Source organism: Malaclemys terrapin, chromosome 10 (assembly GCF_027887155.1).
Source record: "Malaclemys terrapin pileata isolate rMalTer1 chromosome 10, rMalTer1.hap1, whole genome shotgun sequence".
NCBI classification, from domain to species: Eukaryota; Metazoa; Chordata; order Testudines; family Emydidae; genus Malaclemys; species Malaclemys terrapin.
Genome location: NC_071514.1, coordinates 31,871,043 through 33,016,371, shown reverse-complemented (window position 1 = coordinate 33,016,371; position 1,145,329 = coordinate 31,871,043). Strand labels below are relative to the sequence as shown.

Genomic DNA, 1,145,329 nt, shown 5'->3' with positions numbered 1-1,145,329 from the left:
TTGATTGAGGGGAGTAGTGGGTATTAAAACTGATCCCAAATTTTTGCTCCCAGTTTTCTGCCATCTTGACTCATGTGATTCTCTTCACAGTTGCTATTATATCTGTAATAGTAGTTTAGTCTTGTCTGCAAATGTTGTAGATAATACTTAATCATTTAAATAAACACGATGAAATAGTTTTATATACAGATTAAATACAGATGGAAAAATGAAAAAAAAGTGATTATTTTATACTAACATTTTTACAACTTGGGTCATTTAGCAAGGGCTTTGGACCTTTAGATTCACATTGCAGATCTCCACTACTTGAGCCAACCCAGTAACTGGTGGTAGTGTCAGGCTGTTACCAACTATGTGGGCCAGCCACTAGAGGGGATCCTAGATGTACTCTCCCCCAGTGGGTATCACAGCTGTTTGCTAACAGAAGAGGAACATGCTCCATGCTCTTGGTTCAATTCCAGATTATGTATGGGAATGTGGTCCACTAGGTAAACCCTTCTGCCCTGCCTCTTTTCATCTATCTTCCCTACCCTAGCTCCTGCCTCTGTTCTACACTCCTCTTATCTAATCCCTACACCCTGGCTCCTGTCCCTTTCTTCTTCACCTGTATATGCCCCAACTCCCTCTGCTGCTGTCCACCCCCACTCTCTTCTACATCCTCCTCCCTCTGACTCCTGCAAACCCCATCTGTTCCCCTCCCTTTCTTACTCCTCTCCAAACACCATTCTATTTTGTCTTACGCAGTGCTTTTCAAACTAAAGCTATCATGGCAGGAGTATGAATGTTTTCAATGGATTCTTCAGCTAATGGCTTGTAGTATTCAAAAAACTTAAACTTATCTGAGAAAATATAATTATTGAATTAATATAACAAGATGTATATCTTCAATTGGCTGCAAAGAACTTCTCCCCCAGGACATCTCAAGTCATGAAAAAACATAAAATACAAAAGAGCACAAAAAAGTTTAATTTAAAATGTGAAAAAATTAACTTGTAAACCTTTTGGTAATAGCTGGTATAAATTTAATACAGTCTGAATCAGTTATGCCAAAAGTTTACAAATATGTATCACCACGTATCAAAGCGTGAATATGAACAATGGCTATTTCTCAAAGTGGATGCCAGTGGACTACCAACTTCAAGGGGAGTAACAGTAAGACTGTAAGAAGAAAGCACCTTTCTAAGAAGAAAACTTGCACATCAGACAAATGGCTATCTTAAAAAACAGATTAGGGTTTATTTATTATACCTTCCACGGATGACATCAGTACACTATTATATATATCACCATATGAAGGATAAAATCAAAGTTAAAGCGTTTTTGTGATGCATCTAATATAAAATATATATTCTTAGTCAAAGTGCAGGAATTGTGTACAGTTATGAATGCTTATGTCCTTCCAGTTGTGCAGTTCCCTTCCTTAAACTGTGGATATTTTATTTATATAATCACTGTATTGTTATGTCTCAGTAACAATGCTGTGAATATGCAAATCTTCCAACTCTGGCTACTATAATCTCTCCGCTCTGATTTGCTCCTACTTGTGGAGTTTTCAAGCTATTTGTCAGCAACTAAGATGGTAGTTCCATCTATTCACTTGATCTAGCTGAAGCAGAAAAGCTGTGAAATGTATGTGAAAGGGGAAAATATACCAAAAGGAAATTGACCTGTCAGAACGAACTTATGAAGTGAAAACTTTGGATTCATTTCCTTCCATTCTCTCCTTTCCTTCTTTCTACAGTTCAGCAGAGATTTTTATTCCAGAAAAACTATTGTCTATTTGTGCTTAAATGACATATAGCAAGAGAGTCCAACACCCCCTTCCGAAGCCTCCAAACAATAGATGGGTTTCAGTGTGGGGAAAAAAGGCCTTGATGTGTTCAGTGGGTTGAGGAGGAAGAGGATATGAGGAAGGGAGGAAGGAGAAGGCGGGATGATGGGTGTAGAGGAGCAAAGGACAGCTCAAAAAGGTAGAACTTTTTTATATTTAAAAAGTTCATACAAACAAATATGGTCTAAAGTTTTGCATACATCAATTTCTATTACATCAGCAAACTGAAAATACCTCCTCCAGCTATGGAGCCTGGCTACACAACAGAAGGAGAGTAAGCCCAAGAATTGTTAACGTGGGGGTGGGGATGGGGGAGGGTCGAGGGGAAGAGCCATGTAAAATGTTGCCACTGTCAGAAATTTGCTCTTTTTCTTGCTTTCATTTCTGCAAAAACCCCATGCCATATGATGAGTTTGATCTCTTAGTGTGGAGTGGGTAAGTCAGTGAAAGGAGTACAAGTCTGGGAAAGAGGGAGGGATTGGTTACCAGCTTGGCTGCAGGTGTGCTTGAGGAAGAAAGCTATTGGGGTGGAGGAAGGTTAAGATTGCTCTCTGGGCTGATGTATGGGGTTAGGTTATGTACACAGGAGTTCTTTATGTTCCCTGAATCTACAGTCTTGGAGTGATGGTGTGGGACAGAAGGTGCAGCAGTCTGCACCAAGCGGGGACCAAGGAGAGGGTTTGGAAGGAGCCTACTAGGGTGTATTCATTATTCCCTTGAGAATGTTGAATTCCAATCTCGCTTCGCTGTTCAGCTGGTTCATATTTTATCAGGTCTAGGTGGTAAAGTTTTCTTGGAGAGTTGCAACTGAATCTCAAATGCACCTATGGCCACCCATTATTTCTGCCTCTGCAGTGATAAATTTCCTAAAGAGTGTTTCCATATTTTCAGTCCCATTCTCCTACACTTGAGTGTGCTGGCAAGCTCAAACTTCATGATCTCCTGTAGGCGGGGAGGCATTACCTCTTTCAACTGCATCATCTGAGAAGAGCACAATCGGAGATTGGGGCAAACACAAGGCCATATGGGTGCCCATGTATGGAGTGTTCACAGACAAGCAAGTCTGCATGGAGAGCTGCATGCTGTTGGGAGGGCTCTGGCAGAAGGATGGGCTCCAGGAGGAGCATGGAAGTGTGGAGTGACACTCTGAGGTAGTTCCCTGCAATAAGGCAGATTGTTGGACATCCATCTCCATTGCTTTAAAGTTGCTCTTAGGTATTCATCATCAGCTGAGACTTTCGGTTATTTTAAGGCTTTTCCTCTTACCTGCATTGTGCCCCTGTACTGGTGGCAGCTCTGTCCCCGGGTCAAAGCTCCTAGCAGCATCAGGAGTTGGATGCCATCCTGCCTTGGCATGACAGTAAGCAGATGTGTGAACCTCTGTGTTGATGACAGGGTGGAAGGAGACGAGTATGTACCAGATTTGTTGCCTCTGCATCATAAGTCTATATGAGGCCAAATAGTTTGACATTGTCAATTTTCCTTTTTTCTTAACCAGGTGTCAAACTGCCTCTTAGTATAATCCATCAATCACTATAAGAGTATTACTCCTTCCTCTCTTATCCTAAGTAGAAATAAACCAAATTTCTTTTGGAGGAATCGTAGCTCAATCTTTGCACTCTAGGAGAATCCTGGATTGTATTATAGTGTGATTACTGTTTATTGGTCTCAGTCTCTTAGCCACGTAGTGACATCTATTATAATATTTTTCTGATTTTGCTGTAATGTCTCTCCTACATCGTCTGTTTTTATTTATCAAACTTCTTTACTAAGTTAATTTTTGTTTGTTTGTTTTTTAATTTCAAGTTAGTTACCCAAAGAGGGCATGACAAATATGAAATCCCCGCTCTCTACAGATTGTCAGGTTGTGGAATTTGACAATGGTAATGCCTTACCTTGGTTGGTATCAGACTCTCACTGTGGTTGAGAAGGTAGCTTTCACTTAGTTGTTTGCCTGATGTTTAACATTAGGAAGGGACTGGGTACTTTGGTTACATTTTCATCTTTCATGTTTGGAGTTTGTATATCATAATGAGCAGTTTTCACTCTTATAGTATGTGCCACTGTAAGAGTCCCCAAGGTACTGATGGACAACAGCTTCCAATATGTAAATCACTCCCACCTATATTGTGTGAGTGCTATAACCAGCCACTCACGAATTACACTAGAACATGTGGCGAGAGAGATGTTAACAAGCTAAGTGAAGTCAAAGTGAAGTTAGGTGTTAATTTGCATTTTACCTTTTATTTCTTTGTAACCAATTTTTATGCCTCACTACTTGTAATCACTTAAAATCTATCTTTCCATAGCTTATAAACTTGTTTTATTGTCTTATCTTAAACCAGTGTGTGCTTGGATTGAAATGTTTGGGAAACTCCTTTTAAAATAACAAGGGTTTCTATAAATGAAATGATGGACTTTATATGCGCTTGTATTGTCCAGGAGGATCCTGGGCAATATAAGACACATTTCTGGGGGAAAGTCTGGGGCTAGGAGTCTTCTGGCAATATAATTCATGAATGTCTGGCTATAGCACTCATACAGTATAGCTGGGAGTGATCTGGAGGCTGTGAGAGAGCAGACCAGGAGTGGTTGCGCTCTCAGTGAATCAGTGTAAGAGGCATCCCAGGTTGGTGAATTGAGGAGCATAGCTGTCCATCAGTCCAGATTGTACACCAGCAGATGCCACAGCCACTTACTTGGGTCACCACTTTATTCAGATGTCCCCGGGGAGCCAAATTAGCCTAATGAATGTCAATGTCAACTTATTCAGGACAGCATTAGTAAAAATTCCACTCTTACTAGACCTCCCTCTGAACCACTGGCTGTGGACAGAGACTGTGAAAGGAGTGGTAGGGTAATAAGCCCACCTCTTGAGTTCCAATATGTCTATGGTTTTAAGTTTCCCCATATGTTCATATCTCAGTTCTCCTGGCACTGCTGCCTCTGTGCCCAGTGGAGATGAGGCAGCATTGCCAGAGGGAGCCTTTCAAGCTCTGATACCCAGATTAAGTATTATCTTTAAAGAGCAATGAGTCTGGGCTAAATGTACCTATGAGAACTTTTGATATATGTGCCCACTCTGGCTTGTCCCACTGACTCATTACCAATAGAATTATTGCATGCTAATACGCTATAAAGGACAGGTGGGCAGTTATCTGTTGTCAATGACTCCACACTTAAGTTACCTGAGCTGTTGCAACTTTCTTATAGCTTATAATCAGAAAACAATCAGATACAATGATTAATACCTTCGTTTAATTACAATCTAATGTGAGTGTTGTGCGATTTTTGTGCAAGACCATTTTTCCGTTGTAAATTGGAATGATACATCAATGTGATGATTGTTTGAGGAGTGGTTCATTATCCTTTTTTATACATAAGATTCTTCTAGAATGGGCCACAAAGTGTCTAACTTTTCCTTAATGGTAGCTTGTGCCAGTATTATGAAACCATCTTGATGTAACCCATTAAAAAGAAAGCTTAAGAAACAGGCTGCTGCTAGCAATAAATGTCAAGAGAATCAGTATCTCCTCCTCCTTTCTTGCCACTTTCCTATTCGGGGTCAGCGACTTTTAAAGCCTTCCTTTAAAACTTACGATCATATGCCAGACTGTCGGAGATTGGATCTCTCTGAGTTTCACTGATATTTGGTCCATGTACCAAGTCTTCAGTCTCCTACTTGGTCGTCTTCCATCCAAAATCATTGCAATCGTCCTGCCAATGTAACTCTCCAGTCTCTGCTGCATATGCCCACATTGTAGCTTAGCTTCCCTCAACTTGTCTTCAATTGGAGCAACCAGGATTAGGCCCCTTACAATCTCATTTCATTTTCTATCATGGAGTGCCCAACCATTCAACCATCTTGAACATCTTCATTTCCATGGAGAGCATACTGATTTCTCTTTTAATGACTGGCCAGGTATCTGGTCTGTACATTAAGATGGGTCAAAGTACATTCTGTCTTTTAACTTCAAAGAGAACTGGAGTCACTCCCACCATTTCCATCAAACAGCTTCAGTACGCTGCCAGGCATCACTCAGGAGGGCACTGTCATTGGTATTGAAATTCTTTCACTCTTCTAAGCTCTCTGCACGTGGTATCCTTTACTGTGCATAAAACAGATACATCCTTAATTTGACAGATCTTTGCAAAAAATAGAAAATACTACATTAATTTTCTCATTTCACTGCTAGGATTTTTAAAGTTCAATGCTTAACGTTCACTATAACATATGAAGTTTGCTAAATAAACCAAGATGCCTCCGTTGGTTATTGTATCAATATGTATCATTGTATTATACTATAATGTGAAATGATGCTGTAAATTGTTGTTTCAGTTGTTGCCCACAAGATGGAGGAATGACTTAACATTTATATTTTGCTGCTGTCCTTTTAACATTTTTTCCACGTACCGACATTGGTGAAAGGAATTAAAATCTTTAATGCAGGACATAAGATGTATATCAGAGGATGTTATAAGGTTTGCCAGCTGTGGACAAAAACCAATGATTTATGGAGGACTACTAAAAAATACAGCATAAAGGACACTCTTGCAATAATTCTTGCTGTGGCCACTGTGAAATATGAATTGCTGCCCAATTTGCAAATGCACAACATACCTGAAGGGATATTAGTTTTGAGGTTTAAGTAAAACCTTTGTATATAATTCACTCAACATACTCACCTCTCTGCTGTATTGGAATGCAGAAGTTTGTGTATAGATCTTTGTATAAGACAGAGTATTGTATCAAGTCTGTACTATTTTTTGCTTGTATAGAATAACAGGCACAGAGGGATCTGAGAATATTTGAGATCCTTCCCAGGTCCTTTTCCGTTTAGGCCTTCCCAAAACTCTTCATGGGATTATTCTTTCTGTTTCCTCACACTATTCAGCTGAAATTATCATTTTTATTTTTTGGGAGAATAGAAGGAATGGTCTAAGCATTGTGTAACACAAGGAAATGTCTGACACATGAGACCATTGGGGGAAATGCTTTAGAAAGATCCACGAGTTCAAAATTTTTGAACTGTTGTTGTTCTGGGTTAGCTCTTGTTGGATAATTTCTATATTTTATAGTTATAAAAACTATATGAGATTTGCTGATTTAAAAAAAAAAAAACAACAACAAAAGCTCTAACAGAGGTTCAGAACATGGGTCGTGGCTGCTACTTTCTCTCTGTCAGGACACTGAGGAAAACATACTTTAAAAAAAGGAATCCTTCATTATGAACTCACCATCATCCTCTTCATACCGGTGAGCTTGAGGAACCTTCTAGGAAAAGGTGTTTTAACTGCACATGCGCTCCCTCATGGCACTGAACTTGGAGTCTTGCTTATGTATAAAAACACCAGTCACTTCAGGGGTTTTATGGTGACCTAGATGTGGGAAGGTGTGTGTGTGTGTGTAACTACATAGAAACAATAGGTGCACACACATACATGCAGTTGTGTATTATTCAATAAAACATCTTAGAAGCAATGTGATTTTTTTTTTTAAATTAACGTACTGGGTGAAGGTCTGTACTGCACTGCTCAGGGACACAGCACTGATGTTGCAATCTGGGGTAGCATGAGGTTTAATGGTGCTCAGGGCCGGCTCTAGGCACCAGCCGACCAAGCACGTGCTTGGGGCGGCACCTCAGAAGGGGCAGCCAATGTTGGGGTGGCGGAGGGGCGCTCGAGGGTTTTTTTTGTTTGTTTCGGCTAGGCAGCCAAGGGGGTGTTTTGGCGGCGCAGCGCTGGGGGGGGTAGGGGCTTCGGCGCTAGGGGGGGCAGTGTGGCAAGGTGCTGGGGGGGACAGGGGTTTGGCTGGCACGGCGCGGCGCTCCGGGGGTTTGGCCGGCGAGGCGCTCGGGGGGGTTTAGGCGGCCCGGCATGGCGCGGTGCTCGGGGGCGGGAGGGGCAGGGATTTGGCCAGCCCGGCACTCGGAGGGGGGGCGGGGATTTGGCCAGCCCGACAAAGCGCTCTGGGGGTTTGGGCGGCCCAATGAGCCGCTTGGGGTGGGGGGTGTTGGGCGGGGGTTTGAGCGGCCCGGTGCTCTGGGGATTTGGGCGGCCTGGCCTGGCGCTGGGGGTGGGGAGGGGTTTGGCCGGCCAGGCGCGGCACTGTGGGGAGGTTCGGCGGCACGGCGCTGGGGGAGGGGGGTGTTACGGCGGGGCAGCACTCTTTTTTTTTTGCCTGGGGTGGTAAAAAAGTTAGACCCGTCCCTGATGGTGCTAAGGGTTTTTTTTAAGACATCCTTACATCCTTGTGACTCTGCCAGGTCTGGCTCCAGCATTTCTGCCGCCCCAAGCAACCAAAAAAAAAAAAAAAAGCGATTGCGATTGGCGGTGGCAATTGGAGGAAAAAAAAAAAAGCTGTGGTCGGCGGCGGCAGTTCAACGGCAGGCCCTTCACTTCTCAAGGGAGTGAGGGACCTGCCGCCCCCGAATTGCTGCAGGTGCCGCCCCTCTCCCTTGGCCGCCCCAAGCACCTGCTTGTTAAGCTGGTGCCTGGAGCCGGCCCTGTACTCTGCACTATTGTTAACACTGGAGTGGCCCCTGGCCTAATTTATGCAGACATGAGGCGCTGTCTGAGTTACAACAGCCTGTGCCCTGCTGCTTCTGGGTGACTGGGCTGCCCAGAATCTCTAAAGTGCTGTTATCCAATCTCACTTTTGGCACAGCCTTCCCATCCTTAACCTCACCTCTACTATGCACCCTATCCCAGAGCTTGTGACAGGGTCCTCTAAGGACAGCTAGTTGCTGTCTTCCTCAGTTCTTACACTAGGAGAATTCTGTACTGGCTGGATCCAGAGCTTAAGACTCCTTTTATGCCAATCCAGCCCTTTTACCCAACATAATGGGGTCAGAAGGGAGGTGAGAATCTCACCCAATATGTATTAGAACAAACCATAAAACGCAAAAAAAAAATTACAACAAAAATTTAAATTTCCAAGCTATGTTTTTGCAGAGTTCAAAATGGGACCATTTTTAAAAAATCATTTTTGCATTTTGGGGTTTTTCCCCTTTCTCTCTTTCTGTTTTTTCCCTTTTTGCTGCATAGTGAAATAATATGAATATCCAGACTATTTTTTCAGATTTTCATTTTCTTCTCTAACTCTTAAAAATGTCTCCACCTTCATAATAGTTAGAAGGTAGGCAAGAGGGGGGAGAAAGGAAAAAATGAGGGTGAAAAACCTCACAACAAAATTGATTTACATTCACTGGCAAAAAAGGAAAGGAAAATACTTTCCCTCTTTTTTCCCCACATGGGAAAAGTGAACTTGGTTGGTTGTAATGGAATCATGAAATAAGTAACCATTTCTCTTTTGAAATAACAAAAATGACGCACAGTAATCACAGTTTTAGGAGGAGGGGGGAATTAAAATAAAGGGTTTTTTATTCCCTTCCACATACATTTTCTCTCAATTATCTCCAAGAGAGAGAGAAGGGAATTTTACAATTGTGAAATGAGAATTCTTTTGGGGGAAAGACTTTTTTCATTGAAAATGCATTTTTCCCCACACAAAAATGTGTTTGATTAAACTGTTGGTTTTTTTTTTACAAACTTCTCATAAAAAAAATTCCAACCATCTCTTTCATCTGTCCTTTTTCCTTCCACTCAGACAGGCAGGGGAACGATGTGGGGAGATGGAGACAACTTTTATGGGGAGAAGTTAAAGGTAAGGGGAACAGCCTAAGGGGGAGTGTGGTTGCTGGGCAACAGGTAGCCTGGAGATCACTGGAATAAACCTGGAAGAAGAGTTGCTATAGGGTTATATTAACTTCTGCTTCTTTTCCCATTAGTTTCTGACTCTCAGGACAGTTCTGCCCTGGCTTTTCCCATCCCTGGCCTTCTGCTCCCTCTAAGGGCCCACAGGAACTTCTCCACTTACATGCATGAACTCCTTCCTTCCCATGCCAGTGGGGCAATGAGGCTGCTGCCTCTGAGCCACTCTAGAGGTCTGGGAAGTGTCATGGGAAGCAGAGGATGCTTGCTCAACACTAATGCTTTGCAACAAGGTTGCTCTCCTATCCCTTTCAAAATATAATCCCGTCCCGGCTTCGTGCAGCCAGCCCAAATGAGAAGAGAGGGTTAAAACAATTGACCACTCATGCCTTCCATACAGCTTGTCTGGGGAGTCAGAAGATAAGATCTGCATTTCTTCCTCAGAGTCTACCAACTAGTTCTTCTCTGCAGGAAGCCCCTAGACCCTGTACCTTTTATCTCCCTTCATAGCTGCTTTCCTCTGGAAACCTTGGCTTTAAAGGCTTCCCTGTTCATGAGGTGTTGCCCTCAGCTGCCTCTGGCAGCAATAACAATGGATAAGAACAGTGTCATGGTAGGCCTGTATCGGGAACTTCTCCCCTTTCCTTCTGGTCAACTCTGTGGCACCTTCCAGACTTGCTTGAAGGAGGATTATGTAGAATGGATGAGGAAAGGGGAACATTAAATGGTATGGAGAAAAAAGGAAACGCAACTCCACCCCTAATTCCAAGAAAAGGGGATGGTTCGTGTGACACTGTATTCTCTCTGCATTACGTGTTTCTTAGCCATGCTTTTAAAATTCTACTAGAACCAATTCATCATTAATGCTAACACTTGTAGCCTAAGAATTACTTAAAGAAACTCTCTTGGGTTAATGAAACCAGTCTAGTTTCTGTAATGGAAATCAATGCATTCAGGAATTCTTAAAAAAAAAAAAAAAAAAAAGGTGGAAATTAGTTTGTGTGTGCAAATTGTGTGTCTGTGTGCGTTCCATGCTTAATGCGGTGATTTCAGGATTAAATACAGTAATAATAGAAATGAACTAGCTTATTCTTTTCATAACAGGGCAGAAATACCAACTCTTTACTTCACATTTTATTGGAAAACTATTGAATATAAAAATAAACTCTGTGGAATAGTGCATTGGGGGATGCTCACACTGCAGCTATGAATATTGTGCCTATGCTGTGGAGAAACATAGGATTGTCAGCTTTGGAGATGAAGTTCTATCATCTTCCAAGAGTCCTACATTCGTTAACATGCTTTACTGCCGATGTCTACAGCGTACATTTGATGAATAAGTGGACAGCAACTTCTACTTTTGCCATTCTTCAGGTTTTGTTAGCTCTATTTTTACAGTTTAAATACAAACTGGCCATACATCCAAAATGAGTGGCATTACTTTTTAATTTTGGGAGGAACTAGCATGTCACTGATTATCTTAATAACTTTTGGTACAAAACTCATGAAATATAAGATGGGAAATAAACATCATTTTTCAACATTTTTATCATCCTCATAATCAAGTGCTACGATACAAACATGGAAACATAATCTACTAAATTACCCATGATGGCTTATCCTGTGTTAATGCAGTATTTCAAAATTGCAGCAGTCTGAGAGAGAAATCAATTACCCTAATTCATATTTAAACTTCACTACAAAAGTACATCTCTCTTCAGATAAAAACAGTTTTCTCCAAGCTTGTCAATTTTTTCTATTTGATGACCACATGTAAGTCTATAGAGACGCAGAGTGAAATGAGGAGAGTTCATTTCACTGTGGGGAGCTCAATGGGTGTTTTCTGTAAGGTCATCAGACATCCTTGAAAGATTTTTGGAGGGAAAATGACATGAGGCGAACCATGGGAAGCATGAAAGAAGAATTAATATAATAACACAATGGTTCTTTGCTAGCATACTTGTCCTCCCACTGACTAGCGGTTCAAATCCCACAGCATGGTTTGGGCTTGTAACCAGTGTTGTCTAGGTCTGGTTGAAAATTTTCCGTCAAATCTGTTTACTAAAAGAGAAATTGGGGGATTTATTTATATATTTTGCTAAACTAGTCTTTCACAGAGAGTGTCTGCTTTGCATGGATTTCCTCCCCCCCCCCAACAATATTGGGAACCAAAAAATTATAGGTTGTCAGCTGAATGCCAAAACCTTTCAATTCAGTTCTGAAATGTCACTGCATGGGAGTTGTAGTTTGCATTGCCTCATGCTCCCAATCTTCTTTAAGGGCCAGGCTTTCCAGCCAGTCTTCACCTTCCATGGTGTACCTCCTACCCTCACCAACAAGGAGACACGATGGTACATCATGTAGTCCACCGAGGGAGTCTGTAATTGTTACTCCTGGATACCTTTGGCATAATAGTACTGTACCATATGCAACTAAATAGTATTTTATGTTTTATAGAATAGACAGAGTTCAGACAGCTAATAGGGCCCTTCAGCTGGGAAACCTTAAAATGCAAATTGTTAAAATCCTTAGCCCTGAAGCAAAGAGAGAGAGACTCAGTGTCTGTAGGGGAGCACACTGGATTTCATTCCCAGATGCTATTGGGGTACTTGGGTTAAGTTTAAGTCTGCCTAAGACTTGAGGAAAATAAGACTAAGCTTTAGGTAAGAAAATATGCATATAGGCTTCCTGCTGTTTAACCCTTTTATTTCCGATTTCTATAGGTCAGGGGTGGCTGAACTTACTGACCCGCCGAGACCATCTTCAGACGTTCCAGAGATGGGGCGCACCTGCCGGGACTGGGGCTCCAACCATGCAAAATGCACCTGCTGGGGCTTCACCCCAGCTCTGGCTGAAGCCCTGAGCCCTAGCAGACGTGCCCTGAGACAGACACACACACCCTGTGGGGCAGAAGTCCTCTAAACTCCCCCCAGTCTGGTAGGTGGAGAATGGGAGGAATGTGGGGGGGGCCTGCAAGCTGCACTTTAATTGTAAAAGAGCCGCATGTGGCTTGCGGTCTGTGATTTGGTCACCCTTGTTGTATGCCTATGGATAAATAAATAATAGTTTGCTTTGAAGAAGCTGTTCTGAGTCACAGCATTTTCCTAATTGCCACAGCTCCTGAAGGCACCCAACCCAGCTGGGGCTGCTGAGGAAACATACCCAGTAACCTGGGGTGCTGTAGCCTTGAGACTTAGTCGAAAAGTAGAAAGAATCATGGGAGTCCTCTCTGAGAGAAGTGCAGGTACTGGGCCTATTGTTTGGAAAAGGTGGCCATGGGAAGACAGAGAGGACAAAAGTGTGGATAACCCAGAACCATAACACTAGATATACACCAGATTTGGCAAAAATTCCTTGGTATTTGGAAGGTGTTTAAAATAACGGATGATGATAGTGATTTGGATAATTGAGGTTTTATTGATTGAAACTTTAAAACTGAAGATGAGAGGAAACACTCAATTTTATAATAGATCCTAAACTATGAAGTAGAAAGGTGTGTGATGCATATATCCTTTGGAGAGGGAAGGAATATGGGGAACAGGAATGGTAGAGCTAAATTTTCACAAGAAAACTTGAGGACTAGAGCAAGTGATGTGTGTCTGTATAATAGTCTTAGCTTAAGGAAGGGCAAGTTCATCTTCAGGCGCACTTGTGCAGACTATAGGGTTGTCATGCCAGTACCCTTGCAGACCCTGGGGCAGATGTGCAGTCCAATAAAGCACTCCCAACCGCAAGATGAAAGGAGTGGAGCACACGGAGTGTACAATTTTAGTAGAGAGGCTGTTGGCAGGCATGCAGGCAATCCATCAATCCACCACCAGATAAGCGAGTGTGTGACTTTTTTACAAAGGCTTAGGGCAGGTGAGTAAGGCAGGCAACAAGTTGGCAGCTAAGCCTATCGCTCTATGTTGAAAAAAAAATTCCTCCAGCACCACTAAGATGTACTTTGTTTTAGTTCACTGTGATGAGGTGCGCTTTCTACACTGGCCCTGAAAGAGCCAAATTAGGACAGGTGGGCCCAATCAGCTGCAAATGGGGGAGCTTAAGGCTGGAGGCAGCTAATAAGAGAGAAGCTCACCTGTGAGGGACAGGTGGGGGTTCTACAAAAGACAAGAAATTGGAAGCTTCCAGGGGGGCTCCAGGGAAGGAAGCTGTAGTCATTCCAGGGGGATTGTAGAGATGAGTTGCTTGAAGTTACTCCCTGGGAGGAGGGAGTGAAGGGACTGGCAAACCCAGAGGAGTGGGGCAGGTCAGAAGATATTGAAGTGCCTCAGAGAAAGGCAGCAAGGGGCAGGGAATGGGCCTTGGCTGCTGTGTATGGCAGTGTTTTTCAAACAGTGGGTCGTGACCCCCTACTGGGTCGCAGCATGTAAGGAGCTGGGTCGCCTTGCTCCGGTCAGCACTGCTGACTGGGATGTTTAAAGCTCCGGTGGCGGAGCTGCCCAGCTAAGGCAGGCTAGTGCCTTCCTTTTCCGACACCACGCTGTGCCCCGGAAGTGGCTAGCAGTGGGTCCGGCTTGTAGGCAGGGGGGGCCATGGGGCTCCGCGCACTGCTCCTGCCCCGAGCACCAGCTCCACACTCCCATTGGCCGGTTGCCGGGCAATGGGAACTGGGCAGCAGCGCCTGCTGGCGAGAGTTACGCAGAACCACTTGCATGCCTCCGCCTAGGAGCCAGACCTGCTGCTGTCTGTGTCTGCTCCTGGGACACAGCATGGTCTGCAGTGCACCCGGGCTACACCGCTGACTGGGAGCCGCTGGCGGTAAATCTGTGCCCCAATCCCCTGCACCAGCCCTGAGACCCCCCAAACCCAGATCCCCTCCTGCACCCCAGATCCCCCACCCCAACCCCCTGCCCCAGCCCTGAGCCCCCCCAAACCCAGAACCTCTCCTGCACCCCAAACCCCTCATTCCCAGCCCAGAGCCCTGACCCCCTCTCGTACCTCTGCCCCAACCCAGAGCCCCCTCCCACACCCTGAACCCCCTCATTCCTGGCCCCACCCCGTAGTCCTCACCCCCAACCCTGAGCCCCTACCACACCCCAAAACCCTCATCCCCAACTCTGTTGTATCACAGGCATCAACAATTTTCTTCAACTGGGTCCCTAGGAATAAAGTTTGAATATCACTGGTGTAGGGGGTCCCAAAGTAGAACCCAGAGTAGAGGGTGAGCCTGGGTGCCCCTGCCAGTCACAGTGGGAGTGGCACCATGAGGCAGTGAAGCAGAAGACTGCTTGAGACACTCTCCCACTCCCCAATAGTGACCTGGCCATAGGGCTGAGTCAGGAAGAGGATGCTGCGGTTACTGGAATGAGAGAAGCGCTGCAGAGGAGAAACTGATGGGGTGGAATGGCTGGAAGCGGTGTCTGCCTGATGGAGCTAATCCACTGAACTGCTAGGAGGCTGTGCCATCCAGCGGGGAGTAGGGCAACCCCGTCACATCCACTTACCTGCCAGTGTGTGACAAACTAAACATGATTCAAGACCCAAATATAGTGACAGCTGACAAAAACAACAGGAAGTAAAAGATTGAAGGGTGAATTCTGACAATATCACAAGCACATCTAGATGTTAGGAATGACAGCTGTTACCTAATCACTGAGAGTTAACAATGCTTTCCAAGGAACTTTTTGTATGAAGACCTCTTAACATTTTAAATTATAAATATGCAGGAAAGATGGTGTGAGACCACAGCCTGTCTCTGAACTGAGGCCAGTCGAATTCCTAGTACTCCAGTCAGGAGACATTCCTTGCATTTTCAGCAGAACCTGAAATAGATTTCAGTTAATATGAAATGCAAAGCAATACAGAGTAGAATGATTGCACTGGTCTGTAATGCAGTTAAGTGTTTCCAATACCCATTTTTCTTATTAAAAAGAGCCTTTTCTAAGCACCCAGGTGGAGATCACAGGATAAGTAGATGCATAATGTATTACACACACTATTCCACTAGGCATATTCTATTACAGGTGAGAGGAACTTGGAAATGGAGTCTTCCAGGTCAATGCATTTTCATTTGAGAGAAACTGTTTTATAATTAAGATTGTATCAGCATTTCCATTACAAACCTCTGTTTTAAAACTCACTCTAGAACTAAACTTGGCTTAATAACTCTCCGTCTAGAAGCAACCTGTTCTTTCAGATTTAAAAAGAAAACTCCAGTGTAGGCATTCTGAAGTTAGACCAGAGTAATGCCAAATTAGACGTTCGTGGTAAGGCTGAATCATGAACATTTACGCATAAGCAGTAACTTTTTGAGAAGGTTGATCAGGTACATGAGGGATGAAGATGCTAAATGTCTGCTACTGTGTACCTGCTACACAGGTAGGGGCCTCAGTAGAGACAGATGCATCCTGGAGGTGAATGCCTGGGTGCGAGGATGGTGTCGCCAGGAGGGCTCCGGCTTCCTTGACATAGGATGCTGTTCCAGGAAGAAGGACTACTAAGCAGAGATGGGGTCCACCTATAGAGGAAGGGGAAGAGCATATTTGGCTACAGGCTGGCTAATCTAGTGAGGAGGGCTTTAAACTAGGTTCAACGGGGGCAGGTGACCAAAGCCCACAGGTAAGTCAAAAACCTAGAGATCTGGGAGAAGGGTTGGAATCTGGGGGGAGCATGGGCTGTTGTAGCAGAAATAAGGGAGGGACAAGACAGAACTGTGGGGGTGGGGGTCAAATCAGTATTTTAGATGTCTGTATACTAATGTGAGTAGTGTAGGGAATAAGCAGGAAGAACTTGAAATGCTTGTAAATAAACACAACTATGAGATAGTTGGCATCACAGAGACCTGGAGGGATAATACGCATGACTGGAATATTGGTACAGAAGGGTACAGCTTTCTCAGGAAGAATGGGCAGGGAAAAAAGGGAGGAGGTGTTGCCTTATATATTAAAAATATATACATTTGGACTGAGGTTGAGATAGAAATACGAGGCAGACTTGTTGAAGGTCTCTGGGTAAGGATAAGAGGGGTAAAAAACAAGGGTGGTGTCATGGTAGGGGTCTACTACAGACCACCAAACCAGGAAGAAGAGGTGGATGAGGCTTTTTTTTTAAAAAACAACTAACAAAATCATCCAAAGCACAGGACTTGGTGGTAATGGGGGACTTTAATTACCCAGACATCTGTTGGGAAAATAACACAGCAGGGCACAGATTATCAAACAAGTTCTTGGAATGTATTGGAGACAATTTTTTTTTTTTAGAAGGTGGAGAAAGATAGTAGGGGGAGGCTGTTCTAGATTTGATTTTGACAAATAGGGAAGAACTGGTTGAGAATTTGAAAGTGGAAGGCAACTTGGGTGAAAGGGATCATGAAATGGTAGAGTTCATGATTCTAAGGACTGGTAGGAGGGAGAACAGCACAGTAAAGACAATGGATTTCAAGAAGGCAGACTTTAGCAAACTCAGGGAGTTGGTAGGTAAAATCCCATTGGAAGAAAGTCTACGGGGAAAAACAATTGAAGACAGCTGGCAGTTTTTCAGACATTATTAAGGGCACAAGAGCAAACTATCCCACTGCATAGGAAAGATAGGAAGAATGGCAAGAGATTACCCTGGCTTAACCAGGAGATCTTCAACGATCTAAAACTCAAAAACGAGTCCTACAAAAAGTGGAAAATTGGTCAAATTACAAAGGATGAATATAAACAAATACTACAAGTATGTAGGGACAAAATTAGAAAGGCCAAGGCACAAAACGAGATCAAACTAGCTAGGGACATAAAGGGTAACAAGAAAACATTCTACTAATACATTAGAAGCAAGAGGAAGACCAAGGACAGAGTAGGCCCATTACTCAATGGGGCGGGGGTGGGGGGGGGGTGAGACAATAACAGAAAGTGTGGTGCTTAATGACTTTTGTTTCAGTTTTCACCGAGAAGGTTTGAGGCAATTGGACGTCTAACATAGTGAATGTCAGTGAAAATGAGGTAGGATCAGAGTCTAAAATAGGAAAACAACAAGTCAAAAATTACACAAGTTAGATGTCTTCAAATCACTGGGGCCTGATGAAATCCATCCTAGAATACTCAAGGAGCTGACTGAGGAGATATCTGAGCCATTAGCAATTATCTTTGAAAAGTCATGAAAGATTGGTCATTCCAGAAGACTGGAAAGGGGGAAATATAGTGCCCATCTGTGACGGTACCTCCCATAAGGCTTTATGGAAATATGCTTAGAATATGTTTTATGCTACATATGCCATGTAACATATCTCAAAAGTTATGATCTACTGAATCTATTAATCCTATTTGTATGCATGTATCATTTTTGTATTCAAAGTTATGAACATTGGCTTGATTTCTAAATAACCTTAGTAGAGCATTTGGTCAGTTCCTGGAGAAAGGAATGTTGAAGTTAAGTACCTAATCAAGAGACACTTAAAGGACAATGAATCTTGGAATGCTCCAATCCACATAAGAAGTCTACTTGAGGACGTTCAAGGTAGCATGTGACCCATGGCTGCTACCTGGTAAGAAACTGTGAGTCATGCATGGACATGTGTCTTGCCCAGGTGACTCCATCTTGGAGCTGAACTTTGCATAGGAGTGAGGAAGGGGTCTTTTGGTTTAAGTTGGACATTAGGAAAAACTTTCTATCTGTCCAAGTGGTTAAGCACTGGATTAAATTGCCTAGGGAGGTTGTGGAATCTCCATTATTGGGGATTTTTAAGAGCAGGTTGGACAAACACCTGTCAGGGATGGTCTAGATAATACTTAGTCCTACCTTGAGTGCAGGGGACTGGACTAGATGACCTCTCAAGGTCCCTTCCAGTTCTGTGATTCTATGATTCTACTATGTTGGCACTGCTAGAAAATTCAAAAGACAGGTGAGAAGCAGTGATGAGAGAGAAACCTCAAAACTTAAATATTTTCATGCCTTTTGTGTTCCCGCCAACTCAGCAGCATAGGGCTGAGTCAGTATTCATGCATAAAGCCTCCATGAAACAGCCAAGATGCTGCAGGTGTCAGTATTGTAAATTCATAGATAATACTTGTAATTTAAAGTAAGTACTCCCCCAAAATGGTGAAAGAGGGCAGTAGGCTTCTATGGGAGATGAAAATTTGATTGTCTGGCTATTATTGTCATTTAAAAATCTCTTAGCGCTTTTTGAACAGTAACTATACTGGAAAAATGGTATAACTTAATAGTAATAATAATTACCATCTTGTCCTGACCAAATATTAATGTGGGTAACTGTATCCTTAAATTCACTCTGCTGTTTTAGTTGGGTTAAGCTTTTCACTTGCTATCCAAAAGACTGAAGTTTTTCTCTGCATTGTCGCAGTTGCTACATTTCACTTTGGAGGCATTTGCAACTCATTGAAAGTAAGGATGGCCTCGTGGTCAGAACATCAACCTAGTTCAATTTCCTACTCTGCCAGACTTCGTGTGACCCTGGGCTAGGTGCTTTTGAAAATTTCACATTAGTCTCTCTGTGCCTCAGCTCTCCATCTGTAAAATGTGGATGATAGCACTTACCTAACTAACTCTTATGTTGAGGATAAATACATTAAAATTGTGACATTCTCACATAATAGGCTAATGAGAGGGTCCCATTATCAGTACTTAAGATAAGTAAAAAGAAGAACAGGAGTACTTGTGGCACCTTAGAGACTAACAAATTTATTAGAGCATAAGCTTTCGTGGACTACAGCCCACTTCTTCGGGCTGTAGTCCACGAAAGCTTATGCTCTAATAAATTTGTTAGTCTCTAAGGTGCCACAAGTACTCCTGTTCTTCTTTTTGCGGATACAGACTAACATGGCTGCTACTCTGAAACCTGTTAAGATAAGTAGATAGTCTCAGTTTGTGATTTCTTGTATATAGTTATACAAGTGTGTGACACATTTGGTGGTCCTTTGAGATGAAAGGAGCTATACAAGTTTAAAAATTGTATTAAAGTTAATGTTTAAAATTAAATATACACAAGTTAAGAGGGAAGGTACTGTACATCAAGGTCTGGCTTGAGTTATGAGGGATTACAGGTATCGGTTATAAGGATGAAGAGATACATACATATCACATAACCAGCATAGACCCAGATTGGGGTGCGGGAGTTTTTAGAGCGTCAGTGGATAAGTGGGCTCAGGTACGCCACCCATGGAATGTATTAAGAGTCCAAGTCAGTATCGGTGTAGTGTATGGGTGGGGTGAGTCTCTTGGTTCGTCAGGGAAGGAAGTGGGTTATTTCCCTGGTCGGCGGTCTCAATTACTCAATGTGGTATTGATGGTGTCCTGTGATATGTTCCGTATAAATGTCTCTGGACCACTACTATACTCAGCCCTTAACATATATGTCCATTTTGGCTGATGTCTCTATATTATATACATACTCAATCAACCTTGTCCACCACTCCATGCACCTTGACTTTCAATTCTTTATTAATTGTGAGCGAGATGCTTAGGAAATCTTTGAGGAAACATTGTTGTTCTTGGAGGGTTGAATTGTTTGAATTAAATTCCACCAGAAACCTGCCTTGTTTCTTGTTAGTTCACCTAGGTTCCCTAAGTTGCCTGAATGCCCATCTGGCAGGTTGTCACCATTGTGGGCAGCTTGGGAAGCCTCGGAAATGTTCCGATGAAAATTTTGGCTTTCTTCCCACATTAGAATGAAACCAAATTTTGAAATCTTGAAATCCTCCATGAAATTGAATTACCGTGATCTACCTAGCTCTAATTCTTTGTGTTTTCTCCAAGAAGTTAAACTAAGTTTTTGCATAATAAATAATCCAATGTCCTTTGGTGTTGAAACCAAGTGGAAGTTCAGATTCAGAATTGTCTTATAATTAATGATGCCATCAACACCTTCCCTTGATTGGGTCCCAGCTTTACACCAGAGACCCAATCTCCATGTTTAATCTAAAAGTTAACAGTTTGCATAGGATGCCTTTTTCTAATTTGTAAAGCAGGCAGAGATTCAACCTTTACATAAAAGGTACTGAATAAATCCATCTGGCTGTTAATGGCATTATAGTATGGGGAACACTAGATAATACTGACAATTGTCCTCAGTATTCCAGAAATGTTGAGGTTATGCTCTGTGTCAAGTGAGTGTCAATGCATTTTGAGTTGGAAATCTGTAGGGACCGTAAAATATGTGAACTTTTTCTTCTTTAGGAAATATTTCTGTAACTGTTGAGGAATTAAACCGGAGGTCTAATCTATAAAGTCAATTCAAATGGCTAGTCACTCTGAACTGCTTATCTTAGAAATTTGCTTAAGAACTTTAAAAGGATTGTAAATATAATCATTGAATATTTTGAGATGTTGAGCATTTGCTAAGTTCAAAAGGCATAATTTATTTATTTTGAATGTGTGTTCTGAAAGCCTGTGTGGGGTGAGCCAGAAAGGCCAGATCTAAGCGGGAAGTAAATTCCATAAAAAGTTGAAAAATTGCTTTAAACATTAAAAAGCAGAAATGTACTGATCAGTACTTGTGCTTAGAAATACTATCCACTGTAACTACTGTCATAGTAATGCACCAACATGAGTGTTGCCTGCCAGCAGACCGCATCGGAGATCCAACATATTGCTTAAAGCCATAGTAGATCTGAGTCTGATCCCAAAAGTTTTCAAATTTGAGTGTGGTCCTAGGCAATTATCTCATGTACGCTATCAAAGGAGTGGCTAATGCTCTGATTATCCACAGAACCCACAAAGCTATCACTTGTAGCTAGGAAATAAGTCCTAGCATTTGTCTGATGAAAGGGAATGTACAAGCGCTGAAGCATGTGAGTGCTAAGTCATCAAGGTGGCTGAAAGCTCAATAGTTCGAACAGCCACTTAAAATTTTTGAACTTAATGAAAGATCCTCAATTATAAAGCTCTCTGCCTTTGACACTTCAGTATCCATCTCCATTTTCTCTTTCTTTACAGAGAGACAGTGATTAAAGATTCATTCTAAACATAAAACAAGTGATCAATGGCAGCTGGCAGTTACCATTGTTCCTTTCTCTGAAAGCTTTACAGTGCATGTGAGGAGCAGCAAAGCTTGAACAATGAATGGCTGGGTTAGGTTCTGCTTTTGCTTTTGCTTATACTGTACACAGTGTCTATTTTTATTTTTCATTTTTATCTCACAGAGATGAGACTTTGGAGTTTGAGAGTTTGGCATTGACAGTTCCAGAAAAGATGTGATGCAAGAGTGAAACCAAACTTTTAATTCAGTGAATTTGTTTAAAACAGAACAAACTGGCTGTGTTTTTAATCAAATTTGTCATTAGCAGTCTTGCCAACCCAAGCATTCAGAAACCATGAGTCAGACCCCCCAAAATAATTGAGACTGGCTTAAAAGTAATTAGAACAAAATAATAGTATTTTGGCAGTTCTATTTGCCTTCTGGTCTTTTGAGCCTTTTGGTTTTGCTTTTCCAAGCTTTTCTCTGTAACCATGAAGACTGGAGGCTTACTTTGTTCTTTAACCGAAAGCTGAGATTCTCACATAATGACTCCAAGAACTGGGACCTGATGAAAAAAACAAAGTTGTAATGAAAAAGGTGCCGGGGCTCAAGCTAGGCAGCCAGAGAGTGGCGGCTCCTGGCCAGGCATCCAGCTCTGAAGGCAGCACAGTCACCATCAGCAGCAGTGCAGAAGTAAGGGTGGCATAATATGGTGTCTTGCTGTCCTTATTTCTGTGCTGCTGGTGGTGGCAGCACTGCCTTCAGAGCGGGGCAACCGGAGAGGGGTGGCTGCAGGCCAGGACCCCAGAAGTGCTGGGGCTAGGAACTGCCAAGCCTAGAGGTGCCAGGGCTCAGCCCCAGCACAAATTAAGTACTGATTTTCATGTATTGGTGTTAAATATGAGTGTTCCTATAAATTCACACTAGTATTCTGTTCTAGTTCTTGAACAAGTAAATCTGCTCTTGGCAACACAGGTAGTTGGTTTTATGTTTCAGTTCTCTATCCTCTTAACCAAACCCTAAGCAGAGGGCACAAGATCTTCTTCCCTTTTGCACTACCCCATTTAAAGCTTCAGTGCCTTAGAGGAGCTGGTTAGTAGTTGTGGTAAAGTAGTGGTCCGCAGTAATGGTGCCAGTCAAGAATATAAGCTCTTCAGGGCATGGAAAAGTTGTAAATTACTGTGTAAAGCATGATGGAAAATTGATATAAAGATTTTTCATCACTTTTAGTCCAGATTTTTTTTTTGGGGGGGACCCACAAATAGGCATCCAGATAAGTAGCCTGAATTTCAAAAGTTCGGAGAGCCCAGAAGCTTCCATTGTCCATTCCAGCCAGAGACTGGCTGCTTGGCCTTTAAGAAAATTAGCATCTATGGGTTTAGGAACATAAACGAAGGCTTGTATTTGTGAAAATCTTGGCCTTGGAGAATGTCACTTGAATTTCTCCCTATGTAAAGAATCTATTGTTTCCTTTTGTCTCATAATAGTCTGATTGTGGTCATGTCTGCCAACGCTTTATGTTGCATGTATACTGCTATCACTTGTTAGTGTCCAAAGCACAAGATGGTTAAAAAACACCTTTCCCATTTTATCCCATGGAACTGACTGCTACCTTCCAGATGTACATGTACAATTCTCTTAAGGTTTTAAGAGAAGGTATTTCTTTTGCTCATACTAAAAGTCCAAAGTAGGTGATAAGCAAAGTTCCATCCAACTATAAAAGTAAGAGTTCTGTTATTACTGTATTAAAATGTGCTGCCTATGCAACTCCCAAGGAAGGTAAAACTGAAGCAAGTTATTGTTTAAAAATATTTAAAAGGATTCACACTTGTGATAGGGTTTATAGGCCTCACACAGATGAGGAAGGGGCCAGAGAGGGCCTGGCAGCACGGCTAACCCCATTCCTCTGGCGCTGTCAATCAATCAGCAGCATGGGGGAGCAGGATTGCTCTAAGCAGCAGACCGCAAGAGTGACTTACTCCTGAAGCTGTGGAGGGAACTCCTAGTAAGAAGCCTTCACCCTGATGCTGAGGAGCGTGCAGTGGCAAGGCACTCCCAGGGTAAGGCAGACAGGCTGATCCTGTCCCAGCCAGAGTGATTTCCCCAAATCCATTGTGCTGGGGCTGCATTGTTGCCAACACATTCGCTGCTCCCGCCCTCCACCCCACTTTCTGGGACTTCAGGGAGAGTGTGTCCCTGGAGGTGAGGAGGCTTGTGACTTTCATTTTGATCCCCCAGCCAGAGAGACTTAAGGAGGCTCACAAAGGACAAATAGTGGGGAAGTGGGACCGGGTTGTGACCACCTAGTGTAGCTAAGTGGTCAGGTTCCCCCTGCTTCCCTTGAGGAAGGAACCACCAGGGACTCCGTTACAGCACCAGATAACCTCATTGAGTTAAAGCCATGTTACTTTAGTATTCATGAGCACAGCATTGCAGAATACCGTTTCCTAAACTAGTTTTAGGATCTTAAAACATTGGAGATATTTGAGTGTAGGTCAATGAGGATCAAATAACATCCTATCAATCCTTACGACATATAAGCTGAGAGAGAATTCGCTGTGTGCTTGCTCACACAAATTGGGCACGTAGCATACGCTGACTTGTACAGCAAAAGCTAGAGTGCGCTACACAAGTATCACTGAGAAACGCAGTTCTCAATTTTTAATTCTCAGAAATGCAGGGATGCAGCTGAGGGCATAATGTTAAGCAGCTTAAGGTAAATGAGAAGGCTAAAGGAGACCAAAAAAAGATGACATCCATGCCAGGAACTCTCTTTTAACTGCATTTTTGCATTATGTTCACACCAAACTCGCCTGCAGCACTGTTTTGCATCAGAAAGTAGTCTCATAGAAGAAGCCCTTGTAGTCCTACGAAGATGACCTATCATAAAGTTGGAGGGGAATGTATTCTAGATGTCAAAGCATAACTGTGTGTGTCACTATTGCCTTCCATCACTTTACAGTACCTGCCTACCCAGAGAAGATAGGGGCATGGAAGAGTTTTGTATTTAGATAGCATTCTGTCTTTTGGAAACACAACACTTGTAAAGTGTTTTGGTAAGATGTGTCAGTTCTTTAACACCAGTTGCAATGGCCCCATTTTAGATTCTTACTTTTTATTTCAGCTAATCTCCTATATTTGCTGCTACTAGATGCACATTTTGTCTGCTTCCAGCCCTTCTGGTAAAGGAAGAAATAGGAATTCCTGCTATACATGAGCTATGTAAAGGCTAAATGTTGTTGTAATATGTGTGTATCTGCTTGGCTTTGATTGAAATCCTGTGCTGTTTCTACAACCCTTCATCCTCTGCAGGATTCTCCATCCTCCCAACTAAAATATAAGGATTTCCATAAATTCTTTCATCAAAGAGTTTCAGTATGTAGAAACAACAAAGGAGGAAGTGAACATGAAGAAGTTGGCTGGATAGTTACCATCTTGGTAGCTTGCTGAGTGCTAGTCAAACGATTACTATGCAAGCTAAAGTTCCTCCTTTCCCCCAAATAGATGACATCAGTGCTGTCAGTTGTTTTAACATGGTATGCAGTCATAGGTAGTTAAAGCTGGTGGTAATGCATACTAACACGTTTCATACTTTCTTACTACTCACAAGAATGAAGCATCCATTAAAGGGTGAATAGATGTTGTGATATGCATTTGCAATCCACAATAATACTGTATCCAAAGCTAGGTAGACCAACCTCAACATGCCTATTTTAAGGATACCATACTAGTAGTAGTATGCGTAAGTTTGTGATTGTGTGAAATCTCCAGCATTGACACTCGCACGCTTCCCATTCAATAAATGGGAAAATCTATGTCTGGGAAAATCCCCATCAAGAGTTGTGATAGGTATGGTATGTCTCAAGGTAAAGTAGATGAGCATTCTGTGAGGTATTAAAATAATTCTGGATCTTTGTTTGAAGACAGGAAGGTAATGTGCAAACAGAATAAAGTCCAGTTCAGTTATATACTAGGTGCTTTACAGGAATCATTTTCACAAAGCTGCAAACAGCTATGAGCAATTTTAGCTGGAAGAATTTAATCAGAAAAATGAATGGTAATTGGGTATTATTTAAGAACACTTTACTAGCTGACCAAAAAAAACACAATTGAAGAAGGCCATATTGATTTAAAAACTGGCCTGGTTTAGAGGGGAAGTCAAGGCAGCTATAAAATAATGTAACCTGGGTACAAGCAGACAATGTGTTTTAGTATGGCTAATTGTAAATATCTAGTAACAAAGAAGGTAAGCTATACTAATGGATGGAGACTCGAGTCTGGGAAGCAGTGACAGATGGGAGTTGTGCTGGATAATCAGCTGAACCTGAGCTCCCTCTGATGCTGTAGCCCAAAGGCCTAATGCATGAACAAGGGAATCTTGAGTAGGAGTAGAGAGATTCTTTTGCCTTTGTATCTGGCAATGGTGCGACTGCTACTGGAATACTGTGTCTGGTTCTGGTGTCCATAGTTGAAGAAGGATGCCAATAAATTGGAGAGGGTTCAGAGAAGAGCCACGAGAATGATTGAAGGATTAGAAAACGTGCCTTATAGGGATAGACTGAAAGAGCTCAATCTGCTTAACGTAACAAAGAGAGGGTTAAGGGTGACTTTATCACAGTTTATTAAGTACCTACCTGGGAAACAAATGTTTGACAAAGGGCTCTTCAATCTAGCTGATATCTAGATGGTATAACACAGTCCAGTGGCTCAGAGGCAAACCCCATATTTCTGCCAGTGCTGAACTGCACTTGCCCTGCTCAGTCTGCTGGTGGGGAAGGAGGACTCTGTGTCTCCCCCTGGCTCACTCGGCCCCTCCTCCCGGCAGCCAAGCCTGGGCAGGGAGCGGAGGGGGCGCTATGGAGCAGCTTCTCGTGCCGGCTGACTCGGCTCAGGGTCCCTGCCTCTGTGCAGCGTGGCAGCTGCCTGCAAGAGTGCCCAGCTGGGGAGGCAGCAGCAGCCCACACCCTTCACTCCCCACCCAGCACAGCTGTCGGCAGGGGCGGCACTGGGGCGGCACCAGCGCACCAAGCGCGTGCCTGGGGCGGTAAGCCGCAGGGAGCGGCGTGCCGGTCGCCATGAGGGCGGCAGTCAGGCTGCCTTCAGCGGCATGCCTGCGGGAGGTCCGCCAGTCCCGCGGCTTCGGTGGCAATTTGGCGGCGGGTATGCTGAAGGTGCGGGACTGGCAGACCTCCCACAGGTATGCCGCTGAAAGCCGCCTGATTGCCGTGCTTGGGCAAAATACATAGAGCCGCCCCTGGCTGCCTGGGACAGGGTCTGAGCAAGCCAGAAATGTGCCAGAGGGAGGAGCAGCGGGAGGACAGAGACCCCCCTGCAGGCAACTCTGTTGGGGAACAGTGCCACGGCCCCACGCTGGACACAGGATGGGGGGTTGCTGGGGAAAGTGTCAGGAGCAGGGTCCCTCTGTTCAGCCAGAGGTAGGGGCATTGCCTGTGCCCCTCCCCCAGCTGAGGTGTCCGCAAGGGCATGGGAGCTCCAGGGAGACGCTGGTGCTGAGAGTTGCTTCAGACTGGACCAGAGGCACGTTCTCCCTGCTCTTGTGGTCCCAGGAGCCAGCGGGATTGGCTGCCCTGGCCCAGGGAGATGGAAGCTTCCTCCCAGAGCTGGCACAGCCCCTCCCGCCCCTTTACATTGTACCTCCCCACTACCAGCAGGTATGAGTCATCTCTGCCGTGGCTGGAAGTTGAAGCTAGACAAATTCAAATGGGAAATAAGGGGTAATTTTTCTAACAGTGAGGGTAATTAACCACTGGAACAACTTAACAAGGGCCATGGTGAATTCTCCATCACTGAGCATTTTAAAATCCAGATTGGATGTTTTTCTAAAAGATCTGCTTTCGGAATTATTTTGGGGAAGTTCTCCGGCCTGTGTGATATGCGAGTTCAGATTAGCTGATGGCAATGGTCCCTTCTGGCCTTGGAATCTATGAATCATAACACACACGTCCCTATTGAAATAAAAGAGATCCCTTCTTTCTATAACGATCTGGAGATGAAGAATTCAGGTGAAGGACATTTAGGTAAGTTACGAAGCTTATTGCCATGTCCCCCACCATCCTCTGGCAGGTGAATAACTTTGTGTTGAGACATGTCTTTGATGCTTCGTTGCTATCACTCTTTTCAAAATTTCTTTCCAGTAGTGACTTGTCTGTAGCCCTTCTTGGAAAAGAGACATACTAAACATTTTCATCGTAACCCCAGGGTACCAGTTTCTTGAAACAGCTTAGCATTATTGTATTTGTATAGTATTCAATTTGCTTTCAGGTGCCGAGCCTGCTTTTTACTTCTTTGCAAACAGAAAAATAGAACACATTTAAATGTCACTCTTCACTTGACTTTTTGAGACCCATTTTGTTGCTCTTAACTGGCACAGTAAATAATCTCTGCAGTTTGATGTCCTGTATTACTGTCAGGGAGAGGGATGCCCAGTGTAAGCTTTCAATTTGAGGAACACAACTAAGCTCCTTACAGAAAAGGCTGCTTTTTATGTATTTATTTTTAAATTTGCCATTAGTGAATTTATTCCTTGAGAAATATGATGGCTTGGCAGTTCTAGAGCTGCCAGTCCTGTTGATCCAGAGAGGATAGCTTAACAGACACAGCCTCCCGTCTGAAACACCTACTCCCTTGAATCCACAGTTCAAACCCTAGCATGGGCAATTGAGCCTTTCATCCTACCAAGGCAGAAAAATTAAATTTCATGCTATTCACTTGGTGAGGGTCTTCAGATGTTATCTGCTTTTTGGTAGTTTGTATTGCAGGAGTTTGCCATGGTGCCCTTGTCCAACATTTTCCTTTCCCTTTTATATTGTGTTGTGGGCAATTCACCCGTTGGTTACTACCTTGACTGTGTTTGAATGAAGCAATGTGCAAGAAGTTTGAAAACTTCTTGATGAAAGCTGCTGTACAAATGCAACATATACGGTAACTATCCACCGGATACGGACATTAGGGATAGTAACAGCACAAGCTGCCCTTTGCAGGCACTGTGATTAGCTCTGCCATGGAGGGATCTATTTATAGGAAGTAACTTCCATGCCTGTTCCCTCTTAGGCCTTTCTACTGCGGCCATCAGCAAATGTGCTAGTGTGGTGATGGTTTTGTATTGTGAATGCATGTTCATTTCATATAGGCCAATTGATATTCATTAGGGACTTGAACCTGCTCTCAATGAAGTCAATAGCTAATTTTGCATTGAGTTCAGTGAAAGCAGGATCAGGGAAAGATGGAAGCAACTTTTCATAGACAACTGACCTCAGCTGGGCATGAATTTGTGGTGACCTGGCAGTGAAAATGAGTGAACCACTGAGTTATTCTTGGTCCTGGTGTGGATAGAGGGTAAGAAAGTAGTAGGGCTGGTGGACTCAGGATATAGGTACTAATATAGGGGCAGAGTCAAGTGGCTCATCAAAGTCTTAACTGAAGTACATTTCCCTAGGGGGCTGATGGTCTTTTGTTGCCGTTTTGAGAGAGAAATAGCTGTGTGCTTTTTGAGGACTTCATTCAAAAAATAAGCAAGCAAATATAAAACTAAACAGGCATGTCACACTAAATTACTGTAACTTCACTACATTTATTAAAATAAAATACAATAATCTAATCAAGGTGACAACTGGAATTAAGTCAACAAGTTCACAATGGCATTGAGTGGGATCACCACCAATTGATCAAGTCATCAAATGAATGCAGGAGATAATCAGACCATGAGGTAAATGCAATATGTGGTCAATCTATGCATATACTAACCCTGGAAGCTTAAGGAGACATGGTTTCTTTCTCAGCTCTTGAAGTATTACCCAGACCCCTTTTAAAGTACCACTCGGTGATGTACTTGGCTGTCTTCCCTCACAGTGAATTCCTCTGCTTTTAATACAGGAGTGATCACAGCTCATGATTCCCTTTACAAGCAGAGTGGTTTGATGGTGATACTTTTAATAACCCAGAGGTATGCAGTGTGGTCTCAGGTACAACCTGCTTAGAATTTCGTTACTAAATAATTAATGGTGTTTTCCTAATACCAGTTTTTATGCACATACAGTTAGTTAAACAGACATACACATTCACACCTTAAAAAGTGTTAGAAAAATCAATAATAATAGTTGTGAGCATCCCCAAGACTATATCAACGTAAGGAAACACAAGAAAAGGAATCTCCTCTCCTGCTCACTGCATCTATGGAACATCAGAGACAGGATATGCAGTTCAGGGGATCTTGATGTGAAAAGTCAAGGTGAATGTGGAAGATGTCATCTTCCCCTTTGGACACCAGAAGACTGAAAACAGATTGATTGCCCCTACTTTCCCTGGGCTAGTTCTAAACAAAGAGGAGATTAAGATGACCACAGAACATGTCAGCCTGTCCAGCTAGTTGCTCTGAGGAAGCTGGTTGGCCAGTGTGAGGTGTTGTCTCTGACAGGAACTGTGGTCATTTTGGTCTCCTCTTTACTTAGGACTACCCTGGGAAAGTAGGGACATGAGCCTTTTTTTGTCTTCTGGGGGCCAGAGGGGAAGATGACATTTTCTGCGTTTACCTTGATTTTTAAGGTTGCAATTCTAGCTGGTTACACCCAATGGCACCTTCCCAGAGGTTCTCTATGCAATTCAAGGCATTAAAAGTCTTGCACACCAACAGCGTGGTCTAATCCTGAGCAGGAGTGAGCTGGCTTGACAACCGACCTTTGTTTAATTTGGAAAGCTCCCTTTTTCAACTGGCAGTTTTTACAATACCTATCTTAGACCTCAAGCGTGTGATTACTCCAAAAATACAAAAACCCTGGGATCAATAGGAGAGAATTCCGGAGAAACCACTTCAACCTTCTCCTTTGGAGTTAAGAGTTAATGGATGCAGCTGGCTCCAAGTCTACAGAGGCCTTGCCACCTTCGTGGACATGACTTAAGGGCCAAAAAACTGTCATCGGTTCTCATCCACTTACACATCTCACCCTCTCAGCATGTCTCTGAGGGCTTCCTAGCCACAGTAAGGAATTAGGGAACTGACAGTTTGTGGCTTAGCGTGGGTGAAAGGTTGCCTTGCGTTGACAGTGTCTAAAGGCATGGCTGCTTTTAAGATTCTGTTAATATAAATCTCTTTGAAGCTAAAGCAAATTAAAGTTTATACATGCTGTGCCATGCTCATCCCTCACCATGTCCTGATCCTGTACAGTGGAATGCAGATTTCAATAATTAAATACAAGTGAGTTCAGTGACTTCTCCATATAATTTCTAGCCCTCTATAACTGCTCTGTTTCTGACTGCCAGTATACCATTGTACCATTAGAAGATTGACTAGAACAAATGAGACATACTGTTGGGGATGGAGGAGGAATTATCTGTGTTTTCACTAAATGTTCCAATCCTTAGAGGGCTGCAATACAGAAGCAATAGCCAAAATATATTAATATACATTCATCACTGTCTCATACTACAAGTGGAATTAAAATCATGGATGAGCTGTTGAACTAAATCTGAAAACAAACATGGTACTTGCCTACACAAGTGCCTTTAATCAGATTTTTAAGCAGTAATTTCCCCTCTGTTGATATTCACCCCTTCTTGTCAACTGCTGAGAATAGGCCACTTCCACCTTGATTGAATTGGCCTCGTTAGCACTGACCCCCGATTCGGTAAGGCAGCTCCCATCTTTTCATGTGCTGTAATATATATACTGCTTCCTGTATTTTTCACTCCACGCATCTGATGAAGTGGGTTTTAGCCCACAAAAGCTTATGCCCAAATACATTTGTTAGTCTCTAAGGTGCCACAAGGACTCCTCGTTGTTTTTGCTGATACAGACTAATATGGCTACCACTCTGAACCTTTAATCAGATTGTTAGCTGATGCTTAAAACTGTTCACACGATGAAAAGTTTGTGATTTTTCTTTAAGAATTTTTCTCCCTGTAACTTATTAAATTTCACTGAGTGCCTCTGAACTGCTGGTACTGGGGACAAAAGAAGGGGTGGCTACCAATAACTGAGACACGGGACCAGTGCACTAACTATTCACCTCTTGACTCCTGAAATGAAATCCTGGTCTTGGACTCAAGTGAAAATGAGTGCTGTAGTGTTAGCTTAGTTTCCCATATGTCCACATCATTAACTCATCCCTTGCCGTCGGGGTATAATGGACAATCTTGTGCAGATTGGCTCCAGCTTTTTTGCTGCCCCAAGTGGTGAAGAGAAAACAAAAAGGCACGTTGGTGGCACTTTGGCGGCTGCTCTACCGCGCCACTTCATCCTTCGGTGGCAATTCAGCGGCCGGTCCTTCCCTCCGAGAGGGACTGAGGGACCTGCCGCCAAATTGTCGCCAAAGACCCAGATGTGCCGCCCCCTTCCATGGGCTGCCCCAAGCACCAACTTGCTGCACTGGTGCCTGGGGCGGCCCTGATCTTGTGAACACGGGATCTATAACTGAACCAATTTACCAGCATTCCAATAGTTGCGCGTCACCTCTGTGTATGCTGAAGCCCAGCCAGAGGTGTTCAAGCAGCAGCCGGCGAGCTCCCTTCACTGCCATGTGCTCTCCAGAATGAAATTGGTCTACACTTTAATCCCCAGAAGTGACCCACGCAGGGGCAGGTGGCAAGAGATCATAAGGAAACTTGTGTTGCCTTTGCCTTCATCATCGATAAACTAAGACCTTTTATAAGCATTAACATTTGCTAGGGAGAAAAAGAACAGCTGGGGAAAATACAGCTGAGCTCTTCCATAAGCATGTTGTTTGGGGGATTGGGTATAACCTCACTGAAGATAGTAAGTGTAACAGCTGTCCTTCATTCAAGATAAATGTAATAAGCAATAAAGTTCCTTTATTGAATAGATAGCTGAAACAATAGGTGTCACCACTAGAAACACAGGCCACAGCAAGGCTAGTGAGGAAATTGAGCTAGATGGGCAGGTTTGACTAGGGACCGAATGCGAAGGCAGGGCACTGGGTATTGCTGTAGGAGGCTGTGTGAGAGAGAAGCAGCAGCAAACACCACAGAAGCATACAAAGAAGGCAGTAAGGAAGCCCCAGAGACACCAGAGAAGCTCTTGTAGCATGACCCTGAGAAAAAGCTGAGAGCATGCTTAGCGCACTGGCTATAAAAGGGCTTGGAACTAGGAGAAAAGATTTCTACATGTTCAGCAAAAGAGGACTTTATGTACGTTCTTAATAAACAAACAGGATTGTATCAAAAATGCCTGATTGCATCATTTTCTTCTCCTAATGGAAGTGACTTGCAAGATTCTGAATACTGTCTAACAGCTTGGGTCAAAAGGAGTAATTATCAGAAAGATACAGGGATTCAGGCTGTCCAAGGAGGACTGCATTCCTTTTAGAAGAGAAGGTTGAGGGGAACTCCCCCTAAGGCCCCAAAAATGGAGGTCATAGGCACAATAAGGTTGTTGAACCAATGTCAAAATGTAGGAAGCCAGTCATCTAAGGGAGGAAACCGTGGCTTTGGCTTGAAGTGTGCGGCGACAGTTCTGTTCCTAGCTCTGCCATTGACTTGCTGTGTGAATATAGGCAGGTCACTTATTGTTTCTGTGCCTCAGTTTATATGAGTAAAAAATTAACATACTGAAATAGGCATGTAGTATTTGCTATTTCACTGGGGTATTGAAGCATAATTCATATGTATAAAGTACTTTGAGATCCTCAAGATGGAAGGTTCTTAATAAATGTAAAGTATAATAACAAGTGAATGAGTTAAATGCTGAAGGAATCTACGTGGAAGATTTCTCCATAGTTGATCTATGGATAGAGTGACCAGATGTCTCGTTTTTAAAGGGAGAGTCCCGTTTTTGGGGACTTTTTCTTATATTGGCACCTATTACCCGCCACCCCCATCCCGTTTTTTCACAGTTGCTATCTGGTTACCCTATCTATGGAACAACCAAGCAAATGCAATGACACAAGTTTGAAAGTGTTCAATTTTCTAGACAAGTATTTGGAAAGACAAGTGAGCTCCAACAACTAAAGACAGACATATTGGGGGATAGACGTAACTGGATTGCATAACCCTTTTCTGTCTTAAGTCATCTCTATGTCTGTTTCTAAGCATTTTAGCAAAAATGTGAACACTAGACCATCCAAACCACATTCTGTGCACATTTTACAACATGACTGACTGCACCGCACCTTTAAGTGGGGGAAAGAGGGTGGAAGGGGTGTTGTCGAGCTTGCCGGGGGAGAGGGAATAGGGCTTTATGGGCAGTGTGGGGGGGGTGGTGGTTATGAGGCTCAGAAGCTTCTGCAAAAAGGGGATTGGGTCAGTGTGGTGACGCTGACTTATCCCTAGGGACCAGAAGGATTGGGGAGTTCACAAAATGCAAGCCCTGAGGGAGAAGCCCCTTTTTCCTAGACCTAAGGTGACCAGATGTCCCGTTTTTAAAGGGACAGTCCCGTTTTTTTGGGACTTTTTCTTATATAGGCACCTATTCTCCCCCCACCCCGTCCCGTTTTTTTCACAGTTGCTATCTGGTCACCCTACCCAGACCAGGTGGAGCAGCACCTGCCCTCCCTCCCCTTGAGGTGGCAAAAATACCAGGTTTGGTCCGGACCTGCGTGGACATTGCGCTAGCTGCTCCTTTTTAGGGGAGCTGGGAAGATTGGCCTTGGTGGGTTGGAGTTTTTTTTCGCCTTCCCTACAGTGGGTTCAGGGAGGGCTTTGTTATGGTGAGTAGGGAAGGGCATTAGACTATGATGTCACAGCTCATTATGCAAGTGTGGGGCAGATGTCCAGTGCAGGTACATACACCGTGAAGCTATACAGTGACTGGATAAATGGTTTGCTAAAGGACTTAAAAAACGAAGTGTTGGTTAAAGGTGCAGAACTGGGGAGGGTTCAGGGCTCCTATGACTGGTATGGCAGGGAGCCAACCCCCTTTCTTATAGCAATGGGTTGGCTGAGGGACCTAAATGAAAAAAGGGGGGGCTGGTGGAAGCCCCCCAGGTAGTTATTGAATGAACAAGGAGTTACCTGCCCTGTACACTTTTATCTGCTGGGTAGACCCAGATATCTAATAATAAAGTTGCAGCCTGATTAAAACCATATCAAATGTCACTTGTCCTCCTTTCAGGATAGCTGGCCCATGTTTGCAAGAAATTTCCAGTCCCATCACCTTACTACTTACTTTGATAGTATGAAGAATAGCTTTGCCTGTTAGCTGAACAGCCCTAAAGGCCATCCAGACTCTGTTCTTGTACAAGAGACCTCAAATGGCAAATTTTCAATTTGAATAGGCCACTAAATCAACAACAGGAAGTGTAAAATCGATCCACTCTCATATAAGACAATGGAGAAGATCTGAGCAAAAAAGCGGTTCAATCTAAATAAGAGTATGACATGAAGAATTTTTCACGAGCAATGCAGATTGTAGGATTTTTAGGTAAGTGGGTAAAAGCACCTTTTTAATATCCAATAGTAATGGCAATGTATGTTAAGGTCTCTGCTACTGGGTTTAAAGAAGGAAAATACCTGAGTAAACTAAGGTAGAATTAATTCCTAAGTAACAGAACAGTGTGCATCAAGGCTTACTTGTTGAATGCACAAAGTGACATGTGACTTGACAATTCAAATGTTCAAGTGATAGTTAATTCAGAACCAAGGGGTAATGACTTCGATCCTGATACATGAAAATTCAGTTTGGGTATCAATTATTGTGTTAGCCAGAGACCGGGAGCCAATACTTCAAAAGGCTCAACAGCAGTAGTTGCTGTTTAGTAGAGACTAAACCTGTCTGTGCGCAGGAGTGGCGCCAGGGTTTTTGGCGCCCTAGGCGGGGATCCTTCCTTGCTCCCGGTCGTCGTTGGCAATTCTGCGGTGGGGGAGGGGTCCTTCCGCGCTCCTGGTCTTCGGGGCACTTCGGCGGCGGGTCTCGGAGCGAGTGAAGCACCCGCTGCAGAATTGCCACCGAAGACCCAGAGCGCGGAAGGACCCCCCACCGCCGAATTGCCGCCGATGGCGGCAAAATGCCGCCCCCCCCAAATCCTGGTGCCCTAGACGACCACCTAGGTCACCTAAATGGAAGCGCCGGCCCTGTCTGTGCAGTTCCTTCTTTGTTCTGAGATTAAATAATACACAGATTTAATATAGCATTAAGCAAAGCTCAAGTTTTGAGGAGTGGAGCCATTTTCAATTACTGAAGTCACTTTGGTTGACATTTGAATAATTATCTACAAAATTTCTAAGAAAAGTGCGATTTCTATCTTTGGGTCAGTCTTGACATCTAAGCAATAGCCAGGCCTCTTGCAAAAGGAGCTTGAATTTGCTTGGTTCAGAAATTCTGCAGTATACCCTAGAAGATTCCTGTATCTATATCCCACATTCTTTAATGTGTAGCTAGTCATTGTCATTGATGGACAATTTCCATGTCTCATACAGGCTTCCCAACAAGAATAATTTGGATCAAAAGTACCACTCTTACAAGTCTTCAAGCTAGAGGTAATGAACAAGGCTGGTGTTGGTCCTATTGGCCACTTTTAACAAGCAGATTGACTTTTTTGTCTGAAACGCATTATTAATTACTGTTTGTATTATGGTAGTTAGCTCCTAGAGGTCCCAGTCAGGGATTAGGGCCCCATTGTAGTAGTCACTGTGCACATACATTAAAAGAAGGCTCTGCCCCAAGGAACTTAAAATCCATGTGTAAAATGAGAGACAAAAGGTGGATACAAGAAACAGATGGAGGAATACACAGTAACAATTGGATGATTGTAAGTGTAATATACAATGGTCACAGCATACTAAAAGCCTTGCCATCATCCAGTGTTTTGTAGGAATCGTGGCAGAAATGACTTTTAAGGAGAGATTTGAAGATCAGTATAGTATACATTAAACTACAGACACCTGTGACAGCTGGGAACTGACAGGAGACAACTCGTACATCAAATCCACAAGACAAAAACGATTTTAAATGAATTGCTGTGCTATCAATTTAGTGAGGTGAGATGGAAGCTGGAAACTGGCTGGATTTACCCTCTGCCCTATGTTTTATTTGTGTAAACAATATACAAAATGTTTTAGCAAATGTGGATATCTGTTTCAGCTCCAGAGATGATGGCCCCATTTTCAGTGGGTTTCACATTTGTCCAAGCTGAGCCTGGTACCTGCACACACACACGTCAATTTGTTTATGGTGAAGCAGAATGGTGTGTGTGTGCAAAATGGATTTCTTAATAGAAAATGTATGTTTAATAATGGGCTCAAATTCTGCAGGCTTGCAGCTACTTAACACCCCCACACCCTATAACTATGTCACAATTTTGGTTTGGATATCTGGCTCAAAGAAAGATTAAGAGAACATCTGTGCGTAACTTAATTATGAGTGACTTATCAAATTTGCATCCAAAATACAAAATCGATTGCTTGGACGTCTCCTCCTATAGGATTTCACCTCCTTGCACCCAGCTCCCAGAACAGCATATTTATATTTAACAAAATTCTAAATGTGTCTTTATAGAATTCATAAGTTTTGATGTTGGGGGAAAAAAAGATCAGATCTTCCCAGGCCCAAGTGCTGTTTACAAATAACAGCCAACGGTGAACCTTCAGGCTATGCCCACAGACATTTAAAGTAGGGCTGTCAATTAATTTGCAGTTAACTCATGTGATTAACTCAAAAAAATTAATCATGATTAATCACAGTTTTAATTGTTAAACAATAGAAAACCAACTGAAATTTAGTAAATATTTTTGGATGTTTTTCTACATTTTCAAATATATTGATTTAAATTACAACACAGAATACAAAGTGTACAGTGCTCACTTTATAGTATTATTTTTATTACAAATATTTGCATTGTAAAAATGATAAAGGTGAATTGAAAAATACAATTTCTTCATACAAGTACCATAATGCAATCTCTTTATCGTGAAAGTGCAACTTACAAATGTAGATTTTTTTTTGTTATATAACTGTACTCAAAACCAAAACAATGTAAAACTTTAGAGCCTACAAGTCCACTCAGTCTTCCTTCTTATTCAGCCAGTCACACAGACAAACAAGTTTGTTTATATTTACGGGAGATAATACTGCCAGCTTCTTATTTACAATGTCACCTGAAAGTGAGAACAGGCATTCGCATGGCACTGTTGTAGCCGGCATTGCAAGGTATTTATGTGCCAGATATGCTAAACATTCGTGTGTCCCTTCATGCTTTGGCCACCATTCCAGAGGACATGCTTCCATGCTAATGACGCTTGTTAAAAAATTACATTTTGACTGAAATCCTTGGGGGAGAATATTATGTCTCTTGCTCTGTTTTACCCATATTCTGCCATGTATTTCATATTATAGCAGTCTTGGATGATGACCCAGCACATGTTATTCTTTTTAAGAACACTTTCATTGCAGATCTGACAAAATGCAAAGAAGGTACCAATGTGATATTTCTAAAGATAGCTACAGCACTCGACCGAAGGTTTAAGAATCTGATGCGCCTTCCAAAATCTGAGAGGGATGAGGTGTGGAGCATGCTTTCAGAAGTCTTAAAAGAGCAACACTCTGATGCGGAAACTACAGAACCCAAACCACCAAAAAAGAAAATCAACCTTCTACTGGTGGCATCTGACTCAGATGATGAAAGTGAACATGCGTCAGTCTGCACAGCTTTGGATCTTTATTGAGCAGAACCCATCATCAGCATGGACTCGTGTCCTCTGGAATGGTGGTTGAAGATGAAGGGACATATGAATCTTTAGCACATCTGGCACATAATTATCTCGCAACGCTGGCTATGATAGTGCCATGTGAACGCCTGTTCTCACTTTCAAGTGACGTAAACAAAAAGCGGACAGCATTATCTTCTGCAAATGTAAATTAAACTTGTTTGTCTGAGTGACTGGCTGAACAAGAAGTAGGACTGAGTGGACTTGTAGGCTCTAAAGTTCTACATCGTTTTATTTATGAATGCAATTATTTTTTGCACATAATTCTATATTTGTAACTTCAACTTTCATGATAAAGAGATTGCATTGCAGTACCTGTATGAGGTGAATTGAAAAACACTATTTCTTTTGTTTTTTTACAGCACAATTACTTGTAATAAAAATAAATATAAAGTGAGCACTGTACACTTTGTATTTTGTGTTGTGATTGAAATCAATATATTTGAAAATGTAGAAAAATCCAAAAATATTTAAATAAATTGTATTCTATTATTGTTTCAGTGCGATTAATCACGATTAATTTTTTTAATAGCTTGACAGCCCTAATTTAAAGTGATTTGAGTTATTTCATGGCCAATAGCCCATAAATTATAGGGTGAAACTGATGAGTTTGTGCAAGATTCCTTGAAGAAGATAGGAGAATAACCTTATAATAAAGGAGAACGTAAAAAGATGGGAGAGGAAATATATTACTGTGACGCAGAACAGGACAATAATTTATGATTCTTCTGTAAATAAATAATTACATCTTATTTATCAGCCAAGCAACCACCAAATTTACATTTTAAATGGGCGAAAATTGATTTAGTCTTTCTGGGTGCATGCATGTTGTTCTCCATTAATGTTAATAGAAGTTTTGTGCACTCATCAAGAAGAAATGTAAACCCACAATTGCGGTGGCCAGATGTTTTAGACATTATCCACAGGACAACCTTTTAAACTAGACTTGAAACTTTGTTTTGGTTTAAATTTCCATGAGTGTGTATGTGAAAGTAGTAGATTTTGGTTACAAGAAGGAGTCCAGTCTTAAGATATCAGGGTTGGAAGGGACCTCAGGAGGTCATCTAGTCTAACTCCCTGCTCAGAGGGGGACCAATCCGCAGACAGATTTTTACCCCGGATCCCTAAATAGACCCCTCAAGGATTGAACTCACAACCCTGGGTTTAGCAGGCCAATAATCAAACCACTGAGCTATCCCACCCAATCTCTTACTGTATAAAGGTCAATTAGAAGGACTGTGTCAGTATTTCATGCAGTTGTACAAAATGTTTGTTTCTTCTGCAAAGTGAGTGTCAACACATGATGTGAGGAAATCCTCTTTTTATGTGGACCTCAGGTGTGCCTGGCTTTTCCTTGTCTTCTCTACAACTGGCTGTAAAAGATGCATAAAAGCTCATCTGTGTGAAAGAGAAATTATTTTTCTTTTGTTTCATTGAGAGAGAGAGAGAGAGAGAGAGAGAGAGAGAGAACTGCTAATCTCTCTGCTACCTCCCCAATAATGAATCAGGAAGTTTGTACAACCCAATTCTACAATATTAATCTCCAGCGAACACAGCACTTTGGTCACTTGCATCTTTTTATATTCATCAGTTGTCATGCTTGCATCCACTTTAAGTTGTTTTTAAAAATACCCCTCCCCCCAAAAACACAAAAAAAACCCCAAAACCCTCCATTTGGCCAAAGTCTTGTATGCTATCTGTACATGCTGGACTGCAAGGTGATTCACGAGCACGATCAAGCATTTAGTTCAAGCTGTACAATTAGCAAGTTGTAAAAACACGTTGATATTTAATAAATTTAAAATGAAGCGTAAGCCATTATCTCAAGGCGTTGGTGTCCGTATGTTCTATGAAGGAGAAAGTTATCAGGAAAAGTGGTTGCCAAGATTTTTTCTCTGGAAGTGAGAAATACTCTGTACAGATTTATGTGCAGTCCAGTTCTACAGGTACGCAGCAGCCCACCCAGCTGCTTAATTCTCCTGCACCCTATCCTTGTGCATCACGATTCCGTTCCAGAACTGCCCATTTTAGCTCTGGGAGATGACAATTGTAACTTAGATTTTCAAATTTAAGCACTTTCAAGTGTCTTTACACACAGATACTAATTTTAATAGATAAGAACGATAGTGCCTCTTTCTCAAAATGTCCTATCCCCATTAAGTGACTGTGTGCAACTGGCTAACATTTGAAGCCAATATTTGTATCATACTCTGAATCAAAAAGGAGATATTTGTTTGTGACTATTAACACACTCACTTTGGGAGAACTGCCCTGGTAGGAGGGATCTTGCATTTTATTATTGCATAACAATGGGAAAGAGAGACAGTTCCTGAAAATAAATGAGTGAAGAGAGAGCTATATCCCTATAGTCCACATTTTCTCAAGGCTGTGATGATCTAAAGGCAAGTGATAACCTTGAGCTACTGCACAGGCTAGATAAGAATTTCGGAGATAAAGTAACTATTTCTGCCTTGACAAATGGAGCTGTCCCCGCAGTCCCAGGTAAAATCACAGAGTTAGAAGGGACCGCAAGAGTCATTTAGTCTAACCTCATGCCAAGATGCAGCATTTGTTGTGTCTAAACCATCCAAGACAGATGGCTATCCAGCCTCCTCTTTGAAAATCTCCAGTGTAGGAGCTTCCACAACCTCCCTAGGCAAACTGTTCCATTGTCCTCCTGTTCTTACAGTTAGCAAGATTTTCCTGAGATTTAATCTGAATCTGTCATGCTGTAGTTTGAGCCCATTGCCTCTTGTCCTGCTCTCTGTGGCAAGAGAACAACTTTCCTCCATCTTTTTTATGGCAGCCTTTCAAGTATTTGGAGACTGCTATCATGTCTTCCTTTAATCTCCTATTTTCCAAACTAAAAATACCCAGTTCCTTCAGCCTTTGCTCATATGGCTTGCATTCCATCCCTTTGATCATCTTTGTTGCTCACCTCTGAATCCTTAGATTTCACACATGTATGTATTTGTAATATAATAAAAAAAAAAATGCAAAACCAAAAAGAGGTTAGCTGGTTGCTTTTTCCTAACATAATGGTATTAACCTATGCTTGGTAATTGAATGCCAGGAATAAAAGGTACTCAACCTTTGCCATTGAGACCCCAAGGGTTTGTTTTATCCATTACTAATCCTTATATTAAAAAAATTGCTGTAAGTTGCTCATTACTATTTCCAGTGATGCTTCCTCAATCTCGGAACAACACTACATGGACTTGCAGAAGAGCTAACTCCTCCTACAAGAGCTAACATCCCTCCAGGACCTTGTAGTTACAAGCAAGGCATACACAGTCCATTCTCTATATCTGCATATCAATAAAAGGGCCGCACATTTAGAGTGAGGAATAGCAGTGATGTAAAGCTGAAATGGTTAAAATTCAAATACTTTTTCAAAATGTATCATGGGTTTTTGGTGTTTTACCTGATCTTTATTGTTATTACATATATTAGTGATCACATTTTCCCCATTGTTTCTATTTTTCTCCTAAGTGGTTATGGTGGGGAGGAGGAGGGAAGCCATGGTGTTGGAGGCTTACATGTTCTCTTATAGCTACCAGAGTATGTGTCTTAAAGAAGAAATGGCTTGAATGATGCCAGCATTTGGTCTAGCAGTGAAGGAATGTGCTTGACACACTAAAAACGGTTAATAGACTTTTGGCTTGGTGGAGGAGAGAAGGAAGAGTTGGGGAAGTTTAACATGTCACCTGTTCCCAGGAACTGAGGCATCACAGATTGGTTTGAATGTTTGTGTCTATGGTGGTGAAGAGGAATTGGGAAGAAAAAGATCAGAGTTGCGGGATTTCAGAGGATGGGTAAAGATGGTGTTTGTGGAATTTAGAAGTATTTGATTGAGTTTAGAGCAGAGGTCCCTAAACTGTGGGCCGCGTCCCCCTACAGGGAACAGAGGAACTTTTGGGGGAGGGGCACAGCGGAGTCCGGGATAAACACCATGGGGTTAGGGGAAGGAAGCACCACCCAGCTCAGCTCCACCCACAGCCCCGTTCCTGGCTCCCAGCTCCAGCCGCAGACCCAGTCCCAGCTTCACCTGTGGTCCTAGCCTCTGCCCCCTTACACCCGTATGGGTCCCCCAACCCTGGAGCCGCAGCCCTGGGTGCAATTGGGTAATGGGGGACAGAATACTGAAAAGTTTGGGGACCACTGGTTTAGAGAATCATAGAATCATAGAATATCAGGGTTGGAAGGGACCTCAGGAGGTCATCTAGTCCAACCCCCTGCTCAAAGCAGGATCAATTCCCAACTAAATCATCCCAGCCAGGGCTTTGTCAAGCTGGGCCTTAAAAACCTCCAAGGAAGGAGATTCCACCACCTCCCTAGGTAACACATTCCAGTGCTACACCACCCTCCTAATGAAATAGTGTTTCCTAATATCCAACCTAAACCTCCCGCACTGCAACTTGAGACCATTGCTCCTTGTTCTGTCATCTGCCACCACTGAGAACAGCCAAGCTCCATCCTCTTTGGAACCCCCCTTCAGGTAGTTGAAAGCAGCTATCAAATCCCCCCTCATTTTTCTCTTCTGGAGACTAAACAATCCCAGTTCCCTCAGCCTCTCCTCATAAGTCATGTGCTCCAGACCCCTAATCATTTTTGTTGCCCTCCGCTGGACTCTTTCCAATTTTTCCACATCCTTCTTGTAGTGTGGGGCCCAAAACTGGACACAGTACTCCAGATGAGGCCTCATCAATGTTGAATAAAGGGGAACGATCACGTTCCTCGATCTGCTGGCAATGCCCCTACTTATACAGCCCAAAATGCCGTTAGCCTTCTTGGCAACAAGAGCACACTGTTGACTCATATCCAGCTTCTTGTCCACTGTGACCCCTAGGTCCTTTTCTGCAGAACTGCTACCTAGCCATTCGGTTCCTAGTCTGTAGCAGTGCATGGGATTCTTCCGTCCTAAGTGCAGGACTCTGCACTTGTCCTTGTTGAACCTCATCAGGTTTTTTCTGGCCCAATCCTCTAATTTGTCTAGGTCCCTCTGTATCCGATCCCTACCCTCTAGTGCATCTACCACGCCTCCCAGTTTAGTGTCATCTGCAAACTTGCTGAGTGTGAAGTTCAGACCATCCTCCAGATCATTAATAATGACATCAGGACCGACCCTTGGGGCACTCCGCTTGAAACCGGCTGCCAGCTAGACATGGAGCCATTGATCACTACCTGTTGAGCCCGACGATCTAGCCAGCTTTCTATCCACCTTACAGTCCATTCATCCAGCCCATACTTCTTCAACTTGGCAGCAAGAATACTGTGGGAGACCGTATCAAAAGCTTTGCTAATGTCAAGGAATAACACATCCACTGCTTTCCCCTCATCCACAGAGCCAGTTTTATCATCACAGAAGGCAATTAGGTTAGTCAGGCACGACTTCCCCTTGGTGAATCCATGCTGACTGTTCCTGATCACTTTCCTCTCCTCTAAGTGTTTCATAATTGATTCCTTGAGGACCTGCTCCATGATTTTTCCAGGGACTGAGGTGAGGCTGACTGGCCTGTAGTTCCCCGGATCTTCCTCCTTCCCTTTTTTAAAGATGGGTACTACATTAGCCTTTTTCCAGTCATCTGGGACCTCCCCCGATCGCCATGAGTTTTCAAAAATAATGGCCAATGGCTCTGCAATCTCATCCGCCAACTCCTTTAGCACCCCCGGATGCAGCGCATCCAGCCCCATGGACTTGTGCACGTCCATTTTTTTCTAAAAAGTCCCGAACCACTTCTTTCTCCACAGAGGGCTGGTCACCTTCTCCCCATACTGAGAGAGTAGGGACAGAGTGAAAATGGAGGAAAAAAGCTTAGTGTTTTGTAATCATACACAAGTTTCAGCGCTTGAGTTCAGATACTGTAACTTGTAAATTTGTCTCTGCTCCCAAGTGGAGAAACATTCAAGTTATGACCTCATCAAAAGAAAAAATGCTAATATAGCTGCTGGCAAGGTAGTTAGGACCTCTTGTGTGGAGTACATGAAAAAAATACCTGGTATCTGATCTCATAACTAAGACTGATCATCATGGATGAGTGAGGAGATTAATGTCAGAAGACATGAACCACCATTGTGTATTTGTACTGTTTGTGCATGGGCTCAGAGTATGTATTTTGATTTTTCTCTGACTCTTCTGCAGCACTGAATCTGTTCTGAATGAGAACGCTGGAGAATTAAGTGATTGGATTGTGTCCAAATATGAGGTTATGAATACTGTTAGCTCATGTGTTGTTAGTGTAAAACTTGATCATTGCTGTAATAGTAATACATGTGGAGAAGTATTAGCCTAGAAATAATTACAGAAAGGTCCTGAAAACTCTCAAATTCACATAGGAAAGGGAAGATGTCTGTTGAATAGGAACTTGATATCATCTGCAATGCACAACAAGTGGAATTTATTCGTCAAGACTGTTTATTATATTTGAAATATTGGCATGGGATGACTCCAATTTTTTAAAGTTAATCATCTGTTTAATTCTATTATCCTATCTCCTTGGGTTTTATTTTTATAAAGGTATTTTGGGACTGACCCTGGGACTCCTTTCACAGGCAAAATTCTCATTAAAACTAATGGGAGTTTTGCTTGTGACAGGACTGCTGGATTTAGCTTAAGATTTAACCTCCTGGTACATTAAAACTGTTATCATTAAGCAGTATGTCATCTGGGTTCTAAGGATTTATATTTCATTAAATCAACCACTGTATACCACAAGCAATTAGGTTTTTTTTTTAAGTAAATGAGACTAGGATAAGACAAAAACTATCTTTATAATGGACCCAGAAGAGACGCTACAGTCCAAACACCCCTGAACTTTGGCTTGGATTTCAATTTTATTCCAGATCTGAGTTTTGTGGCTCAGGCCCATCTTTAATAATAATGGAAAGGACCTATCATGTTTTGAGCCAGCAGAGAAAGTAGAAACCCTAATACAATAGAGACGCTGACACTAGCAGTGCGGATACATAAGAAATATTGATCAAGAATATCATGCTAGTTTGTGTTCTCCTAAGCAAGAAAAACATTCTTTTTTTCCAGATGGGAAAGGACAAAAATTGGTAGAGGGGAGAAACTATATTTCCAGGTTTCTAGAGCTAGTTGGACTTTTCCAATGAACATTTTAGTTGGAAAATGCAAAACCTAAACTGTTGGCAGGAAAGAATCAGTTTTGATGAATCTCCTGATACAAAAAAGTTTGAGATTTTAGAAATGGGATTTTTTAAACCAAGTTCTTTGTTTTTCAATATGAGGCAACTTGTTTTGAAATGATAAGTAATTAATCAAAAAGTTTTATTTTGATCTTAAGCTGATCCAAAATTATTTTCAGATTCGTTCTTAAAAGTTTTGGAAATTTCAATTTTGTCCCAATTTGGTATGGGGAAAATATTTAAAAAATCTCAAACTCTTGTGGAGCTGAAAAACTATAAAAACTATTTTCCATCCAGCTTCTAGAAGCAGATTACTAACAATGGGGTGAGCAATACACACAGATGGTTGGGAGAAGTCCATGAGTCCTTTTTGAAACAATAAATAAAGATGAAGTAACCTGGAAATGTCTTGTTTTTATGCAAATACTCACTAAGGTACCGATCACGGAGGTGTTTCTATTCGGTGTATGTTTCTCAACATAAGCAGTGCGATGCTAGGTAATAGTGAAATACAAAATTAGGTAAGTACTGCATTTAACAGTAGGGAAATGGGAAGATGCAAATAGGAGGCATTTCTTATTACTGTCCCTAAAATAGTTGAGTCTATTCTGAGGTACCATTGCTCCCATAGAGATCTATCTGTATAGCTGTTGCAGGTCTGGCACTTAAGCCATAACACACTGATTTTGTTATTCTAGCTCTTTCCCTTACCAGTAACGGTTTTCTCTTATGCTTTTCTAAAGTATGGGGGGAAAGCGTACAGCAATAAAGTCTGAATTATGGACAATAATAAATAGCAAAGTAGCTACTTGGGAGTAAAATCTGATCTAATTAAGCTAGACTGCATCTGGTTTTCAGTTTCACCTCTGGTGACACCATACTCCTCTGAGCAAGAAGTTCTGGTTGGCTTATCCTCTGAAAAGGTTTTTTAACAAATGCAATATTATGCATGTAAGAGGCACTTTAAAACATGTAATTTTACTCAATATATGATCTTACCAGTTATGGTTTTATGCAGAATATCCAGGAGCCTTTCCAGTCTGGTGTGACTGTATGGTAAAGTAACTTGGAACAGGAGGCAATAGATTTACCCATAGCTATATATTTCCTAATTAAAAATCTGAGGTCAAAATACTTTGGTGACTTTCAAATCATTATTTTGTAATCATTGTTCCTCAATTTTGGGGTTAACATAGGCATTACTATATTCTGAATTTTCAAATGCAATAAATTAAACAGCCACTGCACGGTTTAAAAAAAAATCGGATAAGGTGCAAACTTCCATTAAATAATGCCCACAGCAGATTTAACTGCCTTTGGCTTTGCCTCCAGCTTTGAGACTGTCTAACTGTTGATACCCAATGAGTGCACATTTCCACGGTTTTTAGAACATTAATACGCCAAAATGCATATACAACCAATTTGAGTATATTGGATAAAATAAGTTACCTAACTTTCTTATGAGAAACCCAAACTGTGAATTTACCTAATTATACTGAAATGGAATCTCCAACCAATCAGAGTGAGCAGTTGCTGTCGAGTTACTGATAGAGAGCTGTACAGTTTTTTCTGTTTGCCAATTCCATACAGTCTGATTGATTGGTGTGTTTCAGTTGCATAATTGTTATATGGTTATTTCTGAATTAATATGTAGTATGTGAATCGGTGTAATTTAGCAGGCATGAATGCTAATCTGAATGCAGAGGGATGATTTTCATTGCTGTACTGTCACTTCTGAATAACCATAACTTGGGAATCTACAGATCTTTTGATTCTGGCTAGTGTAATCTTTCTGCTGCGATTGAGCCTGTACTCAGATTTTTAGAGCCTAAACACTACATCATCTTAGAGAGAAGGGAGGGCGGATGGGACCCAAAAAGCAAAGAAAATGGCCTCTAACCACAGGTTAAAAAAACCACCCCAAACAAACTTTGCTTTTTCTTCCCATTCCTCTCTCTCCATCCCAGCTTCCCCCATATCCACATTCCCCACATCTCTAGAACAACTGTCACTTATTAGTATTTTCAAATCCTGTTGTAAAACATGCACATATCAGTTCTGGGGACAAGAACCTTGGTTACCTGTAAAGAGGGAAAGGGTCAGACAGTAGAGAAGGAGGAATGGAGTGTGTGGTCTAATTGTTTATTTCCCTCCTCTCTTTGGCTTACGACTTTCTAAGATACCTGTGAGAAATGTTATATATCAAGTATTCACGACTTAGAAAGATGAAATAAAAGATGAAAAAGGCATTGAAACCCCCAAATGTCCTAACCTGGGCTTCTGTGCTGGATTACACTCTGCCATGCTGAGTTACAGCACACTTCTGACATGCTTCTGTTAATCATAATAACTGAGGAGTTCTTTGCTTGAACTCCTTGTTTCAGACCCTGGTGCATCAGCAGTTGCTAAGTGAGCTTCCGAAGTGACATTTTGTCTTAACTTTTGTATTTTATGATTACATCGTAAATCTCTCCCCAAACCCCAACCTCCTTTATTCTTTGTGTAAAATTTGGCTCATTTTTACAAGTGGCCATAATGAAACTCATTAGTATTGGTAAGACTTAGCTGCTGCAGGCTTCCTTAGAGCAAAGCCATACTAATGCTGGCTACTGTTCCAGTGGCGTGTGCTCTTCATTAATGCAAGGTCATTTCCACTTCCTTCTCTCATTTCTCCCTATGGCAATGCTTCCCCCAGTAGGTCATCTGGGGGGGGGGGGGGGGAAGTTCTCCCCCTTTTTCTTGATGTGCTGTGGTGTTATAAAATTAAAGAATCCTGTCTCCTAAGTAATAGCTACCAGCACACCCCTAGTCCCAATCTAGTGTCGTTTCTGTTTAAACAGGAGCCTATCTACTTAAGACATACGAGCCAAAGCATAACATCTCGCCTTTCCCAGTAAAGCCCTAGGAAATGAATGGGCTTTGCAGAGTGGCCTGAAGGCTATCAAAGTTGTGTTCCATTGGACCCAGGTAAGGAAACTGAGTGCCAAATTAAAAAGTCTCCTGGCTGAAAATGCCATGCCACCAGCCAACCCTCACTTCCAAGACAGGGCTTGTAGCTCAAGCACATCCTCTGCACCCAGCTCTGGCAGTGTCACATAGGCACAGCGGCAGTCACTGGGACAGCTCCGACCCAGGTCATTCAGGTCTTCTTAGGTTTAACGGGACGTAAGCTAATAAGTAAGCCGTGTAGAGGCAGACCTTGAACCACAGGTGTGACGTGCTCTGCGTCAAGCTCCACTGAGAGAGCAAACTGCTGCATTGTACATTAGTTCAATTTTCCAAATGGTCTTGAGGTGTAACACATGGAAGCAGAGTAATCTCAGTGTGACTGCAGTGAGGTCTGCATCTGAAAGGAAAGTCTGCACCCTTCTCAATAAGCAGAGGTCAATAAGCTGGCCTCCAGTAGCAGCTGAGGCATTTAACATTATTTCACCTTTGTGATCAATGGTGGGGTGCATTTCCCTAATCAAAGGGACTGATATCACCACCACAGGTTGCTTTCTCCATCCTACAAGCTTTACCTCACTCTGACCAGGGGAAAGCCTCAGCCAGTTGGCTTTTTCAGTTGTCCATTTCAGACAGATATTGAGTCAGACCCTCAACTATTCCAGTTTGGCCAGGTGAGATGCAGGCAGAGCTGAGTGCCACCAACATTAGAGCTCACAATTTGTTACCCTCCTGACTTCCTTGTATGTGCGTGCAACAGAAGAGGGGACCACAACACACTCCTGCAATACCCCTCTGGAGAGAGCCACTAGGGCAGAAGAGCAATTTCCAACACACATCCCCTCTGGCACATCTCCGAAAGAAGGGATTGGATCCGCTTGTGCAACTCCGTTTCCCCTGCAATGGATTATAGGCTTGCCACCAATGTGGACATGATCAGTGGTATTAAAAGCAGCTGACACACCTAGAAGAATCTGCATGAACATGTGAGGTGAAAACCTGGCCCCCACTAAATTCAATGGCAAAACTTTTCATTTGAATGGAGCCAGGATGTCACCCATGTTCTTCATCTGCATGAGGACATCATTGATCATTCCAACGAGCACAGCTTCAGGCACACGCAAGCCTGAAATCAAACTGACTGAGGTCAAAGAGACGATACTTGGATTGAGGACTCCAGATATTGCCATAGATGCTTTGCCTCAATCTTTACAAAAAGCTTTGGCCAAAAATGCGTGTTTTTCCATAGTTTGAGATCATCCATTTCAAAAGATGACAAAGCAGCTGGCTGCTTATCTTCGCAGAATAGATGTGTAAAGCAAAGGTTGGAAATGGTGGTGAAATGGTGAACTGTTTGCACCATCTTTGCATTTGTGAGTGCCCTGGTTGGACTGGACAGAATAAATACAAGGGGATTGGTTTCACTTGAGTTAATATTTTGAATTCAACTAGTGAAGCAACTTTTGCATGGAACTTTAATGCCTTGTTCAGGCATTGTTTACTTGACAGGCTAAAAACCGCTCCACAGCTTGAGCTCCTAGAGGACAAAATTTGTTTCATACCTTGAGGGTATACAATCCCAGGTCAGCAGATGGCCCTATGATTATTATTTCCAACCTGTCTTACCTGACCATTCCTTCCCTGTATGAACAGCTGTTTCATTCACTTCAGTGCAACCCATCCGGATGGGCTATTTTTCTTCTGCCCTTTTCTTTGCACATTACATAAATCTTTTTTTTTCTTTTTGACCTGGCCTGCAGTTCCATCCACCTGTGCATGCCTTGAGCAATATATAACTTTTGCCAGCTTTGCTTGCCTTTACAAGCTACAGCTTTTTAAACCACACTTTTTTTCAATACTGCTGAATTGGCACATTAATTGTGTCCAGTTTATGGTTTTCAATTTTAATAGTTTCACCATTTCAGATCCTTAGTTGTTCTCAACTGACTAGAATGGAGCTGCACTCAAGATAGGAAATGCCAGGATTAAGGTTGCTCGTGCATAATTAAATTGGTCCCTGGTGTGTTAGTATTATACATATAATTACATGATTGCATACCATTTTTTCACAGGGCCCCTGCCTCATTCAGTGTGCAGGATGGATAGTGCTCACTGAATAAGCAGCATGGGCCACACCTTATTTACTGCACACTAGCCAAACCCTGCTCTGAATACAGACTTATTTCCTTATGGGCTTTTTTATGGTGCCTATCAATTGTAGCATCAGCATCCTTCACAGATATTAATCTATCTTCATAACACTTGTGTGAGAGAAGGTGGTGGTATTATTCATGTTTTGCAGATGAGAAACTGAGACACAGACCCTAATATCAAAAGCATACATTAATCTTGGGCGCCCAATTTGAGACACTTAGGAGCTAATTTTCCAAAATATTTAACATTATATAGTGTTTTATAATGTTCAAAGCACAGCACCTGATGCAGCTGCAAGTGCTCAGCACGTCTGCAAATCAGATCCTAGGTGTCAAGTCAGGCACCCATAAAATGAGGAACACAATTAGTGATCACCGGTGGAAATTTCAAGTGACTTGCCCAGCATCACATAGGGACTTAGTAGCAGAGATAAGGCTAGAATCCAATTCTCCAGGGACACATTCAAATGCTTCAACTGTGAGGCCCTCATTTCTCTTCCTGCAATCCCCTGCTTCATTCACTACACACAATCAAATTTCTGCAACAAATAAGGCAAGGATCCTACAGGCAACAGCCTCCTTCACTATACAACCCTAATTGATTCCCTGGGCACTGCCCATTCTCTATACATGATCACGTAATTAAAGGCTGTCTTAGAAAGCATATTCACAGTGGGGCTGAATTAAGGATCCATGGACATTTCCTAATTTTTGAGTGTTCGACTTGGCATCCTTAATGTTTCTTTAATGTAGTTTTTAATATGTAATTATCTGTTTTTATAAATACAAATTTAAAAAATAAAATTTCGATCATGTCGAGCCTGCTGATTCACCTATGATTCATCAGGGATATAAACTTTAGGTCTTGAGCTAACTGATAGCAGTAGTAGGTTGTCATCTATGTGGGCCAGCCAGTAAAGGGAGATGAGGCATGCATTTTGACAGTGGCTTTCGCTGTTGTTCGCTGCCAGAAGAGGATGCTGAGACTCAGAAGTCTTGGATTCTATTCCTGATTCTGAGAGGTGTACTCTAATGCTTCCAGAGCCGCCTTCTAGTGCCTCTAGCTTAGCTTGACCGCTTCTGCCCCGGTGCCTCCAGCCTGTCCTTCGCCCAATCTCAGCCTTACCTTGGCCCAGCACCAGTCTCTCTTCCCCCTACCATTCCTTGTCTCAGGATCCCCCCTTCGAGGAACTGCTCTTCGCCCACCTACTGCCAATCAGCCTACTTCTGCTTCTCTTCCTCCTCGCTGTGTGGGCACCAACAGGGGGAGAACTGAGAATGCAGGAGAGACTTTCCTGCTCTTTTCCTGTGCCTGGCACCACAGCAGCACTTGACAAGGAAAGTCCGGTTTGGCCCCTGCAGCCTTGGCTGAAGCATGTTCAGTCTCTCTGTGGGATGACGCATGCGCAGCTTGGTTGCCATGCAGGAGTTGGCTGGGAATGAAGAATGCTCAGTGCAGATGGAATCTTGGGAGAATTTAGCTGCTACACACTCTACTGAGCTTGTGCAGACTGTTTTTGATTGGAGGCTTATAACGTGACAAATGTGTGTGAATTTTCACAAGGACAGAAGGAGAGATATCCCTGACATCAAGGCAAACTCCTTGCCAAATTCCAAGTCCCTGCTCCAGAGCATGGAATCACTAAAGCTTGTCAACAAAACAGTTGTATGAAATTTAATATGCACAAAACATATTTTTTTCCATTACCATGTTCTCTGCTTAGCTGTTTTTGCTGAAGTTTATAATAAAATTCAGCCGGAGGATAACAACCAGCATGGGACATTTCAACCTGCATGGTTTGTCTAGCAAAAGGTAGAAACAACTGAAAACACTGTCTTCTAATGGAAGTGTTTGGCAACCTTAACTAAAGGCAATATTACCTGAGCAGCCTATAATAATGCCTATTTCATTAACTTCTTACTGTCACTTTCTTGAGACTTTGCAGAATCCCTCTGACATCCTCATGTACATGTTGAATAGAACAGGTGACCAAGACACAAACTCTGACATACTCCACCTGGGAGAGCCCTTAGGACAGAAGAGCAATTACCCAATAGTACCAGGCCATTATTCAGTGATCTCAATTGATCCCCAGATACTCATGTTGTGATATAATTGCTATCCAACATTACATTGATCTTCAGGGTTATTTTTTGTTGTGAACTTTTACTATCTGTGTGGGTTTTTCGGGGGGGAAGAGGGATCCACATTAAATGCTTTGCTGTAGAACCTTTATCCACTTTATCCATTGTCAGCAATTGCTTTTATGTAACTTGAACTGCAAATAAGGATATATTTGATACAAACTAATCCTAAAAAAGGGCCTGATGAAGTGTTATAATCTTATTTCTTCTGAGAGTTTAGCGGAGTCCCACATTAAATATCAGGCTGTACTGCCCCACTTGTGCTACATAAATAATAAGGAAAAATAATTAGCAACCATGCTAATAAAAACCCGAAAAAGACCAGCTTCTGATTTTGATCCCGGTCTTGTCTCAGCATCTACGGTGACTTGGATAGCACCAGACGTATGCTACTTTACTGACCCTAATTTTGTACCTCGGGTAAAAGTATGTGTGCACATAAAACCCATGAAATTCAAAATAACTGACAAGTTTGAGACTTAAAAGACAGTATGGGAAACAAGGGATAGAAAGCTTTCCAGAAAGGTCTCGGAGGAGCAGTCAGCATAATCTAATATATATAATGTTTGTGTGTGGGGGAGGCTACATATATTAAAAATTCTATCCACATCTCTGCTTCTCTTACATTTAGAGACATGAGTATGAAATAGGGAGGTAGCCCTGACTGTGAAACGTTATGTTTGAAATATAATGTAGTGGAGAGAAACACACAAGTTTTTATAGATGATTTAACCAGGGGACTTAAAAGTGTTACTGAATATTTTTATAGTAAATTGAGAGGTAAAAAAATATAAATTTGTGTCTCAGGCACCAATGGACAAACTCAGCAGTGTATAACTCTTTTTGAAAGACAGACTGGTAAAGATAGAAAATTAATTATACATAATATGAACAAGAAATTTGAAAGAAACAAGTTTATCTATGTTGATTAATAAGTTGAATTTTGGAGAGGTGTGGACATACATCATGAAAATGAAATCTGTTTGCAGAACAGAGTCAGTAACCCTGCACAGTCCCCACAGATGAAGCATCCAGCATGTGTTGAGGTTTTTAAGTGTAATGTTAGCTGGTCAGGTAGCGCAGTCTCGTCTCTCTGAAGCCACATGAATAGAAAGAAAATGATTTCCAGTATTCTTCGAGGAATGACCTGGATTTAAATTTCTGTGACTGATGGAATATACAAGCCCACACTGAGCAATACAGGGCTAATGAGCTATTGTGGGCCCACTACACCTGTGAGAGATGTCAGACTTGGAGGGAGTTTAAAAAGGGGAAGCACTGCACAGTGGTGGCAGACCAGAGAGAAGTGTAGGCCTCCAGTCCTCAACTCCTGGAGCCAGGACTGGCTGAAGGTAAGAGCTCCTTAAACTACTGCTGCCTGATGAATCTACACGGAAGGGAGGGAGGGCCTAATGTTGATCTACTTTTGATGGGACTCTTCTTCCATATTAGCCTGTGAGCCTAGTTGGGGCTACAGCTTCACAGAAGCCCTCTGAAGAAAGAGACCCTTCCCATACATTCCCATTGGCATTCATCCAAGAGTTCTGAAAGAACTCAAATGTGAAGTTGCGGAACTATTAACTAAGGTTTGTAACCTGTCCTTTAAATCAGCTTCTATACCCAATGACTGGAAGTTAGCTAATGTAATGCCAATATTTAAAAAGGGCTCTAGAGGTGATCCTGGCAATTACAGACTGGTAAGTCTAACGTCAGTACCAGGCAAATTAGTCGAAACAATAGTTAAGAATAAAATTGTCAGACACGTAGAAAAACATAAACTGTTGAGCAATAGTCAACATGGTTTCTGTAAAGGGAAATCGTGTCTTACTAATCTATTAGTTCTTTGAAGGGGTCAACAAACATGTGGACAAGATCCACTGGACATAGTGTACTTAGATTTCCAGAAAGTCTTTGACAAGATCCCTCACCAAAGGCTCTTCCGTAAATTAAGCTGTCCTGGGATAAAAGGGAAGGTCCTTTCATGGATTGAGAACTGGTTAAAAGACAGGGAACAAATGGTAGGAATTAATGGTAAATTTTCAGAATGGAGAAGGGTAACTAGTGGTGTTCCCCAAGGGTTGGTCCTCGGACCAATCCTATTCAACTTATTCATAAATGATCTGGAGAAAGGGGTAAACAGTGAGGTGACAAAGTTTGCAGATGATACTAAACTGCTCAAGATAGTTAAGACCAAAGCAGACTGTGACGAACTTCAAAAAGATCTCTCAAAACTAAGTGATTGGGCAACAAAATGGCAAATGAAATTTAATGTGGATAAATGTAAAGTAATGCACATTGGAAAAAATAACCCCAACTATACATACAATATGATGGGGGGCTAATTTAGCTACAATGAGTCAGGAAAAAGATATTGGAGTCATCGTGGATAGTTCTCTGAAGACGTCCACGCAGTGTGCAGAGGCGGTCAAAAAAAGCAAACAGGATGTTAGGAATCATTAAAAAGGGGACAGAGAATAAGACTGAGAATATATTATTGCCCTTATATAAATCAATGGTACGCCCACATCTCGAATACTGCGTACAGATGTGGTCTCCTCATTTCAAATAAGATATACTGGCACTAGAAAAGGTTCAGAAAAGGGCAATTAAAATGATTAGGGGTTTGGAACGGGTCCCATATGAGGAGAGATTAAAGAGGCTAGAACTCTTCAGCTTGGAAAAGAGGAGACTAAGGGCGGATATGATAGAGGTATATAAAATCATGAGTGAAGTGGATAAGGAAAAGTTATTTACTTATTCCCATAATACAAGAACTAGGGGTCACCAAATGAAATTAGTAGGCAGCAGATTTAAAACAAACAAAAGGAAGTTCTTCTTCACACAGCGCACAGTCAACTTGTGGAACTCCTTACCTGAGGAGGTTGTGAAGGCTAGGACTATAACAGCGTTTAAAAGAGAACTGGATAAATTCATGGTGGTTAAGTCCATTAATGGCTATTAGCCAGGATGGGTAAGGAATGGTGTCCCTAGCCTCTGTTTGTCAGAGGATGGAGGTGGATGTCAGGAGAGAGATCACTTGATCATTGCCTGTTAGGTTCACTCCCTCTGGGGCACCTGGTATTGGCCACTGTCGGTAGACAGGATACTGGGCTAGATGGACCTTTGGTCTGACCCGGTACGGCCGTTCTTATGTTCTTATACCCTTGGGACAATTCGTGTGCATTGATTTCTTTTTGTGTTAGTTGACAACCCTGAAAGGGGTGGACTGTTCAGGGTTGAGCAGGAAGACTGAGATTCTTAGAACTGGAATGGTGTGGTGGAACACCCAAATATCACAGAATAGAGGTTGGGTGAATAACAATATAGGCATGTCCTGTATACCCTACATATACAAATCTCCCATTAACCTGTAGAGAAGATGTATATGCTGAAGGCAAGCATGATTTAGACCTGTGGAAATAACTTAAGTTTATTTCTTTTGGTCTTTGTACATTTTTTTCCCTGTGCTATCTTGTTAAAGGGCAAACTCCACTGTCTTCTGTGACTCTAATAGTGTAAGAAGGCCATAAACAATGCCCAAGCATGCTTTAAATTGGCAGATCCTGAAAGTCTGAACTGTGCCTATCATTATAAGGGAAAGGTGAAATAACTCAAAATATTCCCACTGCAGTTCTAAAGCCTATTGTCCAGGCTGAGAATCTGAAATGCAGCCTCCCACCCTGAACAATAACTTCTGGGTGACTCACAGGAGATTGAGATTTTACTAGACTTATACAAAAATTTCACAAATTGCTTTCAATTGTCCAAGAGAGAACTCAGAATGAGAAACAAATGGTTTTCTAAAACAGATTAGATAGAGAGTTGGCTGGCTAGGGGTCATATCCTGCAGATCCAAGACTGGGAGTCCAGAGAGAAGGGTTTCATTATAAGCTCTGCTGCTGACTTGCTGTATGATCTTGGGCAAGTCAGTTTCTTTGTTGGAAAGTGAATAGTTTCCTGGTCTTCAGTTTCTCTTCCTATTAGATTTTCCTGCATTAGATGGCTGTATGTAAGGATTCCCTTAGAGTGCTGCTACTGGGTTGTCAAATTTCAGGCTTGGTTGTAAGACACATGATGGGATGTAGACCCCTCACAAGGCCTGAGGGGGTTAAGATGGCTAGCTGGGCCAATTAACTGTTTAGGCTGCACCTGGAGGAGGGGCCAGGGAACAATGAGGGCTAATTAAAGAGGAAGCTCAGCTGGACAAGAACAGGATTGCTTGTTATGGCATCCCTTGGCTGGAACCCACTGTAGAGGGCAGGCCTGGGTTCCCCTATCAGCCACTGAGGAAGTGGCACCGTTAAAGGGCAGTGAAAGAGAAGCTGCCAGGGACAGTGAGTCCTGAGAAAATTTGATGTATGCAATTTCTCTGGAAGGGGAAAAAACACAGTGACCTGGCTGGATCCAAGCCATGACGGTGGGTCAGTCAAGTCTACAGAGCACAAGACTTGGAGAGTGATACAGAGCAACCATAGGAAGGGTCATTGGCCCAGCAGAGTTAATGCCCAGACACAGCCCAAAGGAGGCGCTCCAGCTGTGAGTAGAGCGCCCCATGACATCATGGAACTGAGAACACAAAAGTGACTGGAATTGGTGACCTGTTATGTAACCTCTATGCCAGGGTGGGCAAACTACGGCCCGCGGGCTGGATCCAGCCCCTCAGGGCTTTGGATCCAGCCCATGGGATTGTCATCCCAGTCCGGGAAGCAGCCGATACCACGTCCCTGCACCCCTAGGGGAGGGGAGGCAGAGGGCTCCGTGCGCTGCTCTTGCCTGTGGGTATCTCCCCTGAAGCTCCCATTGGCCGGGAACAGGGAACTGCGGCCAATGGGAGCTTCGGGGGAGGTACCCAGCATGCAGAGCCCTCTGTCCCCCTCCCCCAGGTGCGGCAGGGACGTGGTGCCGGCCGCTTCCTGGAGCAGTGCAGGGCTGGGCCAGGGCAGGGAACCTTGCCCTGGCCCGCTGCACGCCATTGCCACCCCAGCCACTCCAGGCAAGCAGCACTGTGCCAGAGTCTGCACCCCAATCCCCTGCCCTGAGACCCTGATGCACCCCTCCTGCACCCCAACCCCCTCCCACACCCTCCTGCACCCCAGCCCTGAGCCCCGGCTGCAACTTGCACCCCTCCTGCACTACTGCCCTGAGCCCCCCCACACTGTGCATCCCCTCCTGCACCCCAACCCCATTCCCTGAGCACCCTTGTGCACCCTGCACCCCTCCTCTGCTCCAACCCCTTGCCCTGGGCCCCTTCCTGCACACTGCACCCTCTCCCACACGCCGCATCCCCTCCCGCACCCTAACACCCTGCCCCAGCCCTACATTCATGGCCCTACATGCTATTTCCCCACCCAGATGTGGTCCTCGGGCCAAAAAGTTTGCCCACCCCTGCTCTATGCTCACCGTACCTTTTGTCATAGCTATTAACTTTTCTGACAAAATCATATTTCTCCTTCTGATAGCCCTGTAGAGCAAATACAGCTAGGACAGTACCTAGGTTCCAGTTTCACAATTCTGCTGATGATGCATGAGGCAGCTGTGTTCCAACTGCGGAATTTTTTTGCCAGTGATAACACAGGAGGCAGAGAAAGCAGCCTGATTTTGAGCATCCATGCTGAGTTTGCTGTTCTGACAATTTGGGCATGGAGGGGGAATCTATTTGGACTTTAAAACTGAGTTAAGTCGATATAGAAATCATTGAAAGAGGGGAGTGGGGAAGTATGAAAGCTCATTACTGAAGGTTGATTTCAGTCACTTTTCTTACTAGCATTGTATTTCAAACTTGCATCAGCTGGGAGAAGGGGAAAAAAACACACACTAAACTAGATATACCTCATGCCTTGGTTTTGGTTTTAAAGCCACAAATCAAAACTTATCTTCAGTGCATGCTACTCAAAAAATTCCATCTGGAAGCTGAAATATTATGACAATGTATAGGGCATGTTGTCCCTTCATATATGATGATCTAGAATAGTACCAATTTTCTTGCTATTGGGTTTGGTATATTGTAAGGCACTGCACTTGGCTTCGTACTCTGCTCAGCCCCGTGAAGCGCCCTCATTTTTAGTGAGAATACTGATTTTAAAGAAGCTGACTCTGAGGGTTTCCTGACATTTACAATTTCAGGAGCTGATCTAGTTAGTTCTGTTTTATTTAGTAAACTAATCACAATGTATCCTAGGCATTTCTAATGGGTCCTGTGATATCTAGTGTTTTTCAAGTGAAAGATGTGGAAAAGATGCATGTATGTATGTGGGCGCCCTTTGGGGGGCACTTAAATTTTCAAATATTCACCACCATTCTCTTCACTCTTGATTACAAGTACTAGAGCTTTGTGAGACAAGTTCTCCTCTCCCTAGAGAGTATCGTTTGTGTCACAGCCATTCCTGTTTTGTGGTATGACGAGCTATCCTGGCACGAGGGAAAAATATTCTTCAGAGCAAACACTCATCAGTGGTCTCTGCCAAAAGAGTTGCAAAAACAGATAGAGAAATTCTTCTCAGAGGCAGTCTAACGTGTTCATGGCAATTTGGAATTGTGAGAGGGAGATACGATACTGTTTGCCTTTTATGCATTTCACTTAGGGGGAAAAAAACACAGAAAATAGCTCTGCAGCTATTGGATTTTCTGAACATCTTCCATCCAATTATCCTTCAGTGTTAGGACTTTACAGAGCTTATTGGAATGTCCACTGCAGGAAACAAAGCAGACAATGTGTTTTCTTTGTTTGGTACACACTGAGGTGCTCAGATAAGACACAGTTCAGTGAAATACAAAGTAGATGAAGTCAGAAAGCAGACCGGAGATCTATTTACTTATTCACGAACTGAAAGTGTTCGGGCATGTAGCAATCCTTTTGTAGAGTTGGCATGTGTCTGAGACACCTGGGTTATAAGAGGTGATTTTTAGTTATGCCCTCAATGCCTAATTTAAAAACACAAGACTCCATTGCATCTGCTTTTCAAGTATACGGATTGTTAAAATCCTTGTGATTTTGTCATTAACTGAAATTCTCTTTTTTTTTTTCTTTTTCCTGGCACTGTCAGAGGTTTAACTCAAAACATGTGGACATTGTGTCAGCTTGGAGCTTCCCCTTTTCTCTTCCAGAGCAAGGGGAGTGGTGGTGGATAGTGATAGGAGTCACACTATGTCCAGGTTCTGTTCTTCCTCCTCCCACCCCCTCCATTTTACTTGCTGTGGCTGGTGAGCGGTTGTGGTGGAAGTCTCCTTATTTTCTCTCTGTTCTGTCTGACTGACCAGCTGTGATTTCTTTGTTCTGTTCTTTTTTGTAAGGAGCCTAATTGGAAGGTTTCACAGCCCTAGTTATGCTCCGTCTGCTTGGATACTCAGACTGCAGTGTTTGGATCCCAGCACTGGACTCAGGTGCTTTTAAGCTTCCCTTGGTCAGAGTAATCTCCAGCACTGTATCTTTCTATGGTCTACTTCCTAAGCATAGCCATACTATCTGTTACCTCTTCTGGAAGTGGGACCTGTTCAGCTGTCCTAGTTCTCCAGGATCAGTGCCGAACTCCCCCAAGACACCCCAGTAGCTTAAGCACACTCTTTCCTAGGTTCCCAGCCTTGCAGGCACTCTGGTTTAGAGCTTACACCTTTGGGGACATGTGATAGACATAGATTTACAGAAGGATTGCTTAAAACAATCACTCTTTTTACTTTAAACAGCACAAGACCTGAAGAAGAACTCTGTATAAGCTCGAAAGCTTGTCTCTCTCACAAACCAAAGTTGGTCCAATAAAAGATATTACCTCAACCATCTTGTCTTTGATAGCCTGGGATCAACATGGCTACAACAACACTACGTAGCACAAGAGATACACAGATCCAGGCAAACCAACAAACACCTGTACACTATTATCTGCCTCAGTTTCCTCACCACTTTTGAGCATTCTTGAGGACCTGGTCAGCATCTTCTAAGGAGTTGAGTATCTTTCCTCTCCTCTTTTCCACTTGCACATGTCTTCTCTTCCAGAATATGGAGTCTTTCTTCTTGGCTTATGCAGTCGATGTTCTCCAACTCCTTTGACAGTCAAATAGGTTCCCCCTCATTCCAGGTACCTGCCCCTTTGTTCCTCCAAGTCCCGTTCACAACTTTTCAGTCTTTTGGTTTGTAAAGGATGTCAACGCCTCAGTCTTTGTTCCCCTTCTTTTGAAATTCCAGGCCTTCTCCTTTAGCGATCAGGTTTCCCTGGGCTTCAGACATCTATTGTTCTATTCATGCACAGCCTATTAACCTGTTGATGATAGCCCTTAATGAGAATCAAATTCAGAGAAAGACATTCAGGCACCACTTCCCTCCCCTAAGCACCAGGAGTATAAGGTAAGAATATAGTACAAATAACTGGGCTTCACTGCCCTGCCCACTTTGACCCCAAAACCCTCTGTCCCAGTTGAAGTGAACACCACCTGTATTGACGGCTGCTCAAAAGTAAGTAAGTGTGTGTGTGTGTGTGAGTGTGTGTGAGAGAGAGAGAGAGAGAAAGCAGTTTGCCCTTCGGCCCCCATTTGAGAAGACCCTCAAACCAAGTGATGTTGTGACTCCATAGATGGAGAGGCAGATGGGCCAAACCTGAGTAGTTCTGGATCTCACTTGAGCCACTTGAAATGTCGGGAGTAGGAAATTAATTTTAAGGGCTTAAACACACAGTTGATAATATCAAACAGTAGAGATAAGAGTGAGTGTTAAATCCTGGAAGGAGATGTTGAATAGAGCCAAATGCAAACAGATCCCTGCAGGATCCCACTCTATAAGCCCTTCCAGCCTGACTATGAACCATTGATAACTGCTCTGAGTATGGTTTTCCAACCAGTTGTACACCCACCTTCTGGTATGTTCGTCAAGGCAATATTTCCTTAGTTTTTGCTTATGAAAAGGCCATGTGAGTCAGTATCAAAAGCCTTACTAAAGTCAAGATATATCACATCTATTGCTTCCTCACTCTCCACAAGGATTGTTATCCTGTCAGTGAATGAGGAGAGGATGATTAGACATGATTTCTTCTTGACAAATCCATGCTGATTGTTAATTATCACCATATTATTTCTAGGTGCTTACAAATTGATTGTTTGCTCCATTATCTTTCTGGATGCTGAAGTTAAGCTGGTCGATCATACTCTCATGCTCTCTCTCTCTCATGTTAATAAATGGCTATTTTTATATGCAGCTTTCTGGCCTTGAATTTATCCATCCTTCTGAATCCAGTGGGGGTAGTGGGTTCTTGGTATAGGTCTAAGAATGCTATTGATTTTTACTTGTATCCTCTTTATTGTTCTGATATTCTTTTATAGAAATACTATAACACATAGTCTTATTTTTAATATCTATTTAACCCCTTGGATTCTGCAGGATGGCCAACACCTCTTTACAATGAGACATAACACTGGGAAATCTCATCACAAACATTACTAAGGAAGATAAATGTACACATCTTGGGAAGCACACGTTATGGGCCCCTTGCACTTTGTTATGCCTTCATGTGGCATAAGATACATGAGACCTTGTAAGAGCAAGAAAAGGGAGAACTAGCTTGAAACTCATCCCTGTTCTTAACCAGTGTCATCTCAGTAATATTCACCCTCTCTAGAAGATCTGTTCTACATACACAATTACCAAGGACATTGGAATTTAATATAAATTCAATATACATAACTTTTTCTTCATCCATTGATCTGGATTGCTTATCAAATAATTATACCTCCAGTAAAAGTACCTGCTAATGATGCTTATCTTTGTTACAAAAAGCTTTATCAGCCATCTTTTATAAACACAGCAGTGGCAGCCTAAACCAAGATTCACATTATATAACTTCACTTATATAGTAAAATGAAAAATTCAGATTAGAGATTGACATTGCACTAGAGAAAAACATACGGAAGTCTCTTTTGAAATGCCTTTCTCGTGGCAGCTAGGACTGTTGAAATTAAAACGGCAACCGCCCTGACTTTCATAGAGTTGTCTATTATCCCACAAACCTATTATTGGACACTAGCAGCATCCCAAAGTAGCTAAAGGTCAACATGCAATCACAACATGAAGTTATGTGGCTATGCAGTGACAAACTTCATGATTTTATTGTAGAAGTCACAGTGGAAAAACCAGCAAACAAAGCAAGGATGGAGGGAAAGGTTAAAAACAGAATGTCAGCATGACATTTCAATAGAAATTGATTGCTTTTAGTGGCTTGCTTTAGTAGTTTAAGTTATTTTAAACTATTTTTCTTGTCGCTATATAATACAAAAACACAAATATGAAACCATGCAATAAAAACTAATAATGAAAACATTAATACAGGAGGTGAATAAGAAAATCTTAAACTAAGTATTTTGTGGAAGTTTCAGATACTTTGAACTACTTTTAATGAATATTAATGAGAATGGGACATAGGGTTATAAAACCAGGAAACCAAACTTTAGAAAGATAAGAATTTAACACAAAATCTTAGTTATTAAAAATAATTGATGCTAATGTAATAATGCATTTCCAAGTCTTTAAGAGAGAAAAAATTCTCTTTGAATTTAAGGTCAGGATAGTTACCCTCTTAAATGCCAGCTCAGCCACTGTTGTACCATTTCTAGCTCCCATTAAGCATTGAAAATGTATCTTAGGAAGCTTTCCATTTCCTTAATTTAGTTCTGTTAATAGGGAGCAAAAGTCAAAAGGGGCATGTACTAGCTGAACTGCTATTTGAACTCAGTGATGGTAACCTGAACAACATGGAACAAGCAAGCTACTAGGAATAGTGTATTACCCCATGTATATGTAATGTCATTAAACTGGAATAGAAATTTTTAGACAAAGACTAGAAATAAAATGCAACATCTGTCTAAGCTCGGTTACCTTAATAACCACCAATATAACAGAAGCCCTTTTACTTGGCTTTGCACAAAGGATTAGAATTTTAACTAGATAGAGTTCTTACTCCCAGTATCTACATGTGTCTATGGCCAACCCCCCTCTGCCCTGTTAGACTTAGGAATGAGATGAAGGATCTATGGTTTAACGGAGGAGCAGCACAGTGGCCTTGGGGATGACCATCTCTCTGAAGCTACAGCAGGAATCACGAAGCAGCCAGTTCCCCTGGCATTCCATATCCAAACAGAAGAGAATTCCTTCCCTTCTGCACATTGTCCTCAAGTGGATGTTACTAGGTCCAATGCCAGCCATTCAGACTGTGTTCTGAGGCCAAGTTTTGGAAACAGCTAATAGAAGGTTTTATGCTTTAAATATTGCCTACCTGCCCAGAGACTGGATATGCTTGTACCTATAAATCATGACCAATATTTTTGAGCTTTAGTCCTGAAATCCTTTGGCAGAATATTTGTGACAAAAATACCCTGTTTAGAGGATACTTTCCAAGAGTCCTCAAGTGGAACTCATTACCTGGAAACTTAGTTCCTTCACAGGTTTAGGGTTACCCTGATTGCATCAACTGTTGCATGGTTATGAGCTATAAATAAGTTTGCAGCTTCCATTTTGGGGGATCTTCTTTCTTGTTTTCCTGCTAGAACCCTCAAAGTAAAGTATAACAGACTAACAAATATACCAAGAACAACAATACAAGCACTTGCTCAAATAACATCAGCTTTGATTGATTAATTCCCAGCATTTTCATGCTTTACCGGGGCGTTTCTGAGGGCCCTTATTCTTTACAGCAATTTTACACTGACTGATTTCATTGTAGTTGTTCCAGAGTTACACCATGGAGAGATCAGAACCAAACACCCCATAGGGTTAGGCCTCATCTAAATTAGTTGCTGATGTGAAACTAATTAGGGATTAATTGGCTAATATCTAAAAATTATGGATTAGTGTTTATATAGTTCAGTGCTTTGAAAATGTAAATTGCTGTATAAGTGTGATTATTTGTCAACTAATAGTGTTTCTATTGCTCTTAATTACAGACTGCATACTGTAGTCTCTGCCACCTACATGCTTCTTCATGGTCCCTTCTGTCTGTATAGTCACTGATTACGGATCAGATCATCCCATCTCATAGAAGAGTTCAGAGAGGAAAAGGGAAGCATTTATGGGGAAGTATCTGCATCTCACAACTAGAGCTGTAAGGGAGAATCCCCCCCACCCCCCCAGCCCAGAATGGATGACTGTCCTGCAGAGGTACATCTGTGAAATCACAAGATGCAAAGATTTCACTCACTCCCTAACCATATAGGGAACAGGGCCCTCTCCAATATTCTGACACTTCCCTTCTTCATTGGCTCTTTCCTCCCAAACCCTCACCCCTTCAAAGATGGATAGATAGCACAGAAAGGGAGTTTAGGGTGTTTGGCACATTAACTCTTGTGCAGATGAGAGATGTGTATGTTCTGCCTACCTAAAATTCTCACCCTAGTTCTACAGGGATAAGGTATTCACTTCTTGCACTAAACTGTTAAGCAGTGTTAATTTGCACGCTCAAAGAGCTGGCTGTGTTTCAATGGCTTTCATTAATTAAGTCATTCCTATGATGAGTTTTCAACCTAAATGTGTGCCCTCATCTATGGTGCTAAACTTTTAAGCAGTATGATTATTAGTTAATAAAGGTCAGAAAATGAAAGCATTGGGCCAGACCTGGAGGTGGTGAGATTCTCTCTCTTCTTTCCATAATTAAGGAAGAGTTTTAAATTACAATTTAAAACTTGTGTAAGAGTGCATAGGCTTTTTTTTTTTTTTTAAAGTCATGATAGGTGTGATTTAACAACATGGACTAGGTACATACAACTAGTGAAAACCCAAGATCAATTAATACAAAATAAATCAGATTTAGAACAACTTTTCAAGCTTTATAGACTACCCTGCACCAGTCCAAAGTCTTAAAGCAGTAGACCATAGCAATATTACATAGTGATATTGCTGAGCGCACTTAAGACATGCCAACACTGCAGAAATGTTTATTAAAGGTAGCCCTTTACCCCAAATTCCCTTCTCTAAAATCTTTTAGTTTGTTGAAAACTCTGACAAATGAGCAAAAGAAAATCTTGTAGTAAATAAATTTTATAGGAAGAAAATGCTGGTATCTAAAGCTTTTTTTTTTTCTTTAACCAAAAAATACCTTTTTCCAGTATTGGCAAACTCAAGATTCCAAAAACAATCAAATCTTTAGCAAGGAAAAATGTTAAGGACAGTTACATGCTAGAACAGACCATACCCAAGAAAACTTCCATAAACGGAGAATTCTACAGAACAACAGCTAAAGCAGACTCATGCCAAGTCCCCTATTGTTTCCAAGTTACACAAATAAACTAGCAACCCAGTAATGAAAGTATCTCAGATAATTTACATACAATGAGCTCCTGAGTCACATTCTGAGTCTTCCTCTTGCCACAACAGTGAGCTCTTAACTAGCCCACAGCATACTGCTTGTAAGCACTCTGATTAATTCAATCAAACTATTTCAGATGGCTGCAGTTTCAACAACAGATTTGTTCCCTTGACAATAAACTGACATGATATAGACCCCCAGACAAGACCATTTCAAGGCACCCTTGTAGAAAACAACAGTTTGATACAATATTCCTCCTCAACCTTATAGTGAGCAATGCAACTAACAACTGTGCAGACCTACAAATGATCAGGTGATGTGTGTGTTAAATGAGGATAGTGTTAACAACATATGCAAAATGTTCATTTTGTCTGTGCTACTTTGTACTTTTATGGCAGAGCTCTTGCTTATATTGCCATATCAGTGGGGACCAACAGGTACCAGAGCTCAGAATCCGCAATGGAAAGCTGCACAAAAAGGACTGATCCTGACAGAAAAATTTACATTAACGACAATCTTCATCTAAGACGATATAAATAGCTAATTTGCCAAACTCTCCTTTCATAAGCTATCAAAACTGTGTGTGCCAGGGTATTTGTTCCCCACTCCGGGAAGCCCTACTGTCTTGGTGCACCTCTCCCGAAGAATGTGTCCTGGCCTGGGGAGGGGAGTTTACACCTGCAAGAGCTGCCTATGCAGGCCACCCAGGATCATCAGTAGGCAAAACCAGTGAGAAGTGGGCCTCCCTCCACTAGAAGGGCTTGGAGCAGACAGAAGGCAATCAGGGCCCAACATATGCAATACAAAGGGCTGCCTGCTTCTGCAAAGGGTCAGTTCTTGGTTGGGATGGGGAGGGCTTTCCCAGCCATGGGCCTAAGTTTGACTGCACCTTTTTGACTGAGTTAACAGAAGGCAGTTTTGTTTACACCTTGTGGAATTGAAAGCCCAAGTCACCACATTGAGTCTGGACCTCAGTTTAAGTGCTGTAAAAATTAAAGGGAGCTTGCTTCAGGAGGTGTTCTGTTGGTTCAGCTGAACCCATGACGCTTACCATTAAGGAGGTGGTGAAAGGCTAGAAATACTGTTTAAGCTTTTAGGGTCTGAATGCAAAGGCTAAACAATTCATATCCCATTTAAATTATACTTCCAGTGGAAGAAGCAACCTAACTACATAAATGTAGCAAAAGGATCTCATTTAAGAACAGACAGCAGGATATTTAAATTTGTGGCCCCGTGCCTCCATTGTCTCTTGTTGATTTTTGTGATCTACCATTCCGTTTACTTAAATGTATTCATCTCTAACAAAACTAGCATCATTAATGACAGGTTTCAGAGTAGCAGCCGTGTTAGTCTATATCCGCAAAAAGAAGAACAGGAGTACTTGTGGCACCTTAGAGACTAACAAATTTATTAGAGCATAAGCTTTCGTGGACTACAGCCCACTTCTTCGGATGCATATAGTATCATTAAATAACTGAGCTCTGAAATGCTTAGTCATGAAACTGATGTTGTGGAAAACTCGATACATGTTAGGAGTTGAATCCCCAACACCATTTGAAGCTTTTTGCAAGATACCCTATGTTGTCTCTACTGCAGGGTTTTAATCACACATTTTAAAAGGCAGTGGCACATGTTTGAGTGCTCCAGTATCTGTTAACCATCTACTAAGCATCCAAGTGTATTGCTATTAGTCATCCGCAGGCCTTTTTCTCAGAAGCTCTTGTCTTTATGGCTGTCTCTACACTATGCTAATTATGCCTTACTGACAAAGCCACACTAGTATTGAACATGGTTAGCTGTAAAAGTAGGCAAGGATGAGATCTATTCAGCTAGCACTGTTTCAGTAACCACTGTTAATGACTAAGACTTATCAGCAATGGGTGTTTGTCCAGTACAGACAGAGACTCAGGTTTTGTCTATGTACCCTGCTTGGGAGTGCCGCTATTATGCCTGCTTAGATCAAATTTATGGAAGCCGATTTTAAAGAATTCGGTTTTATACAGTCGATTGTGTGTGTCCCCACATAAAATGCTCTAAGTGCATTAAGTCGGCGGACCGCGTCCACAGTACCGAGGCTAGCATCTATTTCCAGAGCGTTGCACTATGGGTAGCTATCCCACAGTTCCCGCAGTCTCCGCCGCCTATTGGAATTCTGGGTTGAGATCCCAATGCCTGATGATGCAAAAACAGTGTCGCGGGGGGTTCTGGATACATGTCGTCAGGCCCCTCCCCCTTCGTCAGAGCAATGGCAGACAATCGATTCACGCCTTTTTACCTGGGTTACCTGTGCAGACAACATACCACGGCAACCATGGAGCCCGCTCAGGTCAGCTCACCATCACCATATGTCATCTGGGTGCCGGCAGATGTGGTACTGCATTGCTACACAGCAGCAGCTAATTGCCTTTTGGCAGTAGACGGTGCAATATGACTCGTAGCCTTCATCGGCGATCTGCGTGCTGGCAGACGTGGGGCTGCACTGCTATACAGCAGCAGCCCCTTGCCTTTTGGCAGTGGATGGTGTATTACGACTTGTATCCATCGTCATCGTATTCCTCAGTGAGTTCAATCAGAGGCACCTGGGCAGACGTTTTGTCTCCTGGAGACTCAGTCCTGCCTGCAGTCCTATTGGACTGTCTTGACAATGATGGCTAGCAGTTGTAGTACAGCATCTTCTGCCAAGCACCCAGAAGATGCCGATGGCTAGGAGTCATGCTGCACCGTCTGCTGCCAGCTTAAGATATAAAAAACAGATGGACCAGATTTGTTCTGTATTCATTTGCTTCCCCCTCCCTCCGTGAAATCAACGGCCTGCTAAACCCAGGGTTTTGAGTTCAATCTTTGGGGGGGGGGGGCATTCTGTGTGACAGTTGTTTGTGTTTCTCCCTGATGCACAGCCACCTTTGTTGATTTTAATTCCCTGTACCTGTAAGCCATGTCGCCCCTCCCTTCCTCCCTCAGACAATAGTTTCGCGCCTTTTTTCAGCCCAGACGCCATAGCACTGGGATCATGGAGCCCGCTCAGATCACCGCGGCAATTATGAGCACTGTGAACACCACGCGCATTGTCCTGGAGTATATGCAGAGTCAGAACATGCCAAAACAAAACCAGGCGAGGAGGCGATTGCAGCGCGGCGACGAGAGAGATGAGGAAATTGACATGGACATAGACCTCTCACAAAGTACAGGCCCCAGCAATGTGCAAATCATGGTGTTACTGGGGCAGGTTCATGCCGTGGAACGCCGATTCTGGGTCCCGGGAAACAAGCATAGACTGGTGGGACCGCATCGTGTTGTAGGTGTGGGACGATTCCCAGTGGCTGCAAAACTTTCGCATGCGTAAGGGCACTTTCATGGAACTTTGTGACTTGCTTTCCCCTGCCCTGAAGCGCCAGAATACCAGGATGAGAGCAGCCCTCACAGTTGAGAAGCGAGTGGCGATAGCCCTGTGGAAACTTGTAACGCCAGACAGCTACCGGTCAGTCAGGAATCAATTTGGAGTGGGCAAATCTACTGTGGGGGCTGCTGTGATCCAAGTAGCCAACGCAATCAAAGACCTGCTGATATCAAGGGTAGTGACTCTGGGAAATGTGCAGGCCATAGTAGATGGCTTTGCTGCAATGGGATTCCCAAACTGTGGTGGGGCGATAGACGGAACCCATATCCCTATCTTGTCACCGGAGCACCAAGCCACCGAGTACATAAACCGCAAGAGGTACTTTTCAGTGCTGCTGCAAGCCCTGGTGGATCACAAGGGACGTTTCACTAACATCAACGTGGGATAGCCGGGAAAGGTACATGATGCTCGCGTCTTCAGGAACTCTGGTCTGTTTTGAAAGCTGGAGGAAGGGACTTTCTTCCCGGACCAGAAAATAACCGTTGGGGATGTTGAAATGCCTATCGTTATCCTTGGGGACCCAGCCTACCCCTTAATGCCATGGCTCATGAAGCCGTACACAGGCAGCCTGGACAGTAGTCAGGACCTGTTCAACTATAGGCTGAGCAAGTGCCGAATGGTGGTGGAATGTGCATTTGGACATTTAAAAGTCGCTGGCGCAGTTTACTGACTCGGATAGACCTCAGCAAAGCCAATATTCCAATTGTTATTGCTGCTTGCTGTGCGCTCCACAATATCTGTGAGAGTAAGGGGGAGATATTTATGGTGGGATGGGAGGTTGAGGCAAATCGCCTGGCCGCTGATTACACGCAGCCAGACACCAGGGTGGTTAGAAGAGTACAGCAGGGTGCGGTGCGCATCAGAGAAGCTTTGAAAACCAGTTTTGTGACTGGCCAGGCTACGGTGTGAAACTTCTGTTTGTTTCTCCTTGATGAACCCTCCACCCCACCCCCGGTTCACTCTACTTCCCTGTAAGATAACCACCCCACCCTCTCCTCCCCCCTTCGAGCACCGCTTGCAGAGGCAATAAAGTCATTGTTACTTCACATTCATGCATTCTTTATTAATTCATCATACAACTAGGGGGATAACTGCCAAGATAGCCCGGGAGGGGTGGGGAAGGAGGGAAGGAAAAGGACACACTGCAGTTTAAAACTTTAAAACTTTAACACTTATTGAAGGCCAGCCTTCTGATGCTTGGGTAATCATGTGGGGGGGGGGAGTGACTGGGTGGCCGGAGGCCACCATCTTTCTGGAGATGTCCCTGGAGGATTTCCGCTCCATTCCCATACACGTTAACATACTTTTCCAGTAGCTGTACTGGCCAAGATTGCCAGGGCAAATTAATCATTAATCATTAAACACGCTTGCTTTTAAACCATGTGTAATTATTTACAAAGGTACACTCACCAGAGGTCCTTTGTGCGCCCTCATGGTCTGGGAGCACGCCTTGGGTGAGTTCGGGGGTTATTGGTTCCAGGTCCAGGGTAATAAACATAAAAAAAGGGCTTCGTCGTGTGGATGTGCCCAGGCTTAATTCGATTTAACGCTGCTAAATTCGACCTAATCTCATAGTGTAGACCAGGCCTTACAGGCAAAAGTGGTCCCCTTAAGGCAGAAAAAAAAATTGTTAGAAGTAACAAAATATGGAGTGCCTGGGCTGTGAGATTTTACTAGTGTGCCAAGGGAAGCAAAAGTATTATGGAATATCTCCAGATCAGCTATTGGGTGCAGCAGTTTTCAGATAAAACTGCAAGTCCCCCTCATCCCCCCCCCCCCCAAATGGATAAATACCACAAAATTTCTGTTCAATTTCCAATCTAAGCCACTTAGGTTTGGGGGATTTGTTTTTTTTAAACTTTGTTTCCCTAATTACACCCACTTAGATGGTCTCTTCCCACACAAAGCCAGAGTGTGAATCTGTTTTCTCATGGGAGCAAGCTTGGCAGCTAGGACACTAGATCCTCCTTCCCTGGCAAGGGCTACCTTTGTCTGTTGCCTGTGCAATACTGTTACCTTGGCACTATTGGCACTTGGAAGATTGTGTTACTGGATCCTTCCCATTTGACTCATAGATAGAGGGTTAGTCATAATACTTAAAGACTTTTTCACATCTGGGCTCACCCACTGTTTTCTAGAACACTGGTGGATGGTTTCACTTCCCCTGCATGACTGCAGCCATCATAACACACACACACACACTCTTTTCATTGCAAAGCACACAACACCTTTAATCTATATATGTTCATTCCCCATAGAATGTAAGATGCAATAGGAATTGTGTAATGAGAATGCAGAAGGTGTGAAAACTCATGTGTGTTGCTCATTAATTAGTCAAGTCCCCAGCTGTCTTCCTCATCCAAGGCTGCTAGCTGGCTCTTTTAGGATTTTTTTGCAAAGGAAAACTTGCACCATGCACCGAGCTTGCGTTAAAAAGGATTTTGTCTCTGCAGTATTTTACTTGTACCTCTCAGTATTCAATGCCTCTGATCAATGTCTCCTGTGCTAAAGGTGCTCCATGGAAAGCTTTGGAGAACTTCCTGGTCACATGGTGCTGAAGGCTCCTTTGTTTCTGCTCAAAACTGCACTAAGGTATAGATGAAAAGATAAATGATATTAGGGAATTCATGTATCTGCACAAGAAACTGCTGTTTCCATAGGGATGTTATGAGTATGAGAAGGAAGAAGGATGGCTCGTATACATATGAATATCAAAGGAAATGGTCCATGAGACGGTTGTTATACAACAATATGGTTGACCCTTTTTAAAAAGCAAAAAAACCTCTATTGATTTGTATTACAATCATGCTTGCAGACCCCAATTGTCATCAGTCCAGTTGTGCAGGCACTACACAAACAGATAGTAAGAGACAGTCCATGCCCCGAAGAGCTCACGGTCATCATCATCCCAGCTCATCAGTAAATCTCAGAGCACTTTACAAAGGAGGTCAGTCTCATTGACTGGCAAAGAGTCAGAGTAAGGCAGCATTATTCCCATTTAATAGATGGAAAAATAAGGCAGAGGTGGGAAGTGATTTGCCCTAAAGTTGCACAGCAGAGACAAAAAGTTAATCCAGATCTCAGAGATCCAGTCCAGTGCCTTAACCAAGAGACTACTGTTCCTCTTTGGCCTCAACAATTTCATTGTTAACTATAATTACTGATTTATACACAATTGTTAAAATTCCTTAAAACAGTATACAAAGTGGCATTGATAGTAGGCTGGTTCCTTTATCGTGTGTGTGTATACGCACGCACACACACACACACACACACACACACACACACTCAATGGGATTATATACACAACACCTGCACCCATTATAGTTTTCATGGTAAAGGCTTTTTCCTGATCCAAATAAATACTCAGCTTTCTTTAATGGTAATTGGAAAAGTCACCATTGACATTCACAGACTTCTCACGAACCTTTTATTTTTAATCAAAACCACACACGCAGTAGAAATTAATCCAAAATTAAGCAGGGCACTTTGCTGAGACATGTCTTTCTGCAAAGTAAATGAAGCTTAATTGCTCTCTTTTTAAGCCTACCATTGATAAAGCCCTACCCAACCTGTAAGGGTACCATTCAGAAATGCTTTTCAATTGTTTAGGTCTTCTTCTTTTACCAGATTTATATGAAGGACAATCTTGAGCCATCTGGTGCCTATTTAATTTTTAACCACCTCTCACTTGGAATATTTATTTCTTTATACTTATTTTGTCTTAACAAATTGGCCATAAGCGAAACCGCACCATCTGTGACTTCCAGTAAATACAACTGTTACTAATGAAATTACCCAGCTTCATCATTTTGATTTAAATGCTTTGCCTGCTTTTTCTATGACCTTTCATTGCTTGCCATCAAATAACAGCTTTCACACATTTAGATACATGTTCATGTAGGTCAGGCTGCAGGAATAAATCTTATCTGTGAATCTGAAGAAGCTTGGCCAAGCTTGCTCAGCAGGTTGGCATAAGAGACCACAGCCGGGGCCATGCTAAGAAATCATTATGGCATTTGTGCCCATCCAGCTAGGGGCTCGAACACTGTGTGCGTATCATGCTCCAGGGCAGATCCCCTGCCATGTGACCAATTGGTCACTGTTCCTTGTTTCCTTGCCTCCCATTTGTCAGACTGACCGTATTAATGATTCTAGAAGCTGAAGGCCATTCTTTTGGCTCCTCATTCTCACTTTCAATAAAAGGACTCGTTTGACCAGATTGAGCAACAGTAAAGTCACAACAAAGATTTGGCATCTGACATTAGGAAAAGTACACCATGAATATGGGACATCCATAAAGGGAAGAGATGTTTAATGACAGTTAAATATGAGTTTTTGCAAACATTTATATTGTATTTCTTAAATAGTTTCCTGTGTGATTAATATGTACATACAGGAATCAATTCATCCTCCCCCTGAATCACCCGCTCCAATCCCTTCAGCACGCTGGTGTTTCCTTGTAGGTCTCTCATCCATGCACTAAGTATGTTACCATAGACAGTGATCATCTTGTGACATCTAATGATATTGCCGCCTGAGCTGCCATTGCTACACACAGAGATTTGATCCAATCGTCACCTCTGTGGATGCACATTCACTCAAAAAAATCAGCCACTGAAAATTGTTGTGTGGCTGATGTGACAAAGAGTGGCTAGCACAACACAAACTTTTACAAAAACACACATGATCCAGGTTCAGCTACTATAGAAATTGTCCATGCTATACACAGAAAGAACACTCGTATATAGTTTCCTGCTTGGATACCATGGAGCTAACAGAACAAAGTCTCAGCTAGTGTAAATCTGGTGAAGCCAGTGGAACTACTCAAATTTACATTAGATGAGGATCTGGTCTCAATAATATCAAACGTGAGAATGCAGTAAAGTTCTGCAATGGAGTTCACTCACCACTCAAGGGCCTCCTTGTGGTTGCAGCTGGGAATTAGCTCTTTTCAGGTCAGATGCCCCTGGTTGCTTACACCAGCACACCCCTCTCCAAGACACGGTGCTCCCTCTTTGGGAGGGAGCCCTCCTGTCAGATCGCTGGATAGTCCTCCCCTTCTAGGTTATCCAAGTCCCACTGGATCCACTGTCCACATGCCTTTTCAGACAGTCTGCTGATCAAAGGCCAGGTCCTGTGCCATTTTCCCAGCATCTGGTAGGGGAACCAGGCACACCCCCTACTCCAGATTCCAGTCCAGTGACCCTATGTCCATCAACAAGAGTCTGCTCATGCCCAGAACCTGTCGCTACTCCCATGGACTTCTTCCTAACGTATAGGCCCCCACCTCTGGGTTTACCGGTCCAAACACCCTTCTTCCAGAGACTAATTGTAGACTCCTCCTTCTCTCTTTCCAGACATCATACCCTCAAAGAAACCTCCCAGGGAGTGACTGCAAACTACTGCCCCTGCAGTCTCCTTCTGGTCTCCACTTCATCCTGTCATAGAGGCCCAACCTGCCCCTTCTCAGATTAACTTCATCTTCCATTAGGCTTTACTGAGCCATGGCAGTCCAGGTGCAGTATATAAGGTCAATTGATCTAATTTAACCTACTCTGCGTTATGTGGGGTAGACACCCCATCACGAGCTCATGAAACCAGATGCATGTGGAATAGGAAAATAAACTGAAGATTTCATTCTGATTGCTCTTTCAGTTACCCCAAATCAAGGTGTAGAACTATGAAGCACAGGTAAATCACTGCGTATTTTAAATCAAGGCATAGGAGTTTGAACAGACCAGCATGGTAAATAAGCTCCTCTTCAACAGTGACAACAAAAGCCTTTAGAAACTTGCAAACCTCAGAAGAGCTTAAATAAAATGAATTGTGGGTTTGAAATTTGACAACTTCTCCTCTGAAGCTGTGTCAGAGTGGACCTAGAGATATTATATTGTAAAATGAAAGGTCTTAAAATTGCCTTTTCTGTGTTCCTCTACTCTCATTAGCAGGTGTCAATTCTGATCACCACAGTGAGCCGAAATTTGAGCCAATGCTTCAGTTTTGTACATATAAAATGGCATACACAAATGGGCCATGTCTATTTAACTATAAATCTCCCTTATATTCAGCCTGCTCCTCTTCTCATTGGATTCATTTAGGGATGTTGTAATCTACTGTTTACATCACTGCTGTTCAGGCTGAGATAAAGGGTTATGATATCACAAAAATGTAACTCTTGGTAATTTTACTAAATGAACCAGGCTAGAGGGCTCATCAGCAATTAGGCGGGTTATATTTTTACAGGGATACCGTGGTAGTCAGATGGAAAAAGGACAAACACCTATGGGAAGATGGCAGTTACAATGGAGTTTTGGATAAAATATAAAGGTTTGTCAGACTGAGGCAGGGCTTGTGTAAAGAATATGTCTGGGGAAGGTGAATCACCTCTGTAACATTGCACTTGTCTCACTTAGATTTCCAAGAAGGCTGTGGATGCCAGCTAGACTTCATTCATGACAGCACCATGCTCCCTTGCCAGTTTTCAGCAAAATATATGTTGTTAAACATGCTGTTCACCAAACTGCAGTCCACGGGAGCTGCAGGTGCTCTTAGAATTTGGCCTATACGTACTGTATTCATTTTCACTGGCACAGCCAAAGTTCAATGCTTAATAAGCACAATATTTACAATAATCAATAATTAATTACACTGAATCCAACAAGTGTTTTTCTTTTCAGCGTTAGATTCCACAGCAATGAGGAGTTGAACCCAATTCTGAATTTTATGAAAAATAGCAGAAAGCAAGGATAATTTTTCTGCAAGTGCACTGTAAAGAAGATATCTTGCTGGAATATGACTTCTGGCAGCAGAACATGCTCCGTGATATCTGAAGACATGAATGTTTTAGTATCAGAGGGGTAGCCGTGTTAATCTGTATCCACAAAGACAATGAGGAGTCCGGTGGCACCTTAAAGACTAACAGATTTATTTGGGCATACATCTGAAGAAGTGGGTTTTTTACCCACGAAAAAATAAATAACCCAAATAAATCTGTTAGCCTTTAAGTTACCACCAGACTCCTCATTGTTTTTATTAATATTTTAAAGTTTCAAATCTATTTACAGAGACAAAACTGCAAGGGCAACATTATGGACAGCATTGTTCATCTGGAGAGACTTCTGAGAGTCAGCAGTAAGTTTAGTATTCAGCCTGTGGGAACAGTTAAGGCTGGTCAGAATGAAGGGTGATATATTGCTGCTAGTGGATCGACTTGCTGTGTGTATATTTACAGCACACAAATCCTGTGATCTAGAAAATGAAAAATTCCAGCAAAAAGGACCCCCGATACCTATTAAATATGCTTGAAAGTATTTTAGATATGTAATATACAGTATCCAAAGCCCGAATATTTAGGCTGCAGATGTCTTGTAGATTTTGAATTAGTTTCCTATTATACATATATACATACTTGCAATTGGATGATCACAAAAATTCATGACTTTCCTTCTACAGCACCATTTTGTATTTGAGTTGAATATTCAAGAGAAAATTGTACTTGCACAGCTATTCATGAAAAGTAAATTTTAAGATTACAGACTAAAGCACTGTAATTGATAACATTATATTTTACATGGGATGGAATGCAACAAGAGGAAAAGGGCTCCCAAATCAACTTGCAAGGCTCAAGCACAAAGACAATTAGACCCTTCACAGCTAAGATTATTCATGTTCGTTCCATAACTGTGTGTCAACAATTGTTTTTATAACAGAAAATTGCAATGCAATTTGGTATATTTTATTACATGGAACTCTGCTTACCCTAAAAAGATAAGGTTCCCTAACCCCCCTGTTAGAGCCAGACACACATGCAGTTAAACATGCCTGAATGATTACCATGCGGTCAAATTTTTACATCATAACAGCATACTACATTCAATATGAGATTTCAGATGTAAACTCATTCAGCTCAGAGATCTGACAACTGCATGTATTGTCTAGGTGTGAAGAGAACATTATATAGGGTATATTAGAAATCGTTAATCTATTTTATCAGATATACCTCCAAGAGTCTCAGTGTTGCACTGTTCTCTTCACTGTCTCCTGATGTCTGACAGCTATATGTATCCAATCAGTGAACAAATACCCTGGCACCAATCACAACTAACAAATATATTTTGAAATTTGTTTATCAAATGTATACAGACAATTGTTTATAATGAACCCACAGAAAAAAAGCTTCACAAAAAGGTGTTACATAACTTTGAATGATTTAGAGGAAATCAGATTCAAATATTTCATAAGCAGTAGAAAGGGGCTAAGTTTGTTGAGAAAATTATTTCATAATCTTTATTATACAACAACTGTTGTCATTCCATGGTCTGTCGAATACTAGTGGTCTGTGGTGCCCTTCTTGGGGTTTCACATGATGAAACAGTGGAGAGTTGGACTGATGGGAGGGAAAGCGGGTCTAGTGAGGTGACTTCTGTTATGAAACATTCTGTTATGAAACCCGTTCTACAAGGCACACAGTGTTCTATCATCAACGAAACCACAACACACACCCCTTCTAATTAAGTTAACATTACACGATGCCCAGCCAGAATTGTTTTACACAGAAACCATTAAAGTAGAGAGGTTTATACAGGCATCGAGAGGTTTTGAGGTGGAACAAAAAAAGGGCGCAAAGACTTGTTTATTTATATGTGCATGTAACAGGATGACTGGGTTCCTCCATTGACCCACCCTAGGTTGGAACCCTGCAGAGAAATGCTAGTTGATTCTACTGATCCATTGCAACAGGCGCTGCATTTTAACTCCACCCCACCTATGAGAGGGTAGGGGTGTGTGAAGCCCTTTGAGGTCCCCCGCTGGAGGCCTCATGGTCCTACCACACCCCACCCCAGGAGAGGAGCAGTGAAGGTGGGTCCTCCAGGCCTGCGTAGAAAGGGTATAGGGAAGCAGCCAATCAGAGCACAGCAGGCTCCGACAAAAGGAACTACAGGGCTTGAGCAGGTCAGTTCCTGACTGGGACGGGTGTGGTAAGGAAGGGTGCTCTGCCCTGGTCACAGGAGCTTGAGAGATAAGCAAAAGTTGAGTTCTGACTGCATTTTGCTCTTTGCAAGGAGAGAGCAGACTTGAGAACTATAATCATAAAGTAATAACTGAGACATGAGAGAAGAAGCCCAAGGAAAACAATAGCAGCTAATTGAAGGAATTGAAGGGAGCAGTATGTGACAGCTGTTCAGAGGATCTCTGGGTTCGGACCTGGGATAGTGGGCAGTCCTGGGTTCCCCCCACCGGCCAGTGAAAACCCTGGTGAGGGCTGACCAGGCCCAGAGATGGGGTTGAAGATCCTGGTGATGACTAACCATTTGTTGAACTTTGTTACCCCAGAAGGGGTTCATCGATTACTGACTGTGTGACTTGGCCAAAGGGTTGAGCCATGGAAGACCCGCCCATCAAGGGAAACAACCTACAGGGGGTGCCAGAACCAAAAAAAAGGTTACAGCATCAAACCCAGCCCACAAGAGGCACTGACGAGAGGTGAGCATGCCCCGTCACAGGCTGTTTCAATGAGTGGAAGGTACTGAGTCCAAGACAGAGGTTTCTGCAGAGAAACTCTAAGAACAGCTAAGATTATAGAGGAAATTAAGGCTAAGGATGAAAGATTTTTGTTATTTGAGGTAGCAGTAAAGAAAATCCAGGGTAAGTTTGGACTAAATACATAGTGGGGACTCTGCTGTTATGGTTAGCTGTTGGAGCATGAGACAGTTTTGAGGCACCGGGGAGCTGAAGTATAACCAAGCATTATAGTGAAACACACAGCAAACTAGTTCAAATATCTAGTGATAATTCACAATAACATTTTTTTCCAGATTGTTCTTTCTTAATGTTCCATTTAAAATCCCAGTCTAAGCAGAATTTTAATAATTATCAAAACTGCCATACAATTTTATTTGCAATCCCATTAAGGGAGAGATATATGTTAATTGTTGCAAAGTTATAAAGGCCCTTAAATTACAGTTACTTAACTAGTTGAAGCAGCTGGGCTTGCTAAAACAGGAAGTAATCTGTTAAATGCTGACCGTGGTCGTGAAACTGATATTTTATTTAGATGTCCTTGCAGCATAGAGAGAAAGATCTGAAATCAAGTTTATAGTCTGCATGCAATAGAAATATAAGCAATGGTGTATATTTTGGCAGGTAGTGTTGAGATTTAGTTATAGTAATTCAGAGTGTTGCTTCAGGGCCTCTATGTTGCTTTGGGCATAAAGCTGTATTATAAATTATAGCACACAAAGCTGAATCTGACCTACCAGTTGGTGCATAATAAACTGACTTAATTCTGAATATTAACTACATATTGTGGCCTTAAGGTTTTCTGCTCTCTAATTGTAGCACTGAATTATACAAGAATCCTTCTCTTGGGTGAAACCTATATATATATATCTATATAAATTTCTCAGTCATAATACTATACAGAAAGGAACAGTTGCAATAGATAACACTGGGAGAATATATTAATCTTAAATATTTGTTATTGTATACAGATTAAGATAAGTTTTGAATATTGCTAAGTAAGTGAGGCAATTTTTGAAACTTGGTGATTGTATTTTTGTCTTGTTGAAGTGTCAGGACCCGAATAAATCATTTGAATACCCGGAGAACATTAGCAGTGATGATTATGAACAGAGAAAATGTCCTGATTATAATTGTACAGTATTTCAGGTTGTGTCAGAACCTGTTTTATGAATTAGTATTTTAATAGATTCTAACTTGGCTTTAAAACTTTGCCCTAAGCTGAACTATACCATAAACTATTTCAGCCCTGGTGAAAATATTTTTTTGCTGATTTTCTTTAAAATAGTTTAACTAGATTTTTTTTTTAAATTTCATTTCAAGTGAAGAGCTTTTTGCTATGGACCAATAGTACATATTAGCATACCTGGTAACATATTCTTCCACTAGTAAAGCTAGAGGAATAGATAGTTTCCATGTGATGCTGAAGACAGAGAATGTTTTTTCAAGTGATGACTCCTATGTTTCACTGTGGGTACACAGCCGCTCCATGCATTTGAGACCCAAAGATTCTTGCTAGCAATGTCCTTTGGTCCGTGCCTGCACCCCTCTCCTCCTCGTACTTTGAACCAAGATCATAAGTAGTGGTGCGGACCAATCACCTCTCCAGTTCCTTTCTGCTGCCCATGGTCTGAGATTGAAGCTTTTCACTGTCTGCAGCATTAGCTAGCTTCTTCAGTCTAACTGTTATCTGTATATAGTTTTTAGATCATAGTTTTAGATAAGTATAGTTTTTAGTGGTCAGAGTTTCGGGGCTCCACTTACCTGAACACCTTCCCCTGTATGGGATGACTAATATGCCCCAAATCCCATGATTCAACAACTGTGTATCCTGCCCTTGGGGCTTCCTGGTCAAAAATGACCACCTCAAGAACCTCTTATTGACTCGGGGAAGCTCACATCTCCACAAAGTGCAGCATTTGCCAACACGTTCCTTGCCAAACTCATCAAGCCCATGAATATAGGCTGTGAAGATTCCTAATGGATTGTGCTATGAGGCCCCAGTCAGGCCCTGGCCCATCAGCTCCTTCCTCCTCCATACATCGGGCAGAGGCACTGAGAAGGGCTCCAAGGCTGATAGGATTAGATCAAAGGACACCTTCAAACAGGAGTGTGAGGAGGTAGGAAACACTCACAAAAATGAGAGAGATCTTCCTCCACATCCTCAGTCAAGAACAGGACATCTTCTCCGACACCCTCCAAGCTGGGTGAGATGCTGTGCCCTGGTATAGGAGAGTCAGGAGCTCACAAGGACCACAATACTGTTCTTCTAGCTCCAAAGGACAAAAGTGCCCTGAAATGGATGCTATCTACAGGCGTGGGACTGTCCCAGGTACCAGGGAGGGAAAAACAGTGGAAACCTCCTACCCTGAGGGCACTGATCCACTATGTAAAGGAGTTGCCTGTGTCGAAGACCAGGACAAAATCGACACTGCCAGTGCCACCAAAAGAAAGGAGTCTATCCTGCTCCTTTGTGTCATGGGATAGATACACCGCCCCTGAGGACATTGCCTTCTGTGTTGCTGGAATCCCTGTAGTGGAACAAGCAGCTGACGACGGAGCAAGTGGCTGACAGAGCAGCTGGCAGAGTGAGTGGGCAGCAGAGCGCCCAATAGCGGAGCAAGCAACCAACAGCAGTGTGAGCAGCCAACTTGCTCTGCCAGCTGCTCCACAAACAAAACCTGGACAAACTAGTCTCTGTCTCCCACAGGTATGGGCTTCTCTCTCCTGGTGGGATTACAAAGATGTAGTATGGGTGAGTGGCGGGGTATCTCTTTCATGTCTCTCCCTCCCACAAAAAAAATGATCACTGAGAACTCCTTACTAGAGTGGGGAGTCTACCTGGACAAAGAGGTAATGCAAAGTACATGGACCCTCCAAGGATACCCGTTACACATAACCCCACTGGAGCGTTGGGCAGTATGAGACCTGCAAACTATTCATACAGTTTGTTCAGACCTTGCATGTCCAATTCATGTCACACAACATGACAGCTGTGTCTTACATCAGCACTCAAGGAAGAGTAAGATCCACCCCTCTTTGATATCCCTCTTCTGGAAATCTGCAGAGTGGCAATGTATGGCTCTGTTCATACCTTTATGAAACATTATGACTTGGTGCAGACTTCTTCAGCTGATAGAGGACTATTCTGCTGAAGGATGCGATCAGTGGTACAGCAGGGGTCCTCGCACTCTCCCCTCCAATGAACACTGTTTGTGAGTCACCCACATAGTAGAGTGCACATAGGGACCATCGCTCTTAGAAGAAAAAAACGTTTCTTACCTTGTGCAGTTACTGAAATTCTTTTGAGATGTGTGGTCCCTGTCTGTATTCCATTATCCACCCTCCTTCCCCTCTGCTGTGAAGCCTTATCCTAGGACATTCATGGTGGAAAGGTAACTAGAGAAGTGGTTGGTCCTCACTGCCCCTTTATACCCTCAATTTGGAGCACAAGGAGGAGAGGGACCTGGGCACAGACCAATGGACACTGCTAGCAAGAATCTTCTAGTCTTAGGTGCATAGATGTATGCTAGTGCACAGTGGAATACAGATAGGGACTACACATTTTTAAGAACTCCAATTACTGTATGAAAGAAAAATATTACTGCAAGAAGCTTAAAAAAACTGTAAAGAAGTTAGGTACTTATTAAAGTGACAGAGAAACTGGGTAAGAGTGTTGGTGCCAATTAAGATTTGTTAAAATATATACTAGAAATAAAGCTAATAAACTAATAGCAGCGTTCTGTTAGAGCCTTGGGGATCATCTTTATTTGTCATTCCCATAACTTAGTATCTAACTCTTCAGGTCTTCTGAAATAGAGGACAGCAGTGAAAATGGGAACCCAACACGCGCACTTTCTATCGTAGTATGGATTGGTTCTGATGCTATGATTAGATAACTGTTGAAATATTTGTGATTCAAAACCTTTCTTCTTAAAGAAGATTATTATTATTTGCCTTGTGGTAGCACCTAGGAGCCTTAGTTATGGACCAGGACCCCATTGTGCTATGTGCTGTACAAACACAGGACAAAACCACGGTCCCTGCCCTAACGGGTTTACAATCTAATCGGCCGTTTATTACCAAAGGTGGCCAAAACACACACTAAGAGTATTATTTGTAAGAAATTAATTTCCCTTAGTAAATGATTCACCAACCAATCCTGATTTTTAGGATGAAGACATGGGAACCGACATGTATGCTGAGGTATGATTAAATACAAAGATGCTCAGGCCTGCCCGGGTATCCTGGTTGCTGAAAGCCAAAATACCCTTTCCCCCTCCTGCATGCAGGGAGGTAGGAGAGATGAGATATGGGGAATCCCAGGCTGTTTGTGGTATGCAAGCCTATCCCCTTGCTGTGCAATGTCATGCTCTGGGCCCAGGCCCAAATAGCCCACTGGGTTTCAGGGATCTCACATCAGGTCCTTTTTTAATCCCCCAGCTGCACTGGAATCCAGAGCCGTAACTAAGCATTTTAGTGCCCAGGGCAAGCAAGCATACTGGCACCCCCTACTGTTTTATTCATCACTTTTTCCACCAAGAGGTGACGCATGGGGGGGGGGTGCATGTGCGTCATGTGCCCCCCCAGATTTTTTGGCTGTGACCCTCCTGTCCAGACAGGCTGGGGGGCCTGCTGAGGTGAGTTGGGGTGGAGGTGATGCTCCCTCCCTGAGCTCTGCCACATGGGGCTTTATGTATCTCCTCTGTTTCTGCCCATTTTTTCACACCAGCAGCTTGGCGCCATGGGCTGCTGTCTCACTCACACCACCCCGGTTATGGCCCTCCTGGAATCTGCCAAACTTGTGAGAGTGCAATTTAAACTCTCAGAACCAAGTGTCTGAGATGCTGGATAGAATGTGAAAACACCGACACAGCAATTTACCTATTTTGCCAAATGGGAGAAATCCCCTCCAGTCTCCAAACACTTGACAACCAGACTGACCCCTGACATCATAAGAGGAGGCCCATCTCACTAGAAAGGGATGGGGCTGGAACAGAACCCAAAATGGCTACTCCCCAGCAGCAAGAGCAGAGTCCAAAATGGCTACTCACAAACAGAAGCTAGTACTTCTATTCCAGCAGGAGAGAGCCGTTCAGGGGCAGCAGGAGTGGGCATGATAGGCTTTTTTACCTGTAACCAGTGGGATAGCCACTGCACTGGGAGTAAGGGGAAGAGCGAACAAGAAAGAAGCAGCATCCTCCCTCCTTCCACATTATGCTCATGCTGCAGGGAGGGATGTACATGTCTCTGTTTCCATGTCTGCATGCTTTTAGCCCCATCCATTCCTGTTCTCCAGGATTTTCTCATCCACCTCTCCACTACCCAGAGGATGTGAGAAGTGGGATGTCCCCATTGCTTCTGGACCCATCAAAGACACATCCTGGCTAGCGAGGTGAGGATTGTTTCTAAGCATCTGCTAAGCAGTTTGAATAACAATAGGTAGGCTTGGAAAGATCAGATTTTTTTCTGGTCAATGTTGGTAAACATTAATTTCATCACTAATAAATTTGTTAGTCTCTAAGGTGCCACAAGTACTCCTGTTCTTCTTTTTGCGGATACAGACTAACACGGCTGTTACTCTGAAACCTGTCATTAATTTCATCATACACACCCCCAACGAAAAAATCCTTCAATCAATACTCTCAATTTACAGATGGGGGAAGTAAGAAAAGTGCTGCTTGAAAACTTGTTAGAATTTGATTTAAGGATAATTACTTTCTATATTTTTGACTTGTGATGTTGACAACTTGTTTTAGTGGGTATAAAGCTTTAACTTTTTGAATCTCAGTGTCTACTGTCATTAAAAGCAGCAAAGAGTCCTGTGGCACCTTATAGACTAACAGACATGGTCAGAATACTTGTGAATACTTATAGACTAACCGAGTGGTCAGAATACTTGTGAATAACTGATATGCCCTTGTGAGTCATAGCAAACTAAACTTTAGTTTGTAGAAAACATTGTTGAATCAGCTTTTAACTATTTGTGAAAAAGAGACCCAGTATATGTCTGTTAGTCTATAAGGTACCACAGGACTCTTTGCTGCTTATACAGATCCAGACTAACACGGCTACCCCTTTGATACTGTCATTAAAAAAATTGTCTGATTGCACCCCATAATCTCCTTCAAGTGTGGAAATTTAAATTGATCATCTAAAAAACAATTAAAAATAAATACTGCCATTATCTGTCAAAATGTTTAAAAAAGGATTGAATTCTGCCAAGCCTACCTATGGGCAATCTCAAACAATTCACTTGCAACTATTTGAAATTCATTTTTGCATATAGTGTAACTGCCCACCAAAGTGATCAGGAGAATAACAAATTGTGAATTTCCAGTCCAATTTTCTGAGGAACACTAAAGTTAATTGAAATTTCAGATATGAGAACATTTTCATGAATACCCAGCAGTGGTCAGAATACTTGTGAATAACCGATATGCCCTTGTGAATCATAGCAAACTAAACTTTAGTTTGTAGAAAACATTGTTGAATCAGCTTTTAACTATTTGTGAAAAAGAGACCCAGACAGTACTTTTTCCTTTTCTTAACTTCTTACAATATTTTTGCCAGGAAAAATAACCTGTTGCGATATTATGGTCTTGTTTTGAGTAGTGCCTTGGTGAGAAGCATATGACAAGCAGCAATGTACCCCGTCATTTTGAGGCACATCATCCATCATAAATATTTAAAACAATTTAAATCAAAATAGCTGTATACATGCTTCAGGTGATCAGCAACCAAAGCCTTAAGAACTCTGATTTTTAAATTGGCTTTTGTAGTCTTTTTCCCCGTCCCTTCTTGCAGATGGGATAATCACAGGCTACCGGCTATGATCTAAGATTCCTTCTATCAGCAGCCAAGTTGTCATCTTGAAATTTCAAACTTCTTAAGGAGTTGCACTTATTTGTAGGCCTCATGGATGTTGAAATTTTTCGAGAAGATGCTTGGCTCTGAGAATTAGCGTTATGAACTATGGTCTTGAGGCTCTGTGTGAGGATCCATGAGTCTCGAACCCAGATCCACTGGTCTGGAATCTGGGTCCACAGGTTCTCAGACAATCATTGCATCCCACCTGCCATCTGGTAACTTGCTAGTAATTAGAAGGCTGAGTAGCTAATGGAAAACTGGCCCCACCAGGGGCACCACTCACCGGTTTCATGATTGGAGGAGTGCCAGGCCCCACTGATGGTCCAGCGGCACAGTTTAAACCAGAAGGAGACACAGGAAGTCTGGACAACAGGGTCAATTCCTTGCTGTCTGCTACATGGAAACCTGCCTTTTTGTCTTGTTCCTGCCTTGTTCCTGATCTAGGAGGGGTCTCCAACTCGAGCTTTGACTCTAGGCTCAACTCTCTCTTGCTCGCCTCCCGACTCTGGCTCTGATCCTTGGCTCAGCTCCTGACTCTGGCCACTAGGGCTGACCACCCTAGCCTCAGTCGCAACACCTTGAGAATTCTTTGTACGTAGAGGGGAATAGAAAAAGACGCATGAAGAATAAACTTATTCTTACTTGATTCTCAACAGAAACTTGAACATGTTGTTATTTAAAACCAAAATATTTTGGGTGGGTATTAATGCAGAGTCCAGTTGTCCATTCACTGAATTTTAAAATCTCATCTGAAACACCCCCACACAGTAAATTCTGTAACTTGTCTCTACCTTGAGAAAATGAAAAGCACTCAGTTCTGCTTGGAATATCAGTTTGCAGTTCCAGATATTTCAAACCTGAAGCTTCGACCTGTACTAAACTTCAGGTGAAGTTCTGCAATGGGAACAACATAAAGCGGGTAGTGATTTCTCATCTTGACTACTTCCTGTCAGGCAGGTTTGTTGGTTGGCTTGTTCTTTTATTATGTGCTGACAATTGCATGGTGTAAGAAAATAACAAGTGATATCTATAGATCTACGTAAACATAACTTGTGGTCCAGGCTTCATGCGCTCTTATGTATATCTTAAAATATAATTGTAAAGTTTCTAATAGTGGGGCTGTTTACCACATGTTTGCATTGGACTAGGTTTTGAGTAAGGTAATATCCTGAGTGAAAGAGGGAGGCTATCCCACTGTTGCATAGTATGTTGTGTAATGTGTTGCTCAGAATATGTCATTGCTAGCCAGTGATTTAGGTGCTGAAGTACCTGTATCCTTGAAAAGCCCCAATGAGCTGCTGTGGAAGCTGGGTACTGTATTTATTAAAAAGTTTAGGTACAGGTTTTATCGCAGTTGTGGGAGTTTATTATTGAAACGATCTCCCAGGCAGGGACACAAATTTGCAATTTTGATCTGTAAGAGGGACATGAAAAGAAGCATTGTTGAGGTCAGTTGTAGGAAGCCAGCCACCTGGCTGTATAAATATGTTAGTTTAGACCAGTGGTTATCAACCAAGGGTTCATGTACTGCTGGGAGTATGCAAAGGTCTTCCAGGGGGTACATCATCTCATCTAGATATTTGCTTAGTTTTACAACAGGCTACTGAAAAAGCACTAGCAAAGTCAGTACAAACTAAAATTTCATACAGATTATGACTTATTTACACTGCTCTATATACTGAAATGAATGTACAATATTTATATTCCAATTTATTTAATAATTATGGTAATGAGAATGAGAATGTAAGCAATTTTTCAGTAATAGTGTGCTGGGACACTTTTGTATGTTGTAAGTAAGGGTACGTCTACACTACCCGCCAGATTGGCAGGTAGCGATCGATCTATCGGGGATCGATTTATCGCGTGTAGTGTAGACATACCCTTAGTGAGGTGAAATTTGGCATACGCAAAACAAATCAGCCTTCTGAAAGTGGTACAGTAGTCTGGAAAGGCTGAGAACTACTCATCTAGATCAGTGGTTCTCAAAGCCAGTCCGCCGCTTGTTCAGGGAAAGCCTCTAGCGGTCCGGGCCAGTTTGTTTATCTGCTGCGTCTGAAAGTTTGGCCAATCGCGGCTCCCATTGGCCGCGGTTTGCCGCTCCAAGCCAAAGGGGGTTGTGGGAAGCGGCACAGGCCGAGGGTTGTGCTGGCTGCCCTTCCTGCAGTCCCCATTGGCTTGGAGCGGCGAACTGTGGCCAGTGGGAGCTGTTATCAGCCGAACCTGCGGACGTGGCCGGTAAACAAATCGGCGCAGCCTGGCAGGGGCTTTCCCTGAACAAGCGGCGGACCGGCTTTGAGAACCACTGATCTAGATCACTTGTGAACACACTGAATAAAGTGTTTGTTTTGGAATGGAATGGAATTTTTGTGTGTGTGACTCAAATACACCCTGAAAATAGGTCCCAGCCTACAGAAAGGGAGAAAAAATGAAATGTGAATGAAGTTAAAAGTAAAAAAGCAAGAAACACATTCACAAGCGAGAACAATAGAGGGACACTGGGGCTGTGGTTAACAATTTGCACAGCCTTCCAAACCCATCTGAATTTGAGTTCCTAAGCCTTCTTTAAAATGCAACCAAGTTAACAAACTTTTAACCCATATGGGCTAAAGATCTAGTTTGTAAAGCCATAAGATCCAACCTTGCAAGGTCAATGGGTATGAGGGTTCTCAGCCCTGCAGATAATTAGGCTTATAATTCCGTGTTTTAAGGAGCCTTCCAAGTTCCCTAGCAACCTCTCCTGAAGGAAGATAGACCTCTACCAAAGGCCGTGGCTTAACTTATTCAGAAACCCAGGTATCTCTGCTAAATATTCTTACTGGACATGTGCGCCAAATTAGGCCTGATCACTCACTCCTATCTGTAATCATGACTTGGTTCTGTATTTTGAAGTAGGAAAACTGTTCACCGTTGTGCATCTCCTGATGGAAGTTTTGCCAAACAGCAAAACATCCTCAGACCACTGATGAAATTGTGACACCTTTGTGATGATGGGAGTTCTTGAAGTTAACTTTTTGAAGAATCCAAATATAAAAACCCACTAGAACTAAGTAAGCCTGGGCAAATAAAATTAACTGTAAATTTCTAGACCAGGGGTTGGCAACCTATGGCACGCGTGCCGATTTTGAGTGGCACACTGCCTGCCCAGTGAGAGGAGGAGGAGGGCCGGATGGGCCGGAAAGCGCCACACTGTGGGAAGAAGCGGGGGAGGAGGGAAGCTTGGCTGCCACAGGACCAAGCTCCTGCCTCCTGCCCCGGCAGAGGAGAGCGGTGGGGGGGTGTCTGCCCCCCCACCCCACTCATCCTCCCGCCCACCGATTTCCCCTGCGGGGGCAGGAGGCAGAAGCTTGTTCCTGCGGCGGCCAAGCTTCCCCCCTCCCCCGCTTCTTCCCACAGTGTGGTGCGTTCCAGCCCCTCCCCATCCCCCTCCCTCTCCCTCTCCCTGTTGGCAATGGCCCTTGCGAGGGGGAGGGGGAGCAGAGCAGAGCAGAGCCAAGCAGCAGCGTGCTCGCTGCTCTGTAGAGCAGGCAGAGAGGTAGGGACGTGCCTTGTGGAAGGCGGTGGAACAGGGCATATCCCTCCCAGCCCCCTGCCATGAGCTGCTCAGGGCAGGGGGCTGGGAGCACCCCCACGAGCCAAGCACCCCAGCCTTCTGCCCTGCACCCCCCACACACACCCCAGCCCTCTGCCCTGACCTCCCTCCAACATCCAGCCTTCTGCCCTGCACCTCCACACACACCCCGCCCTCTGCCCTGAACCCCCCCACACCCAGCCTTCTGCCCTGCACCCCCACACCCCCCCAGCCCTCTGCCCTGACCTCCCCCCAGCACCTAGCCTTCTGCCCTGCACCTCCACACACCCCCCACCCCTCTGCCCTGACCTCCTCCAACACCCAGCCTTCTGCCCTGCACCTCCACACACACCCCAGCCCTCTGCCCTGAACCCCCCCCACCTCCAGCCCTCTGCCCTGACCCCCCCACACCCAGCCTTCTGCCCTGCACCCCCCCACACCTCCCAGCCCTCTGCCCTGAACCCCCCCACACCCAGCCTTCTGCCCTGCACCCCCCACATCCCCCCCAGCCCTCTGCCCTGACCTCCTCCAACACCCAGCCTTCTGCCCTGCACCTCCACACACACCCCAGCCCTCTGCCCTGAACCCCCCCCACCTCCAGCCCTCTGCCCTGCACCCCCCACACGCCCCCCAGCCCTCTGCCCTGATCCTCCCCACACACACCCAGCCTTCTGCCCTGCACCTCCACACACACCCCAGCCCTCTGCCCTGACCTCCCCCCAACACCCAGCCTTCTGCCCTGCACCTCCACACACACCCCCAGCCCTCTGCCCTGACCTCCCCCCAACACCCAGCCTTCTGCCCTGCACCTCCACACACACCCCAGCCCTCTGCCCTGAACCTCCACACACACCCCAGCCCTCTGCCCTGCACCCCCACACCCCCCCAGCCTTCTGCCCTGACCTCCCCCCAGCACCTAGCCTTCTGCCCTGCACCTCCACACACACCCCAGCCCTCTGCCCTGACCTCCCCCCAACACCCAGCCTTCTGCCCTGCACCTCCACACACACCCCAGCCCTCTGCCCTGAACCCCCCCCCACCTCCAGCCCTCTGCCCTGACCCCCCCACACCCAGCCTTCTGCCCTGCACCCCCCCACACCTCCCAGCCCTCTGCCCTGAACCCCCCCACACCCAGCCTTCTGCCCTGCACCCCCCACACCCCCCCCAGCCCTCTGCCCTGATCCTCCCCACACACACACAGCCTTCTGCCCTGCACCTCCACACACACCCCAGCCCTCTGCCCTGACCTCCCCCCAACACCCAGCCTTCTGCCCTGCACCTCCACACACACCCCCAGCCCTCTGCCCTGACCTCCCCCCAACACCCAGCCTTCTGCCCTGCACCTCCACACACACCCCAGCCCTCTGCCCTGAACCTCCACACACACCCCAGCCCTCTGCCCTGCACCCCCACACCCCCCCAGCCCTCTGCCCTGACCTCCCCCCAGCACCTAGCCTTCTGCCCTGCACCTCCACACACACCCAGCCCTCTGCCCTGACCTCCCCCCAACACCCAGCCTTCTGCCCTGCACCTCCACACACACCCCAGCCCTCTGCCCTGAACCCCCCCACCTCCAGCCCTCTGCCCTGACCCCCCCACACCCAGCCTTCTGCCCTGCACCCCCCCACACCTCCCAGCCCTCTGCCCTGAACCCCCCCACACCCAGCCTTCTGCCCTGCACCCCCCACACCCCCCCAGCCCTCTGCCCTGAACCCCCCCCACACCCAGCCTTCTGCCCTGCACCTCCCACACGCCCCCCAGCCCTCTGCCCTGACCTGCCCCCAGCATCCAGCCTTCTGCCCTGCACCTCCACACAGCCCCAGCCCTCTGCCCTGACCTCCTCCAACACCCAGCCTTCTGCCCTGCACCTCCACACACACCCCGCCCTCTGCCCTGAACCTCCCCACACACCCAGCCTTCTGCCCTGCACCCCCACACCCGCCAGCCTTCTGCCCTGACCCCTGAATCTCCTCACTCCCCCGGCCTTCTGCCCTGAACCCCCCACATCGCCACTGCCCTCTGCCCTGACCTCTGAACCCCCCCCCCACACCCAGTCTTCTGCCCTGCACCCTCTGCCCTGACCCCTGAACCCCTCCCCCACAGGTCTGGGGTCCCGGCTGCCGGCCCCTTGCCAGCCGGCGTCCCGGCCACAGGCCCTGCTCAGCCCGCCGCAGACCTAGGTGAACAGAACCCCAGGCTGGAAGCGGGCTGAGCAGGCTGGCGGCGTAAGATCAGCATTTTAATTTAATTTTAAGTGAAGCTTTTTAAACATTTTGAAAACCTTGTTTACTTTACATACAACAATAGTTTAGTTATATAATATAGACTTAGAGAGAGACACCTTCTAAAAAACATTAACATGTATTACCGGCACGCAAAACCTTAAATTAGAGTGAATAAATGAAGACTCGGCACACCACTTCTGAAAGGTTGCCTACCCCTGTTCTAGACCAAGAGGCTTTGGAGACAAGTTTTTGCAGAGGTTAAATTTCACCCATTTTAAAATCTCGTAACCTTGACCAATTAGCCTGAAATGTGTAATTGCCCTGGGTCCCATCCTCAAATCCTCCTGTGAATGGAGAACTCACAGGGGCATTTGAGCCAAAGGGAATTCTTAAGGGGTGATAAAAATAATTAAAATAGAAAGCTTCACACAGTGGCAACTACAGAGAAACTGTTTTCTCTTCTCATTTAAAAGCAGCAGGCTTTTAAAATTTCAGTTAAAACAACTGGGAGAAATTTAAGTGAGGATATTGATTAATGATCTGTTCAATTATGGAACCAAGTTACTTAGGGATAGCTTAAGTTTCAAGATATTACACAAACATATATGTATGCATATGTATATAAAATGTAAGTTGTTTAGAGGATGGTGTAGCAATTTGATACTCTGAGCCCAGATGGAGCTGCAAAGATAAGGAAGTGTCAGACAGATCATCTGTATTTGTAAATTGTCCATCTGCAGAGAGGAAGTACTTGAACCTACTTTTCTCTTTAGACATGAGATTGTGCCATTTCATGTTTCCTAGCTGTGTCTACTGCTTTATTTAAATCACGCTCGGGAGCGATTAAAGAAATGCTTTTTCTTTTAAACATATGTAAAATGAATGCCATATCTACTTCTCCAAGTGATATTAAATCTACTCTGGACAAATCTAAGATTTTTAACATGCCAGCTATTCACTTGGCCCCAATCCTGCCACATGCTGAGTATCTTGTGAGAGGTGCTGATCTGCCTGAGCGCTCTCTGAAGCTGACATGTCCTGAGGATGCGCAGCAATTTACAGGACTGGCCACTTAAAGGGAAGAATATTCCAGTCATGTATAATATGATCTCTGCTTTCAAAAAGTAAGAATGGCACTTACTCATTCCAAACTGCATTTTATGCCTGCCTTTTTTTGCAACCTTTGGTGATGTGCCAATACACAGAATGGCAACTGGAAATATTTCTTTTTCATGGATTTGCTATAATGCTTCATGAAATCCTGCAATAAATATAGACCATGCAATTTTGTTTGGTGCTTTTGTGTATGCTTTTCTGTAGGGCAGCCCCTAGACATTTTTGAGGCATATTTAAAATGGTTAGTAATTGCCATTTGGGAGTGATAAAATGAGAGTAGGTGGTACTCTTTAAAAACATTGACTGGGCATGTGGTATTCAAACAGTTAACCTTAAAGCCAGTATGATTGTATAGTACCCCTCACAATGGGGCACGATCACAATTCTGGCCTTTGAGTACTACCACCATACAAATAACACTAATGGTAGTTCATTTTTTAACTTAGGAAGGCTGCTGGCATTGGCTTTATATAGCATGTTTAAATCAACCAGATATGAACCCTTAGTCAGAACTGCTCATGGAGTGAAGGGCTAATCAGCATAAACCAGAATAACAAAAATCAGACCCTGTATTTATTTATATACAAAAATAATGAAGCATTAAGGAAGGACACTTGGAATATTTTTTCTTTCAGTAAAGTGCACTTACTCAACTTTTCTTAAACAAAAACAGTTATGCACAAATGCAAGGTAACCTTAAAGACAGTATGATTCAAAACTATACATAGTAGCATAAAATATAGGAACCAAAAAAGTAATCAAATAATGACATGCAAATGCTTTGCAAAAACCAAGTCATGGACACCACCTCATTCTTCCGCCTCCCAGTACCTCCTTAGCAGTCTTGTGTATCTCTCATTTTGTAAAATTGTGTTCCTCCAGATAAGACATGCATTTATTTCCATATTATCTTTCTTTATTATTTGTATCCAATAGTACCCAAAGATTGCACTAGGTGCTGCACTAACCCATAGGAAGAGACAGTCCTTGCCCCCAAAGAGCTAGCAGGCTAAATAGTCAAGATAAGTTAAAAAGGAAATAGAGGAGAAGGGATGTGACCAGAGTGCCACAGCATATCAGTGGGATTGCTGGGAATAGAATCCAGGTCTTCTAAATCCAATCCCATCAATAGACAACACAGCCTCAATTTTATGAATAAGATATTCATAAGAAGCAACATACTATTCTTTTTTTTAAAAAAGGAATATAAGAGATTTTCTGTCTTCTAAGGAACCATCCCTTTGCATAACAAAGGGCAATTTCACTTCCTTTAAAAATACTTTGTAGCCTTATGAGTTGAAGAACAATCCTGCAGCAAATATTCTGAGTTGATTGCTAATTTATGAGGCCATGCTATTTCTCATGTATAACATGTGAACAAAAATTTGTTGTAGTAGGACATGACAATTAGTGTGTGAAAATTTATATTGCTGTTTCCCAAATGGCGCCCTCATATCATTGTCTGCAGTGTTGTTGTAGCTGTGTCAGTCCCAGGGTATTAGAGACACAAGGTGGGTGAGGTAATAACTTGTATTGGACCAACTTCTGTTGGTGAGAGACAGACAAGCTTTCCAGCTTACACAGAGCTATCTCATCAACAGAAGCGCAAAGCTGCGGAAAAGCCTATGGTTCTTAGCCGTAATGGATGGAACCGTTTGGAAGGTGGCTTGGCTTTTTATTGTATGGTAGGATCCGGACTATGATTGTGGACAATTGTTCGTATATCTCAAGCTTTCTCTTCTGTGAGACACCATAGGGCGATATCCTAGGCACACCCTGCTTTTGTACATTGTCCCAAGAACTTCTGTTTGGCACACCTTGAGCGTACCTTTTTTCATATCATTCTGTTTGGATGTTTGTCACTATACAAGGTTTGTTCAATATGTAGTGCTGTATTAAGTAGAATTTGTGTTTTGTTCACCAGGGACAAGCAGTTCAGTGAATAAGTGTTCACTGTGATGAACAATGTTTGGAGTGAACAGAGAAGCTGAGTAGAGTGTAGACGTTATCAAAGCTGTTTCTTCAGAGCAAATGTTAATGACAGTGCCCAGGAGTGCATGATAAACTCATTAGAACAATAAGTTGCAAAAAAAAAAAAAAAAAAAAAAAAAGTCCACTCTGAAAAGTGCTCATATGCTGAGTCAGAAGCTGTCAATTACACTGCTCTACAGCCAAAATGCTTCTGAAATAAATGTAGTTAAACTTTACTAATTCTGGGTCACTGAGTACGAAAATGATGCTTAAAATTGTTGATTGGCTCTAGTTTTCAAGATATGCTATTGGGTCAGTATATACGACCCTTGACTTGGGAATGGCAGAGGATAAGTGAGTTATAAAGCGAAGAGATCTCAATTTAAACCAGAAATGACTAAAATACATCTTTGACTGGATCGATGAATAAATCTATGACTGGGTTTGGACAGTACTTGCTTTTTAGGCAAAACAATGAATGATGCAATCTGAAGCTGGTATTGCGTCATACATGATCTGAATTGCATCATGTTATTCCTAGAAGTCATGGATGATGCAATCATAACAAAGCTTACATCACTCTGCTGAACAAATTGCCCTATATCAGCTCTAGAAATCATACAGTGTCGTGCTCTCTTATTTGTCAGTTTGATTTTGCAAAGGGACACATTTCTGTTTAGCCAAAGTGAGCAGAGATGCCTCGTACTTGTGTGAACAGTGCAGATAACTTCTGCTATGTTTGTGGTGAAGTGACTTTTGCATCACCAAAGCGCAGTATAACCACTCTGGTTAAGAAAGCCTATCACCTTTATTTTGGCTGCAAAATTGGAGCTCAGGACAAGAGGTGGGCCCCACACATATGCTGCAACACTTGTGCAACAAATCTTCGCCAGTGGTTGAACAGGAAAAGGAAATCTATGCCTTTTGCAGTGCCAATGATTTGGAGAGAGCCAACAGATCATACCAGCAATTGTTACTTCTGCATGGTGCCTCCAGTTGGGAAAGGTGTGTCAAAGAAGAAAAAGTGGATTGTGCATTATCCAAACATTCCATCAGCTATATGCCCAGTACCCCACAGAGAAGGACTGCCGGTTCCTGATGCACCAGAATCATTCTCACTTGAGTCAGACGAGGAAGAGGAAGAGGATGAAACTTCTGGTCCTGAACCATCAATGTCACAGGACCCACATTTTCTCCCATCGTCCTCCTCTGAACCACACCTCATAACACAAGGTGAACTGAATGACCTTGTCAGGGATTTGGAACTACCCAAGAGTAAGGCAGAGCTGTTGGGCTCCAGACGACAGCAGTGGAATCTCCTGGCAGGTGATGTTAGGGTTTCCATGTTCCGTGACCGTCAAAAGGATCTTGTCCCATTCTTCTTCATGGAAGGTGATCTTGTAGCCTGCAATAACATCGATGGTGTGATGGCAGCCCTCAACATTGTTCACGATCCAGATGAGTGGAGACTGTTCATTGATTCATCGAAGACGAGTCTTAAAGCTGTTTTACTGCTTAATGGCAATGTTTTGCCATCAATTCCAGTTGGTCATGCAGTCCATATGAAGGAAACCTATGATAACATGAAACAACTTTTGAGGTGACCAACATCAGTGGCAGCTTTGTGGTGATTTGAAGGTTGTTGCTCTCTTGCTTGGTCTGCAGACTGGATACACAAAGTACTGCTGTTTTCTCTGTGACTGGGATAGTCGGGCAAGAGATTCCCACTACATCAAGAAAGATTGGCCACTCCGACAGTCATTGGAGCCTGGGAGGAAAAGTGTTCAGCATTCACCACTTGTTGAATCAAGGAAGATTTTGTTACCACCCTTACACATCAAGCTGGGTCTGATGAAGAACTTTGTCAAGGCCATTGACAAAATACAAGCAGCTTTCAAGTACCTCCGTGGAAAATTTCCAAGGTTGAGTGAAGCTAAGATAAAGGAAGGTGTCTTTGTTGGTCCTCAGATTCGTGAACTTCTTCGAGATGATGCATTTGACCATGCACTGCGTAGCAAGGAAAAGACGGCATGGAAAGCCTCCCAGTTAGTGGCAATAAATTTTCTCGGAAACAACAAGGCAGACAACTACAGGTTGTTGGTGGAAAACCTCCTCAAGGCATACCAAAGCCTTGGTTGCAACATGTCACTAAAGAGACATTTTTTGCACTCTCATCTAGATTTTTTTCCACCGAACTGTGGAGCAGTGGGCAACGAGCACGGCGAGCGATTTCACTGGGACATTGCACCAATGGAGAAACGCTATCAGGGCAAATGGAACCCATCAATGCTTGCAGACTATTGCTGGACAGTGACAAGAGATGCTCCATTTAATGAATACAAGAGACAAGCCAAGCAGCACCGAGTAGACACTGAATAGGACTAAACTATGTACATAATAGTTTTTTGCCTTTTGTTTCATAATAAATTTTATTTCTATAACCCTTTTGCTGATTTTTAAAGTGTTACATAAACAGGACAGGTGAAATATTATCTTGTAAAGCAACCATAAACACATGAAAAGACCTAGGTTTACAATTTATGATTAAAACTCTACTATCTACACAATATACATAGACATAAAATGTAAAAACTTAAATATCTTAGAAACAGTAGCCAATCAGTTGTTTTGTCATATTTGAATTCAGCACATGAAAATACATAATAAATAGCACATTTTATCTTTGAAGCAGACAACGTCTCAAAAATTGTAGACCAGTGTTATTTTTAAAATTTACTTTTCTCATTTGCATGACTATTTTGCAACCATAAAGGGTCACCACAATATGGTCATTTTATTAATTATAAACATTTCCATATGAAATGTTACTAGAATTTCTTTTAAATGTTATTAGAATTGCTTCCCATTTCACAGACCTTCACAAACAAACATGTTTTTATGAGGAAAAGTAATTTCTTGTGAATAATCCACCCTAGCTGCATTAATGATTAAAATGATAAAACATGTACCTCTAATCTCAGCAAAGAGTAAAAATTTAAATAAGGAATTCTAGGCTACTCAGGATATTAGATACATTACATATATTATTAAAAAATAATAGGGACAAATTCATAAGTGAGAACAGAATCATAACAATTGGGCATTCGTTGTAGGAGGGAAAGAAATTACCTTTTCCTTTTAGATACACAGCGTGATTTCAGATCTGTAAGCCAGGTTGCTGAAATACAAATTTAGATGCATGGAACTTGACAGAGATGACAGATTTTCACATCTGGAAAACCGGATAATAACAACAATTCAGTTCATGTAGAAGGAATGAAAATTATGTTTTCAATTTTGATGCATGGCAGGAGCTCTAGATGAGCAGATACAAACTTCAGTTTGTATGAGTTGACTATTTTTAAAAAAAAGTGACAGGAAAGAAATAATAGTTGGGGGAAACTGCCTTTTGGTGACTTCAGAAAGAAATCTTATGACTTTTTTCCCCCTTTGCTGCTAGCAATGTAGATCATATGTAGTATGGTAAGTGATTAGTTCCCTCCAGTCACTTGATAAACTGCAAGGTGACTGAAATACTAACATATCTAAGCCTATCAAGCAGCAAATTAACCAATTTGTTGTATACACTGCACATGTGCACCTGCTAATTCAAAATGCTGATGCATCAAAGAGAATCTAGGCTGCCCAAAGAAGTAAGCTCTGGCCCATTTCTTTGATACGTGACTTGTTCTAACTTTGATGTTACTAAATAATTTTTTTCTATTCACTTTTAATTTGAACAATAATGGTTTATGACTTGAGTGCTACCTGTGATTTCCATTGTGCTGAGAATCATTGCAACACATATGCCCCAAATATAGGGAAAATATAGACATCAAAGGAAAACCACAGGAGGATGTGAGCAGCATTTTAGAAAAAACAAAGTGTTAGAACAAAAAAAAACTGTAGGTAAGTATAAGCTCACTTAAAATGTCATAGACTGTGTATATTTAATACAGTAAAAGTGACATTTTTTTCAGCTCAAAACATGTTAATAGGAAAAATTGCAGCCATAATAAATATTGTATGAAAAGCTGTCAAATAACATTAAAGCCTTGACAAACCCAGGAAAACAGGGAACTTCAGTTGATGCTGCCACTGTATTTTTTTACAGTCTTCTACCCTTGTTCTATATGCAGAACTCACCAACTTCAATAGGAGTTTAGCATACAGGGTGGATGAATTTAGATGCCACAGTGATGCATGTGTGAATAGACTAGCCCATGGCCCAGATGCATCATTATGGATACATGGTATTACAACACACCTGCTCTGTAATTCCAGGGCATGACATGATGGCAAGCTGAGACTGGAGAATTAAAAAAAGAAGCCAAACTACTAACAATTATTTCAAAAGTAGTTATGTGCCTAACAATTTGTCACAAACGTGGTTATAGATATAAAATCAGTGCTATGGTGGGGGCAGTAGAAGAGGTGAGACTTGCAGAAGGGCTAAATAAAACAGCCATTGCAGGAGATGACCCCAGCGTGAGCTGGACTTAATGACACTGTAAATCACACTATCAATGCTTCAGACTAGGGCTGTCATGTGATTAAACAAATTAATTGTGATTAAACAATAATACAATATCAATTAAAATTAAATATTTTTGCATGTTTTTCTATATTTTCAAATATATCGATTTCAACCCAACACAAAATTTCAGAGGGGTAGCCGTGTTAGTCTGTATCGGTAAAAACAACGAGGAGTCCTTGTGGCACCTTAGAGACTAACACATTTAGTTGGACATAACCTTTCATGGGCTATCCACTTCATCAGATGCATGGAGTGGAAAATACAGTAAGCAGGTATAAATATACAGCACATTAAAAGATGGGAGTTGCCTTACCAAGTAGGGGTCAGTGCTAACGAGGCCAATTCAATTAGGGTGGATGAGGCCCATTCCCAACAGTTGACAAGATGGGGTGAATATCAACAGAGGGAAAATTACTTTTTGTAGTACTAACGAGGCCAATTCAATCATGGTGGATGTGGCCCATTCCCAACAGTTGACAAGAAAGTGTGAGTATCAACAGAGAGGAAATTATTTTTTGTAGTGACCCAGCCACTCCCAGTCTTTATTCAGGCCTAATTTGATGGTGTCAAGTTTGCAAATTAATTCCAGTTCTGCAGTATCTCATTGAAGTCTGTTTTAGGATCTCTTGTGTGGACTGGTCCTGGCTAAGGTTGATGGTGAGGTGGAAATTGTTGAAATCCTGGTGGAATTCCTCAAGGGCCTTCTTCCCATGGATCCAGATGATGAAGAGGTCATCAATGTAGTGCAAGGAGGGTAGGGGCACTAGGGGACGAGAGCTGAGGAAGCGCTATTCTAAGTCAGACATAAAAATGTTGGCATTCTGTGGGGCCATGTGGGTACCCATAGCAGTGCCGCTGACTTGAAGGTATAAATCGTCCCCAAATCTGAGATGGTTGTGGGTGAGGACAAAGTCACAAAGCTCAGCCACTAGGTTTGCCATGACATTAATCAGGGATACTGTTCCTGACGGCTTGTAGTCCATCGAGTGGAGTTCCGCAGGGGTCTGTTTTGGGACTGGCTCTGTTCAATATCTTCATCAACGACTTAGATATTGGCATAGAAAGTACGTTTATTAAGTTTGCGGATGATACCAAACTGGGAGGGATTGCAACTGCTTTGGAGGACAGGGTCATAATTCAAAATGATCTGGACAAATTGGAGAAATGGTCTGAGTTAAACAGGATGAAGTTTAACAAAGACAAATGCAAAGTGCTCCACTTAGGAAGAAAAAATCAGTTTCACACATACAGAATGGGAAGAGACTGTCTAGGAAGGAGTACGGCAGAAAGGGATCTAGGGGTTATAGTGGACCACAAGCTAAATATGAGTCAACAGTGTCATGCTGTTGCAAAAAAAGCAAACATGATTCTGGGATGTATTAACAGGTGTGTTGTGAGCAAGACACGAGAAGTCATTCTTCCGCTCTACTCTGCTCTGGTTAGGCCTCAGCTGGAGTATTGTGTCCAGTTCTGGGCACCGCATTTTAAAAAAGATGTGGAGAAATTGGAAAGGGTCCAGAGAAGAGCAACAAGAATGATTAAAGGTCTTGAGAACATGACCTATGAAGGAAGGCTGAAAGAATTGGGTTTGTTTAGTTTGGAAAAGAGAAGACTGAGAGGGGACATGATAGCAGTTTTCAGGTATTTAAAAGGGTGTCATAAGGAGGAGGGAGAAAACTTGTTCACCTTAGCCTCTAAGGATAGAACAAGAAGCAATGGGTTTAAACTGCAGCAAGGAAGATCTAGGTTGGACATTAGGAAAAAGTTCCTAACTGTCAGGGTGGTTAAACACTGGAATAAATTGCCTAGGGAGGTTGTGGAAGCTCCATCTCTGGAGATATTTAAGAGTAGGTTAGATAAATGTCTATCAGGGATGGTCTAGACAGTATTTGGTCCTGCCATGCGGGCAGGGGACTGGAGTCGATGACCTCTCGAGGTCCCTTCCAGTCCTAGAATCTATGAATCTATGAATCTTCGTGTGGAATGTTGGTGTAGAGGGATTCTACATCCATGGTGGCTAGGATGGTGTTTTCTGGAAGATTGCCAATGGATTGTAGTTTCCTCAGGAAGTCAGTAGTGTCTTGAAGATAGCTGGGAGTGCTGGTAGTGTAGGGCTTGAGGAGAGAGTCCATATAGTCAGACAATCCTGCTGTTAGGGTGCCAATGCCTGAGGTGATGGGGCATCCAGGATTCCCAGGTTTATGGATCTTGGGAGCAGCTAGAATACCCCTGGTCAGAGCTTTCGGGGTGTGTCTGTGTAGATTTGTTCCTGTGCTTCTTTAGGGAGTTTCTTGAGCAGATGGTGCAGTTTCTTTTGGTAACCCTCAGTGGGGTCAGAGGGTAATGGCCTGTAGAATGTAGTGTCAGAGAGTTGCCTAGCAGCCTCTCGTTCATACTCTGACCTATTCATGATGTCACAGCACTTCCTTTGTCAACCTTTTTGATTATAATGTCAGAGTTGTTTCTGAGGCTGTGGATGGCGTTGTGTTCTTCACGGCTGAGGTAATGGGGCAAGTGATGCTGCTTTTCCATAATTTCAGCTCATGCACATCGGCAGAAGCACTCTATGTAGAAGTCCAGTCTGTTGTTTCGACCGTCAGGAGTCCATGCAGAATCCTTCTTGTAGCATTGGTAGGAAGGTTTCTGTGGGTTAGTGTGCTGTTCACTGGTGTGGTGGAAATATTCCTTGAGTTGGAGATAATGAAAGTAGGATTCCAGGTCACCGCAGAACTGTATCATGTTTGTGGGGATGGTGGGGCAGAAGGAGAGGCCCCGAGATAGGACAGACTCTTCTGCTGCACCAAGAGTATAGTTGGCTAGATTAACAATAGTGTTGGGTGAGTTAAGGGTACCACTGTTGTGGCCCCTTGTGGCATGCAGGAGTTTAGATAGTTTAGTGTCCTTTTTCCTCTGTAGAGAAGCAAAGTGTGTGTTGTAAATGACTTGTCTAGTTTTTGTAAAGTCCAGCCATGAGGAAGTTTGTGTGGAAGGTTGGTTTTCTATGAGAATCTCCAGTTTTGAGAGCTCATTCTTGATCTTCTCCTGTTTGCTGTATAGATTGTTGATTAGGTGGTTCCGCAGTTTCTTTGGGAATGTGTGGCATAATTTCTCTTCTTTCCTGCTCCAGCCTCTATCCTGCTCAAGCCTCTGGACTATAAACTTATACTAATAGGAGGATTCTAACCAACGGATTGAGGACCTTCCATTGATTTGGAAGCAACCAGAGACTTATCAAGCCAGCAGTTTATTCCATCACTGCTACAAGCGTGAACCAAAAACTCTGCAGTTACTGAAGTCTCTCTTTATCTCTGTTAACCTTGACAAGAATGGAAATGTGAAATCAACCAGTAATAAATGTGAATAAAGAGGCAGACAGCAATGTGATATATACCATCATGTCCCAGCAATGTCCCTCTGCCATGTATATTGGCCAAACCGGACAGTCTCTATGCAAAAGAATAAATGGACACAAATCAGACATCAATAATTGTGACATTCAAAAACCAGTAGGAGAGCACTTCAATCTCCCTGGGCACTCAGTAACAGATTTAAAAGTGGCCATTCTTCAACAAAAAAAACTTCAATTGGTATTCTATTGTTTAACAGTGCGATTAATCATGATAATTTTTTTAAATCGTGATAAAATTTTTTGAGTTAATCATGTGAGTTAACGGCGATTAATTGACAGCCCTACTTTAGACACTTAAATCATGAACATGGATTAGATAATGATCGCCTATGGGCTCTAAAGCAGATGTTACTTTCAAATATAATACTGTAGTTTTATAATAAGCTCCCTTTTAGTTAAACTAGAGAAGCCCCATGTGGGTTGGTACGCGACTGGGAGGCTGTGTGGAATGATTGTGTGTCAGCCCAAGCACATATGCTTGCAGAGAAATTTTTATGGTATTTTATACTTTCAAAATTGCACATTAGTTTGGGACAGTCTTTGGAAAGCAGTCTGGTTGAAGGTTTGAACATAACTTCCAGAACTCCAACAGAGTAGTTAATACCATATTCTCAGTGCCAATGGTCATGTTATCCATCTTAGCTGATTACACTGAAATGAACGAAGTGCTTATATTATAAATAAAAAGAAATTAAGAATGTCTTTGATCTTTCTTTTCACTTCTTCCCAAACAAAGAATTAAACCTTTCCAGAAGTCTAAGACCAGCTTGGCATTCTTTATACTTAACATAATAGCAAACATATTACACCATTTTTGATTTCCATTCTAATTATATTTATGGACGTTAAAATCCTTTTTCTTTCAAAGGACTCCATGCATATGCATCTTGGAAAACTTTGACTTTTGTTTTTGCTCCCTTTTCCCTTTCTTACTCTTCAGCAATTAGCCTTTTGCTTTTTCCCCTGTACCTATTAATAGCCTTTGTATTCTATCATTTTAACCTTAAAAAGCTAATTAAAAATAGAAAGCATGCCTTCAAAGCATTGAATTACAAAGTGCAATGGTTCACTGTTTAGATAGATTATGATAAAAATGAGACACAACATCAATTTTAAGGCAGCAAGGAGAAAGTAAATAAAATAATTGACATGTATTTTTAGTGTCCTTGTTCTTTAAAAAAACACCACACTGTTCTTCATGGTTTCAACAGTGATACTGAAGATATTTACTCTACTATATAGTCTTGTTTTAATGTAAGGATGGATAGGGTAGTGAAGGCAGAAAGCAGATGGGAGAGAGGCTTTTTCTTTTGCTCTCATACACCTCTAGAATTCACTCCAAAGTCAATGAGTTGTGTACACATATCTGATGGTAGGGCTGTGTCCTGTATTTTTCAGTAAAAAATCTGACTATTGTCCTAAAGCCTGTTTAACGATTAAGGACTAGGTTTTTAAAGCTGTTTAAAATTTCTAAAGCTGCTGCATTCACTGTTGCAACACCTAACTGATTTAGGAGTCTAAATGTCATTTTCAAATGGATTCAGGCAATTACGAGCCTAAATCCCACTGACTGGACTTTACACTCAAGTGCCTAAATCCTGTTTGAAAATGAGATTTAGGCTCCTAAATCAGTTACGCGTTGAGAAGCTGAGTGCAGCAATGCCTAAATATCTTTAAAAATCTGGGGCTAATAATCATACATTCTCGGGCTGTTTTAATCCATTTATTTTCCAAAATAGTGAATGTTTAAGGACCAATTGCTTTTCTGAATTAAGCCGATTAATATTCTATTCAGTGAAATATGAAACTGCCGTGATACAGTTAAGCCCAAGCACTCAGATTCTCCCTTGAATTGCTGACTGAGCAATTGTCACTTCACTACTCTGCATAGGTATTTAGTTAAGTTCCTCCGGTGTTACCCACTGTGAGGGAAAGAACTTAGCATTGCTGTGTGCCACCTCATCAGACAGAGCAATGTACTGCTTTACATTCTTGCCACCCCCAGTCTTACTTGGCACATAAAGTTGTTGAAATTTCCTGTCTGTGCTGTCATAAAACCCAGTGCAGCTACCAGGGCTGGGTTTCAAAGTCTCACTCTCTAGGTAGAGCCAGTTTGACAAAGCTGACTGCCGAATTCTTCACTTTATATATCGTGGATCACTGTGTTGTAATTCAATCTGAATATTTTCCTGCCATTAAGAATACAGTCTATCCATAGACCAGATTTCAACAGAAGCTGTGTGTGGTAGTGTGTTCGGTCACAGAACCATACATTTGTTCTTTCTGTTGGTATACTGTGTTAAAAGTAAAGTGCATGTTATAAAGGAGATTATAAAAGACCAGAAATGAGTTGGAAGCTGAAATATAAATAATTTCCTTTACTACCAAATCTGTATCCCAAAGGGCCTATCACAATCTGTCTCCACAAATGCTTTAGAGAGTTAAGTAATACAGTTACAAAGTTCAAATGAAAGTGGAGGGAGAGAAATTGCATATAAGTAAGGGAGAAAAGCCTTTTGATGCTGGATTTTTCAGACTCAAAACTTAGATGAATGAGGACTGAGCTTCCTTAGACTGCTTTGGAAAACAGTACATGAACTCTATCGGAAAGTATAAGGACATATTCAATGTAACCTTCACATCTGCAGTTTTTGAGTAAGCTGCTTGCTAATAATGTGGAAAACTTCAAACTGTCTCCAAGTATTAAAGCATCAAGCCAAATGGAAACGGAATGACTTATTAAGATGTTAGCACTATGTAAGTGACCTCCTTGATGTGACATTTGTTTGGCAGAAGAAGCACGTCCAGCAGATGTTTAGTATTAAAATCTGTTTGAGAGGCAGCCTTTCTGTAGGAGACAACTGCAGGAAAACTTCTATACAACAGGCTCCCTGCCCCCAACAAATACTAATAAACCAATATATAGCGGCAGATGATGGTTGGGTCCCTTTGATTGAAGTGTGGAATTGAGAGCTTGGATTTTGGGTTTCTGCTCCTGGTTCCATCACAATGTGACCTTGTGGGGGAAGTCACATAACCTTGGGGAAGTCACATAACCTCTTTGAGCCTCAGTTTCCATACCTGTAAAATGGGATTTTGTTTTACCTTACTGGGGTATTAAAACTTAATTAATAATTTTTATAAAGTGATTTGGCATCCTCTGATGAGAAGTAATAGTGTTTGTGAATCATTACATAGATATGTCTTTGCTTGAAGGGCATTCTTGTGACAGCAATAATATTTCCTGTCCTGTGGCGAAAGGCAGACAATGCATAGCCTTTGTCTCTCCAAACAGTCTCTTACTAAGTAGAATAGATGACCAGAGCACAATGTAACTTTTGCATCCCTAAAACATAAATAAATAAAAGTTGAAACTGTTTAGTTTTCTCTCTTGATTAGGAAATGACTCTATTGAACAGGTCATTCCACTCTCATTTCATTGGTTCTGTATATTCCCGTGGGGCTATAGTTGCCTGACATATTTGCATATGAAAGAGTTTAAGTATGTTAGTAACAATGTTTTTTTCCCCATCTTTGGAGTGTTCTCCACATGTGCAGACTGCAAGCTGCAAAAACCCGCGTAAAGTAGCTATGATATTACTTTGGATGGAGCTTCATATCCAATGACAATATTAACAGGTTGAGTCTTGATGTCTTCTTATTACTCTTTAAATGTGGCTCAATACTTTCCAGTGCTATGACTTTACTACTCTGAGTGCACACATAGGGAGAATCTACTTTGACAATTAAAAGATCAAGCTTGCCTGATTATCCCACAATTAGTTTTTGGGCTGTGGATATTAAGTAATTAAAAATAAAAGCTTCTTTCTGGATTAGAGTGTAGATATTAAGTGACTATAATAGAGACTAGGGAAAGTCTTTTGTTGTACCTGGGCAAATGAGTTAGCATAAAAACACAAAACAAATTTTGCCTGTGTTTCAATATGAAATATTCCTGCTTCATAGGTATTTCATGCACATTTAACTTTAGGGCTGTGAAACAGCCCACAAGGGAAGGATAAACATTTTCATGTGAAAACATTTTATTTTTCACACAGCTCAGCTAAGAATGACATCAAGGAAACATGATGGCTCCCAAAGAAGTAGATTGGACACCAATGACTGTAGTTTAATCACCTCCAGAGAGAGAGACAGCTTGACAATGCCATTGATAATCAGCCTCATGCTAGAGATGGTGACAGTGGGAATTCTTTGTGGGTATTTCCCCGCTGTATGATTTTGACGCATGTGGGCAGATTATTTCTGAAGGTATTGAGTATTCTTTCCAAAAAATCTAGCAATTGTGAAAGTTCCACTACATTCCTAAAATATAATTTAGTGAAGTTTGTTATCAAAGTATCTGCATCTTGGTTGGCTGCCTTCAAGTGGATGAATTGAGGAGTGTGAGAATCAGAAATGGTCATGAAGTCGCTCTTAAGGGTCTTATTAAATGCACTATATTTCTGCGTAATCTCGTATGCAAATGTAAATTCATCTACTATCTCTATTTTGACAACTGACAAATCTACCTCTCTACTCCTATGTTGTCTTCTTCTGTCCAAAATAAATTTTCAGCCTGTATCTTTGACATCTCTTTTGTGGATGCCTGTGAGAGCAAGCTCAACATGGCTAACTCAGAGTTCTTAATCTCCTCTCCTCATCTCTTTTTTTCCTCAGGCCTGTAACCTGGGTGTCATCTTCAAGTTGGACCTCCATCTTGATTCTCACATTCAGGCTATGCCTAAATCTTGCAGATTTTCTTGGCATAACATATCTAAGATGCATCCTTTCCTATTCATCCATGTAGCTAAAATGCTCATCCAGGCTCTAGTGGTCTCATATCTCGATTACTGCAACATCGTTTTGTCAGGCCTTGACAAATGTTATCTTTCCCAGCCTATAACCAGAATGTTGTCACAAAGGTTGTTGTCCTAACCTGTTCCTTTGACCAGGTTAACCCTGTCCCGGCTATCACTCCTCTTTAGCATCAAACATAAAGTACACCTTTTCACTATCAAGGTTCTTCACAACCTATCCCTGTCCTATTCATTCACTATCAAAAATGCCAACTCTTGCCCTCAATCCATCCATGATGCCAGCCTCCACTGCCCATTTGTTCAACTTTCAAACATGCTCCTTTGTGCTTTCTCCCTTGCTTCCCCTCATGCTAGAGAGGAGCACCTGTAAACCTCTGCAAAGTGACTTCATTATTCTCTAACAATTCCTGCCTTAAACTCTCATTTTCTGATGTCTACAAAAAACTTGACAACTGTTAGGTCACTGGTGTGCTGACACGCTGGCCAATATTGTCTTGGTTCCTTGTATTCCTGCATCTGTCTGTCTGTCTCCATCTGTTGTCTCTTGTCTGTTCTTTGTCAGGGACTGTATTTATGCGTTTCTGTAAAGTGCCTCGTGCAATGGGGTCCTGGTCCATGATGAGGGCTTCTAGGTGACACTGCAGTGCTGATAATAGTAATAATTGCCCTGTCTTAGTTTATTTCACCCGAGAGTTTAAGTAGGTACAAGATAATTGTGTATTAATAAATCCAGTTAGTGAAACCATCACTGAATATAATGTTGCATTCCCTGATTGGAATGTAAAATTCCAAATGTAAATATACTAGGAAAAAATACATTCAAAAATGTGGGTCTGGTTCAGTATGGCTTCTCTACACTAGACCATTAAGGGATGTGCATACCACCACTTTTATCTGGCTCCAGGGAGATGGCCCCACTAAACTGAGATGTTCTACTGGTATAGAGCCAACATAAAGTCTTCTCCACACCCTATTTCCCTGTTTCCAGCCTTTGCTGCATAGACCTCTTATACTGACACCTGACAGTGTAAGTTAAAGCAGCCTTCGGACTGTGATTTGCCCTGCCCACAGTGGTTTCAGAATGCAACCGTTTCATGCAACATTCATGCACAAACCTGTCTAGGTTTGTGTGACATGCTCCTTGCTTGTAACTGGGCAGTTGGTTCATGGTATCACATTTGAAAAGACACTACAATTTTAAGTTCAAATATTACCTGTCTCAAAATTACTGGGTCAGGACAACCATCTGGAATGTAAAAATACTCACTCAAAACTGAGAAATTAGTGATTTAGTTTTAAGTCTTGTTTTGTGCTCCCTCTGCTGGTACCACAGCTAAATGGGAAATGATTCCAAGAGCCAACCTTTTCATCAATCAATGATGCTCTTGTACAAAGATACTTTGGCATAACAGGTGATCCGTATTCTGGAGCCTGAAGCTGAGATTGTAGTTAAAATGAAGTTACGTGAATTGAAGTTCCTTTTAAAAAAAACTTATGTGAGGGGGATGAGAGGTTGGAAATTGGAGTAGCCAAATGGAAAAGGACCAAATTAGTACAAGAAAAATGTTTGTAAAATTATTACAAGTGATAGGTTAAGTGGGGATTGCAAATTATTTTAAAATTACTTGGTAGAATCACTTTCTGTTTCACTGTACTGTTGGAATGTAACTATAGTACTTCAACTTAATCTTCAGCTGCTGGATAATTAATCATTGGCATTAGAGAGATGTTGACCTTAGAGTGACATACTCTGCACTTGATCCACATGCAGAGATATTTTTGAATGTTTGGCTCGAGGACAGCCTACGGGGGAGAGAATTAAATCTAAAGCAGAGCTCAGTCTCCATGTAGAACACCATTGCATGTCTGTGGACAGTTATTAGGTCTAGTCCTGGTTCCTTAATGTTCCTCTTGTTCTGCAGGGGATTTATTGCAGGGGAAAAAATCTCATTGAATAGCATCGAGACTCTTCCTAAATAAATAACCCCCCTTCAGCATGGCAAGTGCACCATTTAAGGCTACAGGACTGTAGACACTTTCATGCCACACTGGTACTTCTTGCTGTCCAGACACGTTGCCCTTACCTGCCCTAAGTACCTGTAACTGCCTACATGGTGCTCCCGATCTTTTGTACTTTATTTATAAACTTCTCTGTGGTACTATGCTGATGTGCATCTTGCAAACATGGCTGAAATAATTATTAGTACATCCCTGTGAGGTAGAGACATACTATTACTATCCTTATTTTACAGGTAGGAAAACTGCAGGCTCAAAGAGAATCAAGTAATAGAGGAAATTTCTGCCAGAGCCAGAAATAAAACTCCTATCACTCAGAGTTTGTCACTTTTTGGATCAGACCAATATCTTGTCTCTCACAATGGCCCAGGTGCTTCAGAGAATGGTGCAAGAAATTGTTCTGACAGTTATGAATACCTTGCTCATCAGAAAAGTTACTTCCTAGCCCCATTAGCCAGCAATTACAGACCGGTAAGTCTAACGTCAGTACCGGGCAAATTAGTTGAAACAATTGTAAAGAATAAAATCGTCAGACACATAGAAGAACATAACTTGTTGGGCAAAAGTCAACATGGTTTCTGTAAAGGGAAATCATGTCTTACTAATCTATTAGAGTTCTTTGAAGGGGTCAACAAACGTGGACAAGGGGGATCCAGTAGACATAGTATACTTAGATTTCCAGAAAGCCTTTGACAACGTCCCTCACCAAAGGCTCTTACGTAAATTAAGTTGTCATGGATTGAGAACTGGATTGTTCCCTTAAAAGACAGGGAACAAAGAGTAGGAATAAATGGTAAATTTTCAGAATGGAGAAGGGTAACTAGTGGTGTTCCCCAAGGGTCAGTCCTAAGACCCATCCTATTCAACTTATTCATAAATGATCTGGAGAAAGGGGTAAACAGTGAGGTAACAAAGTTTGCAGATGATACTAAACTGCTCAAGACAGTTAAGACCAAAGCAGAATGTGAAGAACTTCAAAAAGATCTCACAAAACTAAGTGATTGGGCAACAAAATGGCAAATGAAATTTAATGTGGATAAATGTAAAGTAATGCACATTGGAAAAAATAACCCCAACTATACATACAATATGATGGGGGCTAATTTAGCTACCACTAATCAGGAAAGAGATCTTGGAGTCATCGTAGTTAGTTCTCTGAAGACGTTCACACAATGTGCAGCGGCAGTCAAAAAAGCAAACAGGATGTTAGGAATCATTAAAAAAGGGATAGAGAATAAGACAGAGAATATCTTATTGCCCTTATATAAATCCATAGTATGCCCACATCTTGAAAACTGCATACAGATGTGGTCTCCTCATCTCAAAAAACATATACTAGCATTAGAAAAAGTTCAGAAAAGGACAACTAAAATGATTAGGGGCTTGGAACAAATCCCATATGAGAAGAGACTAAAGAGGCTAGGACTTTTCAACTTGGAAAAGAGGAGACTAAGGGGGGATATGATAGAGGTATATATAATCATGAGTGCTGTGGAGAAAGTGAATAAGGAAAAGTTATTTACTTGTTCTCATAATATAAGAACTAGGGGCCACCAAATGAAATTAATGGGCAGCAGATTTAAAACAAATAAAAGGAAGTTCTTCTTCACACAGTGCACAGTCAACCTATGGAACTCCTTGCCTGAGAAGGTTGTGAAGGCTAGGACAATAACAGCATTTAAAGAGAACTAGATAAATTCATGGAGGTTAAGTCCATTAATGACTATTAGCCAGGATGTGTAAGGAATGTCACTCCCTCTGGGGCACCTGGCATTGGCCACTGTCGGTAGACAGGATACTGGGCTGGATGGACCTTTGGTCTGACCCAGGATGGCCGTTCTTATGTTGGTGTATGCCTTGAAGCATGAGGGTTTATGTCAGAGACAAAAGTCTTGATGATTTTCAATATGGATATTCTTTATAGCCTTTCTTGAATTTTGCTAAACTCAGCCTGTCTTTGTAGCAGTAAGTTCCATAGGCTAATTGTGAGTCATATAGGAAAGTATTTTCTTTTATGTTTAGAGTTTGTCAGCATTCATTTTCATTGAATATTTCCTCATTCTTCTATTCAGTCTCATATAATAAAAGTTCCTGACCTGTTTTCTCTATGCTGTTCATTATTTTGTATACTTTTATTACATCCCCTCACATCATCTCTTTCCAATCAATTTTTATTTTAAGTTTTATAATCTTTGTGACAAGTATCAGGGGGTAGCCGTGTTAGTCTGTAGCCACAAAAACAACAAGGAGTCTGGTGGCACCTTAAAGACTAACTGATTTATTTGGGAATAAGCTTTCATGGGTAAAACTCACTTCTTCAGATGCATGGAGTGAAAATTACAGACCTTTGTGAATCTTTGTGATCATTCTCACTGTTAGCTGAAATAGAGGAGATACAAGTAGGTAAACCCTTGAGAACTGAACACAATATTCCAGGTGAGGGCATCCCCTTGATTTATATGATGGAATTAGAATATTTTCCAAGATATTTCTGTTACCTTCCTTATGTATATTAACTTTGTTTACCTTTTTGACCACGGCTGCAAGCTTGGCAGAGGTCTTCACTGAGTTGTCCATAGTTATGCCCAGGTCTTTTCCTGAGGTGCTACAGTTAATTTAGAGCCCAGTAAGGTGCCTGGGTAATTCAAATTACTCCCTGTAATATGCATTATTATGCATTTGCCAACACTGAATTTTATTTGCCAACATGTTGACCATTCACCTAGCTTGGACAGGTCTCTCTAAAGTTCATCACACTTTTCTCCAGTCTTAACTAACCTAAATAATTTGTCATCTGCATATTTCCCATTTCACTGCTTATTCCATTTTCCAGAACACAGATGGGTAGACTGGGCAGAGTGAGAATATCTGAGCAGATAGGAACCCAGGTTGGGGAATAGTTATCAGGCTGATGTTGGCTCAGGTTTGGGAGCTTGTAGTGATATCTGTATGGCTAAGAAGTGGGTAGGGGAGCATATCCTCAGTTCCCCTCCCCGTCCATTTTGACCACTGTGTAGAAGAAGGGTCCCTATGACCATTCGGTACTATAGCTGCTTTGTTTCAATTCCCTTTTCTCAGGTTTAGCATATAGCCCTTCTACCACTAGACGAGGAGCTTCATTGACACCAATGTTGTCCGAATGGCTTTTCTCCTATTTTCTAACTAATGGAGTTGAGAGCCCTGAGACAGCTTGTCGTTGTGTTCTTCAGCCATAAATATAAATATGCCACACTCACCTTGATTTCATGGAGGACAACTGCACAAAAGCAATTCAATGAATCAAGACTCTATCAAAGCAATTCTCTGAGTTATGCTAGGATTTACTGTTGTGCTTATCAGGACATTATAATTCAGTTTTCATTATTTTTTGTTTATAAACAATGATTTATGACACTACAGCACTTGTTCTATTGATACTGCATTGTTACTTTTGAGAACATTTCTTCAAGCTTGTAGACCTCCCAGCAGTGCAATAAAGATTGTATAGATAATGGAACTGGAATTGATAGAGACCTTTGAACTTACTAGCTACTATCACTACAAAGTTTGGTATGACAAATGGTTACGGTCGGCAGCGTAAAACCAGGAATGATGAATAATTAAAGCTAATAAAAGACTTGACCTGACTCCCAATGAAGGCATTGGCAGTGTTTCTATCCATTTCAATGAGAGTTGGAGAGGCTGTAAAGGTATTGACTGAAGATCAATACTTCTTTGTAAGCTAAATGAAGAATCCAGTTAAAATAATATGCCAGCAATACCTTGATTCTAAATCTATTCACAATTGATTTAAAAGTATTACTTTTTTGTTTGAGTAACAATTTCATGGCACAAGTTTCAGTTTTTCTCCTCTCTTGTATTCACTCATGACCATTAGTACAGGAAGCATCCTGAATTATGCCTACCGATGATGATCTTATACAGTTGGATCCCTTAAATGTACTTAAAGCAACAGGCACTGGTTTATTTTAATCCAGCTGCTTCTAGAGATTGTAAGGAGAATCCTTTTGCTGACAGGTAGCAGAAGAAAAAATCACAACTATGCTCAGGTTTTATTAAAAGTGCTTTATAGGTGTAACTACCCTACATTGATCGCACAGTAAATCTGCGTATTAGACCTACAAGAGTCTGTTAATTATTAAAATATTGCATTATAATATTAAAAAGTAGTATGAGGAAAGTCTGTTAAAGTAACTCACAAAAAATGACCCTGTTAGGTTGTTCAGCAGTTCAAGTTTAATTACAACTAGAGGAAGGATCATAAACCATCAAAATGGACACCTGACATCCTTAGAAGTCAGCTTACTAAATATAAACATATTCCCAGACAAAAACCTTTCAGTTTGTTAAAAGAAAGGAAAACTTAAGTTGCAGTCAAAAAATTTTTTAAGTGTTTCAGTGCACACTGATATCCACTAAACAACCCTTCTCGTGTGCCACTTGCAGAGCAACTAGAAACTGAGTAACACTTATGCATAATTCAGACTACATTTAGATCAGTTTCTGTCTCCACTACTTTCTCCTCAAAAGAGTCTTACTCTTCACTGTACAGTGGTTGCAAATACTCCAGTTGTCTTGATGTAGATATATTTTGCCATGTAATGAGTTGAAATCCAGAATAAATTCCTGGTCACAAAGGGTGAATATGTTGCCAATCATAAAAAGGCAAGTAGATGGAAAGCAAGTACCTCTATATATCTAAACCGCCCTCCTAAATTATCTTAAGATGGTTACATAGGTTATACTCAATATGTACACACATTACAGAATTTTACGGCTTGCTAAGCAGGGGTTACCCCATGGAGATATGTCAAACATCACATAGTTCTGGAATGTTTATCATTTATTACTTCAAATTTTAAAATTACACCTATATGTGGTACTCAGTGGGAATTTTGCCTATATAGTACAGAATCAGACCCTACGGTAAAAATGTTTAGAATTAAATACATAAAGAGTGATCTAAAATTGATGGCCATAGTACAACACACAACAGGCCTATCACCTTGTACTGCACAATGTTTACAGTAAATACTGGAGTATATAAAGTCTATCAAGGAGCTAATACTCATGGGATGAAAGGGTCGGTTTCAAATGAAACTGCTGATGGAACCTAAGTATTAACATGGATTACCAACATGGATCACCTTGGGGTGACATGATGTGATATTTTCACTAGTTAATTATAATTAAAAAATTACTGTGGGACAGAGTGTGATACCTCTGCACACACTGAATTTATTCTATGAGTTGTCCCATTAAAGTCAATAGACTATATATGGAGTAAACTACCCCTTCATATCCATAAGAATATCAAAATTTGGCTCTATCTACTTAAACAGCTAGAGTCTAGATTTCTTTGTTTGTAGTTTGTTGCCAAATAGGATTTTTAGTGTTGTGGGAAATACTAGGACTTTAGTTATTGAGAAACTTCTGACAGCTGCTTGTTCAGTGACAGGTATTTATTTCCCATCAATATTGTAGAGTGCCCCCATTTGCACAAGTAAACATTAACAGTATAAGGTTAGAATGGTGTTTAATCACTGGATTTGCAGTCATTCGTTATGAGAAGGCCTTACGGGTGCTCTGTAGTAAAAATTTCATTAAGCAAGTCACTCTGAGACTTGACTTAGCTTCCCAGAAGTTATTTAGAAGGGGGAGTGTCGAGGAGATGCATACGGTGGTGCCACTGGAGCCATGGAAATGCCATCCTTTTATTATTGCTTCTTCCTATTTATTAAGAAAAACTTAGCTTCTGTTAATGTCTTGAATCTCATACAATCCCTTAATATGTGTGAGTGGGAGAGAGAGAAGAGAGAGTGCCTAATTTTCAGTCTTTGATATAACAAATTCTGGTATCAGCCATTTAGTCCTTGGCAAATTTAGGTTAGGAGATTGTGCCAAGCTCTCCCTTTCTCTTAAATATTTTCCATTGATTTGCTGGGGTTTTTTTTACCGTCAGAGGTGACAGCACATTCTTCTTAGTTGTTTGTAGCTTACTTTGAAACAAATACCTGAGAGTTTGGGCTTGACACCATTGCTGCTAGACAGTTCACTTTGGGATTTTTTTTTTTTTTTTTTTTTTGATGAGTGCTCTTGAAGGGGGGGACAAGACTTCTCCAAAAATCATCAGTGGCATGATCATTCCCCACATAGGTGGAGAGGCGTTGCATGTACCCACTGCCTTGATGGACCCTGGCCTGAGAGTAGGATTTGGTGATGGTGAAACTATCTGTTCCACCTTGTATTTAGCTGTGACACGCTGAGTATCTTTCCCAGACCTGAAGAAGAGCTCAGCATAGCTTGCAAGTTTGTCTCTTTCACCAACAGAAGTTGGTCCAATAAAAAAATTACCTCCCCCATCTTATGTCTCTAGCTGCTACAGGGTCATTTCTGAAGAGGTAGGAACTCTCTTGGGATAGATGGTGCACTCAACCTACGCAGAGCATTGCTGGTGCACTCAAATCTAATCTGAACATTTCAGTGCCAGCCCATTGCTTGCTACTTAAGATTTTGGTCTTAAAAATCTTTCTAATAGGCATTAACCAGATGTTTCATCTACAGCTACACAGATGTGTATGATTACAGAGTACACTTTCTCTTCTTTTCCCTCTTCTCCCCCCCCCCAAAAAGAAGTTTTCTTGGCAGAGAAGACGTATGTTGTAAAAAGCTTGAGTGAGTTGTGAAAAGCTTTATATTACTTACTCGGAGAAGCTTGTCTCTGCAGCACTTGTATGCTCCTTTGGTTATTTTTACTCGCAAAGAGCTTTTTCCCCCCATTCTTCAGCTGCTGGACAAGATGGTGTTCATTTGGCTTCAGTTCTGACACAAGATAAATGAGCTTTGGGCCCTCAGTGATTCACTCTGGCTGCCAGAGGGTTCCAAAATAGCAAACTATTTTTCATAACCGCAACGTGATATGAAGTGAGTTGCAGCAGGTGCGCTAACATACACCACAGCCGTCTGTGGAGTGGGGAATTCATTAAGTTTCCTTGTTTGTCCAAAAAAAGTCACCTTTCTCAGTGACTAGTGTTTTGTCTTTGGTGGGTTAAGAGTCTCTCCTGACACTGGGTAGAGCATTCATTTGGGTTAGGTAATGATGTGATTGCTGCTACACCAAGTGCGTATTTTAAATGATGATGTGTATTTAATTTGTCCAATTTGTGAAGAAATGTTCTTATTCAGCAGCATGAACTTTTTACTTTCCTCTTCAATGGTCTTCTGCCTTTTTTCCCAAAAGATGGAATAAAATGGACTTATGAGTTAGGTGTATATCTCAGGGATCATTTATATATTTGCTGCAAATATAACTTTCTGTGATGCTTTAGAAAAACCTACAGACAAAATTTGAAATAATTGACAAAATGCTCTTGATATTTAGGAATCTTCTTACTTCAGTCCTCCTCCTTTAAATGGAAATCGGGATGTTCAATGCCCTATCAATTCCATGACGTTAAATATGTTTTAGATATTTCTTTGAAGATGAAGTGTTGAACCAAAAGGTACTCTGTAGTTCACCTTGTAAGTAGATACAGCTAGGTATTGAAGCACCCTAGAGGAATCCGCTCACAGCTGGGAAACAGGAATACTTCAATTCTAATCCAGGTTTTGTCACTAACTTCTTGTCACAAGTCACACATAGACTTTCTGCCTCAGTTTCCCCATTCATAACATGGGGATGATAATGCTTATCCACTTATCAGGGATGTGAAGAACAAGCACTGATCTCTGTGCAGGCAGATGCCTGAGGCTGGCTGGAGCCTCACGGAATTCAGTGGGGTTCCACAGAAACATGGGTCTTGCAGGATTGGGGCTTGAATACAGAATGTTTGTACACTTGTGCAAAGGTGCAACGCGCTATATAAATACTACAGTGTGGTGATTATTATTTTATTCAAGGTCTTTTCCAGGTGAGAGTTTGTTTAGAAGAAATCTGTAGATAGATGTAAAACATATATATGTTTAAATCTATGAAATATAAATGGGAGGGGAGAGATAAATACAACCAAATAGTCCATACGCATCTATGCATGTTGTGTAATGGTTATGTGGTAGTATTTGGTAACTGAAGGTACAAGACCCAGCCTCCTGCCTTAAAATACATCTTAATCTAGAAACAGCTTTGTTCCCTGCAGAGCCTGAAGTACGTGGTGCGTGAACAAATTAATGCCACTGTTTATTTTGGAGGCCCCAGTCATAAAATACAATTACATATGTTGCAAATTCTCATATGCTACTTCTAGTTTTCAGTTTGTTTTTTACTGCATTGCAGGGGAGAAACGAGGCTAATGAATTGCTAGAATTTAGCTAACAGAACCTTAACCAAAACAAGTCCCTGTGGTATAAAAACAAGGTTTGCTTTTTGACTATCCAGTGGAGCATGAATATATTTTGCATGTATTCAGGTGTAGCTTTGGTCTTTTGCATAGTGAAGCAGTTGATAAGTGCAACATTACACAGGAAACTCAGGCTAATAGAACTGGTCTTATTGGCAAGTTTTGTTTTGCGATTTCTTAAAAATTCAGAGGAGAATAAAGTTGTAATAGAAAATCATATGCAATAAATCTATTTAACTCTTGGAGTAGCTATGAGAGGGCCTGAAATTCAGTGACTAGCTTCCCAAATAAAGAGTCTTTCCCAGATTTGAAAGACCAGCTATAGTTCAAAGCCAATGGTGCCTTAAATTTTGAGATTAGGATTTGCACATGTTCAGTTAGTTTAGTTGAGTGTGGTTTCACAAACAGCATGGTCTAGTCATCAGAACCCAGATTGCCTCACTGTCAGTCCTATGATTTCTTAGCATTGACACTGACCAAGAACTTGGATAATATGGCAATGGGCATGTGTATAAAAACCTATATACACAGATTTCCCATGTGACCGTGGACAAGTAACGTAACCTTTTCTGGGCTGCAGTTGCCTTACTGGTGAGTTGAGGATACTGCTTCCTTACACTGAGAAGGGGCTCAGGTTACTCAATAGGAAAAGTTGGGCTTGTCCCATTTTTGCTACTTTCTGATGCATGAAAAAGGCTTGAAAGGTTTTCACTTCCCCCTGCCCCCCATTTTATTAGAAATTCAGATCCCAATATTTCTGTGGTGACTAGTTAGCATAACAGCAATATAAGAGAGAAGAGACTTGAAAACTAGCCAACCGAGGAGAAGCAGATTTTTATTTACCGGTAATTTATTTAATTAAGTTATTCATTAGAATGTTATAAACAGTTTCATGTCAGTGTTAGACATTTGTGAGTAGGGGGTTGGAAGACATCTTTGGTACAGATACATCACCCTGTTCTTTCAGTTAACGTATGAGAGATCACGGTAAACATTATGTTGTTACTTTAACCAGCATAGTGTTAAACTATCCTATGGCAAAGTCTTGTAAAAGCCTGGCTTGCCTTCCATATTCTGTTTGGTAGTTCTTGATCCAGGAAACTGTCACTTGAGATGAGGCTGTCCAGGGATGTAAAGTGGCTGACATTCTGTAGTTTTCTACCACTGACAGTAATTTTTGGCTAAGTGCTAATGGGGCTGGTTGGAAGAGGTCTTAAGTTTTTTCTAGGCTGATGGTGAGTCTGAACTATTCAGCTGCTTCTGACTGCCTCCTGCCAGGCACTCCGGCCAATCTCCAGAAGAAGACTGGATTTTTTCTGGCCAGGGCTGCAATGGGTCTCTACGGGAAAGGATGGCAGACAGGGCCTGCTCTGCCTCTGCAGTCAGGTCCAAGTCTTCTGCCTCCAAGCACTGCAGAGACTCCTTCATGGAGCAGGTAGTCCGGCGAGGAGCGCGTTGGTGCATGCCTTCTTCCACTACCTCCGAGGGTTCCAATACGACCGGCAGCTCTTCTGTCTCCACCTAAGGGGTCACCCGTGAGACCTTTCCAAGCTGCCAATCTTTTACCCAGACCTCCTCAGGACTTGGAAGCTAATCTGAGTGACCTAGTCAGTGGCAGTCACCGAAGGCGAGGACCTCCTCACAGAGCTCCTGCTACACAGCCCTCAGCTCAGTGTGCAGATGGTGGAGTTTCCCTTGGTATGCCAGAGACTGGTCCTGGCTGGCACCACCAGGATCAGAGACATCCTGGACTATGACCAGAGGGACTGGGTGGACCCTGTGGTGCTTGTTTGGCACATAGGGCTCTCCACCCCTCATGTGCTCTGTTATGTACTCCAGGAGGTGAGGGCAGCCTTATTGCATGCCTCTCGCATTTTCCTTGAGTGGGTCCTGCAGAAGGGTTCTCTCTGCCCTCTCCTCACCCTGGCCCTACAGAAAGTACCATCAGGCCTCTCCCCACAAGCTTCCCCAGCCACCCCCATCCATCATCTAAGCTATGAGACATGCAGCCAGTCCATCTGCAAGCCACGCCAAGAAACAACTGTCCTTGTTCATGCTCCGCACCTTTCACTTCCTCACCCTTGTATCGCACTCTGACACCAATTGGCAGGACCTCTGATCACACAAGGAGGACGAGTAACCCCGGTGAGCTAATCCATATTTCATTCTGATCCCATGGCCCGCCAGGGATATTAGTTGGTGGTCCTTCATGGAGCCATGAGCATGGGTGTGTACCTGGCCTGGTTCATTACCTCCCCCAACTCCTGCTCCTTCTGAGGTGAGAGGGAGACCCTAGCACACACTTATATCAAATGCACCAGGTTGCAGCCCCTTTTCCGACTCCTCCAGAACTTCATCCTCTGGTTCTGGCTGCACTTCTCCCCACATCTCCTGCTTTGCTTGCACCTCACCCGTGGCCCCACAAAGTCGCAAGACCTCCTCATCAACTTCCTCCTGGCACTGGCCATCCACCATACCAGGAGGAGGCAGCTGGACCAGGGGTGCTCTGAGACAGTGGGGTATACATCCAATCCTCCCTCAAATCACATCTCCGAGCAGAGTTCCTCTGGGCTGTGTCCCCTGGCTCCCTGGATGCCCTTGAGGAGTAATGGATGCTATCCAGGGTTCTCTGCTCGGGGTCCCCCTCTGGCTCCCTGATTTTATACTTGTGACCCTCCCTTACGTCCCTGTTTTTCATTTGCTGTTCCTCAATCATTTGATGCCTGGGTCCTGTGGCTTCTCCCATTATGCAGGGGGAGGGGCCTCTAAATGTGTGTGGGTGGAAGCCCACCCATCCCCAGTGCTTCAATAAGTGCCTCTGAGAACCTGTCAAGGATAAGCTATAGGTCACTTTCATTATGACTAAAGCACAATCATTTGCAAAAAGGGCTTTGCATGGGAGTTCCTCAAGGACTTTTGTCTTTGTAGTAATCTTTTGGAGACTGAAGAGTTTCCCATCAGTTCTGTACCTTATGTAGATGCCCTTTTAAAGGTTTTTTAGTTGCGTAATTCACAATGGCTGCTTAGCCCTGGTCTACACTGGAGGGGGGGTCGACCTAAGATATGCCGACTTCAGCTACGCGAATAGCATAGCTGAAGTCGGCGTATCTTAGGCAGACTTACCTGGCCATGAGGACGGCGGTGAGTCAACCACTGCCGCTCCCCCAGTCAGGGATCGATTTATCCGCATCTAGACAAGACGCATTAAATCGATCCCCGATAGATCGATCACTACCCGCCGATCTGGCGTGTAATGAAGACCTGCCCTAAGAAGAGACCAAAGAGGACTGGTCAGGGCCGGTGCAAGGATGTTTCCCGCCCTAGGCGAAACTTCCACCTTGCGCACTCCCCCCTCTCCGAGCCCTGTGGCAACTCCCCACCCCTACTCCACCCTGAGGCACCCCCCCCGCAGTAGCTCCCCACCCCGCCCTCCGCCCTGAGGCGCCCTTCCCCCTGTGGCAGCTCCCCACCCCCCCTCTGCCCAGTGGTGCCCCCCCCACGGCAGCTCCCAACCCCCCTGCCCTAAGGCCCCCCTGTGTGGCAGCTTCCCACCCCCCCCTTCCACCATGAGGTGCCTCCCCCAGGGCAGCTCCCCCCCCGGCCCAGGGAGCCATGTGGCAGCTCCCCACCCCAGCTCACCTTTGCTCTGCCCCCTCCCCAAGCCCTGCAGCTGCTCCCAACCCCCCCCGCCCTGAGGCGCCCCTCCTCCGGCAGCTCCCCACCCCCCCGCCCTATGGTGTCCCCCCCGTGGCAGCTCCCCACACCCCCCTCCACCCTGAGGTGCCCCCCCCGGGGCCGCTCCCCCCCGGCCCGGGGAGCCGTGCGGCAGCTCCCCATCCCAGCTCACCTCTGCTCCGCCTCCTCCCCAAGCATGCTGTTGCTGCTCCACTTCTCCTGCCTCCCAGGCTTGCGGCGCCAATCAGCTGTTTGGCGCCGCAAGCCTGGGAGGGAGAGAAGCAGAGCGGGGCGGCGTGCTCAGGGGAGGAGGCGGAGCAGAGGTGAGCTGGGGCGGGGAGTGGGTTCCCCTGTGTGCCGCGCCCCCCTTACTTGCTGCAGGCGGCCCTCCCTATGCCACCCTGCCCCAGCTCACCTCCACTCCACCGCCGCTCTGGAGCGCGTTTTTGTCCGCCCCCGACCACTTGGTGCCCTAGGCAGCTGCCTAGTTTGCCTAGTGGTTGCACTGGCCCTGAGAGTGGTGCAAGCACACAGCCTTGTTTCACCCCACTGGAAATAGGGAATGGTTAAGAGAGGTCACCATCTGAGAACAGCTGGCCAGTCATGTCTTTGTGAAAATGACATGATGTTCAAGAATTTGGTGGGGCACCCAAACTTTTTTAGGATTTTCCAGAGGCCTTTTCTGCTCATAGTGTCAAATGGTCTTTTTAGATCACTGAAGACAGCATGCAGTTCCATACTTTCTTCAGTTCATTTTTCTTGAAGCTGTCTCAAAAAGAAAATTTCAACTGTGGTGCTCCAACCTGATCTAAATCCACCCTGAGTCTTTGGTAGAAGCCTCTCTGGTACTCTTTTGACAAGCCAATTGAGTAAAATAAGAGTGCAGTTTTTATTACCTGCAGTGAGCAGAGAGGTACGTCGGTAGCTGCCACTGTCAGATTTGTTGCTTTTATTTTTGTATAGTGTAACTATGATTGCATCTTTGAAATCGTGGGAAATGTGCTCAGATTCCCAGATATCCTTAATAATGTCATATAGATAGTTGACAGTTTGGGGGCCTTCAAGATTAAAGATTTCAGCTGGTATGCTATCTTTGCCTGGTGATTTACCTGACTTCATTTGTTTGAGAGCTTTTTGCACTTCCTCAATAGTAGATACTTTTATCATGTATGGGGTGCAGGGTTAGTTCCTTGAGCCACCTGGGAGTTGACAGTAAAGTGCTCCACCCATATTTCGGAGATGCCTCTCTTGATCTTGATTAAGGTGGATCCATCTGAACTCTTTTGTGGAGCTGGTCCCATAAATGGCCTTTAGGGAGTCATAAAACAACTTTGTGTGACAAAGTTCCTCCTCTACCTTGGTGGGTCCTGCACTTATTGGCGGATTTGCTCGCTTTACAGATTCACCCTGTGGGTCGGAAACAGTCCAGAGACCTTCCCCTCCGGCAGAAGCTATAGTCCAGGTCAATTCCTCCTGTGTTTGATCAGGAGTTGAGAGGAGTTGAGAGGTATGGGGGGAACCAGGGCCCGCCCTCTACTCCGGGTTCCAGCCCAGGGTCCTGTGGACTGCAGCCTCCTGGTACAGTTGCACGACACCTACAACTCCCTGGGCTACTTCCCCATGGCCTCCCAACACCTTCTTTGTCCTCACCACCGGACCTTCCTCCTGATGTGTGATAACGCTTGTACTTCTCAGTCCTCCAGCAGTACACCTACTCACTCTCAGCTTCTTGCACACCTCTTGCTCCCAGTTCCACGCACACACACGCTTCCTCTCCTCTAGCTCCCCCTGGCTTGACTGGAGTGAGCCCTTTTATAGCATCAGAGGGGCCTTAATTAGAGTCAGGGGCTTAACTGCCTCACCTGACTCTTAGCAGGTTAATTGGAGTCAGGTGGTCTATTAGCCTGGAGCAGTCCCTGCTCTGGTCACTCAGGGAACAGAAAACTACTTATCCAGTGGCCAGTATATCTCCCTTCTGCTACTCTGCTGTTCCCAACTGGTCTGGGTCTATCACATTTGTTATTACATTGTTGTAATACACATATGGGGCATAGGGCTGTGTGCCCTGTGAATGAGGATTGCCTCCTATTTTTTATTTTATTTAATCTTTTAGTAATAAATTCCCAGATTTGACAATACTGCTTTTTATTAATTGGGGATCCCAGGCATGTCACTTGTGCATACCCAGGTAGGTTCCAAACAGGCTACTGTTACCATACAACAAAGCCTGAGTGGAAAGCTTAGATCCTTTCATGTTGATATCTATTCTGCTTATGCTACTGTGTATTTACAAACAATCAAAACAAAAATCTCTCCTTGTTTCCTTTAAACAGAGAAATATAATTGCAAACATAAATAGTTTGTCCCTCTTCTGTTCATTGATCTAGCACTTTCCATCCAAGGATCTCATAGCCCTTTCTCTACTCCCTGTGTGTGTTTCTCCTTTTGCAATCATTGTCGTCTGTGGGTCCATCCGCCTCTTGCCCATGGAGAAAGGGAACAGGAATTACAGGAAGCATCTTTCTCCTTTTTCCAGGCAACAGCAGGTGCTTGGAGGGGAAGCAAGCATATGTATTCTCATGCATCACCGGGGGACAGGTTTCTCTCTCTCTGAGCAAAATCCTTGGACTTCAACATTTTCTACTATGCAGACATGGTAGCCAGTTTCCAGTTGTCTACAGTATTCTAATATTCAACCAATTTTTTGACCAAACCTGGCCTACTTAGTGAAGATCTGCATATACGAATGTAAAAGCTATTTAGTCGACATCTCTCTCTGCTTGAGACCTCTTCATCATGACATACAATAATCTCATTTGGTGTATGCTATGGAGAGATTGCAATGCAGATCTCATTTAATGTTATACGTTTTGTCTAAAAGCGGCAACATTTGAAATCCTGCATGGTTCTATTATGAAGTCAATCTCCCTCCACTCCATCTTCATCATAATGCAGCCTCTGCTCCCCACCTCATCCTTTGTTCATAACCGTACAGGGCAAGATACATCATTGTAGCATTTACTATTTGGAAGGCAGAGCACACACCATTTTCTGCGCCCAGTTGTGCTCTTAGATTGGAAACAATGCCACCTGCAGCTCTAAATACCCTGCACTCTCATTATAACACTATCCTTTAAACCCAATCATTTTAGGAGTTATCAAAAGGTGTTATTACAGAAGTACCTACTGTAGTTAATGTTGTGTCAGCACTTTCATTTTGAAGCAGTATTTATTGGGGTTACGGCGAGACCATCAAAATTATTCTGGGAAGGCATTTTGATGTAGAAGATTGCTCAATGTGTGAGGGGAATTTGATTTTAAAAGGGCTCTATCAAATGGTATTAAACTTAATATGAACAGCAATATTTTTATTAATTGTTTTAAATTTAAATGAGCACAGAGATTTGGGGGATTTAAGCAGCTAAGCAGTCCCCTTCAGGGTAGGAAATCTAAACAGACCAGAATTGTTCATCAGAAGGAAAGAGCACCCTCTTTCCTCCCAACAAAGACAGGATGAAGCACTAGAGAACGTGAACTTAATGGAGCAATCTCAAATCACCGGAAGGGATAAAGTAGATCTTAGAGATCTTGTCTAATTTCTGTGATCCGCAAAGTGAAAAAGGACATACACCAAAGTTAAAATGAGCAGTCTAAGTCCATTGAGTATAGTCAAATGCAAGCAGTGTAGAAATAGAAGTAATGGTGGCATTTAAATCAGTAAGGAAGATGTTCAATAAGAAAACAGAGAGGTTATTTTCAAGAAATTGATTATGCTATTGACACTGATGATTTAACTACTTTCCAGAAACTTATGAACCAACTGGCCTTGTGCTCATGGCAATGAGATCAAAACCAATGTTTTTCAAGTGTGTCTTTGCACAGTGTATGTGGACATACACGTTAAGCATAGGCATTCATGATGCTCATACAAGCTTGGGGCAGAGTTCTGAGTGCTCAAGACTATTTGGGCACTCTTAACCCCAACTTGAGTTGGGAAATTTTTGTGCCTTAATCTTGCTCACATAAAATTGCACATGCATGTAGACACACATGCTTTTGAAAATTTGGCTCAGATATCCCTGTTGATAATATTGGATCTAATATCAATCTTTGGCACCGTTGATTATAAGGTGCTGCTCATTCACCTACATTAACAAGTAATCTTCAGTGGAGTCATTTTTAGAAGGCTTAATTCATTGCTCTGAGAGATTCCATGAAATGTGTGTAATTAATTACTCCCCTTGCTCAACGTCTCTGAGGCCCTGGGATGGGAAAGGGGGTGGAAATGTCAGACATTAAGAGCTGAGATGTCCTTGGTATGCTCATGGAATCCAGGGCTATGTCTCTTTTTTAACAAGCTTGGATGGGGAAAGTGTTCTTGCTTTCTCACTGTCTGGCTGTGGCAGGGACTTGATGATGATAACTTGCTGGTTAAGACTCAAGCCAGGTAGATGGAGATGATGCTCATTTAACAAAAGCCATTTCTATCTGTAAATACTTGGGAGATACTCAGAGGTCATGATGAGGTGAGCCACATGAGTACCTGGATGGATATGAAAGCACCTAAAAGGCTGCTGGCATGTTGAAAATAAATAATAGCAATAGTAATAACAATAACGGGCAGGTGTTTTGAGGAGCTGATGGACAGGGACCCCAAACTTTGTTAAAAGTTTATCCACCAAGTAGCATACAACTTTGGGGTCCTACGAGACCCCTTTCTACTCATTATATCCCTAATAGCTGTGACTGGAAATTATTTTTTTCATATTTGCCAAGCCAGGAAAATGTATTTTCCTCCAGAATCCATCCCTAGCTATGGTCATCCATGTCTGTCACCTCCAGAATAGACTACTGCAATACATTCTTTTTGGCCTTCCCCTGAGGGACATCCAGAAGCTATATATAGAATGTTGTGGACCAATAACAGCAGATTACACTAGTATTCTGCACCTTTCCTCCACTGCCAATCTAGTACCAGTAGTAGTAGATTCTCTTGGGTATCTGGTATAACTATTATGAGTTGAAGTTATTTTGGATTATGGACATCAAGGCTGAATTGGTAGGGGCAAGGGGCTAGGCATTCTCTAAGAGTGTCCTCCACCATGGAATGTATTCTGGATGAACATCCATTGTAGCCAAGTCTCAGCAGTTTCTGTTTGGGATTGCATCTCTGTACAGTCTTTCTTTCCTGACTCTTATGTCCTGGCTGGCCACCTGGCACAATCAGGGTTCGGTTTCCTTATTTTAAGTTGTTTCAGAAAAAGTGAAGAGGAGGGTATTGTTCCAGATTTTGAGAGACGTTTATCAATTGTAATATGTAAAGAATACCTACATATTGCAGTGATGGGTTTGTTAAAAATATACATAATACAGTTATAAATTACACCCTCAGAACCACGAGTATCCAATCCCTCCCACTGAGGTCAATGCAAGTTGCATGCATGTATCGGAGAGCACAACTTGGCCCTTGGTTTCCTAATCTGCAAGTGATCTGAGTGCTGAAAAAAATTAATGGGAATTGAGCCTTCTTGTGATCATAATGCAAATATGGCTTGAATATAAATAAAAAAACTCTGGGCCTATTGTTTCTTAGGAATAAATTCCATGGCAAAGTTAGTGCCAAAGTTAGTGTTTATGCATTAAATTTGTTTGAGTAATATGAGCACATCCTAGATTTTTAATCTTCACTCTGAATTTCCTTTCCTTGTAAATTTTAATAGGAAACAAAACAGATGAGCCGCAGACTAAAATAATGTAATTCTTCTGTCCTTAACTCTTCCAGTTGTACTTAAACCTCAAAACATATTAAGGAGCATGGTGAATTAGAGAGCACTGAGAAATAACTATAAAATCATGACAATTCTCTTCAGTCTCAACAAATGACATTTCAAAAGTGATACTGAAAGACTATTGCAGAGTGGTTTTCCCATCCTGAACTCTCTCTTCCAGGCTCTTTACAGAGTTGTTCCTTTAAACAGGTTTCAGGTACATTTTCTCCTTACCTCGCAATAATGCGGAGATTCAGGAAGTGTGGTACGTGGTCTATAGTGTTTTACTGAGAGCTGGGCTGGTCGGATGCTGCTGCCTGTCATTTGTTTTTTGTTTGGCTGAGGGAAAGGCAGATGGAAGGGGGAACAAGAATAGGGCAATGGGCTGGGAGGCAGGAGAGCAGGTTCCATTCCCAGATCTGCCACTGCTGTGTGACTTTGAGCAATCACTGCACCCCTTTCGGCCTCTGTTTACCATCCCATTCTGTCTTCTCTAAACACTTTGGGGGCAGACACTAATTCTGTGTGTCTGGCCATCACCCTAAGCAAAGCCAACCTCCTTTCTGAGGCTGTTGCACTACAGGAGAAAAGCCCTATGCCCATTTTTTTGGTACAAAGAGGACATGTGAAAGTACAAGAGGAGACGGGGTGCCACTAATTCCACTAATGGGAATGGACTGGAACGGGCGGCATAACATGCCTTTGTGCTCTCAGTGATACCAACTGACTCCACAACAAAACCAGCTTATTAAAGGAAGGACAGAGTTTCTCCCTGCTCCCTCCTGTGTGAAACTCTCATCAACAACCCCCACCATCACCCACCAACTGATCCTTTTAAAATGTTGCAACCTGAGTCCCACATGGGCGCTGCCAACCTTTTTATTTGTATTAGTATTATTATAACGGTGAGCAGCTGTAATTGAAGTTATCAAACTAGGTGAACAAGTTAGCAAAACAACCCCTCCTCAGCAATTCCCATTATACCTCCCATTGCCTAAGGGCGGACCACACACTGGGGTGATGGATGTGTGGCCGATCGGCTATTCTTTCTCACCTTGCCTCCTCAGTCTTTTTCATTGTTGTTGTTTTTAACCCACCATGTGTTGTTGATGTGCCTGAAATGATCACAAAGGGGTCGGAGACAGACATATTATCCTTAGCATCATTGCTAAAAAAAGGTGCGTTTTTTACCTGTGGGTAACCAGCGTAGCATGAGTTATCCCTAGATTAAAAAACAGTAAAGAAGACAAGGTGTTTTACCTTGAACTGGTGGTAAAATGAGACAAGGTCGGCATGATATCTCCCCATCTGTGGTGACCTCATCTAGTGCCTTGTCTTCACTGTGTTTTTCACCTGGGGATAGCTCACACATGGCAGTTACATGGAGGTAAAAAATGCACCTTTTTTTTAGCAGTGAAATGAGGCATAACAATTCTGCAGCAGTAACTATCTGCATGGTATATAATATAATCTCTAAACGAGCGGGGCTCCCTTGCTCAAGAGCAGCATATAGCTCTTGCCGGGTGTGTAACTTTTTGGTGTTCCACTTGCTGTATCAGGGAGTAGGGGGCAAACTAATCAAATGGGAGTGGTGGAATTTCCTTCTACCCTATAGGGGATGATAGAAAGGAATTGCTGGGGTCTTTCTATAGCTAAGAGTGCAGTGCCTCTCCTATCTGATAACAAATCGGATGAGAGGAGGAGCAGGAAAGATTCCTTTGTCGCTATCCTTCTCTCTCAGCCAGGAGGCTAAAGGAAAGAGGGTAAAGTCTCCTCTTTCCCATCAACAAAGGATCACAGGCACTGGAGATGGCAGAGACCATTTAGACCATCCAGTCCAGGTCCTTGTAGATGTAGAGTTCTTCCCTACAATAGTTTTTCCATAGTCTCATAAGAGCTTGAGATGGAAAAAGGCCTATTGGAGATAAAAATGAGAAAGGAGGGAGAACTCCTCTCTCCATGCATCCAGGACTATTTGAGGAGAGAGAATCCCAGCTGTCAAGTGATACTGCATGATTGTATTTGTGCAACTTTGTGTTAACACTTAAATCATGATGCAAGGTTAGGAGGGATTATGATGTGTCATTCCAGCTGTTAAACGTTGAGTACCACTGATCTAAACAATAGCACAATTGTCTGTAATGTTAGACAGTATTGGCTGCCCAAAAATGTAGTTAAGTTTGACTGGCGGTGACTCTTCCAGAATAGCAAATGTGTGTGTGTATATATACGTAAACCTCAGAAAACAGTGTTCAGGTACTCGCGAGCCCTACCAGTAGTAACATTATAATATCAAGTTGTTTGTAAGACTGGTCACCAAACACATTCTTTCCATGCTGGTTCTACTAGCAGAGTTTTGTCTAATGCTCTTTACAACTATGATAAAAAGAAACTACATGGACGCAGTTAGGCCCCAAATAACTGTTCGCTAACTATACTCAAATACACAAGGCCTAGCAGCATACATACTATTGCTCTGACTGGTTTACGGCAGCTTCTAAAACCTAGAACACAGCAAGGCCCACTAGAAAGCTCACAAACTCTTTAAATAAAGGTATCCTGCCCTATTCCTAGATCCTAAGAGTAAAAAGGAAATGGTAGAGGAAGTTCAGAAGCCAACTAGATCTATTCCTAATGTAAAATGTTGTCCTGTATTTAGTTACTAAAGTTATGTCTACACTAGAAACGTACGTCGACCTATATTGGTGCAGTGGTGCATGTCTACAGTACCCTCCTTGGGTTGGTGGTGAGCGTCCTCACCTGGAGCTCTTCCACTGACCTAAGAGGGATAGTGTGGGGAGCGGAGAGCCTGGTCTCTCAGCCTCGCTGGCAGCATCCTGCTGACAGCCCAGCTGCCCCACAGGCTCCTGGGCTCCGGGAGGGCTTCCCGAGAGGGGTCTCTCTCCCCTCCCTGCCCCTCTCCTGCCTTGAACTTGACAAGACAGCCAAGAGCTTATGTAAGGGACACAGTGTCTACGGAGACACTGAGTCACCCTAACTACAGTGACATAAGCCTTATGCGTCTTGTGGAGGTGGAGTTATGCCTGTGTAGTAGGGCACTTAGGGCTGGTCTACACTAATGCTGTAAGTCAACCTAAGTTACGCTAGTTCAATTATGTGACTTGCGTAACTGAAGTCGACATAACTTAGGTCAACTTACAGCGGTGTCTACACTGCACTTTGTTGATGGGAAATCCTCTCCCGTCAACATAGTTTCCACCTCTCGGGGAGGTGGAGTACTGATGTAGATGGGAGAGTGCTCTCCCATTGACTTAGTGTGTCTTCACCAGACCCGCTAAATCGACCCCTCTGCAGCGATCTCAGCGGTGCTGATTTAGCCAGTAGCGTAGACATGGCCTTAAATCAGCGGGAGGAAGGCTGTAGTGTAGACACTTATATAATTAGGTCGACATAAGCTGCCTTATGTAGACCTAACTGTAGTGTAGACCAGCCTGAAGTCCTACTTATGCACCTATAAAAAGGAATAAGAGCACTTTTGTCCCCCAGAAGCTCCCATAGTTCTGTGAGACAGTATTTCAGAGTCTACCCTATTAATAAAAACCCACATGAGGCAATTCTGTCTTTGAAATGTCAAAATATATAGATCATTTGGCTTTGCTTTTTGTATGTTTTATTTTCTAATACCCTCCTCTGTGATGCTCTGGGTTTTTGAATGTGAAAAATAGATTTTACCTACCAACAAAGCTATAAAACACACAAAGAAATGTTTTGCCTGATAAATGCATGTGAAAATGATTAATTATACTTAGCAGAAAATCTGTTAGAGAATTCAGACCACAGGTGCATGTGCATTTTCTCTTCCTACTTTCAGACATGCTCTCACATTCCCTGATGTTCTTGTCTCTCTAATTCCTCCTCCACTCAGTGAGTGTTACTGTACGTGAGCAGTGAAGGATTTCTTGGGGCAAAATTGTCCTGTAGTACAGATTTCTCTCTCTCTCCCTCTTCCCATCTCTCCCTGGTTGTGGTCTCAGAGTAATGTGCAGCAACAGCTGAGCTGTTTTTCTGAACTTCCTATATTGTTTAGTCATTTTCTCAATTTTGTTTTTTCACAAAGTTGTTGCATTTCCAGACATGGATTCAGCTCCTGAGCTTGTGTAATTAACTACAAAAACCTGTTCTAATTTGACACACGCTCTCACCATCTGTCTACATTGCAGTTGAAGCCCAGGGTTTGAATTCTGGCTCAAGCCAAACCCCGCTTTCATTTACATACAAATTGCAATAACCCAGTGCTTGGACCCAGGGTCTCAGGACCCCATGGGGATGAAGGTCAAGTCTGAGTCAAGCTGGGACCCAGGTTTAAGCCCTATTGTTTTGCAGTGTGAATGCAGCCCACTGGACTCTGGGAGTCTGCCAAAAGTATCCCATAGGCCAACTTTCTTTGTGCTCAGTTTTCCCACATTGCACCACAAAAAGCAAGAGCAACCACATTTTGGAGGGTGGTAGGAAGTCTGGGATATGGACGGCTGGACTCGGGCCCACATAATGCAGTGTAGACACTAGAGCCCTAGGTTGGGACCCACAGTTCAACAATTCCTAATCAAGGGTTACAAATGAGTGTGGATGCTCAAACCCTTGGTAAACAAACCCAGGGTCTGCTAACTTGAGTTCTACTAAACCAGAGTTTACATTGCAGTGTAGACAGACCATCAGTCTCTTCTCTTCTTGAGTTAAAACATCCTGCCCCTCTGCCCTCAGAATTATGGGCAAAAATCTACTCACAACTCACCCATATTGCAGCCAACAAATTTATAGATTTGCAATTCAACAGCAAATGTATTGTGAGGGGCAGGATAATATACTTGTCAGAGTGTGTGTTGCTGTTATGGATTTAGATGTTCCCACTTTCTCATGCTGAATGTTGTTTGCTCTTTCTCTGTTTCCAGCGAGGTCAGTTATCCACTGCTAGCAGTACCCTATAGGCCCTAAAATATAAAGCTATTGTGGCAAAAAAAAAAAAAAAAAAAAAAAAATTAAATCAGTGCTTAAAGTTAAATTCCTAAATCTACATTTATGCTCTTTAATAAATGGCCTGATGTTCCAGTCTGAACTTGGGACGCAACGAAAATCAATGGGAACTGCTTGGAATGCTCAGCAGTTTGGTAAATGAGGCCACTTATTTAAGAGTCTCTAAATAAATAGTTATGAAAATTTTGGTGTAAGAAGGAGGAAATGAAGTCCTGACATTAAGAGGCACAAAAATGGAGACAGATTTTCTAAATTAACTCTTTTTAGGCATTTTTAAATTACTGTAGTTTCCTGGCAAGAAAGGAATAAGATCTCCTCTCCATAGGAAATACATTCAAACATTGGAGTGGTTGTATCACTTCAAATATTTGCTATTTAACTAGTATCTGGTTCCAGGCAGTTGGGAAATTAGTTAGTTTCTCTCTTTGTGAGGAGAAAAGGTTCAGAGTAATGACTCAGTAAATGAATATGTTAATTCTCACTTCATTGTGAACTTGAATGTGACATGAAAGCAAAGAGTAACAAGTATCTGAGACATTGCGTCATGGTCCAGTGATTGGGGCATGGAAAATTTGAGGATGTTAGACCTGGGGTCTCTTTCTTGCTCAACTACTGACTTGCTTTGTGGCTAAGAGCAAGTCACTTAACCTGTCTGCCTCAGTTTCCTCATGTCATAATGATACTCGCCATCTCCTTTGAAGTTCTTTGCAATCTCTTGATGAAAAGTGCTAAATATCATCATATGCTGCCCAAGCATGGAAAAGACTGGAAATAGTATTTGAAACCAGTGGCAACGTCCTCATGTTGAGTTGCACATGAGGCCCCCATTCAGCAAAATACTTATGCACATTCTTAACTTTAATGCAACATCTGTGGTACATGAGTAATCTCATCTCTGTTAACATAAGTTACTTATGCTTAGCTCAAGCCACATGCTTAAGTTCTTTGCTAAACTGGGCCCATTACCTACTGAGCTAAGTGGGCTTCTGAGGAGTTAAATGATTATTTTTATAGATCCATGTGAAAGCACCTTCTAAACTGTCAATACATATTTTAAGTACTTTAAAAACTGAAGAATAAGAGGAATGTTGTCTATTCATTTCGTGATGAAAGGGAAATAAATAGTTCGGGATCAATAAAGCCTAAATTCTCCCCCGCACCTTATTTAAGATACAACAAAGCCAACAGCCATGGTATCTCTTCAGTCACTGTCAATGAGCAAAGAACAGGAGATGTGTCCCAGCATCCGTTGCCTCCTGGTGCCCGCCTCGCCCCACGTGGAGACCTTGGCCAGGGTGGTTGGCCAGGGTGGTGCCAAAATGTATGGCAAGGTTGTCTTCTTCCTTGCCTCAGAGGCCGCCGCCCAGGAAGCAACGGAGGCCGTGCTTCCTGGTCAAGGTGGGGAAAGGGCCCCGGCTGCTATAGATGGAAGCAGAGGCGGTGGATGGACGAGATGACGTATCGTCAGGCGGTGGGGCTGCCACCACCTGGGCATACACGCTGGGGGCCGGGGGAGGGGCACCCGCAGAGCTGGTGGAGGGAGCAGCGGGAAGAGACGCTGCAGCCAGTGGCGGGGCTGCGGCAGTGGGGGCAGCCCCTGCCATGGAGGGCCCAGTCTTCTTAGCGGGGCTCTTTCCTTTCTTTTTGCCCTGGCCTTTCCTGCCGGCTGGGGCGGCTCCCCCAGAATCGGAGGGGGCAAGGGACGTGGCAGCAGCGGAGGTCACCCCATCGCCCGCTGCTGCCGCAGCGGGGGCAGTGGCAGGTGGTTTGGCAGCGGCGGTTGAGGAAGAGGCTAAGGGGGCAGGCGGGGGAGGGGCGGCGGAATCTACTTGGTGGTTCTTGCCTGCCATGTTTCCCTCCATAATGAGCAGGGAGGGAGGGGAAAACGCACCGGAGAAAAAGGGGTGGGGGGAGGGGAAGCAGGTCAACCACTCCTCCCGCTAGGCTACAGGCAGGGGAGGAGGGCGCCAAAACGGCAAGGGGGGGGACAGTCACCGATACTGGCTCCTCTAGCTGCACTAGGGGAGGGAAGGTCACAAGAACATCAGGGGGTGCAGTGATTAACCAAAACGGGGTGGGGGGCACAAGCGCAGGGGGGGCATGGGCACACGAGGGGAGGGGTCAATCAGGGCAAGGGGGGCTCAAAGGGAGGGGGAGCAACCAGGCTGGGAATGGGGCAGAGGAACCAAGGGGCTAAATGTAGGGCTGGGACGGGACAAACGAACCAAACTGCAGAGGGAAAAGGGCGGAGTAGGCAAACAAACTGAAGCTGGGGAGGGGCAAAAGGCAAATGGGGTAGGCAGCAAGAGGCAAAGCTGGGGGGCCTGGTGCAAAGGGGAAGGGGTCAGTCCAGGGTGGGGGGGTAGGTGCGTCCACGAGCGCTTGCACCAAAAGGCAAAGTGCGAGCTGCCTGCTGCTGCAGGCCCAAACAATGGCAACAGGGCGTGGCAGGCCAGGAGAGCAGCAGAGTCCCAGAGGCAGGAGCGGAGGCAGATGGTAAATGGCCTGTGGGGGTGGTGGAGGGGGCAACTGTGGTGGTGGGGACTTAAGGGGGGACACAGATGGACCGGAGGCAGGCTCCATACCACACCCCCTGCGTCCCCACAAACACAGTCTAAACCCCCACCACTAGAGCACAGTCCGAAAATTACTCAGTCCTGAATGGCCGCCTCCACAGTGGTCTCCAGAGTCCTGTGCGCTCCCCCAGCAGCCGATGGTCTACTTAGTCCTCTTCCTTCTCCAGGCTCCAGCAGCTCCCCAGGAAAAACGCAGCAGCGGCAGCAGCAGCAGCTCCAGCAACCGTAGCAGCCAGGCAGGAAGGACCCCGCACAGGGGGTAGCAAAGGTGGTGAAGGTCGGGTCCTGGCTCCTCCCTCCAGAGGTGGTGGGGAGGGGGGGCTGGCCAGCAAGGCCCCCCCACCCCTCGCTCAGTAGCAGTGGTAGCAGCAGCAGTCCAGAGAAAGAGCACTCCAGCCAGCAGCAGCAATCCAGGAAAGGAAGGGAGATGGAGCTCCAGCCAGCAGGGCAGCTAAAGAGGAGGAGGAGGGAGAGCTCCAGCCAGCAGGGCAGCCAGAGGACACTGAGCACGCTCTGTACATATTGGGGTCCAGGAAGTGGGCGGGCATAAGCCCGCCCACTGCTAAAGGGTCCCCCCCCCAGCCTAAGGGGAGGACCCATAGGGCCTGAAACCCAAAAGATTACGGGGCACAACTAAAGTAATAACAGGGACAGGAGTGCGGTCAAAGGGTCAAAAGAAGGGAACCTGACTGGGACACCGAGCAGAGAACCCCAGACAGCGCCCACTGCTCCTCAAAGGTGTCAAGGGAGCTAGTGGATGCCGCCCAGAGGAACTCTGCCCGGATACGTGAACGGACAGAGGATCGGAAACGGGCCCACAGTCACAGGAACCTCCATCGGCCAACCTCCTCTCCCTGGTTTTATAGATGGCCAGTTTAGCCAGGGCCAAGAGGAAGTTGACCAGGAGGTCCCGCGACTTTGTGGGGCCACGGATAGGGAGTGCGTATATAAGAAGGTGAGGAGAAAAGTGCAACCAAAAATGAAACATAATATTGGTGAGGAGCTGGTGTAGGGGCTGCAACCTGGCGCACTCCAAGTAAACGTGAGGCTGGGTCTCCCTCACGCCGCAGAAAGAACAGGTGTCTGGGACAGGGGTAAACCGCGCCAAGTACACGCCCGTGCTCACGGCCCCATGAAGGAGCCGCCAGCTGATATCCCTGGCGGGCCTCGGGACCAGGGTGGAATACAGGCTGGCCCACCGGGGCTTCTCACCCTCAACAGGTGGTAAGAGGTCCCGCCCCTTTGTATTGGGGCGGGACACGAGGGTGAGGAAGTGAAGAGTGTGGAGCACGAGAGTGTATAGATGTTTATTTGGCGCAGTCAGGAAATGAACCGGCTGCAAGTCGTGCAGCCGGCTCATGGAGAAGGGGCGGGGGGCAGGGGGTCCACGGGGCAGGGGCCCAATGAAAAGGTCTGGAGGGCCAGGAGTGGAGGGTGGGCAGGGCGTGCCCTCGTGCAGGACCCGGTCGAGGTAGACCTGAGCAGCAGGCAGCAAAGCGGCCCTCACCTCCTGAAGTACGCGCCGGGGAGTACAAGGCCTGGAGAGCCCCATGCGCCGAGCGAGCGTCAGGGGATCCAGCCAGACTCCCCGGTCATAGTCCAAGAGGTCTCCGACTCTAGTGACTTCTGCCAGGACCAACCTCTGGCGCACCGCGGGGGACTCCGCCACCTGCACACGGAGCTGGGGATTGCGTAGCAGGGGCACCGTGAGGAGATCTGCCTCTCCGGTGGCCGCCATGGACCTGGTCACTGAGAACAGTTTCCAGGTCCGGAGGAGGTCCTGGTAGAAGACCAGCAGCCCGGAGAGGTCTCACAGAAGACCTCTCGGATCGAGATAAAAGAGCTGCCGGTCGTATCGGAGCCCTCGGAAGCGGCACAGGAAGGCGTGCGCCAGTACTCTCCATGCTGGACTACCTGCACCATAAAGGAGCCTCTGCAGGGTCTGGAGGCGGAAGACATGGACCTGAGTGCGGAGGCACTTCAAGCCCTGCCCTCCCTCCTCCAAGGGCAGGTAGAGGATCCCTGCAGAGACCCAGTACAGTCCTGGCCAAAAGAACTCCAGAATTGCCCTCTGGAGGTCGGCCAGGAAGCCCGGGGCCGGGACCAGGGTGTTGAGACGGTACCAGAGCATGGACAGGACTAGTTGATTGAGTACCAGTGCCCTCCCTCAAAGGGAGAGGCACCGGAGTAGTCCTGTCCATTTCCAGAGCCGCTCCGTCACCCTGCCCTGTAAACCGTGCCAGTTCTCCGGCGGAGACGGATGCGTGGCAGAAAAATACCTAGATAGAGCAGTGGACCTGCGCTCCACCGGATGGCGCTGAAGCGCGGGTGGGAGGGAGCTCACCTGCCACCCGTCTCCTACCACCAGGCCAGAGCTCTTGACCCAGTTGATCCGGGCGGAGGAGGCCGCCGAGTACACGGTCTGGCAAGCCTCCACCCGCACCAAGTTGCCCGGGTCCTGGACCACGAGGAGCACATCGTCGGCGTACGCCGACAGGACCAGCCGCAGCTCCGGCTCCCAAAGCACCAACTCCATCAACCTCCTGCGGAGGAGACAGAGGAAGGGCTCGATCGCCAGAGCGTACAGCTGGCCCGAGAGGGGGCACCCCTGCTGCACTGATACTGCAGTCTGCCCCAGGCGTGGGGCTAGATGATGACTGGCAGTAGCCTTACACTGAGGTGAGGTGGAATTAGTGGGTGGAGGTACCCCTGGGTGGGGAGACCCAGAGAGAAATTGGGGTACTGCCATGGGGGCAGCACCCAAGTCAAGAGCACTGGGGTCTGGGAGGGCCAGGTGGGACACCTGGCCTGCAGAGGGCGCTCCGGATAGTGGTGAGCTAATTCCTGAGATGACCAGCAGGCGGCGCCGCAGGGGTGAGTCTGACCCCTTACAGGCCTCAACTTTTTACTCTCTTTTAAAATACAGACATGATCTAAACCCCTTAGACAAGACAGAATACCTTCTCAACTGTACTAGATGTGATGGTGCAAAATGAAATATTGTGGGTTTCCTGGCTGAAAATATAGTAGCCAACACTACAGAGCAGCTGCTAGAAAACTGAGTGGGAAAGTGGTAAAATGTATTCTGAGTTAGCTATAGTGTAGCATCTAAATTGACTTTAAAAAGGGAGTAAGGATTGAAGAACTTTCCCAGAGTGAATGATTTTGTAGATTATTGATTTGGGCAGCAGTTTATTTAAACATTAAAACTCTGAATGAAGCAAGTTACCCCGGAGAAAAATGTCAGGTATAGAACTTGTTCCAGCTAACTGTTCAGCCTCTGAGGACTTTGTAAACTGTCCAGATATATTTATTAAAGACAATACTTTCTTGAGGAAAAAATAGATTTCCCCCCCTCCAGAGTACACCAGAGTATTTTCTGAAGTGAATGTTTGAAGTTAGTGGTTTGTTGCCATCACAGTTATTGTAACTCTGTATTGTGGTTGCTTCAACATACAAAAAAACCTTTGTTTTCAAGTCAATGGCATTAGAGGGAAAAAAGGAAAACTTAAACTTGTATCAATAAATAGCAACAGTTGTACTGTGGGCACTGAAAGGAATTACTAGGACTGTGCACCAGGATGCTGTGATATGTGGATACTATACTCATCGTATGTATATCGGGCATATCATCCAAAGATGTAGCATTGGTGGCTAAGCAGCATCATTAGTTTTATGGACTGGTTGAAAATGAAGGCACTGGAATCTTGAACTCTTATTCAGAGTTAGGTTGAAGAAATAAAATCAAGGCAATTTAGTATTGGAAGGGATTTGGGGACAGCCAGGTTAATATCTGTTCTTTATTCCACTGAGGATCAAATGTTGGTCCCTGACCACAGCTGGGCAAAGGGGAACTGGAACCTCAACTTGGAGCTAGCGAATGGAGGAGTACTCATGTAGGCTTTCTGCGGTTGCTGCTGCATTATACCAGTTCATAAGCCCCCACATCCAATATTCAGTCTTTAGACACTGATTTTGGCTATTGAGCACTATTCATGCTATGTGTCTGCTCTGACACAAATTGACCAGCTGTGGGCCTGCTGCTAAGACCACTGTCAAGCTATAAAATCAATGGAACTTCTGCCTCAGTGAGGGCTGAAAGATTAGTTCCTATGGCTCAATTCCTCAAATATATTTAGGCACCTAAATTTCATCAATTTCAATAGGAGTTAGTGCCTAAACACATTTGAAGGTCTGGGCCTATGTGGGTTTTTTAATGTGACAGCCATGTACTTCATCTGCACTTTAGAATATCAAAATCGAACCTCCAAACTTTCAAGTATTTGCATTGCTGGATTAGCCACACACTTCCCATGAAAGCCGAGAGGAGTCTGAATCACATTTCTTTGAAAACATAGGGGCTTAATGTTCAAAGATTCTGAAGGGACCCATCATAGTCACAGGGTGGGGTGCGGAAGACTTGAGTGAACTCACTGTATCTCTTCACAGTGCGATTATAAGAGCTGTTTTTTTTTTCCAGTGCTGTATGTTCCTAACTGCTGCAACTCTTAATTGTGTAATAGTTGTAAAGTAATTTGCAATAATCTGATAAAAGGTGCTACATGCTATTTTAATGTGCAAATTATTATTATTAATAGAAGCCTTGGGTCTTCAGGACTATGAGTCTGGCACTCTTCATACACAATACATTTACTTAACAGTTGCAAGATCCAGTCATTTTTAAAAATTGCCTATGTGAGTACTTACACAATTGTGATATGAGCCACTAAGATATGATGTCACCATTGGTACTTCTCTACTTTTTTTTTTTTCTTTGTATCTTTTCTTTAGGGTTCAAAAAAGAACTAGATGAATTCCTGGAGGATAGGTCCATCAATGGCTATTAGCTAGGATGAGCAGGGATGGCAGGATGGCATCCCTAGCCTCTGTTGCCAGAAGCTGGGAATGAGCGAAAGGGAATGGATCACTTGATGATTACCTGTTTTTTCTGTCTGGGGCACCTGGCATTGGCCACTGTAAGAAGACAGAATATTGGCCTAGATGGACCTTTGGTCTGACCCAGTGTGATGTTCCCCTGGTGTTATCTGGACTGGTGATCTGCTACGTCACTCCAATCCTTGACTCTGGGAGCCAGCCTTACCCTGCTCTGCTGTGAGAACCCCCACTCCTGGGCTGATGATGGCTAAATATAGCGGCATTCTCTAGCTGCCTTAAGCTTCTCTGGAGCAGTGCTGAGCAGCCAGAGTATAGTGGCAAATTAAGGTGGGTTTACAGTTGCTTTGTTTCACCAAATAGCAGTGAAAAGCAGATAGTCCATACACCTTGATTTCTCTCTCCCTCCCTCCCGCACTCCACATTGCCCTAGGCTGGCCGCACACACATTTACACAACATAGGTTATCTCTCCCTCCTGGCCGCTGATAGATTTGGTGCCACAGATAGCTTTTGAAAAGAAGTATTTAGGATTAATGGTAATCTCCCCCCCTCCCCCCGCCATAGCTAAAAGTTTGTTAGCAGAGGCTAGTGCATAAAATCTTCCCCAGCAGAGAAAATCAAAGAATTGTCCCCCTTAAATATGGCCACAATCTCCCATTGGTCCCAGAGACAGTGAAACCAGCAAAGATGGTGGGTACCTATTGTGTTAGGACACTCAATCCCATTGAGAACAAGATGTCTTTCTCAAAAGCCCACCTGAGAGCAGTCTGAAAACCACAGCTGTCATTTTGAAAGAGGGTGGTTCTTGTGGAATTCTCTGTAGAAGACCATTACTCTTCAGCCTCTGCTGAAGAAGAAACTTTCACTTTTGAAGAATAATGGGGAAAATTTCCATTAATCCTAAAACAAACAAACAAAATGTAGCTCACGCGTAAGATTTCAGTGAGCTGAATCTATTTGGTAAGTTTGAAGAACCTACCTCCTGTTGTTAAAATCATTTTGGGGGGGTGTCTGACATGGGATGCTAAATTTTTTTCAACGACCTATTTTTAATTGAACTCCAAACTAATTAAGAGATTTATTTGGAAACTCAGTGCTGAAAGATTAAGTACTGTAATTTAGGAGTAGATGCACTGTGGCATTCTTACATAAAGAGGTTGAATCCCTGCTTTCAGTGCTAAACCCAACTTATCCTTAATTATGGATCATCACTTGATTCCTCCATAATTATTAATGTTACAGTAGAGTCTAAAGGCACCAAGAGATAAGAGGCCCCAGTGTGCTAAGAGCTGGACAAACATATAAGACAGTCCTGCTCCAAAAAGCATAGGAAGAGAGGTGGAATGACTTGGCCAATGACACACAGCAGCTCAGTGGCTGAGCCAGGATTAGAACACAAGCTTTCATGGCACCAATGCATTCTAGTGCCCCTGTCTTGTGGACTACATGGGTGCCCCTTAATGCATTCAGACGGCACTTACATTTCTTTCCAGGATATAGTATAACAAGAAGGTTTTTCTTTTGGTTTGATTCTCCCTTCCCAACCTGTCTTACTCTGTGGTTGTTTTTTTTTTCCTCAGTGAAGTTGCTCATTTATACAGATATGATAGCAAAATCAGGCCCATTATTTTAAATGGGCCTCCAAGAAGGTGAAGAAATGCCAAAAAATTACATTCCCCCCATCTTTCTCTATGCAGGAAGCAGGATGTAGACTTATTAAAATCCCACAACTGAATTCACTTAAAATATCCTAGCAAGGGGGAGTTTGTCTGACAGGCCAATTCTAGAAAGTCTATTGTCTAACTCATTAAGACACATTTTTGACAGGCTGGATCTTATTTAAGCTCAGTGTCTTATACACAAGCTAATAATTTAATTTTCTTCCAGTGAAATGAAATATGCTGAGGGGCGGGGGAACATCACTGGAAAACATGAACAAAAAAAAGCTAGCAGTTCAGTGTTAAGTTGAAACAAGTTTGAGACAGCAGTCATTTTGTCTGGGGGAAAAATATGTTCCAGGCTAAATAGATATACAGGGCTTCAGCCCAGGAGCACATACTTTGTTTGTGTTTTACAGATTGTAAAAATCATGAGTGCTGCCGTTTCTGTATAAAACAGAACATAGAACCACTTTCCTCCTTTTAACTAAAACAAAAATAAACACCTTTTTATTTTCAATAAAAGTAGTTAGAGGAAAACAACAAACGATACAGCAGTGTAAGATGACAAAACTCACCATCCAGTTAGAGGTTAGATTCTGGCACCCTTTTCACATTTGAAACAAATGGTTTAGAAATCTAAATTCTCAATAGTCTCCAAGATAGTGAGGTTTTAGTAGGAATTGCTGTGTACATGCAGTAAGTAGATGGAGATGTAATACGTAGCCCATAGTAAAGATAAAATCCTGGCTCTCTTACATGCCCTGGACATATTGGGGTGGGGAAGGGTAAGACTTCAGAGAGCCTTTTCATTCCCGACACGTATTAATGCAGGGGCCTGGTTATGAGATACCTAGCAAGTGTCATGCATCTAGGCAGCCCCATCACAATCCTGCAGCCCAGACTGAGTGTCACACATTCCGCTGGGCTACAGGACTGGCCTGCAATTGCTGCTGAGCAGGTATCCAAACTGCCCCTGCTGGAGGCAGGGAGTTGCTGAGAGGAGGAGACAAATAGAGACAGCAGGGATAGGTTGGGGGGACTGAGTACATGTCTCAGGCTTTCCTAACCAGAAACCAATAAGTTCCCCATCTGGACACTCCCAGCCCCCTCAACTATCTGTCCCCCTCTCTCCTCAGCCACCAGCTCCAGCTACCAAACAGCCCCTTCCCAACTGTCCTCCTGAACACACCAACAAACCTACTTTTTCCCAAGAACACCCACTCAGCTGCTCCCTTTATTCAACTTCTATCCTTAGCTACCTCCAGAAACCCTGCTTCCGTTAGCTGCCACCTCTTTCCCCCACAACCCACTCGCTCCCCCAGTGCTCCCACCTTCCAACCAGACACCCTGGCAAATCAATCTGCCCTGACTTTCTCCCCACAACAGTCCTATACCTGTCAGCTTCCACACAACTGCCATATTCTGGGCAGCTCCATAACCGACCCCCACCATTGCTTGAGGCAGAGTGTATTGTCCTTAGGCTGGAGTTTTATAGTCTGTTTATATTTGCCTGTTGGAAAAATTATAATGAGTCTGCATATTAACAAATATTTTGCATAAAACACAAAACTTGGCAGCTGTGAATGAAGAGCATGAGATATGGTGCCCTAGATATCTCCCTTCCTTTGAACCATCTTCACTTCCCTGCACCTGCTCTTCACCTCCACTCCCACAGCATGCATCATATTAGAATATCCAGAATTTGGTCCTGAATTTATTATGCAGATATAGTGGTGTTATATATGTGCACTGCATACTGTGTGAATGCATAACCCTATATGGTTTAGGTCCTGGTTATCCCAGAAACAGCATCTCTCCTCATGCTCCATTCCAACAAATGAAATCTGCTACGGTGCTAGATTTATCCCATGTTAAAAAACCAAAACACATACAAGCATGCCTTAGTTCTTAAGGTCACGTACGTTAATTTCCTTCCCATGCAATCACTAAAAATCCAGGACCATTATCCTGACCAGCCTCAACTCTTATTACTGCCACCCCACCTCAAAACACTTCAGCTCCATAGGAAACTCCCAATCCCTGTCACCATAGATCCACCGTAGTGCTCATATCCAACTGATCAAAATAGCATTTAAATACATAAACTCAACTCCAGCCTCAGCAAAATTGTAATCTTACAGACACTTTTACTCTAGAAGTGTATCTATAATGTGTTATTACTACCGAAGAAAAGTCTTGGATTTGTAATGATGATAACTAATATATTCTGAAGTGGGATCACTTCACACCGCACCACTAGAATGGAATCCTCTCTGGGGTAGAATGCAGTGTCTATCTGAGAGTGCACAGCAAGACTACATAAGTTTAGCACATGAAATAGAGATACTGTATCTCTCAAACTTGATTTCAAAGTGGGCTAGGAAATGGGGGTTACCATCTCTGTTTGTAGAAAAATAAAATTACCATTGGTACTTTAATGACCTCATGTGAATGGCATTTAAGTTGCAGTTGATCCAAAAGGTAGTGGACACTGGATTTGCTATTCTGCTGGGATGCTGATTCAGTAATGACTCAACATGAAGGTTGCAATCTACCTCCCCAATGCTTCCTACAGCATCTTGTGTTTTCTGTGAGGTCTTGGGTTCAAATACTGTCCCACCCCAGCCCCGCCTCTCTTGTGAGAGAGTCTGTTTACTAGTTAGTCTTATGAAAAAGGAGGAACATGAGTAGAGTGCCTAAAATCAGGGGCAGCTCTAACTCCATAAATATTATAGCCTGCAGATAAGCTGCCAAAAGATGTTTTACACTTCTGAAGTAGTTTTTAAAATTGCAACTCCTACTATTCTGTTTCCAAGTTTTAAAAAAATGGATTTGTTCAATTACAACATTTTTCTGGGGAAAATAATGGCAAATCAAGTTATGTAATGTAATGTATCTCATCATAAATTTAAAAAATTATACTGTTTCAATCACATTCCTGCTATAAATTTTAAGAATAATTATTCTTCTCTTGTGCTGAGAAAGAGGAGAAGGTCTGACTGTCCTTGGGAAGAATCAACAAACCCCACTGTGTTTTCCAAGAGACTCTGTTCTAACTCTTCATGAACTTGGGCCATGATGATGAGAACCTTAATATGGGTGTGTTTGTAATCAGGGTTCTGGGTTAGGCCCATCACATAGGCAGTCCTAACCACAGCATTTAAATCTGAAACTGCATTTGAAGATTTGCAAAGATCAGTGGTTATGTCTGATTCAAATTCATGTCAATTTATAACTAATATCAGGTTGTCTGATGCAATTGGGTTTGTAGTCTATTTTTCCTATATGCCCTCAGTGAAACCAAGAAGGTTTCTTCCCATATTCCCATCTTTTAACCCTCCCACACCAAAAAAAGGGATCAGATTGTAGTCTGCATCTCCCAAAGGCAGAAAGGACTGGAATCTGACAGTTCATGGGGACTCCCTCTCCTCAGGGACTCGCGCAGCCTAGAAGGTGGGAAAGCAAAGTTCAGGCCTGAACCAGAATCTCCCAATAGACAGTTCAGAGTCCTAGAAACCTGAGTCAGCCTCAGACTTGAGATTTCAGTGGAGACCTCTGCTTTATACTGATTTTAACATGCTTGTTGAGTTTTAAGTGGCACAATCAGTATTGTCAATATTCACTGGTAAGTACTAGGCACAGTAAAAACCCAACTTCTAGTTAAATAGAAAGGTGTTTGCCTACATGAAATGGAGACAGTTTCAATTTTTATGGATAAAAAGAAAATAAATGCTATTATGTACTACCCATTTGTCACATTTAAATATGATTTATTAGGACCATGGCCCTTTGTATAGCAAGTATGCAGCTGTGCAAATAGCCACATTATTTGCCCTTGTCAGGTTTCATCAGTCAAAACAAAAATGTGGCCTTCTACTCCTGAGTTGCTCTGCACGCTGTTGTGCCTTCTGATTCCCTTGTTTGTTCCCATGCTGTTGGCCATAAAAGGATAGAGTGGGAGCCAGTCAGAGGAAACTTTATCCAGACTGAGGACAGCAGCAAGGGCAAGAATCAATAGCCAACTTTTCCCGACCTTTACTGTGTGGTTACAATGCTGTTTCCACTGACCTGGACTCGCTGGGTTACTATTAGGAGCAGCATGCCATTGATAAACTGCTTCCCTCCTATGGGCCTTGAGAGCTCCGTCAGAGAGGGGACAGTAGATAGCACAGCAAGAGCCATGATGCTTGCAGTGAGGGGAGGCTGGAAGATGGCTGCTACTGTGCAGCTGCAGGGGTCTCCACCAATTTTCCGCACAATAGCTTCTCAAGCAGCAGGGGAAAGGGTTCATGGCAGATCCACAGGTGTGATAGGTTGTGCCCCTTCCTCACTCAACAACCTGAAACTCTCCCACTTCCTGGACAATTGTCAGGACACTCTGACGCCGGCCAGCAGTTTCCTGGCTTCTCTGCTGAAATGGTCTCCTGAATCAGGGCCATAAGAACTGCAGCGGGTTTCTACATGGAAGGGATGATCCACAGGGCCGGTGCAAGGAAGTTTCGCGCCCTAGGCGAAACTTCCATCTTGTGCCCCCCCCAGCCCTGCGGCAGCTCCCTGCCCCCCCCCCCGCCCTGAGGCGTGCCCCCCCCCCCGTGGCAGCTCCACCCTGCCCTGAGGCGCCCCCCCAAATTTGGGTCTGGACAAGAGACAAAGGCAGCAGAGTCCCTGCCTCAAGAAGTTTACAACACATGAAGGTTTATTGATGATGATCTATTTTTGCTCCCATATTTACCCTGGTTGAACTCCCAGCCCTAAGTCTAGGACCACACCCTGCTCCTACACTGGAGCAAACGCTGCTCCGGATTTACTCCAGTGTCCTGAGCTCCCCCACCCATTGCCTGGCCCCGGTGGAGTGGGTGAGTGGCTGCTGTCTCTGGGAAGGGTCTTTGGCAGGTGGCAGCCGGGGGCAGAGGACAGGAGCCGGAGCAGGGCAGTGCCATGTGAACGTGCTGCCTTCGGAGTAAGGGGTGGGTGCAAGATGCTCTCACCTGTCTCTGGGAGGTTGCTCAGCACAAACTCTTTGGCCGTGGCCACGTCCCGCTCCCGGGTGACATCCAGTGGCAGCACCCGCAGGCGGCCACTGCGCCCCTTCCCTGCCCGGGCAAAGGCAGCCAGTGAAGACGGTGAAGCCTAGGCGGTGCAGGCGCAGCGCCCGCAGGTGCCCGAAGCTGCTGTCGCAGCCGGTGATGAGCACCGCCCAGCCGGCGGGCTGCAGCGCTGCCTGCTGCAGGAGCCTGGCCAGCAGCGCCAGGGGCAGCAGCAGAGCGGTCGCTTCCCACATGGTGGCTGCGCAGGAGCGGTGCCAGGGTTTTTGTGGCCCCCTAGGTGGGGGGGTCCTCCCACGCTCCCGGTCTTCAGGGCACTTCAGCGGCGGGTCCCGGAGCAAGTGAAGGACCCGCCGCAGAATTGCCGCTGAAGACCCGGAGCGCAGAAGGACCCCCTGCCGCAGAATTGATGCCGAGGGCGGCAAAATGGCACCCCCCAAATCCTGGTGCCCTAGGCAACCGCCTAGGTCACCTAAATGGAAGCACCGGCCCTGATCATCCAGCTTCAAGCCCCCATTTCAGCAAAGGGACTGAAACACGTGCTTAACTTGAAAGATGTACTGGAGTCCATTGACTTCAGAACTTAAAGCGTGTTTTAGAAGTGCTTTTCCGAACAGGGACGCTTTCCTGAATTGCGGCCAGAATGAATAGATCTCAGAGTTAAATAAGTTCTAGTAGAATGGCTACCCATCTTCCACCTAAATATAGCTTTGAACTAAAAGCAGAGAAGTTAAGCTATCATGAAAGCTAGGCTGTTCTTACTGTTTGGGAAGCTGGGGATTAAGAAAGTAAAAATGTGCAAGTTTAACCAAAAAAAGCATACGGCATCCTTATGTCACATCTAACCATTTTAGTTTAATGTAGGGAATAAAAAATTGCTTAGGTTAGTCACTCATGTCTACAAACTTACAAGTGAATTTTGAGTTATCCAGCCAAAACCAAACAGAATTAAAAACCCAGTATAAAAATCACAAATTGAATTGGTTGGCTACATTTCTCCTTCAGTATCTCGGACATCAGTGATGATTAGGGGCTAATAAATCCTTCAATATTATCCCACATGTATTCTAGTGTGGAAATATTACTTTACAAGTTAAATGACCTCAAATGAGCCATTATATACAGGCATAGTGGCAAGAAGGTTTCATTTCACTTTGCGTTCTCAGCCCCTCGGTTACTGTTGCTTGGAATGTAAAAATATCTGGAATTCCATGAGTTTTCCAGTAAAGTTTGTACACTTTCTTTGCTCTACAACTGTATAGGCCAGTTTTGTGCAGTTTGGTCCATTTTCATTTTTATTTGCTGGATATTTGTTTTGCTCCTCATGTCTACTTCCAGAACAGATTTTTGAACGATAGCATAATGTGAACTGTGGGTCATCTGTCACTGGATTAAGGTGCTTTCTGTAGTTAATATGGAAATCACATGTAGCATAATTTAGTCATGGTTTCTGTTTGCTGTAGGCAAGTTGCAGGGGATATAGCCATAACTGCATATTTCAGGGTTCATCACATGGTCTTGAGAGATGTGGGGGAAGCTTGGTAAACTCAGGACCAATCGGGCCGGCTTCTGCAGTCCACCCCTGCCCAAATTCTGCCCATTCCCCTTGCACAGTGGAAGCATAGCAGAGCATTCTAGACTGCCTTGTAGTGAGGGGGAGGAGTTGAGATGCTGAATACCCTTCACTGGTATTAATTTCAGTGGGAGTTGGTTTCTCTCAGCCTTTTCCTGGATTGGTCCTCACGCAGTAGTCAAACCAAATCCAGATGTTTGGTACAGCTCTTCCCAATTACACTGTAAATATTTCAACATATTGCCACCACTAGTTTTATAAAACTAATGCTATCATGCCAGTTTCACTGGCTTGGGGATCCTCTATCATAGATTTCAGATAAGCACTGAACAGCAATATGGATGACCATTTGTTTGGTATTATCTCTTGAGGTCCCTTCCAACTCTACATTTCTATGATTGTGTCTCCAGTTGTACGTCTATATAAACTGTAAGCAAAATGCAAGAATAATCCACCCATAATAAACTCCAAACACAATGGCTGGGTCTACCCTAGCGTACTTGTGCTAATATATCCAAGCAAGGCTACCAGTCTTTCAACTCCTCTGGTAAAATTGGGAATGCTAGAGTAGACTGGGTTCTAGGCAATCACAGCACTGTGTTGTCTAACCCACATCACAGCAAGTTTACTCAGTATGGTGATTAAAATTCTAGCAGCTGTTTGGAGCCCTGTCTATGCTGGCGCTACTACTACCAGTGATAAGTGAAATGGTGGCTAGCAAGAGGGGGAAATTTTATACCACAGGCAAGACTACATTGTTGCATTCTGACCTCCCTTAAACTAGTTTTAGACCATTGTAGCTCCATGGACTGTGAATTACTTCTGACGTATGCCAGTGTAAATAATTGGAACAAAGCGGTTGGATTTATTATACCATCCCAAATGGTAGGTGATTACCAGAGCTGAGCAAATAATTTATTTTTCAAATGAAAACTGAATGTTTAAGTTTACAAAACAAAAAATTGGGAAGAAAAAAAAAAGCTTGTTTGAGTCAAACAAAACATTTTGAATGTCAGTTTGAATTGACATTTTCTATATGGACTGGTTTGACATTTTCTAAAATTGTTTTCAGGAGTGTTTTGGGTGGGGGATTTTTTTTGTGTGTTTTCGTTGGTTTGTTTGTTTTCTTGAGCAAAATTATTTACCAGATTTGACCCAAATTCTCAAATAGTTCTGGTGCCCCAAAAATGCATATTTTGGTGAATTTACTGTTGGCCAAAATAATTTTACCCAGCTGTACTAATAATCACAAAAAAATTAACAGCAGACATTTCCGATTACCTCAGACCAGTTACACTGGATTGACATTGCTGTATCTGAGAGCACAATCAGACTTGGAGTATGTGTAGAATTTTTCAATGTTTCTTGACATTTATTATTGTTGTTGTTGTTGTTTTGCTTAATTTGTTACTCTAAATGTTTCTCAATTAAACAAAATAACCCCAAATTACTGATTTATTTGCTAGCATTATTTTTCCTTACCTTTCTTCAGTCTGTTTAATCTTTGCATAGACTGATTTATCTTCCCCACTTCCATTTTAATTCCTGTATCTCACGGTTGGCTACCTAAGTAAAACATTTCCCCCTTTGGGATTTCATTGCCGCTTGATTCAGAATTTCACTTTTATGAAAAACCTTTAAAACATCATGGATAATCAAATGAAATGATGAAATAGTCCCCTAAGGAAAAACATACTTCAATTTGTAAAATATTCCCTCCAGATGTCTTAGAAAATGTTCCCTCTCCTCATGCAATTCCCACTAGCAGTACAACATGCTTTGCATTTGTAGATCATTTTACTAAGTGATAGGCATTAGAACTCTTTAAAAACTCCATAATCTTTCATTTGCACTCTGTTTCACCTAAGGGATTTCTTTTGGGGACAGTTACCCTCAGAGATGGGAGTGGATACAAATCTGTTTTTTACGCTAGACTAAATGCTGCTACATAGAGCCATATTTTCAAAGGGCTGCCTTAGATATGCAAATCAGGTAATTTTACATGCAAATAAGTAGACCAGTACTCACTTTATTTGTGAATATTAATATGAGGGGTTGTTCTTGCATATGTTGCCAGTGCAGTTAAGGGGGTTCTTTTGAAAACCTGGCCCATACACCTTAGCTGCATGGTTGGATGTATGAATGCAAGTTTCAGAGTAGCAGCCATGTTAGTCTGTATCCTCAAAAAGAAGAACAGGAGTACTTGTGGCACCTTAGAGACTAATAAATTTGTTAGTCTCTAAGGTGCCACAAGTACTCCTGTTCTTCTTTTTATGAATGCAAGTGTTTCAGATCTGATGCATGTCTTAGAATATGAATAGTTTAAGTAAAGCAGCACAGTGTAGAGTGAGACCAAATTAAAACACTAGAAACAAATGCTAAATCCTTTTTTTTTTTTTTAATCTCAGACCTGTAAATCAGGCAGAACACTGGCTCTAGACACTCCAGAATTTGGCAATTTAAATTCTAGATGTCAAACTAACCTTTGCAAATATTGTGGAGTATTCAAAGTCAGTGACCAAGTCTGGCCCTTTATGGACTATCCCTGATTTTCAGTAAATTCAGACCCAAAACTCAGACTTGTTCCAATCTGGAGTTTTGGGTTCAGGCCCATCCTTGTCATGTAATAAGCCTGTTCATAATCTAGGAAGTTGGAAACTACCAAATTAAAGCTCTCATTGTCTCGATAGCTGCATACCCTGCAGATGCTCTGGGAGCTGCAATGTGGCTCTGTAATTCTGATTTTGGTCCTACACAGATTCCAAGACCCGTCTGCTGGACGGGGGCTCCACCATCTCATATCTGGCAGATAACAATGTGCTGAGGATTCAGGCCCATTATGGATGGATAAAGTTTAAGCCTTACTTGGACATTTGCATACTTAGTTATTTTAATGTAAAAAGTGAAATTTTGCAAGCTAGCAATACAACAACTTACCTATCTGTGTAAAAATCTGACATCATGCTTTACAAATCAGTGACACATATGGCCTGGTCCCGAGAGGTCCTGAATTTCCTTATTTCCCATTGACTTTGGATCAAAGCAAGTAACAGACAGCAGAAAGAAAAGATCCTATTCAATATCAACCTCCTTGGCTAGCTCCATAAAAGAAAAACAACCCCACCGAAATACATTTGCTGTGTCTGAGTGTATATGTTAACCTGTGTACTACAAAGTTGTAATAGATCTAATTGGGCAGGCATTAGCAGTAGTAGCTGAATGTAGGATTTTTGTCTAGTGGGAAAGTACAACAGGGGAATTGAAACTGTATTGGTCACATCCCTTGTAGTGAAATGATGCAGTTCTGTAGTGGTTCAGCGGCAGGGTTCCTCCCACTCCGGGTCCATGGGAAGCCAGTTGGCCTCACTACGTTGCTGGACGTTGCCTATCGTGGGGAATTAGCAGCGCGGCAAGAGTCTCTAACTCGGGCCTGTAGTCAGGGGCTGAGCAACAAACAATTAGCCCAAGCCCTCATGCTGGGTGAGGCAATGAGTCTATAGCTCAGGCCTGCTTCAGGGCTGAGCAGCAAGCACAGTTAGGGCCACAAAGGTCTAGGGTTCGGGCCTGTGGTCAGGGCTGAGCAGCAAGCGGTTTGGGCATCCTAGCTCCGGCGGATGGCTGACAAACACTGGCTCCTTGGCCTAGAGAGGGAGAGACTGGTACCCCAGGATTGGGGTGGCGGCGGGGGCGCAGGCCCACACACTCCACTGCACCTCGGCCCAGGGCCCTAACAGTGGCAGCGGGATTTGCCACTGGGTCAACGGGGATCCTGACTGCAACACACTGACCTATGCTCAGGCGGTGCTGCAGCCAGACAAGGGTGAGCTGTCCCATGGCCACTTCCTAACTCCCCCTCGGGTTGTACCTGTGTCTGTAAAGGGTTGTCCAGATCATCCGGGTAGAAGGCCCGTGGTAGTGCTGGCAGCTCCTTTGTGATTGGGTCAGCATACGGCTCTGGCCAGTCCTCAGGTCCCCAGGGGCCAGCAGCAGTCTCCCAACTTGGGAGCAAGCAGGAGGTGTCTGGCTCTTCCAGCAGCTGCAGCCCAACTGAGCTTTCAGACCCATCTTTTATTCTTCTTGTCCTGCCCACTGACTTCCAGCGGGAGGGGTGAGCATGGCCTGGCTCTGCCCAGCAGGCTCAGTGAGGGGTTCCCCCCCCTCCAGGTCCATGGGAGGCCACTCTGCCTCACTACAATTTCCTATGCTCTTGTGTTTCTGAGTATATATCAAGGGTGCCCAGAGTGCTCCCTTTGGTTGTGGAGTTCATATAAAACCAAATTGTAAATAAATAATACTATTAGTTACACAAACACATCATAACGTAGGGATGCATATGTGTATGTGCACGTGCCCACATACTCTCACATGTTTCCCTCACTGTTCTACTTTGGCTAGATTACCACCTTTCAAGAGTTGACTTATTTCGGGTAGTGTCCCCTAGCTGTGAATTTGACGCACACCCTCTCTTCCTAAGCAGAACATGTTTAATGACAAGTGTGTTATGGGAGAATTGTGGCCTCCAGATCTGGGCATGGAGGGAGCTCTCTGTACACAGATTTACCCCTCTTCCATTAAGAAAGGGGTGAATAGGGCAGCTAAGACAAGGGAAACAGAGGCACCTGTCAGGGACTCAGGCCCAAGCCTCTAGGGTCGCTGTACTGGGTAGCCTGAGAGAAGCACAACACCCCTGGTATTTCTGAGTGAAGGTGCATATATAATTCTAGATCAGCCCTACACACAAGATACCAGTTCCTATCAGACATGCCAAACCCGTGGAAAAAATGCAGAAATTGGGCTTGTTTTTGGCTTAATTGGCTTTTGAGTTGCTTGTTGGCTAGTTTTTGGTTTGTACCTTGTTGCTTGTTGTAGCTTGTTGCTTCTTTTTTTTGATCAGCTCTCGATAAGCAGGGGCAAGCAGGGGCGAGAGTCGGGGTGCACAGTGGGCCCTCCACTGTCCCAGACTGCATGCCGAGGGGATCTAGTCACATAGAGTGTTGGGGTTCTTAGAGATTTACTTGTTTTGGCCTTGTTTTCAAATGGGATTAGCTTGATTTTTGGCTTATTGTGAAAGTCGGGGTGCTTATTTACCATGTGAAAGTTGGCAACTGTGGTTTCTATATATGGACTTTGGATGCAGTACATTCATCTCTACAGAGCTCTCTGAAATCTTTGTCACACTGACACCTGCCAACAAACATACTTGCTTGACCGTATACTTTTTGTATAGACTTCCCTATAGTTAATGGAAACTGTCAGTTAGTTTTGACTCAAAGTGAGAAGACTGAACTCTGGTCAGTTACCTAGGTGTAAGTTTGGGAGAGCAAAATGTACCCAGGTCTTGTATTGAAAGAGTTTGCCATAATTGCAAAAAAAATGTTGAAGTAATATTTGTTGGCATTTAAACTTTTCCCTGCATGCCAACCAGCGTGGTGCACAAGATCCAAACTCACTCACCTATTTTAGTGTTTGAAGCAGAATGAAATGTAAATAACAAACAATCAGCATGAAGCATGACAAGGGACTTTTAATAATTTATTATAGTACAACTTCCTCTAATAAACAAATGCTTTATTAAGATAGGGTTTTTTAAAATCCACAAATGAGTGGGGGGTAGATTTTCCAAGGTCAAAGTCTAATTGTGTGTTTCTCATAAGGCTATAAAAGGTGCTCTCAACCCCTATTGATCCATAAGAAGGAAAGGCTAAGGATGAGATGCAATAGGTATTTCCTGCAGGCTGGGATTATTGTGTCTTCACTATTGCTGAACTAGTCTCTTTGCTGTCTTTCTTCGGAACCTGGTGATTTGTGCAGTTGATGGGATGGGAGAGGACTGCTCTCCCACTAGGAAATGTTCCAGATAGATGAGCCAAAGGTCAGGTCTACACTACAAATTTATATCAGTATAAGCCACACCCATGTGCAATGTAGTTATACCAACCTAACCCTCCATGTAGACAGCACTGTATCGACTACCATCTCTCACTCAGGGTATGTCTACACTACGGGATTAATCCGAATTTATATAATTCGGATTTGAAAAACAGGTTGTATAAAGTCGAAATGTATGCGGCCACACTAAGCACATTAATTCGGTGGTGTGCGTCCAAGTACCGGGGCTAGCGTCGATTTCTGCACCGTTGCACTGTGGGTAGCTATCCCATAGCTATCCCATAGTTCCCGCAGTCTCCTGCGCCCATTGGGATTGTGGGTTAAGATCCCAGTGCCTGATGGGACAAAGAACATCGTCGCAGGTGGTTCTGGGTACAGCCTCACCTCCTCCCACCCTCCGCCCTCCCTGCATGAAAGCAACGGACGGCAGACAACCATTTTCGCGCCTTTTTTCCTGGGTGGGTGAACACTGCAGACTCCATACCATGGCAAGCATGGAGCCCGCTGAGCTCAAGACAGCAGTCATGAACATTGTAAACACCTCGCGCGTTCTCGTGGAGTTTATGCTCAGCCAGGACCAGAAAAACGAGGTGAGGAGGCAGCGGCGGCGGCAGCACAGCGACAAGCATGATGAGGACATTGACATGGACATGGACACAGACACGGATACAGAATTCTGTGAAACCACGGGCCCCAGTGCTTTGGAGATCATGTTGTTAATGGGGCAGATTCTATCCATGGAACGCCGATTCTGGGCAAGGGAAACAAGCACAGACTGGTGGGACCGCATAGTGTTGCAGGTGTGGGACGATTCCCAGTGGCTGCGGAACTTTCGCATGCGTAAGGGCACTTTCATGGAACTTTGTGACTTGCTGTCCCCTGCCCTGAAACGCCAGAATATCAAGATGAGAGCAGCCCTCACAGTTGAGAAGCGCGTGGTGATAGCCCTGTGGAAGCTTGCAACGCCAGACAGCTACCGGTCAGTCGGGAATCAATTTGGAGTGGGCAAATCTACTGTGGGGGCTGCTGTGATGCAAGTAGCCAAAGCAATCACTCAGGTGCTGCTACGAAAGTTAGTGACTCTGGGAAATGTGCAGGCTATAGTGGATGGTTTTGCTGCAATGGGATTCCCTAACTGTGGTGGGGCGATAGACGGAACCCATATCCCTATCTTGGCACCGGAGCACCAAGCCACCGAGTACATAAACCGCAAGGGGTACTTTTCAATGGTGCTGCAAGCACTTGTGGATCACAAGGGACGTTTCACCAACATCAACGCGGGCTGGGCGGGAAGGGTTCATGACGCTCGCGTCTTCAGGAACACTACTCTGTTTAAAGGGCTGCAGCAAGGGACTTACTTTCCGGACCAGAAAATAACCGTTGGGGATGTTGAAATGCCAATAGTTATTCTTGGGGACCCAGCCTACCCCTTAATGCCATGGCTCATGAAGCCGTACACAGGCAGCCTGGACAGGAGTCAGGAGCTGTTTAACTACAGGCTAAGCAAGTGCAGAATGGTGGTAGAATGTCCATTTGGCCGTTTAAAAGGTCGCTGGCGATCATTATTGACTCGCTCTGACCTCAGCCAAAGAAATCTCCCCATTGTTATTTCTGCTTGCTGTGTGCTCCACAATCTCTGTGAAAGTAAGGGGGAGACCTTTATGGCGGGGTGGGAGGCTGCGGCAAATCGCCTGGCTGCTGATTACGCGCAGCCAGACACCAGGGCGATTAGAAGAGCACACCAGGAAGCGCTGTGCATCAGAGAAGCTTTAAAAACCAGTTTCATGACTGGCCAGGCTACAGTGTGAAATATCTGTTTGTTTCTCCTTCATGAAAACCCGCCCCCTTTATTGACTGATTTTCTGTAAGGAACCCACCCTCCCCCTTCCCCCAGCTTTCTTTCAAACCAAATAAAGTCACTATCATTTAAAAATCATTTATTCTTTATTAATAGATTAGAAAAAGAGGGAGGGAACCCGGGTGGTATTTGGGAGGAGGATTGCTGGGAAGGAAAAAGCCACAAAGAAAAGGTTAAAAAAATGACAGCCTTTTGCTTGGGCTGTCTACTGGGGTGGAATGGGAAGGTGTACGGAGCCTCCCCCCCGCGTTCTTACACGTCTGGGTGAGGAGGATACGGAACATGGGGAGGGTGGAACAGGGGCTGAAGCGGCAGTCTGTTTTCCAGCAGCCGTTCCTGAAGCTCCACCAGACGCCAGGGCATGTCTGTTTGCTCACGCAGCAGCCCCAGCGTTGCATCCTGCCTCCTCTGGTCTTCCTGCCGCCACCTCTCATCTCGAGCGTCTCTCCTCTCCTCACATTGGTCCCTCCTCTCCTCACGTTGGTCCCTCCTGTCCTCATGTTCACTGGCTTCTTTCCTATACTTTGAAACTGTTTCCTTCCACTCATTCAGATGAGCTCTGTCACTGCGGCTGGATTCCATAATTTCAGAAAACATCTCGTCTCGCGTTCTCTTCTTACGACGCCTTATCTGTGATAACCTTCGGGATGGAGGAGGGAGGCTTGAGGAATTTGCAGCTGCAGTAGGGAGGGGAAAAAAGAGAGAATTGTTTAAAAAGCTACATTTTGCAGAACAATGCTTATACTCTTTCACGGTGACCAACACTATTCACATTACATAGCACATGTGATTTCTGTGCAAGGTCGCATTTTGCCTCTTAATGCTGAGTGCCTGTGGCTTTGCTGCTAGAGATCACAGGTCTGGGCAACAGAATTCGGCTTGCATGCGGCCATGGTAAGCCATTGTCTTACAGCTTCTGCGCCCTCCTTTCCCACATACCAAGCATAGCCTGTAGAGTGCTGCGGTTTTTCTGTTAACATTCAGCAGCAGCAGAAAACAAACTAACCACCCCCCCCCCTCGCCATGAATTCTCTGGGATGATCGCTGTACCCCTCCCCCCCACCGCGTGGCTGGTATCAGGGAAGATCCCTGCAGGCACCAAACTAAACACCCCCCCCGCCGCCGCCCCCCTCCCGCCATGAATTCTCTGGGATGATCACGGTACCCCTCCCCCCACCGCGTGGCTGGTAACAGGAAAGATCCCTGCTAGCCAAACGCGAAAAACTCAGGGCCAATTTCCCATCTGCGCTTGGCTAACTGCAGGGAAGGATTTATTTTCCGCCACAGGCAAACAGCCCAGTAGGAACGGCCACCTCTGTCCCCTTAATTAAGTTCCCGTATTTCAACCAGGTTACCAGGAGTGATATCACTCTCCTGAGGATTACACAACAAGATAAAGAACGGATGTTGCTTGAATGCCAGCAAGCACCGGGACCATACGCTGCCTGGCTTTGTCAGGCAATGATACCAGATTACTTGCTGCAAGCATGGCGTGGTCAAGTGTCCTACCATGGAGGAGGGAATAAGGATGCACTGCCCAGAAACCTTGTGGCAAGGCTTTTGGAGTACCTCCAGGAGAGCTTCATGGAGATGTCCCTGGAGGATTTCCGCTCCATCCCCAGACACGTTAACAGACTTTTCCAGTAGCTGAACTGACCGCGAATGCATCCCAAGTCCTCAGGGCAAAGTAATCATTAAAAACCGTTTGCTTTTAAAACAAGTTTTATATTTTAAAAGGTAAACTCACCTGAGGTCCCTTCCATGGGGTCAGAGTCTTGGGTACTGGCTTGGGAGGCTTGGGAGGGTACCTCAGTCAGGGTGAGAAAAAGATCCTGGCTGTTGGGGAGAACGGAGTGCTGTGTGCTCTCTGCAAGCTCATCCTCATCCTCCTCCTCCTCCTCTCCCCCATCGGCAGAATCCTCAGGCGTCGCTGATGAGACTATCCCCGACCCAGAATCCACGATCACAGGTGGGGTAGTGGTGGCAGCCCCCCCTAGAATTGCATGCAGCTCGGCGTAGAAGCGGCATGTCCGCGGCTCTGACCCGGAGCGACCGTTTGCCTCCTTTGTTTTTTGATAGGCTTGTCTGAGCTCCTTGACTTTCACGCGGCACTGCTCAGAGTCCCTATTGTGGCCTCTCTCCATCATGCCCTTGGAGATTTTTTCAAAAGTTTTTGCATTTCGTCTTTTAGAACGAAGTTCTGCAAGCACTGAATCCTCTCCCCATACAGCGATCAGATCCAGTACCTCCCTCACGGTCCATGCTGGTGCTCTTTTTCGATTATCAGCCTGCATGGTTACCTGTGCTGATGAGCTATCTGTGGTCACCTGTGCTCTCCACGCTGGGCAAACAGGAAATGAAATTCAAATGTTCGCGGGGCTTTTCCTGTCTACCTGGCCAGTGCATCCGAGTTTAGATTGCTGTCCAGAGCGGTCACAATGATGCACTGTGGGATAGCTCCCGGAGGCCAATACCATCGAATTGTGGCCACACTATCCCTAATTCGAAATGTTAAAATCGATTTTGGCGCTACTCCGCTCGTCGGGGTGGAGTACAGAAATCGATTTAAAGGGCCCTTTACATCGAAATAAATAGCGTCGTTGTGTGGACGGTTGCAGGGTAAATTCGAATTAAAGCTGATAAATCCAAATTAAAGTCGTAGTGTAGACCAGGCCATAGGCAGATTAACTACATCATTGGGAGAGCTCTGTCCCATTGGCATAGGAGTGTCTTCACTTAAGCACTACAGCAGCGCTGATGCAGCATTTAAAGTGTAGATGTGCCCTAAGTCTAACAGTGCCCTTGTGTTACTAAGAGGAGAGAAAACAAAGTTTGTCACATTTAGACTCCTTTTCCTACTGTGACTAGGGCTTAAGGAAGGTCTTTAGCCATCTCTGCTGTACCCTTAATCACACTGTCAAATGCCATAGAGGTTGCAATATGATTTGGAGACATTTCCTGTGTCTACATCTCATCATTCATGGAAGCTAGAGGGATCTCTGTTCCCACTCTGCGGTATATATAGCAGATTGATCACTCTAGCATCTGAGCACAAACTGAGATGCAGCCAATCCACTGAAGTATCTTACAGATACCATTAGATGTGATTATTGCCCGAAGATAAAATAGGAAGGGACCTAGGTTCTCAAAGTGCATCCACCACCCTCCCTCAGGGCAGCAGGCCTCCAAGGGAATAGCTAGCCTGTTGTATGGAATAGAGACAGCATGGGCACCCTCCCATCCTCACCATGTTCTCTTTGGATGTTTAAGGTCTCAATATTACAGTGCATGATGGTGTGGGAGACTTTCATGGGATCCAGGAAGGAAAGGCTAAGTCATGGAGTCACTGCTCCCTGCATTCTCTGCCACCCTTTCACTATATCCACATGTTCTCCCTTGTGAAGGCTGAACTGGCAGGAAGCAGTGGGGCTTTAAGTTAGTAATATGTAGTACCTTTAAAACAGAGCAGAAAAGACTGAGGTGAATGAAGCTGCATTTACAGCCCCACCTTGTATTCTCCTTCCCTTGTTTATATAGCTATTTGTTCCCTTCCTAGAGTTGTTGGGTTCATGCTTTCTAAAATGACAGGCTAGCAGCTGAAATCAAAATCACTGTCTTGACTTCTCACCATAAAAGTTGTTCAGTCTCAATATGGCTGTTTGAATTCCATCGGTCACACAACCGGACACACTTCCCAAAATAAGTCAGCTGGCCAATCCTCCAAGGTGACGTCCACCCTCTTCTTCTCTGAAGACCAATAGCAATAGCCCAGCATCTTGCAGGAAGGACCCAGAGTAAGGGCCTCATCCTCCTGAAAGTGGACGTGATCACTTGTCTTCTCTGGCTATAAGAGAAACCACTGGTTATTGTCCCTAGTGTTGTGCCCGTGTGTCAGGGGTTTCACTATTATTTATATTGCAGTAGCACCTAAGAAATCCAGGTCTCCATTGTGCTAGGAGCTGTACAAATACAGCACAAAAAGAGGGTCCCTGCCCCAAAAAGCTTACAAGGTAAGCATAAGACAACAGGTGGGCACAGACCTAAAGGATCACAAGATAACAGCTAAGGCTTAATTTAACCATTAATTGAAGGTTTTTCTGTTTCCTGGGCTAGTATCTTTGAAATTACTGAGTTCCTACCCCAATTCTGAACTACCCACTCGCCAAACCAAAGAAAGTCATGCTTTCTGGGTTTTGGTTATTAATAAAAAATATTAATCCCAAAATACTACCGGAAGCTCTAGGCTAAGCTTTCCCTTCAGGTTTTGCAGCTCCTAGGGTTTGTTCCCCCAAGGTCTGCTTGTCCTAACCCCTAGTTTCCTTCATCTCTATGAAGGATGCGCCCACCTCATTTATAGCCACGTGTGATAGCACACCAGCTATGCTAGTGTGTCAGCAGAACCTACTTAACACTTTCCCTGCAGGATCAACAACAACTAACAGGCGCAGGTATTTCAAGCAAACACTGCCAGCCTGTTACACGCTTATATTTATCTACAATAGTTCCTCCCGGCAGAGTCATTAGGGAGGTTGATCATACGTGATGCCCAAGATTTGTGATCTCAGAGGCCTTGGATAATCTCTGACTTGAACCTTCACTTCATATCAGCAGAGTAATTAAAGAAGTGAATGCAGATAATGATGTACATGTAAATATAGTGTCTAAACACTTATCTTGGATTTTGTCACAGCTTGAAATATATAACTAGCCTGCTGCTTCCAGTTCTCAGCTGCACTATCATTTTATTTAGCTGTTTGTTAGTCTCCTATGCTATTTACAGACACTTGGATACTACAGCTCAGCTTCCAGTGTGGTTCTGCTCGTTGTCATTTTCATCATGAGGACATGAAAATGTCAGTTTATAGTAAAGCAGGACAGTCACTAACTGATTTCTTATATCACAACTCCAGTAAAGCTGTGCACGTCTAAGGCTATTACTGTAATAATCAAAGATCAACATTTTCAGCGATGGATTCTTGAAGTCAGACACACATCCGTACTTAGACACCTAAATATGGGGCCTGGTTTCCACTGGAACTGAGCACCTGCAACTTCCTCTTAAAATTAGAGTGAGTTGTCGGTGCTTAGCAACTTTTGTTAATTAGGTACTATACTTTAGGAACTTCAGTTTGAAAATTGCAACTCAGCATGTTTTAAAATAAGAGGCTGACAGTGAAAAGCAATTTGAAAATAAGGGGTCAGAGCTGTGATCGGCACATGAGAAACAAACATGAGCCCTGAACAAAAATTCATTATGTTCTAAATTAAGAGAAAATGAGCCTGGAAGTTATGCAATAAAAGTTGAGCACTCTAGATTAATAGAGGGTTTTTTTTAATAGTCTTTCCCATGTAACTCTCCTGTTAAGTGAACATTCATAATGGAAACAGTCTAGAGTATCCTATTGTTTCTGGTCATGCCACACCATCTCTTTACATTGGTCTCTATTTGCAGATTTACCCAGCTGAGTGATTAACAAAAACAATAGGTAAAATATATTGTGTACAGCAGAACCAATGTATATGTGTTGGCAAACAACTACTATGAGCTTAGCTTGACTTCTTAAGTAAAACTATTAATTACATGTTATTGTGCTGCACATTGATGAATTTCTTTGTGGTAGAAGAATTGTGCACATTTCGCTTGATATTAAAGCCTTTTCTCTTTGATGGTGGTAGTTAAAAAACAAAGACAAAATATGACTGTCAGAACTGAGGTTTGTTTTTTTTTCCTGAGAAGACATAATTTATAAATTAGAAGCAGTATGTCTAAGCTAAGAATAAGCTGGCAGGTGGTCTTCTGAACTATGGTATGAATTTTGTCAAATACGATATGAAAAACATCATTTTTTCCCAGCAGAATGTGTGTTTTTTTCTAGTTTCTTCACATCACTCAGAGCCTGAGCCTGCAATCTTTATTCACTCATGAGTAATCCTTACTCACTGGAGTCAATAGGACTGCTCCTGTGAATAAAGATTTCGGAGACTATGCCTCTGGTTCACATTTAAGACTAAACCTAAGCCCATTTTGGCTTCAGCAGTTAGCCAGAATTCAGGTCCTGGAAGGGATATTTCCATTAGGATGAGAAATCAATTATGTGGGCCAGGCCTATTCTAGGTATAATCTTGGTTATTTACAAAAAATGTACATAAAGTCCTGTTTGCCTGAACACAGTGGAAACAAACAGAAGCAGGCAATGTCCTTGCTCAGAAATCCCCACGTCTGCCCCTCCAATGAGCTCTGTACTACAGAAGTTTTGTGTCTCTGCTCCCCCTCAGGGTCACTACCCATCCTGGCTGTCTGCCTCTGATACACTCAGGCTACATCTACATGTTTCTGAGTGTATAGGATTGTATGTGTACTTTTCTGCCATTACCCTCCTATTGTCCACATCTGTAGCCCTGAAGGACAATATTTTGTGGGCAAACTAGCATGCATGAGGGGTGTGAGTATGTACATGACCCTGTACCTATTTCATAGTGCAGCATGGACAGGAACAAGAGGTGTGTATTGAGTTACATGTATCAATAGTCCTCCAGTGCCATCCCCATAATGCATTGAACCCTTTGCTGCCTGACCCTTACCCAAAGTTATAAAGGTTCCCCCCTCACTCACACACACACACCATTGCCAGTGGCAGTAGAGACCTGAACTGAGCATTGAAGATCAGTTCTTCCTTGAACTGTACTGATGAGCACTAGCAATCACGGATCATGTTCCAAGAGCTGCCTCCTCGTCTGTGGAGCATACCTGGATGCTGATCAGTATGTGGCCGAGTGCACTGTCCTCCATGACTTCGCCCATATCAGCAGGAACATACCGCTGTACCAGGAGATTGCATGGAAGGTGAAGGAGGCAAGCACTCACCAGACTCCATCCCACCTCAGGATGCTGTGCTGAAGGGTGAACAACTCTACCAATCACTCCAGCAGGAGATCTAGTTGGACTGAGTGCTCTCACGGGCTGAGAGTACTGAGTCTGAAATGACTCATGACCTCCCCCTCAAACCTGCTGTCCTCCTCATATGGTGGGACACCAATGAGGGGCAGGGTGAGGAGGCAGCCCGCATCTTGGAGGAAGTCCCGGAGGAAGCCCTGGGAGACCCGGAAGAAGAGGAGTACATTATTCTGTACTTCTACCTGGTGGGCGTGGTTGAAGACAGCCCCCTAAGGAGCCTGAAGATGACACTGAGCCACGGCAGGAAACAGATTCCAAAGCCATTAAGTTACAATAGTCCCACACACTCCCTGGAAATATCCCCTCTTGTTCCAATAATATATGCCTCAAGCTGGCTCCCCACCACACCACATGGTCCCCGAGCAAGACAAGGCTGTAAAGCAGTTATTTAATTGAAGTCCCATGAACCACTGTGTCTGTGCATTTCTTGGCCAGCACTCTGAACAAGGCTAGGCCCTGGGACCTGTGGACCAGTGGGGAGGAATGGCTGAAGGAAGGGAGGGGCAGGTTCTGAAAGGGTTAACCTATGGAGCCTATGCCAGCATAGCCCCCTAGTGTAGACACAGCGATAGAAGATGTTTCTGTGCAGTGTAGGAACACTACCTCCCTGAATGACATTAACTATGCTGACAAAAGCACTCTTCTGTCAGAGCAGCTGCATCTACACTAGGGGTTTTGTTGGCATATGTCAATCAGTGGTGTGTTTTTCACACCCTTGACCAACATAGCAAAGCACTAAGTGTTAAGTGTAGATCTAGCCACAGTCTGCAACTGATATTTTAGTCCCTGAATTTCAACAAGGGAAACCCCTGTTAATATTTCTAGGTTTTGCTCTAGTTTGCTATTATCTTGGTCAGTCACCATCTTTATTTGCAGCTACATACAGTTTTTACTATAGAGCGAGCCTTGAAAGCCTCCAAGAATGCTCGTCCCACCCATTGGTTTTAACAAGGTCAGTGTCCTCCAGGTGGCAGCCCATAAAGTGCTATTCATTCTATGAAGTCTGGTTGGGTTTAGGTGTATGACATAATAATGATCCAATAGGGCAATGATAATCTAATACCTCAGTTGAGCTCGCCAAAAAAGAGTGTATAATATTTATATAAAGGCCTAATCCAATTATTTAAAGATTTCCATTGATTAGGGTTGTGCCCTGAATTCAGAAAAGTGAGCATGTAGTAGTTTAAACTTACTGCGTTGTTTGGCATTTCCCATTCTAAAGTACTGGAGAAACATTCTCTGAGCAGGTATTACTTTTTTTTTTTGAATATGCATCGTTTACCCAGATATACCACTATACTATGCTTAAAAGAAGTGTCAGTTTTATAATATATAATATAACATATTATATGCCATTATATTTTATATTAGTGTTAAGATCCAGGAATAAGAACAGAAGAATCCATTTAATGTCAAGCAGGAATGCACATGGATATTGATGAATACTGCTTTACCACCCAGTCAGCCAATCCTGGTGCTGTTGCAAGATTAAGATTAAGATGTTACTGTCTTTGAGCAACAGTGCCATTGATTAAAAGCCAAAGGGTATGACCTGCTTTCCATGCCCTACTCCACAATCCTATGTTCTAGGAAGACAAGTAAAATGGTTGTTGGTGGTTTTCAGACAACCACTATAAACTAGGCAACATTTAAAACATACCACAGCACCAAAAATCACCCTGGCCTGGTATTAATCCCAATTTAAGGTATGGAAACAGCTTCCCTTAAAGCAAATACAACCCTATCTAACACATCCCAATGCTGTAAATCCTAAAAAGTCCTGAGACCCAAATTTAAAAAATAAAACAAACCAACGTGCTTTTTTCCATGATTGCAGGTGATACGGAGAGTCCAGAGGATGTCTTTCTCAAATGTGTAGTTAAAACATCTTCCATCCATGAATTGGATCAAGTTTGACACTTTCTGGTTGTTAGCATTGCTCTTGTAGCCATGTTGGTCCTAAGATATGTGAGAAAAAAGGTGAGTGAGGTAGTATCTTTTATTGGATCACCTTCTGTTGGTGAAAAACTCAGAGAAAAGCTTTTGAGCTCCACAGAGCTCTTCTTTGGGTTTGGGAAAGGTACTCAGAGCATCACAGCTAAATACAAGGTGGACCAGATCCTTGTGTTTTACAGTCTGGTCAAATAAAAGATATTATTTCACCCACCTTGTCTCTCTTTCCTGATTGTCAGGCTGAATATCCAAACTTTAAGAGTTTGAATGTACCTCTGTAGAAGTCGTCCCCTCGTTTTCTCTTCCCCCTCGCCCCCCGCCATCCGAAGCAGTAAAATATTTGATTGGTGGATTTTTTAATCTTTGTTAATTTGAAGGTTTGCTTCTCGTTACCTTGCACTTTACTGCTGTTTCCTCTAAAACCCAATTTTAGCCTGGCTAACTTCAGTGTCTGAATCACAGTCTGAAGCTTTGCGGTTTGTTCCCAATTCCTGCAGCAGAAGATTGCACTTTAAATAGCTTTGTTGTTCTTCTATTTCATCAAGGAGCTGAGTTAGGTTTCCTGATCTGTTGTTGGGTGCTTGTTCCTTGTGGTTGTACACGATGACGTTTCATGGTACAAAGTTCTTTTTGCTGCTTGTATTCTGTCTTGGTACTGATAAATTCAGGACTTAAAACAGAATAATATATCAGATCAGTGGCTTTACAATCTTTTATCTAAAAGTTTATTAAAATTACAGGTGGCTGTAATTTTTCATCCCCAGGTGTTTTGATGAAAAATTGCTTATCCCCTCACCCCCATATATGAATTTTAAATGAACATTTCAATTTCTTTCAAAAATTTCTATTTTGGAATGAAAAAGTTGAGGATTTTTTTAAAGGGATCTCCCCCCTTTCTTTCAATGCCCACCCAACCCCCCTGCACCAACACATATACAAACACACACACACTCCTTTTCTAGTGGCAAAACAGAACACCAAAAAAAGGTGTGGAGCAGGGGTAGGCAACCTACGGCACGCGTGCCGAAGGCGGCATGCAAGCTGATTTTCAGTGGCACTCTGCCCGGCTCCTGGCCACCAGTCCGGGGGACTCTGCATTTTAATTTAATTTTAAATGAAGCTTCTTAAACATTTTAAAAACCTTATTTACTTTACATACAACAACAGTTTAGTTATATATTATAGACTTAGAGAAAGAGACCTTCTAAAAACGTTAACATGTATTACTGGCACACGAAACCTTAAATTAGAGTGAATAAATGAAGACTCGGCACACCACTTCTGAAAGGTGTGGAGAATGAAGAGGAGAAGGAGGGAAATCACCCAAACCAGAAAATATGAATGGAAAACTTGGGGAGGGAAAGCATTACCACAAAATATATTTAATGTGTTTCAATGAACTCTTGTTAAAATTAGCTGAAAGTATAATATTGTGGCATCAGTATCTCTGAGCTTTGTGTGGCACCTCTGCCTTCCTCTTGATATTTTTAGCACTACTTCTCCTTTTATGTCTTTCTGTTCTTCCCAGGTGAGGTTGCATTATAGGACAAAGTACCTTTCCCTGTGACTCTCCTGTTTTCCACTGCCCTTTAGTGGCTCTTGGCACTTTTCCTTGAAGTACTAAAATGAGTTTTACCGATATCCAAGCTGCAGGCACCATACTGCCAGAAGTCTCTTATGACACTGGGGATCACAGGAGCTACAAAGAACTCTGAGTTCTTTTGAGAGGCATGATTATGCAGTGGTTGTCATGCTTTGTGTCTTTACGCTGTGTGTTTTCGTGCTACTAAGGGAGAGGTGAATGGGGAAAGAGTTAATGTCAGCTCCAGGGCCATGAGAACAGACAGAGTCATAGCAGCATACATTGCCTGGGGCCAGGCTCCCACTTGGCATCTCTGGTGTTGCCTCTGCTAATCCCTTTTGGGTTGGCTGCATGTGGCCCCAGTGTAGAGTAAAAGAGTGGAGTGACCTTCCACCTCTGTTAGAGGTTGTTAGTTAAAGACAGTTAAAATGGCAGTACTGTTAATATTGCAATCATCCTGATCAAGGGATTGGAGGTCATACCTGAGACACTTGAGCTAATTGGGTGCCGTGGAATTCACAAAGGAGAGACAGATTAAAACCAGAATCACATGAACCCTCATTTAGATACCACTGCAGAATAGGCAGAGTGTTCTCTATTTATCTTTTGCTCAGAAAATGTTATTGAATTTTAAGAACAGCTATCAAACATGCATAGACAATATTGAAAAATTCAGTCACCGAATAATACATCTTCAAAAAGAAAAATGTGACCAGGATTATGTCCTGTTATAAGATATTTTCCATCACCAAATATGAAGAGCTCTTGCATTTTATAGTCTAAAGTCTTATGGTCATTCCAATGTTATCTTGTATTGTCCCAATCCACTAACAGTAAAAGCTGTTTTTTTCTTGTTTTGCCAATTAGTGCATATTTGATAGGGAAGCTGGCTGTTGGTTAAAGCATGTTTCTGGGTTGTTTATCCTAAGATAATAGCCCAGGCTAACAAGATGCTGGGTTATCACATATGGAAAAATAATTCATAGTGAATTAAATATGAAAGAATGGAGTAAATCTTCTGACTCTCTCTCTCAAATATTTAGAGTTAGTTTTGTCTTATTTAAAGCCAGTTGGGTCAACAAAATTGCATAAAGATGGTTTGATATAACAGGTATATGGTTTTTTTAATCCTCCTCATGATGAAAATTATATGTTTGAACCTTATAGATATCGTGAAAAGATAATTTCTATATTAGAAAATACTGTTAGTTGATTACTGTTAACGTTGAGCTTTGACGACCAAAGTTATCCCTAGAGTAACTCCCCTGACTTCAGTGAATTTACATCAGGTATGAATTTGGTCCAGTGACTTTATGTGAGAAATCTAACTGTATGGCTCTTAAACCTGCTATGAATTCCACATGGAGCTGCACATTCTGTTCATAGCAGGACCAGGACCTAAAATTGTTGCTAAATTCATTGATAGGTGTCTCTTCAACCGGTCTTTCTGTACTGGTAAGAGGATTCAGAAATATATTTGAACCATATTTGAGTATTCTCTACATCGAATATGTACAAATTTGCAAAAAAAAACCATATCAATCTTACTGCTCTTTGGGGTTCTGATAGTGGTCATTCCACATTACAGTTATCTTCTGGATGACATAAATTCACCACTCCTTGTGAAGAATATTGAAGAAAAAAACTTTCTCTTACTGTAAGTGTATTATTTGGGGTTTATATATATTTAAATTTTGTCTGTTGCAAGTGCAATAACATGTCTGAAATAGAGAAAGTGATATTGTTATAAGAACATCTAGCAACCATTCAATATGCTAACTGGATTAGTCAGGTAAAGTTAATGGCTTGAAAATTCAATTTTCAATGGTACTTCATTTTTTCTTTTTTAAAGAAATTTCTTTTTGCAAGTACTTAAAGATGAACTTACTTTTAAATAATGGGACTAAATCTACCAGCGAGAGTACTATAAAGCCAACACGCTTGTGGGTATTAAATCATCTTTATGCAGTTTTTATGGTGTCCATTTGATGCAATGCAATGCAAAAAAACAAACAAACCCCAAACAAAACAAAATTGAGATCTGGAGACTTGAGACTAAGCCAGAAGATTTAAACATCCACTTTCCTATTTTATTTCATTTTTCCATGCTTTACTCCCATTGTAAATCATCTTTTCATAGGAAACATCAGATGACTCACATTTATTACTAATATTGAGGTGGCTCCTTTTTTTTAAAGACTGTCTGGGAGGATTTCAATAAGGAAACAGTTAAGGACTCAGCTGCATTCTCATATTTTAAAGGGCATGCAGTAAATTGAGAAGGAGAAAACGACAGCATGTTAATGGCATGTATTTATAGTATGGAGATTCTGCCTTACAGTATTTTCACTGTATTTCTGAGAATCTCTTCTATCAGTTGTTGTATCTACAGAGTGAACATTTTTCTGTCAATTTTTTTTAGTGAAATGGCATTTTATTTTTAGATGAGACCCACTGAGCCCCATCTGCCAGAGTGGTGAAACCCAGCGGAACAGCAACAGCACATCAGAATAGGTAACACTGTTTGCCTACAATTCAGCAAACTATTTCTCACAGCCAACCCATGACTTTGTGAATGGGGCAGCAGACAAGGGGTTATATGAACTCACGTATGTTGGAGCACAAACATGTCACAGCTGATTTTAATCCTTAAGCCACTTTTTGTTTTGAAGGTTCTTGTTTGATGCAGGTACCTAAATTTAGCCATATTTTTGTCAGCTAGAAACTATGTTACAGAAAAGAAGGCTAGCAAATCTCAGCAATGTCACACTTTATTAGTCATGCAAGCACTTAAAAGCAGGGTTAGACACAAAATTCCAGAGATTTGTGGTGGCAGTTCTTTAAAAATGCCACATTGAGCCTTTTAGGATTTGCCTCCTGAAACTGGACAAGTTATAGCATTAAATTTTATGAACAATGCAGCTTTTTTATGTTTGGAAAAAAGAATATTTAAATCCCAAAGAAAAGCTCAGCTGGTGATGCGTGCTCCCTTTTGCTGCGACATTGAGTCTATCACATTTTCTATCAAGTTCAAAGGAAGAAAAATTTTATTTTCTGATACTTTGCTATCTTACTTGGGTAACTTATATAGACTGTCAATGCAGGTTGAGTTACACAAATAAGCTAAACTGAACCCTGGCATCAAGTTTTAAACATTCTCCCTCTATATTTTTTTAGTCTGGCTATCTGTCATTGTTGCATTGTTCTATTCATAATGTTAGAGGCCAGAAGACATGCTATGCTGTTAGACAGCAGTTTCAGATACTGCAGCTCTAAAAAGGAGCTTAAAAGCACAAAGCAGTTCTGTTGCTTCTATGTCAAGTAAGGATGTATTAAAATAAATAAATAAATAAAATAATAGCACCATGTCTATCATTTTGAGTTCCCCACCATGATGAGTGCAAAGGAGAATAGCTAATCAGATGTTTTTATTTATCCTGTCCTGTCTTTTTAAGTTCTCTTAAAGTTACACAGAATTGATATTAGAGATTTAAAATCACAGGCTCACCAAATATCTCCAGCCCCAATGTCCTTGAGCCTATTATTTCTTTCCATTACATAATGTGCTGCTATTTAACCAAAGAGAGCTAGTGAGCATTCTAACAAACAGCAATATAACAAATAAAATAAAAAGGGGGGAGAGATAGCAATTGATATCAATTTTCTGCACTTCATAACTTCCAATTTATAAGGGAAGTTAAGGACATCAGGGAAAAATCTCTGGCTGGCAGGGCAAAGGACAATAGGGAGTTTTTAAACGATATTAGGAACAAAAGAAATCCTAGCAATGGTATAGACCCATGATTAGATGGAGATGATAAAACTGTTGTTAATGATGTAGAAAAGGCAGCAGTGTTCCATCAATATTTTTGTTCAGTATTTGGAAGGAAACAGGATGATGTACTGGCAGGGCCGGCTCCAGGGTTTTGGCCACCCCAAGCAGCCAAAAAAAAAAAAAAAAAAGCCGCGATCGCGATCTGCGGCGGCAATTTGGCGGGAGGTCCTTCGCTCCAAGCGGGAGTGAGGGACCGTCCGCCGAATTACCGCCGAATAGCTGGACGTGCCGCCCCTCTCCGGAGTGGCCACCCCATGCACCAGCTTGACAAGCTGGTGCCTGGAGCCAGCCCTGTGTACTGGAATTATATGAGGATGATGAAGTACTTTGCAGCCCATTAGTAACTGAAAAGGATGTTAGACCACATATACTAGGGCTAACATTTTAAAATCAGCAGGCCCAGAAAGCTTGCACCAAAGAGTTCTCTCAGAAGATCTCGGGCCTGCTGATGTTAATTTGTAATCGACTTGGAATATCTGGGAAATTCCAGAAGACTAAAAGAGTGCTAATGTTGTGCCAGTATTCTGAAAGGACAAGCATGATGACCTGGGTAATTATCCACTGGTTAACCTGACATCAGTCCTGGGCAAAATAATGGAAAAAAAACCATACAGGATTCAACTGATGCCAGTCAACACGGTTTTATGGAAAATAGATCTTGTCAAACCTGATTTCATTCTTTGATGAGATTGGTTGATAAAGGTAATTGTGTAGATGTAATATACATAGTTTTTTGTAAGGTGTTTGACTTAATACTGCCCGACATTCTGATTAAAAAATTAGCACTATAGAATATTAATAGAGAACACATTAAATGGATTAAGTACTGGACTGATAAATCTTTAAAGGTAGTTGTCAATGGGGAATCATCACTGAATCGGGATGTTTCTAGTGGGATTCTGCAGGGATCAGTAAGAGCCCTGATGCTATTGAGCATTTTTATCAATGATCTGGAAGTAAGTATAAAATCACTGCTGATAAGACGTGCAGATGACACACAGATTGATTGAATGGTTAATAATAAAGAGTACAGAGGATGATCTGTCCCTCTCAGTAAATTGGGCCTATTTACATTTGATTGTATTAAAACACATTTGGTTTGATGTTTAAACATCTAGGAACAAGGAATACAGGCCAAACCTATAGAAAGGGGGACTGTATCCTGGATAGCTGCAGCTCTGAAAAGGCTTTAGGGGTTATATTGGACAAACAACTGAATGTGAGCTCCAGTGTGATGCTGTGGCAAAAAGAACTAATGCAATTATTGGATGTATAAACAGGGAAGTAGAGAGGTGATTTTTACTTCTGTATACAACATTAGTGAGACAATATTAGAATACTGCATCCAGTACTGGCGACCGCACTTTTAAAAAATATTGAAAAATTGGAGCAGGTGCAAAGAAGAGGCACAAAAACTGTGCGTCTGGAGAAAACAACTTACAACGAGAGACTTAGGGCTTGTCTACACAGCAAGTTAGTGCATGGCAAGCCAGGGTATGACTCTACAGTGCACTAGCTTGCTGTACCCTCATGGGACATGTGGAACCTGTAATAGCACACTGAAAGTTCCTATAGAAGTACATCAAACCACACAGCTGAACTTGTTGTGTGCTGAAGCAGGGTCCACAAGGCCATTTTCACTATATTGGAACAATAGTTGGGATGACAAGGAGAGCCACAAAATGTAAAGCCATGCACATGGAGGCCAAAATGAACAATATAAAAGCTATAAATACAGATCAGGACATGGGAATAAAGGACTTGTCAACGGTAACTAAATTATGATGACACTGGGCCAAATTCATGAATATCGAACAATGAAATTCAATTTTTTTACCCCTTCCCCAGTGATAGGACTAAGGCTTCCGCTTTCACATAGTATTCTGTTCCAAAAACTGCAACTATGAAACATCAGCATCAGAGAATTGCACTTAACGTGGTTCCCAGTAACAGATTTACAAAGGCAGCACAATGTGAAGTTGTAGGGAATTGAAGCCTTGAGGCTGTTATCAGCATCCCTTGATCCCTACCTGGTTACAGAACCTCATCTTTCTGTGCCAAATCCCATTAGGATACCCCAAAATGACAGATGGCTGTGCCTAGCTGCCATTCGGCACAGATGTGATCCCAGTTTTTGGATAAACAATAGAGCTTGTATGTAGAAACCTAAATTTTCCTGGCATAAATGTAGTGAATGCCATGATACAAGTAATGCAGGTGGTTAGTTGTCTGTTTCGGGGGCTTTTTTATCTTGTGAATCAGGGCTTTTGTACATGAGAAAGTTATCTCATTATAAGGTAATGTGTGAATTTTAAACCCCCCATAGTTAAAGCAGTTTAACCCCCCGTGTAGATACTCTTACTCTGGCATGAGTGACTTTTCTTTTTTCCAATTTAGCTTATGTCACTTTTGGAAGCAATTTAAACTAAGCTGCCAAAAGCCATTCATATTCTAGAATAAGAATGTCCACACAGGTACTCTTACCAGTATTATTATAACTGGTGAAACTTTTCCATGTAGACAAGCCCTCAATTTAAAAAAAAAAAAATATTCAACTAATTGTTAGTAAATGTTTCATCATGTTGTAAATATAGGATTCTTAAAAATATGGCAAACTGGCCCAGCTAGTGTGTAATAATCTAGTCTTCTCCATCATAGAGTTGATAAATAGTGGATGTTAATACAAAATAATCATTGACTACACCATGGTCAAAGTGCCCTTGTTGTTATAGGATCGTATTGTGACTCTTAACCATGGATCTGGCTGGGGACCAGGGTGGACCTGTGTGATGTCAGCAAGAGCACTACAGAGGGATTGTGCCTTCTTCATTCCTCACTTTCTTGGAGTCTTTTACCCCAGGACATTAGCAATGGATGGTTCCTATGATTGGAAGGGTGCAAGGTCTGTGATTTATGGCTGGAGGACACTTCATGCTTTCTCTGCTTACCTTTTACATTCACCCAGCTGCCAACCACAATCTGGCTACTGTGTGGTATTTGCCCACTTTCTAATGGCAAGTGCTTGTAATAGAGCTTATTCTGTAAGGGGACAAATACACACTTAAGAGCACATGGCCCAGACTCTCAAAGTGACTAGTGATTTTGGGTGTTCAAGCTGAAACACCTTTAAAGGGACTTCCTTTTCCAAAAATGCTGAACCACTTGACCTCTGAAAATCAGACCTCTTTAAGGTGTCTCAGCTTGTACACACAAAATCACTAGTCACTTTGAAAATGTAGGCCAAATGTGAATGTTCATCAAAACACAAAATATTGTGCATGTGTTATACGTGTATCTTACTTTTGCATTTGATGTTCAAATGGAACTCACCTGTTTCTAGTATCTAGTTGTGAATCCTGTTTAACTGCAGAAGTAAAGCTCTTCATTTTACTCTCAAAAAGATAATGCACAGCTTACACAGATAGCATACAAACTCAGAATGCATGCAACAAATAAATGAGAAGAGTTGTTTTCAGAAATACAGTTTGCTACAGAATTAAGATGGAAAAGTTGTGCTTTCTGGGAAAGATGAGAAATATTATTTCTTAAGGGAACTGACAAAGGAGCCCTGCTGTTATTGAAGTTGATGGAAATTTTCAGTCAATTCAGTGGGGAAGAATTAGGTCCTAAATAAGATACTGAAAACAGTACTCAATGAATCCCAGTAGTGGCTGACTGTGCTAGGGGACCAAACTTTAATATTTCCCCACCAGTACAATATGGGGAAATGATAATTTCTTAGCTCAGCACAGAAATACTTACCAATTGATTTCTGCAGCTCTGTTGTGAACAGTTGGACATACTTGTTAGCTTTCAAATAAGTCAAATAAACCTCCCATTTACCAAAGCAACCATTTCTGGACTTCACTCCTTTTGAAATGGAAGAATGTAGAACCATGCTACCAGCCAATGTACATGGCCAAAATTGTAGTTGTGGGCTCTGCTGATGAAGTATTTGGGTCCAATCCCGCTCCAATATGAAATAATACAGGAAAACTTGAAGGACTGTGCATTATAATATACTTAAAAAAACAAAATAGAACAAACTTTTAGTTCTGCGTTGAGTCATTGTCCCTATATGTAGTGCACTTCAGGCTGTGCATGTGTTCCATGCATCAAGGCCAGAGATTTTTCCCTTGAGGTGTCTGTCTGGTCTGCACATGCACACCTGCTTGCCTCATGTTTTGCACTGAGGGAATAAAGGGGGCAGCCGGACCACTACCAGCTTAGTTCTTTCTTACTGCTTGTAGTCTAGGATGGAGTGTTGATTTCTTCCTCCTTTCTCTGTAAATAATTTTTAAAAGTCTTTTTTAAAGTTCATAGTAAGCTATTTTTTTGGTAGAGTGAGTTAGGAGATAGTTTTAGGGATTCGATTCCCTACTTTTGGAAACCCTCTCGCCAGGCCAGGGAGTTGTTGCTGTTAACTCCCTTCCCCAACCTTCCTATGATTGCAGGAGAGCATATCACGGATCTTCAACTTCAAAAATTGCATGAAGTAACCCAAACCTTTCACGATCATGGACTTCCATGAAACCTGCTTGTCTTGCCTGGGGAAAACTCACATCCCTTCTAGGTTCAGTATCTGCAGGTTTTTCCTGAGTAGGACTAAGCAGTCCAGGGAGTTTGGGCTCTAAAATTTCTTCATGGAGAAAGACATGAAGGCAAGAACAACCTCTGACTGGGGAGACACCCTGTATGTTGGCCTGAAGGAAGTAAGAGTGGCCCTTTTTTGGTCCTGGATAGCTCAGTTCCTACACTCCCACCACTGGCTCTGAGAGACTCAGGAGAACAGAGACAGAGCAAATATACTATTCCCATAAGGACAAGAGGGAAGGCTCCCCATCCAAGCCCTCTAAAAGGAACAGAAATACCTATCTCCTACAAAGTCATGCTCCAAGGTGGGACCATCTGGTACTAGGAAGAGCCGGAGTGGGACTTCTTTGAAGGGCAAAACCACCCTCCAGTACCATGGACTGTTTCTGCAGAACCAAAACCTTCACTGGTACCACCGGATCCAGCGCTCTCTACAAGCTATGGAAATGACTCAACATTGGCTTGCTTCCTGGCTCCAGAACACTTTCTATTACTCCTGGAACCAGAGTCACCTTTCCTTTCAAGACTTCAGTGTCTGGTCCCAGGACTTCAGCCAGTACCGGTATCACTACAGTACTCCACTCTGTTCCTGTCTACAAGTAAGGGTCAAGCCAGACTGTCACTGGTACTGTCAATGAGTAGAGACAAGTCTTCACCACCTCCTCGGATACCAGTGGCTTCTCCACTAGATCTGGTCTCTGAATAGTCAAAGTCGGAGCAGGTCTGTAACAGACACCCACTCCCAAACTATCCCCCAGGGAGCACCGGGAGGGGATTGAGCCCAGACGGGACATCAGGAGTCTCCAGGGTATCTCACTACTCTCATTCAAGAGAATATCCCCCTCTACAGCCAGTAGTACCCATCACCCTGGGGCCCTGCAGTGAGGGGAATATGAGATTTCACAGTGGCAGTACTGGGCCTTGAAGATCCTCAAGACTACTGCCCAATATGGCCACCTTGTAACACAAGGAACTCAAGCAGATCTAGGGCTCCAAGAGTAGAGGAGGGACGTCTTCAGCCTCCTAAAGAGGCCCAACTTCAGCAGCATTAGCAGACAAGCAACAGGAACAAGAGGAATCTATGCTTGTGACCTCTTCTCTTTTTCCCTTGATGAGGTTGAGGTTCCAGCTTCTCCACCATGCCTTGGTAATCCTAAAGCCTTCAGAGTCACTTCAGATCCCCATGGAAGAAGTTCAGGAGGCACCATGCAAACTGCTGGATATCTTGCATAGCTTGGCTCTGAGTATAGTGGCACTTCCTAGTAATGTGGCTATCCTCAAACCTGCCAGGGCCCGCTGGCAGACACCTGCCATGATCCCACCAGTATCTATGTGGGCTGAAAAGACACATCTTGTACCAGCAAAAAGGTTGGAGTACTATTCGCTCACCCACCTCCCAAAGCATTGGTAGTGTCAGCGGCCACCGAGCATAGCAGATGGAGACAACTCAAGGCCATGTCACATAAGAAAGATGCTCGACCTCTTTGGGAGAAAGGCATTTTTCTCAGCCTCCCTGCAGTTTCAAGTCTCAACTGCTAAGCTCTGATGGCCAAGTATGATTTTATCATCTGACAGATTGGCTGGCTTTGCCAATCAGGTGCCCCAGTATGATAGAGACTAGTTCCAGGCCCTGACTGATGAAAGAAATCTGGCGATTAAGTCAACACTTCATACTGGCTTGGACATAGCAGACATGGTGGCAAGGTCTGTGCTGACTGCTGGTGTGATGAGACTTTCATTGTGACACTCCTTTTTGGGAATCTCTAAGGAGGTTCAAGCTGGCAGAAGACCTTCCATTTGAGTGTGATGCTCTGTTCACTGCAAAGATGGATGAGTGTCTCCACTCATAAAAAGACTTCCAAGCCACATTGCAGTCGCTGGGTATTTAAACACCCCACCCTCCTACAAGGTCTTGCTTTCTCCAGCATATTGTTCTACTTTGTTAAAAACCTCCAGTTTACTTTTTGGGAACGAAGTATCCAAACACTTCTAGCAAATGTTACAGTTTTGATTAGCCTCAAACGCCACCAAATTTGGATCCAGACTCAGATTCTGAAAATCTCAAATTGTGAAGCTCTTCAGAGCTGGAGTTGTGAATGGGCCAATCTAAACTATTTTTTTCTTAAATGTTAATGCAAATGAATTGAATACTCAGTCCTGTACTCCCTTTTGGTGAGCATACATACACACTCCTACTACATGGTTATCACAAACTAAGAAGAGCAATTTTTGTGAGCGCCTGTTTACAAGATAATATTGCATGTCACAGCATCATAGTTATCAGCTACACAGCTCATTTCAGCTATACTTGACTCGTCACCATGGTATCCAAAAGCTTCTGAACTGACATGGCTTTTTTGTAGGAGGCCTTTTACAAGTATAAAGCAATTCAGAAATATTTTTAATTCTGTCATTTGAACCAAACTGAAGTACTTAAAAAATGTTGAACCCTGTCTATGGATGATTTTTACCCGGCTACAAAGTATTTCATGCTTAGAGCATGCATCATACTGAAACTTTTAGGTTAATATACTTGTAATGTATTTTCAATACATGTGTGCAGTACAAGCATTCTGAGCTGCCAACAGATGGTGCTGGTGTGACTTACACTTATCTTGCCCAATATGCAAATCTAGCTTCAGGCAAAGGGTTTTAGGGCTTACCTCTGTGCACATAGTTATGAAGCATCATGAATTGATAGCAGGAGATTGTTAGTAGGATTCTGTCAGGTTTTTAAGGGATTTCAGATAGCTGTGTTGTGCCCAGAGAAAAGTGCTAGAAAGCAGGTAGGGTTAGTATTGGCAATGGCCTTAGGGGGTTTTGATCCTAGGAGAAGCATAAGCACAAATATGTAGAAACCCAGTATGTGCTCTCGCTGAATATCACTAGTTTTCCTCTATCTCTACACACCCTTAATTTCCTCTAGCCTTCTCTTCCCTACCTACGACCACCCTAATGCACCAGGGGAATTTGCCACAGCGTACCTATCTGTGTGGCTTTTGAGTCTTTGGTGATTCCTCTGTATGAATGTGGAAGCCAGGGGATGGAGTTTTCAAAAGCTAAAGTGGAGGTTTTGGGAGTAGATGGCACCCTGCAGAGACAGGTGTGTTAGAGTGTGGGGCCTATATAGCTGCACTGGTCTAAGAGTGCCACAGGTAAACGTAGACTTTGTGTTTGGAGCTACAGGGAGAAGGATTGGGTGGGACAAAGGGGAGAAGACTGTGACACCCATGTCACTCAGTGGAATCTTAGGCTGGGTCTACACTACCCGCCTGAATCGGCGGGTAGAAATCGACCTCTCGGGGATTGATTTATCGTGTCCCGTCGAGACGCGACAATCAATCCCCGAATCGACGCTCTTACTCCACCAGCGGAGGTGGGAGTAAGCGCCGTCGACGGGAAGCCGCAGAGGTCGATTTTGCCACCGTCCCTACAGCGGGGTAAAATGAGAAAGTAAGCAATTTTTCAGTACTAGTGTGCTGGGACACTTGTATTTTTATGTCTGGTTTTATTAGCAATTAGTTTTTAGGTGAGATGAAACTTGGGGGGAAGGAGAGTACAGAAGACAAATCAAACTCCTGAAAGGAGTATGGTAGTCTGGAAAGGTTGAGAGCCACTGCCCTAGACAAGCAGATTAGATTGATGATGGTGGCTAGCTGTGAAGCAGTTAACAATTTTGGCCTTGAAGTGGTTTATATATAGGCTTCAAAGCTGACATGCTAAAGCAAAGAATGGGAGGCCAAGGCACTTCTCTATGTAATACTGTTTTAAAGTCTGTTCTGTTGCAGATGCAAAAAGAAATGTTTGCCATCTTCTCAACGAGAACGGCTATAACTTGTTCTGTCTTGCTCTGGAGGGGGGTCTTCAGGAAAACCTTTAGTTCATAGATTATATGGGTTTTCTGAATGCACAGGGTTTTACTTTCCTAGGCTTCAGTTCATCATGGCCAAAAGAAACTGCAGGCTGACAGTTGTCTGTTTCTTGTGCTGTGTTACTCTGACATTCAAGCTGTCTGTTTTCCATTCAGTTGCACTGTGAGTCTGACATGAGCGCTTGGTAAAGAAAATAGGAACTGTTAAGAACCTGATGCTCATAACATCCATCCAGTGGAGGGTTGCTCCTGGCATCAGGTGGTCAGGTTCAAAAGGTCAGCCTCTTATAACAGTGCTATGCCATTTTTAGCCTCTGATGCATAGTAATAGGTTGGCAACTGACCGTGATAGGATTATAGGACTTCTGGGTGAATGGTACAGTGTGTTCCTTTACTGTGCACTATATTACACTATAATATTCAATAAATATACTATTGAAAAGCTGAACGTTCTTTTCCACTTGATATTAACAAAAAGACAGCTTACCATACATTAAAGGACAGATCACATCATTATGTGATCAGTAGTTGTCTACAGACTTTGGTACAACATTGAAAGAACAGGGTATATAGGCTCAGTACTTCTTGTGCCATGCTTTTGAAATAACTGATGGCTATTAGGTGCTTGATTACTTTCTTTTTAATGAATGCCATCATGTTCGGAAATAAAGTATTAAATGAAGAATGTAAAGCTTCTTTGCCTTTGCTGTTTAATTGTAAAGAAATGAAATTGCCTGTCCGTCCCCCCTTTTTTTGTGGGGGGGATGCAGGGGGTAAGTGTTCCGCAACCTGAATGCTACAAAAAGTATTGTCAATGTATGCATATAATGTGATATTCTAATATTACTTGAAATGCGAGGGCAAAATTAATACTGCTGGTACCGTGGTTAAGGTGCGTGATGAATTATATCTCAAGCATTTGAAGCATTTTTTATACACCAGTTCTGAGCACTTTTACGCTTCACACCGGCCGGTATTTAAAAATGATTGATTAAACTGACATTATCTGAGAAGACTGCCACTGTGCTATTCTGCCATGTTACAGGAACAATATCTCAATTTAATAGAATAGATGGCAAGTTACAAAACTACCAGGTTTATATCCTTCTGAATTAAGTTGGAAAAACATACACAAGCTTCCAGCAAGTAATTGTGTAGGGGTTAGGAGGGGGAAGTCTCAAAGAGGAGAAGAGAGGGGAGGGATTGAAGGATGAATATGGTACAACAGGAATTCAAACAGATGTGGCAATTTGTTTTATAACATAGTCAGAAAATGCTACTTAAAATATCTCATTTGTATTCTGTGTCAATGTAACAGATGTAAATCTTTCAGTGAGTTATTAAATACAGTATACATTTGTGTTGGCAAGTACAAAAAGCACATGATCCATGAAAAGGTCACAGTGATTTTTTAGGGGTGAATGATGGGATTTTCTGGACTTGTTCAGGGTAGTTAATTTGTTCTCTGCCTTTCCCTTTGACATTTTATTGCTTCATAGGTGGGTTTTTTGTCTTGTTTTGGTTTAGGTTTTTGGTTGGTTGGTTGGCTGGTTTTTAGTTCTCATCATACACATCATGGTAACTGGTCAGTGAAATATCTGCTATTGAAACTTGCTTGCTGAATAAAATAGTGATAGGTCACAAATAGGGCAATTGTAAAATCCCCAAAGTCTTCTAGTGAATTTCCTGAGAAATAGCAGGTAATAGAGGACCTAAGGCCTGATTAGAGAGTTGGTGAGTACTTGCAGCTCTGACTGAGGAATGAGAATTATAGGATCAGGTCTTTATTACATCAAGAGAACAGTTGACTTCAATGGGACTACATGGGCATAGGCAGAGTTTGGCCAATCTTTATAAAGAACGGGAAGAACATATTTTCAAATTATTCTGGAAAAGGTGTAAAATTGGTCATCCGATAACAGTTTTAAATTATCTAATTATTTAAATTATTATTATTTTAAATTTAAATTTTACGTTCCATAAATATGATGACTGCTACAGACAAGAGTAACTACTAATAAAAAGAACAGGAGTATTTTGCGGATACAGACTAACACGGCTGCTACTCTGAAACCTACTAATAAAAAGAATTAAGGGAAGCACATATTTTAATGTCTGTATGCCTTACATGAAGAGTTCTATAGATAACATGGGGAACAAATTTCTTTTGTCTGCTAGTAGGTATTGACTTCTGTTCTGCAGAAAGTCTGGTTATGTGGACCAATGCTTGACTCAGAATTCAGTTCCTGTTTCTTTCACACGTTTGTCTGCTGACTTCTGAGCTGAAGCATTCTACATCACCTATTTTTCTAGAATGTGGTGCCTCTAGGAATGATTTTATGTCATGGAGAAGATAATAGCATTCAGCTGTGGTGAAATATAGGCACAGATCCTGCCTGTATAGGTTCTTATATGGCCTCTATCACTGTAGTATTTAGTAAAATACTGGCATCACCCAGAAATGAGTGTGTATTTCCATATTAGGACATAACTCTCACTTCATCATTCAAACCTGTAACAATTTGATTTTGCTGAAAAGTCTTTGGAACAGCTTTTATTTTTAATAGCAAAAATATGTCCTCTTAAAGTATTCTGCCTAATAATGAGGTTATAGATCAGTTAATCTGCAATCTATACTGTGATTTATTTCAGTATCTGCACATTTGTTAATATCTGTAGCTGTCCTATTCTATCTTACTTATTTGATTCACTGCATCCATTATCATTTGAAATCTCACTTAAAAGGATTAATACTCTGAACTCTAATTTGTGATATAGTCCGAGAAGTTCATCTCCAGACTTCAGAACCCTTGAGGAACGAATCAAAACAATCACACAAAGCTCTTTGACAGACCCAATGTTTGAATTTTCTGGGAGCTGCTGCCTTTTGCTCTCTTTCTCAAGTGAGTTGGCTGACATGCAGGAAGTTATGACACCTTTAAGATCACACAGCAAGATAGAAATCAGATGCAGTTAAAATCCCAAACTGGCTTTGTTTCCAGTCCTTTGCTCTAACCATTGGACAGTGCAGACTCGCTTGTGGGTATCATATCTTGCTTGGTAGCTACTATGTGAATTTTATGCTGCAAGTTATATCTTTTTCTTTTAACTTTACTAAATGTTGAAAGTATGCACACATAATTGTCCACGTCTCTCTCTGCCTTACTTGCTGGTTCATAATACTGTATTCCCGAAGTCCCAAAATCCATCTCCCTTGAGCTTGAGAAGCTGAAGACTTCAGAAGTGATTCTTTATCCTGCATGAGTAATAATGTGTCTATATATGCATAGCTGTGTGTTTGTGTCTCTGTGTGTATACGCATTACTGTGTTCTACAATAGTTGTCTAAAAGAGCATAATTTACAGTAATACTGCATCATATGGGGCTATTTATATTTAATGGTGTAGCCTGACCTATAGATTATGTATTGATTATATTGATTACTTAAGAATTCCCAGTTATCACTTTGAGGGTTGATAGGTTCTTGTCCCAAGATCAGGTCCAATATTATGAAAATTACTATATAGTTGGGAACCCCGAGGTGCATGGTTGCAAAACTCATACTACAGGAACTCTTCTATATTTACAATAATGTATTAATATATGTAGCAAAGTCACAAACACTCCAGCTCAATAAGGTAAATAGAAATAATACAGAATGTACATCTAAACATCCATACTTTCCATATTCCTTGCAGAACAACCTGAAATGTTAGCCATTATCTTCCTCTTCACCATCACCTTCCTCATCTTCATTTGAAGCCATCATTCTGGCACCTCCCAAGGGCTACATTTCTCTCTTCTACTGCCCACAGGCTTGGGTGCAACTTTATAATATTTTACGCTGACACCACTACGGCTAATGCATATTCAGTAAGGGTTTCTCCCCTCTTCCTTATTTGTATTTCCTCATCCTATAATGTTGAGGTTTCGTCCTTCTATAGGTTAATATATTAACATATTATCATATACATCAATTAGTTGCCATGACACTCTTGCAGTTGGATGTTCTTTCCAAAAGTTTCCAAAAGCTGGTGTAAGCTTGTGTTTCTATGGTTGGCTGATATCATTATGGACCACATAAGATATAGGCTCGTAAGTTCCTTGCATCGCTGCTGTATATAATAAAGGCAGAATAACAACTTAAGGCAAGGCAGTGAATATAATAAAGGCAAGCTAGTCCTATGGGCTACAATGGTTATACAATAGAACTCAGGACTAACAGCTAATGTTTACCCTAGCTGTCAGTCCCTGACTTAGAAAGATCTGGGAATTGAGTGGATATGGTCCAGATAACTCATGAGCCCTGTTTGTTCTCCATGTAACATCCTAGTCTCATAATTATCTTATTTCACCATTCTCTATGCATTCCTTCTATCTGTTCTCTGACTAAACCAATGAACTCTCTTTCACCTCTTCAGTTCTCCTTCTTTTTCTTTTTCATTTTATTTTAGAAGCTAATATTCTCTTTTCTTTCCTCCTTTGTTGGACTTAGGTTGTGATTGGTGCAAGAACTTTCCATTGTGAACTCCCGCATTAGCTTGTTTTTTTCTGAGATTTTGATTCGACTCTGCTGGAGTCCCTTCACAGTCATGTTTTACAATATGAGTGTCCCACCTGGCCCAGCTAATATTTCAACTTAATCGGTCTGCTGAGCATGGTGGCAGCAGCAAAGGGTATTACAAAGGCTGGAAAACTGAAGTACAGTTATCCTCTGAAAAGTTACTTAAAATAAAGTATCGTGGGGTTCCACACTTATTTTCTCTTAATGACTTTGTCAGTTCTGTTCACTTTACAAATCACATAATGACTTTTTTCCCCCTACTGGCTGACTCCAGTGACTGAATAGTTTAGTGCTACTGTATCTCATAGATAAAGGAGTTAAATAACTCACATATTAGAAGCCTATATTCTTGCTGCTGACGTTCCTGGGTTTGATCTCCAGGCTACCTATGTGTGTGTGTGTGTGTCCATGGCATGTGACAAAATTAGCTGTGTGGACTTGGGAAGCTCTTTGTTTCTCTTACTAATTTCAAATGTAATTCAGCAATCACTTGCTAGATACCTTGGCTAAGATTCTTACCCTGATACAGGCCCCATTCACCTGGAGCTGTAGAAAAGCCAGGTTTATATCTTTAATGAGAAAGGGGAAGAGAGAAAATGATCGGAAGCATAGTCTTGTGGTTATGGCACTGCACTTAGAGTCGGGAGATTTGAGTGCAGCTCCTCACTCGACACAGTCTCCTTGTGTAACCTTGGGCAAGTCACTTAATCTCCTAGTGTAAGTCTTAGCTGTTTAGATTCTAAACTCTTTGGCACAGGAACAGTTTCTTACTATGTATGTACAGCATTTAGCACAATCTGACCTGCCTGGGCCCTATGTGCTACTGTAATACAGAAAATAATATCAACAGAACTAGAATTTAAACATTTAAATCTGAGTTAAGGGTGTCTGTGCAAACAATGGGGGGGCTCACAAATAAGCTCAGCAAACTGGACCAAGGACTGACCATCAATCCATGCCTTTTCTGCCTCACAATGTTCTCCCTAGTATCACTGGTCTTTCCTTCAGAATTCAGTGGACAGTTAGGTTACTGATGTGCGTTTCCCAATAAAATCCGGCAGGCTCTTATCAAGCTGACTTGGCTCTGCAATAATAATGATGAACCTCTTTTATAGCTGTTTTCATCAGTACATGTCACAATGCTTTGCAAAGGTGGTAAGTGTCATTTATAATACAAGAAACTATTGACTCAGTAACGTCAACAGATAGGGTGTGTGAGATGGTGTCAGTTTTACATAGCTACCTTTTTGGCCATCACTACCATTAGCTGAATGGGAAGGAAATAATGTATTGTGCACACTTTAGCAGGAATAGAATCCAGGGCCTTTTAAGGTGTTGGACTTTTTCACTGAGAATAAATGAGTAACTCCAGTAGCTGTTAGCAGTAGTGGGCCTTCATGCTCTATGTGGACTGGCCATTAGAACGCAACTCGTTGCACAGTTACCCCAAGGATATAATCCAGATGGTGTTTACACCAATATTAAAATGCTAATCCCTACCCGCCCTATATTATGTAAGACCCCAGCATACAAGAAAGATAAAGCAAGCTGCAGGGAATAGGCTAAATATTACCATTTTTTAAACTATGTAAATGATTGGGAAAGATAAACACCAGCAATGTACTCCTTTTCTGTATACCTTTCAAAGCAGAGAATTAGCCCAAAGTAAATTTAGCAGATAAAACAAGTATTAGTATTTTTGTACATTTCCTGCTGCTGCAATAAGATATTTTTAAGTCCCTAAAATGTGTAGCATTGGCCCTAATGAATATTCTTATGGAAGCTCAAAAATATTTAATAGAATACTATGGTATGTAGTTCTGCATACAGATGTATTATCATAACATTAACAATTATTCTCATTCCAATTCAAGTGACATTTAAACATGCTTAATCCTGAATCTTTATGCATTATTTTACAGATCACTAAAACAGATGCAAGCAAATGTACTGTAAATTGCAGATTTTATGTCTTCAACTTTGGGGCTATGTCGTAATTTGCTTTGTTTTCACCAGCAGCTTCATTCACTGCTTTAGTTTATATCACTGTTTCACTAGCTGTTTGTCATATATTTTTAATTTCCAACTGCACTTACTATAAAGCAATAATGATCATGAGGAGGAGGAGTAAATATGTTTCTTGGTCTTTCTGAAGCTCAGGATCATTTTCTCTTTCGTTATATAGTTCCAGTCTTCAAGAAACATATCCTTAATCTTAAAGAAATGTTCAGTATTGGCTGTACACAAACAGCAAATCTTTCGTCTCATTTCCTACTCAAAGATAATAAGCTGATTCACACTGCTTGAAGCAGCAAAGTATGAAACTGGACTAGGTTGCATTTTACAGCTTAATCTATTATATATTTTGTTCTCCTTTTAAAAAAGATTCATGGCCACTTAAATGTACGTGTGTACACAGAGTAAGTATTTTATGTAGTTATATTTCTTTTACTGATTAGAGGTCTTGTTTTTCTGAATCTGAAACCAAAAATAAGGCTTTTTAAAAAAAAATTAGAAACAGCATACTAAATGGGGAGAGACTGTATCAAAATGAAGCAAACTGTCAGGAATCTATTCATATAAGTAGTTTTTAGCAAAAACATGATATCAAGGAATACTGTCAACTATATTTGGCATTTCTGGAGCAGGAAAAATGTGGGTGCTTCATTAAAGACCAGCATAGTGAAAAGGGAAAAAGAATGTTGAGCCTCTATCAGGAATGTCCTTGAAATGAATATAGGTGATCTGAAAGGTATGTTCATATCATTGTGGTATTGTGTAATATCTTCAACAACAACAACAACAACAACATTATTTCTTTGTTTAAAGAGCAGTAAGCTGTAAATAATCTATGGGAATGTTGAAATGCCACACACAAAATTATTTTTGATCAAAGGGAAGACCATAAAATATTAATATTTTTAATACACATGAAATTAAACATAATGAAAACCATATTTTGATCCTTTTGTGTCCCCTCACTACATAATAATGATTTAAAAAATATATCCTGGCCAGAGTTCTAAAGATGATTTTAGATTATCAGATATAAAATGGCCAATTTTAAAATTGTACTTAATCAAATAATTTATGCAACAAAGCATACCTGTGTATCTTCCTTCCCCAACTATACACAATAAAACCATAAACACTAATCTTTATGAAGAAACAGTAATATTTAGTAAATATTCTGTAACAAGAGCCCACTACTGCATGCTCAGTCTTCCATTTTTCTTGCTTTCCCAAAACTTCTATGAAAGCTAATGAACATGGAATTGCAGGGTCAGCGTCCAAAATGACACTCAATAGAAAATGTTCCACCAATGCAGTGTGGTGGCATTGTAAATTTAAAATATAAATGTCTAACAGATGTATTTGGTATTTAAGCAAAGGCTTTTTAAGCCTAGTGAACCTATCTCTTAAAGACTAATTTCCTTTTTGAAGGCGAGGGGGAAAGAATGTTCTGCCTGCAGAGAAGGTGTGTTGCAGTAGCTGTTCTCTAGGTTGCCATGTGGCCAGGAGTGACCATAACACACTCATCCTTGTAGTGGATACTAGGTGTATGGTAAAGATAACCCCTCCTGGCATATAGCATGCTGTTGGTTCTGCTTTTCTTTTGATCCTTTGAGAAGGACTGAGTTTGTGAAATAATGGGGGGTGTTCCATCCTCCTGATTGCAGATGTTGTAAGGTACATTGATGTTGGCCAAATTGTGGGTGTCAGGGGGGTAAAAAAGGCTGAGAAGGCAGCCAAGAATGAAGGCTTGGCTAAAGCCCATAAATGAATGCTTAAAAGTCCCTCTCTCCAGCTCTGCTGTGGGGTGGGGGGAAAGAAGAACATTACTTTTTTTATTGTGTTCCTTGTCTGGTGCTGCTTTTCTCTTTCTCCTTTTCTGTGCCATGCCACACAGAACCCTTTGAGCATGTTAAAGAAGCCAAAATTGAAACTATAATGGGGGAGAAATAGTGTGTCCAGTCCCCATGGTGTGGTGAATTGGCCCAAAAGCTAATACCACCCATATGCAGAATGAGGCGCTTGCTGCTGCAAGCCTTTGTTTCGTTGCCAGTGTTATATTCAGTCCTACAGATACCATTCCTGAAAACATCTCCCAAACACCAGCTGTAAATGCAGTTACTAAATGCCCACAACATAAAAGCACTTCTAAATGCAAATGGCCCAGTTTTCTTTTGTATATAAAACCATGGGGTGCGGAGTGTGTATAAATCATTTTCAGTTTGGTTATGATTGATGGACTGTCCTCCGTACCAGAGGGGAAATAGAAAAGAAGGAAGTCAAAGCCTCTGATTTCTGTTTCAGTGACAGCCAGGCACATACATCTGTGCACAGAATTTGGCACTCTGTAAGGCTGAATTTGCCAAACCAACCCAAGCAATTGGTGTAACAGGGCTCTCCTGAAATGCATGGAAAAAAGACAGTAAAGCTCTGTTGATCTGAACAGAACGAGATGTAAGGAACTTATTTAGATAACAACCAGGATTATCTTGAAGGTTAATGTAGGTTATCCAAGTAAGTTATCCATCAGGGTTAAATTGGTGTCTTTGCAATGCAAATGATGCTTGTAAGGGAGACTTGACTGATGATGTTATTTATTTGGATTTTGTTAATGGCCAAAGGCCCCATTGTGCTAACACATAGGAAGACATGGATTCCCAACTTCAGAATCCTTACAATATAATTCCAGACATTGCTCAGTTCACTCAAGTGCTAACAATAAGGAAGCTAAGAGAGGCAGAAGAATGGTTACTGGCATAATAATGTAAAAAGATATGACTGTAATATTAGTTATTGTCAGCATCATACTGTGTGGTTTGGGCACAGAGGAAAGTACTTAACACACACACATCTGGGAAACATATTGACTGGTGGTGGTTATGGGAAGGGGAGAAAAGAGCTACTGTCTTGGTTTTGTAATGACCTTTTGTTTGGTGTTGTATTAACAACAATACGGGTACTTAGAGCCCTGGCTAATCACTGTCAATACTGACAATCCAGAGTGTTTCAATATCATGAGTCAGGCCCCAAAAATCATGACATTGGTTTTAAAATCTTGAAATGTAAAAAAAAAAAAATACATTTTTGATTTCCTTTACTTTCTGGTATTTGTTGTGCATTGGGATGGCATTTTCAAGCTTTTCTCCACAATAATAATGGCTAGAAATTTGAGCACTTTTTAAAATGAAAGTTGAAATCCGAGCATTTTCACATCATTCCAGGAGCACAAATATTGCAAGGCTTACAATAAAATCATGAGAGTTGGCACCATTGCATTAGTGTTGCATTTAAATAGACCACTGCAAGGTTCAGGGATTGCTGATGAGAGTTCCATGCTGCCATCGGGGAGGGGCAGTCTTGCCAACTCCCTCTCCCCACACACACATCTTTTTTAACATGCAGTGTTTGGAAAGATGGGGAGAAAGTATATAGCGGAGAGAAATAAAAAAAATCAAATAATGTTAGCGCAATCTCTAAATGTTTTGTATAGATGATTGTTAGAACTGGATGGTAAATTATTTTTTTCTGCTGAAAATGTTGACAAAAATAAAAAAAAAAGTCTTATTCAAAATTTTCTATGAAAAATGTGACTTCTTGACAAAAAAATAAAAAACTGACAAATGAAAACAAGCACAACGTTGGGTTTTTTTGGAAATGTTGTGGTGCCTCATTGTAGTTTGGGGTCTGATTCCCCATTTTCCTCTATGGGCTGAGCTTCCATGGTGCGCTGTTATCTCCCCTCTTGCTGAGGTGCTATGGTGTGTCAAGTTCAGAGTTGTAGTTCGGCTAGGAAGCCCACTCATGGAGGAGAACAGGGGCATGTATTGCCCAAACTTCAACTCCCAAGAGGCACCACAGTGACGCTTCAAGAAAATTCTATTTAGGCATTTTTGCCAATGCCAGGGACATTTCTGAAGCAGGGGCAGCTCTAGCTTTTTTGCCGCCCCAAGCACGGCAGGCAGCCTGCCTTCGGCGGCGCGCCTGCGGGAGGTCCACCGGTCCCGCAGATTCGGGGCCATGCCTACAGGAGGTCCGCCGGTCCTGCGCGGCTTCAGCGTACCCGCCGCCGAATTGCCGCCGAAGCTGCGGGACCGGCGGACCTCCCGCAGGCATGCCGCCAAAGGCTGCTTGACTGCCACCCTCGCAGGGACTGGCAAGGCGCCCCCCACAGCTTGCCACCCCAGGCACGCGCTTGGAGTGCTGGTGCCTGGAGCTGCTGCTGTTCTGAAGAGAAATTTTTGGTTTGGAGCCAAAGGTTACTGCATTTCAGATGAAAAACAAACACTTTTCAGTTTGGGAGAGGGGTGTTAGCTTTTTGATGAAAAATTCATTTTCTGCAGTAAGGGGATTTTTTTGTGAAATGTGTTGTTTAATCCAAAAAAATCTGATGGAAAATTTAGTGTTCATACCTGAATAGTTCTTCAAAAACAAATACACACTGTCTTCACCTATTCTACCTCACTGCCCTAACCCCCACCACTACCTCCCTGTGCACTGATCAGATTATGAACCATCACCTATTTCTAAAACCAAACTTCAGTCAACTGTTTAAAAAGTTTAGATAAGTTTGGAGGGAATATTTTTTTTGCTTCCAGTTTCTGTCTGTAAAGAAGGAGCCTGCTCTCCTAAGATTTACAGCCCAATTTCTTAATCTCAAAAGCTTGTATAGTTGGAGTAAGCATCTGACCTGTTGGATGCTTATCTAAACTGAACCAGATCATTTCAAGCTTTACCTGTTGGTGATCGGGTATATATCTCTGAATGTCACACCTACACTTTAACACTTCTGCAGATGCCTGTTTTGAAGGGCAAAGAAAATAGATACCTTAACTCTTTTATAAAGTAACAAAATCCAAAACAAAGTTAAAGCATGAGCCTTAGCTTTAAGGGGAAGGGAGTTCAAAAGGAAATACTTGAAATAGCCTCTTTGACTTTAATGAGCTAGGAAAGTCAGCATTAGAAGACGCAGGGTTCACTTTACTCACTTTACCCGAAAGCTCATGCTCCTATATGTCTGTTAGTCTATAAGCACTTTGCTGCTTTTACAGATCCAGACTAACACGGCTACCCCTTTGATACTTTACTCATATTGAAGCCAGCGGGGAGCTTTGCCTTCTTGTGAGCATTTTCTTGTGGATAGGTTGCTGGATCAGAAGTCAGAAGTCCTAGGTTCTGTCACTGGCTCTGCCACTGATCTGTTGTATGATCTTGGACAAGTCACTTTCGTCAACAATTTCTCTCCCTCTTTGGTGTTGACAAATAATTATTGCCTCTTTTGTTATTGTCTTGATTTAATTGTCAAGTAGCCCCAGGTTCTGTGTCCGCATCAAGGCACCCTAGTAATTAGTAATGTGCACCATGGCTATCTAAACTTACCTCCAAGGTCATAGTACCTAGAACTGGTCAGGACATCTTCATTGGAATGGTTTTTCTGATAGAAAATGCCCTTTTTGCAAAATCTGAATTTTCCATATCAAAATATTTCAGTTTTCAGGAAAATCAAAATGATGGGTTCCTCAGCTGCCCACACGGAGAAAGGTCTTGTCATCTTCACTTCCTGCTCACAGTCAGAAAGTGAGATGGACAGAAGTCTTCAGGAGGGCTGCCAAGACTTAGTCCCCTGACTCTTTGCCTCTCTGTTCTCGGGCTAGAGAGAGAGAGAGATGGGGTGCTCCTCCTCCCTCTTTTCCTGTCTCCAGCTCTGGGGTGGAAGAGGCTGAGCACCCCAGCTCTCTGCTTCTCCAGCAGCCAAAGTGAAATTGACAGGAGTCGACCAGGCGGGTACCTGGGAAACCAAAGAAATCCATTTTTGGGACTCCCAAGATGGACCCTTTTCTTGAAATCCCTTCCTGTGAAACATTTTGCGGTTTTGACTTTTTTTAGCCTGGTTTGGGACAACTTTTTTTTTTTCAAAAATGTGAGATTTTTCATGGCAAGGGATTTCCATTTTCTGGCCTGTTCTCATAGTGACCCAGTGATAGAACATGGCATTGCTTTGTCCTTTAAAGGACTGCTATAGTTCCATTTGCAGCAGCTGTCTCCCCTGTACTATTCACTTTCAGATCCAAAAACAGAAAAACCTATTGCAGATTTTCATTTTGTGTTTGTACAAATAAATTTTACAGCTGTTTTTTTTCATAAAACTCCGTTTTTTAAATAATACCCATTTTTCTTTTCACATCACAGCCAGACAGTGACAAAGGAATTGCACAGGTGTCTCTCACTGAGACAATGTAATTGTTAAGTTTGCTGGCATCCTGCTTGCTTAGTCTCTGTCAAGACAGACAGCAGTATGAAGTGTTACTTGAGCGAGAGTTTTTCACACCCAGCAAATGGCTAAGAGTGTCTGTAGCTGGGACGCTAGCAGCTGTCACTGCAGAATTTGAGATCTGGTGAACTGAGATCTTTGCTATCCCCTGGGCTGTTTGTCTTTGGCCTTCTGTAACTTTCCTCATCTGATTTATAATGGTTTGTGAGATAGATGCTACTTGAGCAAATCTTTTCTTGTTTGTACACAAGCTGGCTGTGTAACTAGCCAAGACTGTAGCAGCCTCATCAACCTCTGCCTGTGGCCCAACACCACTAGAGTGAGACAGAGCACCACACTGAGTGGGTGTGGGTTACCCCTGCTACATACTTGACGGACCAGTTGGTAAACTGCGCTGCCTGACAGAGTGCAAGTACATGTATTGGGATTCGCTACTCAGTGACTTGTCCCTGTACTATAGCACGAGGGGAAGAGAAGGCACAAGGATCTTTTCCCCACCTCGTATCTTGTACTGCACAATCACAACCCTTGTGTTTCCTGAGTGCAAGAGCTGGTTCTGGTAGCTCCCAATACACCCAAAGGAGGTACAGTGAGGATGCAGTCAGAGCCCAGCTCTTCCTCCTCCCCTGTCCTTGACCATGAGAACTGAACTCATAGTAGGAGAGAGCACGTTTTCATGTGGTGGCAAAATTAAAAGTTGAGTGCTTCCTCAGAGCCTCAAAAGGGATTCCGGCTGACTTATTTGGACACTGGGAAAAAGCTGGTCATGAAGTTTCTAGAGGGACTTTGCTGCTTCTCACCAGCTGAAGCACACTCTCAAGCTTAAATAGCATGTGCACATAATAATGTGATGTCCTGGTCCGCAGCAATTACATTTTCAGCTTTTGCAACAGCAAGCAAACAGAAGAACCCAATAAGTTTTTTAACTGAATGATTCTCAGTAATGTAGGATACACTGAGACCCAGTGTGTATTTAGCTGCTTTGTTTTGATCACGCTAACAATCAGTAATGGTCGATATTTTCCCTCACAAATAACTGCTGCATTTTCTGTAAGGGTTTTAGTGGTAAGGTCCCATTGGGAGTGGTGCATCACAGTGATTTCAAAAAGGCTCAACTTGACCAGTCAGATTGTAGTTTTGGAGAGGTGATGGCCCAGCCCTGCTAGTACATGAGAAGTCCCAAACCTGCTCTCTTTCATCCTGTAATCTTATTCTTAGCCCATAACCTGAAACTTCATTGAGGCCTTTTGTCATCTTCTGCTCATTTTTTAAATCTGGCTCAAATTTGTTGACAAGTTCTATTAGACCGGGGAAAATTACCATCAATATTATGAAATCACCTGAAGACAGGGTATCCTGCTGAGCACTGCATAATAGCAAATAGCTGCTTCACCATGCTTTCCTGGTACTGTTTTCCCATTTTAGTAACCTTTGATTGTGGCTGTCGCTTTTGCAAAGCTTATAAAGGCTGATTTCTAGCTCCAACTACGTGTGCATATCTCCCGATGTTGTCTGTATGCTTAGGCAATCACTCATGTTGACATAAAATTTCCCTTGTTCTTCCAGGTGAGAGACCCTCTAGTCATTACATTAATTTGAACAGTTTAAGAATGATCAACAGCAAAAGCAGAAAACATCATTTCTTACTTTAAATGAACAATTCATCTTCTTACAATGGCTACCCCCACCACTTGAGTTTCTTACATATTACACCATAAATTTATGCTTTCAATAAACTATAACCTCGTGGATATTTCATAATTCTTTGGATTGCATCTTTGGCAACAATTCTGATTTCCAGCTTGGCATTAATTATGCTGTCCAAGTAGCTGTGATCAGATGGATGGGGTTGTGATCAGATGTAGGTAACATAGTTTGAACATCACTATTATGGGAGATATCTTTCAGTAAATCAGTAGAAAAAAATCTTCCTCTCTCCATGTTGGATTGCTCTTTTGTTCCTTAACAATATGGATGTTGTTAGATTTCAGCAAAGCACATTTTTTATCAGCAGCAAATGGGAGAAAGGAATCAGAAATCATAGGGGATGCTAAACTTCCTTCATATGATTTCAGTGCTTCCTCTGTCCTATTCTTCTCCCAGTAGTTTATTCTTACTGCAAAGATCCTTTTTTGATGTTTTAGAAATGAGTTTCATTCAGCCTTAATCATCTGAAAGTATTTTTTAAATGATTTTTTTCCATCTCTGATTTTAGGATTATTTTCTCATGTAACTAACATTGTCCAAAGAAGCCAGTCTATTCGATCTCTCTAAGAATGGGTGGAGCCCCATGTCTCAACAAAACAAAACAAAAATGCAGGTCTACAAAAGAACAAGATCAAATAATTACAGGGGGAGAGAGAATTCACAAACAGGGATTGAAATACAGGTCATAAATTCAAAATCAGGGGACACGAAGGGGATACGAAGCAGAGAAGCTCAGACCACACCCACTGCTCTGAGAGATAATCTAGGGAATTGGTGGATGCCACCCGAAGGAACTCTGCCCAATATGAGACTGAAGGAATGATAGGAAATAGGCCTGGCAGTTTTTCCTCATACTGTGTATATCATGAGTAAACACAGTGCAAGCTGACATTGCCCTGACAATGAGCTCTCCCCTTCCTTGGAGAAAGGACCTTCACAAACGAGAGGGTAATTAACGCCTTCATAGCCAAGGCTGAAAGTCCCAGAAACATGTGCAGGTTCATCTCCTCTGATCTACTAAAGAGGCACACTGAATTGTTTTAATAGTTTTGTACACAAGTCTTGGCTCCAATCATTGATTTAAACATACAATGTCTTTCCAACAATATTCAGAGAGATATCGGGAGGCGGGAGGGAGTTCTTATGAATAAGATACAACCCCTTTCAAATAAATTCAATAGTAATGGCTTATCTCCTACCACCAATTACTTAAAAGCAACAGGATGTTTTGAGACAAGTATTGAATTATCATCAAAATGTCTCAGTCTCTCAACTCAGACTTTGACACATTCTATAGGGAATTTATTTCTTTAGCCAGAGGTATGGAATTGAGGATTCCACTCAGTAACTTCCCACTCAAGTTATAGATTTTCTGTTGGAGAAAATAAAATCTACTCATATACAGCTATAATTAAAATGTGTGGCTGTGTTTTGACATCTGTTCTTTCTTTTGATTAAAGATTTCAAATAAATAATAATAAGGGCAGTGTTATGACTACAGCTAGTTTTGGGTAATGATTTACAGTTTGGGAGGCTGGTATTACTATATTCCTTTAAAATCTATAAGAATAGTTCTTTACTAAATGGTTCACAAAACATAACTATTTTGTGGGATCTGGCCTGGGTTTCTGAATCTAAACGTACAGTAACTCTTCACTTAAAGTCGACCCGGTTAACGTTCTTTCGTTGTTACATTGCTGATCAATTAGGGAACATGGTTGTTTAAAGTTGTGCAATGCTCCCTTCTAATGCCATTTGGCAGCCGCCTGCTTTGTCCACTGCTTGCAGGAAGAGCAGCCCGTTGGAGCTAGCTGGTGGGGGCTTGGAACCAGGGTGGACCGGCAGCCCCCCATCAGCTCCCCCTATCAGCTCCCCACTCCCCTAAGTTCCCTGTGCAGCAGCTGCCCAGCAGGCTATCAATTGCCGGCAGTTCAGCTGTCCCTCCCCCCACTGCCATGTGCTTCTCCTGCCCTCTGCCTTGGAGCTGCTCCCCGAGACTCCTGCTTGCTGTGGGGGGGAGGGGAGGAAGAGGGGGTGCTAATGTCAGGGTGTCCCCCTCTCCCCGCTCCTGCACCCCACTTACCCCATCTTCCATGGAGCAGGGGGGACAGACGACAGGGCTCAGAATGGAGGGAGCTTGCTGGCAGCAGCTGTGGTCGCAGCAAACTGATATAATTAACAAGGCAGTGTACTTAACAGTAGGGTCAGTGTACTTAAAGGGGAAATGTGCATCTCTCTCATACACACACACACGGTGTGTGTTTCTGTCTCTGCCTGCGATGCTGTCTCCCCTCCTTTCATTCCTGCTGCCTTGTAGAGTTTGAGAGTTAACCCTTGAGGGCTCAGCCAATTGCTAGTTCATCATTTAGCAGCAAGGCATTCCCTGGGAAATATCCCATCCTCTGACTCCTCCACCTCAGCCAAGCTTCACAATTATCATCACTGTGTACCAGTATTAAATTGTATGTTTAAAACTTATACTGTGTGTGTGTGTGTGTGTATATATATATAATATAGTCATTCCTTGGAACCTAACCCCCTCATTTACATTAATTCTTATGGGGAAATTGGATTCGCTTAACATCGTTTCGCTTAAAGTCGCATTTTTCAGGAACATAACTACAAAGTTAAGTGAGGAGTTACTATATTAAATCAGACTAATTATGACTAATTCCTAAAAGGTATCAAATGTTGACACAAATTCAGCATTATTAAGGTGGAAATTTTCAAAGGCACAGTTAGGTACTTAACTTAACCCATTGTGCCTTTGAAAAATGCCCTCTAAATTCTGAATCAGTATTGTCTTATTGGAGCATGGTTTTTCACTACCTATTTAGACAAAACTAAGATCTCAGAAACAATGATAAAATATTCCTTATAACTTTTACAGCCGGGCAAGTAATGGGCAAAATCTTTATTGAATATTTTGAAATTGATTCACTTTGGAGTTGGTACCTTTTTAGTGTCATTTTCCTCCAACATTTGAGTTATCAGTTTGAAGGTCACAAATTGTAGTGGCACTGTTAGCACACACATTTTAAAGCTTTCTATTGTATTTGAAAGTGCATTGCATGCTCACCTGATCAAACAGTAAATACCATTTGACATATCTGACAAATCACAGCTAAGTAACACAGCTTAGAGTTTGATTATTCAGGATCCACAGAAATATGTGATAAGATATTCATCACATTCGAATAAACACTATATATGAGGAAATAATGATCTTTTCATTGGTAGTCTATGAAGTGGAAGAGGCTGAATTCAATGAATAAGTTACTTGCTGTGAATTACTTGCTTAGCTCAGAAAACAATGTTGAATCTTTTAAAAGCAGCACTAAATTCTTGGGTGAATGGAATTTTAAAAGCATCTGGTTTGGATGTATCTGTATTAAGTTCTTTGACCAAATGTGAATGTTTCTTCCACTAATGCACTAATGAAAAGAAAAAAACTTAAATCTCTAAGGGCAAATCCTGATCCCATTGAAATCAATGGGAGTTTTGCCATTGACTTAAATAGGAACAAATTTCTGCTGTAATTGCATTACAGCAGCTGGATGGTGTGGGTAGCAAATTTTCCAACTGTTTTACTGGGAGCCAAGAAGGCAGATTCTTTCAAATAAGCTCCTCATACATCTAGGTTCTATGTGGTACCACTAACTGCATGCTATAAGTCAGAAACTAACTGCCAGAAAGATTGACATTACATAGGGTATGTCTTCACTACCCGCCGGATCGGCGGGTAGTAATCGATCTATCGGGGATCGATTTATCGCGTCTCATCTAGACGCGATAAATCGATCCCCGAACGCGCTCCCTGTCAACTTCGGAACTCCACCAGAGCGAGAGGCGGTAGCGGAGTCGACGGGGGAGCTGCGGCCATCGGTCCCGCGCCGTGAGGACCCAAGGTAAATCGATCTAAGATACGTCAACTTCAGCTATGCTATTCATGTAGCTGAAGTTGCGTATCTTAGATCGATCCCCGCACCCCAGTGTAGACCAGCCCATAGTGCCTAAATTCCTTTTAGTTACTGTAGTGAATTTACATTTCCAGAATGTTTCCAGTTGCAGAATTCACAGATGCAGGAGCCTAGTGATAGGAATGTTTTATTGCTATGCAAGCTAAGACTATGAAGAAGGTAGTATATTAAGAGCTCTTGCTGCAGGGCATCAGATGATGACTTTCATAGTTTATGTAAGAACCCCGCTCCTTCTGTAGAGTGCTGCATAACTGGCTGGGGTGATTGTAGAGGAGTTTGCCCTAGTCAGTGGCCACTGTCAAAACAGGATACTAGAGCAGATGGACCAGTACTCTGATCCAGAAACATAATTTCAGCCTTAACTATCCATCCCTTCACTCCCACATGCTGTGCATACTGTATCTGTGTACTTTTTTGTTGTTAAAGACATAATACCCAGCTCTTGTATAGCATTTTTCATGAGCAGATCTCAAAGTGCTTCTACAGATATGGAAACTGAGGCACAGAATAGGGAAATTACTTGCCCAAGGTCACCTAGCCAGCCAGAGGTGGAGTCAGGAATAAAACCCATGTTTCCCCAGTCCCAAGCCAGTACTCTATCTGTTAGGCCACATTCCTCTGTGTTCTAGACATGTGGATATTGGGGTAGAGAAGTCTATGATCTGGAGTCATTATTTTACTCAAATTTTCATGTCACTTCTTTAATGTTCTGTTTTTTTCTTTTAAATCCAGTTAGATATTACTTCAGTTGTTTGTTATAGCTGTTTTCAAGCAAGGTTGATGCTAAATGACAATATTTAAATATAGATCTAAACTCCATGTCTGAAAAGAAGGAATTTTTTTTTTAACAACACAGTTTTGGCCCTCAGGTTCTTAAATCAGTTTTGTCTGGTTATAGCTTTTAATTTATATGTACTGAGTGTTCCAACCTCACGTATTTTGAGCATAAGATATAGAATGAGCGTTCAGTCTAAAAATGTAGATTCATTGCTATGACTCAGAGAAACTGAATTACCATATCATAAAGTCCTGGTAATCTGTCTTTCCTAGGGCACCTACAGTTTTCACCATCTGCTCATATCGATTTTTTCCCTTTGCCAACTATAGTAGTCAGCTCTTTGAGACAGTGGTTTTTTTTTTATTGTTTTACAGATCTGGGATCATATGATGGGCATAGAAACAGGCAGAAGATGCACCAGAAGTCTTTCCAACATCAACTACTGTATCCTCATATTTAAGAGAACATTATGCTCTGTGTGTTGCTCATCCAAAGCTTCCTACATTGTGGTTTGTAGATGAGCTAGCTTCATGTGGCTTCTCTGATTGTTCGTCTCTGGGAGCCATCTTGTTTTAGAATACACAATTCCTGAATGCTCAAGATGCCACTTTGTGCCCTTTCTATGTGCTCTTGTGGGGCTGGAGAATATCGTACAGCATGTGGACTTCATCATATTCCAATGTCCTGTGCTAGATCGGACTGGGAATACCTTTACGGTTTCCACCTTTTGGGAAATGCCACTGCAGCACTTTCAAAACTTAAAAAAAAAAAATTTAGCTGCCTTATTATGGAAGTAATTTGACAAATCTTCCTTAAAATATTGTCTCTTAGTGTATCAGTGCTGTAGCACCTTTAAAGTGAGGTGCCTCTACCAATGGTCAGAGGGGAGAAGTCATCACCTCAGTAGGTGGAAACTGTACCCTTCTGTGCAAAGCTGCCACTGAACCAAAGCACCTCTGCTGATGTCCTATTGGTATCTGGAGGCCAATGGGGTTTGGTTGGGTTTCAGATGCCTCTAAGAAATGAAGCCATTATGCCCTTGGATCACTCTAATTGTAGCCAATTTGGACATGAGCTTTTTTTGCCCAAGTCACCCTTCATCTTCTTTGTAGCTATCCAGTCAGAAATTGAGATGAATTCACCAATACTTCTACATTCCTTATGTTCACCACCCTACTTGAAGGATGGTTTTTATTGGGGAGAATTTTAACTTCATGTTGACAAGTATATTACATCCACATGTGTAAGAGTTTGCACCAGAAGTGCTTACACACTCATTGAATCAGGTCGCAAAGCAAAATCCTGGGACTTGACTGCTGAATAGCAACTAATCAACACAGTTTGATTAGTGAACATGTAACACTAACGCTTGAATAATCCAGATTTGGGAAAAATAGTCTACAAATAATTGAATCATTTTCAATAATGAAAAAGATCAAGGAAATTGTGGTCTGCTTGTGGTTATTTTTGCAAAGAGAGGCCACATTTATTCTATTATTCCCTCAGTCCTAGTTACTTTTATTATACAGCTATTATGTGAAAGTTTGTGCCATGTAAACTAGAAGACATTTCAAGAAAGGAATAGTTAAATAAATACAGTGAAATGGGTGCAATTTGCTTTTTTGTCATTTTCCTTTCCAAGCAGAAGAATTCACCTATCACTTGGGTCAACTTTGCCTCAGGCAAATACTTTCATTGTTGATGGTGGTGGTGGTGGTGATATATATATATATATTTTTAACTTTCATAGCAGAAAGTGCATCAGTGATAGAGGTGCAGGTTAAAGATGGAATTCAATTTGCTATGCAGTGACGGTTACCAGAGCTCAGTGTCACAGCCAGGGAAATGTGGCAGGCAAGGTCATGTAGGCCTTGAAAGAAAAATCAAAAGAAAATACTAAATAGAATTCACTAAACAGAGTTGTTTTTAAAAATATTTGGCAGGAGACATTCATGGAGTCGTTAAGGTTAACTCTCCATTCTAAATCCAATTATTACCAGCTTAGATGATGATGTATCCTCATCTTACTTTAGTTCTCTTTTACTCTAAAGTTTGACTTTTTGAGCTTTGTTTGTACTTCATGGATTTTGGAAACTCTCTGTTTTGCTGGCCCATATTTCTTTTGTGCAAAACTTCTGTGACATCTATGCAAAATTGTCTTGGAAAATGTACCAGCCCAGACACACAATATTCTGTCCTACCTCTTGATGATGGTTGATAAAATGAATATCTCGATCACCTAATAAATGTTTGTTACTAGTACTTTTGCAAGGCTGGAGTACAGTACATAGACAATACAATACATAGACGCCAATCTCCTGAGTTGCAGGCTTTAATAGCATGTTAAAATTCTAAAACTTCTAAATTCCAACACAAAAATGCTGCTCTGTAAGTACATACTGAACCCTGAAAATTGTACTGAGCAACAAATACCAAATGACATGGGACAAAGGAAACCAATGAGACAGATTCTCCAGCTATGATTATAAGGGTATGTCTACACTACGAAATTAGGTCAATTTTATAGAAGTTGATTTTTAGAAATCGATTTTATACAGTCGATTGTGTATATCCCCACTAAGCGCATTAAGTTGACAGAGTGCGTCCTCACTACCGTGGCTAACATCGACTCACGGTTCCAGCCGAATGGCTAGTCTACACTACCCACCCGGAACGGCGGGTAGAAATAGATCTCTCGGGGATCGATTTATTGCGTCTCATTTAGACGGATAAATCGATCCCCGAATCGACGATTTGCCACCGTCCTCACAGCGGGGTAAGTTGAATAGGATACGCCGAATTCAGCTATGCTATTCGTGTAGCTGAATTTGCATATCTTAAATCGACCCCCCCCACTTAGTGTAGACCTAGCCTAAGTCTGAATGTCTACACCACAATTAAACAGCCTGTTAGCACAAGCCCCTCAAGCCTGAGTCAGCTGGTACAGGCCAGCAGCAGGTTTTGAATTGCCGTGTAGATGTACTCTTAGAGCACCGATGCTCTGTGGAGCCATGCATAATGGTCCACATAATGATACATTTGGTGAACCAACCTGACAGTGGCTGACTGGTGTCCTCAGAGGAGAGATGGGTCTCACAAGAGAATCTCTGTGTTGCTAAGAGGCTCTTGGGGGGTGGGGTAGAGTTCCTGCATTAAGCAGTTAGACAAGGATTCTCAGGTTTGCCTTAACAATTGTCTCCTTTAGGATTTATGATAAAAAAAATTAAAAACCCAAAACCTATGGGACGTACTGCAGGAAAACTTTTCTGTGTATATATTTTAAAAGAAGAGCATAAGAACCTTTCTAGTGCTCTTTGGGGAAAAAAAACTTCATATGGCCAAAAATAAAATATCTTAAAAAATAAATGCCAAAAAGAGAGTATGAAAATATCACTACCATTCACACCTAGTATTAATGATTTAAAACAAGCAGGGAAAGGAAAGTATTAATTATCTATGGAATTACTTATTATCCAGGGACTCTAAACTAGCTCATGGAAAGTATCTCATGTATCACTCCTAACTTCTATATAACACTTTTCATCAGTAGGTGTCAAAGCACATTGCAAAGGAGGTCAGTATCTTTACCCCTATTTTGCAGATGGAGAAACTGAGGTACAGAGAACAAAGTGACTTGCCCAAGGTCACTCAGTAGGCCAGTAGCGGAGATAGGAATAGACTCGAGGCCTCCTAAGTCCCAAGTCATTGCTCTAGCTAATAGGCAGCATTTCCTCCATTTTAATATAAAAAATATTTAGCATGGAAGCCTCTTCTTATGAAATCAATTCCCCCTCCCCATACACAGGTGAGAACTGTAACTGTCAGTTGGAGCTATGCTAACTAGAACTGTGATTTGTTCATTGCAGTGCATGTGTATAATTGGAGATTTTCATGCCTTTTCAGCATCTGAGCTTCATTATCTGAGTTGACTGTGGATCAAGTGCCCGAGGCACTTCCTGCAGCAGGGCCAAAAGCAACGTAAGGGCTGTAGTTCTGATCCATAGAAAAATAAGAGTGACAAACTCTGCACAGGAGGATTCCATGTTTCTATGAAAGCTGCCCAAACTTTTGCTGTTCAACATGTTTGGTGAGGGTGGTGATTATAAACTTGTTGAACAGTGAGTCTCAACTCTATTCCTCCGTATGCTTGGTAGTGATTGTATGCAAACCAGCTGTACTGGAGATCTGGCTACTCAGTGAGCGTGAGGTTTCTGTTTGTTCTCTGTGTTGTGAATGAAGTTTTTGTTCATACCACTCAACTTACATCGTTCTCCCAGGCAATTCTCTTTGTGGGTTTTGCTGTTGCTGTACCTAGATTCTTGTCTGCCCTACATCTGAGAGAGGGAGAAAAACAAGAGGTCTCTACAGAAAAAAATAGAGCAGCATTTCAAACAAAGGGACATAAAGCTTACCAGAATCACATGCTGATACTTCCCAAGAAAAAACATGGGGAAACAATTAAAACATGAACCATTTCACAGTTGGGGGAGGGGGAGGAACTTGCACCAATGTTTTTTAAAGAAGCAAATAAATTCTGGGAAATATGTGCCTAGCACATTTAAGTGCCATAAAGACTAATGTAAAGATCCAGTGATACCAATCCATCTGCATTTTATTTAAAAATAAAGTGAGGAGGACAACCCTTGGGATAAGCATGTTCTGCGGAACATTCTGGAAGAGCTGCATTGATACTGGAGGCACTGGTTCAAGTAGCTCTGCCGGAGCTCCTACTGCTGTAGGGGTGAGAAATAGGATGCCAAAGTATGGGGAGGGTCAGACACACCTGGGATGTGGATGTCTCGATGTGGTGAGGGTACACAGTGGGGCTGCCAGAGATTGGACTGTAATGGGGAGGGCATAAGTAAAAGGTATTAACATTAGAGATATTTTTCTGCAATATGAAATCTCTGCCCTTTGCCCTTTCAAGACAAATGTATTGAATCCCAGGGATTTTGTCATATGGGTGGGAAGTCTTACAGTTGAGAGTTTAAATCATGAGACTCTGTCTGCTCTGCATGGACATGGGAGATTTCCATAGCTCTTTTAATATGCATCTAGATTTGTCTACTTTTCATTCGACAGAATTTCACTTCAGTCCATTTGGGTTGAATTCCAACCCAGAGATGGCTCTATACCAGTACTTCTGTATTGATAGAGACAGTACTTTCTCTAGTGCTTTGTGTTCATTCAAAATGAAAGGCAATATATTAAGATAAAATAGCATTTATTTTCATTGATTCTGACTCTAAAGAGATTAGAATTCCACCAAGTGAAGGTTTGTCAGATATATGGGTAACTTTACAAGAAGTACAATTTGTAATACTGCAATAGAAAACTTTCCATTTTTTTAATTTTATTTTGTTTGTCAATACGTAGACTGTATTGAAATCACCTCATTTATGATTATATGGAATAGTCAATTATTCTAATAGTGTTGTCATTTCTTGTTGGAGAACAATTGAAAGTTCATAGTCCATAGACACAAATCTATTCTTCCTAGGAATGACTGGAAAAAGGGAGAGACTATCAGTATTCAGTGCCTTCCATTCTTGTTGGCTTAGTAATATTTGTCTGAATCTGTAACTCTGGGGGTTGGTGTATGTGAGGGGGGCAGGAGTATTGAGAGAGATCTGGAAATGCAAAAGCTTAGGCAAGCATGGCATTAAGAGCAGACAAAACTATAGGTCAGTGGCTGGCAGATGGTATTGTGAGCTGAGGAGGCTGAAGGCAGATGGCACTGACAGCGTGGACAAGGCTGAAATTTTGGCTACAGAAAGGGAGCTTTGGAAAGATATTAGATGTCTGTCTATCCTAATGATTTCACTGTTGAACTTGGACATACTACATGTTTTTGACCAGACATATTCAAGAGATAGAGAAGGGGACAAGCTTCACTGGTATAGAAAGGGAAAGGGGCATAAAATAGGGAAAGGAGGGCTTTGTAGTTTGGCTAGTGCCTTACCAAAGGCTGACCATTCATTGGCTGTAAGTAACAAGAAAGACACTGTAACTGACATGTAACTTTATGATTACCAGTGAAGATCCTTCTGTCTCCTTCCCTGTTACTGAACTAATTACACTTTCCTTATGCAACATTAGCAAATGAAATCATTCCAATTATTCACATTTCTTTCTTTTTATTTATCTGTGTTTCCTTTTGTGCCATGCAATCTTTCTCCTCATCCCTTGTGATGGTGTCTGTCACACTTTCATTTGCAACACAATTTCCTCTTTGGCAGCTTGTTCTTCTGCTTAGCTTAGAGCCTACAACAAAATTCTGACTAAGGTACTGGATATGATCAGTGTGAATGTGTACATAACTCCGAATGTGTGTGTGTATAATAGTCTACTTGGATTTCCATGGTGACAGGTGACCTAAGAACCTAGATAGATGACAAGTATGTGAACACAGATATTTCAAAAGCCAAATGCTTTTAAATATGAATTAGGAATAAGGGAAACAGTTCATATAAAATAAGAACCCTCCTGAAATGTCATCCAGATGCAAACCATAGTTTTTAAGGTTCAAAATTGTTTGTTCTGTTGATTTTGTTTTTTTGTGCACCTCGAAATGTTAAAATATCAAGAAAGCAGGTATTAGGAAAGGTACAAAGAATTTCATTCGGGAATGTTGGTTGGTTTGTTTGTTTCCCCCCCACCCCCTCCAATTAGACTTTGAGGTCAAAGAGTCAGGGGTTTCAGAAAAGCAGCTAGATTATTGGCTGGGTGCTGATCATGTTGCATGTTGGTATTCTCGGTGGCTTTAGGGGGAGGGGAGGGGGAAAGTGCTGCCTGGAGAAAAAAAATTAGGCCGCTCACCCAAAAATGCTGAGGTCAACTCAGGAAACTGTCCCGAAACAGAGGAATTTGGATCCAAATCTCAATTTATACGAAGTTCAGTGGAGTTGTAAATTGTCATTCTTGTTAGGATTTCCCTCGCAGAGATGGGCCTGAGCCAAAATGTTTGAATTCAGACCCGAGCTTCCTTAGATCTTAAGGACCTGCACCTGAACTGGAAAACCAGATCCATCTCTACTTTTGAGGTTCACCTATCACTACTATGAACTTGCTCTCCTGCTCCTACAGCTGCAATTGTTTGTTGCTTTACAAATTACAAATATACTGTAAGCATTAAAGTTCTGTGGGACTCAGACAGCACCAGCTATTTACAATATTCTCCTTCTGAAATACAGTTTGAATTTAATGTTGGTACAATCCCTTTGTTATTATCTTCCCAAGCTTTTCCTGACTCTCTCTAAGTTGGCAATATGGCTTTAATTGAAACTTATTGACTACAGTGATAATTGCAGTACCTGAGAAGTGTAGTTCACACTAAGAATATCTTGTTAAGTTGGCTGGCTTCCTCATGACAAGTATGGAACTTCAAAACTTTACTTTGCAAAAGAAAAGTACTAAATAGCAGTAGAAGCATTGTAAGAATAGTATTAATAATTGTGTGAATGTTGCATAAACAGGAATATATACTGCAGTGGTAAACATAAAAAAGTCAACCTTTGCTGGCCATTATATGTCAATAGTATGTCTGATATTACGGAATGTCTCAATATTAATAATAGGAAATACTTTAGTATTTAGTGGGTAACCACTGGTTAATGCTGACTTATTGTGGGGACCAATGTAGTGTAGAATTATGAAGTCAATGGATAGATTTTCAAAGGAGCTGAGCTCCCTCTTAAGCAACTAAAGGCGCTCATTTAAGCAATTAAATCAAGTGGCCAGATTTACAGGCATGCTCAGCAGCTCATACTGGGAACAACAGAAGCTGTTGGGTCCTGAGATCTTCTGAAAATCTAGCCTTCTCTTCCTCCATCTAAAACCCTTTCACCTTACCACTTTTTATTTCAAAGAGCGGACTGAAAGTTTGGAAATGCCGATGCGAAAGTTGTAGTATCATCTATTCCATTTACAATCTCTGCTGGTGATGCTCAGAGTTGATAAATACCTCAAGCAAAGTAAATGTTTATGCAATACATCATCTTGAGAACTATTTACAACAACAAGAGTCTGGAGAACCATGCATGTGTTAAATTCTGCAGAGTTTAGGTACCAGGCAGTCATCAAGTCACCATTCCCTGTTGTCCATTCTCAGCTTTGGCAATCAGAGGCTAGGGACACCCAGACCATAGGGATGCATGCCTGACCATCTGGGCTAACAGCCATTGATGGACCTATCCTTCATGAATTTATCTAATCCCTTTTTTGAATCCCATAATAGTTTTGGCCTTCACAACATCCCCTGGTAATGAGTTCCAGAGGTTGACTGTGTGTTGTGTGAATTACTTTCTTTTTTTTTAAACCTGCTGTGTATTAAATTAATTGGTTGACCCTTGGTTCTAGTGTTATATTTACTTTCTCCACATCACTCATGATTTTATAGACCTCTATCATATCCCTTCTTAGTCTTCTCTCTTCCAAGCTGGAAAGACCCAGTCTTTTTAATCTCGCCTCATACAGAAGCTGTACATTATCCTTAATCATTTTTGTTGCCCTTCTCTGTACCTATTCCATTTCTAATGTATCTTTTTTGAGATGGGGTGAACAAATCTGCATGCCGCATTCAAGGTGTAGGCATACCATGGATTTATATAGTGACATTATGATCATTTCTTATTATCTATCCCTTTCCTAATGGTTCCTAACATTGTTAGCTTTTTTGACTGCTGCTGCACATTGAGTGGATATTTTCAGAGAATTATCCACAGTGACTCCAAGATCTCTTTCTTGAGTGGTAACTGTTAAGTTAGACCCTATCATTTTGTATGTATAGTTGAGATTGTTTTCCAATGTTGCATCTATCAACACTGAATTTCATCTGCCATTTTGTTGCCCAGTAACTCACTTTTGTGAGATCCCTTTTTAACTCCTTGCAGTCTGCTTTGGATTTAACTATCTTGAGTAATTTCGTATCTTGTATTGTCTCTGAAGCCTTTTTAAAAACAATTGGCATCACATTAGCTATCCTCCAGTCATCTGGTACAGAAGCTGATTTAAATGATAGGTTATATACCATAGTTAGTAGTTCTGTAATTTCATATTTCAGTTCATTCAGAACTCTTGAGTGAATACCATCAGGTCCTGGTGATTTATTACTGTTTAATTTATCAATTTGTTCCAAAATCTCCTCTACTGACGCCTCAATCTGGGACAGTTCCTCAGATTTGTCACCTAAAAAGAATGGCTCATGTATGGGAATCTCCCTCACATCCTCTGCAGTGAAGACTGATGCAAATCATTCATTTAGCATCTCCACGATGGCCTTATCTTCCTTGAGTGCTCCTTTAGCACCTTGATCATCCAATGGCCCCTCTGGTTGTTTGTCAGTCTTCCTGCTTCTGATATATTTAACAAAAAATTTGCTGTTAGTTTTTGAAACTTTGGTTAGCTACTCTTCAAATTCTTTTTTGGCCTGCCTAATTATACTTTTACATGTGACTTGCCAGAGTTTATTCTCCTTTTAATTTTCCTCAGTAGGATTTCATTTCCAATTTTTAAAGGATGCCTTTTTTTTTTTTTTTTTTTTTTGCCTCTAACCATTTCTTTTACTTGTATTTAGCCATGGTGGCACTTTTGGTCCTCTTACTATGTGAAGTCTTTCTCACGCTTGTACTGACAGAACTCTGAAGTGCAGAAACAAGTAAAAAAACTGCAAAAAATAAATGTATCACCTTTTAAAAGGCTCAGTTTAGATACTGGGAGAAAGTGTGCGGTTCTTTATATGAATTGTGTAGCCCAGCCCTACATGGAATAATATGAGTTTTACTTTCCATGGCTTCACACACAATGTATTTGCAAGTGTTAATTCACTGTGAAAATTCTGCTTACATAATGCCACTTAAAAATTTGGCAGGTGGCCCTGAAGCCCAGCTGTGGTTCTGAACCCAGACTTCAGTGATAATGCTTTAGCCTGTGATTGGCTGACATTTTAAATTTGGAGTAGAACAGGAAGGTGCTCACAAGCTGGCAGGGTGAAATCTGTGTGTTTTGCTTTATTAATGAAAACTATGCATGAACTAGAAAAATTCCTGATATTTCACCAAATCAAAATCTGAAATGAAATTTCACCCTACAACAAAGACAGGGAAGAGAATGAGCCATAGAAACAAATTTAGCTTGAAACTCTTTCCAAGATTTTGCTGATCACTAGAGAGGGGGAACTTCCAAAGGTTGGGAGATAGATTTGGTTTGAGCATTCATAGGGTTCGATACAATATCTAATTAAAGTATTCAACACATTTAAGCCTGTAAAACTGGGGTATAAAACTGGCTTTCTGAGTTATTTTCAGTGCTTCCTGTCCTTCTTAGAAAAACCTTTTTCTCCTAGTATTTTGGCATTTTCTCATTCCAATCCTGGCTGCAAACAAAAAGTATATCACACAAGCAGAACTTGTCCTTTGACATTTAGCTCCCATCCTCACAGCATTAAGCAACTGTGCGTGCTGCTTTAAGGCTGAAAAACTCAGCCAGGTTTTTGCCTTTTTGTGAAACTTAGCTCTTCATTTTCACTTTCCATCGGTACTTTACCCAACTGTATTTCAGCTGATCTTTGAAAACCACCGCCCTCCTCTTTTTTTACCTTCTGGTGTCAATCTTGATTTTTTGTTGTTGACTTGTACATAACAAGAATATTTAGCTTTCACTTAGAAATAAGTTCCAGTTGATTTTTATTTCATTTTAAATGTTGACTTTTAAAAGATGGAGGGACTTTTCTTACCATTAAAATGTAATGAAAGTCCATATTTGGAATTACAAATATAAAATCAATGCAATATCATTAATAAGCTAACCTTTAGGAAAAACACCATAATATTTCTGGTTTATGTTTAGTATGATTGAGAGTATAATAAAAGGAATTAAAGAAATGTCAGTCTAATAGCAAGTTCAGAGGAATGGTGTGAATTATTCATAACAAAATGCTACTCAGAATTCAAAGGTTTTTCATGTTAATTCACAAATGATTCAATTGGGAAAATTTTGCAGTAGTGCTGATGTGCAAATTCTCAAAAAAATGTAACTAACTAATATTTAGTGGCTTGGCCAACTCTGGAAGTAAAAATGGACCCATTTTTTCAAGAATAAATGTCTTTTGCACCAAATATATATATGACAATAAACCCACATGTCTGAATACTTGAAATGCAAAAATACATTATGAACTATCCATTTTGTAGTAATGGGAAATAAAGCATAATTTCGGTAAAGTGAAAGCATGTGACATAAATTGGTGGGTATTGCAGCTCATCTCTGAAAAAAAATTGTGAATGTTGCAGAGCTTTAATTATTAGCTAACTAGATTCAAGATGGATCAGTATGTAAGCAAAACAATAGACAAAAAGAGTATTATGCAGAGCACAGCATGCCTCTAGCCACTGTTTGTTCCATTTCATTTGCAGCTACTTATAACAAGATGCTAGTTTAGCTTGGCATATATATACATCATTATTTTATAATTCAAGTAATGATTCTAGATTTTGCGATACAAAATTCTGCTATAGGTCAGGAATATATACAATATTCAATATACATGATATATATTGTATATATTGTATATACTGTATAAAATAATTCTTCTGAGTAAAGGTTAGAATCTGGTGACTGCCAATTTCTCTCTAATAAATTATTTCTGGTTTATATTTCATTGCAATAGATTAGATTTTTAAACTGAAATCACTTTTGTAGCTGAAATTCCTGAGCGAAGAGAACTTTGTGATTTGTTTATAAAAGGCTGATAATATACACATACTTAATTCATTCAACTTTCTTCATAAAGATTCAAATAACACTTGAAATCGCTGGGATTCATAATATTTAGGATTACTAAATTCCATGCTATTATCTAAACTATTATTTAAACTCTGCAAGATGTATCTGTAGAATCTTTGAGTCCAGAACCTTGTCTTCAAGGTTCAGTCATCAAAGTGCTAGTAAAGCAATATGTATTGTGAACATGGATATTTTGTGCATGGTGATGGAATAGAATTTTTCTCTAAGATATTGCATTGGTGAAGTTCATGGACCTCATCCTGCAGCTCTTATGTAACTTGGCTGATCACATATGACAAACTAGGGGAGGAGGAGGTTCTCTTAATCTGTTTCCACCTCATTTCCTGCATTTTTGTGTGTGTCCATTTCAATTGTAAACTCTTTAGGACAGAGACCCTGAGCAGGCATTTTTGTTTCTAAAGCACCTACTACACTGTAAACACTTCACAAATATAGCTAACATCTTTCTACTGATAAGTACAACTTAATTCCACCCTGAAATCTTGGTGATATATATTATTTTTAAATTAAATAACTTTAGAAATGTATGCATTGTTTTTTTCATCCCCGTGTAAGCAATTTTGTAGACGTCGTGGCACATATGAAAGAACCCTATTGCTTTGTGCAACTACTGAGGGTGTTTATTTGTAGAACAAATGGCATGTATAGCTCAACAAACATACATTTGTAATCACACTTGAAATTCAGTAGCATATTCCTGCTGCATGTCAGCACTCAGAAATATAAATTGACTTCTCTGGAATGGCTCACATAAATTCTTAAGAAAACCACCAGAGAAAAAGGATGTCGTTTTCAACCAAGATGCACCTATCAGAGAAGAAACTTTGCTGCAGCAGAAACAGTCACAAAACCTCACTGATGTGCTGGAGAGGTGGATTTTCTTCTCCTTCCCCCCTTAAAATCAGTTATATGGAGATGGGGGCCATATGGATGATCTCATACAAAAAATGAAGACGTGGCAGACCATAACCATAAAACCCAGACAGAGAAACTAAGAGGCTAATGAGGAATGGGAGGAAGAGTTGTGTCACAAGGTATAGCCTGTGTATTGAGAGGAAAGGACCTCATGAGGACAAGGGTCATACCATGGCACTGAAGTGCTAAGCTCTCATTGCTGCATAGTGAGTGTATATCAGGATATTGGTGTAATAGAAAATAAATCCAGCGATGACTGGAAGTCTGGTAATGGCCCTAGCTCCTAGATATTTGAGCTCTTTTTCTCACTCTGCTCCCCCAATTTCTGTATTGTTTCCCAACTGTTCTCTATTTTACCATGTTCATGGTTAGCAGAGGCAATATGGAAGTAATTCACTGTACTTATTATCTCTGGGGTTTCTGTGGTGGCAGTTTGGAAAGCAAGCTGTTGGTTACTTGTTACTTTTCTGCTGCTAGGTGAACAGCATGGCAGGGAAACCATAGAGTGAGCATCGGGCCAACACGTCTCCCAACTTTTATGACATGGTCCTTCTTTTCCCCAGCCCCAGGGGCCTCAGGGCTGGCTCCTCAGAGCAGTCTTTCAAAGTCAGAAACCCAGAAGCAAGAATGGTGGAGGCTTATGTGAAGGGTTGCCCCCAGGGTGCCACCTGGAATTGGGGTATCACTGAGCCCTCTGACCCACCAGCCTGGGCTCCCTCCCTCTCACACTGTGCTGCTTTGACAAGCTGCAAAGCCCTCCAAGCTTGCATTTTCACCACCATTCACACAGGTAGGGCACACCCAGCTGGTTACATGCAGGCACTGTAACCATCAGCATCCCAGGCTAGGACCCCAGAGCAATACCATCCTGCCCTGGTCAAATCTGGCCAGTATATGGTTTAATACCTGGTCCGCCTCTCCCTCAGTGTGAAGAGGACCGTGGACACTTGTGGTAACCAAGCTGAGATTTTCCCCAGACTTAGTCAAACACACTCTGGTTTGGACTAAAACATAAAATAAGTTTATTAACTACAAAAGATAGATTTTAAGTGATTATAGGTGATAGCAAACAGATCAAAGCAGATTACCTAGTAAATAAACAAAAACGCAAACTGATCTGAACATACTAGCTGAATTAGCAAATTCTCACTCTGAGTGATAAACAGGCTGGCAGATTCTTAAGGCCCTGGGCGGTGGGTGAAATTTTCCTGGGGAACATAGCCTAATTATATGACAGTGTTGAATAAGGGGTGCCAGGGCATCACAGCTTAAACTCCAAACTACTCAAGAAGGGGTAATGAGGTAAAGAATACACTTTTGAAAGTAGAATGAAAAGAAATAGTCTGTATGACTGCAAGAAAGTCATCTGTCATAACTTGAAATTTTTGCTATCCCCAATGAAATCAGGATGGCCTGCGCTTGTGAAAAGGGTATTAAATTGTGATGGTATTTTAGATTCACTGTAAATGTAGGTGAAAGGTGAAATGTATTCATGTCTGTTTTAAATGGTACTATTCTGGAATATTAAGCAATATTCAGCTCCTATGAGCTAAGCACTGTACGTATACATACTGAATTCTGTAATTAAAAACAATTGCCAGTATAAATAGAGCAATACTACATTTTATGCATCTACATTAAAATAGTGAGCTGTGACAAACTTGGAAAATAAGCCACAAATATCCCAAACACCCACTGACAACACAACTGCCTTATTATTTGGTTAGCCACATAAGTGCACATGATGCTTTATAAACAAGTACGAAGATCGGATCCCTGCTCTGAGGGACTAGCTTTTTCCTGTTAGACTGAAGCACAATAAAAGAGCAACAGACTATAGTGAGCAAGTGGGACTTGTCTGGAATGCACGTCACACTGAGTTACGCATCTTTCCCAAATATCTGCCTTGCCAGTCATTACCTATATCTTTTGGAGGCCTAGTTCCAGTTTCTAGTGTTCGCAGAGTAAGACTACCACAATTACACAATGGAAGACTAGATGTCAGTGTTATCTTAAGTCCTGACTGAGATTTATAAACACAGATGGGGAAGGGACATGATCAATTTCACTCTCATAACTTTCTGGCAAAGAGTCATGAAAAAATCTGACACTTTCTCCTTTCTTTATTGCCTGGCAAATGCTGTCAAGGGAAGGTCATCTGACTCCTACCCATCAGTACAGGAAGGTGATAAATGTGTCACATCAGATTTTGTGCTATCTTCCCCCTTGTAAACACTTTCTTTTGCTGTTCGTTGAGTTGTTTGTTTTGTTTTGTTTCGTTTCATTTTCATATTTTTTCTCTATACCAGGAAAGTGGTTGAAACGTGAGAATTCCCCCCCACACACCCCATTAAGCATTTTGATTTATGTTGAAACTTGCATGTACTGTCTTTGTTTATTTTTTGCATAGGCTGACATAGTGGATGCACAACCCAGAGTTGGAGTGTGAGCTCTATCAATGGAGGGAAGTTGCAGGAGGGAATGTTTTTTCCAGTGCAGTTTTCCTCCTTAGACTCAAAGTCACATTGGCAGGCTTAGAAGGGGCGCAGCATCTATTTGTGCATGTTCAATAGATGAATTGTGGTCATTTTGGGGTGAGAGGGTGTTTCAGGGGAACAGTGGTGTTTTGTTTTGGAGAAATTAAAATACTGAGTCAGGAAGTATTGAGACAAGTTATCTCCTGTGCTAAGGCACTGCTTGGGGTATCAGGAATCCACTCCCAGCTTCCTGATTCTCAGGTTCGGCCCCAACACCACCTGGAGTACTACCGGGCAGTTTCTAATTCTCTGATTGGCTCCAGGAACTGTAATTTACCCCATGATAGTGCAGGATTTGCTTAGTGCAAAGGGAGATTCTCCCTGCCCTGCTATATCCTCAGCACACTTCCTATGCCAGAAAGCAGGAGAGTTGCAGACTCCAGCTGCAGTATGTATTTCTGCTGGCCATTTTGAGATGCCATATGCATAGTCCAAAGGGTCCATGTCAAGCCTTGAGAATCTGGCCTTAAGAATCTGGGCAAGAATTAAAGGAATACCTGTCCTAGAAGCTTCTGGAAAAGTTGCCTTAAAATTAACCCATTCATGGCCACTTTACAATGTTTGGTGGAAAAAGAGCAGATGCTTTGTCACTTGAAGGCAGCAAGACCTACAATAAGGTGTAAATAGATCAGCGTAACAGGTACATTAGCATGTTTGTTTGTGCTTTGAGGGTCTTGTTTTAAAAGGTACAGTGGAAAAAAACAATTGAAGAATATGGAAAGCTTTCCGTTGTCTTTGGAACAGGCTGCAAATGATTAAATGTGTTGGGATAAAAGAGAATAAATATTTAAATCTGCATTGCAAAATTTTAATCAATCATTCACCTGGGTGAGTATTTTTTTGATGAGCAAGTAAAATACCATTAAATGTTTTTATCATCAACATGGCAAAAGGAGTCTGAATAAAGTGTCTTAGATGTTGAATTCTCATGACAACTTTACAAGGTTGATTTAAAGCCGCTGTGTGCTTTAGCCAATCAAAAGTTGAAAAATTTCAAACTTTCTCGCTTTTTTATTCTATTAGAAAGTTCATATGTTTATAATAGATTTCAAGCTGGGGAGGAAGTGTGCATCTATGGATAAGGGCTTGGGACAGCAGGCTTCTATCCTTGCCTCTGTGTGCCTCTGGTTCCCCTCCTGCCATTTCTCTAGTTAAGACTCTAAACTTTTCAAAGTAGCGACTATCTCTTACAGTGCACAATGGGGCCTAGCACAATGGGGCCTCCTATGGTTACCATAATACAAACCAGTGTACCTTCTTTTGTACTTGATTCCACAACAAACAAAAGAGAAAAGTTGGAGAAGCTGTCTGAGGGGGTCCCTTGAAATAACAACAAAATCTCTCTAAAATAACAGCATTAATCATCACATTTGGGGACTGATAAATCTAATAACCAGGCAAAGAAGTCTGAAAATGTTGTGGTTCAAGCATGCTAAGAAATTTTAACTGCTTTACTTAATTAATTAATTACGTTTATTTTGAATGCTCTGCCACGTGCCTGGCTGTCTCTTTTCTTCTCCATTTTTTTCACTTTCTCACATTTCGAAGGCTACTGGGTTGTTGTTGGAGGATGGGGGGGCAGTTTATTTTTTGGTTTTGGCATTATAGAAAACACTAGAACTCATTCTTAGAAAAAAATGAAAGTTTTTCCCTTATGAAGGGTAATCTCCTATTATCCTGACCTTCCTGATTATGCCCTTGGAGAAAGTATTGAGGGCTACTTGAACTGTAACATCTCCAATGGAGACCAATTTTTCAGGCTCATCGTTGTAGTCATTCATCAGCTTCAATGAGGGAATCCTGACTTCTGGTGCCTTAGAGGTAATATGTCATTGGAGTGAAAGTGCTATTAAAGGGCTTTGCGGCAAATCTGCTATAGGAGTTTTCATGTATTAAACAGCTGTTTTAAAATTTATTTCAAATTTTCATAAGGATCCTCTCAGGTCACGGTTGTACGTTATTTTATGGTGGAAATAAAACTGTCTAGTCAGTGTGAGTCTAAAGGAACATGTTTCATTTTGTCCTGTGCTCTCAAGAAGCACATTAGAATCAAGAGGATTTCAAAGGTCTGTATTAGTGCATAGTGAAACTATTATTAATGGTGAGTTAGTTAATACTGGAAAAAGCATTCATGACCATTTGTTCAAATAAATTGTGCATTTTCTTTGATGGTATTCACAGCATCTTCTATTCACTTCACACAAACAATTATATGAGTGAGTTTTTGTTTGCAATAATACTTCTGGAAAGAGAATTTTGAAATTACTTAGTCATGTAAATATTTGGGGCAAAGTTTGTGTCGGCCATCTTGAATGTAATAATCTGAATAATCATGAAATCAAGGCCCAAGTTTGAACTACAAACTTTGGCTGACACAAGGGACATCAGCATAAAGCTGCTGCTGCAGTTAGTACATTGCTTGTGTGCCTGCATACTTGGCTCCTTGCTTCAGTGCTGCACATACTTACCAGGAGTGCTTGTATTAATGCACAGCATAGTGCAACATGGGTAGTACCCCAGTCTGAAGCCCACCATCATCCAGCGCACTGTTTTGGCAATGCTTGGTGAGGCAGAAATGAGTTGCACAAGGGTGACTAGTAGCAAGGGCTCAGCTTGCCAGAGTGCAACTGTCTCCATCCTATGTCATCTAGATCCCATAACTTTTGTGCCTCTTTAAAAAATCCCATGAATCCACACAGACCTCCTTGCTGTCCAACCTACTCCCCTCCCATGAAGTTATACACCAGCCACCTTGACAGCACCAAGGAAAGATTCAACTACAAACATTCAGCAGGTGCAGAATGACAGCTGAATGAGCTTCTGGTAGATTGAAGGGACACCTGCACTGTTTACTCACAAGATTGGATCTCAGTGGGGGGTGGGGGGGGGACATCCCAATTATTGTAGCTGCCTGCTGCATCCTGCACAATATTCATGAAGCACAGAGGGAAAAGTTGCTGATAGGTAGAGGGCAGAGGTGGAGCGGCTGTCTGCCGAGTTTGAACAATGGTTTGAACAATGGGCCATTATCAGAGCTCGATACAGACCAATACAGCTCTGGGATACTTTGAAAGAGCACTTTAACAGTGAGCCACAGTAATGCATTGTGGAGTACTTTGCTCTGCCTGGCCCTGCTGTTTCGGGCTCTGTTAGGAATCGTGTGGTACTTGGTGCACATCTATGAATTTAACACTGTCGATGCTCCGATTAATGTTGCAGTGCTTGCTGTACATTCATTATTATTACACTGTTTGTCACTGATCCTATGAGTTGAGTCACACTGTAAAGTAACATGTAAGTGGGTGCTTTGAGAACTGCTAGGCACTATACAGCATGTGTTGGGAATTATAAAGATGAAATATTTTCCAAATAGAATTTTATTCAGTAACAAAACCAGTTCAAAAATCTGTTCAATTTAAAAGCAAGTACATTACAACTTTATATATTAATGGAACAGAATTTAAGAAAGGGAAAGAAAATTCATGTCCATTTTAGCTACACAGACAGCAACCGTGGGTCCGTGTAAGCGAAGCTGTGGTTGCCCTTACCATTCCCTAGTGTGGAGTGGGTGGGAAAGGAATGTGGCTCCTGATGCCACATGGAATGTTGAGAGGGTGGGGCTGAAGGGAGGTGCTGTAATGGAGTTGTCCCTGGACTGCAAAGGGAGGTGAGTCTGTGGTTGTTGAACCTGTAGGACCAGACGAGTCTGCAGCATCTGTGTTTGCTGCTGGATAAGCCCCATTATGTCCTGGTGCATCTCTCTCTTCTTTTCCTGCTGGGACCCTGGGACTTTCTCCTGCCTGCTCTTTCTTTCTCCACATGGACTGCAATGTTTACCTTCTAGGCCCTTTGATCACGGTGTCATACAGCACTGGCTTGCAGGATCATATTGAATATCATCCCAAGTCCTCTGTTTTCTCCTCCTCATCTGGTTCAGGCGTTCCAAGGATGTGGAGGGGGTGCTCCTGAAGACTGCAATGGCAACAGCTACAGATAAAACTCACAGAGGTAACATTGTCAGTGTTGTTGCATTGGGAAACAAAAGTTAAGGTTCAGAATGCCCGTCCCTTGCTCCCCTAAAGTTTTATACAAGACATAATTATTGACACTTCTACTTTGGAAGTAGATTTTTCTGTTGGTAAGAAAGACAAGCTTTCAAGCTTATACAACTTGAACTCTCTGTAAGCTCAAAAACTTGTCTTTCTCACTAACAGAAGTTGGTCCAATAAAAGATATTCTCTCTCCCACCTTGTCTCTCTAATCTCTGCTGAAGTCAATGTTTGTGCACATACTGATATCAGCATGTAGAACAGTGTTTCCCAAACTGGGGCCGCCACTTATGTAGGGAAAGCCCTTGGCGGGCCGGGCTGGTTTGTTTACCTGCCCCATCTGCAGGTCCGGCCGATTGCGGCTCCCACTGACCGCAGTTCGCTGCTCCAGGCCAATGGGGGCTGCGAGAAGCAGCAACCAGTACGTCCCTCGGCCTGCGCCGCTTCCAGCAGCCCCCATTGGCCTGGAGCAGTGAACTGCGGCCAGTGGGAGCCGCGATCAGATGGACCTGCAGACGGGGCAGATAAACAAACCGGCCCAGCCCGCCAGGGGCTTTCCCTACACAAGCAGCAGCCCCAGTTCTCTTCTCCCTTTTAATCCTATCCATTAAAACAGTCTGTCTACTGCTGCTTTGTATACCCAACCCCGCTTGTACTCATGGTGGATTTTGAACCTGAGACCCATAGTGCTAAAGGCATATGTTTCTACCCCTTGAGCCATAGCAGTCCATTAGTGGACTAGCCATTTGTAGGATCAAAGATGCACACTCTCATAGTATGGGTTGTGAATACGAGTGTGTTCACAAAACATTCTTGCAAACAGTATTTGTCAAAGTCTACTTATTATATCTAAGCAGCTAATATAATTTTAATGTCATAAGTCAGCATTTCTGTCAAGGCTTTAACAGGTTATTTGGTTCTTCACACAAATTATTAGTAACATTCTGCTATATGTTTAAAAGCATCAGCCTTAGAAAATTATGGCTAGGCATCAGGGGTAGGGTCTGCACTTGGATGCATGGTTGCTGGTACATAAAATTTACTTGGCGAGATATACCCTGTAAGGTTATCAGTGGGTAAAATATATAGTACTTGGGAACCTCCCAGTGCTTACAGAAGATTATGATTACAATATGAAAGTTTGGAAGAAAACCTTGAACATTACAGCATAACAAAGCATATTGGACAAAAATCCACATAATTAATTAATTAATTTTAGAGTGTGACACGCAAGAAAAAATATATGGCAATTCAATTCATAAGTCAAGAACTCATCAGAAAGGGAGGAATAGAGCCAACCAGAGCTGGATGATGGAAGAGCAGTAGCACTGAATAATTTATGAAACAACACAGCAGAGTACATGTACTGGTCGGAAGCCTCTTTAAAGCCTTATTAATAGATGACAAAGTTCAATCAATTCAGCTATTAATGAGTCTTTAGAAAGAAGGATGTTGGAGAATGTGTTTGTGATGCAGAATAAAGAATTAATATGAGTTAAAAGGTCAAGTATCCCTCACATCAAATATGAATGATCAGGACCAAAAAAAAAAAAATGCAGGACAAGTATATGGTTGATAAAACATAAGGTAGCAAAGGCAAATGTGACCTTTATTATAGCTTTGATTGTTTAAGGTGTTTATAAGCTCTGCTAAACCCTGTCCAACAAGTTCTCAACCCAAAGGAATACAAAACAAAGTGTAACATGTAGAATAAATGTGGGTACAGTACTCATAGGTGAAATCGACATACAGGAACTTTACATACAAGTTTTCTGAGGGATAGAAATCCAGATTGTTACAAATGCGTGTCCCTCAAAATCTGAGACAAGCCAATAGAAAATGGTATCCAGGAAAAGCCCAGAGAGCCCAGCAGCAAAATAGCCATGTGACAGATCCACAGGTAAGTCCAAAGCCACTTGAGGAGTCTACCACGAAAGAAGATGTTGCTGCTAAAATGTCTTCTGCAGCATGGCATTCAAAGCCTCTGAGTGCTGTCCAGAGACAGTGGGGAGAAACTACATACCCTGAGGAGGTGAACAGCAGTTAATCAGAAGATTTATTTGTAAACTAAAATCCAAATTATTGAAAACAATTGAGCAGAGGATTTTGATTAGGAATTCAAGATTTTTTTGCTTATGATGAAATGATACTTTGAAATAAATTTACAAATCTGTGTACACCTGCCATAGGCATGCAAATATCTATGGTTTCTGCAAACCCAATATTGTATCCACACCCATATACAGATGCATGAGGAATGAAATTAAAAACACACATTGGCCTAAATCAAGCATGAACTCATGTAGTTGTGTGCTTATGATTTTGAAAATATGGCCCATTATTATCAGTCTGAAATTGGACTCTGATTTAACTATATGCTGACCTCAGTGTCTGTGAGAATGGGTTTTGTACTTGATTCAGGAAAATGGAACCTGTGGAGTCTTCAAAGTTTTTGCTAACCAGAACAATGTTTGTGACAGTAGCGGAGCTAGGAGTGGAAATTTGGGTGGGCCCTGACTTTCGAGTGGGCGGGCAATGTCAGGCTTTGTCTATCACCCAAATCTCCACTCCTAGCTATGCCACTGGCCTGCAGGCAGGGGGCTGGCGGCCAGAGAAAGGGAAGGGAGCCAGGCAGAGGAGAGCATGGAAGCGTGGAGGAGGACAGGTAGGAGTAGGCCATGCACATGTGCGTCCAAGGCCACTGTATGGGGGGGGGGCAGGGCAGATTAACCCACCACCACCCAAAACAAAAACCAGCCACTTTTTATTGATATTTTGCAGACTTTGGGAACCTAAAAGGAGAAATCTATTATGTTTCAGCATTGACCGTTTTGCAGGGTGAGAGTGGATAGTATCAACCTTTTGGTGCCACTTATGTACGGAGATATACCTATCTCGTAGAACTGGAAGAGACCCCAAAAAGGTCATTGAGTCCAGCCTTGCCTTCACTAGCAGGACCAACTACTGATTTTGCCCCAGATCCCTAAGTGGCCCCCTCAAGGTTTGAGCTCACATCCCTGGGTTTAGAAGGCCAATGCTCAAACCACTGAGCTATCCCTTGGTGGCATCTGCCATAGTGAGGGTGGGGATGTTGTTGACACAGTTACTGCAGTCCTGGGGAGAGCTATAGAGTAGCCCAGGCAGGTGGAGTGTGTGTCTGGCAAGAGGGAGAGAGGGGGTGCGGGAGAGAGAGGGAGTGATGGCCGTGGTTTCCTCCAGCCTGGGAGCTCAGCTCCTCCCATTGTCCTGTGCCGCTGCCTGCCAAGAGGGCTCCGTGCTGCTCCTGTCCGACCCGCCTGCAGGTGAATTGAAAGTCATTGGCGAGGAGGGAAGGACGCAGACTGCTGGGTGTCCCCTGCTCAAATTTGGGTAGGCCGGGATGCTAAGTGGGTGGGCCGCAGCCCACCCAGGCCCACCTGTAGCTATGCCCCTGGTTTGTGATCTGGAGTGCAACAGGAGGTCAGACTGTCACCGGATGAATTCTATATGATGTGAGGTTTCAGAGTAACAGCCGTGTTAGTCTGTATCCGCAAAAAGAAGAACAGGAGTACTTGTGGCACCTTAGAGACTAACAAATTTATTAGAGCATAAGCTTTCGTGGACTACAGCCCACTTCTTCGGATGCATCCGAAGAAGTGGGCTGTAGTCCACGAAAGCTTATGCTCTAATAAATTTGTTAGTCTCTAAGGTGCCACAAGTACTCCTGTTCTTCTTTTTTATATGATGTGAGGCAATGTCATGGGCTGAATCAATATCCACTCACATAGCAGTGCTTACACTCCCAACAAGGGGAACTTTGAGAGGGGGAGTGTGTGAGGTTGGACAAAAATGGAGAAATGTGTTGATGGAACTGGATTTCAATACCGATTTACCTGGCAAATGCTTTGGGACCAAATGTGCCTTTAGACATGCATTGGTTTATTCCTGAGAGGGAATTAAAGTGAAGTTTTGATGTGAGTCCAAAACATTTAATTTAGGGGGACCAAATCCTTTTGGCCTTACTCAAATGAACAATCTCATTGGTTTCAAGTCTGGCCTGCTGGAGTTGACCATGTATCTGAAAGATTCTGCAAGCCTCCCAAACCTCTCTGAATTCCTGTATGAGTGTCTTGTGTAATTCAGAGGCTGGAATTACAAAAGGGAGAATGGTGTAGATAGAGACTCCTAACTAACCGTTGCAAAAGTCAGGTTTACAATTACCACTCTAAATAAATGGGAGGTTGAACATGACCTCCCCTTCCAATAGTCAGAGTCCTTGCTGGACATTATGGTTTATTTAAAATCAATCAGTGCTTTACAGACCAGTAAAGTTTGGTCTGCCTGAGAGCCTGCAATCTGATTTTAGTTTTGAACATGACACGGGAGTGGGACAAGACAAAAAGCAGGTTAAATGGTGGGAAAGGAAAAGCAAGTAAACTGAATAGGGGAGTGAGCCTTTCTGTGAGCGGTTGAAATGGGAATCGTGGGGGCTGTATGTTGGTTGGCACTGAGCTGGAGCACAAAGGCCTTTGTAACCCACTTACCAGACCACAATTTCTCTCTAAAATGGGGTGAGTGAGTGGAGTTGCTGTGGCAGCATTTGGAGAGCACTGAGGATCAGCCAAATCTGGCTCCATCAGCGCAGTGCAGGAAGAAAGTTCATTCAAATATGACAATGGTGAGTTGATAGTGACACAGCCCAAAACCACGAGGCCCTTTACAGATGAATATTAACTGTACCTGAAAGCAAATAGGAAATTAGTACAATCTATGGCACACAGGTACAATGTTCTCCCTTTGGCCATCCACTTGAGTTTGTAGCAAATTTGAAATTCTTGTGGTGAATTTTTAGTAGATTTGAAATTTTTCAGCAACTTCCTTTAAATTAAACAAAGGGAGGGTTTTTTTAAATAATGTATGCAAATGAACAGCCAATTAGAGCAGTAGCCCCGTGTCTGTTATTTGGATAGTACTTGAAGTTTATTTTACACGGTCCTTTTGTTCTCAGTTTTTGATATGACACAGATTGACATCCACAATGGACAGATCACTGCAATGTAGAAATTACCATGGAGAAACACGAAGTTCGGGCAGCTGAGCAGAGAGTATTTGGGGACTTACCAGCACTTGTTGTGGTGTAGGGAGTAATTTGGGATTCTGGAGTAAGCGCATTAGCTGGATGTTTCCACTATAAACACTGAAATAGTTAACAATGTAAGTTTCAGGCTTAACACCCCACTGAAATATATGGATAGTTCATATTGATCTGTGCTATTGTTTCAGGCAGTCTACAGACTTGGAAGAGAACATAGCATGGGTTTCCACTTAGTTAATGTTTTCAAGGTTATCTTTGCAATCAGGAAAAACTAGGCCAGGTGCACACAACAAATTTTTGCCAGTATGCCTATGTCTATCAGGGTTGTTGATGAGGGATTATTTCTGATTGACATAATTATGCTAGTGAAAGCCCCTAGTGCAGACATAGTTATCCCAGAAAAACTGTGCATTTGCAGGTAGATCTTATTTCACCTGGGTGGGGCGGGGGTACACCTTCCTTGGCTGACAGTCGTTAAAAGTCCGTGTCCATTGTTTCTTAAGGGTGCCACATTCATATGAGTTGATTCCATTCAGTTCTTGATGGTCCATTTTAATCCCACCCATGCACACCTTTGCCTATGTGATTCAAAAAAACGTCTCTTATTCCCTGTGTCTCAGAGGAGAAATTAACCCCTTCACACTCGGTGGCAATACAGACTGAGTGGGTAAACTTAGTCACCCGGCTTGTTCATAAAATATTACAAGCATTTCAACATTCTCCACATCAGCGAAGTGCTCCTACTATAGACCTAGTTTTGTGTGTGTGCGTGCGCACATTCGTGTGCTCACATTCTGGTGCAGTCTGTGGCAAAGGGTGGATTTCTTTCATTACAAAATACACAAGGTCCTGCCTGCGGCCCACTCCATTAAGAAGGTGGGCATTCTGCACCAGCTGAAGTTTCAAGGTTTTATGGGATAGTGGATGTAGAGCATAGTGAAGCAATCCTGTAAGTGGGGAGGGAGGGTGCACGGAAGGAAGAAGCAAGAATGCATAGGTAATTGTGGCCAGGTGGACATTGGAGAGATGTTTGCAGAGTAGATGGGAAAAGTCACTTAGCTGAAGAAAACCTCTTCCTGTAACTGAAGTCTGTTTCAGGAGCATACAGTAATCCTGGCTTTAGGTGGAGTAATACTTTGGAGCAGCTGTGGATGAGTAACCAACAGGAGCTGGCTGCCAAGATGTGTCTTTAACACATATATATGCTAATGTAAAAGACCTAATGCATTTCTAAGCACTCAAAAACATTATGTGGATTTGGGAAAACCCCTGAAATTTTAATTCCATAAGCAAAATATTATTTTGGCAGTGGATGACAGAAATAATCCCGCTCCCCTATGTTTCATACTTTTGAAATTGAAATTAGTGTACAGTCATTTTCCAGCCAGAACTGAAATTTCACAAGAGAACCATTTGAGTATGTGTCAACTGAAGTATACAGGGCAGCAAAGAATTTTGCATGAACTTGGAAATTGCAGTTTTCTGGGAAATGTGAATTAGAATGAAGTTGACTTTTGACCTGTTTTTGGAGCATCTCACTTGAAAAAAGAGAACAGAGTGGAAATAGTGAAAAGGGGGAAAAACTGAAAAGGGGGGGGTGACAACATTTTGTGGCTTGTTCCAATCAAGTCACAGTTATGTTACATGCCTAAATTTTGGGGCTGTGGCCTGCCAGGAGGCTGTGTCATGTCACAGTTAGTTTATAGGTCCTCTCTGAGGGTTTAGAGTTTGGCTTTTGAGCAGTCAGCATGTAGTGCATCTGCTACAAGAAGAAAATAAAAGTGTATATATATAAAGCTCTGTGACTGTATTTGGGTATAGCCCTAGTATGTTACCAACTCAAATTCAGGGATACTAGTCCCTACAAGAAATCTGAACCTAACTGAAGATCATAGGGATGGGATTATGAATTGTTACAACAGATGGATATTATCAGGGATGCTGGTTTGGTTGATAAACTATGGGGAATCCTCAAATAGGGAAACATTGTTTTTGCTGCTCTTTTTTTGTCAGAGTAATGTGTGTCATAAGTAACTAATATTTCATTTTTGAATATGTATTTGTTTAAATAACTGGAACATGACCCTGTTTACTTAGGATTTGAATACAGTGAGAATAGTGCAACATCGTTTAGAAATCTTAAGGGCTTTAGGCATTAATAACATAATGCTGTACCTGTAGCAGAAGCATGAGGCATAACGGGCCACAAGAATTAGTTCAGGGGTCTGACTTAGGATCCAGGGAGGACTAGCCCTTCCCTGTGCTGCATAGCTGTGGCTCCTGAAGCTTTTATGCCATGGAGATATGCCAACAACATCTAAGTAGATTCATCGATTCCAAGGCCTGGATGGACCGTTGTGATCACCAATACATTAATGAAGTTTCTGCAAACTTATCCCAAAAGTTTAGACCAGATTTCAAATACATCCTCAGGGATATCTTGACATATTTATAATATCTGAAGGGCTTGTTTTTAGGGGAAGCACAGCTTGAGGAATGGTACTTTTTCACACTAAAAAACTATTATATACTAATGAGACCTATATTAAATATCTGAATATCAACTCTTTTTTATAAATGACTGAAGAGATGGTTTGTAGACACGTAATTGGAAGGAAAAGAAGAATATTGGAAAATTATTGAATCAGATACAAAAGGATTGCTTAGGTACCTGAGTGGCAAATAGAAGGCAGCTATATTAATGCAGATCTTCTAGCAGAATGAGCTACAATGTGAGGAATAAAAGGAGAAACATGATTATTTCTGATTCTCAGTCTTTGTCCTTGGTTTTGTGTAGCACAATGGTCAAAAAAAGTGAGAGAGCGAAATGTCTGAGTTGTTGCAGAAAAAAAGCCAATGCTTAACTGGAATTTACATTAAAGAAGGCAAGAAAGAAGCTATGGGTAGTGAATGCTTCTGCTTGTAGAGTAGAGTGAAATATTTGCAACAAAACTGAACACACGTTAAATATTCCTCTCTTTCCAAACTCTCCAAAATCCCACCCTGTATTTTCACAGGCACCCAACTCCCACTGACTTCCACTGGCAATTGGGCAACTCCCTATCTCCTTGGAAATCCTAACCACAGTGATTAAAAAGTATTTTCTCTATTATTTGTTCACCCACTTATAGTAAAGGGTGTTAACCGGGATGACTGAGCTATTCTGCCTGTACTACTCACATAGGCTTTGGGGCCAGATTTGCCCACCAGATCACTGCAAATCCAGATGCTGGGCTACCAAAGTAGGATATCCTCCCGGAGGAGACTATTTCAGTACAAAATTGCAGCAATTTCTTTTCTGGCAAGTGACATAGCCAGGGGAGCAATGTGCTGACTGACTGAGTCTCCTTAGAGAGACGCAGTGGGTGAAGTAATATCTTCTATTAGATCAACTTCTATTGGTGAGAGAGACAAGCTTTCAAGCTACACAGAGCTCTTCTTCAGGTCTGGGAAAGGTAATAAGAGTATCACAGCTAAATACAAGATCAAACGGATAGTTTAGCATAAGTAGTTTACACACATTCTATAGGACCATTCAAGGTGTGGTCCATTAACACTAATGCAGCCATAGGACAAAAATGGGGGTTAGTGGGTTACAGATTGTTGTAATAAGCCATAAATCCAGTGTCTTTATTAAGACCATTATTTTTAGCATCTAGCAAAGTTATGAATTTAAACTCCCAGGCTTGTCTTTTGAAAGCATTGTACAGGTTTCCTTTGAGGATGATAGGTCAGAAACAGAGTGATCACTTTTTATGAAATGTCTTCACCCACGGGTGAGAGGGTGTTTTTGTCTTTTTTCATTTTCCTGTGTGAATTCATTTAAGAGTGTAGTTATTGTCTGGTTTCACCCAGATAGTTGTTATTGGGGCATTTAGTGCACTGGATAAGGTACACCACATGTTGTGATAGGTGTGTGCAGGATCCATGGATCTTGAAAGGTGTATCATGGAAGGGAGTTCATCATTGTGGCAGTGGAGATATGTCTGCAGGTTTTCCATCTGTTGTTCTGAGATGGTCTGGTGCTGCTTTGAGTTGGTGTGTCCTGGTCTGTAGGAAGCTTACTTCTGATGACGAGCTTGGACAGGTTGGGGGGGGGGGAGTTGTTCGAAGGCCAGAAGAGAGGGTTCAAGAACGGTGAGGCTCTTACTGACCTGTAGCACAAACCCTGAAGAACTGAATCCCTCATTCAGTGTGTAGGCCCTTTTTGGTTCAAAACTTCGATTGGCACCTATGCCAAGCAGAGTGAATCTGGTCCTTGTGTCTGTAACAGTACATAATTGAGGCCTGACTGACCACAATCTTGCATAATTCCCCCTTGAGTTGAGGGAACTAATTGAATGAAATTTATTGCCTTGATTTAATCCCCTTGATTTTCAGACAGGGAACTGATTGTGGCTTCCTCTACTTATTGAGTTTCCTTTTTAGTATTAAATTCTAAAACTAAATGTGCTGCTGCTTATTACCACAAAGGCATTTGAACCCAGCCCCCTGAGAAATACCAGAGTTCTCTTCTCTTAAACTGAGGCAGGAGGGAGACTCCTCACAAGATGAAGAGGGTGAATAGCACAGAAATAGCTTTATAGTCTCACACTTTGTCTTGCACAACTCTTTTCTCCCCAAGAGTTACCATTATCAAGGTATCACATCATGCTGTCCACTTCCCAAGCACACAGTTCTGTTTGCAGGTCTCAAAGAGGTGCCACTCAAGAATCCAAAACTAATTGACCGTAGTTAACCAGGATGATTAGTCAGTCAGCAAATTTACTTGCCTGAACAAGAGACTGTGATACAAGTTGTTGCCGGGATTATGAGGTGGCTGCTGTTGCCACTATGTCTGGAAATCCTGTTACATAAATACACTGTTACAGAGCAGTTAGCAATGGCAAGAAGGAGCAGTAGAGTTGGCTGATTTTCAAAAGTTATTCAACCAAAAAAGAACAGTATTTTTGGAAAACTTTGGAAAACTTCTGGTAGTTTTCACTGTGGGGAATGTTATATCTCTCTTGATGATCACAACAGGCAGGTGGACACATTTGTTGAATTATTGTCTCTATACGCGTGAGCACCCAGTGGGTTATCTTTGAAGGAGGAAACTCTGAGAGAGAAGAGGAGGAGGGTTAGTACTCCAGGGCAGGATGCCGGGCTGTGCATATGCAACTTCAGGATGCCACATACTATGTGACAATCTTTTGCACAGTCTGAGGCAGTCTGAGTGGGTGCCCAGTTCTCCTCCCTGAGAGGCCACAGACACTGGGCTGGGTACGGTGCATGACAGTGGGTAGCCTGCTTTGTGCCAGGCCAGCCAAATATAATTGTGTATATAATGATTCCTGTCTTTCAAAGTTAGAGAATGCACAGCTGCTACAATATCTATGAGCATATTTCAAGGAAAAACTGTCTCCTTTTTCTTTGCAAGTGAGAGAGACAGAGATCGAGCCTCTGTCTGAAACTTCACGACAAAGTTCCATTTTGGGAGCGTGAAACCATCCTAAGTGAAACAGGAAAAAATGTTTACCAGGGAGCCATGCTAATTAGCTTGTAAGGCATGTCGGAAACCTAAGGTGCTATAGAATGCTAAGAATCAAATGGCTTTTCATATTACTCCATGTGGCTCTTCACTGGCATTTCAAGAAGACTCTGTTCAACTTGATGACAGTTGTCCCAGGAAGTGGCAAATTCAAATGAGGACAAATGGAGAGATGCACACACAAGTGTTAGAGACACTGACTGTCACCTGGCTTGTCAAAATCAGTGACAGACGTTGAATAGCTCATCTTGGGTTGAGTTCTAAGCAATGCAACTTTTGTAAAGCTATTTGGATTAATAGTAACTATTTACTTACAGCAAACTTGTTTGTCGTCCCTCACCCCTCCCCCTGGCTAAATCCCACCCATGGTGAATGATGCATTCTCTTCTACAGGAATCCTGGTAAAAGCAGGAATCCTCACAGTGAACCAGTGTGTGATGCTTTGTGATGCATGGTTTGCTTGTCCTCTAAGTAGGAGCAAAGTTCCCGCAGGCAGCCAGGTGGTGGTGTTTTGCCCAAGGATCTCACAGGCTACATAGGCAGGACATAAGAAAGCAAAGCAGGGCAAGCAATCTGTGGAGTATGGAAACAATGAGGGTTACATCATATAGAACTATTTAATGTATACATCTTATGAGTTTTCTTATGAGCTGGATATATGGTTCTAGGTATTGTAGATGATGGAAATAATCCCATAAAATATCATGTGTTAGTCCTGTAGTTTGATGGAACAAAGTTTGGCAAGTGGACAGGCGTATACATCCTTCCTCTAATGTACACCTCTACCCCGATATAACGCTGTCCTCGGGAGCCAAAAAATCTTACCGTGTTATAGGTGAAACCGCGTTATATCGAACTTGCTTTGATCCGCCGGAGTGCACAGCCCTGCCCCACCAGAGCACTGCTTTACCACATTATATCCGAATTCGTGTTATATCGGGTCGCGTTATATCAGGGTAGAGGTGTATGACTTTTCCTTTGGGGTTGTAGTTCCTTGGTGAATTAGCCAAGTGTGATTCCCAGTGCACAAAGGTGTGTGTTACCATAGAGGAATTCTACCTAACTCGCTCAGGGGCAGAGGTGGGGAAACAACTCCTTTACCCCTTGCACATCAGTGTAGCAGAGAACAGGTATCAGCCCTAAACGTGTGTTATTGTTTTGTGAAACTTGATGTACAGGTTATGCTACAGCTTTATTGCATTCGTACAGTACTGTATAAAGAGGTAATGGAAAGCTCTGATCATGTGCCCCAGCTTGAGCTCTGCTTATCATATTTAAAAACAAACATTTCCCTAAGGTATCAGACAACAGAAATAATACTGTATTTTATAGAGTGAGAAAATGAAGTTTCCAGTGAGAATGCTTAAAAAGCTCCAGAGATATTACTGAATTTACTGGTATTCCCCTTTATAAGTATAAAGAATCCTCTGAAACCTCATGACCTCTCCAACCCAGAATGAATTTTTTATGTGCGTATACTGTAGGCTGCTTGAAAACAGCATTCTCCCTCTTAGCAACCTCTTTGCCAATTAAAAGTTGAAGTAATAGAAATAATGATGAAGTTGGATTGATTTACTTCTTTCTTGTAAAGTTATGATATTTGCAAATAACAAAATCAGAATTGGAAAGAGAAATATAGGAGCCTGAACTTACCATAAATGTGATTGAATAGTTACTACCAAGAGGCATTGATGTAATGAATTTGAATATACTCCAAACAGTTCCAACATTCTTATGAAAAATTTAAGGAAATACCATGTTGAGCACTTTCAAATGTATTATAAAAAACCTCCAATAAAATCAGAGGGAAGCTAACTGAAAAATCTCTTACAATATAACAATAACAGTCCTTTCTACATGCCTATAGTACTATGCAGTTGGTTGGCAGTTTTTTAGGGAAGAAGGTGGAAAATACTAGCTTTCTAATTATGAACATTAAATTAGAAACCCGTTTTTCAGTGGTTGCTACTTACTTGACATCCTGACAGCCCCCTTTTTCATGCTGCACTATTAAATAAAATAAAACAAAGAGAAGGAAACATTATTTTTGTTCATCTCTCTACATGATCCCAAGGTGCTCAGTAAGTGCCTCCCTTTGGTACTTTTAAGTTAACATGCTAAAACTATAAATAATGCTTTTACTGTTCAGTTGAGCCCCTCTTTAATTATGGAGAGACACTAGTTTCTCCATAGTTAAAATGGGAAGCTAGCTTGATTTTTTTGACCTGTAACAATGCTTTGCACTTCTGTAGCATTCTCCATAAGAGCACCTCCACAAGCTTGACAATCATTAACAAATTTAGCCTGCCAGCTCTCCTGTGAGGTAGATAAGTACTGCATTAGCATTGTTAGTTTACAAATGGGGAAACTGAGAGGTCTGATTATTGCTGCTATACAGTATGGAAAGGCACTTCCCAAAACATACCCAAGACATGCTTGCCCTGAAGAGATTATAACTTAAATAAATACATTACAAAAGAAATGGATGCAAGAGAACAAAGGGGATGGGTTGAGTGAAAGGAGCACATGGTTACAACATCACTTGGTTGCTTTGAGAGTGGGGTACACATGTCAGTACTCAAGTTCTGAATTTTGTTTGGTGAGAGAGTGGTTTTTAGCTGCTGTGGTCTTTGCAAAATTAAAAAAAGAGAATTAGAAGATGGGTGAGAAACAGAAGAGAACAGGATGTAGTGAGGTTGGGCAGCTGAGGAGCCACAGTGATAGAAAAGTTGTAGGATGAAGGAAGATCATCCATCAATGGCAGTAGAGCAAATGAGAAAAAAAGTCCAGAGTCCTAGGTTTAATGTTAGGTGAATATGATATCTGGAGGTTCTGAAAGTCACTCTGAGTCTGGGTAGAGCTGGAATTCCCTGATTTATCCCATGTAATTTTGTAGCTAGTACTGGCTGCTTTAGTGAAAGAGCTCTGAGGATGCGTGGCTTCCCCAAAGTTCACCCCCACATGCTGACCTTGGCAGGAGCTGCTGCCCATTGAATGGGGAAGGAGAGGCTGCTAAGTGGAATCTTGTCCTTGGCTCCCCTCTAGTTCAGACCTACCCTTGGTATCCTCAGATTTCTTGAGCCTTGGAGTTGGAAAATTACCCTTTAAATGATGTTCCTTTTCCAGATTACTCTGAGATATCTAGCATTGAAGAAATAAATTGGCTTGTGATGAGATCAGTTATACGGCCTGTGGAAGCATCCGTAATCCCTCTTCTGCAGGCAGAATCCTTTTGCAATGTTTCCAGCTCTGTGATTTTATCATGACCCTTATGATATTTGGTGTATTCCTTAAGTTTTTAAGGAGTCGTGTGATTAGGTGACAGTCTGTTTGCATTTTTTTAAAATAAATTTTAGCCTTCAAGGTTCCAGAGAAAAGCTAAGAGAATCTGACCCAAGGGTATCACAAAGATTCACAAAACAGAAGGTAAATAAAAAGAATCTAAAATATATACATATTTTTTTTAATCTCATGATTTTTTAATGCTTGGGGCTGGCAATACTCCTTTTGGATTGTTGCTGGATTGTCACATACAGGGGCACCCATTTGGATTGGATGAAAATGGTCACACATGTTTGCTTTGCTGCTTGCATTTTTGCAGTATGTTGTACCTTTGGCACCAACTGATGTTTCAGGTGCTTTTTGATATCAATACAGCTTCATTCTGTACTGAAGAGTGCTCACTGAGTTCCCTGGGTTATAGAATCAGTCCCTTACCACCATGGTTTGATTCTATGCTAGGTTAAATACAGAGCTGCCTTTAAAGGCTCTGTAAACTACTTAAGCCTTCAGTACCATTATCAGTATGTGCTGATAAATTTTTCTAGGAGCTTGAGTGCTACATTTTAGTTTTCTACTGTAACATGCTACTGGATTTTAAAGTACTCAGAGGGTTGATCTTTCTCTCAAAGTGAAGGTCTTGCAACAGAACTTAAATTATTATGTAGTATTGCATGTGTATATGAAGGAGAGAACAGACCCTTATCTAATTTGTCCAAAAAACAAGTGACTATTCTGCAACTAAGAAGTCTGGTCACTAGCACCACTTAATGTCAAATGCTTCTCCATCATATGATTTAAAGGACTATAGTGCACTCGATAATTGTATTGGCAGGAAGCATTTGTATTTCTATGAAGCATGTGCGTTTTGCATTCAGGAGTATCCCTTAACATGGCTCTTAGAAGGATTGTCATTTTTAAAATATGTTTTGTCCTGCTTTTGAAAGACATTTAATCTTTTCCCCATTAATCTGCTTTCCCTAAACCTTTCCCTAATTCTTCTTTGAGGATTCCCCACCTGCTGTGCAAGCTACACAACATAGTGAATCTAATCATGTCTGGAATTATTTTATCATTTTAATCCATATTTTTGTGTTATTTGCTTTCCAAAATCTTAGATATAAATTGTACTGTGCTAAGCAATGGTGGGAGTTAGTCTCTTTCTGAAAAGGCTATGATTATGTAGATAAGATAATAAATTGATTATGTTCTGGAATATAGTGTTAGCCTTCTATGTAAGCTAAGCTTGATTCTTAGATTTGTTGAATTTATTTTAGACTTCAAATTGTACTTCCATTGAGCAACAACCCCCTCCCCCGTGCATTTAATTGTTAATATGAAGAAGGTTTGCTTTAATATTTAAAACATTTTCTGTCATAGACTCCACGCTATTGTCACTTTGAATTTGTTCATGCTGTGTTCATATACATTTTTTTCATATGTTTTTTTCTGGGAAGCTTTATAAAATAATTAAAATGAAGACAACGACATTGCCTATTTTCTCAAAAATTATTAATAGCACTAATTTAACTTAGGTACAAATCATACTATCTTGGCTTCAAATAACACAGGAAACCAGTCTTAATTCAAATTAAGGGCTATATACTGGGCCAGACTTGGAGTTTTGATGGGAATACTCTGGATTTTTGATGGTGTAACAGAGATTAGAGTTTGGTCGAATGTCCCCAATTCTTCTGCATGGAACTCCCGTTATATATGCTGAACAAGCACATTATTCAGTTTACATTTTTGCATGCTAGGAAGGGCAGATTCCTTGTGGCTTTGACTTACAACATATAACAACGAGGCTGTTGCTCCTGTATTATTTTGATATGTGATGTTTTCCTTATGGGCACCAGGTAATATGAAACACCTAAAATAAAATTATATATGGATACCTAAGTTTTTGCTATTAACAGCAGTTCTGGTGCAGGTGTCATAAAGAAATAGCCCCGGAGGCTCCGTACTGTTTCCTTCAATAGATTTCACTGTGGTTCCAGGGTAATTTACTCATTCAAGGTTGTCTTTTTTTCCCTCTACTTTTTATATCAGCTGACGGAATGCTCAGCAACTTTAGCTATTGATCATCCATGTAAGTATAAAGGTCTAGTACTGCTCCTTCTGATGTGTTTTATAAAATATAACTTAGCAAAATCCTCCCGTAAACTCATCACTAACACACTGTAAACCGTTTGTAAAGGCCTATGATTTCTGCTATTTTCATTCTGAGTGGGACATTAGGGGTCCAGCCACATTTCATTATCCATCTGAATAAGTTTTTCAATTTAGAGCTCTCTGCCTAACCATGAGCACTAAATTATGACTAGATTCTTTCCCTGCCTAGTGGGAACACTAAATAGATAAATAAAAATCTTTGCAGAATAATTGTAGGTGCTGTGGGCTCAATGCCAAACCAGGCCATTTCAGCCTTTGAGCCTTGTCTGTCTGTTTTTTTTCCCCATCGTAATAGGGTATTCAATTATAATCTTTTCTGTGCATGCACAGTGGAGGTTTGCATACAATGGCCTAGGGGCATTATTAATCTCAATGCATTTGGAGAGTGAATGAAAAGACTAAAGGGTTAGGGGGCAAATCTCTTTCCCTTAAAGCTGTGTTCATCACTTAGGGTCTTTTTCAAATTGTACTCTTCCCCCCCACCACCCTTCCTTGGAGCGTAAGCTGGAAATGACTCCAGAAGTTACAGGACAATGAAAGCATTAGCACAGGGATTATGGATCTTCATGTTTACGGTGGGGGAGGGGGCCTGCTCCTGGCAGCAGGGTATGGAGGTTTAAATGCACCACTGAACTAGTGCTTGCTACTGGATAATGAGTCAACAACAGTATAATTCAGTGACAGAGCTTTCTGTGGTAATAAGGGGGTGCACTAGGTAGTTTCTAGAGTGGGGCAAATAATAGATCGTAGCATAAATGCCTAGATAGAATTCATAGCAAATAACATATTCCACTAATTTTGCTTATTATAGTTCAAAAACTGCCTTCCAGCAGCTTATGATTTTCTTGAATTTATTAATTACTCAAAACTATCTGAATACTTTCTGTGCATAATTCTTAGATTGCATATGGCTTGTGAGCACTTCATTGTAAGAGTCCAAAGTTAGCACCATAGCAATTGGAAGCAGAAGATCCCATTGAAAGTCATTGCCACCCCTGAAACTATATGGGCTGGTTTTGACTGGACATGTATGTCACATCGTATGTGCTTTCTTTGCCTGTCTAAAAGAAAACAAATTAGAATCTGGTTTCACAACTAATCATAGAATCATACAACTGGAAGGGGCCTCGAGAGATCATCTAGTCCAGTCCCCTGCACTCATGGCAGGACTAAGTATTATCTAGACCATTTCTGACAGGTGTTTGTCTACCTTACTCTTAAAAATCTCCAATGATGGAGATTCCACAACCTCCCTGGGCAATTTATTCCAGTGCTTTTCCTAATGTCCAACCCATTGCTTCTTGTCCTATCCTCAGAGGTTAAGAAAAACAATTTGTTTTCCTCCTCCTTGTAACAACCTTTTACATACTTGAAAACTGTTATGTCCCCTCTCAGTATTCTCTTTTCCAGACTAAACAAACCCAACTTTTTCAATCTTCCCTCATAGGTCATGTTTTCTAGACCTTTAATAATTTTTGTCACTCTTCTCTGGACTCTCTCCAATTTGTCCACATCCTTCCAGAAATGTAGCACCCAGAACTGGACACAGTACTCCAGCTGAGGCCTAATCGGAGCGGAGTAGAGCAGAAGAATTACTTCTTGTGTCTTGCTTACAACACTCCTGCTAATACATCCCAGAATGATGTTCGCTTTTTTTGCAACAGTTGTTACACTGTTGACTTATATTTAGTTTGTGGTCCACTATGACCCCCAAATCCCTTTCCACGGTACTCTCTCCTAGGCAGTCATTTCCCCATTTTGTATGTGTGCAGCTGATTGTTCCTTCCTAAATGGAGTACTTTGCATTAGTCCTTATTGAATTTCATCCTGTTTACTTCAGACCATTTCTCCAGTTTGTCCAGGTCATTTTGAATTTTAATCCTATCCGCCAAAGCACTTGCAAACCCTCCCAGCTTTGTATCATCTGCAAACTTTATAAGTGTACTCTGTATGCCATTATCTAAATCATTGATGAAGATATTAAACAGAACCAGATCCAGAACTGATCCCTGAGGGACCCCACTCGTTATGCCCTTCCAGCATGACTGTGAAACACTGATAACTATTCTCTGGGAATGGTTTTCCAACCAGTTTTGCACACATCTTATAATAGCTCCATCTAGGTTGCATTCCCCTAGTTTGTTTATGAGAAGGTCATGCAAGACAGTATCAAAAACTTTACTAAAGTCAAGATATACCACGTCTACCGCTCCCTCGCTTCCCCCATCCACAAGGCTTGTTACCCTGTCAAAGAAAGCTATCAAGTTGGTTTGACATGATTTGTTTTTTGACAAATCCATGCTGACTGTTACTTATCACCTTATTATCTTCTAGATGTTTGCACATTGATTGCTTAATTATTTGCTCCATTATCTTTCTGGGTACAGAAGTTAAGCTGACTGGTCTGTAATTCCCTGGGTTGTCCTTATTTCCCTTTTTATAGATTGGCACTATATTTACCCTTTTCCACACTTCTGGAATCTCTCCCGTCTTCCATGACTTTTCAAAGATAATCGCTAATGGCTCAGATATCTCCTCTGTCAGCTCCTTGAGTATTGTAGGATGCATTTCATCAGGCCCTGGTGACTGGAATACATCTAATTTGTCCAAGTAGTTTTTAACTTGTTCTTTCCCTATGTTATCTCTTTTGATCCTACCTCATTTTCATTGGCATTCACTATGTTACACATCCAATCACCACCAACCTTCTTGGGGAAAACTGAAAAAAAGAGGTCATTAAGTACCTCTGCCATTTTCACATTTTCTGTTATTTTTCCCCCCTCATTGAGTAACGGGCCTACCCTGCCCTTAGTCTTTCTCTTGCTTCTAATGTATTTGTAGAAAGTATTCTTGTTACCCTTTATGTCTCTAGCTAGTTTGATCTCGTTTTGTGCCTTGACCTTTCTAATTTTGTCCCTACATACTTGTGTTACTTGTTTATATTCATCCTTTGTAATTTGATCTAGTTTCACTTTTTGTAAGATTATTTTTGATTCTAAGATCATTGAAGATCTCCTGGTTAAGCCAGGGTGGTCTCTTGCCATACTTCCTATCTTTCCTGTGCAGTGGGATAGTTTGCTCTTGTGTCCTTAATAATGTCTCTTTGAAAAACTGCCAACTGTCTTCTATTGTTTTTCAAATTCTCAACCAGTTTCTCCCTATTTGTCAAAATCAAATCTACAACAGCCTCTCCCCTAGTAGATTTCTCCACCTTCTGAAATAAAAAATTGTCTCCAATACATTCCAAGAACTTATTGGATAATCTGTGCCCTGCTGTTATTTTTCCAACAGGTGCTTGGGTAGTTGAAGTCCCCCATCACCTCCAAGTCCTGTGCTTTGGATGATTTTGTTAGTTGTTTAAAAAAAGCCTCATCCACCTCTTCTTCCTGGTTAGGTGGTCTGTAGTAGACCCCTACCATGACATCATCCTTGTTTTTTACCCCTTTTATCCTTACCCAGACACTTTCAACAAGTCTATCTTCTATTTCCATTTCAACCTCAGTCTGAGTGTATGCATTTTTAATATATAAGGCAACACCTCCTCCCATTTTAGCCTGCCTGTCCTTCCTGAGCAAGTTGTACCCTTCTGTACCAATATTCCAGTCATGCATATTATCCCCCCATGTCTCTGTGATGCCAACTGTTTCATAGTTGTTTATTTATGAGCATTTTGAGTTCTTCCTGTTTGTTCCCCATATTTCTTACCTTAGTATACAGACATCTAAGATACTGATTTGATTTCCCCCTCCAGTTCTGTCTTGTCTCTCCATTATTCCTTCTATAACAGCCCTTGCTCCCCCCAAATTCCAAACCTACTCCTGGGTCTCCATGTTCTTGACTTACCTGTGGGCTTTGGTCACCTGTCCCCTTCTAAGCTAATTTAAAGCCCTCCTCACTAAGTTAGCCAGTCTGTATTCAAATATGCTCTTCCCCTTCCTCAATAGTGGACCCCATCTCTGCTTAGCAGTCCTTCTTGGAACAACATCCCATGGTCAAGGAAGCCGAAGCCCTCCTGATGACACCATCTTCACAGTCAGGCATTCACCTCCAGGATGCATCTGTCTCTGCCTGAGCCCCTACCCTTGACCGGAAGTATCGAAGAGAACACCACCTGCACTCCAAACTCCTTCGCCCGTACTCCCAGAGCCCTGTAGTCACTTCTGATCTACTGAGGGTCATATCTTGCAGTATCATTAGTGCCCACATGTATGAGTAGCATGTGGTAGTAGTCAAAGGGCCAGATGATCCTCAATAATCCCTCCATAACATCTCGGATACGGGCCCCTGGCAGGTAGCAATGCCTCCCAGGATGCCATGTCAGGGCAACAGATGGGTGCTTCCATCCCCCTCAGAAGAGAGTCACCAACCACCACTACCCTACGTTTCCTCCTCGGAGTGGTGGCTGCAATCCTCCCAGCCTTGAAGGTACGTGGCTTCTCCTCCTCCTTTGGGGGTGATTCCTCATCGCTCGTTGCCAAGGCAGCATATCAGTTTTCCATCACCATGGTGGGTGGGTTGCGAGTAGTGGTAGAGCACTGCGTGCTGCCAGAAGTAACCGGCTGCCAGTGCCCTCCCTGTGACAGAGCCTTATCCTCCTCCCCCGCTGGTGTGACAGCAGTCCTCGCTAGCTGGATAGCATCCTCAGCCTTGGATGTCTCCATGTGAATACTCTTGAGGAATTCCTTGTGGGCACGGGTGCTCCTCAGCCTAGCCACCTCCCCCTGTAGCTCTCCCACCTGCTTCCTGAGAGATTCCACCAGCAGGCACCTTTTGCACTGGATGGTCCCCCCAGCCGGCTTTCTGAGAGTGGGGAATGCAGGCCACAGTCTCTGCAAATCCACACCAGGATCTGGGTAGAGGCATCCATGATTAGATTGTCTGTCTGGATACAGGTGCAGGTGGAGAAGACAGGAGCAGCGTTGGCACTTGCAATGCAGCCCTTCCTAATCATAGCGACTATATTACAACTCCCTCCTTCAAACTCCCCTGTTTGCAGTCCTCTGTTTGCTAGCTCCCCTTGGTCACTGAGCCTCTGGCTTTTAGGGCCTTCTCTACGAGGTCAGCCCTACCCCCTTATTAATCACAGAGGGGGAGGGCAATCACAAGGCTGATTGAGGCTGATCAAAGATGATCAATGATGATCCAGGGAACAAAGGCTCCAACAGTCCCCAGACACACAATCTCAACTGATCCAGTAACTGAAATAACTGAAATAACCTGAAAGAGAAAGAAACACACAAAGCCAAACAAACTCACTCATCCCAAAGTTAGTACTCTCACCTTGTTCATTCAGCAGGAGAATCTCCTTCTTCCCCTCTCAAATTCCCCTGTTTGCGGTGAACTCAAGTTCATGAATTCAAAGATGACTCTGAATTTTCTATAACAATGGCTTAGGGGGTTGGATAAATCATTTGGGGGAACGGGCTGTTTCTACAGAGTTCAGGGGTGTTTGGATACAGGATTTGGGCCAATTTCTAACAAACTTGGTAGGGATGTAAGTAAAGAAAACTGATGAGAGGTGAACGAATAATAAATGTAGAGTTGTTAGTAGTTTGGGATTTTTATTACTTAATTTCCACATTACATTTTTTCTTACCAAAGAAATGATTCTTCACCATGCATTAGCTGAAAACACAATGCAGTTTGTACAGGCGACCATCATTATTAGAGACCTTCCCAAAACACTGAGTAAAATTTTTCTCCTTCCTTATTAAGCTACTGATTATTGTTATCAGGCCTGAGAGCGCTTTAAATAAATCTTAGCGTTGCTTAAAGGAGGTTTCAACATATGGGAACAGTAAAGATAAGGGAATAATGATTTCTCTACCTCTTTGTTTTACTTTGAATATTTTTCTGACTATCAAGGCCTGGACTTTTTGTTAAACAATTTTGACTGAAGGCTTGTGACTGAAATTGATCTAGTTCAGTGCGTTGAAGAGGTGGGGAAGGATTCTGGATACTTCTGAACATAAGTCTTTCCACATACACGTCGTGACCCCAACTGGTGTGCCCTCCTGCTGCAGGTCGTATCATGACAGGCATGCCTGCCTCAGTTTCCCCTTTGAGGGATTTCCCCTTGTAAATCTACTTCAGGGTCTCTTGCTTAAATAATGTCCCTCTCTGAGGCTGGATTATTACCAAACAGTTCATTGAATTATCAACAAAATACACAGACATAGTCTATTTCCCACACACAGTGGAGACAGTCCTCAAAACCCCATTCTTCCCAGTGGGCATCCCAACCAGACCCTCCATTGGGAATCCTTCCATACCACAGTCCAGTGTCTTCTGCCATACCTTGGTTCTTTGTTGGTCCTCTTCTCTCCTTCTGCCACGACAACCGCCCCGGTTCCCCCTTTTCTCTGCAGGAACCTTCACAGCCTTTCTGCTGGGAGCTCATCCTTGGAACATCCCTCACTGTTCCCCTGGGTCCTTCTCTCTGGCACAGAAAAGTCAGTGGATAACCCTCTCCACTGCTCCCCTGCCTTCAGACCTCTGCGGCCCTCAGCTTCAGCTCCCTGGCTTAGAACTGGTAGGTAGGCATTTCCCTCGGCTGCTGCCCCTGCCTCCAGCCCTGGGTCTCTGCCTTGGGAATGTCAGCCAGCAAACCCCTCTTCCTGCTCTCCTTGCCTTCAGCATTCCACCCAGTAAACACCTTCCAGCTCCAGCAGCCAGTGCCAGGTTTACAGTGGCGCTAGTGACGCCATGGAGCTGGGCCCATGCTCAGAAGGGGCCCCAGCCTGCTCTGCTTCCACTGTGCCCTGAGATCCCACCAGCCCTCTGGCTCCTCCCCCCCCAACCCTGCCCACCACTTGCTCCTTTCAGCCTGCCCTCCAGCCGGCCAAGGGCTCCTCTTCACTCCCTGGCCCCATCCGCCGGCTTCTCTCTGCCCCCTGGCCAGACCCCAGTGCATCTCCAGCTTCGGGTAGTCTCTGCTTCCCACCACCTGTCTCCCCCAAGCTGAGCCGCCTGGGACTGGTGGAGAAGCCTGGCCAGTCTCTGCCAGTTATGGGTGGGGGGGACAGTGTGGGGGGCTTGACTGGGCCCCTCTAGGCGAGTGGGTCCTGAGGGAGCCCAGCCGGGGCAGGCCCTGGCCTGGCTGATTGCACCACTCCCGAGGGGCCAGAGTGATTCCCCGCCCTGGGAACAGCCCTGGCTGCACTGGCAGCTTAGCTTGGCAGACAGTTGCCTCCCAGCAGGGCCAGTGAGAGCGGCCAGGAGGCAGGGCAGGGGGGAGTGGGTGTCTGCAGGGCCTTCGGGGGTGGGGGTCCTGGGCTGTAAGGGGGTGGGGAAAACCTGTGTGTGCTGGGGCACTAGAGAGTGGGGGGTTTGTGTGGGATGCTGGGCAGTTTTGGTGGGGCTGGTGACAGGGGGGCGCTGGGCAGGGGTGGTGTTGTGCAGGGTGCTGTGCATTTGTGGCAGGGTCTGGGGGGGCGCTGGATATAGTGGGTCCAGGAGGGCTCTGGCCATAGGAAATCGGGGGGATGTTCCAGTATTGGTAGGGTTACCATACGTCTGGATTTTCCAGGACATGTCCAGCTTTTTGGGCTCCAAATCCCCGTCCGGGGGGAAATCCCCAAAAGCCAGACATGTCCGGGAAAATCGGGACATGCGGGGCCGGAGGTGCGGGTGCTCGGGGGCCGGGCTGGCAGTGCGGTGCCGGGCCGGGGGTTCAGGGGTCGGGCCGGCGGAGCGGTGCCGGGCCGGGGGCTCGGGGGCCGGGCAGGCGGAGCGGTGCCGGGCCGGGGGCTCAGGGGCCGGGCCGGTGGAGCGGTGCCGGGCCGGGTCGGGGGCCGGGACGGGGGCTCGGGGGCCGGGACGGGCCGGTGGAGCGGTGCCGGGCCGGGCCGGGGGTTCCGGGGCCGGGCCGGCGGTGCGGTGCCGGGACGGGGGCTCGGGGGCTCCGGGGCCAGGCCGGCGGTGCGGTGCCGGGTCGGGGGCTCGGGGGACGGGATGGGCCGGCGGAGCGGTGCCGGGCCGGGCCGGGGGCTCCGGGGCCGGCCCGGGGGCTCCGGGGCCAGGCCGGCGGTGCGGTGCCGGGCCGGGGGCTCGGGGGCTCCGGGGCCGGGCCGGCGGTGCGGTGCCGGGCCGGGGGCTCGGGGGACGGGACAGCGGTGCTGGGATGGGACGGGGGCTCGGGGGACGGGACGGCGGTGCGGTGCCGAGCCGGCGGGGTGGTGCCTGGGGCTGGGCCGGGGACCGGCGGTGCGGTGCCGGGGGCCGGGGACCGGCGGTGCGGTGCCGGGGGTGCTCGGCCGGGTGTCCGGGGGCCGGGGACCGGCAGTGCTGGGTTGGCCGGGGGTGCTCGGCCGGGGGCCCAGGGGCCGGGGACCGGCAGTGCTGGGTGGGCCGGGGGTGCTCGGCCGGGGGCCATGCCGGGGACCGGCGGTGTGCTGGGCGGGCCGGGGGTGCTCGGCCGGGCCCGGGGCCGGCACCCCAGGGCCCGAGCCGACCCAGGCTGGAGACGCCGGGGGGGCCAGACTGGGCCGCGCCTCCTCCCCCCACACCTCCCTTACCTGCTTCAGGCTTCCCGCGAATCAAATCTTCGTGGGAAGCAGGGGAGGGGGCGGAGACTTCGGGGAAGGGGCGGAGTTGGGCGGAGGGTTGGGGGGGGGCTGGGGCCCTGTGGAGTGTCCTCCTTTTGGAGGCACAAAATATGGTAACCCTAAGTATTGGGCAGGGGGGCTGTGTGGCATGGCATGGGCCCACCCTGAGGGGAAGGGGCATGCTGGCTGCACAGGGCTGGGCAGGCCACTGTGCGTCTGGCAACTGCCAGATTGTAAATAGTGCCCTCACACTGGGCTGGGCGGAGCAGGGCCGCCCCTGCCATGCCATGCCATGCCCCTGGCCAGCCCCTCACTTAGAGACTGACCCCCATGCACCATGCTCCATTGCCCCAATGGGGGCCCACAAATATGTTGCGTGCCAGGCCCACAAAAGGTTAATCCGGCTCTGCCAGCAGCTCTCCTCTGCCCTTCCTGATTCTCACTCAGGCAGCTCTGATCATTTGCTGTGCTCAGAGCTTGCCACCCCCCACTTCTCTGATTCTCCCATATCATTTTATAGCCCCAGGTGCTGCTCTGCCCTCTTAACTGGCCAAGTGGGAGCACCTGTTCTGGCACAGGGGCACTGGACCTACTTCATTTATAGGGGCCAGCCACCTTGTGATGCATACACTACTAGTTCTCTGTTGTTGAACTGTACGGTGCAGCTCTCTAAGTATTCACAGTTGTGATCTCTTGCGTGACTTTGTGTGGCTTCACAGGATAGCCACTAACCAGGGTTATTAGACAAGAATGGATGTTAATAAGCCTTGACCCCACTGAATCTTTGGTGTGCAAAATTCATGGGCACGTTCCTCATTGAAAGCACACAATTTAATTTCAGAGGCTAAGATTTTCAAGGAGCCTAGGAGTTCAATGGGATATGGATGCCTACCTCCCTAAGGCTCTGTCAAGGCTGCTTCCCCACTCTGAACTTTAGGGTACAAATGTGGGGGCCTGCATGAAACTTCTAAGCTTAACTACCAGCTTAGATCTGGTCTGCTGCCACCACTCCCAAAGTCCTAATTCCCTTCCCTGGGTAGCCTTGAGAGACTCTTCACCAATTCCCTGGTGAATACAGATCCAAACCACTTGGATCTTAAAACAAGGAGAAATGAACCATCCCCCCTCCTTTCTCCCACCAACTCCTGGTGGATCAAGATCCAACCCCCTTGGATCTAAAAACAAGGAAAAATCAATCAGGTTCTTAAAAAGAAGGCTTTTAATTAAAGAAAAAGGTAAAAACCATCTCTGTAACATCAGGATGGGAAATAACTTTACAGGATAATCAAACTTAAAGAGCCCAGAGGACCCCCCTCTAGCCTGAGGTTCAAAGTTACAGCAAACAGAGATAACCACTCTAGCAAAAAGGTATATTTACACGTTGAGAAAACAAAGATAACTAACATGCCTTGCCTGGCTGTTTACTTACAAGTTTGAAATATGAGAGACTTGTTCAGAAAGATTTGGAGAGCTTGGATTGATGTCTGGTCCCTCTTAGTCCCAAGAGCGAAATCCCCCAAACAAAGAGCACAAACAAAAGCCTTCCCCCCACCAAGATTTGAAAGTATCATATCCCCTTATTGGTCCTTTGGGTCAGGTGTCAGCCAGGTTACCTGAGCTTCTTAACCCTTTACAAGTAAAAGGATTTTTGGAGTCTCTGGCCAGGAGGGATTTTATAGTATTGTACACAGGAGGACTGTTACCCTTCCCTTTATAGTTATGACAGGCTCCTTGGAAAATCCCAGCTTCACAGTTTAGCTCCCTATCCTGTCTATACATGGTGCTACAGTAGAAAAACAGTAGAAGCTGTTTTAGTTGATATTTTATTACACACATGCAGTAGGTCCTGGGCTCCACAGAAAAAGTTGTTGCTCAGTATTTTGAAGGGTCTTTCCTTTTCAAACACCATACATAGACTAGGTCATTGCCTCCTCCCATGTACCTCTTCAGTGCTTCCCCCAGTGATGCAACCCAGATGAATTCTGCCTGGATACATGAGCCAAGGGAGGAGTGAAAATAGGCCGTACAGTCACAGAGAATCTCCTTGTCCAGCATCCTCCTACTGCAGTGTTTCCCAAACTTGGGACACCGTTTGTGTAGGGAAAGCCCCTGGCAGGCAGGGCCAGTTTGTTTACTTGCTGCGTCCGCAGGTCCGGCTGATCGCAGCTCCCGCTGACCACGGTTCACTGCTCCAGGCCAATGGGAGCTGCAGGAAGTGGCGGCCAGTACGTCCCTCGGCCCGCACCACTTCCAGCAGCTCCCATTGGCCTGGAGCAGCGAACCGTGGCCAGCGGAAGCTGTGATCAGCCAGACCTGCGGACGCGGCAGGTAAACAAACCCGCCAGGCCGGCCAGGGGCTTTCCCTACACAAGCGCCGTCCCAAATTTGGGAAACACTGTCCTACTGGTAGGATGGATGGCCACCTTGCCAGAACCAGGAGGAGGTTGACGAGAAGATTCTCGCAACTTCATAGGGTCATGGATGGGATTTGCGTAAATCCGAAGATGCGGGGAAAAGTGCACCCAGAACCTAAGGAGGAGGTTCTGGAGGAGCCAGAAAAGGGGTTGTAACCTGGCACACTCAAGGTAGATGTGTGCCAGGGTCTCCCTTGCGCCTCAGAAGGGGCAGGCATCAAGGAGGGGGGTAAACAGCACCAGGTACATGTCTGTGCTCACAGCTCCATGAAGGAACCATCAACTAATATCCCCAGCTGGCCATGGGAGCAGGGTGGAATACAGACTGGTCTGCCAGGGTTACTTACCTTCCACAGGTGATAGGAGGTCCTGCCACTTGGAATCAGAAAGCAGGAGCCTGATGACAAGGTCCAGAGGGCCCAGGTAAGAGACGGGCAGGGAGAACCCTCCTGTAGGACCCGTTCAAGGAAGATGCGAGAGGCAGGTGGTAAGGCTGCCCTCACCTCCTGGAGTATGTGCCAGGTCCCGTACCATGAGGAGCATGTCATTGGCATACGCTGACAGGAACACCCATGTCTGTGGCTCATGGAGCACCAACCCCATCATCTTCCAGTGGAGAAGACACAGGAAGAGCTCAATAGCCAAAATGTACAGTTGGCCTGACAGCAGACAGCCTTGATGTACCCCTTGCCTGAAGCTGACAGGTTCAGTCAAGGTACAGTTGAGCTTGCCCAGACACTCCGTGGAAGTGTTCAGCACCTAAAGAAAGCCCACAAACCAGAGCCTAAAGCTGAATGCCCGCAGAGTGCCCAGGAGATACGATGGTCCACCCTGTCCAATGCCTTCTCCTGGTCCAGGGACAGGAGGGTGAACAACAGACCATCCCTATACCTGAGTATAGGAGATCCCTGACTCAATAAAGATTATCAAAGATGGTACAGCCTCAGACAGTGTAGGTCTGGTTGGGATGAACCACATTTGCCAGCACGGACCCCAGCTGCAGCAAGATGACCTTCGCTACAATCTTGTTGTCTGTGCGGAGGAGCAAGATAGGACATCAATTCCAAAGGTCACAGAGGTCCCCCATCTTGGGCAGCAGATCAAGCACGGCTCACCTGCATGACAGGAGGAGCACCCCACTCTCCAAAGACTCAATCTAGACAATGGTGAGGTCCCAGCCAAGGATGTCCAAGAATGCGTGGTAGATCTCCACAGTCAGTCCGTCGATGCCTGGGGATTTATTGGTGGGCATCAGACAGCGGGCTTCTGAGAACTCAGCCAGAGTGAGAGGCAGCTCCAGCAAGTACCGGTTGCATGCGCTGACTGTTGGGAATCTGTCCCAGAGCACCCGCAGGCATCGGCATTGGTCAGAGCCAGGGAGAAGAGGCTGGCTTAGAATGCCCTGGCCCTGCCCTGCATCTCCACAGGATCTGTGAGGGGGTCTTGTCCCCTGCCAGGAGGCAGGTGAGGTGCTTCTTGGCCCCCCTCCTTTTCTCTAGGACATAGAAGAAGCTGGAGCCACAATCCATCTCCCTGTCTTTGCATTCTCTTAACCTTCCTTTCAGTGGCTTTCCCTTCACCCAAAGGTGTTAAGGCCATCTGCTCTATTAATCTCTTTCACCACACCTTCCACCTACCCCTCTAGAATGGGTAGCTCATTCCTCTGTTCTTTCTACCTCCAATTATGTAAGGGAAGGAAAGGAATGGTATTGCATTCTCCTGACCAGCCACTCCCACCCCACTCAGAGGTGATTAATGTTGGAAGTGACCCCTTTTTCTTTCACTATCCCCGATCCACTACAGAGAGAAGGGGTCCATCTATTGAAATGTTAATACAGTAGATATTTTGGCAGAGTTCAGACCATATTTATGGACCCTTTGCCTGATCTTAATTTATAGTTTCAATGGCAGACCCCAAGAGGGCTTGGATCTAGGAATCCATGGTCAATATATCTATGGTTGTGGAGTATGAACTGAATGACCTCGCTCACCACCATGACAGTGTGACGTGATACTTGCATCTCCTCTGGCAAGTAGGGCAAATGTAAAAAAAATCAGGGATCCCAGACGGAGTTAGCTGCTATGCTGAAACCGGTCTCCTAATGGAACAACATGAAGATTGTGTGTGTTGAATATTGCATTCAGTTTTTTTACATAACTAATTAAAATCCAAATCTTCTCTTTGTCCCTGGAAAATTACTGAAAAATTCAAGAAGAAAAATCAACAAGTTTTCCTATAACAAATTAAATTTCTCTGTAGCCCCAGAACATTTTACAGTGAGTACTGCCCCCTGAGAAATCATCCTTCTGAAATATTGATGACATGAAGAATGCTAATGTTGTAGAAAATATTAACTAATTATTGCAGACTACAAACAAATTAGATATATAATTTAGGTCATAAGCCAGAATATGGTCTTCTAATATCTATTGCATGTTTTTCAATCATGAACTGCTTTTATATTACTTATATTCTGTTTTGATTTTAGAGAAAATATTTTAAAAAGTATACAGTTTCACAAAAATTATACAATGTTACCAAATCTACAGACCTCTGAATGTTGTTGTCTAAAGTGTAGATGCTGTGATATTGTGCCAAACACTTCTATATGTAATTTTAGCTGTCAGCATGCTAGAAGCATCGTCAGCTGGAGAAGGATTATGACCTTTTCTTATTCTGTTCAATGAATTTGGTTCTAAGCCTCACTCTTAGCATTACAGAACTACTTGTTCGCCTTCTCCCAATCTTCCCATGCAAGTCCAGTGCTCGCTTTGAGAAGATGGCCATCTATACCACCTCCTCAAAACACAAGGTAGTATTTACCCATGACTTGCAGTGAACTCAGTCCTTTCCACCTGTCTTATACTCTGGAAATCTTAAAATGATTATTCACATTTCAAGACTATCTTCTCAATAAAATCTCTCGAAACTGTAAAGCTCACTTGGCATATCCAAGTGGTAACCTTGAGGGAATTCCCGTTCTTATGTTGCCTCACTAGTTTTTTTTTTTTTTTTTTTTTTAGGGAGGTTTATCCATGAAATATTTCTATGTGAGTGATATAGGATGGTTCTAACTCAACTACAAGAATAGAAATTATATTTTAAATGAGTAAACCATCCTCAGTCATGTTACTTAACCTCCATGTGGGAAGATATGGGTGTAGCTTTGTTAGCATGGCTGCATCTACTAACAAAGAATGACTTTTTTTAAACTTATGTGTGGTTCCATACTCAATCACAGTGACTATAAAGCTTGCAGACTTCCTCACTGAAAGTCTTCATGCCTGACTACTAGTAAACCAGGATTATACAGTATCTGATTTAACCTGGATAATACTTTAACAGTGTCTTCTGCATAAAAGCTTTAACATTTCACATCAAGACTTTGATTTACTTACCATCTGCTCAGAGGTCTGTCATCAACAGAAATGATTTCTGATTCCCTTCAGAAGACTGGAATTTGGCAGGGTTCTGGTAAACAGTCTATAACCTTGAAGATGAGGAGCATACAGTAACTCACACATATCAATTAACCTTTTAAAGTGGCTTAATTGACTCTCTCTAAATGAAGTCTGCAAGTCTGCCAGGTTTTTCATGACTTTCCACACGAGTCAGAGAGAAAACATTCAGTGAGACCTAGAGGGCAATGAGAAAATTTCATCACTGTTTTGTCTTCACTGTCTTCTGGTCCTTCCCCAAAAATCATCCTTAAGGTACTTGCTTTCCCTTATATCTGTCTTCCTCAAGATTGCTGCAGTGGACAAAGTTTATGGTGAGTCCTTTTGGAAATTTTGTCCTGGGAATACAAATGTTTGGCAGAAAGTCATAAGCAACTTCACTGGCTATTTTCTGGAACCAAATTGGTCCAATAAAGTAGGAAGAATAATTTGGGGTCAGTTTCTGACTGTGGCTTTGGACAAACCACTTGACCTTGCTCCTCAATCTACCAAACTTTAATAATAAGTCTGATGTTTCAAGAGATATAATAATTTAATACTATATATTTCCCAGGGTGTCAAGCTAATGACTGAAAGCAGAAAGGAAAATGAATGTCTCCTGCTTAGGTTTTAAGAACAGAGGAACCGCAGAAAGATTTCTGTGCAAGGAACTGCAAAAAGATTATGCTAAATGGTGGCCCAAGACTTATGTTTAGATACTCGTCAGACAAACAAGCCAATATTAGATGGCCTCATTTAAGGCATAAGAGCAGAAGGAGTGGCCAGAAAATAAGAGACAGTAGCTTAGACCAAAATTACAAATGTAAGGCAAGAAAAGCTCCATCAATCTGACTGGCATCCAGTAGTTCATCAAGGTAGAACTGTAGTTAGACTTCTTTGGTGCCAGTCAAAATTGGAGCTGTATTTAGTACTAGATGTACTTGATTAAATAATAAAAGGGTGTACAGAAGAGTGGCCAACTACCCCATAGCAGCACATTCACTTAGATACTATGCTGGACTACTTATGGGGCAAATGTTTTTGATTTCAGTAGATGCCCATTCTAAATGACCTGAGGTATCTTTTATCAATTCAACTAGTTAAGTGCAGTGTAAGTGCAGTATAAAGACTCCCATTTTCAAGGACACGGGTTCCTGAACAGATTGTAAATGACAGTTGAACTCAATGGATATGCTTAATCCTGAGTACAGTTTTCCTGAAAAGCTAAATTAGAAAAACTAAAGCCCTTTTAACTTCTCCACAGATTGAATTCTGTCTACATTTCACCGTCTCTGCTCAGGGAACAGAATGGGAGACCTTAGCCAAACATCCATTGAGGAAGAAGCTGCAGAATAGGGAATAGCACTGCTACTACAAATTGCCAATCTTCAGTGATCCTTAATCTCAATCATTTTAAGTGCTATTTTACCTGAAAATGAATGTATTTATTCCTTCAGATATGTTTTTTTCACTTTATGGTCATATAAAAAAGACAAGGCATTCAGAATCTAGCAGCCAGCACTCCACACCTATCAGGAGGTGATTTCTCTGTGATTTCACTGGGATTTTAACCTAGAGTCTCTTGCATCTGAAGTGAGGCTCAGACCCCAGGGCAGCAGGCCAGCTATACACAGGCACACTAGAATGATTTTAGCTTTGATAATATTCAAGTAGCAGAAAAGAGGCTTTCTGATAAAAATCTGAACTTCTCCACTAAGTCTCAAGTTTTATATTACATGCTTTCCCTAAACAATAACAACAACAATCCTCCAACTGTCTTATTTTATTATTTACCACAGTCAGATTTGGGACAATCCAAAATATGACTAACATTACCATGAGAAGAATCTGAAGATGGAAAATACGATGCATCCTTGTTAAATCTCACAGTACCGGTCCAATGTAAAATACAAAAATACAAACTGGCTCATCTTTTTGCTAAGTGACATGAAAGTAGCACCAGTATGTGCAAGCCCACTAAGCCATGTTCAATACCTTTTGGATTGCACAGGTATAAATTGAGGGCACTGCTTTTATGTCAGAGGGGTTTCATGAACGTTGCTGTTGTTGTTTATGCTATTTTTATTACTGTAGTGTCTAGAAGTGCTAATCAAGGATTTGGAGCCACAGTGTGCTGAGCACTGGACAGATGTGCAGTTAAGACAGTCCTTACTCCAGTCTTGGCCAAACACAAGATATAACTGTAATATGAGGATAATAGTAAAAATACCTTGTTTTGCATAGACAGGCCATGTACTCCCTTCATTTGGCCAGCTGCTTTGCCATTATCAGCTAGCAGTGTAACTGAGCTGAGTTTGGTCCACTGTGGTTAAGGTTCTCTGAGAGTATGTCTACACTGCAGTCGCAGGATGTGGTTGCATCTCATGTAGACCTATTCATTCTTGCTTTAATCGAGCTAGCTTGGGTATTGGTAACAATGAACCCACAGACTTCAGCATGGGCTAGCCATCTGAGTAATTACCCAGGGTTCCAGGTAGGCTTGTACAGCCCATGCTGGTGTGACTTCACTGCTGCCAGTACTCAAACCTGTTAAATTAAAGCTACCTCAGGGATGCTGACATGAGCTGCAATCATAACCTGAGGTTGCAGTATAGACATACCTTGCCTATTTTTTACTCTGTGTATTGCTCATTGTGGGGCAAAGGAGCTCACCAGTGTGGTGTGGTTTGCATTTCTCTAGTTCCGTTTCCTACTTTTATATTTGTAGTTTTAGAATACAATCTATGGCTTAAGAATCAGCTGACAAAAGATGGAATACATGTGATGCTTCATGGAGCAGAATACATGTGATGCTTCAATAAGAAGCCAGTAAAACTAGATGGTATAGAGTTAAGGTCTGTGCCACAGTTTAAATACCTCAGTTCAGCATTGAGCCATGATGGGAATGGGGATATGGAGTTTAGGAGCCAAATGAAGAGTGCTTGATGAAAATGGAAGGAGTTGACTGGAATTCTCTGTGATAAGAATATGCCGACTAAACTAAAGATCGAAGTGTATAAGATCATGATTACACTAGCCATGATGTATGGGTCAGAATGCTGGCCAGTGAGGAAGAGGGAAAAACAACTACTTCATACTGTCAAAATGAGAATCTCAGGTGAATGCTGAGTAAGGCGAGGCTACACAGTGAAATGGTATGAGCCATGATGCAGGTAGCCCTTATCATGGAAAAGTTGAAGGAGTATTGGTAACTGAGAAGGCTGGGCCATATGAGATGATGAGATTGGGATATGTTGGCCAGAAAGTATAAGACCTAATAGTCACAGGACAAATACAACAAGGAAGACCTAGAAAAAGGTGGTTTGAAACCCTGAAGGAGAATATGAAGAAGATTGATGTTAGCTTGGAAGACACACTTGACAAGAATGCTTGGATGTGAAGGGCAAGATCACCAACCCCAATTGACTGGACAAGCCAAAAGTGGTGAAGAAGAACACAATCCATTGTAATAATCCACTACAGGGGCATGTACTTCAGTTTATACTCAGTACAATAACAGGAAGTGACTAAGCAAAACCAGGAAGGATTTTTTACTAGGCACAAAGGTAAACATTCTAACCTTCTAGCTTGGTTAACCTACCACAGAAAATTCAATCAGCCCCTTGCAAGAGGTGTAGTGAAGATCTGACGGCTGTTGAGTTAACTTCTCCCTATTACATCACGTGTCTTTTGCCTTGTGGGTTCTTACTTGTTGGTAAAGTATCAGAGGGGTAGCCGTGTTAGTCTGAATCTGTAAAAAGCAACAGAGGGTCCTGTGGCACCTTTGAGACTAACAGTCTGTTAGTCTCAAAGGTGCCACAGGACCCTCTGTTGCTTTTTACTTGTTGGTAAGTACCTCTAGTACCTGCTAGAGGTACCTTACAGTGCAGTGTGCTTGTTAAGCTCCAAACTACATACTAGGAGGATTTCCAGGCATGCTGCATGTTCTGGGTCATGTCACAGAGCTACCAAATTCAAAATAGCCAACAACAGTAGACTCAGCACTGTCTCTGATGACAGAATGGAAGAGAGAACAGAGTCAACCTCAGACTCTTGCTGAAAGGATTGCAGAGAGATAGTCTAACCAACCCAAATAGCCAAAACTCATGATAAAAGACTTTCATAGTGGGTGGAGGACATAGAACCTACCTTTAAAGCCTTAAGCAAATGGCAATGCCTAGCCTCTCATCTCCATGTTGTTACTCCCTGGGGTGACATAGAGGAAGACTCCACTACTGCAAAGTGTGTGTGTGTGCACACACGCGTGCAGAAAGAAGGGCTCAGGAAGAAGGCCTTCTCAAATATTCAAAGACTTGTTAAGATGGCTGGGTGCTTATTCACAGTGCATACTCCATCATTAGGAAATGATTACTTTTAGACTTAGTCTTTTAGACTAAGTAGGAGTTCTAATTAAAGCACTTTATTATTATTTTATTACAGTATAATCTAGAGATTGGAGGCCCCAGTGTGTGAGGCAATGTACAAACACATGGCAAGAGACAGGGCTTAAAGTCTAAATAAACAAGACTGACAAAGGGTAGGAGAAAGGTTATCTCTATTTTCTCAGATGGCAAACGGAGGCACACAAGAGCTCGGTGTCAGAACTGAGAACTGGACCTAGATTTTCAGTGCCAGCCCAGTAACTTAGCCACAGGACTATCCTTTCTCTCTACTTGTATGCAGCTAGAATCACTGAATGCAAGAGAAGATGCCTTTCTAAATGCTTAATACTCCAAAACATTCTGCAATAATCTCTGGGGTGGAGTTATCAAGATTAGAGTTTGGACGTCAATGTTTAATGACATTCTGCACAATATACAGTAATTGAATTCTATATTAAAAATTTAAACTGAATTACATAACTTTAAATGGAATCCAGGTGCAGTAACAACTTTTTGCATTGTTTATATGAATTCCAGACTATGTATCAGCACTGCAATTAATCCATAATGAGGACTGGCATAAAACACCATAATGACTCTAAAGAAGTCATAAAGTATTGTGGTATTCATTAGCTTTTTCTGTAGTGCTCGTGATTGACATAGTGAATTTCTTTTTACTGCAAACTGATTTGAGGTATCCATTAATGAATGTCACCTTCTTTTAAACACTGATTGGTGTTTAAAAGAAGCCACTCTGAAGATATATTATGCTTGAAACCCTTAAAGGAACGTGTCTATTACTGCACAAATAGAGTTTGCAAGTATCTGTTTGTATTCTGAACCACTTAGACTGTGAATGTGACTCTTTGTTTATGGACACTTGTGAGAACAGGTTTGTGTTTATCTGACTATGTGGGAAATGATGGTACTTTGTATGAATGGCTGTATGTGTACATAAACAATGCTGTGCATGAGAGAGAGAAAGAGAGAGAGAGAGAGAGTGTTTTTGCTGTTTATTGTTCATCATTTCTTATTCTTGTATTTAAATAGTTTCAGTGATCCAGTCAGAGAGGAGAAACAATGCTTTGTGACCCAGCTGTCAAACATGTGCAGCACAAACAGTCTCTGTGAATGCTCCAAGAATAACCTGTAAAGCTGTAAAATGTTCAAAATCTTTGGTAAATAGTTAGGAATAACTAACATATTTTGAGGTAAGCAGTATCAGTCTGGGAACAGAAAAAAAGTTAAATTCATAAGAAATTTATTGGAAACCAGTAATTCAACAAGCTGTTGTCTGAATAGAGCACCTTAACTCATATTGATCTTGAATTGTACTTGGGTGCCTAATTCCCTTAGGCTCATTTGAAAATCTTAGTCCTAATCTTGACTAGGTACTTCTAGTTCAGCATGTGACACAAGTGCTTGATGATGCTGTAGAAGTACAATAAAAATAGATGGATATGGAGAATCCTAGAAAGAAAACAGAACATACGTCATAAATCCGGCCTCTCTTTGTGAGAAAGGAGAATCAGATTAGGGGAACAGTTTTTCTTTAAATGAAAGTTTAGAACAAACAATACCTTAAATTACCTTGCTCCCACCTATATCTCTGTCCTTGTTTTTCTAGGTGCTCAATCTCTAGGTTCTTCACAAGTCTTTCTTCACCTCAGTCTCCCACCCTTGTCTTTATGTTTCCTACCATGCTGCCCACCATGCATCGAACCCACTATCCTCTCAGTCTTCAGGTGGCCTCCTCTCTCTTCCTTAGAACCTCTGCAAATAATCCCTTCTCCCTTCTGATCACTAACAGTCCTCATGCCACGCCTCCTCCAAGCTGTTCTCCTGTCTTACCTTTTCTTTAGATTGTAAATTCTTCAGGGCAGAGATCATGCCACACTTAAGTTTGTAAAGTGTACATAAATACAGTGCTATATAAATGTTTTGTAATAATAATAGAAAATCATCCGGGTAGGATAATATGAAATCTCAGGTTTAGGGGGTAAATCTACACAGTGGGTCAGATCCTCTATCACAATCTGGTACTTCGAGCTGCCTGAGTGGTGCTAAGGAGCAGGCCCGCTGACAGCAATTCCGGGCCCCAAAGGCAGAACAGTCAATGGGCCCCCTGGAAAGGGATGGCCTGGCGTGGCATCGCCATATGGGTGTGGAGCTGGACCACGTGTGGCAGCTCGTGCACGCACACATAAGCTGTGCCTGCATGGACGCGGTCGACCTGACATTTGGGCTGTGCTGCATCTGTGCTGGCTAGTGCCCAGCAAGCTGCCGGCTGCACTAATGGGCGCGCTCTTCCAGCCAGGGCCGGATTAACCTTTTGTGGACTAGCGCCAAACATATTTGTGGGCCCCCATGGGGGCAATGGAGCATGGCGCAGGGAGGTCAGTACCTGGAGCGAGGGGCCGGCCAGGGGCAATGGGACGACATGGCATGGTGAGGCCAGCCCCACTCCACCCAGCCCAGTGCGAGGGCACTGTTTACAAATCAACAGCTGCCAGATGCACACTGGCCTACCTGGCCCAGTGTGCTTTCAGTATGCCCCTTCCCTCAGGGGCTGTGCCACACAGCCCCCCCACCCAAAAGCGCCCGACTATCTATGCCCAGCATCCCCACGCTCTGAGACCTCCCCACAGAACCCACCACCACAAATGCACAGAACCCTATCATAGAAGATTAGGGTTGGAAGAGACCTCAGGAGGTCATCTAGTCCAACCCCCTGCTCAAAGCAGGCCCAACACCAACTAAATCATCCCAGCCAGGGCTTTCTCAAGCCGGGCCTTAGAGACCTCCAAGGATGGAGATTCCACCACCTCACTAGGTAACCCTTTCCAGTGCTTCACCACCCTCCTAGTGAAATAGTTTTGCCTAATATCCAACCTAGACCTCCCCCACTGCAACTTGAGACCATCGTTCCTTGTTCTGTCATTTGCCACCACTGAGAACAGCCTAGCTCTATTCTCTTTGGAACGCCCCTTCAGGTAGTTGAAGGCTGCTATTAAATTCCCCCTCACTCTTCTCTTCTCCAGACTAAATAACCCCAGTTCCCTCAGCCTCTCCTCCATAAGTCATGTGCCCCAGCCCCTTAACCATTTTCATTGCCCTCTGCTGGACTTTCTCCAATTTGTCCACATCCTTTCTGTAGTGGGGGTCCCAAAACTGGACACAGTACTCCAGATGTGGCCTCACCAATGCCGAATAGAGGGGAATAATCACTTCCCTCAATCTGCGAGCAATGCTCCTACTAATGCAGCCCAATATGCCGTTAGCCTTCTTGGCAACAAGGGCACACTGCTGACTCATATCCAGCTTCTCGTCCACTGTAATCCCCAGGTCCTTTTCTGCAGAACTCCCTTTTCTGCACCCCGCACACCACCACCCCTGCCCAGACTCCACCACGCCCGCCCACAGCCCCACCATAACTGCCTAGCACCCCACACAGAACCCCCACTCCCTAGCACCCCAACACACAGAGATCTGGGCCATAGCAAGAGATGCCATAGAGCCCAGGCTGCTGTGGGGACTCCTGGACCCTCCACCATGAGGGTCACCAGCAGAGAGAGGTAATGCAAGGAGAAGGCTGCGGGAGACAGGAGCTCCTGGGAGGAGGTGGGTTTATAGGCCCATGGGCCTGGGGGACTAGGCGTTTTGGAAGGGTGGGAAGCTTCAGTTTCAGATTTTGCTCCAGGCCCACCCCACCCCCACTCCCAATCTCTGTGCTTAACACCACAAGGAACACTAAAACTGACCAGCTACATGGGGCACCAAGATGGAAACACAACTCAGCACAGCATAGAGATGTGAGTCTCTGTGTCAGCAACCACACACACACAGAATTGCTTCTTCCTGTTCACTTGAACTTTAAACAACTGCTTCCCATTAGGTCCTTGCACTATTTATATTTTCCAGAGGAAAAGCTGCAGGTCCTGGTTTCATACACTTGCACCTCAGTGACATTAATAATGTCACTTAGTTAATAACACCACCTTACAAGCCCCCCTGAGTGAGAGACAGCACATAGTTGTGCTTCCTCGTGTTCATATCAGGTACTGAATTGTGACTCAATCATTATTTCGTCTTCCTCCCCTCCCTCTTGCTGCGCTCGGGGAAATAAGTGACACCAGCCCTTTTTCTGGCACAACTTACTTCCCCCAAACATGCTGTATGCCCTGCACTCCCCTTCCTCTCTCTCCATGTGCAGAATTGTAAAGTGATGCCTTTCTGATCTCTTACTTCTCACTGTGGGCACAATGTAGGCAGCCCACATCTTGGAAAAGGGCTGCCCACATAAAGAAGTGGAATTTCTACACTCATCATGTATCCTTTGGTGAATTCAGGTTCAGCCTTGGAGCCAATTATATTAACATTTATTCTTATTAGTACAATTGCTAGAAAGCAGAAACAGCAGCGGACTGACAAATGCCATCTCTTCCTCATCACCTTTCTTCTAGTTTCATATTTACACCTTCCTCCCCCACCCAAAGAAAAAGTAGCGAGGCTAGAACTAACCTGTTTCCCTCATGTCTGTATACTTTACTCAGGGCCAAATCTCCTTTGAAATCAATGGGAGTTGTTTGTCCTGGAACCTGTTTCCCGCTGCCCACACCGCAGCTTTTGCCGGGGCTCCGGGGCTTCCCCAACTGGCACGGCATCTTCTGGGGTCAGGAATCTCTCCACCCCGCCCTGTGGTGTCTGCCTGGGATGGGGCTTTCCCCAGCCCGCCTACACACCTGCCCGGTGCAGCTTCTGCCGGGGCACCCAGGCAAGCTTGGGGCTTCTTCCGCCCCGTGGCTTTGGCTGTCTGTCTGCTGGGGTGCCCATTTTTTCAGGGCCCCCAAATTGGCCGGGGGCAGCCTGGGCATGGGGCCCATTGGCCTGTGCATTAATCTTCATGGCTCCCAGTCCCTCACAGCACCCACTGCCCCATGCCAGTTCCTACCTTGTTGATCTCCCAGGGGCTGGAGAGAAGCCCTCCCGCCCCTCAGCCAGCCAGCGGGCAGGCCAAGAGGAGCAAGCGGTGGGGGGGGGGAGGGCACAGGCAGGTGGGGCTTCTTCTGCTCCCCTCTCTTTTTTTTTTAAAGTCCCGTCTGTGCTGCAGCGGTGGCAGATGGGGGCCCCTAGGCCCTTTTAAATCACACAGGCCCCTGGGCAATTACCCCTTTTGCCCCCACACCCATCAGCGGACCTGCAAATGAGCTAAGCATTGCTTCAACATAAACACAGCTAAGTATTGCCTCAGCATAGAGGGTTAGTCAGGGGAAGGAGGAGTGGAGGGAGCTCAGGTCCACTTTACTGATCCTCAACTGATATATAGTTCTTTTGGGATCTTACGCTGATAGCTTAAATTAGAGCAGCCATAAGGCTGCTCTAACTCCATGTTGGGCCAATGCAGACAAGTTTCAAACACAGGGAGATGTAACCAGCTATTGGATGCCCCGTCCTTCTCCTATTTGCCTGCACATTGAGTGGAGTTCTGATGCAGGAAAGAATCTGCACCACCATCTCTTTTAATATTCTAATAGCCTTCTTGGGTCTTAGAGATACAACAGGGTAATTATTTCCTAAGCACCTTGTGACATTGCACTCCATATGATTTTATGAAAATATGCTAATAAGTGTGGATATAATGTAACTGGAATATTCTTCATGCAAAAGGTCTCTTGTAAGGTGTCATTACAAAGCTTATAATCTACTGAATGTGTTCATCCTATTTGTATGACTGTATCATTCTTGAAACTAGGAATATAAAATATAACTCTGAGGTCCTATTGTAGTTATACAAAGTGTGGGCCATTAATGGTGGTTTAGACTCTTGATGGCGCCCATCAACTAGGACAATTGACTGTAGATGGTTCTGTTTACATGCAAGCCATCCTGTGAGTCAGGCTGGGAGGAATGAAGGCTTGGGGTCTCCCAGGACATGTGACCATGTCATCTGGTACTGGAATCCATCTTAAACCTGGTGTTTTTCCAGTTAGAAGGAGGTGTGGGGACCTAGAGAGACAAAAGATTTCCACCTTGTGCCAAAGGTATATAAGGGGGTGGAACAGAACAAAGGAGGCTGCAGTCATGAGAAATCCCCTAGCTACCACCTGAGCTGGAACAAGGTCTGTATCAGGGGAAAGGATTGGGCCCAAACTAGAAAGAAGTCTAGTCTGTGAAAGAAGCTCATTGGAACATCTCTGAGGGTGAGGTTTCATCTGTAATAGGTTTCTTACTGTATTGGGCTTAGACTTGGATGTTTTTGTTTTATTTTGCTTGGTAATTTACTTTGTTCTGTCTGTTATTACTTGAAACCACTTAAATCCTACTTTTTATATTTAATAAAATCACTTTTGCTTATAAATTAACCCAGAGTAAGTAATTAATTCCTGGAGGAGCAAACAACTGTGCATATCTCTCGATCAGTGTTATAGAGGGTGGATAATTTATGAGTTTACCCTGTATAAGCTTTATACAGAATAAAACAAATTTATTCGGGGTTTGGATCCCATTGGGAACTGGGTTTCTGGGTGCTAGAGACAGGAGCACTTCGTAAGCTGTTTTCAGTTAAGTCTGCAGCTTTTGGGGGATGTGGTTCAGACCAGGGTCTGTGTTTGCAGCAGGCTAGTGTATCTGGCTCAACAAGACAGGGTACTGAAGTCCCAAGCTGGCAGGGAAAACGGGCTCAGAGGTAGTCTCAGCACATCAGGTGGCAGTCCCAAGGAGGTCTCTGTGACCCAACCCGTCACACACCTAACATTCTTTAAATACATTTTTTCTATTTAATTTTCTAAATAGCTAATAATATTTATGAAATGTCCTAAGTAGGTTTCCCCAATTTACTTTTTCATTTGAAAGACTCTTGCAATCTCCAGAGCTCCAGTAGTATTAGCTGATTTTGTTGAACATTTGGACACCAACCCAGTTTCTACTTCACCTTCAAATGAGGTGATCTTCTGTTTAAAGTCCTCCATTGATCTTCTCTCTTTTTAAAATTTCTCCAAAATGCATGAGAACAGCCTGAAAATATATAAATTAGGCTTGTAGAAAATTCCCCTTTCTCTGCCAAAAAGGGATATCCAGAAGGTAATGCAATCCAGTCATGAAGCTTGGGGTAAGTACTTGCTATCTTACCTATTATTAACATTTCTGCTACTTTTTTGTGATCTAAATACTAATCTCTGAATCTTGTGTTGCACTTCACAAAGTGATTTCTGTCCAGTGGGTGACTTTTAAACCCAAGTACAGGATTAGAATAATAGAAATTTTGAAATTTTGGTTTGGTAGGGTTTTTTTGCAGTATTCAATGCTTTCTTTTCATTTAACTCTTGCAACTCTAACTTCTGCTTTATTTGCAATTTTGAGATGTTACTTGCACATCAAAACCATGAACAAATTTCATGCAAGTTATGCGAAAAACCATCTTCATTCAGAAAATGGGTCTGTTAAATATAATTTCTGCAGAAGTGAGTCAAATTTTGCATAAGGAAAAAATCTTCCATTCTGGCTAGTTTCACATTTTTTTCCTCATTAATTTTCTGCACACTTCCAGCATAATCAAAATCTATCATGGGCAGTGAGTAACATTCTGTCTACAGAAAAATTCCTTTTTAAATTTTGTTGGGAGAATGTATTCTTCACTTGCCTCATTGTGTGAAGCTGCTGATACAGAATCAAAATGGTATTCACCGCCTCTTTAGAGGTAGAGAGTAAGAGCATCTTTCTAATCTCCTTGGTATTCTTCTGGTTTAAGGATCTATAAACGTAATGATGCTGTTACTGTATAGTATGGATTTTGGTATGCTTCATGAAAAGGACAGGAAGAGGTTGTCAAATATAGTGTTGCTCCTCAGTCATATTTGGTTTCAAGGAAGACTTCTGAAACAAAGTATAATAATATCACTGTATTTCAAAGGAGAATTAACAAAAGGTACCATTAACAAAGCATTAATAAAAGGTACCACAAAAAAGGCAGCAAAAAGCAAGTAGGGACAGGAATGCAAAAATAAAAAATTGGGGAGAAAAAACACCAAGTAGATATTAACGTCTGGGTTCATTTCAGATGAAGAAGCTCAAACTATCTTGGAATGTGTTCTAAAGAAAGTTTTCAGTTCTCTCTAATATATGCTGTTTTATTACAATCCAAAACTCTAGATGTGGCTGGGAACAAATATGATTGTACTAACAAGGCAGCTCCAACGAGGTAATCTGGGACTAATCAACTCAATAGGCGTTAAAGTAACACAACTATGGTTCTCAGGGTATAGGGCCAGTGAAAGTAAATGACACTGAGACTATTACATTGTAGAGAAGTCCCACTATAAACATCTCAAGAAACAATTCAAAGTGCAATTATGTTTCTCCATTGCTATGGATGCTTGTGTCTTCACTTATATCATTAAGACAAGGACCCTACTTAAAATCTTAATGAGACAAAAAAACAGACTGAGGGGTGAGGGAAGGCATGTTTCAGGTATGTGACATGCCTGGATTATGTTTGTCATGTGTTGTACCTCCAGTGTATCTTTAATAATATTTTATCATTCATATTTATAACTGGTATTGAAGGCAAGAGAGTAGGAGAAGACTGTTAGTGCCAGAGAGGAAAAAAAGCCAAAATAAATTATTCTAGGTGCAACTTAAGGAGGCCACTAAGCAGCCTGGCGCACAGAAGAGGGAAAGGAAGCTATTGCAAGAATAGGGACCAGTGCTGGATAAAGGGGTAGTAACTTCCAGTGAAGAGCCTAGTCAGAGAATCTGACGACCGAGCACATGGCTAAGACTGGGTTTAAGAGAATGGGCTTGATTCTCTTCTGTTAGTCCAATACTAGTATAAACCTGTAAATCATTGATGTTATTCCATCCTTAAACTCATGTGGGTCCAGTAGATGTAGCTTTTCATTAGTCACATATAATCCTGGAGAGCCTCATTACACTTAACAAAATAAACAATAATAAAGATCACTCAGTTTGATAACCAGAAGATTTAAAACATCTGTTTGCGGGCAGTAATGTTGGCCTGCAGCAATTTAAGATTAGGTAGGTGAGCAAATTGCTCTACACCATAAATTGAGCTAACTTAGTTCAGTGCCTCATAGCAGTAAATGAAGCATTAGAGGGATTGCTAAAGTATGTAAGGCCCAAGAGGTGATAGTTCAAATTTACAAGAGGCTGGATGAAGAAGCCTGTATGTTAAAAGCAATTGACTATTTTATCCTTGTTAACAATAGAAAGAACAGTAAATAACTGAAGTCTGGTGGGCTAAAACTAATAAAGCAAGCTATCAAAAATACAGCTAATTAAACAAGATAGAAAAATCGGCACTGAAGTAAAGTAACCTATGATAAAATCAATTTTAGCAACATGAGTTGCCAAGAAGAGAGAGATTTCAACCTTAATTTTAAAAAGATGCAGTTTAAGTAGCACATGGTGCCTTGGTGATGGAGGCGTTTAACACTTAAAATATGGCAGCTAGAGATTTTTGCTTCATGCATCTTTCAGGCAATCTCTGGGACAGGGAGAAGATGTAATCCTACATAGTATAGAATACAACCAGGGACAGGAATACTTAAAATATTGGTAAAATGTGCCAGACCATGACACTGTATCCCTGATTTGTGCTACAAGTAAACAAAGCAATTTTTTAATCTATTCATTGACTTTGTTGCAACTGATGGAAAGACTTTGCAATCAGCGAAATATGTTCCAATCATTACTTTCTCAACAGAAATGGAGCAGCAGCCTGTACCAGCTGGAGACTTTGCAGAGCCCTGTTGTGCAAACCAGCCAATAAAGAATTACAGTAATCTAATCCTGAAGGAGAGACGAAAGTGTAAATTGCCTTTTCAAAGTTTCCTGAGATGGAAATGACAACCGCTTGGCAATGGCCTTTTCAAATGGTAGCAAGATGATCTCGCTGTGGAGATGAAATACTTCTCAAAGGTCTAACATGAATCTCAAACATTTCTGACGACTGAGAAAATAACTTGATTGCAAACTGAAGAATCGTTGGGTGAAGAAAAAAGCTTCTATGAACTTCACAGCTGAGAAGCAGCATATCTGTCTTGTCCAGATGGACTGGACATCCACTGAGAATGATGCTAGCACTCCTGTTACATGGCACGTATGTCTATGAGAATTATACACGAGTATTAGAGATAGGCAAACTCTGTGCACTGCCTGCTTAGTGACTCACCCACTTCCCTGCTGGAATCTAACATGGATTTCCTCTCTCTCTAGTGTAAAGCGTTCATCACTGAACAACTTCTTTGGGCTGAGAAAGGAAGTTCCTCTCAGGATTCACTTGGATATCAGCAACTACAGAGCAAGAAAAAAATATCAGGTCTCGTGGCCTCCATTCTGTGCAGACTTTTGGGCTGAGCATTTGGGCAATTTGTTATCCTTGTTATCTGGATGACACAGATAAAAACCCCGTCTTGAAAATTTTTCTTTTAATATTTTGTTGTTTGTAATGTGATTTTTCACCCTCGTTCAGAGTGTTTTTAAGAGTGGACGTTCCGTCTAATGCAATGATCAGGCCCCTCTGGCCACTGTTTGGAGATTTATTATTAGAATTTTACACGTGTTTGGTCTGAGGGTGTGAGGAATAGGCAGCAACACTAAATAATTATTTCGTATAACCAACAAGGCAAACATCCAGAAGTCACTAAAAAACCTCACTGAAGATTAACTACTTTCTGAGACATCTCTCTAATGATGTGGATATTACTCAATAAAATTTGTAGTAACTGATGTATAATGTAGAAACTATTGCAAGAAAATCAATCTGGAATTGGCAAGGGAGTTGTTCTATGCTGAATAAGGGGCAAACTGATCCTAGTATACTCCACTGAAGTTATTCACTCCAAGTAATTAATTGTCTGAAAATGATGAATAAACATTTTCTGAGGACTAGCCTTGACTCAAACAACTGCTTTGTGTTTCTATGTAACTTTAAGGGTATTTGTGTAGATGTAGATTCTTTTCCACTTAAAAAGAAAAGTCAGCTTGTAAATCAAATTTCCACTGGAACCATTTTGTAACTGCAATTGTTACATGCAGCTCCTAAGATTATGACTCTTTCACTGGCTTGTCAATTTGCATCATTCTCATGCACTACTTTGGGGGGAGCTTCCCTGCTTCTACTCTGCTCTGGTTAGGCCTCAGCTGGAGTATTGTGTCCAGTTCTGGGCACCGCATTTTAAAAAAGATGTGGAGAAATTGGAAAGGATCCAGAGAAGAGCAACAAGAATGATTAAAGGTCTTGAGAACATGACCTATGAAGGAAGGCTGAAAGAATTGGGTTTGTTTAGTTTGGAAAAGAGAAGACTGAGAGGGGACATGATAGCAGTTTTCAGGTATTTAAAAGGGTGTCATAAGGAGGAGGGAGAAAGCTTGTTCACCTTAGCCTCTAAGGATAGAACCAGAAGCAATGGGTTTAAACTGCAGCAAGGGAGGTCTAGGTTGGACATTAGGAAAAAGTTCCTAACTGTCAGAGTGGTTAAGCACTGGAATAAATTGCCTAGGGAGGTTGTGGAATCTCCATCTCTGGAGATATTTAAGAGTAGGTTAGATAAATGTCTATCAGGGATGGTCTAGACGGTATTTGGTCCTGCCATGCGGGCAGGGGACTGGACTCGATGACCTCTCGAGGTCCCTTCCAGTCCTAGAATCTATGAGTCTATGAATCTATGTTTTTTCCTCAGGCTTAGGAAAAGAGGGTGTTCCAAGTAACATTCAGCAAAGCTGAAACTTTGAAGACAGGTGTGTTCGCAGAGAGAGAGGGGGGAAGGAGAACTGGGCCTAAGCATGTCTGATGATCGTATGCTCAGGTTTGCCCAGGTGTTGCATCCAAAAATTTATTTAAAAAAAATTGTAGTATTCAAGTGAATTGATCCTGTGAGATCTTGAAGAGCCAAGGATGGGTCAGTATCTGAAATAATGCATAATAACTTGGGAAGTTAATAACTATGGAGGATGGATGTTAGAACAGCAACTACATACCAATAAGTCAAGGAGTCCATTTTACATAATACGTAAATACACTTCAATTCTGCTTGCTTTTTAATTTTACCATGCATTCCAACATTCTGGAAGTAAGAAGGCATGTGATGGGGTGTACTCCCCACACTGGTCCTGAGAAAATTAATTAAGCCCAATTAACCTATTGATGCCACATGGAGGAGGAGTCAGGGAACAGGGCTTGATTAATCAGACGTGAGGCTCAGCTAGACAGGAACAGGAGGGGCCTGTATAAAGCCAAGTAGCTGGCAACTGAAGGGGATGAAGGAAGGTGTGTTGGGACTATAGAAGGCAGTCCACAGTTACTCCCGGTGAGGAGGGAGTTGGGAGGCTGGCAAACCCAAAGATGGGGGAAGCCAAGAAGGTAGGAGAAGGCTCACAGGAAAAGCAGCAAGGAAAAGGAGTGCAGACGTTGGCTGCTGATTAGAGGACCCCTGAACTGGAACCCAGAGTAGAGGGTGAGCCTGGGTTCCCCGACCAGCCACTGGAGATGTGACACAGACCAGGCAGAGGACAGTGGACTGCCTGGGATGATTTGTTCTGGAAAGACTTTGTTAACCTTCTCCTAGCCCCCCGGAGGAGGAACTATGTAGAGACCCAGCCAGAGGGCTGAGTCACGAAGGGGAGGCTGCAGTTCCTGGGTCCAGAGGGGTCTAGAGGGTGAGAGGACAATGGGAGAGTCGCTGCCAGAGGAGGAACCAGCACCTGGCCGGAGCTAATCCCCAAAGCGACCAGGATGAGGTGCCATCATCAGTGAGTGGACCCCATGACAAGGCATTATTTCAGCCTGAAGTTAAAATTTAAATCTGTATTTCCAATGCTATCTTTCATGGGCCAGCATAAAATCCTGGCAGCATGTCTTCCTTTGAGAGCTTCTCCTACCAACATAGCTACCGCCTCTCATGGAGGTAGATTTATTATGCCAACAGGAGAGTTCTCTCCCATTGGCATAGGGTGCAGCTGCACCAATGTAGCACATATTGTGTAGACTAACCCTTAGTCTGTAGGAAATAAAAGGCACAGAAAGATGAAAGATCTATCAAGATACAGAAGAAATGAGGATGAGAAGAGAGAAAAGAATGACAGCTGAGAAAAAAACTTTCATCTTAACTGTGAGATGTTATCTTATAGAAAACCTGTTTTTGAATCCATGAATAAATGCTAATTTTGCTGAACCTGACCTCACCTGCTGCCTGCCCCAGATACAACCTGTTTGGTTGCTTATGTATATCCTCTGTGTGTGTTTATAGACAGAGCTGGCAGTAATGCTCAAGTTAAGATTGACTAACACTTTCTATTATTCACCAAACATTAACTATTAAGGTTGAAATTTTCCATGCTCATCTCTGACTCAGATTCTTTTTGGCAAACTTTCAGCAAAATGATTGTCGTTTCTAAGAATGATATAGGGGACAAATATATTTATTTGCTCAGGTGTATTCTTACGGTTTTGCTCAGAATTTTTATCACTCCATGCTTAGGAGCAGGAACTTCAAACTTGGCCATCCTGGGGTCAGAGGTCATTTGTTGTTCCCATAAAAATCCACTCAAATCTGGCCATATTACAAGTCTTAGAAAATTGCTATTTGCACGTGTTTGGTAGGGGCTTGTTAGAGTTGGTCAGCAAAATTCCCCCTAAGATTCTTTCTGTGTTGAGTGTGCTCCAGTCTCTGAGAACTCAGTGAATATGCTGCAAGGAGCAGGACTTTCCCTGCAGTTGATTCTCCTAGATGCCAGGTGCTCCTGGACACAGGAATTGAGAGCAAAGATGCTGCCTCTGCTGTGTTCTTAATGATCCCCCAGCTGATGAGCAGGTAGCATAAAGAAGAAAGGACAACCGCATTGGAAAGCGGAGAGGTGAGGAACAGAGAGAGGGAGACTAGGCGGTGGATGAGAGAGAGAGAAGAGGAATATGTTGGAAGAGATGGGGCAGAAGGATCTGAAACCACTAGAGCAAACTCTCCTCCAGAGCCTGGAAATGAATCCAGGATTCCTGAGTCTCAAATTCCTCTGCAGTCTGCAAGTATCTTTGAAACCAACTGGCAAAATGTCTTATTCCCCCTTTAGTGGGTGGTCCAAATAGAGAGAAACTTGCTACTGCTGCTAATTACTCCATTAACTCAAGAAGACAAGAGGTCTACGCTGTGGATCTAAAGGCTGCAACCCTGCTTATGACCCATGCTGAGGGGCAATATGATTCCCCATGATAGAATTTTGTGAGGAGTGGGATTCAGTTTATAAAAAATTCAGAAATCACATACAAACATCTGTTAAAAGAACATAAGGTTACCCATATGATCTTTATTCATTCTTCCCCCCCTTGTGCAAGTGCATTATGAGACAGTCTTTAATTCCATGATCACAAGACCCCTGCCTCATACTATGCCTGCACGCTATAGACTTGCTCTGGGTTATGTAGTGAAGGAGCCTGTTGTCTGTAAGACCCCTGCCTTGTTTGTTCCAGAAGTTGGAAGGTGTGTAGTGAATAAGGTAGAGGACTGGAGGAAGAGAAAGTACGGTCTCATGGTTAAGACAATTGAATGCTGCCCTGGGAAATTGGATTCTATCCTTGCCCATGCTACAGAACTCCTGTGTGATGCTAGACAAGTCACTTAAACCAAACTCATCACAGGTGGTCACTTGTTGCATGTTCCTCATGTTCTAGGTGCCCAACTTTTTGAGACACCTCACCCTTGCAGTGCTAAACACTAAAAACTGCAATTGAAATCAAAGGGAACTGCACTTTGAATGTAAAATGTGCTGAGTACTCTGAAAAATCACATTGTAGGTATCTCAAAATGGGAACCCAAAGTAAACTAACATTTGACAATTTTGTCATTAATCTCCTTCTGCCTCAGGTCCCATCTGTAAAATGGGGTAATAATACCATATTCCTTTCCAGGGGTGCTGTGAAGATAAATTCATTAATGAGCACCAGACAAAAATCCATAAGGAAATTAATAATTCTGCATTCAGTGCAGGGTTTAAATGGCATACAGCAAATAAGGTCTGATGGCACACATTGAATAATAAGGATAAAAAGAAATATTAAATGACTCAGAGGTCCAGTGGAAAGAAGACGTGTAGCTAAAGTCACACAAACAAGGGGGGCTGAATTAAGTGGCATTTCCCTACTTTTGAGTGCTTGACTTTGCAACCTTATACTCTTCAAACTGTTTCAGTTTGGGTTTGGGTGGTAGGTTGTTTAATATCACCTTAATTTTGGACTAAAAATCTGAACAGTAGCAAAAAGGTGGTACTGTAGAGGAACACTGTGTAAATTAAAATTTGGCCCCAAATTATGGTTTTTGCTAAAACAAGCTTTTATAAAACCTAAAATGCATGATTCCTTTCAAAATTCCTATTGAAAGACTGGTTTTGAAAGTTTTCTACAGTGTTTGCAACCCAGACATGACAGTATTAAGAACTTTGAAAATGAACAATAACCATACTTGAAACTTTGACTAAGGGCCTATCTAAACACAAAAGTTCTAATACTTTAACTGTACTTGTCTGGTAAAGAGGTACAGACCCCTTAGAGTGGATGCAATTATAGTGGTATGTGTAGCTTTTTACAGTATGGCAAAAAAAAATTACACCCCTACCTGACATGATAGTGAACTGTGTAGCCCAGGCCTAAATGTCCAAGATGAATAAATAGTGAAAAGTAAAGTAGATTTTTAAAAATTCTTCCATGCTTGGTGGAGCAGGTGCTAAGGTCCATCCAGTGCAGGATTAGAGCCCTTAATTTACATTAGGTGGGGCCGATCCTGTAAACCCTCATTCATGTGAGTAGTTCTTATCAGGTCTACCTCCTCTGAGCAAGGATTTATGCCACTGGTTTTTATATTGAGTATTTGAATGCATTACAACTAACAAAACAAAGTGCCGTGGAACTGCTGGTACTTCTTGCTTTTGGTTGGGTTAATAATACAGAGAAAAGAACCTTTCTTACAGTAATTCAGTGCTTCTGGATGGAACTCAGAAGTGTAGGTATGTGGTTAAAAATAACTTAATTAATATTCAGTGTTTTTAATGCCTTTAAAAAGTTTCAGTTCCTGTCTGATTTCAGAAGATCTATTACCATCCTTCCTCTTGCAAGATCCTTGTCCATTTCTGAACATGTTCATGAGGTTTAAAGCCTCAGTGTATTCAAACTTTTATTAAATATGGTAGATCAAGAAGCTTTCTTCAGAAATATTATCTGGTAGAGACAGTGCAAGACAACTAACCACCAGAATTAATGTTACTCTATGAGTTACATTAGCGGACTGAGTGCTTCAGCTTGAGATGTAAGTGAGCGTTTACTTTTGATATTTCTATTTGTCTGAAAACAAAAGCACCTTGTAGTATACTTCATAAAGTTCTTCCTGGTTTGTTATCCATGTAAAGGACGGCAAATGTCACAGCAGCAACTTGCTTTTGTAACACGAAATGGGGTGACGTGGCTGTGCTGAGAACGTTATGCATTATAGAACATCCCAGCCACCAGAATGTGCATGAGATGCTCTAAAACAGAAATGTGCAAAGTAGTGCTTGGCCTACCAAATCAAAGTTCTATGGAAAGGATAATACATTTTACCGTTCTTGGGAATACAAAGTTGACTAATAACCTACGCAAGGAAAAAGAAACAAAACCACAACACCCTGAGAGATGAATGCAAGGAGTGCTGTTTTTTCTACAAAAAAAAGAACAGGAGTACTTGTGGCACCTTAGAGACTAAAGGTGCCACAAGTACTCCTGTTCTTCTTTTTGCGGATACAGACTAACACGGCTGTTACTCTGAAACCTGTTTTTTCTACAGTTCTTTGAAGAGTATTTTAGACAAGATTTTACAGTGTTCATAATCTTGGACTTTTTAAAAGGAATGGGAAATGGATTGATTGGCATGGTGTGTTTGTTTTAAGTAGGTAGACTTGAATCAGAAAGTTAGGGAAAATTCAGATCCAAAAAGTTTGGGGGTGGGAGTGTTCAAAGGTTTTGCTTCATCCCATTAGGGATAGGAATAAACTATCTGAACTAGTCTGGGTATTTGTTATCTTAAGTTTGGAAAGAACAAGGAATTTAACTTGGATTATGTTGAAGTATGGGTTGGGACTGGACAGTTTAGTTTGTTTTGTATTATGTATTGTATGTTGTGCTGTTTTTTGATGCTTCATGGGTTTGAGATTTGTGCTATTAAAAAAAAGTGGTGTCCAATTTTGTGAGGTTCTGAGCCCTCAACTCCCATTAATTCAGTAGGAGCTGAAGGTGTTCAGCTGCAGGATTGACCCCAATCTCTATTTCTAAGATTGGATTGAATGTCAATGAGGTAACTTAAGCCATGTACAGTGATGTAGGATATATTTGAGCAATTCCTTATCCGTTTGCACTTTGACTGTGACTCCTTGAAAAAATGTTGCATATTAATGCATTAAGCACTCCCAGAAGTAGTTCTCTCCAAGGAAACTGTATCAAGCAGGAATGAATTAAGAAAAAATACAGCAGGCAGCGTCAGCATCAGGAAGAAAAGCAGCAAGGTCAAGACCAATTGCAGGAGACAAAGTTGAGTTTCTCATGAAATGTTTCCATTGTAAAGTGTTAGGATATTGCAGAACATTAACTATATATGTAATATGTATGTTGTATTCTTTGTAGTTTCCAACTGGAAACATTTTAGGGTCATTCCTCCCTAAATAAGAATTCTTTATCATATAGGGCTAGTAGCAAATGGGTAAGATACCAGAAGGAAAATGCATTTACTTAATTAATTTTTGGGTCTAGTTGTATTTCCATTAAAGTTAATTGCAGAGCTCCTATTGATTTCAGAGAAACCTAGATCAGGCCCACAAAAGATGCTTCCTAAGACGGAGAAACCAGTTTTATAAGCAATATACAAAAACTGAGCATATTAATTTTAACAACAAATTAAATTAAAAACCTTTAAAATGTATTAGCAAAATCTAATGTTAAACATGGCTGAATTCTGTGCAAAATAAAGAATCTAAAACTGTTTACATTTTTAAATTTCATATTGTTAGTTTTATACATTTTTCTATGGATGATTTTTCTGGCAGAAATATACACAAAAATACATGAATACTGGAGACGATTTGTGAAAACCAATCTCTAAATGCATAAACATGAGATTTTGTATCAGAAAACTTCTACAGCCAACACAGCTCAGATATCAAATAGTCTCTTATGCATAAACAATTCACTTAGACCAATAATTATTTTTTCGAATTGTAGAGTGAATATTTTAGAATAATAAATTCATTTGAGGAAATTGAAATCTGCTCATGGACAACTTGAAAAAAAAAAGAATTATTTGACTGCCCTAACACTCCCATATATATAACTAGAGCTATATGATCCTTTGGCAGTGATACCCAAAAACCACCTGAAAATCAGCTAGCTTTGGGTTCATAGGTGGGGGTGGGAGGAATCCAAGTGGGCCTTATAAATGTTTGGCACAACCTAAAGCCATACATGTCTATCTGCTAAGACCCAAATGTGAGATGCAGACCCAAAGTGCAAGAAGCAAAATAAAAAAAAAAATAGTCATACAGAAAATGTAAAATGTCATGATTCCTTCCCTTAGTGTAAATAACCTCATATAATGTCAGTTTTATTATTATTTTACAGATATAATTTTCAACAGTGGGGGAATGACACATTTTGGTGGTACATGGGTAACTTGGAGAATAAAATGAATGACACAGAATATCAGGGTTGGATGGGACCTTGGGAGGTCATCTAGTCCAAGCCCCTGCTCAAAGCAGGCCCAATCCCCAGACAGATTTTTGCCCTGGAGCCCTAAGTGGCCTTCTCAAGGATTGAACGCACAACAGTGGGTTTAGCAGGCCAATGCTCAAATCACTGAGCTATCCCTCCCCTTAGGTCCAGACTGTGGGGGGGCACTACTAGGACCCAGAGTGTAGAAAATTGTGTCTGCTCCTGGTGCATATGTATTCTCTCTGCTCTAGATGCACAGAGATGGAGGAGTGCTGTGCTGGAGGAAGGAGGGCACAAGAGACATAACGGGCAGGCAGGAGAAAAGGTGAGAGGGAATAACAGAAAGCAGCAGGAACTGCAGGGAGAGAGAGGAGGATGAACCTCTTATGTACCTCTCTAGCACCCCCAGGAGCCTGGACTGATTAACACAAGCTTCTCAGGGAGCTTCCTGCTGCTTCCCTGAACCCACTTGAGGAGAACAGGCAGTCAACTGAAGTAGTAGGAGCCAGTTAGGCCCTTAAGACACTGATATCTTCCCTCACTCAGGCCCTGCTACCAGCCGGCTTATTTGTCCCCTTCAACTGAGTGTTGAGAGCCACTATAGCTGGCACAGAACAGCAGTCATGAGTGAAAGAAGAAAACACCCCTCTGGGGCAGCATTCAGAGAAAGAAAGAAAGCAAAGGAAGCTTTTCTATCTAAGCAGGAAGGAGCTCTCCTGAGATACATAGACTGGACTGCACACCTGACATCAGCCATACAGAACAAATGTCCTTGCAATGGTGACTGTCAGAGAGCATTTTCTAGAATTTATTGACATTGATGATACTACAAGAGCTGGTATGACAAATGTGCTTCTTAAAAAGCTGGAAGATACAGGAATTACGATAGCTGACATGAGAGGTCAGGACTACGATAATGGTGCCAACATGAGAGGAAGAACAGTGGAGTTAAAGAGTTAAACCCTTGAGTTTTTTTTGTCCCATGCAGTTCTCATTCATTGAACTTGGTGGTCAGTGATGCAGCATCAGCTTCTAGTGAGGCTGATGGATTTTTTAATGTAATTCAGAGCATCTATGTATTTTTCTCTGCATCAACTCATCGATGGCAAATTTTGAAGCAACATCTGGGAACATCCTCTTTGACACTGAAACCACTGAGTGCCACACGATGAAAAAGTCGAGTGGAGGCGATAAAGCCTATCAAACACCAAATTGGGAAAATAGATGATGCCATAGTTGCCATGATGGAGGATAATGCTATGACAGGAACTGTTCGTGGGAGAATAGTGGCAGAGGGAAATGGAATCACCAGAAAGATACATAACTTCAAATTTCTGTGTGGCTTAGTGTTGTGACATGACCTACTATTGTAAGCAAGAGACTCCAAGGTGCTGACCTTGATATATCTGGAGCAATGGAACAACTGGACAAAGCAAAGCCATATCTACAGTCTTACTGGTCAGATGAGGGATTTCAAAACGTTCTGAAGAGTGCACAGAAGTTGGCAGAGGAACTTCACGCTGAAGCTATTTTCCCACCCATTCAAGAATACAAGAGTCACCGAAGAAGAAGACATTTTGATTACGAGGCACGGGATAATCCCATAAGAGACCCCAAACAACAATTCAAAGTTGAATTCTTTAACAAAGTGCTAGATTGTGCAACACAGTCAGTTGAAGAACATTTCATGCAGCTCAAGGAACACAGCAGTATATTTGGGATGTTGTATGATATTCCAAAACTCCTCACTATACCTGAAGAAGACCTACACCACCAATGCGGGACACTAGAGACAGTGTTGACACACGATGACATGCGCGATATTGATGCAAGTGATTTAGGTGATGAACTGAAAGCCCTTTCAAGATACATTTCAGAAGGATCAACTCCAAAGGCTGTTCTGAAATATATGTGCACAAATAAGGTGACCACCCTCTTTCCAAATGCTTTTGTTGCTCTGCGCATACTTCTAACACTTCTTGTAACAGTTGCCAGTGGACAATGCAGCTTCTCCAAGCTGAAGTTAATAAAAACACATCTGGGCTCCACAATGACACAGGAGAGGCTGATCAGCCTTGCAATCATCGCAACAGAGCATGAGCTGGCCCGGACTGTGGACCGTCAGGAGGAAGCAGTTCAAATCTTTGCAACCACTTTAATTATTCAAACAGATAAAAATGCCAGTGTTTACTATGCAGATAAGAAAAGTTACATTTGCTGTTCAGGTGTTTGAAAGTTAAGTGTTACTTAAAATTTTTGAACCAGGCATTTTAAGTTGTTAGTTCTCCTTTATTGGGGTAGGTAGCAGAGCGGTACCATGAGAGGAGTAGAACAGGAAGAAGGCAGAATTGAGACCTTTCAAAGTTTTGGCCCAAGTGAGGGGCCATGGGGACGACATTTGAGCTCCCCGCCTCAGATGCCAAAATGTTGTGGGCCAGCCCTGTGAGGGGGAACTGAGTGCTCAGGACCTCAGAAATTAAGCCCTTTGAGTCTGGACAAGTTGTAGTTCACAATGAGGAAGAAGAACAAACCAAAGGGCAAACATGTAGAATCTCTCTCTTTAGCACCTCCCCCTTTCATCGGCTGCTTAGCTGACAGGCCTGCAGACTTCCTATATTTAAAGGTACAGTGCTATCCAATTTGTTGTATGGGTATGAGATCTAGACTTGGCACAGGCATCACATCAAGCTTCTAGATAAGGTTCATTTATGAAACCTGCATGCCTCAAATAGCAGCATAAAATTACCAATAATGAGAGCATGGAAAACAGTCACTCCAAGGGATTGAAGACATGCTCATTGCATCACAGCTACACTGGGCTGGTCATGGGTTGAGGATGGATGACACCAGAATGCCAAAGCAGTTGCTGTATGGCAAACTGAAAGTTGGTACCCACACATGAGGCAGCCAGAAGAAATGCTTCAAGGACACATTGAAGCATAATGTGAACCAGTGCAACATTGACATCAACAGCTGGAAGTTGTCAGCAAAAGATAGATCAGGCTGGCGAGGAACAGTCAACAATGGAGTTATTCAGTTTGAGATTAATCACTGGATGGCTCTTGGGGCACAGAGGCTGAGTCATAAACAACGGCAGATTCAGTGGGCACAGTCAGTTATCCCTTCCTCAACACTGAGCTACATATGCGCTCAATCCAGAAAGGACTACCACTCCCGCATCAGCTTTTTTAGGCACAATAGTACTCACCATCATCTGCAACATCTTCAGTGATGAAGGGCAACAATAGTCAATAATAGAACATACACTATGGTGCTTCCTTCTGGTTTTGATATGCAACTTACACCCTGCTTTATTTATAAGGTGAATTGAAAGAAACTGCATTATTAATTTTTCTCTTCTACTCTCTGAATAGGTTTGTCATTGTTACTTTCTCTACTATACATAGCCTCTCAGCCTCAAAGCAGTTTTAAGCAGCAGAAGCGCATAAATTATTTCTTGTGTATATATGTAAAAATTGAGGTGTGAAAAATCCCGTGAATGCCAGTCAAATTAACTGGATAACTTAAAGCAAGTATGTACTTGCATAACCTATTTTATATTATTAAAAATAGTGGAGCTAGCCTTGACTTCTTAAAAATGTTAATAAAATTGCTAACTTTATACTTTGCAGCTTGTTATAAATGACAAACATTGAGATTTTTTTTAATTAAGCACTTAACACTTTTTACACATTCTCAACAAGATTATTATAGGGAGAAACATTTATTAGTTAGTACAAAAAAATAAGGATAGGGTGTAATGTAAACCAGAAACAAGCAAGGGCATTCTAAGATGAGACTGCCCCATAACTCTATGCCTAAACTCTGCAGGATCCATTATCATTACAGTTAGGATTGCTGGACCATATTATATATGCTCAGCGGTTTAGCTGTAACTAATACAATAGTTAGTAACCATTTAGTAGCTGTGGAGTAAATGGAGAGCTGTCAACTGGTGGAAAGACTCAACAATGACCCAACCCAACTGCAATGAGTAAGACTCTTTTAAAAATTATTTTGGGTAGGGATTGTATCTCGGTTGCATGTGTATATAGTGGCTAGCACAATACAGCCTTATGGGCTACTGCAACATGAATAATAAAAGTTTATATGTACTAATAATGAAGGAAATTAAAACAATTTATTTAGCGTGTGCATAGTCGTCTAGCCAAGCAATGGCCTCTTCAGTGGCATCATGCAGGTCTCCTAGGCCACCGCTGACCCTAGTCAGCAGGCATCCATCGACAATGTGCGTCATCGTCTGTATTGCACTGCAGCTGCGCAAAGAGGTGTCACAAAAGCCCCAGCGATACTGGTTGGCTGCATAGAGACCTTGCCTGGTCTTGAACCTGTTCAACGGGGACCACTGATGACAGGGCAGGTCAAAACCAGGTGGGCAGATTGTGGGGTCGGCAACGAGGGACTGGTTGGGGATTATAACAGATATCCATTCCTCTCGCCAGAGTGTTTCCACCTACCATCCTGGCATGGCGGATGAGACCATAATGGGCAACGTGATGGCAAACGTGCAGCTGGTGGTTTAAAAAGGTCATTGTGCAGAGGCAGGCTTGGGTTGGCGCATATTTTCTCCAGTAATTTGCCAGTGGCAACTTCTCGTCTGATATGAGAAGGAGCAATATTGCTCAGAGCTGGAAGCCATGGGAGTGGAGTTGGATGCAGGGTGGCGGCATGTAACTGCGTATCCATCAATTTGGTGTGTAACGATCGACTCCAAACTGGTGCACAGTACTCCCCCACCGAATACGAGGTGGCAAGAGCTGACGGCAGAGTTGGAGCACTGGCACCCCATGACGAACCTGCCAGTTTACTAAGAAGATTGTTACACGTCTTAACTTTAGCTGCTGTCTTCTTCAGGTGGGCATGGTAACTCAGTGTGCGGTCTAAGGTCACACCTAGACAGACCGGTTCTACTTCATGCTTCACCCTCTGACCATTCAGATAAACATTCAGTTCTCAGGTTGCGCTGGTGTGATGAAGATGGAACAAACTGGAGACTGTTTTTATGAAGCTTGGCTGGAGGCACCAAGTCTTACAGAAGTCAGCTAACTTTACCATGTCCCAGTTTAAGGTGGCATCAAGCTCATGAAACGTCCAGGCCGGGGTATCGCAACAGATGTCGTCTGCGTAAATGAACTTTTGTGACTCCGTTGTTGGCAGGTCATTCATGTAAAGGTTGAACAGGGCTGGAGAAAGCACAGAGCCCTGGGGTAACCCATTGCTCTGTCGTTTCCAAGCACTTGTCTTCTCCCCCATATGAACTCTGAACTGTCTGTCGCGGAGGAACAGTTCAATGATGCCTGTGACCCAAGGTAGCAGGACCCGTGATACCTTCACAAGCAGGCCAGTGTGCCATACCGTAACATACGCTGCTGTTAGATCGATGAAAACAGCACCTAATTTCAAGTTTCTCTGGAAGCCATTTTCAACAAATGTGGTCAGCGCGAGACATTGGTAAAACAATGAAAAAGTGAACAGAAAACTGTAGAATAGGGTGACCAGATGTCCCGATTTTATAGGGACAGTCCCAATTTTTGGGTCTTTTTCTTATATAGGCTTCTATTATCCCCTACCCCCGTCCCAATTTTTCAAATTTGCTGTCTGGTCACCCTGTTGTAGAAGGTGGAGTGGTGAACTCAGTCCATTGGTTTCTAGATTGGAGATTTACCCTTGAATATTCTCGCCACTCTGTTTTTTTGTTTTTTGTTTGTTTGTTTGTTTGTTTTTTGGAGGGTATATGTGAGGGGAGTACTGAGCTGGAGTTAGTCTCTTCTTATCCAGGACCAAGCCATGCTTCTGCAGCTAAATAATTTATTTAGCTTATTTTGGGAAAAATTGTTCTTTTCCAAGTATTATTATGGCTTACCATTAATGTCATTATCAGCCAGTAATTTTAAATTATACAGCAGCTTTCACATGAGAGTCCAAAGCACCCATACAACTACAGAAACTGATTACAAATGATATAGAGCAGTGGTTCTCAACCAGGAGTATGCGTAGCATACTGGGTACAGTAGATGTTTTCCAGGGGGGTACATCAACTCATCTAGATATTTGCCTAGTTTTACAACAGGCCACATAAAAAGCACTGGCAAAGTCAGTACAGACTAAAATTTCATACAAACAATGACTTGTTTATTCTGCTCTATATACGATACACTAAAATTTATATTTATATTCCAATTGATTTCTTTTATGATTATATGGAAAAAATGAAAAAGTAAGCAATTTTTCAGTAATAGTCTGCTGTGATACTTTTTTTTATTTTTATGTCTGATTTTGTAAACAAATAGTTTTTAAGTGAGGTGAAGCATGGGGGTATGCAAGACAAATCTGACTCCTGAAAAGGGTTCAGTAGTCTGGAAAGGTTGAGAGCCACTGATATAGAGCAGTTACTTCACCCATCACTGAAATGCAGCAGCCCCAGGGATGGAAGTTGGCAGTACTCTTTGATCAGTGTACACCAATAATATATAATTCTTCTGGACACAGAACAATGCTTTCCCCTGAAGGAGAATATTGGGTAAGTGAATCATTTACCTAATCAGAGTTTAGTTAGGACGTTGAAACTCAAATGCTTAAGTAGACATGTTTGGATTCCACAAGGAGTGCAGTATAAATGTCCTTAATGCCTAGACACTTCCCCCTCTGTGCTTGTGAAAAGGCCCTGGAGAATGTTGATGACCACAGACAATGAGAACTTTAACTTTCATCTCATGTTGATATGGGGGAGTGGCCAGAGAATAGCTCCAAGAATGATTAAAGGATTGGAACACATGCCCATGATAGACTCAAGGAGCTCAAGCTTAAGAAAGTGAAGATTAAGGGGTGACTTGATCACCATCTATAAGTACGTACATGGGGAACAAAAACGTTATCATGGGCTCTTCAAGCTAGCAGAAAAAGGTTTAACAAAAACAAATGGCTGGAAGTTGAAGCTAGACAAATTCAAACTGGAAATAAGGTGCTTAACCCTGAGGGTTATTAAACACTAGAACAATTTACTGAGGGGTGTGGTCGATTCTCCATCACTGGCCATATTTAAATTAAGATTGGAGGTTTTTCTAAAATATCTGTGCTAGTTCAAACAAATTACCTTGTGGGAGCTCTAGGACTTGTGTTATGGTGGAGGCCAGACTAGATGATCAAAATGGGCTCTTCGGGCTTTAGAATTTATAAGTCTTATCATCAGTTACGGCCATCAGAGCCTAGAAACCAAAAACAGTGGCTCATCTTTCGAACTGTTTGTTATGGGAACTGTAGTGAGGCACACGCTGGACCCCTCTGGTTTCGGCCCCTGTTGCCCTCTCCAATCAGTCAGGAATGCCTCAGCTTGATGCAAAACCAATGTTCTTTATTTACAGTTGTTTTCCCACCACCCCTTTCCACCTATGTACAGGTTTCGCAGCCAACTTTGCCAAGTGCAGCCCTTGCCAGCAACAGACCAGAAGGCTCCCGGTTCCCAGCTCCCTCCATGCCTGGCCTTTCTCTTCCCTCTTTCCTCCATTCCTTCTGACTTCCTCCCAGCCTTTATAGCCCTGGCTAATGAGGCTGGCAGGTGCTGCCCGTTACCATAGACACAGTGCTATCCAACCAGCCCCAATAAAGGGATTGGGGCTGGAGTGACAGGCTGATTAAGTGCTTCTCACTCAGCCAGGGCTGGCTCCAGCATTTCTGCCGCCCCAAGCAGATCGGCGGCGGCAATTGGAAAAAAAAAAAAAGCCGTGATCAGCGGTGGCAGTTCAGCGGTAGGTCCTTCGCTCCTAGAGGGAGTGAGGGACCTGCCGCCCCCGAATTGCCGCAGGTGCCGCCCCTCTCCCTTGGCCGCCCCAAGCACCTGCTTGTTAAGCTGGTGCCTGGAGCTGGCCCTGCACTCAGCACCCTGTCACAGGAATGTTAGGGGCCAAATTTTGCCTGGTTTGCATGTATGGAGCCCCAGTAAAGTCAATATGGTCACATGAGCGAAAATAAGAGCAGAATTTATGTTTATAACTTGAAGGCTCCACTCTACTCTGTAGAACTTGATATCGTAGTGACTGACTGCTATAAAGAACTCCATACACAGAGTGGCAATCACCCCGTCACCTCTATCTTTCTAAGCACAATCCAGGCAAGAGTTTTTGTGTCAATTTTTTTTGCTTTGTGAGCTACTGTTTTATTAAATATAGCTTTTCCCACAGTATTTTGCAGTAGCTGCAATTTCCTAGTGTTTTTAAGATGTAGCCCCATGTACATGACACTGCAGTAATCCAGTCTTCCAAGTGACAAAGATATTGAATAATTGTGTCAAGGTCCACATCCAAAAGATAAGGTTGCAACCTTGTTGCAAATCACCAGTGATTAAAAATATTCTTTGCAGCTGTTGCTATTTGGACATCCAGAGCTTCTAGAATCCAAAAAGATCCCCTAGTTGTGAAGCCACGTAAGCAGCAGTACCCTGCTCATCTCAGTTGTAGGTGCTGACATCTCTGCTGTTTCTTCTAGTTTCTTTCCCCAAATCCCACATTTCCTTGCCCAAAGCTGCCCTGTATTAGACGTTCCATAAATTTACCAGCTGCTGTGTCCGGTATCTTCTCTCAAGGGTGCAGAATGTTATCTGATCATGACCCTGCATTGCAATTCATGCTGTTTAAGCAAGGTCAGTGCCTAATGAAGTCTATATTATTGATTGATTTTTATTATGGAGAAGCTCTCTCTGATTTTGCATGTGTAGCTAAGACCTGGTCTCTACTGATAGATTATTAGCCTGTATGACTGTGGATGGTACTCTGTTCAATCTGAATTGAGAGAGGATCATGGATGGTTTGCTTGTACCTGGCCTTAATTGGAGAAGGTCTACGGTACCTCCAGAAACGCAACATGACTCTTCCTCTTTCCTTTTCAGCATACTGTGACTGGCTCTCCTTCCTTTGCTCTGCAACAATATTTTAAAGCACATAGCCTCTTCCTCAACCAGTATATTTAATAAAAATATTACACACACAATAAAAATGAACACATATAAAGTTATTTGCACCAAAGCAAATTAGAAATGAATAGAACTGAAAGAATTACTAAATAAAACTTCTATTAAATTAATAGAAAACAAAATTCGAATAAGTGAAAAAGTGAAGCTATTTCACATACAGTCTTCTACCATAACAGTTTAACTCATAGATGGAGTCTAACTGACTTAGGTGCTTTTGAAAATTTTATTCTGTATTTAATTGTGTCTCTCAGTCCCATTTTCAAAAGCAACTTCGAAGCCTTTTTTGAAATGGGACTTGGACACTTCTGGAAATGTTACTCCATGGTTTGCAAACAACCAGAATCACCATCACCACCCAAAAATGAATTTATAGTTTTCATTCCTAACAAGAGTGATACAAATAATATACCTTTATATGAATTACATGAACATTCTTTATCCTGATCTTCTAGTGCCAGAGATTGTCCCAATGCAGTCTAGAATTATCAAGATGGGAGAAAAAAGAAACCTCTTCTGAGTTAAAAAGTCAAAATTTGGTAGGAAATAAAATATTAGTATCAATCCCCAAAGAAATGAGAATTTTTGAGCAACTTTTTCTTTGGGCTTAGGTAGCTTGAGTAATATCTAGGAAAATAAGTATTTTCTCCTCTTGATTCAAACTATTTCCCTGATACATCCAAACTTTACTCATAATGTGATCTACATTCTGACCAGAATAAACAGCAATATATGACAAGTTTCAGAGTAACAGCCGTGTTAGTCTGTATCCGCAAAAAGAAGAACAGGAGTACTTGTGGCACCTTAGAGACTAACAAATTTATTAGAGCATAAGCTTTCGTGGACTACAGCCCACTTCTTCGGATGCATATAGAATGGAACATATAATGAGGAGATATATATACACACATACAGAGAGCATAAACAGGTGGGAGTTGTCTTACCAACTCTGAGAGGCCAATTAATTAAGAGAAAAAAAAACTTTTGAAGTGATAATCAAGCTAGCCGAGTACAGACAGTGTGATAAGAAGTGTGAGAGTACTTACAAGGGGAGATAGAGTCAACGTTTGTAATGGCTCAGCCATTCCCAGTCCTTATTCAAACCGGAGTTGATTGTGTCTAGTTTGCATATCAATTCTAGCTCTGCAGTCTCTCTTTGGAGTCTGTTTTTGAAGTTTTTCTGTTGTAATATAGCCACCCGCAGGTCTGTCACTGAATGACCAGACAGGTTAAAGTGTTCTCCCACTGGTTTTTGAGTATTTTGATTCCTGATGTCAGATTTGTGTCCGTTAATTCTTTTGCGTAGAGACTGTCCGGTTTGGCCAATGTACATGGCAGAGGGGCATTGCTGGCACATGATGGCATATATCACATTGGTAGATGTGCAGGTGAACGAGCCCCTGATGGTATGGCTGATGTGATTAGGTCCTATGATGATGTCACTTGAATAGATATGTGGACAGAGTTGGCATCGGGGTTTGTTACAAGGATAGGTTCCTGGGTTAGTGGTTTTGTTCAGTGATGTGTGGTTGCTGGTGAGTATTTGCTTTAGGTTGGGGGGTTGTCTGTAAGCGAGGACAGGTCTGTCTCCCAAGATCTGTGAAAGTAAAGGATCATCTTTCAGGATAGGTTGTAGATCTCTGATGATGCGCTGGAGAGGTTTTAGTTGGGGGCTGAAGGTGACAGCTAGTGGTGTTCTGTTATTTTCTTTGTTGGGCCTGTCTTGTAGGAGGTGACTTCTGGGTACTCGTCTGGCTCTGTCAATCTGTTTTTTCACTTCAGCAGGTGGGTATTGTAGTTTTAAGAATGCTTGATAGAGATCTTGTAGGTGCTTGTCTCTATCCGAGGGATTGGAGCAAATGCGGTTATATCTTAGAGCTTGGCTGTAGACAATGGATCGTGTGGTGTGTCCTGGATGGAAGCTGGAGGCATGTAGGTAAGTGTAGCGGTCAGTAGGTTTCCGGTATAGGGTGGTATTGATGTGACCATCGCTTATTAGCACAGTAGTGTCCAGGAAATGGACCGCTTGTGTGGATTGATCTAGGCTGAGGTTGATGGTGGGATGGAAATTATTGAAATCATGGTGAAATTCCTCAAGGGCTTCTTTTCCATGGGTCCAGATGATGAAGATGTCATCAATGTAGCGCAAGTAGAGTAGGGGCGTTAGGGGACGAGAGCTAAGGAAGCGTTGTTCTAAGTCAGCCATAAAAATGTTGGCATATTGTGGGGCCATGCGGGTACCCATAGCAGTGCCGCTGACTTGAAGGTATATATTGTCCCCAAATGTGAAATAGTTGTGGGTGAGGACAAAATCACAAAGTTCAGCCACCAGGTTAGCTGTGACATTATCAGGGATACTGTTCCTGATAGCTTGTAGTCCATCTTATATGCAATATATGAGTTAGTTCACACACTGTGCCTTACCCAATTGTCATTTACACCAAACTGGCATAAGTCCATTGATTTGACTGTATTTATTCCTGATTTACACAAGTGGAACTGAGAACAAAATTACTGTCAAGTTACTGCATGGTTCTGTTGAGAAAGATGCAGAATTAAAAGGAAGCATAAATATATTTGATATCTGCAAAGACAGATAATACTTCCTCCAGAAAGGAGACTGTAGCAAAAGAGTGAAGGTTTTTCAGAGAACATCTCCATTACTCCTCCTAGGGATACATAATGCTTGATGATCTCCCCAAACTATTTTCCATTTTCTCTGTTTTGATTATAACAGCTTTTCCTTTGTGAGCACCAAAATCCACCATTTTCCCTCCAAGTTTTTAAGATCCCTCGTCAGCTTGCAATCCCACCTGCCGCTTCCAGGGACCTAAATGGTGCATAGAATTTGTGTGGGCCTTCTGAGCAGATTTTGCCTCCTGTGAATATTCAACAGATGAAAAATTCTCCATTACTTCAGCTTTTTTATTTTTAGGGCATCGTTTTAGAGACATCTTAACAAAAAGTAGCGGAAAGCATCCAAAACACCCACTCTAATTAAAGTATGGAAAAAGAGCTACCTTTGAGCTCATGAAGTGTAATTAAATTCAGTGCTTCTTAAAAGCGTATATGTAGAGTAAAATAAAATAGAAAGCAATATGCTAATCACTAAAGCATCCATCAGCCCATATCCCTATAGCCCTGTACTTTCTTAGAATTTCTTAAAGACCACGAGTGATTCAAAATTACCCTTGAAAGTCCTCAGCTGGAGTATCCTTCTAAGCAGAAACATAAAAGGGGGTTGCAGCAGATCAATTGGGTAACACCCCAGCTCAGCAGTTCCACTTCACCCCTCTGAGCGCTTCAGTAGCAGAAAACTTGTCAAACAGCAACTCAAACACAGCCCATCTCATTAGCACAAGTCCCCAATGAAACATCAATTGGGCAGGCAGCAGATTCACCAGTTCTTGCTCCTCAGCATCTTCAGCTTGATAAATCAATATGTAGCTTAAAAGTTATCCTGGCTGGACAATACCAAAAATAAGACATCACCTCCTTAATTCAATGCTTAGGCCACTGTAATATTAGGCTGACCATAGTTACTGTACATATTTTTTTCTAACATTAGTGTGACAATCAGGGTCCAGACACACCCAGGGGAGAACAGGGGCTGAACACCAAAGAGTAAGCAATGGAATCAACTGGTTGCATTCATTGATATTGTGTATAAAAATATGTTGTCGGGTCTTTTATGAAAGCGTGTAATGTTCTGTACTTGGTCATTATGAGATAGACGTACGACTGTCCTTCTGACTGTATGTATTTGTGCATGTTTAGAGCTGTGCTGCAACATTCAGCTCCACCTCACAGAAGGGTGATGAAGCAGTCAGGCAATGAAAACAGATCAAAGGGGGAGGTGCAAAGCATGCTAGACTGTTAAACCTTTTGTTTATTTTTTCCCCAAGCTGGTCACAAACTGCGTGGAGTGCCGCTGCCCAAGGGAACTGATAACCATGGGCTGTTTTCACATCTCTGGGGGTAACAAACCATAGAGGGGAAGTGTAGTAAAGTACTTGGGGTAGACGGACTTTGGGGACACATGGGACTGGAAAGGTTTTTGGGGTCCCCCTGTAAGGAGTAACTGGACTGGTGAGAGCCAGGGTCGGACCTGATGCTTGTGGACTGGCTAATGGTGTCAGGGCTATGAGCCATAGCAGCATAGCATTAAGGCACCCAAATTACATGGCAAGTGGTGACACAGCTCCTTAGTGGTCTGGGTCATGCCCAAAATGCCACAAATAGAAACCTAGATGGTGCATGGCTTAGGCCCTACTAACCTGAGATTTCTTTCTCTCACTGTGTCATTCTGCCACATTCAGCATCACTCTATGCGCGAGCTGAAGCCCTACTGGATATGGGAGAAGGGCTACTCTCTGTGCATTCTCTGGGAGGACATTCCAGACCTTGGTTTGTAATATTCCCAAACTGGGGTCTTTCAGGGTGTGCTGCAAAACTCCTTCCCCCTGCCAGCCTCCCCACCCCCAGGTATTTGAGAACAGTCTCTGGATTGCAAGGGTGGGGAATTGCTGAAATGGGAGGGAGCAATGGAAGCTGTGAAATTGCCTGGTTTGCTAGTTATAGGTTATATTGCATTTTGCTGCTGTACTTCTTGAGTCTCAGGTTTCTTTGTGTTATTAAGTAATGTTGCAGATAGGTGACCTCTTTAGCATTTTCTGTGAATCTAAGGAAATAACAACATTCTTCTGGTGCATGCAGCTTCCCACAGTCTGTCTAAGGTCACTGGTGGAGACTGGCAGAGGGAGCAGCAGCTGCCTTGTTAAGGCGCTTCTATGCGCGTACACACATTCTAAAATTGCGGTTTCTGGGGTAGAGCAGGAAGGGGCCAGTGAAAAGTTTGCATGTCTAACTGCAATTTTTCTCTCGATCTTTTCTAACAGAACAGAAGCTTGGCATTACGACAAATGCCACGGTAAACTGAACTACTGTATATGCACAGCTCTGAATGATTTCGCCTGTACTTTGCAAACAGCTAGTAATTTGCATGACTACTTGGGTCATTGCAGAATTTTGTTCACTAGCTTCATCTCTTCAGTGCTTTTTATGTGTCTTAATATTTGTGTAGGTTTCTTCTAACTACAATATGGACTTACCTTTTTGTAGCCCCAGCTACTCTGAGCTCTAGAATGCTTTTCCTTCCGTGATTAGATATTTGAATTTTTACCACCTTTGTCAACTGGTGCTAGTGAGGTTATACACATAATAGTATGGACTTACAAATGCTTGATGCTCATGCCTTATGGAAACAGGTACACCACCTTGTGAGCTATCTGTGTTAAGATCGTTCTAAAACATGGTTGTGATTTCTGACAAGCAAAGAACCAGCTGCAGTAGTGACACAGTCAGTGACCAAACAATGTAAAATTTCACAGTTTCTCCATAATGAGTGTAGCTAAAATAGAAATGTTAAATATGGTACTTTAAGTTCAGAAATATTGACACAATAGTCAACCCCACCTCTTTGAATAATGGGCTCTGACATCACTGTTCCAGTTGAGATTGGAAGTAAAATAAAGAAGAAAATAAAAGAACAAAGAAAAAGAAATCCTCTGCAACCACAAAGCATCCCTGGCACTGATGAGTCAGGATTAATGTCCTGAAATGGTAAGGAGAGAGGTTCCAACTGGAGCCCCACCGCTTTTTGTATCTCCATTCAGGGTCCATATGGAACTGACTTAGTAATTAGTCAGGCAGCCAAGTTTCTGCTGAACAAGTCAAAAAGGCCTATTCCACATCCTGAAGGCCTGCATACTATTTAGGCATCTTTAGTTTCAAAGGGTCAACACTGGCATGCTACAAAAGACATCTTTAAGGGAAGTTTGTCTAGAATTTTGACAGATGTTGTTATGTAGCTTAATTCCTATTTAGATTGTAAACTCATTTTGTAAATTTCCTTACAGTTAAAGCACATTATTCTGTCAGATACAATTTCAGTCTCTTCCAGTGAGAGAGGAAACCTTGGGTCAGATTCATCAAAAAGGGATAACAGATCATTTTAAGGTGTTGCATTCTAATGAATAACTGGCTCTTATTCATTATTTATCTACTTCAGAAGTTTAATGAATAGCTTGAAAGCTAATTACTGAATTTCTCTATTTGTGGAGAAAGTGCTTTAAGAAAGTAGAACCAGGTGAATACCCTCCCCAATACTAAAGTATGGCTGAATCTTAACATTAAGAACAGAGTAAAACATAAGAGGCTAGGTCTACACTACCCGCCTGAATCGGCGGGTAGAAATCGACCTCTCGGGGATCGATTTATCGCATCCCGTTGGGACGCGACAATCGATCCCCGAATCGACGCTCTTACTCCACCAGCGGAGGTGGGAGTAAGCGCTGTCGACAGGAAGCCACAGAAGTCGATTTTGCCGCCGTCCTCACAGCGGGGTAAGTCGGCTGCGATACGTCGAATTCAGCTACGCTATTCACGTAGCTGAATTTGCGTATCTTAAATCAACTCCCCCCTGTAGTGTAGATGTACCCAGAGAAACAATAGCTTACCACCCCTCAGGAAAGTTAGGAAGACTTAACTTCTTCAGAACCCCAGGTGGGTATGTCTGTCTATCTGTTTGTCTGTCAGTCAATCTGTTCCCCATAGACAGCTCTCTGAAGTCTGGCCAGAGAGAGACTTTTTTAATTCAGAGGTTCTCAACTGGGGAAGTGCATCAAACTTTCTAGGGTGGTGTGGCAAGCTGGGTCAAATTGCCTGCTGGCTTGAGGATGGAGGACAGGCTGCAGTTTGTGCTCTGAATGAATCCCAGGGCTGTTTCACAGAACCCCACCCTCACAGGAAAGCCACGATTAGCCTGTGGTTTTGTCAATCACCATAGCTCTGGGACAGAGGGAGCTCCCCATGAGCCGGTGACAGGGAGTTCTGACCCAGGTGAGTGGGGAAAGGGACTTCTGGACTAGGGGGCAGGTGGTAGAACAGGAAACCTCACCCCTCCCAGGAGAATTTGCTCCATGTGGCCTCCCCTTCCTCATCCTCTCTCTGACTGTTCCATTGTCCCTAGAGGCAGGGGCCATGGACAGATGATGGAGGGTAAAGGGAGCTACCTGATTGGAGCACAGCCAGGACATTTGCAGTTGGGGCACTGCCAGGTGGGGTTGGGGCAGTATGGAGATGGAGTCAAGTGCTGCCAGCTGATCTGGGGGGGTTAGGAAGTGGGGGCACTGCTGGGTGTGAGGGCACTGTCAGGTGAATTGGAGTGGGGAGCATAGGGAATGGGGGGCAGTGCTGGATGGTGTAGGATATAACAACAACACATGCTCCTAAAATAGATGGATTTTTAAGGTTAAAATGTAAATATCAAAGAGCTGCCAGGGGCCAAGTGGCCCCTGGACGCCTGCTGAAAGTTGCCCTCCCCCCAGTGAAATCTGAAATGGCAGCCTTGCCCTCTGTCATGACTTGGGGAGGAAGAGGGATGCTCCAATTAATTTTAATAAAATGCTAAGCTGGGGCATGATTCAAAAGAGATCGAGAAAAACTGTTTTAAGTGTTTGTGGTCCTTTTGATCTGTTTGCTCCCAGCATTGACCAACCGAGTCTTGTAACATGGCTGGCGCATGGAAATAGTTCCTTCACAGCTGATAGCTCAGGCATTGTCCTTTATTGACCCTACAGGTCTTTACCAGGAGGTTGCTTATGTAGGTTACCTTCCTGCTTGTTTTCCTAATAGCACTGCTATTAAACTAAACCAAATATGCATCCAGTAAGCATAATACATGTTTAGAACCTTGCTAAATAAGGACTTAAATATTTTCTATGATTTTCTACTTCAGTCATCAACAGAAGGACGCAAGTACATTGCTATAGCATTGTAAAATGATTGGTAAAATGTTCCATTACATTCCATTGTGTTGTATAAAGACTGAATCTTCTCAAGATTGGTCAAAATGCTTCCCTAAAATTAAACTCTTAAGCCAAACTGTGCCCAGAATTTCACTCCTTATTTAGACAAAATTCTTTTTCCCCCCAATCAATGGAGAGTCTTGCCTAAGTAAGGAGGGCAAGATTGAACCCCTTTAAAGTACAAACCAATGCAAATCTTTTGGATAAGTTGCTTAGCAGGCTCTCAATGCGTGCATTCAACATGACCAGGGCTGGCTCCAGGCACCGGCAAACCAAGCAGGTGTTGGGGCGGCACATTTTCAGGGGCGGCATTCCAGCCAGCCTTTTTTTTTTTTTTTTTTTTTTTGCGCTTGTGGTGGCAAAAGCCTAGAGCCGGCCCTGGCAGCAGCAGCGCGTCCTGCACAGGGGGCACCCTGTGGCCGCTGCGATTTGCGTTAGGGAGCAGCGCCCACACCTTATGGCCGGGCGGGCTCCGAGGGCGGGACACTCGGGCTGGGGGCCGCCCTGCGGGGCACATGGAGCCGCCTGCAGGTAACACAGGGTGGCCGCACCCCAGCGCCGCAGCCGGGGCTGGGTGAAGCGGCCCGAGCCACCCAGGGACTGCGGCAGGGCGGCCAGGAACAGCAGCAGCAGCAGGGCTATAGTGGGAACCGGTGCCTGGGGCGCTGTCGTGCAGGGCACACATCCCGCTCTCCGGGGCTCTGCTCCCTCTGGGGCTGCCCTGCCCCAGCTCCTCAGCCCTCTGCTGTCCCGGGTCCCGCTGGTCCTGGAGGCAGGAGCCCCGGCTGGAGGGACCCTGGGCTGAGGCGCGGCCCGGGAGCCCCGCTGCTTACCCCGAGCCTGCCAGCACCGGACCGGCTGGAGGCAAGGGGGGAAGTGGGCGGAGTCAGCACTGGTGGGGAGGAGAGCCCAGAGTTTGGGCGGCAGGGAGTGGGGGGGAGAACCCAGCTCTGGGGCGGCAGGGGGTGCGGATGGCGGGGGGAGAGCCTAGGGCTGGGGCAGCAGGGAGGTGTGGGGGGAGCCCAGGACTGGGGTAGGGGGCAGCCAAAAATTTTTTTGCTTGGGGTGGCAAAAAACCTAGAGCCAGCCCTGAACATGACACGCCGAAGTCTTATTCCTCCGCTGCTGTAAATCATCATAACTCCATTAACCTCAAATGTTTGGGTACCTACATTATTTGCATGCCCCCCACATCAGATGTGTGTGCACACAAATATTGATTGTTTATGGCCAAATGGGGCGCACAGATATCTGTTTGCCTGATTTGGGAGAGGAAATACCTTTTTATGAACAAATCCAAGTTTCTGGGTATGCAAAACCTAGGGCACTTAGTTTTGGGCTTGGCAATGTAGAGCCCAGATTGAGAGAGAAGGACATTCATTTGAAAACATAATGTGAAGTATGAGGAAATGTTAAGAGAGCACGTATATTAAAAATGCCCAGTTTTCAACCATTCTTTAAAAAATTAAGGATTCTTCACTAATCATTCTGTATGTACTTTCCAAAAGTAGATTTTTCCTAAAGATTTCATGACCAATTTAGGACCCATTCCAATATATCTTTCCTCGTGGGAATAAGGTTTTGTGGAATTGGGGTCTTAAAAAAGATATTCTCATCCAAATTCCATAGTTCTGTGGAAGAACCTACTACGGTAATCAACAGATTCATCTGGGTCAAAAACAGAGCTGAGCTATTTATTTATCTTTAATTATAAGTGGTTAAACAAGAAGAACAGACTTGCAGTTCTTACTGAACTTTAAAAAGATGTGGTTTGTGTAAGCTGAAAATTAATAAGGGATTTTTAATTCCAACATCCCAGGCCAAGTCTATTTATTCCCCAAGGAAAGGGGAGGGGTATGAGATCAGATCAGAAGGAATATAAACTTTGTATTACACAAAGCTGACACTTTGAGCACCAGTGCATAGCAAGAGTCCATTTTGTGTGTATTTATTTATTTATTTATTTATTTTGTGGTAGAGCCCAATTTTTATTTATGTTGTGGTAGAGCCCAAAAGCCACATTCAGGATTGGGAGGCTCCATTGTGTCACATAGAGGAAGACAAGGTTCCTGAATATCACTAGAACACTTTCAAGTAGAAAAATATTAACAGTAATTTGGTGGCAGGCACAAAATGACTCCCCTTTGCCGTGTTTATTTAGTTGGAATGATTTATTAGCTAATACTATTAATTTCAGGAGAACATCATACTTTTTACCCCTCCCTCTTCTCCATCTTTATTAGAGGGACAAAAAAAATTCACAACAAAAGGCATATTATTTATTCTGAGTGTTTTGGCATATTGAAAATGGGATTATTTTGCCAAAGCTTCACTACATTTTGTCTTATTTTGGAGGTGGGGGATTGAAAATGGAAATCTTTTAAAACTGACAGACTAAATGGACACATTTCATAAGGCAAGATTTTGAAGCTATTTTTCCTGTTGGAAATGTAAAGTTTCACATATTCTCAAAATGAAAATATCTGATTCCAAAGAAACACAATTGTTGAGGGTCGCAAAATCACTGACGGCAACTTTTGCTGTATCATATATTCACATATCACAGTTTCAAACACTTCCATTTATGAAGAGCTTCACCACTACCTCTGGGAAATGAATAAAAGAACTTAAAACATATTTGTGATTTAGCTTAATCTTCTAACATGCACCTATTGAAAACCTCTTAGTAGATCTGTGTTTTCCATTGTTGTTGCAAGTATATATTGATTATTCCTCAATTTAATTGAAAGCAACAAAGCTTTGCATGGAATTAGTCCTTAAGTGAGCGAACATTTTTTTCCCTTTGAAAATTATCCAGTGAGCACATGCAAAATGCATCTTCATACGGTTTTGTGACAATGCTATAATTCATCCTTCACTTGAATATTTAATATCAACATGAAGGTCTCATGAAGCTATAAATCAGGGCTCAGGAAAGGCTGAACAGAAGCCCCAATGGTGTAAGTACTGGGAAAATGTCAATGCAAGTCTACAGATGATATACAGTATGAGGCAAGGCAAAATGATGTCAGTGTAAAGTGAATAGCAACAACTGTTGAACTTTCTTAACTATTTGTTTAGAGTATTGGATATCTGAAGGTGAGGGCAAATACTGGAATCCATGCTAAGGTAAGAACAATAGTATAATGTTGTCAATTAAAGTTTGTCTTCTCTGAGTGAGTAATGGGAAGTCCGTATTGATGAATTTATGTGAGCAGTGGCAAAAAAATGTTGGGGGGAAAAGTCTATGGCTGTTTTATTATGAATGTAACCATGGGCAAACTTATTCTTATTATGGCTATAGCTTTATAATGCCAGGCAAAAATTAGAGTCTATCTTTAGATAGGTAATGAGTTGACTTTAATTCACCCATTGAGTTGTCACCTTAGTAGAATTTTCTGCATTTTTATCTTTAAGGGTTTTCCCTGAGCTGCTGCTTTGCAGTACCTTTGATTGATAGCTACATTTCTACAATATAAATAAATAGAATATGGGAAACTTCTTCATTGCAGAAGCAATGTAAGCATAGAAGTCCCACTCAGACTCTCATGCAGTACGGAAGATAGGATAGCAAAAGCATAGCACATAATCTGCTACAAGTGAAGAGCTCAAATGGAAAAGTATCTTGAGGTTCTTTCTTTTCCTTTATAAGTTCAGTTCAACTGTATGGGTAATCCTAAAATGTCTCTATCACAGTATTCAAACATAAGCTAAAACAAACTTGTGTAGGGAAAGGTTTTTTTATTCTGCATATAAAAGCTGAAAGCCAACTATTTTTTTAAATGAGAATGTCTGAGCCATGTTAATGGGAGTTTTCTGCATAGTTTGTTTTTACTTTTAAGTAATGACTTTAGCTGTAAGAAAAATGATGATTCCCTCTAGAGGGAAAAAAAAAGAAGAATCCTAACTTTCCTATTTAACTGCATTGACATTGTGTTCTTGGAAAGGTTTTTCTACTGCATATAACTGGGTTCTCTTTAGTGGAGGGTGGTAAACCCACACTGACAATTTTGAAGAGAACTCTGTCTGTGTTCTTTGAATCAGAGTAATGAAGACTTAAAGAAGCAGTGAGTTATTTTTACATTTAATTTGCATAATTCAGGATTTAACAAGAATCCCGTCAGATGAGTAGTTCAAGATAGTTATTTTGTTACCAGTCTTTTCCAGCTTCTTGAGATTAAAGTTGATATACGATTACCCCCAAAAAACAAAACAAAAAAACCCCTAGAAAATATTTAAAACTAAACCTGAGGCCTTTGTTAGAGTTTCTCCTTCGACTGCTATGTGGGGGAGAAGGGACCGGATATGCTGCCATCTGGTTTCTGTCTTTGAGTTCGATTTCTATGGTTTATTGTCATTTAGATAACACTGGTCTACAATTTTTGAGACGTCGTCTGCTTCAGAGATAAAATGTGCTATTCATTATGTATTTTGATGTGCTAAATTCAAATATGACAATTAAAACAACTGATTGTATTTCTAAGATATTTAAGTTTTTACATTTTATGTCTATGTATATTGTGTAGATAGTAGAGTTTTAATCATAAATTGTAAACCTAGGTCTTTTCATGTGTTTATGGTTGCTTTACATGATAATATTTCACCTGTCCTGTTTATGTAACACTTTAAAAATCAGCAAAAGGGTTATATAAATAAAATTTATTATGAAACAAAAGGCAAAAAACTATTATGTACATAGTTTAGTCCTATTCAGTGTCTACTCGGCGCTTCTTGGCTTGTCTCTTGTATTCATTAAATGGAGCATCTCTTGTCACTGTCCAGCAATAGTCTGCAAGCATTGATGGGCTCCATTTGCCCTGATAGCGTTTCTCCATTGTTGCAATGTCCTGGTGAAATCGCTCGCCGTGCTCGTTGCTCACTGCTCCACAGTTTGGTGGAAAAAAATCTAGATGAGAGTGCAAAAAATGTCTCTTTGTGTATCCAGTCTGCAGACCAAGCAAGAGAGCAACAACCTTCAGATCGCCACAAAGCTGCCACTGATGTTGGTCATAGTTTATGCACCTCAAAAGTTGTTTCATGTTGTCATAGGTTTCCTTCATATGGACTGCATGACCAACTGGAATTGATGGCAGAACATTGCCATTATGCAGTAAAACAGCTTTAAGACTCGTCTTCGATGAATCAGTGAACAGTCTCCACTCATCTGGCTCGTGAACAATGTTGAGAGCTGCCATCACATCATCGATGTTGTTGCAGGCTACAAGATCCCCTTCCATGAAGAAGAATGGGACAAGATCCTTTTGACGGTCACGGAGCATGGAAACCCTAACATCACCTGCCAGGAGATTCCACTGCTGTAGTCTGGAGCCCAACAGCTCTGCCTTACTCTTGGGTAGTTCCAAATCCCTGACAAGGTCATTCAGTTCACCTTGTGTTATGAGGTGTGGTTCAGAGGAGGAGGATGGGAGAAAATGTGGGTCCTGTGACATTGATGGTTCAGGACCAGAAGTTTCATCCTCTTCCTCTTCCTCGTCTGACTCAAGTGAGAATGATTCTGGTGCATCAGGAACTGGCAGTCCTTCTCTGTGGGGTACTGGCCGTATAGCTGATGGAATGTTTGGATAATGCACAGTCCACTTTTTCTTCTTTGACACACCTTTCCCAACTGGAGGCACCATGCAGAAGTAACAATTGCTGGTATGATCTGTTGGCTCTCTCCAAATCATTGGCACTGCAAAAGGCATAGATTTCCTTTTCCTGTTCAACCACTGGTGAAGATTTGTTGCACAAGTGTTGCAGCATATGTGTGGGGCCCACCTCTTGTCCAGATCTCCAGTTTTGCAGCCAAAATAAAGGTGATAGGCTTTCTTAACCAGAGTGGTTATACTGCGCTTTTGTGATGCAAAAGTCACTTCACCACAAACATAGCAGAAGTTATCTGCACTGTTCACACAAGTACGAGGCATCTCTGCTCACTTTGGCTAAACAGAAATGTGTCCCTTTGCAAAATCAAACACTGACAAATAAGAGAGCATGACATTGTATGATTTCTAGAGCTGATATAGGGCAATTTGTTCAGCAGAGTGATGTAAGCTTCGTTATGATTGCATCATCCATGACTTCTAGGAATAACATGATGCAATTCATATCATGTATGACGCAATACCAGCTTCAGACTGCATCATTCATTGTTTTGCCTAAAAAGCAAGTACTGTCCAAACCCAGTCATAGATTGATTCATAGATCCAGTCAAAGATGTATTTTAATCATTTCTGGTTTAAATTGAGATCCCTTCCCTTTATAATTCACTTATCCTCCGCCATTCCCAAGTCAAGGGTCGTATATACTGACCCAATAGCATATCTTGAAAACTAGAGTCAATCAACAATTTTTAAGCATCATTTTTGTTCTCAGTGACCCAGAATTAGTAAAGTTTGACTACATTTATTTCAGAAGCATTTTGGCTGTAGAGCAGTGTAATTATTCCAAAATAGATTCTTTATTTGGTTATTTATTCATTTGTTGTGATAGGTGTTGGCTTCATGGCCCTAGACATACAAGTTGGTCATTTATTCAACGGTATGGTTAGGTCCTTCACCCCACTCTATCCCTAAAGCTGGCTCAGCTGGCCCAGTAGATGATTCCTCCTGCCTAAGGGTGTCCTTGGACAGCCCCGGTACAGGAGATGCATTCGGTCAAGAGGATATGTGACCAGAACTTTTCTATGTTCCACGGATGCTTGGCCCTGGAATTTCCTCTTGGGAATTCCTAATTTACAGCAGAGTCCTGGGCCAATCCAGATTTGTTCTGGGCCCACAAACGTGCCTTAAAGCTACTTTTACACAACTTGGCCAGACTGGAGGATCTGGCCCAAAGATGTGACACCTCCTAAGGACCAAAATCATCATCTGAACCATAACTGTAAAGCATCACTCTGGCCTACTGTTTCTGGCCCATCAATTTGCAGAGCACATATTCTGAATTTGAAGGTTTTGAAGGACCAACTCCAGGGATGAGAGAGTAGTTGCATCCTGATTTCTAAGGAAGACTTGGAGCCTATGCTGAGAATATTAATAAGAGGTCTGGTTTTCATGATGTGGACATATGACTACTGGGAATTGGACCGAAGTCACCGACTCTTTGTATGTAGGCTATCAAGCAGCCACTAGATACTTCATTACACACTAGGCATATAGAAAACATCATGGTGAAAACAAATCACAGGAATCCTGCCTGTTTTCTTACTATTATAACTGTCGTTATGTATGGTCAGTAGCTACTTTCTTCTCTTCTCACTCATCTCTATACATGGGAGAAAATAACCTTCTTTTCCTGCCTTGTAAACCTTCGACACACTGGAATTATTATATCTATTATGAGTGAGTCTTCCTCCTTGCAAGCACAGATTTGTGGGTGTGAGTGTGCGCATGCGGGCACTGCCTGATGCTTCAGACTCCGAACATGCATGCAATGTATTTATCATCTACAAGTAACAAACACAAGGAACCCTGACATTAATAGTATCTTATATGGTAATGCACTGCCTGCAGATCCTTTAGGTTGTCAGTACATGAAGAACTCCCTGTTCAGATCCTCCTCCCCACCCCCACCCCCACAAAAGTTTTCTAACTACCTGAAAGCCTGGTAACAAGACCTGATTGCATACTGTAGCTCATGTCAGCTGTGTGAAACTAGAGCGAAAATAATCAGATGATCACTCAAATAACGAAGCCCAGTTGCTTGACTTTGGCATCTCACTATGTAAGAATATATATGTTTATTTCCAGTGCAAATGTAATGACTGAGTGGATTTTCCATTTTACGTTTCAGATGCAGTCTTCCTATGTGCTGTTTCCCTGGCTCTAACCTGGTGAGGTTAAGTTCTCTAAAAGTTACATAGAATGGAGGACATATATTTTCAACAACTTTTGCCCTGCTAGATGACCTTTGCACACGGTGGATAGCTTCCTTCTTTTATTTTTAAAAAATATATATTTTACTAGCTACCATGTTCAATAAATTAAATTAAGCCCAATATTATGTAAAAGCTGAATAATTAATTAAAATTAAAATTGCAGTTTTCAACTCTGTCTTTGTGACATAATTCAATTTTAATGCTAATCTAAACCCCAACATCTCAGTTTTGTGCTTGTGCTGAAGAGACTGATGGGGAGTGTAATTTTTTGGTTCAGACATTGGGGTGCAATTTCTAAAGTTTTAGGCTAGCTGAAACACAAAATACTGTTAATGAAGAGGACTCAGTCGGGGGCGGGGGGCAGGGGAGGTCAGGCTTGCCTCCTCAACATCATCCCCATTCCCAATAGGAACTCATAAAAGCCCCTCTGCCAGAGCTCTACAGGTTTGTGACTTCAGGTAGGTTGAAAAGTGCAGTTGTTTCTTTTTAATAGTCTTTCTTTTCATATGCCTCGGAAATTCCAGGTACATTCTGTGGAGAATATTAAGGTTGTGCAGTTAAGCACCAGATTCAGAAAATACCAAAACTACCACTAAGCATTTAGTCTTCACTCTGCCTCCTTGGGTGGCTGCATTACAACATGGCCTATGAAATTATTGCCTTGATTACATATGTATATGCTGTTTTTAAAGCAATACAATGTAAAGTACCATTTTTACAGCCTTGCATTATATGCAGGACTAGGAATACTGATGAAAATATACACTAATCGTTCTGCTTTTACATACTGTTGGTTTATCAGTGTAAAGTTTTTCTTATTTTTAATATAACTGAACTTTCCAAGTGAGTTTGAACTATTTGAGTTTTTAAGATCTCCCCTGTAACAGTGCGGACTCACCCCGCAAAGAAAAAGTAACTTGGAACACATTGACTCTCTGATAAGATATTTAGGAGGAGTATCACTGGCAAAGCTCAATGGGAGCATGATAGGCACTCAGTACAATTTGAGAAATATATGCATAGGTAATGCTAAGAATTCTTTTATGACAATGCAGCTACTTTTCCTATATCCCAGCTTTAAATCGCCTCAAAAGTTTGCTAGCTCAACTATATTTTGCAAAAACCTTTGTACAAAAGGTGCTAATTATCATTCAAACTTAATAGGTAGGCCAACTATTTGAATTACATAACAACACTGCATTTGGGGAAATGGCTAGTCAACGGAAACTGTGTTAAAATTACGATATATGAAAGGGATTTAATTAAAAACAAACAATAACAATTAAAACTTAAATAGAGTTTGAGCTCTGAAATCTTTTAGAAATGGCCTCTCTTTTTCTGGTCTTCATTAAAATACCTAATTTTCCCCTCTTCTAAGGAGAAAAAAATTCATACTTTAAGATTTTCTTATCCATGCCTCACTTGGTTCACCAGATAGTTTGGGTTTGACAAAAGCTGTATTGCTCTTCACAATTCAATTAGCTCAACTTTATGGGAGGAAGAGTCATAGAGTCATAGACTTTAAGGTCAGAAGGGACCATTATGATCGTCTAGTCCAGGGGTCGGCAACCTTTCAGAAGTGGTGTGCCGAGTCTTCATGTATTCACTCTAATTTAAGGTTTTGCGTGCCAGTAATACATTTGAACATTTTTAGAAGGTCTCTTTCTATAAGTCTATAATATATAACTAAACTGTTTTTGTATGTAAAGTAAATAAGATTTTTAAAATGTTTAAGAAGCTTCATTTAAAATTAAGTTAAAATGCAGAGCTCCCCGGACCGGTGGCCAGGACCTGGGCAGAATGAGTGCCACTGAAAATCAGCTTGAGTGCCACCTTCAGCATGTGTGCCATAGGTTGCCTACCCTGGTCTAGTCTGACCTCCTGCACAACGCAGGCCACAGAATCTCACCCACCCATTCCTGTAATAAACCCCTAACCTAGGTCTGAGCTGTTGAAGTCCTCAAATCATGGTTTAAAGACTTCAAGGTGCAGAGAAACTTCCAGCAAGTGACCCTTGCACCATGCTGCAGAGGAAGGCGAAAAACCCCCAGGGCCTCTGCCAATCTGCCCTGGAGGAAAATTCCTTCCTGACCCCAAATATGGCAATCAGCTAAACCCTCAGCATGTGGGCAAGACTCACCAGCCAAACACCCAGGAAATAATTTTCTGTAGTAACTCAGATCCCACCCCATCTAACAGTCCATCACAGGCCATTGGGCATATTTACCGCTCAGAGTCAAAGATCAATTAATTGCCAAAATTAGGCTATCCCATCAGACCATCCCCTCCATAAACTTATCAAGCTTAGTCTTGAAGCCAGATATGTCTCTTGCCCCCACTGCTCCCCTTGGAAGGCTGTTCCAGAACTTCACTCCTCTGATGGTTAGAAACCTTCATCTAATTTCATGTCTAAACTTCCTGATGGCCAGTTTATACCCATTTGTTCTTGTGTCCACATTGGTACCGAGCTTAAATAATTCCTCTCCCTCCCTGGTATTTATCTCTCTGATATATTTGTAGAGAGCAATCATATCTCCCCTCAGCCTTCTTTTGGTTAGGCTAAACAAGCCAAGCTCTTTGAGTCTCCTTTCATAAGACAGGTTTTCCATTCCTCGGATCATCCTAGTAGCCCTTCTCTGTACCTGTTGCAGTTTGAATTCATCCTTCTTAAACATGGGAGACCAGAACTGCACACAGTATTCCAGATGAGGTCTCACCAGTGCCTTGTATAATGGTACTAACATCTTATCTCTACTGGAAATACCTCGCCTGATGCATCCCAAGACTGCATTAGCTTTTTTCACTGCCATATCACATTGGCGGCTCATAGTCATGCTGTGATCAATCAATACTCCGAGGTCCTTCTCCTCCTCTTACTTCCAACTGATGCATCCCCAGTTTATAACAAAAATTCTTGTTATTAATTCCTAAATGCGTGACCTTGAACTTTTCACTATTAAATTTCACCCTATTACTTACTATTACTCCAGTTTACAAGGTCATCCAGATCTTCCTGTATGATATCCCGGTCCTTCTCTGTATTGGCAATACCTCCCAGCTTTGTGTCATCCGCAAACTTTATTAGCACACTCCCACTTTTTGTGCCAAGAGGCTTGTCTCCAATTGTATGGAACCTCTTAAAGCTGCTCAGTTTCCTACAGGATGATATTCAGTAATTGATGACCAAATTGCAGGAAAACAGCAGTGAAAGAAAAGGTATTGAGAAAGCCAACTGTGGGAGACAGAGATGACTGTGCCATTTCCCTTACTTCAGTGAGAAAGGCTATTGGTCTGTTAGAAATACGTTGGTGCTGTTACTGTTCACCCTTTACATCAGGAGATATTGAATGTGAATATGGTCACTAGTATATTGATGCGTGCTAAAGAACGAATTTGGTTTACATATTCTCTGTTTCAGCCATTTTCAGAAATAAATGAGGAATCCAGTAAGGATCCAAATCCAAACTGCAGGAGCGGGAAGTGAAAGTACTGGCTTATCAAGCAGTGAGCTTGTTGAAGGAAGACTAGTGGGTTATATTGTGAGTTTGCAGGGCACAGAGGAGACTACTGCAAAAAAGAATCTAACCAGTGACTTCTGCTGAGCTGTATCTGAGGCCAGCAGCCCACACTTCTGCTTCATTTAGGGGCTGAGGAAAGAGCACCCATCATTATATAAATGATATTTAGTTACATTTGTAGGTGTTCGTGTATAGTTACAAATACGAATGAAGAGGCTTTAATAATTTAGTCACAATGCTTCTCCCTACCCCTTCACATTGCTCTCCTTTTATTTTCCAATTTTTTCTCCTTTATCCTAGAGCAGATGTTTAAAATTCTGCTAAAGTAATGTCTTATTTAATTACTGGCAAATGTTTGAGTTCCAGACATGTAACCAGCATTTTTTTGCTAGAGATTAGTGGGTTGGGTAAGTTACAGAAAGTTGTTTTCAGGTACAGACAGGTAGCAGATATTTCATGTGGAAGCCATGCCTGCTATTGTAATTGCAGTGCCAACTTTAACCAGCAAAACAATTTCAATTAAGTTATATAAATCATTAAAATACACACCTGAGGATATGGCAGCAAAGAATGGCTGCACACAATGCAAGTGCTTATTTTAAGAGGGAATTATGTAAAGGTGAGTATATCCTTAGTATTGCCAAGATAAATTCATACAGTCGTCTCCATATGAACTGACGCATTTGAAGACCCATCACAGGTCCCTCTCCATCAATGACTGAAATTAGCTTCTCCTAACTATCTACTACTCTCCCCCACCATCTCCAACATCTAACTCCTTTCCTGCAATCCTTGTCATCTCTCCTGTCCATCTGTTTGGCTTTGCAACCTGTAGAAACCCACCTCCTGATACGCACAGGGAAGCTAATAGGATGCAGCCAATGAGCAGTTCCCTAAGCAGGAAAGGATAAGGCTGGCTAGAGCCCATCCTGTGCTGTGGCCTGATCTCATTGGAGTCCAGTGGGAACACAGAAGGAGGTTGTAGGACAGTGCAGTAGCTGCTGTGTGGGTATACAATAGTGTGGCATTCCTTAAAGTTAAAGCATCTAAATGGCTGCATTAGTCATGTAGCGTTATGTGGCTCAAATTCAGAATGTGTGTTCTGCGAATTGATGGGCCATAAACAGTAGGCCAGAGTGATGCTGTCTAGTTATTGTTCAAATGATGATTTTAGTCCTTAGGAGGTGTCTGGTTGCCCTATAGCTGCTGCTGATACATGCTGCCTGTTGTGTTTGATGGCTACATGCATTATTCCTTCTCTGTCAGTTATGCTACTATGTCGCCACCTTGACAGTGTACCTACATTATTTCACACTGTGGATGTGCATTGCTCCAACACCTATGGGTTCATTTCTGTGTTCTGCAGACATTGTTCCAATAATTAATATATGCAGTGATACTTGGATTACACAATTTCTTCCCAAAATGAATGATAGTTTATGCAAAAGTCCCAACTTCTCTGACATAGCATCTACAAAATCAGCAGCAAAATGCATGCAATTTTATTTTTTATATATCTTGCTATGAGAAATATGCCATTACAGAAAGTTGTCAGGGATGGTCCTGGGTTTAGTGGGGCCACAAGGAAATAACATCTGCAGGAACTTATGTAGCACCTTCTCCAACCAAACATTTCTCCCCACCTTTCTCTGCATACCTATCTGTGCCAGCGACACCATCTCACCTGTTTAAAGAAGTTCCCTGGACCATAGAGAAGGATCCTGGCTTCTTACATGCTCCTGACAACCACAAATGGAAGAGGAATTTAACGTTCAGTACAAAGCATGAGACAGGTCATTCAGGGAACTGATTTTTCTGCCATGGCTCATTTCCACAAGTATCTGAAAGGCCTACAGATAGAGAACTGGGGATGGCTTGGGGCTTAGCGCATGGTGTGTTTTGTGGTGAGGAAGACTACTCGGGGCTCTATAAATAGTGTGACCATATTTAACAAAGTAAAATTGGGACACCTCTCAGGGCTGGCCTGAGCTGTTTTGGCATCACCGCTCGCCTGAGCCCCCCCTCCTATCCTACTCAGGGCTATCCTGAGCCACCTGGTGTTGCTGCTTGCCCAAGCTCCATGCCACCCGGGACTGGGGCTGATTGCCTGAGCCTCGCACTGCCCTGGGCTGACTGCCCGAGCCTCGCCGCCCAGTGTCTCTTCGCCACTGGCCTCCCTAAATGTTCCTCCATGCCCCCCTAAAGGGGAACAGCCCACTTTTTGGGCAAAAGTGGGCATTTGTTCCATTTGCTCTTGTCAACTGATCAGAGCAACTTGCAACTGGTGAGACCAAATGGGACAAATGCCCATGTTTGCCAAAAAAGTCAGGACACGGTTTTAAAAAGGGACTGTCCTGCCCAAAACTGTATGTATGGTCACTTTATCTATAAGTCACATAGGTCTAAGGCTGGCTGTGGGCCTGGTGATACTTGATGTACCTAGAGCTGGCTGAAACAGGAATTTTGGTTCATAAAAAATGTTGGTATTTTGCAATTTGCTTTTGTTCTGAATCGGGACAAAAGCCAATTGACTTGAAATTTCTTGTGAACTGAAGACCCTTGAAAATTTTGTTTTGGAAACAGTGAAACATGGTGTTCCCAAAAGGAAATCTTCGGGGACAGCCGGGAATCCGGGACTGGCAATGGAAATTTGCTTATGTTTTTACTAAAGTTTCATCAAATTTGTAATAGATTTGGCCAACAGTTTGTTTCAGCAAATCAGCACTTTTGGAAAAAAACATTGTTTTCTTGGGAAATTTCTGACCAACTTAATTATATCACTATCTATAAATCCGGCTGGCCACTTGACCTTAGGGATTGACAGTGTAGGGGAATGTTTATTAGAATAATGTACCTCTGCTCTTCTCCCTCTTCAAATCCATTTCTTTTCTTTCCCCATTGCCACCTTTGCTTCTTTCCTAATACTCCTTTCCTTTCAGTCACTGAAATCCAGTGCTGCTGGCATTATTGGTAGAGGGACTTATGTGGGATCCAAAAATAGGCTTTTTTATTGTTCCTAATTATTTTCACTAATCTTGAGAAAATAAAACTGGTCCTGCCAGTGCAATATCAGCTCAAAATGTAGCCCTCCTTCCTTCAGGTCTTTGCTTTGTTTAAGGATATTTGGCTAGAGTTTAAGCCTTCCCTAGAGAATGATGAAGTTGCAGGCAGCCAACTTCACTTGGGTAGTCACAAAATCAGTCAGAGAAGCATGGAAATGGTGTCTAAGGGTTCCTGGGGAAGAAGAGAGGTGTATGTGTCTGTGGCCTCCCACTGACCTTGTGTATGCGGTAGTGAAGTGGGCTCAGCTGCTCGCTTGTTTGTTCCATGCTTGAGCTTGCAAGACCGACAAGGGCTGCTTGATAGCAGCCTAGTTAGGGAGCTAATTTGAGCAATAATCTGTTTCAGTGCCCCCGACATAATGCCCCATAGTCTGACTGCAGTAATGGTTGTTTCACCCCAATTATATAAAATGTGAGGAAGCTCCTGCTGCTATTGTTTCTCTGACACTGAAATTAGGTTCTCCCGAGGCTTTGATTTCTGTTTTTACTGAGCAACAGGGCTGCTTTTTCCATTTCTTGTGTGGATGTTACTGAAACACTCCAGTAAAGAGATATTGCCTTTTGAGCTGTTACTTTAGGCTCTAGCCCTGCCTCAGGTGATTCTTGCTCCTAGTGAGTTATAGAGGAGAGGTGGTGTTGAGAGAGAATCTCTCTTGTGCATTAATTCAAATCCCTGTTACAAACACTAGCATTTTCTCCTCTGGTCTGTTTTCCCTTATTTTTAGTTTTTGAAGAAACCTCATTTTCCAACAACCAAACCCTACTGTACATTGTCCTACCACAGCCTTCAATGCCACACTCTCTTCTTTTTTCTCCCTTAAAAGTAACACAATAACTTTTTGATTTGTTTAGTTTTGCAAGCAGAAAAAATGAACGCTACATGAAAAATATTTATCCATAAATAGGATGAGCGTATTCAATCTCGGTTTGCGTGTGTGTGTGTGTGTATATATAATCAACAAAGATCCCTGGTTATTGAAAGTACACCTCTACCCCGATATAACGCTGTCCTCGGGAGCCAAAAATCTTACTGCGTTATAGGTGAAACCGCGTTATATCAAACTTGCTTTGATCCGCCGGAGCGCACAGTCCCGCCCACCCGGAGCACTGCTTTACCGTGTTATATCTGAATTCATGTTATATCAGGTTGCGATATATCGGGGTAGAGGTGTATATGGTATTCTAAAAGCATCGTGTCCTGCAAACACTCAGGTGGGTAATCCTTACCCTCAGATGTAGTCCCATTGTATCCAGTGCTGGTGAAAGGCATTGGTTTGATAGTCTTAAGGACTGAAGTCCTCTTTTTCTGAACAAGGCAAGCTTCCCAACATACATTGCCTTGTCAGCAGGCCTCAACCTGGATCTGGGAGGTGGGAGAAACTTTTGTTAGGGATAACAGGTGGTTCAGTTTCTGTGGCGTATGCAATTCTTGGTTTCTCTTCTGAGTCTGCCAGTTAGTAAAAAGAGAGTCATGATGTAGGAAGTTGAAACTCAAACCCACTAAACTCACACCATAGAGGGGCCACCAAACATCCATTAGATGGGAACAACTTCTGATCCCTACTAAGCTGAGCTGGTCTCAGAATGGTGATGCAAGTGAAAAAGCTTTGTAGCCTTTGGGGACAATGAATGGTGAGGTTATTAAATAAAGTTCTGACCTTCTGGAGTTTATGCATTCTCTGGGGACAAAGGCAAAATCGTTCTTATGCTGCTCTCCGTCTCCTCCTAACATACACTACCATCTCAGTTCAGCCCCATTGTATGTTTGCATTGGGATATGGTTTTTCCCCCCTGCATAGGTGGTCAGCGGGTTTAAACCCAGGACCGTCAGATCCACAGCCAAGATATTTTACAAGTGAGCTAAAAGAACAACTGGCAGTAGAGTAGGATGTTGTCCAATTTCTGAACAGGGCCCTAGAACTGTACATGTCAAACAGCATGTCATACAATATGAGAGACAGTTGTGAATGTTGGCTGTTGGGATTCATTGGTTCTTTTCCAGGCTCTGATACAGGGCATGGTGTAGTGGTTGGACTAATGCTTACAAACAGTATACCCAAGCACATAGACTTGTCACTTTGAGCCTGAAAGGCAGTTTGTCTGAGATTTGCCTGTCATAGTCGAGGTGTGTTTTGTTCCCAATTTTGGCTACTGTGGTTGTGTAAAACTCATGTTATGTTGTAAAAGAGGGTGATTGATAGTTGTCTGCTTTCTGGGATGGGGAATACAGGGGACTCGCATCTTACGTGGGGGTTAGGTTCTAAAGTAAGCGCGTAAGGCGAAAATCGTGTATAGTCAAAATTACCCTTGAAAAATCCTGTAAATCGCCCATAAAGTACAGTATACTGTACATGGTTTTGTGTATACAACCCTGTACAGTAATACTGTATGTATAAATGTATAATGTATACAGTAATGTACAGTATATAATAAAGGGTACATATGCAAAATATAATTTTACAGTATTTTAATTACATAAAAGAGAGAGAGATGGAAGAATGAAAGAATAAAAAAGGAAAACAGTAAATCTAACCACTCCATTCATCCTGGAGATTCTTGCTAGTCTACGACGACGATGATAATGGTGATACGATGACTATGACAATGGTGATGTGATGACGATGATTAGTACAGCACCCGTATGTTGAACGATAAGACGATGAAGATGGGTGCTGTACACACTCCGATGATTAGTCTTCCTCTTCCCCTGATAACACTATTAGAGGAGTCATCAGGGCTTTATGTCGAGCCAGGAGATGGAGGTGATGGAGAGCGAGTCGTAGATGAAGTGGTTGGCTCTGGTTCAGCTCGAGAAATTGATTGCGTAGGCTCATCTGCAACTGATCAGCAACTGTTGCTGTTGTCTCTTGTGCTGCTCAAACATTTATTGATATGGTCTCAAATCGTCTGTAATACTACATGTGATTTTGAGGCTTTGTCCATAGAGGGATCGTATCCAGAAATTAAATCATTCAAGTGTTTTCCTGCTTGGAACACTTCAGCAAATTTACCTTTTAGGGCACGGGGATTTGCAGCCCTGTAGCGCAAGCCCGGCTTTATTAAATGCCCAGCCACATTGCCACAAAACAACACAGTCACACGATCTTTAGCTGCTTTGAAGCTTGTCTTTCTGATTTCGAAGTGTAAGTGCAGTTGGGCATTTTTTTTCCAGAAGAGCCCAGTCTCAACAGCATTAAAAACTTGTTCCGGAATATAGCCCTTTTCTTCTATGATTTTCTTTAATTGTTCGGGGTAGGCTTTTGCTGCCTCTTCATTGGCAGATGCAGCTTCACCAGTAGTCTGCACGTTTTTGAAGTTGAAGCAGTTCCTAAAATTGTTAAGCCAACCTTGCCTGGCTTTGAATTCCTTCTCATCAGAAGGCTGTCCCTCTTCGGGGGGAGGTTTGAACAGCACGTAGAGGAGAAGAGCCTTTTCTCACAACGTGTTGCCATCAATAGGCACACGTTTACGGTTCATGTCTTCCAGCTCTAAGTTTAATGCCTTTTCAGTCTTCACTAAAGTCTTATCACGCACCTGGCTCGTCACCTTAGCAGTTATTGGAGCACTTGATGCCATGGTTTGATGAATTTCTCTCTCTTGAATCTTGATGGCACGGATGCTAGATTCGTTGCGGCCATATTTATGCGCCATGTTGGACACTGACATATCGTCTCTCAATAAGTCCAATACAGCCAGTTTTTCCTCCAGTGTTGGAACAGATCACTGTTTCTTCGGTTGAGCACCAGATGAAGTAGTTGGCTTGCGTTTAGGGATCATGTTGTACGAAAAATACGTATCTTTAAACACTAGAATCACACTCAGTGCGGTGAGATGCTCACACTATGAGAGGGAACTGAGACTGACTGAGCGAACAGCAGATTCACGTCTCTCATCTCACGCTCACTCCGGGACATACGCTCATTGAGTGGAATGGTGGGCAGAATCGCCCGCACTACTGTATTTAAATTATTTTTCTATTTTTTTTTGCTACGCACGTATAGTTGAATTCACGTAAGTTAAATGAGCGTATGATGCGACTCCACTGTATGAGGCCTTGGTCAGTAATAAAGGTTGTGACGAGCAGCAGAAATGTATTTTAGAAGACATGAGACTGCAACTCATGGTCTTCTAGCTCCCAACCGTAGCACCTTCCCCTAGGCTATTTCACTGGAAAATGTCTTAATTTGGTGTATGTGAGAGAAGGGGATGGGGACTGTGTGAGATTTTGCCTGTTGTGCAGACATGTGCCAGAGCTGCTAAATGGGTGAGTCTCACATGAGTTGTGCAACACCTGCCCCACCTGGCATGCCCTGCTGCTGCTTCAGCACCTACCCCGACAAGGAAGTCTCTGTTGTGGTGGCTTTTCCTCTTCCAAGAGCCCTAGCTGGAAAGGGGGAGGGCACAGCAGAGTGGGTGACCGTGTCCAGGAGCCCTGGAAGGTATGGGGGGGGGGGGGAAGAGGATCTGGTACAGGGGGAGGTCATGATGGGACTTCATTCCCCCCACCACACACACACTGGTAGCTGCTGCAGCAGCCTCAGCCTCATGCCCTGCTGGCAGGGAGCTGGGGCCCTAAATCTCAGGGGAGGCTATTCCTGCTCAGGCCCTGGGGAGGGAAGCTGCCAAGGGGGTGGCAGGGGCACTCTGCCCAGTGCTGGGTTTCCCCTCCCCTGTCCCACTTCACCCCGCTACTGCCTCAGCCCTGGGCCCTGTCCCGGGAGGAGGGAATTGCCCGAACCCCTGGGGAGAGGGGGGGCTTTGCTGAGGGCCATTCCTGGCCGAGCCCGTGGGGGCGGGACACGCGTGGTACCCAGGGCCGGCTTGAGGCACCAGCCCACCAAGCATGTGCTTGGGGTGGCGCCTGGAGGGGGGCGGTGCGGCGGGGCGCTCTGGCCCGAGAGCGGGGCCACGACAGGGCTGGCTGCCCTCCCCGCAGCGCTCCAGCCACCAGGGAGAGCGGAGCCGCAGCGGGCTCCCTGCCTTCCCCCCCGGCACTCCGTCCGGTCGGGGAGAGCGGGGCCCCGGCCGGGCTCGCTGCCCTCCCCCAAGCGCTCCGGCCGGTCGGGGAGAGCAGAGAGCTGCGGCGGGCTCGCTGCCCTCCCCCCAGTGCTCTGCCCGCTGGGGGCTCGTCGCCCTCCCCCTGGCACTCTGGCCGCCGGGGAGAGCGGAGAGCCCCAGCCGGGCTCTCCGCCCTGCTCCCGGCGCTCTGGCCGCCGGGGGCTCTCCGCCCTGCTCCCAGCACTCTGGTCTCCGGGGGCTCTCCGCCCTCCCCCCCAGCGCTCTGGCCGCTGGGGAGAGTGGAGAGCCCCGGCTGGGCTCTCTGTCCTCCTTCTGGTGCTCTGGCCGCCGGGGGCTCTCCGCCCTGCTCCCGGTGCTCTGGCCGCCGGGGGCTCTCCGCCCTCCTCCCGGTGCTCCGGCTGCCGGGGAGAGTGGAGAGCCTCGGCCGGGCTCTCTGTCCTCCTCCCGGTGCTCTGGCCGCCGGGGGCTCTCCACCCTGCTCCCGGCGCTCCGGCCGCCGGGGAGAGCGGAGAGCCTCGGCCGGGCTCTCTGTCCTCTCCCGGCGCTCTGGCCGCCAGGGGCTCTCCGCCGTCCCCCGGCGCTCTGGCCACCGGGGAGAGCGGAGAGCCTCGGCCGGGCTCTCTGTCCTCCTCCCGGCGCTCCGGCCGGTCGGGGATTGCGGGCCCACGGCCGGGCTCGGTGCCCTCCCCTGCCGTGCTGGGGGGCAGCAGGTGGCGTTTTTGCCTAGGGCCGCAAAAAAGCCAGAGCCGGCCCTGGTGGTACCAAGGGGAGCAGCCAGCTCTCTGACCCACAAGCCGGGTGCCTTGGCCTGGGCGTGTCTCCGCCGGCGGTGCAGCGAGAGCCCCCCGCCCCCGTGTCGGGGCTGGGCAGCCCGCGCCGCGCGTGGCGGCGAAGGCGGGGGGATGCGGGGCTCTCGCTAGCGCTGCCTGTGGTCACAGCCCGGCGCGCTCGCCTCCCATCCGGCTCCGACTCGCGCTCTCCCCGCTGCAGCCGCCGCCGCCGACCATAGAGTCGCGCTGCAAACAGAAGATAGAGGGAGTGCAGGAGCTCGCCATCTCCAAGCCATCTACAGCGGGAAAAACATGGAGTCCGCTCCGGCAGCCCCCGATCCAGCCGCCACCGAGCCGGGCAGCAGCGTCACCGAGCCGGCTGCCGGCGCCAGGGACACCCCGGTCAACCTGGAGCCTGCCCGGAAAAGCGAAGCGCCGGCTCCAGTCCGCAGGCAGAGCTACTCCAGCGGCAGCGGCAGCAGAGGTAGGGAGACTTGGGGAAGGGGGAGCGCTGGGATAGGGAGGGTGGGAATAGAGAGAGGGGGGTAGGAGAGAAGGGCGAAATGCAGCAATTAAACCACCGGGCATAAACCAGGGGATTTATTGGGAGCTGGGCACAAAAAGGCAACTCCCCACTCCATGCAATCTGGCAAACTTTTACAGCTCCTTTTAATTGCTGAGGGAGGAGGGACAGACCGGAGGGAAAATATTGAGAGAGGGAGAGGGGGCTGCTCGGTGCTTTCCCGTTTCCCCGTTTATCGCCTGCAAAACTCAGATGGGAACTATGCCCCTGAAATTACATAATTAAAACACAAAACAACCTCCCAGCAGGATCATTAGAATTCAAGAAAACAAACTTTTAAAGCTGCAGTGTCCTTCTCCCCCACCCTTTCCTTTTCTCCCTGCTTTTGACAGTTTCGTCTCTGATGTGCTGAGGTTTGTTGTTGGAATGGGGGAGTTTTATGTGATCTCGCTGATTAACTAGGAGGTTGCCGATCTGCGATTTACTGCTCCACTCTTTCGCATGCTGTATTTTTTTAATTTGTTTCTTCGGTGTGTTAAAAAAAAAAATCCCTCCCAAAAGTTGATGCTCTCCTGGCGTTTCTTGAAGGTGCACAACTTTGCAGAGAAGGCTCTTCCTGATCTCATGGATTTTCCTCCCCTCCACCCCCAGTCACAAGATATTGCAAACAAATTTTAAAAAGCCTTTAATTGCTGGTTTGATGATGACCTAAGCATTCTCATGATACACACCGCATGTTTAATAGTACGGGCAGCGAGAAACGTGTGCTGGCCAGTTTAAGTTCGGCATTGTTTATAGCATTACCTGTCCACTTTTACTGAAAGTAACTGTCTTTCGACAGCATTGTGTGCTAACTGTTCGCTACTGTACAGGGAGGGAGAGACCCGCTGCCCCCCTTTCTCCATTGCACAGGAGCGGTTAAAGTCGATGGGTTTTAAATATATTTAGGGTTGGGGGGGGGAAGTGAGAGGGACAAAAATGCCGCTTTAATTCCCGCTGTCAATAATTTATAAATCGCTGCTATCATCCAGGGGGAACTGACTCGGTAGGATCGTTGAGTGATCGGTGGAAACTAAATAAAAATACATATACTGATCTGTTAAAGAAATGACAGCCAGGCTGGCGCACACAGTCCTCGCATGGCTCCGGGGTCCTGTGCCAGCTGCCGGCTGATCGCAGGGAGTCGGGGAACGTTTTCAGGTGGTGCGGGGAAAAACCCGATTCCTCCCGGAGTGTGTGATTTTTGTTGTTGTTGTTTGGAATATGGCTGATCATGTGTTGGCTTGTGTTTTACAGTATTTTTCCCATTTTGGCCACGCCCCCCTTTCCAGGCAGCTTCTCACTCAGGGAATCCGAGTACAGTAAAAGCCAGCAAGATGACACACGCCGAAACATTTAATTAGAGGCAATTTCCGAATAATGACCGCGCAGTTATGCAAATGCACGGGGGTGGGGGGTGGCGAGGAAGAGCTGGCTCTGGAGAAGACGGGAAGATGGGGAAGGTTTTTGTGTGCAGAAAGCATTTGGCTGCAAAGAATATATTTAGAGCTTGAGACAGTGGATTTGGAATGCAAGCCGGTTATGTAACAAGGTTAATCAGAACCACTAGAGAAAATTTCCTTAATAATGTTAAGGAGTTTTCTGAATGTTTTCAAAGCGGCCGTAGTTTGTGGTTGTTACACAACCTCCCCCTCCTCAGTTGCTTCAATCTGCTTTAATTGTCATTGCTGGCATATGATGACTTTTAGGGGTGGGAGGGGTGGGGAGAGAGGGATGGCAACCTTCACATTAGTCTTGCGATGTTGTAACTTTTAGACCTTAAATTATGTAATGGACTACTAGTAAGGTATGTATGTATCCAAAGGGGAGACGGCAATATTTCTGATGATGAGGGTGATCCGCTTGTGATTCTGAATCGTTTAGGCTTTGCTACCGCTAACCTGCTGACCCATATGTCCCTCCTCCCCCTTGTGTAGCATTAAATAAGGGGGGGGGGGTTAAACACACACACACACTGCACGCAAGCACTAGGTTATGTAACAATCTGAATGAAAAAAACGAAGGTCAGTGATGGAGTCATCCATGCAGCAATGCAATACCAAAAGCCCCTGGAAATTGTCTTCAGAATCTTTAATATCTAAGAGAATGTATGCTTTTTAGGGACAATAATTGTTTGTGCCTTGGAGGGGGTGTGGGTATGGATAGGAATGATTTAAAGAAGGAAACTGTTTTGGGTTTAGGGATGATGTAATGGAGTTGGTAGGAAATACAAATCTGCTCCTAGATTGCAAACAGTAAGAAAATTGGAGCTTGCATTCAGGATTAATGTTGCATAAATTACAGTATTGAAAATAATTTGACCTATACACTAGGTGATTATGCCTTTCTAATATTTAAAAGGTGAAGGTCTGTAACTTTGCAAGAAAATACCAGAGAATTGTAATTAACATTTTTAGCCTGTTTGAAAGCAGGATGCAGATGGAGACATTGGGTGAAATTGAGGCACCCGACTTGTGATTTATTTATTTATTTATTTATTTAAAGATTCCTGAGGCTGGTTTAATGCTTATTTCATATAAAGGGAAAATATATTATATGGAAATCTTCTTGACATTGGGATGACCTCGCAATGCATGAATAGCACATGTATGCGTATAGGTAAAAAGAATAGCCCTGTAACACAGGTAAATTCCAAATCATGTGTTCGTGTACATGTTCAGCACATCAACTAATCTCTTAGGTTGTTATCCTGCAATGTGCTCCATGCAGGCAGATTCAGACACACATGCAGGTCAGTTTGCAGAATTGGTACCCAGAAAAGCATTCCTTGATTTTTAAATCAATAAAGTTAAGACACTGGAAATATTTCTTCTGTATCATCTGTTTTAGAAGCTGCTACTGTTGTAAACCTGTACTCAGGGCTGTGCAGCTAAACTAGCTGTTCTTAACAGGGAATTTGAGAAAATAAAGAATTGAAGAAAAGGGTAGTCGATGAGACTCAGGGGAAAAAAAGATGGTGAGAGGTTAGATTCTTAACTGCAGCTTTAATTACTGTAACATTTGAAATACTGTATCTCTTGATACCACTTATATATCTGGTGTGTCAGATCCCTAAATAGCTTTATTTTATTTTTACTTTTGCTAATGGGTGGGTATTTTTACTTTTGTTCTAACGGGTTGGTGTTTATTATAACAATTAATTCTTGTGCTTTTAGATATCAAAAGCATTTGCAAAGCAAGTAGTCTTATAAAAGTGTGCGTGTGTGACTGAGAGAGAGATCACCTGTGGACTGATGGTATTGAGTAATGTTATTGAGTAGTGTGGAAGAATAATGACACAGTAGGTTGAAAAAAGTGACAAACAGTCAGATTAAAAGCCTGATATTTCCAAGTAAAGATGTTGTTGTCACCTCCTCTAGTTGTTTATTTTAACCTAAGGGCAGTAGATTTCCAGTTTTTCATTAAGTTAAACCCTAATCCATACGTGTTTGTACAGATGTTCTCACATGTCTTCATAGCATGCACTGACTTCATTGACTACTTTGCACACCCTAGTCACATAGGAGAGTATATATATATATATAAATTATTGAGCATCTGGAAACAAAGAGAAGCCAGAATCATGTGACCAGCCAGCTGTTTGTGGATCATCAGGAAGTGCTCCACACACCACAGTCTAAGATTCTCAGTGTTATTACCTCCTTCTAAAAATGAACGTATTTGAAAAAATAATAACAAATGTTGGACTGGGCTCTCTGTTATCCCATCAAAGCTTAAATGTTGCGTTTTCATTTTTTAAATCTGAAATATCAGTTGTCCTAATTTCAGGAGCCAAGTTCTTGTTCTCTAGGCTTTTTTCTCAACTTTTGTCATCTATAATATGTCAATCAACTGCAGTAGTTTTCCAAGGGCTGCCGAGGGGCTTGTGTTATACTGTCCTGAAGTTTCTCCCCTGTCTGTCAATCAGACCTAGGACTAGAAAGCAAAATATTATTTTTTCTTTTCTGGGCTGTTACTCTGTTTTTTTTTTTGCAGTGTCAGTAAGTGGAGGGTGGGAGGGAAAGAAGTTTCCCCACTGTTGAGAGAAGAGACAGAAATTGTTTAGTAAAATTTCCTATTCATGTCCCCCAATGCATTTTTCAGGTATCTTGTTAGGAAAGTTGAACATTTTAAAGGCAGTATTCATGTTGTTGGAGGACATTGTATTAAATGTTTTGTGGTGGTGATTGCCGTACTTCTCTGAACAGAAAGCTATATGCACATAGGAGGCAGTTTCCTGAACCCTTACTGATGAATATTGAGTGTCTGCTTGCATTTCCCAATCCCTTGTTGGGACTTGGGTTTTTGTTATCACCACTTGAGACTAATGATATCCTGATTTTTACTGTATTTAATTTTTTGCACTGTGCTGTGCATAATTTGATTATAACATCAATGAACAGTGGCATCAGCCCTTTATTTCACAGCTCCATCTGCAGTTGCACACTTAGCAAATATTTCAGATGTTCTAAACAGAATATTTGTGATGTAACAAAATTTGTCAGTTTAGTGCGTGATCTTTGCATTTTCAAGTTTTGAGTATTCTCTTTAAATTTTCAGAACACTTTTCTCACACCGAGTGCTGTTCTGGAAGCACTGCTTCTGATTTAGGACTATAGATTTGCCTGTTGAGTAAATGAGATGTACTATGAAGCATCTGAAAGAAAACCCCAATCATTTAGTTTTAAACCTTTGTAGCATAAGAGCAATAATACCACTTTTGCATTATTTTCTCAGGAACAGTCCTGTTCCCTTGTTGCAATAAAACCATAACTTAGTCTTTTATTTTATTGACTTGAAAAGTATCTCAGTGGCTCGTAAACCAGTAAAGAACACATTTGGTAATGGAGATTAATTGGCAATATGACTATTATAGCTCAGGTTATAGAACTATATTTGAGTGGTAGGACAGTTTTGTCTGTTGAAAGTTGTCTGATGTTTTTTCTACTGTTTGTTTCCAACTGTAAGGAAATTTGGCCTTGGGAAAATATGGAGTAACTCCATTGAGGTTAATGGAGTTAGTCCAGATTTACCCAACTGCAAAGAAGAGAAGAATCTAGCCCTAAGGTTTTATAATGTCTAAAATTAACCTTAAAATGATTTCATTATCAATACTTCAGATTGAGTATTTTGAGTTATTTAAGGTTGTAAGATAACGGGTCCAAAAAACTGGGAAGTGAAAGTACTCTGGGGAAAAAATATTAAAATTCATTAAAATATGTTGATAAATGATAGATTTAATATGTTTGAGAAAGAGAGACTGGTACCACCAACTTCAGCACGCATAATTAATTTAAAAGTTTCAGTTAGCTTTAATATTGTTTGTTAATTTTGACGGTTATCAACAAATTTGGGTAACTGCCTTAAGTGTAACCTATATAATAGAATAAATGTCTTTCAGTTTAAAATAATTATGAAATAATTGTTCTAAAGTACTTCTTTTTTTTTTTTTTTTTTTAAATACATTTTTCTTTTCGTTAGGCTTGGTGCTGACTGTATTAAGGACTGGGTTTAAAAACCATAGGTATACTGCATTTTGAACATAATTGAAATGGAAAAAAGGAAGGGAAATGCACTTTCTTTTTTAAACAAAATTCCTAAAATCACTTTATATTTTTTAAGTTCATTAGGTATATTTTAAGTGATTATTTTGACAAGTTCAAACACAGTTAATATATATTTCACCAAAAAAGGGGGTATATTAGATAATGCAAAATATTTCTTAGTTAGAAAACATTGTGTGTAATTTTTGCTACCTGTTTGGGGTGTGAACTTTCTGCTGCTGCTTCAGTTTTTTTGAGTAGCATAGAATGAAATTGAGTAAATTTCGCATGTGTTGAAAATACTTTAATATGGTACATTTCTGTTGTTCGCTGTGGTGCACTCGTGTTTTAGAGGTTGAATTTCAAATTTCTCAAATGATGGGGCTTTCACCATTTACCTTGGGAAACTCTTCAACACTGTGTCATGTTTTCCTGATACTCTGTTTAACATATCTTTCATCCCATTTGTCCTCATCTTTTTTATTTGAACCTCAATTTTTCTCACTGCATGCTATTCCATTCCTCCTCCTTAGTCATCGTTTATGTCTTTTAAAAATATTTACTCAGGCATCAGTCCATCTAACTCTAACTCTCTCCCCCCCCACTCCTTTTAATTGGACAATAAATAAGAGAGATTTCCTTTTATCACCTACAAGAAATTCAAACTCAGCAGAGAAACCACACCTGTCCACCTGATAGCTGCCAAGTTGTGTGCAGCTCCATTTGTGACATTTCTCATGAATGACAGAAGTCACTGATTGGGGCAGGGTGCGTGGGATGGGGGGAAGTAGTCGCATTAGCGCATGGACATGGCAATGGGGGTGTGTGATAGGTGGGGGGCTAGGGATGCTGGGGTGCTTGAAAGGTGGTAAAGTTGCTGATGTGTCTGGGATGGGCGGGTGCAGGTGACAGCTTCGGACCCAGTGTCCCGCACCCACAAGCGATGTGGGTAGTTGCAGGTGTCTATCTGAAGAGGGTATCTGGGTGGAAGAATCTTGGGCCAGTATTCTGTCCTTCCTTTGCCTTCTGTCCTTGCCAGCTGCTGCCATTGCCACCTTTTGCTGCTGTCTCCTCCTATTCCTCTATTCGGATCTAGGGGAACTGCTGCTGCTGGCTGTGAGGAGCAATTGCAGGCCATCCCTTCAGTCCAGTGGATATATGAGGATCCAGCTGGGTTGCGAGGATGCATGACAGGACTGCCAGATATGGCTGAATTCTGTTCTAGAAACCTAGCTTGCAGTGACGCAGGTGTCTCTACTCATGATGGTGTTGTATTGCAATATCTGATGCAGTGTCATGGTAGAATTACTTGATCCATGGACAAGAAAAAAAGTCATTAGAAGAGGGATTTGTAAATTATGTCGGAATGTAACAGTCTCCCTAAAGTTTCCTCTGTGAAACCTTCATTTCCTCAAAAACTACATAAATTCAAAGCTTAGCCCTACGTTTTCAGAAAGTTAATGAATTTTTCAAGTTAGCATGGGACCAATTTTGAGTGAAAATCGGCCAGTGGAAAATTCTGTTTCACAAAGTTCTGATGGGTGAAATGGGTGAAACTTGCAAATTCTGACCAAATTTCACATTTTTATTTTTTGGGTTTGTTTTAATACTGGTTGTCCATTCTCCCTAACTGAAAGTGAAGAGGAGGTTGGCATGAACTTTTGTGAGATCTGAACTTCCACACTGAGCACTGCTCTCTCTGTCTACAAACTTCAGTTGAACACTTCAGCATACCTGTTATTGGTCTGTGCTGATAAACGCATAACAGTAGGTAGTGGTGCCTGTCAATAGGAGTTACATATGTAAATTACGGCTTCTTTATGAAGTTGCTATTTGTGTGTGCTTGTGTTATAACACTTTAAATCTCTAGTTATTCCTGCCCTAATAGCATCTTTCCTTTGGAAGGCTCCTCAGGTACTTTAAATACTGTACTGCTATCAGGAACAACTTCAATTGTTGTTGAAATCCAGTCACTTCTTGTGTGGAATTTGACAGCTATATAATAGCACAGATAGGACAGGAAGTGAAGAATACCATCCCTGGCTGGAACACCAAAGGAGTTTAGATAGCTAGAATGTAGTTACCCAGTCAAGACACTGGGATAAACAGCTGTATTCCTGTAGAAGAAGTCTTAACAATCTTCCATGACTGTGTATGTTATTACATCTCACCAGAAAGACAGAACTTCCAGCAGCACAGTACACTCTAACATCAGTAATCAGTGCTGTCTCAGATGGAAGAGTGCTGTCTACTAAATCATGACTACTAGTTCTGTAAGCTTCTTTGGATATGTCTGCATTCATTCACTGAGCAACTCCAAGCCTGACTGGGTTTTGAGACCTGACAACACTGAAGCTGGAAGTGGTATGTCTGCAGGTCCTGCTTTCATTGACTTTATTAAACAGATTTCTATACAAAGTTCCTTTCTTTAATAACGTGTTACAACGCATGGTACCAAATGCCCTGATATTACCAGAGGCTTTAAGAAGCTTGTCGTGAAGCATGTGTTGATGTTAAAGCAGTGTGATTTGTTTTCTTTTTGGGGTATGGGGAAAGTCTGTGGCTGTTACCCAACCTACTTAATTTCTTCTTCTCGCATAAATCCTCTTACCCCCAACCCCCCAAATAATCACACAAACAGAAGCTTCTGCAGTTAAGGGACAACCGTTAAAATTCACGCTCAACCAAATGTACATAAATGATCCAGTACTGGTGTCCCACTGCGGAGTCTTTCATTTGTAATTTAATCTAACAATTTCCATACACTTCTAAAGCAGCACACTATGAAACTGGCAACTTCTGAGAAATTGCTGTGCTGTTACAAACAGTGTTTGAGCTGGTATTATAGCAGCATGAATAGATGATGCGATGGAGAACAAAGTTAGTGGCTGAACCGGGGCTGAGAGAAATTGCTAGCAGAAGGTGAGAAAGCAGAGTTGGATTATGATAACCTCCCTTGTAGAATCAAATTAAATCTTGTTAAAGGTTTTATTGATCTTAGTTTGTAGTGGTACCATGCATTTACCGCACATAGGTACATGAGATTAATGAGGCAGATGTTCTGATCCAGGAGTAAAAAACTACAGTGTTGCTGTTTTTAAAATGTTTTATTTTGTACCTGTTGTAGGATAGTTTAATAAAGTGTATGTTTATGCACTTTAATTCCATGCCCACTCAAATATGTTGGAGGCATCTAATGTGTAGCAATAATGGAAATACAGTTAAAATGTAAGAACATAATATTATACTCAAATGTGTTTGAGCAGTAAGCACCCATTTTCTCTAATTTGTATTTCCCAAAGAGTCAGAATCTGTAGTATACAGCAGTATTGTCATAGGAAGAGAGTGTCTGTGTAAAGAATAATGTATGTATATCTGATCATGTGGAGCTTTTGAAGGTAGTACATGCACACTGTCTGATCTGTTGCCCCTAGCTCCATAGCTTCCCAGAGTAGACATCATTGCACACAGTGGGAATCACTAGTAGATGCATGCTTTTAGATATTTTTAGATCTCACTATGCATTAAATGCTTAATGAAATACCTTACAACTTACTAGTTGCCATAAAAAAAATTGGCCTGGAAAAAAAAAAAGTGTGTGTGTTTGAAACCAATGGAAAAAAAGTAAACCTTGATATGTAGTGGGGTATATGGGATATGCTTGAGTACAACTTTTGGTATCTGAGCCATCACCTACCTATCCAATGGAAATTAAGATTTGGTAGCATTTAGAGGGCAGTTTGTCTGTGTACATGTGCAGTAAGGTATAAACAGGCTGCTGAAACACACATTCAGTTGTGGACATGGTGGGGAAAATGAAATTATGTATTAATAGAGTTTTACTTGACTTGCTTTGACACTGGTACAAGGTCTGTGATATACAGTCAAGAATAAAATCAAGGCCAAGGCTTGTGAAACACAGGTTGTAGGATTTCCCTCCTCCCCCCGTCATATGAGTGTGAGAGTATTTTAAACTGAGATTTTTCCTTTTTGATCACCTGTGAATGGAAAAGAGTGGCTATTCGTATGGAACTTACAAACTGATAGACAGACTTTGCTTGGCAAAATAATGTCAGTTGTGCACCAGTGATTGCCAAGTACTACTGTAGGTAAGGACAGAGAGAATTGGTTTTAACTGTGCTTTTGAAAGAAGACTCGGAATTTGCTAAGACAAGCTAATATACAACTTTTGTTAATACTTTTCTTGAAGTCATAAATCTGTCAGCATAAAACATACTCTAAAACCTGTGTACATTAAAAAATAAAATGAAACAAATCCCAAAGAAAATGGGGTGTACCAGAAAGTCTTCTCTCCACGCATAATGTTTTATGTGCATAATTTTAGATAAGAGTTTTGTTAGTCATTTGCAGTGTGGAAGTTGCAGATAGTTGGCCTTGAAAGTAATATAGGACCAAAAAGTGATCTTTTAAAAATTTCTAATCGGGTAATGAATGTACTCTAGATTTTTAACCTCTGATGTTGAACCACAGTGTGCTGAGACAATAAATATAATTTATGTTGGATCTAGCTAAAAGCAGATGTAGCAACTATTTCCAGGGCTGTTCCCTGGTGCTGATACACAGAAAAATTGTAAATGAAAAAAACACACAGTAATTTCAAACTGTTAAACACACTCTCTTTCCAAGTAATTGGCTGACCATTAGGAAAGTACAAAACAAACAGCAAAAGAGATGTTATTTTAATACTTCTAAGAGCCTGTTTATAAGCAACAGATAACTTTAAAAAATATTTGAAAATGTCTTATTAAACATCCTCTTGATTTTTATTACTGTGTCTGTGGTGACATTTTATTTCATATTGAAATCGCAGTATACTTCCTTAACCGTATTAACCATAATTCTATGGAAAATCAGTATGCAGGAGATCCGACTTCTGGTTAGTAGTTGGTCATGCAGTACCAACGTGAAAACAAATCTTGGCTTCTAGATTGGGAGTGTTTTACATTCCTAACTAGGGCTCCCATCCTGCAAACGCTTAAGCACATGCTTAACTTCATGGACGGTGAGCTGCCCCACTGAAGTCAGTGGCACCACTCACAATGTGTAAAGTTAAGCATGTCCATTGATGTTTGCAGGATAGAGGCTGAGGTCTGCTACTAGTTAAGAATCACACTTTAAAGTAATTTTGGGAAAATAACAAGCTTCTTAGTAACATGAACAAGTGTTTGGAAAACAGGTGAATTGTATTTTATTTCATGGGTTTGTAACTACTTTGCAGGACCTACTGTTATCATGCCATAATAATGCCTCCCTGATAATACTGGCACCAGAGGCACAGTACTGTTATACAATAAGGAAGGATTGTGTTATGGTATAGGATGTAGAACTTGAATTGTGCTTGTGTAACACTATTTATGGTATTTGACTATTGGCCAGTTCTTTGTTTCAGGGAAGTCCTGTCCCCTTTGCTCCAAGAAGGCAGAAGAAAGGCTGTTTCTGTTTTCTGACTGGAGAGACAAGCTGCAGAGAGCCCAGAGGGATTCTGCATCCACTCAGACCCTGTGGCTGTGGAGCAGAGTAACCTAATGGTGCTGTGAGCTCAAACGCACAAGGAGAGTTTGCAGGCAGGTTGGGGGCATGGCCAGTGAATCTGTCCATTGTATGGCTCCATTGGCTTGAAACGCTGTGTAGGAGGCAGTGAAGGGAAGCAGGCTCCATACAAAATTGCCCCAGGAATGACTTGGCTGCTGAGGCAACCCAATCAGTTGGGTTCTGTTCCTCCAGAACTTCCCTCATGGAGCAAAGCTTGCTTGTGCAGTGTTTGCTCCATACAACAGGTTTTGGCCTGGAGGGCTTAATTCTGCCCTGGCACGTGCATCCACAGTTCTGGGGATAGAACCTGACAAAACACTTCTGCTTTATCTCTTTCCTTTTTTCAGGTGGGTGGGTTATTTCTAAAGACCTATTTTTCCAAACTCATCGGTACGATTACATACTTTGCATCTTTTTAAAAAATGTTTGGCTCTGGTTTTTGAGCTATTTGCAGTTGTTCATGCTTTTGACCATATAACTTCTCACTAAAAGGACCATGTCCCACTGAGCAGTGTCTCAAGGATATCCTAGCTATGGTGAATATCAGTATTTTAACAAGCCCTTACACAGCAAAGTCTGCCTCCATTGGATCAGTGCGGCGATAGGCTACTCCACTCCCGAAAGAACATTTGGTTTCTTTCTCAAACCACATTTGCCTGCATCCCAGCTAGTTGGGGAGGGGAAGCTCGTTGCAATAATGTGAACGAGACATAAAGATACCGGGCAGACCCAGACTGAACAGCTCAGCATGTGGGCTGTCAGAATTTGCTTACTTTAATTGGAACTGGTGCATTTTGCCCCTCTGACCGGCTTCTCTGTCTTTGCCTACGTCTACACTAGAAGCACTACAGGGACACAGCAGCAGCGCTGCGGTTACACTGCTTTGTGCTGACACTTACTACAGCTGTGGAAGGGTTTTTTTCCATTGCTATAGTAAATCCACCCCTTCAAGAGGCAGTATCTAGGTTGGAGGAAGAAGTCTACTTCTATCAGGGATATATGGGTGTCTGTACTGGGGCTTAGGTTGGCTTAATTGCATCTCTCAGCTGTAGCCTTAGGCGTGTCAGAGGCAGGCAGGCTGGCTTACATCTCTCAACCCACCTCTTATCCTTCTCTGCCAAGCTTGAAACTGCAAGAGTGGTTTGCCTGGGATCTTTCGGTTGCTGCCTCTCCTCTGCACTCCCCCTGCCTATCCTGCCGCCTCCTCTTTTTCTCAGCAGAGGCTGCAGAACTAGGATGTTTTCAGGGACTTAAATAAAGGGTGGTCAGTTGTTGGGTAGGGGCATGTGCAAGCCTTCCTGGTACCTCTGAAAGATGCTCAGAAAATATTTGCTGAGCTGCTTGTCTTCACCTGTGGCAGTCCTGGCAGAGCTTTGAGACAGTGCACACTGGAGGCGTTTGACAGGATGAGAGAGAATTAGAACAGCCAGCAGTAGGAAAACTTGGGTTACGGGCAAGGGAACCATGAGAGAGCAACAGCGTGATTGTGGGAAACCGTGGGATGGTATTGGAGAAGCCAGGACACCCAAGAGAGGGTATTGAAAAGGCCCAAAGGAAGCTAAGAGTATAGAACAGTGTGTGACGGATTGTCACCCCTGGAGTGCAGTCGGGGAGCTGTGGGGACCACTGCGCCCCCCCCCAAGACACACAAGTGGGTTTGGGGACACAGCCAGCCTCACCCAGGCCTTGTTATCACCCAGCACTACAGCAGGTGCTGCCACTCACCCAAAATGGGCTACCTGAGTGCAACCAGCAGACAGCAGCCAATTTCCCAGCTCCATAGGCATGCGCCCCCCTCCTGTGGAGTAGAAACCCAAAATTGTACCGTCTTGCACTGCACAGAGATTGGTACAATGTAAGCTCGTAGAGTTTGCCCCTCCCTTAATGTGGAGAGGAAATGCAACAGCCCCAGCCCCTGCTCCTTGAGCTAAGATTCCCAAGCACTTCACTCCAAACTTACTGGTTCAGATAATGCATAAAACACGTTTATGAACTACAAAAGATTTTAAGTGATAGCAAACAGATCAAAACAGATTACCTAGTAAATAAACAAAAATGCAAAGTAAACTTAACATCTTAGAAGGATAGGATTTGAATTAACAATCTCTCACCCTGACCGATGATTAGGGCTGTCAAACGATTAAAAAAATTAATCGTGATTAATTGTGTGATTAATCGCACTGTTAATAATAGAATACCATTTAAATATTTTTGGATGTTTTCTACCTTTTAAAATATATTGATTTCAATTACAACACATAATACAATGTGTGCAGGGCTCACTTTATATTTATTTTGATTACAAGTATTTGCACTATTAAAAAAAACAAAAATAGTATTTTTTCAATTCACCTAATACAAGTACTGTAGTGCAATCTGTTTATCATGAAAGTTCAACTTACAATTATAGAATTATGTATAATTATGTAAAATAACAACAACCCTGCATTCAAAAACAAAACAATACAAAACTTTAGAGCCTGTAAGTCCACTCAGTCCTACTTCTTGTTCAGCTAGTCGCTCAGACAAACAAGTTTGTTTACATTTGCAGGAGATAATGCTGCCCACTTCTTATTTACAATATCACCTGAAAGTGAGAACAGGTGTTCTCATGGCACTGTTGTAGCTGGCGTCGCAAAATATTTACATGTCAGATGCACTAAAGATTCATATGTCCCTTCATACTTCAACCACCATTCCAGGGGGCATGCGTCCATGCTGATGACTGGTTCTGCTCAATAACAATCCAAAGCAGTGTGGACCAACGCATGTTCGTTTTCATTATCTGAGTCAGATGCCACCAGCAGAAGGTTGATTTTCTTTTTTGGTCGTTCAGGTTCTGTAGTTTCCACATAGGAGTGTTGCTCTTTTAAGACTTCTGAAAGCATGCTCCACACCTCCTCCCTCTCGGATTTTGGACGGTACTTCAGACTCTTAAACCTTGGGTCAAGTGCTGCAGTTATCATTAGTAATCTCACATTGGTACCTTCTTTGTGTTTTGTCAAATCTGAAGTGAAAGTGTTCTTAAAAGGAACAACATGTGGTGGGTCATCATCCAGGACTGCTATAACATGAAATATATGGCAGACTGTGGGTAAAATAGAACCGGAGAGATACAATTCTGCCCCAAGGAGTTCAGTCACAAATTTAATTAACGCATTATTTTTTTTAACGAGTGTCATCAGCATGGAAGCATGTCTTCTGGACTGTTGGCCGAAGCATGAAGGGGCATACGAATGTTTAGCATATCTGGCATGTAAATACCTTGCAATCCCGACTACAAAAGTCCCATGAGAACGCCTATTTTCACTTTCTGCTGACGTAAATAAGAAGTGGGCAGCATTATCTCCCATAAATGTAAACAAACTTGTCTTAGCGATTGGCTGAACAAGAAGTAGGATTGAGTGGACTTGTAGGCTCTAAAGTTTTGCATTGTTTTGTTGTTGAGTGCAGTATGTAACAAAAAAAATCTACATTTGTAAGTTGCACTTTCACGATAAAGAGATTGCACTACAGTACTTGTATGAGGTGAATTGAAAAATACTATTTCTTTTGTTTATCATTTTTACAGTGTAAATATTTGTAATAAAAAATTATACATTTTGATTTCCGTTACAACACAAAATACAATATATATGAAAATGTAGAAAAACATCCAAACAACTTAATAAATTTCAATTGGTATTCTGTTGTTTAACAGTGTGGTTAATCGCAATTAACTCAAAAAAATTAATTGCTGTTAAAAAAATGAATGTGAGTTAACTGCGATTAATGGACAGCCCGACTCATGATACAGGCAGGCTTGCAGATTATCAAGGTACAAGATGCACTTGCTTTGCAGTATCCCCACCCCTGTTCCAAGTCCTTTTCTTTTGGAGCTTCTCCTAGGTGCTCAGTTGTGGGGGAGTGAAGAACAATCTGTGATGTCACTCTCTGCCTAATATAGCATTAGCACATGGTGGGAACCCTTTGTTCCAAACTTAGTTTCCGGACCAGCTTGTGGAAGAACACACCCCCTCAAAATGGAGTCCAGAGTCATGTGGGCTGGTCATGTGCCCTTGGAGAGTCATAGCAGCCTTTGTTTACAAGCTGGACAAACTGTCCACAGGAAGGCTTACCAAGAGGGGGAAAGCTTTTCCTAAGACCTATTGTTTTCCGTAATGGCCCATTACCCTATTGGGCCCTTCACAGCCAACTATTTAGACTGGAAAAACAACAAGGAGTCCGGTGGCCCCTTAAAGACTAATAGATTTATTTGGGCATAAGCTTTCGTAGGTAAAAAACTCACTTCTTCAGATGCATAGAGTGAAAATTACAGATGCAGGCAGTATACTGACACATGAAGAGAAGGGTGGAGTGCAAGTGGAGAACCAGTGTTGACAGGGCCAATTCAATCAGGGTGGATGTGGTCCATTCCCAATAATTGATGAGGAGATGTCAATACCAAAAGAGGGGAAATTGCTTCTGTAGTGAGCCACTCCCAGTCCCTATTCAAGCCCAGATTAATGGTGTTAAATTTGCAAATGAATTGTAGCTCTGCAGTTTCTCTCTAAAGTCTGTTTTTGAAGGTTTTTTTTGTTGAAGTAAGGCTACTTTTAAATCTGTTACAGAATGTCCACGGAGATTGAAGTGTTCTCCTATGGCTTTTGTATGTTACCATTCCTGATGTCTGAGGCAGGCCAGTGCTCGCTTATAGACAGCCCCCTCAACCTGAAGCAAATACTCACCAGCAGCTACACGTCCACACCACAGAAACACTGACCAGGAACCAATCTCTGTAACTAACCCCGTTGCCTATTCTGTCCCCATGTCTACTCTAGCAATACCATCAGAGGACCCATTCACCTGCACATCTACTAATGTGATATATTCCATCATGTGCCGGCAATGCCCCTCTGCCATGTACATTGGCCAAACCAGACAGTCTCTACGTAAAAGAATAAATGGACACAAATCAGACATTGTGGGACTGCGGCCCAGGGCCCCGAGCCCCACTACCTGAGGCTGAAGCCAAAGCCTGAGCAAGTTAGCTTCACGGTGCCCCCTATGCGGTGTGGGGCCCTGTGCAATTGCCCTTCTTACCCACCCACTAACACTGGCCCTGGCTTTTATATGCAGAAAAAACAGTTGTTGTGGCACAGCTGGGCCATGGAGTTTTTATAGCAAGGCGGGGGCGGGGCTCAGAAAGAAAAAGGTTGAGAACCCCTGGCATAGAGAACTGGGGAATGGAGATGGCACTGGATTGACTGGGGAAGCAGAGGGAATTGGAGAAGCTGAGGCATCTATTAAAAAAAAAAATTCAATTGATCCATTGCCTCTGCACAGCTCTCATTTTGTAAATGATGACCTTGTCTTTACTCTGAAGTGCAACAGAATGTGCTTTAATGCATGATGAGGTCTCAAATACTTGCTTCTTACAACTTTGCTCCAGCACCCCATTGTTTCCAATGAGCTCTGACTAAATGCTTTCACTGTAGATATTGTGCTAATGTGTTATATGAATTATTTGTCTTATCACAGTGCTGGGAAATTAGAGGCCCTTTCCCACAGAGTGTTAAGCAGATTAAAATGAAAGGCTGTTTTTATGGTCCAGAAGCAATGCAAATATTAGGAAAATATTTTGTTGTGATCTAACAGTAGGGTGCTGTAAGGCGGCTTTATGAGCAAATGCATTTTGTAACCTAAAAGCTGAGATCAGCCCGCAAGGTTCCTTCAAAGAGGTTTTTATTTTATTATCTGGTGCTTCTTAAAGCAAAGGGAAAGGTTTAGGATTGGGTGATACTTGTTGGATGACTTTTTTGTTGTCTTTTCAGATTTTGCTTTTTTTGGCAGCAGTTCAGGTAGTTCTTCAGAACCTTCTCAGTAAGTTAAGGCCAGATCCATCCTCTTCCATTAGGCCATGCTCATTTCCCCCTCCCCCCGGAAAGTATAGTGGAGCCTAGTACTGGCTATGTTTTATTGTTGTTTTTAAGAGAGCTCTGAACAGAAACCATTTAAAAACCTAGTGAAGAGATGGTTCTGCTAAACTATAGACTAAATCCAATATTTTTGTTACTCCAGCTACTCTATTACTTGAATTGATCTGTCCCATGTGCTACCCCTTTGCTTATTGGTGTGGGTAGAATATAATCTTACTTTCAGTGATATTTTATATTCATCTACTTAGTCTAATCTTATTGTTAGTGTCTCAAAGGATCTTTAGTGTCTTAGACATTTATATTTTAGCTACTCCTCTCTGTGCAGTATTTGGTACAAAAATGGTCTAAAGCTATAATGAAATTTCTGCAGGTAGTGGGAGGGAGGGCAGGAAATGAAGTCACTATGCAGATATTTAAGATACAATGAATTTTGTATTGCCTTAGAGCAATAGTTTTAATTATAAGACCAATACTATTGTATTACGCACAGTAGGGGACAGAGTAATGTTAGCATGTTAGAGTTAAGGTTGCACATTTCCTAACCTCAATTCTTAACTAGGGGATAACTTTGTTTTCCCTCCTCTTCTTCTACTCTCTCCCCTTCCCTCCTCCCCCGGGTGTGGGAAATAAAAACAATATATATTTTTGTGTGTATGTATTGTATGTGTGTTTGTAAGATCACCATGTGGGGTCTTCTGAGTAGTTTTCCAACTTTTCTTGGCCTTAGAAAAGCCAGAACTTGTCTCTTAAAGTGTTTGTTTTTTATTACAAGGCTTTCATTTTTCAATATTTTGTTTTAAGCATGAATATCTCTTCTCACAATAGTTATTTCATAAAAACACTGTGGAATACGCACTGTATTTAAGGTACTGCCTTAACAAATGGCATCTTAGTGTTTTATCTACGTAAAGAAAACGTAATCACACAGAGGAATAAAGAGAGCCCTTAGAAGGATATAGACATGATCATAAATTCAGATTATGCATCGTTAGTGGACCTGGTTCATGAATATTCCAAATGACAAAGTGCATGTTCCTTAGAATTTGTTTAACACTTCACATGGTGAAGAAACTGTGAATATAGGTACTGTAGAGAATGCAGGGCACTTCCTGGAACAACATATTCAATCCTCTGGATAATGGGCTTCCACAGAATTAATGTATACAAAGGGGCAGTGGAAGCATTTCGAAAAATTCATAGCAGCACTATTGAGGTGGTTCAACAGCAATGAATTAAATTGCTAATGGCAGGTCGTGGGATTGAGCCTACTCACTTACAGCATTTGATTTGTCTGTAGGTACATTTCTTGTAGGAAGCTGCAGGTGCCACGGCCCTACTTTATATGAACCCTCATTTGCAGGGTTAGTCCCCACTTGGTAGACTCAGACAGTCTGATCAAACTGCTGCCGCTTCAAAAGAATGCTAGGGACACTGAGCCCCACCAATGGTAGAGTTATGTTCATTGCTCTTCTTACAGTGTGCTGTGCTATGCAGTGTGTGTGGCTTCATGACTACTGGGAGCTCTGTTCAATGCAAACACACTGTTGAATCAGGATGTCTGCTACTTTTTCAAGGCCCTGGTTCGGGCATGTCACAAATTTCCCTCCTGAAAACTCCTCCACTCTTCCCAAAGCATCCCCCTCCCCCTCCAAACTACAAACATATTGCCTATAGTGTTTTCTTCAACCCATTGTCAGATTGAGCCTCTCATGGCATAAGAGCTTGGAGCAGGTGATGAATCTTTGGACCCCAATGAATGGGTTGGTTTTCTGGGGACGTTGGGGTAGGTGGGTCAGATTTGCTTGAATCGGCTCTTCCAAGTCGACTTTCTGCCACTAAGATTCATAGCCTAGGTTCTGCTGATGGAACCCAGGCAGTGAATCATGCTTGTGAATAGATGAGTCTGGGAATGGGGACAATAGAATTCTACATTCACTCTTCTTCCTACCCTGCTTCTGAGCTTAATTTATTATTAATAAATTATGGCTGAGATCACATATCTGTATGATATTTGGAAGGACAGGGGTTTGTTTGCATTGAGGAAGTGGGAGAAGTAGGAACTTCATCTTGTACCTAAGTATTTTAAAGCTAAACCAGGACATTAATATGATCAAATGTGAGCATCTGTATTTTACCCAGTGATTATTCCATCATGCCCAACAACATAAGTTTGAATAAATCCTTTCTTGCAGAAAGACATTCAATCTTAATTTAAAGACTCCAAGTGATGGAGAATTGACTACATGCCTGGGTAATCTGGTCCAATGATTAATACCTCACTATTAAAATGTGCATTTTATTTCCAGTTTGAATTTTGTTGATGTGCACTTCCAGCCAATGGATTTGGCTGGTAGATTAAAGAGTCCTCAAAAGTCTCAGGAGAACCAACGTATATCCTTTTGACTGTATATTTTCTCCAGCTTCTCTCTCATTCTGACCACTTTCTGAATTAATATTCCCTTCTTTTGGAAAAGAAATGTTTTCTGAAACTAGTTTTTTCACTTTTACAATACACACAAACACCTTGTCCTTTTGAACTAGAGTCAAAAGGACATGCATTGCTTCTCAAAAGACTTAAAATGCTTCTGCTGCTTTTCTGTCTGGGTCTTGCTAATGCAAACTATTGTCAGATAGTATGTGTTAAATCTGCAGTGAAACCATTGATTTCTCTTTTTCTTTTTTGGAAAGACGAGAGTGGGATAAAGGGGAGGAGATCAGAATCTTAACCCTTATCCATCCTAAAATAATAGTAAATAAGCATTCAGAAAGGGTATGAAATCATTTTCTTAACCTCTAAATAAAAGATATATAAAATATTTTGTTGCAAACTAGTAACAGAACATCCTCAGCTAGATTTTTCCAAAGAGCTCAGCAGTTCCCATTGTTTTCAAAGTGAAGTTTTAAGTGAAATATTTCTATTCCTGCAAGAGGGGGCAAGGAAGTATTAGGAAAGTAAAGATCTACTTGATTGGTATGTACACTGGTACTATCGTTGTTCTCAATGAGTGCTGCTAGATGCTGAGGACTCTTGAAAATCTGTACCCAATTTTATTTTCAAAATGTAAGAGCTGGGTTTTGGAAAGGAAGATAGAGGTAGCAAATTATAGAACTATGCTCTATTTATTAGCCAATAAAAAGCCCACGTATCAAGATTCCATTCAAATACAGGACTCTGGCATATAACAAGAGTCTTTTTATTAAATCATTTAATAACAGTAAAAAAAGCTTTAGAAAAATAACAAATGCAAGGGATGTGGTATCCTATTAGCAAAGATCATCTCCCAGGCTGTTTTTTTTTTAATTGACAAAATTATAACAAATGATGGACCATTGGGTTCAACATGTTGTAATGACCAATTAATGGAAACAGGTTTTACTTCAGAAAATTGATGTGGCAAACAACTAGAGCAGATGCAAGTACATTGACAAATTGCTAAATTGATGTACTGTAGTGCTGCTTCTGAAAGACAAACAGCTGCGCAGGTTTTTTGGTAAGTGGGTTGTTTTTTTTTTTTTTTTGCACTAGCAGGATAAGTGCTGGTGATGCCACTAAGCCAAATATTAGTCTAGTAGATCTTTATTTTACTAATTTGTTGCATGTTCTGTTAATGCATTTGGAAGTGTAATAGACGAAGCATTTCCTTTCACTGTGCACTAACAAAGACTATGGGGTTCATCTGCGTCTTGTGTTGGAGTAGTGTTTCTTTTCCCTGTTTTGTCTCTTCCTAGCTGTTCATATTTCAATTCTCTCACCCTCAGGTGCTTCTTATTTATTTATTCTTAAACATCTTGTTCCCCAGTTTACAGGGAAGGATGTTTTTCAGCACGAGTAAACTTCTTGATAGTATAACAAAATTTAGCTTTGCTCCCTGCTGTCCTAACTAGCTTCCTTCTGGGTAGACAAAATTAGGCTCCAACCGTGTGCTTCTTGCACACGGATTTGACAAGTAACTTTGGCTGATTGTTAAAAGCAAGCTATGATTATGAAATGGCAGTATGCACTACCAATTCTGAATAGTAAAGAGGTATTATCTGCTGTTCCTTGGAAAAACAACCCCAGCTCCAATCAATACTTGAATAACAGGAGTTATTAGTGGAATTATTCTTGAAGATGCGTTGGCCATACAATTAGGGTTTTTTGCTAGGGATCTGACCTATTGGCTTTTTTTCTATTTTCCAGACTCACAATATGGGGGGAGAGGGGGCTGTTTTTCTGTAGTAGAATCCCTTAGATTATATTTTACACCCCATAAAAGTAAGTACTGGATGCAGAATAATTCTAAAAGGCAATTTTGGATTAAATTCTATGGCCCAATGGAATTTAATAGGTGAAACGGAGAGTGGAATTTAGCTCAGTGCATATGAAGTCTGGCTTAAACATCCTATACTTGGGAGTCATGATAATGAACACGACAATGAGTCTGAGGAGCTCCATGAATATTTCATGATTTTTCGCTTGTTTGTCATTTTATTTTGACAACTGTAAAAAGTAAAAGTGGTACCAGATCCTTTTTTTAAATGTTGGCTCTGGGTATACAAAATGTATTACACTATAAAATAGACATGAAATACAAATAATAGAATGCCACACAGACCTCTTGATTCCTATAGTGCAAAATCAACAATTGCTTTCAAATGAGCTCCTTAATAGCAAAAGCTGTGCTTCTCTACGATCCTTGGCACATTACAGGATCATAAATCATGACCCTGTAATGTACTGCCAGGTTACTTTAAAGAAATCTTATTTCTAGCACACTTGCTGTGCATGTTGTATCTGACTCTGTTCTGGTTTTAGATGTCAGAATATTTGTTATTAAAGTAAAAAAAGTCCCTGAATATGGACTTTCTTCTTAGCATCTTAGTTATCAGGGCTGAATTAAAGAGCACTCATCACTGTTAGACAGGGAATGTTAATAACCAAAGTTAGTTGCTGAAGATGTAATCTGATATGGGACATACAAGTCCTTCAGAACTCAATATGGAAACCATCCTGGGGCAGAAAATTTTGCTTTTTACACCAGATAATTGCCCTATCATCCTTGTAAATTATATTGAGAGGTATAAAGCCTATGAAGCCAAATACTACAGGCAGGAAAGTAGAAAGAGTCTTTCTGAATCTTAGGTAGATGAAGCAGAAATCCTGTAGAGTCAGTAAGTGTTCCCCTCTAGTCTGAGGGGTGGCAGTCTGAGAGCAGTGTTTGTGTGACAGCTAATTAATGAGCTAATTAAAGGGACTCAAAAATGGGTTGGGAAAGAGACAGAGATGGGAGGACCTGTCCTGGGAGACTTCTGATGCATGGAAATCAGATGAGTGAGTTTTATGTACTCTATAGGTTTTGCGATTGCTCAAGTGTTTAATTTTGACTGTAGATACTATAAGCCATATGTCCATGACTCTGGACTGTAATATTTCATTGAGAGTCACAAGCACGATAAAATAAATCCAGCCTCCTTGAAGATGGTTTATTCAGTTATCTAATCTGCTCAGAAAGTCTGGGTTTACAGTAGCACTGATCCCCATCTCTTCCATAGCAGTCATGAAGTCCTAATCATTTACCTGTTGGCTTGTAAGGAAACTATTACTGTATTATTCACTTTCAACAGAATCCTCTTTCTAAGGGTATCCATAGGAAAGAGTACTAGAAGCTAATAAACTATGCCCTGTAGTGTTTCACTTTCCACAGTATAACTTTCATAGGGTGCTGTAATGAGACTATTTTTCAGACATGCATGCTTGATACTCTCCCATCCAGATTATAGAATGCAATTTAGATCACCTAACAGTGATGTCAATTCATAGTTGAACGTTCAGAATGGGTGAACTAATCTGGGGGGCTCCTTTCCCCAACTCACAAACCTTCACTGTAAAGTTAAATTGAAACCAAATCAAACTTGTACTGAGATTTAAAATAAAGTTTATTTTTTCATTATTTTCTCACATCTTTTGCATTTTTTGGGTTCAGGACTGAAAGTGTAAGTGCCAAATATCAAGAATGAGTTGTCAAGTTAATTCCAGCGCAAGTTTTGCAGATATAAGGTGTTTGGATAATTCAGATAAATTTTGTGTATGTACTGGTATTTGCCAATGCTTATGCAAACTGAACCTGCACTCTCTCTGAACACTGTATCTTGAAACTGATCCATCTTTTGTGTTAATGATGATACTAATAATAGTAAAGAAATTGTGTTGTGTTACTTTACTATTCCTTTCATATGTTGTCTCGTTCTTTAGTTTTTGTCTTGAGTTGTAAACTCTTCTGAGCAGGGAATCTGTCTTTGTTTTGCATAGCGCCATCTGTGTATACCTGTGTTGCTATAAAAATTAGCAAAGTAAGGTAGGCTCCCCGGTCCTTGTATATGTCCCCAAATAAATGGCAGAGTTTCCAAAAGTGCTAGGCATTGTCAACACTCCAGTTAAGGTAGGTGCTCCTGATTTGCTCTTAGTGACCAAGACCAAGACAAGACCAAGTTCTTGGTAATGCAGACAGAGTCCTTCCTTTCTCATAAATGGCAGATATTCCTTACAGGTTTGCTACAGTACTCGCAGTCACATCATTCTCATAATTATCCACTATTAAATTATGGCATCAGAGTCTGGGGGGTGCACTGGGCACACCTTTCTTAGGAGACCTTGGTTAAAAACTGGTTTAGGTCATTAAAGAAATTACTGATATAAACTGAGATACCAGCCCCCTTCCCCTGCCACAATTCATTCAAAGAATGTCTCTATATTGGGAAATATTTTGGATTAAACAAAATGGAAGGATGTTTCCAGTTGCGTGTGTGAGAGAGAGAAAACTTAAATTCCTAATGGTGGTTTTCAGGACCCATAATTAAGGTACACTTGTACAGCTGCCATTGGAGTCGATGCATGCACATCTAAGGACAAAATCTGGCCCTTTATTCCCATATGTTGTGTCACAGATGCTAGTGAGCACCCCTTCCTGTCACCCACCAGGGCTGCTGCTTGGGGAATCCAAGCCCTGTGTTTTGGATCCCTTGAGGTGTGTTAAATTCCTGGAGCCTGAACAGAGTCCAGCTACTGCCCCAATCTTGGAGTACCTAGGCATACTCTCAGGGTGCAGACCCTCTGTGTGTGTGAACCTGGTGTCCCACCACTTAGCCCCCCTGGAGAGCAGCATTGACCCTTTAGACTCCCCAGTACTTAAACACACCCCTCTTCCAGAACGCCAACAAAGAGGTGTGAAGCTTCTGGTTTACAGTTTAACATTTCAGGGGCACGCAGCAATTGTGAAGGAGTTAACGCACACATATTTGGTACAGTGTAACAACTTTATGCTCTTTTATTCTTATTCATATAATACACAGGAGAGTATAGATGAGAGAAAACAGCAAAACATTCTAACCACAGCATCCCTCATTAGTTCACCCCTCCCTTGGCAGTCCTTGGGGGATCATCTGTGTTCTGTCAGGCCTGCAGGGTCCTCTGCCCCCTTGCCTACCCTGCCCCTTCAGTAGCTTCCCTCATCCTAATCTGGTGCAAAACAGCTCTCTCCTCCAGTTCTTTCCTTTATAGACTCCTGCTGGGGTTATCTGCTTCTTTTGTTCTCCGAACTAGAGCAAAGTCACTGACCAAGGTATTTTACTTTGAATAGAGGATTGCTGTGAGTTGATTGCTCGCTATTGGCTCTGGCCTGGCAGACATGACACAATCCTGCTAATTGAGGGTGGGTCCATGTACATGTCGTCTTCCCATGACACACTAATTTAATGGTACAATTTCATGCAATCTTCCACAATTCAGAAGTGGTTCCGAGGACCCCCAAATCATCATAATGTAGAAACAAATCACGGGGCTTAATATTTATATTTACTATATTTTAACAGTTTGCGGTTTCTATGTAAGTAGAATAATTATTCTATTTGAAATTTCCATTTTTTCCTTTAAAGCACCAAAACCTCTCCACTTTTGTCTCTCCCTATTTCTGTTCCTCCTAAGAATGAATAGTTTTGCACTGTAAACACTCATGGGTTGATCGACTTTAAAGATTGGTAGATCATGACCAGGTGCCCCGGCAAGTTGTAAAGCGGAGACTGCTAAATTTACTTGGTACCTTTGTTTTGAAAGAAGGAAAAAGTAGCTTTGAAAGAGAGACTGCTTTATGTGGGTTAGTTCCATGTGTATTTCAAGGGCTTGAGAACATATTGAAGAAACTACAATTGTGGAATTAATTTTCAATGATTTACGACTTGAGCTAGCTGCCAAAGAGTTTACTTAGGTATGTATGGATGCTAAGGATAAAGGGGAAAGGGAACGAAAAGATGGAGAAGAGAGCCCTATACTTTGTTACAAGTTTATTTCCCTTGCCTTCCACCTCCTTCTGCAAATGCAGACTCTTAAGCAACCTCCTTGTCTGTTTGTTTTTCAACTACCTTTTCCTAACCTGAATTTCAGCTTTTGTTTTCCATGTAACCATGTAATTCTTGTAACCTGGATTAAAGATGAAAAGAGCTAATTTGTCTGTCTTGCTGGGCTAAATTAATCTTTAATTTGCCTTTGCTTAGTTGCAGCCCCATAAATGGTCTCACCCGACTTCTAGAGAAGTTTAAAGATAACTAGATACATGTAACTTCATGGTACATTTAAGAAAACTGCAAAGTCTTGAGTTGTTTCACCTGCCTTTGATTTAAGATGATGAGGTTGAAACAGTTGATGGGTTGTAATGTGGATACAAAATTCATTCTGACCTGGTTGCATATTCTCGTTAATATGGAAATCTTAAGGATTTTTCTCTCCCCCACCTTTGGATCCAAGGATTATTTATATTTCCCCGCCCCATTTCATAGCACCAATGATGACAGTCATTGCTGAGTATGATGCTACATCTGTAACTGAGGGGTTGGCTACAGAGTTACATGTATATCCATCCACCAGTTTAGTTCTGCAAAGTAGCTTTAATTCTTTCATTTTCACCACTACAGATAGAACGCAAGTCTGTGAATTTTCCAGCAATCACATGGCATCCTAACCTCCACTCTAATTGGTAAATTACCTGACTAGATCTGCTGAGAACTGAAACTAAAGCTTCACCCAGGGCAGCATTATCTGCTTTCTCCTGTTTGCACTGCATTCTTCTGTTATGCCACAATATAACGCTCACAATGAAAAACTGTATCTAAAGCAGAAGAATCACTTCAAAATTTATTCTAGTTTTGAGGCTTGCAGTATGGATTTAATTTACCATGAAAATGTTTTTCTTTTTATTTCATTGCTATCAAAGTGAGAAATGTATCTGTCTCTCCCCGCCTCCCCATATTCAGAGGAATGGGATTGTGCTGTGTAGTTTCAATGTATGTGTTGAATTTTAGGGCCATTGAAGATTTAATTCAGGAATGATTTAATTAGGGATCCAGAGAACTGGATTCAACTTATCCTTAAGTGTTGACTGTCCTGGGAGATGCTCTGGCAGATGGTTCGTTCAAAGTGAGTTTACCTTGGGCTCAGTTGCTTTAGACTGACAGCTTTTTTTACTCAATTAAATGAGACAACTGTCAAAAGAACAGACTCTGAGTTGATGCAAATAACTATGCAGCACTGATAAAGCTTAAATGTGTTCCTTGAGTCAGCTGAAACTGTCAGGTGCTTTCAGTAACTAGTTCAGCCAGCCAAAAAGGCACACTGGTATGCAAAAAGAAAATGTTAGGAGGCACCTAAAAATAAAACAAGCCTGGGTTTGTGTTACCTTTCTTTCTTGGTTTCATTTGTTACATACTAGTATGGAATGTTGGGGTTCTGTTGTATTTTTTTGCACTTGCTTTTGAGCCTTTTTACGAAAGTTACATCAGGATTCATTTAATTACCTTGTGGAGTTTATTTTTTGTTAGGGTGCACAAATGCCTTGGGGTGCAAGTGCATAAAGATGAGCTATTAATAATAACAATAATAATAATATCCTTTTTATTGCTGTTATGTCGCAGTCCTTAACCTAAGTCCCTTGTCTGTGAATTTTCAGTTGATTCCAAATGAATTAATTTTATTCCCCAGCAATTATAGCCAAAAACTATGATGTATGCAGTTAAAATCCAGGCCTTCCCTGACCCTTAGAAATGAACTAATTTTTTTTTCCAGGTGCTGATTCTTAACAGTAAGTCAGCCCCCAGGGTTTGTGGTTTCTACTGTCCAGTCCCTACATCCTCCCTCTCAGATCAGATCAGCCTTACTGCTGGGATCTGCTTCTGTTCATGTCTTGAGTTCTCTGCACCAGATTTTGCTCAAGGAGGAATAACAGTGGAAACTTAGCAGATAAAGTGAAAGGCCAAGTACTGCTGTTGAGCAAGGGGGAAGCCAGCTGTTTGGCTTTGAACTGAAGATGACCTGCTGTCCTCTGAAGATCCTGTTGTCTCCAGGTTGTCATAGGAAAGGCCGAGGTCATCTTGCTGAGTGGGAAATTAGGGGAAGTGAGAGAACCAAGGGCTGCAGGAGAGAAGTCTCAAAATGGGGTGAGGGGGTCTTGGCTTGTGTGTGGAATCCACTGTCACTGGATGTTGAAGTGGGGTGTGGCTGAAATTACTCTTATAAGGTTGAATAAGCGTTTATACTAGTGAATGCTTATCCAAACCCATAGTTTCCCCATTAGTGTTGTACACTGACTGAGCATGGACAGCAGTTGAGTTAGTGTAATAAAAAAGCAAGCTCTTGCTCCCACAACTCTGCCTGGAAATTTCAGTTGAGAAAAGGCAAAAGCCATTTTATTTTTTAAAGGCTATATCATTTCTTCAAGGGAAAAGGGGATGGGTTCATGCTGCTGATATCAGATGGGGAAGATCCTCTAGTTCACATTTTGTATGCCCTCGGAATGCTGCTCATGCCACATTTATGACTATTAACTCTCCATAGGCTGTAGCGATGACATAGAATGGTGGCTAATAAACAGATTTGCTTGCAGGGCTGCATATTTTTATAAATGGAGAAGTTTGGCTGGCAGGTATAGGATTTGACTGAGAGAATCCAGTGTAGCTGTGCAAGTCAGAGGATCCTTTAATACATGTTTATATAAATGTACCAGGAAATTTTTTTTATAAATGCAGTAACATTCTTCAATAAAATACCTGCCCAACATGGGAGGTCGGAGCACTTGTTTCCAGCTCATGCCTCACAATGTATCACAGGCATGCAGCTCTCCAGTATATAACTATACAGCTTATGTGTTATTACTTATGTATGAACCAGGGAATGAGACCTTGAATGTTCCTCTTTGGATACATCCTACTTGTCAGCCTGATGCCAACTTCCTGATTTACTGTGTAACAGCTTTGAGAATTCTTGTCTCACGGAATTACATTTTCCTGTTTCTCTCATGCTCTACAGTAAACCCGTGTTAGAACCATGTGCTAGAAAAAATAGAATTGTACAATATATACAGTAGATTTTATAAAGGAAAATTAATCTCTCTAATAGTTAGGAGGAATATATTTAAAACTTCAATCTCCCTGGCTAAGATAGACTCCAAGACCAGTGAATGCCAAGTGACTTGCAGGACTCATCCTGAGGGGTGGAGAGTGGTCTCAGATCAGGGTTCAGGGGAAAAAAAGACTCCTCCCAGAATAAAGCCCAGTCCGTGAGTTCTGTAAGTTTTTTACAGGTTTTGAACTTCAGTAGATAAATTTTATATGAACATAATTTTTATATTAGAGCCATTAAGATTTATTATCAGTCAGTGAATGAAAATGTTAACTACTCTGACAGGTAAAGAAGAAGTGATGAGAACATCAGAGAAGCTGAGAGGGAAAGGGGAGAATGTGAAATCCTGGGTAACTGGGGTGAGGGGTGTAGCTTCTGGATCATCAGTATACGAATGTCTGATTCAATATGCCTGAAATTGAAAGAGGTGGTAGGAATGGAGCGATAAAATGGAGGAAAAGGTAATGCTACTAGTTAAAATGTAAGAACTGACATGAGTTAAGTGGTAAGGATTTGTGGTCATTTTAAAAATAAAAAGCAGAAAATCATTTGAGCCCAGCACAGGCTGAAGAAGTTGAAATGTGCCTGATTGAACATAATCCTGAGTTCCTTTCTTTTTTTTCTAGCATTTTCATTAGAGGTCCATATTTCTTTCCCAAATTTTCCAAAGGAGACTGAATCACAGTTCATTGTAGTAAAATGTTAGAAATGAAAACAAGGAAGAAATGACTTTAATAATTTTGTCAAATTTTAGAAAACCTGCATTATTGTCCAGCTAGCTCTCCACGAAACAAACATGTTTTTAACACATTTGGATTTGTTTGACTGAAACTTCATAATAGGTTAATTGCTGAAAAGAGCATCTAGGCCTACTGCTCATGTCTCTGCCTTTAGATCCTAGTACACTCTAATAAATCTATCTAATTATTAGTTTCAGGACTTGATTATTGTCTACTTATGTTTTATTTATGGAATTGCAGGTTATTTATTTTGGGCAATATATATACCTGTTTGAGTAATAAATATATTTGCATCACATAGCATGTGTTTTCCATTTCATTTGGTAAAACTTTGGATTTTTTCCATTTTATTTTCTGGAAGAAAAATAGTGAGATTTCTTTTGGGTTGGGTAAAATCACGATGCCAGTGGCAACTCCCAGAAAAGCTGTCATACCTGCCTCAAGAGTGCAACATCATTCTGATAGGCAAAGGGACATCCACAGATGGCTGTCTTTAAAATATACTAAATCATATGTAGATGGATCCTTGGTACATCCTTTCATAATGCCTTGATCAGGAGGTTTTAGCTTGTGATTTTTTATTTTTTTTAAGCAGTTACTTTGAATACTTTTCCTTTGGAACAGATTAATGTAAAGATACCATGGCATTTTCTATTCTAAACTGCACATATGAGAACATTGTATTAATGACAAGACTCATTACTGCTCTTGAAAAAAGGAATGCATGTGTTAGTGGAACATTGCAGTGTTTCATAGACTGAAGAGTCCAAGGGACCCTGGTGATCTGGAATACTGGATAAAAGATAAGGATGGAAAAGTGCCCTCAGGTATGTCTGTGGGACACCTTAGCTGGTCATCTAAGGTAGAATTGTAATCACATGTGTTCCTGCACTTACACTAAGTCCCTATTACCCTGCTAGAGCAGCGTAAAAAGGCCTTAAAATGATGTGAGAATCAGGTGCATGTATGTTTAAGACTATTTCAACTGTGGGTTTTTGTATACAGTCTGAACTTCCTTTCCTTTAATGTTCATCTCCATACTTATACATTTTTGACTCTTTTTTTACCTTAATGTTATTGTTTGGGCTACATGTGTGCATTTGAGTGCTGACTAGTCAACTTCAGTTAAAGGTAACCCAGTGTTTTGTCTGGTAATAAATAAAATAAAGAAAACAGACTCACAGAGATTAGCCATAACTCTCAGTCATTGGGATGTGCTAGTTGTAAATGCTAAAGCAGTTTCATAACAATGCTAATAATATACTCTGTTCTCATTATAAAGCTCCCTGTTATGACACATTCTCTATACAAGTGCTTACACTTTGGCTCATAACTGTATTAAACCCCATAAGTATCTATATTGCCAACGCCTGCTGTTTGAATGCAGGTGGAGGGAAATGTGGCCAGCTTCGTAAATGAACAACCGTGCTCTTGTCAGGTTTCATTGTTCTCAAACTTGCTATTAAAATGGCTAATGCGACCGTGTTTCTGTGACAAGCAGAATGTTGCCTTACAAAACGCGATGTCTGAGTGACCTATCTGATTCTTTCCGTGGAACCTCTGCCCTCCCCCAGCACAAAAATGAACAGGGTGATATGTCTTTAAATTTCTATTATTTCACGTGGCCTTCTCTAGCAACAGATCTCTGTCCTAAACCTGCAAAGTTAAATTTACCCAGAATGACAACTGTATACTCAGGGTTTAGTTACATAACAGCAGTTGCTGCGTTTCACGTTGCACTAATCCAAATACACTGATAAAACGGCCCATGAAAAAGCTGTCTGTTTTCAAGATATTTACATAGGTGATAGGATAATGTGCCTTTTAATTTTCCTTTTACATTGTCAAAATTATGCCCATTATCTTGCATTTTGCGCTATCCGGTGACTTATTTAAGATTTTAATTGTTAAATTAGCAGATGAGTGATACATAATTTTGTTAATTTATTCTGTCAGGTGAAAAAATGTATAATATCCCTTCCCCCATACACCCTTAATACCATTACCTGATCCTTTATGGTGCTGCAAGAGGAAAAAAATGCACTTCAGCTTTTGTATACTGTTGTGGGACTACTCTTAACACTGTTCATATGGAGAAGTTTCAAAACAGCACTGGGAAGAGCACCCCTGGACTACACTTTCAAGAAGTTACATCTGGGTGCTCAGAAGTCATGGTGGTCATATAATCTATTGAGTATCCTATTATTTATAGGTTATGGTTCAAAATTTTGAACCCTACTGAGATTGTGCGCCAGTCAGTTCTGTTTGTGAGCGCACAGCTTCCAATTCCATGTGGGAATGTTTGCTCCAAATTTTCATTTGTTTAATCAAATGACAAGCCCTCCCTTGCACTCCTGATGTCGATGAAATGTTCTAGGGGTGTACAGAGTTGGGGTCTGGATTCATGCAGCTTGAGGTTGGTTTGTCTTCTCTTCCCTAAGGCTTCCCCTTCTCCATTCCTGCATCCTTGCTGAATCTATAGTTGCCTTTCTCACCCCAGTGATGCCTTGAACTCCTCTTTGGTGGTGGTGGTTTTATCTGTTTTGTCCTAACATTGTGCTTGGCACTTGTACAAGAAACAAAAATGAAGACTGTCCATGCTATTAAGAGCTTGCAGGCTGAAGGACTGTACCTTAGATGATCCCATGTGAACGATGTCTCTAGTCTCTGGCAATGTGCCCATGGTCTGCAGTGGGGCCTGACAGTGCTCCATTAGAATCTCTCATGCTCTAGTGCACAGTGTACTGTTAGGCTAACTTCGTAAGGAAAGCCACAGAGTGTGAGAGAGAGCTGAGCACAACTGTGTCAGGGGCCCAGTGTAAAATTGCAGGCACACTGTCTTAGGCAAGACCTCCCATGCTATGATCACTAGGGGATAGGTCTTGGATGTCATGAAGGGAAGTCTCAGGAGGATGAGGAGGGGGAACTTAAAGCCAAGTTGTGGGGCTATTGGAGTTTTCCATAAGCCTGACAGCATAACACAGACGTGGAAGTGGATAGGAGCGTGCTAATATTTAGGAAACCGTCATTGGCTACTCAGATTTATGCATGTCTTTGAATACAAAAGCAATGTTGGGTGCTATGAATGAGAGCACTTCAGGCAAATGGACACCTCAGAAAAACTTCAATGAAATGTCCAGAACTTTATCTCACTGTTTGTTTAAATACAATTTACCTGTGTTGATAAGCATAAATAACAGGAATTAATGACTGAAAGTCAAATGTTCAGGCATTATTAACATTGATTTGGTAACAAATCATGTGCACAGGCCCTACAAAGTAATGTTGAGTTAAATAGACATGCATTGGTTTTGGATAGCATACATTAACATAATTATCCTGAACATGTTTCATGCTGACCTATGAGCTAATAGCCATTATACACCTCTTCTTTACATATAGGCTTTTTATTTAGGGATCAGTGAATGTTTTTATTTGCAAACTAAAATTTCGTATGGTTACGTTGGCATTGATAGTATCATCCCTGGAAAAGAACACATGGTTCACAGCCCTTGTACTTACCTGTGGACATCACCTTGGCTGGAAGGATAGGTGAACTCAGGTCCCTCGTGGCTGATCCATCATTAGCAATATTCCCATAAAAAACGAAGTCTCGCCATGTCTACACCCAAAACTCACTCCTAAACTAGTTTCAGATTTTCATATAAAACTGTCAATTCACTTACCTAGATTTCTTCTGAAGCCTCATGTCTCTTGTGAGCTGAGGAGACTTCATTCCCTCGACATGCAGTGAACATTGGCATTTTACTTGCAAAGAACTAAACTAATTAGAAAATCATGTAGACTGTTCGTTACTATAGCAGAACGAGTCCAAGGTCAAGTTATTTCATCTGAGTATCTCTAAGTGGACTTCTGACAGTATCCTCGTCGATCCATTGGCACAGCTTCCTCCCCCACACTAGGAGAGGACTGCCTTTACAAGGGCACGGGGGTTCTTTCAAGAGGTATTCCTGCTTGATGTTTGCAGGGTATCTACTTGGAGTTCCATCCTCACATTCTTGAGACATTAGGTCTTCGTCCCGGACTCCTCCACTAACCCATCAATTGGGACAGCAGTTTTACAAATAGCTATACCTCCTGTATCCTTACACCTTCCTCCGTTCTGAGTACTGCTAGTCAGTCACCCACCATGGGAATACACTTAGGGACCAGCACTCAAAGACGAAAGGGAAGTTACTTACCTTATTGCAATTGGAGTTCTTTGAGATGTGTGGGCCGTCTCTGTTCTGCTAGCTGCCCTCGTTCCCCTCTGCTTGGATTATGACTCAATTCACAGTAGAGAAAGAACTGAAGAGGAGGTTGGTACACTCCGCCCCTCATATCCTCAAGGCAGAGCATGAGGAGAGGAGGGTCACAGGCATGGACCAACAGACGCTGCTTGCAAGAATCCTCCAGTCCCAAGGGCCTGGGGTGCATGTGTACCCACAGTGGAATACATCTAGGGACTGCACATCTCCAAGAACTCTACTTAGAATAAATAAGCTTCCCTTTTATTGTCTGTTCTCAGTGAGCACACGTTTACCCTCCCATTCATATTAATAGACATTGCACACATGCAGCAATTAAGGTATCAACAGACTCTTTAGCTTCTGTCTTTGATTTTTTTTATTTTACTGAGATTTCCAGTGCTTCATACCATTACTTGTGCTCCAGCATGAAATTCTATGTAAGCAGTCCTTTTAGTGACATTTCATTATTATTAGTTCCAGTCATAGCGAGAACTTGGACTCAGGAGAATGTAGGGGAAAAGAAAAATGTAATCCAAACGATATGAATCTAATAAAAAGTTTTGTTTAACTTTGGAGTGAGGTTTTTGTTCATTCATGTCTGTCCAAACTCATTCAACTCTACCTAATAAATTTACAGATCCAGTGCTGCAGGAGCAAATTTATAATGAGCAATTTGGACTTTAAAATGAAACATCCCAAATAGTAGAACAATATAGATTCAAGTCCAAAATGCATCAAGAGCAGAATCAATTGATTACACGATTTTGCTCCCAAAAGAGGGCAGGAAAACAAAAGGGGGAAATAAGTCATGGGCTTGCTCCCTCTTTGAGGGTATGAGAGGGATGTGATTCTCAAAGATAACACCACTTTTGGCTCTTCCAGGGAGTCTTGTATGTGTTGGGGTTTAGATTATAAACTTCCCAAGACCATGATTCTCTTTGTGTTCCGTGTAACACTGAGTGCCGTGGAGGCACTTAAGGGAGATTTTCTAAGGCACAAAAAGACACACAACTTCCATTAACAACAAACTTTTATTTATGCCTGTGAAACCACTTCCTCCTAAATAAATGCATTTATTATTTGTTATTGAGAATGGAATTGTGTGTAGCCTAATGTTCGAGTTCTAAAATGTGGCGCCGGGGGTTGGTGCAGTTTTTCTTCACTGTTTTGTAGCTGAGCAAGTAGAGCTAGCATTGGGAGGGTTGTTTTGGTTTTTTTTCGACAAGCTAACCGTCCTTATGTTATCCTTATGAGATATCAGAATGTGAAGTTACCCGTATAACTCTCACTTTGTTATAGCTGAAATAATAGTATAGGCTCTTTGACTTTGTGTATTGAAGTTTCCCTGAATTTTGTGGATATCTGAAAACCAATATAGTCCTTTCTCTTTCTCACTTCCCCCATTTTAAGGTTAGTTTTCTTTAGGGTATCTCCTCATGCCTGCCGATCTGATAAAGCTGACTTAATTAAAAATATTACCATTGGATCATACAGTTCTTTCTGAGTTAGATCCGTAGGGGTCCTTCTCTACTGGGAAATTATTTACTTCAGAACTTGAGAGGATAGCCTTGGCTGTCTTTTGTTTAACATTGCTGCTTTAAAGCTTTCTACCAGATGAATATTTTTCCAGGTCCTTTATTGCAAGTGCACTGTTACTCTGAGATAACCATGTGATAGCTGAGTTGTACAGGATGGACTGTAGAATGTTGTTCTGACTGGACAGTTGTATTGCAAAGGAGACATAACTATGTATTTTAGGAGTTGAGGTATGGACCCAGTCTCTGTAGATCTCTCTCATTCTCCTTTTAACAATTCCGCAATGGCTTGATTGTAGGAACCATGCAAGATCTTTGTATACTGACATAATTTTTCCCCCCTTTTCGAGGGGGGAAAAATAAAGCAGTTATCCTCTTCCATCTTATCTGCCAGTTTCATATAAGGGCATTGATCCTGATCTGCTTGAGATGTAGCATGCAATATTTTTTGCATCCTAGTGAAATAGGCTATTGTGTTTCGGGTTGGGGGAGGCAGGGCAGAATGCTGTAATGGAGTCCTAGAACTTTGTGGTATTCTAGTCTGGGAGAGGATGCAGTGTGGCCTAGTGAGTAGGACACGAGACTTGCAGTCAGGAGATCTGAATTCTGTTCCTAGCTCTGCCACTAAACTATCATGTCACTTTGGGTGAGTCACTTCACCTCCATGCCCTGGTTTCCCTTCTTATCCTTTGTCTATCTTCTTTTGTTTAGCCTGTATGCTCTTTGGGACAAGGACTGTCACTTACTATGGCTAGCGCAATCCATGGATGTGGTTGGGACCTCTCTGCACTACTTGGACGCAAATAATAAATAATTATGATAATAGTATTGGCATATCTTCTGATTATACTGATACATTACTTCAGCAGGAATTAATTCTTTCAGCATGTGTATGTACATTACTCTTTGATCTTAGTGTGCCTAAACAAAGACAAAAGGGGGTTTATTAAACATGTTAGCTAACATATTTTAACTGAATCATTAGTAAACCTTCTTGTAGACAGAGCAAGTTGTATTCTACCATATTTTAGCCGGTTGAAGTGAACCCTTCAACTATCTAATGTGTTAAAATACAACTTGCCCCATCTGTGCTGGGGTTATAAAATGTGGTCATTTTTATCCTATTTAAGACATACCATAGGAAATGGGACATTCCATGCATACCTTGAATAATGGGCACAACTCACCTTTATTCTCTCTCTCCTTCCTTTTAAAAGCTGTAATTCAGAGGATAATAGGATTTGCTGGCAATAGACACTGAACAAGACTGTATTTGGGAATAACGGTAATGATAACTTCTGTTTCCTGAAGCATGCAATTTAATTCCCTTGCTTCCACCTATATTATTGTGCACAAAAATAAATACGGTTCTTTCTCAGAACATTATTTTAAGGTGGTCACTTGATGCTGATTCCAGCTTTGAGGCCAAATCCTGCTCACTTCACTCATGCAAGCAACCCCATTAAAGTGAGAAATGGGAACAGGCTTTGTCCCCCAATCTTGTCTATTTTTGTTCTCATGGGACATGACTGCTGTAGCTCAGACTACGTTAAATGCTAGCATGTAGGGAGCATTATTTTTCATGATGCTCCCGCCCTCATAATTAAAATTCATGAGCAGTTCCCCAGAGAGCCACCTGAGGTAACTTAGTCTTTTCAGCATGCCATTAATATACAGGAACACTGTAGACAGACATTTGGCTGTGTTCACTTTTCCTCACTCTTCCCTGGCTGGCCGCCTGTACGTGTTATGAAACAGAACAACCGAAATCTGGACAATTTATATTTTGGTATTGACAGGATAGTCTCTCTTCCCCTGTCACTTCACATTAAGGACCTGTCACTAATAAAACTAATTAATAACTGTTGGCTCTGCACAGAATAGTTGGACTCCCTAAAGCTGGCACTGTGCCATTACAGCTTTTGAAAGAAGTGTTTCATCTTAGTCAGGGACAGGATGAATATTTCTCCACACTTCTAATTGGACAAAGTGCCTTTCAAATTCCCTGCCATTTCGAAGGTAGCAGATAAGTAGACTATAGGCACACCAGATAGGATCACCTCTCCATAGCCCTGAGATAGGAAATGTGTGTGAGGTGGGAGGAACTATGGTTTCTTTTCTCGTTTCCCCACCATAATAGCATCAGGATGGGACAAAAGCTGAATATGACTCACAGTACGTACCCGTTTATCCTAACCATGCTTTTCATCTTCAAATCCCTCTTCTCTGCTGTCCTTCTGCTCGTGGCAGAAAGGCAGACCATAATGGCATTGGCAATCTGGGATGTCATTGCAGATATGTTTGTATCCAAGCTGATCTCTTTTAAAAACGTGAATGTGGTACTGGCTGACAGCTCTGAAGGCTCAAGTCCTCTATCAGGTCCAGCATGGGCAGCTGTGATGCTTTCCTGACATTGCTCCCACCAGTGTGCTTAATCCTGAAGGACCAGTGCTAGAGGGAATACAGTTTTAAATGGAGCTGGCCAGAGAATTTCTGTCAAAGAAATTTTGCTGAAAAACATAGCGGTGTGTGTGTGTGTGTGTGTGTGTGCGCAAAACAACCACTTTGAATTTTCTGAGCTATTCTAGCCCTGAAGCTTCTATGTCTATGCAAGCCTCAAGCTTCCTAGTCTGTTCAGTCCTTGGTCTTTCTGCTGAATCTACCAATTGCGGTGGGTGATGATTTTTAAAATGAATTTATTTTTGAGGGGAAGGTTACAGAGGGGAAAGGTTACAGGCATGTTGGAAGAACTGAAGAGAATCCATAGTAGGGGTAATACTGTACTGATGTTAATATCCCGTCACGTACAGAATACGTGAGCTCCTTGCTTTTCTTTCCCACCAGTTTACTGTCAACATAAGAGACTTCTCATTTATCATAGAATCAAAGAATCATAGGGCTAGAAGGAACTGCAAGGGTCATCGAGTCTAACCACCTGCCAAGATGCAGGATTTGTTGTGTCTAAACCTTCCAAGATAGATGGCTACCCAGCCTCCTTTTGAAAACCTCCAGTGAAGGAGCTTCCACGGCCTCCCTAGGCAGTCTGTTCCATTGTCCTACTGTTCTTACGGTTAGGAAGTTTTTCCTGAGATTTAATCTAAATCTGCTGTGCTGTTGTTTGAACCCGTTGCCTCTTGATTTGCCCTCTGTGGCAAGAGAACAACTTTCCTCCATCTTTTTTATGGCAGCCTTTCAAGTATTTGAAGACCGCTATCATGTCCCTCTTAATCTCCTCTTTTCCAAACTAAACATACCCAGTTCCTTCAGCCTTTGCTCATATGGCTTGCATTCCATTCCTTTGATCATCTTTGTCACTCACCTCTGAATCCTTTCCAGTTTTTCTACATCCTTCTATACACTGGTGACCAAAACTGCAGAGTACTCCAGCTGAAGCCTAGCCAGCGGTACTGTCATGTCCCATGATTTGCATGCTATGCCTCTGTTAACGCAACCTAAAATTGCATTTGCTTTTTTTTTTTTTTTTTTTTGCAACAGCATCACACTGTTGACTCATTTTGATGTTGTGATCCACGGCAACTCCCAGATGCTTCTCAGCAGTGCTGCTGCCAAGCCACTTATCCCCTATTCTGTATTGGTGCATTTGGTTTTTCTTCCCTAAGAGTAGCACTTTACATTTGTCTTTGTTGAATTTCATTATTAATAATGTGACATAAATGTGCATGGCGCTTCACCAACAAAGATGGATTCTCTATCAGCAGGAACTTTCTGTGTAAGTTAAGCAAAGAAAACTGGAGGAGGTGACAAACACTGAGATGGGGGGTGGAAAAGGATGACAACAGTAAGAACATCCGATAGCTTAAGTGGGTAATATGCACATGTGAAGTTTTGGTAAATTTTGGGGGGCCTACTATTAATACACAGGAATACATTATCTAGGCTGTGTTCACTTTGCCTCACACCTCTCATCATTCCCAATGGTACAGCTCCAGAGGGTGTAACTAACATGGTTCAGGTTCTAGAACATAAAGGCAAGGAGAGCTTTAGTCTAACAATAATGGCTCTGTCATCAGGAGGGAAAACCATTGGCAAATAGATGGAAAAAAGCAATCATTCTATAAAGCTCTCTCTGTCCTTATTATCATTGACATGCTAGCAGATGTGAGGCAGTTACAATCAAATTCTAATCTTTTATACCGATACAAATCTGGAGTAATTACATTGATTCTAGTAAAGTTATTTTGGATTTTTACCGGTGTAACTGAGCAAAATTGGCCTCCTGGTTTTGTTGCCTAATAAACTTGTAAGGCTCAAATACTAAATGAATGAAAGGACAGCAGCAATCCACACAGACATTCTAATGGTCCTGGAAAAGTAACTGCTGTGTTAAGTTCTATATCATGCTGTCAAAAGAAAATATGAGTCCCTAAATCCCAGCTATATTTCTTCCCTAGTCTCACTCCTCCAGTACTCCTCCTTGACTTTATGCCTTAATCTTTTTCAGCGGAGCAGCCAGTTGGCAGCCTCATGGTCCCAGAAAATATAGCTTTTCCCAGCATAAATAAGAGAGTGGCTGGAATAATAACGGATACTTCTTACTCAAAAAGCTTTCATGTATTGCCATCTCCTTCAATTTAGTCAGGAATAAGGACATGGAAGAGGAAAAGTTTCCTTCTCTCTAACAGGGTAACGTATCTTGCATTGAGCGAACTGCTCCCAGCATTCTATCCTGGTCTCTGAAGTGAGAGAGAATGCACAAGTGGGATGCTTTGGGCATTACCCGGACCACTAAGGGGTTCTGTCACTGCCTGCCTTGTAACCTGGGGAAGCCTTATGCTGTGCTACTATGGCTCAGATGCCTGACACTAGTAGCCTGCCAACAAGCACAGAGTCTCACCCTGGCTTCCACCAGTCTAGTTACTCCTTTCAGGGTGACACCAATAGCCCTTGCAAGTTCCAAGTCTCCACAAATCTGTCCTTCCTAAGTTCTTAAGTACTGTTCCTCTCTGGTCCGTCAGCCCTGGAGGCGTGAAGCTAGCCCCCCAGTTATCAGTTCACTGTAGCATGTATGCTCCCCACATAGTTTGCACAGTAGAGGCCAGCTTGAGGTAAAAATAAACAGTTTATTTAATAGAAAACTCACAGATGAAATAGTAAGGGAGAGCAAACATACAAGCTATGCAGTAAATAAATATAAAGGTTCAACCTCAGGCTTTACACTGCTATATTAGATAAAATCCATTTTCTAAAACAAGTTACTTATTACTTTTGAACATTTTTGCAGAGTACCCCCTAGCTAAAGGGGGATCCACTGTTTCATGGACAGCTTCCCTCCTAGAGACTGTCCCTCAGTTTCAGACTGCCTTTGACTTCAAACACTTCCCATTTTAAAAGGGTTTGCTGGGTTTTTTCCTTCAGTCACTATTGATATTCAAAGTGGGGAAATCCCCAGTTGTTTCAATGTCTTTCCATTAATTTTTTTGGTCCATCATTGCCTTTTCCTGGGTTGTACAACTGATCATTACTTGAGTCTGGCTTTTCTGTAAAGACCTATCTTGGGAGCTGCATTATCGTGTCTGATCACTCCCTGTCCTGCTGTGAAGTAGAGCTGATGTGTGTACATGTGTACATACACACACACCCAGAGCCTCTATACATATCTCATAATGATTTTGAAAGCCTGTAATGTTCTCGGTTTAATAAAAGACCTTACTTGACATATTTCTTTGCACAATAACATTATATACAAATGCTTATTCTTTGGAATGCAAGCTCCCTGTTTTCCCCTTGTAGCATGTGGACCCTAATTGTCACGAGTGTAGGGAAAGCAGGATTTGACCCTATATTTTCAGTGTGTGTGATCAATATTTTGCTTCAGATTTATTCTTCTGTTTTCTGTTTTTCCTCTTGGGGATTCCAGTTCTACACAAAGACCTTTTTTTTTCATTTCTAAATTAAACAAGTAGTAATTTTTTTCATTGCAATAATTAAACTGGGCTGCCTTTTCCACCAGGGAGCCTTTATGATCTGGGCTGGTTCACGTTTTTCCAGGTAGTGATCAAACAGTTCATTAGTTAAAAAAATACTTTAAAGGCATTATAACCAATAGCAATATAGTGTGTAAATAAATGAAAGACAGCTGTGTGGTCGGTGAATTACCACTAGTGTCACAAGTCATCCAGCAAACAAATGGAGAAACTGGTTGTCTGAGATCAGTTCTGGAAAGATTGATAACAGGAAATTAATTGTGCTGGAGGGGCTGGAAGGACAGCCGTGAAGGAACTGCAGGTGGCAAAGTGAACCAGGCATTTAAGGAACATCCAGGGAAATTCAGTAGGCTGGATTACAGGAACCAGGAACTGGACTCATGAAGCCAGAGGAGCTGTGGGAACCAGAGCATCAGTTGGACTTGGGGCTTTTGCAGCGAGGCTTGATTTTGCCCATATTGAAATTGGATTCATTTGATAATGTATTGGATTATCTGTCTCTCTCTCTTTCTGTCAAAGTGCTTAATTCCAAAATTACAAATGTATTTAAAAAAATGTATCAGGACAATGCCAGCCAGATTAAAGACCCTATTTCAAAAAGAGTTGGAGGTTAACATTTATGTGTGTGTGAGAGAGAAATATTTATAGGAAATGCACATTACCCCTCTCTGTGCAAAATCATCAGCATACAGATGAATTACTCAGTATAATTACAATATTGACATCACTAGCTTCACTTTGGGCTTCTCTTTAGAGGATTGGTAATAACTTCGACTAAAATCCTCAGCTAGATCAAGCTGACAAAGCAAATGCTTTAATTCTGTATTACATTGTACTGTGTTGCAGTAGAACTTAAGGGCTTGTCTACATGGCACTGCAGTCCAGACTGTGGGGGTGTGAATTGTAGAGTGGCTTTGAAGTGTTACCCAATAATTACCCTGTATAGGCCCAGCTGATGTGAACTAAAGCATACCTAGTTTGTGGTAATGTAGTCCTGTTTGGAATGGGAGTATGTTAGTGCAAACTAGACACCTCTTAGTTCGCACCAGCTGGGTCTGCACAGGGTATTTTAAAGTGCAACACTTCAGAGCGCTCTACAATTCCCCCCCCCACCCAGAGTCCGGACTGCGGCGCCGTATAGACAAGCCCTAGGTCTTAAGTACAGTGGCTCTTAATATTTAAACAATAGTTTCAATCTTTAACATATGATATCAAATAATGCAGATCACTTTTTCTGTGGTGTTTCTAGTACATGGTGAGCAGGACTAGCGTACCCAGTCAGTGGAGGAAAGTGACTTTGGGTGGTTTGTGATGGAAGAGTGAGAGCACAGCAGCGTAGGGGATGATAGCCTCAAGAGTGGTGAGGAGGAGGAACTGCTAATATTAATTAATACTCATTTAAACCTAAATGAGTACACTCATCACAATTATGGGAGTATTATATTTTCAAAGGTATAACTACTAAGATGCTCTCTCTTAATTTACTGAATTTGAATGGCCCTGGTCTGTTTTTATGGTTCTAAAAGTGTTCTTTGGGCTTGGCACTTAATGACCTACTTAATCCGCTTCCCTGCCAGCATTTATCCTTAACATACAAATTCTTCCTCTGCTTAGCTAATGAAAATGCGTTGTTTATCAGCAATGAACATGTCATTTAAAACTAGGTGACAAAGTCTGATTGGCTATGGGGCACATTTGCAGAACTCTTAGACTTGGCAATGATTTCTCAGACCTATCTAATTCCTTTCTTCATTGCCTTTCTAACTTGCATCCTCACACTGCTCAACAGCTGGTTTTGGACATTATTTGTCACTGCTTCTGATTCTTGACTACTTGGCCCTTTTCCCTGGTTCCATGCTGAGTTCAGGATGCTTTGTTCACCTTAGTAGTAGAGCTGGGCACACTGGATCCAAACCTTTGGTAGTTAATATTTGGGTCTGAATGTCATGGCTTTGGCCAGTCTCTGCTTGCTATACAGTATGTTTAATGACATTGTTTCATAAATTGCTCTGAAAAGATACAAATCTGAATGTACTGGGCAGAGTGTGTGGGTTTTCATTTATTTTTAAATCAAATTTTCAAAGCCATTATAAGCCTCCTGTATTATATCAGAATCAGCAAGGTGGAGTATTTTCTGGTTTGGGAGTTTGTTCTTTTCCTAACCATTTAACCTGGTGAATATGGAATGGCACCTTTGTAGTAAAACTGTCCTAGATGCATCTTGACATACAGGGTGTGCACTCCTTTTAGTGTATATCTCATAAAGTAGAAAAGCCTGAGTTTAACAGTGCAGCTGAATGACAATGTCCTTGTGGGCATAGCACTCCAATGCCATGTCTTATTAGGATCCCAGGAGACAGATATCATACATGTCTCTAACCAGAATTTTGAGTGGGAACTTTGATACAGTTAAATTCTTAAAATCTTGTTACTTGAGAATGGTGGTGTAAAGCATATAAACTTGTACATGATTAGTAGTTAAAAATGATAGTGTTTTATGGTGCAGTCCTAACAAGCCTGTCAAAAGGTATAGAATTTGGAAAAATTATTTTTTTGTGCACCAGAGGAAAAATTATAGGGCCAGATCCTGCTTGCTTTATTCCTAATAGTCCCACTGGGGCTACTCAGGGGAAAAAGACAGACAAAAATTGTTTTGTCTACAGTAGTGCAGTGAATCCTTTCATATTTGTTTCCTTATCAGGTACTCATTTTAAAGACAGCTGTTCCACTGAGCCAAAAGGTGAAGTAGAATAGAAAATTAAATTGAAACACTAGTCTGTGTGTCCAGCATGTCACGCGTTCTGTACACGTAACTGGAGTATAGTTCAAAAACATCATGTCAATTTAATTTTTATTGTAATTTTAATTTGAAATTAAAAGAAAATAAGTAATTAAAATAGAGCTTTCTTATTAAGATATGCCTGTGAAAGTTTGATACTTCTTGTTGAAACAGTATCAATTCTTGAAGATTTTCAGTGACTTTCTTTTCGCCTTTTTTGAGGCTTAAAAGTATTATTCAATATTGAGACTCATTTGCAATTTAAACTTGCATAGAATTATAGCATTGAGAGAGAGAAAATCAAAATCTGACTCATTTTTTTGCAGTTCACTCACTGGTTGATGAAGGAGCAATGTGGACTTCAATTTCTACACGTACATTTTATCTGTAAGAATCCCTTTCTGCCTACGGTGCGTTGTAGGGTTCATTCATCAAAGATAAAACACTTTTTGCTCCTGTTACATTAGATGACGATTAAAATATACAGTGCATCCATATTGTCTAAATAAGTTGTGCAAGAAGAAACGTTGAGTAACAGGATTATAAATCAAGTAGGTACATTTCTACAGACTCAATAGCAAATAAAAACTCCACAGGATCATATCTTTAGCTTTGGTTTTGTCCCAAAATAAATCATTTGAAAGGTAAATGTAGACTATAAAAAATATCATATAAATTGCTAATTCTGAATGTTTCAGTATTCTGTATTACTAGAAGTTGAAAGTCATGGCATATGCCGCTGGAAATGTAATTTTTCTGAAGTTTGCAATAAGGTCATAGATCTTACATGGACCTAGGGGTTGTGAGAATTTGGGCTTTCTTTTTATATTTGTCAAATAATTACTATATTTCCTTTGGTATTTGCTAATTTTTCCTGTTGAAAACAGCTAGAATTGAAAATTTCTCGTTCCTTTTTTTTAAAGTCATACAGTGTGACTGTTTCTGCGTATTTATGGCCCTGTTACAGTCTGGAATAGTACATATAGAAATGAAAAGGGTTCATTTGAAACTCAGTCATCTTAGTAGTTGCAGTATTGCTGTATGGTTGGATTTGTTGGTCTTGAAATTGCTTAAGTAGAACCAAATGGTTCTAAACAGTTCTTATGGGCCAGCTCGTTTGTGCTACCCTTACACAAATTTAATTGAATCAAGATTTGTGTGTGTGTGTGTGTGTGAGACAGAGAGAGAGACAGAGAGAGAGAGATAAGGCTGCCCTATCTGGGGTGCTCCCCTGCAGTAGGTCTCAGCTTTACAAGGACGCCTGCTGAGTTTTCCTTCCTCTAGAGTCCCCAGAAATAGTTCCCGGACTGGCTATATGGCTTGGGGATGCCAGCCAGCAAACCCCTCTTGCTGCTGTCCTGCCTTCAGCCTTCCCCCAGGAACCGCCATCTGCTTCTTTCCAGGACCACCTCTAGGCCTCTGGTTTCTGGCAGCTCTTGTCTGCTCTGACTCATTGGGACTCCTCCTGGCTTCCTTCAGGGACATTAACCCACTGGATCTCTGAAACTTTACAGACCCCAGCAGCTACCTTTCCTAAATTGGCCCAAAATGGGAGCACCTGCGCTGGCCCAGGGGAGCTGGACTTGCCTCATTTATAGGGGCCAATCATCCTAGGACAGAGTGATATTTATGTTATTCCCAGAAGTGCATCATATAAATGTAGTATGGACTAATCTGCACACAGGATATGTGGCTGCTGACACATGCAGTATATTTCTGTAAATATCAGAGCAAGACACAGCAAGTCTGTGAATCGATTGTGATAGACGAGGTATGGACCAGGACACTGGGGGTATATATCTGAGCTTGAGGACACTGGATTATACTTCCTTTTAATAGTAAGAAAAAGGATCTTTAACAATCAGATTGGAAACATAAGGCTGGGACCTTTTTTGTTTTACACTTCATCTGATGGCCTTTATCCCATTAGCACACGGTTTGCATGCAATACCTCTAGTTCTTTAGCATTTGGCTCTAGCGGTATATTGGATATAATGCAATTGTCCTCTAGACTAGGGTTCAAAATGTATACCTTACTGATCCACAGCAATGTCCCCAGTGGAATTATTCCAGGACATTAGTGTAACTCTGGATTTTATTAGGTTAAAATAATTTTCAAGACCTTTCGTGATCAGTGTTTCTGAACTGTTTTTCTTTGTTTTGCGTTAGCTTTGTTTATCTAAGGACCCCGTTTCCTGTTGTTAACTTTAAGCATGTGTGTACATAACTGCAGGATCGTGGCCTTAGGTTGCAAACCCTGAACAGTAAGGAATGTACTATACTCTGTTATCTAGTGGTGTGTTATTTTGAAGTGCTGTTTGAGATCCACAGAGCAGGTCTGAGGATAAAAAACTATTAAAATAGAGTGTTTAGATAGTCAAACCAACAAAAACCCTCAAGCCCTTCAATTTATCCATTTAGCTAACGAAAGGGCTGGGAACATAAAAACAGGATCCCACTGAATGAAGGCATCTTATCAAAGACCAGCACAGGTGGAAATAGTCTGGCGAGCCAGTTAGTATAGAATAGGCTGAGTTCAATTTAATAATAGTGCTAAATAAGAAGATTGGACGTTATGGCAGAATTTTTGTAAGACACATTGATCACTTTGATCTATTAGATGATGGGAATGGTTTCAGAGCCAACTAATTCGAATTCTTGTTTCAAACAGAAATAGAAACTGCAATTTTACTTATTCCTTCCTCAATTTGAGTTCAAGTGTGTTTGCGAGGAATATTTAGATACGTGCAGCCATGTTAAGCGGTCATTCCTGAATATAGGACTTTCCATGGTCCTGCATGGAAGTGAAACACCTGAGCTTCTGGATGGTCACTTAAATGACTTTACAGACTCTGTCCAATAGATAAAATATAAAGATCCCTATCACTGTGCTAGACAAAACCTCAGGCAGGAATAAACAGAGGATAGTGAATTCCAGTTGAAAAATATAAACAATCTCATTGGGTGAAATGTTGAACCTACTAAAGTCAGCGGGAGTTTTGCCTCTGACTTCAGTAGAGTCAGGACTTCACCCACTGAGGCCTGGTCTACACTACAAACATATGTCGGTATGAATACATTCCTCAGGGGTGTGAAAAATGCATACCCCTGAGTGAAGCTGTTATGTCGACCTAACCCCGGTGTAGACAGTGCTGTGTCAATGGGACGGCTTCTCCCATCAACATAATAGCAGCGTTTTAAGTGTAGACCTGCCCTGAGTTAGTGTTCATTCGCATCAGAGTGAATTTGAGACACACGTTCTCAACGAGGGTGGAACATTGAACTAACAAGTGACAATAAAATGTATTTATATACTGACAAATTGCCTTGCATGTTTACATTTTTTCCCACTGCAATATGTTGAGGCAGAGATTAAGTTTAAAAATAGCAGGTGTGAGCAGATTGGACCTTGTGAGGATGCATCAGGGTCATTTTGAAGTAATGGTTTATATACTCTAAGCAATAGGCCTTACCCACTCTCAGAAAAGTCAGTGACAACATATGTTGACTTAATTTAATGTAGTGTCCTTTTAACTAGATTGTAAAGCCTCATTTAGAGCCTTTATGAATGACACTTTTCTGTGTGCAGTTTCAGTTAAGTTTGCACAAAAGTGCAAAAATGGTCTCTTAAGATTCCAGGAAGCGAGTTGGTTTCATAAAGCCACTTACTTTAAATGCAGTTTTTATAATTGGTAATTTGTTTTCCTGATACTTCCGGTAACAGCTGATCCTTACACTCCTGCAACAAGGGGGTAATAGAATATGTAGATATTGTTTTTGTTACCTTGTATATGGTATAGTATTGTACAGAATATGCAGAGTATAAAAATAATGTATTTTTTTTTAAGATAAGCCCCAGACGCTGAATATTCAGTTTCCTTGTCAGAAATTTGGACTAAGTTACTGTGGTTCCTGTCACATCTTTTCATTTCAATCCTTCATCCTTTAGTCTGCATTGTTCTCATAAGATGCTACACACTGTAAATAGTCCCCTGTGCAAAGCTTAAAATCCTCATCTGCAGCCAACCGAGATATGCTAATATGTTCATGTTTCAGTCAGGCAGGGTTATATCTAAATACCCCCACTGCAATGGTGTAGTCATGTTGATGTGATCCAGAGTGGTGTTCTAGGAACAGTTTTACAGTTGGTTGAAGGCAGCTGCCATGTCTGAATGGAAAGGTGTATGTTGGCGTTCCTTGAATGCATTCCTTTCCTCTCCCCAGAGGAGGTACTGTAGGGTTATTTAAGTGTTACCAGGGAGAGATTTTTGATGCAGTAAAAGTTTTAGAGAGATAGTGATGATTTGATAAAAATGCCATATGCTCATAACTGTTCTTGTTCTTATTTTGTCATGTCAAGGGTTGACTATTTAACTCTGAGTATGAGTTCCCTAAGGGCACGTCTTCACTAGCAATGTTAAAGCGTGGCATAACGCTGGGAGAGAGCTCTCCCAGTGCTATAAAAAACCCACCTCCACAAGGGGACTAGCTACCAGTGCTGGGGTGTGTTTTTTCACACCCCTGAGCAAGAAAGTTGCAGCGCTGTAAAGTGCCAGTGTAGACAAGCCCTTGTGCTATCATTTAAGGGGAAGCTAGAATTTGATCTCAGCACTCCAGATCTGAAACTTTCTCTGTTGAAGTCACATATTGATTATAAAGTAATTTTCTTAGCTTACTGATTCAATATGAAGCCAATGTATCTTTCCGACTTCCTATTTTAGAATGTTTGTCTGTGTCTGTCCGGTCTTTTTGAGGGCTGTGATTATTGGCTTACTGATTTGTTTTATTTTTAACCAGGAATTACGTGGGTAAGGACTTTTATGTGCTTTTTATGAGCAATCCACTTAAACGTAACACTTGCGGAGGGGGGAAACAATTTTTTAAGTTCAACACTTGATGTTGGTGTGTGATAAAACTTTGAACCTTGATCTGCTGCTAGATCTTTAGGTAAAGATCATGTCCATATGTGTCCCCTACAATATAGTTTATCCATGTAAGTGGCATTAAGATTCTGCCTTGAACCCAGGTATAAAAGCAAACAAATTTGTAATACTGAAACATCTTCCATAATACCCCATCCCTCTTTACTCCTTGTTTGCTGAGCTCTTAACTTGTGTATAAAGGGACTGAAAATGTTCTAAGGAGCTGCCTATGCAGTAACTTTGTGCATGTGTTTCACACCCATTTGCACACTGGCGGTCCTCAGAATTGTAACTCTTGCAACCACTAAGAGTGTACAAATCCCACTGTCCTTTGTCGAACACTGGGGATATTTGGACATCACACTTTCTCCTTCCATTAGGACACATTGTGGCAACTTTTTCCTTTGCTGCCTTCTTTTGCTAAACTCTCTCTCTCAGTTTCTCATTGGGGACGAAATGAAAGAAGTAATTCTAATTGTGTCTAGGGTGCTTTTACCACTGCATCATTACTGAAATAGTATTTTGCAGCTCAAAACCTGAGTCCCATAATTGAGAAGAGGAAGATGATGAGAAAGAGAGAGACTTCAGTGCTCATCTCCCAGGCTGCTGTTCTGTTCCGGGAAAAGTTATTCAGCTACATCCCCATCTGTAAATTGAGTAATACCACTGCCCTCCCTCCCCGGGGTATTGTAAGGATAAACACGTTGAAGATTCTCAGGTGCTTGCATACTATGGCAATAGCAAGCATAGAACTATGTAAGATACATAGATGCTCCTCTTGCTGAAGCATCAGAAGAGGCAAAAAATAGGAACAGTTTTATTGCCTTAGAATAGTGGGCTGTAAATGCTGAGAGTCGCACCATTACCGCAGTACTTGTGTCTGCTTGGCAAGAGATGGGTTGTGTCTCACTGGGTAGAGGCAGACTTTAGTTCAGTTGAAATTCGAACTTCAGCTTCCTGGAACGTGTTCACCTGGAATGTTTACATGAGCAATATTTCCCAGCTGGAGCAGAGCTTGTATCCACTTTCCCCACCTGCTCATTCTGCTGCTGTAGTTTTAGTCACTTATTAATCCCAATAATTTGGTCTGTCTTTTATATTGCTCCTTCTGTGGCATCTGCCACTGTCTCCACACCATGGTCTTCGAGCCCAGTGAGCCACTTCTCTTCTTTAAACATCAGGATAAAATAGCATCCTTTGCTCTTTAGTCTACAGTGGGACTCTTTGTGTGCATGTAACGAACACAGGTGGGGGAAATAAAGTGCATTGCATAGCATTCTTCCTGGGACTTCTGTGCTGCATATTACTCTTTCTGTAGTTGATGTTGGAGGGACCACTCCCAATACCAAGGGGAAGAGATGGGAGGATTCCCACTCCTGCACTCAGAACTTTGAGGGTGAAGTCCATGCATGCACTGTGGATTCTGTGCTTTTCTCAGATTACACAATGCAATGTGGATAGGTTGCACTGAACCAGAGTCGGTTTGGCTCTTATGCCAGTGTGCAATGTGGCCAGGAAGAGCTCGGGGAACTTCCCTTTTACCTTGTGCATGTTAGCCCTTGTAAGAGCCAAGCAGAAATGCAGTCCCTGTGCTTAGGGGAAATCAGGGACTGTTCAGTTCCTACTCCCCTGGTACCAGCTTGCATATGGGAGCAGACTGTACCCCATGAAGGTATGTAGTAGAATTCATACTCCCCTTGTGTGCTGGGAAGTTCAAGGAGGTGCTCTACAGACTGACTCTCCATGCTTCCTCTGGGATGCTGCAGCCTCGTGTTGCGCTCTCTCTCAGGGCTCTGCACACCTGACGTGATCTATCCCTTTAGGAACAGTTCCCCCTTTTTTAAAAAAAGACATAAGGAAGAGCAATTCAAATGAGCACAGGTTAAGCCAGTGGATAATACAGACCCCCCCCGCCCCCGGGTTACGCAAACCCAACTTACACAAATCCGCACTTAGGGAAAAAGTTCTGTAAGCTAGAAATAGTTGTTTTTTTGTTTTGTTTGTTTTTTTGCATAATAGTTGGGTATACGTTTCCGACTTACGTAAAATTCGAGTTACACAAGGCGTTCCAGAACAGAAAGCTTGAGTAAGTTGGGGAGCATCTGTAGTTACCATGCAACACCTTCCAAAGCGCATTATTTGATATGAGCTTTGGTTTAACTAGTAATATAATGTTCAATATAATATGGTGCAGAGAGGACTTGCTGTTTCAAGGAGACATATTTCTGGGCATACCAAACAACTCTTTCATAGGTTCAGTGGTTTTAAAATATTAGCTTTTTAAATGTGTCCCATGTTAAATATCTGGCCTGGTGCCTGGAAAGTGTTCTTGCACCATGGAAGCATGAATCCCTGGGTTAGGTAAAGATTTAAGCACTTATAGGCTCCTACTTGTTAAGTATCTTTCATACATATTAAATGCATACATTCAAAAAAACCCTGATCTTTTAATGCTGTTTAAAAACACATCTGCTTTTTGCCTATATTCTAGGCAATACAGTAGATATGTAACTTTTAAAATGGTGCATTTGACACAATTGAATAAATTCCATGGTTGTGCAATAAACTCGAGATGCTTTGTATTTAATACATCCAAGTGTAACTGCATTTTTTTTTATTGGGTGGTGTGGGGCAAAGCAAGCAAAAATTCGCTAAGCTAAGGCTTATCATTTATTTAACTGAGGGAATGCATGCACAATGCCGCTATCTGTCAAATGGACACTCTTTGCAGTTCTAGAGACCTTCCCTTTCAATGCATATAACTTAAGCAACAACGATAAGAGCATTGAACAAGGAGCTCTTTCATTATTACAGTGTCTCATCCAAAAAAAAAAAAAAAAGAATCAAACTTAGCTATGGCAGCTCCATGTTAGTTTTCTTTTAAAATATTAATATAATATAAAGAAGGATAAACTTCATATAGATGTGTGAAAATGTACATGGTCGATGCTATATAGGTGTAATATATATGATCTGAGAATGTCTATCTTCTGCTTTTCCCATAGCCAGTATAGAGAGAAGAGATTTAATTAATGTGATCATTATTCCCTTCCAAAAAAAAAAAGTGTGATATTATCTCGTGTTACTGAACACCACATTAGGGTTTCAGACTGTAGAGCAGGGGTAGGCAACCTATGGCACGCGTGCTGAAGGCAAGCTGATTTTCAGTGGCACTCACAGTGCCACAGATCCTGGCCACCGGTCCGCTCTGCATTTTAATTTAATTTTAAATGAAGCTTCTTAAACATTTAAAAAACCTTATTTACTCTACATACAACAATAGTTTAGTTATATATTATAGACTTATAGAAAGAGACCTTCTAAAACGTTAAAATGTATTACTGGCACGCGAAACCTTAAATTAGAGTGAATAAATGAAGACTCGGCACACCACTTCTGAAAGGTTGCCGACCCCTGCTGTAGAGGTTCTTGAGTTGAAGTTACCCTCTGAGACAAGCTTTTATATGCATATTAAGAAAGACCAGCTTCTCACAGGTCACCTAATTTGCTAATTACTCAGCATTCAGATCAGGTATTTGCAGTGAAATTAGCATGCGACAAAGAGCATTTTTGAAAGGGTTTTCTGATGGGAAAACCGGTCAGAGTTTAAAGTAACATTTAAAAACATGAAAGCAGTTTTCTGGGGTTTAGATTTTCAGTTCCATTGTATGTGGTTGCTACAAGGAGGAGGGAAAAATCAAACTTTGGGAAAAGGGCAAGAGAGGATTCAGAATAGTGAGAAGAATGATTTGCTTTGAGGCTATGGCATGAAAATAATGGTACCTTCCTAGAGATTATAAAACTACTCTTAGCCCTTCTGTCCATATCCCTAACCCTTGTGCAGGGGTAAGAGGAGATGGAGAAGCAGACTCCACCTCCCTAGCTGGAAGGAACAGAAAAGGTCAGTGCCCTGGGATGTCCAACCCCCAGGTAGGTGGAAATGGAGATCATCAATAGCTGGGAGAAGGAAGAATCCTTGGAGAAGGGGAGAGAAGAGGACACCCAGCTTGATCAGGTTACTATGGGACTGTTCTCCGGAGGACTTACCCCATCAAGTTAAGCGCATGGGAATGGGATGGGGGAGCTACTGTCCATGGTGTAAATCTGTCTTCTGGATGAGGACTCTTGCCATCTCTTGTGGTTCTAGCATCTTTGTTTGGAGCCCTGACTTGGTTTCAAAACACATCCTCAGCTGTTACGGTATTATTGCTAATTCCTGATCATTATTGTTGTTGAAGAAAAGATTCTGAATTTTGTTTCTTTCCAGCTGAAGAAGCAACCCAGACGTTGTTAGCTAACAATGCAGACAGCACCATCATCCTGCTATCCCAGTGCCGGGGTGAGATTAACCCCTGGATGGAAAATCTAATCCTAGCAAGACAGAGTTCATGTTGGTGGGACAGGAGAAGCCACTTTGAAGAACTACCCAAAGCTATAACCCCTCTCTCCCTGGAAGATGTCTCCTTTCTCATGGCCTGGATGGTGGTATGCAGCCTGAGTTTTACAGGATCACACTCTGCTCCTGCCTACCTCTATAGTGACGGTGCCTTTTCAGCCTCTTCAGCTGTCCAGGAAGCAGTGCCTGTACCTTTCAGCTGTGAACGTGGCCATGTTGATCCATCTGTTCATCATAACCAGGCTCAGCTGCTTCTCTGAACTTCATCTAGGGATGGAAAGGGAGGTGATGAGAAAGTTCCAGGTGGTTCACCCTTTAGCAGCCCAGTGGCTACGTTACCCAGGGTGACAAAAACACATCAATGAATGGTTATTTGTGTGACATTGGCCACCCTTTTGGATACCAGATTGTAATCAAGATCCTGATAATTATACTCCATGTGCTGGGCCGCATTTAATTCAGTGATTCTTTCTGCAGAACCTACCATAACCGCTGTGCTTTATTAGGGTCCTGGAGCTGTTGGTGCCCAGGATGAGGCTCATAGGGGCAAAGGAAGAGGGCTTTCTCAGCTGCTGAGGCTCAACTATGAAATTGTCTTCCACCACACAGGTCAACATAACATCTTGCCACCTTCTGAATTTAATGTGAGACCTGCCTCTTTGCAAACACCTTCCTACCATAGCAACTGTAAGGAGTGGTCTGAAGATGAGTTAATGAAACCTTCTTTGAAACTCAAACAAACTATGCAACTTTAATGCTGTATAAGGAGTTGGGAAAGAAGGAAAACAAAGCCCTTTGAGACTGTTTGTTGCTTTAGATTCTGAGCACCAACAAAATTACATCAACTGATAGTTACATTAGAGCTACTTAAATAAAATCAAAGATGAATGTATTTACATTTTATCTAAATTTCAGACCTTTTGGATCTTTTTTTTCAGCTGGCCTAAAACAAGCCCCTAATTTTGCATCCACAGCATTGCATGCATGTGCAATGGTGTCTTCCAATCATGTGATTGGATGCTAGCTTTCCAATATGTGTATGCAAATATCCATTTGCATTTACAAAACTGACATGCATACAAACACTTCCACACACATTTATGTGCCACAACTGAAAATTTAGGGAAATTACATAAAACCAAGCCTACAGAAAATGATTCAGTGCCCATCTTATGGCCACAGTTCACACCCAAGCATACGTGCACACATATGGTAAGCTGTATTTATAGCTAATACAGTTTTTAGGGCTTTTCAACATATGGGCACTAGATGAGTGTTCTCTTGAGATGTGATTCTTTTTCAGTACAATACATCAGGTACAGATCAGAAAAAAAATAATGATTTGCTTCCAAACCTCAGTGGAAAAACTGCCAGACACTATTGTCAGTTGTATCTCTTCGATCTGTTGTTTCTTCTGGCACCCTGCTTTGGATCACCACTGCACCCACAAAAAATCCAAGAAAGCTGATGGCTCTTCAACAGGAAGGGGAAAAAAGTGGGCAGTTAAATTGTTCATCACTATAGTACTTGCTAATGATTTCTGTATAGTAACCGTAATGAGTAGCTGAGAGTAATACTATGTGTACCCACAATAAATTGCTTCCAGATCTGGTAATTACCACATTTTTGGCATTCCGCCAACTTGGTAATGAATTATTATGCTGTGTCTTCATGTTATACCTTTCCCATATGGAAGATTTCCTTCCCATCTTGGGTGACAGTGACATAGAGTGGATAAATGATGCCTGGATACATAAGCTAATATTAGGAGCAGTAGCTGTGATAGGTTGCAGTGAGTTAGACATCCTTTGCAACACTCTTCATCTATCCTGTCTAACTCTTTTTTTCTTCTTCTTTTTTTCCCCCCTTGGTATCTTCCGACATGGTGTTACCCTGACTTTGGCACATTTGTTTTGTTGTGTCAAAAATAGTACAGTAACTCCTCGCTTAACGTTGTAGTTATGTTCCTGAAAAATGCGACTTTAAGCGAAACGATGTTAAGCTAATCCAATTTCCCCATAAGAATTAATGTAAATGGGGGGGTTAGGTCCAGGGAATTTTTTTTTACCAGACAAAAAAACTACATATTATATAGATATACACACAGTATACGTTTTAAACAAACAATTTAATACTGTCCACAGCTATTGATGATTGTGAAACTTGGTTGAGGTAGTGAAGTTAGAGGGTGGAAGAAGAAGGGATATTTCCCAGGGAATGCCTTGCTTCTAAAGGTTGAACTAGCACTCGGCTGAGCCTTCAAGGGTTAACACATTATTATTAATGTAGCCTCTCATCAAGGCAGCACGAACAGGAGGGAGGGGAGACAGCAAGCAGACAGAGACAGACACCACCTTGTGTGTGGGAGAGAGAAAGAGATACACACTGCCCCTTTAAGTAAGCTGACCCACTCTTAAGTGCATTGTCTTTTTAAGTGGATCAGGAAGTTGAGAGACCCAAGCTCTCTCTGGGTTCATCTACACTACAGGGGGGAGTCGATTTAAGATATGCAAATTCAGCTACGTGAATAGCGTAGCTGAATTCGACGTATCGCAGCCGACTTACCCCGCTGTGAGGACGGCGGCAAAATCGACTTCTGCGGCTTCCTGTCGACGGCGCTTACTCCCACCTCCGCTGGTGGAGTAAGAGTGCCGATTTGGGGATCGATTGTCGCGTCCCGATGGGACGCGATAAATCGATCCCCGAGAGGTCGATTTCTACCCGCCGATTCAGGCGGGTAGTGTAGACCTAGCCTCAGTCTTTCTCTGTCCATGTCCCCTCCCTGCTCTATATGGAGAAGAGGTAAGCGGGGTGCAGGAGCCGGGAGGAGGGGGGACACCCTGACATTAGCCCCTGCCTTCCCCCCCTGCACAACAAGCAGGAGTCTCTAGGAGCAGCTCCAAGGCAGAGGGCAGGAGCAGCACATGGCAGTGGGGGGGGGAAGGACAGCTGAACGGCTGCAGCACTGGGAACTTAGGGGAGCGGGGAGCTGATAAGGGGAGCTGAAAGGGGGGCTGCCGGTCCACCCTGGTTCCAAGCCCCCACCAGCTAGCTTCAACGGGCTGCTTTTCCTGCAAGCAGTGGACAAAAGACGTTAGAAGGGAGCATTGCACAACTTTAACAGAGCATGTTCCCTAATTGATCAGCAACGTAACAATGTTTAAGTGAGGAGTTACTGTACTACAAGATAAACACCCACTGTATTGATCCTCTGAAGAAAGGAAAACAGCAGCGTCCTGTCAGCCTCAGAAGTGATGCTTGAGTCTTTGGAATATGTGGGAGAAAGTACTCTTCACGTTTGTTGGAGATGACCTTACTGGTGAAGGGATGGATGCCAGAAAATTCAGAGTTCACCGTCAGTTCAGATAGGCCCAGAAGAATTAAGCATTTGTTGGAGCCCCAAGAGCAGAACTTAACCCAGTGTTTACCTTTAACATTCCTTCCATTCTGCTGACTGCAAGTGGTGGCTTTTCTTTTAGGCAAGAGAAAAGTGGAAAGACCTGAAGAGGCTTTACCTCACTTACGTGAGCTGTTCCTACATGTATAATTTAACACCAGGCTCTATGTATAATTTAACATGTGGAATAAGCCTAACATTTGAATTGCACAAGTGGAACACTTCAGCTTACAAAGGCAGATTACTTTCTGCAGCAGAAGTTCAGTTTCTTAAATAAAATAAATCTCTTCCAGGCACTCGCAAATGCTACTGAAACCCAAAGGCAATGGTTGCCTGACCTACATGTCACTCCAATAGTGGTTGACAGGACCAATGTGCCTTGTGAACTGATACCTGCATCACAACTGAGCCCTCACTTTTGTCCTGCAAACTGAGCCAATTATTAATAGCTCTTTTAATAGTGTCCTAGGTGTATAGTGATGCTTTTCGAACCCACCAGAATTCAGACTCCTGCTTCAAAGAGCTTATAGTATAAATGAAATAGATAACCAGGAAGACAGCTCAAAGGGAACAGTTGGAAAAGATACAAGGGTGGGAGGAGGAGGATACAATGCAGCTCTCATGAGAGCAGATCCAATGTTCATTTTTTTGTTTTGAATTTTTGTTTTTAGCAAGGTCACTATTTTTACTCTTAGGAGTAGATAGGCCCAGAGCAGAGATCAGTGAGCTGATTGACAGGAGTGGGGAGATATTTTTACTGTACCTGGGGAAGGAAAGCTGTTCTAGGCACTATGAGTGGCATAGAAATAATGCTTGTGAGGAGACTTTGGATCAGATGATCAGCTGGTGTAATTAAGTTTAGCTCTGTTGACTTTGATAGAGCTATGCCACTTTATTCCAGCTGAGGTTTTGGCCCAAAGGGGGCAGTAAGGAGCAAGAAGGAGTGGCCTCTGAGGGTGTGAGGAGAGAGGAACACATCTTATAAACTTAAGCCCTTTGCTTAACATTGACCTTTCAGTCTTCATGCACATTGCTCCTCTTATTCTAATATACTGACAGATCCTGTACCTTAGTAAAAACGAGGAGTCCTTGTGGCACCTTAGAGACTAACAAATTTATTGGGCATAAGCTTTTGTGGGCTAGAACCCACTTCATCAGATGCACGGAGTGGAAAATACAGGCGCAGGTATAAACATATGAAAAGATGTGAGTTGCCTTACCAAGTGTGAGGTCAGTCTAATCAGACAATTCAATTGATAGCAGAATACCAAGGGAGGAAAATAACTTTTGAAGTGGTAATGAGAGTGGCCCATTTCAGACAGTTAGAATCATAGACTTTTTAAGGTCAGAAGGAACCATTATGATCGTCTAGTCTGACCTGCACAACACAGGCCACAGAATCTCACCCACCCACTCCTGTAACAAACCCCTAACCTATGTCTGAGCTATTGATGTCCTCAAATCGTGGTTTAAAGACTTCAAGGTGCAGAGAATCCTCCAGCAAGTGACCCTCGCCCCACGCTGCAGAGGAAGGCGAAAAACCCCCAGGGCCTCTGCCAATCTGCCCTGGAGGAAAATTCCTTCCCAACCCCAAATATGGCAGTCAGCTAAACTCTCAGCATGTGGGCAAGACTCATCAGCCAGACACCCAGGAAAGAATTCTCTGTAGTAACTCAGATCCCATCCCATCTAACATCCCATCACAGGCCCTGGGGCATATTTACCGCTCAGAGTCAAAGATCAATTAATTGCCAAAATTAGGCTATCCCATCATACCATCCCCTCCATAAACTTATCAAGCTTAGTCTTGAAGCCAGATATGTCTCTTGCCCCCACTGCTCCCCTTGGAAGGCTGTTCCAGAACTTCACTCCTCTGATGGTTAGAAACCTTCGTCTAATTTCAAGTCTAAACTTCCTGATGGCCAGTTTATATCCATTTGTTCTTATGTCCACATTGGTACTGAGCTTAAATAATTCCTCTCCCTCACTACAAATATATCAGAGGGATAAATACTAGAGAGCAATCATATCTCCCCTCAGCTTTCTTTTGGTTAGGCTAAACAAACCAAGCTCTTTGAGTCTCCTTTCATAAGAGAGGTTTTCCATTTCTTGGATCATCCTAGTAGCCCTTCTCTGTACCTGTTCCAGTTTGAATTTATCCTTAAACATGGGAGACCAGAACTGCACACAGTATTCCAGATGAGGTCTCACCAGTGCCTTGTATAACGGTACTAACACCTCCTTATCTCTACTGGAAATACCTCGCCTGATGCATCCCAAGACCGCATTAGCTTTTTTCACGGCCATATCCCATCGGCGGCTCATAGTCATGCTGTGATCAACCAATACTCCGAGGTCTTTCTCCTCCTCTGTTATTTCCAACTGATGCGTCCCCAGCTTATAACAAAAATTTTTGTTATTAATCCCTAAATGCATGACCTTGCACTTTTCACTATTAAATTTCATCCTATTACTATTACTCCAGTTTACAAGGTCATCCAGATCCTCCTGTATGATATCCTGGTCCTTCTCTGTATTGGCAATACCTCCCAGCTTTATGTCATCCGCAAACTTTATTAGCACATTCCCACTTTTTGCCAAGGTCAGTAATAAAAAAAGATTAAATAAGATTGGTCCCAAAACTGATCCTTGAGGAACTCCACTAGTAACCTCCCTCCAGCCTGACAGTTCACCTTTCAGTATGACCCGTTGTAGTCTCCCCTTTAACCAGTTCCTTATCCATCTTTCAGTTTTTATATTGAGCCACATCTTTTCCAATTTAACTAGTAATTCCCCATGTGGAACTGTATCAAATGCCTTACTGAAATCGAGGTAAATTAGATCCACTGCGTTTCCTTTGTCTAAAAGATCTGTTACCTTCTGAAAGAAGGAGATCAGGTTCATTTGGCACAATCTACCTTTTGTAAAACCATGTTGTATTTTGTCCCAATTACCGTGACCTCAATGTCCTTAACTGCTTTCTCCTTCAAATTTTTTTCCAAGACCTTGCATACTACAGATATCAAACTAACAGGCCTGTCATTACCTGGATCACTTTTTTCCCCCCTTTCTTAAAAATAGGAACTATGTTAGCAGTTCTCCAGTCATACGGTACAACCCCTGAGTTTACAGATTCATTAAAAAATCTTGCTACCGGGCTTGCAATTTCATGTGCCAGTTCCTTTAATATGCTTGGATGAAGATTATCTGTGACCCCCGATTTAGTCCCATTAAGCTGTTCGAGTTTGGCTTCTACCTCGGATGTGGTTTCTCAAACTTTTGTACTGCTGACCCCTTTTACATAGCAAGCCTCTGAATGCACCCCTCACCCCCTTATCAATTAAAAACACTTTTTAATGTATTTAACACCATTATAAATGCTGGAGGCAAAGTGGGGTTTGGGGTGGAGGCTGACAGCTCGTGACCCCCCATGTAATAGCCTCGCGACCCCCTGACAGGTCCTGACCCCCAGTTTGAGAACCCCTGATCTATCTCCATATCCACATTCCCATTTGTCATCCTACCATTATCCCTAAGCTCCTCATTAGCCTCATTAAAGACTGAGGCAAAGTATTTGGTTAAATATTGGGCATGCCTAGTTTATCCTTAACTCCATCCTCAGTGTTTAGTGGTCCCACTTCCTCTTTCTTTGTTTTCTTCTTATTTATATGGCTATAGAACCTTTTACTATTGGTTTTAATTCCCTTTGCAAGGTCCAACTCTACATGGCTTTTGGCCTTTCTCACTTTATCCCTACATGTTCTGACCTCAATAAGGTAGCTTTCCTAGCTGATCCCTCCCATCTTCCACTCCTTGTAAGCTTTCTGCTTTTTCTTAATCATGTCTCTGAGATGCTTGCTCATCCAGCTTGGTCTACAACTCCTGCCTATGAATTTTTCCCCCTTTCTTGGGATGCAGGCTTCTGATAGTTTCTGCAACTTTGACTTGAAGTAATTCCAGGCCTCCTCCACTTTTAGATCCACAAGTGCTTTAGTCCAATCCACTTCCCTAACTAACTTCCTTAATTTTTTAAAGTTAGCCCTTTTGAAATCCAAAACCCTAGTCACAGATCTATTTTTGTTTATCCTTCCATTTAGTTTGAACTGAATTAATTCATGATCGCCCGAACCAAGGTTGTCCCCTACAACCATTTCTTCTATGAGGTCCTCACTACTCACCAAAACCAAATCTAAAATGGCATCCGCTTTTGTTGGTTCAGCAACTACTTGGTGAAGGAATCCATCAGCTATTGCATGAAGGAAAATCTGAGCCCTATTATTGTTCCATCCTTCCCTCTCCACTCCTTTCTGACATAAGGGTGTCTGCAACAGAACTGCTAGAGACACAGACAATGCAAAAATAGATGCAAACCTTTATTTAAGACTCCCTTGTAAAAGAAAACAGAGCCTGGAACAACATGAAGGGATAATTCATGGTGATTGCTGTTGTTCAGAGCCACAGTCTGTCTTGCCGTTCTGCAAAAGTTTGCTTCCTACCTGTTTGCTGGTCTCCAGTGCTTTTTTTTTTTTTTTTTTTTTAATAGAAAAAAATCATTAGATCATTTTGTGTTATTCTGTGGTTTGGCTGAAACACTTGTTCGTTGCAATTTGGAACTATACATGTGCTGTCTGTCAGTGGTCCTTGCTTTGACTTTTTGGTTTAGCTATTGCTTCTAAGACCTGAGTCCTGGTTTCAGTATTTCCCTGTAATGGCTGATGCCATCACTTCCATTGGCTATAGTCCTTACTCTGCTTTAGATAACAGTGATATCACCAATGGAGGAAGAAACACAGAAGAAAATTGAACTTGGGTCATGTCAGCTTACTGAAGGAGGAACTCCTCTTTAAAACAACTTTTTTTTTTTTTAAATTGAAGTTGTGGAGAATTCACAAGGTCCATGGCAGCAGGAGGCGTGTAAAATAACTAAGTACCAAAGGAATTTCATGTACCTGTGTAGGCCAAGTACTGTGCACTCTGATCACACTAAATTCCCATCGAAGTCAACAGAAGTTCTGCATGAGGAAGCTGAACGGAATTAGGCCATATATGAAGTATAAAGCTGGCAGTAATTGCAATGTTCAGGTTTGGAGTTTGGTGTGTGTTTTTCTCTTTTCGTTGTGTGCAGGGAAGAGAGGGCTAAAGAAAACTTTCAATGAGGTACATTTTTTAAATAGATTACAAAATGAAGGCGCTATTTGGCATCCTTTGTATACCCAGAATTCCCAGTGAACCACTTAGGAACCTGGGCCTGCAAGTCCTTATTAATATGAGTATTCAATGGATTTCTCACATAAACTTAGGACTTCATAGACTGTGAAGGGGGAGATATAAGACTTGACATCTGTGGGCCTAGAATATGAGTGAAAGTTTGCAGTAACAGGCTCTTGTCTTTTAAAACTAAACCTATTTTTTCCCAATTTGGGATTTTAAACAGGTTTTAGTATTTTATTTATTTTGGAGTATTTTAGTTATTGTTTCCAGGGACAGGCTATTGAACGGAAAGCCATATGTTAGATTCCACATAAAGAAAACTGAATAGCAACATTATATGTGAAGTGGTTTCAACATTACATGAATTCAGTATCAGGTGAGTAAATTTCAGGTATGAGTTCATTGTCCCCATTACAGTTGATAGGATCCTGAAATCTTGCATCACAGGATACTAAGAAGAAAATAGTAACCAATATCTTTGAAGGACGTCTAAGTGGTATGAGTTGCCCAGTGGTCTCTTGCAGAAGATTGCTTTGGTTGCTGAATGATAGGTACAACAGAAGTGCACTCAGTGGGCTTGTGGGTGATCTGTAGTAAAAAGAAATGAGACTTTTTTAATCTGACATCTTCACAGATTACTCTTCTTTTCAAAAAAATGTATACATGAATTGGTAGGGGAGAAAGTTTTGTGCATTTGGAGAAAATCCCAGATCATATGTCTTGGATTTGGCCAATCATATGCCAAAGCTTGTGATCCAGTTACACTTTGCTTTTAGATTAACAAAATTTTGGAGTCGATTTACAAACAGATCTTAGTGTGAAGTGTTCATTATTCACTGCTGTTCTGGCCTGAATTAATTATCTTAATTATGGCTTTTCTCCCTCTGTTATTTTTCAGGTATCCTACAGAGTGCAAATTTATAGCCTGATCGAAACATTTCATTTGTATTTCAGCCCATGTCTATATGTATCTTTCTTAGACTGAGGTGAGCTACAGAGATGTGGTTGGGAATTGCAATCAAAGCAATTAGAATGAATGTTCTTAATAGCTAATGATAGGCAGTTGACTGGGGGAGGAATGCTGCTTTTCGGAGGAGGGGGAGAGTGAAGAAATGACCTTGAACCTTTAATGTGCACTGTTGCTGCATGTAGTAAGTGTGAGAATAAAGGCTATAAACAGCAATACTGTCAATTACTAAATAATTTGGAAATAGAATGCAAATGAAAATCCAGAAGTATAGAATTTGTTTAAATTGAAGATCTTTTTAGTTTAACAGAACACCTTTAAAACATGCTAATGTTATGAACGTTATACCAGCCTCACAAAATAAGACACTGATATTTTGCTTGCCCAACCAGATTCCATCCATACTGGTTGCACAGTGTTTCCACCAATTTGAAAGATTTTACCAGTTTGAAAGAGATTTCCTATATGTCAAATGCCAAATCCCACCAGGACTGGTCACAATCCTAAAACTAGTAGAAACTTCTAAGTGTGTGTGTGTGTGTGTGTGTGTGTGTGTGTGTGTGTGTGTGTGTGTAACCCAGAACTCATCTGTCAAAAATTACTCTTCAGGAGTTTGTAGAATTTTCCACTGCTGACACATCAGCCATACAACACAATGTATGTCTGGGTCAGTACTGCAAAACTCTACTTGCCTGTTTGCCCAGAGCAAGGAATTTAGGCAGAGAAATAAAATATTGGAGTTTTCATGATCAGTTGTCATGATGAAGGATGGATGAACATATTTTTTGTTTGGCTAGTAAACTCTGACAACTTGGTAAGGTTGGTATAATGTCCATGATATTATAATGTTTTATAGTATAGAGATAATATAATATATTATACACGTACATATGCATTATAGATCTACACATAGGACAATGTTTACAATTATGGCTTTTGTCTGATTAATTTTGCTATGATATTCCCTGTTCTTGATATAGATTGCATAGGGAATACCTTGGTGATGCTGATGACTTGCAAACTACAGCTGTAAAGTTTTTATAATGGCAAAATGAAACCAATCCATTTCTCACAGACGTTTTACATTCTCTTCATAATGTGCTGTTTCTAGTTTAGTGCACAGTAATGTGTATATTCTAGTTCTTTACTTAGAGTCAGTGAAACATCTTGCTGACGCTCTTCCATTAACCTTGCCTGGCTGGAGCTAATGGTGGCATCATATAATATTTTGCTATTGATTCCCTCCTTCCTCCCCCCAAATTGCCACATCAACACACAGGGTGAATAGCTATTTTAAAATACCTGTTAGGATTAAAAACTATAGATAAAGGGTGCTGACAATTTCCCCTTTATTTTCCCCTTTTGGATGTAAGCTATTTCTGCAGCTTCTCCTGCAGGGAAGGGTGGCAAGTAGCAACCTTTTGGGTCTCTTTTCAGTATAGAAAGTGCAGTCAAGCCAACAGGCCAGCTTCATTGATGTTCTTATGCAGCACATCGTGTTAACCAGTTTTCCAAAATCTAATTGACGTTTGCTGTATGACACAGTTTAGCCAAGTAGCAGATCAAACCCACAGCCTCTTTTGCTGAAATTTACTCTAAGCGCAGTATATTAGATTTGATGTTGTAATTGTGGTACCAGCTATTGAACTAGTTGGTGGTTTCTCTCCCCAGGGCCAGCCCACAACATTTTGGCACCTGAGGCAGGAAGCTCAAATAAGGCCCCCCTGCCCCCTCACTTGGGCCAGAACTTTGAAAGGTCTCAATTTTGCCTTCTTCCTGTTCTACTCCTCTCATGCCACTTCTCTGCTACCTGCCTCAATAAAGGAGAACTAACAACTTAAAATGCCTTGTTCAAAACACTTACATTTGCTGTTCAGGCGTTTGAAAGTTAACTTTTCTTGTCTGCATAGTAAACACTGGCGTATTTATGTGTTTGAATAATCAAAGTGGTGCTTGCCGTGCCTCCTTGGTTGCAAAGATTTGAACTACTTCCTGAAGGTCCACAGTCTGGGCCAGCTCATGCTCTACTGAGATGGTTGCAAGGCCGACCAGCCTCTCCTGTGTCATTGTGGAGCGTAGATGTGTTTTTATTAACTTCAGATTAGAGAAGCTGCGTTCTCCACTGCAACTGTTACAGGAAGTGTTAGAAGTATGCGCAGAACAACAAAAGCATTTGGAAAGAGGGTGGTCATCTTATTTGTGCACATATATTCCAGAATAGCCTTTGGAGTTAATCCTGCTGAAATGTATCTTGAAAGGGCTTTCAATTCATCACCTAAATCACTCGCATCAATATCATGCATATCAACACTGTCTCTAGTGTCCCGCATTGCTTGTGTAGGTCTTCTTCAGGTATAGTGAGGAGTTTTGGAATATCATACAACATCCCAAATATACTGCTGTGTTCCTTGAGCTGTATGAAACGTTCTTCAATTGACTGTATTGCACAATCTAGCATCTGGTTAAATAATTCAACTTTGAATTGTTGTTCGGGGTCTCTTATGGGATTATCCCGTGCCTCGTAATCAAAATGTCTTCTTCTTCGGTGACTCTTGTATTCTTGAATGGATGGGAAAATAGCTTCAGTGTGAAGTTGCTCTGCCAACTTCTGTGCACTCTTCAGAACGTTTTGAAATCCGTCATCTGACCGGTAAAACTGTAGATATGGCTTTGCTTTGTCCCGTTGTTCCATTGCTCCAGATATATCAAGGTCAACACCTTGGAGTCTCTTGCTTACAATAGTAGGTCATGTCACAACACTAAGCCACACAGAAATTTGAAGTTAGGTATCTTTCTGGTGATTCCATTTCCCTCTGTCACTGTTCTCCCACGAACAGTTCCTGTCATAGCATTATCCTCCATAATGGGAACTATGGCATCATCTATCTTCCCAATTTGGTGTTTGATAGGCTTTATCGCCTCCACTTGACTTTCCCATTGTGTGGCACTCAGTGATTTCAGTGTCAGAGAGGATGTTCCCAGATGTTGCTTCAAAATCTGTCATCATGAGTTGATGCAGAGAAAAATACATAGATACTCTGAATTACATTAAAAAATCCAGAAGCCTCACTAGAAGCTGATGCTGCATCACTGACCACCAAGTTCAATGAATGAGAACTGCATGGGACAAAAGAAGCTCGAGGGTTTAACTCTCGGATCCATGTCTGCACTCCTCTGTTCTTTCCTCTCATGTTGGCACCATTATCGTAATCCTAACCTCTCATGTCAGCTATCGCAATTCCTGTATCTTCCAGCTTTTTAAGAAGCACATTTGTCATACCAGCTCCTGTAGTATCATCAATGTCAATAAATTCTAGAAAATGCTCTCTGACAGTCACCATTGCAGGAACATTTTCGCTAGGTTCTGTTGTTGTTGTTACAAAACGCACCATTAAAGTAATTTGTTCTGTAAGGCTGATGTCAGGTGTGCAGTCCAGAATAACAGAGTAATATCTTGCTGACTTCAGATATGTCACAATCTTCTGTTTGACTTTTGTTGCCAGTAACTGTATGATCTCATTTTGAATTGTTTTTCCAAGGTAGTGGTGTGTGTACATTTCTTGGGTGGTGACTCTTCTTAGATGCTCCTGGAGTACAGCATCAAATTCAGCCATCAGCTCCACAATTTTAAGGAAGTTTCCATTGTTTGGCACATACAGCTGATCTGAAGTGCCACACAGTGTTAAGTTTTGGGTAGCAAGTATTCTCACAATGGCAATGAGCCTTTTCAGAACATTTTGCCAGTAAAGAGACTCTGATGCAATCTTCTCTTGATGCTGATCATCTATGGTGGCTTTTAACTTTAGTCTCATCTCAAGCTCTTTCCAACTATGGAATTCTCTCTGATGATTTGCTACCTTCTCATGGCATGCCAGATTTCTAGCCAGATTTTTCCAGTCCTTTGGTCCTGTAGAACCCCATGTGGCTGGAAGATTAGACTGGAAGAGTTTGCAACAAAAACAGTATGCAGCGTTCTGGGTTTTTGAGTACATAAGCCATGGCCTCTCTACTTTGTCACCATTGGTGATTTCATGCCAGTAATGTGTTGGATGGAAACTTCTATTTTCATTGTCTTTGGGGAGCATGAAGTTTTTCACTTGCTGTGGCCCATGCAGTACAAGGAAGTCCCTCAGGCTTCTGCTCAAGTGGGTCCACAGTCCTGGATCATCTAGACTTAAGGAACTAAACTCAGCAGCAGCTGTTTCTTGCGCCTCCACCACACTCTTCTCTGATCTACACTTTTCTTCAGGAATGTGCATGGTTACATCCATTTGAGATGGAGATATGGATGCTGCAGTAGCTGCCAGGTCACCTGCACTCTGACTAACTGGAAGATCAGGCATCTCCTCATCACTTACATCTTCACTGGGGCCAGAAGGCTCACTGTGAACATTTTGTGTCTATGTATCTCAGGAGAGATCCTTCCTGCTTAGATAGAAAAAGCTTTCTTTCTTTTTCTGAATGCTGTCCCAGAGGGCCGTTTTCTTCTTTCACTCATGACTGCTGTTCTGTGCCAGCTATAGTGGCTCTCAACACTCAATTGAAGGGGACAAATAAGCAGGCTGGTAGCAGGGCCTGAGTGAGGGAAAATATCATGTCTTAAGGGCCTAGCTGGCTCCTGCTACTTCAGTTGACTTCCTGTTCTCCTCCAGTGGGTTCAGGGAAGCAGCAGGAAACAGGAAGCTCCCAGAGAAGCTGGTTAGGGTTACCATATTTAGTGCCTCCGAAAGGAGGACACTTTAAAGGGGCCCCAACCCCGCCCCCAGCCCCGCCCCCGCTCCCGCCCCAACCCCGCCCCCTCCCCAAAGTCTCCGCCCCCTCCCCTGCTTCCCGCGAACATTTAAGTCGCGGGAAGCCTGAAGCAGGTAAGGGGTGTGGGGGGGGGGGCGGGGAGGAGGCGCGGCCCACCCCCGGCACCGCAGGTCCCCAGCCCGTCCCCCGAGCCCCCGGCCTGGCACCACCGGCCGAGTCCCCGACCCGGCACCCGAGTCCCCGGCCCGGCACCCGGCCCCCCCGAGCACCGCCGGCACCCGGCCCGGCACCCGAGCCGCCGGCCGAGCCCCCCGGCCCGGCCTGGCCTGGCACCAGGCCCCCCCGAGCACCGCCGGCCAAGCGCCCGGCCTGGCACCCGAGCCCCCGGCCCGGCACCCGGCCCCCCCGAGCACCGCCGGCCGAGCCCCCGGCCCAGCACCCGGCACCCGAGCCGCCGGCTGAGCCCCCCGGCCCGGCCCCGGGCCCCCCCGAGCACCGCCGGCCGAGCCCCCGGCACCGCCGGCCAGGCCCCCCGAGCCCCCGGCCCGGCACCGGGCCCCCCCGAGCACCGCCGGCGGAGCCCCCGAGCCCCCGGCCCGGCACCCGAGCCGACCGCATGTCCGATTTTCCCGGACATGTCCGGCTTTTTGGGATTTCCCCCCGGACGGGGATTTGGAGCCCAAAAAGCCGGACATGTCCGGGAAAATCCGGACGTATGGTAACCCTAAAGCTGGTGTTAATCAGTCCAGGCTCCTGGGGGTGCTAGAGAGGTACATAAGAGGCTCCTCCTCCTCTCTCTCCCTGCAGCTCCTGCTGCTTTCTGTTATTCCTTCTCACCTTTTCTCCTGCCTGCCTGTTATGTCTCTTGTGCCCTCCTTCCTCCAGCACAGCACTCCACCATCTCTGTGCATCTAGAGCAGAGAGAATACATATGCACCAGCAGCAGACACAATTTTCTACACTCTGGGTCCTAGTGGCGCCCCCCCCCCCCGGTCTGGCACCTGAGGCAGCTGCCTCAGTTCGCCTCATGGTAAGGCCAGACCTGTCTCTCCCCCATGCTTCTTCTAGTCATCCTAGACTGCTTCCAAACGGATCTTTATAGATACTCACTGTGACTTGTAATGGAAGGGTAGGAAAGAAGAGCACTTAGCCTGGGTGACTGAAAATGCCTTCCCTTTGGTGTTTGCTCTGTGCAGGTGCAACACCCAGATCCCTTCCATCCCTCCTGGTGACAACTCGCAATTCACCATGGCTGAAATCCCCTGGACGTTTGGAATGTGTGACTGTGAATCCCAGCCCTGTGATCAGAAGGCTCTCTATAGCTTTCAAAACAAACAAAAGAGTGGCTGAAATGTGTGCTGGTGTATCAGATTCAAAGTGATATGTTTGTCTACTGGGTCTTCTCCAAGCTGTGGAGGAAAAAATAGAACAAGATTGGTTTTTCCATATTTTTTCCCTATAGCCCCCAAAAGACTTCATGACAGAGATGTCTTCTCTAATCTTTTCTATCTAGTCTGTGTTCTCTGCTTCCCCTCCTCCTTTCCTTCTGTTTCACAGCCGCTCTCCTTTGGCAGAACACTAGTTTTATTCTCTAGCTCCCTGTTTAGCCCACATGGGTGTCTAGCCAGTGCCCCAGCCCCAGCTAATACATTAGAGTTTGAAGAAATGTATAACAGCAGGTAGCAAGTGACTGGTGACAATGTGACATATTGACTTAATATCTTGTGTAATGTGATATGAAGGATGTGCCTTTTGGTGTGTATTTTCATTTTAATTATTTTTGTTGTGTGCCTTAGACAGACACTTGTAGGCAGTTCTGAGTAATTGTCTGAAATCATTAACATGTTTATAAAATAAGGAAGCAGAGTGCATTATCTGATGAATCAATTATGTAAATGCACAAAAAGCATAAGAGATGAATCTTTAACTGTTGCTGAACTGCATCCATTTTCCTAAATTATAGATGAAAGTGTTTTCTGCCTGTGTGTGCGCCTTTGTGGTGATAATCTCCATGTTACTCCCTTAGAGCTTAGAGTAATAGCAATTAATTGGTGATATTGTGCAGGAAGAGGGCATTTCTGTTGTACAGTAACGAACATCAGTGTGCATACATCCTTTCTATAGAGGGCTAACAGATGGTCTGGAGTGAAGAACAAAAATAATCTCATCAGAAGGGTCTAGATGACGTGATAAACTGACAGTGAAACTCCAGCAATTTATTCTCTCATCTGAACGCTGGGAAAATCTATGACTCTAGCCTTGTTAGCAGTATGTTCTCTTTTGGGTCACTTACGATAAAAAATGCCCCCTGGAAATCCACCTGTCCTCAGATCAAAATCAAAAGGTTTCTTGATCACTGTGCACCCAGAAAATTCACCTCCTTCATTTAAAGCCCAAATAAATGGCAGGTGGGTAAGGGACTGTGTGGAGTTGGAAAAGTACAACTATCTTACTCCCACCCATATCCACTCCATCTCTACTCCAGAGATGAGAGGATGGCCTTTTTGACTACGAGGCTGGTCTTTTTGGGACTCCAACGATTGGAGTCTTCTTGCTTTTCTGCAGGTTGCCTGTGTGAACTGGGGCAAATCACTTAACTTCACTTAATGGGAAGAATTGCACATCCTTACTGCAAAGGTGTGTATGTGGAGATAGGTAACTTCATGTTTGTGAGGCACTCAGAGGCTACAGCGATGGGGGCATAGCAAAAGCTTAAAAGGCAGACAGGTTCATGGCAGTTCTTCCACAACTGTCCCTGGGTTGGAGTAGAGGCTGTTGCTCCCATACATTCTCAGAGGTCACCATTGGTGGGAGGTGACGGAGACCTGCCTCCTCCTGGCAACCTAGCATTTTGCTGATATCCTTCTGGTACTCCCTACAACTGTGCCTATTGAGTTTTGCCTCTATGGCTGTATGCAGAGGGTTGTGGAATCTGGATCTGTGTAATCCTGGATGTAGTAGCAGTATTAACCCCACCCCCAAAGTACCCCTGAATGGAGGCCGACAGAGAGCTGATGCAGTATACTCATCTGCCCTCATCTATAGGAGTTGCAGAGTCCACTTGCAGTGCCCATTTTGCAGCCCCCTGTTCACGCCCAATCCCCATAAAGGAGAGCTGCCTCGGGGACTTTCTGCAGTCCCTACTCCCTAGATGAATTTTATCCTTGGAGCAAGTTAACTCAGTTTATTCGCATTGGCTTTACTCCTTACCCAGTACTGAATGCAGATGTCTATTCAGTTTGTGTAAGAATTTTAAGTGGGTATTTCTGTTGGTAGTTGTGGCTGATGTAGCCACATACAATCCTTACACAAACTGAATGAAATGGTTTTGCACATCAGATCCGGTTACTAACTCAAGGTTGTTTCCAGCTCTTGAAGGCCAGCAATTTCTCTTTGTCTCCCAATCCTGACAGCTAGCATGAGGGGGAGGAGCCTTGTATCCATGGCTGTCTTGAAGGACTGTGCCCTACAATGGCAATGGCATTAGGCTATGCATTGCCAAAGTTCACTTGGCATAAAATCAACAGCCATGTTCCGTAGCTTAAACTAAAGAACTCCAATGCTGTGTTGCCATGTTACTCTGCTTTCAAATCAGGATTGTGTATTGTAATGTAGGGTAGTGCATTTAAGTAGGTCTAAAATGGTTACTGTCTGTTGGAAGAATTTATGGGGTGCCATCCCTGTGGTGCCAGGGAATCTTACTGGCTTAGCTGGAGTGAGTAAAGATCTTAATGTGGCTGAATGTAAGATCCTTTGGCTTCTGCTGAAATTTTACTTAAGAAATCTCATTTAAAAACAGTCCCTTTCCTGGAATTCCCAGTGCTTAAGTAACAGAACATTAAGTGTGTCATGTTTATTAATTGTCAAGATTTAATCAATCATAACAGAACTAACAGACGTGTCTGGTTGAGTTGAAAGATGAAGATGGAAGAGCTAACAGATATCACTCAGGAGCGAAGAGATGCCAGAAGAGATGACAAATGTGGCTGGACGTGTGCAGGGAAAGATTGCGGGGGGGAGGGGGTCTGGAAAACACAGCCCCAGATGCTCAGTGGTGGCCTCAGGGAAGCAATATTAAGCCTTATACATATTTAGAAAGATGAAAGAATATGTAAAATGAACAGGCTGAAGATTGTCGTATAACAGTGGAGGAATCTATTTTGTACTTGGGGAAAAGGCCAACTTGCAAACGAGAAGTAAATGAGATGACACAGTAAGGATTGTAGTAGCGGGGGGAGTGCTATTCACAGTCAGGGCTATGTTTTTGTTCATGTTTTGTTTTAAAATCGACAGACGCAATACAACTGAAAATAGTGAATTTGTGTATGTCTCTAATTGTGATCTTACTTCTGGTCGTGTTTCACCATTTACAGAATGGTGAAGGTCCTGGCTAAGGTGCTGATCCTACAGGCAGCGGCTTGTGAGCAGACTTCTATATCCATGCAGAGGTTTGAGACGAGTGAGGCTCCAGTGTTAAGGCACTAGCCTAGGACCTGGGAGACTTTTTTGTTTTCAGTTTCCCGCTCCACTCAAGACTTTGGGCAAGTCACTTAGCCTCTCCATGCCCTAGTTCCCCATTTGCAAAATGGGCTGATATCATGTCCCTATCGTACGGGGTGTTCTGAGCACAAATACATTAAAGACTGTGAAGCGCTCAGATACTATGCTAATGCTGGCCATATGAGTACCTTGGGTAGATGCAAAACTCATTGCAGGATTAAAGCCTAATTTATTGACAACTTAAAATAATCATATTAAAATATCCCTTTCAATGTGTTTTAAATTATTATACTGGCATACTTTAAAACGCCTTATTTAATGTTTTCCACGTAGGGATGCCTGGGAAGTTAAAGTAGATGGGTTCATTTCATTTCTGTTTGTAAATGGTGGTTTCTATGCACTAGCACAATACCATTGAGTTTGCATTTCCAGTACCTAAAATAGTTTTTCATTCAGTTGTTAAAAATAATAATGAAAATATTTATACTCTTAGTGAGTATGATAAAACAGCTCCCCACCCCCACACAATAGTTTCCTTACCAAAACCTGAAATTTGAGCCCAGACTATTAAAAGGCCCTTTTCAAAATAATCAAAGATTTTAACCTAATCATGCAAATGTATATACTTCAGATGGTGGTACTTTAGATATGGTGTTTTTGTAAATGTTGGTTCAGAAAGTCTGCAGTACTCCCCCTCCTTTATGCTATAAATACATCTTTGTGAGGAAGCTGAAAATGTGGCTATAATATTTTGAAACTGGTTATAACTTTTTGATACATCTCTTGGCTTTCAAGATGAAAGGATTTACTCATAGAATTTACACTTCTCTGATGTGATTAAAAACAGATAGGTGTACCGTAAATAGAATATGCTGTGTATGAAGGTAGGTAGAGTTTGGTGTTCTGAGCAGAAGGTTTCTCTCTGTGAAAAACAGCTTTTATTGACAAGCAGGTTGTCACAATTTTCAGTAGTGCCTCCTTTCATTTATTATTCATTATGGGAGATTAAATAGTGTAATTCAGGCATAAATTGGCAGCAGATGCTAATAAGCCATAACCCCTGAGAAAATAAGAAACCAGCGAAAATACTGAGGGCGTGATGGGAAATGCTGGAAATATATTCTTTAGAAAATATCAAAATTATCTCTGTTTTATTCCTTCTTTGTTTGCCTGCCTGTTATATTTACCCCTGTAGTTGGATCAGACATATGTGAGGGACAGTGTGTGTGTGTGTGTGTGTGTGTGTGTGCAGTGTACTGCCTAATGTATTTTGTACCACTGTCCTCTGGAGATATAGGGTTGCCAACCCTCCTGGATTGGCCTGCAGTCTCCTGGAATCAGCCTCAATCTCCTGGAGGCTACTGCAACCAATCTGGGAGATTTTAATAGCCTGCTAAAAGTCTGGTGGCGCAGCGGGGCTAAGGCAAACTCCCTATCTGCCCTGGCTTCGCGCAGCTTTGGGAAGCGACTGGCACATCCCTCTGGCTCCTAGGCGCAGGGGCAGCCAGCGGGTCTCTGCGCACTGCCCCCCGTCCCGAGCGCTGACTCCACAGCTCCCATTGGCTGGGAACCATGGCCAATGGGAGCTATGAGGGCAGTCCCTGCAGGCAGGGGCAGTGTGCAGAGCCGCCTGGCCGCTCCTGAGCGTCAGAGTCAGACATGCCGGTTACTTCTGGGAGCCGCCTCAGGTAAGTGCCGCCTGGCTGAAGCGCACACCTCTCAGCCCCCTACCACACCCAACCCCCCTGCCCCAGCCCATAGCCCCTACCCAGCCCGGTGAAAGGGAGTGAGGGTGGGGGAGAGCGAGCGATGGAGGGAGGGGGGATGGAGGGAGCGGGGATGGGATCTCGGAGGAGGGGCGAGGCAGGGGAGTGGCCTCGGGGAAGGGGGCATGGCAAGGGTGTTTAGGTTTGTGAGATTATGCAGTTGGAATCCCTACATGGAAAATAGAATGTCAGACTTGCCCTAGTGCCTTTAACCATATTGTCTAATAATGTCTGGCCCATATAATAATACCTCGTGTAACTGCATCTAACATTCTCCATTAGTTCATTTGAGTGGGCCTATGTTTTTTGGAGAGGACGGTATAGAGTTTTTCCCTGTTGTTGATTGTAAGGGTCTATAGGCCATGGTATTTGGTATAAATAATGACTGTGAAGTCCTGTGCGGCCATAGATTTGTTGCAGTCTCTGTGTGCATGTAGATAGATATATTTATAGAAGAATCACTATAATGTGAGAAATAAGCCTTTGAAGTGTCAAGCCAAATATTCTGGGGGGAATAAAAGATTTCTTGTCTACATCAGAAGCTTGCATTTCATGTAGAGCTATCTCATTTTGCCCAAAACATTTCCCCATGGGTTAGGAGAGCTGAAAATAATAATAACGGGGAAAAGCAGCAAACATCTTCCCTGAAATGTTTTTGTGTTGTTTTATCTTTACAGTTTCTTTGTTTCCACCAGTCCTTTCCCTCATTTATTTCCCATCCTGCCCTACAAAAGAATTCAGTAATCAGGAAAGCGGAGCTGTGTTGCTGCCCTCCCTGAGCCAATACCCCTGCAGGTCCTTGGCTGGTAAGAAATGGGTGACGAGGAAGGGTGAGGCTCTTGGCTTTTTCTGATGGGTGAACATATCAGATCCTCAATGTGCTTGGGGTTCAAGTACTGGGTCGTTGTGAGATGATGTCCAGGATGGTTACATGTTTCCCAGTAAGTTGTCAGCACAGCTGCTGCTGCTGCTGCCGCCATGAAACCAGCCGAGCCCTAGCTTAGTTTTATTGGTTTCCCATTAGAAAAGAAAAGGGAAAGGACATGTAGGAACTTGGGGGGGGGGGGGGGAAGTGTGGAGTGATCTTTTTAGACTGCCTCTATTAAGGCAGCCTGAATGATTTTTGGGTTATCACAGATATAAACCAAGATACAGTGGTGGCAGTGATTTGCAGTCAGAGCAAAATGTAATAGATTAAGATGGCTCCTGAAATTAACTCTTTAGTTCATTGTAATGCTTTTATAGACTGTAGCAATACATGAAGGTCATTCTCACCAAGAATTGTTTCAGAACATCTCTTTCAGGAAGGAGTCCCTCTTTGCAGGTTTTGCTAAAGGTGCTTTTAAAAAATCTCTAGTAAATGTTATAAAGGAAGACCAATGCTTTGTGTATACAGGTGTGCGAAATGTAACTCTACTTTCTCTAGCAATACAAATTAATAGTAGTAATGCCCTGGATCTGCAGAGTACACCACCACAACAAAGACCTTAAAAACAGAAATTTGCAAATAGTTTGTGGTGATGTTATGAAGCTCTCTTTGTTTTTTTGGCCATAGACAATTTGCCATTTATTAGGCAACCTATATCAGTCCTCTGATTCTTCCATCCCCTTTTGTGATTAATGAAGAGTGCATCATGAACCTAGATGACTTTTTAAAATGAAATAAAAACCACAAGTTATTCCATATAAAAACTTAATTTATATACTTCTGTGTCGCTGATTTCATAGGAATGTTGCCTTCTGAGGCTTTTGCATGCTGAAATGATGCAAGGTTACGTGGTAAGATGTATGATCCATTGAAAGAGCATTTGTGACCTGAGGTATTTAGAATCGCTTAATATAAACAAAATATGTGAAATTTAGCCAGGCTAAGAATTCACCAGTTTATTGTGAAATGTATTCAGAATCCATTATTTCATATCAACTGATGTCCATTAAGTGTGTGATCGTTTTTATCCTGTTTTTAGATGGTATTGGCACAATAACTGCAGTTATTAAGTTTCTTGTTTACTGTTCAGAGGATTTAATGATCTTACATTTACATTAGAAGTCATGTATCACTACCTATTGCTTAATCGTCATCAATACACATCATGGATACTTTTATATAAAACTATTGCTATGCTGACTTAATAGAATGTAAATTGTTTGTGTGAGCAAGAGTATGGATTTAAGAAAATGTTTAAATGCTCAAATGGAGTTTCATTTTGCCTTAAGGCTCAATGAGAATAAGTGTTTAATCTCTTCATATAACTTGCATGTTTGGAATGGGCTTGCACTTTGGCATTTGAATAGACGTGCACTGCTGTAGGTAAATGTTAGCATGCAGCAGGCACTGCAGGCAGAGAGACTGGCTGCCAAAAACAGGCATTTTTCAAATGTATTGCTATAGTTTTGAATAGGAACTGAGACGATCTTTAACAATCTTAAAGAAGCGAGTAGCAATAGATGAAAGAGTGCCTATTGGTTAACAGCATTTGGCCAAATATCAAGACCAAATTGGGAAGTAGAACTTATAATTTAAATTACAGCCTATTTTATATTGAAATATGTGTTAAGAATTCTTTTTAATTACAGGATGTTAAAGCTTCAAAAATTAATATTCTTCAAAGTAAGTCAGAGTAAAATAACTGCAGACTTAGCTGAGCCTCAGCGTCATTAAAACTGCTCAAACGGCTGATGGAGCCCTAATAAATTTAGTTCAAAGATAGAGATCTTTGAAAATTCTCTGCAAATCTAACTATTAGCTTTGATACTCCCTAATTGGATGTTGCTATCTCTGCTCATGTTGACCAGCGAATTTAATCCATAATAGGAGGTTGCAAATGTATAGCCTGATCCCATTGTCCTGAAATTAGCAAAATCCCAAGGATTTAAAGGTCCATTTTGAAAGCTCTTTGAAGCAATATCTTATAGGAGAAAAGCGCAAACAAGTATTTTGTCTAATATGGGCAAGTGTATGAAATCTATTTTGGGGGTTAAACTGGAATCACAGATGTTCTAACAGAATCAGATCATCAGTGAGGGCAAAGATACCTAAATTATTGACAGTAAATTCTATGTGCTCATTGGGTAAGAATCGTTAGCATTAAATGCAACTTGTAAATCACAGATCATTTTTTTTTTAATTTTTTTTCTCTTCTCTTTTTTTGTGATATAATTTACTGATGCTGTTTTTTTCTCAAAAGGTGAGAGGATTTTTTCCTACAAAGTAAAATCAATAACCAATTTTAAATACAGAGTATCACCATCTTGAGAGCTATCAATAGCGCATACACCATGGAGAAGCATGGACAGTTAGTATTTATTTTAATAAACTGCAGTGTATAGGGCAGAGCCATGATAGGGGTTGCATTATGTCATCCACTGGAGGAAAAATCAGGTCAATTATTCCTTTCTTGAAGATTGTCTAGTCAGGCTCCATCATTTGCAGTACAAGAGCATTTTGCAATATTTTCAAGGTCTATCCTTTGATTTTGGGAGCTGTTACTTTCAGGACCTACATCTGCCCATTATCCTTTTGATGACCATGAGCCAGCATAGACAGCAGATACAAGGGCAGTGTATTGCTTTGTCTCCCAAGTGACTTGAAGGCTTTTGAAAATTTTGCCCTAAAATCCATGTGTATGTGCCTACCTAACTTTCAGAAGTGCTCAGAACAGATCCCAGTAGGCTGGTGTAGCGAAGTTTTCCCCTCCACCTCATATGTGTGCGCATGTTATAAACCAGGTGTACTTACAATGCCAGAAAGGGTCCTGCAACCCTGATCGCTTCATCTGAGCTATCCCGTGCAGTTGTGGACCTAGCTTAGATCCAAAAATGGAATGGGTCTTTTTGGTTTGGAAGAAGTCAGAATCCTTTGAGAACTTTTCCTCCATGACTTAAGATCAAGATGGTGGAAATATTGTAAAAACAATGGATTTTTTTCATTTGGGTCTGAAATTTTGCAATAACAGTATATAGATCTTAATCACTGTTGAACTCTATTTCTGACTTTGCACTCCATCAACCCCCAAGCCCTGTGCTTAATCAGAATTTGGATATGACCATCATCTCCTTGGCATTCCTTCAGTTACTAGTGATACTTACTCTTTCAATAGTGGATATGTTCAGTCTCTGTTCTTAAATGACATTACACAACATTTTCTCATGTCTGATGTCCCACCCAGTCTTTAACTGGCCAATTTATTCTATATACCCCAGAATAAATACTCAGAATTATGTGAAATAATTTTAGGATTTTTTTTTTTTACAATGTCATGAGAGAGGATAAATGTCATGCAATCACTGAAAAATAACAGGCAAAGATGTGCAGAATTTCACCATCATTTGAATGAGAAGCTACACTTGGGACTTTGCTTGTATCTGAGCTCCTTAGCGCTATCATTAGTATTGTTTGACCTTAGGCACTTTGATGTTGAGAGAGGTTGTTTAATACAAAACATTAACAGCTAACCCCTGTGATTTGTAGGTGTAAATACAAAATACTATAATATTTTGTGTTGAAATTCATTCCTGCATCCAGCACAGAAGTTTTATGTAAGGCCTTCCTTGTCAATTCAGTCTTTAACATGGGGACTGAGGCCCTTGTACAGTTCTTCTGTACTGGAATGAATTTTATCCTTGGAGAAATTATCTGGAGTGAAAATGGATGTATGTTCAGAGAACTATTGTTTTCATTTGGAAATATGGATTTTATAGGGTCAGACACCTTGCATAGAATCAATAGAATAAAAATGGGTGTAGAAATACTTAGCTCCCTAATGGAAATTTTAGGAGTAATTAATATTTGTTCAGTGCTTTGTAGGTTCTTTGTTGTTGTTGTTTTTTGTTTTTATTTTCAAATTAGCTACTCCCATGAAAAAGAGTTTTGTTCATTTTAACATGTTTCTTATGAGTTGTTCTTTTATCCCTTTCTCTCCCATTTCTTCCCCAAGGAGATAAATTGTCACTTCATCCTTCTGAAGGAATTTCTTCACGTTTAAGGTGGGGGGATTGTCTGAGAGCCGGAGGAAAAAATAGACTTGCATTATTTCCATGAAGATTTGTAAAAGTGCCAAATGTATGTTCTGATTTTATGCCCAGCTGGAAAGCCATTTAGTTTTAGAGACATATGAATTCTCAGATTATTCATTGTATCATTTTAACCCATTTTAATTCATAATGCTAAGTGATTTAAAAAAAAAACGTGAATGTGAATTCTGCCTGATATCCTCGTTGGCTTTTCTCCCCCATTCGTTAGCATCACAAATGAGTTGCTCTGTGCTCCAAATATTCTTCATGCTTCTATCCTTTACTGTCTATTGGTTTATGTACTAATCATGAAGACAAAACTAGTTTTAAAGCTACTTGCCTTATGGCAAGGTGCTCTGAAGGTCAGTGCATTTCTTGTAGCATCATCACTTGAATTTTCCCCGTTGTTGTTGATCATTTAATCAACACCCTGGTTTTGTAGGAATGATTCTTTCTTTGGAGAGTGGGATGGTATCTTATGCTTGAATGTTTAAAAATCAAATTAGGATTCAATAAATGGATCTGTGAAGATTTTCCCAATTTCAAAAAATAATTAAAAAAAACCCCTTATGTCTAGGTAGATCTTGGGGATTGGACCTGGCAACCTAATTACATTGATACACAAGAGGAAGCAAGGAGTTTATGGTTAATGTATAGGTGTGAGAGGTAGGAAATTAGGGTTCTGTACCCACCTCAGTCACAGATGTACTGTGTTTCCATGGACAAGTCACTTAATCCCTCTATCCCTGTTATGTCAGTTAATTAATGTTTGTAAAGTGCTTTGAGATCCTATGATAGAAAGTACTATGTAAGCACAAAGTGGCGGTAGTCGTATTAAAGAAGACAATAGGGCTTAATGAACAAATAATGAAATAATTTGTAAAATGTCAAAGGCCTGCAATGTTAAATCAGATTAAAATAAAATAAAATTTACTGTTCCTATTGATTATTTCCAGAAACTTAATCAAAGGGGAAAATAGGTATAGCTATATAAGATTTGACATATTTCACATGTGTTTTCTCATATATACTTGTTTTTCTCCTAACTTCTGTAAAGATTTTTGAATTATTAAAATGAAGCTGGTTGTTTGAATTTGGAAGATTTTGTATACAGTACTGTCCTGATAATCCCCTTAGCAGTTATCACTCCAGAACATACTGTCTTGTATAATGTGCAACATGGAGTGTCTCTTTTCATTTATAGAGATATTCTTCACATCAGACAAAACCCTATGCCTGTAATCCTTAGTAGATCCCTGTTTCATCAGTGACACACTCAGCGTTTCATTTGTTTAATCATTTGAATGACGAAGATTTAATATTCTTCACTTGTCATTTTCTGAAGTAAAATTGGCTGGTAATAGCCATATTAAATCTCCTTAGTCATGAGAACCAGATCTGGTACCTGGAGCCACACTGGGAGGCCTTGTTGAGTGCAGATTTGAGGTTGGAGGGCACAGTCAGGATACCTGTGAAACCAGGTCTGAGACTCTGATTTTATTGCTGTGTGGAGAATGCCCCTGCCATACTTTTCCTGGGTAGGTGTCTAAAGCTGTAATATTTTTATAATTGGATTTTAATGGTCATCTGATTTTTTTTTTTAATTTGCTAGTGCCAAAGGGGCAGTGATGTAAATGAAATTCTGCATCTTGCTGGGTAATTTATACAGAACAAAGGAAAGTACACTGAGACAGTGAACCAAGGGATACAACCTGTCTCTGCTTGTGCAGGGGCCCTCTTGCAGTGGAACTGATGTATCCTGCTGCATGATGCACTGTGCACTCTCTCTGCTCCCCCCACCCAATGGATTCTAACCCTGCGGGGGTCCCCGTGTGTCAGTATGCCGTTGGGGTTTGAGGTTGAGCTACGGTGGGATGAAGAGGGACCAGAGGATCCATGATGCTGGGACTCCTCCATTCTCTCTTTGCCCTTTATGGAGGCAGCTCCTGCCATTAAGCTGGATGGAGTTACTTGCTGCAGAGCATGCCTTGGTGAGGAGAGAACTTTTCCCCTGCTTCCCTCATGAGGAGTTTCCCAGCATCCAGCTGGGTTACCTTGGCTGGATGCGGGATTTTGGTCTGTTGTGTGTTAATATATTGCTTTATCCAAAACTCTGTAGTCTGGTTAATTAATTTATTGTTTTCATTTAGATCCTTCTGAATAAACCTATCAGACTTATTGAAAGTTTTCCCCATCATTGTTAAGGATCAAAACTCTGGATCCACACACCCCAAATTTGGGTAGAGTTCAGGTATGGATCTAAATTTAGGTCCTTTGGCCCATCTCTAATTAATACTCTTCTTTATTAAACACTCTGGGTGCTCATCACTTATGAAAATCAGGCCACACATTCTGGAGCCTAAATATGGATTAGGAGCCTAACATTAGGCACCAGTTTTTGAAAACCGTCACTCTTATGGCTAATCCAGCTTCAACAGAGCAAGAGAAGCATTTTGCTTCTGTCAGAAGTGAGGCTTGCATGCTCTTTGGTAACTGAGACTGGGGAACTTGGTGAACACTCAAGAGGGAAAAGGTAGTCAGTCTCCCCCATCACCCTCTCCTGAGATACTCAGCCCCCACTGTCATGATAAAAGCATTGTTCATGCTAGGGTTGAAACAGTGCTAGCAGTAACTGTGTTTAAACATGCCTCAGGTGCCAATGATGGATAGCACTGCAGGAAAAGTGTAACTTTCGCAGTGGTCTCAAACTGTCCCTTGTTTAACCAAGCTGGGAGAAGAAGTATTGAAGAAATTGTTAAAGAATTGGACTGGGCTAGATGTTAAGTAAGGGATGTAGGTTAAGGTGCAAATTAGGGGGGAGAGGGGATTTTTTTTTTAAATATAAGAGTGGTGAAGGGAATAGCAAAAAAAAGAAGGCAGGATGAAATGAAAAAGTAGGAAGAGAGAAAGCAAGGCAAGGTGAGAAAAATGTGAAATGGAACCAAAATAGACTCTGGTTTTCAGAGTTAAAGATGACAGAAATTAAAGTAGCTATTCATCTCTTCAGCTTGGCTGAATACAGAGGAGTGGAAAAGCTAAGGTCACTTTAAAGGGTAGGTCAGCAGTGTGACTTCATTGTTCTGTGCTCTTGCTGCAATGTAAGAGCCTGGAAAAAAAGAGCAAGATGAATTGAAGATATACTGGAATATATAGAACCTTTAAAAGAACAAAAAGATTCTGCTGATTCAGCATGAAACATGAGCAGAGATGCCTTAAAATGAATCAGTTTTATTCATACTTTTGTAATGCTCACCATGCAAGGGATGGATACCCCTTCAACTATATTATCATGAACTGCCCGATAGGAACATGGGAATTACAATATTGGAGCAGACCAGTGGTCCATTCAGTCCCATTTTTATCCTGACCATGACCAGTAGCAGCTTTTTCAAAAGGAAGTGCAAGAAAACCCAACATGGGTCAGTAATGGAATAGCTTGCCCACAGGTGAAATTTTTTCCCATCACTTAAAGGTTGGCTTATGCCCTGAAGCATGAGGTTTTATCTGTCTTCCATATTTGCATAATCTTGTGTAATAGAACTGCGAAAGTCTAATCCTTTTTGAATTTTGCTGCGCAATGGCCTCACTGGTGTGTGTGTGTTATCGCTTTCCCACGCCCTGTGGCTGTCTTCTCTGTTTAGATAGTGAGTTCTTTGGGGCAGGGACTGTTTGCTACCCTGTGTTTTGTACATTCCTCAGACAACATTAAATCACATTTCTTTTTCTTACATATGTGTGTATAGATGGACAATCTGATATTTGGAAACAAATACAGTAGTTCGTTTTAGGGCATGACCATTTTCCCATTTGAAGTTACTGGGGAAATGATTGGGCCCTTCATGTAATTCCTCAATATATGTCACTGTAGATCTCAGGTTTTTCAACCCAAGAAAGTTCATAGTAAAAATTAGACAACTTGGTATTTCACGAAAGGATTTGATTCTGGGTAGGGGTGTTCCATACACTTGTAGCTACATTGAGTTCTGGTTTCCAAAATATCTTGAAGTCTACACAGGAGCCCCTGGCTTTATGTGACATACACGTGTCTTCTGTATTTCCAGCCCAACTGGGGAATTGAGGGCTTAAAAATAAACATCTTGGAATTTGGCTATGAAAAGCAAATAATGATGAATCAAGGTAGATATTAGCCAGTGCTCACACTTCCAATAATGTTGAGACTGTTATCCAGGGAAGTGCGAAATGAAACACTTTAGTTCTTGTGGGCAGTTTCTGTTGTACAAGTGTTTTAAAAGTAGATTTGATTGAATCGTGCTGTTTGAAAATGTTGCCTTAATCTTTTGTCAAGGACTTTTTAAACATTAAAAATGTTACTTCGGCATTACTTTGATGTTTCATCATGTGTATATTGTGACGTTGTGCAGTCTATATGGTTTTATAAAAATATAAGTGAATATAATGTAACTGGGATATGCTTCATGCAAAAGGTCTCTTGTGAGGTATCATTACAAAGCTTATAATCTACTGAGAGTGATCATACTATTTGTATAAATGTACCACTCTTGTATCTAAAACTAGAAATACAAAATATAATTCTGAGGGCCTATTGTAATTATGCAAAGTGTGGGCTATTAATGGTGGTTTTGGAATCTTGATGACTCCCATTAACCAGGACCATTGTCTGCAGATGGCTGTGTTTTACCTGTGAGTCTTCCTGTATACGTATGTGCTGGCAAGTGAGTAATGAAGTCTTGCAGTGACATAAAATTGATACACTTTTGGCCACTTACTGAAGGGGGCAGTCTCCCATTGGGCATTGACATTCCATGGTAGTTAGAGGATTTGCATAATGCTGTCCTCAAATGCACACATTGTGACTTTTTTTTTTTAAATTGAGTTCATATTTCTCCCAACCCTGAAGGTTTCAATACCTGCATATTAAAATGAAAAGGTTAAATAAAGGAAAATGCCAAACCTCCTCAGAGGTTGTAACCATGTAACTTTCATACATTTTCTTTGGAGCCTTGGCTTCAGGACTTATTACTTACTATGGCAGGGCACATCAGAATGAACATCTGAAGGTCTAAGTTACAGGAGTAGTAGATGCCCCACTCTGAGGCATGGTCTTTCTGCTCACCCTTCACAGTATATTGATGCACATTATTTGTCAGACACTGTCTGACCAGCTAAAAGTGGTAACTCTGTCCTCTGGTTTTCTCCCAAATAAGCAAAGTCAAGTAAAATTGCTTTTAAAAATTTGAAAGTTGCAAAGCCAGATCTATTTTTTTCTATTAATTGGTAACTCTGGAGAACATACAGTTCTGTATACAGTATGTTAATGATCTGCATTTATCTGTGTCAGGTATTTTAATATTCATCTTGTTTGAACTCTCTTGCTTTTGTTAGTCTGCACTGTTTTCCTTACTTTCCCCGCTCATGTTAAAGGCTATATAGAAGCATCCAAATTGTCATTTTTGGGTTTTACAGCGTGTAGAGAATTTTGAGCACTTAGGTCTATCTGATGCCTTGTTTTTTTTATGATTTTTTTTTAAATAGATAAAAACATAATTAAAAAAACGTAATAAGACAAACAAAAAAATGTGGAATATAAAAAAAGCTGCATCAAAGCTTGTTGAGGAAATCCTGAATATGAGTAGTTTCTGGGAGTGTAAATAGAATTCACTGTGATTAAACTATCACTATATGGTAAGCCTAGGAAAAAGTAAATGCTTACAGCAATGGAGGAACATCATGTTAGCCTAAAAAGCCAATGAAAACACCATTGAAAGCTGGCTAGCAGTTGCTACTATTTTTTGTAATAATATACTTTCTTCAGTAAGAAGAGTTCTATATTTCTCACACAGTGTGAATAACATCCTGTACATTCTGTTTTCTGTCTCTCTTGCAATGACCACAAACTTTAATTCAAACCTTCCTCATCCATTGGCTACTAACTTTTTTTCAATATCTGATTTCAGTGATACTATATTTCAAAAGAAAATGTGTGTGTGTGTGTGGGGGGGGGGGAATGTTGGTGAGAGTGGTTTTCTGGCTTTCATCTCTCCTTTTTCCAAGCAGTGTTGGACTCCTATGAAGTGACAAACGAAAAGGAAACAGATCAGTTAAGCTTTCATCAGTTGTCAGATTTCCTGGATGAAATGAAACTGGTGAAGTACAGAGTGACTGGCCAGACTTGTGAAACCCTCAGCATTCTTCAGGAGTCAACAAGCCAATGGTCAGGGGAAATGGAGGCCAAGGCCCTGGTGAAAATCATAAACTGGAACTGAAATAGAAGGGTTGTAGACAGTTGTTTCATGAATAGTAGATTACCAAAGAGGAAGAAGCTGAACAAGTGGTGGTTAGTAAGGATGGGTGTCCCAAATCAAATGCACTCTTTCCCTGCCTTTTCTTGGCACCAGATGTTCTTGCAACCCTCCTGGTTTTAACTTGAAAGAGAACTTTGAGGAAAAGGGAAGAGATATTTCACAATGTGTCCTGTCTGCAGAAGAAACCACAGGAATTGATCCCGTCAAAAGTTGATATCAGTAAAATGAGAGAAACTTACTCTTTGGTTGGTTATAGTTCAGGTGGATGTGGTCTGTTCAACATATGGACTGGGTGGTAGTGTCTATGTAGCATGGTTTGCAATGTCTATTCGAACTTCAGTAGGAGAAAACAAAATATAGGCATCCCTTTTTGGGTTTGCAAAATGGTATAATCCCTCTGCTGAGATGTTAAATATATTGAAGGACCCTCTCCTGGATTGTAGTGAGAGACAGTCAAAAGTACAGACACAGTTGACTAATCATAGAGATTTCAGAAATAGATGTTGGGTCATGACCATCCTGACCTTTCCATGTTCCTGAATAGGAGGGAAGTCACAGCTAAATGGGATGGGGGTTCTGGGATAAAATAAAGGATAGTGTTATGAAAAAGGCTGAAAACCCCTGGTTTAGATACTCCAACATTGGACAAGAAACATGGCAATTTCTCATTTCAATGTAGGCAATCTCTGGTCAGAAAGGAATTGACTATAAAGAGGGAATGTGAAAGGAGCAGAAAATAATGGACACAGGTTTTTTTCCCCCCTTCTCGTATCCTTTCCTCTCACTACTACTGGGCAACTTGGAACTAGAAGAGAACTGTGTGTCTGTTAAATGCTGTTCTATTTCATAAGAGGCAAGAATTCCAGTTCTTGGGTCATGCAGTACTCTGTTAGCTAGCTAGTGTAAGGGCCTTAGTGTTCCAACTCACCGGTACTGAAGGAGTATTTGCACAGGGTTGAGATGTCTCAGACTCCAAGTAAAATATTATTTATGCAGGTAGATGCATAGTATATAATTGGATGAGGTTAAGGAGAGAGAAGATCTCTTGAAATGCTTGGTGCTTATGACCACATCATCAATACTGCAGTCTATTAAAATGAGAATCTGTTTCATAAGAGTGACATTCATCACTTTCCTTGTTCATGCAAACAAGAAAAAGCCCAACCAGACTTGACATACAGGAAATTAAGAGACCATGAAGGTGTGTCTGAGGAAGGCCTAGACGCTCCCAACTCCAGTAATACTATTTAGTTGATTTAAAGGTATATTTCTCCCCCAGCACCACCTTAATGTATGTCCTTTTGGGCCCCAGTCAGCGTAGTATCATCAGGACAGAACATGACACCAGCACAGATAAAATTCCATTTCTTAAACTCTGCATTCCTTATTCAAGCAACATCCTCATTAACGTATCCCATCGGCCAATTCCTACAGTACTTGGACCTTGGTCAGTCAAATCTCCCCGCAGCTTCAATGAGGATTGCATTAGCAGGAGTGTTGTAAGCAAGACACGAGAAGTAATTTTTCCTCTCTACTCTGTGCTGATTAGGTCTCAACTGGAGTACTGTGTCCAGTTCTGGGCGCCACATTTCAGGAAAAGTGTGGAAAAATTGGAGAAAGGCCAGAAAAAAGCAACATAAATGTTTAAAGGTCTAGAAAACATGAGCTATAAGGGAAGATTGAAAAAATTGGGTTTGTTTAGTTTGGAAAAGAGAAACTGAGAGGGGACATAACAGTTTTCAAGTACATAAAAGGTTGTTACAAGGACGAGAGAGAAGAATTGTTCTTCTTAACCTCTGAGGATAGGACAAGAAGCAATGGGCTTAAATTGCAGCAAGGGAGGTTTAGGTTGGACGTTAGGAAAAACTTCCTAACTGTCAGGGTAGCTAAGCACTGGAATAAATTGCTTAGGGAGGTTGTGGAATCTCCATCATTGGAGATTTTTATGAGCAGGTTGGACAAACACCTGTCAGGAATGGTCTAAATAATATTTAGTGCTGCCATGAGTGCAGGGGACTGGACTAGATGATCTCTTGACGTCCCTTCCAGTCCTATGATTCTATGATTTTACCCTAAATTTGTACTGTAGCATGAGGTTTCTGTCCTGAAGCTTGGCTGCTTTTCTGAAAATTATTCCTGCTGTACTAGAATGCTGTGTCCATAACGTTTCATTGTGAGATACAGAGTACCCGCTATTTTAACACATTTTACAGTACAATGTCTTTCTTCAAATGGGAGTCCAAGGAATGTTTTAGTCTTTGAAGCTGAAATATTTTGGCATTGCACTGGGAGACGAATTACTGTGATTTCCAAGGGTAATGTTACTGCTTGGGAAAAATCATGCCCTTAAAATGAAGAGTTAGGTGATTAATCAATGGGCATTCCAACCACTCCATACTATGTGTCTCATTATCTTGTGGGTCAGAATTCAGTAACCACTTCCTTCCCAATAGTGCTTCCATCAAAGGGCAGAAAAAAATCAGAGGGGAAAATATGCAAACTATTATTCATTTAATATGCAATTAATTTCAATTGAGCAGCACTTTATACACAAGAAGTCTGAGACACCTAAAAGTGCATAGCTGCTTTCATTTAAAAGAGACACTTGCTATGTTGACGTGGTGGGCAGACATTTTGAGGCTAGCACTGCTCAGGGAAAACTGGACCATGTTTGGAAATTCCAGAGTTTCAGAGAAGGAAAGTAACCATCACCAAGTTTTGATGCTCAGAATACTTGACTTCTGTCAGAGAAAACAAATGATTTTCTTGAAGTATTCCCACTTCAGAAAGACTTTTTGCACACCAATACTCAAAATGATGTCTTGGCCAAATCAGCATTTTGTGGGTTGCGTGGTTATTTGGGTGAAATCCCCTATGTGCTTTAGGCTGACAGGGTCTTCAGTGTAATATTGGTGGCCCACTGTTGCACCTGCTTTAGGGCTATTCCTTGTAAGCCTTTTCTCATTAGTTGATAATTTGTCTGTTTTCTGGTTTGTTTGTAAATGATTACTGTTACTTGTTGATTTTGTTGTGGCTGCCTTTGTAATCATTGCTCAGCGCTTGGCTATTAAGTGCCACACACAAATGAGTAAAATGTAGTGTAAGATTTAGTTCACATAGAATATGAAAGAAAAAAGATTATCTTCTGATTACATATTCATAGAGGAATAATACCTGTTACAGGGCGAGCTAAACTTTAGACCCCATTTATAGTCCTCTTTGAGTGCACCCAGGTTTTGCTACCTTCTCCTCTGTCTGGGTGGAACCACATGGTCCTACTGCTGAATCTCTGGGTTGCAGCAGCAGCCCCTTCTCCTCCTGTTTCCCACTGGTGTTAACATGTTAGCAGGCCCATGTGGTTTTTGGCATCTGTTTCTGTGATTATGAACCAAATATATTGCTGCTTAGTAGAAGCCCTTCCTTTCTTTGGTGTAAAATACAGTGGTCAAATTTTTTTTTCCCAGCTGTTGCCAAACCCTGGTATGTGAGATCAAAGATTTTCCCTAGTATACGAAATAGTTATTAACCCTGGTATCTCTTGACAAATCTGACTTTTCATTATGACCGCTGTAGTAATAATGAGAGAGCCTGTGTATAGCCCTCCAGGGCTCTGTGACAGCATGCTGGGCTGTAGGCATACCTTACTAGGACCTCATATGCTGTCTAAGAATGCATGTCAGCAGAAAAATAGCTACTGAGACACTAATGCAAATAACTTGTTTCTAGCAACTCACTGAGGTCAATGTTGATTCTTATTTTTTTTAATCTCAAAGCAATAAATACTCTACTAATTGTAAATATAGCATGCACCCACAATTTGCATGACACCAAATATTGATTGCTGTGCAGTTTTCTGTTAAATGCCATATTAATTCAATACTTTTTCAGTAATGGAAACAACGCTAATGTGAAAATCTAGCCTTTTTTCCCTACTGAATTGTCAGTTACCATCTGCCTTTTTTTCTGCCTTTGTTAAAGGGGGGAGTTTAAATTTGTAACTGAAATGTAATTAATATGTAATTGGGTTAGGGTTGTCATTTAAAATCTTTGCCATTATTTTTCACCTGTAAATTGTGTGTGAGGGTGGGGCAAGGGAAAGGTAGTGTCACAAAGTGAGAGAAGATACAGAATGGGAAAGGCAATGAAATCTCTTCCCCCATCTTGTTCTAATGATCAGAACTCCCCTGACAATGAACCAACCATATTTGATATTGTTGGGGTTAAACCTATTGCTTTTAGAGGTAAAAATGTGCATTCCTGCGAATGACAAGGTGGGCATGGTAATATTTTTTATTGGACCAACTTCTGTTGATGAGAAAGCTGTGTATAAGCTCAAAAGCTTATCTCTCTCACCATCAGAAGTTGGTCCAATAAAAGATATTTCCTCAGCCACTTCTCTAATATTACCTCTCTAATGCCCTGGGACCAACGCAGCTACAACACTGCATATGTTCCTGGGAGTGGCATTTAATGTATGTATTTATAGAAAATATACCATAGCTGCACTGACGGTAATGAAATGGATCTCCCTGAAACAGGGATGATGTCCTCACACGTAACGAATGCCACGGTGGAAGGTAATGAACAAATCCTATTCCCCATGGACATGCTACAGTGTCCTTTCTGGTTCTAACATACAGTATCTATGACTCTGGCATTGTTTAAACTGTCCCTAGATTTTGGCCAAGGCTGCCATTATATTCATAACTTGCATTTATAATTGTGCCTTTGATCCCCAGCATCCCAGAGTTCTTTAACAGATATAGGAATGGGCTCCAATCCTCCAAACAGCTACAAGTGGGCACAGAGGTTCTCCTGTCTGATGCATTTATCCACACTGGGGCCATGGTTTGTAGTCACTACCAATGCACAGTAAGCAGAATTTGCCCAATAGAGGTGGACGTTCTTGATAGTGCATGGAAGCAGAAAGGAGAAGAGATAAAGAAAAGGGAAGAGCATGGTAATATTTTTATAGAGATGCTTGAAGGGATCCCATCTTGACTGGGTGTGTCCAATTCCCCTCCATCCCCCGCCTGCCCCTTTAATGTTTTTTAGATTAACTGGTAACATTTATTTACCTTTTCAGAGTAAGATATCTGTAAAATTAGTGAGCGACTGCTAGACCCTTGATAAGTTTGCTGATGAACTATATAGAATTAAGTTGAGCAGTTTCCAAGTTCAATGTTTTCATCAAGGAACTCAACATATTCTGGACAAAACTTTTAGGGGGAAAATAACATGAGGGTGACAGAAGAATTCCAAAGCTCTTTGAAGTTCTTTATCAACTAGTACCAACTAAGAACAGCTATATGTACACTGTTTTTTTTTCTATCCATTTATCATCTACCTAACAAGCTTGTGGCATATATGCATATTTGTCTAGGAATCAGAGACAAATGTTTAGAAAGTCTATCGGGAATCCAATTAATCAATCTGATTCATTACATTACTTAATAGTAGTGATGGCTGAGCCTCAAAAGGTTTGCCATTTTCTCTGCCTGAAGTTCAGTGGATTCCAAGCCATAACACTGAGATTAATATCTTAACTTTTCTTTTCCCAAAGAAATTGTCAAATGTCTCTAAAGATTGCAGCTGGACTGAGAACAGCTTTTTTTTTCTTTTCTGTGTGTTATCGATTCTGCCTGAAGCTGAAACAGAAAGAGGATAGAAACACAAAAATAAAGGTGAGGGCGGATTTTAGTAAAGGTTTGTGTCCTTTTCAAATTTTATGAGGCCATTTACATAGTCTTTTATTTTGTCTCTTCACCCACCCCTACTTAACTGCTCGTAGAGATCTTTGAAATTCTATTACTTTATTCATTAGAGATTTGCCTGCTATTTTCCTCTCTCTCTCTTTGTCTCTTTGGGATTCTGTGAACTTTTTTCCTGTACGCTGTGCCAATAGCAGATTTTGTCTGAGTGTTCTTTTCCTAATTAACATGAATCGAAGTGAGACGTCAGAAACCCCGGGACCATTTGCAATGACAGGACACTGCCAATGCTTTTTTCTTTTATAGCCCATAGGAATAAAACTATGCAAAGCATCATTTCATTATTCACATTATGATAACCTGCATAAGTTACGGATCATAAGCTAGGGAAGTCATTTTCATGCTGTCCATTGTCAAATACCCAAAGTTAAAATTTTGAGAGGAAAAACAAAAAAGAAAAAACTCTAATGATACCACTATTAGTTTTTTGGCATGTCAGTTTCTCTCCAATAAGTTTGTCAATTTAACATGTTAGTGTGCATAGATGAGCGGAGATAAGCGATGTGTCTTTTTAAATTTTTGCATATATTGAAATTGGTACCAGTATGTTTTCTGATGAGATGTTCTGGGACTAGATCCAATGCCCATTGAAGCTAATGGATGCCCTATATTGACTTCATTTGGCATTGGATTAGGCCCTAATGACCTGATTCAGCAAAGCACTTTAAGCATGTACATATGTCCCACTGACTTGAGAAAATGCTTAGTCAAACGTTCACTTAAGTGCTCTGCTGAATTGGGACCCTAGTACACAAGATGAAATAAATATTCATTTTAGTAAATTAATCAAGTATTCACTTGCAAAACGAATTAAAAAAATAATTATTTGTTGATAAATATTTTAACAACCTTGCTGTGCAGTAGCTTTAAAAGGTCACTGTCTGATTGGTTTGTGTGTTTGTTTTATTAAAAAAAATATATATTTTCAGTTGGGGCCTTCCTACTCACTGTGCTTAAAGGCTGTGCCTTTATAGTATCTCCCTGGGAGAGTTTACACAGTCCTGAGTGAGTCTCTAGCCTTGGGTAAGGCCGTGTCTAAACTACAAACTGTGGCCAAAGCAAGTTATGTAGGCATAAAGCCACCACAATTAGTATATTGCTCTTGTACATGCATACTTGGCTCCTTGCGTTGGTGCTGCATGTGCTCACCTGGAGTGCTTGTGTTGGTGCACCATGGGTAAGTATCCCAGTGTGCAACTCACCACCGTCCAGCACACTGTCTTTTGGGAAGTTTTGGCAATGCATTGTGGGGGCAGAAACAAGTCATGCAATGGGGACTGGGAACAGAGGGTCAAGTTCACATCATGCAACTTTCTCCATCCCATAATGTTATCTATGTCCCATAATTCTCATGCCTTTTTAAAAAAAAACCCACTCTCATGGCCCTCCTCGCTGGCTGTCATCTCTGGCAGAAGCATGGAACCTTGCACAATTCTGCACTATTGTCATGAGCGTTGCAAGCACAGGATGCATGATCCCATGGTATTTGCAGAGCCGCAAAGAAAAGTGAATCAGTGGGGAATATGATGATTTCTTGGAAGCCAGATTTCTGTGGGAAATAGTGAAAACCAGTTCAAAGTTGTTGTTGGCATTCACAGAGTGCTTCTTCTGGGCCTTAGAAATGAGTACCGACTGGTGGGATCGCATCATAACTCAGGTTTGTGATGACAAGCAGTGTCTGTAGAACTTACAGCTATGCAAGCCACATTCCTGGATCTGTGCACTGAGCTTGCCCCATCCCTCCAATGCAGGGACACCAGAATGAGATCAGCGCTGTCAGTGGAGAAGCTAGTGGTAATCATACTGTCTAAACTTGCAATGCTGGATTGCTGTTGGTCAGTGGTCAATCATTTTAGGGTTGGACAATGTGCTGTGGGAGTCGTTGTCATGCAAGTGCTCAGGACCATTAATTATCTCCTGGTACGCAGTACTGTGACTCTCAATCATATGTAGGACATAGTGGATGGATTTGCAGCAAAGGGGTTCCTGAATTGTGTGGGATCAATAGATGGTGCACACATCCCTATTTTGGCACCAGTCCACCTTGATCCAGAGTATGCCAATGGAAAGGGCTACTTTTCAATGGTTATGCAAGTGTGGTGGATCACCAGAGGTGCTTCACAGACATCAACGTTGGATGGTGAGAGAAGGTGCATGATGCTCATATCTTTAAGAAAACAGGACTGTTCAGAAAGGTGAAAGCAGAGACTTTCTTTCTCGACCGGTGACTTAACACTGATGAGGTTGAAATGCCAATAGTGATCCTGGGGGACCCACCTACCCCTTGCTCCTTTGTCTGTGAAGCTGAACACCAGCCACCTCGACAGCACCCAGGAAATTTCAATTACTGGCTCAGCAGGTGCAGAGTGACAGCTGAATGCGCATTTGGTAGGTTGAAGGGACACTGGCAAGGGTTTACTCACAAGATTGGATCTCAGTGAAAAAAATCCCAGTGGTTATAGTTATTGCTTTGTCCTGCAAAGCAATAACTATATATCTGTGAAGCAAAGGGGGAAGAGTCACAGGTTGGAGGAGGAGCAGCTGCCTGCAGAGTTTGAGTGAACAGCCAGAAACAATGGCTATTCAAGCTCAACACAGAGTTTTGAGGCTGAAGGAGGCCTTGAAAGAGCATTTTAACTATGATTCACGATAATGTGTTGTGGGTGGACTGTACTCTGCCTTGCCCTAGAATTTGGGAGCCTGTTAGGAACTATGTGTTGGATGTTGTATATTTATGACAGTTACACTGTGTGACTGTGTGTGTGAGTTCTGTCACATGGTATAATAAGTAAGTAGGTGCTTCCAATAATGCTAGTCATTCTGCAGCATATGTTCTGAACTAATAAAGATGAATTATTTCCCAAAAAATACAATTTTATTGAGTAACACAACCAGTGCAAAACAAATCTGTGCAATTTTAAAAGCAGATACATTTAAAAACTTAATAAATTAATAGAACAGAGCTTAACAAGGGGAGTGAACGTTCATGTCCATTTTGGTTATGCATACAGCAACCGTGGCTCTCCCAGATGAGTGTATGTGAAGCTGTGGTTGTCCTTACTGTCCTCCATTGTAGAGTGGTAGGTGTAGGGATCCGGCCCCTAATGTCACATGGCATGTTGAAGGGAGGTGCAGGGAAGTGCTGAAATGGAGTTCTCCATAGGCTGCAAAGGGATGTGAGCCTGGGTGTGGCATTACACCCCATATTCTTCATAGTAATATTATGATATACATATGGCATAATTATGATGTATTTTGTGCAAGATAAGGCATGTGAGATATCATTGAAAAGGTTATGATTCACTGAATATGATTATCGTATTTGTATGTATGTATCATTTTTGTATCTGAAGTTAGGAATATTGTCTGTGCACCTATTACAAAGGTTTTACACCAGGGGAACACACACTAGACAGAATGCAATCAGTCTAGATTGCTGGCTGGAAAGGGCCAGTAGGAAGAACAATAGGTCTTAGAAGATGCTAATCTTTTACTGGGAAGGCCTTCCTAGGCAAGCCTTCTTGGGGATGCTGCAAACAGACTTTGCATTATGGTTGCATGGTCATGTGATTAAGTCACCTGGTACTGGACTCCGTGATAATATTAGTACTTTTCCACTGACTGGGGGTGAGAATCATACTGGAAGACAAAAGTTTCCTGCCATATATAGAACCTATTTAAGGCAGGGGAGTGACATAATCAGGGTTGGTTCTTCACTGAATCCCTGCCCAAGATGACTGCTGTAAACATCTAAGAAAAAGACTGAAGGAGTGGAAAAGGACTGAGCCCAGACTGGAAGGTTTCTAGCCTGTGAATGAAATATCTGAAGTTTTAAGCTGCAGCCAAGTGCAGCCGGCCTTCAAGAATCTCTGCAATCTGCCTAAAACAACATTTAGGGTGAGATATTACTACTTGTAACCTGTTTCTTTAGTATCTTAAAGCTTAGATTGCTTCTTTGTTTTATTTGCTGGGTAATCTGCTTTGATCTGTTTGCTGTCCCTTATAATCACTTAAAATCTATCTTTGTAGTTAATAAACTTATTTTGTTTTGTCTAAAACCAGTGTGTGTGGAAATTATAACTTTGGGGCAGAAAGCTGTGCATATCCCTCTCCACATTGAGGGAGGGGTGAATTTAATGAGCTAACCCTGTATAGTTCTCTGTGCAGTGCAAGACGCAACAATTTTGGATTTACCCTTTAGAGGGGTGTGCACTTGAGTACTGGGCAATTCCTAAGTCCTCCCATCCAGAGCTGATCTCAGCATCTGCGTGTATAGTTGCAGCTGGGTGTGTCTCTACCTGTGTGTATGCTGGTGAAAAAGCAAGCCTGGAGAGCTTGGCAACTTGTCACAGCAGCACAGTGTAAAGGGGAATCCAGGCTGGTGGGTCAGGTGGGCTCAATGGTACCCCAGTTCCAAGTGGCACTCCGGCAGGGAACCCGTCACACTGGGATTGTTGAACCTAGGTGCACAGGAGTCTGCAGCATCTGTTTTTGCTGCTGTAGAAGCCCCATTATGTCCTGGTGCATTTTCCTGTCCTTTTTCTGCTTCTTTCTCCTCTCCACTCTTTCCTTCTCAAGGCTGTCTGCAATGTTCACCCTCTGGGCCCATTGCTTATGGTCTGATGCAGCACTGGCTTGCCTGACTGGCACCATTTTCCACAGGCGGTGGTGATTTTAACTGATATCTTGTTCCTGAAGGTAGCAAAGGCACAGAGAGCACAGCTGCTGCTGGTGTCCTGAAGCTGCCCGGGCCTGTATGCCACTAGTCTGTGTACTGCAATGATGTTGCTAAAGTTCTCGCAGACTGGCATGGGAAAATGTCCTCACATGGAGGAAGAAATAGGGCTGCCAAAGCTAGAAATGTTTAGGAGAGGATTGCAGAGTACCTCCATGAAAGTTTCATTGAGGTCTCTCAGGTGTATTCAAGGAACATCCTTGTGTACGTAAACAAACTGCTCCCCAACCTATAGGGAAATGAAAAGCAGATAACAACTCCACCTCTCTTTGTACCGCTACCTCTTCTAATACAAGTAAATGAAAAGTTAATAGTGCTGTCCTGCAAAAGTGGAGATGCCATCATTGTAATGGGAAATACATTGACACATTTACCTGAGGTTCCTTCGCCTGCATTGGGCTTGGCAGTACTTGACTGCTGGGACTGTCTGGTCTGCGATGGAGTCTCAAACAGGTCCTAGCTGGCGGCATAGTTGGACCTGCCAGTCACGTGCTTCTCATTCTTGTCCTCGCTGTATCCACAGTGGGCCACCAAGTATGGCATGAATCTCTTTATAAATGCAGCAGGTCTGTGGCTCAGCACTGGATTGAATGTTGGTCACCTTGGCCTTCGAGTATGCCTGCCGCAGTTCCTTCACTTTCACACAGCCCTGCTGCTGATCCCTGTCGTACCCCATCTCCTATATTCCCCAAGCAATCGGCTCATAGGTGTGCACATTTCTATGGCTGGTGCATAGCTGTGCCTGCATTGCCTCTTATCAACAGGCCCAGGAGATATCTCCTGTCTACTCCAGGCCAGAGTGCATCTGAAGCACGGAGCTGGCATGGTAGGCTGAGCAGTTGCACACGACAGTGGAGAGCTGCTAAGTGCTTGCCAAGCTGGATTATCAGAGAAAACATTTGAAATATGTGTGGGGTTTTAAAGTGTGTATGGGGGGGGGCATATTTTTTGGGTCTCTGTCCCCTGGGCAGTGGTATTTGTGACTGTGTACCCCATAAGGCTTTATGAGGGGTGTGTGTGTACTCATAAATGTATGTATGATATAACTGGAATATGCCATGTAAAGGTTATGATCTACTGGTTATGTTCATCCTAGTTGTATGCAGGCACCATTTGTGTGTTCAAAGTTATGAACATTGGCTGTATAATTGCTTGATTTCTGAGTAGCCTTAGTTAGAACATTTGGTCACTTCTTGAGAAAGGAACGTGCAAATTAAGTGCTCAATCAGGAAGCACTTAGCAGACAAAAGAGCTTGGAAGACTCCAATCCACATAAGAAGTCTACCTGAGGATGTTCAAGGTAGCATGTGGGTAATGGCTGCTACCTGCAAGTCCTGAGTCATGCATGGGCATGTGACTTGCCCATGTGATTCCGAATCTCCATTTTGTGACTGAATTCTACACAGGGTGAGCATTGGGTCTCCACCCACAAGAGAAAGTCTATTTAAACCCCTGGGAGACCCCTCCATTTTGTCTTCAGCTGGCTAAAGAAGGAGCCTCTCCACCCCTCCAGGATACTTGAAGGAAACTGGAACAAAGGACAGTAACTACAGTGGGTGTGAGTGATTGCTGGACCCAGGCTAGAATGCTCCTGTAAAGGGGAGCATTCTGGAACTGGTGAGGATCTTATTTGTATTTAGTTTGATTAGACATAGATTTGTACATTTTATTTTATTTTGCTTTGTGATTTACTTTGTTCTGTCTGTTACTACTTGGAACCACTTAAATCCTACATTCTGTATTTAATAAAATCTCTTTTTACTTATTAATTAACTCAGAGTATGTATTAATACCTGGGGGAGCAAACAACTGTGCATATCTCTTTCAGTGTTATAGAGGGCGAACAATTTATGAGTTTACCCTGCATAAGCTTTATACAGGGTAAAACGGACTTATTTGGGTTTAGACCCCATTGGGAGTTGGGCATCTGAGTGCTAAAGACAAGCACACTTCTGTGAGCTGTTTTCTGATAAACCTGCAGCTTTGGGGCAAGTAATTCAGACCCTGGGTCTGTGTTGGAGCAGACGGGAGTGTCTGGCTCAGCAAGACAGGGTGCTGGAGTCCTGAGCTGGCAGGGAAAATAGGAACAGGGGTGTGGCACAGCAGTTGGCACATCAGGTGGCAGCTCCCATGGGGGGTTTCTGTGATCCAACCCGTCACAATATTCACAATTTTGACCAGAGCGGTCATTGTGGGATGGCTGCTGGAGGACTGTGAGGGTCGATATAAATAATGCAGCCTCTACATTTGCACTGCGTCGACTGCAGCACATTGACCATGGCTCAGTGCCATTTGGGAACTTGGTGTTACTGTGTAACTGTAACAGGGCACTTACATCGGTGGGGGGGAGAAATTATGTAGAAGCATGTGTAACTAGGTCGACACAGGGCACTTTCATTGATCTAACTTGGTAGTGTAGATCAGGCCTCTGGGAATGCCACTGGTGAAACTAGAAAGAAGTTTGAAGGGTCATGGCTTGGTAGGGTTGCCAACTGTCTAATTGCACAGACCCAAACACCGTTGTCCTGCCCCTTCTCTGAGGCCCTGCCCCAACTCACTCCATCCCTCCTCCCTCTGTCTCTTGCTCTCCCCCACCCTCACTCACTTTCACCAGGCTGGGGCAGAGGGTTGGAGTGCAGGGCAGGGGGCAGGGTCTGGGAGGGAGTTTGGGTGCAGGAGGGGGTGAGGGTTGTGTGCTTTGGGAGGGAGTTTGGGTGTGGGGTGAGGGTTCTAGGCTGGGGCAGGGCATTGGGGTGTGGGAGGGTTGAGGGACGTGGTCTCCAGCTGGGTGGCGCTTACCTCGGGTGGCTCCCAAAAGCAACTTTGGCAGCAGCTCCTTGGTGGGGGTGGGTGGGCAGGGGGTCTCCGTGCCCTGCCTTTGGGCACAGCTCCAATGGAAGCTGTGGAGTCGGCACTCGGGGCGGGGGCAGTGCGCAGAGACCCCCTGCCCATCCCCACCCCTCCCCCGGGGATGCAGAGACGTGCTGGCCACTTCCGGGATTGGCGCGGAGCCAGGGCAGGCAGGGAGCTTGCCTTAGCCCCGTTGCGCCGCTGGACTTTTAGCGCCAATAATCTCCCAGTTTGGCTTCAGTGGCCTCCAGGAGATAGAGCCTGATTCCGGGAGACTCCCGGCAAAACTGGGAAGGTTGGTAACCCTATGGCTTGGTGGTAATGAGTCTATTGCCAGTAAACATGGTTTCCTGAATATACTAAGTTTCAACATTAGTTCAGACTAACTTTCGCTTACAGCAAACCACATGGTTTGACATGCAAAATTAGGGCAAATTAGGGTGTGAATTTAAAGGGCAATAGCTGTTCTGAAATAACTCTTCTGTGGACACTCATTCCAGAATAGGTATTCCAGTCAGTTTCCAAGTGTAGACAAGCCCTTACGGAGCCTTATTATATTAAATGTATGTTTTAAGTAGTCTATTTACATAAGAAAGGAGGCATGGGATGATCACATATCTTGGCATTTCCAGCGACTGACCTACATTGATAATGAAGGCAGGCAAAGCACAAACCAGATGCCAGGTGATGCACACAAACCTCTAACCATTGTTTAAAATTCGATGGAGTTTCATGAAGTGTTTTGAATCATTTTATGATTGCCCACAGTCTTAGAACAACCCAGAAATGTGTCCATGTATGATGGATGTAGATTAGCCTGGTCATAAGATACTCTATTACCTTGTTTTAAAGTGCCATTTTTTCTCTGCAATGGAAAGCTTTAACAGGTGAGGATAAACTTTCCTTGAATGCCCTCAAGGCCTTGTTAGATCCCTCAGTATGTAAACATATATTGCATTTTTCTTTTGGGAAAACAGGCTAGACTCTTTGCAAACACCTTGAAACCTAAGTGAAATCTTGAAACTTTAAAATAGAATGCATCCACTTGCTAGGAATCTTTTGACTGATGCCAGATCCATAGCATCAGTCATGTGTCTTCCATTAAAGATGGCTGTGTGGTGGTGTGCTGCATTGGGTGGAAGTTCTCATAAAGGTTTCATGCATTTATTATTATATTGATAGAGTCAGAGCTTTTCTTAGTTAAAGCCCAATTTTTATGTTACATCAAAAGTGCTCAAACTTATAAATAGAAGCCGTAGTCAAAGTGAGCAAGGAGAGAACAGAAATTCTGGATTTCAAAGGTGCTGTGCACTCTCAGCTCCCACTGACTTCTACTAGAGCTGCAGATGCTCAGCCCATCTTAGGTTTTTGCTCTTTGAGCTTGATCACCAAAAATAACTGGAAAAAAACAGGTGCGAAGGTTTTCAAGTGAAGTATCTCTTCCCTCCTCCTATAATTTTGGCATTTCCTAACATCTGAATCCTTGATTTTGAACCTTAACATTGTTTCAATGCGTTTTGATTTGTTTGTGTGTATAATAGTAAATAAAACGAAGCGGTTATTAGACAGATACTTTGTCTTTTTCGGGACTAAGACAGGATGAAGGAGAAGTAGTTTAATCTGAATTTCATAATTACATTCTGGAAGCATGTCTGTGAGTCAGCACACCTCGGTTCTATTCCTGGGTTCTGCTGGTGACCTGCTGTATGAGCTTAGGCCAGTCACTTCACCTCTCTGTCCCTTTGTTTCCCTTCCCACCTTTTGCATTGTCTGTTTAGAGCAGTGTTTCCCACGCCGCTTGTGTAGGGAAAGCCCCTGGTGGGCCAGGCCAGTTTGTTTACCTGCCGCGTCCGCAGGTTCGGCCGAGGTACGTACTGGCCGCCTCTTCCAGCAGCTCCCATTGGCCTGGAGCAGCGAACTGCGGCCAGTGGGAGCCGCAATCGTCCGAACCTGTGGACGTGGCAAATAAACAAACCAGCCCCGCCTGTCAGGGGCTTTCCCTACATAAACGGCGTCCCAAGTTTGGGAAACACTGGTTGAGATTATAAACTTGTCAGGGCAGGGACTGCTTCTCACTAGTGTTTGTATAGAAGCTAGCACAATGGGAGCCTGATTTCAGATGGGGACTCTAGTTCCATTCTATGCATCCGAAGAAGTGGGCTGTAGCCCACGAAAGCTTATGCTCTAATAAATTTGTTAGTCTCTAAGGTGCCACAAGTACTCCTGTTCTTTTTGCGGATACAGACTAACACGGCTGCTACTCCGAAACCTGTAATATAAATGAAGGCTTCGTTTTCACAAAAAACCTGGGGTAGAAATCTTGGCCCATTTGGTCTTGACGTCACTAGGAAAAAAGGCCTGTTCTTACCTTACATTAGCTAACGTGGTAGACAAGGCAGTTGGTAGCTTTCACGCATATTAGCAGGTCAGCCTAATAATGGGTGAAAGTTATGAACTGCCTTCATTAGAAATTTATCAGGTGTTAGTTACCTCGGGGTAAGAACACACCTTTTTTCCCTATTTAAGGCACCCCATTGAAGTTGATGGTGGAACTCCCATTGATTTCAGTAGGGCCAGGATTCCACCTCAGGTTTGGCTGTCATGTTGGGTTTGTCTTGCCAGAAGTAATGGGTTATAAATATGGGATATTTCCATTTAATCTGACCTTGCATCAAGAGAAGTACTGGAATTCTTCCTTGGACCTGGCCATGGTTTAATAACAGGCTGGCTAGACCTAGCTGCATAGAAAATAGACTTTGAGTCAATGGGAGCCTTGCTCCTTTTTGAGAGTCAGAGCAAGAAACAACCTTTTCTTTAAATAAATAAAAATAAATGAAGAATAAAAGAAAGATCATTCTGTCTCTAGCTAATCCTGCAGATCAATTGTTACCCCTTCACCTCACAACTGCAGGTAGACTGTTTTGGCTTAGGCAAAACTATTTTTGCTCATTATAAGGGTAATTTAAGTAAATTGGAGATGTTAGAAGTTTTCTCTATGCTTGTCAGAGTTTATATTGGATGCAAACTGACGGTGCCTACAGGCTGTGGGGCTAATCATAGAAGAAATCACCTAAGTGGGTTTGTTAATTTTCTTGGTTCCCTTGGTGATCTGTCTGCATAGCATGAAGTTCTTCAATCTGACTTAGGGAACAGAAGGATATTTTTTGCATTGCTGACCGTGACAAGGGAGTGCAGGTTTTGAAATTAGGAGGCATAGAAAGTTGACAGGTAAACAGAAAAGAAGGTAGAATGTCTGAGATTCATTGCCTGCTGCTAAATCTTCAAAGCAGTGATTTGAAATGTACATATTTCTTTGTTACTCCTAGGCAGAAATAAGCTTTTTAAAAAAATGGAGAGCATGGTTGAATATAATTGTGCTTAGTTTAAAAAAGAAATTGAAATGAATTAGCATAGTGTTCAATAGAAAAAACAGAGAAAAAAAATCACCTTTTCCATCAAATTTGTTAAGATCTAAGAGAGTTTGATGTCCCTTTTTTAGATTCATAAAACACACTGTACTTGCAAAGTGTTATTTCAGGGAGGTTGCAAGGCAAATTCAGCAAGTTTAAATGAAAGGAATTTAATCTCCTCTTGCATGCAAATGATTTGGAGTTGCAATGTTCGCAGAGTCCTTTGTTTGTGTCCCAGTGATTTCTGGGCACAGGTTTTTGAGGTGTCTGGAGAACTAGTATTTTATAAATGTGAAGGGAATTGAAATATGCTATATGATGCCCTGCACCTAGTATTGTACTTCTAGAGAGTCATTCAGGATAGTTTTCAGCAAACACATGCAGAATGTTTAAAGTGTCAACAAGTCTCTAAATTGGAGGAAATTAGTGTATTTAGCAGTCTCCTCACATAGTTCTTCCTAGATGGAAGTATTGTTCAATATTAAAGATTAAAACTAAAACAAAACATAACCAAGAGCTCTGTTACTATAACTCTAAATGTCATGTACCCCATACATAAAGTATTTCTCAGCTTAATTATGGAACTTCTGGATTTCAAGAAATCCATTATAGATGCAGGAGGGGTGGCCCTCCAGGGATAGATGTAAAGGTGTTTCATGCCAACAACAAGGAATTGTTGGGGATACTAATTGCTATGAAGGATTTAAAAATAAAATAAAATAAAGAAAGGACAGGGAAAAAGTCAGCAAGATGTAAGGAAAGAAAACAAAAGATGATTTGAGTGCTGCCAAGAAAATTTGTAGTGGAGTGGGATCATTTTGTGTGTGTGTGTATACATATGCATACACACACACAAAATGATCCCACTCAACTATGAGTGGGATCATTCATATATATATATATATATATGTATATATATAGACAGACCCAGACCCATGGGGTACAAGAGTCTGGTAGAGGGCAAATATACTGGTCACTGGATGAGTAGTTTTCTGTTCCCTGATTGACCAGAGCAGGAGTTGCACTAGAGTAATCAGGAACCTGCTAGAACCAGTTAAGGCAGGCAGGCTAATTAGGACACCTGGCGCCAATTAAGAAGAAGCTTCTAGAATCAATTAAGGCAGGTTAATCAGGGCACCTGGGTTTTAAAAGGAGCTCACGTCAGTTTGTGGTGTGAGTGTGAGGAGCTGGGAGTAAGAGGCGCAAGGAGCTGAGAGTGAGAGGGTGTGCTGCTGGAGGACTGAGGCGCACAAGCGTTATCAGACACCAGGAGGAAGGTCGTGTGATGAGAATAAGGAAGGTGTTTGGAGGAGGCCATGGGGAAGTAGCCCAGGGAGTTGTAGCTGTCATGCAGCTGTTACAGGAGGCACTATAGACAGCTGCAGTCCACAGGGCCCTGGGCTGGAACCCGGAGTAGTGGTTCCCCCCAAACCTCCCAATTGACCTGGACTGTGGGTTCTTCCAGAGGGGAAGGTCCCTGGGCTGTTCCCCAACCCACACTGTGAATCTCTGAGGCAAGAAAATCCGCCAATAAGCGCAGGACCCACCAAGATAGAGGAGGAACTTTGTCACTATATATATATATATATATATATATATATATATATATATGATGGTGGGGTTTAACGGTTTTATCTGTACTCGTTTGCCAGACTCTAACAAACCTCCATTCCACATGTATGAACTGCAGTTTTTGTTTCTGAAACAGCAGAATCATTTTAGCTGAAACTCTTCCCCTCTCGCTTCTCTGCACCCCCCTCAAAAAAAAAATTCTAACCTAATCAAAACAAAAATCAGCCTGAGGCAGACACCCAGTATGGAAAATTTCAGTCTGAATGGTTAATGTTTGACAAAGTTTTAAGATCTCTTTTCTTTTGCTTTTAGGGAGCTTTAACTATAGATGATGTCCGCATCACCTATAATTCCTACACTAATCTACCACTGCTTCTCTTGGCAGTTCTCCTACCATCTACTGTTCTCAATCTTTGTATCAAACCAACCTTTTTCTGGGTGCTAAGAGCACAGGAGAGACCGGCCGCTCTTTTTATCTTTCACACTAGTCTCCACAACAATCCCGTGTGTGTGTGTATTGCCACACAGCGACATGGAATCCACGTGATACACTGAAAATCCCTGTAATAAGAAAGAAACTAATGAAACACAATGATTTTTGGCATATACTGAAGCTACCATGCAGGGAAGGTAGCCTTGAAGTTAAAGAGTAAATGGCATTAAGGGAGATAGGCTGAGTAAGGCGCTGAAAGCAAGTGAGCCAGGTTCCCCTGTAATGGTCCCGATGTTACTGAACAGCAGATGATGCAGTGCACGGCTTGAGGTAGGACTTTGATTTTTTTTTTTTTTTTTTGAGGAGAATAGTTACATGCTCAGTGGGGAGAGGAATGAAAGATCACATCTCACCGTTTTTGTGCCATTTGGAAGGATTTACATTGGCTAGCTCCAGCATTACTGTTTGCCAGGGTTCATCTTGTCGAGTTGTCCCAGGAGGAAAGAGTGTTGGGGCCCATTTACCAAGGGCCTCCTTTTTTACCTGTGGGAAAGAAACTTCACTGTAAAGCCCACTCCTATGTCTTACCCAGCAACTCCCTGGCAAAAAACTAGTTAAAACTTACTTTGCCAGGTTTCAGGCATGGCTGGATTTTTACAGAGATGGGCACAAATTTTAGATTCACATCTCAACTTCCCTCAAGTTCAGGGTGATGTTATGGATCCAGAGTTTTTGTTCAGCCCACTATAAATATTTTATTTATTTATATTACCGTAGTACCCTAGGAGCTTGGATACAAAGATCCCCAGTTGGAGTCTATTTGGAACTGGGCCTTTTAATTTAAGCCAATCTTTATTTATTTTTTTTCATTTTGCAAACTAAATGTAATTCCTGGGTGGTGTGTGAGAAAAGGTATAAGCATAATGTCCAGAGAGCTGTTTGGAACTGAAAGATCAGTTTGCAGCTCCCACAACTGATAAATATATCAGTCAGCTTCATCAAAGAGTTTGTAGACAGGTAGCCTTGACTTGCAATCTCTGTGTCCTGTGGGAAGACCCTACTTTATTCCAGACTGAACTGAAGTAAGAATACATGCTTCTCTTCCCTAGACACCTTCTATTGTTTGGGGTATTTGACAAAAAATAACAGTGAAAAACAATGTTTGAATATTGTAATCCGTGCACCTTTAGCAAGTACTCTGTGAGGTAAAAATCCAAAGATGGGAATAGTATTAGGGGATTAAATGAACCACTACTGAGGATTTGGCTAAACCCCAAAGGTTTAAATTGCTCACCCGAACAAGGAAGGTGAAGGGGAGATTATTCCGCTCCGTCACTGCCCCAACACATTCACACAGAGACAGCACTGCACTTGGCAAAGCGGATCATGGAGTGTAGGTGATTTTCCTCTGACTCAGGCATGGTACACTGCTGAAGGCAGAATACAGAGTTTATGGATCAATGGTCTGATACAGACTAGTGAATTCTAGGTTCCTACACTCCACTCCAATTGGCTGCACATTTGTCAGGATATAATCCTAACTATTCCACAACAGGATATGTTATGCCACAGAAGGCAGAGAGAAACAAAATAAGATATTTTGAACTTCTTTTTAAGCTTGAAAAACACGCTGGTTCGGAGTCATAGTCCAATGTCTTCATCTGCATTTTGACCATAGTTTTGGGTCACAGTTCAGGTAGGACAATTCCAAAAATCTTGCAGCTCCCAAATCAGAACTAGCTTCTGCCAGATCAAGGGGTTGAAGGCCCTTCTGTACCCTTCCTTCCCACCTATTTGTGGTCAAATGTCTAGATATTGCTTTTGGAGCTGATTAAAAACACCGAAACCACAGTGTAAGGTTTTAAGAGTGTAGCTGGGGTGGAGCAAAGCCCCTATACTCCTCTCTGCTGCCATTGTCAGAAGAAATGAGCTGTGAGCAGATGCCGTCAGACTATGTCCCCTAAAAAAGCCTAAATGACATTTTCTTCTTTTCCAGAGGAAGAACTTTCTCTTTGTACAGTGTGTCAAGTTCCAAAGCCTCAAGCTTCAGCTGAGCCTAATGCCAGTGTCATTAAATGAATCTGTTTTCAGTTACTTATCTATTTCTGCTTGAATGTGGGGATCGTTCTCCTCATGTCTGTTCATTATCCTCTGCGTGTCTGCTCCCATCTGCTGATTTTCCCAAATTAGTTGTGGCTTGTTCCTAGAGATGGGGATTTGTTAGGGTGAGCTTTATAAAAATGCCTTTGGTGTTCTTCTAACGGGGGGAAAAGAATAAGAAAAGAAGAAATCCCAAAGGCAGCCAGAGATAAAGATCACCCAGTGAAAGGATAAAAATGAACAATGCCTCCTTCAGTGAGCCTAAAAATACAGTACTTCCCTCTCACATGTGCTTTAGTTATTGAAATAACAACTTGATTGTACAATGCCAGAATTATTATGGCCTCAAGAAAATACAAAGTCTAGGAACTTTATACAAGATGCCAGGTCAGAGGAAACATAACTTCAAGTTTAAATTAGATCCAATATTCTCAGTAAAGAAATGTGTGTGTGTGTGTGTGTATATATATATATATATATATATATATATATAAAAACATAGAAGGAAGGATGGTCTGGTGGTTAAAGCATTGGGCTGGGACTCAGAAGGTCATAGCTCTGCAACAGACTTCTGTTGTGACCTTGGGCAAGTTGCTTAATCTGTCTGTCTCAGTTCCCTGGCATTTTTTTAAAGTAACATGAGAATGAAAATCCTTTGTTAACTCATGGGCAAGTGGTGAAGATAAATTGATTGGTCTTGAGTTGCTCATGTAAATGAGATATTGGATGTATTGCTGACAGTAGCCATGATTTACATGGAAAGAGATAGAGGAAAGGATGTGGAACTGAAGGAGATGGGGGCGGGGGGGGGGGGAGTGGAGAGGGAAGGAACAAAGAGTTTGAATTTTCTTCCAATGAGATATTGAAGGAGCAAATCCGGTTTGCTCCCTTCATTACAGATCCTATGGAACTCTTCGACACCCCATTTAGCAAGCTGCTTATGCACATGCCCCACTGCAGCCATGTGAATAGTTTCATTGGTTGCAAAAGGATCTTTACTCACAAAGAGTTGGGCATGTGTTTAAGTAGTTGCTGAGTTGGAGTGCCAAAGAGCAGGAGTTGACCCACATGTCCTTGGTCCACATTTCCCATTCCCACTGCTTTGTGACAAGTTATATCCAGTAGTACCCTGTGTCCTGCACTTTCAGGTGAAGTCGGGTGATATAAGGCACTGTGGCTAGCTCCTCAGCTAGAATAAATCAGCCTAGCTCCACAGAACTTAATGGAATGACACTGATTTACATCAGCTGGGGCTCTGGCCCTATATAAATAGAAACTAACTGCTCATTGGTTAAAGAACAAATTGCCCCCCAATCATATTTGCTTGTGATTTTTTTTTCTTGACTGTGTTGTACGTCTTGCACTGTGCTAGTGGTGGTGATTTTATCAAGTTCTCTCAAAAGATCATCCTGCTCAGCTAGAAGGGGAGATCGGAGGAGCAGGTGTGCAAGAAGCTTTGGTGTGTGTTTTTGGGGAGGAGAGGCCTGTTTTACACTTTAATGCCAGTATGTCCTAACTGATTTCAGGATGGGGAGTGGCGTTCTCTGAGGCAATGCCTTTGTTAGTTCACTGACACAATAGTTTCAGAGTAACAGCCGTGTTAGTCTGTATCCGCAAAAAGAAGAACAGGAGTACTTGTGGCACCTTAGAGACTAACAAATTAATTTGTTAGTCTCTAAGGTGCCACAAGTACTCCTGTTCTTCTTTTGACACAATAGTGTACGTATTGTACTAACTTATTTAGCAAAGGACTGGAGGGGGAACCTTGGAGTGGTTTCTTTTTAGAAGGTCAATTATGTCAATTTCTAGATTTTTATTTTTTTAAATCACTATATCCAAGTAGATAATGTTTAGGCATAGCCAGTCCACGTTTCTCAATCCAGGCTGAGGGCAGGTCTACACTAGAAGCACCGATGCAGCTGTGTTGATATAGCGCGTCTGGTGAAGATGCTCTATGCCAATGGGAGAGCGCTCTCCCAACAGCATAATTCCTCCACCTCCGCGAGAGGCGGAAACAGTCTATCACCCACGTAATCTCCAGCTGACATAGTGCCAGTGTGGATAGCACTGAGGTCACTGTAACTTGCGTCACTCGGGGGGCGGGGGGAGAGTGTCTTTTTCACACCTCTGAGTGACATAAGTTAGATCGACTTAAGTGGTAACGAAGACCTGCCCTGAGATCATAAAGCAACATATCCAGCCGAAAAAACAGGCTTTCCTAATGGCAGACACTGCAACTAATTGTTCATCCTAGGTAAGGATAAGCCCCTTTTTACTGTTTCTCTGATGATGGCTTTTTGTTTCCTGCTACAAGCAAATCTAATTTGCAAGTGAAAAATTTCATTATAACTGAAGTTGCCTGCAAGGGAATTAAAGCCCAGCACATTCAGAAGAGTTCAGCAGAACATACAATTGCCTTTTAAACAAAAGATTTACGATCCCAATTCGCAATTAAAATAACAATTGCTCTTAAGTGGTGCTTATTATTTTTAAAAGGGTAGACGTTCCAACAATAGCATTCAAAGGGAATAAGTCAGCTTGTGAGCAAAACATACGGTAAGTAATTGGCAAAGCTCACTTAATATTTCTTGTTTGCTATCCAAGAGCTATTCACAATGCCACTGTAGCAGTATGTTGTTGGTACAACAATGCTGACAGTTTTCTGAGATGAAAAGGAAGAGAATGGAATAAATCACACACATTTCACCACACTGTCTAATAACACTGCAAGACTGAGCGCTGCTAGTACCTGTGTTACTTCAAATTGCTCTGTTATATTAATTAATCCTTTCTCTGCTGACCTCTGCTGCAGTTTCTGTACAATAGCAGGATGTGGCTTGTTGCCTTTTGAAAAGATGAGGCTACGGTAGGTGATATCTCTGGTGTATGTGGCAGCATAGGAGGTGCACTGTATCCAGTACACGATGTAAATTAAGCAACATAAAATTGGTTAATCTATTCTGTGGGGGCTGGCACTCCTTGTGGTAGGAGTACAGACTGATGGATGGAAATATCTGAAAGGCGTACTGTGACTGAGAGGACAGTCACAGTACGCCAGGGGAATGTCATAAATACACCTTTCCAGTTTTGTTTTTTATATATTTTTCTAAATGAAGGTTGTTGAAGAAGGGTATTGGTTTTTGTTTTTATTTTTCGCCAATATAACATTACTGGTGGGTTAGGAAGACATTTCACCAGGAAGAAACTACTCACCCGAGTTAGGATTTCTTACTTATGAGCTATCATGTGAGATTTGAATGCTTCCTGGTTGGGGAGGACATAGTAATTTCACATGGTATAGGGCCCTGTCTTGCACATGGTGTGGGATTCCCTTCCAAACACACACGCTTCAAAATTTAAAAAATCCTTTTAATTTACTCTGTCTTGTAATAAACCATGCAGTCGGCAAGTCAAGGTTATGACTATGTAGCTGCCCTTTGAGTTGTAATGTTCTGCATCTGTGCAACACAACACAGTGGAGAACATACAAAAGGGTCATGGGAATCTGGGTGTAGATTGGTGAAGAAAGGGACTAGGAATAATAGGAAAGTGTAACTGCTTCCTGAAGATACAGTACTCCATATCAGAGCCACTTTATTGGCCAGGAAATGCTCCTGTACCTAACCAAAAAAAAAAAAAAGGCCACATTGAAGAATATAATCTGTTCCAGAGACTGTTAAGATTTGGATATATCTAGTTTGAGATATATAGAACTATAATTTAAAACATTTATTGTATGTTACTTTAAAGACCTTGGAAAGACTCTTGTTCAGGAATACAGAAAAATTCACCTCAGAATATAATCCATTAACTCTGTTACTTTTAGTGGCTTCTGTTTCTTTTTGCCATTATCTAGAAAGCTCCAGTGACTAACATACATGAGTCCTGCTTTCCTGAACAATCTCTACTCTAGAGACACACTCGGTTAAATTTTCAGTTGGTTTTAACCCAGCAGTTCAGTGTGCTTATTTTGTGTGCATACCTATTTGCTTTGCAGAGAGTTAGGAATCTACTTTTAGAAGGCCATGTTTTGCAACATTTCACTCATTGGCAAAGAGAAGTCTTAACATTTTATTTTATTCTTTATTCAAGAGGCTCTTTTTTGACCTGTAAATTTAGGGTTTTGCTGAGAAACTGACTCTAAAGGAAAACAATGTGTGCACAGGAAGGAGATCTAAATGGCTTTTGGTATGTTGGTTTCTATAGAGAGAAAGAAAAGGGCTCATGAAGTGATAGCATTACAAGGTTTCAAAGGCAACTGTCCTGACTCTAACCTTTTTGCATATTTAATATTATGCGGTGGACTGCTTTGTGTAGACAAGACAAAATATTGGTCTTGCTTTTGTCCTCAAAGGATCACTTTGATTCCTTACACCGTATTTCCAGTGAGGTTGCAAATTGCTTCCACTGTGATGCAACCTTAGTGTGACGGCACTTTGGATGTCTGCCCTAAACCTATTATGAATTTATATTTCCATCTGGAGCTCAGACTTGCAATGTTAGTCTGCCAAAGCTGTATTCAGTGTCGGTTCCATCAAGCATCAACAGTCCTTTAGTTATCTGATCAAATAAATTGATGGACCACTGAATCATAAGACTTACCTGATGCTGTTTAATGTCCACCTGTCCCCAGCAAGTAATTGTTCAAAGCTTTAAATGTTTACTGTTGAGCTTTGAACTCTGGTGCATACCTCAGGCATATGAATTATATGCCATAAAGGAGGGAAACCAGAGTTGAATGAAAATCTAACATTTTGTTTAGTCTCTGATTACCTTGTGCACGTTCCTGATCTTTGAGGTTCACACCCAAATCTCCTCTAACTGCACAATTGCCATCTGGCTTCCTCCTGTGGTTTTACCACTCAAGCAGGAGGAAATCCTGTTAGGAAACGCAGTCCAGTTTCTGACCAATGGGAGCTTGAGGCATAGATGCTGGAACTAGAGATGCTGCCGCATCCCCTGGCTTGAAGTGGTTTCCAGCATCTCCAGGATTTACAGTTTGGTTCAATGGCTCTCAGCACCCCCACTGTACAAATTGTTCCACCCTATGGCTTGAACCTTTTACCTGTGGCTTTGTGAAATGCCATATTTCATTCCTCTCCCTCTGTTCTTACTCTGTATCCGGGATTGCTCTCTTCTGACAGAGGGCAGCTCTAGCTGTACAGAGAGGAAAAGTTCATGGGATGTCACAATCTGGTTGACAGCAGGAATTAGGCTTTCTCTAGAATTCTGCATCCTGTCACTTCGGTGAGACGGGGGGATTGGCACAGTAGCAATGGGAAACGACCTGCTAGAGTTGCCGTCTCCACGGAGGCGCCTGCCAAGGTATGGGTGCTGTTTATAAACTTCAGGTAAATGACCCTTCCAACATGAGTGGGAAACATTGTTCAGTATTGTAAGACGGGCTCCCCACATGCCAGTGTGTCTTAATACCACTGAACCACCTGTCTACCAATGCTTTCCCTGTACACTTAAAAGTTAATTTGTGTAGGCCTCTATTAAAGTCATCCCAATTGCTTTTACGAGCCAGTAATATTACTGTGGGTTGCAGGGCCGGCTCTAGGATTTTTGCCACTCCAAGCAGAAACAATTTTGGCTCTCAAACCTGGGAGGGAGGGTGAGCAGCGGTGTGCGAATCAGCTGTTTCGCACGCCGCGGCCGCTCGGGATCTCCCCCTCCCTCCCAGGTTTGAGAGCCTGGGAGGGAGGGCGAGCAGCGGAGGTGAGCTAGGGCGGCCAGGGCACATTTTTAGGGGTGGCATTCTGGTGCCGGCCATGCCGCCCCTAAAAATGTGCCGCCCCAAGCACCAGCTTGTTTTGCTGGTGCCTAGAGCCGGCCCTGGTGGGTTGGTCCAGAATAGCATGGTAATGCTGTCCATGTGCAAAGACAAAACTGAAGATTTTAGTGGCAACCCCTTTTGTAAGCAGTAAGAACAAAATACTGCGGGCCTATCATCTACTGCTGAAAACTCTTCATATTTCCTGAACTCTAAGTGCATTACTACATATTTCATCTAAGAGCTACAAAGGAAAAAATGTGTTAAGACCAATTTTATATCTTATTGTTTTAATATAAATTTACAGCATATAGAGTAGCAGACCCTCGAGGGACTACAGTAAAGACCAAAAGGGCTAACTGAATTGTATGCATCATGCTTAATGCTCATTTTGGAGCTGTTGCACTGCATTCTGAGAACTCTTTTAACAAAAAACATGTACAGTATGTTTTCATATTATGATCCACAGGGATTTTACTTTACCTTTGGAATTATGGTTTCATAATCAGTGTATGCAAATCAGTCACCCATCTGGGATGGTTTTGACTAGGCATTTAAAAATACTGAAAGCAAGTATTTCCATTATGGGCTAGTTACCTGCAAATTTTCATTTTAAAAAGATAAGTGGTAGGGGAACTGAATGGTTCAGATGCTTGGTAGTGTGATACATTGTGTGGTCTCTCTAAGGTGCAATATTGAATCTTTCCCCATTAGGTTATGCTTGAAAATTCATAGTTAATGAATAGCTGTTCAGACCCTGTGTGAAATGAGCTCCTTATCTTTTGTCCAGTTCTTAGTGGACAGGTGTTGGCATTACAAGCGCCATAACTGGGTAATAGTCAGAACCCTAGTTGGCTGTCCCAGCAGAAGATCCAAAGGTATGTAGAATGGACTGCCCCTTCCATTCCTAATTGTGGTTCCTCTAAATCAGAGTTGAAGCATGTTATTGGGAAGATAAAAGGGAATCTTGCACTGCCATTACTCATGCTATATGTCCTGGGTGAACAAGAAGTGGGCTTCACTGTCTAGCATTCTCATTGTGGCACCTTTCCTGAGCACTCTGCGTTTTTAAAAATGAAATAGGAAATCAAAATAGAAAATATTTAGAAATAATTGTGCATAATATTCCATTGTGTGGGTATTTGGCAAATGCAGAAATATCATTGATCATGATTGATTAAAAATTTTCTTTGGAAGAACTAGCCCATTTAGAAATGTTATCCCACTAGGAAATCAGACAGGTTTAAGGTACCTAGCATCATGCCTGGGAAAAGCCATACTTTTCCCACTGCTTGTATAAGTGACAGGTATCATTTTGGAGATGGAACAATTAACATTTCTAATCACTGTCTGGAAAACACGATTCATTTTCAGAATATTGAAATCTCCCTTCAGCTTCGCTGCTCTTCCCCTTCACTGGAAAGCCAATGTCCTTTCCTATTCTCCTGGCATTTCAGCTGTTCATCTCTAGTAAGTAACTGCAGCTTGTGCTGCTGTCAGTTTTGTTTATCTCTTGACTGTCTATTTACACATCTGTCTTATTATGGCACTTGAAGTATGACTAGGCAATTTCTTTCTTTGTGAAAAGTGGAAATGCTTTGTTTTTGTTTTATAAACACTGATTGTGTTCTTTACCATTGGGGATTGCCATCAACTCTACGCTCTCAAACTCCTCTTGGGACTAGAGAGTTTTTAAAGCTAATACATTCTTCTCTTTTGTAGTGCCCTCAGCCTTAGGAGCTCAAATCTCCCCCCACGCACTAAGGAATTATTTTTTCTGATGCGCAAGGGAGGCGTTCTTCCCATTTTGCAGGTGGGGAAACTGAGATACAACAGTATTAAGCAACTTGCTCAAGGAAGATTGTGGGAGATCTACTAAACCAGTTGGATAATGGAACCAAGCACCATCCTTTCTTTGCTTCATATTCTCTCTCTTCTCTGACTTAAAAAGAAATCTATATCAATACATGTAGTTATATCTTTGTAGTGTATGTGTATGCATATTTACCTATAGCTATAATAATTTACTATATGGCATTGCAGGTGGGATTGGAATCTTCACTTGACCACTATCCAGTTTACACTTTTATAAAGCAAGCACAGGTCTCTGGCTGTTTGCTTTAAAGAGGTGTCTGAAGCAGAAAGCAAATTCTGCAAAAAGCACACAGAGTGGATGGCGTATAGCTGACTTGCATGAAGAAAATGTTCCTTCACCTCAAATAGCCCTGCAGGTTCAGAGTCTGATTACGATGAGCTGCACACTCTGTCCTAACACTTGGGTAGAGCTGTTAGCCCTCACGTTAAATAGGAATTTCAAGTTTGGTTTAATAGTGTTGAGAGTCAGCATTATCCTAGTCCTGCAGGAATGGATGTATGGAGTTAAACAATATAGGTGACTATACATTTACCATTGCCATGGCAACTTCAGATGATGATTTATTAAGCTGCATTTTTTTCAAATCCAGACAATGCATTTCTGTTGGTCTGAGTTCTCCAGAGAATTTATTTCTTTCAGCTCCCCAGAGAATATTTTTTTAAAAAGTATAGAACAATGGGGACACATTTATAGCTACCTTTTGACAGGAAGGGGGAGTCATTAGTTGTTGCTGTTATTAGGTCATTAATAAATAAACTTGTAGCAGTCAGTTGGTTATCACTTACAACTGCAACACAAATCCAGTGACTCTAACATAGCAATTAGGAATAAAGGACCAAAGGAAGAGAAACAGTGTCAAAGAGATAGTATTAATAGAACATAAGACACTTCAGGAACAGAGAGAGACCTTTTGGCCCAGCTCGGCTGTTTCATTTTATTGATCTCCAGCCCTCTGTCCTGCTTTCTTTCCTATGTAGCTATGTCTTCCAGCTTAAAGCTTGCGCTATCTGTTTCCATAGCCACCACTCGGCTACTAATGCCATATAATTATTACTACAATAGTGTCATGGCCGTTTGCCAGCCTGCATGGGAATAGCTCCATTGAGCTCAATGGAACTTCTTGCATGCGTAATGTTACTCGTGTGCACAGGGCTGGAGTCTTGGTGTTCACAATGACCATAGTGGTCCTTGCAAGCCCTCCTGTAGCAGTGTTTGGGGAAGAAGGCAGCAGCCTTCTTCTTGTCTGTGCCGTAGTATGCACTCCATTCACTGCCTTCCTTTAGAGGCAAGGCTCTACTTTGCTCACTCTGGAGTGCCAGCCAGCTACAGCCCCAAATAAGGCTCCAAACACAAATGCATTTGTCTGAGACAAAATGATATTTTATATTCAGTTGTACAGACACAGAGAGAAACTCCCTGAAGAATAAAGGATGGTGGCTACACGACCCAGAGAAATTACATGAGCTTACCTTCATATGGTTAGAGCAATATACAGTTGCCTTATGTGTGAGGGTCTTCCTTGACTTCAGAGAGAGCGTGGGCTCTTACCTGGGTATTCCTTCTAACCCCTCTCCTGTCCACACACACAAACATCCTACCTGAAATGGGTGGTGCTTTCAACCCAGGCTACCTAGGGTTTTGGGTTAGAGCCCCAGTTCTGCTTTCATTTAGGATGGTGACCCTCCCTCTTTCCAGTGAAAATGCAGGCTAAATCGCTCGAGTGCTGATAGTCCTCCAATGCCCTCCCACAATTCCCGCAGTAAAAAAATTCTCCCACAATTCACTTGGAAAGAATTCATAATGTTGCAACTTGTGACAGCACAAAGAATCATGGGATAAGCCCTTTGAAGTCCTAGTGACACACACAGAGAAGTGCAGTACCAATGAGAACACACTAACTTGACTATGGCTTTGCAGTGTGATTGCTCACATCTAAGCTAGGCTGGTGCTCAGAGCTAGGCCGGTGCTGATTACCCACGCTAATTCTGCAGTAAATAAGATTCAGGCCCCTAGTTTTCAAGCAGGCAGCTGATTTATAAACCAGATTACTCCTGGGGGAATTGTGCATCACTCTGCATGTGCAGAATTCATGTCCCCTTCAGATTTCTTTGCTTCCCTGCAGATAAATGACTTTTGATGGGGAAGCAAAGGGAAGCCACAAAAGCAGTCATGCGCTCCTCCCCAGCAGCTCAGGCAGATCAGTTCAGGTGCTTGCAGCAGCCAGTAGAGACATAAATCACCTCAGGGAGGGGCTGGGCGTGTGTGTGTGTGTGTGTGTGTGTGTGTGTGTGTGTGTGTGAGAGAGAGAGAGAGAGAGAGATACTCTGTCCCTCTTGCTTGCTATTATGGCACATTTGGCGTGGAGGGGCAGGGCTTTGGGGTGTTTCTGAGGCGGTAGGTTTGGGGCAGGCTCTGTCTCCTCAAGCAGATCAGAAAGTAGCAGCCTGCCTGCTTAGTAAATTGTTCCCATTGTCTTTCTGACTTCCCCCAGGAGTATAAAACAGCTGTAAATAGGCTCCTTTTCATGGCCAGAGTGGTGTAAAGGACAGTATGGCCTTATAAATACTTATGGTGCTTTAGTGATTAAAACTGGTCTAAATTTTTGGACTGAAAAAAATTTCTATCAAAATGTGCTCCATGAACTGTTTGTTACCTTTCTGGAGATGGCCAGTAGCCAAAATAAATTGTGAATTTGATTCCCCAGCCTTCACTTGCTCTTCGGTTGCCTATGATGTAACACTGAGCATATGGCTGCATATATTTGTTGAATAATAATTAGAAATAAAGGGTCAAACCTAGCTACATTACTATCAGACAAATGGGGTTTGGGGATTTCCTCCAATGCTCCCCACTCCCATTCTCCATCCATTGTATTGTAGTTTAAATAAATTACCAAAATAACTGAAACCAGTGTAATTATATTGCTTTATTTTGACAAATAAAATATGCAGAATTTTTAAATATTGTGCACGGACTTTTTAATTTTTTGGTGCAGAATTTTTAATACTTTGGTGCAGAATTCCCCCAGGAGTAAAACCTGGTGAACAAGCTCTTTTGTCTATGTTGAATAATGTTTTGCTCCTCTATTATATGTTGTATTTAGGAGTGATCACAAAGTGAATGGTTTGAACTGTTGTATTATAGTAACACCAGCCTACTGTTGCTGTTAGTTTTGTTCCTGGTTAAAAAGTTTATGTGAATTTGGACATTTTATAGGATGGAAAAAAATGTTCTGATGTTTCTGGTTGGCTGGTTTTTGTTTTTGTTTTTGGATTTCTTCAGTGACAAAAAATGACTTCACTTTTTCAGACTTGAATACGGGGATATGACTGAACAGTGATATAAATAAGTTAATTCTCAGCTATTGGCAAGGGCTCTGCAACCCCATTCACACTGAATCTGAAAAATACATTCAATAAATTAGTTAGCTACGGTATGTAACATCTCTTTGTGACATATATGCTCTTCTATTTGTTAATGTCACAAAATTCAGGATTTTTTCCTATATTTTGCTAGACTCTCAGTTAAAACCCCCACTTATTTACAAGTAGCATTTTCAAAGATAATGATGTTGGGAACTCAAGTCCCATTGAACGTCAGTGAGATTTGTGATTGTGAATCATTTAGCCACCTTTGAAAAATTTCACCCTGCATCATCGAAGTAGGTATAACATTACTATCAGAACTGGGCTTAGTTTTTACAATTTGGATAACTTTTTCTGAATATATTTACATTTTAAATTTTGTTTACCAACTCTATAAAGGGATTGCAAAACAGCAGACATATTTCATGAAAAAAGCACATGAAAAATTTTAGACTTTTTTCAACTGTTCCATGAAGGGGTGCAGGAAATATTTTTTTGTATTTCAATTAAGATTAGTACTGATGTATCAATCCTTTCTGCAATATTCATATGCTGCAATATTTGCTTCCCTTTTACATTATGTGGACCTGAATTACCTTAAGAACTTTGCCATCTGCGGAATGATTGCTGCCAAAAGAAGGGATCTCTTGTGCATCTCTAAACAGTTGCTTATTTGTTGATTTATATCATTTGGCTTTTCACAGCTATGTCAAGTTTGTATGCAAGTATCTTGACTAGATGTCCCAGTTTATCTATGTATGTCCCGTGTAGAAGAGTTGAGAATCAAGGTCGTAGATTAAAAATAATAAGGTAATATTCTTTAATTTTAAAAAAAGGAATTCTAGCATAATGTATTACAATGAAAAAGTGACTCTAAAAGTTACTTTGCCTGTCCCAGTCAATGCTGTACTGGCACTTCCCAGAACCAGTACCTGTTGAGGAATGAACAAGAAATTCTTGCTTCTGGCACTGATTGTTCAGTGATGTGATTCGTGGCATCAGTGCACAGGGCTGCTGAAACAAATTTCTATTAAGTATGTGGGATACAGGGCTTAATTTGTGCCAAAGCTTGCCAGGGCTTAGCCCTGGCATCTCTAGGCTTGGCAGTTCATAGCCCTGGCACCTCTGGGCTTGCTGCATCCATTATGAATGTAAAACAATTGCATGAGCTCCAGCACCTAATTTCTTGAGCCCCAGCACCTCTTTCATTACAAATTAAGCGCTGGTAGGATGGCAGAGCAGAATGGGAGAAAGGAACAGTTTGCCTACTACCTCTGTCTTTTAAAATCCTTCTTTGCCTGCTGTAAAATCCGACTGGCCTCCCCGTGTAGCGGAATGGCTTCAATAATAAATAAATAAATACATTTTTTAAAAGGTAGTGCCCCAGAGGATCTCTGTCTGAATTTAGCAGCTGGGGAGCCGCCGTTCCACCATTATCATTATGTCAGTGCAATCACTGGGAATTGCTGCTGAGGATTTAGAGAGGCTTGGGGATAATTCAGCCAGCCAGGAAGAAGAAAAAATCCCATAAACAGATTGTTAAAACTACTGGCAGAAGACAAACAATGCAAAAAAGGAACGTTGTCTGTGGAAGAGAAAGTGCTTTAATCTCTGAATAGATTAATATATTTTAGGTTTTAAGGCCAGAAGGGAACATTATGATTATCTAGTCTGACTTCATGCATAACGCCAGCCATAAAATTTCACTCCGTAATTCCTGCATCAACCCTGTAGATTTTTATTTCCACCTGGAGGGCTTCCCTGGAATTTGAACCCAGAATTTGTACTTACCAGCACAAGCAAGAACCACACCCCAAGGCTGCCAGCAGCTGAATAGGTAGTGTACGTTTCAGAAAGGTCAGTTGCTAAAATATATTTCACGAAGTTGTAAACTCATTGAAATATAACTGTTGTGCTACGGACATCTGACCCCGAGAGCAGTCCACACTTGTTCCATTGCTCACACTTGTGAACAAAATGTTTACAGCAGGTAATATATACAGTCAACCTCCTGCCATACCTCTATCATTCCTTTAGTTGTATGATAAGTTGGCAGTATAATGCTATCCATTTAAGCAAGAATGAAAAGCATAGTTCAGATTTGCTCTGCCTTGGTGACATAATGTGGGATTAGTGAACAAATATTGGCGAATGTCTCAATCTCTTTCCCCAGAAAGGCATACAGTATACATTGCTTTTTTTGTACAATGACTCATCACTCTTATCAAACCATTCCATGCAATAACATGCTTGGAAACAGTCAGTTATAGTGGTGTAGTGGGAGAGATTTGTGCTCTGAAACAGCTGGCAGTGGCTGCATAGCAAGGTGTGGTGTTATAGTGCAAAATCTGGTGGTGGCATGGTCTGTTATAGTGTATGGGTATATATATGGCATAAGAATATATCAATAATGTGCAAGTTGTACAATGATCTCATGTGTCTACCCCAGGGACAGAGTAAGGCACAAAGTTGATTTCTTTGTTAGATATCAAGAATGAAATTCTGGCGCAATTGAAGTCAATGGGAGCTGTAGCCTTGACATGGATGGAGCCAGGATTTCACTTCAAATATGTATATCGGGGTCGGCAACGTTCGGCACGCGGCTTGCCAGGGTAAACACCCTGGCGGGCCTGGCCAGTTTTATTTACCTGCTGACGCGGCAGGTTCGGCCGATCGCAGCCCCCACTGGCCGCGGTTCGCTGTCCCGGGGCAATGGGGGCGGCGAGAAGCCGCAGCCAGCACATCGCTCGCCCGCGCCGCTTCTCGCCGCCCCTATTGGCCCGGAACGGCGAACCGCGGCCAATGGGGGCTGCGATCGGCCGAACCTGCCTTGTCAGCAGGTAAATAAAACTGGCCCGGCCCGCCAGGGTGCTTACCCTGGCGAGCCGCGTGCCGAACGTTGCCGACTCCTGATGTATATTATATAACTGAAACTTGGTTTAAAAAAAAAAAGACCCATATCAGTCAGATGAGAATGAGAGAGATTCATGAAAGATGTGAAAGGATGAGCATAAAAAAAAAAAGAAAAATAGTAAGAGAAGAATATTTTACAGCAGGGTGATAGTGGGTGCAAAGTGAATTCTGCTGTTTTGAAGGCATTTCACATGGGCATGTAGACAATAATAGATTCCTTCCTCTTCCAGGACTTACTCAAGAGTTTATTAGATTAAAATAAAAGGTCTGTATACTGTGGGCAGTATCTTTGTATTACAAGTGTAGTGGTTAGAAGTGTTGGTAGAAGTACATTTTTTCCATCAGTGCTGAAAATAACAGCATTTATCTGTTGACTTTATAGCAAACAATATGGCTAGTTTTTTTTTTTTTAACCTTCAGAGCTTTTAGAAACTTCTTCAAGGATCATTTTTTTCTCATTTCCCTGAAAATTTCCCCCCTTGAAAGCAGCTTGGCATAAGGGGCAAAAATTGTAGTTAAATGTGACTGTATATTTCAGTCTTACACGAGTCCAAATGAGCCCTTAAGTTTGGCATTTCTCTGTGTTAAGTATGTTTGGAAATGAACTTTTGACATTGAGAAATCCCAAGTCCTGGTACTAATGGGTTAACAAATGACAGCTATCTGTATGAGCCCAAGGTGAAGAGAAATTGGGTGGGTGAATGGCATTGCTGTTTTCTGGTGCTGTTAAATCTAAAATGAGATGAACAGATTTTTCCAACCATTGCAAAAGCTGGAGTCCTCATGAGTTCTGTGTTTAATAACACTTGCTCTAGAAAACCTATATATGTACCAAAGCTGGCTTGTATTGAAATGTAAACTAGGAAGCCAGCCTGGTTTGAAAGCTCAACAAACAAATAGATCCTGCTCTACTTAGGAGTGTGGTTTCATGTTGGCACTTCGGGGTTGCTTGAGGATTCCTGCAGTTCCTTACTTCTTCATGTGAAATGGCTTGTTCTATCCAGCTAAGACCAAGAGAGAGGCCAGAATGGCGAAATATATGCATAGTATAGCTTGGTGCTGAATGAATAAAGGAATTGCATGAAATAGCTTATGTCTTTTACTATCTTCCTTGGTGCCTGTCTCCCAGAGTTCTGGGAAGTGTTCAGATTATTTTCTTTCATATTGACAAAAAGATTCTGCAGAAAATTTTACTGATTACACAGGATGCCAGAGCTCTGGGGCTAATGATGATGTGTAGCCTCCAGTGTAGCAAAGCTTACGAATTCCAGAACCCCTAGAGTGTATATCTATCACGGTTTTAGTTTGAATTCTGCACACACAGTGATCAATCTGTTTCCCCCCTTTGCTCCTCCATCCACAACATTTCATCAATCAATCAGTATGATCTTTCACACACTCGGTAAATAAAAAGCTGTGATAGAAGCACATAAACCGTGGTAAAGGACATTCAGTAGCAGAAAGGCTGCAAGGCAATGGTTGCAGTGGTCGAAGGTGGCTGCAATATCCCATTTAAAAATGGGTCAGCAGTGCCTAAAAAGTTTCCAGCACTGGTCCTTGGAAGAAATGTGACATGGACATGTGCAATTTGCATCACAGTGCATGTTGGATCTGAGAGTTCTTTCCCCAAAGCTCCAACTCCAAATCAGTCATATGGTTACTGAGCCTTGCACAGAAGTGTGTGTGTCATTGATTTCAATGGATGTTGCAAGGCTAAATTCACAGGCACTGCTCTGAAAGGGTGACTGTAGAACTTGTATATGCTGAGGCTGGAGATAGCACATTCCCTGCGTCAGTACGGAGGAAGCTTTGCTGTAAAAAAAAAAAAAAAAAAAATTTCACATCAGCAAAATTTTCACTCTGCTAAATCCTTGATGAGTAATTTCTGCATCTGAGTCCTTGCAGTAAGGCATGGAATTATTCCTAAACAGCAAATAGAATAAAAAACAAATTGATGGTGTTAATGCCTCCTTCTCAGCTTCACCTCTGATCATTGCCAGCCTGTTAATTTTTTACTGTCTAAAAAACATTGGTCTAGTCTGTGTGCTTGCTGTGAGCCATTTCAAATTTTGTTAGGCAACTCTAGTGCCAATTTTGGTACCAGTTAAAATGGATTTGGGGAATGGGGCAGAAGCTTGGCCAACAGTTGCTTCCTGCATTCAAACTTACTCCTTCTCTGTTGCTCTGTAGGGGAAGGGGAGGGCATAAAATAAAATAAATGCAATTACTTGATGAGGCCTGTTTGAAGCTGGCTGTTCCTTTGCAATTTGGCGTGTATGAAAATTCCTGGAGCTTGATGAAAGCTAGTGGCTGAAGTGTGGTAGAAGGGGACAGACGTCAGCGGTCTAGAGACAACTGGATCGAATTACTCATGTCGTTTCCCTGCTGTAAGGCTTGTGAAAGTTGCTTCTTGCTGCCTTTGTTTTGTCTTCAACGGATGATTTAGAATAAAAGATCTATATGCCATGGCTACTTGTAATGTAATGAGAAGAGTAATACTTGTACAGCTCTGCATGTAATAAAAAGAAATCAAGAGAGATTTTCTATATTGAAAAAGATAAGCCCTATAAACTGGGTGACTTGGGGTGTTTCAGTATATGCTGCTGTTGGATGTTTGGCTGCATGTATGTGTTCTTTCAGCATGCTGTCCCAGCTCTGCGCAGACAGCTGGTATGGCAGACCTTGAGCGAACTGCCCAATGACCACAAGATCTGTTAAGGTACGAAGGCGCCTGGCCAGGTTTATTGTCGACAAGGCACGGTCCTATTATCCCGCAGACTCTAAAGGACCACTAATACATGTATGTCCGTTACAATGGACCAGCACAGTCAATGGTGGGACTGTCCGTTCCCCCCACCTCCAAGGCCAGACAAAGACACTCCTTCTGGGATGCCTCTTTATACACCAATACAAACAAGTTATGTACTGCCCCTCTGACGTAGTTAGGTGCCACCCCCTGATGTGGTTAGTTACTGCCCCTTCAGACATAGTTAACCACCACCCATTACCTTATACCTGTTGGTTCAATTAAAACATCTCTATCCATCAGTGTGTTCCTGTTATCTTTTGGAGAATGTGCTGTTATCAAGGTGTTCTGGTACCATCCTTCTGGAATATATACACCTCTACCCCGATATAACGCAACCCGATATAACAAGAATTCGGATATAACGTGGTAAAGCAGTGCGCTGGGGAAGCGGGGCTGCGCACTCTGGCAGATCAAAGCAAGTTCGATATAACGCGGTTTCACCAGTAAGATTTTTTGGCTCCCGAGGACAGCATTATATCAGGGTAGAGGTGTATGCATGCATGGCCTGTGCCTAGCACTTCTTAGGAATGTGTGTTTCTGCAATATCAGACCTATTCTTGCCAGGTTCTGTGAGCAGGCCCTGCCTAGCTCACAGCCTGACTTTGCTTTATGTTAGCAAACCTTTGACCACTACTTGAGCCCAGGCCTTTAATACAAGGGCTTATGTTTCAGGCCCTCTTCCTACTCCATATGCCACAGTCTTTCATTGTACCCAAACATGTTTTCCCCTTTCTATAATGGATCTAAGCATTTTTTTTTCTGAATAAAATCACCCTTATCCAACAGTTCATTGTCACTGAGGCCATCTACAGAACTGTTGCTTCATACAGTAGCTTTGGTTTTCCATATTATTGTGGCTGTCAGCCATGTAGCTATAATGCAGATGCCTGTCAGTGCATTAGTGATTGATAGTGCCTAGAGTCATGTTTTCAAAGGCAGGAAAAGTGTACATATAGGCAACCACCCATATTTGTTGTACCTAAATACATACATGTGCAAACTGGGTAACTGCACCCAAATATCTGCTAGCAGATGCATGAGATTGCCCTCAGCTGAGAAGCATGACATTTCCTCTGGATGGATACGTGTGACAATAGGAGTATAGGTTGTTTAAACATTTAACTGGAGATAACATGACAGTGATATAGATAACCATATAATTACCACGGTTTCTCATGGTTGCCATGCAGTTTATGTAAAATATCATGCAGCATTTTTCAGTAAATACGGGATGTAGCTAATTTATTGAATTTTCACATCTCAGTCACTTCAGGGACAAATCAGGTGGTGTTGCAATAGTAGTTCAAATAAATAACTGCTGGGATTGGTACAGCACCAAGTCTTTTTGTGAGAAATATTTTCTGATGACAGAGTTGATGAAAGTGCTACAGCCATCAAACACTTACCAGCTATGAAAAGTATACTATATATGGTTATTGCTGTATATAGGGAACATTTCTATCCCTTCTGTTAGTCTTCATTGCTTATTTTTGTCCCCCATTTCATACCTCCTCTTTAGCACTTAAACCTTAAAGTTCAATCTGTTGTGCTGTTACATGTTTTTCAAAGGTGTTGGCACAAAAAAAACAAAAAACAAAAAAACCCTGATACTGACGCACGGCAGTAGGAATTGCTATAAGAACAGCCATAAGGGGACAGAGCAATGGTACATCTAGCTCAGTATCCTGTCTTCCAACCGAAGCATCTGGCACTGGCCATTGTTGGATGACAGGATACTGGGCTAGATTGACCATTGGTCTGACTCAGTATGGCCGTTCTTATGGATTCCTGGATCCTCTTAACAATTACTTCTATATCAGTGGCTTTCAACCTGTGGTTGATGAAGGTAACTGATACTTAGACTTTTGTAAGGTGTTTGACTTGTACCCCGTGACATTCTGGTTAAAAATCAGATTAAATCTGATTTAAAATCAGATTATATAATATCAGTACACTTTAAATGGATTAAGAACTAGCTAACTGATAGATCTCAAAAAATAGTTAATAGGGAATCATCATGAAATGGGGATATTTCTAGTGGGGTTCCACAGGGATCAGTACTAGACCTTGACGGTATTCAACATCTTGAGCAACGATCTGGAAGTAAACAGAAAACCATTGCTGATAATGAGACAACGTTTGGGAGAGAGGTAATGGTGGGGACAAGTCACTGATATAGAACAATTTGGACCATTTGGTAATCTGGGTCCATTCAAACAAAATACATTGACACAAATGCGAAGTTACATCTAGGACTAGAGAATGCAGGCCACACCTACAGAATGGGAGACTGTACCTGGACAGCTGCAACTCTGAAAAGGATCTAGGGGTCATAGAAGACAAGCAGCTCAACACGAGCTCCCAATGCGATGCTGTGGTAAAAAGGGCAAATGTGATTTTTGGATATATAAACGGGAGCAGTGATGAGTAGGGAGGTGATTTTATTTCTGCATACAGCCTGGGTGAGACTGATGATGGATACTATTTACTGTTCTAGAGTCCACATTTTAAAAGGAATGTTGAAAAATTGGAGAGGGTGAAGAAAAGAGCTACCAAAATTATTAGAGGGCTGGAGAATATGCCTTACGATGAGAGACTTAAAGAGCTTAAACTGTTCATAATCTTGCCTTAGACTTTAGTTCCTCCTGTGCCGCGGACACATCAGGGAGTCTGGTCCCGCCACTGACTATGATCATTTTTGAGTTGTGGTAATTCTTCCCAGGTGATGCCAGTGCATTCAGCATCCTCTGTCACTGTCTTCTGCCAGTTCTTCCTTATCCTTTCTTGCGTTCTCTTTCTTCCCTTGGGTGCCACTTAACAAAATGAGGATTGAGAGGTGACTTGATTTGTGTGTAAATACCTTCAGGGGAAGAAAATGCTGGATATTAAAGAGCTTTTTAATTTATCAGAAAAAGGCAAAACACGAACCAATGGCTGAAGCCAGACAAATTCGAATTCGGAGGTCACGGTGTCTGCAAATGGGTCAGAACTGAAAGTGTCAATCTCAGGTCAGGCTCTCAGAAAACAGGGCAGACACTCCAAACTGGTGGTATACTCTAGAATTAGATTTAACCAAACTAGCAACAAATGTGTGCACCTGGATCAATATACTAACCATGGAGTCACAGCCAGGACCCATAGACACTCCCGCCTATATTACCACCCAGACAAACTGGACTTAATGATGAACAGTTATTAAAACCAAAAATCATCACACTGGTTACTCCCAGCCCCAAAGGGCCACTCACTTACCCCAGGTCAAGGTATACTTCAGATCTTACCAAAGACAACGCTGAAGCCAATTTCTTTAGTAAATTAAACTAAAGATTTATTAGCTAAGAAAGTTATTGAGTTATTGAGAGGTTAAAGCAGGTAAATACTGGTGAATTAAAGTTTGTATGTCCGATATGATAGCAGAGGTGTACTAATTTGCTGGTTTCCAATAGTTTCTCAGGGTTACCTAGAATGGCTCTAGGGATCTCGGGATGCTCAGAACTCCAGCCTGTCAGAAGTCATCAGTCCAGAGATGAAAGATATTCATAAGAACATAAGAATGGCCATACTGGGTCAGACCAAAGGTCCATCAAGGCCAGTATCCTGTCCTCTGACAGTGGCCAATGGCAGGTGCCCCAAAGGGAACGAACAGACAGGTTATCATCAAGTGAGCCGTGCCCTGTCACCCAATCCCAGCTTCTGGCAAACAGAGGCTAGTGACACATTCCTTCCCATCCTATCTAATAGTCATTGATGGACCTTGAATCTATCTAGCTTCCTTTTGAACCCTGTTATAATATTGGCCTTCACAACACCTTCTGGCAAGAAGTTCCAGAGGTTGACAGTGCATTGCGTGAAAAAATACTTTGTGTTTGTTTTAAACCTGCTACCTATTAATTTCATTTGGTGGCCCCTTGTTCTTGTATTATGAGAAGGAGTAAATAATACTTCCTGATTTACTTTTTCCACACCAGTCATGATTTTATAGACCTCTATCATATCCCCCCTTAGTCATCTCTTTTCCAAGCTGAAAAGTCCCAGTCTTCTTATTAATGAGGAGAGTCTTATTAAGCTCTCTTCATACGGAAACCGTTCTATACCCCCAATCATTTTTGTTGCCCTTGTGGGTTTTGATGAGTAGCAGCTGTCGATTGGGCTGTGAATGTCTATTTTTGAACACGAAAGGACCCTTGCTTCAAAGTTAACATTCTACTTCCTGTGCATACACAAGTAATCCAGTTACAGTGATATAAAAAATGGAATTGCCAGCCATTCATTACAATAGGAATAGGTAACTGAAAAAACGACAGATAACATTCATTAGTTTTCAGGAAGTCTACACATCAAGGAAATTCTCATAGTAATGCTAACAGAAATCTCGGATGTAGGGTTATTTAAGCAAAGAGTATACATATATAATGCAAATTAACAGGTTACAGGTATGTGAAGACAGTAGCACTAACATTTCTTTGTACTATTCTAACAGACAAGTGAATTGGCTTCATCCCATTAGAGTGTCTCTTGGCATTCTTTTGTTCCTATCAGCACAAGTGAATGGGCCTATGTCTACTAGCCCACTTAACATCTCTTTGATATCCACACACAAGTGAATTGGTATGCTTAACACTTCTTTGAGGTTTTGACCTGAGCTAGCTAGTTGTCAGTGCCACATAGGAATTGGGTACAATTTTTTAATTAACCACTGGAACAAACTACGAAGGAAAGAGGTTAATTCTTCATCTCTGGATGTTTTCAAATTGTGATTGGATGGCTTTTTGAAAGATATGCTTAGCCAAATATAAGCTACTGGGCTCCGTACAGGAGGTAATTGGGTGAAAGTTAGTGAACTGTGTTACATAGGATGTCAGACAACATGATCTACTCTCTTCTGGCCTTAAAGTCAGAATCATAGAATAGAATCATCAGGGCTGGAAGGGACCTCAGGAGGTCATCTAGTCAAACCCCCTGCTCAAAGCATAGTCAAGTCTATGACTTGATGAATGCGTAACAGTGGTAAATGCTATACAACTGTGTTTGCAGTCTTTGCATTTTTGGAATGATGGTGTGTTTAAGATTACATATGCTGTGCTCTCAGTTTTAGGCACTATTAAGCACTTAACAGGATGAAGGGCTGCATTCATGTAAGATGTATGGGGAAATGACTTCAAATTCTGTGGCTGGATTTTAATAAGAGCTGAATATTTTTGACTTTTACTTTGATATGCATAAAAGCAGATGTTAACAATAGCCTTGTGTGAGGGCATTATAAAAATTAGATCATAGCTGCTGAGGTCAGAAAGGAAGTTTCAATGCCACCATGTTCAACATTTCACAATAACTCATGTGCATTATGCCTTTTCATCCACTTTTCTGTGAAGGTACTGGCCACTCCCACAAGCAGAACATTTTGCTTGACGGACCATTGATCTGATCCAGTACAACAATTCCTAGGTTGTTATGATTTTTGAGTTGTATTCAATGGCTTTCTTGATTTTTATTTTCTTTCCCGAATATTAATTATTTGGGCCAGTGGCAATTTTTCATTTCTGACATTTATAAGAAACTAGAACACCATGTAAATATCACAAAATTCTTATGTATGAAGTACTTTTGTGTGAACGTGCGGGGGGGGAGGGGGAGGAGTGTAGCGGGGCAGTCACCCCACTCCGGCTCAGAAAGGGTTAAAAGCCGGTCCTTGGAGAGGGCTGGGGCTGGGGCTGAAAGCAGCCGAGGGAGGCTGATTGGGTAGGCAGCTGCAGGTGTGGCCACACCCAATTAGGGTCCAGCTGGCCCTGATAAAAGGGTTGGGAGCTAGGCAGGCGGAGATTCACTCCACTGGTGGAGCTGGAAGGACTTGGCTGCAGGCTAGAGAGGTGTATCCCAAACAGAGCAGTGCTGGGGAAGGACAGGCAGAGCTGGGGAACTCTGAGAAAAGGGGTTAGATGAAGATTGGTAGTCGGTCATTGAGGCAAGGTGGGCTTCGGGAAATTGGGGTTCCCTGGGGAGGGGAGGTTCCCTGAGTGTGGGGTACTGCCAGGGGGCAGTCCCCGAGAGAAGGGGCACCACGGGCTGGGAGGGACGTGAGACCTGAACTAAAGGGTGGTACTAGAAAAGGGAGAAGCAGGCAGCAACAAGGGAGACACTAGCCAGCAGGAGGTGCTCCAAAGCTGGAAGAGCTAATTCCCAGACCAACCAGCAGGAGGCGCCCCGGCGATGAGTGCGCGCCATGCTACAGGGAGATAAATGCACTGGAAACCTTATTACTGGCATTCATGGATGTCCAAAGTTAATACTAAGCACACTTGCAAGGGCTATTTAATATTGTAGCCTTGGACAATATTTGATTGTCGTGATTTATTCTTGGTAGTCTGCATTTATCAAGCAAAATAGGGAGCCTGATATTCAGATTTTAATTAGTATTTGTACAGCCCCTAGCACAGTGGGGTGCTGAACCTGGTACCTGTCTCTGGGGTCTACTTCAATACAAATAATAAATGTTGGTGTTGTTCTTGACGTATCCAATTTCTATAATGCAGGAATTATTGTTGCAATATTTTGTGAAGAGACCAAAGGAAATACTGATTGCCACCCAGTTAAATTGGAAGCGTGCATTTGTCCCTTCCCTTTGGAAAACGAGTTCAGTCTGGTGACTGTATAATGTGGTGGTTTAGTGCTTCTGATTTATTTTAGGAGAGTGGGATAAATCGTTAGTTGACTACAGTTGTGTCTGAGTGTTGAATTGATGTTGTTGATCAGATGCATCATGTTCTTCTTTGAGAGATGTCCCTGTGGGTGCTCCACTCCAGGTGTTGGTGCGTCCCTGCGCCTTCACTCGGAGATTTTTACAGCAGTACTCGTACCAGTCGCGTACACACAGAGTCTGCCCCCCCCCCCGCGCTCTGAGTGTACCTTAATATACTCCTCAGTTCCTTCTCTACTGTCCCCAGCCTGAGATGGAGCTCAGAAGACTCATTAGAGAATTTCTTCTCTCCCTTGTTCAACTTTTTCCCCTCTTAGTTTAGCTTACCAATATTAGTTAGGTACCTTTTCCCTTCCCTTCCCTTCCCTTCTGTTGTAAAAACAAAACAAAACAAAAAAAAAACCCTTTTTGTTCCTGTCACCACAGCCGCTTCCGACATGCCTGGCTCTCCAGGTTTTAAGCGCTGCTCTAACTGTAATGCTGCCATCCCTCTTTCAGATGGCCACTCTAAATGTATTAAATGTTTGGGGGAGTCCCACATCCCCCCCAAATGTGCCCACTGCAGCAAGTTGAAATCCAGGGCATGCAAAGACAGGGAGCTGTGGTTAAAACTACTCCTGCTGCAAAAATCTCTCGGACCAGGCTCAGACCCGGACTCTGACTCTGCTGTAAACCGCAGCCCCCTTGCTTCAAAGAGACAAAAGAAAACTTCAAAAAAAATCAGTCTCTCTCACCCGCAAAGGGTATTCTCAGGGACATGCCTTCTCCAGGTACTGCTTCCCTCCCCACGCTCCCCCGGCTGAGTACCTTTGATGCGCTGGGCTCCTCCAGCACTGCGCGAAACCTGCCTGTGGCTGCGGCGGTCACAGTCGCACTAACCTCCAGTGGCAAGGCTTCAGGTTTTCAGTTGCCTGCTTCTCACACGGCACGGTTCAGCACCACAATGGAAGCGGTGCTGATGCATACTAGCTGCCTGACCGCCCGCAGGCTTCTCTCTCTCTCCCGGTACCGTCAGCCTTTGAGCTAGCCAGCAGTGACAGAACGCTCAGGACATGGGTGCAGAGGAATCCCTCCTCATAACAAATTCCTCTTGCGCAGCCCTCCCCTCACAGAGGCACTGTGGCATCGCAAATCACACACTCAAGGGACTCCTGGTGTCACCTATCTTGTAGTCATCCCTACTTAACACCTACTTCTCTCCGGACACTCAGGCAAGGTCCGCATAGCTTTCCTCCAGTGATGAGGAATCTGGGCTGCAGGGAGAATTTTCACCTTATCAGATCTCCCGTCCACAGACCCCAATCAAGAGAGGTCATAGAAAAGCTGCCTCGTCCTACTCCGAGGGTCCTGCCTCATAGTGCGTGAACCCCTGGATGGCATCACCCATGTCCTTCCCACCGCTGTGGCAATATTGGGCTCCATGGGCTCCTTATATTCGGGACCACACTCATTATACCACTGCAGCTAGGTGTGAGACTGGCTCGGTACCATCAGCTGACAACCCTACCACTGACTCCAGACGCCAGGCAGCCCTGTCACGACCGCAAGAGCAAGCACGGCCTGCCTCTAACCTGGTAAAACCAGTTGTTCCGCCTGATGAAGCATTGCTTCCTCCTCCCCAGACTTTTTCGGATAACTTCTCAAAATGTCAAGACCTGTTTAAAAGAGTTGCCAATGAACTACAAATTAACCTGGAGGAAGTCCCTGAACAGCAGCATGAGCTAACCGGCATCCTGCAGCCCTCTTCTTCTTCTAGAAGTGCATTACCCCCAATGCAGCCCTTTTAGAACCTGCCAAGGCCATTTGGCAAACCCTGGCTGCAAGCCTGCCTACCTGTAAGAGAGCGGACCGAAAGTACTTTATTCCTTCCAAGGGCTCGGAATTCCTGTTTACTCACCCAGCGCCAAACTCACAGTTAACCAAAAAAACAAACACCAGTTTCCCCACTCCACCCCTTCCAACAAGGACAGTAAGCGATTAGATCTGCTTGGACGTAAGGTATACGCTTCTTCCACGTTGCAGTTTCGCATTGGTAATTATACAGCTATTCTAGCAAAGAACGACCACAAAAATTACAATAAATTCATGGACTTTCTTTTCTTCTGGAATGTTATCAATAAACAACAATTTACAGCCATAGTTTCTGATGGACAAATCATCTCCCGCGCTGCTCTTCAAGCTGCCCTTGATGTGGCCAATACTGCAGCACAGTCCACTGCCACAGCAGTCGTGATGCATCGAGGGTCATGGCTCTTGTCCTCTTCCTTTCCCCAGGAGGTCCAGAGTACCATTGAGGATCTCCCCTTCGACGGTAACAAACGGTTTGCCTCCACCACAAATGACGTACTCCATTCCATGAAGAACTCCAGGGCAACTCTCCTGTCTCTAGGAATTCAAACCCATATAACCAGAAGGCGACAATATAGATATCAGCCTTACCAGCGACCACGCTACCCCACATACACCCAGCAATTCCATAAATCTCACAAGCAATAGCAACAACAGCAACGCCAGAGACCCAGATACCAATGCTGGCATCCTAACTCCTCGGCAGCGTCTCAACCCCCTCCGACCAATACGCAAATTTGAAGCCTTGATCGAGGATATAGAAAACAATATTCCCACTTCAGCGCTTACACTGCCTGCCCCTATTTTTGGTCACCGCCTATGCCCATTCTCCCATCAATGGTGAAATATTACCACCGACAAGTGGGCTTTAGAGGTTGCCACAGTTGGCTATTCCATCCCTTTCCTCTCCCCACCTCCCACCCACCCTCCCCATCCCGCTCTGGTTCTCCACAGAGTTCTGACAAAGATATGAACAGATCGTGCCACGGTAATTCTGATTGCCCTGTCGTGGCCTAGACAACCATGGTTTTCGTTCCTCACCAGAATGTGAATTTGCCCGCCGATTTCATTGCCCCTCACTCTGAACCTCCTATCGCAGCAACACGGACGATTTCTTCACCCCAACCTGTCCATGCTTCACCTCAAAGCATGGTTCCTACATGGTTCTCCCAAAACAAACTAGCATGCTCTTAACAGGATCAAAGAGTGCTCCTACATAGCAGAACACAATCTACTCACACCACATATCTCCAAAAGTGGAAGCGATTCACACAATGGTGTTCAACTAAACAACTTCCTCCTACTTCTGCACCTCTTCCACCCATACTTGACTATTTATTAGATCTTAAGCAATCTGGCCTTTCTTTCAGCTCCATCAAAGTCCACTTAGCTGCTATTACAACTTTTTATGACAAGATCGACGATACCTCTGTTTTTGCTCCAATCACCAAATGTTTTCTCAAAGGGCTCCAATCCCTATACCCAGACATTAAACCTCCTACCCCTCCATGGGACCTTCATGTAGTATTATCCTGCTTAACTCAACAACCATTTGAGCCCCTAGCCACTTGCTCCCTCTTACACTTCTTTATGAAAACAGCTTTTTTAGTGGCAATCACCTCCGCCAGATGTGCAAGAGAAATAGCAGCTCTCATGGCAGACCCACCTTATACACTATTTTTAAAGGACAAGGTTACCCTCTGACTACACCCCAAATTTCTTCCAAAAGTGCATTCGTCATTCCACATTAATGAGCCGATACACCTACCAACCTTCTTTCCTAAACCATATACAAACACTTTTGAATCCACATATGTTAGATGTACGCAGGGCTTTGTCCTTCTATTTGGATAGAACCAAGCCCTTTAGGAACTCTTCTAGACTATTTGTCTCCATTGCGGAACGCTCCAAAGGGACACCTATTTCTACCCGGAGACTTTCAAACTGGATTTCTGAGTGTATCCGACTGTGCTATCAGATAAAGAAAGTTACGCCTAGATCTGTGGCTACCTCCGTGGCTTTTCTACGCAAAGTTCCTCTGGCTGACATCTGTAAAGCGGCCACTTGGACTTCTGAACTCACGTTTGTTAAGCATTATGCCCTGACTCAAGGCCCTCTCTCTGATACAGGATTAGGCAGAGCTTCTCGGCTCTCTGTGAGCTGAGGGGTGAAAACATTATCTACTGCATTCCTACTAAATCTGAAGTCCCTACCTCCTTGAGATACACTGCTTTTCAGTCACCTAGAGTGGAGCACCCACAGGAACATCTCTCTCTCTCTCGAAGAGGAAGTTACTCACCTGTGCAGTAACTGACGTTCTTCGAGATGAGTGTCCCTGTGGGTGCTCCACTACCCACCCTCCTCCCTTCTACTTTAGAGTTGGGGCGGCCTCCGTTGTAGAGAAGGAACTGAGGAGACCGGTCGCACACGCGTACTATTAAGGCACACTCAGAGCGGGGAGGCAGGCTCTGCGCATGGGCGAATGATACGAGTACTGCTGTAAAAATCTCTGAGCGAAGGTGCAGGTACGCACCAACACCTGGAGTGGAGCACCCACAAGGACATCTGGAGTGGAGCACCCACAGGGACACTCATCTCGAAGAACGTCAGTTACTGCACAGAGTGAGTAACCTCCTCTTTTGCGGGGAGGGATTTTTTGGTCTATTTGTGAAAATTCAATAAAATATTAATGTTCAAAATGGGCAGGGGAGCCAATGTTTAAAATAATAAATTATGATAATTAACTTCTCCAGTAGCAAAAAGGAAAGAAACGGGGAGTGAGGGAGGGGACCAAATGAAAAGTTAAATAGATTTTAATTCTGGTATGTTTGATTTCCACCCCTCAGACCTTTTCACATTCTATAGGTAACTGTCTCTTTATGGTAAGGAATCTGATAAGGATATGTTGAGTATATTCCTTTAAGTTCCAGTAGAGAGCTGTGAGGCAAAGCAAAGATCTTCTTGTGCATCTCTAGTTAAATCTATGACCTGTCTTGTTGTACAAAAGATGCCTAGTAAGTGAGTTACATAAATACAAGACGTTTCATTGGGAATAGGGAATTGTCACTTCAACAGTATCTTGGAACAGTACAGAGTATGGCAATGTGATTGAACTATGTTGCTCGTGTTGACTTATGTTCTGATGCTCATATGTCACCCTTACTATTTCTAGTTCCAAAATTTAGTAACAAAAATAAATGCATGGCACAAAATTTCTCCTAGTGTTACATACTGACAGCAATTTCTGCTGATGGAACTGCAGGAGGACTATTGCAGCTGAAGTCCAAGGTCTCTGAGAGTAGCTCAGGGATCGGCAACTTTTGGCCCGCAACCCGCTAGGGTAAGCACCCCAGCTGGCCAGGCCGGTTTGTTTACCTGCCGCGTCCTCGGCCCGCGCCGCTTCCCACAGCCCCCATTAGCCTGGGGCGGCGAACCACGGCAGGTGGGAGCCGCGATCGGCTGAACCTGCGGACGCAGCAGGTAAACAAACTGGCCTGGCCCGCCGGGGTGCTTACCCTGGCAGGCCGTGGGACAAAAGTTGCCAATCCCTGGAGTAGCTGAAAGAGCCTTCATATTCATTAAAACTATTTTAGAACAGATTTTATTTGTGAGTGAACAATAGAATATTTCTCCACATAAAAATTAAATTATAATTTGTGCTTTGATTAATATAGTAATGAAATAAATTTTCCTTTTTCTTTACCTGTCTTGTACTTTGCAGAGTTATAAAAGACAAAACAATTGTCCCTCCCGCTTTCTCGTTGGTTATCCTCACCTTAATTACACCCAGGCACCACATTGCATTCCTGTTTGTTCTAGTTCGTTTCTGTAGTCCAGAAAGATTTAATCAGAATGTGCCCATTTTGATCTCTCTCTCTCTCTCAAAATATAAAGTGCAAATTCTTATGCTGCATTTGGGGCTTAGGAGGCCCCTAAGCAGCAGAGGTGGTGTGCTTCTGCTATACAAGGGGACAAGGAGGCTTTCGTTGGATGTTCTGCAAAGTGCTTTGGGAATGGTGCAGAGCTCAGCATTCAAGGTGTGGAGGTGAGGGTGATGGTTCTGCTGATATGTGCCTCATCCCATCTTGTCCCCCACACAAAAGGTGGCACCCTGGACATTTGAGGACCCTTATAGTGATAGCAGAGAAATGGCTTTTAATCTACTTTTAGAGGTCAGCAATATTTGCCCCATGTCTACAGAGATTGGAGGTCAGCATCATGACTCAGGCTGTTAAGACAGTCAACCTGATAGCCTACAGTGAAAAACAAACAATTCACTATCTGGCTCAGTTATTTGAGACTGGAGTTTATCTTATTGTACAAAACATAGTGTCTTCTGAAGATAAATTAATTTGTTAGACTGCTAATGTGTTTGTTTCCTAAAGAACAGACATTGCCTCAATGTTAATTCACCTAATTCAAAGTCAAGGAGAACCACCAAAAATGCACAAAAAGAATTTAGGTTTAGTAGTGGGCTGACCCGACACTTTGCTTATAAATGAATAGGTTTCTACAATTAGGTAAATTATTTTGCCTTGCAAGAACAATTGATCATTTCTGAATAACATCTCTGATGTGCCTGAAGGGGGTATTCAGTGCACCTGAAATGGGGACAAAAAGTTTCTTTTCTTCACAAACTAAATTGCAGTCCCTAGGGGAATGAAGGTAATCTTTAAGGTATTATTGATTCTGAAGCAGGTGTTCAGTCCTTGGGGATATGTGTTATCCTGGGTCTAATGTTGAACAGATTTTTCCTACCAATGGAGTTTTTGTTGTTGGGTTTTTTTTAACACTTAAGAAGGTCGTCTTCTGTAAATTACAAAAATTGGTATAAAAGTTGCTTTTTAAGTCAAATGCGGTTTCTGAGCTCCAAGGGCTGACAGCTGTTCTAGTTTTGCTTGGGGACATTTTCACAATGTGGATTAATCAATGTTATGAACTTGGTCCATGGGGTTTTGGGAATGTAATTGGTTTCAGATGACACTTTGCTAGTCAATCTGTGAAACAGCCGAATGTTGACACAGCTGAACAATTCCAGCTGTTTCCACTCGCCCCTTCTTCCCTCCCTGGACGCTACATCCTTTTTCCTCTCTCTCATCTCCCCTTTCTCATTGTGACTTTGCTAAACAAATTTATCTTCTTTTCTGTCATTTTTTTCTGCTTTGGTTTCCCTTCTCTTCCCAGCATGCCTTCAAAAATATATGATTCTGGGAATGTTTTCTGACATCCACCTTTATCATTTTAATCTTTGTTTTGTTTTACAGCAATTGACTGGTTGCTTTGTTGGAAGGAATACAGTTAGATCTCTGAGTGTTTGGAGGCAGGTATATTTGTACTTCAAAAGTGGCTGAATAACCTTTTTCTAGTTTTTTTTTAAATTGAAGGTGGATGATGAAAGAAATGGAAGGAAATGTACTGTACAGGGTATTTTATTGCTTCATTCAAGGCTTTGCTGTTACCTCTTTACCAACCAGTCTAATGCAGCAACAGACATGATTCTGTCAGGTGTCAGTCTTGTTGCTTGAGAGTTGTGTGACTAGTAGAAAGAACAGACCATGTGTCCTGGGGTATTAGGGGTTGATACACTTTTGAGAGTGAGAGTCTTAAATCACTTTAGTGGTTTTTATTTTTAACCCCACTTTCTTGCTCCACGCCACACACAGGTGATATTAACCCCAGATATGCAATCCCACCCCTTCTTCCAGTCCTGGGTTTTCCAAGGGAGAAAGCCAGTCTTTAGTTAAGATGTGAAGTGAGTTAGAGAGTTGATGAAGCAGAGCAGTAAATGAAAGCTATGTCATATTGCAAGAACTGCAGGGGTGAAGGCACTTGCACCAACAGAGGCCATATCATGTGTGGGGCCAGAAAGCTGTGTGAGAAAGTAGAGGGGAGGAAATCGAGGGGAGCAAGGTGTGTGAGGTAGGTTAGTACAAGCCTCTAGAAATTTTTAAAACAAGGAATTCCAGCAGTTTAACTAGTTCCTGAAATGAATGGGGATTTAGTGGTCTTTGAGGATGGGTAGATATGGCTTTGCAGCTTCGTATATACAATAAGGCTGGCAGCAGCTTTCTTTGTATGCTGGAGTCTGGAGAACTGAGATTTGGGTGGCAGGGTGAGGCGGGAGCTATGACTATTCTAATATGCTCATGGTCTCATTAATGGCTGCAGTGATGGTGATTTCTTTCGTTATTTCACCGAGGCAAAGTCAGAAACCTCTCGAGAGAGGACATGTGATCTCTCTATGTGTTTATATTCCGCCTCCAATAGCAGATTGTTCTAATATAAAACTTAAATTAAAAATTTCCAAAATCTATTTTCTTCTGACAGGATTTAGCTCAGCTACATTATTAAAGTAGCAAAGAGCACCTCCATATATAATACTGAAACTTGGTAAGCTGAGTATAGTACAGCATTTCTCAGTAAATAATGTAACAACTGATAAATTAGCATCCCTACGTGGATTCCGCACCATTATTCCAACCTTATGAAACTCTATCTGAGAATAGGATCCTGTAGCCAGCTACTAAGAACAGCCTTCTGTGGAAAATGAACAATATTTAAAACTTATAATAGGAAAACTGAGTTTGTATAAATGTCTTTGTGTGCGTATATGTGTATAAATATTAATTTATGGGAACATACAATCTATTGTGCACCCCAGGAGGAAAACTTAAGTACCATTGGTCTACATAAATGGTATTTTTAGGGACTCAGAATGATGTGTGTGATAAGAATAATACTACATTAGTATTTTTTTACAGTGTATACAGAAATATACAGATCTGTGGACCACAGACCAAGAAATGTACATAATTGTACATTGACTTATGCCATTTTCATCTGCATTCTTTAAGAGCATTCTGTAAGAATGTCTCTCTATACAAAACACCAGTGCTGAGGAGGAAGGACGGTCTTTGGATTAGACACTGGGACTCAGGAGGTTTGGGTTCAATTCCTGGTCCAGCCATGGGCTTCTTGGGTGATTTTGAGCAAGTCACTTTGCCTCTTTGTGCCTCAGTTCCCCATCTGTGAAATGGGATGATAATGCCTTCCTTCTGCTTCCTTCTCCTCCTCTTTTGTCTGCCTGGACTGTATCAATAGTTCCTGCCCCAAGGATCTGTCTCTTACTAACAGTTTTTAAAAGTCTTCACTGACTAAGCAGGAAGTGAAATGACTATTAATATTGTAGTATATTGAAAATGCATGACAGGGTGGTTTGATAACATCACAATCAAACATCTGCAACAAGCTACAGTGAAAGTCCTGTAAATTTATCCTTTTTTTTTTTTTTTTTTAATATTTAGAATGAGTTTTTTCATACCTAGGTATAGACAACTGTTGAAGACATAAATGCACGTCAGGTATTTGTGCATGTAACTTAATGCATAACTATACTAGCAACTTAGCCTGTGGACTTAATTATAGATTTTACGCAAACTGTATTCCAAAATATTTTGACAAATCCTGTACATACACTTTCTCTTCCTACACCTCAGCCATACCAGGATTCAATTCAGTATCATCATTGTGCTTCCCCAAAAGCAGAAAGTTGGGAGGGAAGACGAGTTGAAGATTAATCCTATGCTAAACCGGAAGGAAAGTTGGTAGCGCTTCTTATGATTAAACAAAAGTAAATGTAACAAGAACATACATCATGCTCTTCACTCTATATACTTTTTTCATCCTCATTTAGATGATCCATAAATGGTTCCTGTAGTTTCTTAACATATCCCCCTTCTGTTCTGCCTTATGTATACCGCTCTTTCATACCAAGTCATCCATAGAACTGGAGTTCTGGAGATGCATAAATAGAATGCAGGCAAACATTAAGTGGCAGGAGGTTCCATTCTACTCTATTATGTGGCCAAATGAGTATCTTCTCACTTTGCTAAGTGGTTTATAATCTTTGTTTATAGTATTTTAACAAATGTCCTACTGTTTTTCTTTCGTAGCGCAATGAATTTCATTACTAGCTATTTTCGTGGTTAACTACACACACACACACACACACACACACAAGCGGGAACAGAAAAGCAGAATCTTAGAGTGATGTATAGTACAATGTTGTCAAATGTCTAGCTTGACCATATTGATGTCACTAGTTAAATACAGCTGAAAGCAAAGTTTATCATACACTTGGTCTCATATTGCATTCTCTGGCATGCTGAGTGAAAACTAATCTAAGCAAAAGTACCTGCTGAAAGTACTCAGTCCTTTGAATAGATGAAGAAATATATGCTCTCATTCTCTTCACACAGCAGATCCTTGTTTTTTCTCAGTGAATCAGAGGCATAGAGTTTAAGGCGGGAAGGGACCACCAGATGGTCTAGGCTGACCTCCTGCATATCACAGGCCACCAACACCACCAAGACCCACACACTAATGCTAACAACTGAAATTACACCAAAATATTACAGCACAAAGGAGTCTAGACTATGTCTGTGTGCCATGGCCAGAAAATCAGAGGGACCCAGGTGCACCAGAATGGCAGAGATATATAATTGGTTGAAATATACCCCAATAATCCTGTCAAGCAATCTGTACCCACATGCTGCAGGGGAAGCTGAAAACCCCAAAGGTCACTGCCAGTCTGTCCTGGCGGAAAATTCCTTCCTGATCCCACATATAGCCATCAGTTACACCTGGAGCATGTGACCCATTGTGAATTACTATTACTTGGCAAATTAGGAATTAAGTCAATGAACAATCATTCAAAGGCAGGGAAAATGCATCACCACATACTTGGGTTAATTTATTTTAACATATGTAGTTTAAATTATTTATAATAATACACAGCATTCTGTAGTATTTTCTGCAAATAATCTTAGGCATCTCCACAACTCTCTGCCGTTGAAACTTTGAAAACTCTGATACATCAAACAAACAAATACAACCAAAACCAGCTCTCGACATTTGCCAACCACAAATGTGTTGCCTTTGTTTGTATGTTGTATTCCTGACCTCTTGGTCAGTCTTCCCTGTTTAGACACCAGTCTCAAAATCAGATCTGTGGGGTAGGAGAGGACCCTCATGCTCTGATGGAGCCTCATAAGAGTGAATGGGGCTCCTTGCAGGCGCAGTAGGCCAAATTTTCAATAGAGGCTAATGATTTGGGTTGTCCAACATGACGCATCCTCAAAGGGATTTGATTTTCAGAGGGTAGGTCCTCAGAGCTTTCTGACAATTAGGCTCCGTTCAAAGTGTCTCAGGTTTGACAGTCAAAAGTGTAGAAACCAAAATCATTAAAGAAAATGAAAGCCAGAGATCTTTCCATTCACATCACCTGCCGGACCAGGACCTTGCAGTGTATACTCTTTGGGACTGCAACTGCATCTCGGCCTTTTGGCTAAGATCAAGTGTTGTATTTTTATATCATCTAATATGATGGCACCTTGATTCTGAGTAAGGGCCTTTGGGCACTGTCACAGTGCTAATAATAATAGGAGGAGATGGGCAGAGACAGAGTGGAGTTATTTAAATCCAAGCAATTTAAATCATTGGTTTTAATCATGATTTAAATCAGCAAGAAGGAAAGCTTGATTTCAACCAAGAATTTAAATTGTGTTTTGCATTTGTGCTTTGGTTACGTTCCTAAAGAAAGGTTGATTTTCGTTGATTGGTAACCATTAAAACATGTTGATTTGCAGGTTACATTTTTATTACGTTTGAAAATGGTGCATGGTGCATTTCTCGTTTTACTAGTTAAATGTTAATTAGTTAATTTTTTACTTGTGATTTGTGTCAGGCTCTATTAGGATGAAAATTCAATTAAAGTGTACAAACCTGCATTTTAATTTTGTTTATTAAATAAAACTAACTTAAATGTTCTGGATACAAAAGAAAAAAAAATTATCAAAACATGTTTTGCATTTAAAACTAACTGATTTAGTAAACAAAGGACATACTATCTGTAGTTAGTGAATTGCTTTGTTTCTGATTTGTTTCTGGTCATGAAGCTTTTAGAACCAGTAGATCTTAACTTCACACATCTAGTTTTTATTCATAGATTGGAAGAGTAGAACAATCTTTCCTGCTTTTTCACCTGCTTTTTCCTGCTTGGTTTCTTAACTTTGAATGAGCTAGTCATTTAACTGAACTATTTGGATGAACTGAAATGATGAAAATAGTCTCTTTGCACCTTGAGAAGAGGCTGCTGCCGTGAAGAGCTAGTTTAGCACTTTGACAACTCTAGTTCCATATGCTTTAATCAGTGACTTCCACCAGTTCAGTGGTTTGACTATATTTAGAACTTGGCAGCAAACATGTACTGCTTAATATTTTTTTTAATCAAATTTAAATTATTTTGATAGATTATAGTAATTTTAGGCCATAACCTAGGTTGCCAGTTTCAAATTTAATTTTAAATTTAATTTTAAATAGGTTTATTTCTTAAAAAACTGTATTTAGTTTAAATAGAATAAAATTGATCTTTTACTTTAAATCGATTTTTATCCATTATAGGCTGAGAACAGCTATAATGGCTGTATACAGATTAGTGAAAATTCTTGGTATTTTAAACATAAGAGTGTATGGAGGCATCTGGAATGATGTTTGGAGATAGTAAATTGTCTGTCTAATCACATATTTGCACATCATTTACCCATGTTCATAAGATGTTACTCTTACCTTCTGTCTCTCCATGAGTTTTGCCTGAGTGAAGACTGTTGGACTGTCATACTTTTATGGGAAATCTACATTATAGATTTACTTTTATTTATTTATTTTGGAGGCATTTTTAATCACAATATATTAGCATTTCAAAATAATCCAGATGGAACCTTTTGCATATTAAGAAAGATGTTTTGTGCTGTCATGTACCTCACTTCAATCATTTATATCACTTCTTGTAAAGCAGTATGTCCCTATAGTTTACAATGAGCTGTTACAGCTAACATATACTACCTGTATCTTTGTAGATGACATGGATTTGCATAAGATTTGCATGTAGATACATAAATTCACGTACAATTTTTGCATCACATCTGCATCTGTTTAGTCGTGAGGGAGAATGTTCCTGTACTGACTTGTGTGTTATCAGTAACCAGGCTCATGATTATTGAGGTTGTGTTACCACACCACCCTATACAAATATCATACATGTGCATTTTAAGAACTCTTGCATTTGAAAATGGTAGAGGTATAATTTCAATGATTAGAAGGTGATGAAATAACAATCTGTTAACTGCAAAGAAAATTATACCAAGTTATGTGTTCAAGCATCTTACCCATTGCATAAATAAAGAGGTTTAGCCATCTCGGGTTACCTAATACAACTTAGCCTGGGGCTGTACGGTTTGTAAAGCGATCTAAAACCAGTAATGGTAAAAAAAAAAAAAGAGAGAGCATTAGAAGGAAGCAATCCTAATTCTTCTGTGCAGAGGCATTTCATTATTCACCCCACATATTAAAGAACTTAGTGAATGCAGTAGCTTGATATTAGTTGACCTTTTTCAAAATTAGTGCATTTTTTAAAGTGGATTTAAATGTATTGTGTGAAAGAGTTGTAAGTATCTGTTCATTTACAATGTTTAGACTAAATATTGTGGCACCTTTTAATATGCAAGGAAAGACTTTTTCATGTCTTCCCCTCCACCCCCCGCATCAGTGTTTAAAAAAAAAAACAAACAGAAAAAAATACCAGAAACCGTTATTAGGAATCTCAGGAATTTTTGATCCATAATATCAGAAAAGTCATTAGCTCCCCTTGTGTGCATGATGAATTATTAGAGAAACAAGGCGGGTGAGGTAATATCTTTTATTGGACCAACTTAAAAGATATTACCTCACCCACCTTGTCTCTCTAGTATTGGGGACCAACACAGGTACAACTAAACTGCACACCATGAAATATTGGTGTTTTAGAGAGGAAAGGGTTCCTAATTATGCTGTTACTGTTTATTCAGCTCACACTACATTTATTTTGAGGCTGTTATTCTGTGAGTTGGTAGTGCTCTCACTACCAGGCCACAAGGTCCTCTGCTCCCATTTCCCAGCATTACTTGGGCTCTGTGCTGATCTGGTGCCATGCTGTGCTATCGGGCTCTGCCTTGTTAGTGCAGCTTTTAGGTGAGACATGGAACTGAATTCCCCTAGTGTTCTAGCTCAGTGTTTGCCAAAGGAAGGCAGCAGGTGTTGGAGCTTCCGTATGAGTGGGAGCAAGTGGGGACCCAAATCAGCAGTCTCACATCACTTTGGTGTTGATCTTGCTCAACTTGGTCAGCGCTGGAGGGTCATGAATGGGACACTGAACAGCTAGTTGCTCTGGCTACTTTACAGGAGGCATGGGCAGCCATGTGTTTTGAGGCAGATGTTTCCCACAGGTGATGCAGGTGCCCATGGGAGCAGAGACTGACAACACAGTCAGTTCCTCTACTGCATCCTCAGTAGTGGACTCCTTCTTTGGCTTTACAAGATTTTCTACTGCTGCAAGCCCCTCTTTCCCTATAGTCCAAGGGGATGTGGCATGCTCACCTAAGTGAAGCCAGGCAAGGGTGAAGTGACTTGAAATCAAAACCAGCAATAAGAACTCGCAAGCCTTAAAACAGTCAGATGAAGAGCCTAATCTTGCAGAGTTCCAAATACCCTCAGCAACATTGGAAGTGGGGTTGCCAGGCATTTGGTTTTCAATCAGAACGCCCAGTCGAAAGGGATCCTCGCAGCTCTGGTCAGCACTGCTGACCGGACTGCTAAAAGTTTGATTGGCGGCGCAGCAGGACTAAGGCAGGGACTCCCTGTCACTGTGCGGCTCCTGGAAGCGCCCGGCATGTCCGGCTCTATGTCGCAGCCAGTGGGAGCTGCGAAGGTGGCACCTACAGGCATGGGCAGCACACACAGCCGCCTGGCCCCTCCACTTAAGAGCCGGACATGCCTGCCGCTTCCGGAAGCCACCTGAGGTAAGCACCGCCTGGCCAGAACCCGCACCCCAACCCCCTCCCACATCCTAACTCCTTCCCAGAGCCTGCACCCTCACCCTCTCCTGCATCCCAACCCCCCGCCCCAGCCCTGAGACACCTCTTGCACCCCAAACCCCTCATCCCCAGCCCCACCCCAGAGCCCACAGCCCGAGCCAGAGCCCTCCCCCCTCCGGCACCCCAACCCAGAGCCCAGTGAAAGTGAGTGAGGGTGGGGGGAGAGTGAGCGACGGACAGGGCCGGCTTTAGCAAGTGCGGGCCCCAATTTGTGGGACTTGTACTCACCAGGCGGCACTCTGAGTCTTCAGCGGCACTTTGGATTGCCGCGCTCTGGCCAGGATTGCGGGGCCACGGGGTTGCTGGGCTCCAGCTGGTGCTCCGACCGGGGAGCAGGGCCGCCGGACTTGCAGGGCTCAGGCCAGCGCTCCGACCAGGGGAGCAGGGCCGCAAGGCTTGCAGGGCTCGGGCCAGCGCTCTGGCCGGGGAAGCGGGGCTGCGGGGCTCCCGCCGGGGGAGCAGGGTCGCGGAGCTTGCCACGCTCTGGCCAGGGAAGCGGGGCCCTCTTAGGTGCGGGGCCTGATTCCGGGGAATTGGCGGAATCGGCCTAAAGCCGGCCCTGGCGACGGAGGGAGGGAGGATGGAGTGAGCAGGGGTGGCTGTTACCTTTGCTGAGCAATAGCAGAATGCAGGGCCTTGCCTGTCAGTATCCAATTTCGAACAGAAACTGGAGATGTCTCATGGTTTTTTTTAAGTGTAGTTTTTTTATTTACAAAATGTACACAAGACTTGTTTCCTTGAACCAGGGTGGTAATAAATTGTACATGATTTAAAGGGTCAGGCACCACTGCTCTGTCTCCAGAAGCAGCTGTCTTGTTCCCCCCTTCTTTCCCCCCCCCCCCCCCCCCCCGGGCTTCACATAAATCTGACTGCTTAACGAACTCTGTGACATTTTTCTCCCTCAGCCCTTTCACATTTCACCTGGAAAACGCCTAGTCCAAGGTTGCTCATAGAGGCCACATGCCCTGGAAGGGTGACCCTACCCTCCCTTTGTGCAGCTGCTTTTCCATGCAAAGGAAGTTCAGCAAGGACTACTGGCAAAGACCCTAAGCCACCACACAACACCCCTTAATGACTCTGTGTATGGTTACTGCATGGCATATTTAGCTCTTTCTGTTGAGAATTTGAGTTTCACCCTCAGTGCTTATACATCAATGGCCTGTAATGTGCAAGCCATTAGCACTTGCTTTTTTCCAGAAGGGGATGGTTCTCCTGCTGATGTGGAAACTAAGGGCTTGTCTACACTACTGAGTTAGATACAGACTTACTACATTGCTCAGGGCTGTAACAAGTACGGACAGTGCTGGAAGAATGCTTTCTGTTGCTGTAGTAAGTGTCTATACTACAGGACTACAGTGCACAGCTGCAGTGCCACAGATCTGCCACTGTAGCGTTTCTAGTGTAGACATACCCAATGGCTTGATTTACACTTAAAAGTTAGGTCGACACATCTGTGTTGGTCAGGGATGTGAAAAATCCACACCCCTGACCAACACAGCTATGCTGAGCCAATCCCCAGTGTAGAACATAACTGTATTGAAGGAAGAACGCTTTGGTCAATGTAGCTAGTGTCATTTTGTTGGTATAGGCGGCATGTGCATTATGGGGTTATGCTGGCATAGCTACAGAGACAAGTTATGCTGGTATAGTCTCCATAGTGTAGACATGACAAGATGGAGAATATTTATCTTTTTTTGTGTCTGCGTTTTAACGATCTCACCATCAAGTTTAACATTTTCCTTCCTCCTCTTGTCTTATAACTCTGAAAAACAAAAAATGGGAGGAGATGTTCTGTTTGATGCAGAGGTTTTTAATGTACAAGCAACCATGTTCTTCCTATGCAGAGTGGTTTAAATCTTTTCTTTTGGTTGATGAAACCACACCCCATAACTACTCTGCTGACACAAACCCTGAGATAGCTATGGCTCAGTAGATCTTTCTTGTTCCATTGAAGTTGGTGCTTTTTGATCCAGATAAATGAAGCTCAAGGTAGGGGAATCACTATTGGTGGGAGGAAGTGGGGTAAGAATTAGCTACCTCCTCTAAGCACTTGAATCTCTAGCTAGCTTCTGAGCCCCCCTCTTGCTTCCTCTGTGTCTATTGTTAGTGGCTGCAAAAGAAATTTGAGAAATATATAATTTTTCCCCGTAATGTGAGATCTTATGGCTCTTTTTTGAAGCCAAGTTCAGATAGATTTAAGCGGATTCAGAAAAGAGACCAGTTAAATTTTTTTTCGTTTTTCAAGAGATTCACTTAATTTCTCATGCTCTGGATTTGAGATGAGAAGTTGCCCCCTGTGGAGATTCCTGGCAGGCTATTTAAGATTTTATTTCATGAAGGAAGTTCAGATGTGGTGGAACCTGGATTATTCTGTGTGAAGGAAGCTATGTATAACTTGAAGGTAGCAGCAAATGTAACGTGTTCCCTCCCCTAGCATGTTTTTTCCCCCCATGTATTTAGTAGCAGATCGTAAATATTACTAGTCTGTATATGTTACAAACACCAGTGTCTCTTGAGGAAAGCTAGATTGGTATATTTGGCCAGGGAAAACAAAGCAGTAGTAAAACCTGAGTGTCACAGCTGGGCCCCGTTCCCCTCTGGAAGGACACCAGTCTGTTGTGGGCAGATCAAACCACTGATCCCACCTGCTCCTAAGCCAACCGGGTCTGGGCAGAACCAGGTGACAGTTCTTAACAATCTGGGTCTCAAAGGCATGCACCCTGATCCTGACCCCATGTCTGCCCCTCTTCCTGGGAATGTGGGGCTCTGCAGTCTGGCCACTGGAAAACCCAGAACACATGCCTCAGACCTCCTGAGTCCTCAGTTGCTTACATACATTCACTAAGAGTCCCACATTTCTGTGGGCACACAGAGCTTCTCAATTCACCCCTTCAGGGACAATGTGGCAGGCTGGCAAGCAAAGAATTAGAGGCTTAGCAAAGGAATTTCTTACCCACAGACATTTTACTTTTAAACAGCTATGGAGTGTTTGGAAAACAACGAACAGTCCTGAATGCACCCTTGTGAGTCTAATCTCACCGCACCTGTGAGTCCTGGGTTTGATCAGTGTCCATAGGTAGTCCTTCATTCCCTTCCTCTGTGGGGGCCTAGTCTTCTGGCATGATGGTGGTAGTTTGTCCCCTTTCCACAGAGAACCCCCTTCCTTCATGGGTGGCGGGTATCATAGGCTGGGGGAGGCTATGCCTCCCCAAACAGCCAGGCATAGCCCTGCGCACGCTCCACCCCAGCCCCACCCCGCTTTCTGCTTGGCGTGGCTCCACTAGTCTCCATGGCCCCAGCTCGGGCCACGCCTGCGCCACCCACCCTCCTGATGGGGCTGGGGCAGTGCCACCTGCCCTCCTGATGCTCTGGGGCTGAGCGGGGAGGGCTGGGGCCAGTAGCCTGGGGCCCTCTGGGCTCCCATGGGGGGCACAGAAGGGACAGGGCTTGAGAGGAAGGGGTGGGGCTAGGGGCTAGCCTCCCACAGGTGGTGGTTCACGTGCTGTCCCTGCCTTCCTTATTTATTGTCTCTTACCACTTTGGTCAGGTAACCGGCAGGAAAAATTGCAGATCTCCAGCCATGTGCTCTAGCTGGGGAATTCCAGTTCCTGTGCAGAGAATTCATTGCTCTGGTGGGGGGTTGTTACTTGATTGTTGAGAGACAATCAGAGTTGATGACCCTAGACTGATCTCTCATATTTTCTCAGAAATAGTTATTATACTAAGTTTCAAGCTGCTACTGCAAACTAGGTTTACTAACTTTCAGTGGAGATTTCAGTACAGCAAGAGGGTAGTAATTATTTCAGAAGATGACATTGAGAGTATTGAAGGGAAGGGAATATTGATATATTTATAGTGATCCCTATAATTAAACCTGTCTGAACCATTTTGCTTGACCTTCTGCAGTGATCTTGTGCACGTGTAGTTGAAGTAGGTTTGTTAGTCTTTTTGTTTTTTCTTGTGTTTGGCCAGTTTCTGTTGTGTGTTGCATGGCAGTGTTTTGTCACAGTAATATTTAATGGCAACACTGTCCTTGTGAAATTACCAAGTGTGATAACATTAAATCATCACATATGAAAAACATAGCTTTTTAAATGCCTTTATGAAATTGCATGCAGACAGTCTCCAGTTTGATTTGATGTTTCTGATTTGGTAAAAGTCAGAATTGGTTAGCTTGAAAACTCTGTCTGGAAATCTGTCTAAGGTCCATTCTGGTCCTACAACGCAGGGCATCCTTTGAAAAAGGTCAGATAATTAAAAAAATAAAAATCAGAAAGGTAGACTTAATAACAGGAAAGCAAAGGGACAGTGGGGGAAAAAAGGAACAGAAAACTAACATCTATTCTAGACTGGATTTTACATCTCTTTGCCATTAAATGTGGTATCTACGGGAAAATATTAATTAGTAATTGACAATCCAGTGCAAGAAAGAGACCACTGACTTACAAAAATTATACATAGATGAAAATTATCTAACTGTGTTTGGAAATTTTTACTACAAGTGAGATAGTAATGTCCTGTGTCTGATTTGCATGGTGCAGCATCATAACTGCAACTATGCAAAATGTTTGCAACCAAAGTAGAGATGAACCTAAATCAGAACATCAGAATGGATTTGTCCTGAACTTTGTGGAAGCTGGATTTGTATCCAGACTCATATCTTTATTTAAAGCTTTCTTGCATTAATGCACCTTCCATTTTAGCAAGTGACAGTTAAGGAAACAAAATAAAGGTGCAGAAATGGTCAGTGTCTGAGAATGGATTGAGAATATTCCAAATTGTTAGGCTACCAGGGAGAGACTTTTGAATCACATTATTGCCCTGCAGACTCCTCCTCTTCAGAGGAGGGTATCTTTATTTTTTACTTTTATTTTTTTGTTTATTGCATAACTCTAACTAAAGGTACTTCTGAGGCATTGAAGCTGAAGAGAGAGACTAAATGGTACCAGTTAAATTTTAATGTATTATGGCCTGACAGTGAGAAATAATATTCTTTGCCTTTTATCCTGAATTTCCCTTTCGACTTGTGTATTAACCCTCCCCCGATCCCCAGCAGTAACGAAGTGTAAAAGATTGAATTAAATCCTAGTTAGAATGACTTTGCTTTAAATAGTGGAATATCTCAGCTCTCATTCTTTTTCTTTTCTCTCTCTCTCTCTCTCTGTCTAGTCTACAGAGACTTGGCAGTTTCAGGTACCCTTGGGTGTTCAAAGGTAGATCAGACTGTGTCAAGGCTGCCTTTGATGGTTTTACCTCCAAAAATGTCATATAACAACCTGCTCTGTTATTTCACATTAAATGTGAAAGATTCACTAAAAGGTTAATTTCAACTCCTGTTGAGTTTTGTTCCATTAAAGTCAATGCCTTTTCAAGGATGCACCCAGAAAATTATTGGAAGAAAGAGAGGAGGGGTTAGTTGTAAGTTTCCACTGCGTATACACAGACACACACGACAGTCCCCAGGCATGCACACAATACTCTCAAAAGCCCAGGTCACCAACATGTGCATATACTGTCCTACCCAATAGAGGCACTCACAAACACCACCCCACTCACCCCCACCAATATGGCCAGCATGCATGACTGACCAACGGCGCATGCTACCCTAATGCCCCACACTCCCCATCAACACATGAACACTCACGACCACTGCCATTACCTCATGAACATGCTGATAGCCCTATGCTACCCCCACCAGTGCCACCGCCCCAGGAATGCACATAGCGACATCACAGCTCCCACAGCCGAACTCAGGAGCACGCCACCCACCATCACACACTCGCTTGTCACTGCTGCACACCTGCATTCTAAGTGCATGGAACCGCGTACCCTTGTCACCACAGCCTCATGCCATCCCTCCCCCCGCCCCCATATCTTGTATTCTATACTGAAGGGAGGCTTAGAGGGCATTTGCAGGAACACTCATTTGTGAGGCTGAACAGAAATTTGTTACAATAGGACTGAAACAATCACTTACAGTAACCTGTCCTGGTACATCTTTTGCGTCTTCAGCTTGGTCTCTTCTTTTGCTACAGAGTTTGGCTTGGCCTCAATTTGCCCACAACCCCCCTTTACATTTCACTCACTGACTGAATATGATATCTGGATTACAAATAAACTTATAAAAATACCTACTGCACTGTTCATCACTTAGTTTGTTTTCTTTTTTAACCATTATATAGGACCAAGACAAAAAATATTTTGTTTTCTGCTGTGAAAGCCAGCAGATATTGCACAAATTAACACCACACTTTTTTTTTATGGTTTATGGACCATTAATGGCTCTTCATGAAGCATTTTGAGAACCAGCCAGGTTATGAGGGAGTAGGAGAAAAGCTTTCTCCATTAGATGATTATTTTTAAAAGGAGTGACCTTTGGAATGATTAGGTTGGAGAATTGCTGTACTAAGAAACCCATAATGAAGATGCTGGTGCACAGATAAAGCCATGTTAAGTTCCATAGTGGTCATCAGAAAAAAAAAAAAAAAAAAAACCCAACAAACTCACCAGTGTTAAAGAAAGCAGGATAGATGTAATAGGAGAGGAGAATGTGGGCTAAATCTTTAAAAAGACAGGGACAGTTTTAAAGATCTATCCTGCTTTTAAGTGTTGACTTGTACAAAGTTATTACAAATACGGGGAATAATGTGAACATTTCTGCTATTCCAGTTTCATTCCCATTAAACTGAATCTGAGTAGACTTGTTGTGAAGAAATACTACATCTTCATACACAAACCACACTATAGTTTTCATGGGCAAGTGGAATACAATAGATTATGCTAAGGAACAATGCCTTTTAAAAAAATATATGTACTGGGAATGCAAAACATAAATTACAAAAGCAAATTTAATTTTAAAGCACTTTTTGTTGCAAAAATACATTTTCTGTCAATCAGTATAATAATATACTTAAAGGAGCGCTCTGAATGAATGTTTAAAGCATAATGTGCATATCCCATGCAAGATGCAGGTAATGCTTTGAAGTTGCATCATGTTTTATTTTAACTCTTTCTAAAAGAATAAATGTATTTATATATTTTCCTATATTAAAATAAAAAGTGCAGTTTAAGGCACTTACAAATGGACAGGGTCCTTCCTGCCCCCCTCCTCCCCAAAAAGAAAAAAACCCACATCTGGGTATATACTTTGTGAACTTGCTCTCTTGTTCTCTTGCTCCTTTCTGTACAAAACCATTCTCTAATAGAGCAGCAAAGAATCAAGTGACTCCGATGAGTGCCATCACATTTATATCACATCAGGGGCAAGGGTTATCTGATTCATCAAGCTGTGTTTTTATGAATCCACCATATTTCCTTTAGCTTTAATATATTGAGTGTCTCAATCACCAGGCTGTTGTGTTTTCCCATGTGAACCCTAATCATTGAAAACAGAAGGTACATAGTTGAGACAACTTGTAATTTAATTGGGGTATGAAGCTGGAGGACAGAATGAACAATTGGGTGGTTTTGGTCAGCTTGAAATCAGGCTGCATTTCAGGCAGAACAAGAGAAAAAAAATCAGATTTTTACTGGGATGAATTAGAAAAGCTTTGTGCCAAAATTCCCAGACATATAAGTGATTTAGTAGCATAAGTCCCATTTTCAAAAGCAACCTAAGAGCCTAATTCTCATTGCAAGTCATTTGGATTTAGGCTTCAAAGGGTATGTCTATACCACAATGTAAATGTCGGGTTAGTGGAACTCGAGTCAGAGGACCTGGGTTAGAGAACCCAGGGCTTGAGTGTCTGCATTGATTGTCAACCCTAGGTTAAGAATTTTCTAACCTGGTCTCAAACCCAGTGCTCCAAAATCCACAGTCCAGTACACAGACCCAAATCTAACCAACCACATTCCAGACTTCTTAGCACGCTCCCGAAATGTGGCCGCTTTGGTCCTTTATTCATTGTTCACTGTGTGAAAACTTGACTGTCCAGAGGACAAAGAAAGTCGGTCTGTAGGATTATGAAATATTTTTGGCAGATTCCAGAGCACAAATCCAGCAATAGGGCTTGAACTCTGGATCCCAGCTTGACTCAGGCTCGGTCTCTTCACTCTCATGGGGTCCTGAGATCCTGGGTCTGAGCCCTGGGTTAGTGCAACTTGTGTGTAAATGGAATGAGGGTTAGGCTTGAGCCTGAGTTCCAACCCTGGGTTTACACTACAGTATAGACATACGCTAAATGCCTAAGTCACACAACTTTTTGAAAATTTGGCTCCTGGGTTTTCCTGTGGCTTAATCCGGTACACTGTATGATCTCCTCCACTATTGGTCACCTACATTATCAACTTAGCCTACTACATTCCACTGAAATCAGTTGAAGAAAGGGGTCTATTCTGTTTGGTCCATTCAGCTGTCTAAATGGGGTGTTTTGCCTAGATGTATCTGGAAAATGTAATGGCATCCCAGGAGGCAGGTGTACTGTGAATTCTCTCTAATGCTATTTTAAAATAACCAGTCTAATAAAGGATTTGAAATAAATCAGCAAAAGAGCATATTTTATTGTGCAAAAGAGCAAATTTTATTGTTCAAAATGATAGCAGTTGTCATGCACAATAGATGATGAAACTCATCAATTTAAAAATCATTTTTACCACTTCTATCTAATAAAACCTATGTAGGTTTTGTAGGAAGATATAAAAATATGTACAGTAGCATATCTTTGCTATTTTACTCTTCGTCTGACAGTTAATAAAATACCTGCAAGTTCTAATTCTGAAAATTAATGGTCCAATCTGTCACATTTATTATGACATATGTAGTAATGGCTGATCTTTTCAGTCTCATAGTACGAACAGTGTTAATTACACTGATATAAACTTCATTGATAGCGGTGCAAACAGTAATATTATTGCATGTACGCTTCTATAATTTAGGACTGACAACATCATGCCTAACTAGCCATCTTGCTTTTGAATTATTTGCAGATTGCTCAGTGAAGCTGTTGGCAGAGCAATAGCCTAATGCTATTGTAGTTTCTGCTGAGGAGAAAATTAAGTCCTATTGGTCCTGTGCCCATCCTGCAAGAGGCTCACTGAGTGTTTAGAGAGTGAGTAGGAGAGATTCTGAGCGTTTGGAAAAGCAACAAACCTTCTATTTAGACCACCCATGAAAAGGTTCTGTACTGCCAACTTTTATTTTTGCCTTTTTCTTGCCATCATACCACCATTTATATTGAGCTCTCATCAGATGGGTCAGTATTTGGATGCAGGACCTCCAGGGAATACTAAGTTGCTGCAGGAAGTGTAATGCTAATGAATCAACAAGTGGCGTTCTCTTCTTGTGAATTAGTGATGAATGCTCCAATATGTTGTTTGGAGGCACAGTAGTGCTGGATGGGTTTCTTTTAAATGATTAAAAACAAAGTCCTAACCAGTTCTGGCTACTAACCCTCACCTCCTCTCACTCACCCTTCCTCCCTCCTCCCCCCCCCCCCAAAAAAAAAAAACAAAAAAACACTATGGCACTTCTCACAAGTGTTTGGATTGTTGATCCTGGTATTCTAACTTGTGTAGTGTCCTTCTGCTTGCCTGAAAACCTTCCATTAAGGTTCAAGTGTGGGAAAAGTCATTCTTCCCTTCCTGTCTTCACACTGTCATGTCATGCCTCTGTGCACTGTTAAACAGCTACTGTGTTCCATCCCAGTGCCATTTGAAGTAATTCCTGTTCAGAAATAATTTAGACATGTGCCTCAGTTACAAAGTTAAAATCCAGATTTTGTATAGTTCAGGGTATTTATATGTGGGATTTTGGTTTAATTGGTTACTTAGAGCCCAGCACTGAAAATTCAGACCCATATCTAAAGTCAGGGTGTTTTTAGATCTTGCATATTTATTTTGGATACATCTCTAATATAGTTTTTACTCTGTATCTCCTTGTAAAGCTAATTAGGATCCTTTGTGATGGGGCTATTTTTGATATGCACGGAGAAGAAAATGACTACCTATTGTGTGCGAGAGAGAATCTCTGCAGGGTATAAAGAGAATAAACCAAAGTCATAAATAGGTGACTTACTTATGGGGAAACATCCCCCTTTGTGAAGTAAGCAGAGCAACGGCCCTAGTGGTGTTAGCTTGATCCTGCCTTCTTGTTTGTTTGTTTGTGTGAGTGTGATTTGCCCTTCGTATCTGCCTTAGTTCTGCCTTTGATTTATTTGAAGCTCAAAGGCTATTCCTACTGATGTGAAGATTCCCCCGTGTTGGGGAGCTGTAGCAGATTCTTGGTGCTGTTTGTTTAGTAGATTATGCATGTGACTGTACAATATGTAAAGAAAATCTTTTGAGAATTGTCTTTTGCTGACACCTTTCTTGAGCTTCGATCTTTCTTTTTTCCAGAGGCTTATTTCCCAGTGTCTCCTAAAAACTTCTTTCTTCCATAAGATAATTTCCCCATAGGATAAGCCTGGATGATTCCTGCTGTTAATAGTAAAACGCTGCCACTGCTCAAGGGCTGAGAACTTCTAAATTCTAAATGTTTGTCAGGTATGCTAATCATAAGGTACAGCACTGCAGTCTTATGAGTTCTCATTTTGGGATGAGAACAGTACATAACAAATATCACTAGGTGGCATAACTACCCTGGTGTACCACCCGTGTTAAACCGCACTTGTAACAATTGTTTGTGTCTTTGGTTGTAGTCTGAAATAATTTCTGTTCAAAAGATAATATATTCTGGTCCTTTATAAAACTCTCTTAACAGAGAATCACTGGACTGACTCTACAATGGAAAAAAGCAACTAGGCTAGTGTATGCAGTCATATGAAAGTTCTAGCTTTTTGAGCTCAACGTATTTCTGTTAATATATCACAAGCTAATGCAGAGAAAGTGCTGAGAAATAAATATTTTTCTTTCCTTTTCTTGCATGCTTGAAAAAGCATTCTCCAACGATTTCTTGAAAAGGTCTTTCTACCAAAAGTTAGGTTTATTCTTTCTTTAAAATTATTAGGGAAAGTCTTGTATATTTCAACCTGGCTATGACAGACAAGTTCACTAGAGTGAATCAGCACATAAACTCATAGAGCAAAGCACTTAAAAGTTTTAAGCACATGCGTAAGTGCTTTGAGCACCAAAAAGATGCTTAAGTTCATCCCTCAAGTTAAAGCATTTTCTTAGATCGGGACCTTAGTGAAAATGTATTTATAATGAAAATAGTATTGAAAAATTTCTTCATGGGAAGTGGTTTCTTTATTGATTGTGGCAGGAAATCCACCTTTCTGAAACCTGGAGAGAGGTAAAAATAAAGTATATAATGTATGGTATATGAAATGTGTATGGATCTAAATTACATTTACTTGATTTTTATTTAAATGTAATTTTTTAATTCTAAAATAGTACTTTATTTAGAAATATAGACTTGAATAAAATGAGGTATTTCTACTGTTTAAAATATTTTCTCTGAAACGTGATCCATATTGCAAGTATTTTTGCACCATAGCAAGAAGTTAGTTGTCTGAAAGAGTGCAACCAAGTTCACTTTTCAGATATGTGCACTCATCTCCCATATTCGTGAAGAAGAACACAGTTTTGGCTTTGAGTTTATGATAAAGATTTTGCAGTATTTGTTCACAAGTGAGTGACAAACTTTCAAGTGAGTGGTGACAAAAATGGAATCTTGTGCAAGTCATGCATCTAACACATCTGTTTGATAAGGGTGCACATTAAAGATAAAACTGAAATATTTGAAACTAATCAACCTTTCAATATCTGATATTATGAAAACTGAAAGAATTTTAAAAGCTTACTTTTCACCTTTTGAAGTTGACTTTTTTTCACCTGGAGAGCAACAATAGGGTGGATCAGCTTCATTTCAATCATTTCACATTTTGGTTCTGTGCTCCTTACAATGCTTGTGAGTTTGGGTTGCAAAACTAGAAAATGTTTGTATCCGTTTCTTTGAAACTATAACAAACAAACTTGCAACTCTTTTGTTGATATTAAAAAAAAAAAAAAAACTAAGCTAAGGACCTACATCCAATTGAAAGTATCCCTTTGAGCTGATGAACTGGTGCTGTGTGCACAGTGCCTTCCATCAAGGGAAATACTTAATTTAAAAAAAAAAACAAGAACAAAAATGATCCTGGAGATGCAAGACAACCATGTAGTTCCAGCAAATACAGTTGTTGTTTTCATTAATTCAGTTTCAGTCATTCTCAATGTATGTTATCATGTGACATGAAAAGTTTTACCATCCTGATGCTATCAACTGAATAAAGCTATTCCCAGAATCTGATTGGCTAATTATGAGGAAGTGGTGGAGTCTGTATTGTTGGAGGTGAAGGGATGAGATTGCAAGCTCAGTTCAGCCGTGTGTGTGAAGGTACATGATGGAGAGAGAATAACCTCTTCTTCATATTTAAGGTTGCAGCCACAGTCCCATTATAAGGCTGAACTGATTCCCCCTTGTAACTCTGAAAAGAGGGGAAAGAAATCCTTATACTTTCAAATATACCTCTACCTCGATATATCGCTGTTCTTGGGAGCCAAAAAAATCTTACCACATTATTGGTGAAACCACGTTATATCGAACTTGCTTTGATCCACTGGAGTGTGCAGCCCCGCCTCCTTGGAGCGCTGCTTTACCGCGTTATATCTGAATTCGTGTTATATCGGGTCGCGTTATATAGGGGTAGAGGTGTATGTAGTGTTCAAGGCTCACTGACAACTGGAACATTTTCTGAAGGTCTTCATTGAATTTGAGGAAATGCTTCTTGATCTCCTTTTTGAAATATTTGCAGTGTCTGACGTTTCTTTGTATTCCTCAATCAGCCAAACAAAATCAATTCACACGAGGAAATAGAACTTCAGTCACATACTTAAATTTAAGCACGTGCGTAAGTGCTTTGCTGGACTGGGTTGAATCCATGGGTAGCTTTCAACACTGGATGATGCAAGAGGCAGTTTTCGAGGGTTGTGATAGTAAGATATTTAAGAGATTGCCATTATTTGAAAACTAGACATGATTCTCAGTCAACTGTAATAACAAAGGGGGAAAAACTGATGCGGGAGAATATTTTCATCATGGAATTCAGAGCCCATCTCAAGCTACCTTTCAAAAGTGAAAGAAAATTTCAAGATCAGATAAAATGACTCTTCCTTTCAGCATGCTTCATCAAAGTGCTCTTTTGGCTTGGCATTCTCTAGATGGGTAACAGAAGAACAGAGCTGAAAACTTGCCAGAGGTTACATAGGAATCATCTGACAGCTGGACACACAGTCCTGCTATACAATGTAGTAGATACATAGCTTATCCAATGAGCACGTGAAAGTTGGTTCAAATCGCAATTGTAATATCCTAATTCTCACTGTTCTTTGTTTAGTGCTTTCAGATCTACAGATGAGAAAGCAGTAGATATGTGCAAGTCATTATTAGTAGTCTTTTTTTTTTTTTTCTTCCGAGAGATGTAACCAACACTCAGGGAAGTTCAGGGACTTAGTGAGGACGCATTGCACGCTAATGAGCTAGGCATGGGCTATGGAATTAAGAACTGTGCAAGAACAACTAGTCTTGTGCTGAGACTTAGGCCCTGATCATAGAAATATTTGTTTGTACTTATCTTTATGCAAGTTAATGGGATTACTAGTGTGTGTAAAGTTAAACGTATGTGTGTTTTCACAATTGGGGCATTAATTTGCTGAGACTTTTTACCAGTCTTTGGAAAGAAGATAGCCTGCACTTTTCATGTGTATTCACAGTGTAGCTGTCTTGGCAAGTGCACTCTGCTCTGGGAGCCATCATCAATTTGGCACCAGTCACTGCTTTATTTTTTTTTTTTAATAATCCACTGGCACATTCTGTCCAAAGATTGGGGCACAATGCGGCCCCGATCTTGGTCAAACCCTATGCACTATTGTAATAGTTACGATTAATAACAATAATTAAGAAGGGTGATTGAACCTACGATTGGTGATGGCAGCCTCATGCTGATAAGGAAAATGAATGTTACAACAAACTTTTTGAAATAAAAGCCAGTGAAGTTAATCAATTAACTAATGAAGTTAGTTAACTTCATTGGCTTTTATTACCTAATTCTTCTTCAGAACTGGGTGCTAAGCATCCAACAAAGGTGGGAGGTTCTTTGCCTGTCATTGGGAATGAAGAAATATACCTTAAGATTTTGTCAAAATATAGAGCATATGAGAGGTTTTCTGGATGGTTTTGGTTTCTTTAATCCAGATATCTGCTTTTAAAATAGTTTCAAAGTTCTTATATTAAAGAGACATAAAAGCAGACGGATGGGAATAACATTGTCAGTAGCGAGAACATTTGTAATGAGATGCTGGACATCAGAATGTGTACTTTTGATGTCAGAATAGATTAGGGATCTGAATACATTAATGTTCTTAGAACTTATTACTAATCAACTTGGAGGTCAGGCCGAGACATTTAAGATGATCTGAGACCCATATTTGAGCTTACAATTAATATTTCTGTGTTATATTGTGTACAATATTTGTTTCTATTTCTTTGTGAGATTTACCTCCATAGGAATACAGTTTTATACTGCCACATTGGCACAAAAGTATATTTTATGTAGATTTTGTAAATCACTTAAGAAATTAATGGAAATGTGTGAATCTAGTGACCATGAAAGGTCTCATACTGATGGCTTAGACACTGGAGATCTTTCTGTCCACAACTAGTAAAGGCCTGGAAGTTTAATTCATGTAACTGCACACTTTCTACACATACATTTATTACTTATGAATTCTATAAAATAGTTAAAATAGCATTAATTATGTTTGGGGCAGTGGCATTCAGTGCTGTCTATAACAAACTTTCAGGCCATCTGGTCGTCCTAGCTAATCATTAATGTTCTGTGTCTAGAGAGCTGTTTCTTAACTAAACTAAGCAACAGAGGGTCCTGTGGCACCTTTGAGACTAACAGAAGTACTGGGAGCATAAGCTTTCGTGGGTCAGAACCTCACTTCTTCAGATGCAAGAAGTGAGGTTCTGACCCACGAAAGCTTATGCTCCCAGTACTTCTGTTAGTCTCAAAGGTGCCACAGGACCCTCTGTTGCTTTTTACAGATTCAGACTAACACAGCTACCCCTCTGATACTTAACTAAACTAGAGACTGTCCAAGTGGAAACCCCAAATCTGAGCACTTCTGAATTCAGTGAGCATTGGCTCCGAATCAGATTGTGAGGTTCTGACCCATCTCTAACTAAGTCATGAATATGAAGACCAGATCCCATCCTAATCGTAGGTTCTAGGGCTCCTGTGGGCTTCCCATATAGAAAAGGTTTAGTTGTTGAAGGGGATTTTTATGGCTCACGCTGGGACTGACATCACAGCTTCCCATAGTACAGAACTGATGAAATGCTGAGCACTGCACATGCCAGCAGTTCCCTCCTGTCAGTCACTCTCATTAGAAGCAGGTTGGGTTCCTTGGCTGTGATGCACAGGAGGTTTGTGCAGGCAGAGGTTTGCTGAAATCAATGTGTGAAAATAAAGACATCCGTAGGGAAAATGATCTTCAGACCAGCTCTTCCCCATGCAGTTTGGAGAACCCCTTACTTTGTTGGGTGTCTTCCTGCTCTCTCTGTAGTTGAATATGTCACAATAATAGATTTTTTTGTGTTAGTGCTTCCACTGGTGGTATATTGACCACCTAGTGGTCCTTTTTGCTATCTCATGTATGTCCCTTTTTAACGTCTTGAAAGTTGCCTCTATCTCACCAGTGTTCTGTTCAGTTTTCCCTATCTGATCATGCAAAGTAGCTTGCCAAGGCCATGTACCAAGTCAGTGGGAGCTCAAAAATATAGACCAGGACTTCTGATTCCAGTCTCCAGTACTAACCGCAGGTCTTGTCATCGTCTCTAAGGAGGTGCAATTCTGGCAGCATGATTCCCACATTGAAGCTTAGTACCTTCCACAATCAGAATGAAAAATTACAGTGGCCTGAGGTTTTGGCTCAAAAGGTTGTCTCTCTCACCAACAGAAGTTGGTCCAATAAAAGACATCACCTGACCCACCTTGTCTTTCCCTCTTTCATGGAAAATTTAGAAACAGACAGAGGAATTCATTTTGCAGTGCTCACCAAACAATCCAAGTGTTAAACACTCTTTAAAAATGATCCTGCTGGACAAGAGAGGCACTTGGATTGTCAGTTCAGTCTTGCCAGAGTGCAGTTGGAAAAAGAAAGACAACTCCAAGTGCAACTAATCATCCCCTGTGTTTTGTTACAGCATCCCTGAGTGGGTTAGGGAAAAAGGGAGGTTATTCCAGATGAAGCAGCCTTTCTTCTTTCCTCTCTACCCTGAAATGGTCAGGTTTAGGTGAGTCATCTGCTTCCACTTCTTACATTAAAAATTAGTGGGCCGTGCCATGTAGCACATTGCAAAACCCAGCTGGAGGAATCCTTGGAGTGAAAATATACAAAAGCAGTTGTGTTCCCCATGATGATTCTCATTTGAGAGGCAGAATTACACACAAGCAAGTACAAAAATTCAGCATTAGCACATGTCCTGAGCCCAGTTGTTTTTGCTTTGACTTATCATGAACCTGGGAGGTTTGCTAAAGTTCAGCTAAATGTGACTCAGAGGAAAGGGTGCCAACTAGCTGTCCACAACCACCATCTCTTCATACATCCATTCACATTCTGTCATTCACCAAAGTTTTCTTTGTTAACCCTGCAAGTTACTCCTAGATGTCAAGCAACTTAGAGCTGTATGGGAAGACAAGACTTTTTTATTTTTGTAGTTTTTCTCATGCCACAATCCCCACCTATGAGGCATGAGACACCTGCGTTAAGACACCGATCTCCGTACTCACGGTACCGTTGGGCCTCCCTGCAGACATTGCCACAATGCAGGTCACCTTCGCGTAGGCAGTCTCCCTGGCATTGATCCACTCGGTTGCAGGATCGTTCCTGGTCACGGCACTGGTCTCCAACTCCCCGGTACTGCTGTTCAGGCAGGCACCGATCCTTGTCCTTTCCTTACTGGTCAGATTCAGCACTGTGTCAGTCGGCAGACTCAGGCCTCTACAGCTCTGCCCTGGTCGCCGGAAGGGCCATGGTCTGAGTCAGAGGGGGAGTTCAGCCCCTCACCAAGGAAAAGTGTGGCTTCTGCGGTGGCGGCATGGCAGCAGAGACAGTTGCCTGCTTAGTGTCAGTACTGGAACCAGTGGGGTGTATCTGTTATGCCGGTCTCGTATTCCCACCATTCCTCCCTGGCCGCATCAGACGAACCACTGCCGGCATTGGAATTGGAGCACAGTGCTGAATCCGACACCGGGGCAACACAGCAGGCTCCAACACCCAAGGAGCCATCCCCAGACAAGGAGGGGAAGCTGCCCCTCCCCCTGTGGTGCTGTCATCATTGTCATTTCTGGACGAAGTGGTGGCGTGTCAATCCCAAATGAGCAACCCCCCAAACGACTTCAAGGAGCACCAGGCCCTTCTCAAAAGGGTAGCTGCCAATCTGAAGTTGGAGGTCAAGGAGCTAGCAAGGGAGTCTGATGACCTTTTTAACGTTATATCCACCACCATCCCGGCCCAGGTTGTGCTGCCCTTCCACCTAGGGGTTCGTAAAATTGCTAAATCAGTATGTCAGACCCCCTCTTCCATTCTGCCTAGCTCCAAGAAGGAGGAAAAGAAGTACTATGTCCCTGCAAAGGGATTTGAATACCTACATACTCACCCTCCAGCAGGGTCCTTGGTCATATCTTCTGTCAGTGAGAGGGGCAGGCAAGGCAAGCCAAGTGGCACACCAAAAAATAAAGATGCCAAGAGGCTGGATTTGTTTGGCATGAAAAAAATTTCGACAGCCAGCCTGCAATTTCGGGTGTCTAGGCAGATACATCTTCAACCTGTGGGACGCCATCAGCAAGTTAAAGGAGGCCCTTCCACAGGACCATGTTGGTGGAGGAAGGCAGAGCAGTAGTGAGAGGCGCCCTCTAGATGGCCTGGAAAGGGATTAACTTGTTGGTCCTCGGATAAAGGTATTCGGCCCAAGCGGGCCTTGTTGCAGTTGATCCTGGACTACCTTCTGCATCTCAAGCTCCAAGGCCTGTCTCTTTCATCTATTAAAGTCCATTTAGCTGCTATTTTGGTCTTCCATCTGCTGCCTGAGGGCAGGTCGGTTTTCGCCCAAGACGTGACGGCCAGGTTCATCAAGGGCCTCGAGCGCCTCTACCCGCACGTCACGGACCCTGTCCCTCCGTGGGACCTGAATCTTGTGTTGTCCCGACTCACAGGACACCCCCACCTCCACCCAGCCTTCGAGCCTCTGGCTTCCTGCTCTCTCCTCCTCCTTTCCTGGAAGGTTGCATTTTTGGTCTCAATAATTTCAGCTCATAGGGTCTCTGAGATTAGGGCACTTACCTTGGAACAGTCTTTTACAAGGACACGGCCCAGCTGTGGCCACACCCGGCCTTCCTGCCCAAGGTGGTCTCACAGTTTCATACAGGCCAAGACATTTATTTACCTATCTTTTTTCCAAAGCTGCATAAGTCGGAGGAGGCGCGTCGGCTGCATTCCGTAGATGTCAGAAGGGCACTAGCCTTCAGCATTGAAAGGACCAAGCCATTCCGCAAATCGACGCAATTGTTCATCGCAGTGGCTGACAGGATGAAAGGTCGTCCAGTGTCCGCTCAAATAATTTCTTCTTGAATCACTGCCTGCATTCTCTGGTATGGTCAGGTAAAGGTGCCACCCTGGGCGATTGTAACCGCCCATTCAACCAGGGCTCAAGCCTCTTCGGTAGCTTTCCTAACTCAAGTGCTGATCCAGGACATCTGTAGGGCAACCAGCTGGTCATCTGTCCACACATTCACGTCCCATTATGTGCTTTTCCAACAGGCCCGGGACGATGCTGGCTTCAGTAGAGCAGTGTTACAAGCTGCAAGACGGTGAACTCCAAGCCCACCTCCGAGGATACTGCTTGCTAGTCACCTAGAATGGAATCAACATGAGCAAGCGCTTGAAGAAGAAAAAATGGTGACCTACCTTTTTCGTAACTGTTGTTTTTCGAGGTGTGTTGCTCATGTTCATTCCATTACTCGCTCTCCTGCCCCTCTGTCAGAGTTGCCGGCAAGAGGGAGCTGAGAGGGCATAGAGTCGGTGGCACCTGATATACTGGGGGCGCCATTGTCGACCCTATGGATACCGCTAAGGCAAAAAGCTCCAACAACTGTGCACCTGGGCACGCAAAAATCTGGAATGGAATGGACATGAGTACCACATCTAAAAGAACAACAGTTATGAAAAAAGTAGGTCACCATTTTTTCTCTTCTAGCTCACGATTGTTGCCTATCACTTTGGTGTGTGAGCTCTGAGAGGCACCTAGAAGGTTTACTCTGTACTAGTGAGCTCACTTTATTTCCCTCATAGTTTAACCAGAATTATAAAAAAATGTCTTCTAGCCATCAAACCTTCAGAATGTGCAACTAAAAACCAAATCATATTTTGAGCATATGTGATCTTCACTAAGTGAAATCTTTCTGTGGGCTATCTTTGAAACCCTTCATTCAGAATCCCTTTTAAAATCTATCAAGGCGGTGGGGGGGGGGGGAGAGAAAATATTTAACAACTAATTCAATAAACAGGTCATAAAAAGGTTATGTGAGACAGGAGAACAGAAGGGAGGAAAAACAGTAATGGCTCTGTTATATGCCTCCGTCCCCAATTACTGAGCTATCACCATCTCTTCCCAGACAGTGAGAGAGAGAGAAATTAATTTCCTGTGGCTGACCAATTACACACATACTTTTGTACAAAACAAGTTTTGAGAAATAAATTATTTAAGATTGCTAGCAGCACTTCCTTTCCCCTCTCTCGCTGCAGCAAAGCTTGCTAGCTATTGGCATCTATATCTCTGTTGATTTGATCAGAACCCATCTGAAAATGACCAGCCTTACCCCGAAGCCTAAAAATAAAGAACCTCTCAACAACATCTTTAAAATTTTCAGTTGAAACACAGATTGTCTGGCTTCGATATTGGAAAACAATGGTAGGGATGCTCTTATATTGGCATTTCTGTCTCAACCTAAAGGGTCCTCAGCCTGGCTTCTAAAATTGTGTCCATCATATTTCATAATTCTGGATTTGTGTTTGCAAAACACCTCTGTGTATGCAGATTGGGAGATTTGGGGTCTAGATACCTACATAGTGCATTGAACAAAGACAGGACTGCAAGTCCATAGACTGAGTTTGGTTTCCAGCTCAACCACTAGCTTTGTGTGTCCCTGAATAAGTCCTTTAACTTCTTTGTGCTTCAGCTACCTTGTTTATAACATGAGGATAATAATGCTTTACCCAGCCTTGTAATGCGCTTTGAGACTTGCGTAGTTTGGGGTTGGCACTTAAAGCTGCAAGTCTACTGCTAACATTCACATCTTACATATTTGAAAACGCACATTCTAACACTAACAAACTTCTTCAGTCATTCTGTTGATGGCTAAATCTCTGCTCGCACTAATCAGTGCATTTGGATAGACAGCGTTCAAGTTTGTGCTTTTAGGTAGCTTTCTTGCAAGCACTGGGAGTGAAACAGAGCCAGAAAAAATCATTGTAAAAAGTAAGTAACTCAACATACTTTATAAACCTCTGTCAGCTCATCAGCATTGTTGTTTAGAGATGAGCCCATGCTGCAGAATTTGGACCCAGATCTAAACATTCCCAATGTTTGGGGCCATTTGAATCTGGGTTCCTGGTTTGAACTCAGAAAGAATGTATTAATATAGAATTAAGATAATTTAGGTTAAAATAAGGGTATCATGCCAAGTGAGGAAGAATAAGAAGGTATTTAAGGATAACGCCTGCCTAGAAAATACAATTTGAGGTTATGTACTTTAAACTTCCGATATTGAGTCCAGAGAGGCTGAGCAGTCTAGATGGATAGGAAAGACCATATCTTAAGAAAAGATATGCAGAAAAAATCTGCAAGATTTAAACATAGGGTAGATGTGAGGACCTGGAGGGAGGTCTGAGTTGAAGATGACACCCAGGTTACAGGTCTCAGTGGCAAGCAGGGATGGTAGTGGTGGTCAGAGTGGTCAAGAAAGAAGGTAACTGACAGGGACTAAGATGAAAAACCATGTTGAGCTGGAACTGGCAGCTAGACATCCACTGGGAGATGTCAGAGACAGAAGCTGGAATTTTACCTTAATCAGAAGGAGACAGTTTGGAGTACACAGGTAGATATGTGAGTCATCAGCATAGAGATGGTAGTTGCACTTGTGTTTGTGGATGAGGCATGGAAGCCAGAGGAAGACAAAATGTCAAGTGGAGGAACATGGTCGACGGAGTCGTAGGCAACTGACTGGTCAAGGGGGATGAGGATGGACTACTGGTTCTGAGCTTTTGGCCAGGAAGAGGTTATTAGAGATGTTGGTGAAAGTGGTTTCAGTGGTGTGCAAGGGGTGGACGGGATCTAGGAGGAAATTGGAAGAGAGGAACTCCAGAGTATGAGTTTAAACAGTGTTGAATGACCATAGAAATGACAGGGAGAAGAGAAAGGGGGTGGTAGTTGGAGAGGCAGCAGTGGTTTTTTAAAATGTGAAGGACTAAAGCATGCTTGTATAGTGAGGTGAAAGAGCTGAGAAGAGAGAATGGAATGGTAAGGAGAAAAGTAAGGGAAAGATTCGGCACAAAGGGGATGGGATGGAGTCACTGGGGCAAACTAAGAGGTTAGAAGAACAGAGAATAAATGGCTGTAATCTGTGATGGGGGAGAAGAGGAGGTGAGGCAAGGGGAAGGTCATGTCATATTTTGTCAGTTTTCTCTTGGAAGAAATGAACACATTTCTGTCCAGAGAAAGAAGTGGAGGCAGGAGGAGGGGAGGGTTTGAGTAAATCAAGGGTGGCAAAAAGGTGGAGGGATTATGGGCACAGGATTCAGTTAAATTAGAGAAGTAGAGTTCTCTAGCTAGGAAGATGGCAGACCTGAAAGAAGAGAACACGGATTTATAGTGGAGGAAGTCAGCCTGGTCATGGAATTTCTGCTGAAGATGTTCCACAGTGGGAGAGCATGAGTGGAGGAAACAGATTTCGGGGTTTAGCCAGGGCAGAGGGTTGGCAGGTGGACCTTGTGATGGGAGCGAGGGCAAAAGAGTCAGACATGGAGGAGATTGGCAACAACCATATTGGTGGAAGAAAGTAGGAAGGAACAGGGATGAGAAGGCTGAGTGCAGACAAGAAGTCATATGTGCTGCCACAGTCAATTCACCTGTCCCTTTTATAATGGGGATGGGGAGGAAAGAAAACCCAAAGATTCTTTGCTCACTGGCCAAAAATGACTCTCCCTAAGAGTGGGCTAGTGGAATTTTGCAAGGTTTCCCGAACCTTAAAAGCTATGATATTATTTGTTATATTTCTGCATGTGCATAGTTTCTAAAGTCTTTAGATTGTAATAAGTTCCAGTGTCAGGAAGTATGAGTGCTATTCATTCTTAGGTATTAGTAACTGGTGGTGTGGCTCCTCACTCCAGATTCTTTATATTCACTCTTTTACACTGCCGACAATGTGAATGCTGCACCTTTAAATCTTAGACCTGCAAGAGAAGTCGAGTAGGTCTTGTTTCTAGATGTCAAAATGTTCTCTTCTGACCTGACCATTCCAGGAAGAAGTTTGTAGAAAGTGTGACTGACTGACATAATGACTGATTGGCTGATAACAGCTGCTGACAGTGATTGATTGAGTGCAAAATTATCTGTTCTCGTTACTCTTGAAATTGAATTCAGATTGGTTCTATCATAGCGTTACCATGGAGATGGCAACCTGCTGTAGCAGGTGACTGTAGCTGTATTGTGCACTGTGATCGATACCTACTTCTTGTGCAGGTCTGGAGATGTTATTAAAAATTGGTTAGGTGAGAAAAAAGATGCTTATTATTTTTAAGTTCATTCTGCTTTTTTCTTTAGTGCCAAACATTTAAAATGTAGAGTTTCACAAAGTTTGATTCGTGACTAAAAAGTTGAGTAGAATTTAATAGTGTTGAAATGAAGAGGGCATATGGAAATTTAATAGGCTAACTTAATATTTAGTCAAAAAGTCAATAGGGTTTAATACAAAGGATGTCATCTTCTATATGTTTTTAATCTTCTATGGTTCTGTCATATGTTAAATTCAATAGGATGTTTAAAACAATATAGGTTATCATTTTTAATCAATTCTCTTGGACTTTTCCATGAGTGTAAGTGACCTGCTAGAAGTCAATGTGTCTAATTTGTAGTTAAGGGATATTTGTATGTCAATAATATAAAATGATCAAGTTACAGTAATATATTTGAACTTTTATCTATTTAACTTTCTACCAAGGATTTCAAAGTGCTTGACAATTATTAGTTGATTATTCCTCATAACAGTTCCTGTAAGGTGCAGAAGATTATTATACCCATCTCACAGAAGAGTAAAATGAGGCTCAAAGTTCTTGAGTGCGTTTTTTTAAGGAGACTCCCACTCTGCAAATGCAGTATTCTAATATCTAGGCCATCTTCCCTTCGATTAATAACTGCCATTTTCCCCTTAAAAAGGAATAAAACAGTAAGTGAATTTACAAGCCAGTAGAGATTTTGATATATAATTTCAATACAGTAAAGATCTTTGAGTGCCTGTTCCCCACAAGTTAACTCTGCTCACTTAAAATAAAAAGGGATGAGCATGTTTCCTCTGAGCAGCTGTCATCTGAATAAAAAAAAATAGCTTTTTATTAAATCTCCAGTACCTCATCCATGGTCCCCGCAGACTTAGTGTTATATCAATAAATTCAGACTCAGAGACCAAGGAATTAAAATCCATTCCTGAAGCTGATCATCTTTTTGACAGAATACATCACATTATCTCAGTGTTTTGTCTTTAAAAAGTTAGTCTTTCTGTAAAGGCATCTGGCTTGCTCAAAGCTTGCAGCCATATAACTGATAGTGTGTTAACATATTTCTTTCCTTTAAGTAGGCATTTCTGTACCCTATGACAGTTGTAAAAGAGGTTGTGGGAGTACAAGTTGCAAAACGATCTGTACGTTGATGACAGATAGACAAATAGTCTATATAAAGAAAGATCTGACCCGGATCTTTGTCCAGAATGTGATCCAAGCTATATTTGAGTATCAAAATGCAAGGTTAACTTTTCTGTTTAAAAACCTGTGTGCTTTCCTGCTTTGTAGGAGATCAGAAGGGAAAATACTTAAATATAATGCTAAATGCTTTTAATTGCAAGGAATTTATTGCAGCAAGTACTGATAATTATCGCTATCTTCCATATATATAAGCTCTCTATGGATGGCCATGGCATTGTGTAAAGGTGCAAAAACGTAGCCTCTGCCTTAGAAGCATACAGTCTAAAGGTGTGAGTAGGTGCTCTACAGAACAAAGAAATAGAGAACAGTGTGTGCAAAGTAGGCTCTTGCAGCTGGAATGCTACAGGTGTGACTTCAGGAGTGTTTTCAAAGAGGAGTTAGGATACATTTATTGGAAGGTTAGTCCCTAGTGCAAGGGATATACACAGGAAGCTATGAAGTTTTGAATTGGTGAAGGAGCAACAGAGCAGTTGAAACAGAGCGCGTGAGCCATGAAAACTTGCCCAGTCATCAAGTTCTTCTAACATTTTTGGCCATAATTTCTCTCACAGAAGGCCACATAAATTTCAGTTGATCATTCACATTTCTGTCACTAAAAGATAAAATAAGATGTTGAGTCAGAGAGTCCAGAAACTTCCTTTCCCAACTAAATTAGTGCTCTTGGCTTTTTGTATTTACTTTCTGGAGTCTAGATCCTTATGTGGTGGAAGTCAGTGTAGCCCAGGTGGTGTCAGTGGTGCTGCACACATTTACTGGAGCTGAAGACTTGTTTTGGAGGTTGTTTAGTTCTACTTCTAAAGAGATGGTCCCAATCCAAAACAGTGGGGTTGAATGCTTGGAAATTTGGAGTTATAGCTGGGGTTTAGAATCTTAACCCAGATTCAGATTTTATAGGAGTTCCTTGTCTTTCTGGGCCAAACTAAAATCCCAGCTCCAAACACCACAAGTTGTTAGAGGTTTTAACTGCAAAATTAATTTTGTTGCTTGGGTCTAGCTAATTTTTTTTTTTAATTTACCAGCCCATCTCACCATTTTGCTTGTAGCACTCTGCTCCTTGGATATAGCAATATCTCTGTCTAAAAACAGCTTCTATTTGATATGCATGTTGTTTTCTTTATAATGTCTGTAAGTACCTGTGATGACAATGGATAAACAGCTAGCAAGCTATTTGAAACGTGCTATATTTTGCCAGGAAAATTACATTCAATCTGCCATTTGGTTCTTTGTAGCATTTTAATTAAGAACTCCAGTGAAGTTATTTGAAAAGTGAAAATCCTTTTTATTCTTTCTCTCTCTCAAAAAAATGAGACATACGACATTGTCAAAATATTTGCCTACAGATTTGGAAGCTTGTAGCTACTCTGACAGACCAGAACAATGGTCATTAAATGAGAAATAAATGCAATAAAGTATGCATGCACATTCTCTGACAGACGGAAGTGAGGAAAAATTAGCTGTTGTGAAAACAGTATTTTCAACTGTCCCAAGCTGACTTCAGATCTGGATATAACTTTCTGGGCTTATTTTTTATACTTTGCCTGGAAGTGAAATCTCCAGAAACAAATAAGCGTTGGCTTAACTACTTTATTTTTTCCTGACTAACTTGTTGTTCAGCACCATTATTTACAGAGCACTCTGCCATCTGAAGTTCTTATCAACAGTTGACTTCATTACAGAATATTTGCAAATCCATGTGATTAAAAAAACAGAGATGGACCCAAACCAAACCCTAGATCTGAGCACTCTTGGGGGTTAGGGAATTTTGCATTTAGATCTGAACTATGTTTCTTTGGCACATCTTTAGTAACCACTCGATATTCTGATTACAGGGTGGATATGCAGACTTCTTTATACATGGGGCTAAATTCTGCCCTAAATTACATTGCAGTAATCTGAAGTTGGAATTTGAGCTATTCCACTTTGCTGATGTTCCGGTTACTCAGCCAAGGCATGAGAAATTTAAAAAATCTGTTTTACTAAGAAAAATGGAATTTATTCAATATTTCCTTCGCTGTGGGATATGTGTATGTGCATGTGTATAAATACAAACTCATGCTACACATACGATCTCTATCCTATCTATCTATAGTATGTACATTTAAGTAGATCACAGGTATTGACTGAAGTGTGATAGCTGTTGCCCCTCTGATTTAAAAAGTGACCATTAACAATATTACTTATTAGAGTGCACATTTCACACCTCTCCCTTGTATTGTTGTCCACTAAAAGCCAGGAAGACAATGAATATATATTCCGTTAAATCTTTTTGACGAAAAGTATAAGCTGTTAATGCTGGTTTTGCTGATGAAACGCTACATAGTGTTTAAAACTATGAGCCCATGCATGATCCCATAAAAAGTCAAAGCAATGTATTTAAAGGGGAAATGAAATATATAGCACTTCGTGTGTGCTAAATGTACAGCAGTGCAATATATTGTACACCTCTACCTCGATATAACGCTGTCCTCGGAAGCCAAAAAATCTTACCGTGTTATAGGTGAAACCGCGTTATATCGAACTGGCTTTGATCCGCCAGAGTGCACAGCCCCGGCCCCCCCCGGAGCACTGCTTTACCACGTTATATCCGAAGTCGTGTTATATCAGGTCGCGTTATATCGGGTTAGAGGTGTATTATAGAAGGTTTTCCTATAGAAAAGACACAATATGATCTGTACTAAACAATCCAGATTAAAACTGGTTTAAAAATCAGTTAACAATTATTTCTGGCTCTGTACTAGTGTGGGCAGCTCCACGCATCTTCTGCAGTGTATCAGTCAATCAGTTTGCTGTACGTGTGACTAGCTATTTAAAGGCCCAGTTCTGCAAAATACTGAGTGTCTCCAGATAGGGACCTTAATGGGAATTGGAGGAGTTCACTGCCTTGTATTTCAGGGTTTAAGTAAGGTCGGGTCTCAGTGGCTTTACTGCAAGGATTGGTTAATGTGCTGAAGTCTTCATGAATACTGTACTTGGATATTTGTTTGAGTAATGAATTTTTATGGGGTAATAGGCAATGTGTTCTAGTGGATAGCCCCAGGGAATGGGGTTCAGGAGAGCTTTTATTCTGCCACCCTGCTGGGCAAGTCATTTTGCCTCTCTGTGCCTCAGTTTCCCCAATTATAAAATGGAGATGATTCGCTTACCTCCTCTGTGAAGCACTTTGAGATCTGCTAATGAAAAGAGTTAGATAAGAGCTAGGTATTATTCTTAGATTATTTATTTGTTTACTGCAAGACTCAAGGAGACTCCTACCACTGTTTTCTTTCATTAAAACCGATCTCCAAATCCTGGTGTCAAGGAAATGGGAAGACTATTTATATAGTAATCACCCAAATGCAGCTGTATGTAGAACAGGATTTAATATGTTAGGCAACAGCTGTAATAGAGGTTTATGTTCCTTTAGTTTGTAAAGGAGGGCATGGCTGAGTGCCTGTTGTAGACAATGCCATACTAGGTAGTGATTTTATAAATGGTGTATGGTCGTGACTTCAGGGGCATGGGGTCCTTTGGGGCATGCAATATTTATTGTTGTTCCAAGGTTTGCAAGATGCAAAGCATATTAAATGCTCTTATTAGCCTGTTCTGCACAGTCAGAATTGCCGAGCTAGAAGCTTCCCTCTGTGTATTTGGAGCTTTGGGTGTTGCATCTGATGCCACAGTCTTTGCTTTAGATTATTTATGGCATTTTTGGTTAGTTTGTTTAATTATCTGTAAAGGGTTGGCACAATTGGTTATAGGTGATGTGCGAGGCACTGTATGGATTCTCTTCTGAATTTTGTACCGTTACAAATGTATGTTTTGTTAACCTCTCCATTAACTAAACTGTTCTTTCTGGATATGGAGTATGCTAAGCCTGACAGCATGAATCCTACCTGAAGTGGTGTCCTTCTCCCAGGGCACAAAAAGGACATTGCTTAAGGTAAAGGCTTTCCATGTGATCAGCTAGAAAATCACTTTCCTTCTGCAACTCTCTACTTGTGGAGAAATGCTTCTTTCTACAACAGCTAAATCAGATCTGATACCAAAGTTAAAAACATCTGGAAAGAATATTTATAGTGCTTGGGAGAAATTCAAAAATGTTGGTCATTAATTGAAATTAGAGACTTTTGTCACACATGAAAAATTATAGTGGGCATAGACTACACAGCATTTAGCATAAATTGTAGTATTTCTTTTAACTGTCTTAATGTGTTCTTGATTATGGGGTAAATCCCCATGGATTCATTTGGGTAAAAAAAAAAAAAAGGTACTTTCATAAGTTCTTCATAATGCCCTCGTCTTTCCTTTGAGCTTTTGATCCTCAGTGAACTAATTAATAATGTTGAAATGTAGAATGGCACTCATGCTCCTAATGTCAGAAATGGGATGAGAGTCTGAGCTTGATGCTGCATGGATTGAAGTCATTGACAAAACTCTTGTTAATTTCATTTTGAGCAAGATTGGGCCCAATTACACCAACTTCAGCCTTGATAGAACATCATTTTAGCTGAGTTTCCGATAGAGTAAGCATGATCTGTTATGAGGACTCTGTTTGTTTGAAGCACCAGCTCTTGAGATTGATAATCTTGGCCTTTCTCACTCTGTTTCTAACCTTCCTTTTTAATGAAAAATGTTGATCTTGAATTTGGTTTGGACACAGCCTTCCAAACCTTGATGATTGTCCGGAACACTTTGGTCTGCAAAATGGTAGCTAAATCTGATTTGAACAGGCTTTCTCACAGTATTTTGTAACATTATTTATAATCTCACTTTAGTATATGACGGTTTCATATACATGAATCGAATATTCTTAACATGCCTGTAAAGTGGGAAAGTATAATTTGTTCCCATTCTTGTAGTTGGAAACTAAACAGGAGACTGAGAATATATTCTCAAATTTAGGTGCTACGTTAGGTGGCTTGATTTTCAGTGGTGCTGGGCACCCATAGCTCATGATGACTTCACTGTGTGTGCACATATATTGTGCATGCTCAACCCCTCTGAAAATCAAACCATTTATTTAGGTGCCTAACTTAGAATCATAGAATATCAGGGTTGGAAGGGACCTCAGGAGGTCATCTAGTCCAACCCCCTGCTCAAAGCAGGACCAATCCCCAACTAAATCATCCCAGCCAAGGCTTTGTCAAGCCTGACCTTAAAAACCTCTAAGGAAGGAGATTCCACCACCTCCCTAGGTAACCCATTCCAGTACTTCACCACCCTCCTAGTGAAAACGTTTTTCCTACTATCCAACCTAGACCGCCCCCACTGCAACTTGAGACCATTACTTCTTGTTCTGTCACTTAAAACTTACTTTAAAACACTTTAAACACCCAAATAAAAAAAAAATGTTGGTATAAGTGACTTGCCCTAATTCAAAGAGGAATCTGTAGCGGAGCAGGGAACAGAATTCCTCTCTCCTTGAGTCCAGTATGTATACCACAAGATCATCCCAAATTCCACCTCCTTTCCAGGCCCAAGCCTAGAAGTTCAGTCATAAGCTAAAATAATAAATAAGGGTGTGTGTGGCGGGGGGGAATGGCCCTTTCTAAACTTTACAGTTCATTTGGTTCAGATCGTAGTTTCTCTCCACCAGTTCAGCTAGCTTGTAGGAATGGAACGGTAGCAAAGCAAAATGACTTCTATTAATTTTTTTTAATCAGTAAAATTAAGCTGAGGGCCAACTGAAAGGCTGTGGTTTTACTGAAATAACATTTCTAATTAGCTTAGGGCTAAATAGCTAATGCCAGTCAAGGATTTTGAATTTATGATTGGGCTTAATGTACAAAGCACTTAAATATTCTGTCATAGTTAGCTATTTGAAGTTTAGGGACCTTATACGACTGTATCTAAAAGGCAACCCTCCCCCAAATTAATACTTGAGATTTTACATTAATATTCCTAAATATTAGAACTTATGGTAGAGTTACTGCAGTTTTCTGAGTCATTCCTGAATAATACCATATTATTTTTTGTGTAAGGATAGGAAGATTGAATATTTTGGGATGGTTAATTTCTTCATTCTTCAGATCCTCACATATAAGCATTCAGTATTGACATCAATTAAATCTGACATAAAGTCTAAAAAAATACAGTATATAATATCATTGAAATTCTAATTATTGCAGTTTTCTGGTAGGATACAGCAAACGTAGAAGGCTGCATATATTTGGAGACTTAAAACCTTTTGAACTCTAGCTGTTGGATTTGTAATCAATGTAGCTTGTTCCTTAAACTTTATAAAATCTGGAGCCTCATGATTCAGGAGGGAGAAGCAAAAGTGGACAATTTTAACAATGATGGATGTGTTGCTAGGGAATAAAATTAAATGGCTGATAATAATTGTGGTAGCTTACAAAGAATGATGTTATTTACTAAAGCTCCATTTTACATGTAATCAGATGTCTATTCCCATGAGTTCTGTCATAATTCATATTCCACTTTAATGTGTCTGGAAAATTTGATTCTTTCTGTACATGTATTATTTTTAGGATGTTATGTTTCCTTGGTGCATACACAATGAGCCCAAAATCCTGTAGGAATGTGTTTAATTTGAAAGTTTTATCCTCTGGGCCTGGTTAATTCAAATACAAGGCTATGAACATTGCTTTGGTGCTTTAAAGAATGCAGGAATGGCAAATTACGTGCACAAAGGCAACTGAGAACCAGTATTTCGTTGATGTGTTTAGTGAAAGGTGCTGGTTTTCTGAATATCTCTTTTCTGCCTCTACTGTACTCACTTATTTCCTATATTAATTCTCCAGCCTAATAAACTGAAGTTATCAGTGCTTTATAATCTCATCTCTAGTGGTCCCTTGGCATTATAGTGGTCCACTTCACAGGCATTCTTTTGTCCAGAGCAGTGGTACACTTGATGGATGAATGTGCCTCCTTTGACCTGATAGCTAGTGAAACACATTGTCCATGATATATTTCTAAGGTTTTTAAAGATAAAAGAAGCATCTGAAATTTGGCCAATAATTTTTTTTCATGCACACTGTTTTTGAAAGATGGATATTCACACATGCTGAGCGAGTCTGCTCTTCCACCATTTCTTGGAGATGTAAACTCTGTGTTTGCCTCTGTGGAGCTGCTAGCCAGGCAGAGAAATGAAAGGCTTTTTTTTTTTTTTTTTTTTTTAATATCCTGCGCAGCGTATGCAGGATGTTAGGTCTGGCTTGGACTGGGCTTATATGGTGACTCCATTTTTTTCCTCATAGTAGTAGCAAAATAGATATATGGGAACTATAGGCTAAGATGGAGAGGGAACAAGAAATTTAAAATATTTTTTAAGTTGTACAGTATAGAATTCATAAGCTTTTGGTCAGAGAAATTGGGCAGTCACCAGAGACAATAGGAACTGAGTGTTAACTTTCTAAAGAGCACAAATACCAGTTGAATACCCAGATTATCCCAGATGTGTGCCATAATGTAGGAAAGGTGGTATTTGAAGTCAGCTGCTGGTCAGGAAAGGGAAAGGCCTCCAGGCCAGCCCATCTAGAAGACAGCTTCAGATAAGTGTGTGGGGAAGGGGAATGGGGAGGAGCTTTTAGCTAGAGATGCCCGAGGCTCAGCATCATTCAGGCATCACTGGGATGGCAAACACCAGGGAGGAAAGGGATGATATCACTCCAAAGAGCGCAAGCAACAATTCCTTGAGCTCCATCTCCCTTTCCTCCAAAGATGTGGTGCAGATGGGATGGATTCATACCCCTTCCCTGAGCATAACTGGTGGGGCCTTCATTTTTACTCCTGCAGGCTCTAAAGCACTGGGGACTGGGAGCTTCAGTCCTCTTTCCTCCAGAGAAGAGGGAGTGAGTGGATGTTTCTCTTCGCCCCACTTTGATATTTGCATAATCTTTGGCTCACCAATTACCATGAATATTAAGGTTTCAAGCAAATGAATTGTGAACCCCCTGAATAAAAGAGAAGGAAGGAGAACAAGATCTGTGGATATGATCAGGGATGTAAACACATATACTAATACTACTAATGTGTAAACAGCCCCTATCTGATTATAACTACCTGGGCCAAATCCTGCTGTTAGTATTCAGCGTGGATTCTGGTAAAGCTCCCACTGAAGTATACTTAGCACTTATAAAGAACCCAGCTGTGATAAGTGCTTAGTCCCCATCTCGTCTCCCACCCCCCGCAAACTGCTGAGCATCCTTACTTCTCATTGAGATTAGTGGGAATTGAAGGAGGTGCTTAGCACCTCACAAGTGAAGATCCCCATCTCTTTTACAATCCAGCCCTGCTTTGTGAACTCAGTGGCCAAACTCGCAGTGACCTCACCAGGCCCTTATTGAGAAAGGCCAAGCCTTATATTTCTTGTTCTACTTTCCCCCCCAGTCCAAACTTCACCTGGTCCAGCACATTTCAATGAAGTGAAATGATCTGTCCCTATTTCTAGCTTTCAGATATTGCCACATATTATGATGTGGCAATCTCTCATCATTTAAAACCTAAAGGGACTGAAGAGAATAAAACAGCTTTGCAGTTATTCATATTCTGGTCTTAATATAAAGGAAGGTACTATGTTTTGCAGGAAAAATAATTAAATAAGATATTCATTTTTGGTACTATGCATTCCTAAGCTTGGCAGAAATCAGAGGGGAAAGAATTAGATTTTTTTTCTTCTTAAAAATGTATACTGGGATTTCTAGCTTAAATTTGTTTTGCTGAGACTTTGGAGTCAAGTTTTATATATAGTTTTTGATGTAGGACCTAATTAGGCCCTCTACATCTTAATACTTTCTGCTACATCTGCATTAAAGATAGCATTGCATACATTTGCATGCAATTTACATTAAAAAGTTAGCCATGCTGTATGCAATAATCATTTTAACTGAGTACCATTGACAGCCAATATTGTGAATAAGCATAGAAAATATGTGTCACTCACAATGCATGTGGTGTTCTGTCTTCAGAAATGTGGAGGGTTTTAGTGCTGTAAATTCATTAGGATATTTCAGGACAACCATTGTTGTTAATCTAACAAAGCAGTAAGAACAGCCTAAAGGCTTATACTTCCACACCAAACTGAGTGGAGATGGGCACAAGCCAAAAAGTTTGGAGCCAGATCAAAACTTTCCCCAAATTTGAAGGTGTTCATTCTACTCCAGGTATCGGTGTCAGTCACGAAATTCCATCTGGATTTAAACTCCAAAGGAATTCTTTATTGGGGCTTTGGTTCAGCATTTTGGTTTGGTTGTAAGATGTAAACTTCTATAAGAAACAAGCCTGTGTGAGGGTTTTGCGTGGTGTTTGCTCTTTGTTTGTGTGATTTTGTTTGGGTTTTTTCTATGTACAAAAGATGTAGTTTTATTACAGTACTTTTTTCCAGAATATGGAGCTGCTAATTGACAGAAATGGGAAAATTTAAGTTCAGAATATTTCTTTGGTTGTACTTTATTTTATCTACCTCAAATCAAGAGAAAATTGTACAAATATCAAGAAGTCAGAGAAAGAAACCGAACAAATTACTTAACAGGACAAATAATCAATGTATTTCTGGGTTTATGCAAAGCCATGCAATCCAAGAGATGCAGGTTTACATCTTGAATAGTCTATTTAAAGAGCACTGGGGCAGAAGTGCCAGTATTTTACCCAGCAAAACCATGTCTGCTTTTTTGCTTAAGGGATCAACATTTTTTATTTTATGATTAGGATGATGTCAACTTTCTCAGACTTTCATAAAAAAGGCATGAAAACAGCTTCAACTCAGCTAGTGATTAGGCTAGTAAAGATCACACAGAGGCAGATTCTTTTTAGACAGACTTCAGATCTGATTCTATCACTGACTGGAACTAGAAAGAGACTTTCATACTCCAGATGAGTTACATAAATTAATATTTCACTCTATTGGTCTATGTCTCTGCTGTTAAGTAATAGGAAAAATTAAGACTAATGAACAAAACTTCTACAATTTCCCTCTGATCTGCTGATGGATAATAGAGCCTTTCTCCATTTACTTGCTTTGATATTTCCTTTTTTCTGTATATTTGTTCCATATACAGCTGTCACAAACAGACAGGGTCTGAGGTTTACTTGGAGGTCTGCAGTGTGATGAGTATGGACTTCATCCTGCGCCATTAAAGTTAATCGAACTTCCATTCACTTAAATGGGAGCAGGTTCAAGTCGTATAAGGCCGGGTGCTCTTGAAGATGCATCTTCAAGATGGTAACAGATAATCCCACCATGTCCCAGCTGGGTGACAAGGTAGCCTGAAATGCCTAATAATTTAAGGCCTTTGCCATGACATCATTAAGACTGCTCATATATTTAAAGTTAGGCACATGTTAAAGTGCCTTGTTGAACTGAAGCCTAAAGCGGCCATCTGCTCTTGATCCATTAGTGGGAGACAATTTCAACGAGGGCACAGTTCCAGTAGTGGGAGAAGATACGTGCCAAATGTAGTTCCATTAGCACATTTAGGCTGGTCTATACTTGAAAGTGATGCGGGTAAAACTGTGAGTTGGAGGTTGTGATTTTTTTTTTTTTTTTTTTTTTGCTGGTATAGTTATACTGACATAAGCCTTAATGTGGATGTAGTTACACTGCTATAAAGGTACCTTATACCAGTATCGTGTATTACATGTCCTGAACTGGAATACACTACACTGTTATAAGCATTTTTATAACTGTGATCACCTAGTAGAGGGTGGGGTTTGCCTCTCTGTAGTGAAAGTGGCAAAACTTTCTAGTGCAGACAAGACTTTGGCTGATTTATATGCACAGAATGGTGTGACTTTACTAATAATAATTAATAATAACCTTTGTATTTTCAAAATACTTTGGATTGTCAGTGTTATTGAAATACTAATGTTAAATGTCCTATGAAAAATATGAAGGTAAATAAAGATTATCCCCACTTTACAGATGGAGAAGAGATACAGAGACCTAGAGAGTTGCTCAGGGCAAGTCAATGGTAGGGGAAGGATTAGAACGCAGGACTTTGACTCCTACTCAAATGCTCTTTCCTCTAGACCATTCTACCTCTCTGAAGACCATAGAACAATTACATGAACTCTACAACTGACATTTTAGCCTGTGAAGGCTAAACTAGTACACAGCCGTGCAGCTGAACTCAGGTTCTGAGTTTGTTTCCATACAGAATATTTCCTTTGTGCCAGGGGATCAGTTTGATTGAAAAGAGCTCTGATTTTGCTGTTGTAAAAATCACTTCATTGTGGGTAAGCAGTTGGCTTCCTGGTTCATAATAGTAAACATATTTTTATATAGCCACTTTTTATCCAAGAATATCAAGGCGCGTTTTCCAAAACATAATTTTTTCAAAGATCCCTCTGTGGTAGGTGACTATTGCTATTATATGGATTGTGCAGTTACATAAACTGAGTAACACAGCGGTTAAGTTACTGTTCTCAGGAGTGCACATGTCCAGGTAGTATGCAGTGGAGGTTGACATTGAACCCAGGAGTCTTTTGCTAGACAGAAGTGATTTTATACCATAACAACTTTTCCATTGAAGAGAAGCAAGGTGGGTGGGGTGATATATTTTATTGGACCAACTTCTGTTGGTGAGAAAGACATGCTTTCAAGGTAACATATTACTTCACCCGCTTTGTCTTTCTGTTCAAGTGCATTTTTAAGTTGAGTGAATTGTTTAAAAATAATGTCTGAAATGAGTTGTATATTTCTGTACTTGCTGAAGTATAAGCTCAGTTTTAAAATTCATGAACTCTTAAGTGCCCTCAATTTGGAGAGTTCTTTGATCAGGTAAAATTTCTGCTTTAATATTTACCGATAGATGTACTAGTTCTCTTGATGATGGTAATTAATGTGCTGCTTTATATCCTATTATGTGGGGTTTAACAAGCTGGATGGTAGTTTATGGATCCTGCACTTGTCTTGAATACCAAGAAACTAAAGCATGAGAATAATGCAGAAAATGGAGCATAACAAATTAATGTTTTACAAATGAGAATCTTTCAGATTAATAAAACCTTATAATAAACAGATGTTATTGGAAAACATCTCCCATTTAGGCACCTAAATATGTGGTTAGACTTGCAGAAGAACTCAACTTGCTAAGTGATGGGCTCTTTAGAAAATCTGGTCTTAGTTTTTTAAATGGGAGCTATGGTTTTTTGAATATCTGGCTCCCCCACCTTTACTCCCTTCACAGCCCTGAGCTTTTGAAAATCCGGTTGACAGTATATTCACAAATACTTAGCACACAGTCTGTCACATAGACTGATGTATGCTTGGCCTCAGCAGAAGGATTCCATGCACAGATTGCAATACATACGACATGTAGAACTCCATTGAATTCACTGAGAATTATGTACTTGGAGGGGACTGCTGGATTGGGTCTGCAGAGCCATAGTCTAAGAAAGTGCATACAATACAGCTGTAATGGAAAGTCAGAGAATGCTTGAAAGTGCTTTGCTGTTAAATTCATGCTCTGACGCGATAAAAGCAGCTTAAGCGTGGAGTGGTGTAAAATACTTTCCAGCCTGTACATTGTAAGTTAAGCAATGTATTTTATAAGACAATTAAATGTGTTTTACTGAGTTTTTTTTAGCCACTTAGTGCTCTGAATTGTGATATCCTTAGGGTTTTTTTTTTAATTAAATTTGAAAAGTGAATTGTTCTAAAATTTAACAGCAAGAGGAAATGACTTCTAAAGCTGAATTTAGGAAATGAGATAGATCTGTAGTTTATTACATTTATTGATCTTTGAGGAAGAGTCTCAAAATACCTTGCATTTTGCTGTACACTTTAGTTACTTACAATTGAGATAACAGTTAAATTTCATTTGGAGATGAATTAGCAGTTTCCTGCAGTGAATCAGTTTGTTAATCTGCATGGCTTTATTTTTGTTACTTTCTCCGGGGGATGCAAAGTATCTACTAGGAACCGTGGACTCTTTGTCACAGCCTGATGTAGCCTTTGCTGTCCAGGTTTTTCAGCATGTGTAGCCAAGCTAACCTGAAACCCAAACTGGCAACAGGGTTATTGGCTGTCTTTTGATAGTCTGCCTGAAAACCATGGGGGAAAGGACATGGCTATAAAGGAATTTTGGTTTTCTTGATTATTAACAGGGAAACAGTGCAAAACGACTCTCTTCAATGGGATTTCTTCTACGTAATGAGGATGGTTAGGGGCCAAATTTGGCTCTGGTAAAAGGCCAGTGAAATCAGTGCAGCTAAGGCAGAGGTGTGTAGAGAGGACAGAGTTCTTTTAAATATCTACTTTCTGCTCATGAGTTTTGCATTCTGTTAGTCTTGCTGACATTAGGTAAAGACCTCGACCTCACTTAACCATCAGAGCCACTATCCTGGGTCTAATCTACTTTTTCTCATTTTCTAGAAGGTGAGGGATTTTTGTGTGATGTTGTCCAAGCTCAGTGGCACAAAGTTTATGGCAAAACAGCTAATTTACTTTGTTTTTGCAAGGGCTTTGGGGGCATCAGGATTGTTAAACAATAGCTGATAGAAGAGCATACTTGGGAGTTGGCTTTAAAGGTCTCTGGTGAATCCTTGCACCTTTCACTACCCTTTGGGAGCTATTTGAGAAAATTTCCATGTCTAGCTGTCATGGTCATTGACACATTTGTTGGGACCCCAGACCTGGTTGAAGCATAAATGCCCTTGAGGAGGAGAAAGGTCACAGACTTACTCTAAAAAATGTCCTTGAGGAGGAGAAAAGGTCACAGACTTACTCTAAAAACAAAATAAAAAAAATCATCATGCATGCCCCAAAAGAGTGGAAATTCTTCTTGATACATTATTTCTCATTGTTAGTGGGTGTTTTTATGTCTTCCATATTTTAAAGGTAAATTAATCTTTCCCCTGTCAAGAAGCACTGTCAATAAGAGAGCAGGAACATAACAAGTAATTTAAATCATGGAAGAAAATGTCAAAAATAGAAAAAATGGAATTCTTCTGTGCTTCAAAGTGCCTGGCTGAGAAGGTTTTTAAAGTAGAAAACTCTCTTCCGCCATGCCTTGTGATACCTGTGAGCAGAGGTCCTGCAAGATAAGGATTTTACTGGAGTTCTGTAACATAGGAAGATATGATATCTCATATCTTGTATCTTATATCTTTTAGGTTCTTTTAGAAAGGACTTCCTACTAACCTTTAAGCAAAGGAGTGCAGCTCAAATAAATAAGGGCAAGCGTATCTGGTGAAAATATTGGGTGGGAGTAGAAATTGCAGAAACATAAACATCCAGATGGGCACAGTAACCTCATTCTTGTCAAAAGCAGGAAAATGCATCTATTTTTCTCGTTAACCAACCATTGCGCCCTTCTTTATATTATTGGAACATAGAAATTACCACACCAAAAGGGGCCAGTAGTCCATCTAGTCCAGTGATCAGTCTCTGATGCAGCCACTAGCAGATGCTTTAGAGAAAGATGCAAACAAAACAAAACAAAACCCCAAACCCTGTAGTTGATAATAATGGAATAAGTGACCGTCGGAAGTTACTTGCCAAACTCTGGCATTTAGTGACTGGTTTATGCCCTTAAGCATGAGGGGTTATACATGCCCCTTATCCATTTTATCCTGTCTCAAGTAAGAGAGGATGTTCTTATTATCCATGTCAATATCTCCTATTTTTGAGTCCTCTTAATGCTCTAGCCCTCGATACCTTGTGGCAATGAGTTCCACATGTTAATTATGTGTTATATAAAAATATATTTCCTTCCGCCAGTTTTAAATCTGTTCTCTTTCTGTTCCATTGAATATTCCTTTTTCTTTCCCTTTGTGAGAGAAGAAAACAGGACCTCATGATTTACCATTCATTGTTTCATATACCTCTGTTTTGTACCCTCTTGTTCATCTCCTCTATAAACAAAAGAATCCGAGTCTTTGAAATCATATGGAATGATTCCCATGTTAGTTACCTGCCGAGAATCTGTTTTCTTTCTACTGTATTTTTAGGCCTGGACTGAATATACTGTTCAAGGTGAGGGAATACCATTAATTTACAGAGACATAATATTTCTCATGTTCTATTTTTATCACTATTAAAAAATGTGCAAAAACACATCAATGTTTACTCCTTGTTGTTTCCCCCTCATCCCAGCCCCATCTTATTTATCTTCTCCATGTGCTACCTTGTTTCTTCATATGAACTTCCTTTGGTCTCTAAACACCCTTGTCACCTCCTCCTTTATGGTTTTTATGTTTGCTTATTCCTTCTTTCTTACCCTTTTCCCCCTTTCTCTCCCCCTTCTGAATCCACCCTTCTATATAGCAAAGGGGCTTGTAGGACTCCCCTCACTATAATATCGGAGTGCCTCAGTCTTTCATGTAGCTATCATCACAACACCACTGTGAGATAGGGAAGAGCTACTATCCCATTTTACAGATGGGGAACTAAGGCACAGAGAAGCAAAGTGATTTGCCCAGGGTCACACTGGAAGTCTATGGTGCAGCAGGGAATTGAAGTCAGTTCTCTCAAGTCCTAGGCTAGTGCCCTAACCATTGGATCATCTTGTCTGTCCATTCCTCCTCTCTCCGCAGCACTCACCCCTACCTGTCTGCTCTCACTTCTCACCTGAATGCTCCATGCCACCCTTATGCACACATGCACTCACCCTACCTCATGTACACACACTGAGGGCTTGTCTACATTACCCTCAGGATCGATGCGCAGCGATCGATCCAACGGGGGTCGATTTATCACATCTAGTGAAGATGCAATAAATTGACTGCTGAACGTTCTCCCGTCGACTCTGGTACTCCACCAGAGTGAGAGGCGCAGGTGGAGTCAGCGGGGGAGCGTCAGCAGTCGACTCACCGCAGTGAAGACACTGTGGTGAATAGATCTAAGTACGTCGACTTCAGCTATGTTATTTATGTAGCTGAAGTTGCATAACTTAGATCGATCCCCCCCAGCGTAGATCAGACCTAATTAGCAACACCACTTCACTCTAATCACTTCTCCCAAGGTGGAGACTGGGGCCCAGGCCTAAGGAGCAGCCTGCAGAAACTATGGAGGCTAGCGTTTGAGGAGCAACCTTCATTGATCAGGAAGAGACAGCACCACTACTGGCCATAAAGGAGAGACCTCTGACTGGCTGCAGGACGCCATTCTGTGCTGCTGCAATTTTCAGTCAACCCTTGGGAGCTAGGGCCAGGTTCTTCAAAAGAGTGGTTGATTTTTTTCCTGGCTCTCATGGCATAAGCCCAGCAATGGGAGCACTTCTTGTACAGCCAGTCTGAGGGAATGACTCCATACATCAGCTGCCTGTGAAGATGAGGGCTGTCTTCTTAATATTGAGAAATATCCTTCTGTACTATTGCCTTGGAGGCATTTATTTAAGAAATGTCTTTTCCAGCAAATAGAAAAAGGCAAGATAAGCATTGTTTGCTGCCAAGGGAGTGTTAGAGTCAGGATTCCTGTTTTTTAACAACAGCTCTGTCACAGGTTTGCTGTGTGACCATGAGAAAGTCCTGAACCTCTCTCTGCATTTGATACCTTGCAGTTTCTGCATTTGTAAAAATGTGAGAGTAATACCTCCCTCTCCCTGTGCTAGTGTTGAAGCTTAATTAGTTGATGTTTGCAAGGCCTTTAAGATCAACAGAATAAAGGTTGCTATGTAAGTTCATCATTTTATATTGTTTGAAGTTAATTGGAACGATTATGCACAGTGATGCACAGAAGGAAACTAATCCCTTCTGAGAATGGTCAGTATTTGCTTTTGCTGACCTTCTTTCCCAACCCCACAGGCCTGTGGAGAAGCACAGCCTACTGGTGTAGGATGAACATGTACAGCTATTCATACAAACGTCTAGTGTAATTATGACGCTGATAAAAAGATTAATGGTAAACTCAGATGCAACAATTAGAGCACTTTGTGTTTCTTCCCTTTGCTAATGCCTGTTACCACAGCTAACTTGAATTTTCTCCTCTGTTAAACAATTGAGACCATTCACAAAGCTACAACTTAGAGTGGATCAGTGTACTGATGTCGACTGTTGTTTGATTTTTTGAAATCTGGCACTTTTAGTGCAGTCAACTGACTTGTGTTAATTCTCATTTTGAGAGACAGACCATTTTGTTGCAGACATGCCAGTTATCAGAGTTTCTCCCAGGCACTCCAGATTTAATGCAGTTTCTGGAGTTGAAAAGCAACTTCATGGTCTTGCTTTGTGGATCTATGTTATCTTTGTCCAGCTGTTTTTTTCAATTATTATTAGAATGATAAATAAAATTCCTATAAATAGCAAATGTCCAGATCTCTAATGTTGGGAACATTTTTCTCTTATGCACTTTGATTTTTCTGTGCTCTTATGCAAAATATAGCTAGAGTATGAGCATTAGAAAGCAAAACAAAGTTCATTTATCAAATTTGTTACCTAAGTGGAACATAAACATCTGATATTTGAATGCTCAAACTAGCACTAAAGTATACAATGTTCTCTGTGGTGGTTTGACCATCCACATTCAAAATTTTTGCCTGTGTTGAAGATGTCTGTATTCAACAACAGCCTATTATGCTCTTCCAGTCTGAAAGTTAGGGAAGTCACTGGTGCTGGCATATCTACCGGACTTACTGGTACCATATCAGCTTCCTGGGTTGAAGTCAAAAGACTTTGTCATTAATAAAAACATCTACCACCTAGTAAGGACTATATAGGGCTCACCATTGGACAGTCAGCATTTATGAGCCCTTATTAAACTATACAATGATAAAGGCCACCGAGAGTGGGTTCGGGCCCCAGTGAAAAAAAATTTCGGGCCCCCCAGCAAGGGCGGACCGGCTAAACAGGGCCGACGAGAGTGGGGGGAAGCTGGGCCCAGAATTTTTTCGGGCCCCCCAGCAAGGGTGGACCGGCTAAATAGGGCCGACGAGAAGGGGGGGTAGCCGGGCCCCGGGCCCCCTTCCGGACCACTGCGCTCCGCTAATTTGTACCCCCTTTCGTCGGCCATGACAATGATATGTAAGACTGCAGTTACTTCCTACCCTTAGAACAGGAGAAACCATGGTGTTAGAGATACTTATACGTGATAAGTGTTTTCAAATGTTGACTTTCTAATGGCAACTTCTGTATAGGACTTACCCATACTTCACATAAGCAGCAGGCTTACCAATTGTTAATTCAGGGTAAGCATTATATAGAAATGGAAACTTTCCTCCCCCTTATGATACCAACCCTCTAATTCCTCCTGTATTTCATTGTTTTCACACATTCAGAGACCCCTACAATGCTCAAGAGTAAATTAGCCGGATTCCCCCTGCTGTTTCTATTGAATTGAATTAATAATATAATGAGTTGATTGTTGAATTAAACAAAATAAAGCTTGCCATGTGGCTGCAATACCACTGAGATTGCATTATTTCCCCCTATAACTTGTCTCCTAACTGTTGGTTTGTGGCTTTAATGGTTCAGACTATGCGTCTGTCTAACATGTGTAACTTGCTTCATAGTATTTTCATTTGGAGACAGAAATGGTTATAAAGTGAGGTGGCTGTGACTCAAAAGCCAACAGTTTTATCAGTAAGAAATTACTTCCCATATGGATTTCTTGCTTTGCGCGTGTGCGCACAGGCAAATCCTCAAGGCATTCAGTAGCTTGCGTAATGTGTGTTAATTTCTCTCTTGCTGCTTTGCAAAGAGTGTGGTGACTAAGTGGTTGTGGCTCAGGTCATCTGCGTATTGAACTCATTTGCCATTTGTTCATGTTAACACACAACTGCTTTGGGAAGGGATTAGGCTATGTGCCGTATTTAGCAATGTCAAAATGTTCGTGGAAACACAGTAATATTTTGGGACAGGATTAGGCCATGGCCCTATCTAGCAATATCCACACCTGTAAACTCCCCCGGCCTCTTTGCCAGTGCCCTTCATACCCCCAAAAATTCTTGTCTAACTTTTTTTTTAAATGTTCTTCTAGTTGCACCTTGTGTTACTTCTATGACTCCTTAACACCCATTTATTATCCATAACCTCCCTTACTCCCAGATAAGACAATGGGCTAGTTTGTATGATCATGTCTCCTTTAAGTGGCTAACCCCAAAGATTACCTAGAAAGGAACTTGCTACTTTCTCACATTAAAGGAATTTTCCTTGAGTTAAAATGATAGAGCCCTGAGGTTTTGGTGTTGATCATCGTAGGATCAATCTCTATTGATGACCATGTTGTTTGCATCAGATGTATGTCGCTACAGATGTATTATGCTGGATTCTTTCTTGGCTTCAGTTCATGCCCTCTTGTGTTTTAGTAGGGTTACCATATTCAAACATTTAAAAAAGAGGACACTCCATGGGGCCCCGGTCCCGCCCCTGGCCCTGCCCCAACTCCGTCCCCTTCCCCGCCCCAACCCCACCCCTTCTCCGCCCCCATTCCAACCCCTTCCCCAAAGTCCCTGCCCCAACTCTGCCCCCTCCTCTGAGCACCCCGCATTCCCCCTCCTCCCTCCCGCTCTGATCTTGGTTGGGGGTTGCTAAGTGCTTCCCTGCTCCCTGCAGCCTCTATGCCCTTGCCTGTCCTGCTCCTCCTCACCCTGCAGCCTCTACACCCCCCCCACCCCTGCAGCCTCTGTGCCCCCTGCTCCCCACTCGCCCTGCAGCCTCTGCACCCCCCCGCCCCTGCAGCCTCTGTGCCCCCTGCCCCCCACTCGCCCTGCAGCCTCTGCGCCCCCTGCCTGCCCTGCTCCTCCTCGCCCTGAAGCCTCTGCACTCCCTGCCTGCCCTGCCCCTGCAGCCTCTGCACCCCCCGCCCCTGCAGCCTCTGTGCCCCTGCTCCCCACTCGCCCTGCAGCCTCTGCACCCCCCGCCCCTGCAGTCTCTGTGCCCCCTGTTCCCCACTCGCCCTGCAGCCTCTGCGTGCCCTGCCTCTGCACCCCCCACCCCTGCAGCCTCTGTGCCCCCTCTCCCCACTCGCCCTGCAGCCTCTGTGCCCCCTGCCCCTGCAGCCTCTACACACACACACACACACACACACACACACACACACACACACGCCGCCTGCCCTGCTCCCCCCACTCACCCGGCAGAGGGAGAGCTGCAAGCTCCACGTGGAATCAAACACTGTGCCGGGTTGCTCTGTGGGGGAGGAGGAAGTAGGGGAGGGGGAGGGACTCTGGCTGCTAGAGGCCCTAGTGGCTGCGAGCGGCTTTCAATCAGGCCAGGCGTCCAATCAGCCGCGCCGCACTCCGCCGGAGGGGAAGGGGGAAATCCCGGACATTTCTGCTTGATTAGAAATCTCCCCCCGTACGGCCATTTAACGCTGAAAAAGCCAGACATGTCCGGGGAAACCCAGACGGATGGTAACCCTAGTTTTAGCCCGTTATGTTCTGGAGTATTTTCATGGGTGACATACCAGGGTACAGTCCAGACCAATGAGTAGCTGTGTCACCCATACAGGATGCCCTTTATCATGCCTTGCTGCTGTAGTTTCTAACCTGGACTGCTCACAAACAGCCACCAGTCACTTCCAACTTTGTCTGTGTGTGCACTGCAGCCAGCCAGCCGCACCTTGGCTCTTACCAGCCTTTAAGACTACCACAGGGTGACCCCAACATCCTTCCAGTCCCATTTTCCCCTCCACCCCACAAACATATATTCTGTTACAAGAAAAATAAAGATAAAATACTTCCTAGGGCCTAACTTAAACTATGTTAGATTCAAAGCTAAGTGTTCTCACCACATGCTTTCAGCAGTCTTACTAACCAAACTCCTTAGGTCTGGACCCCTCCCAAAGAGTCCAATGGCTGCTTCCTTTGTCTCTTCAGCTGCAGTGAATGTGATGGGCAGCAGGATGAGAGGGGGGTGCTTTGGGGTGTTTATCCCTCCTTTTTATAGTTTCAGTCCCCCTCTTGAAAAACATTTCCAGCTGAGATCCAGGAGACAGAGTCTGTGTGGAAGGATATTCCCTGCTGGGTTTTTCCACCTGTTTGAACTTCCTTTGTTTTCCCTCCCTGCTTGATGACTCTGTTTACTGCTTAAATGCAAATTAATGCAAGCACACATTCCTTCCTTTGTTTGGGACACACCTGACTTTGTCTGGACAGTTGCTGTGGGGTTTGGAACATGTGTTAATAACATCATACAGGGGAATCTTATAATTTCACATACTATGTTGCCACACATATTTTATACTCCTGAGGGAATTCTGCACCAAAAATTAAAAGTTCTGCATGCAATATTTTAAAATTCTGCAAGTTTTATTTGTCAATAAATAAATGTGGAGGCTTCAGCATGGCAGTGGGGAGTACAGGCCACTGGCTGCACAGAGGTGGGAGGCTGCAGGGGCAGCACTTGCGGACAGAGCAGTGCGCAGAGCTGCTTGACCATGCCTCTGCATGGGAGCTGGAGAGGGGACATGCCGCTTCTTCCGGGAGCTTCCCCAAGCCCCTCATCCCCAGCCCAACCCCAGAGTCTGAACCCCCAGCTGGAGCCCTCTGAACCCCAACCCCCTGTCCCATCCTGGAGCCCCCTCCTGTACCCCAAATCCCTCATCCCCAGAGCCCTCACTCCCTCTCACACCTCAACCCCCTGCCCCAGCTTGGAGCCCCTTCCCGCACTCCGAACCCCTCAGCCCCAGTCCAGAACCCTCACCCGCAGCCTGAACTCCTAATTTCTGGTCCCACCCTGGAACCCGCATCCCCTGCCCAGAGCATGTACCCCCACCCACACTCCAAACCCCTGCCTCAGCCCGGAACCCCAACCTATACTCCAAACCCTTCAGCTCCACCCTACCGCCCGGAGCACCCTCCTGCACCCCAAACCCCTCATTCCTGGCCCCACCCCAGAGCCCACACCCCCAGTTGGAGCCCTCACCTCCTCCCGCATCCCAACCCAGCCTCAGCCCGGAGCCCCCTCCCACACCCCGCACTTCTCATTTCTGGCCTGACCCCATAGGCTGCACCTCCAGCCGGAGCCCTCACCCTCTCCCGCACCCCAATCCCCTGCTCCAGCTCAGTGAAAATGAGTGAGTGAGTGAGGGTGGGGAGAGTGAGTGATAGAAGGAGGGGGATGGAGTGAGCGGAGGACAGGGCCTCGGAGGAGGGGCGGGGCAAGGGTGTTCGGTTTTGTGCGAGTAGAAAGCTGGCAACCCAACCCCGAAACACCCTGGGGCTCTGCCCCTCCACTCCAGACGTGCCAGGTGTGAGGCAGGCAGGCTCAACCAGGCAGGATCCAAGTGTGGAGGGGCTCAATGTGGGGGGATCCAGGTGTGGGGTTGAGAGGGTTCTGTGTGGGGCAATCTGGGTGTGGGTGGGTTAGTGCAGGGTCCAGGTGTGGGGGGGGGAGCTGGATGCACAGAGGCTCATTGGGGAGGGTGTTCCAGGTGCAGGGGCAATGGGACTCTGCAGGGGGTTCCTGGTGAAGGTGATTGGGGCTCAGCAGAGGGGTCATGGTGTGGGGAGCTCCACAAGGAGGTCTGGGTGCTGAGGGAGTACGGCTTGGTGGGCTGGGGGTAGGTGGCTCATTGGGGTGGTCCAGGTGCAACGGGGTGGGGCTCGTTGAAGTGGGGGTTCGAGTGCAGGGGACTCAGTGGGGAGTGGTCTGGGTGCAGAAGTGGGTCTGGAGGCAGGGGGGCTGGGTGCAGGGCGGCTTCAGATACAGGGGTTGAGGTTCAGTTGGGTGGAGTTTATGTATGGAGGGCTGGTGGGGTTCTAGATGTACGGGGTGAGGCTTGATGGGGGGTTCTGGGTACGGGGGGTCCGCATGCACGGGGGTTGGGCAGATGAGGGAGCAGCTTTCTGTACAGTGGAGGAGCAATAGGGGCAGGAAGCAGGGGAGGATGCTGAGCTTTCTGAAGACAGGGGAGGATTTTGGGGGTGGGTCTGACCCAGCCCCATTTGCTCCTTGCAGGGGAAGAGGAAGTCCCATTCTCCCGCACCTCTAGCCCAGCTGGGACTAGCAGCTGATCCCAATGCAGGGTAGTAACCACTGGCTGGGGTGTCCCCAGTCCCATGGTGATTTAACTCTCTGCTGGCTGCTCCAGGTGCCTGAAATTATGTACTTGCACTACTAGGAAGTGTTGTGTGACTGCTCTTGTAGCTTCCCTTTACTTCCCTGTCAGAAAGTCATTTTTCTATGGGGAAGCAAAGAAAACTTCAGGAGACATGAATTCTGCACATGCGCAGTGGCGCAGAATTCCCCCAGGAGTAATTTTATCAGGACAATACTGACCAGCAAATGATGAATTTTCATATGATACCTTACAAGGCATATTTTGTAGAAAGATAATTATAATAGTGCTTAGGGTGTGAATACCGAGGTGTGTTCCATCACATGATGGCATTCATATTTATGTCTTTCAGAGATTCTTAGCCTTTAGTCTTGTGCAGGACTGGGGAATGTATGGCTTTGCGTTCTAATTGAAACTCACTCTCTTTTGCATTTTGTTGTGAATTCAAAATGATAGAGGCCATCTGTGGACGTAGATTTCCCTGAAGTTTGTGAGTATTTAGCTCTGGGGCTTTGATTCTGTCTCACCACCAACTAATTCATTAAATTTCTCGCTTTGACCGGTTGAAAACTCTTGTGGTTTAATCTACAATTAACTTTGAGATGTGGGCTTGACAAAGGGAAACTTGCAGGGCATGTCCCCATGTGGATCAAAACCAAAGATGCTGGCACAACCCCCTGTGAAATGAAACTGCTCAGTGACTAACTTCTAATATTCCCCTTAGTCTGTTAGATGAGAATTTATTTAACATTAGCTACACATTAGTTTCATAATATCAATACCATTCTTTCAGGTCTTATTAAAAAAAAAAAATCTTCCTTCCACCTCTGAACGGTTCCAGATGACTAATGTATTTTATAAGTTATTTTTCTACCCAATGAAGAACTTCAACATGTTAAATATATTCTGTAATTTTCCATCTGTTGAGTGGCTCAAACTGTTAATCGTTAACACCAGAAAGGTTGCTATTCCAGCTGGTAAACTGCTCGAAACATTAAACATTTTACAGGAAGTTGCTTTTCCAGCATCTAAGTGGTTCTAAATGTTAGGATTTTTTTTTAATTTCTTACAAAAAAGAAAACAGTCCATCTGCACTCAGCTGCTCCAAACTTTCTTAGCATTCTAGACCTGTTTAGATTTTGCTCATGAAGCCAAGTGTGAAATCCATGGCCACAAACCAAATCCTGCCCCAGAAGCAGGAGATTTGCAGAAGTCATCTTGGAAGCTACCAGCAAATGGAAAAGCAGCAACTGTATATTTAGAAAAGAAAAACCTCTTCAGAAATCTCATTTTAAACTGGGGGTATTTTCAGGCCTTTGGCTGTCTCTAGATAGCTGAAGCCTGTAGTGGCTTGTACTTAGTTAATATTGATTGCACTTGCATTAATAAATTCACAAGCTAAACCAATATAACCAGTTTTAAACTGATATAAGAGCTGTCCACCCAGGTGTTTGCACTGGTTCAACTAAGTCAGTTTTTAAAACAATTTCAGTTGAACTGGGTCAAGTTTTTGGGTAGACAAGGTCTTAGATTATAAACCCTTCAGGCAGGACTCTCTCTTACTATATGTTCATCTAGATAGAGCCCAGCACAGGTGGGGCCTTAACATCAGTGAAACTGTTTTCTTAGGACAGTTCTCTTAATAAGCAACTGGTATGGGAACCACTTACAGGCTATATATATATATGTATAGGCTGGTGAATTTTAAGTTATCCTTTATATAAATATCTTAATTATGGACTCAAAATTAATGTGGTTTTCAAGCTGCCTTGAAAGTTCTACTTTTTCACTAGCCTCAAACCAGCAAAATAACCCCACCAAATCCTCCATTCTTGCCATATAAAGCATACTGTGATGTTGCATCGAAATGTGATATTTATTACAATAATGAGACATTATTAAAGTCCTCTATATAAAGCCACAGGAGAACCTTTAAATGTTTGGTGGTGGGGAGCAGTTTCAAGAAGGATCTTAAAGCACGGATGCTTACTGATATGTGGAGACCACCTGTCAGCCGCCGTGACCCTCCCACATACTTCCATCTGGTATGACAGAAGTCACTGGCAAACCCACATCCCCCTCCTGTATCTTTTAGAGAGGCAGTGGCAGGTCTGCATGTTTCCTATAGCCTTTGTGGGTCATACCATCTTTTCTCTTCTTTGACCCATCTGTTTCCTAAGCTTTCCACTTTTATTCCCCTCTGAACCTAGGACCCCTTTTCCCTTTGCCTTATGGGGTCTCCCTCTATCCTTGAATAGGGTCACCCCATTCTCCTCCTCTCCTGCTTTACCCATGAGAGCCTCAAGAAGCTGTTTATGGCTAGTGAGTAAGGTTTCTGATGGTTGCCACTTCCTGTCTCCAGATACCTCTTTCTGTCACAGATGGGGAAACAACATAAGGAATGGAGCAACCTCAGCAGCAGGTGGAGCATTAAAAATGCATCTGGGTAGGAGAGTGGCCATGAAAATGCTGCTCAGTCTCCTCTTCCCATGGCAAAGAGGCAGCAGCTGAGGACAGGCCAGTAGATGGAGATCCTGCAAGGTTTCTGATGGTTGCCACTTCCTGTCTCCAGATACCTCTTTCTGTCACAGATGGGGAAACAACATAAGGAATGGAGCAACCTCAGCAGCAGGTGGAGCATTAAAAATGCATCTGGGTAGGAGAGTGGCCATGAAAATGCTGCTCAGTCTCCTCTTCCCATGGCAAAGAGGCAGCAGCTGAGGACAGGCCAGTAGATGGAGATCCTGCAAACCAAAGTGGGACTCTTGGCAAGAGTACATAGCAGCATCAACATACTGCTCAGAGGTATAGATAGGCTCACATAGTTAAACAGGTGACATACCACGCAGATCAGCTTGAGCAATGTGCTGAAAGGAATATCTGATTGTTACTAGAAAACGTGTAGCTATCAGGTAGGGGAAAGGATGGAATAAGAGGAAGAGGGGAGGCGCTTAGGAAGAAGAGCCTCTTTCAAGGTCACCTTTTCCCAAAATTGGGGATGGGAGATCGAAGAGAGCTCTCATACTGCTTTTGATGGCTGAGGGTTGCTGCAGTGCTGGCAACTCTCTCAGGAATGGTTCGGGAAGATCTGCTGCCATACCTGAGGCAGACACTCATTTATCTGAGACACTGTGCTCTGACTGCTAACAACCAGCTCAAATTGGCTTATTTTTTCACATTTGTCAAGGAGCCAGCTGCATTGGCTCAGCTGTGGCTCTACAAAGAGGGAAGTACAGAACCAGAAGAAGTTTTACAAGTCGTTATTCTTATTCATTTCTCCTCTCTGCACCCGTCTCCTCTTGATTTTTTTTTTAAACTCAGTTTATATCAAGTCGTCCTTTGTTATTTGGAACTCTGGGAATATTTTTAGTATATTTCCTTGCAGACAGATACTCCAACCTGATTGTATGTCTCTTACTGTAGCCCTTGATGAAGATAAGCCATTGTCCCTTTGCTCTCAGATAACACAACCTGGATAACATAATGCCTTTACAACACTGAAAAGGCTTCACTCCCCCTAAGGTGGTTGTCATAGGGTTTACTACTCATCAACCTGTGGCCACGTCGCGGGATTAGTTCTCGACCACCCCTACTTCGGTCAGTTACCTGTGGTCTTGCTCCTTCTCTGTGGAATCAGGTTACTCCCTCAGCATAACTCAGGGCGTTCCCTCTTAGTGGCTTGGCCTTTGGCCAGGTCACTATAGTTTTCCCCTTCTAGGGTATAAATATCTCTTTGGACTCACTTTCTCAGGCAGTCTTCTGATCTACTGCCCAGACTGTGCCACTTCCTCAGTGACTGGTAGGGGAACCTGGGCCCAGCCATTACTCCGGGTTCCATCCACCCCAGGGACCTTATATCTAGCAACAGCGGGCTACGCAATCCCAGACGCCGTTGCTGTTTCCCTGGCCTGCTTCTCATATCCCTTCCCTATCTCTGGCCCCCCTCTGCGTTACAACTGCAGCGTCCTCTGCTTCCTGTGGGTATTTGACCCTTCTCGGGCTCTTGCCAGAGTCTGTAGCCCAAGGCAGGATTCCAAGGTTTACTCTCTCCCTTGACAACCTCCTTCTGTCTTGCAAACTATTCTCTTCTTTAGGGGGTGATTGCCCAGTTCCTTCCTGAGGTCCACTTCCTGGTTGTATGTCACTTGAGTCTGCCCCTGCCCCGCTGGGCTTCATCATCAATCAGCTTTTCAGCTCTGACTCTCTTCCAGGTGCAACCTGTCACAGCATTGATTATCTCTTTTTACACACTCAGGCCTTTTGTGGGATAAACACTCAGCACAATGGTGTTATAAGGTACTGCATGATTTCAATACCATACCCATATATATGGCAGAAAAGACCCCAAGGTAGCTGGTGCATTGCTCCCTGTTGGGAACTTTTGATGTCTGTATTACCTAAAGTTTTCTGGAGTGCCATTCTTCCCCCTTCTCCCGAAATCATTCCGTAAAGGCAACTACCAGAAGAAGTTGTTCCAGGAATAACAATATTGCAGCAACAGAAAAGCTGAGAAGCAAGTGCTGGGATCACCTGGAACTACAGCCAGGTGGGAATGAGATAATTTGTGGTGAGTCAAAGAATACTGAAGCTGCGCCAGCTGCTAGTTGCGGTGTGTTTTTATCTATACGTTGCTAGTAGTTGGGAGGTGTAGTTGACTTACGCATGAGCTTTAGTGCGAGTGCATGGCGATGCTCTTGAGTGGTTGACATTCTTTCTTGGAAAATTGTTTGGAGCAATAATAATAATTAATAAAATATCTAGCTATGACTTTTCATCAGTATATCTCAAATCATTTGACAAAGGAGGCCAGCATTACTGTCCTCCATTTTAGAGATGGGAAAACATAGAGGGGAAGTGAGTTGCCTGGGTTACTCAGCAGGCCCGTGGCAGTGCTGGGAATAGATTTCAGGTCTCCTAAGTCCCAGTCCAGTGCTCTATCTACTAGGCCACTCGGCCTCTGCTTGTCCTTGAGTGGTGTGTTGTACCACACAACTCTGTCTCATTTTCCCTCCTGTCCAATGTAAATGTGGGCTGTTGGGATTACTAGTGATGAGACATCACAGGTCACAATGCTTTCAGTACATTGATAACACCCAGCTGTATATCTCTCTCTCTCTCATCCAACCCATCTACTGCTGCTTAGTGCCTTTTCTAGTGTCTGGTTCAGGTTGGGGCACAAATGAGAGCTATTGGTTAGATGGCAGAAGAAACCTGTGGCTAAAATGCGGATTATGCTGATACACTGAGGGAAGCAATGAGAAGATATGGTGAGAATTTTATCTACCTCTTTGAAAGGTATGTGCCTGCAAATTCAGAGTTGGCATGCTCAGGTAGTTTTGGTTCTCCAGCTGGTGTTAACAGCAGCAGTAACCAGGAAGAGTTATTTTCATCTACAGCTGGCCAGAGGAGTGCAACGATTTTTCTGGTTAATGTAAGGATTAATTAGTTTGTTTGCATTATACAGTGATTTGAAGATGTAAAGTGTTATACTCTTGCTACAATTAGGAGAGGAATTATTCTTAATTGCTTATTTATCTAATATAATGACCTAACCCACCTCTGCTTGGATTGTTGAACGCTTTCACCCATGGATACAAGGTCAAATCTCAGATGGTGTTGAAATATCCATTGATGTTTTAAGTTGGTTTCATTGATGCTGTTTTGGATATTTTAAGCATGGGAGCAGATTTTTTTCTTCTTCAGCACACAAATTCTGAAGCAGGTAGTGCAGATCATCAAAATAAAATCTGCCTTCTTGAGTATTTGTAGTCTCAATAAATGTATCTCACAAAACCTTTGTATATATACCAGCTGTACCACCTTGTTCTGCTATCAAAGAATGAGAAGGTTTGGCTGGGTCTCTGCTTGGATGGAAGTCTTACATCACCTGGAAGAAGCAAGTAGTGGTGCTGCTTATTATAGTAGATTGCATTCTTTCCTCTGAATCACTAATGAGTCAATATCCCAGCAAGGAGTTAAGGACCCATGTGCTACTAGCGATGTTCTTGTTGGATGAAAGTGATACCAATTTTTAAAAAGGGCTCCAGAGGTGATCCCAGCAATTACAGGTGGGTAAGCCTCACTTCAGTATTGGGCAAACTTGTTGAAACTATAGTAAAGAACAAAATTGTCAGACACGTAGATGAACATTATTTTTTGGGGAAAAGTCAACATGGTATTTGTAAAGGGAAATTATGCCTCACCAATCTGCTAAAATTCTTTGAGAGTGTCAAAAAGCCTGTGGACAAAGGGGATCCAGTGGATATAGTGTACTTAGATTTTCAGAAAGCCTTTGACAAGGTCCCTCATCAAAGGCTCTTAAGCAAAGTAAGCTGTCATGAGATAAGAGGGAAGGTCCTCTCATGGATTGGTAACTCGTTAAAAGATAGGAAACAAAGGATAGGAATAAATGGTCAGTTTTCAGAATGGAGCGAGGTAAATAGTGGTGTCCCCCAGGGGTCTGTACTGGGACCAGTCCTATTTAACATATTAATAAATGACCTGGAAAAAGGGGTAAACAGTGAGGTGTCAAAATTTGCAGATAATACAAAACTACTGAAGATAGTTAAGTCCCAGGCAGACTGTGAAGAGCTACAAAAGGATCTCTCAAAACTGGGTGACTGGACAACAAAATGGCAGATGAAGTTCAATGTTGATAAATGCAAAGTAATGCACATTGGAAAACATAATCCCAACTATACAAATAAAATGATGGGGTCTAAATTAGCTATTACCACTCAAGAAAGAGATCTTGGTATCATTGTGGATAGTTCTCTAAAAACATCCACTCAATGTGCAGCCGCAGTCAAAAAAAGTGAATGGGGGGAGGGATAGCTCAGTGGTTTGAGCATTGGCCTGCTAAACCCAGGGTTGTGAGTTCAATCCTTGAGGGGGCCACTTAAGGGTCTGGGGCGAAAATCAGCATTTGATCCTGCTAGTGAAGGCAGGAGGCTGGACTCAATGACCTTTCAAGGTCCCTTCTAGTTCTAGGAGATAGGATATCTCTATTAATTTAAAATTTAATTTAATGTTGGGAACCATTAAGAAAGGGATAGATAATATCATATTGCCTCTATATAAATCCATGGCACACCCACATCTTGAATACTGCATGCAGATGTGGTCGCCCCATCTCAAAAAAAGATATATTGGAATTGGAAGAGGTTCAGAAAAGGGCAACAAAAATTATTAGGGGTATGGAACTTTCCGTATGAGGAGAGATTAATAAGACTGGGACTTTGCAGCTTGGAAAAGAGATGACTAAGGGGGGATATGATAGAGGTCTATAAAATCATGACTGCTGTGTAGAAAGTAAACAAGGAAGTGTTATTTACTCCTTCTAGAACTAGGAGTCACCAAATGAAATTAATAGGCAGCAGGTTTAAAACAAATAAAAGGAAGTATTTCTTCTTCTTCGAGAGATGTCCCTGTGGGTGCTCCACTGTAGGTGCTGGTGCGTCCCTGCGCCTTCGCCCGGAGATTTTTACAGCAGTACTCATAGCGGCCACACATGCTCAGAAGCTGCCCCCCGCTGTGACTCTAGGTTAATAGTACGCATGCGTGGCCGGTCTCCTCAGTTCCTTCTCAACCGTCCCCGGCCTGAGACGGAGCTCAGCAGACTCATTAGCAAATCCTTCACTCTTACCTTTTAGTAACCAGTTCTTGTCAGTTTTTTTTTTCTGTTAGTATAGTTACTTACCCAGTTCATCTGTTTAAAAAAAAAAAAAAAAAAAAAAAAATTTTCTCTGTCAGCCGCGGCTATGCCGGGCTCCACAGGTTTCAAACGCTGCGCTACCTGCAAGGAAGCTATCCCGTTGTCGGACGGACACTCAAAGTGCATAAAATGTTTGGGGGAAGCTCACATTCCCCAAAAATGTGCCCACTGCTGTAAACTCAGCTCCAGGGCACGGAAAGACAGGGAGCTTAAATTCAAACTGCTCCTGCTTCAAAAATCTATCGGGTCAGTTTCAGACCCAGGCATTGAAGCCGGCTCCGCTACCCGACACAGCCCCCCCCCCCCCCTCAAAGAAGCTCAAGAAGTCTACGAAAAAGGGGCACTTTTCCTCACCGAACAAGACTATGAGGCATAAAGTTTCTCCAGGCAGATCAACGATCTCTCTGCCTGTGATCCCTCGCCTCAGCAATTTCCATGAGCCAGGCTCCTCCGGAACAGCGCAAAAGCCGCCTGAGGCTTCAGCGCCGCCGAGAAGCTCCGGTGCCGAGGCATCAGGCTTCCAGTTGCCTGCCTCAGTTACGGCACCGTTCGGCACCGCGAATGAGACGGTGCCGACATTCCACAGCACGCCTCACCCGAGGCAGCCTGACATTTCTCGCCCGGCACCGACCGCGGCACCGACGCCTGCGGGGCATTCTGACACACAGATCACAGCCAGAAGCCCCGATCGCGGGAATGCTCTTGTGCGGCAGCCTCTATCGGCTCAGCTTTCATCTCCCGCAGGAGCTTCATTCACTTTTTTTACCCAGACAGCTGATCTTCTAGTATCACCTACCTTGCAGTCTCCGCTCATGAATGCATACTCTTTTTCAATGCCTGAGTCAGAATCTGAGCAGTTTTCCTCCAGTGAGGAGGAAGCAGATCCACAGGGAGTTTTTTCTCCATATCATGACTCCCAGCCCCGGACCCAGAGCAATAAGGGTTATGGAAATACTACCTCATCCCACTCTCAGGACCCTGCCCCTTGGGGGATGAACCCCTGGATGGCACCACCTATGCCCTACCCGCCACCATGGCAATACTGGACACCATGGACATCATACCCTCGGGAACACATGCCCCGTGGCCACTCGACCAGGCGCAACACTGATCCAGCGCCGTCTCCTAATGCATATGCCAGTGACACGAGACGCCTGGCAACACAGCCACGCTCCCAGGATAAACCTAGCCCTTCTCCTGGTCCAACAGACCCGGAGTTAGCACCTGAGGAAGCATTACTTCCCCTTCCTCCCACTCCCTCTGATGAATATACAAAATTCCAGGACCTCTTTAAGAGAGTTGCTAGTGACCTGAACATTAACCTGGACGTGGTTCCCGAACAACAGCATGAGCTAACGAACATCCTACAGCCCCCTTCTTCCTCCAGAGTGGCACTCCCAATTAACGCAGCCCTTTTAGAACCTGCTAAGTCCATCTGGCAGACTCCAGCGACAAGCCTACCTACCTGCAAGCAAGCGGACAAGAAGTATTTTATTTCTCCAAAGGACTCTGAATTCCTTTTTACCCACCCAGCACCAAACTCATTGGTAGTAGACGCTGCGAACCAGAGGGCTAGACAACAGTATTCTCGTTCTGCCCCACCTAACAAGGATAGCAAACGACTGGACCTGTTTGGTCGCAAGGTCTATGCATCCTCCACCCTCCAATTTCGTATAGCTAATTATACTGCAGTCCTGGCAAAATACGACCATAAAAACTATAATAAGTTAATGGACTTTATTGATGACATTCCAGAACAAAGAAAACAACAGTTCAGAGCTATGGTTTCTGAGGGCCAAGCCATCTCACGCACCGCTCTCCAAGCAGCCCTCGATGTAGCCAACACAGCGGCAAGATCTACCGCTACAGCGATAGTCATGCGACGGGGCTCATGGCTCTCCTCTTCCTTTTTTCCTCGCGAAGTTCAGAACACAATTGAAGATCTTCCCTTTGACGGTGACAAACTCTTTGCTTCTAACACGAATGAAGTGCTTCATTCAATGAAAGACTCCAGAACAACCCTCCGGTCTCTAGGTCTCCAGGCACCTACGGCAAGAAGACGACAATATCGATACCAACCATACCACCGGCCACGTTATCCCACATTTACACAACCTTCCCATAGACCGCAGGAACAGCAACAGCCGCAACGTTCACGACCAAGATTCCAGCGACGTCGCCCAAACTCTGCAGGGGCGCCTCAACCCCCACCAGCTAATAGGCAGATTTGAAGACTTGGTCGAGGGTTTAGAAAGCAACGCCCTCACTTCAGCCGGCACACCAATCTTTGGACACCGCCTACGACCTTTTTTCCAACAATGGAGGAAGATTACCTCCGACAAGTGGGTCTTAGAGGTAGTTACAATTGGATACGTCATCCCCTTCCTCTCCTTACCTCCCACCCACCCACCCTCCCCGTCCCTCTTCAGGGACCCTTCTCACGAGCAGCTACTTCTCCAAGAAGTGCAACATCTCCTTCATCTGGGAGCAGTAGAAATCGTGCCAGAGCGACACAGAGGGAAGGGTTTTTACTCCCATTATTTCTTAACGGAGAAGAAAAATGGGGGATGGCGACCAATCCTCGATCTCAGGCGGCTCAACAGATTCATCAAAAAGCAAACGTTCAAGATGGTGACCCTCACTACCATAATCCCAGCGCTGGAGCAGGGCGACTGGTTTTCTGCCCTCGACCTACAAGATGCCTATTTCCATGTCACTATACATCCGGCCCACAGACGTTTCCTCCGATTTACCCTTGGTTCCACACATTTCCAATACAGGGTACTCCCCTTCAGACTATCTACAGCCCCCCGTGCTTTTTCCAAACTTCTAGCTGTAGTCACTGCTCACCTCAGGAGACAAGGGGTAGTAATATTCCCTTACCTCGACGATTGCCTCCTCAAAGCTTCTACATTCGACGAGGCGCTCCGGTTCACACGGCTCACAGTCGAGTGCTTTCTTTCTCTCAGCCTACAAATAAACAGAGACAAATCCACATTACGCCCCACCCAGCACCTGCAGTTCATAGGCGCAGACCTCGACTCTCGGACGGGGCTGGCATCGCTCCCACCCGATCGCTTCAGTTCCATACACCAACTGGCCACAATTCTTCGCAACAGCCCTCAGGTAACTGCCCGGGACTGCCTGCAACTACTAGGTCACATGGCCTCGTGCACTTTTGTTGTCCGGAATGCACGCCTACACATGAGGTGCTTCCAAGCGTGGCTGGCAACAGTTTACAAACCGAATATGCATTCTTTAAACAAGACTCTCTCCCTGCCTACTCCAGTCAAAGATTCGCTACATTGGTGGACCGTCCACTCCAACCTCTGTTCTGGAGTCCCGTTTCTTCAACAGGCTCCATCACGCATTCTGACCACCGATGCATCTATGACAGGGTGGGGTGCACATATGTCTCATCACACAGTACAGGGACTATGGTCACCAACCGAGACCTCCCTGCACATAAATGTTCTAGAACTTCGAGCCATTCGCAACGCGTGCCGTCACTTCCTGCCACTAATCAAACATCATCACGTACGCATAATGACGGACAACATTGCATGCATGTTTTACGTAAACAGGCAGGGCGGAGCTCGTTCCCATTCGCTGTGCACAGAGGCTATGAAGCTCTGGAATTGGTGTATTGCGAACAACATCCGGGTATCAGCAGCCTATCTTCCCGGAATCATGAACACCACAGCGGACGAACTGAGCAGACACTTCCCATGGGACCACGAGTGGGAGATAGACGAGAAAACCATTCACGATGTATTCAGCACCTGGGGTTACCCAACCATAGACTTGTTTGCAACTGCAAAAAACAAGAAATGTCTCAATTTCTGCTCCAGAGCAGGACTGGGCAAACATTCCCTGGGGGACGCATTCATGATCTCATGGCACCAAAACCTATTTTATGCGTTTCCCCCGATACCAGTTCTCAACAGGGTCCTGATAAAAATACGAACGGATCGAGCCAAGGTGATCCTCATTGCCCCATCGTGGCCCAGACAACCATGGTTTCCCTTCCTCACCAGAATGTCAATCCAACCACCAATCTCCCTGCCGCTTATTCCGAACCTTCTATCTCAACTGCACGGCCGTTTTCTCCACCCCAACCTGCCCATGCTTCACCTCAAGGCCTGGTTCCTACGTGGTTCTCCCAACGCGAATTAGATTGCTCCAAACAAGTTCAGGAGGTACTCCTACATAGCAGAACGCTATCTACTCACAAGACCTATCTTCAAAAGTGGAAACGGTTCACACATTGGTGTTCTGTTCAACATCTTTGTCCTACCTCGGTACCTCTTTCATTTATATTGGACTATCTCTTGGGCCTTAAGCAATCTGGCCTTTCCTTCAGCTCCATCAGGGTCCATTTAGCTGCTATTACGACTTTCTACGACAGAATTGATGATACGTCTGTCTTTGCTCACGCTACTACGAAGCGTTTCCTCAAGGGTCTACAAACCTTATATCCAGACATTAAACCACCGACCACCCCGTGGGACCTTCATCTGGTACTATCTGCCCTAACTCAACAACCTTTTGAACCCCTAGCCACGTGCTCCCTCTTACACCTCTCGATGAAAACAGCGTTTCTCGTGGCAATTACTTCTGCCAGACGGGCAGGAGAAATAGCAGCTCTCATGGCACACCCACCATATACGATATTTTTTAAAGACAAGGTTACCCTCAGATTACATCCCAAATTTCTTCCGAAGGTCCACTCGTCATTCCATATTAATGAACCCATACACCTGCTGACTTTTTTTCCGAAACCACATGCGAACTCCTTCGAAACCTCAATGCATACACTAGATGTACGCAGAGCCTTGTCATTCTATTTGGATAGAACCAAACCTTTTAGAGCTTCCTCCAGACTTTTTGTCTCTATCGCCGACCGCTCTAAAGGCACGCCTATTTCCACCCAGAGACTCTCGAACTGGATCTCCCAGTGTATCCGACTGTGCTATCACTTGAAGGAGGTTACACCTCCAGACGGCATTAGAACACACTCCACTAGATCTCTGGCTGCCTCAGTCGCGTTCTTACGCAAAGTTCCCTTGGCTGACATTTGTAAAGCAGCCACCTGGTCCTCGGACCACACTTTTGTTAAACATTATGCCCTTACTCAAGGCCCTCTCTCTGACATACGCTTGGGCAGAGCGGTACTTTCAACGGCGTTCCTGCCAGATCCGAAGTCCCTACCTCCTTAAGATACACAGCTTTTAAGTCACCTACAGTGGAGCACCCACAAGGACATCTCTCGAAGAAGAAGAGGAGGTTACTCACCCTGTGCAGTAACTGACGTTCTTCGAGATGAGTGTCCCTGTGGGTGCTCCACTACCCACCCTCCTCCCCTCTACTTCGGAGTTGGGGGCCTCCGTGGTAGAGAAGGAACTGAGGAGACCGGCCACGCATGCGTACTATTAACCTAGAGTCACAGCGGGGGGCAGCTTCTGAGCATGCGTGGCCGCTATGAGTACTGCTGTAAAAATCTCCGGGCGAAGGCGCAGGGACGCACCAGCACCTACAGTGGAGCACCCACAGGGACACTCATCTCGAAGAACGTCAGTTACTGCACAGGGTGAGTAACCTCCTCTTCACACAATGCACAGTCAACCTGTGGAACTCTTTACCAGAGGATGTTGTGAAGGCCAAGACTATAACAGGGCTCAAAAAAGAACTAGATTAATTCATGGAGGATAGGTCCCCCAATGGCTTTTAGACAGGATGGGCAGGGAAGGTGTCCCTAGCCTCTGTTTGCCAGAAGGTGGGAATGAGCGACAGGGAATGGATCACTTGATGACTGCCTGTTCCGTTCATTCCCTCTGGGGCACCCGGCATTGGCCACTGTCGGAAGACAGGATACTGGGCTAGATGGACCTTTGGTCTGATCCAGTATGGCCATTCTTATGAAAAGACAGGGGAAAGTTAATGGACGTTGCAAGGAACAAATTCAGTGACTCAAATATTTTTATCCAGGGAAGAAAATTCCAAACCCACGCAGGTTCTGTTCAAATTCTGATCATAAGAAGCTATTAAAGTTTTCCCAAACTTGTATCAATCACTCCAGAAAGGAGAAGTACCCCTTTTGGCTTAGAGGGTAAAGGAGAGGGCTCTGTAGGATCCCACCTACTTTCTAAACATGTTCTCAGATTAATGTGGTAATCTTTTGAAAAGAAACTCTTTTCTTTAAAGCACTGAAATCCCTGACCCACTATTAACTAGTTAGCTAGTGGTACAACAGACAAAATGGTAGTGCCGACCATGTTTGTCTAGATAAACAACTCTTCAGTTGCAAAAATTGCTAGGACATCTAATCATTTGTAGAAGAAAGGTAGTTCATAGACCTGTAATTGTTTGCAAAGCAAGATTTATCATGCACATATTATTTGTTGCTGGTAATATAGCTCACATGTCACTCTCATCTACAATCAAGCCCTCATTTTAACATCACACTGAATGATCTTTAGAAAATAGTGTTACAATGAGAAGGGTTGATAATAAGAGTTCCTTCCCGTGGAAAGCACTGTAAATATTGGTACCAACAACTTGGAGATTTATTGGTAATGTAAGGGAATCAAGCTATAAACAAGAGCAATTGTAGAGAGTTCTGTTGTTTTGGGTTGTTTTTTTTTTTATTCTCTCCATCACCGCAATTCATTTCTTAGCTATTTCTGCATGAGCAGGATAGGGTATGGTGCAAATGTAAGGTTCATGACCTAAAAAGCCCCCAAGCACCTTTCCTTTAGGCTCCTAATGGCTATTTTATTTAGTTAGTCACAGCAATTGCATCTGCAAATAGAGCTTTCTCTGGATATTTTACCAATAAGCAATAGACACATGATACAGATTTCTTTTACGAAGCACAAATAAAACATGTGCCATCAATGTTAATAGTTATGAAAAACATTAAAAAATATCTTGTGCCAGTAGATTACTGAGGAATCACAATTCACATAATATTTTCTTTAACAGTTATTTTAACATAATATTTAACCTCTTTTTTTTTTTTGAGGGACTTACAGATATAAAATTGTTAGTGGAGAGGGAAAAAAAAGAATGCTGGGAAAATAATGTCTCAGCCCAAGAGAATTATGAGCTGTGAAGTACAGCTTGGAAGCATTGGTGGCTAGTCAACAATTTTCCATTAAGTTTTGCTATTGAGTAATGGGAAATTTTTTATGATTTTGGTTTCAAGTGGTTAAGCAGTTAATGAGGTGTTCCTGCTGCATTTTTTTTTTTTAACCTAAAATTTGGACTGACTGCAAACATACAGGAGATCAGTGATGAAAACACAAAAGTTTTAAAAAATATTCAGACCTCTTGCACTGAAGCAGTAAATTTCTTTGGAAAATAATATTTGTAAATAAGCCATTTTTCTGGTTAATAACCAAGGTGTAACTGAACACCGTTAGTTTTCTAAATCACCATTTGTTACCCAGTAGTGATCTAGTTTTGAAGAAATGATTCTAGCTCCTAAAAACATATTTGACAGTCTAGTTTATGTTGTATTTTCAGTTTTGTTTTCCTAACTTGTTGCTAGCACACTGCAGGAGTGGAAAATTGCTCATTTATTGGCTATTAAAGATTGACTTACTAGCCAGTCATAACACAGGATGAACGCTGTATGGTTTTAAAGCAACTGCTCAATGAAAATATAGGGACTTCTATACTACCAAGGAAGCTGCTGTATAATATAGACAATGGGAAACGTAAAGTTTACCTCATAGAATGAATAAATGGTTGAATGTATAAGAACCCCTTACTTACCTCAGATGGTGTTTGTTAGGATTTATTTATATTTGCAGAGCCATTGAAGATGTCAAGTCCTATAAATACTACAATTTATTAATAGTATTGTTATTATAGTATCTTTATTAAATAGTATTAATAGTGTGTGTTTATGAGCTAATATTATTGAATAAAAGTATAAATACATAAAACAGTATGAAACCATGTGCCAGGAAATGTAACATTAGAAGGGTGACCTTGAAGTCTCTTTGAGGCTGTCACATTTATCAGGTAACTTTCTTTCTTTCAGCTGACTTTGAAAATGGATAGTGTAGTTCAGTGGTTCAAGTCAACATTCTAGCTCATGGATTGTCTTCCCGAAATATGTGGGAAATAAACATTTCTGATATTGGGTGAGAGTAGTGAATATTTCTGTCTTTCCAGCACTTCCAGAAATAGGTGCTGCCAAATAATATGCAACGACAGACTATATAATCCCGTCTTTCTGTGGTCAGAATCTCAATTGGAATAATAGCTGAGAAGGAACTTTTAATGGCTTAGCTGCGCTTGCCAGAAAGTCTTTTTGAAAAAGTGTTTGAATTTTCCCTGCTCTGCTCTCCACATAGAATTCTGTGACTGATTTACCAATCGTTTATTTTAACCCTAGGAAGCAGTAAAGGGTTATTGGGCATTTTCAAACCAAAAACATCTTTTGAAATGTTCGGATATGTAGCTGACAACCTTTCAGGTTTAAAGAGGTGGATTTTACTTCCAAAAATAGAAGCAGACAGAAGACAGAGAAATATTTTATAATACAGTAAGTGACACACTTTCATAAAAATAATAACTTCTTGGAAGCAATATATCTGAAATTTCCAACCAAAAAAGACTAGCCTTAACTCTAATTTACGCATTTAGACAGATAAATAAAAAGGATTTAACCTCTTTGGTGAACTGAGGCATCATGCACTAAAAATGTTTAAAACTTCAAACAAAGAAAAACTTTCCATTTCTATCATCACTATTCATTCTAAAAACCCCAGAGGCGCAATTCATTGGAAATTAAGAGGTTTGAAATCTGGATCCAAAGTTTGCAAGTTGGGCTCATCTGTATTTCTTAAGAACAAAACAAATCTCACTTAACCTACCACTTTCACTGTGGCAGAATACATCTGGGTAGAATATGGCAGTTGTACAACTGACAGCAACAATGGTTTAGGATTTCTTGGGAATTTAGAAAAATACTAAGTTAATAAACTTAGTGCAGCCAGTGTTATTTTTCCAAAACCTAAGCAAGCAGTCATCGAGAGGTAAAACTTCCTGCTGCTAATATTCTAGGACTCTCTTTTTTTTTCTATAATGTGTACATATGTGCACAGTATGTTTATATATACTTATATAAATGTTAACTCTGTAATGTCTAATTAGTGTATAAAAGTCCTTTGCTAGTAACTGTAATGATATTCATCATGGTGAACTCATGTGTTTTCAAGGTGAATATGATATGTGGCCATAGAAATTGCATTGTAATTAATCTATCTTTATATGTTGGTCTAAGAGTATCTTTTATTTAAAAGAAAAATAATAGAGTATCAGTTTTGGAAATTCTGGTTTAGCATATTCCATATTTAGAAAGTTTTGCAAAATACGTAAAATCTCAAATGTTTTCAATATTGACATTTCTGGTCTCTCATCTAGCTAGGTTTTTGTAATGCTTAATAAGGCTATTTACCAAATATATTTCATAAGTTACAGTCTCATACCAGAAACTGGCACCTTTTTGCTTTATGAACATAGGAAATATTTTATAGTTTCTCCTTTTGGTATGACCCATGCTGACCTTAAAAATGCCAAGTACTGGAGTTTGTCTCTCAAAAGCCTCTCAAAAATCATAGTTGAAAGATATGACATCCTCATGAGAGATTATAACTGAGCTTCAACAGGACTCGGCTATAGTACAGCCTTCAACCTTCACAGCTCACTGAATCTAGTTATGCTTCACAGTCCACCTAAGTCAGATGGGGCATGTCCAAATGACCAAAATCAGAGGTGTAACAAAAACAAGGTAGAAGTCTCTGTATGCTGATTGACTAATCCCTTTAAGAACAGTATGTCTCAGCCATGTTGCTTTTATGATTCAGCAGTCAAGATGCTAACTGAATAAATGCCAGCACCAAAAGGTTTTTGTGGGACTTCTGAATACAAAATTTGGGATTTTTTTTAATCTCTCATTATTGCCTGGAAAATTTTTGACACATGATGTAATTTGGAGTTCTCTATAAGGTGCTTGGAGAAGAACATATATCCAACAGGACCTCCTAAAATTGACATAGATGTTATCACCGTGTGGATTAATATCTCTCATCTAATGGTAAATGCTCTGTAAGTTTTCAAACCTGAATGTAACTGGAGTAGATTTGTTGAGCAGTTTGCTTCCTTGAATCTACTACTGGATTTTTGAAGTTAGGGGTTAGAAAAATGGACATCGGAAGCTAAACAATTATAACAAAAATGATCCAGTGACTCTGCTGTGAAACACATAGAAACGTTTATTTTAGAGTTAGCAGTTCTGGGAGAGATTGTTGGCATATGTAATTTGGTCATTGAAGAGTTAATTTGCCATAGCTGAATCCCAATTGCTAAAATTAGTGGATATTGTCTATGTAGAATGTGTAGAAATCCAAAGAATCCCAACAAATACAGCTGAGCTTGCAGTTTATATCAGAATCCAAACTATTAAGGATACCTTCCTTCTGTTAATGTAGAGAAATTCCATTTCATATACATACTCCCTCCTTAATCTGGCTTCAGGGATCACAGGAAGAGCTTCGATTGTAAGTAGAACAATGTTAAAGTGAGGCCATGCCTCCCAGTCTGTTAGAGTTCATTCTTTATTTTTTAAACAAGTCTTTAAGTGAAAATTTTTAGCAGAAGGTGAGAGATGAGTATCAGTGGAGCCTAATCCTCAAGGCTGAAGGCTGAGAGATTCAGCACCTTTTCAAAGAGAATTGTGGAAGCTATATAGATAATTCCTGCTATTTGTTAAAGGGATCTTTGCACACCTCCCCAAGCACTGCTTTGAAACTTTCCCTGTCAGTGTTATTACTCATGAGGAAATTCTGCGCCAAAAAATTTAAAATTCTGCACCAAAATATTAAAAATTCTGCACACGATATTTTAAAATTCTGCATATTTCATTTGTCAGAATAACACAACATAATCACACCATTTTCAATTATTTGCTGACAAGTATTTTGAAATAAATTACCAAAGTAATTGAAAATGGTATGATTATGTTGTTATTGTGTTTCTGTGTTGTTTTGACAAAATATGAAGAATTTTGCAGAATTTTAAATTTTTTGGTGCAAAATTCCCTCAAGAATACCAGGGTTCTGTGTGGTGCAATCTGGGTGTGGGCAACTCCGTGGGGGATCTGGGTGTGAGGATGCACAGGGGCTCTGTGCAGGGTTCTGGATGCAGGGGGAATGGGACTCTGCAGGAGAGTCCAGGTGAAGGTGATTAGGGCTCCATGGGGGAGTGGGGCTTGGTGGGGTGGGGTTTCAGGGTGCCGCTGGTTGAAGCTCAGTGGGATGGCAGTCTGGGTATGGGGGGCTCTCACTACAGGGGTGAAGCTCAGCAGGGTGTGGATTTGGGAGGCTTGGGGGTGGGGCTCCTGATGCAGGGGGCGAGGCTTGGGGGTGGGGGGGGATGCAGGGCGGCTCAGTGGAGTTTTCTGGGTGTGGTGGAGCTCCTGATGCAGCGGGTGAGGCTTGGCGGTATGAAGGTTCGGGGAGCTCGGGGGATTCTTGGTGCGGGAGATTCCTGATGCGAGGGAGGCTTGGTAGGTGGCAGTGCCGGGTGCACAGGTGGGGGGAGGGGTCACTGTACAGGCAGTTGCTCCCCCTGTCTGCCCAATCCCCATGCATCCAGAACCCCCAGAACCCCCCGCCCCGCCAAGTCTCTCCCCCCATCGTGTAGAGCTTCCTGCAGTCAAGGCAAGTTTCTGAGGGTTGATCTGACCCAGCTCTGGCTTCTCTGTGTAGGGGAGGGGAAGGGGGAACTCCGTCTCCATTCTCCTCCTCCTCGCACTGTCCCTGGGTGGCCGGGGTACCCCCAGACTCCCCTCCCCCCAGTGATTTACCTCTTCCGGGATGCCCAAACAGATGTGTCTAGCTCAGGGGTGGCCAAGCTGTGGCTCTGGAGCCACATGCAGCTCTTCAGAGGTTAATATGCGGCTCCTTGTATAGGCGCCAACTTTCCAATGTGCTACAGGGTGCTCAGTGCTCAACTCCTTGCGCTGCCTCAGGCCCTGGCCCCACTCCCACTCCACTCCTTCCCCCAAGGCCCCCACCCCTTCTCCTGAGTCTGCTGCGCCCTTGCCGCCCCCCCCCCCCGCCTCCTCACACCACAAAACAGCTGATCACGGTGGGCGGGTGGCGCAGGGATGGAGGGTTAGGTACTGATCGGCGATGCTGCTAGTGGGTGGGAGACACTGGGGGCGGTGGGAAGCTGACAGGGGGCTGCTGATGTGTTACTGTGGTTCTTTGGCAGTGCACATTGGTAAATTCTGACTCCTTCTCAGGCGCAGGTTGACCACCCTGGTCTAGCTGCTGGGGAGGGGTGAGTGACCACTGGTGCAACTTCACTTTGCTTCCCCACAGAAACCATTTTCTGCAAGAAAGCCTGCGGGGAGGTGGAGGGGAGGCATTTTTCTGCTGTGCCACAATGGTGTAGAATTTCCCCAGGAATAGTGTTATTCATAGCGGTTGGTATGTGGATCTTCTCTATAGTTTGGAGTGATGGTGAACTTCAGCCTGGACCTGTCAGTACAGATAATATTATACAGTAACGGATGAATCTCCTAACATTCTGTAGCTTGAGGGTGATTTTTGAGGTGTCTGTTGACCACAGTTTCCTGCTGAATTGAGAACCTCAAGTTCATTTCAGTTTAATATTATTTCAGATTGCTGCCCAGAATGACTTCACTGATGCAGCTTTGTCCTGTGACTAGAAAGGGCAAGGGAACCTGAACAAGTTTTGGTTCTTGTTCTATGTGTAAAAGCCATACAGTTTAACAAAACTAAACCTGACTCATGTCATGACATGACGCTAGGGGAGGAGACAGATGTCAGAAAAAGCCAGTGGTTTAACTAGCTCTGCTGCCAATACAAGAAAGTCATGAGATTCTACAGGTTATTTTGTTATCATATTAAGGGCCTAATTCTGCAGTGTGCTGAATGCCTCCAAAGGGGTGTTAAACGCCTCTATTCAGTTCAGACAAAGGGCTGGTCTACACTGGGGGGGGATCGATCCAAGATACGCAACTTCAGCTACGCGAATAGCATAGCCGAAGTCGAAGTATCTTGGATCGAATTACCTGGGGTCCGGGATCGATGGCCGCAACTCCCCCATCAACTGTGCTACCGCCGCTCGCTCAGGTGGAGTTCCGGCTTTGACGGTGAGCGCGTTCGGGGATCGATATATCGCATCTTAACGAGACACGATATATCGATCCCGAATAAATCGATTGCTACCCACCGATACGGCGGGTAGTGAAGATGTACCCAAAGAGTCCAGCACAATGTCACGTTGGTGGGCATGTTGGAATATTAGAAATAAAATGACATGATTATGAATGGGAAAGCTATTTTAGATCAGAGTTAGAGGTTTCTACAATGGGTTTGTTACGATTTCGCTCTCCCTCTCATTCTACTTTGTAATCAGTTAGACTCATGGGAATTAAGGAAGTCTTGGCTTTCCACGTGGAGGGATATGAAACATGGCACATATAAAACTTATTAAAAAAATTAGGAAAACATTTCTTAATCTAAATGGCTATTTTTCAAAGGAAGTCTCCTTAAAGTGGAAATAGCTTGGATACAGCTTGGCATGCTTGACTGATCAGCTGCTAAAGTCTCTAATGATTGGTGCTCTATGTATACCTGGCTAGCTATTTTTATTTTTCCTGCAGGAAACAAGCAGGGTGATTTTATGGCATTTAACTCAGATACATCCAGTTCTTAAGATGCATGTTCTTCTCTGTTTATTATATTATATAATGATACATAATCGCTTATGGCTGAGCCCTCTTGTAATTTGAATATTTATTAGAAAAGCGAACACATTGACAAGCAGTTTGCAATAGAGTCTTCTCTGAAGTCAACCCTGTGAGGCTCAATGTGATGTTTGCATGAGCTCCCATTTCATATTTATTTGCTCTTGTTCTGTTTTGCAGTAATGGAAGAAGTGCTGGGCTAAATTCTGCTCTGCACAGGACCTGCACAACTTGCAGTTAGCCGTGTTAAATAGGCTTTTACCCATGTAAGTGCTAATTTGAGTGCCTAAATATAGGACTTGTGTGTAATGTTTAATAATAATTTTCATTAGCAGATCTCAAAGTGCTTTGCAAAGGAGGTCAGTATTGTTATCCCTATTTTCCAAATGGAAAAGCTGAGGCACAGAGAGGTGATGCAGCCACCCTGCAATCTAGTGGCAGAGCTAGGAATAGAATTCAGATCTCCTGAATCCCAGTCCAGTGCTCTAGCCATTAGGCCACACTGCCTTGCTCAGTTTAGGCACCCACATCCAAAACTGGGACTGTATGTACTAAATTCAGGGCTGGTATATATGAAGTCCTGTTTAACTTCAGAGAGTTTCATTTGTGCAGAATTGGGCTTGAAAGGGCCTGATTCACTATGGAATTACTCCAGTTCTATATTGGCATAACTCTCTGGAGTTACATAGGCATGAAACTGGAGTAACAAAATAGTGAATCAGATTCTAAAGGTGGCCTTAAAGAGATGGCTAACTCTGGTTTTTATTTTGTCTCCTCTCTGTTTCCCATCCACTATTGTTCCACTCTTACAGATACAACAAGGAGTCTGGTGGCACCTTAAAGACTAACAGATTTATTTGGGCATAAGCTTTCGTGAGTAAAAACCTCACTTCTTCGGATGCATAGAGTGAAAGTTACAGATGCAGGCATTATATACTGACACATGGAGAGCAGGGAGTTACTTCACAAGGCATAGTGACATCTGCTGATAGAGCTAAGAGGACAAACTGATACCTGGCTTCCCTGCTGCTAGTGTCACCCACTCCCGACCATTAATCCAGCTGTGTGCCTGAGTGCTCAGCAAGGCGGATTACTTTGTCTGCATATTTTTGGCTTTCCTCAGTCTGGGTCAATTTACTTGCTAGGTGCGATGAGCCAGAAACCGATTGGTGTAGTGTGCTGCAGCAGAAGCCAGCTGAACTTTAATACAAGGCAAAGCATCAATTTGAGAGGTTACTGTGTTTACAGTTCCTCATGCTGGATAAATCATAAGGAACCTAGGCCAAAATAAGCAGCCAGAGGTGTTTTCTTCCCCTCCCTTTGTGGCAAGGTGATTATATTTAAGAGAAGTGCAGGAATTTCCATCTTTCCAGTGAAACCATATGAGAACCTGCTTAGTGCTCCGAAGTGACAGCAAATGCTGAAGTGGAAGAATATTTTCATTCATCTGCACTAATCTTCTTTTACTCCAAGATTTAGCGGGGGGGAAATGAGCGGGTGGAATCAGAAAAATCTTAAAAGGTTAGCTTAAGCTTTAGCTTTGCCAGCTCTTTCTCCAGCCAATGAAGGAAGTGCCAGACTTTTGCGTTTGTGGTGGGTGTACTGGGATTTTAATCACTTGAACAGTGACACTTGCAGATTTTATTACAAAATAAATAAATATAAAAAACCTGTAAGTAACAGCCTTCAAGCACAGTTGTGGTAAAAACAGCAGCAACTTATATCTGAACATAATTGATTGTCTTTATAAACAGACCTATAGGTACGTGTATGAATGGAAAAACCATCAATTAATGATTTTATGTTCAGGATAAAAAGCATAAAAGGTGTCTTGAGTTTTCCTGCTGTTTATGTAATTTATATTTTGTTATGCCATCAAATTAGTGAACGCTTACATTAGCGTGAGCTGCACAGCTCTCCTTGCCACGTAGACAGAGTATACTGAAGGATTAAAATATTTGAGTTATACTTTTTCTTTCCACTTTCCTTCAGCCTATGCAGATGTCACATTTTCAAGGACATTTCCCACTAGTAAAATATATAATTTCTCACCATTCCAGTCCTGCACTGAATCAGACCTTAAATAACATACTGTCTACTTCATTAATATTCTCTTTCCTATTTGTGGTGCTATTCTTGCTGATATAGCCAGTGCTTCATTTATAAAGGGGGTTTATAACTGGCTCATGAACATTTTGTTTCAGGCCTGAAACTTTCCATTTAGAAACTTTTTTTAAACAACAGTGTTTAGAAAGTAACCGTTTATAAATGTACTGAAAGCAAAAGAGAGATTTTGCTGGCTGCATATAACAACTAGGGAAGAAAAAAATTGAGAATGGGCAAACTTTGTGGAGTTGCCTTCCCTCTCCTTTACCCAAGGACAGTTCAATTAAAAACATTATCACACTTTTCTACTTGAAGGGAAGCTTGTGCTAGGGAAGCTTGTGCTCGCAATTGATGAACAAGGACACGCACACATTCTCTTCCCGTTCCCCCCCAAAAATGGTTGGCACAATTCAATAGCTCCTACATAGTATGTATTTTGCATTTTATTTGTGTTAGAATGTTTTCTCTCTCTCCAGCTTATCTTCTTTTATTCATTCTTTCTTCTCTGCTTCTTCTACATTCCATTTCTCATCTTATGTGTCCCAATGTATTTTTCTTTCCTCCTCCTACTTTCTCCAAAGTACAATGCAAACAGTACTCTTGGAGTGGGGGTTTTAAGGCCCCCTCGGGTATTTGATTTTAATATTGGACAAAATGATGTCCCCCATCCCTAATAATTCTAAAATGAATAATCCCTGGAGTTTAATGCAACAGAATAGTCAGTGCGGTGATATGTTAATTTGGTTGTGTGTTCATACTGAGTTAGTAAAGCAGTAAATCATCAGCATAAGGATAAGCCATAATATAGGTGTGTAATAAATGTGATACTATAGTATGCCATTTGCACTGACATTTTTATTTTGCAATTGGCTTTCACTCAAGATGATAGGCAGATGGCCAGATTTGCCCTTTCATTTTTTCCTATTTCAATAAGTCGCCTAACTTACTAGCGGAAAATGACATAAAGGTGAGCTTTGGCTTCTACAGCTATTCCAAATTGTAAGTGTAGATCTCAAGCACATGGCCTGCAGGGTCTGCTGCGATACATGATAGAGTCATAGATTCCAAGGCCAGAAGGGACCATTATGGTCATCTATTCTGAGACCTGCTGTATAACATAGAGCTTCCCCATAAAAATTCTTAGATAATGATGATAATTCATGATAATTCATTCATTTCTGTGTTTTTAAAAAACACGATCATCTCAGAAAACAAAACAAGCCCCCAAACCTAAAGGTTAGACTGTATTATGTGCTTCAGTGGGTAACTCCTTGGGAAGGGGAGGCAAACTCAATGAGAATCCCCTCTCAGATCTGTTCCCTGTCAATCTGATAAGGAGGTGGGGTTTGGCTCTGAGAGTTGTTATGGAGAGCCCTACTCCAGACCCTACAGATGGACTATGTTCCCCTAGTGGCCAGAGCCCTCTGCACACAGGCCCTGTACCTTCATGCTGGCTCTGGCCCTGGTGGTTCTTCACCTTCCTGACAGCGCAGCCCCAAACAAAGCCTCACTAGCAGGATCCCGTTGGCCAACAATTGCCGTCACCGAGGGGGCTCTCAGGAAAAGATAATGCCACCCTGTATTATCTTACCAGGGAGTTTCCACAGCACGCGAGGAGGGACATAGTGTGCATCCAGTCACTTGCTGTGGGGACAGTTTCCCCCCACAGCCCATTCAGCCCATGCCACCCTCCCTTCCTTTATCTGCCAGCCCCACAGAGAGCCCTATGGAACTCTTAGCACGGGGGAGATATTGCTATGAAGATGGCTGAAACCCTCCCTTCTGCATGTGGATCTCTGGGCCACAGTTTGTCACAGCAATAGTAGGAATAATTACATTTGGGAATGTTTTAATTCTGGAAATAAACAGCGAGTGAAATGGGCAAAAAAATAAATCTTGCTTCTAAATTGTCGTGCAGTGCCAGTAATTACCATGTTCTTGTTGATTAAATCTCCGTTTTCAATATTCAGTTGCTTTCCTTAAAAGCTTTGTCAACCTTTGTTCTGATTTCTTTCTGTTTTAATCTGAATCTTTGTACATTTGGGACAGAATGTCTGAAAGCTTATGTTTTTGCTGGAATAAATAAAAAGAACTAGACCAAGCTGAAGAATCCTGGGGATCTAACAGCAACTTAATAGTTTCACCCAGATCTCTTTTTCCACCTGTTGTAGTCAATGCTTTTTTTAGTGCAATCATGTTGATTCATTTTTAAAATCATAATAAATTAAAACCTGTGTATTGTTATAATGATAATTTATTCAAGATGGCAGCATCCTCCTCCCAACTTTTGTTTAAGTTCACTTTGTGTAGATATGCCCTCAGTTTCACTGCTTTTCACTGGGACTTAGGATATGTCTACACTACAGTGGGTACAGCGGCACAGCTGAGGCATTGCTGTTGATTTAGATAATCCATTTCTCTGAGAGGCGGTAGGTAGGCTGACAGCATTCTTCTGTCTACCTAGTTTTAGCTACATTGGGGATTAGGTCAGCATAACTAAATTGCACAGGGCACAACATTTTTCACAGTCCTAAGCAATGTAGCTAGGTTGACCTATGTTTAGGTGTAGACCAGGCCTTAGGCTCCTGAGCAATTTAGGAGCTTAAATGGGATAAACGTTTGAAAATGTTACCTGCTATTGTACTTTCCATCTGTAAAGCACCTCACAAGCACCATACTTAGGCTGTGTCTACACTACAGCTGGGATCGACACTCTGAGATCGATCCACCAGCCGTCAATTTAGCGGGTCTAGTGAAGACCCACCAAATCGACTGCAGATTGCTCTCCAGTCGACCCCTGTACTCTACCCCAGACGAGAAGAGTAAGGTAAGTCGATGGGAGAAACTCTCCTGTCGACCTCCCGCAGTGTAGACCCTGCAGTAACTCAACCTAAGGTACGTTAACTCCAGCTACATTATTCATGTAGCTGGAGTTGCGTAGCGTAGGTTGACTTACCGTGGTAGTGTAGACATAGCCTTAGTCTTTGCAACACCCTTGTGAAGTAGGGAAACGTTGTAACAAATCCACCGCTAATTTACAATCTTTTTCTGTGTCATTGAGGCATGTGATGGTCACTTAAAACGTCATGAAGCCAAAGGGCACCAAACTCAGAGCCCCCTCATAATCATAGTATATTCTATTCTTTATATATATATATATATAAATGAATTTGGTGGAGGGAGGAGATAATAAAAGCAGTGCTCAGTATTGCATTTCCGCTCTCCATGCTTTTAAGAATTAGCTGAATTCTGGTTTATTTTTACAATAGATGGAGCGGAATAGAATTCTGCGTATAAACAACAATCATTGCAGGCTACTTTATAGTCATGAAATCCTGGGATGCTTTCTCGCGGCGGTTCTCAACATGTAGCACATCAGCTTTCTGAGAGCTTTGTGACATCGGCAAAGTAGTGTGCTGCATTCAGCTATTTAATAGAGCTGACCTCAAACTGAAGCAGTAAAAATACATTTCCTACCCCACCCCCACTTGCCCATGATCATAACAGAATAAATGATGAGCTGGAGTATGGGCTATGGAATTTATCTTGCTTGAGAGAAGTCAATTGTCTGACTCACTTCTGGTGTTAACGCTTCTCAGCTGAAAAATAAATTTCATATCTCCTAGAGAGATGTCCTGTCTGCTGTATATTTACATGGTTTGTAGAAGTATGGAAATTTCTTTTTCGCTATTGTTACTTTTAACATTTATTTTAGTGGGAAGCTAGTCTTCGAGGTGAGATCCACTGGAGTTGAAATTTGCAGAGCTACCAACACTGCAAGATAGAGAAAGGAAGAAGCAGCTAACGAATAAGCATGATAGCAGATGAAGCTTGAGATATTTCCTATAATAAGATGAGAAAATATAGTTAGCTAACAATTGGCCTTGAATATGGTTGGAAGACCATAATGTTAATTACTAATTTGTTTCCAAAATACAGCAGCAGATCTCTTTGTTTTAGTTTGGATTGTCTTGGTTGACGGGTTTGTTTGTTTTGATCCCAGAAATAGTTACCAAGCCTGTTTCTTTCCTACTAAGTATTGCCTCTGGCTGCAGTGACTTAGAGGGAGGGAAACCAGCCTGTTCCTAATGTCTTCTGTGGCAACCACAATACATTGTTTACTTTAATGTGAGGTACTGTAAGGTGAGTGAGTGTTTCTTGAGCCAAAGCCAATAGAAAACCACCACCGCATATGATGCCAACATCTTTCTCCTTTCTTGGAGACACCTTGTCCTTACCATCCATGCGGACTTTACTAGCTAGGAACTATAGCCCTGATTCTGCAGGTGTCTCTGTGCTTAGCTTCACATGTATGAGTAGTCCCCCTGGAGACTATTCCAACATGTAAAGTTAAGCACCTGTGAAAGTATTTGCAGGATTGGCTTGTAACTCATGTACGTTTCCTCTTATATAAGGGATTATACCTCTTTCAGAACTCAAGTGCCATCAGATAGTGAATGCCATCTGGGTCCTGGTGACATATTACTGTTAATTCCAAAATCACCTCTGTTGACACCTCAATCTGGGACAATTCCTCCGATTTATCACCTGAAAAGAATGGCTTGGGTCTGGGGAACTTCCCTGTATTCTTTGCCGTGAAAACCAATGCAAAGAATTCACTTAGCTTTTCCACATTGATCTTGTCTTCCTTGAATGCTCCTTTAGCACCTCTATCATCCAGTGCCACCACTGACTTCTTTGGCAGGTTTCCTGCTTCTGATGTACTTGAAAAAAATTGCTGTTAGTTTTTGTGTCCTTAGTTAGTTGCTCTTCAAATTCTTTCTTGGCCTGCCTTATTATACTTTACGTGTGACTGGCCAGAGTTTATGCTCTTCTCTATTTCCTCACTAGTATTTCACTTCCAATTTTATAAAGGATGCCTTTTTGCCTCTCACAGCCTGCTTTACTCTGCTCTTTAGTCATAGTGACATTTTTGGTCCTCTTATTGTCGTTGTTTTTTTAATTGAAATATGGGGGCATTGGGGTAAAGAGGTTTGATTGCTTTGGACTAAAGTAACTTATGTACTCAGACTTCTGATCTGAAAAGCAGTAACTTTTAAAGAATTTCAATCATATATTTCTAAAGGTGTGTCTCCACTATAGTAATCAAAATTGTGCTGAAACAGTATATGGTTCTTAAAGGGACACTGTTGAATTCAGTCTAATCCATTTCAAAAGTGTGTGGGTGAGATAGCAGGGTATAATTTGCTTACTAGACAGGGCTTTTAAGGAAACCAGTTTAAATGTTAAAATCAGTTTCAAAGAGTGAAATCTTTATTAATTTATTTTGAAATGCAGTGAAAGATGGGGTAATGGTGAGAATTGGCTATAAATTGCTCCAACTATTCTTTGTTCGATATCACCATTTTAGTACTTTGTCAGAGCTCTGTGAGAGCCTTCAGAACAATCATCACTTTGTTTTTATAGGGCCTGCTTGTCATTGCTTTCTAGGTATCTTAGGGCTTGTCTACACTGGCAAGTTTCTGCGCAATAAAGCAGCTTTTTTTGCTCGAACTGGAGACGTATGCCAAGCCACATCGTGCACAGAAACTCCTCAGTTGCAGCACTGCAAAAAAACCACCTCGATGAGAGTCATAAGGCTATTTGCACAGAGGCTCCAGCGCGCTCTTGCTTTCTGCGCTGTAATTGGCCTCCGGAGCGGTCCCATAATGCCTCACAGGGCCGTCCGGGGAGTGGGGGGGGGGGCAAGTGGGGCAATTTGCCCCAGGCCACCCAGGGGCCCCCACGAGAGTTTTTTGGGGCCCCTGGAGTGGGGTCCTTCACTCGCTCCGGGGCCCCCGGAAAACTCTCGTGGCGCCCGGGCCCCTGGAGCTTCTTCCGCTCTGGGTCTTCGGCGGCAATTCGGTGGCGGGGGGTCCTTCCGCCCCAGGACCTGCCGCCAAAGCGCCGAGTCTTCGGTGGCAATTCGGCGGTGATGGTCCCCTGTCGCCAAAGACCCCAGGCCCCCTGAATCCTCTGAGCAGCCCTGATGCCTCAAGTGGCCGCACTTCTCATTGTTTTGAACTCAGCTGCCCAGGAGACATGCGCCCCTCCCCTTTCAAAGCAGTTTCTGACAGCCCTTGCGTGCTGTGCTGATCTGCTCTGGGACACAAAGCAAACCATTAATGTGGAATGCTCGTGCTGTTGAACATAGAAGAGTGAGTGAGTGTGTGTGTGTGTGTGAGAGAGAGAGAAAGAGAGAGAGAGAGAGCGCGCCCAGGGAGGGAGGCCGGGGCTGATGTCGGGGTTTTCCCCTGCCTCAGGACTGGTTGCTTCCTGCTGCTGTCTGAACTTACAAGACAGCGTGCTGACACACTCTCTGTCCCCCAAAACAAACTGTCTCTCTCCCCCACTACTTCCCCCCCGCCCCAGACTTCAGTTGAAAAGCAGCTGGCGATGTAGTTGGATGCCCGTGGAGCAATGGGATTGGGAAACCTGCATCGTGATGCTGTGCCTGCCCCATGAGGCATTGCAAACCCTCCCCAAAGCACTCTGCGGCCAGTTGCACAGTGGAATAGCTACCACAATGCACTGCTGTTTTTGCCATTGCAAGAGCTGCTAATGTGGATGCACTCCAGCATTACAAGGAGTACTGTGTGGATACACAACATCGGTTTGTCCAGCATTTTAATAAACGTGGTATAACTTGTGGCACAGAAACTTGCCAGTGTAGACATACCCTTAGTTACATCAACTTTGTTTAAGCTCCAGCTGTCCTGATGTTTTCTGGATCTTGGTTTTCATGGAGGAACAGTGTTTGTGTTGCAGGGAGCAACAGCTCTGTCCACGTATATAGCTATAATTTATAATAGGTAGGAACTAGAAGACTGCATTCATTTCCATGCTTAATTCTCTAGCAAGGGTTGTCAGGAGACATAGAACAAACCATTGTTTCCTGCCTGCTTTGTCCATGTATTTATTCAGCGTTCCCTGTTGCCAGATATTGATAGGGTTATTGTTACAGTGAAAAGTGAACATGACTATAAGAACGTGTAGCACAGTCTAATATTGTAATTCTATTGGTAACCAAAGGGAGATGAAGTTGTTATATTATTTATTATAAATATGTATAAATAATATCTGGTGCTGCTGTCAGCATAGTGCACAGGAAACTGGGCTCACAAAAGCTGTAAAGAAGAATGTGAGTTTGCTGAAAATACTTCATCCCACAGTGTCAATTTAGTGACTTCCAGAATGACCCCTATTCTCAGTGCAACTAGAATACACAAGTACAAATTGCTTTCACAAAGCTAATATGCAGGCCCACTCAGTGTACTATAATACCATCTATTATTCTCTAGAGGCCTTTGTGGACATGATGACTGGGCTATACACAATGCAGGCACTAATGTTTATTTTAAACAGAGCTGAGTAGGTTTCCTTCCTGCTCAGACAAAAGTGTGCACTAAGTTGTATTGGGACTGGAAGTACAGGAGGTGAAATACATGGGGCAATCTCTGGGTTTAACAGAAACAGCTGACTTGGAGCAACATGGAGTGTGTTAACTCTTAGAGCTAAAGGATGCTCACTGGAAAAATCTTCCATCCCACTGTTATAATTCACCTTAATGAGCAGCGAACAAAAGGTTGTAAAGGACGTTTGTGACTGATTGCTGACAAAGTCACGGTGTACTGCAGCTGGCTAGGCTCCTGCTGGCAAAAGACATAATATATTATTGCTACAGGTCACCTAATGGTAAATGAACACTTACTGCCTCTGCGGCAACTGGATTGATTGTTGTATCCACCTCCGAATAGGCCCTGCTTTGTTTTACAAGTAAATGCATTTGTCCCTGCTGTGTTAGTGTCAGCAGAACAGTTCAAATGCAGTGAGTTCAAAATGAAGATGATGGTGATGTGTGTAAGAGGTAGTCTTAGCCTTTGCACAATTAGCTATATATACACACACACACATTTTCTTCCAAATGTGATTGCTTGTTCCAAACTCTTGCTAACAGAAATTCTCTTATCCAAGGCAAACGTTTACAAAACTGATCCAAATCTGCTTATGCTAACCAAATTTGTTTTGAAGTTCCTTTCAGAAACTTAAAGCGTATGTTCGTCTGTGACAGCAAGTGCCTAGGATATCTTTCCTGCATTTAAAGTCATTCTAGGTTAATAGATTTTGTCAAGCAAATGTGTTCTAAGAGACCGCTTGTGGTCTGACAAAAAGGCAGTCGATAGAAAATACTATTTAGCCTTTCTAATACAGATAGACAATGTACAGATGTTAGAGGAGTCCACTAAGAATCAGATTCTGAATTTGTGGAGCCTGAGGGACAGATTCTTGGCCCAGCAAAGGTACCTTTGTACCACCTGAAATGGGAATGCAGAAGTTCTCTGCTGGCATAAAACTGACTTAGCTAGCTCTACACCAGCATCCTACATGTACAGGAGTCATGGCAGGTTGGGGTGGGGGCAACCTAATTGCCTTCTTTGACAGGGTTGTGATATTGCTGGTCGCCTCGATTTTGAGGACAACTTTGACAATCATAGTTTGTACAAGTGGGACATTGTGTGACTCCATTGACCAAGATGCTGCTGGACTACAGTGCACCCCAGGTCAATGCAGAGCAACCAAAATCTTGACCTGCCAGTGTGCAGGTTCACAACTGAGACTTCCAGCAAAGTCCATCGCCCGTCACTTTTGCTGTCCCCCCATCACTGCAGGACTTGTTAGAATGTTGAAGGCTGTGCGAGAATTTTGTTTAAAGTGGATGAGCAGTTATGCATCAGCTCACACGTTCTCTTGGCCAACAAGACCATTTCCAGTGGCAAAGTGAATCGAGACAACTGAAGGACTTGCTGGCAGCTGATTTATTTTCAGAGTATTCATCTTTTAGACCAGTTGCCCAATTACCCAGGCTAACAAGCCTGATGTGCACAGTCAGAGCCTCATTAGCCAGAGTGTTTTGGATTGAATCCCTCTAGGCCTTCATGGCTACCGTACGAGCCTGGAGAGCAAAGCTTGCCACCATACTTCACCCTCTACATAGCAATCCCCTACTTGACCCATTTCCACCATTCCATCATGTAAAGGAGGGTTGGACTTATGGGAGGCAGGGTTTGGGAGTGTTACTGGTTTAGTGGATAGAGGGGAGGTAGTAATGTGATATAGCTTGATATTAGTACGCTATTGACACAGTCCTATGTGATATTCTCAGAAGCAAACTTGGGATATGTGGTCTAGATGAAATTATTATACAGGGGTTGCATAACTGGTTGAAAGACCATATGCAAAGAGCAATTATCAATGGTTCAAACTGGAAGGACATATCTAGTGGGAACCCCTTGGCGTCTGTTTTGAGTCCAGTGCTATTCAACATAATCATTAATGACTTGGACAATGGAGTGGAAATTTGCAGGTGACACTGAAGGGTATGCTTGTGTTCATTTTGGATAAATGTGGTTTGCAGGGTGCTTATGCATAGGGAAGCATACTGTGGCTCACCACCCTAGGACCATTCTAGAGAAGGCCAAGGGGAGGGGGATGAGCTCAACATGTGGAGTGAAGTATAAGCATGTGATGAACAAATCCATATATGGAACGGTTAAATTTGATTGGTTAAAGGTTTGTGTTATGTAACTTGTTATGGAACGTGTTATGTAAGTGCCATGTTCTATAAAACAACAATGGGAGGGGCTCCTTGCTGGAGAGACTCTGCCTGATTTTGTATCAGGGGCTCTTCCTTTGTGCACATTGAATAAAGCCTTGTTGAATTGAATTGAATCAAATCGCACTGCATCGAATCGAAGTCCCTTGATTCTGCTCCAGCATCTGACTCATTGGGAACCACAAAATCCCAACAACACCAAACTGCCAGGGATCACAAGTGCTTTGGAGGACAGCATTAAAATTCAAAATGACCTTGACAAATTGCAGAATTGGTCTGAAATCAACAAGATGAAATTCAATAAAGACAACTACAAAGTACCACACTTAGGAAGAAAAACTCAAATGCATAACTATGAAACTGGGAATAACTGGCTAGGTTAACTGCAGAAAAGGATCTTGGGCTATAGTGGATCACAAATCGAATATGAGCCAACAATGTTATGCAGTAGTCAAAAAGACTAATTAGAATTCTGGAGTGTATTAACAGGAATGTGGTATGTAAAACACAGAAGGTAAATGTTCTGCTCTACTTGGGCACTGGTGAGGCCTCAGCTGGAGTATTGTGTCTAGTTCTGGGCACCACACTTAAGGAAAGATGTGGAAAAGTTGGAGAGAATCCAGAAGAGAGCAACAGAAATGATAAAAGGTTTAGAAAACCTGACCTTTGAGGAAAGGTTACAGAAACTGGGTATGTTTAGTTTAGGGTTACCATTCGTCCGGATTCCCCCGGACATGTCCGGCTTTTTCGGGTTAAAAATAGCGTCCGGGGGGAATTTGTCAATGTCCGGACTTCCCCTCCTCCCCCCTCCCATGCAGAGCGTGCGCGCGCTTACAAAGCAGCCGGTGCTCCAAAAGCCAGAGCCAGAGCCCTGCTTGCACTTCCCCCTCCTCCCTCCTGAAACTTGACACCACTCCCCTCCTCTCCCTCCCTCCCGCCCTGCATTCACAGATCGCCGGCTGTTCGTCTGGAGCTCCGAGCCTGCTCCCCTCCCACGCTGTCGAGCGCGCTGCTCTGCAGCACAGTAAGGGGGCCGGGGGCCAGAGAAGCAGCAGGGAGGTTCGGGGGGGGGTAGTCAAGAGACAGGGAGCAGGGGGGAGGGTTGAATGGGTCAGGGAGTTCTGGGGGGGGGGGGGGCTGTCTGGGGGTTGGGGGTGTAAGGTTTCGGGCAGTCAGGGTACAGGTGGGGGAGTCTCAGGAGGGGGCAGTTAGGGGACAAGGAGCGGGGGGGTGTTTGGGAGTTCTGGGGGGGGGGCTGTCTGGGGGTTGGGGGTGTAAGGTTTTGGGCAGTCAGGGTACAGGTGGGGGGGGTCTCAGGAGGGGGCAGTTAGGGGACAAGGAGCAGGGAGGCTTAGGTAGGGGGTGGGGTTCTGGAGGGCAGTTAGGAGCAGGGGTCCCAGGAGGGGGCAGTCAGGGGACAAGGAGCGGGGGGGGGTGGGGAGTTCGGGGCGGACTTTCTGCGGGAGGGTGGATAAGGTTTTGGGCAGTCAGGGTACAGGTAGGGGGTAGGGTCCTGGGGGGCAGTTAGGGAGAGGGGTCTTAGGAAGGGGCAGTTAGGGGATAAGGAACAGGGAGGCTTAGGTAGGGGGTGGGGTTCTGGAGGGCAGTTAGGAGCAGGGGTCCCAGGAGGGGGCAGTCAGGGGAGAGGGAGCAGAGGGGTTTAGATGGGTCAGGAGTTCTGGGGGGGGCTGTCAGGGGGTGGGGGTGTGGATAAGGGTTGGGGCAGTCAGGGGACAGGTAGGGGGGTAGGGTCCTAGGGGGCCAGTTAGGATGTGGGGAAGGTCTCAGGAGGAGGCAGTCAGGGGACAAGAGGCAGGGAGGCTTAGGGAGGGGGTGGAGTCCTGGGGGGCAGTCAGGGGACAAGGAGTGGGGGGGAGGGTTGGGGGTTCTGAGGGGGCAGGAAGTGGGAGGGAGTGGAAGGGGCAGGGGCGGGGCTAGGACAGGACGGGGGCGGGGCTAGGACAGGACGGGGGCGGGGCTAGGGCGGGGCTCCTCCTGTCCTCTTTTTTGATTGTTGAAATATGGTAACCCTAGTTTAGTTTGGAGGAAAAAGAAGACTGCAGGCGGAACTCAATAAGTCTTAAAATATGTTAAGGGCTGTTATAAAGAGGACAATAATCAATTGTACTCCATGTCCACTGAAATAAGAACAAGAAGTAATCCGCTTAGTCTGCAGTAACAGATTTAGATTAGACTGGGGGGAGGGTGGTGGTGGTGAAATCCCCATCAGTGGAGGTTTTTAAGAACAGATTAGACAGACACCTGTCAGGGATGATCTAGGTTTGCTTGCTCCTGTCTCAGGTTTGGGGAGATGGAGTAGATGACCTCTTGAGGCCCCTTCCAGCCCTGCCTTTCTATGATTCTGGGAGTCGAGGATAGGGAGTGCACTGTACTTCAGCAGTCCTCCATGGAGACTTATGTTAGAGCAGTCCTTTGGCGGCTCTGACTTCTATCCAGGGTTAATTTGGTCTCCAGCCAGATCCAAGAACAGGAGAGGTAGAAGAAGTGTTTTAGAACTACTTTTACCTCCCAATTCCACAGCTGGGCAAAGCACTTTGATAACTGAGCCCTGGGTCTGTTAAGCATGCACTCCCATTAACTCTCCTTGAGACGAGAGATACCATGTTTTGAGGGAAAAGGTCCTAGCTGTAAAAGATTTTACCCCTTAAAACACTGATGAAATATGAAGTGTATGCACTGTATACGTGTGATGCTATAAATACATGAATATGGGTGGAGAGGGTGTATGTGTAGAGAAAGAGACAGATCCCCTGTTGAGTGATAGCCCGTTTGTGCTGCTCATGTGGAGCAAACAAAGGTGCTGTAGCTCCTTTATTGGAGTGGAACTCTCTGCTCCAGTAACTGTCATTGCCAAGCCCTGTGCCATCTGCCCTATATCTTCCACAGCATGGAACTAACTATAAGTATTGCCAGGGCGAGGCTCAACCCAGAGTCAGGTGGATGGAACCAGCTCTCTGATGTACACTACTCCATGCCAACCAGAGCTCTGGCACAAAAGAGTCTGACTCATAATATTTAATGTGTGCAGAAGATTAGCCCCCCGGACCTGTACCTCATCATGGTGGAGGGGTGTAACATCTGAAGTAGGGGATTGCTTATTGGAGCTATGCCATGAGCATGAAGGCTGGTCCGAAATATCAGCTTGGGCATTATGTGAGGTGGACAGGTCCAAAGAGAACTCTGTAAATGATGGCCAACACAGGCAGCAAAGATGCAGGGCAGCAGCTGCACCTAGCTACCTGAAGTGAAGGAAGTAGCTGAGAAAGACCCAATGGGGCGGGCCAGTACTGGTAGACCAGGAAAAGGTTTGTGTTACTGCGCCTCCATCTCATCCCAGTGGGAGGAGCTATTCTTGGGACAATCGTTCGCTCTTGCTTTTGATCAACATGAATAACTTAGCTCTCAGCACCAAGATTAAATTCCCTGCTCTACTCTTAGCTGTAGATGCCCTGCCATTGCTGTCTTCCCTTGGCACAAATGTGATAGGCTTGTGCAAAAGCCCCCCAGGGGCCATGTGTCCTCTGATGTCGGCAGGCATGTCTTCAGTAAACCGTGACAGTGTATGCAGTCGTAGCTGGGATCTCTGCCAATCCATCAAAATTGCAACTTGGAATGTTGCAACTCTTCACAGGTATGGTCATCAGTTGCTGTCTCATGCGAAATGGACTATCTTGGCATATCAATCACAAGACTGATGCCATGAGGTGGAAGATTCATTATTTCTGTATTCCGGCGGCCCAAACCACTGACACAGGGTAGTGTTATTACTGTGAGGCGAGGCCAAGTCCTCCTTGACAACCTGGATGCCTATGTTTTCTTGATTACTTATTGCACTTCTTAAACATCGGCATGGTCACCTCACTGTCACAGTAGTCTGTGTGCCAACAGAGGAATCTGTTGATTCAGTCAAAGATCATTTCTACGATCAATTGGAATCTCTACTAAGCATCGCCCCTCCACATGATAATCTCGTGCTCCTGGGTGACCTAAATGCAGTTACTGGCTCCTGTGAATTGGGCTTGAACAGCTTATTGACCATTACATTCAGGTATATCCAACTAAAATTCTTGCCAGTTGCTCACATTCTGCCCCTCTCAGAATCTTTCCATTCTAAGGTCATGGTTCAAGCGGTGTAACATACACCGGATGTCATGGATCTCTCATGACAGTGTCACTCCAAAGGAGTTGGACCATATCATCACATGTGATAGGTGTTTCTTCATCTCCTATAAACTATGGTGCACAATGTGCCACAAACAGAGATCACCACCTAGTGGTGGCGTTGACACTCTGACAAATAAGTAAGCCCTCTGCGATGATGAAGTTTGACATTGATGCACTTCTCTGTGTGCCGGGTTTAGCCTGCAGGTTTTATATCGACGTCAGCAATAGATTGTTGGCTCTAACTGACCTGCCAGATGATGTTGAGGTTGCCTAGTCTCTCTTCACCTCCATCCTCCACCAATTTGCCGAGCAGATGATCGGCTATAGGCACACAGCACGCCAACCATGGCTATCAGAGGAGGCATTCCAGACCATTAAATTTAAGGCCACAGCCTGCCAGCAAGGTGATAAGTGCTCTCATAATCAGCTGAAGCAAAAGTTCAACACCCTGGCACTCCGCAATCCTGAGGCATATTATAACCAAGTGGTGGATGATGTTGAATTTGGCTTAGCTGGGGAGACTTAAAACCAGCATTCCGCGTGATCTACAACTTCAGGAGTCAAGAGATAGTCGCTCTTGTCCATGTAAATTGAATGACAACATTCTCTCACTTTGGGTAGAACCGCCCTTCAGCTGCTCCTTCTTCAGAGCTAGATGATTTGGCAGCCACTGTGGTTTCAAACCCATTGTACTGATGCACCAATGTTGGATGAAATGCAAACTGAAAAATGGATGCACAGTCAGCACTGATAGCATCCCCCCAGAGCTGCTAAAATGTGCCATTGACCCTGTAGTGGAATCACTTCTGGCCATCTTTTGTCTGGTATTGAGAACTGGAACCTTGCCAGTTGCCTCGGAGGACGGTATTATGATCTCACTTTATAAGGGACCATACAGTGAATGTAAGAGCTTGTTGTCCATGCCAGGGAAAGTGTTTGTGCATGTTCTGTGTCTAGCACATTTGGAGCCCCTTTTACGTTAGAAATGTTGCCCCCAACAGTCAGGCTTTACAGGTCCACATTAGACGCCATTTTGGCCCTCCACTTGTTGTCGAGATGCCCCTGCACGTGGTGTATGTCGATCTTAAGGCTGCATTTGATTCAGTTGTTTGAGTTGTGCTATGGAACTTAAAGGGCATAGGTTTTCCAACCACTCAGGTGGACTTGATTAGCGAGCTGCATAATGGAACCACATGTACATCTGGGGACTTGTATGTTGGCACCTTTAAAATCTGTATTTAGTGTCAGACCAGGGCTGTGTCTTGGCCCCTGCACTCTTTTGTCAGGCAATGGATTTCATAATGCAGCATTCTGTCAGGACCATTGGCATTAAGATCAGTTATCTCTCACTCTCAGACCTTGATTATGCTGATGACGTTGGTCTTCTAGTATAGAACCCCAACAAGTTTCATGAGGCACTCCAGCAAATGGAGGAGAAGTCGGCTAAGGTTGGCCTCCATGTTTCGTGGTCGAAGACAAAGCTGCAAAACCTAGTACCAAGTCCACCTGTGACTCCAATCTCTTTGAATAATAAAACTGTCAAAGCAGTTTCCAGCTTTTGCTATTTGGGTTCTATACTCACCAGTTTCTCCAGCTCTCACACGGAGGGTCTCCATCAGATTGATATCGCAGCATCTGCCATGAGTTGTTTAAAGCGAATAGGGAATTAACATAACCTCAGCATGATAACCAATTTTAGGATCTATTCGAGCTGTATCCTCTCCATACTGTTGTACAGTTGTGAAACGTGGACATTATGTCGCTCAGACTGGGCAAAGCTGGAGGCTTTCCAAACAAAATGCCAGCATCGTATAGTGGGCATAAAGTGGAATGACTTAATTGTAATCCAGATATTTACGGTCGCTCCTGTCTACAGACTACTGGGGCTGTTGTCTGCAGATGGCGTCATGCTTTTCAGACATGTCGTGAGAATGCCACAAGGCATTCCAGTGAACATTGTTCACCGGGTAGCTTGTAACATCTGGGATAAAATTCCACCAACCGAGAGGTGGAGGTGACCCAGAGGCAGACCCCCTATTACATGGGTTCATCAAGTCTGTTCCGATGTTGGGCCATTAAGCCATTGCAGCCGCACAGGAATGGACCAAATGGTGAATGATCGCTATGGCTGACTGTTCGGCTAAGTGTTGAAGAAGAAGCAGTTTAGCCAGAATTTCACATGCAATGGAAGGGACTGAGCATGGTATATTTAGAAACTATATGAACAATAATATGAAACCATCAAATAAATACTGCAACTAAAGTTATATTAAAATATAGTGAGTATGTTGACTTTATCATTAACATTATTACTAGATGGACACAACAGTGTTATTAGCTATGGTAAATACCACTCTTGTACTATATAGATCTTACACAATTCCTTTAACATGAACTACATATGTTCAATAAGATTTATTCTTATGTTAATGATATAAATGAATCCTTATGATTAATTGCTTCTATTGTAGTGGATCAGGTTGCTGTAGTGGAATATTTGTGAAAAATGAAATTCTTGTGGGGTTATTCACTGGGGTTATTTACTCCTCTTTGTTGTGGCAGGGTGTGTATGTGTATGTAGTTGCCATTAGTATTAATGGGATTTCTGTACATCCAGGGAATGATCTGCTTACCTTTCTCACTTGCTGTACTACCATATAGAAATAAAATTATTTTTTTCTGTATCATTCAAGATACCAGTATTCCTCATTCAGTTATAACAAACTGCTGCTAACTACATAGGTTCTCTATGTCCACTCACTTTCCCCCTCTCACTGAGTTCTTTTCCTTCACCGAACCCCTGGAAGAGGGCAAGCTCTTGGCTATGTAACAGCAGATCAATCTCTCTCTAGAAACTTTCTCCACTAGCTGATCCTTAAATGGCACCATTATGTAAGTTTCACAGGCTGCATCCAAACATTGTAGACGTCTGTTAGGAAAGGTATTTTCAGCATGGAGCAGCTTTTGCAGTAGCTGCCTGTAGGATGCAAGTTAACAAGCGGAGACTTGTTATAACAGATCAATGCAGCCTTTTAGAACAAAGCAAAACAAAAATCTTTGATTGGATCTGTGCCAACGAGAGGCCATTATGACCTACAGCAGTTAATTTGTTTAGTGTGTTGCTGATGTTATGCTAATTAGGTATTTCTTTAGCAGGGAGGCTGTCAGTTGCAAGTTTCAAATGTGCCTTCCTTAACTTCAGAAGAAAAGTGACATGAACATTGCCTGAAAGTGTAAAACCATAAGCTGTCTGTGACTTTCTTTGTGTACGTGTTTTTATAGTCTGCACAAAGCACGCAGAGCGTGCTTGTTCTTACTTTATCTGAAAACCATTGCACTGGCATCAGCTCAGCTGTAAATGACCTGAAAGACACAAGTCCTTATTCAGACCGTATTAAATATTAGGACTGTGGTGCCTAGGGCAAAGCAACAATTTTGATGAGGAGAGGTTCTTTGTGTGTGTTTTTGTAAACTAGAAAAATAAATAAAGAGGAAAATAAAGAATTATGAGGCGTAGAGGGTGCAAGAGCTCATTTTAGAGCCTGTCGTTACGACTGGGTTGATCTAGTCCTAGTACTAACCTTATATCTTATAGGGACATTTTCAAGGTTGATAGATCTGCTGACTTTGATTTGGTGTGTAAGGAGAGGTGTGCATCTGATGTCCCTGTATTCCAGGGATGGATGGGTTCTTAGATATGCAGCATATGGATATTTTTGAGAGCTAAGCCTTAGAACTCATTGTCTTATATATGCCCAGAGCCGCTCTTCCTCTCTGCATGGTATTGGATAAGTAGTCATTGCTTTTCTTAGCAGAGCACCATTCATATAGTTGTAAACTGGGTTTTAAAAAAATGTATACCAAAGAAATACATGGCTATAAAGGGATACTAGCTAACCACTCACAAAAGTAGACTGTCTTTCTAAAGATTAGACTGCAAATACTATTTCTGCCCAGTAACAGTTCTAACTTTTGCATCCTCTGTTTCGGTGTTTCTCAATGAGTGGGTTGCAGCCCTCACAGGGGTCATAACAGGCAAATCAGGGATTTGTGAGGCTTTGAAACTGTTACAATCCAAAGCAAAGAAAATCTCACTTGCCCACTCACCACACACCTTTTCCATTCATTCCATTCCATTCTGTCAACTTCTTGAAACACATGCAAATGAATTTCATATCCTTCTTATGGTTATCTTCGATACATCTCAATTTTTAAGTCTTTTTGTAGCAAATGTAAGGGGTCTTGAAAATTTTTGACTTCAAAGAAGAGGTCACCAATCGGAAAACCTTGAGAAATACTGCTCAACATCATCTATTTCTGTTTCTGCCAACTCGTGGAGCATTTAGTCACCATGCACGCTGGAGACTGGAGCGAGAGTTCCCCCCTATGCAAAGGCAGTTGCTATACCAGGAGAATCAAAACAGCTTACTTCTGTCCACGTTAGTAGGTGCTGTGCTGATCTTGTCAGAGCATTCTTATGTCTTACTGCTCTAAGACAATCCTAGCAGAATAATCACCCAGTTCACCAGCTCAAAATAGATCTTTGAAGCAATGAATAGGTAGAAAAATCTTTGTCCTTTTCTACCATATGATTCTTTCATGTCAGAGTCAAGTCCTTTGCTGTAATGTTCTAGGAATCAGAGTTTTGCTTTGATTTTTGTGTCATACACATGAAACTATCAGTGCATTTCAGCTGAACTTGAGCGGCCCATTTGCTAGAAATTGGTCTCTGACTTATTTTAAAACCAGCAGAGTTGTGCCAGTACCTATATGGATAGAACTTGGCCCAAGCCTTAAAATTTGGATCCAGATCTGAATTTCAAACCTCATAATGTTTGGAAGTATTGAATCTTCGCTATTGGTTCAGTCCTTTATAGCCAGAAGACCCAGTCGCAAAATTCAAATCCAAGTCAAGGGTGGGCTTGCCCTCCCTTTTACCGGCATCCGTGCCACAAAGATCTGCAAGTGTTTGGATGTGTGGTTTTGGTTCAGGCCTTTCTCTAAAATACTGTTATAACTTTCCTATTATTTGGGGAAATATGAATTGATAACGGACCATGGTTTAATCTCAACTGCACTGGTGAAATTCTGGAGTCATTCTACTGTTGGCAATGGAATCATTTCACATTTTTACACCAGTGTAACTAAAAGCAGAATTTGACCCACTAGCTGGGTTTTGTGGTGTGCATGTTTTAGCTTATGAAAACTAACTTTTATTCAATTCATTGTTTAATGGTGTTACCTTAAGAGTCCAAAGATAATTGCAGTGGCCTAATATGAATTAGTCTTGGAAGAGTTTGAGTTTGGATGGGGGAAGCAATGGAAGTCTCCCAAGCCCTGGCCATTTGAGACACCAATCACAGAAGACTGTGCAGATCATTGTGATATCAATCTCCATCCTTGTGTGCTTTGATCTGTAGAGAAAAAGATTGTATTTACACTTTGTCTGCTCTCCATTAAGATGACTGGTGCTATTGTTTAAGGCTCTTTGCAGACTCAGACTGACATTATCGCGTTAACTTTCAAAATGTATACTCAGTGAAAACTATTTCGGCAGCCATAAAGGCTAGAGACTATTATTAAAATAAGAGTGCTTAGATTCTAGAACACAGGATATCAGCCACAGTGACAAAGTTCCAACTTGCTGAATGGCTGTGAACCCCGAGTTTTTCTTTGAAGCCAATTTCTGGCAATCTGTGGGATGAAGATGGTATTCTTTTGTCGTCTTCTGTGTTGCTCTTCCAATTTAAAGGCTATTGTGATATCAACAGTAACAATATGACTAGGGTTTTTGTGACACCAACATTTAGAATCTTTTATCATGACACTTGTCTCGTGCAAATGTGAATCATTTGCAAAGCGGTGACACAAATGACAGTCTCTCAGCCCACAACTTGAGCTACTTCAGACAGAACAGAGGGAGACAAGCTCTCGTCATGAAAAACTAAGATTTTGTTTGTTCTGTAAAGCAGCTGGAATTTAATTTATATTAAGAGATTTGTCTAAGAGAAGAATCCCTCTTATAAAAGACAGTAGTAGCCTTCATTTGGCCCCACCCTTTGGATGCAACTGTGAGAATAGGTGCATAAAATGGGGGCTAAGTAAGAGTGTATCAGTAATAATTACCTAGATGGTTGTTTAACCATGCAGTAAGTAATGAAGTCAGGGACTGTAATGTCACATCAACTGCATTACCTCATTTTCTCCTCTTGCAGACACAGGGAGGTTAAAAATAATGAGCCTGTCTGCCTTTCCCTATACCCCTGAGCACACTGAATCACAAGTACCTTCTTTCTAAAACAAATTTATTTCTTGCTGCCTCCTTCCCAACAAAGACCTGCTTGTGATGAATACCAGACTTCGCAGCATATTTGTCAAAGCAGCACACCTGTGAGGGTTCCAGCACAAGATAAATTTTGGCGAGCAGGGGGGAGAGAGGCGGTACCAAGAAGGAATAAATCTTAACATGTTCCACCAGGCTGTGAATGAGCATTCTCCTCACAAGAATCACCCCTCTGACAAGTAATGATAAATTACACTCTTTGTTGACACCTTCATCGGGTTATTTATGGCTCATTAATTGAACCGAAAAGGAGACTTGTAGGCGCAGCAGGGGCACCGTACAATGCTTTTTCCAGTGGGTTGGTGCTCAAAGCAAAGAACAAAAAAGGGGGAGGGAGGGAAGGAGAAGGAAAATGCGTGTTTGTGTCATCTTTGGAAACTGTTAGAGAGAGAAATGAAAGGGGTGAGATAGCAGCAAGAGTCCAGAGCTGGGGCAAGCAAGTCCAGGGTTCCCAGGGGTTCTCCTGTGTACTTCTGAAGTGTTCCAGGAGTGTGTATGTTTCTCACCTCTCCCACTTTAGCTCCTCATGTCCCTATGAATTGCCCTGTGTGTTACTGAGCAGTGAAATTGGCATGTCAATAAAGGTGTGGCCTGTCTCCTAGATGGATATAGTGCTCATCTTTCCTCTTTCTCCTTTGCTCTTTCTGCTGCTCCAGCAACACCCTTGTTGCCAGGTGATGGGATTTTGACAGCAGAATGGGTGGAGAGTTATAATTGTGATATCAGAGCAAAAGAAATTGGACATTTCCTCACAGACAGACAAGGCTATTCGCTCACTGGATTTAGATACATAATTCAGAGATGCTGAGTGTAAGAGTGTGTCCCAGAGCCCCATTCAGAGTTCTGTGGCCAGCTGGGTCTGGTGATCAAGAATCATGTGTCAGCAAGGCAGAGGTGGCACTTCTTCTAAGAAGGAGCCAGTCTAAACCAAGAAGAGAGTCCCAAGATACGGGAAGAATCTGGTTGAGTTTATCTCTGCACCAGCCATGCAGAAGGTACCTGCAGGAAGCAGGAATAGAAACCATAGCAGGGGAGAGGCTTTAGGAAAGGTCAGGCAGCAGGTCCTGGCTCTGGGAAGGAATTATAGAGTCCATTACAGATTTGGTGCTGAGCTGATGTTGAACAGTGATGTTATAACAAAGCATACGCCAAGAAAGGATGTTAGTTGACTCACAGGATTCTGTGCAATTATGGGGGATCCAAGAATGACATACTGAGGTAGCAGTCATCTGACTGGGGGGATGTAAGTTCTTCACAGGATGCTGTGATCGCCATTTGTGTCAGTCTGTTAATGGGATGGTATCCGAGATTCTCTGGATGAGAATTTCTCACACTATATTCTCATAGCCCCGCGCCTGCAGTACTCTTCACAAACACGCTGTCTGGGTTTCTTTTCACTTACTGCAGTTGTGGATTTAGTAGTTTCTTAAATCACATTCAGAATGTGCCCATTCTGGAGCTGTTCCAGTCCTACGGCTGCAATAGCAGATGCAGGATGTGCACATCCCCAGTGGAGGAGCCCACAGTTCACATCCTTGTTATACACCCCGCTCACCTCTGTGCCAGCCTATGTAAGACTTGGTGTTTAGTTTCACTCCAAGTAGTGGGTGTGCAGTCTCGCGGATGCCATTGCATTGGATGGGGGTTTTCATGACCCTATACTATGATCAGCAAATGTTACCATTTCTTTTTTACTAGTCTTGTTAAGGGATGCTATTTGGGGAGCTGTGAATATTGTACAATTACCGCTGTTGCTTGGAACAATTGACTGTAATCTTTAGGTGCCATAAAATCACACAGGGTATAGAGCCATGATTGAACCTTGGCGTGATGTGACTATGGACTCAAGCACACCTGAATCTTTATAGATTCACTCAGAGGTGAAAGGGTTTGTATTCCATTATCGGTGCCCTGCATCATCTTGTCCCCAGTTACAATTAGACTTTGTACTCACTGTGGAGTGTATACTTCTCTCAGAGGATTTTTGTAACTCCTGGTAACATGAATGAGAGAGACAGACATATCAGAAGGAGAATAAGACACCTTTCTGATTTTTCTCTCTCATTTATTTTCTATGAACTGATAATAAAAGAGTTAATAGAGGGTAGAACTCTCAGCTTGGAGACTGTGGAAATATTCTGGCTTTATGGTGTTGCTCTCAGTAATCTTCTAGCAAAATTTGCTCTGTATAAAGTAAAAGTAATCACTTCTAACCCAAAGCCTATTGCAAATACGTTTAGACCTTATTGTTCTTTATTCTACTTCCCAGAGTATCTAAATTTTTATTGGGAAAATGTGGTAGTTCATTTAAATAGTTATTTTTAAACCTTTCTAAAGATATTTTTTATTCCTAATAGAAATATCAATTGACTTCAGTATTGTAAACTCTCTACATTTCTGCTCTAGCTCCTGCTGTTCTCTGGTTTTCTGAATAAGCAATAAATAAAATAAAAACAAATGAAGAAATAAAAAATATATATTTCTTTCACCTGTCTCTTTATTTTGCTGCAACTTCACATGTAAATAAATAATAAAAAAAAATTAATGGAGATATCCTATCTCCTAGAACTGAAAGGGACCTTGAAAGGTCATTGAGTCCAGCCCCCTGCCTTTACTAGCAGGACCAAGTACTGATTTTGCCCTAGATCCCTAAGTGGCCCCCCTAAGGATTGAACTCATAACCCTGGGTTTAACAGGCTAATGCTCAAACCACTGAGCTATCCCTCCCCCCATAACAGTGTATAACAGTGTGACTGTGGTGTGCTGAGGCTGTTGTAAGTTTTCTCAGCAGTTAGGTCTTCTCAAATGTTGATCATGATCTTCCTCAACAATGGAAACTAACAGTCAAGTGCTCTGCCTTTTGCTTTTGGCATCTCTTTAATTTGTACTAAATATGGGGCCTTATTCTAAGGGTGTTCCTAACCATCCAAGTAAATGTGTGTGTAATTTAAATAGGAAATCTAAGATGGTACTCTAGCTTCCTCATTTAACTTTTGCTGGAATCTATCAATTAAAGTAAAAACAAAACTAAACAAAATCCTCCCATAGGGCCAACCTTTCCAAACTTGTGTTCTCATTGATAGCAGTGGCTGCTGGGGGGAGGTCAGCATCTCTAATCAAGTTACTTAATTTAGGTGCCTAAGTATAGATTTAGGCGTTTAATGTCTGCCACCTACATTTGAAAATTTTGTCCTAAATCTCCAGCTTCCTGAGATTTTCCTCTCCCCGACTGAAAAGCAGGGAAAGTGAGAGCAAGGAAAAAAAGACAGCCTTACGTGATGCTTTGTTTTGTAAGGGCACCTCTAATTGTGTCAATAGCGTTTGAGTCTGTAGTAGCCAGTTGTTGGTAATTACATCAGAAATGCCCAGTTTGTACATGGTAATTCCAACTATAATTACCATGAAATTATATAACTACAAATTACCCTGTCATGTGGATGCCCTAAATAAGCATGTACAGTACCTGCTCTGTGATAACAAATTAGAATTACATGGTTGGTTAGTTAGTAGTAATATGAGATTTTCAAGTGGCCAGCCAAGCCAGCTAGTTATGTGGGAGAAAGTGTCTCTCTTTCAGATGCCTCGTTTAGACTTTCTAATGGTACGTTTATTTCTTTTCTTACGCTTGCTTCTGGAAAAGTTACTCACTTGTTGTTCTTGTAAACCCATCCATTCAGTATTGTATTGAATCATGTGCTTTACCATTGCCAGCTACTGTGCTTATATGTGTGGCACTGCAATTGTGGAATAGCGCCTGAGTTTTTTTTTTTAATCACTGATTTTTAATCAAAGGTGTTAAAGAAAGGCCCCATTGTTTTGCAGTTTTACTGAGGACCAATATGATCGTTCAGGCGTAAAAAGGGTTAGTGGGAAAAAATAATTGGGGAGACCATTTTTCTACTCCCTAAGTACAGGTGTAAGCTTTTCCTTTTACATCTGATTTTTGTTGCGGAGGGAGGAGAGAGTAGAGGAGTGGAGGGAAGGGAAATCAGGGATATAGGAGGTGCATGTCACAAGCAAAAGAGAACCTGCCTTCTCAAAGATTTAACTGTCCCTTTCACAGAATGCCCCGATGTAATTCTTTTCTGATTGACAAAATGAGAGAAACATTAATCTTTCTCATTTGGTCTTTTATCTCTCAATATGACAAACAGCAGAAGAAAGACGAACCTGAAGGCTAGATAATAGTGCACTAGCACTAGCAAGTAATTTTGATAGCATGTCTAGACTGGGACTGAAGCACTCCAGAATGTAATCAAACTGCAAAAGTGGGAGCACACTTTACATCAGCCAGAAATTTAATGTTGCTATTAATCTTACTCTGTGATGAGCGGGAGGATCAGCCTTCGATGGATAAAGAACTGCTGAAACATGGTAGACTTATATTCCAAAAATGTTGTTAAACTTCTTGTAACCATAGCTACAAACAAAGCTATTATGGAAAATGGCTTTGCCATATGAAAGCAATCATTACGTTAACCAGGTATGGGAGGTGAGCGAGGATGGTAAATTGAAAGGAAAATGCATTACATTTTTCCTTGGCTGTACACTCTTTATTTTTTGTAAAATGTGGAAGGTAGTGTCACTAAGTCCCAGCAGGTGGCAGAATAAAAAAAAGTTGTTGTATTGCTTTATTTGCAAGTTTGCATCAGCTTCTTGTATTTTGTTTAAAATTCTTTGGATTCTGCTCCGAAACCAGTGGCTTGCTCTGATGAGACTATGTTGAATACTGATTTTATTGTGCAATTGAACTAGTTTTTAAAACCACAGTGGTAGCAGACTTAGTCAATATGTTTGGGATGCTTGTTTCATGCACAATTCTCTGCTATATTTTAATTTTTAATAATATCTAAGTACCTTAATTACCCAATCTCATATAGGATTGTTGTAGCCCAGAGGTCCTCACGCTTTTTCATTTTGTGGACCACATATCAATAAGAAAATTTTCTCATGAACCCACCTCCTTTCCCAATGGTAGTTGAATAACATCCATGTGGAAAGTGCAGCAGCTGCTTACTTGTAAAAGTAACGTTAGGAAAGTACACAATTGTGGCTGTATACCTCATGGGTACTATCCCTTTAAGAGCCATTTTTCAATTGCTCTACTAGACCAACTGCACCTCTTACAAATGGCCTTGCACAACTCCAAGTTAAAGTAATTATCAAGTTTTGGGCCAATCTACGTTAGCCAGTCTCTCAGGCCTATCCTAACATGAGCTAGGTCGCCTCCTTCTTAGGCAAAATGAAGGATTTCCAAACAGGTGTACAAACTCAGGTGGAAGTTCTAGTCAGAGGTTCTTCCCCTTGTGTCTCCAGGAGAGACCCTTTGAAAGGCAAACCATTATAGGAACAGCAGTTGGTTCCAGCTGAAGTTCTTCTGGTTTCCTAGCATTCACAATAATCCCTTGATTATCAGTTAGGTGCATGCTGGGGCTGTGTGCATTTATAACCTTCACCATAATGGATGTATAACTTCATTCAACATTCGTTAGCAGCTGGAAATGAGGAGTACCAGCACCACATATGACCTGCCAATTTTCCATAGGTCACTGATGGTCCATAGACCGTACTTAAAGAACTGCCCATCTCACCATATAAGTTCATTGTTATTTGTGCGTGCGCTTTAGTCTCCATTTCAAGTTGATGTGTCTTGAGTGGATCATAAAAACTTGTATTTGTAATAAAAGGCAGAATACCAGAAATTCCAACACTGAAAATGAAACAATCACAGAAGAATTAATAGTTTTCCTGTTGTTTGTTTCCTGACTTCTGCTTTCCTCTTTGTTTTAGATTGGTCCACACTGTAGGACTTTTCTTGGTTCCTACCATATTTTCCAAAAGCAGTAGAGAATTTGCAGGAGATGAAGTTGGAAATATTTTTAAACAAGTGTCCTTTAGACAACTGGAATATTTCAGAACATTTTTCTGAGGGTTCTTGATCATTGTTATTATAATGAATGTATATAGTCTAGCAATCAGACAGGTTTTGAGCCTGGCCAAGTGCTTTTTTAATCTCAGCATGGTCTAGGATTGAATCGGGCATATGCAATTTACTGAAAAACCCGGCATAATTCTTTGGGTTGGTTGTCTAACTGCACGTTGTTGTTAGTCAGTGCTATTGCAGATTCTGTTGTCTGCTACTACAGAAAACTTTATTGTTACTAGAGCTGGTAAAAAAAACCATGAAAGTTATTCTGAAAAATGTGTCCATTATCCATAAAAAAAATTAAATTTTATAACCAGCTCTGTTTATTAACTGCATATAATGTCAGGGTGGCTCTGTTCAGATGCCAGAGTTCTTATTTGGGAGGGTTGCTTTAAAAGTTGCTAGCATCTTGAATGCCAACTATCTTAAACCAGTCCAGACTATTGCTGCTGTTGCTGATAGTAGTTTAATTCCTCTCCCCGCCCAGGTTCCAGCTTTGAAATCAGTTGAGTACCAGACCATATACCAGTTTGGAGTATCTAATCCAAACAGATTAAATTTCTCCTGCCTAAACATGTCTATGACCACTGATTACAAATTTACAAGTTCTGCCTACATGGGTTCCTGGTTAAACTGCTCCATTTCTAAGGGCTCATTGTTAGAACCACTTTCCTCTTTTTCAGGAGCACTCAGAGAACTATTTCAAAGCCTATATGTTCTAGAGACTATTTATTTCCATGTAGCTACCTGGAGAAATCTTTTGATTTCTCTGCTCAGTCTGTGTTACTCTCTGAGGTACTAGTATTTTCTGTGCCCTGGGATATGTCTCATCTGACTGATTTCCCAACATTTTACCTATACAGATTTAATGGACAGTGTATTAGCTGTATCATGATTCTATGGAAACAGCTGCAAAGGACATTCACAATCTGATACTGCTAATGTATTCTTTGGAAATCAAATTGAAACCCTTTCCCATTCCAACAGTTACCAAGCCAGACTATCGGTTCTTTTCTTATTTGCAACACTAAGTTATACCACCAACTCCCAGCAGCACTAATGAGGGGACACGTGTCTCATTATTTTCCTAAATTTCACTGTAATATTGAACCTAAATATCACAAAAGACAGAGAAATACCTAGGCAATTTGAAGTAAGTTGGTAAGCTGAGATATTCAAATCTTAGGATAAATCTTAATGCAAAGATCCTGGTAAATCAGGTCAGAAATATAAGCAGTGACCCTTCAATATTCTTCCAATTAGTCTCCATAGCTCAAATGACAGACGCTGTCCATTGGAGTATAACAGATTATGTCTGCAAAAAAAAACCCATATTGCTCCACAGACGTACATACAATGTATATAATGCCTTGCCATGAATATCGTACTTTTATTAGTATGCTGTGTGATATGACTGTAAGCAGCTAAGAAATTGACTTTATTTTTTCCCTTTGCAAATCAGTTCTGCATCTGAAGGCTACAGATAAATACAGTTGTTCAAATGTGAGCTTTGAAAAAATGTCAAATAGATTTGAATCGGCAGGGCAGGTGAGGTAATATCTGTTATTGGACCAACTTCTGTTGGTGAGAGAGACAAGTAGATTTGTATGTCACCTTCATAGGAAACAACTGTTATCTGAGTGTGGCATTGTGACAATGTATGTGCTATACTTCTGTATGAGACTTTTTTGCACTAATTTACTGTGTTTCATGAGATAGTATTTTTTGACCAGCAATGATAGTGTTTTCCTAAGATAAAGATTGCCAGAGGTGTCTCTGTGGTGCTATACTTCTAATAGTCCTTTGTGTTTTAAAAGCAGATGAAAGGGACAGTTATGTTTATTTAACCGAGAGAATCCTGAATGTGTTGAGTTGGGGACCAGTATAACTAGGTTCACAGACCCTGGTAATGTCCTAGATTATTCCATTCGGAGAAGCTTTATAAACACACTAAACAATGTGTACCCAAGCAAGATGCGGCATTATTGTTCAGTTAAACCAGGCATATAATCTTTTTGGCATATAACCTTTATGTTTCAGAATTGGCTAATGATCTCTGGACACAAGATGGAGGTGTTTAGTGGCGTTATTTTTGTTAATAAGAGATACATTTTTTTCGAGTGAGATTGCTCATGATGAATTTCCACATACATCATCTGGTATCTCAGGGTATATCTTCGCTGCAGAGTTAGTCCAGCTATTACTTAGGTGTTGCCCCTAATCCCCATCTTGTCCACACAAAAAATGCTCTCACCTGAGTTCAATGGTGCTTTCAACTTGGGCTAGCTGTAGGGTGACCAGATAGCAAGTGTGAAAAATCGGGACAGAGGGTGGGGGGTAATAGGAGCCTATATAAGAAAAAGCCCCAAATATCAGGACTGTCCCTATAAAATTGGGACACCTGCTTGGGGTATAGGCTGGAGCCTGGGTTCCAGTGGTAAACTGGAGCCAGATTGCACGAACCGGTTGTTAAATTTTGAAGCGGTTTTAGAACCGGTTGTTAACCCGCTTCCCTGTGAAGATGGGGCGCTGCGGTTTTGATGGGCTCCGGCCGGGAAGTGATGTAATTCCTCCTCCGGCCACCGGGGGCGCTGCACTGCGGGAGCCATGTGGGCTGCCGCCTGGTCCTGTTGCTGCTGCTGCTCCCCTGAGCCCTGGCCCTGGGGCTCCCGCTGCTGCCTGGTGGGTCCCCGGCTGCTCTGCTAGGCCTGGGCTGCATCCTGCTGCTCGGTCTGCTCCGAGACGCTCTCCCCATGAGTACCCGCACCCCCTGCCCACAGCCAGCCCCTGTCTCCAGCCAGCCCCGCTGCCACGGCCTGCAGCCAGCCCCTGCCGCACCCCCTGCCCTGCCCTAGGGTGACCAGATTACATGAACAAAATATTGGGACACATGGGGGGGTGGGGCAGGTCCGGAGCGCTGCCGAATAAAAAAAAAAAAAAAAAAAAAGCCAAGCCAGAGCCCCGCACCCCCTGCCCTGCTTGCAGCCAGCCCCGCACCCCCTGCCCATCCTGCAGCAAGTCCCGCACTCCCTGCCCTGCCCGCAGCCAGCCCCCACCCTCTGCCCACAGCCAGACCCTGCCGCACCCCCTGCCCTGTCTCCAGCCAACCCCTGCCACACACCCCTGCCCGAAGCCAGCCAGCCCCACACTCCTCTGTATCCAGCCCTACCAATCCCTGCCGCACCCCCCTGCGGCCCTGCCTGAAGCCAGCCAGTCCCACACCCCCTGCCTCCAGCCAGCCCCGCACTCCTTTGCCTCCAGCCAACCCCGCACTCCCTGCCCCCAGCCAGACCCTGCCGCACCCCCTGCCCTGTCTTCAGCCAACCCCTGCCATACACCCGTGCCCAAAGCCAGCCAGCCCCACACTCCTCTGTATCCAGCCTACCAACCCCTGCCGCACCCCCCTGCGGCCCTGCCTGAAGCCAGCCAGCCCCACACCCCCTGCCTCCAGCCAGCCCCGCACTCCTTTGCCTCCAGCCAACCCCGCACCCCCTTGCCTCCAGCCAACCCTGCACCCTCTGCCCTGCCCACAGCCAGCCCTGGACCCTGCCTCCAGGTAGCCCTGCCCCATACCCCTGTCTGCAGCCGGCCCCACATCCACTGGTGCCCTGCAGTTCCCAGGGCAGTAACCCTGCACACCTGCTTCAATGAGGGGGGCATGGAGCAGCTGGGACCCACACATGTGCACAGTGTGACCAGACAGCAAGTGTGAAAAATCTGGACAAGGGGGTTGGGGGTAATAGGAGCCTATATAAGAAAAAGACCCCAAAATCAAGACTGTCCCTATAAAATCAGGACATCTGGTCACCCTAGACGCCCCCAGGGAGTGGTGGGGACCCACACATGTGAAACGGAGCTCATTTCTAGTTCAGGCCCATCTCTTTAAAAAAGAACTTTAGGTAGGGTTAACATACATCCGTATTTTCCCGGATATGTCAGGCTTTTTAGTTCTTAAATCGCCGTCCAGAGGAATTTTTAAATTCCGTGAAAATACGGACATATTTTACCAATGGTAACCCTGTTGGTACAAAAACTACATACTGTGGCACATCCCTTAAATCAGAACTTTTTATAGGGAACCGGTTGTTAAGATTTTGGCAGCTCATCATTGCTGGGTTCCACTTTCATTTTCACCCACCCACTTTGCAGGGAGGGTGCAAGCTAAATCATGCCAGTGCTGATTGTCTTCCAGTGCTTTCTCAGTTTCCCCCATGTGCCAGAAGGACAGAGAAATTTTCCCACAAAGAATCACAAAGGGGAGTGTCTCAGCTTACTGTAGCTATGGGATCTGCCCCCAGAAGTCTTTGTGACAATGATAACGTAAATCCGATAGGACTTTGCAGTGTGACTGCTTACAGCTGGGCTAGGCTAACCCAGATTCTCAGGTCCAGGTGCCAATCTCATGGGCTCATTCTGCAGTGAAGACATACCTTCCAAGAGAGGTTGAAAGGTTTGTGAAACAGCTATAAAGTGCAAGGCTTGTGTGTGCTAATGACAGCTGAGTTGTGCAAAGTTACAGCTAGAAAGTGGTTAGTTAATTCACTGACTTTTCACTGTGCTGCATTTCCAAGCTGGATCAGAGGGGACATTCTTCTAAAAGCTTGTTCCACTGAATACATCAAAGGTTTTTGGTGTGTGTTCATCACCAGTAATCAAATGTTCTGAAATGTCTGTTGGTTTAGTGATGATTTAGAAATGCATCTACAGCCTCTGATTTATTCTGGAGAGTTAATCAATATCAACATATGGCCTCATTGGTTTCAGTATCACAGTATATCACCTTTAGAGTATTTTTTGAATATCAAAGGAATTACTAGAAGCTCAGAAAATATTAATGAGGGGCGTTCATAGTTCAGATAGGTCTTGGAAGGTATATCTCTACCACTTCTTGGCCAATACCCTCTGTGGTTTGATAATAACCAAGGCATTTTCAAGCACTAAATGTAGTTTGCTAAATATCAATTAATTTGTTGTTAAACTTTTGCATAATGTCATATTGCTTGTGCACTAACAAGAAAGGAAGAAACCCAGCTTTGTATTACATTAGGAATCTCTTTCCCCAGCATTCTGGTTCAGCATAACAGCTTATATATAAGTGGTTTAAATCACAGAATTGAGATCCTCATATTACTTTTTCCTTTTTTGTGATGGAGATGTGTGACAGAGCCTGTAGACCCTGTCTCTGGGCTAGCAGTGAAATTGTTAACCCACCTTTTCCAGGAAGGGCCACAGCAATCTGTACTGATTGCAGAGGCACTCAGGAGGGGGTGGATACAGTTGAAAGGAAGGGGAGGGCTCCCTCCCACTCTCTGTGGGACGCCAGTTGCTGGAAGGCATTGGGACGGAAGGAGGTGAGTAGAAAGACCTGTGAGAGTCTGAGGGGTTGGAAGGGCTGATGAGCACTGGGAAGGTATGTGGACACATCTGCGAAGCCTTGCTAACCAGAGAAGGAACTGGCTGTTCTTTGGGTAGGCCAAGCCAACTGTTTCTTTTCTTTTATGGCTTAATAAATTAGACCCCATATGGGGGAATATTAATTGAATCATATATTGTGTAGTGTGTGAGTATTACTGTGGCTAAGAAAGAGGGGTAACTGAGGTACAGCAGTACACCCTGGCTGGGGAGGAATGAAGTAGCTCAAAGTAATAATGCACTATTCTTTTCCTGTGATGTTAGCCGTTTGATTATTGAATGGATTTAGGTAACCTGCTCAAGACCATAAATCGATCTTTCTTAAAACTCACAAATGTAATTCCATGCTCATCCTGGAGGATTTCTCTCCCAATACAATATATTGTATAGCACACGCTTACATGTTGGCAGCAGTGGTGAAGAAGTTAGCAATCACTAAATTACTGCACACGTGTCTGAGAGACTGCAGTGTACAGATAAAAGCAAATAACTGCTGTATTTCCAGGCCATATCCTCTGTTCCACCTCAGTGTATATAGACAGAATGGATAAGAGCTAGTAGAGCTGCAGCACTGTGCAATATCCTTCCCCGACTGTATGGACTGGCTTCTGCAGTATCGGAGGGGGCCGGCTGGGGGTATGAAGCAGCTGAGATGGCCACTGTCTGCAGCACCCTATCACTCAAACCTTCTGGACACTGTGGGTAAATTAATGCTCACCTTGGGATTATAAACTTGTCTGCTTTGCCATGCTATGAATAGGAGCAGTGGCAAGATCCTGAGGCATCACGAAGTCTGGAGGGCTTCTGTGAATCCTGAACAGAGCTTGGGGACTCATTTGCCCACTGGATGAAGGTCTTTATTAGCAGGTTTTCCAAGGAAAAGTCTGAAGGATAGAACTTTTAACTGGCTAACATTATATGCAATAAAGCTCTTTAACCTGTTCTGTTCTTTAAGTTGATCTCCTTTAGTTTACAGAAGCCTGAAGAGAAGAATTTCTTAGGATGGAGCGGAATATGACACTTCAAATGTATTATGCAAACGAAAGACAGCTGGGGAACTTCTTCAAGTGGGCCCCCATTTGAGGTTTGGCATTCAGCACTACAGCTACAATGAAACTGTAATGTTGATGGTGCAGTTGACAGTTTTGGGTTTCTGTTGATTACATTTGAATAGAAGGATGCTTAGAATTCATCAGCTCAGAATTTACTGGTTCATTTTGTAGCATCTATGGGAAAATTCTCAAAGTCTAGGGATCACTGAAGTATGATTTCGGCTACCGGCAGGAATTAGCTAGCCCGGTATTTATTGATTATTATTTATTTTAAAAGTAGAGCTTCCCTCTCTCAATAACTGCATGATGTTGCAAGTGTGAAAATAAATTTTAATTAGAAGAATGGTCGAATTTTTCATATAGGAAAGATACCAAACAAGAGAGCCCACTGTAAAATCTTTACATCCTGTTTTGATGATATCACAGTAAAAGGCTTAGACTATGGCAAAAAGAACTTTTGAGAAGAAATGAATCACTTGTAGATTTGCTTCCATATTTATGACGTGCTTCTAAAATATTTATCAGTGTTTCATTGACATTTGTATGAAAACATTTTATATACCCAAAAAATAGATGTTAGATATAAATAATTATCATTTTTTGCCAATGCAGCGCCAACAAGGGAATTCCATCTGAGCGATAATTTGTATGTTTACTTCCTACAGTCATGTAGAAGTGCAGTGCCTGGATACAGAAAAATATATCTATGAATAAAAATAACCAGTTCTAATCTACACTGCTGAATTTGAGCAGATTTGTTAAAGCTGTGAAAATGCCCATTGACATGCTTAATTTTGCTGAGACAACAAGTCATGTGTAGGAGCTCTAGATAAACTAATAGGCCTATCATCTTTCTCATTCTTGCAGTTGTGTATTTATTAAAATAACAGATTTGCTCCATCCTTTGCCCCAGACCTGCGGCTCGTGACCTTTTTCACCTTGTGAAGCCAAGTTACAACAAACAAAAGTTGCAGTTACTCCCTCCTGTAAAGAAAAGAAGGGTGATTGCAAGCTTTCCTGAACCAGTTCGTGACCACCCAACCATGCCTCAGATCTGCTTTTGTCTGCACAAGTGCATTATGAGATATGTGGAAGAGTACAGGGATATCAAAAGTGCCTGTGGGAATGGGTGCAGGAGCACAGAAACATACCCAGTGCTTTCTCTATATAAAGCTGTTCTAATGAGCAAAGGCTTTGCCACCTTGTGGTAAATTCAGACCTGTTACCTTTCCTGATTGGGCCAGTATGTCCCTGTTTTTAGCAGCCCCAAACAGCTCCGAGCCTAAAATTATTCTACACAGAATCTTTATGATTAGAGTGCTCCAACTCACCAAGGCCCTAGACTTGGAGCTATGGCTAGCTGAGTGACACTGGGCAGTGCTCTAGCCTGCTGTCCCTTGGTTCTGGGGCTTGTTCCACATCCCAACTCTGGCATGAGTTTTGGTATTTTGGCCATTTTGTATGAAAGAATGTCCATTCGTAAACATGTAAATTAGGACATAGCGTCATTTGCATAAACTCTCCACAATTCTGGTGCTGCAGGTTCAATGGGTGTTAAGTGCATGATTTTGGGAGGCAATTGAGGTTTCAATGGAAGTGGCTATCTCCATTTTAATGACTCTACAAAAAGGATTGCAAATGCTGTAGAATTATTAGAATGTAAATAATATCCAGATTGTTGAAGTTAACACAATCTGGCAGACAACAGAAATAATTTTCACATTACTGTGATATGGTGGAGGACACCAGCATAATGTGGGAGCGATTCTGTAATGCATATTTAATAGTCAGCAAGACTGATCCTCTAGACCGGGTTGGCAAACAACGTCCCGCGGGCCTGATCCGGCCCACCAGCCGTTTTAATCCAGCCCTCAAGCTCCTGCTGTGGAGCGGAGTCTGGGGCTTGCCCCGCTCCGCCACTCCAGCCGGGGAGCAGGGTCGGGGGTCGCTCCCTGCGGCTCCTGGAAGCAGCAGCATGTCCCCCCCTGCGGCCAATGGGAGCGGCAGGGATGGTGCCTGTGGATGGGGCAGCAGGCAGCAGAGCTGTCTGGCCACTCCTCCGCGTTGGAGCCAGAGGGGGGACATGTCACTGCTTCTGGGAGCTGCTTGAGGTAAGCACCACCCGGAGCCTGCACCCCTGAGCCACCCTCCCCCCGCCTTGCATGCCCCAAGCCCCTGCCCCAGCCCTGATCCCCCTCCTGCACCACAAACCCCTCATCCCCAGCCCCACCCCAGATCCTGCACCCACAGCCAGAGCCCTCACCCCCCATGCCCCAGCCCTGATCCCCCTCCCGCCCTCTGAACCCCTTGGTTCCAACCTGGAGTACCCTCCTATACCCCACACCCCTCATCCCCAGCCCCACCCCAGAGCCCTCACCACACCCCAGCCCCAATTTCGTGAGCATTCGTTGCCCGCCATACAATTTCTATACCCAGATGTGGCCCTCGCTAAAAAGTTTTCCCACCCCTGCTCTAGATACTGTGAATCTGAAAGAATCCCTCATTCTGCTTTTCACTGAGACAAATGGAAGTGCTCTTGCTGTGAGCTATTGTGACTATAACTCCAGGAGAAGGACATTCTCAGGAGACAGCATTTGCCTTGAGTTTGCTCACTGCTGCTACAGTACTAAGAGCTGCCAAAGCACAGTACAACATATAAAGCTTTGAATTCAGTCATTCAGGGTAACCAAATTTTAGAATTGTTCCCATGAGCATTTGCTGCAGAAGTGCTTGCATCTTTGTTCATTGGGCAAAGAATGGAAATAATACCATGTGACTTACCAGTCTAGTACAGCTAAGCAGCACAGCTTTAATCACGAGTACTTAACTCAGTGAGCTGTTTGGTTGGTTGGGCTTTTTAAAATTGCAAAAAGGAAAATTTGAATAACTAGGATTATAAATTTGAGGCACTTGCAATCTTCCTTGAACAGCAAAAAGCTAAATTTGTTAGATAAATGATTTACTCACTGAGCTCTACTTTGGAGACGCATTGAATAAGAGTTGGGATTTGGGACCTTTTAGAATTCTGAGCCATTAATGAAAGGAAATGGCCTTCCATTTTTTTTAAATAACTTTATTTTTGTGTTAGAATTTTAGGGCAAAATAGCACATCAAGTGCTTAACTTTAAGCACATGAGTAATCCCAGTGAAATCAGTGGTACTACTCATGCGCTTGTGTGATTTGCTGAACAAGGGTATAAATCTATTTACAGGTAAATGTAAAGATCAGTGCAAAAATGAATTAATAGGACAGGTAGCTACACAGTTTCTTTATATAGTGATGTGCTGTACTGGCAACTGATACAGCATTGTAATGCTCTAGTGTACAGTGGATGCCAATAACAAATGGATACTTATAATGCTCAGTGGTTAAATTTACATCAGATGTATTTTCCAATCTGCATAGAGGGAATGCCATATAAAAATGCTGTGGCTCAGTAAATGTGTCTGTTTTTTAATGGCCCTACTTCTGACATATAAACCAAACCATTGTTGATTAATGATTGTGGTTTTGCATAATGTGCAGACCCAAAATATTTCATATATCCAGCTTTGGAAAGGAATTGTTGTGATGAAAAGAAAAGTGGGTGCTGGGAATTATTCAGATGGTTGAAAAACATAAACATTGGCAAATAAGGGGGGGTCCATTCATAAGCCAAACATGTAAGTTTATCTTGCTGTTGATTAGTGCAAAGTGTCCAATATACAGCAGTTTGCAAACTCCAGTAAGGAGAATGTTTGGGAAAAGCGAGCATATTGTTACAATCCAAGAACCAGCTGTGAATGTGATCATGCTGGCACATCTCACTGGGCCATCCTCTGTGTGTGGAGAAAATACTGAATTGTTTCTAAATGCTTATTGATTGCAAAGTTATTTCCTTCACAGTAGCTCAGTGTGCAGAGACAGACACTGCATTCTGCTAGTGATATAAATTCAAGTGACAAGTCAAAATGAAAGACTTGTCCAAATGATTTTAAGACAATAAATATGATGGCTCTTCATTGACAGCATGTTAAATATTAATTCTTAAAACTCTGAGTTTTAAAGGCTTTGACATGTGTCAAGATTCTGACTATTTAAAACCAATCGCCTACAAAATTTCCTAGAGACTGAAAGCAAAAGCATTGACTTGTATGTCAAGCAAATAGGACTCTATAGGCTGTATCCCTAAAGAGAACACTGAAATTTAACTTGAAATGTGTTTTTCCAGGTACAGGGTGTGCTATCATATTGAGACTATTATATTAGGCCTGGTCTACACTACGAGGTCAAATTTAGCTGCGTTAGGTCGATTTTATAATGAATGCGTCTACACAACCAACCCCGTTCCGCCGACCTAAAGGGCTTTTAAAATCGACTGCTGTACTCCTCCCCGATGAGGGGAGTAGCGCTAAAATTGACCTTCCTGGGTCGAATTTGGGGTAGTGTAGACGCAGCGCTGTGCAATTCTATGGTATTGGCCTCTGGGAGCTATCCCAGAGTGCTCCAATGTGACTGCTCTAGACACTTTCAACTCTGATGCACTAGCCAGCTACACAGGAAAAGCCCCGGGAACTTTTGAATTTCATTTCCTGTTTGGTCAACGTGGCGAGCTCAGCAGCACAGGTGACCATGCAGTCCCCCCAGAGTCGCAAACAAGGTCCAGCATGGAGCAAATGGGAGACACTGGATCTGATTGTTGTATGGGGAGAAGAATCTGTGCAGGCAGAACTCTGATCCAGCAGAAGAAATGCTGATACATATGCCAAAATCGCACAGGGTAGGGTGGAGAGAGGCTACACCAGAGATACACAGCAGTGCCGCATGAAAATTAAGGAGTTCAGGAAAGCCTACCCAAAGACAAAGGAGGCAAATGGTCACTCTGGGTCAGAGTCCCAGATATGACGCTTCTATGATCAGCTGCATGCCATTCTAGGGGGCAGGACCGGCTCCAGGCACCAGCTTGGCAAGCAGGTGCTTGGGGCGGCCACTCCGGAGAGGGGCGGCAGGTCCAGCTATTCGGCGGCAATTCGGCGGACGGTCCATCACTCCACCTGGGAGCAAAGAACCTTCCGCCGAATTGCCGCCGCAGATCGCTATTGCGTTTTTTTTTTTTTTTTGGCTGCTTGGGGCGGCCAAAACCCTGGAGCCAGCCCTGCTGGGGGGGACCCTACCAGTACCCAAACACTCTCCGTGGACACCTGCAAGGTGGCAGCTTCATGCAACACGGATGAGGATCTTGTGGAGGAGGAGGAGAAGGCGCAATAAGCAAGCGGAGAATCCATTCTCCCAGGCAGCCAGGACCTTTTCCTCACCCTGGAGCCAACACCCTCCCAGCGCCTATTGCTCCCAGACCCTGAAGGTGGAGAAGGCACCTATGGTGAGTGCACATTTGTAACGACACTACAGGAGTTAAAAGCAATTGTGTTTAATGTCTGATTTGCCCTAAACAATTGGGATGCATTCGTGGCCAATACAGCTAATGGAAAAGTCTGTTTACGTGTCTGGGGATGGAGCAGGAATCCTACAGGGACATCTCCATGAAGCTCTCCTGGAGGTACTCTGAAAGCCTTTGCAAAAGGTTTCTGGGGAGGGCTGCCTTATTTCATCCTCCACGGTAGGACACTTTACCACGCCAAGCAGTAGCAAGTGGTCTGGAATCATTGCAGCACAAAGCACGGCAGTGAATGGTCCTGGATTTTGGTCACATTCATGAAACATTCGGTCTTTATCTTTCTGGGTCAGCCTCAGGAGAGTGATATCATTCATGGTCACCTGGTTGAAATAGGGGAAGTTTTGTAACGGAACAGTAATCCCCTCTGTTTGGTTATCCCCGACACATTAGACCCCAGGCATGCTGGGCTGTTTGCGCTTGGCTAAACGGGATCATCCCGGAGAATAGCGATGCTGGGGGGGAAGAGGTGTGCTGCACATCCACCCCAAAACTGCAGCCCCTCCTTTTAAATGGCAATCGCAGCCCCTCCTTTTAAACAGCAAACCCAACTGACATTGGTTGCTATGGGAAAGGAGGGTGCTGCAGTTTGAAAACATTCCCACATGTTATGAACATGGAAGAAGCCAACCCCGCATACCCTTTGGCTTACCATGGCTGCCTGCAAACTGAATTCTGTTGCCCAGCTGTGTGTGATGTGTCACCATACCGGCAGGCGCTCAATATAAAAGGTAAAGGTGACCTTGTACCTAAAACACTTGCTGTCTGCTGTGAAGTGCTTGATTTACTGTGAAAGAGTCTCCCTTTTGTTCTCAGAAATATATCTTCTTTAAAGTCTACTCTCTCTTTTTCCCCCCCTGCAGTTGCAAATGCTTCTATGCTCCCCGCATCAACTCCGTCCCTGAGGTTATCGCAGATTAGAAGGCGGAAAAAACGCACTAGCGATGACATGTTTGCAGAGCTCATGCAGTCCTCCTGCACTGATAGGGCACAGCTGAATGCATGGAGGCATTCGGTGGCAGAGGCCAGGAAAGCATACAGTGAGCATGATCGGAACACGCAGGAGGAGATACTGAGGCTAATGGGGATGCAAACAGATATGATGAGGCATCTGGTGGAGCTGCAGGAAAGGCAATTAGAGTACAGACCCCACTGCATCCATTATGTAACCGCCTGCCCTCCTCACCAAGTTCCATCTCCTCGCCCAGACGCCCAAGAATGCAGGCAAGGAGGCTCTGGGCACCCTGCCATTCAACTCCAGGGGATGGCCCAAGCAACAGAAGGCTGGCATTCAAACAGCTTTGATTTGTAATGTGGCTACAATAAGCAATGTGGCCTTGTCCTTCCTTCCTCCTTCACCTCACCCCGTTATCAAACCCTTTGTACATCTGGGCTTCCCTTTTACTAGTCAGCGTTGTCAGTGATCTCAAGTTTTTTTTAATAAATAAAAATGAATGGATTCAGAACAATAGGGACTTTATTTCCTATGCCAGCTGTGGTCGAAGGAGGGGGAGGGGGATTGGCTTAGAGATTCACCAAAGGGGGCGGCTTTGCATTAAGGACAAACACACACAACTGTCACACCATAGCCTGGTCAGTCATGAAACAGTTTTTCAAAGCCTCTCTGATGTGCAGCACGCCTCGGTGTGCTCTTCTAATTGCCCTAATGTCTAGCTGTTCAAAATTGGCCACCAGGTGATCTGCCTCTACCTCCCACCCCACCATAAACATCTCCCCCTTACTCTCACAGATATTATGGAGCATACATAAGCAGCAATAACAATGGGAATGTTGCTTTTGCTGAGGTCTAACCTACTCAGCAAACTGTGCCAGCGCCCTTTTAAACGTCCAAAGGCACATTCTACCACCATTCCACACTTGCTCAGACTACAGTTGAACTGCTCCTTACTGCTGTCCAAGCTGCCTGTGTTACGGCTTCATGAGTCATGGGAGCAAGGGATAGGCTGGGTCCCCAAGGATAACTATTGGCATTTCAACATCCCCAACAGTAATTTTCTGATCTGGGAAGAAAGTCCCTTATTGCAGCTTTCTGAACAGCCCGGAGTTCTGAAAGGTGCACGACACTTGCATCTTTCCCAACCATCCCACGTTGATGTCGGTGAAACGGCCCTTGTGATCCACTGGTGCTGATTACAATACCCTTGCAGTTTATGTACTCTTTGGCAAGGAGTCTGGTGCCAAGATAGGGATATGCGTTCTGTCTATCGCCCCACCACAGTTAGGGAACCCCATTACAGCAAAGCCATCCACTATGACCTGCACATTTCCCAGAATCACTATTGATCCCCTGGCTACTTGGATCACAGCTGCCCCCATGGTAGATTTGCCCACTCTGAATTGATTCCTGACTGACCGGTAGCATTCCTGTGCTTCAGGGCCGGGGAAAGCAACTCACACAGTTCCATGAGAGTGGCCTTACGCATGCGAAAGTTTCACAGCCACTGGGAATCATCCCATACCTGCAACACTGTGCGGTCCCACCAGTCTGCGCTTGTTTGCCAGGCCAGTTCCCCTGTATCAACGTGTCCCAATGCTGCCATGATATCCCAATTGCTATATCCCGTGCTTTCAGGAATGTCTGTGTCCATGTCCTTTTCACAGTCTTCCTTGTGCTGGTGGCTACTAGGCTACTAGGCTGTGCAGATACTGTAGGATAATGCGCGAGGTGTTTGCAATGCTCACAACAGCAGTGTGCAGCTGAGCGGGCTCCATGCTTGCCATGGTATGGCGTCTGCACGGATCACCCAGGAAAAAAGGCGCGAAATGATTGTTTGCCATTGCTTTCAAGGAGGGAGGGTGGGGAGACTGACGACGTCCCCAAAACCACCAGCAGCAATGTTTTTGCCCCATCAGGCACTGGGAGCTTAAGCCAGAATTCCAGTGGGCAGCGGGGACTGTGGGATAGCTACTCACAGTGCACCATTCCGTGAGTCAATGCTAGCCATGGTATTGAGGACGCACTCCGCCGACCTAATGCACTTAGTGGGGACATGCACGGTCGACTGTATAAAATCCACCTAATTTTGTAGTGTAGACATGCCCTTAGACTAGCTCAAATGTTGTTAATTGTCTTCAATTCATGCTAGGTTGAGGTACCAAAAGATGCTGTCCTGCAGTATAGAAACAACACAGTTAAAAAAACCCAAAAAACAATCATTTGAAAGAGTAGCCAGCTGCTTCATTTGCCACAAATAGCAGAGCTTATACAAAAAACAAAAAGGGGGAGAAAAAGAATCTGTGCTTCTAAAGGGTGCAGTGTTATTGAGATGGCCCTTTGCAGTGGGAGAATAGTATATATTCTAAGATTTTTCAGATACTAAAACCCATTTACTGCTGTTGAGAAAAATCTCTCTGCCAGAGGATTTAGCTCCCACTAATCCTTAAGTGACTTGTTTTGACAGAGCCTTTATAGAAGATTTTCTCAGTAACTTCTGATTTGCTATAAAAGAGCAATTACTGATTTGTCCTCCAGCGCCTTTTCGATGCACGTTTATTAATGAAGTTCATGTATGCACAGAAATAGAAGGAGAATCCAATCAGAATTGTTTACTGTGAAAATGCAGGAACATTCGGATTTTCCTGGATCTTCAGTTCTCTTTCTTGCCCTCAGGGTATTGGGAGTCTGGATTTCATTTAGTGTGTCATGTGGCCTTCTCAGCAGACTGTGGAAACTAAGCCTACTTTATGTTTAAAAAGTGCAGTGTAAATAGACAGACATTTTCTTATGTTCTGGGATGAGCCTTGTGATGCATGCCTGCTTTATAGGCATCACGCTATTTTCTCTACCTTCCCTTTTGCACAGGTGCTTAAAGGCCCTAATTGCAGCATAGATATTCCCATTAAAGATACCAACCGTGCCAATGTTTCGGAAATGTCTCTGGGTTGTTTTTTCCTTCCTTTCTGCAGAAGAACGATTTGAAAATTGAACAATGTGACTTCTCTTTTCAAAATCTCAGATGTAGCAATAAACATAGTGAAAGTGAAATAAAGGATGAATGTAGATGATGGTGACTAGGATCCACAGGGGATGCCTGTATGAGGCTGGTTGAGGTCTCACCAGTGAGAGTAGCCCAGCTCCTCCGTTCAAGAAGGTCTGTGTTTGGATTGCATGTGTGATCAGCTTATAAAATGAACACTGAGAGTGAGGGAATTATATACTTTTTGGTTGCTGTACAGTCTAAAAGTCTATACAGAAAAATCTAGCGGTACAAAAGCCAGTATGTTTTTACCTTGAAACCCAAACAAACACAGCACATTTACTTCCAAAGAGTTGCGTGACGTCCATGGAAAGCATTTGGGGTGTTACATGGGATTTACTCTTCTTTTCCGAGGGACGCTATTTCCTTGCTGCTAAACAGGGACACAGTCATAGAATCATAGATGATTAGGGTTGGAAGAGACCTCAGGAGGTCATCTAGTCCTACCCCCTGCTCAAAGCAGGACCAACATCAACTAAATCATCCCAGCCAGGGCTTTGCCTTAAAAACCTCTAAGGATGGAGATTCCACCACCTCCCTAGGTAACTCATTCCAGTGCTTCACCACCCTCCTAGTGAAATAGTGTTTCCTAATATCCAACCTAGACCTCCCCCACTGCAACTTGAGACCACTGCTCCCTGTTCTCTCATCTGCCACCACTGAGACCAGCCGAGCTCCATCCTCTTTGGAACCCCCCTTCAGGTAGTTGAAGGCTGCTATCAAATCCCCCCTCACTCTTCTGCAGACTAAACAAGCCCAGTTCCCTCAGCCTCTCCTCGTAAGTCATGTGCTCCAGCCCCCTGAGAGTTTTTGTTGCCCTCCACTGGAGTCTCCAATTTTTCCACATCGTTTTTGTTGTGGGGGACACAATACTCCAGATGTGGCCTCACCAGTTCTGAATACAGGAAAATAATCAAGGAAATAATTTTGTAGCACTTGTAGGAGCGGAAGGAACAGTCAACATGGATTTACCAAGGGCAAGTCTTGCCTCACCAACCTGGACATGAGTCAGTAGTGTGTCCTTGTTGCCAAGAAGGCTATCGGCATATTGGGCTGCATTAGTAGGAGCATTGCCAGCAGATCAAGGGAAATGATTATTCCCCTTAGTCAATAAATGCTGATCTTCTTAACTAGAACTGCAGAAGATGATGCAACAGATTCCCTCTATTCCTGTCCGTGAACTTGCAGGGAACTCAATGGGTGAGGTATTGATCTTTTTCATCCTGACATATGATTCTTACTCAGTGCTCTAAAGGAAGATCTCCCACAAAAGTTCTGGGTAATAGAGCTTTTCTGCTGTCTTGATAATGTGGGTGTTTTTGTTGCTCCAAAGTCATTTTTTTAAATTAGGATCTTTAGAACCTCAAAAGATTCAGACCTCAAGTTCAGTTCAATTAAGCATCTAAAAGGTCTGGATGCTTATTAGCTCTCTCTCAAACTGATGAGAATCCAGACCCTTTAAATGTTTATATATAAAATCTTACTCTGTGGGATGGAGTGATAATTAGGTGGAGGATAAAACTGTAACACCAGAAGGAACATTACACCCAGGCCTTGTCTGAACGTAAAACTTAGACCAACCTAGCTACATCACTTAGGCCCGTAAAAAATGTCTCACCCTGTGTGATGCAATTAGGTCGATCTAATCCCCTCTGTAGATAGTAAATGTCTAGACTATAGCACTACAGCAGCATAGCTGCAGGAGTCAACGAGTAATGTACCTTGTGACTGAAGGGAACTGCCTAAGATGTTAGAACAAGGATTAGTTTTCATACAGCAGTTTAAGGATTTATTTTTCACCTCTGGTAGAAAGGTCTGAAAAGAGACAAGAAGAACCTGCTTTGCTATTTATTGATTTATATTACCTCACTGCCTAGGAGATGATAATGGAAATATGCCCCATCTCCAGTAGGAGAAGTCTCCTGGCTTGGAGACGTTCATTTTTAATAATGAGAGTGCCACAGAGCGCCACTTTTGCAGTGCATATATCATCCTTTCAGCTATTTTGACAAGAGCTAGGGTGAAGTATAGAAAGAAGAAATGAACTAGCAGCAGTTGCACTGAAGTTGTGAATGTGAAGAACATAGAATATCAGGGTTGGAAGGGTCCTTAGGCAGTCATCTCGTCCAACTGCCTGCTCAAAGCAGGACCAATCCCCAGATAGATGTTTACTCCAGTTCCCTAAATGGCCCCCTCAAGGATTAAACTCACAACTCTGGGTTTAGCAGGCCAATGCTCAAACCACTGAGCTATCCTGCCCTGGAACATAGTAGGTTCCAATTTAGCCTTGGTGCCTGTGTGTGATACTAGCTAGTCTAGACTTGTTAACTTTAATTTTAAGAGGAAACTGCAGGTGGTTGTTTAATCTGCTAGGAAAAAGGTGATTCTAGTGACTGTGGCCAGGTGAGGAGAATAAACACTATCTCTTCTGGGGTTTTGAGTGAAACATGCAATTATGTATGGTGGGGGGGAACCTAGTGGGAAATTACCAGAAAAAAATTATGTTAATTGTGCCCCTACAAAGAGCTCCATGCAGGTAGATCCCTATGCCTATGCAGAGCCCCATAGAATTACTTGCAGTATCAGAGCATGTTTATGAACCTTGCACAGCCAAAGATGGCCTAAAAGGAAATAGAGAAATAGAATTTAGAGAAAGAGAACTGTAATTAACAATCACTAATACTGCGCCCAGAACCTACACATCTGAACTGTGGGATATATTTTTCCATGTAATCAGAAAATACTATATTGAGAATTATTATTTGTCACAGAAGAGCCTTGAAGTTGTACATCCTTGATACTTGGCTCCTGGCCCCTTGACTCTGCATCTGTGGAACATGAACTCATTGTGCAGCTCCATCATAAGGCACAAGCCCATATACAGAGTCTAAATCATGTTAGTCCTTGATGGCGATCTTCTGTCTTCTGAGACTAAGCTGATACCTATCTCGAATTCTTAGAGTTCAGAGCTCTTAGTATTGTATAGCTATTTCCTAAAGCCTTGCTAGCAAAAATGGTTCTTTAAGTCCATCTTTCTAAGGGCTGGTCTACACTGGGTGGGGGGATCAATCTAAGATACGCAACTTCAGCTACGTGAATAGCGTAGCTGAAGTCGAAGTATCTTAGATCGATTTACCTTGGGTCCTCACGGCGCGGGATCGACAGCCGCGGCTCCCCCGTTGACTCCGCTACCGCCGCTCGCTCCAGTGGAGTTCCGGAGTCAACGGGGAGCACGTTCGGGGATCGATATATTGCGTCTTAACGAGACACGATATATCGATCCCTGATAAATCGATCGCTACCCGTCAATACGGCGGGTAGTCTGGACATACCCTAATTCCCTCTCTGGGTACTGCTGCAAAGGATGCTATCTTATTGTAGGGGTAATATAATCACACCCTCTTCGTCATCCTTATTGTGCTTTGCATGTTCTGAAAGCCAAATCAGAGCAAACGTTTATCAATGCACTCAGTGCTTTTCTTAAATGTTAACAGAGTTATTCAATAGTTCAACCAACCAGGAGGGACAGCAGGGGCGGGTATTTCAGTTTTACATTTGCTTTCATGTTTAGATATAGTGTCTGAGAGTATAGCTTTCTGATCTGTCATTGGAAATGCTTTGTATTTTCAATTTATTTTCCTTCCAAATATGTGTGCCATAGCATTTAGTAGATGTGCCAAATGGATAGAGAGACCTTAAGGAAGTCTTACTGTTGCTTGCAGATTGTGACATTGCTGTTTATGTAACTACTAAAGATTTGCTATCTAAATAATTCTTTCACCATCACAGGTAATTGTTTATGCAACAAAAGTTGCTTGTTGTTTTTCACCCTGTACTCAAGATCAAAGTGGCAAATATTGCGTGAGCTAATGGAACAGAAGAGTTATCTGAAATGCAAGCTGAACTTAGACACAACATTCAAACTGGTGGCCTTCCCATGGAATTGTCTGTAAAAAGAAAAGTAATCATGATAAATAGAAACATGCAGTAGCATTCTGTCCTGAGATGTGTCTCATTAACTTCTGCAGAAGTCACCAACAGGCATCAGAGGTCGAACTGAGCTTTAGATTTGAATGTTAGCACATTTCATCTTTAAGTACACGTTGTGTGGCAGGAAATAGTGTGAATTTGGAGTGTCGCGTGAGTCTCAAGGAAGCATAGGGCCAGGAAAAGCAATATGTCATGTGAAAGAATAAATTGTCAGGGTGGTAGCACATATGACCATGAGGAAAATTGTATCAAAGACCCATTTTCAGAAGTGATTTAAGCACTTAGGAGTTCCAGGCTCATTGAAAAATACATTTGAAAATTTTACTCTTAGGATCCTAAATGCTGAAGCAGCTTTTTGAAAATGGAACTTAGGCTTCTAAGCCAGTTAGGCCCTTTTGAAAATGTAACTCTTTGTCAGCTTTTCTCTTTTATAGCTCATTCTTAAAGTCACTTTGGGCTTGATTCTCTCTTGTGGCGAAGATCCACTCAGCCCAAGATGTGGGGTGAGAGGGTCACTTGTGGCTGATTCTATAGGTTGGACTGCACCACCCCCAACCCTGAGGTAAGACAAAGCAGTCCCGGACCATGTGCCAGCTAGAATCAGAATCAGAACTTTGCCTCAGTTCACTCCTTCATGCCAGGATGGAGGGGACTATTGACACAGAAGCCACCAGCTCACAGATCTCTTTTCCCCAGGTCCCCGCCTCTTTCCAGTCCTGTGGTGACATTCTCAGATGCCTAGTTACTGCCAGAATCTGGCTCCTGGACAGCACAAAGGAGCTGGATCAGAAGAGAGAATCTTGGGGTGGGGGGAAGGAGGGGGTGTTAGTCCATATTTGAAAGAAGTTCTATTTGATTTGAGCATACATTCAAGAGAGTTCCTTTTTCCATGTGCAGTCCAGAATCATGCCTCTGAAATCAACTTCTTCCCTAGTGACTTTTGCCTTTGATGCCTGTGGTGTTCATAAGTCCATTAACAAGTTGTCAAGGCTGAATCCCCACTCTGGCACCTCGAGGGCAGGAAGTAGGGGCCCGCAAAGATTTTAAAAACTAATCCTTGCCACTTCAGGCTTGTATTAAACTCCCAAGGTTACAGCTTGTCTCTGACCTTGGCTCGGTAAACGCTGCCACCACCCAAATGCAAAAAAACCCAACAACTTTGGACCCATGAAGAAGCTCTTGGGAATTTCTCCCTGTGGGGTACCCTCAAGCCTTTTCATTCCTCCTCCCCTCCCCCCCACCCCCGGGGAAGAGGTGAGAAAGAAAATGAAGGAGAATAACTGTGGCTATCAGCTAATCAAACAACATGCACAAACCTCTTAGGACACCAAAAATCCAATCATGTTCTTAAAAAAAGTAAATTTTATTAAAACAAATAGAAAATACATCTGGAACAAAGGCATTTGCTAGATTTTAAAAGAGCAATTCCAAAAATTAAGCACCCAAACTAGCTTTCTTGGGGGTTCAGCTTAAAGGTTACAAGCAAACAAAAGCAACAGTGGTTAGCACAGAAGAGATCCACAAGCCAAAATAAGAAATAAACATGATCATATTTAACTAAACATTATCTATCCAAATAATTTCTTCTAAGTATGGAAGATGAATTTTCATTCCTGGTTCAAACCTTACACGTATAGCATTGCTGCTCCATGTTCTTGCAGCCCAGAGAATAATAGACAAAGGGAAAGTTTCTTTCCCAATTTTAAAAAGTTCTAGCCTTCCCACTGGCTCTTTTGGTCAGGTGCCCACTCCTTTAACTGGCAGGTTGGGTGTCCATCAAAGGAAGCTATCCCCCCCCCTTTATTTATCACACAAATGCAGTTGATACGAGGCTTGCTCCTCCTTGTCTTATTCATAGATATACATATGGTTGGGAAAACTGTGTTGAGAAGTTAGTTTTGAACTTGCAAGTCTCCCACACCGCAAATAAATGTGCTGTCAGCAAGTCACAGGTGTTCACAGCATGATGGCGACAAAATGAGATTCTGAGGAGTTTAGTGACATTTCTAATACTGTAATTAATTTGTCTGAAGCACTCTTGTGGTCATCTGTTACATGATGTGCTATTCTTCACTGATAGTTCTTGATTTCATTAGTTTAACTTCTTTACCTAAAATACCACGAGATGAATAAAGGTTACCTTTCCAGTCTTATTTTTCATCTCCGTTTGCATAGTCCAGCAATTTCTTGATATTATTTTTACACACACCCCCAACACAATATAGCTGTTTTTTAATTTATTTTGGCAGCATTTTTAAGTGGAAAAAAAAATAGAGGGAGAAAAGAGATTTTGCCTACTAGTTCTTAATGTGTTACTGCCTCTTAAATATGTATCTAATCCCTTTGATTATGTTTAAGCAAAACCAAAACCACATCTGTCTATGCATTTTAAGTGTGTCGATCATTGCAGTATGTAAGCATCTAAATACATTTAAGAGTTTTTTTACCTAGCAAATCAATAAAGACTGATTATATGACAACTAAAGAGGAATGAATAACATATGAACTGTCTTTCCAGTGGAGGAATAAAGAATCAAAACCAGGAAGGACAGATTTCTCTAAGGTGAGAAGATATAAATATCAGAACCATTTATAGCATTCTAATTACTTTTTAATTTCTTTGAAGTGTCTCCAAACTCTGAAAAAAATTCATTTCTCATGGCCTCTGTTCTTTCATGTTTGTGGATTAAACATATTTGGCTGAACTATTTTAATGTTTTTCTGATGAGGAACAAAAGAACACTTTCATGCTATCCAAGCTAAACTAGGGCAAGTGAGTGCCATATATATTTCAACATGAATTTTATTGATTCCCCCATTCTGCTTGGTAGAGACTGTGGATATAGGATCAAGGAAAAGAATAAAGAAACATTATAATATTTAAATGCATATATTACACAGAATTTTTCTCTCTGTCCCATGGTCCTACATCCATACTTTCTCCTAAGCAGAATGCAAAATCAGTAAAGCTGTTGATCCTGCAATGTTTGAGTGGCTAAATGAACATGCAAACATCTATGTGTGCGTGTTCAATGGGGCTGCTCAAGTTGTAAAGTTCCTCACGTATGCTTACAGGATCAGAGCATTTGAGTAAATTTCCAGCGGGCCTCCAGTGATGCACACCCCAGATTTGCTGTCATGATCACCTGTGTGCTTGGACATCCCACCCAGTCTGTGTGTAAGTGGGCACTTGAGAACACCTTCTTAAAATGGAATACTGTTTTTCTGTGAGATGGGAGATCAATTGTAATGAACTGAAGGAAGAAGTGGCCACAGAACAGACATTACACAGTCTTGATTTTCAGGAACTTAAACTCTCCTTGTTTTAATTCCTTTTTTGTTCCTTCTATTCCATTCACCTAGCATTGGCTGGCTCTCTTGTCCCTTTAAACACTCTCAGCACTGTTGAAGGGAGACTTCCACTCCACAGCTCCTGCCATCTGAAGCAGCTTACCTCAGGCTCCCTCTGCATATTAACATACCATCTAGTCTCATATACTCACCTACAAATGTCTCTCTTTTCACTTCCCTTCAAATCTTAATTTCTCTCTCCACTTGCTATTATTTTGTAACATTTAACTGTATCTTTTTACTCAAAAACTTTTTGGGATGTTCTTTGTATGAAAGACAATATAATTATAATCTTTTACTGCAGTCCCCCTGTAGAGGCAGCACTGGACAACATTACTAAAAAGCATGAAGAAGTATTATTGCAGTATCAAATTTTTCAATCTAAATGTAAGAATAAAGATTTGTGTTTTAACTCAGGAGTAAGGGCCTTTGCCTAAAACTTTATGCAGATTTTTTTTACATACACTGTAACCTTGACTGCAGTGAGAGTAATTTGTTACTCTCTACTCAGATCAAAACCATGCAAACTACAAAAACCGGAGGGTTTAATCCCCAGGAAAAAAACTGGAGGTCAGCTGCTGCAAAACTCTTCTAAATCAATGGAATTCTCATCTGGCATTCTCTCTCGACTGGAAGACCAGGGAACTGGGTCCTCTTTGAAGAATTCTTTTGAATAGGAAAACTCACTGGTGTTCTAGCTACTCCCCCTTTCATTAGTTGGGCCACCTGAAAATAGCAAGATCATATCGCCAATCTATTAATTCTTTACTTCTGGGCCATCTCCCAATCCCATTTTCAAGCAAAAATCTATGCAATTTCTCAGGCTTTCCACAAAATTTGTCCAGTTTCCCTGAATCAAAATGTAATGCGGAACATCTCATTTCGGGGTATATGAATATCATTTCCAACATTCTGCATAGACTGATTCGCCCATTTAGCATGAGAGGGCTTTAGTCTCATTTGCTCTAACATCCCTTTGGGTGCTTGGCAGCCTGCACTTACTTCAAGGCCCCCTTATAATGCCAGACTGGCATATAGGGCTTTAGTATAAATGAGAATCAAGTTCAGTATTTCTAGCCCGAACACATTTGGACCCGATTTCTCATTTACCCAGTGGCCTGTTTATGCCCCTCTGGGAGTGTGAAGAAGCCGGAAAGTGGTTATAACAGTAATTCACACTAGTTTTAAGGATCAGTGCAAAGGAACCTTAGTGTAAATGAGAATCACATCCATTTGATGAATCATTGGGAGAGCATCATCTTGAAGGAACAAGTGTTGTGATGATTAATGGTTAGCCTTAAGAAGTAGAGAATTATGGGACTTTGGAAGCGCATAATATCATTAAAAGGAATCACTGACTCCTTCAGAATCACTGTTTCTTGCCAGCACTAGAGAAACGAAAGTATCCTGCTTTTTAGAGAGAGCCATAAGTTAAACAAATAAGAACAGAAAAGACACATTGTGAAGTATAACCTGTCAAAGGATTTGCTGTATTTAAGAGCTGTAGTAACTTTTAAATCTTTCTTTGGGACAGATCTTTTCACCTCTTTTACTGTTGCCAAAGGCCCTTTGGCAACAGGTCCCATGTATTGTCACTGTCAATTGGGGGAAGACTAGAATTTGGGAAGGCTGTGCGTATGGTGTACACCATATTGCAACTGAATTATTTTCATACCTTCCTCTCCTGGTTGCCACAGATCAAAACATAAAGAAAAACAGTGTGGAATGTGAAAACTTAAGGGAAAGAAGTGTACTTTACTCGATCTGGTCCAAAATGAGACTGTAAATATTGTTGAAAGTGTACTTGGCAGGTCAGCATGTGATACATAAAAGGTAAACATGAGACTTTTAAAGAAAGACCTGACATTTGGCTCAGAAAGATTCACGTTTAAGTTGAAAAATACTGTATGTATATTAGGTTCCTGGCATGTGAGACTTATCTGCAAATAGATAAAGAACTTGTCTATCTTGAATATTGGACAGAACGCTTTGTACTCTTTCCGTGTGTACTATGTGGAAGACTGTAGCTTGGCATGATACACCCAAGTAGACTTACCTCTTGCTCAAGAGATGCATTATTTTCATTTGTTCTTGCACAGAACTTCTGATTTACTTTAAAAAGTAGAGAGGCAGTACTTTTGTGCATTCACTTTAGTTCTTTGGCTATTATATTGTACATTCCAGAACAAACCTGCAAACATAATGACTTGTAGACTGAACTCCGGCCTAAGTATTTTTTGATGAATTAATTTTTCAGTGCACAGTACTTGCTAACATAAGTCTGACCTTGTGAATATGGCTTTCCTGCAAAACTTGAGGATATTACTCATAATCTAGAAAGTGAAATGCTGATATATCCCTTGTTTATGGATTACTGAGGTAGAAGTATAACATTTCTTTGATAAACTTTGACTTCCGTGCCTTATTGTCACCTCATATTGAGAAACTGATTCCTCTTTCTGGAATACAGCCAACCTGTATGAAAAGATGCCCTTGTCCAGAAATAAGAGCCATCGGAGGTTATTAGGGAAAATAAAGAGATTTGAGATGACATAGTTGCAGTCTCAGAAACTTGTTTGGGCTACTGTAGCCTTCAGCAACATACTCTAAAGGAAGGAAAGAGTCTCTTGTATTTTTGTGCCTGACTGACAAGAAGCCTCTAGTGAGGGATAAACCAGAAAATACTTGCAGTTTCATTTTGGGTAGTTATCCCAGTCTACTTCGGTCTACAAGATCTGATTGCAAATCTGATGAGAATATTGTTTCCCAGCAGATTTCCAGCTGTCCCTGCGTGCAGTCAGACCATAAGTCATGGTTCTTCACATTTGCACTTTCATTCTCTGTCACAAGGCAGAAATGCTGCAGGTTCCAGGAAGAAAAATTGTGGGAAAAGTAGGTAAGGAAATCAAAAAAGTTCAAACTTCTGGTTGCATTTGACTCTAGAAATAAGGAATGGTGTTGGCACTGGGTAAGATTGTGTGTTTGGGTTTTTTTTAATTGCTGTTATTTTGAATCCCCATTCCTATGTAGAGTCAAAACTTTCCCCACTTTTTAAGGATAAAACTTAATACAAAAATTTCTGGATGGTCTCACTAGTTCAGATAAGAGTGTCTTACATTTCCAGAAGTGTTCAAATATCACAAGTAATACTCTTCTCATGGTACGAACAACCAGACACAGGACTGGAAGTATGGGAAATCTCAGGAGAGAGCTGTGCTCTTGGAGAAATTCCAAACCAGTTTTGCAAGCTCAAATATGAGATGAGCCATAAGCATCCAAACTTTTGCGTGCTTATCTGAAGCAAAGCTGAACTCCAAACCTTTTGAATATCCTTGTCTGAAAGATTCTTAAAGTATAATATTTAACTTCATATCTGTGCTTTAATAATTGGGGCCTACAACAGGTTTCTCTCCCCCTCCCGCCTCGCCATAATTAATGATACCAGTCACAAAACATACAGGGCTCTATGCTATATCTAGGACTTCTCTTCTTTGAACATCTCAACTTCAGCTGTGTGAAAACATTTATATCCATGGATATGTATATTGATACTGATGGTCTTCTAATTAAATATTTATACATTGTTAACACACCACAGTCATTACATTGTAATATTTGGCCAATAAAAATATTATTAATGAGGAAATACATCTCCTAAATACCTGAATGGTGATGTCAGTGTGTTGACATAACTGAAATACTGTTTCAAGTGTTTGAAATAATGGAGTTTTAGCTGTAATGCATCCTGTGAATCTCTAAATATATTAACCCCCTTATCTTACATGTCATGGGCTCTGCCATATTTAACTACAATGAGTAAAGGATGATGGTGTCACATACTGTGACTCTAACTTTCCTGTCTATTTAGAAGTTTATCAGATTCCCTGTGTGATTGTTTTATAATATGAGTATTTAACATTTTTCTTTTATAACTGGAGTATGAAAATAAATAGCAGTTATTCTTTGTGTGCTGGAATTCTAGCTAGTAAGTGATATATGTTGCTTAAAGTTAGGCTTTGGCTTTTAGTGTAATGAACCTTTCTGCTTCTAAAAATTCCGGTCTCACCAATCTCAAGAGTTCAAAAATCATGAGTCAGGCCCCCCAAAAAAGAGATTTTATATAAAATATGAGTTTTTATTTGCTTTCTGGGTTTTAAGACTTTAGAGTGCACTTATGTCACATATTCAAGCTTTTCTCCACAATCATGCAGGCTAGAACCTTAATTTTTTTAATTACCTAACTCCAGAAGCTGGTGCTTGAAGTAAAACACCAAATATTTTGAGACTTGTGATAAAATTGCAAGAGTTGGCAACAGTCGCATATCAGCAGCCATTTTGTTCTGGAAATACACTGATGTAACTCTGCTATGTTTTATGGAGATTTTCTTTTGTTCTTTCTGGTTGTTTTACTGAAGTCATTTTGGACCGAAAATATATCATTTTAATTTGTGGTAGAAAAATATAACAGTAAGAATGCTAGGTGCTTGGAATAAATAATCCAGAAGATCCCTTCAAACTCCACCATCTATAGGTTCATTTATAACAACTGACTAAATTCAATCCTTTATTTTAACCTAATATAGTCCTTCGTGTTACAGAAATTGTCTTAACCTGTCTGGAACAGATCACGGTGATCCTTTAATTCAGAACAAGTTATCAGCTGTTTAGATTCAGATTCCTTTCTCTTTTATTTGCCATCATTTTAATAGCTTTTGAGCTCAAGTGTATTTTCTCCTGTATGAGGTGAAAGTGATAACCTATTCTCCAAGTGCGCATGTAGGGATGCCTCCAACTTCAGCTAATGCACTTTTTATAATTTTCACCCCCTTTTTAAGGTGATTCCCCCATGGAGTGGTGATGACCAGCTTTGTATATGCTTCCTCCTATCTGATGTTGTCTTAATAGAGCTCTATCATCTCATTGCTGGAGTGTAGCTGAGCTGCGCACTCTGTTATAAGACTGACTGTACAGAAAACCAGTGTGTCAAAACTGCACCTTTTCTTTTGTATTTGTTAGACAATTAATGTTTAATACCCTTCCATTAGAAGATGGCCTCCTATGCCCAGTCATCAGATGTAAAATGGATGGATCATTAGTGTCTCATGAGTGTTAAAAAAAAAAAAAAAAAAAAAAAAAAAAAAGTGGGGAAAAATATGATTTAGCTAATTATATTGTATGTCACTCATATTCTCTTAAGAAACCACAAAATCTATCCTTAATCTCTAATGGAGCAGACAATTAGTTCATACTGCAGCTGTAAGGTTGCTTGGGATCAAGGCAAAGGCATTTGAGAACAGCTGTAACATTACATTTGTTAAGAGATTCATTTCTCACTTTACCACAAATTACTTGCCCGTGCATCGAGTTAGTCCATAAGCTATTAATTATACAAGACGTATGGAGGCTGACAGTGTTGGGCAGAGACTTTAATTGGGCACTGGTGGGGACAGAGTGGGAGTAGGGAAGAAGTTCTCTTATGCATAAAGTACCCTAGGGTTGTGTCTCAAACCAGAACTTTTTTTTCCCTTCCCTTTCTGTTTAAGGAATGTATCTGGGTGAAAAAGAGGTGGAGGACTTGAAAAACACCTTTGTGAGGTTTACTTGATAAATTGTATTGTTCATAGCTTATGTGGCCATAGTCTCTTAAAGCAAGCAGTGTTCATAAAGCAGTTAATATATCATGTAGATCAAGCCTTCTGGTACTATAGACTTTGTATTGTGAAGTGAATAATAGCTACAGCTTGCTAGGGCAGTGGTTCAATGCGGGTCATGTATTTAGAGCACATTGCTCTTGAGAGCGGAACTCAAAAGCTTAGCAGCAAACTCCCTGAAATCTACTTCAGTGGCCTTGAACAATGTTGACTCAAACTCTGAGCTCTTAAATTCTTAAAACTTTATTTCCTACAATAGCCCCATGCTTCAGAAAACTGGACAGAACCAACATTTAAAGGTATTAACCAGAGTTCCATGTTACACCTTCCCTGAGTGTTTTGCCTTTAGAAATTGCTGCTTCTGGGAGTATCATAACCAAGCGACTCAGTCAGCATTTCCACTGCTCAGATGTCGAATCTGCGAGTTTCTGGGAATGTCATTAGCACTGTAGTGTAACCACCCGGGAGTAGTTAGCTGCACAGGTAAATTATTACCCATCTTATATATGAGACATTTGCCACTTTGGGACTTGGAAATATCCTACAGTTCCTTATCTCTGTGTTATTTTTAAAGTATCAATTTTGTACCAAAGCTTCCTAGTCCTTCTGTTGCTGTTTTGTTCAAAATATGTTGGGTTGCTGAAAGTGCAGCAAGTGACTGCTTCTATAGAGTTAATTTGGCAAGAAATGGCTAGTTTTGTATTTTATTACAGAGTCAAAGTGCAAGGAGTAGTTGCATGCTTATCATTTCCCTTGTCTAATCACTTAATGACCTTAGGATATCTTTCTTTATTTATAGCCTATCTCCTAGAGCTGGGAGGGACCTTGAAAAGTCATTGAGTCCAGCCCCCTGCCTTCACTAGCAGGACCAAGTACCCATTTTGCCCCAGATTCCTAAGTGGCCCCTCAAGGATTGAACTCACAACCCTGGGTTTAGGAGGCCAATGCTCAAACCACTGAGCTATCCTTCCCACCTAATTTTGAAGGTGGCCAAGCAGAGCAGGACATTTCTGTGTGCATACTGCTATATTTGAGGATAGTTCTTTTGAATATTTTGATTACCACAATAAATATTGTTTGCTTATGGCTCTGTCCTAGTATATGTAGCCTGTATAACATCAGGGGATGATCTGAATCTTGTGAAGATCCACAATCCCAGGTGCAAAACCTACTTGCCCACACTTTAGGTGCAGACTGTCAGTACTTCAGAATGTAACTGAAGTGCACAGCTTCTTGGGTTTGGCCACGTAATTGTGGATGAGTAGAACTATGCAAGACTGAGTTAAATATCCACGGGTTCTGCTATTTTATTTTTCCTATGTACTACATCATTTCAGTGGTTGAAGTCGGCACCTAACTGTATGTCTACACTGCAATCAGAGGTGTGACTGCAGCTCAGGTGTGCATACCCTCGCTTGTTTTAATCTAGATAGCACGCTAAAAAATAGCAGTGAAGCTGCGGGGATGTGGGCTTCAGCACAGGCTCCTGTAACCATCGGCATGTACTCACATTTCTAGTACATGCCGGGTTCAGTGCCACTATGTCTTCACTGCTATTTTAGCCATGCTAGCTAGACTAAAGCTAGTGCAGGTACCTAAAAACCGTTTGGCTCCTCTGGCACAATGAAACCGGGACTGAATGACAGGATGGATCACTTGATAATTGCCCTGTTCTGTTCAGGGCAGGGCAATTATCAAGTGATCCATCCTCTGTCATTCCCTCTGAAGCATCTGGCTGCTGTCAGAAGACAGAATACTGAGCTAGATGGACCACTGGTCTGACCCAGTATGGCCATTTTTATTTTCTAATGGAACGCCCAACAATGAGAGTAAAGCTTGACTGCGTGGGAGACAAACTTTTTCTGGGAGTGGTCCAAGACTGTGAAATTAACTCTTCCAGGAACTACTGATATCACAATCCTCACTGCTTTCTGCTCTAAGGGTGAGGTGCCTTTCTTTGACCGTGCCTTTCCTAATATAAACCCAAAGCAACGGGTATATTTAAAAAACCCCGCTCCACATGCTGCTCCCTCTGAGGAGAGGATAAGAGACCAAACAGCATGTGATATATATGTAGTCATGGTGCTTAATGCACTACTTGAAAGCACTCAGGTACAGTGTTGACGAGCACAGTATAAAAACCTATATAGAATAGAGAGCCACAGTCACCCAATTGCAGTGTAGGCATATCTTAAGTGTGTTGCCAAGGGAAAATAATTTCATGATAGTTACAATCAAAATATGTTTTCCCCTGCACAAATGAGACACTCTTTTCGAAAGACAACATAATCAAAATACTTTTAAAATGTTACGAAGCATAATTGAACAATTTAGCATGAAGTTGACAGCCACTGAATATGAGCTTTCAGCATCTGAATAGTATTTTCAGAATGGCATCTCGGTGTGGAGAATGTTGTATTGTGGAGATGAACCAAAGTAACGAAGTTGAACAAACAACTCAGAGTATGCTACAAGCAGGCTATTAGCTTACAAAAGTTATTCCAGAACTAGATAACCAACAAATAGTCTTTCCTAGTCGTTGTAGGTTTCTCCCTCCTTTTCTCACTGTGCATGGTAAAATATTTTTCAGATTTGATGCTGCACAAATAAATGCAAATAACCTTGTTCATAACAGGCCACACATGAACTTAACTGAAAATGCTCACAGTGTGTTATGCTAATAGAAATCTGGTGAATTTATTCATGCAAGAGGAAGACCAAGGACAGGGTAAGCCTGTTAATGAAGGGGAAAGACAATAAAAGAAAATGTGGAAATGGCAGAAGTACTAAATGATCTTTTGTTTGTTTTCACCAAAAAGATTAATAGTGATTGGACATCTAACATAGTGAATGCCAGTGAAAATGAGGTAGGATCTGAGGCTAAAATAAGGAAAGAACAAGTTAAAAATTACTTAGACGAGTTAGAGGTCTTTAAATTGGCAGGGCCTGATGAAATATATCCTAGAATACTCAAGGAGTTGACTGAGGAGATATTTGAGCCATTAGTGATTATCTTCGAAAACTCATAGAAGAGGGGGAGAGATTTCAGAGAACTGGAAGAGAGCAAATATGGTGCTAATCTATACAAAGGGGAATAAGGACAACAGGGAGAATTACACACCAGTCAGCTTAACTTCAGTACCTGGAAAAATAATGGAACAATTAATCAAGCAATCAGTTTGCAAGCGCCTAAAAGATAATAAGGTGATAAGTAACGGTCAGCATGAATTTGTCAAGAACAAATCATGTCACACAAACCTCATAGATTTCTTTGACAGGGTAACAACCCTAGTGGATGGGGGCAAGTGGTGTGTGGTATTCTTGACTGTAATAAGGCTTTTTGATACTGTCTCGCATGACCTCATAAACAAACTAGAAAAATACTACTAGACGGATCTACTATAATGTGGGTGCATAACTGGTTGAAAAATCTTTCCCAGAGAGTAGTTATCAGTGGTTCAGTCAAGCTGGAAGGGCATATCAAGTGGGGCCCTGAAGGGTTCTGGGTCTGGTTCTGTTCAATATCTTCATCAATAATTTAGACATGTGTCTGACGAAGTGGGCATTCACGCACGAAAGTTTATGCTCCAATACATCTGTTAGTCTTTAAGGTGCCACAGGACTCTTTGCTGGTTTATAAAGTTTGTGGATGAAACCAAGGTGGGGAGGGATTGCAAGTGCTTTGGATTAAAATTCAAAATAATCTGGACAGACTGGAGAAATGGTCTGATGTAAACAGGATGAAATTCAATAAGGACAAATGCAAAGTACTCCCCTTAGGACGGATCAATTGCACACATACAAAATGGGGTTATAATGGATCACAAGGTAAATATGAGTCAACAGTGTAACACTGTTGCAAAAATGCAAACATCATTGCAGGATGTATTAGCAGGAGTGTTGTAAGCAAGACACTAGAAGTAGTTCTTTCCATCTACTTTGCGCTGACATGGTCTCAACTGGAGTATTGTGTCCAGTTCTGGACACCACATTTCAGGAAAGACGTGGACAAATTGGAGAAAGTCCAGCAAAAATGATTAAAGGTCTAGAAAACATGACCTATGGGGGAAGATTGAAAAAAATAGGCTTGATTAATCTAGAGAAGAGAAGGTGGGGGCAGGACAGGATGACATAACAGTTTTCAAGTACATAAGAGGTTGTTACAAGGAGGAGGGAGAAAAATTGTTCTCTTTAACCTCCGAGGATAGGACGAGGCAATAAGCTTAAATAGCAGCAAGGGAGGTTTAGATTGGATATTAGGAAAAACTTCCTAACTGTCAGGGTAGAAAGCATTGGAATAAATTGCCTAGAGAATCTCCATCATTGGAAGTTTTTAAGAATAGGTTAGACATACATCTGCTAGGAATGATCTAGTTCAGGGGTAGGCAACCTATGGCACGCGTGCCGAAGACGGCACGCAAGCTGATTTTCAGTGGCACTCACACTGCCCGGGTCCTGGCCACCAGTCCGGGGGGCTCTGCATTTTATTTTAATTTGAAATTAAGCTTCTTAAACATTTTAAAAACCTTATTTACTTTACATACAAGAATAGTTTAGTTATATATTATAGACTTATAGAAAGAGGCCTTCTGAAAACACAAAATTGTATTACTGGCATGCGAAACCTTAAATTAGAGTGAATAAATGAAGACTCGGCACACCACTTCTGAAAGGTTGCCGACCCCTGGTCTAGTTATTACATAACCCTGCCTTGAGCGCAGGGCACTGGACTAGATAGATCTCTCGAGGTCCTTTCTAGTTGTACACTTCTATGGTTCACAATGACTATGATGCCATTCTCAAATTTGGGGTACTCTCTGACTAGTAATGTATTAATTCTTTGCACTTCCATAGTGCCTCTCAGCCAAGGAACCCAGCTGGGCCAGGATTTCACTCAAATTGCTTAACAAATATTAACAAGTTAAGTCTCCCAGCGCCCTGAAGCTTCAGTGATATATATGAATATCATAGGGATGGCTTCACCTACTACTGAAATGCAGCAACCTCTGAGGTGGAATGCACAGCTCTTTAACTGCTCATGACAACTGAAACTTGCATGTGTGAGTTTGGGATTTTACTATTTCAAACTGAAGGCTATCCGCTTCTTAATAAATTGCTTCATTTTACATCATACACATCATATTATGGGAAATACTTATCTGAGAGCAGTATTTCAAACCTCTGTATCGCCAGGGTCAATTTACAGAACAAGAATTTAAAATAAATTTAAAAAGGAAGTGTGGCAGAGGATGCTTCACTGGCATAAGAATAATCCAGTTAATAATAACTGTGGCTGACTGAAAGGTATAAAGTAGGTTTTATACCTTGCCTGCCTAGTAAATTCAATCTCCATCTACTGTTGGTGCAATATTAAAGATCACCCTTAAAATAAGAAAATTCTCTTGAAATCCATTTTATTTTTCATGCTTCGAGAGGAAGAAGATTTTGCTCTTATAAATTTAGTGTATTAACTGTTAACAAACAAACCTAAGGAGACTTCTCAAAAGTTGCCCTTTGTTGACTGAGGCCCTGATCCTGCAGTTGGTTGTGGGTAGGTGGACTGCTGCATCCATCCAGGGCACAGCAGTCTGCCCTTGTGAGACAAATTGCGGAGTCAGAGTGCAAAAGAGAATACACAACCCTGCTCATGGGCACTGTAGTGTCGGGCACACAAGCAATAGCTTTTTGACATGTCTGCTGTGCATTCCAAAAGCATAAGGAAACTCTCCATACTGTGATGTGGGCAATTAACCAAGTCAAAGGAAGGAATATCATCAAATGGGGCTAATGCTTAGCCTACGTAAATTAAGGATCTATCTACATTTTTTCACTAATGCCCCAGTTTCAGGAGTGTATAAAATGAGAATGTAATTGTTTCCAAGCTCAAATGTGACACCTTTTCTTTCCTACCTGCCTACTGTGGCTGAGGAGCTAATTTCTGATCTTGATTGTACCAGTTAAATGCAGAGTAACCTGATAAAGTTGATAGGATAAATCCAGATTCACCTTGGTGTAGCTAAGCAGAATTTGGCTATGGGTGGTAACAAACACAAATTAACTCAAAACTAGCCTAATTTGTTGAAACTGAAGTTTTATAGGCCATTAGTTGAGAACACTGACTAGTGCCCATTAGTAAAATTAAGCACGGCAGGGTTATATTTAATTTGGAAAATTAGACACCCAATGACAATTGGCTCCTGAGAACACTGCAAAGCAGATGCTGATTGCTGCTAATTGTGGATGGTTGGTTTTTTGACTAGCAACCCAGAGAGGAAGATTCCATCAAAAGTCTTATGTGGTTGTAATGTGGAGAGATTATTTATTCACCACTGGTTATTAGTTTCTACTAAATAAGTCAGTTGCTGGACTCGTCCCCCATTTCTCCCCTACTAGCCATGCATCCATTTTCACCTGTCTGAAACCCTTTACCGGTCCAGGGAAAAATAAATCACATTTAGTATATTCCCAGGACAGTTTCAAATAAAAAAGGATATCAACATGAAGGACAATTGCAGTGTTGAGCTGTCATCCAGTCCCCACAGGTACCATGAAAAATTGCAGCCAGTAAAATAACATTTTTCAAAATGTGACACTACCCTTAAATTTATCTTATACAATAAATGGGTTCTAGAGAGAATTTTAGTCCATTTGAGCTCAAACTATTCTTCAAGACTCAATAATAGATTACAAATGAAATGCATTATTAATTTATAATAGAATAATTGTTTTGCTTCAATGGTCACTTTCAGTAACTCAGACAGTAATTTTCTCTGCTTCTTTATCATCTTAAAGGTATTTTCCCATAATGAAAAAAAATAAGAAAAAAGTTAAGTGTTTGACTTAACTGCCAAAAGTCATGAAAAGTCAGTGTTAAGGCAGATAGAAATGCAAACCTTAATTCATCCTACTCTGCCTAAGTGTGTCATCAGTAGGGTATGGAGGATCTCCCACTGTTTGAATGTACCTGGTAGAAGACCACAGCAGCTAAATCACTTACTTTGACATGCCAACCTTGGTTAAGGACAGACTTCAACTTTGAATCCTAATTTCATGGACCTTTAGCACAATATTAATGTGGATTTTGTATGAATTTCCTTGGTTTTGCTTAGCATTGATAAGGAAAAGAAAATTTGTGTGTGTGTATGAAAGCCACAGAATTTGAAAACACCTATTTATGAGCTATGAGTGTATATATATCCCCTGTCCGTGTGCTCCAAGAACATCATTAACATGAGAAGGATTCACACACACCCACATGGAGAGGAGACCTCTGTTATGATCTATTGTGTAAATATTTTGACAGTCTTTTAAATGAACAGCTAGGGAGCATTTTTTTTTCAAGTATATATTATGATTTTCCTAATGGACTCCACTGGATAGATTGTCAGTCATTTACATCTACGTCTCTTTGTTGTTACACATTTGTAGTCTTGTGTGTAAATCAGCAGCTAAAGACTTTATTTTAGAATGGATTTTTGGAGAGACACTAATGACTCCTTTGACAGTATTACCGTCCATCATGTCAAAGGTACTTGAGTGCTGTTTACCCTGGGGGTTATTAACAGAATAGATCATCATAGCTTTACACGAGTGTGCCAGGCCTGCATACTAGAAATACTTAGACTTTTTTCTCTGCAATAATTTCTATGTGCTATGAAAATGGTTACTGTGGGGTTTAGGTCTTTATGAGAATGGTAATAGAGTGGTGTACTGCATATCAAAGAGAGTTTGTATGAAGGAGTCTGGGTTAACAGGACAGAATCTATTACACAGGGTCCACTAATGTATTACTGAGCGCATAGGTCAATTGCTGTACTTTTATTGGATTTAGTCATTATAGCCGTTGAATACATGGTAATAGTGACCTTTTACAGCAACTCTCCCTCTCACCTGGTGGGAGGCAATGGCAGCACAAATAAGGGGCATGAAAAGAGAAAAGCTTAATACAATAAAGCAGGAATGTAACTGAACGGTGACTGAGCATTGCAGTGTACAGCTGTGTTTTTCCAGCAGAGTGGGAACACAGCATTGGAATGATTTCTCTGCAGCATGTAAACTAGGTAATGGAAAAGTAGTTGTCGGATTCCCGTGTAGAAAAAGCATTTATGGAATTCTAGGAGCATCCAAGACTGTGTGTTGTCAGGGGTCTAGAGGCCTTGTCCCGTTTCCCTCCTTTCATCCCTGCAATCTTTCTTTATCTATGTAGCTAACAGTTCAATAGTTTATTACTGAGGTCCCTATCTGTCATAGGTGTTCTAGCCATGCAAGCTAGTTTTAGTTCTGGATTCTGTTCAGGGTATTTGGCTTTAATCTGTAATTACCTGAATTGGATGATTTCTGGCTACTTATGCAATGGTTTCTCTTCTCATATGGTACCACCAAAGTTGAGATCAGTTGAGGCACTCAAGTGCAGCTTCCTGAAGGGTGACTGATGGCAGGAGTTTTTCAGAGGAGAGCCCTTCTCTGGGTCTGACAGAGTCACTCTGCTGAATACCATGGAATTGCAAGCTCTCTCTCTTCCTGCAGGCTTTCAAGAAGAGCATGGGGGCTGGGGGAGCGAGAGAGAATGCACGCAGGGTCATGGAGATGGGCATGGAATAAGAACATGAATAGAACAGGATCATCTGTTTCAGATTTATTTGTGAGATTTGTTACTCTGTGTGTGTGTGTGTGCGCGCGCGCCCAGGGCAGAAGGCCAGTCAATTTCATTTTGAAAATTTTAAAATTAAAATAGTACAAATAAATGAAAATACTTTATCCTGTACTGAAATAGGCTCACCCTTTGCTTTCTCAGCCCCTGGGACAACATTTAAATATGTCTTTCAATCCTTAAATGGACTAATAATGCAGCAGCGTCATTTTGCGCAGAACTTATTTGTTGGTCCTTTTGAGACAGAGAAATTCTAAAGAAAAGAGCTGGATGTTTTATACCAGAGGTACATTTAGAAATGTTGGATTAACTGCTCGGTGCAGTAATTCAATAGACCAAAGAGAATCCTACAGCTTCTGAACAAATTCAGTCAAGGAGTCATACTTTCCAGTTCTCTGCTGTATAGAGCCTTTTGCGTTAGATATCGGGGGTAGCCGTGTTAGTCTGTATCTACAAAAACAACAAGGAGTCTGGTGGCACCTTAAAGACTAACAGATTTATTTGGGCATAAGCTTTCATGGGTAAAAACCTCACTTCTTCAGATCCAAAGAAGTGAGGTTTTTACCCATGAAAGCTTATGCCCAAATAAATCTGTTAGTCTTTAAGGTGCCAGCAGACTCCTTGTTGTTTTTGCGTTAGAGTTTCTCTGTAATTTACTGCCTTCATTATAGCACTGCATTTGCTGTCTGTGTGGCTGGGGATTGGATTACATATTGGCAAAAGCAATTTTCTTGTGGCTGCCCCCAAGAGGCCTGCATTATAATCTTCTTGGAGGCAGGTGTCTAAAACTAGTGGTCTGAAAGCATTAAAGTGCAGATGTTGTTGGTTGTAGCTCTCTGAACTGCACCCTGCAGGGAAGAAGGCTCTTTCCTGAAGTTATTTATGCAATGAATCTAAAGATGTATTTGATTATTTTACTGTGTTGATACAGACAGTACAAGCTTTTTTAGAAAACACCGTATGAAATATTTCATTTCACGCCATCACATTCCCATCTAGATTCATTCTTCTATTAAAATATTTCTCCATTCAAATATGCTATAGATCATGTAACAAGCTCCTTCTTCTCTTCCATGTTTCTTGGGCCTTTTCCCTCCTGACACTTTCCCTAACTAATACAGCTGCTAGAAATTCTGCCTCCTTCAGGTGTAAAGCTGAGGCAGATCTGCTAAGGCAGTGGTATCCAACCTTTCTACGTCTAAGATCACTTTCTGAATGTAAGGGCACCACAAAATCTACCCCTCTCATTCCACAAGGCTTCATCCCTTCCCCGAAGCCCGCCCCGCTCACTCCATTCCCCGCCCGCCCCGTCGCTCGCTCTGTCCCACCCTCACTCACTTTCACTGGGCTGGGGCAGGGCTTTGGGATTCTGGAGGGGGAGCCAGCTCTGGGCAGGGTCTGAGGGGTTCGCAGTGTGGGTGGGGGCTCCGGGCTGAGCCGGGTGCAGGAGTGGGTGAGGGTGCAAGCTCTGGGAGGGAGTTTGGGTGCAGGAGGGGGCTCAGGGCTGGGGCAGAGGGTATGGGATGCTGGCTCTGGGAGGGGGCTCAGGGCAGGGGCTTGGGGTGCAGGAGGGAGTATGGGGGGCTGGCTCTGGGAGGCTGCAGGTTGGGTGGTAGAAGAGAAATGCTGGTCCAGCATAGCTGGGCCTGCTGTACTCATGCTACTCCTGGTCTTAATGCTGCAGAGCCATTCAGAACCTGCCCGTTGAATGGAGCAGCACTTACCTCGGAGGGCTCAGCCCCATGCCGCTCCCAGAAGGGACCAATGTGGCTCCGCATGCTACCCCTCTCTGCAGGCACTGCCCCCGCAGCTTTCATTGGCCACAGTTCCCTGTTCCCAGCCAATGGGACCTGTGGGGGTGGTGCTTGCATGCAGGGGCAGCGTGCAGAGACCCCTGCTCTCTTTCCTCCAGCGCTGCGGGGCAGTGCTGGCCGCTTCCGGGAGCGGTGTGGGGCTGGGGCAGGCAGGGAGCCTGCCTTAGCAGCAGCCCCGCTACACCACCAGAGATCGCAATCGACTGGGAGAGTCCCCAGGATCAACCAGTGGATCACGATCGACCAGTTGGTGACCACTGTACTAAGAGGAGGACAAAGTGATAGAACAACAGTAATATCTAGCCCTTATCTAGTGCTTTTCTTCAGTAGATCTCAAAGTGCTTTACAAAGAATGTCTGTATCATTATCCCTGTTTACACGTGGGGAAACTGAGGAACAAGGTGCAGTGACTTGACTAAGGTCACCCAGTAGACTAGTGACACAGTTGGGAGTACCTAAACTAATGGGAATATAAATTATGCCCAGCTCTCAAACTGTGTTACATGTCCTGAAGGCTCATTCTCCTCAGCACCTGCTCCACTCACAACTTGTCATTGGTGAAATGATTTTACCTTACTTTGTAGGGTGCAGGGTGAATCTTATCGGCCATGTTCTTCTACTCACCTGTGAAATCAGATGCTTAGGGCTAGTCTACACTAGAAGCACTACATCGGTGCAGCTGCCCTGATGCCACTGTAGCACATATGGGGAAAAAACTCTATGCCAATGGGAGAGAGTTCTCCCATCGGCATAATAACCCCACCTCCAGGAGAGGCAGAGGCTATGTTGGCACTGCCGATGTAGCGCTGTCCATACTGGTGCTTAGGTCGGTATAACTTACATCGTTGGGGGGGGGCAGGATGTCTACCCCTGAGTGACATATGTTATACTGATACAAGTTGTAGAGTGTACAAACCCAAAATCAGAAGAGTATAGGGAAGACTTACTCGATGTCGCTATGTATTGATTATGACTCTGTGCCATTTCACCAGCCCATATAGCTCAGGGCTGCCCAGAGTTCTGCAGTTCCCTACGTTAAGCAGTGGTGTGACAAGATAGGATAGCCCTCCTAAGTACAACCTCAAAATAGGCCTCCCGTTTCTGTACAGCTTTGAAGTTGCTTCCCCTTTCGCGCTCTGCCCTTTTTCTGCACCCACCCAAAATGTCTGTTCTAGAGCCAAACCGTGCACTCATGTTCTGCACTCCCCGATGGGGGTGGGGAATGGGATCCTGGAACTTCCTGGTGGGAGGACAACTGGGCTGGCTGTCCCATTGCTGGAAGGGGGCGCCCTTTGTTCCCTTCTTCTTAGCAAACACCCAGGCTTGCTGGCTGCACACTTTTTCCTTCTCTGACAGGAGCCACATTATCTTCCTGATGAGTCCTCCACCTAGATTGTCAGGCTCCTAGGTGATCTGGGGATGATTGCTTTCCCATTCTTGTGTGTTCGTCCATGGTAATGGTAGAGCATCGTGAGGTTCCTGCCTAGCTGGTGCAGAGGGTAATTTCTCTGCTGGAGGATCATGCTATTATTGCCTAGTAAGGATTTTAACTTACCCAGGGTATTTGTGCCAGAGTCACTGAGGCTCATGTCATATTTTATCACCCATATGTGATTCATAAACCATAATTAAAGTGCACGCTGCTTACAGTTCCTGATTCCCCACCACCTTGCACCCGGTGTAATCCTTTACCGCTGTGTAAAGCAGGTATGAAATACTACCACCAGTGTTAGTGAATAGAGAATCTGATGGGTAAAATTTCACACTTTTTTCCTGAATGTGTGAATGACTACACAGAGTGAAGGCAGTGGAGAAATGGGCTCTCGGTCTTACAAGTGTAGATGACATTAATTTACATGTAGGATAGCCATCAAATGGCAGTAATATTAGAGCATCCTGCTTTGTTCATGTTTATTGCACTAGTTATCATCTTTTCTCTTCCCTCTGAGTCTCTGAGCATAGCCCCCAAACCTTCAGAAGAGCATGCAATTGATGAGCCTTTTCTTTGGGGGAGGGGGGACTTCTGATGTCCCATTATCAGGGCCGGTGCAACCATTTAGGTGACTTAGGCTCTTGCCTAGGGTGCTAGGATTTGCAGGGCGCAATTTTCTTCGGCAGTGACTGCGGCGGCCGGATCTTCGGCCGCCCAGGTCGCCGCCGACATTTAGGCAGAGGGAGCTGGGGCAGTGGAATGCGGGGAGGGCCGCCTGCAGCAAGGGGGAGGCAGCACGCAGGGGAACTCCCCGCCCCAGCTCACCCCTGCCCCGCCTCCCCAAGCACCCCCCCTGCAGCAGCTCCCCCCTCCGCCCTGAGGTGCCCCCCTGAGGCATCCCCCCCCGTCCTGCGGCAGCTCCCCACCCCCCACCCTGAGGCACCCCCCCGCCCCAGCTCACCTCTGCCCCGCCTCCTCCCGGAGCACAGCGTCGCAGCTTCACTTCTCCCACCTCCTGGGCTTGCGGGGGGAGGGAGGGGGCGCAAGGTGGAAGTTTCACCTAGGCGCGAAACATCCTTCCACCGGCCCTGCCCATTATTGACATAGGGTTACATTGGATATCATCACACACAGAGCCTCACTGATTCTTTCACACAATCCTATGCAAATATGGGAGGTTGCAGTTTGACAAATTACTTTGACCATTTTGAGGGGAGGGGGAAATGTTACTGAACCAGGTCACCAGGATATGACTCAAAGGGGGATCAGAGTAACAATGTGGTAGACAAAGAAATGGGGTTTCCTAGTCTGTTTTGTGAAAGAAGGGAAAAGGTGAGATCTCTGTGACACACAGGCCCATTTGGTGGTTTACTACTTTGAGTCAGCAACTCATGTCAGACCTGACATACACACAGTTGTCATGATATATACCAAAAGGTGGCATGTACTATATCATTGCAAAACTAATATCTTGTGTGATATATGTACGGGTTGTGTCCAAAGAGCTCTTGAAATCACAGAACGTTGGGTCCTTCAGCCAAGGGGATTGAAGTCTCTGGGAACTGAATGTAGGTGAGAAACCTGCTTAGGCAAAGATTGTAACTTGCTAAAATTAAATGTTACTCTAAGAAGCATATTTTTATTTTTGTTTGTGTTTTACCCTTTCTATCTGTATCCCCTATACTTGAACTCACTTAAAAACCTCTCTCTTGTTTAAGTAAATATACTTGTTTTACTTGTCCTATAAACCAGTTCAATGCTGTGATTGAAATAAGAGTGTTTGTCAAATCCCAGTTAAATTAATGAGCTGCAGTGTATTACTCTTTAAAGGAGCAACAAACATAATAAGGTTCTGTGAGTGCTACAGTCAGGAGGACTGGACGCTGCAGAGCAGATGGTTTGGGGGAAATTGGGGACTGGGAGAGTGTTGACATCACCCTGCAAAGAGGGGGGGGAGGCCAGGGTGTGACCTGCACACTTGTCTACTGGCTATTGGTGTCAGGGATGTGAGCCATTGCAACGTAGCCTTTAAGGCACCCAGAGTTGCAGGGCAGGCAGTGAGGCAGCCTCTTACTTGTTTGGTTTGAACCCCAGAATGTCACAATCTCCTTGGATAGTTACTGCTAGTGCTTTGTTTTATGTTATGTTATGGAGGTTCAAATCTGTCCTCGTGCACATGAAAGCAATTCCCTTCAAAATCACTTTACTACCAGCTTCTATACAGTGCTTGCTATACATTTGTGTTTTCGGCTCTTCAGTGCAAATGAATTTTACTCTGGTTGTCATCACATTTCAGTCTCGTGTATTGAATAAATTGTTAGTTGGACAGTGTCACCTGTTTTCAATTTCAGAACCTATATTCAGAGGCCAAGTCTGTTTGGTATTTGGCTGCACTGCAGTATGTTTTCATGCCAGCATAATACCGATGTTTCTATTGGAAACAAATACAAATACTACAAGAAGTCAGCACCGAGACATATAGTAAACCTTTTCGCAGAATGGATAGTCCTTGTTTATTTCCCTGTCCTTGAAAAGATTGTAAGAGTGGTTCAAGGTGATGTGGATTACAGACAGTCATATGGGAACATGATTTTTGGTAGTGCTCAGAATTCAAATGCTTTTGGCAGCCATCCTTGCTATTTAGACATGATTTCAGTATCTCATTAAGTTCTATGGGTGTGCAGGATTTCGAAGGAGTGCTAGTCTTTGTTCACACCAATTGTGGATTACGCATGTACTGCAAGGGAAGTGTCCACTTAGCTTTTTTTAAATGAAGAAACCGGGGCTATAGACATGGCCAGTTCAGAAGCTATTTGGCCTTGGCTTAATGGTTATTAGCTCAGTTGGCACAGCCATCAAATTTGCTTTTGTCTTCTCTGTTATAAAACTGTCATTCTTCAAGCTTACAGATTAATTTAGCATTATGAATGAACTTCTCAGTACAGGATCCCTTTTCAGTGGGTAAAAGGCAGAGCAAGAACTGGAGGTAAAGATGCAGTTATGGATTTTGCACACTCAAACATGTCTGGACTAATGCCAAAGCAGGCTGTGTATTTCTTGTTATACTATAAACAAACTGAATATAATGTCATCACTACTTGTTTTGGTCAAAGGTTTAGTGTGTGTGTGTGTGTGTGTGTGTGTGTGTGTGTGTGTGTGTGTGTGTTGACACAATTCCAAAAGGCCTCAAATTCAGGGATACTAGAAGGCATGCCTGGTTTACAAGGCCAAAGAATGCAGTTACTGAGTGGATAAACTGTCCAGGAACCAGATTATTACTGAGTAAAATAAATCACGTATAGAAGCTTTGAAAATTCTTCAGATGGCGTGACTGAGTGTGGTGGGGTCTGCAGTTGAGGTCTCTTTAAAACTGCTACAACTTGGGCTGAAATGCCAGCAGAGCTGCAATACATGACTAAGGTTGAAGCACCAATATCCCCATCTGATGAGACTAATAAGATCCCCAGAATGTGCTTAACTGCATGAGATCCTGATTTATTATTTTTTAAAGCAAAAGAAAAATATCATTAAAAATTAACTTTTCTAAACACTATGGGCTTGATTGTGACTAAGCTTGCACAGGGTCAGGAGAGAGTGGAAGAAACCATGACCAAGGTCTAATCAGACTCGTTGCCCCACAAGGAGTACAAGGATTGATTGTGTCCAGTTCTGATGGTGGAGCTAACCTCCTACAAACTGGGGAAAGAGGAGAGAGTGCAGGGCTATAACCCACCCACTAAACATTAGCTGGTCAGTTTGGGCTGGTGCAGTGGGGGAACACACGCTTCAGCCTTTCAAAGGGTGTAGCAGATGTTGCTCTGGCTGATCGCTTTGTGTCTGTCTATGGTATGTTTAAAAAAGGCATTTCTTCTACACCAAATAAGCAAGTCATTAAATAATGTAGACATGCTTAGGCACGCTCTTAAATGTATTATAGCATAAATATGCTCTAAAACATTCCATGCTATAGATGAATCGAATGAATGAATGAATATTTATCTCAAGCTTGAAAATGGCTTAGCCTCACACTTGGCCATGGAACTTAGGTGTCACTCATGTTGCACACCTGATTGCGTGTTACTCATTCCATGAAAAACCATGCATAGGCACATGTGACGTGTTTGGTAACATTTTACTGTTTCCCGGAAGCTATGTTAATGGTACTAATAAGTAAGAGGCATCAAGTTACAGGTATCTTATAGCTGAGTCACTACTAAGAGCTGACTTGTGTCACCTTATATAAGTGATAGTGACATACAAAAATATGACATGTATAAATATATATAGTACACGTTAGTATTCAAATCATTAGAGTTGATTGATTAGAATGATGTCACACGTTAACATGCATGTACAGTAATAGTGCACATGCAAACAATATTCCTAATTAACTTGTTTATTGGAAACAAACACATGGAAATGAACAAATAAAATTTGGTTGGATTTCATTGTAACATTGTTGACGGGTTTCTCCTAATCTCTTAAATTCTTGGACTTTTCATTTGCAGCATCTCTCTAATAAAATATAAATACATGTGTTAATATAGTCGCTGAGCCTGTGCAATAGCAGTTGGCTTTGAGGAGCTCTTCTTTATCTTCTCATACAACATGAAAGGGAAGGCAGGAGCTCATAAAGCACTGTTGTTTTCCTTTGATACATCTTGCTCCAGGGAGCAGGAAGGAATGTGAAAACAGGTGTCTCACAGATTTCACCATTCTCATTATATCCTGTTGTACCAGCTCCAGACATCATAAAGCGTAACTATTTGCAGCAGTGATCTAGCTCAGAAAGGCCATTACACATAGGAAGACAACTGTACGAATAGAGCCCAAACTTGACAGTATACACATGTGTTTTGGTTGGTTGGGGTTGGGTTGGGGTGGTTTTGTTTACCCTCTTGTGCTGACAAGTTTAAATATTCCAGCCCTGGATGAATTTTACACCCCCAATTTTGTGCATGTAACTCAGTCTGTGCAAAACAACCATAGTGCGTATAGTATTGTGGCATTTGGGTGCTCAGCTGCTCTGTCCAAAATCAGGGTCCTAATGCAGATTTTTCCGTGAACCACGAAAAGGGGGTTGAGATGATAGGTTCCTTTGGACAGCCATAATTGGTCTTGTTTCGAAATAGAGAAGGGTTACTTGTGGGTGGAGGAGAATATAGTTTCCTTATTCACACAAGTTCTAAGTGTGCCATGCTGCAAGCTGAGTGTATACAAAGAAATATGCAGTGAAAACTGTTCAATATAGAATATGTTGAGAAATACCATAGATAGGAGAGATGTTGCAGGGAAAATTCTTCTAGCTTTGGGGGGATAAATGTTGGTTTTAATTTTCAGGTCATTAGTAGAATGCGGAATTTCATCTGTGTTTTGAATTGAAGAACCTCATTCCTTCCTCAGCTGCAGTGCTGGGACTGCAGTTCTCCAGTCCAAAATACCCCAGAAGAGAAATAAATTAAAGCCTTGTATTTATTTTATTTATATTACAAATATGGAAAGCATAAACATTACTTCACAAAAATATCATCATTTCAGCACAGGCGTAAATATTATGATAGCCAATGAGTATGTAGAAATAAACTTAGGTACACAGAACTCTGTGGACATAACCCATCATTTATACACCAGAGAATCTGATTCTAGTGCATTTCACCATAGTGAAGCTGAGACTGCAAATCCTTGTGGGTTCCAGTTCTGGTGATAGTGAAATTTGGCTTAAAGCGAATGTGTGCCAAGATGCGGGAGGAGGAGCATGCAGCTGTCTTACACCTTCTGTGACCCCGATTCAACAGCCTATCCCTACTCAGCAATGTACATGCTTAAAATTAAGCATGTGCTTTGCTGAACTGGAAGGAACATTTTAAGTGCATAAATGCTCTGATGAACTGTGGCCTGTGCCATATTGTACTATGTCCAAAGCAATGATGCTATAAACAAAATAGCAGTACTCCGTAGCACTCCACTGAAGAATTTGCTGCCACATATAACGGAAGAACCAAGCACACATGAGCAAGCAAGCTCACACCACAGATAGATTCTATATTAAATCCTGTACGTGTCTGCCAAAGAGAAATAAAATTTTGTTTTGGTTATTAGGGTGACTGTATCAGGGCTCTACTTCTCTCCAGAAGTTTCTCTAGCATGGGATTCCAATAGATGGTCTATGATGTGAAAGCAGAGAAAAAACTGACAGGAAGGGGATTTAATGCATGACCGTTCTTTCTCTGCTTCCACAACGGCCTCCCCACATATTTGTAATTCCCAGTTATGCATATTATTATTGATGCTACGAATTACTTTTAGGAGAGTGAGTGTTTGAGCATTAAGAGCACAGCAAAGCTGTGTATCTAATTTATGAGGACAACCTACTGCAGCTCCACAGATTGTCAGTGATGTTACTTACATGTTGTGTATTGCGTATGGATACTGTGCAAGTGAATTTGAAATGTATGTGTGGCGGTGGGGGTGAGGAGGCAGGTATGAGAGCTAGAGATCTATCTGCTTTCAGATTACTGCTGGCAAACACTGCAAAGATTTTGATTTTTCAGGGCTGCCTGGAAATCATTTCTCAGTTTTGCTTTATGTGAATTTTTGATTTGGGATTCAGATGACCTTAAAAACTCAAACATATCCCAAGCTGTTGATTTTTGGATGGTTTCATGCATGCACACCCCACCTAGCTTTGTAAAATTTCCGTAGATTGGCCCAGGGTCATTAAGGGCTCAACTCTGCTTCATTCAGTTCAGGTTGGTGCACCTTGGCGAACCTTGCCTTTGTTTCAGGTTTGTGATGAAGCATGAAAGCAAGAAATCTAGCCTACTTATAGATCTTCTTGTACAAATCTCTCTCAGCTCCACTCCCAACTCCATTTAAGTTCATTGCATCCATTTCTGTGTGTGCTTGATTCCCAGTAGAGCCTTCATAGAGAGGGGGAGCTCTGTAATGCAGCAAATGGGTTCACATTAAAACAGAGTCATTTCCTGAAACAGAACACACTGCAGAGACAACTGCAGATCCCTGCCCGCTGGCACAAATCCTCCCGAGCGACACTACCAGTCGAGGACATGAATGGTTAGTGCCCTTAATTGTCTTACCAGTTTCTCTTGTCATGAGCTGGTTTTTTCATCCTAGATATGAGCGTTGCTCTTCTTCATTACTTTCTCACTCAGTGCCTGGCTTAGATTTTTTCTGGAAGATAGTGTAGGTGGTTGTAACTTGCCCAATTAAGTCAGCATCCTTGTAGTCTGTTGTAGAATGTGAAAACTTCTTGTTTTATATCTTGTGACTTTGCTTTATGGAAACGAAGGAGATCAAGTGAAAAGGTCAGGGTCACTCTGTGTTTTAACATTTTTGTTGTTATATTGAGAGCTCCCTAACTACTTTAGGTGTCACAGCTTCAGTCATTTAAGAGGTCGGCTAAAAGCTACAACCCCGTACAATAAAGCTAAGCAATCATTGTGACCTTTAAAACTGGAAATAATGGCCAAGGTTGTGACATGGTGACCTTTCAGTCCAAAGTGGGCGGTGATAGTTCATTTTCTGTGACATGATTTTGGCTTTTTATTCTTAGACACTTTTTTTTTAATTGGAAGTATGTACAGTGTGAATCAGCTTCACCCCCGAACTCTGGTGGCTGTTAGTAATGTGCAAATGTCTGGCGGCACCGCGGTTATAAATGAGCTCGCTCACAAGACCATACTGCATATCTGCACTAATTGCCCTTGCTGCAGATATAAAGAATTAAGGCTTAGTTTAATCATGAATACTGGCTTTAACAAATGGGCCATTCTTGAATGGCCCAACTCATCATGCAAGTTTCTTAGAGTTTTACAGAGATGGAGGCTCAGATGAAATGCGAGGTGAGTTTAAGATCTGATAAGTCCTCCATCAAGGAGCTCTGATTTGGAGGATCTTATCCTTTTCTATCTTGTGTTATCTAAATTTGGTGGTTTTTTTAATTTTTAAAACCATAGATTACTGACAGGCAACACCCTCACCCTCCTTCAATCCCGCAAAAAACTCCAGAGGTGTTCAGATCCGGAGTTGGGGTTTGGGTAAACATCTAAACATTACTGATAAAAAAAAATGAACAGGCTTTTATTGATTTCTTGATTTTTATCATGCTTCATGCCTTCTCATGATTCACAGCGTAAGTGATCACCATCTGGGATCAGTAAGAAGACCAAGTGCATTTGTGATAGAGTAGTGCAACTGACCATGCGCATATGGCTGTGGGGAGGGAGTGATGTTCCTCTGAGGCATCTGGTCAGAGACCTGATACCATAGTTAATATTATTTATTTATTAATTTGTATTATCATAGTACACAGCAGCCCCAGTTGTTGGCTTGTTCCAGGGTGGCAAACCTAATGTTCTTAAAATTAAATCTATTTTTCTGAAGATTCCTCATGATACCCTAGCTAGCAAAAGATCTTTTATTCCCATTCTCTATTAAAAAGATGTCAAATTGCACTCTGCTTTTGGCCCTGTGCCCTATGCAATGCTGTTAGGCCAGGAAAGGCTTTTAGATGGTGCTGTTTTCCTGACCACCTCTGTTGGCCTCCCGGAGTCTATTTTCAGTGCGACTGTTAATGTCCACACTGTATTTTTGCTGTAACCTGTTTTCTGGATCAGCATACTAGTGTTTTGGACTCTCTTGTGACTGAACAAATCTCCCCCAACTGATGATATGGTATTTCTGACAACTAGTGACCGGAAGATTTTCAACAGAGTTTAGAAGTGTCTCTTCTATGCCACTCCTTGCTTGAATGAAGCATCAGAGATTGCCAGCGAGATGGAACACTATTATGTTAGGCCCTGTTGTCGCAATGGCCCATGCATAGGTCTGTCAAGGCCAGTGGGGCTCTGCCCAAATGCAGGATTCTGCCTACAGTGAGCTCATTGCAGGACTTTGTTGGGAATGAGTGGAGGAAACTCCTTTTCTAATGGTGTCTCCCCTCAGGTTAACTGTGTTGTAACTTGTGAACCTCAGCTATTCTGGAAATTAGTTTAGTGCAAGAGCTGTAAAAGTGTGGAGCAGACTGCTGGTGATCTGCTAGTAAAGGAAGATTATCCCCATACTTGTGTATGTGACAGGATTTACTTCTGCAAGATGTTCCATCCATCAAGCAAAATCTGTCTAGTGGAGTGTTATTGACCTACTGTATCTATTTAGGTGTTCTGTCGTCATTGTGGTTGAGTCTGAGCACTTAAATCCAGCTTTTATCAATACTATATAGTTATTATTATTATTTGTATTACATGCAAATATTCTGCATCATTGCACAATGCAGAATTTGCGCAGAATTAATGTTCTGCACAGAATGTCATTTTCCCCTGCAAAACTGGTGCTGCAGTGCTGTTGGCTACCACTAGGGGCCGCTGGACCCAACAGAGCCCAGCTCTCCTGCTTGCAAATACAGGACACTGCTGAGTGGGAGGGACAGCTGGAGGGTTCCAGGCAGCTGCAGTTCCTAGCATGTCCTGAAGGAAGAGGGAGGAAGTGTGGGTGTCTGGGCTGGGGGGCATCCTGCAGCTCGGCTCTGGTGGGTAGGGAATGCGGGAGTCTGGGCTGAGGGTGCCCCATGGTTGGACTCTGGGGAGGAGTGGGTGTGAGTATCTGAGACGAGAGAGGCAGAGTTTTCCTCCAAGATATGCCCAGCTGGCACATCTGACATATCCAGACTGAAGAGTCCAACGAAAGCATAACAGAGAACAGGAATTGGGTTGTGTAGGAGTTTCTTTAACTCTCTGTTCCTGGGGGAATGTTTTTTGTTGTCTGTATTGTTACAGACATAATAGCTGACAGGTATTTTGATATAAATTACCAAAATAATTGAATCTGGTGTGATTATATTGTGTTATTTTGACAAATAGAATATGCAATTTTACAGAATTTTAAAATATTGTGTGTGGAATTTTTAATTTTTTGGCACATAATTCCCCCAGGAGTAATTACAGTAGATCCTAGAGGCCCCAACTGGGGCCAGCTTGGAGCCTCATTGTGCCACATATTGTACAAATACATACTGAAAGACAGTCCCTCCCATTAAGAGCTTACAATCTAAATAGGCAAGATGGACAAAGGGTGGAAGGGGAAAGAGAGGCACGTAGAGGTGAAGTCATTTGCCCAGCATCACACAGCCGACCAGTGGTAGAGCAGAGAATTCCACCAATCTGCCTACTAGAGCATAAGGCCTACTCTGCCCACCCGTTGTTGAAATAGGATTGGGTCTGAGAATTCTCAAAAAATTCAGACGGACCCACACCTTTCTGGAAAACGCAAAGAGTCTGATTAATTTTACTTTTTTAAAACATCCTTTGTCCTGGCTATCTTTGTACTTCTTGGTTGTGGCTGAGGCTGAAACTGGAAGTGTTTAAATGTCTGTGATAAAGGTTCCTCTGACTGTGTTTCCCAGGCAGAAGTAAAGAGCACGTCCAGTCCTTTCAGGCCTGTTCTCAGATCCCTACCCAGATTCAAAAGATTCTGAGCATCTACAATTTTCACCTGTTAGTCCAAACTGATCTGACACTCCAGGCCTTTTGAGTGTCACCTAGTATGAAGTTAGAAAAGTTTTAATGTAAGTTTGTACAGAATTTGGTGTCAAATATTATTGTCCTTCTGGAGTCTGCCCCTTCAAAAAGTTCCCCTGTAATGTTAATTGCTAGCTCTTGCCTGTCTATATGGGGGACTTTATGTTGACAATGTAAGAAAGCACTCTGTTGTAACTCCTTATTACAGTGACAATTTGACAAGAGAAAGTTTGACCATAAAGAGCCCTCTACTGCAGCATCCCAGACAAACTTTGGCTGCCTTTCCATTAGGGAGGAAATGTACTTTTATTTCAATTTACTTCACAAGTCCAAATTCTCCTTATTTGCCATGGAACCATGTCACGGATTATACTCTTTTGTTCCTGATGATTCAAATAGCGAAGCTTGCAGGGAAGCTCCATCCGCATCATATAAATTCCCTTTGCTTAACAAGAAGTGTGACAATAGCACTCTGCTACTTCCATTGTTTGTACCACATCTTCACACCCACTAACTCAGGAACAGAGTGAATGAAATGTGCTTGGATGCTTTGTGGCGCAAAAAAAAAAAAAAAAAAAAAAAAAGGCTTTTTGCTGCTTTAGAGGAAGTGGTCTTTTTTATCTTTGTTGTTTTTGTAGTCACATAATGGTGTTACCCTTGTGCTTCATAGACAAGTATCAAAGGAGGGATCTAGCCAGGAAAAAAATACCCCTGGGATATACACTTTTAGGCCTAGTTTACACTATAACTGAATTAGGCATTCCAGTTAAAATACTGTTATTCCTTGATCCATCTGCAACATGGTTAAAATTAGTAGTGGTCCTGTAATCAGGCAAATCCCTGGATTTGTGCACTCACAATCTTGGCATAGACATCCTAGAAGTGTCTAAGGGACACAGCTATTTTGAGGCCAGCTCTACGCTAGAAAAGGCTTGCTGGTATATCTGTGCCAGCAAAAGTTTCTAATGTAGCTTTAGCCTGAGGGATGTAATTGAAATCTCAGAAGAATGGTCACTCTCAAAGGTTTCAACCCAAGTTGAATACAGAAGTTATTTCCACTAATTTGGGCCTAAGTTTAACAATAACAGCTTGTGATATTTTGACAGCATAAGCACAGTTGAGCTATGGTCAAATCTAAATCTAGCTCTTTGTCCTCAGACCAAATTCTAGCCTAAACCTAATCTGAATCTAAATGTGGTTTCCTCAGCCTATCTACATAAGCCCATTTTACATGTCTTTTTAATTATAAATATATCTTACCTTCTCCTTCCACACTCAAAAGAAATTACATATTTCACATGCAGCCCAATTCCCTTTATGCCATCATAATCAACTACATATTTTGGGTGACATCTATTAAGGACCCCACGCAACCCACAACTATACTCCTGCTCCAGTTGGACCCTTTAAATGTTTTAGTGAGGTGTTGCTAATGCTAGTGCTTGTATTGAAGTTCAGAATAGCTGCGGATGGTGTTTTTCGTAACAGCCACTGTAAAGAGTTTACCATCGGATACCTTGATTTTACATGTAAGGGGAGTTGGAAGAAGAGGAGAGAGTTACAGTATGGGCCAGATTTTTCAAAAACGTTGAGTTTAGATTTTCAAGTCCTCGGCACCCAGCATTGGGGCTAGATTTGGAAAAGTGCCCAGCGGTTGCCGTTGTGATCCTTACAGTCAGATTTTCCGAAGAGCTCAGTGCCCACCAGGCTGAGTGCTTCTGAAAATCTGGCCACTTATTTTGGTGCTGAAATGGGAGCTGAGCTCTTTGGAAAATCTGACCTTATTGGAGGGGAACAACATGTAATTCTAAAATCAGTTCAGGCAACAAACATGATCTTCTCCTTGATGCTGATCTAAAGCAACAGTTCTGAGAGCAGTGTAGTCTTGAGCCACAATTTTTTTTTTAATTTGAAATTTTTTGGCTGAGGTGAGTTGCTCTCTGCTGCCCACGGGTGATTATAGTCGTAGGTGTTGCAGTATTATTTCCTCAGCCTGCATGGGTCATGCAGCTGCACTTAGACACTATCTGGTTAGACTCTCAGCCACAAACGGTTCGATAAAGGTTAGCCAGATATTTGAGCTTATCAGAGAGAATCATCCCTGCCGTAAAAGCTGCATCTTGACTTGTAACAATAATAGGATTCCAGCAATCTTTATTTTATTATCTCATCTCTTTCATACAAATATAAATGTGGTTAGATTTTAACTGAGAATTGTCAGGCTGTAATTTGTGCATGGGTTTACCCACATCATCACATGATAGCGGTGCAGCATGTTGATCTCGTATGCCTTGCTGAGTCCTGCAGAACAGCTTTCAACCTCTCCGAAATATTGCATTTTTCCCCCTTTGCTACCCTTAAGTATTTTTATTCCTCCATTAAATGGAAGCAGGTAATGCCAATATGATTATGCTGGAGGGTTGATTGAGGATCACGAGCAATCTTTCGTAAAGACTAATCAAATAACATTTTGGACAGCCATTTTTTGATTAGTGTCATTATGACTAATGACATTTGGTTAGTAGTGGGAGGGTTTCATAGCAGGGGTGAGCTAGGTTCTAAATTTCACTTGAAAGAAGGCTTTATATTTTGCTTTTGGATTTAAATTCAGCAGCTAAAAAAATCTGCTGCTACACTCTGAAATTTCTGCAATGATAAAAAGAAAGTCTAGAGGTCAAAGTTTCTGGCATCTTCTTTACAGAGGAAAAAATTTAGATTTTTCTTTAAATTTGTAATATATTTTCATATACATATAATAATTACTTTAAAATGTTCCTTTGATTTAAATCAACAATCTGACAAGCTGGTGCTGGAGTATTTTTGTTCTCTGACTGTGCAAGTTTCTTTCAGTCAGGCCATGTTACCGCCTCTTCCATGTAACAATCTAGACAGTCAGACCTGGCCCCCACACTGTGCATCTCACATGTCGTTCAGAGGCAGGAATTGACTTTGTAATTACCAGTAGCTCAGAAGTTAAAGGAGGCAGGTTGGTGGTTAAAATGCATGGCAGTCTTGGAAAATTCCAAAGCCTTGTCTGGGATCTGAGGATGCTAAGGCCTCTTCCTCGCAAATCTTCAACATTATGCGTGTCTGTCATTATAGCAACTACTACTACCATTTTTATATCACATTATGGGCCAAAACTTGCTCTGTCCCACCCATCCAGCCCCACGGGAGTCAGTGTGGATGGATCAATGTAACCAACAGCAAAAGCGCTGTGCAACCGTTAATTAATCCTCACACCACCTGTGAGAGGGACTGCAGGCTAACTATTACATACATATGTTTTACATATGGGGAAAATGAAGCTCAGGATCCATTAACAACTTGCTATGAGCCACACAAGGAGACAGTGGCAAAGCCACAATTGAAGGGGGGAGGGATAGCTCAGAGGTTTGAGCATTGGCCTGCTAAACAAACCCAAGGTTGTGAGTTCAATCCTTGAGGGGGCCACTTGGGGATCTGGGGCAAAATCAGTACTTGGTCCTGCTAGTGAAGGCAGGGGGCTGGACTCAATGACCTTTCAAGGTCCCTTCCAGTTCTAGGAGATGGGATGGGAAAGCCATGATGAAGCCCTCAGGACAGTGGGAGTCGTGATCGGCCGAACCTGCTGACGGGGCAGGTAAACAAACCGGCCCAGCCTGCCAGGGGCTTTCCCTACACAAGCAGCAGAACAAGTTTGGGAACCACTGCACTAAACAGGCAAAGGGACATATTATTATCCCCATTTAACAGATGGAAAAGTGAGGCACAAATTGATTAAGTGACTTCACCAAGGTCAAACAAGTAGTCTGGGGGTAGGTCTACACTACCCGGTAGTTCAGCGGCAAGCAAATCAAACTTCCGGGTTCGACTTATCGCATCTTGTCTGGACGAGATAAGTCGAACCTGAAAGTGCTCGCCGTCGACTGTGGTACTCCAGCTTGGCGAGAGGAGTACCGCAAAGTTGACGGGGGAGCCTGCCTGCCGCGTCTGGACTGAGGTAAGTTTGAACTAAGGTACTTCGAACTTCAGCTACGTTATTCACGTAGCTGAAGTTGCGTACCTTAGTTCGAATTGGGGGGTTAGTGTAGACCAGGCCTGGGAATTGAACCGAGGTCTCTAAAGTGCTAGGTCTCCCTGTCCAGTGCCCGACCCACAAGCCAACCTATTCCCTTAATGCTGTTAGAGAAAGAGAGAAGAAACACAAGACCTCTTCTGAAGCATACAGAGGCTTTAATTACATAGAAGCAAATACAATTTTGCAGAAGTTTTTGAGCACTGTAGCTGCTTTTCTACCCACACCTTCACTTGTGTGTGTGTCTTTTGAATTCATGGACTGACAGCTCTAGAGACCTCTCTTTATCTACAGGAAAAAGTACAGTATGGACACTGGCAGGGAAGGATTCTTCATGCTTCTTTAGTGTGACTCACCTTCACCTGAAGGGACCACTCACAGGTCAGATGGGGATTCATTCTCCAGGCCCATTCAATAGGTGGCTTCTCTTCTGATTCTGCCAACAGTGCTGCCAACCCTTATGGCAAAACCCCATGGAATTTAATAAAAAAATGATAATTTTTCTTTGTTTTCTGAAAAACCCCCCCCATTAATTTAATACACAATCTCTATATCCTTACAGAATTCTGTAGAATGATTTATTTTAAAAAGTTGTAGAAAGGATATTTAATTAAATTCTAAAGTTTTCAGAGTAACATATGAAGCACTGTTTTGATTTCATCCCTGTAAAATTGCATTGAACATTTCCACAAGGGAATTAATGCAGCTGTGATTGCATCTGTGACAGTTTTCCATTGGGAAGTGGACTGAGGCCATCTTACTCATGTGCCACCTACCACTTGTCAGATGCTGTTAATTTGATAGCCATGTATTTGACCCAGTAAACCAGAATTGAAAGGCACCATACCCCAATTCCAATCTCCTGAGTCACAGGTTTCCCCACTACCTATGACATTTTAATGCTGATTCAGTTTTTAAAAAGGGATACAATGTGTATTCCAAATGATTGTAGGTATCTGTGTGTAGAAAAAAAAAATCTTTCTGTGTCAGTCACATCACATTGTTCATATAAAATTAGGCAAACTCTGTTTCGAAAATAACCCAAAAGTCAGTGTAACTTTCCATTCCCATTTTGAGATATGAACATGAATGTTTGTGGTTAATTTGTGAACATTAAAACGTTGTTAAAGAAACCATGAGTTTTACCCTGTGTCTGGTGAGTGCCACACCTTAGCAGGTTGCAGGGAGAGAGCAGCACCTTGCAACCCAAGAAAAGGAAACAATCAGACAGATATCTGAGCCAAAATTTGTCGCATCAGCCTTATTTAATTACACCCCTAGAGTCAACTCTAGACCTTAACATTAATATAGATTAGCCATACCAAAATAACTGAGTAAACATATTCACTTCAGTCACATTTATACAGCAACATTTTATTTTAAGCAAACATAGAGCCCGACAGCAGGACCCTCATGTTGGCGATCCATGATTGCTGAATTATTGCCCCCAGTTTCAAATGTGCTATGAGGTAATGGAGTGCATTGTTTCAGCTCACACTCAGATGTACTGGAGTTGAATGCTCTCAAGTTTTTTATTGTATGGTAACATAATTTCAGTGTGTTCTTGTAGGATTCTGTGTTGGTAGAGGTAGCGCTCAGTTGTACAATACAGTGCTCCTCTTGAGAGCGAAGTCTCGTTGCAACTGATAAGTGTTGAATCCTTTGTTCCATTGCCTTCAAGTGCAGGTATCTCAGTCTTTGGTCTATATGCAAAGTAGTCGTTACAGTGTTTGCCATTTTCTTACAGGATAATTGTTTCCAAAGGGCTATATTGTGTACTAATACATAATCCCAACCCAGCTAACTAGGTGGGGAATGAGTTTATAGGAATTTAGTAGTATTCCTTTAAATCATTTGTGAGCCCTCTAGTGGCAATATACCATCTGTCACTAGCCAGCTGGAGCTATGGTATGTTGATTGCTTGGCCTTGAATGTCACCCGTTAGTAGTTGGACAGTATAAAAAGTTGGATGAGACTGCTACGACTTCCAATCTAAGAACCTGATACAGAGTAACAGGACAAAATAAAAATTGAATGAGGAAAGATTGTTGCCAACCCAAGTATTCAAAAATCATGTGTCAGAGCCCAAAAATCATGAGATTTTTAAATAATAATGAATGTTTGGTCTTTTTTATTTGCCTTCTGGGTATCAAGCCTTTGGGGTTTACATTTGAAAGTGTTTCTTTGCCACCACAAGGGCTAGAAACTTACTGTTTTTTTAAATAAAAGCCCAGACAGACACAATGTAATTCCAGAAGTTGGGCTTTAAGAAAAACAAGAAGTAATGGGAGACTCACAATTAAACTGTGAAAGTTGGCAACACCATAGAGCAGTGGTTCCCAAACTTGTTCCACCGCTTGTGCAGGGAAAGCCCCTGGCGGGACGGGATGGTTTGTTTACCTGCCCCGTCCGCAGGTTCGGCCAATCACGGCTCCCACTGGCCACGGTTCGCTGCTCCAGGCCAATGGGAGCTGCTGGAAGCAGCGGCTAGTATGTCCCTCGGCCTGCAGCAGAACAAGTTTGGGAACCACTGCCATAGAGGATGAGGATGGGCAAAAGATTTTGCTGGATCGGTCATGGCAGGCAGAGGAGCAAAATGGGTGGAGTGGAAGAAAGGGAGCTCAGCAACGCAGAAGGGGTTAAAACTTTGCCCCAACTTTGCTGACAAGATGTAAACTTCAGGGACAATAGCAGCTCTAGCCCACTTCCATTTCAAGCAGGGGAGACTACCCTACCCCTCATTTTGGGAGCAAATATCTGGAGGCGTCAAGGGAATCCTTGTTTTTCTCTCCAGATTCCCAGGTATTACCTCCAGAAAGATCATTCTGATTGAGTCATCAGTGCGTCCACCATCCCCTGGTGTTCTATAACCCAAAGTCTGCCACAAACAGGTGCTGTGCTCTGCCCAGCGCAGCAGCTAGCAATGTTACTGGCTAACTAAGAAGGTGTTCGCCTATTTCCGAGTGTGCCTGTGGGTTTGGTTTTGCTTGTTTTTCTCCTCTTTTTCCTGTTTGTAGCTTTAGGTTTATAATCCCAGACACCTCTAAAACATAAAAACAGCAACAATGTGCTGATTATTTTCTTTAATGACAAGTGGCCACACCTCAGTTACACGGCACCTAGAGGAGGGCTCAGCCACCTACGTGGGGTGGCAGAATGAATAAATTCTTTCGAAGCTTATTTCGGCTGCAATGTTGCAGCGGGTAACAAGTTGGGAAATGAATTTTCCCCTTATTGTTTGCAGAGACAAAGATCATAATGAATCACTTCATCTTTGGTAAGTCTCTACGTTTTTTTCTCCCCTCCTCTCCCCCCTATTATTTTTGGTGTTAAACTGTCTTTGATTTTCTTTGAACCTTTGGTGGTGTTACACAGGCAGGTGGGTGGGTTCTTTTCTCTCGTGTGGTGTGACAGAGCAAAGATCATTATCTTCATTCTTAGAATCAGTGCGCTGCCCAGGGGTTAGGAGTATTCTCTAAAGTTAAAATGATAGCAAAATCCTGCTAAGGAGGTGAAGTTAATTATGCTGCTGCACAGTTCAGCATTTTCTTCTCGAGTCTCAGAGATCTCGTCTTAGATTGTACACTCTTCGAGACAGGGATTGTACTTTATTGTTTTGTACAATAATCACAGTAAAAAACAACGTATAGATTAAACTATGGATCAATATGTCACATGTTTGATTAAGAAGACAGCTGAAAAGTAGAAAGTCAAGAAACATCTCTGTTTTCAACTTGAACATGGTGTAAATCTCGTTCTCATTTGAGGCTCTAGGCTGCCTTGATCAGGGCTGTGCAGGAAAGGGACTTGGAGGGGTTGTTCTGCAGAGGGAGTCCCCAGGAAGAGTTCTAGTTGACTCAGCCACAGTTGTTCTTGGTTGCTACCAGGGACCACCTGCTGCAGTGGAAGCTCCTCCATCTTGGAAGAGTATATAGCACGTCCTCCCTGTCTGTCCCCAGTTGGTGCAGAGAATGGGGGTTGAGCTAAACGCCCATGCCTGTCCCATGCCTCCTTGTACCTTTTAAGAAGGCCAGTACAGCCACAGCTGTCCTACTGGAAATTCCATATAAAAAAGTTAAACTGGTTCCAGTGGGCCAATAAGGTTTTGGAAAAGAGCAAGGGATCTTTTGGTTTATTGGTTCCTGGGGCTACTGGTCCTCCCTCCCAATAAACTCACCAGAGACCATTTCAAGGATTCTAAAGGAGTCTACTGGAATATCCACTGAGATCACCGTGCACGGGCTCTGCACTCTCCAGCCATATTGTTGCTATATCCAGTTGATGGTACAAGAGATGAGAAGGGCTACTTGTACTCTCCTTCCATTCTCAGTTATGCACTTGTGCAATGTGGCTTTAAATCTTCATAACACATATAGACTGAATACTCAATACCTTCCAGGACTGAGCTCTGTGTGTCTTATAGCCTGGGCTGGATTCTCAGCTGCACTAATGTATATCTAGAGCCTCTCCACTGAAGTCTAGGGTATGATTTCAGATTTACAATGATGTAGCTGAGAATAAAATTTGATCTATACAATTTTAGCAGCTTTGTTATTTTAATGGCTGTTTCATCCATTATTCTTTAATCTTAATGTAGTTTGATGCCCAGAAAAAATATTGTTCCAGTGGGCTAATTAATTTAATCTAAAGGTTTTTTAATCATAATTGAATTTCATAATTCAATATTTTCAGTGTTGGAAGTATTTTGCTTTAGTGGCCATTCATTTCAGATGACTGTTTTTTGTTAATCTATACTTGTAGATTTGGGGCAGAAATAGCATTATGGTTTTATCCTTTATGTAACTTCCTCTACTTATTCTCATTATTATATATAGACTGAAACTTATGATGGGACCTTCCATAGTATACAGTTCACCTACAGTCACAAGCGTCACTGCACTAACACTGATAGTAATTCTTTCTAGCAGTCACAGAACTTTCTGTCTTTACAGTAAATATGATCATGTACAGTGTAAGGACCCCGATCCGGCAGTGTACTTAAGCACTTGCTTAACTCTAAGCATGTGAGTACACCTCTACCCCGATATAACATGAATTCTGATATAACGTGGTAAAGCCGTGCTCCAGGGGGGTGGGGCTGCGCACTCCGGCGGATCAAAGCAGGTTCGATATAACGCGGTTTCAACTATAATGCGGTAAGATTTTTTGGCTCCCGAGGACAGCATTATATCGGAGTAGAGGTGTACTTCCATTGAAGTCAGTGGGACTACTCACATTCTTCACTTTTTTGGCTGGATCAAGGCCAGGCCCATGCAGAAATAAGCCCTAAATGTTTTATAGCCTGGGACTGATCCTATTCTCTCTTATCATGGTTTAAATCAGGAGTGATTCAAATGTAAGAGCAGAAGCAGGCCCACTGTATGAGAACCAAATCATCCCCCTGCAGATATGTACCACTACTAGTCACTCAGCACTACTGTTTTAAACTGTATTTTCATGGGTTAATGATTCAGCTGTAAGAAATCACGCTGCACTGAAAACTGACATCCACAGTCTGGTTAAACATTTGGCGCCAGATGCTGATCACATGTATTCCTGTGTAAGTTTGGAGTGACTCAATGAAGTCAGTGTAGTTATTCAGTATTTACGGAAGTGCTGTAAGGCTCTGACCTGTTGTTTTATTAGCATGACATTATGACTAGAGAAGAGGACTGGGAGCAGAACTCACGGATAGTGCTCTTTGCTCAGTCACTGGCCTGTACTGGGCAAGTTAATCTTTGTGCCTTAGTTTGTCCATCTGTAAAATGAGCATAATAGTGGTAGTCAGGCTCATTTAGGGTAGTTGAAAAGTGCTGCAAGTTTTAATTAATATGTAGAGACCCCTTTCAGATCTTTTAGATCAATAGTGTTATATGAGTTCAAATAACTTATATTTAGAGGAAGAAGAGTAATATCTATTGTTGAAATATAATGGGAAGAAAAAGATGATAGTGTCCCTTTAAAAGGTATCAGTAAAATTAGGTCCCCAGGCCAAGAAAGTTCCAGTCTATACCCTTGTCTTCCTCCAATGCGGGGCGGGGGGGAAGAGTCATACTCCCTGTTAACTGTCCCTTTGGCGCTTTTGTCAAATGAGTTTTAGTGCAGAAGCTGCTAAAAATATAAGCCAATTTCTTTCTTCATTTAAATATAATGCATACAAGAAGTGTCCTTTAGCATATCAAGCTGGTGCAGGTATCATCAGACCTAGAATATCAGGAGTTAACATGCCAGTGTCCCTGGTAAAGCTGGGATGTAAATCAGATCACTGAAATCGAGAGTTTGCACTTGTCAGCCTCACAATATAAGATGAGTCTACTCTAGAGGGAATTCCTTTCCTAGGTTTCCTCCTTGAGAGGTTAGGGCAAAAAATTAAACAAATCTCCAGGTAGATGTGGTGTCATGATCAGTGTTCTGCAGTTATTTCTGCCTGTCAGACATTATTTGAGTTGCATAATTTTGAACCTTACATTTCTGATTCATGAGTGTTTGTGCATTAGCAGTGTCAGACACTGGATGATTGAGCAAGATAAATTCCATTTCTTTAGATTTGGGGTGGAGGGTGAAATTTACGGGTTTTGTTATACTAATTAACATGAAACATTATTATATATAATGCTCACAGGTGCACTCTGCAAGATAGGTATATACCACCAGGGCCGGCTCTGGCTTTTTTGCCACCCCAGGCAAAAGTCCGGCCGCAGCCCCACTCTCCCCGGCCGGCCGGAGCGCTGCGGGGAGGGTGGCGAGCCTGGCCTGGGCCCCGCTCTCCCCGACCAACCGGAGCGCCGGGAGGAGGGCAGCAAGCCCAGCCGCAGCCCTGCTCTCCCCGGCCGGCCGGAGCGCCAGGGGAGGGCGGCGAGCCCGCTGCGGCTCCACTCTCCCTGGTGAGCACTGCCCCCTCCAGGTGCCGCCCCAAGCACATGCTTGGTAGGCTGGTGCCTGGAGCCAGCCCTGTATACCACAAAGTAGTGTGAAATAAATATGAAGATATGCTATATGAACAACAGGAAAGAAATTAGTTAACAACTAGTTTTGCTATTTATTAAGTAAGAACAGAAGCCCTGAACATTTTCAAAATTATCATTTGTGATTTTACCTAATTAGCAAAATAATTTCATCTGGTCTGTGCTGTTAAAAATTGGAAAAATTGCTAGAAATTTAATAAGTAACGTTTTAACCCCCATAAGAGATTTTTACAGAAATGTGTCATGTCTCGCTTAGATCTGATATGACTTTAAGGGACACATTTTAAAAAAGACAGTCATGATCACTGTACGTTTTGTGCGTATTTCTTTTACGCACATCATGACGGCAACGGCATGCCAGCATTAGGGGTTTCAGTCTCTACTTGTGTACACTGGTATTGCTCCACTGACGTATATGGAATTTCCCCTGATTTACTCAATGAGCATGAGAGAAGAAGCATCCCTTGGCAGTAAAGGAGTGTGCAAAGACGCATTCACAAAAATGTATATAAATGAGCCTTTGCTTTTTAGACGTCTGGACCAAATTGAAGATTAATAGGCACATGACTTTTGGGTCCTTACATAATAGGAATGATCAGGAGTCCAAATTTTGCAAAGTTCATCAGTATTTTTAAGGCTGCAGAATTACTCAGTAATATAATGTATGCAGTGTTGTTGTAGCCATGTTGATTCCAGGTTTATAGACAAGGCAGATGTGGTAATACCTTTTATTGGACTAATTTATGTTGGTGAGAGAGACAAACTTTCCAGCTTACACGGAGTTCTTCTAATTTTGGAAACACAAATCAGAGTGTCATAGCTAAATACAAAGTAGAACAGATTGTTTAGCATAAGTAGTTAACATATATTTCAAGGGACGACTCAAGGTGATGTGGCCTGTTAACATCCCTCCAGTCAGAGGGCCCTTTTTTCCCCCCCTTCCCTCTTTCCCCCCATGACTGGAGTAGTGTTTACAGGCTGCTTCACCTTGAATGGTTCCTTGAAATATGTGTTAACTATTTATGCTAAACAATCTGTTCCACTTTGTATTTAGCTGTGATACTCGGAGTAGATTTCCCAGACCTAAAGAAGAACTCTGTATAAACTCAACAGCCTCTCTCACCAACAGAAGTTGGACCAATAAAAGATATCACCTCACCCACCTTGTCTCAATAATATAATGAAACTCCATTGCTGCCCACATGCAAGGAAGAAACATGGGGCCAAAGTCATTCATAGACGTACTTCACTGACTTCAGATCAATTTGATCCACCATGTCTGCCATTTTTAAATATCTTTAGTCATCCAAGACGATACATTCACATTAGTGCATGTATTTTTTCAGCAGTCTTTCACCAAAACCTTGCCAAGGGTTTCTGGACAAAATGTTGATATTTGTAATGAAACAGATGGTTTGTTATTTTTAATTTTCTGATAATATTTTTGGAATAATGTTTTGCACTTAAAATTCTGCCATTCAGTTGCACTGAATATTGCTAGTAATTGTTAAAATATGTGAAAATATCACAATTTAATTCTGAGACGTTTTAACATTGCTGTTTTTAAAAATCAATTTTAAAGTAAAAAGAACAGTAACTTCTAGGTGGATCTGAGGTACAAATGCACACGAAGGGAGTGTAGTCCAGGGTATAGTACTGAAACTCTGGGTTCTTTTCTCTGGGGAGAGTCTGTAAATAGCAACAGTTCTTACCCCACCCTCAATCTAGAGGCAAAGTCAGTTTCCACTTGGATGGAAATAAAGGAAAGAAAGCAGAGTTTAACTAATAATGGAAAAAGCAGCTGTTTTAACCATGATTTTAAGATTTGTCATCACTATCGTTTGACTTCATTGTTTGTGTGAATAATATTTCTCTGGATACAGCACCTAGTACAATAATAATAATGTCTAAACATAAAAAACAGTAACTACATTATTTCCTAAAATTTAATATACTCCAAGGCATTCAAAATGAAATTAAAATCTGTACCTACCCGTTGGGAGCATTTGTGCTCAGCAGAGAGTGCAAACTGACACGGAGGCATTACACAATGATATAAAACCACCAAAAATAAAGTCAGTGACTGAAAAAAAAAAAAAATCTCTGTGCCAGGATATTTTGTAAATTTCTCTGGGGAAATCCCACAACCCTTCAAGAAACTTGACCTCATTTGCATGTTCTGATTAAATCACTATCATGCTTTTCTTTTGACTTTGTATAGAGAAGGAGAAAGTAGTTCTCCAGAAAGTCCCAAGAACTTTTTACTATCATACTGTTACTCTTTATGTATAACTTATTCATTGTCAAGTAGTAGCTGTGTAGGTTGTTCAATTCCATAGAGGATACATGTCTGGAACACATTATCTTAGAGGAAACTTCTCCATATACAGCCCAATTTAATGAAAAGTTCATCAAGATCCAGAGTAAATTCCTGAAGGATTTATTAGTTAACTAAACCTTCGGCCTCATTACAGCTGGGATGATATTTCTTTCAAGGACCACAGTTCACGTAGCAGCATAAATCACAAGGATGGAGTATAGGGATGCTGTGTGCTGGAGAGTCTTTTTTTTTTTTAATCGAATGCCCCCAAGGGAGGGGAAATCTAGAGGTAGAAAAATGAAGTGCGAAACCACCAGTATATTTAGGCATGAGATAATGATCTGCACTGCAGGACTTGGCCATGGGGAAGGCTGTAGTGTTCACTACCCATTAATTGATGTCATGAGGGGCTTGAATAAAGATAAGGAAAGTGTGTGCATATAATATATATAAAACATGCACCACCAGAGAAATGAAGACAAGACTCAATCCCTAACTAAACTGTCATTAATGCCCCATCCTTTGTTTCAAATGCATTTATATCTATAGTTAGATTTTTTCAATCAGACCCATGGCAGTAAATACAATCCCAAGAAGACATTTGAAGCTGTAGCTGTGGAAGATAGATGAACAGGCTAACCAAAGTCTGGCACCTCTGTCCTTTGCAGGAGGCAAACTACTTGGAAAGACAAGTAGCCACATTGCAGAAAGTTACCCCTCCCCCAAATGTGACCTGCCCCCAAGTCAGCTAAAGGGGAATGCAAATTGTGTCATAAAGCCTGCTAGTCATTTCCCTCCTACACAGTCTAGATGTAACAGATAGACGACTCCTACAGAGACCAACTGACTAAACAAAAAGAATAGTAGAGGAGGAACAAGGCAAGAAGTCTAACTTCAAAAGAGCAGAGTCCTCTTTATCATTACAGAAATGCAAGCCAAATCCTTGTTCTCTATTTTAGACCAATATCTACACATGTGTGTGTGTAACATAGCCACACGGTCATGGTGACCACAGTATATGCTGCCATCCCAGAAGAGTGCTAAGGAGCACTTTACACCACTCCATATGTAAAGAGGTTATCTGAGTTTCTCATTATAAACATTGTACTTATTTAAACAAACCATGCTAGAAAAGTAATTCCTTTAGAATGGGCAAGTAAAGCCAGTTGTCAAGACTAGTTTAGCTATCTGCTAAGTTGCATGCATGACCTTTCCCATTAGAATTTCCCATTAGCTACTGGTCTCAATTGTCTTTCCTCATCACTGTAGAGAATTAAAAAAAAAACTAAATCAATTTTAATATGAAAGCTATCCAGTTCACAAACAAACTTGTTTCTTGTTGAATACCAAGAGCTACCGCCATGCAAAACTTCATGAAAACTAGATATAATTTACAGTCTTTTATTAAATTAAAGTGAAGAACAACATGGATTTTCCTACATTTAGCTTTACATTTCTTCATTAAACTGTACAAAAATGACCTGTTTGTAATGATTAGATCTATTCTAAAACACAGTAATCGTGAAGTTTTAATGCTTTGTATTGTTAGGGCAATATCCCAGAGTTTCCCTCCTCCTTGGGTACTAGACAATAACAACAGTGCTCCTACTGTAGCCTGGCTTAAGTCACTATCCTGATCCTCAGTATTATAGACTGGGCTGGTAGCACCACCCATTATTAAGGTTGCCCAACATTTTCCATTATAAGACTCTGTTTCCAATTGCTTACAACTTTTCCAAATTATAACTGTTTGGGCTGAAATCTTGCATGTTGGGTGATTGCCTCCGGCTGAATTATTTGGAAATTTTCAGTCAAAACAGTTCAGCCATTTCTGAGAATGAGGCTAGGGAAATTATGGTGTTTTGCCCACAATAAAAAATTTCTGTGAAAAACTCTAGTGCACCAATGTTTGGAGCAGGAACTAGAAATTTGGCAAGGGGAGGCCTTTGTGTGAGGGAGGTGCCTTTTGCCACCCCTGTGAAAATCTGCCCAAATTTGGCTGCGTTATAAAAATCACAATTAGTACCTTCTAAGTAGAGTCTTCTTAGGATTTAGCAGCTAAATTCTCCTAATATTCCATGCGCACTGAGCATGCTCAAACTGGGAGCTGACCAGGACTTTTCCAGTAATTGCAGCTCTGGGCAGGGGCTTGGTTACAGAATTGAAAGCAGGGATCCGGTCTCCTCTGTGCTATCAGCAGGGCCGGCTCCAGGCACCAGCTTAACAAGCAGGTGCTTGGGGCGGCCAAGGGAGAGGGCGGCATGTGCAGCAATTCGGGGGCGGCAGGTCCCCCACTCCCTCTAGGAGCGAAGGACCTTCCGCCAAACTGCTGCCGCCGATTGCGGCTTTTTTTTTTTTTTCCCCAATTGCCGCCGCCGGTCGCGATTGCGATCATGGCTTTTTTTTTTTTTTTTGCTTGGGCGGCAGAAATGCTGGAGCCGGCCCTGGCTATCAGGGCCTCCCATGCAGATGTCCAGGCAGTATGAAGGAGGAAGCTGTCTGATTCAAATGCAGAGATGACAAGAGCCAGACCTTTTGTGAGGGCAGAGGCAGTCGACTGGGATAAGGATTTGGTAAGGCAGGGGAGGGACTAGGATTGGATGTCGGCAGCTGGAAGAGGGAAACTGGAAAGTGACTGGGAGCTGCTGGACAAGGAGACTGGGATGAGAACCCTGTGGTGTGGAGACTGGGTTTGGGTAGGTGAAGAAAATGGGACTGCGATGGGGAGCCTGGGGTGGGAAAGAGACAGAACTTGGACAGTGATGTGTTGGAGGAGACAGGCATTAGCCATCAGGCTTGGGGAATTGGGCAGAAGAGTGTGTACCCATTAGAGCACACTCCTCTCCAGAGCCTGGAATGGAAACCAAGTTTCTTGATTTTCACCATTTCTCTGCTGTCAGTAAATATTTGTGAAAGCGACTGGCAAAGTGTCCCATCCCCTTTTAGTGCTGTTTCTACTTAGAGGATAACTACCTTCTGCTGCTGTCAAGTACCCCATTAGCGCAAAAGGCAAAGGTTTCTGTGGTGGATCTAAAGGTTCCAACCCTGCTGATGAACCATGCGGGTGTCAATAGCATGTTACATAATGGAATTTCTGAGGGTTTGGGGGTTTTTCTAGTTTTTATTTTGTTTAAACCTAGGAAATCTCTCTCTCTCTCACACACACACACTCTCTCTCTCTCTCTCTCTCTCTCTCTCTCTTAAAAGAAGGGGGGGCCTGTGGGAAAAAATAGTATGTGGTTTAAAGACTGTCTCATAACCCCTGTGCATGCTGGACTGAATTAAGGTTGCCCAGACATCCTTAATTCTGGCATTTCCTAACTTTTCAGTGCTTGAATTTGCAATCTGAATAATGTACTTTTAACACAGGGTTGCTGTTGGGGTTTTGCATGTAATATAAATCAAAATACTGTGCAATCATAATACATTTTCCAGCTGCAATATGCATGTTTTCTTCTCTCTTGTCCCCCCCCCTTTTTTTTTTTTACATTTTATTTCTTACTGAAAAAATCAAGAATAGATGATTTAGGCTCCTGACAGTTTTGACTTTTCTAAGAAAAGGGAAATGTTCAAAACAGCAGTTCACTGACTAAAATGCTTATTAAAGATGCATTGGCTGCAACCGGGGTTCTTTGGAGATGAGCTATCGAGCTAAATATTCAAATCTGTGCTGGAGGGTTGGAATCCTGTTCACAAGTGAAAGAAGAGGAGTTGTGGCGCTTCTCACTCCCATCACTGAAGGGGATTATGGTTTATGTTTTCTCCTACCATCACCATAGTATCACGACGCTCATTATTGTCTGTATTATATTTTGCTCGTAAGAGAGTGGTTGGTTTTTTTTTTTTTTTTTTTTTTTTTTTTTTTTTTTAAGAGTACCTTTCTGCTTTTGCTCTATGCGCTGTGATCATGGATGCTACAAGGGGTTGGAAACGGGTGTCCAGTTTCAACTGGAACCACTGTTCCTCATTCAGATGAGGTATCTTTATTTGGGTTGTTGTCAAAGTTACTGTGTATAATGAAGTAATCCATGTGGAGGCGGGTGTTCCTTTGGCTGCCGGAGGAAGAGTTTAATTACCGTGTCAGGGGAAATCAGCAGAACAGACTCTCATGAGTTGGATAGCCTCACTTGCATATTAGGCAGAGGATTATGCTGAAGTAATGATTCATAGTTTTGGAAGAGGTCATGACTTGAACTGTGTGACAATTTTTGCACCCTAAGTAAATCCAGCATATATATATTTTTATATTTTTTGGTCAGAAACAGTTGCTTGACTGCAAATTGTCCCATTCTCCCTCACTCCCAAATACACACATAGGAAAGGGTTTAGCAAGGCCAGAGTCCAGAAAGAAATTGGGTCAGTTTTACAGTTGTAAAGGGATGTATGCAAAAGGAAGCAAGCTGCAAAATTTGAGTCCAGTTCTGGACTTGCCCAAAATGCAAGAAGTGTTTGGCTCTTGGGTATTGGTTTGGGCCCAATTTTAGTTATGTGAAATTAGTGCAAAGCAGCCCATAGGCAATTTTTTGACAAGACTGAATGAAGCAAGGGGATCTCTCAATGTGACAGTACACATTCCAAGTGACCAAGACTGGTTTTTAAAGCACAATGCCCTGCATTATCCTTGATCAGTTTGTGTAATACATTCCCTATACAACTCCAGCCTCAGCCCAGCACTGGTTGGGGAAATACAGTAGACCAGAGTGAAGGGCTTAGTGAGGAAGCAGGCTTGAGCAGTACATGACTTCCCTTCCATTTTTCACTCCCGGGATTTATTTTTTCTTTTGTCCTCAAATAATTTTAGTTACAGGCAGAAAGGGGTCCTTGTTCCAGGTCCAAGTTGAAGTGACAAGTCCTGTGTATCTTTAAGATATTACATAGCAATTAGAGAGGGGCTTAAGGGAAGTTTGGATCTGCATGAGAACTAGGTGGTTTGGGCCCTAATAAAAATGATAAATTACTAGCAGTGCAGATCCCTGTATTCATGAGGAAAAATTATTGGCCTCCTGTGGGATGGATGGAGAGAGAGAGAGAGATTAAAATGATACAGTTCTAAAGATAAGCTCTTGAATTTGTTGATAAAAACATTAAGGCCCAATTGCCTTGGTTCTCCACTAACCTCAGCGAAACCCTGCCGTAAATCAAAATAAAAACACCATTGTTAAAAGCAACAGGCGGGGGAAATCAAGGGTGTGTGATAAATGTAACACCTGAGAGCTCCAGAGAGTTGCGGGCTGTTCCTTTTTCCTGTAAAAGTAAAACTGAATTACACCACAGAAAATCTTTATCTATCGTCACTCCATGTGCCCTCTCACATAGCAAGTTTCTGCTGAAGAAAACAAGGAATGAAACCTTGACAGATTTCCTGTCTTCTCTAGAAATGATGCCAGTATTTATCCAACAAAATCATCTTTGTAGCCTCTTTCTGGAAGGGTTTTAGACACACAAATATTGTATTATCAACTGCAGGTGAATAGTACTGTACTTAGAATTTGAACTATTCAGGGAGAGAGCGAGAGATAGACGTGTCTCATCAGTGTGATTTGTGGGTGGTTATTGGTCAACTCTCTCTAGAAACCCTGAGTTGTCATGCATGGCAGCTGCCTGAATGTATGTGTTTGAAACACATTTGTGTTTTGTTAAGTGCGATTTGTTAAGTGGACAAAAGGAATATGAGGTTCTGAGATTATTTTTTTTTAAGTGCTCATACCATACTTACTATCTCTTCAAACCAGCAAGGTTAGAAAAGGAAAAAAGAAATTAAGTTGAGCACTTCAAACAGGCTGGGAATAGGGGCATTTGAGGTCAGTCTGTTTCACATCTTTATGCCATTAGGTTTTTAAGGCATCTGTGATTCAGATACAGTCCAAATATCCTTTGTTTTTCATTTTTATATATGGCATGATATTCTGAGCAATTTTCCAGTATGTTGGGGGGCGGGGAATAGGATTTTTGGAGACTGTACTAGAGTATTTCAGAGCCCCAGGGTTCCATTTGTATTCAGAAATATTTAAGCAGCTAAAGTTGTTTTCTTTCTTAATGCCTTGCTTTGTTTTTAGAAAAAAATAATGTCTTTTTTGCACTGACATTACATTTTACTCCACTCTGATTTGGCCTCAACTGGAGTATTGTGTCCAGCTCTGGGTGCCATATTTCAGTAAGGATGTGGACAAATTGGAGCGAGTCCAGAAAAGAGCAACAAAAATGATGAAAGGTCTAGAAAACGTGACCTCTGAGGGAAGATTGAAAAAATTGGGTTTGTTTAGTCTGGAAAAGAGAAGACTGAGAGAGGGGACATGATAACAGTTTTCAAGTACATAAAAGGTTGTTACAAGGAGGAGGGAGAAAAATTGTTGTTGTTAGCCTCTGAGGATAGGACAAGAAGCAATGGGCTTAAATTGCAGCAAGGGAGGTTTACGTTGGACATTAGGAAAACCTTCCTAACTGTCAGGGTGGTTAAGCACTGGAATAAATTGCCCAGGGAGGTTGTGGAATCTCCATCATTGGAGATTTTTAAGAGCAGGTTAGACAAACACCTGTCAGGAATGGTCTAGATAATTAGTCCTGCCACGAGTGCAGGGGACTGGACTAGATTACCTCTCATGGTCCCTTTCAGTTCTATGATTCTTACCGCTAAACCCCTTGGACAGAGTGATGTCTCTATTTTTTATTGCTTATAATGTAGCTAGCAGAGGACATGTATAGAATGCTTTTAATAGCTATAGAATGAGTAACCTATGTAATCTTCCTCAATCCACGGATGAGGCAGTTTTCTTGCCACCTGGAATGACTGAAATTTAAGAACTAGAAGAAATATTTTGCATTTGGAAGGAGGAGATTGAGATGAGTTACTCAAGGGGAAGAGGTAATATGTTCTTCTAGACCTTACATAATAAAGAGGTTTTTTTTCTTTCCATCTAACTAATCTGCTCTATCTACCTATTCAATGTATTGATGTCCCTTCTATGTGTTTGTACCATATTTATCATAGTAGCTGAGTGCCAGAATGTAATAAATTAAAGCAACTCAATTTCTGAAGAACACACTTGTTTCTCTGGGGTTGTCAGAAGATATCTCATTCAGTATGACTGCACTGATGAATGTCCGGAAACTGATAAGGTTTTTACACATAACCTTTTCAACATACTACAGAGAAATTTAATAAATTTAGCAAACCAGAGCTTTCATTGGAAGTTCCAGGTAAATTTTATGCCCCTAGGTAATTGTTAGGGTACCTGGAATTTCTGCTCTTCAAGAAGGCTGAGCTTGCAAATACGTGCTTTACATGCACCCTCCTGTGTCCTGACACCCAGTCACATTTATTCTTCACAGGCGGGGAAGCTGTCCCTCTCTGAACCTCCAAACCTGGTAGCTTGTCGCAGATTTTTTTCCTTTCTAGTGTTGGTTTTGTTGTTGTTGTTTTGTTTTTAAGAATTCCAGAAACTGTCATCAGGAAGCTGGTTTTCTCCTAAGATTTCTGAATTCAATTTTGCAGTTCCTTGTGGCTGAAATAGTTAAGATTAACATCCAAACTTCTGGGTGTTTCTGGCTTCTAATCCTTTATCCATCACTAGTTATCCTGCTACTGTGTGATCTGTAACGTCAGCGTCTGTGACAATTACAGGCTTTCCAGCACTACTCCTTGTATGTTTATCTTTGACCAGATTTGTGATATAGAAAACATCATCCTAGCTGTATGCTTCCACAGTCAGGAAGGGAAAGGGCCACACTGTCATGTTACAAACTACTGTTTCAGAAAATAGTGCTTTTGGGGCTTCGCTTGAGTTGCTTTAAGCGGCCCTGATTTTTAGAGGTTGAGTGTTTGGTACTGCCTGAAAAATCAGGCCACTTCAAGATGTCATTCTGGGCATATATTGGCTTTGGCTTCAGTTTTCAGAAGTTCCTCGTAATTTTGGGTGCCTCAACGTGCCGCTTATTTTCGAAAAGAAAAGAAGTGTCAGGACTACAGGACGAGCCTGGTAGTAGGTCAATGTGCAGTTTGCTCCTCTCCGATGGAAGCAGTGTCTCACATCACAGAACACTGACTTGTCTAGAAGATTATAAGTGTTAAGATTAAAAACTCAGATGCGAGCTCTGTCCCGTCATTTTTGTCTATAAGGATGGTAGGTACTACTAAAGGGACACTGTAAAGAAGAGACCAATGGGGGGAAGGTCATGGGGGGGCTGAGAACCCAGAAAGCATCCTCCCACCCCACTGAAAGTGAAAAGGAAGGTTATACTGTACTTGGAGTGAGAGTATCAATTTAGATTAGGATTAACTATGTGGTATTTGTGTTGTTATGTAGCTATTGCTGATTCTTTAGGTAAACACCCACAAAAAGTTATATAAACATATGTGGCGAGACCAACATGCAATACACAATGAATGTGTTAATTTTTTGCTCTCCCAAAGAGTAATCTCTTTTCAGAGAGGCTAGAAACTTGCTGCTAGTTACGTTGGACAAAACCTTTGGAAGGAGGTGGACTCCTCATGGAAGCCCAAACCAAACCCATCAAACAGATCATTCTGTTGGGCTAGATTTCTGAAGCAATGACATTTCTAGTAATGACATGGCAAATGTTAATGATTTAAAATGTCTGATGTGTGTTGTAAAGCTTTCAGTGTACCACACGGAAGGGTCAATTTGCTTGTCAGCAACGATACCTTAAGCTGAACCAGTTTATAGACACTGTAAACTGCTTTATTTGAGACCAGCATGTGTTGCATGGCAGTTGTTTGAGTATTGAAAGAATCAGGGAGGAAAGAAGAGGCTCCTCTTTGCTAAACATAGATATGGAAATGTTTATATGCTGTGTGAGAGAGAAATAAAAAAGGCATGTTTCTTTTATATACAACATGAGTATTTCCAAATCTAAGCAGTCTGGCTTCTGAGCACGAAGGGTTAATGCTTTATGTGGAATGTGTGAAAACCTTACATAACTCATTCAGTCTCATCTCATGGGTGTTTCTCTTTCACTCTTCCTGGTTTTAAAAGAAAACAATACGTAATGAGTTGCTGTGAGATATGATTTTTTTCCCATTCGTGTGCAAGAGCTCTGCAGGACTGACCAAGAATCATTTCTCAATTAAGCACAGAACATAAGGCTTAACAAATGCATACAGTTTATATATTTCCCCCAACTAGATCAGGGGATGGCCAGGGAAAGTTTAGCTTTGGCAAGAGGCTGAGATACTTTATTTTCCCCACAGCATCTTTTACTCAGCTAGTTTATAAATTCAAAGAGACCATAAGCTCGTGTAGACAAAAAACACTGACCTGGCATAGTCTGTCTCATCCTGCACACTGAGCCCCTGTCATATCTCAGAGTTTGAAAGCAGGCAAAGCTTTCTGGTGCTGTCAAAAAAGTCATTTTAGAGAAAAGAAGCCGCATCCTAACTGTCAAGACCAATACTTGCTTCCTCTCAGCCAGTGACGTTTCACTCTTGAAGCCTGCATAGCAATAAACTACCTATTTCAGTCATAAAAAGACAGAAGCCAGATGAAGGGCTAGCAAAACCAGAGGGGAAAAAGGAGGGTGAGGGGAGTGTGCCAATCCTTAGCTGAGAAATTCACTGACAGATAAATGAAGTTCTCACAGGTTTCAACTGGCTGAAGAGACTTGCCCATCGGGCAAGGAAGGGACTAGTGAATGACGTTCTGAAATGGGTGAACCTCCTTCCAAACTCCAGCTGAAAAAGTCAGATTCCCTTAAGTCAATGAAACTGGGAAGTCACGTGAGAACAGGTTTAATTTAGCTTGCCACTTACAGTGCTATGTAGAGATGATCCTGAGGTGGGTACTGAATCTTTGAATGACCCCTTCCCCAACTTTGGGGATGGTTGGAGTAGAATCTAAATCCAGATCTGAGCAACATGGCATGGGCTTATACCTACTCCTGAGACAAAGTCAAGGGGCAGATGAAAATTAGCATTCACATTAGAGAGCTTTTTCGAGCCATAAGGCTAGATCTGATTCAAAGGATGGGAGTCCCTTCTAGTCTGTTTCTAATGTAGTTGAACCAGTTCTGTGTTTGGTGCTGAGGGGAGGAAAGGTACTGAACCTTCAAAGGAATTTCAGTCTTGTCTTGGAGGGTTTCTTGGTATTTATGCTGCCTTGCTAGTGAAGCTTCGCTTGCAAAAAGCTAGAATAATTGGTGTCCATGCAGCTGAAATGTGAGTGGACTGGGGAGGTAAAATACACCCCAACACAGACTCAGAGCTTGGGGCCACAGCACAGCCACCCTGACTTAAACAGGAGATGGCAGCCACAACCATTCCACACAACTTCCACTGTATATTGGAGCAGCAGAACCAGACAAATGAGGATTCTTTGGTCATTCCGCTTGCTGGCCTCTGTCATTGTCCCTGCAGTGTAGGGTATGGATATCCTTTTCACGGCATGTGAGGGGTGCGGACACGATTCTGCACAACCACAGCGCTAATTGGTGCTCCACGCGGCCCCAGGGTGGGGTTAAAGTGGTGTGTAGGGTTTGATCTGTCCCTCTCCACAATGAACAAACTTCTCCCTTGCACTTTTACTGTATGGGGTGTGTGTGAAATGACTGAGATGCATCTCTGAGACTTTCCGTAACAGCAACACTGGCATGTTTGTGTGTACACAAGAACTCCCAGATTCAATCAAGGGACAGATTTCTATCCTTGCTACCATCAAACACAGAGTTTGCTACAAAAGAGCAATTTTCCTTTGCCACAGACCAAAGTTGTCCCAGTAGGACGCAATGCCTTTTTTGTGAGCAGCAAAATGGCTTTTTCACCTGCCAGAACTGCCCATTTTGTGTGGGAAAGAAGCAAAAGATGTGAGGCAAGAACCACTCATCCATCCTTTTTTTTGCAAAACCAGTGAGAATAGGGATGCAAATTAGTTCACCGTACAGCTCTAATTAGTACCAGCCGTTTTTTCCATTCAGTTACCTTGAGTTAGAAGTCATGTTATCCTTTGAGCTCCTGATGGCTTAATAGCTTAGAATACTCTCTGATAGCAGCTTGATGAGTATGTCCTCAAAAGTTAAGTCTATGTATGATAGTTACTACAAAACACTCACTGATTTTAGTTAGGGTTGGTTTTTTAGGGTTATTTTCCTTCTTGTATTTCAAACGGGAGCCAAAAATAAAGTAATCAGCCTTGAGACACTCACTGTAACATATGTTGAAGGACTTCCGTAAAGATAAATCAGGCAATCCAGTAGGCTTGGAAAGAGGCAGGGTTTGGATCCAGTTTTAATTGTGATTTATAATACCTCCAATATTCAGGGATATTTGGATTGGAGGTTTTGGTTTGTATGTGTAGCAGTGAAAGGAAGAGAAGGGAAGATTGTGGTAGAGTAAGCAGAAAATTATTCAGCATTTCCCTGTTACGTTCATTAGGAAGGCAATGTTAGGCACTGAACTAAGTTATATTTCAGTCAAATCTTCATTTCAGTATTTGTAAATAATTAATGTGACATTTTAAATTGACTTGTTTCCAAATGTAGTTATGCTCAATGACTGCATAAATACAATAATGAATTGCACAGCAGAAAAGAGGAACAGCTTAAATGCTGTGGCCTGGTTTGAAATGATTTTTCACTTGCCTTTCAAGGTGAACATTGGTGTTATTAGGTTAACAACTATGCCTGGGGACTCTCCTCAGAAAAGGGAGTCCCCCACAGCAACCAAGACTTCACAACAGCAGCCAGATTCCTCAGGGAGCAATTCCATGACTGATCAGTACAGTGTGGATTCCCTCTTCTGCCCACTTGGATCTAGTGGGCAGGGAAGCACAGAAGGCAGTGGTGCAGGAAGGGGGACAACATTTCAAATGTCACAGAGCATTTTAACTATAAAAGCACCAGTAGCAACTTTTCCAGACAGAGAAGCAGGCAAGCCATGCAATTTAACTGGGCCTAAATCCTCTCTCTTTAGCAAATCACTGGTAAACCTTTCAAGTCTTACTAAAGCACCTCCAGGGGAAAAAAAGGAAAGAAATATTGAATATTAACAATGTAGTCATCCTCCAGGGCCTCTCAGCTTACTTACACAGGGAGTTGCTTGTGCCAGTGACCTCTTGCACTTCTGGGAACGAAATCCTATGTCGCTCAGCAAAGCAATTGCTAAATGTTTAGTATGTCTGAGGAACTTGAAAAAAAACATCATTTTGTTTTAAAAAACAACAACATTCAGACACAAGGAAACTGGAATAGAGCATTAAAAATACTATATTGAACACACAGGATGACTTTGAGGGGGGAAAGCAGCAATTTACCTGTGGTACCCCTGGATTATGAGGCTGGAGGAAATGTTGCAACACAACCATATTAAACTCACTTGTTTTTTGGTTTAGATGGAAACTTCAAGTTCGCACCAGGGTTTGCCACTATTCACAAACCTCTTGAGCAAATTTGGACTGATTTATGCTGATGCACTGAATTTGTGTGCAATCCAACTGGTTTTAACATTGGTTTGATCCTGGACAGTTGACTGGAAGGCAGGATTTAGTGCTTTTGCAGCCAAAGTCTTTATCTGATTAAACTGGTACAATTACTTTAAAAAGCTGGGAACACCTGATCTTGATGGCTATATTTATTTAGATTGATAGAAGTGGACAGCTGATGCTCTGGGAACTGTGGGGTCATAAAACCCAACTTAATAGAGCTGGAAGACTTCAGATTTTCACTAGGCTCTGATTGAGTCCACTGAATTTTCCTCCAGCTTATTTATTCAGATATTGGAATCCCGGTATCTTGCACACCACCCTGCTCTTCAGATTTGCTTTCTGACCACCAATCTGCAAAAAGAGAACACTCTCAGCATTGCTGCTAAATTAAATTCAACCAGATAAGTCTCCCTGCTGCAAAGCAGTGAGTGAGGAGAACTTTTCTGATGTACTCTCTGACACGCTGTCATTCTTTTTCTTTTTTCTTTTAAACTCAGTGATGAGAAATATTACCACAGCCCCTGACTCCTTTTAGCCAATCAAAGCTCCAGCTTTAATCTTAGCACTCCTTTCCAGCTATGGCATGTAAGGGGCTATTGGTTACAACACACAAGACTATTCTGGGACTGAGATGGGGGAAATAATTTCTCATTGTCTTTCCTTTTCCCCCCTTTCCTTTTCTTTTCTTTTCTTTTCTTTTTTTTTTTTTTTAAATTTTCTTTGGACTGCCACCCTTGCAAATCAATATTTCTTTTTGATGGAGCCATGTTTGATGACAGTTCTACTTATTTGCTTTGCAATCACTGCAGTAATGCTTTGTAGCTCTGTCAGTATGTAAATTAAACCAAGCATAGATAGCTTTGTGTTACTTAATGTTCAACTGATAAAAATTAATGTGGTGTGAAATGAGCATTTTATCTGACTGCAGATACAGTGAGGGAGTTAATTAGACTGGCAGAGTAAAATGTTATTAAACATACAGGGCCCTGATCATCAAGAGCTGGGTGAACCTCAAAACTGAGGGTTTGGGTGGGTGGTGTAATGTAAATGGACTGAGGCAGGCTCAGAGCAAACACACTGAGAATGGTGCACTAGTTAAGCAATAAGACATGACAGACTGAGCAGTAGTGCTGATGAATGCATGCCTTGGGTGTATAGTGTAAGGTACAAGGCAAGCCAAGTGCTTCCAGCATGCTTGGGAAGTGCATTAATCAGAATTAACGCATGGTCTGCAGTGTCTTATTGTCATTAAACATCACCACTTCTAAAGTTCAGTATTTGGAAGCAGTTAAATGATCAGTAAGCCAAATAAAATAAAGCCGCAAAACATTTTGTTCAGAACAGTTCTTTTAGTGAAAGTTGTTTAAGATATTTATTTAGTCTTCCTGGCTGGCCTGCCTTGTAGCAATCACGTAGTATCCTATATTTTATTCTATAATAAAAATAATTTACACTGACAGTGTTATCTTTTACAGTAGGAACTCAATATGCTCCATAAACATTCATTCACCCTCAGTTCTGCTGTGAAGTAAATGCTTGTACCCTTTTCACAGATGGGTAAATTTATGTACAGATTAAAAGAGATACAGTGGAATGTTGTTCATGTGAAGAAGGCCTATCCGAAACAGAATCACTCACTAACTCTATTTGGGTGTTGTGGATAAGTGAGGGTTAGAAAACTTTCATCTAGCTTTCTGAAGTTTAGTGCCCAAACAAGACACAGCAGGTCCAGCAGGCTTTATGCAGTAAAGTCCAGAGCTTTTTTCATAAACTATTAATAGTTACCTAGAATTAATGCATAATTGAAGACTGTAGACTTTGATGTCTGTACTCAGACTTTTACTCTTCAGGTTGATTACTTCAAACCCTGCAGGGCCAACCCTAAAAGCTTCAGGTGTCCCCATGGATGTCCCATTAATCATGTTTGAAAGACTGGCTAAACTTGCTACAGGCAGAACCGAAAGTCACTTAGGGAGACTAAATATTTGGGATACCAAAACATTCAGCCACTGATGGTGTGGCTAACTGTGAAATAGGATGGCAGAACCCCTGGAGATGATCATTACGTAAGCTACAAAGCTCATCATGCTGCTGATTTGACATCTACCATTAATTGTTCCATCCATGGGTGATACACTCACTGCAACTTGCAGGCACAATTCAGAGAACTTAAGCTTCTCAACTCAGGCTATCTGAGTAAGTGGTCCAGGGACTCTATGTATTACCAAGGAATGTCCGTCCACATGATGTAAGGTCAAATAGTGTTCTCCATTCCGTACTATTTTGCTGTTCCTTTCATTCAAAACTGTGTGTATGTGCATAAGAGGGAGGGGAAGATTGTCTCAACACTTGCATCCAAGCTCTTTGTGCTTCAGCAGTTTGCAGATAAAATCCAAATCCCTACTCCATTTACTTATTCATTTATTTAAAATATTTAGCACATTTCCCTGAAAGTCCCCACCCTATTTTCAACAGAGACTTGATAAAAGAAGCAGAAAGATTGTATTGGTTTCAAAACCCACGCTCTTTTCCCTGAATGTGTCATAATTTTGTGTCACAGCAAGTATAGATCCTTTAGAGAGATGCACATTGGTGTTTATTTCTCATGTGCAAGCAGCTAAAGGCAAACTGTTTACTGAAAATTTTTGGGTCCAGCAGACAAAAAAAAAAATCCACCACACAAATAGATGTACAAAGGGGACAAAGGTGATGTTAGCTAATGTACTAGCCATGCATAAAATTACCCTGCAGAATGAATGCTGATTCTGTAACATATGTGCTTTGTTATATGGGCTTCATCCTGTAATGTCCTGAGTGCCCTCAATTCCCATTCACCCCAATGGAAATTGAAGATGCTCAAGCACTTTGCGGGATCACCTTTATAAGGTACATTATATTGTATTCTTTATAGTTAATTCCCATGTGTGCTGCATCTTCTGTGCAGGGTAAGTTAGAACTTGTGCATATAGGAAGGAGGTCAGGATTGCACATATTTGTCTCTAGACTCTAAACTAATGAGAAATCAAACCTGGATCCCTTGACCCCATCTTCTGTTTTGAAACTTTCCTTATTGGGAACTTAATATCAGCCCCCATCAACTGTAGCAAGCTGTATTTTCTCCTTTCCAACACTGCTTACTGCCAGATTCATTGTTTCTTGCGTATTTGTTCCTTTTCATGATTTGCTTGTTTTGCAACTGAAATGAGTGATGGGTTATTAGGGCCTCAAACTGTCTGGAAGTTCAGTTTGAATAGGCATCTGAAAATACAGATGATTTTTAATGCTTCTGTTTCCGGTTTTGACCAGACAACACAAACACTTGCAAATCTGGGGAAAATAAATTACCAGATTTTTTTTGAACCTCAGAGTTCAGATTTAATTATTGACTTGGATTAAAATTTGGACTGGCTTTAATTTTATTTGAAATGGTTAATCTTGTCCCTATGGACATTTTCTGGGATTTGCAGATTAGATCACTTTGAAATAAAATAGAATCATGACACTGGAGGCTTTGACTACCTCCTAATTAGCGGGAAGAACCGATTCTCCTTCAATTAAACTAGTTAATATAAAGTTACTGTTTATCTTACTTGATCATCTCACTGTATTCCAAGTCATTGATGGATGGAGGACTTTGCCTTTGTTCAAAACTGTATACATCCTTGCAGCGTCCAAAACTACAGAAATGAACGTCTACTGACTTCCGGCAGTGTTCTGCAGAGCCCATTACCTTCAGGATGTTCTCTCCAACATACTAGACTTCACCATCCTGATTATCCAAACAGGACCATCTGGTTGCTGTTCAGATACCTTTCTGAGAGAAGAACCTCAAATCTTGTCCCCAACCAACTTCCATGAAATATGCAAGAGTTCCAAAAGGAAGGAATAAGTATTCAACCAGTTATGGGCGCAAGAAACAGAGCTGTTCAGTGGTGGAATAGAACTGCTAATACTCACCCTGTGCAGGTGGGCCAAAGTTGAAGCCCAAGGGCTTCAGCCCCCAGCAGAGGGCCTGTAACATGAGCCCTGCCGCCCAGGGCTGAAGCCCTCGGGCTGTGTTGCTTGGGCTTCAGCCCTGGGTCCCAGCAAGTCTAGTGCGAGCCCTGGTGACCCCATTAAAAGGGAGTCACGACCCACTTTGGGGTCCTGACCCACAGTTTGGGAACCGCTGAACTAATGCACTTTATACATTCATTTGAATTAACTTTCCTGAGTGTCTCTGTGGAGACAAGCCCTTAGCAGGGAGTTCAGAGATTAAACTACAAAAAATGGTTGTGGACTAAAGGATCCATAGGGCACACTGGATTCATTCTCATTTATGCTGAAGTCAGTGGGGTTAGGCTTATTTACACTAGCTCAGGATTATAATGTCTACATTAGTGGGTATCTCTGGGCAAAGCTTGCTTGGTCTGAATCTTCACAAGAGAGATGTCAGTGATGTTTTATTTCTTACCCCTCTTGAAATCACTGGTGAACTGTTGCAAGAAGCTACTAGTGTAACACAAATCTTCAGAGCCTTCATTCAATTTCTTTCACTCCCCTGTGTCAGAGACTCCGAGTGACAGTTGCTCTATACCATTCTGGTAGGGTTGCCAACTTTTTAATCGCCTATAAAACTGAACACCCTAGCCCTGCCCCTTCCCTGAGGCCCCGCCTCTGCCCCGAGGCCCACCCCCGCTCACTACATTCCCCCTCCCTCAGTGGCTCGCTCTCCCCCACCCTCACTCACTTTCACTGGGCTGGGGCATGGGGGTGAGGGCTCTAACTGGGGGTGCGGCCTATAGGGTGGGGCCAGAAATGATGGGTTCGGGGTGCAGGAGGGAGCTCCAGGCTGGGTCAGGGAGTTGGGGTGCGGGAGGGGGTGATGGCTCCGGCGGGGGGGGGGCTCTGGGATGGGGTTGAGGATGAGGGGTTTAGGGTGCAGGATGGGGCTCCAGGCTGGGGGGTGGGGCCAAGGAATTCGGAGTGCAGGAGGGGGCTGCGGGTTGAGGCAGGGGGTTGGGGTGCAGGAGAGGGTATGGCCTGTGCGCTGGGGCTGTGGGCTCTGGGGTGGGGCTAGAGAGGAGGGGTTTGGGATACAGGAGGGAGCTCCTGGTTTAGGGGGTGCTCAGGGCTGGGGCAGGGGGATGGGCTCAGAGTTGGGATGCGGCTTACCTCTGGTGGCTCCTGGTCAGTGGCGCAGCAGGGCTAAGGCAGGCTCCTTGCCTGTCCTGGCACTGCACTGCACTGCATTGCACCCCAGAAGCCGTCAGCAGGTCCAGTGCCTAGGTGGGGGCCAAGAAGCTCCGCGTGCTGCTCTCGCCTGCAGGCACCGGCCAATGGGAGTGCAGAGCCAGTGCTTGGAGTGGTGGCAGCGCACGGAGCCCTGTGGTTCCCCCGCCTAGGAGCCGGACCTGCTGGCCGTTTCCAGGGTGCAGCGCGGTGCCAGGATAGGTAGGGACTAGCCTACCTTAGCCACGCAACACTGCCAACTGGATTTTTAAAGGCCCAGTCGGCGGTGCAGACCAGAGCTGCCAGGGTCCCTTTTTGACCAGGCGTTCGGGTCAAAAACTGGCCACCTGGCAACCCTACGTTCAGGGCTTTCTTCAGTAAGTTAGGTGTCTGTGATTTGGCCTTGGCACGACAATATTTCAGTTTGCGCACTCCTAATCATCACGTTCAGTTGCGTGACTGCAGAGAATTGTGCTGTATTGTACATTTATAGAGTATGGCCTACTGTAGGCAAGTAGCTGAGATCAGCTCATTTCACTTGTTTCACTAGGTTTCTAACAGATTCAAAAAGAGTTGCTCTGCAGGGTTGAAAATGAGAAACAAACCTTTACAAAATCACAATTGATGAGAAATCTTCAAAGTCTGTTTTTTTAGCATTACGTTAATAATGCCTTTGAAACATAGGTTCCTGCATCTTCGTTTTTCCTTTGTGTGCTCTCCTTCCCCCTATGGGGAGGCATTCAGCTCAGTTGGTTATATAACTGTGACTTGACACTGCAGCCAACTTACCAGTAGCATCAGTTATTGAACTGTAGCGAAGTGTGAATTCTCCTTAGTACACTTGCAGTGGTGCTAACTGCTTGAAGAAGCACAGCGAGAGGATAAATAGATGACTTAGTGTTACAGAGCAGCTACATTTAATGCTCTAAGCTGTCGGTTACTGACTTCATGCGGTTTGGAGTATCGGTAAACATGCTGAGCAGAGTACAGCATCTGATCAGTAAAATGAATGACCCTGCTTTGCCAGACTGCATTTAGCCCTTGCCACTATAACTTGGGGTTACTGTACTCAGTATTCATCTCATGGAAGCAGCAGACTCTCTTCTAACAATAAATAGTCAACAGTATGTGGCCACATAGTGACTAAATTGCAGTGTGGGTTTTTTTCAAAGCCCTAAACCTTAAACTCCAAAGTTGTTCAGTTCAGCCTCATTCAAACTCATTGTTCTGAGCAGAAAATGGAGTTGAGCAGGCAGGACTGTAGCACAGAGATGAACGGTTTGGATTTAAAAGGCATTTTAATAACCGCACACTTTTATTGGCTAATATGGTATTTGATATTAACTAATACGATTAATCTTTATACTGTTTCTAAAAGAAACATGGTGGTTGTGGTAACTAAGGCCTTGGAAATCGAAGTTCTGGGTTCGACTTATCGCGTCTAGTCTGGACGCGATAAGTCGAACCCGGAAGTGCTTGCCGTCGACTGCGGTACTCCAGCTCGGCGAGAGGAGTACCGCGGAGTCGACGGGGGAGCCTGCCTGCCGCGTGTGGACCAAGGTAAGTTCGAACTAAGGTACTTCGACTTCAGCTACGTTATTCACGTAGCTGAAGTTGCGTACCTTAGTTCGAATTAGGGGGGGTAGTGTAGACCAAGCCTTAGATGTAGATGCATTTTTTTCTTTGAGAAAAATCTGAGATCCAGCAAATAAAGATGTTAACAATTCTACTTAAAGGAAAATTTATCCTGAAGATAGCAGTATTTTCCTCATCTTACTTGTGACATGTTCTTGGAAGCAGTGGTAAATATCCTTCTGAAGCAGAGGGCTTACAAGCCTGGAGATCTGGTTCTAGTCCTGTTTTTTATCTCGCAGATGTTCTTGGGTGGGGCACTTAACTTCTCTGTACCTTGCTTTGTCCATATGTAAGGTTATGGCACAATTATATTTTCCTGTTTCACATTTCTAGTCACGTGAGGTTTCTTAAAACACCACCTTTTTAATATACATAACTTAAATATTAGGCCTAAACTACTGGACGATGCCAGTCTAAATAGAAAATATTTCAGTTAACAGGAAAAACAAGGTTTTTTTAATGCATATAGGTGAAAGGTAAATGGATGTGTGTGTCCATGTGCCATGTTGGGAGGTTCTCTTTTTTCCAGTAGGAAGCTTACACTCAATTAATTCATATGGGCTTAAAAGCCAAGTTATACCCTGGTACTAGGCAACTGTACCAGATGAAATCAAACCCAGAAAGAAAATAACAAACATCTAATAGAGTCCAAATGAAAGGCTTTGCTCATTTTAAAGAAAAAAAATATATTCAGTAATCCAGCCATAGAAGTTGGAGTCATGACTCAGACTCACAGCAATACCAAAATTAATATATGAGAGTTTTACTTCTGTGTAAGAGATGGGATTCACTCAAGCATATAACAATTACATATAGAAATACCACTATTATGTTAGTGCCTTTTTTGTCTGTTTTATGTTCACAATTTTCTGTAAAGTGAGTTAAACATCAGGAAAATTCAGAGATGAAATCTGGCCACTTTGAATGTGTCCTGCATCTCTGCTGTCTTGCACCTTATGATAATCCTTTATCCCAGCACAAAGTGAATGTATAATGCTATCCACCTGATAGCATTTACTATTCATTTTACTCAGGTAGAAATTACTATACAAGGTGCAAAGCAGTGGAAAAATTAGACCATGTGAGTTTTGTATTTGAAAGTGGCTGAGATTGTTTGGGTGTGAGTTCTAATCCTAACAAGTGATGGGTGATCTGAAGGGGTCTGATCCTGTGAGCAGCTGAGCATCTTCAACTCCCAAAAATTTCCCTGCAGGTTTAGGAACACCCAGGAGACACTCAGACCTTGCAGGATAAGTAGGGCCCTACCAAATTCACAGTCCATTTTGGTCAATTTCACAGTCATAGAATTTTAAAAATAATAAATGTAATGATTTCGGCTATTTAAATCTGAAATTTCACAGTGTTGTAATTGTAGGGATCCTGACCCAAAAATAAGTTGAGGGGCCGGAGGGTTATTATAGGGGGGGTTGCAATACTGCTATCCTTACTTCTGCACTGCTGCTGGCGGCGGCTGCCTTCAGAGCTGGGCAGCTGGAGAGCGGCGGCAGCTGGCCAGGAGTCCAGCTCTGAAGGCAGAGCCACCCCCAGCAGCAACGCAGAAACAAGGGTGGCATGGTACGGTATGGTACTGCCACCCTTACTTCTGTGATGTTGCTGGTGGGGCACTGCCTTCAGAGCTGGGTGGCTGGTCAACAGTCGCCGCTCTCCAGCCACCCAGCTCTGAAGGCAGTGCAGAAGTAAAGGTGGCAATACCGCAACCCCCCTAAAATAACCTTGTGACCCCCTGCAACTCCTTTTGGGGTCAGGACCCCAATTTGAGAAATGCTGGTCTCCCCATGAAATCTGTACCGTGTAGGGTAAAAGCACACAAGACCAGATTTCACGGTCCGTGACACATTTTTCATGGCTGTGAATTTGGTAGGGCATTAAGGATAAGGTACAAACTTAGGATATATGATTCAATGTGGAAAAAGCCCCAGATATTTGGATATTGACCCATAGGATTTGGACCTGCAAAGCTGAGCTGTAAATCTCACAAGAATAGGCTATTTCAGAAAATTTTCAGTACCTCCTGCTTCTGGTCATACTAGAAGTGCTGTGGAACAAAGATCCCCTTAGGCTAGGTCTACACTACCCGCCTGAATCAGCGGGTAGAAATCGACCTCTCGGGGATCGATTTATCGCATCCCGTCAGGACGCGACAATCGATCCCCGAATCGACGCTCTTACTCCACCAGCGGAGGTGGGAGTAAGCGCCGTCGACAGGAAGCCGCAGAGGTCGATTTTGCCGCCGTCCTCACAGTGGGGTAAGTCGGCTGCGATACGTCGAATTCAGCTACGCTATTCACGTAGCTGAATTTGCGTATCTTAAATCGACTCCCCCCTGTAGTGTAGATGTAGCTTTAGTGAGGTTCTTTTGTGCTTCTTACTTCCCACCTGGTCAAATCTAGGAAGTGTGGATTCAGGCAAAAATGATGCATTTTCAACAAAAAAAAATTTTTTACCCTCAAATAAAGGTTCTCCTCAGGGTCGGTTAAAATTTTTAGTGACTCTGAATATGCAATCTTTTTACTGTTGGAGGGTCTTCCCTTGTCCTTGTGTAACACGTGTGCTTGGGCACTCTTTGGTATACAGTGCTGCGCCCAGGGGACCATGCACGTGTATAGAAGCATGATGGGGATGTGTATATCATATAACAGGGGTGGCCAGATTTACTGACCCTCCGAGCTGCATACCACAGGCTTCAGAAGTTTGAGAGATGGAGCACACCTGCGGGAGCTCAGGGCTTCAGCTCCATGGGAGGCGCCTGACATGGCTCAGGGTTTCAGCCCCGCTCTTGCTGAAGCCCTAAGCTCCAGCAGATGCACCCCGCAGGGAAGAAACCCCAAGACCCCCCTCCCTGCTGGGCAGAAACCCTGAGACACCCCTTTCCACTGGGCAGAAGTCTTGACCCCACCACCCCACTGCAAGGCAGAGGTCCTGCGCTCTCCCCCCCCCCCCTCCCAGTTTGGTAGGTGGAGAATGGGGGTGGATTCTGTGAGCTGCACTTTAACAGTAAAAGAGCCACATGTGACTCGCAAGCCACAGTTTGGCAACCTCTGTCATATAGTATTAAACACTGGGAATTTGGGAATAGAAGGATTTACTTATCCAGGAAACAGACTACCTTGTCCAGACTCCCCTGCTCTGATCTCTGAAGTGGAAGGAAAGATGCCTACCATTGAGTCCCGTCCTGTGCCCAAGTGCAGGATGGGACCCATAATATGTGCAGAAGTGAGGTTAATTCAATGCATGGGAAAGGCATAGGCATTCTTTTCTTTGGGGCAGTGATGAGTGGCACCATGTCCTTTAGGAAGGCATGCTATGATTTGAAGGGCAGCGAGGGCTCTATTTCTTCAGATGTTTTTGTAAGAAATATTGTGCAGCTTCACCCAAAGTGACTACCAGCTTCGTCCTTCTAAGCAGCTTGTGGATTAGTGGTATCAGCCAAGAGGTTTTATGTTGAAAGGTTACCTAATTTGTTGGCCTTTTAATCTTTCTCTTTTTCTCTAAATTGCACTTACTGGTGTCCACTATCGACTCCTCTTGCCTTCTGTGGCTGATTGCAGCAGCTTGTGGTAAGCAAGGAGATTTACCACTCCTGTCTCAGCAGAGCTAAGCTAGTGTAACATGCCAGATCCTCTTGAGACAAGAAATGTGTCTGATAGGTTTTAGCATCTGTGTCCCATCAGGTGAGCTTCTGATCCCCTTTGCCATTTCTTCTTTTAAAGGAATGCACTGCAAGCAGTGAAACTGCGAATGTACTAAGATATTACGTATGTTGAATGCTCTGACAGGCCAAGGTGAAAATCAGTAGTCTTTTGCAGTGCAATGGAGAAGATGACATCTAAGTTTGCGAAGGTGTAGAGTACGGACTCCTAGGCATGGCGCAGAGATGCACCCCTGCACTCCAACAGGGGAAAGCAATACTGTAGCTTTGGAAAGTCCTACCCTCTGCCTCCACAAAATCCCAGGGGAGGCAAAACATGGAGATGGTTCTGCTAGTCTGCTGTGAATTTTATGGGACAAAAGTTTGTGTCTAAAGCATTAAACTTAATATGACTTTAATTTCCATCTCTGATTTATCCTGATGTCACTCGTAGTACAATGGCAAATTGCAGGCCCTTGTCTGCCACCAGGTATCTGCATAAAACGCATTACAAAGTTAGACTCAACTCTACTAAATCAGAGACCTGTCCTACAATTTTTACTCAAGCAGTGTTGCCAGCAGAGTCCAAAGGAAATTTTACCTGAATAAAGGGTGCAAGATCGAGCCCATAATGAGTGATAAAAGAGGAGTCGATGAAGAGACACTTCTGTGTGCTTGGGACAATGTAGGTTTTCTATGTGAATTTGGAAAACAACACTTCCTTGGGAAAAGTTCCATGTAGAATAGCATAATCCTCTTTGTAACAGAAACTTCATCACACACCTAAATTAACAAGCTTGTGTTAGCTAAGCTATAAAACAGATCAAAAATCCTTGAAAAATATAGGTCTGCTTTTATTAACTGTATTGATCTCTGGATTACCCTCGTTCCCACAAAATTCAGTTCTTGATCATTGTTTCTTATTGAAGGAATAAACGCTGGTGATATCCATCGATACAGCTTTGCGGCATGGTATGTTTGTGTTGGACTTCTCTTGCTTGAGGCTATACTTGAGTTTTAAGTCAATAGTCTACACAACAGAATCTTGTATTGACTATTGGATTAAACTCAAGTCAATTTATTTTTCTGGGCTCCATATTCAAGGATGTATGAGAGTTAGGCGACGCTCCAGGTGTGCTTTTGTTCGGCTGCATTAACCCATTTGTACGGTTGTGATACTTTTTAAGCCATTCTAATAAAATATGTGCATTGCTGGTAGAGATTATTGGTATATTTATATGTCTTGTTGTGCACATGAGATTGCAATTTGATTCCTGCTACTCCAAAATGCTTTAGAGAAGCCACTGGTAGAGGTAAGTCTCTGGACTTCGATGCAGCTAGCTAGTTTCACTACTCTCCCTTTCCCTTGTCTGCTCTGCAGGCTGAAGATATTTAAAAGAAAAGTGTGCACAACAAGGTTGTTATACCCTAGAAGACAGGCTAGCAAGGCCACAGATTAGCAATAAACAAACCTCTGTATGTTGGATTTCTTTTGGCTCAGATACGGATTTAAAAAAAATCTGAAATTCTAACCCTCTATTTTCTGCTCATGAGAACGAATGCGAATTCTGTTGGTGCCTGGATTGGAAATACTGCAAGAATAACTCTCTCGTATGTTCAAGTTGCATGAAATGTAATAAATTCAATAAAATAAATGAACAGACCAAAACCCTGATCTTGAAATGATCTCCATGCAGGAATTTACTTCAGTGGGCTCAGCATGGGTCCATCTGCCTGAAGTCAATTGCAGGATGAGGACCAAACTTAACCTTATTCTTTTGAACCTCCCAAAAGGTTCCTGGTCAGGTTCAATCTTCTTTTTAGCCAAACTGGCTTACTTCAAACCGAGCGCATATATATGCAGGATACAGTAACTTCCCCAATCCACATTCTGAGGCAAAAGAATCAAACACAATAAAGGGAGCAAGACTTAGTCACAAAATCAAATTTGGGCTTTTTATGTTTAATTGTTGCCATAATACACAAGCTTTGAAAGTCTAGGGAGTACCGCTGAATGCACTGAAGTATGACAATTCTTCTGTGTCAGTAATTTCAAGCCTAAAGGAGATGACATCCCATGAGCACATTCATCTATTTGTGTTTATTAAATTAAAGCCTACATGAGTTTGAAACAACATACTGTTCATTAATTGCTTTCCTCTTGGGAATATTTTCACTCTAATCCATTGGTCCATTCCTATGTTGACATAAGTGTTGGGGGGGTTGTTTTTTCCTGTACAAATTGGAAGATAAGCAACAGAGAATGATTTTTATGTTGGTTATATTTTTTCCAACTCTTCCTAATGTCACACCTGAACAAGTTTTATATATTTATAGAGCTAAATAAAATAAAAATCAATATGTAATGACACGGTCTGGAAAAAAAACAAGTCTGTTCTCAGGTTCTTCTACTACAATTTGGAATATCTTATTGGACATGGAGAGGTTGGAGAGTTTCCTGTTATCATCAGTGAGCAATTTTCTCTCACAACTGAGATGATGATGATGATCATCATCATAATTACTTATTTATTTTGCAGTAGCAGCCAAAGTCTCCCTATCAGGATCAGCGCCTCATTGTGCTAGGCTATGTATAAAGACATATGAAGATAAGAGCCACGCCTCAAAGATTATACGCTCTAAGAAGCTAAATGTCGGACAGAGAGAGAGGATACAGTCAAATTAATTTTTTCATAATATGCAATTTTCTTCCTCTGAGAGTAATAAATATTTCAATGAGTGCAAACTATCTCCATGTGCTCCGCAAGCCTGGCTGATTTTTACAAGCATCATGGCTGAGGTGCATCTTGAGGGTAGGGTAATGGCCTTTGGAATCAGTTCATGGAGGGTATTGGATAAAGGAGGAAGCATGCTGATGTTTATGTGAATAGCTACAAACAGACAATGAGATGTGGTAGTGGGACATGAGACTGAGGAAACTTGTTTGGCAAGGAAAATGGCAGAGGTGAAGGAGGAGAGAACATATTTGTAGTGGAGGATGTCAACATTATTGCCCAACTTTCTCCCGAGGTATTCAGAGGCGTGGGAGAAAAAGTGGATGTTGGGATAGAGTAAGGATTGGAGTTGGAGGGCCAGACATTGTGGTGGGAGAGAGTCAAGAAATGAGTCAGCAGAGGGGAGTGAAGTGGCCTGAGAGGGACAGAGGCTATAGTTTCAACCAGGAAAATTGGTTGAAACTATAGTAAAGAACAGAATTATCAGACACATAGATGAACATGATATATTGGGGAAGAGTCAAAATGGCTTTTGTAAAGGGAAATCATGCCTCACTAATATATTAGAATTCTTTGAGGGTGTCAACAGGCATGTGGAAAGGGGTGATCCAGTGGATATAGTATACTTGGATTTTCAGAAAGGTCCCTCACCAAAAGCTCTTAAGCAAAATAAGCAGTCATGGGATAAGAGGGAATAAGGAAGTGTTATTTACTCCTTTACATAACACAGGAACCAGTGGTCACCTAATGGAATTAATAGGCAGCAGATTTAAAACTAACATAAGGGAGGACTTCTTCACACAGCACACAGCCAACCTGTGGAACTCGTTGCCTGAGGATGTTGTGAAGTCCAAAAGTATAACTGGCTTCAGAAAATAATTAGATAAATTCATGGAGGATAGGTCCATCAATGTCTATTAGACAAGATGGTAAGGGGGACAACCCCATGCTCTGGGTGTCCCTAAACCTCTGAATGCCAGAAGCTGGGACCGGATGAGTGGTGATGGATCACTCAATAAATAGCTCTTTTCTGAAGCATCTGGCACCAGCCACTGGTGGAACACAAGATACCAGGCTAGATGGACCATTGATCTGACCCAGTGTGGCCATTCTTATGTTCTTAGAGGGGTCATGGACATCAGTTGTTTTAGGTCATGGAAGTGTCAACTGCAGCTGGTCCATACTGAAGATGTGAGATGGAGAATGTGGAAACTGAGTGGTCAAAAAGTGATCAATGTATAGTGAAGGTGATGTCCAATGAGTGACTATTTTGTTGTGTGGAAGAGTTGATTCAATGTTCAAGCTCCAACAAGGATGTGAGCTGCTAATTGGTTGGATGTGGAAATTGAAGTTGCTGAGAATAAGCATCAGTGGGATTGTAATGAGAATAAGAGCCAGGAGTGAGTCAGAGAGGAAGGAAGAGCCAACGGGTAGAAAATTAAGCCACATAAAAAGAGAGAAGAGAAGTCAGGTGATAGCTGACTTAGTTCAATCAGATTAAACAGGACTTCCTGACTGTGGTTAGTATTGGGGGAGCTCCTGGGTGTTCAAGTAAACTGGAAAAACACTGAAAGCCCATCAACATGAGTAAATGTTTCTGTTACAATGGAACTAGAAAATCTATAAAGGAGTGGAAAAAATTAGAAAAAAATGTAAGATGGTGACTAGTAGCATGAGAATTTTGAGTCTTAATGTGACATATATCAAAAGATGTCAGTGCACTTGAGTAAAGAAATATCCATTTAGACTGAAGTGTGCATTAAGAAGAGTCCAAGTATAGGATAAGGCTTTAGTACTCATAAACAAGAAAATGTGAAAACCTGTTGATCTGATTTCACCTGAACTGCTACCAAAAACTCAAATTGAACTAACTCAAAACTTTTTTGAGGTATGATAAAGTTGGTTTAATTTTTGCTGCCATTGCACTTTCTGATTTTCATCAGGAGCAGAATTGAAAGTACAGAGATAGTTTAAGACTCAGAAATCCAAAAAAGAGTCTGCTGGTGAAAGCAGTTCAAAGAAGCATTGAAACTTTGGGATGCTCCGGATCCAAGATGAACCTCCAACAGTATTGCCAACCCCAAACATTCAAAAATTAATAGCTAGAATCCCAAAAATTCATTCATATTGATTTTCACTAGTTTTCTGGGCTTTTTTCACCTTTTAGGGGGAAGTCACACACTCCCTCAACTTTTCCAGGATTGTATTCTGTGTTTGCATGGCACCTAGCACAGAGGGGCCTGGTCCATGACTGGGGCTTCTTAGTGATATGGTAATATCATTCAATTCAGCCTTAAATATACACAGACAAATGGAAGCCCTCCGGGTCAACCATTGAAGGGTATCCTTTCCACTCACACTCTCTTATCCCGGGGGTATAAGAATCTATCATTCTAGCCCTCTGTATTCTCCTCTCTAGTTAGGCAGATAGGGAGCTACCCCACTCCCATTGTCCCTGCTTATTTTTGCATAGTCTCTCCCCTTACATTCACTTGCCCCCCATGTTTCTCACCCTTTTCCTTGTCCTCCAGCACATCACATTCTCCCTCTCTGCCTCACCACAGTCAGCTTAAATAAATTAATGGAGATATCCTATCTCCTAGAACTGGAAGAGACCTTGAAAGGTCATCGAGTCCAGCCCCCTGCCTTCACTAGCAGGACCAAGTACTGATTTTGCCCCAGATCCCTAAGTGGCCCCCTCAAGGATTGAACTCACAACCCTGGGTTTAGCAGGCCAATGCTCAAAGCACTGAGCTATCCCTCCCCCCCAGCTTCCTGCTGCCCCATTCCCCTGCAACCTCCTCAGTATGCCCCCTGCTTCCCACATTACTCCAGCTTAGCTTCTTGCCCTATTTCCCAACATTATACCTTGCCCCCCCCCATCTCATTCTTGGCACTTCAACATTCTCCTTTCTCCTGCCTGGCTGTCAAATGGCCACCAACTTCCTTCAGGGCAACCTGGCTTCAGCGCCACTGGATCCTCACTTTCATCTATGAATTTTAAAGGGACATGCTATCAGTTTTTCTGAAGAGAGCCTGTGGCTTTAGTCCCATTAAAAGCAGTGTGAGACAGTGGCCATTTTGGATAAGAGCAAAACCTTGTGAGCTGAAGATAGAATTTAAATTCATGAAGACCATTAAAAAAAATCAACTATGAGATTTACAACAAAATTCTAAGAGTTGGCGACACTGTTTATATCCCTTTAGTAATTAGCTAATATGGCTGAGATCCAAAGACTTAAAAAGGCAACTATTATATACACAGTAACCAACTACACTTCTTAATGTGCTAGTGTAAACTGTAGTTAACACACAATCACAGTACATGTTAAGTAATATCTAATTGGAGCCATTGCATGTATACCTTGTGATACAAATTCTTCTGCTCAATCTATACATGTCCATGAGCAGGTGGAAGATTGGTAATGCGGCATATCAGGAGTACACATTTTTATGAGTCGGTAAAGAAAATAAATTAAGATTCTACAAATTGTGTTAAAGGATTGAAGATGCTTTGCGCTGGACCCGTGGCCCTGACACATACCCTTTGCACCACTCAGGCAGCAGAGAGGGGCAATACAACTGCTACAACTGGGCAACTGAGGATTCTCCCAGTATGGGGGAATTCCTGGTGGCATAGAGCCAGCACAGGCCCCCGTTGTAGGGAGCATACCCATTGCTAGCTATTCTCTGGTATCCCCAGCTTGTGTGGCCCTCATGGTGACTGTTACCAGCCCTAAGTTAAAGCATACATATAGATCCTCTAACTTGCGTCAGAGGGCAACCTGCGATGGGAAGTGGAAAAAGAGGTGTAATAGCAGCATAACTTCCCCAGTTCAAGTCCTGCCAGATCCAAGAACTGGAGGTCTTTCTTTTGAGGATTTGCTTTTGCAGATTGTGCATCAAGGTGAGAATCAGGTGCCTCCAAACTGAGGGAGTGTTATGTCATGTGAATAAGAAAGTGAGTTCTAAGGTAAACCCTTGCCAATACCTGTTTAAAACCTTACACGAGGCTTTAGTCAGTGAGTTACTGTTCCTTTGAATGATGGAGCCTTATCTGTTCTCTACTCCTCGAGAACTTTCTAGCAGATCCTATGAGAGGTAACAAAGAAACTTCATGTCACAAGATTCAGTGCCTGTGTGTTTAAAAAGATGTACTTCTTCAACATGTTGTGGACATGACCCAGGGTTTACCCTGTTGGAAGGACACTTAGTATTATATTGAACTAATAAGCCTTCCACGACTATGGCAGGTGCAAATAACTTCTCAGGGTTCAATCTGTAGAGCAAGACTGTTAAATTTCTTGAACCTCACCCAACTAATGGCAACCAGACAGGCAGTAACAGCTAACTGGTAGTCCCCAGACCAGTCTCGCTAAGTGATTTGTTCCTTAAAGTTTGGAACATATTTGTTATGGAGAAGTTGACTCACTTTAAGGGCACCTGCAACACTGATTTGTCATTGAGAAACCTCTCAGGCTCAGCTGAAAAGAATCTGGGAGCCAGAAAACCCAGCCTGTTTCCTCTTTTAAAGTAATACAGTCTCCTGCTTTGTAACACATCCTTCTGTCTTTTGAGGTAAGGATGGCAGGCAGCTCCCTTGACTAGATCTTCTTAGCTTGACACAACTTCCTATTCAGAAATTTGCAAGGTAAGATTGGCTTGCCTGTATACCTAGGTTAGTTCTGAAAATGATACATTTTATATCACTTTCTATTCTTGCTGAGGGGTTAAGCCCTCTAGCTACTCAGGTTTCTCTGTCGTTAATTGTTACTTAATTATAAAATGGTTATTTCTTTAATGCTCAGTTTGCATGAAGCAATTTACAGTCAATAGTAACAATGCCTTATGTGCTATTTTTCTAAGATACTGAATTTATGTGTTTGCCTGGGATTTTAATTTTTTGCAATCTATGTACATACAATAAAAAAATAAAAAGTATGTTCTCTAGTCAAGCTTGCTATTGTGAATTCTCATTTGGGGAAAAATTAAGAACAAAGTTGTCATAAAAATTGGAGATTTGTATAAATCCAACCCAGAAAGTTAAGATCTGGGAAAAAATGTCAGTACCCTGATCTCCAGGGTTGGTTCAGCTATTGGGGGCCTGTTGCAAAAATGAGATCTGGTTTGGATTGTGGACTACCCCTAAAATTCAGAGGAATTTGGATCTAGGGGTTTAATTTTGGGTTGTTTTTAATACATAGTTCTGAAACCCTTGGTGCAGAATTGTCTCCCGGCGAGGTTTCTAGAAGGACGCTCATCACTGTAGTAGCTAACTGTGTCCAGTGTAACTTACCCCATAGAAGAGGGTGGTTGCTTGAGAGAGAAAGGAACCCAACCAAGCAATCTAGTATTATACAGCCCACGTAGGAATTAATAGTACAGGTGGGGGGGAGGCACACAACAGTCTCTATTTTTATTTATTGGTATTACTGTAGCACCTAGGGGCCTCAAGTGATAAATACAGCTTTTGAAAGACTTTTGCAGGCTGGTGTCCTGAACCTAGGGAACCTTCTGATGTAGGTCAGCCGTGCATGTTGATCTGCTTGGGGGTCTCAGGAATGAGTGGCCAAATTAAAATAGGAAAAAAGAATATATGACATGAATATTTGGATCCCCCCACCCCAAGTCACTAATAACACGGGGTATGTCAATAAGGCAGCTAGCAGAGATTCCCAGCCAAGGTAGACAGATTCGTGCAAGGGGGGGTTTCAAACTAGCATGCTAAAATTAGCAGTGTGAACGTTCCTGCTCAGGCTCTTAAGCATAAGGGTTTTGGTGGGCTTGAGAGCCTGAACCTGCCGCCTGAGCTGCAATGTCCACACTGCTAATTTTAGCAGGGCTAAGGCTAGCATGAGTCTGTCTCCCTAGGCTGGGAGGCTCGCTGACATCTGCAGTGTAGACATACCCAAGGACTTACAGGATTAATAACAAACAATGTGGTAAAAAATTAGTTCATCTGAAAATGTGTGTGTGTGTTAGATAGTTAAGAGTGTTCTTACCCCAGTGCCAGTAGTAAACTACACTTCTACCCAATCAAAATAGGAAAAGAAAATTGGTGCTATGTCAGCATCTTGGCTGCAAATAAAACTCAAAACAGATTATAGCACATGCTAGGAATACAAACGAAGGTTAGAAATAATGCTTCAGCTGTGAATTCTTCAGGCTGTGGAAATAATAGAGCATAATTTAGTAGAAGAACTAGGGAATCAGCACACACAGGGAAAAAAATGAAAGGAGCAAGAAAAATGCAGGGAAATGGAAATGAGAATGGGGGAAATTTGACGAGTAGTGTTTGTGGTAAATTAATGTACTTACTGTATGGAAAGACCAGAAGAGAGCTAAAGAAGAGTTGGGAACAGTCCTAGAATAAACAAGGCAGTGATTGATTTTGTAAAATGCTCAAACTGAAAGGCCTGAAGAGGATACCAAATGAACAGCAAAATCAGATTGCTAAGTATATTTGTTATGATTGAACCCAATGCAATGTAAGCAAGTGCCCATTCCTACTGTCAGTTTTCTCGGAGCAAAATTAGAACTGCGAGGTCTCATGAAATCAAGCTCACGTTTTGTCATTTATGAAGTACTGTTCTCAGTCTTAACCCATTATTTACACTAGCAAATGCGGATTTTTTATTTAAATTCTTTTTTTTTCTGAGCTTGTTTAATATATGAGGGATGCTCAGTTCAGCGTGGGTCTGCTCACTGTTGACGGGGGTTAGTGGTGGAGCAGTGCAGGACTGATGTGCTCCTGCTCTCTGTAAGTGTTCATTGTCCAAGGCAAGCACCCCTTTCTGTATGCTTGATGAGGGTGTAGCATACTGCTGCAGATGCACCTGTTGGTGCTGCAGCGGGAATGGGTACAGCACACCTTTAAACACTCTGTGGTTGGTACCTGTGCACCTTCTCCACACACCAGCGCCTCCCCCCTGTGCCCTCAGGACTCAGGTCAACAAGGTTCTTAAACACATACTTAACTATATGCACATGAGTGTAATCCAACTGAAGCCAATGGGACTATACTCGTGCTTCTAGTTAGGCATGTGTCAAAATTCCACAGTATGCTCATGCCTAGGGATGCCGGTATTCTAGGGGCTCCTTGCCTCTCTAAAACTGTATGTAACAGAAAGGTCAGATGTAGTGGAGGGGTGGGGGGGCAGGAATGCTGAAGATGCTGTGCCTAGGGGTGCGTAAGGTGTAAATCCCGCCCTGAGCATGACAGTCTTTTGGCTTTTTTAAATATTTGTGGAAGGTGCCATGTCATTGGACACAAAATAAAATGTGCCACCCTTGTTTTAATAGCATTGCTGTCAATTAAGTGTAAAATAAAAAGAAGTGATTGTAACAAAAGGTAATGATAGCAAATGTAATGGGGATGGAAGTTGAGATGCAGTAGCTTATGGCAGGTAAAAAGCTATATCAGAGTCTTGTAGAGTGAGTGCAGTATCAGTAAATAAATTAGTAATTCAAGGGAAGTCTTGTTAAAATATTTTTCAAATTAAAGCTTTGTGAGTTTGATTCCTTTTAGCCAGTGAAGTATGGTCTCTAATTAGATTTCTATTCTTGTTGTACATTTCTGAGTCTAGTTGACCCTTTCAGCCTGGGGAGCAAAATTATTTCCAGGCTCTTTAGTTCCAGAGGAATGTCACATTTGTTGCCACAGATAACTTTCATAAACAAGGAAGAAAGTTTAAATGGTCCAGAGACCTGCTTAACCCTCTGCACTAGGCACAGGCTTTATTAGTGCTAGTTTGCCTATAGAGTTCTTTCTGGCCCTGCATATCTGGTTGGGTTTTTTTTTTTTTTTTGGCATATACGCGCTCTCTGAAGTGGATTCCGTACTTGCTCACAGGGATCCTCTGTACTTGCATCTATCTTATGCATTTCTTAATTTCTTTGGGAAATTCTCTATTCTCTCACCTTATTAATGTTAAAGCAAAAAATGAGAATTTCTTTCTTTATTGCTAAAGGCAGCAGAAAAGTGAACTTCTTGGTGGTATAGCATGCCTTCCCCAGCGAGAGAAAGCTAAATGAGTTCTGAAGTGCTTTCACTCATTGGAAGTGTAATGAGAGACACCAGCTACCCCTTATTAATAACATGCCAGTCACGGTGGGAGTAGCAGACAAAGCCTGCTGGTCGTGTAGCAGCACCATTGCCAGTAGGTAGGCAGCAGAAAATTAAAAAGCTCAAGAGCTGGGAAAACACAGGTAGGAAATTGGGATTCTGAGGTGAAAGGATGTGAAGCCATTCAACTAGGTGAGAAAGAGAGACTGGGACTCTGGTTGGAAAGGAAGGGCCAGTGCTAACTAATGAAGGAGGGGTCAGTAGCAGCATTTGGGGCATGGGCTAGTTATTCCAGATGCTGTCTCACTTTTATAGCCTGTTCACAGCCCATTAATAAGACTGGGACTTTTCAGCCTGGAAAAGAGACGACTAAAGGGGGATGTGATAGAGGTCTATAAAATCATGACTGGTGTGTAGAAAGTAAATATGGAAGTGTTATTTACTCCTTCTCATAACACAAGTACTAGGGGCCACCAAATGAAATTAATGGGCAGCAGGTTTAAAACAAACAAAAGGAAATATTTTTTCACACAACGCGCAGTCAACCTGTGGAACTCCTTGCCTGAGGATGTTGTGAAGGCCAAGACTATAACAGGGGTCAAAAAAGAACTAGATAAATTCACAGAGGATAGGTCCATTAATGGTTGTTAGCCAGGATGGGCAGGGATGGTGTCCCTAGCCTCTGTTTGCCAGAAGCTGGGAATGGGCGACAGGCGATGGATCACTTGATGATTACCTGTTCTGTTCATTCCCTCTGGGGCACCTGGCATTGGCCACTGTCAGAAGACAGGATACTGGGCTAGATGGACCTTTGGTCTGACCCAGTATGGCCGTTCTTATGTTCTTATATATTCTTATTTATGTGCTCCTTGTTGTTCTCACATATTTAATGAAACTGGAATGGTTCTGGGTTCCTTGACACCCCACCGCCAGGAAGGGGTTATCATTTGCCTGACATTGTGTGCCCAAACTGATACATCTAAGACAGTGTCCAGTGTAGGCAGCTTATTCCTCCACTTCTCCCTTCCCACCCTATACAAGCAGCAGGGTGGCATCTCTTCACAGTAAGTGATATAAATATTTTACCTGGTTATTAACTAGTCAGGTATACTAAGTCCCAAGGAAGTTTGGTCAGTGGGTTAGGGGTATGGCTAGTGTCGCACCAGTTAGGGAACAAACGGAGAGGGCAAGATACTGGGGGAGGGGCAGTAGCATACTCTCAGTGCAAATTCTAATGGTTTTTATTGAAACATGCTGCCGGCATCCACTGGCAGAATGTCCCAAGTGTTGGTCTCATGGCTGCCTACCCAGAGCTCCCACCCTCTACACGGGAAAAGTTAGAATCAGCCTGCTAGTATTTGCTTAGAGGAGTTACATTTTGAAAGGAAAACACAACTTGGTTTTGTTTACAAATCTAGGCAGCACCACAGAAAAACGTCTTATTTTTGTTTCTCCCTGTCCTATACATAAAATTTTCCTTAATCTTCAAACCCTGATCTTGAAATCCTTCTGCCTCCCACTTTCACTGCCCCGTGTGCAATTACTTTGAAGACTGCTATGGTGTTTATTAGGTAGTGGGTTTGATGAGGTATGTAGATTTTTTGCACTATTGTTCAAAGACTTGGGACAGGAAATCCGATGGTCAAAATCCTATGCAGTCTGGAACTAGCTGCTTTAGCCTCTGTGGGTGTAGATTTTTTGTTGTTTGTTGCTGTTACCAATTGTATGACTCTGCCTCTGAAGGTTAAGAGACTTGCAGCACAAGAGGCAGAGAACAACTACTTAAAATGTCTGAGCATACAATTAGGCATAGCGATGTCCTTCAAGAATCAGGTAGCAGTAGCTCTAATGGGCTAAACTGCATCTTGAATGTCCTTTTCTAAACTCATTAATGGCAAGAGAAGAAATAGTAGCAGTTTACAACACACCAGTATTGTCCCTCTCGGAGACATAATCCTGGGTCAGCTGTTAGAGAAATTGCAGAGACTATAGAATAAAGGAAGGTGTATTATTATAAACAGCAAAAGCTTCAGATGAAATATCATTCATTAAGTTCATTTGGCTCCGACTGTCTGAGGAAATAAATAAATAAATGGAACCTTGCAGTGGCAATACATGTATGCACAAATTAAGGGACCACTGTTGCAGTCCTACGCAAGCAAACACCCATCGAAGGTGCTGGGAGACTGGTCTGAGGTGCATGTACAGGATCAAGCCCTGTGACCGGGCAAGTTGTTGAGCAATTACTTTTAAAGTAGTTTAAAATGACACTCTTGCTTTCTCTCTCTTTTTAAAGTGTGATTACAAAATATCACTATGCAGATTAGGATGCAGTAAAATATTGTAGTACTATCTTCCTGAATGGTTTTGGGATCTTTTTTTTTTTTTTTTTTTTGCATTAGTGTCCAATTCATCATTCCAGTTGTAGTCAGTGGGAGTATACAGAATGCAGGACTGAGTTCCTGATTTCAGATTTGTAAAATCTCTGCCTCTTTTAGTCCCATGCTGTAACAATGCTCGTTTTTGTGTGAGCTGGGATCTGCAGTATGATATCACTGTCATGCTACTGTGCTCCATGAAATGCCTTCAAATGCTGACAAGACATTTGTGCAACACCTTCTGTGAGGATCTCAGAGTACTTTACAAACATAAACTGGACTTCAGCTGCGATGTGAAAAGTATTATCACCACTCTTATACAGGTAAGGAATCTGAGGCCCAAATACAAGTGACTTTGTCACAGCAATTCAAGACAGAAGTAGGGACAGAACTCAACAGTTCTGACTCCTTCGTCTTACTCAGAAAGGAAGGAAATGCATTGTGGACACGCTTACAACACACCTCTACCCCGATATAACGCGACCCGATATAACACGAATTCGGATATAACGCGGTAAAGCAGTGCTCCGGGGATTTCGCCTATAAAGCGGTAAGATTTTTTGGCTTCCGAGGACAGCGTTATATCGGGATAGAGGTGTAGTTGCTACTAAGCCTTTGAAGCAGGGGTAGGCAACCTATGACAAGTGTGCCAAAGATGGCACACAAGCTGATTTTCAGTGGCACTCACACTGCCCGGGTCCTGGCCACCAGTCTGGGGGGGCTCTGCATTTTAATTTAATTTTAAATGAAACTTCTTAAACATTTTAAAAACCTTATTTACTTTACATACAACAATAATTTAATTATATATTATAGACTTATAGAAAGAGACCTTCTAAAAACGTTAAAATGTATTATTGGCACGCGAAACCTTCAATTAAAGTAAATAAATGAAGACTCACACACCACTTCTGAAAGGTTGCTGACCCCTGCTTTGAAGGCTAAATGCAAATCAAAGGAATATGGAAGGAGTTAAAGCTATGTGTGCAACCCTAATGAAAATACTGTGCCAAGATACCTTGTGGAAAACTGTGGCATTTCAATTCTGCCCATCCATGCATACAATGCTGCAGGCATTTCCCAAGATAAACTATTTCCCCCCCTAAAGGATGGAAGCACAATTTTGGCTAATCCTTAATTATGCAAAACAGTGGGAATGTTGATAAGGGGTGGGAGGAATGATAGTACGTTGGGCCAGAAGATCTTTACCTATCCCTAATTCATCTCCATAGGGATTATGCCAATGTTCTTCAATCCATAGGCTAGCAAAACAGCTAACCAGGCAAAAATGGTCTCTTTGTCTTGTTTCCTGTCATTTGTGTTTCTAAGGCTATTTACCAACAGATTGTCTTACAGACGTTTGCATCACACAGACACACAAAATGAATCAAAAAAGCTCTTTAAGATTGAAGGGGCACCAGTGGATAAAGGTGGCCACAGTATAGGCAGCTGTAGTCTGCTATCCAGTATTGCCAACCCCAAGGTTTCAAAAATCATGAATGCCAGGCTTCCCTCCCACCCACCCCCCCAAAAATCGTGAGAGTGTAAAAGAAAAAATTGGTCTTTTTATTTGCCATTTGGTGTTTGGACCTCTGCATTTCCTGTTTTTCATCTTTTAAAGATTTCCTGGAGCTTTCACTCTAGTACCGTTCAAGTCTCCTGGTCAGTTACATGCCACATCCCCATGCATACATCCCAGGTGCCCCATACTTTAAAGGGGCAGCGCATTAAATAAATTGAGTTTCAGACAATTTGCCATCCATAGTACCATATGGGTGTCACTTTTCTAGGGATATGCTAAAGTGGTTTAATTGAGAGCAGTGACAGTCTGTGGAATGGTCTGATTAAGCATAACGAGGCTTTTTTTTTGCTTAGGACCTAAAGGTGCATATTAAATGCAATCTCCAGACTGAAAGACCAATATTTAATGCTCTTAAAAACAGAGCTTGCTCATTAGATACTTGTGGGAATAGCAGCTGCTATTGATTCAGGGTTTTTTTTGTTTTCTTTTAGCACTGTATTAATTGGTACAATGGTAGCACCAGCATTGACCTTTGACTCACTTTGACTCAAGAGGGCCCTAGTGATAGTGTTAATGAGCCTGAAGATGAAAAGACTGCACTGTAATCTCTTCTTCAAGTTTAAGTAGTAAAATACTGCAGTCTGTAAGACTAACACAGACATGTGGCAAGAATCTTACACACTTTGCAGGCAAAGTTGGAGGAGCCTGGAAGATCGGCAGGCCAAACAGTTGTATATCAAGGAATTCGTAAAGTCTAGGGCCAAGATTTTCTAAAAGACTAGTAATTTGGGGTACCTCAGTGATGCGATGTCCAAGCAATGACACCTTGAAGAGGCCTGATTTACAGACTGGTGATAGGGTGACCAGATGTCCCGATTTTATAGGGACAGTCCCGATATTTGGGGCTTTGTCTTATATAGGTGCCTATTTCTCCCCCCGCCCCCCACCCTCGTCCCGATTTTTCATACTTACTATGTGGTCACCCTAACTGGTGAGCACCTTCCCTTATGAAAATCAGACCACTTTACATTGGCTCTAGTTGGTAACCCAGAAATTTAGGCACTGAAAAAATCGCTAGTCACTTTTGAAAATCTTGGCCATAGGTCATTCCATGTAGCACCTTGGTATGAAAGATGTGAATGCTTTACTGACAGCTGCTAGGACCGGGAGCCTATGGAATTTATAAGTTGCAGGGGACACCTTAGCATAGAACCAGAATAAAGGAATGTTAAATTATGCTAGGGCAATTAACAGTCTAAGATCCCCAAACCAAATATTTTCATTTATCTCTATCGCTAAACCCTCCTCCCATGCCCCAAACCCTCAGCCCCACACCAAAGAAAATTATAGGGAAAAACTAGCATTAATAAAATAGTAAAAGTTAAAATATCAAGCATTCAAAATTGAGGAACTCTCCAATGATAATGTCACAATATTAATGTAAGTCATGTAACCTATTGTTTTTCTTCTTAAACATAACACTTAATCTACTGTTGTTTGTTATTAATGTATAGAATAAAGTATATGGTATGTGCAATATTGTAGGAACAACCTGAACATTCGTGTCCAGACTTTTCAATGCTTGATATTTCATCCTGCACATAGCATTTTTGCAATATCTCTGTGTGTGTACACACAATACATATAATAAAGATGGCCACAGATTAGACTATTGTAATCCAATGTCATGAAAGACAAACACATTTTAGGATTGTAGGGTGACATCAGCAGAGTAACATGTTTCTTCTTATTTGTAAAGTCTGATTCATACCAACAAGTTGTCTTAGTTGTGTAGAAATTACAAGTGTGGTAAAAGGCAACACACACAACAAATTACAATATATCTGGCGTGAATACCCATGCATTTTATCACAGGATTGTGAAGGTGATGCAGAAGAAAAACAAACCAGGTAGAGCAGGAAAAGTAGGTTTGTAGCCTACACTTTCAGCCTGAGTTCAGTACATTATGGTTGGGTTCTTTTATAATACTTCAGGGGGAAAAATCAGAACAGTGTATGTTTTGGATGATCTTCACCATTCATCTTCATGATCCTCTGACAAGATTCTTGTATAGAGAGTTGCTATCAGGCATTTTGATTTGCTTTTTGTGTGTCTGTGGGCGGGGGGGGGGAGGAAGTAGGTGTTAGGTCCATTAATGAGTGTTGGATCCATTGACATGCGTTGACTCAACACAATGGACCAAATACAGTCCTACATTAAGCAGGTGCAATGCCAGTTGACTTCCAAACCCCTTTGTATAATGGGAGTTGAATTCACTGGGGGTTGTGCCACTTAAGCCAGGGCTGAATTTGGCTCCAAAGAGTGAAAGCCAATGTAATGTATGAAAATGCATCCAAATTGTTTATAGGGGATATTACACAGTGGAAAAAAGTATTTGACCTGTCGTTATAATTTGAGTCTACCAAATCCTAAATGCCTAGATTTCTTTTTTAAATGCCACCTATTTCAGAGTCCTCCCAAACACACACAGTATCATTCTTTCTGTGCAATCCACAGCAGTAGCATCCGAACACACTACTCCCAGCATTGTGCTGACCTCAACTGATGAAGCTGGCAGGGCACAAAGAATGCTGTTTTGGCGTGTCGAGGTGCTATAAAGAGGTGGATGAGGCTTTTTTCAAGCAACTAACAAAATCATCCAAAGCCCAAGATTTGGTGGTGATGGGGGACTTCAACTATCCGGATATATGTTGGGAAAATAACACAGCGGGGAACAGACTATCCAACAAATTCTTGGACTGCATTGGAGACAACTTTTTATTTCAGAAGGTTGAAAAAGCTACTGGGGGGAAGCTGTTCTAGACTTGATTTTAACAAATAGGGAGGAACTCGTTGAGAATGTGAAAGTAGAAGGCAGCCTGGGTGAAAGTGATCATGAAATCATAGACTTTGCAATTCTAAGGAAGGATAGAAGGGAGAACAGCAAAATAGAGACAATGGATTTCAGGAAGGCGGATTTTGGTAAGCTCAGAGAGCTGATAGGTAAGGTCCCATGGGAATCAAGACTGAGGGGAAAAACAACTGAGGAGAGTTGGCAGTTTTTCAAAGGGACACTATTAAGGGCCCAAAAGCAAGCTATTCCGCTGGTTAGGAAAGATAGAAAATGTGGCAAAAGACCACCTTGGCTTAACCACGAGATCTTGCACGATCTAAAAAATAAAAAGGAGTCATATAAAAAATGGAAACTAGGACAGATTACAAAGGATGAATATAGGCAAACAACACAGGAATGCAGGGGCAAGATTAGAAAGGCAAAGGCACAAAATGAGCTCAAACTAGCTACGGGAATAAAAGGAAACAAGAAGACTTTTTATCAATACATTAGAAGCAAGAGGAAGACCAAAGACAGGGTAGGCCCACTGCTTAGTGAAGAGGGAGAAACAGTAACAGGAAACTTGGAAATGGCAGAGATGCTTAATGACTTCTTTGTTTCGGTCTTCACCGAGAAGTCTGAAGGAATGCCTAACATAGTGAATACTAATGGGAAGGGGGTAGGTTTAGCGGATAAAATAAAAAAAGAACAAGTTAAAAATCACTTAGAAAAGTTAGATGCCTGCAAGTCACCCGGGCCTGATGAAATGCATCCTAGAATACTCAAGGAGCTAATAGAGGAGGTATCTGAGCCTCTAGCTATTATCTTTGGAAAGTCATGGGAGACGGGAGAGATTCCAGAAGACTGGAAAAGGGCAAATATAGTGCCCATCTATAAAAAGGGAAATAAAAACAACCCAGGTAACTACAGACCAGTTAGTTTAACTTCTGTGCCAGGGAAGATAATGGAGCAAGTAATTAAGGAAATCATCTGCAAACACTTGGAAGGTGGTAAGGTGATAGGGAATAGCCAGCATGGATTTGTGAAGAACAAATCATGTCAAACCAATCTGATAGCTTTCTTTGATAGGATAACGAGCCTTGTGGATAAGGGTGAAGCTGTGGATGTGGTATACCTAGACTTTAGTAAGGCATTTGATACGGTCTCGCATGATATTCTTATCGATAAACTAGGCAAATACAAATTAGATGGGGCTACTATAAGGTGGGTGCATAACTGGCTGGATAACCGTACTCAGAGAGTTGTTGTTAATGGTTCCCAATCCTGCTGGAAAGGCGTAACGAGTGGGGTACCGCAGGGGTCTGTTTTGGGACCGGCTCTGTTCAATATCTTCATCAACGACTTAGATATTGGCATAGAAAGTACGCTTATTAAGTTTGCGGATGATACCAAACTGGGAGGGATTGCAACTACTTTGGAGGACAGGGTCATAATTCAGAATGATCTGGACAAATTGGAGAAATGGTCTGAGTTAAACAGGATGAAGTTTAACAAAGACAAATGCAAAGTGCTCCACTTAGGAAGGAAAAATCAATTTCACACATACAGAATGGGAAAAGACTGTCTAGGAAGGAGTACGGCAGAAAGGGATCTAGGGGTTATAGTGGACCACAAGCTAAATATGAGTCAACAGTGTGATGCTGTTGCAAAAAAAGCAAACATGATTCTGGGATGCATTAACAGGTGTGTTGTGAGCAAGACACGAGAAGTCATTCTTCCGCTCTACTCTGCTCTGGTTAGGCCTCAGCTGGAGTATTGTGTCCAGTTCTGGGCGCCGCATTTTAAAAAAGATGTGGAGAAATTGGAAAGGGTCCAAAGAAGAGCGACAAGAATGATTAAAGGTCTTGAGAACATGACCTATGAAGGAAGGCTGAAAGAACTGGGTTTGTTTAGTTTGGAAAAGAGAAGACTGAGAGGGGACATGATAGCAGTTTTCAGGTATCTAAAAGGGTGTCATAAGGAGGAGGGAGAGAACTTGTTCACCTTAGCCTCTAAGGATAGAACCAGAAACAATGGGTTTAAACTGCAGCAAGGGAGGTCTAGGTTGGACATTAGGAAAAAGTTCCTAACTGTCAGGGTGGTTAAACACTGGAACAAATTGCCTAGGGAGGTTGTGGAATCTCCGTCTCTGGAGATATTTAAGAGTAGGTTAGATAAATGTCTATTAGGGATGGTCTAGGCAGTATTTGGTCCTGCCATGTGGGCAGGGGACTGGACTCGATGACCTCTCGAGGTCCCTTCCAGTCCTAGAATCTATGAATCTATGAATCTATAAAGCTGAAGTTGTTAAATTAATAGCGTTATGTAAATTTCAGATCCATTCAAAAACTTGGGGGGAGGGAGGAGAAACCACTGTTTGCAGGCAGAGAAGGACCAATGGGTAGTGAAAGGAGTAAATTACAAATTTCAAAATGGGTTGGCCCAAATTTAACACTATCCAAACAGTGCCTGCAAGTTTCCTTTTAAAAAGCATCTCTCTATTTTCCAGCCGAAGAGTCAATATTTAGTCACTTCCCTTGGTATACAAACATTCAGCAATGATCTCAAACCAACTAGCTCACTGCATTCAGCTGATCAGTTTAATACATAGGGACAATTTGTTGCTTTCACACATCGGTTAAATGACAAAAATACCAATATAAACAAGATGGTTATAGGTTTCATGTTTTGATACATACCAAATGGTGTCCTGAGTTCTCGAGAAGTTATTTGACTGTTCTCCCGTGAGGTTATCCCTTCTGAGAATCCTCATTGTGAAGTTGAGTTTACAGGCACACGTACAAAAAATCAAAAATCTGAAGTTATCGAACATACTGATTGGGAATTAAAGTATACCACACATGCACCCAGCCCTACACAAGATATTCTTTACACCAGTGTTTGAAGGGTGCCCATCCCATCTTTGTTAAAAGGAGTGAAAACCGTTACATGAGTCTTTATGGCAGCGCTGCTAAGAGGAAAATTTGAGGCCTCCTCTACTTAAAAATAAAACTAAAACCTCAAATTATGTCTGTGCTCCAAGTCCTCGCCTCACTCCGCACAGCAGGAAAAAGGAACTCTGTTCCACTGAAAGTCTTTGTACCGTTTTTTTCGCCCTGCCATCACCTCGGCACTTTCAAATGGAAATGTGTGTTTAGGAAGCTGATTCATCCTGATGGCTTTTAATAGAACCTGGTACAAACTCTTTTCTTTATTTGCTGTCTCTCACTTTAGTTTACAAGGTCAGGTCTGATGTTTTGGTTGTTTTCCCAGCAGTGCTCTACTGACCCACTTTGCCATAATCCCTTGATGTCACTAAAATAAACTGGGGAGGGTGAGATTTGAGAACTCAAACGATTTCCTCTGCTGTTGTGCTGTGCTGCAAATTAATTTGATGCTGTTATGTAAGCGTAATCATCCACTCTAATCACATCACAGGGTTGGGAGCCGACAGAAATAACAGAAAGGAACATTCTGGAGAGCAAAAGGTGGCCACTAAAATAGACTGTTCAGTTAGGAACTGGGCTGAAGCACTTCTGGGGCCCAATCCTGCTGACACTTGCTCCTGCAGATAGTCCTTACTCACAGCCAATGTGGCAATTTGAGTAATAGTTTGCAGGCTTGAGCTTACTGGGAATGAACAATTCTATCCGTGTTATTTCCTTCTCCATCAATCTGCATTTTGGGCCAGATCCTGCAAGGTGCTGAACACTCATGTCCCAACTCAAATCAGTGGGATCGTGGGGCCTCAGCACATTGCAGAATCCTGCCCTGTATGTGTTTATCTGCATCTGTGAAAATCCAGTGCAAGACGCAAAGCTAACTCTCCGACTCCACAGTGTTTCTGATTGTGCAGTCCCTGGGCAGCAAATAAACAAATGTGTAAGAGGGAGAAAATACACAAAGGGGCCTTTGTTGTTTCCTACTCCAATTCCTTTTGGATTTATGCTGTTGCCAGGGCCTCATTAAGAGATTTCTCTGTAGTTCTTTCCCCACCCTTACTACCCTCTTTATCTAGTACCTTGGCAATAGTATTGAAATTAACCCTCATGTATCAGATCCAGGAAGAAAGATCACTGGGCACAATCAGCATTTTTTTCCTGTGCATGAGTGTGATGTAAGAAATGCTACCCCCTATTTGCAGCTTTCTCTTTCTCCAATGCTCTTAAACCCAATTCGGTGCCCTCCCCATGCGGTCTCTAGCAGAAGCATGTGATGTAGAGATGGTCAGGCTGCACCAAGGGGAACAGCACTACTCAAGGCCGGACCAGCATTTTTTGTACATCCTCAAAATAGGAGAGTTTTTGGTGCACAAAAAATGCAGCGATGGTCCCTCTCTTTAGTCCCAGCCCTACCTCATCCTCTTGAAAATTTGTAGCAAAATCTCACATTTGGAGATGCACAGGAATTTGGGGACCTGGCCTGGCAGAGATACTGGAAAGCAGCTATGATGCGTGGTCTGCTCCTTTAGCATAACCTGCCTGGCAAACTAAACAGAAAGGGAGAAATTACAAGAGAAAATTAATTAAGTTAATCTGAAGGTTTGATTGGAAACGTTCTGTACTGTCAGTCCTGACACATTGAACCTCTTTGTTCTCATTCCCAGTGTAGATCTGCACAGCAGCATACACATGTTCTTCCTCTTTTTGCTCAACATTATTACACCTCATCCTAAAAAATACCCCACAGTGAAAAGCAATGCACTACTTGGGCCATCTGAGGCATTGCTACTGTATCTGAGTGCAGGTAAGAGACATAATGAGAACAGTATTTCACCAGAACCTTCTGTGACACAGTAGATCTTTTCCTCAAAGGATCCTCCCAAAGAGCAAATCGCTGTTGCTGTTCTACCTGCTGTTGCCCAGTTCAGTCATATCCCCACAATAGCACCACAGTTCCTTAGAGCTTGCTACTACTCGTAAGCATGCAGCCTAATTTGTGAAAGTAAAACTAAAAAGGGACTTTCTGGTGCCTCACTCAGCAAGGCCCCATAGTACAGGATGAATCTTGCTGGAGAATGCAGGAAACGGTTGAAATCCAGCTAAATAATCCTCCACAAGAATTTGCAGTGGAGGAAGTGGTGAGATATTGTAGATAAGCAGAAAGTCCAGAGTTAAGAAATGAGACATATTCCACAAAAGTTGTCACAGAATCAAGACACAAAAACAAGAGTAAGTGTTAACAAAACAAAGAAAATGTCACACGGCATCAGACTTTATGAGCCTGTGAGAGAGACCTGGCTTACTTCTGAAAAAATTTCCCCCGCAGCATCAATGTGTTGCTGCTATTGACCTTTATATTACCAGCTTAGCTATCTTAAAAGTTCCAAGGTGGATAAAAGAAGAACAGGAGTACTTGTGGCACCTTAGAGACTAACAAATTTATTAGAGCATAAGCTTTCGTGGACTACAGCCCATATGCATATATGCATCCGAAGAAGTGGGCTGTAGTCCACGAAAGCTTATGCTCTAATAAATTTGTTAGTCTCTAAGGTGCCACAAGTACTCCTGTTCTTCTTTTTGCGGATACAGACTAACACGGCTGCTACTCTGAAAGGTGGATAAAGTGACAGGTAAACACCTGGGAATTTCAGGACAGGACAAGGGGAGGATTCAGTGATATTCAGGGGAGGGAGAAGCTATGTAAAATCAGGATAGCTTGGCACCTTGTGGATGGAAATGTATGTATTGCTGAACAGCAATTGCCATTCCCAAGACCCTGTAATGTTGTAATCAATTTCCTCTGTGCCAACACTTTTTCCATGTACAGAGCAACTCATTACAGTTAAGTTTGCAAACTGAACTGTGTGTGTGCAGCACAACAGAACTTTTGTTATGGCCTCAGCAGAGCTATATATTCACTGTGACTGGCCTCCAGCATGCTTCCTCAGTTGGTGTTCTACTGCCCCTGGAAAAATGTTGACGGGCCAAAACTCAGTGCAACATAGTTACGTTTTTAAAAAGAATGGAGCAGCAGCTAATACCATTCAGCTGGTGAATACTGAAACTGAAATTATAACATGAGTCTCTATACCGATGGCATTGATTGTGTCTGAGTTAAAAATGAGGTGGTTAGTTACCTGGATGATGAAAAAGAAGCTGGTCTACAACTGGGGATTGAAAGAGTAAGCCACTGAGATCCAGCCAGAGAGCTGCTTTATGCCTAGAGCTGAACACATCACTGAACCAACCACTTGTGGGTAACTCTTGCTGTATTTTTAAGCATTATGTAAAGAATGCAGTGGTAGGTGCTTTATAAATCCTTCTAGTCTGTGAGAAGAGATCCAAGTGTTGCAGGAGATGGGAGATCGAAAGTGTCTCCTACATAGCACTGCCACGGGAACAGTGTCCAGCAGGAGCATTCCGTTAGAGTCCCGATATAGCTGGAATGGAGGAGTAGTCCACCAGAAATGACCTTCTTCTCCCTCCCCTCCCTCCCCCCGATACACCAGAATCTTTGCAGCTCCTGAAGAATAGAGCGGGCTGCTGTGGTCTCCCCTGGAATCGCTCCACATGATCAGCACCACCCCACCTGGTACCTTGGAGGTGGGGATATTTTTATTACTAATACTGTATGTCGCTTTACCTGCATCCCTTTCAGCTGCCCTGGGGAGTCAGGGTCAGAGACAAGAACAGAACCTAGGAGATGCTACCCCCAACCCTGCTCTGAGAGCACTAGGTATGCTGCTTCTGTGGCGAGATTCTTGCAAATGAAGACTAGAGTGTTGCCTATTTGAAATGTTTTAAATTTTAACAAGTGCTAGATGTAATATGGATGATGTTTAAATTATTTATGACTTTTTTGGGAAATCTATATCAATTATAAAATGAAAGGAAAAGCACTAGAACAAAAACCTGTTTCTGTTGTTGCTCCAGAAAGTGACTGCTGAGGCCTGGCTACCTAGATGTGTTTAAAAAAAGAAAAAGAATGAAAGGGATGCCTCTTACATTATGGCTCTGTTGCTGAAAGAAATAGGTAGCTGCTGCTGCTTAGCACAATGTCCCTTTGGTGGTATTCTGCTACCAGCAATACATTTACTGTACTTTAGAATGAGAAGTAATTTTAGAATGAATATCCTCACCATAGGTTTACAATGAGCAAAATACCACTTAAGATGTAAATGGCTGTGCCTCTAAGGAGATGAAGCATTGTGGAACTAAAGCCATTAAACATTAGTTTTCATATGATGAATTTGAATGCATGGTAGTTATTGTTACTGTACTGGGTATGTAGGGTCCGATTGTGTCTGGTCCTTCTATGGGTGCCTGGGGAGTGGGTCTAAGGAACCACTTCTGCTCCCCATGTAAGGGCCCTTCGTAATGGCCTCCCTCTATCTGGGAAGTACAGGGATTGCTCCCTCAGTGCATCCCAGGAACCACGTTCCCCAGAGGGTCTGAGGAGGAGGTGGGCCATGGCCCTCCCTACGTAACAACCCACAAAGGCCAGGCACACGGAAGTGAACGCACCATGCTGACGATTGGCCATGTGGCCCTTACTTTGGCAGGTTAGGGTGCTCTTGCTGTGTGCCAGCCTCCTAGGAAGCAAGCATCTTTGGAGAAATGCTTTTTGTATAAAATGCCCCTCAGGATATGCTGATGCGATAGCTGCCCTCTTGGCCAACACACTGGCTATTGAACTGGGGACCTCTAGAGCTAAAAGCATGAGCTCCTATAGCTTGAGCTCAACATTGGTAGTTGGGAGCTGTAACAATTCATATCCTCTGTGGCGTGGCACAAAGGGGCTTGTAGCACATGCTCACCAGTGGCTTACACCTGCAAGAGGCTATTGTGGATCAACTGATAGGTAATATGTAAAAATGCTAGTTTATCTGTGTACAGCTAATATTCTTCTGTTCATATTTTATTTCTACGTCTGCTGCTTGTAGCTGTAGAAGGAAATGCTTCCCAGCTTTTCCAGCCTTGGTCACCATGCTTGCCACTCGCTAACTCCATTCTGTGCTGCATTATCCCTCTCTGCATCATCAAATTGTCCCCCAACACAATTGCCACTAATTAGTGTCTTTGTTCAGAGTCTTTACAGTTTGCCCGTGAATTGTGGGCCCAATCCTGCTTCCATGGAAGTCAATTGAGATTTTAATCACGGATTTCATCAGGAGCAAGATCAGGCCCTATATGAGCCAGGAATACAGAATTCCCCTCTCAGTCCTAGAGGTGATGCTACCAGATGCACATGGGATCAAAGACTTCAGTGTCTGGGTCTGCCAGTTGGACATCTCCCACCAGAATTACAGTCATTTAACGTACTTATAAGAGAAGTAAAAAAAACCCTGCATTAGTGCATATCCTTCATCATTGCCATATTTGCTGGCAGCCTGCAGTTTACCAGCTGTGCTGTGATGACTGAGTTTTATTTATGGCAATTATTCAAAGTTGGTTTTAGGGGGATGTACATGAAAAATCAGCAAAGAGATATGGAATATATTTTTAAGTGTGATTTAAAAAAAAACCCTATGTCATGCATAGGGCATACATTAGAATTATTTTTTGAAGTTTGAGATATTTTCAGGAAGGGACTTTAAACTGAAGTTACACATTTTTCTCATACTATTCATTCTTCCTGGCTGAATATCGATGGTACACAGGAAATGAGTGGCTTTAAACTGCTCAGAAGAGGAGATGCCAAACCATGGAGTTGTTTAAATGTGGCAGAAAACTTCCAAATCAACAGCTGGCAACTCTTGCAAGTGGAAAAAGTGCAGCAGGTTAACTGTGATTTATCCATGACAACTAATGCACTTCACAGAAAGCAGACACAGTTGTTGCTACAATAGTGGGAAAAATTGGCTGAAAAATGAATATTTGCATAGCCATTAGATGGAGAACAGTTATAGAATCTCAAGGGACAGTTATTAACGATAGCTGGCATTTATTTGGTTATGTCTTGTAATGAGATCTCCACTCACTTAGAGACTGAGGTGCCCTTAAGAAACATGAAAACCTCTTTTTGCCACCACCAGCTATTCTCAGCTTTTCCTGTGCTGATGACCATGAAAGCAGAAACCTTCCCTCTGCCTGATGCATCAGGAAGCTAGGGCAGGTTTTCAGTTTCAGTCATTAACACAGCAGGAGAGAGGAAACAGTTGGAAGCAGCATATATTTCCAGTGTGATGGAAGAGAGCTGAACAGGCCACAGTAGGGGCAGAGACTTGTGCATGATTTCCCAAAGTGATTTTGAACACACTTTGCACCTGGCCACACCTGCAAACAACTTTGCTCCCAACAGGTTTAGGTGGGAACTGTTTCTGATCAGTGCTCTACAAAAGTTTTCAAACATGGCTGACTGTGGTAGGTAAGCCCAGTGGGAAACACTTTTCTATCAGGACTATGACTATGCTGGAATTTTCATGTCTGATCACCCTGTCAGTTGAGGTAAATGGGAGTTCTCCATGTGGTACTGACAGGAGGAGCAGGCCTCAGAAAAACAAATTCCCCAGAGGCTAGGTAAAATCCCAAGACTGTCTGGGAACAACATATTGTCTGCATGTACCAAGGGCCAAATGCAAGCACCATTAAAGTCAGTGGAGTTGCCCAGGTAATTGAAGGCAAAGTCTGGGCATAGAATATTAAAGCAATTTTTAAGTCATACTGGCTGGATCTGAAAAATAGAAATTCCAGTGACCTTGTTTGCCAGCTCTCTGTTTCAGGTTATTCTAGTTTTCCTTTTTGGGGTTGGAGGTGGAGCAAACTGAGCAAAAGAAAAATGGAAGCACGTATAATAACAGTTGAGTGCTTCTCCCTGCATGAGTTTTCAGGAGCCAACTGTATATTACAGTGATGAGTTTGTCTACATCTTTAGCGGATAAATTGGGGGATGTAATACTCTCCAGTAGCATGATTGAAGGATTATCAATGTACTTGCCTTTGATCTGGCCTAGGTCAGTAGTGACCAAAAAATCATGATTGTCTGATGGTTGCTTAGTTCTCTTAATTAAATGAATTGGCAATAAAAAGTAAATACCTACTGGGAACTTTAAGAGTGAGCTGACCTGCAAAACACCTGCATTGCAGCCCTGTGTGTAAGGATATTTTTGGAAGAAGCCGAGCACAGCAGAGTGAAGATTGCGGTCGTTTTTTCTGCTGCAGTTAGAGTGAAGAATCCTGGCCTCCCAGGGCACAGGAGCCCAGTGATCAGAAGATGAAGGCGGGAGTGGTTGGTGGAGAGGATAGAAGAGAACAGAGAGGGCAAATGTTGTGCATTATATAAACTAGAAAAACAAAACAGCTTGCTTGTGAATGAAACTAAAGTGTCTTGTGAGTCCATCTGGGACTAGGAAGCCTTGGTAAGAGGCAAATTAATCAGATTCTACTCCTGTAACAACCCATTACAATGGCAGGGGCCTTACATCAGTGGTAGCCTTCTTCTGACAGAAGTACTCTACAGCTTGAGGCAGCACCAAGCAAAGATGAGACCATGGGGCTCACTTGAGAGCAAAGCAGTTAGGGGAAATAAGTGGATCTGTTCAAAGAGTATAATTTTTTTGTGCAATAAGAGCCTTCATTTACCAGGTTTCTACTGAACATTGTAGGACATTACCATATCAAAGGCCTGGGGAAGCTTCTTGCCAGCAGAACTACCAGAATTATTTCATTACAATCTGTATGCTGAAAAAGAGTCTTCCCACCATGGTTTTGATTCTTACGCTGCATAAATATAAAGGCCTTTATTCCTGGCGTGCAGTCTAACAAAGCAATTACTGTTATTTACTCCAGTTCACTCCAGAGAGCCATTTCACAGAGGCTACACTGCTTTTGACAAAGCTTTCACAGTATTGTTACTGGTGCCTTTAATGATTTCTCAGGCTCCGGTTCACATCAAGGCTATGAATGGCTTTTCCAGACAATATTTCGAGCCTTGAGTGTGCTGGAGTTTTTGAATTTTAAATGGACACTCAAAGTTCATGTACTATATCAGTTTTCACTTTACATGCCCCTGGAGCAATTTTGCTTTATTAGTCTACTTTTGTGTAAGGTGATTTTTCTTTTGAATTGATAGTCTGCATGTTGTTGTGGTTTGCCGTCTCCTCTGGGAATCTAAGCATTTAACATTACACAGAGAGAGAGTTTAGTGACCCTTGTTTGCATGTTTGATGGTAGTTTAAAAATAGATTCTAAACAAGGGAGCACTTACATGGTCTCAAATATTCCCCTACTGAAAAAGGCCTGTGAGGTACAGTAGTTGATTCATTTTATTTTCCATCGTAACCTTTCTCCTCAGGCAGAGTTTCACTTTCAGGCCTATGTTTTGACTGAGTGATCAATCAACTGCTGGGTATAAATTATACCTACCTGCAGAAAAAAACGTAGCTAATCTCAGCACGGAAGAAAAGAATCACTGGAAGGAGGGAGCAATCACATGAGCATCTTGTGGTGAAATTGGAGGTGATGGTTACTTTTCACCCAAACACTGGAAAGAGTTGAAATGCAAAAGTATTATAAAGGGGAGCAGAAGAACCTACCTTTGGGTTGGGAATATACCCATTTGAGGAAATAATCTTGAAATGAGCAACTTTGAGCAAAGAATTACATGGCAAGAAACTGTCTGCAGATTGTATCTGCAATGATTCTATCTTTTGGTTCCTTTCAGTAGAATAGGTAATGTCATCCTCTGCTCATCAGATTAGGTAACCAGTGAGATGACTGAAAATGTTCAAGTGGGGAACTCTGACTCAGGAAATGTTGACTAGTCAACCATGTACAATTCCAAGTCGATCTGTATGAGCCCAGCGAAGATGTTTGTGATGCTATCTGTTAACTGAAGCCTGTTTGAGAGAAGTTGGCCTTAGCTTGCCCTAGTGTCAGGGCTGGTCTTACCATGAGGCAAACTGAGGTGGTCGCCTCAAGTGCCAGACTGTGGGGGGCACCACTAGGACACAGAGTGTAGAAAATTGTGTCTGCTGCTGGTGCATATGTATTCTCTCTGCTCTAGATACACAGAGATGGTGGAGTGCTGTGCTGGAGGAAGGAGGGCACAAGAGACATGACAGGCAGGCAGGAGAAAAGGTGAGAAGGAATAACAGAAAGCAGCAGGAGCTGCAGGGAGAGAGAGGAGGAGGAGCCTCTTATGTACCTCTCTAGCACCCCCAGGAGCCTGGACTGATTAACACCAGCTTCTCAGGGAGCTTCCTGTTTCCTGCTGCTTCTCTGAACCCACTTGAGGAGAACAGGCAGTCAACTGAAGTAGTAGGAGCCAGTTAGGCCCTTAAGACGCTGATATCTTTCCTCACTCAGGCCCTGCTACAAGCCTGCTTATTTGTCCACTTCAACTGAGTGTTGAGAGCCACTATAGCTGGCACAGAACAGCAGTCATGAGTGAAAGAAGAAAACACCCCTTTGGGGCAGCATTCAGAAAAAGAAAGAAAGCAAAGGAAGCTTTTCTATCTAAGCAGGAAGGAGCTCTCCTGAGATACATAGGCACAAATGTTCACAGTGAGCCTTCTGGCCCCAGTGAGGATATGAGTAGTGAGGAGATGCCTGATCTTCCAGTTAGTCAGAGTGCAGGTGACCTGGCAACTACTGCAGCATCCATATCTCCATCTCAAATGGATGTAACCATGCACATTCCTGAAGAAAAGTGTAGATCAGAGAAGAGTGTGGTGGAGGCGCAAGAAACAGCTGCTGTTGAGTTTAGTTCCTTAAGTCTAGATGATCCAGGACGGTGGACCCACTTGAGCAGTAGCCTGAGGGACTTCTTTGTACTGCATGGGCCACAGCAAGTGAAAAACTTCATGTTCCCCAAAGACAATGAAAACAGAAGTTTTCATCCAACACATTACTGGTGTGAAATCCCCAATCGTGACAAAGTGGAGAGGCTATGGCTTATGTACTCAAAAACCCAGAATGTTGCATACTGTTTTTGTTGCAAACTCTTCCAGTCTAATGTTCCAGCCACATTGGGTTCTACAGGAACAAAGGACTGGAAAAATCTGGCTAGAAATCTGGCATGCCATGAGAAGGCAGCAAATCACCAGAGAGCATTCCATAGTTGGAAAGAGCTTGAGATTAGACTAAGGTTAAAGGCCACGGTAGATAATCAGCATCAAGAGAAGATTACATCAGAGTCTCTTTACTGGCAAAATGTTCTGAAAAGGCTCATTGCCATTGTGAGAATGCTTGCTACCCAAAACCTAGCACTGTGCGGCACTTCAGATCAGCTGTATGTGCCAAACAATGGAAACTTCCTTAAAATTGTGGAGCTGATGGCTGAGTTTGATGGTGTACTCCAGGAGCATCTAAGAAGAGTCACCACCCAAGAAATGTACACACACCACTACCTTGGAAAAACAATTCAAAATGAGATCATACAGTTACTGGCAACAAAAATCAAACAGAAGATTGTGGCATATCTGAAGTCAGCAAGATATTACTCTGTTATTCTGGACTGCACACCTGACATCAGCCATACAGAACAAATTACTTTAATGGTGCGTTTTGTAACAACAACAGAACCTAGTGAAAATGTCCCTGCAATGGTGACTGTCAGAGACCATTTTCTAGAATTTATTGACATTGATGATACTACAGGAGCTGGTATGACAAATGTGCTTCTTAAAAAGCTGGAAAATATGGGAATTGTGATAGCTGACATGAGAGGTCAGGACTACGATAATGGTGCCAACATGAGAGGAAAGAACAGAGGAGTGCAGACACGGATCCGAGAGTTAAACCCTCGGGGGGTTTTTGTCCCAGGCAGTTCTTATTCATTGAACTTGGTGGTCAGTGATGCAGCATCAGCTGCTAGTGAGGCTGCTGAATTTTTTAATGTAATTCAAAGTATCTATGTATTTTTCTCTGCATCAACTCATTAATGGCAAATTTTGAAGCAACATCTGGGAACATCCTCTTTGACACTGAAACCACTGAGTGTCACACGATGAGAAAGTCGAGTGGAGGCGATAAAGCCTATCAAACACCAAATTGGGAAGATAGATGATGCCATAGTTGCCGTGCTGGAGGATAATGCTATGACAGGAACTGTCCGTGGGAGAACAGTGGCAGAGGGAAATGGAATCACCAGAAACATACATAACTTCAAATTTCTGTGTGGCTTAGTGTTGTGGCATGACCTATTGTTGTAAGCAAGAGACTCCAAGGTGTTGACCTTGATATATCTGGAGCAATGGAACAACTGGACAAAGCAAATCCATATCTACAGTCTTACCAGTCAGATGAGGGATTTCAAAATGTTCTGAAGAGTGCACAGAAGTTGGCAGAGGAACTTCACACTGAAGCTATTTTCCCACCCATTCAAGAATACAAGAGTCACTGAAGAAGACGACATTTTGATTACAAGGCGCGGGATAATCCCATAAGAGACCCGAAACAACAATTCAAAATTGAATTCTTTAACCAGGTGCTACATTGTGCAATGCAGTCAGTTGAAGAACATTTCATGCAGCTCAAGGAACACAGCAGTATATTTGGGATGTTGTATGATATTCCAAAATTCCTCACTATACCTGAAGAAGACCTACACCAGCAAAGCCGGGGACTAGAGACAGTGTTGACACATAATGACATGAACGATATTGATGCGAGTGATTTAGGTGATGAATTGAAAGCCCTTTCAAGATACATTTCAGCAGGATCAACTCCAAAGGCTCTTCTGGAATATATGTGCACAAATAAGATGACCACCCTCTTTCCAAATACTTTTGTTGCTCTGTGCATACTTCTAACACTTCCTGTAACAGTTGCCAGTGGAGAATGCAGCTTCTTCAAACTGAAGTTAATAAAAACACATCTACGCTCCACAATGACACAGGAGAGGCTGGTGGGCCTTGCAACCATCTCAGTAGAGCATGAGCTGGCCCAGACTGTGGACCTTCAGGAAGCAGTTCAAATCTTTGCAACCAAGGAGGCACGGAAAGCACCACTTTGATTATTCAAACAGATAAAAATGCCAGTGTTTACTATGCAGACAAGAAAAGTTACATTTGCTGTTCAGGCATTTGGAAGTTAAGTGTTATAAGTCCTTTATTGGGGTAGCTAGCAGAGCAATACCATGAGAGGAGTAGAACAGGAAGAAGGCAGAATTGAAATCTTTCAAAGTTTTGGCCCAAGTGAGGGGGTACAAAATCCCCAAGTTATTTGACACAATTCACCTATTTTCCTGGCCATGAACAGACTTTGACTTTCATGAATTCACTTGTGATTTGAAAGTATTTGATTGTCTCATGGAAAATTTTTTGCAGATTATGTTTTCAGCATTTATTTAGTATTGCTAACGTGACAGGTTACTTTAGCCATGAGGAATTGTTTCTGCTCCCTGATTGGCTTAGTATATCTGTAATAAAGAAGGGGAAGGCATAAACAAGTCTCTGCACCTTTGAGTCTCTCAGGAATAAGGTATTAAGTTATGAGGAGCTTCTCCAGCAGGAGTAAACCCTTTAAAAACATCCCTTTGCTGGCTCCTGGAGTAAGTCACTTCTAGAAAAATGAGGCTACTGTGGTACATGCTGGAATCTAACTGAATATAGCAAGCGGTAATACATGGATATACATAAAAATGTTACACTGTATCACCCTTCACTCTTGTTCCTCCACTTATGAGTCAACGTCTTAATCAACAGAAGTTGGCCCGGTAAAAGATAATACCTCACCCAGCAGACCTCTGTTAAAAGAATGTTATTTAGGTTGCAAAGGCAAGCACACAAAATTTAGGATCCCCCAGTTCTTTTCTTAAAGGGAAAGCTTAATCTAGTCAGCAGTAATACATACGTACACATAAAACATACGTACACTGCTGCTGCCTGCTGTTTGTGTTACCTTCATCAATGTAATGTTTCAAGGCAGCTGAAATCCTTCCATTTTTGTCAGTGTGACACTGTGTTGTACCAATTGTAGCGAAAGACTCCCATGTCAGGCTCTTGGTGATGGATAATAAAGGAGCTATATTTAGCCATAGTTGCAGAAAACTCCCTGTTGTTTATATTCTGAACTCAAAGCATTTGTCTCCTTAAGCAAGTTCCACCTTGAGGATCCAGGGCAAGAACACCATGCAAAGTGATAATGTAACGGTTCAGCTTTTAATAAGGAAAACTTTCAACCTCATTAGCTGCATGCTGTGAAGGCACAGCTTGGTTGGGTATGCTAGGGGACATGTGTAGCTCAAGGTTCAAAGCTGACCAAAGGTCATTTGGAGATAGCAATTTTTGTGCTTTCGATTTTGTTTCTGAATATTAGCTGCTTACTATTGTTTGTTCTATGATGATGAGAGGGTGGGCAAATGTTAGGAATGACAGGTCCTTAACGAAACCACTGAGCTTTTTTCACTTCACTGCTGTCTGCCTCCTAAAATAACAGGCAAGGAGAAAAACCTGACAGGTGTGGCAGTTTCCCACAACGAAATCACTTCCGAAGCAGTAAGTGGTTGGAATAAGATGTGAGGAAATGATACCTTTAATGGTAATTACTGTAAGAATATCCCCAACTTTAGCTGCCTGATGGTGTAACGTCTGTAGAAGTTTAATTATCATCGAGCTTAAGAGAGCTAAGTTAAGCTCTGCCACCATCAAATCAAATGATCCAGTGATTATATTCACAATTACATGCCTTTTAGCTGTGAAGCGACGATAATACTGTATACATTACAGTAATATATGTTTATATTAAGGATGTGCAGTCAGATTAAGGTTTCCATTGTACAATGAAAACTAGGGCTGAGATTTTCAAATGGGCCTAAAGCAGTTAGGTAGTTTACTGCCTTCGGTTTGAAATGGGAGTTGAGTACCTAACTCCCAAGCCCCTTTGTAAAGCTCAGTAAAAGCTTACACTCTTACCCAAATATTTTGGATGATAAAGGCAGGATTTCCCTCATATCTGAGAGACCTTTCCAGAGGCCAGGTCTACACTGAAAAATGTCGCTGTGCCTTTACACAGTTGCCAGAAACCATGTTAATCAACATAATGCTGAAGTCTGTTTTAGCAGTGAGTTTAGAGCAGGATAAAGGAGTATTCAGTAATGTGCCATCTAAACAGGATTAAACCATCAGTTCTGGGGATAACATTTTGATGTGTAAACCTGGTCAGGGAGAGGAGGAAAGTATCACCAGGTGCATGTGTGGCCTACAGTGCTGCTTTACTGGAGCAGTGTGTTTGTCCAGCTAGCACAGGGGTGGGCAAACTTTTTGGCCTGAGGGCCGCATCGGGGTTCCGAAACTGTATGGAGGGCCAGGTAGGGAAGGCTGTGCCTCCCCAAACAGCCTGCCCCCGCCCCCTATCCGCCCCCTCCTACTTCCCGCCCCCTGACTGCCCCCCTCAGAACCCCTGACCCATCCAACCTCCCCTGCTCCTTGTCTCCTGACTGCCCCCTCCTAGGACTCCCGTCCCCCGGGACCCCACCCCCTATCCAACCCTCCCTGCTCTCTGTCCCCTGACTGCCCCAACCCCCTATCCAAACCCCCGCCCCCCCAACAGGCCCCCCAGGACTCCCATGCTTATCCAACCTTCCCCTTTTCCCCATCCCCTGACTGCCCCCCACCTCAGAAACTCCGCCTCATCCAACCGCTCCCTGCTCCCTGTCCCCTGATTGCCCCCGGAACCTTCTGCCCCTTATCCAACTCCCCCGCTCCCTGCCCCCTTACCATGCCTCTCAGAGCACCAGGACTGGCAGCCGCACCGCCCGGAGCCAGCCCCAGAACCGTGCAGCCTAGAGCACCAGGGCAGGGTGGCGGCTCTCGCAGTCACGCTACCAGGCAGGATCTCGCAGCCCCACCACCCAGAGCGCTGGGGGCATGGTGAGCTGAGGCTGCGGGGGAGGGGGAACAGCAGGATAAGGGCCAGGGACTAGCCTCCCCGGATGGGAGCTCAAGGGATGGGCAGGAAGGTCCCGCGGGCAGGATGTGGCCTGCAGGCTATAGTTTGCCCACCTCTGGGCTAGCAGTTGCTGCTGACAGAAGCATACTCACTAGATTTCTGAGAAGGTGATGTGCCTTTAACATATAGCTCAAAACTCTCAGGCCTTGTCTTCACTACTTAATGTATTATTCAACACACCTTTTTTCCTACTATGACTCAGCCTAGTTGGAATGAAGCTCCCCTTACATTAATTGTTTGGGAATTAATTGAACATTTAGAGCCAAGGAACAAAATAGTTTAGGGGTATTTGAGGGGAGCAAGGGGAAGAGAGGGATTACTCTAGTGTCTCTTCTGAACAAAAAATTCAGTGGGAGATAATGTTTGCCATGGTTTACTTAATCAAGAATCCAAATACAGATGGGGAGCAGACAGTCTTTTGTAATTGGAGTGAATTTACAGGAACAGAATGCAACCAATGTTGAATGAAAACAAGCACTGAAAGTAATGTGAATGCTGTAAATACCTTGCTCTGAAGGCAAATTTCATAAGGAATTGAAATTGCTTGTTCCTAGCCCTCTTTCTATCCTCTCCATTCATCCAGAATGATTATATATTTCTGCTCCCTGTATATCTCACTCCACGTACCTGGTGTAAAATCACCTGTGCATTTCCATAGTGTCTCTATACCTCAGGTTAGTTTGTTGGGAATATTGATTTTGTTCATGACGGAGCATCCGTCACCAAGGCCTCTTCTTTTGGACCCCACCCGTATTATGTAATCTGGCAGAAACTTGGTTTTGTTTGTAACTCTTCAGAAATAGCATACTAACATGCGCCCAGTTGTCCAGGAACAATATGAGCCCAAGTAGGGATCTGTTATGGAAGGAAAGTATGTGGGGAATTCAGTGTGCTTGCTATAATAATATTCCACAGTTATTAAAGTAAATATGAAAGTGCACATGGAAGTCGTTAAAAAGACCTATGGCCAATTTCAGCTGCTGGCCTGAGAGCGTGCTACCTGAGATATACACCAGCAATTAATTTCCACCACTAGAGAGAGAGGACTATTTGGGAAAGGAGAAGAATGTGTTCTACCCACGTCTCAAACATAAAATGGAGCCAGCACACTTATTGGAATGTCTGATGACAGAATTATCCAAGAGACTAAATATTTTGTCTTATTTCTTATAAATGAGAGTTAACTGCTGTGTAAAAAGAAGCGACACAAACTAAAATAGCTGTTCAAGAAATGCTGGGAACAATTAGCAATCAAAATGATTGTACGTGTGAAAGTTATTACTGCTAAAAAAGAACTCTAGATCAGGGTTAATTATAAGATGATGCAGTAGTATAATTAGTATTCTTCCTATGGAGGATTATGGTCCTCCTCAATGCTCTTTTTGATTGCCTTCCTCTCTTTTTTAATTTTCTCCTTGTCCTTTTTGATTATCTACCCTGTGACCCTGAGGGCTCCTAAATGTAATGCAATAGAAATAACATTTTAGTGTTAGAGGTTTTTTTTTTTTTTTTTTTAGAAAACAGACTGTTAACCTCTTGCTTACTAAAGGATGAGAGACTGACTACTTTTTTCTGAATAAACAGAAGGGAGTTATGGCTTTTGCGGCGCCACCAGCAGCAGAAACCATCTCTAATATCCCTGCATTTTCGTGCAGTGGATCTTTTTGCCTATCCCTGAAGCAATCTCTAAGCATCTGTCAGGCATTAGTCTGCATAAGAATGAGCTGAGAGAGAACAGAGATCATTGAATGTATTTTTACTTGGCAAGATGAGATCTAGTGTCCTTTAGAACTCAATATTTTCCAGGCATTCTGAAGGTCCTTGCTATGATCATTAGGTGGTAAGATGAGCAATGTGAGTTTAAATGTCCATTATCAATTACCTTTTCTTTATAAGCTTAAAGAGTATTCCTTTTATTATGTAGTGTCCCTTAGGAATATAGGCTGAGATTTTTTCCAAGGGTCTTAATCACTCCACTCCTATGTATTCCCATAGGGGGACTGGGTAGCCAAACTCCATAAATCTTGTTTGAAAATTCTAGACAGAAAGTTTATTTCCCTACCATTTTTGTTCTTCTCCCAAATGTATCCAGCATTGTGTTTGGCTGTCTCTCTGGCGCCTAAAATCCCAACATAACTATTTTCTGTATTCCGTTCATGACACAATACAACCTTGAACTTACTGTTGTAGTCAACAAATACGCTCATCCCTGGGAAACCTGAGTTATATTAGCAAACGGAGGTGTATTCTGTTAATTCTCTCTGTTTTGCATGTAGCTATCTTGTGATGACATCTCAAATGCTGTACTTCCCCTTTCCTTAATTCGTACTACATGCTGTTATTAATTCAAGGTACCTTCCCTGATCATTCATTTCATTAAAAAGAAGAGGACATTGGTTCATCGCTGTTTATTAACTTATATCCATTTCAGACAGGATCTTTGAGCTAGAGTTGTGTTCATTAAGACGTTGTCTGAGATGTGGTTACTTTCACGTTGTCTAGTTTTTCCAAGCTTAACATTACTCACTTTCAACTTCAGATATGCAAATAAAGTAAGGCTTTGTCTGCCCTTTGGTTCAGCCTTTGGAGGCCAGCAACTGGTGAAACAACACCTTAAGTGTAAACACCAGAAAGGTACAATATGCTGTGATTAAGCTTACCCCTGCTTGAAACCAGGAAAGCTGGAGAGGTGCTAATCACAACTTTGCTTATCTATACTTGGGGTTTGCAGTAAGTTTACTGAATTGGGGCTAGTCTGAAGAATAGACAAGGCTACACTTATCAGACAATGTCCCCCTCCTTCATCCAGGCCACTGGACAAAAAAAAATGCACATTTTTTCACTTAATTCTCTTTGAATGACTAAAGATTGCAGATGACACTTAATATCATTAAGTTTTCCCCTCAGGTTAATTAGCATTTGAATATTTAATAGAAAGGTCAGTGGTTTCTTGCGTTGTCAAAAATGCAAGTGAACTGAATTATGTCAGTCCTCAGTGCATTCCAAAGGCAAGATTACAAACAACAAGAAATTCATAAATTCGGATAAAATAATTAAGCATTCTTCCACTGAAGCCTTTTGATCCAGTCTGTGTGCAGAGTCAGCTTCCGTACATCATTGCGGATGTACATGGGCCAGCAGAACGTGTGTATTTGTCCCATACAAGTACACTGGGTGTCACTTAGGTGGTTGGCATTAATGACCAGCAGGCCAAAATCAAACTGATAGGGCACAGATTGCATTTTAGTGTGATGATGCTAAAATGGTGGCTTTTAAAAATACTAGTTGACAAAATAGAGGAATTAAAATGAAATAGTTTGTGTTTAGGAGTACAAGGACTTTCTTGTTTGCATTATACCATATCAAAAGTAGGTCTAATTTGAGGGCTAGCTGATTAAATAGTGTCCCCTTAAAATGTGATATGCAATAACTTAGTTATAATAAAAATCTAATTAATAGTGATTGGAAGCAAATATTGGAGGTATAAGAACGTGAATAGAATAGAGAATGTTTGTCTTCTTCTGCCCCTAGAAGTGAATGAATGTTAGCATGGAATGGAGCATCTGTGCGTACTTGATTACTGGAATTGTGCTGTCTGACAAAGGTAAAAAATTATTCTTTGTTCTAGAAACAGGTAAGACGCATGGACACTACTTGTACTTGATCTTTTTTGTATGTTGTGAAGCTCTCTATTGGCCCCTCAGTGATAGTGAAATTTGCAAGAGTAATAATATTGTTAAGTAGAGAAAAAAACAATAGGTAGATATTGGTGACAATCCATGTCTCTGGAAATTAGGGAAGAGGTATGGAGAAAAAAGAGACCATGATTTTTAACCAACTGGCCTTATTCTCTCTGTTCTCTCCCAGGGACAGGACTCAGAGACAAGAATAGATTAGTACTCTCTTTTTACCCAGTGTTAGCATACTTGTTTCAGAGGGGAAAGGGACCCCAGAAACGGATCCTAACGTATGAGTCTTTACCTGGGAAAGAGACTCAGAGCATGGTGCATAGCAAGCATGCTCCACAGAGAAAGTGGAGAAAAGGCAGCTTGCCTGTCAATTTTCTTTTAACAAAGCATGCTGGGAAGGGGAGTTGTCTTGTGTCCTTTGTAATGCAGGCCCTTCTACTGTACAGTTAGTTCTTAGAAGAATAGTATTAAGGAAGGAGTTGTTGTGCAAGGGTTCCAAGGAAAGGGAAACTCGGGGAAGAACATACAGGTGGATTGTGGGAAGGGATATCCTGCGTGGAAAAAAGCACACTTGATTGTATTTTGGAGACTCATTTAGAGATCAGTATCACTTAATGTTTTTAGAAACTCATTTAAATGCAAGAAATTGTGTTTGCTGGTATAATAAACACTGTTTTGGGGGAAGAAAATTGCTTCATTTCTGCTCTTTATCTCACCCCTTTTATGTCAGACAGGGTATCTTGACTCACTACTGTGAGGGGTGACACTAATACACAGCACATTATTGGCTACCTCACTGAAAAGATTCTTAAAATATTTTCCCCCAAGTATTTTAGACCAAAAAGATTGCCGAGGGGGTGGGGGAGAGCTATGACTTGCACAGGCTCTTAAAACCTAGATGCATAAGTTAGGGAGAGAGGAGCAAAGAAACATTTCTGATTCCTGGATAACTTTTTCCAGCACTCGACACATCAGAGCAGAGAACTGGGGAGTGCTGGAAATGAATAGCTTGGCAAGGGAAGGAAGGGCATACGGTGCTGCCTTTATTAACATTTCACAGCTAGAACTGGGTCTGAGCTGTGACATTCTGGATCTGAATTTAGCCAGAGTCCAGGTTCAGGCCCCTCTTGTCTTGCTCTCCACCTCAGCCTCCCCCGCCGCCCCAGTCTTGTGCCTCAGAATGTCATAGCACATTTTGGTCCCTTTGTATTAATTTTTTTTTAAAACTGAAAGGAAGAAGGAAAAATTGCATGTTGTTACTGGAATACACTGGCACCAGCTGCGTGTGCTGAGCTTGCAGACTTGTGTTTCTTGGGACTAGAACTCCCTAGTCACTTATTCGTATTCTCTCTTGCTTCCAAAATGAATGATTGCCATTTTTCCTACTTACAAAAAACACCTGCAGCAAAAAAAGCAGAAAGAGAAATGTGGAAACAAAAGCACTTCTTAGATTCTGCATTTTTATTAGCACCAACAAGGAAAGAGATAATCTTTCCATTATTTTCAGGTCTTTGTTCCTGTTAAACTCTGCCAACTAAAACATGAAGCAAATTTCCTAAGTGGTCTGTGAACAGATAGGATCTTCATGTTTCCCAGTACATACAGTATGGTTACTGTGCGAAACCTTGTCTACTTACCTTTAAACTTAAATAATAGAACCCTGGCGCAGTAAGGCTTTAGCGTAAGCTGCTAAGGAGGGAGGTTTCCTGTTCCTACCTCCAGGTGCCTAAGAATCTTAAGCCTTTTATGCTGCTGAACTGGAACTGAGATCCATCTGGCTTGTTTGTCAGCATGGATCTGCAGAATAGCTCTGCACCTCCACAGAGGGTTCTATGACCTGATAGCCACAAATGGGATTCTGACACTCTGTCAAATTCAGGCCCAGGAAATAATTGGCTCTAGGTGTTCTTTTTAAAAGACATATTGGAAGAACACAAATAAACCATTTACAGCTGTCTTTATACCATTTAAACAGCTATAAAGGTAAAAATGAGTATAATTTAACAGGAAAGGCAAGTGATTATACAATGTTGTTTAGTTACTGATAACTTAGGGTTGCCAACCCTCCAGGGTTGTGGCGGAGTCTCCAGGAAGTAAAGATTAATCTTTAATTAAAGATTATGTCATGTGATGAAACTTCCAGGAATATGTCCAACCAAACTTGGCAACCCTATCTGGAGGTCTATACTGATCCTTCCCTTTAAATAGGGAAGCTAATGTAATGTCTTTGGCCTCAGATGTGTCTCCTGTATTGTAGTTGGAGAGCTCGAAGGTTTGTAAACAAACTATATGGAGTGGAACAATACAAGGTTTGGGGAGTAGTTGCATGGAGCAGATTCACAGCCCCCTCCTGCAACCCAACACGCCTCCACCCTGCTATGAGGAGGTTTATAGCCAAAAATTAAGCAAAATCATGGACACAAAGACACAGCCCACTGTGCATGAGATCTGCAGAGGTGGATGCAAAGTCTCCATGTGTGCTTATGCTATAGCCACCTGTTTGCTGTTACTGCAGCAGTTCAGCTGCATTGTGGTGTGGGGTAGGGTCATAGGGGCCTTCTAAGGCTCTTAAGCTGGGTGAATTTCAGAGCGCATGTTTAATATCGCTAGGGTTGTTAGGTGTCTGGTTTCTGACCGGAACGTCTGGTTGAAAAGGGACCCTGGCAACTCCAGTCAGCACCGCTGACCAGGCCGTTAAAAGTCTGATGGGCCGCCCACAGCAGGGCAGGCAGGGCTCCCAGAAAGTTGCCGGCATCTCCCTCTGGCTACTAATCTTAGGGGTGGCCACGCGGGCTCTGTGCACTGCTCCACCCCTCAGTGCCAGCTCCGCAGCGCCCATTGGCCAGGAACTCCAACCAATAGGAACTGCGGGGGCAGCGCCTGCAGGCAGGGGCAGCATGCAGAGCCCTTGTGGCTGCGCCTCTGCCTAGGAGACAGAGGGAAATGCTGGCAGCTTCCTGGGAGCTGCCTGAGGTAAGCGCCACCCGAAGCCCACACCCCAAACTCCCTCCTGCATCCCACCTCCCTGCCCCAGCCCAGAGCCTCCTCCTACACTCCAAACCCCTCATCCCCAGCCCCACCGCAGAGCCCCTCCCACAGCCCAACCCCCTGTCCCAGACCAGAGCCCCTTCCTGCACCCTGAACCCCTATCCCTGGCCCCATTCTAGAGCCTGCTCCCCCAGCACAGAGTTCATACACTCTTCCACATCTCTGCCCCAGCCTGGATCCCCCTTCCATACCCCGAATCCCTTGGCCCCAACCCCTAGCCAGGAGCCCCCTCCTGCAGCCCAAACCCCTCATCTCCGGCCCCGCCCCAGAGCCCGAATCCCCTCCCATACCCCAACCTCCTGCCCCAGCCCTGAGCCCTCTCCTGCACTCCGAACCCTTTGGCCCCAGCCCAGAGCCCCCTCCTGCAACCCAAACCTGTAATCCCCAACCCCACCCCACAGCCCAACCCCCCAGCTGGAGCCCTCACCCCCTCCCGCAGCCCAACTCCCTGTCTCAGCCTGGAGTCCCATCCCGCACCCTGAACCCCTCATTTCTGGCCTCACTCCAGAGCCTGCACCTCCAGCCCAGAGCCCATACCCCCTCCCACACCCCAACCCCCTGCCCCAGCCTGGAGCCCCCTCCCACACTCCAAACCCCTTGACCCCAACCCCCAGCCTGGAGCCCCCTCCTGCACCCCAAAGCCGTTATCTCCAGCCCCAACCCCCAGCTGGAGCCCTCACCCTGTCCTAGCCCGGTGAAAATGAGTGAGTGAGCGAGGGTGGGGAAGAGGGTGCGATGGAGGGAGGGGGGATGGAGTGAGCGGGGGGCAGGTCTTGGAGAAGGAACAGGTCAGGGGCAGGGCCTCAGAGAAGAGGTAGAGTAAGGGTGTTTGGTTTTCTGCAAATAGAAAGCTGGCAACCGTAAATATCACTCTGTGTCCCAAAGGAATGAGCGCATACATGCAGGGATTGAAAATAGCCATTGAAGCCATGTGTCCACTTAGGGAACAAACCTCTCCTGAAATTCTGTGTGTTCCCGCTGGCAAGGACTTTGTAGGCTATTTGCCACTGGGGGGGGGGGGGGAGCTTTTCTGTGATAGGCATGCTATAGCCAGTGCTATAGCCTGTAGCCAGTGCTTCCTGTCATGGTTCAGCCAGGAATTTGGGAGTCAGTTAAGTAGTAAAATGTTGTCATGTTTTGCTTGGCAGTGTGGACAGATAATTTTTCTTAGAGACATGTTATCACAGTGTTATAAAAACCTGCAGCGGTTTTAAACATGGTTCTTAGCCCACTGTCAGCCATGGCATGGTTAGGGCCTGAGGAGTTGTTAACCAGACATGAAACGGAGAAAATATAATATAAAAAACCGTTTTCCCCCAAACGATACTCTATAAAGATAAGGAAGGTTGTTTAAAATAGTAACCACCTAAGCTGGGAAATTACAAAATGACAGCTATTAGTCAGTATTTACTGGCAAGGGGAGACAATAAAAAACCACACATGTTCAATATAGTGCAGCAAGTAAAGTGACTTGGTTTACTAGACAGGATAATAGTGCAAGGATCTGTTCTTCTTGAGATAGTTGCAAGATGGGGACAGAGAACAATGGGCTGTCTTTTTTATGGGCGTTTGGACATGTATAAAGCTTGTTTAGTTCCTTAGATAATATCCTGATATAACCTAATAATATGCTGGTTTTACTCTCTCCTGGCATTTTTCTTGCCAAGCCTGAATGCAAAGGATGGCCTGGGTTTTTTTGGGCTGTAACTATGGTGACATACCCTTTTTTTGTGGGAAGAGAACGCTAGGATTCTGTATGGTTTTGGCAGGTAATATGACATTTTAACAGCAAGATTTGTATATATTCTGTATATAATGAGGGAGAATGTCCCACTAAATCAGATAGAGAAAGCTATTGTGCTGCTTAAACAATAAGAACATTAAAAACCCTGATTCACCAGAAAGATCTCTATTCAAAGCACTGAAGCACCCCAGCTAGACCTAAAGGTAGGATTCTGTAAGGTGAATCTCCTAACAAGCTAACTTTTCAAAGGTTTTTGTGCTCTAAAGAACATGAAAGCCATGTTTAAAAATGTAAAGGCTTGATATGTTCCAGTTCTGTGGAGCAGCAGAAGGAAGAAGCTTTTTACAGTGTTATGATTCCCCAACCAGCAGCTCTTTAAATTAAGATGTTTATGACAGCTGCTTCCACTTAATGGACTGTACATTGCCTTGGTCATTAATTATTGCTTTTTATTTAGTTATTACTTGTATTCAGTAAGTGCATGTGGTTATAATCCTGCTGTAGCCAGCACAGTAGGGCATCCTTTTCCTTCTGGAAAAAAAATAAAGCTTTATATATCTTTCTAGTGGCTAAGAAATTTGTAGGAACATATTCAACAACAGTAACTTATGGGACTTTTTCCCCCTGTGAAATTATTTAACTTGGCAGTGATCCATCCACCTTAATCCTTTTCTCACTTTGCAAGCAGTCAGCTCAGGTCAAGGATCCAGTGGGCAGTCTCTGAACTAAGATATTTGCGTTCAGCTTCCAGAACTGGTCTTAAGTGCCTAGTAACCCTACAGCTTTGGTTTCATTAATTAGAGACTCCCTTTCGTTGATTTGTGAAAAGCATTGGCCAGCACTTGAGCCTCGTATTCCTACAGCCTAGTAAATATTTATACAATTCCTTTATGATGTTAATTAATGAATGGTGCTCATTTTCCACTTGTCTAAAAGAGGCCCCTTTTCCAGATGTTAACGATTTCCTTTTGTGACCCGGCCAAATGCAGCAGTTGAGGTAAGAAGAAGGTGGGACATAGAGGCTCAGGTGAATTTAAATCTAAGGGATCCTAACAGAGCTTTGTGAATTAATGTGTCTCTGAATTTCACTTGGCTGAATTGCTATTTCTTCATTATATTTACAGAGTGCTGACTGCTTGATTGGAAAATGGAAAAAAAGTTGAATAGCAATTATTGATTTAAACTTTAATGTGCTGACTGGCAAGGCTATCATTCAGTATCTGACAGGTAACTAAGTGCTAAATTGTGATGGGAGCGGGTTAGGAATCTATCAGGATACTCACATGAACTCGATCCCTGTCGTATATGAGCATCTCATAAACATAAGTGCATTTATCCTGAGAATCCTTGTGAGGCAGAGCACCATGATCCCTCTTTTACAGATGAGGAACAGAGTGACTTGCCCAAGGACACACAAGAAGATCTGGTAGAGCCAGATCTCCCAAATCCCAGTTCAGTGTCTTAGCAAAAAGACCATCCTTCCTCACTGATGAGCAAAAAGGGTCATTTTTCAAAATTCCAGCCTTGAGTGTGCCTATAAAATTGCCCACTCACTTGGGAAAATGTGCAATCAAAAATTCACACACGCTATTGTGCATGAAAATTCCCTGTTTGTACATATAAATGCTGGGTCCAGTGCATGGAGTTTCTTTATGGGAACAACTGAGGAGCTGTTTAGAAAATTTCTCTAGTGTCTTTACTTAAATATCTGATTTATTTTGAATGTGGAAAATCCCCAAATGTTACTATTTTCCTCTTCAACTTTCCTTTCTGCAACCTTTCCTTACCTTTTGAGTCAAGCACTGCTGGCAGTAGCATCCATGCAGCATCACTGAAGAGACAGTATTTCACAGTGTTTAAAACCTGAGCTGCAGCTTCTCAAGGCTTCTTATTTACAACAGAAGTGAGGAGCAGAAAGACAACAAAACATTTTTATGATGACTTCCATTAACTTTCTCCAACTCTGAGCCTGCCTGGAAAACCAGATATATTGTCTACCGACAAAGAATGAGTACGTGGATCGTGACAGGATACCACACAATAAGTCACTGGGTTGCACTGATGTAACACAGTGGACTTTTTCCATTGTGTTGAGTTCACATTTAAAGCAAGGTCTCTCGGAAAGGCAGTTTCAGGATGTGTTTCATGTTACGTGGGAGGCTACTGTCTCTTCAAGAATTTTCTTCTTTTTGTTTTTGTATACAAATGACTTCCCCATAACCTGACTGTAAATGAGCATTGGTAAAGCCATTGCTTAGGCATAGTGTGAAGGGGGGGGAGGGGTCAACACCTTAGCCTCACTGTCTCTTAAGGGCAGCGCTTTAACGTGGCTTGTGTGGTCATGGCAGAGTGCTGGGAGAGAGCTCTCCCAGTGCTCTAAAAAAACACCTTCACGAGGGGCGTAGCTACCAGCGCTAGTGCACTGTCTACACTGGCGCTTTACAGCGCTTAAACTTGCTGCCCTCAGGGGGGTGTTTTTTCACACCCCTGAGTGAGAAAGTTGCAGCGCTGTAAATTGCCAGTGTAGACAAGCCCTTAAACACTGTTGTACATAGTGGGTTGCAGCAGTGTCAGTCTCAGGATATTAGAGAGACAAGACAAGGTAGCTGTGGTAATACCTTTTATTGGTGAGAGAGAGAAGCTTTTGAACCACACAGAGCTCTTCTTCAGGTCTGGGAAAGGTACTTGGAGTGTCATAGCTAAATGTAACAGGTTGGGGGGTTGTTTGAAGGCCAGAAGTGGGGGTTCAGGAAAGATTTCTTTCAGGATGGGGTCCCCATCGAGTATAGATTGTAGTTGGACAGATGTTATTCCAATAAAAGATACTATCTCACCCACCTTATCTCTCTTAAACAGATTACTACATGTTTTAACTAGTAAGAACTTAAACTATTTACTTAGAAATGTCTGCTACAGCCAGGTTCTACCATGCTTAAAATTTAGCTCTGTAAGCCATGTGAGTTGATTGTTCAAAGCATATTCCAAACTATGTCTTTAGTACCAAACAGCTCAGGGGACAATACTGCAACCCTTATATGGTCCTGTTGAATTTAATGTGTCTTTGCTTGCATAAGGAGTATAGGAGTAGGCCCTGCAGCACTTTGGAACGTCTCAGCTATTTTACCCTCCTTGGGAGCAATTCAGAAAAAAAAACTCTGTTTGATCACTCAGTGCCAAATCTGATTAAAACCAAGTTAGGGAGAAGAAATAATTCTAAAAGTTGGTTGTAATATCCAAGATCCTTCTAAGATTCTCCACTATTCTACGTCTCCTGCCTTAGGAGAGGATCATGTCATGTTAAGGGTGGAGTTTTATCCTACCCATTGAATTTCCTGACCTAGGCCTTAATCCTGCTTTGTGATCTGCATGGGAGCAGCACTCCACCTCCACGGATCACCAGGCAGGATTGGGGCATTAGTGGATTGAAACTGAAACGCAATTTTTTTTTTAACACAGGGCTTCTTTGGGTGTTCTGTCTTTTTAAGAATAATTCCAAGGGAGCCAATGCTGCTGTGTAGGGACTTTTAAATCTCCATCTGCTGTGCAAAAAATAATGACTAAAAATCCTTATAAAATCATTTTCTAAACTAATATCTTGGTTGTATTTGTTTTCCACCAAATACTTCAAATATTGACTATTAGTCTGCCAAGTTTTTTAAAGCACAATTTTTGAGTTACCTGAGCACACACAAAAAAAGCTTCTGAAATCAGCGTCATTGTCCTACCAATTCTTTCACCTGTAGTTCCAGCATCTCCCAACAGCTTTGTTTACCTTTTTCACCAGTTTTCCTTGACACTAACTGACACCCATGTTGGCAGCTTCAGTAGAAGTCAAGTGTTGAGGCTCAAGTTTAGAAAGTTTAATCACCATAAGCACATACTTCAACTGAGGTATTTGCTTTAAATGCCTTGAATGAATGGGCCTGAAGATTGAACTCCTTCAGTCTCTCTATTTGAGGGGGTCTATAATACTATGAGATGAAGCTAATGATCAATGCGAGGACGCTTGGACTGCTGAGGCTTGGGGGATTAAAGAGAACCCTTGTCAATCCAACAACTTTTGCCAGCACTAAATTTACAAATTAAAAAGTTTTTGTTTGTTTTTTTAAATTGGCCCCAGAACAAGTCATCCTACACTCTGTTTGCCTGGAGTAAGTTTTTATATGGAAATACCTTTTTGTAAGATAGTACAGAGAAGTTTAGAGTTTGTTGAGCCAATTGATTCTGTGGGGAATGTGCTGAGTTTGAGTAAATATGGAGGGTTTTTACAGCAGCTGAGCAAAGCCCTTTCTCAGATAAGATACCTTGTCAGTGAAGAGCACCCTTAAATCGAAATGCCTCAAACATCAAATCTCTCCTCCCCCATCCCTTGCCTTGTCCTCCCACGCTCAAATCACCTCCCCTCCGCTCCCCAGTCGGATAGTCCTGATATGATGCCGTTAAAATGAATTTACAGAGTAATGCTCAAAATTCTGCTCCTGGGCTCCAATCACTAGTGTTGTAAATTTGAGATATGTGTGTGAAGGAGCCAGGTTATTTCTTCCTCCCACCCCTTGTTTAATTTCCCTGGAGCCCTGAAAATAACTAGTGTGGGATTATTTGGAGATATTCATGTCTTTTTGCAGCTACAGTGCCTTCCTATTGCTCCCAAGCATTTGCAAAAGCTCTCTCTGAGTTCCTTAGGGGAATGCTGTCTACAGGGATCAGAAAGTTTAAGGAAAGAATTAAATGTTCCCGTAGCCACTTTGCCAGTGAAAGGTGATTGGAGATTGATCCTAGCTTCTTCTAGGGGCAAGGGAAGGTCGTATAAAGTGCAGCCATGAACTGAAAAATCTTTTCCTTTAACCACATTTCTCAGATTCTATATAATTGGTTGTTTGCCTTAGTGATGACTCTGAGATACTGAAGTTGGCCCAAATAGGGTATTAATAGCAATATAACAGTAGTACCTACCGGCTGCAACTGAAATCAGTACAAACACTTAGTGAGGGACAGTCCCTGTTCTAAATAGCTTACAATCTAAATAGAGAAGATACAGGGTCAGAGGAGCAGAGTATATTATTCCCATTTTACAGATAGGAAGCTGAGGCAAAAAAGATTAAATGACTTGCCAAAGGTCATCCAGGAAATCTCTGGCTGAACAAGGAATTGAACTTAGATCTCCTGAGTTCTAAACTATTCATACCACAAAACCATTCTTATTCTTGAATTATACACCGTTGACATTTAAACCACAAAACTTAAATCTGGCAGGTTCAACCATGCTCTGTAAACCATATCAGCCTGGTGAGGTTGTAGTGCACTGATCTCTTGTAGTGCACTGATAGTCCAGTGTGTAAGAAAAGGGATATATAACACAGCTAAGCTCCTGAGGGTTCAGTAGACAGAAGGAAAAGAGGGCAGAGTCAGCTGGAAAAGAGTGTTGGATTTGGGCTGTTTCCTTCACTTTAGTATCAAAATTAGCCTATTTCTGTGCCTAGCTGCTCTGCATATTCCCCATATTTAATGTAAATATTTATTTAAAAGATTCTGCTGAATTTCTTCATGTTTAAAAAAGTTAAAAAGCTAAAAGCATAAGTGGGCCCTATTGAAAGACTAACCCAGCAATTTAATTCAAAGCCCCTGGGCCATAGTCTGGCTTCAGAAGCACATACCATCAGCCAATTGATTTCACCGTGAAACCTGTGCTCATACCAACAGCAGAGGATAAGACATATTTTATTTGTTATACAAATTTATGACCATGTATTATTATCAGTAATAGCCACCCAATTGCTATTAATAGGATTATAAATCTACTGGTGGACTGGAATGATAGATGCATAGGCCCCCAGGTCCAGTCTTCAGGTGTGCATTGCAGCCCTTTCTGTTCCCACTTTTATGTGTAGTATTTTTAGGACAGCAACCTTTCACTTGATTTAAAATAACACTTCTCCCATCTCCCATGCAGATATTTCACTACTAAAAATAGAGCTTTTATGGCAGACTTTTTGACTTTCCTAATAGATTCTTATTGGTAAAATGCTGATGGGTCAGTGCAACTGTGTCTGAGCTTGTACACTCAGGATTGTCAATGGTATTTTAACCTGGGATTGAGGTTGCAGGATCACTGGAGCTATACTGCAATCTAAGAGAAAATGACGTATGTACGATGGTGGCAAATTCAGTCTAAATAATGAAAACAAACAAACCTCCTCACCCCACCAAAGAAAAACTCAGAGTAATACAAAAGGCTCTATATTTTGAAAATATAAATATTAACCTTTTGGGATATTGATTCATTCTGTCTGTAGATATTGATCTTTCTGAGACAGCAAATGTCCCTTTCTATAGATGGTGTAAAAAGGAAAACCACTCACTCTTAAGTTCACATTTGATTTCATTATTTACTGTAGTTCAGATATTTCGGAAACCTTTTTATTATAAAAGGTCAAAAAGATACTTAAGCACTAGAACATTTCATTATCACTTTGCAGTATTTTTCAGACTACTGTAATTTTTTACATGCTGGATTTAAGCACTAGAAGATAATCATCTCAGCAAAGGAGTTAATCTTTTTGACTAATTTCATTGTGCTCAAGGATCTGAAGACATTTTGACTGTACCATGAATTCCCAGCCACGATAACAATGTAGCAGACTTTACACTGCAATATAACGCATCCAAAGCCACATGAAAGTAAAAGATCTGCCAGGACATTCACCATAAGGAGAAATGCAAAATATAAAAAACTAATATGGAGAGGAGACATGTATTAACATTTTGTGCCAAAGTCACCCCTTGTGTAACTCCTTGGCTTGAGCAGAGTTAGCTCAAAATTGAATTTAACCCATATTGTCTGTATATGTCGCCTGTAAGAGAATTTCAGTTCACAGCTGGAGTCACATCAGATTGACTTTAGCGGGAGTTTTACCTGGGTCAGAACTGCAAAGTTGGACCTAACGTACTATAATATTCAACTGTAATTCTCTCAAGGGTTGTGTTTAAGATCATTTCCATTATGTTATGCATTTGTGTTGAAAGAAGCTCAGATGATCAATTAAGCAATAAAAGTGATTTTTTTCTAGTATATGAACATTTTACAATGAAAAAAGAATACTCTTTTTGGATGACAGGCTTTCAGATTGGTCATAGCAGCCTTGCTTTATAGATTAGAAGTGGCATTGCACTTCCCAATTTTTATCACCCCTGTTGTGTGCAAAAAAAGTAGTGTCAAAAACAATAGCAACAAGTGCAGTGCACAAGATGGCTTAGTGGGAAATACAAATTTGTCAAACTCCTGTCAAGAAATGTAGTTCACATCAGTGGTAACCAGTTTATTAATTTTGCTGGAGTCGACAGAGTTTTCTCTAGGGTGTTTTCCCCTTTCCTGAAATAAGTTTAGTGATTTAAACTGAACTCACCAGGGAGCTCTGCACTAGAGAAGTCTGAAGTGTTGAAGTGCTACTTGTGCTTTATTCAAGTCTCAATTTTTGCATAAGTCCTCAGCATAGTTTCTTCCCCCTCCTTATTTCCCCCCATTCATCCGCAGCTGATCAAGACATAATAGAATCTGCTTCTCTTCCCCAGGAGAGCAAAGCAATGAGAAGTTGAAATTCAGCCTCAGTATATTTTGAAATAAAAGGGAACTAGTCTATAAAAGTAAAAAAGTTACCATGGAGAGAGTCTACTAAAAAGGTGCCGTTTTTGAGACAGCCAATCTCAGAAGAATAAAGAAAGTCAAATTTACAAGCACATTGCTGATAAAGTATTTGGTTGGGATAAATCAAGCAACACACAAGAAATTGACTTTCCAGATCATAAATACTTCTTGAAAAAAGACCATTCTTCAGAATCCATAATACAGCCATTGGGCAAAGAGAAAATATTCCTTGCTAAAGAATATTGATTATCTTTTAATTATGCTTAAAATAGTCCCCCAGGTGTAATAAGAAGTTGATGTCCAGTGCTGTTTCCATTTGAAACATCATGGGCCAAACTCATTGATAGTCTAGGGTTACCATTCGTCCGGATTTACCCAGACATGTCCTCCTTTTTGTGTTAAAAATAGCGTCCGGGGGGGAATTTGTAAATCACTAAAAATGTCCGGGATTTCCCCCCCATGCAGAGCGAGGCACGGCTGGGAGGGCTGCAGGAAATTCAGCCGCTCGCATGGGGCTCTGGCAGCCAGAGCCCTTCCCCCGCAGCTTGCCGGGCTGGACTCCGGAGCAGCTGTAGAGCTCCTCCTCCCCGCCCCCCGCATTCTGAGCCGGCCGGCCTGCCGGGCCGTTTGCATCGGGCCTCGGCAGCTCCTCCTCCCCTGCTGCCCAGTGCCCCGCTCCGGCAGCACTGGGTGGGGTGGGACCGGGTTGGGTGTTGCTCTGGGGAGCGCAGCCACGTGTCCAGCTCCGCACAGAGCCCAACACCATGTTCTGAGCGGCAGGGTAAGGGGGCCAGGTGTCAGGAGAAGGGGCAGGGAGATTTTGGAGGGGGCAGTCAAGAGACGGGGGGGTCGGGAGTTCGGGGGGGAGGGCTTTTGGGGGGAGTGGAGAAGGTTTTGGGCAGTCAGGGTACAGGTAGAGGGTAGGGTCCTGGGGGGCAGTTAGGGTGGGGGGTCTTAGGAGGGGGCAGTTAGGGGACAAGGAACAGGGAGGCTTAGGTAGGGGGTGGGGTTCTGGAGGGCAGTTAGGAGCAGGGGTCCCAGGAGGGGGCAGTCAGGGGACAAGGAGCGGGGGGGGGGTGTTTGGGAGTTCGGGGGGGGCTGTCAGGGGGCAGGGGTGGGGAGAGGGATCAGAGCAGTCAGGGGACAGGGAGCAGAGGGGTTTAGATGGGTCGGGAGTTCTGGGGGGGGCTGTCAGGGGGTGGGGAGTGGTTGGATGGGGCATGGGAGTCCCAGGGGTCTGTCTGGGGGTGGGGGTGTGGATAAGGGTTGGGGCAATCAGGGTACAGGTAGGGGGTAGGATCCTAGGGGGCCAGTTAGGATTGGGGGAGGGTCTCATGAGGGGGCAGTCAGGGGACAAGAGGCAGGGAGGCTTAGGTAGGGGGTGGAGTCCTGGGGGGCAGTTAGGGGACAAGGAACGGGGGGAGGGTTGGCGGTTCTGAGGGGGGCGGGAAGTGGGAGGGGCAGGGGCGGGGCTAGGGCGGGGCTCCTCCTGTCCTCTTTTTTGCTTGCTGAAATATGGTAACCCTAATCATTGATACTATAACCATACTGAAGTCTGTGGGGTTACACCAGAGATCAATTCAGTCCAGTAAACTCTCCCCATATTTTTTTAAAAAAAGATTTCACACTAGAGATAACATTTCCTTATGGAACAGGCCTGTAGGATTTTGAATGACAGAATTTTAAATTCTATAAAAAACTATTGTCTATAAAAGACTATAAAAAACAACACTGAAAACTCTGTAGCAGGGCTGTAATTATCTATTAAATACTATGGGATGGTTTAAAAAATGATAGAAAGATTTTAATAAAGAATAAAATCCTAAAATTTTAGACTAATTTCCATAGGTTATTTCTTAATTTTTTTTTATTCTTATTGAGCATGCTTTCGCAGTAGCCACTGATATTATTTTGCACGCATATTGATTAAATATATACCAGCAGCAGTCACAACGGTTCAACTTTTTTTTTTAAATCCAGTAAATCAGGGTATTTTCTCCATCAACATTTTGCAAAACAAAATATGCAAAATTCAAAGCAAAATGGTGGAGGAGGGAATGCTGGTGATATTGGGAGTCATTCTTTGTATTTTCTGGGAATGTCCCAAATTGAGACTCCTGATGTTAGAAAATTACAACAAGAGTTATCTCCAGAACATAGGCCCAGGGTTCAAATCCAAGCTGTCTGTTGATTAAACAAGTGGTTATTTTTCATATTTTACCCCTTTTTTCAGTGATGTCAGAATGCTTATCTTGTGACATCACAATCATTCTGATGCCTTATGAGCTGGTTGCCAAAGGGAGAAGATAAGGATTTCATTACATAAGCAGAAGGCGTCATGGGGTAGAGGACAGAGTGAGAAACTCCTTACTCTCATACCTTTGTGAATGAAGACTATAGTGTGTTTTTAATCCCAGCTCTGTGGGCTTGAGCAACTTTTATAACTACATTATCTCTTTCCTTGTCTGTAAATTGGGGATAACACTTGGATTTTGAGGATGTTTGCACAGTGCTTTGAAGATGTAAAGTACTGAATAAAGTAAATGCTAAGTATTATTATATTTGCACTAACTGCAAGGAAAGCACACCAAGCATTTCTTGTATAGTTGAATACTTTTCTGATATTGGAGAAATCTTCATATTTTCAAATTTGCTTCAGTGTAACTATAAAATTCCTTCACTGCATTGCTCATATCTTTGCACATGTTACAACTCCACTTGAAAAGTAATATACTTGCTAGTCAGTCACTACATGCAATTGTTATGGTAGCAAAGTTCAATAATAATAATAATAATAATTTGATTATAAATTACATAAGAAATTGGCAACAAAAAAAAAATGTAGTCTGCAAATATACCACCTGGTACTGCATTCCTGTTTTTTGTCAAAAGTTAAGCAGGGCTATACTGGGTCAGTACTTCCTTGGGACATCTCCAAGGACTGCTTGAATGTTAAAATGGAGCTGGTGTCTCAATAGATGGTACACTTCTTCCTTAGACAGTATTGAACCAATGTCTCTGTGTTGTACTAGTTGATATTGGGCTGTTAGAGGTGCCATCTTTAAGGTAACCTGTTCAAGCCACTTGGGCATAAGAGCCAATGAACTTCTACAGCATGGTATTCCTGCTAGACCTGTAGCAAATGGCTTTCCACAGCCACCATAGTTTCTAAGCAGTGCTTAGACATGTCTTATATTTATCTATATTGACAATTGAGAAAACAAGATATGTATTATAAGCTTAGAAACGGCTTGAATATTGGTTTTGGAGGGTGGCAACAACCAGAATTTGGGAGAAAGTTGCTGTTCTCCAAGGCAGTATCATGATTAAATTATTAAGACAGTTACCCCATTCTCTCAGCTGTAAAAATATGTTCTTCTGCCCTTTAGCTACTGTGCTGATGAAAGATTTTCTATGCAAAACTTATGTAAAGTTTTCCATCTATGTGAAGTCTTCCCTTATGTACGTTCTTGAAGAGAATGGGGAATCCTTCTGTGCCTATGTGCAATTTGTGTGCACCAGGGTTAATTGAAGAAAATACGCACTGCAGCCAGACTGGAATTCAGCCAGCAATGCAATTGTCTCTTTGATCTGCAACTCTACAGCACATCCTAGTACTGTATTTTACAATGGGCTTAATGCCTAAATGTAGTTCTGCTAAGATAACTTCTCAAGGTGAATACGTGACATTGCTTTCGTGGACTGAACTGTAAAGTCCTTAACCTCACAACTTAATGAGAACAAAATTAAATACCTGATAAGATTTATCTTGTCAATAGAAGTCAAATGGGAGCGCTGTTCAGTTATTTAAAATCTGTTGTTTTTAATTTATCTATTCTTAGCTGTGTTAGTATGTCACTAACTAAACGATACATATGTGACAGAAATCTGAGAGTTTCTCGTGTTACAAACCTAATTTTTTTCTATTAAACCTTAGATTAAAATAGTATGTCAAACTTGGGAAGTATCTTCATCTCAATAAGTAGCACATTTTAAGGACATAGGTCAAGAAAGTAGACAATGTTTTCACCCCTCAGCTCACAGAGAGCCGAGAAGCAACATGGGCCAGGCTCTGGCTGCAAAATTTCAATGTGAATTCTAAACCCCTTGAAAGTTCAAGAGTTTTGAGCTGAGGGGCTTTGGTTAGTTTATTCTAGGGATGGGACAGCTCTGAGATTTGAATTTGGAACCCTGCATTGTACCACAGTGAAGTGTGTGTGTTGGTTCAGGCCCGATGAATAGGGCTAGCCACCACCTGAGCACCCCCTCATGGCCAGGGTGCCTCTGCTGTGTCCGGCTTGTTTTCCTCTTCACCAGGCCTCTTGCAACAAACTCCGCAGTCTCTTTTTCAGTCACAGCCCTTCTTAGGGTCTTTTTTTTTAAATTAAATTAATGATGTTCTCAAACAAACACAAAGACAATCTTCTACCCTGGCTTTAGCTGGGCACAGCCCCTCCTTTCTGAGCAACTGTGCCTTCCTCGGGAACCACTGCAGACCCCCATTGCAGCTTCACTCTGCAGACCACTCATTGCAAGAGCCCCATCCCTGCAGCTTTTTACCCTGAGCCCATCTGGTTCAACCTAAGTGTGACTTGTCTTGTAATTAGGATTGTTTTAGCCCCAGGCTCTCCAACCCACAAGCAAGCCACCCTTTTGCAGCATAGTATAGGAAAACCCTGGTGATTCTGCAGTGTTACCAAAGCTATACAAAGGATAACAATCATCTCTATACCTCCATGCAGTAAAAATACAGCACTCCAGGACTAAATCAACAGTACCACAAGAAGCTCAAATAAAGGCTACATAGAAATAACCCTTATTTTCAATTCAAACATTGATCATAAAAGTGGATCTTGTCCATTACCATCTTAACTGTGTTCCTTAAGCACCTTGCCATTCATTATTAGTAAACAGAAGGTTAGCAACATACAGCACAACAAATGTACAGAGACATAGTATGGTATTCTTCAGATACACGTTATCTCACAGCATCTACCAATTTGCTGTATTTCCAAACCAGTAGATAATTCAGAGGTTAGTTCAAAGACTGTTTTAATCCTTATTCTGAACTCTATGCCAAATCCAATTTCATGTTTATAGTCAATGCTTCCCCTCCTGCTTTTGAATCAAAATGCGTAGTGCTATTTTCCATTTTTATACAGAACTTTCTGTGACCAGTAAAGGAATACTGGCTTCATTCAAACATTTTATAATGTTTGCCCGTTATCCTAATTTTGCCCAGTAGTTTGAATGCTACAAAAGCTGAAATATCATTTTGATGTGGATTCCTTTAAAAAACATACTAATGCCTCAATGCTGGATTTCCAGGAGGACTCCCTTTTTCCAGCAGTTGTTCAGTATTTGCAGTAACCACTGGCATCAAGGGACAGAAGAGGTAGCATTTGTATTATGTCATGCAAGAGAATTAGTCTCCCTTTAATTCATTAGTAAATTGTGTTTGATAATCCAATTTAATGGTCAGTGTACAAATTAGATTTCCCACACATAAGCTGTTTCAGAGAACCCACCAATATTTTTATTTTAAATAAGCAAATTTCCTTATTTGAACTGGGAGAAATCCTCTGTCTGTTCAGCATTTTGACTGTTTTGGGAAACAACAATGGCAATGCTGCTATTTGTGTAGGATAATGAAAGGTGTGTCCTTTACTTGAAACCATTACAATCTCCATGACCCCTAGAATTAAATCTAGAGAAATCCAAGGACATGGGCATATTCGACTAAATCCAGAGAGAGCGCTTAATTTTCTAATACAGATGAGCCCAACCTGCAGAGTTTGCTTCAACATGCAAAGTTGACCATGTTTTTTGATCCAATTTTTGATTCAACCTCTTATAAAGACTGAGGTTAATTGCATAGATCTGGAGCTGAACTTCCCCACAGTCCTGAAGTATTCTGTGGTTTTGATTTGGGACTTTCTCTAGCATTAAAGCAAACTTCAGTTCTTCTGAGTTTTTAAAGTATTTTGTGTAATGTACATAATGCATTGGACTAAATAAGTTAATGTTGCATGTTTTTATGAATCTAGAGAAATGATATTTTACATCAACATGATACATATTTAGTGCCTTTCATCAGGAAGGATCCCAGATTCTTGAAGTCAAACTGAGATGCCAGTGATCCAGCACCAACATGTCTGTTTTACCCTGGAAGTCCACCATACTCTCCATGGCTTCAGGAGGCACTCCTGCAGTCTGCTGCTTAGATCATCCTGTGCCTCCCTGCTTCCCTCCAGCTGATTGCAGCTTCCTCCCTTTTAAAGGCCTTCTCCCTATCATACAAGATTGACAGGGTCAGAAGGGAAGGGCCAGCCCTACCACCATGGCCTCTCTGGCACCTTCCTCGTCTGTGTGGGGTTTATACATCCCATCACAGCCTGTTTCATAACTTTTGAATGCTTGGGGTTGGCACTGCTGTGTACATTAACAGGGCAGTGCAGAGATGCTCTGTTCAACTCATTCTGTACTTCTTCTGTGTATTGATGGAAGGCTTCTTTAGACTGCATGATTAAATAAGGTATTGCTTCTAAATGTAACTTTTAATAAATATATGCTGGCATTTTTGTTTTATGCAGAAGGTCAGGGGGAAAGTCAGGAAAAGTTAACCTTTTATGATCCAAGATGCAAAAAGAAGCAACTCCCACGGTGTCATCAGAGGAGTAAAATGGGCTATAGAATGTCCAAAATACAACAAATATGAATCAAGAAGCTCCCATCGCTTCATAGTATTGAGCTGCTTGTAGTGATATCAAACAGTGAGCTTGCTAAAATTATGCTAATAGTTAAACAATTCACATTTTCTGGAATGTCCTTTTTGTCTAAAATCAGACGAAGTGGAAAGAAAGTGGAACTCTAGTCAATGAATCAAATGAATTCGGAAGGGCCAACCATAAGGACTGATTCCCCTCAGGAAGCTGCACACATTACAGAGCTTCTTGGCTGTATATCTAGTGCAGGTTAAATGAATTGTTCCCATTAGTGAGCTGATAGGACAGCTCCTTTTAATGAAGGAGACTCTGTGCTTTGAATGTCACTGCAAGGAAAAGGTACAGGGCTTATAGAGAGGGTGTCTGTCGCTTGTGGCAATATTTTACTGTCATAATTAAAACTATATAAAATGATGGCTTATAGTAAGACTTACAGTTAGGATAAAATATATAATAAGAAGGCCTCTGTCAGCTTTTCAGAGATGTATGATTTCTTTATGGTTTGTAGCTTATCTTAAGAATAATAGTGGAGGGGTGTATGTGGATTTATAGAATGCTGTACATTAAACTGAATTTGCTCCCCATAATTGTGTTGCACTGTAAGACTATTTTTAAATCCTCTCTTCATGGTTTGCTCAGTCAATTGTGTAATTACTAGTCATTGAAACAAAACTAATTCAAAGTTTTCCTATGAAGCCTCCTGCTGGATCTATGTTCTTTTTTTAGATACAATTCTAAATTGTATTTTACTTTTAATACACTAGGTACAAATAGGGAAAATAAGTTTAGGTCAGCTGTATAGAAATATATACTACGCTGATGGTTGCCATATAAAAATGTAGAGATTTTTTTAATATGTTTTGTCTGTCTGTCTTTTTCTTATCTATTTCATTACTTATTTATGGAAGAAAAAGAAAATACTTAAAGGTCTGAAAGACCCTCCTTGAGATAAGGCAAGTCCAAGAAAACAAGTGCCGGACACCAGAAACTGCCTTAAAATTGGGGCTTAGTTCATCAGTTTTCCCAATTAGTTAGACCAGCAGTCTCCATAAAAGGGGAACTAAAGAGTTTAATCCACTCCAGAGGAGCTCTTCAGGAGTAAAGTTTGACTCAGAAACTCAAGGGGACATAACTGACCTTAAGTTAACTAGGAGTTAACTCAGTTAAGATCTAGCAAAAATCGCTTTTTTCAAAAATCAGGGTTTCACTGCAATGAAGAAGTGTGAAACGTTGCTTTCGTGATCAATACAAGCAGAAGATTTTCTGCGCAGGATCTGACCAGTGTTGAAGTTTCTCCTGCCACTGGCAGTGGCCAATAGCTGATGCTTTATGGGAAGAGTTTTAAAAAAATGTAGCCGGCCAGGTGTCCAGTGTTATATACTGGGGAGAACATTGTGTGCCAACTCTTCGGGTAAATAAAGGGTGTTGTGCGTCAGTGTAAACTGTTTTGGTTATCCTTAAGTGCATGTGTGTAATAATTGCATTATCCTAGTACCAAACATTTAAGGTTTGATAGTGACATTTATCTCTAGAGTCAGACTTTTGTCCTCTGGAATTTTGGCACCTGAGGTGGGACAGTAAGAATTTATGAGGTGGGAATGTTGAGAGCAAATATCAGCAGATGTTCTCACAGGGTTAGGGTTTCAAAAAGTGAGAGAATAGCCTTTGTAATGACAATGACATTTGTTCTTTTTTTATGCGTATTTTGGGTTTTTGGAGGAACAATAATAGTTTTATTGGCTTTTTCAGAGATGAAGTCACTTTGAGGTTGTAGGTGCTCAGCCTTTATGAAAAATGAAGTTATTAAATGATGTGCCCAGATCACACAGCAAGTCAGTATCAGAACCAGAAGTGACTTGACTGGGAGTCAGATGGTGTTGCCAGATGCTTAACACTTGCTTAAATCAGGCCATTAACCTCACCATAAAATGGGGATGATACTCAAACTACTTTTTAAATACTCAGTGTTTTTACATCTGTAAATCTCATACTATCCCCATTTTACACATGGGGAAGCTGAGGAACATAGTTTAAGCAATATGTCTGGAGAACCTTTTCTGGGCACAAGGGTAATCTGTATTCCAAATATAGTTGGAATTTTAATAACCACAACAGATCTCCGTTGATAGAAACAAGGCAGGGTGTCGACAGAACTGGCTATAGATATGGGAGACTGGAGTAGAGCAAGCAGGGGCCCTAGATACATGGCTCCTTCCATGGCTCTGGCCCTGCCCTTATATTGTGACGTTGACCACACCCTAGGGTAGTTGTGGCAGGGTGTCTTCCTCTGTTGCAAGGGAGGCATGGACAGTAGCATGGAACTCCCTTCTTGCCCCACCAGGATTGGCAGCAGGAGTCCCTTCTCCTCTTCCAGAGAGGCAGGGACAGCAGGATGGGGGATTCCAGTCCTTACCTCAATTGCTGGGCTCTCTCTGCTTGGGTGGGAATTGTTCCAGGTTGTCTGCTGACATCACTGCAATGATTACACTTGGTTCACATTTCCAAGCTGTTCTCCCTAACTCTGCGGGTTAGAAACTTGCTTTGAAATAAATAAAGTCAAAAGTGAATTAAGCACTTAGGAGTCTGTGTCTCACTGGATCTTTAGTTCCTAAGTGACATTTGAAAATGGGACTTAAAATTCCTGCATCACTTAGCCTCTTCTGAAAAGGTTACCCAAAGTGCCCAGACCTTCATCCAGTCCTCAGAAGAGTATGCAGCATTTCCAGTTCAACCAGGGAGTCAAAGTCCTAGATCCTCAGTGGTATTTAGGCATCAAGCTCCATTTGAAATTCAATAGGAGTTAGGCACCTAAGTACCTTTGAGGATCTGAGCCCAAGAGACATTGAGTGCTCCCCCTGTACACCATTCCTTTACAATAAAAAGGCATGAGCTCTAAATAGAAAAGCTTTGTTTTTGCCATGGTGAGCTGCTGTTCTATCGGTAACAGCTAGACGTCCCCTTTTCTGTATGAGCAAGCTTTAGGAAAGCGAAATCCTTACAAAATATTTTCATGCTCATAATTTCTAAAGTGATTTTTTTAAAAAAGCTTTTATGTAATTATAGAATGCTTGATTGTTCTTCTATTCCTGATGGTTTGATGTCTAGTGTATGTTGTCCTTGCAACCCTAGCACATAATTTATTTCTCTTTTGAGTGAACTGTAAGCATTAGTGTCCATTAACAATTTTTGAAACAAAAGTACTTGGAGCACTTTCAATAATATGTACTGATTATCATTAACTGCTCTTTTGTCCTGGACAAGGACATTGTTTTGTAACATAATTTTGTTTGGTCAGACCTGCTCAGCCTGCATTTACAATACATGTGTGCATTTTACTTTTACCTTGACCATCATAAAAACAGTGCCAAGAAAGATTGTGTGACTTCTTTGAGCCAGGGAGCTCTATGTACTTTATATAAACCATTGTTAAACGTTCTAAAGGAATGTATTCCTGTCTGAGTACATTCCAGTCTATTATTCTGCTTTGCTAGGTTCTCTGCAAGCACTCAAGTGTTATGTATAATCTACCACCTTAATTGCAAGCTTCTAACAATGATAAAGTAAAAGAGAAGTAGAGTGATGGATAGAAACACAGTAGGATCCGGAAGATGGTAATACATTTTCTTTTTGATTTTACACAATACATCAGGCGGGAAGCCTAGAGTTAAAAAGTTTTAATGTTTTAATTCCATAATGACAGGTTTATAATGGGCCATAAAAACACTAAGTTTCAGAATTTCCCAAAGTTACAATGCTGACTTCCTGATTTTTTGTAACCATGCCATGGATAAACAACTAATGTTGGCTCAAAGATATGAGCTAGTATTATAAAGTCAGTTTAAAATAATATTAAATAAAGAAACTGAAACATTATCCTGATTGAAGCATTCTGAAGCTCAGTTACATGGTCTGCCATTGATGCCAGGCCTTTCTAAAGACAATTTTTTTGGAACAGTTTTCTCAGAGGTTTAAGAAAACTATATGTAACTACTGCACTCAAGCAAATATTCCCTTGGATGTTTTAGAGAATAATGAATTCTGCCAGATGGGACTTTTTACTTATCATTCTGTACATCAAAGTACAGAAGTTTTCCCCTTGAAATATGGAAAGTTGACAATCGTACAATAGCAGTAATGATCTGAGTTCACAGACTAAGCAATGTTTCATTATGCTTCTTTAGACATTATTTGAGTGGGCAACTCCAAGAAATAGTTTATGATGTATAAAGTGTTTGGGGTTTTTTTTATTCTCAAAAGACATTTTTATCTCTGTTTGAAGTTGGCTAGTGAAGGTCATATGGCCTACTGCTTGCAAAATTATATCCTATCTTTGTTGCTAGGTATTCTTCCACAAGTTCATTCCATACAGAAACCTGTTTTTGTAAATATCACCCATAATGGCAAATGATGTGTATATAGTGGGAATGGAAAAACGAGTGTCATATAAATTCTTTTCACTTAAAACAAAATGAAATTGCTTGTTGCCACATAGAGAATTGCATAGCAACTTGACTAGGATTTGGCATTGATTGGGAATGTCCAGTCACACTGCTGAAGTGATAAACACTGTGATAAGGTAATATTGAAACTTTCACTCACTGATAAGCATGTCAATGATGTACTGTGGTATTTTCATGACATTTCCTTTGCTTTACTTTGAAGTCTGGCCGGTTGAAATCAGGAAATCTTTCTGTATTAGCAACACTGAAGCTGTTTGTTTTTGTTTTAAAAATTAGAATGAAAAATTGGCAGTTTAAGACAGTGATAATCACTTTAAGTTGTCACACATTACTTCAGAAAATCACATTGAAAATGAACCCATGTATGTAAAGTGTAACATACTGTAATCTGATTTAAAAATCTGAGTTTTTCTTAAATAACATTTTTAACTGGGGTCAAAGGATTGTGTATATCCCCACTTGTTTACAAAAATAACACCTGGTGCTTTATTTTAGACACATCTTGGAGTTTGGTCCTATGCTGAATTGTGGATCATCCATGCCATATGCATTTTTCCATTGTATTCCATTTTCCATTCCATTGTACAAATTTAGGGTCCAATCCTGCAAATATTTAGGCACACAAGTAATCCCATTAAACTTAATGGGATGAATCGGTGAGTAAAGTTGATTATATGCATTAGACTTTGCAGAGTTAGATCCTGAAGTGATCCCATTGATTTCAGTGGAATTGACTGCTTCTGTAAAACTAGTGAGATATGGCCCATAGAATAGAAATAGAAATCTGGACATTAATAGAGTTAGCATTGGTGGTGAATGATGTAAAATTAATGACAGTGCCTAGTTTATGCCTCATATCGACAGATTCTTCAGAGTTATTTGTACATTTCCCTTCATAACACACTTTTAATTGTCTATTTCTAGGAGATTATTTTACTTAGGTGGTTAGAATCATTATGCCTTTGTTTTCCTGTCATAATACTAGACAAGATATGCTACAATGACCTATAAATGCGCGGCATATTTATTGTTAAAGCACTGGTTATAATGTATCCTATCTGATTAACTGGTTGGATGTCCCAGTACCTTTGCTATTCAACATTTCTCCATGTGTAATTATTTATGTGGGAGGAATCTTTACATTTACAAATTAAAAAAATATTTATTTAAAAATATAATTAAGATTCCTAGTTAACTTTAATCTAATCCTGTTGAAATCAATGGCAAAACTCACATTGATTTCATTTGGACCAAAATTGGTTTCAGTAAAGGCTCAATTAAAATTAATACCTTTGGTTTATACACAGCTAATGGCAGTGTAATGCTGCGGAAGTCACCATCATTGACTGCAATCAAGATGATGTATGTTTTTAAACAGATCTAAAAATATGTGTGTAAAAGATCTTAAGCCTTATTGGCTGCTAATCAGTAATTATTACAGATACATTTGATTAGATAAATATACCACACTTGTTTAAAAATTTTAAGTAGAAAGATATAAACATTGATATTTCCATCAGTGCTTCATGCATCAGGAGAAAGTAGTCCCTTGGTCAGCAAATACAGCTAAGTCTGTTTTGTGCTGTGGCAAACCCTATTGTGATGAGGCTGTGAGTAATCAGAAGTGACAGCATAAGCACTTTCTGTTCAAAGTGATTTTACCGAAAGCATTATTTTCTGAGAAGAGTACACATATGGCTCTCATAATGCTGAAAGAGCACTGATGTATCAATTTATTAGCACTAGAGTTCTGAGAGAGAGTTGCGAATCGTGTTCAAATTAAAGACTCTTTTTTTCCTCTGCATTTGTGATGCAGTAGAATACCCCTAAGATTGTCGGGGCTAGTCAAATAGGCTATGGCAGAGATGAGGGTTTCTATCAAGGAAATGTTAGGAAAGTTCATAGTGATGACTTCTGCAAGGAGCTGTATGTGCTATTCTATAGATCAACCAAGAAAATGGAAAATAACAAAGACTTTCTCTCTTGGGGGAAAAATGTGTGTTCCTGATGAGGGCTATAATTTCAAATTCAAGTAAGTAAGACCTTTAAAAAGATCCAGATATAGAAGTGGGTGCTGCAAAGTATCTACAGATGTATGTACTATGATTTAGATGGTTAGGCCAAAATCAAATTGGGTGCCTTGGCCCCCTCCTCTTTTCTCATACACACTCATAGCCTCAAGTAGCATCTCTATTCTGATGACACATCAATGTACCTTTCCTTTCCTGACTGGTCTCCGTCCTTCCAATCCCTGTCTGGTATCTTCTCCAAGATGTCCTGACTTCTGCAACCTCCTTCTCTCTGGCCTTTCTGAAAAATGTTGCCCACACTGATCATTTTAAGATGTACCTGTTAACAATATTTTGGTTCACTCTGACTGTGTCATCCCATTCTTTGAATCCTTCCACTTTTATCAAATGAATTGTGTTCGAGTTTCTTCACTCCACCTTCAAGAACCTTCCCAGCTATGCTCCTCTCTACTTTTCTGCTTATCTCAATATGTTGCTCCCACTCCCCCCTCCTCAATTATGAAAATCCCTCAGCACTTTTTTCTATTCTGTCCCTTATGTATGGAGCACCCCCCAGCTTTACTCTATCCTTCACACCCACTTCTGGTGCAGTGCCTGCATGTTATCAGCCATGCCAATGATGGTGAAGTTGTGACACAGTTAAGGAAAGATGATTTTTATTTATTAAATATAAAGCAGTAGGATTACTTTGAACCTTATAAGTAGGTTTTGCAGAATTCAATTATTTTTTTATAATTTTAACAGATGATTTTGATGGTTATTTTTAAGCATTTCCCCCTGATTTGTATTTATTTAAATTTTCACGGTTGTGGAAAATTATGGGAGGGAGGCAAACAATAATTATGCAATGACAGTAGACGTTGAGATTCAAAAAGTTATAGCTTGATAGATGCTAAAACAAATTGTCAACATCCTTGTGACAGATAATGTAACTGCATGCAGTATATTTGAGGGAACATGCTGTATTACATTTGTGTATCACTGTGGGCCACAGCTTCTCCAGGAACTAAAAACAGGGCCCAGAGACTGACTGGGAACTCCTGCAATGGACCAGAGAGTGGGGGCATAGTAGTGTAACTACCCTGAAACTGTGGTTCAGCCCAGGGATGATATTTCCTATCACATGTCAAAATATATAAAGTAAATATCCTTAAATCAAACTCTAATAAGTTCTCAAGCTGCATTTTTCTTACTTGGCCCATCTGTAAATTTCAGTTATCATCGAGGGAAATATTTTTTCATATGTTTGTGTGGGTATGGTGTAATCTACATTTAGCAATAAAAATCTAATCTTTTAAAGTCTGCCTATAGCTGTGCAATAGCTACCTAAGTAATCACATGACCTTATTATTGTTACTCTTGCCTTTCTTCTCAACTTCGAGTCTGTTGTTTGCCATGCTTGTTGCTCAAATTATATTACAAGGTCTTTGGGGGCAAGGACAGTGCTTCTTATGAGTTTTGTCCAATAGCTAGGATGTTCAGGGCTTTGTCCTGACAGGGATATTTGTGTGTTGCCACACTAGAAATAAATAATCAAGTTTAGGCACCTGAATAGATGCTGATCACTGAGAACTCCCATTGGCTGCAGTGTTCAGCACTTCTGAGTTAGGTCTCGTCATCAGTTTTACCAACTTCTGTGATATTTGTTGTTAAAGTCTGGAATCGGGTTATTGTGAGAATCTCAGCTTTCCTTTAAATTAGTTTCGACCCGTTGTGGTTATGGAAAAAATCTTGAAAATGTGAAACCTAAAGGCTGAAAAACCATAAGATAATTTAAAACTCATAATATTTTTTTTAAAAGCTCGTGATTTTAAGCCAATCTTGTGATTTTTTTTTTTTTTTTTAGGAGGCCTTAGGGTGACCAAATGCCCCGATTTTATAGGGACAGTCCTGATTTTTGGGTCTTTTCCTTATATAGACTCCTATTACCCCTCACCCCACCCCACCCCCCATCCCGATTTTTCACACTTGCTTCTGGTCACCTTAGGAGGCCTGTGCCTCATGATTCTTGAATGCTTGGGGTTGGCAATATTGATTTAATTGTGTGTCAAAATAGGGACACTTTGAAAATGTCGTCTTTAGAGGTCAAGTATAAATTTACAAACAACATAATCTGTTTTTCTTGTGGAGTTTTAGAATCCACTTTGTCCCGCTGAGAAGTTCCATAATAAAGTAATAGGGCTAAAATAAAAATTTACTCTTTCTGTATAAATTTGTTTTGGGGGTCAAGGAGATACAGAACTGCCTTACTTTCATACATTGCAAGCAAAGCCAATCCAAGATTTCATTACAGGTCTTAATCATGAACTAAATATTTCAAATACTTGTATTACTTCCAGTAGCCTCTTTCCCCTCTCACAGAATGCCCCCAAAGGAGAGTGAAGCTTAAATAATGAGAGCTCAGAGTATAGCACCAGTTATCTACTAAAGTGGAGACAACATTGTTTATATTCAAGCATGAATTCCGATGACATTTAACAGAGTTAATGTTATCTTTATTTGGTATTATGTATCTTGCCTAGTTCCATTTGTTTTGTTGCATTTTTTAAAATGTCTCAAATTTCACTGGAGCTGGACCATCCCTGCTGACTATCACCACAAGCCTCTTTGGCATAAAAACATCTTTATTACTTCAACAATATATTTAACAGGTTATATCTATTTTGCTTCCAGCTTAGAATAGCAGCCAATAATGCCCATATTCATAAAGCTGTTTATTTGGTTTTAATGAGCATGATCTGCAGCTTGCAGTGAAAAGACAAGTTGAACTTAATGACCATAGCAAATGAATTGCTCTCTTGTTCAGATCTTTTCTGTCCAGGTAGGTTGATGTGCATTGGTTGGTATGAGTGTGGGAAAATTCTTTACCATGGGAAATAAACGGTGGGGGCCCTCTGAATGTAGTGTTGTGCCTTTTAGAACAGCCACATGTCTCAAATCAGTTTTAACTTGAATAGGCTTTTGGTCAACAAAATCTCAGTGGATACGTAGCTGAGCCTTCATTTATGGGGAGGAGGATGAGGATACAAAATAACATTAAAACATGCACACAAAGAAGGGAGATACTCCTGAATCTAATGTTGAAATCAATGTGACGTTCATGCCTCTTCTATAGAGGCAGCCATATGTCTGTGATAAAAGAGTTTAACAATGAAATATGTATCAAAAGAGTTTACACAATGGTGACTTTCCTAACAATGGTATCATTTCTTCCCTCCAGGTATTTCCGTAACAAAGAAGACGCATACATGTAAGTAATACCTTTTGATTTGGTCTTCTCTTACAAATGGAATTCATGGTAGTCTGACTGATGTGCATCTCAGACTATTACCTGCTTGTCTGATCTGGGGAAGTTCCACTTTACAAACTCTAGTGTGCTTCCCAAGACAGAGTGGTTCAGCCCAGGGATGATATTTCCTCAAAATGAGTATGCAGTGTGTGTGTGTTGTGGGGCAGAGGGAGGGAAGGGAAGGGGTTTGAAGAGGCAAGGCAAAGCTCTGGGTTCTGATATATGTGCCTTTCTAGTCAGCTGGTAACTAGTGTATCCTGAAGCCAAGGGAGAGGACAATTACCTTCTGATCTCCCTTCATTTGTGTGCCTGTTACATATGCGATATGCTTCAAATGAAAACCTATTTTTTTAATTTTATTTTAAATCTCCTCCCCCTTTCTGTCCACTAGTCTATAAGTGAGATTATGTTGTGCTTGTGCTTAAGGAGAATTCTGGCTGGAAATGAGAAATTTTTCTGTTAGCCATCCATATACAAAGCCATAGTAAATGGCATTGTGGGAACTGATGTGGACGTGTGCACTGACTGAATACATATTTACTCCAAGTCCCCCTCGTCACAGACAGCTACTTTTGGGATCAGCCCACATTCTTACTCCACAGTGAGCCAAAAGCTCAGAGCTGAGGAAATGTTACGATTTGTTAGTGGGGAGTGATATTATACACTGCAGTGTTCCGAAATCAGAATGTCACGGAAGTCAGGTACAGTGAAGTGATTGCACTTGCCCACCGTTTCACGTAACCATAGAAGGAGGAAAAATTAATGGAGATGGAATTTGATGAATGCCTCGTATTGGTATCATACACGCTGCGATGCAAGACTTGTTAGGATGTATTTTAACAAAGACAAGACTTATAGGTGTGTTTACCACAGCTTCATAGGGTGAAACCAGTTTCATAAAATATCTTACATTAATTTCACTCCTACTTCATTCATCATTTTAAAATATCCATGTTAAGAAAAAACACTCTTTAAAATCATGTACCACTAAACAATGTCTTATATTTAATAAGAGATTTATAGTCTACGGTTTGTTGATGCAAGACATTCTGATGTCACGTTGCTTGAAATGTTAAATGTCGCAAACTTGTTTAGATCACAATGATGGTCCTCTGCATAGGAGGGTTTAGTACTAAAGACTCATTTTTAGGGTCAGATTCTCCCATTGGATGTATGGATATGTGGTTCCCATTGACACAAATGAGAACTACACATGGGCATCTGAGGGAAAAATTGGCCCTTAGCTTTTGGTGAATATTTGAGCTCACAGTGACTGAGATTGACAGTACAGGAGACTGAAGTCCTCTGTATATCCGCAGGCCAGGCAATGTACAGACAGCTTCCTTGCACAGCCTTGCCCATGAGCTCAACCCTGGCCTGGAGGGACCACCCTCTCTAGAGGTGGTAAGTAATTCAGAATTTATGCTAGCTCAGTCCTGGGCCTCTCTTGTGCAGAGGCTAGTGATTGTGCTTACTGTATGTGGTGGTTTGTGACATGGACTCCCAGTCCACCTGGAACTAAGCTGAAACCACCAGACTATATATTTTATATACAGTAGCGCCTTTGACTGACCCGCTGTCAGGAACGCCACTTCTCCATTTTCACTCTGTAGTGCCATATATACACAAAATTATACATTAGCCAGAGACCTGAAGACTGTAGGAAAGACTTTCTTGATCCATGTCAGACTAATAAGGAATTGTCCTCGCTTATGCTTTAATGGATTGTGCGTCTGGGGCCTATTATGGAAAACAGTCTTGTTTTGGAAACCTAATTTGTTGTACAGGATGATTTATGTTAAGTCACTGTTGACAGTGCTGACTAATGATGGCAAAATGTTGTCTTCTATCAGTAACAGTGAAAGATATTCTGATTCATAGCTTGCAGAAAAGCAAAGCTTTGTTTGTGTTCTATTATGTATATGCTGCTACCGATCACACACGTGCCCTATGAACTAGCTCAAGCAGATATTAGAGGCCCTATTCTTTGGCATCATACACATGAAGAAAGATCTACTTGTTTGTAATTTAAAGAGAATTGGCAAAGTGTGGTTCTTACTTTGCACATTGGTACCTAGCAGATGTTTCTATGCACTTCTCTGAACCATAACAAGCAAGTTGTCTGAGCAATGGAAAGATGAGCTTATCCATTAGGCAAGGATCGGAATAAAATGAGTAATATATAATAGTTGTAATAGAGTCACCATTTGCAGATTCCTTCAACTTTGATTGAAGTTCCTTGGGAACTAAATGATACTGTGACTAATTCTCTTAAATCAGGAATTGATTCAGACTATGCATCCTTAACAATTTGTCATAATGCACAGTAAATTTGTCTTTTTTCCTATCATTGCACAGAAAGCAGCTTAGAGCTTAAAATGTCCAGTTGTGGAATAGTGTCAGACAAGTGTAGTTTCATGTTGGTACCCAGATGCAAGAATCACAAAGCAAATCTGAGCTGTTATGGAGCCTAATAATATGCAAATGAAATGACACTCTTCTCTGACAAGCATTTTGTGTATTGACTTATGCCAAATCATTGTGTTTGTATATTTAATCTATTTATCCACAGCATGCTCATCACCATGAGCATAAATTTAACAAAAATAAGCCAAGTTAAATAGAGTAGGATTTCTCTAAGGAAAATCCAAAAGCATTCTTACCAGCAGCATGTGACGTGGGTGCTGTATGTGACACTATTTAGCGATCCAGCAAAAGTGCACAGTTCTATCAAATTAAGTTCTTCCAAGTACTGAGGCATTTGAGTGTGCTGATTGGCTAAAAGTCCGGCACTGATTTTAGAAGAAGAGTTCTAATGACTTTCTGACCCAGTTAGAGTCATGTGTTGTAATGTCACTTATTCTAGTAAACGTGCCAGGAAGTTTTGGCTGATTCTATGGAACATAGCCATGTTGAACAGCAGATTAGCTCTGTTTGGATATCACCCATTGTGTTGGGTTGGAGTAAATAGTCTTGTTGTGGTAGTCTTCTTGGTATTAGTCTTTGATAAATTCTGTATTAGGTGAAATTTAACTGCTGGGCAAAAGGCAGCTGGTTAGTTGAACTCACTTCTGAATCAAATCCTACACAAGTATTCCTGCACATGCAAAATACTGTTGAAGAGCCTTATGTCTCCCATCTATTTAACTAGCTGAATAAAACCCAAGAGATTTAAGCTCTTGCTGGTACAACCTGTCACTAATGCTCTGTGGTTATATCTCACCAAGTAAAAATGCACTGTTTCTCTCTAGCAGCTTCTGTAATGTCATCTTTATATTATGTCCTTCAGGAATTTGTGAGTTACGATACTTGAAACCCCACAAGAGAGTGGTGTTCTTCCAAACTTTGCCCACAGAATAAGCTATGTTCACACAAGAGACTGAGGCACTGCTTTCAGGAGATTGAGCACATGTTCAAAACAGGATGACGCATAGTGTCTCGGCCTCTTGGGCTTGGCTCCTCTTCCTTGGGGCTTGTATGCCCTGCTGACCTCTGCTAGGCTCCCTGGACTTTGATTTTTCTTGGTTAGGGAAAAAGATGATGGTACTTGCTGAAACCTCCCCCATTCCCAACCCCATTGGCACCAAAGTGGCACGTCCCTTAGAGTAGATTGTGCTGCTCTTCATAAAATGCTCCTCCTCTCCCTTCTTCTATGCCAAGGGTGCGCAAACTATGGCCCACATCTGGCCCACCAGCCATTTTAATCCAGCCCTCGAGCGCCTGCTGGGGAGCGGAGTCTGAGGCTTGCCCTGCTCCGATGCTCCAGCTGGGGAGCAGGGTCGGGGGCTGCTCCCCGCGGCTCCCGGAAGCACCAGCATGTCTCCCCTCCGGCTCCTACACATAGGAGCAGCCAGGGAGCTCTGCCCCAAGCGCCACTCCAGCAGCTCCCATTGTCTGGGAACTGCGGCCAATGGGAGCTGCAGGGGGCGGTTCCTGCAGACGGGGCAGCGCACAGCAGAGCCGTCTGGCCGCGCCTGTACGTAGGAGCCGGAGGGTGGAGATGCCGCTGCTTCCGGGAGCTGCTTGAGGTAAGCGTCACCCGGAGCCTGCACCCCTGAGTCACCAACCCACCTCCCAACCCCCTCCCACCCTCTGAACCCCTCGGTTCCAGCCTGGTGCATCCTTCTACACCCCTAACCCCTCATCCCCAGCCTGCAACCCAGAGCCTGTACCCTAGCCAGAGCCCTCACCCCCTCCCGTACCCCTGCCCCAATTTCGTGAGCATTCATGGCCCGCCATATAATTTCTATACCCAGACGTGGCCCTCGGGCCGAAAAGTGTGCCCACCCCTCTTCTATGCTATGAGTAAAGAAACACTCTACATTCACTTCGATGACAATAATAATAGCTAACACCCACTGAGATGAACTGGGCAGTTCACATTTCCCAGAACTACAGTTTCAGGCTCTTTGGAAACTCAGACAATCATCACTGCATCTGTTACACTGAGCTTACATTTTCAAAACTTTCCTTACTACCATAATAGCTAGAGACCCCTTTTAAAAAATAAAACTTGCAAGTCTGGAGAAAAAGAGGCCTCTGTGCCACATTTTGTAATGCTGCTTTTTGACTCAAGTCGAGCCACGGAAGTGTAATAAGTGAATATGGTAGCATTTCACCTCTAGCATCTTGAATTCAGTTCTTACCATATTCAGTGAAAATCACTTAAGTGGACACAGTGCAGATACTTGCTGAGATGTCTCCATACTACCACGCAATTTTTCATGGTTGATGATGCTTATTCAGTGAAATAGCTTGTCCTGTATTGGTTCAGAGTTGGAGCTTGTCTACACTTGGCAATGTACTGGAATAGCTATTGCAGAATAATTCTAGAATACCTATTTCAATAGAAGGCTAGGTCTACACTACCCGCCTGAATCGGCGGGTAGAAATCGACCTCTCGGGGATCAATTTATCGCGTCCCGTCGGGACGCAACAATCGATCCCCGAATCGGCGCTCTTACTCCACCAGCGGAGGTGGGAGTAAGCGCCGCCGACAGAAAGCCACAGAAGTCGATTTTGCCGCCGTCCTCACAGCGGGGTAAGTCGGCTGCGATACGTCGAATTCAGCTACGCTATTCACGTAGCTGAATTTGCGTATCTTAAATCGACTCCCCCCTGTAGTGTAGATGTACCCTAAGACTCCATGTGGATACTCCTGTTCTAGAATAGGAATGTCACAGTGGGTCTTGTTAGGAAATAGTTATTCCGGAATAACGGTTTCCAAATGTAGACAAGCCCTTAATTTTCCAGTGGCAGTTGTGGAATATTTTCAAAACACTGGGTGCAAATTTGAAAGAGCATGAGCTCCTGTTCAATAGCTAAATCAGGTGAAGACTATGTGAGTCTCACAAGATTTGGTTAACAAAGGCATTCACAAACCAAACAAGCAGTTTGGTTAACAAAGATGGAAGTGAATCAACCCCTGCAGATTTGGTTAATGGAGTTCCCCATCCAGCTCCTTCCTAGCCCCATAGAGGCCGCCTCTCTGTGCTTTACGGTACCATCCCCACAATAAGTTCTGGTATCAGGCGGTAGCCGTGTTAGTCTGTATCTATAAAAACAACAAGGAGTCTGGTGGCACCTTAAAGACTAACAGATTTATTTGGGCATAAGCTTTCATGAGTAAAAACCTCACTTCTTTGGCATTACTCCTACACAGGTTTTACATTAGGCTCTGACTCAGAAAAGTACTTAAGCATTGACTTCAGTAGGATTTAAGCACATAGTTAACTTCAAGCATGTGTTTAAGGGATGCTTTCCTGAATTGGGTCCTTAATATCTTCAGGCCTCAGAGGATGTTAAAAAGAGGGCATGGCTTGTCAGAGAGTGAGGGAGGACAGCTTTGCGGTAGGCTCATCAGCTGTCTAGATGTTCAAATAATCTTAAATCATAGTCACCAAACTTTTGCAAGCAGACTGAGGTTTCCAGTTCTATTTGATTCAAAAAGTCAGGCAATTTATCTACACTAGTCCTCTTTCTTCTTCCATGTGTCCCTCTTATACTATACATGTTACCATACTGTCCTCATTCTGGTCACAACATTGGTGGACTTTCCTATCTTATGATTGTTTCTTTAAATGTAGTAATTATGTAATTGTGCTAAAGGGAAAAAGAGAACAAAGGATTGATCTTTACTGCTCAGACTTATGAATACCTAGTACATAAATTACACTTTTGCTTACTTTACACTGTGCTTTTGTATGCCAACTAGAGTAAGTAAAAATACACTTTCCCTCACAAAGTGGGAACAGGCAGAAAATTGATGGTTAACAGTATCTGCTGTTAGTGACTATGCCTCTAGAGAACAGGTGACAAACTAAACCCTGTCCCCTGGGGCCAATAAAAAAGCTGTTTGGTCCCCTGTGTGTAACTTCCTAATAACTTAACTGGGCAGCCTTAAGAGCCCCTGGAGGCTTTTCTGCCAGCACGCTCCCTCTCTTTGTTAAGAATTCTTATTAAAAATGGTTTTATAATGAAGTTGCCTCAAATAGCAGCTACTTTCCTGTTTGTCCTTGAAGCACTGTTTGCCCTGCTGAAGAATCCTAGAGACAACTATCTAGGGCTTTTCTCCTGGTTAAAAACTTTTTTCTAGACTTTGATTTCTTGTGGGAGCCAGGGGACACCTGTTCTTCACCTGCTGGTTATGTAAGTTTAATTTGTTTTGAAGCTGTCATAGGGCAATGTTTGGTTTTAGTGCACTGACCGGTAATCAATCAGTTTTATTCTCTCCCAGATACAGTAGTCTGTCAATGGTGGTTTGTTGTGAAAGAGAGAGTGTGTGTGTAAAAGCTAAGTCTTCTTCTCTCCGTAGATGGGTAAAACACTGAATACTGGGGCAGAGATAGTGAAGCACACTCCTTCATGCATGAACTGAGCCTTTTGATTAACAGAGGATTCCTCCCACCAGCTAAGGAAGTGGAATAAGAGGATATTTAAATGATTGATTATTAATTTTTTTGGTGAGCATGAGGCTGGGAGCACAATGACAGCAACTGGGCTTGGATGTGTGGCTTTCATCAAGGATAGCAAGAGGTTCAGATGTGTGTTGGGACCCTGCTATCTTCTATTCTCTACACAGCTGCTATGTGTTTGAATGAGGGTAGGCTCCTGGTTAGACTCCACCTCACCAGCAGGCAGAGATGTCTGAGCTCAGCCAATAAACATACTTTGTAGTTTCTGCAAGAATGGAGCATCAGGCAAGCCATGGGCATGGCCTAGGAGAATTCTGGCTGAGTCTGCTAGAATTCCTACCTGGGACTCCAGCTACGGTGCAGCCACTTCTTACTTCTCCAGCAGATCTGCTGGTATATAGAGCAGCATCTAGCCATGTGTGACTTTTGGCTCTGAACATAGGTTTGCCACCCCCTCTTACTGTGCTTTCTGATAACCGGGATCTCTGGTGGATGCTGTAACTTGGATCTTGTTTGTCTTGTCTGGAGAAGTAAGAAGTGGCTGCACTGTAGTTGGAGTCCCAGGTAGGAATTCTAGCAGACTCAGCCAGAATTCTCCTAGGCCATGCACATGGCTTGCCAGATCCGCTAGAGTAAGCTGAGTAGCTACTAACAAACTGGGATGCAGATGAAATTTGGCAAGTCAGGACTCTAATCACCTTCTAGCAGAGGAATTATTAGTATTAGTATGTCCTTTAGAGGTACAGTTTGTCTACATATGGAAATTCAGGCAGGAAAAGTAGGTGAAATGAAATTCCTAAATTGTGCAGCATTTTATCCATAGGTAAATTCTAACCCACTCTTCAACTCTAATATACACTAATGGAGATTATAAATTAATAAGATCCATTTCTGTTTCACACTTCATTTATTTCACTGTACAGCTGTGTGAAGTGTATAATATGGGTGTAGACCTTTCTTCAATATCGTCTTATTATTGAAAGGATGGATTTGGAGCTGCTGTTTTAAAGACCAATAGAAAATAGCTGATGACTTCTGGCTATGAACACCTAAGCTGTTGGAAGCCATTATTCAGGAAGATGTTCAGAAAACAACGAACAGAATTAATTTTACACTGTCTTCAGCCCTAGGTAGTAAATGCTTTAGGAATCCCTTCCATTCTACAGTCAATTGCCCAAAAAGCAGCACTATTTCCATTGTAATAAGTCAGGGGCCATTCATTCATTGCACAATACTATGGCTGTGTAGTACCTCTCTGCCAGAGTAATCTCTCAGAATACTGCAGTGACACTGTTGGCCCCTTATTCCTTTTGTTTCAGTAATTCCTAGGGAAGACTGCTTTATGTGAAACACATTGGAGTGGAGCCTGGACATCACTTATATCCCTGTGCTCTGCACTCTAGCAAAGAAACTGCAGGCCTGATCCAAATTCCATTGAAGCCACTGGAAAGACTCCCATTGACTTGAACGGGCTTGGATCAGCCCCCAAAACACCAGCAAGGAGGTAACTTTAAAAAAAAAAAGAGAGTGTCTCCTAGCTTTAGACTTCATGCTGTTCTTGTTAGAAATGAGTGTCTCCAACTTGGTACTAGTAGCAGCTACACACAATTTCAGTATTGTGGTTAGAGAAAAAAAAGTACGTGTGTTGGGAGGAAGGGAGGGTTGAATTCAGAGTTCAGCATAGATGCTACTCTATATACTTTAAAATTCTAATCAAACTCTGAAAACACCTGAGTTTACAAGTGGCAGGCAGTCACGGGGGATGAAATACCATTTCCAGCTTGAAGGGTTTGCGAGTAAACAGACAGTGTGGAGTTCTCCAAATCTGTTTTTGGCATTCTTGTTACTTTGCAATGTGACCACTGCGAAAACTAATAGGAAGCGTCAGTGTTTGTGGCTTGCTGCTTTCGTAACTAGCTGAGAGAGGTAGAGCAGAGTACAAGATGGCATGCCGTGGTTCTGAATAGTCCCAAGTACACTGGGTAGCTTTAACTTCACAGGCAGAGAAATGCCACAACACTGAACGCAGCCGTATCAGTATGGTCTCAAAATGCTCGTGTTCTCCTTGAGCCTGGTCCAGTCCCATTCAAGTAAATGGCAAAACTCCCATTGACTTCACTGCTGCAGGAACAGAATTCAAGTGCAGATGTAAAACTGACTGGAGTCGACCAAAGCATTCACATGGCCTCTTTTTTCACCTTTGTGTAGGGATGAGTCTGAGCTGTTATGTGCGCCTCACATCCAAGTGCACAAGGGGTTTGGTCCATTATAAAATTATGGGCCAGACAAAAAGTTTGGATCCAGAAATCTACTTGTTCAAAGACCCTTAGCCTGATTCTTCTCCTACAGAATATGAGCTGCAGCCACTGGAGTTAGTGGGAGTTGCTGGTACCCTCTGTGGAAGGGATGAGAACAGTCCATCCTCAGGGTTTCTTGCTCTTGGCCTGTCTCTAATTTTATGCTCCTGCACAGTGGCGCTCTTTTTAAGACAGCAACACATTTACTCCCAGTGGGGAGGAAAGGCTTTTCCAACACTTGCCTTTACGTTGTTTGTGGAGGGTTATTTTGCTGCAGTAAAGTTAATCGTACAAAACTTCTGGAAAAACTAGCACAGGATAGGGATGAGAAGAGCCATTTGACTTCTGCCTTATGCACTGATGGAGCAGGGATGATTATGAAAATTCAACTATAATGACTCTCAAACAAGGTGGGTCAGAGCGACTGCTCCCAGATTGGTCTCTGAACAGAAAAGAGCGCATTTTATTATCTGGATTCTGAAATCAATGCCTGTGTTCATATAGTGGTATGTCGTTAGACTTACTGTCACAATTGCTCAGAGGTTGGCTGAGGCAGGAGCGTATCCAAGCTGGAGCTGGGGCTGGCTAGGACGGAAACAGGCATGGGCTGGAGCAAGAGCAGGCGCAAAGACCAGATGGAACATGAGCAGTCTATCACAATGGGAGTGCTCCCAGCCAGACAGTGATGTTGAGCAGACTGGAGAGACTGCTCCACTTAGCCATCTACATACCTGCCTTGGGTTTACCTGGGTGGGTCCTCACCGTAAATTGGCTGAACCCTGATTGAATAGAGAGGGGCCTATCACAAGACCTGCAGGCAGTTACCTCTGAAAACTCAACACACTTTCTGGCTCATGGATGACTCGTCAGGTTCAGGGCGGCTCAGGGATGACTCATCACACTTGCGCCCTCCCCACTTTGAGACAGCTATTGAACCTGACAGGTTGTTTTTCAATGTATGTTGATGTCTAACCCTCCTATTGGAAGCTGTTGCAGCCGTTCTCTGGAAATATTAACCTGAAATCGCTTAAAACTTTGTTCTAACCAGGGGACATGTTCTCTATTAAGCTAATCTAGAGGGCATCACTGTGACAGATCAGTTAAACTGTTTTATGATTCCTATCAAATATAGACTAGAATTAACATTGAGAACAAATGATATAATCATGTGAAACCCTTGTCTTTAAAAGCAATCTTTACTGGTCATGATTACATCACCCACTAAGACAATTAACATGTCAAATGCAAGGTTATTAATGCCAGCACAAAAGGAAGGCAACCTTGAGACCAGGGAGGGTGTATTTGGGTAGGAAAATGCAAAGGAGGAACAGGAAAACAGGGACTGGAACAGTTTAGCCACCAAACTCTATACAATCCTGATGGAATCTGGGGACAGAACCCCAGAAACACCCTGGAGGGTGGTGATAAAAAGGAGTGTATAATGATAAACGTAGCACAAACAATCCAGCAAAGTAATAACAGGAATGAGAGTCAGATATGGATACTATGAAAGAATCAAGTCTTTGATAGGCTGAACATCTGAAAGAGTCAGGAGGAAGACAGGAGAAAATAGTCTCTGAAAACCTAAGGCTGTTACTTCCATACAACTGATTCAAGATGTGCCTGCAGAGCTCTTGCTAAGTCTAGGCCATGTGTTTTACAGACTTTCTTTGTGTTAATCTGATTTTCTCTATTGCTTTTAAGACCATTTTAGTGTTTTGGTTTTGAGGTAAAATGTCTCTGTGGTACGTTCTTCTCATCTCTTGAGAGAGGCATTTGGGAAGAAAATGGTACATCTCCTGGAGTTCTTGGTTGAGGCAGCTTGGCAAGCCCCTTAAAAGTGTTGCCCATTACAGATTGCAGTCAGTAAGGGTGCAGTGAATGCCTCTGAATGGCAAGTGACAGGAATAATAGATCGAAAGTTAGTGACAGATGCTTTGGGCTAAGTCTAACGGGGCCTCTAACAGGCTTCTTATATTTGCATCCGTGATTTAACATGTAACTTGGGAAGATGGGCACCTACTTACCCAAACTGCATGCTCATATGTGATAACTGCATGCAAAATTCTGGGCACAGGTATACTGGTTGCTATTAGAAAATATGGCCATCATTGCTACTTTATTATAGATGATTGCTTTAATTTCCTGTGACATTTTAATAGCAGTGTTTTAACATTAAAGCAGAGGGAAAACAAATACAGCTGTTCTCATGTTATGACAACTAAGTGTTAAACACACAAAATAAAGTCTAATTTTTCTGAAGTGCTATAATAAATCCATTTGGGTCAATTGCAAAACACAGTTAAAAGATAGTTGTTTTGCAGGTGATCAATAACATATTCATCTGACTTGTAGAATAGAGTCACAATAGTGAAATAAGATTCCTTCTGAATATCAGCTGATCTCCATATGCGGTATGATTTGTTATAACTTTATTTTTTAGCTATTTTCTCTTCATTTTTTAAGTATCAAAACATCCATTCCTGCACTATGCATCAGCTGTTCCTGTATTGCAAATAAACAAAATTGCATTGATTTTAAGCCTCAGTGAGATGTAAGACAATGTCTGAAGACTACATGACTACATGAATTATCTCACTGTTCGTACAAGTCTATAAGAAATTCCATTGTATTATATACTGTGTTTAATTAACATGGGTATTTTACAAAATTGGATTTTCTGATACAAACATTATTGAATTCCATTACATTCAAATCCATAGTACAACACCAACCTGTGAAGCTTTTGTTCCAGGTTGAATCCAGAACAGGAGTGAGTCTTATTTTCTGGTCACAAATGTCAGAAGACCCCTCAACACCTAATTTCTTCCTATTATAAGTAAAAAAAAAAACTCTCAAAAGCAGCTCACAAGATTTTTTTTTATTTTCCTGAACCTAAACCATACATCCGATTTGGCCTGGAACCCAGATGGTCACCTCATCTTCATGAAGTGCATTGGTGTCTGGTTCTGGACTTTTGGTTCAACCTTTTAAGAGCAATATGCTCCCCTTCCCACCAAAATCAGGTTTGTGGGGGTAAAGGGGTTGTATCTGGAACACTGCTTATCATGAGCCTCTGGCTCCCATTGAAGTCAATGGTAAAAGTCTTGACTTTCAGTAGGAGTAAGATAGGGTCCTGTGACATTACCCAGGGTACAGCCTGTGTCCCCTCAATTTCTCCAGCCTAGGGTACCTTTTACACTGCTTTGCTGTGAGATCAATCACTCCTGGTCTGCTCAAACACAGTCCCCGGCATGTAAATTACTCTCAGCTATGGCCCGCCACTCTTGAATTACACTGCAGAGCAACACCAGCAAATTCCTAGTCCCAGGCTTTCTCCCAGAAATGTGTGTCTGATACTGCCCAGCCCTCTCCTGGACAGCACAAGCTTGTATAAAGTCCGTCATTTATTATTAGAAAATGATATGCACAAATCTTATTATCTCAAATGGAGTTTCCCACATTTCAGTCCAAATGCACTGGTCTTGATAAAACATAAAACAAGTTTATTAACTACAGAAAGATAAATTTTAAGTGGTTACAAGTAATGAGGCATAAATGGGAATGGGTTACAAAGAAATAAAAGGTTCAACGCAATTAACATCTAATTTACCAAGCTAGGTGAATTCAAACCAGAAGTCTCTCCCACCTCATTTTTTATCACTCTTACAGGCTGAATTCCTTTCTGCCAGGTTCCCTTTCCAGTCCAATGATGCTTCCTTTGTCCTTCAAGTGTTGTTGATGCCATGAGTAGAGATGAAGGAAGAGATATCCTGGGGCATCCATTCCCCATTCTTATACCCAGGGCCGGCTCCAGCATTTCTGCCACCCCAAGCAAAAAAAAAAAAAAGCCGCGATCGCAATCGCGACCAGTGGTGGCAATTGGGGGGGTGGGGGAAAGCTGCGATCGGCGGCGGCAGTTCGGCGGCAGGTCCTTCGCTCCTAGAGGGAGTGAGGGACCTGCTGCCCCCGAATTGCCGCACATGCCGCCCCTCTCCCTTGGCTGCCCCAAGCACCTGCTTGTTAAGCTGGTGCCTGGAGCCGGCCCTGCTTATACCTTTTCATTTTCTTTGAGAATCATCTCCAGCTGGGGTTCGGAAGACAGAAAATATGTGGGGATGGGAATCTCCAGCTCTTTCTTTGCCCAGATGTAAATTTCTTGCTCACACCCTTTTTCCTGCCAAAGAATGGCTGCTTACTGATGTGATAGTCCACTTGATTTGTTTGACACCTGGCTGAGGCCTTGTGTCTCTGAGGGACTGGTTTGTGGCTGCTTTCCCAGATTTGAAATACCGGGTATGTCTTAGTAACATCATATAGTAGAATCTTATAATTTTACATACAATATTGCTACACATATTTTACCAGAACAATAAAAATCAGTAAATCCTGAGTTTTCAGATGATACCTTGCAAGGCAACGTTTGTACAAAAGTTATTATGGTCTTGAAAAAGGGTGGACATACCCTGAATGAGTAACTCCAGAATGCATAAGCAATGGAATAAAGATGTGCAATGTGTAGATCATATATTAACTTCTATATTTTTTCAGATGGGGGAGACTGGAAGTTTTGCACATTCTTCCATTAACTACACTGAGCCACACAAAAAAATAACTAATTGTTGCAGCTGGGATAAATAATACGTATTGAGACTTTTTTACTCTCTGTCAGGCATCTAGAGTGCTAGTTTCATGTTGGGAAGGAAACACCTTCAATCAGCTGCAGCAAGTAATTTCAGAAACTTGTAACAACTTATCCAACTGAACAACAGAATGGACACACCCTCGAAGCACACTTCCTCCCCTCTCTGAAAGGTGTTTACCACTGACTTCAAAAGGCTGCACACAACAATGGTGCTAATCTAGCAGTTTTCTGGAAATTCAAATCAGACCTCCTTTAATCTCTGCATGCACCCTGCTCACTGGAGGCAGGGGAACACTCTGGGGTTCTCAGGTTTCAGAAAACCAGAATGTGGACTGAAGCCATTCAGAGATTTCCTTCTAGATATAGTGAGTGACCAACCTTCCCGCCAAGTATTTATCTGAAGAAGCTGATTCCTTATCTTTGTTATTGCTACTTTACAGATATGAAGGTGTGATATTAGCTGACTGTTGAAACAAGTCTCACAGATAAGAGACGCTTCCTGTTCCAACTCTTAACATATCTCTTTCTCTGGCCCCCTTTTCCTTTGCCCTCCCTCTATTGCCTGCTTGCAGATGGGAAATTCATGTAGCCTACCATACTTACTCCAGCTTTGCTTCCATTTAAATTGAATGAAAATGGGCACCTGGGAAGATATAATACTAATTGCCGTTAAAGGACAAGGGTGGGCTTGAATGCCCTGATGAGAAACATCGTATATTAACTAAAAGAATATTTAGGGAAACAAATTTAGCAGCTTACACCTGACAACATCATCTGTCAGCAAACATTCTCCTCATCCCATGTTAATCTGCTGTTGTCCCTTGACAGAATAGCAGATTGTACAAAGTAATTTTAAGTGGGAGTTCATCTTGTGTTTTACAAATCAGCTGCTTTTCTTACTCAAATGGAGGGATTCAAGAAGCCCCTGGAGTGTGCAAAGAGTTTGGCCTACAGAAGCCACAATGTATGTAACCATATAGCCAAACTAAATCTGAACTGTCCCTTTTTTATTAGAAATGGGCTAAACAGCTCAAAATAATACTCAGCTTTTGAGGTTTAACCCTCCTCCCTTATCCCCAACGCACATTTTTCAGTTAGCTTGGTTTTTGTTTTTAATTATTTTTAAGTTTTGTGTCTCCGCACTCTTGTTCCAGTCAGGACCAGAAGCAAAAGTGCAAACTCTTGCAAGGTTTCTAGTACGCAGGAGATTTGCAGCCAAATTCTATAGGCGTGATATGGTCAGATATTTGAGTGCATGTTGAATCATAAAGAATCTTCTAAACCTTTGGAGGCTCACCCTTCATGAGTTTGTTAGAGCATTGTAAATTATACACCTGTTTCAGGGGCTACAGTCTGGCTTTACTCTTTTGTTAAGGACTCACTCCCTTAATTCTCTTCAATACACATTGTTAAGATTTGCACCTGTTTAGATGGAGGTTTGTACAAGAAATCTAATTTGGCCCTGAACAAAAGACTAATATAATTTTGCCTCTATTAGCATAATAAGGAATCCAGGGTGATCAATAAAGTACAGTTCATCCAGTCCACATACCCACAAATAAAACTATCAGTAACTGGTCTTTTCCCATCTCTGGTTTCTATGATTGTTGGCCAGGAAATCTGGATTCTATTCCCAGTAAGGCACAAACTTGCATAACGACATTGGGCAAGCCACTTAACCTCTCTTCCTCAGTTTTCCCCGAGTGTAAATGGGGATAATTATCTATCACACAAGAGTTACAAGGCTTAAATATTTAAAGTGTTTTGAGATTATCAGATGGGAGGTGCTATGGAAGTGTTTAAAATAGAATAGCAAACAGCAGAATCAGTGGTAGGCCATATCAGATATAACAAGCTCTTATGAACGGAATGTCATTTGGGACATGGTGCCTAAATTGAATATGGCTCTTAATTTTTTAAAATTCACTGGGCCAGATACTTTCATTTCAGAGAAGTTCTGCCAGTTTATATCAGCATCTATACCACTAGCTGTAACTTGATTCATTCAGATGGATGGGGAAGTAATACAGTTCCTTTTTAATGCAACAGTCTCAGCAAGCAAAATGAAACTGCTTCTTAATTTTTCCTAGAAATTTTTTTTCCATTATTGTACCCATGATTTCAGTGTGAGAGTCACATGAATGTCCATTATGTAACTTTGCTATGCATTACTGCCAGTAAGCAGCTGTCTAGGAAAACAAATGCTTCTAAATGCCTCTCAAGGAAATTAACATGGTTCCTTAACCTATGGGCATATATAACAGGCACAGCACCTCCACTGTCCCACTGTGATGAAAAGGGAAAGGCTATTGGACTACTTGCCTGTTCTCTCAGTTATACATTGCTTCTCCCACCTGTATAATATTAAACACTAGAGAAAAGAGTCTGATCCAGTGCCTGCTGAAGACCATAATCAAGTCCCATTGATGTCACTGGTGCAGTATTTCCCTTTGTGCTCCAAATGCATAACTCTAGATTCATTTTTTTCAATTTGATGCACCATAGAAAACATGAATAACTAGAGTAGTTTGCAGCATGCCTGCATATGTACCAGAAGAGAGAGATTTTTCAGGGTATGTCTTCAAATAAAAGGTGTGTTCTTAAACTGAGTTAGCTAACAGTTGAAAATAGCAACAACTCTGCTATTTGCTCTGGTTAGCAGCTTATGTTAAAGCCTATAGTGGAGCCTGGAGTTGAACTAAAGCTGCTAACCTGAGTTAAAAGACTTCACTGTTATTTTAACCCGAGTTAGCTAACCTGAGTTAGGAAGACCTCTCTTTTTGCAGTGTAGACATACCCTCAGACTGAACAGGAAAAATAATCTATGTTGCTGACCTTGAATTAAAGGCCAATATGGAATCCACTTGTATAGTAAATTTTCTGGGTTCCAGATTGCCTAATGTAAAATTTATGTCAGGGATGAAACAGGTTGATCCAGGCCTTTTTTTTAAGGAGAAGAGGCCACCTGTTTAATTTGCTTATTTTCAAAATAGTAATAGAGAAACTATATATAGTTTGCATGATTCTTCAATTCCTCCTTCACTTAGGGTCTGATCTAAAGACTATTGAAATCTATGGATAGATTTGACTTAAATGGACTTTGGATTAGGCTTCCTGTAGAAGTCATGTTTTAGAGTTAATAATAATAGGAGTAAGAAGTATTGTGCTTAGTGTTAAGCAGCCTTTGCTTTGTGCTTCCCCTAAATTTTCTGCATAGCAAGATTTGCCTGAATAGGGAATCTGCCATTTTTTTTTTTTTTTTTAAATGGAGATATCCTATCTCCTAGAACTGGAAGGGACCTTGAAAGATCATCGAATCCAGCCCCCTGCCTTCACTAGCAGGACCAAGTTCTGATTTTTTCCCCCAGATCCCTGAGTGGCCCCCTCAAAAATTGAACTCACAGCGCTGGGTTTAGCAGGCCAATGCTCAAACCACTGAGCTATCCCTCCCCCAGGGTACATCTAAAGCTAAAATCCAGCAATGTGAAAAGTCTTACAGCAAATAAACCATGCTACAGATTTGAACTAAAAATTTCAAATTTAGATTTCTAAAATTAGTCATCTGAACCCATCATTAGACAGCCTGAGAAAGTGTCAAGATTAAAATTTCTTTCTCAGAATGTTAGATATCAAATTAGGTTAATAAAGAACTAATCTACTAGTTCATCTAGTCCATCCTGCTCTCCCTACAGTACAATATAGGTGATGTTTGTACATTAGATTATGTTAATGAGGTAAGCCAGAATTAGGAGAAATTAATTGGTTTAGTATTTGCAGGATTTGGCTTTGGGTTTAGCAAACAGCAGTTATACGTTGAATTATTGAATATTAGTTTGACATTGGCAAATAGATGTAAAGTTTCAACACCCACTAAAAAGCTTTTTTTGGTCTGGACTCCCATCCCTCCAGCTTCCTTTTCAGCAACTGTCATCAAAAACACATCTATTATAGGATCAATACATTTTCAGGGTGCAAAATTAGTTTGTCCAAAGCAAAAAAAAAACGCTTAATCCAAAATACTAATTTTAAGTAGCACACCCAAAAATAATACTTAATAATAATTGTTGTTTCATAGCTGTGTGATTAATCCAGAAGACATTTTTAATTAACTATTTTAATAGTTTTAGCACAAGCTAGTCTTCCATACTTTTAGCTTCTGTTGTCATTTAGACTTAAGGCAATTAAATGGGCAACCTCTTTGGTTGATTTTTATCAAGAAATATGCTTGCCATATCTTTTGTTCATATCAGTCTTCATAATTTATTTATTTGTCTTGGCAACTTTTAGTACACTAACTTAGAGCTATAGCGTGATAAAGACAAAGGGAAAAAATCGTCCAAAAAAGGAAGAATTGCAGCTTATTTACAATTTATCTGCGTAGATATTTTGTGCAGATCCTTTGTATTTGCACTGATCATACAGTAGGTAGGGAGAGAAGCAATAGGTTCAGCTGGGAACCATTGCATGCACCAAGAAATCGCAACAAAAATGGAGAGGTAGCAGAGTAAAGGCTCCATCCTACAAGGTGCTGAGTGCTCTGACCCTGATTCAGCAAAGCACTTAAACTCATGCTTAATTTCAGGTACAACATAGACCATGCTTAACTTGCATGCTTAAAGTTAAGCATGTGCTTAAGTGCTTTGCTAGATCAGGGCCAAAGCACTCAGCATCTTGCAGAATAGCGCCCTAAGAGTATTGCTGTAGGAATCTTCCTAGAACAGTTGCTACAGTAGATTTATATCAGATACTTTTCATAATCCTAATACTCTGATTTTTTTTATATTCCACTATCGCTTGTTATATAACTTTTCCCCTATCCCATTTTCATGGTTGTGCCAAGAAATCCACTTTTGTTTTCCCTCACAAGAATTTTACCACTAGAGAAAGAAGATACTTGTAAGTGCTGGACAAAGACCTGTTGATTGGCACATGGATAAGAGGAAGACTATAGGCCCACTCTTGAGCCCAGTAGAGTCATCACCAGAACTTCACTGAGAGCAGGATCATGCTCCGTAGCAAGCTACTACTCTTAACTTTTCATCTGCAGCACAAATTACCCCTTAGGAATTCTCATGAATAGGGGGAAAAACAAAACCTCATGCAATAGGGACTGTTTGCCATTTGTATATAATATAATACTGCCTTCCCAATGTGTGTTGATACAACTTGTATATTGCACCACTCCATACTGCATTCTCTCTAAATATTTTCTATTATAACATACAACCCTTCTGTCTTTAAATGCTTTTAAATAAAAGTACTTTCCAAAAGTATCCTTATCCCAATTTTCTTTAAAGTAAAGATGGTCCTATTTACACCCTCAGTAGATTCACCACAAGTGTAAAAGGCAGAATTTCTCCACTCCCACTAAGTATTTTGCTGGCGAGTGTGCTTGTTATACAGAGAAGCTGTTTAATTCCAGCCATGTGTTTCATGGAAACAAACATGTACAACACATTGTATTTCTATAAAAACACAAGCTTATTAATTGGCAAACATTTTATGTTTTCATGACAGTCATCTTGAAATTGGCAAGTTAACTGTATCGGAGCATTTTATGAAGTAAACTTAAACTGCCATATCGTGTATTCAGATAGGAAAAGGTCTGAAGTCCCACACTCAAAGGAAGAGAAATAAGGCTTTTGTCAATTAGCAGACAGTGAGAAATTTAAGAGTGTTTGTTTACGAGGCTCCTATTAAGATAACAGGAGCTCTTAATCTGAATATCCTCAGACATTAAAAGACGATAAGGAGGTAGCTTCAGTGTCAAGACAAAGAATTCATTTGTGCTTACTAAGGGCTGGCTATAAATATCAGTGCTTCCTTGTGGGGCTTGAGCTGTCTGTGCACATTTGACTTCATCACTCAGCTCATGCATTACAGAAATCGCTTTAAAAAAAAAAAAAGGAAACTGGGGAGAAAATGGCTCTACATGACTCAACACACTGTAGGCTACTGGAGCTGACTGATCTTAAGGACTGTAGCAAGGGTTTTGGCATTGCCTAACCATTGGGGAATTGTAACTGCAGGTTCTTGGATCAGATTGTAACAGGCTGAAAAATTACTTTCAAAGTGGTTTGTGTCTGCTAGAACAGAAAGCCTACTGGGTAACATTCTTAGCAACAAAGTACCGTGTCACTAGGGTAGAGCATGCTGAATGAACTGTGGTTATCAATAACTGGGCCTTGTTATGGGGAAACTACAATAATGTCAAAGCTTGCCATAAATTCACCAGTGGGTATTTTGGGTATCAGACTGTTAGAGAGTAAGTAAGAAAAGTAAGATGCATATAAAACAAAGACCACGCAAGAGGAATAACAAAGAGAATTTCATCTTCACTGCTATAAAAAGGGAAATATTTGTACCAAACAAAAATAAAGAAAAGCCATATGTTTTACATTAATATTGTTCATTGTCCAATGTATTGCTTTTTACAAGTACAGAGATAACATTTTACCACAATACTGACTTTTTTTGGTACCAGAGAAGGCAAAGAGAATATTTACTTTGAAAATAAGAAACTAAAATCAGCCTCTCTTTTTTAAATTGTTCTGTGTTTCATAATGCTGATGTTACTAGTGTGATTACATTGTCACAGGATGTATTTAAAATGCATGCAAAATGTTTATGCATAAATTGCACATGCATATATTGTGATTGCATATGCAGTCAAGGCTACCTGAACATGGCATTATAAATTAAAGCTCTACCTGTTAGCCTGTACAAGCATTTACTGTTTGTGTGGGGAATTATGCCTGCACATGGACAGATTGACTGAGCTATATTTTCACTTAGAGAACATACAAACAACCCTGATATATTTCTTATCTATGAGACATTTTATACACCACTTCTCTCTATAATACAGTGGATCAAATCAGAGCCGTAACTAGGTATTTTTGTGCCCGAGGCAAGAATTTAAAATTGCGCCCTCCCCCAGGGCAGGCTCTTCGGCGGCAGGTCCCTCAGTCCCTCTCGGAGGGAAGGGCCTGCCGCCGAATTGCCGCCAAAGAATGAATGAAGGGGCGGTGGTAGAGCCTGTGATTTTGGGGGGTCAACTCATGATTTTTGACTTCTTGGGCTGATAATGTTGCTTCCAAGATGGTCTTTGATTCCAATCCAGTTCCAGTCCAGAGAGGGATTCACAGGTTAAGAGAGGAGGGAGGTGCTGGATATCAGCAGTGGCCACTAGGGATCAGCATGTGTCCTGAGAATGCTGGGAGTTCAGGTTTGCGGGGCAGAATCAGGGGTGGCAGGTTTGTAGAAAATTTGGTGCCCAGAACCCGCCCCTGCCCAAACTCCGCCCCCCCACACCTGCCCAAAGCTCTTCTGGGAGGGAGTTTGGTTGAGGGAGGAGGTCTGGGGTACAGGCCCTAGGCTGGGGCAGAAGATTGGGGTGCAGGGTGCAGGCTCTGGGAGGGAGTTTGGGGATGGGAGAGGTGCAGAGGGATGGGGTGCAGGGGTGAGGACAGTGGGTTGTGGCTGCAGATGAGGGGTTTGGAGTGTGGGAGGGGCTCAGGGCAAGAGTAGGGGTGAGGGCTCTGTCTGGGGCTGGGAATGGGAGGTTTGGAGTGTGGGAGGGGCTCAGGACTGGGGCAGAGGGTTGGGGTGTGGTGGGTGAGGGCTCTGGCTGAGACTGGGGATAAGGTATTTGGGGTGCTGGAGGGGCTCAGGGCTCAGGCAGAGGGTCAGGGTGCGGGGGGATGAGGGCTCTGGCTGGGACTGGAGATAAGGTGTTTGGGGTGCTGGAGGGGCTCAGGGCTCAGGTAGAGAGTTGAGGGTGCGGTAGGGGGGTGAAAACTCTGGCTGGGGGTGTGGGCTCTGGGGTGGGGCAGGGCTGGGGATGAGTTTGGGGTGCAGGCAGGCTGCTCCAGGACAGGGGCCAGAGAGGAGGACTCCCCTCAGCCCTTTCCCTGCCGGCAGCAGCAAGCTCTGAGAGAGGAGCCCCCCTTCCCTGCCCCCCCCCAGCAGCACACTCAGCCCCACCACTGTCACTGCATGTGCTCCTAGGGTCCCTATCAGGTCCAGGAATCTCCCTCGCCTCCCCCGTGGTGGGTGCCGGGAGGTGCTGCATGCGCCTCCTCCCCTGCTGTTGCCCCAGACTGTAGCTTCACTGGGGATGAGGGATGGGGCTGCCTCCTTGCCCAGGATGGGGCAGGAGTGGTGACTGTGGGCAGGGGGGCCCCCTGTGCTGCTGGAGGGTCCCATTGGAAAATGAAAGGGTCTGAGGGGGAAGGGCAGGCTCAGAGTTAGACTGCCCTGGCAGTCGAGATGGGGGCACTAGGACCCTGTGGCAGGGAGGCAGCATGGAGTTGCTCTGCTCAGGGGCCGGAAAGGGGGGGAGCAAGTTGGGGCCAGGGGACACTCGGGGGAGGTGCAGGGGGGCGGTAGGTGGGGCGGGAGATCACGTGGGTTATAAATATCTCTGTGCCTGCCAGCAGCTTTTTTTTTTCTCTCTCCACTGCTTTGTGCGTCCCCCTGGCTTTGTGTGCCGGAGGCAAGTGCCTCATTCACCTTGCCCTTATTACGGCACTGGATCAAATCAATGTTTTTTTCATCCCTGGTGAGCTGAGCTTAAATAGAATCTTTAAGTCTTCAAATGAAGAGTCTGGTATCTTCCTGTCTTTATTCAGTGGATGTTTGTCCTGATCACAAAACCAACGAGAATTTAGCATAGCTTGGGGGGGAAAAGGCATAGGATTGCAATCACATAGATCACAGCTCATGTGCACTGAGTACTTTGTATGAAGAGCTTGCTCAACACCTGGTCAGGGCTCCTGGGCCTCATTTGGGCAACTAGTTCCAAGTGGAGTCTGATCTGAAGCCCATGTGGCTACATGCAAGTGGACCCTGGTTTCCTCAGGGCCCCCTAATGACTCCAGTGGGGCTCTGTGTGAGCCCAGAGCTCCACCCACATGGAACAAGCTGCAGGATCTGAGCCTTACACTCCCTTCCATGAGCACCATGTTTAAACACAACTTCCTGGAAGTTTAACTTCTGTCTTTGTGTTCATCTTCCCGGCAGCTCAAACCGTAGTTAATGATAGACATCCACCTTGCTGACAAGCTTAATGTTCCATGAAATCCTAGCCCTCAGGGCACATGCTGGTTATTTATTGTTACACACACAAACACAAAGCAGATAGTAAATTTGTCAATTTCAGATTTCGGTGACTGAAATGGGTGTTTGAAAGTCTGATGGGGTAGTGAATGTTTATAGACATTGCCTAGCAGCCATTTTTCATTTCATGGTACTACTATATACTGTAGATATATCCATGGATACCATGCAGCAGGCTCCACCAGCGGTGCTTTCTTGCAATTGTTTGTATTTGGGATCTTAAGCATTGGTGTTTGGGTTTAACTTGGGAAGGGGATGTGTCATGTGACAGTATTGAACATCACTGAATTTTAAGGCATGACTAACGATACATTATTTGATAATGAACCAGGATGGCAAGCTCATCTGAACTGCACTGGACTGGTGACATAGTAGTGAAATACTTTTTCCCCTTTGTCTCCCTGAAAGTTGCTGATTCTCTTGGTCTAACAGAATAATAGAGTGAAAACCTGGATTCTTAGCCTTGGCTAAAGGGCTGGGAATAAGTATAGTGGGTATCTAGCAACGCGTCTCTCATTTAACATTAATGGGAGCTGTGCCACTAACTCCCTACTGCACATTTCAAATGTACTCTTTAGTATCAGCGATGGACAAACCTAAAAGGTACCAGACGGAAACGCCCAGAAGTCCAGATGGTGGTGATCTCTGAATAGGGATGGAAATTTCATAGCGGAATAATGGTTGTACACCATCTGTCTTTTTCTCCCTCAAGTCTCCTTGCTTTTTCCAGCACCTACATATGATCTGACCACTTAGAGCTAGCTCACAAGACCACCACCCAGTTTATGTGTCAATAGTATTTGATGCCCAGAATAAGTGATAGTCCTGCAAGAAGCAAGCTGGTCTCTCCCTTCCCTCTCCTCCCCCACAGAATAAACTGATCATATTTTCAGTGTGAAAATATGGGACAGCCTGGGGGGTGTCATGACATCTGCACAAAAGGAGCCAACAAGGACATAGTTTATATAGATGTCCAACAATCCTTTAGTATGCTATGCTGGGCACTAGTCTCTGAGGAGTAACTGCATAATCATATTGATATTGCCTCATTCAGAATTAACCTGTCATTAAAGACTTTTGGTGATGGACTTTGCATACCACTTTACCAGAGCAAGATTTGTTATTTCAAGTTATTTCATCCTTTCTCCTTTGCTGTGTTTTCTTTGTATTTCTATTGTATAGGATATCAGGCTCAGGAACACCAAACTTGCTCCAAAATATAGCAGAAGTGGCTGGAGTGAAAAGATATTTCCACAAGGCCTATTAATTTTACCATAAGTTGGATATTGGCATACTTGTGAAAAAATAATATTTTAATGTCGTTGGTGTATCATAGAAAAAGCATTTTCCTTTGGGGTATAGGATGGCCATTGAAATTAGGGACGTTACATGATTTTCTCATGTACACATTTGAGTCCTAAGCATTGTATTCCTTCACCACACTATATACTTGTTGCAAAGGTTTACTTTATGACACTATGTTGGTCTCTGTTAGTCTTTAATTAAGACTGTCTACCAGTTGTGAGCCAGGAGGCTAGAGACATCTCAGGGAAATTTGATTTCTCTTATCTTCTGTGATTTCAGGAGCTAAAATCTGACTTTTCTAATTTGATTGTCAACTACCCTCGAATTCATAAATACCATATGTCTTTGATACCCCAAATTTACTGCAGCTACCTTAGAGAAACCCAGATTCATAATAATCTGACACTGAAAGTACAAAACAAAGTACAATCTTAGAGAAGCTTTCAATCAGGCCTTCAAGAGCATTGTGTAAACCTCATAAGCAATTTTGTTAGCTATTGAATATTGTGACCTGCACAAGAGTTTTTGTCTAGTTATTCAAGGGTCAAGTGAGAGGGGAAACTCAAGTAATGAAATATAATGTTTCTCAGAGTTCTAGCTACATGCAATATAGCTGTCTTTTCATCTGGGTTTTACATGCTTACTTGAAGATATCTGCTCTATGTTTGACTTTCATGTTTCCTTTCCTTAACAGTACATTCATTTAATCCAAAAGTGAAGATGTTAAATGGTAAAAAAGTAGGATGAGTAATTCTACTTCACATAGAATCAGAGAATTTGATGGCCAAGGTCACACAGATGGCAAAGATGGCTTTAGAATCCAGGATCCTTCTCTCTCCGTCCTCTACATCAACAGCTGGTGCACAATGCCAATGAGCCTCTCATTTTACATTGTTATTACAGTGATTTAATCAGTCGAACCTCTCAGCAAAGCGGCGACAATATTTTCCTGACAATCAACACAGTGTTTCCATGTATAATGAAAGTACCAGTTTTATTTCACACTCCAGCAGTCAACTTCTTGTGATCTACTGCCTAAATCAATTACCTCTTAAGTAAAAAGCGACAAAGAGTCCTATCTTTGTTGCTTTTTACAGATGCAGACTAACACGGCTGCTACTCTGATACCTCTTAAGTGTGAGTTAACCTTCCCATGTGATCCTACTTTCCCTCCAGCTACATTGTAACCTCATTTGCCTATCTACACTAAACCTATTGTTTCATACCTAAGTTGTTGTACTAGGAGATTTATCCATCTCTGAGCGTGCTGTGTTGTGTTTCCATTGATGGGCATCCCCACTGCCCAGGCATCTGTGCACTCTATCTCTGTGTACACTGATTCTGCTCGATGAAGCCTCTCTCCACCCCACTCGTGTCTGCGTACAGGAGAGCAAACAGCATGTGCTCGTGATTTTCCTTTCCTTTCCCTCCAACACTCTAATTTGTGGGAGCACATTGTTCTGTAAATCATCAGGCACAGCAGAACGATTAGCCACAAAGTTGCAGAATCTGAAAGATGATTAATCAGACAACATTAACTTGTGCTGATGATACTATTCAGTGAATTATGAGTAGTCTCCAAGGGCAATACATCTGCTTGCTGCTTGCCTTCTAAAACCAGTGTCCCCAGAGTCCCCTCAATGGTTGCCCACTCTGGCACATATATCCCCCATCCAAACTCCAGAGACATACAGCTGGTGAGTACAATCAAACCATGGCCCACTTGAATTTAGCAGTTCATGAGAACTCTCAGACTTTCCAAATGCAGGCCTGAAATCTTCCAATCCTTTTTCTGAGATTGGGCTGAAACTCTTAAAGCATCTTCATTCAATCCGGAGGCACACTGGAAAAAATTCTGGGCTAATGCTAATGGCCCAAACCAAACGCCTGATTATCAACCCCACAAAAAGAACTTTCAAGCGTCAACCTACCCTGGAAACAATGGTCCACATTGAATCATTTCAGAACATCATGTGGCAGAGGCTGTCATCTTTTACATCACTGGAAGATGAGAGACAACACCCAGTATGATGATGGACACCAGTCACAAACTATGGACCACATTGTAAATGAGTGCCTGCTTTGATTGTTTGCTGGTGGTATCTCAGGCTAGTGTAGCCACTCTAAGCCAACGGGAGAGAGCTCTCCCATCAACTTAATTAATCTACCCCCAACAAGCAGCGGCAGCTATGTCGGCTGGAGAAGCTCTCCTGCTGACACAATGCTGTTCACACCAGTGCTTAGGTCAGTGTAACTTATGTCGCTCAGGGGCGTGGCTTATTCAAACCCCTGAGCAACGTCAGTTAATACTGACATAAGTGGTAGTGGTAGACATAGCCTCAGACTTAGACCATCCCACTTCTGAAACTATTCACTGACTCACTAATCTGGACTTGGTTCTTTGAACATTTCTTTCATATGGCAAGAGAGGTGATTAGCAGAGTCCCATCCTTCTCTGGCTCAAATGCACCAGGGAATTTAAGATCTCTGCTGAACCAGAGTTTTGTCTGCCATATTACCAGGTGCACTGAGCCATTTGTAATGGTGTTTCAGAGTGTGCATCAGTTATTTGAATATTAGTGGCTCCAAAATAAGTCCCTATCTGCTTCACGGAACAGGTTTATATTTTCAAAGAAGCCCAAAGTTAAAATCATAAGCCAGTTTGCTTGTTCTAAACCATTATCCCACAAGTTGACCCCTCTCTTCAGTTAATCTCTAAGGCCCTGTCCATGTTATAATTTAAACCATGCCAGGAAAGCCATCTATAGTTGCTACTAGTAGGTTTCTAGCATGGTTTCCTCGAAGAATGTGATAGGATTTTTTTCTGAGAACTCTGCTATAAAAACCAGGGCCTATCTACACTTCAAGAAGACACACTAGCGTGCCGTAGTTAATGCTGTTTTCATTTTTGTACCCTTGTTCATCTCTAGATCTCTGAGAGTTTTATACGGAGGCAGTGAAGTATCCCCTGTAAGATGGGGAAGTTGAGGCACTGTGAGGCTAGATTACTCACTCAAGGTCACACAGCAAGTCAGTGGCTGATGTGGGAAAAGAGCTTGGGTCTGACTCCTACTTGAGTGTCCTATGCACTGCATGACGCTACCTCTGTAGTAGATGCTATCTGGGTGTCCATGCATAGGAAATACATGACTTTATAGCTGTGGTTTAGTTTACAAAAATGTTTTTTTCTGTGGAAACTTTATCCATGAAGTGGTCACAAGATCTGACCTTATGTAGGGTAGGCAAATGTTCTGAAACTAAACTCATTATAACTGTGCAGGTGTTATCCATGTTGCTACCGTAGTACAAGGCTCCACAGCTGTTTTGAGCATCTTGTCAATGAAACCTAGTCAGAGCAAATCTAATAGACATGTTCTTCTGCTGCAGCCATGGGAGTGGTTCCCAACCTGGCTAACTGTAGTGTAGCTGCAACAATAGGAATCTTTTGTAAATGTATCTTAAGGTAGACAAGGCTAACGCAGTTATGCACAGTACTGTACATGGTAGTTTCTATGTGTACTCCCAATGGTCTTTACCTAAGACCTCACCTTTAAGGAAACTAGTCTTTTTGTGTGCAAGGATTTCTCCAAAGTCAACTCAGGTGCACAATTTTTGAGGGGGAAAACGAGCTTGTAGAAACTTACAAAGGATGTTTTCCGGGAAGCTAAGGGTTTGTTAACATGCATCAGCAGGGTACTGGTAGGAATGTGGCAGGCTAGTGCGAGGTAGATTCACACCTTAGTTTCCTGCAATCCAAGGCCTTGGCTACGCTGGCGCTGTACAGTGCTGCAACTTGCTGCGCTCAGAGGTGTGAAAATGCCCCCCCAGCGCCAGTGTAATCAGCACCTGCAGCGCTGCACGCTCGCTCACAGCGCTGCAAGCTACTCCCCTCGGAGAGGTGGAGTACACACAGCGCTGCGAGACCTCTCTCACAGCGCTGGTGGCACGACTACACTCGCGCTTCACAGCGCTGCCGCGAAAGTGCTGGGAAGTCCCTAGTGTAGGCAAGACCTAATTGTTTGTGTAGACAAGATGTAAGTACTCTGAAAGCTTCTGTTATGCTTAAGATCGCTTTAGAAGGCTAGCACTGGAGAGACATGAAAATGAATATCTTTCAAAAGGCTTTCCTCAAAATCTTAAAAAGTCAATGTAATTTCCAAATAAAATGTTTAAAAGATCTAAGTACAGGCAAATGGGAAGTTAATCTAAAATGTATAGCGTATATCAGGGCACTAATAATAGTGAAAATAGTTGCCAAGTCTTAATTTGCACAGTATTCTGAAATTTTCCTCTGATATTTCCAGATCATCCCACAAATTGATTTGACATCCTCTGTTTAGCTACTAAAAGCCCATTACAGAAAGGGTTGGTCTTAGTTTGGGATCATATAGGTCCTGTTTAGTGTTACAATAGATTTTCCCAACCCCCTACCTCCCTCTCCCCATTAACTCATCAAAGGGTCATTAAGAAGCATCACCTGGAGTGCTGACTATGAAAAGAGACAAAGAAAAGGGACAAAGATAAACACAAATGGAGGGGCTAAGAAGGTTCATTCTACAGTAAGATTATACTTGTTGCCTCAATTAACCCATTGTTAGCTGAAACAAAATCACTGAAACTGATTGTGTGGCTGTCCAAACAGGAGTCCATCATTTCATAGGATCCATCACCTTACCAGGAACATGGGCTCTTGGAGCAATCCTGCTTTACTAGAAGTGGGGGGTAAAGAAGTCAGCGTGTTGGGAAGTCTCGAATCCCTTCTACTGTAGGCTCTTGTGCTTCTTATTTTTCAGAGGACATTGCCAGGGAGGAGAACATGCTGTCTGAAGCAGGAGTTCTCAACCTTTTTCTTTCTGAGGCCTCCCCAACATGCTATAAAAATTCCACGGCTCAGCTGTGCCACAACAACTGGTTTTCGGCATATAAAAGCAGGCCAGCTTTAAGGGGTAGCAAGCAGGGCAATTGCCCGGAGTCCCATGCCACAGGGGCCCTGTGAATCTAAGTTGCTCAGGCTTCGGCTTCAGCCCTGGGTGGCAGGGTTTGGAGCGCCGACCTTCAGCCCCAGGAGGTAGGGCTTCGGCTTTCTGCCCTGGACCCAGCAAGTCTAATGCCTGCCCTGCTTGGCGGACCCCCTGAAACCTGCTCGTGGCCCCCAGTGGGCCCCGGAACTGTGGTTGAGAATCACTGCTCTAAAGGACTGTGAATGAGGGAAAACTTGTGAACATATACGGGCAGGGGCTTGGAGTGACTCACCTGCTTGAAAAGAGGCCTTTGTCTGTGTATTAAAGACTTTGGGGATCAAGACCAGTAATCACTTTGAGAAATTAGGCTATTATTATTATTATTATTATGTATTGGTGTAATAGACATCTCTTTTCTTAGACTGAATCTATCTCCCCTTGTAAGTATTCTCACACTTGCTTCTTATCAAACTGTCTGTACTGAGCTATCTTGATTATCACTTCAAAAGTTTTTTTCTCTTACTTAATTGGCCTCTCAGAGTTGGTAAGACAACTCCCACCTGTTCATGCTCTCTGTATGTGTGTATATATTTCTCCTCAACATATGTTTCACTCTATATGCATCCGAAGAAGTGGGTTGTAGCCCACGAAAGCTTATGCTCTAATAAATTTGTTAGTCTCTAAGGTGCCACAAGTACTCCTGGTTTTTTTTTTTTTTTTTTTAAGGGAAAAGGGGTTTTTTAGTGAGATAGAGCTGGTGACACTTACATACCCTCAATTGACTGACTAACCTTCTGGATAAAGGAGATTCGTGTTAAAGCCTCACCATTCCCTACTCATTAGTCCAGCTGTAAGAGCTAACAATATACAACCCCTGAAAACCCCAGTATGTGCTCCAGCAAAATCAGCCATGGCTTTCCCAATTTGTTTTAGGGTAAAAAGCCAATCAGGCTTTTTTTCCCCTTTAAAGTTAGATATCCTTTATACACCACAAAATAGTGAAAAGGGCCCAACTGTTAAAAAAAAAAAAAATCCCTCAAAGGTCACCTGTGACTCTGGCCATTATTCCTTTTGCCAATCAGATAATTACTCACTCTCAATTGCTATGCCTGCCCTAGAACCAGTTAATGAATGCTGCATGATAAAGGGAAGTAGGCAGCTGGATAACACCAGTACTGGTGAGGAAGAGTGCCTCACTTAAGTAGGAGATAATGAGCATGAAAACTTGTTTTCCTAAATACCACCATCCCTTCCCTCCTCAGCGTGGTCCAACCCCCAGCTCCTGCATCTTGGCCACTCTTCCTTTCTTAGTTATTCCCATTTTGTCCTTGATTAACCGGCAAGGGTAAGGCCATTAAAAGGAAAAGGCAACCTCAGCAAGGGGAAAAGCTGGAGGATCCGCACAGTGAAGCATCCTCCCCTTCCTCACAGCCCAGCTCTAAGCATCTTTGCCTTCTCTGTGTGCTGTTGTGCAGCTTCCCACTGGAAGAGGATTCTGTGGAGAGAGTAGTCACTGTTCCTCTGCGTCCTCTGAATCCTTCTCCTTCCCTGTGTCTCGTTCCCTCCTTCCTCAACAGAACCTCACCAGGTCCAGTGCCAGGGGTCACACCGCACCATACCATTGGGGGTCAGGACAGGAGTTGTCCTTAATAGCAGCCTAAAGAACTCTGAGAACCAAGGAAATTGTCTTATGTCTTCCATCTCCAGTGCCACCGCCTGCATTGAATATTCTAGACAAGTATTCTAGACAAGTCTCAGGATATGCATCAGAAATGTGCACCTGTCACAGTCAAGTTTAATGGCCCTGATACTAAAAATAAGTTAATATATCACATTATTGTCCAAGTTGGGATTTTCAAGAGAAAAGTACAAATAAAATATCTCTCATGCCTAGCAGCAGCTCTGAAATTGAAATTTTGGGGTGATCGTGCATCTGCATTATTGAAGCAGGCACTAAGTCATCAAGTGATCAGTGTTCTGCAAAGTCATAGTGGTAGAGACAAATGACTAGGTGACAGGAACTATTAAAAAGCAAGCTGGGGGCCATGAAATACGTTGTGTGTTTCGTTAACCTGCTTGACACATAGGAAGGAAATGGTGTCTGAAGGGTTCTGCGCTTGCTAACCAAATCATTAATCACATAGATATGGCAAAGAGTGAGTTAGTGAGATGGTTATCAGGGACTCAGAACAAGATTTGACTTCATGTAGTGACTTTCTTGAATCTCAGCCAAAATGATGTAAGCTGGAATTTTCAAAGGAATCTATAGTGTCCCACTCTCACTGAATTCCAGTGGGATTTAGGTACATATTTCTCTATGAAAAACTCCACCTTAATCTTTTTAAAGTGTATATAACATTTGAAATGGCAGATGTCACAACCTGAACAGCTTCCAGCCAGAGATGTGATAGGAACATAATGTACACTAGCAAGTACAGGCAAGCAATAACTCCAGAATCTCTGCCAAAAAGCTAATGAGAGCACATTTGACCATAGCCCTTTCTCCAACTTCGGCAAGGGAATATCTGTTTCCAGTTGTCTTATGTTCACCAACTATGAAATGGAGGTATAAAAGCAACTGCCCCTGTATGAGGAACTAAAGGGCAAATGATCAAAGGTTGTTTGATCGGTAAGGCGTGAAGATTGAATGCACTCCTCCTCGTACTGGACACACCCTGTGTTGCATATACAAGTTGGTATTTTGCATGAAAAAATGGACTGATGGCATGTGCCTATGTCCACAGTTGCCCAATGGGAGGACATGTTTTGTGAATCCCATCTACTGGGATATTTTGAAAAAAACCCACAAACTATAATTCAATATGAGTAATAGTTAAATGTAGTTGCCAATGAACCGTGAAGAGATTGTCAGGTCCAAATCCCATATATGTTTAAAAAAAAAAAGGGCCTCAGATTCACTGTACTAATGGGCCATGCTCTTCCACATCTTTTGGAAGCATTGGTCCTTCATGACCCATTCTGCCTGTGGCTGCACGTTACCCTCTCTCCTTGAGTGAAAGACAGGCATGGAATGGGAGTTAATGTTACATCCACAAGGCTCCACCCTGAGCTTGCCCCAAAGAGGCATCCCCCCACACAAGCTGCTGAGCCTTGACCCTGTGAAGAGGGGCTTATGTGAAATCCAGTGCAAGATGTGATTTAGGGAACAGAAGAGCTTGTAGAAAAGAGGCTGCGCCTCCTCTTGAGTTCGCATCCCATCTCCTTCCACTGTCACTCCTTTTGCCTAGGTCAGGGGTCTCCAAATTACGGCCCGCAGGCCGGATCCGGCCCGGGGCTTCCATTTGTCCGGCCCTCCAACCAACAGGGGAGAAGTGAACAGGCACACCAAGCAGGCAGGGGGAGAGGCTGCCAGCAGCAGCTCACACGGGGGTAGCTCAGCTGAGCTGAGCTGTGCGGAGGGGTGAGTGCCCTCGAGAGCCAGTGTCCCCCCAAAAGGAGAGCCAACTTAGGGGAGAGTTGCTGCTGCAGCCGAGCAGGCACAGACCCCTGCCTTAGAGTAAAAATACAAGCTGGATGCTTAATTACATCTCCAATAAATGGAGTAAAGAAGATAGAAATTAACACTTTCATAATGGTTAAATTTTAACTACAGCACTAATAGAACCAAACAGTATTAGTATGATACAAATGTGTGAGTTTTTAGAAATAAAATTAAAAAAAATGTGAAATTATTTTTAATGTATTGACAACTATTTTGTGTGATTTCACAGTACCTGCATCGATTAACTTTTATACCTGATTTAGAATTTAATGCAACACTGACACAGTAGAGTAGTGTTGTTTTTTAACGATTTTGCATATATTTGCATATATTTAATTTCTTTCACAGTCGCTACGGCCCGCGAAGCCCCTTCAAAAATCTAATATGGCCCTCATCTCATAAAGTTTGGAGACCCCTGGCCTAGGTGAAGACAAGCGTTGGGCCCTACGTCCCAACTCAGAGATATCTCCCCCAGAGTAAGAATTAAAGGATTTATAACAGCATTGTGAAGTTAAACATACCGTATACAATGATAACTCTTTATTTATTTGCTGACAGTGAGTCTGGTGCTGCATCAGACACAAGAAACATACTGTTCTGGCTTGAAGAGTGCACAAAGTAAACAAGCCATAGTAGAGATGAGGCACTTGGAAACCACAGGCGTGAATGACTAGGAATTCTACAAAAGTCCTACTGAACAGTTCTTTTCCCAAATTAGGATTGTCCTGAGTGGGATGTAGGCTCCACACTTTCAGTTGGGCACACTCCTAAGGCTGCTGTTGCAATCAATTGCTAAGAATTGGATATCACTCTTCTATCATGGATCAACCATTGTCTTGAGCACTTTGAAGGTGGGGCACAGATACTGCAAAAGGGCAGAGGACCAGTCTTGATGCTCCATTCTTGGAGGCTGGTGGAAAGAACCAACAAACTGCCAGGCAGCCTAGAGGAAAAAGTCTGTTCATCAGAGTGACCCCATTGATAGTCTGGTAGAACACTCTAATCTTTTTATCTCCACTCTTGATACAATGGCCCCCAAATGTCCTCTCTGCCAGCTTTGTAGGTCACAGGACTGGCAGCAGAAATAAGAGGGAAGAGGATACTCTTGGTTTCTGCAGAACATCATAACCCATAATTGTACTTTAGAAAGCATTTGAGTGTAGGACCATTCAACTACAAGCACAAGAAAACTTATGAACATCTTTGGGTACGTCTATACTTACCTCCGGGTCCGGCGGTAAGCAATCGATCTTCTGGGATCGATTTATCGCGTCTTGTCTAGATGCGATAAATCGATCCCGGATCGATCCCGAAAGTGCTCGCCGTCGATGCCGGTACTCCTGCTCCGCGAGAGGAGTACGCAGAGTCGACGGGGGAGCCTGCCTGCCGCGTGTGGACCCGCGGTAAGTTCGAACTAAGATACTTCGACTTCAGCTACGTTATTTACGTAGCTGAAGTTGCGTATCTTAGTTCGAAGTGGGGGGTTAGTGTGGACCAGTCCTTAGTCTCCCTACCCCATTGCTTGTTACCTCTCTTACTGCATCGTATCTAAACTTACACTGGAAGATCTGCAGGGCAGGGGTGTGTTTTTAAATGGCATAGCACACTTCAAATGCTATATAAGATTCTCCTGAGGGCACTCTGTGCCAAAAAACTCTGCAATTTTTATTTGTCAATAAATACAGAGGCTCCAGCATGGCAGTGGGGAGCACAGTCCACTGTCTATATGAAGATGGAAAATCACCCTTCAGCCTCCCCACCCCCGGGACACGGACTCAGTGGTGAGGCTGCACCTGACTGTAACACAGCACAAGGCCTGAGCATGCCCCATAAACACTCTGGGGCTCAGCCTTTCTGCACCAGGTGCACCAGGTGTGGGTCAGGCAGGCTCAACCAGGCAGGATCCAAGTGTTGAGGGGGCTTGTTGGGGGGGGTTCCACGTGCAGGGGCAATGGGACTCTACAGGTGAAAGTGGTTGGGGCTCAGCAGAGGGGTCTGGGTGTAGGGGTCTCGGCAGCGGGGTCTGGGTGCTGGAGGAGTGGGACTTTGTGGGGTGGGGGCCTGGGTGCAGCTAGTTGGGGGTCAGTGGCATGGGGGTCTGGATGTGGGGGCTCAGGGTGGTGCAGAGGTGTGGGGGCTCATCAGGTGGGGGTTTGAGTGCAGGGAGCTCAGTGGGGGTGGTCTGGGTGCAGGACTGGGGGGACAGAGGCAGGCGGTCTGGGTGCAAGGGGGCTCCAGATGCAGGGGTTGAAGTTCAGTGGGGTAGGGTTTGGCTATGGAGGGCTAAAGGGGTTCTGGGTGTATGGGGTGAGGTGTGGCAGGGGTGTCTGGGTATGGGAGGTCCAGATGCACAGGGGTTGGGTGGATTGGAGAGCAGCTCTCTGTACAGTGACCCCTTCCCCCGCAGCTGAGGAACGATGGGGGCAGGAAGCAGGGGAGGATGCTGAGCTTCCTGCAGCTGAGGGAGGTTTCTGGGGGTGGGTCTGACACAGCCCCAGCCACTCCTTGCAGGGGAAGAGGAAGTCCTGTCCTCTCCTGCCTCTAGCCCAGCCGGGACTAATAGCTGATCCCGGGTCAGGGTAGGAGCCACTGGCTGGGGTGTCCCCAGCCCTGAGGTGATTTACCTCTCCGTCAGCTGCTCCAGGTCCCTGAAACAATGTATCTGTGCAGCTAGGGAGTGGTGTGTGACTGCTCTTGCAGTTTCCCTTTGCTTCCCTGTCAGAAAGTCATTTTTCTGCAAGGAAACAAAGAAATCTGTTTCAGAGTTGCAGCCGTGTTAGTCTGTATCCGCAAAAAGAACAGGAATACTTGTGGCATCTTAGAGACTAACACATTTATTTGAGCCCACGAAAGCTTATGCTCAAATAAATTTGTTAGTCTCTAAGGTGCCACAAGTACTCCTGTTCTTTTTTTAAAGAAATCTGTGGGGAACATGAATTCTGTGCACACGAGTGGCGCAGAATACCCCCCAGGAGTAAAATAGGAATCAACTACTTCAAGGCCAAAGAAAGTTTTGGTGCATTGGATATTGAACTACAAATATAACAAAGCAAAATTTCATCCTCTGCCCCATACAGTTGGTCTTAAACTCTTTGGCATGTCCCTTTAAATGCTCTCATTTTGAATGTAACACAGTATTGGTCCATATGGAGTTAATTTTCCAAGGCTTATGGATGTGCAGGAACAGTGATAAACCTTGAATTTATAGGGATCACCATTAAGGTCTTTCCCTCTCCTGCTATTTGATTTACATCTACAAGAATCATTCCCAGAAGGAATTCAACTAGATTTATTGTCCAGATTTGTAATTTAATTGATGGTTGTTTACACAAGTATCCCTGCCAAAATAAGGTGATTTGGCAGTCCTGTGGAATATAAAGGTTAAATGTATTGATTTAATCTCTCCCTGGGAGAGTTAATCTTTTTGTGGCCATGAATCGTCATTTTTGTTCTTATGAGCATAGGAGCTTTATTTACATAGGTTTAATTTAATTCTGTCCATCCCATGCTGTAAGTGGAAGATTATCCTTTCATGTAGTTATCATTTGCTAGAATAAGTGTTATTGAACTCTCAGGCAAACACTTTGTTAATGAGTCTTGAATTCCCAAAGGTACTAATTCTCATGATCTTTCAGTATGATAAGTACCAAAGCTGGTTAAACACTAGAGATTCTATTCTCCCACTGAAGTGTAAACTCCACTAATATTAACAGGAATAAGTCACATTGGGGAATTTTACCCTTATGGTTTCAAATCAGTAATACCAGTTATAATATACAGATACTCATATCTGAATCATTAATATAATGTATATACAGGATAGCTATTTGAACATGAAAGATCAGCTTATTACAATCTCAGAGTAAAAAGTGGATCTCTTGAGCATTGTGAATATTGAACCAGAATTAGGAATGTTATTTTCAGAGATTCTGTGTGATGAAAATCACAGGTAATTTTTTCCCCACTTAGCAATAGGTCTGTTTGCGTTTGGATTTGTGGTATTCTTGTTGCCACTAAGCGAACTGAATAGTAGCTGGAATGCTTTGGCTGAAGTTTTGTTCTTTCACCTGGTTTTTAGTAGGGATGGGCCTGGATCAAAACCTCTGGTTTGAACACCCCAACTTCTGGGTAGCCAGGATCTGAATTTACAACTTGCCCCTAACCATGTAATGGGCTAGACCACTACTCTCGAGCTAAATGTACCCAAAGGGGGAATTTTGTATCCACATCTGAACATGCAGCATCAACTCTTCTGTTTCTTTTTCTGCTTTAACGTCTTTCATCAGTATTATTTCCCAAATTTATCTACTACATGTGTTAGTTGTTTACTTCCATATTCACTATAATTTCTCCCCTCTATGCCTCTTATGGATTAGAACAGGAAATCCCATAATGTGGACTATATTTTTAGTAGAAAAATTGTCTCGTGGACCAAGGCAACATCCCTATGACAGCTCCAATAATGGAAGAGTAACATTGAGAAAGCATTTGTGTATTTAAGCTATTAAGAGACTTGTACTTCTTGGGAGAGGGATAAATCCCCCTGTCTAATTTTGCTTATCATCTTATATCCCCTCACATCTGTCCTGCTCTGCTGGAAATGAGGAGAGCCAGAAGCATGTGAGCAGTCAACTGTCCTTGGACCACCAACCAGTAATCTGTGGGATCACAATTTGGGAACTGCTGGATTAGAACTATAGAGCCAAATTCATTCCTGCTGCAAATCAACTGATTACAGTGGAATTAGATCAGGAGTGAATCTGGCCCATTATGATTGAAGGAAGAATGTTATCGTCATCCATTTCCCCTCCAGGCTAAATGACTCTTTCCTCCTAACGCTTTGATTCATTGTTTAACAAGTGATCCATCTTCCTTCCAAAGTCCGAGCATGTAGCTACTTCCTCTTATTTATATGTTTCTTTCTCCCAATTCCTGCAAGGCTTATATGTTAACGCTAAATCTTTTGCCCAAGGGTTAATTATTATCCTTATAGACCTGTAAGGAATTAGTCACATATTTGGGGTCTCCGTTTTGTGATTAGTACTCAAAGGATGTATTGTTGGACATATTGTTGATAGTTAAAAAGCCAAGATCAAGTAACCACAGGAATTTACTCCCTTTATGGAAAATCTAGCATGATTTCTTTGGTATGGCAATACCAAAATGTGTCATCTGGCATACCCACCTAAAACGCTTATAACCATATAAAACGAATGGCTTTCAGGAATTGGATTTAAACACAGACATAATATTTTCCATCAGTTAGACACTGAGAAACCCCAGACATACAGCGCTGCAAGTGAAATTAGATATCTTGGGAAACCAATACCAAATGGAAACCTAATATGTGGGATCCTGACTCAGTCACCACTCCCTTAACTTCTTACCCTCCCCAAAATATATTTGGATACATTAGTTTATATAAATGTAGTAATGTTATACCCAGTAAACATGCACAGATTGAATCGTGCCAGCTGCACTAAATGTAGCCAGCGAAACGCAGCTATAAGCCAGCCAAAACATAATGCATATTTACCTGTTTTACCAAGTTACCCACAGATGTACCGCACTACCATTTTGTGGAATCAATTCAGCAAGCTGTGCGTTATTTATAAAAGGAGAAATACTGAATCTATGGTAAGCCTTCTGCAATAGTTGCTCGGTATATGGGGAATTTAAATAGGACTGAGTAATCATGGATTTGCTGCTATACTATTGCGTGCAGTGGTCACCTCTGACCGAAGGAAATGCCACAAGAGTCAAAATAAGAAGGTGCCCCTACTAGCCTTTTTGTGCATTGAAATATTTTCCTGCTTCATTTCACTCCCTTCTGGGACAGCAAATGAAATGGAGTATTTTTAACAATGTTCTTTGCATGTATGTCACACTGACTAGCTTATAAAATCCTTTGGAAAGTATTTTACTCTTTTTGGTGGCTTTGTTCAAAAGGTACTTCCTACCCCCACCTCCAAATGCTCTGGCTGATTCCGCCTTTGGGTACCAAAACTGGCACATAATTGTTTGTGTTCAAACCAGGTAGTTGGGAGCTCAGCTGAAGAGTTGAGTATGCAGATAAGGTCCTGCAAGGTAGCTTGTCTCAGATGCAAACTGAAGTGACTGCTTCTCAGTGCAGGGTACAGCGCAGTGTATATGATAAAGGAAGTGGCTTCTGAACACTGGAACAGTTTTGCAGGCTGGGCTTGCAATAATACCAGGTTCAAAATGGCAGCGCAAAAGGTAACTTTCACAAAATTACTTTTACTTTCTCTTGTCATATTAAAATGGCAAAGAAATATTAAATTTACTGAAAGTGCCATTATACACTGTAAAACTGAGGAGGAACTCAAAACACAGCATTTCTTCTTCCTAATTTCCACATCACATTTGCTCACTTTAAAAGCCAAGCAATGATTTTTCTAACTGCAAACAGGAAACTTCACCAGTAACAGATTCCAGAATCTGAATTTAGCTGGCAGTTCTGTTTGATGTAGACGACAATCCAGGCTATATTAGTTGTACAGGGTTACCAGGACAGACTCTCTAGTTCGTGGCATTCAAGTAAACAGACTGTGTGGTTCTAAAATACACAGGGGCAGAGAAGATTATTCAACCAGTTGCATTCCGAGTCGTTTTTGGCTACACAATTAGGAAGAAAGATAGCTCTGTTTCCTTTCCCAAATCATTCATATAAACAAGTCAGGTAACATGCCAGTTATTACTTTAATGAAGCGCAACAAGGATGCCAAACAAGTAGCTTTTGAGGCTCCTGCATGATGTTGTTATGGGAAATGTTTGTACTAGTTTGTTAGATAATAGGTGTAGTTTGAAGTAAGAACATCTAGTTCTCTTCAATCCACTCCCTTTCAAACTGTGCACCATTTGGGTGTGGACATGTAATATGGAAATCTATAGCTCGGCAAACTTGAAACTGTTGACAAGATTTTATGAAGCAACAAAACTTTTCCATGGATTTTCTTCTGCTTTTGGATCATTAGTGCAGCACAAGCTTGGCAGAAACAGGGGATTGAGGAGAATGTTTTCAAAATGTACAATCTTAAAAATCTGGATTTTTTTTGTAAGCAAAAAGTTTGATCTAACAAAGAGATACTGTGTACTTAAAACCAAATGCAAAATTACTTGTGGATTAGTTGTATATAAAAGTGAATTTTAAACCAGTACATGTTGAATGGACTAGACACGTTCTTTAAAAGTGCACCTGCAGCACTGCAAGCTCAAGTATTTTTATGCAAGTTGCCTTTTTGTACAAGCTGCCTAAAATGATTGCACACCTACCTGACTGACACATCCAACTATATCTTAGACGGAAAAATGCATCTGCAAAATTTCAGTGTTAGGAGCTGGGGTTTGGGATGCCCAGTAATTAAGGCCCCGTTTGCTCTTATGTAGTTTATTTTGATGGGTCAATGGAGATGCCACCTTCTTATTTTGGAAGGGCGGGCCTCCTTTCTGCAGAAGATGCTGGGGATTTCAACCATAGGTCTCTGGGTCCCCAGAGATCAACCAGAGGCCTCTTGCCTCAACACTTTTGCCTGATCTCACTGCAGGTTCCTTTCCCCCTTGTCAACAGAGTTTCTGCTTTCTTTGACCATTGGCTGACCCAGACATTCTCTGAGGGATGTAACTTCCCTATCGAGGATGTAGCTTCCAGCCCTGCTCTGTATGGATGGATCAGTTAAGCAAATGATCAGCAAGCAGAGTTTACTATTCCTGTTCATGGCTGAAAATGCCTTTAAAACTAGCAAACCCTTTTAAAAATAATCTTTTATGAAATAGTCTTAAGCTGATGGAGTGCAGTATAGAGGAGGAGTTTAACAGCTTGTTCTTTATCACCATAAAATTACTGTGCTCAGGAGAGGATACCAAACGATGCCTCTGTTGAACAAAGATTATCTACCTATCCAATCACCCCGCACCACAAGCATTTAAAACTCCAATTTCCTCAGGCAGACAGTTGGCTCAGACATAGTGTACCTGTAGTTTCCCTTCATTCCTGTGTCTTTTCACAGAACTTGGTTTCCACAACAAGTGCCTTTCAAAGATGTTGTAGTTCAATAAAATTGCTCTATAGTCCTTTGTTTTATAAAGGAGCTCTCCTATTAACTCACTCTTGAATAACTTACAACCTCAGGCCTATCTGAATTCTACTCAGAACCACAATATCTCATTGCAGACCACTTGTTACCTTCTGAACACTCTGCTGGCTTCCACTATTGCCTTTCTGATTTCAAGTGTTACTTCCTCTACTATATATCCTGCTCATATTCGAACCAAACATTCTACCTTGAACAGCAAATGGCTGTCCATATTTCTCAAGGCACTTTCCCATTCATATTGACTAGGAGCTGGTCAAAAAATGGGGATTTTTTTCCATTAAAATTTTTCACATCCCTTTTCTCTTTTCCAAAGCTCTGTAACTAGGCAACTAATGTCCTTGTTTTCTGTGCACCACACCTTTCAATTTCTAAAATCTGCCTGGTTAAAGAGACACCACACATTTTTATTATCAGTGTTGCTGCAGCCTGTACAGATGGGACAAACACACACACTGTATTCCTAATCTAAACACAAGTCATCCAGATGCATAGTATATGCTTAGTCTTTGGATATGGGGAAAAACAAATGCCAAGCACCAATCATCCCACTTTGGAAATATCAGTGGTGGTTTGATCAGTGTAGGTAGGAGATATTAATTAATTTGAAGAAATCAAGTGATGTTAATGATGCAACGTCACATACTTATTTTGACAGTGACATTAGAGGACACACACCCATCAGGTGGACTTGATTAACCATTTCATTTAGATGAGATTTAGATAAGGTTCGGCCCTCAACTCTTAAACTCTCCTGCCTCCATCTCTATTGTACAACTTCAGAGTGTTAAAAAAATGTACATGTATGAAACTGAAGAAGGTATATTGCAGCATAAGTGAATAGAGACATTCATACTACATAATTCTTTGTGATAGAGAAAAATAATCTGGAATCTACCAAATAACCTCTTTTAAGATGCAAAAGAGACTGTGACTCTCTTAAATATCTTTGCTCAGTTTAGTGTTTTGTTGATACCTAATCTGGTACTGTGGGGGTATAGAGGGACTATAATACGATTCCCCTCACTCTGGCATTTGCATGCACCTTGCACATCACTAGGTAGTAGTTGGGGTGCTTGCTGTCCTTGCTGGTACTTTTCTGTTTGTTTCTTCATTTCCATCATCTTGCGGAACAATTTAGTTCTATTTCTGGTGAGATTCTTCATCATGCAGAACAGAGAGCATTCAGCTGCTCATGTTACTGTTGTCCTTTAAGTTTGTTTGTATATCTTTGCTGTATTTTGGATCATGTCAAGAATCTGTCAGATACACTAGCAGTGAGCAGCTGTAACGTGACAGAGCACTGGCTTGCGTAACTTTGGAGGATTGCTGCTTATCCAGTATTGCATTACATGAAAGAGAATTTTTATATGAGACCTTATTATGGTGAGGACCAGCTAACGCCAAGCACAGGCTTCTCTAGCTTGCTCTTCAGTTCATTCTTGAGAAGATAAAAATTAAAGGACCTAAGTGGCTGGGTGTGAAACAGTCTGACTCTCTACCTAACCAAAAAGAAACATTTGATTCTTTTGGGGGTGGGGGTGAATATCCCTAACAAACTATCTGAGTGTTTTCACTTGAGATGAGAACTCTACAAACACATTCGGCCAAATGTTGTCTTTGTCACATGTGTGCATCTCCATGTACTTCAGTGGGCAGAATTGCATTATCTGTGGATATTTCTAGATCTGTATCATTGAGAGTTTGGTTGTGATGGGGCAAGATTTTATGCCCAAACCAAGGACACACTAAGACTTACCTTTTAAAAAAATACCACTATTTCAGCATATGCAAACCGAGGCCTGGTCTACAATGAGGTGGAAACACCTAGTGCAGACACCATCTCAGTTTTAGTTAGTTTCAGACAGTGACACATTGGCTGCAATCTGAATATAGACGAGGTCGAAGGCCCAGATTCTGCAAGCAGCTCCCTGCAGGCTGATGACTCCTGCTCTGCACTCAGTGCAGGACTGGGGCCATAATGCTTTCTTCAGGGAAATGAATTTTTCCTTCCAAATTTGTAATTTTAAGATTTGGTTTTTCCCCTACTGCATCTTGAAAATGTGTAGCAACCATATGTGATCCATAAGGATTGCCAGAAACCCGTTGTATTTGGCAATGGTTTTTATTTGCCGCAGCCCACAGTTTGGGAAACCCTGTTCTAAGGGGCACCGCTATGGTGGGGATGCATCATGACTGCGAGGTTCCCTCCCAGAAGTACCAGAAGATTTGGCACAGATCCTTTAGTTGCTGTTGATATCCCTGGTTTAGATCAATATTTGGGGAAAAACCCACACAGGGCACTGGAAATGTCTCGAGATTCTCCTCAGAGTTTAAACCAGATTATTCCTTCATTGTGTGGTTGTTTGTACCACACAATGGTTGTGTGGAACAACCAGCGGATCCATGCCCAAGATGCATTGTTTCCCTCCACCCTCTGCAAAGATCTTTAAGAAATCTCAGAGGAGCCACGGGAGGCCAGCGCCATCCATAAAAAGGGCCTGAGCTTCTGTACTTCTTCCCCTGGTCCCTCTGGAGCCTCATTGCCGACACACACCCATAGGTTAAGTGTTAACTTAAATTCTTCCCTCTCCACCTCCAATGAGGGAGTACCAAGGGCATCAGTTTTTAAGGAGGCCCTTTGTATTGATCAACAGCATCATGGAGAACTTACCATGGAGACCAGGAGCAGTAAATGCAGTACAGCAGATGCAGTACATGCTTCAGCTCCCAGCAAGATCTGCCTATTCCCTTGTCTGCACAGATGAAAGGGAGGATTTAGATCATGATTAATTCAGTCATCGTTCTTGAGTGTAACATACAATGACTCTTCAGGATAACTAGCCATATTCTCACTATACTCCCTAATATCATCATAAAAACACATAGTCTTCTTAATCTTTTTTTGGCCTTTTGACTGAATATGCTTGTGTGTAGAAATGAACTGCAATAGTGTCTACTCACAATCCAGATTTCACTGTAAATCAGGCAGGACCAGAGTTCTCCAAGGAATGGCTTGACCACAGATCTATTGACAAATACCCTTATAATGAAGGGAACTGCAGATATTTGCCTACTTTTAGCAAATGGCTGAGTCAGCTGCCAAATGCTCTGATCTGTGCTCCTGTAGTGTCGCTTGGTCTTAAGTATAAAGTGCCATGATTTTGATGACTCCCATTTATTTTATGCCTGTTTTCACTGTACAGTGTGTCATAGTACAGTTTAGCAAATCTAACAGAGATGTTCAGAAGACCCAAGATGTCTTGATAGTTTTTATCAAATATTCTCTCCTTACACACAAAGCTGAGACTCAGAGAGGCTTTTAGCACTTTGCATTGTTCAATAACGTGCTGTGGGAAGATGCAATCTCTAAGCAATTGCTTCTGTCAAAATCCCCTTTGGTTTTTCTCCATGTGTCTCCTCTATGTGATCTTTAGCATGATTAAGAAAAAATGTTGAAAAAAGACTTTGCTGGGTGCAATAGGGTGAGTCCTCTCCAGTTTCCACATTGAGCTAGGTTGCCCTTCTTTTGCAGTTTCACAGTGGCATTTCTGTTCCTATTTGATAGCAATTCCTGTTCTTTTCTGATTGTGCTGCATATCTTCAGTAGTGCTTCAAAAGCTTTGTCCTTAGAACAGTTTAGCATTTTGGTGTTGATCTCATCACCACCTCTGGACTTTAGTTATTCACCACCTCCTTTGATGGCTTTTTTCAGTTCTTCTATTGTAAGTGATCCAGCTTCCACTTTCATCTCAGGTATTTGTTCAGAAATGGTGTTATCTATTCATTCAGCACATTCTAGCTGTTCAGTCGTCTGCAGAAGAGTTCATTTCCATGCCTTCTCTAGCTTTTCCTCAACGGCAGATAGTCTACCACTTTGTCTTTGATCAGTGAATTGTTGAGGTTCTTCTTGCTGCCATCATTTAACGAAGAAATTTAACATATTTTTATCTTCGGAAGCTTTTCTGCTAATTCACTTTTTATTGGCATGTCTCCTGTCTTGTTTGGTAGTGGTTTTCTAAAGCATTTTGTCATATAATCTTGTTTTTCATTGTTTTATATGCATCTCTTACTGCTTCTCCTGATAATTATTCAGCTTTCCGACATATTTCAAAACACCCAGTTCTTTTATATGTAATCCTCAGGAGTGCAGGTGAGCCAATGTACTAAACCAAATCCTGTTTGCCTTAAACATGGGAGTAGTATTATTGATTTCAATTATTAGTTTTATGTTTAACCATTTTGTGTTTAATACAAGATATATACAAGCACACTGTTTTATAGCAGCTCTGATGGTATGTGATAGCTAAGGCTGCAAATCAGTTGTAATCGAAACCTTTTGTTTTCACTCAGTCAGCTTTCTGAAACTTTCATCTTTGAGGCTGAAATATGTCACGTACATAGGACGAGTAGCAGGAATTAAAAATAGTGTTGATGTATAAGTGGTGGAAAGCAGGTATGAAAGAAAAAAGGAACAAGTTAGATGAACATGTATTTAACATTGTGAGTGGAAACTGTGTGTGCTGTCTCTGACCCAGGACTGAATGTTGCTCATTCTATACCTAAAAATAGTGTGACTTTGTGAGGAAGCATTTTTTTATCTGGTGGATTTTACCAAACTGGGGTCATTCAAAAACTGTTCAGAGATTTTAATGTTAGTAAAAGTTCAGTCGTTGGCCAAAGAGAAAGTAGAACTGTTAAAAGTGCATGAAAATTGCAGTTTATACCATGATTCCACAATTTATCGCATAGATTGTACCATCATGTATGTATCCTCCCCATGTGTGGTTTAACATCCAGTAATGAATGGAACCATAAAGGCTACAAACACGTGCTTTATGACACTGTGGAATGGGAAATCCCGCCTTTATAATAGGATAACTCCTTTGGTCACCTGGTAGATTGTAAAACATAGACTCTTATAATTACAATAATACTATGTATATATTTTTTCTGAATTTTAGAGGTTTCCAATATTTGTCCATTTTTTTTCTCTTCCTCTTCAGACCCATACAGTTGGAGTCATGTTAATAAGGCAACTTAGCTTTACAGGCTAAGAGATATAAAACATAGTACCCGTTTAAAAAAAACAACCCTCTAAAATATTCACAAAACATTTTTTTTCCGGAAAAATATGCAGTATAAAACAATATATGTTTGCAGTGATATAAACTTTTTATGGGCACTCACTTGGGATGATCTGCATAACTTATTCATGGATTTGCCACTTGTGAGTAAGCAGCCATGCAGTTGATGTTAATCTAGGGTTACCATATTTTGAGCCTCTAAAAGGAGGACACTCCACGGGGCCCCGGCCCTGCCCCCAGCCCCGCCCACGCCCCAACTCCGCCCCTTCCCCAAAGTCCCCGCCCCAACTCCGCCCCCTCCCCTGCTTCCCGCGAACATTTGATTTGCGGGAAGCCTGAAGCAGGTAAGGGGGGTGTGGGGGGAGGAGGCGCGGCCCAGGCTGGCCCCCCCGGCGTTTCCAGCCTGGGTCGGCTCGGGCCCTGGGGTGCCGGCCCCGGCTGAGCACCCCCGGCCCGCCCAGCACTGCCGGTCCCCGGCCCGGCCCCCGGACTCCCGGCCGAGCACCCCTGGCCCCGCCGGCCCCCGGCCGAACACCCCTGGCCCGCTCAGCACCCCCCAGCCCCGCCGGCCCCCCGGCCCCCGGACTCCTGGCCAAGCACCCCCCGGCCCGCTCGCCCGCTCAGCACCCCCCAGCCCCGCCGGTCCGCTCAGCAGCCCCCGGCCTGGCCCCCGGCCCCCCGGCCGAGCACCCCCCGGCCCGCTCAGCACCCAGCCCCGCCGGCCCCCCGGCCCGCTCAGCACCCGCCCGGCCCCCGGACCCGCGGCCGAGCACCCCCCTGGCTCCGCCGGCGCTCGGCCCCGCCGGCCCCCAGTCCCCGGCCCCGCCGGCGCTCGGTCCCGCTGGCCCCCGGCGCTCCCAGTCCCCGGCACCGCCGGCACTCGGCCACGCCGGCCCCGGCCCCCCTGGTCCCCGGCCCTGCCGACCCCGCCGGCGCTCGGTGCCCCCGGTCCCCGGCACCCCCGGTGCTCAGCCCCGCCGGCTCCCGGTCCCCGGCCCCGCCGGCGCCCGACCCCCGCTGCCCCCGGTCCCCGGCACCGCCGACCTCCGGCACCGCCGGCGCTCGTCCCCGGCGCCCCCGGCCCCGCCGGCCCCTGGCCCGGTCCCCGACCCCCCTGGTCCCTGGCCTCGCTGACGCTCGGTGCCCCCGGCCCCCAGCGCTCGGCCCCACCGGCCCCCGGCCCAGCACCGCCACCCGCATGTCCCGATTTTCCCGGACATGTCCAGCTTTTTGGGATTTCCCCCCGGACGGGGATTTGGAGCCCAAAAAGCCGGACATGTCCGGGAAAATCCGGACGTATGGTAACCCTAGTTAATCAAACCTTTATTCAACACCACACCCAGGGCCTGATCCAAATTCCATAGAATTCAATGGGAGTGCTTCTTTTGACTTCCATGCGCTTTGGATTAGACCCCGAGGGAGAGACAAGCATGATGGTGTCATGTGGTTAACATGTCCAAATCAGGTAACTGTGTGCAGTGTCCTCTGATGCACCTAACTGAAAATCAAGCATATGCTGTTCATTTATCAGGTAGAATTGCACATGCTAGGGGACAGACAAATAAGTTCTTTAACTAAATGCATTAAAAAATGCTACCTTGGTTACTATTTTTATTATAATATGAAAATCATTCAGTACTCTTCAATTAATAATTAACAGAATGATTTAAAAGACTGAGTATAATTTTAAATAATATTTGGACATTTTAAAAATGTCTTAAAGTCCAAGCGCAATCCACAAGCAGTAGTTTGCAAAGTACATCCTTGCAGTACATTTGCTTTGAAACCAAAGTATTTGTGTTTAATACTGGGGTGTGTGTTAGAATCTGAATACAGTTGTGAGCCAGAGTTCTGCTGCTGCTGTGTTAGAGGTAACCCACTCTCAGCCCCCCAAGTTATAACAGCCTTAAAGTGAGGATTAACTGTGTCTTAAATTAGCCTTGATTCTATTAACTGTCCCTCCTCTTTCATGTTCTGGAAAGGGATACGGGGAAGGAATGTCATAATGTTTCTCTATTCTCTGACAAGCCTTTCAGTATCCCTGTCAGAGATCATTTAAAATTGAATTGAAATAATCAGAAATGATGTGCCTATGTGAAAAATACTTGGCGAATTCCATTCTGTCAGATAAAGGTATGGTAATGAGTTTTAAATCCTGAGTTAGGAATGATTCTTATCAAGCAAGCAACAGTAGTTCATTCTAAATTATTAAGATAAGAAATGAGACATTTATAAGTACTTTCCATGGCTTGTTTCTAAATACATAAAATAAAAATTGCTGTCTCTAGCTATCTTAATATAAATTTCGGTTGGGAAGCAAGATAGGTTTTATATGAAGCAATGCATCATTCACTGTAGGTGGTCTGCCTTATATGCTCCGCTTTGTAATCAAATGCATCAACTTAGAATCTTTCTTTCTTTCTTTCTTTCTTTCTTTCTTTCTTTCTTTCTGAAAAAGGTTATACTATGCAGGTATTCTCTTCAGAACTTGGTAAACAATATTCCCTAATAATTAGCTTCCTTTGTCAGTGAATCATCTTGTTATTTTGCATCCACTAAAGACTAATATCCTTCAATGGTATCACTTTATCATGTTTGATAATCGTAATTATTCAAGGGAATGATCTGTATAGATTTCATGACCAGTAACTGTATCATTGTTTGTGCAGCTTATTTGTCATTGAACGTAGCCAGGTAGCCTTTTGTTTGTTTCATTCAATATTTGGGGGCTTTTTTAAAAATAAAATCATTAAAGTTTATTATTGATGCTTTAAAAGCTATAATTAGCTGTCACTTGGAAAGTGTTTCTTACAAGACCATTATCAGCTTATAATTTATTTTTTATTTTTCACTAAGAGCAATGTACAGTAATAAGCTTTCTTCTGTAAATTACAAAATCTGGTCCGGTATAGGAGGGCATCTTGAATGGGCATGGGCTGGGCATGAAGTTTTATTACAGCAGTAGTATTTGATCCATGAAAAACAGTTTGCCTGTTGCCAACAGAGGTAAGGGATGGAAGATATGAACAGTGGTATAACTGTATGTCATTAAAGGCACTTCTAGCCTTGCCAAAATTCATTAACATTTTAGAGATCAGAATTAATCTGTGGGAGGAACTGAAGGGAATGAGTTACACGCAGTGCCTAAGATGTGTCCAGTCGTAAGTATTGTGCTTGAAGAATGGGAGTCAGAGAAGCTTAGAACCTCATGTTAAGTGGTTTAAAAAATAATGCTGGAGAGCAGCATTAAATTAAACTTCAATTATTTTAGAGAGCATATTTGGTATTTAACTTATGTTTTGTATCAGAACATGAAAATATGCCTTAATTGTTTTCATCCTAGCACAAATATTCTTCAATGCAATGCTGTATAAATAATGTATATGCTCATGGGAGCAAGGAATATGCTGCTCATCAGACAATGTCAACTTAGATGAATTCTGTCCAGTAAGCTGTAGTTTAAATGTGAGCAGTAAAACCACTATTGACGTGGCACAACTGACTGAAATGTCAATAGTTATAAAAAGAGTATTTCATAACGCAGAATAATTGATTAGTTTGCTTGACTGGACAGAAACATCTATTTTCCAATGAAAGCAAAATAATTTCCATATTTGTTCTCAGAGCACTAACAGTAGAGAAAGCTGATTTGTCCAAATGAAGCCTCGAAAATAAGGAGAGTTTTTGTCACATATAATGGCTGGATGGATAAGGCATGACTTGAGGGAATTTAAACACTGGCATAGAGTTTAGATTAAATTTGCCCAAACTGGAAAGAAGTGAGCGGGCAAATATTGTGTATTTAGGGGTAGATTCTGTAGCCTTTACTCACCTAAGTAGTCTCAGTGAGACGACTGAGAGTAAGTGCTAGTCATTGTGGGCAAAGAAAAGTTGCACAATCAGGTCCTTGCTTGTTTTTATTCAGAGTTCTTTCCAGCTGCACCTATGTAATTCTCTAGGCACGTTGAATTAAAGATATCAAACAATGTTGAAGACAGATATATTAAAAAATCCCAGTTTCAAAGCAGATACCTTCTGCTCAGTCCCACTTCCCACCACCCGCACCACTCCCTTTCATCTATGGAAAAACAAGTAGCTGGCACCATATCTAAAGGTAAGGATATGTTTTGCTGTTAGCCTTCTCCCATTGAAAGGAAATGTTACATCCAGCATCTCAGGTAATTGCAACTCCTATATTACCATATGAGGAAAGAAGTGGTCTCTCAAGCTGCCAAGACTTGAACCTTCTTGGCTTTGCAGGTCAAAACCAACTCCTTGAACTTCAGTTGCTAGCCAGTGCAGATCATAGAGCACTGCAATGATGTGCTCTTGGAGAGAAATGCTACTTAATCATTGGGCTTCTGGATTTCAAACTAGATGCCTGAATAGCCTGAAGATGTACCACTATGTAACCTAACCATGAAGTGCCAAGCTATACTGAGGACCACATTCAACCATAAGATGCAATCTCTTTGCCAAGGACAGATGATAAAAAGCATGCTGAGCAACTGCTTCTACAGAAACAGCTAGGGACCAGTAATACCCTCGTCTGTGAACCATGGAATAAAATGGCAGGCAGACTCCATCAAGTGAGACTACTGATATAATTTCTACTATTGCTTCCCCACTCTATGTGCGTTATTTCAGTCTTGTCTAATGAATGCTCATCCATATCTCATTCTCTGTTACACATAGCACAGGCAGGTTTGTAAATATAGACCAGAATGTCTCTGGTGTACTGGAGACACTGTAACCAGATGTCACTTCCTCTTTAACCCTCTTCGTTCCAATACATGTGTTGAAAAAAAGGGATAACCACACAGAACCCTGTGCTGTACCCTATGCTAGAGAGTCTTCAGGCGGGTAAACAATTCTCCAATACTACTCTGGGATCTCTCAGAAAGAAGGGGACAGAGGCACTCAAATAACTCCAGAGACTCGTGCTAGAAGTCCAGATACATTATAGACATGCTGATGTCTTTTCAGATACTTATTTTCATCCATCATCGGGAGGATGGTTGATAGATAATCAACCAACATTATCAGAGTTGTTTCCATACTATAGCTATGCCTCAAACCAAGGTGGCTAGAGTCAAAAGGACTTGAAGATTCCAGGAAGTTCTGGACTTGCTTCACTACAATCTACTCAATTTTCCTTCAAAGTGTGAGCTTTGAGGCAGAGTGCTTTTTTTGAGAGACAGTCTGGGTCAACAGGTGACTCCAGGAAAAAGGGTCTAACAATTGGATCTTGCCATTTCTTATGGAGAAATCAATAATCAACTCCAACAATAGCCTTATACCTCTCCAGTTCTCCGCAAGCAGCACAGGTCATGTGATTGTTGAGATGGTGTGTAATTGTGAGTGAAGGGAGGTGATCAATCTACAAGATAATATTTAAAATGTGGTTGACTTCAGAACCACAGAGAAACACTGTGAGCTCAAGCAAGGACTCTGCAGTGCAGCAGAGTGACCAATACCAGTTGCATCTTAACCCCATCCTAGGGCTCTCATATATCTTATCAAATGCAGCTTGATACATTTGTTGGTAATCTCTATAATTTCATGGTCTGATATGCATTCAGTGACTGCTGATCAGTCATAATCTTAACCTCAGTATACTTTGGATTTAAAGTGATTAGGAAGACATCTTACATTTGGAGACACAGCAAATGTGTGATGTCCTTTCAATGATTTTCAAGGTTGGAGGAGTTTGGGTGACAATAAATTTGACTAGAACTTTCAAACCTTTCACTGCCAACATCATATCTAGCTGATTATAATGATAATGACTTTGTAGACTTACATTTCATCTAGAAGCATTCCAAAGCATTTGCAAACTCCGTATCTGTCTTTATTTTATTTCACCAACCGCAGAACTGCAGCAGCTGTTTAACAGAGCACAGCAACAATGAAATAGTTCAAGAAAGGAAATGAATAATAATGTACCTCAATAAAAATAGTGGGGGAGTTCACAAAATGGCTTGATTGTGACATATAGCCAGTCTCACACTGGGATTAGTATTAAAGCACACTGCACCAATAAGAACTCTGGGACATGCTGTGTTTGAAGCAAGGTAGTATGGCAGTTTAGGAGTACTAGTGTCCATTATAAATAACAACAAAAGAGGTACCTGAGCTGGGATGACCAATGCTATATTCAGCTTCAAAATGTTAGCAAAAACCGCAGAGAAATTAATCTTGAGATTTAGGGACTATCATTCTCCCTCCACGTATATCGTCTATAGCAGGGGTTCTCAACCTTTTTCTTTCTGACCCCCTTTCGCCCCCCACCCCAACATGCTGTAAAAACTCCACGGCCCACACGTGCCACCACAACTGTTTCTCTGCATATAAAAACCAGAGCCGGCATTAGGGGGTAGCAATTGCCCAGGGTCCCATGCCACAGGGGGGCCCGCACAACTAAGCTGCTCAGGCTTTGGCTTCAGGCCCTGGGTGGTGGGGCTCAGGGAAGTGGGGCTTTTGTTTTCTGCCCTGGACCTCAGTGAGTCTAATGCCAGCCCTGCTTGGCGGACTCCCTGGAACCTGCTCGTGGCCCACCAGGGGGCCTCGGACCCCTGGTTGAGAACTGCTGGTGTATAGGAATTGGATAGTGTCCCTTTAAATAGTGAGCACCACTAGGGGGCTAACAACTGAGAGCAGCAGTGTAGCTAGGCATTCTATGTGTGCCTGTTTAAAACATGTTTATTTGGACCCCACCGTGACCATGTGGGTTTTTTTCCATATAATTATTGCAGTGTAAGGAGTAAAAGACATAAGAAAGTGGATTTCCAATGTTTGGAATTAGTTATGCATTATAATGGTTGCCAGAATTCTCTGTACTAAACTCCTAATCTACCAGTATTCTGCCGGTGCGTATCTCCAGAAACTGCTTATATTTACCCTTCATTAGTGATCGCCCTTCCCCAAAGTTTTGGCCAAAAGTGGTTAGGTTTAGAGCTGCTTAAAAATGGGGAAACAATGTTTGTAAAAGTTTGCAATTTCAAATTGTTTCTAATTTACTAGTAGAAAGAAGCCATTTTTGCCCAATTTTTGGATACTTTTATGAAAAGTTAAAATTTATTTACATTTTTATCAATCTGTTTTGAAATCACTGAAGTTTTTAATTTACTGAAGACCTCTTTTTCTTACTTAAAAATGGGTTTTTCAATAAACTAATAATTTTGTTAATCAATAAAAATATGTAAAAACATCAAGGAAAAATGAAAAAATAAAATTAATTTCACCAATTTGTGATGAAAACTCAAGGCTATTTTTTCAATAAAAAACTTTTCATAAGAAAAAGTTAGCTCTAGGTGAGTTTTAGGCACGGTCCATACATTTTTTCTCTGCTGACATCTAAAGTACATAGATCTGGGGCCATTTTATTTAATGCTGTTTATACCACACTCGTTCTGGAATAAACAAGGTTCTCATCTAAATGTAACAGAGGCAGCATGCAGTAATTTGATTACAAGAGGATTTACATACTGTAATATAGATAGCATTGCTATAGAATTTAGTAAATGGATCTCCCAATGGTTTACAAATATTAGCTTCTTAACACCCCATGTGGTATAGAATCATAGAATATCAGGGTTGGAAGGGACCTCAGGAGGTCATCTAGTCAAAGTAGGACCAATCCCTAACTAAATCCCCAAATGGCCCCCTCAAGGATTGAACTCACATCCTTGGGTTTAGCAGGCCAATGCTCAAACCACTGAGCTATCCCTCCCAACCGCGCTAGATATTATATCTAGTTCACATATGGATAAAGTGAGGCACAGGAAAGTTAAAGGCCAGGTTGTGGCTGGCCACTGCTCAGGCGCACAAGAGAAGGTCAGATTGTAAATGGGTATCTACTGTGGAAGGTCCAGACTCAGTTATGCTCCTTCCTTGCTCCATTTACAGAACACGCCACCCCGGAAGTGGTTAGCTGTAAAGAAGGGGTCATGTTACTTCTCTTGAAGGCATGTGCTGATGAATATATACATCTTTAGGGTACCAGCAGTGGTTGAGGAAGAGTCACTCCTGAGCTTGACCTAATTAATACAGCTACACGCCATCCACAGAGCAACAGCTGAGTTCCAAGTGACCTGTATATGTGTACACCGTAAATGGGAGGGATGAGAATAGAGCCCAAGAGTCCTGATCCACAGTCTCCCTCCTTATCTCCTCCATCCTCTCCTCCCAGTCTTTAATGTAAACCATATACAGGATCATTAATGTGGTCTCGATACCTTCATGTGGTCTTTGGATCCATAAACGAATGAATGAATTACATCTAATCATGTGTGTCATTTCTCCTGTCTGACAAATGTATGGATATTTACAATATTTTAATCTTAATATTTATTAATATTCATCAAGTAGTACATAATCCAAGCATAATGTAATGTAAGTTTCTGATACCTGAAAAGTGTTCTTCATCTTACTTAATTGATTCAGGTTTGAGAAATTGCTTATATGAAAAAGAGAATACATTCTGGTCAAGTAAACTGTAATGCTGAGTTAACTGTTATATGACAGTCACTGTGGGAACAGGATATGAAAAATGACAGCAAATAAGGCATTTTTCTTGCTATTCATATGTTGACTAAATTCATGTAATGCTCTGTACAATTACTGTAATACTCTTGGTTAAAAAACAGAAGTCAGTTTTGGACTGGATGATCAGAATGAGGCATCTGGAAGACAGAAAGGTAACTGGATATGTGTGTAGGTTAAACACTGACTATGTAGACTAGAAAAACAGAATTCTGAAGATGGTTTTAGATGGGAATTTCATATGAAAGTATAGAATACAGTGGAAAAAAAGTCTGCTTCCCTCAGGTGTGTGGTATTGACATTCTAAAGCTTTAAGATATAAAGATAGGTATTATATTCATCATTTAAAATATCTAATGGCTAACCTTTGGTAAATAAATGAAGCAAATATTGTATGTAGGAATAAAAATTTGTGTTGACTACTTATTACTGGAGCCATTTAGCACATCAGATGTCATTGCAGATTATCAGTTTCATTTCAGTTGGACTGGAAATAAATACAGATCAGTAATAATGTAAGGCTATGTACCTTAAGGTTAAATATTTGACATCCAGACTGGTGCTAATGGACTATGACATTTTTCAAGCCTAGGTCTGACATTACTTGTTGTGTCAGAATGAAATGTTTGTCTAACTTGACATTACAATACATTAAGACATTCTTTCTTTCTTTCTACACTGTAAGTTATCCTACTATATTTAAATTTCAAAGTGTGGAGGCATCAAACAACTGACCCAAATGTAAAAGAAACTTTTTCCAGAGTCTGAAAAGTTATAAACAACATAGTAACAGAACTTGATCCAGTCCAACATGTCTTGTATGATTTCTGTTCAGTGTATCATGAGTTAAACATGTGTTTTATAGGTGAAGTACTATGAAGAACAGCATAATTTGGGGTGGTATTCTTCCAATTGAGAAGAGTAGTACCTTATTCTGCTTGTTGAAAAGTAAGGCTCTACTTAATGAAAGTAAGGATGGCAAAATGGATCAAATGATGTATGCCAAAGATAGGAAACCTAATTCTAGCATCACTATCAGTCCAGTTCTTCTAGTTATGATTTTTTTTAAACAATGAAGATCTAAAAAGTCAAAACATTGCATTAATGTGACTTGAATGGCCAAGCTGATAAATGGCTAGGTATACCTGAGTGGCTGATAATCACATGTAAAGAATACCATAATGTATTGTGCCCTTTATTAAAATATATAATAATAATCCATTATGGGGCATTTACTAAAGTATGATGCCTATACCTTCATCTCTTAAATGTTCTCTCAAATGTAGATCTTTATTTCAAACATTTAGATGTTCCCTTTGTCCCTGGTCTGTCTTTATGTAATTTTTCAAGCTTATGTGCTAGCTTCATTATTAAAGAGACAAGGTGGGTGAGGTAATACCTTTTACTGGACCTACTTCTGTTGGTGAGAGAGACAAGCACTCTATGTAGCAGGAAAGCTTGTGTCTCTCACCAACAGAATGTGGTCCAATAAAAGAGATTACCTCACCCACCTTGTCTATCTAATATCCTGGGACCCACACAGCTACACTACCACTACAGACAGCTTCATTATTGTCATTGTTCTTCTATTATATACATTATAGTGCAGGGGTAGGAAAACTTTTTGGCCTGAGGGCCACATCTGGGAATAGAAATTGTATAGAGGGCCATGAATGCTCACAAAATTGGGGTTGGGGTGCGGGAGGGGGTGAGGACTCTGGTTGGGGGTGTGGGCTCTGGGGTGGGGCTGGGGATGAGGAGTTTGGAGTGTAGGAGGGTGCTCTGGGCAGGGACCATGGGGTTTGAAGTGTAGGAGAGTGCTCTGGGCTGTGACCGACGTGTTCGGAGGGCGGGAAGGGGATCAGGGCTGGGGCAGGGGTGCAGGAAGGGATGCAGGTTCCGGCTGGGGGTGCGGGATCTGGGGTGAAGCTGGGGATGAGGGGTTTGGGGTGCAGGAGGGTGCTCCAGGCTGAGATCGAGGGATTTGGAGAGCGGGATGGGGATCAGGGCTGGGGCAGAGGGTTGGGGCTTGGGGAGAGGCTCAGGGGTGCAGGCTCCAAGCAGCGCTTACCTCAAGTGGCTCCCGGAAGCAGTAGCATGTCCCTTCTCCAACTACTACGCAGAGGCGCAGCCCTGCAGCTCTGCACGCTGCCCCATCTACAGGTACTGCCCTTGCAGCTCCCATTGGAGTGCCGGAGGGAGCCATTTGGCACGTAGGAGCCGGAGTGGGTCCATGCTTTGGCTTCTGGGAGCCGCATGGAGTGGCCCCCAACCCTGTGCCCCGGCTAGAGCACCAGAGTGGTCCCTGACCCAGCACTTTGGCTGGAGATCCGAAGCGAGGCTAAGCCACACGGTGTGGCCTCTGACCTGGTGCCCCAGCTGGAGCACCAAAGTGGGGCAAGCCCTAGACCCCACTCCCCAGAGGGAGCTCACGGGCTGGCTTAGACCCATGGGCTGTAGTTTGCCCACCCCTGTTATAGTGTATCTATGCACTACTTTACTCTTACTTGGGGAATTTCTCTGCTCCCATTACTAGGGCAAGATTAGGCAAAATGAATGTTCTTGCTAATACAATTTTCCTCAGAGTGTACTTGAATAAGTTGAATTTGTGTGTGTGTGTCTAGAGTGTACATATCAAAGCTGCAAAATTTAAATTTAATGCGAACAGATAGACAGTATGGTGACAGCTATTGCTATTCAGAATATTGAAAACATCCAATGATAGAATTATGCTTCATCCATTTTACAGTAAATTCTGAGGGAATATTGAACCCATCATAGAATATACTTAAAATGGGAATGTTCAGTTTGATCAACTTCTAAATCAATAACTAATAAATCTATAGTTTTGTCATGCTGTGACCTATTCTTAATATAAAATGTTATTTTTCAGTTCAAAATACAATCCTTTGGAAAAGTGTAAACAGGAACAGAGATCAAGTGAAAAGCAGCGTAAGCTGCGTTTTGCTTGGAAATACACCATCAGGTACTCAGATGTGATGGTTTTTAATGTAGTTCTGTTCAATTATGTATATGCTTGCCACAACTGAAAACACAGACCCTATATTGAGAACATCTGTCCTTCATTGAATCACAACCTAATAATTGCTGCTTTTAGTTTCCCATAAGGCCAGGTGCAGGAGAGAAAGGCCATTTTCCCTCCATCAGTGTCTTAGTTTAACACTACAGAACTTAAGTTTCTCAAAGGGCAGAGACTGTTAGAGCGCTGAAAATCCTCAGCACTGACCCTGCCTTGATGATCAACGTTCAGCGTAATGCCAAAGTGGCTCGTTTGGAAGCTATTTGCAGGAGACACTAGCATATTCAAGTATCAGAGGGGTAGCCTTGTTAGTCTGTATCCACAAAAACAAGGAGGAGTCCAGAGCCACCTAACAGATTTATTTGGGCATAAGCTTTGGTGAGTAAAAAAACCCCATTCTTCAGATGCATGGAGTGAAAATTACAGATACAGGTGCCATGCATCTGAAGAACTGGGTTTTTTACCCACGAAAGTTTATGCCTAAATAAACCTGTTATTTTTTAAGGTGCCACTACACCCACTCGTTGTTTTAGCGCATTTAGTGCAATGTAACCTGTCCTGAAAGGGCGCTCGCCACAGCCCTTCTCTTAAACACTTCCCGCAAAGTAGCCCCAATTCCAGTATAGACTCTCCTGGCAGACGTAGAGTCCAGCTCTGACCCGTGGCCGGTCAGTGGTGGGGGTGGGTTGGACACTTTCCCCCCTAAGCCAGCAGTTGGCGCGGGCGGCTTGTCTTAGCGCAGGGCAGGCAGGGCTCCCTGCTGCTGGCGTGCATGGGGCAAGCTGGCTGGTCAGGCGCGCGGCTCGCTCGCTGCCCGCCGGCTGCTGAAGTTGGAGAGCCCGGAGCGCTCGTGCTCTGGGTGTTTTCGGGCGGGGGGCGGGCACGCGGCGGCCGTTGGAGATGGAGCGAGCCCCGGAGAGGCCCCGCGCGCCCCGTGCCGAGGAGGCGGTGCTGCCGCCTCTCTGCCTGTGACTGGCCGGCGGCGCTGCCTCTCAGCCCCGGCAGGGCGGGGAGGAGGCGAGCGGTGTAAACAGGGAGGGAGGGGGGCTGGCTTGATGTCAGCGGGTCACATGGAGTCTCATATGGGCTGGGGGAAGGAGGCGGTGGCAGGCTGTCAGCTGGCAGGCGGCAGATGCTGCTGAGGCGGTGGTACAAGAAGAGGGGCCCGGCCAGCGCGCACCCAGCCCATCCCGCCCGCCCTCGGTGCTCTGCTCCCCGCCGCGTCGCCCCTGACAAATGATGTGTTTTGTGATCGCCGCGATGAAAGGTAGGCGCAGCCCTGAGACGAGCCGCCGCGCCGCGCCGCGCGGGGATGGGCGCTCGACCCGCCGGGGAGCTGGGCGCACGGGGCCGGCCGGCGAGCGGGTGTGCTGGGGGAGTGCCACGGGCAGCTCTCGGGTGGTCGAGTTGCTTGTGACTTGTTCCCCTTCCCGAGGCTTTGCCGAGGCTTGGGTGGCTGAGCGGGGGAGTTGGTGAGGCTAGTCCCGTGCCCAGGGAGCGCTGCTCGGCGCGGCGATCCCGTGCTGGCTCCTCAGGGGTGACTGTCCTTTGGAGCTGGTGCGGCTTCACCGTGCCCCTCTGACCCTCCCTAGGACAGACCTTGCCGAGAGGTTCCGCTTGGCGTCTCCCCTTGCCGAACGCATCTGCGATCGCTGTCCCCCCGGGCAGCCTGCAAATTCCGGGTTGCTGTGTGGAGGGTATATCCCCTAGCGCCTGCCCTGCTTCTGGACTGGCTCGTCAGGGGGACCCGTCTGGGCCGGCTACTGCAGAGCGGCGGCTATTTCTTATTAATCCTTACAGCTGAAGTAGCTCACACTGGAGTGTGTCATCTACGGCTTCTTTTGGTGTTCGCTTTTGGTTTGATTTAGAGCTTATCACGTAGTGAAAGTGACCAGGCACGTGCGGAGAGGTTCTTTTTTTGTTTTTTTCCCCAGACCAGCTGTGTGCTTAGAGAACTGAACTTTATACTTCTACATAAAAGTTGGAGGATAAGAGAGAGCTTATCTGCCCACATGATTTGCAGAGGGAGAGGTTATGATTAACATGGTTGGGATTGCATAAAGCAGAGACATGCTGCATAATCCTTATAAAATCTGTCTCTAAAATTTTACAGGAAAACATACTTCTGATAGAAAGGAAGAGAGAGTGTGTGGTGTCCTGTAGACAGTTTATGTGGATAAAAATGACAGGCTCAAAAAGCTGTACATTTTTAATGAGGTTTTGGTTTGAAAGGAAAAGTGAGCATTATGAAATGACACTTGAAAATCTGACACTTTCTCTGCTTTCAAATCCCAGTCCTTCCTGAGGGACAATGAAGGATTGGGGAGAGTCAGAGGAAGTTTTTTGACGAGAAATGAAAAGTTTAAAGGTATGTTTTCAAATAATTTGTGGTGTTTTCTAATATAATGGGATCCACAGATAAACTATGCACTGCAGCATATTTTTAAATCAAGAAAACAATAAAAAGCACATATCTAAACATTGTAACAGTTCTATTTAACTAGGACCTTCTTTCTCTGTAATCCAGTCTTTGTAAATTTATTAATTTAGTTTCCCAACTAAAAATACTAAGCCTTTTTTTTGTACATGGATCTCATTTAAAAAGGAACTATTTGAAATTGAATATTTAATGATGATCCTATTAGAGACTGAAATGTATGCTTGGTTGTGTCTTTTACTTTGCAAATGCACTAAGTGAAAGACACCAGTGTGCAGTGGAATTTACAGTTGCTAAGCTTCTTGACTCTCTTTTTAACAGAGAAGACTAGGTAAATAGAAAGATAGTACTATCCATTAATCATTAGCATCTCTAAATTAGGTTGATAATAAACTGTAACCAGCTTGATCCAAAATATTTGTTTCTGTGACAAAAATAGCATAATTTGAGAGTGATTTATAGGGAATTATAACACCTCTTCAAAACTCTGCAAGTTGTACTGACAAAATACTGTTTTTATGTATCCCTCTGCAAACATGTAACCAAATAGGAAAAACTGAATGCATACTGAGGAATATATCTTTAGGATATAAATCACTTAAGAATGCTTTTGGAAGAAACATAATGGAACATTGTAAGATGACAGTAAGATGATTTTGAAAAACTCAGCGTCTGAACTCCAGAGTTATCTACTTCCCTGGTTTTTGGGCTTCATTAAGCAATTTTCCATATAGCTGTAAAACTGTTAAAGCTTAGCTTTTGTGCTCACAGAATGTGGTTATAAAATGGTTTTATTTTATAACTATTTGGGTTGATGTTTGCTCTTTTTGTAATGCAAGGCATATTATTTCTCTGGTAAGTTTAATTGAAAGTTCACAGTAATCTTTTATCTATCAATAAGTGTATTCATTACTTTAACAGGTTTTCACTAGTGACTTTTGTATGGTTTGTTGGATAAGCTTCAATAATAGGAAATGTATTTTAATATCACCCTCTTTTTGTATTGAAGGTTTCAGTGTACAGATGTATTTTGCTTTTGTGTTGCTATTACCAAAGTGGTGTTCCATATTAACATTGACAAATAGATTAATCAAAATCACTATTTTTTTTCCTTCCAAAGCCCATAGCTCTTGCCTACACATTTGTCTTGGGTGACCTCTGGCTGCTGTGAAATAATAGATCCACAATATTGTGCTTTAAGAGAAGTAGACCAGAAGCACTGGGAATACAGTTTTTGTATGAGCTCAAATGCACACGGGAGAAACAGAATAAGTCTAGGTGATTAGAATATTTTATTTAGTCCTGATGCTGTAATATCACTTTGGAGATATATGATATAGTTGCTGTGAAGTTAAGGTGAAGAAAATGATGGTTTGTGGGAGAATATGAAATGTTACAAATTTCTGAACCAGATTTTTTTAAAAGTGACGCAGAAACCTATTAAATTCTTCCCTTCTGTTCTTCAATTCTGATTACTCAAATTGACTTCATACGAAAAGAATTGTGTGTGATTGTATGTTTCATGCAAAACAAATGCTCTGTTAAACATAATTTATTTCATTCTGAAATATACAGCGATTTCTAATATGTGTATATAGGGATTTGAAAGAATTAAAAAATATGGTTAACTGTCAGCATGTTGATAGCTACACTGGTACACTCGAAGAACTTGTAAGCCAAGGCACAGCTAATGAAAAGGGGATGGATTATGTCATTAAGATAGGTTGCCCTATGTGAAATGTAACTTTCTGGTTTCAGCTTGAGGGGAAAGCTTTCTATTTTTGGAAATAAGCAGTTGTGAAACATTTCTGTCCATGATGTTAGAGGAAATATTTTGTGGATTGACTGATTTTTTTTTTTTTAATTTTTATTTTTTTACTTTTTATGCATCTCCACAAACTTGTAAAACTTGATTAAGCAAATCTTGTAATGTATGAATATACTCAGGCTATATTTTTTTATTTAAGGAAAGAGTGCAGTTTTAAGTGTTTGTCTTATACCTCTGTTTAAAAAAAGAAATAAGACATGCTTTTCCTGAGTAGATTAATCCTTGGGTGAATCTGAATATTTGTTAGGTTTCAGAGTAGCAGCCGTGTTAGTCTGTATCCGCAAAAAGAACAGGAGTACTTGTGGCACCTTAGAGACTAACAAATTTATTAGAGCATAAGCTTTCGTGGACTACAGCCCACTTCTTCGGATGCATATTATGAAGTCCACGAAAGCTTATGCTCTAATAAATTTGTTAGTCTCTAAGGTGCCACAAGTACTCCTGAATATTTGTTGTTCCTGATCCTATGCACATTAGCATTTTGCCGTTGACTTGACCAGGAGCAGGACTCGGTAAAATACTCTGCACCAGATTTGTCTCATTGACAAAATGTCATAACTAGGAATGGGTCCAAGCCAACTGTGCTGAATTTGGCTTTCACAGCCACTTTGGGATAACTTTGTACAAGTGAAAATGACTATCTGTGGTGCAGGGCAGTGGTGAATCAGGCCCAGGGTTAAAGGGAGTTTAGAGTGCTAGTACGCCACTGAAAGTGCTTAGCTGGTAGTATCATCAGGCCCCTACATAGCAGAGTTCTGCATGCTGGACAAATTAGTATAGCTTCAGTAAAAACGACCCTAGAAGTATTTCACTAGGTTTGGGTTGGAGATTCACAAATAGAGGATCCTAAAGGTATGTGGGACATTGTGTATAATTTTTCCAACTTCTTTGTATTGGACATATATTTATTAGTAACCAATCAGTGAAGCACTTCATATAAATTATTGGTACAGATTTTTACTGTTCAGGCATAAAAATACAAAGTAGAATTTAAAACAAACAAGCAAAAACTCCTGGGTTAAATCGGTTCTAATATTGTTAGAAATCAAATAAGTGTTAAGAGTTTATGGTTTAACCATGGAAAGATAAGGCTCTGATTTTGGGTGGCTTATATATATAGGATATATCTTTGCACGTGTGTACTGTTAGTGATTTTAAAGTATTATCCATTTAAATAAATACGTTTTATTGAAGGCCTGTGGGTTTCCTTATCAGTGCCGATGTTTGTTTTTGTTTAATGGCTGCCTGTTGTAGCACAATCTGTGTATATTTGTTGACAGGATCTTAGTGTTCCCTGAGCTTCCTTTCCTTCTGCTGACTACAGTACCCTTTGTTTCACAAGATTGGACCCAACAGGCTAGCTGAACTGATCACTGTGGTTGAGCTTTCCTGAAGCTATCGAGTCTGACCTCTTGAGAAGTTCTCCGTCACATTTGTTGGCATTGACCTACTGACTATGAGGCCTTTCTGGAAGGAGGATGTGTTCTTTGCTAGTAAACCACTATGTATGAGTAAATTTTAGATTTTTACGCCTGTTTTAACTTGCTGTGCAACTTTACTGCTGATGGAAAGTCAAAGCCTGCTCTAGCGAGCACTCTAATACAGAACTCCTGTTGACATCAATGGGAGTGCCACATGTGGAGCGGTGGCAGGATCAGGCCCATGGAATTGGCAGCTGAGAGTTTGTCTATTTTCTTGGAATATTAATGAATATAGCTGTTCTGACAGATCTTCATTTACCTAAGTCAACATACTTGTTACATTATGTTGGCAGTGCCAGACTGATCTTGAGGTTTGTCCTTGACATTTCATTTTTGGGCTCTCTGAAAGACTATAGAAGTCTTCCAAAAAAAGCTGGTGGTGGTGATGGTGAAATCTGTATTGTGCTTGATTTTGTGTAAAATTCATAGAAGGCATCTTGCACCATACAAATCTCACTTGAGAACTGATCCCACAAGGTGCAGAGCAGCCTAGGCTTCTGTTGAAGTCAACGGCAATTGCAGGTGCTGATCTTCTTGCAGGATCAGTCTACTGAATGACATTGGATGATAAAAACATTAGCCTGTTTAAACTGGCTGACAATAGAAAGACAATACACCATTTTAAAAATAATGATTTTGGGATTATTCTGAACGGTCAGAATGAAATTCAGCCTATTTATGGGGAATCTGTGCAAGGACCTCCATGCTGCACAAACATCAATGAATGATGTCATTCAGCATGAGCAGGGAGGTGGAAATGCAGGGGCCATGCACTAAAGCATCTTGGAGGTGGTCTACATGCCAACTCAGTATGCCAGTACTGAGGGCAACTTGGAGGCAAGTTCATGTAGTAAATCCAGTGGCCTGGTATGGGGTTGGTGAGGAACTGCTACTGCAGCATGTAGTCCAGAGAACTGGCCACAGAGACTGCAATTTAGCTTTGTTGCCTGGCCTTAGGATAGATAGGTGAATATCTGTTTGTATTATTATTTTATTTGTATTGCAGTAGTGCCTAAATACATTTACAATATAAGTTTTCATTCCTCATTCTCCCCTCCTCCCCCCATGCAAGACTTCCATATAGAATCATATTTCTCAGGCTTTATGTATTATTTGAAAAATTCACCTTTGGAGTTTTAAATCCTCTCTGGGAGTGTTGGGTATACTACTAGCAATATAGTATTGGAAATGTTAATTGTTGTATGTTAATTGAGTATATAACAAGTGTGTTAATGTAAAGTGTTTCATTGTTACTACCAGCGAGAATTCTTATTTTTCCTTTTCTATATGGATGTTTGTTTAAAAAATAGGATTGTTTTTCATAAAATAAAAAAGAAATCAAACTGCATTAAGGAGAATGTGGCTACTCTTTATCTCTTTCTCCAGTAGGTAAATGCAGCTCTGTTCTTCGGTGACTTTGTAAATTACCTATCTAGTGTTAGAGACACTTGGGATGCGGTATGTTCTTCCTTTGCATTCTCATGAGATAAGCTTTTGTATGCTGCAAAATAACTCCATGTGCCAGGCAAGCTCCTGGAAATAATTAGTTAAATTATTACAAGAGCAGTCAGTCTAATTGCATTTAAAACAAAAATTATTTCGCTCATCTTCATTTGCAGTGAGAGCAGAACTTAAATATTCACCTTTCTCCTATTTATCCTCTAGTTGTAATTTGCAATTACAGCTGATAATTCCAGAGATCAAGCAAGTGGCTAATTTTCTCCTTTCATGATTTGGCTTTTCTTTGAGGACTGATATCTAAGGACTGAGGGACCTGCACATACTGATGGTGCTGAACTGTCGCCTTTTTAAGTTCTGGTTTTAATTTTTTTAATTTTAAAACAATTAGAAACTGTCAGTTTGGATATATTTGGGCCCCAAATAGTGTCAAGTGAGATGTTACATGGCCCTCATGTTTGGGCAGACCTCCTTAGGTACATCTCACCATGAAGAGTTATGTTATCAGACTAAAAGGTGAATGTATTGCATGCCAGCCTCTACTTAAACACAGGACTAAAAAGATAAGTAAAATATCTTCTTAGGATATCTAGCAAGGGGGCTGCTGTTCTCTTCTACTATGCAGTGTTTGAAAGGGGTCCTTAACTGATCTTAATAAATGATCTTATTCTTCCTGCTGGGGACTATCTATTTTGTGCTACAGAAAGATCAGCAGAAATTAGTTTCGGGTGCTCTGTATACTTGCTGCTGTTGTCCCTAATATCTAAGCCTTGGATTTAGATACAAAGGCTAGATGGTGCCTTTTAAGGCGCACTCTCAGCAGGAGCTTCTTCAGGCATTGGATGTGAGGCAGTTGCAAGTCACAAGGGCTGTTGGGGAGCATGGGTGTGAGCAATTCTTGCTGTGTCTCTCTACAGAGTACAGCAATCAGTTTGGACCAACTCCATTGGGTAGTCAATGAGTGATGGAGCCATGGCCCCACCCCTCTCCACTTCCTTTCAGGGAGACTAGTGTAGCTAGTGGCATTAGCCTTGAGCAGTCCTTACACTCGCTGAGCTCAAGGACAGGGATTGTGGCCCAGATCCTCAAAGGTATTTAGGCACTTGACTCCCAGGGAAATTAATACCTTTGTGTATCTGGGCCTGTATGCGCACATAGTTCCAGACACCACCCGGCCCCCTGTTTCCTTTTTTAAAAACAGGGCTATTTGCCCTCACTCTTCAAAAACCCAGTGAAACTAATGGAGCTTTTCATGTCTTTCCTTAATGGTGCCATGGAAAACTGTCTCCCTGCTGTGTGGAACTAATGGATACACAGAAAACTCAAGGTCCACATCCCCAAATCTCAGGGCATTTCTGGATTGTAAGTTAAAGTTAGCTCTTCCAGACAGCTCACCATGCTACGCTTGCACCCTAAACCCATTCTATGGGAGATGAAGGCATAAAGTTGAAGTCTGTGCTCTGAGGAAAAAATATTAACATCTACACATGCATGTCCACTGGGTCACTAGGCATGGTGGAGCTGCATCCCAGTTTCAGAACTGTCAACCTTTACTACAGCCCTCTCCAAAAATTGCTGGAGCTCCCACCACATGGTATTAGTATGTAGGGGCTCTGCAGCATGCTTCCATCACCCTTTGATAAGCCAGGCCAGTGTTCTACCTGCATTCCTGTCAAACCTAACAAAATTTCTCATTGCTGACAACAGTTGTTGGTGGACACAGTTTGTCATGGTTTGTACATGCAATGGTCAGCTGCACCCATTGCTGATTCCCATTAGTGTACAGCAGGGGTAAAATCCTGGCCCTGTTGAAGTCAATGGTCCTTTTGCCATTGACTTCAAGGGAGTCAGGATTTCACCCCATGACTTCGGCTCCCTTCTGTGTTGCATAATAGTAGCATAGAAACTACTAATCCTTCTGGTTTTTGTGACTATAGCCTTTGTGCTTTTTGTCATGCTATTTACATAGCCAGCTAGTCTAAAATCAATGCCAAGAGAGGTGTAATAATGCAGCCCTCATTTCAAGAATGTTGATTTCTAACTTAATTAAAACTACTTAAATGTAAATACGTCCAACCTCTTCACTATTGAACAATGCAAGTAATATATCCAGCATGGTTATAATATATGGTGTCTGCCATGTAATTATTGTGTAATGTATTTCTGAGAACACAAACAGTGCAGTTTATTGCCATTGAAACATGGAACGAGGGTCTTCATAAAACTGCTCCAATTAGCCTTTATTTTTAAATTTTGGAAGAAACTGATCATTCTCAAATACAAAAACAAATCAAACTTCATGTGTAATCTTGACATATATTCAAATTGGTGCTTGTCACAGAGAATGTAATTAATCAGATACTCTGATTACAACTGTCCCAGTGTTGCACATTGATCATTAGAATGAATCCTCTCAAATTTAAGTAACACCAAAATGGAGCTGTATCCATGAAACAAGATCTCCTGGAGTCTGTCATTCATGCGTAGTACAGTATCTGGTAAATAGCTGCTGAACCATGACTAAAAATAAGGGAAAGGTCCTTGGGTTATCTGAATGCCTTATAAACATATATTCTTAGGTAATGTGCTTCTTGTTTGGTGTCCTTTTCCTTCAGCGTATTTATGTCATTTATAAAACAATAATAATAAAAAAGCCCATTTAACTTAAAACAAATCAAACAAATCCTGGGAACGATGCAGCTGAGTGCCAGGCTATTGCCAGGGCTGCTGCTTCTTATCCCTATATATAGGGCCCTACCAAATTCACAGCCATGAAAAATGTGTCACGGACCGTGAAATCTGGTCTTTTGGGTGCTTTTACCCTATGCTATATGGATTTCATGGGGGAGACCAGCGTCTCTCAAATTGGGGGTTCTGACCCAAAAGAGAGTTGCAGAGGGGTCACAAGGTTATTTTAGGGGGGCTGTGGTATTGTCACCCTTCTGCGCTGCCTTCAGAGCTGAGTGGTCAGAGAGCAGCGGCTATTGGCCAGGCACCCAGCTCTGAAGGTGGCGCCCCGCCAGCAACAGTGGAGAAGTAAGGGTGGCTGTACCATACCATACCATGCCACCCTTATTTCTGCACTGCTTCCTTCAGAGCTGGGCAGCCGGAGAATGTCAGCTGCTAACAGGGCCCAGCTCTGCAAGCAGCACCACAGAAGTAAGGGTGGCAATACCATACCATGCCATGCCATCCATACTTCTGCGCTGCTGCTGGTGGCAACTCTGTCTTCAGAGGTTGGCTCCCAGCCAGCAGCCGCCGCTCAGCTCCACAAGCAGTGCCACCGCCAGCAGCAGCACAGAAGTAAGGGTAGCAATAACCCCTGCCCCCACCCACACACACCTTTGTGATCCCCCCCCACAACTCCTTTTTTGGTCAGGACCTCTACAATACCAACACCATGACATTTCAGATTTAAATAGCCGAAATCATTAAATTTACGATTTTTAAAATTCTATGACTGTGAATTGACCAAAATGGACTGTGAATTTGGTAGGGCCCTACCTATAGAGGCCAAGGTACAGGGTGTTAAATTCTGCAATGTCACCTCTGCCTCGTCTACCCTGGAAATTAAGTGGTAGGCCTCAGGGAATTAGGGTTCCTCTGCATAGAGATGGATGGATTTTGTTAAACCGGAGCCAAAGGCTAGATGGGTGTGCTTACTGCAGTTTAAAATCAGGCTTATTTTGGTTTAGCTAAAGTCTATTAAACTGGTTTTAAGCTAAATCAAAATAAGACATTCTTAAACTAAAATAAGAGTGTTCACAGAGTTGAGTTAAATCAGCTGGACTGTAGGCATCCCACCTCCCCACTTCACTTCCACAGAGGGTTAAAAGAACGTGAGGGGAAGGATGGGGGGGGGGTGCACACGCACACACATGCACACAGGCATGAGGCATCAAATTTCCTACCCTCACACCAAATCCCTGAAACCAGAGTTTGACATATCAAATATTTTTCCCTAATCCTAGTATCATTTGTAGTTGTTGTTTGTATTGCATTAGAACCTAGAGACATCCAATTGGGGATCAAGGTCCCCTTCTGCTAGGCAGCATATGCAGACACCATTAGAAGGCAATCCTTGTCTTAAAGAGTTTATACTATATGCTTAATGCTCAGATAGATACCCCTGGAACTTGCAGACATGAGGCGACGTTTGATTTGGTTCTCGTCCTTAACCTCTTCCCACCTCTCAACCCGCGAACTTACCAGGGGAGGTGATGTGAACTGCATTCAGTCCCCACTATTCCCAATGGAGGATGAATCTTCTCTGAGCACGTGGTGCTCCAGTCTTCACTTTGCCTGAAGCACAAACTCCAGATAGGGAATGGATGGCCAGACAAAGATGTGTTGTTTGTTGTCATCACAATAATTAATTAGTGCAGAGAGATTCATGTGCTTTTATTCTGACTTTCATTAGAGCAGTGTGAATTGCTTTACTGGGTTAAAAGAAACACTGTGACCTGTTGGCATTCTATGTTAACTTTAAACTTAGTTTTGCTTATTAACAGATGCATTTTCCCCTCAGTTAAATGAATCTACACTTATTTGTCTGTATTTGATTTGCCACAGAGCAGTTATTGTGTAAAACAAAATTTCTAGCTGATGTGTTGTGACCGTTCAGCAATTAATACACCAAGTTTCTGCACTGCATAAAACCTTTTCTTCTCGGCATCCTTTGCCTAGAAATACATTTTTTCCTCTCGTTGAATTGGGCCCTTCATATTTACTTTGGAAACATTTATGTGTTAGATGTTATATTAATAGTGAATGTTGGAGAACGTGAATGAAATAGAAGCTATCCTTTGATACTGAGTTTAAAACAGCAGCCTGAAGTGCTGAGGGATCTGGACAAAATGTCTTCCAAACCGCACTATAATGGCTCTGCTGCACAAAGAGGACAAAATTGTGGGAGAAGCTCCAGAGTAGCTGGGGTTACATTTATCTTTGGTTTATGTTCAAAGGAACAGTCCCAATAATTTATACTTACATAAGATGCATTGTACCAGACTCTGGATAGTTTTTCTTGTACTGCCAGTGCATTGCTGTATTAACAGATACATTTGGCTAAAACATGAGAATACGATGCACATTTATAATTGCTGAGTAGATTATTGCATCAACAGGTTATTAAAAAAACAAGTTATATAAACAGCTATAAATCTTCCATTTGGGGATCGTGATCCAATAAATGAGATGGAAATATGGGCCCTCTGTTATCTAAGAGCTGAGCAGCCTCTGACTGGGGATTGCCATGTCTGGCACAATATCTTCCTCCCTGAGAATTTCCAGATGCACTGCAGGGAGCTTGGGGTTGTAGAGGACAGTTTTCTATGGTCCAGTGGCAACAGATGTCATGGTGTTGCACTGTGGTGGCTCACAGCAGTGAGGAGTAGGAGAAGAGCTATGTGCAGGGGGCCAGTCCTCCACTGTGCCCTTCTCCACTGGCCCCCAAATTCCGTGGGCATGAAAATGACACCTCCCTCCCCTTGCCTCCTACAGCTTCCACCTAAAAGGATGTTTTTTTGAAACTCCATGACATCACCAATGAGGAGTTACCTAACCCACTTCCGCTCTCCTCTTGTTGGTTTCTCCGGTGCATGAGATGGTCAAGGCCGTGACTAGTAGCTTTTATTACTAAACTGGCAAATGTTTTTGTGCAGTGGAAGTCTCACTGCTGGAGATTTCCATAGTGATATCTGCAACGTAACTTCTTTCATCTTACTTTCCTCTCCCTCCTCCACAACCTGAATGATTAAGCCATAAAATGGGTTTAATCACTTAACAAATATCACTTTAAAACTAGTTAGTTTGGCTGTTCAAAATGTTTTTTTACTTCTATTCCCCCCCCCCCAAATGACAGTATTTAGCTTTGTTAAAGTTAAAACAGACGAATGTAAAGGCCATTCTAAAGCAGAGACCTTGTGAATGTCTCCAAAGAATTATTTTTTAATGGTTGAGGTAAAACCCTTTAAAATATGCTTTAAAATGAAAACCCTGACACAGACATCACAACGGCAGCTCTGAAGTGCACCATGGTAATATAATACTTTCCCCAAAACTCTGGCTTGTAAAGTAGGTGCCACAGTGAAATGTGAATATTGAGAAGTGAAAATGACTGTCAGCTCTTCTTGTAAACATGTAGTTACAATAAAGTCTAAAAGTTCAACATCAGAGAGATCACTGCTTACTTTGTGGCAGACTTTCACATCAAAGAGCAAATACAGGACAAAAGAAACTGTATAGAGATACAGATAGCTTTACACCCAAGTCCTCATGGGAAAGTACAGAGAGCTCCTTTTATAACATGAAAATATCCCTGATTCATCTTTATTTCTGAATTATGAAAAAAAATAAAGGTGTATAAAGTAAGAATGAAGAACTCAACCAAAGAGTCCAGTCCTGTCAACTTATATGGGTATGAGTAACTTAACTCACAGGATTTCAATGTTACAACTCATATGAGCAAATTTACTCAAGCGTATATGTCTGGAGGTTTGGGACCTAAATTATGACATTGGCAATAAATGGGGGGAAATTAGGCAAAAAGTACATAAAGTACATGGACGAAAGTTACTGCTAAATGTCTCCTTGGTATAAAATAATAGCAGCTTTTATTTAAAAGTAGCTTTCTATATGCATTCTTAGTTATAATTCCAGCTAATATTAGGCACAGTTCAGCCAAAAATATGTCCAGCTTCCACACCGCAACAGCCCACACAAGCCGACTTTTTCTTTTTCTGAGGTTCTGCAGCATGGAAGCTGGATGTAATTTTTGCTGACTCAGACTTCTGGTATCTATCAGTTCAGACTTTCTATTTTGCATTTACATTAATAAAGAAATGCCTGACTTTCTAGCTTTAGGAGACCTAATATTATGCATCGAAAAACACATGTCCAATTTCACAACAAAGAGGAGTTTTTTTGCATGAAAACTCCATTGCTTGACTAGTGTGAACCGCTTTAAATAGCTGGTTTTGTTTTCATATTAAAGTCAATGGAAGCTTTGCCATCAGCTTCAGTGGGACCTCCTAAAAACTACATCACGGCACCTGAAATAGTTCTCATTTCTTTTTTTCCCCGTTGTCAATGAAGAGTTTTGGTGGACTATAGAGATAAGTCTGAACCCTAAAATTTAGGTCTGGATCCAAATCTGAAATCCCCAAGTTTAGGTGTTCTTGGATCTAATGTTTTTCTTCCAGAGCTAAACATACTTAACAGATTTCATGCAGTCATTAAGAAATACAAAGAGTTTTCTTAAAAACCCTAGGGAAACCTGAGTAAAAATACTACCATGAAATTAAATGATATGCTAGTGCAGTAATAAAAGTGCATCAGTAAACATGTAAGAGCCTAAGAACTGTTGGGAATTGTGTGAAGACATCGAGGCTTGGAAATAACAGTAAGACATCTCAGGGGGGAACCAACATTTGCATCTGGTGAAAGGACATAAAATTCTCTATAAGGGAACTGATGCCAGGGGAAACATCAAGACTCAGATTGGAGTTTAGGAACAATATTATGAGCAATGAAACAATTGCAGGCAAGCTTAGCTTTACTGTTTATGGTATCTCTTAGGACTTTCGTAGAATCATAGACTTTAAGGTCAGAAGGGACCATTATGATTGTCTAGTCTAACCTCCTGCACAATGCAGGCCACAGAATCTCACCCACCCACTCCTGTATCAAACCCCTATCCTATGTCTGAGCTATTGAAGTCCTCAAATCGTGGTTTAAAGACTTCAAGGTACAGAGAATCCTCCAGCAAGTGACCTGTGCCCCACGCTGCAGAGGAAGGCGAAAACCCCCAGGGCCTCTGCCAATCTGTCCTGGAGGAAAATTCCTTCCTGACCCCAAATATGGCGATCAGCTAAACCCTAAGCATGTGGGCAAGATTCACCAGGCAGACACTCAGGAAAGAATTCTCTGTAGTAACTCAGATCCCACCCCATTTAACATCCCATCACAGGCCATTGGGCATATTTACCGCTAATAGTCAAAGATCAATTAATTGCCAAAATTAGGCTATTCCATCAGACCATCCCCTCCATAAATTTATCAAGCTTAGTCTTGAAGCCAGATATGTCTTTTGCCCCCACTGCTCCCCTTGGAAGGCTGTTCCAGAACTTCACTCCTCTGATGGTTAGAAACCTTCGTCTAATTTCAAGTCTAAACTTCCTGATGGCCAGTTTATATCCATTTGTTCTTATGTCCACATTGGTACTGATCTTAAATAATTCCTCTCCCTCCCTGGTATTTATCCCTCTGATATAGTTTAGAGAGCAATCACATCTCCCCTCAGTCTTCTTTTGGTTAGACTAAACAAGCTAAGCTCTTTGAGTCTCCTTTCATAAGAGAGGTTTTCCATTCCTCGGATCATCCTAGTAGCCCTTCTCTGTACTTGTTCCTGTTTGAATTCATCCTTCTTAAACATGGGAGACCAGAACTGCACACAGTATTCCAGATGAGGTCTCACCAGTGCCTTTTATAATGGTACTAACACCTCCTTATCTCTAGTGGAAATACCTCACCTGATGCATCCCAAGACCGCATTAGCTTTTTTCACGGCCATATCACATTGGCGGCTCATAGTCATCCTGTGATCAACCAATACTCAGAGATCCTTCTCCTCCTCTGTTACTTCCAACTGATGCGTCCCCAGTTTATAAAAAAAATTCTTGTTATTAATCCCTAAATGTATGACCTTGTACTTTTCACTATTAAATTTCATTCTATTACTATTACTCCAGTTTACAAGGTCATCCAGATCTTCCTGTATGATATCCCGGTCCTTCTCTGTATTGGCAATACCTCCCAGCTTTGTGTCATCCGCAAACTTTATTAGCACATTCCCACTTTTTGCCAAGGTCAGTAATAAAAAAAAGACTAAGATTGGTCCCAAAACCGATCCTTGAGGAACTCCATTAGTAACCTCCCTCCAGCCTGACAGTTCACCTTTCAGTATGACCCGTTGTAGTCTCCCCTTTAACCAGTTCCTTATCCATCTTTCAATTTTCATATTGATCCCCATCTTTTCCAATTTAGCTAATAATTCCCCATGTGGAACTGTATCAAATGCCTTACTGAAATCAAGGTAAATTAGATCCACTGCATTTCCTTTGTCTAAAAGATTTGTTACCTTCTGAAAGAAGGAGATCAGGTTGGTTTGGCACAATCTACCTTTTGTAAAACCATGTTGTATTTTGTCTCAATTACTATTGACCTCAATGTCCTTAACTACTTTCGCCTTCAAAATTTTTTCCAAGACCTTGCATACTACAGATGTCAAACTAACAGGCCTGTAGTTACCTGGATCACCTTTTTTCCCCTTTCTTAAAAAGAGAAACTATGTTAGCACTTCTCCAGTCATATGGTACAACCGCTGAATTTACAGATTCATTAAAAATTCTTGCTTAATGGGCTTGCAATTTAATGTGCCAGTTCCTTTAATATTCTTGGATGAAGATTATCTGGGCCCCCCCAATTTAGTCCCATTAAGCTGTTCGAGTTTGGCTTCTACCTCGGATGTGGTAATATCTACCTCCATATCCTCATTCCCATTTGTCATCCTACCATTATCCCTAAGCTCCTCATTAGCCTCATTAAAGACTGAGGCAAAGTATTTGTTTAGATATTGGGCTATGCCTAGATTATCCTTAACTTCCACTCCATCCTCAGTGATTAACGGTCCCACTTCTTCTTTCTTTGTTTTCTTCTTATTTATATGGCTATAGAACCTTTTACTATTGGTTTTAATTCCTTTGCAAGGTCCAACTCTACATGGCTTTTGGCCTTTCTCACTTTATCCCTACATGTTCTGACTTCAATAAGGTAGCTTTCCTTGCTGATCCCTCCCATCTTCCCACTCTTTGTAGGCATTCTGTTTTTTCTTAATCACCTCTCTGAGATGCTTGCTCATCCAGCTTGGTCTGCAACTCGTGCCTCTGAATTTTTTCCTCTTTCTTGGGATGCAGGCTTCTGATCGTTTCTGCAACTTTGACTTGAAGTAATTCCAGGCCTCCTCTGCTTTTAGATCCACAAGTTCTTCAGTCCAATCCACTTCCCTAACTAATTTCCTTAATTTTTTAAAGTTAGCCCTTTTGAAATCAAAAACCCTAGTCACAGATCTATTTTTGTTTATCCTTCCATTTAGTTTGAACTGAATTAGCTCATGATTGCTCGAACCAAGGTTGTCCCCTACAACCATTTCTTCTATGAGGTCCTCACTACTCACCAAAACCAAATCTAAAATGGCGTCCCCTCTTGTTGGTTCAGCAACTACTTGGTGAAGGAATCCATCAGCTATCACATCCAGGAAAATCTGAGCCCTATTATTATTACTAGCACTTGTCCTCCAGTCTATATCTGGGAAGTTAGTCTCCTATAATCACACAATTCCCGTTACTATTTACTTCATTAAAAACATTAAAGAGGTCTCTGTCCATATCCAAATCAGATCATGGTGGTCTATAGCACACCCCAATCACTATCCCAGGGGGAGCTCTAGTAGCTTTATTCACCAATGTGATTTTTGCCCAGACACTCTGTCTTATCCATTCCACCACTTCTTATTTCTTTACCGTCTACCTCCTCATTGATATACAATGCTACTCTACCACCTTTGCCTTTATTTTTGTCTTTCCTAAACAGCACATACCCTTCAATACCTGTACTCCAGTTATGACTACTATTCCACTATGTTTCTGTTATCCCTATAATATCTGGTTTCACTTCCTGCATCAGTAACTCTAGTTCCTCCATTTTGTTACCTAGGCTCCTCGTATTGGTGTACAAACATCTTAATTTTTGCTGTTTGGCTTCGCTCACATTCTTTACCTGATTAGGCACAGACATTCTACTGCCAGTATCACCTATTAGACTGGTATCTACACTACCCTTCCTCCTTATGTCCATTCTCCTACACATGGCTGTATCATTTCTTACTTCGTTTTCTTCCTTCTCAATGTTAACATCCGGCATGGACATCTGCCAACCATCTCCCCCAATTCCTACTTTAAAGCTCTCTTAATCAGTTGTGCCAGCCTCCATCCTAGAAGTCTATTTCTCTCCCAGTCCATCCTGAGAGAACAGTCCTCTGTCCATGAATGCCTCCCAGTGGCCAGACATCCCAAAGCCCTCTTTATAGCACCACTGCCTGAGCCATCTGTTGGTCGTCATAATCTTGTCACACCTTTGTTGCCCTTCTCTAGGAACAGGCAGAATCCCACTGAAGATCACCTGAGCCTCGATTTCCTTAAGCGTCTTCCCCAGTCTGGCATACTCTCCCTTGATACATTCCAGCGAGATTCTAGCTGTATCATTTGTTCCCGCATGAAGGACAATCAGTAGATTCTTTCCCGCTCCTGTTAGGATACTTTTCAGCCTCAGGTCCACATCCCATATCTTAGCATCCGGCAGACAGCACACCCTTCTGTTCTCTGGATCAGCTCTGGTTACAGGCCTGTCTATTCTTCTCAGTAAGGAGTCCCCAATCATGTAGACCTGCCTTTTCCTGGTGATGGTGTGATTCTCCGGTCTATCCCCTGTTCCCTCTGGCTGCAAGTCCTCTCGATTCCTATTCTCCCTTGCAATCCTCTGCAACCTATCCTGTATCCTCCTGGGGCTCATATTTGGCGTTGTTATCTCCATTGACTCTTCCCCTCTTCTGATAGGACTAGCTGCTCTTCTCTTCTTCCTTGCCCTCTCACCCTCAGTGACCACCTGCTGTGCCCCTTCTTCATTTTCCAACTCCGCAAACCTGTTCCTGAGCTCTATTTCTCCTTCACTAGCCTGTTTTTACCTTTGCCTGGTTCTCTTAGTCACATGCTTCCACTGTCCAACTTTCCTCACCTAGCAGTCTCCCCTCATAGTTCTTTGGTCCTGCTTCCATCTGCAAGTCTGAGCTTTTCCCTTCAGCCTCCTCATGTCTTTGCTCCATCATCTGCTCAAACCCCCTTCTAAATTCAACCAGAGTTTCCACCTGCATCTCCAATCCTCAGATCTTTTCTTCCATCAGCTCTATCAGGCGGCACTTCATGCAGACAAAACTCTTTTCAGGACTCCCTCTAGGATCATGTACATGCCGCAGCTTCCACATCCAGTCATCTTCATTGTGTCTTCCACTGCTTGGGTCACTACCACTGCTGCCTCTATATCTATCATAGCCTTCCCTCCTAAATCCTGTAAGTCTTCTCCTCCAACAGAACTCCCACTCAGACTCCCCCGTTTACAGCTCTGTTTGCTGGCTCCTGTGCCGCTGCAGCTGCCTGCTAGTTTTGAGAGAGTATAGTGGGTTATATTGACATATTTATAAAAGCAGTATTGAGTAAGTGCTATTAAAATGTTCCATCTGGTAGCATTATGCTTTAAATAAAATGAATCTTTTTTAATAATTAAGTTGTCTCTGAAATATTGAATAGGATCCTTGATTTGGGCTGCTGTTTGTCTTGGATGCTTTGACATACTCCAGGTAGTTGTCTGTTTGTGAATAGTCTGTAAGTTAATATAGAGCAAGATCCTCTGAACAACATTTCTGTTGGCAACATTCAGGGTTGTCTACAAAATGACCCTCCAAAAGTGAAGCTATAATGTAGGTAGAAACCATCAGTGTAGGTTACACGGCATGTGGATGAGTAAGGCTCTGCAGTTATTGAGTTTAAAACCTTGGGTGAAATACTTTGATGTAATTCCATAGACTTCTATAGAATTTATGCCAGTGAAGCATTTGACTCAGGGAGTATGTGTGTCACTAACTTACTAACTTCATTCAGGAAAATTTTACCTTTTATTATTTGATAAAAATGTGTCAAATATATTCTTTTAACAGAGTTATTTCTTTTTATATATCAATAACAATCTTCTGTTTGACTTTTGTTGCCAGTTCGCCTCATGGCAAGGCCAGCCCTGTTAACAACTTCTTGTCATCAAAATGTTTTTAAAGAAAATCCTTCACCCTAGTTCTGAGATATTCTAGTTAATGTGACTTAATCTTTGATGGAACAGTACTGGTCCCCTTCTTTCTATTGAAATACTTCTTTAGGAAAGTGCTAGAGAAAAAATAAATGCAGGAATCCACAGCTTAGCATTTTCTCTTGTGATTGATTTCCCATTGTGAGGTTGTTGTTTTTTTTTTTTTTTTTTTGGTGGGGTTAGGTTTCTCACCGAGGACGGATGTGAACTCCTTGCAGTGCTATAAAAAAGTTCACATTTGAATTAGTGTTAACAGATTGAGTGGGCAACATGCTCAGCTGTCCAGGTTATCAAACTGGGGGCTACAGCTGGAGCTGTAGGGTCAGATCCTTAGTTAGTATAAATCAAGATAAAACCATTGAAATCAAAAGTGACACTGATCTACATCAGCTGAAGATTTGGCCCCTTGAATCTAAGTGACTTTTTAATCACCAAATGCTTATTTTGTTGGAAAGAGAGTGTGAAATCCTGGATGGCCCTGTGTTCTTTCAAAGGAAAGGCACATAGGTAATCCAGATTACAAAGAGAACCAGACTTCAAACTTAATCACAAAATATATTGTGGGGGAAATGCACTTATTGAATTTTTTATTTATTAGTAATACTCTGAGCTTCCATAGTGGCTTCTGTCCAAGGATCTCAACCCATTTAACAAATGTTAATGAACCAAGCTCAAGTGACTAGTGAGGTTTTGGTTTGTTTGTTTGGTACCCGTCTTGAGAAGTCTTTAGACACTGACTTTCAGGAAGTGCTGTTCACCCATCCGCTGAAAATCAGATACCTTTAAGGTGTCTTCAGGTCAGCACCTAAAAATGGAGGCACCCAGAATCATTTGTCAGTTGAGAAAATGTTGCAAGTTCCCCAACAGCCCTGAAAGGTAAGGATTAGTACCCATTTCAGAGATGAAGGCCTGTGCTCCAGGCAGGCCAAGTGATTTGGTCAAAGGCGTAGGTCCCAGCTTGCTTGCTGCCAGTCCAGTGCCTTTCATCAGAATTGTCCATTCTTCCAATTACTGCTAATTTCACTTTGAGATTGATACAAATTGGGAAGGTGCCCAATTAATAGTTAAATCCATTACAGACACTATCAGTAGAAGAACCCTAAGATTTTATTAAGCTCTAGCATGTGTCCACTCACTTCTTCCCTCTAAAAATGAACCATTCTGTATGTCCAGTGCTTCAGAAGCTGCAACAGTAGAAATGGGTAAAGCACTTTAGACCAGGTCTCCATTTGAATTTTACATCGCCTCTCAGAAGTTGTGTGTTGTACCACAATCTTTTCCAAAGGATTAAAACGGTCATCAACTTGACCTCAGATCAGAAGAATTTATTTTCCTGGGAAGTACAAGATAATTGTTGTCACAAATCCCTTTTTGCACCTCTATTCACTTTTGTCTGTACTTCCTTTAGTTCTTGGAGGTGCTTCCTATTACTGAGGGCATGTCTTCACTAGCAACATTAAAGTGCTGCCACGGCAGCGCTTTAACGTGGCTGTGTAGTCACGGCACCAGTGCTGGAGGGAGCTCTCCCAGCGCTGTAAAAAGACTACCTCCACAAGAGGAGTAGCTACCAGCGCTGGGAGTGTGGTGCACTGTCTCTACACTGCCACTTTACAGCTCTGAAACTTGCAGTGCTCAGGAGGTTGGTTTTTCACACCCCTGAGTGAGAAAGTGGCAGGTAGATAAAGCCTTAGGGTATGCCTATGCTTTGAGCATAGGTTGAAGTGTAGATATACCCTTAATCATGGAACCAAAGATGGTTCCTCTTCATACAAGGATGGTATGTAATATGTGCCACAACTCTAATAATATAATAAACTGATTGTTCCCTTTTTGGACACAAGCTAGTAAAGAATTTAGGGCCATCTGTAGAGCTATACATATTTACACCATTTTAGGCTATGTCCTTTTATGCTGAAAACCGGAATAAGAACAACATAATCCAAGGCAGTTTATCACAAACTGCTGGATTAAAAGGCATCTCCCATCAAGAAAACTAGCTTTAAGGTTTTCATTTATGTTCAGGAAACATCCAGTATTATAAATATACTTTAGAAATTAAAAGGGTTTCATGTTAAATGGAAAAATATCTGCTGCACAAAGGAAATGACAAATATGTGTTAGCTCGAGTACTAAATAAAGTCCACGTACTTGTAAATAATTGGGACAGTCAAGTTAAATAACTAGCTTGAAATATTTTAAAGCATTTTGAAGCATTGTTGACTGGAAATCATTGCATTTTTAATGACAGAGGCGGTGAATTACAATGGTTATGAAATTTATCAGAAACCTCTAGACCTAGATATTGTTTGTTAGCTGTTAGGTGACATGAATGGTAATGTTTTAAAACACAGTATGTTGCATAAATAGTCTTAGATGAGAGAGAGACCTCCAGTTTGTACGGTAAGTCTCCAGTGTGAGGCTTTGAATAGCTGTCCTGCCACCATCTAGAGTGGGATTGTGCCATCCATCTGTGCTGTGTTCATTTATTGATGAAAGTCCACACACACACCCCCCCACACACAAAGCTAGCATAAACAGGCTTTGTGTGGGAAACCATGAGGGGACAGAAATCCACCCCAACCCATGGGCACAGGACAAGTCTGCACCATCTCTGTCTGACTGTTGTGCTAGGCTCTGAACGAGAACAGGAGCTCTGACCCCTGAGCAGCTTTTAATAGTTCTGCCCATCCCCCTCCAAATTGGCCTATACTGAGCTAGCAAAGGGTCCAGATCTACTGAGGGAAGGGGGGTGTAGAATCCCCCATCCTTAACTTCCTGATCAGCTGTCTACTTTTCACTAGCAGAAACACATTGGTCTGACTGAGTTGTGGGCCTTCTTCAGATCCTGCGCTGCTAGGTGAATTTCATCTTTATGTAAATAGACTCAGTATAAACAATGAAAGGGTACAACTTCATTTGATGTCCACTGTTGAGGGACATCATCTCTTCAGCACAGTGAAGTGATTTACCAAAGTGATTTTTGCTCCCCTTTGCCAGGAAAAAGGGAGCTCAAAAGAGTAAAGTAATCTTTAACTTTCAATAAAACCTGAGTTTATTCATTGTTATAAGAAGCACAGCCCAGTCAGAATTCAGGAACAAAACAAAGCTGTATTACTTTGCTGTGTGCATAGGCTCTGTGTATGTGTGGTTGTGAATATAAATATTTATTCTTTTCACTAGGTTCCTGAACCCACCTAAAATTAATTCTAGATATAGTATGCAGCCTAGACTCTCTCTGTGGGGTTGCATTCCTACATAAAACATCATTAACAATAGGCAAATATATGTATGTTCTTGCTTGCCTATCTTTTTCTGACAAAAACATCTTGATGTAATGAAGGCTTTTAAAAATATCTTTGGTTTTATTATAAAAGGATTTGTCTGTGTAGGGATCTGTTAGGGATGGTAGATTGACAGATACTCTATAATGGTTTTGCAGTCTCGAGTTTTCCCTTCTTGTTATAAATGGATACAGTGAGTTTATTATGACGCTGTGACAATATGATGGGTTAAGAAGCTCTATTGACTTTTATCTAGGAGAGAGCGGATTGTTTTTTTCCCAAGGGCTGCAGATCAGTTAATGTTCTTACAAAAAGTATACCTTGAAAGGAGGCAAGAATCTCTCCTCTTTTATACTTGTCTGTCTATTCCGATTGGTGTTACACTGTGCTTTAAAATTAAAAGTTTTGTTAAAGCTTGTAGTCCTTTTCAAAGTGATGACGGTTGAGACAAAATAGCTGAGTTAGAATTCATGTGTTTATCCAAGCCTGTTAAAATAAGAATTAATGTTGACTGTGCTAGTGACACAGTTTTAGTACAGGTTATAGAGAAGTCGACCATTTGAATTTTCTGTAGAGAAACTTCACAATATGCATCTGAGTTATGATTAATAACTGGATAGATATAAACACTGATGGCCAAATAGTGTTGAACCAATTCCATTTTGTAATCATTTTTTAAGATGAGCTGTATATAATTAAACAAAAGAGACATCAAATGACCTTGAATAAAAATGACAACAGAACTTTTGTGGGGAGGTTTTTGTACCTCTTGAGCTATGAACAATGAGTGATTTTCTATCAATGGTATTAATGGAAACTTGATTATGCATTGATACACTGCAAAGACAACCAACTTTTTAAAAAAGGATTAACACACTTAGTGCTTTTGTGCCTTTATTATATCAATGTTTTGGTTTTGCAACAGAATCTCTGATGGTGCAGTAATCATACTACAGAGTACACAAAAACAAGACCATTTTAAAACTAATCCACTAATTCTTGTCAGATTGGTAAACATCAAGGTAAACTTTCTCAGGTATGTTTTTAATGGGGATAAGTGGTGTGCTCCATCCAAGCAACTTAATGCAAGAAAGAGAATCAAATGCTTTGACACCTGCTCCCAAAATCTATTAATACATAAATTCTAAGAAGCTAAACATAACGTATTAATGCACCAATGATCAACAACTAAAAGCTTGATGTAACAAAAACTCCAGCTGAAAGAGATACCAATTAAGTTATGTATCACGGGTCTCTGCACTACAGAAAAGTGTGAGACTAAATTTTGAGAGAGAGTCTCAGATCTTCTCCTTGAAACAGTGGGCCACGTCCCCTTCCACTTGCTACTGCATATGATATGTGCGCAAATGACAGCAATAGCTTATGTGGTAACATTAGGAAAATAATCTACTTTTTAGCTGCCTGGTAGTGCAGTTTGTAGCTTGAGGCAAGGGGCCCCATCACCCTATGATCTGACAGTTCTATGTAGAGTGTCACTGCACCACAGTTTGAAACATCTGTGTTAGATTATATTGGGAATAAAATAGATTGACGTCCTGCTTTTTAAGCATGCTGAGCACTCTCCAAACCAATTGCGGGCTGTAGGAGATGCAGGTGCTCAGCTCCTCTGAAAATCACTTTTTCAGTTGGCTGATTGATATCACTGATGTCTTCTTGCAAAAGGGCTACTCACATGAACAAGTGATTTGTAGTACTGAGCCTTTTATTGCACTACTGTTAACGTGATTCCTTTGTATGTTTTCAAGCTTGTAACTTGCAAGATGTTAAAACAATGCTCATTGCTTAGCCAAGGGCGTGGAGACAAGCCCAATTGTTGTTGTTTTTCAACTAGGATTGATATAATCCCATTCCATATTGAGATTAATGTGTCTTCTGGCATATGTTTGTGATATATGTTATAGTAATTTTGCCTAAATGTTTTGCAATTCTCTTTCCTTTGGTGTGTAGATTCACAGGGCTTCTTTTTCAATCACTTTCACTTCCTCCCTATTCATATTAACATTCTTCAGTTGTAATTCACTTTCTTGTACTCTTCTTAAAGTCAGCCTCTGTTCAAAGCATATTGCCAGTCCCACTGCTTAATTCCATTTTTAGCGTCAGTAGGAGTAACAACCCAATCTATACATCTCATACTCTTTGTTAGATCCTGATCAGCATGTACCCTTCATAGCCAGCTATGTTTTGCATCTTCATCCTGCTACCATATTAACAAAGAGAATGAAAGATAGTTGTATAGGACATCTCTCTAGACATCATCATTCTAACTCAGTTCTTATAGAGGTCTTTGTTACTTTAGTATTGTTATATAATAGCTCTAAGCTCTATGGAAGGTTATGACAACTGGAAGAAACCATATCTCCAGATGGGCTTTAATTGTCTATCCAATGTACCAAAATTCACATTTGGTCCATAGAGCTGCATTGTTTTCTAAAACTTTTCTGTTTTTATTACTACCTTTTGGCACTTTTTGCAGGGGACACCATCAACACTTTCATTGGCACACTCAATAAGCTCTTAAATTTGTTCCTGCATGACCCGTTAATTTGCAGAAAGATTGTTGCTCTCGGCTTCTGGATGCTGAAGAAAAGAGGTGTGAAAATATTCTACCATGAAAGAGCACAGCTGCTGCAATATCCTCAGTATTTTTTTAAAGATAAGCTCCCTATGTACGTACAAAATAATCTGTTCAAAATTTAGATACTTAGTTTGACGACTGAATCAAAAACTGCTTTTAAGAATGAAGCAACATAGATTTAAGGACAGGGTCAATCAGAACTCTGCTTCGCTCACAGATCACTTAAATAAATGAAGAATTATCAAAATTAACTAAATAAGAATATATGGAGATATACCTATCTCATAGAGCTGGAAGAGACCCCGAAAGGTCATCAAGTCCAGTCCCCTGCCTTCACTAGCAGGACCAAGTACGGATTTTGCCCCTGGTCCCTAAGTGGTCCCTCAAGAATTGAACTCATAACCCTGGGTTTAGTAGGCCAATGCTCAAACCACTGAGCTATGCCTTATCCCGACTAGCATGAGGTGAAAGTCTGCTACGCACACACACTAACAAATTGCTTTACAAATCACAGCCACAGTTCCCCTAATGCCTTGCAGTATTAAAAAAAACAAAATTACAATGAAGTCACACATTATATATTGGGATTGGACAAACCACAAAATGACCGGGCACAACCAAAAATACACGAGAAGATATAATTTCCATTATAGCTCCTTGGGTGAAGGATTTCCTTTTTGTTTTGTCTTGTACAGCACCTAACACGGCTGGGCCTAGGGCTCCTAGGTACTACCATGATAATAATACCAAAACTAAGGATATATATGAGTAGGACCTACCTACTGTTTCCTCTTCTCCCTTGCCCAAGAAATCATACAAAAAAGTTAATGTAATCCTTAAAATATTCTGTAGTCTGGGATGAGGGTGGTGCTAATAATGTTGGCTATTGTTTTAATGCAGTAGCCAAGAAAGGTTGAATAGGATATCAAAATAACCCTGGGAAACAATTATGCAGTTCTCAAAGCAAAGCTGAAGGCTGTTAGCCTGGCTCCCCAGTCCAGGTGGCACTAAAACCGCCTCCAAAGTCTGGTCCAGGCACTCTTTCTCAGGGCTTCAGCTTTATTTCTTTACAATAAAATAATTCAACACAAGCTCCAGAGATTAAACCCATTTCCCCCCCCCAGGGCCTATCTGTTCCCTACAGGTTCCCACTTTCCTGAAAGCCAACCTACTTGCTATCGCTTTCCAACCCAACTGAACCACTCCCTAGCTTTTATAATTATCTGATCATTCTTACCTGGTAGGTAACAGATTAGTTACAGGTGAGACTGGGCCCAACTCCCCTTAAAGAGCCAGCCAGTTTGGAGAATTTGAGAGTTCACAGATCTATCCTAGTTCCTCTTTTGGAAAAGGTTGAAACATTCCATGAAATGCTCAGTATAGTGCAGAAATCAAAAAGAAATGTATCTTCCAACATAGATTATCCTCCCCTTGCTTAAATCAACTGGGCAGCTTGATACCAATTAGTGCTTCTGAGGCTGGAACATTTGTAATAAGGAAAAGTTTCCATTTTGGCATAAGATTGGCTTCCTTTAAATTGTGGTCGTGATCTGATAACCTTTTGTTGTGTTATCTGCTTCATTGTATACTTAATATTGGCGAGAGTATGGGAAACGTGGAGCAGATACAAATGCAAATGAGTGATATGCCCTTCTAAATCTTTGGATTGTGTAGTTCGGTGCATTCCTGCTTTCACCAACTCACTCTTCCCTGAATGCTAGGCAGATAGAATAGTCAGTGGGGTATAAGCATGGAGCACTTATGGCTGTGGTTCTGGTGCATGGAGGATCTTGCTCTGATTTGACATTACTATATAAATAGGCAAAACAGTTTTGTGGGGTTTTTTTTGTTGTTAAGTATATTCCACCAAAATCTGCTGAGTGTTACCATGAAATTGGACAGTTAGATAGACTTATCTCAAATGTCACAGAAAATTGAACTGGTAACTCCTGACAACTGTACTGTACTGTACTGCCAACTCTCATAATTTTATCACAAAGAAGTGATATCTAACTGCATATTCCACTTAACCATGGGGAGGATAATCTCTGCTGGCAGAAAGATGTCTTCTTTCTTGCTGTTGTACTAAGCACATTGTGGAAGCTTGAACCTTCTTCCTTCAAGCCCCAACTTCTGGAGTCATGTGAATATGTCAGAACCTCAGCTTTCGTTTATAATGTTCCTAGCCCTTGTGGTTGCAGAGAAAAGTTTGGAAATGTGAACTGAAGAAGCTCAAAAAACAGGAAATAAATTACATCCCTCCAACTTATTTTTAAAAACTCATGATTTTTTTAAAGCCAGTCTCATGACTTTTGGTGCATTACGCGTGATTTTTGAATGCCTACGTGTTGGCAATACCGTGAAGAAAAGTGGGACAAGAGAACATAAATGGTAGTTGCAGTAGGAATAATGGCTACAAGCTTAGCGAGGTTTAGTTTTTACACAGTGCTTGATTTTTAATACTAATATCAAGAAGCCATGATATTTTCAAATCATGTTTATACATGCACCGCTGGGATAAAGGTAAGATATACTATTTGCGGCTAAAGCTTGAGCCAAATGCCATTGAAATCAATGGGAGCCTTTACACTAACTTAACAGGTTCTCAATCAGAACTCTATGCGTACTAAATAATCACATAAGGTTATTTATAGTTTGGAAAATATTGCTACATTTGTCCAGGAACTAGAAACTTAACATACCTTTAAGATAAAAGTCATGGGAGAGCAAAAGGACACCTCCATACTAGAAGTGTGAAAATCCCTCCCTTTCTAGAAGGAGGTTCAGTAACAGAGTACTTCTGATTGAATGCATGGCTACATGAAGAAAGGCCTCCTCCCTTCATATGGCTTATTTGAATCTTCTGTGCTTCCTCCACATAAGTTATGCCAGTGTGGATAGTCAGGAATTTCCACACCCCTAAGCTCAGTGACTCTAGAGCAAAAAAGAACTAGATAAGTTCATGGATGGGCAGGGATGGCGTCCCTAGCCTCTGTTTGCCAGAAGCTGGGAATGGGTAATGGGGATGGATCATTTGATGATTACCTGTTCTGTTCATTCCCTCTGGGGCACCTGGCATTGGCCACTGTCGGAAGATAGGATACTGGGCTAGATGGACCTTTGGTCTGACCCAGTATGGCCGTTACATTCTTAAAATAGTCTGAATGATTTGAGAGTTGCCCTTTGAAAGGGGACCTATTAGAGCCTGAGATATGTGATGCACCTGCCACCTTTAGAAATCCAAGGTTAGACCATCGCAAGAAAAAAAATGAGTGAGTGCTTTTGGGATGGGTACCACAAATTTGTATTGTCTACTTTAGAAGTGGCTTTTCTCCAGTTTCTTTCATCAAGGAATATTACCCCTGACGTGTAAGAGAAATCTAACCTATCTCTCTTTCTGGCTTATAATTATTTATGTCTTTTGCATTTAAGGACAAAATATTAAATTTGATGGACCAAATTCCTTCTAGAGGTAATCAGGCTAGAGCTCCATTGAAATCCAATGCCACTGAGTCTCTTTATATCAGATGGTACTTTCCCCAAGTACTTTCCTGTACTTTACCAGAGTTCCACTCATGCTGTTTCATAATTTTTAATTATTGGAGCTGAGGTCCTTGCATATGGAAAAGGGAATTCAAATTGTTGGTGTAAGGGATCCTCCATCCCTCATCTGAGGTCATCTGAGGGTGCAGGTGAATACACATTTGTAGAAATGTAATAGGGCGCTATTCCCCTGAAATAAGCAAAAGTGCCTTTGATTTTATACACAAGAAATTTATTGTTTTTAAACAAACTTGGAAGCATAAAAATTCTGTACATGTTTCTTTTCAGGGTTTCATTAACATTTCAGCAGAAGCTTCTCCATCTCTTTTGCACTGCTTATTGTAGGCTGATTTACTATCCTGTCTGTGCAAACACAAAAGAAAAAGAGGCCATGCTCTCCTGAGCTATGATTGAGAAGTATAAAAATGTGCAGTTCCACATCTCTTCTAAGGACATCCTTATTGTTCAGTGATTTGCAGGACAATGAAATGATAATGTTTATAGTACGATATATGAAATGGGGAAAGTGAGTTCATTGCTTTACTGTAACCATTTGTCAGTCCTGGTTTGTGTCTTTTACAATTAAAGATGGAAATGAATATTTTGTTTCCATAACAATTAAGCTAGTATGTTTTGTAGAACTAGTTTTTACATGGAAATATTTGTACATTTCCTTAACAGAAACAAAGCATAGAATGCTGCAACCAAGCACAAATGTTTTAATAACATGCTATTAACTTTCAAGTTATATAGTCACTTTGAATACTGTGGCCACAGACATAGTAATTATCCTTTACTTGTTTATATCCTTTGATTTTTGTTTGAATTTAGTTGACACTTAAAAGGACAGTGTTCTTTTAAGTTAAATCCTGTATTTAAACTTTTGTTCTTGCTTCTAATATAAATTTAAAAAAACAATTCTTCCAATTATGTAGTTTGTTTTTCACTATTCAGTTGTTGGAGTGGGGCGGGGGGGCGGTTGTTATTTGGCTTTACCAAGTCAGTGAGTATAAGCACTTAGTATATTTTTGCTTCCGTTTATAGTCTATTTCTAGTCAATTTCACTTTCTGATTTTCACACACCAGCATAATATTGCAACAAAACTTTCCAGATTGGTGTTTATGCCCTGCTATTATTAGCATTGTAGGATAATGTGGTGATTATTTTAAATAGACTATTTTAATTAAAAAAAAAATATTTCAAGGAACTATTTTTGTTGGTCTTAGACTTGTAAAAGCTTACTTCTGCAAAATGTAAATTTGACCTATCTATGCCCCCCAAGCTTTTTAGGCTGGCTCCATTTTAAAGGAGATGCAAAAGAATGCTAGTGATTGCTATTTTATGGATTTGAAGTTCAGGAATGGTTTGAATCCCGAGGGGGGGGGAGGGACCTTATGAATTAGGTGTAAGAGTTGAGACACTTTTTTAACTGACTTATTGTGTGACCTTGGGCAAGTCACTTAACCTTTGAACCTCAATTTCCCATCTGTAAAATGAGGATAGTTATATAACTATTATATAATAATAATAATTAGTATAATACGTATCCTGTAAAGCTCTTTTCATCTTTAGATTTCAAAGTGGTTTACAAAGGAGGTCAGTATCGTATTCCCATTGTAAAGATGAGGAAACTGAGACACAGGGAGGGAAGTGTCTTGCCCAAGGAGGCGAGTGGCAGAGCCTGGTTTTCTAAGTGGTATAGAGTTGCAAAGTATATTAAAGACAGTGAATGGCAGAGTTAAGACTAGAACTCAGGATCTCTTGGCTCCCTACTCTGTGTTTGATCCAGTAGTGGTGATGTTGGTGTGTGCGCGCATGTGCCAATTTTTACTGGTTTATATAAGCAATTCACTTACATGTATTAATGTATCCACACAACACCACCGAGAGTATTACCCTTATTTGAGAGATAGGGGACAGAGGGTCAGAATAAGTAATTTGGCGATGGCCACACAGGAAGCCTGTGGCAAAGCCAGTGATCCAAGCTAGAACTGAGAGTCCTATTTCACTGCCTTAACCACAAGACTTTCCTTATTTTATTTTAATTAAAAATAAAAGCCAAACAGAAACTGAGGCAGCTTAAAAAAATTGAGTCTTGAAATAGCTTGTAAACTGTACTCGCCCTTCTGTCTGTAGGAACTATAAGGATCTGCTTTAGAAGCCCATTAGTACCTATATATTCCCATTGATTTAACCAAAGGCTGCATAGCTGTATGAAGTTCTTGCCTGCCTTGTATTTCAGTGATATCAAGTGCAAATCCCGATGGGCTTATAGTTCTATTTATGCAGTTTATATTATTTATATTACCATAGCACCTACAAGCCTTGGTCATAGATCAGAACCCCATTGTGCTAGGTGATGTACAAACACATAACAAAAAGACAGTCTCTGCCCCAAAGAATTGACAATGTAAGTAAGGGATTGTCTACACTTACCAGGGATCAACGCTGCGGTGATTGATGCATCGGCGGTCGATTTAGTTGGTCTAGTGAAGACCCGCTAAATCGACCACCAAACACTCTCCCATCAACTCCTGTACTCCACCTGATCAGAAAGAGTAAGGGGAGTCAATGGGAGAGCATCTCCAGTCAACATCACATAGTGTGGACCCCGCGTTAAGTAGATCTAATCTACGTTGATTTGAGTTACGCTATTCACGTAACTCAAATTGTGTAGCTTAGATCAACTTTTCCCTTTAGTGTGGACAAGGCCTAAGTGTAGAACAAGAGACAACAGATGGGTATAGACAGATTGGGAACTACAAGGAAACAGTTGGACAATATTGGTTGGCATGATAGGCAGCGGTGTCAGCACACCAATAGCCTAACTGTTAAGGTTTTTGCAAGCGTCATGGCAAAAGAGAGTTTTGAGGAATGATTTTAAAGAATGACATAGGTTTGTGTGAAAATTTATGGGACAAACATATGGGGCAGCATGGGAGAAAGCCCCAAAGTGCTTTGTTTGAAAATTTGACAAATGGGCAGAGGGGGCTGACATCATGGGCCGATCAGAAGGCAGCACTGAAAGTTTGAGAGCAAATGAGGGCTGTTAGGTAGGGTGCTGAGGAGTGACTCTGCACGACCTTGAAAGTGAATACAGGAAACTAAGTTTGATGTGATAGAGACCAGGGTGCCAGTGGAGGGATTCAAAGAGAGGGATGACATGGTTAAAGCAACAGACTAGTTAAATGATCTTTGCTGGGTGACAATCCCAAGAGTTCAAAATCAGGAGTCAGATCCAAAAAAAATCATAAGCTTGGCACACCAAACATGAGAGGGTTTGTTTTTTTTTCTTTCCAAAATTGGGTTCTTTCCTTCTGGTTTTTGAGTCTGAAGGTTCGTATTTTCTGTTTTTCCTCTGCAACCATGAGGGCTCTTTAATGTAGCAGACAAAGGCATAACAAGATCCAGTGTCTGAATATCTGTCTATTTAAGGTGTTTATATGACCCACATTACACCAGTATCTGAGCACCTTATAATCTTTAATGTATTTTTCCTCACAACACCCCTGTGAGTTAGGTAAGTGCTTTTATCCCCATTTGATGGCTGGGGACCTGAGGCACAGAGAGGCTAAGTGACTTTCCAAAGGTCACACAAGAAGTCTGTGGTGAAGCAGGGAATTGGACCCTGAACTCCCAAGTCCTAAACTAGTGCTCTAGCCACTGGACTATCCTTCCTATCATTTTGCTTTACAAAGTTAGACAAATTCAGATTAGAAATAAAGGACTTTTTTTTAACCATCAGGGTTACAAACCTTCCGAACAACTTACCTATGGGTGGGGCAGATTCTCCGTCACTTGATGTCTTTATGTCAGGATTGGTGGTGGTTCTAAAAAAGATCCTGTCGCATAACCAGTAGTTACAGGCTTGATGCAAGAAGCACTTGGTGGAATTCTGTGGCTGTGTTATGCAGAAAGTCAGACCAGATGATCATAATGACCTCAAATCTATGAATCTATAAACTTTTCCTCACACTAAAATCATCACACTGATTGTTAGGGGTGAGGCATGTCTCATCTGGCCCTCGCCCACTCCTCAGATGTTGGGGAGTTTCCTCCACTCTGATTATGGAAAGGGGTGTAGTATTTTCTGTCATGTAGCCAGTAGCAGGTCCATGTGCACCAGTGTCCTATCAGTAGAGCCATGAGCGGATACACAAATGAGTATCTGCATTTGATCCACTATCTGCAAAAATTATCTGCTGATTTCTGCATCCGTGGATTTGCAGGGCACTACACTGGGGGCTGGGCTGAGGCTCCAAGGCATCCCCCCTGCCGGAGCCCGGTCGGGGAGAGCCGCGGGCAGCTCTGGGGAGCACGCACAGAGTCGTGGACCCTCTACCTGCCCTCAGCCGGGCGGGGAGCCTGGGAGGATGGGGACACAGTCGGGTACTGCTCTCAGTCCCCCTGCCGCCCATACTGTCTGCAGGTGGAAGGTCCGCCATGGCTCCCGACTCCCCGGCTGGGCTCCATGCTGGCCTGGCCGGGAGAAGGGAGGAGACCATGAAGCTGACCGGGGGCTGCTCAGGCCTCCCACAGTGTCCCAGCCCCCTGGCCAGAGCAAGTGGAGAGGCCCAGGCTCCCCACAGCTGTCAGTGCAGCACTCCTGGACCCAGCTCTAGCTGGGGGAGGAGGACTTGGAGTCCCGAGCCCAGTATCCCTGCCCGCCCAGGGCAGGTGGACGATCTGTGCCATGGTTCCTCACAGCTGCCCGCCTGGCTTTTACCATCAGAACCCTGCGTGGATACAAAATTTGTATCCGCATCCACACTGCTATCCACAGAAATGGTTCACGGATATAAAGCAGATACCCGTGGATTTGCAAGGCTCTACCTTTCAGGTTAGAGATACGGAGGGGGACAATCTGTCCGTTAAGTGTTATAAAGCCAAATTAATTATTTGCTCAAATATCTTTCCACAATGCAGTTACTTTTGCACACACACAGGCCACTTAGTTGCAATTCCTCATGACAGGAGGTTTGTGACTGGAAATTGAGCCATAGCTATTTCATTACATGGATGTCCACCCACAAAATAAATTAACAGTGACTCTTTGTCCCTTACCATCAAGTAACTAGCACTTACTCTGGTTCATTATGTAAGAAAGTAATCCAGCAAAAACAACATGTTGACTCTTCTGCCCCTCCCTATTACCCAGCCTCTGCTCCTTCTCATCTATTCTAGCAAGTTACTTATTTAGGCCTCATCCTAACCAGTAGCTTAGCCACTAGACATCCTTCTAGCCTCCTCCTCTTCTTCAGTTCTTGTTACCCCAAACAAAAAGCCACATTTACCATTTGAATCACTTATCTTTTGCCCCATCTCCCACCTCCCAGTGTTTAATTTATCAGAATATGAATTGTACATTCCCTCCCAACGCCCTTCTTAGGAATGTAAAAAAAAGTCAAGATTAAACCTTACAGTAACGCTGCTCTGCTTCTGGTTCTCTCACAGTTTAGAGTCTGGATTGCACATTTTGAATTCTTAACCATGTTCAAAAAATCTGCACAAGGAATGGCTAAGCACTGTGATGGGCAGCTAAGACTTGCGGAGCTCAAGGAAACTGTGGGAACACTACAGCCCTGATCCGGCAAACACTTAAAGCTTGTCTGCATGGAAAGCTTTACCAGTATAATTACCCCAGTATTGTTAAGCTGCTATAACTCCCTGTGTGTACATTCTCATTCCAGAATAAGATTTTCTTTCTTCAGCTTATTTTATACCACTTCCAAAGTGACATAAGCTAAAGCAGAAAAAGGCCCTATTATACTAGAATAAGGTTTTCTGTCGATCTATATAATCCATCTCCCAATGCAGTAGTAGCTAGATTGACGGAGGGTTTGTTGACCTGGCTGCATTTACAGTAGGGTTTAGGTCAGTTTAACTACAGCACTCAGGGGTGTGAATTTTTTACATCCTTGAGCACCGAACCTATGTTGACCTAACTTTTAAATGCAGACCAGAGTGTCAACTAGGAGTGTCAACATGGGAAGTTGTACCATTATTTTAAAATAACATATGATACCAGTATAACTTCTCATGTTGACAAGGTCTTACACATGCACCTAACTTCTGCTCTTGGGTAGTCCCACTGAAATCAAGGAGAATGCTCCCATGGCTAAAGTCAAGCATGTGGAAGTGTTTACCGGGCTGAGGCTTAGGAGTGATTTTCCCCCATGTCCCTAGAGTGCCTACCTGTGGTAGGACATGGTGACAAATATTAACTTGCTGTGGCTTTTATATAAAAATGTCTCGGGCAGCAGGAGAAACCCTTTGTTCTGCTGATAGCTTTCTTTAAAAGGTAGTGTTTAAAACAGGCAGTTTCCAGATTGTTACACTGATCTGTATTTTAGCCACCAAACAGAGGGCCATATTGAACCCTGCTCCTTGACTTGAAGGGCAATTTCAGGTGAGTAGGACTTAAAGATAACGTGTAGAATGTGGGCCTCAGACTGATTAAATTATAAACCAAAAAAATGTAAGCAGGGATTCCGGACTTGCTAACAACTCCGCTGCTTATGAATAAGCCAGGAAGAAGGATGAAAGGGGAAATGCAAATATCTTCCTCTACAAGATAAGCGAAGTGTTTTCCTGATTTAAGAAGCCACTTTAAGAGAAAATGAAACATGTTTTTCAGTCTCTGGCAGGTAGAATTTTTCAAGCAGTGGGAGTATTCCTTCCACCTCAAGTAACTGCCAGGTGACATGGCCAAAAGTAGTTTAAAAGCTATAAAGCTTTGGGGTGGGACTAAAGCAGCAGAGACCCTTAGACTCTTCTGGTCTTTGTGATAGATCTCCACAATTCATCGTGTCTGAGTTGTGGAAGAAACACAGGGCCTCTTTGGGAAGTGCAAGAATATGGACTTAGCTACATAGTCCATGTTGGGAGAGGGAGCAGTGAGTGGCCTATCTCCATGCTACTGCCATACTGTCCCATACTGGACAGTTCCTGGGACCCAGCCTAGCTTCAGAGGTACCCAAGTTCAATCATCTCATAGGTCTTGCTAGCAACCCCCGTTTTTTTGCCTAGAGGGTTAAGATTTGTACATTAGTCATTTTGATTTTTTTTCCCTTCCACCCCGTAGATGCAGACTACAGTCATGTAGCATAACTGCAATTACTTTGCTTCAATAGTAACTTAATATGAAATCGATTTTAACACAGTCACTAATTTCTTTGAAGCCAGTGTTGGCAATTATGAAATAGATTAGACATTGGCAAGATCTTACAGAATAATTATAGGCTTCCTAAAATAGTACAGTATAAATAATTACAGGTTTTAAAGTGTTATTGTGAGCAGAAATTTATACCGAAATTTCATCTTGCTCTTTGAAGCAGGGATACATAACTCTCACCACGCCACTGAAAATGTTTGGCTTTCTGGAGTCTGGACAGCAGAATGTACCCTTTTCTTTTATTGTACAGCAAATGTTCTATGGTACTTTTATTTAAATTGGTATATAATTGAAACCTAATTGGACACTAGGGGCTAAAGCTTCCACTGGTATAGATCATTGTACCTCCATTAAAGTCAATGTAGCTATGTTGATGTACACCAGCTGAGGATGTGAAGCAGCTATCTGGTTGTAGTATAGGCATTATTAAAGAAGAGAGGCAATGGTAATAGTTCTGTTTTGAAAATTACACTCATGGCATTGTCAAAGATAATTACATCCGTTAATATGTAGCTAGGTGAATAAAGGGGGGAAAAATCAGTACAGCTGTTTCTTTTAGCTGAGGGTTTCAATTCCCACTGTGCTTTGCTACCATTGATGAGGAAATCATGCAAATAGGGTCATCTTGTTGTGGTTTTAATTTCTTAGCACCTCTGTACTTGTCTATTCCCCTCTAAGTAAACGAGCACAGATTCATATTTGTTTCTATTCAGTATGCCAGTGTCTCGGACCAGATTTGTATCTATTGGAGCAGTGTAAATTCAGAGTAATTCCACTATCTTCACTGGAGCTAGTCCAAATTTACACTGCTATAACTTTTCTGTAGTTACCAACAACCCCTAAAACATTTTTTTCTCCTTCCTTGGTGGATTTTCCACATACACCAAGGTTTGTGAAGTATCTGTTTTTCTATGTTTTCCCTGTATAATTCAGGGAAATCATGATTTGAAAGTGATTGATGCACTTAACCATTGAAGCTTTCGATGGATCATTACCATGCATGTTATTTCAAATAAACTATTTGGTTATTAACATGCGACAGCACTCTGTCTCTTTCGAGAATCAAGTGGCAAATTGAGCAAGACAATAACTCTCTACTTCTCAAAATGTTTTTTACTAGTCTAGGATTTGGCATGCCTGGTTACTCAAAGTCTACTTTTCTTCTGGATGCTGCATTGAGGAATACAGAAATCTTTGGGCCTGAACTTCGCCAATAATCCATCTGTTAGGTTTGTTTCTGCACTATGCTTGAAAGCCTGCTGGCACCCCTCCCCCTCAGTTATCTGCAGGTTTCACTTGTCCCCTGATAGCTCAGGGTAATCAGGGTTGCACTGTAAATATTTTTGAGACTAGGCATGTGGGAGTGCTAGTTAAATGTTTTGGTCCTTTATCAAGAATAATGTAGCAACTGTGTTTAAGTCATTTCTAAACAAACAATTTTGAATTGTTTATTGATGTTTATTCTCCTCTCATCTTCTGGCAAAGGTAGAACACAAACTGGAAAATAAGCATCACAAGTAGCAAGAGAATAGTGAGTACATTTACCTACAAAGATATGGTCTCGTTGGTAAAGAACAGGATGGGGAAATCAGGAGATCTCAATCTTATTCCTGGCTCTGACTGACTCACTTGGTGACCTTCTTCAAGTCACTTAACTACTTTGTGACTCAGCTTCCCCATCTGTAAAATGGCAATAATATTATTTACCTCCTTGGCCAAGTGAGGTTTAGCTCATTAATACTGTAAAGTGCTTTGATGTATTTGAATGGAAAGGAGGATTATAGTAGTGCACCTACTGTTTTGTATTCGTCTCGACTGACTTTTTATCAGTTGTCATTTGTTACAGCAAACACAAACCAAATGCAGGTAGTAAACATCCACTTCTACCCAACTGGATTTGTATCCGTTTTTTTTTTTTTTTTTAAATTTGGTTTTGATCACATGAAACAATAGTTGAACTCAATTCCTAAAGCATTTACCTACAGAATGGGCTTAGTGACATCTGGCTGGTAAACAATAATTTACTTGAAAAAGAATTATCTTAGGAACTCATGAGGTTTTTGAATAGATACAATTTATTGAGTTTTGTGAGTTAGAAGGCTGGTTATTTTCTTCATTGTTCTCTCCTAAGGCCTTGCACTGGAAGTTGCTTTGGTTTAAAACATAAAGTAGTTGGATCTTCTTAGTGTTTAAGGTTCAGAATTCCTTTTAGGATATCATTGTATGGTCTACTGAAAATATGAACAATAAAGTATTAACACTTTCAATTTGTGATGCTTTAAGAAAAGTAGCACATTCTCAAGTTTTAATGTTTCACTTTCTGCCTCACTTCCAGTGTTTTCCACTTTGCTGCATTAATGTTTTAGGACGTGGCACATTTAATGTGTGTGGCCAATTGGAGTCATGCAAAGTAAATCTCCACATATTGAGATGAGAATGCGCTTTTTGAATGGAGTCCTCCATCTGAGAAGAACAGTCAGTGCTTGTTGTCATTGGCAAAATAACACATTATAATCCTAAAGTCCAACAACCAACTGGCATGATAACCCTTGTCTATCCGGAGTGCTAAATCATGTTAGTTAATACATGTAACCCCTACCCCAAAGTGAGGCTTAAGCCTCTTCCCTGATGCTTGCTACATGGAGTGGCTTCTCCTCTCTCCTCACGCAGGATGGGACCTGGGTTCTTTTCTGATGCCTGATGCTTCTACCCAAGGTGATTCCCCACTGTGCCTGAGACACCAGGGATGCTGTTCTGGGGGGAAATGAATAAAGGTACCACTGCTGGCAAGGAGTATAAAACTCCGTGCACAAGAAACAATACAGTACATCAACACAAACCCCAGCAAAGAAATGACACTCCCCAAAGTAACAATACAGCAAAGGGGGGCTTTATTTGGAGCTGGGAAAGGAAAGAGTTAGGGTTAACTAATAAGTACTAAACATTAATAAATCAACCAGTTCCCCACTTCACAACACTCACAACTTTTCCCAACCCCCAGCTTCCTCCCTGGCACCTTCCCAGGCAGATGGTAAACTGAGGATGAGTCTGGGGACGACTGCTGCAGCACTGTGAATGTTGGCCAGCTTAAACAAAAACAAATATGGGGCGCTCTTACAAGTCTTTGTCCCTGGGTTGGGCAGGGTCCTTTCCTGGCTCCCTGGTCCAGAGTTCTTTGTGGGGGGGGGGGTGTCTCAGCTGGCTCTGGGTCAGATCTCTGACACTCTGGATGCTGGTCTCTGCAGGGCTAGAACTGAGCCATGTAGCAGTTCAGACTCCCTTTGTGGGGAGGAAGAGTTAATCAGACTCCCTGGGCTCTGCTTCTCTCTCCACTCCAGTCCCCCCAACTCAAAGCTCATAATTGAAAATTAATCCAGATCCTGCCTCTGAGTCAGGCTGTCCCCTCCCACTGAGGGGGCTGAGCACCCTGATGCATCATTGATCCAGCATACTATTTATCCATAGCATCCCATGCAGAAGCCTCCCTATGGGCTTCAACAGGAGTTTCTTGTCCATTCTATCCCACCCCTGGCTCCAGAGATGTTGGGAAATGGCACCAGAGGGCTCGGGTAGTTGTAGTCTATAGTGTAGGAGCCACAGAGGCTAAGTCCAGAGTTCAGGAACTGCAAATTCCAAGCAGGGGTACACATCTTGCAGCCCGGTGTCATTTCCCAGTGTAGACAAGTCCTCAGTGACATAGTAGTCCCCCTCAAGCTATAGGTGGAATGAAAAACTGAAGTAATTTTGAAAGCATCAAAACATATTAGCATCAACTAGGCAGTAGATCAGCTGATATTTAATTGCTCGCTGTCATTTTAATCCATGCTGAGGTCACACTGGTAACGCTATTATGCATTGTGCTTCCTGCCCTTTTGTTAGAAAGAGGTAGGATCGCAAAGATAATGGGCGAAGGCACTGGACCATTCACAGCAATAATTTCTAAATGCTGGTGATAAATAGGCAGGCAAAGTTGTAGACTTATCAGTGAGGAGATATTAGTGCTTTGAATACTCTCAGCACAGATGCAGTTATCACTTAATTGACTTTACCTTAGGGAACACTAGAAAATCTCTTCACAATCATAAAGGAAAAACTTTTGCACTTAGTCCATAGCAGTCCTATATTCTGAGGCTATTATAGTAATGGAGTTACAACAGAGAAGGGGAGAGCATACCACAGATCTGCTGCGGCACAAACAAGAACACCAGAATTGGTGTCTTGTTGCATCAATATATGGGCCCTTTCTACAGTAACTCCTTACTTAAAATCGTCCCGGTTAACGTAGTTACATTGCTGATCAATTAGAGAACATGATCGTTTAAAGTTGCGCAATGCTCCCTTATAACGTTTGGCAGCTGCCTGCTTTGTCCACTGCCTGCAGGATCCTCTGGAAGAGCAGCCCCTCCTTGTTGGGATTAGAACGGGGTGGGGGGGGTGCGGCAGCCCTCCTCAGCTCCCCTAAATTCCCTGTAAGGTATGTGGCTCAGCAGCTGCCCAACATCAGTTCAGCTGTCCCTCCCCCCATTGCTATGCTGCTCCTGACCTGGCCTCTGCCTTGGAGCTGCTCTCTGGAGCTTCCTGCTTGGGGGGAGGGGGAGAAAGGGGTGCTGATATCAGGATGTCCCCCTGCTCCTGCCCCCCACTTGCGCTCCGTACCCCCTCTCTACAAAGTGGAGGAGGGGACAGGGCTCGGGGAGAGAAGGGAGGGAGCTTGCTGGAAGCTGTTGCGTCCTGTCTGAACGGGCTGATCTGCTTAAAAGGGCAACGTACTTGAAGTGGGGTCAGTGTACTTAAAGGGGCAATGCACGTCTCTCGCTCTAACTCATGCATGCACCCCCCAGCACTTTGGAAAGTCAGCATTTGTGCAGGCGTGCATGTGCTGTCAGGAGGAGAGAATGGTGTGCTCCAGCTGGATAGCATGGGCTCATCATCATGTTCAATTTTTGCAGGGAAGTGTTTGCAGTGACTGCCCTGCATTTATTTTGTTTCCTCCCTCCTGCCTCAGTCCATGCTGCCTTGTAGAGTGTGAGGCTATATTAACAACAGCCTTGAGTGCTCAGCCGAATGCTAGTTCATCATTTAGCAGCAAGGCATTCCCTGGGAAATATTCCACCCTCTTACTCTAGGACCTCAACCAAGCTTTACAATCATTCATTGCTGTGTACAGCATTAAACTGTTTGTTTAAAATTGTTTAAAACTTATACTGTATAGGTATATAATGTCTTTTTTCTGGTGAAAAAAATTTCCCTGGAACCTAACCCCCGCTATTTACATTAATTCGTATGGGGAAATTGGATTCGCTTAACATCGTTGTTCATAAAGTCGCATTTTTCAGGAACATAACTACAACGTTAAGTGAGGAGTTACCGTATATAAGAACTCTCACAAATGAACACCTTTGGCTTGATTCGTCGCTGTTCTCTCAGAATTCCATTGACATCAAGGGAGCTAAACTGGAGTGAACCTGGAATGCCACAGTGCTGAATTGGGCCCATTGTTTCTAGAGATCCCTGATTCCTGGGACACTGCAGGCTCCCCCTAATAGTAGAGGCAGAGTAAGGCTGGTGGGATGCCCAGAACACGTAGCTACCAGTTCCAGCAGAAGGCCCAGATCCATGCAAACAGGATCATATCCTGCAGATGCTCTCAACCCACCTGTAAACCCTGTCATTCGCTCCCCAAATATCCTAGGAATCTGTGGCTGCCTTGTTGCCTTCCATGGCATGTAAAAGCCACAGAGGGAATTTGTGCTCAACTGCTCCCTTGAAAGGGAAACATGATGTGAAGAGTGCCCATTTACCAACTGCGCATGTGGCTGGCTGGCTACACCTGTCACAGCTGCTCGGTGTCCAGCTAGTACCATTGGCATCGGAGGGGCTAGATGTGCCTGTGTGGTAGGATTGGGAGGGCAGGCACATATAAGGTGGCCATTCATGCATCCCTAGAATACTGGACATTCCAGTGCTTCTGAAAATGGGGTGACCCTATCCCACCAGAGGTCATGCCACATGGGGGTAGAGTGGCACATCTTCAAAATGGCATCCCCCATCTGTGATACCACCAAAACCACATCTGGTTTTGTCTCAGTACCAGCAGGGGACAAACCACTTAAAAACAGGACTGTCTGCTTAAAACCAGACAAAAACCTAGGCCCCTATCCCCCATTCTTCCTGTCATGTTGCCCAGCAGAAGGGGAGGGTATACACTCTTAATAGCCACTTTTCTAATCTTAGTTTTCAATCCTATATTGGTCAGAATTAAAGGTGAATATTTTGAATTTTGTAGAACTTTTGTGGATTATTTGCAATTGTGGACTATTCACTGTAATGAAAGCTCCTATTTCCTGTACCAAAAGCAGTTGAGATATAGGGAGCAGTGTCTGGTAATGCAAGTCTGGCTAAGAGAGGTGAAAACATTATCTATTTATCTGAATAAGGAGGGCTGGTTGAGTGAATAATTGTGTTGGAGACTGAGGTTCTTGCAGGTTCATAGCTAAAAGTGACCAGTCATTTGGGGACTGATGTCATTAAAAACCTCAGACTCAACACAGTTGTCTCTCTGGGAAAGATGCTAATTTTGTTTTGCACTCATTTTAAAATTTCTCTTTTAAAACATTCGAATTTTATTGGTATTGTTCTTTCGACAATGTTGATTGCTACAGCCATTATTTCAAGGCTTAATTTTTCATGTTTGTTAAAGTAAGATTTGGCTTAAGGCAAAATGCGTAAGGGAATGGAATTAGTACGTTCATTTTCTTCCAACCTCAAATAAATACATAACAGGGTTTTAACAACTTTAAATTGGATTTTGGAGTGTCAGCTGACTTTAATAGCCTATGTACACAAATAAAACCAGTAGAGCTGATTCTTATTCCTGGGCTCTGAGATACACTTATGTAATCATTAATCTTGTCACCTCTGTATCTAAAGCAGATTATGATGTCACTGTCATTTTGAAGTGTTCAATATGTTAAACTTAACTTTAGTTTACCTATATCCATAATGCAGATGTCCTGTGACTAAGGATCTGTAATAATGAGGATCTTATAAGTTTCAGAAGTATATTAGCATGCTGCTGCTGCTGTAGAATTTGACCTTAGATACATTTTGATGCAACATAAAATATTCATATGTGAAAATACCTTGGAAATGTATGGTTGTATTTTTTTTTTCAAATTCAAATCATCAGTATAACTAATATTGAACAGCAACCAGATCTGTTTTATCCACACTGCGAGGTGGTTTTATCATTCACAGACAGGAAATTAAATGCTGTAAAGTGGGTGTGCAAAACAAGAATTTATGATGGATACCGGTAGATTGTAGCACCATACTCTAATTATGGTTGCAAAACAGTTTCCATTAGAATCTCCTCTTTTTCACAGGCTTATAATTTTCTAAACCATTCTGTTTTTTAGGAGGGGGAGGAGATGAAATTTTCCATGCTTGATCTCTCACAGAAGATGATTTCTCAGCTTTGAACAGAGCCATTTTGGAGATATGGTAGAGTGGGGGGAGGAGAACCACAGAAAAAGGTCTACAGCAAAAACATCTGAATTTTGCAACTTGGCATGGACATTATTCCAATGGGCAGCTGTGCAACTGCATGGTTTAAAGAAAGCATTCTGAAATGAGCTGTAACCTATAAGTGATGGAAAACTCACATCTGAGCATGCCCAGTGGATATCTGAGCAGTTTTCTTTAAACACAGCCTATGGAACTCCCATCCACTTGTACATCACATTGCACCTTCTGCCTGCTAATTTCCTAGATCCATGAACTGCTGCTTTCAGGGTATTGCTGGGAAAATTTGAATGTGGCAAATTGAAACCACGTTATATTGAACTTGCTTTGATCCACCGGAGTGCGCAGCCCCGCCCCCCCCCCGGAACACTGCTTTACTGTGTTATATCCGAATTCGTGTTATATCGGGTCAAGTTATATTGGGGTAGAAGTGTATAGGAGAAAATGTCTTGTAATGGTCATCCTAGAACAGTGGTTCCCAAACTTTAACAACCTGTGAACCCCTTTCACTAAAATGTCAAGTCTTATGAACCCCCTCTTAAAAATAATATTTCCAGGGATTTTCTCCTTTACCTGAGTATAAATTATAAAAGCAGTGATCTTGGAAATATAATTTTTTTTGTGACATGCTTATTACCCACTATGTATTATTAATTATTATTTATCATTACAGTATTTTTACTGCATTATGAAAACGGCAACACTCTTCCAAGATTTCACTTTCATAGCTTGTATCACTTTGAATAAGCCTATTATAAGACAAGGCTCCTATGTTTCATCAAGGAGTATCAGATGTGAAACAGCATGAAGGTATTTAAGGAGCTAACTCAAAGAGTTCCTCCTACACAAGCATTCAGGTCTTGAGCAGTCCAGGCAAACAACACATGTTACAACAAAGCGTAAACTTGTTCTTCATAATCATTTTAAAAACAATACTAGCTGCCTATTTAATTTTAAAAACAGCAAAAAATATCAACCTTCAAGACTCCTTATAAGAAATGGAAAGGGAGGTGAAGTCTCCTCAGTGTGATAGATCTGCTTGCTTTGATCTGCTTAGCTCTTGGAAGTCTAGGGGCTCCGGGCTGCTGGCCCTATGCTGCCCGGGGTCCCTAGAGACAGCTCTGTCTGCCATTAGGGAATTTTTCCCCGAGAACCCCCTGTAACAGTTCACGAACCCTAGTTTGGGAACCACTGTCCTAGAATATGGAAAGGAGACTAAGTGCTGCAAGAGTTAAGGATATGTGAAAGGTTTTCAGATGTGATATTGAAATACCATACATGGTAGATTGAATTTACAGTCATACATATTATCTTTAATAGAATTATCTTGGGTCACATGCTCTAGCCAAGTCCTAGATTGTTCTTTCCACCATTCCAGTCTCTCCTAAAACCCTGTGTGAATGTTCCCCGTGGAAGTAGGCTCAGCAGGGCTGAGGCTGGCGGGCTGAGGAGTTGCTGCTCCCAAGCATTCTTCTTTTACTGGGCATAAATATCTACAGTATTAACCTAGGCTTTGCATCAGCATCACCCTCTGAGCAGAGCTCCTGCAGGAGTCAGACTCTATGGGGGCACTGAGGGGGGAATAGTCAGGGGGGTGCACAGAAGCTATTCAGAGGCAGGGTATGACCACTAGGGAAGATGATGAGGACATTATCCATCACATCAATATTTCAGTCTCTGGGGGCGATATTGCTCCAACAAGCAAAGAGCTCATCCTGTGAAGGAAGAAAGCAGCCCTCTATGGGGATAAAAGTAATTTTATTCATTTGAAAGATGTTGGACCTTACAGGAGGAGTTGGGTTTGAGTTCCCATTACTGAGTGAAACTAGAGATGGTCCATAACCAAATGTCTCTCAGAAAAGGAGTAGTCACCACAGCTGCCAACTTTCACGTGGTAAATAAGCACCCCGACTTTCACAATAAGCCAAAAATCAAGCTAATCCCATTTCAAAACAAGCCAATCCCTAAGAACCCCAACACTGTATGTGACTAGATCCCTCCGGTGTGCAGTCTGGAACTGTGGTGGGCCCGCTGTGCACCCCTGACTCTCTCTCCCCCCCCTTGCCCCTGTTTGCCTCTGCTTGCCAGGAGCCGATCAAAAAAAAAAAAGGAGCTACAAGTCAAAATCTAGCCAACAAGTAACTCACAAGCCAATTAAGCCAAAAACAAGCCCAATTTATTTTTTTTCCGCAGGTTTGGCATGAGGTTTAAGCTTCTCTTCCCACTGTCCAATATGCATTGACTGCAGTGACATCTACAGGTTAAGAAATGCACAAGAGCTGCAAATTATCCTGTTGCTTATAGATGTCAATAGAATTTTATAGATACGTTTTTCTTTCCCTTCAGATGGAGAAAACATCTATTATAATCAACATTTTTGGTGCTTGCCACTAGAAACTAAGTAGGTAACTGACTGCAATAGCTGTGGATTTGGCATCCTCTGAAATAGTTGTCTCGCTATTTAATTAAGAGACCTGATTACATTTCCTATGAAAAGGCAAAGCAGCATAGGTGCACTAGAGATGATGCTAATGAAAAACACACTTTTTTATCTTTATTAGTGGTAAAAGGATTAATATAAGGAGATGGTGCACAGACTTGGGTAGAATAGACAGCTCTGATGATCCTAATTTGTTGATTGTTTTTAACATTGATGTGCTTTTAATAGCCAAGTATTATAGGAAGCCCAAAGTACAGAATAAATGCCCAGAACTTTTTACCACAAATGGACCCAGGAAGATCTGTTTAGAGGGAGAGAAGTTGAGTGACAGTGAGTGGAAACTTTTTGACTATTCTGAGACTTTGAGCCTATGTTTGGTTGTTATTGTACATCTATTAGATGAATCACTTTAATATGAAAATTTAAACTAGACAGAGTATATCTTTGTATGAGAAACTAATTGTGCCACTTGGCATGCAACATCAAAGGAAAGCTTTTTAATGACATCAAGTTCCCATACAGCCAAAATAAAGGAAAATATTTTTTTAAATGCAGATGTAGTCACTTCAGTTTGGAAGAACTCCTTGTCTCTGTGAGATGGTTTCTCTGTTCATTTTACTTATAAAAGGTAAATTCAGATTTTAGAGTGGTTTTTCATCAAAGCTCAGCTCTCTTGTGGGGAAGTGGCTTATATGCCATCTGTGGTTGACAAGCTTTTAACATAATCACTCAAAGTAGCACTTCTCAGTGCTCCAAGGAACACATCCTGCCATTCTTTCTGAGGCAGAACCCCCAATGAAGTCTCTATGCTCTAGCAAAGGCACTGGAGAAAGCCAAGTCATGATAAAGTGTTCTATTTAAAGGGATACTACCTTGATTGTGATCCCATCTGTTTAATTTTACCTTCTGGATTCTGGAAATTACCACTAAACTGGTATATGACTTAGCCTAATGGTACGTGTAAACAAATTAATGCATACATGTTATGATTGTAGAATAGGGATGCAACAGTTTGTTAAACACACTCAGCTTTTTAAACAATATTCTGCAGTGTTATTAACTATAAAAGTGCGCATGTGCAAAGGATGCAAAAGGTGGAACTACCGACAATGCAGATCATATTTTAGCCTCATTAATACTGACACGTATTTTTAACAATTCAGGAGCCTAACGGTCACCTTGTTAGCATTAATGAATTTAGCTGAACTTGTTAATAATGTTGACACAATATTGCAAGCTGATTAGCTTTCCCACCTGCTTTTTTCTAGTAACAGTAGGTGTCATTTGATTTTTGCTAGTGCAGATAGTGATAAGGCTATTGAACTGAGGTGTAATTTTGCAAACAGATAACACAAATGTATGTGGCTCTTTTGAAGAAAAAGCAGCCACATTTAATGTTTTATATACAGGGCCAGCTCCAGCTTTTTTGCCGCCCCAAGCAGCGAGGAAAAAAAAAAAAAAAGATAAAGCCGCGATCGGTGGCACTTCGGCAGCAGCTCTACCACACTGCTTCATTCTTCGGCTGCAATTTGGCGGCCGGTCCTTCCCTCCAAGAGGGACTGAGAGACTTGCCGCCGAAGACCCAGATGTGCTGCCCCCTTCCATGGGCTGCCCCAAGCACCTGCTTCCTTTGCTGGTGTCTGGAGCCGGCCCTGTTTGTATAGTTAAAAAAAGTCTAATGTTCATCTCTTAAGTACCCTTCCCACCACACTATGAAATGCTGGTGTAAGACCCCCTATGAAGCAAACCTAGCATAATTCAACTGCCAACTATATTTAACTTCATAATCCTGCATATGGCACGATTGTACACCTTTTGGGTGGAGGCTACAACAGTTGCTTCTTAAGTATAGTTAAATAATGATTTAGAAGCATGCTTGCCACATGTAAAAAAAGCCATTAAAATAAAGATCAGTATAGTGAGATGTGATATTTCTGGCAGATTTGTTAAACGTTTGCTTAAAATTTTAAAAGTACTAGGTAAATTCTTCTTTTCTCGTTTAGGTGGTGAGAAAACACCGAATTTAAAAATGTTCCCATAGATAAATGTGTTTGTTGAGGACAAGAAGCTTGGGGAAAGTGATGTGGATGTAATGAAATGAGAATTTCACCAGCTAATGGTAGAAAATCCAGCCTAAAACATGAGATTAAATTCTGCTCTGGGTTAATCCATGAAAGTATGGAAATTTTTTTGTTTGTTTTGTTTTTTATTTTTATTTTTGGAGGTGGGAGGGAGAGCCTTTCTTCAAAATGAAGAAAAATTTCTCTTATTTTCTGTTTTTTTATTGAATTTTTTTTTTTTCAGTTTTTCTTCTAAAAATGGAAAGCATTAGGGTTGTGTGTGTTTTTTTTTTTTTTTTTTTCCAAAACAAAACAAAAAAAATTTTCCAAGAAAAATATTTACCATTGTCCAAACAGCTGGTCAAATGGCATTATTCCAGATTTACACTGCGGGTGCTAAATCTGGCTTTCCTATCCTTTCCATTGTCGCTAGCAAAAGAGAAACCAACATGCAGACCCCATTCAGTACACGTTACTTCTTTGAATGCACGAGAAAAATAAACTATGAAAACTTCACAGTCCCCCAGCTAGATAAAAGACATAAGGAGACACACACTGCCTCAAGATCAGAAGTCTTCAGGGTACTCCTCAGAGCACAGGAGCATAGGCCTACCAGCTCATTTTTTTGACAGAAAATATGGATTGGCATCTCCTAGCAGTAGAACACCTTCATATACAGCATATGACAGTGGGACCATACAAGTATCCCTGCTATATGTGCTCATCTTCACAAGTGACCAAGGTTAGTGGTTATCTCCAAAAAGAAATTAGGTATGACTAAAATTCTATGAACCTTAGAGTCCTGTAACATCATCCAGCCTGGGACAACTTCATTTGCTGGCTGCTTACTGAATAAAGGCAGTAGCAACTCTGAACAGAAACTTTATTTAGAGAAGCTGCTGTTCACCATTCTCAAGTGCTGTTACAATAAGCTGAACTTGGGTTTACTTTTTAAAAAAAACAAACATTTTTCATTACATGTAAATTGGGATGTTTGTGCATCTAAATAGCTGATATTGCCGTGTCAATGGGAGTATTTTATGGCTATGTAATTATGTTCCCAAATCTTGTTTGTTAAATGTAAAAAAATATAGCTAACACGGTAGCTGAAATTCTAGACTTGCAGCAGTGTTGTGCATGTCCATGGTATGTTTGATCCGAGCATCTCAAAGCACCTTAGAAGCAGGAAAAGGGCAAATAGCCTGTTGGGGGGAGAATTCATTTCCAACTGGAGCCCAATAAAGCTCCCTAGTGCATGTCCCAGTTTATTTGGCTATGCACCAGTGTGATGGGATAGCCTGCCCCCTTAACGGTAAATGGTTCCTAGTAGTCAGCCCATCCTTGTGGTGAGGTGTTGCCCTTTAACATTCTGAAAGGTCTGACATATATACCTAGGAGATATTGATAACGAGGAAGTGGTCTGGGAAATAAATGGTTCTTGGGAGCAAATCCCATCACTGTGACTTTAAGGGCTCAAGATCCGAAGCCTTGCAGAGAGGGCAGGGGGAGACTGTCCATTCACCCAAACAGTGGGGGTGAGTTGGGAGAATAGGAAGGATGTACATAAATGCTGCTTCCTCCCTCATGGCAGGGCAGACTCTTGCAGGAGAAGGCTGTCCTGTGTACTCTGGGTACTAATTGGGGAAAGGGGCTAGCTGAGAAAGAAGCTGGCTAACTTACAACCCAGCTCTGATGAGGAAAGCTGGGGCCTCTTATTTAAGCAGGGCTAGAGAGACTGAAATGTAACCCAAAAGGGACTGGGAAGAGGATAGGCTCCAGAGAAACCACAAAGATCAGAAAAGCCTTTTGTTTGGACTTAGTATCCTGAAAGGGGATTGAACTCCGTGACCCTGCTGGATGGCTGAGCAATGTGAACCCTGGGAGAGAGAGAAAACCCTGGGACAGGAGGAGGAAACTTGAGGAAGGGAGTACCTGCAGTGCCACTCATAGCAGGCACCACAGGGCAGTCACACCCCCATGGCAACCATGTATGGGATTTAACAGTAAAGACTAATAAGGCTCAAGATATTTGTTTGGGGTAGAGAATTATCATTTCCATTATACAGGAAGGGAAATGGAGGCACAGACTGATGTCCAAATTAATACAACAGGACAGCACTGAAATCAGAAATAGAATGCCCATCTCCTGAACCGCTGTCCTAGCCAATGTTAACTCTGATTTAGGATAAGCACATTGTTGCCATTTCTTAAATGAGGCTGTACAATGTATTTTTTCTGATTATGAAGACCTGTTTTACTGAAATGGTATTTAGAATCATGCTGCATATTGAACATACCCCGTTTCTGTTCCATTCCCATTCATGCCTTGGATGGCCCATACAGTTAATTTAAAAGTAAAAGAAAGGGCCAGAATTGTTAAACATGTTTGATTCACAAATGTGTGCTATTCAGGCTCTGGAGAAAGTCTCCCAGCTCTGTTTTGTATGAGAAGGCAACAGATTACAGGATGATCCTGCCATTTTATTAAACTTGGAAGCCTTTTCTTACCTTGTTGAAATAGTCAAACCAGTCTTAAAATACCTTGGCTTTGGCACGTACCGGGCCTTGCATGGGAGGACCTCTCCCCTTCTCCTTTCTCTGCTCTTTTCCCCCTCTCCCATTTGCAGTAATTTTAGTTCATTTATTTTGTAACTGCAGTGAAGTAATGATTATGCTACATGCTGTGGTTGGTGACTGCATCATCTTCTCCGTCGGGGAGAGGGACAGAATCTGTGATCACAGCTGGTAATTGAGTTTTTTGTTATGCCGGGTATGTTGTCTTATCCTCAAAAAATGTTACAAGATGAGTATCCTTAAATACCATCTTGTTATGTTATTAAAATATACACTAAAAGATTAATCTAAAGAATTAATTGTTCTTAAATGTCCAGTCTTCTATATTTTTGTGCATTTCATAAAGCTGCGATTTTTTTTTTTAAAGCACACTTTACAGCTAGTGAAGCGATTTTTCCGAGGAAATTGCTTTCAAATAACCAATGGAACACTTTTTTACACACACGCGCGCGCACACACACACACACACACACACACACACACACGCGTGTGTGTGTAAAAGTGTTCCATCGGTTATTTGAAAGCATTTTCCTCAGAAAAATCTCTTCACTAGCTGTAAAGCATGCTTTAAAAAAAAAAGAAGCACAGCTATATATATATATATACCCCTGCAGTCCTTCACAAGATCATGATGAATGGAAAGTAGAAATAAACAAATGTACTGTATTTTGTGTCCAGCAAGACAGTGAAGTTAAAGTAAACAGTCTAGCAATGAAGGCTTGATTCAAGACTAGATGCTTTGATAACAGGCCAGATCTTCAGCTGGTGTACACTGTCATAATACCATTGACTAAAATGGCGCTAGGTTGATTTACATCAGCTGAGGATCTGGTCCAGTGCTTCTTATGTATAGCTATGTTTTCTGCTTGCATGCTGCTGTCTAAGTTGGGAAAACCAAAATGTGAACTATCTTTTCTTATCTGTTTAGTTCCTGTCATTCTTGGTCTTTCCAAAACAAATGTTTGACTGCACTTTAAGAAATTGTTATTGACTTCAAATACTCTTGAGCAATAACCATCTTTGTGTCTTCCGAACAGAAAAACAAACATTGTCTAAAACTTCATTATAAACAGCTAGTTGGGGGAGACTTTTAAAACATGCATGGTTAATGCTTTAAACTGTTTGCCTGTGTACCTTAGGTGCCAGCATTTTCATTGTTGGCTGTCCTTGCACATCTGTGCTCATGAACCCAGCAGTGTCATACACGTTCTCTGGATGTGACAGTCCTAATCCTTCCTTAGGTATAGACTTGTCACTTAGTTGATTGCTGTTGTATTCCAGCCTACAATGTGGTGGTTTCATAATGTGACTACTGTTCAATGCAAGAGCCATCTCTACCTGTCATGCCCTCAGCAAGCATTTGGGAAGAACATCTAGTTTTCAGATGCAAATTAGATTGCACTTTTTTCTCTTTATGGCAGCAGCCAACTGTGGGTGGCAGAGACGCTGCTGTTTAGTTCATGACAGGTGTCTGCTGCATAATACAAAAATCCTTATATTCAGCCACCGTGTCCAGTTTTGTGTGTGTAACTAACTGTGCCTTCAAAGTGAACAGGCACCTGTACAGGGGCTTAAAGAGATATAATGTTTTTATCCTTTCTCAGTGCCATCAGTTGCGTTCATAAAATCAATGAATGGCTTGAAGTCCAATGGAAGTGTGTCTGAACATAAGCATAAAAGACAAGGTGACTTTCACATGTATGCATGACATACCAAAGTAGCATTGGTGCAAGAGGGAAGAAATTAGCTCAAGCCAAGGTAAAACCAAGAAAATGGGGAGAGCTAGGAGCAAGATGAAAATCATTTACAGTTAGACCGCTTATCGAGAGGTAGCAAACTCTATGCAAATGAGTTTTCCCACAACACCTTGTTCAGTAGTTATTAACTGCTTTGTGTTGCCCACACAATTCCATGTGTTGCCCACACAATTCCATGTGTCTGAAGTTCAAGTCAACCCATGGTTGGCTCAGTTATGGACTATAAGGATGTGGAAAGAGACGAACTTTGTACCCCTTCTACCAAATGCTTTCCACTTAATTTTGATTTAAGGTAACTGCTTGTCTTCCCTGTGTGTTTGTGACTGTCCTAGAAGGTTGTGCTATTTTATCTTATAAGAGAATCTGCTTTTACACAGTTGTTTTTTTTAATTATTGAAAGTATTATTTGTAGAAGAAAAATTGGTCCAGCCATTTGTAATGTTTAGCAGATGCTCTGGCAACTTAAAATTTTCAAGCAGTTAGTCAACTGAACAGATCAGTTAAAAGGCACCACCACCACCACAACAACAAAAACTTATTTAATTAGCAGTAATTATGCACCTTATGGAATCAGACCATTTTTCATATAGGCTGCAGTTACTCTATCAAGTTTCTTAATTCAGTAACAAAGCTTGAGCTACTTAAATTTTTATCAGGGGGTAGCCGTGTTAGTCTGTATCTACAAAAACAACAAGGAGTCTGGTGGCACCTTAAAGACTAACAGATTTATTTGGGCATAAGCTTTCGTGGATAAAAACCTCACTTCTTCAGATGCATAGGATGCATAGATGCATAGGATGCATCTGAAGAAGTGAGGTTTTTACCCACGAAAGCTTACGCCCAAATAAATCGGTTAGTCTTTAAGGCCACCAGACTCCTTTAAATTTTTATGTTGCATCTTGTGGTGTAGATCAATACACCACAAGATGATGGGCATGGTACAAGAACCCGAATGAAAGAGCATAGTTGCCCTGTGGCACACTCAAATCAGGCTATTAGAGTCAGAAGGACTTAAATTTTCACTAGCAATTAATTTTGTGGGCCCAAATTGTGCCAGAAAGAAGACTAGGCCAGGACTCCATCCTTCTAAAAATTTTACCCCTATACTGTTTATCCATCTACATACTTTCATACTCATAGTGGCATTCTGACAGGGTCCCAGCAACGTTCAGGCACAAGGAGTTTAAGCTGGGCAAGAGCCTTTCTTCCTCATATTTTGTTTTTAATTAATGCTTTGATTCTCTTGATTCCACCCATTTACCACACCCATTGACTTCAGCGGAGTTGTACCTCCGTACCTGAGTAGAATTTGGCCCAGTAAGTTTCTGTCATAACAAATAGCATGTGTTCTAACAAAGCTGCTGTAGCCATTTACATAGCCCTAGAATGAATGAGGTTTTAAATAGCTTAATGTATCTGAACAGTCAGATGGTTGCTTAACTAAATGTAACATATTGACGAAATTTGTGGAGCTGTGCTGCCACTAGCTTTTGGTTTATTGAAACTGCAGATGTTTGGAGGAGAGAAATTAGCAGCTGAGTTGAATTACTTAGGGTGCATGACAGAGCAAATTGTTTAGGTAATGAAGCTGAAAATGCAGGGGGATTAGAATATTATATAGTAAAATTGTTCCTTGTTAATTCAGTTTGTGCTCAGATTTTGTTGCCTTAAACAGCATATTACACGAACCTTCCTTGTTTGTGTCAATGAATATATATGAGTCCTAATTTAATCAATATACTTATAAAACAGCAGTAGCAATGATGTGTAGCACAAATCGCAGCCTTTCAGAAGCAGGTGAGTTCAGTTTATATACTTAACACAGTTTAACGCCCTATTTGAATGTGTGGGGTAAGGAAATTCTGCACAGTCTGTAAAGTAGAAAACATCTAACTCAGATACAGGGAAGGATTTTTCATTATTGTTAAATATTTATTATGTAGAGAGGAAGAAGCTTTTTTGGGTAAGGCACTGGACTGGGACTCTGGAGATCTGGGTTCAATTCCTGACTCTGCTGTGAACTTGTCACCTTGTGCAGCCTTGAACAAGTCACAGAAGTGTCAATCTAGCAACTTTGACCATGAGATTAGTCCCAGTGATGTAAATTGGACTATTTATGTGCTTGAAGTAAAGCACATGCATAAGAACTTTGCAGGATCAGAGCCAAGGTGCTTAGCGCTTTGCAAGATTGAGCGCATAGGCTCCAATTCAACAAAGCAATTAAGCATGTGCTTAAATCCATATCTTCTCAGCAAAGCAGGAATCAATGCCACAGGAGTATGTGCACAAAACTAATCACTACCACTGCCGGGAAAATTGGTTCTTCCCCCCCCCCCCCCCCCCACATAAAATTTTTCCCATCCAGAGATTTTATTTTTCCGCAGGCAATTCTGAACCTCTGCAAAAGGGTTGGAGGCAGAAGTGAAAGTAAGCTGGTACGCCCTGGTACGGCATACCGGCAAGAGACGGTTTGCTATACCGGGGCGGCCCGGCTTCCCCAGGGGGCAATTTAAAGGGTCTGGGGCTCCCCAGGCCCTTTAAATTGCCACCAGAGCCCCACTGCTGGAGCCCTGGAGTAGGGCTGCAGGGCTCTGGGGGCTATTTAAAAAGTCCGGGGCTCCTGCTGCTTCTACCGCCCCAGCCCTTTAAATAGCCCTCGGTCCCCAGGGGTAGCGGGGGGCTCCAGGAGCTATTTAAAGGGCCTGGGGCTCCAGCTGCCTCTGCTGCCCCAGCCCTTTAAATAGCTGCGGGAGCCCCACTGCTTCCCCAGGGCTCCAGCGGCTATTTACAGGGCCGGGGCTATTGAAGCAGGGGAGCCCCGGGCCCTTTAAATAGTCCCCAGATCCCAGGGGTAGCGGGGGGCTCCAAAGACTATTTAAAAGGCCCAGGGCTCCAGCTGCCTCTGCTGCCCTGGTCCTTTAAATAGCCGCTGGAGCCCCGTCGCTTCCCCAGGGCTCCCGCGGCTATTTACAGGGCCGGGGCGGTAGAAACAGGGGAGCCCCGGGCCCTTTAAATAGCCCCCGGAGCCCTGGGCTGCTGCTGCTACCCCGGTGGGGGTGGGGGGGCAGTTACCTTACAGGGTGGGCTGGGGCTGGCTCTGACTCCCTCAGCCACCCACCTTCCGCCCTAGGCCCTGCCCCTTCCAGGGGCCAGAGCTGGCCCCAGCATACCAGTAAGTCACTGGAACTACTTTCACTTCTGGTTGGAGGTGAGAATGTTTTCCTACATTTTTGTTTACAACTCTTTCAAGTCACTATACAGTTGGGAAATAGTAAGTGTGTGGGGAGAAAGAAACCGCTTTTAAAAGTGACCCTTTCACTTTTCCTTCTCTCTCTGCAATCAACACTTTAACTTGTCTCACTTTTGCCAGCTGGAAAACAGTCAAAACGTGTGTAGGAGCCCCTACAATTTTGAAATGAAAACTTCTGAAAAAAATTTAGAATTTGTTTCCAGAAATTTTTTGTTCTGAAAAACTTTTGGAATTTGTCAAATGAAATTTCTTGCAGAAAAAATTTGTTTTCAACAAAACCCCATTTTTCCACAGAAAAAAACTTTCTACCGGTTCTATTGATAACATACTTAGGTGTTTTGCTGAATCAGAACCTTAATCTGTTACTCAGTTTCCCATTCATAAAAGGGAATAATGCTTCCTTTGTCTGTCTTGTCTTAAACTGTAAGAATTTGGAGCAAGGGCTGTCTCTTGCAGTGTGTAACATAATCAGGCTCTGGTCTTGGTTTGGGCCTCTCCACAGGATAGCACAAATAATAAAATGTAAAACTTGTAAAGAACTGTAAATTTGCACAGCTCTTCACAGATGTAGAGTTAGATTCCATCCCTACCCTGAAGAGTTTACAATCTATCTGACCAATAAAAGGCACAGGACAGTATTTCATTAGAGGGAAGGATGTGAGAATTAATAAGGGAGGGGTGATTACCTGGAGAAGAATAAATGGTCAGTTTTCAGAATGGAGAGAGGTAAATAGTGGTGTCCCCCAGGGGTCTGTACAGGACCCAGTCCTATTTAACATATTCATAAATGATCTGGGAAAAGGATAAACAGTGAGGTGGCAAAATTTGCAGATGATACAAAACTACTCAAGATAGGTAAGTCCCAGGCAGACTGTGAAGAGCTACAAAAGGATCTCTCAAAACTGGGTGACTGGGCAACAAAATGGCAGATGAAATTCAATGTTGCTAAATGCAAAGTACTGCACATTGGAAAACATAATCCCAACGATACATATAAAATTATGGGGTTTAAATGAGCTGTTACCACTCAAAAAAGAGATCTTGGAGTCATTGTGGATATTTCTCTGAAAACACCCACTCAGTGTGCAGCGGCAGTCAAAAAAAGTGAACAGAATGTTGGGAATCATTAAGAAAGGGATAGATAATAAGACAGAAAATATCCTGTTACCTCTATATAAATCCATAGTACACCCACATCTTGAATACTGCATGCAGATGTGGTTGCCCATCTCAAAAAAGATATATTGGACTGGAAAAGATTTAGAAAAGGGCAACAAAAATTATTAGGGCTGCCGTATGAGGAAAGATTAATATGACTGGGACTTTTCAGCTTGGAAAAGAGATGACTAAGGGCAGATATGATAGAGGTTTATAAAATCATGACTGGTTTGGAGAAAGTAAACAGGGAAGTGTTATTTACTCCGTCTCAGAACACAAGAACTAGGAGCCACCAAATGAAATTAATAGGCAGTAGATTTAAAATAGACAAAAGGAAGTATTTTTTCACACAGCGCACAGTCAATCTGTGGAACTCCTTGCCAGAGGATGTTGTGAAGGCCAAAAGTATAACAGGGTTCAAAAAAGAACTAGATAAATTCATGGAGGATAGGTCCATCAATGGCTATTAGCCAAGACGGGCAGGGATGGTGTCCCTAGCCTCTGTTTGCCAGAAGCTGGGAATGGGTGAAAGGCGATGGATCACTTGATGATTACCTGTTCTGTTCATTCGCTCTGGTGCACGTGGCATTGACCACTGTCGGAAGACAGGATACTAGGCTACATGGACCTTTGTCTGTCCCAGTATGGCCGTTCTTATGTTCTTATAAGAAATGGGTTTAGGGGAGGGACTGTGAGAGAGGGTTCTTGGCAGAGAAGTGCAGGGAGTCTGTTCCAGACCTGGACAAAAGGAAGGAATGAAGCACAGAGTGGAAGGAGATGAAGGGAGGCTTTTTGAGTATAGGCAGCTCACAAAGATGCCAATTAGTGCTGATTTTGGTTGTCTGTTGGGAGTGTGCATTTGAAATTAGGCTAAAACAAACATAATTTTATTTTTGAAAATGCAAATATAAAGAAACCGTACCAACCAAAACAGATGTCAAAGAGGCAATGTAGCCGGTCAATAAAACATCCACATCAAAACATCAGGGATGGATGGGAAAGGAGTGTCCAGTAGTTAGGGAATTTGCCTGCCACTAGGGAGACACTGAGTCAATTCACTGATCTGCCACAGATTTTCTGTATGATCTTGGACAAGTCACTTGGCCTCTCTGTGCCTCCATTTCCCAACTGTAAAACAGGGATAATAGTACTGCCACCTCACAGGGGTGTTATGAGGATGAAGACATTAGACTGTGAGGTACTCAGACACTAATGTAATGGGGACAGTATAAATACCATAGATATTCAGAAATACTGCCTCTTGCCCTCAATGGCTACTTTGTGTTCTCAAGAGTTATTTCTGCAGTGGCCTGTTTTGCTACTCAGGTGACTGCCAGCTTGAGCCTGTATTTGGGAATCTTGGTGTGTGGCTTGGGTTTTTTAATTCAGTTTCTGGGTGGGAGTGTGCCACTTTCTTCTGCACAGGACACTTTCAGTATGGTTCTGGAACATGTTTTTTTCCACAATATGAAATATTCTTAGTATTCTAATCTACCAATACTAACTATGTCTGTCACCTTGGTATCCATAGCCGTTTCTAAGCAACCACAGGAGTTTTATTTTTTCTCCAATTCATATGGAAGAAATAATTTGTTCATGCATGAACCAAAATCAGTCTGAGCACCACCCTGGAAGACTGGAATTGTAAACTATAATTTAGGCTAATTCTAGTTTAAAACATGAATTACAGTATTTTATATAACCTAAAAAAAAAAAAAAACTACTGTATAATGATGTGTAAGCACTAAACAGACACAATTAACATTAATAGTGCAGAAAACTGGGAATGTGAGTAACTCAAGTTGTAACATATTTTTGACATGCAAAAGTGTTTCCCATGTGTCTTGTTTGCATATGAACAAGATTTTAGCAAGTGCATATTTGCATGTCAAAGTTGAAAATGAGAGAGAAGATGCGATATTTTCACCCTTATAAGAAAAACATGTAGCTTATGTACAGGCAGTTTGCATTCACTAGCCATAAAGTAGCTGTGACCTTTAATAATTTTACAGAAGGTATATGAACTTGTTACAGGGTTCTGTTTTAATATTGATTTGCAAAAGCAACCACTTAAAGCAGTAATTGATCTTATGTCTTTCCCTGCGTTAATTTTAATACAATTATTGGTTGTGGCAATCCCAAGCAATTTATGCTTCAGAGCTTCCTTCTACTGAATTGTAGCTCAAAAGTTAAAAGTAAAGGTTAAGTATTAAATGTTGTGTGATAATTGAAACTAAGTGTACTAAAGATAATCTACTCTATGACAAGTTCAGAGTTCTAAAAACGTATCTAATTTGGTGCCACTACCCTTATCCATAATGATCAGTAAATGCTTCCGTGCCCAGGGTCTAACTATTTCCCTTCTTGTGTTTTATGTAAATTCCATTTCATTATCGCAGTAGGACATTCCAGACAATGCATTTTAGGCTAATTATTGCCCTTTTTAGACTATTCATCACTTAGCCTCAGGCTTGTATTGTGAAGTCATGTTACATTTCTCCAGAAACAAATTGCAAATGTCCTCTTGCTTAACAATTTGTAAAGAAATAACTATTGCATGCTTAAACTTCAGATGAGACTTTATGCATTAGTGATAACATACAAACAGCCTATTACATCAGTTTCTACAAGTAACAACACGGCAATAACATATACAGAAGTGGAGTATTAAAAATATATTGAGGTTTATCTGTCCGGTTGAGTCTTATCTATTGACTGGCAACAGGAGTTCGAATAGGATGTTAACTCACAACAGCAGGGAAGAAAGTGGGTCTTACATTTCAGGTACAGAAGTGGGAGCTGGATGATTTATTCCTGAAGTTGTCTTAGAATTTTTGTGTTGTTATTAGGCCAGTTACTTAATATCCGTGCCTCAGTTTCCTGTGTGTAAAATAAGGATAATGCTATGTCACCTGTTGTGAGGTGCTTCCGTCATGAACGTTTGTGAGGTGCTCAGATGCTGTAGTAATTACTAATGCATATAATACATTAATAAAATAATATAAATTAACACTTGGTAGCTTCCTCCCCTGTTGTTTTCAGTGTGTGAGCGGAACAGCAAAGTGAAATAAAGACGCTTGTATGGAGGGTACAAGCAAGCCTGCAGAGCTTTCAGAGGTCCAGTCTCCTTAAGAATCCTAATATGACTTTCATTTCAGCCTGTCATTATAACTGCCCCAGGAAAATTGTGGGATTAAATGTCTGGAAGTAGGAGGTGCCCAGGATAGAATCAGTTGCACGCAGTGCCCCACTGTGTGAAAATGTTTGAGAACCACTGGTACAGAAATGTCAGTAAAGAAGCTGTGTAGTTGCATAGCTGCTGGTGCTGCTTTCCTGAGTTTAGCATAGTAGCTAGTGTTCAAATCATGGGAGCAAGTCACTATTCCTCAGTAGTTGCTTCGTTCACTGCATTTCATATGGGTTGGGGAATATTCTAATTTGCCAGATGCCTGTAATAAATTTAAGACATGTTCATTTAATGTTTTTGGTCCTTAAAATAACATGCCTGACCCTAAACTGTGAGACTCCCTATTGCAAGCAAACGGATTAGAGGAAAAAATTGACATTGCTTGCTTAACAACTATTCATTTCACACTATTGGTGTTCAAAGTGCTTAACAGTACATAGAACAATACACAATCTCTAATCAGAAAAGCAGACACATTTACCATATGAACCCATGCTGAGAAAAAAGGCTAAGATACCCCCAAACATATTGTGATGTAATGTACTTTGAGGTTTACTGTTGGACAGCTATAAATTCAACAAAGTTAATATAAAGTCTCTCAGAGGTAATCAGGCAATGTGTTAATGGATTTTAAACTCCTCATTGGAGATTAACTGCTCTTCTGATAGTAAGTTATGGTAAGAAACCTCATTGTATCTTGGAAAAACTCCATTGGAAATTGTGAGAAATTTATGGATGGAGCAGCCAAGTTTAATTGATGAAGCCTGATCCCACAACATTGCACAAACTAGTCTCAGAATTTTGGGAGACAAAGCATACAAGGCAACAGCGCTCAGGTACACACTATTTTATAAAAAATGCGTGCTTGAACACACACACAAAGTAAATTGGACTTCTGAACTGTGAAACACTACCGATACTTGGTGAAAAGTCCTGCCTGAAAGAGACTTTGTTAGTAATAGAACCTTTCGAAGGATGCAAACTACATACACTGGTGAAGTTTGAGGATGTATTCCGAGGTACTTACACAGAACAGACTCCCTGGTAATGTGTGTTACTTGCCCGGATGGGCACCTTATGAACTTTGAGATATGCTGAAAGAGCTTCATAGCATGATAAACTTAATTCTAATTGCTGTTAGTTCAGTAAAGAAGCATTGTTTTCATAGAGTTCATCTGTGGTCCTTTCTCAAGAAAGGGAGAGAAATACAAAGACAGAAGAGAAGATATACTCCAGTGCACTAGAGTACTGCCATATTTTCCTCCCTTCTTCAGTTTCAGGGTGTTAATACACAAATTATTAATAATAAACATTCAATCTAATTTTTTTGTGAATTTGAGATCCTTCATTTAAAATGCTACCAGTATTTCCCATGATTATCTGTGTATAAACTGGTCAATAGTGTAGACTAGATGGCCTTGACACTTGTGTAAAGTGTTACATTCATATCATGGATTTTCAGCCAGGACAAGCTTTATACCTTTTGTAACAATTCTGAGGAAAGGAGATTTGAGGAAACCTTTTAGTATTTAGTTCTTCAGCCAAACTGTGAACTCCCCAGTTCTTTTTGGCTTTGAAATGCTGATCCTAGCCTTCTTGTGGGTTCTTAAACACCTTCTCAAATGACCCATTTTAATAACCTGAAAGCTATTATATAACGAGCAGCCATAATTTAGTCCAAGGCTCTAGGGGGACCCTCACAGTTCAGCAATGAATAGTTAATGCAGTATAATGTTTAGTAGGTTATTAGTTTTCACTGTACAAATGCTGATCAGGGAACGCTTTTATAAGGTGTTTAAAAGAAAATGTAATTAACTGGTTGCGTGCTTCTGTTGCAGCTCAAATTGAAATTATTCCATGCAAGATCTGTGGAGACAAATCATCAGGAATCCATTATGGTGTCATTACATGTGAAGGCTGCAAGGTAAGCTTTGGGAAAAAAATTAAGTCTTAAAACATCTGTGTTTATCCATTTGAGTTTCAGTCTTTCATTTTATAAATATCAAATTTTGTTTTGCTGTGAAGTTGATTATGTTTGATAAAACTAGTAAAAAGATGGGGAACAAGTTTTAAAATACAGTTTAAGCATAAGCTTTGGCTCCTAGGTGATTTTTTTCTAAGCCCTTGGGAGAGCTTCCAAAATCACAGGACTTCTTGTTGTGCTATGGATGTGATAGGTTCCTTTATTATCAAACTGACACTGAATGAATAGAAGCGGAGTAGAAAGATGAGTCCTTTCCAGCAGGCCACAATGAATCTGTTTTATGGATTCACTTAGATAGAATTTGTGGTTTTCTTGATTTTTGGATTTTTTTGGTAAGTTGCAAAGAAACCTAGTCAAAGCGTGTTAGTTGAGATCTCAGGCTTTTAAGTTTCCATTTGTAAATGTGTGTTTGTAATTTACTGGACTGACTTATACGTATATTTTATCCCGCATAGAAAACAGCATGAGATGAAAAAATTGTATAGGGTGTAGTTTTTGTATTAAAGATATAAAAACCTTCCTGCTGGCAAAAAAATTTTTTCTCTGTGGTGCAATTCATTGCCGTGTGAGGTTTAGGCTTGGATTTTTTTTTTCTCCTGAAGTTGAATCTTCAATAACTCCACTAAAATAAAATTTCAGTAGCAGTGTTAACCCTCTGTTCGGTGTCAATTTCTTTCAACAAAGATTAAGTTCATTCAGCATTAATGCTGACACCTGTCTGGCTATACTGCAAATACACACACACACACACGTGCGCGCGCGACCTGGTCCTGACACATTGCGTACATCCCCGCTGCAGGCTTACTTTGCAGGCATCATTCTCTCATGCGAGTACCTTCTTCTGTCACTCGAGTACTAATGGGTTTTCCACCTTTAACCCACATTTCAAAGGATAAGAGATTACTCTTGCCATTTCTTTCCCAAGCTGCTTGCCTGCTTCCCTTGCTGGGCACATGTAACTCCAACTACCTTCAGAGATTAGGCTCCTGTCTTTGTGCTAGACAGAGATTCATCCTGGGCTCTTCCAGACAGGATTTTAGCTTTTTTGCTCTGACTAACTCTTCCATCTAGCAGCAGCGCTGGTAAGGAGAGTTTCTGGAAGTGGATCATAATGGAAGCTTGGCATTTCCCAAGTTCAGTGCTTCCTCGGTGATGGGATCTGCTAAATATCTTCATCCATTTTATCCTGATGAAGCTTCTGTCCACCACTGAGCAGCTTCAGGATTCAAGGGCCAGCTTCATAAGAGAGAAGGGAAGGGTCGCATACCTTGGCCAAGACTGCTGCTTTGACAGGCTCATTTTGTCCTAGATATATGATATTGGGGAAGGCCAAAGCCATGATGCCTGAATACGGCCTTACTGTGTCACAGTTATCATTGCCCCTCTTCATCACTTACCTTAGGAATCAGCCAGTCATTTTCAGCCAAAGGGCAACTCTGATGTGCAGTGTGAAAACCCAGGTAGTTGCTCTACTCTATTCAAATCAGACTCTTTATTTTTGATAGGGACAGCCATGCACACCAGCAGCCCTGAGCAAGTGACTTTGTGTTTAATATCTTCATCTTAGTGCTCCTCCCCATCCCATCATCCAGACCTAGAAATTTAGAGCATCTGTTAGCTTGGTTCATTCTAATTTCTTTACACAGCTTACATTCAACTTGCCACACAGTCTCCAGCCACATCTCTCAACGTCTAAGGTCTTGCAGGAGTTCAGAGAGAAATTCTAAAAGAAAGTCAACGTGCTTCACATTATTACGGACAGTCTGCAGTATTCCTAGGTTCTCAGCCAGATATCGCTGCTCTGCAGTTCCAACTTGAGATAGGGACAGGAAGAGGACAAGAGATTCCGCCCATCTCCAAAATATCAAACCCAAAAAGGAAAGAAACACTAGAAAGAGCCACAATGAGTTTAATCTCTTGGGGGATGTGTTAATCACTCCAAGCATTCATCCAGGTCATCAGCTGGAGAGGATCCATTTCTATGTTCATACTTTTATCTGGTCTCATTTTCCTGTACGAAGAGTTGAGGCTCATGAATTTTATTGACTTACACCCTAACAAGCATAAACCCTGACCCTCAGCTCTCTCTAGCCCAAGACCCTCTATACGTGAGCATAGGAAGAAGGGGAAAGCCATTTTCCTAATGCCTGAATCTCTGTTGGAGATTCTGGATACCAGTGGATTCCAGGACATAGAAGAAAAGATCCCATCAACTGTAGAGGAACCATACTAATAGGTTCAGCCGGACAAATCTTTCAAACTCTCCTTGGACCACAATGTCTGCTTCATTTTTTTAGATAATCCAAAATCTGTGTCATCACAGGAATATCAGCAGACTAAAGATACTATTCTTGAGATGCCTTCCCCTCCATAGTGCGAAGTTCTATTGGCTCATGATCTCTACCCACTTGGAAGATTGGCGAATGTTTTCTTCTCCCAGGTTGGTACTGCTTCCGACAAATGGGCTTTCTAAGAGAGCAGAGACCAGGCATAGAATCCCAAAATGCTCCCTCTCTTACCCTCTTGTCTTTTCTCCCTCCTCAGGACACCAGTAATTGGCAAGTAGTGCTGGACAGTTCCATGGAACATGTCATCACACTCAGGTTCATTATTCCATTTTCAGTGAAAAAGCAGGGTTTTGTTTGTTTGTTTGTTTGTTTGTTTTGGAGGGAGGGTGGAGACTAAAAACAAAAAACAGTAAGCTTAGCCCAGTATTTGTCCGGTCCAGATGGAGTACAGCAGTAGTCAAGGTTTTTTTTCCTGAATGAAGACACTGGCTATTCTAATGCAAGAGAAAACCCCTTCATGTGATCAATCAACCTCACGAAGGTTTGTCTCTGTACTCTGGTGTACCTATGTCCCCAGTGCTACCTGAGAGATGAAGTCAAGAAAGCCACAACCAATTATAGTCATTGTACATCTCAAGTTGTCCCAAAGTGTGTGGTTATCTTGACATCCACTTTGAGACACAGGGCATCTCGTTTTACCAGTACCTCTGTGGCTTCTTATCAAAGTCTTATTCATGTGAAGAAGCAGCACTTTGACACTCTACCTTGGTTTTCCATAGAATATCAAGTCAAGCACAAGGGCTCTGTCCTTATTTTCAAGGCTGTCAATGGTCTGAGCACTGGATATCTAAAAGATCACCTAAAGCTCCAGGATGAAGATTATGGTCAATCACTCCACTCCTCTGGCTCAATGGAACTTTCTGCTGTAAGGGTAAAGCTAGAGTTCAGGAGACAGAGCTTCCTTGGGAGCTGGTTGCAGACTTGGGAACAAATTCCCACAGGAACTAAGGATGATCACAAACCTCACCACCTTCCAAGTACAAGGTGCATTTCTTTGACCTGCTTTCTCTAACATAAACATGTAGCAGCGTGCATGTATGAAAAAAGAACCACACTGCACACACAATCCAATCTCCCATTGGGAAGAGGATGAAAGCAAACAAGCCACACATAATATAGTAGGCAGATTGCCTAATGCATTGTGGGAAGGTCCTCAGATTCTATGGTGAAGAAGATGGTATGAGAACCAATATAAAACAGAACTGTCCAGATCTTCAAGACTCACAATATTGTCAATGACCAGAATTGCTCCTCAGTCCAGTCTGAGAAGTTCATTCACCTAGGACTTCTTGGGCAAACCTCCACAAGAGGAGCTTTTGGCGAAGCTGGCAGGTCTCACTTTACCACTGCTTTCAGCAAGTAGGTGCATGGCCATCTGCATGGAGACAGTACTCTGGGCAATTCTGCTTCTCCTCCTCTGCAAGATCCCCTGATCAACCATTGGAACTCACCTGAGCAGACATAAGTTCATCCATTGAGAATCCCTCCATCAGAATGGCTTTTCCACCTTTAACTAACGTAAATCCCTCACTTATCAAAGGACAAGGAGGTCCCTGTCTGAACCTCCAACAATCAGAATAATGACAGATGCCAGCCTGACAGTGGGGAGTGTAAATGGAGTCCCATATGGGTCAGGCAAATGGTTTCCCCTGGTCTCCTATACAGTGAAGAATGCAAAACTTAATTTGCCTTTGAGAATCCAACCAGGTCAGCTAAGCTAATGGTGGGGAAAGCAAAAGCAGCCCTCCCCCCCAGTAAAACAAAGGCCCAAACAACAAACTGAGGGATGTTCTTCTGTTCTTGGAGCATCAGGACCATAGGATAACTATGTACAGCCAGGACAACTAAGCCTACACACACTTGAAGCAGGTGAATAATATCCCGCTTACCTCATTCATGTCCTTCACACATTCTTGGTTTTGGGGTTAAAATGAAATATCGTTTCTGCTAAGTATCTGACACTCTGCGTGTGTTCATATATTTCTCTTCTTAAAAAAGAACGGCACTCATGGAGTTCAAATCTTCCTAACCTTGGTGGGGATGACTGTGTTCAGAGTGTAAATGATCATGGCTTAAAAAGTGTTTAAAATCCTGTGCTGTGGCAGATGTAAAGGTAAAGAAGGATTTTGTTCGTGTTACGCTCTTCCACAGTAGAAGCAACAAAGTCTCACTGAAGAGAGCTATTTCGGGTGGGGGACAACTTGGTGTATCTTGGTTTCTCTCAATGTGAAACAGTTAGGTACTATTTCCCCACAGTGTGTATTCCAGCTTTTTTGTGGCTGTAATCACTGCAATTTTATATGTTCTTATACTACTCTTCACATAATCTAACCTTTGATTTTAAAAAATACCCTAAGTTTGAATTATTTCACACACTGCTTTGATGGTGAAGCTATTAAGGTAATGGGCCCAGTCCTGCACTGTGATTCTCGGGTAGACTCTTGTACTAGTTCAAAATCCCAGTGAAGTCAGTGAAGTTCCACATGGGTGCAAAAATCCATCCATGTGCATCAGATTGCAGAATCATGGCCCTAAATGATCATTAAGTGAACAGAAGTGCTGCTACCCTCTCAAGCCAGTCTTGTGGGAAATGATCTCCAATAGCAGCAGCGAAGTTGGATGGTTTCTTCTCTCTCGCTCTTTTCACCCCAGTGTGGTGGGAACTTCAAAGCCAAAATGGGATTATTTAAATGCTAACACTATTAAACAAGGGACGTTTATTTTATTTTCTAACTTAAAAAATAAAAGGAAATTAAACGCAAACATCTACGCTAATGTAGCATTAAGATTCCACATTTGAAACCACAAAAAAGCTGGGAAGAGCAAAAGTTAAGATTCCAATAGCAATGTTAACTTGGCCTAATTCCCCTTTGCAGTGCTGTAATTATTACATTTAATAATACTTAGTAGTCTTTTCTGTTCAGGTTTCAAACTTTTTTTATTATATCCTTTGGCATTTTTAATGAAGCCAAGTTAATGCTACTCAGGAATCTTTCATTTCCTAACTTCCTGTGATTTTAGCTGTTCTACCTTAATCTAGTGATCTATATTTAATATTTCCTTGTGTTTTACAAAGAAATAAAAATCTCACTGAACATTTGCAAGCCTCCTGCCTCTTACTTGGGCTTAAATGCCTCTTTAAAAAAAACACCCTCTTTTTTTTTAACCAAAAAATGAATTTCCTCATCTGTCTATTGCTAATCTCTTCTGTGAAAGTTAATGTACAAAACACATTTGAGGGTGAAGGGAAGAAAGTACCCCTCTCTGTAATACTTTCAATTGTCATTGTTTGGTTTGTTGAGACAGAACTGAATTTTCATTTGTGATTAGTAAATACAATCCTTGAAAATCTGTTGGGTACCATCATTAGAAGAGGGAGAGTGATTGAGTGCATCATCTCCAGCTTTGTCCCTAAACAGAGAAACTATTTTCGGGTACTACTTGATATTCTAAATTTAATTCCTGAATAGTTTGTAGAGACTTATAGTGAAATACTTTGATATTAGGAAACAAAATTTTGAATATGAATAGGGTTAGAAGGATTATTTATCATCGGTAAATATCAGTAAACGTCAATTTCATCGGACGTATAAATTGAAAAAAATATCTCCATCGATAATAATCCAAATCTACACACAGGCAAAATAAGATAAAAATGATGCCTGAGAATTTAGAGTTTGATTTAAGGATAAATACTTTGTATATTTTGATGTGAGACGTTGACAATTTGTGTTTTAACAGTTATAAAGCATTAAACTTTTGAATTTAACATCTGTCATTAAATATATGTCTGACACACAAACACACACATTATTTCCCACAGCGGTGAAAATGTAAATTGAAAAATGCTTAGAAATAAAGATTGATATCCGCTGAAATTATGAAAAAATAAAAATCGAGATTTGCCATGCCTAGTTCTGAACTATGCCTTTAAAGCTGTGGATAGAACTAGTTTCAGGCCACTCTTCTTACTTGAATGCATACATTCAGTTTCATAACACCTTTCACATAGGGCACTTGAGGGCATTTCTTGTACTTTCAGAAGTTTAAAGGCACCCAGCCCTCACTCTCTTGGCACTCTTCAAAGCTGTGAGAGAATCTTGTTTTGTTAAAAAATACAACTGGAGTATTCCTATTGTTGCTTTGAAGGAGAATACTTTCGTTTTTCTTTTCACGTGGACTTCAATTTATTCATGAATCGAACTAGTTCTAAGTTCTCCGATTATAAAATCTTTTTTTGTTTGTTTTTTACTTAACTCTGAGGGTCCCTTTAAATCCTGTGGGGTTTTTTTCCTTTTTTCTTTTTTTTTTTAAATACTGTACTGTTCTGCCTAAACCAGTTTCCAATAAAAACTGGTGAGCTGTTATGGATGGAACCTAATCATATTACAAACTGGGTTTATCAGAAGCTTTGTATAAACTGATAAAGGCACTGTAGGAAAACCTGTCTTGAATGTAATTATTACCAGTTTTGGTTTTTGCATTTGTTTCCAGAGCTGTTAAACCCTTAATCTCTATTAACAAATACTTACCCAAAAATCTTTCCCCTTGAAATCTAAAAAATAATTTGCAAAAAGAAGAACAGGAGTACTTGTGGCACCTTAGAGACTAACAAATTTATTAGAGCATAAGCTTTCGTGGACTACAGCCCACTTCTTCGGATGCTACTCTGAAAAAAATAATTTAGTTGTCATAAAATGGTTACAAGTACAGTTGGAATATTTTCATCCTTTTCATATAACAATTATCTCTTGTTATGTTTTTAAAAGAAATTTGAAGAGAGTTTGATTTAAAATCAGGAAGGATTCCCCCCACACACAAATTGTTAGTTGCTGAGAATATTGCAAAACTTAATGATACGTGGATGTCTCTAAGTATTAGCCATAAATCATGGGATTATGAATAAGTCTTAGTTGTCACAGGCTTGTATATAATCATTCCAAAACGTCTATCATTAGTATGCAGCAAGGCAGCTGTCAGCTGTTTTCTTGTAATTAAACAGCCAATGAGCAGCTAATTAAGACATATGTGTATACAGAAGTGGAAGAGGGTAAGCTAATGAACTGTAGGAATCAATTCATTAAATGAAAATTGTCAAAAGACCAAAACATGAGATCAGCATTTCAGCCTGTGCATAGCTGGGAAGGGAACCTATAAGGTGAGATTTGTGACATCAGGGAAGCACAATTGAATTTCTCCCCTCCTAAAGAAGGAACATAAACCAACATGTCTATAATATCCAACCATTAAATAGTAAAGTTATTGAAACTATTAATAGGTTTGGTGAAAACTGCTATTTACATTTCAAAGTTGCTTTTTTAACAAGCTTGTATCCAAGCTGACAAGCAGATGAAAAGTTCCCCTACGCTTTTTTTTTTTCCAAACTTGATTTTTTGGCACTCTATGAAAAAACATACAGTGTGCTGTGTATAAACAGGAATTTGAAAGGCAGAGATGAAACTAATGTTCAATTCTGCTCCTCTCTGTTCTGCTAGAACTATTTTAATCTATGTATGCAAAAAGAGACTTTAGGATGAGATCCTGGCATCATTTGAAGTTGATGCGAGTTTTATATTGACTTCGGCGAGGCCAGCATTTCACCTTTGGTGCAAACGATGTAGTACCAGCAAACCCTGAACCAAATTGTGCTCTCAGTAACACCATTGTGAGCTTTTAGGGTCAGGATTTGTCACTTATTTTATATCTGTGTACGATGTCTTGCACAATGGGGCTTGTAGAGGGGTCAGTCACCAGATAGTGCACACCCTCATGACCAAGCACGGTGCAGCAGCCACTTCAACCCTGGAGCCCCTTGTTGACAGCCCCCTCCAAAACTGTGATTGTTTGACCCTTCTCACAACTCAGCCCTCCAGCCAGGTCACTTATAGTTCACACCCTTTCTAGCGTAGTTGAGAGTCCAGCAAACCGAATCTAATGGCCTGAGGCTGGGTCTTCAGCCTCACCCTGGGCTCAATAGTCCTTTCTCCCTTGAGTCAGGAGGGCTTTTACATCCCTTTACCTGCGGGCAGGTATGGGAACCCAGGGCCTCTTTCTCCTCTCCTCTGGGTTCCAGCCCAGGGACCCTGTAGTAAGTAGCTAAGGTCTGCTTCCTCAGACTCACTGCTCTTCCCCTGGTTCTGGCTCCTTGCACCATTTCCTGCCAGTTTGTAACTGATACAGTCCCCCTCAGGCTCACTGCCAGCCTTCTTCTGCCTGGTTTGTAGGCTCTTATCCCAACTGTTGATGATCCACCAGTTAGGTTCAGCTGAGGAGCTATCCACTCTGTCTCTTGACCTTTTGGTGGTTGTGACAGGATGGCGTTTATACCCTCCGTCACAGGACCTAACTTGGCTATGGCGTTTAGGCGCCACCACAACATAAATGATAGTAACAGTAATTCTTAGAGCATATGGCTTCTAGCTGGCCTCCATCAAAATTGTAACTGTATATTCTATTTTTCCTCCACACCCCTGCTTTCCCTGCAGGAATATCATGACTAACTCAACGCCTTTGACAAGACAGTGCAGATTGTACAAGAGCAATGTATATAGTTGTGTTGTGTTTTCAAAGAAAATTCCAAAGAACTGTAATTGCTTGTAACATCTCTTTGATGTTAGGGTTTTCACACATACATTTGTAATAATGTGAGTCCAAAGGGTTAAAGAATTCTAAGATAATTGGCAAAAACATATAATTAAGACCCTGGTCATTTTTAAACAAAAACCAAAACCCCACTCAGGTCAAATTTGGCTTTTTTTTTTTTTTGGTTTGTCCATCATTAATTACAACCAAAAGCCCCGATCGGAACATTCCTGAGCTCTGGGGAAGTTTGGATCTATTTCTGAAAGTTGTAACTTGGGCTTTGCTGTACTTTAAATGCTGTTGATGTTTTCAGCAGACACACATAGTATATAGCACAGTTGATCTTTAAAAGCATTACACTGCATTCATCGGGTGTAAACAGAAAATGCTTTTAAAAGTCCCAGTTGTAGATGGCATGGTTCTTTAGGCAGTTCTGCACTGTTGAAATCTAATTGCAAGCTGTAACTTAGTTGATAAATTGTACACAAAAATGTACTCGGCAGATATGTCTCTAGGACAAATCTAGAAAGAGCAAAAAGCCTAGTAGTTTCTCAGTTACAATATTGAAAAATAACCCTCTGCTTGAAACCGATCCTCAGGAGCCATCTACAGACCTTCCCTATATAAAAAGGCTAACTGTCAGTGTAGCCACCCACAACAAATTGTCTGCTTGCCCAAATTAAGGATTTACCCAAAAGAAGGCTATCATTCTTCCAGTTGCATACAGGGCCAGATTAACCCATCACTGGGCTCTATGAAAACACAATTGTGGGTCTCTCTAGTGGACAGCTAAACTAGATGCTCTAGCAGTAGGAACGCATTTGTATTAACCCCATCCTGACCAGCACAGCTGCGCTAGTGATCTGTTAACACAAGCACAAGGGGCTCCTGCGGCAGGGATGTTGCTTAGTTAACTCTCTCCTATCCAGATCAATTTGTGACTGGCTCCTGCTGCACAGACACTCCCCTATTTAATTCCTTCGGGTCCACCCCGTCCCACCTCAGACTCACCGCTGCCCCTCTACAGTTCCTCCTGAGCGAGGAGCCCTGGTGCAGGAGCTGGCCCTCCCCAAAAAGTGGTAAGGAGGAGCAATCCTGGCTGCCCCACTTCAATCCTGGCTGCCCCACTTCCAACTCAGGTTTGGCTTGGCCACCCATTTGTCATGACGGAGGGGTGGCCAGGCCAAATTTGAGTGAGTGGTATTGCGACCTGGCTGATGGGGTCACTGCACTACTCAGTTTGGACCCCACTCCCTACTAATTTGGGCCCCAGGCATGTGCTTAGTTTGTTCATGTTGTTAATTCAGCCACGATTGAATGGCCACTCTTGTTAAGCTATTGATCAAGTTGCCTTGCAGGATCCCAGTGGCTGGCAGTAGGAGATGAAGACATAGCACAGTTCATGTACCAGGACAAACATTAATGCACCTACGAGAATGGGCAGTATGGGGAACTGGCTGGTTTAGGGGTCTGATAATAGGAGATGGGGAACCTTTCATCTCTGTCACTAGTAAAGTTGATATCCAGCCCAGGGAGTCCTGGTCCCATTTTCTAGTGGGTATCTACTTGCACCCTTACTAGGAGTGTTACTAACAATGCCAGTGAGCATGGAAACTGAGCAGTCTTCTTTGTCACTCCAGTGAGGGTTCAGTCATGTTGTCAGGATGGTATTTGGAAACTTGCACTGTCAGGGCCCTGGGCTTCAACTATCCTTCAGATAATGAAAGGGCTTCAGGGCAGTTTCCAGTGATGTCGGTCCAGCATTATTCATTACAACTGTGTGAATAACTGATTTTTTGGTTTCCTGTCAGTTCTGAAAATTCACAAAAAAACCCAACTTTGGGTCAACCAAAAACCAAAATTGTTCAGAATTTTCTGTGAATTGGAAATTAGAAAAAAAATGTCTTCAGGTCAAACAAAATTTCTTCAGGTCAAACTTCTGTTTAGTTTCCAGGCATTTAAAAACCATATATATAGATAAAAGCAACAAAAATGAAGGGCAGGGACTGGTCTCTGCCCAACCCCATCCCCACATGAGTGCCTCACCCGTGGGCTGTTCTGAGGTGAGTCCCTCTTTCATTCTCTCCTATTGAAACGGTTCCACTTTGTAAAAATACTTAAATGTTAATTGGGCCGGAGAGAGAGAGAGTGAAAATGACTCCATAGCCTAGTGATTAAGGCACCTAGGAGCGGGACACCTAAGTTCCATTCCCTGCTCAAATAAATGTTTAAGTATGTTATTAAATTTACAATGGGATTTATATCTGAAAAATCAAAACACTTCATTTTGGAAATGTTAAAATGAACTGTTTTAACATTCCCCACACCCCAAAAAACAATTTTTTTTGACTGAAACAATTCACCAAAATTGACACAAATTTGTAAAATGTTTTAAGACTAGCCTAAATCTGCCAAAAAAAAAAAAAAAATGTTTTGGCAGAAAAATCTCATCCATCTCTACTGTTCACAAACACTAAATTCACTTATTTGAAATTCACTTATTGAAGAAACAACAAAGGTCAGAATAAAGAGAGGCGTGACTGATCAGAAACAGTACTACAACGCTGCAGGGCTGAGGGAAGGAACCTTCAGCTCCCACTTATTTTTTTTTCAGTATGAGGGCATCTGCAGTCAGCTACTCTTAGATATAAGGGGAATAGCTGATGTAGGACTCTGTCCTCACCTCTCCATAGGTTTGGTACACGTGACTTTGCATTGTGCATTGACTTAGGGCAGTGTTTCCCAAACTTGGGATGCCACTTGTGTAAGGAAAGCCCCTGTCGGGCCAGGCCCGTTTGTTTACCTGCTGCATCCGCAGGTCCATCCGATCGCGGCTCCCACTGGCCGTGGTTCGCTGCTGCAGGCCAATGGGAGCTGCTGGAAGCAGCGGCCAGCATATCCCTCGGCCCGTGCCGCTTCCAGCAGCTCCCATTGGCCTGGAGCAGCGAACCACGTCCAGTGGGAGCCGCGATCGGACGGACCTGCGGACGCAGCAGGTAAACAAACCAGCCCGGCTTGACAGGGGATTTCCCTACATAAGCGGCATCCCAAGTTTGGGAAACACAGACTTAGAGTCATGTTATTGTCTGCAAGAGACCGGCTGGGAAGTTGCTTCCTTGTCATCAGGGGCGGCTCTAGCTTTTTTGCCGCCACAAGCACGGGAGGTCCCCGGTCCTGCAGATTCGGCGGCATGCCTGCGGGCTTTGGCGTACCCGCTGCCAAATTGCCGCTGAAACCGTGGGACTGGCGGACCTTCCGCAGGCAAGCCACCGAAGGCTCCCTGACTGCCGCTGTCACAGCGACCAGCAGGCCGCCCCCTGCAGCTTGCCACCCCAGGCACGTGCTTGGAGCGCTAGTGCCTGGAGCCGTCGCTGCTTGTCATGCAGAATTTCTCCATTCTGTTTGTCTCACTTGCTTATACACCAGGTGCATGTGCCAGGGCACTTTAGGATTTGGGCTTCAAATAATTAAAACATTGGTCAAGATCCAACAATAATTAAAGGGTGCCTAGCCTTTCTGAGGAATTATTTTCTCTGCCACACTGTTCATTAGTCCATTATGTGGTAACGTGAAACTAAAATACTGAGTTAGCATATCTGAAATGCCTCTTTATGATGACAGCACCACCTCAGAACCCTTGTGAAGCAGGTATTACACACTCCCATGCATGCACATTTATGAGTGGGAAGTCTGAGACAGAGAGATGAAGTGAACTGGCCAGGATCTCAAGGTGAGCCAATGACAGAGTGGGGAATTGAACCAAAGAGCCCTGATAACCAGGACTATGTTGTAACTGCTGCCCAGCCTCTCACTGTTTTTAACATTTTCTTGCGGATGTGACCCTGGTGACTGTCCATTACAGAGAGTTCAGGAGAACAGGAACACCTCACTGAGTGAAAGAACTCACTTTAGCAACAAACTAGAAAATCCACCTCTTCCCCCTCCCCATAATGAATTGATCACATTCCTGACTGAGGGAAGCTCTGACCATCTACCTCCATTTTCTTCCTGCCTTAGACACACACACTTGCCCATGCATATGCACTCGGCTACACACACACCCCTATGATTACACATCAAGGTCTGTCATCCTCCCATCCAAAAAGGACAGAATGGGATGTCAGAACAATGGCTTAATCTGCCAGTGAGGTAGCTGTAGGATGCTGCATTGCACTCCCTGTCCCCGTGGTCTGAATGTGCTGTCCCTGCTGAGCCAGGAAGAACAGAGAATGGGACCTAGATTTTTCCATGGCAGTGAAAAACACCTCTGCTAGGACACTGGCTGGCCAGGAAATCTGATCTTGAAACGCTTTCACTTAATCAAAAAGGATTGTTACATTTGTGTTACAAAAGTATATTAGAGTATCTCTGAAAATAAAGAAGAAATGTGTAAACACTTCCTGCCTCAGATTATTTTCTCATTTAAAGTTTTTTTTAGAAAAGAATTTTTTTTCTCAGGGAAAAAAAGTTAGCTCTTTAATTTAATGAATGGGCTCCTCTTAAATGCAATTTTCCATTAAGTGTGAATACCATTCAGAATCTTGCCTATGGTGTCCTATGAATCCAGTGACTAATAGCATTGTGTATTTTGCAATTCTATCACAGGGCTTTTTCAGGAGGAGTCAGCAAAGCAATGCCACGTACTCCTGTCCTCGTCAGAAGAACTGTTTGATTGACCGAACTAGTAGAAACCGCTGCCAACACTGTCGATTGCAGAAATGCCTTGCTGTGGGGATGTCTCGAGATGGTGAGCACTGCTAGTCCAGGATTGGCATGTGAAAAATAATACTTAGTACAATGCCTGCTCAAACAAATCCTAATGTAGAACTTTAAAATTACTGAATGCTATGTTCAGATCTGAGAATACCCAGTGGCTTTTATATACTGTATTCTATAATGAAAATCTGTCAGTGCTATCAGAGAGCTAAACAGTTACTCGATTTTTTTTTCTCCTCATTTGCTATAGTTGCTTGTCCCTGGTCACCCCATGAAGATGCCATTTTTAGTCTAACTGTCCTAACATTTGCTCTGTGTGTTTATTACACTCAGATTCTTACTGTTCCAAGTAAAACTCTAATCATTAGATCAGCATAGACCCAAATTATTTACAATTCACGAATGAGTCAAATATTTGGATATGTACAATCTGTGAGAATGGAAGAGTAAAGTTGTAGAATGAAAATACTTAAAATATTTTTTCTTGGCAAAGAGACAGAGAAACCTTATATCTTCCTTTAAACAGGACAGTCAATGTCTTCCTAAGACAAAATGTTAAGTGCTTTCCATACTAAACCCACCTTGTATGCATGCATGACACCTTGTATGCAATACAATGGACAGGCAATATTTCACGTAACACATTTTAAGGACATTACTGAATACAAGACCAGATTCGCAACTGATGTAAATGAGTGCATCTCCATTGATTTCATTGGAGCTGCCGCCACATTGGCCAGCTGAGGATCTGGCTCAGTCTTTTCTCAGTTAATATTGTCAGCAATGTCCCACGTCCATAATCCCAAATGTTCTGAAAACAATGTGCTGCTCTGTGCACATAATAAATGGGACCCTACTCCCTTTGACTTACTTTTCGTGTGGGATTAAATGCCTGACTGTTATTTAAAATCTCTAATGGTTGGTCTCATAAGTGGCTAGGTTTCTTGGAGTTGTTTGGCCTGCTACAGAAACACATGTGCTGATAGTCTTCTTCCCAAAAACATGAAGCCTTTATAGCTGATATCGGTCCCAGAAAATATATAGCATGTTCTTAGGAACTGCTGTCATACGCAAAACTACTGATGCCAAGCCAACACAAGTCTTTTGCTTCTGATTTTAATGTGCTAGTTCACAAGTCATGAATATATCTTTTCATGCAGCATACTTATCTTGTGGATTTATTTACTATAAATCATTGAGTAAATGTCTTTGTTTGTCACACTGACAGACTTGGAACACTAATAAATGTCTGTTGTCGTAAGCTGGCTCTATAGCTTTTCCATGCACCTCAGTCCTGATTTCTAAAAAACTTGCTATTTGAGCCTCTTCTGGGCAGAGCCCACCAGTTTATACCTAATCATATGTTGGCTACGCTTATATGTGTACATGCAATAGGAATTGTGCTACTGGTGTCATACCATCAAATTTCATTTTTAATTGCCATCCAACAGTGATGAGATTTGATTGCCTGGATGTTGTAACTCTGACATCTGTGGAGGTGAACCTGGAATGAATATGATCTATTATCTATACAGTTGGAGAGCTAATGAACTATCAAAATAACAATAAAAGCAAATGGTTAAATTAAATGGTTTATTAAAACTGCCATTTAAAGAATATAAGATGTAGCAGGAAGTGTGGTAGTTAAGTTGTGACTGTACCTGTAGGTACCTGGAGATATTTGCACAGATCTAGGTTTTCGTAATGTGTTCATCACTGGGATCTAAGTTCTCAGGATGGTTATGGTGCAGTGGTGATGTATGGAAATAAAGTGTGTTTTGTGTATATATTTCAGCTGTAAAGTTTGGTCGAATGTCAAAAAAACAGAGGGACAGCTTGTACGCAGAGGTGCAGAAACATCGAATGCAGCAGCAACAGCGAGATCACCAACAGCAACCTGGAGAGGCAGAACCACTGACACCAACATACAGTATCACCACCAATGGGCTAACAGAGCTACATGATGACCTCAGTAATTACATTGATGGGCATACCCCTGAAGGTAGCAAAGCAGACTCTGCAGTTAGCAGCTTCTACTTAGACATACAACCTTCTCCAGATCAGTCGGGTCTTGATATTAATGGAATCAAACCAGAACCAATATGTGACTACACACCAGCATCGGGCTTCTTCCCTTATTGTTCTTTTACAAATGGGGAGACCTCGCCAACTGTGTCCATGGCAGAATTAGGTAATAAGAGAGAAAAGTTTCCATTGTAATTGCTTTAATAATACCCTTTGGATTCAGAGTAACACATTTAGCCTTCTGTGAATGCTGCTCTAAAATTACACACAGCCTTGCTGTTTTGGTAAAGCTGTAAGAACTGTTCCATGAAGCGCTCAGCACCCTGAACTTCAGCTGGCAGTTGATGGCACTCAGCACCATACAGAATCAGACCAGCAAATTCCACTGGCTCCTTGCTGGTGGGATTTGGGTGGTTTCCCCTGGTTTAGAATCCTATTGGAGGTGGGGTGAATCACGAATGCTGGCAGTTAGATAAAATTATTTTTAGAACTGGGCAAATAATATTCCTTGAGTAATTTATTTGATGAAGAACAGCATCATTTTTTTTAATTATCAGACTAATATTTTTCCCATCTCTACTCTATTTTCCAGCATAAAATGAATAGGCCTGATTCTCTACTATTTTGGAGTCATTTGCACCTGTGACATATGGGTCCAGAATGCTATTCTAATTTGATGGCTTTTTATACCCAGTTTACTCAGGTGACTCCAGAAAGTATGAAGTAGAGGAGAATCTGGTCCCAAATTCATTAGGGAATGAATTCTAGGAAGTTCTGTTAATTTCCCTAGGGCCCTTATAACGACAGCTTTACTTAGCATGTTCTGCCCTACATTTTTCTCCCTGAATGTCTTCTTGAGTACTGAACTCCACAAACGTACTTTAGTGACTTGTCTTAAGAAGGGCTCTGTAAGGTGGTTTGCCAGCATTACACAAGTGGTTTTTAAATCCCGGTTTGCTTAATTGAGCAACCAGTGGTTTTAAAATACCTGTTTTGTTTATTTCTGTAACACTCATGCTAAATACTCATTTACAACATCACTAAAAGTAAAACAATCTATTTGGAAAATATCATATTCTTTGACAAATCAGCATAACACAAGTTTGATTTCCCCCTCCCTATTTTTCTTAATAGGGACATCTTGCATGAAAACAGGTTTTTTGTTACTCCTGTTTGAAGTCCTCCTCCTCTGCTTGTGGAATCCAGTTCTCTGCAGCGCAGTTTGTTGTGACATTACAACCAGAGGATTATGTCCCTGTTTCAATTCAAATAATTTGAGTCTTAGATAAGTAAAAATGAGAAGAAGAAATCTGAAAATAAAGGTTATGCCAGCAGCTTTGTCTCAGTCAAATGGTTTTGTGTGTGTGTTTTCATGGGTGATTATTAAAGGATAACCCGACAAAGGCAAGGGAATTGAAGGCTAGCTCATCCTAAGTGAGATGCTGAGTTTGGAGCCTGGCTTAAAGTAGTGGTTTATTACGTTACTTATCTTTTAAACTGGTTTGTAATATGGTTTGGCTGGCCAACATGGACAGGGCCAAACACTGTAATAACCATATTTAAGTATTTTCCAATCTAGGGTCCCTCTTCATGGAAGTATGTAAGCACGTGATTAAATACTTTCCTGAACTGAGGCCTAGATTTGTGCTTAGCCACGCTATCAAATCTAGCCCAGTGTATCTTGCAAATACATCCCCCTCCCCGAGCTGTCAGATGTTGTGACTAGGTTCTAATGTTGTTTTTAAGGGTATATATGTATGAAATTGCTGCTGGAGCATATGAAAGCTGTGGTGGCAACAACCACTTTATACCCTATGTTGTGTAATTTAGATGGTGCATATGATCAGCTTTTATTGAAGGTTGTAATTTAAACCTTTATTGAATTTTCTTGCTCTTGAGAAAGGGCTTCAATTAGTCCATTTAGCATGATGTGAAACAACCTGTTTTGTAGTGTGAGTTTATTATTTAAAGAATTTTTCAAACAAAGAAACAGCTTTCACAGAAAAGCTGACTCAAGGGGCCTTAAAAGGGGAGTTATGGATGACCATTCAGGTCATTTTAGGGCCAGAGGTTCATGGTGGTTTAGCCAGAGAAAGCACTGATTGCAGAACTGTGCAAGTAGGGGGACCAGGATTGTGCTCTTTGATAGATCTGTTTCTATGTGCTTAAATAAGGGTGGGCAGGTTGCACGTCTAAGGGCACATTTTTTAGGCGTCTGCCTTTGAAAAACCTCCTCCCAAATAAGTACAAATCAGTTATTGATAAGCCATTCAGATGTGTTTTAACAAAGCATATTGGCAAAAGAAGGATGGTCTCTAGAATGAATATATTGTATGTAAACCTCCATCACGTCGAAATGGCTACACTACTACTTTAAAACTAAGGAAAATTTGAGACATCATTTGTATAATTTTTTATCTTGGGTCCCTAAAAAGTGTATTCTCTACCAAGATTTATTTTTAAAAAATCATCCCTAGAGAAAAGAAACTTGCCAAGGAGGCAGCCTCTATGATACAGTGTCCCAGCTGATATCTCGCAGGATGGGTCCTCTATACCTTACATTCCTTTTTAAAGAAAACATTTCTCTTATTTCAAATGTTCATGGATTTAGTTCTGGAGAAAGATGCCGGTTTGACAGCCGTGGTGAGAAATGCTGTTTATTCATGAAGCAGCTTACAGCACCAGCAGGGCTGTCATCACCCCACCTCCACTAATGTGCCTCCACCCTAAACTGATGGGCCCATTGACTCCTGGGCCACTTTTCTGTGGCTCCTAGTAAGGAGTTTAGTTTTTTGCCCAGTTCCCCAGGCAGGTTTCCATCTCAGTAAAAACACCAAGACCACCAGCTAGTACAGTACATTACATCGAGAGCAAGGTGAAACTGTGAGTTTGCCGATCACAAGGCTTGCTCAAGTTTCCACGGAGCTTTACCTTTACATAGTTTCAGATGGGTTTTCCTCCCTTAAAACCTATTTGGCAATCATTGCTCCTGGAGAGAGGAGCTGTTTCTCTCAAATCTCAGTATGCCTACTTCAGCCCAGGTTCACCCAGACATCTTAACTAAGCTTTAACTTGGTAATGAACTAATAACAGAGCAAATCTACCAGTTTTTGTTCATTATTGAAAATTTCCTATAGCTGCACTTGTGAACCAGTAACATACGTAAATGGGTGTACACTGCCCTCTCCTGGATGGTCTCCGACCACTGTGGGAACACTCTCAGAGCTATTAGGTATGTATACACTGCAGGAGTATTTTAATTTTAATTTAAATCAGGGTGATTTAATCTAGCTAGTTTGGATACCAATAGCAGTACCCTGCAGCAGCCCACTTACTCAGGTGGCTAGCCCGCACTAAAGTCCATGCTGCTATGGTTCAACTGTTATTGGTGTCTGGACTAGCTAGATTAAAGCTAGCTTGTGCTGCAATCACACCTCCAGGTGCAGTATAAATAGCCCCTTACAGTATGTCTACGCTGCAGCGGGGAACATGCCTCCCAGCCCAGGTAGACAGACTCGCACTAGCTCTGCTTGAGCTAGCGCACTGAAAATAGAAGTGTGGATGTTGCAGCAAGGACTGGGGCTTGGGGTGGTCACCTGTGTCCCAAGTCTGCCCAACCCCCTTGGTCCAAGCGCAGGTGGCTAGCCTGAGCTGCTTCACTGCCACAACTGCTCCCAGCTCCAGTATAGACATACCCTTAGGGACCAGAATTTTTTTTTTTTTACTTGTATCTTTTTGCAAACGTCCTAAAATATTTTTCAAAAGGATAATCCAAGGAGCTATTGGAACTATCAGAAAATAGATTAAGGTTCTTTTCATAATAACTAAAGTTTCTAATCGTAATTTCTGCAGTTCACTCTTCTGCTGGACAGAAATCACACAGGGATAGCGTTGCTCTTTTAATGCATGCCACTTCTTACTCTTCCTTCTAGAACATCTTGCACAGAATATTTCAAAGTCACACATGGAAACTTGCCAGTACTTGAGAGAAGAGCTACAGCAGATAACATGGCAGACTTTTCTGCAGGAAGAAATTGAGAACTACCAGAACAAGGTATAATAAAATACCGTCTTTAGACCTTCTTGGGTTTTTTAAAGCTGTTAATCTTATAACATTCTGTTAACTGTTAAATTCAGCGTTTTCAATTTTTTTCTATTTCCAGTAGGAAATTTTGGTTGGTTTGTATGCAGGAGAGAAGTATGTACCCTGCACCTTTAACTTGTCACTAGTAATAAGCTGGAATGAAAAGTCGCAAGTGGGTAGTGATTTCTCTGGATCTCGCATGTGGGGTTTTTACAGGTGTGGCACATACTCCTGGTTACCTGTGCTTAAAGAACAATGGTTAGAAAGACAGAGCCAGTGAGTACCACTCCTAAATGGTAGAATGAGTCTCTGGATTAGTGAAATGAGTGCTCCCTACAGCTAGGTCCTGTTTACATTTCTGTTGCTTAATTTGTGGTGTACCCAGGCACCAAAAATCCTTAAGATTAAGAAAAACTAGAAGGGCCAGACTCAGAAACCCCAGGTTCTTGTCACCCATGTCATACTGCTGAACATATCTATGAGGACACGTGGGCTGTGTTGTCTTCCTTATGTTGACATCAAGCTGTATCAATAAATGGCCTAATATCTTAATGCTGTATTTCAAATCCCAAGTGCTCAAACATCATGAGTCAGGTCCCAAAAAATCATGAATTTAATTTAAAAACCATAAGATTTGGGTCTTGGTATTTTTCTTTTGGTTTTTGAATGTTTCATTTTCATGTTTTCAAGCTTTTCTCCACAACCTGGAGGGGTGGAAACTTTCTTTTTTTTAAATGAGATCTGAGATTCTCTTAGAATGGCCTGACTCCAGGAGCTAGTGCTTTAAGAAATGTATCAGAGGGGTAGCCGTGTTAATCTGAATCTGTAAAAAGCAACAGAGGGTCCTGTGGCACCTTTGAGACTAACAGAAGTACTGGGAGCATAAGCTTTCGTGGGTAAGAACCTCACTTCTTCAGATGCAAGTAATGGAAATCTCCAGAGGCAGGTATATATCAGTGTGGAGATAACGAGGTTAGTTCAATCAGGGAGGGTGAGGTGCTCTGCTCGTTATCCTCGTTATCTCCACACTGATATATACCTGCCTCTGGAGATTTCCATTACTTGCATCTGAAGAAGTGAGGTTCTTACCCACGAAAGCTTATGCTCCCAGTACTTCTGTTAGTCTCAAAGGTGCCACAGGACCCTCTGTTGCTTAAGAAATGTATCAAGTATCATGAGACTACTGTTAAAATCTTGAAAGCTGGCAATACTGTTAATAAAGCTGAGGTTCGGATAAAAGGTTAGCTGGGTCAGGCTCAATCAACAGCCTACATGCAAACTCATGTGCAATTTGATATTACCCTTGGGTCCATTTCAACATTGCTGCTTTCCCGGATTCTCTTTTAGTGTATGTGTTTTGGAGTATTTGTAAAAACAACAAAGAGTCTGGTGGCACCTTAAAGACTAACAGATTTATTTGGGCATAAGCTTTCGTGAGTAAAAACCTCACTTCTTCGGTTGCATCCGAAGAAGTGAGGTTTTTACTCACGAAAGCTTATGCCCAAATAAATCTGTTAGTCTTTAAGGTGCCACCAGACTCTTTGTTGTTTTTGTAGATACAGACTAACACGGCTACCCCCTGATACTGGAGTATTTGTGCATTTTATTTGTATTTTTTTAAATGTATTTTTTGTTTGTGCATTTGGTCCCTGCCTTGTGTAAGGGGAGATGTACAGTTATGCTGCCCTGGGAGAAACCTTGGGAAGAAACTGACTATCAGCCAACTGGAATGAGGGCAGTCTAGTCTAATTGTTGGAGAAGGCGGCAGGCCTAGTGTTTATGGTCAGAACTGTAGTCAGTAGCCAGGGTCAAGCTGGAGCCTGTAGTCAGAAGCCAGAGCCAAGGGTCAAATCAGAGGGCAAGAACTGGAGTCTCAGGCTAGACAAGGTGCAAGACAGGAGCAGCAGGAACCATGTAACACAGGAGCAGGCACAGTTGTGGGCATGAGCATTGCAAAGTCAGCGAGGAGCTGCTGCTGCTGGCTTAGAAGCCAGCCTCAACAGTCGATCAGGTTGCGTGGCTAATCAAGCAGCCTGCTGCAGGCCAGCTGTATGGGGGGGGGGGGGGGAAGAGGGGAGCTCTAGACTAGCTCTGCTGTAGGCCCTCATTCCTGATACTGGCTTTCTGAGCCATTCTTCCATTCCTGCTCCTCGCGCTTGGGGACAAACCCCGTCTCTGCCTGCATGGTGGGTGCACAGACTGCACAAACCATGTACAACTCCGTGTGGAGAGGGAGTCATGGCCATCCCCCTGTCCCTTTGAGAGGGATGTGAGCTCCCATGGATGCAGAGAGGGAGCAGTACCTGCACTCCCATGAGCTTAGGGGACAATCATTCTACTTCTAGCCCTAACCAGTAGTATAATACTCATAGACTGTGCAGCCAGAAGGCACCATCATGATCACCTAGTCTGACCTCCTGCAAGCTCCTGAAGTCTCCTCACGTAAGGTAGATTCTTCATTCTTCTCAGCATCCTGTAGTCCTTCTCTGCCTCTGTTCCAGTTTGAATTCATCTTTCTTAAACATGGGAGACCAGAACTGGACTTAGTATTCTAGATGAGGTCTCAACAGTGCCTTGTATAATGGTAATAACACTTCCCTATTTCTACTGGAAATACCTTGGCTGATGTATCCTAGGATCGCATTAGCCTTTTTCATAATCACGTCTGATAATCATACTGTGATAGACTTGCTATATTGGTCATTCTCCTCCTCTGTTGCTTCCAGCTGATACATCCTCAGTTTACAGCAAAAATTGTTGTTGTTAGTCCCTAAGTAAATGACCTTGCACTTCACACTATTAAATTTCATCCCATTTCTATTACTTCTGTTTTCTAGGTCATCCAAATATTCTTGTATGATATTCTGATCCTCCTCCATATTGGCAATACCTCCCAACTTTGTGTCATCTGCAAATTTTATTAGCTCATTTCCACTTTTTTTTGCCAAGATCATTAATGAAAATGTTAAATAATATCAGTCCCAAGACCAATCCCTGAGGAGCTCAACTAGTAACCTCTTTCTAGCCTGACAGTTCATCTTTCAGCATGACTCATTGTAGTCTCCCCTTTAATCAGTTCCTTACCCACCTTTTGATTCTTGTATTAATCTCCATCTTCTCCAGTTTAATAATTTCCCATGTGGAACTGCATCAAAAGCTCTACTGCAATCCAGGTAGATTCGATCTATTGCAGTTCCTTTGTCTCGAAAATTAGTTATCTTCTTAAAGAAAGAGATTGGATTGGTCTGGCACAATCTACCTTTTGTAAACCCATGTTGTATTTTATCCCAATTACTGTTTACCTGTATTTCCTTAACTACTCTCTCTTTCAAAATTTGTTCCAAGACCTTGCATATAATTGAGGTCAAACTAACTGGCATGTAGTTTCCCAGATCACTTTTTTTTTTCTTTCTCAAATATAGGTACTGTATTTGCAATTCTCCAGTCATAGGGTATTGCTCCCAAGTTTACAGACTGATTAAAATTCCTTGCTATTCGGCTTGCAATTTCATGTGCCAGTTCCTTTAATATTCTTGGATGGAGATTATCTGGGCTATGCAATATGGTCCCATTAAGCTGTTTGAGTTTGCCTGCCATCTCACATGTGGTAGATTCTACTTCCAAATCCTTGTTCCCATTAGCCACCCTGCCACTGCCCCCAAGCTCCTCCATTACCCATGTTAAAAACTAAGGCAAAGCATTGATTTAGGTGTTGGGTCAAATCTAAATTCTTTAATCTCTACCCCATCCTCAGTGCTTAGTGGTCCCACTTTTTCCCCTTTGTTTTCTTTTTATTTATATGGCTAAAGAAACTTTTACTCTTGGTAAAGGACTCAACACTTCTGCCAGCTCAGCTGCACTGGGCAGTTTTGGGAAGTGCAGCAGAGGCTCTGCCCACCATTTGATGGGTGTGGGAAGGGAAGGATTACCCAATGCTTTGCACTTCCAGCCACAGTGCAAGGAGGCTGCACCAGGGAATGAAGTGTCTTATTCTTGTTTTCATTCCTGCATGACAATATAGGGCCATGCTGTAATCTGGCTCCTAAATTGCACTGGCTGCTTAATATGTAATGCGGAGGGTTAATTATTATTTAATTGTTATTTAAGATAGTGCATTTCTGTTTGGAGATTAAAATCCTAGAACTGGGTGTAAGGATTCCTGGTTTCTGTTTACAGTTTTGCCTTTGAGTCACTCTGCAACTGTGGGCAAGTCACTTAATTTCACAGTGCCTCGGTGTACCTGTACAGTGGGTAGCACAATGCTGTCCTCCTCAAAGGGGTTTTGTGATGTGTAATTAGCGTTTGTATTTCCATAGCACCTTCCATCTGAATGTCACAAAGCACTTACTAGTGAAACAGTTCTTGGGAAGTACTATTAAACCCACTTCTGTTTAGATAAATATTTCTTGTGTTCTCTGCAGCATGTCTATCGTATTAAAAAGTCCCAGTTTTTACACTACATAGGTAGTTTCATTCTAAATTATTGAGACGCTTGTGGTGCAAATGACTGGTTACCAATACCATAAATAATATGTGATTATATATATTTTAAGATCCCCTTGTTATTTGATTTAAATTCAGTAGGAAACAGAGTACTTGGTAAGAAGCATGGAATTACTTTTGAGAGCTTAGTTATGTCTGTTGGGTCCAGTTCTGCCTTCTGTTGCACGCATACACATCCAGTGTAAATCACTGGAAGCAGTACCCAGGCATCTGAGGGGAGAATTTGTCTCTTGAGACAAGAAGTCCCAGACTAGATCTTATGGCCAACAGTAAATGAGTGCTGCACGTATACATATACCTCTAAGAAACTCGTTTACCCTCTCCACCTCCTAAATTATACTCATGAACGCTGGCGAGGTTTGGGGGCTCTGCTTTGCTTTTCAACTTCATTTTCCTTTATGAAAAGGAGCTTACACAAGCTTGAATAGTGATTTATCCCTTTCTCTTCAACAGCAGAGGGAGGTAATGTGGCAGTTATGTGCAGTCAAAATAACAGAAGCTATACAGTATGTCGTGGAGTTTGCCAAACGCATTGATGGCTTTATGGAACTGTGTCAAAATGATCAAATCGTGCTTTTAAAAGCAGGTATGTTGGTGAATTCTGAGGCCTGCTTCTAACGAGCTTTTAACCTAGGGAAATGCTATGTAAGTAAAATGATTGAAGTCAGTTTTGACTTCAGATATTTCCTTGTGTTTCTTTCAGTACAACCTAACAAGGTTTATAGCTCTTTCCTTGGATACATGTGTTCATCTTAGATGTTCTGGATGGAAGCGTATGTATGTATCTGTGTGGAGCTTCCATTAGAAACAGTGGAAGTATTGTGTGGGTACAAATGACTGGGTCGAGCACATAAAATAGATTTCTGATTTGTTTTGATAACAGTGAATAGCTCTTTTCCAGGTAAAAGTTCAGACTTTGTTATAGGGAAGGTATTATAGAAATGACGTGGTTTACAAATAAATGGTTAAGTTCTTATATGTTCACCAGTGTAAATCCAATTTAATTGCCTTGACTTCAGTGGAGGTACACTGGATTTATTCTGATATAACTAACTTTAGAGATTTCTTTTAATGCTCATGGTAAATCAAACCATTCTCAGTTATAATTGCAGAACCACTACAGTACTGGACCTTTTTTAAAAGTTCTTCCATTTTGCTCTTTGTAACTGAAATCCCTATTAAAATAATCAAATCTGTGTATTGTTTGCATTTAGGATCTTTAGAGGTTGTGTTTATCAGAATGTGCCGTGCCTTTGACTCCCAAAACAACACAGTGTACTTTGACGGCAAGTACGCTAGCCCAGATGTTTTCAAGTCACTAGGTAAGAAAATCTCAAATACTCTGTATAAAAACAAGTAGAAAAGAGGTTAGAAACTGAAAGCGGACCATATAAAAAAAATAGACTGGGACTTAAACACTGTGTTAGGTATACAAAGGGAAAAGTTTAAAGGTAACTCAAAATCTAGATAGTCTTGGATTGCTTATTATGTAAGGTACTATGTATGGGTCCACTTCTTAAAGTTGGCTGACTAAATTTGGGGACCAGTTGAGTTCAATGGAAATTGAAATCATGTAACAGAATGCAGAATTGGGCCCTTGGTGTTCAGATCAGGCACCCAGATACCTGTTTTAAACAGGTCAGTACTAATTTGAATATGCATCCAGTTTAGGCACCCAGATTTGATAACTGGAGTAATATTTGCTATATTCTAACTATACAGAAAAGCAGGTTCTTGGGTGAATTTGGACACCACAATGTTATCCTTCCAAAGCTGCCGGTCTTCTTTTTTAATCTTTCAAGAACATATGTACACAAAGATGAAAATAACATTGCTGAGAGATTATTGGAAGTAGATCACTTGACTAAAAATGGATTTTTTTTTTTCAATTTCTCATTAATTTGCTATTTTGACCTTTTGTGTGTATTTTTGTCAATTTTATCTGGGAGTTACTATTAAGTTTGTATATGGGGTGTAAACTGGATAAGATAACATAGAGTGCTGAAGGATAAAATGGCAGTGAAGAACTGGCTGTATCATTTTACAGATATTCTGCACCTATTTAAAATGCCCAAAGGTACAAAGTATGGACATGAACAGTTCAGATAGTAATATTGTATGTATACTTTCAACCTTAACCTTTTAAATTTGTTCTCCATGAGCATCAAAAAACTCTAAATCAGGTTGGTGTATAAGACTGCGGGGGAAAGCCCTGTTCCAACAAATCTTCCAAGGCCCTCTAAAGCGGGGCTCCCCTCCTGCAGATTGTAGGAAGTATGTATGATAGTGGTGGTAATCTGAGTTATACCTGCATGGCATATGGGGGTGGAAGGGAAAGGAAGAAGAGATGGAGAGGCGCCTATCCACATTAAAATCTTGCAGCACTCTGCTTTTCCCTGTCCTCCTCTCTTTCCGTATGTTCCCTGTACATACACCCTATATGCCTCCCTCAGTTCCCTGCACCTTCTTCCATGGCTGTCTCCTTTATCCTATTTCATTTGCCCTCTATGTTTTTGGGTTCCCCGCACTCCACTTCATCACTATTGTCCTGCCCCATTAGTGTCCTGTCTCCTCTGCATGTTCCTCCTCCTCTTGGATCTTCTAGAGCTAGTCCCATTTTGAGGCTGGGAGCCACGTCTACCCCAGTTCATGTCCGCTAGGTCCCCAACCCATTATATCCATGCTTTTTCCCATACTGCTGTCCCACCCTATTTCACCCCCGGGTCTTCTCTCTCTTCCTTCCTCCTTTTCCTGTCTCACCCTCTGACACTACCCAGCAGCTGGAGTCAGATGGAGGTCATTTTATTTTTATGAGCATATATAGTACAGTTGCTCTTGATACACTTTAAAACAACTCCTTATGCATTTTTCTGCACCCCCTCCCAAAAATACCAAAGGCACTTCCTTCATCAATAAAACAAAACCAATTTTAAATTTTTAGGCCAAGTCATTTGGAGATCAAGTCAGCCCAAAAATTTTTAGATATTTGGCAAGCGTAGTGGTAGTTCACATCTATGAAATGACTTTAAGTTATAAAATGATCTTCTTTTCACCAAATTTACCAGAAAAAGTCACAAAACTTAGGAAGATTGGGGAAAGTTGGAGGTGTATAAAAATGGCCCATAATGGGCTACTAGCTTCAACTTTATTATGCAACTACCACCAATCCATACTTCTTTAAAGAGAGGAGCCTTGGTCTTGTAGGTATTTCACATCCATTAGCCTCCGCCATCAGAGTAAAATAACTGTCCCATCACTTTGAAGCAGTCTCATCAGAAATCCTGAATGATATGTACCTTCCTTTTGGCAGGTTGTGAAGACTTCATTAGTTTTGTGTTTGAATTTGGAAAGAGCTTATGTTCTATGCACCTGACAGAAGATGAGATTGCTTTGTTTTCTGCATTTGTTTTAATGTCTGCAGGTAAGATGTAAAATATCACTCTACATTTGTTTGATGGAATCTAGTGATCCTTTTATTATGAAGTATGCCTTAATGATAATCTGGTAGGCAACCCGTAAGCATGTAATGTAATCACCTTCTTGTATGCCCCTTCGCTAATCATTTCCTACTCTGGATTTTACTTTAACAAATATATTTAAAGGTGGGTGCCAGGGTAATTTTGCTCAAACGATTCATCCTAATATATGCCCACATTTTGTTGCCCTTAGTCTGTGTTTGAGTAGTACATGTCTCTGTGAGTAGTCCCATTGAAACTAATGGATCTCCTCGAGGAGCAAGGTATTACCATGTGAATAAGGGTGGCAGGTGTCCCCTGATTTGCAGAATGGTAGCTACATTATCATGCCATTTGGCAGCTCAAGAGTATTTAGTGTTGTGTTTTCTTAGTGCAAGAACCACAGAATTGTTTGGTTCTGCCACCATGGCGATGTCAGATATAATGCTCCTTGTTTGCCAAGAAGTGCACAGGAACGATTTCTTTTAAATATGCTTTTCTTAAAACTATTTGTTTCTATTGTTTTCTGTGCGTCAAAAAGAAAACCTTGCAACAAAGATCCTTTGGTTAGTCATTCATTACATAATCTCGTCGTCTCCAGGATGAAAATATTGCTAGCTTAATTTTGTAATACAGTCTTATTAGCATGTGACACATTAACAAATATGGCTCAAGCTTGCTGAGATCCTCTTATACTTCCTGTATAAAACTCCATTGGAATGGAAGGGAGGTTGGCAACAGGAAAGATGAATGTAGCATAGGCTCTAAGAACATTTCTTTGCATATTGTGATGCCAGTGTGCAATACCAGAAATATTCACTTCCTTTACATTTAGATCGTTCATGGCTTCAGGAGAAGGTAAAAATCGAAAAACTCCAACAGAAGATTCAGCTAGCACTTCAGCATGTCCTGCAGAAGAATCACCGAGAAGATGGAATTCTAACAAAGGTGAGCACCAAAAACTGTGCCTTATCCTCTGAACATGAAAGCATTCTACACTAGTAACAGCAGCATAATTACTGCCTGACTAACAGCTCTCATTGGTCCTTTGCATCCCTCTCCTTTTCTAGACTTGCTTGTTCAAAATCCAGCCTGCCTAGTTTCAACCACTTCCTAACAGAACCCAGAAGGGGAAAGAAAAGGTTGAGATAGAGGGCAGAGAGAACTAGAGGGGTTAGAGAAATGTAATTTTAACTTTGAGCTTCATGAAAAGCCGTCAAGTGTCTCCTCTTTTTATACCTTCCCTCTCTGTTCCCCCAACTACCCCAGTGAATGTTTCTGCCACACAGGTTACTATTTCAGCCCTACTACAGAAATGGAATTAGGCCCCAAAAAATCCCTGCTGTTTAATGATTTCCTCTCTTTGAATCAAACAAGCAAGTGCATCTTTAAGCTGCTAAAATTCATCTTTAAGGAAAACAATCAAGGTAAACTAGAAGTGGTTGATCCTAAAAGCAAAATCAGCAGAGAAGAGAGCCTGTTTTGTGTATGACTGTATTTTTCTTGTGTGTTTTTTTTCCCCAGTTAATATGCAAAGTGTCTACTTTAAGAGCACTGTGTGGACGACATACAGAAAAACTTATGGCATTTAAAGCAATATACCCAGACATTGTGCGACTTCATTTTCCTCCATTGTACAAGGAGTTGTTCACTTCAGAATTTGAGCCAGCAATGCAAATTGATGGGTAAATATATCACCTAAGCACTTCTAGAATGTCTGAAGTACAAACATTTAAAATAAAGAAAAAAAAAATAAAACCAAGACACTTTATATGGCCCTGCACAGACCTAGGGAGCCAACACACTGCACATCTTTTGGCAGTCGGGGTCAGGCAAAGGATGGGAAACAATGAAACAAAGTTGAACTTGTTTTTCTCATGCATATGATTTCCATTATGCCTACAAATATGGACCCTTTTTCTGTCTCGACTTCTCAATCTTTGACCTCTGTTTACACAGAATGAGGGTACTAAACTCAGAAGGTTTCTTTTTCCTTGTAGTTCACTGCCCACAGACTTTCAACAGAACAATCAATTTGTTGATCACAGCAGAGTCCAGCGACTGGTGTGTACTGCAGAGGTTTCAGCATCAGTTTGCACAACTTGCTCATTGTTTCATGAAGGACGAATTTTTTCATCTACCATTGATTGCCAATAGGCAGAATGGCACGAAAAGGGTCCATAGCAATAGCAACAATAGCATTATAATATATTACAGGGTAAATGGGCATGAAGACTATATATAGCAAAAGAGATATTGTTTATATATTGTTTTAATTAATATAAAAAGTAGTTACTGGTATAGCTTTTCTTGTTGAATTGATAAGGCACTTTCATTTTGCACCTTTTTCTTTAAATTAAATGCTAGCGTGTTCATTGTCGTGTTGCATGTGCACCAGAAATTCAAGTTTAACTGAAAAGGTTTGGAAGGTACTGATACATTAGAAGGTATTTATGCTGCTGTTTTCAACATTACTTTTCAAGAGAGGCTGGTCACATCCTGAAAAGATTACATTGATTTTTAGAGTCTGAAAACGATGAACATTTTCTAAAATCAAATTAGCTTTCCAGCTGCTTTTTAAAGGGTGCTTTTATTTTTATACACAACCCAAAAGTTTCAAATCTGGTTGTTTAAAATTGCACATCTAAATCCATATTTAGACTCTGAAATAAAAAACCCTGATTTTCAAAAGTGCCAAGCACCCACAGCCAAAAATTTGCTGAGCATCTGCAGGTCAATCACAGCTGCAAGTGTGAAGCACCCTTGAAAATCGGGCCATTAATTGTGGTTTATAAATATGGGTATGGATGCCCAACACTATGAACCCATGTTTGAAAATGTTGACCAGAGTGTAATACATACACAAAACAATTTGTGTATGTTATATACACTGTTACATACTATTAAACTCCACATGGTAAACAATGCATTTAAAGCAAAAGCCTAGTCCCATTGACGTCACTGAGAATTTTGTTACCGACTTCAGCAGGCTGTTTTCCAAGATCCAGCAATTTCATCCAGCACAGCACAACAGAGAAGTCCTTTGCTTTTAGAGCACATCTGTATGGCTCTAGAAACAGCTAGGTTTATTTGGAAAGAAGCACTCTCTAAGGCTTATCAGATAAGTGCAAACTGATAAAATAAAGGCACAATCCTTTTGATAGAAAGCAGGCATTTTATATTCTACATAAAGCCTGGAAATCATGAAAGTGGACTATAGAATGAGCAGTAAGATGATAAACCTATGTTGTGTAATTCCAAAAATGATTGTGATCCATGCATTATACTAATAAGGGGCCAAAGTTTGCAGTCTTTACTTATGCAAATTACTATTCCCTTTACGAGGAGTTTTGCCTGAATATGGATAGCAGAATTTTGTCCCAAAAGAGAAGAAAAGTCAGATTTAAAAATATTAAACTAATTCTGAATGAGAGAGCCATATTAAACAACATTAAGGATAAGTTATCTAGCTTGGACGAGAAGGGAGCCCTCCCCATATTTATTTGGAAGAGTAGTTTTAGGGTTGCAGCCTGATCTTCCAGCTCAATTGAACCAGAACGTTAATCCAGGAATTCTTCTTTGGCTAACTCTGCCCTCAGTCAGCCAGTGGAAAGCCCGTTTCTGCCTCAGTGTCATTCCCATGATTAGATGAAGCCTGACAGGAGTGTAGACAATTTCTGTTATATATGGGTAGCCAGAGATAAAATATCATAATATACCCACTGAATATTACTTTAATGAGTCATTTTGGACTAAATTTATCCCCTTATTACCTTAGTGAGATGTACAATCTGTTCAAAATTCAGTTTTCTTTCTTTATTAATGCAATCCCTAAATGTTTAGTTTCCGGTTGTCTACACCCATGTCAGAAGTGTTATGCAGCTGTGGCTTGCCTGAAATGGAATTTAACAGTCACTGCAAAGCTGGAACCGCCCCCTTTGAATTGGAAGCAACTGGGATGTTGAATTGGGGCTACCTGGGAGCAAAGTGAAACTTTGCATTTTTCCATATAGACAGTTTCTTAATGTTATTGTTAACATATTGGAGTAGCACCTCAGGGCTATCACCATATTCTGCTAGGCACTGTAGAAAGATATAATAAAGGCAGCTCATGTCCCAAAGACCTTATGATGTGCTCCAAAATATGAATAACTTTATTTTCTAAGGTTGGTGTTAGTATAAGATCATGTTGTAATTGTTTTTACACTACCCATCCAGCCCCTGCTCCTTTTCCTATGATAACTTTTTTTTCTTTTTAGTGTAGGAAGGAGATAGGGAGAGCGATTTAAATAAAAGATTTTGATGTGTGACTAATCTGTGTGGTAAAGTGTGTATATATAGATATATAAAATACCTAAATAACCTACTTAATCCTTTTTTCCTTTAAAACTGAAATGGCAGTAATGGTATATTTACCTGGACAAATTGGAGCCTCTACACTTTAACAATTAATAGCAGTCATTTCAACACGTTGTGTTAAAGGGACACTGCCAACTTGAATGTTAATAAAATTAAGTTTTTTGTCTTTCAAATTCATTTTTATAGAGTACATTTTAAAGTAGCATTGCCTTTTGTTGTTTTATTAAAATTCGTAAGGTTTTATGCTTCTCTGTTCATTGAGGTTAATAAGGGCCTTTTCAGCAAAGTAGAAACTTTGGAAAACAGTGAAATTGTGCATTTGACCATTTTTTGTATATAGACAAAGTAAACTAATAAGACAGAGGAATATTTTTTCACTAACATTTCATTTATAGTCACTGTAGTTGTTGTAAGTAACTATTATGGAAAAAAAACCCTCAAGACAGATGATTTTCAAGTTGACTGTGTCTCTTTAAATCTATGGGGCCTAATGCTCCTCTCTCACTGTGTTAACTGAGGAGTAATTGGAGGAGATGGAGCTACACTGATGTAAAACGGTTGTAAGGGGAGAATTAGGATAATGGGTTATTATGGCCAAAATAAAGTGTTCCCTTTTTTATAATTTGAACATCTCTCACTTAGGCTTGAATTGTTGCATTTAACCAGTGACCCACATTGAGGTCTGTATGGAGCTGCTACACTCTAATGCAGTTTCCCAAACTTGGGACGCCACTCGTCTAGGGAAAGCCCCTGGCGGGCTGGGCCGGTTTGTTTACCTGCCACGTCCGCAGGTCCGGCCAGTCGCGGCTCCCACTGGGCGCAGTTCGCCGCTCCGGGCCAATGGGAGCTGCTGGAAGTGGCACGGGCCGAGGGAGGTACTGGTCGCCGCTTCCAGACGAACTTGCGGACGCGACGGGTAAACAAACCGGCCCTGCCTGCCAGGGGCTTTCCCTACACGAGCAGCGTCCCAAGTTTGGGAAACACTGCCCTAATGGATTGTGCCTCTGATGGGACAGTCTGCTCCCTAGTGTCCCTGCCCTGCTCTGCTAGCTGATAGAGATGGGACAATGCTTCACCTTCTCTACACTGCTTCACAATGATGTGCCCATGGAGACTTCGGGAGAAGTCCCTGTTCTTTCATGAATGCAAAGGCTGGAGTTATGAGAGGGATTTGTCAAAGAGCATGGAGGAGTATGGCGTACGCCCTTCTTTCCCTCCTGTATGCCCCCCCCCCCCCCCCCAGGGTCATTCACCATCCAGGATTCAATCCAGAGCCCCTTACAGTCAATGCAAGGAGCTTTGGATTGAGACCCTAATCTTTAAAATGAGCCAGAAAAATCTCCCTGCTAAAAACAGTCAAATATATCTCTCAGTTCTTATTAGTTTGCGTTTTCTGGAATCATTGTTTACTTTATTGGAATAACTAGCCTGATGTGACATTTCCATTCTGATCTTTGTATTTGTGGATTTAGTTTTAAAGCAGACGTTTTACTAACAAAAGATTTCTGAATGTGACCAGCCTCAGGTGCTAGCCGCTTAAAGATCAACTAAACTTAATTCCAGTGTCAGCTAATGGATAGCTATTAAGACTTGATCTTTTCCAGAGAGTGAGAGACAAACCCTGTTTTTGACAGTAAGTAAGGTAACCATGCTAAATATTTTGGGCCTTTTTCTCAGTCATTACCTTGTTCTTTTTTTTCTGGTAAACAGTACTTTACCTGGTCTGTGAGTGCAAACAGATGGTATGTTTGACATCTAGCTACTAGATGCAACTCCTTGGGAACACAAAATTGCAGGAGCAATTATGTTTGCACCAGAAGCCAAGTAGAGGCCCAACTGAAAGCCGTATAACTTGTGGTCTGATTTTCGTAGCTCTCACTGTCTTTAGCGGGAGCTGCTGAGTGCTCAGCACCTTGTAAAATCAGGCCATTAGTGATGGCAGATTTTTTTTCTGAGGATAACAGGGCGGTAGATGTACTTAAAGACTACTGCTGCCAAAGAGCCTTTTTGTGAAGGGATGTTGAATAATTCTAAAAATATAGCTAGTCATAATGAATCGACAGTATAGGAACAGGACATTGGCAGATGACTTATGTCTGTTAAGAACATCTGAGAGTAGGGCCTAAGACCAGAAGTTCAGCAGTATATCAAGTTGAAATACACATTCATGCTCCGTGAATGAATGTCAGATGTATTGAAACTTTCAGTCTTCCCAACTCACTACCACAAAAAAAAAAAAAAAAAAAAAAAATGTGAAATTACAGAGAATAGCTGAAGATATTGGAATAATTATTCCTCTTAAGTGAGCTGTTCCTTATAATTTGTAAAGAAATTGTCTTGGGTTGTTGGCATATATCCAGTTTTCTGTTCTAAGGCACAGAAACATTCTCAAGCTTTCTTATAGAAGAGGTACTACTGTACAGCATCAGTTGGGCCACTCTGGTGTACTTTTGTGACTGATGCTGTTCATCTTTTTAATAACTATTGGATGAGGTGATATGAGATGCTGTTTTTAAGTTTGGTTTTTCTTTATAAAACTTATGTATCATAGTATGGATACCAAGGTCTGAGTGTGTGTGTGTGTGCGTGTGTGCACGCATGCATGAATGTGTGTGCGTCTGCTTCTAGGCTGTTCAGTGTCAGTGGAATAAAAAAAATGTATTCAAAATACTTAACTCAAAAATAGAAGGTGGAAAAAAGATTTATTCTATACAAAGCCTTGTCTGGACCACTTTAGAGAGACTTCTATTTTTTTAACCCTTCTATAAATATTTGATGGCACTTGAAATATTCCTGCAATAAAATGTGATTTGTGTAAAGATTAAAAAAAAAGATTTTGTAATGTGAAACAATGAAAGAAAGTAATGTAATTTTTCTAAAAAACAAAAACAAAAAACAAATGAACGAACTTTGTATTATTTTGTTGATGGAATTTGTCTATTTGTCTTTGGAAAACTTTTTATTTCATTGAATGTGCCATAGTAGAGGTGTCGGGGGGGGGGGGGGAGTTGTTTTATTTCCTCCTTTTTTTTTTAAAGTTTTTAATGAAAGGAATATAGCTATTTGTGTTACGACATTCCAAAATGCGAGACGACATAGCAGAATCATGATTACAAGGATTGATTAGTAATTAGTAATTTGATCATTGTTGCTTTTTTGCACATGTTCTTCATTCCTCTATAGTGCAATATGTACATAGAGCACTTGCGGGTGTAACCTTATCCCTCAGGGAAAAATACATATTTGTACAGGATTTTTTTTACTTTTTTTTTTCTTAAGGAATGTCGATTGAATCACTTGTTTGTTGTCGAGGGGCAGCCAGATAATAATCCTAAAGCCACTGTCATAAAAATTAATTGTTTAATCATTTTGTGCCCTTCTTTTATTTAAAAAGAGAAATAAAAGTTATTTTCTGACAGTTCTTTGTGCTGATTGGTGACAAAAAGGGTAAATAAATAAGCACCTTATGATTGACTTAACTGTGAATGACAATCCATCTTGTTATCAACAATAGAAGCCCTATTATTTCAGAGTTGGGTTTAAGAGTCAGAAACTAATGTGCTCAGGGATCAACTAAAACTCTTCAACAGGGTGGCCAGTACTACTGGGACAAATTGCTTTTTGAAAAATATATCATCATCCCTCCAAGGCACAAGTGAACTGTGTAGAACTCTTATGTGTCTAAACTCTCCATGTGTGCCTCATTTGAGTTTCCAGCCCATTACTCATCAGTCTTATTTAATGAAAAATTAAAGAAAAGAAGGAATAGAACTTTAAAAATCATACTGAATTTTGTAAACATTCTTGGAAAACAAATCATTATTCAAATTTCATTTCCGGACCCACTGTTTACCATTTTTTAATCATAGGAGTGTTTATGTCAAGTTGAACTTCAGTGTTTTGTAACAAAAAATGAATCTTCGATGTTTAAATTATAATTATCAAAGAGAACTCAGTTTTTCATATGCATTATGAGTGGAAATGCTATGATTATTCAATCTTTACATTGAGTCACATAGCACAGAACACCATTCAAACCAGAAGCATACCAGAAGAACAAGTTATTAGACCTTCCTGCTGTTGCTCTATGTGCTTCACTGTAAACCAAAAATATGTCATTTAAAGAAGCACTGCAGCTACCTACATCTTTGCATTTCCACATCTAAGTCTTACAGCAATTGTAGTAGTAGCCGGAAACAGAAAAGTCTAATCTGTCAGTGCCAAAACTCTATGGATTTAGTGTAAGATTTTTCAAATATATCTATATTGGGTTCTGGAAGCCCTGAAGTACTGATGAAGTTGCTTTGCTTTGCTTTCTTTTGTACCTAAAATAAAAGCAAGTAGAAGATGATTAAGGTAAGCAATTACAAAAACAATGGGCAAGATTTTGAGACTCTTTAACCAGGGCAAGAAGAGTGATTTCTCAAAATCTTACCTATATGATTTAAATTGTTATTTTAAAAAGCATCATTTCTCCATTTTCTTGCGAGTTTTCATTTTTCCTTTGCTTGTATAACACAAATCCCAATTCTACATTTATGTAAAGAAATAAATCTAGTGAAATCTGACTTAAGTAACCACTCTACAAGCTTATGCAGTTGATTTTCTAATGCATGCAGGTTTAGTTTTAAGACAGGAAATTGCCTAATAAGGTTGGTCTCTTGATCAGTTCTCATTCTCTTTTATTTTTGTTAGAAGAGAATCCCTACTGCTGATCTTAAACAAGTAAAGACTAAGGTAGAGGTCTAAAAATATTTATTGAAATGGTTGACATCCTTCTGTTCATATTTGCAAATCATTCACAACATTCTGTTCAATGTGTACAGTTTACAAGATAAATTGTATCTCTATACTTCGGTGCTCCAGACATTGGTGCATGTATTTTCCTGGATCCCCTGATGATAACAGGGTAAACAATGGATTTTTTGATTCGTTAGCAATTTTGAGCTGTCGGGGGGGAGGGGGGGCGGATCGTTTGGGTTAGACATACAATGGAAATGTTTTGACATTTTTGGCAAATCAAAACTTTTTTAAAAAATTGTTACGATGTCAAGTGTTTTAAAATGTTTGAATATTTTAAAATAAAATTAAAACAAATTTCAAAAGTCATTTTCAAACTGAGACAATTTTTTTTTTCAGAAATGTCAAAAGATTTAGATTTAAAAAAAAAAAAAATCCAAAGCAAACAATGCAACCAAATCAACATGTGTTCACAAAACAAGTCTGCATATTACTCCAAAAAAAAGTTTGGGTCAAAAAAAATTTGCCCGGCTCTACTAATGATTGGCTTAGACCCTTCCCTAGCCTTCAGAGTTAGGGATCCTTAAACTGATATAGAAACCGGGTTACTACTAAAACTGGGCACATCGTTTGTAATGAATCATTTATTCTACAGTTTAGCTCTGTATTTGAGTCTCCCACAGGCAGATAATGGATTTTATCAATATTAGTTGTAGGAAAAAATTACTGTATAATATTCTGAAATAATTAGTGATAAGGAGTTTTCTCTGAGTATTCAATATTTGAAATTTTAGCTGTGCTGGCTGGTTTTGATTGTGACACCTAGGACACATAGTATATTTATATTCCCTAATTGGAAGAGTGCACCCCTTAGAATTGGATTTTTATGATTAATTAATATTTATTATTTTACAATTCACCTTCTATGAACATGTTTGAATATTAGTGTGACATTTGCTTGAATATTCCTGCCACTTAAATGATTTGGTGGAATATTCGGGGAAAGCAAACATACAAGGAAGCCAAATGCAATAGAAAAAACTAATTTTAAAAATTGAAATAACCATTTATAGAAAAATGGTTGTAATATTTGCTCAGCTCCCATTACTGTGTACCATAGCAGCCCAATATAATGATGTTAAGACACTGGGTAGAGGAGGAAAATATGTAACGTTTAATAAAAGGATACTTGCTAGTATCTACTCCATTCTTTGAACTTTATTCAGGTTTTTAAAGGAATTTTAACAACACAATAAAAGCTGTATTCTACCTTTATATTCCATATGTGTAATTACCAGTGACAGAGGGGTTTTTTTGCCTTTATTAGAGGTAGAATATAGCAATAACCTTCTAGAGCAATAAATATACTCTATCCACATATGAAATAAAACATGATGCCACATTAAATGTTTAGCCCCTTTACATTGTGAAAATAAAAATGTATGAAATATTCTGACTATGCAGGCAATCAGTATACACTCTTTACATTTAGATTTTGCTGCCACCTTATTCACTTTGATATCTTTCCTCATAATCTCATTATCTGTTGGAGCTGCACTTCACAAGAAAGTTGTTTGGCATAATATATATGACATGAGACTTTATTTTTAGGCAATATCCGCATGCTTTCCGTGTTTATATCTGCTGAATATACTGATTTTCCCCTAAACTATCTTAATATAGATGCATAAATTTTACAAGCACTTGCAATCTCTTTAATTATATGATATCTAAATGCAGAGAATTCATAAGCAATACAGTGAATTTTATTTCACGAAAGGCATAGGTACTGTAAATATCTTTCTAAATCCAAATTTTTCCTCATTTTTTTGTGTTTAATTTATAGAACAGTGGTAAATATTTTGACTATTAGGACATTAGCTGGCTGCTTCTTTATATGTAACTGTATTGTCTGCCTGCTCCTTTTATGGAGATGTGTTTTTGTATTGGATGTTTGGGCCAATGGGAGGCTTCAAGCTACAGTGTATTTTCCCAATTTAAATATATTTAACATATGACAAACCCCAGACAAGGCTTTTTAAAATGTATAAAGAACTGCAGTGTTAGGAGGTTTATTTGCTAACTGATTTCAATGTTGTCCATTTTTATGGCACCTTTAACAATATTCTTGTTTCCAAAGTACAAAAAAAAGGTTAAAAATACTCTAGCCATAATTGAATGTCAAGCAATAAAAACAAATGACTTTTTGTGCATAGATTTAAAAAGAAATACAAATTTTAGACATCTGCATGTAAATGCAATCTCTTGTTTACTGCTTTCTTAAACTTGAGCAACTGATTCCTTATTTTACTACTAATTTAAGGACTTGTAATGGCCTGTAAACATTTTCTCTTGCTCTGTTCTTTCAACTTTATCTTTGTCTCTGCTTTTGAGTCATAATATTTAATGTTGTTCTGCTCACCTCTATACAGTTAACTTTTTTGCTTTCATTCTGTATAAAGTTATGCTATAAACAGCCTACACAGTGCAAATATTTATCTGTTTATCAAATACCACATTATGCTGTATAATATCTGTTTTACTATATAATCTATTTTAGACATAGCTGTTTAGAACTAGAGTGTGCTATTTTTGTGTTTTTTTTCTGATGTGTGGTGCTAGATAAGTTACTTTTGTGAACAAAAAACAAACCCCTTTTATTCCTAGATAATACCACCTTGGGTCTTGTTAATTTCACTGAGTATAACATATATATATACACACATACATATATGTGAGTGTGTGTGTGTATGTATATATATATATAAAAAAATCTACATATGCCCAACGAGTACCTGTATCAGAGTACTAGATTTGGGACATGTTTTTTCTCTTTAAATACATAGTATCATTATATAAATTATTCTGTAGTATATTTAATGAGGAGAAAATTACTTCAACAGTATAGATATTTGATATCAAATATTTTTCTATGTTCATATTATGATAAATGTGCTATGTCCTGTTTATTATCCATTGTGTTGCTAAAATGCTTTCACTGTATATCACATCATATGAAAAATATGTAGCCAGTTCCCCAGTATAAAATGCTGTCTAGTTTAAGGGTTGAAGTAGGTAGTTATTTGGCTTGTTGAGAGATATCTTTTCCAGTTAGTCCATGTGAGACATATAGACCTAAACCTGCTAAGTGCTGGGTGCCTTCTACCCCCTAAATCTAACAGGATTTGAGGGCACTCACCATTCCAGAAGTCACATGATCATGCCTAATTCCAGTTATTGTCAGTTATGGGAATATTCTGTAAATCTTTCATGAAACATTGATGTTCAAATTCTGACCTTATATATGCATATGTGATTCCCATTAAAACCACACGTGCATGTTCAAGGATGGACTTTGACACCTAAAGTTAATGCAAAAATGGAGTTTGTGGAACTGTCAGTCAGTCATAGAACTCGATATTTTCTTAATTTTTATACATACCTTTATTTATCTAGAAATCATACTTCTTGGAGTTACTCTTCGCTTCAGCTCTCTCCTCCCACGAATACTGTCATTTAAATTCTTACAAAATTGATGGATATCAAATATCTGAGGTAATTAACCTTTTTAAATATTTATTAGAATTTTTCTGTAATATTACTGAATTTATAAGATCTTTAGCAAAGATTTTTGAGCAATTTATTAAAGTCAATGTTTCTGTTTACTACACTTTTTGATAACGGAAGGTAGTGAATTTTAAAGCCATGATTCTTGGCTTCCATGCACTGCTTTTGTACCCTCAATCCAAGGGAAAAAAAATTTTTTTTTTACAGTAACATACTATTGTCCTGAAAATAAATACAAACTTTACTGCACCATGGGTATATTTTCATAAGTAGAAAGTTTAATTGCAAACACTATCAGGACAATTACTTTTAAAACCTCTTCAGAGTTAGTCTTATTTAAATACAAGCCATGATGATTTTATTTCTAAATCCCTTGTTGATTCACATCACCTTTTTGATACTTTCAAACAGCAATCAATGGAGGATCTCTTAATTTTTTATCTACTAACATATACATCATAAACTTTATGCTAGGAAAATGTTCTCCCTGATTGTTTAGGTTTAGTTGTTATATAAATTATGCAAAACCCTCTGGTTCTATTTTCTCCTGTAACTAAATGTTTAAAATAAAGAGACCAGAATAAGTGCTGATTACAAATGTGTGTTGGTTTGATGATTAAGCACATGAACTTCACAAACCTCATTGAGTAATACACTCAGTTTTCTGTAAATACATGCAAGTTTAAATGAAATTATACTGTACATGTAAATGTGTACAGTATGTAAAAATTCCTTTTCTAGACACAATAAAAGTATAAGCCATCAAGAGAAATGTTAAAATGGTATTGTACTAAAACTTTGCTAATGATCTTTACCCATTATCACCTAACTTTTCACTTTCCTGAATCTTCTTTTAAACTCACTCTTACAATAGTCTGCTTATATTCAACAGTTTATTTTACTCTGAGTCCTGAAAAAAGTATTTTGATTCATTTTGTAAATACAACTGTAAAAATAAGAGATTTAATGTTGTCTTTTAAATACTCCAATTTTCATTCTAATATGAATGTTGTTATATTGTACTTAGAAACTTGTACCTTTAATATTACATTACCTTTATTAAGTGCATTGAACACATCAATTTTAGATGTGCTTTATGTACTGTTATCCTGTAATAAAAGTTTCAGCTTCTAATGGAAACACTTGTCTTATTATTTTTTGACATTAGGATCATATTCATTTTCTGCATTGTGTTACGTGTTAAATTTATTCTTTGGTGGCTGTACAGAGGTACAAAGTTGATCAAGCTCTAGATGTGTCATGATGGATTTTGTTGAACAAATAAACCTCTATAAAATTTGTTAGTATTCAACCCTTTGACACTGACAGGCATAGTAAAGAATCCAGGTGCACATGTCTTTACCCCCTAAATTATTAGATACATATAGACTCAACAATAACAACATCAAGGATGTTAGCAGCGTGAGAGTGAACACTTGTGAGGATTGGAATCCAAGGGTCTGCTATCCTAGAACAGTACTGGCATGTAATGAAGAGGTAGTCTGTCCAGGTTCAGGTATATAGGTATTGCATTGTGGAGAAACCACTGCACACAAGAAACTACCTTAAAAGAACATTATTAAATTAAGCACTGAATTGTTGGAAATGCCAGGATTACTGTTGCCTCTGCAAGTTTAATTCAGCCCCCTTGTGTGTATCCATTATAACACTGTCTTTAATTACATGATCGCATGCTATTTTTTCCACAGGATCCCAACCACATTCAGTACAGAGGATGGATGCTATTCGATATTTAGTTTTCTCCTTGTTTAATGTGTGACCCATGCCTTTTTTTACTGCACACTATCCAAACCCTGCTCTGAAGACACAATTATTAATTTCCTCATAGGCTTTTCTATAGTATCTGAGTGCTCCAAAAAATGTGTGTCTGTGTATGTGTGTATTTATTTCACAACACTTCTGTGAGATAAGAGGGTATTATTATTCCCCTTTTACACATGTGGAACTGACTGAGGCACAGAGAGATTAAGGTCAGAAATATCTACTAATTTTGGGTGCCTAATTTGAGACATTTAGAACCTGATTTTTCAAAGTACTTAGCCTATCACACTTCATATGTTCAGAGATCAGCTCCCAAGACTTCAGTTGCAGCTGTGAGTGCTCAGCACTTCTGCAAATCAGAACCCAGGATATCACGCCAGGCACCAAGAAATTGAGGGATTTGTGACCACCTGTGAAAAGTTTGGTTTAAGTGGCTTGCCCAGCATCACCAAGGAACTCCGTGGCGGAGGCAAGGATAGAATCTAACGCTCCAGAGCAGCGTTTAATCACTTTAACCATTTTTTGTGTGCAATCCTCTGTGCAATCCTCATTTATTACAAACCTTCATTTCTGCAACAAATGATGCATGAGTCCCACAGACAACAATCTGCTTCACTACATAACCCTGAGTCATCCACAGAGCAGGTCCATTCTGTGCTGAATGAGACAGGGGTCCTGTGGAAAAAATAGTATGTGATCCTGGAATTATAGACTGTGCTAATGAATACTCACAAGGCCCAAGGCCCAGATCCTCACAGCACTGAGGCTCCTAACTTCTATTGAAATTGATGGAAGCTAGGAGTTCAAACACTTTTGAAGATCTGGGCCAAGAAGGTCAAGATAAGGTTGCACAGAGTTGAAATGTGGAGTAGCTGGTCATCTTTCCTCTGACAAGGCCCAAGACTGAAATAACAGGCTGGTTCCAGTAAAATATGATGTATATTAACAGAGCTTTGTAGGGGAAGCTTTGGCAGTTGAGGCATTTATTTACTCTAGCTAGTGCTATTAGTGCCTGATTCTGCATCATTGAAGTGCGTGGGGGTTTAACCGAGTCTGTGATTCAAAAGACTCCAGCTGAGTCAAAATTCATGTTATTCCAGTGAAAGAAATAACTCTATGTAAATCAGGCCTTTTGAAATCATAAAATATGATTATGGGGGACTTGAACAGGATTGAAATTGTAAAAGGATTTCTGATTTCTAGCTCAGAGAATAAATGGGTCAGACTGCACTTTGCAGTAGGCCAGTGGTTCCCAACATTTCTGTTGGCTGCACCCTTGTGCTGGGATGAATTAATGGATGCTTCTCCACTCTACCCTGCAGTTCTTCCTCTCACAGGTTCCCTTGTTCCATTATTGTTATTTAATCAGCTATTATGGTAGTGCTTACAGGACAACCAAGAATGGTGATCCAAAGTGCTAAGCATTGGACAGAGTAGTAGACAGTGCTTGCCCTGAAAAGTTTACAGTCTAAATAAAAGACACACATGAAGGGTAGGGAAAGGGATATAATGCATATACAATGTGATAGCAGCAAATGTCACTTAGTTCCATTATTTCATGTTTGGGTGGGTTTAGTTAGGCAGGGATAAGCTAGATGGTAAGGTGAGAGGGGACACTGAAGAGGGGACTATATGAAAGGCAAATATGGAGCAAGGCTGAGTTGAAGAGACTGTAAGGGAAAGGGGGAGAGAGAGAGTTGGAGAAAACAGCCAATCGGGCAGAGGAGAGACTATCCCATTAAAACTAGAGTAAGCTGACATCATCCGTGTTGATGCTATCCATGACTGAGCTGGGTGCTGTCTGAGCAGCAGACCTAGGAACGCTTGGGTTAGTAGGATCCTGCCTGCACTTCCAACTATGTACATCAGAGTTGTACTTGCTGCCATATACATTAAGGAATAGTAGAGAAGAGGGAAGGTAGACAGGCCAAGTACCTTTGAAGCCTACCATTTTACTCACGGCAGTAAGAGTAGGGGCAGACTGAATCTGGAATCACATACTTTTCCTTTCCTCTGAGTTGTATCCCTGACCTCTGCATTAGTCTGGTGGTATCCCAGGCTTCTGCATGATCTGGTTCTGTATGTAGTGCTGATGGTTACAAGGTGCTGTCAGAGGATCTTAGTGTTTTATGGGGGCACTCACTCCCACTGGGGACAATGGGAAGTGGTGGTCATTTTGAAAGAACATTTTTGCAAAGGGCAGCCTGTAATCGCACACCCGTTAATAATGGAAAGATGGTAGCCATTCTTAAAAAGGGCAATTCTTCATGGAATTCACTATAAAACAGCAGTTCTCAACCGGGGATCTGTAGCCCACCAGGGGCCCACAGCTGGTTTCAGGGGGGCCGTGATCCCTGAGCCCCAGTGCCCTGCAGAGCAGAAGCCGCAAGCCCGTGAGCAGAGTTGGGCGGGGCATGGAGGGGCCTTCAGTGCCTTAACCAGAGTGGGGTAGTCCCAAGGCAGCTCCACACACATACCCCTCCTGCTCTCTCCCCTGAGGCCACATGCCTCTGGCCAGGTCAGGTCAGGGTGGCTGCTGCTCTCTGGTTGGTTCCATGGAATGGGCAGCTGTGGCGCTCCCAGTCTCCTGGTGCCCAGGGCTGAGGCTGCTCCTCAGCTCCCCGCCCCCTTTGACTGCTCGCACCCGGCAAGAGCCACGCGGATGGCTAGACCCGACTCCGGGGTTGGCAGAGCCCTTGGGGAGTAGCAACCACGAGGGAGGAGGGCCTCCTGACCCACAGCCCCTACCTAAGCCCCTCTCTAAAACCTGAGCTACACCCCTGCCTGCATCCTGCGCTACCCCGGTCCCACACACAACCCCTAGCAACCCCTCTCTCAGCACCCTGAGCTACACCCCTGCCTGCACAGAGACCCTAGTTCAGGGGTTCTCACAACAAATTTTTTGGAGGCCTCAGAGTGTGACCACCAATTCTTGCTGGTGGCCGCATTGACACTTTTTCCTAAAATACTTGATTAACTTTAAGAAAAACAAATAAATGGTACATATACACAGCCACATCACTGTAATTTATTCATGTAGGGTTTTTTTGCAGACTCAATAATAAAAATATTACTGTGAAAAGTAACATTTGTATATTTGTTAATATCAATCACTTTTCACAGGATGCTTAGTAACTATTTGCATGTTTAATATCACTTTTCTCAGCAAGTCCCAGGACAAATTAAGCCCTGGATGGGAGGGGAAGCAATCATAGGTGGAGGCAGTGAGGGACATGGTGGGGTGGATGTTGGCTGGGGAGGCAGTGGGGTCCAGGCTGATGGAGAGGGGGGTATGGATGCGGGGCCAAGAGAGAGGAGGGTGGGTGGTGAGCCCCACAGCTGTGCGGATGGAACTGGGGGTTGGTACCCGCTGCTGTGCAGCTGCGGGGGGGGGGGGGGGGTCAGTGCCCGCAGTCAGAGCCCGAAACGAGGGGCAGGAGCTGCACGGCCAGGGAGAGGGTCAGTGTCTGCGCTTAGAGCAAGAGCTGCACTGCTGGGGCAGGGAGTTGGAGCCCAGGGCCAGTGCCTACCACTGCATGGGCAGAGCCCGAAGCTGGGTGCTGGAGCCGGGGCCCACGTGGTCAGATCCGGGGGGCAGTGCCCACTGCCATGAGGCTGAAACTAGCACCTGCTGCTGTGTGCCTGGGGATCGGCGCCTGCTGCTGCATGCCTGGGACCGGGGATTGGCGCCTGCTGCTGCGCGCCCGGGGTCGGCACCTGCCACACGGCTGGGAGTACAAATCGGCACCCGGGGTTGTCGGCCAGGACTGGGGATTGGTGCCCGGGGCTGGTGACTGCTGCCGGATTGGTGGTCGGTGCCCAGGACCAGCAGCTGCCGCCAGGGTTGGGGCCCGTGGCCCGTGCATTGTGGCCAGAGATGGGGATGGGAGCCTGCCACCACATGGCCAGGGGTCAGCTCCCGAAACCCTGCAGCCGGAGTCAGGTGTTGGTGCCTGAAGCTCCATAGCTGGAGCCCTGGTCCGTGCAGACAGGCTCCTTAAGTCCCACCGCTGGAGCCCGCCTCCCAACCACCCCAGGGCTGAAGCCCAAGCCTCATTGCCACCACCCTCCCCAACCCCACGCCCCCAAGTAGAGAACTCACTGTGCTCCTCTAGGGTTGTGCCGCACCTGTCTCCAGGGGCCGTGCAGGGCTGCGCAACCAGGAGGAACAGGGACGGAGGGGCAGATGCTTTGCAGCCTCCCGCATCACCATTCATGAAGCTGTCATAACCGCAGGGAAACCTCCTGGCATTTGAGAAACCCTGCCTGCCTGCACACAGCCCAAAGCAACCTTCTCCCTACACTAGGGTTACCATATTTTAATTTTTAAAAAGGAGGACACTCCATGGGGCCCCAGCCCTGCCCCAACTCCGCCCCTTCCTCGCCCCCAGCCCCGACCCAACTCTGCCCTCTCCCCTGAATGCTCCACCCCCTGCTCCTCCCCCTCCCCTGCTTCCTGAGAATCAAATGTTCGCAGGAAGCATGAAACAGTGAGGCAGCAGGTAAACTGGGGCTGGGGCTGGGTGCGGTGCGGCCCAGTCCAGCCCCCCTGGCCGAGTGGCTCCCTCCGGCGGCTGGTCGGCCCAGGCCAAGAGGCTCTGGCCCCGGCATCTCCCGCCCGGCTTGGCTCGGGCCCTGGGGCGTCGGCCCCCAGCCAAGTGCCCGCGCTCCCGGCCGAGCACCACCCCGGCCCAGCACCGTGCCCCCGGCCCCTGCCGAGCACCACCGGCCCCACACCGCCGGCCCCACACCGCCGGCCCCAGCCCCAGCGGCCCCGGCCGAGCACCGCCAGGCCCTCCCTCCCTATTTTCCCGGACATGTCCGGCTTTTTGGGATTTCCCCCCGCACGGGAATTTGAGGCCCAAAAAGCCGGACATGTCCGGGAAAATCCGGACGTATGGTAACCCTACACCCTGAGCTACACCGCTGCCTGCACACAGCTCCTAACTACCACCTGCCTGCACCCTGAGCGGTTTTCAAACTTTTTGAGCTGAGCTCCCTCCTTTGAGTTATAATTTTTGATTGCACCTCCCCCTCCGCAACCCACACGGGCTGGATGGCCTGCTGAGGTGAGTCAGTGGGGTTTAGGTGGTGCTCCCTCCCTGGACCCCGCTGTGCGGAGCTGGCCTAAGTCCTGCCCAGCCCTGCCCCAACAAAACAGAAGTCAAACTATGCCTGTGCCTGAGGGCCCCCACACCCACCAGAACGCCGATTCTCCCTCTGGATGGGCCGGGGGGGTTATAGCGTGTTGCGGGGAACCTCCGAAAGAAAATGGTTGAGAACCCCTGCAAGTATAGAAGAATGTTATTGCCCAGCCTGTATTGAAGAGGAAACTTTCAGATATGAAGAATAATAGGAAAAAATTACTATTAATTTTAAAAAGTTGAAATTTAGCTTATGCACAAGATTGCAGTGAGTTTTAACTACATAGGAAGTTGAAAGAGTTGTATTATTCCATTATTAACAAAGAAATGGGCAGACACAGAATGGTCAATTTCTTTTACATTTAAATTCTTTTAAATTCTTCTGGTAAATTAATTTTACAATTAATTTAAACTCCTACCTATGATGAATTTACCTGTAAGTTCTCAGAAAATTCTCTCTGTATTCAAAGCCTAAGTGCTGCAATATTAGGATAGAGATGCACTCTTCTCTATGCATAGTGGATGATTCCTTGCTGATTTCTTACAGGTGGGGCTGCTGAGCTGGCTCTGGGGAAAATTAAAAGGTTGTGGCATCAGGGAGTGCTTGTAGGAAAGGGAGCACAGGTGCCAGAACAGTGGGGGTCAGAGGGTCATGGGCCTCCCACTTTTTACCGGCCATAAGGATGAACAACTGGAGTGGGGGGAGGGAGTTTCTTGGGAGGAAGAGATGGTGCAGGAGCAGGGCCTCGGGGAATGGGGCAGCAGGGAGGGGTGGAGCCACAGTTTGGGTGCCAGTTGCCCCCTACTGTTAGGAAGCTTAAAATCACAGAATCATAGAATCTCAGGGTTGGAAGGGACCTCAGGAGGTCATCTAGTCCAACCCCCTGCTCAAAGCAGGACCAATCCCGACAGATTTTTACCCCAGTTCCCTAAATGGTCCCCTCAAGGATTGAACTCACCACCCTGGGTTTAGCAGGCCAATGTTCAAACCACTGAGCTATCCCTCCCCCCAAAAATGTTCAAGTCAATTGTGTAGGAAAGTAAATCCTCATTTACTAAGAGCACAAATCTTAACTGTTTTAATTCTGTACTTGCTTAAACAAAACGCTGTCCCTGAAAGGAAGTCAAGGGAAGAAAGAAGATCATATACGGTGGGTACAATATGCCAGGGGAGGCTAAGCCTGCACTCTGCCTCTTCCAATCCCTGCTCTGCCCCCTCCCACCGCTGCCTGGTGAGTCCCTCCTCTCCTCCACTCCACTCCACCCCCCGCTGCCCCCTCAGCCCCCCCCCACCTGCCACATCCCTCCTCTCAGGCCTGCCAATGGGGGGGGGGGAAGAAGGGGGAGGGACGGCGCAGGAAGCAACTAACCAGGGGCCTGGGCGATTTAAAGGGGCCCCCAGCTGCCGCTGGCAGTGGGGCTAAGGCAGGCTTCCTGCTCATCCTTGCTCTGCCGCTCACGAACCCAGCCGGCATGTCCCTGCGGCCCCTGGGGAGGGGGTATCTGTGCGCTGGCCCCACCCCAAGTGCCAACTCCGCAGCTCCCATTGGCTGGAAACTGCGACCAGTGGGAGCTGCAGGGGCGGTGCCTGCAGGCAGCGGTGCCCAGATATCCCCTGGGCCCCCCACCTAGGAGACACTGCCAGAGGGGTGTGCCAGTCATTTCTGGGAGCTGCCTAAGTGCTGCCCTCTGACCCTCTCCTGTACCCCAACTCCCTGCCCCAACCTAGAGCCCGACCCCTCACCCCCTCCCGCACCCAAACTCCCTTCCAGAGCCTGCACCCCTCACCCAAACATCCTCCTGGAGCCCGACCCTTCACCCCCTCCCGCACCCAATCCTCTGCCCCAGCCTGGTGAAAGTGAGTGAGGGTGGGGGACAGCGACAGAAAGAGGGGGGATGGAGTGAGCAGGGGGCAGGGACTCAGAGGAGGGGTGGGACATGGTCTCAGGGAAGGGGCAGGCAGGGGGTAAGGCAATGGTCTTTGGGTTCACTCGTTTAGACAGTTGGCAACCTTAGTGGGTGGGCATATGGAAGCCCTGAGCGTGCTAGAAGAGCGTGCCCAGCAGCGCAGGCGGCAGCTCGCTGGGCACCAGCCAGCACAGACACAGCACCGCCCAAATGTCAGGCAGATTGCGTCCACGTGGGCATGGCTTGTGCGTGCGTGGGGGCCCAGTGACTGTTCTGCCCTGGGGCCCGGAATTGCTGTGGATGGGCCTGCCTCCTTTCCTCCACCCCACCCCACCTGCCATGTACCTCCTCTCCCCTGCTCACACACCCCCTCCTCCAGGCTGGGCCGGATGCCCAGAGGCGCCCTTTGCCCTGAGATCCAGGTGACCACCCAGGACAGCTGAAACACACAGCCCAGACCCTTCTTGGAGGGGGACGGGGTGGAGGTAGGTCTCCCCTCAGCGGCTCGGGTGGGGAGGGGGACAGACACAGGGTTGCCAAGTCTCATGAGAACAAAAAGTGGCACTATCTTTAAAAACAAGCCCAACACATTTCAGAGGGAAGGTAGTGGGGATGTTATACAAATTCCATTTTTAGTAGTTCTAATTTTGTTGCATACAACATTAAGTTACGCATTACAAATATTAAAATAATAAATGTGTGTACACTCATGTTATTAAAAAAGGTCATCCTCCCTCTCTCCATCCACCGGGGTCTTTTGCTTCCACGTGGTACAGTTCTGTGTTGAACGGTTGAAGAGCATCCCAAGTGTGGGACAAAAAATTGTGGCTGTGTTAAGTGGGCGGGTCAAAAAATTCATGAATTTGGTATGTTTTCCCAGGGCTGCACAGAGGATTCAGTGGGCCTGGGGTCTTCGGCAGCGGGGGTCCTTCCGCTCCGGGTCTTTGGGGCACTTCGGCAGTGGGTCCCCGAGCGAGTGAAGGACCCGCTGCCAAATTGCTGCCGAAAACCCGGAGCGGAAGGAGCTCTGGGTCTTCGGCAGCGGGTCCTTCACTCGATCCGGGTGTGTTCGGCAGCACTGAAGGTAGGGTTACTATTCGTCCGGATTCCCCTGGACATGTCCGGATTTTTGAGCTAAAAATAGCGTCCGGGGGGAATCTGTAAATGTCCGGACTTCCCCCCGCCCCCATGCAGAGCGCACGCGGCTAACAGAGCAGCCGGCCGGATGGTGCCACTTACATGGGGCTCCGACAGCCGGAGAGAGCCTCTCCTCCACTTCCCCCTCCTCTCCCCTGCAGCAGAGATCACTCCCTCCCTCCCTGCATTTGCAGATCGCCTCTGGCAGTCTGGAGCTCCTCCCCTGCTCCTCCTCCCCCGCTCCCCAGCGTGCGGGACAAACGGCTCAGGTCCTTCCTGAGCAAGTTCACAGAGACATTAGGCGAAGGCCAACAACAAGGGGGCCAGGGGGTCGGAGAAGGGGCAGGGAGGTTTTGGATGGGGTAGTCAAGAGACGGGGGGGGGGGGAGTTCGGGGGGGGCTTTCTGGGGGGGAGTGTGGATAAGGTTTTGGGCAGTCAGGGTACAGGTAGGGGATAGGGTCCTGCGGGGCAGTTAGGGGATAAGGAACAGGGAGGCTTAGGTAGGGGGTGGGGTTCTGGAGGGCAGTTAGGAGCAGGGGTCCCAGGAGGGGGCAGTCAGGGGACAAGGGGGAGTTGGGAGTTCTGGGGGGAGCTGTCAGGGGGCAGGAGTCGGGGGAGAGGTATCGGAGCAGTCAATGGGACAGGGAACAGAGGGGTTTAGATGGGTCGGGAGTTCTGGGGGGGGGCTGTCAGGGGGTGGGGAGTGGTTGGATGGGGCGTGGGAGTCCCAGGGGTCTGTCTGGGGGTGGGGGTGTGGATAAGGGTTGGAGCAGTCAGAGGACAGGTAGGGGGTAGGAAGCCAGTTAGGATGGGGGGAGGGTCTCAGGAGGGGGCAGGCAGGGAGGCTTAGGTAGGGGGTGGAGTCCTGGGGGGCAGTTAGGGGCAGGGGTCCCAGGAGGGGGCAGTCAGGGGACAAGGAGCGGGGGGGAGGGTTGGGGGTTCTGCGGGGGGGTGGGAAGTGGGTGGGACAGGGGCGGGGCTAGGGCAGGACGGGGGCAGGGCTCAGCGGGGCTCCTCCCGTCCTCTTTTTTGCTTGCTGAAATATGGTAACCCTACTGAAGGACCTGCTGCCGAAGACTCCACCAAGGGAGGTGGTGGAGTCTCCTTCCTTGGAGGTTTTTAAGGCCCGGCTTGACAAAGCCCTGGCTGGGATGATTTAGTTGGGGATTGGTCCTGCTTTGAGCAGGGGGTTGGACTAGATGACCTCCTGAGGTCCCTTCCAACCCTGATATTCTATGATTCTATGAGGGGGGGACGGGTTCGTGCCTGTGCAGGGACCCAAACCCACGCCCACAGGGTACGCCCGCTTTAAACTAACTGTGCTTTGAAATCACCGAGTACAAAAATGCCCAAATAAGCAACCTCCAAATAAAACAAGCCCAAAGCCCTGCAACTCGCTGGCGAGCAAAGCGCCTTTTAAATCAAAGGTAGCCCACAATGGCCACGCTGCTGCTCAGCAAGCTTGGTCCGGAGGCCACCCCTGAGAGCCGCCCCCACGCCCCTGCTCTGCCTCTCGGGCCGGGCCGCTGGGGGAGGGAACTCGCTCCCGTGAATCCCCGCCCCGCCGGGTCCCTGAGCGAAGGGGGTGGGATTGTTTACCCGGGCCTGCAAGGTAGGCGCCGCTCGCTCTGCCCACACCAAAGATGGCCGCTCACCCAGCTGCAGTTGCTGCTCGAGCTCCTGCTCTGGTTGGCTGCCTCGCCCACGTGAGCCCGCGCTGTGCTGATTGGGTGGCGCACTGAGGGAGGCAGGGAGGGGGTGCCTGGGGTCGTGGAAGAGGCAGCTTGCCGGTGCCGGGAGGAGGGGCCCGCGCCCCTGCGGGGAGTAGCGCAGCCAAGATGGAGGTCGGTGAGAAGCGGCTCACCTGGTGAGTATGTGTAGTTGTGCCCCGGGACTCAGGCCCTGCTGAGGTCGGGTCTCCCCCGGCGCGGTGCCGTGTGCAGAGCGGGGGCACAAACCCCTGCTGCGCTGACTGTCCCCAGCGTGTGTGCGCGTCGGGGGACGGGGCCCCTCTGACAGGCCGCCGCTCCGTAGCGGGGTCGTGTAGCTCAGAGCCTCCGCGAGCCACCCGGTATCGCCCATCCCCTGAGCTGGGCTCGTGTAACCAACGCGCCTTCGCTGTAGCCTCGGAGAGTCCCCACTCGCTGCTTCCACATCGCCTTTCCCGCTGCCCAGGTGCTCGGGGTCCCCGCACTTGGCCCGCTGGTGTGGACGGGGCAGAGGCGATCGCTGGAACCACCGCGTGCTCCGAGCCCCGGCCCGCTGTTGTGTAGCGAGGGGTCTGGGTAAGAGCTAATTAAATCTGATGCCCTGCAGTAGGAGCTGCCTGCCTCGTTGTTGTCCCCGCGATCGCCTACAAATAAAAATGAAACTGTTAACAACTGAAAATCGCCAATGCGGAGCAGGCAATGCAGTAGTCAAAACGCCAGCACCCTGCCTGTACTATAACTCTCCCTCGGGAGCAGTGGTGGGAAATCTCGGGCGGGGGAGTCCATGGACACAGCAGTGCAATCTAGCAAGAGGTGGGACTGGGAGCTAGTCAATTCAGAGGCTCTGCTTCAAGCAATACCTACATTAACCCTCATCTGTGATAGGTGTTGGACACATCTGGGGTCACACATTAAAAATAATACACCTCTATCCCAATATAACGTGACCCGATATAACATGAATTCGGATATAACACGGTAAAGCAGTGCTCCGGGGTGGGGGCTGTGCACTCCGGCGGATCAAAACAAGTTTGATATAATGCAGTTTCACCTATAACACGGTAAGATTTTTTGACTCCCGAGGACAGTGTTATATTGAGGTAGAGGTGTATCTTTCTTTCTCTCCTTCATTCCACCTGCATCTTTCACATAGGGAAGGGGTTTGGTCAGCAGTTAATTGAACTAATGCTGCAATACTAATGCACCTATAGTAATTTTATATCATGTTTTAAATTGTCATTTATTAATACAGCTCATAGATGTGGCAGTGATTTTTGCAGATAAATAAAGTGAGATTCTTTCCCTAACAAGCTTACATTTTACAGCTTTGATACTCAGAGTTGTGCAAGTGCTTGACTGTAAGCATATCATAAGCCTTTGCAAGACCAAGGCTCATACCTACAAATGCTTATTTTAGAGAATGACAAATTTTATGTTTCATGAAGAAATCACCCACTAATGAAATACAACCACCACTGAAAAATGAAATGAGATGAAAAATAGGATGTGTTTGATATGTCAGACCAACGCTACACAGTAGGACAAGAAGTTTAGGACAAAAATTGAAAAAATACCTTATCTGGTCGAGATTACCAGACATATTTTAAGTAGGTGAATTGTAATTACCCTTGATGCAGTATGGTTATTTAGCAGGTAGTGGAGGAGAGAGGAAGAAATTATTATTATTTGCATTACTTTTATTCAGAAGAATCCTAAAGTACTTTATAAATGTACACTGTGGGCGCACAGAGCAGTGACTGTCACCAGTGTGTGTGTGTTGGGGGGACTGGGTCCCCCTGACATGCTGCCGCACTGCAGCTTCCAGTGGCTATTCAACAGTGTAGGAAGATTCAACATTGTCAAAACTTTTTTTCCATATTATTTTCCAAATGGAATTCCAGTAAAATTGACCCAACTTTGTGAAGTGTTTCGATTCGAATCACAATATTCCAACAAATTATGGCTCCCTAAATTTTCTCTGACCTGCTCAAGAAATTTACCCCATCCTATCTGTAAACTTTCTTTTGAATAGTGAGGAACAAGTTCATTTTAATGTTGAAATGAAACATTGGGTTAGCTATATCTGTCTAAGGAGGAGGAGGAGAGTGTGAACATTATAGATAACATTCTCCCCCTTTTCACACAGTATTATATACCTTATTTCTTAGTGGTTCAAAGAATCATTTTTCAAATTCTGAGTGTTTGGTCACTCAGATATTGTCCTTAAGTTGGTGTCAGTAACCATATAGTCAATGTTGTGTTTTGTGTGATTTAACTGTAAGTACATGTTGTCTCTTTTTTTTTAAAAAAAAAAACAGGAATGTTTCACCAAAAAATGGTGTTGAAGTATTTTTCTCACGAGACATTTATGAAAAATATTCCTTGTCTCCAACTATCTCTGAACTGTGGATTTTGTCAAACAAGTATGTATTTTCTTTCAGCTGTTGTGAGTATTATCCCTGTTGCCTGTCTGCTTCCTTTCAAAACCTGCTTTTTTTCCCTCTTATTTTAATTGAAAAACAAAACAGCAAGGGGAGAAAAAAACTTTGTTACCCAATATGTGAGGAAATCATTGGTTTGACAAATATGCACTGGTCTCTGCCCTCTTTCTTGGGACCTCATAAAGCAGGAGACCTCCTGGGGCCTTGGGTAGTGGTCTGATTCTCTGCTTCCTCACTGATACCAAAGAAGAAAAACTCCTTTCACTGGCAACTTCCAAAGATCCTGCTTCCTGTGGCCTAATATATTTGGTGAGGCTGGCTGTGTCCCACTCCTTGACTCTCTATCTCATTTGGAGAAGGCTGGTGATGTTGTCTGAGTTAGAATCCCATTTATTCATGTCTTTTAAATCCATTTCTCTGTCTTCTGTCTATTCATGTCTCAAATAATTCTTTGAGGGGGTCAACAAGCATGTGGGCAAGCGGGAGTTCAGTGAATATAGTGTACGTAGATTTTCAGAAAGCCTTTGGCTAGGTCCATCACCAAAGGCTCTTCGGCAAAGTAAGCTGTCATGAGGGGATGTCCTCTCATGGATTGGTAACTCGTTAAAAGATAGGAAACAAAGGGTAGGAATAAATGGTCAGTTTTCAGAATGGAGAGAAATAAATAGTGGTGTTCCCCAGGGATCTGTACTGGGACCAGTCCTATTCAACATATTCATAAATTATCTGGAAAAAGGGGTAAACAGTGTAGTGGCAAAATTTGCAGATGATACAAAACTACTGAAGATAGTTAAGTCCCAAGCAGACTATGAAGAGCTACGAAAGGATCTCTCAAAACTGGGTGAGTAGGCAACAAAATGGCAGATGAAATTCAGTGTTGATAAATGCAAAGTAATGAACATTGGGAAACATAATCCCAACTATACATATAAAATGATAGGGGTCTAAATTAGCTGTTACCACTTAAGAAAGAGATCTTGGAGTTATTGTGGATAGTTCTCTGAAAACACCCACTCAGTGTGCAGTGGCAATAAAAAAAGCCAACAGAATGTTGGGAATCATTAAGAAAGGGATAATAAGACAGAAAATATCCTGTTGTCTCTATATAAATCCATGACACACCCACATCTTGAACACTGCATGCAGATGTGGTCGCCCCATCTCAAATAAATAAATAAATAAATAAATAGAGATATTTTGGACTTAGAAAAGGTTAAGAAAAGGGCAACAAGAATGATTAGGAGTATGGAATGGCTGCTGTATGAGGAGAGATTAATAAAACTGGGTCTTTTCAGCTTGCAAAATAGATGACTAAGGGGGGATATGATAGAGGTCTATAAAATCATGACTGGTGTGGAGAAAGTAAATAAGGAAGTGTTGTTATTTACTCCTTCTCATAACACAAGAACTAGGGGTCACCAAATGAAATTAATAGGCAGCAGGTTTAAAACAAACAAAAGGAAGTATTTTGCCGGAGGATGTTGTGAAGGCCAAGACTATAACAGGGTTCAGAAAAGAACTAGATAAGTTCGTGGAGGATAGGTCCATCAATGACTATTAGCCAGGATGGGCAGGGATGGTGTCCCTAGCCTCTGTTTGCCAGAAGCTGGGAATGGACTACAGGAGATGGATCACTTGATGATTACCTGTTCTGTTCATTTCCTCTGGGGCACCTGGCATTGGCTACTGGGCAAAATGGACCTTAGGTCTGACCTAGTATGGCCATTCTTATGCCTATTTACATAGATCCAGCAGTATGCTCGGCGCTTTACAGGCGAGGTCACTGTCTTAAAGAGCAGCTTAGCTAAACAAACTACATTTAGCAGAAAAATGGGAAATGGGTTGCAATAAAAAGCAGCAATGATATTGGCACACATGCTGTTAATGCCACAACTTTTATTTCTTGGTGTTATTTTGCTAACACTTGTTGAAAGCAGGACTAGCATTTGTAAGGCTTAAGGGAGTTTTCATGCTATATGTCAGAGCACTGGATTCCAAATGAACAGAATACAGATTTGAGGTCACAGATTTGAGAGGTGTTTAGTACGTTAAGGCAATGTGACAGTCTGCCCTCTTTTCAGTAAACTGAGTATACATGTTGCTTTTTAATCCATTTCTCTGTCTTCTGACACTTTTTTTAAAATTTTTTATAGGATAAGTAATGTATTTTTTTAAAAAAACTGAATGTGTTTCAGAAATCAAATAATTACAGGAATATGTATAGTTTAAATATTTTAGCTCAATAGATACTAAACCAACTGTTTGTAAATCAGTTCCTTCATTTACATATATATATGTCAAGACCTGAGATCAGGTTTCCCTTCCTGTAGTGGCTTTTGTGGAGTATAGTTGTCCTAGTCAATCTTTGACCTGTCACTATATTGTGCTGTGGCTCTGCCCAGTAGGACTTGGACTGATGCTATCTGTCAAATAGGCAGATAGAGCCATCCTGTAGGAAGTACTTGCATTTCCCAAGACCTTGATGAAATTCAGCAGTGACCGCCAATGAAATACCATATATACTGGTTCATAAACTGATGTTTTTGGTAAAAAAGTGAAGCATCAAAGAGCGGGGGTTGGCTTATCAATGGGTCAACACCAAAATTTGATCATTTTAAGCAATATTGAGTTATTGAATTGAATATCTAATACACTGTTTTGTTTACCTGGAGTGTTTGCAGGCACAGAGCCCTTCAGCTCCCAGTGGCCACAGTTCTCTGTTCCCAGCCAATGGGAGCCACAGGAAGTGGTGGCCAGCATGTCCCTCAGCCTGCACTGCTTCCCACAGTTCCCATTGGCTGGGAACAGCAAACCTAGGCCACTGGGAGTTGAAAGACTCCGTGCCTGCGGACGCTCCAGGTAAACAAAACGTCCTGACCTGCCAGCGACTTGTCCTGACGGGCCGGGAGCTAAAGTTTGCCAACCCTTGTTGGAGATCGCTGATGATGGAATGTCAGTTCTGGATTCGCTTCTTTAAAAATGTGCTAAAATTTTATTTTTACTTAAATTGTATATTCGTTATGTTATAATTGAGATAAAAGAAGTTTTAATATAAATAAAACGTATGGATATCGATTATACAATTTTTCTTCATGTCCATGTAAACCAAGCACTTAAAAACATGTGCATCCTAAAGTTCAATTTTCCTAGTATTAGCTGTTTGCTTTTCCTAGTATTGTTCTACTACAGGACTATATTATAATTATTTTTATTGCGCGTACTTATATTGATCGTAAAATAATTTATTGATGTCAATACTGCAGCCTTTTAAAGTTGCAAAGCCTTTGTTTAGTGGACGAGATTGACTTGAAATGAATGCTAAAAGAGCAGTGCTGCAAATCTGCATGAGTTTTGACCCAGGCATTTCACAAAATGCTACACCTTACAAGCCAATCGGAAAAATACAATGAACAATAGTACTATGGCACTGGTGTCAGTCTGCTACTGTGTAATTTGATCTCTTCATGCATTTCTACCAATGGGCCTTGTAAGTCTCAAGCCAATCTAAAAATATAACGCGCATAATGGATGGAATCGGTAATAAAATTTAAATAGCCTGTTATCGCCGCATCTACAGGGCTGCTTTGAAATAAACAAAGAACAATAATAATTTGACAGTGATAAAGCAGATGACATTCCTATATAAAGTCCTACAAAATCTATAACTAAATTATTATTTTCTAAGATTTTCATACTAGTATTTAAAATGAACAACGGTGGAAATCAAAAGAAAATGGTTTGCTTATCACTCAGCGTTCAAACTTGTTGAATATGCAGAAGCAAACAATAATTGTGCCGCTGCTCGTGACTTCTGTATCAATGAGAAGCAAGTAAGGGAATGGCGAAAAAATAAAACAAGACATGCCAAGAAGCAAGAAAAAATGTCCAACTAGGTGCGCTTCATTTCCTGAGCTGGAGATAGATCTCAATGATTGGGTTGTTGAATGTCGACAAAATGGGTATGTTGTCATTAGAACTGGAATTCGTCTGGATGCTCTGCAAATGTCGAAAGATGACAAATACAAGTCAGTAAAGCTGTCAATGTTTGTCGCATCAGCGGGTTGGTGTACTCGCTTCATGAACTGTCATGGTCTCTGTCTTCGTCAGCGAACAAAGATAGCGCAAAAGCTGCCAAGAGATCTAGAAGAAAAAATCAAATTTTTCCAAAGGTTTATTATAAAAGAATATGCATTTGAGCTGTCACAAATAGGAAATATGGATGAAACACCGATGATATTCGATCTCTCGAGCAACAGAACAGTAACCGTTGTTGGTGGAAAAAACAGTTTTAATTAAAACCACTGGCCATGAAAAAATCCATTTTATGATGGTTTTATCATGTTTGGCCAATGGATCAAAGCTCCCTCCTGTTGTTGTTTTTTTTTTTAAAAGAAAAACCCTTGCCAAAAAAAAATTTCCTGCTCATGTCATTGTACGTGCACACGAAAAGGGATGGATGGATGAAAGTGGGACTATTGAATGGCTGGAAAAAGTGTGGAATAAGAGAACAGGAGCACTTTTAAGGAAACCTGCTATGCTCGTTTGGGAAATGTTCAGGGCACACAAGACGGATGAGGTGAAAAATGTGGCCAAAAAAATGAAAACTACTTTGGCTGGAATACTTGGAGGCTTAACTTCTGTTCTACAACTGCTTGATGTCTACCTGAACAAACCCTTTAAAGACAGGCTATGCGAAATGTGATCTGAATGAATGTGCTCAGGCATGGTGAAGTTGACAGAAGGCGGGAATCTTATGAAGCCTGAAATCAGTCTGGACGCCCAGTGCGTCAAGGACGAGTGTGAGTTCATTCCCTCAGGAAGGATAGAAAAATAATTTCAGAAATGCTGTATCAGCAATGCATTTGATGGGTCGGAAGACTATGCCATATTTGATGATGACACAACAGAGGCTGATGATGAGAAGGAATCGGAGTCTGAAGATGACACTGCCAACTCTATAATGACAAAGCAAGTACAGCTGTGACTGAAGCAGAGTTTAATTAACTGTTTGGTGAATCGGAGACTTATTCGGACTTTGAAGGATTTTAAGACTTTTTAAATAAGAACCTTAGAACAATATGAGACTTTAAAATCAGTAAATACATATTTGTTCAGTTATTAGTATAACAGGTTTTTCGTTAGATTACATTAAAATAATTCTAGCAAAACTTTTGAGTGTTTCTTGTGACGCCAATTTTTAAAATATAGCGGGGTCGGTAAACTTTGGCTCCCGGCCCGTCAGGGTAAGCCATTGGCAGGTCAGGACATTTTGTTTACCTGGAGTGTCCACAGGCACGGAGCCCCTCAGCTCCCACTGGCCATGGTTTGCCATTCCTGGCCAATGGGAGCTGCAGGAAGCAGCGCAGTCTGAGGGATGTGCTGGCCACGACTTCCCGCAGCTCCCATTGGCTGGGAACGGAGAACTGTGGCCACTGGAGCTGAGGGGGCTCCATGCCTGCGAATGCTCCAGGTAACCAAAATGTCCAGGCCCGCTAGCGGCTTACCCTGACAGGCCGGGAGCCAAAGTTTGCCAACACCTGGAATATAGGGTCAGCTTATGAAAGGGTCATACAGCTTTTGCCATTTTTACCTATCCATCTTGTGGGGTCAGCTTATAAATGAACGGGCTAATGAACGAGTATATAGTACTCTGTATGCGGTAAGCAGTCTTTTGAGCCAGGTGGTTCCCTAATTTCTTTTTTGCCTAAATTCAATTTTAAATTTTATTAAAATGACTACCAAGACAAATTCGGTGCTGTGGGGTGGAGGAAGGATTGTGTGGAGAGGTATTAGAGGATGAGACCGAGATGAGACTTACAGAATTGCTGTGATCAGGGGAGTTTGGACTTTGAGAAATAACTCATTCCAAATGGGAAATATTCTGTTCTTTTCCAGATACTCCAGGAATTTGTGAATCTCTCATATAGGGACCCCTGATAATATTTAACGGAGATGCCACTCTTCTATTCCCTCCCCATTGAAGCTGTAGCTGAGAAAAGAGTGGATTGCATAAAGTGAAGGGGAAATTTTTACACTGTCAGCTTAAATAAAGTATAAGTGCAAATATGAATGGAAAGGCCCTGTTGGATTATTTTGGTATGCACCCTGATGAAGATTTTGACAGCACTGCACAGTGAAATAATTTTGAAGTGCTGCCATTTAATTCTGTGCTGAATGTAGCCAATTTAAACTGCTAGACTTTTTTGACATTCCTACATTGGCAAATCTGAGTCAGCATCTTGTCGCTGCTGCAGCTTAATTAAATTTGCCAGTTTGTGCCACAAGGATGGACATATTCTTATATTCAGTGAGACAGCTGCGAAGTATTATTTAGAGTTGCAGACGTGGTCCTGTTAGGTATGAATAGCTCTTGTGACATTTTTTTAGTGCTGAAATCAAATCACTAAAATATGTTTTTCCAAAATCAGCAATTAATGTTCATTTTGTTAACCTAAAGTATGCTCATTTTTAAGCATAGGTATTGTAAATACATAAGGGCTAAGTAAGCTTTCTTATACTGAAGTTGTTTTAAGAACCAATCTTATTACATACCTTGCTTCCTGTTGCTAGGACCATTTCCTCCTCCATGCCTCTCCTCCTTCTCGTGTCCAGCCAGTGTTATCTTGCTTTAGTAACTGATTCCAGTACTGTTTAGTATTCTAAATGGAGCTCTCAATAGCATGCTTCATTCTTGGGAAAAATCTTCTCTGCAGTCTGGACTTTCCCTGCTGTTAAAATCATGTCTTCCATTTTAAAAGAGGCTTCAGTGTCGAGTACTTCTCTTTTACTATCATAACTTTGCTTCAGGAGTAAGTGAAGCCTAGTTGATTATAAGTTGTTGACACGCAGCTTAACAAACATAAGTAACAATCAAAGTGGTGTCAGACCCTGCTAGAACAACAGATGCAAAACGTGTTCAATGATACTCAGATTTCTGTGGTTCAGGAGCCAAATTAGTGGTCAGTATTACCCAAAAGAGCCACAGTAGTTTGAATTCATTGTTTCATTCACTATTATATCTATAATTCTCACAGCAACATGACTGATATCTTCTACAATTGGTTAATAACATAATAAAAATCTCCTGATTGGTTAATAATCAGTGTTTTTAATATCATCTGCTGCAAAGAGCCACAGGAGACACATTAAAGAGCCACTTGCAACTCCTGAGCCTCGTTCTGAGTATCACTACTGTAGATAATCAGCACCTCTCACAACATACCTTTCAAGATCTATGGGTCCTACATATGCCTATAATATGTGGTGTATCTCATTCAGTGCACTAAATGTCCCAATAACAGTTATATGGGTGAAACAAGACAATCACCACGCTCTTGAATGAACTCGCACAGAAAAAAGATAAGACAAAAACATATCACCTGTGGGTGAATGCTTTTCACAAAGTGATCACTCTATATCTGATCTGTCAGTTTGCATCCTCAAAGGCAGCCTGCACAGCACCTTAAAAGACGAACCTGGGGGCTTACATTCATAATGTTTCTAGACACTAATAATCATGGAATGAATAGAGACACTGTTATAAGCCATAAATCCACTCTATAGCCCACTAATTCCCCATTCCCTCAGCTTTTTTTTTTTTTTTTTTCTCCTATGACTAGAGAGGTTTTAACAAGCCACTTCCATTTGAATGGTCTTTTGAAATAGGTGTTAATTACTTATGCCTTGCATCAACCTAGTTGTGGAAGTGTTTTCACTTAAATTTGTGTCCTGCTGGCATAAGTGCCTCTCTATATCGACTTAATAATACCACCTCCCGGAGCAACATAGGGTTTGTCTTCACTGGCAAGTTTTGTCGATGAAACTCATGTCAACATGAAAAAAATCGACAAAAGCAAAGTCGCCAAAGCGAGTTTACATTTGCTCCCTCTGTCAACAGATTGTGTCCACATTTGGGGCACCATTGTTGACAGAATGAGCAATGCACTGTGGGTATGTATCCCACAGTGCTTGGTGACACCATCTGTCACTAGGTGTTGTGGGAAGGCGGAAATGGAGCGCGGCGCATTCTAGGACATGCAGAATGTCCCATCATGCACCGCTTTGTGTCCCAGCCCTCCAATGGTTTCTGGCTTTCCTTTCGTGCCGTTTTTCCAACTGTCAGTCTTTGCAGCGTGTGCCAGCATCTGCAGTGAGAGAGGATGGATCCTGCACTTCTCTCCTATGCGCTGTTCACTGTTGTGAGGACATTGCGCAAGGCAGCAGAGTTTCTCACAGAGTTACTGAGAGAGGATGAATCGCAGGCACCTGAGTGTGATATGGACAGCAGCAACTTAAGTGCTTTTGGCATTCACAGAGCAGCTGCATATGGTAGACCATCGCTTTTGGGCTAGGGAAACAAGCACTGATTGGTGGGATCGCATTTTCATGCAGGTGTGGGATCATGACCCAGTTGGTACAGAACTTTAGGATGCGTAAAGCAACCTTCATGGAGCTATGTGCTGAGCTGGCCCCCGACTTGCAGCGCAAGAACACCAGAATGAGAGCTGCCCTTTCAGTAGAGAAGCGTGTTGCAATCACTGTGTGGAAGATGGCGAATCCAGACTGCTACCGGTCAGTTGCAAATCAGTTTGGAGTGGGGAAGTCCACTGTTGGGGCTGTATTAATCCAAGTGTTCAGGGCAGTAAATCACATCCTGCTGCGGAGGACTGTGACTCTGGGAAATGTGCATGAAATAGTGAATGGCTTTGCAGTGATGACAGGTTTCAGAGTAGCAGCCGTGTTAGTCTGTATCCGCAAAAAGAAGAACAGGAGTACTTGTGGCACTTTAGAGACTAACAAATTTATTAGAGCATAAGCTTTCGTGGACTACAGCCCACTTCTTCGGATGCATATATGCATATGGGCTGTAGTCCACGAAAGCTTATGCTCTAATAAATTTGTTAGTCTCTAAGGTGCCACAAGTACTCCTGTTCTTTTTGCAGTGATGGGTTTCCCTAACTGTGGCAGGGCGATTGATGGCACACACATTCCAATTTTACCGCCAGATCACCTTGCCTCTGAATACATCAATAGGAAGCGATACTTCTCCATGGTGCCGCAGGCGCTTGTGGATCACCAGGGGGGTTTCACGGACATAAATGCTGGTCTGGAAAGGTGCATGACACACGCATCCTCAGGAGCATTGGCCTGTACAGAAAGTTGCAGGCAGAGACTTCCTTTCCAGACCACAAGATTACAGTGGGGGATGTGGAAATGCCCATAGTAATCCTGGGAGACCTGACTTACCCCTTACAGCCCTGGCTCATGAAACCTTACACAGGGCACCTGGACAGCAGCAAGGAGCGTTTTCACAACAGGCTTGGCAGGTGCTACATAATAGTCAAATGTGCCTTTGGCCGTTTGAAAGCTCGCTGGAGGTGTTTAAATGGCAGGCTAGACCTTACGGAGGATAATATTCCCGTGGTCATAGTCGCGTGCTGCACTTTGCATAATCTGTGTGAATCTAAGGGTAAAATGTTTGCTCAGGTGTGGAGCACTGAGGCAGAGCGCTTGGCTGCACCGTTTGAACAGCCAGATGCTAGGGCTGTCAGAGGAGTCCAGAGGGCTGCTATTAATATCAGAGAGGCTTTGAGGAATCACTTTGACAATGAGGGGCACTAACATATGTCTGCTTTGGAGTTGCTTCCCTGGTGTATCCATGTATAATTTTGGGCCTCAAGATCCATGCAACACAATGCTTTAGAAGTCTGTTCCCGAGAGTGAATTGATTGCTGTACGCTTTTGTAGAACACAGAATAAAAACTCTGTACCATTATATACCGTAGCCTTTATTTATTGTTAAAGGGTAAAATCTCACAACTGTGTGTAGCTCCATCTATCATTGTGCAACCTGTGAGAGTGCTGGGGAAACTCAGGAGTGCTGTAAAGTGAAAAGGAATGTGTGGGCATAGAGGGGGGGGTGGGATTGGCAAAGAATTGTGCATGTGCTGCAGTGGAGGTCGTCCACGGATCTGCTCAGTCTGCAGCTGTATCAAAGATTTGAGCATCTTTGTCTGATCCTCCATAACTTTTATCATCTGCTCTGTCGCTTGCCTAGCAAATGCTGCATTGGCTTCCCAACACTCTTTGTGTTCCCTGGTCTGATTCATCATGCTGCAGATCTTGATGTCCATCAACATCTTGCTTGGCCATGCAGATTAGCTACACAGGGCAGTGTCCAGCTCACATAAAAGACTACCTGCCTCCCACTTTTCGATTCCCTACACAAGCCACAGCAGTTTACCCAGCGTCTCATCTGCTTCCTGCTCCACATAGAGCACTTCTGGAGTGGAGAAAAGTTCCTGGCTGCCTGCCCCACCGGGCGACCCTGCTGGGAGCTCCACATCCTCTTCTAGCTTCACTTCTTCATCCAGAATTTCAGCCTCCAGCTTACCCCCTCTTTCTGCTGCCTCCGAAGTATCCACGGGGCTATCGGTAGGGTGACCAGGTGTCCAGATTTTATAGGGACAGTCCCTATTTTTGGGGTCTTTTTCTTATATAGGCTCCTATTACCTCCCCCCACCCCCGTCCCGATTTTTCACACTTGCTGTCTGGTCACCCTAGCTATCGGCGATGGAGATGAGGTGACCACTGAGGATAGCATTCAGCTCCTTATAGAAGCGGCAGGTCTTAGGTGCACCACCGGAGCAATGGTTTGCCTCCCGCGCCTTATGGTACGCCTGCCTCAGCTCCTTTATCTTCGCCCTGCACTGCTGCATGTCCCGATCGTAGCCGTTTTTGCACAAGCCTGGAGAAATTTGCCCATATGTGTCCCGATTCCTATGGGTCAGTCGCAGCTGCGACTGAACAGTCTCCTCTCCCCATATACTGATCAGATCCAAGAGCTCAGCGGTGATCCAAGCAGGAGCGCGTTTGGTGCAATAGCCAGCCATGCTCACCTGGAAAGCTCACGTGGGAAGCCAGCAAGCAAGAAATTAGATTTAAAATTCCCAGGGCTTGCAACGGGGAGGGGTGGGTTGCCTACAGGAGTGCAGAGTTTAAACCACTGACCAGAGTGGCAGCATGGGAATTGTGGGACACTTTCTGGAGGCCAGTAAAATTGGGGGGGGAAAAGGCATGGTGTCTACACTGGCTGTTTGTCAACAGTAAAGGGAGGGGAAAAGACAAAAGTCTCTCACAAGGGTGGAAGTTTTTTGTTGCCAAAACAGCATTTTTTTTCCTACAAAAGTCCCATTGCAGTGTGTAAGCTATCGCTGCGTAGAGTCTCAGTCAATATAATTAGGTTGATGCAGTGTCAGTGTAGATGCTGAGTTGCTTAAATCGACTGTCATGGGCCTTCAGGAGCTGTCCCAGAATGCCCAAAAATGACAGTACAATTGATACAAATGCTCTTGGCGAGGATGCGCACTGCCAACACAAGGAGTTAAGCTTACAAAAACACAAGCAGTTTAATAGCTGTGGTGGCTATATGCCGACGTAAGTTAATTCGACATAATTTTGTAGTATAAACCTGGCCTAAGCTAGAGAACTTGTCTCTCTGACTAACAGAAGTTGGTCCAATAAATGATATTACCTCATCCATTTTGTGTCTGTAATACCTGTGACCAACACGGCTACAACAACATTGTCTACATAAGTAGCAGACAGCAGATGAGGAAATGAGGCCTCATTCATAGTGAAGACCTTTCCAGAACAAAGAGGACCTGTGTTTTGTGATTGGCTCTCTCATCTAGAAATCCAGTGTAACAAGTTATTATATGTGATGTTTCCTGGAAAAGTGGAGTTGATCCAGTACAAATAATGACCACATTTTTCTTCTGTTGAAATCAGTGGTGAAACTCACATCAGTCCTAGGATTTGGCTGTCTAAAGCACAGAATAATAAAATATAGATGGGGGGTATGGTGATATAACACCATTGTTCTATTAATTATGATTAAGCCTGTGAGTTTGTCACCGAGGTTATGGAAGATTCTGTGACCTCCGTGTCTTCTGCAGCGGCCAGTTCACCTGGCTCAGGAGCAGCTTAGGCAGCTTCTGTGCCAGGTGCACTGGTCGCTGCTGGGGCAGTCTTGGGCCAGCGCGCCCCCACCCTCATCCCAGCAGCAGGGCTTGGGTGTGGGAGGGGACAGGGGGTTGGGGCACAGGATGGGGTGAGGTGGGCTCTGGGTGCAGCTCTCCTTGGCCATGGTTCCTGGAGTCCCCTCAGGTAAGCGCCACCCAGAGCCTGCCTCACCCCCTCCCACACCCCTGTCCCCTCCCACACCCAAACGCTGCTGCTGCTGGGGGGGGAGGGCACGGAGCCAGATAGGAAGCCTGCACCAGCAGGGGTCCCAGGCTGCCCACCTCCTCCTCAGCACCAGTGAGGGGTTCTCGGGCTGTGTGCCGTTGCCTGTCCCCTCCTCCCCCTGCATGCAGCCAGGCCTCCCTCCCCCAGCACCCGTGGGACTCCTGGACACCCTCCCCCTGCAAATTTTATTCACTGGTAATTTTTAGTAACAATCATGGACAGGTCAGGGGCCATGAATTTTTGTTGACTTTTACTAAAAGTACCCATGAATAAAATGTAGCCTTAATTATGATGTATTTTGCCCAATGATTGGAAATCTTAAAGTCTTCCATGACGTCAACATCAATTTTCTCAAATACAAGTCTTCATGTGAAAAGTGTAAGTTGTAAGTTTTTTCACTTACTACTATTTTTTCAGACATAAAGAAGAAAATGTAGAGGCATCAGTAAACTCTGTAGAAGATGCGAAAACATTTGACACACAGGCTGCAGCTCCAGCTGAAGAGGAAGTTAAACCCACAGCTGATGATAATCCTTTTCCAGAGCCCAGATTCCCCTATCCTTATGTCTCTAGCCTAACTGAGAAGGAGCAGAAAACATATTTATATCTAATGACTAAATTTTCAAAAAACCCTGTATCCTACCAATTCATTGCAAAACATCAAAGAGAATATTCCCAGTATTTGGTAAGTGTTAAAATTGTCTTTTCTCCTAATATTCCTTGCTGTTATAATCCAAGGAAAATTTTCTAAAAGTCATTTGTAGATATAATTATTACAATCAAATTTTTAAGTCCTTAAACATTTCCAATTCCGACATGTTTTATCTCCCCAACAATTATATTTGATATTTTTTTTTAAAAGTAACTAAAAAAATGTACATGGTTATTTTACTGAGGCTTTTTTACTGAGAATTTTTTAGGATAGTTGATGTCACATTACTCTAAAAACATAGTTTAATAGTTGCTTTGATGCCTCCTGCTTTCCTGTCCCTAAGTTAGTTGCTATGATGGTAGTTATAGGAGGAATTCAAGTGATGAATTGACCATAAAATAAGTAGTAAGCGGAGGACACACATGTAGAATTTCATGTCATGGACAGATGTTTTAACTGTATTAGAAGTTAGATACATCATGATGGCTGCGTCCTTCTGTGATGGGTGGATTAGGTCCGGAGGCCCCACCACATCCCACCCCAGAAAAGGACAGTAGAGAGGTCCCTCAAGGTGCTTAGAGCCGCTGTGTGAGAAGCAGCCAATCAGGGCCCAGCAATCTAATATAAGAAGAGCTGCAGGGGCAGAGCAAGATCAGTTCCTTGCTAGAGCTGGAGGAGAGTGGATGGTGCATCTGGTTGGCTGAGGGAGTTACAGAACCTCGTGCAAAGCAATGCTGGCAGAGGGTTGGGGGGAGGACGTGAAAGATCTCCAGCCTGGCTCCAGGCCTGAAAAGTCTTCAAATATGTTAAGGACTGTTATAAAGAGGATGGTGATCAATTGTTCTCCACGGCCACTGAAGGTAGGACAAGAAATGATGGGTTTAATCTGTAGCAAGGGAGATTTAGATTAGATACCAGGAAAAACATTCTAACCATAAAGATAGTTAAGCACTTCTAAGGGAGGTGGAATCCCCATCATTGGAATGCTCATAAGTGGAGGTTTTTCAGGTTAGAGACACACTGCCGCAGTGGTCTAGGTGTTCTTGATCCTGCCTCTTGAGGTTCCTTCCAACCCCACATTTCTATGATTCTATATGCTGATTATATTTTAGGCTGTATCCCATAATACAAGACTCACTCATTAACACCATTGGAGACCTTCATGTTGACCTTCAGTACTTGACATAGCAAGTAGTCTACTCACTGGAATAGAAATGCACAAATATTCACTCATCTAGTTCTTAGCAAAAATTTGAGTCCTGTAAGTGGCATTAACTGATTCATTGGCTGTGGCTGTTGCTCTGTTACACTGATGGTCCTGCGATTCCTTGTTTATGGCAATTCCATTCTCTTATGTTGTGACAATGGATATATCTACATTAGAAAAATTAGTACCCATTTTTTTCAGCAACAAGGCTAGTGTGCTATTGTTAGTAGCAGTGTTAGTGCTAAGGTAGACAGGGCTCTTGTCAACTTGCTCTGACAGTGCCCAGGCTTCACTCTCCTTGGTTAAACTAATATTTGTTGCAGGGAAGAAACTTCTTTTCTTAAGGAAATAGACTCCAATCCTGTAAGCTTCTTTTGTGTTGACTTCAGTGGAAGTGTACAAGGATCTACCAGTGTAGAATACCTAGTGAGATCTGGGCCATATTGTCTTCAGTTCTTCACCGAGATACCTACATTGCCTTTCTAGACATGTCACTTGTTAGATTTAAATAACCTACTGGATGCTTTGTAAATATGCAATGAGATGTGTAAATCCATCCTTTATAATAATGGTTTACATTTACAATTACATTTAAATTATGGGGGAGGGTGTTTTTTTGTTTTTTCTTGCTATCTTCAAAATGAGACCTTTTGTGTGTGTGTGTGTGTATGTGTATATGTGTCTTCTTTCTTGTTACAGCAAATGAAAGAATTTCTGAACAGTGAAATTGCAGAATTTTTGAAGTTTGCACAAAATGCAGCCAAGAGTTGTGTTCAGGATTATGATACCATCTCTGAGGATGCACTGCTTTATACTGAGGTAACAGAAATGTTTGTGTATTCATTCATTCATTGAATAAATAGATGAAAATATTGGTGGGGGGGGAATAACATACTAGCCAGGGATGAGCAGACGTACACAGATAAATTCAGTAAACTGAGGTAATTGAATATAAATAAAGAAATGTAGTTTGCTATCAATGAAGCATGCGGTGTTCCTTCGGCAGCAGCTGGGGCTCCCCCGTTAAGCAGGCCCATCAAACCCTCATCCTACCCTACCCCCCACACACCTGGACCCCTCTGACAAGCCCCCCAGACCCCCACCCCACTGAGCCACAGCCAGCTGCACCCAGACCCCCCCACCAAGCCCACACACACAAAAGCTCACGCCTCATCTCCCCTCACCTAGCCCCCCCATCCTGAGCCCCAACCACCATCACCTGGATCCCCTGCAGAGCCCCATTGCCCCTGCACCCGGAACCCCCCAATGAGCCCCTGTGCATCCAGATCTCCCACTGAGCCTCCCGTACCCAGATTGCCCCACACAGAAACCTCTCGCTCCATAACTGGATCCCTCCCCCCCCCCCGGCCCTTATTCCTGCAGTTATCTTCCTCCCTCCCCACCCCGGCCCTGAATATGAAATTGGCAAATTGTAATAGTGCAGAGTCACCCCTGCAGCGCCTCCTGCTGGTCATCTTGGGAATTAGTTCGTTCCAGCTCCGGAGCTCCCTCTGCAGGCCGGTGATCTGCCTGTCCTCTGGCCCCCGTGTTCCTCCCAGGACCCCGGTGCCCTTGTCTTGGGTGCTGCCCCCCTGGCAGTACCCCACTTTCTCTGGGTTTCCCCACCCACTATCCCCACATCACCTCAGTTTTGGCTACTGCTCAGTCTCCATCTAGCCCCCATTCACTGGGGCAGACTGCAGTATCAGCCACTCATCATAGGCAAAGGGGTTTGGACTAGCTGCCTTTACCCACCCTCAGGCTGCCCCCCTGCAAGCCCAATACCTAGGTGGGCCTAAGACTAGGCCCTGCAGCCTGGGGAATTGCTGACCTAGGGCTTCCCAGCAACTAAGGCCTTTCCCCAGCCCTGCCTCACTCTAGGTCCCCAGGTGCATTCCCCAGTAGCCAGGCCTGTCTCCCTCTCCAGTCAAAGAGAGACTCCTCCCTCTGGCTTCCCTGGTCTTATAAGGCCCAGTTGCTTGGTTTGGGGTGTGGCCCCAGCTGCAGCCACTTCCCCAGTCAGCCAGTGTTTTACTCCCTTGCCCAGCCCCAGCCGTCAGCAGGGCTTTTCCAACCCCTCCAGGGCTGGAGCGGGTGCTCACCCCGCTACACAAATATAAATTTTAATTAAAAGTTATTTATTAGAGATGAAGTGGAGAAAATACTATAAAATAAAACATTTTGATAATTGTATATATTTCTGGTAGTGACTTACCTTGACATGAAATAGCCTATTATTGTGTTCAAATAGTAAACTTTTCCAGATGGAAAATGTTTTACTTTCTATCTTGTAGCATAGAGCACTGGCTTGGTCCATACATAATAATTATAATATTTGTTAGTGAGTAGTTACTTCAGCTAGATTTGGTAATGAGGCTGATCTTATTTCACCTTAACATTTTCTTGCTTTGCCGTTTCTAGTACACAAGACAGATTTGTTCTGTAGTTGAGAAATAGTTTGGGTAAACACAATGATTAGAATCCCATTCTACATTATAGCTTTGTTTCAGAAAAGAAACTAAGGAATAAAAACACAAATTTGTTTAAAATTGAGATTTGCCTTCCTTTGTTATATACCTTGTTATATATTGTCTATTGTTGCATTTTGTCTTTTTTTTTTTTTTTTTTTTTTTTTTTTAAACAGAGGACCCAACAGCTGGTCACAAAATGTGGCTTCATTCCTCCATGTCTTTTAGTCTGTGATTTATATTTAACAAAATTACTTGCCTCCAGTCATCTTTGAAGCAGCAATTGTGGATAGAGAATGGAATAATTTTTAGTAGGTGCAAGTAATGAATTACTAAAGTCCCCGAGTACATGATGTGAAACTAGTGTAATTTGTCTCCGCATCCAGGGTTCATGTGCAAATAAATGTGTTTCCACAGGGGACATTCCCCTACTCTTTACCCTTGCATCTTTCACCTGAAGCCTATATAAAATAGATACCATGAAAAAGGAATGATTAACGGTGTTTCAGAGTCCAACTAGAAGGCTGAGCCTACAAAGAAAGTTGCTTATTTGCTGAAAGACTTAACTAGTTCAGTGCAAACTGATAGGCCTAAATATATATTTACAGATTGGTATCTGAATAAAAATCATACTTTTAAGTACCCCTTTTGCTGTCATATACTGTATCAACAATGATTATTACAGCTTGATTGTTCATTATGTAGACTTATTGTATTAGTAGTAATAAATATTTATTTGCATTCTACCCAAAACTCCAAAAGTTTTCTGAGAGCTTTTCCCTCACTGTGTAAATTCCAGTACAACAGAACAGCAAATGTTACCTATGGATCTTAAATACCACGGTCACATGTGACTTAGCTGGCTTCTTAAAGAAGAAAAAAAAGACGTTGGAATTATTTTTTTAAAGGCTTTTAAAATTGGGAAAAATGTGTGGGAGATAGGAAGAGTACCTTAATCTGTTTCCCTGCTTTTGTTTGTTCCTGCCTCATCCTCTGCAGAACCCGCAAAACAAGATCTTAGGAACTTTTAGCCACTTTTGAAATTATCAACTCGTTATTTTATGCAGTGGAAAAACAGCCAAAAAAACCCAAAAACCTATTTTTGTTTTGTGTTTGTACAGAGCCTAGCATTCTGAGGCCCTGGTACATGACTAGGGCATATAGGTGCTACCACAATACAAATAGTAACTGACTAAGATTCTCCGCCCCATACTGTTTTTTCTTATCAAGACCTATTTCATTTCCCTAAAACATTTCATCTGTACCAGTTGTCTTTGGTTCTACAATACTTCCGAGCTTTCTGGATCAGAGTAATCTATAGTGTGGTAAAGTACCAAATGCTTTTATGATAAATTACAGAATATATTTTCTTCTACTTTATTCTGTCAATTGATTGTTCAGAATACTGATCTAGACAATCCGTTCTTAAATAAACCCATACTGATCTCTGCCTTTAATAATTTTCACACTTATAGATCTTTCCCCTAGGGAACTAGGCCTGCAGATGTTTAATTTTTCTCTATACTCCCTTAATCCCTTACTAAATATGGAAAACCAAATTAGTTCTTTTAATACTGCCTCTAGTCTTAAAACCAACGTATAACTTAGCCAAAGGCTTTCATATTCCCTTACTTGTTCCTTCCGAATTTTGGAATGTAATTCTTCCAAGTTTGGCATGTTTCCACGTTTTATAATTATAATGGCTTAATTATCTACTTTCAGCAATCACACATGCCCCATGCAGAGAATCGTGTCCCATTATCTGGTAGCAGCTTATTTTCTGCTACCTTTATAAAGAACGGTATGATGGTATACTGTAGTCTCGCGCATTTTACAGTTGGAGAAACTGAGGCTTGAGAAATCTAAGGGTACATCTACACTACAGGGGGGAGTCGATTTAAGATACCCAAATTCAGCTATGTGAATAGCGTAGCTGAATTCGACGTATCGCAGCCGACTTACCCCGCTGTGAGGACGGCGGCAAAATCGACTTCTGCGGCTTTCTGTCGACGGCGCTTACTCCCACCTCCGCTGGTGGAGTAAGAGCGCCGATTTGGGGATCGATTGTCGCGTCCCAACGGGATGCGATAAATCGATCCCCGAGAGGTCGATTTCTACCCGCCGATTCAGGCGGGTAGTGTAGACCTAGCCTAAGACCAGCCTGAAAATGTGGTCCTTACACAAACTCCTGTTTTTGTAGCTGCAAATGGGTAAGTGCAGTTAAGGTGATTTAGTAGCTTCAGTACCTGATTTGTGGGCATAATCAAATACTTAGACTGCCAGGTGACCTTAATTGCATTTGTGCCCACAATTTGTGGATATTTTTGAAGACCCGTTTTTAAAAATTGGGACCCAGTGATTTGCCATGGACCACACAGTGACTCAGTGCCAGATCCAAGAATAGAATCTACATCTTGCAACTTCCATTCCTGTCTCTTAACCTCTGTCTCTCTAGGTTCTTATCTGTTGTTTCCTCCATCACATTGTTATTTGAGCACCTACCCATCTCCTTTCTGTGGTAGTGCTTTAAGAAAAACAACAAGTAGCCTCCTACCAACCTCATTTTTGCCTCTTGTCACAATTTGTTAAACTGAATTCTAAAGAAGAATAAAGAAATATTGTTAACAAATCCATTCGCAGAAATGGATGAAATAAAGGTTTTTTCTTGTAGCTAAAAATACAGGCAGATGTAACTTTTGCAGCATTCTAACTTTTATGAAACTGTTATTGTATTGATACATAGGCTATGTAACATCCTTTTTTTTTTTTTTTTTTTTTTTTAGCAATTTTTAAGTGCTTGTATTGGACATGTAAAGAAGTACCCTGAATTTTACATTCTCCATGAAATCACCAGTATCATGGGAGGCAAATTTAGCACAGAGTTGACCTTGAAGCTGGAGAAAAATCTACTTGCATTGGTAACATCTCTCTCTCATAAAATTTTCTGATAACTTGAATTAAACATGCATTACATTATGTAATGCTACACCGATTGAGATCATTCTTCTATGCTTGGACTATAGGTTACAACTTGCAAGACATATTGCTTAGGTCAGGGGTGGGCAAACTATTTGGGGCCACATTGGGGTTGCGAGACAGTATGGAGGGTCGGCTAGGGAAGGCTGTGCCCCTCCAAATAGCCTGCCCCTCGCCTCCTATTTGCCTTCTCCCACTTCCGACCCCCTGACGGCCCCCCCCAGGATCGCTGACCCATCCAATGCCCCCTGCTGCTTGTCCCCTGACCGTCCCCTCCTGGGATCCTCGCCCCTAATCGCCCCCAGGGACCCCACTCCCTATCCACCACACCCCAGCCCCTTTCGTAATGTGGCCCTGCAAACATGGGCGGAGGACTCAGGAGGAGCAGGGGCAGCCGTGCAGCCGGAGAGAAGTAGCGGGTGCCGCTTCTCTCCGGCCGGCTGCGCGGCCTCCCGGTGCTCCTCCTGAGTTCTCCATCCGCACTCCCGCCGCCCACTTGCTCCCCTGCCCCTGCAGTACAGCCCCTCCCCCTGGGGGGGGTGTGCTGGTGCTGAGCTGCCCGAGTCCCTGTCCCTGGGTCCCCCTGTTAGTGGGGGGGCCCCATGCCAAGGCACCCTGTGTTCATTGGCAAGTCTGCCCCTGAGCTGCACCGCCCGGCCAGAGCCAGCCACACTGCTGGCACGGCGAGCTGAGGTTGCGGGGGAGGGGGGACAGCAGGGGAGGGACCGGTGCCGGCCAGGAGCTCAGGGGCTGGGCAGGATGGCCCTGTGGGCCGTAGTTTGCCCACCTCTGGCTTAGGTAATAAGTAAATTATCTTGGGGACTGGAAGGTAACCGTTCTATATGAATATCACTAAAATATGAGAATCATAAATTTTTAGAGGGAATTTATGTAAATAATATTTTCAACCTAAAAAATCTAATATAAAATCCCAACACTGATGCCAATAAATGTCTGATGCTGCTTTATTTTATTCAAGGGAAAGGCAAGATTTGTTAAAGTATTGTCACCTGCCATGTATACGCAACTACAGCTATCTGTAGATTATAAAACTGCAGCATCTGTTGCAACTCCAGAACAGAAAGCTTCTGCTATGCACAATGTGAGTAACAATTGTTGTTATAATGTATTTAATAATGTAATTCACATCATTCTTTTTAGTGGTGCATGATCAATGTAGCGTTTCTGTTACAACAATCATCCTACCATTTTTAAAGTTTGAAATAGCACTAACAGCCTGATCCGATGCTCACTGCAGTAAATTCCATTCACTTCGATAGACATTGGATGAGGCCCTTAGAATGTTACGTGTCGGCTATCTGTAACCTCTAATGAATTTAGATAGAGCTATTGTTTGCAGTACTCTGGTTAAGGATTTATTTTTGTATTAATTTAAAAATTATCATTTTTGTATTAAAATATCAATATATATGTAATAAAAAGAGTTTGATTATACAAAAAAGTTAGTTTACAAAGGATTTTTTTTCTCATTGTGGGAATTTATTTGTCACAGAATGTGAACTCAGTCTTTGAGTTAAACAGTTTATTAGGCTATATGCTAGATTATTTCCTGAAAAGATATCTTAAATTATTGCTAGTATCCTTAAATAAAAAAAGTGATAAGCAGTTGTCTCCTATTACAGATGCCGTGTAATGTGACTTTTTTACAAAAATATTTATTCTACATAACTTGTTGTACACTAATATAGGAGCTATGTTCACGAGCTATGCATTGACCATTCAAGAGACATGTAGTTCACTGGCAAGAACCTTGAAAGAAAGGAAGAAATAGCTGGTGGTTCCTCCTTCTCCCCCACATTCTTGTACTGTCCTGAACTGCTCTTGAGTTCCCCACATTGCCCCTTCTGATCTTTCCAGCTCTCCTCATCTCATCACCCCATGCTTCCAAGTTCCTCATGTTTGTGTAGATCCACAGGCATAATTTCTTGCAAGTTTCATAATCTTAATTCTATATTTCGTGCGTTTATTATATGTGGATTTTGTGTTTAACGTTCTTGAAAGGTAATATTTACTCAGATCACTGATGTGTGCCTGCATATTTAACTTCACCATGCTTTTTTTTGTGTGGGAACTGTTAATGCTATATCTGGGCCCATAAGGTGATGATATTCTTCTAAATGTGTGTTTTTTGTTTTGTTTTTGTTAAGCATCATGCAGCTGTTTATTGCTTTTCTTTTTTCCTTTTTTTTTTTTTTTCTGGTAATTTTTTGTGCTACAGGTGTATGTACAGGTGTTTATTGCTTTTCTTTGTTCCTTTTTTTTTTTTTTCTGGTAATTTTTTGTGCTACAAGGTGTATGTACAGGATTCAGAGAACACTTTTAGGGTCTTGCCTTAAAGTTTCTTTGATTCTGAACTTGAACATTAATGTTGTATTTGAATATTTGTTTTCAAATATTTTTTTTATTCAGTAATTTAAAAAAACCTGGATATTGAAATTAACTTGTTTTTGCTTGTTAATGTTTAAAATGTCACTGTTAATTTATTTTTTTTATTAATTTGTTTCAGGGCATTAGTTTGGATCCAAATGCTGAAAAACTTGCTTTAAAATATTGTCCACAAATAGTTTTAAATAGTCAGTCATTGTTTACTTTGTTGAATAATCATGGACTAAACTATAAGGAACAGTGGGAAATACCAGTTTCTGTTAAAATGATCACTGTTGCAGGTACAGTATGTTTTTGTTCACAGGGTTTGTGGTTTCTATAGTCACTTTTCCAGAGGTACACAGATAAGAGAATTTAAAAATCCTAACTGTCCAAATAGTCTTTCCCTACTTATGCATACTTATGCTTGTACATTGATTCCCTGTGACAATATGAATTATTAATCAAATAATATGTGCTTTCTGTTGTCGTTGTTATAAGATTACTTAGATGTTTCTTTTGCACCCCACCGCTATCGTTGTAGCTGAGGATTCTTTTTAATGGTCTCAGATCTAACTTCTCAGTAATCATACTACGTTAACCCTTCTACTTAATTAATCTAAATGTGCAGGAAAAAATTACAAGTTAAAAAAACAGCTTTGTTTCTTAACGAGGGAATGGTAATTATGTTTCAGATAGAGCATTCAGGACCTTTAAGTTTTGTCAAATCAGTTTGCATAAACACCATGGACCAACAAAGAGAAGACAAGAGAAGGGAAAAATAAGAAAATAGTGCTCCTTTTCTGGTCTGGTGGTAGATGGGGGGGTAGTCATTTTAGACCGCTTCTTGATGGGGCTATGGCTCTTTCCTTAGGCATACAGAGTCTGGTCCATGGTAAACTCTGATTAGAAAGGGTGAATTAGAGGCACAGTCTCATAGGTAGGTGTAGTTTCCCCCTTTTTCTTGGTGACAGGAACCAGTGGCACTGCCATCAGAATGTTAAGGCAACACCAAGTCTATGACCTAGGGGTCATTGGTAAAATCTGAGAAATTCCTTGTCCTCAAGTCAATCGGCATAGCATTCGTGACTAGGATCAGAAAATAAAGAAAAGCAAAGGAAAAAATGAATACAAAATAAAACCAACAAAAGCAGAGAGAGGGATGAGCTTAGGCCCTAGACTTGATCGGCCCATAGAAAATTAGTAGGCTGTTCACAACAGTCTTTCCAGAGGTTTATAGTAGCTTTTCTAACTGATTTAGGAGCCTAAATCTTATTTTCAAAGGGGATTGAAGCACTTTTTGGCTTCCAAGTGTTTAAATCCTTTTTGAAAATGAGACTGAGTCCTGGTTGATACTACAGAGTTGGGTTGACATAAGGCAGCTTACATCGACCTAGCTCTGTAAGCATCCACAGTAAAATGTAGCTCCTATCTATGTAATTTGCCCACTACAACGACTTAATAACTCTACCTCTGTGAGAGGTGTAGCGCTTAGGTTGATGTAGTTAGGTCAATGCAGTGTCAGTGTAGACATTACGTTGCTTACGTCGACTGTTGCCTTTCAGAAGCCTTCCTGCAATGTTAACTGACAGTTAAATTGGTGCAAGCACTGCTGGTGAGCATGTGCATCACTGACACAAGAAGCGCAGTGTGGACATGCAAAAGCAATTTAATTACTGCGGTGACTGTATCTCAACGTAACTTAAGGTTCACTTAATTTTGTAATGTAGACATACTCCTGAATCAGTTAAGTGTTGCAATGCTGTGTGCACTAAATGCCTAAATACCTTTAAAAGTTTGGGCCTAAATCAGTTACACTCAATCTGTTAGAAGTAGCCCGAGTCATTTGATCCTATTGTCAACAATCTCAGTGTTTAAAACAGTGGTTTTCAGCCTGTCGTTTGCAGGCCTTCAGGATCCACAGACTGTCTAAGATTTCCAAAGGGATTTAAAAAATGTGTATGGGTCTGCAGATAAAAAGGGTTGAGAACCACTGGTTTAAAGTAAGATTGCTTCATACACGTGGCACACCTATCATTTCAATGTCATTTTAGAAAGTTTACAGGATTTGTTCTTCTCAAGGCTATGTATATTGCTCTTCCTTGCAAATGAACACCTACAAAAATTATGTTCCAAAACTTGAGAATTTTTGACTCAGATATTGTTTCCATTGTATTTGATCATTTTGAAAAGCAAAAACCAATGACTGAAAATGGATTCATCAATGTACCCAGACATACTGTAATCAGATTAAAAAACAAAACAAAACATGGATGTGACTTAACACCTCCTATCATCATATTCAGTGAAAATGGTTTAATGTGTGTCTGATATATATTTTTGTCAACAGTAAAAGTGCTGTTATGGTCAACAAATTGACTGTAATGGCATACCTTAATATTCACCACATCTCCAGAGTGTTTTCTGTGTGCTTATTTTTCTGACTGAAATAGTTTTTTCCTCCTGTTAGCCCTATGAAACCAATACATCACTGTCATGGTGACCTATATTGATTGTAGCAACAGTATACACCAATACCTATCTCAGGTAATTCCATTTAGTGAAAGCTATTAACTATATCAAGGAACAGCAAGACTCCTTCTAATGAAGCAGAAGGGGTGTGTGGGGGAGGAAACCTTGTGATTTTATTTGAGAGGTGCCATCCCATCCCATAAAAGCCATTAGTTGTCTGAGAATTACTTTTCAGTGTTTCAAACATGATCTGCATGTTTGGGTTTTTCTTTCATTTTAAAAAAAGAAGTCAGGGAGCATGAAAATTCAACTATTTTTTTTTATAGCTGTGATTTTGGTACTTCATGAGGAAGCAGCCATCTAGGATGCAGGTATCATGGCCTTTCTGCTCAATATTATTATTCTTTTCAGTTAAAAATCAATTCAGTTAATGTAGTTTGGCTGGAGTTATTAATTTATTCCATAAATTAATTTAAGGAAAACAAGATGAGGCAGTTTTCTATAATAATCTGGAAATGAGCCAAAAAGGAAATTTCTTGTTTTATAAAGAAAAAAGGTCCAATTTCATTGCAATTATCATAAAAAGTAAACTTAAAAAAACCAAGCTACTGCAGTTAATCCTCTGTTCTCAAGGAGAGAAACTGATAGCAAAGTCATCTGATAGATTTTTAGACCTTGTCCTACCTCGTTACTGAGAATAGTAACGACCTCTAGAGATATTGCAATTAATATTGAGTTTGGACCTGCTATTTTATATCATGTTGTTGCAATGAAATGCCCTCCTTGTGTTTTTAAAATTGTAAGCTGTGCCCTTTGTGAAATAAGTAAATGTGTTACTTGCAAATTTTATAAAATATAGTAAGGTAGAGATGGTATCGAAGAATTGACTGTATAATAAGGGAGCTTCAGAAAAACATTTACTATCGTTTTATAAAACAAATTAGTAAAAACTTCCTGGAATTGGAAGGGCCAGTGTTACAATGTACTGTTATATAAATAAGTTAGGTTAGTAGAAGACACTCCTGCCAGTGGAAAACACACAAAAAAACTGGTAATTTAGTCTAAACTAGGGTGGTCAAACAATTAAAAAAAAAAAAGTAATCGCATTTTAATCGCACTGTTGAACAATAATAGAATACCATTTATTTAAATATTTTTGGATGTTTTCTACATTTTCAAATATATTGATTTCAATTACAACACAGAATACAAAGTGTACAGTACTCACTTTATATTTATTTTTGATTACATGTATTTAGACTGTAAAAAAACAAAATAAATAGTATTTTTCAGTTCACCTAATACAAGGACTGTAGTGCAATCTCTTTAGCATGAAAGTTGAATTTACAAATGTAGAATTATGTACAAAAAAAATTGTTTTATTTTTGAATGCAATGTAAAATTTTAGAGTCTGAAGTCCATTCAGTCCTACTTCTTGTTCAGCCGATCGCTCAGACAAACAAGTTTGTTTGCATTTGCAGGAGATAATGCTGCTTACTGCTTGTTTACAGTGTCACCTGAAAGTGAGAACAGGCATTCTCATAGCTCTGTTGTAGCTGGCGTCGCAATATATTTATGTGCCAGATGTGCTAAAGATTCATATGTCCCTCCATGCTTCAACCACCATTCCAGAGGACATGCGTCCATGCTGATGACGGGTTCTGCTCGATAAAAATCCAAAGCCGTGCAGACAGACACATGTTCATTTTCATTATCTGAGTCAGATGCCACCAGCAGAAGGTTGATTTTCTTTTTTGGTGGTTCGGGTTCTGTGGTTTCCGCATCGGTGTGTTGCTCGTTTAAGACTTCTGAAAGCATGCTCCACACCTCGTCCCTCTCAGGTTTTGGAAGGCACTTCAGATTCTTAAACCTTGGGTTGAATGCTGTAGCTATCTTTAGAAATTTCACATTGGTATCTTCTTTGCATTTTGTCAACTTTGCAGTGAAAGTGTTCTTAAAATGAACAACATGTGCTGGGTCATCATCCGAGAGGGCTATAACATGAAATATATGGCAGAACGCGAGTAAAGCATAGCAGGGGACATACAGTTCTCCCCCAAGGAGTTCAGTCACAAATTTAATTAATGCATTATTTTTTTTAATGAGCATCATCTGCATGGAAGTATGTCTTTTGGAATGGTGGTCAAAACATGAAGGAGCATACAAATGTTTAGCATATCTGGTACATAAATACCTTGCAGTGCTGGCTACAAAAGTGCCATGCAAATGCTGCTTCTCACTTTCTGGTGACATCGTAAATAAGAAGAGGGCTGAACAAGAAGTAGGACTGAGTGGACTTCCTGAAGTTTTACATTTGTTTTGTTTTTGAGTAGGCTTCTGTTTCTGCATACTTTTGTTTTCCATAGGCTCTGAAGCGTTACGTTGTTTTGTTTTTGAGTGCAGTTATGTAACCAAAAAAAAATCTACTTTGTAAGTTGCACTTTCACGACAGAGATTGCACTACAGGTGCAGATACAGGTATGAGGTGAATTGAAAAATACTATTTTTGTTTATAATTTTTACAGTGCAAATATTTATAATAAAAAATAATATACTTTGATTTCAATTACAACACAAATATAATATAAATGAAAATGTAGAAAAACATCCAAAATATTTAATAAATTTCAAAACTGCGATTAATCGCGATTAATTTTTTTGAGTTAATTGCATGATTTAACTGCGATTAATTGACAGCCCTAGTCTAAATCAGTTAAGTCACGCAAATACAAATATTTTTGTTGCCAGATGAATCCTGCTAGGAGTTTGAATATAGGCTTCCCCATTTTTCTACGTCTACTACCTTCTGACCATTTTTTCACTTTGTTTTCTCTAGTTTGTTAAAGAAGTTAAAATGTCTTAAGTCAGTGGATTGTGAATTGATGGTGATATGGAATCTCAAAATTTGGTGTGAATAAAAAAAAATGTTTTTTCTTCAGTATTTCTTGAATACTCAAGGCAAATAATTGGGAGTCAGGTGGGCAGGGCAATACTTTGTCCCACCTCCCATTACAGTTGCTAACCAAGGGCTTTTACTTAACTCTCAGCAAGCCGGGGTGTCAATCTATCCCACAGCAGTCTACTGTACATTGTGTTCATATGGACCCTGGTGCTGTGCACTAAAAAAGTTCCTTGGTGTGTTTTAATCTACTCTCATTTCAAAGTGGGATAGATCAAAGTGCACTACAGAAGGTTTTGTTCGCAGCACCACGTGGACACTTAGGCTATGGCTACACTACAGTGCTTGTAGTGGCACGGCTGCACTGATGTAGCTACGCTGCTGTAGCGCTGCTAGTGCAGACACTCTAAGCCGACGGGAGAGAGCGCTGCCATCAACTTAATTACTCCAGCCCGCACGACGGGCAGTAACTATGTCAGTGGGAGAAGCTTTCTCCTGGCACTTAGGTCAGTATAACTTACGTTGCTCAAAGAGGTGGCTTATGTTTCTCAGGGATGTGAATAACTTATACTGACTTAAGCTGCAGTGTGTACATAGCTTTAGTGTGCAATGAGCTGGTGCAGGGTAGATTCACAACTTAGCTTGCTATATAATAAGTGTTCATGTAAACAAGCCCTGATAATAGGAATTCCATAACAGGGAGCGAGTGAATACAAACATTTGCAAATTTCATGTATTTGTTTATGAAGCATAATTGTCTTGTCTGTAATTGTTTGACTCAATGCATACCTATTTGATGGTTTTCACTTTAATTTGCAGAATGCTAAATTAACACTTTATCATCTAAAAGGCTCCCATCATGTGTGATGTTATTAAAAGGGTGGTCTTAGTCTCTGAAATTAAACAAAAAAAGTATACTGAAGAGTTTGGTTAAGTGTGTGTCCTACCTTCAAATGATTTTGTAAAGATTAATTTCACTGATTTTTCTTTTTTTTTTTTTTTTTCCCTGTAAAATTAGCTACATTTTCAAGGGTATCAACATAATCTGAAGACAGTGGAGTCTATGATATGAATGTTGCACTTAAGGCAAAGTCTAAAAACAGGAGGGCATTACAGCTGGCTGTGGCTAAGGATATAGTTTAGGTTGCTGAACATTCCTTGCTGATAATGAGACATGAAATGGATAAAACCAAGCTTGACACTCGGAGCCCTAGATCAGTTTGTGGGGCTGGCAGTTGGAGAATATATCTTTTTTTATTTGCAAACTGAATATATTTGATATGGGAATCGGTGAGAGATAATGAATGTGAAACCCCAAAATGCTAATTTTACAAATTAACTTTTCAGGATAGAGCAGCACTTTAAATAATATGTGAAACTGAAGTAACCTGTCAACATATTTCATATTACTGCCCTGGGGTCCTGATAAATTTCACTTTTCTTAGATGTATTTGTTCCCCAATGAATAAGCAATAGAAAGGAATGTAAAATGGTTTTGAACACAAGTTGGAGGGACGAAGTTTAATATTTAAATTGCCTAATGATTTTTCTTTAGAATATGAGAAACATAAACCCTTTCTTCCTCTTAAAAGGTGCCAAACCAGTCAAAGTGATTTATATTGACTCACCACTCCCAAAAAAAGAGATGACAGTGAGAGAGAAGAACCAAATTTTTCATGAAATCCCGCTGGACTCTCTGATGTCCAAAAAATCAATTATTCCAGTCTCTGCTGTGTTGATGGACAATCCATTTAAGGAAAATATGTTTCAGTGGAACGTATGTAGCTGTCTGTCTTTTCAAAAATATGCTAGCTTATTTCCTTGATCTTTGTGTTCTGCAGTGATACTGGGGAGAAAACAAGGTTCTCTCCATTATTATCACCGAATTATGGAGGATTTTTTTTTAATGCATCTCTCTCTTCTTAAATGCTTCTATCCAATTTAGGCTGGTTACTGATGTGTGCCCTCTTTAAATATATTTGTTTGTGTGCCTTACATAGGTGGCAGTTTTCGTATTGTTTGTTCCCTTTACTCATATTTTGAAAGGCTCTTGTGACTCTTAGCTTTAGAGGTGTTTTATACATAAATTACTGAAATATTTTTCTTTCGGTCTTCAAAATAATGTCTGGTAGGTACAACATTTTGTGCATCTCTGTTGCATTGGATTTAGCAATTTGTTTTACTTTGGTATGATGCACTTTATTGTTGATTAATTTTTCTTTGTTATATGAAGATGCCTCCTGATGCTTGTCAATTAAGGAGGACTCCGACTCTGGACCACATGGATCTAGACTTTGACAATGATGTCACAGAATTGGAGACCTTTGGAGCAACATCTAAGCCCTTGAAGACATCCAAAACGGAAAATACTCCTGCTAATGTATGTAAAACTCTATCAGACAAGCTAAAAATAGAGAAACAGTTGGTAACTACTGTAAGCGATGGTGCTGAGGAGGGAACAAGTAAAGTTAATGAGCAAGGATTTTCAGCATGTAGTAATGTGCAGAATGTGAACAAGACACAGCTGCCATCATCGAATGGTGATGCCGGGTGGACTGATTCTGAAGAAAATTCCTCATTTATAGGCCTCAATTCAGATGAAGTTGAGTTAAATGATGAGCAACATGGTACGGCCACAAACAAAGTATTGGACACTTGTACAAAGTTAACTACTTCAGCTAAAACTGATAGTTTCAAGAGAGAATCTGAAGTTACAGAAGTAAATGAGACTCCCATTTCTTTTTGCAATAGTGATACTGATGAGGAACGTTTGATTATTGACACAGAATGTAAAAGTGGGGAATATTGCAAAGCAGCTGTTTTCAGTTCTAATCCAAATCTTGTAGCAGATATACCTAAATCACCCTCCCCGAGACACACTTCATCAAGTAGCTCGGCTAACTCTTCAGAGCCCCCAGACCAGGAAAAAACTGCTTCCAAAAAACCTTTCAAAAGACTGTCTAAAGAATTTGACCCCCTTGGACAAATTCTGAAAATGCAAACTGAACTCCTTAAGCCGCCTTCCCCCAAAGCTCCTGAGCAGCCACTGGTGAATTGTGATAAAAGTTCTAATCCTACACCAAGCCTTGTGCCACCACCTTCAAAACCCACTGTAGCTTCCAGCATGGAACCTGCTGCAAACACAAGCGGCTTACCTAAACCTACATGGACTTCACATTTTCAGGGAGCTCCAAAGGGTAAGTGTTGCATTTAGGGTATTCAAAATTAGAAGGAGAATTTGATGAGGCAACAACAGAAGCCTTAATTCAGTCCTGTTGAAAGCATTAGTGGTAGCAAATATGTTAATTTTTGAGGGTGGAGGAGAGGTGATGGAGCTTGGAATAGCACTTTGTTGTGTGTGAGAGATAACAAAAATATTGGATGCTCTGTTTAAATGCAGAAAATGTGCAGAAAATCTTTGTAGCTATATTGATCCTTGACGGAAAATGTCTAAAGAAGGTAAAATTTTATTTGATTTATTTTACTATTGAGCCAGCAAAAAAAAGTTACAGTACCTAAGCTTTCAGGCCAAGAAGGGACCCTGTATTTCAACAGCTTCTCAAGCATTGGGGGGGACTTCAAATATTGTGTATTGTCACACATGGTCCATTAAAATGGCCATATGATTTGTAAAATATATTGAAATACATTTATTCTCCACCTCATTTATATCTTCACTAAAAATCTAGGACCTGATTATCATTTGTGCAAATGAGAATTACTCCATGTCATTGCATCACTGCCTCAGTTTTCCTGATAGAGTTTAGAGTTCAGTTCGGTGGTTTATGTGACTCAGCCCTCTGGCCAGCTCACTCCAAAAGTTCAAACCCCTTTTAGGGTAGCAGAGTCTGAAGTCCCAGTACAAACCAAAGGAGTCTTTCTCCCAGTAGGGCTTAATTCTCTGCTTCTTTTGGGGTTATTTGTCTGACCGTCCTCTAGTCTCAGCTCTAAGTCCCTGCACCCCTTTCCTTCAGGTAGGACACCTCTTCTGTGGTCTGGCTTAACAACCATCAGCAAGTCACAGGTACTTCCAGAATGTTCTTTCCTCTTTTTGTGTTCCATTGTTCCATTCAATGCAAAATGGTGGAAGGCGGTTTGCTTTACAGTATCAAGTGCTACTTTTCAGTCCCAAAGAAGTTGTCTAATCCTTTTGTGGTGAAAATAAATGGAGGGTGAAGTTTGGGTATTTGTGACCAAAGAAGGAGATGGGTATTTTACAACTTGTAGACAAAAGGACATCGTTTTTCTCTTCTTACTTTTGGTGTTAATGCTCCTGGCCATTGTGCCAGCAAGCCAGGATCAGCTGAGTAATGAAAGGGGAAACCCCATAACTATGAAGCAAGGGATAGAGGGAGGCAGTGGTTGAAAGTTAGCTCTCTGAGTAGTGCTGGAAATAGTAAAAGGAAGGAAACCTGGGGAAACTTTCAGTTAAACTGAAATGAGGGTTTAAAAGGTAGTTTCATTGAGACCATTTATTTATTTATTTAAATTCATATTTTCTTCATCACTCTAAGTGTATTCTTAGCCTTCCAGCTCGGGATGTAATTCCCAGCTCAAGGAGACATACCCATGCTAGCTCTGATCAGCCTAGGGTGTTAAAAAATAGAAGTGTAGCTGCAGCATCAGAGATGCTGGGTACAAACTCAGGGCAGCTAGCCTTCGTGCCACCACAGCTACTCTTCTGATTTTAGCACGCTATCTCAATCAGAGTGGGTGGTATAGACTCATAGACTTTAAGGTCAGAAGGGACCATTATGATCATCTGGTTTGACCCCCTGCATGCTGCAGGCCACAAAACCGTCCCTACCCCTTCCCTGGACTCTGCTGTTGAAGTCCCCAATCCTGTGTTTTAGTGATTTCAATTGGCAGAGACCCTCCTGCTAGTGATCCCTGCCCCATGCTGCGGAGGAAGGCGAAAAACCTCCAGAGGCTCAGCCAATCTACCCTGGAGGAAAATTCCTTCCCGACCCCAAATATGGCGATCAGTAAGACCCTGAGCATGTAGGCAAGAGTCTCTAGCCTGACCCCTGTTAGCCATTATACTATTTACCTACCATTGCTTGGTATTCCTTGGCTACTATGTTTTACCATTAAACCATTCCCTCCATAAACTTATCTAACTTAATCTTAAAACCAGACAGGTCCGTCGCCCCCACCGTTTCCCTTGGAAGGCCGTTCCAATATTTCACCCCTCTGACGGTCATAAACCTTCGTCTAATTTCAAGCCTGAACTTCCCCACGGCCAGTTTATATCCAGTATATCTTCTCGACCTGGGAATTACACCCTCAGGTGTTCACACCTGCCCCTCAAACAGAGGGGTACAAATTTGTTCTCTTAGTATCTTGGCTTTCACACAGTAAAAATATCGAATTAAGGTGTTTGGCACTTAGAACTTTGATTTCTCTAGCTACGACAGCAAACCAATGCTGCTGGAGAAGTTAGAGTACTTGTGCTTCCAAATGAAAGAATGGCAGTCCTAAAGTGTTGAGTAAACAATTTGAGGTGATTCAAAATTATACGGTAATTCTGACAAACCTCCATACGTTTCTGTATCCTTTTTGGCAGCAGGCCTGGAGCAGGTATTTCCACCTTTCCTATCTGTTACTCCTCCTTCAGATAGATGATCGATAATTATCCCCAGAAATGTTTATATTTCTGTTTTTATTTTTTAAACTCTATTAAAGGCATCATAAAAGAGATGCTGAATGAAGTTTTACTTACCTACCTAAAATTTAAGTTTTGGGTCCTGAACAGGCTGACGGGCCCTTTAACAAAAGTTCTTTTAAAATCTCTTTAAAATGTACAGGTATAGGTTTAAACTTGATTTTGAAGAACTGGATGTGATAGTTCATCCAGGCTACACTTGCCCCAGAGATACAGGGGCAAATGTAGGTTTGTATGCCATCTCACAGCTCCTCAGTTTTGGGGTCAGTTAAGCATCTAGTGCTACTACATGGAGGTAATTCTTAGGAGGCATCATAAATGGATTTTTTTTGGCCCTTTTGTGCCACCAGTGGATGGGCTGACTATCTGGCCTGGGTGTATGCAGGATGTCAGCATTTGAAATATGCAGTGTAGTTGTAGCTGTGTGAGTACCAGCGTATTAGAAAAGATGGGTGTGACGTTCCCCTGATGTTATCTGGATCTGGTGATCTGCTACGTCACTCCAGTCCTTGACTCTGGGAGCCAGCGTTCTCCTGCTCTGCTGTGAGAACCCCCACTCCTGGGCTGTTCACGCACAGCCTCTGGCATGTAAGCTGCTTGGATTGTGCAACCGAATGACACTAGCCAATATCTCCGGTCCCAGACACAACCCTAGGAATCTCTGTCTTGCAGTGTCCAGTTATGCCTGCTAGATGCTGCAAGCTTATATGAGTTTGTCAGTTTAGCAAGAAATTGATATGTACCATGCTTGTTATCCCAAGGGGAGTCTCTGACACACTTCAAACCAAATGCACTGCTTCAGGTAGAATAAACAAACATATTTATTAACTATAAAGATAGATTTTAAGTGATTATAAGTCAAAACATAAGTCGCATTTGGTCAAATGAAATAAAACCAAAACGCATTCTAAGCTGATCTCAACACTTTCACTGCCCTTACAAACTTAGATGCTTCTCACCACAGGTTGGCTGGTTGCCCTTCAGCTAGGCTCTCCCCTTTGATCAGTGCTTCAGTTGCTTGGTGATGAAGTCTGTAGATGGAGGTGGAAGAGAGAGGAAGAGCATGGCAAACGTCTCTCCCTTTTATCATGTTCTTTCTTCCCTCTTGGCTTTGTCCTCCTCCCTCTTCAGGGTCAGGTGAGCATTACTTCATCGCTGTCCCAAACTGACCAAAGGAAGTGGCGTGACTCACTCGAGAGTCCAACAGATCCTTTGTTGTTGCCTAGGCCAGTGTCCTTTGTTCCTGTGAACTGCCCCTCTGCTCTTGGGCAGTTTTTGCCTTAAGCCATGAGGACACGTTTTCAGCATCATAACTATATACATGAAATTACAGCCCATAATATTACTATAACAACAATTACTATAACATTACCATAACAACAATGCTCAGTGCATCATGAGCCTTTCGAAGACACACAGCATGACAAACTTTGCATCGAATACCACACAATCATTTTACAAGGATGAACATGTGGGTGCTGGGTGTTTTTCCCCCAAGGTACAGAACGTCACAGTGGGTGAGGTAATACCTTTTATTGGACCAACTTCTGTTGATGAGGGAGACATCTGAAAGTCAGCTTCCTTAGTTTGAAGCATAAATAAGTTAAAAATCAAATCCAATAACATCTTGCCACATACATGGTGTTTCACAGAATTATAAACTAGTTTAGTAGCTTCTGGATTCAGAAGCCCAAAAATGTCTTTATTTTGGTTATGAAACCTGAAAAGAAATAGAGGCAAAGAACTACAGGTCATATGCACTGATGGAAATGAAAGCAGTTAATCTAGAAGACCTACATTGAGAGATGGCAGCTGCCAAAACACCATTGTTGCTGTGTTCTGAACCCATCAAAAATTATGTATTATTCTAAATCTATATAGGTCCAAGAAAGACATCCAGTTTTATTAATTGCAATTCTGCATTTTAGAATTCAAGTAGATGCATTTTAAACCACACTGACAATGAGCTTCTGACAATAAGACTTCCCGTACCCATGCAACCCTGGCACTTTTTTTAGGTCTTTTACTCTTTTTAAGCCTGTAGCGCTTGCCCTCAGCCATGGGTTTGATCTCCTACCTACTATGATTGTAGCTGTGTACAGTATTCTAAATCTTTTCTCTCTAAATCCTAGTAAATCACAGAATTAAATTCACATTCACTAACCTCTTCTGATTCCACAGATGATGATAGTATTTGGGACAGAATCTGCCATGTTACAGCAGTGTAGATTCAGAGTAACTACTTTATCTTCAGTGGAGTTATTCCAGGTGTCCACTGGTGCAACAGAGGTCAGATTCTGATTCTACATTTGTATAAGAACAGCAGCCTAATGTTCTGTCTGCATAAGAACAGCTGTGACTAGGGTAAAATATATGCAAATATTTAGTATACTTTTAGTAGTTACACAGGATTGGTGCATTAAATTTTCTATGTTTAGTTTATCTAGAAATACATAGCAAGCGACCCCTCTGATAAGACAATTTTGCAAATCTCTTACTAAAAGATAAAATACAATAAATGTTTTATTCTACTCTGAGGGGGAAAAATTGTTGTTTTCTGTTTTATTTATTTTCAAAAGGATTGCTCCCAACTGAACTTAAGATGCTTGTTGAAGACCAGTCAGAATACACAGCTCCTCAGGATGGCAATCTTGTATATAAATTGTTCAGTCTGGATGATCTGCTGTTACTCGTGCGTTGCAGTGTAGAAAAAGTAAGGACAGAGCCACGATCCTGTAATAAAAGACTAATCAGAAAGGTAAATATCCTGCTTTTGGCACCTTTTACATATGTGCTTGACTGAAACTTGTTCCATTAACAGAACTTTTATTTAAAGTGCACTAAGGAGATAAAGGTGTTGCCTCAAGTGCTACTGTATTGTTTACACACACTTATTCCTTTTAATGTATTTAATCCAGTCCTCACTAATACATCCTTTCGTATTTTGTTCATTTCTGTAACTGTCCAGTTTCTATCCATTGAGCAATTATTTTCTGTAGGGGGAGAGGCAAGGATTAATTTTGACTTGTGTAGCCCCATTTGGTTCATGCAGTTAAGTACTTTTGGGTCTGATCCTTCACTACTTACTGCAGTGACACTCCCACAATGGGAATTTGGTCTCATTAAAGCACGCAATGTAATGTCCTGTTGGGAAAGATAGGCCCCATCCTACAAACAATGCTCTTCGTGTTACCTATCCATTTCTGATCTTTCAGATGTTCATATTTAGGACACGGTTGTTTCTTGAGATTTATGAACCTAGAGTCTTTTCAGTTTTTATTGATGTTAGGCTAACTGCATGTTTGATTTTTGAATGCTGTTTTGTTGGTGTGATTGCAAATTTATCGTCCTCATACTCCCAAATATGGAGTATGAGTAGAATTACCAACTTTCTAATCACAAAACTGAACACCCCTGCCCTGCCCCTTCCCTGAGGTCCCGCCCCTGCTTGATCCATCCCCCCTCACTCATTCACTTTCACCAGGCTGGGGCAGGAGGGTGAGGGCTCTGGCTGGGGGTGTGGGCTCTGGGGTGGGGCCAGGTATGAGGGGTTTGGGGTGTGGGAGAGGGCAGGGGATTGGGGTGCAGGGGGGGGAAAGGCTCTGGGCTGGGGATAAGAACAGCTGTACTGGGTCAGACCAAAGGTCCATCTAGCCCAGTGTCCTGTCTACCGACAGTGGCCAATGCCAGGTGCCCCAGAGGGAGTGGACCTAACAGGTAATGATCAAATGATCTCTCTCCTGCCATCTATCTCCATCCTCTGACAAACAGAGGCTAGGGACACCATTCCTTACCCATCCTGGCTAATAGCCATTAATGGACTTAACCACCATGAATTTATCCAGTTCTCTTTTAAACGCTGTTATAGTCCTAGCCTTCACAACCTCTTCAGGTAAGGAGTTCTACAAGTTGACTGTGCGCTGCGTGAAGAAGAACTTCCTTGTATTTGTTTTAAACCTGCTGCCTATTAAGGTTTAAAACAAATGCTGGCTTCGGGTGTGGCCAGAAATGAGGGGTTCAGGTTGTGAGAGAGGGCAGAGGGATGGGGTGCGGGGTGGTGGTGGTGAGGGCTCCAGCTCTGGGGGTGTGGGTTCAGGCGTGGGTGGGAACTCCAGCCTAACGCAGGGGGTTAGGGTGTGGGAGGGAGTGCAGAGTTCCGGCGGAGCTTACCGTGGCTTCTGGAAGCGGTTGCCAGGTCCCTGCAGCCCTATGGCGCACAGGCAGCCAAGGAGGCTCTGCACGCTGCTCCTGCCCCCGTAGGCACTACCCCCGTAGTTCCCATTGGTCGCAGTTCCTGGCCAGTGGGAGTTGCGGAGCCGGCTCTCGGGGCGGGCGCTGTGCGCGTGGAGCCTCCCTGGCCGACCATGCGCCTAGAGGCCACAGGGACTTGACAACTGCTTCTGGGAGCCACACGGACAGGGAGCCTGCCTTAGCCCTGGGCACCCGCTGCACTGCCGACCAGACTTTTAACAGCCCACTAGGCAGTGCCGACTGGAGCCGCCAGTCGCTTTTTGACCGGGCGTTCCAGTCGAAAATAGGATGCCTGGCAACCCTAAGTATAAGCACTGTACTGGTTGGAGCAAGGAGGCTATGACGGGGGAATGTAGTACAAAAAGGGCAATTTTGTGACTTAAGCATAGGATCAGAAGCATGGGCTCAGACGTTAGGAGATCGCAGCTCTATTGCTCGTGCTCTCACACTTTTTGTGTGACCTTGAGCAAGTCAGTTAATCTCAACTGTACGCTCAGTTGCCACACTTGTAAAATGGAAATAATTGTAATTACTTCACAAGAGTTGTGGGAATATTAGTATTTGTAAGTTGCATTTAGATCCTAGGAAGATGATGCAGAAATGCAAAGTATCAGAGGGGTAGCCGTGTTAATCTGTATCCACAAAAAACAACGAGGAGTCCGGTGGCACCTTAAAGACTAACAGATGTATTTGGGCATAAATTTTTGTGGATTAAAAAAAACACTTCTGCATCTGAAGTAGTGGATTTTTTACCCACAAAAGCTTATGCCCAAATAAATCTGTTCGTCTTTAAGGTGCCACCGGATGCTACGTAGAAATGCAAAGGACTCTTATTTTATGCATCATATTAAAACAACAACAACAACAAAAAAAACCTACAATGTTTAGGTTCCAAAATCAAGCACTCAAAAGTTAGGAATTGCATGTGTACAAGAGGGCTGAATTAAGGTTGCATAGGTACCCCTTAATTCTGGCATTTCTTAACTTTTTTGTGTTTTGACTTTGCAACCTTAAAATTCTTTTACCTTTTTGTGAAAAATATAATTGACTTAAAAAAAAAAAAAAAAAAAAAAGGCGAACTGAAACACCCCCTTCCCCCGAAACAGAGCACAGCAACCAGAAATTCCCTGATGTGGAACTGTACTGACCCTCACCTGGGTCATCAGCAGGGTTGGGACCGTTAGATCCACAGCATAAACATCTTGACCACTGCAGCTAATGGAGTAACTGCGAGGAGTAGGGTGTTCTGTATGTGAGACAGATACTAGATGGGGAGTATGCCAGCCCCAGACAAACCTGTGCTGAGCATGTGCAAATTATGATTTTCAAAAGCTTATAATTTAGCAAAATTTTCATGAAGAGAGCAAAAGGTACCACTCTGGCATCAGAGTGACCTGCCTGCCAAATTTCAAGTCCCTGCTACAAAGCATGTAAGTGTGTTTTAACTTAAGAAAAACAACACATTTCCCCCTAAACCCATTCTTGGAAATGCTTCAACCATTCATGCTGAAATTTGAAAAGAAAAGTCAGCATGAAGCAGACACAGAAAATTGCAGCGGAATGGTTCAAATTCGGCAAAGTTATAAGCAAATGAAACCAGGGTCTTGTAATCGAAAGTGTTAAGCAACCTTAACGATAAGCATTGCTGCCAGCCCTGCCTATATTTCAGTAGAGGTCCTTGGTTTCCCTGTGATAAAATTGGGGTAGGGTTTTCACTAAAACATCAGGGAACCCCACCTTCTGATCTGGGTTGTTCATGCTTTTTTTATGCTATGGCAAATCCCTCATGTAAATCTATAGAATGCTCACTCCGCCTTCCTTTTGCATCTTGGTGAGGAGGGGGGGGGGGGGGGGGGAAACTGCACTGGCAGATGAAACACATTGTAACAGACCTAGCAGCAGCACCAGGGGAGCCTTTATATTGCTAGAATTGGAGAGGAGGTGGCGGTAACCCTGGGTGGTATTGATACTGGTATATTAGGTCAGGAGTTCTGAAGCTTGTTCTTTCTGGAACCACCCCCCCCCCCCACACACACACACACACTCTCTATAAAAACTCCACGGTCCACCTGTGCCACAACTGTTTTTCTGCATATAAAAACCATGGCTGCTGTTAGTGGGTAGCAAGCAGGGGAATTGCCAAGGCACAATGCCACAGGGGGCCCTACAAAGCGAAGATGCTCAGGCTTTGGCTTCTGCCCCGCATGGCAGGACTTTTTGCCCTGGACTTGGGCTTTCTGCCCTGGGCCCCATCAGCTCTAATGCCAGCTCTGCTCTCTGGTTTATTTGGCGGACCCCCTGAGACCTGCTCATAGACTCCCTCAGGCCTCGTTGAGAACCGATGTATTAGGTGATATTGAATGAAATGAAGTAGGGAGAAAAATTTTAAGTGGAATTTTCTCATGTCACTCCTACAATGCTTTGTCACCTCTTTTTTTTCTGTACTTTGCCAATCAAAGGTAAAGGTAGTCATGATGGTTTGGGAGCAATGGTCCCAAACTGCTAGAAAGACTGGAGGAGGCTGTAGAGTTTCCCAGAACACAAAGAGGGATGGTAGGAGGTTCTGGTTTGCAGGTGGGCCAGAAGATCATATCTCTGTTTCCAGAAGGCCCACAGACCCACTTCGTTCTATTATAAAAGCTGCTATGAAATGTTTCACAGCAGATTGTTGCACTTGAGAAACAAAAGTCTATTTCAGTAGCATGGGAATTCCTAATATTCCAGTATAGACTTTGCCTAGCTGGGAATCAAAAACTTACTCTGAAATTATCAGGGGATTCCTGTGCTTTGAGTAGATCCTCTAGTCTTTCATTTAATGAACTTGGCATGTTTCCTCGTGCCTGAAAACACATACAGTTTGTGAGACTCTTGGAATATGTGAGCATATTGCCTATCTCTGTTAATGCAGAATTTAGTTTCCATTATGATTTGATTATTCCCCAAGGTTCACTGATCAGTATGTTATTTGGAGGAATTATCACTGTTTAGATACTAACTCATTTCTTGTAAATGCTTGTAAGTAACTACCTAGTACATTGCTTAAATCCTGATGATGACTGTTTTTTGCTTGTTGCTAGGGTACTGCACATTGTCCCTCAAAGCTTGAGGGAAAAATAGTGTTGGGGGGAGGCTTATGTTAACAGAGGTTTTAACACGTTTCCCCGAAAAGGATAATTTTTTGACGTGTAAGCGTTGATTTTGGGATTTACGGGATTTTAGTATTTGCACTCCATTTCAAATCTTAAATTACTAATAGTGGAGGAGTCTTCCATGGGAAGGTCAACCTGTAGATTGAAGACTTCTAACATCTCATTTTGTCAGCTCTTCAGGGCTTCTACTTTCATTCACAATCATAATTATGAGCTTTGTTATTTATTAATAGTTGTACTTCCATCTGCTGAAATTTAAAGCTGTGCGTACAAACTCTAAACTTCTGAAATAATTTTAGGGTTGGGGGGGAAGCTTTATTTCCATTCATTGTAGATAAAAGGAAAACTGATGTTCTATGTATTTTAAACACAAAATGTTAAGTGTTAAAATGGAAATTATATTTTTGGATTTTAAATGTGGTTTTGGTATACAATATGTATGGCATTTTCCTTTCCCTCTAATAGGTTAATTCAGAAATAGAACAATTGTCTAATTTTTCTTGAATTCCTGGAGGTGGCAGCAGATCGTAGAGACGTAATAACTGTACCTAATTATTAGATTGTAGTTTGCTTATACATAAAAGCTTACTTACATTCATTTTTCTATTTCTTATATTTTTCACCTTTCTTTAATATAATATTTGTTTAAATTTACAGTGTTTCATGTAAAATGTTCTGTTGTACCAAAATCCTGTGTAATTATTTCTCTTGCTTCTTGAGTGAGTGATACTTAGAAGCCTGTGATGATTGTCAAATACTAAAAAGTAATTAAGGAGCTGTAATAACTTGTAGATAATTAATGGCCTTTTGGCTGATATTATTTTTACTTACAGCATACTCCAGTTTACATATTGCCAAAAGTAGAATATCAAGCCTATTATGGAGTAGAAGCTCTTACAGAAAGTGAAATATGTCGGTTGTGGACAGAGAGCTTGTTGCATTCTAAATGTTCATTTTATGTTGGTAAGTTTGTGTATATTCTTGTCCAATACTCAGTCATACAAATTAATTGTACCTGTGATTTTAATCACAAGAATGGTGTTTTTCTTCATTTGGTTACTGATTTATTCACTTATGGCCTCTTAGTTTATTACTTTGCTATTACCTGTTGCAATTTCAACCACAGTGTTAAAGATACTTGTTAACAAAACGGTATTTACATATAGCAATGAGAGATTAGGTGTTTGGCTAAGATGATATTGAGTCATTTGGTTTGATGTTATAGTGACAGAAAAGTTAAAGTGCCACAATTTTTTTTTTTTAAGTGAGATGAGCAATACATCCTGTATGTTCAACCCCTTGATGATGAATAAAAGGCAAGGGAATTTGAATAAGTTCTATCATTGAATCCACCTTCCTCTTCTAAGCTCTAGCCTTTGTGAGTGAGACTGTGTCATAGCAAACAGAATTTCCCCTTTGACCTTGCTCTATCCCAGACATTCTGACTCACATATTTAATTTTAATATGTCAAAGTTTAAAAAAAAACAACACAATTGCAAGAGCAATTCCTGCTTTTTTCTGAAACTGCTTGTTCCACTTTAAACACTTCATGTGCAAAAGTTTTCATACAGGTATTACAAACTGAAAATATTGTACAGTTTCAAAAATATAAGGAACTGGGAATAATTTTCTTGTTTGTGGTTTTGCTGCATTCTGTACAAACATTTTGTAACCTTTCGTTACTATTTCTGTGTTTTTAAAATTGTGAAATACTAAACATCTTTAAGAGATTGCATTGAATGTAGAATATTAGGATTTCAGTTGTCTTGTTATCTGTAAGCAAAAGCTCCTAACATGAGGCAGAGAGTATCAGATCACATAGTAGACAAAAACTTCTAGTTTTATCTGTAATTTTCCCCCAGAAGACTTGAACATTGAACTACCTTACCTAGAATAACAAAGCATTTTCCGCCAAGCGATTGCTCCTACTTCAGATGAAAAAATGTTCAACTAACAGTGTGCTAGTCCCCACCCATGTCTGTCTGACGCCTGTGGTCTTATTTCCCAATATGCCTTGTGGTTAGAAACAACCCTGACTAGAAGGGGCTCAATATTCTCTGTCCTCTAACATGTGAAAAAGAAGGGGAGGAGCCACTTCTGGTTGAAATGGCATGGGAGGAATGGAATGGGAGGAATGCATCAGTAAAGAGAGAGCTTGTGGAAAAATACAAATCTTCAGTGGGAGATATAGTGGATGTAGTTTGGAACTTAGAAAATAGGAGGAGGTTAAAGCCAGGTTGACAGCCTGGGAATACTGAGGACTTAATTTTGTAGAGGTGTGGCTTTCTCAAAACGCTTGTCTCTCCAGGAATCACAAACATAGCTCTTACAAAGGAAAAAATGTCTAATGCTTTGTTCATGATTGTACAATTAAAATTTTGAAATCCGGAAATGCAAAACTTAAACTTCCTACAACACAGTTAACGTGGCCATGGAGCATATCCTGTGAATAGAAACAGTTTTTGTTAAGTGTTTAGTTCAGTAACTGAAAATACTACATATATGTAGAGTTGGCTGGAAAAAAAATCCCTTTCTGCAAATATTTTAATATTTTGTCCCACTTTGGCAAGAAACTTTCTCAAAAGCATCAGAAACTTCACATTTTCCATGGAAAGTGTTTTAAAGAAAACCTCTGTTTCAGGAGAACCAAAATGGAATTTTTCGCTTTCCCAGTCACCCACAGGGTGAAATTGATAAGAGCCATTCCAGTCTGGCTGCTGGAGAGACAGAGGCCCTGGAACCCTGGGTCCTCTTCCTCCGAGCCAAACGCTCTGGGCGTAAGGAGGCAGAGCACCTGACCCTGGGCATCTCTGACCTCCAGAGCTATAGAGAGGCAGGGAAGTAGAGCTGTGCCTCTCTCTTCCTGCAACTCTGGGGAAGGAGCTTGCCTGTGTTTTGACTAAACTTTTATCAAATCTGTAATAACCAGGTCTTACATATATATGCAATGTGGCCCACATTAACGTAACTAGGATCCCTAACTAAGATTTATAGGTCATTTTTATATTGCTGCTAGCTAATAAATAGGGCAATTTACAGCAGATGTGATGTCTACTTTGTTCAAAAATATATTTTTAAATGAGTTTGGCACTCAGCTTGTGGTCAGAGAAATCCTGTTTGTACAGAGAATGAATGTTCTACTGTTCATTTTCCTGTTGTAGAAAAAGCTTGTCTTATTTTGTTAGTTTCTATAGCAACTGTTGTGGCCTGTGGTTCCAGTTGTTCTCTGAATTTATCCCTTTTAGGTGGTTCTCTTTTCTCCCCCCCCCTTTTCCCGCCTCCCCCCCACGCACATAACAGCTTCATAGCAAAAGATTTTGTATTTGTCTCTTAGAGCTGCTGAGTTATTTTTATCCTAACCTTTACATACAAACTTCTCTTTTTATCCTAATCTTAAAAGTATAGTGTGAAATCTAGTCAATTTTTTAAAAAGTAACCCTTACTTCTGAATTCACCATTCAATTTTAATCCATTTTACTACCACATTTTCCTATTTTAATTTTTTTTTCCTCTCTCTCCATTGCTATGTGTAGAAACCTCATAAATGGGAAAATAAATGACTATGGGCATAATTCTACTCACACGAGTAGTCTCTGTGGACTATGCTTCTGAGTAAATTTATACATATAGACTTGGGTGTTTTCAAAGGGGCTAAGAAAGTTAGGTGCTAAACTCCTGTTGAAAGTCAGTTGGAAAGTTGAGCGCTTCACTTCCATAGACCTTTTTAAAATCATCGTTGTAAGGGTTTAAAGGATCAGTGCCTAGGCAGGGGAAACAATTGATTGTACATAGAGTGCTGTCATATTCATCAGGTAAACAAAAGGAAAGAAAATATTTTGTCACTAATCTTTCATCTACAGTAATTCTAGATGGCAGTTGTAATAGTAGGTAGACACACAGAGACATAAATTGACAGAATCCCTTTAACCTTCCTGCAAAAGAACATTGATCACTTTCTATATTCTTCTGCTTCACTGTGGGAAGTAAACTTAGAGTGTTGCACTTTTGGATTGTTTGCTTTTGCTATGAGTAAAAGTGTTTTGGAAGACTGTTAGTGAAATTCTGTCTATCGGGTTACATTTCTAGTAGCATTGAGGTAAAAATAGTTTTTGCTCTGAAACATGACTGCCAGTCCTAATGATACTAATACCCTCTTTAAGATACTTTGTAATTTAAAATATATGATAAACTACTAGCATGATACTGGCAACCATCCTCTTCCTGGGAGTGATACCAGAAAATAAAAGATGTCAATATGCCTACTTCCATGAAATAAGGGCATTCCCTTTCTGTAGTATGCTTCCCTCTTCTGTCTGTCTACACAGAAGCTCTTCCATGGAAGTTCGGCAGGGTTCTAGCTTTGGGGGGTCTGAGAGGGCAGTGAAGCCAGCATGTTGGCTGTTGATTCTCACCATCTCTAACCTGTGGGGGAGAAACAGTTCAAGTGATAAAGTAGTTTTCCTCCTTGTTCGTGGGGTCCCAGGACAACCACAGTGCAGTTAGCATAACTATTTAAAACAAATAAAATGGAACAATAAAGACTGATTTTTGCAGCTTATGTGTCCAACCTAAATGTACACGTTTGTCTGCCGGCTTTGATGACTTTAAGCTAGAGCTTTATGTGTATGTATAATATATTGATATTGGAGTACTGGTTCCCTTGGAACCTACTGTGTACATGGTTCCTGGCCTCTTCCCATAATGAAATGTGCTTAGTTTCATAATGTTGGCTGAAAAATAAGTTTCAGCCTGAAAAAGATGAGTGTATCCACACTTTATGTTCAATGCAAATCTAAGCCATAATGCCTTGGCAACATTAACATTATTGCTTTGTAGTTATGGAAACGTTGATAGGCACTTAAAATGAGTAAAGTGCTATTGAGATTCTGATATGATGTAGGCTGATTACTTTGTTTACTTTTAAATACTTATGTCACTTGCAAATTTGCTTTCGCTTAGGTTGAAGGCCTATGCAAAGCCCTCTGTGTTCCTTGACCCCCACAGGACTCTATACTGTGGGGAGTGGGATTGATGGATCAATGGCATAGAATAAAGGATTTCAACTCACCTCTCTCTGCGAAGGGGAGCCTTGAGGTAGGCCAGAGTGAGGTCAGTTGAATCTGTGCAGTCACTATTGCAGGGGTACACTGCAATGGCTGCATAGACACACACTGATGTGCAGTTGCTCCAGGTTTGCAACAAAGCAAACTATCTCTGTATCTTGTGTTTCCAAAGAGAGACACTCATGCTTGCTGAGAGCACAGTAAATAAAGTTGCGATCAGCTCCCTTGGTTTAAAATGGGAGCTGTTGTTTCTCAGCTGATAAAAAGGTAAAAAAATTGAGTTGTCTCCCTTCTTGTCATTCCTTTATGTGTATTAAAGTATTTTCAGGTCTTCATAAGTACCTAGATAAAAGCTAATAAAAAAGACGAGGTTACTATTTTCCCGAGTCAAATGAGAGCAGTTCTGTGCCGGTTGTCCTCTTACAGTTTCTAATCCATTAAAAATGACGACATCTATTCAATAATCTTCCACAACATCAAATAATGCATTACCTAATGTTTGGCATTGAATTTAAAATAACTGGTATGAGCAATTTGAATATAATGGTTGTTTTAAAATTCCTTGGTTCTACAAGTGCAGATTTGTAATGAGCTTGTGAAGTCCACAAAATGTATAATATTTTCTCTTGCTCCCCCATGGAAGCTAGAATAAGAGGGGGTTTTCCAGGAAGGAGCTCTCTCAATATGTTGTCTTGGGCCAGTGGATCTGATTGACTAGCCAACCCTCACCATTCTCCTGACCTGCTCTTGTTTAAAATTTGACAAGCCGGGAAGTTTGAATCACTGGTTTACATCTGTGTCAAAGTGGTCTTTTTAGCATTTTTAGCAAGATTGTTGTCACCAATGGCAAACTCAGACTTGCAAATTAAAATGTTTCAAATAAGAAAAATCCAGATAGAAAAGGGAAACAGGAACCCAGGTGTTTGGATTACACAATGAGGAGTTCAGTATAAAAGCAAGCATAGATATAATCCAAAAGGAAAAGCCCACATAGTCTGTAAAGTGCTGAAACATAATCATTCTCATCACAAAACAATTTTAGTTTGAAACTGACAAGTCAAGCCATGGTGCTTGGGAGAAGCTCTCTGTCAACATCTGCAAAACTAACTTAGTATCCTCTCTCAAAACCTTCCTTAAAACTCTACTTTGTTGTGAGGTTGACAAAAAATTTGACAATGGTTAGACTGCTGTTTCACTGAGAGTATTGCCTATTGTACTGACCAATATTGTCTTGTTGTTTCCTTGTACTTCCTTGTTGGTATGTCTGTTTCTATCTGTCTTATACTTAGATGGTATGTGGGACTGGAACTGTCTTTTTGCTGTATGATTATACAGCCCCTGGTACAATGAGGTCCTGGTCCATGACTGGGGCTCCTAGCCACTATGATAATAAAAATAATACGTTTAATGCAGAATGCCCAAAACACCATCACAAAAATGAGCACGAGTACGGTCACAGTCAGTGGGAACTCCATCAGGATTTTAGAGGCAGGATATGGCTGGTTAATAAGTAGGGTTACCATATTTCAGCGAGCAAAAAAGAGGACGGGAGAAGCCCCGCCCTAGCCCCGCCCCTGCCCCTCCCACTTCCCGCCCCCCCTGACCTCCCAACCCTCCCCCCGTTCCTTGTCCCCTGACTATCCCCTCCTGGGACCCCTGCCCCTAACTGCCCCCCAGGACTATCTAAGCCTCCCTGCCTCTTGTCCCCTGACTGCCCCAACCTTTATCCACACCCCCACCCCCAGACAGACCCCTGGGACTCCCACGCCCCATCCAACCACTCCCCACCCCCTGACAGCCCCCCCCAGAACTCCCAACCCATCTAAACCCCTCTGCTCCCTGTCCCGACTGCTCCGATCCCTCTCCCCACTCCTGCCCCCTGACAGCTCCCCCCCAGAACTCCCAACCCATCTAAACCCCTCTGCTCCCTGTCCCCTGACTGCTCCGATCCCTCTCCCCACTCCTGCCCCCTGACAGCCCCCGCCAGAACTCCCAACCCATCTAAACCCCTCTGCTCCCTGTCCCCTGACTGCTCCGATCCCTCTCCCCACTCCTGCCCCCTGACAGCTCCCCCCCAGAACTCCCAGCCCCCTACCCCCCCGCTCCTTGTCCCCTAACTGCCCCCTCCTAAGACCCCCCCCCAACTGCCCACCAGGACCCTACCCCCTACCTGTACCCTGACTGCCCAAAACTTTCTCCACTCCCCCCAAAAAGCCCCCCCCCGTTTCTTGACTGCCCCCTCCAGAACCTCCCTGCCCCTTCTCCTGCCCCCCTTACCCTGCTGCTCAGAACAGGGTGTTGGGCTCTGTGCGAGCCGGACACGTGGCTAAGCTCCCCAGCACAACAAAACCCGGTCCCTGGCCCTGCACAACAAAACCCGGTCCCTGGCCCGGACCGGGTTGCAGGGGAGAGCTGCCCTTGTATCAGCACAAAGTGCTCTCGCTCCCGTTTTGCTACGCTGCATGGCAGTAACCGCTCCCAGTTGCAAAAGGGGAGGGCTGCACTTTGTGCTGAGACACTTGCTCAGAATGCAGGGCGGAGCTCCTCTCCAGCTGCTCCGGAATCCAGCCCGGGACTTTCCTGCAGCCCTCCCAGCCGCTCCGGGGGAGGGGGGAAATCCCGGACATTGTGAGTGCTTTACAAATTCCCCCCGGACGCTATTTTTAGCACAAAAAGGAGGACATGTCCGGGTAAATCCGGACGAATGGTAACCCTATAATAAGTGCAGCTCACCTGCTCCTGAGATTGTTTAACTGGTCCAGATTTTTAGATTTTGTTTTCTGTCCAGCATAGTTCGGAAGTACAGGCCTGAGCATGGACATCTATATTTAGAGAAAAATTACAGCAATATAGAGTTTCATTTTCAAATACTTACTTATACAGAGTGCGTTAATGGTTAGAAATGCTTTTTACCTGATTGACTTTCAGATAAGTAAAACTTGTAACATTCTCTTTTAAATTGGATTTGGCTTCTACACACACATTTAATAAAGTCTTTTCTTACCAGATTTGTTCCCTCGTGCTATTTTTTTACTGAAGAGATTCAAATAATAATGTTTTTTTTCCCAGCACATATTGATGCCTTTACGTCAAAGCTCATTATGCTTGAAGAGATTTCTCCAGAACGGTTAAGAGAAAAATTTGGATTATTTAAGTAAGTAAACTTTATTGTCATAATTTTTAAAAAATCAAGATGAAACAGCTTCACAATTAACAAAATTGACTTTTCCAAGTCATTTCTTATGATAGATCTTAATCTGTAAGTGGCAAAGCTCCCACTGAGTGTAAGTGGAACCATGATTTCATCCTTTTGCTTTAGTTTAAAATTTAGAATAGGACTCCCAAATGCTTTGTTTAGTGTGATGGCCAAGATTTCCAGTCACAGCTAATGACTTTGGGTGCCTCTGTTTACTGGATGAGCAACTTGAGTCATCTTTAAAGGACCTGATTATCAAAACATTACTTACTGAAAATCAGATCCCTTCAGGGTGTCTCAAATTGGGTTCCCAAAATCACTTGTCACTTTTGAAAATCTTGGCTTATAAATTTACTTTCTGTGAATTTTCTATCCACAGGCCTGCAAATCCATTAAATATACTTCGACATATCTTGAAGAAAGTGATTGAGTAAGTAATTTTTACTATTGTTAAGTATTTATTGCAGTAACATCCAGAGGCTCCAAAGATCATCTTTTTCTTTTGTAATGTGATTGTCTACCCTTCTGCTGTACTTTCTATTTTAACTTCGATAATACAGTTATAAATAAACTAAATTATTTAGGGTTACTTTTTATGTACAAAAGATAGGGTACAAAATAAGAATTTGATCCTACAAGCCCCCTTACTCAAGAGTAGACCTTCCTCAGACAGTAAATCTCACTGGCACTTCTCACTTCACTGAGTTTGCAGGATTGGGCTCTAACATTATTGGTGCTTCAAGGGCAACATTTACACTTGGCTTTGCTAACCTTTTGCTTGTGCTGGAACTGATTGTTGTTTTTTATCCCCCTCCAGGGCTTCACTTGTCCTTACTTATAGTTGCACAGTTTTTCTCCATATGTCTTCACAGGTTCTCTGCGGTTTTGTTTTTTGCTCTGTTTAACTGCTAACATTTTCTCAGGCTGTTAGCCACTTTGGAAGTATGAAATTTGTTTCATAAAGCCAGTTTCTTGCCATGCATGTATGTGAAGCATCTTACTTTACATTCTAAATTTTGACCTTCGCGGTTTTTGGGTCCAATCTTATGACATGACATGGGGAATTGGTAGAGCCTTTGCTTTCTATAAACCTACATAATCCTGGGTGGATTAAAAAAGATTCCAGTGTATGTATTCATGATTATACTTTCATCATTGTGCTTTCTAATGATTTATGTGCTTTGCTGAACAGGGATGGATTTTAGCATGTGCTTAAGTGCTTAGCTGAATCAGGGCCTAAATAATTAATGATAATAGTACACAAATGGAAGATAAATTAGCATTTTCAGCCATACATTTTTTAATTCCTTAGTTTATAAACAGGTTGCAGATTATATACGTTATTTAGGTGTAATGTTAAATATTAGATACTTTGATGCCCCACTGTGTCAGCTATGTTCTCCTTTCTTTTTTAACAAGTCTTTATCCAGCAGAAGCCATTTACTGTTTTTATCATCTCTGATTATGAACAGATTAAATGGTTGGACTAAGAAGCAAAAATACTTTTTGTTTTATTTACTCTACCTTTTAGTAAGTCTTGAATTTTGATTTGTGATTTGACTGTGCTTTAGTTTGCAGGAGGGCTCTTACTTATTGACTCATGCTTCAGGAGATTCATCAGTTGCAATCTACCAGAGCTGTCTTGGGAAGGTGACCAGAGCATCATATAATTTACATAAAGCTCACTGCAGTCTGCCTAATATACCTTCCACCCTCTCCGTTCCATGGGTACCATTAGATCCCAACCTTCCTTTACCCTATCACACTAATCACGGAAGAGTCCCATGCACCTTTCCACCTAGACTCCAAGAAACTATGAGAAAACAGAAGGTAAGTAACCATACTAAATGCAAATAAATGTGTTGGCTGAGTTGAAATAAGCAAATGTGCTCCATAGGTTACAGATAACTTACTAGTCTGTCACCTTTGGGCTTGAGGTACTTAGTTGAAAAATTCATACCACAGCCCTCAAGTGTACAGAACACACTGCAGGAATAACAAATTCACTTACCTGGAACTAGCCCTGCTTATTTAATGAGTAACTAGAATTAGCTGGTATTCCAGGTATGCCATCATGATTGACATGGATTTTTAAATCATGGCTCTTTCACAGTTTGGTGGTGAAGTTACATCTAGCAAAGTTCTGAAGTGCAGCTTTGCTCGCTGAACTTGCGTGGGCTAACAATACTTGCTGACAGTGTAAGGGGTGAGCCAGGTTCTTCGCTAGGAGCATCCATAGCTGGTGTAGCAACATTCTGCAAGCACAACTAAATAGGGGCTAAAATGTTTGCAGCAAGGACTCCCTCCTAATTTTGGCTCTGGAGGTGGATTTTTGTGCTGTCCTTTTTGGTTGCATTTTTTTCCTCAAACTGTCTCAGGAGGGTGGGGTTTTGTTTGTTTGTTGTTTTGTTTTTTAAACAAAAGTTTACATAACTGCTCCTCTTCCCATATTGATTTCACTGATACCCTGATTTGCTTCTTTTGGGAAGGGAGGGCCTCTGGATATATACTCTGGTTTTTGTTTTTATAAAGAGCATTTGCAGAAACAGTATCTCTGTTCCACAAAGAAAAAAAAAATCCCCCAACCTAGTTCCGGAAGTAAGATCAAAAGAGCCAAATTCTCATCAACATATTGTAGATATAATAGCTTGTTGCCTGCTTCTGGTCCCACATAACTCCATTGCCTTTGAAGAAATTCTAATTACAATTTAGGTGGCTTTTTAAGATGAGCCTGAGGTAAAGGGTGTTACTCAAATTCTCACTCCTAAGCTATGTCCTTTTAAACAGTGAAATAATCATGGAAATGGCTACCTTTATTTTTATACAAGGCTATTTTTAAAATAAGAGCTATATGTCACTCCTTGTCTGAAGGCATATGATTTATTTTTTATTTAGGAAAATATGATTATGGTCTCTCAGACATAAACATAATTGTATTTGAGTGGCTTATTCCTTTTTAGTAAAAATGAACAACTTCACACAGTGTGTGTTTTCTGTTACTTCACAGACTAAGTTAGCATGAAGATATACATTTTAATAAGTTTGTTAGAAATTAATTTTACCAAAGAATTTATCAGACTGGGAAAATGACCATGTCTTCTAAAATTAAACCACAAGTAAACTGATTTAGTGTAACACAATGTTAAACTTACATTGAATTGATTATCTAGGTCTGGAGAAGCCTCTGATAGAATTTGTCAGAGTCCCAACCTATAGGGCAGTGAGTAAACGATGCATTTCTCAAACTGTGAGAATTTCCACTAACAAAGCCAAACTGTTAACTCTAATATTTTGTACAAATGATGTGACATTTTAAAAAGTAAAGAATATCCAAACAGTATTTCTGCTAGCTTAGTTTGTTCCTATATTTTTTTTTCAAGGAGTTCCTTAGATTAATCTATTGTATAAATGTGACATAATCTTAAGGATTATGCTCTGTGGGCTAGATGTAGCTGGCAATTTTCTGAATATAAGCCTCTAGATACTTAGGTTTAAAGTTTAATGCAGATTGAAGTAGCTAATAGGTTTTTTTTTTTTTCTTTTCTTTTTTCTCCCCAATGCTTCTAGATGAATTGGGCAAAAGCACACACAGACACACCCAACAATGAAAAGCCAGTATCCATGGAAACAAAAAGCAATCCCTTGCCAGCTAAGCCTGTTAGAAATGAAGGTGTGGCTGCAAAGAAACTGAAGAAAAATAATGGCAAACAAGCAAATAAGATGAAAAAGTGGAAAAAGAAATAAAAGCAAACTCAAGCAAAGCAGGAATAACTTAACCACAGTGAGAAAACATGGATTGGAAAAAGCAAAAGACAAACAAAGAGCTTATTTTTCTTAATACTTTAGAGAAGCCAGAATGCCCTGGCAGAGGAGAGCTGCACAGCCATGTTGAGGAAGGTTGTGAAATGCTACGATCCCTTAACCCTTTCTTAACTCACTGAATGCAACTCAAATGTGAACATCTTATTTTAAGTTAGCACACGAGAAGAAAAGTCAAGTGTCTACAATTAAGACCTCTGGACAAAAGTAACTATCATAACTGCTTTTGTTTTTTATAATAAAACTATAATTTGAGAAAAGAAACTAACACCAATACTTAATATTACATAAAGATGAAAAAAGTATTTTTTTCCAATTGTCTTGATTCTTTTTCCAGTTTGTTGCAGATGTGTATTTTTGACAATATTTGAATTGTGTACTGGTTGTAAATGTAAAACACAGCATCAGCAGTTTCAATTTAATTTGTTCATGTTATTAAAAAAGCAGGGTGCGTTGTGCCCAGTTTGAAAAGGAAATATTACCTCTGAGAATAAGGCATGCTCCTTCTAGGGTTGTGTAGTTAACGGCTTTTGATGAGCAACATTTGTTATGTTTGCAGAAACTTTGTGTCTTTCAAATTCCATTATTGATATACCTGTTGGCATAGTGTCCTAGTGAGCATTATGGTACACCACAGTATAAGAAAGTTAAAATGAACTTCCGTGTTTTCTCAAGGTTAGTTTTTGGCATTAAATTCTTTCCAAAACTTTAAATCCTTAAGAGCCAGTATGTTGTTAATGTAGTACTGAATGACTAAAGCCTCAGTCCTGTGTCTTTTTGCAGGCAGACCCTTGTCGAAGTCAGTAGGGCTCCATGTAAGCACAGAAAGTTTTGCCCATATGCAACAAGTTGCAGGGTGAGGGCTTTAGTCATTATTACAGAGACAAGCCAGACATTTGCTGTGGCTCAGCAGTTCGCTTGTAGTTTGGGAGCCACGCTGAAAGGGAGGAGTTCAGACAAAGATTCAGCGAGGAAAATTTTTGGCTAGCATTTATGGGTGTGACTACATGTTTTCTGTTTGAGTGAATATCAGTAAAATTGCTGTTTTGTAAAATGCTAAAAAATTAGATTATAAATTCCAATGCACCACAAATTGATTGTCAACATACGTAGTTTATTTAAATAATTTATAAACGTTCATTATTGTCAAAGGAAAGTTTTATGCACTCTGACTACTATATATCATAGTGCCCTCAAGATTTTATGAAATAGACAAATTGCAGGCCTGAGTTCAAAACTGAAAATTATGATTGCTAAATAATATGCTATGTATGAAGGGTTTTCGATTGCTGCCTATAACTAATTAGTATGGGTTTTATCCTGAGATGTGTTCAGCTACTCCTGAATACTCAGGATAAGGAATGTACACTTTTTTTTTTTTTTTTTTTTTTTTAAATGACTGAGCTCTTTTATAGGCCTTGATTGTGTTCATTGGGGTTGTTCATGTACACAAAGTACTCACGTGCCGGATCAGGGCCTTAGTTAGCAATGAGTTTGTTCAAAATGTTTTGTTTGTATATTAAATAAGTTAACTGCACCTTTATGTTCAAAGTTGTTCTACTCAAATGTCTTGTATACAAATATATTTTAATATCCTGTAAAGATGAATAAAATATTTAGTTTTAGTGGGTTATATATATTTATTTTTAAATCTTAGTGACATGTTAAAGAAACAGGTTTTAAAGCAGTGCTGATTGGCAAATGTGCATTAAAAACTATCTTCTGTGAAATATAAAATGTTGTTGTAATTTACCAATATTGTTATATTTTATTTATATCTTTTTATTTACTTTGTTAACTTCCCAGACATTGCTTCAGTTGTTCCTTTTAGATGCAATATGTTAACAAGGAGCAACATATTTGATAGTGATTTGCTAAATAATGAATATTAGATTCTGATTCAAAATCATGAATCCATTTTGTGACCTCCCACGGAGAAGTGTTTTGCTTATGAGTCATGTGCCAGATAACTGAGGGTGGGGATCCAAAGCATAGTTTTCAGCACAAAAGTAAAAATTGTACTATAACAACCAAGGAATTTGGTCTTTGGACACAGCCCTGTTAACTTCATGCTGAGTTTGCCCTAATATCTGGGTGTCTGAAAGGCTTAACCTTTCAAGTCTCATAATATATTGTGGGCAATCCCAGTTATTATACAGTTAAAATGGACAGGAATCTAAAGGTTAAATGAGTACCCATTATATCATTTGTATGTACTGTTACATTTAAAATTTCAGATTCAGATCAAACTTGGACTCTACAAACTGTTCCTGATTAACTGGGTCTGTGTAGTTTGCCCTCTCTGATTAGGACGAATTAGGTGTTTGTGTTCCCTGGTTCTGTTCACACACATGCTTTTAGCAAGCTGCATTAAATGTGTGGAATGCCTCTTCCCAGAGAATTAGATCTTTGAGTGGCTAACATAGTGGGTGAAACTTGGGATTAAACTAGTATATCAGTGCTTCAACTAATGGCACAACAAGCTTCCCACCAGGGAGGAAAGCTGTTGTCCTATTTGATCCTGGATTTGCCAAAACTAATAATCTCAGCATATAGGCAGAGGAGAGATTTGGTGCATTGGCGCAGGACAGTATGACTCTCGAGTCAGCCTTGGGTAATGCACCTGTAGTCTTGGGCATTACTTATACAGGTAGATTCACTTTTGAATCTATCTTGATCTGCACTGACATAGAAAGCAACGTGAATGCCATCTTGATCACCCATAGTGACCCATTCAGGTCAGGGCTGCAGGAGCAAAACCAGCAACAATCCTGTTTTGTAATTTTCCATAGGAGTCCATTGGATCCTTTTGGAATCCCAACCCCAACTGGATTATCTAGGAATTACTGTGAGGCAAATAGTAATTCCAAAACTGTTTGGGGAGCAAAATCATCCTTCCTTTGGATAGCAGCATTGGCAGCCTGGTAGGGCAGTGTTTTTCAACCTTTTGTCATTTGCAGACCCCTAAAAAAAACTTCAAATGCAGGTGCAGATCTCTTTGGGTATCTTAGACATAGGTTGAAACCTACTGCAGACCACAGGTTGAAAACCACTGTGTTAGGGCATTAATACAGTCTACTATCCACAGCCATAAATGGTCTGGCCCTCAAGAACCCACAGTAAAGATTTCTGTGGTTTATCAATGACCAGTGAAAGATGAAACAAGAAAGGAGGACAGTGAAAATCTAGAATGGATTCATTTCTTTAACAAAAAGTATTTTAAAATTCTCTGTCATGGCTGTGGTAAAGACTCAGCTCCATGTCCTCCATTATGGCATCAGTGAAGTTCTGCCATTGGAACAACACTTTATCCTGTGTGCACAAAAGTCATTGTTGATGAGGACTACACAGTACATTGCTCAGAAATAATATAATTATTTCTCTAATTACAGGAAATTGTGTACAAAAATAACTCTCAAGATTAGACTAGATTAATCAAAATGCAAACATAACAGGAACTGAAAGCCTAAATGAGCTTCTGGCTTCAGCTCTAGTTTCTGGTTTCAATTTAACATTTTAGAGAAAGTGTTTAGGAGAATTTCTTAAGGAAAGTAAGTGTTTGTAAAATAGATTTCAACCAACCCAAAAACAGACTGGTTATGGTGCTGTGTACTCAGCTACTGCTGTGGGCTGTTTTCATGGTAGTAACCAAACCATGGTAGGGAAGATGAATGAAGAGAAGAGTTTGTTGATTCTGTGAGGATAGTACCAACTCTTAAACAAATTCCAAATCCTAATCCAGAGTAGAATGTAGTGAGAAGCAGTGTTTACTGGTTAGAGAAGGGATTTGTAAGTACTCCTGCGGTCTAAGACTTGGTTTTTACGACTGACTTGCTTTGTGAACATGAGCCATAACCTTTAGGGACAAATTTTGAAAGGGTCTTACACTTTGAACTTGCCATTTTGTGCCCAGAATAGATTATGGATATGTGTTATTAAAATTTAGGTAACTCCAATTTGTGGATTCACATTTGGTTACTGCTCCCTGTCAATGCGTATGTCATCTAAATTCTTATAACAGCATTCATCCCCTGGGTATCTCAGTCGGTTTGGCTCTCCCTCAATGGGCTTTGGATAACTTCAGTTGATTTTTCAGTGATCTGGCATTTGTTTAGTTCATGGGTGGTAGACTTTTAACCAGCCCCTCACTAGGGCAGATAGAAACAGTAAATAGTCAATGTATCATTTCGTCTTGGCCACCTCAGGACTTCTTCTACCTTAGGTCAAGGTCAGCTGGAGAAAAGAAGTTCTCTATCTTTTAAACAGAGACATGTGGTGAGCTGTTTGGCCGTTGATTAGCGTGGAAAAGGGCCTATGAATAGGTAAGATCTTCTTCAGTTTCTTTTTACAATACAATATTTTTTTTCTCCTCCTCCTATTTATGAGGTTAGGTTTTCACATTGTGTAAGCATGTAGGTTTTGCCATACTGGATCAGACCACTGGGCTTTCAAATCTAGTAGGTTCCCTTCACTAGTGACTATTACTTGGTGCTTCCGAACAAGATGAAAACTTAGCTGGCCAGTTGTGCATTGCTGGGTGAGGGGTGGGCTGTCAGTTTACATCTGGAAGCATAAGATTTTATTAGTCCCCTTTCTTAGCATGCATAACCCTAATGGCTATTGTTCATAAAATGCAATTTCCCCTCTTCAACTCATGCAATAGCAAGCAATCTCAAATATTATCGCAGCATTTACCACATATTAGTGGAGACACTATGGACCTCCTCCTTTCCTATATATGATTGTCCGGGGCTCTTCCCTTCCTCTTGGCAATTGCAAAACACCCCTATGGCAATGACAGAAATTGTTTATGTGCAAAAAAAAATAAGGAAAGTATTTAAATATTTTTCCACTGTCTTTTAATGCAGTTTAGCAGCTGGAAGCAAGGAAGAGAGCCAGCACCATATGACCAGAAAGCTCCCCAGAGATCACAGTTTGGGAACCTCCCATGCAGTAAAGGCCACTGGTTAATGATGCACTGTTTGAAGAGGTATTTCCTTTTGTTCTCAATTTATTTGCCATCCAGGTGAAGTAACCCTTTTTTAACAAAAGAAGAAAATCATCAGTTCAGACACTATCCTTCAGCATATTTAATACTGTCCTCCACTTTAGTCTCCTCTAGCTTTTCTCATATCTAAATGAATGTACCTTTTGCAGTCTCTCATCCTGTGGAAGTCCCACTATATCTGTAATATCCCTCTAAAGCAGGGGTGGGCAAACGACAGCCCGGGGGTCACATCTGGCCCTTCAGATGTTTTAATCTGGCCCTCGAGCTCCCGCAGGGGAGCAGGGTCCGAGGCTTGTCCCACTCTGGTGCTTCAGCTGGGAAGTGGGAGTTTGCCCTGCCCTGTGCATGCCATGGCTCTGCACGGCTCCTGGAAGCAGTGGCACGTCACCGCTCCAGCTCCTATGCGTAGGGGTAGCCAGGGGGCTCTACATGCTGCCCCATCCCAAGTGCTGCCCACACAGCTCCCATTGGCCAGGAACCACAGCCAATGGAAGCTGCAGGGTTGGCACCAGCGGACGGGGCAGCATTCAGAGCTACCTGGCCGCACCTCCACATAGGATCTGGAGGGGGGACATGCCGCTGCTTCCAGGAGGTGCTTGAGGTAAGCGCCACCCAGAGCCTACACCCCTGAACCCACGTCCTGAGCCCACGTCCCAACCCCCTGCCCCAGCCCTGATCCCCTTCCTGCCCTCCAAACTCCTTAGTTCCAGCCCAGAGCACCCTCCTGCACCCCAACCCCTCATCCTTAGCCCCAGCCCAGAGCCCTCACTTCCCCCCCGAACCCAACCGACTGCCCCAGCCCGGAGTCCCGTCCCACACCCTGAACTCCTCATTTCTGGCCACACTCCAGATCCCACTCTCCCAGCCAGAGCCCTCACCCCTCCTGCACCCCAACCCCCAATTTCATGAGCATTCAGGGCCCGCCATACAATTTCCATACCCAGATGTGGCCCTCTGGCCAAAAAGTTTGCCCACCCCTGCTCTAAAGCGTCCCTTTGAGGAGTTGCTAAATGACCTATATCTTTTCTAAGCGATATTGAACACAGTATATCTCATAAGAACATGCCATTGCTAGATATGTCCTCTTATTTCTTCTCGCTTAATGCTCCCTAGCATAGTGTTGCTATTGTTTTTAAACTGTTGCCAGCCTAAATGGTCAGCTAACGATGCATTACCCTTGTACGTCAGATCTTCCACTACTCGTCGTGCCCAGCATAGAGGGGGTCCATTGAGGAAACGGTTGACAGGAGCGCCTCAGTATTCCAGTAATTCCCAATTGTCAGATTGACCCTGGGGAGGACCATTGCAGATGAGCATAATTTAGAGAAGCCACAAGACTGTTTCTAAGTTGCAAACCAGCCCCTAGTTGGCCCTAGAACATGCAGGGCATAAAGGTAGTTTGCAGCTACCTTTGCCCTTCCCTCACCCCTTCATGGATCCCGTTCCGAGCAGAGCTCATCTGGACTCCTGGATTGAGCCCTCTGGTGGTTTTTGTTTTGTTTAAGCTAATGGAAACAATTTCATGTCATCAGCAAACTCCAACTCTGTCTTCCACACCATTTAAAAATAATTAAACAGGATTGGTCCTGGCCAAGCCCCTGGGGCTCCTCACTTTTAATCATTTTCCTCTCTAAGGAGCTGGTCAGTATACTAGTGTAGGAAAAAGTGCCTTGAAGACAAAGTGGGAGTTTTGTATGAAGTATAATACTAGAGATAATTAAAAATAAAATTATATGAAGACCTTAACTCAAGAACTGTTCATATTTATGTGTGAGCATTGATTGATTTGTTTTTTATTAAAAAATACAGGGCATTTTTTAAATTGAGATTGGTTGTAAAGCCTGTGAAATAGCATCACCAGAGGAAAGGGGAAGGGGCACATTTTTCACTACAGAATCTAACAACTTGTCCCTGGTTCCTCATACATAGTAAATTAGCTCACAATTAGAGCAGGGTGGAATTTCTTTGGCAAATAGTTTATTTGTTGAAAAATGCAATTTCGTTTGACCCAAAACTGTTTGCAGATTGGTGTCCAGTACACTGAATAGTTTCTATTGAACCAAAAAAATCAAAATGTTGGTGTTGAAATGAATCAGTGGTGGTGGTACCTTCTTTGTAACTTTTAGCCCAGTAGTTAGGGCGCTCTTCTTGGATGTGGGGGAGACAGCTTCAATTCATGTGGAGAAGGGCTTGGACTTGAGTCTCCCATGTTGCAGGAGGTTGCCCTTGTCACTGGGCTATGGGATATTCTGGAATGGGGGTTTCTCAATCTTTCTTGTAGGAGCTGTTCCACTTGGTGTAAATAATTATAGCCGGGATTTCAACTGGATGTTCTACATGTTAGGTGAGTACCCTAATCACCAGGCTACAGAGTTACTCTCACTTTTTTCCTAGCCCAATGACTATTCATTGCCAGTCATTGCCCATTCATAGTCAGTCAGTCATGAAATGTTTTGTTCGATCTGACTCGAAATGTTTTATGCCTTCTCAATTTGCCCAAAAACTTTGGGGGGGGGGGGGGGGGGAGAATTCTGGTTGACCTGAATTGAAACTTTTTTCCAATTTTTTAGAATTGCTAGCAAACCAAAAGAAGCCATTATTCAGCCAACTCTCCTCCCAACACCTTTTTGACAAATAGCCTGTTCTAGATATGTACCTTTCAGTACTTAAATTGTCAGAACATAATGGAGGGAGGCTCCTTAATCTTCAGTTGAGTAATACTCTTCTTCATGGAAGTCAAAAGAATCAGTACACTAATTTTCTTTCCCAGGAATATGTCCAAATCAACCAGCCCCACTCCCTTGGATGATGGCATGGGTCCAGCTGCGGCTCTATAGATATATTCAAAAAGGCTATTTATTCCAAGAACCATATGATTAAATCTGTTTTATTAAAACTTGTGCCAGAGCATCAGCTTATATAGTCTCCCACATACAGGTGAGATTTTTCGGTAATAAGATGGTGCAATTATCTAGGAGCATGATACAACCTGTCTAGGTCTCCAAATTTAAGTGTGCAGCTTTTATTTCTGCATTCCCTTAGGTGCTGCCATAGTAGTAGTCGTTGTGCAGAAAGGGGCTTAGGAAGGCTGTGGTAGTATCCCATACCCAGTATTATACTAATCTAAAATGTTGAAAAATCATCAGATTGGGGGAGGGAAAGAGGGGGAGTCTAGGTTCTTTTTCACCTTTTGGGTTCTGAGCATTTAGGGTCGTGTTTTCAGGCTTTTCTCTACAACTATGAGGACTAGAATCTTCTTTAAAAATGAAAGCTGAGATTCTCACATAATCCTAGGATTCCAGGAGTGTGGCTTTTAGAAATACACCAAATATCATGAGACTCTCCATAAAATTGCGGGAGTTGGCAATGCTGCACACCTCCATGATGATGTAATCAATCCCTCTGCACCAACCAGCGTGCATTACGAGGATCATGCAATCAATGGAGTGTGCATAACTAAAAGGAGCAGGTGTGGGAGGAATAGTGGAATATTCCTCTGAAAAATCAACATCCCAGATCATGGAAGTTAGGCCAAGTAAGCTGTCATTAATTGTTTCTTACATAGCTAATGCAACCCATTGAGGACTCTCAGGACTATAAGCACTAGTGAGAAACCTGGGTCAAACTGCCATGCTGCCATTGATGTGCTGCTGGTGTTGGTGAGAAGGTCACAAAGTGCAGAGGCATCTCAGCTGTGCATGCCTCCCTGCCCTTCCACAATATCTCCGTCCTCTGTTTTTAGTGGGATCATTCAGCATAATTAGTCCCCCTCTGCTAGCCTGGATTTTCCCTAGTAAATTCTCCCCTTTGGCATATATTTATATGGAAGGTAGAGAACAGGGCCTTTTAAATTTAGTGCAAATACTTAAGTGCAGCTGCTAATGATTGCTGCCAAATTTCCTCTATGATCAATATTCCTAATGCAATTTACCAGAACCATTTAAAACCATCAGCAGGATAAGAAGATGATAAATAAACACTTCGGAAATAAATTTAACGGCTGAAAATCAGTTTTAGAATAATTGTTCTAGCAGTAAAATAAATCACTTTCTATTTTATGTATTTATGAATTCATGGCTCCTTTGTACACTTGAAGGTTTGTTTATCTCATATCTCTGTGAACTACATACACGTCATCCTAACCAGTGAACATGTCAGTACCTGCAGAGCTCCACCTACCAAACCTCTGAGCAAGTAGAGTTGTTCTTTCAAGGACAAAATATAGGAATGAATTGTGAAAATGTTTCCCACGGACTCAAGTGGTTTTTCAACTAGCTGTCCATAATATGTGTTCTCAGTTGACACCTGATGAGCTTTTACTGGAATGCAGTTTAGATAGCAGTTTGAATTCAAACATTAAAGAGAGCATCAAAAATAACCTCTACCGCATCTCCTTCTGCACAAAGAATGCAGACTATCCTTATTGAGAATCACCTGACCATACAAACACCTATTTAATTCAGATTCTTATATATATAATGTACCCAGTACCATAGGTGTGCATCGTATACAGGTCGATTGTGATAGCTACACAAAAGGAACATGAATTACCTTAATGTAAATCTGAGGCTGTCTACACTTGCCATTGTACATGGTTACATGTGCATTGTGCCATAACCCCCCTATTGACCAAATGTGAAGCATGTTCCTGAAGGAGAGCACACAATAAATAAGCTAACATGCCTGAGTGGTGTTGGTATGTACATGCTGGAGAAAGAGGAGCATCTGATTCTGCATTTCTACCTGGCAGACCCAGAACCACTGCAGGAACCAGAATCCAAGGTTGGTAAATTTTGCAGTGATTCTCCCTACTCCCACTTCCTGGAAATATCCCCTCCTCCTGCTTTAGTGATACATGCCTGAAACCAGCCTTCAGTCCACTCTTGACATGGTCCCAAGTAACACATGGATGAAAATCAGTGATTGTATTGAAATCTCAGTGAACTACTATAAAGCATTTAGAGGAAGCTATAACAAAGATTATTAACGAGCAGTTACTATGCCCCTGTGTCTCTGTGTTTCTCAGCCAACAGTTTTGCAGGGATAGTCCCTGAGCCATGCAGACCAGAGAGAAAGGGATGGAGGGAGGAGGGAGAAAGAAAGAAAGGAAAGCCAGTCAGTGATGAGAACTGTCACTTTGGCATCTTTCACAAGCATTAAGTGTGTGGGTCTGTGTGTGTAAACAAAGTTGGTCTGTCTCTCTTCACCAATTAAGATATGAACCTTAGGTCATGTCTCATATCCTCTGTGAATCCAAAGAACAGATGTAAAGGTGAAAGGTTCCCCTTCATGCCAACTCAACAGCCTGACAAGATAAAGAATGGTACAGTGTCCTTTGACTTTTAGGTATGTAATCACATCCCTATTGGTTTGACAGCTTGTATCTCTGCTGCCATGCCTTGGAACTGCTGGTCCCTTAACCCTATTTGCCCACAAAAGTATCTTCAAGTCTTTCTTTGGGACAGCTTCAGAGGAAAGATGACAGCTGTCTCTCCATGTCCACACTGTAGATCTGGTGTCACTTGCACCTCCCTGCCTCCCTTAAGAGGTCAGAAATCAGTTCCTTTTAGGAACACCAGCCAGTCCCCCGGATACAACAGTCAAAAACATTCCAGCTCAGATAAAAGCATTTCTTAGAGGTTTACAAAAGAGAAGACACTAATGAAATACGTTATATATTACACACAGGCTATTTAACCATGCAGTCATTCATGCCAACCCTGCACTTAGGTTACAGACAATTTGTATGTTTATCTGGCCCACTATCTAGCAGAAATCTCTTGGGCGAGATCTCAAAACTGCACCTCCGCTCCAAGAGTGCAGGTCTCACTCTGCTTGACAGAAATGTTGCTAATGACGACTCCAGTGGTTTGACACCCTCCTTCATTGAATGTCCTGGCTTCTTAGACACCAAGTTAGTTATACCTTGCTTCAGCTTTGATCTTGCTTGCTACCTCCCAATGCTGACCCTGCCTTTTATATGCAGAAAAATGTTGTGGCACAGGTGGGCTTTGGAGTTTTTATAGCATGCAGGAGGAGGGTTCAGAAAGAGAGGTTGAGAACCCTTGACCTAGGCATCAGAGATAGTAAATAGGAATCGGAGATTTGTGGCAAGTGTTTTAGGCCTGTCTTTGATTGTATGTAGTCTGGTTTAGTGATATATTTATTAGTTAGTTTGTCATATATTGATGATGAAATTGTGGGGTTATAGTTTCAAAAGGGCCTAAGGCAGTTTCACTCTCAGCTCCCATTGTGTTTTGGTGGGAGTTAGGCACCAAACTCTGTTAGGCTCTTTTGGAAAGACAGTATAAATATCTAACGTCTGATATCTACTCTGCCATCTAAGGGCTTGTCTACACTTACAGGGCTGCAGTGGCACCACTGTAGCACTTAGTGAAGACGCTACTTATGCTGGCGGGAGAGCTGCTCCCATCGGCATAGATACTCCACCTCCCCAAGAGACAGTAGCTATGTCGATGGGAGAAGCCCTCCTGTTGACATAACCCCTGGTGCAGACTGTGCTAAGTTGGTATTACATTGCTGAGGGGGTGTGGATTTTCTACATCCCTGAGCGACGCAGTTATACTGACATCAGTTAGTAGAGTAGCTGAATATCAGGGGATATTGGTTAACATGGCATTTCTCACTACCCAATAAAGGACTGAAAGGGGCCAAGTTTCAGCCTGCTCTGTAACCATAATAGGTGGATAAAACAACTTTTAAATGAGCAATATACAAAAATGAAATGGAGAGGTTTGAATCCATATGGAACCTGATTTTGGAAGCTGCCAAGGGAAAAGGACTTCTAAAATTTCTATTGAGGGAGGAAAAAGTGTAGAAAATATGAGACGTCAGAGTGTAATGACCTTTTTTGAGAAAGGGCACAGAAGACAGTGGAATAATGTACTTTTTTAATTTGTTAAATTAAAATCTGATTTGAATACACTTGTTTAAGTAGTTACCCCTTTGGTGACAGTGTTTGCTAAAGGAATATTTATTTGTCAAATTGTTAATTTTAAGCTCTTTGGGACAAGGACCATCTTTCTGTTCCATGTGGTCCACAATTTCATAGAATCATAAAATATCAGGGTGGAAGGGACTTCAGGAGGTCATCTAGTCCAACCCCCTGCTCAAAGCAGGACCTAATCCCAACTAAATCATCCCAGCCAGGGCTTTGTCAAGCCTGACCTTAAAAACCTCTAAGGAAGGAGATTCCACCACCTCCCTAGGTAACCTATTCCAGTGGTTCACCACCCTCCTAGTGAAAAAGTTTTTCCTAATATCCAACCTAAACCTTCCCCACTGCAACTTGAGACCATTACTCCTTGTTCTGTCATCTGGTACCACTGAGAACAGCCTAGATCCATTCTCTTTGGAACCCCCTTTCAGGTAGTTGAAAGCAGCTATCAAATGCCCCCTCATTCTTCTCTTCTGCAGACTAAACAATCCCAGTTCCCTCAGCCTATCCTCATAACTCATGTGCTCCAGCCCCCTAATCATTTTTGTTGCCCTCTGCTGGACTCTTTCCAATTTTTCCACATCCTTCTTGTAGTGTGGGGCCCAAAACTGGACACAGTACTCCAGGTGAGGCCTCACCAATGTCGAATAGAGGGGAACGATCACGTCCCTCAATTTGCTGGCAATTCCCATACCTATACAGCCCAAAATGCCATTAGCCTTCTTGGCAACAAGGGCACACTGTTGACTCATATCCAGCTTCTCGTCCACTGTAACCCCTAGGTCCTTTTCTGGAGAACTGCTGCCTAGCCACTTGGTCCCTAGTCTGTAACAGTGAATGGGATTCTTCCGTCCTAAGTGCAGGACTCTGCACTTGTCCTTGTTGAACCTCATCAGGTTTCTTTTGGTCCAATCCTCTAATTTGTCTAGGTCCCTCTGTATCGTATCCCTACCCTCCAGCGTATCTACCACGCCTCCCAGTTTAGTGTCATCTGCAAACTTGCTGAGAGTGCAGTCCATGCCATCCTCCAGATCATTAATGAAGTTATTGAACAAAACCGGCCCCAGGACTGACCCTTGGGGCACTCTGCTTGAAACCGGCTGCCAACTAGACATGGAGCCGTTGATCACTACCCGTTGAGTCCGACAATCGAGCCAGCTTTCTATCCACCTTATAGTCCATTCATCCAGCCCATACTTCATTCACTTGCTGGCAAGAATACTGTGGGAGACAGTATCAAAAGTTTTGCTAAAGTCAAGGAATAACATATCCACTGCTTTCCCCTCATCCACAGACCCAGTTATCTCCTCATAGAAGGCAATTAGATTAGTCAGGCATGACTTGCCCTTGGTGAATCCATGCTGACTGTTCCTGATCACTTTTCTCTCCTCTAAGTGCTTCAGAATTGATTCCTTGAGGACCTGCTCCATGATTTTTCCAGGGACTGAGGTGAGGCTGACTGGCCTGTAGTTCCCCGGATCCTCTCTTCCCTTTTTTAAAGATGGGCACTACATGAGCCTTTTTCCAGTTATCTGGGACCTGCCCCGATCGCCATGAATTTTCAAAGATAATGGCCAGTGGTTCTGCAATCACCTCCGCCAACTCCTTTAGCACCCTCCGATGCAGCGCATCCAGCCCCATGGACTTGTGCTCGTCCAGTTTTTCTAAATAGTTCCGAACCACTTCTTCACAGAGGGCTGGTCACCTTCTCCCCATACTGTGCCGCCCAGTGCAGCAGTCTGGGAGCTGACCTTGTTCATGAAGACAGAGGCAAAAAAATCGAGTACATTAGCTTTTTCCACATCCTCTGTCACCAGGTTGCCTCCCTCATTCAGTAAGGGGCCCACACATTCCTTGATTTTCTTCTTGTTGCTAACAGACCTGAAGAAACCCTTCTTGTTACTCTTAACATCTCTTGCTAGCTGCAACTCCAAATGTAATTTGGCCTTCCTGATTTCACTCCTGCATGCCTGAGCGATATTTTTATACTCCTCCCTGGTCATTTGTCCAATCTTCCACTTCTTGTAAGCTTGGACTCCTAAACATGACCACAATATAAATAAAAAACCTGAGCATGACTTTTATTCAGTTTTGGTAGAGCACAGAACAGGAAAAGGGTATACATGGTGTAGGTGGTGAGATGCATATGTTTGTGGAGCTTATACCATTGAAAATGTATGGACTTCCTTGTGTATATAAAAATGTTTGGGGGAAAAAAAGTGGGACAAGTTGATTATATTATATTCCTTCTGTAATTTAGGTTTTTTGGCGGGGCGTGCACATGCCTGTTTGTGTGTGAGAGAGAGATCGTAGAAAAAGTTCAACAATCTTTGTATCTGAAAAGTTTCAACAGAATGTATTTAATCAACATCAGTTTAGGCTCTGGTTATCACTGCATTGCCTCAACAATGCTTGATTTGCAATTATTTTTCTTGAGTGATATCCTCTAGATCTTGAAACCAAAAAGAAACCTATCTCTTTGTCTGAAAAGCAAAGTGGAAAAAATGTTACACCAAAGAGGTTTGCTTGTAATACTATAGTGTCGCTTGTCAGTGTTGATCTTTTAATCTCTGTGATGTTTGTGTGTGTGTGTGTGCGTGTTTTGTTTTTTGAAGGGGCATGTTAGAGGTAGATCTGTCAATCTTAAGTATTGATACAGGACAGTTGCTACAGTATATAGTACTGATATATAGTTGTTTCATGCATTTCACTGGGAAAGAATGTCTTGTCTAAGTATTGTTTAAAATGAGTTTGAACCTGATACTTAACTACATTCCTTGAACATTACAAGACCATTGCTCCAAATCAGTAGGAGTTACAACCTTCCCACCCTTTGGCAGGGACCTGTTGTTTATCCAAACTATAAAATTGGCTATACTGTGAGTCACTGAAATGGAAGAGTAGGTTGCAGGTAGGGTGACCAGATGTCCCGATTTTATAGGGACAGTCCCAATTTTGGGGGCTTTTTCTTATATAGGCACCTATTACTCCCCACCCCCGTCCCGGTTTTTCACGCTTGCTATCTGGTCACCCTACTTGCAGGTAAGCAGTAGTACAGAAATAGAGCTGATTTTCTGTGACAACTTTCTAAGGAGAAAATCTCTTAAGTTTTCTGAAGCTTCCATCTTCTAGTGTTGCTCCTAGGCCATTCCCCAGGAACAGCAAGTTGTGGAGTAGCTATACATGCTGTTTCCACCACAATTGCTGCTGCTGCCAAAGGCCCGGTTTGCACTAGGAACATTTTTTCCCTAATTTCCCACTGTTGCTAACACTGGTGTCAGCAACTATGGGGAACGCTAGTGGAGCCAGGCAGCTGGCTGCTGCCAACATTTTAAGTACTCTGTCGTTTAATCCTGTTCACAACCTAATTGTGATGGTGCCTAAAACACAGGCAGAAGCAGTAGTCCATCTACACTAGGGGCTTGTGTATATGAACACTTAGTTTGCGACAAGCTGGGGTGTAAATCTACCTTGCATTAGCCTGCACGAGACACACTAAGTGTCTGTGTGGGCCCTGCTGCCGGACAGAAAAAGTTCCCTAATGGGCTTTGATCTGTCCCATTTTGAAACTGGAGTAGTTTCAAGTGCAGTTAGGGAACTTTTACTGTGTGGCAGCATAGCAAAATGCCGAACAGTGATAATACCAGAGCTGAACCAGTCTCAGCAATGGTGGAAGAGTTTTGAAAAAATGTCCCTATTGTCTTTGGGACACAAGTCAGTAAAAATATTCAGATTCAGGCAGAATAACTAGTCTCTGCCTCCCAATGACACGCTGAGGCTGCTTAGTGGATTTCCCCCCTTTCTGTGTGTGATTTTCTTTTTATACTTAAAGTGGTGTAATGGATTGGACCAGCCCCCTGAAGGCAGCCAGATATTTTGCTTTAGAAGGGAGTGTCAGGAAATCCTCCTCTATTCAGGAAGTTAATTGAAACATGGTTACTCACAATAGGAATGCTTGTTTGTGTATCCTGTGACTGTTTCATTCACTCTGTGTAGACAGTTCATTCACACTATCAGTTCTTGGTATTTAGCAAGTGTGTTTTTATTTCTGTCTGCATGTGTATGTAGGCAACCTCTAACCTCTGTAGGACTAGATTAGTAGGTCCATGTTACATAATGAAAGACCAAATAGCTGGACATTGGTGTTTCAATTTAGAAATCAACTGAAGTCAGTTCAGTGTGCTTGGAAAACTATAATGCCTATCTTTAAATATTTGTGATAAATGAAGGGCAGTAACATATGTAGCAAATTGTAGTAAGGTTTGGGTGGGGTTCATTCATAGTGTATATCCTACACTGCATGTGTAAACATAGTGCTAATCCCACACTGTGTGTCTGTTAGCACTGGACAATCAGCCCAGTGGGATTTAGCCATAATGAGTCAAGCCTGACCAGGAATGGCAATTTTAGCAATGCAGTGTGTACAATGTTGCCTTGAAACAGCTTTACTATTATTAGCCTGTGTCTATATTTAATAGAACTTTTTCCTCATTGAAACTGCACCTGTAATTATAGTCCTAGCATGCATGCTTCTTTGGCACTATTGGCAGGTGTTCCTAGGAAGTGGGCAGAGCACTTCTTTCCCTTAAATCAGATCCCACTCCCCCTAGACATTACTCTGTATCTGGAAGGACCTTTCTGGGGGGAAAAGAGCCAAGCATTTACACCTGGATTGTGAACTCAAAGGATGGGGAGCATGGGGGAATTTCCAGTGATGATAGACAAGAGAGGGAGTAGAAAGGCTTTGGGAAGAAAGATGAAGTTCAGCTGAGTTCCACTTGGTGGGATATCCAGGAAGTTCTGTCATGAGATACAATCAGAAAGATGACAATGAACAGAACAGAGAAGTATATCTGCAAGTAGTCACCATAGAGGAGGTAGCAGAAGACATGCCCAGGGATCAGGGTGCACTGGGAGATAAGGAGAAAGCTAAGAACACAACAGCAGAGAGTGGGAAGGAGGAGGAAGAGGTCTTTTACTAACTACCAAAAATGTTGGCTCCCAAGATCCAAAGAAGTGTTTGTAAAGCGCTTTGAGATCCTCCAGTGAGAGGCACTAAATAAGTACAGAATGTGAGATCTGTATCTCATCAATGTTAGAGAAGCTGTATCTCAGACAACATCTGGCCAAAGTGGGTGGACTTAACTAAGGAAAATTGGTCCTAATGTATCATACAAAACTGGTGAATCTTGAAGCAAGTTGTTGGGTGTAATTTATTCCATTGCCTTGATGGAATAATTTATGCCTTTGATCACCTTCACTTCTGGAGAATTCTCAGGCTCCATGAGTTAACACACTTTTTCAATAAAATGCAAATGCACATCCGATCACTGAGCAATATCAGGTGGATCTGTAGTGCTGCCTTAAAGATCAAAGGCAACACAGCAGGCCAAGAGCCATGGTATGGATGAACAGGGTAGAGTGTTGATCAACCAAGATCTCTGGCAAATGGCTCTTTTCTTGTGGACCTCTACTTTTCAGTGGACTTCCCAGCCACCAGCTGACCATTTCATTTCTCTCATTTGCTATCTGCCCCCCTCTGGCAGATGAACCTGTGCAAAGCCGGCCAGTGGCCATGGAACTGTGCAGTGCTTTAATTTCATACAGCATACATCCCCTTCATTGGTAGCTGTGGTGTAAGTAAGTGTCTAGGATAGTTTACATAGGTGTTGTGTAAATATAAAATGTAGTATTGTTAGAAGTGTTTCTGATGTACTGGATTATCTTTAACCTCAACCTATTAGGAAAACAAAGCAAAACCACAACCTGAATTCAAATAACAGCTAGAATCAAATTTCAGGACAATGAAGTTCTGCTACAACATGATTTTGTTTGGTTGAAGAGTCACGTCAGACAATCCCAAAGGCAACCTCTATACTCTGAAGTTGCAGGAGCTTGAGGGATTCAGCTATTATTATTTATCATTTCATAGATTCTGAGGCCAAAAGTGACCATTGTGATCATCTAGTCTGACTTATAACACAGACCATAGAATTTCCCAAAAATAATTCCTTTTGAATTAGAGCATTTTTTTTATTCCAATCTTCGAATTAAAAATTGCTTCTGATGGAGAATCCACCACAATTCTTGTTCCTGTGGTTAATTGCTCTAACTGTGACAAATTATGTCTTATTTCCCGTTGGAATTTTTTGAGTTTCAACTTCAGCCATTGGATCGTGAAGCCCCAACTGATATTCAGGCCCTACTGTGCAGGTGCTGTACAAACATATAGTAAGAGGCAGTCTCTGCTCTGAAGAATTTACGGTCTAAATAGAAAAGACAGACAAAAAGTGGGAGGGGGAGAGGGGCACTGAGAGATGAAATGACTTGCCTAAGGTCACACAGCAAATCAGTAGCAGAGCTAGAAATAGCAGACTTTGGGGCTAACTCCCAGTCCAGTGTCCTCTCCACTAGCGGACACTACCTGCCATGTGCCCAGATATAACTGGAGTTCTATTTCTATGATACAAACCTAACTCCACCTGCATTTATTTCTTACTATAATGATGAATTCCTTAAAATATACAAATGAGAGTATGTGAGATCTATCTTACAGACAAGATCTTTCCCAGGGATAATGATAGCCCTTTAAAGGGAAGCATTTTAAGTAAATTGAATTCTGAGCAGACCATGACTTGTGCACAGGAATTACATTGCAGAGAAAAGAACTCATCCCATTGATTAGCTTGTTTGGTGGAGCACCTAACACGATGACTGGCTCCGCTGTATTGAGTTAGATAAAAGATGGCTTTGATGTACAATGTACTATCCAAACATGCAGCAAAGTTATAATTCTATAAGACTTCTAGTGTGTAAATCTGTCAGAGTTGGTCCGTCAAGAAGGAACCAAGGGTGGGGGGAGCGCGCGGCTCCCCTTATAGCACTCTACAGAAGTGCCACAACAGGGATTGCAGCAGCGCTCCCCCTGTGGGTACTGGTAAGGGAAAAACTTCTGGCACCGGTGCATGTGGTGAGCACGCACACCTACTGTGGAATAGACATGAGCAACACATCTCGAAGAACGCCAGTTACGGAACAGGTAACTGTCCTTTACAAAAGCATAGTTCTAATAATGCTTAGTGATTCAACATCATTCCTCTGGCAACTGCCTTGTTGAAGCTTAAGCTAATAAATGTATGACTCTAATGAAAGTTTATTATAAAATTTATATAACATTAGTAACAAAATCCTATGCCATTTCACACTCCTTTCCTTCTTTGTCTGCCAAATGACCTCTGTCTCTCTCAATGCCTCTTTAAAATACAGTTCTGCGAAGTCTTTTTAGTGTGAATGCACCAAACTTTAACTGGATGATTGTAAGGCTATGTCTACACTACGGACCTTACAGCGGCACTGCTGTAAGGTGTGCTGTGGTGTTGCTCTATGCTGATGGAAGAGAGCTCTCAGAACGGTATAATTAAACCACTCCAACGAGTGGTGGTAGGTATGTGGTTGGGAGATGCTCTCCCACGAACATAGTGCAGCCCACACTGGCACTTTTGTTGAAGAAACTTTTGTTGGTCAGGGGTGTGGTTTTTTTTTTCCACACCTGTGACCTATAGAAGTTTTATCCACAAAAGTGCTAGTGTAGACATGGTGTAAAAGACTTTGAAAATAGAAGGTAATCACTTGCATAATGGGCCTCATCATGCTGTTACCTAGCAGCTCTGTGTTCTTGGGGAACCAGGGTGCAGTACCCACCCGCTCCTCTCAGATGTGCTCTGTTAGTGTGTGTGTTCGTCTGATTCTGGGCCTGGAAGAACCCAGTCCTGGGGAACTTAGGACTTGCAGGATAGCTCCAGTGGGAGGGAACCTGCAGCAGGGAGAAGTAGAGCTCGTAGGAGAACACAAGTGACACATTGATAGAAGTACAGAACCCCACCCCCCGAAGAGTAACCCTAATAAATGAGCATACTCCAAAGTAACAGGCAAAGCTGGTAACAATGCAGTAAGTGTTACTCCTATAGCTAAATCCTCTGTTAGCAACTTCAAGGCCTAGAGCACTAGAGTGGGACTATTGTGCCCTGGGTTCTAGTCCCAGCTGAGCTGGTGATTTTGGGCAAGTCAGCGACAACTTGTGCCTCAATTTCCTTATATGTAAAATGGGTATACCTAACCTGACATCCTTTATAAAGTACTTTGTAAGCTATGGATGGAAAGTGCTCTCTAAGAGCTGGGCATTCTAAAGAATAGCCTGGTGAACTCCTTGAGGGTGGAGGGAGACCGTCTCCCCCTCTGTGCTTCACACAGCAGGCACCGGCTGAGGATACTCCGTGCACGGTTCAGATCTAGGGGTGACACCGCCCGAGTGCCCTGACTTGTACTGGAGACGCGCCTTTCCTGTGAGAGGAGAGAAGGGGCGGCTGTGGCTGTGCAGCCTGGACACTATGGAGATTTAGCTCAGGCACAAAGAGCGCCAATTGACCGTAACTCCTCTGCAGCCCAAACCAACCAACGGGCTGGGGCAGTAGGAGGCGAGGGCTCGATGCTGTGTAATGCCCACCCTATCTGCGGGCAGCTAGCACCCCCTCCCATCCCCTGCCCTGCCCTGCCCTGCCCGAGGTTGCTAAACCCTGGTGTGCCCAGCCAGCGTGAGTCAAAAGGCAGATGAGTCAGAGGCAGCCTGGGGTGGGTGGGGCGCCTCTCGTCAGGCTGCCGCAGGCTGGGTGAGGGGCGGGGGAGAGCCTGGGGAGTGCCAGGGGGTGGGACTAGGCTAGACTGTAGATGTGGCTCTGTACAAAATCCCCACCCAAGCGGCCACCATCCTCCCTCTCTGAGTCCTGAGGAGCCCGGCGCAGCCTGTGCCTTGCCCCAGGTAAGTGCCCCCCTCCCCCCGCTTGGCTGCCAATGCTACTCCCTGCAGGGGGGCTAGCACCGCCTGGGCATTCACTAGGTGCGAGCGGGGGGGCGAGGGGGGTTAGCTAAGCAAAGCTCCCCGGGGGACTGCAGCTGAACGAGGCGGCTCCTTTTGCAGACGTTGTTTCTGAAAGTTTTTGTATTTGAAACAGACTCGCTGAGCAAAGCTCTCGGAGCAAGAAAGTTTCCCTGCCTAGTATCTGCAGGGGAGCTGGGCAGTGTAGGGCTAGGAAAAGCACAGCAGTTTCCTCTGCTAGGGACACACCCCGCCTCTGCTTCTGATGCGCATTGCAAGATGAAACTTACTTTAAGGGGGCCAGGAGGAGGTTTAAGGTAACTGTAGCTGTCGGTGAATTCCAGGGAGGGGAGAGGGGCTGCATAAAACAGCCTTAGGAGGCAGTAACTAGCACCTGTAATAAAGTAATTAACACAATTGCTTATGCTGCAAATACCAGAATCTTTGCTAGACTGTTAGATGTCATGGCTGTTAATCAGAGAATTAGCCAGACTGCAATGTTGGGTGTGGCCTCTATCGGGTAGAGTCTCTTCCCCCCTCCCCGCTTTGGTCTTTGCTCTTTTTTTTTTTTTTTTTTTTTTTTAATTTTTGCTTCTCCTCCTCTTCCCCCCCCCCCCCCCCTTTAAGGTGATTCTCAGTGTTTTGTTGCACATCCCGGTGGTTTCAAATGATCAGATCAAGTTCTGTTTTTAAACTTGTTAGTATGAAACTACCATATTGATATCTCAACATTATCCTTTTCTGGGTGTGGAGAAAAAGGAGGTTCGTTTAATAACCCCTACCAGGAGGAGTTGGTCCCAAACTACTAAGAAGTCACTTAAGAACTAACTCTTTTCTTCCCCTGTTAAAGTACATTAAGTTTCAGAGTAACAGCCGTGTTAGTCTGTATCCGCAAAAAGAAGAACAGGAGTACTTGTGGCACCTTAGAGACTAACAAATTTATTAGAGCATAAGCTTTCGTGGACTACAGCCCACTTAAAGTACATTAAGGCTCTTTGAATGAATGAGTGGTTTTGCCATAGGTAAGATTCACTTTTCGACCAGAAGCTTTGCAGGGAAAATTTATTTTAGACAATCAGCTGAGCATTTAGCTTTCAGTTTAAATGCAAGTTTCATTCAGGTATAACTAAGCTAATGTTAGACACAACAGAACAAAGTGTGACCCTGGTGCATAACCTGAGTAAATGGGACCCACTTGTGGGGCTCTGGGTTACAGAAAATGGAATACTCACTCTTGCTTTCTCAGGGCGTGGTGGAGCAGTGCTACTGCAGCTATTCTAGCAATTTCTGCCCCTACAGTCTTCCTATACAGGTAGCTTTAGATAGTGACTCTCCATAGCTGAGCCTCACTTCTCCTCTTATATCTTCTTCCCTCCACCACACAGATATAGGTGCTGTCTGCCATGGAGCACTGTAGTGTGGCTGAGGTGCAGTTCTGATTTATGCCCCATTTCCCCCCCATTAGCAAAATTGCTGAGGTTGTGCTGCTCTTTGGGCCTTGTGGGTAGGTTTTGCACTACCCCTGCTGTCCTTGGGCAAGGACTATAACTGGAGGAATATTAGGGTGCTTTCAGGGAGGCCATGTATAAATTTGGCTCCTTACTGGACAGTTACAGTACAGTTTAGGATTCACTGTTCATAAAACTGTTGAAACCATATGCATTAGGACATTAGAATAAAGAGCACTTTGGTACGTGGAAATACATGAAGACTGAAAGAGGTAACATAGTTACTCAAGGTTAATGTTCTATGCCATTGAGAGAGTTCAGCTGAAAGATGCACTTAGTCCTATATGTGGACACCGTCTGCTTGTCCATTTACTAAGGCTACGTCTACACTACCCGCCTGAATCGGCCGGTAGAAATCGATCTCTCGAATCGAATTATCGCGTCTCATCGGGACACGACAATCGATCCCCGAATCGACGCTTGTACTCCACCATGTGGAGTAGAAGTAAGTGCCGTCAACGGGGGAGCCGTGGAGGTCGATTTGCCGCCGTCCTCACAGCGGGGTAAGTTGGCTCCGATACGTCGAATTCAGCTACGCGAATAGCGTAGCTGAATTTGCGTATCTTAAATCAACTCCCCTCCCCCCCCCACCCCGTAGTGAGGACGTAGCCTAAATTAAGTGGGCTCTGCAGAGTAGGTCTGTGGTAGGACAGAGATTTCCTTCTTGGGTTGATGTTGCAGGATTTGAGTTACTTCTGTTGCTTGGTTTGGTGGTACTGAACAGCCCCAATGAGTGTATTTTTCTAGTTGCTCTTTTATGGAATGGTTTTTAATAGGTTTTCCTGCAGAATCTCAGGAATATTCTATTTTAAATATAGATCTAGAGAAGTCCTAGCTTTACTGTTGGTTAAGCACTTGTGTATGGTATAGGCAATTGGCATATTCCTGAAATGGAACATCTATAGCCCCTGGTTTATGTAGTACTGACCGCTGGAAGAGAGTGAGTCTTAAAATATTGTGCATTGTTAATCGATCAAAATAATGTTTTTCACATATGGCCTATGAAATCTTTTCCTTTCAAGTTTAATCAATTCATGGCCCAGACAGAGCCTTCATTTGCCCTCCTAAGCTCTGGGGTGCAGCTTGGGGACACAGCCTGACCTGCTGTATTTCCAGTTACCATCGTGTTCAAATAAATGACTTTCCGTCCTTGTTCTATTCAGTTCAAAGATATTCTGTTCCTTTACTTTTTTGTGGTACTTTTCTTCCTCCTCCACACTTTCCCCTAGCCTCTGGAGCAAAGCTCCTCTGTTGCCACACCCTGTCTTGGTTGGAAGACTTAAACCAAATGGGCTCTTGATTGTACGAGCTTCCATTCTTCTATTCTCTATTTTTTTGCTCCATAAGCCTGGGAACACCGTTCCCTGTCATCCATAAAAGTGGAGCATGTTTTCAGGTTAGGACAATAGCTGTCTCCTCACATGATGATTGCTGCTTGTTTAGTTAACATCTTCCAACCAAGATGTTTTTTTCCCTGGAACCTATGCATGTCTTTCATGACACATCTGAACTGTGCTCAGAAACCAAGAGATCTGAGGCTGTGTCTAAATCAACATTAGCTGCTATAGCATTATCACCAAATTGCCTGATGGTTGTTACATGGGTGAGGGATCAGATAACAGTGTGGGCAATTGACCTGCAAGTATCTGAACTGTGTCTTCTCTCAGCAAAGAATAACTGAGATCTCTCACTTCTCTGTGTATTAATATAATAAAGAAATAGTGAAATTCTGATTCAGGATCACATGATAGCCTTTTGAAGAAAAACAAATTGCTTGGGTTTGTTTATAAGTATGGAGTCTTAAAGGTTTGGGAATAGAGGCCCAGATTCCTTCCAGTTTAAGAAAAAGCAAGACTGTGCATGTGGTTTTTATTTTAAATACATCCAAATCCAAACAGTATTAGTCAGAACTTCACCAGTAACAAGGGGGTTTGCTTGAGGACTGTGAGAGTATCTTGACAGAAATGGGGCCAAAATTCCAATGAAGGAACTTGTGACTATCTACACATTTATTCTGTAATTGAAGATCTTTCTCTGCAACCTTGATTTTACAGAAATCCCCATTATGCTGCCAGTTTTCTTTTGATCTGCACTAAACCTGGTTCTGATTGGCTCTTGGTTGCTATAGCATTATTTGGTAACTCCATGACCATACCATTTTCATCTGTCCAAGAGGGTGTGTTAGCTCAGTTACTGGACTCCGTTCAAGTTTTCTGTTCCAACAAGCCTGATTCAATGTGGTTTTTATTTGATTTAGAAATGGCAGGCTTGCAAAAAGCTGTCTGGCAACTGTTGCTGTGTGAAAGACTATACTGCAAATGCATTCACTTCAGCTTTCAGTGGAGCTTTTTAGTTCTTTGTGGCATGCAAGACCAAAGGATTTCTTAGTCCCATGTCTTGAAGATGCGGTAAAATTGATCATCAGTACAAAGATTGCCTTGTTTGTAACATTTACTTTTATTAAGAAAGAACAAGTACTTTGGCTTTCATAATGTAACTGCCATATCACAATCCTCACGATTAAGGCTTGTGCAAGACCTTAAGGCTTTCTCTCTGTTGCCTCTTTTTAGAGGGTTGGACCTGGATTGTTCTGGATTTTTGTCCTGAGACTAATTATTTCAATGCAGTTGATGTTATCCCAAACTTCCTCCCTTAGATACTATATCTAATTATTCCATAGGCAAATGAGTGGAGTTTAAACTTTGTTCTTTTCTCACCTAGATTGCTACGGACGATTTAAGGATTCTTAGTGTTCTGAGTGCTTATAAGCATACAAGCTTTACAGACACTTAACACAAGCTAGGACAGGTTAGATATGGATGAGATTACAGTAGCTATGTTAAGTGAAATAATACAACAGTGTTCCTACTATTTACCGTGTTAACAATTAATACATTTTCTAATTTAAAAAGGACTGATACCTGGAGTACATACTGTACAGCATTCCATTGGATATTGTTTTATCAAAGACATTGATGGGAAATAAGACAAGTTTGGAAGGAAGGGAAAATCATTCTTCACGGTTACAAAATTGTAACCATCACAATAAGCAAATCTAGCCTGGACAGCTGTAGAACAGCTGGGGCAGTTCTGTTCAGTTCTGTCTTTAACTCAAGCAATGTAGAAGAAAAAGCATTTGACAAGTAGGGGGGCTGAAGAAAAATAAACATTCATGATGTCGTCTCCTTAACCAAATATAATACTGTCGCTAACAATATGATGCGGGGGATATGGGCAGACGTAGGTTTTATTTTTGTATTAAAAGATATAAAGCCTTATTTCTTACCTTATGTAACTTATTACACCGGGCCCCCTTTTTCAGCAATACCATATAGTACTGCAAAGGTATCTAGGGACCAAGGCTTATTTTCTTTTGAATGTTTTCCTGACAAGATCATCATGTTCTTTAGCAGCACTGGCTGATTGTATCTGCTCATCCCATCTTTTGATGACCCTGAGTGACAGAGAGGGGGGTTCTTTGCTTGGTATCGACTCTTAGAACTCTCATCTGCTTTCAAGAGAGCCACACTTGGAAACTGGGTGCTGTATTGTAAGGGGTTGGGATATACTAGCTCAAGGATGAGGGAGAGTTTCCAGCAATTTGGAAGTGGATGAGAATTCTTCTAGAGGGAGTCCCACTGCATATCTCTCCTGTTTGGAACTCCTGGACCCTCTCAGCTGAGCTGCCTCAGAGCGATTGGCTCCCCATCTAACTCTTGAGTGCGGGGCTGGCAGTTGGAAGACTGACTGAAAGGACGTGGACAGGGTAGGGTGTCTGGGAGCAGGGAGATGGTTTGGGGGAGTGAGGTAATGGGAAGGGGAGAACTGGCAGCAGGAGCATTGCTGAGGACCCAAGAGGGAGGGAGGGAGTTATTCAGAGTGAGGTTGAATATACTCTCGTTCAGTTTCTTGGTCCAGTGTACTGAGGACAAATATCCTGACCCTATGTGTGCTAAATTTGTGCATGTGGGTGATGTACAGGCAATGCTATTGGCCTAAACAAGCAAATATCTAGTTTCCAACACCTTAACATTGCATAATGCCTAAGATTAGTGGTATTAGCAGGGGAACATTTCTCACCTATTAGCAGAAATGCCTCTGTCTAATCTAGCTAGTTCCTTTTCCCTGTTTGACTTTTCCACTAGATTTCTTGGTGCTGGAGTCCTTAGAAGGCAACCTTCAATTTTAACTGATGAAATAGTTAATGCTTATTTCAGTGGCACCATCAGAAGATGACACAAATGGCTACATTTCTCTCCTTGCTAGTGGAATTTGGGAGCGCCGACCTTCCTGCCAGAATTTCAGGAATGCAGTGATGTTGCCCAAACTCCTCCTGTTTACACCCCTTGAAAAATTCTTCTCCTCCTCCTCTTACTCTTACTCATGATGATTTAGGACCCTCCCAGTCAAACAATACTACTGCCCAGGCAAAGAGACTAAACTTGTCAGGGAAAAATGGTATAGTGGCATCAGCTTGTCCAATTGAAATGTTCATTTTTGTAGTTTATAGGATCTATGCACATGAGGCTTATTTTTCATACATCTGGAAGTCTGATCCTATTAGATGCTTAAAAAACAATATTCTTTGGAACTTTAAAAATTTCAGCAAGCTTAGTTTCCATCACCAAGTATTGCTGAGAAAGAAGTTGTTGCCTTGGCTATGATGTGAAATGGATAAGCTTTTTGGCCACGGAAGCTATGCCCCACAATGATGCAGATTATCTTACTCCATTGCATTGTTCCTTTTGGGGTCTGCATTTTGATGGGGTCCTTATTATTTGTGATCAGATACTCATGCTGCTAATCACTACAGGTCTGTCTCATCTTACGCGGGGGTGCCGTTCCACAGTTAGCGTGTAAAGCGAAAACTACATATAGTCAAAATTCCGTTGAGTTCAATGGCGGGCAGAATCGCCCGCACTACAGGTATAGTATTACAATTGTTGTTTTTCTCGACCGCGTAAAGTTGAAATCGCACACGTTAAATGTGCGTAAGATGCGACAGACCTGTATTTGTGCCCCTGGCTTGTAATTTTTATTTTTTTAGTAGCAATATTAGAAACTGTTTAGCCACTCAAATGCAAAATAGCACAGTTAGGCAAGTGTTCTGGCTCAAGTGTTCCAGATCAAATAACATCAGCTGCTTCTGTAAAATACAAATAACTTAAATTCACAGAGGCCATTTCAAGACTTGTGATTGAGGAATTTAGCCTCTGAGTTGCAGATCATTCACCTAAAGCAGTTGTTTTTAATTGCTTTTTGGCAGTTGTCTGGGCCGACTCAGGGTACAGTTTCTCTAAAAGAAATTTGATACTAAAAAAAAAAAAAAAGTTAATCAGTGTCTGTGTGTTCAAAAAATCATTAATCTAATATCCTTAGTGTGGTGGTATTCTAGCAAAGCCGTCATTAATTAGAGTCATGACTCAGATCAGATTTTTAGGAAATGGCCCTCAGTTGATGAGTGGTATTGATTCTGAAATGTGTTTGAGGGTTTTTTTTGGTTTTGGGTGGTGGTTTGGTTGTTTTTTTTGGTAGGAGTTCTTTGACTTACTGGAGACCTGACAAGTCTGGTTTCTTTGCCTGGGTAGTAGTATTGTTTGACTGGGATGGCCCTAAATCATCATGAGGAGGAGAATTTTTTTTTGAGGGGTGTAAACGGGAGGAATTTAGGCAACATCACTGCATTCCTGAAACTTATTGACTGAAATTTAAAAGTGGATTTAAAAGTGGACATCAGCAAAAGTGATTAGAGTAAAAATAGTCACTTACTGCCATATAGGAGAGTGAAGACCAATTCCTATCCAGTTGTGATGTGTGCCATTTACTGTATACTCTTGAGATACTCCCTTACTTGTTACTTCAGCTGTTGCTGCAGGGGTGGCCAACCTGTGGCTCCTTGTATAGGCACTGACTCTGGGGCTGGAACTGCAGGCGCCAACTTCCCAATGTGCCGGGGAGTGCTCACTGCTCAACCCCGGCTCTGCCACAGGCCCTGCCCCCACTCCACCCCCTCCCCTGAGCCTGACATGCCTTGACTCTTGCCCCTCCCCCCCAGTCTCCTGCATGCCATGGAACAGCTGATTGGGAGGAAGGAGGAGGTGCTGATCAGCGGGGCTGCCGGTGGGTGGGAGGTGCTGGGAATGGGGGAGGTGTTTTGATGAGGGACTGCTGACTTATTACTGTGGATCTTTGGCAATGTACATTGGTAAATTCTGGCCCCTTCTCAGGCTCAGGTTGGCCACTCCTGTTTTGCTGGATTGTCCCAACTTCGGTGCGATGGTATAACAGGGCTAGTTTAATGTGCTGTATCGTGTTGGGAAAAAAAAAATGTTTATGAAGTCTCTTTCTCTTTTTTTTCCCCCTCTTCAGTTTCCTTTCAAGATGTCCACGGTTCATGAAATTCTAGGCAAGCTCAGCCTTGAGGGAGATGTAAGTATCACTGAGGAGCTAGAAAAGAGATTTGGTATGACTTTCTCTTAAATGCCTGACTTGTTTCCTTTCCAAGATGCCTTTGTTAGGGTTCAGACTGAACTGTACTGATTGTAAGGTGAGGCTATAAGACTCCACATACTTGAACTGGCCCAGACTAAAAGCTAGGTCGGTGATACTCCATCTCTGGTGCTAGAGACATATGTGACCCATAGGGCACCACCCACATCTTTTGAGGAGTCCTGGGATTTAATTAAGGCTTCTCCAAAGCTGATGGTGTGGTACTGGTGCTGCTTGACATGTTAAACGCAGGAAACACTGAGCAGACAGACAAGAGTTGGTGTGACTCCTCCCTACCTCTCCAAATGGACAAGAGCGTTAGAAGCAGGAAGGGGAGAGAAACGCCCCCATAGTTTACGCCGTCCAAACAACAAGAGAGGTGGAGAAGAAAGAGAGAAAGACGGAGATTGGGCCAATTCCAGAGTTGGTGTATAAGTGGTGTGAGTTAGAGCTGGTCAGGAAATGGCTTTTTTTCCTGCATAATTTTTTGATGAAAATGTAAATGTTTTCATTTATGTCAGAAATGCTCAGCTTTTTGTTGAAAAAACAAAAAAAAATTGAAAAACCTGAAATTTTTCAGTTTTTGGTTACTGAAAGTTGAAGATTAGAAAAATGTTCAATTTTGGTGGGTTTTTTTGGTCAAAACACCAGATTTATCCCCCCCCCCACCAAATTTCCATTCTCTCCCCCAAAGTCATTTTCTGTACAAAACAATTCCCTCCTCCCTGCCCCCACATACAAGAGTTCGGACAATATTCTACCAGGTCTAGCATGAGGCCATGGATGTTAGCTTACCCCATGTCTGCATTTGTCCTAGGGTATTAGTGGAGCAGTCCCAGAGAGCCACCTGTGGCTTTCATGTATGCTCCATGATGTTGCAATGGTACATGATGATGATATGACAATGTAATAGCAGAATATTGTGCCATGAATTTGTGGTTGCCTATGATTGTAATCAGGGAGGAAGTGAATCCCAGCTCTGCAGTTCTGACTACCTTCTTCTGGCTGGGTACGTTTTCATGGCTGGTACTTGCAGAGCTGTGTTAGGTAACCACAAACTTTTTTGCCTATTTTTGGCGCTTGCTCCTAATGCAAGTAAGCAGTAGAGCTGGGTTAATACTGCAAAAATATTCAGTTGTCTCATAAAAAAACTTCCTTTGGCCATTCACATCTAACCAATACAACTGAAATCCTAAATCGTAGCAGAGAATTGTCAAGTCAAACCAAACATTAAAATTAACCCTCAACCAGACCCCCCCAACATCAGGTAATTTCAAGTAATGAATACTGTGACACTTCTTGGGGTTGTGAGGCACCTTCCTACCATCTGCCCTTAGTGTGAGAGAGCCTTGTCTGTGCTTGCTCTAGGTCAGTCCTGACTCCACCTGTCTTGGTCAACACAATGCTCCCCTCCCTACGCAGATTCTGCTGTCTCTCTGCAGGTTATGGATAGGATGTTCCAACCCCTGATCATCTCCATTGAGTGTCCAGCCCCTGGTCCACTGGCTACTCACAATATTCACAGATTTGCTGCTTCCAAAGAAGCAGCACACTCCAGTTTCACTGAGATCACTTACTCAGATCTCTGCTCTGCTTAACACACTGCACTTAGGTATCTTTATAGTGAAAACAAGCAGTAGTTTATTTATCAAAGAGAAAAAATTCAAATGATGTCAAGCAGAAGTAATGGAAACATGTAAAATTCATTGGCCGCATTCTAGAACCTAGACGTAATGAATATTTTCATTTCTTATAGATCAAGGGTCACCCCGAAATACTTCCAATGTTTTTTCAACTAGACCTGGATGTGTGTGTTTGTTTATTTATTTATTTATTTTGTCATGAGACAAAATGTGCTGCCAGCTTCTCTGAAGGCTCCTGGGTGTCTCTTTGCAACCCCTGATATACCAAAACAGTCCATTGATCTTTATTCATCAGCCAGATACCCTCTTGCTCTGTGCTCCTTTGTATAGATTTCACAATCGCTTGTCAATTTCACAATCTTGATTATCTGGCGGCTCAGTACGTAAATAGACTCATTGTGAGCCACAATGACCAGACAGAAAGATAAACGTCTACTGCCCGCTGCCAGAACAGAACCTGTCGAAGGAGTGTCACCTCCTGGTGACCTACCTCTAATTTCAAGGCTTCAAGAACGTAATTTCCAGTGTAGATACATAACCTCTTAAATGTTATCCTTACAGATGTTTCACAATGATTAGGATGACTAGTGAGCTGCTATCTCTCAGAGACCTCACATGCCACCTTTGGTGACTCACTGTGCATTTAACTGACCCAGAGGATCCCTGTAAAACTCTGTGCATCCTCTATGCCCTCTGCCAGTTGGCATCAAGAGGTCTCTGGTTCATGAGGATTTTATGCTGCTCTCAAATATTCCACAAGCACTAAAAGAGGCTAGAACAGTTGAATAAATTGTTGAATTTTAATTATTTGCGCTGGTCAACCCAGTAGAGCAATTCAGCCAGTTAGCTAACACTAACAAACCAAAATAAGTCTTTCCTGCACTCATTTCCCCAAAGGGATATTTGCCTCTTGGGGTGTGCAGAGGGCACTATTTACACCAAAAGGAACTGAACAGATTGGTCTGACGTGGTCCAGACAGTGATATTTGTGCCTATTGCCTCAGACCTGTAGGGAGAAAAGATTTTTCTATACATGAAAGTTAAATCAGAATAAGGGAAATGTGATTTCAAAGTGAATTAACTGTTCCTGATTAACTCTGTGTGGAAACTTATTCCAGACTAAGCATGCCTTATTCCAAATTAGCTTAACCCACAAAACTAATTTAGAATAAGGCACTTGTATTCTGGAATAAGAGCATCCACATGTGGAGTTAATCAGGAATAGCTATTCAGAATAACTCCCTGCGTAGACAGGCCTTCTATGAGGAGGCCCCCATGTTCAAAGGCATAATAACGCCCATCTCCGAAGCAACTGCTCTTAAGGATGGTCCTGGTTTCTCCTGTGGAAATTGATTCGGCTGCTCTCTCCAGCCCTACAGTATCTATATCAGTCTTATCCTATATATGCTCTGGAAGGAGGAAGCTGAGCTGAAGTTAACTCCATGACTGCTGGTAGAGTCTGTGTCCTACCACAAAGTTTTCAGAGGCAGCATTGTCTTGTGGCTGGGGAGAGCACTGGGAGTCAAGAAACCTGGATTCTATTCATGACTCTGCCACTGACTCAATGTGACTTTGAGCGAGTTGTTTAGGCTACAGTTTTCAAAAGTGACTATTGATTTTGGGTTCCCAGTGTCAGCTATCTTTAAGAGACCCTGATTTTTGACAAATGTTGAGCACCCTGCCCCTCTGAGAATTAGGCTCCTTGAAGATTTCTCAATCTGGGTACCCAAAAACTGAGGCACTCAGTATCACTAGTCACTTCTGAAATGTTGGCCTTAACCTCATTTTCCCCTTTGTAATGCACTACCTTTGTGAAACATTTGGCGATCCACAGTTGAAAGGCACTGTAAGTGAAAAGCATTATTTCATTCTCTGCTTTGGTCTTACTCAAACTGCCCATGTTGCTTACACTTTAGGGCTGAAATTCTACCATGGATGCATGAGCAAGACACCTGTTAAACTCAATGGAAAGTCAGTGGGAACTACTTGCATATCCAAGGGCAGCATATGGCTTTGCGTGCCTGAGCAATTCAGGAAGAAACATTCCTGAAACTTAAATGGGCCCTATTTTTTTCTCCATTGCAGATACCATTTGTCAGCATAATATTCAGTTCCAATGACTCTCACAATGCATAGGGAGGGAATGAGATACCAAAGTGCCATCTCTCACCTTGCTTTTTCAAATCTAACTCTCCCAGGCTAGCTGTACCAGGTTATCCAACTATACCAAGTTAATCAGCTGAAACCTTCAAATGTGTATTGTGTAACATATGGGCTTTGTGGTAGGAATCTTTCAGGCACACAGATTTCTCCAGGAGTGCATTAAGCTTTTTCCATTTACTGTTGTTGGCAGTTAAATGTATAGATTCTGGGAAATCATGCATCCTGTGGTGTGGCTCTGGGCCAAATTCTGGCTGCTTTGATTGAAAGGGCTGTTAATAGTAGGGACAAAAATGGGTGTTTCTTTTCCATAATGTTTTTGCTTCCCTGTCTCTGCAGTGTGGCTCAGATTTTCAAAGGAGGGCACAGTGTGTATGCCAGTGTTTTTTATCCTGGGTAGATAGTTGTGCAGGTATCACATCTGTGGACAACTTCAGTGATGCCTTGTATACATGCCCTTCTTTAACAATTTGACCTTAAAGCAGTGGTTCTCAACAAGGGGTACATGTACCCCTTTGGATATGCAGAAGTCTTCCAGCGGGTAGGTACATCAACTCATCTAGATATTTACCTAGTTTTACAACAGGCTACATTAAAAAGCACTAGTGAAGTCAGTACAAATTTCATACAATGACTTGCTTATACTTCTCTAGATACTATATGCTGAAATGTACAATATTTATATTCAAGTTGATTTATTTTATAATTGTATGGTAAAAATGAGAGCGTGAGAAAGTAAGCAATTTGTCAGTAATACTGTACTGCTTTTATATTTTTATCTCCAGTTTTGTAAGCAAGTAGTTTTTAAGTGAGGGGAAACTTGGGGTACGCAAGACAAACCAGACACCTGAAAGGGGTACAGTGGTCTGGAAAGGTTGAGAGCCACTGCCTTAAAGAGTTTGAAGGTACAAAGGAAGTAAGTGTCTTAAGTGTTGAAAACCTTTGTCTATTATGTGAGCACCCTGCTGGTGAATTTGGGTAGAAATCAGGCCCCAGGCATTTCAAAGCTCCCTGTGTGATTACTGGGGTGTTTTCAAGATGCAATTTACCCTGAAAATAATGAGACATTTTTTGATCCTGTAAAATCCATCAGCTATGTAGAGCACAGAATTTGGTCCACTGTACGTAACTTATTCACTACTAATTCTGATTGCCTCCACCACCATAGTATTATGAGTGATAGTCTGCCTTCAGTCCATATCAGCTGTAAATTTGAATTTTCCAGGTTTTTGTCATTTTGACTCAACTTTTTTTTAATTTTTCCATACTGACTTTATGGACTGAATTTCTTTGAATTCTAGCCAGCACAATTTAAGGTTTTTAACATTTTAACTTTAATGGTGAATTGTCCTCAGAATTACAGTGTGATTTGCACCCCCAGTGATGTTATGCCCATTTGTGTGTGCTTTCTATAATGCCAGATGCACAGCTGCGGGCGGATTCATGGAACATTCAGAAGGTCAAATGCAGTGGCTCTTAGCTGAATTCCAGTTATATTAATAGGTTGTCCACGTGTGCATATTGGGGGGGCAGGGAAATATGACCCAATGATACTTTACCTTTTGGGAATAATACATTAACCACAAGCTAAGTGTAAGACTTTAATTTTGCTTTTTTTTTTTTAATCTCAGCATTCTCTTCCTCCGAGCGCATATGCCACTGTCAAGGCATACGCCAACTTTGATGCTGACAGAGATGCTGCAGCCATTGAAACAGCCATCAAGACCAAAGGTAGGGGAAATAGGTCTCTCTCTCTGCCATTATACTTGCAAATGATAGAGCTAATATAATATGGATAGGTGCTGGGTATCTTGACCTACCATTTACTGTCTTTAATCCAGAGCATTTATTTTGGGTGGTGTTCTTCATGACTTGCTCTATTGAAATCTTGGCAGAGAAAGACTTAAGACTGCCAGTAGAACAGTCTTTGAAAGAGAATGAAGTTTTGTAATTAAATCTGAATGTTCTTAGCAAAGGAAGGTTGGGCTAGTCTATAAAAATCCACATTTTCTTCCCAAGGATTAATCTGAACTTTGGAAAAAAATGATTAAACCGATTAAACTGTGCATTTAAATCTTTTGTCTTCTAGGATCAGGAATTCATTTTTTCCATAGAAAAATGGTCTAATACTTTGAAATGTTGGGTGTAAAAGTAAAGGGACTCAGCTGGAAAGTGTGATACAGCAATGGAAACAAATAAATCAACATTTATTGTTGCATAATTTGATGATTCATTATTTGCATTCAGTTAGCACGTGGTGATCCCAACTGATTGTAGGGCCCAGTCATGCTAGGGGCTGTACAACTGGATACTGGGAGACAGCCCCTGACCCCAAAGAATTTACAATAGAAATTAAGAAGAGGTCACACAGCAGATCTCTGACAGAGCTGGGAATGGAACCCTGGTCTTGTGACTCCGTCTAGTGCCGGGTCCACTGCCTCTACAAAAAGAAGAACAGGAGTACTTGTGGCACCTTAGAGACTAACAAATTTATTAGAGCATAAGCTTTCGTGGACTACAGCCCACTTCCGAAGAAGTGGGCTGTAGTCCACGAAAGCTTATGCTCTAATAAATTTGTTAGTCTCTAAGATGCCACAAGTACTCCTGTTCTTCTTTTTGCGGATACAGACTAACACGGCTGCTACTCTGAAACCTGCCTCTACAAAATATTACAGCATTGAAAATGGCCCTTTATGTGGTTACCACATCCCTGAGTATAATTAGATCTCTGAACTGGACTTTTCCCATTCAGATATTCTAACTCTGATAATGGGTGACCATGCCTAATCAGAGCAGTAAATAGCAAATGGTCAAGATGCTGAAATGTTACTGTATCGTAGGCCCTGCCTGTGCTCCTCCTCCAACTTCTACCTGAGTTAGTAACAAGTTTGTTTGGTTAGCTCTGACCATGGCCACGAGGGTAATAGCTGTACCCTAGTCTTACAGTTCGCTGCTGATGGGTGTGGTGGCATGCACAAACTAAACAGATTGCAGGATCAGGGCCTTGGTTAGTAACTATGGTAGGTAGCCATGCATCCCCTTTATTAGAGAGCCCACTGCAGTATGATTGTCTTCCAGTAATTGGTTATTGTTCTTTTGCTGTGTCCTAACGGTGCCTGTGTAACCAGTTTGACAGGTTTTCTGTCTTCCCTGCTCTCTGTGCAAGAAGGCGTTCAAGGCTGCTGGTTAGGGGTGGTTGAAATTTTTCCATTGAAACTGTTTTTAATGGAAAATTGGATTTTCAATAGTGCTGGTTTTGTTGTTGTTGTAACAAGTGTCTACTTTTTGCAGAAAAATTAGAATCCGTTCCCCCCGCCCCCCAACCAAAATATTTTGATCTGTAGTGCCTCATGGGAGTTGTAGTTTGGGTGCTTCGTGTCAGTGTTCTCTATGGACCAAGTTCCCCAGCTGCACTTCATCTCCCAGAATGTATAGTGGCTATCTGAATACTCTAATGTACAATCTCCCCCCCACGAAGAGGGGAGATTGTGCATTATGGGAGTAGTCATCCCACTGGAGATCCCAGTTTACAAAGGAGAATGGGGAGCATGATGCACCTGAACTGCAACTCGTGTTACAGTGGCATTTCAATGTTGAAATATTTCAGTTTTTGGCTTAAGTAATTTTTCAGCTTTTCACCAAAATCTCAACATGTTCTCACCGAGAAAAACCCTTTTTCCAACCACCTCTGCTGTTGGTGCCTCTCAGTGTCTTGCAGGTGTTCTATCCCTGCTGAGGCCCCGTGGGGTAGTTGCCCAGTTTTTCACAGAATGCAGATACAAATGCAGCTAGGCAGCATGGTATTTTTGTTGTGGGGAAAAGAACTGCCTTGTGGACACAACTCCACCCTGTCATCCCAAACTGGTTACAAAAATACTCCATTATACCCATAGCATGGACATGTAGGGCAGTAGCAACTCGGTCTCATCCTCCTTCATAACAAAGAAAGGGTGTGGTTAATATTCCAGAGTCTCCTCCGCTCAGGATCAGAAAACAGTTGGGTGTGGCTGGAATTGCTGAGGTTTTGCCAAGAAGCCAGAACAGAGAGGCATTAATAAAAGCTGAGACATTTATCATCTGAAGGAAATGCTGAGTTTTTATGAATCTGAACAAAGTCCTCTTTTTATTCCTCCGCATTGTGTCCAGAAAATGTAACGAATGATGGGATTAAACCATTGCCTGTTCCTCACAGCATGACATTTCTATGCAAGGGAAACTTCCTTTTAAAAAGTTACAAGGGTTATTTTGTAATTAACCATCATAAAAAACAAAACACCGCCACCAGATGACAACACAGAGGGAGAAATAATAATTTCCCTTTCTCTAAGAGCTCATCCTACAAAAGTAGGAATGGATTTTTTAAATCTGAAATTCACATTTGTTTTTAAAACAAACAAAGCAAGCTTCTTACAAGGGAGGCTGATGAAGGGTACATGGCCCTGCTGTGTATGTGTGTAGTTTTGTCTAGCTTTAATCAACAATATTTTGCAGTGCTGATTATAGGGCAACTCTTAACATTTCAAAAGTAGTATGAAACCTTCTGGATAAAGACATTTACTCTAGCATATCAAGCTGTTAATTATTCTAATTTCCATTAAATATCCTGGGAAATGGAAGGGCTTGTCCTGTCAAGAAAAGCCAGGCTAATGTTCGTTCACTTTCTTTCAACTAGAATAATCAATTTGCTGAATTTGTTTTGACGATCTGGGGAACACACCTGCTTAACTGTACCAAAAGTAGTGCCTGATCCTGCAGATACATAAATAATAAGGAAACATACTCATACGTATAAGTGTTTGCAGGATTGGGCTCATATCTGTTATCCAGAAGTTGTCACTCATGGTAATAATGTGTGGACTTCTAAATGGAGACTCTGGTTTTGATGTTGACTGTTCCATTGTAAGGACAATTACCCAAAGAGAACATGCCTAAGAGAGATAAAGCACAAGAATTCTGAAAACCCTATCTTTAAAGTTCCATTTCTTTATAGTTTGATTACTTGAATATGGAGCTTGGGCTCTTGTTACTGCAGAAGACCAGTAGAATTTCCATTTGTGAACTCTCTAAACATATGATTGTTTGCCATGGTATGTCTGCCAGACAAGAAATGACCTAATAGAAAAACCAGTGTAATGACAATATTAGGAAATACTTCTGCAAGCAAACAATGGAAAAGATTTGTGGGATTTTCCAGATCTTTAATAAGAAAGACTGATCAATATTTATACGCTGATAACCTGCAGGCACCTATACAAACTTGTTTCCACCAAGTATCACTGATATTTATGTATCTCAGTAATTCTTGTTTGTATAGTGCTTTGAATGTATAAAATGCTGTATAAATGGATCATGGAATTGAAAGAGAATAATTCTATATATTCTATTTGGATTGTTTTAAGATGAGCAGAAAGCTGCAGCTTTCATAATAGACTATAAATAGCTAAGCAAACAACTGGATTATGTAGGTAACTAAGAATTCAAATGCACCACTCATGTTGTCCAGTTCAATAAAGCATGGAAAGTTGAAGTGGAGATTGCCTATCATGTTTCTGGCTTGAGAGTATACAGAAGAGGATTCATTGCATCTAAACCCAGACCTTTCTTTTTGATCCCAGCGTCTGGACAACAGTACTACTGTGAGAATGTTGTGATAATTTTATAATTCTTGGGATGCCCTTTTACCTTGTAATTATTTCATAGCAGTACTTTTGAGATTGCCTCTCTTGGAGCTTGACAAATTCTGTTAGGAAACATCTGGGTGTGATTTTGGCACTGGAGTTCTTTTTCTTCCTTTTTTTTTTTTTTTCTTTTTCTTTCCCCCCTCCCCCCAATCTTCTTTTGTTAAGGAATTAGAATGCAACAGTAAACCACTGTCAGCCAATCTGAAAACTCACTACAACTAGTCCAGTTGTTGCCTAAAAATCCAAGCAACATGAATCACACAGCCGTAGTTCTCTAATTTGGTGGTAATTTATCCTACCTCTGTCTTCCTCCTAAATCAAAAACATGTGTTTTTTAATCTATAGAAGGCATGCACCTTCTGTAGATTACAGTATCCAAATAGCATAGCACAAACATTTCATCTTTCTGATTAGCAACTCAACTTTTAGGCCTATATGTGTCCACGCTGGGATTTACCTTCCGGTAGAAACGCTGGGGTGTATGCACTAGAAACTGAGCAAATCCATGCAAAAATATGACTGAGCATGTAAGAGTTTGTTGCTCTAAATCTCTGATTGGCCTTGGATTAAATGCATAGAGTGCACAGCACAACTGTGGATAGTTTACCATACAAGTCCAAAAACCTAGAGAAGAAAAACCATCTAAAATAGAAAAGAATGAATCTAGATTACATAAAATGGCTTGTAATTAACTGCAACACAAGCCCAGAGTTGGCATAAATGCCAGTAAACCGATTACCTCTGGCTTATTCCCAGTACAACTGTGTAATAGGACATGTTTATTACAGAGGCCAGGCTTCAATTTTGTTACAGTATTCATTTTGTTAGGAAAGGATTGAGGAAATCATTTGGGACCTTACCATGTACAATGTAGGTGTTGGCATAGAGCTTCGTAGAAAATTGGCCAAGTACCTCTGCCTGCTGATGCATGGCTGCACGTGTTACATTGGATAATACAGGTATCCAAACCTAGATACCTACATGTGCATTCAGAAAGTCAGGATCGAGAAAAACATATAATAACTTGCACTGAATGTCCATATTCTTTTTAATTAGCAAAGTATGCTTACTGTGTGTGTGTGTGTGTGTGTGTGTGTGTGTGTGTGTGTGTGTGTGTATATAAAAAAATGCACACATACCTGTTCAGTTCATGAAAATGTGTTGTGTTGTATCTATGCATACTTACAATTCAGAACAGGTAATGGAGTTGGGTGAAAAATTAATAAATTCATAACACAAATTTTGCTTTTTTTCCTTTTGAGAATTGTGCATAGTGACTAAACTGTTTCTTGAAAATAATTTTGCTGAATAATTCTTGTTCTTTGGCATACTTGTGAGCAGTTGGTTTTGACGTTTAAAATTCATACTATGATGGACTTGTAACCTAAGTAACGAGAGATTTCTGTTATTTTATTGGATGAACAGATATCTTACAGTTCTTTGTGTGAAAGTGCTCACAGAATAAGCATTCAATGCATTAATCTTTTCCAGAAACCAGAGGAGTGACTGTGTCACCCAATACCTAGATTTTTCCAGAAGATTGTATTCTGCATGTGGATAGTCCCTCATGCCTGTGCATGTTAATGGTATTCTGAGGGCAGGTCTTCACTACGGGGGGGGGGGTCGATTTAAGATACACAAATTCAGCTACGCGAATAGCGTAGCTGAATTCGACGTATCGGAGCCGACTTACCCTGCGACTTACCCTGTGAGGATGGCGGCAAAATCGACCTCCGCGGCTCCCCGTCGACGGCGCTTACTCCCATCTCCGCTGGTGGAGTAAGAGCGTCGATTCGGGGATCGATTGTCGCGTCCCGACGAGACGCGATAATTCGATCCCCGAGAGATCGATTTCTACCCGCCGATTCAGGCGGGTAGTGTAGACCTAGCCTTAATTTGTGAGAATAAAAGCTTAAAGGAAACGTCCTTTGACATGGATTTATGAAAATCCAGCCTAGCGTGTTCTGGGAGATACTCCCTGATATCTACAAAACTGCATAGAAATGTATTTGTTCAGAGTGTTAATAGTAGCAGCAAAGAGATGCAGCGCTGTAATATACCTCACAGAGAACCTACAAAGCAAAATACAACAGGAGAAATCCTGGCCATGTTGAAGTCAAAGGTAAAACTCCCATTGACTTCAATGGGGCCAGGATTTCTCCCAAGAATTCTAAAACTATACACCTCACCATTCAAAGCGGATAGTCTCAAAACAGTTCAAGGAGCCTTGGGGCCAGATTTACAAAAATATTTAGGTGCCTAAAGCTACAGTCAAAATAGTAATGCTTTCTATGCACTTTGTATGGTGTAGTGATCTGATTGTCATGAAATAACACACCTGGAGGCATAGAGTTAGCACCAACTTACTTGCAAACCTGAATTTATTTATTTATAGTATTGCATTTTAGGTTTAATGCCAAAACAGCATCACTGGGTGCCTTCATTAACAGACTAGCTTTCTCATTGGTTCACATTACCCTTAACAATTATGAATGTCATTCCTATTTTCCCTTATCCTCCTATAAACATAAAATTTCTCATTCTTATATAGCTGTTGTTTAGAAAATCACATAAACTGGGTGCCATCTTGTTGCTATCTGTGGTGCATTGCTAGCTTTTAAAGCCATTTGGCTAACCTTGTGTTTATTTATTTCCATCTCTATCTATTTGCCCCCCATCCAACCAGAGTTACCAAATTGATCTTTGTACCTACCCATATGAGAGCTGAAACCATGGTAGCAATGGCTGTGTTTAAACAAAGTGGTTACTGGGAGTGCAGTTTCCCGACTGGGGTAGACCATTTATTTGTTTTCCCTGTAGAAGTATGGCTATGTGGGTGCACAGTTCTCTGAAAAATCATCCCTTCTCAGCACTGTTATTGCTAGCATGGATTCAACCATGGTTTGGGTCGCTGTACAAAGCCTAGTGCTTTTTTATTTTATTTTATTTTAAGTACTTAAAAGTTGAAGGGTTGCTGTCAAAAGTGGTAAGCCTGGACAAAGTCCCATAGTCAAAGACTTACTTTCAGGACTGTAGAGATATAGTCCCCTGCCATTCCATCCAGGATGTCCTTGAGAATTAAAGGCAAAACTAAGATTCATGATAAATAAACTGATGCACTTATGCTGCCTCTTGCTGTAAGCACCCCACAACTTTTTGCTGGGAGACAATCCAAGTATCTGCTGGCTTTTCTCGTACCTAGATGCTTATCAAGATAAGCCAATTCATAAGTGGCCCTTTTAAAAGCCACCAAAAAAAGGGGGGGGGGGCAAATATAAGTCAATCTGTTCATTTACACAACTGAGGTTTTTACTTCCTCCTTTCTTGCTGATTAAGCTACAACGCTGAAGTCGCAATGGCAGCAGCAGGCCCACTTGTATGAAAGAAAAATTATAAGTAGGTGAAAAGAATATTTTTTTGTCAAAAAGAGTTAAAATTTTCAACTTGAAAATGTCTGTTTTCTGAGCCTGGAAGGAGTTGTCATGCTAGAAAAAAAGTACAGTATCAAAAGTAACATTAGCAACTCTGCTTGTTACTCACGGGTAGAAATATACAAGCAAAATATGCTCAGCAAAAATGTTTGCTTTTAATGAAGATTGAAGGAAACAAACTTTAACTTCCAGAGCTTTAGGGAGCAACCAAGTGAGATCAGCCCTTCTGCCCCACCCTGTGTTAGCAAATGTGAGTCAGTATCCTGTTCAGAGCCGTTAGTAGCTCCAGACTTCCCTGCGCTGAAGTGCAAGCATGCATTTTCCATGAAATACCAGAGCAATGAATAGACTTGTGTTTCCATCCCCAGAGCATGTGAACAGGAAACTTTAACATGAATATTTGTGGCTTTTGTTCTGTCACTTTTCTAACGCTTGCAGACTTTATTTGTCCAGTTTCAAATGCCAGGATTAAAGCTTAGTTTCATTCAACAGTTTCAGAGGTTGGTTGAGTGCTGCAGTGAATCACTGGCCGAGCAGAAGCTGACACCGTGTGTGTGACTGTAACTGGGCTGGGCTGTGCTTCTCCTCAGTTCCAAAGCATATGCTGCTATGCCCAGTCTTGCAAGGAAGCTTTTTTTTCTTAACTGAGGTTAACAAACACACAGATCAACAGTCTTTTAACTCACTCCTTAGCCTGAGGCCTCCCAGGGGTCTCTGGCATGCCTGCTCCAGGCAGCTTCCCTGTCAGTTAGCTCTACTCCTTACTTGGAACACCAGCCCCGGGGCTGCTTCCCTGGTCCCTTGCTCCAGGTACCCGCCACAAGAACTAACTCCACTGTGGTGTCGCTTTTCCTCCCCAGGGTGCAGTCTCCCAGTTGCCCATTAGCAGCCCTTTATAGGCCCAGGTGTAGCCCAGCCCTCTTTAGTTGGCTGGATTGGACTGCTCTGCTCTGGTTCCAGGGGAGCTGGGCTTAACCTGTCCATAGGGACCAACTACCCCATGATGATGACTCCTGGCCTAGCAGAGGTTGGGGGAGAGCGGGGTTTTCCTACACTGGGGCAGTGAGTTGCGTTAGGAAACAGTCACATTCAAAAACACATTGGCTAGTTGTGGGTAACTCAATTAGTACGTATTTGTCTCTACAACATGCCAAAAGGTTTTTAACAATGATAGTTAAAATGCGTTAACACGCTTTTTACTGCAACTCATTTTTCCCAGTGTAGACAAAGCCTGTGTGAGTAAGAGGAAGAGAGCTGATTTTATCTGCCTGGGCTATTAGCTCATAATAGAATCTGAAAATGATTGCACCGGTTTAGCAAGCCTGGTATCTTGTCACTTGGATCAGTTACTGACTTGGTTCTTTCCCAGTGAAAAAATGGAGTCAGGAAAAAGAGAAGGAGCCTGAGTGTTCTGAGCTAGATTGATTGTTCAGGTCTGCAGCAAAAGGTGAAATGGCCACGTTATCTCTCTCCAAAAGAGCTTGCCCAAGACTGTCTACATATATCAAACCAAGAAGTCAGTGCGGCTAAACTTGATGCAGAGCAGGTTGCTAAACCTCATCTTAATGGCAGGCTGCTGGGAGTGTGCCGTACCCTGCCTCACTTGGCAGTTGAGCCTCAAAGGGATAACTTCCCAGGGATTTTTGTCCCTGGATGTGCACTTCAAAGTAGAATGGGAGAAAGCAGCCTATGATCCGCAGCCATGAACCGTCGTCACTCTCTCTCAGAGCCCTGTTGAAGCAAGAGTTTCTCCACACGTGAGTAAGGAATGCAGCTTGTGGATTTAATTGTAGAGTCAGGCTGAACAGTGAACAGATCACCTTTTATTGGGACTTGTTAGGCTTAGAATAAACACAGAGTTGATCAGTTTGAATTACTGCATCAAGCAGGTGGTGTAGTTTGCAGTACTTGCATCTCGGTCAGTCAAAGAGCTCCTCTGTTAGGTCATCAGTTAAATGCATTCCAGAACTATGCAGTGTCGTTGTAGCCATGTCGGTCCCCGGATATTAGAGAGACAAAGTTGGGGAGATAAGATCTTTTATTGGACCAACTGCTGCTGGTGAGAGAAACCAACTTTTGAGCCATTACCTCACCCACCTTGGCATTCTGGAACTGTAATTCTAATCTAATGAGAGTTGACACATCGTGAACTTCCAATGTGGACACTTCACTGAGCTTGGTGATTTCAGGACTCGGAAACGAAAAAGCAGCCTTCCTTCCTTCTCCCACTGGCGCAGAACAGAGATCCTAGGGAGTTGGGTGGTGGGGTAACAGTAGTCAGAGACGACAGTTTAGCAGTGACGGGCCTTATCTTTGTCATCCTTCAAGCTAAGCTGGAAGTGAATGGAGTAGTGTGTAAAGTTTGGAAACTGTCTCATGCTACCCATTTTTCACAAGAATCTGACTCCTTGGGAATCCTGAAAGATAAGGTCGTTGTGTTCTGCTGGCAGGCGAGAACAGTGTTACTAAGCTACAGCGCTGCTACGAGGAAACAAGTTGCCTGCAGGATACTCAAGGAATGTTGTGGGTTTTTTTTTTTTTTTTTTTCAGTGTAATTTTAAAAAGTAAAACAATGGAAGCAGTATAAAAGCCAATATAAGGAAAGTGCCCTGTTTGTTTTGGCTTGTAGAAGTTCCCCTTAATTGTCTTTTGTAGACAGCAGCATTTGTATAATTTTATTTTCTCAGGCTTTCCCTCTGTGTCAGATGCTGCATCTCGGTGGGTATTTGCTGGGTCAATAATTCTGAGAGAACACTCAGAGAATGATTGTTACTAGCTAGATTTTTCCAGAGAGTGGGTGTGTTCTGTATGTAACTACAGTTCTGTTCTATAGTCTCCTATATGGTGCATGCAATGGTGCCTGTAATACAAAATGTGCACAATTATGTAGGAAGCTATTTATAATACTGTTTTGGAAAACTGAGCATAGTAAGGACTTTGGCCCTATTTTTCAAACCTAGCATCTACGTGAGAGCAACCCGATTCTGAATATGGACTCACAAATTGACACACAACTCCCAATAAATACCTATTTTACATATCACAGATCCGATTTGAGTGTCCAAATGCAGAACTGTGCCCCAGTTTTAGACACTTAGGTTTAAAAATTGGATTCTCTGTATGTAGCTTTGCCTCTTCTAAGCCCCAGCCTCTCAATCAGATAATACAGCTACAAAAGGCGCCATTACATCCATGACTAGGAACAAATAACCAGCCACTGGAACGCAATCAAATGAAAACTTTAGCATGTTGTTGGAACCTAACACTGAGAGCACCTTTTTGACTCCCTTTCTGGCTGTCTGGCCATGTATATACTATGCTACTATTTTCTGGTTGGAAGAATTTGATATCTGGATATTTCCTACAACTGTAACATTCTGCTTCTGTCTTTCTTTGAGTGGCAGGTCCAGACAGCTATGCTTAATCAGTACTGTACATCTGATCTAAATGGACAGTTTATCTAGGGACTGACTTGCAGCTGAATTGTATTAGGGACACAATTAAATGGGTGTTGGACATTTTGGGGGTGGATTGGTAAATATTTTCTGCTTCATACAATCTAATCCAGGTTGAAATAGGTATTATTTCTCCTCTATAAACCAGCTGTTCTTATTAAAGGGAGGTGGAGTGTGAAAATTAAATTAGAGATGCAAGATTCTGAATTGAAAAGAAGGTTTCACTTAAACAACAATATATCTTTACCCCAGGCCTTGTGAAAATTTGACCACTTACCATTATTGGATCAGAATGCCTTAACTAACCTAACCTCTACAGATCAGTTCAGATCCACTCAGCATCAAAAATGTGACTGTACCAACTCTCTTTTTCCATGAAAATCTCATTAATCCCTTGTTCCCTGGCAGTTCCAGTACTTTTTGTTAATGATAGTTTGGTGGTGTTTCTTTTTATTCCTAATGACTGGTGGCTAATGATTTTTAAACAACTGTTTCTTTTGTCCTGTAGAGGTTGGGTCACTGTGCATGCAAAGACCTTCATCTTTACATGAAGAGATCCACCAAAAATATTAGTTGGGACAAAGTTAGTGCTTAGTGGCTGTAATGTAAATACTGATTTTTCTGTTCGAGTGAAGTATTCAAAGAGTTAATGCAAGGAAGCCCCCAGGCATCTATTGTATTTGAATACATTAATAATCAATTATTTAAATCCTATTGATTGGCAATGTAAAAGCATGGTGAACGGGGTTAACTGCAGTTCAGCTTTCCGCCTCCTCCTCTTTTTCAGCTGCTTAGGGGAAGGGCTATGGACCTGATCCGAAGCCCATTGAAGTCCGTGAGAACTGTGGCAATTCATTTCATTGGGCTTTGGACTGGGATGTATAAGAGAGTCTGTTTGCAAGGCAGAGGGGTGAGAGCCCTTTGGGCAGGTCAGGCTCCATGCTAACACTGTGGGTCTATTACCAGAGCACGGAGTGTTGGCTGGACCAGTGTAGGCTCTGTTGGCAGGCAGTGAATCCAGCCCTGTATGTGGAGCTTAGCTGTTAATGAATCCAAATTCTCCTCTGTATTGTACATACACTGCTCTGGAAACCTTCATTTCAAATGTTACTAAAATGTCACTATTTTGTAGCTCAACTGCTAAAAAAGATAGACTGGATAACTGAGCATCTTCTAGGGCAGGGGTAGGCAACCTTTCAGAAGCGGTGTGCCGACTCTTTATTTATTCACTTTAATTTAAGGTTTCACGTGCCGGTAATACATGTTAACGTTTTTTAGAAGGTGTCTCTCTCTAAGTCTGTATTATATAACTAAACTACTGTTGTATGTAAAGTAAACAAGGTTTTCAATATGTTTAAGAAGCTTCATTTAAAATTAAATTAAAATGCTGATCTTACGCCGCCAGCCTGCTCAGCCCGCTTCCAGCCTGGGGTTCTGTTCACCTAGGTCTGTGGCGGGCTGAGCAGGGCCTGTGGCCGGGAGGCCGGCTGGCAAGGGGCCGGCAGCTGGGACCCCAGACCTGGGGCAGGGGGTTCAGGGGTCAGGGCAGAGGGTGCAGGGCAGAAGGCTGGGTGTGTGTGTGGGGGGGTTCAGAGGTCAGGGCAGTGGGGATATGGGGGGTTCAGGGCAGAAGGCTGGGGGTGTGGGGGGATTCAGGGGTCAGGACAGAGGGCTGGCGGTATGTGGAGGTGCAGGGCAGAAGGCTGGGTGTGGGGGGGGGTTCAGGGCAGAGGACTAGGGTGCTCGGCTCGTGGGGGTGCTCCCAGCCCCCTGCCCTGTTCCACCCCCAGGCTCCGTCGCTACCGCTCTCTGCCTGCTCTACGGAGCAGCGAGCACGCTGCCGCTCGGCTCAGCTCAGCTCTGCTCTGCTCCCCCTCCCCCTCGCAAAGGCCATCGCCGACAGGGACGGGGAGGGGGAGGGGGATGAGGAGGGGCCGGAACGCACCAGGCTGTGGGAAGAAGCGGGGCAGGTGGGAAGCTTGGCTGCCGCAGGACCAAGCTTCTGCCTCCTGCCCCCGCAGGGGAGAGCGGTGGGCGGGGGGGGCTGAGTGGGGCTGGGGGCCGGGACCCCCCCCACACCGCTCTCCTCTGCCGGGGCAGGAAGCAGAAGGTCCTGCGGTAGCCAAGCTTCCCTCCTCCCCCGCTTCTTCCCCCAGTGTGGTGCTTTCCGGCCCCACTGCCCCTCCTCCTCCTCCTCTCACCGGGCAGGCAGCGTGCCACTCAAAATTGGCTCCCGTGCCGTGTTTGGCACGCGTGCCGTAGGTTGCCGACCCCTATTCTAGGGCAAAACCTTAGCCTGCGTCTCCTAGTGACAGTTTCAGGAAGCAATGTGTATATATAGCTCTGGCCAGTAACTATCAAAGGGTATGAAAATGTTATTAAAGCTAATGTTAAAATGATACAATACACAAGTTGAGAAAAGTGTCTGTACATTTGGGTATAGTTCTAGAGTATCAACAAATACAAAGGTGGTTATTAAAAGTCATATGATGCATACAGTACATAGTAGCAATAACCCACATTTAGGTGAATAAATTTAAGAATACAATTTAGATATTAGTATCCAAATCTACACTGCAATGTAAGCCCCAGGCTAGAAGAACTGAGCAGATCCGTGGTTTGTTAACCTGGGGCTTGAGTGTTTATGCTCATTTGTAACCCCAGGTTAGGAATTGTTGAATTCTGGGTCCCACCTTGGAACTCCAGCATATGCTCTGCCTGATGCGGGCCCAAGTCCAACCATCCGCATCCCAGACTTCCTAGCGCCTTCCCAAAATGTGGCTGCTCTTGCTCTTTGTGGTGCAGTGTCGGAAAACTTGACTGTCCAGAGGACAAAAGAAAATCCGTCCATAGGATTGTGGGATACTTTTGGTGGACTTGTAGGGTATGTCTACCTTGCAATTAGACACCCATGCCTGGCCTGTGTCAGCTGACTCATGCTCGCTGGGCTCGGGCTATGGTGCTGTTTAATTGAGGTGTAGACTTTTGGGCATGATCTTGAGCCAAAGCTCTGGGGCCCTCCCCACCTACACTGCAGAGCAATTGGCTTGCACTCTGGGTCCCAGCTTGACTTGGGCTCAGACCCTCCACCCCTGTAGGGTCCTGGGTCCAAGCCCTGGATTAGTGTGATTTGTGTTTAGACGGAAGGGGAGTTAGGCTTGAGCCTGAGTTTGAGCCTGGGCTTACATTGCAGTGTAGACATACAGGGGCCATAGCCTTTTGAGCCTCTGGGCTGCTGCAAAAAAGGGAAGGTGTGGCCTTTCTTCTAATCACTGTGTTTAGAATATTTGTGAAGTGCCCGGGCTGAACTGGAAAAATAACTGGTTTATTAAGAAACCTAATTGAAATGCCTGAATTGAAACTACATGAGCAGGCTATAATTAATTGCATTTCCCATCACTTTTACAGGAAATACTTTCACATGACTTTCCTAGCAGGAGACTGAGTGACACACACTCAACCAAGCACGAGATAGAAGTAGCACATCATCTTTGCGTTCCAGAGCCAGTTTTTCAAACAGGTGCATGCCTGAGTGCACCCACATTTCCAAGTCCATGCACAGATAGATTTGCACACATTATATGTGCACTTGTTTTGAAAACTGGTGCTGTCATTGGCTGCACTTACTATGAGGCTGCACTTACATTGATACTAATGAAGCCCATTGTGGGTGTTGCATACACTACACTTCTAGCAAATGATACTATCTTAACTAAGAGACCGGTGCAAGAGGGGATTCTCAGTAATCCTTTGCCTTATATCTTTGTAGGTGTGGATGAACTCACCATCATCAACATTTTGACAAACCGCAGCAATGAACAGAGGCAGGATATCGCCTTTGCCTATCAGAGGAGAACTAAAAAGGTACCGAGAGCATCGAGCCTGGTTTATGATTAGTACTAGTCTTCACATTCGTAGTTAGGGTTGAAGTGATCGTACTGTAATTGATTTCACTGGGAGGACCACTTGCTTTTACTGTGCCTGAGCTTGGATCAAGCTAGTCTGAGAAATAGCTGGTGACGGTTGATGCACTACTCCTGGAGGTATTCTAAAGTACCAGGAGTGCTGCTGATGGGGAGGTGCTACCATCGCTCTAAAGCCAACCTTAGTGCAGGCAGGTTATGACATCGTTGGAAATAAAAGCTGTGCCTCTGCTGCCAGATTTCCAGGGTTGCTAAGCATGCACACCTGCAACTGAAATCCCCTGGAGATGGGGTTCTTTGCACCTCCAAACATCAAGCCCCGTGTTTTAACACAGCCAATCATGTTCTCCTCAGTAGCGTAGCTAGGAGGGAGTGGGGCAGCGGCCGCTCTCCCACTGAGCACAAGTGGCGCCTTTTAAATTTTTGTGCCTTTTTAATTTTTACTCACCCGGCGGCGCTCCGGGTCTTCGGCGACAGTCCCTTCACTAGCTCCTTGTGTCTTCGGCGGCACTGAAGGACCTGCTGCCAAAATGCTGCCGAAGACCTGCAGAGTGAGTGAAGGTCCCACCGCTGAGGTGCCGCCGAAGACCCGGAGTGCCATCCCGTCAGTAAAAGCGCCGCCAGGTGAGTAAAAGCGTCGCAGCACGTGGCGCCTTTTTTTGGAATCGCTCCCCCTGTTCCCTCCACCTGGCTACGCCACTGGTTCTCCTATGTTGCAATGTCATTCTAAGCAGTGTCCATTGTGTGCTTGGGAGTGTGAAAATCCTTTTTGTTCAAGTGATTCCTGACATTCTGGGACCCAGTGAAAGGGAGAGGAACTGAGGGAAGATTATGCATGTTCACGTAGCTTAGCGGAAGGAAACTCTTCCAGCTTTCATTCACAAAGTCCGTCTAAATGACGACTGCAATCAGTTATGCAGTGAATCGTACAGGTACTGAACAAAGTCAGCTCACCGGCTAAATTATCACCAGTTGTTATCCTGACAAGACTATCCAGTGTACCAAGCTGTTGATGAAAAGGAACCTATAAAATATGTATCGCTGTCTGTAAAATGAGCCTTGCTAGCAGGGAGCCGAGAGATGTTCTCTTGAACAAGTTTTAAAATCTTACTCTAATTGAAGTTTTATGCCCACATAAAAGAAGGAAAAACATGTATAGATTCCCATTGGGTTCTGACGGCTGTATCTAGGGCCGGCTCCAGGGTTTTGCCCGCCCCAAGCAGCCCAAAAAAAAAAAAAAAAAAAGCCGCGATTGCGATCTGCGGCGGCAATTTGGCGGGAGGTCCTTCGCTCAAGCAGGAGTGAGGGACCATCCGCCGAATTGCCGCCGAACAGCTGGACGTGCCGCCCCTGTCCGGAGTGGCCACCCCAAGCACCTGGTTGGTAAGCTGGTGCCTGGAGCCGGCCCTGGCTGTATCTCTTTCAGATTTGTCAGACACCAGATAGAAGCCCTGAAATCTTAGCTGAAACCAAATACAAATCCAGAGCTACGTTTTTGAAATTCACAAACTTTTGTGCATTCCCAATTTAGGTACCCACAAACTCTATTGAGTATGTGCAAGTTGGGTGTGTGCGCATGCACACACACACAGCTGAGTGTAACCCCCATCTTGTGCAAGGGCATCAGGATAGCTGTAGTTATAAGATGGACCCTGAATAGTAAGGCTTGAAGCTCTGTTAAAAGTATGCCAAAGTTCTGAAATCATGTAGACGATCTTCAGAATTTTTATCCAGATGTTGATTCCCTTCACTTATCTTCTCCCTTTCCCAGCCCACAAGCATGCTAAAGATACCAGTTAAAAGATGGGATTACAAAGGTAAAGTGGCCTGTGGAAACAATGGAAACTAAGAGAACAGACCTTCCAATGCAACTGTGAAAACAAATGAGTCAGTGTTAAGAGAGCAGGAAACCGCACATGAATCCATGCATCCTGTCGATTGACTCAGGGCTCCCCCTGCCCAGTGCTCTCTAGGGATATTCTCATGTTGATTTCCTTGGAGACAGGTTATATTGCTAAAGTAGAGTCCCTCCTAAGGTGGGGTTGGTACATTATGCATGCTGTGGCCTGTTGCTTACAGCAGAGGTCCTCAAACTTCTGTTAATAGTATGGATCTCTGTTTTAAAGGGTGTGTCTCATGATCCAACCTCCCTTCCCATGCATGAAAACTCAAACCCTGTTTGGACCCTCTTTCTCTTGGGGACCAGCATCCCTTACCCATGTAGCTGCTAAATCCTCCCTTTCCAGATGTGTTATGGGAGTTATCCAAAGCTGCCTAGGGCCTTGTCTGTGTATGTCTTTGCACGGAGCTCTGCAGCCCCTTCCCATTGTAACCCTATAGGGAATCCGTTCGCCAACTGTTATTTGGGATTGTGCTGCCATATTCTAATAATTTTGGAAAATTTTGCTGGTTGTAAGTGTGAGATTTAATAATGAGCAGCTTGGCAAGTGTTCGCTTCCTGTTGTTTCCCTTTGGGTTCACTTCTAGCAGTGGCATAGAATGGCAGGAAGGATCCCCTGCTGGATATGTGGGAATTATGCTGCTGCTAGCAGATCTTACCACTGTCTCCCTACAATTCCATCGCTGCAATTAGAAATAAGGGTGCAGACAGAGTAATTTCCAGCCCTTCCATTAGCATTTTATCCCAAACCAGGGCTGTACTAATCTACCTTTGGCTCAAGTGAACGAACACTTGTCCTGTTCTCCTAAAGGATCGATGATGAACAGCTAGCTGGAGATCTCTCAAAGACAGACCCCAGACCCGTAAACTCACTTCAGCTGGCACCTACAGTGTGCATAACACACGGCTTTTGCTGGAAAAGAGACTTTCTGGTTTCACAGCAGATTCTCATGGTCAGCTGAAAGCTCTGTTTTCCTGAGCCCAACTGGTCAGGAAATGCCAGTAGCATTGAGTGAAGCTCCCTGAGCTAAGGGATCACTTACTGTAAGCAGCATAGAACATTATTGATACTTCTCACTACATCCGGTTAGGGAGCTTCACATATGATAGACTTAGTCCCCAGCACTTCATATACCTAGCCGTGGTGCTCGCAACCACTTCTTCTGGTAATGATGGCGTATGCAGGTTGATGGCATCGTTGCACTTGGCTCACCGCTTTGAAGCTCTGTGTAAAATGGCTGGAAGATGTTTAGATGCACTCCTTTTGAGAGAAGAGCTATAAAATGAAATATTAATGCACTTAACTGTGGTCCCCATAGGAGTGTTGATGTGCACTTCACGTGTCAGTGTTACCCTGAAATCGTGCCTGGTTTGTTGCTTCCAACACTGAAGCAGAAATTTGCTTAAAGGTAACAAAGGGTATGTGTACATGGTGCAGCAAAGCAAACTGGAGGGGTGTTTTCTAGCTGCCCTGTATTAACACCTGCTGGTGTGCTCTAATAGGTGCTCGTTTGTGTCAACATAATCCTGTTTGGAACAGGATTCCCAACTAGGTGCCTTTTAGAGTGCACCAGGAGTGTCTACATGGGGAAATTCGAGCATTCTACAAATCACGCCCTTCTAGTGTGCTTTGCCAGTGCCATGTAGACAAGCCCAAAGTTGGAAAGCCAAGGGAAGAGGAAAGAAATTAACACTCCCAAACTCATTTGAATTAAACTGTTTTTTCTAATCCCATTGCATTGGGTTGTATGCTTTTTAACTTTTACGCTGAAATGCAAAGATTAGACGTCACACAAAGTTAACTGGAATCGATCATACTCTACTGGAATGGATTAGAGAGGAGTGCATTGTCTGCACTGTGTAATCTGAAGTGAAAGAGCTGTTTTCATGCACACAACGGACTAATGCACCTCAAGTATGGCTAGTGGAGTTAAACATGTGTCAGACTGAAGGAGAAAATAATCCAAAAGACTCCTGTTGATTATTTCTTTCATTGGTCACCTTGCAGTGCGTAGGACTGCTGGCCTGTGTCTCCCCCAGCCCAAGACAGATTAACACTACCCCCAAGTCTGTTCAGCCCCAGGCTTAGTCTTCAACCATAAAACTCACAAATTTACACCAAAACAAAGCAGTTTGCCTGACCAAAGCAGGTGGCAGGGTGCTAGAGCCCTCACCTCTTACATTGTGCCCCAACTTGCTTTGTGTAGCTCTCGCCCTCTCAAGGGAGCCACTTACTAGCTTTTATAGTCACTTGATCAGTCTCAACTAGGAGTCACAGGGGAGGCTGGGCCCAGTTTGCAGAAAAGGGTGTTTTGAGTGATTGGTGTAATGGATTCCTTTGTGAGCCAAGCCAACAGATGTGGAAGTGAGCTGAAGTGTTTTGGCTCTTTGACTGTCTGAGCTGAGTGGCCTTTCTTTTGTTTCCTTTTTACCAAAACTTGTTCATATGAGACATCTAACAGCTGCAATGAACCCAACTGTGTCCTTTTGAGAACTCCAAATTAGGGAGTCAAAGACTGACTGACTTTGGGTCCAAAACTGATAAGGATTTGGTGTTTCTTAACTGCATGGCAGTGCAACTAATCTGTGACATTAAAATAAGACCTGAAAATGATAAGATAATGTAAACTCTAAGCTGTAGCTCCCTGAGTTTCATCACATCCTAGGAAATGGACACATCTGCCTCTATTTATTATTCTCTCTAGCAGTGCGGGTTGATGCAGATTGGTGATAATTATCTTTAAAGAGGTGAAGGAAACTCCGCTTGCCCCATTTTTCCTCTCTAGACTTCACTGAAGAAAGACCCTGTCTTCTGTTTCCTTGTCCACTTTCCAGGAAAAGCAGTAACAATCTTGGAGATTCACAATCACTGAAGACAGAATTGTCTGGAGGTAAAAAATGAGCTTTAATCATATTCTCCTTTTATTTTTTTAAAGGAACTTGCTGCAGCACTGAAGTCAGCTCTCTCAGGTCACCTGGAGGCAGTGATTTTGGGCCTGTTGAAGACACCGGCTCAGTATGATGCTTCTGAACTGAAAGCTGCCATGAAGGTAAATGAGCATTGAAATTAAAGTTGCTCCAAGTAAGTCTGTCATCCTCCTTTGGAATTGCTACCTAAGGCCATGATTTTAAAAAATGGCCACATATTTTTAAGTGCTACAGTTTTCAGGTGTCCAACGTAAGGCACCCAAAATCAGTATCCACTAGTTAAATTCTTGGGCCAGGTGAGATTTTTCATCTAAATGTTTCACTTATTTTTTAAAAATAACTTTGAAGAATGAACATGAAGCTAAGGACATAATTGATCAGCTGCTTTGAATGGGCACCTGTACAAGAGCTTTTGGAAAGCAAACTACTTTCCCGATTGCATTTCTGCATTTTTTTTTAAAGTGTTTACAGTATTAAAACAAAATAGAGAAGTTGTTAGTGAGAGCCAAAAACTCCTGTGATAGAACATAAATCATTTCCAATTACTGGGTCACATCACTGGTTGTGAGAGTCTCTCTCCTACATAGTCCTTTACCTCCATAGAATCTGAACACAAGGACACACAAGTCATATTTCTTATGCACCCCTAGGAGCATCTGAAAGGATGGCTTTGAAAACTGACTCTAACTTTGTGCACATGCAAAAAAAATGTGAACACCTACCAGTGCCAGGATTTGCTTTTAAAATCCTACAAGAAAACTCATGTTTTGGCTTTCGTATTTCTAAATGTCACTTAAATTTTTGTATGCAATGTAGTTGTAGCCATTTAGGCCCCAGGATATTAGAGAGACAAGGTGAGTGAGATAATATGTTTTATTGAACAACTTCTGGTGGTGAAAGAGACAAGCTTTCGAGCTACACAGAGCTCTTCTTCAGGTTTGGGAAAGGAACTCCCAGCATCACAGCAAAATGCAAGATGGTGCAGATTGTTTAGCATAAGAAGTTAGAACCTATTGCGAGCATAGGCGCCGACTTTACCTGGCACCGGTGGGTGCTCTCGCCTCCATTCCAACCCCTTCCCCAAATCCCCGGGCACGCCTCCTCCCCCTCCCTCCCCCCCCGGCGCACCGCATTTGCCCTCCTCCCCAGCAAGCCTGGGAGGGAGTGGGGAGAAGCGGAGCAGTGGCGCACTCGGGAGCAGGCAAAGGCAGAGCAGAGGTGAGCTGGGGGGCCGCAGAGAGCACCAATTTTTTCCCTGTTGGTGCTCCAGCGCCTATGATTGCGAGGGACCATTCAAGGTAGAGTGGCCCGTTACCTTGCTGGGAGTTCATTTCCTAGACCCGAAGAAGAGCTCTGTGTGGCTCGAAAGCTTGTCTCTCTCAACAACAGAAGTTGTTCCAGCAAAAGATATTATCTCACCCACCTTCTCACTTAAATTTTTGATATTCTTGGTTAGGTAAATTTGGGGTTTTTAAATTTTTTTTCACTAATTTAAAAAAAAAATTGTGAACAATTTATATTAAAGTTGGAAGCAAGAGACTGAACTAATTAACAGACATCCTCGTTCATAGAAAAATGTCAGGTACAGGTAATAACAAAACCATTTAATAAATCGGAGTCAAAAGTTGGTTCTTTTGGACAATCAAATGCTGCCCTCTGCTGGCTGAAATAGATACGGTCTGTATTTTATTCCACATTATCTATAGACGCTTGGTTTTCATTCTGTCTTCTGATTATTTATATGTCTGTAATTATGGACAGTCACTGTCCCAGTACTGCATTTGTAACCAGAAGATCAGGCTGCAAAGCTCTCACCAGAACCACTGCTTGTGGCATTGTGCAGTTGTTATACTTTCAGTTGAGTACTTGTGTCCTCTTCATACGCTCATAGGTCCAGCTCTTCCATTGATCCAAAGCTTGATATCCTGAGCCTGCTGTTAGAGTTTTCAGCGGTGGTTGTTAAATGCTGCCATTCATGAATGAGCTTTAATTTGGCTTGACTCGTTAGTTTTTTTTTTTTTTATTTGAAGCTTGCTTAATAAGCCAAATCCAAGGAGAATCTTAGATGAGAAAAGAAGAAATCCCCACAAAATTTATTAATAAAAAATCATAAAATCCCCCATAATGACTAGCACAGAGAAAAATTACCACAAAAGAAGAGAGGGTGAGAGCAATTTTTGGTATTAATCCTCAGATTGGACCAAAAATCACTCAGTTATTTCTGTATTGGGGTCTTGGAGACCCCTCGTATGTCAAAATTGGGAAGAAAAACAAACACACACATGGGATGCATTTAAAACAGACACTGTTGTAACCAGTGAACTATGAACAAGTTAAAACTCTCCTAGATTCAGCAGCACCACTGCACAGTGCTTGTGTTGGGGGCGAAGTGTCCCCATGATCAAATGCATTCTAAAATAAACCACATACTATACAGGTGTCAGAGTCTAACTGACTCCATGTTTAGACAATAAAAATAGATAGCAACAGTAACAATATAAAAGCCACAGACACATTGAAGAGGCATTAATGACCTAATACTTTGAACAAATAGGTGACATGTTCTGAACATACAAAGTTTCTACCCTTTGCACATTTTGCTGTGCTTTTCTGTCTCGTTCTCTGGAACAGATGCACCTCTCATGCTGTCGGGAGTGGCTCATGACTGTGTACTCCTATCTCGGGGCAGATGACCCAAACTGATGGTGTGTTCTATAAATAGATTTCACCAAGCCATTAACAAATGTGAGCTTCTTTAGTGACTTCTGGTTTTCTATAGCCAAAAACCAAAACCAAAAACTCCAAACAGGTAGGGTGATAAAAACCAGTGTGGAAAGCTTGATCTCATCCTACTTTGAGAATACCTAATGTATGAAGAGGCACAGGTTTGGCATGGGAAATTTGTGTTTACATTTTGTATGCATTGTGGTCAGATATACTCTAATACATTAGAAGGGCTATAAACAGTCTTGGTCTAATATATCCAAAGGAGGTTGTTTACCCTCGGATATCACAATCTTATAAACAAGGAGCACCAATAAATTGCCATGCGCAGGGCCAAATGTTCAATTCTGGCTTTAAATTAGCCTTAAAATGCAAGTGCAACTCTTTTTGTATGGATGAAATCCATGTTTGCCCATGTAAACAGGCATGTACATGCACAGATCAGGCAGATAGGCCTCAAACTCATTTATTTGTGCTGGCACATGCAGGTTTTGGGTGGTTTTTTTTGTTTGTTTGTTTGTTTGTTTGTTTTAACCCATAAATAGGATGCAAGCAAAAATTAAGATGATTTGTTAAGCTGGCTGAAGATTTGCCCCACAAAGCCTCCTGGAGTTTCAGCATTAAGGGTACTTTTTCTAAAGATCTTGAGTGTTTGAAACTGGGGGGGGAAAGTCCTGTTAATATGTATAGCCTGTTTTATTCCAGAAAAAGACTAATGTTGAGAATTAGTTTGTGGTAACTACAGTATTATCACAATTCCATTTCCCCCCCCGCCACACACACACCTCCCAAAAAAAGAGTGTTTATATGAACATCAATATATTTGAAAGCAAAACAAAAATATACTAAGTATTTTTGTTATTAATCTTTACTCCTTCCCCAGACATTTATTAGAACAAACCTAGTGAGGAGATTTTCCTGTTTCTGTTGCGTGAGCCTTTTTGTAAATTGTTTGGTATTAGATTCTTCTTGTTTTTTCTATTATTAAAGAAGCGCTTACAGAATGGTGGGTTTCTTCATAATTTACTCCGTTTTTTAGATGTAAAATAATGCAATGTGAGACGTCTCTTCCTGGGGTTTTCACCGTAGATAGATGACCTTTGACTCTTCTGCGTGGCTCAGGCTAGAGTATACCCCGACTCAGAAAAGACAGTAAGAGGATCAAAAGCATGCCACCTAAGTAATGGAAGCAGTTAGAGGCAAAAAGGCATCGTGTAAAATTGTGGAAGTCCTATCCTAACGAGGATAATAGGAAGGTGCACAAACTCCAGCAGGTTCAGTGTAAAAAATATAATAAGGCAGGGCAAGAAAGAATTTGAGAAGCAACTTGCTAAAGATGCAGAAACTAATGGTAAGAATTATTTTAAGTTCATCAGAAGCAGGAAGTCACTAGATGACCAAGATGTTAAAGGAGCACTCTAGAAAGACAAGGCCATTGCGGAGAAGTAGACAAGGTTTTAGAACACATTGCTAAATTAAATGATAAGACCTCACCAAGACCAGATGGCATTCACCCCAGAGATTTGAAGGAACTCGAATACAAAATTGAAGAGCTACTAATTGTAGTATGTAGCCTATTGCTAAAACCAGTCTCTGTACCATTCTAGCAGTCTGCTCATTTTTAGTGTCAAATGAAAACTTACCTGTGTTTCAGGGTTTGGGGACTGATGAAGATACTCTCATTGAGATCATCTGCTCCAGGACAAACCAGGAGCTTTGTGAAATTAACAAAGTCTACAGGGAAAGTAAGTATGTATTAGTGTTTTCAACACAGTGAACTTTCGTTTTCTCCTTTTGGATGAGTGATGGGGAAAATTTGGAAAACTTTTAACCATTGGCTTTCCTGGGGATTCTCATTATCCCTGGTGTTTTGGTCAAATACAACGGGCAAATTTCAGAGTAGCAGCCGTGTTAGTCTGTATCCGCAAAAAGAACAGGAGTACTTGTGGCACCTTAGAGACTAACAAATTTATTAGAGCATAAGCTTTCGTGCACGAAAGCTTATGCTCTAATAAATTTGTTAGTCTCTAAGGTGCCACAAGTACTCCTGTTCTTCTTACAACGGGCAAAGGTATTTATGCTGGCATAACTGATGAAGTTTTCAGTGTAGTTGAACATGACCTAGACAAGCTGCCTACCATAAATACTGTATCTAAGACCTTATGATTTATGGACCCACACATGTCAATGGAGCCCAGGATTTCACCCACTGCCTGCCCTTTCTAATAACCAACTATGCACAAATTAAGGCGCCATGATGGCTAGCTGGAATTATGGCTTCCAAATGTTTTCACTTACCTTCTTTACCTTGAAATTAACTTGAATTCCAGAAGCATTTTCCATGGAGGAAGAAATTTGTCTTTCAAGGATTGGTGCCTTGGAATTAACTGCAGACCTTGTAGTAAACAAGTATCCACCAATCATTTCTCTCATGTGAAAACAGCCGCAATAATCTGTTTTCTACTTTTATTGTAAGGAAGACAGTCAGAGTAAGTGAGAGCAAAATCTTACTCATAGATTCTGTCCGTGTTGAGCAGCTGAATTCCGTCAGGTCCATGGAGCACGTGTACCCCACCTATCCTCCAGAGCTGGCCCAGCCCTGCTTCCCCCACCTATGCACCCTCCAGATCCGCTTCGCCCAGACTTGCCTTGGGGCTGCCACCCCCAGCAGCCTGTTGGTTCTCGTCTCACTTCTTCGATCTCTGCACTTTCACAGCTGTAACTCACCCAATAGCCAGGCTCCTCCATACCTCACACCACACGCCCTGACTGGGAGCCCCTGGCAAGCCGCATGGGGCGGGCTTCCATCTCTTGTCCAATGTGCACCCCCGGCATCTCTCCCTGCCTCCCCACCAGGCGGCAGCAGGAGCCTCTGCACCTTAAAGCCAAATCATCTGCAAAGCCAAGCCAATTGCAATGGACCCCTGTCTGTCTGTCTCGATGGCTAGTAACCACTGTGCCAGCACAGCAGAACTTCGCCCCTGCCGCACACAGGCACCTCCTCAGCCCAAGGGCTGCACACACCTGGCTTGGCCCAAACTCTCTTCTCTCCTGCTCCTGTTTCAGTGCATCCAGATGTGCTTCATCAGCTGCATTGAGATTTGGCTTTTCTCTCTGTCTCTCTGTGCTCTGCAGTGATGCAGGCAGATGTTTCCTTTCAGTTGTTCACACATTTGTACTCCAGTATTCTATGATCTGCAAGGAATGGCTGATAAATAGCAGAGACAACAGCCCCTGGCTTCCCCCACTCCACTGTCCCTTGCATCTGCCAGGCTTTTGAACTCCTGAAGTGCTTTGTAACGAGAGGCTGCCTCCTCACTAGCCCTCCCATGGCCTGTTATGTTCGTTTAGATGGGATATGGGGGCCCAAAGATGTTGACCAAAGCGAGGGAAAGTAGTAGCCTTATAGCAATGCAGAAAATTGCTACTCTAATAAGAAATAAAATGTTTTAGTGCCAGGCCAGAAACACAGACAGCACTCCTGTATTTAAGCATAGGTATTTAAACTATGGTTATTTTGCATAAAATTGTCTCTTAGCTGCAAGCAGTCTAAAAAAATCGGTGATTGATTATCTGAATCTGCTGTAATAAAACACTCAAGAGCCTAGGTGTGATGTGGTTGTGTTTAAATAATAAGTGCTTGCAAAACAAGCCTGGATGGCAGAGCCTTGCCTACACCAGGGATCCCACCAGTGCTACCCTTGGTACAACCTGTTGCTGTGTTTTAATAGACTAGCCGGTTATTCGTATATGTCTTCCCAATACAGTATCTAAAGTAACTTGCAGCTATCATCCCTCCAGTTGACCTTGATGAGGTATGGAGTAATGTTTGTGGGTCAGCAGTAAATAGAAAAGTATTTGCTGTGTTCTAGTGTACAAGACAGAACTGGAAAAGGACATTGTGTCTGACACCTCTGGTGACTTCCGCAAGCTGATGGTTTCCCTGGCAAAGGTAAGATATTCCGAGTCGGTATGTGTTTTTCTCTGTCTAGTTTTCCTTATTCCGTCATGTTTCTCAGTCCACTCACCAGCTGTGGCAGGTCACGTACATTGATTGTGACTAGCTGTATCAGAAATCCAACTACCTGACTGATAGCTAGTTTGGATTCATGTGCATCGTCCCTGCATAACTGACCATTTGAAAGAATGTGATGCAGATGTTGAATGACAATGCAATTTGACGAGAAAGTAACTAACATAACTGTGCTTTGTAATGGAGATGGAGCATGTTGTAATGCTCATTTGGCAAATGTTGGCTAACATGAACCAAGAGAAAAAATGTAGATAGCAGCTTGCACTGTTTCAATTCCGATACATTTGCTAAATGTTTGTTTTTCTTGTTTAAAGGGTAAAAGGTCTGAGGACACTTCTGTGATTGATTATGAGCTGATTGACATAGATGCTAGGGTAAGTGCTGGTGATGAGTGGTAACTGAACTCCCCAAAGTGTACTATCTTTTAAAATAAATCTTGCAAAACTCTGAATAGACAATATAAAAATGTTGTTTACTTTTTCACATAGAGAGAGGTGCATATATTCCCTAGCATGTTATGGACATAATATTGGTTTCAGCATGCACCACTTATGATTGTGAGAGCTCAGCCATTTCCATGTAGGGGTTCCCTTTCCCACCGACACCCATACACAGCTGTCTTATTGCTTCCACGGATACCTTGACAAAAAGAGACTTCCTAGTGGAGTTTCATAATAGGGCGGTGGTCCCTGCTGAGATTCAAAAATGATGGTGTCCAGATGATTCCAAGAGAGAATCTGGAGAAATCTTTCTTTTAATGAATTTCATTTGACAATTTTATGTAAATGTCCCATTCACCAGTCACCATTAAACCCAGGACCTGACTGTTCTTTGGGAGATCAAGAGTAACTTCACTGATGTCAATGGAATTATAGTAATGTAACATCTTTGTTAGTTGAGAATCAGGTCTGTAAGTCCTTTACTTCTGTATGCATTCCCCTAAGTGGTTAGGTTAAGTATGTGTCTACACTTAACCTCCCCCTCTGATTTGGCTCTAGTAGGACTTGTTTTCTGAGATATCCTATAGCTTTGCAGTGGCTCCTTCATTTTATCCCTGGTGGCTAAAATAGCACTTTTTATTCTAACCACAGGACCTCTACGATGCTGGTGTGAAGAGGAAGGGAACTGATGTTCCTAAGTGGATTAATATTATGACTGAAAGGAGCATTCCCCACCTCCAGAAAGGTACTGTTGAAAGAAAAAAAAATTCCATAGCAGGGAGTTAGAAGGAGATGGTCATTGCTTGGTTGCAATAATGATTTAATCAAGCGTAAGAATCCAGAAAACAGGAAGATGTTTGTGAAAAGTTTATCTGCTGACCATGACTATTTGAAAAGAAATACATTTGTATCTCTAGAGTAAATACATTAATGTTCCTATTCGAACATGCATACACACCCAGCAGCAGATCTTAAAAGCTACACTTTTAAAATTGGTCTCTAAATTCACTCCTGCAATCTTGCACAAAGGCCTACATTTAGGCACACAATTGCCGTATGTAAAGCTTATGTCAGTGGATCTCAAGAGTGGCCTCTGGTGTTTACATAACAACCGTCCAGGAAACTCCTTTGAGAGGTTCTTTTATTTCTGAGGGCCTAAATTCCACAGTGTGAAGTAGATGGAGATTGGACCAATATCTATCTGATGGACGGTCTGTCACAGTGATTTTTCATATATCCTAGTGAGAAAACCAAGCTAATACATGGTGATATTTTCCTAAATCATTGATTAATTGAGAACTTCCTGAAATGTATCTGCTCATTCACGGATATGAAAATGAGGTAGCGTAGTATCTAGATATTGGTGGTCAAACTTCTTACTGTCCCCTGGCCCCTCTCTAGTTGCACTGTGCAGTTTTTTGTGCACACAATCTTTCTGCCCCCCTGAATTTTTGTGTACAACTCAGGTACACGTCTGTTCTTTTAATTGTTTTCTTCCTTATTATAGTGTTTGAGAGGTACAAGAGCTACAGCCCTTATGATATGTTGGAGAGCATCAAGAAGGAGGTCAAGGGAGACCTGGAAGTTGCCTTCATTAATCTTGGTAAGTAAACCGTCGTTAAGGTTATTAAGAATGGCTTTCAGTGAAACATTTCCAAGGCTCTCGCAATCTACTTGCTGAGATGAGGCAGAACCCAACTATTTAAAGTAAATGAGCTGGTGTTAGTTCATCTCCAGTTTATAATCTTCAGTGGAGACTGAATTGTTCCTTCAGCTCTTTGTAAAAAGGGGGTATTATAGCTCCAATCTGATGCATTAAATATTTGCTTGGGGTTTGTTCTTTGGAAACCTGGAGGGTTGAAAAAGATTGGAGAGAGTGGGTGGCTGGAAGGGGGGATGTGTTGCGGTGAAGCCAGTCCATGGATTTTGAAGACTAGAAAATGGAGGTTGATTTAGGACTGTATTCTGTGAAATGGACAGGAATGTAGGGGTGAATGTGAGGTTTGGATTGTGGAATGAGTTTGAGGTGGTGGCATTTTGGTGGAGGGAAGTTATGGCAGTGGGATATTTGTTTTGGATACACTGAGTTGATCGAAATTATGGTAGAGCCCAGGCTCTTGTTTAAGACAAGAAATGAAGAAAAGCCAAAACCATGAAGAGGAAATCTATTTGGGTGTCATCTACATTAACATTTTCAGAGAGAATGTGACCAGAATGTGTTAGACAAGTAGAATATGGGTCAAAGACTGAATCCTGGGGGGACACCACAGTGAGATGTGATAGCAGTTTGAGGAGAGAAAGTACTTTATTTGATTTTAGGGAGCTGGGGTTACATTGCAAACCTTCCTTGGTACAGTTACTTAAACATATTAACTTCTAGGTAACAAATGTTTCAGACACAAATCATTTGTCTCTGGGGTTTTGTTGGTTGGTTTGTTTTTTTGGGAGTGGGAAGCCATATCTTTTTGAAAACCCTCTCCTAGTTCAACTATCAGATCTATAAAGGAGGAGTCTAAGCCATTTTAGTTTGCAGATCTGAGTGTCTGCAGTATGTTTAACCAATAATATGTTCTTCACTTTGCAGTCCAGTGTATTCAGAACAAGCAGTTGTATTTTGCTGACCGATTGTACGACTCCATGAAGGTAGGGTGGACTAAAGAAGGCCTTGTTTCTTAGTACTGAATTTTTTTGCTCCTCTTCATAGTCTAACTACATTTTAATCTTTAGTCTCCATGATGTCTATGATTGTTTAGATGGCACTGGAATGCCTACTGATGGCATCATGGCTGGCCTTCTTCAAAAGAATGCTTTAAGAATTATATTCATAGAGAAATTAATCTAATGCATCTTGTCCATTCATATCCGCAGATATATTCAATTCAAAAAATAATAGACTAATGGCACCTGCTTGCAAAAATAGAACACAGAGAATTCTAACAGTAAGAACCCACAACAAATGTTATTTCAAATCTGCTATTGTCATCAAAGTGTAGAGCAGTGGTGAACATCAGTTAGTTTTTCCACACCCATCTCTCATGTGCATGTTTTCCTTTAGGCCAGGAATGTATACCTTGATGAAATATTAGTGTTCATTTTTTCCAGAATAAACTTAGTCTGGAGTTTCTGGGTTAAGCAGCAATTAATGTAAAGGAAAGTGACAAAAGCTAGAGTTACTTAAGTAAGCTGGGAGTGCAGATGAACAGATAGAACAAAGCTTGACACTCAAATTAAGTACAAGCTGTAGCCCAGTCCGATTCCCATTGAAGTGAATGAGAAATGTATCTGGCCCATAAGTAGGTAGGAGTCAGAAGAGACACCATGCACAGAATACATAGCAAGAGAAAGTGAGCATAGGAATGGAGTAATGAAACTTTGGAAAGTACATGACTACAACCCAGCGGTTACCAGAATTCTGGGATGTGAAAATGCAGGCAGTGAACACAAGTCACAAGAAATTGTTTTAGAGCGCCATTACATGTTAGATCACCTTTGTGTCCTGGTTCGGTCACCATACTGTAGAGAAGGTGCCCAAGGAAGAAACAAGATTGATTAAAAGAGGAGGAGATTATTTTATGTAAGAAGGCTATAAAAACTCTGTTATCTAGAGAGAGAATTGTTAAGCAAGTATGAGTGAAACTTTCCAGATGCCAAGAAATTACTGACAAGCCTCTTTGAACTGATGGTTAAACCTTAGGACTCTCAGACCCATGTGCTTTAAATTGGTTCAATGGAACATTGTCAAGTGGTTAGGATTCAGATTGACTCAGCTGTAACTTAAAATTGTTATAATGTTTGGGGGGATGCCCTTTGGAGACTAAATATTTTTTAAATTGCTGCACTGAAATACAATCACTGTCATCATTTTGGGGAGGTGACATTGAAGTAGAGTGCTTTTGCAAGTTCTAGAGTAACAGTTAATTAGCCTTCACTGAACAAAGAAACTGTGAATTAAACACACACCCACACCCCAGAAATAAAACCCTATTAAAACAAAGCGCTAAATTGCATGCACTATTCTCCCCATGGGGAGAGAATGAGAGACCACATGGGACAACTGTTAGCCATATGGTATAATGCATTACTGGAAAGTGCTTAGATAAGGTGATGAGGGTGGTGTAAGAAACTATAGACTAGAGTGAATAGGGAGCAAAGCCAGTACCCTGCTACGGTACAAGTTCCTGCAGCAGCTCTTGGTGTCCCAATGCTGGTGTCTAAAGATGTACATGTACTGCTTCTGCTGTAATGGAAAATGCACAATAATATATTGGCCAAATGGAGGAAAATTAGTATTGTTTGGAAAATAAGCTTGATCCTCAGGTTTTTAGGAGGGCGTTGTGAATGCAGAAAGAAGTAATTGATTGTGACCTTTTCCTGCAGCAATGTACAGCTTATCGGTAGATTCTCTCCCTCCTTACAAGACACTGGTTCTCTTTTGTTTTTTCACTTCACCATGCTACAGCTCTCAATGTAAATCTGTTTTTAGGGCAAAGGAACCCGTGATAAGATCCTGATCAGAATTATGGTCTCCCGCTCAGAGGTTGATATGCTGAAAATTAAGAGTGAATTCAAGAGGAAATATGGAAAATCCCTCTATTATTTCATCCAGGTAAATCACAAGGCTCCTTGTTATAATCAGTGTATGGGATTTTCAGAAGCACTCCGCATTCGTCTAATTGCACCCACTGAAGTCAGTGGGAATTTTATCACTGGCTTCAGTGGGAGCAGTTAGAGCAATGCCGAGCACTTCTGAAAATCCCACCCTTAGCTTTTAGCTGCTGTACACTCGGAGAGTCTAGCCAGCAAAATTATATGCAGATTTTAGGCTGTGTATGCTGACTGTGCACCAGTCTGTGGGAAAATGTCCACATCCGTGGGGAAAAGCTGGGTCTTCCCAGAAAGCCAAACAGAGAAAAAAATAGCCACAGACAGGCTTGCTCTGGAACTGCCCAAGGTGAAGAAGTCATGTAAATTCCTGCCTGATTCCAGGCTGTGCTGTCTGTGGAAGTTACCGTAGGCCTAGAGCTAGAGTAACCGCTGTCGGTGGCCCATGAGGAGTGGGGGAAGATAAGTCTCTAGCCATTTTTTTCCTTCATAAATATTAGATGGAGAACCGGGGACTTTGTTTCCCTGGTTACTGGCTCACAGCAGCAGCGGCTCGTGCCTCTGATCACCAGACATGTTATGGACACACGCGCGCGCACACACACACACACACACGTGTCACCATGTTATGGACACACACACACACACATGTCACCATGTAGGAGTCTCAACTTCCTTCCCCCACCCAATATTTGTGAGTGGTGTTTGGCAATGGGGTGAATTTAAATCAGAATCCTGAGTCCAACAAGCCCATTCTTTTACCCTCAACGGAATTCTGAAACAAGATGTCAGTTCTGGGTGAAGTGGCCCCTTCTGAGATGACTTCTGCTACGCACCCCCCCCCCCCCCCATGCCACTCCTATTAGTGCACTCTCCTACAGCATTCTCTGAGACTCTGGCCCTGGGAGTTATGCTGGTGGCAGCATAAAGCTGAAATAAGTATGTGGGTGCTGGTTTCCAAAAGGGGAAGTACCCTCTTAGAGTAGCCAATGGTGGTCCCAGTTGTGGAGCCGCCACAGAGACAGTTTGGGGCCAGATAGTCCTTTACATTTTGTTGTTCAGTGCCCATCCACTTTTCACTACAGGGTGGGCAGCGATGTGGCTGACTACATCTTATGTTCTTGGTTCATACACAGGGGGAGTTTCCCTATCCCTCTTTACTGGCAGAGAAAGCAAACATCTTTCATTTACGCTGAGTCTCCTAAGAAAAGGCCATATCTTTATATTGGGGAGTGACATACAATGCAATCCATTAGGGACTAGATGGATATTAAACTGGTTCACACAAGGATTCTAACCACTACTTAGATATTACATTTTAGCATTCTGTTATGGCTGTGTATTCTGGGTAAATGCCCATAGCAATGGGAGCACAGTCTGCTAGAACTCACAGGTCACCATTTTATGTCAGCCCAACAATAGGGCCCAAAATATTGTTAGGCTGCGCCAGCTCTGCAATAAACTTACTGGGTTGCCTCAAGCAAGTCTCTTACTTTTTCTGTGCCTCTGCTCCCCATGGAGCTAGAGGGTTGGAAAAAAGGCGGTATCGCTATCCATCTGGTCTCTTTAGACTGTAAGAGTGTTAGGACAGGAACTGATTCTTACTCTACGTATGCATAGTAAAGATCAGTTCCTGTCCTAAAGCTCTTACAGTCTGTTAGATTCTATGGCCTTGTCTACACTTAAAATGCTACGGTGGCTCAGCTGTAGCACTGCCTGCTCTGACAGGATGGATTCCGCCATCACTGTAGTTAATCCACCTCCCAGAGAGGCAGTATCTAAATTGATGGAAGAATTTTTCCATGGACCTAGCACTGTTTACACAGGGAATTAGGTTGGCTTAACTGTGCTACTGAGGGGCCATGGATTTTTCACACCCCTGACTGACTTAGTTTAAATGACCTAATTTTCTAGTGTAGACCAGGCCCCTTTCATGAATACTGCATTGTTTTCTTATTGATTGTATTCCAAATAAGACCGGGCTGTATCCAGTGTTCAAGAAAAGGGAAGAGCTGTGCAATTCCAAATCCTTTGACTTAGAATGGTTGAAATGTTTTGTGTTTTGCTTAATTGAACCAAATTGGAGAGTGGGTGGGCAGATGAGGGTTTGATAAAGAAGCCTTTCTGCCAGGAGATTACTGATTCAAATCTACCCCAGGTTGGCAGTGATCAGAAGAGGTTAGTGAATAGCTAATAGATGGTAACCATAGGACAGAATCGAACCATGTCCCTTTGCGCTCTGCCCTTAGGTTGTTAATTTTATACCAAGGTTCCCCTTACTGGTCCCACTTTTATCATGGTACATGCCAAACCCTATAGAAAACTTCAGCTTACAAATAGATTCCTACTTGAACTTTGTCCTGCAAGTCCATGGTAGAGTGCAGTCATCCTGGGACTTCATGTAACCTTCATTGCTTCATAAAGTTTCATTTTATTTTTTCTTCCCTCATATTGCAGCAAGATACAAAGGGCGACTACCAGAGGGCGCTGCTGAACCTGTGTGGAGGAGAGGATTGAAAACTGTGACCAAAGAAATCCATGTCCACAGATGTGCTTTTCTGCTCTTCATCTTCCTGTAATCCTCAACTTGCCTAGCTAACTTGAATTTGCCTCTGTATTTGCAAGACTGATAGTATTGTTTGCTTGCTTGTACTTCTCTAGATGACAGTGCATTGCTTGGCTTTACCAAAGTTCTTATAAGCAAAAGGCCAGAGAAATGACCATTCCAAGGATAAAAAGTTGAAATGTGTTTGTGAAAGACTCTGCCTTCTTATTATAAAGTTTCTGTTAAAATACAAATAAAACTGAATTTTTACTTTAAGAAAACAGGTCTTTCTCTTGGGTGCCTTGTTTCATAGCATAGGTTGGTGTGTAAACAACCATTGTTCTTTACCTGCTTTATTTTCTCTGTGGAATCTTCTCCATGTTACCCTGGATGAGCAATATTCATTGCTAGATCAGAGGCAGTTTGAGATCCAGTGTCTCATGATGATGTTGATCTAAAAACAGGAGCTTTATACTGCGAATTATTCAGGGGGGAGAGAGTAGGAGGTTCTAGAAAATATTTCAGAGGAGGATCCAAGAAAATATTTCAGAGGAAGGTCCAACAATCTGCAGAGGGCCAGACCATGTAGGAATGAAAACGGAGGTTTTTTACATTTGGTTTCAAATGCCCCTCTTGAGCTGGGAGCATTCAGTGAGTAAGTCTAATCTTAGCACTTTTCTTTTTCTCTTTAACACGTCCATGTCTAATTTTAAAGGGGAGCATGCCCTATTTTTCAGATTATTCTGAATTCATTTAGGAAAAAAACTGTCCCATACTGGATTGCAGGCAGAGCTACAGTCAGTGGTTAATTTCCTTGGTATTCTTGATCTGGAGGCGCTTTCTGGCCTTCCTTCTGGTCCTCTTTGACACACCTCAAGTGGTAAAATTAAATCCAGTAGGGTAAACTGCAGAGTGAGTAGGCATCAGAAACCAAATCATGTTAGTTTCTACATTTTATCAAACCTGACTTGTAATTAATTAATAGCTAACTTTCTTCTATTTCCTCTCTCTTGTTTTCATAAACGTTTGTAACTCACTTCCCCCATCCAGCAGGCTCTGCTTTATTTCAGTTCTAACATTTTCTAAATTGTCAATGTTGCAACCCAATTGTCAATAAGTGCAACGGGTTTCCAGGCCTGAGGGAGATTCTGGGTCAGATTTTTCCGAACAGGGAGCAAGGACTACTTGTGTCAGGATCGGGCCCTCTCTACACCTCTCATTTAGCTCTGACCCCAACCTCAGATCCTTACATTGATGCCCTAACTCCAGGAAAGCAAAGTAAAACATTTGGCAGGATGCACGGTTGTAATTCGGGGAGAGGAGTGTGTCACTGAGGGGGCCCTCTGGGATTGGGGTCACTGGCTGCCCTGCTTCTGACAACTGGGCTTCACCCCCCCCCCCCACCCCGAGTGGGACCGAGCCCAGCTGAGCCCAGAAACAGGGAATGCACAGATAGTCATATGGGCCCCACAGAACAACTGCCCCAATCAGAGGGGGCCAAACATTTCCACCACAGGGAACCACTCTGTAAAGCCGTCACCATGCTCACATGGACAAGGGGGAAAGTTGAGGGGTCAGAGGAAGCATTGGAGGGGCTGTCAGTCACTCTGCTTGGGGAGCAGGAGAACGGGGGTATCAAGGACTGGGGAAAGGGGGAATGTGAGGGTGGTTGAATGGGAGTCGGGATTAGGGATAGAGCTCTGCATGGAAAGCGAGGGGAGCTACTGAGACTGGGGGCACAGCTGGCTCCAGACTGGGAATGGGGGTCCTGATGCTTCACAGCTGTCTTGCCAGGGGTAGCTGTTCCCAGCCCCCCGCCTGCTGCTCGGCCCAATCACAGGCGCAGCGGTGGCCACTCCAGCCTCTCCAGCTCCTTCTCTTGCCTCCACGCCCAGCAGCCAGGCCGGGCCTGAGTTACCAGCCCAGCTCTGTAGCACTCGCAGTCTCTGCCCCGGGGCACCAGGGAAGTTCTGAGCAGCACATGGTGACGTGCAGTATGTGGAAGGTTGCTGCGTAGCCGCATGGTTTGCAGGGAATGCTGGTGTGAAGTGAGGGGGCCAAAGCACAGCTGCCCGGCACCTTGAATATGACAGACGTGAGCTAATGCCTAAAAGGAGCTGGGGCCCTGGCCTGCCCTCCTGCACTCTTCCAGCCTCGGAAGGGCCCACGATAGCAGACTTAACAGAAACACTTTTGGGTCAGAAAAGCTATTTTCTAGCACTGTTTTAAGGTTTTCATGACGCATTTCGGGCCTCATTTTATCCCTCCCTCCCCAGGGCACGATTCCTTGCTTTGGATGCTTCTCTTCCTACCAGCTGGAGCCTTTGTCCTTTATACCAGTATAACTACATCTATGCTAGGGAACTGTACCACTGTAACTATATCGGTAAAAATATCACCGCTCTTACCACCCTGTTATACAGATACAAAAGCTGTGTAGGCAATGGGCTCCAACCCTGCAATGATGCACTGGGCCCCTTCTGGCCACAGGGAGCTTTATAGGGAGGGGAACCCCAGTATGTATCTCAGTGCAGGTTCAGGGCTTAACCCTGTATACTCTTTGGATTCCGTTGCATATAATTATACACTTCTCAGCAGAGAGGGCCCAAGCCTGGTGTGTGTGTGTTTGTGTGCGCGCCCGGGGGAAGGGGGTGGTGTAATACAAATATTAAATAGTTGTAATAGCTGCTAAGGGAGGACTTAGGTTCTCCTGTGTCCCTCAGATGTTACCTGACCTGTAGCCTTATTGCAAAGACTGTTCTACTCCCTGGAGATAATTTAAGATTTTTTTTTTTTTTAAATCAACCTTTCTGAAAGGCGACAGTGCGCCAGAAACAGCAGCTCGGTTCATGTTGCTGTTAAAGCATGAAGCAGTTTTTCTTGCTGACATACAGTTGGCTTTACACAGAGCTGAAGATTTGGTGTGGAAACACTGTCTGCAAGTGGCAAAATTCAGCTGCAATCTCGGCATCCGCATGCACAAATGTAATATTTTTTTCAGGAGCACTTCCAATTTAGTGCTTGATGGAGCATTGTCATCGACACCTGTTTACAAAAACACCTTTCCTTCTAGATTTGTACATTAAAACTACTTGTCGAGACAGCAATTCACTAACTTAATATAATTAGATAAGTCAGCGCGATAAACTTTGCTTTCTCAAATGTAGTCCTATAAAAGAAATCAGATAGCAAACATTTTTCCAGTCAATGGAATGAGCAACTAGAATTTGATGGCTAACATGTTCTGCTTCACTGCAAGAGGATATTCAAAATTCCCCTCTCTGGAATTTCCATTTAAGTGGTTAATGAGAAGCAAAGTTAAATAAACCTATGTGATTTAGAAGGCCAGTGTCATTTTGTCTGCACATGGAGCAGAAATAAAAGCAGTCGTGAAAAAAAGACACCCCCCCTTTTCAAAAAGGCCAAGAACCAATTGCCCCAAGCATCTTTAGTTTAATGCAGGTTTTCTTTTCCTAAAGCACCTTTCTCAGTGTTTGAGTAAGGAGAAAAAAAAGTCCAAGCACAGTCAGACTTTACATATGTTAGTATAAAAAAGCTTTAATTAAATATATACAAATATTTTAGCTTCCTTTTAAGTGCTGGTATGTTTGAGTACAAACCTAAAAATCCTAGCAAAACTCCCATTGACATCAGCGGGGCCAGGATTATCCATGATGGCAGTTTTTTCTCGCTGTGTTTCTTTCACAGATAAACAGGCCAATTTTCAAAGGTATTTAGGCACCCAATGAGATTTATCTGTATCTTTAGGTGCCTAAGTACCTTTGAAAATCTGGCCATCAGTCCTTACTCTTTCAAGCCGTTGCTCAAGTGACCAAACGCTTGTCTACACTGGCCTACGGGGTGTGAATAGCAGGGCATGGCAAAGCACTGTGCTATAACTCCCCCATGTGGACATTGCAGGCATGAACTAAAAGGGGCCTTGTTTGTTTTAATATGGTTCTCATCAAACAGGATTACATTAATATGGAGTAGGACCCTTTCAGTTTGCACCCGCAGTGTCCACTCAGGGGTGTTACAGCACAGCATTTTCGTGTGCACGGCTATTCCCACCCCCGGTAGTCCCAATTGCGGGGCAGTGTAGACAAGACATTAGCGGCTTGAGCAAATGGTTGAAAGAGGGCAGGGCAGGTGAGGAGTTCCAGTGAAGTTAGATCTCCTGCAGGTGGACAGAGTGGAGTAACACAGGAGATTGATGGCCCAATCAGGCACTTAGGGCAAATCAGGAAAACTATCTAAAAGAGCTACCTGGGAGTAGGTATAGGCTGGAGTCATTAGAGGCTGCTTGCTAGAGGAAGGCTTGAAAAAAAAAAAAAAAAAAAAAAAAAAAAAAAAAAAAACCAAACCCAACATGTTAGGTTTGCTGCTTAGATTATCTCATATTATCATGAGCAATATGGGTTAGTTGGTAACTCTACAGTCTTAGGGGCTAGGCTAGCTCCTCTGTATGCAATAGGCATTCTGCCTTTGATGTCAGCATTCTACTGCAATAGCCCACTGTTGTTAATGTCCACGTTCTCTGGTGAGGTACCCAGTGCTGAGGCAAGTGTTTTTCACTCTTATTTTTCCTCTAAGCCTTACTCAGGGTGCTGTTAGGTTAAGAGTGCTAAAATACTTGCAAGTTTTTTATTGGTGTCCAATCACAATGGTGTGTCACTGCTGTTTGACACAGATGTGATGGGGCATTTGCCCCAAACTGAGCTGTAAGGGTTAAGAGAGCCTTAGGGAGGCTGCCTGAAAAGCAGCCAATAGGAGGGGGCGCCTGGCAGATCCATATAAGAAGAGCTACAGGACAAAGCAGGGTTAGTAGCTACTTGGAACTCAAGGAGGGAAAATCAGGCGCCTAGTAAGAAGGAAGGAGCACCAACACCTTGGACAGGACAGTGTTATTAGCAGAGACTGGGAAAGTTAAAGAGAGCTCCTGGCTGGCTGCTAAGACTGACATTCTGAGGCCCTGAGGTAAGGGGAAAGAAGGTGCTAGGGCTATGGCTTAGGGAAATGTACTGAGATGTTGGAGGGAATGTAGGACATAGCTGCCATCTACAGAGTCCCTAGGATGGGATCTGGGTGTTGGTCCCCTGCCCTTTGCCACTGAGAAAGTGGCTGGGCTGTTAGACTGCAGTACTGGCCTCTGGAAGAGGGGCAAGCAGACTATGGCACAGCTGGAGGGCTGTGTCATGAAGAGGATGCCATAGTCCTTGGAGTGATGCGGGTCCAGGAGCAGAAGTGACAGTGGGTGAGACATTGCTGGCCTGTGAAGTTGATCCCCAAGATGACCAGCAGGATGTACTAGCGTGGTGAGTGGTGCCCCATCACAATAAGTATGCTTATTTGTGGCTCCTGGCTCTGTCTGTCGAGGTGTTTACAGCGCTCCCATTCTTGTACTTTGTGAGAGCCTCAGGGCCAGGTGCCTAAACACTTTTGAAGATCTGGGCCTCAGGTAGTAAGTAAATCATGATCGCAATTCCCTGGTAAGGCAGAGGTGGTAACCCAATTTTACAAATGGGAAACTGAGGCACAGAGGGCTAGAGTGGCTTAATAAGGAGACAAGACATGCATGGCTTAGTCAAGAACCAGACCCAGATTTCTGAGTCCTGGTGCCTACACTGCAAGTTTGACCTAAATCAACATCTACTTCTTACATTAAACAAAAGTAGACCTTTCTTGCTATCAGGTCTCCAAATGGTTTAAGTTATGCCTTGTTGTGAAGGAGCAGGGTTTTTCTGCACTGTGTGGGCAGGAGCTGCTTTCCATTGCTTGCCCCTTAGTTCTTCAGGTTTGATTTTTGCTGAGTTCAGTGGGCACTGATGAGCCCCACAGGAGAAATGTCAGCTAGGAACTGTTTTCTCCAGTTTATATACAGGAGCCCCAGAAACTGACCTGTTTCCCTCTAGGGACAAATATTTGCATTCAAATAATATTCTTGGAACCACAGCTTGGTGTTGTCAAGACCCTTGGGGGCATGACACACAAACAAACAACTTGATCCAAAATTGCAACTCCTTGTTGGAGATGCATTTTTAGCAGTTGCTCACAAGAGGGAGCTCAGAGAAAGCTTCAAGCTTTCACTATCTTAAAAAAGAAATATAAATAAATCGTGAACTCTGGTCTCCACAAACATTTACATTTTTAGACTCTTGACTAACCTTTTCTCAAGCTTAATGTAAAAAAAATACTTTCAACTTAATACTTTCCCCAGAATATAAAATTAAAGCCACGTTTAGTGGGAATAATTACCCCAGATAATGATAATTGATCTTTCTGACTCTAGTGTAAATTATAGGGTTTGGAGGCTCATTCTAAACATTTTTGTGTTGGTCAAAAACAAGAGGGTTTTATAAACATCCCTTTAAAAAGCAAGTTAACAATGGCCCTAGCTACAAAGGGACTTTCCCCCCCCCCCCTCCTCCTGCAACAAGAAGTCTTTAGAGGAAATGTTTTTGGTCCTGCTGATGGAAACAGATTATTTCAAAAGGATTCTCATTCTTGCTTTCTCAGTGGGAAATTAAACCCATCTTCACTTCTTTTGCTGTATTCATATTGGCAGTCGAGGGTTTAATTGCTAACAGCTGAACGTCCTTTGCACTTCAGCAGTCTTTACTGATAATAAAATAATTAGAATAATTTATGTGCACATGTGCTATTAAAGTGAGTTGGCTAAAGAAGATGTCCTGATGTTATAGGGACGGTCCTGATTTTGGGGTCTTTTTCTTATATAGGCTTCTACTACCACCCACCTCCTGTCCTGATTTTTTTTCACACTTGCTGTCTGGTCACCCTAGTTCCAATTATTCATGGCTGTTAAGGTGCTTTGCCTCCTCACTCAGTGACGTGTTTACACCCAGGAAATCCTTTTTCAGTAGAGAGAAATAATTCATTTAATTAGGTGGAGTGACTTGTTCATGTCCAGGTTATATAGGTTAGTGTCTTAATGAAGATGCCCATTGAGCTGCATCTTTTCATTGTGGCTTTTTAAAGATAATTGTACTTATTTCTTAATGGGAAACACACATTTCAGAGCTCAAAAAGGAAGACCAAAAGTACAGGTAGGAAACCACACAGTACCATTAACCTAATGTAATGGCTGTCTAAATAATCTTGCCAGAAAGCAAAATTCTATGAACATTCTATTTTATACATACTTATTTTTAGGTAATAGTTTACTCTTAAACTGGTAGTATTAAGAAGGCTAGATTTCAAACCAACTTTTTGAACATACAGATAAAACTGTCCCCTGAAGATCAAAGTTTGGTTTGCTTTTATTTTTTGCAAATGATCTGTTTGGGTGTGGCACCTTCTAACCTATGAATGAATTGTTCTCCCTTTTAAGGTAGCCTGAAAGAAAAAAAAATAAAAAAATGAGTACTTGTAAAAATATTAGTGTATGTGGAGAGTTTTTAATTTCAGAAAATATAAACTTGATATTACTTTTATTGGCTTTTCATAGTTATTACAAAATGTGCCTCAATACATTTTATCTTACTGGGGTAAATCTAATAAGCTTATCAATTAACTTATTATATGTATCTCTAAGTAAATCAGTAATGCAACAGATACCTGTTTTAGTATACTCTATAATGCTATAATTTTAAAAATATCTGTGCTAGAAGAATAAAGGCTCTTATGTGAGTTAGAGGATTTTTTATTGTAAAGCTAATTCTGAACTGTCTGTCCCCAGTGGAACAGGGTATTCCCTTGGGGGAGGAAGGGAGAAGTAGTGTTTTTAAAAAAAATTTTTTTTTTTTAAATTGCTTAGTTGTTCTAGATTACTAGAAGATTGCTCTCAGACCATTTGCAAACCTATAGTTTGTGAATATATTCTTAATCACAAAATGAAATGCTGGTTTAATATCCTCTACTTCCAAGAAGAATACCTTTTCTGGAAAGGGCTTGAGGTGGGGGAGCTGCAGGGGGACAGTATAACAGCTTGATAGGTTAATATTAAATCTGTGGGGTTGGTTTGCTTTTTAAAGCGCAAAAAAAACAAAAAAAAACCCACCAGTTGATTGATATTTTCTGGTTACACTCAAAGCTTGAATGTTAAAAGATTTTAAGTGGGAGGAGGGGAAGCTGTTCCTCCTCTCTTTCCTAGACTAATTTATTTTAACAATCGAACTGTGTTGGCCCATCAGTGCAAGACCTGCCTGGCTGACAAGTGGTACTGTGTGTGTGTGTGTGTGTGTGGCAGAGGGGCATGTGGAAGCGATTATTAAAACCAAATCCCACCTTATTAGGTTTTCAAACAAATGAAGCCCATGAAGGTGTGGATAAGAATATTTTTAGCCCGGGCATTATCAATACAGAGAGTGGTACCAGTTTAACTGAAAGTGGGATTTTAAACTGATCTAGTTCAACCAAAGCAAAAGGCAAATTGAGTTAGTATCCAGTTAAAGCAAAGTAAATTAGGAACTGTTTCAGTTAAACCACACAGGGGTTTACAGCAGTTGGTCTAAACCAGTGCAAATTTGTGTGTTGGGTAGTGAGGGTCTGGCAATGTAACTTTCTACCACTTGCAATCCCATTGATGTTAATGGGTGTACTCTTGATGCTAAGCACAACTCCCATAAGTGTTTGCAGGATTGGACTCACAATTTAAAAACACTTGCAGAACGGAGCTTGTGCTGACCAAGATCTAGAGCAAATGCTAATGCACAGATAAAACACAATCAAAAACTATAACTGCAGTACGAGTTAAAGGACAGAACAAGAGCTCTTAATTTGAACACTATTGTCCCATTCAAACAGTAGTTATATTATTGTGTCATTTTTGTTTTAGTTCATGCTTGGCAGGTTAGAGCCCCTCCTACAACTGGTATGAATCATACATTTAGAAAGCACATTAGCTGTTTCTAATATTTTTCTGGATGCTTAAACAGAAATAAGCTTTCCTCCTACCTCTGTTGTTATAACTGTATGTTTGGTGATTTGGAAAAGACCTGATGTAATCTAAAATGTCTGTCTTGGCTTTTTCTGGTATAAGAGTGTGGAATGAACAGTGCAGAAGGGAGTTAGATTAAATATCACTGAATCTGAGCAACATTCACTCTCAGCACTGAGAAATACCGTTTTGTGTGCCTCTCTTCCTCCCCCCCCCCCACCCCTGCATAAGTATGTATAACCAAGTATTTATTTCAGCAATATTTCTGCCACATGCATCCTTTTTCTATTTCATTCCTATAATGGGCAAATTAACCTCCAGTTCTTGTGAACTTTACTGTCTGAACAAGAATCAGCTTTTGTACAACAGAATACAATTCTCTGGTCAGTTCATAGTGCTCCTCTTTTTATTGGGTATTTTAGGTCTTACAAATCTGTATGTTTGTTCCTAAATTTACTGAGATATTAACTGTCCTAAGTGCACTTTGGCATAGAAATGTAGGGCCGTAAAGAATCTTGAGAGGTCATAATGCAGAATATTAGCCTTCTTCCAACATTGTTGGCTCATATTCAATTTGTGATCCTATTATAACCCCCAGATCCTTTTCAGCACTACTACCACCATCTTGTCATTTATTCCCCATTTTGTAATTGTGCATTTGATTCTCCCTCCCCCTCTGCCCCCTCTTAAGTGTAGGCATAACACACTCAGTCATATCTACACTGGGGAAATACATCATGTTAGAAAGCATGTTAACTAATGTGCTGTTCAACATGATTTAGCATCAATTGTATAACAGGACAAGTTGTGCCTAAAAATGTCAGCTGGTCAGCCCTACAGGAAATCAGCTAATACATTGTAAAGCAGAACTGTACTTGTTTTTTACTGTAGGCAAAAGTACATGTTAACACCCTTTCTAATAGGGTACATTTTCCAGTGTAACCAAGACTACATGTTTTAGTATTAGACACTAATAATCAATGTTAACTCATCAATTTGGAGGTAGCAAGATCTTATTAAAACACGCATCTGAGAATCCAGGTTTTTGGAGTCTATTTCCCACTTTGTCCTAGGGCTTGCTATGTGACCTTGGGTGAGTCACTTATCCTGTCTGTCTCAGTTGCTCCATGCGAAAAATTGAGATAATGTTCGTCTTTGTGAAGCTTCTAGCAATCTCAGAGTAAGTGTTTTACAAATCAAACTCATTCCAGTTGTGGTGCTAATTGTTAATAATGGCCAATATACCTGTCAGAGAAACACAGTTCTCATTTTTTGTTTGAGTACAGCAAGTCAGGTGCTTTATTTCTCTCACATACTCTTTCATTCTCAGGTCATAGGTTTAGCTCCAGCTAAGGTCTGTAGTAACTGTAATGACTGTCAGTCATCTTTTGACTTGAACTGTTTCTGTGATTAGTTTTACAGCCTCAGTCCAATTCTCAATGAAAAGGACTTAAATGCTTGAATGTGTGCCTACTACGCATGTATGTACTTCTGCCCCTCCCTAACTTGCACAGTTGGGCTTTTGATATAGTTCTGAGAATTTGGAACCATGTATTTAAAAGCAACAACACAAATTGCACTGAGTCGTGACCCTGTTGGCAGTCTCACCAGAGAGGTCAGGAATTGAATGAATATGTAAGCTACTCTTCCCTAAAGATCACCCCTCCAGAGCAGGGCATTATGGGGAAGTTTGCACTGTTATCAGGGCCTGCTCCAGGCACCAGCTTGTCAAGCAGGTGCTTGGGGCGGCCACTCCGGCTCGGAGCAAAGGACCTCCCGCCAAATTGCCGCCGCAGATCGCGGCTTTTTTGCTGCTTGGGGCTGCCAAAACCCTGGAGCCGGCCCTGACTGTTGATGCACACATTGGAGATTGTCAAGACAAAGATAATTTATGCTGCATTGTTTCATAACATTAGGTGTGAAGCAGGCATGACTGGCATACACCAGGCAGTATTAACCCACACAAAATGGGCATTACTCGGCAAAGTAGGGGAGATGTGCCCTAATAGGGAAATAGGCGTAGAGTTCCGCTGAAGGGTTGTACCATACTATTGAACAAAGAGGGAAGTGTGAGCTCCAACAAGGGTTGAGGGAGACTAGAAAATGCTTTTAGGCAAAGATGAGGTCATTTGTCTCTCTCGTTTTTTTTTTTTTTTTTTTTTTAATTTAGATAGACATAATAGGCAAGACTTTCAGTTGGTTTCCACAGCATCATGTGTGCCATAGTTAGCAGCCACAAAACTACATGCAAATCCTCACTTATGTGCTCCAACTGAAAATATGGCCCAAGCTCTATTCCTCACATTCTTCAGCAAGAACTATAACATCTTGCATTTAACTAGGTTGCAGGTACTGTATATGGTTCTCCAGGTTGTGTCGCTCTTTTCACTTGTGCAGAACAAAAAAACGGGAAAGTTAAATTCTGTAAGGCCCTGATACTAAGTCCATGGAAAGACTGTCATAGATTTCAATGGGCTTTGGATCAGGCCCTAAAAAGCAGAAAAGGAAGATTTTTGTGCTCCCCTGGGCCCATTCATTGCTGAAGGAGGTACTGAAGCACTCTGCATTGTGCTAGTGTATAGATTTGCCATTAAGGCATTCAGAGGGTAATTAAACTACTTCATATTCAGTATAAAAGTTTCCAGATGGGTTTTGTGGTACCAAGGGTGGTGATACATCTTCAGAAAGAAAGTCAAACAAATGTCATGGTAGCAGACGCTTCTGCTACAAACGCTGCTTGGTTTAACTTAAAATTTGTCATTGTAGTGGAAATATTAGTGAGAACATAACCTTTAGTGATGCTTCCACTTTTAGTGGCAATAGAAGAAACAAATAGAATAAATTGTTAAGTCAGGGGATAGATTTTATGCTTCTGCTAACTGATAAAATAATTATAAAGATCAGAGTGCCTGCCTCCTATCTCTTCCTTTTTTTCCCCCTGTGTATATTGAACAAGCCCCTCTTTGTGGTAGTTAGGCCCATGGGAACTCACCAAAACCCCAGGACCCTTTTGTTCAGGGGTATCAAGTCAGCTGTTTAGATCAAGAAGAGTATAGGGGATGCTTCTGGTGCAGAAATTAAACAGTTGGGAGAGGACTAAATAGAATGGATGCTTGACATGTGCAAATGGGACATTTGCTCACGAGGGATTCCAGAGCTATGTTGTGAGCTAATTCAAGGCACAGGGAAAGTGTTAAGTAAACTGGGTATTAGCATTTTACCAGGAGTGGAATATGCAGGCAAAAGATCTTGAACTTGAGGAACTATGACAGGCGGTGTCTGACATTAATTTAGCATGCCAGTGTTCAGATTTATTCAAAGGGGAAGTGATGTCTGTCTGAGGGCTCTTTGGTAAAATACGGTTGGCAACCTTGGTCAGGGAAATCAAATCTTGTACATTCCATAAACCGGAAATTCAGGTAGGTCCCGACCAGCAAAGCACTTAAATGTATGTGTAACTTGGAGCACTTGAGTAATCCTATTGGTCTAATCTGGGACTGAAATGCTTCAAATGATGCACATTGTTAGATGTTTCTTTAACCCCCAGCTGTCCAGCAGTCTTTTTGGAGGCCAGTCTTCTGCCCATGGATTTGATTCTAATTAGCATTCTTGGGCACCTTTTTTCCAGAATTCACCCTGTCCTACTAGTGTGTGGTGTGTTGCTGAATGTACTGTTCTTTTTAATTATACAAACGTCACAAGGCTGACACAGATCAAGAAAACTGCATTGCTCATCAAAAGGACAATTATTTTTATGCAACTGGTGGAATTGAGGGCAAATTGGTGGTGATTCAGGTCATTTTTAAGCACCTTCTGCTCCCACTCCTGCACTCTTTTTTGTGTGTGTGTGTGTGTGTGTGTAGTGGTTTTTTTTTTTTTATTTTTATTTTTTATATAAACTAAAAGCATAAAATGGAGAAGATGCAAATCAGCCATGTCTGTTGGTGTTGAAGTATGTATAATATGGTCCATTTTTTATGCGTAAGGATGCAGAAAGCAGTTTGTGATCCAAGTTTTCTATCATAAGCAAACGAGGGAATATGATGTAGATGATTATAAGGTGTATAAACAAGTGGTTGAAAGACGGTGCACAAAGTAGTTATCAATGGTTGCTTGTCAAATAAGGCCAGTGTATCTACTGGGGTCCTGCAGGTATTGGTCCTGGGTCTAGGGCCGGTGCTACCATTAAGGCAAACTAGGCGGTTGCCTAGGGCACCAAGATTTGGGGGTGCCAAAAAGCGATGCCCCCAATTTTTTTTTTAAACAGCGTTCCTGGGCTGGGCTGCCGGCGGCACGCTGACACGTGCGGCTCAGACTCCCTCTCCCAGCGCGCGGGAGGGGGGCGCCTCAGGGCAGCTGGAGTACTGTGTCCAGTTCTGGGTACCATACCTTAAGAAAGATGTGGACAAATTGAGGAGAGTCCAGAGGAGAGCAACAGCAATGATAAAATGCTTAGGTCAGGTTTTCTATGAAGAAAGGTTAAAACAAAAAACCCCCTAGGTATGTTTAGTCTTGTGGGAGGGAGGAAGACTGGCGGTGGGGGCAGTTAAGTCTTTAAATATGTTAAGGGCCGTTAGAGGATGGTGATCAATTGTTCTCCATGTCCACTGATGGTAGGCCAACAAGTAATGGCTTCAAGTGCAGTAAGGGAAATTTACGTTAGATATTAGCAGAATCTTTCTTACTGTTAGGGTAGATAAGCTCTGGAATAGGTTACTAAGGAAACTAGTGGAATACCTGTCATTGGAGGTTTTTAAGAGCAGGTTAAACAAATGCCTTCTAGGGATGGTCCAGGTATTCTTGGTGCTGCCTTAGTGGAGGGGGATTGGATTAGATCACCTCTTGAGGTCCCTTCAAGCCCTATATTCCTGTGATTCCATAATCTTTGCCTGATAGAATCCTTCAAGTGATAAAAGCTGATAGACCATTCTGCTACAATGTGGCTCTATTAATAGACTGGATTCCAACACCTTTGTTGGATTAAATATGCTACGACAGGATCTTTGTTTCCATGTCTGAGTCATTCCAGTGGACAGTGCACACCCACAGATAGAGTATTTCTGCTGTTCCATGCTGTGAAGTGTCTGCACCTCATGGCTTTAATTTAAAGCCAATGAGTAGCCAGAGTGTGATGCTTGTAATGATCATAGGATTGGCAGCAGGGGGAAATAGTAAGAATAATTTACATATTTTTATTTTTCCTTTCATCCCATGAGATCCTGGAGCACTTTTAAAGCTACAGTGGAACCTGCTTATAATGAAGGGGAGTGAAAGTCCGGAGTTGCTTCAGTGCATTTCAGTGGGCTTTTGTTATTTGTCACTCTGCTTATGGAGACTGCTTTGCCCCAGAGGTGTTATCACCTTCTCCCACTTGGTGAGGAGAAACAGGGCAAGTATCCACTACCAAATTAAGCTGAGCTAAGATACAGCCACTGCAGTAACTAAATAGTTTTTGTGTGTCCACACCACGCTTCTTGTGGTGTTGATGTGTGTCCTCGCCAGGAATATTTTCACCAATTTAACTGTCCGTGTGGGGCATTGTGGGATGGTTTCTGAAAGGCAGCAACAGTCAATGTAAGCGATGCACTACACTGACACTGCAACGACCTAACTACATTGCTATGCCTCTCTCAGAGGTGGAGTTACTAAGGGCCTGGCTACACTTGCGAGTTAGAGAACATTAAAGCAGCCCCATGCGCTCTAACTCACAACCTGTCCACACTAGCAAGGCACGTAGAGTGCTCTGACTCTGCGGCTAGAGCGCTCCTGGTACTCCACCTTGGCAAGTGGAATAACACTTGATGCACCCCCGTTGGAGCGCTGCAGCACCAGTGTGGACGCCCTGGTCTGTTAATGCGTTCTGATCGGCCTCCAGAAATGTCCCACAATGCCTGTTCTAGACACTCTGGTCATCAGTTTGAACTCTACTGCCCTGCCCTCAGGTGACCAACCATCAGACCCACCCTTTAAATTCTCTGGGAATTTTGAAAATCCCCTTCCTGTTTGCTCAGCCAGGCATGGAGTGCTCTCAGCGAAACTTTCCAGGTGACCATGCCTCCACATGCCAGGCAATCCCCAATATGGAGCAATGGTGAGGTGCTGGACCTCATCAGTGTTTGGGGGGGGAGGAAGCTGTCCAGTCCCAGCTGTGCTCCAGCCGTAGGAATTACAATACCTTCGGGCAGATATCGAGGGACATGATGGAAAGGGGCCACGACCGGGAGCATTGCAGTGCAGGGTTAAAGTGAAGGAGTTGCAGAATGCCTACTGCAAAGCCCGTGAGGCAAACCGCCATTCCCTTGCTGCCCCCGTGACCTGCCGTTTTCCACAAAGAGCTGGACGTGATACTTGGGGTGGCCCCACCTCCACTCAGAATACCACCATGGACACTTCAGAGCCCAGTTCAACAAGGCAGGAGGAGGAGAAGCAAAGCGGGAGCGAGGGTGCTGAGGTGGAGGAAGACAATCCCGAAATCCCTAGATGCATGCAGCCAGGAGCTGCTCTCAAGCCAGGAGGAAGGTAACCAGTCACGGCGGCCAGTGTTTGGGGAAGGACAAACACCAGAGGACGTGCCCAATAAGTGGCTTTCATTTTGGGAGGGAAATTGTTTAGGGTGGTCTCTTGGGGCAAGGAGGGTTAGGGCTGCATGCATGCCTAGATGCGGAATAGGGCATTGATGTGCTCTTGCACATCACGGTAATTGGCCTCAGTGATCTCTTCAAAGGTCTCAGCCAGAACTTGGGCAATGCGCTTGTGCAGGTTTCTTGGGAGAGCCACTGTGGTCCTTGTCCCAGTCAGGGTAACATGTCCGCACCACTGTGCCCTGAGGGGTGGGGGGGACCATTGCTGCACACAGGCAAGCTGCATATGGGCCAGAGCAGAAGCCGCATTGTTGTAGAGGACCTTCCTTGCTTCCCAGGTCACCCTCAGCAGTGAGATCTTCCAGGACAAACTCCTGTGTAAAATATGGGGACAGTGTTCAGTATAGGGGCCCCCGGCAGCTGTTGGCTCTCCCCAAGGCACAGAAATCCAGAGGACAGTACAGCCATGAAACAGTCATTCCTCCAGACCTTGTGCATACTCACCATTTTGGGGATCCCGTGGGTTATGTACGCTCGCTTTGGGATGGGCAAATTATGCTATTTTGTAGACTGTGCTTTCCCTCCTTAAGTACAGAGGAATCATTGCTCTGTCTGGTGTGAACAATGCTGCCTCTAAGTGTTGCATTTTGCCTTTACAGATGCAACCTTGAGATCTCAGCCGTCCGTGTTATCACTGGCCGAAAGGCTGCAAAGACAAAGGAAGAGGCCACATAGAAGCAAAGACATGCTGCATGAAGTAATGCAGCAGTTGCTCAACGAGAATCTAAAAGCACAGGAGTGGAGGGAGAGTGAAAGGAGGATCTGACAACAGAATGTGGATCGCCGGCACAAAAGCATGGCGCTCCAGCAGCAAAGCATGGATCGGCTGATAAGCATCATGGAGCACCAAGCAGACTCGATCCAGGCGCTCATAGCCCTGCAGGCGGAGTACTACCGCCCCCGCAGCCCTTGTTCCAAAACTCTTTCGCTTGTGCCCCCGTGTCACCTCCAACCCAGGTTCCCCAACATCCAGGTTCTTATCACCACCAGCTGCCTCCAACACCTGTAGCTTCACCACCAAACCCTGCAAACTACGACCCTTACTCACTGCACTCAACCCCCATCACCAGGCAGTATAGCCATCCTGAAGTGCAGCACTCATTGCACAGCACTCCAGACAGGAAGGCTGAGTATGGTAACAGGACATACTCAAATCTGTAATTGTACCGTTCTCCATCCAACCCCCTTGCCCTTTCTGTTTCCAAAGCAGTTGTTTGTTTTCAATATATGGATTTTTTTGGCCTTGAAAACATTCTTTATTATTGCATAAAGTAAAAGATACCTTAGCCCAGGAAAGCAACAGGCACTGCAAATAAGTGTAGCAAACAGATTCCTACTAACATTGGAACCACTGCACTTTACTCCCTTGCAGGGCACCAGACGTTGCTGGTGGCTTTCAGCCTCAAAATGCTCCCTTAAGGCATCCCTAATCCATGCAGCCCCACGCTGGGCCCCTCTAATAGCCCGGCTCTCTGGCTGTGCAAATTCAGCCTCCAGGTGTTGAACCTCCAAGGTCCGTGCCTGAGTGAAGCTTTCACCCTTCCCTTCACAAATGTTATGGAGGGTACAGGATGCGGATATAACAGCAGGGATGCTGTCATCGGCCAGGTCCCACTTCCCATACAGAGAGCGCCAGCAGCCCTTTAAATGGCCAAAAGCACACTCCACAGTCATTCTGCACCAGCTCAGCCTGTTGTTGAACTGCTCATTGCTGCTGTCAAGGCTCCCTGTGTAGGGTTTCATGATCCATGGCATTAAAGGGTAAGTGGGCTCTCCAAGGATCACAATAGGCATTTCAACATCACCTACAGTGATCTTCTGGTCTGGGGAAAAAGTTCCTGCTTGCAGCTTCCTGAACAGGCTCGTGTTTCAAAAGATGCATGCGTCATGCACCCTTCCAGGCCAGCCTGCGTTAATGTCAATGAAACGCCCACAGTGATCCACAAGCGCCTGGAGAACCATAGAGAAATACCCCTTGTGATTAATATACTCAGAGGCTACGTGGGCTGGTGCCAGAATTGGAATGTGTCCTATCTATCGCTCCTCCACAGTTAGGGAAACCCATTTGTGCAAACCCAGCCACAATGTCATGCACGTTGCCCAGAGTCATGGTTCTTCTGAGCAGGATGCGATTAATGGTCCTGCAAACGTGCATCAACACTATTCCAATGGTCGATTTTCCCACTCCAAACTGGTTAGCGACCGATCGGTAGCTGTCTGGAATTGCCAGCTTCCAGATTGCAATAGTCACCCGCTTTTCCACCGGCAGGGCAGCTCTCCATCTCCTGTCCTTGCGCCGCAAGGTGGGGGTAAGCTCATCACACTGTCCCATGAAAGTGGCTTTTCTTATCCAAAAGTTCTGCAGCCACTGCTTGTCATCCCAGACTTGCATGATGATGTGATCCCACCACTCAGTGCTTGTTTCCCAAGCCCAAAAGCAGCATTCTATGGTGGTGAGCATGTCCATGAATGCAACAAGAAATCTTATGTCGTACGCGTTACTTGAGTCGATATCATCGTTGGAGTCATCACTGTCAGTTTGGATCTTAAGGAGTAACTTGACCACCAAATTTTAGCTGCTGGCAAGACTCCTCAGCACTTTGGGCTCCATTCCCGCAGACCAAAAGGGAAGACAGCACGCAGCACAAAAAATGCTGAAAGATGGTGCCAAATGTGTACGGAAGCAGAGGGATTGCTGGGATGTGAACTGATGTGTCATGGGGCGTTGGGACAGGACCCAGAATGCCCCGCCTCCTTCCCACAGCACCAGAATGGGAAGAGGTGCTCTGTGGGATAGCTGCCCATAATGCACTGCTCCCAATGCAGCCGCAAGTGCCGAAATGTGGCCACACCAGTTCTCCGAAGGCTGGTTTAACTCAAAGTGCTCTAAGTCTGCAACCGTAGCCATGCCCTCAGTTGCTGTAGTGGGTGAGTTATATCAGTGGGAGCTACATTTTAGTGTGGACGCTTACTGAGTTAGGTCCATGTAAACTGCCTTATGGTGACCAACTCTGTAGCGTAGATCAGGCCAAAGTCACCACTCCCTAGGGGGCAGAAGTACAGAAGAATTTCTGGCTGGAGCCTAGTGGTGGCTTGCCACAGCTGTAGTATGGTCAGAGGAATAAAGAAGTTTGCTATTACTCCCAAGGTGAAGCGTGGCAGCAGCAGGGATGTGTGTGGGGGAGGGGGCTGTCTTTGAATAAGTGATTTGCTTCTGTTACAATGAAACTCAACTTATAGTGAATTGTCCTTTATAATTATATAATTAACAACCCTCTATTCATGCACACTGCTGAAACCCAGTCACCTCTGTCAGCTGGGTGGTACACAGCACACTGTACATCATGGTGTGAGGGGAAAGGAAGGTCTCTAAATACCCAGTTACATGGTGCAGGGAACCCAAACAGTGATCTCTCCCTGTCATTAACTACGACCTCACTGTCTCTTTCAAAAGAGTTGTGAGGAGATTTCTCTCCACTAGTCCTCCTGGGTCAAATCAGTTCTGAGCTTCCCTGCAGCAGGGGCTTCTTGACAGGTGGCACTCTTCAGTCTAATCTACTTAGAAATTACCACTGGTCAAACTTGAACGTGGGTCACAGAAGGAAGGAGATGGTTCGTGTAGAGCCATGCAAGTGCTGCTGTATGTGACTCTCCTTTTCAGTTGCTGTTCGGAGCCCAAGATCATTTTAAAGGCCCGTTCCACTAGCTAAATATGATGCTTTAATTCATAGGTGCTGCCGCACCTCCCGGTTGGAAGTGGTTTCCAGCATAGATAGGGGTTACAGTCTGGTTCAACGGCTCTCAGCACCTCCACTATACAGATTATTCCAACAGCCCTGTGCTTTATCAAATATGTAAAACCACTTGATTGTCAAATATGTACAACATACAGTGAAGTCGGCTGAACAGTACCGCTTGGCTGCAGGCAGGGGTTTGCTGAGTCTGCAGAACCCTGCAAGGCATAGAAGCAATCTACATTGCAATACACTGACTCCTGCAGGAGCACGCTGCACTTCATCTGTTTTCACTGTACCTATGAGAAGGGATGGTCAGGAGGAAACCTAGCTGGCTTGGTGCCAATTCTGAATAATGGATGGCCCCAGAATTTACATTCTTCTTTTGTGGAGCCAGTTTACACCTTGTCTTATTGGCCCCTAGAGCCCAAGGAAATATGATTTGGAGCCAATGTTGGCTCTATAGCTCCAGTATGCCTCGCTCAGGAAAAATCCAGGGCTGTTTCAGCTAGGCCATCTGGCCCTCTTGAATGTGCTTACTGGTAATAGTGGAGGTGGGTCTATTAGCTTGGGACAAGAACTCAGAAACAGATGCTTTGTTTATGTGTAAAATATGGCTTCGAGCCAAAGCGCTAATCATGATTGCCTCTGAAGTGGTTCTAATCATCTGCATGAGGCTGCATCGGCTCTTATGTTGTTTATACAAGCTGGTAGTTTAGAGGTGTTGTGTACAAGATATTTGTAGTCATAATTTCTCCAAACAGGTTAAGGCAAACATTATGAGAATCAGCATATTAATGTGCTGTGTTTCAAATTAGAATTATAAACACACTTTCCTCATTGGATTCCTAATCTGCTTGGAAGAAGCCAGATGTTTACTGATGACACCATTATTTAGTAGGACCTATCAAACTAAAACAAATTATGGTTGTTTAACTGGAGGAAAGCCTAGTTTTTGCTAGAAACTCAGCAAAACTGCTCTGAGGTGCAGCTGACTAAAGTCGTTCTGGTTCTTCAGGCAACAAGCCTGATACAAAGACACAAGCTTTATTAATGCTAGCTGCACACTTTACATGGAAAATTGTAAAGTACGAGGGTGAAAAGATATATTGCTCTGAGTTGTTCAAAATTTTCTGTGGATTTGTTTTAAATGTTTGTTTTTAAAACCTTTCAGCTCTTCTCTGCCCCACCATGTGACTAATCAAACATGGGGCAATACCAAAAACAATAAGAAAAAAAGTTTCCACATAAGGAGCTGGCTAAATTGGATCCTTTAAGGTTTCTGTTAAAAATATTAAACAAATGGAAAAGCTTTTTTTAATGGAATGTTTTGCAGAAAATTCCATTTTTTGGGGGAAAATGGACACATTTCGTGTGTGTGTGGTGTGTTGTTTTTTTTTTTTTTTTGTTGTTGTTTTGTTTTTTTTTTCCTCAAAAGAAACTGGAACATGTACCTTCTCTCATTCTGTGACAAATGTGGACTGGGTAGAAAAGGAGACTTTTCTATGTGGCTTCTTGAAACTCCATTTGATTTTGAAATGTATTCACATTAATTTTGTTTTGAAAGGTACTTTGATGAAGGTGTTTAGGTGTGTCAGACCTTTTCTGTCCTGTTTTGAGTAGATCCTTCCATATTTCTGACTCTGCTTTCTTAATTTACCTGATGAAATGGAGGGACACATTTTTGCTTCTAATCATTAGTATCATCTCTGTATAAGATTTATTCATCCTAAAATAGTTTTGCATCAGTAGAAGATGTGTTTTTACTCCAATAGTCTTACTTGCTTTGCTAAATTGGATGATTCAAACACTTGTTTAAAGAGAAAATAAGTTGGCCTTATATATAAGGCCACACTTTAGCAAAGCCCCGAACAGGCTTAAAATTAATATAATACTTATATTTAAGCATGTATTCATGCTTTGCAGAAGAGGGATGGACTTAAGCATGTGCTTAACATTAAAGAGATGCGCTGCTGTATTGGGGCCTTTCATTCCATAAGAAAAAATGCAAGATACTGTACACTTTGCCTCCTGATCCTATTGCACTAAAGTTGAGCCAGAATATCCCAAATAAGTGACCCCCGACTCATTTGAGAATGACAAGCTGTGTAAAGAGCATATATATATATATTTTTCCTCTCAGTGGGATCCAATGAAACTCCATCACTGTCCAAAAGTGAAAACTGAAGGATTGCTGAAACACTATTGCAACAAAGTGTGTATATGATGCAATGTGAATTGCCAATCTGCTAAATTTGGCACTTTGCCTAACTAATTTCCCCTCACCAAGCAGTAGACTAAGAGGTGACTGTTGCAGAGGTACCCCAGACAATATGATGGTTTGCATACAGTGTAGAGACACTAAGTGCATATGGTATAAAAAGAAATACATATTTAAATGAAGTGATCTGAAAGGTATATTTTTAACCACCTTATTAATAAATGAGTTGTAATGTCTTGGGACGCTAGGTGGCATGTAACTGCGAAGAGTGAATAGAATCTAACATCCACAAACCTTGTTAATTAATCCATTATATGTCTCTGTGCTCACCTACTTGATTGTAAAAATGGGTTTCAGTACATAGAGGCCCTGCACCATTCTGATAGCAGAGCATTAAGACATACACACGCTACTGAAATCATGTGAAATGTTTCTGATTTTAAGTCTGTAATATTCCTCTTTGTGGGTAGACACGGCAGCCCAGAGGGTGTGCAAAAGTAACTGTTGGTTCCACCTCACCCGCAGAGGGTAATTGCTTAATTGGTAGAAATCCCTATCACTCTTATTTGTGATCTTACATGGTCCTTAAGCCAGACAGACAAGCTGGAAAGTTATTTAATTTCTCTTGTGTCAGAAACTGAACCTTCACAGTGCACATAGGGCCATAAAATAAATAAGCATTCCTTTTAAATTAGCTTAATTCCTCATTTTCACAGCTACTTTTTTTTTAAATGCACCCGGAGTTTCACTTCCTTTAAATGATTTTTTTTTTTTTTTTTTAAACTGGTTGATGTAGTTAGAATGTTGTTTTCAAAGTGGTGATGGGCATTCTCTTTAGCATGCACAGTAAGGTAGCTTTGGTGTGCCTGGGCTGGTTTAGACTAAAAGTGTGCTGATATGTGCAGAATTTTATTAAAGCAGAGTGGAGATTTCAATGTATTGGGTATATTAATGGCTGCATTGAGTTCTCCACATATTTGGTTCATGAGTGTCATTGAACTTGTGTCTTGGTAATGAATTGAGGTTGTAAAATATTCCTGTACTTAAAGGAACATCTAATAGAAGATGATTTGAAAAAAATAATTGTAATTTTGCAATAGTTTATCATGCTATGGAGGTGGGTGTTAGACTAGGTGGTGGTGGTCTTTTGTTTGGAAGTCAAGACAAAAGCAATAAGTATTTGTAAGGTCAAATTTCTATGGTCCTTAATTAAAACTCCCATTGACTCATACTCAAATGAAGACCATGGTGTTTGTCCCAGAAGGAAGGGAATTTGTCCATTACAGGTTGAAAATGCCTAAAAGAGTCCAGGTGGATTTTCTTCAGTCAATGGAGCTACTTTGAGGAGAAAGGCACTGTTCAGTGTGAGGGAATGTATCTGACCCTAGCCATCTTAACAAATGTTATACTGTGTTAGAACAGAGAACCAAGCATAGTCCAAATTGAAACATTTCTGTTAATGAGTCTATTGTGCCTTATTGCCCTTGGAAGTTAATAATTATAATTAATTATCTCAAATCTGCTGCTAATCCATTTGTGCTTAGAAAAGACACGAATTAAACAAAAAGTCAGTCTTTGGCTACACACTTCAATATTTGAAGTAACTCCACAGTTGACTGATCTTGATTTCATGCATGCCTACAAACTGATCCAGCACCTTGCCAAATTCAACTACTGCTGTTGAGGCAAACCACTGGAAAAATATTTATATTGTGAAGGAGGAATATGGGATGCTGCTGCAGGTTTGCATTAACTTGGAAACTACAAGATTTAAAGCTAATTTTAAAAATTGTATTTAATGACTGTCAACTGTTTGCAAGTTTTTGAGAATACAGATGCATATGAGGTAGACCCCTCCCCCCCTGCTCCAGTATTGTTATCTCTTATCCTTCTGTCATTGTTCTAGTAAATTTCTTTATCGATGATAAATGTTACTAAAAAGCTGTCCAGGCAATTAATTATTGGGTCAGATTCTCAGTTGATGTAAATCAGTGTGGCTCTGGATCTAGATCAGCTTACCTGCTGAGGAATCTGTCCACCAAACTCTAGCAGTGCCTCACTCTATAATATAATGGATTAATTGGCTTCTTATTGAAGGTACTAATTCATTCAGGAGCCCATTGTATTGTACTGAAAAGATTTTTTGCAGTGGCTCAGACACCAATTGGTTGAAAATGTAGGCCATCACTAAAGAACTGTGTTTAGTATAAGGAGGAAAGGTAGGTGGCTTCCCCCCCCCCCCTTTTCTTCCCCTCATCTAAAAGAAAAGTGAGCACCTGTGTCAAATAATATGTATGTGGTGTTTGTAGCCTTGTCAGTCCCAGGATGTTAGACAAGATGGATGAGGTAATATTTTTTTTTTTATTGAACCAACTTTTGTTGGTGAGAGAAGTTTTGGAGCAACACCGATCTCCTCTTCAGGTTGGGGAAAGGTATTTGGAGTGTCACAGCTAAATACCAGATTGAACAGATAGTTAAACGCAGGTAGTTGGTTCTTATTCTAAGGGACCATTCAAGGTGAAGTGCTCGTTAATACCCCACTCCTCATAGGACAAAAAGGCAGGTTAGTGATTTACAGATTGTTGTAATCAGCCATAAATCCAGTGTCCCTGATTTTTAGAGTCTAGCAAAGTTATGAATTTAAGTTCCCAGGCGCTTTTTTGAAAGTGTTTGTGCAGATTTCCTTTGAGGATGAGGATTAATAGGTCAGATACAGAGTGATTGCTTTGAGAAGTGTTTATCCACAGATAATGTGGTGGTCTTGTGTTATCACTTTTCCGTGTGAAGTCATATTTACACCCCCCCCCCCAATTCATGGGCATGAAAAGATACTGTCTCAACCATGGAGTCGGGGATCACATGTTCTATGTCCCCTGCTGAGTCGCAGGTTAAGCAATCCCCATTGTCTATGAGCTTCAGGAGAGGTCCACTGGGAGACCAGATTCTCCTTAATGTGCCATCTACACATGGCCAGCTAGTCCTAATGTAAATCTGTCTTGGGGGTGTTAGTTGCTCCACTGAAAGGCCATCTGTGGGCATCTCCCAGACTCAGTTTATTTCAGTAACATACATAGTATAACTTTAGATACAATGGTAACTCATATAATTCAACAGGATAGTAATGTTCAACATATCATGACTTATCAAATGATACCTCACAAGGCATAATTGTGATGCTAAACTATTTGTTAAAGCTTGTATTTAGCCATGACACAGAGTACCTCTCTAAGACCTGAAGAAGCTGGAAAGTTACTGTCTGTTGAATAGGTTTCTTTATTATTGCCTTGCTAATGCAGTGTGGAGTAGACTAGTGTATTGCGAGGGAAAATTTTCAAAAGTATTTCAAATGATTTAGGAGCTTGAAGTTCCATTTTCAAAAGTGACATTTGAAAACTGAATTTAAGCATCTTTGAAAATGTTACCTGTAGTTCATAAGTAATATGAACTTGCAATCAGTTAACTTTTGTTTGAGAATGGGATTGTTGAACATCACAGGGTTGTTTGATGTTTTGTATAGTTTCCTGCAAGTGTGAGGCCACTAATTGCTTTAATCATTGCATTTTGCCTCTGGCCATCAAGGGTGGGTAACTGTCTCCCTTTGGAGAAAAAAAACCAGATGCCTCTCTCAATTTGGTTTGGAGGAGCCACAGGAATAATAAATTTAGCAGATCAAGCAGTCATCTTTTGGGGTGCAAGGTCTAGGGCTTTCAGCAGTTTTGTTTTGTTTTAAGCTCGGAGATTTTCTATTCTGAACTATGGTTTGCTGTTGAGGTACTGGGCTATATAGTGGTTCTGGGCTATATAATTGACAGAACTTAGAATGCTTTAGAGTGGAAAGTGACACAATAAGTGAGATCATCTTATTTCTCTTGCAAATTCTAGTTTGTTTCAATTTATATCAAGAACTGGGTGCTTCTAACCAAGCTAAATTGCCTCTAAATATTCTCTGTTTTGTGACAGTCTTATGTACCTCCAAGGTGTACAGCTTGTGGCACTTGTGTAATATTGCCATGGGCAGCAGGTATCATAGGCCAGGGGAGGCGGTGCCTCCTCAAACTGCCTGGCATGGCCCTGCCCAGACTCTGCCCCAAGTCCCTTCCTGCAGTTCCTTCCTCCCAGGCTGGCTGGGGCTGGGGCTTGGGTGGGGGTGGGCCAGTGTGCCACCAGGACTCAGGAACGCACCAGGGCTGGGACCAGAGACCCACTCTGGGGCTGGAGGCTAGCCTCCCTCAACAGCTGGTTCACCAGTCACCCATGGTATATTACCATCTGGCACTATGATGTATTCTTTATTCTAAACAAATGCTAAATATCTGTAGAGCAAATGTTGTTGTTGTATATAGCTCCCTGCTTCCACTGTCTCTCAAAAAGAGCTTGATCCCAAGGTTCATCTGAGTGATGTTTAATTGCTTTTGTTGACTGATTTGTTGAAGAGGGAGAGTTCTGCAGTGTCTGGAAATAAATGAGTCTTCCAGATATTATGACTTTCTGGATATTACAAAGGGGGTAGAGTGGGAATAAGGTCTTGAGTTTCCTGGATGATGAAGTATGTCTACAGGGTGGGTAAGGATAGGTTAAACACATTATGATGATGGCAGTGTTGTAGCCATGTTGGCACCAGGTGTGTGAGGTGATATCTTTTATTGGACCAATTTCTGCTGGTGGAAGAAATAAGCTTTTTGAACTGAACATAAGAACAACCGTACTGGGTCTGGCCAAAGGTCCATCTAGCCCAGGATCATGTCTTCTGACAGTGGCCAAGGCCAGGTGCCCCAGAGGGAATGAACAGAACAGATAATCTGTGATCCATCCCCTGTCATCCAGCCTCTGGCAGCTGTTCCATACCCCTAATAACTTTTGTTGTCCTTTTCTGAACCAATATGTATAATATATTGAGATTGGGGTGACCACATTTACACAGTATTCAAGATGTGGGCTTATCAAGGATTTTTAGAGAGGTTGTATGATAATTTCTGACTTGGTATCTATCCCTTTTTTTAGGAATCCCAACATGGCTAGCTTTTTTTGATTGCCATGGCAATCGGAGAACTACCCACATTGATTCCAAGAGCTTTCTTGAGTGGTAACAGTCAATTTAGACCCCATTTTATATGTATAGTTGAGCATTTCCACTGTGAATTAGTTTGCATTTATCAGTATTGAATTTCATCTGCCATTTTGTTGCCGTCAGCCTCGTCAAAGAGTCCTAGTAGACTGGTGAGGCATGATTTCCCTTACAAAAACCATGTTGGCTCTTCCCCAGTAAATCATGTTCATCTGCGTCTGATAATTCTGTTCCTTGCTATAATTTCAACCAGTTTGCCGCCTCTGATACTTGAATCTGAGACAATTCCTCAGATTTATCACCTAAAAGAATGGCTCAGGTTTGGGAATCTCCCTCACATCCTCACCCATGAAGACCGATGCAAAGAATTAATTTACTTTCTCCACAATTACCTTATCCTGGAGTCCTCCTTTAGCATTTCAATCGTCCAGTGGCCCCACTGGTTGTTTAGCAGGCTTTCTGTTTCTGATGTAGTTAAAATTTTTTGCTTTTTTTGCTATTACTTTTTGAGTCTTGGGCTAGCTATTCTTCAAATTGTTTTTTCCTTCCTAATCATAAGTATAGCTCAAAATCTCATCTCTTCCTCAATAAAAGATATTACCTCACCCACCTTCTCTCTCATTATGATGATGAGAGTTTGCAGTCTTGTTGCTGTGGAATTCAGTGCAGGATTGCAAAATGGCACACACTTGAGATTAATCTCTATCCCACACTCCTAGTAAGCATGGGAATTGGGTTTTTTATGCTGCGTTTGTAGCCACCTGCATGGAACTTGGTGCAAGGAACATAGAGGGAGGAAGCAGCAGGAATCCAGTCTGTGTGCATGTGGCTGGAATGCAAGCTGCAATTGCAGAACCTCTGTAAATATTTTTCAAGAGCTAGTTTAATTTTTAGAGACATGGAGTCCTGTCATGTTGTTGCCAAACATGCAGTGCATTAAGCAGCATTCATGGTAAGAAGTATCTCCTCATAGAGACCAACATACCTGAGCTAGTCAAAACTTCTAAACTATTCTGCTGCTGGCTCTCCTCCTTTTAAACATGTCCAGTCCTCACCTGATCTTCCACATCACTCTTCTAAACAAGAGGAGAAACGTGCTCTAGGTTTCAGAAGGCAGCCAACCCTCTGAATAAAGGACTATACCTTTAAACTTGAAATTGATTTGCCAAGTTTCTAAGCCTAAAGGAAAGTGGCAGCAGCAGCAGACAGGCATGAGCTAAGAGATCCACGTGGAAAATGAAATTCAACTTCTAGTTTGGAGGATTTTGTTAAATTTAATGCCTGCCACCCTCTGAATGTGTAAATTAATGGAATATGATTTCACTAACAAACATGAATAGCAACAGGGGTGGGACTAGGCCTAACGGTTCTATAATGTGTTTAATTTCTGATGTTACTGCTAAATGTTGAGGAAAACTGATAGCTTTTTAACCAGTTGGTTCTAAATGTTGTTGGTGTCTGGTCTCTTACTGCTTGTTTAGGAGTGAATTTTGGTTCAGTTTTACTCTTAGCCACTCACATTTCTTCAGTATCTGTTTTGTGGAGTAACAGTGATTTGAGGTGGTATTTTGTTACTGGCATAGCTGTAGATAGAATTTAATTAGACTTTAGTCTAATCTGCACAGCAACTAGACACCTACGAGGAGGGAGGGTCCCAGAGCCTGAGTTCCAGCCTGAGCCCAGAAGTCTACACAGCAATGAAACATCCCCGCAGTCAGAGCCTCCCGATGCAGAGTTGCCTGGCATGGGCAGGCAGCAGATGTCTAGCTGCTGTGTAGACATACCCTAAGGGCCAATTCCCATCTCTGTACTCCTGTTTTGAAGTCAATGGGAATATTTTAAGTAAGGTTCTATTCAAAGGAATGAGAATATGGTTCTATGTGGTGCTCTGTATTATAAGCCAGATTCTGAAATCCTTGAATAGTATGTTGCCTTGTAAATATTTTGACTTCCAAGGAACAATTTATGACAGAAGACTCTCCTTGTTGTGAGGGAAGTCTGGATTATAAGCAGATATTTACTTGGGTTAAGGCAAATGGAGAAATTTGGCTATGTTGCTGGGGGATCTACTGAGCTTGAGTGGCCAGCTACTGTAAATTCTCTTGGCAATATCATTGGGTTTCTCCTCTCCAATATCTTTACTATTATCATTATAGCCTGACAAATACATTACTGAATACTCAGCGGGGAAGCGGGGGACTCACTGCTAGTGCAGCACCAAAGAAGTCAATGGAGTTACTCCGGGGATTAATTTTGATTTTAAGTAAATCCTCCAGTCACATTATTTGATTGCATGATATCAGCAATGTGATTGGAGGATTTACTTAAATGAAAACTAATCCCTGGAGTAACTGAGTAATAAATGCCTAATGTAGGCACCATATTGTATATGTGCCAATATGCACAGAGTTCCCCTAGCATCAAGGAGTGGATACTTTACAGGATTGTTTTAATAAAGCAAACTACTTCTTTTTTTTTTTTTTTTTTTTTTGCACTATGGCTACAACCTTCACTGATCCTTGCCTTCTGAAAAACTAGTTGTATTAAGATATAGAGCAGGGGTAGGCAACCTATGGCACGCATGCCAAAGGCAGCACGTGAGCTGATTTTCAGTAACACTTACACTGCCTGGGTCCTGGCCACTGGTCTGGTAGAGCTCTGCATTTTAATTTAATTTTAAATGAAGCTTCTTAAACACTTTAAAAACCTTATTTACTTTACATACAACAATAGTTTAGTTCTATATTATAGACTTATAGAAAAAGACATTCTTAAAATGTATTACTGGCACGTGAAACCTTAAATTAGAGTGAATAAATGAAGATTCGGCACACCACTTCAGCAAGGTTGCCGACCCCTGATATAGACACACACTGCAAAGAGAATGGATGCCAACCTCCTACTCTGTGGTCTTGAAGTTCTTGCATGCCAAGCTGCTGTCTGTGAAGTTTCTTTAATAAGGATATTTGGAAATTCCATTGTGTATAAAATGTCTCTCAAGAAAGAGGTCCTTGAATGGAGTTCCCCTCCCCCCCCCCCCCTCAAAGTTTTTGAGTGGTTACTTGGATCCTTTTTGGCGTTTCCTTATTTTGCTTCACTCCCTAATGTGTTCTTGTGGAAAAATCAGACTCCAAATGCCTTCCCTGCCTCGGGTGGCCTTGGATATGCAAATCTGCCTTGAATAGCTGAGGAGTTGATAACTCTGGCCTACAGCTTTCACACAAAGGAGACAGATTTGTCTTCTTTACCCCCTGTTTGTCTCCTCAGGAACTCTGTTCCTAGTTGACAATATAAAGCAAAAAAGAGTTTGCTCTAGGCAAAAAGTGAGAATGAAAGAGAGGCGGGGGAAAGAAGTTATGCTTCAACCCAAATAAATTGCTTAGTGCAATTATTTTGATAAGTGTCTTTTTTAGTATTTTCTCCTAGTCAAATTAAAATGGAAAGTAAGAAGTTTATCTGCCAAATATATTCTCTCCCCTACTCACAATTACTAGATTTGTTTTGTAATATGTCACTATTCAGGTGAAATACAACTGAGTGGGCCAGGTCCTGACTGATTTTTGTCTGCTACTAAACTAAATATGTTAAAGGGAAGCTAAAGGTGTACGGTCAATGCAGATGGTAGAAATGGGGGAAGTAAAATGAATGTTTGGGAATGGAGAGGGCTAATCAGTACAGTTCTTGGTCAGGCACTTAAGGTTGGTTTGCTATTAAAAGCGTTAAATGCTCAATTAGGGGGGTTAATCCTTTTGAGGACAGTGATTCTTTAACTCTCCTTAGCTGGAAATTGAGGTATGTATCTTAATTTTCTTAAAGCATATGGTTGAAAACAATGGAACATGAGCTTTTTGAAGAAGCATTTGATCATTCTTTTATGGTCTTCAGTTCTGTTTGGCTAAGACAATGGTGTGACATACAGCATTGGACAGCTGTCCATATATGAACAAATTTTCAAAACTGGTTGTTGACAGGTATTCCACATCTCTCGTCTTAAGGAAATTTCACCCTGGGCAGATAAGAGTAGTTGCCAATGAAAGCCAGTGCTACCAAAAACTTTAAATTGCTACTTTTTTTTTTTTTTTTTACATGATCTAGTTTAGAGTACAAATATGAATGGCAATACTGTAGCTTGGTGACTGTGGAATTGGAAAAGACTGGGACTTGTCATGCAAAAGCCTCTACAAAAGTTCAGCAGAGAGAATTTTTAATGTACTAGAAGTGCAACAGCTGCACTAAATTAGTAGCTGCCTATGGAATCCATAATAGAACAGACAAGTGAGGCTTCAAACAGAATTTACATGATTAGCTGCACCTACATTCCAGCTACATTTTGTTTTACTTTATAACCTTCACTCTTTTTACTTCCCTTACTCTGAAAGCCCAAATGGACTTGTGCTTAATAAACAGCCATTTTACTAAAAAATATTCTGCTTCTCAGTGAAGTTTGTGCATTATTAAGCAATAGGCTTTTTTAATCTGCTTTATATTGAAAAGTGAATTAGCTCTTATGTGAGATGCTGTTTGATAGCAGTGCTTTGCTTAATCACCAAATTGGCGGCAGAAGTTCCGGTTTTCTTACACTGGCACACTGATGTGCCTCAGCTATGGTTGGAGGGACTGCCAATGCCCTAGGAGTTTCATTCCATCACTGTGACAGTTCTTGCTGCTGTTGCTAAGGTTGGGATTGAGAACAATGGTCAGAAAATTACTCCAAACCACTCTAGGCGAGTGGGGAAAATAATGCCCTCCAGCTAGTTGTGAGGGATGCATCATGCAGCTATGAAATGGTCACTCTAACTCTAGCTTTAAAAAAACTAGGCCCTGGTCTACAATGTGGGTGGGTGGGTGGGGGTCGATCTAGGTTACACAACTTCAGCTATGTGAATAACATACTTAGATCGATTTACTGTGGTGTCTTCGCTGCGGTGAGTAGACTGCTGCCACTCCGCTGTCGACTCTGCTTGTGCCTCTGACGGCGCTGGAGTACAGGAGTCAACGGGAGAGGGCTTGGGGGGTCGATTTATCCTGTCTAGTCTAGATGGGATAAATCAATCCCCACTGGATCGATCTCTGCCCGCCGATCCAGTAGGTAGTGTAGACAAGTTCTATGTTCTCTAATAGTCGGTTAAGTAACAGCCAAGGTTATTTTTCACTGTGCTGTCAGTCATGTGGGCCAGTAACCCCAAATGCCTGAGAGTCAGGAAGCATTTCCTTGACCTATTGACCTAGATTCTTGAACAAAGTATTTAACCTTTCTGTGCCTGTTTTCCCATCTATAAAATGGTTATGTTTTACTTACCTCAAAGTTTTTGCAAGGTTTAATTAGCATTGCTAGAAATAATTCTTTGCATTTTTGTAGCAGTCACAGTATTTTTAATTCTGTGGTTGTTTAGAATAGCCATGAAAAGACTGGCCCAGTTCGCCTAGTCAGACTTTCCGCAACTCACACCACCACTATGACTAGAGTTGGTCAAAATTTTGGAATTTTTGTCCCTTGGAAAATTCCAGGGACTTGAAATGTGGCTTAGTTCCAAATTGGGACAAAAAATCTCAATCTTAATGAAAAATCCCAAATTTCCTTTTGATTTTAATATCCTATTGAAATGATAAAGTGAAACATTTTGGTTTTGATGAAATATTGTTTCAAATTTCCAGTGAAACTTTTTTTAACAGAAATTGTTTCTGTGAAATGTTTAAATTTAGTGCAATCAGCATTTTCTGATTTTTTTTTTGGGGGGGGGGGGGAATTTTGACCTGCTTGACCTAATTGACACTCTACCAGAAGGGAGTTGTACAAAAGCATGGTAAGAGGTCCCCTATGGGCCCAATCTCCAAGTTCCAGAGTGAATTTAAAAACTTCAGAGTTTGGGGACCAGTGAGATTTTGGTCTAAACTAATTTCATACTAGTATCTGACACTGGCAATCAAAGTCTAGGTTCAGATTCTCCCCCCCCCCCCCCCCGCCCCTGAAATTAAAACCCCAAACCAAAAGACAGACTGCTCTGGGTTTCATTTGCTTGCATTAGGCCATTTCCAAGCTTGGATGCCTGAAGTTGGACCTCCTATATCTGATTTTTAGGTGCCTAAATTATAAAGTGGCCTATTCTCTCCTCCCCCCTAACCCCCCCCCCCCCGAATTGCTGAGCACATGTAGCTCCCTTTGTTGGTGCAATATTTAGTTTGTTTGAATCCAGTCTGTGCCATCACAAGTTTTATTTAACATAACTACCGATGTTATCCGAGTTCAAAGCATGTCCATATGTCACTCCTCCTCCTTCCCACCCCCTAGAAGTCAACCTATAGACAACATGCAGAGTAATTTCTAGTCTTCAAATTTTTATGAAACAACCTGTTTTAGACCACCTATTTAGTGCCCGGTCTTGCAACCACTCATCCATATGAGTGACTCTACTCATGTGCTTTAGTATTTGCAGGATCAGGTCCATTAATTTTCCCATGCTGTTAAGATTTAGTTCAGCCCTGCAGTGAATGACACATCTCAGCCTCTGCCATTACAGAAATAGAGAACCATTGCACCAGTTATGCATACGTACACATCATTGTATCAATTGTGCTTCCTCTGGAACAGAATGAAATGGACATGAAAGGAATCTGAAATTTAAATGAGATTTTTGGATTCTGCTGATTTAAGGAAATTGATTTAATTTCAGACAAAGGTCTGCAAATGTAAGGTTTGTGGGTTTTTTAAAAAAAAATTCCTTAATCACTCAGAAAAGGCTTTATTTACAAAAGCAAATGCCTTGATGTTTCACATTTCAATGTTTTTATTTAAGATCAATTCTCACATCAAATCAAATTTTCAACCTGGACATGTTTGGACTGGAAAAAGCAGATTTTTTGGGGGGGGGAAGGGGGGAGCGGGGGGATGATGGGAGAAAGCAAATCATTGGGCTTGCAGAAATTGCCCAGAATGGAGTTACTGACCATTTCAAACTCCATACAGACATGTAAAACATTCTGTTCCCCAGAAAATCCAAGCAAGCATAGAGGAGCTCTAATTGTCTTCAGCATGCATTTAATTAGATTTAATAGGTTGTGTATTTTATGTTAGCTGGATGCTAATTTTTTAGATAAACATTTATTGCCATTTAACAGCTTTGTAACAATATGTGCATATCTAAGAGCATATGAGAGAGATCTGTTACATAGCTGTTATATCTCAATAAATACATTTTAGGTAATCAATGAGTATTTAATGTGCAATTACTGTCTTATTAAATCTAAATTGAATGCCTGGCTTAGAAACTAAGGGCTGGTTCCTCCAGTCAGATACATGAGCACACATCACTGCAGATGTTAAACTGATACCCCAATCCCAAAGTGATTTGCCAGGAAATTCAGGACTTTAATAAGGATATCAAAAGTGTCTGTCTTTCCTCCACTAAACTTCCATTTTCAAGCTTGTCACCTGCTTGGCTTATGCACTGATGATGATTTTGATTAAGTGCACCAGATTTTCAGCTATGATATAGGTCTCATAGCTGGTGGTGATGGCATATCCAAGCTCATGTTAGTTGGAAGATGCCATTTTGCAGGGAAGTCTCAGGCTTAGCAAGACCCTCTGAGCAAGTTGTGTTTCTCAATAGCTGAGTCAAGAAACAAATGACCAGAGATTTTGCGGGCGGGGGGTGGGGGGAGGGGCACTGGTTGCCTTCAGAATGCTTACAAGGAAAGGGACTACTGGGAGGCTGGGATATGGAAGAAGGCAAAGAGAAAAATGTTTCTCAGTTGTGGCATCTTCTCTCCTCCCAATTTTGTACTAGATCGCCAAATTCATACCCAAAGTAAATGGGTCCAACCCGTTAAGTTACATGTTGCTTTCACCATGTTTGAATTTGGGCTGGAGTCTAGAACTTGCCATAAATTCAGCAACTGCCCTAACATTGATGTGCTTGCTTTAGCAAACCTATGGTATAGATGTTCACAGTGTTGTAGCTATGTTGGTCCCACAATATTAGAGACAAGGTTGATGAAGTAATATTAGTTATTGGACCAAGTTTGTTGGTGAAAGACAAGCTTCTGAGCTTACACGAAGCTCTTCTTCAGGTCTGGGGAAGGTACTCAGAATGTCCCCTAAATATAAGGTGGAATAGACAAGGCGTTAACACACAATGCAAGAGACGATTCAAGGTGAAGTGGGCAGTTAACACCTCTACATTCATAGGGCAAAGGAGGGCTAGTGGGTTTTGAATGAGCAATAAATCCAGTATCTTAAATTCAGGTTTGTCTAGCACAGTAATGAATTTAAGGCCATGTCTATGCTAGAGAGCTTGCATCGGTACAGTTCTGCCATTGTAAGACCTCCCATGTAGCCACTCTATGCTGACAGGAGAAAGCTGTCCCATTGGCTTAATTAAACCACCCCTAACAAGCTGCAGTAGATATGTCTCCCACCAACCTACTGTTGTCCACACTGGTGCTTCTCTCAATGTAACTTATGTTGGTTGGGGGGTTTGTTTTTTTTACACTCCCCTCCCCCTCCGACTGACACAAGTTTACATCGACAGACGTGCTAGTGGAGATGTATATACTGGAACTTAGACTCAGTTAAATGGACCAGATCCTCGATAAATGCATGAGGATGGCTCTCCTTTACTATTTCAGGAGGCCTTTGTTTGCATTCAAAGACACAATATGCTCTTAGTGTCTAATCTCTATTTGTGATTAAACTCCTTGAGTTTGTATTCATGTTACTCTCCCGTCGGCCTACTTTATCCACCTCCCTGAGAGGCGGTAGTGTGATGATGGAAGAAGCTCTTCCAATGACATAGTGCTGTCTACACGGGGTGGGCAGGGACAGGGGGTTAGGTCAGTAGAACAAAATCGTTCAGGACTGTGGATTTGTCACACCCCTGAATGACAGTTAAACCAATATAGGTCTGTAGTATACGCCTGGCTCCTCTTCCTATCTGATCTACAGTGAAGTTGTAGTTCAGCTGTGGCAGCACAGTAACTTCCATGGGAAGGAACTGCTATGTCCTATGGACAGTGTTGACTCCTCCTTCCAATTCAGTTTCCCCAGGTTCAGATGGTGGTGAACAAGCAAAGGAAGACTGTGCTGAGCCAAGATACACTAGTAAAGTTTGACCCATTCTGTACTCTCCAAAAAAGACAGCCAGAAGCATAGGTGCCAATTCCATGGCATGTCACTCCTGACCACTCCCACTTTCCCATTGCTTCTATTGTGACATGACCTGGTGGAATGCATGGAGCTGGGAAGAGGTAGCAACTTCATTAGGAAGGAAGAGTGACCAGTATCCAATGCCCGAAGAAAGGGAATTTGTTTGTACCAATGTTGTCTCTTGCTTCCCTGGCAGTGACGTCTTCATTCACCTGCACAGCCCCTTAAGCTTTAACTGAGTTTGCTGCCTTTTTAATTAAAAAGTTATAAAAACATCCAGTCATCTGTATGCTCTAAAATGCACAGAACTCTGGCCAATATTTGAAATATTTTCTGGTCTGCAGTTGGGGAACAGTTTGTATATTCTGGAGGACTTTTCTGAACTAGTTCTATGTATTTATATGTACAGAAGTTGCAGTGTGAAAATGAAGTTTTCTTATTGACTGGACTAGCCAGTTGCTCCACAGCAACATAATGAACAGAACAAGGATCACTGGATCACGGTTCCATTGTGTCCATGGCCTGCTCTACGCTACAAAGTTAGGTTGATATAAACCACCTTGTGTCAACCTACTTGTACTCATGTCTACACGTTTGTCTACCCCAATATTAAGTTCTGTTTACTGTAATACCACCTTCCCGGGTGGTGGTGAGCAATGGTTGATGTACTGAAGTTGATGCAGCACAGGTGTAGACAGCATGTTACCTATGTGAACTCTAACAGTACTCCAGCAGCTGTTCCACAATTGTGTAGTCACAATGATGAACTCCACTGCCCAGGACTCAGAGACCAGACCACTTTCCCCCCACCCAACGTAAAATCCCACACATTTTTGAAATGTCTTTTCCTGATTGTCTAGCTTGGGGAGCACGCCTAGCAGCTCTCCATTGTTGTGTGCTGCTGACCACACAGGCTACACATCTAGATGCTCTCTGGCTTGGAGTAGACAGGAGATATTGGATCTCCTGGGCCTGTGTGGAGAAGACAAGCAGTGCAGGTACAGCTATGGGCTAACCAGAGAAATGTGGACATCCTATGAGCAGATTGCACAGGGGTTGCAGGAGCTGGGGTATGACTGGGATCAGCAGCAGTGCCACAAGAAATTGAAGGAACTGTGGCAGGCATATCAGGAGGCCAATTCAATCCAGTGCTGAGCTGCAAACCTGCTGCTTTTACAAAGAGCTGCATGCCATATTTGGCAGATCTCCCCCCCCCCCCACACACACACACACCCATCCTTCAGATCACTGTGGATACTTCCAAGGAGCCAGAGTCACAGGCTCTTGGCCTGAACAGAGAAGAGGAGGATGAGGGACATGTGACCAAGGGGTCCAGCTATTCTGTAAGCCAGGACCTGTTTGAGTCTCTGCCACAGTCCAGTCAGTTCTGGCATTGAGCCCAATGTAGGGGAAGGAACCACAGGTAAGTGTGTAATTGTATTTCTCATTCCAATGATGTACTGATGGCACTACCACAACTTAGCAGGACACAACTGTCAACTATTCATTAAATTACTCTACTAGAAAAGGTAGTTGTTTGCTTTTCATTCCTCTGGAGAGTTAGGGGGAGGGACGTTATGAGAAGTTTACATACCCAGGGATGTCCCTTGAATCCTGCTGAGAGATGTCAATGAGTGTTTCTTGGAGGTACTCTGCAATTCTCTCCTGAAGGTTTCTAGGGAGGGCTGCCTTATTTCTTCCCATGAGGCAGGACACTTTCTCACCCTAGTTGGTAATAACTTGAGCAGGCACCATTGCAGTAAACAGATTAGCAGCATACGGGCCTGGGTGACTTTGGGATGCCAGCAGCAGTTGTACTCTGTGCCCTGGTCACCTTCCAGAGTGAGATCTGCTAAAATGGTCACCGCCTGTGGAATATAGTGTCAGTATTCAGTCCCATTGCCCTATACTTACTGTTCCATGTAACTGAGCAATTCCCTCACTCCTGGCAGGCCATGCTCACCAGGGGTAGTGCTGGGAGTGGTGCCATGCACAAGCACTCTGAAGCAGAAGTGTCAATAAGCATGTCTTGTGTAAAACTTTAAGGGAGCAAGGGAAAGGCATTGTTACCTTTCAGTTTCTTGTGACTATATTGAGTAGGGTACCTTTGTTTCATCTGCAGCTGCTGCCATCATGGCCTGGAGAGATACCCTCTCCATATCTGTGGAACACCTAAGCCAGAAAAGGAATAGAAAGAAGAGGACGTGGGATGACCTGTTCAAAGAGATCCTGCAAAGCTGTGCTGCATCAGACTGAGCAGAGGGCCTGGAGGGTGAATATTGCAGTGTGTATGAAGGAGAGAGCAGACAGGAATCCCAGCAGGAAAGAGGGAGATGCACCAGGACATAATGCTGCTTCTCCAGCAGTGCAAACAAATTCTGCAGGCTCTTTGAACCTACAGGTTCAAAAATCATGAGCTCACCTCCTTTTGCAGTCCATGGAGAACTCAATTATATTATCTCTCCCCCTCCCCCCGCTCAATATTTCATGTGGTAACAAACTATGGCACATTGGAGTACATTAAGGATAGCCATAGCTTCACATACATGTAACTGAGAGTCATGGTTGCTTTATGTGCAACTAAAATGGACATGAATATTTTCCCTTAAGCTCAGTTCCATTAATATTAAAGGTTCTAATGTACTTTTCAACTTCACAAATTTTTCTTTGCACAGATTTTGTTACTGAATAAAATTCAAGATTTGGAAAATAACATTTATTAGTTCCCAACATATGGTGCAGAATGCCTAGTAGTTCTAACAGTACCCACTTCCTGTCAAACTGTACAGTAACAAGTGTCTCAGTGACTCATAGGGTCAGTGATAGTATAATCATAATATACAGCAAGAACCATAAAATGAAGAGATGCACTGGTAGTTTTATATTCATAGATGTACACTAAGCACCAGACTATTCCAAACAGGCTCCAAAACAGCAGGGCCAGGCAGAGCACAGTCCATCTCATGCATTACTGGGGCTCACTGTTGAAGTGCTCTTTCAAAGCCTCCAAGAGCCATTGAGCTCCCTGTTGAGCTCTCCTAGTAGCCCTTGTGTCTGGCTGTTCAAACTCAACAGACAGCTGCTTTGCTTCTGCCCTCCAACCTGATGGCAACTTTCCCTCTTTGCTTCACGGATATTATGCAGGACACAGCAGGTAGCTATAACCATTGGGATTTTTTCCCCACTGAGAGCTAATCTTGTGAGTAACAAATGCCTGCGTCCCTTCAATATAACACAAGCTCATTCAACTGTCACTTTGCACCTCCTGAGCTGATAGTTGAATCTTTTCTTGCTGCTGTTGAGCTGGCCAGTGTACAGATTCATGAGCCCCGGGAGCAAGGGCTGGGTCCCACAGGATTGCTACTGGGATTTCAACAATGCCAGTGGTAATCAACCAGTTGGGAAAGAGTCTCTGTTCATAGCTTTCTGAACAGTCCTGTGTTCTTAAAGACATGTACGTCATGCACCTTCCCTGACCAGCCAACATTGTTGGAGCATCCCTGGTGATCCATCAATGCTTGCATAATCACAGAAAAGTAGCCTTTTCTGCTGATGCACTCAGTGGCAAGGTGGTCTTGTGCTTAAATAGGGAATATACATGCCATCTAGTGCTGCATAGTAGGAGATAGAATCATAGAACTGGAAGGGACCTTGAAAGGTCATGTAGTCCAGTTCCCTGCACTCAAGATGGTTAATGGCCCTGCATACTTGCATGAAAATGGCCCCCACAGTGGATTTTATAACTCTAAAATGTCTAACTGATGGTTAGCAATCCAGCACTGCAAGTTTCAGTAGTGCAATCACAGTTCACTTCTCCACTGTTGGTGCAGCTCTCATTGTGGTGTCCTTCCACTGAAGGTCTGGAGTGAGCTTGGCACACAGATCCAGAAGTGTGTCCTTGCACATCTGAAGGTTCTGCAGCCACTACTAGTCATCCCAAGCCTGCATTAGGGTATGATCCCACCATCAGTGCTCATTTCTCAGGCCCAGAATCAGCACTCCACCCTCTGCAGCTGCTCTGTGAAGGCCACCAACAACCTTGAATTGGTTTTCGCTATGTCCTACAGCACTCTGTCCTCCCTTCAAGAAATCATCAGGTTCCATGCAGAGCCACAAGAACCACCAAATCAGCAAATACTGGAGGATCATGTGTCCTGTGCTTGCAACACTCATAACAATAGTGCAGAGCTGTGTAGGCTCCAGGCTTCTGTCAGAGATGGCAGACAGCAAGGAGGACTGTGTGGGCTTGTGGGATTTTTTTAAAAAAGGTGTGAAAATTATGGGACTCAGATAATGTTATGGAATGGAGAACAGTTCATGCTGAGAGCTTGACCCTTTCTTCCAAGTCATCCCTCTGGGACCAGATGTCCCGATATTTCCTGATATCTGCCGGCAGCACTATTTTTTTTCTGCTCTGCTGGCAGGCACCCCTGCCCCATGTGTCCCGATATTTTCTTCCCCTCATCTGGTCATCCTAGCCCCACCAGGCATTGCCAAACTTCCCAGAAGACAGTGTTCTGAATGGTGGTGAATAGCACCTTGGGATACCTACCCATGGTGCACTGCATCAACAGACTGACTCCTGATGAGTATGTGCAGCACTGATGTGAGGAACCAAGTATGCATGTGTGCACCAGCGAAACACCAACTATGGTGGCTTTATGCTGATGTACCTTGCATCAGCAAAAGTTTGTAGCGTAGGCTTCCCCTGTATATGCCTCAACAGCCTCCTATGGTGAGAGGAGCTCAGATAGTGCTGGCTATGCTTGGTCTGTGCCACTTGGAGACTTTCCCCATACTGGTTTATGGGCCCTTCTGCACACCAAAGTTGTGCAAAAAAGCTATATCTGGGGAGAGGCTCTGGCCTGGTAACGGGTTGGTTAGCAGTTGCCTTGAGATGGTACATTCTAATATAGTAGATTTTCTAGAGGTTTTTACCTATGTTAGTCTCCATAACAGAAAAAACTCTAAAGAATATTTTTACAAACGCTAGAAAGTGTATCATTCCTAGAGTAATGATGATGCACTAATTAGCCACATGCTGTGACATCTTATTCTGTGACAAAGGCTATAAAACAAGGTCCATTGGTACGAAAGGTAGAGTCAAATTAATTTCATTCCTCCTCACTCCTTACACAACTTTTCTTTAACTAACAGTTGTAAATAAACCATGGAGCCTTGAGTGGTGTAGTTGAGTTTGACTGAATACATTCTCTCCAGCTGAGACGTAAACCCAGATGCTGATCACTTGTGGTCATTAAAGATGCCTGCCGCCTGTTGTAGCTGCAACACAGACTTGTGCACATGCTGTGCATGTGCAATCTGGGACCTCACACTTATGAACCTTTGGACCATTGTATCTAGAAAACATCAATAAGGAGATTTAAAGGCTTAAAGACAAGGGCTCCTTAGCAATGTTTGCAAGTTTAGGGATATTAACTCCAGTATATAGGTCAAACCCCCATGCAGGTGATAACATACTTAGGTAACGCTGCCTCTCTAAATTCTCCTAGCAGCTTCAGTTGGATAGTGTCATCATCACTTCTTGCCCTATGTGCTTATGCAACTCGCTGTGTGCTATCAAACAGCACTCTGGTTTCTCCCCAGGAGGTGGATCAAGTCACTCACTCTCTCTAATGTAGACAGGTGTTAGGAAGCTTAAAGGATAGACTTGAATGTTGCAATCTGCCCCAAATACTGACCAGGATAGGGAACAAATTGTGACTTCCCTCACTCCCTCTCTATGGCTAGCCAGCTACTCTCACCAGTGGGGGCCCACTTTCTTCTGCTGCTCCTTTTTGCCCCTTCCCCAGCCAGTGCTCGCTCTCTCTGCTGCAGCCAGAGCCACAATGAGAACAGGGTTGTGATGGTCTGCAGGTCCTGAACCAGGGCCTGCAGGTTCTCTGCTGCAGCCACAACACCTCCTGACAGCTCTATGAGTGACTGGAGAATTGGGAGCCCTAAGGTCTTTTGATCTACTAATGGTATTGTGCACAAGGACCTGGTGGGAAGAGCTCTGGAGTCCTGATTGGGCTGGGTACACTACTTAAGCCAGAAAGAGAGACACTAAGCTGTCTGCAACAAGATGGATCCTGGCTTGCTGCTGCTACACACTCTGCCTTCTGCCACCTGTCTCCCAGCCTCGTCACTGACTCCTGGTTTTGACCCTCCCCTGTTCCTGGCTCCTGCCCTCCGCCTCATACCAGTCCCTGAACCATTGTAACTGACTGCCAATCCTAGTCTACGTCTCTTTTTGGCTTCCAACTCAGTTCTGACCCATGGCTTTGAGTCCTGTTTCCTGTCTGACTCCTGACTCCAGACCTACCCATTGGCCTCTGGTTCCTGAACTCCATGCTGCCCACAAGGTCAGACTGCCCACATCCAGGTCACTGGTGCCCATCTCCCAAAGACCCTGCCAAGGGCTGAGCAGAGGAAGAAGCGAAGACTTGCTCGCTTTCACTCCTGTGGTTGGGTGAGTGATGGCTGTGATAATTCTAGCTCTAAGTAGCATTTGTCAAGCACTTTGAGATGCATAGACACGCTACAGCATTGCAAATCATGTGTTAGTCCAGATTTTTGTTTGTTTGAAGGTACTTTATGTACACTTGAAAAAAACAAAGGCCCCAAAGTAAAGCACTAAACCAGAAACCTTTTCACCGGGCCAGCGTTCTCTTTTGTTCTAGATGCAGCATGAGTTCAAGCTCAGTGTGCTAGGATTCACAGCTCTTAAGACCTCTTCCAGTCATCCCAGCTCCAAAAACTAATTTAAGTTTCCTGGGTGTACGTTATACCTTGTTGCAGCAGCTAGGAGATAAAACGGATGCTTCTCGGGATGCACTGAAATGTAAATGAACAGGAGTTTAAAAAAAAATCTGAGTTCTTGCCTCTTAAAATTTTTATTATTTCCCATCCAAGCTTACTGTTTTTGTTTAATCTTGCCATTCCTTTTCTTCTTCATTGTGTGCTCTTGTTCTTAGGGATATGCAAACTTTATTAGTCAGCTCCGCTTTCAAGCTCTGTGCGCTTTTGTGTTTGAGAATTGGGAATCAGGTACTTTTACAGTTAGCCTAAAGGGAGAGCTGGGCAGGAGGAGCCTTTCTGAATAATCAAGGTTGACATCTCCAACGTTGTTCCTTCATTATAAATATTGTTAAAGGAACTGTGACCACCATGGGCTCAAACAGAACAGAGCATGAAGGGGAAGGAAAAGACAGCCTTTGATATCTGCTCTTTACTAGTTATCGCTCCATCGATGACAGTAGTGCTGGCAGGTCTCTTAGATTTGGTTGCCTTTTTTTAGAAAGTTTTTCTTCTATTAGCATAATTTATTCTGTCTGTGAAAGGCTGAGTTCATCACACAAATTGTAAAGGCTGGGAACGCTAGTTCATGTTAGTGCTTGTAAATTTTCTTAAATGCTGCATTCCTAATGGAGGTGTAGAGTGTCCTGATTATATCAACCACTTTTTGCTGCCTCCCTTTACTGGATTTATTGAATACCTTAATTATTAATGAACAGATCTCAGTAACCTACCTGCTCATTTCACTTCCCTTATATCTCACTATATATTGTTCTTTAACGAGCACCTTCATACAAGTGTCGCGCTTTCATAGCACCTTGTTCTAAGTTTGTTTAGTTGCTTTAATTGTTTTGGAAATATTCATCTCAATGTTTTATTAATACTTATTTGTTTGCAAATTGGACCCTTGATTTTTCTGAGTTAATTCTTTTTTTATTTTTATTTTTTAGTCCTTTTTCTCTTTGTCAGCTAGAACTTAATTTTGGTATCCTAACCAAACACTAAAATGCTGACAGGGAATCTATCCTTTTCAGCTGTATTAGTCCTTCTAAAGTTTAGAATAGCTTATTAGCATGGTTGATATAGGCCTTTGTATATAAAATATCACTGCTGTTTTATCAATTAAAAAAGCTACAAATAGTTCTGAAGATACAAATCAGATTATATCCCACTTCCAAACTATAGTAAAGGTCTTTGTTACTGAGTTAATATGATGAATGTAGTCCCTTCCTCAGATACCACAGTACTGGTGCATTTTTCTTTCCTTAGGTTACTGAATGCTAGAAATGAACTTGTGCTGCAATTCAGGAGGTGTCCAGGTATCTGTAACTATACCCCAATCCTTGCACAGAATGGAGCATCCTCTAATTGGTCATGGAGCCAGGACAAAATTGTCTGGGAGTATGGCATCTGAAGAAATTACTCCACAAATGACCTTCTGGGCATGAACGAAGCATTAGTCTCAACAGCGTTCTGTACCCCTGCCAGAGCGTGAAAGAGAAACCACAGAAAAATATGAGGAGCAGTCGAGATAAAAGGAAGAGGACTGAAAAGAAAAAACATATCTATTGTTCTAATTGAACTGAGGAGGAGGGGCTGGGGATGATGACATAGCCTGCAGCTCTTTGTTTATCGGAACATCTTTCCAGTGAGCTATGCCTGCATTTGGGTTTGGGAGGCGGGAAAAGTATGGTGCTTTTGTTGAAACGTTTTTCAGTTTGGTTATCAGTCAAGAAGTCAGTGATTACACTAAGCACTTTGCCAAGCATAGTATAAGGGACTATTTTTTACTGCCTGTACTGAGTTTGCTTTGTTTCTTGATTTCACATTTTCCTAATTGTAGTAAAGTCTGTAGGTCAAGTCACTGAGTCAGGGGATCCCTGTGCCCCGTCTCTGAGGACCGAGTTTGCTGGAAACTCTTGATAGGATGGATCTTTTTTCCCTACCACCTCTTAAGTAAATTATTTGCATTAGTCAGTGAAGACTGAACAGAAGTAATGGGACTTAACATGTCTAACACAAAATGTCAGTTCAATGTAGGTTTACACAATTAAGTTATAAAATTAGGGAGAGAACAACCTACCTACGTAGGTTGTAGAAGAGCACCTGAGGGAGATCTGTTAGACTAGACATCCATTTATTAATATTCAAGTGCTGTGACAAATGTTCCTACAATGCACAGAATGGACTATTTGGCTCTCTGCTACTCCCTTCCAACCCAAATGAGCATGAACATTGCACGTGGCCTGTACTGCAGGTCAGCTGTGGCTTGTATACATGTTTCTCAGGTGTTTAATTGAATGTTTGACAGCTACCTAAGACTAGTCACTGCTTTTAAAAAAAAAGATTGTGTTACATAGTCTTTTGGCTCCACTGAACCTTTAAATTGCACCCACTGACATCAGCAGAGAATTTGGACAAACTCCATGGGAATAGATATTTTTGGTTGTTAATGTTCATAATGCCTTAAGTTTCATTTTGGGAATTTTCAGAATGGAGAAAGGTAAATAGTAGTGTCTCTCAGGGCTCTGTACTGGGCTGGGTCCTATTCAACATATTCATAAATGATCTGGAAAAAGGAGTAAACAGTGAGGTGGCAAAATTTGCAGATGATACAAAACTACCTCAAGAGAGGTAACCCTAGGCAGATTGCGAAGAGCTACAAAAGGATCTCTCAAAACTGGGTGACTGGGCAACAAAATGGCAGATGAAATTCAATGTCGATAAATGCGAAGTAATGCACATTGGAAAACATAATCTCAACTATACATACAAAATGATGGGGTCTAAATTAGCTGTTACCACTCAAGAAAAAGATCTTGGAGTCGTGGATAGTTCTCTGAAAATATCCACTCAATCTGCAGTGGCAGTCAAAAAAGCAAAAAGCATGTTGAGAATCATTAAAAAAAGGGATAGATAATAAGACAAAATATCATACTGCCTCTATATAAATCCATGGTATGCCCACATCTTGAATATCGCATGCAGATGTGGTTGCCCCATCTCAAAAAAGTAATTTTGGACTTAGAAAAGGTTCAGAAAAGGGCAACAAAAAGGATTAGGGATATGTAAAGGCTTACATATGAGAAGAGATTAATAAGACTGGGACTTTTCAGCTTGCAAAAGAGGCAATTAAGGAGGGACATGTTAGAGGTCTATAAAACCATGACTGATGTGGAGAAAGTGAATAAGGAAATGTTGTTTACTCCTTTTCACAACACATGAACTAGGGGTCACCCAATGAAATTAATAGGCAGCATGTTTAAAACAAACAAAAAAGTATTTTTCACACAATGCACAGTCAACCTGTGGAACTCTTTGCCAGAGGATGTTGTGAAGGCCAAGACTATAATAGGGTTCAAAAAAGAACTAGATAAATTCATGGAGGATAGGTCCATCAATGGCTATTAGCCAGGATGGGCAGGGATGGTGTTCCTAGCCTCTGTTTGCCAGAAGCTGGGAATGGGCGACAGGGAATGGATCACTTGATGATTATCTGTTCTGTTCATTCCCTCTGGGGCACCTGGCATTGGCCACTGTGGGAAGACAGGATACTGGGCTAGATGGAACTTTGGTCTGACTCAAATGGGTGTTCTTATGTTCTTAAACAGTTTGGGCTAGCAAACCTATTTTTTCTAAGTGTGTGTATGGAAAAGTGATTTCCAGTTGGGAAGAGCTGAGCAATGTTCCCACTGGCTAGGCTGTTAGCCCACACCTTTGATGTGAAGCATAAGTACCAGGAAAGTCTGTAAGCTTGGCCCAAATTCTGTGTGGGGGTGTGTATAGGCTGCATACATTGAGCCTGACCTCTGTTTGCCTGCGCCTTTTGTAATCATTTGCACTGAGGCTGTAAAGATCTGCCCAATCAGAATGGTAGCATCTGCACTGGTGTGAATAGCTACACCACTTGCAGGATAATGTAGAACCAAGTTCACAGTCAGCCAAGCTGCAGGACAGTCAAATCTGTTAAATCTGCATGGAGAGTCTAGCTGCTGTTTATCAGAAACCACACCATGTTTCCCCAAATGCCAGCTTACCTATATATAATTCAAGAAGCTGTCCTAGCTAGTTTGGAAAGTGCTGTATCCAAATGCCATATTTCCAGGTTCTTATTCTGCTTCAGTTTTCTTTGAGGCATCACCCCTCAAAACAAGCAAATAAATATTTACTTATGTGGGCGTTCAGTGTTTTTGTTGTTGTTGTGTGCTACTGCTGTTTGTTGCTTTTGGGGCTGATATCGTAGAGCAGTGCAAGCTAAAGCAAACCCTTTATAAACCTGGAAGCAACCTATTATCACTCCATGCATGATAAAAACATGCAAGTATTAATACACTGGCTTGTGCACCATAATTACAGTTAACCCCTCCCCCCTTCCCCAAAAAGGAAGCAAAAATGCAAAACAGCCCCTAAGAGACATTTAGCTGGCAACTTGGGGATTCTCCTTATGTAAGATAATTTGTGAGATTGAGAGTCTAATGAAAAAGACACCAGTGTCTCCTGTAAATATCTCTGTCCTCAATTTCCGATCCTCTGCTACACTTTCGGCAATCTCTTGTTAGGTTATGTGACAGAATCCCTTAGCTTAGTAATTGATCCTTCAAGACCTTGCTTTGTCTAATCATGGCCAGAGTGACACATGGAAATAATGGGGAGACAAGGTGGACGAGGTAATATCTCTTATTGGACCAACTTCTGTCTGTGAGAGAGACAAGCTTTTGATCTACATGGAACTTTCTTTTGGGAAATAATGTGAGATGCAGGTGAATTGATACTCCTAAAATCCAAACCAACTCACTGCATTTTGGGTTTCTGCTCTGAGACATTGACTTCAATGCCAGCTTACACCAGCTGAAAATTTGGCTCATGAAATGTTGCATGTTGTTTGGCTTTATTATGGGGAAATTCTCTGGGCTGATCTAACTTTGGCTTCTGAGTAAGTTTTGCTATTATAAAGGTTTGCATGTACATTAAGCATTTTGGGGTCTGCTAATGAAAAGCATTATATAAGAGCTAGTATTTCTATTAACTCCTCTTCTCCCTTGAGTTTAGGACTGAACAGTGGCATGTCACGTGGCTGAAGATGAAGTTTGCTTCCCCTTCCCAGGATTCTAGAAACACTTCTTTTTGTTAAGGTGTGTTTTTTTTTTTTTTTTTTTAATTTGTACTTCCTAAAGCTAAGGCATGATTTGGCTTGCCAGGGTGCTATAAAATCAGGGCCAAATATTGGCCTTTTGTCCTATTAGCTTGTTTTCATTTACTGGCTTGAAGTGTTTGCATGATCCTCCTCATTTATAAAACAGGGAACTGTGACTAAGGGACTGGTTATACCGTTGCTTGATAAACCTTTGTAAAGCAATGTGCTGTTGCGAGTAATGGACTCCATTCATTATTAGCCCAGTTGATTTTCATTTACACTTGGCTCTAACAATTAGCTTGAGCAGGTGTGAAGGTGATGGAGGGGCTGGGACGCACAAGGTCAGCCACTGCTCTATGTGATAAATTAACCATTATTATCGGCAGTGAAAGTGGCTCTTTACGCTTGTCAGCAGCAAACAAAGGGACAACATATCTCACACAAACTCAAGTCAGGGCCAGGGCTGCAAATGTGACGTGACTGCTTCGTTTTGTCTGCTAAATAAAGGCAAGTCCTTCCCTTGAGATGTCGCACCTGTGTGTCTCACTTCAAGCAGGTAGAATAAATGGTTACTTGGGGAGGGGAAAAAAACCCACCTTGAATTGCAAGCCATATTATAATGGCTTTTTCTGTGGACAAATTCCAGTCTGTATTAGCAAACAATCAGGGAAAGTCTGGCTGTGTCTGAACTATGGGAGTAAGTTTTGAAAAAATAATCGAAGATAATTTTGGGCTGATGTTCTCTTAATTTCCTGGTGCTCTTTGTTTAGTTTTTAAACTGAGCCATTTTGCAAAATACCCAGAACTCTTCTGCACCACATTGAGCTTTCCACGGACAACTGCTCTCTATTAATCTTTAATTAACCATGATCCACTGAAAAGCCCAAAAGACGTGCAATTCTAAAATCCAGTGATGGAATTCTAGAAGTTTGAGATCTTCTGGTTCTCTCTCCCCCCCTTCTCCTCCCCATTTTGCCATATTTAACTTATGGAACTTTCCTGTGATTCAGTTTGGGGGAGGAGTGTGAGGAAGGGAGCTGTGTTGCTTGATTTTGGACAAGAACAAACATAAAGAACAGGTAAGTTATTTAACAAAAAGATGTCCATGACCAGGTAAGACCATTGCAGTTGGTAAATGGCTAGCTAGCAAGTCCTTCCTTGTCTGTTACATGGTTGCTGGGGTAAAGTATAAAAAGCAGGGGAATGACATAGCCTCTCCTCTCCACTTAAAGCAGAGAAATGCTTTGGGAATCATTTCCAAGTTTCTTCAGTTGATTTGCTTCTTTCTTTTGAAGAAAGGGCCTTAATGCCTTATGCTTTATTTCCATTCCCTGGCTAGCGAAACAGCCCACCAGCTTAATGTCAAAACTATATGTGCTTCCAAACACAGGGCTATCTTGCAGTTGACCGGAAGGGTGGGCGTTTTCGCGACTCGTATCTGCTCTCATATTTATGTAGGCTGGGGGTCTCAAAGGAGCCTTACAGCTTGTGTTAGCTCAAGTTGACTCCTCTCAAATTCGCCAAGCTCAAGTGAAGCTGGTCATACTGCAAAACAACATTTGATCAGCACAGAGCGACTGAATGAGCTGCATAGAGCAGCTGAGGCCCCAGTGCATTATTAGTTTGAGCTCAGCAGCAGTCAGGCTTGAACCCAGACCTCTGAAGATATGGCTACGCAGCAAAGAAACACCTATTATTGGCCTATGCCAGCTGACTACTGCTTGTAGGGCTTGGGCTGTTTCATTGCTGTGTAGGCTGGAGCCTGAGTTATGGGAACCTGCCACCCTGCAGGGTCCTAGACATACCCAGAAGGGCCAGCTATCTCCAATTTAAACTATCAGTTAACCTTAGCTAGAGATTTTTGTATAAGAACCAGAGGAGAACACTTGACTTAAATCTTGAGCTAGCACGGTAGTGAAGAAAAGCCCTCTAGGAGTTAGGATCCCAAATCTCATTGGAATTCAGTAAGAGTTGGGTGCCTACCACCCTTGGGCTTGTTAGAAAAGCTTTAATTCCCAAATGTATCGTTCTTGAATATGATACTTCTAGAAATATTCTATGAAAACGTCCCTGTATGCATGTATACATGCCCCATGCATATATTTTAGAAGAACTTGTAGTCAAAGGCTATTTTTGAGCTGATCTTCTTGTTCTTTCATGACTTTTTTTGTTTCGTTTTTTCTTTTGCAGGAAACAACTAACCAGAGTAATTGGAAGTTAAACTTGAAATTAATAACAATGTGGAAACATTTATTGCGACCCACGGCTGCTGCAGTTCACTCTTCATGGGGTGTATTCTAGGCTTTAAAAACCTCAAAGCCAAAAGGGGCATGAAACTAAAGAACTAAAAGCTGGAGTTGACTTCAGAGGTCGGTGAATGGGGAAAATAGGGTTTGAAATATACCCTAGCCAAAATCACAGGGCTTATTTGTCTGTAGAGTGAAATGTACTGATGCATGTCTAGATCTGTCAGTACAACCTCAAGGCATTTTGGGGACCTTCACACATAGGGTATATCTATGCTGCAATTAAACACGCCCTGCTGGCTTGTGTCAGCTGACTGGGGCTCCGGCTGCAGCTCCAGCCTGAGCCTGAATGTCAACCCCACAGCTCTAGCTTTGGGAGGGTGAGGCTGAGTCAGCTGAAGTGAGCCAGCCGCGGGTGTTTACTTGCAGTGTAGACATATGCATAGACCACATCAGTGGGAAAGGGGCCAAGGGAGAGAAACACAATGAGGTCACTCACCACACACAGAATGAACTACACGGGACAGATGTTTGTCACGTTGATTAAAGTACTCATGGAAGCTGTGCAGATACTATGGTGAAGAGGATTTATCTTGTTCAAAAAGCCATTGGAAACCCTGAAAGAGATTTGGGCAGCACTACCGCAAGCAGGAAGCATCACTTCTGGAAGACGAACAGACACTTCACCACTGTGACGGAAATAACCTTTCGGGAACTAAAAGTCCTGTTATACTTGGGAGATGCTAAAAACATATTGCAGACTACAGAGTTGGGGGTTAAATTTTTTTAAAAAGGCATATAAATGACTAAAATGTGCTGTTTGTGTCAACTCCCTCCAACTTGCTGATGGCTGTATTGTTTGCTTGGCTTTTCATTTGTGCAAAAATTGCAGTGGAAGGGTTAATTTTTTTTTCTATTCCGTACACTGGGGGGAAAGGGCAGAATTGTTCCTTTTATCAAAACGTTCAGTAAAATTTCCCAGCAAATTTCAAAATAGATGGTCTTCCTACCTTTCTGCATGCAGCAGGTCAGCAGTGAATGACACCATTGCCAGCTGAACTAGTGTCCTGTGTGAAATGAGGGGATGCTCCTACGTATCCCCATCATAAAAAACACCCTCATCACCACCTTCCACTACACCTCTACCATCATCTGAAGAGACTGTTTTTGTGAGGAGCGGCCTGGAACAAGAGTTCAATCTTCATGCTGTCTATCAAAGAGGTCTATCTACTTTACTTATCTAGGTACTTGTAATATACATAATATCTAAGGCCATGGACTCAATAGGAATGGAGAGTCTGTTCTGGTGTCCTTTCTTCTCTAGAAATGGTCTCTCCAGATCCTGGTTGAGGCACACCGAGGACATGGATATGTAGAACTCTTAAGCCTTCTACTCTAACCAGCTCTCTGCCATATTAATTCTGTGCCATCTTCAGGTTTCACTGGCTAGGCACAACTACAAAACTTTATTTGGCATTGCCAAGTGTTCAGTGTGAGGTTACATGCTGCCTGGGTACCTTGCCTTTCAAACTAGTGCTGTGGTTTTTTTGTTTCACTTCTATTGAAAGTTTTTAAAATGTTGTGTGTTTGTGTGTGGTTTTGCTTCATTCCACACTGGCTGCAGAATATGTGCAATATTATAGTTACATATGCATGTATTTACTGCAAACAGGGAATTTCTGACAATTACAATATGTGTGCGGTGGTATTGTAACCATGTTGGTCCCAGGGTGTTAGAGACAAGGTAGTATTTTCTTTGGACCAACTTCTGTTGGTGAAAGAGACAAGCTTTTGAGCTACACAGGGATCTTCTTCAGCCCTGTGTACCTCAAAAGCGTCTCTTTCACCAACACAAGTTGGTCCATAAAAGATATTTCTTCCAACTTATCTCTCTAAACAGTACGATAGCTCCTTTCATCCTCAAATGTCCAAACTACTTTTTTCTATGAGAGGTTGTACTCTTACAGTGAAACTGTAAGGATGGGTGACAAAAATCCAGTAGGGTTCCTTTCAAGTATAGTCCTCCTGGTGCTTCCCCAACATGTGCGGTTTGCAGAAACCACAGAGATGTAGCCATTGAACCTGGGAGACCTATGGGGAATTTTATTTTGAATCTCCACTACTTATCCCCCCCCTTCTTCTGTCCCATACTGCCCTTCTCTCTGACTGTACAGCTGAAGAAAGATATCCCTAGCTCCCAGTGCCTGTGCAATACAATCTGCAGAGGATTCTCTAGTGAAGAAATTCTTTCCAATTGCAGTGATTCCTTTCTAAGTACAGTTCTATTGCATACATAATCAGCAGCGTGAATGCAAAGAATTTGATTTGTTTCCCCTTGGGGTAAAGCAGGTGATGGGCAATGCTCTTTATATGGCCTTGCCAATTTAATCCCCTCACTCTTGTCCCTTGGGCCCTCTGCTGCAGCACCTACCACCCTTAACGAGCTAGAAGGTTGCTGAAGGGTGGGTGGCATGCCTGCCCTTAGGTGCCTCAGTGTGCTGCCTCCGCAGAGCTGTTGCCGATCCAGAGCATATGTGACTGGAAATGGAAACTGGGGAAAAGAACTGTTCCATACAGCAAAAATGAAATCTTTTATAACCGCAGTGTGTTTACAGGGGAAAGCAAAGAAGCTGCAACTACATGGCAGCAGTTCTGTATTGCACAGCATATGTGGAAATCAAGTATTTGTTTAATCTTTTGATCTGTCAAATGAAAGGATTGATCACGTGAGAATAAATGTAATACACATGGGTTTAATTACCACAACTGGGTAGGCAAACAAAGTATGCAAAATAATACATTTACTCTGTGTGTGTGTGTGTGTGTGTGTGTGTGTGATTACAGCTGGGCAGAAAACAGATTCCCCCCCCACCCCCTTTGTCAAAAATAAACATTTTCATAGAAAATTCCTGAGCCGCTCTAGCCGATATGATTTTTCTTACAGAAATTTTTGACAAGATTTTAATTTTAAATATAAAAGCCCCAAACCCTAATTACTGATACTGTCTGTGCCCACATGCACATACATACACACTTTAGAACTGACCAAAAATGTCAAATTTCTGATGGAAAATCTGAATTTTATTTCCAAAGACAGTTTTTATAAAAAAGAAAATTGTTTTTAAACCCTTGCCTGCAAACATGAGGGCATAGACTCATTTTAGCCCACCCCTCTGACATAGATAGATAATGCTTTAGACAAAATAGCTTCTCTTTAATAATACTTGGTGCTTCACAGGTTCCATCCTGTTCAATTTCCATGAATGTTCCTATTGTGTTCAATGGGATACAAAGATATTCTTAAGTCACTCACCCAAGACCACACTGCAAGTCAATGATAGAGGAGAGATTAAAGCATGGGGGCTCTGGGTTTCCATTCCCACTTGCTAATCACTGGACTACATCATCTTGTACTTAATATCTAAAGTTATGTCTACACTTATGGTAGCATGTGGAGAACATACAGTGCATCCCTCCTTAGTGTGGGTTTAAATAGCAGTGTAGATGGTGAGGCACTTGTTAGAAGACACACTAGAATCTTAGGGTTTATATCCTTCACTGCTTTCTACATGCCCAAGCAGTGCCTTCTATGTCCACACTGTTATTTTTAGCAGTGTAATGTCCTGCTGCCTCCCCACTTCCAGATCCATTCACTGCTGCATCTAGTTCAGGGGTTCTCTCAACACATTTTTGGTGGCTTCAGAGTGCGGCTGCCAACTCTTGCTTGTAACCACTCTGACAATTTTTCCTAAAATAGTTAACTTTACGAAAAAAAATATGCACCATATACATGTCCAAATCATGATTTATTTATGTACGGGTTTTTTTTTTTTTTTGCAGACTCAGTAAAAGTAATGTACAGTTGTTTCTATTCTTTACTGGACCTAAACAGAATAGAAACACAAATAAGGTGCTTTGCATGTTCTTGTCTTTTTTTCGTGTTGTTTCTTTTTTGGTTGCTTTTTTTATTTAGACTTGCTAGCTATTAGGTCTGCTGTGAAAAGTGATATTAACAACCCTTACTCAGCCCCGGCAAGCCCAGGGACAAATTAAGCCCTGGATGAGGAGAGGGTACAGAGGCAGCGAGGGCCAGGGGTAATGGGGCCCTGGGGGAGGCAGTGAGGACCAGGAGTGAGGGAGGGGGGCTGAGCTCGGGGCCAAAGCCTGCCACAGTGCAGCCAGGGAATGGAGCCCAAAGCCCTACGCCCAGGGGACAGGGCCCGTGGCTGGATCTTGCCACCCCCATAAAGGTGAGGACCTTACTGGCTGCCTGTTCCTCCAGCTTATGTGTCTCCCCAGCGGAGGGGCTGCTGCTTCTCTCCTCCCAAATCAGGAAGTGGGGGAGAGGAGGGCAGACCAAGAAGCTGTGGCCTCAAGAAAAGTCTCTGGTGGCTGCATTTGAGAAACGCTGATGTAGCCACTTTTCACTGTGGCATGTAGCTACACATGACCAGAGCTCAAAGAACCGAGAAGCGATGCCACCACCAGTGTAACAAGGTCTAAAATACTTTGTGTTCTGTCAATGCAAATTAACAGCGGGAGCAAAAATGTAATAAATCCGAGAAGTGTGCTGATCTTAACAATGCTGCTGCACAAACATATGGATTCCATTCGAACCAATAAATAAAAGTGAATTGGTTCACACGAGGGAGGGTCAAAATAAAAACACTTAAAATGTACTTACATGTGTCTCTTTAATCTTATCTGTAGGTATAGAGATCAAATTTTCAATTAGCACACATTGGTTGAATTCATTGAACTTGTCTGCAAAGGTTGAAGAGTTATACTTCCACTTCCCGCCCCTGCAGCCTCACCTCCCCAAGGCACATCCGTGCACAGGCAAGCCTTAGTTTAGGAAGTTTATGATTTGGAGCAGATCTATGTTAGATTGGGCGACATGCCAAACTTGGCCTGCTGAGGGTCCATCGCAAGCGGAGAATTGAAGCAGAGCACAGGTCACTAAGTGCGAACCTCCAGGTGTGAAGTCCAGGTTGAGCTCCCAAGCTTGGATCTGTTTCTGAACCTCTGCTCTAGAGCTATCAGATTAGAGATCTCAAAGCTTGCTTCTCGATTTTGTTGGGAATTAGGAAGTGCAGAAGCATGCCACAAGAAAAAGGTTTTGATCGCGTCAAGTTTATCTACATGTTAACAGTTTAAGTTCTGCTCAGTCTGAATTTCAGGAGAACATTTAGGTCAGTTACTGGGATAGGCAAACCGCTTGCTAATAAAATAAAGACATCACCTTAAGTGTTATGAGACTCATTTTTGGTTTGGCATCCTTAACTGCACTTGCAAGTACATATGTTGTTCATTTGTGAAGCTGGAAAATGAGCCAGTAAACAGGAAAATCGGAGCAGGAGCTGGTAAATCTATAGATGTTGAAGAGCTTTAGTTTCCCTTGAAACTTGGAATCATAATTTGGCTCTGTGCCAGGGATTCAGATTTAATCTCTAGCCTTACAGCGTCTAACCAATTTAGGGTCCTGAATCAGCAATTTTAAGCACATGCTTAACTTTAAGCTTGACTTCAATGGGACTTAAGTATAAGTGTAAAATTAAGCATATGCTTAAGTGCTCTGCTGAAACATGTTAGGTTTCCACTTGTGCAATGGATGTGCTGTCACATTTGGCTGGTGCCTAAGTTTACTGAGGATGTTTCCCTATATCTCTGCAAGCTGATTAATGCTTTTTTTTCAGTGCACCATTTTAACAAAGGAAAAAAGCTGAATATTTTGCTGTGGAATTTTTGTAGCATATTTGAGACTAATTGCATGTTGATGGGAAGTGAATCACACTTTTGCAAAAATAACTGGAAGGAGCTTATTATTTAATGCTACTTAAGAATTAAATGTTTGACTCTGGCTCTTCAGAATTGCCAAAATCAGCCTCATAGTCAATTTCTGTAGTACTAGAAAATGTGAATGGGTATGTCTTGATACTGTGGGTGAAATCCTGGCCCCAGTGAAGTCAATGGGAGTTGAAATAAAATTTCCCAGCAAATTTCAAAACTATATGTTCTTTTTCATTTTCTGTAGCAGCAGGTCAGCAGTGAATGACACCATTGCCAGCTGAACTAGTGTCCTGTGTGAAATGAGGGGATGCTCCTACGTAGTCCCATCATAAAAGCTGCCCCCATCACCACCTACACATCTACCATGATCTGAAGGGACTGCCTTTGTGAGGAGAGGCTTGGAACAAGAATTCAACTTCTGTGCTATCAACTTCATCTGTCTATAGGCTTGTAAACTTCCCTGCACCAGGATATCTAAGGGCATGGAATGAATAGGAATGTAGAGTCAATTCTGGTGACCTCCTTTCTCTAGAAATGGTCCTCCAAATCATAGTTGAGGCACACTGAGGGCATCGATATGTAGTACTCTTAGGCCTTTTTTGCTGAGCAGCTCTCGGCCACATTAATTCTGTGCCATCTTCAGGTTTCACTGGCAAGGCACAACTACACAACGTTATCTGGCATTGCCAACAAGTGCTCGGTGCGAGGTTACACTCTGCCTGAGTATCTTGCTTTTCAAACTGATGCTGTGTGGCTTGCTTCACTTCCATTGACACCGGGCTATTGAAATATGGTCACTCTCAAATTAGAAAGTTATAAGCATGCAGCGTTTTTAGGGTTAATGATTCTCAACCCATGTGGTGGAACAACAATGCAGCATTTCAGAGTCCGATGCTGTATCAGTTCTGGGGAGAGACATTTTGGCTATTAGTGCTGTCAAGCTGGTACCTTCGCACTGAGTTTTTAGTCACTTACATCCATTCAAGCATTTCCTGATTAGAGCGCCAAATTCAGGAAAGTACTTAAGCATTTGCCTAGCTTTAAGCACATGAGCAGTTCCACCTGTGGACTGTGCACATGCTTAAAGTTAAGCACATGCTTAAATACATTCTTGAATTAGGGTCCTTGACTGCTGTAAGTGAAAAGAGAATGAGGCCTCTGAATGTACCTATATTCTCTCTCTTTCGCTGAGGCATGTAGTGATGCTGTCATAAGTCCTGCTGGTTTAAATTTACCAAACCATTAGCCTTAAAGAAGCAAACTTTTTTTTTAAATGGTTTAAAGGATCTCGCTTTCTCTCTCTCTCTCTCTATATATATATATACAATATTTATCTTTTATGATTTTTAGATACTTTGGATCAAATTAAGGGCTTGAAGTTTAGTTCTCACAGCTTATTTTAAAGCAACTTTTTCATTTGTCTCACTTGGACAAGATTCTATTGCTGTAAAGTAATTGTATGAGTGACTGCGTCTGTTTAAGTGAACGGTTTATGGTTACTATATTAAAGTGAACATTTCAACTTGGCTAACACAACCACTGAATAAACACATATTGATATTATAGAACAAAATAATGTATTAGTGCATTGCTCATTTGTGCTCTGATAGTCACCCTGATACTATTAGTCATGCGGGGAGTGACAAACACAATTACACTCGAGTGCTAATAGAGTGGAAGGGCAAAACTGCCTGACCTCGGCATCCTGGGTCGATTTAAATGTTTGATGTCTCATTGAATTAGTATCACAGTGTGAAAGACAAAGCTCAAACTAATGGAAATGAGCCTGGACATGCAATACTGCTGATTGGGCTGACATAATTAGAATAATATTCTTCACAGAGCTAATAACAAGCAGAAGAGATAAATAACCACGAGATAACTTAATGGCTGCATGCTAAAATGCTCCTTTGAATATGCTAAGGTTAGCATTTTCTATTTACTTATGGAGCACTGGTGTTTCCCTCCCCCCTACCCCCATGTGACTATTCATTGAGGTGCAGAACTATATTCTAATTGTTAAGGCCATATGAAAAGTGTGCAAAGTGTTTACAACGATATCTAACTTTTCTTCCTCACCATCATTGTTTAATCCTTCGTCTGCCATTCTGCATTAGATCTGGCTCTATAGAAAACTCCCCTGATCCTCTACAAAAAGAGGAAAATGCTGACACATGATAGATTAAAAAAGATGTGACTTTACATTTTTTGGGGGGTGACCTCCACTATTCCAGGCTCTACAATTTAAGTTTTGTGTGTGTGTGTGTGTGTGTGTGTGTGTGTGTGTGTGTGTGTGCGCCATGGTATTTTTAAGATAATTTTTAAGTAACACCTCATTGAAACTGGTGTTTGGCAATCTCTTGTCAATGTCACCTACCTGAGGATAGCTGACATTGACCTGAATTTAGGGAAGGAGAGAGAGAGAGGAGAGGTGGCCATACAGAAGTACAGATGGATATTATTCTTTGGTACTACCTGGAGCTCTTAACCTTCCACTGCTATATGCTAAAAATATAGTATAGTGGTGTACGAACCAGGCCCCCATTCCAGCAAAAGGTTTAAGCATGTGCTTAACATTAAGCATGAGATTAGTCCTTCAAAGTCAATCGGACTAGTCATTTGCTTTAAGTTAAGCACATGCTTTAGTGGTTTGCTGCTTTGGGGCCTCAGGATCTGATCCAAAGCCCATGGAAGTCAGTGGAAGGATGACTTCCATGGGCTTTGAATTAGACCCCAAATGAAGAAATAGGAAATTTGAGTTGATTGGGGAATTCTTGCTCTTTCTATGTATCAATCTTTTCGTGACCTCATTTCCAAGATTTTTCCTTTCTTACATGAATGAGTTATGGGAGTAAATAGTGAGATAACAGTAGCTTAGTGTGAGATGGGGCTAAGTTTGAGTCTAAAAGGAGCGATGTAGCTCTCTGAGTGACAGCGATGAACTGTGCCTTGCTTGTACTCCAAGAGTGAGAGGTACTGTGGGACGTGCCTCGCTAATGAAAGTTTAAAGCTTAGTTTGGTAACTCCGTGGCTTGTAATTTGCGCTGTTCATGCACCACCTATGGCCTGATTGTCAAGAGAGCTGAACACCCCCAAATTCCACTGAAAGTGAATGGGAAGTGCAGCACATTGGAAAATTAGGTTAGTAATGTTCATAGTGGACTCATGGCTGGACTTGGCAGTGACTTGCATTGTATTCTTGCAGTCATGATATCTTTCAAGAGATGGTGTCACGGCTGCAAGATCCCACTGGCTGATGAAACCTGGGTCTCAGGGATAAATAAAAGATTTCCATTCTCAACTCTTTAAACTCATTAAAGATGCCTATATTCTTTTCATGCATTAGAAGATCCATCAATGCAAACAATTATAAAACGTATGCTGTTAATGTTCCGTTTCCATGAACTGGAAAGTGTGTTCTAAATAAATAGGGTGCTATGGCAGGTAAGCAAACTTATAGCTTCCCGGGACAGTGTGTTAGCTTTGACCAAAGCACTGCAGAGAAATGTCTTTTATGTTCTTGTCTTTTATGTTCCCAAGCTGACTTCCATCTATTACTTTCAAATAATCATAATAAAAAGGGCCAAGCATTTTCAGTAAATTACATTATTTCACTTCATTAAGGGTTAAGGGTTTTATTTCAGTTTATTACCAGTTTATACTGAGTTAGCACTGCTGAGTCAGCAGATGCCACTAGATCAATGGCTGCAGTAGGGGTGGAGCTCTTCTCTGCTCTCCTGTGGGCAGAGGGAAACAGGGACTTCGGAGTTTTACAGAATAACGCCAGATGAGCAATATAAAATGGGTAATAAGGTGGAAGTACTGGTACAAAGTAGACCACTGAAAACAAAAGATGAGGGGGGTAATCTGGGCAGCAAAACAAAACAATGTCCCGGCCCTGCAGTGAGCTCTCTGTAGGGAAATCCCGGGGGCTTTCCAGAGCCTTGCCAAAGTCAATGTGTACAGAACTCATTATTTGGTTGGGATCTAAGGCACCGATCCTGTGGGACTACTTCCAGTAGTAAAGTTAAGCATGTGCTTAAGCTGTGCTCATGGGTTGAGCAGGGTTGATGTAGATATTCCTAAACTGTCATCCTATTGGTGGAGGGGGTGTAGCCAGGAGTGGGAGGGGATAGAGTGGGAGTAACTGTAGCATTTTTGTACTCTGAATCTTCTAGGCTTCAAAGCAGGCTTGGGGCCTCAGAAAGCAGGGGGAAATAGTGCACTATCAAGCTGAGAAATTCAAGGTAACGGAAATAGTATTTTTATGTAAGAGAAGGTGAGAAAATCTGACTTTGCCAATTATGTAGTTACATGTGTTTGCCATTTTGTTTGTATTATACAACCTTTTTGAAGGACTGTAACCTTTTTCCATCTAGGATTAGGATTTTTTGGTACTACACATGTATCCTTTGTTAATAAAAGCAAATGGTTGCAAGGCATGTTGTCCCTTAAACTTCATTTTTATTTCCATCCCCTCCCCCCAATTACTAATCTGTGGAAGTTCCAGATCAATGTAATTTGCACATAATTAGTTTAGTTAATAATAATTGGGGCTGGCTGAAAATTTCTAAAATTTGATTTTGTTTTAATGGAGGAAAAAGGATAGTATTTTGAAATAATCTTTTTCCCTTCATTTTTTTGACCAGGGGTTGAGCAAGTTAACAGTTTTATGAAATTTGAAATTCTGATTATTTGTGAAAATTTTAACAAAAATTGAAACATTGAAAAGTTACATATTTCCCTCCCTCTTTTTAAAAACCAGCCCTAATAACAGTTCTTTGAATGTATTAGCTATTGTTTATGATATCTGCACAAGAACAGCTAGTTCAGACACAATTCCAACAATCCCAATCTGAGAACTGGGAAAGGTGCAATTCTGAAGCCAAATCAGCAGAAGACAACCAATCTTCTATTTCCCATTCTTTTACAAGTTTCTTTAGGTCCTGTTGCAGATTGTCTGTTTATATTTCAGTTCCCACATTGTGTGTGTAGACGAGGGTGTACCCACCTAGTGAGCCTGAAGACTGCCTATTCACATTTTCTTCCTCCTGTGTTTCTTTCATCCTCTGATTGCACAAAAAAAGACCTACTATTTCACTTACACTTAAGTCATGCAGACATTTAAACAAAGAGGGAAAGAATAAAAATCAAACTGTTTTAGGGAGACATAACTTTATAACACCATTATATTGCAAATACAATAACCATAACCATTCTGAAAGGCTGCATTTAATTAATTCAAAGTAAAACCGTTTTCTGGCATACTTTAGTGCTTAATTCTCCAGAGCTTCTTATGGTGATAGGCAAAGTGGTTAGAAAATGCTCCCATTCTGATTTGTATGTGTTAGGATACCACTATACATAGATGCAAACGATGAACCAAAGTACAAGGCAAAGGAGAATGAGGCTCCTAAGGAATACTTTTTGAAAAGCACTGAAGTGACTTAGCAGCCTCAGCTCTATAGAAAGCGAATAAAATGTAGACCCCTAAGGCCCAGATCCACAAAGATATGTAGGTGCCTAACTCCTGATTTCAATGGGAAGGGTAGGCACCTTTGAGGAGCTGGGGCTAAGTTATTTTTGAAAATGGGGCTTAAACCCCTAAGAAGCTTGATCACCTCTGAGAATCTTACCCTAAGAGCTACTGGCACATGTACCTTAGAACCAAGCTGTCACAGCGGCTCTATTTCTCAGGTACCTTAGTCTCTGCAGGACCCTAAAAGTGAAAAACAGGCTTGCCTACCAGCAGTGACAATAGATGATAACCAAACTGTAACAGAATGTGGTGGGGGCATTTTTTGCATTCTCTTTTTAAACCACTCAAAAGACTCCTGTTGACTTCAATGAGCTTTAGATCAGGCCCCAGAATGTTCAGAAACTGAAAGTGCTTTTTTTACTTATTGCACCATGGGAAAAAAATGAAACTACCTTTCACTAGGTGGATTTATGAGAGTGAAATGTTAAATGCTTAATTTAGTACCAGAGGAAAGATTGCGGACCCCGCAGTAGGCAGCTACGAAATGCCTTGCATGCAGGGGAGTTTCTCCCTAACTACAATTAATCAGAGGTTGGTTTATGCTTTGAACGCTTGCTTGTTTTAAAACTATACGTGGATATTCTTATGTCTAGTCCTGTTTAAAATCTTGTTATGGTCTTTGCCTCTGTGATGTCTTGTGGAAATGAGTTCCACAGGCTAATAGTGAATGCTGTGTAAACAATATTTCTTTGATGAAAGCCATCACTAAGTGTTAAAATGCAGCCATATGGGAGCCATTTTGAATGGCATCATGAGACATTGTTCAGGAGGGATAAGTAACAATTGTTCAAGTTTAAACTACTGGGGGAATATTAAGTAGAATGGGATGTACAAATTTCATGCACTTTGGAATTTGGTGAGGGCACTTCAGTTAAAACCCCAACTTTTCCACAAAACACTGTGGGATCTTTGTTGATCACAAAAAGAGCTTCTATTTTGTGTATCATTCAAAAAACAGAAATATGCATGGTCAATTTAAATGAATCCCTTCATGATGTGAAGTCTCCTGTCAAGATGTCCATTGCTGGCAAAATATGCACTGGAAGTGCTAGTATTCCAGTGCTAATTAAACAAAAATAGCCTAAGACAATTTGGATCCCTCTTAGGCTACTAGGAGTGAATAAGAGCTACAGAGAAAGAAAATAAAGCAAGACACACACATTTGTTTGCAAATGTGAATATTATGAATGGCTATGGACCTGATTTGCTTTGATGCCATTTGACAATCTGATAATTTTTGCAAAGATATACTTAAAATGCCATTTCATGGAAAGTTCATGATGTTTTCCATTATTTAAAATACACACTACATCTTTAATTTGCAGGGCTGTGTGTTAATTTTGCTGAGAGCACCATTTATTTCTCTTTCCTTCCACTTTGTTTAAAGTCAGTTGTTGACAACTCTCAAGCGTGTCAAACTCTCATCGCTAATAATTGCTTAAGGACCCCTAACTTCTACAAACGTTGGTTCCAGCTCAAAAACCAATGCTACAGCCCTGTTTGGGGAGGAAAAGCGGGGGAGGGGGAGGGGGAAGAAGAAACCCGAGAACTTCTTCTGATGAATTTTTGATTTTCCTTTTTAACAAAGAAATGTCTGTGATTCAAAGAAATAGCTTAAAGTGATATTATAAAATAGAATATGGAGTGCACTATTCTGAATGACTCTTTGCTTTTAATGTGAGGCTGAAAAATTGTCAGTGCCTTTTTTGATTAGATGAGATTTTTTTTTTTTGTTCTTGATCTAAGAATTGAGGAGAAAAACATGCTACTTGCATCTGACTATGGTATAAGCCAGCTGTGATGTGTTGGAGATAAAGCAATACCCGTACTGCCTCAAGGCGGCACCTGTATCTATGGGTCAATGCCATTTCTCTTTAGATCACTGCTGTGCCACTCTCTTGGCTGCTGCTTTATTAGGCGTAATTAGGCAGGCTGTCACTTTTGTTGGTGATGGAAAAGGAAGATAAGTGGATTACTTGTGTCATCTATCTCTAGCCGGACGTGTCTAAAAAGTCTAAAGTGATTGCTGTGGGCCACAAATATATTCCACAAGAGGGAGAAGAGGGAAAAACAAAACAAAACCAAAACCAAGAAATGTATAAATGTCTAGAAATGACTTACCTTTGGCACTACTGTGTGTAATTTCAAACCCACAGGGAAAAGAGTTACAGTACATACATAAAGTCTTTTTGTTCAGAGGGAGAAGGTTGTCTATAATGGTTTTTGTGATATCCAAATGAAAAAGCTGTTTTCTACTTAAAATCCTAGCAGCAGTTTTATTTTTTATTTTTTTTCAAGTTAGTCCAATTTACTAAAGGAGTGCAGCACGTGTGGCTGGTGAAGGATAGCAGGCTCTTCTAATGACATGTTTCTCTGTTGTTTAGACTAACATTCAGGACATAGTTGGGTTATTTAGAGCACGTGTCTGTGTTTTTAGTGATTATATATGGGGGCAGCTAGTTAATTTCTTACTAATCTAGCAATGGGTAGAAATCTCAAGGTAACCAAATGAATCATTGACTGGCACAACAGCAGCCAATCAGCATTTGCAATTCTTTGAAGTTCTAAAATACCATCCTCTCAGAGGATCTGCTGTAAAGCCCAGTGAAATCAATTGAAAGACTCCCACTGACTTCAGTGAGCTTTGGATCAGACCCAGAATGTTCAGAAAGTGAAAGTGCTTATTAGCTATTGCATTAAGGAAGAAAAATGAGACTCCCTCTTATTAGGTAGCTTTATGAGAATGAAATGTTATGCGCTTCATTCAGAGTTGGATGCTGATGCACACTAAGCTGAAAGATTAAATAAAATAGATGTTAAATTCTTTAAAGCTTTTTAAGCTATTGAATCCTGAGCAGAGTGGCAGATGATGAAATGTTTTAAGTTTTAAAGGGCCTGGAATTTGTGAAACAGACTAGTTTCAACTACAGAAACCTGAATGAAGAGATCAGCATGTCCCGTGTTATTATGATTTTTATTATTTGTGTCACAGTAGCACATACAGGGCCCAGCTGAAATCAGAGCTCCGTGGCACTTGGCATCATCCACAGACATGGAAATAAAACTGCTGATGCTCTGTTGACTCATTCTGGCAGACGTGGCTCATTCTCTCCACCCAAAGTACAAAAGAGTTGGAAGTGGCTCTCTAGAAAGAGGGAGTCATGAAGTAAAATTCTAGCAGTAACCAAGCTCAGGGAGTCTCTTTCACCACTTCACTTCCCTACATGGTATATAGTGAGACATGGATATTAGGTTCTACGTACTCAAGTTTAACTATCCTATTGTAATCCCCATCAAATCCCTTACGCTGCAGGGGAAGTGTTCCACTATGCAGAAGATGTAGCACAGTGCAATCACTTGGTCTGACACCAATTCCATTTACACTAGTGTAAATTTTACAACAGTTTTAACAGCAGAGAAAATGGGAGCAGAATCTGGTCCCTCTGAATCCAGACTCAGGCTGGCCTAGAGAGCTACAGGCAAATTTCCAGGGTGGTGTCCAGAACTTGGAGGTCCCCAGGACTCTTGTAGCAGTGGCTGACCAAGCACAGATCTGTGGGCCCAGGGTCCAAGCAGGGCCGGCTCTACCATTTTTGCTGCCCCAAGCTAAAAAAAAAAAAGCTGCCCGAACTGCCGAAGCAAAAAAAAAAAAAACCACTCAGACTGTGCCGCCCCCAAAAATGGACGGAGTGCCGCCCCTTAGCATATGCCACCCCAGGCACGTGCTTCCTCCATTGGTGCCTGGAGCTGGCCCTAGGTCCAAGAGAATTTAAATTACAAATCTATCATGTAGGATGGCCCCAGGAGACAGCCCTGGTTAATTTTTGATTGTCTCAAGCTTGAATTTAGCAAGCTACCAGGCTATGCAATAAGGGATACGATCCGAGACAAACTCAGGCAGCAAAAAAGAGGAGGGGACATGTGTTTCAGGTGAACCTCAGAGACATCTGAATGCAGCAGAGAACCACACAGTCTGATGATGATGCTTCCAACTGCATTATCTGAGGGGTAGAGATACGAATCCCATAGCCCCAGATCCTACCATTCGAAGTGACAGTGGGTCACAATGAGAGCTGTGTGAATAATGGATTTTTCATTTCCCTTAGCAACTCCAAAAAAGTGGGGGGGAAATTGATTTGGGGTCAAACCAAAACTTAAATTTTTAAAAATTGTTGGTGAATTGAAAAGTTGAAAAAATTAATTGTGGATCAAACCAAATATTTTGTTTCATTTAAACTGAGTGTTTTTAACATTTTTGAATTATTTATAAAATTGAAAGAAATTTTGAACCAAAAAGTCATTTGAATTAAAAAAAATCCAAAAAATTGTTGAAACACAACTTTTCAGACTTTTTTTTACACCAACAATTCAGCTAAACCAACATGAATTCACATAATGTTTCAATGTTGCTGAATCTGATTTTTCACTGAAAAGACTGTCCACTGAAAAATCTCACCCAGCTGAAATCACAACTACCCAGACCACTTTGAGTGGCCCATCTTTCCTTTCCCTGGCAGCCTTTACTCACCAAGTCCAACATTGTCTGTATTTGCCTGTATTTTGAGGACACTTCTCCTCTCTTCTGTACTTAGAAGGATATCAGTCTTTTTTTTTTTTTCTGGGTTGCCTTAAAAAAAGACATGAAAATTCCCTTTGATCCGTCATAAGCACCCTGAAGTTGCATGCTGCGGATACTGCAAATATTGACAAAGCCATCTCTGGAGCAGATTGCCAGAAGCAAGCCAAACTTTTCCAATATCCAGTGCATGTAACTTCCACTAGAAATAGTTTCCATTTTTCTGTAACCCCTGACTTGCAATGGAAAGTGTTCCCTTTGCCAGTAGATAGAGCAGTCTCTCTTCCTTCCTCTCTTTCCTTAGCTTAAATCTCTCCCTCAGCCTCAGGCAAAGAACACAATATTTTTCTCCTTGCCCTTTTCAGCTCTTTCACATGAGCCCATCTACTTTCTCTCAACTACTTGTGGCTTTTCCTTGATGGAGTTTTATTTGGACTAGTGAAACCAAAGCAACTTGCTTGATAACCTCACCTCTCATTTGCACCACAAGCTGCTGGCTGCAGTACACAGCATTTCCATCTTTTCGTGATATGCCCCTGATCCTTCCGAATAATAACTCTCTGCCTCGTTAGGGCCATATTCAGTGCTTCTTACTTAGGAAAATGCCCATTGACTTAAGCAACATGACTTCAGGAGGAGTTTTCCTGTGTAATGCGTGCTATATAGGGCCTTTAAATGACAGCTCCTGTATGCTGCACCACTGGCAGCTTTAGTCAAGATTCTGTTTGCATGGGAGCTTCAAAACTTTTCATTCATTATTCAGTTCTGGGTGTTTAGGGTTCATTTTCTTTGCCTTAAAGATCCTTCTTAGATGCTGCCTAACTGTATCCATACGTATTGAGATAGCTATGGGTATAAGCATAGTGTCATGGGACTCCATCATTAGGAAAGACAATTTCAAAGCTAACTGGACCAGTTTTTGTGTGTGTGAAAAAAAATTTTTTTTAGCTACAATATGCTAGAACAAAAATTAACTATAAAACAAAGATGTAACTAGTGCCAGGAATTTACATATGAATATACCTTGGAAAAACTTGGAAATCACTATTAGGCCAAAAAATATTCAAAAAGTTGATGTGGGTACAGCATCCAATCTTTTAAAATTAGTCATAATCATATTAGTCTACCTACACCTCCAATGCTTTAAGTTTCATTCTACACACAGTCTTTGCTTATTTATTTTAATTATACTATCTGCTCAGACTGGAAGTTTTTTAAATTCCCAGCTCAAGATTTGAGGTGTCAAAGTTTCTGATTTACAAAGAAAATATTTTGATGTATGTTCAGTGTTTATTTTCCAGTGTTGAAAGGTGTAATCTATTCTCCTCCATAACATGCCACTACCAGCCTTACTATATGACAAAAGGGTATAACTGTCTTTACAAAAGGGATAAGGGATGGCCTTTGGAGACAGTCAGTGCTACTCAATTAGCCAGATGGGCTACTCTTGAACAATGGAAGATGATCTTTTCCCACTCAAGGACTGAATGTGAATGTTGAAGAGCTTTGTACCCCTGGGAATGCTAGACTGCCAAACAAACCTGTGTTTACTGCATAACAGTGCAGTACATTACTCCCAAGCCACCAAGTCAGTTATTCTTTTCTATTGCTGGGTGGCCTAGCAGTTAAGGGCCAGATTCTGATACATTTACTCATGCTGAATGACACTTGACTGCACAAATGGTTCTTCTAATTCCCCGAAGCAATCTGAGCAGGTACATTACTCCAGAGATTGTGCAAAAATTAGTTTGTTCATAGGGTTTGCCTAGCTGGAAAAAAATGCTTCTATATAGCGTATCTAGTTGAAAATGCTAGAAAAGGCATCTGCCAATCTATTTGCTTTTTATTATTGTGATGTTTCATTTTGTAGGCAGACAGACTTGCAGTACACTAGGAGGGGAAGATATATCTCAGAAAGACAAAAAGCTCTTTATTTTAAAATGATTAAAACAAGACATTTAGCAAAATATAAACATAACCAACTGCAACCCAATTAAATGCTTTCACTATGAACTTCACTGCAAATGACTCCATGTTCCTTCCAGCAGTGTCTAAAAGACCCTCAGTCCTGATTTATCCAGCTCAAATTACTTTATAAAATGAGATTATCATTCATAACCTCTCACTTAGAAGAATTAAAAGCTGCTTCTTCACTTACCAAAAACAAACAACTCTTTACCAATATTTACTCATCAGCCCTATTTAAGCTTTAAAAAATAATAATTCTTAAACTCACATTCTTTAATTTAACCAATCAGAAACACACAGATCAGGAAAAAATGGCCACCTACGTGCTAAACTACATTTCCCAGAAGACCACAGGGCTAAAATCAGATGTGTCACACCCCTTCCTAGTATAAAAGCTTGACTCTCTGGCTATATCTCTATTATGAGTAGCTGCTGCAACAAGGGAACTTCTAGAATCTAGAGCAGACAACACCATTCAGGCTTTCTATGGCTTTTCAGTAGAACAATCAAGCATGTAAAATTCTCATCAGCAACACACCAAGGTATCTCTTTGATGACAAATACTGCATCTAGTTTTAGTTACTCTATATAATGGGCCTTCTTAAAAGGTATTTTTCCCTGTGATAGTTCCTTTGATTCTCAAATGCTTATGGAAGTAGAGGCCTTTCCATTCCTCCGTTTCTACTATGTTTAATGGAGTTAAAGGATGACCACAGGCCACTGCAGAGAAGGAGAAAAATGGATTATTCACCTGAAGAAATATCTGACTAAAATCATATGTAGCCATTACACATTCCCATTGTATCACTCATATTCCAGCAGGGACATGTCTCGGTATGTTTTTTGATGGTGTAACTTTTAAATCGTTAACTCTGTGGAGGCTCCCAGGCATTACAAGAACCAATCTGAGCTTTTTGGATCCAGTTTGTTTTTAAGTTTCAAAGAGGATCCTGATTTTAAAAGACTATTCACTCATCTCTAATCACATTTGTTCCTTTTCTTCAGGCATTAATCCAATTAGACATCAAGAAGTATAGCTTAAAAAAGCCACATTTCAACTCATAAAGTTCTTATAAAGAGCTAGTTAAGACTAGTTTTAAAGACTATTGCATGATTTTCAATTAAAAACACATTGTCTATTGTGTTCATATCTATGCATTTCCAATAAACATTGGGCCAAATTCTTCTGCCAGCTGACTTGGAGTTCAGCTGAACTAATTTGACCCACCATATTAATTTCTGGTGCACAATTTTTTTATCCATAGAAATTAAATGGAAAGTTTATGAATGTTAATGCTTCTATGTTGCACCGTTTCTCTTTTATTTCAGTGGCAGATTTGTGCCAGCCAAGGTGAGCTGCATGCAAGGGACAAAATCGACGCAAGTGACCAGCCTAGAAGAGTTCTGTTCAGGTCACATCATAACAGTTCTGGAGAGCAGCAGGTCCCAGACTGGAAGTAAGTGCATTTTAAAGATGCTTGTGTGTCACAATGGTGCCTTTTGCTGTCTAGTCAATGATGCTGCAGCTAGTAGACACACTAATCAGATGGGCATGGCTCCTAGCTGACAGACCAATACTTCTTGGTCATGAAAGTGTATAGGCAGGTGTGATCCAGTCACCCTTCCCAAAATTCTTCTTTCTCTAGGAAATCTAGGCTAGAGATCCTGCTCTCCTGAATGCATGGAGGGATAGAGGCCCTATGTCCTCTCAGACTCCTGGTGTGCCAGCACAGGAAAGGCACTATCTGGCCCTAATTACATTAAAGATTTTCCTATTTCCATCTGATCGCATTAGCATTAATTTTTGCTTTTATGAGATAAAAATCCAGTACCAAAGTGCACAAATATTATTGTTCTGTATTAATGGCTGCTAAATCCAATTAGTGAACATCATTATTGCAATATATTAGGACTTTCATTGTACACAAGAGACAACAAACCCATGAAGTCGCATTATAAACGACTTCTCTATAGCCTCCTTTGACTACAGTGAGTCCTGTGGACCGCTCTCCCATTACCACGCGACATATTATATAGTTCTAACAGCACTAGGGAAAAGCATCTGTCACAGGGCAGAGGTTTTATTTTAGGCTTTGGATTGAGTGCTGGACATGCTAACTTCTCTTGCTGTGTATCCAGCTTTTCTTAGGGCGGGGAGTATTCCACTTTTACAGCTGACATAACTCACATTCCATGGTAGGTGATATAACCTGTTTGTTAAGCACATTTTAAAGAGACATTCTGTATTTTAATGGCCATTTAGTAGCTGGCTATCAACAGTCTGTGCTCCCTGCCTGGGGACAGCATACAAGGTTTATTAAATATTAAGAAGCTGTTCATTATTTTGTGGACGTCTGACAACAGAATATCTGCATATTTAGAAAGCAGTCAGTTAACATTCTTTAAAATAGCTGCTTCAGTTATGGGGAAGGACTAATGTTTGTCTGGCTAAAGATGCATAAAAATGTGGCTTCTTCTTTGAAGTCTGCTCTTTTGCTCTTTTGGTACATGAAAATGTTGAAATTTACCCAAGATGCTTATTTAGAACAAGAGCTAAATCTCTCTCTTCTCCCTCAATGCAGAAATTCAGGCCTCTCATGCAGGTTCTGTTTTGCAATGCCATTTAAATGATCAAACAAAAAATAACAGTCTGAAGAGACCTTTTCTTAAGAGGATTTTGTCTGTTTGGTCCCTTTTTGATGATCCCATAATTTCTTTGGGTAAAATTCACCCTCATGCAGAGGACCTGAGGATGCCGCTCAAGTTCCACTCAAAGTCGTAAAGTAGAAGTCTTTGCCCTTTTTCCTATCCTGTGGCTGATGGGCAGAACTCCCATTGGCTCATTGAGAGTTCCACAGAGAGAAACAGCCCTTTGTGAGCTGTGCTGCTTGCAGGGACGATGCTCAAGTTGTGGATTAGTACACGTCGTCTTTGAGAAGTTCAGATATCTCTGTCCCATAGTAATTAGTGTTAGTGGCTTTCAGCGATCGATGAAGATGAATTAAAGATTGTCCTGAGTTTTTATGTCTGATCCATCCGTGCTTTCCCTTCTATCCATCCTTCATCAGAGATAAATGGACAAAACAATAAACAAAGGGGATCATAGAGGAGAACAAACAAGCAAAAGACCTGTTAGGTTCTGATCTTGCAAGCTGCTCTGAATGGGTGGGTGGTCCCCTGTACCAGTGCAGGGCAGTTTGCAGGATGTGCCCCTCAATAATCACGGTGGGGCACAAGATATTTTTAAGTAGTTCCATTGAAGTATAAAGGAACAGGCAGCAGAATAATTTAAGGAATAATTTTATCTTAAATTTTGAGGAATCCCAAATGTTTTACCAACCAGTGAAAGAATCTCCCTCCCCCCGTTAGCCTGTGATAAACCCCAATTTGCCATACTAGAGGAATGAGTGCTCACAGACAGGAGGATAAATAACTTGGAAACCTCTTCATTTCCCCACCAATTTAACACTAAAAATACCCAATGTAGAAGACAGCATCACCTGGCAAATGAACATATAATAATGACATTTGCTGGAAAGGATTATACTTTGTTCCTAAAAAATGTACCAGGCCAGATTCTCCATTTCTCCGAAGCTCTGGTCAATGCAGGAATGGGATGTGGGAATATGGGGGGAAACTAAGGTGGCTTTAAGTCATCTTTTTATCTCTCTCAATTCTCAGGTCATCCTGGGACCATATGACTCATTTGTGCAACTGGAGCAGGGGAAAGATGAGTGGAATGCAGAATCTGGCTCACTGAGTATATTGATAGAATAGACCAGTGTCTAACTTGTGAAACTTTAAGTTTGCATGTGCAGAGGGGTGAAGACCTTACAGGGTTTTATAGAAATTTGCTTCTGGAAAATATTAACTAAGCAGAATTGTGTTTCTTGCAACAGGTTGCTAATCTGGTTAGTATGGCGAGAGGTAAACCATGTAATAAATCAGGATATATTGGGGGGAGAGAGAAGTAGCTACTTGTACCTGTCCTCCTCTTGTGCTTCCCCATATATTTTTCTGACTTCAGACATTGTAAGTAGAGCTGTGTAAATAATGGATTTTTCAGTTTGCTGGAAATTCTGAAAAACTGGGGGAAATTTTTTTGCATCGTCTCAAAAACAAAATGTTTATAAATTTTTGGCAAATCAAAATGTTGAAAAAAATTCATTTTGGGTTGAATAAAATGTTTTGTTGACCTGAAACAAAACATTTCATTTTGATTTTTGAGATTTTTTTTTCCTTTCAAAAATGTTTTAAAATGAGATTCAAATGTAGTTTTAAAACAGAAAATAATTTCTAATTGAAAAGTCCAAAACATGTTGAAGTGAAACATTTTGACTTTTTGGGAATTCTTTTAGTTTTTTTCCGACCAAAACAATTTGTCAAAATTGACACAAATTTGTGAAATGTTTTGGTCTACCTGAAGCTGAATTTTTAACTGGACAAAAGTTTTGCCCAGCTTTAATTGTAAGTTCCTCTTGCAACACAAGTTTAGAGGAAGATTGAAATCAATACTTCATATCGGTTCAGAATATTGATATTTAAGTCCTGTTGAACATTTAAAATTGAAGTCCAGTGTGGCTTAATGATGGGTGAACTGTCATAGAAGAAACAGGAAAATCCCCAATATGATATGGTTCAGTAAAGTTTAATTATTTTGCCCATTAATTTCTATTTTGGTAGGACACTATATTTGGAAATGGAAATGCAAAACTGCTGTGAAAAAGGCTATTCTTAACTTACGGTGAAATCTTCACAAAAGACTTCGACCTCCCCTATTAATGTCCTCCTATTGTGTCCCCAAATGTATTATTGTTAATATTTGTATCAACTGGATTGAGATCCAATTGTGGTGGGTACCATCCAAATGTAGTGAGAGAGTCCCTACCTTGAAAAGATCACAGTTTCAATTGACAAGACAGTCAAAGGGTATCAAGTAAGGAAGTATTATAACCCTCACTTTATAGATGGAGAATTGAGGCAGAGAGAGATATTAAGTGACTTGTTCTGTGGTGGAGCCAGAAATTGAACTTGGATCTCCTGAGTCCCTGTTTAGTCCCATAAGACAATTCTTTTTCTCGGTACTTTACTGCATATTATTCTGCTCCATCTTTATTAGGCTTCCTCCATTAAGAGTTCTGTCATTTCCTTTTCGTCTGACTGGAAAGTCTGTATTCATATTTCCTACTCCACTTTGAGCACACATGAGTTCTGAATGGTTTAGAGAAACATTCAAACTCTTAGGTGCACATCAGAACCAAACCCTACCAGCACTGAGTGTGACGGGGCCTTCTTTCTTATCCAGCAAACAGACAGGACCTGCTGTCCAAGGGCCCACCCCCAGTCCTTCCTGAAAAGGGTTGGAAGGGCTTTGGTCTACTGAGGCCCCATAAAACTGATGAGTGAGTTCTGGTAAGATTTTAGTGTGCACATAGGTACCTTTATTGTTTTTCTGTTTTCTCTATAATGCTTTCAACTTAAGAATAAATGTGCTTGTTTATAAAGAGCTGTGTGGTAACTGGTGACCGGGTGGCAATTCCAGGTCTTTATAGCCTTAAAAAAGAAAGCAAAGTGCAGATGCTGGCCTGTGTGGCAGTCTGGCCTCCTGGAGATATCACCGTGTAGGCAGGCAGCCTGACAAAGCTCAGTCAGGAGGTGAGAGAGACATGGGTCCTCTGCCCAAGAGATGTGATAGCTGAGCAGCTGGGACCCTAGAGTGAATGCTCTTGAGGGAAATACAGGTACAGTTGCCCTGAACTTTGACCCTGAATTATCACTATCCTCAGTAATAATAACTTCTTTTGGTGTCACCAGGTTGTGTCTTTGAACTTCTTTGAGCAGCTCAGCTTCCATTATCTAGTTGGCTCAGCTCCCCTAGCCCCTATCTCTCTGAATAGAACCATCAGTGTTTTCCTACTTAGAGTTCTGCTGACAGCCTCATCTGTATCTCTTAGCTCCTCCACATGTCCCCCGGCTCCCCTGGCATATGTGTGTCTGCTTCCAGCAGATTTGCACTTTCCTCTGCTGCAAGTTTCTGTTCTTCTGCGCTGTCTCCCAGATCTTCCGTTTGTTCTCTTCCCCTCCAGACACGTCTCTCCGCTCCTTTTGCCAGTGTCTTTTATTTCCCCTGGCCGATACCTCTTCCTAGGAGCTCCTTAGAGCCACTCAAGTTTCCCCTGTCCTAGGTCTTTCAGCTCCTTCATCTGACTTTCAAATCCCCCAGTCTGTCTCTCTGAGCTCCCTTGCTCTTTATGTCTGTTTCTTCTGGCCATATATCTCTGCTTCCCCCAGCTCTCAGGAGGATTAGAGCTTTCAGTATCTTCTCTGGAATCAGATGAGTGTGAAGAAGGTGCCAAAAGCATTGACTGAGTCCAGGGCAATGAACACAGAGGAATTTAAAGGAGCCAGAAAAAAAGCACACTCATCTCTTACAAACTTGCCTCTCCGTGACCAGTGCGTGAGGCTTGATCACATGTTAATTTGAATGAGTACAGAGTGCTAACTGATCTCCATGGTTTAATGGGAAATTTTCATGAAACTTGCTCCAGTGGGATTTCTGGCAAGTCTTAGGTCCTTTTATTTTGACATTTCAGCCATCATATTATAAGCTGTATTCAGTTAAGGAGGGTGGAAAAAAGCCTGCCCACTCAGCCAAAAAACAAGGGGCAGGTGATTTCCTTCCTCTGCTGCACTTGGTAATGAAACTGGTGGGGGAAGAATGCAGAAAAACCTCTGTAGGGAACTAGATTTTTCATGAATTGCTTGAAGATGAAATAAAAAAAAGCAACTTTTCAGAAAGAAAGACCTGTGTTGGTGCAAACTGAGGAAAATCTCAGCTTTTTCAAGTCTCCTTGAACTCCGATTTTTCTCATCTGTATGTGAACTAAAGTTTAGAGGGTTTTTTTTTCCTGATCCTGCTTTCTATTAAGTTTGCAAGTCTCCAACTTCTCTCTGAGCCTTTTCATTGTTGTTCTCTAATGGGAGCCATCCCTTGAGTTCTTCTGCTCCAAACAACTCTTTGGCTGATAAAGGAAGCATTTCTATTTTGTTTTTGTCGCTGCTGTCCAAGACTGACAAATGGGTTTAGTCCAAGGTTCTCCTTTCAATTATTAATAAAAAATATTGTATTACCTGAGGCTAACCCAACACTGCGTTCCTTTTACAAGCCTTTGGCAACTAGCAATCTTGTTACTGTCTGAAGAGCGGAGACGAAAATCTTTTTCCTGCCCCCCCCCCCCCCCCTTCTTCAGAAACCTTTAACAAGTGGATTGCAGGATGGCTCCAATTTTTTTTCCTAATAAAGCACTGTGATAAATAAAAGTGAATGCACCATGCAGTCAGATTGCCACTTGTTTAGGGATTAAAGTATCGATTCCTGAATATTGCAGATTTAGACACGGGTTAATTAAACATTTACATATATGTGTAGAACAATATATCGTATGGTACAATAATATGCACTTTAATCAGAATCTGTGGGTGTTGTGTGTTTGCTTGTTCCATGTTAATTGGCATCATGCTGACTCCTAGCTTAGGTATTTGGCTAGATGGAACAGAATAGACATGGTGTTTTAAATATTTTAATTAGGACCAGCAGTTCCCGGCTCGCACATTTCTCATTGGATTGTTTTTCATGCATGAATAAATTAGCTAGCATGGAAGTACTTTGCAGAAAGTAGTTGCCCTCTAGCCATAAAATGAGTCCTGTTCATTAATACTTTAATGAAATTAGCTGTGAGCAAAATATTATTCCTTTTAACTGTGTTCTAATTTCTTAATTTTAATTAGGCACATAATTGTAGTGTGCTGAAATTATCTTAATGTACAGCAAGAAAAGTTCTATCACTGTGGGCCTGTGGCTGAAACTTGAGCACACTCCCAGCACATTTCGGCTTGCAGTTTCTTCCCTTCAACTTTTCCTCGCTCTAATCAAAATCTTTTCCTTACTTTGCGTTACTAGAGTGTGTCATTAGGAGCTGGCTAATGCTTGTAAGTACTTTGAAGATAAAAACCACTATAGCAGTGCCAAGCATTGTTGTTAGAAAGCATTCATTGGACAGCTTTAACAATTTTAGGGGAAAAAATTACTAAGCACTGAGTATATCTGGCAAGGAGGTTAATGGGAATTGAGGACACTCAGCACTTTTAAAGTTGGGGACCCTAAAATCTATCGAAGTTTTTTTCACACCCTTTCACCGCTTGACATTTGTTACATTTACCTTTTAATAGTAAAGGCTGATGTAAGAAATGTCAAGCAATGAAATGTCTGAAAACTTGGATTTTGGCAGCTCTTGGGTCAGTTTTCTACAATATAATGTTAATTCTTATTGATTAGCCTATGTTGCTTTATAACAGCAGCCTGTTACTTCATCGTCTGATTCAGCTCAGTGGGGACAACTGTTCTACCACAAACTAAACTGAACTATAGCAAATGCATGAACTACAATACTTTGCACATTGTGTTTAAAGCACGTCTTCTCAGTGAATATTCTTATCCCCCTAGGGAAACTAGTGCAGAGACACTAGGAGCCTGATTTTCAAAAGTGCTGAGCATCTTCATCTCCCGTTAAAGTCAATGTCTAGGTGTTCATGGCCCTTAAAAATCAATCATTTGTGTCTTGCCCAAGACCAAGCATTGAGTTGTTGGCAGAGCTGGAAATAGAAACCCAAGTGAAATCAACGGGGCCAGGGTTTTACCCTAGAATTCCTTGCTCCCCAACCCCATGCTAAACCAAGCTGTCCATTCTACCATATCCTTCAGGAAAGTAAAGCTCAACGAAACGGTGGTTGTTAACTAGATATGAAACAAAGCCCCTGACTTGAGTAGCTAAGTACTTGTGCTTGTGAATGACTGAGCGTGGGATGCGAGTCGGCATTGAATTTGGATCCAACGACATTGTGCCAGTTTATGCTAGGCCTGAATTGTTGAGAAACGTCATTAATGATGTCTGTAATTTATTTATATATTATATACTGCATTATAGGCTCTATTCTTCAGAAGGCTGTGATTCTGGCTACAATAATCCTCTCCCGTGTCCCATACAGTCCCTTTGAAATCAGTGGAGTTGCAGAATTTGGCCCAGGCCCCCCCAAAGGAGCTGTGCCCACTTGTATCAATAGGCATTTTACTATAGTAACAGGGACCTTTGGCATTGCTAAAATGGAATTTCTAGTTGAAATACATTTTTGCAGCATATTTTATTGCCTTCTGTAATTGGCACCTGCTCTAAATAATATGGATATTTCTTATTTAAATAATATATTATGGCTAATTGTAATACTTCATTATGCCCACAATTAAGTGAACTAAGGTTGGTTTACAATTAATACTAATACTAGTTGATGTGTAATTTGAATGTAATTTGCTGCTGTTAGCAGATTGCCAGTGGAAAGAAGAAAGCTAAGGGATTTCTTGTTTCCAGTGGCAATCTTGTTTTTCTAGATAAACAATTTTAAATAAAATGTGTGTTATATTCAGATAACTAATGAAGTAATTAGACTAAGCAGTCTGCTTTCATTTTTGACCAAGCATTGTCATTTTGCTGTTTACACACAAGCACACCCTCTTTAGAGACTTAATTCAAATCATAATCTATTAAAGATTAGTAAAATTAATACAGTACATCTTTAATAGTTTGAATTCAGATAACTGTGATTTCACATAATCAAGGAAAATGTTCATTGTAATCCACTGAAATCAGGATAATGATCCTACATCTGATCATAGGGAACTCTAAATGAGAAGTCAGAGACTCAGAAATAAGGAAGGTGGTGGTGTGATTTGGAACCTCAGTTATTGATATTGAATGATATGACCAGTGATTTATTTGGAGGAGAGAATCCAGAGATATTTCTCTCTTAAAAACTCTTTTCTTTGGGTCTTAGTATTCAGTAACTTCTAAGCCATCCTTAACTTGCTGTGTAAATTCCTTGCTATGGAGAGATATAACCTGCATCTCTTGTAAGTCCAATAACTAGTGGTATTTGGCTAGTTGAGTTCTTATAATTGTGTTGGTTTTGGCAGTGTGATAAACTGTTCTATGTTTCAAAAAATGAACAGGAAACATCTAATGACCATGCATATAACTGCTGACTTTAAACAGTCATCGTGTAAAAATGACTTAGCTAAAATTTTCCAATCAGATCTATAAAAAAGCTAAATTTGAAATTCAGGCATTTTTTAAAGTAAGTACAAAACTGCTAATGCCAACATGGGAAATATCCTTTTTTTTTAAACCTAAGTTAATCAGAAAACAAAACAAAAATCCCCCAACCAAACGAAAAACAAACTAAAAACTCCTGTGTTAAGACAAAGCATGCAATAATATGTAAGCCCCAAAGGACAATAACTAATGAGCAACTCAAAAGGGAGGTTAGAATGGACATTGTAACTCAACTATTCATGTATCTATAACTGGTATTGCTTTCTCTTGCTCATCTCAATTCAGTCACTTCTAGCTGGAATGTGGCAACCATCATCATAGTGCCAATAACGCTTTCAGCATTTTAGGGATAGAAGCGGAGAGGAATACCATATCCAGTTAAATCAACATGAAAATTTAGGTAGCTGGAATTTATTTACTCATCTTGCACACAGCCTGAGTAAAAATATAGGGATTGGGGAAGGGAGAATGAAATGTTCAGTGTAACCTGGAACCAAGACATGGCATAGTTGTTCTTTGCTAGCACTACTATCCATGGACATTTCTTTGAGTGCTATACGCTTTCTATCTCAATTTTAAAAATTCTGAGCTCATACCTATTGTCACGTTATTGATTTGAACTGGGACCATATAGAACATGGTTGCAACCAAAGTCCTGTAGTGGCACCAAATCTTGCATAAAGGGGGTCAAATAAGGTGTCTAAGACAAAGTTATGGTTTGCTGGTTAGGATTATGGTGTCTATATGTGTGTATCAATTTTGTAGTTGAAGTTATGAATATTGGCTCTATACTGTCTGTATTTCAAACTTATGCTATGCTTCTGGGAGATGTCCCAGACAAGTTGGTGTTAGCTCTGCCTAGCTGCTTGATGGCCCATTAAGGACCATCAGCTATACAATTGACCCATGAAGAGAAGGCAGATATGCCTTATAACTCAGCAAAGTATGCAGGAACTTGCCCATGTGACTCCAGACCCCATTTTGCTGTAATTTTCCACAGTAAGAACAAAGAGGTGTTCTTACACCTGGAAAAGACTATAAAAGGCTGATGCCTCATCTCCATCTTGTCTTCCATCCTGCTTCTTACCTCTGGAGGGACTTTGTTATGAATGGAAGCTCTACACAAAGGACTGATGACCCATCCCAGCTGTGGATGTACTCCAGAGACTTGATTTTGAACCTGCAGTTTATTTCATCGCTGCTACAAGCCTGAACCAAGAACTTTGCCATTACTATATGTAATTGATTCCATTTAACCAATTCTAGCTCTCATCTATATCTTTTTCCTTTTATGAATAAACCTTTAGATTTTAGATTCTAAAGGATTGGCAACAGCGTGATTTGTGGGTAAGATCTGATTTGTATATTGACCTGGGTCTGGGGCTTGATCCTTTGGGATCAGGAGAACCTTTTTTTCTTTTAATGGAGTACTGGTTTTCATAACCATTTGTCCTCATAACGAGTGGCACTGGTGGTGATACTGGGAAACTGGAGTGTCTAAGGGAATTGCTTGTGTGACTTGTGGTTAGCCAGTGGGGTGAGACCAAAGTCCTCTTTGTCTGGCTGGTTTGGTTTGCCTTAGAGGTGGAAAAACCCCAGCCTAGGGCTGTAACTGCCCTGTTTTAAGCAATTTGTCCTGAATTGGCACTCTCAGTTGGGTCCCGCCAGAACCGCATTGTTACACCTATGTTTTCAAAACACCTGCTTAGTTGATCAGTCTGTTTGATCATTTTTGCTTCTCAGGTTAATCTTTAGAAGTTAAACTTGATCTCAAAGTAATTTTTAAAGAAAAGGTTTGTCAGTGAAATACTTGTTTCTAACATGTACACCCAGGTGGACTTGTCACAGGGGCTGGCCACAGTTGAAGTCAGGCAGGGGCTGCAGGCTCTGCAGACAGGCTCTGCTAAGGAGAATAAGCCAACCCAGAGACGCCAGTGGATAGTTAATTGCCTAAGAAGTTAGGTGGCAATTAATTAGGTAAGGAACACCCGGGCCTAACAAAAGCTTCTGAGGACTCAGGAAGCCAAGCTTGATGAAGATTCTGAGGGGAGAGATTTCTCAGGGGAGCTGTGTAGGAAGCTACTCCTAGTGGTGCCTTCTTGGGAACAGAGACTGGGGGGGCAGGAGAGAGAAGAACAGTCCCCAAGGTAAAAGTGCTCCCAGGCCAGGGACCAGAGCAGCTCAGGGGAACTAATAGGGTGTGGGACTTCGTGTGATGCTACTAGGGGCTTGCTCAGCAGAGAGCTACCTGCTGTCAGGGGAAGAGTGGTGTCTGGCTAAAGACTATCGGAAGTTCAAGCTCCAGGGAGGGAATTCAGCCTGCATGTGTTGTGGTTAGAGGGGCAGAATATAAGAGTGATTAACCCAGGGGTGGAGAGTTTCAGGTACAGTAGCAGACAGAAGCTTTTGTTTTTGTTTTCATGTCCTTTTCTGTTAAATAAACCAGACCCTCTGATGAAGGTGCTTTTTTAATACTAGAAAAGCCTGCTTGGACTTGCTTATACCACAAGTGGGACTGAGGCAGGGGCTCACCTGTGATGCCAGGCCAGTGTGCCGGGGTGACCTCCCCCCTGCCCGCCATTACAAGAGTAATATTGATTTTAAAGTACAAAACATTAATTTCTCTGAAAATTGACATTACAGTGCTGCCAACTCTGATGTTTATGTTATGAATTATTTGGTGTGTTTGTTGAAGCCCTAGCTCCTTGATTGTGAGCAAGTAAAAATCTCAACTTTCATTTTAAAAAGAGAGGGTAAATTTCTAACATTCATGATTGGAGGAGAAAAGCTTAGAAATGTGAATTCTACTGCTTCAAAAACCAGAAGGCAATTCCACCCACTTCCCCGCACCCTGACACATACACACTTATTTCTTTTAAATCCCATGATTTTAAAGCTAATCTTCTGATTTTTGGGAGGCTGTCTCATGATTTTTGAAGGCTTGCGAGTTACAAAACTGCATTGTAAGAAACAAATTTCCTTTACCAGGACCAGAAAAAAAAACAGCAATTTCAGGAGGGGGTGAAAGAGCTGTGGTGTTTGAGTTATATGAAAACTAAATGAACTAAACAAAACACTTATTAGTGAAAAATCCTGCAATGAACTGGTTTTCCCTCATGCATGAGACTATCGAGGAAGAAGGACTAATAGGATCATTTGTCTAAAATATTCTTATTTCTTATGTTTTTCTAAAGAAATATGTGTTCATATTTATATTTATACATTAAAGCCAGTTTTAAAATTAACATTGAGAATGTTTTCCAATTCTGCATTATTATTGCAAGAGCAACATCTTTTAAAGAGGCCATCACTTTCTTCAGATTGTGCCTGTATTCAATCAGCAGTGCATCTGATTTCATTATAATTATGTGATCATTTAGATTAATCAGTATTTCACAATTGCAGCAGATTAGAAAATTGCTAATTAAATACTATATTCACTTTAAAAATCCAAACTAGATAACCTCTGATATAGAAGACGTTGGGTAAAGGCAATGTTTAGTGATGTGTCTCTACTCCCTTGAAATTGCTGCTTACGCTTGGTACCATTTGGAAAGATCCAAATATGAGTGTTAGCAATAATACAAATATCAAACTGCCTGAAGCTAATATCCTATGTCAGTGTTTCCCAAACTTGGGACGCCGCTTGTGAAGGGAAAGCCCTTGGCAGGTCGGGCCGGTTTATTTACCTGCCGAGTCTGCAGGTTCGGCTGATCGCGGCTCCCACTGGCCGTGGTTCGCTGCTCCAAGACAATGGAGGCTGCTGTAAGTGGCGCGGGCCGAGGGACGTTCTGGCCACCACTTCCAGCAGCTCCCATTGGCCTGGAGCAGCGAACCGCGGCCAGTGGGAGCTGCGATTGGACGAACCTGCAGACACGGCAGGTAAACAAACCATCCCGGCCCGCCAGGGGCTTTCCCTACACAAGCGGCATCCCAAGATTGGGAAACACTTGCCTATGTGGTTGAGTAATATTGGCTTTTTGAAGCAGTGGTATGTGCTCTGCAGCTATGGCTGAAGGTGACTCTCATTGTAAACCTAATTTTCCATACACATACATCCTAGCTAAGCCTCCAGTCCCCCTGAAGTTCCATGTGTCACCTCTCTTCTCGTGATAGCGTTTTTCTTTAAAGTTTGGGGGGGGGGAAAACAGGGAAGGCATTTTAAAGTTATGGGCCAATATTTTTAAAAGTTACTGAGGATTTTCGGTTGGTACAGTTTAACAAACCCAACTTGACAACTTAGTGGCCTGATTTTTCAGGAAGTGCTGAGCGCCTGCTCCCTGAAAATAAAGTCCTGTTAGGGTATCTCAGGTTGGGTACCCAAAGCCACTACTCAGTTTTGAAAATCTTGTCCGTGATGTTTTAAAAATGTCTTGGTTGTTGACTCTAAAAGTGTTTCCTAATTTTACTTGTGCCCTCATTCCTCTAAGGGTATGTCTACACTACGAAATTAGGTCGATTTTAATAGAAGTTGATTTTTTAGAAATTGATTTGATACAGTTGATTTGTGTGTCCCCCCACTAAGCACATTAACTTGGTGGAGTGCGTCCACAGTACTGAGGCTAGTGTCAACTTTTGGAGCGTTGCACTGTGGTAGCTATCCCACAGTTCCCGCAGTCTCCGCCGCTCATTGGAATTCTGGGTTGAGCTCCCAGTGCCTGATGGGGCAAAGACATTGTCGCGGGTGGTTCTGGGTACATGTCATCAGGACCCTCTCCCTTCGTAAAAGCAACGGCAAAAAATCATTTCTCGCTTTTTTTCCTGGGTTACCCATGCAGACGACATACCACGGCAAACATGGAGCCTGCTCAGCTCACTGTCACCATATGTCTCCTGGGTGCTGCTGGCAGATGTGGTACTGCAGTGCTACACAGCAGCATCCCCTTGCCTTGCCTTGCGGATGGCAGACGGTACAATACGACTGCTAGCCATCGTCGTCGTCCCCTGGGTGCTCCTGGCCGACCTCTGTTAGGTTGATCGGGGGCGCCTGGACAAAAATGGGAATGACTCCAGGTCATTCTCTTCTTTAAGTTTCGTCTAATGGAGATTCAGTCCTGCTTGGAATATCATGCCAGCTGGAGGCTTCTGCCTCAGGCTGCTCTCCCAGTCGGCAGCACCGCACAGTCACACCTACCCCAGCCTACCCCTTGCTCCCATGGCTCATGAAGCCTGGACAGTAGTAAGGAGCAGTTCACCTATAGGCTGAGCAAGTGCAGAATGGTGGTAGAATGTGCCTTTGGATGTTTAAAAGCTCGCTGGCACAGTTTACTGACTCAGACCTCAGTGAAACCAATAGTCCCATCATTATTACTGCTTACTGTGTGCCCCACAATATCTGTGAGAGTAAAGGGGAGACATTTATGGCGGGGTGGGAGGTTGAGGCAAATCGCCTGGCCGCTGATTACGTGCAGCCAGACACGAGGGTGGTTAGAAGAGCACAGCAGGGCGCACTGTGCATCAGAGAAGCTTTGAAAACCAGTTTCATGACTGGCCAGGCTACAGTGTGAAAGTTCTGTTTGTTTCTCCTTGATGAAACCCCGCCCCCTTGGTTCACGCTACTTCCCTGTAAGCCAACTGCCCTCCCCTCCCCCCTTTGATCTCCGCTTGCAGAGGCAATAGAGTTGTTGTTTCAAATTCATGCATTCTTTATTAATTCGTCACACAAATGAGGGGATAACTGCCAAGGTAACCCAGGAGGGGTGGGGGAGAAGGGAAGCACAGGGGTGGGGTAGTTGTAGGGGCACCCCCTAGAGAGGCATGCAGCTCATCATATAAGCGGCATGTCTGGGGCTCTGACGCAGAGTGGCCATTTGCCTCTCTGGTATGCTTCACGCGACACTGCTGCGGGTCCCTGTTATAACCTCTGTCCTTCATGCCCTTGGAGATTTTTTCAAACATTCCGGCATTTTGTCTTTTGGAACGGAGTTCGGATAGCACGGATTCGTCTCCCCATACAGCGATCAGATGCAGTACCTCCCATTCGGTCCATGCTGGAGCTCTTTTGTGATTCTGGGACTCCATGGTCACCTGTGCTGACGAGCTCTGCGTGGTCACCTGTGCTGATCAGCTCGCTACACTGGGCAAACAGGAAATTAAATTCAAAAATTCGCGGGCCTTTTCCTGTCCTCCTGGCCAGTGCAGCTGAGTTGAGAGTGCTGTCCAGAGCGGTCACAATAGAGCACTCTGGGATAGCTCCCGGAGGCCAATATGGTTGAATTGCGTCCACACTACCCCAAATTCGACCCAGCAGGGTCGATTTCAGCGCTAATCCCCTCGTTGGGGAGGAGTACAAAAATGGATTTTAAGAGCCTTTAAGTCGACAAAAATGGCTTCATCATGTGGACGGGTGCAGGGTTAAATCGATCTAATGCTGCTAAATTCAACCTAAACTCGTAGTGTAGACCAAGGCTAAGTGACTTGGTCCACTAATTCCAGAGCTTTTTGTGTTGGCTTTAGTAAGGAGAAGTGGGGGTGAGGAGGTAGAGATGGCAGATTATATGGAAGTGTGGAAATGGATGTACCTTAATCCATTTACTTCAATACTCTATAATGCTTACCTTTTCTAAAGATCTGTACTATGTTTTTGTAAAGTAAAGGTAATATTGTTTTTAAGTGTTAGCTGGCCACAGTGGAAATGCACTTTCAGCCTTTAATTCTTTTTAAACATTGTGTTATTTGAGCAGCATTGATTTGGGATGTCTAACAAATAGAGCATGCTGTATGAGATAGAATTATAAAGATCATTATGTTTAAAAAATACTCCTAAGATTAAAAAATTGGACTCCATACAACCAACATCTAAACACATTTCCCTATCTGTGTCTGCTCCATTCTTTATCTCCATCATGTATTGACCACATGGTCATCTTTGTTTCCAATATCACTGTAGTTTTGTGTGGCCACTTATACTTCTGCTTTCTAAATACTTTCTGCAAGAGTAGTAGCACCCGCGAGATCCTCCTAAAGTGCCTGGTTCTCCATAATCTACCGTAATTTATTTCCTTCCTGGCACATGAATCCTTTATTGAATATACTGTCTGCTGCCAAAATCATAAAAACGGTGCCAGTTTGCATCAGATAATTAAAGTTACATAGATACATCCTGTTAAGTTATTGAGAAGTTAAGCGAACAATATCACAAGGATCCAGTGCTGATCAACTTTTTAAAAGGCTTTCTGCCGAAATACTAAAGATGTCCGAACACTTCATGATAAGATATTTGACAATTTGCATTTTGGAAATGACAGCTTTATTTTCAGGCATGTTGAATTCCATGCTGAGCAGCTTTGTTGAGGGGAAAAATAATGGTTGAATCGGTGGCTTTTCCCACTGGGAGGTGAAGTTGTGAGGTCAGGAGCTGCAAAATATCAACAAATCCAAAGTATCTGTGGGTAAAACCAATATGTGTTTGACCATCCAAGACCACGTAAATGTTTTGAAGTGTTTAAAGAGGAGCTGTTCATGAAAACTCATTTGTGAATATTAGGTACGTTTCTCCGATGGTCCTAATAACATTGGTTTGTGTAGTAGAGTCTGCAAAAATGTTAACCCTGCACGTCCACCAATAATTTTTGTACCAAGTATTGTTAGGTTTAAAAGAGAAAATGCCATGGGTATGCTACCAGAATACAGCTAACTTATTAATAAGGGGCTTGCTACTTGTTAGACCTCAGGAGCCATTTTAAGCATGCAATTTATCATATGACAAAATACATCCTAATAGAGTTGGTACCGTGGGAATGACAAAAACAGTAGGACAGCCAGGCGTTGTCTGTGGGGGAAAAAGAGCTGCTCTGACCTCATTTGATATTAATACAATATTTCTGTGATTGAGCAGGTGCCTTCTCTTTGACAGATAGCAGAAATTAAACATTTTTATTTGAGGGCTTGATCCTGCAAAGCACTTAAGCATGTGCCTAACTCTAAGCAATGGAGTAAGTCTTATTGAAGCCTATGGGACTATATGTGTTCATGATGTTAAGCATGTAGTTGTTTTCAGGATCAGGGATGAAATGAGAAGACTTTCCATGATTGTAGGGCTGCCAGATCCATAAGACACAGGAAATATATGGAAGAAACACAGTGTGAGGCAAGATCATTCTCTTGGGGAAACCTAGTTCAAGTTCTGGCACTGTTGTGCTCGGACTCTCTTGCCCTCTCCCACCGCTATCCTAAGCATGGAATGGCTGTGATAGTCTCCTGAAGCAGCTCTAGCCAGTCCTGGTCTCCTGCTGGGAGGTGTCCCTGTGGTTCCCTCTTCACTGGGAATAGGGAAGTTTTCTGCCCACTCAAAGGCAGGGTAGATTGGGACTCTTAGGCTGAGCAAGTTGAAATTGGCTCTCACTATCTATCCAGCTCACCTCTCCTAGCCTGCCCTCCTGAGGTGGCCTGCTTCCTCCATACCAGAATGCACACTCCCTTCTCTTTCTGGTCACGGCTTGTGACATGATCTGTTTACCCCGATGCCAAATTCTACTGTCTTGCTCTGGCTAGGAACCAAAAAGAAAAAGGGAGATGGAGTATGGAGCCAGAAGCCTATCTGAGTGGGGAGGCAGGGCTTGTGGCTGAGGGAGTCTGGGGCCATATTCTAGCACTTGGAGGGAAAAGTGGTAGGGGAATCCCATATGGTCAAGGAGCAAAAATAGGAGAGCTCTAGAAAAGGACATACTACTTTTCATTACTCTAAGGGATAAGGCAATGTTCATGATAAGATTGTAAACAAAACAAACAGGTTGGGATTTTCAAAACAGTGGAGGGAATTTAGCCCATCCATTTTATTAGAAGTTGCATGGCTAAATACACTACACTTCCTCCAAACCTCAGTCACAGAAGTCAAGAAATTAGAAAGATAAGGTTCCAAGACTAATATTAACTCAGCCTTATGTATGACTTTCAGATATTCTTCCTGCTCTTCAAAGTTGTACCTTAGTATATTGACTGTAGCATGGCAACATTAATGTTGTGATGGGAACCTTCCGTTATGAACTTGTTGACTTTTAATTTAAATTCTCAACTGTAGAACCGAGGTTTCCTCCCCCCAACCCCTTATTTATATGGTTGGGGGACGGGAAGAAAAAGAAGGACCTGCACATTCAAATGTATAGTATAGTCATGGCAAGGATCACTAGGTGGCGCTGTTACACATAGTGTTCCATGTTCTTTTCCTAGTGTGCTAACATATTCAATATTGAGAAGACATGAAATGTTGTTAAATTTTGTTAAGCAAGGTTCTGTATAGAGGTATTTGTCCTTTGAGAGGGAGATGTGTGAGCAGCAGGAGTTTGCTGTCTGCCTTGATCTCTAATTAGTCAATTCTTTAGGCAGAATTGTTCTGTGCGAACTGGTTACTGGTGATGGGGCTTAGATTCCTAACAGAAGGATGCTGAATCTTGTTTGACCCTTTCTGCTTCAGGACTGGAATATGTGTGTAATTACACTTAGAGTATACCTTTACATCACTGAATTCTCTTCCACAGGAAAGCTGACCTGCAAAGTCCCAGATATTAGCTACCAGTAGGCATACTGGTGTCTGAACATGCTGGGAAAAGGAACATAGACCAAATTCTGTCTTGAGATTAGGGGTCCTAAAATAGCATTTGTTTTCACAAGGGGTGGTCTTTGGCCCATTCAATCCCTCTTGTAATAGCTTGGATAGGGCTAGTAGAAATTTGTCTAATTTTTTTAATTGGGAAAAAAAGGGGGGAAAGTTTTGAAAATATTGTTCCTAAGGGATCTATTCACAGTCTCCATCTTTCCCACACTTGTCCAGGTGGGAATAGATTTCCAAGAAATTAATGTTTATTTTCAAGTTTGCTTTGCCTTCAAGTCACTAAGCATTGGAACAAACTACCCAGGAAGGGGTAGATTCCCTGTCTCTTGATGTCTCGAGATCAAGACTGGATGCTTTTTGGGAAGATATGCTTTGGACAAACACAAGTCATTTGGTTCAGTACATGGGTAACTGGGTGTAATTCTATGGCCTGTGTTATGCAGACAGTTGGACTTGAGGTTCTAATGGTCTCTTCTGTCCTTAAAAAATCTGCGTCTGTCTTTTCAAAAGATCATAAAAGGAAGGTGTGCTCTGCACTTGTAGAACCACAGAAATCTAGGGCTGCAGGGGACCTTCAGAGGTCAAGTTCAGCCTGCATTGAGGCAGGACCAAGTATACCTAGACAATCCCTGATGGGTGTTTGTCCAACCTGTTCTTAAAAACTCTGGAGGCCTATTCCAGAATATAATTACCCTTATCGTTTAACTTAGTTAAATGTAATGCAGCTCCTGATGAACAAAGGCTGCTGATAGTATTTCTGAACAAGCTGTTGTGTTAGTTATGGAGGATTTTCAAGAGAGTGCAGTGTGTGCTCTCCTCTGTAGCTGGCTGACTTGCTGACCATTGCAGGCAGAGACTGAGGAAGAAATAGCATTGCCACTTCCTTATCACTCCCTGCCCCCTTTGCAAAGGATGAGTCCTTGCTCGCAAAGACTCCCCTTATGTTCAGCCCCTCCGTGTAGCAGTGAAAGGGAAGTGGAGGAGAGGTTCATAAGCCCCTCTCCCTTGGATACACTATCAGGGACAGGTTCTAGCTGGCCCTGAGAGCATCTTAATTTAAAGTCCCTTCTATGTGAATAGCATTCTGCGGCAGATAACTCTCTTAGGCCTGGTCTACACTACGACTTTAATTCGGATTTATCAGCTTTAATTCGAATTAACCCTGTAACCGTCCACACAACGACGCCATTTAATTCGATGTAAAGGGCCCTTTAAATCGATTTCTGTACTCCACCCCAACGAGCGGAGTAGCGCCAAAATCGATTTTAGCAATTCGAATTAGGGTTAGTGTGGCCGCAATTCGATGGTATTGGCCTCCAGGAGCTATCCCACAGTGCATCATTGTGACCGCTCTGGACAGCAATCCGAACTCGGATGCACTGGCCAGGTAGACAGGAAAAGCCCCGCGAACATTTGAACTTCATTTCCTGTTTGCCCAGCGTGGAGAGCACAGGTGACCACAGATACCTCATCAGCACAGGTAACCATGCAGGCTGATAATCGAAAAAGAGCACCAGCATGGACCGTGAGGGAGGTACTGGATCTGATCGCTGTATGGGGAGAGGATTCAGTGCTTGCAGAACTTCGTTCTAAAAGACGAAATGCAAAAACTTTTGAAAAAATTTCCAAGGGCATGATGGAGAGAGGCCACAATAGGGACTCTGAGCAGTGCCGCGTGAAGGTCAAGGAGCTCAGACAAGCCTATCAAAAAACAAAGGAGGCAAACGGTCGCTCCGGGTCAGAGCCGCGGACATGCCGCTACTACGCCGAGCTGCATGCAATTCTAGGGGGGGCTGCCACCACTACCCCACCTTTGTTCGTGGATTCTGGGTCGGGGATAGTCTCGACGCCTGAGGATTCTGCCGATGGGGTAGAGGAGGAGGAGGAGGAGGAGGATGAGCTTGCAGAGAGCACACAGCACTCCATTCTCCCCAACAGCCAGGATCTTTTTATCACCCTGACTGAAGTACCCTCCCAAGCCTCCCAAGCCAGTACCCAAGACTCTGACCCCATGGAAGGGACCTCAGGTGAGTTTACCTTTTAAAATATAAAACTTGTTTTAAAAGCAAACGGTTTTTAATGATTACTTTGCCTGACTTTGCATTCGCGGTCAGTTCAGCTACTGGAAAAGTCTGTAGCTACTGGAAAAGTCTGTTAACGTGTATGGGGATGGAGCGGAAATCCTCCAGGGACATCTCCATGAAGCTCTCCTGGAGGTACTCCGAAAGCCTTGCCAGAAGGTTTCTGGGCAGTGCATCCTTATTCCCTCCTCCATGGTAGGACACTTGACCACGCCATGCTTGCAGCAAGTAATCTGGTATCATTGCCTGACAAAGCCTGGCAGCGTATGGTCCCGGTGTTTGCTGGCATTCAAGCAACATCCGTTCTTTATCTTGTTGTGTAATCCTCAGGAGAGTGATATCACTCCTGGTAACCTGGTTGAAATACGGGAACTTAATTAAGGGGACAGAGGTGGCCGTTCCTACTGGGCTGTTTGCCTGTGGCGGAAAATAAATCCTTCCCTGCAGTTAGCCAAGCGCAGATGGGAAATTGGCCCTGAAGTTTTCCGCGTTTGGCTAGCAGGGATCTTCCCTGTTACCAGCCACGCGGTGGGGGGAGGGTACCGTGATCATCCCAGAGAATTCATGGCGAGGGGGGGGGGTCGGCGGCGGGGGGGGGTAGTTTGGTGCCTGCAGGGATCTTCCCTGATACCAGCCACGCGGTGGGGGGAGGGGTACCGTGATCATCCCAGAGAATTCATGGCGGGGGGGGGGTTAGTTTGTTTTCTGGTGCTGCTGAATGTTAACAGAAAAACCGCAGCACTCTACTTGCCTGAAGGGGCCCAGACAAGCCCCCCCACACTGCCCCCCCCCAACTGGCTGAGATTGGCCAGGCTTCTGCAGCACTCTACAGGCTATGCTTGGTATGTGGGAAAGGAGGGTGCAGAAGCTGTAAAACAATGGCTTACCATGGCCGCATGCAAGCCGAATTCTGTTGCCCAGACCTGTGATCTCTAGCAGCAAAGCCACAAGCACTCAGCATTAAGAGGCAAAATGCGACCTTGCACAGAAATCACATGTGCTATGTAATGTGAACAGTGTTGGTCACCGTGAAAGAGTATAAGCATTGTTCTGCAAAATGTAGCTTTTAAAACAATTCTCTCTTTTTTCCCCTCCCTACAGCAGCTGCAAATTCCTCAAGCCTCCCTCCTCCATCCCGAAGGTTATCACAGATAAGGCGTCGTAAGAAGAAGACGCGGGAGGACATGTTTTCTGAAATTATGCAATCCAGCAGGAGTGACAGAGCTCATCTGAATGAGTGGAAGGAAACAGTTTCAAAGTATAGGAAAGAAGTCAGTGAACGTGAGGAGAGGAGGGACCAACGTGAGGAGAGGAGGGACCAACGTGAGGAGAGGAGAGACGATCGAGATGAGAGATGGCGGCAGGAAGACCAGAGGATGAAGGATGCAACGCTGGGGCTGCTCCGGCGTCTGGTGGAGGTTCAGGAACGACTGCTGGAAAACAGACTGCCGCTTCAGCCCCTGTTCCACCCTCCCCCCTCCCCATGTTCCGTATCCTCCTCACCCAGACGTGTAAGAACGCGGGGGGGGAGGCTCCGTACACCTTCCCATTCCACCCCAGTAGACAGCCCAAGCAAAAGGCTGTCATTTTTTTAACCTTTTCTTTGTGGCTTTTTCCTTCCCAGCAATCCTCCTCCCAAATACCACCCGGGTTCCCTCCCTCTTTTTCTAATCTATTAATAAAGAATAAATGATTTTTAAATGATAGTGACTTTATTTGGTTTGAAAGAAAGCTGGGGGAAGGGGCAGGGTGGGTTCCTTACAGAAAATCAGTCAGTAAAGGGGGAGGGTTTTCATGAAGGAGAAACAAACAGATATTTCACACGGTAGCCTGGCCAGCCATGAAACTGGTTTTCAAAGCTTCTCTGATGCACAGCGCTTCATGGTGTGATCTTCTAATCGCCCTGGTGTCTGGCTGCGCGTAATCAGCAGCCAGGCGATTTGCCTCAGCCTCCCACCCCGCCATAAAGGTCTCCCCCTTACTTTCACAGAGATTGTGGAGCACACAGCAAGCAGAAATAACAATGGGGAGATTTCTTTGGCTGAGGTCAGAGCGAGTCAATAATGAACGCCAGCGACCTTTTAAACGGCCAAATGCACATTCTACCACCATTCTGCACTTGCTTAGCCTGTAGTTAAACAGCTCCTGACTCCTGTCCAGGCTGCCTGTGTATGGCTTCATAAGCCATGGCATTAAGGGGTAGGCTGGGTCCCCAAGAATAACTATGGGCATTTCAACATCCCCAACGGTTATTTTCTGGTCCGGAAAGTAAGTCCCTTGCTGCAGCCCTTTAAACAGAGTAGTGTTCCTGAAGACGCGAGCGTCATGAACCCTTCCCGCCCAGCCCGCGTTGATGTTGGTGAAACGTCCCTTGTGATCCACAAGTGCTTGCAGCACCATTGAAAAGTACCCCTTGCGGTTTATGTACTCGGTGGCTTGGTGCTCCGGTGCCAAGATAGGGATATGGGTTCCGTCTATTGCCCCACCACAGTTAGGGAATCCCATTGCAGCAAAACCATCCACTATAGCCTGCACATTTCCCAGAGTCACTAACTTTCGTAGCAGCACCTGAGTGATTGCTTTGGCTACTTGCATCACAGCAGCCCCCACAGTAGATTTGCCCACTCCAAATTGATTCCCGACTGACCGGTAGCTGTCTGGCGTTGCAAGCTTCCACAGGGCTATCGCCACGCGCTTCTCAACTGTGAGGGCTGCTCTCATCTTGGTATTCTGGCGTTTCAGGGCAGGAGACAGCAAGTCACAAAGTTCCATGAAAGTGCCCTTACGCATGCGAAAGTTCCGCAGCCACTGGGAATCGTCCCAGACCTGCAACACTATGCGGTCCCACCAGTCTGTGCTTGTTTCCCTTGCCCAGAATCGGCGTTCCATGGATAGAATCTGCCCCATTAACAACATGATCTCCAAAGCACCGGGGCCTGTGGTTTCACTGAATTCTGTGTCCGTGTCCGTGTCCATGTCCTCATCATGCTTGTCGCTGCGCTGCCGCCGCCGCTGCCTCCTCGCCTCGTTTTTCTGGTCCTGGCTGAGCATAAACTCCACGAGAACGCGCGAGGTGTTTGCAATATTCATGAGTGCTGTCTTGACCTCAGCGGGCTCCATGCTTGCCGTGGTATGGAGTCTGCAGTGTTCACCCACCCAGGAAAAAAGGCGCGAAAATGGTTGTCTGCCGTCCGTTGCTTTCATGCAGGGAGGGAGGGAGGGAGGAAGTGAGGCTGTACCCAGAACCACCTGCGACGATGTTTTTTGTCCCATCAGGCACTGGGATCTTAACCCACAATCCCAATGGGCGCGGGAGACTGCGGGAACTATGGGATAGCTATGGAATTGCTACCCACAGTGCAACGGTGCAGAAATCGACGCTAGCCCCGGTACTTGGACGCACACCACCGAATTACTGTGCTAGTGTGGCCGCACTCATTTCGGCTTTATACAACCTGTTTCTCAAATCCGAATTATCTAAATTCGGATTAATCCCGTAGTGTAGACATACCCTTAATAAGAATCAATTACCTGTTCGGGGTTTTTTTTAAGTATCCAGTTGCATGGAACAGGTCTCAGGGGAAACGTGAGATTATGTTTTTAAACCATTAATTTCTTCTGATTATCATACTGCTTTCCTCCTGCTAATTGCTAAACCCTATGGGATCTCACTAACATGAGATACAGCCAGGAATAAACAACAGAATCAAAAGTCAGCAGAGGGGATGCTTTTAAAACACATTTCTAGACTTATACTGTAGGGGTTGGACACGAAAAAGACCAGTCCATCTCTCTGCCAGTGCAGAAGTGTCCCCGCAGCACACTGTGAATGTATTTTCCCCTCTATTTTTATATCTTCCAGTGATATAGCTTCCACATGCCTCTCTAATGAGACAATTCCACCCCATGGTACATCTCATCGGCAGGAGCTTTTGCTGGTGTTGCACCTTAATTTCCTCTTTTATAACTTGGTCTCACTACTGGAAGTTATATCCCTGTATACTACACTGCATTTCCATTACACCATTTTTAGACTCTTAAGATGCCCCAACTTAGTCACCACTCAGCTAAACTCTATATCTGTATATGTGGATCTGTATTTACATAGTTCTTCAAATATTTTGTCATTCCCTGATCAGCAGTTTTGGTCTCGTGAATACAGATTTGAATGTAGTAATTAGGGTTGATGTAATAATTCACTGAAAGTAGCTTTGGCTTTCTTTCTTTCTTGCTGCCATAGTGCATTGGAATTTCATGAACCCTTCTCCAGACATATTGTTGCATTTCACATATGCATTAAGTTTTAGCTAAAAACTTGACTAACCTGAAAAAAAGAATAAATGCAATATGCCTTTCTTTTGTATGACATCTTTAATTTAATATGTACTTAAAATTGCCTTTCAGAATTGAATAACAGATATGGAGTTAAATAGTAAGAGAAAGTAATGAACAGGCTTGGAAGATGGGGAAAGAATATAAATTCTCAGATGAGATTGGTAGGATGATGGTGGAAGCCAAATGAAGCATTGAGTTATTTTTCTGCTAGTTATCTGTGAAGAGTTGGCTTCAAATACTTCAACAAAAAAGGCAAAATTTCTGCAGGAAAAATGGAAGCTGGAGATTTGTAGACAGATGCTGCTAGTTCATTGATATACCTTCAAGAATGCTCACCTAGTGGTGCATACACTTCATCATCTTCCCCTTAGCAAACATAACCCCTGGGATGTTTTGATTCTGGAGATTTTTCCCATCTTGACAACATAAAGCTATTCACAAACCCACTTTTATTTTTTCTTTGCCTTTCTTCCCTCTTGCTAAAATTTTGCCTATTCCTCACTGACTCCGTAAAGTCACAGGTGTGGAAGGGATCTCATTTCACTTGTGGCAACATGCCTGACTCTGCATAACCACTATGGAGAAAATAAGTGTAAAAACAACTGAAAAAACTGTCTAATCTATCATGATCGCCATAACCATAATATCTGAGTTTGCTTCAATTTTTTAATGTGCTTAAAAGTTAAAATCTGTTACAGTTAATTGATATTTTTTGTACATTAAATTGCTTAATTGTATTTTATAGGAATATTTACAGGCAGTGGTGGATTTAGAGTTAGTGGGGCCCTGTGCTCAGCTTCATTTTTGCTCCCAGCCCCCCGGGACCCAGCCAAGAAACCAAGAAAAAGAACATTCTCTCTTATTTCCCCCGCCCTCTGTTTTTCATTCTTTTTTTCTTCATCCTCCTCCTATATTATAAGTAATAGAAAGTAAATGAAAATAAAGTGAGGTACCTTGATTGTTTTTGTAGTCTAACTTTATTTCCCACAGATCACTTGAAAAGTGCTGAGGGTCTCAGCGGCCCACTTAATGATCTTTCCAAATATTGTTTATACCATTAGCTAACTAATGTAAAGTGCTTTGGATAAGAGCGCTTTATTAAAAAAAGATCACAACCTTTCCTTGGTCCACCTGAATGGAGTTCTCGCACCACGGTTTGAGAATTTCTGGTCTAGATGAAAGCTTTTATTTGCATTATGCTAACGTGAAAAATGCGTAAAAATAAAAAGTATATATGATGCATGAATGGAAAAATAAAAGTTAACTTCCTCTGAAGAAACTTATTCAATTTGAAAACAAATACACCTCTACCTCGATATAACGCGACCCGATATAACACGAATTAGGATATAACGCGGTAAAGCAGTGTTCCGGGGGGGCAGGGCTGCGCACTCCAGTGGATCAAAGCAAGTTCAATATAACGCAATTTCACCTATAACGTGGTAAGATTTTTTGGCTCCCGAGGACAGCGTTATATTGAGGTAGAGGTGTATTTATTCAGATAGCTTTTTTTCTACACGTTTTCTTTACAAAATCACCAATTAAGTCATCATAAGTAATAAAATATTCTGTAAAGAGGCACTTTCAATTGTCAATATTGCTGAATTTGTCAAAGGTTCCTGACTCATCGTATTTCGCAGATAATTTTTTACTCGTTTCAGTACAGAAAAAGAACGTTCACCAGAAGCATTTGTGAAAGGTGGTATTAAAAATATTTTCAGAATGGTTTCTACATTTGGAAAGGTTGCCTGCAATCTGTTACATACAAGTCTATACAAATCAACTGGTGATCTCAAAGCACAGACCTCATCATTTTTGATAAAATGAATGAAATGTTTCACTTCATCTTCAAAAAGATTTATGTCTATGTCCTCTCAGTAGAATTCACTTAATTTCTTACTGTAGTGGCTTTTATCATTTTCGTCCATACTTCTGTCAAAAAACACGCAAAATAAATCAACAGTTTTCTTTAGAGATTCATCTCTACTCTGCAAATGCACTATTACTGTATCACAAATAATATTGACTGGCTCAATGACTATCTTCTCTTTCCCTTTTAAATTGATTTCATTGTCTCTAGATTCATCAAAAAATAGCTTTTTTTTTTTATTCTCATCAGATATATCAGAGGAATCTATATTTACTGTTAATGTTAGTGCCTCTGCTTCCACCGAACTATAGTCATTTCGAACTTCCAAGACAAAACTTGTAACTGAGGCTAACAATTGTGCAGCATTTAAGGTGACCAGATATTCCGATTTTATAGGGACAGTCCTGATTTTTTTGGGTCTTTTCGTTATATAGGCTCCTATTACCCCTCCCACACCCGTCCTGATTTTTCACACTTGCTGTCTGGTCACCCTAGCAGCATTCAATAAATTTGTATCAACTTTTTGCAGCCATTTGCTGATGGCATTAATTCTTTGAAGTAAACAGTTCCACAAAAGAGTAAAAACAGCAATATCGTACTTTTCAAACTTTTCTGCTAAGGATTTTGCTTCCGTTTTCGCATGTGGTTTTTCAGAATTTGATGTGGCCCCATGCTGGCTGGCCCGGAGAAGCGGGCAGAGACCTGCGTGGGCTGAACACCCACCTGAAGGTGGTGGTGGGGGGCACGGTTCCATTGGTGGCCACCTGAGCGCCCTGCTGCCTCCTCGCGCTCATCTCTGCTCGCCTCCACTGGCCGCCAGCCACATCCCCTGGCCGCCCCTTCCCCCCCGTGGCTGTGCCCAGCCACTGCTCACCAGGCAGCGGCGAGTGCCACAAACGCAGGCCGGAGGACTCAGGAGGACCAGGGGGAAGCCACGGAGCCGGCGGCCGGAGAGAAGTGGCGGTTTCCCCTTCAAAGTGCCGCTTCTCTCCGGCTGGCTGTGCGGCCACCCTGTGCTCCTCCTGCATCCTTTGGCCTGTGTTCGTGGCACTCACCACCACTCGTACCTCCCTCCCTGCTCTCCTGCCCCCCACAGCTTCTGCCCCCGCGGTTTCCCCCCCACCCTCTTGGAGCGGACTGCCCGAGTGCCTGGCCCTGGGGTCACCTGTCATTGGGGGGTAAATCCGCCCATTTACGGGTATGTATTTTTGAAAAATATCTAGATATGTATGTATACCTATTATACTAATAGTGGTATATTATATACAGATGAGAACATTGGAGATTCATTGATATTTGGTGCTGTTCTGTACATAAAGATGTACACAATTCACTAACTCATTACATAAAACAATGTGTGCACTTGTTTATAATGCTAGCTTTTAAAGCTCTTCTTTCTTTATCAATGAGAAATCCCATTCCTTAGCACACGGAAATTATATTCAGCAAATGATGTCATGATCTGACAAACCACAATTGACAAAGCTGAAGTTTTCTTGGAGATCTGGGATACTTCAAGTGGATGATATTAGTGTAAAGCAGTGTTTCCCAAACTTGGGATGCCGCTTGTGTAGGGAAAGCCCCTGGCGGGCTGGGCCGGTTTGTTTACTTGCTGCGTCCGCAGGTCTGGCTGATCGCGGCTCCCACTGGCCGTGGTTCGCTGCTCCAGGCCAATGGGGGCTGCTGGAAGCGGTGCGGGCCAAGGGACGTACTGGCCACCACTTCCAGCAGCTCCCATTGGCCTAGAGCAGCGAACCGCAGCCAGTGGGAGCCGCGATCGGCCGAACCTGCGGACACGGCAGGTAAACAAACCGGCCCGGCCCGCCAGGGGCTTTCCCAACACAAGCGGCGTCCCAAGTTTGTGAAACACTGGTGTAAAGAATGATAATGAAAGAGAAAACATTCCTGCAGGATTTGTGTGCCAGGAAAGGGAACTCAGTATCTGTTGCCAAGAAGCTGTCCTACCTGCCTTAATTATGATTAACAACATACATGTATACCTGAGAAGATTTTTTCTCATTGACTTTTGTAGAATGTCCATGTCGTTACTAATATTATCTCAGTAGCATCTGCTACTGTAGTTTTTATGATAAGATCTGGTCTCTGGTGCATCATACATCTATGCAGAAAAAGTATTTGCAGAGCATGCATCCATTGCCAGTTTCAAACACCTTTCTCAGCAGATTTCTACCTCAGATAGCACCAAACTGTATTTATTTCTGTAGCTTTGGGCAGTTGTGTGGTCTAATCCTACACAAGAAATAAAAATTGCTTTGAATAGCAGAGTAATGCTGTTGCATTTTATGATCAAGATATTTGCAGCTGTTTAGCTAAAGGCGCTAAAGCTGATCTGAATCACATGTAATCTGTATTGGTGAAATATTCATACTCTCAATGGGATCCAGTAAATGTTGGTCAGAAAGCCTGTTATTTAGCTCTTTCTTCCATCTCTTTTCTTGAGGCTAGAGTATCAATACCACTTATTGTGTGTGGAGTTGTTATAAAGGAAAATATCAGGGAAGGCCTGTATTTTATCGTTTACAATGAAGTTAATATGTGTTAAAAGCAAGTGCAATTAACATTAGTGGGCCTTCCTGTGGGAGCAGGGGTCTACATGCACATAGTAAATAGCAGGACCTAGGTGTGGAGATTTGTCATGATGAATTAATTACTGGTACTTGGCTGCCCAGGCATGAATGCAGTAATTCCAGGTGCAGTTGCATCACAGCAATGTAATCAGTAGATTATTGCTGTAGCAAAAAATATAAATGGATACAAATATAATTGACTTGTCCTTACTGTTGTTTGTATATTTTAGTAGAGACCAGGCTTTTAGAAATGAAGATACAATAGAGGAATTTCATCCCAAGCAATATTTGCGTTTTATGTGCCACCCTGCCTCTGTCACACATGCATTTGACCTAACTGTGTTGTGCAGGTAGAGTTAAAGGCAGATAATGGAATGTGAAGTCATAGTCCTCCAAAGTCAACAGTGGAGGGCTCTATCTATTTCTTGTGAATTACAGAGACAAGGTGGTGAGGAAATATCTTTTACTGGACCAACTTCTGTTGGTGCAAGCAACAAGCTTTCAAGTTTACGCTGAACTCTTCTGTGAATTAGACGTTTAAGCGCTAATTGGGCACTGTAAAATCTGACAGTGAGGGAATATAACAATCACTCATTGGGAGTTGTGGAAGCAATTAATCTTTCCAGTGGGGAAACCATTGACCAGATCATTTACTCATAGCTGAGTGGTATTGATACAAAAGGACAATTGCTTTAGTGCAGAGGTGGGCAAACTTTTTGGCCCGAAGGCCACATCGGGGAATAGAAATTGTATGGCAGGCCATGGATGCTCACAAAATTGTGGTTGGGGTGCGGGCTGGGGATGAGGAGTTTGGGGTGTAGGAGGGTGCTCTGGGCTGTGACCAGAGGGATCAGGGCTGGGGCAGGGTTGTGGGAAGGGATGCAGGTTCTGGCTGGGGGTGCAGGCTCTGGAGTGGGGATGAGAGGTTTGGGGTGCAGGAGGGTGCTCTGGGCTGGGATCCAGGGTTTGGAGAGTGGGAGGGGAATCAGGGCTGGGGCAGGGTGGTGTGGGGCATGGGGAGAGGCTCAGGGGGTGCAGGATCTGAGCAGCGCTTACTTCAAATGGCTTCCGGAAGTAGCGGCATGTCCCTTCTCCAGCTCCTATGTGGAGGCACGGCCAGGTGGTTCTGCACGCTGCCCCATCCATAGGCACAGCCCCTGCAGCTCCCATTGGCGCATGTAGGAACTGGAGCGGGGCCATGCCCTGGCTTCCGGGAGCCACGTGGTGCGGGCCCCGACCCAGTGCCCTGGCTGGAGCAGGGCAGAGTCGCATGGTGCAGCTTGTGGGCCGGCTTAAAGCAGCTCGCAGGCCAGATCCAGCCCAGGGGCCGTCGTTTGCCCACCCCTGCTTTAGTGTGTTTACAAATGCCTAGTAAAGTGTAAAAGCAGCATGTCTGGCAATTGGACATCTTGCTTGCGGTAGAAGATTAATAAAATGTGTTCAATACTTAATACTGTATATTCTAATTTGAAATGTTTTGTAAAAAAAAGAAAATACGCAGTGCTTGAAATACATGGCTGAAAAAAATGAGTGACACATTGCATTCAGAGTTTCAAGTGAGTTTCTTTGGAATGACTGGGAGTCGTTATTTCTGTTTGCAATGTTTCTTGTATGTTTTATGCGATTGACTCTTGGGACATGGTACACAGCAGACACATCCACTGACCTTGTCTAATGTACACTGGTGCATGGAGGAACAAAGTCACAGCTGGAAACATTTGTAAAACTGTTACCTTTGGCATTATTGATGTGCATGATTTTCATTATTTTGTATGTTAATAATATCTTCCATCCTAAAAATAATTAGCAAATTAAAAAATAATTCACAAACCCTACGCAGACATCATCCCCCAAATAATCTGGGGGCCAGTTCAGCGTCCAGGTTGAAGCTGCACGGTATGGTGCCCAACTGTGGGGAGTCAGTGTAAATTTTGGTCAAGAACATTGGAGCAAAGACACTCTGCTGTCAGTGCCATGAGGTCCTCAATATTCACACACAGCAAAGAGGAAAGCGACTGTTAGGATTCCCCTACTGTTTGGTACTCAGTTTGCTTTCAGCAGAATGATTAAAGGCAGACTCAACCCTCCACAGGCATTTCATCATTGGTGTAAGAGACATAGGGTTTTTCATATCTCACTCTTACCCTTGGGCACTACCATAATTTACTAGTACTAAATCATCCCATCTGGGGAGTCACTAATTTGATTCATTGTTGTTAATGGACAATGTTGGATTAACTTGTACAAAGACATTATTTAGCTACTTTCTTTGACAGGTACGCTTTGGTTCCTACCTTTCTTGTGATAATGAATGATACATGTGTGTCCTTTCCTAAACAATGTAGAGAAATCTGAATGAATAGTAGGAGGTGAACTCCTCCTCATTGAAACTCAGGCAGTAAAAGCTAAAACGTTTGAAAAGTAATTTCCCAGGTTTACAACAAGATTTCAGATATGACCTTCAACCCTGGAATCAAGAGATATTAGTGCCTGATCCTGAAAGCTGTTGAGCACCTTCAATGTGTCCCCAGATAAGTATTTTGCAGAACAAATCTGAACATCTCTAAGTGCTGAAAGAAAAACTTCATCAACTGGTATAAATACAAATCCAAAAAGTGTGTGAATTAGAAGCTTAAAGGCCAGTAACTCTGGATTGTGCTGGATACAATGCAGTAACAATACAATGACATCAGTCATATAACGTTTTTAGCTCAAGGCATATCTATAGCAATCAGGTCGCTCTAATCTATGTTGAAAAACATTGTAAAAATGCTGTGTATGAACCACATGTGGTGTGATTGGGCTGTGTCTGATTGCATACAGGTGTAAATCAGGAATAGGGTGACCAGACAGCAAATGTGAAAAATCGGGATGGGGGTGGGGGGTAATAGGAACCTATATAAGAAAAAGACCCAAAAGTCGGGACTGTCCCTATAAAATCGGGACATCTGGTCACCCTAATCAGGAATTACCAATGAAGCCAATGGGGTTACATTGGTGTAAAAGTGGTTGATGTATATTAGGTCAGACTGAGACCTATGGGTAAAATCCTGGCCCCATTGAACTCAATGGCAAAAATATCATTGACTTCAAGGGGGAAGGATTTCATCCTGTGTGTCTGATTAATTTGAGGTAATGTCTCATACAGAGCTGACCTCATAATGCTGACTTCTGCTTCAGCCTGAAGTACCTTGCTAAATGTGATCTGATAGCACTGAAGCAATCTTAATTTAAGGCAAGAGCATATTTTCTCATTTTTTGAATTAAGAAAAACTCTAACTTGCAGAGCAGATATTTTCTGCATTTATATTCCAGTTTTCAGTACAAAACTAACTCCCAGGAATAAGAACCACATAGGCTGGAATTTAAAGTGTATTAATAGCAGAGAGCTTTCTATAAATTAATACACCTAGGTGACTATATTAGGCAAGCCAGCCTTGGAGGGATGTAGTGCATTTATACTCGATAGTTTTAAATCTCTGAAGACTTTCATTTAACTTGAGATCTTAACAGCGCTAATATTTCTCCTTTTTCAGTCTGTTTCAATACAGTTTGAGAGTATTGGTCTGAGGAGTATCCTCCTGAAACAGGAGACATTTTCAGATGTGGTACTCCTTCTTTTTACAGCTGTCCAGTAAATTCAGACAGGGGGTTTTGTTACAGAAATAGGGGTGATATTTTGTTTCTAAAAATAAAAATCGGTGACACTTCTGTTTAGCTTGTTGGGTGCTCCAATATGCTACTCACTGTTTGCTGCATATGACAGTTTGTTGTGATGATTGTGGCTCAGGTGTGTCTCTTTAGTCTGGTAATAAGCATTTATGGCAGTGTTTCTCAAACTGGGGTTGCTGCTTGTGTAGGGAAAGCCCCTGGCAGGCCGGGCCTGTTTGTTTACCTGCCCCATCTGCAGGCCTGGCCGATCGCGGCTCCCACTGGTCGCGGTTCACTGCTCCAGGCCAATGGGAGCTTCTGGAAGTGGCGCAGGCCGATGGACTTACTGGCCGCCGCTTCCAGCCCCCATTGGCCTGCAGCGGCGAACCGCAGCCAGACCAGCGGACGGGGCAGGTAAACAAACCATCCCGGCTCACCAGGGGCTTTCCCTACACAAGTGGCTTTCCCTATACAAGCGGCAACCCCAGTTTGAGAAACACTGATTTATGGTGTGTTATTGCTAGAGGAGAACCATTCTTTTTCCACAAAACAGGTCAAGAACCCATTTGAAACAAACTAACTCAACTACTTGAAAAGTTTTTGAAACCCCATTTCCTTTTGAATTGAAAACACTTTTGTCATTTTTTTTCTTATTTCTCCATTCTGAATTAGAAAAGATGATCTGTGCTCTGAATAGCATAATTCAAAGCTTAGTATCGTCAGTGATCCTTCTAATCTCCATAATTATAATAATTATTTCTATTTATTGAACCAAGTAGCACACCCATGTGCTGGGCACTGTAGAAACATAAAAGGAGGCACAGGCCTGGCCAAAAGAATTCACAGACAGCTGATCAAAGGTTAGAGGAAAGGGGCATAGCACAGCATTTAAGGGAGCTTAGTTGGTTTAGGCCAGGGGTAGGCAACCTATGGCACATGTGCCGAAGGCGGCATGCGAGCTGACTTTCAGTGGCACTCACGCTGCCTCGGTCCTGGCCACAGGTCTGGGGGGCTCTGCATTTTAATTTAATTTTAAATGAAGCTTCTTAAACATTTTAAAAACCTTATTTACTTTACATACAACAATAGTTTAGGTATATATTACAGACTTATAGAAAGAGACCGTCTAAAAACGTTAACATGTATTACCGGCACGCGAAACCTTAAATTAGAGTGAATAAATGAAGACTCGGCACACCGCTTCTGAAAGGTTGCCAACCCCTGGTTTAGGCTAACTTAGTTTCTCTTTCTGCTCCCCTAATATGTCAGGGTAGATGGCCATTCCCAGGGCCGGCTCTACTATTTTTGCCTCCCCAAGCGGAAAAAAAAAAAAAGCCGCTCGAACTGCCAAAGCGCAACAATAACAACAAAAAGCCGCCCGGACTATGCCTCCCCTTAGTATGTGCCGCCCCAGGCTTCCTCCGCTGGTGGCTGGAGCTGGCCCTGCCATTCCCGCATTTATTTGTTGTTCACAAGTATTCAGCAATTTAAAAAAACAACAACCCCAAACCTGAGACCTGATCACAAACAATTGACTGTTAGTATTTGATATTCAGGCTATGGCCTTGATTGATCCTCCAAACCTCATGCACATGCTTACCTTGACTGTCACGTGTAATCTCCTTGATATCACTGGGGCTACTCCTGCTAGTAAAATTAAGCACGCGCATAAGCATCTTCAGGATCAGTGACTGTGTTGGTTAGTTTGGATTCAACTAGTCTCATGACGATATAGTTTCCATTTGTTGGCTGGATGAGTGTCCTTTGCATTTTCAGCATTGAATACTCATGCATGCAAATTTAAAATTTCTGGGAGCATTTATGTCAGCAGAACTCAATTGCTTGAAAGTTCATGGAAAATGGAGCTGTAGAACTAGTTTATTTGATGAAGCTGACATATGTGGGAAGAAAATATGAATCAATTTCAGCAAAGCAAATTTAGTTTGGTACTTTTCACAATCCCCGTGCTTGTGCAAATGCAAGAAAATGACTAGTCTCAGGAAATGTGTATCTATACATACAGCCCAAAGCATTCCCTCCAGTAGGCCATCCTAGTTTTAATACAACTACCTGAACGTATGCCTAGCATTTCCAATAAAATAAATTTTCTTTGACCTTTAAGCATTTATACAGGTGTTTGCAGTATAAGTTTCTTCTTTTGTTCGGAAAGAGTCTGCTGGTTTGAGAGAGATTCTCTGGCCTTAAAAAATAGGGACTAGTGCCAGAACTGGTAATATCTCTTAAAAACAAAAGAAACAACATGCATGAGTAATGTATTATATGGTGCTAGAAGGTGTGTGTGTCTGTGTGTGTGTGTGTTTGTGTGTGTGCGCGCACATATGTAGATAGAGAAAAATCACATGCAAGGTTTACTAGCCATTTCAAAGTCATTACGAAATTGCATTTTTCATGCACTTATGATCTCCTCACTTGCACTTTATCCACTAATCCATCTCCACTGCTAACATTACAGAAGCATTCAGTCCTGAATCAACGATAGTTTAAGATTTGATCCCATGTGACCCATCATAACTAAAAATGAGGTTAGAATGTTAGTAAACTTGAAGGAGGGAGATAAGCAGCTAGAATGCAGGTGAGATTTCCAAAGTTCATGATATATGTAAGTTATCACACGGCTTTGCAATTTATTACATGGATATCACCACCATTTGTGTGCACATTTCCTTTCATATAACAGTTTTTGAAATACATTATTGAAGTGCAAACCATACAGTTGTGAATAATATGAGCTTAATTATTGGCTCACCTAAGGACCTAGTTTGTAACTACATTTTCTCCACACTGGCTACTGCATTTATAAGAGACTCTGTTTGTGGCCACATGACTGGTATTAGTCCCCACGTACCTGACTCAATACCTTTCGTAAAACTAATCTTCAGAGAAGCCCATGCTACATTTAACTTTGGTATCTCTCCTGTGGGCTTCAAGTCTAACCAGACATGGCCGATCTGAATATTTCCTGCATGCTAAACAGACCTTTGTAAGCCTTTTCCTCTAGGCTAGATTGTTATAAATGCTGTTTATGATCCTGCTATGACAACTGTGAAGGACATGGCAAAGAATTTATCACAGGATTATTCATCCACCATTAGAATACCTAATAAGATTCTAAATGACCCAAGATGATAATAAGATCTAGCTTGTAGCAATAAGGTATTAATAAACTGCTTTTTTTCAATAAGGAAGAGTCCTGGCATCATTACCCTGACATATTTGTTTTCCTTATATTTTGCTGGCAAAGTAGCTCTGGTGCTTTATATAGCACATTTATAAAAAGCTTGATGTATGAAAAATACACCACATATGAAGTGGAACCCATAGGTTAAAGTGAAGAGCATTATGTTTGCCTATGTGGTAAGAGGGCTAGACTTTTAAGTCATAGATTCTAATTGTTCCATGCTGTTTGTCTTTGTATTTAAAAATTATATATAGTATAATACATGGCCCACTGCTGCACACAAGGCCATAATTCAGATGGAGGGGTTTTGTCAAAATCATAAACCCAGAAAGTGCAGCTCAGGTGATTAATGACTAACACTAGAACCCTGAAGTGGTAGTGAATGAGGCTGGTGCTTCTCTTGTATCCTTATATCAATAGGTCTTAAACTCATACTATGAACTTACTTTAAAAGAGGCATCACAAGTCCGTTGATTTCCACTTCTATTACTGTGGAGGTGACAGGGCAGTAGAAAGGTGAGAAACACAAACATGTGTAAATGGGCTGAAGATTAGAAAGAATTTTGTGGGTTGCCTGGAAGTCTAGTGACAGCACAACATGTGGAGATCGTAATTGGAGGCTGTGGGTCAAGGAGCTCATAGCCTGGGGAGAAAGGATCTCATGTCACCCTCTAGCACCCTCTGCTGGCCAAGTAAAAAGTGCTTTTATTGGGCTGCAAACTTCTTTGTCAGAAGGAAAGTTGCTGGGATCTGAGGCGTTTTTGGGAGACGGGAGACACAAAGAGTAGAAAAGGAGGGATCTGTAGGATTGCCTCCCACTTCCAAACACAACTTACCTGGAAGTAAATAGTTCTGTCATCTCCTCACAGTATGTAACAATAATAGTAGACTTTTCATCTGATGATCTTAGTCACTCTCAAAGGTGGTATTTCCCCCGGTAAGGAAACTGGGAGACAGAGATTGTGACTTGCCCAAGGCTACACAATGAATGCATAGCAGAGTCTAGTTTATTTGTCTGTTGCTCCAACCATCAATCCACACTGCTGCCTGGACATGTTCCTTGGAGAAGCCAAATATGGGTGTATATCTAACTAAAGGTTATTTACATTTTGATCAAAAGGGTTCCCAGCTTCAGAGAAATTACATTCAGTTCAGATAGCCATGAGGTCTGAGGCATACCGGGGTTTGGATAGTATTATTTTTTTGAGCTCTTTGGTTCCACTGTAGTTCTAGGAATGCAAGGTCATACTGTAAGCCATTAATGTCTTTAGGGTATTGATGAAGGCAAAAGGAGTGGGGTTGCACTCAGCATAAATGTCCTGATCGATATGCGTGCAAGTTCTGTAGGGAAAATGTTTTTTCATATTCAATTTCATTTCAAAGGCTGGGTGAGTCTTTTAGGAAAAAAGGATGTTCCACTGGTTAGAGTGCTGGCGTCTCTATTCCCCATCTGTGCAGTGGTGTAATAGGTTTTCTCTATTCACAGGGGTGTTGTGAAGATAAATTCCTTAAAGATTGGGAGGTGCTCAGATGTCACTGTAAAGGAGTCTGTATGAGGTCCTTAGATTTTTAGACCACAGGGGAATTTTATCCTCTTGAAGGCAGCTGCTGGTTTTTCATGCTCAAATATTCCTCACCCAGTTTTGCTGGTGCGATTTGTTATGCACCAATTTTGCTAATACAAAGCTAGCCCAACTGATGGCTGAGAGTCAGGGCCGGTGCAAGGAAGTTTCGCACCCTAGGTCTCCCCCCCCCACAAGCCGTGCGGCAGCTCCCCGCCCCCCCCCCGCCCTGAGGCGCCCCCTCCACCCAGGGAGCCGTGCAGCAGCTCCCCACCCCAGCTCACCTCTGCTCCGCCTCCTCCCCGAGCACGCCGCCCCCACTCTAATTCTCCTTCCCTCCCAGGCTTGCGGCGCCAAACAGCTGATTGGTGCTGCAAGCCTGGGAGGCGGGAGAAGTGGAGCAGCGACCGCGTGCTCAGGGAGGGGGCGTAGGAATGCTGTAAAAAAAATTTGGGGGCACTGCTTTTTGGCACCCCCAAATCTTGGTGCCCTAGGCAACTGCCTAGTTTGCCTTAATGGTAGCACTGGCCCTGCTGAGAGTGCTCAAATATGGGTTGTGTTTGTTTTGGTGAGTGCAAAATGACCATGTGCTCATGTTGGTAGATGCAATAAATTGCACAGGCAACAGTGAGTGGGCAAAATCCAAGGCTGGATCTGAAAATCTGGCCTCAGATGAGAAAGATGCGAGTTCTAGTATCTTACCCTTCTCCTTACTTCTTCCTACTGGCCATGGATACTTCTTGATACTGCATTGTTTGATACTACTTGATGATCTGGTATTGTTTTGTAAGCTTTTGTTGGCTTATTGGCAGCCCTACTCTTCTTAGAGAATAAACAGGTAATCAAAAATATGTTGGGGAAATAAATGGCTAAGATCTGAAACTTTACCCAATGGAGTCTGGATCCCGTACGCTTTCATCTGAGCTGATGGGAAACAGTTTGGTATATCTTCAGTCTGGAGCATTAGGGAAGGCACTGAAATAAATAAATTAAACTGTTATGGGCCAAATTTATCCCTCTGTAACTCCACTGAAGTCATTCCTTTGTCTCAGTAGATCTGTCAATAAATTAAAGAACGAATACCAACATAATAAAACAAAGGGGTTGGTAGCACAGTAAATTATCTGAAGAGTTCATTATATTATCACCTTTCTGTTTATAAGCAGTTTGTGAAATTCTAAAATTGATTTGAAATTTGCCTTTTTTATTTTAAAAATGGTTTCCTGTTTGAATAGCTTCTTGCAAACAACTTGTTCAAATATTTGATCTTTGAACATTGCTCTGTGTCTGGTTTGGTATATAATATTGTTTCTGCTCTCTGTCTGGATTGACTTATGTAATAAATCAATACACATTTTGAATGTTATAAATAACCATAGAATTTGAGCATAATGGGCTCTCCCCATGAATTCGTTGGACATTGCTCTCACGCTCCTGGAAAGAGAACACAAAACGATAATCATTGTTATGGAAAATCCCAAAGGGACATAGCCTCCTTGTAGGTCGACTGCCACCCGAATCAATCCCTTGTGAATGAGGTCAAGTCAGTTAGTGTTTGAATCTGAACTAATATTACTGGTTGGTTTGTGGCCCACCCCACCTTCTCATAGGGTAGCAGCATTTCAGCACACGTGTGTATAGAGTATGTAAAGTATGTTTATGTGTAGAATACATTTTTATGTATACATGTAGAATAATTATATAAAATATTTAATATAAGCCCTTTGGGGGTCTTGAAAGATTAAAGGTGCTATGAAGCATTGTGTCTTAACTGCAGATATGTTCAAAAGAAAAAGGCCAGTAAATGCAAATTTCATGAGTTGTTGTCCTTTATATTGTAGCAAAATTAAAATTAACATCCAGAATATAAAGGATCTTCTGGATTTTATATAAATGTTTACTTGGGATATAAGGCTACTCCATCCTCATACCCTTTCTCCCCTTTAAAATACAGATAAGATGGTAACTCATTTCCCTGCTATAACGTTACCCTAGTGGGGACTGGACATATCAGGACCTTGAACAGCACCACTATGCTAGTCTTTGGTGTATCAGTTGTCCTGAATTATACTTAAAAAACAAACAAGCAAGCAAAAAAAAAAAAAAAAAAAAAAAAAAAACCCAAAACAACAACAAACACAGTGCGAGGGCAGAGGAGAGAAGAGTGCCCATTATTTAAGTGCATAACTTTATACACTTTTTAAAAATATATATAGCTTGCCCTATTAATAATCTTACCAAAAGGGGCTCTTGGTTATAAAAAAAGTATCAAATTCTGCTTTGTCTCTGTTAGAAATGTAATGCATCTAGAAACAGCAAAAGCAACATAAGAATATTTCTCAATTCTTGCTAGGCCCAGCTTCAATTTCTCTTTCAGTAAATAGAACTGTGGCTCCCAAAGATGCACAGCATCCTTGAGATTGTTGTACACAATGTTGTTGTAGCCATGTTGGTCCAGGGATATTAGAGATGAAGTGGGAGAGGTAATATCTTGTATTGGACCAACTTCTGTTTACAAAAGAGAGACAAGCTTTTCAGTTTACACAGAGCTCTTCTTCAGGTCTGGGAATCTTAATCAGAGTGTCACAGCTAAATACAACATGGAACAGATTGTTTAGCATAAGTTGTTAACACACATTTCAAGGGACCATTCAAGGTGAAGTGGTCCGTTAACACCCCTGCAGTCACAAGGAGGAAAGGAGGAGGCGGGAAGTAGCTGGAGGGGTGTGTGTGTGTTAGTGGGTTATAGATTGTTGTAATAAACCATAAATCCAGTGTCTATTCAGTCCATGATTTTTAGTGTCTACCGAAGTTATGATTTACGTTCCTAGGCTTGGCTTTTGAATGTGTTGTGCAGATTTCCTTTGAGGATGATAGGTCAGCTATATAGTGATCGCTTTGTGATAAGTGTTCACCCACAGGTGATATGGTGTTTGTCTATAATCATTTTCCCGTGCAAGTTCATTTGAGAGCATAGGTGCCAACTCCGTGGGTGCTCAGGAATTGGAGCACCCATGAGTAAAAAATGGTGGGTGCTCAGCCCCCCATCTGAACCTCCCCCTCACCCCAGCGCCTCCTGCCTGCTGACAGGCCCCACGTATCAGTGCCACCTCTCCCTCCCCGCTATGTCATGTTATGATGCAGATTTTAAACTAAAAGGAGCAGCTGGTGCTGGAATGTGAATCACTCTGAAATTGAGCAATGTTTAAATGGACACTCCTGGATCCAAATCTGCATGAATGGGTGTGGTACCTGGTCAGATCCCAAATCAGAGGAGGCCTATTTTGTTTTTATTTCAATTCAGATTTGGCTGAGATGGCTGTTCTCACAAAGGTTGGGCCCAAGAGAGTGGAAATCTGGAACCAGCTGACCTTGCACAAAGTAGGGCTGAAATCTTTCAAGAGAAGCCTGCAATATTCTGGCACTGCCAAATCCCCACTCAAGCCTGAACCCCTTAATAGGCCTCATGCCTGAACCTGATCATATTCTGGACACCACCTCTTAGGCCTAGGGTGACCAGATGAGGGAAACAAAATATTGGGGGTGGGAGGTGCAAAAAAAAATAAAGCCAAGTCAGTCCCGCCAGCGGATATCAGGACAAATTGCGTCCCGACCAAACATCGGTCGGGACGTGGGACGGTCCCGAAATATCGGGACGTCTGGTCGCCCTACTTAGGCCTGTCTCTACTGGGAATACCTTCAGACTCAGAAAAAATTTTTCAGAAATCTGCACCCAGCATCTTTAGAAATAGATGGCAGAGTACAAGCTGCCTTGATGCCAAATGCTGGAGAATTCTCCACTTACCAAGTGGAAAGGTATTTAATTTGCATTTATAAACAAATTGCACATATAATTTTTTGCAGAGAATAAAATCATGTGTAATGTACCAAATAATGTATCTTTTCTCCTTTTCCCTTCCCCCTGCTCCCCTGGTGGCTGCAGAAATAAAGTAAAGCTGTACAAGCTGCAGGATGCCAGCTTTTTAACATCCAGCTCCAACATGTCTCCAAAACTCCCACCACGCTGAATGAGTCCTCGGGGCTCCAGGCTGGTTGGGAGGATAGACCGAAGAAAGCAATTTTTAATGCCCCTGAGATATTTATTTCCAAGCTACAGTTAGTAGGGAAAATAACAAACCCTGCCATTTCCCTTCTCACACTTAATATAGAATCACTGTTTTTTACAGCAACACACTGTGGAAACAATATGACTGGATTTAATTTTGGAAATATATTCTGCTATTTACATTAATTGGGTGAAATCGTGCCCCATGCATAGGGAAGCAGAAGCAGTGGGGAAGGATCTTTCCCTAGAGCACTGAGAAAAGGGACTGGCTAACACAATGTATAGCACAGCATATTCTCTGCCTCAGCACACGCTAATGTTCAGTTAATAGCACCAACCTCTGCTTTCCTCCTGGATTTGGCACCTTACTATTGAGGTAGCCATGTTACAGGCTAACAGAGGAGGAATGGCATACACTGGCAAGTTATGGGAGTTTGTGAAGGTCCCTGTTATTCTGTTAATGGAGTAAAAGTTTTCATCTTCTGGTAAGATAAGAATGTTGAAATAACCTTGTGGGTGGAAGAACAGAGAGACAGAAGGAAAGGACACCTGGCAGATGCTAGTCACAACATTTAGGGCTCGATTGGCACCTTGCAATCTTCCCGGTGTAAAAGGCAGTACATAACTATGCTGCCCCAGGAGACATGGGAGATAAATTAATGGAGGATAGGTCCATCAATGGCTATTAGCCCAGATGGGCATGGATGGTGTCCCTAGCCTCTGTTTGCCATGCTGGGAATGGGCGACCGGGGATGGATCACTTGATGATTACCTATTCTGTTCATTCCCTCTGAAGCACCTGGCATTGACCACTGTCAGAAGACTGGATACAGGGCTAGATGGACCTTTGATGTGACCCAGTATGGCCGTTCTTATGTAGGAGACAGTGTGAAAAACTTTGAGTCGCAATTTGGTCCTTGCTTCCTGGGAGAGGTGAGGTATGCCAGAAAAGAATGGACACAGCTTACTCTCCCTAATGCATCAGCTCAGCTGTACTGGCTGGTGCATTGTGGGGATGGCAGAAAAAAGGTCCTACCTATCTGCTTCCCACCCTCCTGCATGGGACAGCCCATTAGTAGCTGCTCCCCCGCAACACTGTGGCTGCAGAAGGGTGGGGAGTTAAGGGGCTCTTTATTCCCCTTTGCAGGTGCACAGATCAATTCAGAGCCAAGCCCATAATGGAGGGCACTCAATGCCACGGTGATGGGTGTGGCGTCAGACCCTGAATAGAGTAGGATAGTAGGCCTGTTTCAGTGGTTAGGCGATCTCAATGCCCCCAAAGCATCTGCAAAGTGATGGTAAACTGTAGCTTTCTACTCTAGAGCATGAATATATTCTAGTGACTATAGCCATGAATCAGGAACTATTTTGGACCCGTTCTCTGCTGAGCAGTCTGCATGAGCCTAGGAAATCTAAGTGTCATTCTTAATTCTTTCTAATGATGGGTGTCATCCAGACAATGATGCCATCAATAGGGGAGGGGTTTTCTCCTTTCAGATCTCAATGGGCTGTAAATGTAAGTGGAAATATGTATCTCTAGTGTCTCAAATCCACTCTGTTGCTTCATCAGTGCATACCCACCCTCTCTGTAATATCATATTTAACTCAAATAAGTCACAGGCATATTGAGGGCAGATAGTAGGTACAAATCTGACAAAAAGCTAATGAGCTCTCCTGTGATTATCAGTGAGGACTATGACTCATTAAATCTCATTTCCTGGGAAAGTCCACATAGGGAGAAGAAATTATCTGGAATAAAGGCCTGAAAACCTAATTCAGTCAGATTTATAGGCATTCTTGTTGCCGCTACATAATAATCAGTGCAAACAGCAAAACCATTTAATGAGCTCTTTTGAAATAGTTAATTTTTGGTGGGGAGTTTGCTTCCTCTCACTTTGAAAAGTAGACCAATAGCTGCCCTGCTCTCAAATTAAACTGGGTTTTAAACTAATTTTTGTTTTTTTTTCAGTGTTTAAATTTGAGCATTTACAAGTGGTGACACATAATATATGAATGCAAGTGCTAACATTTTCATTTATATTAATAAATGTGCTTAAAAATGGGACCAGGCTGTCATTACCCATTAAGAAATTCCTGTTTGCTACACAGATATGAGGACAACAAGGAGTCCAGTGACACCTTAAAGACTAACAGATGTATTTGGGCATAAGCTTTCATGGGTAAAAAACCCACTTCTTCAGATACAGTGTTTTTTTTTTTTTACCCATGAAAGCTTATGCCCAAATAAATCTGTTAGTCGTTAAGAAGCCACCAGACTCCTTGTTATTTTTGTGGATACAGACTAACACGGCTACCCCTTGATACTTGACGGATATGAGGATTTCCAATTCTGACCCGCTTCTCTTTAGGTTGTTTTATCCTGGCTTGCTTAAGTAAGAGGCATTTCTTCTATCAGAGGCTAATATAAACTCTATTGAACTCTGTGGATAGACTCCCAGTGATTTCAATGGGCTTTGGATTGGCCTCTAATACAGTAATTACATACAGGGTTTTGCGTTTTCATATTTCCTCTCTGAAGAGAACATGCTGGGATGTGGAGAGGCAGCTTGCGTCTTTGTTCTCAACCCTCTGCGCTACAGAGTGTGCAAGCTGTGGCTGGAGGGTGAGAGAAGGAGCTAGTTCTGTTCTAGCAGTCAGTAAATAGATTGCCATGGCTGCCTGCCCTGAATGCAGAGGTTGCCAGATAGTTGAGCCATGCAGGATGTGCGGCTGGACTGAGCTGTTACTGAATCTAAAGATCACCATAAAAGGAGCGTGATCTGGGGACTCCAGCAATCGGCCTTGTTTGTCTTAACACTGGCTCAAACAAGCCCTACTTTTGAATTGTTTGAACTTGGGATAAATCTTTTGCCCTGGGCCTAGCCTGGCACCAAAGAAGCCCAGTCTGAGTCATGTGTTTTCACTTTACTAACTCAGTCCTTGCTGGACTCTAGCTGTGAGGAACCCTTTCCTAACCTTTTTCAACACTCAGGCCTCCACTTAGGCCCTGATTCTGCCACTGAAGTTGGGCCCATCCAGGATAAGGGCCTTGTATTGGGTATTTTATACTCTTAAGGCTGGGTGTTGGTCTTTATACCCAACTGTGGCACACTGGACCTGTCATGCCCAAGTATTAAAGGGTTTATTTGCTGCTATCAACTTTTTATGCAAGCATCTGATCTCATTGTGGGGCTCAACTTGAGAGGTGCCCATTTTAAGACATAATATAGTACTTCTGTCTCTCTTTTTCTGCCAAGAATTCCCAAAGCAGCATCCAGTCAGATCAATAATGAAGATTTATTGATTTAGAGAGAGCTTTCTTGGTTTTGTTTGTATGCTAGATGAAGTAGAAAAGTATATTTGTAAGAAGTGAACCATATTATATGTAAAGGTGTATTAAATACAGGTGTATTCTGTGTCCCCTGCAGTTATGCTTTCAGTCAGGATAGGAATATTTCAGAGTGTCAGGTTATGACTTAAGATGACACTGTAGTGGGGAAAAGAAGGATCACAGAGCCAAACAACTCTGACTTCGTACTGTTTGGAAATGTAATTCATATGAGCCAGGCTAGGCTATGAGATGTGCTAGGAGACGTACTATATTCCAAAGTGCATATCTGGGGAAAGATTGTGAAAGAAAAATAGTGTCTGGTCCCTTTCTCCCACACATACACCGCATAAAAATCATTACCTTGATTAATTTGTACCATGCTATAATAAAAGGTGAAACTGAAGTCCACAGAAGGTTCCTAAAATAGCAGAACCTCTGGTGCCATAGTAGATGCAACAAGACCCCGAAGTTGAGTCAAGGGAGAGGCAGGGGTTTGTGGTCAGTGGCAGTGGGTACGTGGACCTAAACCCCATGTAGGGGAGTGCACAGGATTTTCAACTCTTTATTTGAGCCAAGAGATGGAGTAGAAGCTGCAAAGGTGCTACAGAGTTGCCCTACCATGAAGATGGTGTTCCAGCCCACCCAGAACTTGCATAACTCATTGGCTGGTAACTTCACCTAAACTCAAAATCATTAAGAGAGGATAGAAATTATTATTGCCACAAGTCTACTGCATCTCTGTGGGTTTTTTTGTTTTTGTTTTTAAAAAACACCCCAAACGTTCCCCATTACTGAGGAATTTTAGAGATCCTTCACTTACGGTGTGGTTTCTTAGATGTACACTTTATCTACAGATAACCAAGAGATGTTTATGTTCCTGAGAGATGTCATGTATGTGTATGTATATGTGTTTCTCTTGATTCTTGCCACTTAGAGGTTAGAAAGAAGGAGGAGTATTCTAGAGAAAATAGTCATGACTTTAAAGAGAAATCAAAATTTCTCACTATTAAAATATAAATATATTAGCCCTCCATGGCACTATGATGTCATCATCCAGTTAATTCAAATTGCGTTATACTGTCATGGAATGGGAAGCTGGAATTATTTGGACATTAAAATGGCAAACAGGAACATTCAGCTCAATTTGATATCACTAACTTGGATTAGAAATGAAGCCAAACTCAACAGCTGTGGCACGGATATACAGACAGGCTTTTGAACACTCCAGAGTTCATGGGGAGGTGTTTGGAGTTGAACTTCTAGATCAGGCTGTTATAAAGTGAAGGGCTATTTGTAAAACACAGATCTAAGTACCTTGGCATCAGAATCTGTGATTTTGGTTTAATTCCTATCCCTTCAGACTAGGGCTAATAGGATACAAATGGGATTAGAACTTGGACACATTAACAAGTACCTTTTCAGTGAGAGAACTGTTTTTCCCCCTCAAAAACAGATGGGCTCTAAACATTTTGCAATCTGATTTGTAGGTGCAATTGTGTCATTAGACTTCTACATCCAGTCATCTGTACTCTGCAGCAGCAGTCTCCTTTGATTCTAGTCTAGAAGATCCTTCATAGGGTTTGCTTGGGTTCTGCAGTATCTGTAAGGGAGGGTGGGCTCTCCTTATTTGCTGGGCAGTCCAGGTATTGCAACTTACAGCTACCCAACTGGGCATATTGGCTAGATACTGAGGAAGAAAGCTTGATAGTTCTAAAAAGACAGTTGATGGGAGCAGATATTGCTGAAACAAACAGACTTGGATATTTAATTTGAAAGCATATTTACTCTTGTGAATAGGCAAGGAGTGGGGGAAAAGATTCTAAAAAAAGAGGCAACATTTCTTTGGGAAATAAGGGCTTAAAATTTCAGTGTGGTTTTCTTTGGGATTTGATGCCATGAGTCAGTACTTTATAATGACAAGGGAACACCTACATCATGAACAGAGAGGAAAGCTACAGGTAAATACAGAATCACAGATGTAGGAAACAAAGGTGCTAGAGAGCACAAGCAAATATTGGTGATTGTACTGATGAGTCATCGCTGAAGAAACTTCTCTGAATTATTCAAAAATAAAGAGTGATGCTTTTCTCTCTGTTAAGGAAGGCTCACCAGCAACACCCATAGAGTGCAAATGAGAGCTCCCCGACACAGCTGTGAATTAACAGTAGTGTGTGGCAAATTTAGGGTGCAGCTCAAAAGTAGGCGCGATGCAAAGAAAGCTTACAAAATAACCTTCGAGTTTTACAGTAGGAAACACAGCTTGATGACGGAGCAAGACTGATGTTATAAAGAGTTTTTTTTTTTAAACTTCATGTAATTCAAGAAGCTATGCACCATTATCTTGCTGCTTACTGAAGGAGGGTTGTATTGATCCTACCTTTCTAGATGCTCATATGATACTTCCTGCCTAAAGTGATTCTTTGTCTAATCTAGAGAAATCAAAGTGTTAAAATGTTAGACAGTTTTGTCATATTGTGTCAAATATGGAGGTGATAAAATATAGAGGAAACTGTACTTGCAATTTCTACGTTGCATACCTTAAATTAATTCAGATGCTGTTATAAGTCTAAACACACTGTGGTCTGAGAAGATTTAGGGATGCAATGTAGAAGAACAGCAATCTGGGCAATGGGCTTGTGTACATGAGAAAGTTGCATCAGTTTAATTAAAGGTGTGATTTTAGTTAAACCTGCACAAAAGGCTATGTGGACACTCTCTTATTTCAGTCTGAATCAGGCTTATTTCAGTTTAGCTTAAATTGATTGGGAACAGAGTTAAATTGCAATAAGCCACTCTACCACCAAAATAAGCATCCATTCAGGTGTTTGCACTTTTTCACTGAATTTGTTTAAAAACTGATTTAAATTAAACCAGTGCAACTTTAGCATGTAGACAAGATCTACAATATAAGTTTGCCTGATTTGCTGAAAATGGGAGGCTGAAGCTCCTGGAATAGAATGAGCCGGCTTTCCATGATAGGAGTTGGAGAAATTAAGAGACTTGGGCGATGTCTACACTAGAGAGCTTACAGCAGTGCAGCTGCACCGATGCAACTGTCTTGTATAGCTGCTCTAAGCCGACGGGAGAGAGCTCTCCTGTCGACTTAATTAATCCATCCCCCAACAAGCGGTGGTAGCTATGTCGGCAGGAGAAGCTGTCCACACCAGTGCTTATGTTTGTGTAACTTACGTTGCTCTGGGGGGTGGTTTATTCACATCCCTGCACGACAAAAGTAGTAGTGTAGACATAGCCTCAGAGTTTGTCTGAGCTGCTCTTATATCCATGGAGGGGGACAGACGGCCTTGCTCTGACTCATAACAAAGTGTTGAGCATGCTGGCAAAAGCGGAGAAGCCAGGAGCTCTTTAATATATACTCACCACATTCTGGTAGTGGAGAGAACAGGGAAGGCAGCAGAAGAGGGGGGCCAGTAGGCAGGCATTTATGTAGGAGAGCACAGAGAAATCTCTACGGATTAATCCTCCAGGTGATAGCTTGAGAATCCAAAGGCCAGCTGTATATTGGCAAGTGAAGGTGGTACTCTTTCATTTTGGATATATCTTTGGGGTACGTCATTTAGATTTTGTACACTACATTTTTGGGGGCAGTAGCAGGTTGTGTTGTTTATTATAAACACTTGGATTTTGTTTTTAAAAACCCTGTTGTCTCTTATAGTGGCCTTTTGTGCCAAATCTTCTGTGCTGGGTAGGGGCATATTTATCTTCTGCTGTGGCAGTGTTATAGCATGCATCTGAGAGCTTGGGGAAGGAGATACTGCAAGTACTTGGGAGAAAAAAAATGTGTAGTGTCATCTTACTGAACAGAAGACTCTTAGCATATATCTACACTGCCATTAGACACCTGCTAGCTCGTGCCAGCACACTTGGGCTTGGACTAAGGGGCTGTGTAATTGCTGTATAGATGTTCAGGCTCAGATTGCAGCCCGAGCTCAAGGACCCTCCCACCTTGCAGGGTCCTAGAGCCTGGGCTCCAGCCCGAATGTCTGCACTGCAATTAAATAGTCTGTTATCCCATGCCCTGTGGGCCCGAGCCAGCTGGCACTGGAAAGCCATGGGTTTTTAATTGCAGTGTAGACATACCTTTCAGGGCCTGTTCTCTATGGTGCTCCTCCAAAGGCCTCTGTGGATCTGTTCTAAAGTGCTCGGATGCTACTGTGACGAGAGCCATATAAATGCCTAAATAAATCGATTAACTCTGTGACATGTGTGTGTGTGTGTGTGTGTGTGTGTGTGTGTGTGTGTGTGTGTGTGTGTGTAACTCCATTTAATGCATGCACCAAATTGATACTAGATCCCTTAAGGCTAATTCACTGCCTCATTAGAAGCCAATGAAATTCCTTCAGCATCAAGTAATACATTTGAATGTGCTGGCTTTGGCAAGTACTCTAAATTCTGTGCTAAAGATAGAGTTCTAAGGGATTCCTGGCAAACAGTGAATTAGAATAGAGCAACCAGAAAGTGATGGAAGCATGAAGAAGAGTTTTAGCCCTGTGCAAGAGTGATATTGGGCAAAGCATGAAGAACATGTGCTGGAAGGGAAGGGGGCCTTGACATTTTACTTAGACTTGAAACCCTTCACATTAGCAGATTACCTAACACTTCCTAGTAGTTCAGACCCTACAGCAGGGATAAATCAACAACTAACCAACCAGGTCTGATTATTCGATTTACCTAAACAATCACTCTATAGTAAAAGAACAGGGGATCTACATACCCAGCCAGTCTGTCTGTCCTTCTCTAACCCTCACGTTATGCAGGAAGATTAGCCTTCTGGCAAAGTGATAATGTAATTACCAATGTCCAATTTTTCAAATCAAAAGAGTGCTAGAAGTCTGCTCTGGGGCTCTGTTTTCTTTCAAAGACTCTAATGAGGAGGGACAGCCAATTATTATTATTTATTTCTCTAATTAGCCAGATAATCATTCATTGTGAAACTCTTCTGCGTTAGAAATATGTTCCTTGTACCTTTTGTTTAACACAGAGTTTCCTTTTATTAAATTGAACCATTGTGTGACATCCTTTATTAGCAGGGGGTATGTGGGGCTTTTTAAAAAAAGAGATGATTTCTGAGCTGTGAAGATAATGCAACAAGGAGCAGGAGTCCATAAAAACATCACCTTTCAGTCTCTGAAGACATAATGCTTTATGATAACCATAAAACATTTTAGTGCAAAATAAATTGCTGTCCTATTCAAATCCTTAAATGTACTACAGTGGATGTCACTGAAGACATACAGCTATTTTTTCCAATGCTGAGATATATTTTATCATAATTTGTGGGGTAGGTGACAACCTTGTACACATGATTGCCTTTTCCTGCTTAGTTAGTTTGCCAAGGTCAGAGTCCTTTGGCCTTTTATGGATGTAGAACTATTAGGAAATAAGCAAGATAACTGAATAGCATCAAAAGAAAACTCCTTGTTTCTTGACTTATGAATTATATATCTTTAAAGATTTTCCCAGTGTTCATGTATATGGACTTGCTGAAGAATTATTGATACTTTTTTGTAAGCTGTTTCAGCACGGCCTTTCCCTTTACGAAAAGGGTAGCTAGCACTGATTTTCCTGGGTTCTTCTTTACATGTCATTTCACTGTTTTATACTTTTTATCTAACAACATATTGTTGTGGAGTTGCTGCTATCCGAACAACCAATAACATTGGAGAGTGACGTGGAAATACAATGCTGACTACAGTGATGGTCAAATCCTAGAAGTCTTGATTCAGGTAAGTGCTCCAAATTCATGCCTAAACTATTTGGACATCTGGTCTGTTCTACTGGAGGACACCTTACAACAGGCATTCCTATGGGATTTCTGCAACCTTGTATTTCCTTTTGGGTTATGAACATCATATAAGAACTGTCTTTCTTATGGTATTTTGGTCCTTCCAGTTCTGGGTCAAATGAGGGAAGTGCCAAGATATGAAAATAAGAGAGCCAAATGCTAGCAAAGGTGACTCAATGGCGACCTCTTGGAAAAATAAAAAAGAAGGCTATCCTAGTCGATTTGTTTAAATACATGAAAAATATGGTGACTCTTTGATTTAATAAGAGAGTCCCCCAAGCTAAAACCATTAAAAAGCCAGAGAAGGTCTGGATAACACCATGAAAGATGAGAAAAAATGGTGGTTGAAGTGCTCATAAGAATTCACATATAATTGTGAAGGAAAATGTAAAAGCTTATGTAAATATATAAAATAGATTCTTGAATTATCCAGAATGTGAAGGAAATGATGCTGGTCACAGTTAAACTTTACTATATGTTGTGAAGTGCTAGGATTTTTAGAAGGAAGTTTTTAGAAGGAAGTTTAGTGCTTTTGGAAAACACTCCTTCATCAGCTCAGCATAAAACAGAATTTCCCTGCTAGTGGTGATGTGCAACCCTCACCATGTCCTGAAGTTTGTCTGGCATAAGCATCTGCAGGCTTATCTGAACTATCTGAATCTCTTGAGCATCCAAGGTGAGGGCTTATTTTTCTTCATGTCATTAACACTATTAATATTCCCATCCTATATCATTCTTTTGGGCACTGATTAGGAGCTATGATGCATTCTGCAATAGAGGTCTGATCCTGTATGTGACTCGGAACCCACAGTTGCCATTAAAGAAAAGAAGTTGAGAGCATTTTACACCTTGCAAATAGTGCTTAGCTTCTCAGAGAATTGGGCCGTAAGAATTGTCCAGGAGTTTGTCTGCTCACAGTAAGTTCTATTTCCCTTTATTTATTGGATTAAATAGTGGACCCAATTCTGTTCCCATCAAATCCAATGCAGATTTTGACATGGTTTTCAGAGGGTCTCCTTAGGCCCCCAGTCCTGCCATGGCCTGTATGCACACACAAGGTTCTGCTCCCATGTAACTCGCTGCAGGATAGGAACAATTGGTTTCCTTTAATGGGTAACTTGTCATCAGTCACATTTTATTGTATGGATCCGTTTATAAAAGTTTAATAAATTATCAGCAAGTGTTATAAGCATGTTAAACTCATATTAAGTGATATAGATGGTAATTAGCACATTGGTAGAAGGTGTTATAGATGGCTATAAGCAACCTATTAACCTTTTGGTCTCTCTAATAATTAACAATTTATTAATACACTTATCAATCATTTATTAACCTACGTGGACTATTTATAAGGCGTCACCTTCTAATCTTGTCCATTTCTCTTGCCATGTTCATACTCTATTTTGTATGAAGTATTTTCCACACCAGGAAAATGAAATGTTTACTGGGGGTGTGTGAAAAATTGTGGCTCCTGCTATCTTTTACTTCATTATTTTCCTTGTTGTTGCTCATGGCTTGTTGGCAGTTTATTTTAGATTTTACAAATAGTAAAAGCAGCAGCAGCATTTGGCTTTTGGATTCAATAGACACATATATTTTAATCTAAATGACAATATTTAGCAACAAGATTGCTTCATTTTAACTTCACTGCATTTCTTCATGTGTGGGAACTATAATTTAAAAATAATAAATGCAACAAGATGAATATATAGCTTCCATTAATTCCAAATACTGCTTATTTTCAGCACTTTTTAATTATTTGAGTGTACTCCTCGGTATATTTAATTGGAGTGGAAAAATCATTCAAATTTCAGACCATTTGCGATTACCAATTTATCTGCTGCTTTCCATCCAAATTACAAAACTTCAAAATAACATTGCATTTTGAGTACTTTCTTTTTTCCTGACTGGTAGAAAATACTGAATTAGTTGAGTAAGAATGTCTTGAAAGCTGGCAGTGTTGTAAACAATGGCATCTTATATGAATTATTAAATCACAAAAGCGCCATTGAAATAATGTTACAGAGCGGACATAAACCCAAGGATATTCAATGTTAAGCCTGAGATTCTGTCCTTAATTGCTGCCTGTTGTGCCTATCTATTTCACCTAGGGTGACTAGATGTCCTGATTTTATAGGGAGAATCACGATATTTGGGTCTTTGGTGAGAGAGAGAGAGAGAAGCTTTTGAGCATATACAAAACTCTTCTTCAGGTCAAAGAAACGTACTCCGTGTCACAGCTAAATACAAGGTGGAGCAGTTTGTTTTAGCATAAGTAGTTAACACACATTTCAAGGGACTATTTAAGACAAAGTGGCCCATTAAGTCATAGAGTGTGGGGGCGGGGGGAAGGGAAGAAGGGGGAAAGCTGCGGGGATGGAGGGCAAGGTGGTGTTAGTCAGTTATAGATTGTTGTAATAGGCCATAAATCCAGTGTCTCTATTCAGCCCATTATTTTTATTGTCTAGCAAAATTATGAATTTAAGTTTCCAGGATCGTTGCTATTGGGGCATTTAGTGCATTGGATGAGGTACACCGCATATTGAGAGGCATGTGTAGGACTCATGGATCTCGAAAGGTGTGTTGTGGGGGATGTTGATCATTGCAGCAGTGGAGATATGTCTGCAGGTTTGGCATCTGTTGTTCTGTCAGGTTCTGGTGCTGCTTTGTTTTTCTGTGTCCTGGTCTGTGGTGAGGTTGCTTCTGATGATGAGCTTGGAGAGGCCGGGGAGTTGTTTGTTTGAAGGCCAGAAGAGGGGATTCAGGTAAGATTTCTTTCAGGATGAATAGCAATTCTGGGGGTGAAACCATACAATCATTACACTCTTGAATGAACTTGCACAGAAAAATGATAAAAGACAAAAACACCTTATCACCTGTGAGTGAACACTTTTCACAAAGCAATCACTCTAGAGCTGACCTATTAGTCCTCAACCTCAAAGGAAACCTGCACAGCACGTTCAAAAGATGAGCCTGGGAGCTTAAATTCATAACTTTGCTAGACACTAAGAATCATGGACTGAATAGAGACGCTGGATTTATGGTTTATTACAACAATATGTAACTTACTAGCACCCTCTCCAGGGGCTTCCTCCCACTTCTTCCTTTCCTCCCTATGTCTAAAAGGGGTGTTAACTGACCACTTCACCTTGAAATATGTGTTAACTGCTTATGCTGAACAATCTGTTCCATCTTGTATTTAGCTGTGACACTGAGGGTCTGTCTTCACTAACCAACGTTAAAGTGCTGCCGCGACAGCAGGAGTGGATAATATTACTGATCCTATAATGGCACTTTCTCTGGGCACTAATGAGCCGTTCAATGTGTGGGGATGGGCACCGGATGGAAAACAGGCAAATGTTATTGCTACCTTTACAGAACTAATGCATTTGCATTGGTGCCAATCAACTAGAACCTAGGCCACTGTGAGGATTACTCTGACATACTGTGATGTCTTGTAAGGAACTGTGCAAATCAACCCTACTCTCCCCCTTTCCCCCCCCCCCCGAAATGGTAAAAAAAAAATCCCTATTGATTCCAGTTAGTAACTGGACTTTACAGAAGAAATTTGTTGACTGTTAATTCTTGGGCTAGTGATCCTTCAGAAGACCAGTTGAAGGATTTTAAAGTTGTCTTCTGGATTTACATTAGGGTGACTTTCTGCTACCTCCTACAGGGTTTAGGACATCCAGATACTGCATTTCTATTAATAGACCAACAGGGGCACTTATTTGAGGTAGGTCTCCCCTATATTTCCCGATCAGTCTGCAGAAAAGAATCATAGACTTCACTCACGGTTCAATCAGTCACAACTGCTTCAGTTGGGCAGGGGAAAAAAAGCCTTGTGCCAAAGTCTGTGTGTCTGCATCCCTTCACTGACTCTCCCACAAGTTTTCTCCAAGTTTCAGTTTCTTATCCTTGACTATAAAGCCCTGCACAGCTCTGCTACTTCCTCCCCATATCATTCCCTTCGCTTTTCCCAGGCTGCCTACCCCAACTGTCCTTCTCTTCTCTATGCTGACTTCTTGGTCTGTGATAGGATTCCTTTGTGTTCCAGATGATTGGTTTCTCTTCATTCAAATCCCTCTTGTAAAACAAATGTCTGCTACAAAGCCAGCCAATGGTAATCTATCACAGGATCTTTCGGAGAGAGGTATCTTCATCAAATTGAGACTGAACTATCCAATCCATAACTCCCCGGGGCATTGTTTCTGAACTGTACCGTGTCCAGTTTAGGTTGTAACTCCATGTCTTCCCCCTCTTGGTACGGTGCTGAGCACCACTGATGGTAATCAATAAATAGATGAATAATGAGGCAAATCCTGAAGTTCTCACTCAGTTTCTGTTCAAGTCACTATGAGATTTCCTTGATTAAGGACTTATTAAAGCTCTTCAGGATTTGGCCCAACAATAATAAGTAGCACATAGTAGGGCCAACCCCTATCCTTGGACACACGCAGTAAATATTTGGGCAAAGAAATCCCATCCAGGGAATATCTATTAATCCTCTCTTAACCCGATGTATCACAGAGAGTTTTCCTTCATGTTCTGCAATCTTCCATCCCTAACAGCTGGGTGAATGGGATCATTTAACCTATAAGGATGTTTTTTCAGTGCTGATGTCTGTGGTGACATCCATAAGGACTTCCAGGACTGGCAGGTGGTATGCAGTATTTCAAATGAGTGGTGGGCCAAACTCAAAAAGTTCAGTCTAAACGCTCAAAAGTTGAGCTGATTCATGCAAACTGTCTCAACTTAAACCAAAACCCAGCAGCTGTCGCAGACAAAGAACATCTATACAAAACAGCAACACTAGCCACCTTGCTGACTTTCAGGTGAAGGAGAATTTCATTCCTTTTATACACGTAGGTTGTTTGATAACTTGAGTATATATCAAGGGGATGAGAATTTCATCCTAGCCCTACCAACAAATATGGTGTATTTTTTTTTAAATGAACCCATATTGTAGATACAAAGCTCTGATTCTGCAAACATTTATGCACATGCTTAACTTTAAGCTCCAGTGTAAAGGTCTGTAAAGTTAAGCATGTGCATGCTTGCAGGATCTGAGCCTTACAGCATACAAATGTTTTGGAAACTATCAAACTTGATGAATAAGAATAGTCAAAACAGAATTTTATAACTAAACAAACTGCCACTACTCATCTCTTCTACCCCCCCCGCAACCTCCAAAAAAGTTTCAGGCTAAAATCTTACTCACCAACTTTCAGTCTAGCTCACATATTTATGAGCCAATTGTAGCCCCCTGAATATAGGAATTTATAATGCACATGCTGAAAGTCCTTTATTACCCTGGTGGTTGTGGTGAGTGCTATTCTAGTACTAAACAGTAAATTCATCAATAGGATTAATGCTGTGGTTGTGGAGGAGATACAGAAGTAAGAGCTGTAATGATTTACAGTTTGAAGTCACAGTTGATATGAAAATAAACATTGAATCAGTTACTTCCTATATGTCCCCGTTCCATTAGAATAACTACAGTAGGTGACATTTTTCACATTTTAATTGGTGTTTTGCTGATTTTATCAGAATTTCTGCTGATCAAAGCGAATTGGCTATTTATTTATTTTGCAATGAAGCTAACTATTCAGTGCAAGTTTAATGTACTGTAATGAATTTTGAACATCCTCCTAGTCCGATTAGGAAGTGTGTGAATCAAGACTTTCTCTTTCTGTCGTTCTTGTAAGAGTTGAAATAATTACCTTCCCTCCACCCACTCAAGTAGTTAACATTTAATATAGTGACATTTTTCTTTAAAAGGTTTCAGTGCATGTTTTGTATTAATCCTTACAAATTAGTAATGGAAATAATTCTGTCCCATGTTCCCTACACACATGCACAGAGCCCGCTTAACCCAATCCTACCTGTATTGCTTTAGACTTATGGCAAATATCTTAATTATTAGTTGATTTCAGTAGCTTACAGAACAATAAGTTTTTATGCTATTTACACTTCAGTGGGTTTGGTTTAATTAGCTTCTTTTATGTTATTGATCCATATATATAAATCATACAGGGTTTTAAAATATTAATGATGCATTTTATGTCATAATTTCCTACCAATCATGACACTCCATAAATCCACATCACCGGTGTAAAGAGAAGAAGGAAAGTTTTCAGAATCTGCTAAAAGACTAAGTAGAAATAATTGTCTGACACTTTGATATACTTCTGTACTTAGTCCCAGATTCACAAAAGAACTTAAGCATTCATTTAAGTGCTGTAGTGACTAGGAAAACTTTCCTGAATCAGGGCCTTTGTCTCTGTAGTTTAATAGCTTCCTATAAAGAATTTGGTGCTGCTTTATTTTTTCTGGGACACCAGTACTTGGGTTGCCAACTAATTTTCACTCACTAGAACATTTAAAATAGTGCATCTGTATGTATTCAGACTTTGAGTTGAGCTAAGACTGGTTCAAACATTGCTGGAGCTCCATGTGAAAATGTGTGATTGGTACCTAGGATTCATTCTCTTGGTGTTTCTAGCAATAACGACAATACAATGCAAAAAGATCTGAATTACAATCAAATTTGGCCCAGTTTTCACCTTGGAATACACATGTGCAATTCTCAGTAGAGGCAACGGAGCTGAAGTAAGTTTTGAGCCAGTGTGTAGCTTTTGTACATAAATACCTAGGTTCTTTCTGGGAGCAGCTGTGAGGAATTGGATTCTTTTGTTTTTCCTTAATGCACTTTCACTACAGAATTTCGGAAACAACTTGCAATGAAACTTAATTTTTCAGTAGGTCATATGGAGGTCAATTTTCAAATGCTGGGCACTGTAATTATGTTTTAGCCATACACAAGGAGCAGCAACTGTGTAAGTTCAGTTTGAAGAAACACTATTTTAGATTAAGAGCTGTGAGGAGGAGTAAATATTAAGTCTCTGTGGGAGAGTGTTGTGTTTGGGGGGTGTGTGTGTGTGTGTGTGTGTGTGTTTCTCTTCTGACAGTGCACTGAAATGAAAACGGTGGCTGCTTGTCTGTGTAGAACTGGGGATTTAAAGGTGCAGAACATAAAAAACAAAGGTGCTTTAGTTACACAGCTAAATACTCCACAAATCAATTTCCAATCTGAATTTGGAGTGTAGATCAGTATTTAGTGCATAAAATGGGCTTTTTGTGTGTCTTTCAGTTTGAGTGCCCAAATGAGGGCTGTCAACATCTTCTGAATGCATCCAAATAAGAAAACTGAGTGAATAGTCTGGTTTCAGAGTGTAAATTATTATTTAGAGTGGGGTAATAACTCTGGTCGTGACTTTTCTTGGTAAAATCTGGCCTACGTTAGAAATGTATTGAGACAAATTCATGCTGAGGCTTTCTTTTCTTTAATGCCTAATGACATTTTAATTAACAAAATATAGGAATTAAAGATGTGGACTCTTTTCACCCAAATTTAGTTAGAATCCATACATGACTGTAAAATAAAGCTGATTTACAATGAAAAGTAGAAGAATTGGTGGTTACTTGGGGTAATAGAAAATATACAAACTAAGGCATAGAGCCTTGTACTTTTCATTAAAGAAGAGATGACATTAATAACTTTGACTATAGAGACAGTGGCTACAAACTACTTACAACAAATTCCAACTGTTAGTTTGGGAAATTGGAAGCCTAGTTCAATAGACCCAGAGGTACTGTTGTACCTAATTAAACAGAAAATTAGAGCGAAATGCCACACAATCATCAAATGAAATAATTTGTGTAGTCAGAGATTTTCACTCTGTTGCTTACCTGTTTTAGGCTATCCTGAGATTGTGGGCAGATTGGCATCTAGAGATGAGCCTGGAATGAACTATCCATCCACCTATGGGTATACTCCAATTTAAAGATGTAACACACACAGGACAAAATCATAAGTTGCATAGCTACGTATACCACACAGCACCTTGCACTTGAATGTACCTAATAATATTTCAATAGTAATGAAACTTAATTTCTAGTTTCTCATGCCTGGGAGCCTCGAAGAACATTAAAATTGAAACACATTATAATAAAGACACTCTGCCCAATAAATAAAATATAAAGAAATATTAAGTAAACAAAATAGGTTGCAATGAATTAAATAATTAACTTCTCCCAAAAAGGGCCAAAGTGTCCTAGAGAATCCATCTTACTGACCCAGATGAATTTTATTTATTTGTATTATTGTAGCATTTGGAGCCCTGGTCATGAACCAAGATCTCATTGTACTAAGTGCTATACTAACACAGAGCAAGGACTTCGGGATCTTTCTTAGTCAATACTTCAAGGACACTCCTATCACAGATGGGATACAAGTGCTATGTACCTTGCTATCAAATTTAATTACCTTGATTTAAGGAGTTCTCAGTAAATAAGGTCACAACAACTATGAACACTACCATCTACTGTATGATTCTGTTAGATGGGAATTTACCATGGATCACCCCATCAAGCTTCCAAGCATTAGTGAAAGAATTAATTCCACAGTTTGTTAAACTGTCTGTTTATATGTCACACTTAAGAAATCTGCATCTCCTGCAGAGCAGCATGAGACAGTGTTGCAGCAGTACCACCAGCTCTGGTAATTTCCAATATGAAAACACCTTTTTTTGTTCCACAGTATTAAGACTTGGCTTGTTCCCATCACAAAATCACCACAAAATGTGGCATATCTCAAGGAGGGTTGGCCCTGGTCTACACTGGGGGAGGGGGAGAATCGATTTAAGTTACGCAGCTTCAGCTCCGTGAATAATGTAGCTGAAGTCGACGTACTCAGATCAACTTACGGTGGTGTCTTCACCGTGGTGAGTCAATTGCTGCCGCTCCCCCGTCGACTCTGCCTGCGGCTCTCACAGAGCTGGAGTACAGGGTCGACGGGAGAGTGCTCGGGGGTCGATTTATCGCGCGTAGACTAGACGTGATAAATCGATCCCAGCTGGATCGATCGCTGCCTGCTGATCCGGTGGGCAGTGAAGACATATATCCTTAGTTTCTGTTCAGGTGATGACCATTACAGAGGCTGTAGGGGTCAGTTGCATTGCAGAAATGAGGAGGACAAAGCTTGTATTAGCATCTACCTTGCTGAGACTCTAGCCAAAGCTGGTAGCCTATTACTTTCCTGAACATTAAAGTCAAGAATTTCAAAAGGGATTAGAGATTTTGGCTGCACAGTTTGAAGTGCCTTAAATGAACCCAGTGTTCAGAAATTGTTGGGTACCTATCCTCTGAAAAAATCAATCTCTTCTATCATATCTCAGGTTGGGGTCCCATGGGCACCCAAAAATTACTTGTCACTTCTGAAAATCTTGGCCTCAATTCTCTCACCAGATTTAACAAGTAAGTAACCAAAAATAAACCATAGACTCTGGATGAGTTCCCAGTCTTTGGGATAGAAAGTTAAGTGGAAAGATTGCACTCAAAACACAATCAATTTTTCAGGAATGTGCCATTATGTTTATGAGAAAGAAAAGGGTTTCCCTGTTGTTGCTTTGATAATGGAAAGCCAATGGAGGGTTTGCCTGCATAAATACTAGAGGGTGCAGTCCAAAGCTGATGAATGAATGAAAGATGTTTTGATTGTTACTTATCTGCAGGATATACTGAACAGGGCCAGCCTTAAGGAAAATTACATCTTGGGCAAACTTGTATTTTGGTGCCCCAGCCCCTGATGCCTCCCCGAGCTCCCTACCCATCCCATCCCCCATTGCCCCTGTCCCCTGCTGCTTCCCTATCCTCCCTGGCCCCTACTGCCTCTCCCTCCCCTGCATTACCCTTGTACCCTAGGCCCACCCCACTCCTTGCTTCTTTACCATGGCACCTGCCCAGACCACAGCACCCTGGGCAGTTTCCTACATTGCCCACCCATAAGGCTGGCTCTGATACTGAAATTTTACCTTTTGGTACTATAGTTAGGATATGTCTACACTGGCAATTTTCTGTGCCATAAGTTTAGGTGCCACTTTTATTAAAACGCTGGAATTAAACTGCTTTTGCATGTCCACACTGTGCTCCATGTGAAGCTGGAGAGCATCCACATTAACAGCTCTTGCAACGGCAAAGAGAGCAGTGCATTGTGGTAGCTATCCCACTGTGCAGCTGGCCACAGACTGCTTTGGGAAGGGTTTGCAATGCTTCATGGGGCAGGCACAGCATCACATGATGCAGGTTTCCCAATCCCACTGCTCCATGGGCATCCTACTACATTGCCAGCTGCTTTTCAACTGCAGTGGATAGGGCCAGATTAACTCTCCTGTGGGCCTGGGGCTATAAGATTTTGTGCGGCCCCTGTATACACCTCTTTTTCCTGGGAAGGAGTTTGGTGTAGAAGGGGGCTGGGGCAGGGGATTGGGGTGCAGGAGGGGATGGGGGGTCTGGGAGAGAGTTTGGGTGCAAGAGGGGGATTCTGATCTTGGGTGGAGCAGGGGGTGCGAGGTGCAGACTCCGGCTGGAAGGCGCTTACACAGGCGACTCCAGACAGGCATCGCAGCAGGGCTCAGGCAGGCTGCCTGCATGCCCTGGCCCCATGCTGCTCCCAGAAGCAGCTGGCTACTAGAACGTCTCTGCGGCCCCTGGGGGGAGTGGGACAGCATCTCTCCATGTGCTGCCCGTGCCTGCAAGCGCCAGCCACGTAGCTCCCATTGCCCAGTTCCCAGCCAATGGGAGCTGTGGGTATGGTGCTGGGGGCAGGGGCAGTGCGCAGAGCCACCTCTGCCCCCAGCCAGGGGCCGCAGAGAAGTGCTAGCAGCTGGCTGCGTCTGGGAGTGGCGTGGGGCCATGGCATTCAGGCAGCCTGCCTGAGTGCCCTGCTGTGCTGCGGGACTTTTAGCGGCCTGGAGTTGGAGTTCACTGCCTGTGATTTATTTTTGCCGGGCCCCCCTTGAGCCTAAAGCCCCTGCCTTAATTTGGCCCTGGAAGTGGGGAGAGTGTGTGACAGGGAGTGTGTGTGTGTGTGTGTGTGTGTGTGTTTATAGAGGGGGGGAGAGAGACGGTGTGTTTTGGGGGTAGGATGACCAGAGAGCAAGTGTGAAAAATTGGAACAGGGGGTGGGTGATAATAGGAGCCTATATAAGAGAAAGACCCAAAAATCGGGACAGTCCCTATAAAATTGGGACATCTGGTCACCCTATTTGGGGGACAGAGAGTGTGTCAGCACGCTGTCTTGTATGTTCAGACAGCGGCAGGAAGCAACCAGCCCTGGGGGAGGGGGAAACCCTGACATCAGCTCCTGCCTCATCCCTGGGCTCTCTGCACAACACTCTCACTCTCTCTCTCACCTGCCTCTGTGTTCAATAGCACGAGCATTACACATTAGCGGTTTGCTTTGTGTCCCAGAGCAGATCAGTGCAGCACCCAACCGCTGTCAGAAATGGTGCTTTGAAAGGGGAGGGGCGCACGTCTCCCGGGCAGCCAAGTTCAAAACAATGCGCAGAGTGGTCACTTGAGTCATTATGGGACAGCTCCGGAGGCCAGCACAGAAAGCAATCCAGGAGCCTTTGCGCAAATAGCCTTACGACTCTTGTTGAGGTGGTTTTTTTGCAGCGCTGCAACTGAGGAGTTTCTGCGCACAAAGTGGCTTGGCAGTGTGTACACGTCTCCAGTTCGAGCACAAAAAGCTGCTTTACTGTGCAAAAACTTGCCAGTGTAGACAAGCCCTTAGACAGTTACTGTATTCCCCAAAATAACACTACTAGAAAGTGCTTCCTGAAGGGATTACATAAAAAGAATTTATATTTAAAACTGTTATGGTCAATTTGTTGTTTGTATCTTGTAGTTCATTTAATCAGGTGAAACAGTCAAAGTCGTGATTTGTGGAGTGAGTCTGATTTCATAGCAAATGTTTTCCATACTTATCTCAGTAGCTGGAATCTGTCTGGTCTGTTGAGGTTTGGTAGCTTTAGGAATTAATGAATATTCATTCCTTCTCCCTGGGTACAAAGTAAAATAACCAGTAATTAGTACAATATTTAATACTCCTATTCAAAATAAATAAATCTTTTGTTTAAAAATTCTAATTATTATAATGTAGCAACTTCTGTGTGTGTAACTGAAATTGAATGTGCTGTTTTGAAAATGCTTTTAAGCTCTCATTTACATGTTTCCAGATCAGTTAATTATTCCCCTTGTATGCATAAAACAGAACTCTAGATTGTACTTGCATATATTATTCATTTTGCCATCTAACTGTCTTCTAAGTTTAGCTGATTCTAATATTTTAATATTACATTATTATTATACCAGTGGTGTTTGTCTTCTGATATGAAAGTTACTCTTGTCTGCATTTAGTTTCTTGATCAGTTTTAATACAAAATGGGTTCTGGTATCTCTTCAACCAGCTTATATAGTATTGGCTGTAGCTGTTATAACTTGCTGCTGATATATTCCTAATGGACTTCTTTTATGTTTCTATTAGGACCTGATCTGAAGCCCATTAACGCAATGGAAAGACTCCATGTGCTTTGAATCAGGCCCTTGGACTATAAGCCCCTGGGGTTAGGGAATGTGTTTTAGTCTATGTTCTGTTAAGGATGGCATACATTTATAGTGCTTATATCCAGATTAATCAATAGCTTTTATTATCTTCTCCTGATATAGAATCATAGAATATCAGGGTTGGAAGGGACCTCAGGAGGTCATCTAGTCCAACCCCCTACTCAAAGCAACACCAATTCCCAACTAAATCATCCCAGCCAGGGCTTTGTCAAGCCTGACCTTAAAAACCTCTAAAAAAGGAGATTCCACCACCTCCCTAGGTAACCCATTCCAGTGCTTCACTACTCTCCTAGTGAAAACATTTTTCCTAATATCCAACCTAAACCTCCCCAACTGCAACTTGAGACCATTACTCCTTGTTCTGTCATCAGGTACCACTGAGAACAGTCTAGATCCATCCTCTTTGGAACCCCTTTCAGGTAGTTGAAAGCAGCTATCAAATCCCCCCTCATTCTTCTCTTCTACAGACAAAACAATCCCAGTTCCCTCAGCCTCTCCTCATAAATCATGTGCTCCAGCCCCCTAATCATTTTTGTTGCCCTTCGCTGGACTCCTTCCAATTTTTCCACATCCTTCTTGTAGTGTGGGGCACAAAACTGGACACAGTACTCCAGATGAGGCCTCACCAATGTCGAATAGAGGGGAACGATCACGTCCCTCGATCTGCTGGCAATGCCCTACTTATACAGCCCAAAATGCCATTAGCCTTCTTGGCAACAAGGGCACACTGTTGACTCATATCCAGCTTCTCATCCACTGTAACCCCTAGGTCCTTTTCTGCAGAACTGCTTCCTAGCCATTCGGTCCCTAGTCTGTAACAGTGCATGGGATTCTTCCGTCCTAAGTGCAGGACTCTGCACTTGTCCTTGTTGAACCTCATCAGGTTTCTTTTGGCCCAATCCTCTAATTTGTCTAGGTCCCTCTGTATCCTATCCCTACCCTCCAGCGTATCTACCACTCCTCCCAGTTTAGTATCACCTGCAAACTTGCTGAGAGTGCAGTCCATGCCATCCTCCAGATCATTAATGAAGATATTGAACAAAACCGGCCCCAGGACCGACCCCTGGGGCACTCCACTTGAAACCGGCTGCCAGCTAGACATGGAGACGTTGATCACTACCTGTTGAGCCTGACGATCTAGCCAGCTTTCTATCCACCTTATAGTCAATTCATCCATCCCATACTTCCTTAACTTGCTGGCAAGAATACTGTGGGAGACCATATCAAAAGCTTTGCTAATGTCAAGGACTAACACATCCACTGCTTTCCCCTCATCCACAGAATCAGTTATCTCCTCATAGAAGGCAATTAGGTTAGTCAGGCATGACTTGCTCTTGGTGAATCCATGCTGACTGTTCCTGATCACTTTCCTCTCCTCTAAGTGCTTCAGAATTGATTCCTTGAGGGACCTGCTCCATGATTTTTCCAGGGACTGAGGTGAGGCTGACTGGCCTGTAGTTCCCCGGATCCTCCTCCTTCCCTTTTTTAAAGATGGGCACTACATTAGTCTTTTTCCAGTCATCTGGGACCTCCCCCGATCGCCATGAGTTTTCAAAGATAATGGCCAATGGCTCTGCAATCACATCCCCCAACTCCTTTAGCACCCTCGATACAGCGCATCCGGCCCCATGGACTTGTGCTCGTCCAGTTTTTCTAAATAGTCCCGAACCACTTCTTTCTCCACAGAGGGCTGGTCACCTTCTCCCCATACAGTGCTGCCCAACGGGAGCTGACCAGTCTGGGAGCTGACCTTGTTCATGAAGACAGAGGCAAAAAAATCATTGAGTACATTAGCTTTTTCCACATCCTCTGTTACTAGGTTGCCTCCCTCATTCAGGAAGGGGCCCACACTTTCCTTGACTTTCTTCTTGTTGCTAACATACCTGAAGAAACCCTTCTTGTTACTCTTAACATCTCTTGCTAACTGCAACTCCAAGTGTGATTTGGCCTTCCTGATTTCATTCCTGCATGCCAGAGCAATATTTTTATACTCCTCCCTGATCTTTTGTCCAATCTTCCACTTCTTGTAAGCTTCTTTTTTGCGTTTAAGGTCAGCAAGGATTTCACTGTTAAGCCAAGCTGGTCGCCTGCCATATTTACTGTTCTTTCTATACATTGGGATGTTTTTTTCCTGCAACCTCAATAAGGATTCTTTAAAATACAGCCAGCTCTCCTGGACTCCTTTCCCCCTCATGTTATTCTCCCAAGTGATCTAACTACTAACATCACTGAATTACATGAGCTATCCCTGGGCGTATCTTATTCTTCCTGCATAAAATGGTCTGGATGGGGAGGTTTACCCTGAAAGGATATCTGGCTTCAATAGATCTTTAGTTGTGCCACACTACTCCCCTCTGAGGCTGGGTCTACACTACAGAGTCAGATCAATGCAAGGCAGCTTACGTCGACCTACCTGTGTAAGTGTCTACACTAAAATTTTGCTCCTGATGATGTAACTGCCCCACAACACTGACTTTACAACTCCTTCTACACCAGAGGAGTAGAATCAATGTTGATGGAGTGTCAACTGTGCTGCTTACGTTGACCATTACTGGCTTTCAGATGCCATCCCACAATGCTCCACGCTGACAGGACAATCAGTACAAGCGCTCCTTGTGAGGAGAGACACAGCTGACATGAGGCATGTAATGTGGACACGTAAAAGTGATTTAATTACTGCAGTGGCTGTATGCTGATGTAAATTTAGGTGGACATAATTTTGTTGTGTAGATATGCCCTGAGAGATGGGACTTGTGACTGCAAAGTTGACATGGCCCTCCCATCGCTTCCGAACACCACTGACACTGTTGCTGCTCTTATTCTTGATGGTTCAATTTTCACCTACTCCAAAGGGTTCTCCTGGTGCACTAATGCTCAGCCAACATCAGTAACTTGCATTGCTTAGGCCTGATTTCCAAGAGGCTATAAAGAGGTAGCATGTTTCCTCAATCTCCTTCCTCCATCTGGTCATGTCTCTTTTCCTCGTATTCACCACGGCATGTCCCATTGTTACTGTTGGTGGCTACGTTGTTGAAGCACTGTGTGCTATTGCAGTTGAATGACTTGAGCAGAGGTGACCCGTAACCGTGGATAGTGGGAGGGGGGCAAAATTGAAAGGTTCTCTGGTGGCATGTGACCAACCCTCTGGCTCCATCCTCTGAAACTTGATATTATGTAGACAACATACACTAGCAACTTCCTCCTGCTGCTGCTGCTCTCTGTCCTGTGGCAGCCCAGCCACTTGCAGAGTTTGCAGGCATCTCTCCCTGCCTGAACTATCCTCAATCAATTCAACAAGTGTTCAAAACAAAACCAACAGAAGAGACAACACAGTTGGGATGCACAGTCCCCCATGCGCCCTCAGAATGGGTGGCAACAGGATGGGATGGTGCTTGGGATTGCATTGTCTCAGTTAACAAGTTGGAAAATTATCAGTCACTTTTTGTTGGGCGGGGAGAACGTGACACCCCTAAATCGTCTTCTCCTTGAGAAGGCACATTGGAGGCTGCTGCTGGGGGTGCTTTGAAGCAGCAGGGTCTGCGCCCACACCCTTTCCCACTCTTGCCCCCCGCAGCCTGCTCCTCTCACTCACCCCGGGGCTCTCAGGCTGGATGGGGCTCCACCTGAGCTGCCTGGCACTGAGCACCATATTGCAGTTCCTCTTTCTGATCTCAAAGATGCCCTCCACCCAACTCACCTCAGCAGGGGGCCTGCAAAGTAGGCAGTGGGAAGCACTGGGACTCCAGCAGCAGGGAAGGAAAAGCAGCCTCATATAGTGGGAGCAAGGGGGAGGGAGCTCAGCCCACAGGCAGCCGCCCTGCAGCTTCCTCCCTCCCCACACTGCACAGACACTTTGTGAGTGCTGCCATCAGGGGGAGCTGCTGCCTTCTTGCTGCTGGGCATCCCATTGGAGAGGATGAATGGACCCGTGGTTAGGGTGCTTGCATGGGACTTGGGAGATCAAGATTTAATCGCCTGCTCTGCCTTCCTGTGTGAGCTTGGGCAAGACACCCATTTGTCAAATTGTGCCTCCATTTGACAAATGGCATAGTAGCTCTGCCCTACCTCACAGAGATATGTGAAGATAAATACATAAAGATGGAGAAGCCATTAGATACTATGCTTTTGGGGGCCATGTAATACCTAAGATGACCAGGTCATTGTTGGGGCTGCAGGTTTGTCATGGTGGGAGGAAAAGGTCATGGATGGGGTGATTTTGTTATGTTTTCCCATTTGTCTATGACTTTTTTGTGTGTCCATGACTCACCCTGCAGTGGCAGCTCCTGTGGCCCCTATCCTGCAGGGCAGAGCCCAGCTCCCTGATCTGGTCATTGCGATGTGGCATGTGGGGTCATAATAGAGTGACCAGGTGTCCAGTTTTCGACTGGAACACCCGGTCGAAAAGGGACCCAGACTGTTCCAGTCAGCACCACCGACCGGGCCGTTAAAAGTCCGGTTGGCGGTGCAGCAGCACTAAGGCAGGCCAGTCCCTACCTCTCCTGGCTGGCGCCATGCTGTGCCCCGCAAGTGGCCAGCAGGTCCGGCTCCTAGGTGAGGGGGCCACAGGGCTCTCCACAGGGCTCTGCACGGGCCTCTGCAGGAACTGGCCAATGGGAGCTGGAAGGAGTGGTGCCTTCGAGTGAGAGCAGCGCGTGGTGCCTCCTGGGCTCTCCCCCTCCCAACTAGGACCCAGACCTGCTGGCTGCTTCTGGGGCATGTGCAGCGTGGTGCCAGGACAGACAGGCAGCCTGCCTTCGCTCCCCCGCTGCCCTGTTGACCGGGAGCTGCCCGAGGTAAGCCCCTGCCCCAGCCATGAGCCCCCCCAAACCCAGAGCCCCCTCGTGCACTTGAAACTCCTCATTCCTGGCCCCACTCCAGAGCCAGGACCCCCAATCGAGAGCCCTCACCCCCTCCCACACCACAACCCCCTGTCTCAACCCGCAGTCCCCTCCTGCACTCCAAATCCCTCGGCCCCACCCCCCAGCCTGGAGCCCCCTTCTATACCCAAAACCTATCATCCCCAACCCAGAACCAGCACTCCCAGCCCAGAGCTCTCACCCCCTGCCCCAGCCCAGTGAAAGTGAGTGAGGGTTAGGGAGAGCGAGCTACTGAGGGAGGGGGAAGGTAGTGAGCAGGGGTGGGGGTGGGGCCTCAGGGAAAGGACAGGGCTAGGGTGTTCAGTTTTGTGCGAATAGAAAGTTGGCAACCCTAGGTCATAATGCCACTCAGGTTTGGCCCAGCTGTCCCTTTGTCATGATGGGCGGATAGGGGAAGGCACCAGACCTGAGCAGCACAGCAATCCAGCAAGCCAATGTCGCAACACCCAGAGCAGCCCCACAGGATGCAGGAGCTGCTGCCGTCCAAGGTGAGGGCAGGGCGGGGTCTCAACCTTGGGGAACACAGGAGCCACTGCTGCCTGAGGTGGGAGGGATAGCTCAATGGTTTGAGCCTTGGACTGCTAAACCCAGGGTTGTGAGTTCAATCCTTGAGGGGGCCACTTAGGAATTGAGGGCAAAATCAGTACTTGGTCCTGCTAGTGAAGGCAGGGGTCTGGACTTGATGACCTTTCAGGGTCCCTTCTAGTTCTATGAGATAGGTATATCTCCATATATTAGGTGGGTATGGGGCAGGCTTATTCTCTATTATGGGGTCCCATCCCCAGGGACACATGATCTGCCACTAACCAGGGTGAGTGAGGCCAGCGCGCCCCCACCCACTGTCTCCCATCTCCATCCAAGCCAGGATTAGGGTTGTGGTGCCAGGGCACTGTATGCTGCTGTGGGTAGTTGGTGCCCCTTATTTTGTCAGGGTATTTTCAATTTATGGAATAGTCAGTAAACCCATGACTTTTATTAAAAGTCTCTGCCTTTAAAACTCAGCTGGATCTTTATTAAGAGAACTATTTACAAAGGTGCTTCAACTGCAGCTAGCATCCAAGCCATGCACATACAGACTGACTTCCTGCTGCCTTTTCCAAACTCTTCCCTCCTGCAACCTGTGCTCCTCATTCCAAGTTCCTTGCAAGGTGATACACTGTTTGCGTTGGCAGCCACAAGCTAGAAGAGAGGAAAGAAGGATTTGTTCTCCAACGTTATTTCTATCATTGGCCTAATGCTGCCCTTGACAATTATTGCTGTATTTCTTTGGTTCATTTAAGTCATTTCTGACTAAAAATGAAAAACAAACAAAACCTGCTTTGTGCCTTATTACGGGTACCTCACAACACTTAACATGCCGTCTGCCACTTTCCTTGTTGTTTAGGTTTGGTTTTTTTAATTTATTTTTATTTTTAGTTGAACATTGCTGAATAATAGGGGTCAATCTCTTTTGTCTCTGAATGTCAGGACTGTAGACTTGGGAGCTTGATGAAGGGAGATGAGATACTGTTCATGTTGGCCGAGAGTTCAAAATTTGGGTTGCCATTAAAAATAAATGGGGAGAGGACAATGTCAAGAGTATACAGGAGATTCAGGCAGAACTATTTAATGTAAAGAGTAATAAACATTGGAAATAAGGTGCCCCATAAAGCCAGAGAAGCAATTAGTCTAAATGAGATGGAGACAGCTCACTATTTTATGGAGGAAAAAGATGGACAGGTTCTTATCAATTCTTGTAATGTTCTTTACCTAACAAGCGGGGTGTGGGGAGGTGTCATATGAGTGAAAAGGAGTGTGATTAGCAAGACATAGGTTTTGGAACCAGTTTGTATGTAATTACACACAAGAGTTTTACCTTCATCTTCTCATCTTTATCCCCCATGGTCAGATTCCATATACAGACTCAGTTCTTGCTTCCATTGTTTGTGCAAGGCCTTTTTGTCTCATAATTCAGTATTCCTGATTGTCATGCACATAAAACAACATTGTTAAGATTGCAAAGTCAAGCGCTCAAAAGTTAGGAAATGCTAAAATTAAGGTTGCCCATGCAACCTTATTTCATCATCTTGTGTCTATGCTATGTTTATGATAGTCTTGTATGTGATCATGTAATTAAAGACTATCATTTCAGCTGTTTTGTTATTAACCATGTTTATTACTGTAGTGCCCAGGGATCAACCACGAAGGGTGCCCCATTGTGCTAGGCACTGTACAAAAACAGTAGCAGACATCCCTGCCCGAAAGAGCTTACAATATAAATAGACAAGACAGACGCAGGGTGAACATACAAGCACAGTGAAATGCACTCTAGATCTTGTCTGGAAGTTCTGAACTGTGACCTCAATAAAATATGTATGTATCTTCACAAAAAAAGTACTATTGGAGACCGCAATATCAGAACAATCCACTCTCTGATTTCACTTAGGATATTTTGGCAGGTGTTTCTCCATCATTTTTTTTCTTTTGTGTTCTGCTTTGATCTTATTGTTCTTTAAAAAAAACTTAATTTATTTTAATTTGAATAATAAGTATATATACTTTAATAATTAATAAAGCTCTTTGGGGCAGGAAGTTGCCTTATTTGTTTTGTAAATCTTTGTGCATATTTACAATGGTATCTAAATAATTATTAATAGTAATAACATACATTGCTTCTTTCCTAACAAATTGGGTTAGGATCCTGGAGAGGTATCAGCAAATAATATGAACTTAGGAGATGAAGTTATAAAAACCTGCTACAAAGCACTTCATAAAGGGGATTCTAACATAGACTATATCATGTCTCTGCAAGATATCATAAACCTCTTATTAGGGTCTGGAAGTTCATGCTATCTTCCTTCAGTTCTGTCCCTGTCCAAGCAATTCTTCCTCTCCTCCTTTGTCCACTCTCACATCTCCAATCCCCAGGAAATCTTTACTTCTTGACTGTTCAAACCTTCCTCCCTAGCTACCACTACATCCTCCTCTTATCCCAGCTTTTTACACTGAGTTTACCCAGGAGCCGTCCACACCTTTCTCTTCTCTCCACACCCCTCTTCCTTTAGTCCAGACTTGGAATCTCCTTGGTTTTCCTACCCTGGGACCTTCCATCTTGATGTCCTTGATGCCCTCTTGTTTTGTTGCACCCTCCCTCATTTGCTTCTCTGTCCACTGGTTCTTTCCTCTGTCTTTAAGCATTCATTTAGTTCCTGTCCCAAAGAAAGCTCTTCTGTGACCCCACCTCCTTCCTGAGCTGTTGCCCAATGTCTCATCCCCTTTGCCTCCAAATTCCTTGAATTGTGCCATTTATTTTTGGTTCCTTCATTTCCTCTCCTCAAACTCCCTCACCGATTCACTCCACTCAAATTTCTGTCCTCTTCACACCACTGAAACCACCTTCACCTTCTTAAAAATTAAAGAATTCATTCTCCTTTATCTCTCTGCTGCTACTTCTTGTTAGACAGCCGCTTCCCTTGGTATTTATCTATTTAAGGTACTCAGAGGACTCCAGTTAGCATAGTATCTGAGCACCTTACAATTTAAAAAAAAATGAGGAGTCCTTGTGGCACCTTAGAGACTAACAAATGTATTTGGGCATAAGCTTTCGTGGGCTAGAACTCACTTCATGTATTTATCCTGACAGCACCTCTGTGAAATACAAATGAGGAATTGAGGCAGAGAGAGAGAGAGAGAGGTAACCACAGGATGTCTGGCAATGCAGGGAATTGAACCTTGGTCCCCAGAGTCCCACACTTGCACCCTAACAACTAGGCAACCCTTCCTCTCTCAAACTTGGGGAGACACACAGTGGAAATAGAAACTTTTGTGATTGCAAAATTATTTAGGTGATTTTTAAATGCACAAATGATAGTTAAACACCATTTGTGCCTATGAAAATCTCCCCCTAAAGAATCTATTTTCTGCCAAACAAAATAAAATATGTGCTCTGGATTCTTTTGATGATTTTAAGCAGGACTGGAACCAGGTGACCGTATATCTGTTTCTGAACTATCCAGGACTTTGCCTCTTTTTATTAATTTCTTTCTTTACATTTATTTGGTTGTTTTTATGCAAATATAGTTCAGCCTTGCAGATTATTTGCTTTGACAATGACTGTTAATAGTCTATGGCACTTGGATTGGAAATCTCTGAGCCTGTGTCACAGACTCTCAACCAGTTCTGTCTAGCTAAATAACTGTGCAAGTGTGGTATGCTGAGCAAATTCTTTACTAGTTACAATTAATAGTCCATTAAAATGGTGATTTTTAGCCATACTTAGAGGCATTTTAGGTAAAATTAAAAACAAGTGAAGCAGAATTGTAGGTCCTAATTTTGCAAGAGAAAAAATATTTTTGTTCGTATAACTTCAGTCATGAGTTGAATGTATATAAGATGAGTCTTTAATTAGAGCTGGTCAGAAACTGAATTTCCATTTCCACGGAAAACTTAGACATTTCAAAATTTGTTTTGGTCCAAATTGGAGCAAAAAGCCAAAATTTCCCATAGAATGGAAAGTCTGAAAACTTTCGATTCAGAACCATCAAAATGTTTTATTTTGATAATGTTGCAACATTATATTATTGCATACAATGTTAAATATGTTAAAATTAATATAATATCTAAACAAAATAAAACAATGATAGTCAAAATTAAATACTTTTACTATATTGAAATGAAATGTTTCGACATCAAAAGGAAATTAGACTAAACTCACTCCACCCTTCTTCTGTTGAAAATGTTGAAAAAATTGACAAGCTCCTGTGAAACATTTCAATTTCAATGAAACTGCAGTTTCTGACAGAAAACTGTTTTGTGTGAAAACAAATTTCAGCCGTCTCTATCCTTTATATATATCTGATTCACACTGTTCAAATCAGCTGCATGCCAGAATTTAAGTGCATTTGTTGATATTAAATTTGAACAACAAGGGGGAAGGGGGGGGGACAACTAATAAAGGAAGTTCAGAGGGTCTACTTAGATTCACTACCCTGGCCAGAGACAAACAGCCAAAATGTTAGTGCCTCTGAAGATGCAGACTGGAGAGGGGTGGGAAGGGAGAGGAATGGAAGCATGGCTACACCAAGAGGCCATTGATTAAACATGCATTCTTCCATAGCTTTTTAATGTTTTGGATGCTAAAATTGTCTGCCTATTTTAGGAAAATAAATGGCCCCCATCACTACTGTATCTGAGTGACTCACAATATTTTAATGTGTGTATCCTCATCCTCTGTCTTCACTCTGGCCTCTAAGGGAGAAGATTCCCACAAGGAGAAGAGTGGAAACTCCACAAGACCAAACTTGCAGAGTTTCCTAGACTCCTTCTATTACAATGGATTTCTGTGGAGAGGAACAATCTGGCCCATACACATCGCATGTGGGAAGGATCTATTTGGTCTGTCTTGGTATACTTTTCAGTGCTTTGCCTACTCCGTTCCTAAATGATTCAGATTCTAGAGCAGGGGTGAGCAAACTTTTTGGCCCAAAGGCCACATCTGGGTGGGGAAATGGCATGTAGGGCCATGAATGTAAGACTGGGGCAGGGGGTTAGGGTGTGGGAGGGAGTGCAGGGTATGGGAGCGGGTGCAATGTGCAGGAAAGGGCTCAGGGTAAGGGGTTGGGGTGCAGGAGGAGTGCAGAGTGCATGAGGGGGCTCAGGGCAGGGGATTGGGGTGCAGGAGGGATGTGGAGTGTGGGAGGGGGTTGGGGTGCAGGAGGGGTGCAGGCTCAGGGCTGGGGGTTGGGGGCTCAGGGCAGGGGGTTGGGGTGCAAGAGGGCTTCCGGGTGTGGGCTCTGGCCCAGCACCGCTTACCTGGAGCAGCTCCCAGGTGGCAACAGCATGCAGCGGGGCTAAGACAGGCTCCCTGCCGGCCCCGGCCCCGCTGCTCCACTCCCAGAAGTGGCCCACACCACATCCCTGCGGCCCTGGGGGGGAGGGGGGAAACAGAGGGCTCTGCGCGCTGCCCTTGCCTGTGGGTACCTCCCCCGAAGCACCCATTGGCTGCGGTTCCCCGTTCCTGGCCAATGGGAGCTGTGGGTGGAGGGGGGGAAGCAGTGCCTGCAGGTGAGGGCAGCTCACGGAGCCCTCTGCACCCTCACCCCACCCCAGGGGCTGCAGGGACGTGGTGCTGGCCATTTCCGGGAGTGGTGCGGGACCCGCGGCACTATGGGGGTGGCAATTCCACGGGCCGGATCCAAAGCCCTGACGGGCCGGATACAGCCCGCGGGCCATAGTTTGCCCACCCCTGTTCTAGAGGGTTTAGAGCAGTGGTCTTCAAAAAATTTTTCTGGTGACCCAGTTGAATAAAATTGTTGATGCCTACGACCCAGTGGAGCTGGGGATGAGGATTTTAGGGTTGGGAGGGGCTCAGGGTTGGGGCAGAGGGTTGGGGTGCGGGGGGTGAGGGCTGCAGGGTGGGGCCAGGGATGAGGGGGTTGGGGTGCAGGAGGGGGCTTAGGGCTGGGGCCTCTCCTGCTAGGGAAGGTGAAGATGGAATGGGAGGCCCAAATGTTCAGAACTGAATACACGGACATTACTGCTTGCGGTAAATTAACTGTGTGCAGTCATGTAATTTCACATGAAATTGGGTGCAAACAATTCTGAAAATTTGGGTATATACCAAGTAATTCATATGGTAATCCTTTAATGCTTCCAGCTTTATATATTTAGCCAGCCTAAAATTAAAAAAAAAAAAAGTTTTTAAGCGAAAATCCCCAACTGCTTGTGCTATTGTATCATTCTAGCCTTTCTGAATCTACAGCTAAAGCAGATGTGTGTATTAGGGTGAAGGAAGCCACCAAGAGGGCCATGAACTGAACTCTGAAAGCAACATGAGAATATTGACTATGAGGTCATTGCTTGCATCCATATAGAATATTCCAACACGGTAGTTCTCCTTCACACCTATATGATATAATCTCTTTCTCCTGTTCACCGCTACATTTTTGTAACACAGATATCCTCATGTGTTAGATGTCAGAATATCCCAGTTTTATTTTGCCAGTGAGGATAACCCTAGTGTCATGTATTAAAATATAGACGGTATAGAAAGAAAGTGAGCTGTTTGTAACTAGAGAGACAAATAAGGTGTCTACTGGCATTAACTCCATTTACCTCATTAGAGATATGCCAGCAGAGAATTTGACCCACAGTTTCTGTGCTAAAGAATGTGTTACATCTTATTTATTAAGTTTAGAGTTTTCAGTTCTGAATGGTAAATTTCACTGACTGATGTGAGTTACATTGTAAAAATTCTCAAATTAATATTTATAGTCCTTTGTCCAGTGGATAATCCCAAAATCTCATGAAAGTGTCCCTTTTCAACCCGCTACAAAGTTTTGCATTAAACATAGCTGGCTCAAAGATCTGGCTCTGAATTTGAGAGTGAACTCAAGTTCCCAGGTCCCCTGCTGGTGAAGGATGAGTTTGTTATGGAAATGATGCAATTACAATACTTATTGGGGAGGGAGATGATAGCCACTTTGTTCTGAGAGTGCTCCATGTTGGCTGATTAAGCCACAAATGAAATGCAACCCTGACAAGCACATACTGCATGACACATTGAAAGAACCTCAGAAGTGAGTAACTGTGGTGTAGTTTTGTTCTGTTACCCTCTTTGTTATAAGAAAGGGTTCCAGGTGTGTAATTTTCTGTTTTCATTATCAGACACCAATCTGCTTTAATAGTTTGATCATCTCAACAGCCTTTCAAGTATCTTGGTTGCTTGGCTGTCCTTGTCCTTAGGTAACAGAGGGTCACTAATAGGAGTAGTCACTGAAACAAATAGTGAATATGGGCAATATTTTCAGAATGAATTATTAAACTCCTGACCGTGATTGCATTTATTATAAAATCTTTATGCAGCTTCATAAATGCACATGATGAGTTACAAACTTAGGTCCCAATCCTGAAATACTTGTGCCTAACTTTCCTTGTGTGAGTAGTCCCATTACAGTCTAGGAGACTATTCACATGAGTAAAGTTACACTTGTGTTTTCCATAGATAGTACAAGTTCCCTACACCAAGATGTTCCAGTCTAAATACAGAACTTCTGGGTGATCTTACTGGAGATAAGTTCCTGGCTAGCTCAACCATGTGAGTTTGGCATGAAAATATACTAAGCTAGAGGTGTAAACGTTCTCAGCATCTCACATTGGCCATACAGTGATCCCAGTACTAATGCCCTTACCAAGGCAACACTTCTATTGAAATCAGTGAGATTTGCATGTGTAAATAGTTTAAGGGTTCATTCCTGCAAGGTGGTGGATCCCTGTCA

At 42.2% G+C, this 1,145,329-nt stretch overlaps 3 protein-coding genes and 1 long non-coding RNA gene across 10 annotated transcripts; 3 read left to right on the top strand and 1 right to left on the bottom strand.

Moving 5' to 3' along the window:
- Nucleotides 1-307,817: 307,817 nt before the first annotated feature.
- RORA (RAR related orphan receptor A) lies at nt 307,818-866,043 on the top strand. Of its 3 annotated transcripts, none has more exons than XM_054042165.1 (12): nt 307,818-308,050; nt 704,228-704,257; nt 824,379-824,464; nt 838,060-838,201; nt 839,966-840,361; nt 844,128-844,249; nt 849,236-849,368; nt 849,997-850,104; nt 852,093-852,203; nt 853,073-853,185; nt 853,762-853,922; nt 854,238-857,824. In XM_054042165.1, the coding sequence occupies exons 1-12, from the start codon at nt 307,879-307,881 to the stop codon at nt 854,392-854,394; spliced, it is 1,731 nt and encodes a 576-aa protein (XP_053898140.1). In that variant the 5' UTR covers nt 307,818-307,878; the 3' UTR covers nt 854,395-857,824. The 3 variants fall into 3 exon arrangements, with proteins under 3 accessions (XP_053898140.1, XP_053898141.1, XP_053898142.1); XM_054042166.1 differs by lacking the exon at nt 854,238-857,824 and adding an exon at nt 864,793-866,043 and having other exon boundaries at nt 307,823-308,050; XM_054042167.1 differs by lacking the exons at nt 307,818-308,050; nt 704,228-704,257 and adding an exon at nt 762,980-763,089.
- Nucleotides 508,473-509,716, bottom strand: LOC128844432 (uncharacterized). The gene is made up of 2 exons (XR_008446473.1): nt 509,633-509,716; nt 508,473-508,795 (listed from the first exon to the last, which is right to left on the bottom strand). It is a non-coding gene; the product is annotated as an uncharacterized LOC128844432 (long non-coding RNA).
- A 10,525-nt stretch (nt 866,044-876,568) lies between the features above and the next one.
- Nucleotides 876,569-938,893, top strand: ICE2 (interactor of little elongation complex ELL subunit 2). Of its 4 annotated transcripts, none has more exons than XR_008446480.1 (18): nt 876,569-876,742; nt 878,903-879,007; nt 891,692-891,959; nt 893,833-893,952; nt 898,385-898,519; nt 899,557-899,679; nt 901,105-901,264; nt 907,926-908,110; nt 908,567-909,530; nt 914,578-914,756; nt 920,232-920,361; nt 927,532-927,616; nt 928,038-928,088; nt 929,230-929,488; nt 931,226-931,684; nt 935,744-935,799; nt 936,346-936,467; nt 938,767-938,893. XR_008446480.1 is itself a non-coding variant. In XM_054042267.1 (15 exons), the coding sequence occupies exons 1-15, from the start codon at nt 876,714-876,716 to the stop codon at nt 931,400-931,402; spliced, it is 2,970 nt and encodes a 989-aa protein (XP_053898242.1). In that variant the 5' UTR covers nt 876,569-876,713; the 3' UTR covers nt 931,403-933,102. The 4 variants fall into 4 exon arrangements, 1 of the variants encoding a protein (XP_053898242.1); XR_008446479.1 differs by having other exon boundaries at nt 935,700-935,799; XM_054042267.1 differs by lacking the exons at nt 935,744-935,799; nt 936,346-936,467; nt 938,767-938,893 and having other exon boundaries at nt 931,226-933,102.
- A 13,259-nt stretch (nt 938,894-952,152) lies between these two features.
- ANXA2 (annexin A2) lies at nt 952,153-1,000,060 on the top strand. Of its 2 annotated transcripts, XM_054041763.1 has the most exons (13): nt 952,154-952,258; nt 960,193-960,252; nt 965,747-965,846; nt 980,452-980,546; nt 985,442-985,555; nt 989,812-989,902; nt 992,030-992,109; nt 992,505-992,564; nt 993,282-993,375; nt 994,138-994,233; nt 995,215-995,273; nt 997,114-997,236; nt 999,690-1,000,060. In XM_054041763.1, the coding sequence occupies exons 2-13, from the start codon at nt 960,205-960,207 to the stop codon at nt 999,747-999,749; spliced, it is 1,020 nt and encodes a 339-aa protein (XP_053897738.1). In that variant the 5' UTR covers nt 952,154-952,258; nt 960,193-960,204; the 3' UTR covers nt 999,750-1,000,060. The 2 variants fall into 2 exon arrangements, with proteins under 2 accessions (XP_053897737.1, XP_053897738.1); XM_054041762.1 differs by lacking the exon at nt 999,690-1,000,060 and having other exon boundaries at nt 952,153-952,258; nt 997,114-997,374.
- The last annotated feature ends 145,269 nt before the right edge of the window (nt 1,000,061-1,145,329 follow it).

Bases quoted from the DNA above. Each gene is read 5' to 3' on its own strand.
- ANXA2 (XM_054041762.1), top strand. From the start codon at position 960,205: ATGTCCACGGTTCATGAAATTCTAGGCAAGCTCAGCCTTGAGGGAGAT. The intron at 965,847-980,451 runs GTAGGGGAAATA...ATATCTTTGTAG, and splicing joins AACAGCCATCAAGACCAAAG to GTGTGGATGAACTCACCATC. The intron at 994,234-995,214 runs GTAAGTAAACCG...TTCACTTTGCAG, and splicing joins AGTTGCCTTCATTAATCTTG to TCCAGTGTATTCAGAACAAG.
- RORA (XM_054042165.1), top strand. From the start codon at position 307,879: ATGGAGTCCGCTCCGGCAGCCCCCGATCCAGCCGCCACCGAGCCGGGC. The intron at 308,051-704,227 runs GTAGGGAGACTT...TCTTCCCTCCAG, and splicing joins CAGCGGCAGCGGCAGCAGAG to GTATTTCCGTAACAAAGAAG. The intron at 824,465-838,059 runs GTAAGCTTTGGG...ATTCTATCACAG, and splicing joins TTACATGTGAAGGCTGCAAG to GGCTTTTTCAGGAGGAGTCA.
- ICE2 (XM_054042267.1), top strand. From the start codon at position 876,714: ATGGAGGTCGGTGAGAAGCGGCTCACCTG. The intron at 901,265-907,925 runs GTACAGTATGTT...TCCTCTTAAAAG, and splicing joins TAAAATGATCACTGTTGCAG to GTGCCAAACCAGTCAAAGTG. The intron at 927,617-928,037 runs GTAAGTAAACTT...TTCTATCCACAG, and splicing joins GAAAAATTTGGATTATTTAA to GCCTGCAAATCCATTAAATA.